Source organism: Anas platyrhynchos, chromosome 30, assembly GCF_047663525.1.
Source record: "Anas platyrhynchos isolate ZD024472 breed Pekin duck chromosome 30, IASCAAS_PekinDuck_T2T, whole genome shotgun sequence".
Lineage (NCBI taxonomy): Eukaryota > Metazoa > Chordata > Aves > Anseriformes > Anatidae > Anas > Anas platyrhynchos.
The window spans coordinates 4,522,523-5,650,875 of NC_092616.1; the positions used below are offsets into that span (position 1 = coordinate 4,522,523).

Consider the following 1,128,353-nt stretch of genomic DNA (forward strand, 5'->3'; position numbering starts at 1 on the left):
TCAGGAGACTCTGCTCTGCTGGAGGTTCTGCTGCTGAAGTTATGAGTCACGTCCTCAATCCTGTGAGCTAGGGGACAGACAGACAGGTAGCAGAGTACTCTGCTAACACTGTCCTACCATTCCCTGCCCATGGCTGTGCTGCCTGCAGCTGTCCCTGCCTGCAGCTGGGTCTCTGTCCCCACGCCTCCTGCCTGCAGCTCACAGCCCCCATCCCACCCGCTGGGTGCTCAGCTCTGCCCTGCAGACACCTCCTGGCAGCAGGGCTCTGCCCAGGGGCAGCTCGCTGGGGACACGTCCTAGAGCCCAGGGCACACAGACCCTGCTGACACTGCATGTGAGGTGGTGGAGCTTTCTAGGGGCTGAGGGGAAAGAAAAGATCCTTGTAACCTCTCAGCCATCATGGAGTCTCAGGCACTTCTTGGAACTAACAGCATATATTTCTATTACATCTGAGGCAAGTAGAGAAGATTGAAAGTTCAGGAGGCTCACAAAAGCTGTGACTGAAGCTTAAATCCTCTACCTTATCCCGGCTGTTGCAAAGCCCCCTTGGATACACCCTGGTTGTGCTGTGTTTTTGTGAGCAGGCTGCCCCAGGTAGCAGCCTCCCACCAGAAGCAGGACCCTGCCCTACTGGAAGGGCTCCTTCCACCCGCAGCTTCTCCCCGCAGCGCCCTGGGCAGCTCCCCGGGCAGGCTGAGTGCTGAGCCTGGCAGGCGGCAGAGGCCCTGCCCCGCCACACAGCCCCTGGGCCACAGCAGGGACCCTGCTCTGCACCACAGCCCTGGACACCCCTACCTGCACCCCCGGCTTCACAGCTTGCAGCTGGCCCACGAGAAGGGAGCCGTCGGGGCCTGGACAATGACCCTATGGCAGGGAACCCCTGTGCTGGAGCATGTCTTCTCTCGAAGAAATAAACACTCTCTGTCTACAGCCTCATCTGCTCTGGAATAATCCCGGTCTAGGGCACATCCAGGATACTCCAGTGCATTGCAATGCACTCAGACTTACCGTGTTAAGGGTTGCAAGCATTGCTTTTCCAGTGTACTCTCAGCTTTCTAACAATCCATGCAGTCTTTAACAACTCTCCCTTCTCTGTCCTCACAGTGCCAGCTGCAGGCAGTGCCCCCAGCCCTGCTGCGCTGTGCACAGGAGCTGCTCCTGGGCAGAGCTGTCTCTCTGCAGCGCTGCCCGCTTGCCACGAGCTCCCCTTGGGCCCAGCTCAGCAGCAGAGGCCCAGCCCAAGGCCTCCCTTGCTCTGCTCCCCACCAGGCTCCCTGCACATGGCTCTGGGGCTGCAGGGAAACCTTCCAGGGAAACAGCCTGAAGGAATCCCTGGGGCTCCCTCCTGGGCACACACACTTCTTCACACCAGGCTCATTTTTCCTAACAGAAAACCAATTAAGTGTAACAATCACATCTTGTCCCAGTGTCAGTTTGGACATCGAGTCATGGTCAGGGTCTGACCTTCATCCGCACTTGAGGAAATAATTCAGCAGAGTCAGTTGAGGTTTATCATGATGGCTGTAATTCTTGGGGTTGGAAGGCGTCTCAGCTCCCTCCCTTGTCTGGCACAGACCCATAGGAGCTGGGATTCCTCTTACCCCCAGTTCAGGTGTCCCCAACATAGGCACCTTAATGTGAATTACTAAGCTACAATAGCTCCTTAGTGGAGATGGAGGACAGGCAGGAGCTGTTCAGATGGAAATACCTGCTGACATTTGTGCTTGATTCTCTGTGAGTCAGGTGGAGGCATTCCTTTGGGTAACTAAAGGCAGCAGATGCCAATATGTAGGACAACTGAACCTGTCCCTACTCCTTATGTTCAGGGCAGCCTGCAGAGGCTGTCAGCAGAGCAAAAGGAGTCACGTGTCACAGGGAGAGCTAAACCTATTCTGTTCTCTTTTAAATGTTCTCTTTTTTCCTTTCTTTTCTACATGACCCTTGGCTGTAATGGCTGTTGTGTCTCGGTCATCTCCACAGGGCCTCAGCTCTCACCAGCCAGGTCTCCCTGCCCTTTGTACTTTGAGGCAGGACTTTGCAGGGGTACAACAGGTGGTGGGTGGGGATAAAATCCATGGTTACTTTGCAAACTACACCCTTAACAGTCCATGGGACCTAAGGGCCTGCATCCAAGGGTACAGGGAGAGTGTTCTGGCCTGAAGGTACTGGCTCCTTATGATCCCAGGAAGGGATCAGACAGCAGCATTCAGGTGCTGTAAGAGATCATTTAAATGCTCTTAGAGCTAAGACTATAAGGAGAGAAGACTATAGAGGATCTGTTGAATTTGGTGTGACTTCATTCTAGACACAGTACTCCACCGTTAGTCTCAGATCTCCATGACATGTTTGCACTGACCCTATGGGATTATTAAAGGTGAACAAATTTTGCTGATCAGTCCTTGGCTCTCCAGTTGATGAATCAGCATATATATGGGAATCAGGGAATCTTGGGTGGTACCATATTGCCACTGGTGCATCTTTTGGGTAGCTACTGGCACGTCAACCCTCAGCAACCCCACAACTGAAGGATCCTGTGAGGCACCGGGCAAGGTAGAAAACTGTTGAATGTGCATAAATCACCATAAATCACCTCCAGCATGGCCAATTCCATCAGATATGGGCTGCCTCTCTCCCTAGTTGTCCATTTGCCTGGGTGACATACAACATCTTCCTTGAAGGGATACCTTTCCTTTACACCTGACAGGAGTTACCTCAAGAGAGGGAGGATTTGTGCCCCCTTTGCAATTGCTTTGTCAATGCCCCCTTCCCTGGGGAGGGATCCAAGCTGCTTGGCTTTCCTGCCCTCTAATTCCAGGCGACCAGCCCTGTTATCCCAGTATCGGAGCAGCCAGGTGACAATGTGCTGGCCTAGATGATGGCTGAAATCTAATCACACATCCCACGGCTCCCCAAGAAATAGTGATCAGGAGCTTACTGCTCCTTTTATGTTATCTTTGTTTTCATCTACTTTTTCCTGTGATGGCTCTACTTGAGAGTAGCCTGCCTCATCTTCCTATTCCTCCTTCCCTGTATGAGTAGGAGCTTCTTTCCTAGCTAAACAAGCTGATTTTGTCTCTCCTGTTTCTTCTCATGTATATGTATGACTGATGTATGACACAGGTTGGTTCCCTGGCCCAGTCACAGGGATTGGAGTTGTGTAGATTGCAACTCAGTAAGCATAGGCCAAGCCCCAGCACATTGCAGTGATCTCTGTCACTTTGGAATTGCCAGGGTGATGACACTCCCTATTCAAGCACTTTAGCTCTTTTTATATTTTTTTTTATTTATTTTTTTTAGGATTCTGCACTTCTTCAGGGGTGAAGTTAGAAAACATTGGAGGTGCCCACAGTTCTAGGTGCCTACCCATATCCTCCCACACACCCTGCCCCTCATAATTATCCTGCCTCAGGGCAGATCATTGTGTGGCATTCTGAAATAGTTTACTCTAACCTTAAACAAAACCTGAAACACGTTCAGGACACATAACAATATGTACAGCGTGATTTGAACATCCCATGGATTCAAAGTTTTGAAGAGCTAATATAACTAGCTGTGGGGAGAAGAAGTGTCCCCCCCTTCCCCCCCCCCCCCATCATTTCCATAGATTGGCTCCCCGAGGTGAAAAGTAAAGACTGTTAATTATAAATAGTTTCTGAGAGAACGTTCCTCGAGCATGGAGGTGACAGCAATGCTGAGTACAACTACCAGATTTGTCTCATGACCAGTAATTTTATCACAACATAAGGCAGTGTTAGGCCATAAACTAATAACCATAAATGAGCCCCCACAAAGGATAAACAGCACAACAGGGAACACACACAATATGTAATGTGCTACCCAACACAGTTCTGTGACCAAACACAACTACTACACCAACAAAAAATGAACATTGTGGTCAGCAACTATGAAACTGATATATTGCTTCTAACAACTTTATTTTAACATGATCCAGTCGTATCTGTCATTATCTGAACTGTTTATGGCCCCACGCAGGATGCATTTGTGAAGGAGGGCATCCCACAGGAGGGACTCAGAGAGGGCAGAGATTGACCATCAAGGAGCAGTGGAAACAATGTCAGGGACTAACTGCAATTCCCAATTCTCCTGTTCCACCCAGGAGAAGGAGTTACAGGAGGCTGGATGGGGGGAATGGTGTTTTTTATTTGCTTGTATTTTCTCAAGGTTGTAGTCCGCCACTGATAGTCAATACGCTATATTAATCTGCCTATGCTAAGTCTGTCTTGCCTGTGATGATAATTGGTACCCATGAGGATATTTGGTGGGTGACCTCCTGTTCTACCTCAAGCCTTGAGCTACTTTCATCATAATTTTCCCCCCTTTTCCTTGTAGGTGGGGAAGTAAAGGAGCAGTGGCCATGGAGTTCACCTGTGTACCTGTGTAAAACCACCACAGTAGGGAGATTGGAAGGGTCCAGCACCAGGGCTGTGTCCATCCAGGGATGGCATCTCAGCACCCAGAACACGCTCTGCCAGCCTGGTGCACAGGAGGGGCTGGTTCCCCTGAAGGAGATCAGTACAAGGGGAAGGCTTGATTTGCAACACAGGCATTTGTGGCACATTCCTGAGAGGCCTGTGGAGCTGCAGGACACACCAGTCTCTGGGACAGCAGACGTCCTTCCTCCCAGAGCCAGATCCCGAAGAGGCACCAGCTCCCAGAGAAACCTGGCCCTGGACTGTCCCCATCACAAGGAGGCTGAGCCATGCCCAGAGGAGCCCTGGGGCTTAGGGCACCCCTAACATCAGGACCCAGGAATCCTGGCTACCGCATATTCCCCTGAGCCCAGAGGGACACTCAGGCAAGGCTCTTGCAGCAGCCACCAGCCATTTCCAGCCCCTTGCAAAGCTTTGGACAGCTGACAGCCCTCGTCACACATCTTGGAAAAAGGCTCCTGAGTCGCTTACCTTTGGAGGAGAGCTGCAGGAGCACTGGGAACAAGGAAGTCATGTCAGAGGCGATGGTCACCCTCCAGCAGCCCTCCATCTCGCTTGCTGCTGGCCCTCAGCTCAGGACAAGGGATGCCTGCCCTGGCTCCTCAACCACAGCTCCTCTGCAAGGTGCCCCTGCTCCTCCGCCCATCAGCGAGGGTCGCCCAGTGGTCGCCTTGCTGCCTGCTGACCCCACTCCTGGCCACAGAAGGACAGTGTTGGGGAGCACCCAAGCAGTGGCCAGCAGGGACCAGGCCTTGCAGGGAAGTGCCGGCACTGCCGCTGCTCCAGTGACGATATCCTGGTGATGCAGCGCACCCCCTGTGACATCAGCACGTGACATTTGAAGGCCTGTGAGGTCAGTAGCATGGAGACAGCACAGATTGGGATAGAGACGAGAGATTTCCCTTCTTGTCATGAGGAACAGTCACCTCCCTTCTGCCCAGTTCATTCCTAGCGGTTCCTGACCCATCCAACAAAGGCCACAGAATAAAGGAAGTGGAGCGCTGGAGAAGTCCCTGCTGTGTTCCTGCCCCAACACGCCTCTGCACTTGGAAGCCCTTCCAGGAAGGTGGGGTTTGAGGCTTGTCCTGGGGCTGGGCTTTTTTCAAACGATGGGAGCGAAGACACCTGGGATGCAGCAGCCCCTCAGTGTGCCTGAACTCCTCTGCACCGCATGTCACTCACCTGGAGAAGTAGGATGCGTTATATGGAGGGAATTGCAGCACATTCCCGGGCCTTCCTCCAGGCAGAGGGCCTTTGTGGTGTTGGGGCAGCCCTGAGGGCCAGTGGTGAAGCTGGGGCCAATCTCCAGGCAGGAGAAGGGGCTGCTGAAAATGTCCTTGGCTCTGGGCATCCTGTGATCAAGGGACACAGAAAAAAATCACTGGGCTGTGTCTTGACTAAGTAAGGGATGGGGGTAAGACGCAGCAGCAGTGTTTGCAAACCAAAGGACACAATTGGAAACCCCAGTGTGATATGCCTCATATCCATGCACTACCTGCCTCTAACACATAGAGGTGGTACAGACATGTGGCTCACTGTAGCCATGGGAAGTGACCACTTGCTCATAAGCACCAGGTCTACCAGAGATGCCCTCAGGGGTGCTTGTTAAATACCAGCTGTGAATGGCCAGAGCTGTCCTGTGGGTCCCATGTCAGCTGCATGCTCCAGTGGTGCTGGGCAGCGTTGGCATCTCAGGTAGCACTGCAGGCCTGGAATTGCCTTTAAATGGAGCAGCTGCCCCGAATTTCATTAGGCAATGTAGGGATGTCCATGAGACAAGTGCCGTTACAGTCCCTGGAGATGGAGGGAAAACCGGATGGAGAAGAGGGAGAGAGAGACTCAGCTCTCCCTGTGGCACAGTTCTCCATTGGGTCAGGTGGATGCCTCTACAGGCTGCCCTGAGCCTACTGAGGAGGGACAGGTTTAGTTGTCCTAAATGGGTGCATTTGCTGTCATTTCAGCTGGCCAAAGGCATTCCTCACCAGCCTCCAATGGGATGCCCCCAGGTGCTGCCCTGTCCCTCAGGGTACCTCCATGAGAGCTTGCAGATGCCTCACGTTCCTCTGCCCCCTGACATGTCACCAGGTGTTTGCAGCCCCCTGATTTCCTCCATCTCCATTAATGATCCTGGAGCTGAGACAAGGAGCTCACCTGCAGCTGCCCACATGGTGCACATCAAAGTGAGTGCAGAGGAATCCCTGGTCCTGTGGGTTTGTGGCAGGCATGGGAGGGATCTGAGTCCCATTCCAGCCCCAGGACAAAAACCCAGAATGAGATGTTGGGTTAACTGGCTGTGCTGAATCCCTTCCTTAAGCAGGGGGTTAAAGGAGGTCTATGACCATGTGTGGGTGTCCCACCATCAACTGGCATGAGAAGAGAAGACTGCTACAGATAATTATTTTTTTGCTAAGAGAAATGAGCCTAATGTCAAGAAGTGTGTGTGCCAGGTGAGGGAGGGAAGCCCAGGGATCCCTTCAGGCTGTTTGCCAGCAGGTTCCCCTGCAGCCCCAGGGCCATGTGCAGGGAGCCTGGTGGGGGGCAGAGCAAGGGAGGCCTTGGGCTGGGCCTCTGCTGCTGAGCTGGGCCGGGCTCCTGGGCCCAAGGGGAGCTCGTGGCAAGCGGGCAGCACTGCAGAGAGACAGCTCTGCCCAGGAGCAGCTCCTCTGCACAGCGCAGCAGGGCTGGGGGCACTGCCTGCAGAGACACAGTGCTTAAAGGCAGGCAGAAGTGGCAGCATGCCCAGAGCTCACTGGGGGAGAAGACTTCCCAGCCCTGCACCCAGTAAGTATCTGGCTGGAGGGCAATGCAGCCGCAGTTCGTGGAGGCAGGAGAAGCCGGGGGTGCAGGCAGGGGTGTCCAGGGCTGTGGTGCAGAGCAGGGTCCCTGCTGTGGCCCAGGGGCTGTGTGGCGGGGCAGGGCCTCTGCCGCCTGCCAGGCTCAGCACTCAGCCTGCCCGGGGAGCTGCCCAGGGCGCTGCGGGGAGAAGCTGCTGCGGATGGAAGGAGCCCCCCCGGCAGGGCAGGGTCCTGCTGCTGGCGGGAGGCTGCTGCCTGGGGCAGCCTGCTCACAGATCCACAGCACACCAAGGATATTTCCAAAGGGAGTTTTGAAGAGGAGAGTTAAGACAGCTGTTAAGTAATTCAGGATCAGCAGTCCTGAGTTTCCTTTCTTTTTTCTATTTTATCTTTTTTTTTTTTTTTTTTTTTTTTTGGTCAGTGGGAAGAGAATTAGATGCTATTTCCAAGAAAAGTCTGAGAGTCCGAAGCCTTCATAAGGAGGATTATAAGGAACCCCAGCAAGTCGGGACCTTTCCTGTCCCTGAACCCATAGAAAGCTCCACCACCTCACATGCAGTGTCAGCAGGGTCTGTGTGACCTGGGCTCTAGGTTGTGCCCCCAGCAAGCTGCCCCTGGGCAGTGACCTGCTGCCAGGAGGTGTCTGCAGGGCAGAGCTGAGCACCCAGTGGGTGTGATGGGGGCTGTGAGCTGCAGGCAGGAGGTGTGGGGACAGAGACCCATCTGCAGGCAGGGACAGCTGCAGGCAGCACAGCCATGGGAGGGAGTGAGAGTGAGCTGCTCCCAGAAACATAGAAGGGGGACTTTTGACATTTCTCTGCTATCCCTGTACTGCTGCTGCCTTCCACAGTAAAGCCCCATGGTGTCTTCCACTCCCCCAGTGTGGACCATCCCCTGCTCCTATAGGGGCTCTCCACGGGCTGCAGCCTCCTCCAGGCCACAGCCACCTGCTCCACTGGGGGCTCCTCCACAGGCTGTGGTGTGGAGATCTACATAGAGTCAGAATGCACACAAAGGTCTTTTAATTCAATAAGTAATTATAGAACGCTGCAGAATCATGTTTCTTGGTGAACTTTTTTAAAACAAGCATACATCTAGCTTGAATCACCATTTTTTATACACAGCAAACTTATGAAACTCTCTCTCTGGCTACTTTTAATTGGCTGTTACAGCTTTTCCTAACTTACCTCTACTGAGTCTGTGCATTACAGAGGACCAGGGGCAGGAGGAGGAGGGGTATTGAGAGGCAGGTGGGGAAAACACCATATTCCACATTAGCATACATTACCATTTTGATTGGTGTGATTTTTAATATGTTAATGACCCTTAATGAGCAAAAGGTTAGTCTGGAATCTTCCTGCAGTTGTTTTTCTCCTTTTTGTTTTTTATCTTCCATCCCTTATCTCCTTTGCTTCTGATATCTCAAGGCTACCTGTCTCCCTGTTTTCTTTAGGTTTCACAGAATCTTGGAATGGCCAAGGTTAGAAGGGACCTCTGAAGATCATCTAGTCCAACCCGCCTGCCAAGCAGGATCACCGAGAACGCATTGCACAGGATGGCATCCAGGTGAGTTTTGAATATCTCCAAAGAGGAAGACTCCACCACCTCTCTGTGAAACTGTCACTCTCACAGTAAAGAAGTGCTCCCTCATATACAGTTGGAACCTCCTGTGCTTCAGTTTGTGCCTGTTGCCTCTTGTCCTGTCACTGGGTACAACTGAGAAGAGTTTGGTCCCATCCTCCTGACGCCCTCCGCTCAAATATTTATACACATGGATGAGGTCTCCCCTCAGTCTTCTCCTCTCCTAAACAGGCCCATTAATCTAATGCTCCAGTCCTCTAATCAGCTTAGTAGCCCTCCTCTGGACTCTCTCCAGTAGTTCCATGTCCCTCTTGTCCTGGGGAGCCCAGACCTGGACACAGGACTGCAGGTGTGGCCTCACCGCGACTGAGTAGAGGGGGAGGATCACCTCCCTAGGTCTGCTGGCAACACTCTTCCGAATGCACCCCAGGATCCTGTTGGCCTTCTTGGCCACAAGGGCACACTGCTGACTCGTGCTCAGCCTGCCGTCCCCCAGGACTCTCAGGTGCCTCTCTGCAGAGCTGCTCTCCAGCAGCTCACCCCCCCAGCCTGTTCTGCTACTTGGGGTTATTCCTCCCCAGGAACTTTCCATATGGAGTTTGCTTGTTCATTTGTTTGATTTTCCTTTCTGGCTTTGTGATAATATTGTCTACACAGAAATGCCCTTCTCCATTCCCTTGTATGTAATTATTCCCGTCTGTGTGATGCATGGTTTCTAAACTATGAAACTGTGTATTTAAACCAAACAAATCTTGGTCTGAGACCCATTCTCAGCAGATCAGGAGTGAATGGAAACTGGGGCTGTGGTGGCAGTGCCCAGAGCCCTGCAGCAGCCTGCAGTGCGCACTACAGTGGTGTCAGCCCAGCTGGGGAGGTGGGCAGAGAGTAGGGAGGTGGGAGAGCTGGGGGCCAGCTGGGCCAGGCTGGAAGCTGCCCAGCAGAGAGAAACATCTGTATTGAGCTGGGATGTGCGTCCATGCGGGGGGAGGACATGGTGTTATCTTGAGAGCATGGCTGTGGGACCATGTCTGGGGCAGTGGGGCTGGGCCGCTGCAGGGATAGGGCACTGAGAGGGGCCATGAAAGATCTGCCAGGGGGTGACAGCAAGGACAGGCTCCAAAAAAGAAACTTACTTATCTTACCTTTGTGGTGGACATATGCTTTTAGGAAAGGCAAAGCTCACCTAGAGTTGGTGTCTACAAGGATATCAGGCCATGTGTTCACAAAGACACAATCTTGTAAACACACATGGATGTGCACACGCAGGCGGGTATGGCTGAGCACACCCAGACCAACTGCAACTGGAAGAAGGCAGGACAGAGAGATGCGATCAGGTACAGGGTATCTGGAGACCTGCAAGGACTAGACCTCTGGTCCCCATTGCTCCCCTCCATCTCTCTGTGCCGTTTGCCCATTGCTCAAATCTCTGCCCACCAAGGGCTTGTGAGATGCTGCTGTCCCTCATAGCTTTGCCTGTAGTCTGCTCCTTTCTCACACTGTGCTCTGTCACATCCAGCACTTTCTTGTGCCTTGTCCCACAGGCTCCCATCCCATGTCTATGTTGGGTCCCTGCCTGCTCCTGGCCCATCACAGTGCTGTGAGGAGGTGTCCTCAGCAGCAGCCCAGCCATGGTGGCTCGACAGAGCTGTCCCCTGTCAGAGCTGCACCCTGTGTCCCGTGGGATTTGTTATGCACTCGATGACATCGCCGAGTCTGCCTGCCTGCCACCCAGCAGTCAGGTCACTGCAGTAGGAATGGTATCACAATACACGTCCCAGTTGTGCCACTGGGACCTTCACACAGAATCACAGAATTTCTAGGTTGGAAGAGACCTCAAGATCATCGAGTCCAACCTCTGACCTAACACTAACAGTCCCCACTAAACCATATTCCTCCACCTCTCCCCTCTTCCCAGCTCCCAGCACTGCTGGGTTTGTTTCCTGGTAGTTCAGGTGATGTAAAATCCTCAAATCCCAACCACTTGCCTGTCTCTCTCCCAGTTATCTTTGTGTACATGTGTAACTCTGTATATACATTTACCTTTACTTGCACACACAGCTGTAGTTACCTTTACTTGCACACACAGCTGTAGTTACAGCTGTAGCTATACAAATATATTTCGCTATACAGACAGAAAGATGTGAATATTCCCACCAAGAAAGGCAGATAATACCGATATGATTGGCACTAAGTTACCCATTCAAAGATCGAGCATTTCAGGGAACATTTTTAACTCTGTTTTTTTCTACTTTACCATTCAGGAGAGGTTGACACATCACAGATCTGCCCTGTGCCAGGAGTGAGGGGTGGCATGAATAGTCCAAGGAGGGACAGTTTAAGGGCAACTGGGCTCCATGCAGGACAGAAAATTGTCATTTTAATGCTGTAGGCCTTAATATTACCTACATGTGTTTAAGGCATTTAAGGCATTTCACCTCAATCAGTACATTACAGTCAGCTGAAATGAATGAACAATTCTAATATAATGTGGGAGGTGTTCTGTGACATCAAAATTATCATATTTCAAGATGCCTATTACAGCAGGAGACAAATACTGATCATCCCCTGTACTTGCATTGCCAGAATTTCTCCTACGCACTGCACTTCATCTCTTCAGTCTTTAAGGCATTTCCACCTGGTCTTACAAAACAGACCATGCTGGAAGTCACCTTTCCAACAGAGTGTGTGGACATGTGCTTTCTCCATTGTTCTGCAGAGTTCCCCTCCACTTGCTCTTGCTCTTTGGTTATTCAGATACTTCTCATATACCCAGTGTGCAACCACCCTCTCGGTGAAGAACCTCTTCCTGATATCCAGCCTGAACCTCACCTGTCGCAGCTGGACACCATTCCCACGGGTCATATCATTGGTCACTAAAGAGAATAGATGGGTGCCTGCCCCTCCACTCCCCCTCGTGAGGGAGCTGTAGACCATGACGAGGTCTCCCCTCAGCCTCCTCTTTTCAGGCTGAACAGGCCAAGTGACCTCAGCTGCTCCTCATACATCATCCCCTCTCGGCCCTTCACCATCTTTGTAGTCCTTCTCTGGACACTCTCCAGTAGTTTCACATCCTTCTTGTACTGTGGTGCCCAGAACTGCACACAGTAATCGAGGTAAGGCTGCACCAGTGAGCAGGACAATCACCTCCCTTGACTGACTAGCAATGCCGTGCTTGATGCACCCCAGGATGTGTTTGGCCTTCCTGGCTGCCAGGGCACACTGCTGGCTCATATTCAGCTTGCTATCAACAAAAAACCCCAGATCCCTCTCTGCAGGGCTGCTTTCCAGTGTCTCATCACCCAAGGAACAGAGTTCCCCTGAAGGAGAGCAGTACAAGGGGAAGGGTTTCTGGCACACTCCTGAGAGGCCTGTGGGAGCTGCAGGCCACAGCAGTCTCTGGGACACTAGACAACTTTCCACCAAGATCCAGATCCCAAAGAGGCACCAGCTCCCAGGGAAACCTGGCCCTGATTTGTCCCCCATCATGAGGACACATTGAACCATGCCCAGATGAGCCCTAGGGCTCAGGGCAGCCCTAGCATGACGACCCAGGAGTCCTGACTGCCACATTGTTCCCTAAGTCCAGCGGGACTCTCAGGCTGGGCTCCCACAGCAGCCACCAGCCCTGTCCAGCCTCCCCCACAGTGCAGGACTTGCACCTTTGGACAGCTGACAGCCCCTTTGTCACCCATTGAGAAGCAGCTCCCAACATCCTTACCTTTCGAGGAGAGCTGCAGGAGCCCTGAGAACATGGCAGTAAGGTTGGAAGTAATGGTCACTCTCCAGGAACCCTTCATGCTGCTGGCCCTCAGCTCAGAACAAGGGATGCCCGCCCTGGCTCCTCAACCACAACTCCTCTGCAAGGTGCCCCTGCTCCTCTGCCCATCAGCAAGGGTTGGGCAGGGAGGGTTTTGTGACATCAGGGCTCCATGCACAACAGAAAATTGTCATTTTATTGGTGTAAGCCTGAAGATTGCCTACATTTTTTTCAAAAATTTCAAAAATTTCACTTCAATTAGCTGAAATGATTGAACACTTCTAATACAATATTTGAGGTGCCCCATGAAATCAAAATGATCATATGATGATTATTACAGCATGAGAAAAAATACTGATCTTCCCCTGTAGTCGCATTGCGACTGTCTACTGTCTACTGTCTACTGTCTCTTGAGCACCGCCTTTCATCTTCCCCATCAGAGAATCATAGAATCATAAGTCAAGGTTGGAAAATGCCTCCAAGATCAGCTGGTCCAACTGTTGCCCTACTGCCAATGTCACCCACTAAACCGTGTTCCTAAGCACCATGTCCAGCTTTTCCTTAAACACCTCCAGGGACAGTGACTCCACCACTTCCCTGGGCAACCCGTCCCAATGCCTGACTACTCTTTCTGAGAAGAAATATCTCCTAATTTCTAATCTAATCCCCAGCCCCACTGCAATTTGAGGCCATTCCCTCTAGTTCTATCACTAGTTTCCTGTGAGAAGAGGCTGACCCTCAGCTCCCCACCACTTCCTTTCAGGTAGCTGTAGAGAGCAACAAGGTCTCCCCTGAGCCTCCTCTTCACCAGACTAAACAACCCCAGTTCCCTCAGCGGCTCCTCATAGCACTTGCTTTCCAGGCCCTTCACCAGGTTTGTAGCCCTTCTCTGGAAACGCTCCAACACCTGGATGTCCTTCTGGAAGTGAGGGGCCCAAAACTGAACACAGTACATGAGGTACGGCCTCACCAGAGCAGAGTACAGGGGGATGATCACCTCCCTGGTCCTGCTGGTTACACTACTGATACAAGCCAGGATGCTGTTGGCCTTCTTGTCCACCTTGGCACGTTGTTGCCTCATGTTCAGGCAAGCTTTGACCACACCCCCAGATCCCTTTCCTCTGCACAGCTTTTGAGCCGCTCTGCCCCAAGCCTGTAGCCTTGCATTGGGGTTATTGTGAACAAAGGGCAGGACCTAGCACTTAGCCATGGTGAACCTCATCCCACTGGCCTCTGCCCATTGAACCAACCTGTCCAGGTCCCTCTACTGGGCCTTCCTACCCTCTGGCAGTTTGACACTTCCCCCCAACTTGGTGTCACCTGCAAACTTACTGAGGGTGCACTCAATTCCCATATCCAAATCATCCATAAATATATTAAAGAAGATGGGTCCCAACACCAACCCTTGGGGAACACCACTGGTGACTGCTCATCAGCTGGATTTCACTTCATTCACCACTACTCTTTGGGCCTGGCTGTCCAGCCAGCTTTTAACCCAGCATAGAGTGTGCCTGTCCAAGCAATGGACAGCTTCTCCAGGAGAATACTGTGGGAGACTGTGTCAAAGGCCTTGCTGAAGCTAGGCAGACTACATCAGTGGGCTTTCCCTCATCCCCCAGGCAGGTCACTGGTCATAGAAGGAGATGACGCTGGTCTGGCAGGACTTTCAGGTATTTCCAGCTGGTCTGATTAAAGAGACCATATCAGAAGTCACCTTTCCAGCAGACTATCTGGACATGTGCAGTTTCTGTTGTTCTGCAGAGTTTTCTTCCACTTGCTCTTTGGTCATTCAGATCCTTCTGATAAATCGAGTTGCTTTTTGGGACTTGAGGGGAATTCAACTTGCCTGTCCTTTGGTAGCCTCTCTCATCATCCATGTAGACAACTCTGTAGCTGTATTTCTCATTTACCATTTCCCATCTATTTGGGTCAGATGTTTTTCTGTACGCTTATCCCCTGTGCATGGTTCAACTTGGAAATGGCTCATTGCTGTGGACTTCTTTTACATTTTTTTTTTTTTAACATGTGTTTCTTTGCTGTATTTTTTTGTTAAGTATTAATAGCAAAGACACACACATACATAACAAGAAAAAACTGTTTGCATCTACTTTTCTCAGAGAAGGAGGCAGCAGCTGGTGGAAAGGGGCTCTAACATCCACCTGCAGATGTCAGTGGAGAAGTCTGATGTAATTAAAAGTGATGCAAGTCACGCTGGCTGATGTGAGAAGTGGTGGGGATGGAGAGCTGAGCAGCAAGGTTGTCCATACAGTCTAGGACTTCAAGGGACTGCTTTTCCACCCATACAGACCTCCTTAGGAGACACTTTGGATCAATGTCAACTGGTGAATACTACTAAGTTAAATAAGCTTACATATGAAAATGTTGTTTTGTAAAGTGGTCATTGAAAACTTCCTCTTTAACAACACTCTTGAAAACTCATTAATTAACTGTACAAGTGTGAAAGACTGAATGAAAATGGCTGAATTGTAATTAGCCCCATGGTGCATTTGGTGCTGAGTCCATGAACCTCAGGTAGTGAGAAGAGAATGATGTAACTGCAGGAGAAGTTAAAGTCAGAAGGAAACTTTGAAGTGTCTAGGAGTATTAATGAGCCCAGTGAGGGTCATTACTGACAAAGCCTCCCCATGGACTTGTTAGAGCACACAATTGGAGGCCATGATTGCAGGTAGGCAAAGGCACTGGGCAGGAGATTCTGATGCTGAGTAAAGGCCTTGGTTTGTTTGGTGAAGCAGAAAGGCCAAGCCCTGGCCCCCAGCCCCTGGGCAGGGAGGTCCTGTTCCTCACCCATGGCTCAGGGCTCTTCCTGGGGCAGTGGGATGTGGGGTGTGTAATGTTGTGAGAAGGACAATGCTATGACACCTGCTGGCCTCCCCACTGGGTTGCAAGGAGGCAACAAGGCCTCAGTGTCATGAGCACAGCATTTGTCCTCGTCAGCCTCAGTAGCAGAGACAACTGCCATAGCCAGGGGGACAAAAACCTTGGTGCTACTGGGGCCTTCCTGCCTTGCCAGTGCTCTCGGTCTTCTCCACCAAAGGCTGTCCTGCACTGTCCTATCCCTTCCCACTTTTCCCTGCAGGCTGTAGGCACCCACCTTGCTTTTCCACCTTGCTCTCATTCAGATTTTTCCTTACTTTCACTGATGTTTCCCCACCCTCCATGGCAGTTGCTTGAAACACACTAGTATGAGCTGACCACAGACTCCTTCTGGGTGATGTCAGGCACCACAGCACTACCCTTTCAGTGACATTTCCTCCTCCAGGAGAACTTTGCAGTACGAATGACAAGTGGGCCAGATTGTCCAGCAGAATTCCCACCCACAGCCTCATCCATTTGATAAGTCCACATAGCACCAATCAGGCTATGAGGAGTCTCTGGGAGACAAAGACACAGGCCAAGGTGCAGGTAGACAGTGTCCCTTTCGTTCCCCTCCCCTATGGGTTCAGCAATCCTGTTTTTGTCCTTCAAGTGCCTGGAGGTGGCTGTGGAAAAGCTTGCCCCATCACCTTCCCAGGGACTGAGGTGAGGCTCACCAGCCTTAATTCTTCCCACCCTATTTTCTCTTCTTCTGGAAGACAGATTTGAAGTCCTTCTAAGTCTCCAGAAAGTTCTCCGATCCCTCTGGCACATTTGCTGACATAGTCCAGGAAGGCAGGGGAAGGTGATGCAGGAGACAGGCCAGAACACACAAGTCTTTCTCTTGCACACCCAAAGGCAATGGTTTTGCAATGGTTTTGGTGTCTCGCTGGCTCCTGCTGCCTCTCCCAGATGCTGGGAGGCACCCCAGCCCTGCAGTGCATTGCCCTGCTCTGCACTCATCTGAGATACTGTATGGCATGAGGAATGGACACAGGCTGAAGGCATTTGTGCTCACTCAGGTTTGCCTCAGTACATGAACAAAATGTACACACTGAAGCCTCATCTATACAGGGCACACATACGGACTTCTGACTTAGCCATTCAGTGTCCTCCTGGGGGGGAACAAACCACCTCTCTGAGCTGGGTTCAGAGCCTAAAAAGTCACCCAAGTTGTAACCAGGACAATATCCACCTCTTATTCTCTACCGTATATACAATGACAGGTTCAAGACTTTCCAATAAGTCTTCATTAATCAACACCCTGCAATTAAGACACAGATATCATTCCCTTAGTCTATGGGCCTACTTAATGAAATGTCCATAAAATGTTCAATGATTCCATTTAGTCCATGAATTGGGTTCTATCCGTTGTTGTGACCCCAAAGGACAGGAGAAGACATACGTTACATGGAGTGAGAGGGCACCAATGCCAGCTCAGGTTAGGTCACTGCTGCACTTGCACTGCTCCTTGTGAGGCTCCTCTGCTATTGGTTCGAGTGGTACCTCCTACAGAACATGGCTGTGTGGTGCTTATCTGCCTGCTGGGTTAAACCACAGCACAGACCAGGCCGCAGAATCTGACATTGCAATGAGCTCCTCCCCTCACCCCTGCTCCAGCCTGGGCTCATCCACCGGCCACAGTCCTTTAGAGGTGTACCTGTTCCAACACAGCCTTATTCATGAGTCTTATTCCCTTCAGAGCTTTACCTACTGTGCCATGTAATTGCCAGCGCCCATGGATGCTTGCAGGTGTGCCTTCTGAGGTGTGCACTTATCCATGGGCCAAATTCACTTCCCAGGCGTACCTGATCTAGTGTGGCCTTCTCCATTCCAGAAGCATGATGTGGAGTTCTGGCTTGCAATGTAGAGATTCAATACAAAACCAATTCAAGCAAATGTGGGTCTGGGACATACATGTATTGGCTGATAGAGGACCATTAGGATCAGGCATTGGAAGAAGCCTGATGTGTTGTGAGGAAACCACAGGTATTGGTAAATCCTCAGAAAAATAAAGGGTTCTATTTCAAGATAAAGCCAGAAAGGATGGAGAGAAATTAGGACAGCTTTGGCAATCATGGGGTCAGAGTGAGCTGGGAAAGTGAATGTGTGGTAATAGGATGCAGGGATGCAAGCACAGGTAGAGGAAAATTTGGGACAGGCTGTGGAGGGGGATGGCAGAGGGCCATTGTGGGGCTGGGGCCCCCAGTGGAACTGATGTCCTTAGGGCTACAGCTGCAGCCTCTTCCACTGAGGCTTACCAGCAGACACTGGTCCCTTACAGCCCCAGGGCCTTGTTACCTCCTCAACCCCACAGAGCCTGGCAAGTGTCCTACCAGTGTCCTACACTCGGAATTGCACACCCCACATCACACTGCCCCTGCCAGAGCCCCGAGCAGCCCAGGACATGCAGGATCCCCCTTCCCAGGGGATGTGCTCAGGCCTTGGCCATCCCCCTTGGTGAAACACATCAAGGGCTTTCAGAGTAACTTCTCCATTTGATTTTCCACCTGTAACCAGTGCTTCTGGTTTCCTCCTCCACCATCTCCCATGGACAGGCACCTTGTCTGGTTATTTCCCTCGTGGTCTCTTCTGGGATGGCCATCATCGGGGTTGGCCAACACCCTCAAACATTTGGGGGCTTGCTTCTGTCCTTCACTTCTTCAGAGACTTGCTTCAGGATCTGCAGTTCAGGAACTTGGCAGCAGAGGGCGAATCAACATGCAAAACTCCCTCACAAGCCAAGGCTTTGGGCATAATTCTCCCGAAGTCCTCAATTCCTATGGGGTTCATTAGGGAGATGCCAGGAATCTCCTTAAAGGGACTGACTTTAATAATAATAATAATAATAATAATAATAATAATAATAATAATAATAATAATAATAATAATAATAATAATTAACAACCCTTCTAGGAAATAATCTAAGAATCTCTTCTTTCTGCTGTGTGGTTTTTTTTTTTAGTTGTCTACCTACAGATAAAATGATACCAGCAACCTCAAACTGATATTAATTCTGAATGTCTTCTAAGGGACTTTGAACCTGTTTTTTTAAAGACAGAATGTCCTGTGTCATATATCATAGTCCCAAATGGGTGCTTCAGCTGTTCCACGACATCCTTGAGGCAGCAGCAACATCTCTGTGGGCAACTGAATCAAGTCCTGAAGGACATTGTAGGCCAAATTGAATGTATGTGGAAAATTCCTTAATTTAATGTAATAAATTTGTAAGAAGACTTCAGTTTCAGATTTTTGTTTATGCTTGTCCACAAGTTCTCACCGTTATTTGTTTATTTTTTTAAATAGGTCTTGTACATGGACCAGCAAGATGATGACATACCCATTTATGTAAAGAAAAAAAAAAAAAAAAAAAGCAACTATTTCCAAAAATATATTTCTTCCCAACACTTGGAAGGGAGATTATGTTCCCAGGACATGCACATATTGGCACATTTCACCTTTACATCTCAGGTCTAAGCAGAGCAGAGAGCAAGGTTAGAGAAGTTGGATACATCCTGCTTTTATCTCTTTGCTGTCAAGCAATGGCCAGTCCTGTGCTAGGACTTCCCTCACACATCCTTCCTGTTTATGAGCCAGCCAAATCTTTATGGCACAAGTGGCAGACTCCAACCAATACCCAAAAGGCCAGAGCACAGACTTATCAGTGAATCATAGAATCATTTAGGTTTTAAGTTTATCCAGTCCTACCTTTAACCTAGCACTGCCCAGTCCACCCTTAAAACATGTCATGAAGCCCTACATCTTCATGTTTTTTAAAGACCTCCAAGGATGATGACTCAACTACTTCCCTTGGCAGCCTGTTCCAATACTTCACAACTCTTTCAGAGAAGAAATTGTTCCTAATATCCAATCTAAACCTCCTCTGGCAGAACTTAAGTCTTATCACTTTTGTCTTATCACTTGATGCTTGGGAAAACAGACCAACCCCAACTTCACTATAGCCCCATTTACAGTGATTGTAAAGTATGATAAGGTCTCCCCTGAACCTCTTTTTTAAGCCCAGAGCAGAGCCGAGGAAGGCAAATATGACCCCTGTCTTCAAGGAAGGCAAGAAGGAGGACATCGGAAACTAGAGGCCAGACAGCCCCTCCTCAGTTCCTGGGAAGGTGATGGAGCAGCTAATCCTGGAAAACATTTCCAAGCACATGGAGGACAATAAAGTGATCAGGAGTGGTCAACATGGATTCACCAAGGGTTTCTTATGACTTACCAACTTGATAGCCTTCTCCAATGAAAAAACTGCCTTGGTAAGTGAGGGGAGAAAAGGGGATATTGTCTGCCTTGTCTTCAGAAAGGCTCTTGAGATGTCTCTCATAAGATCCTGATAGAGAAGCTGATGACGTCTGAGTAGAATGAGGAGGCAGTGAGGTGAACTGAAAAGTGCCTGGACAGCTGGGCTCACAGCCCTGGGGCACACAGTCTAGGTGGAGGTCAGTCACGAGCAGAGCAATGTGGAGTCAATATTGCATCCTTCCAGACCTCAACCATTTTGTAATTTTGTGATTCTGTGATATCCTTTCTGGCAAATCAAAACTGCTGGGCATCTCCCTGAAGTGCCAGGGCACTGATGTGTACAGTGTGTAGAAGAGAAGGAGTAACCAGAGTTCTGTGTGTGGTTACAGAGGTCTCATTTTGGATAGCAGAGATGGTGTGACAGCCCACAACAGGAGTGCAGCCAGGAGTGGACAGGCTTGTAAGGCACGGAGGGGGAGCAGACATTTCTATAGGAGAGCAGCAGCAATGCAAGGAGCTCTGCCCTGGTGTTGTTGATGCGAGTTCATGGCTTTGAATGAGCAGGCACACCAACATGGGTGACCTTGTAGTTGCTGTCACCTGGAGACCTCCTGTAAGGAAGAAGCAGCAGCTATGGCCTTCCTCGGAAAACTGGAAAATGTTTGCAGGTGCCATTCCTCACAGGGGAAGTTGAAACAACCAGATTTCTGCTAGAATACCAGCACAGCAGGGAACAAGCCATGTAACGGGTTTCTCTAGGTCATCAATGTTAAATATATGAGCAGTGTTATTCTTAGGCCAGCCAAAGGCCTCCTGGAGTTGAATCTGGCAAGGGACATGAAGAACAACAAGAAAGACTTCTACAGGAAGTGAATCAGTACATCAGGAGTGAAAGCAAGGCTAGAGAAAAGGCAGACCCACTGCTAAATGAAGGGAGGGCCCTGATGGCAAAGGCCATAGGGAGAGCTGAGGCACTGCTCACTGCCCTCTTTGCTGCACTCTTTCCAACCTTGCCTTCTGGAATGGCAAGCCCATGAGATCCGTGAGAGGGGTCTTATCCATATTAGATAAAGACAAGGCAGCCCAAGTCTTTTCTCTGGCACCCAGTGAGACAGTGGGCACCAAATGAAACATTGGTAATACCATCTGAACACAGGAAAGCACTTCTTTACTGTGACTTTGGTTGATGAGTGGCACGGGTTGCTCAGAGAAGCTGTGGAAGCTTCATCTCTGGGGGCAGTCAGAACCCATTTGGACATGGAGTTGGACAACCTGCTCAGGCTATCCTGCTTGGGGTTGGCCTAGGAAACCTCCAGAGCTCCCTTCCAACCTCAAACGTTCTGTAGTTATGTGATACCTGGCAGTATTTCTGAGAACTTTTCTGTGGTACCTTAAATCAGAGTCCTCATGTCCATGGAACAGAGCTTGCTTTTAGGATGACTTCACTCACTAGGTAACCCTGATGAGCAGAGGTTACAAAAGCAGGCAATGTCTCAACCCACAGCAGTGTCCCCAGCCACTGGGTCCACTGTGCAGCACCTTCTTCCTTGAGGATTATGAGTTGGAAGGAACCTTTTGAGGTCTTGGCCTGCCCTCAGATGGAGTAACTTGATGGTTAGATCACATTGAACTGTGCTTAGTTCAGCTCTCATGTTCAGAGGTGATTTTTTTTTCTTAACCTCATTTGAAATTTAAAATTTCCAGTGCTGAGCAGAGAAGTGCTCCAGAAGCTCCTTTCCACACCCAGGAAGGGAATAATGCACCCAGCAGTGCTCCTGAGAGAGGTCGGGACACAGGACAGGAGGCAGTGTGAGCTGCAGTTCCAGGCACTGATGCTGAGCCCTGGCTTTGGGGTCTCCTAGCAGGTGCTGCCAGTGCCTGCAGCCGCCAGAGTCCCCCAGCCCTGTGGGCGGCACTGGGTCTGGTCCTGACCTGTGGGAGCTGCTCTGGCTCCAGAGGGGCTGCCAGGAGCACTGGGGCTGGTGCTGCCCACCCTCACATTCTGCCCCAGGTGTCTCTTGGTCCCTGGGATCATTGCTGTGACTGAGGGGAGAGGCCGGCCTGGCTGGGGCCTGGCAGTAGTTTTGGGGTGGTGGCCTTGTGGGAACTTGCTGCAGTGCTGTGGCTCCTGTCCAGAGGCCTGACTCTGGGCTGGCCCAGCACCACTGCCCCACACACAGCCACAGATCCCAACAGGAGGAAGGAGCCAGACATCTCCAAGACCAGCTCCCACCTGGGATTTTGTACTTTCCCTTTGGTTGATGCCACCAATACTGAGCTTTAAACAGAAAGCTCAGCCATCAAGAAGTGAAAAAGTCCCATTTAATTCATATACAGCTATTACTTTGCTACAAGAAAGTCCACATTGATACACACTTTTAAACAGGCTTGGACGGGCTTCATCTGACACAATGCATGTTCATTCCTCGATATCAGTGGTAGGAGTGAAAGGATTTGGGGGGGGGGGGGGGGGGAGGGGGGCTGAAAAGCAGAAGCACCAACAGTTAAAAATAATGAAATATGAAAACAAGACAAAATATAATAATGGAAAAGAAGGCAACACAAGGTTTGAATGGATACAGAGGGTCACCTGTGGAGAGATATGGGACATTTATGATTCCTGAAAAATGTCCATAAAAGCACTTTCACAATAGCATCCTTTAGTGCTTGCATCCTCAGGCTGTAGATGAGGGGGTTCAGTGCTGGGGGAACCACAGAGTAAAGAACTGCCACAACCAGATCCAGGGCTGGAGAAAAGATAGAAGGGGGCTTCAGGTAGGCAAACACACCAGTGGTGATTAACAAAGAGACCACGACCAAATGAGGGACACATGTGGAAAAGGCTTTGTGCCGTCCCTGCTCAGAGGGCATCTTCTGCACAGTCCTGAAGATCTGAACATAGGAGAGAACAATGAAAACAAAACAACCCAAGAACAGAAAACTACTAAATGTGAGAAGTCCAAGATCCCTATGGTAGGAATGTGAGCAGGAGAGCTTGAGGATCTGGGGGATTTCACAGAAGAACTGGTCCACAGCATTTTCTCCGCAGAGGGGCAGGGAAAATGTATTGGCAGTGTACAGTACAGCATTGAGAAAGCCACTGCCCCAGGCAGCTGCTGCCATCTGGGCACAAGCTCTCCTGTCCAGGAGGGTCCCGTAGTGCAGGGGCTTGCAGATGGCAACGTAGCGGTCATAGGCCATGATGGTAAGAAGGGAACAGTCCGATGACATCAAAAAGACAAACAGAAATTCCTGTGCAACGCATCCTGCATAGGAAATGGCCCTGGTGTCCCAGAGGGAATTGGCCATGGCTTTGGGGACAGTGGTGGAGATGCAGCCCAGGTCGAGAAGGGCAAGGTTGAGGAGAAAGAAGTACATGGGGGTGTGGAGGCGGTGGTCACAGGCTATGGCTGTAAGGACGAGGCCGTTGCCCAGGAGGGCAGCCAGGTAGATGCCCAGGAAGAGCGCGAAGTGCAGGAGCTGCAGCTCTCGTGTGTCTGCAAATGGCAGGAGGAGGAACTCGGTGATGGAGCTGCTGTTGGACATGTGCTGCCTGTTGGGTATGGAGATCTGTACAGGTAGTAAAAGACAACGACATGTTAGGACAGGTTTCTCTGAGTGAAGCCTATGCCATTCCTTTTAGACCTCCCCTGCCATACTCAAATGCTTTTTGCTGCTCTGCTGGAATCTTTGGTTTAGCTCCATGACATGAGCTTCCTTTTTAAGGTTCAGTCTCTAGTGAGGAACAGGGGGCTCTGGTTCTGGTCTCACAAGGGAATCAGTCCTGACCAGTGCAGGGAGTACAAAGGAACATGGCAGGAGGGCAAGATTTTACTGTCAGATTTTGTCATATGAAATCGCTTCTTACACAAAAAGGAATAGAATCACAGAACGGCTCGGGTTGGAAGAGACCTTACAGATAATCTAGTTCCAGACACCTTGCCGTGGGCAGGGATGCTACCCACTAGATCACGATGCCCAGGACCTCATCCAGCCTGGTCCTGAACACCTCTAGGAACAGGACATTCACAGCCTATCTGGGCAATATGTTTCAGTACCTTGCCTCCCTCTGAGTGAAAAATTTCCTCCGAATCTCTAATATAAATCTCCCCTCTTTTAGTTTAAAGCCATTCCCCTGAACCTGTCATTATCTGATTGATCAAAAAGTAGATCTCCATCTTTTTTATAAGACCCCTTTAAGTACGGAAAAGCTGCAGCAAGGTCACCCTGCTCAGCCCCAGCTCTCTCAGCCGTTCTTCGAAGGAGAGGTATGCTGATCATCTTCATGTCAGCATGTTAACATCTGCATTCCAGTGCTACATAATGTAGTTGGCAGAAAGGAGTTTTAGGGACAATTTTTAATACACATTCTCTTCCCACTCTTCATGCCCAAACAGTGTTCTCTGAAGTCAGAAATCCTGAGCATTTCTGCTGCACTCACAGTGAATGGCTGTGAGACCTGAGAGGCAAAGGGATTCCCTGTGGCTCAGAGCAGAGCAAGGGAGCTGGCTGGACTTGTCCCCAGCTGCCTGAGCTTTTGTAGATGGAGGGCAATCACATTTATGTTACCCTGAAAAGAAGCCAAATGATGCTGAGACCAGATGAATCCACGGCCAATCTGTCAATGCCCAGCCTTTCTCAAGGTACCTGAACCACCAGCACCACACCTCTAGTCAAGGACACCAATCATTCATTTCACCAACCCAACAGTTGCCTGTAGCATCTCTCTGCTTCTTCCCCGGGTTTCACATAACACAGAGATGCTATGGAAAAGATTTGCAGCCTGCAGGACAGCTCACAGATTGAAAGGACACCCAAGGAGATATCCAAATGACCTGGTGATGGTCTTTCATGAAGGGAAAGTCAACTCTCTCCCCAGCCTCACAGATTGCATTGCCCACAACCCCCAGGCAGCTGACCCCCTCTGCAGTTGCAGCACAGGTGGAAATGGGCAAGTGGCTGGAGAAATGCACCTCTGCTCTGCTGGAGCTCTGGCTGCAGAAGACATGCTCCATGTCTGGGACTCATGGCTGTGAGGGCAGAGGCTTTTCTGGGTGGCAGAGGAGGCAAGGGGGCATGCTCAGAGGAAGGGGTCTGCACTGAGTGGAAAAAAAATATGGAGTATTCTGATGAATTCTCAAGACTTCTTATTAACCGTCCCCTCATTCCCTGATCATATCCCTGATACCTAAAGGTTTTCTTTCTGGGAGCTGATTCCCTGTCTTATTCCTGTTTCTGCTCACAGCCTCATCCAAATTTGTGCACAGTAATCTTTGCCCTTCAGAAACTTACCAATATGCAAGAGACTGATTAGCTGCTTGTGCATCTTTGCAGGTGGAAAAGGACCTGTCAGAAAGCCCAGATGGGGTCAGCAAAGTTGATGCTGTTTCTTTCAATATGAAGAGGAGAGACTGGAGGTACATTTGGGGCAGCTCACAAACATACCAATCATCAAAGTTCCAGTTCAGGAGTCTCAGCAATGCGCTCATATTTACAGCTCCTCTTCGATTTCTTCCTGCTTCCCATCCCTTCCAGTAGATTAGGTAACTGAAAAGAGGGCAGAAAATCCCTATTTTGACCTTGCTTGCTTAGAAAAATTGTTTGGGAAATGCCCTTGATGTACAATGGAGCTGTGAGCAAGCTGCCCCAGGCAGCAGCCTCCCACCAGCAGCAGGACCCTGCCCTGCCGGGGGGGCTCCTTCCACCCGCAGCTTCTCCCCGCAGCGCCCTGGGCAGCTCCCCGGGCAGGCTGAGTGCTGAGCCTGGCAGGCGGCAGAGGCCCTGCCCCGCCACACAGCCCCTGGGCCACAGCAGGGACCCTTCTCTGCACCACAGCCCTGGACACCCCTGCCTGCACCCCCGGCTTCTCCTGCCTCCACGAACTGCGGCTGCATTGCCCTCCAGCCAGAGACTTACCGGGTGCAGGGCTGGGAAGTCTTCTCCCGCAGGGAGCTCTGGGCATGCTGCCACTTCTGCCTGCCTTTAAGCACTGTGTCTCTGCAGGCAGTGCCCCCAGCCCTGCTGCGCTGTGCACAGGAGCTGCTCCTGGGCAGAGCTGTCTCTCTGCAGTGCTGCCCACTTGCCAGGAGCTCCCCTTGGGCCCAGGAGCCCGGCCCAGCTCAGCAGCAGAGGCCCAGCCCAAGGCCTCCCTTGCTCTGCCTCCCACCAGGCTCCCTGCACATGGCCCTGGTGCTCCAGGGCTCACGGCTACTGGAAGGCAGCAGGGTCTCTCCTGGGGAACACACTTGGAAGCAGACAAAGCAAACACTGACTGGCCCTCTCTAAACACTGTGCTGACTGATTTCTGCAGCAGGAATTGCCCTACCTGGGTGCAGGGCTAAGGGACGTGCCAAAGTTCCTCTCTGTTGTTCAACTTATTTATCAGTGAAGTGGATGATGTAACAGAGTGTACCTTCAGCAGCTTTGCTGATGACACAAAGCTGGGAAGAGAGGCTGATACCCCAGAGGGCTGTGCTGCCATTCAGAGGGACCCTGACAGGCTGGAGAGATAGGTTGAGAGAAACCCCATGAAGTTCAATAAGGGCAAGTGCAGAGTCCTGTCTCCTTACTAGGGAGGAAAACCCCCAGCACAAATACAGGCTGGGAATGACCTGCTGGAGAGCAGTTTTGCAGAGAAGGGCCTGGGATTCCTGGGGGACATCAGGCTGCGCACAAGTCAGCAGTGTGCCCTTGTGGCCAAGAAGGCCAACGGGATCCTTGGGTGCATTCGGAAGAGTGTTGCCAGGAGGCCAAGGGAGGTGATCCTCCCCCTCTACTCAGCCTGTACTAGTGCTTGGGGTTATTCCTCGCTAGGAAGGAGACATCATCTTTTCTTTGTGATGTCAAATGCATGAGAATCCTGACAGGGTCAGAAAAGTGGCCATTTAGTTGGAGAATAAGTAATAGGGCTGAATTCTCCTGAAATGCTGCTTGTTGCTTGACAGAGTGGCACACTGCCATAGTCATGGTGACAGCCTGGCAGCTTTGTGCCTGCGTATTACTGTGAGATCAGCCATGGGATGAAGGCTTTCTTCCCTGTCTCTTCCGTTGAGAGATGGGTTTTGCCTCTCAGCAGAAGCTATTGCTGCCACATGTCACCTGGGCAACCTCTGTGAGTGGCATGCAGCCTTGGGGCCCAAACCTGTGCAAAGACTTGGTTCTCTTGCTTTCCAATATTCACTGGCATTCATTCCAAGCCAACCAACCCAAGGCCTTCACCAGAGCTGGTCATCAGGGAAAAGCACTTCCAGGACTCCTTGCAACAGGCTGCAATAATTCTACTATAGCTTATGTCAATCGTGAGTGCCTGGAGTGCTTTGGACTCTTCTAGAGGTGACTTTGGAGTATGGGAATGCTCTATACAAACACAAAAGAGCTTTGATATTTTAGCTTGTGCTCAGTGACTTCTGTCCTAGAGCGTGGCAGGTTATTGAATGAAAGCCTGGAATATCTGGAGTGCATCCTTGTCCTAGAGCCACTCACACACTGGCTGACACTGACTGGGTTACTGAAAATACAGTCTGGTGGGGGACTTCAGCTTCCCGGATGTCTTCTGGAAAGACAATACAGCAGAGAGGAAACCGTCTAGGAGGTCTCTGGAGTGGGTGGAAATAACTTCCTGACGCAGCTTGTCAGTGAGGCAACCAGGGAAGGTGCCCTGCTAGAACTTTTTGCTTGTGAACAGAGAAGGACTTGGGAGGGATGTGGAGGTTGGAAGACAACTCTTGGTCATAGCAATCACAAATTAACAGAGTTTTTGATTCTTGGAGAGGTAAGGAACAGGGTTAGCAGTATTGCCTCCCTGTATTTCTGGAGGGTTGAATTTGGCTTGTTAAGGAGACTGTTTGGCAGAGTCCCTCGGGAGGCAGTCCAGAAGGGCAAAGGAGTCCAGGAAGGCTGGACACACTTCAAGAACGAAATCCTAAAGGCACAGGAAAAGGTCATCCCCATGTGCTGAAAGATGAGCCAGCAGAGGAGATCGTCCTGGCTGAACAGAGAGCTTTGGCTGAATATCAGTAAGAAAAAGAGAGTTTATAACCTTTGGAAGGAGGAGCAGGACACTCAGGAGGATTAACTACAAAGATGTTGTGAGGTTGTGCAGGGAGAAAATTCAATGGGCCAAAGCCCAACTGGAACTCAGTCTGGCCATAAAGGAGAATGAAAAATGATTTTCTAAATGACTTAGCAACAAAAGGAGGACTAAGGAGAATCTCCATCCTTAATAATATGTGGGGGGAAACACAGTTGAGAAGAGATGAGGAAAAGGCAGAGGTGCTTAATGCCGCCTTTGTCTTCTTTAGTAGGAAGTCCAGTTGTTCTCTGGCTGTCCAGCCCCCGGAGCTAGTAGACAGGGGTGAGGAGCAGAATGAAGCCCTCCTAATCCAAGAGGAGATGTTTAACGACTTGCTACTCCACTTACACATACACAATGGGGCCAGATGGGATCCACCCAAGGGTAATGAAAGAGACGGCAGAAGTACTTACAAGTAACTTTCCAACATTTATCAGCAGTTCTGGCTGCCAGGGGAGGTCCCAGTCAACTCTCCCCTAGCAAATGTGATGCCCATCTACAGGAAAGGCCAGAAGGAGGACCCAGGGAACTACAGGCCTGTCAGTCTGACTTTGGTGCCGGGGAAGGACATGATGCAGATTATCCTGACTGCCATCATGCAGCACATACAGGATAACCAGGTGATCAGTCAGCCTGGATTTATGAAAGGCAGGTCCTGCTTGATGAACCTGTTCTTCTATGAAAAGATGATGTACTTAGCGGATGAGGGAAAGGCTGTGGATGTTGTCCTCCTAAGGTTTAGTAAAGGCTCTGACTGTTTCCCAGACTTCCAATTGGCAGCAGGTCACAAGTGGAGTCCCCCATGGCTCAGAACAGGGGCCAGCAAAAGTACAAGAGGAAATGGCCTCAAGTTGCACCAGGGGAGGTTTAGGTTGGATATTGGGGAAAATGTCTTCCCTGAAAGGCTTGTGATGCATTGGAACAGGCTGCACAGGGATGTGGTGGAGTGGTCATCCCTGGAGGTATTCCCAAGACATGTAGATGTGGTGCCTAGGGACATGGTTTAGTGGTAGATGTGGCAGTGTTAGGTTAACGGACTTGATGATTTGCGATGTTTTCCAATCTACATGTCTCTATGATTCTATGCTTTTATGAGTCTAACAAAAGTCACAATCATTGGAAGGCAGCCACTGCAGTCTGGAAACTCGAGACTGTGGCCTGGACAAGACCATAGGTTCTGCAAGGGATTCCTGTGGGCTGGCACCATGCATTCTGGAAGACTTGCCAGTGGATTGCTGGAGTTCACTACACTTGAAATTGCCATGAAGATATTCGTGTTGGGTCACGTGTGATAAACTCAGGTGGAAAGACTCAAGAGCAGGTGACTTTGAGTGGCTGTTGCAGAGCTCAGCAGCTTGCCCCAGTCTGGGAATATGTCCCCTTCTACCTAGGGGAATTAAAAAGGATTAGTATGACCAGAATCATCAGGTCAATCTGCACAGTAAGGGAAAGTAATAGTTATTGTGCCGTAGGTACAGCAGGCAATAGGCCTTGGATTGGGCCTCAGAAGACCCAGCAGATGTAATCCAGCTGAGCTAAGACAAACACTGTGAGCAGAGTGAAGTACACTTCGAGCAGAGGAGCTGGGTGACCAGCATGGCTGAGCGAGGACCTGCTGCTTAAACTGAGGGAAAAATAGGAAAATGTACAGAAGCAGAAGCAGGGTTGTATAGCCTGGGAGGAATACAGGGGTGTCATCTAGATGTGTAGAGATGGGATCAGGAAAGCCAAGGCAGAGACGGAACAGAACTTGGCAAGGGACATGAAGAATAACAAGAAGGGGTTCTATGGATACATAGGCAGGAGACAGCCCAAGGAGAGTGTTCCCCCTCTGATAAACAAGATGGGAGAACTGGCTTCCTCAGACATGGAAAAAGCTGAGGTACTCAATAAGTGCTTTGCCTCAGTCTTCACTCGTGGTCAAGTTTCCTGTGTCTGTCAGGACCCTGAACCTCGAGGAGAGGGTGAGAGGAGTGGATTCTGTCCCACTGTGACAGTGGAACAAGTCTGGGACTGCCTAATGAAACTGGATGTGTACAAGTCCATGGGGCCAGAGGGCATACATCCCAGGGTGCTGAGAGAGATGTCTGATGTGGTTGCTGAGCCGCTCTCCATCATATTTGAAAAATCATGGCTGCTGGGTGAAGCCCCCAGTCACTGGATAAAGGGAAACATTACCCAGTTTTAAGAAAGGGAGAAAGGAAGAGCTGGGGAACTACAGGCTGGTGATCCTCACCTCTGTGCCTGAGATGATCATGGAACAGTCCCTCCTGGAACACATCTGAAAGCATGCATGAGATAAAGAGGTGATTCGAGACAGCCAGTATGGCTTCACCAAAGGCAGATCTTGCCTAACCAATCTGGTGGCCTTCTATGATGGAGTGATGAAATCAGTGGAGAAAGGAAGGGCTACGAATATCATCTACCTGGACTTGAGCAAAGCCTTTGATATGGTCCCTCACCACATTCGCCTCTCTATATTGGAGAGGTATAGATTTGAAGGATGAACTGTTAGTTGAAACAAGAATTGGTTGGCTGGTCGCAGCCAAAGGGTTGTGGTCAATGGTTCTATGTCTGGGTGGAGGCCAGTCACAAGTGGTGTACCTCAGGGGTCGGTCTTTGGACGGGTACTCTTCAACATCTTTATCAATGACATTGATGATGGAATCGAGCACAAGTTTGGAGATGACACCAAGCTGAGTGGTGCAGTCGATACAATAGAGGGAAGGGATGCCATCCAGAGGGACCTGGACAGGCTGGAGTACTGGGCCCATGAGAACCTAATGAGGCTCAACAAGGCCAAGTGCAAGGTGTTGCACTTGGACTTGGGCAATCCCAGGTCTTTATATAGACTGGGCAAAGAAGAACTTGAGAGCAGCCCTGTGGAGAAGAACTCGAGGGCCCTGCTGGACAAGAAGCTGCACATGAGCCAGCAGTGTGCACTTTCAACCTGGCAGGCCAACTGTATCCTGGGCTGCATTAAAAAGGAGTGGCCAGGAGGGAGAGGGAGGTGATTGTCGCCCTCTGCTCTGTTCTTGTGAGACCCCACCTGGAATACTGCGTACAGGCCTGAGGCCCCCAGCACAAGAAGGATGTGGAGCTCTTGGAACGGATCCAGAGGAGGGCCACTCAGATGATCAGAGGGCTAAAGCATCTCCTCTATGCAGAAAGGTTGAAGGAACTAGGCTTGTTTAGCTTGGAGAAGAGAAGGCTCCACTAAGACATCATAGTAGCATTCCAGTACTTGAAGGGAGTGTATAAACAGGAGGGGGAAATGCCTGTTCATATGTGTCGGTAGTGATAGGACAAGGGGGAATGGTTTTAAAGTAAGACAAGGGAGGTTTAGACTAGAAATTAGGAGAGCTTTTTGCACTCAGAGGGTGGTGAGGCACTGGAACATGTTGCCCAGAGAGGTTGTGGATGCCCCATCCCTGGAGGCATTCAAGGCCACCTGGATGTGGCTCTGGGCAGCCTACTCTAGTGCTTGGCAACCCTGCCCAGAGCAGGGGGATTGAAAGTAGATTATTTTTCAGGTCCTTTTCAACACAGGACATTCCATGATTCTATAATGTTTTTCCTCCCAGAGTCACATCCCAAAGAGGCAGCACCGCCCAGGTGCACCTGGCCCTGGATTGCCCCCAATAGCACGGAGGCATGCCTAGAGAAGTCCTAGGGATAAAGGCATCCCTACCATCTGGACCCAGGAGTCCTGGCTGCCACATTGTCCCCTGAGCTCAGAGGGACACTCAGGCAGGAGTCTCAAAACAGCAGCCAACAGCCTCATCCAGCCTCCCTCCAAAGCCCAGGACTTGCAGCTTTGGACAGCTGACAGCCCCTGTGACAAATCTTGGAAAGGGGCTCCTGACACCCTCACCTTTGGAGGACAGCTGCAGGAACACTGGGAACAGGGAAGTCAGGCCAGAGGCGATGGTCGCCCTCCAGCAGCCCTCCATCTCGCTTGCTGCTGGCCCTCAGCTCAGGACAAGGGATGCCCGCCCTGGCTCCTCAACCACAGCTCCTCTGCAAGGTGCCCCTGCTCCTCCGCCTGTCAGCGAGGGTCGCCCAGTGCAAGCTTGCTGCCTGCTGACCCCACTCCTGGCCACACAAGGACAGCGCTGGGGAGCACCCAAGCAGTGCCCAGCAGGGACCAGGCCTTGCAGGGAAGTGCCGGCACTGCCGCTGCTCCAGTGACGATATCCTGGTGATGCAGTGCCCCCTCTGTGACATCAGCCTGTGACATTTGAAGGCCTGTGAGGTCAGCAGCATGGAGATGGCACAGCTCAGGAGAGAGATAAGAGATGCACTTCCCTTCTGCCCAGTTCTTTTCGGGATCAGGAACAGATCAGGGACATCTCCAAATGGTGGCAAAGGCCATGGAATAAAGGCAGTGGAGCCCTGGAGATACCACTACTGCCCCCTTTTACCAACATGCTTCTGCTGTTGGGAGCCCTCCCACACTGGTTGGGTTTGAGGCTTGTCCTGGGGCCTGGATTTTTCAAAAGATGGGAGCAAAGGCACCTGGGATGGAACAGCCCCTTGGTGTGCCTGAACTCTTCACTGCATGTAACTCACTTCTGAAAGAAGGATGTGTTTTACAGAGTGAATTGGAGTACATGCCAGGGCCTCAGCACCATCCCCCAGTCTGCCATGCAGGAGGCAGAGGTGGTACACGAGGGAAGGGCAGAAGTACCCTCAAAATGTCATGATGAGAGAGAGGAGTAGGGCACTACTGCAGACAAAAAGGGGAGTGGGGAGAATGGTCTAGGATGGATGCCATGCTCCCCTGTAGGCTGCCACAGCCTCCCCATGGCCCACGGCTTTGGACCTTCAGAGGAGGTGGAGACCACAGAAGGGGCTGAGGTGGGGGGGCAGCCTGCCCCTTGCAGCTGGGCTGCCAGATCTGCCTGCAGAAGACCACTTGTGTCTCTGTGTCCACAGTGGAGGAGGAACCCATCCTGATTTAGGATCTAAACTCTCTCATTTCAGGAGACCTGTGGCATGCTGAAGGCAGGACTGCAGCCCCTGACCCTACTGTACACAGATATACTGGTTCCGTGTCAGCTGGACCATGTCAAGTGGGCTGCAGGGAAACATAAGGCTGAGCCTGTGCAGCTCATCTCTTTCCATGTGCTGAAAACTGGACTACAACATGCCTTGTGCAAGAGGAGTGTCAAGACACAGGTTTTCCTGTTTGCAAGTGTCAGATCCTGGTGAACATCACCTAGGTTGGCCCATCTGACACCTGTGCACAGAAGCTTTCTCCAAGAACCCACAGAAACCACGGGGAATGTTTGAACCCAACAGTGTCCCTTTCCTGTGGTTGTCAGAGTGAATAAAGTCCCCCACAGTGACATAGAGTCATTGAACTCAACTTACTCCAATGGCTTCCCCAAGACTTTGCCCACTTCGTCAGCCTGGCTGCAGACATTTACCTCCTGCCATGCTGTCACCCTGACTGGCTTTTGTCCCTAAACCATAAGGGCTCCCCCAGTCTGCTGCCCAATACATAGAAGAGATACATGCATCCAAGACAGATTCTTCACGTGGAGCAACCTCTCGTTGATCATGCCCAATTGTCTTTTCTGAAGAATCTGCACCCATTCAACATGATCACGCTGTCACCCTGACTGGCTCTCCTCTGACCTCACAAGGGCTCCCCCAGTGTACTGCCAGTTCCATGGACAGGACAAAGGAAGGTGAATCTTATACAGATTTTATTAACTTTATTTTTATTTTAGGAGAGGTGATTCTGCTGCCAAGAATTGTGTGTGCCAAGTGAGGGAAGGAACCCCAGAGATCCCTTCAGGCTGTTTGCTAGCAGGTTCCCCTGCAGCCCCAGGGCCATGTGCAGGGAGCCCGGTGGGGGGCAGAGCAAGGGAGGCCTTGGGCTGGGCCTCTGCTGCTGAGCTGGGCCAGGCTCCTGGGCCCAAGGGGAGCTCCTGGCAAGCGGGCAGCGCTGCACAGAGACAGCTCTGCCCAGGAGCAGCTCCTCTGCACAGCGCAGCAGGGCTGGGGGCTCTGATTGCAGGTGGCAGTGGGAGAGGAGAGAAAGGAGAAAGAAATTATGGGCTGAGTGGAATATGTGTATGCTGAGAGCTCAAAGGAGGAGAGATCTTCCTAGCACATAACACGGTAAGTCTCTTTCTGCAGTGCAATTCACAGGAGTATCGTGGAGGGTTTTCCAATAGCCAGAACTTCCCACAGATCACGCCGGATACACTTGTTTTTCCTTTAGTGTGGAGAAGCACATTCAGCAGAGGAGGGGTTCCCTGCAGGGTCAATGTCCAAGTCCCAAGAGCTCCCTTTTTGCAGGCCATCTGCGGGCTGTGAAGCCGGGGGTGCAGGCAGGGGTGTCCAGGGCTGTGGTGCAGAGCAGGGTCCCTGCTGTGGCCCAGGGGCTGTGTGCCGGGGCAGGGCCTCTGCCGCCTGCCAGGCTCAGCACTCAGCCTGCCCGGGGAGCTGCCCAGGGCGCTGTGGGGAGAAGCTGCGGGTGGAAGGAGCCCCCCCGGCAGGGCAGGGTCCTGCTGCTGGCAGGAGGCTGCTCCCTTCCGCAGCCTGCTCACAGCTCCACAGAATACCAAGAGAATTTCACTCTCATATTTCCTTAGCCTCTCCTTTCAGTTTCTGTTTTAGGCTCAGTGGAAACAGAAATATTTGATGTTATTTTCTAGAAAAGCCTGACAGTCCTAAGGCATCCTAAGGAGGTTACAAGGACCCCCAGTAAATCCCTATCCAGAAATCTCCACCACCCCTTGCACAGTGTCAGCAGGGTCTGTGTGCCCTGGGCTCTAGGACGTGCCCCCAGCGAGCTGCCCCTGGGCAGAGCCCTGCTGCCAGGAGGTGTCTGCAGGGCAGAGCTGAGCACCCAGCGGGTGGGATGGGGGCTGTGAGCTGCAGGCAGGAGGCGTGGGGACAGAGACCCAGCTGCAGGCAGGGACAGAGGCAGGCAGCAGAGCAATGGGCAGGGAATTGTAGGACAGTGCTAACGGAGTAGTCTGGCACCTCTCTGTCTGCCCTCTAGCTCACAGGATTCAGGACGTGACTCATAACCTCAGTACCAGGACCTCACTCACATCAGGCCCTTCTGAGTTCCTGTTGGTCCCTCACCTTGCCTTCCCTGGCAGAAGCCCTGTGCTATTCCTCTCTCTTCTTAGACCTGCAGCTGCTGTTCTTGCTTTATGGCTCCCTGCAGATGAGGAGATGGGGCTTTCAGTTGCAGCTCAAGAACTGACCCTTTGGGTCCCACCACGCAGATGTGTCTGTAGGAGGAAGGTGCCCAGAGTTCCCCTTCTAACCTGTGGGGCTCTGGGCAATGAGGCAGGGAGAGAGCTGCATCTCCTTCCAGGGAATTTTGTTCCAATTTCACAATCATTGAGCAGCTCAATGTGGGCAACTCGACTGAGCCCTAGAAGAGTCTGTCTGAGACCAGGGTAGATGGCAGACTGGCTATCCTCACTGCACTAAGGACAGTCACTTTGCTTGTCAAGAGCTCACCTGGTACACCTTTACAAATGCCAGTGTTTTCTACCCTCTAAAAATGCTTCTGAGGGAGAAACAACCAGAACAAAGTAAATCACAAGTACTGTTCATCAGTAAAGAGTGTTGACAGTGGTAATGCTGTGAAGTCCAATATATCAGAGGTAGATTTAATCAGAGATCACTCCTGGTTTCTTTTCATGTAGAGCTGTAGGACAGGTCTGAATCCTCCAGCACCCACAGCAGAGACCGCTGCTCCCAGGGGCACATTCCTCTAGAACCAACCAGACCTCAAACAAGGGAGCAGCACAAAAGTCTCAGAAAGGGGAAAGTCACTGTAGGGGAGTTTGGATGGGAAGATATTTTTTTTTTCTTTTGATTTGTTTTATTTTGTTTCAGAGTTGTCTCTCCTAATTATCACTGTCTTTTCTTCCTTAGGTAGTCCCATTTGTCCAGGAGGATCAGATGACCAACAGCAGCTCCATCACCGAGTTCCTCCTCCTGCCATTTGCAGATACGCGGGAGCTGAAGCTCCTGCATTTTGTGCTCTTCCTGGGCATCTACCTGGCTGCCCTCCTGGGCAACGGCCTCATCCTCACCACCGTAGCCTGTGACCACCACCTCCACACCCCCATGTACTTCTTCCTCTTCAACCTTGCCCTCCTCGACCTGGGCTGCATCTCTATCACTGTCCCCAAAGCCATGGCCAATTCTCTGTGGGACACCAGGGCTATTTGCTATGCAGGATGTGCTGCACAGGTCTTTTTCTTTTTCTTTTTCTTTTTAGCAGAGTTTTCTATTCTCACCATCATGTCGTATGACCGCTACGTTGCCATCTGCAAGCCCCTGCACTATGGGACCCTCCTGGGCAGGAGAGCTTGTGCCCAGATGGCAGCAGCTGCCTGGGGCAGTGGGGTTCTCTATGCTCTGCTGCATACAGCCAGTACATTTTCACTGTCTTTCTGCAGAGGCAATGCTGTGGAGCAATTCTTTTGTGAAATCCCCCAGATCCTCAAGCTCTCCTGTTCGTCCTTATACCACAGCGAAACTGGGCTTCTCACATTTAGTGTTTTTGTGTTTTTGGGGTGTTTTGTGTTCATTGTGCTCTCCTATGTGCAGATTTTCAGGTCTGTGCTGAGGATCCCCTCTGTGCAGGGACGGCACAAAGCCTTTTCCACATGCGTCCCTCACCTGGCTGTGGTCTGCTTGTTTCTCAGTACTGGCATATTTGCCTACCTGAAGCCCCCCTCAATCTCCTCACCATCCCTGAATCTGTCAGTGGCAGTTCTCTACTCGGTGCTGCCTCAAGTATTGAACCCTTTCATCTACAGCATGAGGAATCAGGAGCTCAAGAATTCTATTAGAAAAGTGATGTCATGGATATTTTTCAGGATGTTCTGAGGAAATTGATGGGATCTTTCAGCAGCTATAGACTCCTTCGTTTCTTGTGCAAGTAAAGTGTTGTTTTTCTCATGACAGGGCAAGGCTTGATTTACTTCTACAGTAATATTGCTGTTTTTTGTTTGTTTGTTTGTTTTGTTTTGTTTTCCTTGTGATGTTTTCCACAGAGAAATACTGTTCTTCATCCCCTTGTGCTCAAGTAGCAACATTTCTTGTGTGACACGGAGGCTCTGCATAAACGAGGAGCCAGCCTCTCTGTATTTAAAAAATAGAAATCAAGCTACAATAACTTCTTTGTCTGGACTCCACTCTCAGCAGATCAGGAAGTAATGGGAACACTTGTCACACTTGTCTGGCTGCAGCAGGTCTGGGCAGGCTGCCCTGGCCCTGGGTTTGTCAGGAGCTGCCTGAGGACCCCCAGGGATGGCATGGAGGGGCTGCAGCCCTCTGAGGATGTGCTGCAGAGGAGAGCTGGGGACACAGCAGGGGACACTGACCTCTATTTGCTGGTGCCATGGCTGTCCCATCTCTGGGGCTGAGCCCTTTGTATCCCAAGGAGCTGCTGTGCCCTTCAGCTGAACCTGCAATAATCATGGCACAACAGAAACCTCTTACAGCTTCACTTTGCATCCTCCTTCATGGTAGGGCACTGCTCCGTGTCCTTCGCTCTGCTCACGGTGTTTGTCTTAGATCATGGATGAACCAGATTTCATCTGCTTGAGTCTTCTGAGGCCCAAACCAATGCCTATTGCCTGCTGCACCTACAGCACAATAACTATTACTTCCCCTTACTATGCTGACTGACCTGATGGGTCTGTTCATATTAATCCTTTTTAATTTCCCTAGACGGAAGGGGACATATTCCCAGACTGCTGGGCTCTGCCACAGCCACTCAAAGTCACCCTCTCTGGAGTCTTCCAGCCTGAATTTTTCACAATGACCCCACATGAGTTTCTCAGGGTCCCAATGGTCATTTCAAGTGTGGGTCATCTTCAAGGATCCATGGGCAAGTGTGCAAGGATGCATGGTGCCAGCCTACAGGAATCCCGGCCTCCCTCGCAGAACCTATGGACTTGTCCAAGCTGTAGTCTTGAGTTCCCAGACTGCAGTGGCTCCTTGAGATTAGAGTTGTGTTAGTGACTTTTTATTACTCTGCTAGAAACTGAGCTGCTGTTCTGGTTTCCTTTAGCTCCTTTTTTAGAACTTTTACTAATGTTTCTAGGACTTATGTTTTTGTGACTTCCAACTACATCTGTTTGATTTGTAACCAGTTACAAACCAGAGTTAATCTCTGGGCTCTAAGATCATCATGGAATCATATCATAGCATCATAGAATGGCTTGGGTTGGAAGGGACCTTAAAGATCATTTAACTCCAAATACCCTACCATAGGCAGGGATGCAACCCACTGGATCAGGTTGGCCAAGGCCCCATCCAACCTGGCCTTGAACACCTCCAGGGATGGGGAATTCACATCTTCTCTTGGCAACCTGTTGCAGTGCCTCACTACCCTCTGAGTGAAGAATTTCTTTCTAATGTCTAGTCTAAATTTATCCTCTTTTAGTTTAAGACCATTCCATCTTGTCCTATCATTATCTGCCCGAGTAAAGAGTCCTTCTCCATCTTTTTTGTAAGACCCCTTTAAGTACTGAAATGCCATGATAAGGTCTACCTGGAGCCTTCTCTTCTACAGGCTAAATAGCCCCAGCTCTCTGTCCTAGTTCAGATCAGAGCCAGTTCCTCCATCTCGAAAAGGGACCTGATGGCTGCTGGTCAAAGCTGAGCCAATGAGGGACACTAGTTGTGCATATTCGATAGCATTTTTTAGAAAGTATAAAAAATGTTTGTGCATCTGCAGCTGGCAGAGGAGTGAAAAAATGTGAGAGAAGCAGCCCTGCAGACACTACAGTCAGTGAAGAAGTTCCAGGTGCCAGAGTAGAAGTTCCCCACAGCCTGCTGAGAGGCCCATGCTGGAGCAAGCTGTCCCTCTGCAGCCCATGGGCACCACGGCACAGCAGATCTCCATGCTGAAGCCTGTGGAGGGGCACCACGGTGGAGAAGGTGGATGTGCAGCCACTGGAGAGGAGCAACCACAGGAGCAAGATTTGTGTGGGAGCTGCAGCCCATGGAGAGAAGCCCACTCTGCAGCAGTCTGATCCTGAAGGACTTTCCACAACTTGCTACAGATACATGCTGAAGAACTTCTTGAAGAGCTGCTGTCTGTGGGGAGGTCATGTAGGATCAGTTTGGGAAGGATGGCATCCCATGGAAGTGACCCCACACTTGAAGGGGGGGAGAGTAACCCTGCACTTGAAAGTGGGAGAAGGGGAAGAGAGAAACATGGAAGGAGCAGCAGAGACAAAGCATCATGGACTGATGCCCCCATTCCTTATCACTCTGCACCTCTTGGTGGGAGGAGGTAGAAGAAGTGGGGTGGTGGTAAAGTTGCTTCTAGTTGTCTTTTAGTTGTCACTGCTCTGCACTGCTATGGGCTGTCAATAAATGATGTTAATCTTCCCCAAGTCTGTCCTGTCTGCGACAGTAGTTGTGAGCCATTTCTTGGTCCTTACCTCAGCCCATGAGTTGTTTCTTTTTTCTGTATTTTCTCCCTGTATCCTGCTGAGGAGGGGTGTTGAGAGAGCAGCATGGTGGGCACCTGGGAGACAGCCATGGTTAACACACCAAAACTGGGCATTGAGTTTGGGAGTAATTTGGGGGTCCTGGCACAGTGGAAGCTTCCTGTGCTATTATTGCTTTATGTGCATTCCCCTCTGCAGGACAACCAAACCCCACTGCCGTTCCTGTGGCTCTCTGGGACCTCTCTGCAATCACCGCATCAGGCAGCATGCATGCAGGGGTAAGGAAATGTTCCCCCAGCACAGCCCCCTGCCAGCCCTCACTGCTCCGGCCCCCACTGCCCTTCTGCTTTAGCAGCGTCCCCCCTCCATCCAGCCCTGCCCCAGCCCCAGCATGTCCCTCACAGGAGTTCACAGACAGCCCTGTCTTGGGGCCTGCTGGGATCTGGGCCCAGAGAGGGACCAGGCTGGGCTGGCCGTTCCCCCAGTACAGGCTCTGAGCCCAGCAGGAGGATGGAGGTGCTCACCTTTCAGTGATCAGCCATCCCCAAACCATGGTGGAAGGCTGGTGCTGGGAACAGCTGCCATGAGGGGCTGGGCCTGGTGGTAATTTTCTTGGGCAGTTTCTCCTTTTTTCATGCTACAGGAAGCAGAGCAAATCATGTCTGACCAAGCATAAGCAAAGGATAATGGCAGGACAAGGGGGATTGTTTTTAAAGAAGAAGAGGGGAGATTTAGATTAGAGCTTAGGATGTAATGTTTCACTTAGAGGGTGGTGATCTACTAGATCCACCTGATCTAGTTGGCAGCATCCCTACCCATGGCAGTGTGGTGGGTTTACGTGGCAAGGTTTTGGTAGCAGGGGGCCATGGAAATGTTTTTTGTGAGAAGGATCTAGAAGCTGCCCCATGTTTGGTAAGGGCTCCACTGGTGACCAGAGTCGAGCCAATAAGTGATGTTGTTTTGTGCCTCTGTGAGAGCATATTTAAGACAAGGAAAAAAACCTGTGTCACACACAACAGCTGGGAGAGAGAGAGGAGTGAGGAACAGCCTTGCCGGGGCCAAGGTCAGTGCAGAAGGACGGGGAGAGGTGCTCCAGGCACCAGAGCAGAAATCCCCTGAGGTCTGTGGTGAGCACCCTGGTGAAGCAGTCTGTTCCCCTGCAGCCCATGGAGTACCACAGTAGAGCAGGGTTCCACGCTGCAGCCCGTGAAGGAGACCACGGTGGAGCAGATGGACCTGCACTGATGGAGGCTGCGGCCTGTGGAAGACTCCTGCCGGAGCAGATTCCAGACCAGACCTGTAGCCCGTGGAGAGGAGCCCATGCAGGAGCAGGGGGTCTGGCAGGAGCTGCTGTCCATGGGGGAGCCAGGTTGGAGCAGTTTTCTCCTGAGGGATGGACCCCGTGGTACGGACCCATATCTGGAGCAGCTCTGGAAGAGCTGCTGCCTGTGGGAAGCCCACGCCGGATCAGTTCATCAAGGACTGTATCCCGTGGGTGGGACCCCACAACACAGGGGACGAGAGTGACCAAGAAGGAGCGGCAGAGAAGAAGTGCTGTAGACTGACCATAACCCCCATTCCCCCGTTTCCCTGCGTCACTCGGGGGGAGGAGGTGGAAGATGGGGGGGAAGGTGCTTTTGGTTTCTTTCCTTCATATCTCACTTCACTAGCTTGTTAGTAATAAGCAATAAATCTTACTGTCTCCCTATGCTGAGTCTGTTTTGCCCATTACAATAATTACTGCGTGATCTCCTTGTCCTTATCTCAACCTTTGAGCCCTTTTCATGGTATTTTCTCCCCATTCCTCTTTGAGGAGGGGGAGTGAGAGAGCAGCTGTGGTGGAGCTCAGCTGCCCACTCGAGTGGAAGCACCACAGGCAGGTGGGTTGGAACTAGATGATCTTTAAGGTCTCTTCCAACCCAAGCTGTTCTATGATTCTGTGATTCTATGATCTCTGCCTTGAGGTACGCTGCTTGAGAGCCCCTTGGGCATGGGGATGGTTGGCAGGGCCCCAGGACCACCTCTGCCTGCTCCCTTCTCCCGTGGGGCTCACAGAGGCTTCCAGCCCTGTAGAGGACCCAGAAGAGGGCTTGTCTTACCCATGGTCACAACTGGACCATGGCCCTCCAGATTCACCCCAGAACCTCCAGCCTTGCCCAAGGGTTATGTTTGGGGTACTGGCAAGCACTCAGGGTGAGGAGATTGTCTCAGGGACATCTGCTAGGGACAGGGACTGAGGAACAGCAGCAGACTGATATGGCTCCTGGGTCATGCTTGCCTCTCCAAGGCACTTTCCAGCCCAGATCACCCCTTCAGTCCCAATCCCTCCTCAGATCTTTTTGGATACTCCTGGTTGACCCTGTTCTTGGCTTGCTGGTCAGGGTGGGAAGAAGACCCAGATGGATGGGAATGAGTGCTGCCAAAACTCCTTTCCCATGGGTCTTTAGATATGCAAGGTGCTTGGAAGGATTATGGAGCATTTCCAAAGGCACTAGGTATGTTCAGATACACCTGAGGACGACCTGAATCCCCCCGCAGTGTCCCTTGCCTGTGCCTGCTGCATCCCCATTGCCTCCACAGAGACTGCAGACACCTCCTTTACCTCAGATGCAGAGATATCACACAGAGACTATGAGAGAGTCAGCTCACACCCAGATACATACTTTATGTGGGCTCCAGGAGAACGAGAGCAGGTTGATGCCTCAGCAGAAGTGGAAGGAAACCAAACAGTTATGAAGGAACATGTAACCACTTACAACAAAAGCAACAGAAAAAACTCTAGTCACGTATATTAATAAATCATACATATTATATGCATTAAAACAAACAAAAAAACAAACAAACAAACAAAAAAAAAAAACAGTAACAGCAACTAAAAACAAACAGATCTGTAATGGTACAGACTGTGAGTCATTTGTGGAGAGAGAGGAAAAATTTATCTTCTGAAAAATGTCCATGAAATCACTTTCCCCAGAGCATCCTTCAGCTCCTGGTTCCTCATGCTGTAGATGAGGGGGTTCACTGCTGGAGGCATCACTGAGTACAGAACTGCCACCACTACATTCAAGGATGGAGAGGACAGGGAGGAAAAAGTTCCTGTGCTAAGGAAAAGGGAGACCACAAAGAGGTGTGGAAGGCACGTGGAAAAGGCTTTGTGCCTTCCCAGCTGAGAGGGGATCCTCAGCACAGCCCTGAGGATCTGCACATAGGAGAGCACAATGAATACAAAACACCCCGAAAACAGAAAACCACTCAATATGAGGAGTGCAACTTCCCTGAGGTAGGAATTTGAGCAGGAGAGCTTGAGGATCTCTGGGATTTCACAGAAGAACTGGTCCAGGGTATTTCCTCCGCAGAGGGGCAGGGAAAATGTATTGGCAGTGTGCAGCAGAGCATAGAGAACCCCACTGCCCCAGGCAGCTGCTGCCATCTGGGCACAAGCTCTGCTGCCCAGGAGGGTCCCGTAGTGCAGGGGCTTGCAGATGGCAACATAGCGGTCATACGACATGATGGTAAGGACATTAATTTCTGCTGATACCAAGAAGAGAAACAGAAAGACCTGTGCAGCACATCCTGAGTAGGAAATGGTCCTGGTGTCCCAGAGGGAATTGGCCATGGCTTTGGGGACAGTGGTGGAGATGGATCCCAGGTCAATTAGGGCGAGGTTGAGGAGGAAGAAGTACATGGGGGTGTGGAGGCGGTGGTCGCAGGCTACAGCAGTGAGGACGAGGCCGTTGCCCAGGAGGGCAGCCAGGTAGATGCCCAGGAAGAGCGCGAAGTACAGCAGCTGCAGCTCCCGCGTGTCTGCAAATGGCAGAAGGAGGAGGAATTCATTGATAGAGCTTCTGTTGGACATCTGATCCTCCTGGACAAACGGGACTACCCAAGGAAGAAAAGACAAGGAGATTTTAAGACAGACTTCAGAGGACACATTCCTGCTCACACTGGACTCATGGAGCTTTTTGATAGTCTCCTCTATGTGAAAGGAGATGTTTTCAGTGGTTGGGTCCCTGCATTGCATGAGTGGCATTTGGTCCAGTGAGGGTTTTCCCTATTTACCACCAAGAGAGATGATGGCATATTGGCCATCAGCCTGTGTAAGGTAAGAAAGATAGATTTATCGCATCCTTCTTTACCCACCTTCACAGGTGATATCAGAATCAGAAACAAGCTCATGAAGGCACAACTGGCCCACTCATCTGCATACCTCTTTCTTTTGATAAGGTAGACTCTGTCTTCACATCAGTTTCTCTTTATTACACCCTTTATCCAGGTACTGTATGGGTAATGGAATTTTAAATACTTGGAAGTACCCTTTCTGCCTTAGATAAAAGTAAATCTTCACACTCTGCTTTCCAGAAGACAAGGTGCGACAGAAGTGTCTTCTTCTGTACCTTTTTAGGATTTAGATTCCCCTTTAGCTTCTGGGAAATGGTAAAAATCTTTTTCCGTTGTTCTCAGTGTCAACACAAGCCAGTGCTTGGAGGCAAAATGCTCAGCTGGAGGGTGACTGCCCCCACAGGTTGCTCTGAAAAAGAGCCTGGACTGTGCTGAGTGTGAATGCACAACTCCTCTCTTTCCCTGCCCAGCTATGGGGAGAAGGTGGAGAGGGACAGGACAGGGTTCTTGATTCATGTGGCTGAAATAAGAGCTCTGAGAAATGCAAAAGGGCACAAAGAAGCAGTGACCTTCTTGGGGCCTGTTGTAGCTTTCCAAGGGATAACCTCAAGCTGACATCTGCTCAGGAGAATGACCTCATTGCCCAAACTGAAAGGATTGCATTGCACGGAACTTGAAAATTTCAAAGGGGACTTGGGCACCTGTGTCCAAGGAAAACACTTCCAGGGCAGGGGCAGTGCCAGAACAGGAGCTTAACATCCCCCATCAGCACTGTTATTGCCAGAAAGTGCCACAACGAGAACAGGAGCAGTGCACACAAATGGAGAAAGCTGGGGGGAGAGGAGAATGAGGGGGCTTGCTCAGAGGACAGCATCCACATGGGAGGGACAGACAGGGAGCAGCCACAGCCCACCCACCGAAGCATTTCTGTCGCAAGATCCCTCACCTTCTCTGCCAGTGTCTCTGCTGCCCGCCGCTGTCCCTTCCAGTAGCTGCTTCCCACGTCTCCTTCTTGTCATCACTCACAGACCCCAGTCCATCCCCTGTTCACACAGCTTTGCCCTGCATACACCCCTTGGCAGCAAGGCAGTGAACAAAAGCATCTTCCAGCTTGCAGGTGCACAAGAGCAGGTCAGACAAACCCAGATGTGTCCAGCAAAGGTGATGCTGGTGTGGTCTTTAGGCAGCGCAGTGCATAGTAGACCATTATGTGGTACCTGGCAGATGTACTGATTTCTCCTCATGAGGATCTTAGTGCTGTATTAACACCTGACAGAGCCATTTCATTTTGCCTTTGGAATCAACAAAAACCACTGACTTTAGAGGGTCCTCATCTGAAAGCTGTCATCACCTGTGCGGTGTCAAGAGTTGGACTTGATGATCCTTAAGGGTCCCTTCCAACTCAGGATATTCTATGATCCCTTGCCTGTATTCTTAGTAACACCCTCTTGGAAGTCTCCTTGGTGTGCTGTGGATCTGTAAGCAGCATGCCGAAGGGAGCAGCCTCCTGCCAGCAGCAGGACCCTGCCCTGCCAGGGGGAGCTTCTTCCACCCACAGCTTCTCCCCGCAGCACCCTGGGCAGCTCCCCGGGCAGGCTGAGTGCTGAGCCTGGCAGGCGGCAGAGGCCCTGCCCCGGCACACAGCCCCTGGGCCACAGCAGGGACCCTGCTCTGCACCACAGCCCTGGACACCCCTGCCTGCACCCCCGGCTTCTCCTGCCTCCACGAACTGCGGCTGCATTGCCCTCCAGCCAGAGATTTACCGGGTGCAGGGCTGGGAAGTCTTCTCCTGCAGGGAGCTCTGGGCATGCTGCCACTTCTGCCTGCCTTTAAGCACTGTGTCTCTGCAGGCAGTGCCCCCAGCCCTGCTGCGCTGTGCAGAGGAGCTGCTCCTGGGCAGAGCTGTCTCTCTGCAGCGCTGCCCGCTTGCCAGGAGCTCCCCTTGGGCCCAAGAGCCCAGCCCAGCTCAGCAGCAGAGGCCCAGCCCAAGGCCTCCCTTGCTCTGCCCCCCACCAGGCTCCCTGCACATGGCCCTGGGGCTTCAGGGGAACCTGCTGGCAAACAGCCTGAAGGGATCCCTGGGCTTCCCTCCCTCCCCTTGGCAGACACACTTCTTGACAGCAGAATCACCTCCCCTAAAATAAAAATAAAGTTAATAAAATCTGTATAAGATTCACCTTCCTTTGTCCTGTCCACGGAATTGGCAGCAGGCTGTGGAAGCCCTTTTGGGTGAAGGTCAGAGGAGAGACAGTCAGGGTGAAAGTGTGGTCGTGCTGAATGGGTGCAGATTCTTCAGAAGAGACAAGCGAGGATGATCAACAAGAGGTTGCTCTACGTGAAGAATCTGTCTGGATGCATGGATCTCTTCTATGGACTGGGCAATAAACTGGGGGAGCCCTTATGGTTTAGGGACAAAAGCCAGTCAGGGTGACAACATGGCAGGAGGTAAATGTCTGCAGCCAGGATGAAGAAGTGGGCAAAGTCTTGTGGAAGCCATTGGAGTAAGTTGAGTTCAATGACTCCATGTCACTGTGAGGGACTTTATTCACTGACAACCACAGGAAAGGGACACTGCAGGGTTCAAACATTCCCCATGGTTTCTATGGGTTCTTGGAGAGAGCTTCTGTGCACAGCTGCCAGATGGGCCAACATAGGTGATGTTCACCAGGATCTTGCACTTGCAAGCAGGAAAACCTGTGTCTTGACACTCCTCTTGCACAAGGCATGATGTAGTCCAGCTGCTTTTCATCACATGGAAAGAGATGAGCTTTCATGGACAGACCTATATCCAGCGCTGCACAGGCTCAGACTTCTGTTTCCCTGCAGCCCACTTGACATGGTCCAGCTGACACGGGACCACGTATATCTGTGTGCAGTACAGTCAGGGGCTGTAGTCCTGCCTTCAGCGTGCCACAGGTCTCCTGAAATGAGAGACCTTAGATCCTAAATCAGAATGGGTTCCTCCTCCACTGTGGACACAGAGACACAAGTGGTCTCCTGCAGGCAGATCTGGCAGCCCAGCTGCAAGGGGCAGGCTGCCCCCCCACCTCAGCCTCTTCTGGGGTCTCCACCTCCTCTGAAGGCCCAAAGCTGTGGGCCATGGGGAGGCTGTGGCAGCCTACAGGAGAGCACGGCATCCATCCTAGACCATTCTCCCCTTTTTGTCTGCAGTGCTACCCTACTCCTCTCTCATCATGACATGTTGAGGGTACGTCTGCCCCTCACTCATGTATCACCTCTGCCTCCTGCATGGCAGACTGGGGGATGGTGCTGAGGCCCTGGCATGTACTCCAATTCACTCTGTAAAACACATCCTTCTTTCAGAAGTGAGTTACATGCAGTGAAGAGTTCAGGCACACCAAGGGGCTGTTCCATCCCAGGTGCCTTTGCTCCCATCTTTTGAAAAAGCCAAGACCCAGGACAAGCCTCAAACCCAACCAGTGTGGGAGGGCTCCCAACAGCAGAAGCATGTTGGTAAAAGGGGGCAGTAGTGATTTCTCCAGGGCTCCACTTCCTTTATTCCATGGCCTTTGCCACCATTTGGAGATGTCCCTGATCTGTTCCTGATCCCAAAAAGAACTAGGCAGAAGGGAAGTGACTGTTTCTCAGGACAAGAAGGAAAATCTCTCATCTCTCTCCTGAGCTGTGTCATCTCCATGCTGCTGACCTCACAGGCCTTCTAACATGTCCTGATGTCACAGGGGGTGCACTGCATCACCAGGATATCGTCACTGGAGCAGCAGCAGTGCCGGCACTTCCCTGCAAGGCCTGGTCCCTGCTGGGCACTGCTTGGGTGCTCCCCAGCGCTGTCCTTCTGTGGCCAGGAGTGGGGTCAGCAGGCAGCAAGCTTGCACTGAGCGACCCTCGCTGAAGGGCGGAGGAGCAGGGGCACCTTGCAGAGGAGCTGTGGTTGAGGAGCCAGGGCGGGCATCCCTTGTCCTGAGGGATGCTGAGGGCCAGCAGCAAGTGAGATGGAGGGCTGCTGGAGGGTGACCATCACCTCTGTTCTGACTTCCGTGTTCCCAGTGCTCCTGCAGCTCTCCTCCAAAGGTAAGCATGTCAGGAGCCCCTTTCCAAGATGTGTCACAGGGGCTGTCAGCTGTCCAAAGCTGCAAGTCCTGGGCTTTGGAGGGAGGCTGGACAAGGCTGGTGGCTGCTATGAGAGCCCTGCCTGAGTGTCCCTCTGAGCTCAGGGGACAATGTGGCAGCCAGGACTCCTGGGTCCTGATGCTAGGGATGCCCTTATCCCTAGGGCTTCTCTAGGCATGCCTCCTTGCTATGGGGGACAATCCAGGGCCAGGTGTCCCTGGGAGCTGGTGCCTCTTTGGGATGTGACTCTGGCAGGAAAAACATTATAGAATCATAGAATGTCCTGTGTTGAAAAGGACCTTAAAGATCATCTACTTTCAATCCCCCTGCTCTGGGCACGGTTGCCAACCACTAGAGCAGGATGCCCAGAGCCACATCCAGGTGGCCTTGAATGCCTCCAGGGATGGGGCATCCACAACCTCTCTGGGCAACATGTTCCAGTGCCTCACCACCCTCTGAGGGAAAAAAGGTCTCCTAATTTCTAGTCTAAACCTCCCCTGTCTTACTTTAAAACTATTACCTCTTGTCCTATTGCTACCAACACATGTGGACAGGCATTTCCCCCTCCTGTTTATACACTCCTTTCATGTACTGGAAGGCCACGATGAGGTCTCCCTGAGCCTTCTCTTCTCCAAGATAAACAAGCCCACTTCCTTCAACCTTTCTGCATAGGGGAGATGCTCCAGCCCTCTGATCATCTGAGTGCCCTCCTCTGGATCCGTTCCAAGAGCTCCACGTCCTTCTTGTGCTGGGGGCCTCAGGCCTGTACGCAGTATTCCAGGTGGGGTCTCACAAGAGCAGAGTAGAGTGGGACAGTCACCTCCCTCTCCCTCCTGGCCACTCCTTTTTAATGCAGCCCAGGACAGAGTTGGCCTTCCAGGCAACAAGCGCATGCTGCTGGCTCATGTGCAGCTTCTCATCCAGCAGGATCCCCAAGTCGTTCTCAAGTTCTTCTTTGCCCAGTCTATATAAATACCTGGGATTGCCCAAGTCCAAGTGCAACACCTTGCACTTGGCCTTGTTGAACCTCATTGGGTTCTCATGGGCCCCATAGCATCTCTGTAACAAAATGCAAGCTCCCCAGAGTCCTGCCTGAAGGCTGGGCTCTTCCTTCAAAGATGGTGCCAGAAATAGGCCTAAATACTTGCTGTTTCTCCTTGGGTGCAAGACCAAATAGCTCCTGGTTGTGTCTAGTGACAGTGGACTGTGACAAAGGACTGTTATGGTTTAACCTGCCTGTCAGCTAAGCACCACACAGCCATTCGCTCACCCTCCCCACTTCCTCTCTGGGATGGGAGAGAGAATTGGAAAAAAAATAAACCTGTGGGTTGAGAAAAAGACATGTTATTAGGATCGAAAAGAAAGAAAAATAATAGTACTGATACTAGTACTACTAATAATGATGTCTACAAAACAAGTGATGCACAATGCAGTTGCTCACCACCTGCAGAGTGATGCCCAGCCTATACCTGAGCAGCCGGTCCCTCCACCCCGGCCAGCCCCTCCCGTATTAATTGCTCAGCATAACATCAGATGCTATGGAATATCCCTTTGGCCAGTTTGGGTCAGCCTGGTTCTGTCCCCTCCCAGGACAGAGCGAGAAGCTGAAAAGTCCTTGGCTTAGTGTAAGCAGTGCCCTGCAACAGTTAAAACATCAGTGTGTTATCAACATTGTTCTCATCCTAAATCCCAAACACAGCACCTTACCAGCTACTAGGAGAAAAATTAACTCTATCCTAGCCGAAATTAGGACACAGTGGAGATGGTGAATGGTTACTGCATAACATACCCAGCATGTGCATACCCAGCAGGTCCCACAAAGTGACAGATCACACAAGGTGGGGTCCCCAAAGACAAAAACAATAAATCAATGCATCTGTATGTTTAAACTGAATTCTAAACTGAATTATTTCCAGGTAAGCAAGGACTGTGCAGCCCCAGAGGGGAGAGTGGAACCCAGCAGGCACAGGGAGGGGGAGCTGGCAATGACCAATGTCATCCTTAGTGAAGTACCACCATCTGGTCCAGAGATAAACCACAGCCCACTTGCTCTGCAGAGCAGCACCACTATTCAGCACTGCCCAGGAGGGAGCTGGTCTTGGAAATGTCTGGGTCCTTCCTCCTGCTGGGATCTGTCTGCACTGGGAAATGACCAGCCCTGTTGCCCATGCCCTGGTTCAGGCCCTGGCCCCATATCAGCCTACAATTACTACCACTGTCCCTCTGCACTAGGTGTTGGGTTTTTCTCTGCAATCTTCCCTGATCTCAAGCAATGTGTCTTCTTTTGGAGCAGGCCGTCACAGCCTGCCTGCACAGTCCCAGAGAATCCTGGTGAGGCAGCACTTCAAGAGCAGACTGTGACTGCCCTTGGTCTCAGTACATACGGTGATCAGGCTGGGCACAAGGAGGGGCAGAAAAGACAAAAGACAATGAGGAGGAAAGGTAGAAAAAGAAATTTCAAAAGAGGTTAAGGAAAAATATCACATCTGAACACGAGAGGTGAACCAAGAACTGACCGATGTGATCTAACTCTCAAGTTATCCCAGCTGAGGCCAGGCCAAGGTACAGACCTCCACAGGTTCCTTCCGGCTCATAATCCTCAAGGAAGAAGGAGCTGTTCAGTGGACTCAGGACCTGGGAACACTGCTGTGGGCTGAGACAGTGCGTGCTTTTGTAATCTCTGTTCATCAGGGTTACCTAGTGAGTTAAGTCATCCTAAAAGCAAGCTCTGTTCTATGGGCACCCGGACTCAGACTGGTTTGAGGTAGCACAGAAAAGTTTTCAGAAATGCTGCCAGCTATCACAGAACTACAGAATGTTTGAGGTTGGAAGGGAGCTCTGGAGATTGCCTAGGCCAACCCCATTGCTCAAGCAGGGCCAGCTTGAGCAGGTTGTCCAGGACCATGTCCATGTCCAGACATGTTCTGAATATCTCCAGGTATGTTGGCTCCACAGCTTCTCTGAGGAACCTGTGCCACTCATCAACCCACTTCACAGTACAGAAGAGCTTTCCTGTTTCCAGGAGGTTTTACCAATGTTTCCTTTGGTGCCCATTGCTTCTTATCCTGTCAATGGGCACTTCAGAAAAGAGTCAGGCTTCTTTGTCTTAATTCCTCCCATCATGTCTTCACCAAATGTGGCCACACCTGGAGTATTGTGTCCAATTCTGGGCTCCCAAGTACAAGAGGGACATGGAACTGCTGGAGGTAGTCCAGAGGAGGTCTACAAAGAGGATGAGGAGCACCTGTCATACAAAGACAGGCTGAGAGAGCTGGGCCTGTTTGGCCTGGAAGAGAGAAGACTGAAGGGAGACCTCATCAATGTGTATAAATATCTGAGGGAAGGGTGTCGAGAGGATGGAACCAGATTTTTTCAGTTGTGCCCAGCTACAGGACTTCAGGCAGTGGGGCACTAACTGGAGTACAGGAAGTTCTGTCTGAATATGAGAGAACACTTCTTTACTGGGAGGGTGACAAAACACTGGAACAGGTTGCCCAGAGAGGTTGTGGAGTCTCCTTTGCTGGAGATATTCAGAATCCACCTGAATGTCATCCTGCACAATGTGCTCTAGGTGATCCTGCTTGGCAGGGAGATTAGACTAAACAATCTTCAGTGGTCCCTTCCAACCTCGGCTGTTCTGTGCTTCTTTAGTAAAAATCTCCCCCTTGCCTTCTCTTCTCCAGGCTCAACACTCCAGCTCTCTCAGCCTCTGCTCATCTGAAGACTCTCCAGTCCCTCAATGATCTTTGTGTCATTTACTGGACTTACTGCACTACGTCCAGGTCTTTCATGCACAGGGAAGCCCAGAAATGGACACTGCACACTGGGTTTGGTCTCAGCAGAGGTCAGTAGAGAGGAAGGACCAACTCCCTGAATGTACTGGCAAGGTTTGTAATAATGAAGCCCAAGGTGCTGGTGGCCTTCTTTGATGTAATTCCACATGGCTGGCACCCGTCCATCTCACTGACCACCAGAAAACCCAGGTCCTTCTCTCCCAAGCTGATTTCTAGCTGGTTGGCCCCAAGCAATGTCTTGGTGAATAATGTTATTCCTGCAGGAGCATTTCACTTTGTTGAATTTCATGCAATTCATCTTTGCCCAGTTTTGGCTGTGAGGTCCCTCAGAATGACAGCAAAACCATCTTGTGTGTCAGCCACTGCCCTCAGATTCATATCATCTGCCAACTTGTCCCATTGTACAAGTCATGAATAAACTTGTTAAATAATATTGGTCTAGTATTGACTCCCTATTTGCACAGTACTGAAAGACCTCCAGCTAGAGTGTGTATATCTGGTAACCACCCTCTGAACCCAGATGTTTATCAAAATTCCAGTCCATATCATCCACACAGGATCACAAAATTAAAGAATGGCTGAGGTTTTAATGGACAGGATAGGTCCCAATATTGCCCCTACAGTGTCCTCCTTGTGACTGACTTCCAACTAGACTACATGCCACAGGACTATGAGCCCAGCTATGCAGGAACTTTCCAGTCCACCTCACTGCCTCCTCATTCTGCCTGGACTTCATCAGCTTCTCTATCAGGATCTTATGGGAAACATGTGAAAAACCTTTCTGAAGACAAGGCAGAAAGCATCCCCTGCTCTCCCCTCATTTACCAAGGCAGTTTTTTCATTGGAGAAGTTTATCAAGTGGTTAAGTCTCAACAAACCCTTGGTGAATCCATGCTGACCACTCCTGATCACTTTGTTATCCTCCATGTGCTTGGAAATGCTTTCCAGGATTAGCTGCTCCATCACCTTCCCACAATCTGAGGAAAGGCTTTCTGGCCTCTAGTTCCCTGGGACCTCTGTCTTGCCTTTATGCAAGATAGGAGTCACATTTGCCTTCCTCAGTTTTGCTCTGGGCCTCTTTCTAAGGCTGTGCTCTGGGTTTCTGGGTATTGCTTGGAGTCTGGCACATGGAGAGCCATGGTGCTATGCAACTGTACACCCCATAAAGATTTGGCCAGCTCATAAAGAGGAAGGACGAAAGGAAAGTCCTAGCAGGTGTGGCCATGGGTCGACAGCAAAGAGCTAAAGGCAGGATCTATCCAGCCCCTCTAACCTTCATTGTTCTCTGCTCCATTTAGATCTGAGGTGGAGATGTGCAATGTGCCAATACACGCATGTCCTGGGAACACAGTTGCTCTATTTAATGTTTTGCAAGGAACATGTTTGGGAAAATGTGTGCAAATTTGGGTGAGAATTCATAGACAAGCCTAAAAATTCTGAAAAATAGTGCATTTCATTTGTTTTGTCTCTTGGCTTCCTTCCGTAAATCAATAGAGCTGAATAGAGGGCTTAATATAGAGCTGAAGAGTGTCTTTTATTTTTTACTGGACTGTGTCTTTTATTTTTCAATGCTGTCAATTAAGACGTTACATTTAGTGCCTGCATGTAGCTTATTCTCTGAGGAAAGCAGATGGAAATTGGTGCCAAGGGGCTGTAAAACATTCCGATGAAATGCTAGTGGAAAAATTTCAGAGCTTATCACAGCTGCTGTCAGTCCCAGGAGGCTGATGAGAGAAAGGGTGAGGCTGAGGAGTAGGGATGAAGACTGTGCATAGAGTGCCTGGCAGAAAAGGTCTTGATTTCCCTGCATGCTCAGAATCCCTTAGCAAACATTCAGGATCAATACCACTTGGAGATTGTTGATATCACTTTAACTGTAGGCAGACAACTAAAGAAATAGCAGAAAGAAGAAATCCTTTCCTATAGTTTGTATTATTCTTGAAGTCTGTCCCTTTAAGGAGACTCCTGGCATCTCCCTGATGAACCCCATAAGAATTGAAGACTTGGAAGAATTATGCCCAGAGCCTTGGCTTGTGAGGGAGTTTTGCATGTACATTCGCCCTCTGCTGCCAGGTTCCTGAACTGCAGATCCTGAAAGCTTGAGCAAGGCTCTCAAGAAGTCAAAGACAGAAGCAAGCCTGCAAATGTCTAAGGGTCTTGGCCAGCCTCACTGAGGGCCATCCCAGAAGAGGCCACGAGGGCAACAAGGAGACAAGGTGCCCGTCCCTGGGAGATGGTGGAGGAGGAAATCAGAGGCACTGGTTACAGGTGGAAAATCAAGTAGGGAGGTGGCTCTGAAAGCCCTTGATGTGTTCAACCAAGGGGGATGGCCAAGGCCTGAGCACATCCCCTGGGAAGGGGGATCCTGCATGTCCTGGGCTGCTTGGGGCTCTGGCAGGGGCAGTGTGATGTGGGGTGTGCAATTCCGAGGGTAGGACACTGGTAGGACACTTGCCAGGCTCTGTGGGGTTGAGGAGGTAACAAGGCCCTGGGGCTGTAAGGGACCAGTGTCCTCTGGTGGGCCTTAGTGGAAGAGGCTGCAGCTGTAGCCCTGAGGTCATCTATTCCACTGGGGGGGCTCCAGCCCCAAATGGCCTGTTGTCATCCCCCTCCACAGCCTGTCCTACATTTTCCTCTACCTGTGCTTGCATTCCTGCAGACTTTTACCATACACTCACATTCTCAGTTCAGTCTGGCCTGATGACTGCCAAAGCTGTCCTAACTTCTCTCCATCCTTACTGGCTGTGGCTTGAAATACATCCCTGTGTTTTTCTGAGGATTTACCAATACCAGTGGTTTCCCCACAACTAATCAGGCTTCTTCCAAAGCCTGACCCTGTTGGTCCTCTATCAGCCAATATATCCCAGACCTATATTCGCCTGAATCATCTCTGCACTGAATCTCTACATTGCAGCCCAGAACTCCTCATCATCCTTCTGCAATGGAAAAGGCCACACTAGAGCAGGTACACCTCTGAAGAGAGTGTGGCACATGGATAAGTGTACAACACAGAAGGTATACCTGCAAGCATCCGTGACCGCTGGTAATTCCATGACACAGTAGGTAAAGCTCTGAAGGGAATAAGACTCCTGAATAAGGCTGTGTTGGAACAGGTACACCTCTAAAGGACTGTGGCTGGTGGATGAGCCCAGTCTGGGGCAGGGGTGAAGGGTGGAGCTCATTGCAATGTCAGATTCAGCAGCCTGGTCTGTGATGTGGTTTAACCCAGCAGGCAGATAAGCACCACACAGCCATGTTCTGTAGGAGGTACCACTCGAACCAATAGCAGAGGAGCCTCACAAGGAGCAGTGCAAGTGCAGCAGTGACCTAACCTGAGCTGGCATTGGTGCCCTCTCACTCCATGTAACGTATGTCTTCTCCTGTCCTTTGGGGTCACAACAACGGATAGAACCCAATTCATGGACTAAATGGAATCATTGAACATTTTATGGACATTTCATTAAGTAGGCCCATAGACTAAGGGAATGATATCTGTGTCTTAATTGCAGGGTGTTGATTAATGAAGACTTATTGGAAAGTCTTGAACCTGTCATTGTATATACGGTAGAGAATAAGAGGTGGATATTGTCCTGGTTACAACTTGGGTGACTTTTTAGGCTCTGAACCCAGCTCAGAGAGGTGGTTTGTTCCCCCCCAGAAGGACACTGAATGGCTAAGTCAGAAGTCCGTATGTGTGCCCTGTATAGATGAGGCTTCAGTGTGTACATTTTGTTCATGTACTGAGGCAAACCTGAGTGAGCACAAATGCCTTCAGCCTGTGTCCATTCCTCCCTCATGCCATACAGTATCTCAGATGAGTGCAGAGCAGGGCAATGCACTGCAGGGCTGGGGTGCCTCCCAGCATCTGGGAGAGGAAGCAGGAGCCAGCGGGACACCACAACCACTGCAATGCCCTGCCTTTGGGTGTGCAAGAGAAAGACTTGTGTGTTCTTGCCTGTCTCCTGCATCACCTTCCCCTGCCTTCCTGGACTATGTCAGCAAATGTGCCAGAGGGATCGGAGAACTTTCTGGAGACTTAGAAGGACTTCAAATCTGTCTTCCAGAAGAAGAGAAAATAGGGTGGGAAGAATTAAGGCTGGTGAGCCTCACCTCAGTCCCTGGGAAGGTGATGGGGCAAGCTTTTCCACAGCCACCTCCAGGCACTTGAAGGACAAAAACAGGATTGCTGAACCCATAGGGGAGGGGAACGAAAGGGACACTGTCTACCTGCACCTTGGCCTGTGTCTTTGTCTCCCAGAGACTCCTCATAGCCTGATTGGTGCTATGTGGACTTATCAAATGGATGAGGCTGTGGGTGGGAATTCTGCTGGACAACCTGGCCCACTTGTCATTTGTACTGCAAAGTTCTCCTGGAGGAGGAAATGTCACTGAAAGGGTAGTGCTGTGGTGCCTGACATCACCCAGAAGGAGTCTGTGGTCAGCTCATACTAGTGTGTTTCAAGCAACTGCCATGGAGGGTGGGGAGACATCAGTGAAAGTAAGGAAATATCTGGATGAGAGCAAGGTGGAGAAGCAAGGTGGGTGCCTACAGCCTGCAGGGAAAAGTGGGAAGGGATAGGACAGTGCAGGACAGCCTTTGGTGGAAAAGACCGAGAGCACTGGCAAGGCTGGAAGGCCCCAGCAGCACCAAGGTCTTTGTCCCCCTGGCTATGGCAGTTGTCTCTGCTACTGAGGCTCACGAGGACACATGCTGTGCTCATGACACTGAGGCCTTGTTGCCTCCTTGCAACCCAGTGGGGAGGCCAGCAGGTGTCATAGCATTGTCCTTCACACAACATCACACACCCCACATCCCACTGCCCCAGGAAGAGCCCTGAGCCATGGGTGAGGGACAGGACCTCCCTGCCCAGGGGCTGGGGGACAGGGCTTGGCCTTTCTGCTTCACCAAACAAACCAAGGCCTTTACTCAGCATCAGAATCTCCTGCCCAGTGCTTTTGCCTACCTGCAATCATGGCCTCCAATTGTCTGCTCTAACAAGTCCATGGGGAGGCTTTGTCAGTAATGACCCTCACTGGGGCCCATTAATACTCCTAGACACTTCAAAGTTTCCTTCTGACTTTGACTTCTCCTGCAGTTACATCATTCTCTTCTCACTACCTGAGGTCCATGGGCTCAGCACCAAATGCACCATGGGGCTCATTACAATTCAGCCATTTTCATCCAGTCTTCCAGACTTCTACAGTTAATTAATAAGTTTTCAAGAGTGTTGCTAAAGAGGAAGTTTTCAATGACCACTTTACAAAATAACATTTTCATATGTAAGCTCATTTAACTTAGTAGCATTCAGTAGTTGACGTGGATCCAAAGTGTCTCCTAAGGAGGTCTGGATGGATAGGAAAAGCAGTCCCTTGAAGTCCTAGACTGTATGGACAACCTTGCTGCTCAGCTCTCCATCCCCACCACTTCTCACATCAGCCAGCGTGACTTGCATCACTTTTAATTACATCAGACTTCTCCACTGACATCTGCAGGTGGATGTTACAGTCTCTTTCCACCAGCTGCTGCCTCCTTCTCTGAGAAAAGCAGATGCAAACATTTTTTTCTTGTTATGTATGTGTGTGTCTTTGCTATTAATACTTAACAAAAAAAAAAAAATCAGCAAAGAAACACACGTTAAAAAAAAAAAAAAAAGTAAAAAAAGTCCACAGCAATGAGCCATTTCCAAGTTGAACCATGCACAGGGGATAAGTGTACAGAAAAACATCTGACTCAAATAGATGGGAAATGGTAATTGAGAAATACAGCTACAGAGTTGTGTACATGGATGACAAGAGAGGCTACCAAAGGACGGGCAAGTTGAATTCCCCTCAAGTCCCAAGAAGCAACTCGATGTATCAGAAGGATCTGAATGACCAAAGAGCAAGTGGAAGAAAACTCTGCAGAACAACAGAAACTGCACATGTCCAGATAGTCTGCTGGAAAGGTGACTTCTGATATGGTCTCTTTAATCAGAGTCCTGCCTGACCAGCATCATCTCCTTCTATGACCAGTGACCTGCCTGGGGGATGAGGGAAAGCCTGTTGATGTAGTCTACCTAGCCTTCAGCAAGGCCTTTGACACAGTCTCCCACAGTATTCTCCTGGAGAAGCTGGCAGCCCATGGCTTGGACAGGTACATTCTATGCTGGGTTAAAAGCTGGCTGGATGGCCAGGCCCAGAGAGTAGTGGTGAATGAAGTGAAATCCAGCTGACGAGCAGTCACCAGTGGTGTTCCCCAAGGGTTGGTGTTGGAGCCCATCTTCTTTAATATCTTTATGGATGATTTGGATGTGGGAATTGAGTGCACCCTCAGTAAGTTTGCAGGTGACACCAAGTTGGGGGGAAGTGTCAAACTGCCAGAGGGTAGGAAGGCCCAGTAGAGGGACCTGGACAGGTTGGATCAATGGGCAGAAGCCAGTGGGATGAGGTTCACCATGGCTAAGTGCCAGGTCCTGCCCTTTGCTCACAATAACTCCAATGCAAGGCTACAGGCTTGGGGCAGAGTGGCTCAAAAGCTGTGCAGAGGAAAAGGATCTGGGGGTGTGGTCAAAGCTTGCCTGAACATGAGGCAACAAAGTGCCAAGGTGGACAAGAAGGCCAACAGCATCCTGGCTTGTATCAGTAGTGTAACCAGCAGGACCAGGGAGGTGATCATCCCCCTGTACTCTGCTCTGGTGAGGCCGTACCTCATGTACTCTGTTTAGTTTTGGGCCCCTCACTTCCAGAAGGACATCCAGGTGCTGGAGCGTGTCCAGAGAAAGGCTACAAACCTGGTGAAGGGCCTGGAAAGCAAGTGCTATGAGGAGCAGCTGAGGGAACTTAGGTTGTTTAGTCTGGTGAAGAGGAGGCTCAGAAGAGACCTTGTTGCTCTCTACAGCTAACTGAAAGGAAGTGATGGGGAGCTGAGTGTTGGCCTCTTCTTACAGGAAACTAGTGATAGGACTAGAGGGAAGGGCCTTACATTTCACTGGGGCTGGGGATTAGATTAGAAATTAGGAGACATTTCTTCTCAGAAAGAGTAGTCAGGCATTGGGATGGGTTGCCCAGGGAAGTGGTGGAGTCACTGTCCCTGGGGCTGTTTAAGGAAAAGCTGGACATGGTGCTTAGGAACACGGTTTAGTGGGTGACATTGGCAGTAGGGCATCAGTTAGACCAGCTGATCTTGGAGGCATTTTCCAATGTTGACTTACGATTCTATGATTCTCTGATGGGGAAGATGAAATGCGGTGCTCAAGAGACAGAGTTCTGGCAATGCGACTACAGAGGAAGATCAGTATTTTTTCTCATGCTGTAATAATCATCATATGATCATTTTGATTTCATGGGGCACGTCAAATATTGTATTAGAAGTGTTCGATCATTTCAGCTAATTGAAGTGAAATTTTTGAAATTCTTAAAAAATGCGTAGGCAATCTTCAGGCTTACACCAATAAAATGACAATTTTCTGTTGTGCATGGAGCCCTGATGTCACAAAACCCTCACTGCCCAACCCTTGCTGATGGGCAGAGGAGCAGGGGCACCTTACAGAGGAGTTGTGGTTGAGGAGCCAGGGCGGGCATCCCTTGTCCTGAGCTGAGGGCCAGCAGCATGAAGGGTTCCTGGAGAGTGACCATTACTTCCACCCTTACTGCCGTGTTCTCAGGGCTCCTGCAGCTCTCCTCGAAAGGTAAGGATGTTGGGAGCTGCTTCTCAAGGGGTGACAAAGGGGCTGTCAGCTGTCCAAAGGTGCAAGTCCTGGGCTGTGGGGCAGGCTGGTCAGGGCTGGTGGCTGCTGTGGGAGCCCAGCCTGAGAGTCCCGCTGGGCTTAGGGAACAATGCGGCAGTCAGGACTCCTGGGTCGTCATGCTAGGGCTGTCCTGAGCCCTAGGGCTTGTCTGGGCATGGCTCAATGTGTCCTCATGATGGGGGACAAATCAGGGCCATGTTTCCCTGGGAGCTGGTGCATCTTTGGGATCTGGATCTTGGTGGAAAGTTGTCTAGTCTCAGAGACTGGTGTGGCCTGCAGCTCCCACAGGCCTCTCAGGAGTGTGCCAGAAACCCTTCCCCTTGTACTGCTCTCCTTCAGGGGAACTCTGTTCCTTGGGTGACGAGACACTGGAAAGCAGCACTGCAGAGAGGGATCTGGGGGTTTTGGTTGATAGCAAGCTGAATATGAGCCAGAAGTGTGCCCTGGCAGCCAGGAGGGCCAACCATATCCTGGGGTGCATCAAGCATGGCATTGCTAGTCAGTTGAGGGAGATGATTGTCCCACTCTACCTTGCACGGCTGGGGCCTCACCTTGAGTAGTGGAGGGGAAGTGGTGGAGTCACCATCCCTGGAAGTCTATAAAAGACGTTTAGATGTAGAGCTTAGGGATATGGTTTAGTGGGGACTGTTAGTGTTAGGTTAGAGGTTGGACTCGATGATCTTGAGGTCTCTTCCAACCTAGAAATTCTGTGATTCTGTGATTCTGTGATCCTTATGAGTCCTGCCCAGCTTGGGATATACTATGATTCTATGATTTTTGCACCAACTCCCACCTCTCTTCCTCAGACATCTGGCTGCACATAGTTTTTTGTTGTTATTTATGTGTGTGGGTGTCTTTTTCTTTTAATATTTACAAAAAATGTATATTAAAAATAAACAAACACCAACAAAAATAAAAGGAGCAACCAAACAAAAACCACAGTCCACAACTGTGAGTCAACTCTAACTTGCCTTCAATGAGGTGCACCATCCACAAGGGATGACTGTACAATAAATTTTTGACACAGATATAAGAAATGGTAGAAGAGAAATATAGAATTGGCTACAGGGATGATGAAAGGGACTACTGAAATACAGGCAAGCTCAACCTCCCCAAACTCCCTAGAAGCAACTGTGTATATGAGAAGTATCTGAATGACCAAAGAGCAAGAGCAAGTGGAGGGCAACTCTGCAGAAGAGCGGAAAATGCACGTGCACACACTCTGCTGGAAAGGGGATTTCCAGCATGGTCTGTTTCGTAAGGCCAGGTGGAAATACCTCAAATACTGAGGAGATGAAGTGCAGTGCATAGGAGAAATTCTGGCAATGCAAATACAGGGGAAAATATATATACATACATACATACATACATACATATATATATATATACATATTTGTATTATCTGCCTTTCTTGATGGGAATATTCACATCTTTCTGTCTGTATAGTGAAATATCACAGAATCACAGAATCACAGAATTTCTAGGTTGGAAGACACCTCAAGATCATCGTGTCCAACCTCTGACCTAACACTAACAAGTCCTCCACTAAACCATATCACTAAGTTCAACATCTAAATGTCTTTTAAAGACTTCCAGGGATGGTGACTTTACCACCTCCCTGGGCAGCCTGTTCCAGTGTCTAACAACCCTTTCGCTAAAGTAGTTCTTCCTAACATCTAACCTAAAACTCCCCTGGCGCAACTTTAGCCCATTCCCCCTCGTCCTGTCACCAGGCACGTGGGAGAACAGGCCAACCCCCACCTCACTACAGCCTCCTTTAAGGTATCTGTAGAGAGCGATAAGGTCGCCCCTGAGCCTCCTCTTCTCCAGGCTGAACAAGCCCAGCTCCTTCAGCCGCTCCTCGTAGGACTTGTTCTCCAGGCCCCTCACCAGCTTCGTCGCCCTTCTCTGGACCAGCTCAAGCACTTCGATGTCCTTCTTGCAGCGAGGGGCCCAAAACTGAACACAGTACTCGAGGTGTGGCCTCACCAGAGCCGAGTACAGGGGGACAATCACCTCCCTAGCCCTGCTGGTCACAGTGTTTCTGGTACAAGCCAGGATGCCGTTGGCCTTCTTGGCCACCTGAGCACACTGCTGGCTCATATTCAGCCGACTGTCCACCATCACTCCCAGGTCCTTCTCTGCCTGGCAGCTCTCCAATGCGCATAGCTTGGTGTCATCTGCAAACTTACTGAGGGTGCACTCAATGCCCTCGTCCAGATCATCGATGAACATATTAAAGAGGACCGGCCCCAGCACCGAGCCCTGGGGGCCACCACTAGTGACTGGCCTCCAACTGGACTTGACTCCATTTACCATGACTCTTTGGGCCCGGCTATCCAGCCAGTTCCTAACCCAATGAAGTGTGCGCCAGTCCAAGCCAAGAGCAGCCAGTTTCTTGAGGAGAATGCTGTGGGAGACGGTGTCAAATGCCTTGCTGAAGTCAAGGTAGACCACATCCACAGCCTTTCCCTCATCCACCAGGTGCGTCACTTTGTCATAGAAGGAGATCAGGTTCATCAAGCAGGATCTGCCTTCCATAAACCCATGCTGACTGGGCCTGATCGCCTGCTTGCCCTGCAAGTGCTGCATGATGACTCTCAAGAGGATCTGCTCCATGAGCTTCTCTGGTACTGAGGTCAAACTGACAGGCCTGTAGTTTCCTGGGTCAGCCCTCCGGCCCTTCTCATGTGATGGGCGTCACATTTGTTAGCCGCCAGTCAGCTGGGACCTCCCCCTATAGCCAGGACTGCTGATAAATGATGGATAGGGGCTTGGCAAGCTCTTCTGCCAGTTCTCTCAGTACCCTTGGGTGGATCCCATCCGGCCCCATCGATTTGTGCACATCCAAGTGCCGTAGCAGGTCACCAACCAGTTCTTTGTGGATATATTTGTATAGCTACAGCTGTAACTACAGCTATATGTGCAAGTAAAGGTAAATTTATATACAGAGTTACATGTGTACACACAGATAACTGGGAGAGAGATGGGCGAGTGGCTGGGATTCTAGGATTTTACATCACCTGAACTATCAGGAAACCAACCCAGCAGTGCTGGGAGCTGGGGAGAGGGGACATGTGGAGGAAGGTCCCAGTGACACGGCTGGGAGGTGGGTTGTGATGCCATTCCTACTGCAGTGACCTGACTGCCTGGTGGCAGGCAGGCAGACATGGCGATGTCATTGAGTGCATCACAAACCCCATGGGACACAGGGGGCAGCTCTGACAGGGGACAGCTCTGTCCACCATGGCTGGGCTGCTGCTGCTGAGGTCACCTCCTCACAACACTGTGATGGGCCAGGAGCAGGCAGGCCTCAGGAGGCCATCAAGAGCAGCAGCTGTGGAAGCTGCAGGCAGATGCCTGGGCCCCTGGGGAGGGCTGCCCTGCAGTGATGCCAGCTGGACATGGGGTGGGAGCCTGTGTGACTAGGCATTGGAAAATGCTGGATATGACAGAGCACAGTGTGAGAAGGGAGAGATTACAGGCAGGGCTGTGAGGGACAACAGCCTCTCATATGCCCTTGGTGGGCAGAGATGTGAGCAATGGCCAAACGGCTATTCCAGACTTTCCCAGCTTCCCCCCAATTCTCCCACTTCCCTATCCCCTGGCCACCTCCCTGCCCTCATCCCAGCCCAGCACAGCAGCCCAGGCTGGGGTGACCCCAAGACAGTGCCCACAGCAGGTTGCTGCAGGGCTCTGGGCACTGCCACCACAGCCACAGCCCCTCTGAAGGCCACAGCAACTCCTGGGGGCACAGAGGGCTCAGTGCCACAGAGGGGAGCATCCAAGGCAGAAGCATACAGAGGTCAGTGTCCCCTGCTGTGTCCCCTGCTCTCTTCAGCAGCTGATCCTCAGAGGCCTGCAGCCCCTCCGTGCCATCCCTGGGGTTTCTCAGGCAGCTCCTGCTGCGCCAGGGCCAGGGCAGCCAGGCCCGAGCTGCTGCAGCCAGGAAGGGTTTTCTGGTTCCATTACTTCCTGATCAATTGAGAGTGGGTCTCAGACAAAGTAGTTGTGGCTCCATTTATTTTGTTTAAATACACAGAGAGTCTGGCTCCTTGTTTATGCAAAGCCTCAGGGTCACAAAAGATATGTTGGTACAAGGGGATGAAGAACAGCATTTCTTTGTGGAAAACAATATCAAAAGGGGAAATGAAAAACAAAAGAAATTAAACCCATCCAGAAGTTAAGACAGCTTGCTCTATCATTACATAGACTCTAATTCATCTGAGGAAGAAGAAAATAAGCAGTTTCTAGCTGTGGAGAGGTCCAGTCAGTTTCCACAGCACATCCTGAAAACCCTCCATGACATCACTGTCCTAATGGCATTCTTCAGCTCCTGGTTCCTCATGCTGTAGATGAGGGGGTTCACAGCTGGAGGAACCACTGAGTACAGGACAGTCATCACCAGGTTCAGGGATGTCAAGGAGATGGAGGGGGGCTTCAGATAGGCAAACATGCCTGTGCTGAGAAACAGGAAGACTATGACCAGGTGAGGGAGGCACGTGGAAAAGGTTTTGTGCTGTCCCTGCTCAGAGGGTATCCTCAGCACAGCCCTGAAAATCTGCACATAGGAGAAAAGAATGAAAACAAAACACCCCAGAAAGAGAAAAACACTAAATGTGAGAAGCCCAATTTCCCTGAGGTAAGAGTCTGAGCAGGAGAGCTTGAGGATGGAGGGGATTTCACAGAAGAACTGGTCCACAGCATTGCCTTGGCAGAGAGGCAGTGAAAATGTATTGGCAGTATGCAGCAGAGCATAGAGAACCCCACTGCCCCAGGCAGCTGCTGCCATCTGGGCACAAGCGCTGCTGCCCAAGAGGCTCCCGTAGTGCAGGGGCTTGCAGATGGCAACGTAGCGATCATAGGACATGATGGTGAGAAGGGAATACTCTGCTGAAAACAAGAAGACAATGAGAAAGACCTGTGCAGCACATCCTGCATAGGAGATGGCCCTGGTGTCCCACAGAGAATTGGCCATGGCTTTGGGGACAGTGGTGGAGATGCAGCCCAGGTCGAGGAGGGCGAGGTTGAGGAGGAAGAAGTACATGGGGGTGTGGAGGCGGTGGTCGCATGCTACGGCAGTGAGGATGAGGCTGTTGCCCAGGAGGGCAGCCAGGTAGATGCCCAGGAAGAGCGCAAAGTGCAGGAGCTGCAGCTCCCGTGTGTCGGCGAATGCCAGCAGGAGGAACTCAGTGATGGAGCTGTTGTTGGACATTTGCTAATTTTAGGCAGGAGGTCCTCACCACAGAGGAAAAAGGCAGTAAGGAAGTACAACAGAATTATCTGATAAGAACTAATTCAATTTTGGAGCATTAATCATATATTTTGCAGATCCCTTTCTTGAGTTGTGACTCATGCTGCCTGAGGGTGTCCCTGGGAGTAGGATATTCTACTGCATTCAATGTTGTATTCAGTCCACACCTATAATAATACGGAAAGGGAAACGTGATAATCACAAATAAAATTCACTCCTCATATCAGGTTATCCACATTGCCTTTCCAAATTCACCCAACTGCAGAGCAGGGCTCTCTGGATTTCTTTTCTGTATACTGTCACAGAATCACAGAATCACAGAATCACAGAATTTCTAGGTTGGAAGAGACCTCAAGATCATCGAGTCCAACCTCTGACCTAACACTAACAGTCCCCACTAAACCATATCCCTAACTCTACATCTAAACGTCTTTTGAAGACTTCCAGGGATGGTGACTCCACCACCTCCCTGGGCAGCCCGTTCCAGTGCCTAACAACCCTTTCAGTAAAGAAATTCTTCCTAACATCTAACCTAAAACTCCCCTGGCGTAACTTTAGCCCATTCCCCCTCGTCCTGTCACCAGGCACATGGGAGAACAGGCCAACCCCCACCTCGCTACAGCCTCCTTTAATGTACTTATACAGAGCAATAAGGTTACCCCTGAGCCTCCTCTTCTCTAGGCTGAACAAGCCCAGCTCCTTCAGCCGCTCCTCATAGGACTTGCTCTCCAGGCCCCTCAATAGCTTCGTCGCCCTTCGTTGGACCCGCTCAAGCACCTCGATGTCCTTCTTGTAGCGAGGGGCCCAAAACTGAACACAGTACTCGAGGTGCGGCCTCACCAGAGCCGAGTACAGGGGGACGATCACCTCCCTAGCCCTGCTGGTCACACTGTTTCTGATACAAGCCAGGATGCCGTTGGCCTTCTTGGCCACCTGAGCACACTGCTGGCTCATATTCAGCCGACTGTCCACCATCACTCCCAGGTCCTTCTCTGCCTGGCAGCTCTCCAACCATTCCTCTCCCAGCCTGTAGTTCTGCTTGGGGTTATTGCGTCCCAGGTGCAGGACCCGGCACTTGGCCTTGTTGAACTTCATACAGTTGACCTCAGCCCATCGGTGCAGCCTATCCAGATCCTCCTGCAGAGCCTTCCTACCCTCGAGCAGATCGACACACGCACCTAACTTGGTGTCATCTGCAAACTTACTGAGGGTGCACTCAATGCCGTCATCCAGATCATTGATGAATATGTTAAAGAGGACCAGCCCCAGCACCGAGCCCTGGGGGAAATCCAGGGCTGTCATTCCTGCTGCACTCCAAGTGAAACGTTGTGGCTCCACAGAAACAAATGAACTGTGCCTTTAGTGCAGAGTGTTCCTTCAGAGGGGACAGCCAGTCTGTCCATAAAGGCTGCTCTCTTCTGCTGGCATTTCTATGAGCTGTGGGATAATTACACTCATATGTTCATCTGAAAAGCAGCAGGGCACTGCTGAATCCATGCTCAAAACGCACATCTCCAGCCCCTTCAGCCTGTCCCCGTATTCCCCTTCCCCCAAGCACGCCAAGGGCTCACTCCATGTGCATGTGAAACCCCCATCCTCAGCCAGCCTGGAAAGCAGAACAGCAGCAGCACAGCCACGTGGAGAAGCCAGAAGGAACGGCACCATGGTGCTGTCAGAGGAGGCAAGGCTAGGGAGGGACAGGCATTACCATGACATTACCTGACAACCCATTACCATGAAGCCTGCCTGTCTTCCACTGCAAAAATCTGCAAGCACAGACTGCAGAAAAATTCTTACCCTTTGGCTAGACCCTGCCTTGGTCTTCCCCTTGAAAAATCCAATCATCAATGCCCTTCTCTACAGCATCTTCTGCTCTGTGCTGGAGAAACAGAAAGAGCCATCCTGAGAGAAGCTATCAGCCATCAGATGTGCCAGCTGGAGAAGACCCATCTGGAAACCCCATCTGCATTTCCCTGTTGCCAGAGACTCACGGTGTCAAGAGTCTGCAGATCTGTCCTGCCACACGCTGCCCTCTCTTGTTGCACTCCTCGCTGCCTCCAATCACTCTCTCCTTCTCTCCCCGTGCCACCTGCGGTCAGAACCTGCTCTGTGCAGATGAGCTGCTCCTGGGCTGAGCTATTTGCCACACTGCCCGCTTGCCAGGAGCTCCCCTTGGGCCCAGGAGCCCGGCTCAGCTCAGCAGCACAGCACCCGACCATGGCATCACTTGCTCTGTGCCATTGGGCTCCCTTGAGGTGTCCCCAAGGCCTCAGGGCTGACAGCTCCTGAAGTCATCGGGGTCTCTCCTGGGGTGTGGTGTTTGAAGCAGACTGAAGTCATCAGCGACTGCTCCTTGCTCAACATGGGAGAGACTGATGTTAGAAGAGTGATTTGTGCTATTGATGTACAGTTGTCAATATGTTGTGGTTTAACCCAGCTGGCAGCTCAGCACCACACAGCTATTAGCTCACAGCCCCTACAGCTCCACAACTGTAAAGCTCATGGGTTGAGATGAAGACAGTTTAAAAGGACAGAAAAGGAAGAGATTAATAATAATAATAACAGCAACAATAACAACAATAATAATTAGGTATACAAAGCAAGTGATGCACAATACAATTGCTCACCACCCAATGATCGATGCCCAGCCTGTCCTCGATCAGTGGTCCCCTCAACCCTGGCCAGCCTGCATGGGAATCAAGTGTTGCAGTCCCTTGACATTTGTTTTAGGGTAAAACCAGCTTTCAGAAGGATTTGGATTCTTTCCTTCCCTTTCTCAAATACTTCTGCTCTGTTGCCCCACATGATGATGTCATCAAGGTATTGCAGGTGTTCAGGAGCTTCCCCCATTGCGGGGCAGTCTGGGTCAGTTCATGGAAAATGGTAGGGCCAATTGCTTTGTCAATCACCCCTTCCCTAGAGGGGGATCCCAGCTGCTTGGCTTCTCTGCCCTCTAATTCCAAGCTATTGGCCCTGTTCTCCCAGCACTGGAGCAGCCAAGTGACAATGTGCTCACCTAAATGATGACTGAATTTTTTTCACAAATCCCATAGCTCGCCCTGGGATAGGGGTCTTGTGGTTACTGATGCTGCTCTGATTTCTTCCTCTTTGCCCTCCTTCTTCTTTGATGGCCCAACTTTGTTGAAGCATTCCTTGTCTTCTTCCTCCTTTCTTGTCTGCATAGGAGTTTCTTTCCTTTCTAAGGAAAAAAAAATAATGATTTTTTTAATCCATACTTTTCTCTTGCATAAAGGTGTAACCAATAGTTACACAGGTTGGTTCTCTGGCCCAGCCATGGGGCCCATCAGAGGGGTTGAAGTGCCTTCAGGGCCCATTGCAAGAGTTGTGGTGTCTGCAGGGCCTGTCACAGGGGTTGGAGTGGCTGCAGGAACCGTCACACAGGGTGGAGTTGCAGGAGTGCCTGTCACTGGACTTGGAGTAGCATTGACTGTGTCTTCTATACATAGGAAAAGCCCCAGCTCTTTGCAGCGATTTGTGTCTTTTCACAACCCTTTTTCATGCATTTTACCATTTTTTTTAGGATTCTGCACTTGCTCAGGGGTGAAGTTCCAAAGCATTGGATGTGCCCACTGCTCTAGGTGCCTGATAGTATCCTCCCATACTCCTAGCCTCTACTAAATCTCCTGCCTTGGGGCAGACTTCTGGGTGGCACTCTCAAGTACTTGTTTAGCCTTAAACAAAAGCTGAAACACATTCAGTAGACATCTCAATAGGAACAGGCTGGTTTGACCATCCCAAGGATATTGAAAGCTTTGAAGCTATTGTAACTAGCCTGGAAGAGAAAGGGGAGGAGAAGGAGAAAGGGAGAGTGAAGAAGTTGTGAAAAGTGTCACCCCTTTGTCAGCTCCCTGTCCCTAACTACCAGCTCAGGGGCTGAGTACCAGGGCAACAACTGGTCTTGCTGCTAAAGACTGAGGCAAAGAAGGCATTAAATACCTCAGTCTTTTTCTCATCTATTGTCAAAATGTTTCCCTCCACATCCAATAAAGTACGAAGATTCTCCTTAATCTTCCCCTTCTCATGTATTTATAAAAACATTTTTATTGTCTTTAATGGTAACAGCCAGACTGATCTCCAGTTAGGCTTTGGTGCTTCTGTTTTTGTCCCTGCAAAACCTTGCAACATTTAGGACAAAGCTCCAAACAAAATGACAGAAGGCATGAGAAGGAAGCACAGAAAAGGTGGACTCTGGCAGCCTCCCATGCTCGAGCCTTCTGCGAGTCTGTGCTGCAACTCCGTTCAATTAGTTACTCCTGTGTTGTCCAAACTCTCCTGCAACTGCCAATGCTGCTGTCTTGTGAGAGACAGCACAATCAGGGTGAGCCATTGTCGTGGCAGCTAAACACCACACAGCCATTCGCTCACCCTCCCCCCTCCCTCTCTGGGATGGGGGAGAGAAACAGAAAGTGAAGCCCGTGAGTTGAGATAAAGACAGTTTAATAAGACAGGAAAACAATAATAATAATAACAATAACAATAATAACAATAATTATGATAATAGCACTACTAATAATAATGTGTACAAACAAGTGATGCACAATGCAATTGCTCACCACCCACTGACCGATGCCCAGCCTAACCCCGAGCAGTCCGGCCCCCTCCCCCAGCTAGCCACCCCTATATATTGTTTAGCATGACGTCAGATGGTATGGAATACCCCTTTGGCTAGTTTGGGTCACCTGTCCTGGGTCTGTCCCCTCCCAGCTCTTGCTGCACCCCCAGCCTGCCCGTTGGCAGGACAGAGCAAGAAGCTGAGATGTCCTTGGCTTGGTATAAGCACTGCTCTGCAACAATTAAAACATCGGGGTGTTATCAGCACTCTTCTCATCCTAAGCCAAAACATAGCATTCTACCAGCTACTAGGAAAAAAATTAATTCTGTTCTAACTGAAACCAGGACAGTAGTGGTCAACAAGATGAACAGGTGCCAGCCATGTGAAATTACATCAAAGAAGGCCACCAGCACAAAGATCATTAAGGGACTGGAGAGTCTTCAGATGAGGAGAAGCTGTGAGAGCTGGAGTGTTCAACCTGGAGAAGAGAAGGCAAGGGGGAGATTTTTACCAAAGAATCACAGAACAACCGAGGTTGGAAGGGACCACTGAAGATCGTTTAGACTAATCTGCCTGCAAGCAGGATCACCTAGAGCACATTGTGCAGGATGGCATCCAGGCAGTTTTGAATATCTCAAGCGAAGGAGACTCCACAACCTCTCTGGGCAACCTGTTCCAGTGCTTTGTCACCCTCTCAGTAAAGAAGTGTTGTCTTATATTCAGACCGAACTTCCTGTGCTCCAGTTAGTGCCCCACTGTCTAAAGTCCTGTAGCTGGGCACAACTGAAAAAATCTGGTTCCGTCCTCTCGACACCCTTCCCTCAGATATTTATACCCATTGATGAGGTCTCCCCTCAGTCTTCTCTTTTCCAGGCCAAACAGGCCCCGCTCTCTCAGCCTGTCTTTGTATGACAGGTGCTCCTCATCCTTTTTGTAGACCTCCTCTGGACGAGCTCCAGCAGATCCATGTCCCTCTTGTACTGGGGAGCCCAGAATTGCACACAATACTCCAGGTGTGTCCACATTTGGTGAAGTCATGATGGGAGGAATTAAGACAAAGCAGCCTGACTCTTTTCTGAAGTGCCCATTGACAGGACAAGAGGCAATGGGCACCAAAGGAAACATTGGTAAAACCTCCTGGAAACAGGAAAGCTCTTCTGTACTGTGAAGTGGGTTGATGAGTGGCACAGGTTCCTCAGAGAAGCTGTGGAGCCAACATACCTGGAGATATTCAGAACGTGTCTGGACATGGACATGAGCATGGACAACCTGCTCAAGCTGGCCCTGCTTGAGCAATGGGGTTGGCCTAGGCAATCTCCAGAGCTCCCTTCCAACCTCAAACATTCTGTAGTTCTGTGATAACTGGCAGTGTTTCTGAAAACTTTTCTGTGCTACCTCAAACCAGTCTGAGTCCTGGTGCCCATAGAACAGAGCTTGTTTTTAGGATGACTTAACTCACTAGGTAACCCTGAGGAACAGAGATTACAAAAGCACACACTGTCTCAGCCCACAGCAGTGTTCCCAGGTCCTGACTCCACTGAACAGCTCCTTCTTCCTTGAGGATTATGAGCTGGAAGGAACCTGTGGAGGTCTGTACCTTGGCCTGGCCTCAGCTGGGATAACTTGAGAGTTCGATCACATTGGTCAGTTCTTGGTTCACTGTAGTGGGTTTACATGGTAAGGTTTTGGTAACAGGGGCCATAGGGGTGGTTTCTGTGAGAAAGATCTAGAAGCTGCCCCGTGTTTGGGAAGAGCCCCATTGTTTCCCAGAGCTGAGCCAATAAACGATGTTGTTTTGCGCCTCTGTGAGAGCATATTTAAGACAGGGAAAAAAACACTGCGCCACATAGCAGCTGGGAGAGTGAGAAACGGCCTTGCAGACACCAAGGTCAGTGTAGAAGGAGGGGGAGAGGTGCTCCAGGCGCCGGAGCAGAAGTCCCCTGCGGCCTGTGGTGAGGACCATGGTGAAGCAGGATGTCCCCCTGCAGCCCATGGAGTACCACGGTGGAGCAGGGTTCCATGCTGCAGCCTGTGGAGGAGACCACGGTGGAGCAGGTGGCCCTGCACCGATGGAGGCTGCCGCCTGTGGAAGACCCCTGCCGGAGCAGATTCCGGGCCAGACCTGTAGCCCGTGGAGAGGAGCCCACGCAGGAGCAGGTGACCTGGCAGGAGCTGCTGCCCGTAGGGGAGCCAGGTTGGAGCAGTTTTCTCCTGAGGGATGGACCCCGTGGTACGGACCCATATCTGGAGCAGTTCTGGAAGAGCTGCTGCCTGTGGGAAGCCCACGCCGGATCAGTTCATCAAGGACTGCATCCTGTGGGTGGGACCCCACAGCACAGGGGACGAGAGTGACCAAGTAGGAGTGGCAGAGAAGAAGTGCTGTAGACTGATCATAAGCCCCATTCCCCCGTTCCCCTGCACCGCTTGGGGGGGAGGAGGTGGAAAAGGGTGGATGGGGGGGGAGGTGCTTTTGGTTTCTTTCCTTCTCTAGCTTGTTAGAAATGAGCAATAAATCTTACTATCTTCTTATGCTGAGTCTGTTTTGCCTGTTACAATAATTATTGCATGATTTTCTCGTCCTTATCTCAGCCCTTGAGCCGTTTTCACATATTTTCTCCCAATTCCTCTTTGAGGAGGGGGAGTGAGAGAGCGGCTGTGGTGGAGCTCAGCTTCCCACTCGAGCGGAACCAAGACATTCACCTCTCATGTTCAGATGTGATTTTTTTTTTCCTTAACCTCTTTTGAAATTTCTTTTTCTACCTTTCCTCCTCATTGTCTTTTGTCCTTTTTGCCCCTCCTTGTGCCCCATCCAGACCACTGTATGTACTGAGACCAAGGGTAATCACAGACTGATCTTGAAGCTCTGCCTCACCAGGATTCTCTGGGACTGTGCAGGCAGGCTGTGACGGCCTGCTCCAAAAGAAGACACATTGCTTGAGGTCAGGGGAGATCACAGGGAAAAACCCAACACCTAGTGCAGAGGGGCAGTGGCAGTAATTGTAGGCTGATATGGGGCCGGGGCCTGAACCAGGGCATGGGTGACAGGGCTGGTCATTTCCCAGTGCAGACACAGATCCCAGCAGGAGGAAGGACCCAGACATTTCCAAGACCAGCTCCCTCCTGGGCAGTGCTGAATAGTGGTGCTGCTCTGCAAAGCAAGTGGGCTGTGGTTTATCTCTGGACCAGATGGTCCACTTCACTAAGGATGACATTGGTCATTGCCAGCTCCCCCTCCCTGTGCCTGCTGGGTTCCACTCTCTCCTCTGGGGCTGCACAGTCCTTGCTTACCTGGAAATAATTCAGTTTAGAATTCAGTTTAAACATATGGATGCATTGATTTATTGTTTCTGTCTTTAGGGAACCCCACCTTGTGTGATCTGTCACTTTGTGGGGCCTGCTGGGTATGTGCATGCTGGGTATGTTATGCAGTAACCATTCACCATCTCCACTGTGTCCTAATTTAGGTTAGGATAGAGTTAATTTTTCTCCTAGTAGCTGGTAAGATGCTGTGTTTGGGATTTAGGATGAGAACAATGTTGATAACACACCGATGTTTTAACTGTTGCAGAACACTGCTTACACTAAGCCAAGGACTTTTCAGCTTCTCGCTCTGTCCTGGGAGGGGACAGAACCAGGCTGACCCAAACTGGCCAAAGGGGTATTCCATACCACCTGATGTTATGCTGAGCAATTAATATGGGAGGGGCTGGCCGGGGTGGAGGGACCGGCTGCTCAGGGATAGGCTGGGCATCACTCTGCAGGTGGTGAGCAATTGCATTGTGTATCACTTGTTTTGAAGACGTCATTATTAGTAGTACTAGTATCATTATTATTATGTTTCTTTCTTTTCGGTCCTAATAACATGTCTTTTTCTCAACCCACAGGCTTTATTATTTTTTGCAATTCTCTCTCCCATCCCAGAGAGGGAGTGGGGAGGGCGAGCGAATGGCTGTGTGGTGCTTAGCTGACAGCCTGGTTAAACCATAACAGTCCTTTGTCACAGTCCACTGTCACTAGACACAATCATGAGCTATTTGGTCTTGCACCCAGGGAGAAACAACAAGTATTATTCCTGGCACCATCTTCACAGGAAGAGCCTAACCTTCAGGCAGGACTCTGGGGAGCTTGCATTTTGTTATAGAGATGCTATGGGGGAGTCCACACAGAGAAAGGCTTTAAGAAAACCTTTTATATAGCCTTCAGGTGAGACAATGCAAAGTCATTCCTCACTAGCAGTGGGAGGAATCCAAGTATTTTTCTAGGAACAGCAGAAGCCCAAGCATCAATAAATAATAATAAATACATACATAATTATAATGAAAAAATAACACAACGCAAACCTGGAAGATGATATATTGTGGGTCATTTCAGAAGAGAGAATGAAACCCTATGAATACTGAAAAACAATCAATAAACACTTTTCAAATGATATCCTTGAGCTCCTGCTTCCTCATGCTGTAGATGAAGGGGTTCAACGCTGGAGACACCACCGAGTGCAGAACTGCCACCACCAGATCCAGAGATGGGTAGGAGATGGAAGGGACTTCAGGTAGGCAAACATGGCCATGCTGAGAAACTGGAAGACCACGGCAAGGTGAGGGAGGTACGTGGAGAAGGCTTTGTGCTGTCCCTGCTCAGAGGGCATCCTCAGCACAGCTTTGAAGATCTGCACAGAGGACAGCACAATAAAGCAGTCACAAACCCACAAACACAAATCCACTAAATGAGGATCACTGCCCACTCTGGGTACAGTCTGCTCATGGAGAACACCTGGGCCCTTCAACCAACTCCACATTCCTCTCCTGGAAGATGTCCTCTGCCCTGCCCCGTGTGGGACAGCCGTGAGTAGGCATCTCAGTAAACATTTGCCATCTCCACGGTCATCAGACACCAACAGGTTACTCCTAATTCCTACCCATGGTCTCTCACTGCTCACAGCATGGCAATAAGTTTCTTCTCTCCCAAATCCATGCAGCAATAGGCCTTTCAGGGTACAGCTGCACAGCCCCGAACTTGCCACCAACTTTGAAGGAAAAGACAAGTCTTCAGGCAGTGCACTGGGGAGACCCCATTTTATTACGAAGGTGCTAAGAGAGTCAGTGCTGACAAATCATTAGACGTGTATTTACAGAGCCTCAAGACTACAGAGCACTGTCATTACTCAATAAAAGGATGATGAAGAAAATACTTTATCTTTTTTTAGAAAATTATAAATGCAAGTGACACTGAGGATAGCAATAACTAAAACGGTAAGGACACAAGGACCAAGCCTGCAAGAAGATACTCAGAGAGTCATTTGCGGAGAAAGAAGGGAAAATAAGCACCCTTAAGAAACATCCCTGAAAACACTTTCCTAATAGCACCCTTCAGCTCCTGGTTCCTCATGCTGTAGATGAGGGGGTTCAAAGTTGGAGGCACCACTGAGTACAGAACTGCTACCACAAGGTCGAGGGCTGTGTAGGAGAAGGTGGTGGGCTTCAGGTAGGCAAACATGGCTGTACTGAGAAATAGGGAGACCACAGCCAGGTGAGGGAGGCATGTGGAAAAGGCTTTGTGCTGTCCCTGCTCAGAGGGCATCCTCAGCACAGCCCTGAAGATCTGCACATAGGACACCACAATGAAAACAAAACAGCCAAATGCTAAACTGAAACCAACCAGAAGAAGCCAAAATTTCCTGAGGTAGGAGTGTGAGCAGGAGAGCTTGAGGATCCGGGGAATTTCACAGAAGAATTGGTCCAGGGTATTTCCTCCACACAGTGGCAATGAAAATGTATTGGCAGTGTGCAGCACAGCATAGAGAAAAGTAATGCCGCAAGCAGCTGCTGCCATCTGGGCACAAGCTCTGCTGCCCAGGAGGCTCCCGTAGTGCAGGGGCTTGCAGATGGCAACGTAGCGATCATAGGCCATGACGGTGAGAAGAGAATGCTCTGCTGAAAATAAGAAGACAATCAGAAAGACCTGTGCAGCACATCCTGCATAGGAAATGGCCCTGGTGTCCCAGAGGGAATTGGCCATGGCTTTAGGGACAGTGGTGGAGATGCAGCCCAGGTCAAGGAGGGCGAGGTTGAGGAGGAAGAAGTACATGGGAGTGTGGAGGTGGTGGTCGCAGGCTACGGCGGTGAGGATGAGGCCGTTGCCCAGGAGGGCAGCCAGGTAGATGCCCAGGAAGAGCGCGAAGTGCAGGAGCTGCAGCTCCCGTGTGTCTGCAAATGGCAGGAGGAGGAACTCAGTGATGGAGCTGCTGTTGGGCATTTGATGCATCTTGGCCTCAGCTCCTATCCAAAGAGAAAGGGACATGCACTGGGTACCTATGAAAGGAGGTGACAGATTATGAAACCCATAGTTTAGTTCAGATTCAGAGCACCTGTATTACAGAGGGGCTGTTTATCATCCTCCAGCAGAAGGGGCAATTGTCCAGGGCCAATGCTGGATGTCCTTAAACCAGAGTGACTTGAACAGAGCCAGCTCATTTCCGAGCCCAACGCACCACAGTGCCCAGAGCCATATTGACTAGAACTGCATGGGCACTTTGCTCCCAGGATGCAGCACCTGAGCAGGACTCAGTATTCTGGTGTCTGAGATCTGGCTTTAATCCCACTGCCAGAGAGTCTGAGTGAAATACTAAAGGCAGGAAGGTTGGAAGGAGAAACACAGAGAAATGCCCCAGTGTTCCTGCTGAGGGAGGAAGGAAATGGAGTAAGAGATGGGCAGCTGGGGGGTTCTCTTCTGAGGATCCTCCTGCCAAGGGGAAAATGCAGCCTGAGATCCCATGGATGTGGGGGCAGAGGCTTTGCTGAATGGGAGAAGACACCAAGTGGTTGGTCAGGGCTAAGGACCTGCAGTACAGGGATGGGAGAGAGGTGCTCAAATTCCCCCTGCCAATGAGTTCCTGGGAGCCGCTCTCTCTCACTTCATGCCCATGGCTGTGCTGCCTGCAGCTGTCCCTGCCTGCAGCTGGGTCTCTGTCCCCACGCCTCCTGCCTGCAGCTCACAGCCCCCATCCCACCCCATCAGAGCTGGGTGCTCAGCTCTGCCCTGCAGACACCTCCTGGCAGCAGGGCTGTGCCCATGGGCAGGTCGCTGGGGGCACGTCCTAGAGCCCAGCTCACACAGACCCTGCTAACAGTGCATGTGTGGTGCTGCAGCTTTCTAGGGGCTGAGGGGCAGGAAAGGGTCCTTTTATCCCTCCTTATGATGGCATCTCAGCTCATCATGGAGTCTCAGGCACTTCTTGGATTAACTGTTTCTGTTTGTATTTCCACCAAGCCAAAGAAGAGAAGATTGGAAGTTCAGAAGGCTCAGTAGAGCTGAGACTGAAGTCTAAATCCCCTACCATATCCCAGCTCTTGAAAAGTCCCCTTGGATACACCCTGGTTGTGCTGTGGATCTGAGAGCAGACTGCCCCAGGCAGCAGCCTCCCGCCAGCAGCAGGACCCTGCCCTGCCGGGGGGGCTCCTTCTACCCGCAGCTTCTCCCCGCAGCGCCCTGGGCAGCTCCCCGGGCAGGCTGAGTGCTGAGCCTGGCAGGCGGCAGAGGCCCTGCCCCGGCACACAGCCCCTGGGCCACAGCAGGGACCCTGCTCTGCACCACAGCCCTGGACACCCCTGCCTGCACCCCCGGCTTCTCCTGCCTCCACGAACTGCGGCTGCATTGCCCTCCAGCCAGAGACTTACCGGGTGCAGGGCTGGGAAGTCTTCTCCCGCAGGGAGCTCTGGGCATGCTGCCACTTCTGCCTGCCTTTAAGCAATGTGTCTCTGCAGGCAGTGCCCCCAGCCCTGCTGCACTGTGCAGAGGAGCTGCTCCTGGGCAGAGCTGTCTCTGTGCAGCGCTGCCCGCTTGCCAGGAGCTCCCCTTGGGCCCAGGAGCCCGGCCCAGCTCAGCAGCAGAGGCCCAGCCCAAGGCCTCCCTTGCTCTGCCCCCCACCAGGCTCCCTGCACATGGCCCTGGGGCTCCAGGGCTCACGGCTCCCGGATGGCAGCAGGGTCTCTCCTGGGGAAAACACTTGGAAGCAGACAAAGCAAACACTGACTGGCCCTCTCTAAACACTGTGCTGACTGATTCCTGTAGCAGGCATTGCCCTATGGGTGTACAGGGCTACAGGACATGCCAAAGTTCCTCTCTGTTGTTCAACTTATTCATCAGTGAGGTGGATGATGTAACAGAATGCACCCTCAGTTACTTTGCTGATGACACAAAGCTGGGAGGAGTGGCTGATACCCAAAGGGCTGTGCTGGCATTCAGAGGGACCCTGACAGGCTGGAGAGAGAAGCTGAGAGAAACCCCATGAAGTTCAACAAGGGCAAGTGCAGGGTCCTGTCTCCTTCCTAGGGAGGAAAACTCCCAGCACCAGTACAGGCTGGGAATGACCTGCTGGAGAGCAGTTTTGCACAGAAGGACCTGAGATTCCTGGGAGACAGCAGGCTGCACACGAGTCAACAGTGTGCCCTTGTGGCCAAGAAGGCCGATGGGATCCTGGGTGCATTCGGATGGGTGTTGCCAACAGGCCAAGGGAGCTGATCCTTCCTGCCATAGTCACGGTGACAGCCTGGCAGCCTTGTGCCTTGGTATTACTGTGAGATCAGCCAAATGGGATGAAGGCTTTGCACCTCGTCCCTTCCATTGAGAGAGGGGTTTTGCCTCTCGGCAGAAGCTGTCGCGGCTGCATGTCACCTGGGCAGCCTCTGTGAGTGGCGTGCAGCCTTGGGGCTTGAACTTGTGCAAAGACTTCGTTCTCTTGCTTTCTAATATCCACTGGCATCAAGTCCAAGCCAAGCAACCCAAGACCTTCACCAGAGCTGGTCAGCAGGGAAAAGCACTTCCAGGACTCCTTGCAACAGGCTACAATAATTCTACTATAGCTTATGTCAATCGTGAGTGCCTGGAGTGTTTTGGACTCTTCTAGAGGTGAATTTGGAGAATGGGAATGCTCTATGCAAACACAAATGTGCTTTGATATTTTAGCTTGTGCTCAGTGACTTCTGTCCTAGAGCATGGCAGGTTATTGAATGAAAGCTTGGAATATCTGGAGTGCATCCTAGTCCTAGAGCCACTCACACACTGGCCTGAATTGGTTACTGAAAATACAGTCTGGTGGGGGACTTCAACTTCCCAGATGTCTGCTGGAAAGACAACACAGCAGAGGAAACAGTCTAGGAGGTCTCTGGAGTGGGTGGAAGATAACTTCCTGACACAGCTGGTCAGTGAGGCAACCAGGGAAGGTGCCCTGCTGGAACTTTTGCTTGTGAACAGAGAAGGACTTGGGAGGGATGTGAAGGTTGGAAGGCAAATCTTGGGCATAGCAATCACAGATTAACAGAGTTTTTGAGTCATGGAGAAGTAAGGAGCAGGGTTAGCAGTGTTGCCTCCCTGTATTTCTGGAGGGTTGAATTTGGCTTGTTAAGGAGACTGATTGGCAGAGTCCCTCAGGAGGCAGTCCAGAAGGGTAAAGGAGTCCAGGAAGGCTGGACACACTTCAAGAACGAAATTGTAAAGGCACAGGAAAAGGTCATCCCCATGTGCTGAAAGATGAGTCAGCAGAGAAAATCAGTGTGGCTGAACAGAGCTTTGGCTAGAGCTGAGGAAGAAAAAGGGTTTATGACCTTTGGAAGAAGGAGCAGGACACTCAGGAGGATTAACTACAAAGATGTTGTGAGGTTGTGCAGGGAGAAAATTAGAAGGGTTAAAGACCAACTGGAACTCAGTCTGGCTACTGCCGTAAAGGAGAAATAAAAAGTTTTTTTAAATGCCTTAGCAACAAAAGGAGGACTAAGGTGAATCTCCATCCTTAATTGTATGTGGGGGGAAACACCGTTGAGAAGAGATGAGGAAAAGGCAGAGGTGCTTAATGCCTTCTTTGCCTCAGCCTTTAGTAGGAAGTCCAGTTGTTCTTAGGGTACCCAGCCCCACGAGCTGGTAGACAGGGGTGAGGAGCAGAATGAAGCCCTCCTAATCCAAGAGGAACTGTTTAGTGACCTGCTACTCCATTTTGACATATACAATGGGGCCAGATGGGATCCACCCAAGGGTATTGAAGGAGCTAGCAGAAATACCAAGCCACTTTCCAACATTTATCAGCAGGTCTGGCTACCAGGGGAGGTCCCAGTCAACTCTCCCCTAGCAAATGTGATGCCCATCTACAGCAAAGGCCAGAAGGAGGACCCAGGGAACTACAGGTCTGTCAATCTGACTTTGGTGCCGGGGAAGGATATGGTGAAGATTATCTTGAGTGCCATCATGCAGTTAATGGACTTGATGATTTGAGAGGTCTTTTCCAATCTACATGGCTCTATGCTTCGATGCTTCTATGAGTCTAACGTAAGTCACAATCATTGGAAGGCAGCCACTGCATTCTTGGAAATCGAGACTGTGGCCTGGACAAGACCATAGGTTATCAAGAGATTCCTGTGGGCTGGCACCACTCATCCTGGAAGACTTGGCAGTGCATTGCTGGAGTTCACTGCACTTGAAATGGCCATTGAAACCTGAAGATACTCGTGTTGGGTCATGTGTGATAAACTCAGGTGGAAAGACTCAAGAGCAGGTGACTTTGAGTGGCTGTTGCAGAGCTCAGCAGCTTGCACCATTGAAATGGGAATATGTCCCCTTCTACCTAGGGGAATTAAAAGGGATTAATATGACCAGACTCATCAGGTCAATCTGCACAGTAAGGGAAAGTAATAGTTACTGTGTTGTAGCTGCAGCAGGCAATAGGCCTTGGACTGAGCCTCAGAAGTCTCAAGCAAATCTAATGCAGTTCATCCATGAGCTAAGACAAACGCTGTGGGCAGAGTGAAGGACACTTCAAGCAAAGGAGGTGGGCAACTGGCATGGCTGAGCAAGAACCTGCTGCTTAAACTGAGGGAGAAGAGGGAAATGTACAGAAGCAGAAGCAGGGTTGTATAGCCTAGGAGGAATACAGGGGTGTCATCCGGAGGTGTGGAGATGGGATCAGGAAAGCCAAGGTACAGATGGAGCTGAACTTGGCAAGGGACATGAAGAATAACAAGAAGGGGTTCTACAGATACATAGGCAGGAGGAGACAGGCCAAGGAGAGTGTTCCCCCTCTGATAAACGAGATGGGAGAACTGGCTTCCTCAGACATGGAAAAAGCTGAGGTACTCAATAAGTGCTTTGCCTCAGTCTTCACTCGTGGTCAAGTTTCCTGTATCTGTCAGGACCCTGAACCTGAAGGAGAGGGTGAGAGGAGAGGATTCTGTCCCACTGTGACCGTGGAACAAGTCCGGGACTGCCTAATGAAACTGGATGTGTACAAGTCCATGGGGCCAGAGGGTATACATCCCAGGGTGCTGAGAGAGATGGCTGATGTGGTTGCTGAGCCGATCTCCATCATATTTGAAAAATCATGGCTGTTGGGTGAAGCACCAAGTGACTGGAAAAAGGGAAACATGACTCCCATTTTTAAGAAAGGGAGAAAGGAAGAGCTGGGGAACTACAGGCTGGTGAGCCTCAACTCTGTGCCTGGGAAGATCATGGAGCAGGTCCTCCTGGAAGACAGATTAAGGCATGTATGAGATACAGAGGTGATTCGAGACAGCCAGTATGGCTTCACCAAAGGCAGATCTTGCCTAACCAATCTGGTAGCCTTCTGCGATGGAGTGATGGCATCAGTGGACAAAGGAAGGGCTATGAATATCATCTACCTGGACTTGAGCAAAGCCTTTGATATGGTCCCTCACCACGTTCGACTCTCTAAATTGGAGAGGAATGGATTTGAAGGATGGCCTGTTAGGTGGATCAAGAATTGGTTGGCTGGTCGCAGCCAAAGTGTTGTGGTCAATAGTTCTATGTCTGGGTGGAGGCTGGTCACAATTGGTGTCCCTCAGGGATTGGTCTTTGGATGGGTACTCTTCAAAATCTTTATCAATGACATAGGTGATAGAATCCAGTGAATCCTCAGCAAGTTTGCAGATGACACCAAGCTGAGTGGTGCAGTCGATACAACAGAGGGAACGGATGCCATCCAGAAGGACATGGACAGGCTGGAGTACTGGGCCCATGAGAACCTAATGAGGTTCAACAAGGCCAATTGTAAGACGTTGCATTTGGCTTGGGCAATCCCACGTATTTATATAGACTGGGCAAAGAAGAACTTGAGAGCAGCCCTGTGGAGAAGGGTTTGGGGGTCCTGCTGGACAAGAAGCTGCATATGAGCCAGCAGTGTGCGCTTGCAGCCCGGAAGGCCAACTCTGTCCTGGGCTGCATTGTAAATGGCCAGCAGGGAGAGGGAGGTGATTGTCACCCTCTGCTCTGCTCTTGTGAGATCCCACCTGGAATACTGCATACAAGCCATAGGCCCCCAGCACAAGAAGGATGTGGAGCTCTTGGAACGGGTCCAGAGGAGGGCCACACAGATGATCAGAGGGCTGGAGCACCTCTCCTATGCAGAAAGGTTGAGGGAACTGGTCTTGTTTATCTTGGAGAAGAGAAGGCTCTGCGGAGACCTCATTGTAGCCTTCCAGTACTTGAAAGGAGTGTATAAACACGAGGGGGAAATGCGTGTTCATATGTGTTGGTAGTGATAGGACAAGGGGGAATGGTTTTAAAGTAAGAGAGGGGAGGTTTAGACTAGAAATTAGGAGATCTTTTTTTACTCAGAGGGTGGTGAGGCACTGGAACATGTTGCCCAGAGAGGTTGTGGATGCCCTATCCCTGGAGGCATTCAAGGCCTTGCTGGATGCAGCTCTGGGCATCCTGCTCTAGTGGTTGGCAACCTTGCCCAGAGCAGGGGGGTTGAAACTAGATGGTTTTTAAGGTCCTTTTCAACCCAGGACATTCCATGATTCTATAATGTTTTTCCTCCCAGCGTCACATCCCAGAGAGGCGTCAGCTTCCAGGGAAACCTGGCCCTGGATTGTCCCCCATAGCAAGGAGGCATGCCTAGAGAAGGGCATCCCTAGCATCAGGACCCAGGAGTCCTGGCTGCCACATTGTCCCCTGAGCTCAGAGGAACACTCAGGCAGGGCTCTCATAGCAGCCAACAGCCTTCTCCAGCCTCCCCCCAAAGCCCAGGACTTGCAGCTTTGGACAGCTGACAGCCCCTGTGACACATCTTGGAACGGGGCTCCTGACACCTTCACCTTTGGGGGAGAGCTGCAGGAACACTGGGAACATGGAAGTCATGTCAGAGGCGATGGTCACCCTCCAGCAGCCCTCCATCTCACTTGCTGTTAACCCTCAGCTCAGGACAAGGGACGCCCGCCCTGGCTCCTCAACCACAGCTCCTCTGCAAGGTGCCCCTGCTCCTCCGCCTGTCAGCGAGGGTCGCCCAGTGCAAGCTTGCTGCCTGCTGACCCCACTCCTGGCCACAGAAGGACAGCTGTGGGGAGCACCCAAGCAGTGCCCAGCAGGGACCAGGCCTTGCAGGGAAGTGCCGGCACTGCCGCTGCTCCAGTGACGATATCCTGGTGATGCAGTGCACCCCCTGTGACATCAGGCCATGTCATTAGAAGGCCTGTGAGGTCAGTAGCATGGAGACAGCACAGATCGGGAGAGAGACGAGAGATTTCCCTTCTTGTCATGAGAAACCTTCTGCCCAGTTCATTCCTAGCGGTTCCTGACCCATCCACCAGGAACATCTCCAAATGGTGACAAAGGCCATGGAATAAAGGAAGTGGAGCGCTGGAGAAGTCCCTGCTGTGTTCCTGCCCCAACACGCCTCTGCTCTTGGAAGCCCTTCCAGGAAGGTGGGGTTTGAGGCTTGTCCTGGGGCTGGGCTTTTTTCAAACGATGGGAGCAAAGGCACCCGGGATGCAGCAGCCCCTCAGTGTGCCTGAACTCCTCTGCACCGCATGTCGCTCACCTGGAGAAGTAGGATGTGTTATATGGAGGGAATTGCAGCACATTCCCGGGCCTTCCTCCAGGCAGAGGGCCTTTGTGGTGTTGGTGCAGCCCTGAGGGCCAGTGGTGGAGCTGGGGCTGATCTCCAGGCAGGAGAAGGGGCTGCTGAAAATGTCCTTGGCTATGGGCATCCTGTGATCAAGGGACACAGAAAAAAATCACTGGGCTGTGTCTTGACTGAGTAAGGGATGGGGGTACGATGCAGCAGCAGTGTTTGCAAGCCAAAGGACACAAGTGGAAACCCCAGTGTGATGTGCCTCATATCCATGCACTACCTGCCTCTAACACATCGAGGTAGGACAGACATGTGGCTCACTGTAGCCCTGAGAAGCAGTCACTTGCTCATAAGCACCAGGTCACCAGAGATGCCCTCAGGGGTGCCCATTAAATACCAGCTGTGAATGGCCAGAGCTGCCCTGTGGGTCCTGTGCTGCCCATGCCGGCTGCATGCTCCAGTGGTGCTGGGCAGCGTTGGCATCTCAGGTAGCACTGCAGGCCTGCAATTGGCTATTAAATAGAGCAGCTGCCCCGAATTTCATTAGGAAATGTAGGGATGTCCATGAGACAAGTGCCGTTACAGTCCCTGGAGATGGAGGTAAAACCGGATGGAGAAGAGGGAGAGAGAGACTCAGCTCTCCCTGTGGCACAGTTCTCCATTGGGTCAGGTGGATGCCTCTACAGGCTGCCCTGAGCCTACTGAGGAGGGACAGGTTTAGTTGTCCTAAATGGGTGCATTTGCTGTCATTTCAGCTGGCCAAAGGCATTCCTCACCAGCCTCCAATGGGATGCCCCCAGGTGCTGCCTTGTCCCTCAGGGTACCTCCATGAGAGCTTGCAGATGCCTCACGTTCCTCTGCCCCCTGACATGTCACCAGGTGTTTGCAGCCCCCTGATTTCCTCCATCTCCATTAATGATCCTGGAGCTGAGACAAGGAGCTCACCTGCAGCTGCCCACATGGTGCACATCAAAGTGAGTGCAGAGGAATCCCTGGTCCTGTGGGTTTGTGGCAGGCATGGGAGGGATCTGAGTCCCATTCCAGCCCCAGGACAAAAACCCAGAATGAGATGTTGGGTTAACTGGCTGTGCTGAATCCCTTCCTTAAGCAGGGGGTTAAAGGAGGTCTATGACCATGTGTGGGTGTCCCACCATCAACTGGCATGAGAAGAGAAGACTGCTACAGATAATTATTTTTTTGCTAAGAGAAATGAGCCTAATGTCAAGAGGTGTGTGTGCCAGGTGAGGGAGGGAAGCCCAGGGATCCCTTCAGGCTGTTTGCCAGCAGGTTCCCCTGCAGCCCCAGGGCCGTGTGCAGGGAGCCTGGTGGGGGGCAGAGCAAGGGAGGCCTTGGGCTGGGCCTCTGCTGCTGAGCTGGGCCGGGCTCCTGGGCCCAAGGGGAGCTCCTGGCAAGCGGGCAGCGCTGCACAGAGACAGCTCTGCCCAGGAGCAGCTCCTCTGCACAGCGCAGCAGGGCTGGGGGCACTGCCTGCAGAGACACAGTGCTTAAAGGCAGGCAGAAGTGGCAGCATGCCCAGAGCTCACTGGGGGAGAAGACTTCCCAGCCCTGCACCCGGTAAGTGTCTGGCTGGAGGGCAATGCAGCCGCAGTTCGTGGAGGCAGGAGAAGCCGGGGGTGCAGGCAGGGGTGTCCAGGGCTGTGGTGCAGAGCAGGGTCCCTGCTGTGGCCCAGGGGCTGTGTGGCGGGGCAGGGCCTCTGCCGCCTGCCAGGCTCAGCACTCAGCCTGCCCGGGGAGCTGCCCAGGGCGCTGCGGGGAGAAGCTGCGGATGGAAGGAGCCCCCCCGGCAGGGCAGGGTCCTGCTGCTGGCGGGAGGCTGCTGCCTGGGGCAGCCTGCTCACAGATCCACAGCACACCAAGGATATTTCCAAAGGGAGTTTTGAAGAGGAGAGTTAAGACAGCTGTTAAGTAATTCAGGATCAGCAGTCCTGAGTTTCCTTTCTTTTTTCTATTTTATCTTTGTTTTTTGTTTTTTTTTTTGGTCAGTGGGAAGAGAATTAGATGCTATTTCCAAGAAAAGTCTGAGAGTCCGAAGCCTTCATAAGGAGGATTATAAGGAACCCCAGCAAGTCGGGACCTTTCCTGTCCCTGAACCCATAGAAAGCTCCACCACCTCACATGCAGTGTCAGCAGGGTCTGTGTGACCTGGGCTCTAGGTTGTGCCCCCAGCAAGCTGCCCCTGGGCAGTGACCTGCTGCCAGGACGTGTCTGCAGGGCAGAGCTGAGCACCCAGTGGGTGGGATGGGGGCTGTGAGCTGCAGGCAGGAGGTCTGGGGACAGAGACCCATCTGCAGGCAGGGACAGCTGCAGGCAGCACAGCCATGGGAGGGAGTGAGAGTGAGCTGCTCCCAGAAACATAGAAGGGGGACTTTTGACATTTCTCTGCTATCCCTGTACTGCTGCTGCCTTCCACAGTAAAGCCCCATGGTGTCTTCCGCTCCCCCAGTGTGGACCATCCCCTGCTCCTATAGGGGCTCTCCACGGGCTGCAGCCTCCTCCAGGCCACAGCCACTTGCTCCACTGGGGGCTCCTCCACAGGCTGTGGTGTGGAGATCTACATAGAGTCAGAATGCACACAAAGGTCTTTTAATTCAATAAGTAATTATAGAACGCTGCAGAATCATGTTTCTTGGTGAACTTTTTTAAAACAAGCATACATCTAGCTTGAATCACCATTTTTTATACACAGCAAACTTATGAAACTCTCTCTCTGGCTACTTTTAATTGGCTGTTACAGCTTTTCCTAACTTACCTCTACTGAGTCTGTGCATTACAGAGGACCAGGGGCAGGAGGAGGAGGGGTATTGAGAGGCAGGTGGGGAAAACACCATATTCCACATTAGCATACATTACCATTTTGATTGGTGTGATTTTTAATATGTTAATGACCCTTAATGAGCAAAAGGTTAGTCTGGAATCTTCCTGCAGTTGTTTTTCTCCTTTTTGTTTTTTATCTTCCATCCCTTATCTCCTTTGCTTCTGATATCTCAAGGCTACCTGTCTCCCTGTTTTCTTTAGGTTTCACAGAATCTTGGAATGGCCAAGGTTAGAAGGGACCTCTGAAGATCATCTAGTCCAACCCGCCTGCCAAGCAGGATCACCGAGAACGCATTGCACAGGATGGCATCCAGGTGAGTTTTGAATATCTCCAAAGAGGAAGACTCCACCACCTCTCTGTGAAACTGTCACTCTCACAGTAAAGAAGTGCTCCCTCATATACAGTTGGAACCTCCTGTGCTTCAGTTTGTGCCTGTTGCCTCTTGTCCTGTCACTGGGTACAACTGAGAAGAGTTTGGTCCCATCCTCCTGACGCCCTCCGCTCAAATATTTATACACATGGATGAGGTCTCCCCTCAGTCTTCTCCTCTCCTAAACAGGCCCATTAATCTAATGCTCCAGTCCTCTAATCAGCTTAGTAGCCCTCCTCTGGACTCTCTCCAGTAGTTCCATGTCCCTCTTGTCCTGGGGAGCCCAGACCTGGACACAGGACTGCAGGTGTGGCCTCACCGCGACTGAGTAGAGGGGGAGGATCACCTCCCTAGGTCTGCTGGCAACACTCTTCCGAATGCACCCCAGGATCCCGTTGGCCTTCTTGGCCACAAGGGCACACTGCTGACTCATGCTCAGCCTGCCGTCCCCCAGGACTCTCAGGTGCCTCTCTGCAGAGCTGCTCTCCAGCAGGTCACCCCCCCAGCCTGTTCTGCTACTTGGGGTTATTCCTCCCCAGGAACTTTCCATATGGAGTTTGCTTGTTCATTTGTTTGATTTTCCTTTCTGGCTTTGTGATAATATTGTCTACACAGAAATGCCCTTCTCCATTCCCTTGTATGTAATTATTCCCGTCTGTGTGATGCATGGTTTCTAAACTATGAAACTGTGTATTTAAACCAAACAAATCTTGGTCTGAGACCCATTCTCAGCAGATCAGGAGTGAATGGAAACTGGGGCTGTGGTGGCAGTGCCCAGAGCCCTGCAGCAGCCTGCAGTGGGCACTACAGTGGTGTCAGCCCAGCTGGGGAGGTGGGCAGAGAGTAGGGAGGTGGGAGAGCTGGGGGCCAGCTGGGCCAGGCTGGAAGCTGCCCAGCAGAGAGAAACATCTGTATTGAGCTGGGATGTGCGTCCATGCGGGGGGAGGACATGGTGTTATCTTGAGAGCATGGCTGTGGGACCATGTCTGGGGCAGTGGGGCTGGGCCGCTGCAGGGATAGGGCACTGAGAGGGGCCATGAAAGATCTGCCAGGGGGTGACAGCAAGGACAGGCTCCAAAAAAGAAACTTACTTATCTTACCTTTGTGGTGGACATATGCTTTTAGGAAAGGCAAAGCTCACCTAGAGTTGGTGTCTACAAGGATATCAGGCCATGTGTTCACAAAGACAATCTTGTAAACACACATGGATGTGCACACGCAGGCGGGTATGGCTGAGCACACCCAGACCAACTGCAACTGGAAGAAGGCAGGACAGAGAGATGCGATCAGGTACAGGGTATCTGGAGACCTGCAAGGACTAGACCTCTGGTCCCCATTGCTCCCCTCCATCTCTCTGTGCCGTTTGCCCATTGCTCAAGCCTCTGCCCACCAAGGGCTTGTGAGATGCTGCTGTCCCTCATAGCTTTGCCTGTAGTCTGCTCCTTTCTCACACTGTGCTCTGTCACATCCAGCACTTTCTTGTGCCTTGTCCCACAGGCTCCCATCCCATGTCTATGTTGGGTCCCTGCCTGCTCCTGGCCCATCACAGTGCTGTGAGGAGGTGTCCTCAGCAGCAGCCCAGCCATGGTGGCTCGACAGAGCTGTCCCCTGTCAGAGCTGCACCCTGTGTCCCGTGGGATTTGTTATGCACTCGATGACATCGCCGAGTCTGCCTGCCTGCCACCCAGCAGTCAGGTCACTGCAGTAGGAATGGTATCACAATCCACGTCCCAGTTGTGCCACTGGGACCTTCACACAGAATCACAGAATTTCTAGGTTGGAAGAGACCTCAAGATCATCGAGTCCAACCTCTGACCTAACACTAACAGTCCCCACTAAACCATATTCCTCCACCTCTCCCCTCTTCCCAGCTCCCAGCACTGCTGGGTTTGTTTCCTGGTAGTTCAGGTGATGTAAAATCCTCAAATCCCAACCACTTGCCTGTCTCTCTCCCAGTTATCTTTGTGTACATGTGTAACTCTGTATATACATTTACCTTTACTTGCACACACAGCTGTAGTTACCTTTACTTGCACACACAGCTGTAGTTACAGCTGTAGCTATACAAATATATTTCGCTATACAGACAGAAAGATGTGAATATTCCCACCAAGAAAGGCAGATAATACCGATATGATTGGCACTAAGTTACCCATTCAAAGATCGAGCATTTCAGGGAACATTTTTAACTCTGTTTTTTTCTACTTTACCATTCAGGAGAGGTTGACACATCACAGATCTGCCCTGTGCCAGGAGTGAGGGGTGGCATGAACAGTCCAAGGAGGGACAGTTTAAGGGCAACTGGGCTCCATGCAGGACAGAAAATTGTCATTTTAATGCTGTAGGCCTTAATATTACCTACATGTTTTTAAGGCATTTAAGGCATTTCACCTCAATCAGCACATTACAGTCAGCTGAAATGAATGAACAATTCTAATATAATGTGGGAGGTGTTCTGTGACATCAAAATTATCATATTTCAAGATGCCTATTACAGCAGGAGACAAATACTGATCATCCCCTGTACTTGCATTGCCAGAATTTCTCCTATGCACTGCACTTCATCTCTTCAGTCTTTAAGGCATTTCCACCTGGTCTTACAAAACAGACCATGCTGGAAGTCACCTTTCCAACAGAGTGTGTGGACATGTGCTTTCTCCATTGTTCTGCAGAGTTCCCCTCCACTTGCTCTTGCTCTTTGGTTATTCAGATACTTCTCATATACCCAGTGTGCAACCACCCTCTCGGTGAAGAACCTCTTCCTGATATCCAGCCTGAACCTCACCTGTCGCAGCTGGACACCATTCCCACGGGTCATATCATTGGTCACTAAAGAGAATAGATGGGTGCCTGCCCCTCCACTCCCCCTCGTGAGGGAGCTGTAGACCATGACGAGGTCTCCCCTCAGCCTCCTCTTTTCAGGCTGAACAGGCCAAGTGACCTCAGCTGCTCCTCATACATCATCCCCTCTCGGCCCTTCACCATCTTTGTAGTCCTTCTCTGGACACTCTCCAGTAGTTTCACATCCTTCTTGTACTGTGGTGCCCAGAACTGCACACAGTAATCGAGGTAAGGCTGCACCAGTGAGCAGGACAATCACCTCCCTTGACTGACTAGCAATGCCGTGCTTGATGCACCCCAGGATGTGTTTGGCCTTCCTGGCTGCCAGGGCACACTTCTGGCTCATATTCAGCTTGCTATCAACCAAAACCCCCAGATCCCTCTCTGCAGGGCTGCTTTCCAGTGTCTCATCACCCAAGGAACAGAGTTCCCCTGAAGGAGAGCAGTACAAGGGGAAGGGTTTGTGGCACACTCCTGAGAGGCCTGTGGGAGCTGCAGGCCACAGCAGTCTCTGGGACACTAGACAACTTTCCACCAAGATCCAGATCCCAAAGAGGCACCAGCTCCCAGGGAAACCTGACCCTGATTTGTCCCCCATCATGAGGACACATTGAACCATGCCCAGATGAGCCCTAGGGCTCAGGGCAGCCCTAGCATGACGACCCAGGAGTCCTGACTGCCACATTGTTCCCTAAGTCCAGCGGGACTCTCAGGCTGGGCTCCCACAGCAGCCACCAGCCCTGTCCAGCCTCCCCCACAGTGCAGGACTTGCACCTTTGGACAGCTGACAGCCCCTTTGTCACCCATTGAGAAGCAGCTCCCAACATCCTTACCTTTCGAGGAGAGCTGCAGGAGCCCTGAGAACATGGCAGTAAGGGTGGAAGTAATGGTCACTCTCCAGGAACCCTTCATGCTGCTGGCCCTCAGCTCAGAACAAGGGATGCCCGCCCTGGCTCCTCAACCACAACTCCTCTGCAAGGTGCCCCTGCTCCTCTGCCCATCAGCAAGGGTTGGGCAGGGAGGGTTTTGTGACATCAGGGCTCCATGCACAACAGAAAATTGTCATTTTATTGGTGTAAGCCTGAAGATTGCCTACATTTTTTTCAAAAATTTCAAAAATTTCACTTCAATTAGCTGAAATGATTGAACACTTCTAATACAATATTTGAGGTGCCCCATGAAATCAAAATGATCATATGATGATTATTACAGCATGAGAAAAAATACTGATCTTCCCCTGTAGTCGCATTGCGACTGTCTACTGTCTACTGTCTACTGTCTCTTGAGCACCGCCTTTCATCTTCCCCATCAGAGAATCATAGAATCATAAGTCAAGGTTGGAAAATGCCTCCAAGATCAGCTGGTCCAACTGTTGCCCTACTGCCAATGTCACCCACTAAACCGTGTTCCTAAGCACCATGTCCAGCTTTTCCTTAAACACCTCCAGGGACAGTGACTCCACCACTTCCCTGGGCAACCCGTCCCAATGCCTGACTACTCTTTCTGAGAAGAAATATCTCCTAATTTCTAATCTAATCCCCAGCCCCACTGCAATTTGAGGCCATTCCCTCTAGTTCTATCACTAGTTTCCTGTGAGAAGAGGCTGACCCTCAGCTCCCCACCACTTCCTTTCAGGTAGCTGTAGAGAGCAACAAAGTCTCCCCTGAGCCTCCTCTTCACCAGACTAAACAACCCCAGTTCCCTCAGCGGCTCCTCATAGCACTTGTTTTCCAGGCCCTTCACCAGGTTTGTAGCCCTTCTCTGGAAACGCTCCAACACCTGGATGTCCTTCTGGAAGTGAGGGGCCCAAAACTGAACACAGTACATGAGGTACGGCCTCACCAGAGCAGAGTACAGGGGGATGATCACCTCCCTGGTCCTGCTGGTTACACTACTGATACAAGCCAGGATGCTGTTGGCCTTCTTGTCCACCTTGGCACGTTGTTGCCTCATGTTCAGGCAAGCTTTGACTACACCCACAGATCCCTTTCCTCTGCACAGCTTTTGAGCCGCTCTGCCCCAAGCCTGTAGCCTTGCATTGGGGTTATTGTGAACAAAGGGCAGGACCTAGCACTTAGCCATGGTGAACCTCATCCCACTGGCCTCTGCCCATTGAACCAACCTGTCCAGGTCCCTCTACTGGGCCTTCCTACCCTCTGGCAGTTTGACACTTCCCCCCAACTTGGTGTCACCTGCAAACTTACTGAGGGTGCACTCAATTCCCATATCCAAATCATCCATAAATATATTAAAGAAGATGGGTCCCAACACCACCCCTTGGGGAACACCACTGGTGATTGCTCATCAGCTGGATTTCACTTCATTCACCACTACTCTTTGGGCCTGGCTGTCCAGCCAGCTTTTAACCCAGCATAGAGTGTGCCTGTCCAAGCAATGGACAGCTTCTCCAGGAGAATACTGTGGGAGACTGTGTCAAAGGCCTTGCTGAAGCTAGGCAGACTACATCAGTGGGCTTTCCCTCATCCCCCAGGCAGGTCACTGCTCATAGAAGGAGATGACGCTGGTCAGGCAGGACTTTCAGGTATTTCCAGATGGTCTGATTAAAGAGACCATATCAGAAGTCACCTTTCCAGCAGACTATCTGGACGTGTGCAGTTTCCCTTGTTCTGCAGAGTTTCCCTCCACTTGCTCATTGGTCATTCAGATACTTCTCATGCATCGAGTTGCTTCTTGGGACTTAAGAGGAATTCAACTTGCCTGTCTTTTGGTAGCCTCTTTCGTCATCCATGTAGACAACTCTGTAGCTGTATTTCTCATTTACCATTTCCCATCTATTTGAGTCAGATGTTTTTTGTACACTTACCCTCGGTGCATGGTTCAACTTGGATATGGCACATTGCTGTGGACTTATTTTTTACTTTTTTTTTTTTTTTTTAATGTGTGTTTCTTTGCTGTATTTTTTGTTAAGTATTGATAATAGAGGCACACATGTAAATAACAAGAAAAAACTGTTTGCATCTACTTTTCTCTGGTAAGGAGGCAGCAGCTGGTGCAAAGAAGCTGTAATATCCACCTGCAGACTTCAGTGGAGAAGTCTGGTGTAATTAAAAGTGATGCAAGTCACGGTGGCTGATGAGAGAAGTGGTGGGGATGGAGAGCTGAGCAGCAAGGTTGTCCATACAGTCTAGGACTTCAAGGGACTGCTTTTCCACCTATACAGACCTCCTTAGGGGACACTTTGGATCAATGTCAACTGGTGAATACTACTAAGTTAAATAAGCTTACATATGAAAATGTTGTTTTGTAAAGTGGTCATTGAAAACTTCCTCTTTAAACTGCATTCTTGAAACCTCACTAATTAACTGTACAAGTCTGGAAGACTGGATGAAAATGGATGAACTGTAATGAGCCCCATGCTGCATTTGGTGCTGAGTCCATAAACCTCAGGTAGTGAGAGGAGAATGATGTAACTGCAGGAGAAGTAAAAGTCAGAAGGAAACTTTGAAATGTCTGGGAGTATTAATAGGCCCCAGTGAGGGTCATTACTGACAAGGCCTCCCCATGGACTTGTTAGAACAGACAATTGGAGGCCATGATTGCAGGTAGGAAAAGGCACTGGGCAGGAGACTCTGATGCTGAGTAAAGGCCTTGGTTTGTTTGGTGAAGCAGAAAGGCCAAACCCTGGCCCCAAGCACCTGGGAAAGGAAGTCCTGTCCCTCACCCATGGCTCAGGGCTCTTCCTGGGACAGTGGGATGAGGGGTGTGTGATGCTGTGTGAAGGACAATGCTATGACACCTGCTGGCCTCCCCACTGGGTTGCTGCCCTGCACTGTCCTATCCCTTCCCACTTTTCCCTGCAGGCTGTAGGCACCCGCCTTGCTTCTCCACTTTGCTCTCACCCTGGCATTTCTATATTTTCTGTTGTCTGCCCACCCTCACTGGCACATCTTTGAAACACAATGGCATGAGCTGACCACAGACTTCTGCGTGACCTCTAGCACCACGGCACTACCCTTTCAGTGACATTTCCTCCTCCTCATGCCCACTCTTCACCATCCAAACAGCACTTTGTAGCAGTTTTGACATTCTTCTGCTGTTTCTCATCACCAGAGAAAGCTCCATAATTCACAACCCCCTTTTTTAGTAGGTGTCCGAAGCCATCAGCCTTCTGGAGCCCTATGGCCTGACCAGACAGAAGAAACCTCACCAGGATCTTCCAAGCCATATAACTGCTGCTGGCCTTTTAGCTTCTCAGGTAGATATAAAACCCACACCCAAGGCCTCTTCCTGCATGGGGCCTGTCAGGCTCTCAGACAGAGGGCATCTCACAATCAGTGTGCCAAGCAGGTGCCTTCTGCTGCCTTATCAGGGATGCTGGCAGGTGTGAGCTGAAAAGCACAGATGTTAGCCAGGAGGCAAGGGCTGACAAATCAGCTACTTCAGGAAGAAGCCACTTCAAAGGCCCTGTCCCCAGACATGTTACTGCCACTGGCTTGTGTGCTCCAGAGTCAGAGGTGACCAGATGGTTTTAATGGATTTGAAGTTTCTGAGGCACAACAGACCTCCAAATAATATACCCACATCGCAACCTGGTTGTGGGCCAGGACTTGACCCAATTAAAAGGAAAAAATTTAATGGATTTTATCAATAAATTTTCTACCATACCATTGCTTCAAATATGGAAACCATCTTCACAGGATCTACTGTGTTCATATTAATACACGATGTTTCTCTCCCTTTGCCTCTCTTTTCTTCTTACTCTACCTTTCAGGATTTCAGAGATCTCTGCAGTAGAGAGAGTCATTGAATCACAAAATAACTCATGTTGGAAGAGACCCCTGAATGGCATCCTCTTCAGATTTACTGCTCAAGGGAGCCTAAACTAGATGTGGTTGGTCAAGGGCTCCTCTGTGCTTGGCACCATCCAGAAAGGATCTGAAAGTGTGCTCCATCCTGTAATTCCGAGAGTTAATGACGACATTCAACAGTGTTGGCCCAAGTGCTGATCATTGAGGGATGCTGCTAGGAACTGCCTGACAGGAGAACTTTGCAGCACGGATTACACCTGGGCCTGATTGTCCAGCCAAATTCCCACCCACAGCCTCATCCATTTGTTAAGTCCACATAGCACCAATCAGGCTATGAGAAGCCTCTGGGAGACAAAGTGACAGGCCAAGGTGCAGATAGACAGCGTCCCTTTCTTTCCCCTCCCCTATGGGTTCAGCAATCCTGTTTTTGTCCTTCAAGTGCCAGGAGGTGGCTGTGGAAAAACTTGCCCCATCACCTTCCCAGGGACTGAGGTGAGGCTGACCAACCACAATTCTTTCCACCCTCTTTTCTCCTCTTCTGGAAGACAGGTTTGATGTCATTCCAAGTCTCCAGAAAGCTCTCTGGTCCCTCTGGCACATTTGCTGACATAGTCCAGGAAGGAAAGGGAAGGTGATGCAGCAGACAGGCCAGAACACACAAGTTTTTCCCTTGCACACCCAAAGGCAAGGCATTGCAGTGGTTGTGGTGTCCCTCTGGCACCTGCTGCCTCTGCCAGATTCTGGGAGGCACCCCAGCCCTGCAGTGCATTGCCCTGCTCTGCATTCATCTGAGATGCCCAACAGCATGAGGAATGGACACAGGCTGAGGGCATTTGTGCTCACTCAGGTTTACCTAAGTACACGCACAAAATGTACACACTGAAGCCTCATCTGTGCAAGGCTTGCAGGTGGAGTTCTGACTGATCCATTCTGTGTCCTTCTGTGGAGGAACAAAACAACCTCTCTGAGCTGGATTGAGAGCCTAAAAAGTCACCCAAGAAGTAACCAGGACAATATCCAGCCCTTGTTCTGTACCGTTTATATCATGACAGGTCCCAGACTTTCCAATAAGTCTTCATTAATCAGCACCCCGCAATTAAAACACAGATATCATTCCCTTAGTCTATGGGCCACTCCTCTGAAATCTTTATAAAATGTTCAAGGAGTCCATTTAGTCCATGAATTGGGTTCTATCTATTGTTGTGACCCCAAAGGACAGGAGAAGACTTATGTTACATGGAGTGACAGGGCACCAATGCCAGCTCAGGTTAGGTCACTGCTGCACTTGCACTGCTCCTTGTGAGGCTCCTCTGCTATTGGTTCGAGTGTTTCCTGCTGTGGATCATTGCTGTGTGGTGCTTATCTGCCTGCTGGGTTAAACCACATCACAGACCAGGCCGCAGAATCTGACATTGCAATGAGCTCCTCCCCTCACCCCTGCTCCAGCCTGGGCTCATCCACTGGCCACAGTCCTTTAGAGGTGTACCTGTTCAATCACAGGCTTATTCATGAGTCTTATTCCCTTCAGAGCTTTACCTACGGTGTCATGGAATTACCAGCAGCCATGGATGCTTGCAGGTGTGCCTTCTGTGTTGTGCACTTATCCATGTGCCACACTCTCTTCAGAGGTGTACCTGCTCTAGTGTGGCCTTTTCCATCGCAGAAGGATGATGAGGAGTTCTGGGCTGCAATGTAGAGATTCAGTGCAGAGATGATTCAGGCAAATGTGGGTCTGGGACATATTGGCTGATAGAGGACTAACAGGGTCAGGCTTTGGAAGAAGCCTGATTAGTTGTGGGGAAACCACGGGTAGTGGTAAATACTCAGAAAAACACAGGGATGTATTTCAAGCCACAGCCAGTAAGGATGGAGAGAAGTTAGGACAGCTTTGGCAATTATCAGGCCAGACTGAACTGAGAATGTGAGTGTATGGTAAAAGTCTGTAGGGATGCAAGCACAGGTAGAGGAAAATGTAGGACAGGCTGTGGAGGGGGATGACAACAGGCCATTTGGGGCTGGAGCCCCCTCAGTGGAACTGATGGCCTCAGGGCTACAGCTGCAGCCTCTTCCACTGAGGCCCACCAGAGGACACTGGTCCCTTACTGCCCCAGGGCCTTGTTACCTCCTCAACCCCACAGAGCCTGGCAAGTGTCCTACAAGTGTCCTACACTCGGAATTGCACACCCCACATCACACTGCCCCTGCCAGAGCCCCGAGCAGCCCAGGACATGCAGGATCCCCCTTCCCAGGGGATGTGCTCAGGCCTTGTCCATCCCCCTTGGTTGAACACATCAAGGGCTTTCAGATCCACCTCCCCACTTGATTTTCCACCTGTAACCAGTGCCTCTGATTTCCTTCTCCACCGTCTCCCAGGGACGGGCACCTTGTCTCCTTGTTGCCCTTGCAGCCTCTTCTGGGATGGCCCTCAGTGGGGCTGGCCAAGACCCTTAGACGTTTGCAGGCTTGCTTCTGTCTTTTACTTCTTGAGAGTCTTGCTCAAGCTTTCAGGTTCTGCAGTTCAGGAACCTGGCAGCAGAGGGCGAATGTACATGCAAAACTCCCTCACAAGCCAAGGCTCTGGGCATAATTATTCCAAGTCTTCAATACTTATGGGGTTCATTAGGGAGGTGCCAGGAGTCTCCTTAAAGGGACAGACTTCAAGAATAATACAAACTATAGGAAAGGATTTATTCTTTCTGCTGTTGCTTTAGTTGTCTGCCTACAGTTAAAGTGATATCAACAATCTCCAACTGGTATTGATCCTGAATGTCTGCTAAGGGACTCTGAGCATGCAGGGAAATCAAGACCTTTTCTGCCAGGCACTCTATGCACAGTCTTCATCCCTACTCCTCAGCCTCACCCTTTCTCTCATCAGCCTCCTGGGACTGACACAGCTGCGATAAGCTCAGATTTTTCCACTAGCATTGCATCGGAATGTTTTCCAGCCCCTTGGCACCAATTCCCATCTGCTTTCCTCGAAGAATGAGCTACATGCAGGCCCTAAAGGTAATGTCTTAATTGACAGCATTGAAAAATAAAAGACACAGTCCAGTAAAAAATAAAAGACACTCTTCAGCTCTATATTAAGCCCTCTATTCAGCTCTGTTGATTTACAGAAGGAAGCCAAGAGACAAAACAAACGAAATGCATTAGTTTTCAGAATTTTTAGGCTTGTCTATGAATTCTCACCCAAATTTGCACACATTTTCCCAAACACGTTCCTTCCCAAAACCTTAAATAGTGAAACTGTGTTCCCAGGATATGCGTGTATTGGCACATTGCACATCTCCACCTCAGATCTAAATGGAGCAGAGAGCAATGAAGCTTAGAGGGGTTGGATAGGTCCTGCCTTTAGCTCTTTGCTGTCAACCCATGGCCACACCTGCTAGGACTTTCCTTTCGTCCTTCCTCTTTATGAGCTGGCCAAATCTTTATGGGGTGTACAGTTGCATAGCACCATGGCTCTCCATGTGCCAGACTCCATGCAATACCCAGAAACCCAGAGCACAGCCTTAGAAAGAGGCCCAGAGCAGAACTGAGGAAGGCAAATGTGACTCCTATCTTGCACAAAGGCAAGACAGAGGTCCCAGGGAACTAGAGGCCAGAAAGCCTTTCCTCAGATTGTGGGAATGTGATGGAGCAGATAATCCTGCAAAGCATTTCCAAGCACATGGAGGATAACAAAGTGATCAGGAGTGGTCAGCATGGATTCACCAAGGGTTTGTTGAGACTTAACCACTTGATAACCTTCTCCAATGAAAAGACTGCCTTGGTAAATGAGGGGAGAGCAGGGGATGCTGTCTGCCTTGTCTTCAGAAAGGTTTTTCACGTTTCCCATAAGATCCTGATAGAGAAGTTGATGAAGTCCAGGCAGAATGAGGAGGCAGTGAGGTGGACTGGAAAGTTCCTGCACAGCTGGGCTCATAGTCCTGTGGCAGGTAGTCTAGTTGGAGGTCAGTCACAAGGAGGACACTGTAGGGGCAATATTGGGACCTATCCTGTCCATTCAAACCTCAGCCATTCTTTAATTTTGTGATCCTGTGTGGATGATATGGACTGGAATTTTGCTAAACATCTGGGTTCAGAGGGTAGTTACCAGATACACACACTCTAGCTGGAGGTCTTTCAGTACTGTGCAAACAGGGAGTCAATACTAGACCAATATTATTTAACAAGTTTATTAATGACTTGTACAATGGGGCAAGTTGGCAGATGATATGAATCTGAGAGCAGTGGCCAACACACAAGGTGGTTTTGCTGTCATTCTGAGGGACCTCACAGCCAAAACTGGGCATGAAATTCAACAAAGTGAAATGCTTCTGCAGGGATAACAGTACGCACCAAGACATTGCTTGGGGCCAACCAGCTAGAAATCAGCTTGGGAGAGAAGGACCTGGGTTTTCTGGTGGTCAATGAGATGGACGGGTGCCAGCCATGTGGAATTACATCAAAGAAGGCCACCAGCACCTTGGGCTTCATTATTACAAACCTTGCCAGTACATTCAGGGAGTTGGTCCTTCCTCTCTACTGACCTCTGCTGAGACCAAACCCAGTGTGCAGTGTCCACTTCTGGGCTTGCCTGTGCATGAAAGACCTGGATGTAGTGCAGTAAGTCCAGTAAATGACACAAAGATCATTAAGAGACTGGAGAGTCTTCAGATGAGGCTGAGAGAGCTGGAGTGTTGAGCCTGGAGAAGAGAAGGCAAGGGGGAGGTTTTTATCAAAGAATCACAGAACAGCCAAGGTTGGAAGGGACCTCTGAAGATTGTTTAGTCTAATCTCCCTGCCAAGCAGGATCACCTAGAGCACATTGTGCAGGATGACATTCAGGTAGATTCTGAATATCTCCAGCAAAGGAGACTCCACATCTTCTCTGGACAACCTGTTCCAGTGTTTTGTCACCCTCTCAGTAAAGAAGTGTTGTCTCATATTCAGACAGATCTTCCTGTGTTTCAGTTAGTGCTGCGTTGCCTGAAGTCCTGTAGCTGGGCACAACTGAAAACATCTGGTTCCATCCTCTCAACACCCTTCCCTCAGATATTTATACACATTGATGAGGTCTCCCCTCAGTCTTCTCTTTTCCAGGCCAAACAGGCCCAGCACTGTCGGCCTGTCCTCGTATGACAGGTGCTCCTCATCCTCTTTGTAGACCTCCTCTGGACTAGCTCCAGCAGTTCCATGTCCATCTTCTACTGGAGAGCCCAGAATTGGGACCACTGTGAGCCACTGTGAGCCACTGTGAGCTGTGGTGCCAAGCACTGACGCTCAACCCTGGCTTTGGGGTCTCCCTGCAGGTGCTGCCAGTGCCTGCAGCCACCAGAGTCCCCCAGCCCTGTGGGCGGCACTGGGTCCTGTCCTGACCTTTGGGAGCTGCTCTGGCTGCAGAGGGGCTGCCAGGAACGCTGGGGCTGGTGCTGCCCACCCTCACATCCTGCTCCAGGTTTCTCTTGGTCCCTGCAGCCAAAACTGTGACTGAGGGGAAGAGGCCGGCCTGGCTGGGGCCTGGCAGTAGTTTTGGGGTGGTGGCCATGTGAGAGCTTGCTGCAGTGCTGTGGCTCCTGTCCAGAGGCCTGACTCTGGGCTGGCCCAGCACCACTGCCCCACACACAGTCCCACGGCCCCTCTGTGTAGGTACTGCTTGGGGCAGAGGGCATCAGGGCTGGGAAATGTCCCCCGGCATGGTCCCCACACCAGAGCTTGGTGCCTTGTCCCCCTCACAGCCCGCCTGATCTGGCTGCTTTCCCCCAGTGCCAGGCCCCTGACCAGCCCCAGCCACGTCTCACACAGGGGCTCATGGACAGCCCCACTTTAGGGTCTTCTGGGGTCTGGGCATGGGTGACAGGGCTGGTCATTCCCCAGTGCAGGCACAGATCCCAGCAGGAAGAAGGAGCCAGGCACATTTCCAGGACCAGCTCCCACCTGGGCAGTGGTGAATGGCCCTCCCTGTGCTCCCTGCAGGCCCAGAGCTGGCAGTGCTGCTCTGCTGCGGTGCCCATGGGGTGACTGTGCATGGCTGTGCTGGTCCGGATGGGAAGCTGACCCTGCCAGCAGGGGGTCCCTGCTGTTAATCCCCTTCCCCAAGACCCGTGGATGTGGCAGGAGACTGAAGGGATGATGGTGCACCTCTCCTATGCAGAAAGGTTGAGGGAACTGGGCTCGTTTAGCCTGGAGAAGACAAGGCTCCACAGAGCCCTCATTGCAGCCTTCCTGTACTTGAAGGGAGCATATAAACAGGAGGGGAATGCCTGTTTACAGGTGTTGGTAGTGATAGGACAAGGGGGAATGGTTTTAAAGTAAAATGGGAGATTTAGGTTGGAAATTAGGAGAAAGTTTTACACTCAGAGGGTGGTGGGGCACTGGAACAGGTTGCCCAGAGAGGTTGTGGATGCCCCATCCCTGGAGGCATTCAAGGCCTTGCTGGATGTGGCTCTGGGCAGCCTGCTCTAGTGCTTGGCAACCCTGCTCAGAGCAGGGGGGTTGAAACTAGATGATCTTTAAGGTCCTTTTCAACCCAGGCCATTCTGTGATTCTGTGATTCTGTGATTCTATGATTCTATGATTCAGTGTCTCTAGGTGTGGCCAGTTGGTACTTCACTAACAATGACATGAGTTACTGCCAGTCCTCCTTCCCTGTACCTGCTGGGTTCCCACTTTCTCCTCTGAGGCTGCATAGTCCTTGTTTACTTCTAAATACCTCAGATTAGAACTCACTTTATTCACACAGATACCTGGATTTAGTACTCCAGTAGAATTGTTTGGATTCTGGAAACTAATTATAATAACCCTGTTTTTTTAAAAGTAGTATTGAATATGTATCAACCTAGGAGCATAAAAATCAGCTGCTTGATGTAACTGGTGTGCATCTTGGTGGAGCAGAGACTCCCGGCGCACCCAGCGCTGTTTGCTTTCCTCTATTCCTTTAATAAATTGTAAACTTTGATTATAGTCCTATTTTGAAGACTGAGCCATTTATTACAACCATCTCCGCTGTCACTGCACATGATGGTCTTGTACCCAGGGTGAAACAGCAAGTATTTAGGCCTATTGCTGGCACAATCGTTGGAGGAAGAGCCCAGCCTTCAGGCAATATACTGAGGACATCCCATTTTATTACACAGCTGTCCTAAGAGAGTCCAGTCAGAGAAAGGCTTTAAGATAGACTTTGATACAGGCTTCAGGTGAGACAATGCAAAGTCATTCCTCAGTATCAGCTGGAGGAAACCACGTATTTTTCTAGGAACAGCAAAAGAATAAATACTAAAATAAAGAATAAAACAATAAATAATATCAAATACACAATTATTATTAAGGAAGGAATACCACACAAACATGGAACAGGATATATTGGGAGTCATTTGGGAAGAGAGACAAGAACTTCATGAATACTAAAAAACATTCATGAAAACACTTTCCAAATGACATCCTTGAGCTCTGCTGCCCAGGAGGCTCATGTAGTGCAGGGGCTTGCAGATGGAAATGTAGCGGTCATAGGACATGACAGTGAGAAGAGAATGCTCTGCTGATATCAAGAAAAGAAACAGAAAGACCTGTGCAGCACATCCTGAGTAGGAAATGGCCCTGGTGTCCCAGAGGGAATTGGCCATGGCTTTGGGGACAGTGGTAGAAATGGAGCCCAGGTCAATCACAGAGAGGTTGAGGAGGAAGAAGTACATGGGGGTGTGGAGGTGGTGGTCACAGGCTATGGCGGTGAGGATGAGGCCATTGCCCAGGAGGGCAGCCAGGTAGATGCCCAGGAAGAGCGCGAAGTGCAGGAGCTGCAACTCCCGTGTGTCTGCAAATGGCAGGAGGAGGAACTCGGTGATGGAGCTGCTGTTGGACATTTGGTCCTCCTTGGTATGGGGACCTGTTCAGGAAGGAAAATACAGTGACGACGTAAGACATGCTTCTCTGAGTGAAACCTATACCATTACTCAGACTCTCCCTCTGCCATACTTCCTAGTATTTTCTTCCTATGAAGGAAACATTCATTCACCTCCATGATTTGAGCTTTATTTCATGAAGTTCAATATTCCATGAGGAACAGGAGCATTTGCCAATGGGCTGTCAAGGAAGCATTTCCCAAGGAAGCTGTGGGTACATGGGAATGTACCGGGGGGGCTGGATTTTATTGTCAGATATATTATATATATACTGCTTTTTCAGTATTTTCAGTTCCAATGCAAAAGAATATGGGTGGCAAAAAGGACTTTTAGGATTTTTTTTTCTACATACCCTCCTCCTCCTCATCATGCCTAAAAACTCTTCTCTGCAGTCAGAAATCCTGAGCATTTCTGCTGCACTCATAGTGACTTGCCGTGAGACCTGGGAGGCAAAGCATTTCATTGTGCAGGGTGAGGGGAGCTGGCTGTGTTTGTCCCCAGCTGCCTGGCACTTGCAGCTTTTGGACACCGAGGGCGATCACATTCATGTTACCCGGAAAGAAGCCAGATGCTACTGAGAGCAGAGGAACCCCCTGCCAGTCATTTCCACCCGCTGCCAAGTAACCTGAACATGGCCACTGCAGCAGCCTGATTGGCCCTCAGAAGGGCTGGCCGGCAGGCACTGTGACATCATCCCGCGCATCAGAGAGCCCCCTGGGCAGCAATGACGTCACTGCAGAGGGGAGGGCGAGGGGCTGGCAGAGCCCCATCGAGGGGCTGGCTGGGGGTCCCCTCTGCTACAGCCACCTGACAGCACGAGGCAGGCAGGAGGGCAGGCAGGGCTTGTGGCTGCCTTGCTCAGGACGAGCCCTGGGCGAGCTGGGTGAGAAATCTGAGCCTTAGCTCCAGCAGAAGCTCTTCTCTTTGCTCTTGACTTTTCTCGATAACACCACTTCCAGGTGAGCTCTGCTCTTGCTAAAACCATACCTCCATCTCCACCATAAATTTCTGTTTTTGGAGCCTGTCCTTGCTGTCACCCCCTGGCAGATCCTTCATGGCTCCTCTCAGTGCCCTGTCCCTGCGTCGTCCCAGCCCCACTGCCCCACACATGGTCCCACAGCTGTGCTGCCAAGGCACTGCACATGGCAGTGCACAGTCAGGGCTTGGTCAATCTCCCCTCATTACAATCCCAATGGAACCATCAGGGTCCCTTTCCACCATGGCCCTCCTTCCTTTGCAGCCTTCTCCATCCCATGGCCCCTGCCCTGACCTAGCCACGTCCCATGAGGGCTCTGTAGACAGCCCTGCCCCAGGCCTGCAGGGCTCTGGGCCAAGACAGAGACTGGCAGGGCTGGCCATTGCCCTGACACAGGCCTTGAGCCCGGCTCCCCACCTTCCTGACCTCTGCCCGCCTCCCTGCCCTCTGCCCAGCCCAGTGGCAGTGGCTCCAGGGCAGTGCCCACTGCAGGCTTCTGCAGGGCTCTGGGCACTGCCACCACAGTCCCGGCCCCTCTGAAGGCAACAGCATCTCCTGGGGCATAGAGGGCTCAGCCCCACAGATGGAAACATCCATGGCAAAAGCATATAGAGATCAGCGTACCCTGCTGTGGTGTCCCCTGCTCTTCTCTGCAGCAGATCCTCAGAGGTCTGCAGCCCCTCCATGCCATCCCTGTGGGTCTGCAGGCAGCTCCTGCAGCCCGTGGGGCAGGGCAGCCTGCCCCAAGCTGCTGCAGCCAGAAAGGGGTTCGCTGGTCCCGTTATGTCTCTGCTCTGCTGAGAGTGGGATCCAGAAAAAGAATTTGCTGTAGGTTCATTTATTTTGTTTAAATACACAGAGAGGCTGGCTCCTTGTTTATGCAGAGCCTCAGGGTCACACAAGATATGTTGGTATTTAAGTGCAAGGGGATGAAGAATGGCATTTCTTTGTGGAAAACAGTATCACAAGGGCAAAATGGAAAAAAAAAAAAAAAGTCTTCCAGAAGTAAAACCAGGCTTAGCCTGTCATGGCATAAACCACAATTCATGTGTAGAAGAAGCAAAAGAAGCAGTCTATAGCTGCTGAAGGGTCCAAATAATTTCCTGAGCAAATCCTGATAAACATCCATGACATCACTTTCCTAATGGCATTCTTGAGCTCCTGGTTTCTCATGCTGTAGATGAGGGGGTTCACTGCTGGGGGCATCACTGCATATAGAACAGCCATTATCATGTCCAGGGATGAAGAGGAGATAGTGGGAGGCTTCAGGTAGGCAGATACACCAGTGCTAACTAGCAGGGAGACCACAACCAGGTGAGGGAGGCACGTGGAAAAGGCTTTGTGGCGTCCCTGCTCAGAGGGGATCCTCAGCACAGCCCTGAAGATCTGCACATAGGACAGCACAATGAATACAAAACACCCCAAAACCAGAATGCCACTGAATGCGAGAAGTCCAACTTCCCTCAGGTAGGAGTCTGAGCAGGAGATTTTTAGGATCTGTGTGATTTCACAGAAGAACTGGTCCACAGCATTGCCTTGGCAGAGGGGCAGGGAAAATGTATTGGTAGCGTGCAGTAGAGCATAGAGAAATCCACTGCCCCAGGCAGCTGCTGCCATCTGGGCACAAGCTCTGCTGCCCAGGAGGGTCCCATAGTGCAGAGGCTTGCAGATGGCAACGTAGCGGTCATAGGCCATGACAGTGAGAAGAAACAAATCTGCCGACATGAGAAAAGGAAAAAGAAAGACCTGTGCAGCACATCCTTCATAGGAAATGGTCCTGGTATCATGAAGAGAATTGGCCATGGCTTTGGGGACAGTGGTAGAGATGCAGCCCATGTCGAGGAGGGCGAGGTTGAGGAGGAAGAAGTACATGGGGGTGTGCAGGCGGTGGTCGCAGGCTACGGCGGTGAGGATGAGGCCGTTGCCCAGAAGGGCAGCCAGGTAGATGCCCAGGAAGAGCGCGAAGTGCAGGAGCTGCAGCTCCCATGTGTCTGCAAATGGCAGGAGGAGGAACTCAGTGATGAAGCTGCTGTTGGACATCTGATCCTCCTGGACAACGGGGACTACCCAAGGAAGAAAAGACCACGATAATTAAGAGAGACATCTCTGAGAAAAACCTACTCCACTTCTCACTGAAAAACCCACACAGTGACTTTCCCATTTCTGAGACTTTCCTGCTGCTCTGTTGCTTGAGCTTTGGATGTTGCTGGAGGAAGGTGTCACTGGGAGCAGGGGACACTGCTGTGGACTGTGGAGGAGTCACGCCTGCTTACAAGTCTAAACATAAAGAAATCAGGAGTGACCTCTAATTAAATCTACCTCTGATGTATGTAGAATTCCCAGCATTACCATTCTCAACACTCTTGACTGCCAAACAGCATTTATGTTTTAATTTGTTTCAGCTGCATCTGTGACACTCTTCTGAGTTTTTTGAGGGTAGAAAACCCTGGCATTTTTCCTACATTCCAGGTGAGATTTTGTGAATGTTCTATGAGGATTTTGTGAAGTGCAGTGAGGATAACCAGTCTGTCCATCTACCCTGGTCTCAGCCAGATTCCTCTAGGGCTCAGTCGAGTTACCCACATTGAGCTGCTCAATGATTGTGGCCTCCAGAATGTCTGGGAAAATGATTCAGCTTTTTCCTTCCCTCCAGACTGCATTGCCCCAAGCCCCAGAGTTTAGAAGGGGGTTTGGGCACTTCTCCTCTAAGGGCAGATCTGCGTGGTGGGACCAAGAGGGTCAGAGCTTGAGCTGCAGCTGAATGCCAGATCTGCAGGGAGCCATAAAACGACACTAGGTGTAGGAGCAGAGAGAAACAGCACAAGGCTTCTGCCAGGGGAGGCAAGGCCAGGGAGGGACTGACAAGAACTCAGGAGACTCTGCTCTGCTGGAGGTTCTGCTGCTGAGGTTATGAGTCACGTCCTCAATCCTGTGAGCTAGGGGACAGACAGACAGGTAGCAGAGTACTCTGCTAACACTGTCCTACCATTCCCTGCCCATGGCTCTGCTGCCTGCAGCTGTCCCTGCCTGCAGCTGGGTCTCTGTCCCCACGCCTCCTGCCTGCAGCTCACAGCCCCCATCCCACCCTCTGGGTGCTCAGCTCTGCCCTGCAGACACCTCCTGGCAGCAGGGCTCTGCCCAGGGGCAGCTCGCTGGGGACACGTCCTAGAGCCCAGGGCACACAGACCCTGCTGACACTGCATGTGAGGTGGTGGAGGTTTCTAGGGGCTGAGGGGAAAGAAAATATCCTTGTAACCTCTCAGCCATCATGGAGTCTCAGGCACTTCTTGGAACTAACAGCATATATTTCTATTACATCTGAGGCAAGTAGAGAAGATTGAAAGTTCAGGAGGCTCAGGAAAGCTGTGACTGAAGCTGAAATCCTCTACCTTTTCCCAGCTCTTGCAAAGCCCCCTTGGATACACCCTGGTTGTGCTGTGGAGTTGTGAGCAGGCTGCCCCAGGCAGCAGCCTCCCGCCAGCAGCAGGACCCTGCCCTGCCGGGGGGGCTCCTTCCACCCGCAGCTTCTCCCCGCAGCATCCTGGGCAGCTCCCCGGGCAGGCTGAGTGCTGAGCCTGGCAGGCGGCAGAGGCCCTGCCCGGGCACACAGCCCCTGGGGCACAGCAGGGACCCTGCTCTGCACCAGCCCTTGACACCCCTGCCTGCACCCCTGGCTTCACAGCTTGCAGCTGGCCCACAAGAAGGGAGCCCTTGGGGCCTGGACAATGACCCTATGGCAGGGAACCTCTGTGCTGGAGCATGTCCTTCTCTCCAAGAAATAAACACTCTCTGTCTACAGCCTCATCTGCTCTGGAATAATCCAGGTCTAGGGCACATCCAGGATACTCCAGTGCATTGCAATACACTCAGACTTACCGTGTTAAGGGTTGCAAGCATTGCTTTTCCAGTATACTCTCAGCTTTCTAACACTCCATGCAGTCTTTAACAACTCTCCCTTCTCTGTCCTCCCAGTGCCAGCTGCAGGCAGCGCCCCCAGCCCTGCTGCGCTGTGCAGAGGAGCTGCTCCTGGGCAGAGCTGTCTCTCTGCAGTGCTGCTCGCTTGCCACGAGCTCCCCTTAGGCCCAGGAGCCCGGCCCAGCTCAGCAGCAGAGGCCCAGCCCAAGGCCTCCCTTGCTCTGCCCCCCACCAGGCTCCCTGCACATGGCCCTGGGGCTGCAGGGGAACCTGCTGGGAAACAGCCTGAAGGCATCCCTGGGGCTCCCTCCCTCCCCTGGGCACACACACTTCTTCACACCAGGCTCATTTTTCCTAACAGAAATCCAATTATTCACATCTTCTTGTCCCAGTGTAAGTTTGGACATCGAGTCATGGTCAGGGTCTGACCTTCATCCGCACTTGAGGAAGGAATTCAGCAGAGTCAGTTGAGGTATCTCATGCTGGCTGTAATTCTTGGGGTTGGAAGGCGTCTCAGCTCCCTCCCCTGTCTGGCACAGACCCATAGGAGCTGGGATTCCTCTAACCCCCTGTTCAGGTGTCCCCAACATAGGCACCTTAATGTGAATTACTAAGCTACAATAGCTCCTCAGTGGAGATGGAGGACAGGCAGGAGGTGTTCAGATGGAAATACCTGCTGAAATTTGTGCTTGATCCTCTGTGAGTCAGGTGGAGGCATTCCCTTGGGTAACTAAAGGCAGCAGATGCCAACATGTAGGACAACTGAACCTGTCCCTACTCCTTATCTGCAGGGCAGCCTGCAGAGGCTGCCAGCAGAGCAAAAGGTGTCTTGTCACAGGGAGAGCTAAACCTATTCTGTTCTCTTTTAAATGTTCCGTTATCTTTTATCATAAAATCATAGAATATCCGAAGTTGGAAGGGACCCATAAGGATCATCAAGTCCTCCTGGCACAACACAGGTCTTCCCAAAAGTTTAGACCATGTGACTAAATGCACAGTGTAATTGCTTTTTAAATTCAAACAGGCTTGTTTCAGTGACTACTTCACTGGGGAGCCTGTTCCAGTGTGCAATCACCCTCTCTGTGAAGAACCTCTTCCTGATGTCCAGCCTAAACTTCCCCTGCCTCAGCTTAACATCATTCCCACAGGTCCTATCACTGTTGCTTACAGAGAATAGGTCACCTGCCTCTCCACTCCCCCTTGCGAGGAAGTTGTAGACCGCAATGAGGTCTCCCCTCAGCCTCCTCTTTTCCAGGCTGAACAGGCCCAGTGCCCTCAGATGCTCCTCATATGTCTTCCTCTCTAGGCCCTTCACCATCTTCTTCACCCTCCTCTGGACACTCTCCAACAGTTTAATGTCCTTGTTGTACTGTGGTGCCCAGAACTGCACACAGTACTCAAGGGGGGGATGGACCGGTGCAGAGTAGAGCAGGACAATCACCTCCCTCGACTGACTAGCAATGCCATGCTTGATGCATCCCAGGGTATGGTTGGCCTTCCTGGCTGCCAGGGCACACTGCTGGCTCATAATCAATTTGATGTGAACCACAAACCCCAGATCCCTCTCTGTGGGTTGCTCTCCAGTGTCTCATCGCCCAGTCTGTACATACAGTCAGGGTTGCCCTGTCCCAGGTGCAGGACCCGGCACTTTCCTTTATTAAAATTCATGTGGTTGGTGATCGCCCAGCTCTCCAATCTGTCCAGATCTCTCTGCAAGGCCTTTCGACCCTCATCTGAGTCCACAACTCCTCCAAGTTTGGTGTCATTGGCAAATTTGCTCAACACACGTTCTAGTCCTACATCCAACTCATTTATAAAGACATTGAAGAGGACTGGCCCTAAAATGGACCATTGGGAGACGCCACTAGTGACCATCCACCAGCCATATGTGGCCCCATTAACCACAACCCTTTGAGCCTTGCCCGTCAGCCAATTGCTCACCCATCGTATGATGTTTTTGTTAAGTTGTATGCTGGACATTTTGTCCAGTAGGATCCTATGGGATACCATGTCAAAAGCCTTGCTGAAGTCCAAAAAGATCAGATCAGCTGGTTTCCCTTGGTCAACTAGATGGGTGATCTTATCATAAAAGGAAATCAAATTTGTTAGGCAGGATCTACCCCTCATGAACCTATGTTGGCTGGGACCAATGACTGCATTGTCCCCCAGGTGCACCTCAATAACTTCAAGAATCTTCTTCTCCATAAGAAGATTACAGTCTGCCCCATTTGCCGAGGTGATCGGCTCGGGGCAGATGCGTTCTGCAGCGGAGCGGGGGATCGGGCCAGGCAGGGCTAATTTTCTGGCATCGAGCCTACTTCAGGGAGCCGCCAGGACCCGGCAGCCCTCGTGAGGGAGGCTGATGAGGCAAAGGCGGAGCAAGCAGCGCCCCCTCCCCAGCCGTTCAAAAGCAGCCCCTAGGGAGCGCGAGCAACCAGGAGAGTGGCGACCAGGGTGGGCAAACAGGGCGTGGCGCGTCAGAAGGGAGTGGCGCGGCAGTTAGCGCGGCAGTTCGCGCAGGCAGGGCGCGCAGGAAGGACAGAGCGCTTCCCAACCTGGTACGCCCCTCTGATTATTATCCTCTTTTGATAGTCCAGGCGGGCAGTGGCAACATTGAAGAGAGAAGCCTGAAGGCAATCAAAAGAGACTTTAGGGGGCTGGGATGGTTAGTGGATGGAGCGGGAGTGCAGGTGGTGTTTTCATCCATCCCTACGGTGGCAGGGAGGGGTACAGAGAGGACGCGGAAAGCCCACCTGTTAAACACGTGGCTCCGGGGCTGGTGCCAACACAGAAATCTTGGGTTTTTTGACCATGGGGCACTTTACTCGGCACCCGGCCTGATGGCCGCAGACGGGTCCCTATCTTTTAGGGGAAAAAGGATCCTGGCCCAGGAGCTGGCAGGGCTCATTGAGAGGGCTTTAAACTAGGTAAGAAGGGGGATGGAGCTGAAGCAAGGATTGTTGGGGCTGTGCCAGGGGGAACAATGGCAAGGCTGGGAGAGAAGACAACAGCCCAGCTGAAGTGCATCTACACCAATGCATGCAGCATGTGTAACAAACAGGAGGAGCTGGAAGCCATCGTGCAGCGGGCAGGCTATGACTTGGTTGCCATCACGGAGACGTGGTGGGACCACTCTCATGATTGGAGTGCTGCAATGCCTGGCTATAAGCTCTTCAGAAGGGACAGGCAGCACAGAAGGGATGGCAGTGTGGCTCTCTATATTAGAGAGTCTTTCGATGTTGTAGAACTCGAGGCTGGGAATGACAAGGACAAGTCCCTTTGGGTTAGGATCGGCAGGGACAACAAGGCTAGTGTCCTGGTCGGGGTCTGCTATAGACCGCTGAACCAGGATGAGGAGACGGATGAGGAGTTCTACAGGAAGCTGACAGAAGTTGCGAAATCTTCAGCGCTTGTACTCGTGGGGGACTTCAACTTCCCTGACATATCCTGGAAGCACAACACAGCCCAGAGAAAGCAGTCTAGGAGGTTTCTGGAGAGAGTGGAAGATAGCTTTCTGACGCAGCTGATTAGTGAACCTACCAGGGGTGGCGCCCCACTAGACCTTCTCTTCACAAACAGAGAAGGACTGGTGGAGGATGTGATTGTCAGGAGCTATCTTGGGCAGAGTGACCACGAAATGGTGGAGTTCACTATTCTTGGCGAGGCCAGGAAGGGGACCAGTAATAACACTGTATTGGACTTTCGGAGGGCTGACTTTGGGATGCTCAGGACACTAGTTGGTGGAGTCCCTTGGGAGGCGGTTCTGAAGGGCAGAGGGGTCCAGGAAGGCTGGGCGCTCTTCAAGAGGCAAATCCTAATGGCGCAGGAGCGGTCTGTCCCCACGTGCCCTAAGATGAGCTGGCTGGGAAGAAGACCAGCCTGGCTCAACAGAGAACTGTGGCTTGAGCTTAGGAGAAAAAAGAGCGTTTATAATCTTTGGAAAAGTGGGCAGGCCACTAGGGAGGACTATAAGGATGTAGCGAGGCTGTGCAGGGTCAAAATTAGGAAGGCCAAAGTTCATCTGGAGCTCAATCTGGCTACTGCCGTTAAAGATAACAAAAAACGTTTTTATAAATATATCAACACAAAAAGGAGGACTAAGGAGAATCTCCATCCTTTACTGGATGTGGGGGTAAACTTAGTTACAAGAGATGAGGAAAAGGCGGAGTTGCTCAATGCCTTCTTCGCCTCAGTCTTTAGCGGCAATACTGGTTGTTCTCTGGATACCCACTACCCTGAGCTGCTGGAAGAGGATAGGGAGCAGGATGTGGCCCTCACCATCCACGAAGAACTGGTTGGTGACCTGCTACGGCACTTGGATGTGCACAAATCGATGGGGCCGGATGGAATCCACCCAAGGGTACTGAGAGAACTGGCAGAGGAGCTGGCCAAGCCCCTATCCATCATTTATCAGCAGTCCTGGCTATCGGGGGAGGTCCCAGCTGACTGGCGGCTAACAAATGTGACGCCCATCTACAAGGGCCGGAGGACTGACCCGGGGAACTACAGGCCTGTCAGTTTGACCTCAGTACCAGGGAAGCTCATGGAGCAGATCCTCTTGAGAGTCATCATGCAGCACTTGAAGGGCAAGCAGGCGATCAGGCCCAGTCAGCACAGGTTTATGGAAAGCAGATCCTACTTGACGAACCTGATCTCCTTCTATGACAAAGTGACGCACCTGGTGGATGAGGGAAAAGCTGTGGATGTGGTCTACCTTGACTTCAGCAAGGATTTTGACGCCGTCTCCCACAGCATTCTCCTCAAGAAACTGGCTGCTCTTGACTTGGACTGGCGCATGTTTCGTTGGGTTAGGAACTGGCTGGATAGCTGGGCCCAAAGAGTCGTGGTAAATGGAGTCAAGTCCAGTTGGAGGCCAGTCACTAGTGGCGTCCCCCAGGGCTTGGTGCTGGGACCGGTCCTCTTTAATATCTACATCAATGATCTGGACGAGGGCATTGAGTACACCCTCAGTAAGTTTGCAGATGATACCAAGTTAGGTGCGTGTGTCGATCTGCTTGAGGGTAGGAAAGCTCTGCAGGAGGATCTGGATAGGCTGCACCGATGGGCTGAGGTCAACTGCATGAAGTTCAACAAGGCCAAGTGATGGGTCCTGCACCTGGGACGCAATAACCCCAAGCAGAGCTAGAGGCTGGGAGATGAGTGGTTGGAGAGCTGCCAGGCAGAGAAGGACCTGGGAGTGATGGTGGACAGTCGGCTGAATATGAGGCAGCAGTGTGCTCAGGTGGCCAAGAAGGCCAATGGCATCCTGGCTTGTATCAGAAACAGTGTGACCAGCAGGGCTAGGGAGGTGATCGTCCCCCTGTACTCAGCTCTGGTGAGGCCGCACCTCGAGTACTGTGTTCAGTTTTGGGCCCCTCGCTACAAGAAGGACACGGAGGTGCTTGAGCGGGTCCAGAGAAGGTCGACGAAGCTGGTGAGGGCCCTGGAGAACAAGTCCTACGAGGAGCGGCTGAGGGAGCTGGGCTTGTTCAGCCTGGAGAAAAGGAGGCTCAGGGGCGACCTTATTGCTCTCTACAGATACCTTAAAGGAGGCTGTAGTGAGGTGGGGGTTGGCCTGTTCTCCCACGTGCCTGGTGACAGGACGAGGGGGAATGGGCTTAAGTTGCGCCAGGGGAGTTTTAGGTTAGATGTTAGGAAGAACTTTCTTTACTGAAAGGGTTGTTAGGCACTGGAACAGGCTGCCCAGGGAGGTGGTGGAGTCTCCATCCCTGGAAGTCTTTAAAGGACGTTTAGATGTAGAGCTTAGGGATATGGTTTAGTGGGGACTGTTAGCGTTAGGTCAGAGGTTGGACTCGATGATCTTGAGGTCTCTTCCAACCTCGAAATTCTGTGATTCTGTGATTCTGTGATTCTGTGAAATTTTACCAGGCACTGTCATGCTGGATAGGCAGATCACTCACCAATTGCAGTCATGGGCAAAGCATACTTAATGCAGGGAGATTAAGATAATTTATTGAGTGTTACTAGCAGACTGGAACAGTGAGAAACTAAAAGCAAAAGACCATCCACCCTCTTCTTCCTCCTCCCCCTGAGCAACTCAGGGGAACAGGCAATGGGAGCTGTGGTCAGTCCATGACACTTCACCTCCGCTGCTCCTTCATGGTCACTCTCTGCCCATGCTCCAGTGTGGGGTCCCTCCCACGGGATGCCGTACTTCCCAAACTGATCCTGCATGGGCTTTTCACAGGCAGAAGCTCTTCAAGAACTGCTCCAATATGGTCCGTACCACAGCATCTATCTGTCAGGAGCAAACTGCTCCAGCACGGGTCCCCCATGGGTGGCAGCTGCCCCCTGACCCCCTGCTCCTGTGTGGGCTCCTCTCCAAAGGCTGCAGCTCTGGCCCAGGGCCTGCTCCTGCAGGGCCTCTCCATGGGCCGCAGACTCCTCCAGGCCACATCCACCTAGTCCACTGAGGGCTCCTCCACGGGCTGCAGCATGGAGATCTGCTCCATGTAGGACCCATGGGCTGCAGGGGGACAGCCTGCTCCACCAGGGGCCTCTCCATAGTCTTCAGGGGAACTTCACTTCTGGTGCCTGGATCCCCTCCTGACCTCCTTCTGCGCTGACTTGAGTGTGTGCAGGGCTGTTTCTTTCTACATTTTCTCACTCCGCTTGCCCAGCTGCTGTTTCAGAGCAGTATTTCTCCTTTCTTAAATACCCTCTTACAGAGTTGCAACTAGTATTGCCCATTCGCTCAGCTTTGGTCAGTGATGGGTCACTTTTGGAGCCATGTGGAACGGGCTCTTACCTGGCAGGGGGCAGCTTCTGCACCCTTCTAACAGAGGCCACCCCTGCAGCACCACTGCTACCAAACCATTGCCACGTAAACCCAATCCAAGCAGCTGTACCCTAGAAGGCCTGCTGCTCCGGAGAAAAAAGGCTTGTCATCATACTGCGAGATGTGAAAGACCAAAGGTAGGACTTAAAAGTTACCCATCAGTGTCTGTTGGCAGCGGAGATGGAGAATGGTCACTGAAGTACTTCTCCAAGGCTGTCCCACATGTGGCAGAACAGAGGACGTCCTCCAGCAGAGGAAAGTGGAGATGTGTAGAAAGGCCAGGCTATCTTCATGAGCAGCAGCTGCCCAGGGTGGGCAGTGACTGGAGCCCCACAAAGTGAGAGATAACCCAAAGGGTGTAATATCACATCAGGCAATTATTACCCTCCTAAAATCACAGAATCACAGAATTTCTAGGTTGGAAGAGACCTCAAGATCATCGAGTCCAACCTCTGACCTAACGCTAACAGTCCCCACTAAACCATATCCCTAAGCTCTACATCTAAATGTCTTTTAAAGACTTCCAGGGATGGTGACTCCACCACTTCCCTGGGCAGCCTGTTCCAATGTCTAACAACCCTTTCAGTAAAGAAGTTCTTCCTAACATCCAGCCTAAAACTCCCCTTGCACAACTTTAGCCCGTTCCCCCTCATCCTTTCACCAGGTACATGGGAGAACAGACCAACCCCCACCTCTCTACAGCCTCTTTTAAGGTATCTGTGGAGAGCAATAAGGTCGCCCCTGAGCCTCCTCTTCTCCAGGCTGAACAAGCCCAGCTCCCTCAGCTGCTCCTCGTAGGACTTTTTCTCCAGTCCCCTCACCAGCTTCATCGCCCTTCTCTGGACCCGCTCAAGCACCTCGATGTCCTTCTTGCAGCGAGGGGCCCATCTGAAAGTATCAGAAAAAACTCTCAGTTTGGATATAGAGGTAGCATGACTGGGACAGAGTGATGAGCATTGTGCTATCCCCTTGTCAGTGCTGGTTCAAAGCCTGGCAGCACCGTAGGCACCTCTGTGTGTCACCCAGCTCAGAATTTGGGTCAGATGAACTGATTTTCAGTTCTCATAAACTCTACTGACTCTTTCCCTGTTGACCCGAATGGGACTGTAGTTACTGAGTCATGCAGGCTCTGGATGGGATATTCCTCCTGCAATGAGCTCTTGGAGGAACTCTGCTCACCACAGGCTCTCCCCATACTTATGGTCCTACACCTCTCACAGAAGGAAATCACCCTGCAGTGCCTGGATTTGTCCACGGTTGCTCCAACCCACAGCATTGGCTCTTTGTGGCCTTTCTGACTTGTGTATCTTTTCATCCTGATGAGAAACAGTCCTGTCCAGATCTTGACTTTATTGGATACCCCAGAAAGACAGACTGGAGCTGCATTACCTGCAGGATTTCAGAGTAAGAAATCAAAAACTGCATGAACCTCACACAAGGGCAGGAGAAACTCCCCTCTGGAAATGTGACTTGTGCTACTGACCATAAAGCCACACAAGGCTAGCTTGGTAAGACCCAGTCATCCCTTTTTTATAGGCACTGAAGCCACATTAATTTGTATGAATGTAGAGGCCTGCTCTGGAGTGGCATGATACCACCCTTTTTTCCTTGCTATCTGTTTCCAGCTGAGCTTTCTCTCCAGGTCCTTGCTGGGTGTGTACTGGGGGCAGAAAGCATGCACAATTGGAGCTGGATCTCTCAGGGCTGCCTCCACCTTTTAGCTAACACTGGATGCAGAAAAGGTGTTGGGACCCACAGAGGTGGAGATGCAGAGAAGCCTTCTCTGTTGCTCCAAAGTAAAATTAAACACAGACTGATTTTTCTCATTTTCTGTGTTATTCCGTTTTTGTTGTTTGTTTGTTTGTTTGTTTTTAGCTGTTTTCATTTGAACAGCTAAATCTTATTCCTCAATTTCTGTACTTTTTAAAGACATGTAATTATTCTGAAAGTTGCTCAGATCCTCTTAATGTTGTTACTGATGTTGTGAGTGTCTGGGGAGAAGCACTGGTAGCACTAGGGTTGACGACTTTTCTCCTAGGATTGCTCACTGACTGACTTATAATGAGGTAGGAGCAAGAGTGATGGAGTAGTGTCCAGAGAGCCCCGTCCAGGTGCTTTCCAGGGAAATGACAAACAGAAAATGAAGTCACCTCTGTCTACTCTATCACCGACTGAGAAGAGTGCACCTGTGTGCTAGCTCCTGACAATGGTAAATCTCTTTTGCTGTGCTCTGAAGTGCTGAGATACTGTGCTAGAACAGCCACTGCTAAAAGCAGCTGCAGGCATCTGTGGCTTGTCTGGCCTCAGAGGAATGGGTTTCTCTCAACTTGGAGCAATGCTGCTGGTGAGACTTTCACTATGTAAGGAGTACTCCACCAGTTTTCCTTGAGCAATGCTAGCCCAAGCCGTGCTCTATGTGTGATCATGTGAAGCACTGAGATATCTGGGTATTAAAAAGCATATGCTACAGGTTTAGGGAAGAAACTAGGAAACAATGCTGATATATGGAAAATCTGCCTCTAAACGGTTGTTTTCAGTTACAAAACTTGTTTACAATTAATGCAGGGATCTCAAAGTATGTGTAAATAGGTAGGTTAGGAAGCAGATTATGGCCACTTCTTCCTCAGATGTACACTAATTTTATCTTGGAGATTTTGAATAGTACTTCTAGGAGAACTCCAAAGACAAAACATAGAAATAGGCAGGCATGATAGAAAAAAAAAAGAATGAAATCAAGCTCTCAGATCACAGATTCCTTTCCTTTCCTTTCCTTTCCTTTCCTTTCCTTTCCTTTCCTTTCCTTTCCTTTCCTTTCCTTTCCTTTCCTTTCCTTTCCTTTCCTTTCCTTTCCTTTCCTTTCCTTTCCTTTCCTTTCCTTTCCTTTCCTTTCCTTTCCTTTCCTTTCCTTTCCTTTCCTTTCCTTTCCTTTCCTTTCCTTTCCTTTCCTTTCCTTTCCTTTCTTCTTTTCTTTCTATTTTTTTTTTTTTTAACAGAGCTTAAGAAGACTTTTTGAGGCAAGTTAGCAATGGTTAGAGACATGCAGCAAGCATCCTCAGTTCTCTCTGCTTGAAATAGAACATTTCTTCCCCATGTCAAACTGATACCTTCCAAAAGCTTTCACCTGAGTCTGTTATTTCCAGGAAGCAACCTGCAATTGCAAGGGCTGCTTGCTTACAGCTCACGCCCTTCAAGTGTGATCAGCAACATCATTACGCTCTGGGAAATGGGAAATTCAAAAGGGAAGGCTTGGTTTTCCAGCCAGCAAGAGCATCGCTCTGCTCTGTGAGGGCTTGCAGTGGACTGGGAAGCCTTGCTTTGTTGAGATCAGAGTGAGTCAGCCTTCAGTTGCATTTGTAAGCTTCCAGAAATCCAAGAGACAGAACAGCAAGGTCAAGCAAGGGAACTAGATGGAGCATATTTAGAAGTTACATTAGCCTGCCCTGTTTGCCCCACCTTTAATTACCTTCATCTTTGAATCCCTTGAAAGCTATTTGAGATTGTGTTGTGATTGCTTGCATAATGCCCCTTTTAGCCCTCTGAAAGCTTGTGATTTCTGCACAAGTAGCTATCTTTCTGCCTCATTAAAATGTCCCAGGGATGCATCAGTGTCCTTTACTCATTGACAGGTAGAAGTCTGTTTTACTTCTGATGGAGTTCACCAATCAGCCATGCAAAAAATTTGGATCTAAGGTAGTGCCTCTGCTCTCTGTGTGGTGGACAGAGCTTCAGGGGATGAGTTCTTATCCCTGAGGAAAACTGGGACAAATCTCTCTCACTGAAGTCTTGCAGCAAATCTTCACCTTGCCTTGCCTTGCCTTGCCTTCACGTCCCTTTGCTTACCTCCCCTTCCCTTATTTAAATCCTCTCTTACAAAGAAAATTGCATTTCTCTTATTCATATGACAACTAGCTGTCATTCAGGCTTAACGATTTTGTTCTGACCCTTCCTGACAAGCAAGAAACTCAGGTACTAGGGCTGCCTAGGATGGAGATAATTTTATTCATAGCAGTCCCTGTGGTGCTATGTTTTAGGTTGGAGTTTAAAACAGTGTTGATGACATACCAATGTTTTGGGTATGGCTGAGTAGAGACTGCACAACATCAAAGCCTTCTCTTTTTCCCACTCTGCCCCTACAGTGTACCGGCCATGGCCGGACAAGAGTCAAGGGGCACACAACCAGGACAGATGACCCAGACTGGCCAAAGAGATATTCTGTGCCATGTAATGCCATGTTCAGCAATAAAAAGCTGAGGGACTAGGTGGTGGGGAAGGTAGGCATTGCTTGAAGGCTGGCTTGTTTTGGTTTGTTGGTTTGTTTTCTTTTTCCTTCCTCTAACCCTAGCTTATTAAACTGTCTTTGCCCTGACCCATGAGTTTTCTTGCTTTTGGGCCTTAGTTTTTCTCCACTATCCCACCGAGGGGGAGTAAGTGAGTAACTGGGTGGGGGCTTAGCTACCAGCTGGGGTCTGCCCACCAGACCATGTTAGATTTCCATACACACATGCAAATTTTGGTCAAACTGTCCTAATACTGCAGTCATGTTTATGCTGATGTTTGTAGCTTGTCACTGTACCTGAGATCTACATGGTGGTGGATGGGTCATAAGCATCCTCTAAGAGCATGTTGTTGGCATTGATCTATGTAGAGAAAATGCCCCAGAGAAAAGGCTTGGATAATCACACCACTGAACTGGGATTTCTTCTTTTGGGATTTTCTGACCACCCTTGCCTACCCAGCGTGTGCTTCACAGTCTTCCTGATCATCTACCTCATGGTTCTCACTGGGAACAGCCTGATTATGCTCATCACAGTGATGGACTCAAGCCTCCACAACCCCATGTATTTCTTCCTGAGAAACCTGTCCTTCCTGGAGATCTGCTACACATCGACTACTCTACCAAAAATGTTGGTAGCTTTCCTGACGGGAGATGGCAGGATCTCCTTTCTTGGCTGTGCTGCCCAGCTGTATTTCTTGATCGTGCTGGGAAGCACTGAAGGCCTTCTCTTGGCTGCCATGGCCTATGACCGCTACGTAGCCATATGTGACCCCCTGCGCTACAGCCTCATCATGAATGGGGGGTTCTGCATGAGACTGGTAGTGGGGGCGTGGATGGCCATCGTGCCACTACAAGTAGGACAGACCTATCAGGTGTTCACCTTGCCCTTCTGTGCATCCCGTGACCTTCATCACTTCTTCTGCGACGTCCCCCCTCTGTTGGAACTGGCCTGTGCAGACACTTTCTGCAACCAAGTGACCCTGCACACTATCATCTTCGTAGTCGCTGTCCTTCCCTTTTCCATGATAGTTATTTCTTACACTAAAATTATCAGGGCAATTCTGAAAATGCCTTCAGTTCTGAGCAGACACAAAGCTTTTTCCACCTGCTCGTCACACCTCGGGATTGTGACTCTCTTTTATGGCTCAGCCATGCTTGTGTACTTTAAACGCCGGTCACAGGACTCTGCAGACACTGACAAATACCTTGCCCTGTTTTACACAGTCGTGACCCCCGTGTTTAACCCAGTCATCTATACTCTGAGGAACAAGGAAGTTAGAATTGCCCTGAGAAGACTCCTGTGGAGAAAGTGATATGGCAGAGTATGTGAAAGAAACCCAAATTGTACCAAAAGTCCCAATGAGGCATTTGCCTGTGTGAGTGTAGGCATCAAGAATCAGCTCAGACAAAACTGATATGTCAGTCTCAGGTGGCTGATGAGAGAAAGGGTGGGGCTGAGCAGTAGGGATGAAGACTGTGCATAGAGTGCCTGGCAGAAAAGGTCTTGACTTCCCTACAGGCTCAGAGTCCCTTAGGAGACATTCAGGACCAATATCAGTTGTAGATTGTTGATATCACTTTCTCTGTAGGCAGACAACTAAAGAAACAGCAGAAAGAAGAAATCTTTTCCTATACTTATTATTATTATTATTCTTGAAGCCTATCCCTTTAAGGAGACTCCTGGCGTCTCCGTAATGAACCCCATAAGAATTAAAGACTTCAGGAGAATTATGCCCAGAGCCTTGGCTTGTGAGGGAGTTTTGCATGTTGATTTGCCCTCTGCTGCCAAGTTCCTGAACTGCAGATCCTGAAGCAAGTCTATGAGGAAGTAAAGGACAGAAGCAGGCCCCCAAATGTTTGAGGGTGTTGGCAAACCCCAATGATGGCCATCCCAGAAGAGACCACAAGAGTGTTATAAATGAAGTCTCATCTCAATCTGAATTTAGTAATACTTATACAAGAATATTTATAAAAGATATAAAAGGCAAGTAAACAGAGCTGGGTGTGCGGGGAGTCTACGCTCCACCAACACACGCACAAGAATATAAAACATTCTAAATGTACAGAACATTGCTTTTCATAGATGTTCTGGATTCAGTTAGGACAGTTAATTTTCCTCCTAGTAGCTGGTAGAATGCTATGTTTTGGCTTAGGATGAGAAGAGTGCTGATAACACACCAATGTTTTAATTGTTGCAGAGCAGTGCTTACAGCAAGCCAAGGACGTCTCAGCTTCTTGCTCTGTCCTGCCAACGGGCAGGCTGGGGGTGCAGTAAGAGCTGGGAGGCGACAAGCCCAGGATAGCTGACCCAAACTATTCAAAGGGGTATTCCATACCATCTGACGTCATGCTAAACAATATATAGGGGTGGCTAGCTGGGGGAGGGGGCCGGACTGCTTGGGGTTAGGCTGGGCATCGGTCAGTGGGTGGTGAGCAATTGCATTGTGCATCACTTGTTTGTACACATTATTAGTAGTAGTAGTACTACTACCATCATTATTATTATTATTATTATTATTAGGAGGAGGAGAAGGAGGAATATTAAATCTAGCGTAGCTGAAACCAGGACATATAATTATTAAGGAAAGTTTATTATTAATTAAACAATTTAACTAAAAAAAAGGGAAAGGGGAAAAGGGAGGGAAAAAAAAAAAAGTAAAGGCTGAGTGGAAGTGCAGAGGAAAGAAATTACTCTCTACTTCCCACAAATGAGCAATTCTTGGCCACATCCTTGAAGCAGGGCCTCAATGAACATAGCTGTTCGGGAAGACAGATGTTTTCGCAACGAGAGCCCACCCCTCCCCTCAGTTTCCTTTTTCCACCTTTTATTGATGAGTGTGACATCATATGGCATGGAATATCCCTTTGATTGGTTTAGGTCCGCTGCCCTTGTGATGTTCCTGTCTCACTTTTTGCCCACCCCTAGACTGCTGGCTCTGGGAGGAGGGTTAGAGAGAGTCCTGATGCTGTGCCAGTCAAAGCCGGTACACACTGCTCCAGACTGTTAGTAATGCTCAATAAATTATCTTAACCTCCCTACACTGGGTCTGCTTTGCTCATGATTGCAATTGGTGACTGATCTGCTTGTCCCTTAAAACAACCCTGGAGTTCTTTTCAACTCTGTTTTCTCCATCTATTTCTTTCAGGAGTGGGGGTGAAAGGAATGGTGGAGGTGAGCCTCCACCACTCCTTTCATCAGTGTGAAACCACCATAATGTTCAACCCTATTGCTGGCAACAGCTTTGAAAGAAGAAGCATGATTTTAGGTAGTGCATTGGGGAAGATCCTGTTTTATTAAGCAGATGCCAAGGAAGAGTGCTTACAAACAGGTAGTCCAATAATGTCCAGAGTAAACAGAGCAGTTTCATAGCTCAGGAGATGTGGAATGAACAAATATGTTTTTTCTAAGAAAGTAGTAATTGGAAATGACACAGAAGGTAATTGTAAAGTAATGAGAAAGAAAGTAAGTACCACTCAGGCCTGCAATGGAAAACAAACAATGTCATTTGTGGAGAAAAGTGAAAAAGGTATCCATCTTAAGAAAAATCCATGTAATCACTTTCCTGATAGCACGCTTGAGCTCCTCGTTTCTCATGCTGTAGATGAGAGGATTGAATACTGGGGGCAAGACTGAATAGAGAACTGCCACCACCAGATCCAGTGATGGGGAGGAGATGGACGGGGGCTTCAGGTAGGCAAAAAAGCCAGTGCTGAGAAACAGGGAGACCACAAAGAGGTGGGGGAGGCAAGTGGAAAAGGCTTTGTGCCGTCCCTGCTCAGAAGGCATCCTCAACACAGCCCTGAAGATCTGCACATAGGACAGTATGATGAAAACAAAACAGACAAATGCTAAAGAGAAACCAGCCAGTAGAAGCCAAACTTCCCTGAGGTAGGAGTCTGTGCAGGAGAGCTTGAGGATGGAGGGGATTTCACAGAAGAACTGGTCCAGAGCATTGCCTTGGCAGAGGGGCAGGGAAAATGAATTGGCAGTGTGTAACAAAGCATAGAGAACCCCACTGCCCCAGGCAGCTGCTGCCATCTGGGCACAAGCTCTGCTGCCCAGGAGGTTCCCGTAGTGCAGGGGCTTACAGATGGCAACATAGCGGTCATAGGACATGATGGTGAGAATAGAATACTCTGCTAAAAACAAACAAAAGAAGAAAAAGACCTGTGCAACACATCCTGCATAGCAAATGGACCTGGTATCCCAGAGGGAATTGGCCATGGCTTTGGGGAGAGTGGTGGAGATGAAGCCCAGGTCGAGGAGGGCGAGGTTGAGGAGGAAGAAGTACATGGGGGTGTGGAGGCGATGGTCGCAGGCTATGGTGGTGAGGATGAGGCCGTTGCCCAGGAGGGCAGCCAGGTAGATGCCCAGGAAGAGCGCGAAGTGCAGGAGCTGCAGCTCGCGTGTGTCTGCAAATGGCAGGAGGAGGAACTCAGTGATGGAGCTGCTGTTGGACATTTTATTCCTCTGGGCATGGAGACCTGTCTGAGGAGGAAAATACAGCATAATACTAGGCTAGACTGTGTGAGAAAAATGTACCCCACTTCTTAAAACTCAAAATTGATGCTCCCGTTTCAGGAAGACCTCTGCAGGTGCCTTGCTAGGGTTTTGCTTGGTGATGCCAGAGAGTGCTACTGGGTGCAGCCAACTATGGAAACCCTTTGTATTTCGGTTGCACTCCAGTTGAAATCTTGTGGGTCCTGCGAGGCAACAACTCTGGTATTTAGATCAGAGCTAGGGAAGTAATCTGGGTATGGAGAGCTGTCTGAGGAGGAAAAAATAAAAAGGAAAATATTAAGAGAGAACTCTGTGATCTACCCTACTCCATTTCTTGCAGAAACCTCACAGACTGCCTCTCCCCTTTCAGGAAGGCCTTTGCAGGTCCCTTTCATGAGCTGTGATTGGTACTGGCTGACGGTGCCACCAGGATCAGAGGGGCTCTGGAGGAGGGAGTCCTGCCCTACAGAGTTAGGTAGATGACAACACGGGCTTTTCTCAGATAGAATACAGTTGAGCTATCAAAGATTTTTTCAGCATGACTGTACCTCAGGGCAGAGTGGAGGCAGCTGGTATATCCATCAGTCCTTGTCTCAACTGCTCTGTACAGGCACCTCTGGAGGATGGTCCACTCAGGTGTTCCCCTGAAAAGAACCTGGATGCTGCTGACAGCAGAGGAATCCAGGTTCAAAGGGCAGATCTCCAAACCCCTCACCCATCTCGTACCTCAGGAGGATCTCAGCTCTCTGCTCTTCACCACGGACATTGAGGGACCACAGCAGCTGCCTGCATTCGGCCATCCAGCAGCATTTGTATGGCCTTAGGACTGACGTGTCTTCTCCATGGGGCTGCTAGATAACACAGATCTGTGCCCTTGAGCATGGCAGCCTGCAGCCCAGCAGAAGCCCCATATAAAGAGTCAAATGTCCTTAGCTGTGGTGTCCTGAAGGAAGAGTGAGCTCCTTCCTAGCCCAACACACCTCAGAGGCCCAAAAGTTAGGAGGGAACATGGATGCTTTTTGTTCGTGCATATACCTGAGCAATAGGAACAACATCGTCACTGTTTGAGCTGCATATGAATTATGATCCCTAATGCAGCTCAAACAGTGATGATGTTGTTCCTATCACTCACAAACACATGCTTTCTCAGAAGCAGCTTCATTCTCCTCTCTGGCTGGAGCTCTGGTTTGTGCTGGCTGAGCACTGTTTGGAGCAGCAGCCTATGCCCATGAGCTCTCAAGGACTCTCCCTTACCCATCCTTTACCCCCCCCCCCCCCCCCATTCCCGCCTGCTCTGTACAGCAGTGTGTTCCTGGGAAAAGAATTGAATGTTCTGGGAAGGGAACATTCTGAAACACATATTTTTGTTGAGATGTAGTACACCTATAATAAAGAAAGGTTGTTCAACATCCTCCAGCAGGATAACCTCAGGGACACTGCTGGATTACCTTTAACCAGAGTGACCTGAACAGAGTCAGCTCACTTCCCAGCACTACGCACTGCAGTGCCCTGAGACATTTTGGCTAGAACAGCTTGGGCACTTTGCTCCCAATGACACATCTCCAGAGCAGGACTCACTGTTCTGGTGTTTGAGCTCTGGCTTTAATCCCACTGTCCAGAGTCTGAGGAGAATAGTAAGGGCAGGATGAATGGGAGGGGAAACACAAAGAAATGCCCCAGTGCTTCTGCTGAGGAAGGCAAGAATGAGAGTGAGAGATGAGCACTGGGAGTGTCCTCTTGTTCTGAAGGTTGGTCAGCCAAAGGGTAACAGTTAGAGACCCCATGATTTTGGGGGCAGAAGCTTTTCTGGATGGGAGAGCAGACCATGCAGCTGCTCAGGGGAAGGTGTCTGCAGTGCAGGGATGGCACGAAATGCAGTACAGAACTGCCGCCGCCAGGTTCAGCTTTGGGGAGGATGCCATGTGTGGTCATGGAGCTTTATATGGGCTGAGTGGCAGAAAAGGGACATGCTGTGATCCTTATAGAGTTCCTAGTGATGCTTAAGGAGTCTCAGGCTCTTCTTGGAAATAAGAACATCTATTTCTATTCTGGATGAGACAAAGAAGAAGAAAATGAAAGCAGAGACTCAGGAAAGCAGAGACTGATGGAGCTAACACCTGCCTTTTCTCTTCTCTTGCAATGTCCCCTTGGATACATCTTGCTTGCTTGCACTGTGTAGCTGTGAGCAGGCTGCCCCAGGCAGCAGCCTCCCACCAGCAGCAGGACCCTGCCCTGCCGGGGGGGCTCCTTCCACCCACAGCTTCTCCCCGCAGCGCCCTGGGCAGCTCCCCGGGCAGGCTGAGTGCTGAGCCTGGCAGGCGGCAGAGGCCCTGCCCCGGCACACAGCCCCTGGGGCACAGCAGGGACCCTGCTCTGCACCACAGCCCTGGACACCCCTGCCTTCACCCTCAGCTTCAAAGCTTGCAGCTGGCCCACGACAAGGGAGCCCTTGGGGCCTGGCTGATGACCCTGCAGCAGGGAAGCCCTTCTCTGCAGCACATCCTTCTCTAAAATAAAGAAATATGAAGAGCCACCAGCCTGATCTGCTATGGGATATTCCAAGTATAGGATTCCTCCAGGAAAATACCTGTGCACTGCACTGCTACAAGACTTACCCTGTTAAGGGCTATAAGCACTCCTCATTCTGCGAGCTCTTAGCATCCTGCCTCTCCACACAGCCCATTACCACTCTCCCACTCGCTTCTCTCCCCTTTCCATGCCAGCTGCAGGCAGTGCCGCCAGCCCTGCTGCGCTGTGCAGAGGAGCTGCTCCTGGGCAGAGCTGTCTCTCTGCAGTGCTGCCCGCTTGCCAGGAGCTCCCCTTGGGCCCAGGAGCCCGGCCCAGCTCAGCAGCAGAGGCCCAGCCCAAGGCCTCCCTTGCTCTGCCCCCCACCAGGCTCCCTGCACATGGCCCTGGGGCTGCAGGGGAACCTGCTGGGAAACAGCATGAAGGAATCCCTGGGCACACACACTTCTTAACAGCAGGCTCATTTCTCTGAGCAGAAAACCAATTGAGTGTAACAATCACATCTTCTCTGAGAATTAGTTTGTCGTGGACATGTCCAAATGGCCTCATCCAACACCAGCAAGGTCTGTCTGCCTTTTATGCCCTGACACAAGACTCTGCCTGGGTAGAAGAGGTGCTGGGTGGGAATAAAATCACTGGTGCTTTGCAAACTACATCCCTATAGTGCATGGGACAGTAGGGCTTTCATTGAAGAAATCTTGGTTGTGGCCAGGATGTTCTGGTTCATTATGATCCCAGGAGAAAAGCACAAGTCACTCTACATCTTGTGTGAGGATAGTTGGCACATTGCACACCCCCTCGCACTGCATTGACTGTGGCTCCACAAGTCAGATGGGTGATGGAACACCTCATTGCTGTGCTGACACATCTGTGGCAGGATGTTCAGGGTCATTTTTGGAACTGTGCCTGAATCCCCCATCCCTAGGGAGCCTGAGCACTATAGCAGGAACAGGATGAACAGGTGGAGAAATGTGGGGAAATACAACAGTGCTCACTCTGAGGAAGACAAACAGTCAGACAAAACCCTCAGAGCGCCTCATCCAGCTGTGCAGAGCCCCCAGGGATGGGCACAGCTGGCCAGTCACTGGCAACCCCTCTGTCATGCAAGAGGCAAGGGGAGCATGCCCACAGAGATGCACCTCTCCTCTTCTGGGGCTTTGGTTGCAGACATGGCAGCTCATGCCCCGGACACCATGACCAGGTTGACATGACCCAGCAGTGTGCACTGGCAGCATAGACACAGGACCACGTGTATCTCTGTGCAGCACAGTCAGGGGCGGTAGTCCGGCCTTCGGAATACCACAATCCTCGAGAAATGAGAGACTTGGTCAAGCTACAAGAGAGAGCCCAGACTGGTGCAGAAGAGGAGTTCAGGCACCGTGAGGGGCTGCTGCATCCCAGGTGCCTTAATGCCCATCTTTTGAAAAAAGCCCAGCCCCAGGACAAGCCTCAAAACCAACCCTCCTGGAAGGGTTCCCAACAGAAGAAACATGTTGGAGCAGGGGGACAGCGGTTCCTTCTGCATTGCTCCATTTCCTATATTCCATGGCCTTTGTCACCATTTGGAGATGTTCCTCGTAAATTTGTCAGGATCCTGTGGAAAAGAATTGGGTAGAAGGGAAGTGACTGTTTCTCAGGACAAGAAGGGAAATCTGTCGTCTCTCTCCTAGGCTGTGCCATCTCCATGCTGCTGACCTCATAGGCCTTCAAATGACTTGAGCTGATGTCACAGGGGGTGCACTGCATCACCAGGATATCGTCACTGGAGCAGCGGCAGTGCCAGCACTTCCCTTCAAGGCCTGGTCCCTGCTGGGCACTGTTTGGGTGCTCCCCAGCGCTGTCCTTCTGTGGCCAGGAGTGGGGTCAGCAGGCAGCAAGCTTGCACTGGGCGACCCTCGCTGACGGGCGGAGGAGCAGGGGCACCTTGCAGAGGAGCTGTGGTTGAGGAGCCAGGGCGGGCATCCCTTGTCCTGAGCTGAAGGCCAGCAGCAAACGAGATGGAGGGCTGCTGGATGGTGACCATCACTTCTGGCCTGACTTCCATGTTCCAGGTGCTCCTGCAGCTCTCCTCCAAAGGTGAGGGTGTCAGCAGCCCCTTTCCAAGATGTGTCAAAGGGGTTGACAGCTGTCCAAAGCTGCAATTTCTGGGCTTTGGGGGGAGGCTGGACAAAGCTGGTGTCTGCTGCAAGAGCCCTGCCTGAGTGTCCCACTGGGCTCAGGGGACAATGTGGCAGCCAGGACTCCTGGGTCCTGATGCTAGGGCTGTCCTCAGCCCCAGGGCTCCTCTGGGCATGGCTCAGCCTCCTCGTGATGGGGACAATCCAGGGCCACGTTTCCCTGGGAGCTGCTGCCTCTTTGGGTTCTGCAGTCTCTGGGAGGAAGGACGTCTGGTGTCCCAGACACTGTTGTGGCCTGCAGCTCCCACAGGCCTCTCAGGAATGTGCCAGAAAAGCCTCTGTTGGAAATCAAACCTTCCCCTTGTCCTCCTGTCCTTCAGGGGAACCTCTGCTCCTTCTCTTCTGTGCAGCCAGGCTGGCAGAGCATGTCCTGGATGCTGAGATGCCATCCCTGCACGGCCACAGCTCTGGTGCTGAACACTTCCCGTGCCCATACTGTGGCAGATTTACCCTGCTATGCAGGTGGGCTCCTCCACCACTATTCCCTCCCTCCCCCTTCAAATAGAAAAAAGGGAAGTAGTTTTTTTTTGAGAGGTTATTTGGGGTCCCAGGATTTGGAGTTTTCTTCAGTGATAGCTCTCCGTGTGCTGTAGCCTCCTCCAGGCCATATCCACCTACTCCACTGGGAGCTCCTACACAGGCTGCAGCATCAAGATCTGCTCCACCATGGGACCCATGGGCTGCAGGGGAACAGCCCACTCCACCAGGGGCATCTCCATGGGCTTCAGGGGAACTTCTGGTGTCTGTAGTTTTGTTTGGTGTCAGAATTATGTTGGATAGCACATTACAAACTGTGAGTGTTCCTTGTGGTACTGTTTACCATCTCTGGGGGCTGGTTTTAGGTTATTGTTTACTGTCCTGTGTAACACTGTCTTATGGTATGATAAAATTATTGGATGTGAGACTGATCTGGTAGTTGTACTCAGCATTGCTGTCACCACTGTACTTCAGGAACCATCTATGAGAAACTATTTTGCTCTTGTGAGGCCCCACTTGGAGAACTACATCCATGGCTGGGGACCCCAGTACAAAAAGAATGTTGAACTGTTAGAATGGGTCCACAGAAGAGCCACGAAGTTGTTCAGTAGGCTGGAAAACCTCTCCTATGAAGTAAGGCTGAGAGAGCTGGGAATGCTGAGCCTGAAGAAGGGAAGGCTCAGGGGTGACCTCACTGCAGCTTTTCAATTTTTAAAGGGAGCAATAAAAAAGATGGAGAGTGACCTTCTCCTCATGCAGCCAATGAGAGGGCAAAGAGGGTTGATACTAGACTAAAAGTGGGAGATTTAAAGTAGAGATTAGGAGGAAATTCTTCATGGCGAGGCACTGGAACAGGTTGCCCAGAGAAGTTGTGGATGCCCCATCCCTGGAGGTGTTCATGACCAGCTTGCATGAGGCCCTGAGCAACCTGTTCTAGTGGATGGCATCCCTGCCCATGGCAGGAGGGTTGGAACTAGGTATTCTTTAAAGTCCCTTCCAACCCAAGCCATTCTATGATTCTGTGATTCTCTTCTGGAGCCTCCTGTGGTTGCAGCTTCCCTTCAGTCTTTCAGGTGGACCTGAGCTGAAGAACCTTGTCTGGGGGTGATCTCTAGGATAAGGGCCAGCACATGGGTTAGCAGAGGCTGTCTGACTGTCTCAAGGACATGTGCTGCATACAAGTACAGCAGGAGAGCAGGAAGCTCACATGGCTGCTGGCTCATGCTTCCATCAATGTAAACCCTGGCACGGGATCCCAGCCTTGCTTTCCAAGACTCTCTTCACACAGGGCAAGGGCATTAAGAGATTGGCAGGTTAGGGCACCAGTCCTTCTTCAGTCACTGCTCAGGCCGGGTGGTGCACCAAGAACATGGACATGTGGTTCTGCGTGAGGAATACAAGTTAGGGTACCCGCAGTCCAGTTCTTATCTTGGATGAGATGAACACCAGTATTTAAGGCAACTTCTAGACAAGGTCAGCTTCCATCTGAACTCTCCTCATCCCTCCTCTTGCCTCTCAAGCTCTTCATGGCTGTCTCCCCATGCTTCCCATAGGGCTGGTAGTGCTATGAGCAGACCAAGCAGGCTGTGGTGCCCAAGAGGTGACTGCACACTGGCTGTGCTGCACACAGTGGGAAGTAGGCCCAGCTGGATTGGGATCACAGCTGCTAAGCTCTCACTCTGGGTTCAACATCTGTGTCAGATGCTCAGAAAGACTAGGGAACCTTTCCAAGGACTCTAGAGGTTTCCAGGTATCTTTACAAATCCAGGCAGTTGTACTTCCTCAAGGATGAGAGGAACCACTGTAATGGGTTTATATGGCAAGGTTTTGGCAGCAGGGGGCCATAGGCATGGCTTCTGTGAGAAGACTCTGGAAGCTGCCCCACGTTAGGTTAGGGCCGTGCTGCTGACCAGAGCCGAGCCAATAAGTGATGTTGTTTGTGCCTCTGTGAGAGCATATTTAAGAAAGGGAAAACAAACAAACAACAACAGAAACAAAACCATGATGCCACACAGCAGCTGGGAGAATGAGAGGAGTGAGAAACAGCCTTGCAGGCGCCAACGTCAGTGAAGAAGGAGGGGGAGAGGTGCTCCAGGTGCCGGAGCAGAAGTCCCCTGCAGCCTGTGGTGAGGCCCATGGTGAAGCACTGTCCCTCTGCAGCCCACGGAGTACCACGGTGGAGCAGGGTTCCACACTGCAGCCCGTGGAGGAGACCACAGTGGAGCAGGTGATGGAAGCTGAGGTATGTGGAGGACCTCTGCTGGAGCAGATTCTGGGCCTGACCTGCAGCCCGTGGAGAGGAACCCACACAGGAGCAGGTGACTTGGCAGGAGCTGCTGCCCGTGAGGGACCCAGGTTGGAGCAGTTTGCTCCTGAGGGAAGGACCCCATGGTATGGACCCTTATCAGGAGCAGTTCTTGAAGAACTGCTGCCTGTGGGAACCCCACAGCACAGGGGACAGGAGTGATCGAGAAGGAGCGGCAGAGGCAAAGTGCTGTAGACTGACCACAACCCCCGTTCCCTCATTCCCCTGCACCACTCGGGGAGGAGGTGGAAGAGGGTGGATGGTGGGGAGGCATTTTTGGTTTCTTTCCTGTGTTTCTCATTCTCTAGCTTGTTAGTAATAGCCAATAAATCTTACTATCTCCCTACTCTGAGTCTGTTTTGCCCATCACAATAATTGTTGAGTGATCCCCCTGTCCTTATCTCAACCCTTGAGCCATTTTCATTGCATTTTCTCCCCCTTTCCGCTTGAGGAGGGGGAGTGAAAGAGTGGCTGTGGTAGAGCTTGGCTGCCCACCCGAGTAAAACCACAACACGTCTCACCACCCTCATGGTGAGGAAATGTTTCCTAATGTCCAGATTGAACCGCCCCTGGTGCAGCTTTGTGCCATTCCATTGGGCCTGAGGATGACTTGAATCCTTTTCCAGACCCACCTTCCCTGTGCCCGCTGGATCCACATTTCCTCCGTGGAGACTGCAGACATCTCATTTGCCTGTAGAAGCCGAGATACCAAAAAGACACTATGAGAGAGCCAGCTCAGTCCCAGTGGCACACATATTTTATAGGGGCTACAGGAAAAGAGAGCAGGTTGATGTTTCAGACTAAATGAGACAAAGCCAAAAGTGTGTCGGAACATCACAATGGTACTTAACAACAACAAAAGCAACAACAATAATAATATAATAATAATAATAACAAAATGCACAGGACTGTCATGAATATACTGTGAGTCATTTGTGGAGACAGATGAGAAGTTTACCATCAGTGAAAACTCTCAATGAAATCACTTTGTTCAGTGCAACTTTCAGCTCCTGGTTTCTCATGCTGTAGATGAAGGGGTTCACTGCTGGGGGAACCACTGAGTACAGAACTGCCACAACCAGGTCCAGGAATGGGAAGGAGATGGAGGGGGGCTTCAGGTAGGTAAACATGACAGTGCTGAGAAACAGGGAGACCACGGCCAGGTGAGGGAGGCACATGGAGAAGGCTTTGTGCCGGCCCTTCTCAGAGGGCATCCTCAGCACGGCCCTGATGATCTGAACATAGGAGAGCACAATGAATACAAAACACCCAAAATCGATGAAAATATTACCCATAAGAACCGAAACTTCACTAAGGAAGGTCTGTGGACAGGAGAGCTTGAGGATCTGGGGAATTTCACAGAAAAATTGGTTCATAGCATTGCCTTGGCAGAAGGGCAGGGAAAATGTACTGGCCGTGTGCAGGACAGCACTGAGAACCCCGCTGCCCCAGGCAGCTGCTGCCATCTGGGCACAGGCTCTGCTGCCCAGGAGGGTCCCGTAGTGCAGGGGCTTGCAGATGGCAACGTAGCGGTCATAGGACATGACAGTGAGAAGAGAATACTCTGCTGAAAACAAGAAGACGGTCAGAAAGACCTGTGCAGCACATCCTGCATAGGAAATGGCCCTGGTGTCCCAGAGGGAATTGGCCATGGCTTTGGGGACAGTGGTGGAGATGCAGCCCAGGTCAATCAGGGCAAGGTTGAGGAGGAAGAAGTACATGGGGGTGTGGAGGCGGTGGTCGCAGGCTACGGCAGTGAGGATGAGGCTGTTGCCCAGGAGGGCGGCCAGGTAGATGCCCAGGAAGAGCACGAAGTGCAGGAGCTGCATCTCCCGTGTGTCTGCGAATGCCAGCAGGAGGAACTCAGTGATGGAGCTGCTGTTGGACATTTGAGTCCTTTGGGCATGGGGACCTGTCTGAGAAAGAAAATACAGCAAGATATTATGCCAGACTCTGTAAGGAAAACTCTATTTCTTGTACAAACCTTGGAAGTGTGTGCTGAGGTCAAAATAATCCAATTTCAATGTGCAGATCTCCAAACGCCTGTTTGGAGTTGGGGATCTTCACAAGTTGGGGATTGTCTCAGTTCTCCCCACGTAGCAAGAGACAGACAGATCATTGCAGCTGACCTAGTCGAGATGTCCAGTAGCATTTCCATGCCCTTAAGTCTCACGTGTCTTCTCCACAGAGCTGCTATGGCAGAGCTTTGCCCTAGTGGAGGACAGCCTGCAGCCCAGCAGAACACTTGCAAAAGAATGCCCTAAACATGGGGCGACCTGAACACAGAGACAGCTCATTCACAGCCCCACACACAGCATTTCCACAACCCTACACATCAGGAAGGGACATGGATGCTTTTCCTCCATTAACATATCTGCATGGCAGAACATGCAGGAACTGCGCCTGAGCTGCACCTGAAATATCCTCTACATCGCTGACTCCAAAAGCAACTGATGAACAAGTTCCCATGCAATTATGTCTATACGTCTATGCTGGGGGAAGGGAAGAGTCCAAGGGGCTGTACTGTGGAAGGCATCAGCAATGCCCGGATGGCAGGGAGGTGCCCAAATCGCCTCTACCATGGAGATACTGGGAGCAGCTCCCTCTCACTCCCTGCCCATGGCTCTGCTGCCTGCAGCTGTCCCTGCCTGCAGCTGGGTCTCTGTCCCCACGCCTCCTGCCTGCAGCTCACAGCCCCCATCCCACCCACTGGGTGCTCAGCTCTGCCCTGCAGACACCTCCTGGCAGCAGGGCTCTGCACAGGGGCAGCTCGCTGGGGGCACGTCCTAGAGCCCAGGTCACACAGACCCTGCTGACACTGCACGTGTAGTGATGGAGCTTTCTATGGGAAGTAAAGGGACTTGTTACGGTCCTGGGAATGCTCCTTATGCAGGCTTAGGAATCTTAGAATCTTCTTTGAAAAAACAGCCTCTATTTCCAATCCCACAGGGATGTAGAAGAGAAAACTAAAAGCAGAGGATCAGGAAAGCTGCGATGGAAGCATCTAACCCCTGATTGGCTTCTTGCCTTCTTGCACAGTTAGGATACACCCTAACTGTGCTGTAGATCTGTGAGCAGGCTGCCCCAGGTAACAGCCTCCCACCAGCAGCAGGACCCTGCCCTGCCGGGGGGGCTCCTTCCACCCGCAGCTTCTCCCCGCAGCGCCCTGGGCAGCTCCCCAGGCAGGCTGAGTGCTGAGCCTGGCAGGCGGCAGAGGCCCTGCCCCGGCACACAGCCCCTGGGGCACAGCAGGGACCCTGCTCTGCACCACAGCCCTGGACACCCCTTTCAGCAACCTGGCTGCAGAGCCTGCTGCCAGACTGTGAAAAGAGAGCAGTCAGGGCCCGGCCTTTCTGCATTTTCCTTCTGCCACAGACTTACCCTGTAATGTGCTGCAAGCATTGATTCCCCATCGAGCTTTCAGTATCCCCTCAATTCACGCAGCCCGTAACCTCTATCTCCCTTCTCTCCCCTCCCAGTGCCAGCCTCAGGCAGTGCCCCCAGGCCTGCTGCGCTGTGCAGAGGAGCTGCTCCTGGGCAGAGCTGTCTCTGTGCAGCGCTGCCTGCTTGCCAGGAGCTCCCCTTGGGCCCAGGAGCCCGGCCCAGCTCAGCAGCAGAGGCCCAGCCCAAGGCCTCCCTTGCTCTGCCCCCCACCAGGCTCCCTGCACATGGCCCTGGGGCTGCAGGGGAACCTGCTGGGAAACAGCCTGAAGGAATCCCTTGGGTTCCCTTCCTCACATGGCACATACACTTCTTCACACCAGTGTCATTTCTCCTTACAGAACACCAATTAAGTGTAACAATCACATCTTCTTGTCCCAGTATCAGTTTGGACATGAAGTCATGGTCAGGGACTGATCTCCTTCATCCCCACTTCAGGAAATAATTCAGCAGTCAGTCAAGGCATCTCATGCTGGTTGTTATTCCTGGGGCTGGAAAGGGATCTCAGCTCCCTCCCATATCTGCCACAGACCCACAGGAGCTGGGATTCCTCAGGCCTCAGTTCAGGTGTCCACAACATAGGCACCTTAATGTGAATTACTGAGCCACAATAGCTCCTTAGTGGAGATAGAAGACAGGCAGGAGCTGATCAGATGGAAATACCTGCTGAAATTTGAGGTTAATCCTCTGGGAATCTGATGGGGCATTCCTCAGGCCAACTGAAATGGCAGCAGATGCCACATGTAGGACAACTGAACCTGTCCCTACTCCTTATGTGTAGGTCAGCCTGCAGAGGTTGTCAGCAGAGCAAAAGGAGTCGTGTCACAGGGAGACCTAAACCTATTCTGTTCTCTTTTAAATGTTCTCTTTTTTCCTTTCTCTTCTATGTCACCCTTGGCTGTAATGGCTGTTGTGTCTCGGTCATCTCCACAGGGCCTCAGCTCTGACCAGCCAGGTCTCCCTGCTCTTTGTGCCTTGAGGCAGGACTCTGCAGGGGTACAACAGGTCATCAGTGAGGATAAAATCAGTGGTTACTTTGCAAACTACACCCTTAACAGTCCATGGAACCTGCATCCAAGGCCCCTGTGTGAGCGATGTGACATCAGCGATGTGACCACAGCGATGTGACCTCAGCGCGGGAACCTCAACGCGGGAACCTCAGCGATGTGACCTCAGCGTGGGAACCTCAGAGATGTGACCTCAGCGCAGGAACCTCAGAGATGTGACCTCAGCGCGGGAACCTCAGCGCTGTGACCTCAGCGCGGGAACCTCAGCGATGTGACCTCAGCACTGTGACCTCAGCGCGAGAACCTCAGCGATGTCACTTAAGCGAGGGAACCTCAGTGCAGGAACCTCAGCGATATGACCGCAGAAGGGAACCTCAGTGCGGGAACCTCAGCGATGTGACCTCAGCGCCGGAACCTCAGCGCGGGAACCTCAGCGATGTCACCTAAGCGTGGGAACCTCAGCGCGGGAACCTCAGCGCGAGAACCTCAGCAATGTGACCTCAGCGTGGGAACCTCAGCGATGTGACCTCAGCGCGGGAACCTCAGCGCAGGAACCTCAGCGATGTGACTTCACCGTGGGAAGCTCAGCGATGTGACCTCAGCGCTGGAACATCAGCGATGTGACCTCAGTGACGGAACCTCAGAGCGGGAACCACAGTGCTGAGACCTCAGCGTGGGCACCTCAGCGATGTGACCTCAGCTTGGGAACCTCAGCGCGGGAATCTCAGCGATGTGACCTCAGCGCGGGAACCTCAGCAGTGTGACCTCAGCACGGGAACCTCAGTGCGGGAACCTCAGCGATGTAACCTCAGCGCAGGAACCTCAGCGATGTGACCTCAGCACGGGAACCTCAACGCGGGAACCTCAGAGATGTGACCTCAGCTATGTGACCTCAGCGCGGGAAACTCAGTGATGTGACCTCAGCGCGGGAACCTCAGAGCGGGAACCTCAGCGATGTGACTTCACCGTGGGAACCTCAGCGATGTGACCGCATGTCGTGGTTCCGCTCGAGTGGGCAGCCGAGCTCCACCACAGCCGCTCTCTCACTCCCCCTCCTCAAAGAGGAATGGGGAGAAAATATGTGAAAGGGGCTCAAGGATTGAGACAAGGACGAGAAAATCACGCAATAATTAGTGTAACGGGCAAACCAGACTCAGCATAAGAAGACAGATACTAAGATTTATTGCTCATTACTAACAAGCTAAAGAAGTGAGAAACAAAGGAAAGAAACCAAAAGCACCTCCCCCCCCATCCACCCTCTTCCACCTCCTCCCCCCGAGCGGCGCAGGGGAAAGGGGGAATGGGGGTTATGGTCAGTCTACAACACTTCTTCTCTGCCGCTCCTTCTCGGTCACTCTCGTCCCCTGTGCTGTGGGGTCCCACCCACGGGATGCAGTCCTTGACGAACTGATCTGGCGTGGGCTTCCCACAGGCAGCAGCTCTTCCAGAACTGCTCCAGATATGGGTCCATACCACGGGGTCCATCCCTCAGGAGAAAACTGCTCCAACCTGGCTCCCCTACGGGCAGCAGCTCCTGCCAGATCACCTGCTCCTGCGTGGTCTCCTCTCCACGGGCTACAGGTCTGGCCCGGAATCTGCTCCGGCAGGGGTCTTCCACAGGCGGCAGCCTCCGTCCGTGCAGGGCCACCTGCTCCACCGTGGTCTCCTCCACGGGCTGCAGCGTGAAACCCTGCTCCACCGTGGTACTCCATGGGCTGCAGGGGGACATCCTGCTTCACCATGGTCCTCACCACATGCCACACGGGACTTCTGCTCCGGCGCCTGGAGCACCTCTCCCCCTCCTTCTACACTGACCTTGGCACCTGCAAGGCTGTTTCTCACTCCCTTGACTCTCCCGGCTGCTGTGTGGCGCAGCGCTTTTTTCCCTGTCTTAAATATGCTCTCACAGAGGCGCAAAACAACATCGCTTATTGGCTCAGATCTGGAAAACAACGGGGCCCTTCCCAAACATGGGGCAGCTTCTAGATCTTTCTCACAGAAACCACTCCTATGGCCCCCTGCTACCAAAACCTTGCCACGTAAACCCACTACACCGCAACGCGGGAACCTCAGCGATGTGACCTCAGCGCGGGAACCTCAGCTCCGTGACCTCAGCGCGGGAACCTAAACAATGTGACCTGAGCGCGGGAACATCAGAAGTGTGACCTCACAGCGGGAACCTCAGCAATGTGACCTCAGCACGGGAACCTCAGCGCTTTGACCTCAGCGCAGGAACCTCAGCGCTGTGACGTCAGCGCGGGAACCTCAGTGATGTGACCAAAGCGTGGGAACCTCAGCGCGGGAACCTCAGCTCTGTGACCTCAGCGCGGGAACCTAAACAATGTGACATCAGCGTGGGAAATTCAGCGTGGGAACCTCCGCCGTGTGACCTCAGCGCAGGAACCTCAGCAATGTGACCTCAGCGCGGGAACCTCAGAGTGGGAACCTCAGCAGTGTCATGTCAGCGCGGGAACCTCAGCGTAGGAACCTCAACAGTGTGTTCTCACAGCGGGCACCTCAGCAGTGTGACCTCAGCGCGGGCACCTCAGCAGTGTTACCTCAGCGCGGGAACCTCAGCAATGTCACGTAATCGCGGGAACCTCAGCACGGGAACCTCAGTGATGTGAGCTCTGCGCGGAAACCTCAGCGATGTGACCTCAGCGCGGGAACCTAAACAATGTGACCTCAGCGCGGGAACCTCAGCGTTGTGACCTCAGCACGGGAACCTCAGCAGTGTGACCTCAGCGCGGGAACCTCAGCGATGTGACCTCAGCGCGGGAACCTCAGCGTTGTGACCTCAGCGCAGGAACCTCAGCGTAGGAACCTCAACAGTGTGACCTCAGCCCGGGAATCTCAGCGATGTGACCTCAGCGCTGTGAGCTCAGCCCGGGAACATCAGCGTTGTGATATCAGCGCGGGAACCTCAGCGCGGGAACATCAGCGATGTGATATCAGCGCGGGAACCTCAGTGCAGGAATCTCAGCGATGTGACCTCAGCACGGGAACCTTAGCACGGGAACCTCAGCGATGTGACCAAAGCGTGGGAACCTCAGCGCGGGAACCTCAGCTCTGTGACCTCAGCGCTGGAACCTAAAAAATGTGACCTCCCCGCAGGAACCTCAGTGTCGGAACCTCAGCAGTGTCACATCAGCGCGGGAACCTCAGCGTAGGAACCTCAACAGTGTGACCTCACAGCGGGAACCTCAGCGATGTGACCTCAGCAATGTGACCTCATCGCGGGAACCTCAGTGCTGTGACCAAAGCGTGGGAACCTCAGTGATGTGACCTCAGCATGGGAACCTCAGGGCAGGAACCTCAGCGATGTGACCTCAGCTATGTGACCTCAGCGAGGGAAACTCAGTTATGTGACCTTAGCCGGGAACCTCAGTGATGTGACCTCAGCTATGAGACCTCAGCTATGTGACCTCAGCGCGGGAAACTCAGTGATGTGACCTCAGCGCAGGAACCTCAGCGCGGGAACATCATCAATGTGACCAAAGCGTGGGAACCTCTGCGCGGGAACCTCAGCTCTGTGACCTCAGCGCGGGAACCTAAACAATGTGACCTCAGCGCGGGAACCTCAGCGTGGGAACCTCAGTAATGTGAGCTCAGCGTGGGAACCTAACCAATGTGACCTCAGCGCGGGAACCTTAGCACGGGAACCTCAGCGTTGTGACCTCAGCGCGGGAAACTCAGCGCTGTGACCTCAGCGTGGGAACCTCAGCGATGTGATATCAGCGCGGGAACATCAGTGCGGGAACATCAGCGATGTGACCTCAGCGCGGGATCCTCAGCTCTGTGACCTCAGCGCGGGAAAATCAGCGATGTGACCTCAGCGTGGGAACCTCAGTGCATGAACCTCAGCGTGGGAACCTCAGCGCGGGAATCTCAGCGATGTCACCTAAGCGATGTGACCTCAGCACGGGAACCTCAGTGATGTGACCTCAGCGCGGGAACCTAAACAATGTGACCTCAGCGCGGGAACATCAGAAGTGTGACCTCACATCGGGAACCTCAGCGATGTGACCTCAGCGCGGGAACCTCAGTGATGTGACCTCAGCGTGGGAACCGAAACAATGTGACCTCAGCGCGGGAACCTCGGAGTGGGAACCTCAGCAGTGTCACGTCAGCGCGGGAACCTCAGCGTAGGAACCTCAACAGTGTGTTCTCACAGCGGGAACCTCAGCGATGTGACCTCAGTGCGGGAACCTCAGCGTTGTGACCTCAGCGTGGGAACCTCAGCGATGTGACCTCAGTGCAGGAACCTCAGAGCGGGAAACACAACGCTGTGACCTCAGCGCGGGAACCTCTGCGATGTCACCTAAGCGATGGGACACCAGCGCGGGCACCTCAGCGCGGGAACCTCAGCGATGTGACCTCAGCGTGGGAACCTCAGCGCGGGAACCTCAGCGATGTGACCTCAGCGTGGGAACCTCAGCGACGTTACCAAAGCGTGGTAACCTCAGCGCGGGCAGCTCAGCTCTGTGACCTCAGCGTGGGAACCTCAGCGTGGGAACCTCAGCAGTGTCACATCAGCGCGGGTACCTCAGCGTGGGAACCTCAACAGTGTGACCTCACAGCGGGAACCTCAGCGATGTGACCTCAGTGCGGGAACCTCAGAGCGGGAAACACAGCGCTGTGACCTCAGCGCGGGAACCTCAGCGATGTCACCTAAGCGATGGGACCCCAGCGCGGGCACCTCAGCGCGGGAACCTCAGCGATGTGACCTCAGCGTGGGAACCTCAGCGACGTTACCAAAGCGTGGTAACCTCAGCGCGGGCAGCTCAGCTCTGTGACCTCAGCGTGGGAACCTCAGCGTGGGAACCTCAGCAGTGTCACATCAGCGCGGGAACCTCAGCGTGGGAACCTCAACAGTGTGACCTCACAGCGGGAACCTCAGCGATGTGACCTCAGCGATGTGACCGCAGCGCGGGAACCTCAGCACGGGAACCTCAGTGATGTGAGCTCAGCGGGGGAACCTCAGCGCTGTGAGCTCAGCGCGGGAACCTTAGCGTTGTGATATCAGCGCAGGAACCTCAGCGCGGGAACATCAGCGATGTGATATCAGCGCGGGAACCTCAGCGCACGAATCTCAGCGATGTGACCTGAGCGCGGGAACCTCAGCGTAGGAACCTCAACAGTGTGACCTCACAGTGGGAACCTCAGCAATGTGACCTCTACGATGTGACCTCAGCGAGGGAACCTCAGCGACGTGACCAAAGCGCGGGAACCTCAGCGATGTGACCTCAGCGTGGGAACCTCAACGCGGGAACCTCAGAGATGTGACCTCAGCTATGTGACCTCAGCGCGGGAAACTCAGTGATGTGACCTCAGCGCGGGAACCTCAGAGATGTGACCTCAGCTATGTGACCTCAGCGCGGGAAACTCAGTGATGTGACCTCAGCGCGGGAACCTCAGAGCGGGAAGCTCAGCGATGTGACTTCACCGTGGGAACCTCAGCGATCTGACCGCAGCGCAGGAACATCAGCGATGTGACCTCAGCTATGTGACCTCAGCTATGTGACCTCAGCGCGGGAAACTCAGTGATGTGACCTCAGCACGGGAACCTCAGCGCGGGAACCTCAGCGATGTGACCAAAGCGTGGGAACCTCAGCAGTGTCACGTCAGCACGGGAAGCTCAGCGTAGGAACCTCAACAGTGTGACTTCACAGCGGGAACCTCAGCGATATGACCTCAGCGCGGGAACCTCAGCGATGTAACCTAAGCGATGTGACCTCAGCGCGGGAACATCAGCAATGTGACCAAAGCGTGGGAACCTCTGCGCGGGAACCTCAGCTCTGTGACCTCAGCGCGGGAACCTAAACAATGTGACCTCAGCGCGGGAACCTCAGCGTGGGAACCTCAGTAATGTGAGCTCAGCGTGGGAACCTAAACAATGTGACCTCAGCACGGGAACCTTAGCACGGGAACCTCAGCGTTGTGACCTCAGCGCGGGTAACTCAGCGTTTTGACCTCAGCGCGGGAAACTCAGCGCTGTGACCTCAGCGTGGGAACCTCAGCGATGTGATATCAGCGCGGGAACATCAGTGCGGGAACCTCAGCGTGGGAACCTCAGCGATGTGACCTCAGCGCGGGAAAATCAGCGATGTGACCTCAGTGTGGGAACCTCAGTGCGTGAACCTCAGCGTGGGAACCTCAGCGTGGGAACCAGAGCGCTGTGACCACAGCGCGGGAACCTCAGCGCGGGAATCTCAGCGATGTCACCTAAGCGATGTGACCTCAGCACGGGAACCTCAGTGATGTGACCTCAGCGCGGGAACCTAAACAATGTGACCTCAGCGCGGGAACATCAGAAGTGTGACCTCACATCGGGAACCTCAGCGATGTGACCTCAGCGCGGGAACCTCAGCACTGTGACCTCAGCGCGGGAACCTCAGCGATGTGACCAAAGCGTGGGAACCTCAGCAGTGTCACGTCAGCATGGGAAGCTCAGCGTAGGAACCTCAACAGTGTGACTTCACAGCGGGAACCTCAGCGATGTGACCTCAACGCGGGAACCTCTGCATGGGAACCTCAGCGATGTGAACTAAGCGTGGGAACCTCAGCTCCGTGACCTCAGAGTGGGAACCTAAACAATGTGACCTCAGCGCGGGAACCTCAGCGATGTAACCTCAGCGATGTGACCGCAGCGCGAGAACCTCAGCGATGTGACCTCAGCGCGGGAACCTCAGCGCTGTGACCTCAGCGCGGGAACCTCAGCGTTGTGACCTCAGCGCGGGAATCTCAGCGCGGGAACCTCAGCCATGACACCTAAGCGATGGGACCTCAACGCGGGAACCTCAGCGATGTGACCTCAGCGTGGGAACCTCAGCGTTCTGACCTCAGCGCGGGAACTTCAGCGTGGGAATCTCAGCAGTGTCACGTCATCACGGGAACCTCAGCGTAGGAACCTCAACAGTGTGACCTCACAGCGGGAACCTCAGTGATATGACCGCATCGTGGGAACCTCAGCGCGGGAATCTCAGCGATGTCACCTAAGCGATTTGACCTCAGCGCAGGAACCTCAGCGATGTCACCTAAGCCATGTGACCTCAACGCGGGAACCTCAGCTCTGTGACCTCAGCGCGGGAACCTCAGCGTGAGAACCTCAGCAGTGTCACGTCAGCGCGGGAACCTCAGCACGGGAACCTCAGTGATGTGAGCTCAGCGCGGGAACCTCAGCGTTGTGACCTCAGCGCGGGAACCACAGCGCTGTGACCTCAGTGCGGGAACCTCAGTGCAGGAATCTCAGCGATGTGACCTCAGCACTGGAACCTCAGAGATGTGACCTCAGCGATGGAAATTTAGCGCGGGAACCTCAGCTCTGTGACCTCAGCTATGTGACCTCAGCGCGGGAAACTCAGTGATTTGACCTCAGCGCGGGAACCTCAGAGCGGGAACCTCAGTGATGTGACTTCACCGTGGGAACCTCAGCGATGTGACCTCAGCGCGGGAACCTCATCGATGTGACCTCAGTGCGGGAACCTCAGAGCGGGAAACACAGCGCTGTGACCTCAGCGCGGGAACCTCAGCGATGTCACCTAAGCGATGGGACCCCAGCGCGGGCACCTCAGCGCGGGAACCTCAGCGATGTGACCTCAGCGTGGGAACCTCAGCGACGTTACCAAAGCGTGGTAACCTCAGCGCGGGCAGCTCAGCTCTGTGACCTCAGTGTGGGAACCTCAGCGTGGGAACCTCAGCAGTGTCACATCAGCGCGGGAACCTCAGCGTGGGAACCTCAACAGTGTGACCTCACAGCGGGAACCTCAGCGATGTGACCTCAGTGCGGGAACCTCAGAGCGGGAAACACAGCGCTGTGACCTCAGCGCGGGAACCTCAGCGATGTCACCTAAGCGATGGGACCCCAGCGCGGGCACCTCAGCGCGGGAACCTCAGCGATGTGACCTCAGCGTGGGAACCTCAGCGACGTTACCAAAGCGTGGTAACCTCAGCGCGGGCAGCTCAGCTCTGTGACCTCAGCGTGGGAACCTCAGCGTGGGAACCTCAGCAGTGTCACATCAGCGCGGGTACCTCAGCGTGGGAACCTCAACAGTGTGACCTCACAGCGGGAACCTCAGCGATGTGACCTCAGCGATGTGACCACAGCGCGGAAACCTCAGCGATGTGACCGCAGCGCGGGAACCTCAGCACAGGAACCTCAGTGATGTGAGCTCAGCGGGGGAACCTCAGCGCTGTGAGCTCAGCGCGGGAACCTTAGCGTTGTGATATCAGCGCAGGAACCTCAGCGCGGGAACATCAGCGATGTGATATCAGCGCGGGAACCTCAGCGCACGAATCTCAGCGATGTGACCTGAGCGCGGGAACCTCAGCGTAGGAACCTCAACAGTGTGACCTCACAGTGGGAACCTCAGCAATGTGACCTCTACGATGTGACCTCAGCGAGGGAACCTCAGCGACGTGACCAAAGCGCGGGAACCTCAGCGATGTGACCTCAGCGTGGGAACCTCAACGCGGGAACCTCAGAGATGTGACCTCAGCTATGTGACCTCAGCGCGGGAAACTCAGTGATGTGACCTCAGCGCGGGAACCTCAGAGATGTGACCTCAGCTATGTGTCCTCAGCGCGGGAAACTCAGTGATGTGACCTCAGCGCGGGAACCTCAGAGCGGGAAGCTCAGCGATGTGACTTCACCGTGGGAACCTCAGCGATCTGACCGCAGCGCAGGAACATCAGCGATGTGACCTCAGCTATGTGACCTCAGCTATGTGACCTCAGCGCGGGAAACTCAGTGATGTGACCTCAGCGCGGGAACCTCAGAGCGGGAACCTCAGCGATGTGACCAAAGCGTGGGAACCTCAGCAGTGTCACGTCAGCACGGGAAGCTCAGCGTAGGAACCTCAACAGTGTGACTTCACAGCGGGAACCTCAGCGATATGACCTCAGCGCGGGAACCTCAGCGATGTCACCTAAGCGATGTGACCTCAGCGCGGGAACATCAGCAATGTGACCAAAGCGTGGGAACCTCTGCGCGGGAACCTCAGCTCTGTGACCTCAGCGCGGGAACCTAAACAATGTGACCTCAGCGCGGGAACCTCAGCGTGGGAACCTCAGTAATGTGAGCTCAGCGTGGGAACCTAAACAATGTGACCTCAGCACGGGAACCTTAGCACGGGAACCTCAGCGTTGTGACCTCAGCGCGGGTAACTCAGCGTTTTGACCTCAGCGCGGGAAACTCAGCGCTGTGACCTCAGCGTGGGAACCTCAGCGATGTGATATCAGCGCGGGAACATCAGTGCGGGAACCTCAGCGTGGGAACCTCAGCGATGTGACCTCAGCGCGGGAAAATCAGCGATGTGACCTCAGTGTGGGAACCTCAGTGCGTGAACCTCAGCGTGGGAACCTCAGCGTGGGAACCAGAGCGCTGTGACCACAGCGCGGGAACCTCAGCGCGGGAATCTCAGCGATGTCACCTAAGCGATGTGACCTCAGCACGGGAACCTCAGTGATGTGACCTCAGCGCGGGAACCTAAACAATGTGACCTCAGCGCGGGAACATCAGAAGTGTGACCTCACATCGGGAACCTCAGCGATGTGACCTCAGCGCGGGAACCTCAGCACTGTGACCTCAGCGCGGGAACCTCAGCGATGTGACCAAAGCGTGGGAACCTCAGCAGTGTCACGTCAGCATGGGAAGCTCAGCGTAGGAACCTCAACAGTGTGACTTCACAGCGGGAACCTCAGCGATGTGACCTCAACGCGGGAACCTCTGCATGGGAACCTCAGCGATGTGAACTAAGCGTGGGAACCTCAGCTCCGTGACCTCAGAGTGGGAACCTAAACAATGTGACCTCAGCGCGGGAACCTCAGCGATGTAACCTCAGCGATGTGACCGCAGCGCGAGAACCTCAGCGATGTGACCTCAGCGCGGGAACCTCAGCGCTGTGACCTCAGCGCGGGAATCTCAGCGCGGGAACCTCAGCCATGACACCTAAGCGATGGGACCTCAACGCGGGAACCTCAGCGATGTGACCTCAGCGTGGGAACCTCAGCGTTCTGACCTCAGCGCGGGAACTTCAGCGTGGGAATCTCAGCAGTGTCACGTCATCACGGGAACCTCAGCGTAGGAACCTCAACAGTGTGACCTCACAGCGGGAACCTCAGTGATATGACCGCATCGTGGGAACCTCAGCGCGGGAATCTCAGCGATGTCACCTAAGCAATTTGACCTCAGCGCGGTAACATCAGCGATGTGAGCCTCAACGCGGGAACCTCAGCTCTGTGACCTCAGCGCGGGAACCTCAGCGTGAGAACCTCAGCAGTGTCACGTCAGCGCGGGAACCTCAGCACGGGAACCTCAGTGATGTGAGCTCAGCGCGGGAACCTCAGCGTTGTGACCTCAGCGCGGGAACCACAGCGCTGTGACCTCAGTGCGGGAACCTCAGTGCAGGAATCTCAGCGATGTGACCTCAGCACTGGAACCTCAGAGATGTGACCTCAGCGATGGAAATTTAGCGCGGGAACCTCAGCTCTGTGACCTCAGCTATGTGACCTCAGCGCGGGAAACTCAGTGATTTGACCTCAGCGCGGGAACCTCAGAGCGGGAACCTCAGTGATGTGACTTCACCGTGGGAACCTCAGCGATGTGACTTCACCGTGGGAACCTCAGCGATGTGACCTCAGCGCGGGAACCTAAACAATGTGACCTCAGCGCGGGAACCTCAGCGATGTTTCCTCAGCGATGTGACCGCAGCGCGAGAACCTCAGCGATGTGACCTCAGCGTGGGAACCTCAGCGCTGTGACCTCAGCACGGGAACCTCAGCGTTGTGACCTCAGCGCGGGAATCTCAGCGCGGGAACCTCAGCCATGACACCTAAGCGATGGGACCTCAACGCGGGAACCTCAGCGATGTGACCTCAGCGTGGGAACCTCAGCGTTCTGACCTCAGCGCGGGAACTTCAGCGTGGGAATCTCAGCAGTGTCACGTCAGCACGGGAACCTCAGCGTAGGAACCTCAACAGTGTGACCTCACAGCGGGAACCTCAGTGATGTGACCGCATCGTGGGAACCTCAGCGCGGGAATCTCAGCGATGTCACTTAGGCGATTTGACCTCAGCGGGGGAACCTCAGCGTTGTGCCCTCAGCGCAGGAATCTCAGCGATGCGACCTCAGCGCGGGAAACTCAGCACAGGAATCTCAGCAATGTGACATCAGGGTAGGAACCTCAACGCTGTGACCTCAGTGAGGGAACCTATACAATGTGACCTCAACGCGGGAACCTCTGCATGGGAACCTCAGCAGTGTGACCTCAGCGCGGGAACAAAGCGCTGTGACTTCACCGTTTGAACCTCAGCGATGTGACCTAAGCGCGGGAACCTCAGCTCCATGACCTTAGCGCGGGAACCTAAACAATGTGACCTCAGCGCGGGAACCTCAGCTCCATGACCTTAGCGCGGGAACCTCAGCGCTGTGACCTCAGCGCGGGAACCTCAGCGTTGTGACCTCAGCGCAGGAACTTCAGCGTGGGAATCTCAGCAGTGTCACGTCAGCACGGGAACCTCAGAGTAGGAACCTCAACAGTGTGACCTCACAGCGGGAACCTCAATGATGTGACCGCATCGTGGGAACCTCAGCGCGGGAATCTCAGCGATGTCACCTAAGCGATTTGACCTCAGCGCAGGAACATCAGCGATGTGAGCCTCAGCGCGGGAACCTCAGCGATGTCACCTAAGCCATGTGACCTCAACGCGGGAACCTCAGCTCTGTGACCTCAGCGCGGGAACCTCAGCGTGAGAACCTCAGCAGTGTCACGTCAGCGCGGGAACCTCAGCACGGGAACCTCAGTGATGTGAGCTCAGCGTGGGAACCTCAGCGTTGTGACCTCAGCGCGGGAACCACAGCGCTCTGACCTCAGTGCGGGAACTTCAGTGCAGGAATCTCAGCGATGTGACCTCAGCGCTGGAACCTCAGAGATATGACCTCAGCGATGGAAATTTAGCGCGGGAACCTCAGCAATGTCACCTAAGCGATGGGACCTCAGCGCGGGAACCTCAGCGCGGGAACCTCAGCAACATGACCTCAGCGTGGGAACCACAGCGCTGTGACCTCAGCGCGGGAACATCAGCGTGGGAACCTCAGCGATGTCACCTAAGCGATGTGACCTCAGCACGGGAACCTCAGCTCTGTGACCTCAGCGCGGGAATCTCAGCGTTGTGACTTCAGCGCGGGAACCTCAGCGATGTGACCTCAGCGCGGGAACCTCAGCTCTGTGACCTCAGCGCGGGAACCTGAGCGATGTGACCAAAGCGTGGGAACCTCAGCGCGGGAACCTCAGCGCGGGAACCTAAACAATGTGACCTCAGCGCGGGAACCTCAGCGTGGGAACCTCAGCAGTGTCACATGAGCACGGGAAGCTCAGCGTAGGAACCTCAACAGTGTGACCTCACAGCGGGAACCTCAGCGATGTGACCTCAGCGCGGGAACCTCAGCGATGTCACCTAAGCGATGTGACCTCAGCGCAGGAACATCAGCGACGTGACCAAAGCGTGGGAACCTCTGCGCGGGAACCTCAGCTCTGTGACCTCAGCGCGGGAACCTAAGCACTGTGACTTCACCGTGGGAACCTCAGCGATGTGACCTAAGCGCGGGAACCTCAGCTCCGTGACCTCAGCGATGTCACCTAAGCGATTTGACCTCAGCGCGGGAACCTCAGCTCTGTGACCTCAGCGCGGGAATCTAAACAATGTGACCTCAGCGCGGGAACCTCAGCGTAGGAACCTCAACAGTGTGACCTCACAGCGGGAACCTCAGCGAATTGACCTCAGCGATGTGACCGCAGTGCGGAAACCTCAGCGATGTGACCACAGCGTGGGAACCTCAGCACGGGATCCTCAGTGATGTGAGCTCAGCGCGGGAACCTCAGCGCTGTGATATCAGCGCAGGAACCTCAGCGCATGAATCTCAGCGATGCGACCTCAGCGCTGGAACCTCAGCGTAGGAACCTCAACAGTGTGACCTCAGCGCAGGAACCTCAGCAATGTGACCTCATCACGGGAACCTCAACGCGGGAACCTCAGCGATGTGACCTCAGCTATGTGACCTCTGCGCGGGAAACTCAGTGATGTGACCTCAGCGCAGGAACCTCAGCTCTGTGGCCTCAGCTATGTGACCTCAGCGCGGGAAACTCAGTGATGTGACCTCAGCGCGGGAACCTCAGAGCGGGAACCTCAGCGATGTGACCGCATGTCGTGGTTCCGCTCGAGTGGGCAGCCGAGCTCCACCACAGCCGCTCTCTCACTCCCCCTCCTCAAAGAGGAATGGGGAGAAAATATGTGAAAGGGGCTCAAGGATTGAGACAAGGACGAGAAAAACACGCAATAATTAGTGTAACGGGCAAACCAGACTCAGCATAAGAAGACAGATACTAAGATTTATTGCTCATTACTAACAAGCTAAAGAAGTGAGAAACAAAGGAAAGAAACCAAAAGCACCTCCCCCCCCATCCACCCTCTTCCACCTCCTCCCCCCGAGCGGCGCAGGGGAACGGGGGAATAGGGGTTATGGTCAGTCTACAGCACTTCTTCTCTGCCGCTCCTTCTCGGTCACTCTCGTCCCCTGTGCTGTGGGGTCCCACCCACGGGATGCAGTCCTTGACGAACTGATCCGGCGTGGGCTTCCCACAGGCAGCAGCTCTTCCAGAACTGCTCCAGATATGGGTCCGTACCACGGCATCCATCCCTCAGGAGAAAAATGCTCCAACCTGGCTCCCCCACGGGCAGCAGCTCCTGCCAGATCACCTGCTCCTGCGTGGTCTCCTCTCCACGGGCTACAGGTCCGGCCCGGAATCTGCTCCGGTAGGGGTCTTCCACAGGCAGCAGCCTCCGTCCGTGCAGGGCCACATGCTCCACCGTGGTCTCCTCCACGGGCTGCAGCGTGAAACCCTGCTCCACCGTGGTACTCCATGGGCTGCAGGGGGACATCCTGCTTCACCATGGTCCTCACCACAGGCCGCAGGGGACTTCTGCTCCGGCGCCTGGAGCACCTCTCCCCCTCCTTCTACACTGACCTTGGCACCTGCAAGGCTGTTTCTCACTCCCTTGACTCTCCCGGCTGCTGTGTGGCGCAGCGCTTTTTTCCCTGTCTTAAATATGCTCTCACAGAGGCGCAAAACAACATCGCTTATTGGCTCAGATCTGGAAAACAACGGGGCCCTTCCCAAACATGGGGCGGCTTCTAGATCTTTCTTACAGAAACCACCCCTATGGCCCCCTGCTACCAAAACCTTGCCACGTAAACCCACTACACCGCAGCGCGGGAACCTCAGCAGTGTGACCTCAGCGCGGGAACCTCACCAGTGTGACCTCAGCGCGGGAACCTCAGCGTAGGAACCTCAACAGTGTGACCTCAGCACGGGAATCTCAGCGATGTGATCTCAGCACTGTGAGCTCAGCCCGGGAACCTCAGCGTTGTGATATCAGCGCGGGAACCTAAACGCGGGAACATCAGCGATGTGATATCAGCGCGGGAACCTCAGTGCAGGAATCTCAGCGATGTGACCTCAGCGCGGGAACCTCAGCACGGGAAACTCAGCGATGTCAAGTAAGTTATGGGACACCAGCGCGGGAACCTCAGCGATGTGACCAAAGCGTGGGAACCTCAGCGCCGGAACCTCAGCTCTGTGACCTCAGCGCAGGAACCTAAACAATGTCACCTCAGCGCGGGAACCTCATTGTGGGAACCTCAGCAGTGTCACATCAGCGCGGGAACCTCAGCGTAGGAACCTCAACAGTGTGACCTCACAGCGGGAAACTCAGCGATGTGACCTCAGCGATGTGACCTCATCGCGGGAACGTCAGCGACGTGACCAAAGCGTGGGAACCTCAGCTCTGTGACCTCAGCTATGTGACCTCAGCGAGGGAAACTCAGATATGTGACCTCAGCCGGGAACCTCAGCGATGTGACCTCAGCTATGTGACCTCAGCTATGTGACCAAAGCGTGGGAACCTCAGCGTGGGAACCTCAGCAGTGTCACGTCAGCACGGGAAGCTCAGCGTAGGAACCTCAACAGTGTGACCTCACAGTGGGAACCTCAGCGATGTGACCTCAGCGCGGGAACCTCAGCGACGTGACCAAAGCGTGGGAACCTCTGCGCGGGAACCTCAGCTCTGTCACCTCAGCGCGGGAACCTAAACAATGTGACCTCAGCGCGGGAACCTCAGCGTGGGAACCTCAGTAACGTGAGCTCAGCGCGGGAACGTAAACAATGTGACCTCAGCGCGGAAACCTCAGCACGGGAACCTCAGCGTTACGACCTCAGCGCGGGAACCACAGCGTTGTGACCTCAGCGCAGGAAACTCAGCGTTGTGACCTCAGCGTGGGAAACTCAGCGCTGTGACCTCAGCGCGGGAACCTCAGCGATGTGACCTCAGCGCAGGATCCTCAGCTCTGTGACCTCAGCTCTGTGACCTCAGCGCGGGAAACTCAGCGATGTGACCTCAGCGTGGGAACCTCAGTGCGGGAACCTCAGCGCGGGAACCTCAGCGCGGGAACCACAGCGCTGTGACCTTAGCGCGGGAACCTCAGAGTGGAAACCTCAGCAGTGTGACCTCAGCTATGTGATCTCAGCGCTGGAAACTCAGCGATGTGACCTCAGAGCGGGAACCACAACGCTGTGACCTCAGCGCGGGATCCTCAGCGATGTGACCTCAGCGTGGGCACCTCAGCACGGGAACCTCAGCGATGTGACCTCAGCGTGGGAACCTCAGCGTGGGAACCTCATTAATGTGAGTTCAGCGCGGGAACCAAAACAATGTGACCTCAGTGCGGGAACCTCAGAGTGGGAACCTCAGCAGTGTCACGTCAGCGCGGGAACCTCAGGTAAGGAACCTCAACAGTGTGACCTCACAGAGGGAACCTCAGCGATGTGACCTCAGCGATGTGACCACAGCGCGGAAACCTCAGCGATGTGATATCAGCGCAGTAACCTCAGCACGGGAACCTCAGTGATGTGAGCTCAGCACGGGAACCTCAGCGCTGTGAGCTCAGCGCGGGAACCTCAGCGTTGTGATATCAGCGCAGGAACCTCAGCGCGGGAACATCAGCGATGTGATATCAGCGCGGGAACCTCAGCGCATGAATCTCAGCGATGCGACCTCAGCGCGGGAACCTCAGCGTAGGAACCTCAACAGTGTGACCTCACAGTGGGAACCTCAGCAATGTGACCTCTATGATGTGACCTCAGCGAGGGAACCTCAGCGACGTGACCAAAACGTGGGAACCTCAGCGATGTGACCTCAGCGCGGGAACCTCAACGCGGGAACCTCAGAGATGTGACCTCAGCTATGTGACCTCAGCGCGGGAACCTCAGTGATGTGACCTCATCGTGGGAACCTCAGAGCGGGAAGCTCAGCGATGTGACTTCACCATGGGAACCTCAGCGATCTGACCGCAGCGCGGGAACATCAGCGATGTGACCTCAGCGCGGGAACCTCAGCGCGGGAACCACAGTGATGTGATCTCAGCGCGAGAACCTCAGCTCCGTGACCTCAGCGCGGGAACCTAAACAATGTGACCTCAGCGCGGGAACCTCAGCAGTGTGACCTCACAGCGGGAACCTCAGAGTGGGAACCTCAGCGATGTGACCGCAGCGCGGGAACCTCAGCGCTGTGACCTCAGCGCGGGAACCTCAGCGATGTGACCAAAGCGTGGGAACCACAGCGCGGGAACCTCAGCTCTGTGACCTCAGCGCGGGAACCTAAACAATGTGACCTCAGCGCGGGAACCTCAGTGTGGGAACCTCAGCCGTGTCACGTCAGCGCGGGAACCTCAGCGACATTACCAAAGCGTGGTAACCACAGCGCGGGCACCTCAGCTCTGTGACCTCAGCGCGGGAACCTGAGCGATGTGACCTCAGCGAGGGAACCTCAGCGTGGGAACCTCAGCAATGTCACGTGAGCGCGGGAACCTCAGTGCGGGAACCTCAGTGATGTGAGCTCAGCGCGGGAACCTCAGCGATGTGACCTCAGCGAGGGAACCTCAGCGTTGTGACCTCAGTGCGGGAACCTCAGCGATGTGATATCAGCGCGGGAACCTCAGCAGTGTGACCTCAGTGCGGGAACCTCAGCGATGTGACCTCAGTGCGGGAACCTCAGCGATGTGACCTCAGCGCGGGAACCTAAGCAGTGTGACCTCAGCGCGGGAACCTCAGCGTTGTGACCTCAGTGCGGGAACCTCAGCGATGTGACCTCAGCGCGGGAACCTCAGCAGTGTGACCTCAGCGCGGGAACCTCAGCGTGGGAACCTCAGCGATGTGACCTCAGCGCGGGAACCTCAGCGTAGGAACCTCAACAGTGTGTCCTCACAGCGGGAACCTCAGTGATGTGACCTCAGCGATGTGACCTCATCGCGGGAACGTCAGCGACGTGACCAAAGCGTGGGAACCTCAGCGATGTGACCTCAGCACGGGAAACTCAGCGCAGGAACCTCAGCGATGTGACCTCAGCTATGTGACCTCAGCTATGTGACCTCAGCGCGGGAACCTCAGTGATGTGACCTCAGCGCGGGAACCTCGGCGCGGGAACCTCAGCTCTGTGAATTCAGCGCGGGAACTTAAACAAAGAGACCTCAGCGCGGGAACCTCAGCGTGGGAACCTCAGCAGTGTCACGTCAGCACGGGAAGCTCAGCGTAGGAACCTGAACAGTGTGACCTCACAACGGGAACCTCAGCGATGTGACCACAGCGCTGTGACCTTAGTGCGGGAACCTCAGCGCGGGAACATTAGCGCTGTGACCTCAGTGCGGGAACCTCAGCGCAGGGATCTCAGCACTGTGACCTCAGTGCGGGAACCTCAGCGCAGGGATCTCAGCGATGTGACCAAAGCGCGGGAACCTCAGCGCTGTGACCTCAGCGCGGGAACCACAGTGATGTGATCTCAGCGCGAGAACCTCAGCTCCGTGACCTCAGCGCGGGAACCTAAACAATGTGACCTCAGCGCGGGAACCTCAGCAGTGTGACCTCACAGCGGGAACCTCAGAGTGGGAACCTCAGCGATGTGACCGCAGCGCGGGAACCTCAGCGCTGTGACCTCAGCGCGGGAACCTCAGCGATGTGACCAAAGCGTGGGAACCACAGCGCGGGAACCTCAGCTCTGTGACCTCAGCGCGGGAACCTAAACAATGTGACCTCAGCGCGGGAACCTCAGTGTGGGAACCTCAGCCGTGTCACGTCAGCGCGGGAACCTCAGCGACATTACCAAAGCGTGGTAACCACAGCGCGGGCACCTCAGCTCTGTGACCTCAGCGCGGGAACCTGAGCGATGTGACCTCAGCGAGGGAACCTCAGCGTGGGAACCTCAGCAATGTCACGTGAGCGCGGGAACCTCAGTGCGGGAACCTCAGTGATGTGAGCTCAGCGCGGGAACCTCAGCGATGTGACCTCAGCGCGGGAACCTCAGCGTTGTGACCTCAGTGCGGGAACCTCAGCGATGTGATATCAGCGCGGGAACCTCAGCAGTGTGACCTCAGTGCGGGAACCTCAGCGATGTGACCTCAGCGCGGGAACCTCAGCAGTGTGACCTCAGCGCGGGAACCTCAGCGTGGGAACCTCAGCGATGTGACCTCAGCGCGGGAACCTCAGCGCAGGAACCTCAGCGATGTGAACTCAGCTATGTGACCTCAGCGCGGGAACCTCAGCGTAGGAACCTCAACAGTGTGTCCTCACAGCGGGAACCTCAGTGATGTGACCTCAGCGATGTGACCTCATCGCGGGAACGTCAGCGACGTGACCAAAGCGTGGGAACCTCAGCGATGTGACCTCAGCACGGGAAACTCAGCGCAGGAACCTCAGCGATGTGACCTCAGCTATGTGACCTCAGCTATGTGACCTCAGCGCGGGAACCTCAGTGATGTGACCTCAGCGCGGGAACCTCGGCGCGGGAACCTCAGCTCTGTGAATTCAGCGCGGGAACTTAAACAAAGAGACCTCAGCGCGGGAACCTCAGCGTGGGAACCTCAGCAGTGTCACGTCAGCACGGGAAGCTCAGCGTAGGAACCTCAACAGTGTGACCTCACAACGGGAACCTCAGCGATGTGACCACAGCGCTGTGACCTTAGTGCGGGAACCTCAGCGCGGGAACATTAGCGCTGTGACCTCAGTGCGGGAACCTCAGCGCAGGGATCTCAGCACTGTGACCTCAGTGCGGGAACCTCAGCGCAGGGATCTCAGCGATGTGACCAAAGCGCGGGAACCTCAGCGCTGTGACCTCAGCGCGGGAACCTCAGCGATCTGACCTCAGTGCGGGCACCTCAGCTCGGGAAACTCAGCGCTGTGACCTCAGCGCGGGAACCTCAGCGCGGGAACCTCAGCGATGTGACCTCAGCGCAGGAACCTCAGCGTTGTGACCTCAGCGTGGGAACCTCAGCGATGTGACCTCAGCGCAGGAACCTCAGCGTTGTGACCTCAGCGTGGGAACCTCAGCGCTGTGACCTCAGTGCGGGAACCTCAGCGTGGGAACCTCAGCACTGTGACCTCAGTGAAGGAACCTCAGCTCAGGAATCTCATCGATGTGACCTCAGCGCGGGAACCACAGCGATGTGACCTCAGCGCGGGAACCTTAGCGCAGGAATCTCAGCGATGTGACCTCAGCGTGGGAACCTCAGCGATGTCACCTAAGCGATGTGACCTCAGCGCGGGAACCTCAGCTCTGTGACCTCAGCGCGGGAACCTAAACAATGTGACCTCAGCGCGGGAACCTCAGCGTGGGAACCTCAGCAGTGTCACGTCAGCACGGGAACCTCAGCGTAGGAACCTCAACAGTGTGACCTCACAGCGGGAACCTCAGCAATGTGACCTCAACGATATTACCTCAGCGCGGGAACCTCAGCGCTGTGACCAAAGCGTGGGAACCTCAGCGATGTGACCTCAGCACGGGAACCTCAACGCGGGAACCTCAGAGATGTGACCTCAGCTATGTGACCTCAGCGCGGGAAACTCAGTGATGTGACCTCAGCGCGGGAACCTCGGCGATATGACCTCAGCAATGTGACCGCACCACGGGAACCTCAGCGATGTGACCTCAGTGCCGGAACCTCAGGGATGTCACCTAAGCGCGGAAACCTCGGCCGGGGAACCTCAGCGCTGTGAGCTCAGCGCGGGAACCTCAGCGTTGTGATATCAGCGCGGGAACCTCAGCGCGGGAACATCAGCGATGTGATATCAGCGCGGGAACCTCAGCGCAGGAATCTCAGCGATGCGACCTCAGCGCGGGAAACTCAGCGCAGGAATCTCAGCAATGTGACCTCAGCGTAGGAACCTCAGCGCTGTGACCTCAGTGAGGGAACCTATACAATGTGACCTCAACGCGGGAACCTCTGCCTGGGAACCTCAGCAGTGTGACCTCAGCGCAGGAACCTAAGCGCTGTGAGCTCAGTGCGGGAACCTCAGCGCGGGAACCTCAGCGCTGTGACCTCAGCGCGGGAACCTCAGCGATGTCACCTAAGCGATGGGACCCCAGCGCGGGAACCACAGCGATGTGACCTCAGCGCGGGAACCTCAGCAGTGTGACCTCAGCGCGGGAACCTCAGTGTGGGAACCTCAGCGATGTTACCTAAGCAATGGGACCTTAGTGCAGGCACGTCAGTGCGGGAACCTCAGCGATATGACCTCAGCGTGGGAACCTCAGCGCGGGAACCTCAGCGATGTCACCGAAGCTATGTGACCTCAGCGTGGGAACCTCAGCGCGGGAACCTCAGCGATGTCACCGAGGCTATGTGACCTCAGTGCGGGAACCTCAGAGCGGGAAAAACAGCGCTGTGATCTCAGCGCGGGAACCTCAGCGATGTGACCTCAGCTATTGCAACACAGCGAGGGAAACTCAGTTATGTGACCTCAGCCGGGAACCTCAGCTCTGTGACCTCAGCTATGTGACCTCAGCTATGTGACCTCAGCGCGGGAACCTCAGTGATGTGACCTCAGCGCGGGAACCTCAGCGCGGGAACCTCAGCGATGTGACTTCACCGTGGGAACCTCAGCGATGTGACCTCTGCGAGGGAACCTCAGCGATGTGACCAAAGCATGGGAACCTCAGCGCGGGAACCTCAGCTCTGTGACCTCAGCGCGGGAACCTAAACAATGTGACCTCAGCGCGGGAATCTCAGCGATGTCACCTAAGCGATGTGACATCAGCGCGGGAACATCAGCGACGTGACCAAAGCGTGGGAACCTCTGCGCGGGAACCTCAGCTCTGTGACCTCAGCACGGGAACCTAAACAATGTGACCTCAGCGCGGGAACATTAGCGTGGGAACCTCAGTAATGTGAGCTCAGCGCGGGAACCTAAACAATGTGACCTCAGCGTGGGAACCTCAGAGTGGGAACCTCAGCAGTGTGGCCTCAGCGCGGGAACCTCAGCAGTGTCACGTCAGCGTGGGAACCTCAGCGTAGGAACCTCAACAGTGTGACCTCACAGTGGGAACCTCAGTGATGTGACCTCAGTGCCGGAACCTCAGCGATGTCACATAAGCGTGGGAACCTCAGCACGGGAAACTCAGTGATGTGAGCTCAGTGTGGGAAACTCAGCGTTGTGACCTCAGCGATGTGACCGCACCACGGGAACCTCAGCGTTGTGACCTCAGTGCCGGAACCTCCGGGATGTCACCTAAGCGCGGAAACCTCGGCCGGGGAACCTCAGCGCTGTGAGCTCAGCGCGGGAACCTTAGCGTTGTGATATCAGCGCGGGAACCTCAGCGCGGGAACATCAGCGATGTGATATCAGCGCGGGAACCTCAGCGCAGGAATCTCAGAAATGCGACCTCAGCGCGGGAAACTCAGTGCAGGAATCTCAGCAATGTGACCTCAGCGTAGGAACCTCAGCGCTGTGACCTCACTGAGGGAACCTATACAATGTGACCTGAACGCGGGAACCTCTGCCTGGGAACCTCAGCAGTGTGACCTCAGTGCGGGAACCTTAGCGCGGGCACGTCAGTGCGGGAACCTCAGCGATATGACCTCAGCGTGGGAACCAGAGCGCTGTGACCTCAGCGCGGGAACATCAGCGCGGGAATCTCAGCGATGTCACCTAAGCGATGTGACCTCAGCACAGGAACCTCAGCTCTGTGACCTCAGCGCGGGAAGCTCAGCGTTGTGACCTCAGCGCGGGAACCTCAGCGATGTGACCAAAGCGTGGGAACCACAGCGCAGGAACCTCAGCTCTGTGACCTCAGCGCGGGAACCTAAACAATGTGACCTCAGCGCGGGAACCTCAGCGTGGGAACCTCAGCGTGGGAACCTCAGCAATGTCACGTCAGCACGGGAAGCTCAGCGTAGGAACCTCAACAGTGTGACCTCACAGCGGGAACCTCAGCGATGTGACCTCAGCGCGGGAACCTCAGCGATGTCACCTCAGTGAGGGAACCTATACAATGTGACCTCAACGCGGGAACCTCTGCCTGGGAACCTCAGCAGTGTGACCTCAGCGCAGGAACCTAAGCGCTGTGAGCTCAGTGCGGGAACCTCAGCGCGGGAACCTCAGCGCTGTGACCTCAGCGCGGGAACCTCAGCGATGTCACCTAAGCGATGGGACCCCAGCGCGGGAACCACAGCGATGTGACCTCAGCGCGGGAACCTCAGCAGTGTGACCTCAGCGCGGGAACCTCAGTGTGGGAACCTCAGCGATGTTACCTAAGCAATGGGACCTTAGTGCGGGCACGTCAGTGCGGGAACCTCAGCGATATGACCTCAGCGTGGGAACCTCAGCGCGGGAACCTCAGCGATGTCACCGAAGCTATGTGACCTCAGCGTGGGAACCTCAGCGCGGGAACCTCAGCGATGTCACCGAGGCTATGTGACCTCAGTGCGGGAACCTCAGAGCGGGAAAAACAGCGCTGTGATCTCAGCGCGGGAACCTCAGCGATGTGACCTCAGCTATTGCAACACAGCGAGGGAAACTCAGTTATGTGACCTCAGCCGGGAACCTCAGCTCTGTGACCTCAGCTATGTGACCTCAGCTATGTGACCTCAGCGCGGGAACCTCAGTGATGTGACCTCAGCGCGGGAACCTCAGCGCGGGAACCTCAGCGATGTGACTTCACCGTGGGAACCTCAGCGATGTGACCTCTGCGAGGGAACCTCAGCGATGTGACCAAAGCATGGGAACCTCAGCGCGGGAACCTCAGCTCTGTGACCTCAGCGCGGGAACCTAAACAATGTGACCTCAGCGCGGGAATCTCAGCGATGTCACCTAAGCGATGTGACATCAGCGCGGGAACATCAGCGACGTGACCAAAGCGTGGGAACCTCTGCGCGGGAACCTCAGCTCTGTGACCTCAGCACGGGAACCTAAACAATGTGACCTCAGCGCGGGAACATTAGCGTGGGAACCTCAGTAATGTGAGCTCAGCGCGGGAACCTAAACAATGTGACCTCAGCGTGGGAACCTCAGAGTGGGAACCTCAGCAGTGTGGCCTCAGCGCGGGAACCTCAGCAGTGTCACGTCAGCGTGGGAACCTCAGCGTAGGAACCTCAACAGTGTGACCTCACAGTGGGAACCTCAGTGATGTGACCTCAGTGCCGGAACCTCAGCGATGTCACATAAGCGTGGGAACCTCAGCACGGGAAACTCAGTGATGTGAGCTCAGTGTGGGAAACTCAGCGTTGTGACCTCAGCGATGTGACCGCACCACGGGAACCTCAGCGTTGTGACCTCAGTGCCGGAACCTCCGGGATGTCACCTAAGCGCGGAAACCTCGGCCGGGGAACCTCAGCGCTGTGAGCTCAGCGCGGGAACCTTAGCGTTGTGATATCAGCGCGGGAACCTCAGCGCGGGAACATCAGCGATGTGATATCAGCGCGGGAACCTCAGCGCAGGAATCTCAGAAATGCGACCTCAGCGCGGGAAACTCAGTGCAGGAATCTCAGCAATGTGACCTCAGCGTAGGAACCTCAGCGCTGTGACCTCACTGAGGGAACCTATACAATGTGACCTGAACGCGGGAACCTCTGCCTGGGAACCTCAGCAGTGTGACCTCAGTGCGGGAACCTTAGCGCGGGCACGTCAGTGCGGGAACCTCAGCGATATGACCTCAGCGTGGGAACCAGAGCGCTGTGACCTCAGCGCGGGAACATCAGCGCGGGAATCTCAGCGATGTCACCTAAGCGATGTGACCTCAGCACAGGAACCTCAGCTCTGTGACCTCAGCGCGGGAAGCTCAGCGTTGTGACCTCAGCGCGGGAACCTCAGCGATGTGACCAAAGCGTGGGAACCACAGCGCAGGAACCTCAGCTCTGTGACCTCAGCGCGGGAACCTAAACAATGTGACCTCAGCGCGGGAACCTCAGCGTGGGAACCTCAGCGTGGGAACCTCAGCAATGTCACGTCAGCACGGGAAGCTCAGCGTAGGAACCTCAACAGTGTGACCTCACAGCGGGAACCTCAGCGATGTGACCTCAGCGCGGGAACCTCAGCGATGTCACCTAAGCGATGTGTCCTCAGCGCGGGAACATCAGCGACGTGACCAAAGCGTGGGAACCTCAGCACGGGAACCTCAGTAATGTGAGCTCAGCGCAGGAACCTAAACAATGTGACCTCAGCGCGGGAACCTCAGCGTTGTGACCTCAGCGCGGGAACAAAGCGCTGTGACTTCACCGTTTGAACCTCAGCGATGTGACCTAAGCGCGGGAACCTCAGCTCCATGACCTTAGCGCGGGAACCTAAACAATGTGACCTCAGCGCGGGAACCTCAGCTCCATGACCTCAGCGCGGGAACCTCAGCGCTGTGACCTCAGCGCGGGAACCTCAGCGTTGTGACCTCAGCGCAGGAACTTCAGCGTGGGAATCTCAGCAGTGTCACGTCAGCACGGGAACCTCAGAGTAGGAACCTCAACAGTGTGACCTCACAGCGGGAACCTCAGTGATGTGACCGCATCGTGGGAACCTCAGCGCGGGAATCTCAGCGATGTCACCTAAGCGATTTGACCTCAGCGTGGGAACATCAGCGATGTGAGCCTCAGCGCGGGAACCTCAGCGATGTCACCTAAGCCATGTGACCTCAACGCGGGAACCTCAGCTCTGTGACCTCAGCGCGGGAACCTCAGCGTGAGAACCTCAGCAGTGTCACGTCAGCGCGGGAACCTCAGCACGGGAACCTCAGTGATGTGAGCTCAGCGTGGGATCCTCAGCGTTGTGACCTCAGCGCGGGAACCACAGCGCTGTGACCTCAGTGCGGGAACTTCAGTGCAGGAATCTCAGCGATGTGACCTCAGCGCTGGAACCTCAGAGATATGACCTCAGCGATGGAAATTTAGCGCGGGAACCTCAGCAATGTCACCTAAGCGATGGGACCTCAGCGCGGGAACCTCAGCGCGGGAACCTCAGCAACATGACCTCAGCGTGGGAACCACAGCGCTGTGACCTCAGCGCGGGAACATCAGCGTGGGAACCTCAGCGATGTCACCTAAGCGATGTGACCTCAGCACGGGAACCTCAGCTCTGTGACCTCAGCGCGGGAATCTCAGCGTTGTGACTTCAGCGCGGGAACCTCAGCGATGTGACCTCAGCGCGGGAACCTCAGCTCTGTGACCTCAGCGCGGGAACCTGAGCGATGTGACCAAAGCGTGGGAACCTCAGCGCGGGAACCTCAGCGCGGGAACCTAAACAATGTGACCTCAGCGCGGGAACCTCAGCGTGGGAACCTCAGCAGTGTCACATGAGCACGGGAAGCTCAGCGTAGGAACCTCAACAGTGTGACCTCACAGCGGGAACCTCAGCGATGTGACCTCAGCGCGGGAACCTCAGCGATGTCACCTAAGCGATGTGACCTCAGCGCAGAAACATCAGCGACGTGACCAAAGCGTGGGAACCTCTGCGCGGGAACCTCAGCTCTGTGACCTCAGCGCGGGAACCTAAGCACTGTGACTTCACCGTGGGAACCTCAGCGATGTGACCTAAGCGCGGGAACCTCAGCTCCGTGACCTCAGCGATGTCACCTAAGCGATTTGACCTCAGCGCGGGAACCTCAGCTCTGTGACCTCAGCGCGGGAATCTAAACAATGTGACCTCAGCGCGGGAACCTCAGCGTAGGAACCTCAACAGTGTGACCTCACAGCGGGAACCTCAGCGAATTGACCTCAGCGATGTGACCGCAGTGCGGAAACCTCAGCGATGTGACCACAGCGTGGGAACCTCAGCACGGGATCCTCAGTGATGTGAGCTCAGCGCGGGAACCTCAGCGCTGTGATATCAGCGCAGGAACCTCAGCGCATGAATCTCAGCGATGCGACCTCAGCGCTGGAACCTCAGCGTAGGAACCTCAACAGTGTGACCTCAGCGCAGGAACCTCAGCAATGTGACCTCAGCACGGGAACCTCAACGCGGGAACCTCAGCGATGTGACCTCAGCTATGTGACCTCTGCGCGGGAAACTCAGTGATGTGACCTCAGCGCAGGAACCTCAGCTCTGTGGCCTCAGCTATGTGACCTCAGCGCGGGAAACTCAGTGATGTGACCTCAGCGCGGGAACCTCAGAGCGGGAACCTCAGCGATGTGACCGCATGTCGTGGTTCCGCTCGAGTGGGCAGCCGAGCTCCACCACAGCCGCTCTCTCACTCCCCCTCCTCAAAGAGGAATGGGGAGAAAATATGTGAAAGGGGCTCAAGGATTGAGACAAGGACGAGAAAAACACGCAATAATTAGTGTAACGGGCAAACCAGACTCAGCATAAGAAGACAGATACTAAGATTTATTGCTCATTACTAACAAGCTAAAGAAGTGAGAAACAAAGGAAAGAAACCAAAAGCACCTCCCCCCCCATCCACCCTCTTCCACCTCCTCCCCCCGAGCGGCGCAGGGGAACGGGGGAATAGGGGTTATGGTCAGTCTACAGCACTTCTTCTCTGCCGCTCCTTCTCGGTCACTCTCGTCCCCTGTGCTGTGGGGTCCCACCCACGGGATGCAGTCCTTGACGAACTGATCCGGCGTGGGCTTCCCACAGGCAGCAGCTCTTCCAGAACTGCTCCAGATATGGGTCCGTACCACGGCATCCATCCCTCAGGAGAAAAATGCTCCAACCTGGCTCCCCTACGGGCAGCAGCTCCTGCCAGATCACCTGCTCCTGCGTGGTCTCCTCTCCACGTGCTACAGGTCCGGCCCGGAATCTGCTCCGGTAGGGGTCTTCCACAGGCAGCAGCCTCCGTCCGTGCAGGGCCACCTGCTCCACCGTGGTCTCCTCCACGGGCTGCAGCGTGAAACCCTGCTCCACCGTGGTACTCCATGGGCTGCAGGGGGACATCCTGCTTCACCATGGTCCTCACCACAGGCCGCAGGGGACTTCTGCTCTGGCGCCTGGAGCACCTCTCCCCCTCCTTCTACACTGACCTTGGCACCTGCAAGGCTGTTTCTCACTCCCTTGACTCTCCCGGCTGCTGTGTGGCGCAGCGTTTTTTTCCCTGTCTTAAATATGCTCTCACAGAGGCGCAAAACAACATCGCTTATTGGCTCAGATCTGGAAAACAACGGGGCCCTTCCCAAACATGGGGCGGCTTCTAGATCTTTCTTACAGAAACCACCCCTATGGCCCCCTGCTACCAAAACCTTGCCACGTAAACCCACTACACCGCAGCGCGGGAACCTCAGCGATGTGACCTCAGCGCGGGAAGCTCAGCGCGGGAAGCTCAGCGATGTCACCTAATCGATGGGACCCCAGCGCGGGCACCTCAGCGCGGGAACCTCAGCGATGTGATCTCAGCGCGGGAACCTCAGCTCCGTGACCTCAGCGCGGGAACCTAAACAATGTGACCTCATCGCGGGAACGTCAGAAGTGTGACCTCACAGCGGGAACCTCAGCGCTGTGACCTCAGCGCGGGAACCTCAGCAGTGTGACCTCAGCGCGGGAACCTCACCAGTGTGACCTCAGCGCGGGAACCTCAGCGTAGGAACCTCAACAGTGTGACCTCAGCACGGGAATCTCAGCGATGTGATCTCAGCACTGTGAGCTCAGCCCGGGAACCTCAGCGTTGTGATATCAGCGCGGGAACCTAAACGCGGGAACATCAGCGATGTGATATCAGCGCGGGAACCTCAGTGCAGGAATCTCAGCGATGTGACCTCAGCGCGGGAACCTCAGCACGGGAAACTCAGCGATGTCAAGTAAGTTATGGGACACCAGCGCGGGAACCTCAGCGATGTGACCAAAGCGTGGGAACCTCAGCGCCGGAACCTCAGCTCTGTGACCTCAGCGCAGGAACCTAAACAATGTCACCTCAGCGCGGGAACCTCATTGTGGGAACCTCAGCAGTGTCACATCAGCGCGGGAACCTCAGCGTAGGAACCTCAACAGTGTGACCTCACAGCGGGAAACTCAGCGATGTGACCTCAGCGATGTGACCTCATCGCGGGAACGTCAGCGACGTGACCAAAGCGTGGGAACCTCAGCTCTGTGACCTCAGCTATGTGACCTCAGCGAGGGAAACTCAGATATGTGACCTCAGCCGGGAACCTCAGTGATGTGACCTCAGCTATGTGACCTCAGCTATGTGACCAAAGCGTGGGAACCTCAGCGTGGGAACCTCAGCAGTGTCACGTCAGCACGGGAAGCTCAGCGTAGGAACCTCAACAGTGTGACCTCACAGTGGGAACCTCAGCGATGTGACCTCAGCGCGGGAACCTCAGCGACGTGACCAAAGCGTGGGAACCTCTGTGCGGGAACCTCAGCTCTGTCACCTCAGCGCGGGAACCTAAACAATGTGACCTCAGCGCGGGAACCTCAGCGTGGGAACCTCAGTAACGTGAGCTCAGCGCGGGAACGTAAACAATGTGACCTCAGCGCGGAAACCTCAGCACGGGAACCTCAGCGTTACGACCTCAGCGCGGGAACCACAGCGTTGTGACCTCAGCGCAGGAAACTCAGCGTTGTGACCTCAGCGTGGGAAACTCAGCGCTGTGACCTCAGCGCGGGAACCTCAGCGATGTGACCTCAGCGCAGGATCCTCAGCTCTGTGACCTCAGCTCTGTGACCTCAGCGCGGGAAACTCAGCGATGTGACCTCAGCGTGGGAACCTCAGTGCGGGAACCTCAGCGCGGGAACCTCAGCGCGGGAACCACAGCGCTGTGACCTTAGCGCGGGAACCTCAGAGTGGAAACCTCAGCAGTGTGACCTCAGCTATGTGATCTCAGCGCTGGAAACTCAGCGATGTGACCTCAGAGCGGGAACCACAACGCTGTGACCTCAGCGCGGGATCCTCAGCGATGTGACCTCAGCGTGGGCACCTCAGCACGGGAACCTCAGCGATGTGACCTCAGCGTGGGAACCTCAGCGTGGGAACCTCATTAATGTGAGTTCAGCGCGGGAACCAAAACAATGTGACCTCAGCGCGGGAACCTCAGAGTGGGAACCTCAGCAGTGTCACGTCAGCGCGGGAACCTCAGGTAAGGAACCTCAACAGTGTGACCTCACAGCGGGAACCTCAGCGATGTGACCTCAGCGATGTGACCACAGCGCGGAAACCTCAGCGATGTGATATCAGCGCAGTAACCTCAGCACGGGAACCTCAGTGATGTGAGCTCAGCACGGGAACCTCAGCGCTGTGAGCTCAGCGCGGGAACCTCAGCGTTGTGATATCAGCGCAGGAACCTCAGCGCGGGAACATCAGCGATGTGATATCAGCGCGGGAACCTCAGCGCATGAATCTCAGCGATGCGACCTCAGCGCGGGAACCTCAGCGTAGGAACCTCAACAGTGTGACCTCACAGTGGGAACCTCAGCAATGTGACCTCTATGATGTGACCTCAGCGAGGGAACCTCAGCGACGTGACCAAAACGTGGGAACCTCAGCGATGTGACCTCAGCGCGGGAACCTCAACGCGGGAACCTCAGAGATGTGACCTCAGCTATGTGACCTCAGCGCGGGAACCTCAGTGATGTGACCTCATCGTGGGAACCTCAGAGCGGGAAGCTCAGCGATGTGACTTCACCATGGGAACCTCAGCGATCTGACCGCAGCGCGGGAACATCAGCGATGTGACCTCAGCGCGAGAACCTCAGCTCCGTGACCTCAGCGCGGGAACCTAAACAATGTGACCTCAGCGCGGGAACCTCAGCAGTGTGACCTCACAGCGGGAACCTCAGCGATGTGACCTCAGCGATGTGACCGCAGCGCGGGAACCTCAGCGCTGTGACCTCAGCGCGGGAACCTCAGCGATGTGACCAAAGCGTGGGAACCACAGCGCGGGAACCTCAGCTCTGTGACCTCAGCGCGGGAACCTAAACAATGTGACCTCAGCGCGGGAACCTCAGTGTGGGAACCTCAGCCGTGTCACGTCAGCGCGGGAACCTCAGCGACATTACCAAAGCGTGGTAACCACAGCGCGGGCACCTCAGCTCTGTGACCTCAGCGCGGGAACCTGAGCGATGTGACCTCAGCGAGGGAACCTCAGCGTGGGAACCTCAGCAATGTCACGTGAGCGCGGGAACCTCAGTGCGGGAACCTCAGCGATGTGATATCAGCGCGGGAACCTCAGCAGTGTGACCTCAGTGCGGGAACCTCAGCGATGTGACCTCAGTGCGGGAACCTCAGCGATGTGACCTCAGCGCGGGAACCTCAGCAGTGTGACCTCAGTGCGGGAACCTCAGCGTTGTGACCTCAGTGCGGGAACCTCAGCGATGTGACCTCAGCGCGGGAACCTCAGCAGTGTGACCTCAGCGCGGGAACCTCAGCGTGGGAACCTCAGCGATGTGACCTCAGCGCGGGAACCTCAGCGTAGGAACCTCAACAGTGTGTCCTCACAGCGGGAACCTCAGTGATGTGACCTCAGCGATGTGACCTCATCGCGGGAACGTCAGCGACGTGACCAAAGCGTGGGAACCTCAGCGATGTGACCTCAGCACGGGAAACTCAGCGCAGGAACCTCAGCGATGTGACCTCAGCTATGTGACCTCAGCTATGTGACCTCAGCGCGGGAACCTCAGTGATGTGACCTCAGCGCGGGAACCTCGGCGCGGGAACCTCAGCTCTGTGAATTCAGCGCGGGAACTTAAACAAAGAGACCTCAGCGCGGGAACCTCAGCGTGGGAACCTCAGCAGTGTCACGTCAGCACGGGAAGCTCAGCGTAGGAACCTCAACAGTGTGACCTCACAACGGGAACCTCAGCGATGTGACCACAGCGCTGTGACCTTAGTGCGGGAACCTCAGCGCGGGAACATTAGCGCTGTGACCTCAGTGCGGGAACCTCAGCGCAGGGATCTCAGCACTGTGACCTCAGTGCGGGAACCTCAGCGCAGGGATCTCAGCGATGTGACCAAAGCGCGGGAACCTCAGCGCTGTGACCTCAGCGCGGGAACCTCAGCGATCTGACCTCAGTGCGGGCACCTCAGCTCGGGAAACTCAGCGCTGTGACCTCAGCGCGGGAACCTCAGCGCGGGAACCTCAGCACTGTGACCTCAGTGAAGGAACCTCAGCTCAGGAATCTCATCGATGTGACCTCAGCGCGGGAACCACAGCGATGTGACCTCAGCGCGGGAACCTTAGCGCAGGAATCTCAGCGATGTGACCTCAGCGTGGGATCCTCAGTGCGAGAACCTCATTGATTTGACCTCAGGGCAGGAACCTCAGCGATGCGACCTCAGTGCGGGAACCTCAGCGATATCACCTAAGCGATGTGACCTCAGAGCATGTACCTCAGCGATGTGACCAAAGCGCGGGAACCTCAGCGCGGGAATCTCAGCGATGTGAACTCAGCGCGGGAAACACAGCGATGTCACATAAGAGCTGTGACCTCAACGCTGGAACCTGAGCGATGTGACCTCAGCGCGGGAACCTCAGAGCAGGAACCTCAGCTCTGTGACCTCAGCGCGGGAACCTAAACAATGTGACCAAAGCCTGGGAACCTCAGCGCGGGAACCTCAGCTCTGTCACCTCAGCGCGGGAACCTAAACAATGTGACCTCAGCGCGGGAACCTCAGACTGGGAACCTCAGCAGTGTGACCTGAGCGCGGGAACCTCAGAGTGGGAACCTCAGCATTGTGACCTCAGTGCGGGAACCTCAGTGCGGGCACCTCAGCGATGTGACCTCAGCGCATGAAACTCAGCCATGTGACCTCGGCACGGGAACCTCAGCGATGTCACCTAAGCGATGTGACCTCAGCACGGGAACCTAAGTGATGTGAGATCAGCGCGGGAACCTCAGCATTGTGACCTCAGTGCGGGAACCTCAGCGATGTCACCTAAGTGATGTGACCTCAACGCGGGAACCTCAGCGATGTGACCTCAGCTATGTGATCTCAGCGCGGGAAACTCAGTGATGTGACTTCAGCGCGGGAACCTCAGAGTGGGAACCTCAGCGATGTGAACTCAGCGCGGGATCCTCAGCGATGTGACCTCAGCGCGGGAACCTCAGCGCGGGAACCTCAGCGATGTCACCTTAGCGATGTGACCCCAGCGTGGGCACCTCAGCACGGGAACCTCAGCGATGTGACCTCAGCGTGGGAACCTCAGCGATGTCACCTAAGCGATGTGACCTCAGCGCGGGAACCTCAGCTCTGTGACCTCAGCGCGGGAACCTAAACAATGTGACCTCAGCGCGGGAACCTCAGCGTGGGAACCTCAGCAGTGTCACGTCAGCGCGGGAACCTCAGCGTAGGAACCTCAACAGTGTGACCTCACAGCGGGAACCTCAGCAATGTGACCTCAAAGATATTACCTCAGCGCGGGAACCTCAGCGCTGTGACCAAAGCGTGGGAACCTCAGCTCCGTGACCTCAGCGCGGGAACCTAAACAATGTGACCTCATCGCGGGAACGTCAGAAGTTTGACCTCACAGCGGGAACCTCAGCGCTGTGACCTCAGCGCGGGAACCTCAGCAGTGTGACCTCAGCGCGGGAACCTCACCAGTGTGACCTCAGCGCGGGAACCTCAGCGTAGGAACCTCAACAGTGTGACCTCAGCACGGGAATCTCAGCGATGTGATCTCAGCACTGTGAGCTCAGCCCGGGAACATCAGCGATGTGATATCAGCGCGGGAACCTCAGCGCATGAATCTCAGCGATGCGACCTCAGCGCGGGAACCTCAGCGTAGGAACCTCAACAGTGTGACCTCACAGTGGGAACCTCAGCAATGTGACCTCTATGATGTGACCTCAGCGAGGGAACCTCAGCGACGTGACCAAAACGTGGGAACCTCAGCGATGTGACCTCAGCGCGGGAACCTCAACGCGGGAACCTCAGAGATGTGACCTCAGCTATGTGACCTCAGCGCGGGAACCTCAGTGATGTGACCTCATCGTGGGAACCTCAGAGCGGGAAGCTCAGCGATGTGACTTCACCATGGGAACCTCAGCGATCTGACCGCAGCGCGGGAACATCAGCGATGTGACCTCAGCGCGAGAACCTCAGCTCCGTGACCTCAGCGCGGGAACCTAAACAATGTGACCTCAGCGCGGGAACCTCAGCAGTGTGACCTCACAGCGGGAACCTCAGCGATGTGACCTCAGCGATGTGACCGCAGCGCGGGAACCTCAGCGCTGTGACCTCAGCGCGGGAACCTCAGCGATGTGACCAAAGCGTGGGAACCACAGCGCGGGAACCTCAGCTCTGTGACCTCAGCGCGGGAACCTAAACAATGTGACCTCAGCGCGGGAACCTCAGTGTGGGAACCTCAGCCGTGTCACGTCAGCGCGGGAACCTCAGCGACATTACCAAAGCGTGGTAACCACAGCGCGGGCACCTCAGCTCTGTGACCTCAGCGCGGGAACCTGAGCGATGTGACCTCAGCGAGGGAACCTCAGCGTGGGAACCTCAGCAATGTCACGTGAGCGCGGGAACCTCAGTGCGGGAACCTCAGCGATGTGACCTCAGCTATGTGACCTCAGCGCGGGAACCTCAGCGTAGGAACCTCAACAGTGTGTCCTCACAGCGGGAACCTCAGTGATGTGACCTCAGCGATGTGACCTCATCGCGGGAACGTCAGCGACGTGACCAAAGCGTGGGAACCTCAGCGATGTGACCTCAGCACGGGAAACTCAGCGCAGGAACCTCAGCGATGTGACCTCAGCTATGTGACCTCAGCTATGTGACCTCAGCGCGGGAACCTCAGTGATGTGACCTCAGCGCGGGAACCTCGGCGCGGGAACCTCAGCTCTGTGAATTCAGCGCGGGAACTTAAACAAAGAGACCTCAGCGCGGGAACCTCAGCGTGGGAACCTCAGCAGTGTCACGTCAGCACGGGAAGCTCAGCGTAGGAACCTCAACAGTGTGACCTCACAACGGGAACCTCAGCGATGTGACCACAGCGCTGTGACCTTAGTGCGGGAACCTCAGCGCGGGAACATTAGCGCTGTGACCTCAGTGCGGGAACCTCAGCGCAGGGATCTCAGCACTGTGACCTCAGTGCGGGAACCTCAGCGCAGGGATCTCAGCGATGTGACCAAAGCGCGGGAACCTCAGCGCTGTGACCTCAGTGCGGGAACCTCAGCGATCTGACCTCAGTGCGGGCACCTCAGCTCGGGAAACTCAGCGCTGTGACCTCAGCGCGGGAACCTCAGCGCGGGAACCTCAGCACTGTGACCTCAGTGAAGGAACCTCAGCTCAGGAATCTCATCGATGTGACCTCAGCGCGGGAACCACAGCGATGTGACCTCAGCGCGGGAACCTTAGCGCAGGAACCTCAGCGATGCGACCTCAGTGCGGGAACCTCAGCGATATCACCTAAGCGATGTGACCTCAGAGCATGTACCTCAGCGATGTGACCAAAGCGCGGGAACCTCAGCGCGGGAATCTCAGCGATGTGAACTCAGCGCGGGAAACACAGCGATGTCACATAAGAGCTGTGACCTCAACGCTGGAACCTGAGCGATGTGACCTCAGCGCGGGAACCTCAGAGCAGGAACCTCAGCTCTGTGACCTCAGCGCGGGAACCTAAACAATGTGACCAAAGCCTGGGAACCTCAGCGCGGGAACCTCAGCTCTGTCACCTCAGCGCGGGAACCTAAACAATGTGACCTCAGCGCGGGAACCTCAGACTGGGAACCTCAGCAGTGTGACCTGAGCGCGGGAACCTCAGAGTGGGAACCTCAGCATTGTGACCTCAGTGCGGGAACCTCAGTGCGGGCACCTCAGCGATGTGACCTCAGCGCATGAAACTCAGCCATGTGACCTCGGCACGGGAACCTCAGCGATGTCACCTAAGCGATGTGACCTCAGCACGGGAACCTAAGTGATGTGAGATCAGCGCGGGAACCTCAGCATTGTGACCTCAGTGCGGGAACCTCAGCGATGTCACCTAAGTGATGTGACCTCAACGCGGGAACCTCAGCGATGTGACCTCAGCTATGTGATCTCAGCGCGGGAAACTCAGTGATGTGACTTCAGCGCGGGAACCTCAGAGTGGGAACCTCAGCGATGTGAACTCAGCGCGGGATCCTCAGCGATGTGACCTCAGCGCGGGAACCTCAGCGCGGGAACCTCAGCGATGTCACCTTAGCGATGTGACCCCAGCGTGGGCACCTCAGCACGGGAACCTCAGCGATGTGACCTCAGCGTGGGAACCTCAGCGATGTCACCTAAGCGATGTGACCTCAGCGCGGGAACCTCAGCTCTGTGACCTCAGCGCGGGAACCTAAACAATGTGACCTCAGCGCGGGAACCTCAGCGTGGGAACCTCAGCAGTGTCACGTCAGCGCGGGAACCTCAGCGTAGGAACCTCAACAGTGTGACCTCACAGCGGGAACCTCAGCAATGTGACCTCAACGATATTACCTCAGCGCGGGAACCTCAGCGCTGTGACCAAAGTGTGGGAACCTCAGCGATGTGACCTCAGCACGGGAACCTCAACGCGGGAACCTCAGAGATGTGACCTCAGCTATGTGACCTCAGCGCGGGAAACTCAGTGATGTGACCTCAGCGCGGGAACCTCGGTGATATGACCTCAGCAATGTGACCGCACCACGGGAACCTCAGCAATGTGACCTCAGTGCCGGAACCTCAGGGATGTCACCTAAGCGCGGAAACCTCGGCCGGGGAACCTCAGCGCTGTGAGCTCAGCGCGGGAACCTCAGCGTTGTGATATCAGCGCGGGAACCTCAGCGCGGGAACATCAGCGATGTGATATCAGCGCGGGAACCTCAGCGCAGGAATCTCAGCGATGCGACCTCAGCGCGGGAAACTCAGCGCAGGAATCTCAGCAATGTGACCTCAGCGTAGGAACCTCAGCGCTGTGACCTCAGTGAGGGAACCTATACAATGTGACCTCAACGCGGGAACCTCTGCCTGGGAACCTCAGCAGTGTGACCTCAGCGCAGGAACCTAAGCGCTGTGAGCTCAGTGCGGGAACCTCAGCGCGGGAACCTCAGCGCTGTGACCTCAGCGCGGGAACCTCAGCGATGTCACCTAAGCGATGGGACCCCAGCGCGGGAACCACAGCGATGTGACCTCAGCGCGGGAACCTCAGCAGTGTGACCTCAGCGCGGGAACCTCAGTGTGGGAACCTCAGCGATGTTACCTAAGCAATGGGACCTTAGTGCGGGCACGTCAGTGCGGGAACCTCAGCGATATGACCTCAGCGTGGGAACCTCAGCGCGGGAACCTCAGCGATGTCACCGAGGCTATGTGACCTCAGCGTGGGAACCTCAGCGCGGGAACCTCAGCGATGTCACCGAGGCTATGTGACCTCAGTGCGGGAACCTCAGAGCGGGAAAAACAGCGCTGTGATCTCAGCGCGGGAACCTCAGCGATGTGACCTCAGCTATTGCAACACAGCGAGGGAAACTCAGTTATGTGACCTCAGCCGGGAACCTCAGCTCTGTGACCTCAGCTATGTGACCTCAGCTATGTGACCTCAGCGCGGGAACCTCAGTGATGTGACCTCAGCGCGGGAACCTCAGCGCGGGAACCTCAGCGATGTGACTTCACCGTGGGAACCTCAGCGATGTGACCTCAGCGCGGGAACCTAAACAATGTGACCTCAGCGCGGGAATCTCAGCGATGTCACCTAAGCGATGTGACATCAGCGCGGGAACATCAGCGACGTGACCAAAGCGTGGGAACCTCTGCGCGGGAACCTCAGCTCCGTGACCTCAGCACGGGAACCTAAACAATGTGACCTCAGCGCGGGAACGTCAGAAGTGTGACCTCACAGCGGGAACCTCAGCAGTGTGACCTCAGCGCGGGAACCTCAGCTCTGTGACCTCAGCGCGGGAACCTAAACAATGTGACCTCAGCGCGGGAACCTCAGTGTGGGAACCTCAGCCGTGTCACGTCAGCGCGGGAACCTCAGCGACATTACCAAAGCGTGGTAACCACAGCGCGGGCACCTCAGCTCTGTGACCTCAGCGCGGGAACCTGAGCGATGTGACCTCAGCGAGGGAACCTCAGCGTGGGAACCTCAGCAATGTCACGTGAGCGCGGGAACCTCAGTGCGGGAACCTCAGCGATGTGACCTCAGCTATGTGACCTCAGCGCGGGAACCTCAGCGTAGGAACCTCAACAGTGTGTCCTCACAGCGGGAACCTCAGTGATGTGACCTCAGCGATGTGACCTCATCGCGGGAACGTCAGCGACGTGACCAAAGCGTGGGAACCTCAGCGATGTGACCTCAGCACGGGAAACTCAGCGCAGGAACCTCAGCGATGTGACCTCAGCTATGTGACCTCAGCTATGTGACCTCAGCGCGGGAACCTCAGTGATGTGACCTCAGCGCGGGAACCTCGGCGCGGGAACCTCAGCTCTGTGAATTCAGCGCGGGAACTTAAACAAAGAGACCTCAGCGCGGGAACCTCAGCGTGGGAACCTCAGCAGTGTCACGTCAGCACGGGAAGCTCAGCGTAGGAACCTCAACAGTGTGACCTCACAACGGGAACCTCAGCGATGTGACCACAGCGCTGTGACCTTAGTGCGGGAACCTCAGCGCGGGAACATTAGCGCTGTGACCTCAGTGCGGGAACCTCAGCGCAGGGATCTCAGCACTGTGACCTCAGTGCGGGAACCTCAGCGCAGGGATCTCAGCGATGTGACCAAAGCGCGGGAACCTCAGCGCTGTGACCTCAGCGCGGGAACCTCAGCGATCTGACCTCAGTGCGGGCACCTCAGCTCGGGAAACTCAGCGCTGTGACCTCAGCGCGGGAACCTCAGCGCGGGAACCTCAGCACTGTGACCTCAGTGAAGGAACCTCAGCTCAGGAATCTCATCGATGTGACCTCAGCGCGGGAACCACAGCGATGTGACCTCAGCGCGGGAACCTTAGCGCAGGAACCTCAGCGATGCGACCTCAGTGCGGGAACCTCAGCGATATCACCTAAGCGATGTGACCTCAGAGCATGTACCTCAGCGATGTGACCAAAGCGCGGGAACCTCAGCGCGGGAATCTCAGCGATGTGAACTCAGCGCGGGAAACACAGCGATGTCACATAAGAGCTGTGACCTCAACGCTGGAACCTGAGCGATGTGACCTCAGCGCGGGAACCTCAGAGCAGGAACCTCAGCTCTGTGACCTCAGCGCGGGAACCTAAACAATGTGACCAAAGCCTGGGAACCTCAGCGCGGGAACCTCAGCTCTGTCACCTCAGCGCGGGAACCTAAACAATGTGACCTCAGCGCGGGAACCTCAGACTGGGAACCTCAGCAGTGTGACCTGAGCGCGGGAACCTCAGAGTGGGAACCTCAGCATTGTGACCTCAGTGCGGGAACCTCAGTGCGGGCACCTCAGCGATGTGACCTCAGCGCATGAAACTCAGCCATGTGACCTCGGCACGGGAACCTCAGCGATGTCACCTAAGCGATGTGACCTCAGCACGGGAACCTAAGTGATGTGAGATCAGCGCGGGAACCTCAGCATTGTGACCTCAGTGCGGGAACCTCAGCGATGTCACCTAAGTGATGTGACCTCAACGCGGGAACCTCAGCGATGTGACCTCAGCTATGTGATCTCAGCGCGGGAAACTCAGTGATGTGACTTCAGCGCGGGAACCTCAGAGTGGGAACCTCAGCGATGTGAACTCAGCGCGGGATCCTCAGCGATGTGACCTCAGCGCGGGAACCTCAGCGCGGGAACCTCAGCGATGTCACCTTAGCGATGTGACCCCAGCGTGGGCACCTCAGCACGGGAACCTCAGCGATGTGACCTCAGCGTGGGAACCTCAGCGATGTCACCTAAGCGATGTGACCTCAGCGCGGGAACCTCAGCTCTGTGACCTCAGCGCGGGAACCTAAACAATGTGACCTCAGCGCGGGAACCTCAGCGTGGGAACCTCAGCAGTGTCACGTCAGCGCGGGAACCTCAGCGTAGGAACCTCAACAGTGTGACCTCACAGCGGGAACCTCAGCAATGTGACCTCAACGATATTACCTCAGCGCGGGAACCTCAGCGCTGTGACCAAAGTGTGGGAACCTCAGCGATGTGACCTCAGCACGGGAACCTCAACGCGGGAACCTCAGAGATGTGACCTCAGCTATGTGACCTCAGCGCGGGAAACTCAGTGATGTGACCTCAGCGCGGGAACCTCGGTGATATGACCTCAGCAATGTGACCGCACCACGGGAACCTCAGCAATGTGACCTCAGTGCCGGAACCTCAGGGATGTCACCTAAGCGCGGAAACCTCGGCCGGGGAACCTCAGCGCTGTGAGCTCAGCGCGGGAACCTCAGCGTTGTGATATCAGCGCGGGAACCTCAGCGCGGGAACATCAGCGATGTGATATCAGCGCGGGAACCTCAGCGCGGGAATCTCAGCGATGCGACCTCAGCGCGGGAAACTCAGCGCAGGAATCTCAGCAATGTGACCTCAGCGTAGGAACCTCAGCGCTGTGACCTCAGTGAGGGAACCTATACAATGTGACCTCAACGCGGGAACCTCTGCCTGGGAACCTCAGCAGTGTGACCTCAGCGCAGGAACCTAAGCGCTGTGAGCTCAGTGCGGGAACCTCAGCGCGGGAACCTCAGCGCTGTGACCTCAGCGCGGGAACCTCAGCGATGTCACCTAAGCGATGGGACCCCAGCGCGGGAACCACAGCGATGTGACCTCAGCGCGGGAACCTCAGCAGTGTGACCTCAGCGCGGGAACCTCAGTGTGGGAACCTCAGCGATGTTACCTAAGCAATGGGACCTTAGTGCGGGCACGTCAGTGCGGGAACCTCAGCGATATGACCTCAGCGTGGGAACCTCAGCGCGGGAACCTCAGCGATGTCACCGAGGCTATGTGACCTCAGCGTGGGAACCTCAGCGCGGGAACCTCAGCGATGTCACCGAGGCTATGTGACCTCAGTGCGGGAACCTCAGAGCGGGAAAAACAGCGCTGTGATCTCAGCGCGGGAACCTCAGCGATGTGACCTCAGCTATTGCAACACAGCGAGGGAAACTCAGTTATGTGACCTCAGCCGGGAACCTCAGCTCTGTGACCTCAGCTATGTGACCTCAGCTATGTGACCTCAGCGCGGGAACCTCAGTGATGTGACCTCAGCGCGGGAACCTCAGCGCGGGAACCTCAGCGATGTGACTTCACCGTGGGAACCTCAGCGATGTGACCTCAGCGCGGGAACCTAAACAATGTGACCTCAGCGCGGGAATCTCAGCGATGTCACCTAAGCGATGTGACATCAGCGCGGGAACATCAGCGACGTGACCAAAGCGTGGGAACCTCTGCGCGGGAACCTCAGCTCCGTGACCTCAGCACGGGAACCTAAACAATGTGACCTCAGCGCGGGAACGTCAGAAGTGTGACCTCACAGCGGGAACCTCAGCGCTGTGACCTCAGCGCGGGAACCTCAGCAGTGTGACCTCAGCGCGGGAACCTCAGCGTAGGAACCTCAACAGTGTGACCTCAGCACGGGAATCTCAGCGATGTGATCTCAGCACTGTGAGCTCAGCCCGGGAACCTCAGCGTTGTGATATCAGCGCGGGAACCTAAACGCGGGAACATCAGCGATGTGATATCAGCGCGGGAACCTCAGTGCAGGAATCTCAGCGATGTGACCTCAGCACGGGAACCTCAGCACGGGAAACTCAGCGATGTCAAGTAAGTTATGGGACACCAGCGCGGGAACCTCAGCGATGTGACCAAAGCGTGGGAACCTCAGCGCCGGAACCTCAGCTCTGTGACCTCAGCGCAGGAACCTAAACAATGTCACCTCAGCGCGGGAACCTCATTGTGGGAACCTCAGCAGTGTCACATCAGCGCGGGAACCTCAGCGTAGGAACCTCAACAGTGTGACCTCACAGCGGGAAACTCAGCGATGTGACCTCAGCGATGTGACCTCATCGCGGGAACGTCAGCGACGTGACCAAAGCGTGGGAACCTCAGCTCTGTGACCTCAGCTATGTGACCTCAGCGAGGGAAACTCAGATATGTGACCTCAGCCGGGAACCTCAGTGATGTGACCTCAGCTATGTGACCTCAGCTATGTGACCAAAGCGTGGGAACCTCAGCGTGGGAACCTCAGCAGTGTCACGTCAGCACGGGAAGCTCAGCGTAGGAACCTCAACAGTGTGACCTCACAGTGGGAACCTCAGCGATGTGACCTCAGCGCGGGAACCTCAGCGACGTGACCAAAGCGTGGGAACCTCTGCGCGGGAACCTCAGCTCTGTCACCTCAGCGCGGGAACCTAAACAATGTGACCTCAGCGCGGGAACCTCAGCGTGGGAACCTCAGTAACGTGAGCTCAGCGCGGGAACGTAAACAATGTGACCTCAGCGCGGAAACCTCAGCACGGGAACCTCAGCGTTACGACCTCAGCGCGGGAACCACAGCGTTGTGACCTCAGCGCAGGAAACTCAGCGTTGTGACCTCAGCGTGGGAAACTCAGCGCTGTGACCTCAGCGCGGGAACCTCAGCGATGTGACCTCAGCGCAGGATCCTCAGCTCTGTGACCTCAGCTCTGTGACCTCAGCGCGGGAAACTCAGCGATGTGACCTCAGCGTGGGAACCTCAGTGCGGGAACCTCAGCGCGGGAACCTCAGCGCGGGAACCACAGCGCTGTGACCTTAGCGCGGGAACCTCAGAGTGGAAACCTCAGCAGTGTGACCTCAGCTATGTGATCTCAGCGCTGGAAACTCAGCGATGTGACCTCAGAGCGGGAACCACAACGCTGTGACCTCAGCGCGGGATCCTCAGCGATGTGACCTCAGCGTGGGCACCTCAGCACGGGAACCTCAGCGATGTGACCTCAGCGTGGGAACCTCAGCGTGGGAACCTCATTAATGTGAGTTCAGCGCGGGAACCAAAACAATGTGACCTCAGTGCGGGAACCTCAGAGTGGGAACCTCAGCAGTGTCACGTCAGCGCGGGAACCTCAGGTAAGGAACCTCAACAGTGTGACCTCACAGCGGGAACCTCAGCGATGTGACCTCAGCGATGTGACCACAGCGCGGAAACCTCAGCGATGTGATATCAGCGCAGTAACCTCAGCACGGGAACCTCAGTGATGTGAGCTCAGCACGGGAACCTCAGCGCTGTGAGCTCAGCGCGGGAACCTCAGCGTTGTGATATCAGCGCAGGAACCTCAGCGCGGGAACATCAGCGATGTGATATCAGCGCGGGAACCTCAGCGCATGAATCTCAGCGATGCGACCTCAGCGCGGGAACCTCAGCGTAGGAACCTCAACAGTGTGACCTCACAGTGGGAACCTCAGCAATGTGACCTCTATGATGTGACCTCAGCGAGGGAACCTCAGCGACGTGACCAAAACGTGGGAACCTCAGCGATGTGACCTCAGCGCGGGAACCTCAACGCGGGAACCTCAGAGATGTGACCTCAGCTATGTGACCTCAGCGCGGGAACCTCAGTGATGTGACCTCATCGTGGGAACCTCAGAGCGGGAAGCTCAGCGATGTGACTTCACCATGGGAACCTCAGCGATCTGACCGCAGCGCGGGAACATCAGCGATGTGACCTCAGCGCGGGAACCTCAGCGCGGGAACCACAGTGATGTGATCTCAGCGCGAGAACCTCAGCTCCGTGACCTCAGCGCGGGAACCTAAACAATGTGACCTCAGCGCGGGAACCTCAGCAGTGTGACCTCACAGCGGGAACCTCAGAGTGGGAACCTCAGCGATGTGACCGCAGCGCGGGAACCTCAGCGCTGTGACCTCAGCGCGGGAACCTCAGCGATGTGACCAAAGCGTGGGAACCACAGCGCGGGAACCTCAGCTCTGTGACCTCAGCGCGGGAACCTAAACAATGTGACCTCAGCGCGGGATCCTCAGTGTGGGAACCTCAGCCGTGTCACGTCAGCGCGGGAACCTCAGCGACATTACCAAAGCGTGGTAACCACAGCGCGGGCACCTCAGCTCTGTGACCTCAGCGCGGGAACCTGAGCGATGTGACCTCAGCGAGGGAACCTCAGCGTGGGAACCTCAGCAATGTCACGTGAGCGCGGGAACCTCAGTGCGGGAACCTCAGTGATGTGAGCTCAGCGCGGGAACCTCAGCGATGTGACCTCAGCGCGGGAACCTCAGCGTTGTGACCTCAGTGCGGGAACCTCAGCGATGTGATATCAGCGCGGGAACCTCAGCAGTGTGACCTCAGTGCGGGAACCTCAGCGATGTGACCTCAGTGCGGGAACCTCAGCGATGTGACCTCAGCGCGGGAACCTCAGCAGTGTGACCTCAGCGCGGGAACCTCAGCGTTGTGACCTCAGTGCGGGAACCTCAGCGATGTGACCTCAGCGCGGGAACCTCAGCAGTGTGACCTCAGCGCGGGAACCTCAGCGTGGGAACCTCAGCGATGTGACCTCAGCGCGGGAACCTCAGCGCAGGAACCTCAGCGATGTGAACTCAGCTATGTGACCTCAGCGCGGGAACCTCAGCGTAGGAACCTCAACAGTGTGTCCTCACAGCGGGAACCTCAGTGATGTGACCTCAGCGATGTGACCTCATCGCGGGAACGTCAGCGACGTGACCAAAGCGTGGGAACCTCAGCGATGTGACCTCAGCACGGGAAACTCAGCGCAGGAACCTCAGCGATGTGACCTCAGCTATGTGACCTCAGCTATGTGACCTCAGCGCGGGAACCTCAGTGATGTGACCTCAGCGCGGGAACCTCAGAGCGGGAACCTCAGCTCTGTGAATTCAGCGCGGGAACTTAAACAAAGAGACCTCAGCGCGGGAACCTCAGCGTGGGAACCTCAGCAGTGTCACGTCAGCACGGGAAGCTCAGCGTAGGAACCTCAACAGTGTGACCTCACAACGGGAACCTCAGCGATGTGACCACAGCGCTGTGACCTCAGTGCGGGAACCTCAGCGCAGGGATCTCAGCACTGTGACCTCAGTGCGGGAACCTCAGCGCAGGGATCTCAGCGATGTGACCAAAGCGCGGGAACCTCAGCGCTGTGACCTCAGCGCGGGAACCTCAGCGATCTGACCTCAGTGCGGGCACCTCAGCTCGGGAAACTCAGCGCTGTGACCTCAGCGCGGGAACCTCAGCGCGGGAACCTCAGCGATGTGACCTCAGCGCAGGAACCTCAGCGTTGTGACCTCAGCGTGGGAACCTCAGCGATGTGACCTCAGCGCAGGAACCTCAGCGTTGTGACCTCAGCGTGGGAACCTCAGCGCTGTGACCTCAGTGCGGGAACCTCAGCGTGGGAACCTCAGCACTGTGACCTCAGTGAAGGAACCTCAGCTCAGGAATCTCATCGATGTGACCTCAGCGCGGGAACCACAGCGATGTGACCTCAGCGCGGGAACCTTAGCGCAGGAATCTCAGCGATGTGACCTCAGCGTGGGAACCTCAGCGATGTCACCTAAGCGATGTGACCTCAGCGCGGGAACCTCAGCTCTGTGACCTCAGCGCGGGAACCTAAACAATGTGACCTCAGCGCGGGAACCTCAGCGTGGGAACATCAGCAGTGTCACGTCAGCGCGGGAACCTCAGCGTAGGAACCTCAACAGTGTGACCTCACAGCGGGAACCTCAGCAATGTGACCTCAACGATATTACCTCAGCGCGGGAACCTCAGCGCTGTGACCAAAGCGTGGGAACCTCAGCGATGTGACCTCAGCACGGGAACCTCAACGCGGGAACCTCAGAGATGTGACCTCAGCTATATGACCTCAGCGCGGGAAACTCAGTGATGTGACCTCAGCGCGGGAACCTCGGCGATATGACCTCAGCAATGTGACCGCACCACAGGAACCTCAGCGATGTGACCTCAGTGCCGGAACCTCAGGGATGTCACCTAAGCGCGGAAACCTCGGCCGGGGAACCTCAGCGCTGTGAGCTCAGCGCGGGAACCTCAGCGTTGTGATATCAGCGCGGGAACCTCAGCGCGGGAACATCAGCGATGTGATATCAGCGCGGGAACCTCAGCGCAGGAATCTCAGCGATGCGACCTCAGCGCGGGAAACTCAGCGCAGGAATCTCAGCAATGTGACCTCAGCGTAGGAACCTCAGCGCTGTGACCTCAGTGAGGGAACCTATACAATGTGACCTCAACGCGGGAACCTCTGCCTGGGAACCTCAGCAGTGTGACCTCAGCGCAGGAACCTAAGCGCTGTGAGCTCAGTGCGGGAACCTCAGCGCGGGAACCTCAGCGCTGTGACCTCAGCGCGGGAACCTCAGCGATGTCACCTAAGCGATGGGACCCCAGCGCGGGAACCACAGCGATGTGACCTCAGCGCGGGAACCTCAGCAGTGTGACCTCAGCGCGGGAACCTCAGTGTGGGAACCTCAGCGATGTTACCTAAGCAATGGGACCTTAGTGCGGGCACGTCAGTGCGGGAACCTCAGCGATATGACCTCAGCGTGGGAACCTCAGCGCGGGAACCTCAGCGATGTCACCGAAGCTATGTGACCTCAGCGTGGGAACCTCAGCGCGGGAACCTCAGCGATGTCACCGAGGCTATGTGACCTCAGTGCGGGAACCTCAGAGCGGGAAAAACAGCGCTGTGATCTCAGCGCGGGAACCTCAGCGATGTGACCTCAGCTATTGCAACACAGCGAGGGAAACTCAGTTATGTGACCTCAGCCGGGAACCTCAGCTCTGTGACCTCAGCTATGTGACCTCAGCTATGTGACCTCAGCGCGGGAACCTCAGTGATGTGACCTCAGCGCGGGAACCTCAGCGCGGGAACCTCAGCGATGTGACTTCACCGTGGGAACCTCAGCGATGTGACCTCTGCGAGGGAACCTCAGCGATGTGACCAAAGCATGGGAACCTCAGCGCGGGAACCTCAGCTCTGTGACCTCAGCGCGGGAACCTAAACAATGTGACCTCAGCGCGGGAATCTCAGCGATGTCACCTAAGCGATGTGACATCAGCGCGGGAACATCAGCGACGTGACCAAAGCGTGGGAACCTCTGCGCGGGAACCTCAGCTCTGTGACCTCAGCACGGGAACCTAAACAATGTGACCTCAGCGCGGGAACATTAGCGTGGGAACCTCAGTAATGTGAGCTCAGCGCGGGAACCTAAACAATGTGACCTCAGCGTGGGAACCTCAGAGTGGGAACCTCAGCAGTGTGGCCTCAGCGCGGGAACCTCAGCAGTGTCACGTCAGCGTGGGAACCTCAGCGTAGGAACCTCAACAGTGTGACCTCACAGTGGGAACCTCAGTGATGTGACCTCAGTGCCGGAACCTCAGCGATGTCACATAAGCGTGGGAACCTCAGCACGGGAAACTCAGTGATGTGAGCTCAGTGTGGGAAACTCAGCGTTGTGACCTCAGCGATGTGACCGCACCACGGGAACCTCAGCGTTGTGACCTCAGTGCCGGAACCTCCGGGATGTCACCTAAGCGCGGAAACCTCGGCCGGGGAACCTCAGCGCTGTGAGCTCAGCGCGGGAACCTTAGCGTTGTGATATCAGCGCGGGAACCTCAGCGCGGGAACATCAGCGATGTGATATCAGCGCGGGAACCTCAGCGCAGGAATCTCAGAAATGCGACCTCAGCGCGGGAAACTCAGTGCAGGAATCTCAGCAATGTGACCTCAGCGTAGGAACCTCAGCGCTGTGACCTCACTGAGGGAACCTATACAATGTGACCTCAACGCGGGAACCTCTGCCTGGGAACCTCAGCAGTGTGACCTCAGTGCGGGAACCTTAGCGCGGGCACGTCAGTGCGGGAACCTCAGCGATATGACCTCAGCGTGGGAACCAGAGCGCTGTGACCTCAGCGCGGGAACATCAGCGCGGGAATCTCAGCGATGTCACCTAAGCGATGTGACCTCAGCACAGGAACCTCAGCTCTGTGACCTCAGCGCGGGAAGCTCAGCGTTGTGACCTCAGCGCGGGAACCTCAGCGATGTGACCAAAGCGTGGGAACCACAGCGCAGGAACCTCAGCTCTGTGACCTCAGCGCGGGAACCTAAACAATGTGACCTCAGCGCGGGAACCTCAGAGTGGGAACCTCAGCGTGGGAACCTCAGCAATGTCACGTCAGCACGGGAAGCTCAGCGTAGGAACCTCAACAGTGTGACCTCACAGCGGGAACCTCAGCGATGTGACCTCAGCGCGGGAACCTCAGCGATGTCACCTAAGCGATGTGTCCTCAGCGCGGGAACATCAGCGACGTGACCAAAGCGTGGGAACCTCAGCACGGGAACCTCAGTAATGTGAGCTCAGCGCAGGAACCTAAACAATGTGACCTCAGCGCGGGAACCTCAGCGTTGTGACCTCAGCGCGGGAAACTCAGCGCTGTGACCTCAGCGCGGGAACATCAGCGATGTGATATCAGCGCGGGAACCTCAGTGCGGGAACCTCAGCGATGTGACCTCAGCGCGGGATCCTCAGCTCTGTGACCTCAGCTCTGTGACCTCTGCTCGGGAAACTCAGCGATGTGACCTCAGCGCAGGAACCTCAGCGATGTCACCTAAGAGATGGGACCCCAGCGCGGGCACCTCAGCGCGGGAATCTCAGCGATGTGACCTCAGCGTGGGAACCTCTGCACGGGAACCTCAGCTCTGTTAAGTCAGCGCGGGAACCTAAACAATGTGACCTCAGCATGGGAACCTCTGCGCGGGAACCTAAACAATATGACCTCACAGCGGGAACCTCAGCGTGGGAACCTCAGCAGTGTCACGTCAGTGTGGGAACCTCAGCGTAGGAACCTCAACAGTGTGACCTCACAGTGGGAAACTCAGTGATGTGACCTCAGTGCCTGAACCTCAGCGATGTCACATAAGCATGGGAACCTCAGCACGGGAAACTCAGTGATGTGAGCTCAGCGCGGGAACCTCAGCGCTGTGACCTCAGCAATGTGACTGCACCACGGGAACCTCAGCGATGTGACCTCAGTGCCGGAACCTCAGGGATGTCACCTAAGCGCGGAAACCTCGGCCGGGGAACCTCAGCGCTGTGAGCTCAGCGCGGGAACCTCAGCGTTGTGATATCAGCGCGGGAACCTCAGCGCGGGAACCTCAGCGCAGGAATCTCAGAGATGCGACCTCAACGCGGGAAACTCAGCGCAGGAATCTCAGCAATGTGACCTCAGCGTAGGAACCTCAGCGCTGTGACCTCAGTGAGGGAACCTATAAAATGTGACCTCAACGCAGGAACCTCTGCATGGGAACCTCAGCAGTGTGACCTCAGCGCGGGAACCTAAGCGCTGTGAGCTCAGTGCGGGAACCTCAGCGCGGGAACCTCAGCGCTGTGACCTCAGCGCGGGAACCTCAGCGATGTCACCTAAGCGATGGGACCCCAGCGCGGGAACCACAGCGATGTGACCGCAGCGTGGGAACCTCAGCACGGGATCCTCAGTGATGTGAGCTCAGCGCGGGAACCTCAGCGCTGTGATATCAGCGCAGGAACCTCAGCGCATGAATCTCAGCGATGCGACCTCAGCGCTGGAACCTCAGCGTAGGAACCTCAACAGTGTGACCTCAGCGCGGGAACCTCAGCAATGTGACCTAAACAATGTGACCTCAGCACGGGAACCTCAACGAGGGAACCTCAGCGATGTGACCTCAGCTATGTGACCTCTGCGCGGGAAACTCAGTGATTTGACCTCAGCGCAGGAACCTCAGCTCTGTGGCCTCAGCTCTGTGACCTCAGCACGGGAAACTCAGTGATGTGACCTCAGCGCGGGAACCTCAGAGCGGGAACCTCAGCGATGTGACCGCATGTCGTGGTTCCGCTCGAGTGGGCAGCCGAGCTCCACCACAGCCGCTCTCTCACTCCCCCTCCTCAAAGAGGAATGGGGAGAAAATATGTGAAAGGGGCTCAAGGATTGAGACAAGGACGAGAAAAACACGCAATAATTAGTGTAACGGGCAAACCAGACTCAGCATAAGAAGACAGATACTAAGATTTATTGCTCATTACTAACAAGCTAAAGAAGTGAGAAACAAAGGAAAGAAACCAAAAGCACCTCCCCCCCCATCCACCCTCTTCCACCTCCTCCCCCCGAGCGGCGCAGGGGAACGGGGGAATAGGGGTTATGGTCAGTCTACAGCACTTCTTCTCTGCCGCTCCTTCTCGGTCACTCTCGTCCCCTGTGCTGTGGGGTCCCACCCACGGGATGCAGTCCTTGACGAACTGATCCGGCGTGGGCTTCCCACAGGCAGCAGCTCTTCCAGAACTGCTCCAGATATGGGTCCGTACCACGGCATCCATCCCTCAGGAGAAAAATGCTCCAACCTGGCTCCCCTACGGGCAGCAGCTCCTGCCAGATCACCTGCTCCTGCGTGGTCTCCTCTCCACGTGCTACAGGTCCGGCCCGGAATCTGCTCCGGTAGGGGTCTTCCACAGGCAGCAGCCTCCGTCCGTGCAGGGCCACCTGCTCCACCGTGGTCTCCTCCACGGGCTGCAGCGTGAAACCCTGCTCCACCGTGGTACTCCATGGGCTGCAGGGGGACATCCTGCTTCACCATGGTCCTCACCACAGGCCGCAGGGGACTTCTGCTCCGGCGCCTGGAGCACCTCTCCCCCTCCTTCTACACTGACCTTGGCACCTGCAAGGCTGTTTCTCACTCCCTTGACTCTCCCGGCTGCTGTGTGGCGCAGCGTTTTTTTCCCTGTCTTAAATATGCTCTCACAGAGGCGCAAAACAACATCGCTTATTGGCTCAGATCTGGAAAACAACGGGGCCCTTCCCAAACATGGGGCGGCTTCTAGATCTTTCTTACAGAAACCACCCCTATGGCCCCCTGCTACCAAAACCTTGCCACGTAAACCCACTACACCGCAGCGCGGGAACCTCAGCGATGTGACCTCAGCGCGGGAAGCTCAGCGCGGGAAGCTCAGCGATGTCACCTAATCGATGGGACCCCAGCGCGGGCACCTCAGCGCGGGAACCTCAGCGATGTGATCTCAGCGCGGGAACCTAAACAATGTGACCTCATCGCGGGAACGTCAGAAGTGTGACCTCACAGCGGGAACCTCAGCGCTGTGACCTCAGCGCGGGAACCTCAGCAGTGTGACCTCAGCGCGGGAACCTCACCAGTGTGACCTCAGCGCGGGAACCTCAGCGTAGGAACCTCAACAGTGTGACCTCAGCACGGGAATCTCAGCGATGTGATCTCAGCACTGTGAGCTCAGCCCGGGAACCTCAGCGTTGTGATATCAGCGCGGGAACCTAAACGCGGGAACATCAGCGATGTGATATCAGCGCGGGAACCTCAGTGCAGGAATCTCAGCGATGTGACCTCAGCGCGGGAACCTCAGCACGGGAAACTCAGCGATGTCAAGTAAGTTATGGGACACCAGCGCGGGAACCTCAGCGATGTGACCAAAGCGTGGGAACCTCAGCGCCGGAACCTCAGCTCTGTGACCTCAGCGCAGGAACCTAAACAATGTCACCTCAGCGCGGGAACCTCATTGTGGGAACCTCAGCAGTGTCACATCAGCGCGGGAACCTCAGCGTAGGAACCTCAACAGTGTGACCTCACAGCGGGAAACTCAGCGATGTGACCTCAGCGATGTGACCTCATCGCGGGAACGTCAGCGACGTGACCAAAGCGTGGGAACCTCAGCTCTGTGACCTCAGCTATGTGACCTCAGCGAGGGAAACTCAGATATGTGACCTCAGCCGGGAACCTCAGCGATGTGACCTCAGCTATGTGACCTCAGCTATGTGACCAAAGCGTGGGAACCTCAGCGTGGGAACCTCAGCAGTGTCACGTCAGCACGGGAAGCTCAGCGTAGGAACCTCAACAGTGTGACCTCACAGTGGGAACCTCAGCGATGTGACCTCAGCGCGGGAACCTCAGCGACGTGACCAAAGCGTGGGAACCTCTGCGCGGGAACCTCAGCTCTGTCACCTCAGCGCGGGAACCTAAACAATGTGACCTCAGCGCGGAAACCTCAGCACGGGAACCTCAGCGTTACGACCTCAGCGCGGGAACCACAGCGTTGTGACCTCAGCGCAGGAAACTCAGCGTTGTGACCTCAGCGTGGGAAACTCAGCGCTGTGACCTCAGCGCGGGAACCTCAGCGATGTGACCTCAGCGCAGGATCCTCAGCTCTGTGACCTCAGCTCTGTGACCTCAGCGCGGGAAACTCAGCGATGTGACCTCAGCGTGGGAACCTCAGTGCGGGAACCTCAGCGCGGGAACCTCAGAGTGGAAACCTCAGCAGTGTGACCTCAGCTATGTGATCTCAGCGCTGGAAACTCAGCGATGTGACCTCAGAGCGGGAACCACAACGCTGTGACCTCAGCGCGGGATCCTCAGCGATGTGACCTCAGCGTGGGCACCTCAGCACGGGAACCTCAGCGATGTGACCTCAGCGTGGGAACCTCAGCGTGGGAACCTCATTAATGTGAGTTCAGCGCGGGAACCAAAACAATGTGACCTCAGCGCGGGAACCTCAGAGTGGGAACCTCAGCAGTGTCACGTCAGCGCGGGAACCTCAGGTAAGGAACCTCAACAGTGTGACCTCACAGCGGGAACCTCAGCGATGTGACCTCAGCGATGTGACCACAGCGCGGAAACCTCAGCGATGTGATATCAGCGCAGTAACCTCAGCACGGGAACCTCAGTGATGTGAGCTCAGCACGGGAACCTCAGCGCTGTGAGCTCAGCGCGGGAACCTCAGCGTTGTGATATCAGCGCAGGAACCTCAGCGCGGGAACATCAGCGATGTGATATCAGCGCGGGAACCTCAGCGCATGAATCTCAGCGATGCGACCTCAGCGCGGGAACCTCAGCGTAGGAACCTCAACAGTGTGACCTCACAGTGGGAACCTCAGCAATGTGACCTCTATGATGTGACCTCAGCGAGGGAACCTCAGCGACGTGACCAAAACGTGGGAACCTCAGCGATGTGACCTCAGCGCGGGAACCTCAACGCGGGAACCTCAGTGATGTGACCTCATCGTGGGAACCTCAGAGCGGGAAGCTCAGCGATGTGACTTCACCATGGGAACCTCAGCGATCTGACCGCAGCGCGGGAACATCAGCGATGTGACCTCAGCGCGGGAACCTCAGCGCGGGAACCACAGTGATGTGATCTCAGCGCGAGAACCTCAGCTCCGTGACCTCAGCGCGGGAACCTAAACAATGTGACCTCAGCGCGGGAACCTCAGCAGTGTGACCTCACAGCGGGAACCTCAGCGATGTGACCTCAGCGATGTGACCGCAGCGCGGGAACCTCAGCGCTGTGACCTCAGCGCGGGAACCTCAGCGATGTGACCAAAGCGTGGGAACCACAGCGCGGGAACCTCAGCTCTGTGACCTCAGCACGGGAACCTAAACAATGTGACCTCAGCGCGGGAACCTCAGTGTGGGAACCTCAGCCGTGTCACGTCAGCGCGGGAACCTCAGCGACATTACCAAAGCGTGGTAACCACAGCGCGGGCACCTCAGCTCTGTGACCTCAGCGCGGGAACCTGAGCGATGTGACCTCAGCGAGGGAACCTCAGCGTGGGAACCTCAGCAATGTCACGTGAGCGCGGGAACCTCAGTGCGGGAACCTCAGTGATGTGAGCTCAGCGCGGGAACCTCAGCGATGTGACCTCAGCGCGGGTACCTCAGCGTTGTGACCTCAGCGCGGGAACCTCAGCGATGTGATATCAGCGCGGGAACCTCAGCAGTGTGACCTCAGTGCGGGAACCTCAGCGATGTGACCTCAGTGCGGGAACCTCAGCGTGGGAACCTCAGAGATGTGACCTCAGCGCGGGAACCTCAGCGTGGGAACCTCAGCAATGTCACGTGAGCGCGGGAACCTCAGTGCGGGAACCTCAGTGATGTGAGCTCAGCGCGGGAACCTCAGCGATGTGACCTCAGCGCGGGTACCTCAGCGTTGTGACCTCAGTGCGGGAACCTCAGCGATGTGATATCAGCGCGGGAACCTCAGCAGTGTGACCTCAGCGCGGGAACCTCAGCAGTGTGACCTCAGCGCGGGAACCTCAGCGTGGGAACCTCAGCGATGTGACCTCAGCGCGGGAACCTCAGCGCAGGAACCTCAACAGTGTGTCCTCACAGCGGGAACCTCAGTGATGTGACCTCAGCGATGTGACCTCATCGCGGGAACGTCAGCGACGTGACCAAAGCGTGGGAACCTCAGCGATGTGACCTCAGCTATGTGACCACAGCTATGTGACCTCAGCGCGGGAACCTCGGTGATGTGACCTCAGCGCGGGAACCTCGGCGCGGGAACCTCAGCTCTGTGAATTCAGCGCGGGAACTTAAACAAAGAGACCTCAGCGAGGGAACCTCAGCGTGGGAACCTCAGCAGTGTCACGTCAGCACGGGACGCTCAGCGTAGGAACCTCAACAGTGTGACCTCACAACGGGAACCTCAGCGATGTGACCACAGCGCTGTGACCTTAGTGCGGGAACCTCAGCGCGGGAACATTAGCGCTGTGACCTCAGTGCGGGAACCTCAGCGCAGGGATCTCAGCACTGTGACCTCAGTGCGGGAACCTCAGCGCAGGGATCTCAGCGATGTGACCAAAGCGCGGGAACCTCAGCGCTGTGACCTCAGCGCGGGAACCTCAGCGATCTGACCTCAGTGCGGGCACCTCAGCTCGGGAAACTCAGCGCTGTGACCTCAGCGCGGGAACCTCAGCGCGGGAACCTCAGCGATGTGACCTCAGCGCAGGAACCTCAGCGTTGTGACCTCAGCGTGGGAACCTCAGCGATGTGACCTCAGCGCAGGAACCTCAGCGTTGTGACCTCAGCGTGGGAACCTCAGCGCTGTGACCTCAGTGCGGGAACCTCAGCGTGGGAACCTCAGCACTGTGACCTCAGTGAAGGAACCTCAGCTCAGGAATCTCATCGATGTGACCTCAGCGCGGGAACCACAGCGATGTGACCTCAGCGCGGGAACCTTAGCGCAGGAATCTCAGCGATGTGACCTCAGCGTGGGATCCTCAGTGCGAGAACCTCATTGATTTGACCTCAGGGCAGGAACCTCAGCGATGCGACCTCAGTGCGGGAACCTCAGCGATATCACCTAAGCGATGTGACCTCAGAGCATGTACCTCAGCGATGTGACCAAAGCGCGGGAACCTCAGCGCGGGAATCTCAGCGATGTGAACTCAGCGCGGGAAACACAGCGATGTCACATAAGAGCTGTGACCTCAACGCTGGAACCTGAGCGATGTGACCTCAGCGCGGGAACCTCAGAGCAGGAACCTCAGCTCTGTGACCTCAGCGCGGGAACCTAAACAATGTGACCAAAGCCTGGGAACCTCAGCGCGGGAACCTCAGCTCTGTCACCTCAGCGCGGGAACCTAAACAATGTGACCTCAGCGCGGGAACCTCAGACTGGGAACCTCAGCAGTGTGACCTGAGCGCGGGAACCTCAGAGTGGGAACCTCAGCATTGTGACCTCAGTGCGGGAACCTCAGTGCGGGCACCTCAGCGATGTGACCTCAGCGCATGAAACTCAGCCATGTGACCTCGGCACGGGAACCTCAGCGATGTCACCTAAGCGATGTGACCTCAGCACGGGAACCTAAGTGATGTGAGATCAGCGCGGGAACCTCAGCATTGTGACCTCAGTGCGGGAACCTCAGCGATGTCACCTAAGTGATGTGACCTCAACGCGGGAACCTCAGCGATGTGACCTCAGCTATGTGATCTCAGCGCGGGAAACTCAGTGATGTGACTTCAGCGCGGGAACCTCAGAGTGGGAACCTCAGCGATGTGAACTCAGCGCGGGATCCTCAGCGATGTGACCTCAGCGCGGGAACCTCAGCGCGGGAACCTCAGCGATGTCACCTTAGCGATGTGACCCCAGCGTGGGCACCTCAGCACGGGAACCTCAGCGATGTGACCTCAGCGTGGGAACCTCAGCGATGTCACCTAAGCGATGTGACCTCAGCGCGGGAACCTCAGCTCTGTGACCTCAGCGCGGGAACCTAAACAATGTGACCTCAGCGCGGGAACCTCAGCGTGGGAACCTCAGCAGTGTCACGTCAGCGCGGGAACCTCAGCGTAGGAACCTCAACAGTGTGACCTCACAGCGGGAACCTCAGCAATGTGACCTCAACGATATTACCTCAGCGCGGGAACCTCAGCGCTGTGACCAAAGTGTGGGAACCTCAGCGATGTGACCTCAGCACGGGAACCTCAACGCGGGAACCTCAGAGATGTGACCTCAGCTATGTGACCTCAGCGCGGGAAACTCAGTGATGTGACCTCAGCGCGGGAACCTCGGTGATATGACCTCAGCAATGTGACCGCACCACGGGAACCTCAGCAATGTGACCTCAGTGCCGGAACCTCAGGGATGTCACCTAAGCGCGGAAACCTCGGCCGGGGAACCTCAGCGCTGTGAGCTCAGCGCGGGAACCTCAGCGTTGTGATATCAGCGCGGGAACCTCAGCGCGGGAACATCAGCGATGTGATATCAGCGCGGGAACCTCAGCGCAGGAATCTCAGCGATGCGACCTCAGCGCGGGAAACTCAGCGCAGGAATCTCAGCAATGTGACCTCAGCGTAGGAACCTCAGCGCTGTGACCTCAGTGAGGGAACCTATACAATGTGACCTCAACGCGGGAACCTCTGCCTGGGAACCTCAGCAGTGTGACCTCAGCGCAGGAACCTAAGCGCTGTGAGCTCAGTGCGGGAACCTCAGCGCGGGAACCTCAGCGCTGTGACCTCAGCGCGGGAACCTCAGCGATGTCACCTAAGCGATGGGACCCCAGCGCGGGAACCACAGCGATGTGACCTCAGCGCGGGAACCTCAGCAGTGTGACCTCAGCGCGGGAACCTCAGTGTGGGAACCTCAGCGATGTTACCTAAGCAATGGGACCTTAGTGCGGGCACGTCAGTGCGGGAACCTCAGCGATATGACCTCAGCGTGGGAACCTCAGCGCGGGAACCTCAGCGATGTCACCGAGGCTATGTGACCTCAGCGTGGGAACCTCAGCGCGGGAACCTCAGCGATGTCACCGAGGCTATGTGACCTCAGTGCGGGAACCTCAGAGCGGGAAAAACAGCGCTGTGATCTCAGCGCGGGAACCTCAGCGATGTGACCTCAGCTATTGCAACACAGCGAGGGAAACTCAGTTATGTGACCTCAGCCGGGAACCTCAGCTCTGTGACCTCAGCTATGTGACCTCAGCTATGTGACCTCAGCGCGGGAACCTCAGTGATGTGACCTCAGCGCGGGAACCTCAGCGCGGGAACCTCAGCGATGTGACTTCACCGTGGGAACCTCAGCGATGTGACCTCAGCGCGGGAACCTAAACAATGTGACCTCAGCGCGGGAATCTCAGCGATGTCACCTAAGCGATGTGACATCAGCGCGGGAACATCAGCGACGTGACCAAAGCGTGGGAACCTCTGCGCGGGAACCTCAGCTCCGTGACCTCAGCACGGGAACCTAAACAATGTGACCTCAGCGCGGGAACGTCAGAAGTGTGACCTCACAGCGGGAACCTCAGCAGTGTGACCTCAGCGCGGGAACCTCACCAGTGTGACCTCAGCGCGGGAACCTCAGCGTAGGAACCTCACCAGTGTGACCTCAGCACGGGAATCTCAGCGATGTGATCTCAGCACTGTGAGCTCAGCCCGGGAACCTCAGCGTTGTGATATCAGCGCGGGAACCTAAACGCGGGAACATCAGCGATGTGATATCAGCGCGGGAACCTCAGTGCAGGAATCTCAGCGATGTGACCTCAGCGCGGGAACCTCAGCACGGGAAACTCAGCGATGTCAAGTAAGTTATGGGACACCAGCGCGGGAACCTCAGCGATGTGACCAAAGCGTGGGAACCTCAGCGCCGGAACCTCAGCTCTGTGACCTCAGCGCAGGAACCTAAACAATGTCACCTCAGCGCGGGAACCTCATTGTGGGAACCTCAGCAGTGTCACATCAGCGCGGGAACCTCAGCGTAGGAACCTCAACAGTGTGACCTCACAGCGGGAAACTCAGCGATGTGACCTCAGCGATGTGACCTCATCGCGGGAACGTCAGCGACGTGACCAAAGCGTGGGAACCTCAGCTCTGTGACCTCAGCTATGTGACCTCAGCGAGGGAAACTCAGATATGTGACCTCAGCCGGGAACCTCAGTGATGTGACCTCAGCTATGTGACCTCAGCTATGTGACCAAAGCGTGGGAACCTCAGCGTGGGAACCTCAGCAGTGTCACGTCAGCACGGGAAGCTCAGCGTAGGAACCTCAACAGTGTGACCTCACAGTGGGAACCTCAGCGATGTGACCTCAGCGCGGGAACCTCAGCGACGTGACCAAAGCGTGGGAACCTCTGCGTGGGAACCTCAGCTCTGTCACCTCAGCGCGGGAACCTAAACAATGTGACCTCAGCGCGGGAACCTCAGCGTGGGAACCTCAGTAACGTGAGCTCAGCGCGGGAACGTAAACAATGTGACCTCAGCGCGGAAACCTCAGCACGGGAACCTCAGCGTTACGACCTCAGCACGGGAACCACAGCGTTGTGACCTCAGCGCAGGAAACTCAGCGTTGTGACCTCAGCGTGGGAAACTCAGCGCTGTGACCTCAGCGCGGGAACCTCAGCGATGTGACCTCAGCGCAGGATCCTCAGATCTGTGACCTCAGCTCTGTGACCTCAGCGCGGGAAACTCAGCGATGTGACCTCAGCGTGGGAACCTCAGTGCGGGAACCTCAGCGCGGGAACCTCAGCGCGGGAACCACAGCGCTGTGACCTTAGCGCGGGAACCTCAGAGTGGAAACCTCAGCAGTGTGACCTCAGCTATGTGATCTCAGCGCTGGAAACTCAGCGATGTGACCTCAGAGCGGGAACCACAACGCTGTGACCTCAGCGCGGGATCCTCAGCGATGTGACCTCAGCGTGGGCACCTCAGCACGGGAACCTCAGCGATGTGACCTCAGCGTGGGAACCTCAGCGTGGGAACCTCATTAATGTGAGTTCAGCGCGGGAACCAAAACAATGTGACCTCAGTGCGGGAACCTCAGAGTGGGAACCTCAGCAGTGTCACGTCAGCGCGGGAACCTCAGGTAAGGAACCTCAACAGTGTGACCTCACAGCGGGAACCTCAGCGATGTGACCTCAGCGATGTGACCACAGCGCGGAAACCTCAGCGATGTGATATCAGCGCAGTAACCTCAGCACGGGAACCTCAGTGATGTGAGCTCAGCACGGGAACCTCAGCGCTGTGAGCTCAGCGCGGGAACCTCAGCGTTGTGATATCAGCGCAGGAACCTCAGCGCGGGAACATCAGCGATGTGATATCAGCGCGGGAACCTCAGCGCATGAATCTCAGCGATGCGACCTCAGCGCGGGAACCTCAGCGTAGGAACCTCAACAGTGTGACCTCACAGTGGGAACCTCAGCAATGTGACCTCTATGATGTGACCTCAGCGAGGGAACCTCAGCGACGTGACCAAAACGTGGGAACCTCAGCGATGTGACCTCAGCGCGGGAACCTCAACGCGGGAACCTCAGAGATGTGACCTCAGCTATGTGACCTCAGCGCGGGAACCTCAGTGATGTGACCTCATCGTGGGAACCTCAGAGCGGGAAGCTCAGCGATGTGACTTCACCATGGGAACCTCAGCGATCTGACCGCAGCGCGGGAACATCAGCGATGTGACCTCAGCGCGGGAACCTAAACAATGTGACCTCAGCGCGGGAACCTCAGCAGTGTGACCTCACAGCGGGAACCTCAGAGTGGGAACCTCAGCGATGTGACCGCAGCGCGGGAACCTCAGCGCTGTGACCTCAGCGCGGGAACCTCAGCGATGTGACCAAAGCGTGGGAACCACAGCGCGGGAACCTCAGCTCTGTGACCTCAGCGCGGGAACCTAAACAATGTGACCTCAGCGCGGGAACCTCAGTGTGGGAACCTCAGCCGTGTCACGTCAGCGCGGGAACCTCAGCGACATTACCAAAGCGTGGTAACCACAGCGCGGGCACCTCAGCTCTGTGACCTCAGCGCGGGAACCTGAGCGATGTGACCTCAGCGAGGGAACCTCAGCGTGGGAACCTCAGCAATGTCACGTGAGCGCGGGAACCTCAGTGCGGGAACCTCAGTGATGTGAGCTCAGCGCGGGAACCTCAGCGATGTGACCTCAGCGCGGGAACCTCAGCGTTGTGACCTCAGTGCGGGAACCTCAGCGATGTGATATCAGCGCGGGAACCTCAGCAGTGTGACCTCAGTGCGGGAACCTCAGCGATGTGACCTCAGTGCGGGAACCTCAGCGATGTGACCTCAGCGCGGGAACCTCAGCAGTGTGACCTCAGCGCGGGAACCTCAGCGTTGTGACCTCAGTGCGGGAACCTCAGCGATGTGACCTCAGCGCGGGAACCTCAGCAGTGTGACCTCAGCGCGGGAACCTCAGCGTGGGAACCTCAGCGATGTGACCTCAGCGCGGGAACCTCAGCGCAGGAACCTCAGCGATGTGAACTCAGCTATGTGACCTCAGCGCGGGAACCTCAGCGTAGGAACCTCAACAGTGTGTCCTCACAGCGGGAACCTCAGTGATGTGACCTCAGCGATGTGACCTCATCGCGGGAACGTCAGCGACGTGACCAAAGCGTGGGAACCTCAGCGATGTGACCTCAGCACGGGAAACTCAGCGCAGGAACCTCAGCGATGTGACCTCAGCTATGTGACCTCAGCTATGTGACCTCAGCGCGGGAACCTCAGTGATGTGACCTCAGCGCGGGAACCTCGGCGCGGGAACCTCAGCTCTGTGAATTCAGCGCGGGAACTTAAACAAAGAGACCTCAGCGCGGGAACCTCAGCGTGGGAACCTCAGCAGTGTCACGTCAGCACGGGAAGCTCAGCGTAGGAACCTCAACAGTGTGACCTCACAACGGGAACCTCAGCGATGTGACCACAGCGCTGTGACCTTAGTGCGGGAACCTCAGCGCGGGAACATTAGCGCTGTGACCTCAGTGCGGGAACCTCAGCGCAGGGATCTCAGCACTGTGACCTCAGTGCGGGAACCTCAGCGCAGGGATCTCAGCGATGTGACCAAAGCGCGGGAACCTCAGCGCTGTGACCTCAGCGCGGGAACCTCAGCGATCTGACCTCAGTGCGGGCACCTCAGCTCGGGAAACTCAGCGCTGTGACCTCAGCGCGGGAACCTCAGCGCGGGAACCTCAGCGATGTGACCTCAGCGCAGGAACCTCAGCGTTGTGACCTCAGCGTGGGAACCTCAGCGATGTGACCTCAGCGCAGGAACCTCAGCGTTGTGACCTCAGCGTGGGAACCTCAGCGCTGTGACCTCAGTGCGGGAACCTCAGCGTGGGAACCTCAGCACTGTGACCTCAGTGAAGGAACCTCAGCTCAGGAATCTCATCGATGTGACCTCAGCGCGGGAACCACAGCGATGTGACCTCAGCGCGGGAACCTTAGCGCAGGAATCTCAGCGATGTGACCTCAGCGTGGGAACCTCAGCGATGTCACCTAAGCGATGTGACCTCAGCGCGGGAACCTCAGCTCTGTGACCTCAGCGCGGGAACCTAAACAATGTGACCTCAGCGCGGGAACCTCAGCGTGGGAACCTCAGCAGTGTCACGTCAGCGCGGGAACCTCAGCGTAGGAACCTCAACAGTGTGACCTCACAGCGGGAACCTCAGCAATGTGACCTCAACGATATTACCTCAGCGCGGGAACCTCAGCGCTGTGACCAAAGCGTGGGAACCTCAGCGATGTGACCTCAGCACGGGAACCTCAACGCGGGAACCTCAGAGATGTGACCTCAGCTATGTGACCTCAGCGCGGGAAACTCAGTGATGTGACCTCAGCGCGGGAACCTCGGCGATATGACCTCAGCAATGTGACCGCACCACAGGAACCTCAGCGATGTGACCTCAGTGCCGGAACCTCAGGGATGTCACCTAAGCGCGGAAACCTCGGCCGGGGAACCTCAGCGCTGTGAGCTCAGCGCGGGAACCTCAGCGTTGTGATATCAGCGCGGGAACCTCAGCGCGGGAACATCAGCGATGTGATATCAGCGCGGGAACCTCAGCGCAGGAATCTCAGCGATGCGACCTCAGCGCGGGAAACTCAGCGCAGGAATCTCAGCAATGTGACCTCAGCGTAGGAACCTCAGCGCTGTGACCTCAGTGAGGGAACCTATACAATGTGACCTCAACGCGGGAACCTCTGCCTGGGAACCTCAGCAGTGTGACCTCAGCGCAGGAACCTAAGCGCTGTGAGCTCAGTGCGGGAACCTCAGCGCGGGAACCTCAGCGCTGTGACCTCAGCGCGGGAACCTCAGCGATGTCACCTAAGCGATGGGACCCCAGCGCGGGAACCACAGCGATGTGACCTCAGCGCGGGAACCTCAGCAGTGTGACCTCAGCGCGGGAACCTCAGTGTGGGAACCTCAGCGATGTTACCTAAGCAATGGGACCTTAGTGCGGGCACGTCAGTGCGGGAACCTCAGCGATATGACCTCAGCGTGGGAACCTCAGCGCGGGAACCTCAGCGATGTCACCGAGGCTATGTGACCTCAGCGTGGGAACCTCAGCGCGGGAACCTCAGCGATGTCACCGAGGCTATGTGACCTCAGTGCGGGAACCTCAGAGCGGGAAAAACAGCGCTGTGATCTCAGCGCGGGAACCTCAGCGATGTGACCTCAGCTATTGCAACACAGCGAGGGAAACTCAGTTATGTGACCTCAGCCGGGAACCTCAGCTCTGTGACCTCAGCTATGTGACCTCAGCTATGTGACCTCAGCGCGGGAAGCTCAGTGATGTGACCTCAGTGCGGGAACCTCAGCGCAGGGATCTCAGCACTGTGACCTCAGTGCGGGAACCTCAGCGCAGGGATCTCAGCGATGTGACCAAAGCGCGGGAACCTCAGCGCTGTGACCTCAGCGCGGGAACCTCAGCGATCTGACCTCAGTGCGGGCACCTCAGCTCGGGAAACTCAGCGCTGTGACCTCAGCGCGGGAACCTCAGCGCGGGAACCTCAGCGATGTGACCTCAGCGCAGGAACCTCAGCGTTGTGACCTCAGCGTGGGAACCTCAGCGATGTGACCTCAGCGCAGGAACCTCAGCGTTGTGACCTCAGCGTGGGAACCTCAGCGCTGTGACCTCAGTGCGGGAACCTCAGCGTGGGAACCTCAGCACTGTGACCTCAGTGAAGGAACCTCAGCTCAGGAATCTCATCGATGTGACCTCAGCGCGGGAACCACAGCGATGTGACCTCAGCGCGGGAACCTTAGCGCAGGAATCTCAGCGATGTGACCTCAGCGTGGGAACCTCAGCGATGTCACCTAAGCGATGTGACCTCAGCGCGGGAACCTCAGCTCTGTGACCTCAGCGCGGGAACCTAAACAATGTGACCTCAGCGCGGGAACCTCAGCGTGGGAACCTCAGCAGTGTCACGTCAGCGCGGGAACCTCAGCGTAGGAACCTCAACAGTGTGACCTCACAGCGGGAACCTCAGCAATGTGACCTCAACGATATTACCTCAGCGCGGGAACCTCAGCGCTGTGACCAAAGCGTGGGAACCTCAGCGATGTGACCTCAGCACGGGAACCTCAACGCGGGAACCTCAGAGATGTGACCTCAGCTATGTGACCTCAGCGCGGGAAACTCAGTGATGTGACCTCAGCGCGGGAACCTCGGCGATATGACCTCAGCAATGTGACCGCACCACAGGAACCTCAGCGATGTGACCTCAGTGCCGGAACCTCAGGGATGTCACCTAAGCGCGGAAACCTCGGCCGGGGAACCTCAGCGCTGTGAGCTCAGCGCGGGAACCTCAGCGTTGTGATATCAGCGCGGGAACCTCAGCGCGGGAACATCAGCGATGTGATATCAGCGCGGGAACCTCAGCGCAGGAATCTCAGCGATGCGACCTCAGCGCGGGAAACTCAGCGCAGGAATCTCAGCAATGTGACCTCAGCGTAGGAACCTCAGCGCTGTGACCTCAGTGAGGGAACCTATACAATGTGACCTCAACGCGGGAACCTCTGCCTGGGAACCTCAGCAGTGTGACCTCAGCGCAGGAACCTAAGCGCTGTGAGCTCAGTGCGGGAACCTCAGCGCGGGAACCTCAGCGCTGTGACCTCAGCGCGGGAACCTCAGCGATGTCACCTAAGCGATGGGACCCCAGCGCGGGAACCACAGCGATGTGACCTCAGCGCGGGAACCTCAGCAGTGTGACCTCAGCGCGGGAACCTCAGTGTGGGAACCTCAGCGATGTTACCTAAGCAATGGGACCTTAGTGCGGGCACGTCAGTGCGGGAACCTCAGCGATATGACCTCAGCGTGGGAACCTCAGCGCGGGAACCTCAGCGATGTCACCGAGGCTATGTGACCTCAGCGTGGGAACCTCAGCGCGGGAACCTCAGCGATGTCACCGAGGCTATGTGACCTCAGTGCGGGAACCTCAGAGCGGGAAAAACAGCGCTGTGATCTCAGCGCGGGAACCTCAGCGATGTGACCTCAGCTATTGCAACACAGCGAGGGAAACTCAGTTATGTGACCTCAGCCGGGAACCTCAGCTCTGTGACCTCAGCTATGTGACCTCAGCTATGTGACCTCAGCGCGGGAAGCTCAGTGATGTGACCTCAGCGCGGGAACCTCAGCGCGGGAACCTCAGCGATGTGACTTCACCGTGGGAACCTCAGCGATGTGACCTCTGCGAGGGAACCTCAGCGATGTGACCAAAGCATGGGAACCTCAGCGCGGGAACCTCAGCTCTGTGACCTCAGCGCGGGAACCTAAACAATGTGACCTCAGCGCGGGAATCTCAGCGATGTCACCTAAGCGATGTGACATCAGCGCGGGAACATCAGCGACGTGACCAAAGCGTGGGAACCTCTGCGCGGGAACCTCAGCTCTGTGACCTCAGCACGGGAACCTAAACAATGTGACCTCAGCGCGGGAACATTAGCGTGGGAACCTCAGTAATGTGAGCTCAGCGCGGGAACCTAAACAATGTGACCTCAGCGTGGGAACCTCAGAGTGGGAACCTCAGCAGTGTCACGTCAGCGTGGGAACCTCAGCGTAGGAACCTCAACAGTGTGACCTCACAGTGGGAACCTCAGTGATGTGACCTCAGTGCCGGAACCTCAGCGATGTCACATAAGCGTGGGAACCTCAGCACGGGAAACTCAGTGATGTGAGCTCAGTGTGGGAAACTCAGCGTTGTGACCTCAGCGATGTGACCGCACCACGGGAACCTCAGCGTTGTGACCTCAGTGCCGGAACCTCCGGGATGTCACCTAAGCGCGGAAACCTCGGCCGGGGAACCTCAGCGCTGTGAGCTCAGCGCGGGAACCTTAGCGTTGTGATATCAGCGCGGGAACCTCAGCGCGGGAACATCAGCGATGTGATATCAGCGCGGGAACCTCAGCGCAGGAATCTCAGAAATGCGACCTCAGCGCGGGAAACTCAGTGCAGGAATCTCAGCAATGTGACCTCAGCGTAGGAACCTCAGCTCTGTGACCTCACTGAGGGAACCTATACAATGTGACCTCAACGCGGGAACCTCTGCCTGGGAACCTCAGCAGTGTGACCTCAGTGCGGGAACCTTAGCGCGGGCACGTCAGTGCGGGAACCTCAGCGATATGACCTCAGCGTGGGAACCAGAGCGCTGTGACCTCAGCGCGGGAACATCAGCGCGGGAATCTCAGCGATGTCACCTAAGCGATGTGACCTCAGCACAGGAACCTCAGCTCTGTGACCTCAGCGCGGGAAGCTCAGCGTTGTGACCTCAGCGCGGGAACCTCAGCGATGTGACCAAAGCGTGGGAACCACAGCGCAGGAACCTCAGCTCTGTGACCTCAGCGCGGGAACCTAAACAATGTGACCTCAGCGCGGGAACCTCAGCGTGGGAACCTCAGCGTGGGAACCTCAGCAATGTCACGTCAGCACGGGAAGCTCAGCGTAGGAACCTCAACAGTGTGACCTCACAGCGGGAACCTCAGCGATGTGACCTCAGCGCGGGAACCTCAGCGATGTCACCTAAGCGATGTGTCCTCAGCGCGGGAACATCAGCGACGTGACCAAAGCGTGGGAACCTCAGCACGGAAACCTCAGTAATGTGAGCTCAGCGCAGGAACCTAAACAATGTGACCTCAGCGCGGGAACCTCAGCGTTGTGACCTCAGCGCGGGAAACTCAGCGCTGTGACCTCAGCGCGGGAACATCAGCGATGTGATATCAGCGCGGGAACCTCAGTGCGGGAACCTCAGCGATGTGACCTCAGCGCGGGATCCTCAGCTCTGTGACCTCAGCTCTGTGACCTCTGCTCGGGAAACTCAGCGATGTGACCTCAGCGCAGGAACCTCAGCGATGTCACCTAAGAGATGGGACCCCAGCGCGGGCACCTCAGCGCGGGAATCTCAGCGATGTGACCTCAGCGTGGGAACCTCTGCACGGGAACCTCAGCTCTGTTAAGTCAGCGCGGGAACCTAAACAATGTGACCTCAGCATGGGAACCTCTGCGCGGGAACCTAAACAATATGACCTCACAGCGGGAACCTCAGCGTGGGAACCTCAGCAGTGTCACGTCAGTGTGGGAACCTCAGCGTAGGAACCTCAACAGTGTGACCTCACAGTGGGAAACTCAGTGATGTGACCTCAGTGCCTGAACCTCAGCGATGTCACATAAGCATGGGAACCTCAGCACGGGAAACTCAGTGATGTGAGCTCAGCGCGGGAACCTCAGCGCTGTGACCTCAGCAATGTGACTGCACCACGGGAACCTCAGCGATGTGACCTCAGTGCCGGAACCTCAGGGATGTCACCTAAGCGCGGAAACCTCGGCCGGGGAACCTCAGCGCTGTGAGCTCAGCGCGGGAACCTCAGCGTTGTGATATCAGCGCGGGAACCTCAGCGCGGGAACATCAGCGATGTGATATCAGCGCGGGAACCTCAGCGCAGGAATCTCAGAGATGCGACCTCAACGCGGGAAACTCAGCGCAGGAATCTCAGCAATGTGACCTCAGCGTAGGAACCTCAGCGCTGTGACCTCAGTGAGGGAACCTATACAATGTGACCTCAACGCAGGAACCTCTGCATGGGAACCTCAGCAGTGTGACCTCAGCGCGGGAACCTAAGCGCTGTGAGCTCAGTGCGGGAACCTCAGAGCGGGAACCTCAGCGCTGTGACCTCAGCGCGGGAACCTCAGCGATGTCACCTAAGCGATGGGACCCCAGCGCGGGAACCACAGCGATGTGACCGCAGCGTGGGAACCTCAGCACGGGATCCTCAGTGATGTGAGCTCAGCGCGGGAACCTCAGCGCTGTGATATCAGCGCAGGAACCTCAGCGCATGAATCTCAGCGATGCGACCTCAGCGCTGGAACCTCAGCGTAGGAACCTCAACAGTGTGACCTCAGCGCGGGAACCTCAGCAATGTGACCTAAACAATGTGACCTCAGCACGGGAACCTCAACGCGGGAACCTCAGCGATGTGACCTCAGCTATGTGACCTCTGCGCGGGAAACTCAGTGATTTGACCTCAGCGCAGGAACCTCAGCTCTGTGGCCTCAGCTATGTGACCTCAGCACGGGAAACTCAGTGATGTGACCTCAGCGCGGGAACCTCAGAGCGGGAACCTCAGCGATGTGACCGCATGTCGTGGTTCCGCTCGAGTGGGCAGCCGAGCTCCACCACAGCCGCTCTCTCACTCCCCCTCCTCAAAGAGGAATGGGGAGAAAATATGTGAAAGGGGCTCAAGGATTGAGACAAGGACGAGAAAAACACGCAATAATTAGTGTAACGGGCAAACCAGACTCAGCATAAGAAGACAGATACTAAGATTTATTGCTCATTACTAACAAGCTAAAGAAGTGAGAAACAAAGGAAAGAAACCAAAAGCACCTCCCCCCCCCATCCACCCTCTTCCACCTCCTCCCCCCGAGCGGCGCAGGGGAACGGGGGAATAGGGGTTATGGTCAGTCTACAGCACTTCTTCTCTGCCGCTCCTTCTCGGTCACTCTCGTCCCCTGTGCTGTGGGGTCCCACCCACGGGATGCAGTCCTTGACGAACTGATCCGGCGTGGGCTTCCCACAGGCAGCAGCTCTTCCAGAACTGCTCCAGATATGGGTCCGTACCACGGCATCCATCCCTCAGGAGAAAAATGCTCCAACCTGGCTCCCCTACGGGCAGCAGCTCCTGCCAGATCACCTGCTCCTGCGTGGTCTCCTCTCCACGTGCTACAGGTCCGGCCCGGAATCTGCTCCGGTAGGGGTCTTCCACAGGCAGCAGCCTCCGTCCGTGCAGGGCCACCTGCTCCACCGTGGTCTCCTCCACGGGCTGCAGCGTGAAACCCTGCTCCACCGTGGTACTCCATGGGCTGCAGGGGGACATCCTGCTTCACCATGGTCCTCACCACAGGCCGCAGGGGACTTCTGCTCCGGCGCCTGGAGCACCTCTCCCCCTCCTTCTACACTGACCTTGGCACCTGCAAGGCTGTTTCTCACTCCCTTGACTCTCCCGGCTGCTGTGTGGCGCAGCGTTTTTTTCCCTGTCTTAAATATGCTCTCACAGAGGCGCAAAACAACATCGCTTATTGGCTCAGATCTGGAAAACAACGGGGCCCTTCCCAAACATGGGGCGGCTTCTAGATCTTTCTTACAGAAACCACCCCTATGGCCCCCTGCTACCAAAACCTTGCCACGTAAACCCACTACACCGCAGCGCGGGAACCTCAGCGATGTGACCTCAGCGCGGGAAGCTCAGCGCGGGAAGCTCAGCGATGTCACCTAATCGATGGGACCCCAGCGCGGGCACCTCAGCGCGGGAACCTCAGCGATGTGATCTCAGCGCGGGAACCTAAACAATGTGACCTCATCGCGGGAACGTCAGAAGTGTGACCTCACAGCGGGAACCTCAGCGCTGTGACCTCAGCGCGGGAACCTCAGCAGTGTGACCTCAGCGCGGGAACCTCACCAGTGTGACCTCAGCGCGGGAACCTCAGCGTAGGAACCTCACCAGTGTGACCTCAGCACGGGAATCTCAGCGATGTGATCTCAGCACTGTGAGCTCAGCCCGGGAACCTCAGCGTTGTGATATCAGCGCGGGAACCTAAACGCGGGAACATCAGCGATGTGATATCAGCGCGGGAACCTCAGTGCAGGAATCTCAGCGATGTGACCTCAGCGCGGGAACCTCAGCACGGGAAACTCAGCGATGTCAAGTAAGTTATGGGACACCAGCGCGGGAACCTCAGCGATGTGACCAAAGCGTGGGAACCTCAGCGCCGGAACCTCAGCTCTGTGACCTCAGCGCAGGAACCTAAACAATGTCACCTCAGCGCGGGAACCTCATTGTGGGAACCTCAGCAGTGTCACATCAGCGCGGGAACCTCAGCGTAGGAACCTCAACAGTGTGACCTCACAGCGGGAAACTCAGCGATGTGACCTCAGCGATGTGACCTCATCGCGGGAACGTCAGCGACGTGACCAAAGCGTGGGAACCTCAGCTCTGTGACCTCAGCTATGTGACCTCAGCGAGGGAAACTCAGATATGTGACCTCAGCCGGGAACCTCAGCGATGTGACCTCAGCTATGTGACCTCAGCTATGTGACCAAAGCGTGGGAACCTCAGCGTGGGAACCTCAGCAGTGTCACGTCAGCACGGGAAGCTCAGCGTAGGAACCTCAACAGTGTGACCTCACAGTGGGAACCTCAGCGATGTGACCTCAGCGCGGGAACCTCAGCGACGTGACCAAAGCGTGGGAACCTCTGCGCGGGAACCTCAGCTCTGTCACCTCAGCGCGGGAACCTAAACAATGTGACCTCAGCGCGGAAACCTCAGCACGGGAACCTCAGCGTTACGACCTCAGCGCGGGAACCACAGCGTTGTGACCTCAGCGCAGGAAACTCAGCGTTGTGACCTCAGCGTGGGAAACTCAGCGCTGTGACCTCAGCGCGGGAACCTCAGCGATGTGACCTCAGCGCAGGATCCTCAGCTCTGTGACCTCAGCTCTGTGACCTCAGCGCGGGAAACTCAGCGATGTGACCTCAGCGTGGGAACCTCAGTGCGGGAACCTCAGCGCGGGAACCTCAGAGTGGAAACCTCAGCAGTGTGACCTCAGCTATGTGATCTCAGCGCTGGAAACTCAGCGATGTGACCTCAGAGCGGGAACCACAACGCTGTGACCTCAGCGCGGGATCCTCAGCGATGTGACCTCAGCGTGGGCACCTCAGCACGGGAACCTCAGCGATGTGACCTCAGCGTGGGAACCTCAGCGTGGGAACCTCATTAATGTGAGTTCAGCGCGGGAACCAAAACAATGTGACCTCAGCGCGGGAACCTCAGAGTGGGAACCTCAGCAGTGTCACGTCAGCGCGGGAACCTCAGGTAAGGAACCTCAACAGTGTGACCTCACAGCGGGAACCTCAGCGATGTGACCTCAGCGATGTGACCACAGCGCGGAAACCTCAGCGATGTGATATCAGCGCAGTAACCTCAGCACGGGAACCTCAGTGATGTGAGCTCAGCACGGGAACCTCAGCGCTGTGAGCTCAGCGCGGGAACCTCAGCGTTGTGATATCAGCGCAGGAACCTCAGCGCGGGAACATCAGCGATGTGATATCAGCGCGGGAACCTCAGCGCATGAATCTCAGCGATGCGACCTCAGCGCGGGAACCTCAGCGTAGGAACCTCAACAGTGTGACCTCACAGTGGGAACCTCAGCAATGTGACCTCTATGATGTGACCTCAGCGAGGGAACCTCAGCGACGTGACCAAAACGTGGGAACCTCAGCGATGTGACCTCAGCGCGGGAACCTCAACGCGGGAACCTCAGTGATGTGACCTCATCGTGGGAACCTCAGAGCGGGAAGCTCAGCGATGTGACTTCACCATGGGAACCTCAGCGATCTGACCGCAGCGCGGGAACATCAGCGATGTGACCTCAGCGCGGGAACCTCAGCGCGGGAACCACAGTGATGTGATCTCAGCGCGAGAACCTCAGCTCCGTGACCTCAGCGCGGGAACCTAAACAATGTGACCTCAGCGCGGGAACCTCAGCAGTGTGACCTCACAGCGGGAACCTCAGCGATGTGACCTCAGCGATGTGACCTCAGCGATGTGACCAAAGCGTGGGAACCACAGCGCGGGAACCTCAGCTCTGTGACCTCAGCACGGGAACCTAAACAATGTGACCTCAGCGCGGGAACCTCAGTGTGGGAACCTCAGCCGTGTCACGTCAGCGCGGGAACCTCAGCGACATTACCAAAGCGTGGTAACCACAGCGCGGGCACCTCAGCTCTGTGACCTCAGCGCGGGAACCTGAGCGATGTGACCTCAGCGAGGGAACCTCAGCGTGGGAACCTCAGCAATGTCACGTGAGCGCGGGAACCTCAGTGCGGGAACCTCAGTGATGTGAGCTCAGCGCGGGAACCTCAGCGATGTGACCTCAGCGCGGGAACCTCAGCGTTGTGACCTCAGTGCGGGAACCTCAGCGATGTGATATCAGCGCGGGAACCTCAGCAGTGTGACCTCAGTGCGGGAACCTCAGCGATGTGACCTCAGTGCGGGAACCTCAGCGATGTGACCTCAGCGCGGGAACCTCAGCAGTGTGACCTCAGCGCGGGAACCTCAGCGTTGTGACCTCAGTGCGGGAACCTCAGCGATGTGACCTCAGCGCGGGAACCTCAACAGTGTGACCTCAGCGCGGGAACCTCAGCGTGGGAACCTCAGCGATGTGACCTCAGCGCGGGAACCTCAGCGCAGGAACCTCAACAGTGTGTCCTCACAGCGGGAACCTCAGTGATGTGACCTCAGCGATGTGACCTCATCGCGGGAACGTCAGCGACGTGACCAAAGCGTGGGAACCTCAGCGATGTGACCTCAGCACGGGAAACTCAGCGCAGGAACCTCAGCGATGTGACCTCAGCTATGTGACCTCAGCTATGTGACCTCAGCGCGGGAACCTCGGTGATGTGACCTCAGCGCGGGAACCTCGGCGCGGGAACCTCAGCTCTGTGAATTCAGCGCGGGAACTTAAACAAAGAGACCTCAGCGCGGGAACCTCAGCGTGGGAACCTCAGCAGTGTCACATCAGCACGGGAAGCTCAGCGTAGGAACCTCAACAGTGTGACCTCACAACGGGAACCTCAGCGATGTGACCACAGCGCTGTGACCTTAGCGCGGGAACCTCAGCGCGGGAACATTAGCGCTGTGACCTCAGTGCGGGAACCTCAGCGCAGGGATCTCAGCGATGTGACCAAAGCGCGGGAACCTCAGCGCTGTGACCTCAGCGCGGGAACCTCAGCGATCTGACCTCAGTGCGGGCACCTCAGCTCGGGAAACTCAGCGCTGTGACCTCAGCGCGGGAACCTCAGCGCGGGAACCTCAGCGATGTGACCTCAGCGCAGGAACCTCAGCGTTGTGACCTCAGCGTGGGAACCTCAGCGATGTGACCTCAGCGCAGGAACCTCAGCGTTGTGACCTCAGCGTGGGAACCTCAGCGCTGTGACCTCAGTGCGGGAACCTCAGCGTGGGAACCTCAGCACTGTGACCTCAGTGAAGGAACCTCAGCTCAGGAATCTCATCGATGTGACCTCAGCGCGGGAACCACAGCGATGTGACCTCAGCGCGGGAACCTTAGCGCAGGAATCTCAGCGATGTGACCTCAGCGTGGGATCCTCAGTGCGAGAACCTCATTGATTTGACCTCAGGGCAGGAACCTCAGCGATGCGACCTCAGTGCGGGAACCTCAGCGATATCACCTAAGCGATGTGACCTCAGAGCATGTACCTCAGCGATGTGACCAAAGCGCGGGAACCTCAGCGCGGGAATCTCAGCGATGTGAACTCAGCGCGGGAAACACAGCGATGTCACATAAGAGCTGTGACCTCAACGCTGGAACCTGAGCGATGTGACCTCAGCGCGGGAACCTCAGAGCAGGAACCTCAGCTCTGTGACCTCAGCGCGGGAACCTAAACAATGTGACCAAAGCCTGGGAACCTCAGCGCGGGAACCTAAACAATGTGACCTCAGCGCGGGAACCTCAGACTGGGAACCTCAGCAGTGTGACCTGAGCGCGGGAACCTCAGAGTGGGAACCTCAGCATTGTGACCTCAGTGCGGGAACCTCAGTGCGGGCACCTCAGCGATGTGACCTCAGCGCATGAAACTCAGCCATGTGACCTCGGCACGGGAACCTCAGCGATGTCACCTAAGCGATGTGACCTCAGCACGGGAACCTAAGTGATGTGAGATCAGCGCGGGAACCTCAGCATTGTGACCTCAGTGCGGGAACCTCAGCGATGTCACCTAAGTGATGTGACCTCAACGCGGGAACCTCAGCGATGTGACCTCAGCTATGTGATCTCAGCGCGGGAAACTCAGTGATGTGACTTCAGCGCGGGAACCTCAGAGTGGGAACCTCAGCGATGTGAACTCAGCGCGGGATCCTCAGCGATGTGACCTCAGCGCGGGAACCTCAGCGCGGGAACCTCAGCGATGTCACCTTAGCGATGTGACCCCAGCGTGGGCACCTCAGCACGGGAACCTCAGCGATGTGACCTCAGCGTGGGAACCTCAGCGATGTCACCTAAGCGATGTGACCTCAGCGCGGGAACCTCAGCTCTGTGACCTCAGCGCGGGAACCTAAACAATGTGACCTCAGCGCGGGAACCTCAGCGTGGGAACCTCAGCAGTGTCACGTCAGCGCGGGAACCTCAGCGTAGGAACCTCAACAGTGTGACCTCACAGCGGGAACCTCAGCAATGTGACCTCAACGATATTACCTCAGCGCGGGAACCTCAGCGCTGTGACCAAAGTGTGGGAACCTCAGCGATGTGACCTCAGCACGGGAACCTCAACGCGGGAACCTCAGAGATGTGACCTCAGCTATGTGACCTCAGCGCGGGAAACTCAGTGATGTGACCTCAGCGCGGGAACCTCGGTGATATGACCTCAGCAATGTGACCGCACCACGGGAACCTCAGCAATGTGACCTCAGTGCCGGAACCTCAGGGATGTCACCTAAGCGCGGAAACCTCGGCCGGGGAACCTCAGCGCTGTGAGCTCAGCGCGGGAACCTCAGCGTTGTGATATCAGCGCGGGAACCTCAGCGCGGGAACATCAGCGATGTGATATCAGCGCGGGAACCTCAGCGCAGGAATCTCAGCGATGCGACCTCAGCGCGGGAAACTCAGCGCAGGAATCTCAGCAATGTGACCTCAGCGTAGGAACCTCAGCGCTGTGACCTCAGTGAGGGAACCTATACAATGTGACCTCAACGCGGGAACCTCTGCCTGGGAACCTCAGCAGTGTGACCTCAGCGCAGGAACCTAAGCGCTGTGAGCTCAGTGCGGGAACCTCAGCGCGGGAACCTCAGCGCTGTGACCTCAGCGCGGGAACCTCAGCGATGTCACCTAAGCGATGGGACCCCAGCGCGGGAACCACAGCGATGTGACCTCAGCGCGGGAACCTCAGCAGTGTGACCTCAGCGCGGGAACCTCAGTGTGGGAACCTCAGCGATGTTACCTAAGCAATGGGACCTTAGTGCGGGCACGTCAGTGCGGGAACCTCAGCGATATGACCTCAGCGTGGGAACCTCAGCGCGGGAACCTCAGCGATGTCACCGAGGCTATGTGACCTCAGCGTGGGAACCTCAGCGCGGGAACCTCAGCGATGTCACCGAGGCTATGTGACCTCAGTGCGGGAACCTCAGAGCGGGAAAAACAGCGCTGTGATCTCAGCGCGGGAACCTCAGCGATGTGACCTCAGCTATTGCAACACAGCGAGGGAAACTCAGTTATGTGACCTCAGCCGGGAACCTCAGCTCTGTGACCTCAGCTATGTGACCTCAGCTATGTGACCTCAGCGCGGGAACCTCAGTGATGTGACCTCAGCGCGGGAACCTCAGCGCGGGAACCTCAGCGATGTGACTTCACCGTGGGAACCTCAGCGATGTGACCTCAGCGCGGGAACCTAAACAATGTGACCTCAGCGCGGGAATCTCAGCGATGTCACCTAAGCGATGTGACATCAGCGCGGGAATATCAGCGACGTGACCAAAGCGTGGGAACCTCTGCGCGGGAACCTCAGCTCCGTGACCTCAGCACGGGAACCTAAACAATGTGACCTCAGCGCGGGAACGTCAGAAGTGTGACCTCACAGCGGGAACCTCAGCAGTGTGACCTCAGCGCGGGAACCTCACCAGTGTGACCTCAGCGCGGGAACCTCAGCGTAGGAACCTCACCAGTGTGACCTCAGCACGGGAATCTCAGCGATGTGATCTCAGCACTGTGAGCTCAGCCCGGGAACCTCAGCGTTGTGATATCAGCGCGGGAACCTAAACGCGGGAACATCAGCGATGTGATATCAGCGCGGGAACCTCAGTGCAGGAATCTCAGCGATGTGACCTCAGCGCGGGAACCTCAGCACGGGAAACTCAGCGATGTCAAGTAAGTTATGGGACACCAGCGCGGGAACCTCAGCGATGTGACCAAAGCGTGGGAACCTCAGCGCCGGAACCTCAGCTCTGTGACCTCAGCGCAGGAACCTAAACAATGTCACCTCAGCGCGGGAACCTCATTGTGGGAACCTCAGCAGTGTCACATCAGCGCGGGAACCTCAGCGTAGGAACCTCAACAGTGTGACCTCACAGCGGGAAACTCAGCGATGTGACCTCAGCGATGTGACCTCATCGCGGGAACGTCAGCGACGTGACCAAAGCGTGGGAACCTCAGCTCTGTGACCTCAGCTATGTGACCTCAGCGAGGGAAACTCAGATATGTGACCTCAGCCGGGAACCTCAGTGATGTGACCTCAGCTATGTGACCTCAGCTATGTGACCAAAGCGTGGGAACCTCAGCGTGGGAACCTCAGCAGTGTCACGTCAGCACGGGAAGCTCAGCATAGGAACCTCAACAGTGTGACCTCACAGTGGGAACCTCAGCGATGTGACCTCAGCGCGGGAACCTCAGCGACGTGACCAAAGCGTGGGAACCTCTGCGCGGGAACCTCAGCTCTGTCACCTCAGCGCGGGAACCTAAACAATGTGACCTCAGCGCGGGAACCTCAGCGTGGGAACCTCAGTAACGTGAGCTCAGCGCGGGAACGTAAACAATGTGACCTCAGCGCGGAAACCTCAGCACGGGAACCTCAGCGTTACGACCTCAGCGCGGGAACCACAGCGTTGTGACCTCAGCGCAGGAAACTCAGCGTTGTGACCTCAGCGTGGGAAACTCAGCGCTGTGACCTCAGCGCGGGAACCTCAGCGATGTGACCTCAGCGCAGGATCCTCAGCTCTGTGACCTCAGCTCTGTGACCTCAGCGCGGGAAACTCAGCGATGTGACCTCAGCGTGGGAACCTCAGTGCGGGAACCTCAGCGCGGGAACCTCAGCGCGGGAACCACAGCGCTGTGACCTTAGCGCGGGAACCTCAGAGTGGAAACCTCAGCAGTGTGACCTCAGCTATGTGATCTCAGCGCTGGAAACTCAGCGATGTGACCTCAGAGCGGGAACCACAACGCTGTGACCTCAGCGCGGGATCCTCAGCGATGTGACCTCAGCGTGGGCACCTCAGCACGGGAACCTCAGCGATGTGACCTCAGCGTGGGAACCTCAGCGTGGGAACCTCATTAATGTGAGTTCAGCGCGGGAACCAAAACAATGTGACCTCAGTGCGGGAACCTCAGAGTGGGAACCTCAGCAGTGTCACGTCAGCGCGGGAACCTCAGGTAAGGAACCTCAACAGTGTGACCTCACAGCGGGAACCTCAGCGATGTGACCTCAGCGATGTGACCACAGCGCGGAAACCTCAGCGATGTGATATCAGCGCAGTAACCTCAGCACGGGAACCTCAGTGATGTGAGCTCAGCACGGGAACCTCAGCGCTGTGAGCTCAGCGCGGGAACCTCAGCGTTGTGATATCAGCGCAGGAACCTCAGCGCGGGAACATCAGCGATGTGATATCAGCGCGGGAACCTCAGCGCATGAATCTCAGCGATGCGACCTCAGCGCGGGAACCTCAGCGTAGGAACCTCAACAGTGTGACCTCACAGTGGGAACCTCAGCAATGTGACCTCTATGATGTGACCTCAGCGAGGGAACCTCAGCGACGTGACCAAAACGTGGGAACCTCAGCGATGTGACCTCAGCGCGGGAACCTCAACGCGGGAACCTCAGAGATGTGACCTCAGCTATGTGACCTCAGCGCGGGAACCTCAGTGATGTGACCTCATCGTGGGAACCTCAGAGCGGGAAGCTCAGCGATGTGACTTCACCATGGGAACCTCAGCGATCTGACCGCAGCGCGGGAACATCAGCGATGTGACCTCAGCGCGGGAACCTCAGCGCGGGAACCACAGTGATGTGATCTCAGCGCGAGAACCTCAGCTCCGTGACCTCAGCGCGGGAACCTAAACAATGTGACCTCAGCGCGGGAACCTCAGCAGTGTGACCTCACAGCGGGAACCTCAGAGTGGGAACCTCAGCGATGTGACCGCAGCGCGGGAACCTCAGCGCTGTGACCTCAGCGCGGGAACCTCAGCGATGTGACCAAAGCGTGGGAACCACAGCGCGGGAACCTCAGCTCTGTGACCTCAGCGCGGGAACCTAAACAATGTGACCTCAGCGCGGGAACCTCAGTGTGGGAACCTCAGCCGTGTCACGTCAGCGCGGGAACCTCAGCGACATTACCAAAGCGTGGTAACCACAGCGCGGGCACCTCAGCTCTGTGACCTCAGCGCGGGAACCTGAGCGATGTGACCTCAGCGAGGGAACCTCAGCGTGGGAACCTCAGCAATGTCACGTGAGCGCGGGAACCTCAGTGCGGGAACCTCAGTGATGTGAGCTCAGCGCGGGAACCTCAGCGATGTGACCTCAGCGCGGGAACCTCAGCGTTGTGACCTCAGTGCGGGAACCTCAGCGATGTGATATCAGCGCGGGAACCTCAGCAGTGTGACCTCAGTGCGGGAACCTCAGCGATGTGACCTCAGTGCGGGAACCTCAGCGATGTGACCTCAGCGCGGGAACCTCAGCAGTGTGACCTCAGCGCGGGAACCTCAGCGTTGTGACCTCAGTGCGGGAACCTCAGCGATGTGACCTCAGCGCGGGAACCTCAGCAGTGTGACCTCAGCGCGGGAACCTCAGCGTGGGAACCTCAGCGATGTGACCTCAGCGCGGGAACCTCAGCGCAGGAACCTCAGCGATGTGAACTCAGCTATGTGACCTCAGCGCGGGAACCTCAGCGTAGGAACCTCAACAGTGTGTCCTCACAGCGGGAACCTCAGTGATGTGACCTCAGCGATGTGACCTCATCGCGGGAACGTCAGCGACGTGACCAAAGCGTGGGAACCTCAGCGATGTGACCTCAGCACGGGAAACTCAGCGCAGGAACCTCAGCGATGTGACCTCAGCTATGTGACCTCAGCTATGTGACCTCAGCGCGGGAACCTCAGTGATGTGACCTCAGCGCGGGAACCTCGGCGCGGGAACCTCAGCTCTGTGAATTCAGCGCGGGAACTTAAACAAAGAGACCTCAGCGCGGGAACCTCAGCGTGGGAACCTCAGCAGTGTCACGTCAGCACGGGAAGCTCAGCGTAGGAACCTCAACAGTGTGACCTCACAACGGGAACCTCAGCGATGTGACCACAGCGCTGTGACCTTAGTGCGGGAACCTCAGCGCGGGAACATTAGCGCTGTGACCTCAGTGCGGGAACCTCAGCGCAGGGATCTCAGCACTGTGACCTCAGTGCGGGAACCTCAGCGCAGGGATCTCAGCGATGTGACCAAAGCGCGGGAACCTCAGCGCTGTGACCTCAGCGCGGGAACCTCAGCGATCTGACCTCAGTGCGGGCACCTCAGCTCGGGAAACTCAGCGCTGTGACCTCAGCGCGGGAACCTCAGCGCGGGAACCTCAGCGATGTGACCTCAGCGCAGGAACCTCAGCGTTGTGACCTCAGCGTGGGAACCTCAGCGATGTGACCTCAGCGCAGGAACCTCAGCGTTGTGACCTCAGCGTGGGAACCTCAGCGCTGTGACCTCAGTGCGGGAACCTCAGCGTGGGAACCTCAGCACTGTGACCTCAGTGAAGGAACCTCAGCTCAGGAATCTCATCGATGTGACCTCAGCGCGGGAACCACAGCGATGTGACCTCAGCGCGGGAACCTTAGCGCAGGAATCTCAGCGATGTGACCTCAGCGTGGGAACCTCAGCGATGTCACCTAAGCGATGTGACCTCAGCGCGGGAACCTCAGCTCTGTGACCTCAGCGCGGGAACCTCAGTGTGGGAACCTCAGCGATGTTACCTAAGCAATGGGACCTTAGTGCGGGCACGTCAGTGCGGGAACCTCAGCGATATGACCTCAGCGTGGGAACCTCAGCGCGGGAACCTCAGCGATGTCACCGAGGCTATGTGACCTCAGCGTGGGAACCTCAGCGCGGGAACCTCAGCGATGTCACCGAGGCTATGTGACCTCAGTGCGGGAACCTCAGAGCGGGAAAAACAGCGCTGTGATCTCAGCGCGGGAACCTCAGCGATGTGACCTCAGCTATTGCAACACAGCGAGGGAAACTCAGTTATGTGACCTCAGCCGGGAACCTCAGCTCTGTGACCTCAGCTATGTGACCTCAGCTATGTGACCTCAGCGCGGGAACCTCAGTGATGTGACCTCAGCGCGGGAACCTCAGCGCGGGAACCTCAGCGATGTGACTTCACCGTGGGAACCTCAGCGATGTGACCTCTGCGAGGGAACCTCAGCGATGTGACCAAAGCATGGGAACCTCAGCGCGGGAACCTCAGCTCTGTGACCTCAGCGCGGGAACCTAAACAATGTGACCTCAGCGCGGGAATCTCAGCGATGTCACCTAAGCGATGTGACATCAGCGCGGGAACATCAGCGACGTGACCAAAGCGTGGGAACCTCTGCGCGGGAACCTCAGCTCTGTGACCTCAGCTATGTGACATCAGCGCTGGAACCTCAGAGCAGGAACCACAGCGCTGTGACCTCAGCGCGGGAACCTCAGCGATGTCACCTAAGAGATGGGACCCCAGCGCGGGAACCTCAGCGATGTGACCTCAGCGCGGGAACCTCAGCGATGTCACCTAAGAGATGGGACCCCAGCGCGGGAACCTCAGCGATGTGATCTCAGCGCAGGAACCTCAGCGATGTCACCTCAGCACGGGAACCTCAGCGATGAGACCTCAGCGCGGGAAACTCAGCGCGGGAACCTCAGCGATGTAATCTACGTGATGGGAGACCAGCGCGGGAAACTCAGCGATGTGACCAAAGCATGAGAACCTCAGTGCGGGAGCCTCAGCGATGTGACCTCAGCTATGTGACCTCAGCGAGGGAAACTCAGTGATGTGACCTCAGCCGGGAACCTCAGCTCTGTGACCTCAGCTATGTGACCTCAGATCTGTGACCTCAGCGCGGGAACCTCAGTGATGTGACCTCAGCGCGGGAACCTCAGCGCGGGAACCTCAGCGATGTGACCTCAGCGCGGGAACCTCAGCGACGTGACCAAAGCATGGGAACCTCAGCGCGGGAACCTCAGCTCTGTGACCTCAGCGCGGGAACCTAAACAATGTGACCTCAGCGCGGGAATCTCAGCGATGTCACCTAAGCGATGTGACATCAGCGCGGGAACATCAGCGACGTGACCAAAGCGTGGGAACCTCTGCGCGGGAACCTCAGGTCTGTGACCTCAGCACGGGAACCTAAACAATGTGACCTCAGCGCGGGAACATTAGCGTGGGAACCTCAGTAATGTGAGCTCAGCGCGGGAACCTAAACAATGTGACCTCAGCGTGGGAACCTCAGAGTGGGAACCTCAGCAGTGTGGCCTCAGCGCGGGAACCTCAGCAGTGTCACGTCAGCGTGGGAACCTCAGCGTAGGAACCTCAACAGTGTGACCTCACAGTGGGAACCTCAGTGATGTGACCTCAGTGCCGGAACCTCAGCGCTGTCACATAAGCGTGGGAACCTCAGCACGGGAAACTCAGTGATGTGAGCTCAGTGTGGGAAACTCAGCGTTGTGACCTCAGCGATGTGACCGCACCACGGGAACCTCAGCGTTGTGACCTCAGTGCCGGAACCTCCGGGATGTCACCTAAGCGCGGAAACCTCGGCCGGGGAACCTCAGCGCTGTGAGCTCAGCGCGGGAACCTTAGCGTTGTGATATCAGCGCGGGAACCTCAGCGCGGGAACATCAGCGATGTGATATCAGCGCGGGAACCTCAGCGCAGGAATCTCAGAAATGCGACCTCAGCGCGGGAAACTCAGTGCAGGAATCTCAGCAATGTGACCTCAGCGTAGGAACCTCAGCGCTGTGACCTCACTGAGGGAACCTATACAATGTGACCTCAACGCGGGAACCTCTGCCTGGGAACCTCAGCAGTGTGACCTCAGTGCGGGAACCTTAGCGCGGGCACGTCAGTGCAGGAACCTCAGCGATATGACCTCAGCGTGGGAACCAGAGCGCTGTGACCTCAGCGCGGGAACATCAGCGCGGGAATCTCAGCGATGTCACCTAAGCGATGTGACCTCAGCACAGGAACCTCAGCTCTGTGACCTCAGCGCGGGAAGCTCAGCGTTGTGACCTCAGCGCGGGAACCTCAGCGATGTGACCAAAGCGTGGGAACCACAGCGCAGGAACCTCAGCTCTGTGACCTCAGCGCGGGAACCTAAACAATGTGACCTCAGCGCGGGAACCTCAGCGTGGGAACCTCAGCGTGGGAACCTCAGCAATGTCACGTCAGCACGGGAAGCTCAGCGTAGGAACCTCAACAGTGTGACCTCACAGCGGGAACCTCAGCGATGTGACCTCAGCGCGGGAACCTCAGCGATGTCACCTAAGCGATGTGTCCTCAGCGCGGGAACATCAGCGACGTGACCAAAGCGTGGGAACCTCAGCACGGGAACCTCAGTAATGTGAGCTCAGCGCAGGAACCTAAACAATGTGACCTCAGCGCGGGAACATCAGCGTTGTGACCTCAGCGCGGGAAACTCAGCGCTGTGACCTCAGCGCGGGAACATCAGCGATGTGATATCAGCGCGGGAACCTCAGTGCGGGAACCTCAGCGATGTGACCTCAGCGCGGGATCCTCAGCAGTGTGACCTCAGCAATGTGACTGCACCACGGGAACCTCAGCGATGTGACCTCAGTGCCGGAACCTCAGGGATGTCACCTAAGCGCGGAAACCTCGGCCGGGGAACCTCAGCGATGTGATATCAGCGCGGGAACCTCAGCGCAGGAATCTCAGAGATGCGACCTCAACGCGGGAAACTCAGCGCAGGAATCTCAGCAATGTGACCTCAGCGTAGGAACCTCAGCGCTGTGACCTCACTGAGGGAACCTATACAATGTGACCTCAACGCGGGAACCTCTGCATGGGATCCTCAGCAGTGTGACCTCAGCGCGGGAACCTAAGCGCTGTGAGCTCAGTGCGGGAACCTCAGCGCGGGAACCTCAGCGATGTGACGTCAGCGTGGGAACCGAAACAGTGTGACCTCAGCGCGGGAACCTCAGAGTGGGAACCTCAGCAGTGTCACGTCAGCGCGGGAACCTCAGCGTAGGAACCTCAACAGTGTGACCTCACAGCGGGAACCTCAGTGATGTGACCTCAACGATGTGACCTCAGCGCGGGAACCTCAGCGCTGTGACCGAAGCGTGGGAACCTCAGCGATGTGACCTCAGCGTGGGAAGCTCAGCGCGGGAACCTCAGCTCTTTGTCCTCAGGGTGGGAACCACAGCGCTGTGACATCAGCGCGGGAACCTCAGCGTGGGAACCTCAGCACTGTGACCTCAGCGTAGGAACCTCAACAGTGTGACCTCACAGTGGGAACCTCAGCGTTGCGACCTCAGGGCTGTGACCTCAGCGCGGGAACCTCAGAGTTGTGACCTCAGTGCCGGAACCTCAGGGATGTCACCTAAGCGCGGAAACCTCGGCCGGGAAACCTCAGCGCTGTTAGCTCAGCGCAGGAATCTCAGCGATGCGACCTCAGCGCGGGAAACTCAGCACAGGAATCTCAGCAATGTGACCTCAGCGTAGGAACCTCAGCGCTGTGACCTCACTGAGGGAACCTATACAATGTGACCTCAACGCGGGAACCTCTGCGTGGGTACCTCAGCAGTGTGACCTCAGCGCGGGAACCTCAGCGCTGTGACCTCAGTGCGGGAACCTCAGCGATGTCACCTAAGCGATGGGACCCCAGCGTGGGAACCTCAGCAGTGTGACCTCAGCGCGGGAACCTCAGCGTGGGAACCTCAGCAGTGTGACCTCACAGCGGGAACCTCAGCAATGTGACCTCAACGATGTGACCTCAGCGCGGGAACCTCAGCGCTGTGACCAAAGCGTGGGAACCTCAGCGATGTGACCTCAGCACGGGAACCTCAATGCGGGAACCTCAGAGATGTGACCTCAGCGATGTGACCTCAGCGTGGGAACCTCAGCGATGTCACCTAAGCGATGGGACCCCAGCGCGGGCACCTCAGCGCGGAATCTCAGCGATGTGACCTCAGCGCTGGAACCTCAGCGCGGGAATCTCAGCTCTGTGACCTCAGGGCGGGAACCTAAACAATGTGACCTCAGCGCGGGAACATCAGCGTGGGAACCTCAGCAGTGTCACGTCAGCGTGGGAACCTCAGCGTAGGAACCTCAACAGTGTGACCTCACAGTGGGAACCTCAGTGATGTGACCTCAGTGCCGGAACCTCAGCGATGTCACATAAACGTGGGAACCTCAGCACGGGAAACTCAGTGATGCGAGCTCAGCGCGGGAACCTCAGTGTTGTGACCTCAGCGATGTGACCGCACCACGGGAACCTCAGCGATGTGACCTCAGTGCCGGAACCTCAGGGATGTCACCTAAGCGCGGAAACCTCGGCCGGGGAACCTCAGCGCTGTGAGCTCAGTGCGGGAACCTCAGCGTTGTGATATCAGCGCGGGAACCTCAGCGCAGGAATCTAAGTGATGCGACCTCAGCGCGGGAAATTCAGCGCAGGAATCTCAGCAATGTGACCTCAGCGCGGGAACCTCAGCGCTGTGACCTCACTGAGGGAACCTATACAATGTGACCTCAACGCGGGAACCTCTGCATGGGAACCTCAGCAGTGTGACCTCAGCGCGGGAACCTAAGCAATGGGACCCTAGCGCGGGCACGTCAGCGTGGGAACCTCAGCGATGTGACCTCAGCGCGGGAACCTCAGCGCGGGAACCTCAGCGATGTCACCGAAGCTATGTGACCTCAGCGCGGGAACCTCAGCGCTGTGACCTCAGCGCGGGAACCTCAGCGATGTGACCTCAGCGCGGGAACCTCAGCGATGTGACCTCAGCGCGGGAACCTCAGAGCGGGAAACACAGCGCTGTGACCTCAGCGCGGGAACCTCAGCGATGTCACCTAAGCGATGGGACCCCAGCGCGGGCACCTCTGCGCCGGAACCTCAGCGCTGTGACCGAAGCGTGGGAACCTCAGCGACGTTACCAAAGCGTGGTAACCTCAGCGCGGGCACCTCAGCAGTGTGACCTCAGCGCGGGAACCTCAGCAGTGTGACCTCAGCGCAGGAACCTCAGCGTGGGAACCTCAGCAATGTCACGTGAGCACGGGAACCTCAGCACGGGAACCTCAGCTCTGTGACCTCAGCACGGGAACCTAAACAATGAGACCTCAGCGCGGGAACATCAGCCTGGGAACCTCAGTAATGTGAGCTTAGCGCGGGAACCTAAACAATGAGACCTCAGCGCAGGAACCTCAGCGTGGGAACCTCAGCAGTGTCACGTCAGCACGGGAAGCTCAGCGTAGGAACCTCAACATTGTGACCTCACAGCGGGAACCTCAGCGATGTGACCTCAGTGTCGGAACCTCAGCGCGGGAACCTCAGCTATGTGACATCAGCGCGGGAACCTGAGCGATGTGACCTCAGCGCGGGAACCTCAGCGATGTGACCTCAGCGCGGGAACCTCAGGGATGTGACCTCAGCCATGTGACGATGGGAACCTCAGCACAGGAACGTCAGCGCGGGAACCTCAGCGCGGGAACCAGAACACGGGAACCTCAGCTCTGTGTCCCCAGCGTGGGAACCTCAGAGATGTGACCTCAGGGCGGGAACCTCAGCGCGGGAACCTCAGCGATGTGACCAAAGCGTGGGAACCTCAGCGTGGGAACCTCAGCAGTGTCACGTCAGCACGGGAAGCTCAGCGTAGGAACCTCAACAGTGTGACTTCACAGCGGGAACCTCAGCGATGTGACCTGAGCGCGGGAACCTCAGCGTTGTGACCTCAGCGCGGGAACCTCAGCAGTGTGACCTCAGCGCGGGAACCTCAGCAGTGTGACCTCAGCGCGGGAACATCAGCGCTGTGAGCTCAGCGCGGGAATCTCAGCGATGTGACCTCAGCACTGTGAGCTCAGCCCGGGAACCTCAGCGTTGTGATATCAGCGCGGGAACCTCAGCGCGGGAACCTCAGCGATGTGATATCAGCGCGGGAACCTCAGTGCAGGAATCTCAGCGATGTGACCAAAGCGCGGGAACCTCAGCTCGGGAACCTAAGCTCTGTGACCTCAGCGCTGGAACCTAAACAATGTTACCTCACCGCGGGAACCTCAGCGTCGGAACCTCAGCAGTGTCACATCAGCGCGGGAACCTCAGCGTAGGAACCTCAACAGTGTGACCTCACAGCGGGAACCTCAGCAATGTGACCTCAGCGCAGGAACCTCAGCGCGGGAACCTCAGCACGGGAACCTCTGCGATGTCACCTAAGAGATGGGACCCCAGCGCGGGCAACTCAGCGCGGGAACCTCAGCGATGTGACCTCAGCGTGGGAACCTCAGCGCGGGAACCTCAGCGATGTCACCGAAGCTATGTGACCTCAGTGCGGGAACCTCAGCGTTGTGACCTCAGCGCCGGAACCTCAGCGATGTGACCTCAGTGCGGGAACCTCAGAGCGGGAAACACAGCGCTGTGACCTCAGCGCGGGAACCTCAGCTCTGTGACCTCAGCGCGGGAACCTAAACAATATGACATCAGCGTGGGAAACTCAGCGTGGGAACCGCAGCCGTGTGACCTCTGCGCAGGAACCTCAGCAATGTGACGTCAGTGTGGGAACCTAAACAATGTGACCTCAGCACGGGAACCTCAGAGTGGGAACCTCAGCAGTGTCACGTCAGCGCGGGAACCTCAGCGTAGGAACCTCAACAGTGTGTTCTCACAGCGGGAACCTCAGCGATGTGACCTCAGCGCAGGAACCTCAGCGATGTCACCTCAGCGCAGGAACCTCAGTGATGTGAGCTCAGCAAGGGAACCTCAGGGCTGTGAACTCAGCGCGGGAACCTCAGCGATGTGTCCTCAGCGTGGAAACCTCAGCGCGGGAACCTCAGCGATGTCACCTAAGCGATGTGACCTCAGGGCTGGAACCTCAGCGATGTGACCAAAGCTTGGGAACCTAAGCGCGGGAACCTCAGCAGTGTGACCTCAGCGCGGGAACCTCAGCATGGGAACCTCAGCAGTGTCACGTCAGCGTGGGGACCTCAGCACGGGAACCTCAGTGATGTGAGCTCAGCGCGGGAACCTCAGCGATGTGACCTCAGCGCAGGAACCTCAGTGCGGGAACATCAGCGATGTCAACTAAGTGATGGGACACCAGCGCGGGAACCTCAGCGATGTGACCAAAGCGTGGGAACCTCAGCGCGGGAACCTCAGCTCTGTGAACTCAGCGCGGGAACCTTAAAATGTGACCTCAGCGCGGGAACCTCAGCGTAGGAACCTCAGCAGTGTCACATCAGCGTGGGAACCTCAGCATAGGAACCTCAACAGTGTGACCTCACAGCGGGAACCTCAGTGATGTGAACTCAGCGATGTGACCTCAGCACGGGAACCTCAGCGCAGGAACCTCAGCGATGTGACCTCAGCTATGTGACCTCAGCGAGGGATACTCAGTTATGTGACCTCATCCGGGAACATCAGCTCTGTGACCTCAGCTATGTGACCTCAGCTATGTGACCTCAGCGAGGGATACTCAGTTATGTGACCTCATCCGGGAACATCAGCTCTGTGACCTCAGCTATGTGACCTCAGCTATGTGAGCTCAGCGCAGGAATCTCAGCAATGTGACCTCAGCGTAGGAACATCAGTGCTGTGACCTCAGTGAGGGAACCTATACAATGTGACCTCAACGCGGGAACCTCTGCGTGGGAACCTCAGCAGTGTGACCTCAGTGCGGGAACGTCAGCTAGTAATGGTTACGAACTAGAAACAAGCTAGTAATGGTTACGAACCCATGAGGGGGACCGGGGGACTCTACCCTAGCAGATCCACTGGTTAAACTTAAGCTAGGGAAATTGGAACAGGAGATGGAATTTTTAATAGACACGGGAGCTTCTTATTCAGTGCTGAACCAGAAACTAATACCAGAAGATAAAGACTTTGTGACTGTGATAGGAGCCACTGGCCAACAAGAAAAAGCCTTTTTCTTAACACCATTGAAATATAAATTGGGAAAACAAATGGGGATACATAGATTTTTATACCTGCCTGGATCTCCAAAATCTCTATTAGGTCGAGATTTGTTAGAACAATTAGAAGCAGAAATTATCTTTGAAAAAGGGAAAATGGAATTAAGGATAGGAGAAGAACAACTAATAAATGTGTTAAGCCTGGCACTAATACAAACAGACCCTAAAAGTGAAATACCCTTAGAAATCATAAATCAAGTATATCCAGGAGTTTGGGCCACTGAAGTTCCTGGAAGAGCCAAAAATGTGACCCCAATAATTATTAAATTAAAGCCAGGAGAAAAACCCGTTAAGGTTAAGCAATATCCTTTGAGGATAGAAGATAGGAAAGGAATTAAAGAGATAATTGATAGATTTATACAGTATGGATTACTGATTGAATGCGAATCAGAATACAATACACCCATATTGCCAATTAAAAAGGCAGATGGGAAAAGATATAGGCTAGTTCAGGATCTGAGGGCCATAAATAAGATCACTGAGGATATACATCCAGTAGTGGCAAACCCTTATACTTTGCTGACTAAATTAAGGAATAGTCAAGTCTGGTTTACCGTACTGGATTTAAAAGATGCCTTCTTCTGCCTACCTTTAGCCACTGAAAGCCAAAACCTATTTGCCTTTGAATGGGAAAACCCTGACTCAGGCAGAAAGACACAGTTAACGTGGACAGTGCTACCACAAGGATTCAAGAATAGCCCCACTATTTTTGGAAACCAATTAGCAAAAGAACTTGAAACTTGGATACCTCCGGACACTGAAGGGGCTTTGTTACAATACGTAGATGATCTCTTAATAGCTACCAAGACTAAAGAGAGTTGTATTCAATGGACTGTAAGTCTCCTTAATTTTCTGGGTTTAAATGGATATCGAGTCTCTCAACAGAAAGTCCAGCTGGTTCAACAACACGTGACCTGCTTGGGATTTGGAATTTCGGGAGGTCAGCGAGAACCAGGAACTGAACGTAAGGAAGTCATTTGCCGGACTCCAGAACCTCAAACGGTAAAGGAGCTACGAACCTTTCTGGGAATGACAGGTTGGTGTCGCCTTTGGATTTATAATTATGGACGATTGGTAAAGCCTCTATATGAATTGATAAAGAGTAATCAGTCAAAGTTAGTCTGGACTGGAGAGGCACGAAACGCCTTTAAACAACTTAAACGAGAATTGATGCAAGCTCCAGCTTTGGGATTACCGGATCTCTCGAAACCCTTTTGGTTGTTTTCTCATGAGAGACAAGGGATAGCTTTGGGAGTACTAGCACAAAGACTGGGTCCCTATAAACGAGCAGTAGCTTACTTCTCTAAACAATTAGATGAAGTAAGTAAAGGATGGCCCGGATGCCTTCGAGCTGTTGCAGCCGTTGTTATCAATATACAAGAAGCTCGGAAATTTACAATGGGACAGAAAATGACAGTGTTAGTCTCCCATACGGTCTCAACAGTTTTGGAACAAAAAGGAAATCATTGGCTTTCACCACAAAGATTTTTAAAATATCGAGCAATATTAGTAGAACAAGATGATGTGGAAATTGTGGTCACTAACGTCGTAAATCCAGCTTCTTTCCTTAGCGGAACTCTGGATGAACCTATAACTCATGATTGTATAGAAACAATGGAGACTGTGTATTCTAGTCGACCCGATCTTAAGGAAGAACCTTTAGAAGATGCTGATGAATCTTGGTATACTGATGGGAGCAGCTTTGTAAAACAAGGACAACGTAAGGCAGGATATGCTGTTACAACTGCTCAACAGGTGATCGAGTCTAAACCATTACCCCCTGGGACATCCGCCCAGAAAGCAGAGATAATTGCTCTTACACGAGCACTGGAACTAGCAGCAGGAAGGAAAATAAATATTTGGACAGACTCTAAATATGCATTCGGCGTGGTACATGCTCATGGAGCAATTTGGAAAGAACGTGGATTGTTGACTGCCCAGGGAAAACAGATAAAACATGCTGAAGAAATTTTAAGGTTGTTAGAGGCAGTAAAACAACCAGAGAAGGTAGCTATCATGCATTGTCGGGGACACCAAAAGGGGAATGCTGATTTTGAAATTGGAAATCGATTGGCAGATCAGGAGGCTAAACGGGCAGCTGAAATAATTGAGGTGAAGGCAATGTCTTTGATACCAGACGGTAAAATCCAAACTATGTACAGGGACCAAAAACCAAATTATACAAAAGAAGACTTAAAATTAATTGAAGATTTGAAAGGTACAAGGAAACCAGATGGATGGGTATATTTAAAAGATAACCGCGTGATAATACCCTCTAATTTGATACGGCCCATAGTTCTCACAGAACATAATAAAACACATTGGGGAGCTGACACATTGCATAAGAGCATGAGTCAGACATTAGTAGGACGAAATTTATACACAACAATAAAACAAGTAACTCAACAATGTAGCATCTGTTTACGTAACAACCCCAATACTAAGAATAGAATAAAATTTGGAATAATTAGTAAAGGAAATTATCCAGGACAACAGTGGCAAATTGATTTTTCAGAACTCCCTAGAAAAGGGGGGTTTCGTTATTTACTGGTTTTGACTGACACGTTTTCTGGTTGGCCCGAAGCTTTTCCCTGTCGAACAAACAAAGCAAGAGAAGTGGTTAAAGTCTTGTTAAATGAAATAATACCACGCTATGGGATTCCAGTAGCAATGTCTTCTGATAGAGGTTCACATTTTTGTGCACAAGTGGTACAACAGATAAGTAAGATCTTAAAGATAGATTGGCAACTACATACCCCTTATAGACCACAGGCAAGTGGACAGGTAGAAAAAATGAACCATTTAATTAAACAACAAATAGCTAAAATCGGACAAGAGGCTAATTTGTCATGGCCTCAATCCCTCCCTTTAGCATTACTCAGAATTAGAATTAAACCTAGAGCAAAAGAGAATTTGAGCCCCTTTGAAATTTTATATGGAAGGCCATATCAATTTCTATTTAGTGGGGAGGATCTAACGCAGCTGGGATCAGAATATTTATATACTTCTATAACTGAACTTCAAAAACAATTAAATAAAGTACATAAATTTGTGTTAGGGACCAGAGCTAGAGGGTTGGATCAACCAATCCACCCCTTTAAGCCTGGGGACTATGTATATATAAAGATTTTTTCAGGACAACCCCTAGAGGAAAAATGGAATGGACCGTATCAAGTGTTGCTGACAACTCACACTGCTATCAAGATTAGAGAACAAGCTGCTTGGATCCACTATTCCCGAGTGAAGAAGGCTCCAGGAGCTCCTTGGAAAGTAACACCAGGTGACGACGAACTGAAACTAAAGCTTAGTCGATCAAAATGAGGACATTAAGGTTGAGAGTATTTGGTAATATGGTTGGCAGAAGATTTGTTCAGAGAATTGTTTTGTTTTTATGGCTTATAGTTGTAATTGTGATTCAAGAAGGTGCCTCTGTGATAATAGAGAATGGTGGGTGGCCTTGGACTGAAGCCGTAACAACAGAGAATAAGAATCTTAATGGAAGGTTATCAGTCATTGTCATCTGGCGAACAAATGTTAACTATCTATATAAACCATCAGAATGGCGAAAATTAGGGGAAGGGTGGACACACCAAAGAACCATAGGAGATGAAATTAAAATAGGGTGTCGAATGTTTAATGGAACGACTGACGAGAAAGCAACGGGGATTCTGGTTAAACCGATTTCCAAAAATGGACAACAAGAGGGTTGTATTCGCCCAGGTAAATTGGATTGCTGGTATAATTTTATACTAACAGGGAATGTAGAAATCAGCTGTTTTTGGAATAATAATAATGGCCAACAGTCCAAAGTCAATAATGGTGAGGGCCTCATGTTAAATTTTACAATATATGCGGCACTTCCTACAACAGTGAGACCCTCTACAACCCACGCCCCACCTCTAATCAAACTGGAACCCAAAATTTATGAAACTGGCCCGTATGTAGTAAGGAACACGGGCCAACAGCAATTGTTATTTAATCCAGAATGGTCACTCAAGCGTGTTGAGTTGCTAATACAAATCAACATCTCGGCAGTTCAACCAGCCTGTTCTCCTTTCTTAAGAACATCATTTGAAGACTGGACAATATGGTCACAGAAGCAAGTGCACTTCAGGGGCAGGACACGAAGAGACTTAACTGGAATGCTAGGAACAGGATTAGGAATTTTAAATGGAATTGATTCAGAAATATTAATGAATAAGCTAGCCACAGCAACAAGTGATTTGACAAAATTAAAACAACCCTTACAATCATCCTTATTGGCATTGGGAACTAGCCAATGGCAAGTTTCAAAGGTGTTACAGAAATGGGAAAATGCAGAAGACCAAGACCACAAACTAATAATAGATGCACTTAGTATGATTCAAGATAATGTATCCTTAGCTCTTAGTTGTATGCAAGCACAGTTATGGTTGCAGGCAACAGCTGCCCTGATTATTAGGGAAGGAAGTGAAGGCATTTTTCCAGCTGAAATCCGAAAGGCAGTTTGGGACAATGCCAATGATTTTGAGAAGAAGTTCCAGTCTTGGTGGACCCTGGTGAATTTTACTTATGATCCCGTTGTTAACATGGCTACTGCCTTCGTGCTTACTATACGTAATGCTACAGTTTATGTTATTCACCCGATCCTTGCACTAGGATTAAACCATGAGAAGACAGTGCTTTATCCTTCAGAGCATAGAACATGGGCACGAATGGAGAATGGAAAATGGCAGTCCGTAAATCTAGAATCATGTGTTACCCGGGAACAACAAGGATTTATTTGTGAAAGTAATACAATTGATGCTCAGGACGTATGTTTTGACACGGAGCAAGGTATCTGCCACTTTGAAATTCATCCAAATACCAGTCAAAAGACTGTGCTTGTATATGTTGGTAAAGGGTGCGTGTGTTTAAGAACTGCTTGTGATTTTGTAGAAATAGACAAGGAGAATATAACTCTCCATAGCAAAAATCATTCTAATTTTTGTATTTGTAACTTTGTTAGAATCGTCGGGTGTGATTTTCTATATTTAGCACCAGTGGTATCCCACCAGCTGATCAAGTCTAACAACACAATGTATCATAAGTTACTACCTACACCTATTGGGATGAACCTCACACTAGTGAAGCAACTAGTTAAACACCAAGACCTGATTAGAATTTTAAAAGGTATTCAGGAAAATGGAGAGAAGACTCTAATTACTGTCCATCATGATACAAAGGAAATAAGCAGAGTTTTGCAGAGAGTGAAACGAGACACAAGTCACAACTGGTGGGATACACTTTTTGGATGGTCGCCAACTGCAACTGGGATTTTGAACACACTGAGTCACCCAATTATTGTTTTATTGATATTGGTTGGTATAAGTTTAATATTGTCTTTTGTATTACTTGTTTGGAATTGGAAATTGTTACAACGAATGTCCATGTTAGCCTCCTTGACAAATGTGCATGGCAAGGTATTGAGGGGTACATATCATAAAGACTGGGAAGAAAATTTCCGTATTAAGTAAAAGAATTTACTAGATTTTCCAGAAAAGGGGGGAATGATATAGTATAAACTCACTTTAGGATAGAATAAAACTTGTGGTTAAAAGTTAGCAGGGACAAAGTAAACGACATCTTGTTATCTGTAGACCTTTTGTTATGTTTAAGCATCTTGTTATTTGAAAACATCCCAGTATCTGTTAACCGTTAGTCAGGCTGAGACTTGAGATAACTTGAGTCAATTGTCTTGTCTTGTTAACTGAGACTTCCTGTTATCGGCCGACCCCCAGTTAAATTGAAAGCCAACTCAGCATTTTTACAGCTTGGAAAACAACTGATTAAGCAAAGGTGAAAAGTGCATTACGAGGAAGACCTACAGCCTTCCTCCCAACGACCACTGCCCACATCCTGAAGACCCCGGCCAACAATTCTTGGAAGACTTTTGCGCAAGCGCAAGGACTGATAAGCTAATTAGCATACGAAGCGAGGGTGGGCGGGGTTAGGTAATGAATATGTATAGGTGCTAATTGAATATTCATTGTTTTGCTGTATAAATATGAGATAGTTTGTCACTTCGAACATGCACGATAGGCGGAAGGATCCCCCGTGCATCCAGCGCTGCAATAAAGAATATACCACTTAAGGAAATTTCGGCTTTGATCTTTAAATCAGTTACATTAGGCAAAAGAATTTTCATAGTGTCTAGCCAAGCATTATCCAGCTCCTTACTTCAGCAGGGAGCTTTTGCAACTCCCGCTCCTCAAGCGGAGCTCCTTGTTTTTATAATACAAAAGACAATGAACAAGCATTTATTGTGTATTACACTTCCCAGCTCAAACTGGGACCCCCAGCCCCTTCCCATTATGAACTGGGACCCTTAACCCCTTCCCAGTATGAATTGGGCCCACCCCAGTACAAAGTGGGACCCCCATACCCTTCCCAGTATGAACTGGGCCCATTCCACTGCAAACTGGGAACTTTCCCCGTACAAAGCAGGGCTCCCAGCTCCAAGCCAGCTCAAACTGGGATTGTCCCCAGCTCAGACTGGGACCCCCAGCCCTTTCCCAGTATGAACTGGGCTCCCCAGCCTCATCCCAGTACAAACTGAGACCCTCAGCCCTTTCCCAGTATGAATTGGGCCCGTCCCAGTTGGAACTGGGCCCCCCAGCCCCATCCCAGTACAAACTGGGCCCATTCCCAGTACAGACTGGCCGCCTTTCCCTTTGCCCCGCCCCCCGTTGCCAGGCAACCGACGCCATTTCGTCCTGCCCCGCCGGGCTGCCCGCACTGCGCATGCGCGCGCGCCGGCCTCCCATTGGCTCCCGCCCCGCGGCTTCAAACTGTCCGGCGGGAGCGATGGCGGCGGAGGCTGCGGCTGGTGCGGGGGGGGGCTTGTGGGGGGGGATCTGAGGGGATCTGTGGGGATTTGGGGGAAAATGGGGGGCTGGGGGGGCTCAGGGGGGTTTGGAGAAGGGGTGCGAGGCTCTGGAGGGCGTCTGGCGGTGAGGGGAGAGGGGCTGTGAGGGGCAAAAGGGGCTGTGAGGGGCATTTTGTGAGGGAACAGGCAGTGAGGGGCGTTTTGTGAGGCGATGAGGGGTTAAAGGACGCTTCGTGAGGGGACAGGGACTGTGAGGGGATATTTTGTGAGGGGATGAGGGGCTGTGAGGGGGCATTTTGTGAGGGGATGAGGGGTTAAGGGACACTTCATGAGGGGACAGGGACTGTGAGGGGGTATTTTGTGAGGGAACACAGAGCTGTGAGTGGAAAAGGGGCTGTGAGGGGACAAATCCTGAGGCACTGGTGTGTGAGGGAACATTTTGTGAGGGGCTGCGAGGGGGACAAGGGGCTGAGGGGACGGGGCTGCGAGGGGGCATTTTGGGGGTGTCAAGGGGCTGCGAGGGGACAAATCCTTAGGGAAGCAGTCAGGGAAGGGACATTTTTTGAGGGGACGGGGGGGCTTTGAGGGGACACTTTTCTAGGTGACAGGGGGCTGCGAGGACCCGGCGTCCACCCAGCCCCCCCTCAACGGCTGCCAATGCCCCCCCAGCACCCCCCCGGCGGGTTCAGGTCTGCGTCCGCCTGCGCCCCGGCCCCCCCGGTGAGGAGCCCTGCCTGCTGCCCCTCGACTGCCACACCCTGCAGCTGCGTGAGGACCCCCCCCACGCCCCCTCCTGCTACCGGTGAGCCTCGGGAGGGGGATGGCGGGCAGCACCCATGGGTGCTCCCCCCCTCCCTCACATTTTAACCCCTTTTTCCCCTCAGCTTCGATGCTGTTTACGCCGCCGCCAGCTCCACCGCCGCTGTCTACGAGGGCTCCGTCCGCCCGCTGCTGGCCCAGTTCCTGGCCGGCCGCGACGTCACCATTCTCGCCTACGGGCCCAGCGGCTCCGGTGAGCCTCGACGCCCCCTCCCCATGCCGCGGCGACCCCCCAAAAGGCTGACACGGTGCCTCCGTGCCCCCCCCAGGGAAGACTCACACCATGCTGGGCGGTGAAGGGGAGCCCGGCTTGGTGCAGCGCGCCCTCGAGGAGCTTCTGCAGGCCGTGGGGGCCGGCCGCCGCCTCAGCGTGGCCTGCATGGAGGTGTACTGCGAGGAGGTGGGCTTGTGCCCCGTTCCCCCCCCTCAAATCGCCCCCCTTTTGGTCCACCTCCCCTCCCCAGGTGCCGGTGTCCCCCCATTTCTCGACCTGTGCCATCCCCAGTCTCCAGATCTGCATTCCCCTATAGGCAGATGCCCCCCAGACCCCACTATAGCCCCCAAAAAAGCATAACCCCCCCCCCAAAAACATATTCCCCCCCCAAATCCCCATATTCCCCCATATGACCACCCCAAAATCCCCATTTTGCCCCCATATGCCCCCCAAAATCCCCATTTTGCCCCCATATGCCCCCAAAATCCCCATATTCCCCCATATCCCCCCCGAAATCTCCATTTTGTCCCCAGGTGCAGCCTGGTCCCTGCTGGGCACTGCTTGGGTGCTCCCCAGCGCTGTCCTTCTGTGGCCAGGAGTGGGGGCAGCAGGCAGCAAGCTTGCACTGGGCGACCCTCGCTGACGGGCGGAGGGAGGAGCAGGGGCACCTTGCAGAGGAGCTGTGGTTGAGGAGCCAGGGCGCGCATCCCTTGTCCTGAGCTGAGGGCCAGCAGCAAGCGAGATGGAGGGCTGCTGGAGGGTGACCATCGCCTCTGATATGGTTTCCCAGTTCCCAGTGCTCCTGAATCTCTCCCCCAAAGGTAAGGGTGTCAGGAGCCCCTTTGCAAGGGGTGGCCCAGGGGCTGCCAGCTGTCCTAAGCTGCAAGTCCTGGGCTGGGGGGTGGTGGCGGTGCTGGACAGAGCTGGTGGCTGCTGCAAGAGCCCTGCCTGAGGGTCCTGCTGGGCTCGGGACAATGTGGCAGCCAGGACTCCTGGCTCCTGATGCTAGGGCTGTCCTCAGCCCCAGGGCTCCTCTGGGCATGGCTCAGCCTCCTCGTGATGGGGACAATCCAGGGCCAGGTTTCCCTGGGAGCTGCTGCCTCTTTGGGATCTGGCTCTGGGAGGAAAGACCTCTGGTGTCCCAGAGACTGGTGTGGCCTGCAGCTCCACAGGCCTCTCAGGAATGTCCCAGGAATGCCCGCATGGTGTTTTTCAGGGGGGCTCGCGTATGCCTGCATGTGTCCTCGCCTGGGTGAGGTGCTTGCCAAGAGGTGGTGAGCTGGCTGGCCTGGAGCCTGACCTGGCTTTTCCTTGCTTTCCAGAGACTGAGGCTATCTGGGATGCTGTATCCGAGCAAATTCTGGAAGCGCTGAAGCGGGATAAGGTGGGCTGGTGTCCTGGGCCCTGCAGAGCAATCCCTACCCGAGCACTGAGACCGCCCAGGGTGCCCGGAGCAGCTTGCTGGCCAGCTGGGAGAGAAACCAAGGCCAGATCTGCTCTGCTTCTCAGGGGTTTGGCACACCCTAGGGCTTCACTCTTCCCTGCGGCCTGAGTGGAGAGGGCGAGCAGAGAGATGGGGGAATATCCTGGGTCCGTGCCTAGGATAATCAGTCCCAGGCCTAAGCTGTGTGCTGGAAACCTCTGGGCTCTTCCCTAGCCAAGGGATGGTGGCAAATCCTGGGAGGGGGGTGATGAAAGAAACGGAGGATGCGGCTCTTCTCCAAAGCTTTCCAAAGTGCCCCACCTTGCCCCATTGTCCCTCAGGAGTGGGCAGGGCACACAGCAGTGTCCCCCTGCTCTGAGAGTCATCCCTTTTCCCGTCTCTCAAGAACTCCCTCCTCAGCCTTTCTGTCTTCTCTGTGTGCAGGCTGTTCAGGTTGCGGGACTCGGGACCTTTGCTGTTCTCCAAGAGCAATTCCACGTCAAGCAAAAGCGGCTCTTGATTCGCAAACCCTTCTTCCAGCTGGACGTTGATGAGGGGTGGCTGGAGTACATGTACTGTCCCCCTGAGATCCTCCCTGGTGAGAAGGCAGCAGCCCCCTCTTCCTGCCCCATGTCCGGAAGGATTTGTTCTCCCTGCTCTTTGGAAAGGCCTGGGAGAGGCAGAGGATTGTCTCCAACGGTCAGGGTGGAGCTTGAGTTCCCCCAGAAGACCCCGTGGCCCCGGAGCTGTTTCTCTTAGCGACCCTTCCTCTAGGCCCTTGTTTGGAATGCTGCAAGCAACTTGGGCTTGCTGTGGCACTGAGGATGTTGCTTCTCCTTGGAGATGACGTCGAGGTCGAGCAGCTGAACTACCTGCAGCTAGCGCGAGCCACCTCCTTCCCACTGTACGTGGAGCAGGAGTGTGTGCAAGAGACCATCATCTTGTACTGTTGCCTCCTGAAGAACAAGGAGCACGTCCCCTTTGCATTCAGGGACGTCGGTGTTTTGACGTGCGAGGATGATTTCCTGTGCATGAAGTTTTATCCGGACTGTGTTAAACGTCTGGAGAGCGCTGAGGACCTCATTGCAATGCTCCACAGTGTAAGCTGGTGATGTTTTGAGGGCTACTTCAATTTCTTTGGGAATCCTGTGGAAGGGTGATCAATGCGACCGCTGTTGGCCAGCCTGGACACGGCAGGCCAGTCAGATGCCTTTCCCCACGCCTGCCCCATTAGCTGCTTTCTCCATTAGCTCTTCTGAGCGTCTGGATGCTGGCCGCTGCAAAAGGCCTGGCAGCGTTACTGTACAGCCTCAATATTCTGCCATGCTCCTCCAGAGCAGAGCAAAGGTGGATGGAAGAGGCTTTGGAGGAGGGTTTTGGAGAGAAGGCTTTCTTTTGGCTTGGGAGACAGGTTTGCTTCCTGTCAATGAGAGCCCTGAGAAAAGTGCCTCAGAAACCCTCCAGCAGGTCTGTGTCTCTTTGCAGAGAATGTGGCCGGCACACCCGACTGCCTTGAGTGGAGAGACCACCGCTCGTGCGATCCAGATGTTCCCAAGGTGAGTGCATTTCCTCCGCAGCCCTTGGCTTCCCACCTCCTCCTTTGGAACGTGCGCGGTCGGGTCTCCACGCTCAGCATCCAGTCGGGGCTAAATCCTGAAGAGACTGGGTCCTGGTTAACTCATGCTGACTTTCGGCTACGAGTGTCTTCACCTGGCGAGGAGGGGCATTGCGGTTGTGCTTCTTGTGCCCGTGCTGCCGCGATTCCCCTCAGAGAGAACTGCCTGCATGTGGAGGGGAATTTAGGCTACCTTTTCTGGTGTTGCGGGAAGCTTGACAACAAACCCCATGCGTGAACGTGACGCAAAAGGGATGCCATGTCCCGTGCAACACCAGGAGGATTACTGCCAGCAAGCTGCAACGGGTAGGAGGCCAGCCTTCTTCAAGCCCGTGTCATTTCTTTGCCGGGTTTCATCTGACTGTGAGGACAAGGCCAGAGGCCAAAGTGTGGTTCGCCTCGCAGCAGCAAGCTGCAGGAGAGTGCAGGATGAGAGGAGGTAAGGGTCCGTGCTGTCTGGGGGTGGTCCCTGCCCCATGCTGGCTGACTGCAACCAGCTTAAAAGGCAGTGCCCATGCGGCTGCTCTGAAGAGCTTCCTCCTTTCCTAGTTTCATTGTGCCATCCTGGCAAGCTGCTGCAGAGGCGGAAGCTTTCCCTCCCCACGGTGAGAAGCTGGGAGCCAGGCACGAGGCAGCAAGATCTGGAGAAGAAGCCTTCCACCAGGTGAGACCCTTGGGGGAAAGGAGGAAGGAGCCACTTGCAGCCACACAGGAGAGATGTCCCCTTTGGACCCACCAGGCGCAGGGACTCAGAAAGGCTCCTGACACCCGTCCCGGAGGAGGCCGCTCTCTCCATGGATGGCAAGCGTGCAGCACGTTTGCCTGAGACTGGCACGCCAGCTTCATTTTCCACCAGGGCCCTGATCCTTGGGGGAGCTGGATGCAGAGCCTTGTTGCAGAAGCTCTTGTCCCTTCAGGAGCCCCCCCACATTGCAAGAGTCCATCTCTTTGTCTGTGGGAGCAAACGTCCCCTGCGGTTTCTTCCAGCTGCCCCGCAGCTTCTTCCAGCCTAAGGAGCTGTGATACCAGATGGAAACGTTTCTTTCCAAACGATATCCCAGACTTTGTGGCAGGCACAAGAGAGTGCCGAGGGAGGGAGGTGGCATGCCTGCCCTCCTTGCCTGATGGCGTTCTCCGATGTTGCTGGCTCCCCAGCGATAATCTGCTTTCCACCCATAAGCCCGGCTGGGCCGTATTGGTGTCTCTAGGATCCTGTCCTTGCACAAGACACTGCTCCTCTCCTTCTGCCACCACAGAGGGCCTGGATACGGGCATCGCGAGCCTTCCTGAAGGCAGCTGGTGCCACTGCTTCGCGGTTGGCTCTCTCCGTGTCTGCTGAAGCGAACACGGCCAGTCCAACACCCATTCGCTGCGGAACTGCCGTCTGCTGCAGAGGCTGACGCAGCTTGCGAGCGCGGACTGGAGACCGAATTCCCCTGGGCTCATGCAGCCTCCCGGTGTCTGTTTGCAGTGTGCTCCCCCCGTGTCCAGGCAGCTCCCCCAGGACAAAGAAGACAGACAGGCAGGAAGCAGCTCCTCAAGCCAAGTCCACCAGCACTGCGCTCCCTACTCCCGAAGCCTCTCGGAGATTGGTGCAGGTACCTGCTCTGCCTTGCTGCAATGACCACGCGGTTTGGGACTGTACTAAAGCCTCTTTGTGTGGAGCGATCCCAAGCCGGACCCTTGGGATGCGTTCATTTTCACACTTGTTACCTCCTTCTTCTCTTCCTCGGGAGATGGAAGGTGGTGTCCCGCACACCTTCCCTGCCTCTTGCTGCCTCCCGTGTTGCCATGAGCCGCTTCATTTGGACCAGGGGCAATGGAAAAGGAATGAGGGCTTTCTGGGTCTTTGATGGCAGAGGTCTTTGGTCCAACAGCTGAGACCAATCCTGTCTGCCGTTGTGTTTTTTGTTTGTTTTCCTCCAGGAGGTCTGGAACCTGTCCTCGCAGTGGGACCAAACAAAGAGCTCATGGCCCTTGTACCAAAAGCGAATAAAGCAAGCCCGGGCAGAAATGGCTGCTTGGGAAGCCTGGTCTCAGGGGGAGGACCGAGAGACACCTCAGGTACTGGCCGTGACCAACACCGCTGAGAAGAGCAGCGATCCTCCCCGCCAGGGCTCCGAGGGGGGCAGGTCCCAGGGTGGTGGGAGCAGGACGGGCACCAGGGCGCAGGGCAGGGCTTTGCCTGCTCCTCCCTGTGAGGGAGAGGCTGTCAGCAGAAAGCGAGGGATCAAAGCAGCAGCCAGACGTGGGCCGGCAGTGCCGAGTCGCCTGCTTCCCAGGTCCTGCTGCAGGGTCCTTTCAAGGGGTCCTCTGGGAAACAGCAGCCGTGTGTCCAGTCCTGTCTGATGAGAGCGTCTTCTCCTTGCATCAGGTCACCAGGCAACATGATTGGATTCCCCATCCCCCAGCCCAGCCCAGGAGCAAGGAGGTCGTGAGGAGGTGGAGGAAGGTTCAGATCCCTGCCCCAGAAGAGGAGTGGAGAGCGGCAGCCAAGCTGGAGAGCCTCCAGCCTGAGTAAGTGTGTGCCGGCTGCGTTCACGTGCTGGGGCACTCGAGTAGCTGCTGAGCGACGTCAGGAGATGTCCAGCAGCCCGGTCCCTGAGTCCTGGGCTTGCCTATGACACCCTTGGCTTTCTCCTAAAGCGGGCATGACCTTGGTTACCGCCAAGGCCTAAAACTCATCACAGGGCGGAAGGGTGGGTGCACGTGGCACCGCGTGGGTGCAGGGTCTGGATGAGGGGAGAGGCAGAAGGGGTGTCTGGCAGAGGCTGAGGGATCCCTTTGTCCTGGTGTTGCAGCCACCTTTCCCCACGAGCACTGCAAGTTTTGAAAAGGTCGGAGCCGCATCGCAGTCAACAAAGGGTGTTCAGAAGTGCTGCGGAGGAAAAGCGGCTGCAGCAAGAGCAGCAGCGGCTCCCCTGGTAAGTATCTCCAGAAAGGGATGGTGCTTCCCGCTGCTGCAAGGCCCGTCCTTCCCGTGGGGGCAGCACTGGGACAGAGAGGGCATTCCGGGGCCCTCCGCTCCCCCTGCCTCAGCCCCAGGCTGATGAGCTTGGGCACTAGGCATCTGTCGCAGCTGACGGCAACCTTGAAGCTTCATGGGAAGCAGACCCCTACGTGCACGGCCCGAGCTAAGCCTGCAGTACTTCTCTGCGTTCAGCCTGTACACAACCTGATCATCCTCTTTTCTTTCTGACTCCCTAGCGCTAGATGCTGGTACCGCAACGGAGGGGAAGGTGCTGGGAATGCTGAAGGCAGCAGCGGAGCTCTGAGCAAAGGGGCTGGGAAGCTCTCCCGCTTTCCACCCCTGAATGGAAAATAAAGAGCACAGCCAGACTGCTTGTGTCGCTTCATCCGCCGTAGCAAAGCACTGCCCTGATTCACACCACCATCTCCATTAGGCACACGGGCACATCCCAAGGATGCCCCGGCTTCTCCGTGCAGCACACAGGCATCTCCCTGGAGCAGCCAACAATCTCCCCAGACCACCAGTCTTGCTAGCAGGACCTCGGCACAAGTCCTCTGATCAAGCCGTCTTTTCCAAGGAGCGTTCTGGCAACTCCCTGGAGAAGCCAAACATGTCCCTGGGGAAAGTAAAAGTCTCCCCTGGGAATACAAGCATCTTCCTGAAGCACCCTCCATGGCACCCAAGTATCTCTCCAGGGAATATAGGCACCTCTTGAAATCAGAAATACTTCCCGCAGGACACGTGAGCATTGAGCTGGAGTAGACAAGCATCTCCCCAGGACACCTAAGCACTACCTTTTCCCTCTCAGGCATCTTCCAAGAGCATTCCAGCACCTCACGGGAGATCCCAACTCTAGGTGGGTTCACCTGAACAATTTCCGCTGTGAACCCATCTCCTGCTGATGCTCGAAGACATCGCCCAAAGGCATACAAGCATTTCTTGGAGGAACCCAGGAACCTCTATAGAGAACCCAAGCACCTCCTTGGAAGAATGAAACACCTCCCTGGGGAACAGTAGAATAACCCCATGGGTGCCCAAGCACCTGCATAGGTCACCCCAGAAGATCTTTCAAGAACCAAGGAATTCCCTCCATTGATGAAGCACCTCTATGAAGAAATCCTATCCTGCCCCGGGTCAGAGAAACCTCCCTGGGTAAATCACGCAACGTCCTGGAGGAGCAAAGGATCTTCTTGGGTGTACAAGCATTTTCCCATGGTAGGCAAGCACCTCCCTGGGGACAACCAGCACCTGCCTCTGGGTCACTCATCCCCTTCCCTGTGGAACACGAGCATCTTATCGGGACAACCAAGAACCTCCCAAAGCACTGAACAACACACTTAGTGCAGTCCAGCAACTCCCTGGAGCACACAACCTGCTCTCTGCTGGACCCAGGCAACTCCGGAGGTTCCAAGTGACCCCAGAGGAATCAAGCACCTTCCTAGAGAGCCCAAGGATATTCCCAGGGCACACAAGCACCTCCCTGGGGCACATAAGCATATCCCAGGGGCAGAAGAAAAGCCTCCCTGGAGCACACAAACCTCTGCCCTCCTAACAAAAGTTTCTGCCCCTGCCATACAACTCCTGCAGCACAGAAGCACCTCCCTGGAACACACAAGCACCTCACTGGAGCACCCAAGAATCTCCCCACTGCACTCCTACATCTGAGTGGAGAACCCGAGCATCTCCTCGGGTCATCAAAACACCACCTGGGGCACACAAACTTGCTGTCACCCCTTGGATTTTTCAGAAGTGATAAACTTTTCCTCTCTCTCCAGAAATGACTCTCAGTCTTTCCCATGACAGTCATTTCTGGAGCTTGAAGAGCTCGAGTTCCCCCAGAAGACCCCGTGGCCCCGGAGCTGTTTCTCTTAGCGACCCTTCCTCTAGGACCTTGTTCGGAATGCTGCAAGCAACTTGGGCTTGCTGTGGCACTGAGGATGTTGCTTCTCCTTGCAGATGACGTCAAGGTCAAGCCGCTGAACTAGCTGCAGCTAGCGCGAGCCACCTCCTTCCTGTTATATGTTGCCCCCTGTCCTGGTTTCAGTTAGCACAGAATTAATTTTCTTCCTAGTAGCTGGTGGAATGCTGTGTTTTGGCTTAGGATGAGAAGAGTGCTGATAACACCCCGATGCTTTAATTGTTGCAGAGCAGTGCTTATACTAAGCCAAGGACATCTCAGCCTTTTGCTCTGTCCTGCCAGCGGGCAGGCTGGGGGTGCAGTAAGAGCTGGGAGGGGACAGACCCAGGACAGGTGACCCAAACTAGCCAAAGGGGTATTCCATACCATCTGACGTCATGCTAAACAATATATAGGGGTGGCTAGCCGGGGGGAGGGGGCCGGACTGCTCGGGGTGAGGCTGGGCATCGGTCAGCGAGTGGTGAGCAATTGCATTGTGCATCACTTGTTTGTACATACTATTATTACTTTCCTATTATCACCATTGTATTATTATTGTTATTATTTTATTATTATTTTGTTATTATTATTTTCCTGTCTTATTAAACTGTCTTTATCTCAACTCACGGGCTTCACTTTCCATTTCTCTCCCCCGTCCCAGAGAGGGAGGGGGGAGGGTGAGCGAACGGCTGCGTGGTGTTTAGCTGCCGGCCGGGTTAAACCACGACAATCTTTTTGGCGCCCAACGTGGGGCCCGAAAGGTTGAGATAACGGCAGATCTGACCAGAGTGTGTTAAACTAAAATTGGTGTAAGGATTAGACCTGCTTAATAGTCACTTGTCATAATGCTGATTGCTTTAATCTCAACTCTGCTGCGCCTGTTTTCCAAATTGAGTATTATAGTACATTATTTTCCGTATTTGCTCTCTGTCGTGTTGTTTATCCTCTCCGGGCCCTGGTTTCAGATCATTATGGTGCTGTGTGTTGTAGCAATGGCTTATGAGACGATGAAATATGTGGTCATGACTCTAACTTGTTATTTGTATTCAGTAACATCGTCGACTCTGTACTTTGGAAACTGTATCTTGGAAACTATTAGCAATTATACCTATTGTTTTTTTCCATTAGGGAGTCAATCTGTGGAGGGAAAAGGGGAAGATAATTTTTCTTACTTGATTACTCTCCCTTTCTCCTTCACCACTCCTGTATCCTCCTGGATCACTCTGCCTTCTCCCTCAAAAATATCTGCCTTCCTCCTTCACCACCCCTTATGCGCCCAGTGCGGTAACGCAAGCGATCCCGGAGAAGCCGGCGGGAGCCCCGGGGAGAGTTCTCTTTTCTTTGTGAAGGGCCGGGCGCCCTGGAACGGGTTCGCCCCGAGAGAGGGGCCCGCGCTAGGCAGAGTGATCCAGGATCAAACTGGGCGCCTTTCCCTTCGCTCCGCCCCCCGTTGCTAGGTAACCGCCACTGCCGTTCCCGCCTCTTTTCCCCCCGTTGCCAGGCAACCGCCGCCATTTTGGCATTTCCCCCGTTGCCAGGCAACCGCCGCCATTTTGTCCCCTCCCCCCGTTGCCAGGCAACCGACGCCATTTCGTCCTGCCCCGCCGGGCTGCCCGCACTGCGCATGCGCGCGCGCCGGCCTCCCATTGGCTCCCGCCCCGCGGCTTCAAACGGTCCGGCGGGAGCGATGGCGGCGGAGGCTGCGGCCGGTGCGGGGGGGCGGGGAATTTGAGTGGGGTCTGAGGGGATTTTTTTGGATTTTGGGGAAAATGGGGGTTTGGGGGGGCTCAGGGGGGTTTGGAGAAGGCGTGCGAGGCTCTGGGGGGCGTCTGGCGGTGAGGGGATGCGGGATTGTGAGGGGAAAAAGGGCTGAGGGGGTGTTCGGTGAGGGGAGAGGGGCTGTGAGGGGACGTTTTGTGAGGGGAAAAGGGGCCGTGAGGGGAAAAAGGGGCCGTGAGGGGAAAAAAGGGGCTGTGACGGGATAAAAGGGCTGTGAGGGGCATTTTGTGAGGAGATGAGGGGTTAAAGGACACTTCGTGAGGGGACAGGGACTGTGAGGGGATATTTTGTGAGGGGATGAGGGGCTAAGGGACACTTCATGAGGGGACAGGGACTGTGAGGGGGTATTTTGTGAGGGAACAAGGAGCTGAGAGCGGAACAGGGGCTGTGACATGGCTGACAAGAGAGGCTTCAGGTACAAAGGCCCTGGACCACCCTCCTGGTCTGTCCGTGCCAGCAGGGCACAGCCCAGCTGCCTCCCTCCTGCACCAGCCTGTCTTTGATCTCTGCCACGCGATCCAAAGCCAGCAGTGCCTGTCCTCCCTCTGCACGGTCGCATATCCCAGCTCGACACGGATGTTTCTCTCTACTGGGAAGCTTCCAGCCCAGCTCAGCTGCCCCCCAGCTCTCCCACCTCCCTGCCCTCTCCCCAGCCCAGCCCAGCCCAGTAGCCTAGGCTGGGCTGGTCCCACGGCAGTGCCCATCGCAGGCTGCTGCAGGGCTCTGGGCACTGCCACCACAGCTCCAGTTCCCATTCACTCCTGATCAACTCAGAATGGGTCTCAGACCAACATTTATTTGGTTAAAATACACAGAGATCCTGGCTCCTTGACTACAGAAATCCTGGGTCACACAGAAAGGGTGATACTCAGGCAGGAAGGAATGAAAAAGGGCATTTTTGTGTAGGCAACAATATCACAAGGGCAGAAAGGAAAATTGAAGAGACAAATGCCATATGGAAAGGCAAGATGGCCTGTCATGAATAATACTTGGAGCCATCTGCAGAAGAAGGCAGACAGTCTGTGGCCACTGATAAACAACTAGTCAGCAGTTTCTATATTGAATCTTTGAGCTCCTGGTTCTTCATGATGTAGATGAGAGGGTTCAGTGCTGGAGGCATCACTGAGTACAGAACTGCCACCACCAGGCCCAGGGATGGGGAGTAGGTAGAGGGAGGCTTCAGGTAGGAAAAAAATCCAGTGCTGACAAAGTAACATGGAATGCCTGCCTCACAGTCATGTGGGGAAGGCACATGTCAAAAGGCTTTTTTTTTTTTTCTCTAGGAATTTTTTTTTCTCTAGGAAATATGTCCTTTCACTTCCATGACTTGAGATTCTTTTGGTGAGGTTCAGTTTACCATTACCATCATGGCATTGCCCATTGGCTCAAGAGTTAGAAGTCCTTTCCCAGTGCACTGCGTATATTGGAACATGGTAGGGCAAGTATTTTTTGTTCAGAATTTGACATATGAAATCACTCCTAGCACAGAAGGGACGTTTACATCTGCACTCCGAATGTGAAAAAAAAAAGAAAAAAAAAAAAAGGTGGGTGACAAAAAGGACTTTTAGTTTAGTTTTGCTTTTGCTAGACAGCATCCTCTCCCTCGTGATGCCCAAGCAGTGCTCTCTGAAGTCAGAAATCCTGAGCATTTCTGCTGCACTCACAGTGAATGGCTGTGAGAGCTGGCTGTGGGAGGGACCCCACGCTGGAGCAGGGGCAGAGAGAGACCATGAACTTTCTTAGTTCTCATTTAGTTTCTCACTGCTCCAGTCTACCAGTAGCACTCAATAAATTATGCTCGTCTTCCTAGAGTGAGTCTGCTTTGCCCATGTCTGAAATTGGTAAGGGCTCTGCCTGTTCCTTAAATGTACCCTGAAGCCCTTTTCCACGCTATTTAGTCCATCTGTTCCTTTGATGGGGAGCAGGTCAAAGAACAGTGTGCTGCCCATCAGTGTGCTGGATCTAGGGAGCTTTCAAGATGAAAAAAAAAAAAAACAAACAAAAAAAACAATGACAAGTTAATACTGGCTTCCCAGAGTGAAATCTACTCCATTTCTCCTTGAACCCCTCCCTGCCACACTCCCTCACTTGTCATTCAGCCTCATAAGCTATATTTAATGAGTTTGAATATGATACTGAAGTATTCGGGACCTGTGCATATTGGGTCAGGAGGAAGCAGTCTTGTCCCTGTGCATTGGGTACATCAGAACATGGCAGAGGCTCCAAGTTATATTTTCAGAATTTGTCAGATGAAATCAATGCAGAAGGGCATATGGGGTGGTGTCCTAACAGGCCTAAAGAATGTGGAGGGCTGAGAGGACTTCTAGGAATTTTTGTTTTTTTCCTACACAACCTCATCATGCCCAAGGAATGTCCTCTGAAGTCAGAAGTCCTGAGGATTTCTGCTGCACCCACAGTGAATGGCTGTGAGACCTGAGAGGCAAAGGGATTCCCTTTAGCTCAGAGCAGGGTGAGGGGAGCTGGTTGGGCTTATTCCCAATGGCCATGATCTTGCTGCTTTTGGAGATGGATGGCAATCACATTTATGGTACACTTCAAAGAAATCAGACACTGCTAAGAGCAGAGGAACCCACTGCCAATCTCTCAGTGCGCAGCCTTTCTCAAGGTACCTAAGCAAGGTCTCAGCACCACATGTCTTGCCAAGGACACTTATCATTTATTTCACCAACCCAACAGCATGTCCTCACATGCAGCATATCTCTGCTTCTTCCTGGGGCATTCACATAACACAGAGATACTACGGAAAAGATTTCTATCCTGCAGGGCAGCTCACACCTTGGAAGGACATCCCAGGGAGACAGACAAGTGTCCTAATGATGGTGTCTCATTAAGGGAAAGTCAGCTCATTCCCCAGCCTCACAGAATGCATTGCCCACAGCCCCAGGCTGCTGCTCTCAGTCCCCCTGCACCACAGAGGGAACTGGGCACGTGGCTGGAGAGATGCACCTCTGCTCTGCTGGAACTGTGGCTGCAGAGGACGTGCTTCATGCCCTGGACCCACAGCAGTGACTGCAGGGGCTTTCCTGTGTGGGACAGGAGGCAAGAGGGCTTGCTCAGAGGAAGGGGGCTGCAATGTAGGGAATAATACAGACTTTTCTGAGAAGTTCTCCCTCTGACTACAAATCCGGTTTTTCTTTCTTCTCATTCTCTAACCATATTTCTTCTGCCTGAAGATTTTATAACTGGGGGATGTTTCCATGTCCCATGGTCTTTTCCCCATCTGTGTTCAGAGCCCTCCTGCCAACCTCTTTGCCCTTCAGAAACCAGCAGTTCCCAGAGCACTGCCTAGGTGCATATCCATCTTTGCAGATAGAAAACAGCCTGTCAGAAAGCCCTGACAGGTACAGCAAAGTTGCCAATGAAGCTGGCCATAAACAAAGGAGAGGCTGTAGGCAATTTATAAGCCTTCTTACAAGCCCACTGATCATCAAAGGAACAGTTCAGGAATCTTAGAGATGTGTTGGAACTTGACAGTTCCTTTTCCATTTCTTTCTGCAACCTCACCCAATCCTGCAAGTGCTGGAAAGGGAAAAGGAAGCAGAAAATTCTTTTCTGGATTTTTGTGTGTTTAGTGGATTATTTCTCCAACATATGTCACACCTTTCTGTGACTGACCTAGGAGCCTCCACCATGTTCCTGCATATAAATGAGAGGGGTTTTGCCTCTCGGGGACCAGGGCTTGGGACCAGGGCAGGAAACAGGACGAGGGCTGGGGTCCAGGACCAGGGCTGGGGACCAAGACTGGGGACCAGGGCTAGGAACCATGTCTGGGGACAGGATCAGGGCTGGGGACCAGGGCTGGGGATCAGAACAGGGCTGGCTGTGCAGTGCTGGATGTAGGGCTGGGCCCCAAAACCTCATCTCTTTCCCTGTGCTGCAAAGCAGCTGGACTATGACATGCATTTTGCAGGAGGAGTGTCAAGACACGGGTTTTCCTGTTTGCAAGTCCCAGATCCTGGTGAACATCACCTAGGTTGGATAACCTAGCAGCTGTGCACAGAAGCTGTCTCCAGGAACCCACAGAAACCTCGGGAATGTTTGCACCCTGCAGTGTCCCTTTTCTGTGACAGTCTGAGTGATTTAAGGCCCCCAGGGTGACATGGGGTCATTGAATTCATCTTAGTCCAGTGGCTTCCACAAGACTGTCTGCTTCGTCAGCCTGACTGCAGGCATCTACCTCTGACCACACTGCCACCCTGACTGGATCTGCTCTGACCCTCACCCACAAGGGCTCCCCCACTCTGCTGCCCATCCCATAGAGGAGCTCCATGCATCCAGACAGATCCTTCACATGGAGGGCAACCCCCTGTTGATCATCCCCGCCTGTCTCTTCTGAAGAATCTGCCCCCATCCAGCACAGCACCCCAAGCTGGGGGACCTGTCCCCCCACACCTCAGCAGCTCTTCCATCAATGTCCCAGCCCTGTGACAGCAGGCGGGGATCCAGCTCCTCCTGCCTGTGCCCCAGCCTGAGGGCATTGGGGCACATCTGGGCTGCAGCAGCTCAGCTGTGGCACAAGGGCCAAACTCAGACTTGTCCCAGACCTTGTGCCAAGAGCCTGGGCATGAAGAGGCTTTCCTTCAGAGCAGAGATTTGCTGCCGTGGATGGTAGATGGGCACAAAAGGATGACAAGGGATCCCAAGAAGGGCAAGGCCTGGTGTTCCTGAGGCCAGAAGGAAACAGGCCTGGGCTGTGCCGCTCTGACAGCAGAGGGCCTTTGTGGTGTTGGTGCAGCCCTGAGGGCCAGTGCTGGAGCTGGGGCTGATCTTCAGGCAGGAGAAGGGGCTGCTGATTTCCCTTGATTTCCCCCATCTCCATTAATGATCCTGGAGCTGAGAAAAGGAGCTCACCTGCAGCTGCCCATGTTATTCACACCTAAACTGAGTGCAGAGGAATCCCAGCTCCCATGGGTTTGTGGCAGGCATGGGAGGCATCTTTGTCCCATTCCAGCCCCAGGACAAAAAAACAGCATGAGATGTCTTAACTGACTCTGCTGAATCCCTTCCTTAAGCAGGGGGCTAAAGGAGTTACTTTTATGACCATGCCTGGGTGTCCCTTCATCAACTGGGATGAGAAGAGAAGACTGCTACAGATAATTGTTTTTGTGCTAAGAGAAATGAGCCTGCTGTCAAGAAGTGTGTGTGCCCAGGGGAGGGAGGGAAGCCCAGGGATCCCTTCAGGCTGTTTCCCAGCAGGTTTCCCTGCAGCCCCAGGGCCATGTGCAGGGAGCCTGGTGGGGGGCAGAGCAAGGGAGGCCTTGGGCTGGGCCTCTGCTGCTGAGCTGGGCCGGGCTCCTGGGCCCAAGGGGAGCTCCTGGCAAGCGGGCAGCGCTGCAGAGAGACAGCTCTGCCCAGGAGCAGCTCCTCTGCACAGCGCAGCAGGCCTGGGGGCACTGCCTGCAGAGACACAGTGCTTAAAGGCAGGCAGAAGTGGCAGCATGCCCAGAGCTCACCGGGGGAGAAGACTTCGCAGCCCTGCACCCGGTAAGTCTCTGGCTGGAGGGCAATGCAGCCGCAGTTCGTGGAGGCAGGAGAAGCCGGGGGTGCAGGCAGGGGTGTCCAGGGCTGTGGTGCAGAGCAGGGTCCCTGCTGTGCCCCAGGGGCTGTGTGCCGGGGCAGGGCCTCTGCCGCCTGCCAGGCTCAGCACTCAGCCTGCCCGGGGAGCTGCCCAGGGCGCTGCAGGTAGAAGCTGTGGGTGAGCAATTGGCTAACGGGCAGGGCCCAAAGGGTTATGGTGAATGGGGCTGCGTCAGGCTGGCGGGCGGTCACCAGTGGGGTCCCTCAAGGCTCCATTTTAGGGCCGGTACTTTTCAATATTTTTATAAACGGTCTGGATGTAGGAATAGAAGGTATTTTGAGCAAGTTTGCTGATGACACCAAACTTGGAGGAGTTGTGGACCCGAATGAGGGTGGAAAGGCCTTGCAGAGGGATCTGGTTGCTTAAAGCAAGCTCAGATCGAACAATTGTTCCACAGGCACATGTCCACATCCTGTATGCCAATTCCCAGCAATTCTCTTTCTGCAGAAATGTACACTGTTTTACTATTTTATTCATGTTAGAATTATCAGGTGATGAATTATAAAGCTTCACATCAAGCTTATTGAAATTGGGTCATAGTCTTCAGAATAAAAAGTATAATCTTATAAATCACACACCTGAACTTCTGAGCCATTTAAAATTTTATAAGCCAGACTTTCCCAATCTGTAACCTGTTTGACTGTTTTCTGATCTGATTCTCCTCCTGTGTTCTCGGTAGAAAAACAGAACATCATTAGTTCTTTTTAGCTAATAGGCTAATTTATTTGAAAGGAAATCACTTCCAGCTTGGTCAGATCTGTCCTAGGGCCATGGCCAGTGTAAAAACAGATGCACAATCAGAAAAACATTGTGAATCTGTTCTCCTCTTCTGTACACAGCAGAAAATAGCTAGAACTGGTCATATATGCCCCTGTTCGAAATGCAGGTCAAAGATGCACTTGTGCACTAACCAAATCATCTATTAGATCACAAGTAGCTCTCACTCACTCAGGCATGTCTAAAAACACAGACAAATCCCTCCAGAGTGTGTTCAATGTAGAGGTTAGAAAAAGCGGCAGGTGACGTGATTAGAAGGGTGGTCTGTTTGACAGTAATTGAGCAACAAGAAGTCACAGTGATACCTGAGATAATTAAACTAATTGGAACAAAGTATCACTCATATACTCATACTTCATTGCTGGAATCTGAATCCAGACGAACTGTGATTTCAACTGTGAACACTAACCTATTTATTGTACTTCAGGGGGAATAACTATATTTGGGTTATCCTGAAGTAAAATAGAGCCACTTACTGGTAAAATAAATTAAGTGGGTGCATTTTCATATAAGCTTTTAGGAGTCAGAAACAGACAAAGTCCAAATAATGATGAATAATGAGATATATTCCTTTGCATTTAATCTTGCAAATTGTTCTGCCTAATGGAAAATGAGAATGTTCAAAATGACAGATTTGGGCTCTAATTCTCTCTAAAGGTCTCTTCACTAAACAGAAAATTCTTTGAGAAGCAGAACTAATGAAGTTTTTATTGGGTTTTTCTGCTCAATGATACCATCAGTCTTTGCAAAATGTGTAAGAACTGCTGATCTCTGAGACCTCTGTCCTTCTCAGATTAGATCAAAAGGAACACAACCAAAATTATAGAAAAAAGGAAGCAACAGAAGGACTGTCAGTTAGACAAGGCAATCATAAATGTCTGCACTATTTTTTTTTATTTTTATTTTTTAAGAGGGTTTGTAGAAATTACCAAATGAAAAGCCAGTGTCATAAATATGTATAGTCTGCATGATTTGGCGATATGGTTTAAGGCTCAGAGAGCCACAATGAGCTATTAAAAATATCTGTAGAGCAGAAAGAGTGTATCAGTGTAATCCTTCAATTCAGGTAAATAGCTTCATTAAGAGAGAAGTCGTAGCACTACGGTAACATGACAGTACTGATTTGGGGATCAAGGTTAGTACCTGTACAGTGCTGAGATCAACTTATCGATCTCATGATATGGCAGCAGTTCTTTTAAAAATATCATCACTGTACTCTATAACAAAGAATAAATGTGCCCTCTGTTTCCTGCATTCTGATCCAATGGAAATGCTTTCTGCATCTGCTTTTAGTCACAATGTGTGAAAACATCCTTGATCATGAAAAATTTAGTAACTCTAAAAGCATCTACATCCATTCATGGATTTCATGTGTTAGACAAATATAAAAATCGCTAAACTAAAATCACTGAACAAGACTGAGCAGCGAGATCAAAAAGGATGTTTCTGAGCTGGGCCAGTCATCTCAAATCAAAACAGAACATAGCTATGGGGAAACCATTGGATAATAGGACAGTGAAGATAAGGGAAAGTTTTGAAAGTCTCTTGTATAAATCAGAGATTCCTTAGCAGCTGCCTGTGGCTTTAAAAAACTCCTATAAAAAAAAAAAAAAGAGATTTACCATGTCAAACTAGACAAGAAGCCTTTTCAGGGCGATATCAAGATGTCAACAGCTATTGGAATCAATGCGAAATTTCCACATGAATAAGACGCAATTTCCCAAATTTACTAATCATCAAATTCATTTTGCCATGCTTCACTGACGTAAAATTGATGTCTATTCTAAGCTTTTGCTATGGTTAGGGAAGAGAGATAAGTACCTCCTGAGGATGATCACCACCACTACTACCACTACCCTTACATAGGGGTTTAAAGTAGAATTCCATATATCACATTGATCTTATGCAGGGCTTCTGCTCTCTAGTTACTTCAACACTTTTGAGAATCTCTTTATGGGTAGTTAGGGTCTGGCGGCCGGAAGATGTGGCGCTGTACGGAAAGGTGGAGCCCCTCCCTTGATGGCCAGTAGCGTGTGGGCTGTGCTGTAAGCAAGCGAAGTGACGCTATGGGCCTCGGGTAGATAACCCCATGGGACTTGACAACAAACGCCATTTGCCATCCACCACATTGGTGTCTGTGAGCCTGAAACAAACTAGACTTAGTCCTCATGAATGTCATCACAGTTTGTTGCTGCATTACACAAGGAGAGCTTATTTGTCTTCATATGTTATGGGTGAAAGGATACTACCCAATTTAGCTGGGTCCTCATCCAATGATGCCTTAAAGATCAATAGCAAGGCTTCAGAATTGTATTAAATTGGAATTAGGATAGAACATATCTTGCCAAGTATAGAAGATACATACTTTGGGGAATTCGTGTTACTTAGTTAATGATGCATTGTGTAAATATATGCTTTCTTCTATGAATTTTACACATTTATTTTTTATTTATATAAATCCTACTGAACTTCATAAATAGCTTAGAGTAGATGAGTACAATCTGATGTACAGAAGAGAGATGTTTCCAATTCGAGAAAAAAATCCCATTTAAGGAATTTAATGTAATTTAGGAAACTATGATATGCTTTGATCATTGTCGTGTTAAAGGGGTGTAGCTGATTAACCGTCACGGGCCCGTTTAGATTCAGAGTACTGAACCAGTCGGACATTCACCAAAACTGGGGGTCCATTCAGACATTCACCAAAAACGTATTAACCACCTGGGGGTCCGTTCAGACATTCACCAACAATGCATTAACCGTCTGGGGGTCTGGTTAGATTCAGAACACTGAACTATCACGGATAACCACCCTCACCCTAGTCGCATTAATGAGAGCTATCACAATGCAATCAAGTATGGTTTATTACAGCAACAGGTAATCAGGTTCTTTTGGATTGCCGGCGATAGTGACTGTCTGCAAAAGCAAGCTAGTATGCATGAAATACACAGGTGTTATAGGTGTTACAGATGTTATACAGGTGTTGTAGGTGTTACAGATGTTATAGATGTTACAGATGTTACAGATGTTATAAGTGTTACAGATGTTACAGGTGTTATAGGTGTTACAGGTGTTACAGGTGTTGTAGGTGTTTTAGGTGCGCAGCCTAGAAATAAATGCGTTAAAAGGATCAAAGACTCTATAGAGATTTATAAGCAAATATTCAGATCTCACCCAAAGGCGTCCCAATGGGGGGGGAAGAGAGGCTCAGCCCGTCGACTGATCCCAGGAGTCAGGAGGTCCTAAGGATGTTGTATGTCCTCGGGATGGTATCTCCCCTGACGATGGTATCTTCCCTAACATCCCCTCTCTCTTGGGCCAATTTATATTATTTTCTATCTTTTAGGTGGAGCTTGAGTGGCTCTAGTCAAGCATATCTTAGTTATGATTGGTGTAAAGTTTTCCCGTCTCCGTTTAAAGTAATAGGCTCCGAGGAATTCAGAGCGCATGCTCAGTGAGGGGTGGTCGCACCTTGGAGGCGGGTAGCTTTTGGGATGGAGGTGTGTTTTGGTATTGTAATGATATTATAATGAGCAAAAAGTACACTAGGGTACAGCATTTGTCAAAACATGACAGATCTTTGGCTTAGGGTGGCAAAAAGTGCAGCTTTGTGCACAAGAACAATTGAGGCCCCACCTGATTACAGAGCCTAGCCGTGGTATCTCCACTCCACTCCACGCTCCGTGGTGTTCCTTAGAGCTAGCACACCAAGTTTCCCCAGCGCGATAGCATCTAAGGTTGGGAGCCTAGGGAACGCTCAGGTAATGCAGTTATGCCCTACCCTGAAAGCCTCTTCACTGCTGTACCTTTCCCTTAAAAACGTGAATGTTAGTTTTATTTTCCTAGTTACTTCAGGCATTTACACCACATGAGGTCACATCGCTGAGGTTCCCACGATGAGGTCACATTGCTGAGGTCAGAGTGCTGAGGTCACAGTGCTGAGGTCACAGTGCTGAGGTTCCCACGCTGAGGTCACAGTGCTGAGGTCACAGTGCTGAGGTTCCCACGCTGAGGTTCCCACGCTGAGGTCACAGTGCTGAGGGCACAGTGCTGAGGTTCCCACGGTGAAGTCACATCGCTGAGGTTCCCACGCTGAGGTCACATCGCTGAGGTTCCCGCGCTGAGGTCACAACGCTGAGATTCCTGTGCTGAGGTTCCCGCGCTGATATCACATTTTTGATGTTCCCGCTCTGAGGTTCCCGCGTTGAGGTTCCCGCGCTTTGCTCACATCGCTGAGGTCACATCGCTGAGGTTCCCGCTGTGAGGTCACACTGTTGAGGTTCCCACGCTGAGGTTCCCGCGCTGAGGTCACAGCGCTGTGGTTCCCGCCCTGAGCTCACATCACGGAGGTTCCCGTGCTGATGTTCCTGCGCTTAGGTGACATCGCTGAGGTTCCGGCACTGAGGTTCCCACGCTGAGTTCACATCGCTGAGGTTCCCGCGCTGAGGAGCCCGCGCTGGGGTCCCATCGCTTAGGTCACATCGCTGAGGTTCCCGCGCTGAGGTCACAGCGCTGTGGTTCCCGCTCTGAAGTTCCCACGCTGAGGTCACATCGCTGAGGTTCCCGCGCTGAGGTTCCCGTGATGAGGTCACATCGCTGAGGTTCGTGCGCTGAGGTCACATTGCTGAGATTCCTGCGCTGAGGTTCCCGCGCTGAGGTCACATCGCTGAGATTCCTGCGCTGAGGTTCCCGCGCTGATGTCACATCGCTGATGTTCCCGCGCTGAGGTTCCCGTGCTGAGGTCACATCACTGAGGTTCCCGCGCTGAGGTCACACTGTTGAGGTTCCTACGCTGAGGTTCCCGCGCTGACGTGACACTGCTGAGGTACCCACGCTGAGGTTCAGGCGCTGAGGTCACATTGTTTAGGTTCCCGCGCAGAGGTCACAGAGCTGAGGTTCCCGCGCTGAGTTTCCCACTCTTTAGTCACATTGTTTAGGTTCCCGCGCTGAGGTCACAGAGCAGAGGTTCCTGCGCTGAGGTCACATCGCTGAGGTTCCGGCACTGAGGTCACATCGCTTAGGTTCCCGCGCTGAGGTCACATCGCTGAGGTTCCCGCACTGAGGTCACAGTGCAGAGGTTCCCACGCTGAGCTCACATCACTGAGGTTCCCGCGCTGAGTTTCCCGCGCTGAGGTCACATTGCTGAGCGCACATCACTGAGGTTCCGGCACTGAGGTCACATCGCTGAGGTCACATCGCTGAGGTTCCCGCTGTGAGGTCACACTGTTGAGGTTCCCACGCTGAGGTTCCCGCGCTGACGTGACACTGCTGAGGTTCCAAACTGAGTTTCCCATGCTGAGGTCACTTTGTTTAGGTTCCCGCGCTGAGGTCACATCGCTGAGGTTCCCGCGCTGAGGTTCCCGCGCTGAGGTCACATCGCTGAGATTCCCGCTGTGAGGTCACACTGTTGAGGTTCCTACACTGAGGTTCCCGCGCTGAGGTCACAGTGCTGAGGTTCCCACGCTGAGATCACATCGCTGAGGTTCCCGCGCTGAGGTGCCCGCGCTGGGGTCACATCGATTAGGTGACATCGCTGAGCTTCCCGCGCTGAGTTTCCCGCGCTGAGGTAACATCGCTGAGGTTCCCGCGCTGAGGTTCCCGCGCTGAGGTCACATCACTGAGTTTCCCGCGCTGAGGTGCCCGCGCTGGGGTCACATCGATTAGGTGACATCGCTGAGCTTCCCGCGCTGAGGTTCCCGCGCTGAGGTCACATCGCTGAGGTTCCCGCGCTGAGGTTCCCACGCTGAGGTCACATCGCTGAAATTCCTGCGCTGAGGTTCCCGCGCTGATATCACATCGCTGACGTTCCCGCGCCTAGGTTCCCTTGCTGAGGTCACAACGCTGAGTTTCCCGCGCTGAGGTCACATCACTGAGGTTCCCGCACAGAGGTTCCCGCGCTGATATCACATCGCTGAGGTTCCCGCGCTGAGGTCACAGCACTGAGTTTCCCGCGCTGAGGTCACAACGCTGAGGTTCCCACGCTGAGGTCACAACGCTGAGGTTCTCGCGCTGAGGTCACAACGCTGAGGTTCCCGTGCTGAGGTTCCCGCGCTGAGGTCACATTGTTTAGGTTCCCGCGCTGAGGTAACAGAGCTGAGGTTCCCGCGCAGAGGTTCCCACGCTTTGGTCACGTCGCTGATGTTCCCGCGCTGAGGTCACATCGCTTAGATGACATCGCTGAGGTTCCCGCGCTGAGGTCACATCGCTGAGGTTCCCGCTGTGAGGTCACACTGTTGAGGTTCCTACGCTGAGCTTCCCGTGCTGACGTGACACTGCTGAGGTTCCCACGCTGAGGTTCCCACGCTTTGGTCACATCGCTGAGGTTCCCGCGCTGAGGTTCCCGCGCTGAGGTCACATCACTGAGGTTCCCGCGCTGAGGTCACAGATCTGAGGTCACATAGCTGAGGTCACAGAGCTGAGGTTCCCGGCTGAGGTCACATCACTGAGTTTCCCTCGCTGAGGTCACATAGCTGAGGTCACATCGCTGAGGTTCCCACGCTGAGGTTCCCGCGCTGAGGTCACATTGTTTAGGTTCCCAAGCTGAGGTCACAGAGCTGAGGCTCCCGCACTGAGGTTCTCACGCTTTGGTCACATCGCTGAGTTTCCTGCGCTGGTCTCCCATCACGTAGTTTACATCGCTGAGGTTCCCGCGCTGAGGTTCCCGCGCTGAGGTCACATCACTTAGTTTCCCTCGCTGAGTTCACATAGCTGAGGTCACATCGCTGAGGTTCCCACGCTGAGGTTCCCGTGCTGAGGTCACATTGTTTAGGTCCCCGCGCTGTGGTCACAGAGCTGTGGTTCCCGCTCTGAGGTTCCCACGCTTTGGTCACATCGCTGAGGTTCCCGCGCTGAGGTCACATTGTTTAGGTTCCCGCGCTGAGGTAACAGAGCTGAGGTTCCCGCGCAGAGGTTCCCACGCTTTGGTCACGTCGCTGATGTTCCCGCGCTGAGGTCACATCGCTTAGGTGACATCGCTGAGGTTCTCGCGCTGAGGTCACATCGCTGAGGTTCCCGCTGTGAGGTCACACTGTTGAGGTTCCTACGCTGAGCTTCCCGTCCTGACGTGACACTGCTGAGGTTCCCACGCTGAGGTTCCCACGCTGAGGTCACATCGCTGAGGTTCCCGCGCTGAGGTCACATCGCTGAGGTTCCCGCGCTGAGGTTCCCGCGCTGAGGTCACATCACTGAGGTTCCCGCGCTGAGGTCACAGATCTGAGGTCACATAGCTGAGGTCACAGAGCTGAGGTTCCCGGCTGAGGTCACATCACTGAGTTTCCCTCGCTGAGGTCACATAGCTGAGGTCACATCGCTGAGGCTCCCGCACTGAGGTTCTCATGCTTTGGTCACATCGCTGAGTTTCCCGCGCTGGTCTCCCATCACGTAGATTACATCGCTGAGGTTCCCGCGCTGAGTTTCCCGCGCTGAGGTCTCATCGCTGAGGTTCCCGTGCTGAGGTGACATCGCTGAGGTTCCTGCGCTGAGATCACATCGCTGAGGACACACCTCCGCTGTGAGGACACACTGTTGAGGTTCCTGCGCTGAGGATCCCGCGCTGATGTGACACTGATGAGGTTCCTACTCTGAGGTTCCCGCGCTGAGGTCACATTGTTTCGGTTCCCACGCTGACGTCACATTGCTGAGGTTCCCACGCTGAGGTTCCCACGCTGATGTCACATTGTTTAGGTTCCCGTGCTGAGGTCACAGAGCTGAAGTTCCCGCGCTGAGGTCACAGCGCTGAGGTTCCCGCTCTGAGGTCACAGCGCTGAGGTTTCCGCGCTGAGGTCACAGCGCTGTGGTTCCTGCGCTGCGGTCACATCGCTGAGGTCACATCGCTGAGGTTCCCTCTGTGAGGTCACACTGCTTAGGTTCCCGCGCGGAGGTCACATTGTTTAGGTTCCCGCGCTGAGGTCACGGAGCTGAGGTTCCCGCGCTGAGATCACATAGCTGAGGTTCCCGCGCTGAGGTGCCCGCGCTGGGGTCCCATTGATTAGGTGACATCGCTGAGCTTCCCGCGCTGAGGTTCCCGCGCTGCGGTCACATTGCTGAGGTTCCCACGGTGAAGTCACATCGCTGTGGTTCCCGCGCTGAGGTCACATAGCTGAGGTCACATCTCTGAGGTTCCCGCGCTGAGGTTCCCACGCTTAGGTCACATCGCTGAGGTTCCATCGTTGAGGTCACAGCGCTTATGTGACATCGCTCTGTTTCCCGTGCTGAGGTTCCCGCGCTGAGTTCACATCGCTGAGGTTCCCGCACTGAGGTTCCCGCGCTTAGGTCACATCGCTAAGGTGACATTGCTGAGGTGCCCGCGCTGATGTCACGTTGCTGACGTTCCCGCGCTGAGGTGCCCGCGCTGAGGTCACATCGCTTAGGTGGCATCGCTGAGGTTCCCGCGCTGAATGTCAATCGCTGAGGTCACATCGCTGAGGTTCCTGCACTGAGGTTCCCTTGCTGAGGTCACAACGCTGAGGTTCCCACGCTGAGGTCATATCGCTCAGGTTCCAACGCTGGGGTCCCAACGCTTAGGTGACATCGCTGAGGTTCCCGCGCTGAATTTCAATCGCTGAGGTCACATCGCTGAGATTCCTGCACTGAGGTACCTGCGCTGATATCACATCGCACAGGTTCCCGCGCTGAGGTTCCCGCACTGAGGTCAGAGCGCTGTGGTTCCCGCTCTGAGGTCACATCACTGACGTTCCCGCTGTGAGGTCACACTGTTGAGCTTCCTACGCTGAGGTTCCCGCGCTGACGTGACACTGCTGAGGTTCTCACGCTGAGGTTCCCGCGCTGAGGTCACAGAGCTGAGGTTCCCGCGTTGAGGTTCCCACGCTGAGGTCACATCGCTGAGGTCAAAGTGCTGAGGTTCCCGTGCTGAGGTCACATCGCTGAGGTTCCCGCTGTGAGGTCACACTGTTGAGGTTCCTACACTGAGGTTCCCGCGCTGACGTGACACTGCTGAGATTCCCACGCTGAGGTTCCCGCGCTGAGGTCACATCGCTGAGGTTCCCGCGTTGAGCTCACATCGCTGAGGTTCCCGCGCTGAGGTTCCCGCGCTGAGGTCACATCGCTGAGGTTCCCGCGCTGAGGTCACATTGCTGAGGTTCCCGTGCTGAGGTCACAGCGGTGAGGTTCCCGCGCTGAGGTCACAGCGCTGATGTCACATCGCTGAGATTCCCGCTGTGAGGTAACACTCTTGAGGTTCCTACGCCGAGGTTCCCGCGCTGACAAGACACTGCTGAGGATCCCACTCTGAGGTTCCCGCGCTGAAGTCACAACGCTGAGGTTCCCGCGCTCAGATCACATCGCTGAGGTCACAGCGCTCAGGTTGCCGCGCTCAGATCACATCGCTGAGGTTCCCGCGTTGAGGTTCCCGCGCTGAGGTCACATCGCTGAGGTTCCCGTGCTGATATCACATCGCTGATGTTCCCGTGCTGAGGTCACAGCGCTGATGTTCCTGCGCTGAGGTCACAGCGCTGAGGTTCCCGCACTGAGGTCACATCGCTGAGGTCACATCGCTGAGGTTCCCGCATATGGTCACATCGCTTAGGTGATTTCGCTGAGGTTCCCGCGCTGAGGTTCCCGTGCTGAGGTCACATCACTGAGGTTCCCGCGCCTAGGTTACCGCGCCGAGGTCACATCGCTGAGATTCCTGCGCTGAGGTTCCCGCCCAGAGGTCACAGCGCTGAGGTTCCCGCGCTGAGGTCACATCGCTGAGGTTCCCGCGCTGAGGTTCCCGTGCTGAGCTCACATCACTGAGGTTCCCACGCTGAGGTCACATCGCTGAGGTCACATCGCTGAGGTCACATCGCTGAGGTTCCCGCTGTGAGGTCACACTGTTGAGGTTCCCACGCTGAGGTTCCCGCGCTGACGTGACACTGCTGAGGTTCCAAACTGAGTTTCCCACGCTGAGGTCACTTTGTTTAGGTTCCCGCGCTGAGGTCACATCGCTGAGGTTCCCGCGCTGAGGTTCCCGCGCTGAGGTCACATCGCTGAGATTCCCGCTGTGAGGTCACACTGTTGAGGTTCCTACACTGAGGTTCCCGCGCTGAGGTTCCAGCGCTGAGGTCACATAGCTGAGGTCACAGAGCTGAGGTTCTCGCGCTGAGGTGCCCGCGCTGGGATCACATCGATTAGGTGACATCGCTGAGCTTCCCGCGCTGAGGTTCCCGCGCTGAGGTAACATCGCTGAGGTTCCCACGGTGAAGTCACATCGCTGAGGTTCCCGCACTGAGTTTCCCGCGCTGAGGTCACAGCGCTGAGGTTCCCGTGCTGAGGGCACATCGCTGAGGTTCCCACGCTGAGGTTCCCGCGCTGAGGTCACATCGCTGAGGTTCCCGCGCTGAGGTCACATCGCTGAGGTTCCCGCGTTGAGGTCACATTGCTTAGGTGACATCACTGAGGTTCCCGCGCTGACGTTCCCGCGTTGAGGTTCCCGCGCTGAGCTCACATCGCTGAGGTTCCCGCGTTGAGGTCACATTGCTTAGGTGACATAACTGAGGTTCCCGCGCTGACGTTCCCGCGTTGAGGTTCCCGCGCTGAGGTCACATCGCTGAGGTTCCCGCGTTGAGGTTCCCGCGCTGAGGTCACATCGCTGAGGTTCCCGCGCTGGGGTCCCATCTCTTAGGTGACATCGCTGAGGTTCCCGCGCTGAGGTCACAGCGCTGTGGTTCCTGCTCTGAGGTTCCAGCGCTGATGTCACATAGCTGAGGTCACAGAGCTGAGGTTCTCGCGATGAGGTTCCCGCACTGAGGTCACAGCGCTGAGGTTCCCGCGCTGAGGTCACATAGCTGAGGTCACATCACTGAGGTTCCCGCTTTGAGGTCACATCGCTTAAGTGACATCGCTGAGGTCACATCGCTTAGGTGACATCGCTGCGCTTCCCGCGCTGAGGTCACATAACTGAGGTTTCCGCGCTGAGTTCACAGGGCTGTGGTTCCCGCGCTGAGTTTCCCGCGCTGAGGTCACATTGCTGAGGTTCCAGCGCTGAGGTCACATCACTGAGTTTCCCGCGCTGAGGTCACAGAGTGAGGTCACAGAGCTTAGGTACCCGCGCTGAGGTGCCCGCGCTGAGGTCACATCGCTGAGGTTCCCGCGCTGAGGTCACATTGCTGAGGTTCCCACGCTGAGGTCACATTTCTGAGTTTCCCGCGCTGAGATCATATCGCTGAGGTTCCCGCACTGAGGTCACACCACTGAGTTTCCCGTGCTGAGGTCATATCGCTGAGGTTCCCGCGCTGAGGTCACATCGCTGAGGTTCCCGCGCTGAGGTTCCCGCGCAGAGGTCACATCGCTGAGGTTCCCACGCTGAGGTTCCCGCGCTGAGGTCACATCGCTGGGGATCCCGCGTTGAGGTCACATTGCTGAGGTTCCCGCGCTGAGGTCACACTGCTGAGGTTCTTACGCTGATGTTCCCGCGCTGACTTGACACTTCTGAGGTTCCCACGCTGAGGTTCCCGCGCTGAGGTCACATCACTGAGGTTCCCGTGCTGAGGTCACAGCGCTGAGGTCACAGCGCTGAGGTCACAGTGCTGAGGCTCCCGCGCTGAGGTCACATCGCTGACATTCCCGTGCTGATGTCACATCGCTGAGGTTCCCGCGCTGAGGTTCCCGCACTGAGGTCACATCACTGAGGTCCCCGCGCTGAGGTCACATCGCTTAGGTGACATCGCTGATGTTCCCGCGCTGAGGTTCCCGTGCTGAGGTCACATCGCTGAGGTCACAGAGCTGAGGTTCCTGCGCTGAGGTTCCCATGCTGAGGTCACATCGCTGAGGTTCCCGCGCTGAGGTCACATCGCTGAGGTTCCCGCGCTGAAGTTCCCGCGCTGCGGTCACATCGCTGAGTTGACATCGCTGAGGTTCCCGCGCTGAGGTCACATCGCTGATGTTCCAGCTCTGAGGTTCCCGCGCTGAGGTCACAGCGCTGAGGTGACATCGCTGAGGTTCCCGCGCTGAGGTCACAGCGCTGTGGTTCCCGCTCTGAGGTTCCCGCGCTGACGTCACAGCGCTGAGGTTCCCGCGCTGAGTTTCCCGCGCTGAGGTCACAGCGCTGAGGTTCCCGTGCTGAGGGCACATCGCTGAGGTTCCCGAGCTGAGGATCCCGCGTTGAGGTCACAGCGCTGAGGTTCCCGCGCTGAGGTCACATCGCTGAGTTTCCCGTGCTCAGATCACATAGCTGAGGTCACATCGCTGAGGTTCCCGCGTTGAGGTCACATTGCTTAGGTGACATCACTGAGGTTCCCGCCCTGACGATCTCGCATTATGTTTCCCGCGCTGAGGTCACATCGCTGAGGTTCCCGCGTTGAGGTTCCCGCGCTGAGGTCACAACGCTGAGGTTCCCGCGCTGGGATCCCATCTCTTAGGTGACATCGGTGAGGTTCCCGCGCTGAGGTCACAGCGCTGTGGTTCCTGCTCTGAGGTTCCAGTTCTGAGGTCACATAGCTGAGGTCACATCGCTGAGGTTCCGGCTCTGATGTCACAGCGCTGAGGATCCCGCGCTGAGGTCACATCGCTGAGGTTCCCGCGTTGAGGTCACATTGCTTAGGTGACATCACTGAGGTTCCCGCGCTGACGTTCCCGCGTTGAGGTTCCCACGCTGAGGTCACATCGCTGAGCTTCCCGCGCTGAGGTCACATCGCTGAGGTTCCCGCGCTGAGGTTCCCGCGCTGAGGTCACATCGCTAAGGTTCCCGCGCTCAGATCACATCGCTGAGGTCACAGCGCTGAGGTTGCCGCGCTCAGATCACATCGCTGAGGTTCCCGTGCTGAGGTCACAGCACTGATGTTCCTGCGCTGAGGTCACAGCGCTGTGGTTCCCGCGCTGAGGTCACATCGCTGAGGTTCCCGCGCTGAGGTCACATCGCTGAGGTCACATCGCTGAGGTTTCCGCGCTGATATCACATCGCTGATGTTCCCGCGCTGAGGTTCGCGCACTGAGGTCACAGCGCTGAGGTTCCCGCGCTCAGATCACATCGCTGAGGTCACAGCGCTGAGGTTGCCGCGCTCAGATCACATCGCTGAGGTTCCCGCGTTGAGGTTCCCGCGCTGAGGTCACAGCGCTGAGGTTCCCGTGCTGAGGTCACATCGCTGAGGTTCCTGCGCTGAGGTTCCAGTGCTGAGGTCACATCGCTGAGGTTCCCACGGTGAAGTCACATCGCTGAGGTTCCCACGCTGAGGTTCCTGCGCTGATATCACATCGCTGATGTTCCCGCGCTGAGGTTCGCGCACTGAGGTCACAGCGCTGAGGTTGCCGAGCTCAGATCACATCGCTGAGATTCCTGCGCTCAGGTTCCCGCCCAGAGGTCACAGCGCTGAGGTTCCTGCGCTGAGGTCACATCGCTGAGGTTCCCGCGCTGAGGTTCCAGTGCTGAGGTCACATCGCTGAGGTTCCCACGGTGAAGTCACATCGCTGAGGTTCCCGCGCTGAGTTTCCCGCGCTGAGGTCACAGCGCTGAGGTTCCCGTGCTGAGGGCACATCGCTGAGGTTCCCACGCTGAGGTTCCCGCGCTGAGGTCACATCGCTGAGGTTCCCGCGCTGAGGTCACATCGCTGAGCTCACATCGCTGAGGTTCCGGCTCTGATGTCACATCGCTGAGGTTCCCGCGCTGAGGTCACATCGCTGAGGTTCCCGCGCTGAGGTCACATCGCTGAGGTTCCCGCGCTGGGGTCCCATCTCTTAGGTGACATCGCTGAGGTTCCCGCGCTGAGGTCACAGCACTGTGGTTCCTGCTCTGAGGTTCCAGCGCTGAGGTCACATAGCTGAGGTCACAGAGCTGAGGTTCTCGCGCTGAGGTTCCCGCACTGAGGTCACAGCGCTGAGGTTCCCGCCCAGAGGTCACATCGCTTAAGTGACATCGCTGAGGTCACATCGCTTAGGTGACATCGCTGCGCTTCCCGCGCTGAGGTCACATAGCTGAGGTTCCCGCGCTGAGTTCACAGGGCTGTGGTTCCCGCGCTGTGGTTCCCGCACTGAGGTCACATCGCTGAGGTTCCCGCGCTGATATCACATTGCTGATGTTCCTGCGGCTGAGGTCACAGCGCTGAGGTTTTCGCGCTGACGTCACAATGCTGAGGTTCATACGCTGAGGTTCCGGCGTTGACCTGACACTGCTGTGGTTCCCACGCTGAGGTCACATTGCTCAGGTTCCCACGCTGAGATCACAGAGCTGAGGTTCCCGCGCTGAGGTGCCCGCGCTGGGGTCACATCACTGAGATTCCTGCGCTGAGGTTCCCGCGCTGATATCACATCGCTGATGTGCTCGTGCTGAAGTTCCCGCGCTGCGGTCACATCGCTGAGTTGACATCGCTGAGGTTCCCGCGCTGAGGTCACATCGCTGATGTTCCAGCTCTGAGGTTCCCGCGCTGAGGTCACAGCGCTGAGGTGACATCGCTGAGGTTCCCGCGCTGAGGTCACAGCGCTGTGGTTCCCGCTCTGAGGTTCCCGCGCTGACGTCACAGCGCTGAGGTTCCCGCGCTGAGTTCACATCGCTGAGCTCACATCGCTGAGGTTCCGGCTCTGATGTCACATCGCTGAGGATCCCGCGTTGAGGTCACAGCGCTGAGGTTCCCGCGCTGAGGTCACATCGCTGAGTTTCCCGTGCTCAGATCACATAGCTGAGGTCACATCGCTGAGGTTCCCGCGTTGAGGTCACATTGCTTAGGTGACATCACTGAGGTTCCCGCCCTGACGTTCCCGCGTTGTGTTTCCCGCGCTGAGGTCACATCGCTGAGGTTCCCACGTTGAGGTTCCCGCGCTGAGGTCACAACGCTGAGGTTCCCGCGCTGGGGTCCCATCTCTTAGGTGACATCGGTGAGGTTCCCGCGCTGAGGTCACAGCGCTGTGGTTCCTGCTCTGAGGTTCCAGTTCTGAGGTCACATAGCTGAGGTCACATCGCTGAGGTTCCGGCTCTGATGTCACAGCGCTGAGGATCCCGCGCTGAGGTCACATCGCTGAGGTTCCCGCGTTGAGGTCACATTGCTTAGGTGACATCACTGAGGTTCCCGCGCTGACGTTCCCGCGTTGAGGTTCCCGCGCTGAGGTCACATCGCTGAGCTTCCCGCGCTGAGGTCACATCGCTGAGGTCACATCGCTGAGGTTCCCGCGCTGAGGTTCCCGCGCTGAGGTCACATCGCTAAGGTTCCCGTGCTCAGATCACATCGCTGAGGTCACAGCGCTGAGGTTGCCGCGCTCAGATCACATCGCTGAGGTTCCCGTGCTCAGGTCACAGCACTGATGTTCCTGCGCTGAGGTCACAGCGCTGTGGTTCCCGCGCTGAGGTCACATCGCTGAGGTTCCCGCGCTGAGGTCACATCGCTGAGGTCACATCGCTGAGGTTTCCGCGCTGATATCACATCGCTGATGTTCCCGCGCTGAGGTTCGCGCACTGAGGTCACAGCGCTGAGGTTCCCGCGCTCAGATCACATCGCTGAGGTCACAGCGCTGAGGTTGCCACGCTCAGATCACATCGCTGAGGTTCCCGCGTTGAGGTTCCCGCGCTGAGGTCACAGCGCTGAGGTTCCAGTGCTGAGGTCACATCGCTGAGGTTCCCGTGCTGATATCACATCGCTGATGTTCCCGCGCTGAGGTTCCCGCCTTGAGGTCACATCGCTGAGGTTCCCGCGCTGATATCACATCGCTGATGTTCCCACGTTGAGGTTCCCGCGCTGAGGTCACAGCGCTGAGGTTCCCGCACTGAGGTCACATCGCTGAGGTTCCCGTGCTGAGGTCACAGCTCTGAGGTTCCCACGCCTAGGTTCCCGCGCTGAGGTCACATCGCTGAGATTCCTGCGCTGAGGTTCCCGCCCAGAGGTCACAGCGCTGAGGTTCCCGCACTGAGGTCACATCGCTGAGGTTCCCGTGCTGAGGTCACAGCTCTGAGGTTCCCACGCCTAGGTTCCCGCGCTGAGGTCACATCGCTGAGGTTCCCGCGCTGAGTTTCCCGCGCTGAGGTCACAGCGCTGAGGTTCCCGCGCTGAGGTGACATCGCTGAGCTCACATCGCTGAGGTTCCGGCTCTGATGTCACATCGCTGAGGATCCCGCACTGAGGTCACATCGCTGAGGTTCCAGCGTTGAGGTCACATTGCTTAGGTGACATCACTGATGTTCCCGCGCTGACGTTCCCGCGTTGAGGTTCCCTCGCTGAGGTCACATCGCTGAGGTTCCCGTGCTGAGGTCACAGCTCTGAGGTTCCCACGCCTAGGTTCCCGCGCTGAGGTCACATCGCTGAGATTCCTGCGCTGAGGTTCCCGCCCAGAGGTCACAGCGCTGAGGTTCCCGCGCTGAGGTCACATCGCTGAGGTTCCCGCGCTGAGTTTCCCGCGCTGAGGTCACAGCGCTGAGGTTCCCGTGCTGATATCACATCGCTGATGTTCCCGTGTTGAGGTTCCCGCGCTGAGGTCACATCACTGTGGTTCCCGAGCTGAGGTCACATCGCTGAGGTTCCCGTGTTGAGGTTCCCGCGCTGAGGTCACATCGCTGAGGTTCCCGTGCTGATATCACATCGCTGATGTTCCCGTGTTGAGGTTCCCGCGCTGAGGTCACAGCGCTGAGGTTCCCGTGCTGATATCACATCGCTGATGTTCCCGCGCTGAGGTTCCCGCCTTGAGGTCACATCGCTGAGGTTCCCGCGCTGATATCACATCGCTGATGTTCCCACGTTGAGGTTCCCGCGCTGAGGTCACAGCACTGAGGTTCCCGCACTGAGGTCACATCGCTGAGGTTCCCGTGCTGAGGTCACAGCTCTGAGGTTCCCACGCCTAGGTTCCCGCGCTGAGGTCACATCGCTGAGATTCCTGCGCTGAGGTTCCCGCCCAGAGGTCACAGCGCTGAGTTTCCCGCGCTGAGGTCACATCGCTGAGGTTCCCTCGCTGAGTTTCCCGCGCTGAGGTCACAGCGCTGAGGTTCCCATGTTGAGGGCACATCGCTGAGGTTCCCACGCTGAGGTTCCCGCGCTGAGGTCACATCGCTGAGGTTCCCGCGTTGAGGTCACATTGCTTAGGTGACATCACTGATGTTCCCGCGCTGACGTTCCCGCGTTGAGGTTCCCGCGCTGAGGTCACAGCGCTGAGATTCCTGCGCTGAGGTTCCCGCCCAGAGGTCACAGCGCTGAGGTTCCCGCGCTGAGGTCACATCGCTGAGGTTCCCGCGCTGAGTTTCCCGCGCTGAGGTCACAGCGCTGAGGTTCCCATGTTGAGGGCACATCGCTGAGGTTCCCACGCTGAGGTTCCCGCGCTGAGGTCACATCGCTGAGGTTCCCGCACTGAGGTGACATCGCTGAGGATCCCGCACTGAGGTCACATCGCTGAGGTTCCCGCGTTGAGGTCACATTGCTTAGGTGACATCACTGATGTTCCCGCGCTGACGTTCCCGCGTTGAGGTTCCCGCGCTGAGGTCACATCGCTGTGGTTCCCGCGCTGAGGTCACATCGCTGAGGTCACATCGCTGAGGTTCCCGCGCTGAGGTTCCCGCGCTGAGGTCACATCGCTGAGGTCACAGCGCTGAGGTTGCCGCGCTCAGATCACATCGCTGAGGTTCCCGCGTTGAGGTTCCCGCGCTGAGGTCACATCGCTGAGGTTCCCGTGCTGAGGTCACATCGCTGATGTTCCCGTGCTGAGGTCACAGCGCTGATGTTCCTGCGCTGAGGTCACAGCGCTGTGGTTCCCGCGCTGAGGTCACATCGCTCAGGTTCCCGCGCTGAGGTCACATCGCTGAGGTCACATCGCTGAGGTTTCCGCGCTGATATCACATCGCTGATGTTCCCGCGCTGAGGTTCGCGCACTGAGGTCACAGCGCTGAGGTTCCCGCGCTGAGGTCACAGCGCTGAGGTTTTCGTGCTGACGTCACATAGCTGAGGTCACATCGCTGAGGTTCCCGCGCTGAGGTTCCCGCCCAGAGGTCACATCACTGAGCTCACATCGCTGAGGTTCCGGCTCTGAGGTCACATCGCTGAGATTCCCGCATTGAGGTCACATCGCTGAGGTTCCCACGCCTAGGTTCCCGCGTTGAGGTCACATCGCTGAGGTTCCAGCGCTGAAGTCACAGCGCTGAGTTTCCCGCTGTGAGGTCACACTGCTGAGGTTCCTACGCTGAGGTTCCATCGGTGACGTGACACTGCTGAGGTTCCCACACTGAGGTTCCCGCGCTGAGGTCACACTGCTGAGGTTCCCGCGTTGAGCTCACATCGCTGATGTTTCCGCGCTGATGTCACAGTGTTGAGGTCACATTGCTGACGTTCCTGCGCTGAGGTTCCCGCACTGAGGTCACAGCGCTGAGGTTCCCGCGCTGAGGTCACATCGCTGAGGTCACATCGCTGAGGTTCCCACGCTGAGGTTCCCGTGCTGAGGTCACAACACTGAGGTTTCCGCGCTGAGGGCTCATTGCTGAGGTTCCCGCGCTGAGGTCACATCACTGAGCTCACATCGCTGAGGTTCCGGCTCTGAGGTCACATCGCTGAGGTTCCAGCGCTGAGGTCACATTGCTGAGGTTCCCGCGTGGAGGTCGCAGCGTTGAGGTTCCCGCCCTGAGGTCACATCGCTGAGGTTCCCGCGCTGAGGTCACATCGCTGAGGTTCCCGCGCTGAGGTCACATCGCTGAGGTTCCCTCGCTGAGGTTCCATCGCTGAGGTTCCTGCGCTGAGGTCACATCGCTGAGGTGACATCGCTGAGGTTCCCGCGCTGAGGACACATCGCTGAGGTTCCCGCGCTGAGGTACCCGCGCTGAGGTCACATAGCTGAGGTTCCCGCGCTGAGATCACATAACTGAGGTCACATCGCTTAGGTTCCCGCGCTGAGGTCACATCGCTGAGGTCACATTGCTGAGGTTCCCGCGTTGAGGTCACATCGCTTAGGTCACATCGCTGAGGTTCCCACGGTGAAGTCACATCGGTGAGGTTCCCGCGCTGAGGTTCCCGCGTTGAGGTCACATCGCTTAGGTTCCCGCGCTGATGTCACATCGCTGAGGTCACATTGCTGAGGTTCCCTCGTTGAGGTCACATCGCTTAGGTCACATCGCTGAGGTTCCCACGCCTAGGTTCCCGCGCTGAGGTCACATCGCTGAGGTTCCCGCGCTGAGGTCACAACGCTGAGGTTCCCGCGCTGAAGTCACAGCGCTGAGGTTCCTGCGCTGAGGTCACAGCGCTGAGGTTCCCGCGCTGAGGTTCCAGTGCTGAGGTCACATCGCTGAGGTTCCCGTGCTGAGGTGACATCGCTGAGCTCACATCGCTGAGGTTCCGGCTCTGATGTCACATCGCTGAGGATCCCGCGTTGTGGTCACAGCGCTGAGGTTCCCGCGCTGAGGTCACAACGCTGAGGTTCCCGCGCTTAAGTCACAGCGCTGAGGTTCCCGCGCAGAGGTCACACTTCTGAGGTTCCCGTGCTGAGGTTCCCACGCTGAGGTCACATCGCTGAGGTTCCCGCGCTGAAGTGCCCGCGCTGGGTTCCCATTGATTAGGTGACATCGCTGAGGTTCCCGTGCTAAGGTTTCCGCGCTGAGGTCACATCGGTGAGGTCACAGAGCTGAGGTTCCTGCGCTGAGGTTCCCATGCTGAGGTCACATCGCTGAGGTTCCCGCGCTGAGGTCACATCGCTGAGGTTCCCGCGCTGATATCACATTGCTGATGTTCCTGCGCTGAGGTCACAGCGCTGAGGTTTTCGCGCTGACGTCACAATGCTGAGGTTCATACGCTGAGGTTCCGGCGTTGACCTGACACTGCTGTGGTTCCCACGCTGAGGTCACATTGCTCAGGTTCCCGCGTTGAGGTCACATTGCTTAGGTGACATCACTGAGGTTCCCGCGCTGAGGTTCCCGCGTTGAGGTTCCCGCGCTGAGGTCACAGCGCTGAGTTTCCCGCACTGAGGTCACATCGCTGAGGTTCCCGCGCTGAGGTCACATAGCTGAGGTTCCCACGGTGAAGTCACATCGCTGAGGTTCACACGCTGAGGTTCCCGCGCTGAGGTCACATCGCTGAGGTCACATCGCTGAGGTTCCCACATATGGTCACATCGCTTAGGTGATTTCGCTGAGGTTCCCGCGCTGAGGTTCCCGTGCTGAGGTCACATCACTGAGGTTCCCACGCCTAGGTTCCCGCGCTGAGGTCACATCGCTGAGATTCCTACGCTGAGGTTCCCGCCCAGAGGTCACAGCGCTGAGGTTCCCGCGCTGAGGTCACATCGCTGAGGTTCCTGCGCTGAGGTCACATCGCTGAGGTTCCCGCGCTGAGGTTCCAGTGCTGAGGTCACATCGCTGAGGTTCCCACGGTGAAGTCACATCGCTGAGGTTCCCGCGCTGAGTTTCCCACGCTGAGGTCACAGCGCTGAGGTTCCCATGTTGAGGGCACATCGCTGAGGTTCCCACGCTGAGGTTCCCGCGCTGAGGTCACATCGCTGAGGTTCCCGCGTTGAGGTCACATTGCTTAGGTGACATCACTGAGATTCCCGAGCTGACGTTCCCGCGTTGAGGTTCCCGCGCTGAGGTCACATCGCTGAGTTTCCCGCGCTGAGGTCACAGCGCTGAGGTTCCCGTGCTGAGGGCACATCGCTGAGGTTCCCACGCTGAGGTTCCCGCGCTGAGGTCACATCGCTGAGGTTCCCGCGCTGAGGTCACATCACTGAGGTTCCCGCGCTGACGTTCCCGTGTTGAGGTTCCCGCGCTGAGGTCACATCGCTGAGGTTCCCGCGTTGAGGTTCCCGCGCTGAGGTCACATCGCTGAGGTTCCCGCGCTGGGGTCCCATCTCTTAGGTGACATCGCTGAGGTTCCCGCGCTGAGGTCACAGCACTGTGGTTCCTGCTCTGAGGTTCCAGCGCTGAGGTCACATAGCTGAGGTCACAGAGCTGAGGTTCTCGCGCTGAGGTTCCCGCACTGAGGTCACAGCGCTGAGGTTCCCGCCCAGAGGTCACATCGCTTAAGTGACATCGCTGAGGTCACATCGCTTAGGTGACATCGCTGCGCTTCCCGCGCTGAGGTCACATAGCTGAGGTTCCCGCGCTGAGTTCACAGGGCTGTGGTTCCCGCGCTGTGGTTCCCGCGCTGAGGTCACATTGCTGAGGTTCCAGCGCTGTGGTCACATCGCTGAGGTTCCCGCACTGAGGTCACACCACTGAGTTTCCCGTGCTGAGGTCATATCACTGAGGTTCCCGCGCTGAGGTCACATCGCTGAGGTTCCCGCGCTGAGGTTCCCGCGCAGAGGTCACATCGCTGAGGTTCCCACGCTGAGGTTCCCGCGCTGAGGTCACATCGCTGGGGATCCCGCGTTGAGGTCACATTGCTGAGGTTCCCGCGCTGAGGTCACACTGCTGAGGTTCTTACGCTGATGTTCCCGCGCTGACGTGACACTGCTGAGGTTCCCACGCCGAGGTTCCCATGCTGAGGTCACACTGTTAAGGTTCCTACGCTGAGGTTCCCGCGCTGACTTGACACTGCTGAGGTTCCCACGCTGAGGTTCCCGCGCTGAGGTCACATCACTGAGGTTCCCGCGCTGAGGTCACAGCGCTGAGGTCACAGCACTGAGGTCACATTGCTGAGGTTCCCGCGCTGAGGTCACATCGCTGACATTCCCGCGCTGATGTCACATCGCGGAGGTTCCCGCGCTGAGGTTCCCGCACTGAGGTCACATCACTGAGGTTCCCGCGCTGAGGTCACATCGCTTAGGTGACATCGCTGAGGTTCCCGCGCTGAGGTTCCTGTGCTGAGGTCACATCGCTGAGGTTCCCACGCCTAGGTTCCCGCGTTGAGGTCACATCGCTGAGGTTCCAGCGCTGAAGTCACAGCGCTGAGTTTCCCGCTGTGAGGTCACACTGCTGAGGTTCCTACGCTGAGGTTCCATCGGTGACGTGACACTGCTGAGGTTCCCACACTAAGGTTCCCGCGCTGAGGTCACACTGCTGAGGTTCCCGCGTTGAGCTCACATCGCTGATGTTTCCGCGCTGATGTCACAGTGTTGAGGTCACATTGCTGACGTTCCTGCGCTGAGGTTCCCGCACTGAGGTCACAGCGCTGAGGTTCCCGCGCTGAGGTCACATCGCTGAGGTCACATCGCTGAGGTTCCCACGCTGAGGTTCCCGTGCTGAGGTCACAACACTGAGGTTTCCGCGCTGAGGGCTCATTGCTGAGGTTCCCGCGCTGAGGTCACATCACTGAGCTCACATCGCTGAGGTTCCGGCTCTGAGGTCACATCGCTGAGGTTCCAGCGCTGAGGTCACATTGCTGAGGTTCCCGCGTGGAGGTCGCAGCGTTGAGGTTCCCGCCCTGAGGTCACATCGCTGAGGTTCCCGCGCTGAGGTCACATCGCTGAGGTTCCCGCGCTGAGTTTCCCGCGCTGAGGTCACAGCGCTGAAGTTCCCATGTTGAGGGCACATCGCTGAGGTTCCCACGCTGAGGTTCCCGCGCTGAGGTCACATCGCTGAGGTTCCCGCGCTGAGGTGACATCGCTGAGCTCACATCGCTGAGGTTCCGGCTCTGATGTCACATCGCTGAGGATCCCGCACTGAGGTCACATCGCTGAGGTTCCCGCGTTGAGGTCACATTGCTTAGGTGACATCACTGATGTTCCCGCGCTGACGTTCCCGCGTTGAGGTTCCCGCGCTGAGGTCACATCGCTGTGGTTCCCGCGCTGAGGTCACATCGCTGAGGTCACATCGCTGAGGTTCCCGCGCTGAGGTTCCCGCGCTGAGGTCACATCGCTGAGGTCACAGCGCTGAGGTTGCCGCGCTCAGATCACATCGCTGAGGTTCCCGCGTTGAGGTTCCCGCGCTGAGGTCACATCGCTGAGGTTCCCGTGCTGAGGTCACATCGCTGATGTTCCCGTGCTGAGGTCACAGCGCTGATGTTCCTGCGCTGAGGTCACAGCGCTGTGGTTCCCGCGCTGAGGTCACATCGCTCAGGTTCCCGCGCTGAGGTCACATCGCTGAGGTCACATCGCTGAGGTCACATCGCTGAGGTTTCCGCGCTGATATCACATCGCTGATGTTCCCGCGCTGAGGTTCGCGCACTGAGGTCACAGCGCTGAGGTTCCCGCGCTGAGGTCACAGCGCTGAGGTTTTCGTGCTGACGTCACATAGCTGAGGTCACATCGCTGAGGTTCCCGCGCTGAGGTTCCCGCCCAGAGGTCACATCACTGAGCTCACATCGCTGAGGTTCCGGCTCTGAGGTCACATCGCTGAGATTCCCGCATTGAGGTCACAGCGCTGAGGTTCCAGCGCTAAGGTCACATCGCTGAGTTTCCCGCGCTGAGGTCACATCGCTGAGGTTCCCGCGCTCAGATCACATCGCTGAGGTCACAGCGCTGAGGTTCCCGTGCTGAGGTCACAATGCTGAGGTTCCCGCGCTGAGGGCACATCGCTGAGTTTCCCACTCTGAGGTTCCTGCGCTGAGGTCACATCACTGTGGTTCCCGCGCTGAGGTCACATCGCTGAGGTTCCCGCGTTGAGGTTCCCGCGCTGAGGTCACATCGCTGAGGTTCCCGTGCTGATATCACATCGCTGATGTTCCCGCGTTGAGGTTCCCGCGCTGAGGTCACGTCGCTGAGGTTGCCGCGCTGAGGTTCCCGCCTTAAGGTCACGTCGCTGAGGTTCCCGCGTTGAGGTTCCCGCGCTGAGGTCACAGCGCTGAGGTTCCCGCGCTGAGGTCACATAGCTGAGGTTCCCACGGTGAAGTCACATCGCTGAGGTTCCCACGCTGAGGTTCCCGCGCTGAGGTCACATCGCTGAGGTTCCCACGGTGAAGTCACATCGCTGAGGTTCCCGCGCTGAGGGCACATCGCTGAGGTTCCCACGCTGAGGTTCCCGCGCTGAGGTCACATCGATGAGCTCACATCGCTGAGGTTCCGGCTCTGAGGTCACATCGCTGAGGATCCCGCGCTGAGGTCACATCGCTGAGGTTCCCGCGTTGAGGTCACATTGCTTAGGTGACATCACTGATGTTCCCGCGCTGACGTTCCCGCGTTGAGGTTCCCGCGCTGAGATCACATCGCTGAGGTTTCCGCGCTGAGGTCACATCGCTGAGGTTCCCGTGCTGAGGTTCCCGCGCTGAGGTTCCCGCGCTGAGGTCACATCGCTGAGGTTGCCGCGCTCAGATCACATCGCTGAGGTCACAGCGCTGAGGTTGCCGCGCTCAGATCACATCGCTGAGGTTCCCGCGTTGAGGTTCCCGCGCTGAGGTCACATCGCTGAGGTTCCCGTGCTGAGGTCATTCGCTGAGGTTCCCGTGCTGAGGTCACAGCTCTGAGGTTCCCGCGCTGAGGTCACATAGCTGAGGTTCCCGCGCTGAGGTCACATCGCTGAGGTTCCCACGCTAAGGTTCCCGCGCTGAGGTCACATCGCTGAGGTCACATCGCTGAGGTTCCCACATATGGTCACATCGCTTAGGTGATTTCGCTGATGTTCCCGCGCTGAGGTTCCCGTGCTGAGGTCACATCACTGAGGTTCCCACGCTGAGGTTCCCGCGCTGAGGTCACATCGCTGAGATTCCTGCGCTGAGGTTCCCACCCAGAGGTCACAGCGCTGAGGTTCCCGCGCTGAGGTCACATCGCTGAGGTTCCTGCGCTGAGGTCACATCGCTGAGGTTCCCGCGCTGAGGTTCCAGTGCTGAGGTCACATCGCTGAGGTTCCCGCGCTGAGGTCACATCGCTGAGGTTCCCGCGCTGAGGTCACATCGCTGAGCTCACATCGCTGAGGTTCCGGCTCTGATGTCACATCGCTGAGGATCCCGCGCTGAGGTCACATCGCTGAGGTTCCCGCGTTGAGGTCACATTGCTTAGGTGACATCACCGAGGTTCCCGCGCTGACGTTCCCGCGTTGAGGTTCCCGCGCTGAGGTCACATCGCTGAGCTTCCCGCGCTGAGGTCACATCGCTGAGGTCACATCGCTGAGCTTCCCGCGCTGAGGTTCCCGCGCTGAGGTCACATCGCTGAGGTTCCAGCACTAAGGTCACATCGCTCAGGTCACAGCGCTGAGGTTCCCGTGCTGAGGTCACATCGCTGATGTTCCCGTGCTGAGGTCACAGCGCTGAGCTCACATCGCTGAGGTTCCGGCTCTGATGTCACATCGCTGAGGATCCCGCGCTGAGGTCACATCGCTGAGCTTCCCGCGCTGAGGTTCCCGCGCTGCGGTCACATTGCTGAGCTTCCCACGGTGAAGTCACATCGCTGTGGTTCCCGCGCTGAGGTCACATAGCTGAGGTCACATCGCTGAGGTTCCCACGCTTTGGTCACATTGTTTAGGTTCCTGCGCTGATGTCACATCGCTGAGGTTCCCGCGCTGAGGTTCCCACGCTTAGGTCACATCGCTGAGGTTCCAGCGTTGAGGTCACAGCGCTTATGTGACATCGCTCTGTTTCCCGCGCTGAGGTTCCCGCGCTGAGTTCACATCGCTGAGGTTCCCGCACTGAGGTTCCCGCGCTTAGGTCACATCACTGAGGTTCCTGCACTGAGGTTACCGCGCTTAGGTCACATCGCTAAGGTGACATTCCTGAGGTGCCCGCGCTGATGTCACCTCGCTGACGTTCCCGCGCTGAGGTCACAGTGATGAGGTCACAGTGCTGAGGATCCCGCGCTGAGGTCACATCACTGAGGTTCCCGTGCTGAGGTCACATCTCTTAGGTGACATCGCTGAGATTCCCACGCTGAGGTTCCCGCGCTGTAATCACAGTGCTGTGGTTCCCGCGCTGAGGTTCCCACGCTGAGGTTCCCGCACTGAGGTTCCCACACTGAGGTCACATCGCTGAGGTTCCCGCGCTGAGGTGCCCGCGCTGAGGTCACATCGCTTAGGTGGCATCGCTGAGGTTCCCGCGCTGAATGTCAATCGCTGAGGTCACATCGCTGAGGATCCCGCGCTGAGGTGACATCGCTGAGGTTCCCGTGCTGAGGTTCCCGCTCTGAGGTCACATCACTGACGTTCCCGCTGTGAGGTCACACTGTTGAGCTTCCTACGCTGAGGTTCCCGCGCTGACGTGACACTGCTGAGGTTCTCACGCTGAGGTTCCCGCGCTGAGGTCACAGAGCTGAGGTTCCCGCGCTGAGGTCACATTGCTGAGGTTCCCGTGCTGAGGTCACAGCGGTGAGGTTCCCGCGCTGAGGTCACATCGCTGATGTCACATCGCTGAGATTCCCGCTGTGAGGTAACACTCTTGAGATTCCTACGCCGAGGTTCCCGCGCTGACAAGACACTGCTGAGGATCCCACTCTGAGGTTCCTGCGCTGAAGTCACAACGCTGAGGTTCCCGCGCTCAGATCACATCGCTGAGGTTCCCGCGTTGAGGTTCCCGCGCTGAGGTCACATCGCTGAGGTTCCCGTGCTGATATCACATCGCTGATGTTCCCGTGCTGAGGTCACAGCGCTGATGTTCCTGCGCTGAGGTCACAGCGCTGTGGTTCCCGCACTGAGGTCACATCGCTGAGGTTCCTGCGCTGAGGTCACATCGCTGAGGTTTCGGCGCTGATATCACATCGCTGATGTTCCCGCGCTGAGGTTCGCGCACTGAGGTCACAGCGCTGAGGTTCCCGCGCTGAGGTCACATATCTGGGGTCACATCGCTGAGGTTCCCGCGCTGAGTTCCCCGCGCTGAGGTCACATCGCTGAGGTTCCCGCGCTCAGATCACATCGCTGAGGTCACAGCGCTGAGGTTCCCGTGCTGAGGTCACAATGCTGATGTTCCCGCGCTGAGGGCACATCGCTGAGTTTCCCACGCTGAGGTTCCCGCGCTGAGGTCACTTCACTGTGGTTCCGGCTCTGATGTCACATCGCTGAGGTTCCCGCGTTGAGGTTCCCGCGCTGAGGGCACATCGCTGAGTTTCCCACGCTGAGGTTCCCGCGCTGAGGTCACTTCACTGTGGTTCCGGCTCTGATGTCACATCGCTGATGTTCCCGCATTGAGGTTCCCGCGCTGAGGTCACGTCGCTGAGGTTGCCGCGCTGAGATTCCCGCCTTGAGGTCACGTCGCTGAGGTTCCCGCGCTGATATCACATCGCTGATGTTCCCGCGTTGAGGTTCCCGCGCTGAGGTCACAGCGCTGAGGTTCCCGTGCTGAGGTCACAGCGCTCTGGTTCCCGCTCTGAGGTTCCCGCGCTGAGGTCACATAGCTGAGGTTCCCACGGTGAAGTCACATCGCTGAGGTTCCCACGCTGAGGTTCCCGCGCTGAGGTCACATCGCTGAGGTCACATCGCTGAGGATCCCGCATATGGTCACATCGCTTAGGTGATTTCGCTGAGGTTCCCGCGCTGAGGTTCCCGTGCTGAGGTCACATCACTGAGGTTCCCGCGTTGAGGTTCCCGCGCTGAGGTCACATCGCTGAGATTCCTGCGCTGAGGTTCCCGCCCAGAGGTCACAGCGCTGAGGTTCCCGCGCTGAGGTCACATCGCTGAGGTTCCTGCGCTGAGGTCACATCGCTGAGGTTCCCGCGCTGAGGTTCCAGTGCTGAGGTCACATCGCTGAGGTTCCCACGGTGAAGTCACATCGCTGAGGTTCCCGCGCTGAGTTTCCCGCGCTGAGGTCACAGCGCTGAGGTTCCCGTGCTGAGGGCACATCGCTGAGGTTCCCACGCTGAGGTTCCCGCGCTGAGGTCACATCGCTGAGGTTCCCGCGCTGAGGTGACATCGCTGAGCTCACATCGCTGAGGTTCCGGCTCTGATGTCACATCGCTGAGGTTCCCGCGCTGAGGTCACATCGCTGAGGTTCCCGCGTTGAGGTCACATTGCTTAGGTGACATCACTGAGGTTCCCGCGCTGACGTTCCCGCGTTGAGGTTCCCGCGCTGAGGTCACATCGCTGAGGTTCCCGCGTTGAGGTTCCCGCGCTGAGGTCTCAGAGCTGAGGTTCCCGCGCTGGGGTCCCATCTCTTAGGTGACATCGCTGAGGTTCCCGCGCTGAGGTCACAGCGCTGTGGTTCCTGCTCTGAGGTTCCAGTGCTGAGGTCACATAGCTGAGGTCACAGAGCTGAGGTTCTCGCGCTGAGGTTCCCGCACTGAGGTCACAGCGCTGAGGTTCCCGCGCTGAGGTCACATAGCTGAGGTCACATCACTGAGGTTCCCGCTTTGAGGTCACATCGCTTAAGTGACATCGCTGAGGTCACATCGCTTAGGTGACATCGCTGCGCTTCCCGCGCTGAGGTCACATAACTGAGGTTCCCGCGCTGAGTTCACAGGGCTGTGGTTCCCGCGCTGTGGTTCCCGCGCTGAGGTCACATTGCTGAGGTTCCAGCGCTGAGGTCACATCGCTGAGGTTCCCGCGCTGAGGTTCCCGCGCTGAGGTCACATCACTGAGTTTCCCGCGCTGAGGTCACAGAGTGAGGTCACAGAGCTTAGGTACCCGCGCTGAGGTGCCCGCGCTGAGGTCACATCGCTGAGGTTCCCGCGCTGAGGTCACATTGCTGAGGTTCCCGCGCTGAGGTCACATTTCTGAGTTTCCCGCGCTGAGATCATATCGCTGAGGTTCCCGCACTGAGGTCACACCACTGAGTTTCCCGTGCTGAGGTCATATCGCTGAGGTTCCCGCGCTGAGGTCACATCGCTGAGGTTCCCGCGCTGAGGTTCCCGCGCAGAGGTCACATCGCTGAGGTTCCCACGCTGAGGTTCCCGCGCTGAGGTCACATCGCTGGGGATCCCGCGTTGAGGTCACATTGCTGAGGTTCCCGCGCTGATGTCACACTGCTGAGGTTCTTACGCTGATGTTCCCATGCTGAGGTCACACTGTTGAGGTTCCTACGCTGAGGTTCCCGCGCTGACTTGACACTGCTGAGGTTCCCACGCTGAGGTTCCCGCGCTGAGGTCACATCACTGAGGTTCCCGTGCTGAGGTCACAGCGCTGAGGTCACATTGCTGAGGTTCCCGCGCTGAGGTCACAGTGCTGAGGTCACATTGCTGAGGTTCCCGCGCTGAGGTCACATCGCTGACATTCCCGCGCTGATGTCACATCGCTGAGGTTCCCGCGCTGAGGTTCCCGCACTGAGGTCACATCACTGAGGTTCCCGCGCTGAGGTCACATCGCTTAGGTGACATCGCTGAGGTTCCCGCGCTGAGGTTCCTGTGCTGAGGTCACATCGCTGAGGTTCCCACGCCTAGGTTCCCGCGTTGAGGTCACATCGCTGAGATTCCTGTGCTGAGGTTCCCGCACTGAGGTCACATCGCTGAGGTTCCAGCGCTGAAGTCACAGCGCTGAGTTTCCCGCTGTGAGGTAACACTGCTGAGGTTCCTACGCTGAGGTTCCATCGGTGACGTGACACTGCTGAGGTTCCCACACTGATGTTTCCGCGCTGAGGTCACAGTGTTGAGGTCACATTGCTGACGTTCCTGCGCTGAGGTTCCCGCACTGAGGTCACAGCGCTGAGGTTCCCGCGCTGAGGTCACATCGCTGAGGTCACATCGCTGAGGTTCCCACGCTGAGGTTCCCGTGCTGAGGTCACAACACTGAGGTTTCCGCGCTGAGGGCTCATTGCTGAGGTTCCCGCGCTGAGGTCACATCGCTGAGGTCACATCGCTGAGGTTCCCACATATGGTCACATCGCTTAGGTGATTTCGCTGAGGTTCCCGCGCTGAGGTTCCCGTGCTGAGGTTACATCACTGAGGTTCCCGCGTTGAGGTTCCCGCGCTGAGGTCACATCGCTGAGATTCCTGCGCTGAGGTTCCCGCCCAGAGGTCACAGCGCTGAGGTTCCCGCGCTGAGGTCACATCGCTGAGGTTCCTGCGCTGAGGTCACATCGCTGAGGTTCCCGCGCTGAGGTTCCAGTTCTGAGGTCACATCGCTGAGGTTCCCGCGCTGAGGTCACATCGCTGAGGTTCCCGCGCTGAGGTCACATCGCTGAGCTCACATCGCTGAGGTTCCGGCTCTGATGTCACATCGCTGAGGATCCCGCGCTGAGGTCACATCGCTGAGGTTCCCGCGTTGAGGTCACATCGCTTAGGTCACATCGCTGAGGTTCCCGCGTTGAGGTCACATCGCTTAGGTCATATCGCTGAGGTTCCCACGCCTAGGTTCCCGCGCTGAGGTCACATCGCTGAGGTTCCCGCGCTGAGGTCACATCGCTGAGGTTCCTGTGCTGAGGTCACAGCGCTGAGGTTCCCGCGCTAAGTTTCCCACGCTGAGGTTCTTACGCTGATGTTCCCGCGCTGAGGTGACATCGCTGAGCTCACATCGCTGAGGTTCCGGATCTGATGTCACATCGCTGAGGATCCCGCGTTGAGGTCACAGCGCTGAGGTTCCCGCGCTGAGGTCACAACGCAGAGGTTCCCGCGCTTAAGTCACAGCGCTGAGGTTCCCGCGCAGAGGTCACATCGCTGAGGTTCCCGCGCTGATATCACATTGCTGATGTTCCTGCGCTGAGGTCACAGCGCTGAGGTTTTCGCGCTGACGTCACAATGCTGAGGTTCATACGCTGAGGTTCCGGCGTTGACCTGACACTGCTGTGGTTCCCACGCTGAGGTCACATTGCTCAGGTTCCCGCGTTGAGGTCACATTGCTTAGGTGACATCACTGAGGTTCCCGCGCTGACGTTCCCGCGTTGAGGTTCCCGCGCTGAGGTCACATCGCTGAGCTTCCCGCGCTGAGGTCACAGCGCTGAGTTTCCCGCACTGAGGTCACATCGCTGAGGTTCCCGCGCTGAGGTCACATAGCTGAGGTTCCCACGGTGAAGTCACATCGCTGAGGTTCCCGCGCTGAGTTCACAGGGCTGTGGTTCCCGCGCTGTGGTTCCCGCGCTGAGGTCACATTGCTGAGGTTCCAGCGCTGAGGTCACATCGCAGAGGTTCCCGCGCTGAGGTTCCCGCGCTGAGGTCACATCGCTGAGGTTCCCGCGCTGAGGTCACATTGCTGAGGTTCCCGCGCTGAGGTCACATTTCTGAGTTTCCCGCGCTGAGATCATATCGCTGAGGTTCCCGCACTGAGGTCACACCACTGAGTTTCCCGTGCTGAGGTCATATCGCTGAGGTTCCCGCGTTGAGGTCACATTGCTGAGGTTCCCGCGCTGAGGTCACACTGCTGAGGTTCTTACGCTGATGTTCCCGCGCTGACGTGACACTGCTGAGGTTCCCACGCCGAGGTTCCCATGCTGAGGTCACACTGTTGAGGTTCCTACGCTGAGGTTCCCGTGCTGACTTGACACTGCTGAGGTTCCCACGCTGAGGTTCCCGCGCAGAGGTCACATCGCTGAGGTTCCCACGCTGAGGTTCCCGCGCTGAGGTCACATCACTGAGGTTCCCGCGCTGAGGTCACAGTGCTGAGGTCACATTGCTGAGGTTCCCGCGCTGAGGTCACATCGCTGACATTCCCGCGCTGATGTCACATCTCTGAGGTTCCCGCGCTGAGGTTCCCGCACTGAGGTCACATCACTGAGGTTCCCGCGCTGAGGTCACATCGCTTAGGTGACATCGCTGAGGTTCCCGCGCTGAGGTTCCTGTGCTGAGGTCACATCGCTGAGGTTCCCACGCCTAGGTTCCCGCGTTGAGGTCACATCGCTGAGATTCCTGTGCTGAGGTTCCCGCACTGAGGTCACATCGCTGAGGTTCCAGCGCTGAAGTCACAGCGCTGAGTTTCCCGCTGTGAGGTCACACTGCTGAGGTTCCCACACTGAGGTTCCCTCGCTGAGGTCACACTGCTGAGGTTCCCGCGTTGAGCTCACATCGCTGATGTTTCCGCGCTGAGGTCACAGTGTTGAGGTCACATTGCTGACGTTCCTGCGCTGAGGTTCCCGCACTGAGGTCACATCGCTGAGGTCACATCGCTGAGATTCCTGCGCTGAGGTCACATCGCTGAGGTTCCCGCGCTGAGGTTCCAGTGCTGAGGTCACATCGCTGAGGTTCCCACGGTGAAGTCACATCGCTGAGGTTCCCGCGCTGAGGGCACATCGCTGAGGTTCCCACGTTGAGGTTCCCGCGCTGAGGTCACATCGATGAGCTCACATCGCTGAGGTTCCGGCTCTGATGTCACATCGCTGAGGATCCCGCGCTGAGGTCACATCGCTGAGGTTCCCGCGTTGAGGTCACATTGCTTAGGTGACATCACTGAGGTTCCCGCGCTGACGTTCCCGCGTTGAGGTTCCCGCGCTGAGGTCACATCGCTGAGGTCACATCGCTGAGGTTCCCGCGTTGAGGTTCCCGCGCTGAGGTCACATCGCTGAGGTTCCCGTGCTGAGGTCACAGCTCTGAGGTTCCCGCGCTGAGGTCACATAGCTGAGGTTCCCGCGCTGAGGTCACATCGCTGAGGTTCCCACGCTGAGGTTCCCGCGCTGAGGTCACATCGCTGAGGTCACATCGCTGAGGTTCCCACATATGGTCACATCGCTTAGGTGATTTCGCTGAGGTTCCCGCGCTGTGGTTCCCGTGCTGAGGCCACATCACTGAGGTTCCCACGCCTAGGTTCCCGCGCTGAGGTCACATCGCTGAGATTCCTGCGCTGAGGTTCCCGCCCAGAGGTCACAGCGCTGAGGTTCCTGCGCTGAGGTCACATTGCTGAGGTTCCTGCGCTGAGGTCACATCGCTGAGGTTCCCGCGCTGAGGTTCCAGTGCTGAGGTCACATCGCTGAGGTTCCCGCGCTGAGGTCACATCGCTGAGCTCACATCGCTGAGGTTCCGGCTCTGATGTCACATCGCTGAGGATCCTGCGCTGAGGTCACATCGCTGAGGTTCCCGCGCTGAGGTTCCCGCGCTGAGGTCACATCGCTGAGGTTCCAGCGCTAAGGTCACATCGCTGAGGTCACATCGCTGAGGTTCCCGCGTTGAGGTTCCCGCGCTGAGGTCACATCGCTGTGGTTCCCGTGCTGAGGTCACATCGCTGATGTTCCCGTGCTGAGGTCACAGCGCTGAGCTCACATCGCTGAGGTTCCGGCTCTGATGTCACATCGCTGAGGATCCCGCGCTGAGGTCACATCGCTGAGGTTCCCGCGTTGAGGTCACATTGCTTAGGTGACATCACCAAGGTTCCCGCGCTGACGTTCCCTCGTTGAGGTTCCCGCGCTGAGGTCACATCGCTCAGCTTCCCGCGCTGAGTTCACATCGCTGAGGTCACATCGCTGAGGTTCCCGCGCTGAGGTTCCCGCGCTGAGGTCACATCGCTGAGGTCACATCGCTAAGGTTCCCGCGCTGAGGTTCCCACGCTGAGGTCACATCGCTGAGGTTCCCGCGCTCAGATCACATCGCTGAGGTCACAGCGCTGAGGTTGCCGCGCTCAGATCACATCGCTGAGGTTCCCGCGTTGAGGTTCCCGCGCTGAGGTCACATCGCTGAGGTTCCCGTGCTGAGGTCACATCGCTGAGGTTCCCGTGCTGAGGTCACAGCTCTGAGGTTCCCGCGCTGAGGTCACATAGCTGAGGTTCCCGCGCTGAGGTCACATCGCTGAGGTTCCCACGCTGAGGTTCCCGCGCTGAGGTCACATCGCTGAGGTCACATCGCTGAGGTTCCCACATATGGTCACATCGCTTAGGTGATTTCGCTGAGGGTCCCGCGCTGAGGTTCCCGTGCTGAGGTCACATCACTGAGGTTCCCACGCCTAGGTTCCCGCGCTGAGGTCACATCGCTGAGATTCCTGCGCTGAGGTTCCCGCCCAGAGGTCACAGCGCTGAGGTTCCCGCGCTGAGGTCACATCGCTGAGGTTCCTGCGCTGAGGTCACATCGCTGAGGTTCCCGCGCTGAGGTTCCAGTGCTGAGGTCACATCGCTGAGGTTCCCGCGCTGAGGTCACATCGCTGAGGTTCCCGCGCTGAGGTCACATCGCTGAGCTCACATCGCTGAGGTTCCGGCTCTGATGTCACATCGCTGAGGATCCCGCGCTGAGGTCACATCGCTGAGGTTCCCGCGTTGAGGTCACACTGCTTAGGTGACATCACTGAGGTTCCCGCGCTGACGTTCCCGCGTTGAGGTTCCCGCGCTGAGGTCACATCACTGAGCTTCCCGCGCTGAGGTTCCCGCGCTGAGGTCACATCGCTGAGGTTCCAGCGCTAAGGTCACATCGCTGAGGTCACAGCGCTGAGGTTGCCGCGCTCAGATCACATCGCTGAGGTTCCCGCGCTGAGGTCACAGCACTGAGGTTTTCGCGCTGACGTCACATAGCTGAGGTCACATCGCCGAGGTTCCCTCGCTCAGATCACATCGCTGAGGTCACAGCGCTGAGGTTCCCGTGCTGAGGTCACAATGCTGAGGTTCCCGCGCTGAGGTCACATCGCTGAGGTTCCCGCGCTGAGGTGACATCGCTGAGGTTCCCGCGTTGAGGTCACATTGCTTAGGTGACTTCACTGATGTTCCCCCTCTGACGTTCCCGCGTTGAGGTTCCCGCGCTGAGGTCACATCGCTGAGGTTCCTGCGCTGAGGTTCCCGCGCTGAGGTCACATCGCTGAGGTTCCCGTGCTGAGGTCACATCGCTGATGTTCCCGTGCTGAGGTCACAGCGCTGATGTTCCTGCGCTGAGGTCACAGCGCTGTGGTTCCCGCGCTTAGGTCACATCGCTGAGGTTCCCGCGCTGAGGTCACATCGCTGAGGTCACATCGCTGAGGTTTCCGCGCTGATATCACATCGCTGATGTTCCCGCGCTGAGGTTCGCGCACTGAGGTCACAGCGCTGAGGTTCCCGCGCTGAGGTCACAGCGCTGAGGTTTTCGCGCTGACGTCACATAGCTGAGGTCACATCACTGAGGTTCCCGCGCTGAGGTTCCCGCGCTGAGCTCACAGCGCTGAGGTTCCTGCACTGAGGTCACATCGCTGAGGTTCCCGTGCTGAGGTCACATCGCTGAGGTCACATCGCTGAGGTTCCCGCATATGGTCACATCGCTTAGGTGATTTCGCTGAGGTTCCCGTGCCTAGGTTCCCGCGCTGAGGTCACATCGCTGAGGTTCCCGCATTGAGGTTCCCGCGCTGAGGTCACATCGCTGTGTTTCCTGTGCTGATATCACATCGCTGATGTTCCCGCGTTGAGGTTCCCGCGCTGAGGTCACATCGCTGAGGTTGCCGCGATAAGGTTCCCGCCTTGAGGTCACATCGCTGAGGTTCCCGCGCTGATATCACATCGCTGATGTTCCCGCGTTGAGGTTCCCACGCTGAGGTCACAGCGCTGATGTTCCCGCACTGAGGTCACATCGCTGAGGTTCCCACGGTGAAGTCACATCGCTGAGGTTCCCACGCTGAGGTTCCCGCGCTGAGGTCACATCGCTGAGGTCACATCGCTGAGATTCCTGCGCTGAGGTCACATCGCTGAGGTTCCCGCGCTGAGGTTCCAGTGCTGAGGTCACATCGCTGAGGTTCCCACGGTGAAGTCACATCGCTGAGGTTCCCGCGCTGAGGGCACATCGCTGAGGTTCCCACGCTGAGGTTCCCGCGCTGAGGTCACATTGCTTAGGTGACATCACTGAGGTTCCCGCGCTGAGGTTCCCGCGTTGAGGTTCCCGCGCTGAGGTCACATCGCTGAGCTCACATCGCTGAGGTTCCGGCTCTGATGTCACATCGCTGAGGATCCCGCGCTGAGGTCACATCGCTGAGGTTCCCGCGTTGAGGTCACATTGCTTAGGTGACATCACTGAGGTTCCCGCGCTGAGGTTCCCGCGTTGAGGTTCCCGCGCTGAGGTCACATCGCTGAGGTCACATCGCTGAGGTTCCCGCGTTGAGGTTCCCGCGCTGAGGTCACATCGCTGAGGTTCCCGTGCTGAGGTCACAGCTCTGAGGTTCCCGCGCTGAGGTCACATAGCTGAGGTTCCCGCGCTGAGGTTCCCGCGCTGAGGTCACATCGCTGAGGTCACATCGCTGAGGTTCCCACATATGGTCACATCGCTTAGGTGATTTCGCTGAGGTTCCCGCGCTGAGGTTCCCGTGCTGAGGTCACATCACTGAGGTTCCCACGCCTAGGTTCCCGCGCTGAGGTCACATCGCTGAGATTCCTGCGCTGAGGTTCCCGCCCAGAGGTCACAGCGCTGAGGTTCCCGCGCTGAGGTCACATTGCTGAGGTTCCTGCGCTGAGGTCACATCGCTGAGGTTCCCGCGCTGAGGTTCCAGTGCTGAGGTCACATCGCTGAGGTTCCCGCGCTGAGGTCACATCGCTGAGCTCACATCGCTGAGGTTCCGGCTCTGATGTCACATCGCTGAGGATCCTGCGCTGAGGTCACATCGCTGAGGTTCCCGCGCTGAGGTTCCCGCGCTGAGGTCACATCGCTGAGGTTCCAGCGCTAAGGTCACATCGCTGAGGTCACATCGCTGAGGTTCCCGCGTTGAGGTTCCCGCGCTGAGGTCACATCGCTGTGGTTCCCGTGCTGAGGTCACATCGCTGATGTTCCCGTGCTGAGGTCACAGCGCTGAGCTCACATCGCTGAGGTTCCGGCTCTGATGTCACATCGCTGAGGATCCCGCGCTGAGGTCACATCGCTGAGGTTCCCGCGTTGAGGTCACATTGCTTAGGTGACATCACCAAGGTTCCCGCGCTGACGTTCCCGCGTTGAGGTTCCCGCGCTGAGGTCACATCGCTGAGCTTCCCGCGCTGAGTTCACATCGCTGAGGTCACATCGCTGAGGTTCCCGCGCTGAGGTTCCCGTGCTGAGGTCACATCGCTGAGGTCACATCGCTAAGGTTCCCGCGCTGAGGTTCCCACGCTGAGGTCACATCGCTGAGGTTCCCGCGCTCAGATCACATCGCTGAGGTCACAGCGCTGAGGTTGCCGCGCTCAGATCACATCGCTGAGGTTCCCGCGTTGAGGTTCCCGCGCTGAGGTCACATCGCTGAGGATCCCGTGCTGAGGTCACATCGCTGAGGTTCCCGTGCTGAGGTCACAGCTCTGAGGTTCCCGCGCTGAGGTCACATAGCTGAGGTTCCCGCGCTGAGGTCACATCGCTGAGGTTCCCACTCTGAGGTTCCCGCGCTGAGGTCACATCGCTGAGGTCACATCGCTGAGGTTCCCGCGCTGAGGTCACATCGCTTAGGTGATTTCGCTGAGGGTCCCGCGCTGAGGTTCCCGTGCTGAGGTCACATCGCTGAGATTCCTGCGCTGAGGTTCCCGCCCAGAGGTCACAGCGCTGAGGTTCCCGCGCTGAGGTCACATCGCTGAGGTTCCTGCGCTGAGGTCACATCGCTGAGGTTCCCGCGCTGAGGTTCCAGTGCTGAGGTCACATCGCTGAGGTTCCCGCGCTGAGGTCACATCGCTGAGGTTCCCGCGCTGATATCACATCGCTGATGTTCCCGCGTTGAGGTTCCCGCGCTGAGCTCACAGCGCTGAGGTTCCCGCACTGATATCACATCGCTGAGGTTCCCGTGCTGAGGTCACATCGCTGAGGTCACATCGCTGAGGTTCCCGCATATGGTCACATCGCTTAGGTGATTTCGCTGAGGTTCCCGTGCCTAGGTTCCCGCGCTGAGGTCACATCGCTGAGATTCCTGCGCTGAGGTTCCCGCCCAGAGGTCACAGCACTGAGGTTCCCGCGCTGAGGTCACAGCGCTGAGGTTCCTGCGCTGAGGTCACATCGCTGAGGTTCCCGCGCTGAGGTTCCAGTTCTGAGGTCACATCGCTGAGGTTCCCACGGTGAAGTCACATCGCTGAGGTTCCCGCGCTGAGTTTCCCGCGCTGAGCTCACATCGCTGAGGTTCCGGCTCTGATGTCACATCGCTGAGGATCCCGCGCTGAGGTCACATCGCTGAGGTTCCCGCGTTGAGGTCACACTGCTTAGGTGACATCACTGAGGTTCCCGCGCTGACGTTCCCGCGTTGAGGTTCCCGCGCTGAGGTCACATCACTGAGCTTCCCGCGCTGAGGTTCCCGCGCTGAGGTCACATCGCTGAGGTTCCAGCGCTAAGGTCACATCGCTGAGGTCACAGCGCTGAGGTTGCCGCGCTCAGATCACATCGCTGAGGTTCCCGCGCTGAGGTCACAGCACTGAGGTTTTCGCGCTGACGTCACATAGCTGAGGTCACATCGCCGAGGTTCCCTCGCTCAGATCACATCGCTGAGGTCACAGCGCTGAGGTTCCCGTGCTGAGGTCACAATGCTGAGGTTCCCGCGCTGAGGTCACATCGCTGAGGTTCCCGCGCTGAGGTGACATCGCTGAGGTTCCCGCGTTGAGGTCACATTGCTTAGGTGACTTCACTGATGTTCCCCCTCTGACGTTCCCGCGTTGAGGTTCCCGCGCTGAGGTCACATCGCTGAGGTTCCTGCGCTGAGGTTCCCGCGCTGAGGTCACATCGCTGAGGTTCCCGTGCTGAGGTCACATCGCTGATGTTCCCGTGCTGAGGTCACAGCGCTGATGTTCCTGCGCTGAGGTCACAGCGCTGTGGTTCCCGCGCTTAGGTCACATCGCTGAGGTTCCCGCGCTGAGGTCACATCGCTGAGGTCACATCGCTGAGGTTTCCGCGCTGATATCACATCGCTGATGTTCCCGCGCTGAGGTTCGCGCACTGAGGTCACAGCGCTGAGGTTCCCGCGCTGAGGTCACAGCGCTGAGGTTTTCGCGCTGACGTCACATAGCTGAGGTCACATCACTGAGGTTCCCGCGCTGAGGTTCCCGCGCTGAGCTCACAGCGCTGAGGTTCCTGCACTGAGGTCACATCGCTGAGGTTCCCGTGCTGAGGTCACATCGCTGAGGTCACATCGCTGAGGTTCCCGCATATGGTCACATCGCTTAGGTGATTTCGCTGAGGTTCCCGTGCCTAGGTTCCCGCGCTGAGGTCACATCGCTGAGGTTCCCGCATTGAGGTTCCCGCGCTGAGGTCACATCGCTGTGTTTCCTGTGCTGATATCACATCGCTGATGTTCCCGCGTTGAGGTTCCCGCGCTGAGGTCACATCGCTGAGGTTGCCGCGATAAGGTTCCCGCCTTGAGGTCACATCGCTGAGGTTCCCGCGCTGATATCACATCGCTGATGTTCCCGCGTTGAGGTTCCCACGCTGAGGTCACAGCGCTGATGTTCCCGCACTGAGGTCACATCGCTGAGGTTCCCACGGTGAAGTCACATCGCTGAGGTTCCCACGCTGAGGTTCCCGCGCTGAGGTCACATCGCTGAGGTCACATCGCTGAGATTCCTGCGCTGAGGTCACATCGCTGAGGTTCCCGCGCTGAGGTTCCAGTGCTGAGGTCACATCGCTGAGGTTCCCACGGTGAAGTCACATCGCTGAGGTTCCCGCGCTGAGGGCACATCGCTGAGGTTCCCACGCTGAGGTTCCCGCGCTGAGGTCACATTGCTTAGGTGACATCACTGAGGTTCCCGCGCTGAGGTTCCCGCGTTGAGGTTCCCGCGCTGAGGTCACATCGCTGAGCTCACATCGCTGAGGTTCCGGCTCTGATGTCACATCGCTGAGGATCCCGCGCTGAGGTCACATCGCTGAGGTTCCCGCGTTGAGGTCACATTGCTTAGGTGACATCACTGAGGTTCCCGCGCTGAGGTTCCCGCGTTGAGGTTCCCGCGCTGAGGTCACATCGCTGAGGTCACATCGCTGAGGTTCCCGCGTTGAGGTTCCCGCGCTGAGGTCACATCGCTGAGGTTCCCGTGCTGAGGTCACAGCTCTGAGGTTCCCGCGCTGAGGTCACATAGCTGAGGTTCCCGCGCTGAGGTTCCCGCGCTGAGGTCACATCGCTGAGGTCACATCGCTGAGGTTCCCACATATGGTCACATCGCTTAGGTGATTTCGCTGAGGTTCCCGCGCTGAGGTTCCCGTGCTGAGGTCACATCACTGAGGTTCCCACGCCTAGGTTCCCGCGCTGAGGTCACATCGCTGAGATTCCTGCGCTGAGGTTCCCGCCCAGAGGTCACAGCGCTGAGGTTCCCGCGCTGAGGTCACATTGCTGAGGTTCCTGCGCTGAGGTCACATCGCTGAGGTTCCCGCGCTGAGGTTCCAGTGCTGAGGTCACATCGCTGAGGTTCCCGCGCTGAGGTCACATCGCTGAGCTCACATCGCTGAGGTTCCGGCTCTGATGTCACATCGCTGAGGATCCTGCGCTGAGGTCACATCGCTGAGGTTCCCGCGCTGAGGTTCCCGCGCTGAGGTCACATCGCTGAGGTTCCAGCGCTAAGGTCACATCGCTGAGGTCACATCGCTGAGGTTCCCGCGTTGAGGTTCCCGCGCTGAGGTCACATCGCTGTGGTTCCCGTGCTGAGGTCACATCGCTGATGTTCCCGTGCTGAGGTCACAGCGCTGAGCTCACATCGCTGAGGTTCCGGCTCTGATGTCACATCGCTGAGGATCCCGCGCTGAGGTCACATCGCTGAGGTTCCCGCGTTGAGGTCACATTGCTTAGGTGACATCACCAAGGTTCCCGCGCTGACGTTCCCGCGTTGAGGTTCCCGCGCTGAGGTCACATCGCTGAGCTTCCCGCGCTGAGTTCACATCGCTGAGGTCACATCGCTGAGGTTCCCGCGCTGAGGTTCCCGTGCTGAGGTCACATCGCTGAGGTCACATCGCTAAGGTTCCCGCGCTGAGGTTCCCACGCTGAGGTCACATCGCTGAGGTTCCCGCGCTCAGATCACATCGCTGAGGTCACAGCGCTGAGGTTGCCGCGCTCAGATCACATCGCTGAGGTTCCCGCGTTGAGGTTCCCGCGCTGAGGTCACATCGCTGAGGATCCCGTGCTGAGGTCACATCGCTGAGGTTCCCGTGCTGAGGTCACAGCTCTGAGGTTCCCGCGCTGAGGTCACATAGCTGAGGTTCCCGCGCTGAGGTCACATCGCTGAGGTTCCCACTCTGAGGTTCCCGCGCTGAGGTCACATCGCTGAGGTCACATCGCTGAGGTTCCCGCGCTGAGGTCACATCGCTTAGGTGATTTCGCTGAGGGTCCCGCGCTGAGGTTCCCGTGCTGAGGTCACATCGCTGAGATTCCTGCGCTGAGGTTCCCGCCCAGAGGTCACAGCGCTGAGGTTCCCGCGCTGAGGTCACATCGCTGAGGTTCCTGCGCTGAGGTCACATCGCTGAGGTTCCCGCGCTGAGGTTCCAGTGCTGAGGTCACATCGCTGAGGTTCCCGCGCTGAGGTCACATCGCTGAGGTTCCCGCGCTGATATCACATCGCTGATGTTCCCGCGTTGAGGTTCCCGCGCTGAGCTCACAGCGCTGAGGTTCCCGCACTGATATCACATCGCTGAGGTTCCCGTGCTGAGGTCACATCGCTGAGGTCACATCGCTGAGGTTCCCGCATATGGTCACATCGCTTAGGTGATTTCGCTGAGGTTCCCGTGCCTAGGTTCCCGCGCTGAGGTCACATCGCTGAGATTCCTGCGCTGAGGTTCCCGCCCAGAGGTCACAGCACTGAGGTTCCCGCGCTGAGGTCACAGCGCTGAGGTTCCTGCGCTGAGGTCACATCGCTGAGGTTCCCGCGCTGAGGTTCCAGTTCTGAGGTCACATCGCTGAGGTTCCCACGGTGAAGTCACATCGCTGAGGTTCCCGCGCTGAGTTTCCCGCGCTGAGGTCACAGCGCTGAGGTTCCCATGCTGAGGTTCCCGCGCTGAGGTCACATCGATGAGCTCACATCGCTGAGGTTCCGGCTCTGATGTCACATCGCTGAGGATCCCGCGCTGAGGTCACATCGCTGAGGTTCCCGCGTTGAGGTCACATTGCTTAGGTGACATCACTGAGGTTCCCGCGTTGAGGTTCCCGCGCTGAGGTCACAGCGCTGAGGTTCCCATGTTGAGGGCACATCGCTGAGGTTCCGGCTCTGATGTCACATTGCTGAGGATCCCGCGCTGAGGTCACATCGCTGAGGGTCCTGCGTTGAGGTCACATTGCTTAGGTGACATCACTGAGGTTCCCGCGCTGACGTTCCCGCGTTGAGGTTCCCGCGCTGAGGTCACATCGCTGAGGTTCCCGCGCTGAGGTTCCCGAGCTGAGGTCACATCACTGAGCTCACATCACTGAGGTTCCGGCTCTGAGGTCACATCGCTGAGATTCCCGCATTGAGGTCACAGCGCTGAGGTCACATCGCTGAGGTTCCCTCGCTGAGGTTCCCGCGCTGAGGTCACATCGCTGAGGTTCCCGCGCTCAGATCACATCGCTGAGGTCACAGCGCTGAGGTTGCCGCGCTCAGATCACATCGCTGAGGTTCCCGCGTTGAGGTTCCCGCGCTGAGGTCACATTGCTGAGGTTCCCGTGCTGAGGTCACATCGCTGAGGTTCCCGCGTTGAGGTTCCTGCGCTGAGGTCACATCGCTGAGGTTCCCGCGCTGGGATCCCATCTCTTAGGTGACATCGCTGAGGTTCCCGCGCTGAGGTCACATCGCTGAGGTTCCCGCACTGAGGTCACATCGCTGAGCTCACATCGCTGAGGTTCCGGCTCTGATGTCACATCGCTGAGGATCCCGCGCTGAGGTCACATCGCTGAGGTTCCCGCGTTGAGGTCACATTGCTTAGGTGACATCACTGAGATTCCCGAGCTGACGTTCCCGCGTTGAGGTTCCCGCGCTGAGGTCACATCGCTGAGGTGACATCGCTGAGGTTCCCGCGCTGAGGTTCCCACGCTGAGGTCACATCGCTGAGGTTCCCGCGCTCAGATCATATCGCTGAGGTCACAGCGCTGAGGTTGCCGCGCTCAGATCACATCACTGAGGTTCCCGCGTTGAGGTTCCCGCGCTGAGGTCACATCGCTGAGGTTCCCGTGCTGAGGTCACATCGCTGATGTTCCTGCGCTGAGGTCACAGCGCTGTGGTTCCCGCGCTGTGGTCACATCGCTGAGGTTCCCGCGCTGAGGTCACATCGCTGAGGTCACATCGCTGAGGTTTCCGCGCTGATATCACATCGCTGATGTTCCCGCGCTGAGGTTCGCGCACTGAGGTCACAGCGCTGAGGTTCCCGCGCTGAGGTCACAGCGCTGAGGTTTTCGCGCTGACGTCACATAGCTGAGGTCACATCGCTGAGGTTCCCGCGCTGAGGTTCCCGCGCTGAGGTCACATCACTGAGCTCACATCGCTGAGGTTCCGGCTCTGAGGTCACATCGCTGAGATTCCCGCATTGAGGTCACAGCGCTGAGGTTCCAGCGCTAAGGTCACATCGCTGAGTTTCCCGCGCTGAAGTCACATCGCTGAGGTTCCCGCGCTGAGTTTCCCGCGCTGAGGTCACATCGCTGAGGTTCCCGCGCTCAGATCACATCGCTGAGGTCACAGCGCTGAGGTTCCCGTGCTGAGGTCACAATGCTGAGGTTCCCGCGCTGAGGGCACATCACTGTGGTTCCCGCGCTGAGGTCACGTCGCTGAGGTTGCCGCGCTGAGGTTCCCGCCGTGACGTCACATCGCTGAGTTTCCCACGCTGATATCACGTCGCTGATGTTCCCGCGTTGAGGTTCCCGCGCTGAGGTCACAGCGCTGAGGTTCCCGCGCTGAGGTCACATTGCTGAGGTTCCAGCGCTGAGGTCACAGCGCTGAGGTTCCCGCGCTGAGGTCACAGAGTGAGGTCACAGAGCTGAGGTTCAGGCACTGAGGTCAAAGAGCTTTGGTACCCGCGCTGAGGTGCCCGCGCTGAGGTCACATCGCTGAGCTCACATCGCTGAGGTTCCGGCTCTGATGTCACATCGCTGAGGATCCCGCGTTGAGGTCACAGCGCTGAGGTTCCCACGCTGAGGTCACATCGCTGAGGTTCCCGTGCTAAGGTTTCCGCGCTGAGGTCACATAGCTGAGGTCACATCGCTGAGGTTCCCGCGCTGAGGTCACATCGCTGAGGTTCCCGCGCTGATATCACATTGCTGATGTTCCTGCGCTGAGGTCACAGCGCTGAGGTTTTCGCGCTGACGTCACAATGCTGAGGTTCATACGCTGAGGTTCCGGCGTTGACCTGACACTGCTGTTTTTCCCACGCTGAGGTCACATTGCTCAGGTTCCCGTGCTGCGGTCACATCGCTGAGGTCACATCGCTGAGGTTCCCGCGCTGAGGTCACATCGCTGAGGTCACATCGCTGAGGTTCCCGCTCTGAGGTCACAGCGCTGTGGTTCCCGCACTGAGGTTCCCGCGCTGAGGTCACAGCGCTGAGGTTCCCGCGCTGAGTTTCCCGCGCTGAGGTCACAGCGCTGAGGTTCCCGCACTGAGGTCACATCGCTGAGGTTCCCGTGTTGAGGTCACAGCGCTCTGGTTCCCGCTCTGAGGTTCCCGCGCTGAGGTCACATAGCTGAGGTTCCCACGGTGAAGTCACATCGCTGAGGTTCCCACGCTGAGGTTCCCGCGCTGAGGTCACATCGCTGAGGTCACATCGCTGACGTTCCCACGCCTAGGTTCCCGCGCTGATGTCACATCGCTGAGATTCCTGCGCTGAGGTTCCCGCCCCGAGGTCACAGCGCTGAGGTTCCCATGTTGAGGGCACATCGCTGAGGTTCCCACGCTTAGGTTCCCGCGCTGAGGTCACATCACTGAGGTTCCTGCGCTGAGGTCACATCGCTGAGGTTCCCGCGCTGAGGTCACATAGCTGAGGTCACATCTCTGAGGTTCCCGCATTGAGGTTCCCGTGTTGAGGTCACATTGCTGAGGTTCCCACGCTTTGGTCACGTCGCTGAGGTTCCCACGCTGAGGTCACATTGTTGAGGTCACATTGCTGAGGTTCCCGCGCTGAGGTCACACTGTTGAGGTTCCTACGCTGAGGTTCCAGCGCTGAGGTCGCATCGCTGAGATTCATGCGCTGAGGTTCCTGCGCTGATATCACAACGCTGAGGTTCCCGTGCTGAGCTCACATCGCTGATGTTCCCGTGCTGAGGTTCCCGCGCTGCGGTCACAACGCTGAGGTTTCCGCGCTGCGGTCACATCGCTTAGGTCACATCGCTGAGGTTCCCGCTGTGAGGTCACACTGTTGAGGTTCCTACGCTGAGGTTCCCGCGCTGATGTCACTTTGTTTAGATTCCCGCGCTGAGGTCACAGAGCTGAGGTTCCCACGCTGAGGTCAAATCGCTGAGGTTCCCACGGTGAAGTCACAGCGCTTAGGTACCCGCGCTGAGGTCACACTGCTGAGGTTCCCATGCAGAGGTTCCCGCGTTGAGGTCACATTGTATAGGTTCCCTCACTGAGGTCACAGCGCTGAGGTTCCCGCGCTGAGGTCACATTGCTGAGATTCCTGCGCTGAGTTTCCCGCGCTGAGGTCGCATCGCTGACATTCCTGCGCTGTGGTCACAACGCTGAGGTTCCCGCGCTGAGGTAACAACGCTGAGGTTCCCGCGCTGAGCTCACATTACTGAGGTTCCCACGCTGAGGTTCCCGCGCTGAGGTCACATCGCTGAGGTTCCCGCGCTGAGCTCACAGAGCTGAGGTTCCCGCGCAGAGGTTCCCACGCTTTGGTCACGTCGCTGATGTTCCCGCGCTGAGGTCACATCGCTTAGGTGACATCGCTGAGGTTCCCGCTGTGAGGTCACACTGTTGAGGTTCCTACGCTGAGCTTCCCATGCTCATGTGACATTGCTGAGGTTCCCACGCTGAGGTTCCCGCGCTGAGGTCACATTGTTTAGGTTCCCGCGTTGAGGTTCCCACGCTGATGTTCCCATGCTTTGGTCACATCGCTGAGGTTCCCGCGCTGAAGTCACAACGCTGAGATTCCCGCGCTGAGGTCACAGAGCTGAGGTTCCCGTGCTGAGGTCACATCGCTGTGGTTCCCACGCTGAGGTCATGTTGCTGAGGTTCCCGCGCTGAGGTTCCCGCGCTGAGGTCACAACGCTGAGGTTCCCGTGCTGAGGTTCCCGCGCTGACGTGACACTGCTGAGGTTGTCACGCTGAGGTTCCCGCGCTGAGGTCACATTGTTTAGGTTCCCACGCTGAGCTCACATTACTGAGGTTCCCACGCTGAGGTTCCCGCGCTGAGGTCACATTGTTTAGGTTCCCGCGCTGAGGTCACAGAGCTGAGGTTCCCGCGCAGAGGTTCCCACGCTTTGGTCACATTGCTGAGGTTCCCGCGCTGAGGTCACATCGCTGAGGTTCCCGCTGTGAAGTCACACTGTTGAGGTTCCTACGCTGAGCTTCCCATGCTGACGTGACACTGCTGAGGTTCCCACGCTTTGGTCACATCGCTGAGGTTCCCGCGCTGAGGTCACATCACTGAGTTTCCTGCGCTGAGGTCACATAGCTGAGGTCACATCTCTGAGGTTCCCGCGTTGAGGTTCCCGCGCTGAGGTCACATCGCTGAGGTTTCCGCGCTGTGGTCACATCGCTGAGGTCACATCGCTGAGGTTCCCGCTGTGAGGTCACACTGTTGAGGTTCCCACGCTGAGGTTCCCGCGCTGACGTGACACTGCTGAGGTTCCCACGCTGAGGTTCCCGCGCTGAGGTCACAGAGCTGAGCTGCCCGCGCTGAGTTCACATCGCTGAGGTCACATCGCTGAGGTTCCCGCGCTGAGGTTCCCGCGCTGAGGTCACATCGCTGAGGTCACATCGCTAAGGTTCCCGCGCTGAGGTTCCCACGCTGAGGTCACATCGCTGAGGTTCCCGCGCTCAGATCACATCGCTGAGGTCACAGCGCTGAGGTGCCCGCGCTGGGGTCCCATCGCTTAGGTGACATCGCAGAGGTTCCCGCAATGAGGTCACAGCGCTGTGTTTCCCGCTCTGAGGTTCCCGCACTGAGGTCACATCGCTGAGGTTCCCGTGCTGAGGTCACATCGCTGATGTTCCCGCGCTGAGGTCACATAGCTTCGGTGACATCGCTGAGGTTCCCGCGCTGAGGTTCCCACGCTGAGGTCACATCGCTGAGGTTCCCACGCTGAGGTGCCCGCGCTGGGGTCCCATCGCTTAGGTGACATCGCAGAGGTTCCCGCGCTGAGATCACAGCGCTGTGTTTCCCGCTCTGAGGTTCCCGCACTGAGGTCACATCGCTGAGGTTCCCGCGCTGAGGTTCCCGCGCTGAGGTCACATCGCTGAGGTTCCCGCGCTGAGGTTCCCACGCTGAGGTCATATCGCTGAGGTTCCCGCACTGACGTGCCCGCGCTAAGGTCCCATTGCTTAGGTAACATCGCTGAGGTTTCCGTGCTGAGGTGACATCGCTGAGGTTCCTGCGCTGAGGTCACATCGCTGAGGTTCCCGCTGTGAGAACACACTGCTGAGGTTCCCACTCTGAGGTTCCCGCGCTGAGGTCACATTGTTTCGGTTCCCACGCTGACGTCATATTGCTGAGGTTCCTGCGCTGAGGTCACACGGCTGAGGTTCCCACGCTGAGTTTCCCACGCTGAGGTCACATTGTTTAGGTTCCCGCGCTGAGGTCACAGAGCTGAGGTTCCCGCGCTGAGGTTCCCACGCTTTGGTCACATCGCTGAGGTTCCCGCGCTGAGGTCACAGCGCTGAGGTTCCCGTGCTGAGGTCACATTGCTGAGGTTCCCGCTGTGAGGTCACACTTCTGATGTTCCCGCGCTGAGGTCACATTGTTTAGGTTCTCGCGCTGAGGTCACATCGCTGAGGTTCCCGCGTTGCGGTCTAGTGGGTTTACGTGGCAAGGTTTTGGTAGCAGGGGGCCATAGGAGTGGTTTCTGTGAGAAAGATCTAGAAGCCGCCCCATGTTTGGGAAGGGCCCCGTTGTTTTCCAGATCTGAGCCAATAAGCGATGTTGTTTTGCGCCTCTGTGAGAGCATATTTAAGACAGGGAAAAAAACGCTGCGCCACACAGCAGCCGGGAGAGTCAAGGGAGTGAGAAACAGCCTTGCAGGTGCCAAGGTCAGTGTAGAAGGAGGGGGAGAGGTGCTCCAGGCGCCGGAGCAGAAGTCCCCTGCGGCCTGTGGTGAGGACCATGGTGAAGCAGGATGTCCCCCTGCAGCCCATGGAGTACCACGGTGGAGCAGGGTTTCACGCTGCAGCCCGTGGAGGAGACCACGGTGGAGCAGGTGGCCCTGCACGGACGGAGGCTGCCGCCTGTGGAAGACCCCTGCCGGAGCAGATTCCAGGCCGGACCTGTAGCCCGTGGAGAGGAGACCACGCAGGAGCAGGTGATCTGGCAGGAGCTGCTGCCCGTAGGGGAGCCAGGTTGGAGCATTTTTCTCCTGAGGGATGGACCCCGTGGTACGGACCCATATCTGGAGCAGTTCTGAAAGAGCTGCTGCCTGTGGGAAGCCCACGCCGGATCAGTTCGTCAAGGACTGCATCCCGTGGGTGGGACCCCACAGCACAGGGGACGAGAGTGACCGAGAAGGAGCGGCAGAGAAGAAGTGTTGTAGACTGACCATAACCCCCATTCCCCCGTTCCCCTGCGCCGCTCGGGGGGAGGAGGTGGAAGAGGGTGGATGGGGGGGGAGGTGCTTTTGGTTTCTTTCCTTTGTTTCTCACTTCTTTAGCTTGTTAGTAATGAGCAATAAATCTTAGTATCTGTCTTCTTATGCTGAGTCTGGTTTGCCCGTTACACTAATTATTGCGTGATTTTCTCGTCCTTGTCTCAATCCTTGAGCCCCTTTCACATATTTTCTCCCCATTCCTCTTTGAGGAGGGGGAGTGAGAGAGCGGCTGTGGTGGAGCTCGGCTGCCCACTCGAGCGGAACCACGACATGCGGTCAGATCGCTGAGGTTCCCACGGTGAAGTCACATCGCTGAGGTTCCCGCTCTGAGGTTCCCGCGCTGAGGTCACATCACTGAGTTTCCCGCGCTCAGGTCACATAGCTGAGGTCACATCTCTGAGGTTCCCGCGTTGAGGTTCCCGTGCTGAGGTCACATCGCTGAGGTTCCTGCGCTGAGGTCACATCGCTGAGTTTCCCGCACTGAGGTTCCCGTGCTGAGGTCACACTGCTGAGGTTCCCGCGCTGAGGTCACAGAGCTGTGTTTCCCGCGCTGAGGTTCCCGCGCTGAGGTCACGTCGCTGAGGTTCCCGCGCTGAGGTCACATCGCTGAGATTCCCGCGCTGAGGTTCCCAAGCTGAGGTCACATCGCTGAGGTGCCCACGCTGAGGTCTCAGCACTGTGGTTCCCGCTCTGAGGTTCCGTCACTGAGGTCACATCGCTGATGTTCCAGCGCTGAGGTCACATCGCTGAGGTTCCCACGGTGAAGTCACATCGCTGAGGTTCCTGCGCTGAGGTTCCCGCGCTGAGGTCACATCGCTGAGGTTCCCACGCTGAGGTCACATCGCTGAGGTTCTCGCGCTGAGGTTCCCGCGCTGAGGTTCCCACGCTTAGGTGACATCGCTGAGGTTCCCGCGCTGAGGTTCCGGCGCTGAGGTCACATCGCTGAGGTTCCCGCACTGAGGTTCCCTTCTGCGGTCATATCGCTGAGGTTCCTGCGCTGAGGTTCCCTCGCTTAAGTGACATCGCTGAGGTTCTCGCGCTGAGGTCACATCGCTGAGGTTCCCGCGCTGAGGTCACAGCGCTGAGGTTCCCGCGCTGAGGTCACATCTCTGAGGTTCCTGCGCTGAGGTCACATCTCTGAGGTTCCCACGCTGAGGTCACATCGCTGAGGTTCCCGCGTTGAGGTTCCCGCGCTGAGGTCACATCGCTGTGGTCACATCGCTGATGTCACATCGCTCACACAGGGGCCTTGGATGCAGGTTCCATGGACTGTTAAGGGTGTAGTTTGCAAAGTAACCACTGATTTTATCCTCACTGATGACCTGTTGTACCCCTGCAGAGTCCTGCCTCAAGGCACAAATGGCAGGGAGACCTGGCTGGTCAGAGCTGAGGCCCTGTGGAGATGACCGAGACACAACAGCCATTACAGCCAAGGGTGACATAGAAGAGAAAGGAAAAAAGAGAACATTTAAAAGAGAACAGAATAGGTTTAGGTCTCCCTGTGACACGACTCCTTTTGCTCTGCTGACAGCCTCTGCAGGCTGACCTACACATAAGGAGTAGGGACAGGTTCAGTTGTCCTACATGTGGCATCTGCTGCCATTTCAGTTGGCCTGAGGAATGCCCCATCAGATTCCCAGAGGATTAACCTCAAATTTCAGCAGGTATTTCCATCTGATCAGCTCCTGCCTGTCTTCTATCTCCACTAAGGAGCTATTGTGGCTCAATAATTCGCATTAAGGTGCCTATGTTGTGGACACCTGAACTGAGGCCTGAGGAATCCCAGCTCCTGTGGGTCTGTGGCAGATATGGGAGGGAGCTGAGATCCCTTTCCAGCCCCAGGAATAACAACCAGCATGAGATGCCTTGACTGACTGCTGAATTATTTCCTGAAGTGGGGATGAAGGAGATCAGTCCCTGACCATGACTTCATGTCCAAACTGATACTGGGACAAGAAGATGTGATTGTTACACTTAATTGGTGTTCTGTAAGGAGAAATGACACTGGTGTGAAGAAGTGTATGTGCCATGTGAGGAAGGGAACCCAAGGGATTCCTTCAGGCTGTTTCCCAGCAGGTTCCCCTGCAGCCCCAGGGCCATGTGCAGGGAGCCTGGTGGGGGGCAGAGCAAGGGAGGCCTTGGGCTGGGCCTCTGCTGCTGAGCTGGGCCGGGCTCCTGGGCCCAAGGGGAGCTCCTGGCAAGCGGGCAGCGCTGCAGAGAGACAGCTCTGCCCAGGAGCAGCTCCTCTGCACAGCGCAGCAGGCCTGGGGGCACTGCCTGAGGCTGGCACTGGGAGGGGAGAGAAGGGAGATAGAGGTTACGGGCTATGTGAATTGAGGGGATACTGAAAGCTCGATGGGGAATCAATGCTTGCAGCACATTACAGGGTAAGTCTGTGGCAGAAGGAAAATGCAGAAAGGCCGGGCCCTGACTGCTCTCTTTTCACAGTCTGGCAGCAGGCTCTGCAGCCAGGTTGCTGAAAGGGGTGTCCAGGGCTGTGGTGCAGAGCAGGGTCCCTGTTGTGGCCCAGGGGCTGTGTGCCGGGCCAGGGCCTCTGCCGCCTGCCAGGCTCAGCACTCAGCCTGCCTGGGGAGCTGCCCAGGGCGCTGCGGGGAGAAGCTGCGGGTGGAAGGAGCCCCCCCGGCAGGGCAGGGTCCTGCTGCTGGTGGGAGGCTGTTACCTGGGGCAGCCTGCTCACAGATCTACAGCACAGTTAGGGTGTATCCTAACTGTGCAAGAAGGCAAGAAGCCAATCAGGGGTTAGATGCTTCCATCGCAGCTTTCCTGATCCTCTGCTTTTAGTTTTCTCTTCTACATCCCTGTGGGATTGGAAATAGAGGCTGTTTTTTCAAAGAAGATTCTAAGATTCCTAAGCCTGCATAAGGAGCATTCCCAGGACCGTAACAAGTCCCTTTACTTCCCATAGAAAGCTCCATCACTACACGTGCAGTGTCAGCAGGGTCTGTGTGACCTGGGCTCTAGGACGTGCCCCCAGCGAGCTGCCCCTGTGCAGAGCCCTGCTGCCAGGAGGTGTCTGCAGGGCAGAGCTGAGCACCCAGTGGGTGGGATGGGGGCTGTGAGCTGCAGGCAGGAGGCGTGGGGACAGAGACCCAGCTGCAGGCAGGGACAGCTGCAGGCAGCAGAGCCATGGGCAGGGAGTGAGAGGGAGCTGCTCCCAGTATCTCCATGGTAGAGGCGATTTGGGCACCTCCCTGCCATCCGGGCATTGCTGATGCCTTCCACAGTACAGCCCCTTGGACTCTTCCCTTCCCCCAGCATAGACGTATAGACATAATTGCATGGGAACTTGTTCATCAGTTGCTTTTGGAGTCAGCGATGTAGAGGATATTTCAGGTGCAGCTCAGGCGCAGTTCCTGCATGTTCTGCCATGCAGATATGTTAATGGAGGAAAAGCATCCATGTCCCTTCCTGATGTGTCGGGTTGTGGAAATGCTGTGTGTGGGGCTGTGAATGAGCTGTCTCTGTGTTCAGGTCGCCCCATGTTTAGGGCATTCTTTTGCAAGTGTTCTGCTGGGCTGCAGGCTGTCCTCCACTAGGGCAAAGCTCTGCCATAGCAGCTCTGTGGAGAAGACACGTGAGACTTAAGGGCATGGAAATGCTACTGGACATCTCGACTAGGTCAGCTGCAATGATCTGTCTGTCTCTTGCTACGTGGGGAGAACTGAGACAATCCCCAACTTGTGAAGATCCCCAACTCCAAACAGGAGTTTGGAGATCTGCACATTGAAATTGGATTATTTTGACCTCAGCACACACTTCCAAGGTTTGTACAAGAAATAGAGTTTTCCTTACAGAGTCTGGCATAATATCTTGCTGTATTTTCTTCCTCAGACAGGTCCCCATGCCCAAAGGACTCAAATGTCCAACAGCAGCTCCATCACCGAGTTCCTCCTGCTGGCATTCGCAGACACACGGGAGATGCAGCTCCTGCACTTCGTGCTCTTCCTGGGCATCTACCTGGCCGCCCTCCTGGGCAACAGCCTCATCCTCACTGCCGTAGCCTGCGACCACCGCCTCCACACCCCCATGTACTTCTTCCTCCTCAACCTTGCCCTGATTGACCTGGGCTGCATCTCCACCACTGTCCCCAAAGCCATGGCCAATTCCCTCTGGGACACCAGGGCCATTTCCTATGCAGGATGTGCTGCACAGGTCTTTCTGACCGTCTTCTTGTTTTCAGCAGAGTATTCTCTTCTCACTGTCATGTCCTATGACCGCTACGTTGCCATCTGCAAGCCCCTGCACTACGGGACCCTCCTGGGCAGCAGAGCCTGTGCCCAGATGGCAGCAGCTGCCTGGGGCAGCGGGGTTCTCAGTGCTGTCCTGCACACGGCCAGTACATTTTCCCTGCCCTTCTGCCAAGGCAACGCTGTGAACCAATTTTTCTGTGAAATTCCCCAGATCCTCAAGCTCTCCTGTCCACAGACCTTCCTTAGTGAAGTTTCGGTTCTTATGGGTAATATTTTCATCGATTTTGGGTGTTTTGTATTCATTGTGCTCTCCTATGTTCAGATCATCAGGGCCGTGCTGAAGATGCCCTCTGAGAAGGGCCGGCACAAAGCCTTCTCCATGTGCCTCCCTCACCTGGCTGTGGTCTCCCTGTTTCTCAGCACTGTCATGTTTACCTACCTGAAGCCCCCCTCCATCTCCTTCCCATTCCTGGACCTGGTTGTGGCAGTTCTGTACTCAGTGGTTCCCCCAGCAGTGAACCCCTTCATCTACAGCATGAGAAACCAGGAGCTGAAAGTTGCACTGAACAAAGTGATTTCATTGAGAGTTTTCACTGCTGGTAAACTTCTCATCTGTCTCCACAAATGACTCACAGTATATTCATGACAGTCCTGTGCATTTTGTTATTATTATTATTATATTATTATTGTTGTTGCTTTTGTTGTTGTTAAGTACCATTGTGATGTTCCGACACACTTTTGGCTTTGTCTCATTTAATCTGAAACATCAACCTGCTCTCTTTTCCTGTAGCCCCTATAAAATATGTGTGCCACTGGGACTGAGCTGGCTCTCTCATAGTGTCTTTTTGGTATCTCGGTTTCTAAAGGCAAATGAGATGTCTGCAGTCTCCACGGAGGAAATGTGGATCCAGCGGGCACAGGGAAGGTGGGTCTGGAAAAGGATTCAAGTCATCCTCAGGCCCAATGGAATGGCACAAAGCTGCACCAGGGGCGGTTCAATCTGGACATTAGGAAACATTTCCTCACCATGAGAGTGGTAAGAAGTGTTGTGGTTTTACTCGGGTGGGCAGCCAAGCTCTACCACAGCCACTCTTTCATTCCCCCTCCTCAAGCGGAAAGGGGGAGAAAATGCAATGAAAATGGCTCAAGGGTTGAGATAAGGACAGGGGGATCACTCAACAATTATTGTGATGGGCAAAACAGACTCAGAGTAGGGAGATAGTAAGATTTATTGGCTATTACTAACAAGCTAGAGAATGAGAAACACAGGAAAGAAACCAAAAATGCCTCCCCACCATCCACCCTCTTCCACCTCCTCCCCGAGTGGTGCAGGGGAATGAGGGAATGGGGGTTGTGGTCAGTCTACAGCACTTTGCCTCTGCCGCTCCTTCTCGATCACTCCTGTCCCCTGTGCTGTGGGGTTCCCACAGGCAGCAGTTCTTCAAGAACTGCTCCTGATAAGGGTCCATACCATGGGGTCCTTCCCTCAGGAGCAAACTGCTCCAACCTGGGTCCCTCACGGGCAGCAGCTCCTGCCAAGTCACCTGCTCCTGTGTGGGTTCCTCTCCACGGGCTGCAGGTCAGGCCCAGAATCTGCTCCAGCAGAGGTCCTCCACATACCTCAGCTTCCATCACCTGCTCCACTGTGGTCTCCTCCACGGGCTGCAGTGTGGAACCCTGCTCCACCGTGGTACTCCGTGGGCTGCAGAGGGACAGTGCTTCACCATGGGCCTCACCACAGGGTGCAGGAGACTTCTGCTCCGGCACCTGGAGCACCTCTCCCCCTCCTTCTTCACTGACGTTGGCGCCTGCAAGGCTGTTTCTCACTCCTCTCATTCTCCCAGCTGCTGTGTGGCATCATGGTTTTGTTTCTGTTGTTGTTTGTTTGTTTTCCCTTTCTTAAATATGCTCTCACAGAGGCACAAACAACATCACTTATTGGCTCGGCTCTGGTCAGCAGCACGGCCCTAACCTAACGTGGGGCAGCTTCCAGAGTCTTCTCACAGAAGCCATGCCTATGGCCCCCTGCTGCCAAAACCTTGCCATATAAACCCATTACAGTGGTTCCTCTCATCCTTGAGGAAGTACAACTGCCTGGATTTGTAAAGATACCTGGAAACCTCTAGAGTCCTTGGAAAGGTTCCCTAGTCTTTCTGAGCATCTGACACAGATGTTGAACCCAGAGTGAGAGCTTAGCAGCTGTGATCCCAATCCAGCTGGGCCTACTTCCCACTGTGTGCAGCACAGCCAGTGTGCAGTCACCTCTTGGGCACCACAGCCTGCTTGGTCTGCTCATAGCACTACCAGCCCTATGGGCAGCATGGGGAGACAGCCAGGAAGAGCTGGAGAGGCAAGAGGAGGGATGAGGAGAGGTCAGATGGAAGCTGACTTTGTCTAGAAGTTGCCTCAAATACTCGTGTTCATCTCATCCAAGACAAGAACTGGACTGTGGGTACCCTAACTTGTACTCCTCATGCAGAACCACATGTCCATGGCTTCCTGGTGCACCACCCGGTTTGAGCAGTGACTGAAGAAGGACTGGCGCCCTAACCTGACAATCTCTTAATGCCCTTGCCCTGTGTGAAGAGAGTCTTGGAAAGCAAGGCTGGGATCCCGTGCCAGGGTTTACATTGATGGAAGCATGAGCCAGCAGCCATGTGAGCTTCCTGCTCTCCTGCTGTACTTGTATGCAGCACATGTCCTTGAGACAGTCAGACAGCCTCTGCTAACCCATGTGCTGGCCCTTATCCTAGAGATCATCCCCAGACAAGGTTCTTCAGCTCAGGTCCTCCTGGAAGACTGAAGGGAAGCTGAGGCCACAGGAAGTCCCAGAAGAGAATCTCAGAATCATAGAATGTCTTAGGTTTTAAGGGACTTTATATAACACCTAGTTCCAACCCTCCTGCCATGGGCAGGGATGCCACCCACTAGAACAGGTTGCTCAGGGCCTCATGCAAGCTGGTCATGAACACCTCCAGGGATGGGGCATCCACAGCTTCTCTGGGCAACCTGTTCCAGTGCCTCATTGTGAAGAATTTCCTCCTAATCTCTACTTTAAATCTCCCACTTTTAGTCTAATATCATCCCCCTTTGTCCTCTCATTGGTTGCATGAGGAGAAGGTCACTCTCCATCTTTTTTATAAGCCCCCTTTAAAAATTGAAAAGATGCAATGAGGTCACCCCTGAGCCTTCCCTTCTTCAGGCTCAACATTCCCAGCTCTCTCAGCGTTACTTCATAGGAGAGGTTCTCCAGCCTTTTGACCAACTTTGTGGCTCTCCTCTGGACCCATTCTAACAGATCAATATTCTTCTTGTACTGGGGACCCCAGACATGGATGCAGTACTCTAAATGGGGCCTCATAAGAGCAGAATAGTTTCTCATAGGTGGTTCCTGTAGTGTGGTGGTGACAGCAATGCTGAGTACAACTAGCAGATAAGTCTCACATCCAATAATTTTATCATGCCATAAGCCAGTGTTACACATTACAGCAAAATAATAACCTTAAACCAGCCCCTGAAAGTGATAAACAACACTGCAAGGAACACACAGTTGGTAATGTGCTATTGAACATAATTCAGAGACCAAACACAACTACAATCCTGAGATCCACAAAAAATCAACATCGTTTCAACAAATAATAAGCTCATAACAATTTAATTTTGCATGTAACATGCTCTGGGCAGATCTGTCATTATCTCTACCCTTTGGGCCCTACCTTATGTGCCAAAGGGAGTGTTGTGGTTTAACCTGGCAGGCAGCTCAGCACCGCATAGCCGTTTGCTGCACACCCTACCAGTGGGATGGGGGAGAGAATTGAAGGGAAAAAAAAGATAAAATCTCATGGGTTGAGATAAAGACTGTTTAATAGGAGAGCAAATAAAGGGAAATAATAATAATAAAGATGTTGTTGTTGTTGATGATGATGATAATAGAATGCACAAAGCATGTGATGCACAGTGTAATTGCTCACCACCTGCTGACCAATGTCCAGCCCACTCCAGGCCACGGCAGCTGCTGGTCGGAGCCGAGCCAATGGGCAATGCTGGTTGTGCCTCTGTGAGAGCAGATTTAAATAGTGAAAAACCTGCTGGGAAACAGCAGCTTGGAGAGAGAGGAGTGAGAACCAGTCCTGCAGACACCAAGGTCAGGAGGTGCTCCAGACACCAGAAGTTCCCCTGCAGCCCATGGGTCCCACAATGGAGCAGATCTCCACACTGCAGCCCATGGAGAAGCCTCCAGTGGAGCAGGTAGATTTGGCCTGCAGAAAGCTGCGGCCCATGGAGCGCTACTGCTGAAGAAAACTCCAAATCCTAGGACGTCAAACAAACACACAAAAAAATGTTTACTTCCTCTTTTCCTCTGGGGAGGGGTTGTGATGGAGTAGGGTGGAAGAGATCACCTGTGTAGCACGGTAAATCCACCACAGTAGGGGTATGGGAAAGGTTCAGAACTAGGGCTGTGGCATTCAAGAGATGGCATCTCAGCACCCAGGACATGCTCTGCCAGCTTGGCCACACAAATGGGAATGAAGAGAGATTCCCCTGAATGAGAGCAGTAGAAGAGGAAGGCTTGATTTCCAACACAGGCATTTCTGGTGCACTCCTGAGAAGCCAGTGGGAGCTGCAGGCCACACCAGGCCCTGGGACACTGGCCATCTTTCCACACAGAGTCAGATCCCAAAGAGGCACAATTTCCCAGGGAAACCTGGCCCTGCATTGTCCCCCATAGCAAGGAGACATGCCTAGAGATGCCCTAGGGATAAGGGCATCCCTACCATCTGGACCCAGGAGTCCTGCCTGCCACATTGTCCCCTGAGCTCAGAGGGACACTCAGGCAGGGCTCTCACAGCAGCCAACAGCCTTGTCCAGCCTCCCCCCAAAGCCCAGGACTTGCAGCTTTGGACATCTGACAGCTCCTGGGCCACCCCTTCGGAAGGGGCTCCTGACACCCTCACCTTTGGAGGAGAGCTGCAGGAGCACTGGAAACAGGGAAGTCAGGTCAGAGGAGATGGTCACCCATTCATCCAGCACCCTCCATCTCACTTGCTGCTGGTCCTCAGCTCAGGACAAGGGATGCCCGCCCTGGCTCCTCAACCACAGCTCCTCTGCAAGGTGCCCCTGCTCCTCCGCCCGTCAGCGAGGGTCGCCCAGTGCAAGCTTGCTGCCTGCTGACCCCACTCCTGGCCACACAAGGACAGCGCTGGGGAGCACCCAAGCAGTGCCCAGCAGGGACCAGGCCTTGCAGGGAAGTGCCGGCACTGCCACTGCTCGTGTGACGATATCCTGGTGATGCAGTGCACCCCCTGTGACATCAGCCCGTGTCATTTAATGTCCTATTAGTTCAGCAGCAAGGAGACAGGACAGCTCGCGAGAATTATGAGAGATTTCCCTTCTTGTCCTGAGAAATTCTCACCTCCCTTCTGCCCAGTTCTTTTCCACAGGATCCTGACAAATCCACCAGGAACATGCCCAAATGGTGACAAAGGCCATGGAATATAGGATGTGGAGCGAAGGCACCTGGGATGTAGCAGACCCTCAGTGTGCCTGAATTCCTCTTCACTGCATGTCGCTCACTTGGAGAAGTAGGATGTGTTATATGGAGGGAATTCCAGTGCATGCCAGGACCTTCCATCCCAGATATCACATGGGGCTCTGAGATTTGAGAAGGCCTCAGCACCATCCCCTGGTCTGCCATGCAGGAGGCAGAGGTGGTACACGACGGAAAGGCAAACGTGTTTGCTCTTTATCATCCCTGCTTGTCTCTTCTGAACAATCTGCCCCCATCCAGCACAGCACCCCAGGCTGAGAGACCTGTCTCCACACACCTCAGCAGCTCTTCCATCAATGTCCCAGCCCTGTGACAGCAGGCGGGGATCCAGCTCCTCCTGCCTGTGCCCCAGGCTGAGGGCATTGGGGCACATCTGGGCTGCAGCACCTCAGCTGTGGCACAAGGGCCAAACTCAGACTTGTCCCAGACCTTGTGCCAAGAGCCTGGGCATGAAAATGCTCATCTGAATGGCTTCCTTCTGAAGGGATAGAGGACCTCAGCTCTCCCCCTCCCATCCATCTCTTGGTGTCCTGCCTGATGATGGGACATGGAGAGGTAATTCTCTACTTCTGCACACTTATTTCCAATAGGAGAAACGACACTGCTGGTGAGAAGTGTGTGTGCCCAGGGGAGGAAGGGAAGCCCAGGGATGCCTTCAGGCTGTTTCCCAGCAGGTTCCCCTGCAGCCCCAGGGCCATGTGCAGGGAGCCTGGTGGGGGGCAGAGCAAGGGAGGCCTTGGGCTGGGCCTCCTCTGCTGAGCTGGGCCGGGCTCCTGGGCCCAAGGGGAGCTCCTGGCAAGCGGGCAGCGCTGCAGAGAGACAGCTCTGCCCAGGAGCAGCTCCTCTGCACAGCGCAGCAGGCCTGGGGGCACTGCCTGCAGAGACACAGTGCTTAAAGGCAGGCACAAGTGGCAGCATGCCCAGAGCTCCCTGCGGGAGAAGACTTCCCAGCCCTGCACCTGGTAAGTCTCTGGCTGGAGGGCAATGCAGGCGCAGTTCGTGGAGGCAGGAGAAGCCGGGGGTGCAGGCAGGGGTGTCCAGGGCTGTGGTGCAGAGCAGGGTCCCTGCTGTGGCCCAGGGGCTGTGTGCCGGGGCAGGGCCTCTGCCGCCTGCCAGGCTCAGCACTCAGCCTGCCCGGGGAGCTGCCCAGGGCACTGCGGGGAGAAGCTGCGGGTGGAAGGAGCCCCCCTGGCAGGGCAGGGTCCTGCTGCTGGCGGGAGGCTGGTGCCTGGGGCAGCCTGCTCCACAGCACAAGCAGGATGTATCCAAGAGGATATTGCAAGAAGAAGGATCAGAGAGGGGTTTTTGGCTTCCCTCTCAGATTTCCTGAGCCTTTTGAGCTTTCAGTTTTCTTTTCTTTGGCTCAGTGATAAGAGCAATAGATCTGATATTTCCAAGGAGATTCTGAGAGTCCTAAGCCAAGGAGAGACTTGCAGTCCTAAGACAACACGAGGAGGGTTACATGGACCCCCACCAAGTCCGGTTCCTGTGGTAGACTGCTGCCTGTGGCAGGCTGCTCACAGCTCCACAGCACCACCAGTGGTTTCCGAGGGGACTTTTCAAGAGGAGAGTCAGGGCAGGTGTTAGCTGCTTTAGGCTCAGCTTTCCTGCGTTACTGCTTTCCTCTTTTTTTCTTCTTTGGCTTAGTGGGAGTAGAAATGGACTCTGCTATTTCCAAGAGAAATCTGAGTCTCCTCAGCCTTCAAAAATAGCATTACATGGACTGCACAAGTCCCCTTCCTATCCAACTGCTCATAATAAGCTTCGCCACCACATGGGCAGTGCCAAAATTGTCTGTGTGACCCGGAGCTAGCGAGCTGCCCCTGGGCAGAGCCCTGCTGCCAGAAGGTGTCTGCAGGGCAGAGCTGAGCACCCAGCGGATGGGATGGGGGCTGTGAGCTGCAGGCAGGAGGTGGGGGGCACTTCCCTACCATCCGTGCCCTGCTGATGCCTTCCCCATAAAAACTCTTTGGCTTTTTTTCTCATCTAACAATAATGTCATGAGTTTCTTTGGACTCACTAGAGTTTTGGGGATGAGAATTCAGATACAGATCAAAAACTGATGATGATGTTCTCTCAGATACGTCCATGAATAAAAGGCATCCATGTTCCCTCCTAAGTCTTGGGTCTTGGGGGAAATGCTGTGTGTGGAGAAGAAGCTGACTCTGCTTTCAGGACATCAGTCTAAGGAAATTTAACTCTTTACATGGGGTTTCTTCCGGGCTGCAGGCTGCCCTCCACAAGAGCACAGCTCTGCCCTAGCAGCTCTGTGTTATCTAGCAGCCCCATGGAGAAGACATATCAGTCCTAAGGCCATACAAATGCCGCTGAATCATTGTATATGGGCAGCTGCTATGATCTCTCTGTGACAGTCATGAAGAGCAGAGACCTGAGATCCTCCTCAGATACGATGAGATGGGTGAGGGGTTAAGAGATCTGCACTTTGAACCTGGATTCCTCTGCTCTCAGCAGCATCCAGGTTCTTTTCAGGGAAACACCTGATTGTGACCATCCTCCAGAGGTGCCCTCACAGGGCAGCTGGGAATAGGACTGATGGATACCCCAGCTGTCCTCACTCTGCCCTGAGGGACAGTCCCTTTGCCTTGCAGGACCCCAAGATTTTACTTGGTGAGCAGTACAAGCGCCAAGCATTTGTGCCTTAAATACACTCCTCAGGTGTAGGGCGGGGGCAAGTGTACAACTGCAAGTTACAACTGCAGAGCAGGGCTTTGTGCATAGTGCTTTGGTTTGTTACTTTACACTTGCCTCTGGGGGTCTTTCATGCTGAAGGCTCATAGTCTTCCTCTCAGTTTTTTTTTCTTGTCCTTCCCCTTTGTACTCCTTGGCTGCATGTCAAAAGCTTACACAGCGTCTCCTGCAAGTTTTGTCTCCTAGCCGTCCTTCAGCTTCTCTCTTCTCCTTAATCTCCTGGCCAGATATCAGGGGCTTGCACAGTGTCCCATTCAGAAGTCATAACAGTTACTAGTTGTTAACAGTTGTTCTGAAACCCCCAGACATCAGAGACTTCAAAGAAAGAACATACAAATACGAATAGCTCTCTATTGACACAAATTGTTAAAACATTCCTTACAAAACCAAAGCATTATGCACAAAGCCCTGCTCTGCAGTTGCATGAATTTTGAGAAAAATGCTCCAAAACTCCTTTTTACATCAAACACAGTTCATTTGAGACCACCTCATGTTCCATTTACTTACTGTTCTAGTACAGACTTGTCTGCTGCAGAGTCTCTTGTCCCCCATAGAACCATCAGGCAGCATCACTTTGAGATCAAGTAGAGGACCAGTCTTCCCAAAAGCAGAGGCAGTTTTTTATGGTTTCTACAAAACAATAGGCTAGGTTTACCTCACAGAGGTCCACCCTAACATTTCAATTCTCTTTCCTCCTTGAACAGGCCTCCCTATCTAGAGGAGCAGATTCCTATTTCCAGGAGGATCAGATGTCCAACAGCAGCTCTATTACCGGGTTCCTCCTCCTGGCATTTGCAGACACACGGGAGCTGCAGCTCCTGCACTTTGTGCTCTTCCTGGGCATCTACCTGGCTGCCCTCCTGGGCAACGGCCTCATCCTCACCGCCATAGCCTATGACCACCACCTCCACACCCCCATGTACTTCTTCCTCCTCAACCTCGCCCTCCTTGACCTGGGCTGCATCTCCACCACTCTGCCCAAAGCCATGGCCCTCTGGGACATGAGCACCATTTCATACTCAGGATGTGTTGCACAGGTCTTTTTCTTCTTCTTTTTACTGTCAACAGAGTATTATGTTCTCACTGTCATGTCCTATGACCGCTACGTTGCCATCTGCAAACCCCTGCACTACGGAAGCCTCCTGGGCAGCAGAGCTTGTGCCCAGATGGCAGCAGCTGCCTGGGGCAGTGGGGTTCTCTATGCTGTGCTGCACACTGCCAATACATTTTCCCTGCCCCTCTGCCAAGGCAATGCTGTGGACCAGTTCTTCTGTGAAATCCCCTCCATCCTCAAGCTCTCCTGCTCAGACTCCTACCTCAGGGAAATTGGGCTTCTCACATTTAGTGGTTTTCTCTTTCTGGGGTGTTTTGTTTTCATTCTTTTTTCCTATGTGCAGATTTTCAGGGCTGTGCTGAGGATCCCCTCTGAGCAGGGACAGCACAAAACCTTTTCCACATGCCTCCCTCACCTGGCTGTGGTCTTCCTGTTTCTTAGCACAGGCATGTTTGCCTACCTGAAGCCCCCCTCCATCTCCTTGACATCCCTGAACCTGGTGTTGACTGTCCTGTACTCGGTGATGCCCCCAGCAGTGAACACCCTCATCTACAGCATGCGGAACCAGGAGCTCAGGAATGCCATTAGGAAAGTGATTTCATGGAGATATTTAAGGATGTGCCGAGGAAACTGACTGGACCTTTCCTCAGCTAGAAACTGCTTCTTTTCTTCTTCCTCAGATGAATTAGAGTTTATGTAATGATAGGGCAAGCTGTCTTAACTTCTGGATGGATTTGATTTGTTTTTTCATTTTCCCTTGTGATATTGTTTTCCACAAAGAAATGCTGTTCTTCATCCCCTTGTACCAATATATCTTTTGTGACCCTGAGGCTTTGCATAAACAAGGAGCCAGACTCTCTGTGTATTTAAACAAAATAAATGAAGCCACAACTTCTTTGTCTGAGACCCACTCTCAGCTGATCAGGAAGTAATGGAACCAGAAAACCTTTTCTGGCTGCAGCAGCTCAGGCCTGGCTGCCCTGGCCCTGGCGCAGCAGGAGCTGCCTGAGAAACGCCAGGGATGGCACGGAGGGGCTGCAGGCCTCTGAGGATCTGCTGCTGAAGAGAGCAGGGGACACAGCAGGGGACACTGACCTCTGTGTGCTTCTGCCTCGGATGCTCCCCTCTGTGGCACTGAGCCCTCTGTGCCCCCAGGAGCTGCTGTGGCCTTCAGAGGGGCTGGGGTGTGGTGGCAGTGCCCAGAGCCCTGCAGCAACCTGCTGTGGGCACTGCCTTGGGGTCACCCCAGCCTGGGCTGCTGGGCTGGGCTGGGCAGAGGTCAGGGAGGTGGGCAGAGAGCAGGGAGTTGGGAGAATTGGGGGGAAGCTAGGAAAGGCTGGAATGGTTGTTTGGCCATTGCTCATATCTATGCCCACCAAGGGCACGTGAGATGTTGCTGTCCCTCACAGCCCTGCCTGTACTCTCTCCCTTCTCACACTGTGCTCTGTCATATCCAGCATTTTCCCATGCCTTGTCCCACAGGCTCCCACCCCATGTCCAGCTGGCATCACTGCAGGGCAGCCCTCCCCAGGGCCCAGACATCTGCCTGCAGCTTCCACAGCTGCTGCTCTTGATGGCCTCCTGAGGCCTGCCTGCTCCTGGCCCATTGCACTGTTGTGAGGAAGTGACCTCAGCAGCAGCAGCCCAGCCATGGTGGACAGAGCTGTCCCCTGCCTGAGCTGCCCCCTGTGTCCCATGGGGTTTGTGATGCACTCAATGACATCGCCGTGTCTGCCTGCCTGCCACCAGGCAGTCAGGTCACTGCAGTAGGAATGGCATCACAACCCACCTCCCAGCCGTGTCACTGGGACCTTCCTCCACCTCTCCCCTCTCCCCAGCTCCCAGCACTGCTGGGTTGGTTTCTTGATAGTTCAGGTGATGTAAAATCCTAGAATCCCAGCCACTCGCCCATCTCTCTCCCAGTTATCTGTGTGTACACATGTAACTCTGTATATAAATTTACCTTTACTTGCACATATAGCTGTAGTTACAGCTGTAGCTATACAAATATATCCACAAAGAACTGGTTGGTGACCTGCTACGGCACTTGGATGTGCACAAATCGATGGGGCCGGATGGGATCCACCCAAGGGTACTGAGAGAACTGGCAGAGGAGCTGGCCAAGCCCCTATCCATCATTTATCAGCCGTCCTGGCTATCGGGGGAGGTCCCAGCTGACTGGCGGCTAACAAATGTGACGCCCATCACATGAGAAGGGCCGGAGGGCTGACCCAGGAAACTACAGGCCTGTCAGTTTGACCTCAGTACCAGAGAAGCTCATGGAGCAGATCCTCTTGAGAGTCATCATGCAGCACTTGCGGGGCAAGCAGGCGATCGGGCCCAGTCAGCATGGGTTTATGGAAGGCAGATCCTGCTTGACGAACCTGATCTCCTTCTATGACAAAGTGACGTGCTGGGTGGACGAGGGAAAGGCTGTGGATGTGGTCTACCTTGACTTCAGCAAGGCATTTGACACCGTCTCCCACAGCATTCTCCTCAAGAAACTAGCTGCTCTTGGCTTGGACTGGCGCACGCTTCATTGGGTTAGAAACTGGCTGGATAGCCGGGCCCAAAGAGTTGTGGTGAATGGAGTCAAGTCCAGTTGGAGGCCAGTCACTAGTGGTGGCCCCCAGGGCTCGGTGCTGGGGCCGGTCCTCTTTAATATGTTCATCGATGATCTGGACGAGGGCATTGAGTGCACCCTCAGTAAGTTTGCAGATGACACCAAGCTATGCGCATTGGAGAGCTGCCAGGCAGAGAAGGACCTGGGAGTGATGGTGGACAGTCGGCTGAATATGAGCCAGCAGTGTGCTCAGGTGGCCAAGAAGGCCAACGGCATCCTGGCTTGTATCAGAAACACTGTGACCAGCAGGGCTAGGGAAGTGATCGTCCCCCTGTACTCGGCTCTGGTGAGGCCGCACCTCGAGTACTGTGTTCAGTTTTGGGCCCCTTGCTACAAGAAGGACATCGAGGTGCTTGAGAGGGTCCAGAGAAGGGCGACAAAGCTGGTGAGGGGCCTGGAGAACAAGTCCTACGAGGAGCGGCTAAAGGAGCTGGGCTTGTTCAGCCTGGAGAAGAGGAGGCTCAGGGGCGACCTTATTGCTCTCTACAGGTACCTTAAAGGAGGCTGTAGTGAGGTGGGGGTTGGCCTGTTCTCCCATGTGCCTGGTGACAGGATGAGGGGGAACTGGCTAAAGTTGCACCAGGGGTGTTTTAGGTTAGATGTTAGGAAGAACTTTACTGAGAGGGTTGTTAGGCATTGGAACAGGCTGCCCAGGGAGGTGGTGGAGTCACCATCCCTGGAAGTCTTCAAAAGACGTTTAGATGTAGAGCTTAGGGATATGGTTTAGTGGGGACTGTTAGTGTTAGGTTAGATGTTGGACTCGATGATCTTGAGGTCTCTTCCAACCTCGAAATCCTGTGATTCTGTGATTCTGTGAGTTGCCATGGGCTGGTCCAGACTGCCCTGGAACAGGGGGAAGCTTCTGAACACCTGCAATATATTGATGTTGTCATCTCATGGGGTAACACAGCTCAAGAGAATTTGAGAAAGGGAAGAAAATAGTCCTAATCATTCTGAAAACTTGCATTGCCCTAAAACTAAGTAAGCTCAAGGGACCTGCACAGGAGATTCTAATGCAGTGTGGCCAGGTTCAAGGGGACTGCTGGACCGTGGTTGATGAGCAGTTGCATTGTGCATCACATGCTTTACACATAATAATAATAATAATAATTATTATTATTATTTATTATTGTTGTTACTGTTATTCTTATATCGCCATTTTCTGTCCTTTTAAACTGTCTATATTTCAAATAATAAGATTTTGAGTGGTGGGAGTGAGCCAACAGCTCTGTGGAGCTTCAGTGCCCGACAGGTTAAAAGCACAACATGTTTCACAACCACACTCTAACAGCACAAATCACACTTCTAAAATCAGTCTCTCCCATGTTCAGAGAGGAGCAGTCGGTGATGACTTCAGTCTGCTTCAAACACCACACCCCAGGAGAGACCCTGAATGTGCTTCATCTTTTGTTTAAGGTTAAACAAGTACTTGAGAGTGCCATCCAGAAGTCTGCCTCAAGGCAGGAGATTTAGTAGAGGCTAGGAGTATGGGAGGATACTAGCAGGCACCTAGAGCAGTGAGCACATCCAGTGCTTTGGAACTTCACCCCTGAGCAAGTGCAGAATCCTAAAAAAAATGGTGAAATGCATGAAAAAGGGTTGTGAAAAGATACAAATTGCTGCAAAGAGCTGGGGTTTTTCCTATGTTTAGAAGACACAGTCAATGCTACTCCAAGTCCAGTAACAGGCCGTCCTGCAACTCCACCCTGTGTGACGGTCCCTGCTGCCACTCCAATTCCTCCGAAAGGCCCTGCAGCCACAGCAAATCCTGCGATGGGCCCTGCAGACACTCCAACCCCTGTGACAGGCCCTGCAGCCACTCCAGCCCCTCTGATCCTCTGATGGGCCCCATAGCTGGGCCAGAGAACCAACCTGTGCCACTATTGGTTGCACCTATATGCAAGAGAAAAAAATGGATGAAAAAAAACTTTTTTTTTTTTTTAGAAAGGAAACTCCTATGCAGACAAGAAAGGAGGAAGAAGACAAGGAATGCTTCGACAAAGTTGGGCCATCAAGGAAGAAGGAGGGCAAAGAGGAAGAGATCAGAACAGCATCAGTAACCTATCCCAGATTTGTGAAAAAATGTCAGTCATCATCTAGATGAGCACATTGTCACTTGGCTGCTCCAGTGCTGGGAGAACAGGGCCAATAGCCTGGAATTAGAGGGCAGATAAGCCAAGCAGCTGGGATCCCCCTCTAGGGAAGGGGTGATGGACAAAGCAATTGGCCCTACCATTTACCATGGACTGACCCAGACTGCCCTGCAATGGGGGAAGCTCCTGAACACCTGCAATACCTTGGTGACATCATCATGTGGGGCAACAGAGCAGAAGTATTTGAGAAAGGGAAGGAAAGAATCCAAATCCTTCTGAAAGCTGGTTTTACCCTAAAACAAATGTCAAGGGACCGCAACACTTGATTCCCATGCAGGCTGGCCAGGGCTGGGCGGACCGCTGATCAAGGACAGGCTGGGCATCGATCATTGGGTGGTGAGCAATTGTATTGTGCATCACTTGCTTTGTACACCTAATTATTATTGTTGTTATTGTTGCTGTTATTATTATTATTAATCTCTTCCTTTTCTGTCCTTTTAAACTGTCTTCATCTCAACCCATGAGCTTTACAGTTGTGGAGCTGTAGGGGCAGTGAGCTAACAGCTGTGTGGTGCTCAGCTGCCAGATGTGTTAAACCACAACATATTGACAACTGTACATCAATAGCACAAATCACTCTTCTAACATCAGTCTCTCCCATGTTGAGCAAGGAGCAGTCGCTGCTGACTTCAGTCTGCTTCAAACACCACACCCCAGGAGAGACCCCGATGACTTCAGGAGCTGTCAGCCCTGAGGCCTTGAGGACACCTCGAGGGAGCCCAATGGCACAGAGCAAGTGATGCCATGGTCGGGTGCTGTGCTGCTGAGGTGGGCTGGGCTCCTGGGCCCAAGGGGAGCTGCTGGCAAGCGGCCAGTGTGGCAAAGAGACAGCTCTGCCCAGGAGCAGCTCCTCTGCACAGCGCAGGCTCTGACCGCAGGTGGCACCGGGAGAGAAGGAGAGAGTGATTGGCGGCAACGAGGAGTGCAACAACAGAGGGCAGCGTGTGGCAGGACAGATCTGCAGGCTCTTGACACCGTGAGTCTCTGGCAGCAGGGAAATGCAGATGGGGTTTCCAGATGGGTCTTCTACAGCTGGCACATCTGATGGCTGATAGCTTCTCTCAGGATGGCTCTTTCTGTTTCTCCAGCACAGAGTAGATGTTTTAGAGAATGGCATTGATTTTTCAAGAGGAAGACCAAAGCAGGGGCTACCCGAAGGGTAAGAATTTTTCTGCAATCTGTGCTTGTAAATTCTTGCAGTGGAAGGCAGGCAGGCTTCATGGTAATGGGTTGTTGGGATTGTACAGGAGACCGAGACTCCTAGAGCATTGCACTGAGAGATCAATGTGTCAATGATGAACTTCATAAAGTCCCTTTCCACACCTCAGCCCACAGACTGCACCAACACCATCTTTGTGGCCCTTTCAGGTTTTATCCTAGCTGATCTTTGGGAGCTGCAAACCCTCTGATGCCCAGTGCCCTGTCTTTGTGTCTTCATGCCAGAACAGAACATACAGTATTTGCAACGAGCATGAGCAGTCTCCTCTGCAGGCAGAGCTGCAGCACAGGACAATCTGCTGAGTGTCTGTCTGTCCCTCTCTGGCCTTGCCTCCCCTGGCAGCAGCACGGTGCCATTCCTCCTTGCTTCTCCACCTAACCATGCTGCTGCTGTTCTTGTTTCCAGTCTGGCTGGGGATGGGGATTTCACATGCACATGGAGTGAGCCCTCGGTGTTCCTGGGGGAAGGGGAGTATGGGAACAGGGTGAGGTGTCTGGAAATGTGCACTTTGAGCCTAGATTACTCTGCTCTCAGCAGTGTTCAGGTCCTTCTCAGGTAAAACCCTGATTGTAATTGTCCTGCAGCTCAAAGAGATGCCAGCACAGGGCAGCTCAGACAAGCACTGATGGACAGACTGGCCATCCTCCCTGAAGGACACTCTTCACTAAAGGGACGGTCCCTTTGCCTCTGAAGATCCACAGGATTTCACTTGGAGTGCAGCAGAAAAGCCCAAGATTTCTGCCTTAGAAAAAGACATTAAGTGCTGGGGGGTATTGAGAACAAGAAGGAAAAAAAAAAAAAAAATTAAAAAAAAAAATCCCCAAAGACCTGCTCAGCAATTGGTTGAACTATGAGCAACAAAGGGGTAAGGTTCTTTGATATCATCACTACATTTTATCTGAGATATTTTCCTCTTTACCTCATACTATAGGGCAGGACTAATTCCTCTGTTGCCTACAGCAGAGTCCCCTTCTCCCAGAGATACCCTCAGGCAGCATGAATCAGAACTCCTGAAAGTGACCTGCCAAATGTCTTCCTGGAAAGGAACAAGTATATTGGGGGGTTTAAGCTGAGAAATAGAATAAGCTTTTCTCACTAACTCTGCAATAGCTTCTCAGATAAGTCTGCTGTAACTTGGCAGTGCTTTCTCTTCCTTGGGCATGACCAAATGACCCAAACCAGCAAATGGCCAACAGCAGCTCTGTGAGTGAGTTCCTCCTCCTGGCATTCGCAGACACAAGGGAGCTGCAGCTCCTGCACTTCGCACTCTTCCTGGGCATCTACCTGGCTGCCCTCCTGGGCAACGGCCTCATCCTCAACGCCGTAGCCTGTGACCACCGTCTCCACACCCCCATGTACTTCTTCCTCCTCAACCTCGCCCTCCTCGACCTGGGCTGCATCTCCACCACTGTCCCCAAAGCCATGGCCAATGCCCTCTGGGACGACAGGGCCATCACTTATGATGGGTGTGTTGCACAGGTGTTTCTGTTTGTATTTTTTATGTCCGTGGAATATTCACTTCTCACCATCATGTCCTATGACCGCTACGTTGCCATCTGCAAGCCCCTGCACTATGGAAGCCTCCTGGGCAGCAGAGCTTGTGCCCAGATGGCAGCAGCTGCCTGGGGCAGTGGGCTTCTCAATGCTGTCCTGCACACGGCCAGTACATTTTCCGTGCTCCTCTGCCAAGGTAATGCTGTGGACCAGTTCTTCTGTGAAATCTCCCAGATCCTCAAGCTCTCATGTGCAGACTCCTACCTCAGAGAAGTCAGAGCACTTGTGTTTAGCTTTTCTTTAGGCTTTGGTTGTTTTGTTTTCATTGTGGTGTCATATGTTCAGATCTTCAGGGCTGTGCTGAGGATGCCCTCTGAGCGGGGCCAGCTCAAAGTCTTTTCCACATGCCTCCCTCACCTGGTTGTGGTCTCCCTGTTTGTCAGCACCATCATATTTGCCTACCTGAAGCCCCCGTCTGTCTCTTCCCCATCCTTGGACTATGTGTTGGCAGTTCTGTACTCGGTGGTGCCTCCAGCATTGAATCCCTTCATCTATAGCATGAGGAATAAGGGACTGAAATATGCACTGTGGAAACTGATATCTTGATGTGTTTCAGAAGAAATTATTTTTCAATCATCTTCTGGAAATGATTCATAATGTCACTTATTATAGGGAGAACCAATATTCTCTTCTATATTCTCTTTGTTGTTGTTGTTGTTGTTTGTTTGTGTCTTTGAGTATTGTTAGCACTAGTATTTTTTAGTTTTAATTTAGCTGTTGCCCAATAAAATATCATTATTTGTCCCATTTCCAATTCAGTGTGTACATGTTGAGTATTTCTGAAGCAGCTGACAGGTCATCCCTTGACTCCTGGCTGTGATCCATGCCTTTAGGCTCACATCTGCCAGTGTCTGTGATAGGCCAACAGATGCACCTGCTTTGCACATAGTTTGTGAGATCCTCTCTTCCTAAGTGCCTGGAAGGCCCCATAGAGGAAGAGGTCTTGGATAGCTGTTGTCATGTCAGATGTTTCAGCTTTGCCTGATTCATTCTTGAGGGCTGCTTTCAGTTTTCTACACAGAAGGGGCCACTGCCTCCCAGATGCCTGGGGGAACATAAAGCCTGCATGACAGCCTGGAAGAAGTTACCCTGGGTCCATAGAAACCATTCTGGAAACAAAACTTGTAGGCCAGAAGTGCACTTTTGTGGTGTTGCACAGCTGCTGGGCACATTGTGCAGGGTGCTCTTACAGGCCTTGGTGTCTTTCTCCATGTTGGCTTAGGAGCTGGTTCTTTCTCAGGCATGGAGTAGCCAGCAGAGGTGAGACAGATACTCTAAATTCATGAAAGCCAATTCATGAAAGTCATCGAAAAGCTGTCCCTAAGAAGATGGCTGATATGGGCAAGTCAGGAAAGCCTGACCAGGAGAGATGAGAGATTTGATGGAGGGAAGAGGAGCTTGGATAGCAGAAGATAATGATTTTGAAGAGGTAAGAATGTTCAGGTAATGTTGATCCCACCATAACACTGACTTAAAGCAGTCGTGTGAGGCCCTTAACCTATTCTAATCTGTAACATTAATCCCTAAACCTAAATGCTACTAAACACCCTGAGAAGAATACACTACTGTAATGTTTGACCACAGTATCCCTTAAAGCCAAACTTAGTCCATAGCCACTTTCCATTATGCTTCCACTCTTGCTCGCCCTGATCCCTGCCTTTAACACTAGCATTAAAATGTTCTATTTAACCCTAGTCTTCTTGCAGACCTAAACTGTTGAAGAATGGCTCAAAGAGCAAGGGCACTGGTCTGTTATATATGGAGTGGTAATTCATGTCGAGAAAATGGTTGATATTAATAAAGAAGGGGGAGATCTGGGAATGTGGCCATGGATGTTGGAAAACCCCATGATTGAGATAACACCAGACTCTTAATGATGAGGCCATCAGGAATATAAAAGAGTTTAGAGGGAACAAAGAAGGGTGATTCAGGAGACTCCATGCAGTCTCCAGTTTCTTGTTCTGCAAATGGTTTCTTCTTCTCCAGCCATTAAGGCATGGATGTTTCTGGGTGTTTGCTGTTGTTGTTACATTCAAAGTTGTTTGACCAATAAAAAGTTGTTTTGAAAAAAACTGCTGTGCAGAGAAGGGTATAAGAGGGGAGCCTGCCCTCAAGATAAAAAAGGCAACGCGATGAAGTTACGTCATCAATAAAGAAGCAGGAAAAATAAGTGAAGAGGAACAGGCTGGCAGAATGGAGACCAGGACAGGAACAGGCACATTGATTGCCTCATGAAGATAGGTTCGGCCAAACTCAGCAAACTGCTCAGAGAAGCTCGTACAGAAAGTCGCTGGAAACAGGCGCACTGGAGCTGGAGAGAAGTGGACCCGTGCACACAACTGCCTCTCACTGGTAAGCAGTTGTGCATTATGGGGAATCATACGCCCTTAGGAACAAAGACTGTCCTGGTAACCTTACAGCTAATTCTCCTTCTTAACAATTGGACAGTTTATGAGCCTGAAATATGGGACCAAACTGATGTCAAGGTGTGGGACTCTGCAACTAAAAATGACAAGGTTGCAGTGGGATTGCTCGGCACCTGGACAGCAATCTCTGAGGCCTTAAAGAACCATGTGGAGCCACAATCACAAACGTGTGGCTTGCCAGATAGTGAGGGAGCTGCGGGCTCCTTTACTGATCCAACTGCTACGTTTCCATCGGCCCCTCTGCTGCTACAGCCATCGAAGGCTTTTGCTCTTACGCCCCCCGGGTGACCTGGGGGCCTTTTGACCCAGGCCTATTGGCCTTGAAAAGTAGGTGGATATGCTTTTCTTCGATCTGGGAAGAATGGGATACATAAGGCCTGAAGACCCAGTTCCTTGACAACCTAAAGCGAGACATATTGTTCAAAAGGAATGGAAAATGGAGACTTGTTAGTAATCAAGAAAAGGAATGGAAAATGGAGACTGTTAAGTCATGGAACTTAAAGGATTGTTTGTTACCTTTTGCGATCGTGAATATGTATAGGCGTACTCGATTTTAGTAAGTTATGGAACTTAGAGGATTGTTTGTTACCTTTTGCGATCGTGAATATGTATAGGCGTACTCGATTTTAGTAAGTTATGGAACTTAGAGGATTGTTTGTTACCTTTCCTGATTGTACGTATGTATAGGCATACTTATGTTTAGTATGTAAAGCAATGTTCTGTATATTTAGAATGTTTGATATTTGTGTGTGCGTGTTGGTGGAGTGTAGACACCCCACACAGCCAGCGCTGTTTACTTGCCTTTTATACCTTTTAGAAATATTTGTTTTATAAATATTACAAAATTCAGATTGAGTTGAGACCTCATTTATAACACTTGCCCAGGACTGCTCATGCCACCCCTCATTCCTGGAACAGAGAAAATCTGTGATGTGTCAACCTCTCCTGCCTGTTAGAGCTGAAAAAAAAAAAAAAAAAAAAAAAAAAGAAAAAAAAAAAAAAGCTAAATTTCCTCCAATTGTACCTGTACTATCTGCCTTTCCTGGTGAAAATATTCACATTTTCTGTCTGTATAGTGAAATATATATGTATAGCCCCAGCTGTAACTACAGCTATATGTGCAAGTAAAGGTAAATGTATATACAGAGTTAGATGTGTACACATGGATAACTGGGAGAGAGACAGGCAAGTGTCTGGGATTCGAGAATTTTACATCACCTGAACTATCAGGAAACCAACCCAGAAGTGCTGGGAGCTGAGGAGAGGGGACATGTGGAGGAAGGTCCCAGTGACACGGCTGGGAGGTGGGTTGTGATGCCATTCCTACTGCAGTGACCTGACTGCCCGGTGGCAGGCAGGCAGACATGGCGATGTCATTGAGTGCATCACAAACCCCACGGGACACAAGGGGCAGCTCAGGCAGCTCTTCACCCTGGTGTAGTGGGTTTATGTGGCAAGGTTTTGGTAGCAGGGGGCCATAGGGGTGGTTTCTGTGAGAAGGATCTGGAAGCTGCCCCATGTTTGGTAAGGGCCCCACTGCTGACCAGAGCCGAGCCAATAAGTGATGTTGTTTTGCACATCTGTGAGAACATATATAAGACAGGGAAAAAAAAAACGCTGCGCCACACAGCAGCTGGGAGAGTGAGAGAAGTGAAGAACGGCCTTGCAGGGGCCAAGGTCAGTGCAGAAGGACGGGGAGAGGTGCTCCAGGCACCAGAGCAGAAGTCCCCTGTGGCCTGTGGTGAGGACCATGGTGAAGCAGGATGTCCCCCTGCAGCCCATGGAGTACCACGGTGGAGCAGGGTTTCACGCTGCAGCCCGTGGAGGAGACCACAGTGGAGTAGGGGGCCCTGCACCGACAGAGGCTGCTGCCTTTGGAAGACCCCTGCCAGAGCAGATTCTGGGCCGGACCTGTAGCCCGTGGAGAGGAGACCACGCAGGAGCAGGTGACCCGGCAGGAGCTGCTGCCCGTGGGGGAGCCAGGTTGGAGCAGTTTTCTCCTGAGGGATGGACCCTGTGGTACGGACCCATATCTGGAGCAGTTGTGGAAGAGCTGCTGCCTGTGGGAAGCCCACACTGGATCAGTTCATCAAGGACTGTATCCCGTGGGTGGGACCCCACAGCACAGGGGACGAGAGTGACCAAGAAGGAGCGGCAGAGAAGAAGTGCTGTAGACTGACCATAACCCCCATTCCCCCGTTCCCCTGTGCCACTCGGGGAGAGGAGGTGGAAGAGGGTGGATGGGGGGAAAGGTGCTTTTGGTTTCTTTTCTTTATTTCTCACTTCTCTAGCTTGTTAGTAATAAGCAATAAGTCTTAAATAAATTTTACTATCTCCCTATGCCGAGTCTGTTTTTCCTGTTACAATAATTACTGCATGATCTTCTTGTCCTTATCTCAACCTTAGAGCCCTTTTCATCGTATTTTCTCCCCATTCCTCTTTGAGGAGGGGGAGTGAGAGAGCGGCTGTGGTGGAGCTCATCTGCGCACTCGAGCGGAACCATGACAAAGGGTTGCTCTTTCTGTGATCATAGCTTCACTCCAGTCCTTCAAGTATACATGAGCTGAGAAGCCTTGTCCAGTGGTGACTTTTGAGGTAAGGACCAACATACAGCTTGGGGGAAACTGTCTCAAGGATGTATGCTGGCCATAGGAACTGAAGGACAGAAGCAAACAGACGTCACTGCACAGGGTGGGAAGTAGACCCAGCTGGACTGCTGCCAAACACTCTCACTGGGTTCCATGGTTGTAGCAGGTGCTCGGAAAGACTAGGGAACATTTCAAGGACACTAGAGGTTTCAAGCTGTCTTTCTAGATCCACCCAATGGTAATACCTCAGAGATGACAGCAATTCCTCTCCATACTCCCCATCTTGTGTGTGATGGTGTCCTGGTTTCAGTTAGGACAGAATTAATTTTCTTCCTAGTAGCTGGTAGAATGCTATATTTTGGCTTAGGATGAGAAGAGTGCTGATAACACCCCGATGCTTTAATTGTTGCAGAGCAGTGCTTATACTAAGCCAAGGACATCTCAGCCTTTTGCTCTGTCCTGCCAACGGGCAGGCTGGGGGTGCAGTAAGAGCTGGGAGGGGACAGACCCAGGACAGGTGACCCAAACTAGCCAAAGGGGTATTCCATCCCATCTGACGTCATGCTAAACAATATATAGGGGTAGCTAGCTGGGGGAGGGGAGCCGGACTGCTCAGGGTTAGGCTGGGCATCAGTCAGCAGGTGGTGCGCAATTGCATTGTGCATCACTTGTTTGTACACATTAGTAGTAGTAGTACTACTATCATCGTTATTATTATTGATATTATTATTATTTTCCTGTCTTATTAAACTGTCTTTATCTCAACTCATGGGCTTTACTTTCCCGTTTCTCTCCCCCATCCCAGAGAGAGAGGGGGGAGGGTGAGCAAACGGCTGTGTGGTGTTTAGCTGCCGGCCGGGTTAAACCACGACAGATGGTCCCCCACTGAATACCCCAGGCATTGCAGTGTCCTTGTGTGCACGTGGACATCTATATTTGGCATTCTCCCTATGGTGACTTCGTCTTGGGTGAAGTGATCTCTCACTTTGTGGGGCTCCAGTCACTGACCACCCCAGACACATGATACTCAGGGAGAACACCTAGGCTCTTCAGGCAGCTCCCCATTAATTTCCTGGAGGATGTCCTCTGCCCTGACACTTGTGGGACAGTCATGGCTATATACCTCAGTGACTGTTAACCATTTCTGCTGTCATCAGACACCAACAGGTTACTCCTAAATCCTACCCTTGGTCTCTCACAACTCACAAAATGAGCTTTTTCTTTCCCTTATCCATAGAGCAACAGGCTTTTCAGGGAGCAGGTGCTCAGCCCTGGTCTTGGCACCAGCTTTGAAAGAAGAACCACGTCTTCAAGAAGTGGGAGATACAATTTTATTAGGCAGATCCTATCACAGAGTTTGTTCTGGCCTGCTGTTATACACATATTATAAAGCCTCAGTAGTAAACAGAACGGTTTCATTCCTCAGTAGATAGCCGATGAATAAAGAAACATATTGCTAATAAATTAGTAAATGCAAATGATACTGAGGATAACAATTTCAATAATGAGCAGGCCTGCAAGGGAAGTCATTTGTGTAGATACAGGGGAAATTTATCACCAATCAGAAATATCCATGAAAACACTTTCCGAACAGCACTCTTAAGCTCCTTGTTTCTCATGCTGTAGATGAGGGGGTTCAATGCTGGTGGCACAACAGAGTACAGAACTGCCACCACCAGGTCCAGAGACAGTGAGATAGAGGGGGACTTCAGGTAGGCAAATATGGTCATGCTGAGAAACAGGGAGACCACTGCCAGGTGAGGGAGACACGTGGAAAAGGCTTTGTACTGTCCCTGCTCAGAGGGCATCCTCAGTACAGCCCTGAAAATCTGCACATAGGACAGCACAATGAAAACAAAACACCCAGACGCTAAACAGAATCCAACCATAATAATCCAAACTTTCCTGAGGTAGGAGTTTGAGCAGGAGAGCTTGATGATCTCGGGGATTTCACAGAAGAACTGGTCCACAGCATTGCCTTGGCAAAGTGTCAGAGAAAACACATTAGCAGTGTGCAGCGCAGCATGGAGAAATCCACTGCCCCAGGCAGCTGCTGCCATCTGGGCACAAGCTCTGCTGCCCAGGAGGGTCTCGTAGTGCAGGGGCTTGCAGATGGCAACATAGCGGTCATAGGACATGACAGTGAGAAGATAATATTCTGCTGAAAAGAAAAAGAAGAAGAAAAAGACCTGTGCAGCACATCCTGAGTAGGAAATGGCCCTGGTATCCCAGAGCGAATTTGCCATGGCTTTGGGGACAGTGGTGGAGATGCAGCCCAGGTCGAGGAGGGCAAGGTTGAGGAGGAAGAAGTACATGGGGGTGTGAAGACGGTGGTCACAGGCTACGGCGGTGAGGATGAGGCCGTTGCCCAGGAGGGCAGCCAGGTAGATGCCCAGGAAGAGCGCGAAGTGCAGGAGCTGCAGCTCCCGTGTGTCTGCAAATGGCAGGAGGAGGAACTCAGTGCTGGAGCTGCTGTTGGACATTTGACTCTTCTGGGCCTGGGGACCAGTCTGAGGAGGAAAATAAAGCAAAATGTTAGGCTAGACCATGTGAGCAAAATGTACTTTAATTCTTGTTACACCTCAAAACTGCTGCTACCCTTTCAGGAAAATCTATATCGCAGATGCCTTGCTGGTTCTAGTTGGTGCTGCCAGAGGGTGCTGCTGGGAGCAGGGGACTCTGGAAGTCCTTGGCATTACTGCTGCACTCCAGGTGAAATCTTGTGGGTCCTGTGAGGCAATGACTCTGTCCTTGAGATCAGAGTGAGCGAAGTAATCTGGGTATGGAGAGCTGTATGAGGAGGAAAAAACAGGAAAACATTAGGACAGAACACTGTGATCAAACCCACTCCATTTCTTGTACAAACCTCCCAGACTGCCTCTCCCCTTTCAGGAACACCTTTGCAGGTCCCTTTCATGAGCTGTGGTCGGTGCTGGTTGATGGCGCCACTGGGATGAGAAGGGCTCTCGAGGAGGCAGTCCTGCCCTCCACAGTTAGGTAAATGAGAACATGGGCTGTTCTTGGATTAAATACAGATGAGATATCAAACTATTTTCTCTGTTCTTGTGAAAACCCACCATCCAGACTCCAGTGTGTTTTTTAAAGTTTCTGCACCTCATCTAAGAGGTTCCTTTTAGGTATATATCATTGGTGTTTGTCCTGCCCACCCATGGAAATCTTGGAGGTCCCAAAAGGCAAAGGTCACACTCAGGTGTTCCCCTGAATAGAGCCTTAATGCTGCTGAGAGCACAGGAATCCATTTTCAAAGAGCAGACCTCTTAACCCCTCACCCATATCATCATATCTGAGGAGGATCTTAGCTCTCTGCCTTTCACCACGGACACAGAAGGGTCATAGCAGCTGCCCATATACAACCATTCAGCAACATTTCTACAGCCTTAGGACTGACATGTCTTCTCCATGGGGCTGCTAGATAACACAGGGTTGCTAGGGCAGAGCTGAGCCTTCTGCAAGGATATATGCAGCCCAGCAGAAGCCCCATGTAAAGAGTCAAATTTCCTTAGATGTGGTGTCCTGAAGGGCGAGTCAGCTCCTTCTCCACACACAGCATTTTCCCGAGACTCAACAGTTAGGAGGGAACATGGATGCCTTTTATTCATAGCATATCTGAGTGATAGGAACATCATCACCAGTTTTTGAGCCGCACACAAATTCTCATACCCAAAAGACTAGTTAGTCAAAAGAATCTCATGATATTATTATTAGATGAGAAAAGAAACTAAGCAGTTTGTATGAAGAAGGTGTTGGCAGGGCAAGTGCCCAAATCCACCCTCCCATCTTGCTGCTGGGAGCAGCTCCTTCTCACTCCCTGCCCATGGCTCTACTGCCTGCAGCTTTCCCTGCCTGAAGCTGGGTCTCTGTCCCCACGCCTCCAGCCTGCAGCTCAGAGCCCCCATCCCACCCGCTGGGTGCTCAGCTCTGCCCTGCAGACACCTCCTGGCAGCAGGGCTCTGCCCAGGGGCAGCTCGGTGGGGTCACGTCCTAGAGCCCAGGTCACGCAGACCCTGCTGACACTGCGTGAGTGGTGGTGGAGCATTCTAGGGGTTGAGAGGCAGGAAAGGGACTTGCTGTGGTCCTTGTAATGCTGCTTGTGAAGTCTTAGATGTAAAAGCCCCTATCCTGAAACAGCAGACTTTATTTCTCTTCTCACTGAGGCAAAGAAGAGAAAAACGTAAGCAGAGAGTCTGGAAAGCTAAGAGTGAACAGGAATTCTCACCTTTATCCCTGCTCTTTCAAAGTCCCCGTGGATACATCCTGCTTGCACTGTGGAGCTGTGAGCAGGCTGCCCCAGGTAGCAGCCTCCCACCAGCAGCAGGACCCTGCCCTGCCAGGGGGGGCTCCTTCCACCCACAGCTTCTCCCCGCAGCGCCCTGGGCAGCTCCCCGGGCAGGCTGAGTGCTGAGCCTGGCAGGCGGCAGAGGCCCTGCCCCGGCACACAGCCCCTGGGCCACAGCAGGGACCCTGCTCTGCACCACAGCCCTGGACACCCCTGCCTGCACCCCCAGCTTCTCCTGCCTCCACGAACTGCGGCTGCATTGCCCTCCAGCCAGAGACTTACCGGGTGCAGGGCTGGGAAGTCTTCTTCCCCAGTGAGCTCTGGGCATGCTGCCACTTCTGCCTGCCTTTAAGCACTGTGTCTCTGCAGGCAGTGCCCCCAGGCCTGCTGCGCTGTGCAGAGGAGCTGCTCCTGGGCAGAGCTGTCTCTCTGCAGCGCTGCCCGCTTGCCAGGAGCTCCCCTTGGGCCCAGGAGCCCGGCCCAGCTCAGCAGCAGAGGCCCAGCCCAAGGCCTCCCTTGCTCTGCCCCCCACTAGGCTCCCAGCACATGGCCCTGGGGCTGCAGGGGAACCTGCTGGGAAACAGCCTGAAGGCATCCCTGGGCTTCCCTCCCTCCCCTGGGCACACACACTTCTTGACAGCAGGATCATTTCTCCAAAAAGTCAGGCAGCAGAGTCCGTTAAGACATCTCATGCTGGATTTTAATCCTGTGGCTAGGAGGGCACTCAGCTCACACCCATGCCTGCCCAAGGCACATAGGAACTGGGATTCGCCTGCCCTCACTTCAGGTGTGCACCACATGGGCAGCTGCAGGTGTGCTCCTTTTTTCATCTCCATGATCATTAATGGAGATGGAGGAAATCAGGGGGCTGCAAACACCTGGTGACATGTCAGGGGGCAGAGGTACGTGCAGGCATCTGCAAACTCTCATGGAGGTACTATGAGGGACAGGGCAGCACATGGGGATATCCCCTTGGAGGCTGGTGGGGGATGCCTTTGGCCAGCTGAAATGACAGCAAATGCACCCATTTAGGACAACTAAACCTGTCCCTCCTCAGTAGGCTCAGGGCAGCCTGTAGAGGCATCCACCTGACCCAATGGAGAACTGTGCCACAGGGAGAGCTGAGTCTCTCTCTCCCTCTTCTCCATCTGGTTTTCCCTCCATCTCCAGGGACTGTAACAGCATTTGGCTCATGGACATTCCTATATTACCTAATGAAATTCGGGGCAGCTGCTCCATTTAAAGCCAATTCCAGGCCTGCAGTTCTACCTGAGATGCCAATGCTGCCCAACACCACTACAGCATGCAGCTGACACGGGCAGCACAGGACCCACAGGACAGCTCTGGCCATTCACAACTGGTACTTAAAGGACACTCCTGAGGGCATCTCTGGTAGACGTGGTGCTTATGAGCAAGTGACTGCTTCTCAGAGAGCCAAGGTCTGTCCCACCTCTATTCGGTAGAGGCAGGCAACGCATGGATATGAGGCACATCACACAAGAGTTTCCACTTGTGTTGTTCAGCTCGCAAACATTTCTGCTGCTTATCACCTCCATCCTTCATTCACCTCTTTGATTGTACCATCCAGACACAACCCAATGATTTTTTGTCTGTGTCCCTGAATCACAGGTTGCCCATACCAAGGACATTTTCAGCAGCCCCTTCCCCTGCCTGGAGATCGGCCTCATCTCCAGCACTGGCCCTCAGGGCTGCACCAACACCACAAAGGCCCTCTGCTCTCAGGGCGGCACAGCCCAGGCCTGTTTCCTTCTGGCCTTGGGAACACCAGGGCTTGCCCTCCTTCGGGTCCCTCATTTCATCCTCCTATGGCCATCGGCCATCCACAGCAGCAGGTCTCTGCCCTGCTGGAAAGCCTTTGCATGTCTTGGGTCTTGGGCAGAAGGTCTGGGACTAGTTTGAGTTTGGCCCTTGTGCCACAGCTGAGGTGCTGCAGCCCAGATGTGCCCCAATACCCTCAGCCTGGGGCACAGACGGGAGGAGCTGAATCTTGACTGCAAGGAAGCTGTGTCAGCATTAAGGAGTGCACTGCAGCTGTCCCAACCTGTTCTCCCTACTCTCCCCTTCATCTGCAGTGCTGCACTACCCCTCTCCCTTACCATGAGGTGCTGAAGGTAAGTTTGCCATTCCCTCATGTGCCACCTCTGCCTGTGGCATGGCAGCGGGGATGTCCTGGGAGAGGGTGCTGAGGCCTTCTCAGAGCACAGAGCCTTGTGGGACATGAGGGGAGGGAGGCTCGGGAATGTGCTGCAATTCCCTCCATATAACACATCCTAATGCATCCTAACACATATAATTCATCCCAGGTGCCTTCGCTCCCATTGTTTGAAAAAAGCCCAGCCCCAGGACAAGACTCAAACCCTACCTTCCTGGGAGAGCTCCCAAAAGCAGAGGTATCTTAGTACAAGAACACAGCAGGGACTACTCCAGTGCTCCACTTCCTTTATTCCGTGGGCTTTGCCACCATCTGCAGATGTTCCTGGTGGATTTGTCAAGAAATGCCGGAAAATATGTCTCCTTGCTATTGACCTCACAGGCCTTCTAATGACACAGGGTGATGTCACAGGGGGATGCACTGCATCACCAGGATATCGTCACTCAAGCAGCGGCAGTGCCGGCACTTCCCTGCAAGGCCTGGTCCCTGCTGGGCACTGCTTGGGTGCTCCCCAGCGCTGTCCTTCTGTGGCCAGGAGTGGGGTCAGCAGGCAGCAAGCTTGCACTGGGCGACCCTCGCTGGCTGGCGGAGGAGCAGGGGCACCTTGCAGAGGAGCTGTGGTTGAGGAGCCAGGGCGGGCATCCCTTGTCCTGAGCTGAAGGCCAACAGCAAGCGAGATGGAGGGCTGCTGGAGGGTGACCATCACCTCTGACATGACTTCCATGTTCCCAGTGCTCCTGCACCTCTCCCCCAAAGGTAAGGGTGTCAGGAGCCCCTTCCCAAGATGTGTCACAGGGGCTGTCAGCTGTCCAAAGCTTTGCGGGGGGCTGGAAATGGCTGGTAGCTGCTGCAAGAGCCTTGCCTGAGTGTCCCTCTGGGCTCAGGGGAGTATGTGGTAGCCAGGATTCCTGGGTCCTGATGCTAGGGGTGCCCTAAGCCCCAGGGCTCCTCTGGGCATGGCTCAGCCTCCTTGTGATGGGGACAGTCCAGGGCCAGGTTTTCCTGGGAGCTGGTGTCTCTTCGGGATCTGGCTCTGGGAGGAAAGACCTCTGGTGTCCCAGAGACTGGTGTGTCCTGCAGCTCCACAGGCCTCTCAGGAATGTGCCACAAATGCCTGTGTTGGAAATCAAGCCTTCCCCTTGTACTGATCTCCTTCAGGAGAACCAGCCCCTCCTTTGCCACCAGGCTGGCAGAGCGTGTTCTGGGTGCTGAGATGCCATCCCTGGATGGCCACAGCCCTGGTGCTGGACCCTTCCAATCTCCCTACTGAATCACAGAATCACAGAATCACAGAATTTCTAGGTTTGAAGAGACCTCAAGATCATCGAGTCCAACCTCTGACCTGACACTAACAGTCCCCACTAAACCATATCCCTAAGCTCTACATCTAAACGTCTTTTGAAGACTTCCAGGGATGGTGACTCCACCACCTCCCTGGGCAGCCTGTTCCAGTGTCTAACAACCCTTTCGGTAAAGAAGTTCTTCCTAAGGTCCAACCTAAAACTCCCCTGGCACAACTGAAGCCCGTGCCCCCTCGTCCTGTTACCAGGCACGTGGGAGAACAGACCAACCCCCACCTCGCTACAGCCTCCTTTAAGGTACCTGTAGAGAGCGATAAGGTCGCCCCTGAGCCTCCTCTTCTCCAGGCTGAACAAGCCCAGCTCCCTCAGCCGCTCCTCGTAGGACTTGTTCTCCAGGCCCCTCACCAGCTTCGTCGCCCTTCTTTGGACCCGCTCAAGCACTTCCATGTCCTTCTTGTAGCGAGGGGCCCAAAACTGAACACAGTACTCGAGGTGTGGCCTCACCAGAGCCGAGTACAGGGGGACAATCACTTCCCTAGCCCTGCTGGTCACACTGCTTCTTATGCAAGCCAGGATGCCGTTGGTCTTCTTGGCCACCTGAGCACACTGCTGGCTCATATTCAGCCGACTGTCCACCATCACTCCCAGGTCTTTCTCTGCCTGGCAGCTCTCCAACTACTCATCTCCCAGCCTGTAGCTCTGCTTGGGGTTGTTGCGCCCCAGGTGCAGGACCCGGCACTTGGCCTTGTTGAACTTCATGCAGTTGACCTCAGCCCATCGGTGCAGCCTATCCAGATCCTCCTGCAGAGCCTTCCTACCCTCGAGCAGATCGACACATGCGGATAGCTTGGTGTCATCTGCAAACTTACTGAGGGTGCACTCAATGCCCTCGTCCAGATCATTGATGAAGATATTAAAGAGGACTGTCCCCAGTACTGAGCCCTGGGGAACGCCACTAGTGACTGGCCTCCAACTGGACTACACTTCATTTACCACGACTCTTTGGGCCCAGCTATCCAGCCAGTTTCTGTGTACTGTGGTGGTTTTACACAGGTACACAGGTGGACTCCATGGCCACCGCTCCTTTACTTCCCCACCTACAAGGAAAAGGGGGGAAAATTATGATGAAAGTAGCTCAAGGCTTGAGGTAGAACAGGAGGTCACCCACCAAATATCCTCATGGGTACCAATTATCATCACAGGCAAGACAGACTTAGCATAGGCAGATTAATATATTTTATTGCCTATCACTGGTGCACTACAACCTTGAGGAACTACAAGCAAACTAAAAACACCATTCCCCCCATCCAGCCTCCTGTAACTCCTTCTCCTGGGTGGAACAGGAGAATTGGGAATTGCAGTGAGTCCCTGACATTGTTTCCACTGCTCCTTGATGGTCAATCTCTGCCCTCTCTGGGTCCCTCCTGTGAGATGCCCTCCTTCACAAATAAATCCTGCGTGGGGCCATAAAGGGCTCAGATAATGACAGACATGACCAGATCATATTAAAATAAAGTTCTTAGAAGCAATATATCAGCTTCATAGTTGCTGACCACAATGTTCATTTTTTGTTGGTGTAGTAGTCCTGTTTGGTCACAGAACTGTGTTGGGTAACACAATACATCTTGTGTGTGTTCCCAGTTGTGCTGTTTATCCTTTGTGGGGGCTTATTAGTTAATTAATGGTTATTAGTTTACTCTATGGCCTAACACTGCCTTATGTTGTGATAAAATTACTGGTCATGAGACAAATCTGGTAGTTGTACTCAGCATTGCTGTCACCTCAATGCTCGAGAAACTTTCTCTCAGAAACTATTTATAATTAACAGTCTTTACGTTTCTCCTCGGGGAGCCAATCTATGGAAGGGATGAGGGGGGACACTTCTTCTCCCCCCAGCAAGTTACAATAGCTCTTCAAAACTTTGAATCCTTGGGATATTCAAACCAGTCTGTAAGTATTGTTATGTGTCCTGAATGTGTTTCAGGTTTTGTTTAAGGTCAGAGTAAACTATTTCAGAATGCCACACAATGATCTGCCCTGAGGCAGGATAATTATGAGGGGCAGGGTGTGTTGGAGGATATGGGCAGGCACCCCCAATGCTTTCTAACTTCACCCTTGAAGAAGTGCAGAATCCTAAAAAAATAATAAAAAAATCTACACAACTCCAGTCCCTGTGACTGGGCCAGAGAAACAACCTGTGCCTGTATCAGTCAAATATATACATGAGAATAAAATCAAATCAGGAAAGAAGCTCCTACTCATAGAGGGAAGGAGGAAGAAGAAGATGAGGCAGGCTCCTACCAAGTAAAGCCATCAGAGAAATGTGTGGACGAAGACAGAGATAACATAAAAGCAGCAGTAAGCACCTGATCACTATTCCTTGGGGAGCTGCGAGATGTGTGATTAGATTTCAGCCATCATCTAGGCCAGCACATTGTCAGCTGGCTGCTCCGATACTGGGATAACAGGGCCAGTAGCCTCGAATTAGAGGGCAGGGAAGCCAAGCAGCTGGGATCCCTCCCCAGGGAAGGGGGCATTGACAAAGCAATTGCAAAGGGGGCACAAATCCTCCCTCTCCTGAGGTAACTCCTGTCACGTGTAAAGGAAAGGTATCCCTTCAAGGAAGATGTTGTATGTCACCCAGGCAAATGGACCACCAGGGAGAGAGGCAGCCCATATCTGATGCAATTGGCCAAGCTGGAGGTGATTTATGGTGATTTATGCACATTCAACAGTTTTCTACCTTGCCCGGTGCCTCAAAGGATCCTTCAGTTGTGGGGTTGCTGAGGGTTGACGTGCCAGTAGCTACCCAAATGGTGCACCAGTGGCATTATGGCACCATCCAAGATTCCCTGATTCCCATATATATGCTGATTCATCAACTGGAGAGCCAAGGACTGATCAGCAAAATTTGTTCACCCTTTAATAATCCCATAGGGTCAGTGCAAACATGTAATGGAGATCTGAGGCTAACGGTGGAGTATTGTGTCTAGAATGAAGTCACACCAAGTTCAACACATCGTCTATAGTCTTCTCTCCTTATAGTCTTAGCTCTAAGAGCATTTAAATGATCTCTTACAACACCTGAATGCTGCTGTCTGATCCCTTCCTGGGATCATAAGGAGCCAGTACCTTCAGGCCAGAACACTCTCCTTGTACCCTTGGATGCAGGCCCCTAGGTCCCATGGACTGTTAAGGGTATAGTTTGCAAAGTAACCACGGATTTTATCCCCACCCAACACCTGTTGTACCCCTGCAGAGTCCTGCCTCAAGGCACAAAGGGCAGGGAGACCTGGCTGGTGAGAGCTGAGGCCCTGTGGAGATGACCAAGACACAACAGCCATTACAGCCAAGGGTCACAGAGAAGAGAAATGGAAAAAGAGAACATTTAAAAGAGAACAGAATAGGTTTAGCTCTGCCTGTGACACATGACTCCTTTTGCTCTGCTGACAGCCTCTGCAGGCTGCCCTGCACATAAGGAGTAGGGACAGGTTCAGTTGTCCTACATGTGGCATCTGCTGCCATTTCAGCTGGCCCAAGGAATGCCCCATCAGACCAGAGGATCAACCTCAAATTTCAGCAGGTATTTCCATTTGAACAGCTCCTGCCTGTCCTCCATCTCCACTAAGGAGCTATTGTGGCTCAATAATTCGCGTTAAGGTGCCTGTGTTGTGGACACCTGAACTGAGGCCTGAGGAATCCCAGCTCCTGTGGGTCTGTGGCAGATATGGGAGGGAGCTGAGATCCCTTTCCAGCCCCAGGAATAACAACCTGCATGAGATGCCTTGACTGACTGCTGAATTCTTTCCTTCAGTGGGGATGAAGGAGATCAGTCCCTGACCATGACTTCATGCCAAAGTAATACTGGGACAAGAAGATGTGATTGTTACACTTAATTGGTTTTCTGTAAGGAGAAATGACACTGGTGTGAAGAAGTGTGTGTGCCCAGGTGAGGGAGGGAGCCCAAGGGATTCCTTCAGGCTGATTCCCTGGAAGGTTTCCCTGCAGCCCCAGGGCCATGTGCAGGGATCCTGGTGGGGGGCAGAGCAAGGGAGGCCTTGGGCTGGGCCTCTGCTGCTGAGCTGGGCCCAAGGGGAGCTCGTGGCAAGCGGACAGCACTGCAGAGAGACAGCTCTGCCCAGGAGCAGCTCCTCTGCACAGCGCAGCAGGGCTGGGGGCACTGCCTGCAGCTGGCACTGGGAGGACAGAAAAGGGAGAGTTGTTAAAGACTGCATGGAATGTTAGAAAGCTGAGAGTATACTGGAAAAGCAATGCTTGCAACCCTTAACACGGTAAGTCTGAGTGCTTTGCAATGCACTGGAGTATCCTGGATGTGCCCTAGACCTGGATTATTCCAGAGCAGATGAGGCTGTAGACAGAGAGTGTTTATTTCTTGTAGAGAAGGACATGCTCCAGCACAGGGGTTCCCTGCCATAGGGTCATTGTCCAGGCCCCGAGGGCTCCCTTCTCGTGGGCCAGCTGCAAGCTGTGAAGCCGGGGGTGCAGGCAGGGGTGTCCAGGGCTGTGGTGCAGAGCAGGGTCCCTGCTGTGCCCTAGGGGCTGTGTGCCGGGGCAGGGCCTCTGCCGCCTGCCAGGCTCAGCACTCAGCCTGCCCGGGGAGCTGCCCAGGGCGCTGCGGGGAGAAGCTGCAGGTGGAAGGAGCCCCCCCTGGCAGGGCAGGGTCCTGCTGCTGGTGGGAGGCTGCTGCCTGGGGCAGCCTGCTCACAGCTCCACAGCACAACCAGCGTGTATCTGAAGGGTCTTTGCGAGAGCTGGGATAAAGTAGGGGATTTCAGCTTCAGTCACAGCTTTTCTGAGCCTCCTGAACTTCCAATCTTCTCTACTTGCCTCAGTTGTAATAGAAATATTTGCTGTTAATTCCAGGAAGTGCCTGAGACTCCATGATGGCTGAGAGGTTACAAGGATCTTTTCCTTCCCCTCAGCCCATAGAAAGCTCCACCACCACACACGCAGTGTCAGCAGGGTCTGTGTGCCCTGGGCTCTAGGACATGTCCCCAGCAAGCTGCCCCTGGGCAGAGCCCTGCTGCCAGGAGGTGTCTGCAGGGCAGAGCTGAGCACCCAGCGGGTGGGATGGGGGCTGTGAGCTGCAGGCAGGAGGCGTGGGGACAGAGACCCAGCTGCAGGCAGGGACAGCTGCAGGCTTCACAACCATGGGCAGGGAGTGAGAGATAGCTGCTCCCAGAAACATAGAAGGGGGACTTTTGAAATTTCTCTGCCACCCCTGCACAGTTGCTGTCTTCCACAATACAGCCTGTGGTCTCTTCCGCTCCTCCAGCATGGACCACCAGAGATATTGGCATGGGAACTTATTCATGATCCTCCTTTGGAGTCAGTGATGTAGAGAATAAGTCAGGTGCAGCTCAGAATGATTCACATTCTTGTCATTCAGATACATAAATTGAGGAAAAGCCTCCATGTCCCGTCATGACATGTAGGGCTGTGTGTGGGGCTGAGAATGAGCTCACTCTGTCTTCAGATCACATTGTTTTTAGTGCATTCAAAACTTTTCCTGCAAGAGTTCTGCTGGGCTGCAGGCTGCCCCCCTCCAGGGCACAGCTCTGCCATAGCAGCTCAGTGCTTTCCATGGAGAAGACACCTGATGGCTAAGGGCATGGAAATGCTGCTGGAAATCTCTATGTGTTAGCTGCAGTGATCCCTCTGTATCCCTTGCTACACGTGGAGAACTGAGACCACACTCAAGGCCACAGGAGATTGGAGATTTGCACTTGGAAACTGGATTCCTTTACTCTGAGCAGTGTGCAGGCTCTTCTCTAAGGGAACACCTGGGTATGATGGTATCTTTGAGTTCAAAGCGGTGCCAGTCCAGGGCAGCTGTGACCAGGACTTTGGGACAGGATAGTTGCCCTTACTCTGCTCTAAGGGACAGAGCCCTTGCCTCTCAGGCAAGATTTCACTTGAGTGCAGCAGTAATGCCAAGGACTTCCAGAGTCCCTTGCTCCCAGTGGCACCCTCTGGTAGCAAAAACCAGAGCTCTACCAAGGAACGTGCAGCAGAGGTTTTCCTGAAAGGGAAGCAGCAGTTCTGAGGTTTAACAAGAAACAGAGTAGGTTTTGCTCACAGGGCTGAGCCTAATATTTTGCTGTATTTCCCTCCTCAGACAGGTCCCCATGCCCAGAGGAATCAAATGTCCAACAGCAGCTCTATCAGCGAGTTCCTCCTCCTGGCATTTGCAGACACACGGGAGCTGCAGATCCTGCACTTCGCGCTCTTCCTGGGCATCTACCTGGCTGCCCTCCTGGGCAACGGCCTCATCCTCACCGCCATAGCTTGTGACCACCGCCTCCACACCCCCATGTACTTCTTCCTCCTCAACCTCGCCCTCCTCGACCTGGGCTGCATCTCCACCACTGTCCCCAAAGCCATGGCCAATTCCCTCTGGGACACCAGGGCCATTTCCTATGCAGGATGTGCAGCCCAGGTCTTTCTGTTTGTCTTTTTGATGTCAGCAGAGTATTCTCTTCTCACCATCATGTCCTACGACCGCTACGTTGCCATCTGCAAACCCCTGCACTATGGGACCCTCCTGGACAACAGAGCTTGTGCCCAGATAGCAGCAGCTGCCTGGGGTTCTGCTTTTCTCAATGCTGTGCTGCACATTACCAATACATTTTCACTGTCCCTCTGCCAAGGCAATGCTGTAGACCAGTTCTTCTGTGAAATCCCTCAAATCCTCAAGCTCTCCTGTTCACAGTCCTTCCTCAGTGAAGTTTGGGTTCTTATGGGTAATCTTTTCATCGACTTTGGGTGTTTTGTATTCATTGTGCTCTCCTATGTTCAGATCATCAGGGTCGTGCTGAGGATGCCCTCTGAGCAGGGACGGCACAAAGCCTTCTCCATGTGCCTCCCTCACCTGGCTGTGGTCTCCCTGTTTCTCAGCACTGCCATGTTTACCTACCTGAAGCCCCTCTCCATCTCCTCTCCATCTCTGGACCTGGTGGTGGCAGTTCTGTACTCAGTGGTGCCCCCAACAGTGAACCCCTTTATCTACAGCATGAGAAACCAGGAGCTGAAAGTTGCACTGAACAAAGTGATTTCATTGAGAGTTTTCATTGCTGGTAAACTTCTCATCTCTCTCCACAAATGACTCACAGTATATTCATGAGAGTCCTGTTCATTTATTTATTTATTATTATTATTATTATTATTATTATTATTATTATTATTATTATTATTATTATTATTATTATTATTATTGTTATTATTATATTGTTGTTGTTGTTGTTAAGTACCTTTGTGATGTTCTGACACACATTTGATTTTGTCTCATTTCATCTGAAACATCAACCTGCTCTCCTTCTCTGTAGCCTTGATAAAATACGTGTGCCACTGGGTCTGAGCTGACTCCCTCATAGTATCTTTTTGGTATGTTGGCTTCTACAGGCAAATGAGATGTCTGCAGTCTCCATGGAGGAAATGTTGAACCAGCAGGCACAGGGAAGGTGGGTCTGGAAAAGGATTCAAGTCATCCTCAGGCACAAGTGATTGGCACAAAGCTGCACCAGAGGCGGTTCAGACTGGACATTAGGAAACATTTCCTCACCATGAGAGTGTCAGACATGTGGTGGTTTTACTCGGGTGGGCAGTCAAGCTCCACCACGGCCACACTCTCATTCCCCCTCCTCAAGTGGAAAAGGGGAGCAAATACAATGAAAAAGGCTCAAGGGTTGAGATAAGGACAGGGGGATCACTCAACAATTACCGTGATGGGCAAAACAGACTCAGAGTAGGGAGATAGTAAGTTTTATTGCCTATTACTAACAAGCTAGAGAAGTGAGAAACACAGGAAAGAAACCAAAAATGCCTCCCCACCATCCACTCTCTTCCATCTCCTCCCCGAGTGGTGCAGGGGAATGAGGGAATGGGGGTTGTGGTCAGACAATAGCACTTTGCCTCTGCCACTGCTTCTTGATCACTCCCATCCCCTGTGCTGTGGGGTCTCTCCCATGGGACGCAGTCGTTGGTGAACCAATCTGGCGTGGGCTTCCCACAGGCAGCAGTTCTTCAAGAACTGCTCCAGATATGGGTCCATACCACAGGGTCCATCCCTCAGCACACTGCTCCAACCTGGGTCCCCCACGGGCAGCAGCTCCTGCCAGGTCACCTGCTCCTGCATGGGCTCCTCTCCATGGGCTACAGGTCCGGCCCGGAATCTGCTCCAGCAGGGGTCCTCCACATGCCACAGCCTCCGTCAGTTCGAGTCCACCTGCTCCACCGTGGTCTCCTCCACACGCTGCAGTGTGGAACCCTGCTCTCCCATGGTACTCCATGGGCTGCAGGGGGACAGTGCCTCACCATGGTCCTCACCACAGGCCGCAGAGGACTTCTGGTCCAGCGCCTGGAGCACCTCTCCCCCTTCTTCTTCACTGACCTTGGTGCCTGCAAGGCTGTTTCTCGCTCCTCTCTCTCTCCCAGCTGCTGTGTGGCAGCATGGTTTTGTTCCTGTTGTTGTTTGTTTTTGTTTGTTTGTTTTCAACTTCTTAAATATGCTCTCACAGAGACACAAACATCGCTTATTGGCTCGGCTCTGGTCAGCAGCACGGCCCTAACCTAACATGGGGCAGCTTCTAGAGTCTTCTCACAGAAGCCATGCCTATGGCTCCCTGCTACCAAAACCTTGCCACATAAACCCATTAGAGGGGTTCCTCTCATCCTCGAGGAAATACAACTGCCTGGATTTGTAAAGATACCTGGAAACCTCTAGAGTCCTTGGAAAGGTTCCCTAGTCTTTCTGAGCATCAGACACAGATGTTGAACCCAGAGTGAGAGCTTAGCAGCTGTGATCCCAATCCAGCTGGGTCTACTTCCCACCGTGTGCAGCACAGCCAGTGTGCAGTCACCTCTTGGGCACCACAGCCTGCTTGGTCTGCTCATGGCACCACCAGCTCAGGGCCACATGGGCAGCATGGGGAGACAGCCAGGAAGAGCTGGAGAGGCGAGAGGAGGGATGAGGAGAGGTCAGATGGAAGCTGACCTTGTCTAGAAGTTGCCTCAAATACTGATGTTCATCTCATCCAAGACAAGAACTGGACTGTGGGTACCCTAACTTGTACTCCTCATGCAGAACCACATGTCCATGGCTTCCTGGTGCACCACCCGGTTTGAGCAGTGACTGAAGAAGGACTGGTGCCCTAACCTGCCAATCTCTTAATGCCCTTGCCCTGTGTGAAGAGAGTCTTGGAAAGCAAGGCTGGGATCCCGTGCCAGGGTTTACATTGACGGAAGCATGAGCCAGCAGCCATGTGAGCTTCCTGCTCTCCTGCTGTACTTGTATGCAGCACATGTCCTTGAGACAGTCAGACAGTCTCTCCCAACCCATGTGCTGGCCCTTACCCTAGAGATCACCCCCAGACAAGGTTCTTCAGCTCAGGTCCACCTGGAAGACTGAAGGGAAGCTGCAACCACAGGAGGCCCCAGAAGAGAATCACAGAATCATAGAATGGCTTGGGTTGGAAGGGACTTTAAAGAACACCTAGTTCCAACCCTCCTGCCATGGGCAGGGATGCCATCCACTAGAACAGGTTGCTCAGGGCCTCATGCAAGCTGGTCATGAACACCTCCAGGGATGGGGCATCCACAACATCTCTGGGCAACCTGTTCCAGTGCCTCGCCATGAAGAATTTCCTCCTAATCTCTACTTTAAATCTCCCACTTTTAGTCTAATATCATCCCTCTTTGTCCTCTCATTGGCTGCATGAGGAGAAGGTCACTCTCTATCTTTTTTATTGGCCCCTTTAAAAATTGAAAATGAGGTCACCCCTGAGCCTTCCCTTCTTCAGGCTCAACATTCCCAGCTCTCTCTCAGCCTTACTTCATAGGAGAGGTTCTCCAGCCTACTGACCAGCTTCGTGGCTCTCCTCTGGACCCAATCTAACAGCTCAACATTCTTTTTGTACTGGGGACCCCAGACGTGGATGCAGTACTCCAAGTGGGGCCTCACAAGAGCAGAATAGTTTTTCATAGCTGGTTCCTGAAGTACAGTGGCGACAGCAATGCTGAGTACAACTACTAGAGCAGTCTCACATCCAATAATTTTATCATACCATAGGCCAGTGTTACACATTACAGCAAAATAATAACCTTAAACCAGCCCCCAGAGATGATAAACAGTACCACAAGGAACACTCACAGTTTGCAATGTGCTATCCAACATAATTCTGACATCAAACACATCTACAACCCTGATCCCCCAAAAATCAACATTGATTTCAGCAAATAATAAGCTGATCTAATGCTTATAACTATTTTATTTTAATCATTATCTCTACCCTTTGGGCCCTACATTATGTGCCAAAGGGAGTGTTGTGGTTTAACTTGGCTGGCAGCTCAGCACCATGTAGCCGTTTGCTCCACACTTTGCCAGTGGGATGGGGGAGAGAATAATTGGGGAGAGAAAGGAAGGCATGAAGGAATGTATGAAGGAAGCATGAAGGAAGGAAGGCATGAAGGAAAGCATGAAGGAAGGCAGGAAGGAAGGCAGGAAGGAAGGAAGGAAGGAAATCTTGTGGATGGAGATAAAGACAGTTTAATAGTACAAAAAAATGAAAGGGAAATAATAATAATAAAAATGTTATTATTGTTGTTGATGATGATGCTGATGATAGTAGAATGCACAAAGCAAGTGATGCACAATGTAATTGCTCGCCACCTGCTGAAAAATGCCCAGACTTATTGAGGCCAGGGCAGCCACTGGCAAGCTGAACCAATGGGTGATGCTGGTTGCACTTTTGTGAGGGCAGATTTAAAAAAAGGGAAAAACCTGCTGGGCAACAGCAGCTGGGAGAGGGAGGTGTAAGAAATAGCCCTGCAGACAACAAGGTCACTGCAGAAAGAGGGCAAGAGGTGCTCCAGACACCAGAAGTTCCCCTTCAGCCCATGAAGAGGCCCCTGGTGGAGCAGGCTGTCCCCCTGCAACCCACGTGTCCCATGGAGGAGCAGATCCTGATGCTGCAGCCTGTGGAGGAGCCCACAGTGGAGTAGGTGAATATGGCCTAGAGGAGGCTGCAGCCCATAGAGTGCTATCGCTGAAGAAAACTCCAAATCTTGGGACCCCAAACAACCACTCAAAAAATATTTACTTCCCCTTTTTCTCTTTGAAGAGGGAGAGAGTGAATGGTGGTGGAGAAGGTCACCTGTGTATCAGGGTAAATCCACCATAGTACGGGCACGGGAAGGGTTCAGCACCAGAGCTGTGACCATCCAGAGATGGCATCTCAGCATCTAGGACATGCTCTGCCAGCCTGGCTGCACAGAAGAGAAGGAGCAGAGGTTCCCCTGAAAGAGATCAGTACAAGGGGAAGGTTTGATTTCCAACAGAGGCATTTCTGGCAAATTCCTGAGAGGCCTGTGGGAGCTGCAGGCCACAAAAGTGTCTGGGACACTGGACGTCCTTCCTCCCAGAGATCCCAGATCCCAAAGAGGCACAAGTTCCAAGGGAAAACTTGCCCTGGATTGTCCCCATCACAAGGAAGCTGAGCCATGCCCAGAGGAGCCCTGGGGCTCAGGACAGCCCTAGCATCAGCACCCAGGAATCTTGACTGCCACATTGTCCCCTGAGCCCAGAGGGGAACTTAGGAAATGCTCTTGTAGTAGCCAAAAGCCCTGTTCAGCCTCCCCCCAAAGCCCAGGACTTGCAGCTTTGGACAGCTGACAGCCACTGGGCCAGCCCTTGGGAAGGGTCTCCTGACACCCTCACCTTTGGAGAAGAGCTGCAGGAGCACCTGGAACATGGAAATCATGTCAGAAGTGATGGTCACCGTCCAGCAGCCCTCCATCTCACTTGCTGCTGGCCCTCAGCTCAGGACAAGGGATGCGCGCCCTGGCTCCTCAACCACAGCTCCTCTGCAAGGTGCCCCTGCTCCTCCCTCCGCCCGTCAGCGAGGGTTACCCAGTGCAAGCTTTCTGCCTGCTGACCCCACTCCTGGCCACACAAGGACAGCGCTGGGGAGCACCCAAGCAGTGCCCAGCAGGGACCAGGCCTTGCAGGGAAGTGCTGGCACTGCCACTGCTCCAGTGATGATATCTCAGTGATGCAGGGCTTCCCCCTATGACATCAGACCGTGTCATTAGAAGGCCTGTGAGGTCAGTAGCAAGGAGACATATTTTCCGGCATTTCTTGACAAATCCACCAGGAACATCTGCAGATGGTGGCAAAGCCCACGGAATAAAGGAAGTGGAGCACTGGAGTAGTCCCTGCTGTGTTCTTGTACTAAGATACCTCTGCTTTTGGGAGCTCTCCCAGGAAGGTAGGGTTTGAGTCTTTTCCTGGGGATGGGCTTTTTTCAAACGATGGGAGCGAAGGCGCCTGGGATGCATTATATGTGTTAGGATGCATTAGGATGTGTTATATGGAGGGAATTGCAGCACATTCCCGAGCCTCCCTCCCCTCATGTCCCACAAGGCTCTGTGCTCTGAGAAGGCCTCAGCACCCTCGCCCAGGACATCCTCGCTGCCATGCCACAGGTAGAGGTGGCACACGAGGGAATGGCAAACTTACCTTCAGCACCTCATGGTAAGGGAGAGGGGTAGTGCAGCACTGCAGATGAAGGGGAGAGTAGGGAGAACAGGTTGGGACAGATGCAGTGCACTCCTTAATGCTGACACAGCTTCCTTTCAGTGGGGATCCAGCTCCTCCTGCCTGTGCCCCAGGCTGAGGGCATTGGGGCACATCTGGGCTGCAGCACCTCAGCTGTGGCACAAGGGCCAAACTCAGACTTGTCCCAGATCTTTTGCTCAAGAGCCTGGGCATGCAAAGGCTTTCCATCACAGCAGATATGCTGCCGTGGATGGCAGATGGGCACAAAAGGATGAATTCAGGGGTCCCAAGGAGGGCAAGGCCTGGTGTTCCTGAGGCCAGAAGGAATCAGGCCTGGGCTGTGCTGCCCTGACAGCAGAGGGCATTTGTGGTGTTGGTGCAGCCCTGAGGGCCAGTGCTGGAGCTGTGACCGATCTCCAGGCACGAGAATGGGCTGCTGACAATGTCTTTGGATATGGGTATCCTGTGATCCAGGGACACAGAAAAAATCACTGTGTCTGGATAGTACCATCAGAGTGATTAACGGGTGGGGATGAGAAGCAGCAGCAGTGTTTGCAAGCTGAATGACAAAAAAAGGAAACTCTGGTGTGATGTGCCTCATATCTGTGCACTGCCTGCCTCTACCCGATAGAAGTGGGACAGACCTTGGCTCTCTGGGAAGCAGTCACTTGCTCATAAGCACCAGGTCTACCAGAGATGCCCTCAGGGGTGCCCTCTAAGTACCAGCTGTGAATGGCCAGAGCTGTCCTGTGGGTCTTGTGCTGCCCATGTCAGCTGCATGCTCCAGTGGTGCTGGGCAGCGTTGGCATCTCAGGTAGCACTGCAGGCCTGGAAGTGGCTTTAAATGGAGCGGCTGCCCCGAATTTGATTAAGCAATATAGGGATGTCCATGAGACAAGTGCCGTTACAGTCCCTGGAGATGGAGGGAAAACCAGATGGAGAAGAGGGAGAGAGAGACTCAGCTCTCCCTGTGGCACAGTTCTCCATTGGGTCAGGTGGATGCCTCTACATGCTGCCCTGAGCCTACTGAGGAGGGACAGGTTTAGTTGTCCTAAATGGGTGCATTTGCTGTCATTTCAGCTGGCCAAAGGCATCCCCCACCAGCCTCCAAGGGGATATCCCCATGTGCTGCCCTGTCCCTCATAGTACCTCCATGAGAGCTTGCAGATGCCTGCATGTACCTCTGCCCCCTGACATGTCACCAGGTGTTTGCAGCCCCCTGATTTCCTCCATCTCCATTAATGATCCTGGAGATGAAAAAAGGAGCACACCTGCAGCTGCCCATGTGGTGCACACCTGAAGTGAGGGCAGGCGAATCCCAGTTCCTATGTGCCTTGGGCAGGCATGGGTGTGAGCTGAGTGCCCTCCTAGCCACAGGATTAAAATCCAGCATGAGATGTCTTAACGGACTCTGCTGCCTGACTTTTTGGAGAAATGATCCTGTTGTCAAGAAGTGTGTGTGCCAGGTGAGGGAGGGGAGCCCAGGGATCCCTTCAGGCTGTTTGCCAGCAGGTTCCCCTGCAGCCCCAGGGCCATGTGCAGGGAGCCTGGTGGGGGGCAGAGCAAGGGAGGCCTTGGGCTGGGCCTCTGCTGCTGAGCTGGGCCGGGCTCCTGGGCCCAAGGGGAGCTCCTGGCAAGCGGGCAGCGCTGCAGAGAGACAGCTCTGCCCAGGATAAGTTCCTCTGCACAGCGCAGCAGGCCTGGGGGCACTGCCTGCAGAGACACAGTGCTTAAAGGCAGGCAGAAGTGGCAGCATGCCCAGAGCTCACTGGGGAAGAAGACTTCCCAGCCCTGCAACCGGTAAGTCTCTGGCTGGAGGGCAATGCAGCCGCAGTTCCTGGAGGCAGGAGAAGCTGGGGGTGCAGGCAGGGGTGTCCAGGGCTGTGGTGCAGAGCAGGGTCCCTGCTGTGGCCCAGGGGCTGTGTGCCGGGGCAGGGCCTCTGCCACCTGCCAGGCTCAGCACTCAGCCTGCCCGGGGAGCTGCCCAGGGCGCTGCGGGGAGAAGCTGCGGGTGGAAGGAGCCCCCCCTGGCAGGGCAGGGTCCTGCTGCTGGTGGGAGGCTGCTACCTGGGGCAGCCTGCTCACAGCTCCACAGTGCAGGCAGGATGTATCCACGGGGACTTTGAAAGAGCAGGGATAAAGGTGAGAATTCCTGTTCACTCTTAGCTTTCCAGACTCTCTGCTTACGTTTTTCTCTTCTTTGCCTCAGTGAGAAGAGAAATAAAGTCTGCTGTTTCAGGATAGGGGCTTTTACATCTAAGACTTCACAAGCAGCATTACAAGGACCACAGCAAGTCCCTTTCCTGCCTCTCAACCCCTAGAATGCTCCACCACCACTCACGCAGTGTCAGCAGGGTCTGCGTGACCTGGGCTCTAGGACATGTCCCCAGCGAGCTGCCCCTGGGCAGAGCCCTGCTGCCAGAAGGTGCCTGCAGGGCAGAGCTGAGCACCCAGCGGGTGGGATGGGGGCTGTGAGCTGCAGGCAGGAGGTGTGGGGACAGAGACCCAGCTGCAGGCAGGGACAGCTGCAGGCAGCAGAGCCATGGGCAGGGAATGGTAGGACAGTGCTAACAGAGTAGTCTGGCACCTCTCTGCCCTCTAGGTCACAGGATTGAGAACGCGACTCATAACATCAGCAGCAGAACCTCCAGCAGAGCAGAGTCTCCTGAGTTCTTGTCAGTCCCTCCCTGGCCTTGCCTCCCCTGGCAGAAGCCCTGTGCTATTTCTCTCTGTTCCTACACCTAGTGTTGCTGTTGTTGCTTTATGGCTCCCTGCAGATCTGGCTTTCAGCAGCAGCTCAAGCTCTGACCCTCTTGGTCCCACCACGCAGATCTGTCCTTAGAGGAAAGGTGCCCAAACCCCCTTCTAAACTCTGGGGCTTGGGGCAATGCAGTCTGGAGGGAAGGAAAAAGGTGAATCATCTTCCCAGACATTCTGGAGGCCACAATCATTGAGCAGTTCACTGTGGGCAACTCGACTGAGCCCTAAAGGAGTCTGGCTGAGACCAGGGTAGATGGACAGACTGGTTATCCTCACTGCACTTCACAAAATCCTCACAGGACATTCACAAAATCTCACCTGGAATGTAGGAAAAATGCCAGGGTTTTCTACCCTCAAAAGACTCCTCTGAGTGTCACAGATGCAGTTGGAACAAATTAAACCACAAATGCTGTTTGGCAGTCAAGAGTGTTGAGAATGGTAATGCTGGGAAGTCCACATATATCAGAGGTAGATTTAATCAGAGGTCTCTCCTGATTTCTTTATGTTTAGACCTGTAGGACAGGCGTGACTCCTCCAAAGTCCATAGCAGTGTCCCTACTCCCAGTAGCACTTGACTGTAGCACCATCCAAAGCTCAAACAACAGAGCAGGAGAAAAGTCCCAGAAATGGGAAAGTCACTGTAGGGGGTTTCAGTGAGACATGGATTAAGTTTTTCTCAGAGATCCCTCTCCTCATTATCACTGTCTTTCCTTCCTTGGATCATCCCTGTGTCTAGGATGTCTCAGATGTCCAACAGCAGCTCCATCACTGAGTTCCTCCTCCTGCCGTTCGCAGACACACGGGAGCTGCAGCTCCTGCACTTCGTGCTCTTCCTGGGCATCTACCTGGCTGCCCTCCTGGGCAACGGCCTCATCCTCACAGCCACAGCCTGCGACCACCGCCTCCACACCCCCATGTACTTCTTCCTCCTCAACCTCGCCCTCCTCGACCTGGGCTGCATCTCCACCACTGTCCCCAAAGCCATGGCCAATTCCCTCTGGGATACGAGGGCCATTTCCTATGCAGGATGTGTTGCACAGGTCTTTTCATTTATCTTCTTGATATCAGCAGAGTATTTTCTTCTCACTGTCATGTCCTATGACCGCTACATTGCCATCTGCAAGCCCCTGCACTACAGGACCCTCCTGGGTAGCAGCGCTTGTGCCCAGATGGCAGCAGCTGCCTGGGGCAGTGGCTTTCTCTATGCTCTGCTGCACACTGCCAATACATTTTCCCTGCCCCTCTGCCAAGGCAATGCTGTGGACCAGTTCTTCTGTGAAATCCCCCAGGTCCTCAAGCTCTCTTGCACAGACTCCTACCTCAGGGAAGCTGGGCTTCTCACGTTCACTTCCTTTTTGGGTTTTGGATGTTTTGTTTTCATTGTTCTGTCCTATGTGCAGATCTTCAGGGCTGTGCTGAGGATCCCCTCTGAGCAGGGCCGGCACAAATCCTTTTCCACATGCATCCCTCACCTCTCTGTTGTCTCACTCTTTTTCAGCACTGTCATATTTGCCTACCTGAAGCCCCCTTCCATCTCCTCCCCAAACCTGAACCTCATTGTGGCAGTTCTGTACTCAGTGCTGCCTCCAGTATTGAACCCCTTCATCTACAGCATGAGGAACCAGGATCTCAGGGATTCAATATGGAAACTGTTGATTGGGTTTTTATCTGTGGCCACAGACTGTCTACCTTTTTCTGCAAATGACTCCCAGCGTATGTCATGACAGGCACTCTTGCCTTTCTCTTTGGTGTTTGTTGATTTATTTGGTTGTTTTTCCTTTGTGTCCTTGTTGTAATGTTGTCTACACAGAAAAGCCCTTCACTTCCTTCTACCTGAGTATTCCCTTGTCTGTGTGACCTATGGTTTCAGTGAAAAAAGGCTCTCTGTGTATTTTATCAAAATAAATGAAGCTGGAGCAATTTCTTTCTCTGAGATCTATTTTCAGTGGATTAATAAACAGGAATAGTAAACCTTTTTCTCTCTGCAGCAGGTCAGGGCAGGCTGCCCTGGTCCTGGGTGGAAGGAGATGCCTGAAGACCCCCAGGAATGCTACGGAGGGGCTGAAGGCCTCTGAGGGTTTGCTGCAAGGAGAATGGGACACAGCAGGGGACACTGACCTCTGTATGCTTGTGCCATGGTACCAACATGAACTATTCCTGCTGAAGTTACAGTTAAAGAGGAAACAAAGGTAACACAGGGCCACTGCCGAATTTATCAGGAAGAGCTGTATAAAGATCAGAGTTTGTTAGCTTGTCGTCTTTGGCCTGACCCAAATGATGGGGGAGGTCTTTCCCAATCTACATGGCACTATGGTTCAATGATTCTGTGCGCCTAACATAAGTCACAATCATTGGAAGGCAGCCACTGCAGTCTGGGAACTCGAGACTACGGCCTGGACAAGACCATACGTTCTGCAAGGGATTCCTGTGGGAATGCACCATGCATCCTGGCACACTTGCCAGTGGATTGCTGGAGTTAACTACACTTGAAATGGCCATTGAGACCCTGAGAAACTCGTGTTGAGTTACATTTGACAAACTGAGGCTGAAAGACTCTAGAGCAGATGACTGTGAGTGGCTGTGGCAGAGCCCAGCAGCTTGTCCCAGTCTGGAAATATGCCCTCTTCCATTTAGGGAAATTAAAAGCGATTAATATGAACAGACCTTTCAGGTCAATCAGCATAGTAAGGGGAAATGATAGTTATTGTGCTGTAGGTGCAGCAGGCAATATGCCTCGGATTGGGCCTCAGAAGACTCAAGCAGATTAAATCCGGTTCATCCGTGAGCTAAGACAAATACTGCGAGCACAGTGAAGGACACGGAGTGGTGCCCTCCCATGAAGGAGGATGCAGAGCGCAGCTGTAAGAGGCATCTTGCTTGTGCCACAATCAACACCGGTTCAGCTGAAGTGAAAGCCCCAGTCCAGGACCAATGGAGTGAAGGTCCCTAGGCACAACTGCAGAAAGACTTTGCAAGGCCAGTGACAGCTTGAAACACCAAATGCATCTTGGTGGTAGTAGGTCCTTTTGGCACATGGGCAGATGTCCTCCCTGGCAAAACCACCACGGAGGCCACCACTGCAAAGCTGCTGCGTAACACCAACTTTTGTCCCTGGGGTCCAGACAGGGGAGAGGGAAGGGGAGAGGCAGGCCGTGGGGAGGGGGCTGGAGTGAGGTCACTGCCACTGCAGCAGCCTGATTGGCCCTCAGAAGGGCTGGCCGGCAGGCACTGTGACATCATCCCGCGCATCAGAGAGCCCCCTGGGCAGCAATGACGTCACTGCAGAGGGGAGGGCGAGGGGCTGGCAGAGCCCCATCGAGGGGCTGGCTGGGGGTCCCCTCTGCTGCAGCCACCTGGCGGCGTGGGGCAGGCAGGAGGGCAGGCAGGGCTCGTGGCCGCCTTGCTCAGGACGAGCCCTGGGTGAGCTGGGTGAGAAATCTGAGCCTTAGCTCCAGCAGAAGCTCTTCTCTTTGCTCTTGACTTTTCTTGGTAACACCACTTCCAGGTGAGCTCTGCCCTTGCTAAAACCATACCTCCATCTCCACCATAAATTTCTGTTTTGGAGCCTGTCCTTGCTGTCACCCCCTGGCAGATCCTTCGTGGCTCCTCTCAGCGCCCTGTCCCTGCATCGTCCCAGCCCCACTGCCCCACACATGGTCCCGCAGCCGTGCTGCCAAGGCGCTGCACATGGCAGTGCACATTCAGGGCTGGATGGATCTCCCCCCATTACAATCCTAATGGCATTAAGATTGTAATGTCATTAGGATTGTAATGTCCTAATGGTCCCCTCCTGCCATGGCCCTCCTTCCTTTGCAGCCTCCTCCAGCCCATGGCTCTGCCCTGACCCAGCCATGTCCCATGGGGGCATCTGCAGACAGCCCAGCTCCAGGTCTGCAGGGATGTGGGCCAGGACCAAGACCAGCACGGTTGGCCATTCCCCTGACACGGGTCCTGAGTGCCAGCTCTTGACCTCCCTGCGCCCTGCCCACCTCCCTGCCCTCTGCTCACCTGCCTGCCTTTTGCCCAGCCCAGTGGCACTAGCCCCATGTCAGTGCCTACTGTAAGTTGCTGCAGGGCTCTGGGCACTGCCATCACAGCCACAGCCCCTCTGAAGGCCACAGCAGCTCCTGGGGGCACAGAGGGCTCAGCCCCACAGATGCGGACATCCATGGCACAAGCGTACAGAGGTCAGTGTCCCCTGCTGTGCCCCCTGCTCTCTTCTGCAGAAGATCCTCAGAGGCTTGCCGCCCCTCCGTGCCATCCCTGGAGGTCCTCAAGCATCTCCCACTGCCCCAGGGCCAGGGCAGCCTGACCCGAGCTGCTGCAGCCAGAAGGGTGTTTGTTATTCCCATTACTTCCTGATCAGCTGAGAGTGGGTCTCAGACAAAGAAGTTGTTTTGGTTTCATTTATTTTGTTTAAATACACAAAGGCTCTGGCTCCTTATTTATGCAAAGCCTCAGGGTCACACAAGATATGCATCAGGCTGGCTGTGGCTCCGCGCAGCCTACTTTAGTGCTTGGCAATCCTGCCCAGAACAGAGGGGCTGAAATTACATGACCTTTAGGGTCCTTTTCATGAGTCTCTTATATGTTGGTAATTGAGTACAGCAGGATGAAAAACAGCATTTCTTTATGGAAAACATTATCACACAGGGAAAAAGAAAAACAAAACCAAACAAATACTTCCAGAAGTTAAGACAGGCTTTCCATGTCTTTACATAAACTGTAATTCATCTGAAGAAGGAAAGAAGCAGTTTATAGCTGCAGAAAGGCACAATGAGTTTCCTCAGCATATCCTGAAATACATCCATGACATCACTTTCCTAATGGCATTCTTGAGCTCCTGGTTCCTCATGCTGTAGATGAGGGGGTTCATTGCTGGGGGCATCACCGAGTACAGGAAAGCCATCACTAGGCTCAGGGATGGGGAGGCGTTGGAAGGGGGCTTCAGGTAGGCAAACATGGCAGTGGTGAGAAACAGAAAGACCACAGCCAGGTGAGGGAGGCATGTGGAGAAGAGTTTGTGCTGGCCCTGCTCAGAGGGCATCCTCAGCACAGCCCTGAAGATCTGTACATAGGAGAAAAGAATGAAAACAAAACACCCCCAAAACAGAAAACCATTAAATGTGAGAAGCTCAATTTCCCTGAGGTAGGAGTGTGAGCAAGAGAGCTTGAGGATCTGGGGGATTTCACAGAAGAATTGGTCCAGAGCATTACCTTGGCAGAGGGGCAGGGAAAATGCATTGGCAGTGTGCATAACAGCATTGAGAACCCCACTACCCCAGGCAGCTGCTGCCATCTGGACACAAGACCTGCTGCACAGGAGGCTCCTGTAATGCAGAGGCTTGCAGATGGCAACATAGCGGTCATAGGACATGACAGTGAGAAGAAAATACTCTGCTGATATCAAGAAGACAAACAGAAAGACCTGTGCAGCACATCCCGAGTAGGAAATGGCCCTGGTGTCCCAGAGGGAATTGGCCATGGCTTTGGGGACAGTTGTAGAGATGCAGCCCAGGTCAAGGAGGGCGAGGTTGAGGAGGAAGAAGTACATGGGGGTGTGGAGGCGGTGGTCGCAGGCTACAGTGGTGACGATGAGGCCGTTGCCCAGGAGGGCAGCCAGGTAGATGCCCAGGAAGAGCGCGAAGTGCAGGAGCTGCAGCTCCCACGTCTCTGCAAATGGTAGGAGGAGGAACTCAGCGATGGAGCTGCTGTTGGACATTTGATTCCTCTGGGCGTGGGGACCTGTCTGAGGAGGAAAATACAGCAAGATATTATGCCAGACTCTGTGAGGAAAACTTGATTTTTTGTACAAACCTGGGAATAGTGTGCTGAGGTCAAAATAATCCAATTTCAATGTGCAGATCTCCAAACTCCTCAGATATTGGGGGTTGTCTCAGTTCTCCCCACGTAGCAAGAGACAGACAGATCCTTGCATCTGACCTAGTCAAAATGTCCAGTAGCATTTCCATGCCCTTATCTCTCACGTGTCTTCTCCATGGATAGCACAGAGCTGCTATGGCAGAGCTGTGCCCTAGTGGAGGACAGCCTGCAGCCCAGCAGAACCCTTGCAGGAAAAGAGTGGAATGCCCTAAACATGGGGTGACCCAAACACAGAGACAGCTCATTCACAGCCCTACACATAGCATTTCCACAACCCTACGCGTCAGGAAGGGACATGGATGCTTTCCCTCCATTAACATATCTGCATGGCAGAATGTGCAGGATCTGTGTCTGAGCTGCATCTGAATTATCCTCTACATCGCTGACTCCACAGGCAACTCATGAAAAAGTTCCCATGCAATTATGTCTAGACATCTGTGCTGGGGGAGGGGAAGAGTCCAGGAGGCTGTACTATGGAAGGCATCAGCAATGCAGGGATGGCAGGGAGGTGCCCAAATCGCCTCTGCCATGCGGATTCTGGGAGCAGCTCCCTCTCATTCTCTGCGAACAGTTCTGCAGCCTACAGCTGTCCCTGCCTGCAGCTGGGTCTCTGTCCCCACGCCTCCTGCCTGCAGCTCACAGCCCCCATCCCACCCGCTGGGTGTTCAGCTCTGCCCTGCAGACACCTCCTGGCAGCAGGGCTCTGCCCAGGGACAGCTTGCTGGGGGCACATCCCAGGTCACAAAGACCCTGCTGACACTGCATAGGTGGTAATGGAGCTTTCTGTGGGCAGTAAAGGGACGTGTTACACTTCTTGGAATGCTCGTCGTGAAGGCTTAGGAATCTTAGTATCTCTTTAGAAAAAAAAAAAAAAAAAAAAAAAAAAAAAGCCTCTATTTTCAATTCCACAAGGATGAAGAAGAGAAAACTGAAAGCAGAGGCTAAAGAAATATGAGAGTGAAGTTCCCTTCGAAATTCCCTTGGTGTGCTGTGGAGCTGTGAGCAGGCTGCTGAAGGGAGCAGCCTCCCACCAGCAGCAGGACCCTGCCCTGCCAGGGGGGGCTCCTTCCACCCGCAGCTTCTCCCCTCAGCGCCCTGGGCAGCTCCCCGGGCAGGCTGAGTGCTGAGCCTGGCAGGCGGCAGAGGCCCTGCCCCGGCACACAGCCCCTGGGGCACAGCAGGGAACCTGCTCTGCATCACAGCCCTGGACACCCCTGCCTGCACCCCCGGCTTCTCCTGCCTCCACGAACTGCGGCTGCATTGCCCTCCAGCCAGAGACTTACCGGGTGCAGGGCTGGGAAGTCTTCTCCCGCAGGGAGCTCTGGGCATGCTGCCACTTCTGCCTGCCTTTAAGCACTGTGTCTCTGCAGGCAGTGCCCCCAGCCCAGCTGCGCTGTGCAGAGGAGCTGCTCCTGGGCAGAGCTGTCTCTCTGCAGCGCTGCCCGCTTGCCAGGAGCTCCCCTTGGGCCCAGGAGCCCGGCCCAGCTCAGCAGCAGAGGCCCAGCCCAAGGCCTCCCTTGCTCTGCCCCCCACCAGGCTCCCTGCACATGGCCCTGGGGCTCCAGGGCTCACGGCTCCAGGATGGCAGCAGGGTCTCCCCTGGGGAAAACACTTGCAAGCAGACAAAGCAAACACTGACTGGCCCTCTCTAAACACTTTGCTGACTGATTCCTGCAGCAGGAATTGCCCTAACTGGGTGTGTAGGGGTACAAGACATGCCAAAGTTCCTCTCTGTATTTCAAATTATTCATCAATGAAGTGGATGATGTGCACCCCCAGCACCTTTGTTGATGACACAAAGCTGGGAGGAGTATCTGAGATCCCAAAGGGCTCTGCTGCCATTCAGAGGGACCTCAGCACGGTAGAGAGATGAGGCTGGGCACTGACCAGCAGGAGAGCAGCTCTGCAGAGAGAGACCTCGGAGTCCTGGGGGACAGTATGCTGAGCATGAGACAGCAATCTGCCCTTGTGGCCTAGAAGGTCAATGGGATACTGGGTGCATTCGGAAGGGTGTTCTGCAGCAGGCCAAGAGAGGTGATCCTCCCCCTCTACTCAGCCTGTACTGGTGATTGGCGTTATTCCTCCCTAGGAAGGAGACACCACCTTTTCTTTGTGATGTCAAATGCATGAGAAGCCCAACAGGGTCAGAAAAGTGGCCATTTAGTTGCAGAAGAAGCAATAGGGATGGATTCTCCTGAAATGCTACTTATTCCTTGACAGAGCGGCACACTGCAACAGCCATGGTGACAGCCTGGCAGCCTTGTGTCTGGGTATTCCTGTGAGATCAGCCAAATGGGATGAAGGATTTGTTCCTGTCCCTTCTGTTGTGAGAGGGGTTTTGCCTCTCAGCAGAGCATATCGCTGTTGCCTAGGCTCCTTCTGTGAGTGGCATCTGCCATTGGGGCCCAGAGATGTGCAAAGTCTTGGTTCTCTTGCTTTCCAACATCCTCTGGCATTCAGTCAACACAAAGCAACCCAAGGTCTTCACCACAGCTGGTCATCATGGAAAGGCACTGTGACTCCTTGCAACTGGCTTCAGTAATTCTGCCTTTGCTTATGTCAATTGTGATTGCCTACATTATTTCAGACTCTTCTAGAGGTGACTTTGGAGTATGGGAATTCTCTATACAAATACAAAAGAGCTTTGATATTTTAGCTTGTGCTCAATGACTTTGGTCCTAGAACATTGCAGGTTATTGAATCAAAGCCTGGAATATCTTAGAGCCAATCACACACTGGCCTATAGTGTGTTGGTTATGGAAAATACTCTGGTGGGGGACTTCAACTTCCCAAATGTCTGGTGGAAAGACAACACAGACAACACCCGAAAACTTGTGTTGAGCCACGTGTGATAAACTCAGATGGAAAGACTCAAGAACAGGTAACTCTGAATGGCTGTGGCACAGCCCAGAAGCTTGCCCCAGTCTGGGAATATGCCCCTGTCCAACTATGGAAATTATAAGGCATTAATATGAACAGACCCATCAGGTCAGTCAGCATAGTAAGGGGAAGTAATAGTTATTGTGCTGTAGGTGCAGAAGGCAATAAGCCTTGGATTGAGCCTCAGAAGACTCAAGGACATCTAATGCAGTTCATCCATGAGCTAAGACAAACACTGTGAGCAGAGTGAAGGACACTTCGAGCAGAGGAGATGGGCAACTGGCATGGCTGAGCAAGGAGCTGCTGCTTAAACTGAGGGAAAAATAGGAAAATGTACAAGAAGTGGAAGGAGGGTTGTATTGCTTGGGAGGAATACGGGGTGTCAACTAGATGTGTAGAGACGGGACCAGGAAAGCCAAGCCACAGACGGAGCTGAACTTGGCAAGGGACGTGAAGAAGAACAAGAAGGGGTTCTACGGATACATAGGCAGGAGGAGACAGCCCAAGGAGAGTGTTCCCCCTCTGATAAACAAGGTGGGAGAACTGGCTTCCTCAGACATGGAAAAAGCTGAGGTACTCAATAAGTGCTTTGCCTCAGTCTTCACTCGTGGTCAAGTTTCCTGTGTCTCTCAGGACCCTGAACCTTGAGGAGAGGGTGAGAGGAGCAGATTCTGTCCCACTGTGACAGTGGAACAAGTCCAGGACTGCCTAATGAAACTGGATGTATACAAGTCCATGGGACCAGAGGGTATACATCCCAGGGTGCTGAGAGAGATGGCTGATGTGGTTGCTGAGCCGCTCTCCATCACATTCGAAAAATCATGGCTGTTGGGTGAAGCCCCCAGGGACTGGAAAAAGGGAAACATGACTCCCATTTTTAAGAAAGGGAAAACAGAAGAACTGGGGAACTACAGGCTGGTGATCCTCACCTCTGTGCCTGATATGATCACGGAGCAGTCCCTCCTGGAACACATCTTAAGGCATGCATGAGATAAAGAGGTGATTTGAGACAGCCAGTATGGCTTCACCAAAGGCAGATCTTGCCTAACCAATCTGGTGGCCTTCTATGATGGAGTGATGGCATCAGTGGACAAAGGAAGGGCTACGAATATCATCTACCTGGACTTGAGCAAAGCTTTTGATATGGTCCCTCACCACATTCGTCTCTCTAAATTGGAGAGGTATAGATTTGAAGGACGGCCTGTTAGGTGGATCAAGAATTGGTTGGCTGGTCGCAGCCAAAGTGTTGTGGTCAATAGTTCTATGTCTGGGTGGAGGCTGGTCACAAGTGGTGTCCCTCAGGGGTCGGTCTTGGAGCTGGTGCTCTTCAACATCTTTATCAATGACATGGGTGATGGAATCGAGTGCATCCTCAGCAAGTTTGCAGATGACACCAAGCTGAGCGGTGCAGTTGATACAATAGAGGGAAGGGATGCCATCCAGAGGGACCTGGACAGGCTGGAGTACTGGGTCCATGAGAACCTAATGAGGTTCAACAAGGCCAAGTGCAAGACGTTGCACTTGGACTTGGGCCATCCCAGGTCTTTATATAGACTGGGCAAAGAAGAAATTGAGAGTAGCCTTGTGGAGAAGGACTTTAGGGTCCTGCTGGGCGAGAAGCTGCACATGAGCCAGCAGCATGCGCTTGTTGCCTGGAAGGCCAGCTGTGTCCTGGGCTGCATTAAAAAGGAGTGGCCAGGAGGGAGAGGGCTGTGACTGTCCCCCTCTACTCTATTATTGTGAGACCCCACCTGAATACTGCGTACAGGCCTGAGGCCCCCAGCACAAGAAGGATGTGGAGCTCTTGGAATGGATCCAGAGGAGGGCCACTCAGATGATCAGAGGGCTAAAGCATCTCCCCTATGCAGAAAGGTTGAAGGAAGTGGTCTTGTTTAGCTTGAAGAAGAGAAGGCTCCACTAAGACCTCATTGTAACCTTCCAGTACTTGAAGGGAGTGTATAAACAGGAGTGGGAAATGCCTGTTCATATGTGTTGGTAGTGATAGGACAAGGGGGAATGGTTTTAAAGTAAGACAAGGGAGGTTTAGACTAGAAATTAGGAGAGCTTTTTTCCCTCAGAGGGTGGTGAGACACTAGAACATGTTGCCCAGAGAGGTTGTGGATGCCCCATCCCTGGAGGCATTCAAGGCCTTGCTGTATGTGTCTCTGGGCATCCTGCTCTGATGGTTGGCAACCCTGCCCAGAGCAGGGGGGTTGAAAGTAGGTGATTTTTAAGGTCCTTTTCAACCCAGGACATTCCATGATTCTATGACTCTATGCCTTTCCTCCTAGAGACAGATCCCAAAGAGGCATCACCTCCCAGGGAAACCTGTTCCTGGATTGTCCCCCATAGCAAGGAGGCATGCCTAGAGAAGCCCTAGGGATAAGGGCATCCCTAGCATCAGGACCCAGCAGTCCTGGCTGCCACATTGTCCCCTCAGGTCAGAGGGACACTCAGGCAGGGCTCTCACAGCAGCCAACAGCCTTCTCCAGCCTCCCACCAAAGCCCAGAAATTGCAGCTTTGGATAGCTGACAGCTCTTGAGACGCATCTTGGAAAGGGGCTCCTGACACCCTCACCTTTGGAGTAGAGCTGCAGGAGCACTGGGAACAGGGAAGTCAGGTCAGAGGTGATGGTCACCCTCCAGCAGCCCTCCATCTCGCTTGCTGCTGGCCCTCAGCTCAGGACAAGGGATGCGCGCCCTGGCTCCTCAACCACAGCTCCTCTGCAAGGTGCCCCTGCTCCTCCCTCCGCCCGTCAGCGAGGGTCGCCCAGTGCAAGCTTGCTGCCTGCTGACCCCACTCCTGGCCACAGAAGGACAGCGCTGGGGAGCACCCAAGCAGTGCCCAGCACGGACCAGGCCTTGCAGGGAAGGGGAGCACTGCCGCTGCTCCAGTGCTTATATCCTGGTGATGCAGGGCATCCCCTGTGACATCAGCCCATGTCATTATAAGGCCTGTGAGGTCAGCAGCAAGGAGATGGCACAGCTCAGGAGAGAGATGACAGATTTCCCTTCTTGTCCTGAGAAACAGCCACTTCCCTTCTGCCCAGTTCTTTTCGGGATCAGGAACAGATCAGGGACATCTCCAAATGCTGGCAAAGGCCATGGAGCAAAGGAAGTGGAGCCTTGGAGAAATCACTACTGCCCCCTTATACCACCATGCTTCTGCTGTTGGGAGCCCTCCCATGATGGTTGGGTTTGAGGCTTGTCCTGGGGCTTGGCTTTTTCAAAAGATGGGAGCAAAGGCACCTGGGATGGAACAGCCCCTCGGTGTGCCTGAACTCCTAACTGCATGTAACTCACTTCTGAAAGAAGGATGTGTTTTACAGAGTGATTTGGGGTACATGCCAGGGCCTCAGCACCATCCCCCAGTCTGCCATGCAGGAGGCAGAGGTGGTACACGAGGGAAGGGCAGACGTACCCTCAACATGTCATGATGAGAGAGAGGAGTAGGGCAGCGCTGCAGACAAAAAGGGGAGTGGGGAGAATGGTCTAGGATGGATGCCATGCTCCCCTGTAGGCTGCCACAGCCTCCCCATGGCCCACAGCTTTGGGCCTTCAGAGGAGGTGGAGACCACAGAAGGGGCTGAGGTGGGGGGGCAGCCTGTCCCTTGCAGCTGGGCTGCCAGATCTGCCTGCAGGAGACCACTTGTGTCTCTGTGTCCACAGTGGAGGAGGAACCCATCCTGATTTAGGATCTAAACTCTCTCATTTCAGGAGACCTGTGGCATGCTGAAGGCAGAACTACAGCCCCTGACCGTACTGCACGCAGATGTACCTGGTCCCGTGTCAGCTGGACCATGTCAAGTGGGCTGCAGGGAAACATAAGGCTGAGCCTGTGCAGCTCATCTCTTTCCATGTGCTGAAAAGCAACTGGACTACCACATGTCTTGTGCAAGAGGAGTGTCAAGACACAGGTTTTCCTGTTTGCAAGTGCCAGATCCTGGTGAACATCACCTAGGTTGGCCCATCTGACACCTGTGCACAGAAGCTTTCTCCAAGAACCCATAGAAACCATGGGGAATGTTTGAACCAAGCAGTGTCCCTTTCCTGTGGTTGGCAGAGTGAATAAAGTCCCCCACAGTGACATGGAGTCATTGAACTCAACTTACTCCAATGGCTTCCACAAGACTTTGCCCACTTCTTCAGCCTGGCTGCAGACATTTACCTCCTGCCATGCTGTCACCCTGACCGGCTTTTGTACTCAAACCATAAGGGCTCCCCCAGTCTGCTGCCCAGTCCATAGAAGAGATCCATGCATCCAGACAGATTCTTCACATGGAGCAACCTCTCCATGTGAAGAATTGGATCATGCCCAATTGTGTCTTCTGAAGAAGCTGCACCCATTCAGCATGATCATGCTGTACCCCTGACTGGCTCTCCTCTGACCTTCACCCACAAGGGCTCTCCCAGCCTGCTGCCAATTCCATGGACAGGAAAAAGGAAGGTGAATCTTATACAGATTTTATTAACTTTATGTTTATTTTAGGAGAGGTGATTCTGCTGTCAAGAAGTGTGTATGCCAAGTGAGAGAAGGAACCCCAGGGATTCCTTCAGGCTGTTTCCCAGCAGGTTCCCCTGCAGCCCCAGGGCCATGTGCAGGGAGCCTGGTGGGGGGCAGAGCAAGGGAGGCCTTGGGCTGGGCCTCTGCTGCTGAGCTGGGCCGGGCTCCTGGGCCCAAGGGGAGCTCCTGGCAAGCGGGCAGTGCTGCAGAGAGACAGCTCTGCCCAGGAGCAGCTCCTCTGCACAGCGCAGCAGGGCTGGGGGCACTGCCTGCAGCTGGCACTTGGAGGGGAGAAAAGGGAGAGTTGTTAAAGACTGTGTGGAGTGTTAGAAATCTGAGAGTATATGGAAAAGCAATGCTTGCAACCCTTAACACGGTAAGTCGAAGTGCATTGCAATGCACTGGAGTATCCTGGATGTGCCCTAGACCTGGATTGTTCCAGAGCAGATGAGGCTGTAGGCAGATCGTGTCTATTTCTTGTAGAGAAGGACATGCTCCAGCTCAGGGGTTCCCTGCCGTACAGTCGTTGTCCAGGCCCCAAGGGCTCCCCTGTCGTGGGCCAGCTGCACACTGTGAAGCAGGGGGTGCAGGCAGGGGTGTCCAGGGCTGTGGTGCAGAGCAGGGTCCCTGCTGTGGCCCAGGGGCTGTGTGCCGGGGCAGGGCCTCTGCCACCTGCCAGGCTCAGCACTCAGCCTGCCCGGGGAGCTGCCCAGGGTGCTGCGGGGAGAAGCTGCGGGTGGAAGGAGCCCCCCAGCAATGCAGGGTCCTGCTGCTGGAGGGGGGCTGCTGCCTGGGGCAGCTTGCTCACAGCTCCACATCAAACCAAGGGAATTTCAAAGGGAACTTCACTCTCATATTTTCTTAGCCTCTGCTTTCAGTTTTCTCTTCTTCTGGCTCACTGTGAATAGAAATAGAAGCTGTTATTTCCAAGAAGTGACTGAGACTTATATGTCATAAGAACGAAATTTACAAGGACCCCCAGCAAGTCCCTTTCCTGCCCCTCAGCCCCTAGAAAGCTCCACCACCCCTTGCACAGTGTCAGCAGGGTCTGTGTGCCCTGGGCTCTAGGACATGTCCCCAGCGAGCTGCCCCTGGACAGAGCCCTGTTGCCAGGAGGTGTCTGCAGGGCAGAGCTGAGCACCCAGTGGGTGGGATGGGGGCTGTGAGCTGCAGGCAGGACGCGTGGGGACAGAGACCCAGCTGCAGGCACGGACAGCTGCAGGCAGCAGAGCAATGGGCAGGGAATGGTAGGACGGTGCTAACGGAGTAGTCTCGCACCTCTCTGTCTGCCCTCTAGCCCACAGGATTCAGCACATGACTCATAACCTCCGTACCAGGATCTCACTCACAGCAGGTGCTTCTGAGTTCCTGTTGGTCCCTGGCCTTGCCTCCCCTGGCAGAAGCCCTGTGCTATTCCTCTCTCTTCTTAGACCTGCAGCTGCTGTTCTTGCTTTATGGCTCCCTGCAGATCTGGCTTTCAGCTGCACTGACCCTCTTTGTCCCGCCACGCAGATGTGTCCATAGGAGGACGGTGCCCAGAGTTCCCCTTCTAACCTGTGGGGCTCTCGGCATTGCAGTCTGTGGGGCAGGGACAAAGCCGTATTTCCTTCCAGGGACTTTCTGAGGCCACAATCATTGAGCAGTTCAATGTGGGTAACGTGACTGAGCCCTAGAGGAGTCCAGTTGAGACCAGGGTAGATGGCAGACTGGCTATCCTCACTACACTAAGGACAGTCACTTTGCCTGTCAAGAGCTCACCTGGTACACCTTACAAATGCCAGTGTTTTCTACCCTCTAAAAATGCTTCTGAGGGAGACACAACCAGAACAAAGTAAATCACAAGTACTGTTCATCAGTAAAGAGTGTTGAGAGTGGTAATGCTGTCAAGTCCAATATATCAGAGGTAGATTTAATCAGAGATCACTCCTGGTTTCTTTTCATGTAGAGCTGTAGGACAGGTCTGAATCCTCCAGCACCCACAGCACAGACTGCTGCTCCCAGGGGCACATTCCTCCAGAACCAACCAGACCTCAAACAAGGGAGCAGCACAAAGGTCTCTCTCAAAGGGGAAAGTCACTGCAGGGGAGTTTGGATGGGAAGATAATTTTTTTTTCTTTTGATTTGTTTTATTTTGGTTCAGAGTTGTCTCTCCTATTTATCCCTGTCTTTTCTTCCTTAGGTAGTCCCATTTGTCCAGGAGGATCAGATGTCCAACAGCAGCTCCATCACCGAGTTCCTCCTCCTGCCATTCGCAGACATGTGGGAGCTGCAGCTCCTGCACTTCACGCTCTTCCTGGGCATCTACCTGGCTGCCCTCCTGGGCAACGGCCTCATCCTCACCGCCGTAGCCTGCGACCACCGCCTCCACACCCCCATGTACTTCTTCCTCCTCAACCTCGCCCTCCTCGACCTGGGCTGCATCTCCACCACAGTCCCCAAAGCCATGGCCAATTCTCTGTGGGACACCAGGGCCATTTCCTACTCGGGATGTGCTGCACAGGTCTTTTCTTTTTCTTTTTCTTTTTCTTTTTCTTTTTCTTTTTCTTTTTCTTTTTCTTTTTCTTTTTCTTTTTCTTTTTCTTTTTCTTTTTCTTTTTCTTTTTCTTTTTCTTTTTCTTTTTCTTTTTCTTTTTCTTTTTCTTTTTCTTTTTCTTTTTCTTTTTCGCAGAGTTTTCTATTATCACTATCATGTCCTACAACCGCTACGTTGCCATCTGCAAGCCCCTGCACTATGGAACCCTCCTGAGTAGCAGAGCTTGTGCCCAGATGGCAGCAGCTGCCTGGGGCAGTGGGGTTCTCTATGCTCTGCTGCATACAGCCAGTACATTTTCACTGCCCCTCTGCAGAGGCAATGCTGTGGACCAATTCTTTTGTGAAATCCCCCAGATCCTCAAGCTCTCCTGTTCGTCCTTATACCACAGCGAAACTGGGCTTCTCACATTTAGTGTTTTTGTGTTTTTGGGGTGTTTTGTGTTCATTGTGCTCTCCTATGTGCAGATTTTCAGGTCTGTGCTGAGGATCCCCTCTGTGCAGGGACGGCACAAAGCCTTTTCCACATGCGTCCCTCACCTGGCTGTGGTCTGCTTGTTTCTCAGTACTGGCATATTTGCCTGCCTGAAGCCCCCCTCAATCTCCTCACCATCCCTGAACCTGTCAGTGGCAGTTCTCTACTCGGTGCTGCCTCAAGTATTGAACCCCTTCATCTACAGCATGAGGAATCAGGAGCTCAAGAATTGTATTAGACAAGTGATGTCATGGATATTTTTCAGGATGTTCTGAGGAAATTGATGGGATCTTTCAGCAGCTATAGACTCCTTCGTTTCTTGTGCAGGTAAAGTGTAGTTTTTCTCATGACAGGGCAAGGCTCGATTTACTTCTACAGTAATATTGCTGGTTTTTGTTTGTTTGTTTGGTTGGTTGGTTTGTTTTGTTTTCCTTGTGATGTTTTCCACAGAGAAATACTGTTCTTCATCCCCTTGTGCTCAAGTAGCAACATTTCTTGTGTGACACTGAGGCTCTGCATAAACGAGGAGCCAGCCTCTCTGTATTTAAAAAATAGAAATCAAGCTACAATAACTTCTTTGTCTGGACTCCACTCTCAGCAGATCAGGAAGTAATGGGAACACTTGTCACACTTGTCTGGCTGCAGCAGGTCTGGGCAGGCTGCCCTGGCCCTGGGTTTGTCAGGAGCTGCCTGAGGACCCCCAGGGATGGCATGGAGGGGCTGCAGCCCTCTGAGGATGTGCTGCAGAGAAGAGCTGGGGACACAGCAGGGGACACTGACCTCTATTTGCTGGTGCCATGGCTGTCCCATCTCTGGAGCTGAGCTCTTTGTGTCCCAAGGAGCTACTGTGCCCTTCAGCTGAACCTGCAATAATCATGGCACAACAGAAACCTCTTACAGCTTCACTTTGCATCCTCCTTCATGGTAGGGCACCACTCCGTGTCCTTCGCTCTGCTCACGGTGTTTGTCTTAGCTCATGGATGAACCAGATTTGATCTGCTTGAGTCTTCTGAGGCCCAAACCAATGCCTATTGCCTGCTGCACCTACAGCACAATAACTATTCCTTCCCCTTACTATGCTGACTGACCTGATGGGTCTGTTCATATTAATCCTTTTTAATTTCCCTAGACGGAAGGGGACATATTCCCAGACTGCTGGGCTCTGCCACAGCCACTCAAAGTCACCCTCTCTGGAGTCTTCCAGCCTGAATTTTTCACAATGACCCCACATGAGTTTCTCAGGGTCCCAATGGTCATTTCAAGTGTGGGTCATCTTCAAGGATCCATGGGCAAGTGTGCAAGGATGCATGGTGCCAGCCTACAGGAATCCCGGCCTCCCTCGCAGAACCTATGGACTTGTCCAAGCTGTAGTCTTGAGTTCCCAGACTGCAGTGGCTCTTTGAGATTAGAGTTGTGTTAGTGACTTTTTATTACTCTGCTAGAAACTGAGCTGCTGTTCTGGTTTCCTTTAGTTCCTTTTTTAGAACTTTTACTAATGTTTCTAGGACTTATGTTTTTGTGACTTCCAACTACATCTGTTTGATTTGTAACCAGAGTTACAAACCAGAGTTAATCTCTGGGCTCTAAGATCATCATGGAATCATATCATAGCATCATAGAATGGCTTGGGTTGGAAGGGACCTTAAAGATCATTTAACTCCAAATACCCTACCATAGGCAGGGATGTCACCCACTGGATCAGGTTGGCCAAGGCCCCATCCAACCTGGCCTTGAACACCTCCAGGGATGGGGAATTCACATCTTCTCTTGGCAACCTGTTGCAGTGCCTCACTACACTCTGAGTGAAGAATTTCTTTCTAATGTCTAGTCTAAATTTATCCTCTTTTAGTTTAAGACCATTCCATCTCGTCCTATCATTATCTGCCCGAGTAGAGAGTCCTTCTCCATCTTTTTTGTAAGACCCCTTTAAGTACTGAAATGTCGTGATAAGGTCTACCTGGAGCCTTCTCTTCTACAGGCTAAACAGCCCCAGCTCTCTGTCCTAGTTCAGATCAGAGCCAGTTCCTCCATCTCGAAAAGGGACCTGATGGCTGCTGGTCAAAGCTGAGCCAATGAGGGACACTAGTTGTGCATATTCGATAGCATTTTTTAGAAAGTATAAAAAATGTTTGTGCATCTGCAGCTGGCAGAGGAGTGAAAAACTGTGAGAGAAGCAGCCCTGCAGACACTACAGTCAGCGAAGAAGTTCCAGGTGCCAGAGAAGAAGTTCCCCACAGCCTGCTGAGAGGCCCATGATGGAGCAGGCTGTCCCCCTGCAGCCCATGGGCACCACGGCAGAGCAAATCTCCACGCTGCAGCCTGTGGAGGGGCATCACGGTGGAGAAGATGGATGTGCAGCCACTGGAGAGGAGCAACCACGGGAGCAAGATTTGTGTGGGAGCTGCAGCCCATGGAGAGGAGCCCACTCTGCAGCAGTCTGATCCTGAAGGACTTTCCACAACTTGCTACAGATACATGCTGAAGAACTTCTTGAAGAGCTGCTGTCTGCGGGAAGGTCATGTAGAATCAGTTTGGGAAGGACGGCATCCCATGGGAGTGACCCCACACTTGAAGGGGGTGTCGTGGTTTAACCCGGCCGGCAGCTAAACACCACGCAGCCGTTCGCTCACCCTCCCCCCTCCCTCTCTGGGACAGGGGAGAGAAATGGAAAGTGAAGCCCGTGAGTTGAGATAAAGACAGTTTAATAAGACAGGAAAATAATAATAACAAAATAATAATAACAATAATAACAATAATAATAATATGGTGATAATAGGGAAATAATAATAATATGTACAAACAAGTGATGCACAATGCAATTGCTCACCACTCGCTGACCGATGCCCAGCCTAACCCCGAGCAGTCCGGCCCCCTTCCCCCGGCTAGCCACCCCTATATATTGTTTAGCATGACGTCAGATGGTATGGAATACCCCTTTGGCTAGTTTGGGTCACCTGTCCGGGGTCTGTCCCCTCCCAGCTCTTACTGCACCCCCAGCCTGCCCGTTGGCAGGACAGAGCAAAAGGCTGAGATGTCCTTGGCTTAGTATAAGCACTGCTCTGCAACAATTAAAGCATCGGGGTGTTATCAGCACTCTTCTCATCCTAAGCCAAAACACAGCATTCCACCAGCTACTAGGAAGAAAATTAATTCTGTGCTAACTGAAACCAGGACATCTATCCACCCCTTATTCCATACCATTTATGTCATGCTCAGGTTACACTCTTTTCCATACATTCTAATTAGTCACCTATAGTAATCATGGTAGTGATAACATACAGTGTAATATACTAATTAACATGGTACAATTCAGTTCATGGGCTATTCTCACCCAGTATTAAATCTCCTTGAGGTACACACCGGACCTCTCCGTTCTTTTGCATCACCCACCAAGTGTATCCAGGTCCCTGAGCGAAAACAATTCCACGAATAGGTTTGCCTTTTCCTGAGGCAGGAGTAGCCCAGACTGTTTTACCCAGCATATTTTTTACATGCACTACAGGAACCTTATCCCCATCTACAGTACGTAACAGGTTTGATTGGGCAGGTCCAGCTCGGTTGGTAGATCCCCTAGTATTGACTAACCAGGTGGCCTTTGCCAAATGCGTATCCCAGTTTTTGAACGTCCCAGCGCCCATTGCTTTCAAGGTAGTCTTTAACAGGCCATTGTATCGTTCAACTTTCCCGGAGGCTGGTGCATGATAGGGGATGTGATACACCCATTCAATACCATGTTCTTTGGCCCAAGTGTCTATAAGGTTGTTTCGGAAGTGAGTCCCATTGTCTGATTCTATTCTTTCTGGGGTGCCATGTCGCCATAGGACTTGCTTTTCAAGGCCCAGGATGGTGTTCCGGGCGGTGGCATGAGGCACAGGATATGTTTCCAGCCATCCGGTGGTTGCTTCCACCATTGTAAGTACGTGGCGCTTGCCATTGCGAGTTTGAGGGAGTGTGATGTAATCAATCTGCCAGGCCTCTCCATATTTATATTTCAGCCATCGTCCTCCATACCAAAGAGGCTTTGACCGTTTGGCTTGCTTGATTGCAGCACATGTTTCACAGTCATGAATAACCTGTGCTATAGCGTCCATGGTCAAGTCCACCCCTCGATCACGAGCCCATCTGTATGTTGCGTCTCTACCTTGATGGCCTGAGGTGTCATGGGCCCATCGGGCTATAAATAATTCACCTTTATGCTGCCAATCCAGGTCCACTTGAGCTACTTCAATCTTAGCAGCCTGATCCACCTGCTGGTTGTTTTGATGTTCTTCAGTAGCCCGATTCTTGGGCACATGAGCATCTACGTGGCGTACTTTCACAGCCAGGTTCTCTACCCGAGCAGCAATATCTTGCCACAATGCAGCAGCCCAGATGGGTTTGCCCCTACGCTGCCAGTTGTTTTGCTTCCATTGCTGTAACCATCCCCACAGGGCATTTGCTACCATCCATGAACCGGTGTAGAGATAGAGAACTGGCCATTTTTCTCGTTCAGCAATGTCTAAAGCCAGCTGAATGGCTTTCACTTCTGCAAACTGACTCGATTCACCTTCTCCCTCAGCAGCTTCTGCAACTCGTCGCGTAGGACTCCATACAGCAGCCTTCCATCTCCGATGCTTCCCCACAATACGACAGGACCCATCAGTGAACAGGGCATATTTCTTTTCATTCTCTGGCAACTGGTTGTACAGTGGGGCTTCTTCAGCACGACCCACCTCCTCCTCTGATGATATCCCAAAGTATTTGCCTTCTGGCCAGTCCATGATCACTTCCAATATTCCTGGGCGACTGGGGTTTCCTATTCGAGCCCGCTGAGTAATCAGTGCAACCCACTTGCTCCATGTAGCATCAGTTGCATGATGCGTAGAGGGGACCCTTCCCTTGAACATCCAGCCTAGTACTGGCAATCGGGGTGCTAGGAGGAGTTGCGCTTCAGTACCGACCACCTCCGAAGCAGATCGAACTCCTTCATATGCTGCCAATATCTCCTTTTCAGTTGGAGTATAGCGGGCCTCAGATCCTCTGTATCCCCGACTCCAAAACCCCAGGGGCCGACCTCGAGTTTCCCCAGGTTCTTTCTGCCAGAGGCTCCAGGTGGGGCCGTTCTCCCCGGCTGCAGTGTAGAGCACATTCTTTACATCTGGTCCTGTTCGAACTGGCCCAAGGGCTACTGCATGGACTATTTCCTGCTTGATTTGTTCAAAGGCTTGTCGTTGTTCAGGGCCCCACTCAAACTCATTCTTCTTACGGGTTACTTGGTAGAGTGGGTTTACAATCAGACTGTAATTTGGGATGTGCATTCTCCAAAACCCCACAACACCTAGGAAAGTCTGTGTTTCTTTTTTGTTAGTTGGTGGAGACATAGCTGTTATTTTGTTGATCACATCCATTGGGATTTGACGACGTCCATCTTGCCATTTTATTCCTAAAAACTGGATCTCTCGTGCAGGTCCTTTGACTTTATTTTGTTTTATGGCAAAACCGGCTTTCAGAAGGATTTGGACTATCTTCTTCCCTTTCTCGAAAACTTCCTCTGCTGTGTCACCCCACACAATAATGTCATCGATGTACTGCAGGTGTTCAGGAGCTTCCCCCTGCTCTAGCGCAGACTGGATCAGTCCATGGCAAATGGTAGGGCTGTGTTTCCACCCCTGGGGCAGCCTATTCCAAGTATATTGGACTCCCCTCCAAGTGAAGGCAAATTGTGGCCTGCACTCTGCTGCTAGAGGGATGGAGAAAAATGCATTAGCGATATCAATTGTGGCGTACCACTTGGCTGCCTTCGATTCAAGTTCATACTGAAGTTCCAGCATGTCTGGCACTGCAGCACTCAGTGGTGGCGTGACTTCGTTCAGGCCGCGATAGTCCACTGTTAGTCTCCACTCGCCATTAGACTTTCTCACTGGCCATATGGGACTATTGAAAGGTGAATGGGTCTTGCTGATCACTCCTTGGCTCTCCAATTGACGAATTAGCTTATGGATGGGGATCAGGGAGTCTCGGTTAGTGCGATATTGCCGCCGGTGCACAGTTGTGGTAGCGATTGGCACTTGCTGTTCTTCGACCCTCAGCAACCCCACAACAGAGGGGTCCTCTGAGAGACCAGGCAAGGTAGATAATTGTTTAATGCCCTCTGTCTCTAAGGCAGCTATACCAAAAGCCCACCGGAACCCTTTTGGGTCCTTGCAATATCCTCTTCTAAGACAGTCTATGCCAAGGATACATGGAGCATCCGGGCCAGTCACAATGCGGTGCTTTTCCCACTCATTCCCAGTCAGACTCACTTCAGCCTCCAATACAGTCAACTGCTGAGATCCTCCTGTCACTCCACAAATATAGATGGGCTCTGGTCCTTTATAGCTCGATGGCATTATAGTACATTGTGCACCGGTGTCTACTAAAGCCTTATACTTCTGTGCGCGTGATGTGCCAGGCCATCGAATCCACACAGTCCAATAAACTCGATTGTCCCTTTCCTCCCCCTGGCTGGAGGCAGGGCCCCCCTAATCCTGGTCAGAATCTTCTTCGTTTCTGTGTTTGAAGGACTGTCTGCTGGAAGTTGGAGCAGCAAACTTTTCGGAGAATCCCTTTTTCCTGATTGTTTTCTTTTGCAACTCACGTACCCGTGCCTCTAGGGTCGCGGTAGATTTTCCATCCCATTTTCTCATGTCCTCTCCATGGTCTCGTAAGTAAAACCACAGGGTGGCACGGGGTGAGTACCCACCATATCGTCTTCCTTGTGTGGGTGAACGCCTACCCCTGACAGCTGAGACACTGCTTTGTACAGGTGCGGAGGAGAATAATCTCTCTTCAAGTTGGTGAAACTTTTCAGAAAGTGTTTTCTCCCAGGTGTTCTCTTTTGGTCGGTGGACACTGGTTGGTTCAGGTGGGGAGGACAATAGATTCTCTTCAAGTTGGTGAACCTTTTCAGAAAGTTTCTCCACAGCTGAGACGCAGGCCTGTAAGGAAGAGGAGAGACTTTCTTCGTACTGCCGGAGTTGTTTAGCCGCTTCATCCACTGTGGGTTCCTCATCCTCTTTCCAGGCCATTATTGCCAATGAGCTGGCATATGATGATGGTGCACTCCGTACAAACTTCCGCCACATGGGTCGTGTACACTTGACTTCATCTGGATCTTTGGATGTTTGTCTCTGGTCTGGATCCTCATAAATCACTTCCCGTACGGCTAATTCCCTCAGGTACTGGATTCCCTTCTCCATAGTGGTCCACTTGCCTGGTAGACATAAAAGTTCTTCCTTGAAGGGATACCTTTCCCTCACAGCTGAGAGGAGATGCCTCCAGAGGCTGGTGGATTGTGCTCCATCTGCAATTGCTTTGTCAATGCCGGCGTCTCGAGCAAGGGATCCCAGCCGCTTGGCTTCCCTGCCGTCTAATTCCACACAATTGGCTCCAGAGTCCCAGCATCGGAGCAGCCAGGTGACAAGCTGCTCACCTATACAGCGACCAAAATCTTTTCGCACATCTCGTAGCTCGCGCTCGTTTAGGCTTCGGGTAGTTACTGTTGCTTTTTCGGCATCCTCATCTTCCTCCTCCTGAATCCTTGATGGCCCAGCGTCGTCGTCATCTTCGTCATCTCTATACCTAGTTTTGGCAGAAGCCTTACCTGGGTTGGCAGAAGACTCTCTGCGTTCTAAACGACCTGAATCTCTATACCATTTTTTCACCTTCTCTACAGGGGCAGCTTGCACTGCTACTGCTCGTTTCTCTGACTTTGTTACAGAGTCTGCTACAGGGGTTGGAATACCCTCTGCAGGGGCAGCTTGCACTGCTACTGCTCGTTTCTCTGACCCCGTTACAGGGATTGGAATACCCTCTGCAGGGTCAACTTGCACTGCTACAGCTCGTTTCTCTGACACGGCCACAGGAGCTGGAGCGGCTGCAGGAGCTGGAGCAGTTGCAGGAACCGGAGCTGTAGCGGCTACAGGAGCTGGAGCTGGAGCTGGAGCAGTTGCAGGAGCTGGGACTGGAGCAGCAGTAGGAGCTGGAGCTGGAGCGGCTTCAGGAGCTGGAGCTGGAGCGGCTTCAGGAGCTGGGGCTGGAGCGGCTGCAGGAACTGGAGCTGGAGCGGCTGCAGGAGCTGGAGCTGGAGCGGCTTCAGGAGCTGGAGCTGGAGCGGCTGCAGGAGCTGGGACTGGAGCGGCTGCAGGAGCTGGAGCGGCTGCAGGAGCTGGGACTGGAGTGGCTGCAGGAGCTGGAACTGGAGCGGCTGCAGGAGCTGGGACTGGAGCGGCTGCAGGAGCTGGAGCGGCTGCAGAATCCACCGTAGGGGTCACAGTGGCCGTTGGATCTGTCACAGGGCTTGGAGTGGCCGCAGGGTCTGTCACTAAGTTGATAGCAGTATCAATGGCAGCTCGATAGGCATGAGCCAGGCCCCAGCACGTTACAATGATTTGTGTTACTTTGGAACTGCCAGAATCATGACACCTTTTTTTCAAGCATTCTGCCAGTTTTTGAGGATTTTGCCATTGTTCAGGGGTGAATTTCCAACACACTGGGGGTGCCAACTGCTCTAGATGCCTGCCCATATCCGCCCATACTCCCTGCCACCCACAACTATCCTGCCTCCGGGCAGATCTCCAGATGAGCTCCCCAAGTAGTTGTTTAACTTTAAGCAGAATCTGAAGTGCATTCATGAGGCAGAACAACAAGACTATGGTATTCTGAGTATTCCAGAAATATTCAATATCTTGGAGAGCTATTTTGACAAGCTCAGGGGATAAGAGGGTGGTGAAGGAGGAAGGCAGAGTGATCCAGGAGGATACAGGGGGGGTGAAGGAGAAAGGGAGAGTAAGCAAGTAAGGAAAAATATCCTCCCCTTTCCCCTCCACAGATTGACTCCCTAATGAAAAAAAACAATAGGTATAATTGCTAATAGTTTCCAAGATACAGTTTCCAAAGTACAGAGTCGACGATGTTACTGAATACAAATAACAAGTTAGAGTCATGACCACATATTTCATCGTCTCATAAGCCATTGCTACAACACACAGTACCATAATGATCTGAAACCAGGGCCCGGAGAGGATAAACAACACGACAGAGAGCAAATACGGAAAATAATGTACTATAATACTCAATTTGGAAAACAGGCGCAGCAGAGTTGAGATTAAAGCAATCAGCATTATGACAAGTGACTATTAAGCAGGTCTAATCCTTACACCAATTTTAGTTTAACACACTCTGGTCAGATCTGCCGTTATCTCAACCTTTCGTGCCCCACGTTGGGCGCCAAAAAGACTGTCGTGGTTTAACCCGGCCGGCAGCTAAACACCACGCAGCCGTTCGCTCACCCTCCCCCCTACCTCTCTGGGACAGGGGAGAGAAATGGAAAGTGAAGCCTGTGAGTTGAGATAAAGACAGTTTAATAAGACAGGAAAATAATAATAACAAAATAATAATAACAATAATAACAATAATAATAATATGGTGATAATAGGGAAATAATAATAATATGTACAAACAAGTGATGCACAATGCAATTGCTCACCACTCGCTGACCGATGCCCAGCCTAACCCCGAGCAGTCCGGCCCCCTTCCCCCGGCTAGCCACCCCTATATATTGTTTAGCATGACGTCAGATGGTATGGAATACCCCTTTGGCTAGTTTGGGTCACCTGTCCTGGGTCTGTCCCCTCCCAGCTCTTACTGCACCCCCAGCCTGCCCGTTGGCAGGACAGAGCAAAAGGCTGAGATGTCCTTGGCTTAGTATAAGCACTGCTCTGCAACAATTAAAGCATCGGGGTGTTATCAGCACTCTTCTCATCCTAAGCCAAAACACAGCATTCCACCAGCTACTAGGAAGAAAATTAATTCTGTGCTAACTGAAACCAGGACAGGGGGGGAGAGTAACCCCGCACTTGAAAGGGGGAGAAGGGGAAGAGAGAAACATGGAAAGAGCAGCAGAGACGAAGCATCATGGACTGATGCCCCCATTCCTTATCACTCTGCACCTCTTGGTGGGAGGAGGTAGAAGAAGTGGGGTGGTGGTAAAGTTGCTTCTAGTTGTCTTTTAGTTGTCACTGCTCTGCACTGCTATGTGCTGGCAATAAATGATGTTAATCTTCCCCAAGTCTGTCCTGTCTGCGACAGTAGTTGTGAGCCATTTCTTGGTCCTTACCTCAGCCCATGAGTTGTTTCTTTGTGTTTTCTCCCTGTATCCTGCTGAGGAGGGGTGTTGAGAGAGCAGCATGGTGGGCACCTGGGAGACAGCCATGGTTAACACACCAAAGCTGGGCATTGAGTTTGGGAGTAATTTGGGGGTCCTGGCACAGAGGAAGCTTCCTGTGCTATTATTGCTTTATGTGCATTCCCCTCTGCAGGACAACCAAACCCCACTGCCCCTCCTGTGGCTCTCTGGGACCTCTCTGCAGTCACCACATCAGGCAGCATGCATGCAGGGGTAAGGAAATGTTCCCCCAGCATAGCCCCCTGCCAGCCTTCACTGCCCCGGCCCCCACTGCCCTTCTGCTTTAGCAGCGTCCCCCCTCCATCCAGCCCTGCCCCAGCCCCAGCATGTCCCTCACAGGGGTTCACAGACAGCCCTGTCTTGGGGCCTGCTGGGCTCTGGGCCCAGAGAGGGACCAGACTGGGCTGGCCGTTCTCCTAGTACAGGCCCTGAGCCCAGCAGGAGGATGGAGGTGCTCACCTTTCAGTGATCGGCCATCCCCAAACCATGGTGGAAGGCTAGTGCTGGGAACTGCTGCCATGAGGGGCTGGGCCTGGTGGTAATTTTCTTGGGCAGTTTCTCCTTTTTTCGTGCTACAGGAAGGAGAGCAAATCATGTCTGACCAAGCATAAGCAAAGGATAATGGCAGGACAAGGAGGATTGTTTTTAAAGAAGAAGAGGGGAGATTTAGATTAGAGCTTAGGATGTAATGCTTCACTTAGAGGGTGGTGATCTACTAGATCCACCTGATCTAGTTGGTGGCATCCCTACCCATGGCAGTGTAGTGGGTTTACGTGGCAAGGTTTTGGTATCAGGGGGCCATGGAGGTGGTTTTTGTGAGAAGGATCTAGAAGCTGTCCCATGTTTGGTAAGGGCTCCACTGGTGACCAGAGATGAGCCAATAAGTGATGTTGTTTTGCGTCTCTGTGAGAGCATATTTAAGACAAGGAAAAAAAACCTGTGTCACACACAACAGCTGGGAGAGAGAGAGGAGTGAGGAACAGCCTTGCAGGGGCCAAGGTCAGTGAAGAAGGACAGGGAGAGGTGCTCCAGGCACCAGAGCAGAAGTCCCCTGAGGTCTGTGGTGAGCACCCTGGTGAAGCAGGCTGTTCCCCTGCAGCCCATGGAGTACCATGGGGGAGCAGGGTTCCACACTGCAGCCCGTGAACGAGACCACAGTGGAGCAGGTGGACCTGCACTGATGGAGGCTGCGGCCTGTGGAAGACCCCTGCCGGAGCAGATTCCAGACCAGACCTGTAGCCCGTGGAGAGGAGCCTGTGGGAAGCCCACGCCGGATCAGTTCATCAAGGACTGTGTCCCGTGGGTAGGACCCCACAGCACAGGGGACGAGAGTGACCGAGAAGGAGCGGCAGAGAAGAAGTGCTGTAGACTGACCATAACCCCCATTCCCCCGTTTCCCTGCGTCGCTCGGGGGGAGGAGGTGGAAGAGGGTGGATGGGGAGGGGGGGAAGGTGCTTTTGGTTTCTTTCCTTTGTTTCTCACTTCTCTAGCTTGTTAGTAATAAGCAATAAATCTTACTGTCTCCCTATGCTGAGTCTGTTTTGCCCATTACAATAATTACTGTGTGATCTCCTTGTCCTTATCTCAACCTTTGAGCCCTTTTCATGGTATTTTCTCCCCGTTCCTCTTTGAGGAGGGGGAGTGAGAGAGCGGCTGTGGTGGAGCTCGGCTGCCCACTTGAGCGGAAGCACCACAGGTAGGAGGGTTGGAACTAGATGATCTTTAAGGTCTCTTCCAACCCAAGCTGTTCTATGATTCTGTGATTCTATGATCTCTGCCTTGAGGTACGCTGCTTGAGAGCCCCTTGGGCATGGGGATGGTCGGCAGGGCCCCAGGACCTCCTCTGCCTGCTCCCTTCTCCCGTGGGGCTCATAGAGGCTTCCAGCCCTGTAGAGGACCCAGAAGAGGGCTTGTCTTACCCATGGTCACAACTGGACCATGGCCCTCCAGATTCACCCCAGTACCTCCAGCATTGCGCAAGGGTTATGTTTGGGGTACTGGCAAGCACTCAGGGTGAGGAGATTGTCTCAGGGACATCTGCTAGGGACAGGGACCGAGGAACAGCAGCAGACTGATACGGCTCCTGGGTCATGCTTGCCTCTCCAAGGCACTTTCCAGCCCAGATCACCCCTTCAGTCCCCATCCCTCCTCAGATCTTTTTGGGTACTCCTGGTTGACCCTGTTCTTTGCTTGCTGGTCAGGGTAGGAAGAAGACCCAGATGGATGGGAATGAGTGCTGCCAAAACTCCTTTCCCAGGGGTCTTTAGATATGCAAGGTGCTTGGAAGGATTATGGAGCATTTCCAAAGGCACTAGGTATGTTCATATACACCTGAGGATGACCTGAATCCCCCTGCAGTCTCCCTTGCCTGTGCCTGCTGCATCCCCATTGCCTCCACAGAGACTGCAGACACCTCCTTTACCTCAGATGCAGAGATATCACACAGAGGCTATGAGAGAGTCAGCTCACACCCAGATACATACTTTATGTGGGCTCCAGGAGAACGAGAGCAGGTTGATGCCTCAGCAGAAGTGGAAGGAAACCAAACAGTTATGAAGGAACATGTAACCACTTACAAAAAAAGCAACAGAAAAAACTCTATTCATGTATATTAATAAATCATACATATTATATGCATAAAAAAAAAAAAAACAGTAACAGCAACTAAAAACAAACAGATATTAATGGTACAGACTGTGAGTCATTTATGGAGAGAGAGGAAAAATTTATCTTCTGAAAAGTGTCCATGAAATCACTTTCCCCAGAGCATCCTTCAGCTCCTGGTTCCTCATGCTGTAGATGAGGGGGTTCACTGCTGGAGGCATCACTGAGTACAGAACTGCCACCACTACATTCAAGGATGGAGAGGACAGGGAGGGCGGCTTCAGATAGGAAAAAGTTCCTGTGCTAAGGAAAAGGGAGACCACAAAGAGGTGTGGAAGGCACGTGGAAAAGGCTTTGTGCCTTCCCAGCTGAGAGGGGATCCTCAGCACAGCCCTGAGGATCTGCACATAGGAGAGCACAATGAATACAAAACACCCCGAAAACAGAAAACCACTCAATATGAGGAGTGCAACTTCCCTGAGGTAGGAATTTGAGCAGGAGAGCTTGAGGATCTCTGGGATTTCACAGAAGAACTGGTCCAGGGTATTTCCTCCACAGAGGGGCAGGGAAAATGTATTGGCAGTGTGCATCAGAGCATAGAGAACCCCACTGCCCCAGGCAGCTGCTGCCATCTGGGCACAAGCTCTGCTGCCCAGGAGGGTCCCGTAGTGCAGGGGCTTGCAGATGGCAACATAGCGGTCATACGACATGATGGTAAGGACATTAATTTCTGCTGATACCAAGAAGAGAAACAGAAAGACCTGTGCAGCACATCCGGAGTAGGAAATGGCCCTGGTGTCCCAGAGGGAACTGGTCATGGCTTTGGGGATAGTGGTGGAGATGAATCCCAGGTCAATTAAGGCGAGGTTGAGGAGGAAGAAGTACATGGGGGTGTGGATGCGGTGCTCGCAGGCTACAGCGGTGAGGATGAGGCCGTTGCCCAGGAGGGCAGCCAGGTAGATGCCCAGGAAGAGCGCGAAGTACAGCAGCTGCAGCTCCCGCGTGTCTGCAAATGGCAGGAGGAGGAGGAACTCAGTGATAGAGCTTCTGTTGGACATGGACAAACGGGACTACCCAAGGAAGAAAAGACAAGGAGATATTAAGACAGACTTCAGAGGACACATTCCTGCTCACACTGGACTCATGGAACTTTTTGATAGTCTCCTCTATGTGAAAGGAGATGTTTTCAGTGGTTGGGTCCCTGCATTGCATGAGTGGCATTTGGTCCACTGAGGGTTTTCCCTATTTACCACCAAGAGAGATGATGGCATATTGGCCATCAGCCTGTGTAAGGGAAGAAAGACAGATTCATCGCATCCTTCTTTACCTGCCTTCACAGGTGATATCAGAATCAGAAACAAGCTCACGAAGGCACAAGTGGCCCACTCATCTGCATATCTCTTTGTTTTGATAAGACAGACTCTGTCTTCACATCAGTTTCTCTTTATTACACCCTTTATCCAGGTACTGTATGGGTAATGGAATTTTAAATACTTGGAAGTACCCTTAGATGAAAGTAAAACTTCACACTCTGCTCTCCACAAGACAAGGTGCAACAGAAGTGTCTGCTTCTGTACCTTTTTAGGATTTAGATTCCCCTGTAGCTTCTGGGAAACAGTAAAAACCTTTTTCTGTTGTTCTCAGTGTCAACACAAGCCAGTGCTTGGAGGCAAAATGCTCAGCTGGAGGGTGACTGCCCCCACAGGTTGCTCTGAAAAAGAGCCCGGACTGTGCTGAGTGTGAATGCACAACTCCTCTCTTTCCCTGCCCAGCTATGCGGAGAAGGAGGAGAGGGACAGGATGAGGCTCCTGATTCATGTGGCTGAAATAAAGGCTCTGAGAAATGCAAAAGGGCACAAAGAATTTGTGCCCTTCTTCGGGTTTGTAGCAGCTTTCCAGGGATATCTTCATAGCACTAACCTCAAGCTGACATCTCCTCAGGAGAGTGACCTCATTGCCCAAAATGAAAGGACTGCATTGCACAGAACTTGAAATGTTCAAAGGGGACTTGAGCACCTGTGTCCAAGTAAAACACCTCCGGGACAGGGGCAGTGCCAGAACAGGAGCTTACCATCCCCCATCAGCACTGTTACTGCCAGAGCGTGCCACAGCGAGAACAGGAGCAGTGCACACAAATGCAGAAAGAAGGAAATGTACCGTCTTCCTCCTGCTGAGAGGAGACAGCCAGACACTCAAGAAAGCCTTCTCCCTCTGCAGCTGTTCACGCCACCCCCAGACAGCAAAGTCACAGGGCTGTAACTCCGAGCCTCTTTGATCCACAGAGTGAAACCAGCCCATGTCAGGGGAGATGGAGCTTAGCTCTGCGGGAGCTGTGGCTGTAGAGGAGGCGGCTCATGGCCTGGGCCCCACGGCCTTGAAGGCAGAGGCTCTGCTTGGGGGGAGAGGAGAATGAGGGGGCTTGCTCAGAGGACAGCATCTGCATGGGAGGGACAGACAGGGAGCAGCCAAAGTTCACCCACCACAGCATTTCTGTTACAAGATCCCTCTCCTTCTCTGCCAGTGTCTCTGCTACCCGCAGCTGTCCCTTCCAGTAGCTGCTTCCCACATCTCCTTCTTGTCATCACTCACAGACCCCGCCCAGCCCCTGCTCACACAGCTTTGCCCTGCAGATACCCCCTGGCAGCAGGGGAGTGAACAAAAGCATCTCCCTGCTTGCAGGTGCACAAGAGCAGCTCAGACAAACCCAGATGTGTCCAGCAAAGGTGATGCTTGTGAGGTCTTTAGGCAGCGCAGTGCATAGTAGACCATTATGAGGTACCTGGCAGATGTGCTGATTTCTCCTGATGAGGATCTTAGTGCTGTATTTACACCTGACAGTGCCAGTTCATTTTCCCTTCGGAGGAAACAAAAACGACTGACTTTCCAAGGTCCTCATCTAAAAGCTGTCATCCCTTGCCTGTATTCTTAGTAACACCCTCTTGGAAGTCTCCTTGGTGTGCTGTGGATCTGTAAGCAGCATGCCAAAGGGAGCAGCCTCCCACCAGCAGCAGGACCCTGCCCTGCCGGGGGGGCTCCTTTCACCCACAGCTTCTCCCCGCAGCGCCCTGGGCAGCTCCCCGGGCAGGCTGAGTGCTGAGCCTGGCAGGCGGCAGAGGCCCTGCCCCGGCACACAGCCCCTGGGCCACAGCAGGGACCCTGCTCTGCACCACAGCCCTGGACACCCCTGCCTGCACCCCCGGCTTCTCCTGCCTCCACGAACTGCGGCTGCATTGCCCTCCAGCCAGAGACTTACCGGCTGCAGGGCTGGGAAGTCTTCTCCCGCAGGGAGCTCTGGGCATGCTGCCACTTCTGCCTGCCTTTAAGCACTGTGTCTCTGCAGGCAGTGCCCCCAGCCCTGCTGCGCTGTGCAGAGGAGCTGCTCCTGGGCAGAGCTGTCTCTCTGCAGCGCTGCCCGCTTGCCAGGAGCTCCCCTTGGGCCCAGGAGCCCGGCCCAGCCCAAGGCCTCCCTTGCTCTGCCCCCCACCAGGCTCCCTGCACGTGGCCCTGGGCTCCAGGGCTCACAGCTCCTGGATGGCAACAGGATGTCTCCTGGGAAACATACTTGGAAGTAGACCACACAAAACACTGACTGGCCCTCTCTAAATACTGTGCTGACTTACTACTGAGGCAGTAATTGCCCTACTTGAGTGTGCAGAGCTACAGGACGTGCCAAATTACCTCTTTCTGTTCAACTTATTCATCAGTGAAATGGATGATGTGCTCCCTCAGCAACTTTGCTGATGACACAAAGCTGGGAGGAGTGGCTGATACCCCAGAGGCCTGTGCTGCCATTCAGAGGGTCCTCAGCAGGGTGGAGAGATGAGGCTGGGCACGGACCAGCAGGAGAGCAGCTCTGCAGAGAGAGACCTGGGAGTCCTGGGGGACAGTATGCTGAGTGTGAGCCAGCAATGTGCCCTTATGACCAAGAAGGTCAATGGGATCCTGGGTGCATTCGGAAAAGTGTTGCCGGGAGGCCAAGAGAGGTGATCCTCCCCCTCTACTCAGCCTACACAGGTGCTTGGGGTTATTCCTCAATATCCCTAGGAAGGTGACACCACCTTTTCTTTGTGATGTCAAATGCATGAGAAGCCCGACAGGGGCAGAAAAGTGGCCATTTATTTGCAGGAGAAGCAATAAGGATGGATTCTCCAGAAATGCTACTTGGTGCTTGACAGAGCAGCACACTGCCACAGTCATGGTGACAGCCTGGCAGCCTTGCGCCTTGATATTCCTGTGAGATCATCCAAATAGGATGAAGGCTTTGTTCCTTGTCCCTTCTCTTGACAGAAGGATTTTGCCTCTCAGCAAAGCATATCACTGTTGCCTGGGCTCCTTCTGTGAGTGGCATCTGCCATTGGGGCCCAGAGATGTGCAAAGTCTTGGTTCTCTTGCTTTCCAAAATCCTCTGGCATTCAGTCAATGCAAAGCAACCCAAGATCTTCACCACAGCTGGTCATCATGGAAAGGCGCTTCTGGGACTCCTTGCAACTGGCTTCAGTAATTCTACCATTGCTTATTTGAATCATGATTGCCTACATTATTTCGGACTCTTCTAGAGGTGACTTTGGTGTATGGGAATGCTCTATACAAACACAAAAAGGCTTTGACATATTAGCTTGTGCTCAGTGACTTCTGTCCTAGAGCATGGCAGGTTATTGAATCAAAGCCTGGAATATCCTAGAGCCACTCACACACTGGCCTATACTGAGTTGGTTAGTTAAAATAGTCTGGTGGGGGACTTCAACTTTTGAGATATCTGCTGGAAAGACAACACAACAGAGAGGAAACAGTCTAGGAGGTCTCTGGAGTGGGTGGAAGATAACTTCCTGACGCAGCTGGTGAGCGAGGCAAGCAGGGATGGTGCCCTGATGGAACTTTTGCTTGTGAACAGAGAAGGACTTGGGAGGGATGTGAAGGTTGGAAGGCAAATCTTGGGCATAGCAGTCACAAATTAATAAAGTTTTTGAGTCATGGAGAGGTAAGGAGCAGGGTTAGCAGTATTGCCTCCCTGTATTTCAGGAGGGTTGAATTTGGCTTGTTAAGGAGACTGATTGGCAGAGTCCCTCAGGAGGCAGTCCAGAAGGGTAAAGGAGTCCAGGAAGGCTGGACACACTTCAAGAACAAAATCCTAAAGGCACAGGAAAAGGTCATCCCCATGTGCTGAAAGATGAGCCAGCGGAAAAGATTGGCCTGGCTGAACAAAGAGATTTGGCTAGAGCTGAGGAAGAAAAAGAGAGTTTATAACCTTTGGAAGAAGGAGCAGGACATTCAGGAGAAGTACAAAGATGTTTTGAGGTTGCGTGGGCAGAAAATTAGAAGGTTCAAAGCTCAGCTGGAACTCAGTCTGGCTACAGCCATAATGGAGAATAAAAAAATGTTTTTATAAATGCCTTATCAAGAAAAGGAGGACTAAGGAGAATCTCCATCCTTAATTGTATGCGGGGGGAAACATCGTGACAAGAGATGATGAAAAGACAGAGGTACATAATGCCTTCTTTGCCTCAGTCTTTAGTAGAAAGTCCAGTTAAATCCAACTGGCAGCAGGTCACAAGTGGAGTCCCCCATGGCTCAGTACAGGGGCCAGCAAAAGTACATGAGGAAATGGCCTCAAGTTGCACCAGGGGAGGTTTAGGCTGGATATTGGGGAAAATGTTTTCCCTGAAAGGGTTGTGATGCATTGGAACAGGCTGCACAGGGATGTGGTGGAGTGGTCATCCCTGGAGGTATTCCCAAGACATGTAGATGTGGTGCCTAGGGACATGGTTTAGTGGTAGATGTGGCAGTGTTAGGTTAACGGACTTGATGATTTGTGATGTTTTTCCAATCTACATGGCTCTATGGTTCTATGCTTTTATGAGTCTAACAAAAGTCACAATCATTGGAAGGCAGCCACTGCAGTCTGGAAACTCGAGACTGTGGCCTGGACAAGACCATAGGTTCTGCAAGGGATTCCTGTGTGCTGGTACCACACATCCTGGAAGAGTTGCCAGTGGATTGCTGGAGTTCACTACACTTGAAATGTCCACTGAAACCTGAAGATATTTGTGTTGGGTCACGTGTGATAAACTCAGGTGGAAAGACTCAAGAGCAGGTGAGTTTGAGTGGCTGTTGCAGAGCTCAGCAGCTGGCCCCAGTCTGGGAATATGTCCCCTTCTAACTAGGGGAATTAAAAGGGATTAATATGACCAGACTCATCAGGTCAATCTGCACAGTAAGGGAAAGTAATAGTTATTGTGCTGTAGGTGCAGCAGGCAATAGGCCTTGGACTGAGCACCAGAAGACTCAAGCAGATCTAATCCAGTTCATCCATGAACTAAGACAAACACTGTGAGCAGAGTGAAGTACACTTTGAGCAGAGGAGGTGGGCGACCGGCATGGCTGAGCAAGGACCTACTGCTTAAACTGACAGAAAAGAGGGAAATGTACAGAAGCAGAAGCAGGGTTGTATAGCCTGGGAGGAATACAGGGGTGTCATCTGGAGGTGTAGAGATGGTATCAGGAAAGCCAAGGTACAGATGGAGCTGAACTTGGCAAGGGACATGAAGAATAACAAGAAGGGGTTCTATGGATACATAGGCAGGAGAAGACAGCCCAAGGAGAGTGTTCCCCCTCTGATAAACGAGATGGGAGAACTGGCTTCCTCAGACATGGAAAAAGCTGAGGTACTCAATAAGTGCTTTGCCTCAGTCTTCACTCGTGGTCAAGTTTCCTGTGTCTGTCAGGACCCTGAACCTCAAGGAGAGGGTGAGAGGAGTGGATTCTGTCCCACTGTGACAGTGGAACAAGTCTGGGACTGCCTAATGAAACTGGATGTGTACAAGTCCTTGGGGCCAGAGGGTATACATCCCAGGGTGCTGAGAGAGATGGCTGATGTGGTTGCTGAGCCGCTCTCCATCATATTTGAAAAATCATGGCTGCTGGGTGAAGCCCCCAGGGACTGGATAAAGGGAAACATTACTCAGTTTTAAGAAAGGGAGAAAGGAAGAGCTGGGGAACTGCAGGCTGGTGATCCTCACCTCTGTGCCTGAGATGATCATGGAGCAGTCCCTCCTGGAACACATCTTAAGGCATGCATGAGATAAAGAGGTGATTCGAGACAGCCAGTATGGCTTCACCAAAGGCAGATCTTGCCTAACCAATCTGGTGGCCTTCTATGATGGAGTGACAGCATCAGTGGACAAAGGAAGGGCTACGAATATCATCTACCTGGACTTGAACAAAGCCTTTGATATGGTCCCTCACCACATTCGCCTCTCTAAATTGGAGAGGTATAGTTTTGAAGGATGAGCTGTTAGTTGAAACAAGAATTGGTTGGCTGGTCACAGCCAAAGTGTTGTGGTCAATGGTTATATGTCTGGGTGGAGGCCAGTCACAAGTGGTGTACCTCAGGGGTCAGTATTTGGACGGGTACTCTTCAACATCCTTATCAATGACATTGATGATGGAATTGAGCGCAAGTTTGCAGATGACACCAAGCTGAGCGGTGCAGTCGATACAATAGATATAAGGGATGCCATCCAGAGGGACCTGGACAGACTGGAGTACTGGGCCCATGAGAACCTAATGAGGTTCAACAAGGCCAAGTGCAAGACGTTGCACTTGGACTTGGGCAATCCCAGGTCTTTATATAGACTGGGCAAAGAAGAACTTGAGAGCAGCCCTGTGGAGGAGAACTTGAGGGCCCTGCTGGACAAGAAGCTGCACATGAGCCAGCAGTGTGCGCTTGAAGCCCGGAAGGCCAACTCTGTCCTGGGCTGCATTAAAAAGGAGTGGCCAGGAGGGAGAGGGAGGTGATTGTCGCCCTCTGCTCTGTTCTTTTGAGACCCCACCTGGAATACTGCGTACAGGCCTGAGGCCCCCAGCACAAGAAGGATGTGGAGCTCTTGGAATGGATTCCAGAGGAGGGCCACTCAGATGATCAGAGGGCTAAAGCATCTCCCCTATGCAGAAAGGTCGAAGGAACTGGTCTTGTTTAGCTTGGAGAAGAGAAGGCTCTGCCGAGACCTCATTGTGGCCTTCCAGTACGTGAAGGGAGTGTATAAACAGGAGGGGCAAATGCCTGTTCATATGTGTTGGTCGTGATAGGACAAGGGGGAATGGTTTTAAAGTAAGACGGGAGGTTTAGACTAGAAATTAGGAGAGCTTTTTTCACTCAGAGGGTGGTGAGGCACTGGAACATGTTGCCCAGAGAGGTTGTGGATGCCCCATCCCTGGAGGCATTCAAGGCCACCTGGATGTGGCTCTGGGCATCCTGCTCTGGTGCTTGGCAACCCTGCTCAGAGCAGGGGGATTGAAAGTAGATGATTTTTAAGGTCCTGTTAAACCCAGGACATTCCATGATTCTATAATATTTTTCCTCCCAGAGTCAGATCCCAAAGAGGCAGCAGCTCCCAGGTGCACCTGGTCCTGGATTGCCCCCAATAGCAAGGAGGCATGCCTAGAGAAGCCCCAGGGGTAAGGGCATCCCTAGCATCAGGACCCAGGAGTCCTGGCTGCCACATTGTCCCCTGAGCTCAGAGGGAAACTCAGGCAGGAGTCTCAAAACAGCAGCCACCAGCATTGTCCAGCCTCCCCCCAAAGCCCAGGACTTGCAGCTTTGAACAGCTGACAGCCCCTGTGACATATCTTGGAAAGGGGCTCCTGACACCCTCACCTTTGGAGGACAGCTGCAGGAACACTGGAAACAGGGAAGTCAGGACAGAGGCAATGGTCACCCTCCAGCAGCCCTCCATCTCACTTGCTGCTGGCCCTCAGCTCAGGACAATGGATGCCCGCCCTGGCTCCTCAACCACAGCTCCTCTGCAAGGTGCCCCTGCTCCTCCGCCCGTCAGTGAGGGTCGCCCAGTGCAAGCTTGCTGCCTGCTGACCCCACTCCTGGCCACAGAAGGACAGCGCTGGGGAGCACCCAAGCAGTGCCCAGCAGGGACAAAGCCTTGCAGGGAAGTGCTGGCACTGCCGCTGCTCCAGTTACAATATCCTGGTGATGCAGTGCACCCCCTGTGACATCAGTCCGTGTCATTAGAAGGCCTGTGAGGTCAGCAGCAAGGACATGGCACAGCTCAGGAGAGAGACGAGAGATTTCCCTTCTTGTGTAGAGAAACAGTCACTTCCTATCTGCCCAGTTCTTTTCAGGATCACAAACAGATCAGGGACATCTCCAAATGGTAGCAAAGGCCATGGAGTAAAGGAAGTGGAGCGCTGGAGGTATCACCATTGCCCCCTTATACCAACATGCTTCTGCTGTTGGGAGCCCTCCCACGATGGTTGGGTTTGAGGCTTGTCCTGGGGCTTGGATTTTTCAAAAGATGGGAGCAAAGGCACCTGGGTTGGAACAGCCCCTTGGTGTGCCTGAACTCCTCACTGCATGTAACTCACTTCTGAAAGAAGGATGCGTTTTACAGAGTGAATTGGAGTACATGCCAGGGCCTCAGCACCATCCCCCAGTCTGCCATGCAGGAGGCAGAGGTGGTACACGAGGGAAGGGCAGACGTACTCTCAACATGTCATGATGAGAGAGAGTAGTAGGGCAGCGCTGCAGACAAAAAGAGGAGTGGGGAGAATGGTCTAGGATGGATGTCGTGCTCCCCTGTAGGCTGCCACAGCCTCCCCATGGCCCACAGCTTTGGGCCTTCAGAGGAGGTGGAGACCACAGAAGAGGCTGAGGTGGGGGGGCAGCCTGCCCCTTGCAGCTGGGCTGCCAGATCTGCCTGCAGGAGACCACTTGTGTCTGTGTGTCCACAGTGGAGGAGGAACCCATCCTGATTTAGGATCTAAGGTCTCTCATTTCAGGAGACCTGTGGCACGCTGAAGGCAGGACTACAGCCCCTGACCGTACTGCACACAGATGTACCTGGTCCCGTGTCAGCTGGACCATGTCAAGTGGGCTGCAGGGAAACATAAGGCTGAGCCTGTGCAGCTCATCTCTTTCCATGTGCTGAAAAGCAACTGGACTACCACATGCCTTGTGCAAGAGGAGTGTCAAGACACAGGTTTTCCTGTTTGCAAGTGCCAGATCCTGGTGAACATCACCTAGGTTGGCCCATCTGACACCTGTGCACAGAAGCTTTCTCCAAGAACCCATAGAAACCATGGGGAATGTTTGAACCCTGCAGTGTCCCTTTCCTGTGGTTGGCAGAGTGAATAAAGTCCCCCACAGTGACATGGAGTCATTGAACTCAACTTACTCCAATGGCTTCCACAAGACTTTGCCCACTTCTTCAGCCTGGCTGCAGACATTTACCTCCTGCCATGCTGTCACCCTGACCGGCTTTTGTACTCAAACCATAAGGGCTCCCCCAGTCTGCTGCCCAGTCCATAGAAGAGATCCATGCATCCAGACAGATTCTTCACATGGAGCAACCTCTCCATGTGAAGAATTGGATCATGCCCAATTGTGTCTTCTGAAGAAGCTGCACCCATTCAGCATGATCATGCTGTACCCCTGACTGGCTCTCCTCTGACCTTCACCCACAAGGGCTCTCCCAGCCTGCTGCCAATTCCATGGACAGGAAAAAGGAAGGTGAATCTTATACAGATTTTATTAACTTTATGTTTATTTTAGGAGAGGTGATTCTGCTGTCAAGAAGTGTGTATGCCAAGTGAGAGAAGGAACCCCAGGGATTCCTTCAGGCTGTTTGCCAGCAGGTTCCCCTGCAGCCCCAGGGCCATGTGCAGGGAGCCCGGTGGGGGGCAGAGCAAGGGAGGCCTTGGGCTGGGCCTCTGCTGCTGAGCTGGGCCGGGCTCCTGGGCCCAAGGGGAGCTCCTGGCAAGCGGGCAGCGCTGCAGAGAGACAGCTCTGCCCTGGAGCAGCTCCTCTGCACAGCGCAGCAGGGCTGGGGGCACTGCCTGCAGAGACACAGTGCTTAAAGGCAGGCAGCAGTGGCAGCATGCCCAGAGCTCCCTGCGGGAGAAGACTTCCCAGCCCTGCACCCGGTAAGTGTCTGGCTGGAGGGCAATGCAGCCGCAGTTCGTGGAGGCAGGAGAAGCCGGGGGTGCAGGCAGGGGTGTCCAGGGCTGTGGTGCAGAGCAGGGTCCCTGCTGTGCCCCAGGGGCTGTGTGCCGGGGCAGGGCCTCTGCCGCCTGCCAGGCTCAGCACTCAGCCTGCCCGGGGAGCTGCCCAGGGCCCTGCAGGGAGAAGCTGCGGGTGGAAGGAGCCCCCCCGGCAGGGCAGGGTCCTGCTGCTGGTGGGAGGCTGCTGCCTGGGGCAGAGTATTCACAGCTCCACAGCACACCAAGGCAATTTCAAAGGGAACTTCACTCTCATCTTTCCTTAGCCTCTGCTTTCAGTTTTCTCTTCTTTTAGCTCACTGGGAATAGAAATAGAAGCTGTTATTTCCAAGAAGAGACTGAGGCTTATATGTTTAGAAGAAGGAAGTTTACATGTACCCCCAGAAAGTCCCTTTCCTGCCCCTTAGCCCATAGAAAGCACCACCCCTTGCATAGTGTCAGCAGGGTCTGTGTGCCCTGGGCTCTAGGACATGTCCCCAGCAAGCTGCCCCTGGGCAGAGCCCTGCTGCCAGGAGGTGTCTGCAGGGCAGAGCTGAGCACCCAGTGGGTGGGATGGGGGCTGTGAGCTGCAGGCAGGAGGCGTGGGGACAGAGACCCAGCTGCAGGCAGGGACAGCTGCAGGCAGCACAGCCATGGGCAGGGAATGGCAGGACACTGCTAACAGACTAGTCTGGCACCTCTCTGCCCTCTAGCCCACAAGATTAAGGACATGATTTATAACTTCAGTACCAGGACCTCACTCAGAGCAGGCCCTTCTGAGTTCCTGTTGGTCCCTCGCCTTGCCTCCCCTGGCAGGAGCCCTGTGCTCTTCCTCTCTCTTGGAGCTGCAGCTGCTGTTCTTGCTTTATGGCTCCCTGCAATTGGGGAGATGGGGCTTTCAGCTGCAGCTCAAGCACTGACCCTCTGGGTCCCACCACACAGATGTGTCCATAGGAGGAAGATACCCAGAATTCCCCTTCTAACCTGTGGGGCTCTCGGCATTGCAGTCTGTGGGGCAGGGACAAAGCTGTATCTCCTTCTAGGGACTTTCTGAGGCCACAATCATTGAGTAGCTCAATGTGGGTAACTTGACTGAGCCCTATAGACCAGGGTTGATGGACAGACAGGCTATCCTCACTGCACTAAGGACAGTCACTTTGCCTTCTGGGACTCACAAAAGCTCACCTGGTATACCTTACAGCTGCCACGGTTTTCTACCCTCTAAAAATGCTCCTGAGTGTGATGCAGATAGAACAAAGTAAATCACAAGTACATCAGTAAAGAGTGTTGAGAGTGGTAATGCTGTGAAGTCCAATACATCAGAGGTAGATTTAATCAGAGATCACTCCTGGTTTCTTTTTCTGTAGAGCTGTAGGACAGGTCTGAATCCTCCAGCACACACAGCAGAGACCGCTGCTCCCAGGGCCACATTCCTCCAGCACCAACCAGATATCAGGCAAGGGACCAAAAGAAACGCCTCAGAAAGGGGAAAGTCACTGTAGGGGTATTTGGACGGGAAGATAAATAGGTTTTCTCTCCTAATGATCACTGTCTTTTCTTCCTTGCGTAGTCCCCCTGGTCCAGGAAGATCAGATGTCCAACAGCAGCTCCATCACCGAGTTCCTCCTCCTGGCATTCGCAGACATATGGGAGCAGCAGCTCCTGCACTTCGCGCTCTTCCTGGGCATCTACCTGGCTGCCCTCCTGGGCAACGGCCTTATCCTCACTGCCGTAGCCTGCGACCACCACCTCCACACCCCCATGTACTTCTTCCTCCTCAACCTTGCCCTCCTCGACCTGGGCTGCATCTCCACCACTCTGCCCAAAGCCATGGCCAATTCCGTCTGGGATACCAGGGTCATTTCCTATGCAGGGTGTGCTGCTCAGGTCTTCTTTTTTGTTTTCTTGATTGGAGCAGAGTATTTTATTCTCACCATCATGGCCTATGACCGCTACGTTGCCATCTGCAAACCCCTGCACTACGGAAGCCTCCTGGGCAGCAGAGCTTGTGCCCAGATGGCAGCAGCTGCCTGGGGCAGTGGGGTTCTCTATGCTGTGCTGCACACTGCCAGTACATTTTCCCTGCCCCTCTGCCAAGGCAATGTTGTGAAACAGTTCTTCTGTGAAATCCCCCAGATCCTCAAGCTCTCCTGCTCACACTCTTACCGCAGGGGAATTGGGCTTCTCACAGTTAGTTGTTTTCTGTTCTGGGGGTGTTTTGTTTTCATTCTTTTCTCCTATGTACAGATTTTCATGGCTGTGCAGAGGATGCCCTCTGAGCAGGGACAGCACAAACTCTTCTCCACATGCCTCCCTCACCTGGCTGTGGTCTTTCTGTTTCTCACCACTGCCATGTTTGCCTATCTGAAGCCCCCTTCCATCTCCTCCCCATCCCTGAACCTGGTGATGTCTTTCCTGTACTCGGTGATGCCCCCAGCAATTAACCCCCTCATCTACAGCATTAGAAGCCAGGAGCTCAAGAATGCCATTAGGAAAGTGATGTCATGGATCTTTTTCAGGATATGCTGAGGAAACTCATTGTGCCTTTCCACAGCTATAAACTGCTTCTTTTCTTCTTCAGATGAATTACAGTTTATGAAAAGACATGGAAAGCCTGTCTTAACTTCTGGAGGGATTTGTTTGGTTTTGTTTTTCTATTTCCCTGTGTGATAATGTTTTCCACAAAGAAATGCTGTTTTTCATCCTGTTGTACTCAATTACCAACATGTAAGAGAACCATGAAAAGGACCCTAAAAGTCATGTAATTTCAGCCCCTCTGTTCTGGGCAGGGTTGCCAAGTACTAAAGCAGGCAGCGTGGAGTCACATCCAGCCTCATGGATATCTTGTGTGACCCTGAGGCTTTGCATAAATAAGGAGCCAGAGTCTTTGTGTATTTAAACAAAATAAATGAAACCAAAACAACTTCTTTGTCTGAGACCCGCTCTCAGCTGATCAGGAAGTAATGGGAATAGCAAACACCCTTCTTGCTACAGCAGCTCGGGGCAGGCTGCCCTGGCCCTGGGGCAGTAGGAGATGCTTGAGGACCTCCAGGGATGGCACGGAGGGGCTGCAAGCCTCTGAGGATCTTCTGCAGAAGACAGCAGGGGGCACAGCAGGGGACACTGACCTCTGTACGCTTGTGCCATGGATGTCCGCATCTGTGGGGCTGAGCCCTCTGTGCCTCAGGAGCTGCTGTGGCCTTCAGAGGGGCTGTGGCTGTGCTGGCAGTGCCCAGAGCCCTGCAGCAACCTACAGTGGGCACTGCCATGGGGCTAGTGCCACTGGGCTGGGCAAAAGGCAGGGAGGTGAGCAGAGGGCAGGGAGGTGGGCAGGGGGCAGGGAGGTCAAGAGCTGGCACTCACGACCTGTGTCAGGGGAATGGCCAACCATGCCAGTCTTGGTCCTGTTCCAGAGCCCTGCAGACCTGGAGCCGGGCTGTCTGCAGATGCCCCCATGGGATGTGGCCGGGTCAGGGCAGAGCCGTGGGCTGGAGGAGGCTGTAAAGGAAGGAGGGCCATGGCAGGAGGGGACCATTAGGACATTACAATCCTAATGATTGTTATTGACTTTCCATAGCTCTGCTAGAAACTGAGCTGTTCTGGCTTCTTTTACCTTATTTTGTAAAACTTCTGTTTCTAGGACTTGTGTTTCTATGACTTCGAACTACAGCTGTTTGATTTGTAACCAGACACTATGTCTGTGGGCTCTAAGATCTTCATGGAATCATATCATAGAATCATAGAATGGCTTGGGTTGTAAGGAACCTTTAAGATCATCTAACTCCAACCCCCCTGCCACAGGCATGGATGCCACCCACTGGATCAGGTTGGCCAAGGCCCCTTCCAACTTGTCTTAAACACCTCCAGGAATGGGGCATCCACAACTTCTCTTGGCAACCTGTTCCAGTGCCTCACTACCCTTAGAAGGAAGAATTTCTTCCTAATGTCTAATCTAAATCTATCTTGTTTTAGTTTATGACCTTTCCCCCTTGTCCTATCATTATCTACTCGAGTAAAGAGTCTTTCTCCTACCTTTTTATTAGATCTCTTTAAGTATTGAAAGGCTGCAGTAGGGTCTGCCTGGGGCCTTCTCTAGACTCAATAGCCCCACCTCTCTCAGCCTCTCTTCACAGGAGAGGTGCTCCAGCCCCCGATCACCTTTATGGTCCTCCTCTGGACTCACTCTAACAGGTCCACATCTTTCCTGTGCTGGGGCTCCCAGCAAAAGTAGGGCCCCATCTTCCTCTCCTCTGGTTACAACAGTTCTCTTAACTTGGGAATTTCCTCCTCCTCTACTTTCTGAATGTCCTTTTGTGCATTCAATACCTTCTCATCTGTTTCTCTAGGTGATCCTGTGAATCACATCAGGCAGACCACATGGTTCAAATGGCACAAGCTTCCTTCTTACTGCCTTTTCAGTTTTCCAGTTGTAATGAGTAATGCTTCCCAGGCTGCAGTGATGGGACATGCTACTTCAAATCAGCCGTTCCTGCAAGGGCATTTCCCTTGTTGAAGGACCCTCCTTAGGAGTTCCGTAACATACTTTTCCTCCCTAACAAATGTATTGGGTTTAGGTCAGAATGTTTTGGTAGAGGGGCAGGCTGCATGGGTGGCTTCTGTGAGAAGGGACCAGGAGCTGCACCAGGTGTGGAATAATTGCTGGAGGTAGCTTATTGAGACTAAAGAAGCTGCCCTAGTTCTGATCAGAACCAGTTCTTCGCTCTCAAAAAGGGATCCTCTGGCTTCTGGTCAAAGCTGACCCAATAAGCAACGATGGTTGCACAGCTTTGATAACATTTTTAAGAAAGGATAAAGCATAACAATGTTTGTGCAGCAACAGCTAGCAGAGGAGTGAGAAAATGTAAGGAACAGCCCTGCAGACAGCAAGGTAAGTGCAGAAGGAGGTCAGGAGGTGCCCCAGATGTCAGACTAGAAGATTCCCTGCAGCCCATGGAGAGGCCCCTGGTGGAGCAGGAGGATGTGACCTGGAGGAGGCTGAGGCCCCTGGAGAGGAGCCCACTCTGGAGCATTCAATTCCTGAAGCACTTCTCCCAGCTTGGTACTGATCCATGCTGAAGCAGTTCCTGAAGGACTGTGGGAAGCCCATGCAGGATCAGTTTGGGAAGGATGGCATCCCATGGGAGGAATCCGTGGGAGGGCCCCCACCCTGGAGCAGGGACAGAGAGTGACCGTGAAGGAGTGGTGGGGAAGAAATATCACAGACTGATCACAGCCCCCATTCCCTCTTCCCCTGTGTCACTTGGTGGGAGGAGGTAGAAGTGGATGGATGGGAGGGAAGGTATTTTTTAGTTTATTCTCACTCCTCCAGATAATGCATTTTTGTAATCTCCTTACATGCAATCTGTCTTGTCCATCACTGCAATTGTTGAGCAACCTCCCTGTCCTTAAATCAGCCCTGGAGCCCTTTTCCATTCTATATTTTTCCCCTCTTCCTCTGAGGATGAAGACTTAAAAGATCGGTGTGGTGGACTTCAGCTGCCCGTCAGTGTGAAACCACCACAATTTTCAGCCAAGTTATTGGCTCCACCTTTGAAAGAAGACTTGGGTTTAAAGGCAGTTCATTGAGGAGATCCTGTTATTACAAAGATGCTATGGGAGTGTCAGCACTTTCGTTAATGTAGACAAAACTTAACAGAGTAAACAAAGCAGTTTAATTTCTCACTAGAAGTAGGATGAATAAAACATTGTTTATGAGAAAGCTACTGATGTAAATGACACTAAAGATAAACATAGCAATAATAGTAATGTAAGAAGCACCAGGCCTGCAAGGGAATATGATGCAAATTCTTTGTGAAGAAGGAGAGAAAACTTACTATTAAGAAATTTCTCTGAAATGACTTTCCTAGCACAATCCCTGAGTTCCTGGTTCCTCAAGCTGTAGATAAAAGGGTTCAGTGTTGGAGGCATCACTGAGTAAACAACTGCCACCACCAGGTGCAGAGACTGGGAGAAGGTGGAGGGGGGCTTCAGGTAGGCAAACATGCCAGTGCCAGTAAAGAGGGAGACCAAGGCCAGGTGAGGAAAGCACGTAGAAAAGGCTTTGTGTCGGCCCTGCTCAGAGGGCATACTCAGCACAGCCCTGAAGATCTGCACATAGGAAACCACAACGAAAACAAAACAACCAAATGCTAAAGAGACGCCACCTACAAGGAGACCAACTTCCCTGACGTATGATTTTGAGCAGGAAAGCTTGAGAATCTGGGGAAGTTCACAGAAGAACTGGTTCAAAGCATTGCCTTGGCAGAGGGGCAGGCAAAATGTATTGGCAGTGTGCAGCAGAGCAGTGAGAATCCCACTGCCCCAGGCAGCTGCTGCCATCTGGGCACAAGCTCTCCTGCCAGGAGGGTCCTGTAGTGCAGGGGCTTGCAGATGGTAACGTAGGGGTCATAGGACATAACTGTGAGGAGATAAAACTCTGCTGATATCAAGAAGAGCAAGAAAAAGAACTGTGCAGCATATCCTGAATAGGAGATGGCCTTGGTGTCCCAGAGGGAATTGGCCATGTCTTTGGGGAGAATGGTGGAGATGCAGCCCAGGTCGAGGAGGCCAAGGTTGAGGAGGAAGAAGTACATGGGAGTGTGGAGGCAGTGGTCACAGGCTACAGCGGTGAGGATGAGGCCGTTGCCCAGGAGGGCAGCCAGGTAGATGCCCAGGAAGAGCACAAAGTGCAGGAGCTGCAGCTCCTGCGTATATGAGAATGACAGCAGAAGGAACTCACTCACAAAGCTGCTGTTGGACATTTGACATCTCTGTGCATAGAGACCTGCCAAATAGGAAAATGTAGTGACAAATAGGGACAGTGTTCTCTGAGAAAAACCTGCTACACTTCTCATTAAGTGACTTTCTGCTGAGACCTTTCTGCTGCTCCCTCGTTTGAGCTCTAATTGGTGTAGAATACATTTTCACTGGGAGTCCAGGATTCCGCTGTGGGTTCTGCCTGACCTACAGTTCTAGTGAAATACGAACCGTGAGTGATCTCTGATTAAATCTAACTCTCACGTATGTTGACTTCACAGCATAACTACTGTCAACATTCTTGACAGCCAAATGGCATTTGTGGTTTGCTTTGTTCCAACTTCCTGTGTTACTCTTAGGAGATTTTTTTGAGGGAAGTAAACCCTGGCATTTGTAATGTATTCCAGTTGAGATTTTGTAAGTGCCAGGAGGCAAAGTGACTGTCCTTAGTGCAGTGCAGACAGCCAGTCTGTCTATCTTCCCTGGTCTCAGCCAGAGTCCTCTTAGGCTCAGTCCAATGGCCCCCATAGAGCCACTCAATTATTGTAGCCTCAGAAACTCCCTGGAAGGAGATCCATCTTAATTCTGCTGCATACACTGCATTGCACCAAGCCCCACAGGTCAGAAGAGGTTTTGGGCACCTTCCTTCTACAGGCATATCTACCTAGTGGGTCCTAGAGGGTCAGTGCTTGAGCTGCAGCTGAACACCCCATCTACAGGGAGCCATAAAGCTCCATGGAGATGGGAGAGCATAAAGAACAGCAGCAGAAGGTGCAGGAACAGAGAGAAATACGACAAGGCTTCTGCCAGGGACGGACAGACAGGAACTCAGGAGAGTGTGCTCTGCTGGACTTCCTGCTGCTGAGTTTATGAGGCACATCCTGAATCTGTTGGGCTTGAGGGTGGACTGTGAGGTGCCAGACTATTCTGTTAATGCTCTCTTGCTAATTCCTGCCTGCAGCTGTCCCTGCCTGCAGCTGGGTCTCTGTCCCCATGCCTCCTGCCTGCAGCTCACAGCCCCCATCCCACCCACTGGGTGCTCAGCTCTGCCCTGCAGACACCTCCTGGCAGCAGGGCTCTGCCCAGGGGCAGCTTGCTGGGGACATGTCCTAGAGCCCAGGGCACACAGACCCTGCTGACACTGTGCAAGGGTTGTTGGAGCTTTCTATGGGCTGAGGGGCAGGAAAGGGACTTGCTGGGGGTCCTTGTAAACTTCCTTCTTATGTCGAGTAAGTCTCAGTCTCTTCTTGGAAATAACAGCTTCTATTTCTATTCCCAGTGAGCTAAAAGAAGAAAAAACTGAAAGCAGAGAATAAGGAAAGATGAGAGTGAAGTTCCCTTTGAAATTGCCTTGGTGTGCTGTGGAGCTGTGAATACTCTGCCCCAGGCAGCAGCCTCCCACCAGCAGCAGGACCCTGCCCTGCCAGGGGGGCTCCTTCCACCCACAGCTTCTCCCCGCAGCGCCCTGGGCAGCTCCCCGGGCAGGCTGAGTGCTGAGCCTGGCAGGCGGCAGAGGCCCTGCCCCGGCACACAGCCCCTGGGGCACAGCAGGGACCCTGCTCTGCACCACAGCCCTGGACACCCCTGCCTGCACCCCCGGCTTCTCCTGCCTCCACGAACTGCGGCTGCATTGCCCTCCAGCCAGACACTTACCGGGTGCAGGGCTGGGAAGTCTTCTCCCCCGGTGAGCTCTGGGCATCCTGCCACTTCTGCCTGCCTTTAAGCACTGTGTCTCTGCAGGCAGTGCCCCCAGGCCTGCTGCGCTGTGCAGAGGAGCTGCTCCTGGGCAGAGCTGTCTCTCTGCAGCGCTGCCCGCTTGCCAGGAGCTCTCCTTGGGCCCAGGAGCCCGGCCCAGCTCAGCAGCAGAGGCCCAGCCCAAGGCCTCCCTTGCTCTGCCCTCCACCGGGCTCCCAGCACATGGCCCTGGGGCTGCAGGGGAACCTGCTGGGAAACAGCCTGAAGGCATCCCTGGGCTTCCCTCCCTCCCCTGGGCACACACACTTCTCACCAGCAGTGTCGTTTCTCCTATTGGAAATAAGCATGCAGAAGGAGAGAATCACCTCTCCATATACCATCATTAGGAAGGACAGCAAGAGATGGATGGGAGGGGGAGAGCTGAGGTCCTCTATCCCTTCAGGAGAAAGCCATTCAGATGAGCGTTTTCAAGCCCAGGCTCTTGGGCACAAGATCTGGGACAAGTCTGAGTTTGGCCCTTGTGCTACAGCTGAGGTGCTGCAGCCCAGATGTGCCCCAATGCCCTCAGCCTGGGGCACAGGCAGGAGGAGCTGGATCCCCGCCTGCTGTCACAGGGCTGGGACATTGATGGAAGAGCTGCTGAGGTGTGGGGGGACAGGTCCCTCAGCTTGGGGTGCTGTGCTGGGAGGGGGCAGATTCTTCAGAAGAGACAGGCGGGGATGATCAACAGGGGGTTGCCCTCCATGTGAAGGATCTGTCTGGATGCATGGAGCTCCTCTATGGGATGGGCAGCAGAGTGGGGGAGCCCTTGTGGGTGAGGGTCACAGAATCACAGAATCACAGAATCACAGAATCACAGATTTTCTAGGTTGGAAGAGACCTCAAGATCATCGAGTCCAACTTCTGACCTAACACTAACAGTCCCCTCTAAACCATATCCCTAAGCTCTACATCTAAACGTCTTTTTAAGACTTCCAGGGATGGTGACTCCACCACCTCCCTGGGCAGCCTGTTCCAGTGCCTAACAACCCTTTCAGTAAAGAAGTTCTTCCTAACATCTAACCTAAAACTCCCCTGGCACGGTGGCCATGGAAGTCGGAAGCCGCTAAGGAGTGCATAACAACCCACCTGCCGAATCAACCAGCCCTGAAAATGGATGGCGCTGGAGCGTTGGGCCCATACCCGGCCGTCGCGGGCCCGGGGCTCCTCGGAGTCGGGTTGCTTGGGAATGCAGCCCAAAGCGGGTGGTAAACTCCATCTAAGGCTAAATACGGGCACGAGACTGATAGCCAACAAGTACCGTAAGGGTCAGAGAAGAGCCAGTCAGGGTGACCTTGTGGTCAGAGGTAAATGCCTGTCAGGCGGAAGAAGCAGTCAAAGTCTCATGGAAGCCACTGGACTAAGATGAATTCAATGACTCCATGTCACCCTGGGGGCCTTTAATCACTTGGACGGTCACAGGAAAGGGACACTGCTGAGTGCAAACATTCCCGAGGTTTCTGTGGGTTCTTGGAGACAGCTTCTGTGCACAGCTGCCAGATGGGCTGACCTAGGTGATGTTCACCAGGATCTGGGACTTGCAAACAGGAAAACCCGTGTCTTGACACTCCTCCTGCAAAATGCATGTCATAGATGTCCTGTTTTCAGTTAGAACAGAATTTTCTTCCTAGTAGCTGGTGGAATGCTGTGTTTTGGCTTGGGATGAGAAGAGTGCTGATAACACCCCGATGCTTTAATTGTTGCAGAGCAGTGCTTATACTAAGCCAAGGACATCTCAGCCTTTTGCTCTGCCCTGCCAACGGGCAGGCTGGGGGTGCAGTAAGAGCTGGGAAGGGACAGACCCAGGACAGGTGACCCAAACTAGCCAAAGGGGTATTCCATACCATCTGACGTCATGCTAAACAATATATAGGGGTGGCTAGCCGGGGGGAGGGGGCCGGACTGCTCGGGGTTAGGCTGGGCATCGGTCAGCGAGTGGTGAGCAATTGCATTGTGCATCACTTGTTTGTACATATTATTAGTAGTAGTACTATTATCACCATTGTATTATTATTATTATTATTGTTATTATTATTTTTGTTATTATTATTTTCCTGTCTTATTAAACTGTCTTTATCTCAACTCACGGGCTTCACTTTCCATTTCTCTCCCCCGTCCCAGAGAGGGAGGGGGGAGGGTGAGCGAACGGCTGCGTGGTGTTTAGCTGCCGGCCGGGTTAAACCACGACACCAAGCTAAACAAGACCAGTTCCCTGAACCTTTCTGCATAGGAGAGGTGCTCCAGCCCTCTGATCATCTGTGTGGCCCTCCTCTGGACCCGTTCCAAGCGCTCCACATCCTTCTTGTGCTGGGGTCCTATGACTTGTATGCAGTATTCCAGGTGGGATCTCACAAGAGGAGAGCAGAGGGTGACAATCACCTCCCTCTCCCTCCTGGCCATTTACAATGCAGCCCAGGACACAGTTGGCCTTCCGGGCTGCAAGTGCACACTGCTGGCGCTGGCTCATGTGCAGCTTCTTGTCCGGCAGGGTCCCCTTGTCCTTCTCCACAGGGCTGCTCTCAAGTTCTTCTTTGCCCAGTCTATATAAAGACCTGGGATTGCCCAAGCCAAATGTGACGTCTTACACTTGGCCTTGTTGAACCTCATTAGGTTCTCATGTGCCCAGTACTCCAGCCTGTCCATGTCCTTCTGGATGGCATCCCTTCCCTCTATTGTATAAACTGCACCACTCAGCTTGGTGTCATCTGCAAACTTGCTGAGGATTCACTGGATTCCATCACCTATGTCATTGATAAAGATGTTGAATAGTACCCGTCCAAATACTGACCCCTGAGGGACACCACTTGTGACCGGCCTCCACCCAGACATAGAACTATTGACCACAACCCTTTGGCTGTGACCAGTCAACCAATTCTTGATCCACCTAACAGGTCATCCTTCAAATCCATTCCTCTCCAATTTAGAGAGTCGAACGTGGTGAGGGACCATATCAAAGGCTTTGCTCAAGTCCAGGTAGGTGATATTCATAGCCCTTCCTTTGTCCACTGATGCCATCACTCCATCATAGAAGGCTACCAGATTGGTTAGGCAAGATCTGCCTTTGGTGAAGCCATACTGCCTGTCTCAGATCACCTCTGTATCTCATACATGCCTTAATCTGTCTTCCAGGAGGACCTGCTCCATGATCTTCCCAGGCACAGAGTTGAGGCTCACCAGCCTGTAGTTCCCCAGCTCTTCCTTTCTCCCTTTCTTAAAAATGGGAGTCATGTTTCCCTTTTTCCAGTCACTTCGTGCTTCACCCAACAGCCATGATTTTTCAAATATGATGGCGAGCGGCTCAACAACCACATCAGACATCTCTCTCAGCACCCTGGGATGTATACCCTCTGGCCCCATGGACTTGTACACATCCAGTTTCATTAGGCAGTCCCAGACTTGTTCCACTGTCACAGTGGGACAGAATCCACTCCTCTCACCCTCTCCTCGAGGTTCAGGGTCCTGACAGACACAGGAAACTTGACCATGAGTGATGACTGAGGCAAAGCACTTATTGAGTACCTCAGCTTTTTCCATGTCTGAGGAAGCCAGTTCTCCCATCTTGTTTATCAGAGGGGGAACACTCTCCTTGGGCTGTCTCCTGCCTATGTATCCGTAGAACCCCTTCTTGTTATTCTTCATGTCCCTTGCCAAGTTCTGTTCCGTCTCTGCCTTGGCTTTCCTGATCCCATCTCTACACATCTAGATGACACCCCTGTATTCCTCCCAGGCTATACAACCCTGCTTCTGCTTCTGTACATTTTCCTATTTTTCCCTCAGTTTAAGCAGCAGGTCCTCGCTCAGCCATGCCGGTCACCCAGCTCCTCTGCTCGAAGTGTCCTTCACTCTGCTCACAGTGTTCGTCTTAGCTCAGCTGGATTACATCTGCTGGGTCTTCTGAGGCCCAATCCAAGGCCTATTGCCTGCTGTACCTACGGCACAATAACTATTACTTTCCCTTACTGTGCAGATTGACCTGATGATTCTGGTCATACTAATCCTTTTTAATTCCCCTAGGTAGAAGGGGACATATTCCCAGACTGGGGCAAGCTGCTGAGCTCTGCAACAGCCACTCAAAGTCACCTGCTCTTGAGTCTTTCCACCTGAGTTTATCACACGTGACCCAACACGAATATCTTCATGGCAATTTCAAGTGTAGTGAACTCCAGCAATCCACTGGCAAGTCTTCCAGAATGCGTGGTGCCAGCCCACAGGAATCCCTTGCAGAAACAATTGTCTTGTCCAGGCCATAGTCTCGAGTTCCGAGAGTGCAGTGGCTGCCTTCCAATGATTGTGACTTTTGTGAGACTCATAGAAGCATAGAACCATAGGGACATGTAGATTGGAAAAAACATCGCAAATCATCAAGTCCGTTAACCTAACTCTGCCACATCTACCACTAAACCATGTCCCTAAGCATCGCATCTACATGTCTTGGGAATACCTCCAGGGATGACCACTCCACCACATCCCTGTGCAGCCTGTTCCAATGCATCACAACCCTTTCAGGGAAGACATTTTCCCCAATATCCAGCCTAAACCTCCCCTGGTGCAACTTGAGGCCATTTCCTCTTGTACTTTTGCTGGCCCCTGTTCTGAGCCATGGGGGACTCCACTTGTGACCTGCTGCCAACTGGAAGTCTGGGAAACAGTCAGAACCTTTACTAAACCTTAGGAGGACAACATCCACAGCCTTTCCCTCATCCGCTAAGTACATCATCTTTTCATAGAAGAACAGGTTCATCAAGCAGGACCTGCCTTTCATAAATCCAGGCTGACTGATCACCTGGTTATCCTGTATGTGCTGCATGATGGCAGTCAGGATAATCTGCATCGTGTCCTTCCCCGGCACCAAAATCAGACTGACAGGCCTGTAGTTCCCTGGGTCCTCCTTCTGGCCTTTGCTGTAGATGGGCATCACATTTGCTAGGGGAGAGTTGACTGGGACCTCCCCTGGCAGCCAGAACTGCTGATAAATGTTGGAAAGTTACTTGTAAGTACTTCTGCCATCTCTTTCATTACCCTTGGGTGGATCCCATCTGGCCCCATTGTGCATGTGTAAGTGGAGTAGCAAGTCGCTAAACATCTCCTCTTGGATTAGGAGGGCTTCATTCTGCTCCTCACCCCTGTCTACTAGCTCCGGGGGCTGGACAGCCAGAGAACAACTGGACTTCCTACTAAAGAAGACAAAGGTGGCATTAAGCACCTCTGCCTTTTCCTCATCTCTTCTCAACTGTGTTTCCCCCCACATATTATTAAGGATGGAGGTTCTCCTTAGTCCTCCTTTTGTTGCTAAGTCATTTAGAAAATCATTTTTCATTCTCCTTTATGGCCAGACTGAGTTCCAGATGGGCTTTGGCCCATTGAATTTTCTCCCTGCACAACCTCACAACATCTTTGTAGTTAATCCTCCTGAGTGTCCTGCTCCTCCTTCCAAAGGTTATAAACTCTCTTTTTCTTACTGAGCTTCAGCCAAAGCTCTCTGTTCAGCCAGGACGATCTCCTCTGCTGGCTCATCTTTCAGCACATGGGGATGACCTTTTCCTGTGCCTTTAGGATTTCGTTCTTGAAGTGTGTCCAGCCTTCCTGGACTCCTTTGCCCTTCTGGACTGCCTCCCGAGGGACTCTGCCAAACAGTCTCCTTAACAAGCCAAATTCAACCCTCCAGAAATACAGGGAGGCAATACTGCTAACCCTGCTCCTTACCTCTCCAAGAATCAAAAACTCTGTTAATTTGTGATTGCTATGACCAAGAGTTGTCTTCCAACCTCCACATCCCTCCCAAGTCCTTCTCTGTTCACAAGCAAAAAGTTCTAGCAGGGCACCTTCCCTGGTTGCCTCACTGACAAGCTGCGTCAGGAAGTTATTTCCACCCACTCCAGAGACCTCCTAGACGGTTTCCTCTCTGCTGTATTGTCTTTCCAGAAGACATCCGGGAAGCTGAAGTCCCCCACCAGACTGTATTTTCAGTAACCCAGTCAGTGTCAGCCAGTGTGTGAGTGGCTCTAGGACAAGGATGCACTCCAGATATTCCAGGCTTTCATTCAATAACCTGCCACGCTCTAGGACAGAAGTCACTGAGCACAAGCTAAAATATCAAAGCTCTTTTGTGTTTGTATAGAGCATTCCCATACTCCAAAGTCACCTCTAGAAGAGTCCAAAGCACTCCAGGGACTCACGATTGACATAAGCTATAGCAGAATTATTGCAGCCTGTTGCAAGGAGTCCTGGAAGTGCTTTTCCCTGATGACCAGCTCTGGTGAAGGCCTTGGGTTGCTTGGCTTGGAATGAATGCCAGTGAATATTGGAAAGCAAGAGAACCAAGTCTTTGCACAGGTTTGGGCCCCAAGGCTGCATGCCACTCACAGAGGTTGCCCAGGTGACATGTGGCAGCAATAGCTTCTGCTGAGAGGCAAAACCCATCTCTCAACGGAAGAGACAAGGAAGAAAGCCTTCATCGCATGGCTGATCTCACAGTAATACGCAGGCACAAAGCTGCCAGGCTGTCACCATGACTATGGCAGTGTGCCACTCTGTCAAGCAACAAGCAGCGTTTCAGGAGAATTCAGCCCTATTAGTTATTCTCCAACTAAATGGCCACTTTTCTGACCCTGTCAGGATTCTCATGCATTTGACATCACAAAGAAAAGGTGGTGTCTCCTTCCTAGCGAGGAATAACCCCAAGCACTAGTACAGGCTGAGTAGAGGGGGAGGATCACCTCCCTTGGCCTCCTGGCAACACTCTTCCGAATGCACCCAAGGATCCCGTTGGCCTTCTTGGCCACAAGGGCACACTGTTGACTTGTGATCAGCCTGATGTCCCACAGGAATCCCAGGTCCTTCTCTGCAAAACTGCTCTCCAGCAGGTCATTCCCAGCCTGTATTTGTGCTGGGGGTTTTCCTCCCTAGTAAGGAGACAGGACCCTGCACTTCCCCTTATTGAACTTCATGGGGTTTCTCTCAACCTGTCTCTCCAGCCTGTCAGGGTCCCTCTGAATGCCAGCACAGCCCTCTGGGGTATCAGCCTCTCCTCCCAGCTTTGTTTCATCAGCAAAGCTGCTGAAGGTGCACTCTGTTACATCATCCACTTCACTGATAAATAAGTTGAACAACAGAGAGGAACTTTGGCACGTCCCTTAGCCCTGCACCCAGGTAGGGCAATTCCTGCTGCAGAAATCAGTCAGCACAGTGTTTAGAGAGGGCCAGTCAGTGTTTGCTTTGTCTGCTTCCAAGTGTTTTCCCCAGGAGAGACCCTGCTGCCTTCCAGTAGCCGTGAGCCCTGGAGCCCCAGGGCCATGTGCTGGGAGCCTGGTGGGGGGCAGAGCAAGGGAGGCCTTGGGCTGGGCCTCTGCTGCTGAGCTGGGCCGGGCTCCTGGGCCCAAGGAGAGCTCCTGGCAAGCGGGCAGCGCTGCACAGAGACAGCTCTGCCCAGGAGCAGCTCCTCTGCACAGCGCAGCAGGGCTGGGGGCACTGCCTGCAGAGACACAGTGCTTAAAGGCAGGCAGAAGTGGCAGCATGCCCAGAGCTCACCGGGGGAGAAGACTTCCCAGCCCTGCACCCGGTAAGTGTCTGGCTGGAGGGCAATGCAGCCGCAGTTCGTGGAGGCAGGAGAAGCCGGGGGTGCAGGCAGGGGTGTCCAGGGCTGTGGTGCAGAGCAGGGTCCCTGCTGTGGCCCAGGGGCTGTGTGCCGGGGCAGGGCCTCTGCCGCCTGCCAGGCTCAGCACTCAGCCTGCCCGGGGAGCTGCCCAGGGCGCTGCGGGGAGAAGCTGCGGGTGGAAGGAGCCCCCCCGGCAGGGCAGGGTCCTGCTGCTGGTGGGAGGCTGCTGCCTGGGGCAGCTTGCTCACAGCTCCGTTGTACATGAAGGGCATTTCCCAAACAATTTTTCTAAGCAAGCAAGGTCAAAATAGGGATTTTCTGCCCTCTTTTCAGTTACCTAATCTACTGGAAGGGATGGGAAGGAGGAAGAAATCGAAGAGGAGCTGTAAATATGAGCGCATTGCTGAGACTCCTGAACTGGAACTTTGATGATTGGTATGTTTGTGAGCTGCCCCAAATGTACCTCCAGTCTCTCCTCTTCATATTGAAAGAAACAGCATCAACTTTGCTGACCCCATCTGGGCTTTCTGACAGGTCCTTTTCCACCTGCAAAGATTCACAAGCAGCTAAGCAGTCTCTTGCATATTGGTAAGTTTCTGAAGGGCAAAGATTACCGTGCACAAATTTGGATGAGGCTGTGAGCAGAAACAGGAATAAGACAGGGAATCAGCTCCCAGAAAGAAAACCTTTAGGTATCAGGGATATGATCAGGGAATGAGGGGACGGTTAATAAGAAGTCTTGAGAATTCATCAGAATACTCCATATTTTTTTTCCACTCAGTGCAGACTCCTTCCTCTGAGCATGCCCCCTTGCCTCCTCTGCCACCCAGAAAAGCCTCTGCCCTCACAGCCATGAGTCCCAGACATGGAGCATGTCTTCTGCAGCCAGAGCTCCAGCAGAGCAGAGGTGCATTTCTCCAGCCACTTGCCCATTTCCACCTGTGCTGCAACTGCAGAGGGGGTCAGCTGCCTGGGGGTTGTGGGCAATGCAATCTGTGAGGCTGGGGAGAGAGTTGACTTTCCCTTCATGAAAGACCATCACCAGGTCATTTGGATATCTCCTTGGGTGTCCTTTCAATCTGTGAGCTGTCCTGCAGGCTGCAAATCTTTTCCATAGCATCTCTGTGTTATGTGAAACCCGGGGAAGAAGCAGAGAGATGCTACAGGCAACTGTTGGGTTGGTGAAATGAATGATTGGTGTCCTTGACTAGAGGTGTGGTGCTGGTGGTTCAGGTACCTTGAGAAAGGCTGGGCATTGACAGATTGGCCGTGGATTCATCTGGTCTCAGCATCATTTGGCTTCTTTTCAGGGTAACATAAATGTGATTGCCCTCCATCTACAAAAGCTCAGGCAGCTGGGGACAAGTCCAGCCAGCTCCCTCGCTCTGCTCTGAGCCACAGGGAATCCCTATGCCTCTCAGGTCTCACAGGCATTCACTGTGAGTGCAGCAGAAATGCTCAGGATTTCTGACTTCAGAGAACACTGTTTGGGCATGAAGAGTGGGAAGAGAATGTGTATTAAAAATTGTCCCTAAAACTCCTTTCTGCCAACTACATTATGTAGCACTGGAATGCAGATGTTAACATGCTGACATGAAGATGATCAGCATACCTCTCCTTCGAAGAACGGCTGAGAGAGCTGGGGCTGAGCAGGGTGACCTCGCTGCAGCTTTTCCGTACTTAAAGGGGTCTTATAAAAAAAGATGGAGATCTACTTTTTGATCAATCAGATAATGACAGGTTCAGGGGAATGGCTTTAAACTAAAAGAGGGGAGATTTATATTAGAGATTCGGAGGAAATTTTTCACTCAGAGGGAGGCAAGGTACTGAAACATATTGCCCAGATAGGCTGTGAATGTCCTGTTCCTAGAGGTGTTCAGGACCAGGTTGGATGAGGTCCTGGGCATCGTGATCTAGTGGGTAGCATCCCTGCCCACGGCAAGGTGTCTGGAACTAGATTATCTGTAAGGTCTCTTCCAACCCGAGCCATTCTGTGATTCTATTCCTTTTTGTGTAAGAAGGGATTTCATATGACAAAATCTGAAAATAAAACCTTGCCCTCCTGCCATGTTCCTTTGTACTCCCTGCACTGGTCAGGACTGATTCCCTTGCGAGAGCAGAACTAGAGCCCCCTGTTCCTCATTGGAGACTGAACCTTAAAAAGGAAGCTCATGTCATGGAGCTAAACCAAAGATTCCAGCAGAGCAGCAAAAAGCATTTGAGTATGGCAGGGGAGGTCTAAAAGGAATGGCATAGGCTTCACTCAGAGAAACCTGTCCTAACATGTCGTTGTCTTTTACTACCTGTACAGATCTCCATACCCAACAGGCAGCACATGTCCAACAGCAGCTCCATCACCGAGTTCCTCCTCCTGCCATTTGCAGACACACGAGAGCTGCAACTCCTGCACTTCGTGCTCTTCCTGGGCATCTACTTGCCTGCCATCCTGGGCAACGGCCTCATCCTTACAGCCATAGCCTGCGACCACCGCCTCCACACCCCCATGTACTTCTTTCTCCTCAACCTTGCCCTTCTCGACCTGGGCTGCATCTCCACCACTGTCCCCAAAGCCATGGCCAATTCCCTCTGGGACACCAGGGCCATTTCCTATGCAGGATGCGTTGCACAGGAATTTCTGTTTGTCTTTTTGATGTCATCGGACTGTTCCCTTCTTACCATCATGGCCTATGACCGCTACGTTGCCATCTGCAAGCCCCTGCACTACGGGACCCTCCTGGACAGGAGAGCTTGTGCCCAGATGGCAGCAGCTGCCTGGGGCAGTGGCTTTCTCAATGCTGTCCTGTACACTGCCAATACATTTTCCCTGCCCCTCTGCGGAGAAAATGCTGTGGACCAGTTCTTCTGTGAAATCCCCCAGATCCTCAAGCTCTCCTGCTCACATTCCTACCATAGGGATCTTGGACTTCTCACATTTAGTAGTTTTCTGTTCTTGGGTTGTTTTGTTTTCATTGTTCTCTCCTATGTTCAGATCTTCAGGACTGTGCAGAAGATGCCCTCTGAGCAGGGACGGCACAAAGCCTTTTCCACATGTGTCCCTCATTTGGTCGTGGTCTCTTTGTTAATCACCACTGGTGTGTTTGCCTACCTGAAGCCCCCTTCTATCTTTTCTCCAGCCCTGGATCTGGTTGTGGCAGTTCTTTACTCTGTGGTTCCCCCAGCACTGAACCCCCTCATCTACAGCCTGAGGATGCAAGCACTAAAGGATGCTATTGTGAAAGTGCTTTTATGGACATTTTTCAGGAATCATAAATGTCCCATATCTCTCCACAGGTGACCCTCTGTATCCATTCAAACCTTGTGTTGCCTTCTTTTCCATTATTATATTTTGTCTTGTTTTCATATTTCATTATTTTTAACTGTTGGTGCTTCTGCTTTTCAGCCCCCCTCCCCCCCCCCCCCCCCCCAAATCCTTTCACTCCTACCACTGATATTAAGGAATGAACATGCATTGTGTCAGATGAAGCCCGTCCAAGCCTGTTTAAAAGTGTGTATCAATGTGGATTTTCTTGTAGCAAAGTAATAACTGTATATGAATTAAATGGGACTTTTTCACTTCTTGATGGCTGAGCTTTCTGTTTAAAGCTCAGTATTGGTGGCATCAGCCAAAGGGAAAGTACAAAATCCCAAGTGGGAGCTGGCCTTGGAGATGTCTGGCTCCTTCCTCCTGTTGGAATCTGTGGCTGTGTGTGGGGCAGTGGTGCTGGGCCAGCCCAGAGTCAGGCCTCTGGACAGGAGCCACAGCACTGCAGCAAGTTCCCACAAGGCCACCACCCCAAAACTACTGCCAGGCCCCAGCCAGGCCGGCCTCTCCCCTCAGTCACAGCAATGATCCCAGGGACCAAGAGACACCTGGGGCAGGATGTGAGGGTGGGCAGCACCAGCCCCAGCGCTCCTGGCAGCCCCTCTGGAGCCAGAGCAGCTCCCACAGGTCAGGACCAGACCCAGTGCCGCCCACAGCGCTGGGGGACTCTGGAGGCTGCAGGCACTGGCAGCACCTGCTGGGAGACCCCAAAGCCAGGGCTCAGCATCAGTGCCTGGAACTGCAGCTCACACTGCCTCCTGTCCTGTGTCCCGACCTCTCTCAGGAGCACTGCTGGGTGCATTATTCCCTTCCTGGGTGTGGAAAGGAGCTTATGGAGCACTTCTCTGCTCACCACTGGAAATTTTAAATTTTAAATGATGTTAAGGAAAAAATATCACCTCTGAACATGAGAGCTGAACCAAGCACAGTCCAATGTGATCTAACCGTCAAGTTACTCCATCTGAGGGCAGGCCAAGACCTCAAAAGGTTCCTTCCAACTCATAATCCTCAAGGAAGAAGGTGCTGCACAGTGGACCCAGTGGCTGGGGACACTGCTGTGGGTTGAGACATTGCCTGCTTTTGTAAACTCTGCTCATCAGGGTTACCTAGTGAGTGAAGTCATCCTAAAAGCAAGCTCTGTTCCATGGACACGAGGACTCAGACTGATTTAAGGTACCACAGAAAAGTTCTCAGAAATACTGCCAGGTATCACATAACTACAGAACATTTGAGGTTGGAAGGGAGCTCTGGAGGTTTCCTAGGCCAACCCCAAGCAGGATCAGCCTGAGCAGGTTGTCCAACTCCATGTCCAAATGGGTTCTGACTGCCCCCAGGGATGTAGCTTCCACAGTTTCTCTGAGCAACCCGTGCCACTCATCAACCAAAGTCACAGTACAGAAGTGCTTTCCTGTGTTCACATGGTATTACCAATGTTTCATTTGGTGCCCACTGTCTCACTGGGTGCCAGAGAAAAGACTTGGGCTGCCTTGTCTTTATCTAATATGGATAAGACCCCTCTCACGGATCTCATGGGCTTGCCATTCCAGAAGGCAAGGTTGGAAAGAGTGCAGCAAAGAGGGCAGTGAGCAGTGCCTCAGCTCTCCCTATGGCCTTTGCCACCAGGGCCCTCCCTTCATTTAGCAGTGGGTCTGCCTTTTCTCTAGCCTTGCTTTCACTCCTGATGTACTGATTCACTTCCTGTAGAAGTCTTTCTTGTTGTTCTTCATGTCCCTTGCCAGATTCAACTCCAGGAGGCCTTTGGCTGGCCTAAGAATAACACTGCTCATAAATTTAACATTGATGACCTAGAGAAACCCGTTACATGGCTTGTTCCCTGCTGTGCTGGTATTCTAGCAGAAATCTGGTTGTTTCAACTTCCCCTGTGAGGAATGGCACCTGCAAACATTTTCCAGTTTTCTGAGGAAGGCCATAGCTGCTGCTTCTTCCTTACAGGAGGTCTCTAGGTGACAGCAACTACAAGGTCACCCATGTTGGTGTGCCTGCTCATTCAAAGCCATGAACTCTCATCAACAACACCAGGGCAGAGCTCCTTGCATTGCTGCTGCTCTCCTATAGAAATGTCTGCTCCCCCTCCGTGCCTTACAATCCTGTCCACTCCTGTCTGCACTCCTCTTGTGGGCTGTCACACCATCTCTGCTATCCAAAATGAGACCTCTGTAACCACACACAGAACTCTGGTTACTCCTTCTCTTCTACACACTGTACACATCAGCGCCCTGGCACTTCAAGGAGATGCCCAGCAATTCTGATTTGCCAGAAAAGATATCACAGGATCACAAAATTACAAAATGGTTGAGGTCTGGAAGGATGCAATATTGACTCCACATTGCTCTGCTCGTGACTGACCTCCACCTACACTGTGTGCCCCAGGGCTGTGAGCCCAGCTGTCCAGGCACTTTTCAGTTCACCTCACTGCCTCCTCATTCTACTCAGACGTCATCAGCTTCTCTATCAGGATCTTATGAGAGACATCTCAAGAGCCTTTCTGAAGACAAGGCAGACAATATCCCCTTCTCTCCCCTCACTTACCAAGGCAGTCTTTTCATTGGAGAAGTCTATCAAGTTGGTAAGTCATAAGAAACCCTTGGTGAATCCATGTTGACCACTCCTGATCACTTTATTGTCCTCCATGTGCTTGGAAATGTTTTCCAGGATTATCTGCTCCATCACCTTCCCAGGAACTGAGGAGGGGCTGTCTGGCCTCTAGTTTCCCATGTCCTCCTTCTTGCCTTCCTTGAAGACAGGGGTCGTATTTGCCTTCCTCGGCTCTGCTCTGGGCTTAAAAGGGAGGTTCAGGGGAGACCTTATCATACTCTACAATCACTGTAGATGGGGCTATAATGAAGTTGGGGTGGGTCTGTTTTCCCAAGCATCAAGTGATAAGACAAAAGTGATAAGACCTAAGTTCTGCCAGAGGAGGTTTAGATTGGATATTAGGAACAATTTGTTCTCTGAAAGAGTTGTGAAGTATTGGAACAGGCTGCCAAGGGAAGTAGTTGAGTCATCATCCTTGGAGGTCTTTAAAAAACATGAAGATGTAGGGCTTCATGACATGTTTTAATGGTGGACTGGGCAGTGCTAGGTTAAAGGTAGGACTGGATAAACTTAAAACCTAAATGATTCTATGATTCACTGATAAGTCTGTGCTCTGGCCTTTTGGGTATTGGTTGGAGTCTGCCACGTGTGCCATAAAGATTTGGCTGGCTCATAAACAGGAAGGATGTGTGAGGGAAGTCCTAGCACAGGTGTGGCCATTGCTTGACAGCAAAGAGATAAAAGCAGGATGTATCCAACTTCTCTAACCTTGCTCTCTGCTCTGCTTAGACCTGAGATGTAAAGGTGAAATGTGCCAATATGTGCATGTCCTGGGAACATAATCTCCCTTCCAAGTGATGGGAAGAAATATATTTTTGGAAAGAGTTGCTTTTGTTTTTCTTTACATAAAGGGGGATGTCATCATCTTGCTGGTCCATGTACATGACCTATTAAAAAAAAAAGGTGAGAATTTGTGGACAATCATAAAAAGTTCTGAAACTGAAGTCTTCTTACAAATTTAATACATTAAATTAAGGAATTTTCCACATACATTCAATTTGGCCTACAATGTCCTTCAGGACTTGATTCAGTTGCCCACAAAGATGTTGCTGCTGCCTCAAGGATGTCGTGGAACAGCTGAAGCACCCATTTGGGACTAGGAGATACACAGGACCTTCTGTCTTTAAAAAAACATGTTCAAAGTCCCTTAGAAGACATTCAGAATTAATATCAGTTTGAGGTTGCTGGTATCATTTTATCTGTAGGTAGACTACTAAAAAAAAAACACACAGCAGAAAGAAGGGATTCTTAGATTCTTTCCTATAAGTGTTATTATTATTATTATTATTATTATTATTATTATTATTATTATTATTATTATTATTATTATTATTATTATTATTATTATTATTATTATTATTGAAGTCAGTCCCTTTAAGGAGATTCCTGGCATGTCCCTAATGAACCCCATAGGAATTGAGGACTTCGGGAGAATTATTCCCAAAGCCTTGGCTTGTGAGGGAGTTTTGCATGTTGATTCGCCCTCTGCTGCCAAGTTCCTGAACTGCAGATCCTGAAGCAAGTCTCTGAAGAAGTAAAGGACAGAAGCAAGCCCCCAAATGTTTGAGGGTGTTGGCCAACCCTGATGAGGGCCATCCCAGAAGAGACCACGAGGGAAATAACCAGACAAGGTGCCTGTCCATGGGAGATGGGGGGAGGAGGAAATCAGAAGCACTGGTTACAGGTGGAAAATCAAATGGAGAAGTTACTCTGAAAGCCCTTGATGTGTTTCACCAAGGGGGATGGCCAAGGCCTGAGCGCATCCCCTGGGAAGGGGGATCGTGCACTTCCTGGGCTGCTCGGGGCTCTGGCAAGGGCAGTGTGATGTGGGGGTGTGTAATTCCGAGTGTAGGACACTGGTAGGACACTTGCCAGGCTCTGTGGGGTTGAGGAGGTAACAAGGCCCTGGGGCAGTAAGGGACCAGTGTCCGCTGGTAAGCCTCAGTGGAAGAGGCTGCAGCTGTAGCCCTAAGGACATCAGTTCCACTGGGGGCCCCAGCCCCACAATGGCCCTCTGCCATCCCCCTCCACAGCCTGTCCCAACTTTTCCTCTACCTGTGCTTGCATCCCTGCATCCTATTACCACACATTTACTTTCCCAGCTCACTCTGACCCCATGATTGTCAAAGCTGTCCTAATTTCTCTCCATCCTTTCTGGCTTTATCTTGAAATAGAACCCTTTATTTTTCTGAGGATTTACCAATATCTGTGGTTTCCTCACAACACATCAGGCTTCTTCCAAAGCCTGACCCTGTTGGTCCTCTATCAGCCAATATGTCCCAGACCTATATTCGCCTGAATCATCTCTGCACTGAATCTCTACATTGCAGCCCAGAACTCCTCATCATCCTTCTGCAATGGAAAAGGCCACACTAGAGCAGGTACACCTCTGAAGAGAGTGTGGCACATGGATAAGTGCACAACACAGAAGGTATACCTGCAAGCATCCGTGACCGCTGGTAATTCCATGACACAGTAGGTAAAGCTCTGAAGGGAGTAAGACTCATGAATAAGGCTGTGTTGGAACAGATACACCTCTACAGGGCTGTGGCCGGTGGATGAGCCCAGGCTGGAGCAGGGGTGAAGGGTGGAGCTCATTGCAATGTCAGATTTTGCGGCCTGGTCTGTGCTGTGGTTTAACCCAGCAGGCAGATAAGCACCACATAGCCATGTTCCACAGCAGGAAACACTCGAACCAATAACAGAGGAGCCTCACAAGGAGCAGTGCAAGTGCAGCAGTGACCTAACCTGAGCTGGCATTGGTGCCCTCTCACTCCATGTAACATACGTCTTCTCCTGTCCTTTGGGGTCACAACAACAGATAGAACCCAATTCATGGACTAAATGGAATCACTGAATATTTTATGGACATTTCATTACGTAGGCCCATAGACTAAGGGAATTATATTTGTGTTTTAATTGCAGGGTGTTGATTAATGAAGACTTATTGGAAAGTCTTGAACCTGTCATTGTATATACGGTAGAGAATAAGAGGTGGATATTGTCCTGGTTACATCTTGGGTGACTTTTTAGGCTCTGAACCCAGCTCAGAGAGGTGGTTTGTTCCCCCCCAGAAGGACACTGAATGGTTAAGTCAGAAGTCCGTATGTGTGCCCTGTATAGATGAGGCTTCAGTGTGTACATTTTGTTCATGTACTGAGGCAAATCTGAGTGAGCACAAATACCTTCAGCCTGTGTCCATTCCTCCCTCATGCCATACAGTATCTCAGATGAGTGCAGAGCAGGGCAATGCACTGCAGGGCTGGGGTGCCTCCCAGCATCTGGGAGAGGCAGCAGGAGCCAGCGGGACACCAAAACCACTGCAATGGCCTGCCTTTGGGTGTGCAAGGCAAAGACTTGTGTGTTCTTGCCTGTCTCCTGCATCACCTTCCCCTGCCTTCCTGGACTATGTCAGCAAATGTGCCAGAGGGATCAGAGAACTTTCTGGAGACTTAGAAGGACGTCAAACCTGTCTTCCAGAAGAAGAGAAAAGAGGGTGGGAAGAATTAAGGCTGGTGAGCCTCACCTCAGTCCCTGGGAAGGTGATGGGGCAAGCTTTTCCACAGCCACCTCCAGGCACTTGAAGGACAAAAACAGGATTGCTGGACCCATAGGGGAGGAGAAAGCAAGTGACACTGTCTACCTGTACTTTAGCAAGGTTGACATTGCCTCCCAGATACTTGTAGTGAGAATGGTGCTATGTGGATGTAACTAATGGATGAGACTGTGGGTGGGAATTTGGCTGGACAATCAGGCCTAAGTGCCATCCGTTGTGCAAAGTTTCCCTGTCAAGCAATTCCTAGCAGCATCCCTCAGTGATGAGCAGTTGTGCCAACACTGTTGAATGTTGTTATTAAATCTCGGAATTACGGGATGGAGCATGCTTTCAGATCCTTTCTGATTTGTGCCAAGCCCAGAGGAGCCCTTGAGAGACCTTGTCTATTTAGTTTGCTTTGACCAGGACAGTCCAAGAAGATGTCATTCAGGGGTCTCCTCTAATATCAGATATTTTGCAATTCAAAGATTTGTTCCTTTGGAGAACTCTCTGAAGACATAACTCAAAGAGAAAGAAAAAGAGAAAGGCAGGGTAGAGGTACATCATGTGCCACTCTGAACGCAGTAGATCCTAGGAAGAATGTTTCTAGCAGTGGCAGAAAAGTTACTTGACACATTTCATGTAAGAGGCTTACTTTTTTATCTCATCAGGGGCTGGCCCACAAGGAGAGTGTTGGGTGGGTATGTTATAAAGAGGTCTGTTGTGCCTCAGAAACTTCAAATCCATTGGAACCGTCTGGTCACCTCTGACTCTGGAGCTGACAGGCCAGCAGCAGTAACATGGCTGGGGACAGGGCCTATGAGGTGACCTCTTCCTGAAGCAGCTGCTGTGTCAGCCCTTGCCTCCTGGCTAACATCTGTGCTTTTCAGCTCACACCTGCCAGCATCCCTGATAAGGCAGCAGAAGGCACCTGCTTGGCACACTGATTGTGAGATGCGCTCTGTCTGAGAGCCTGACAGGCCCCATGCAGGAAGAGGCCTTGGGTGTGAGTTTTCATGGGGGTTTTCCTTCTGCCTGAGTACGTGGTAGGACAGCAGCTGGCACACAACTTGGTCACATCTACCTGAGAAGCTAGAAGGCCACCAGCAGGCATGTGGAGAAGACCAAGATCACTGGCAAGGCTGGAAGGCACCAACTGAACTAAGGTCTTTGTCCCCTTTGCTCTTTGCTAAACTGAACCAATCAGCTTCAGCCCCTGGAATCTAACTACAACAGAGCCTGATAGACCCCATGCAGGAAGAGGCCTTGGGTGTGGGTTTTCAAGTCCCTTCTGCCCGATTATACGGTGGGACAGCAACAGGCACACAGCTTTGTCACATCTCCCTGAGAAGCTGGAAGGCCAGCAGCAGGTATGTGGATTGGAAGATGCTGGTAAGGTTTCATCTGTCTGATCAGCTCACAGTGTACCAGAAGGCTGATGGGTTAGGACACCTGCTTGAAGGGTGATTTGGGGGCAGGGATAGGACAGTGCAGGACAGCCTGCGTTGGAGAATACCAAGAGCACTGACAAGGCTGGAAGGCCTCAACAGCACTAAGGTCTTTGTCCCCCTGGCTATGGCAGTTGTCTCGGCTACTGAGGCTCACGAGGACACATGCTGTGCTCATGACAACGGGGCCTTGTTGCCTCCTTGCAACCCAGTGGGGAGGCCAGCAGGTGTCATAGCGTTGTCCTTCACACAGCATCACACACCCCACATCCCACTGCCCCACAAAGAGCCCTGAGCCATGGGTGAGGGACAGGACCTCATCTTTCCTCAGTATCAGAGTCTCCTGCACAGTGCCTTGGACTATCTGTAATCGTGGCCTCTAATTGTCTGCTGTAACAAGTCCATGGGGAGTCTTTGGCAGTAATGACCCTCACTGGAGACCATTAAACTCCAGGACACTTCAAAGTCTCCTTCTGACTAACTTCTCTTGCAGTTACATCATTCTCTCACTACCTGAGGTTCATGGACTCAGCACCAAATGCACCATGGGGATCATTACAATTCAGCCATTTTCATCCAGTCTTCTAGGCTTGTCCTGTTCATTAGTGAGGTATCAAAGCTGCTGGTAAAGAGGAAGTTTCAGTGACAACTTTACAGAAAGCAGTTTCTTTATTTAAGAGTATTTTTCATTAGTTCAGAGTTTTGAGAAGAAGTGATAGCATCATTCTCTAGTTGACATTGGTCCAAAGTTTCTCCTAAGGAGCTCTGTATGTGTAGGAAAAGCAGTCCCTTGAAGTCCTAGACTGTATGGATAACCTTGCTCCTCCCCTCCTCGTGCCCAGCACTTCTCTCAGCAGCCATATGGGACTTCCCATGTGGGAATGTTTGAGATAGGAAATGATGTATAGAAACACAATTACCGAGTTGGCTGTGAGTATGATGAGATAGAAAACGAATTCAGGCAAGCTTGAAGCTCCCTCAGGATCCAAAAACCAACTGGGTAGGTGAGATGTATTTGTATGATCAAAGAGTAAGGGCAGGGGAATCTGGAGAAGAATGGAGAGTGTGCGTGTCCAGATAGTCTGCTGGAAAGGTGGCATCCAATATGGTCTGTTATAGAATCATAGAATATCCTGAGTTGGAAGGGACCCTTAAGGTTCATCAAGTCCAACTCTTGACACCGCACAGGTCTACCCAAAAGTTCAGGCCAGGTGGAAATACCTGAAGGACTGTGGAGATTAAGTGAAGTCCATAAGAGACAGACTCCTGGCAATGAAAGTATGGGAGAAGATGAGTACTTTTTCTACTCCTGCAATACACATCCTTAAAAAAATAATATTCTAATGTCATGGGGAAAAAAAAAAAAAAGAAAAAAAAAAAGAGAGAGAGAAAGTAAGCATTACATTAGAAGTGTTCCATCATTTCAGATGATTGTAGTGTGCTGATCAAGATAAAGAAAAGAAGCCTATATCTGCTGAAAGGTCCAATCAAATTCCTCAGCACATCCTGGAAAACATCTGTGACATCACTTTCCTAATGGCTTCCTTGAGCTCCTGGTTCCTCATGCTGTAGATGAGGGGGTTCAATACTTGAGGCAGCACCGAGTATAGAACTGCCACTGCCAGGTTCAGGGATGGGGAGGAGATAGAGGTGGGCTTCAGGTAGGAAAAAATGCCAGTGCTGATAAACAGGGAGACCACGAACAGGTGAGGGAGGCACGTGGAAAAAGCTTTGTGCCGGCCCCGCTCAGAGGGCATCCTCAGCACGGCCCTGAAGATCTGCACGTAGGACAGCACAATGTAAACAAAACACCCCAAAAACACAAAAACACTAAATGTGAGAAGCCTAATTTCCCTGAGATGGGAATCAGAGCAAGAGAGCTTTAGGATCTGGGGAACTTCACAGAAAAATTGGTCAATAACACGGCCTCTGCAGAATGGCAGTGAAAATGTATTGGCAGTGTGGAGCAGAGCATAAAGAACCCCACTGCCCCAGGCAGCTGCTGACATCTGTGCACAAGCTCTGCTGCCCAGGAGGGTCCCGTAGTGCAGTGGCTTACAGATGGCAACGTAGCGGTCATAGGACATGATGGTGAGAAGACAATATTCTACTGAAAACAAAAAGAAGAAGAAAAAGACCTGTGCAGCACATCCTGTGTAGGAAATGGCCCTAGCATCCCAGAGAGAATTGGCCATAGCTTTGGGGACAGTGGTGGAGATGCAGCCCAGGTCGAGGACAGCAAGGTTGAGGAGGAAGAAGTACATGGGGGTGTGGAGGCGGTGGTCGCAGGCTACGGAAGTGAGGATGAGGCCGTTGCCCAGGAGGGCAGCCAGGTAGATGAGAGCAGGGGACTCTGCTGTGGGCTCTGCAGAAATCAGGCCTGTCCTGCAGCTCAATGTGAAAACAAACCAGGAGTGATGTCTGAATAAATCTCTCTTTGATGTATGTGGACTTCCCAGCAATACCACTCTCAAAACCCTTGACTGCAGAATAGAGTGCATGGTGTAGTTTGTTCCAGTTGCCTGTGTCACACTCAGGAACAGTAGAAAACCCTGGCGTTTGTATTCCAGGTAAGATCTTGTGAGTCCCAGCTAGCAAAATGACTACCCTTAGTGCAGTAAGGACAGTCTGTCCATATGTCCTGGTCTCAGCCAGATTCCTCACAGGCTCAGTCCAGTTGCCCACATTTAGCAGCCCAATGAATGGAATCCAGTCCTCTGGACTAGAGGAATTCCCTGGAAGGAGGTTCAGCTTTTTCCTTTCCCATAGTCTCCATTGCCATACGTAAGAAGGGGGACTGGGCATTTTCCTTCTACAGACAGGTCTGGGGGGTGGGACCCATAGGGTCAGTGCTTCATCTGCATCTGAAAGCCAGATCTGCAGGGACCCATAAAACAAGAACAGCAGCAGCAGGTGCAGGAACAGAGTGAAATAACACAGGGCTATATAATAGCCAGGGGAGGCAAGGCCAGGGCCCAACAGGAACTGACAAGAGTCTGCTCTACTGCATTTCCTCCTGATGAGATTAAGAGTCATGTCCTGAATCCTGTGAGCTTGACTGTAAACAGGGAGGTGCCATAAGACTCTGTTGGCACGGTCCTGCCATTCCCTGCCCATGCCTCTGCTGCCTGCACCTGTCCCTGCCTGCAGCTGGGTCTCTGTCCCCACGCCTCCTGCCTGCAGCTCACAGCCCCCACCCCATCAGAGCTGGGTGCTCAGCTCTGCCCTGCAGACACCTCCTGGCAACAGGGCTCTGCCCAGGGGCAGCTCGCTGGGGGCACGTCCTAGAGCCCCGCTCACACCAACCCTGCTGACACTGCACACGGCATGTGAGGTGGTGGAGCATTCTATGGGCTGAGGGGCAGGAAAAGGACTTGCTGTGGCCTTTGTAAGGCTTAGATGTAAAAGCCTCTATCCTGAAATAGCAGACTTTATTTCTATTCTCACTGAGGCAAAGAGAAAAATGTAAGGAGAGAGTATGAGTGAACGAGGAATTCTCAACTTTATCCCTGCTCTTTTAAAATCCCCTTGAATACATCCTGCTTGCACTGTGGAGCTGTGAGCAGGCTGCCCCAGGCAGCAGCCTCCCACCAGCAGCAGGACCCTGCCCTGCCGGGGGGACTCCTTCAACCCGCAGCTTCTCCCATGCAAATTCCCATGCAAATATCTCTAGTGGTCTATGCTGGGGAAGGGGAAGACACCAAGGGTTGTACTGTGGAAGGCATCAGCATTGCGGGAGGTGCACGGAGGTGCCCAAATCGCTCTGTCACTGACTTTCTGGGAGCAGCTCCCTCTCACTCCCTGCCCATAGCTCTGCTGCCTGCAGCTATCCCTGCCTGCAGCTGGGTCTCTGTCCCCACACCTCTTGCCTGCAGCTCACAGCCCCCATCCCACCCACTGGGTGCTCAGCTCTGCCCTGCAGACACCTCCTGGCAACAGGGCTCTGCCCAGGGGCAGCTCGCTGGGGGCACGTCCTAGAGCCCAGGTCACACAGACACTGATGACACTGTGCAAGGGGTGTTAGAGCTTTCTATGGGTTGAGGGGCAGGAAAGGGACTTGATGGGGGTCCTTGTAAACTTCCTTCTCATGCCGAGTAAGTCTCAGTCTCTTCTTGGAAATAACAGCTTCTATTTCTATTCCCAGTGAGCTAAAAGAAGAAAAAACTGAAAGCAGAGAATAAGGAAAGATGAGAGTGAAGTTCCCTTTGAAATTGCCTTGGTGTGCTGTGGATCTGTGAACAGCATGCCGAAGGGAGCAGCCTTCCACCAGCAGCAGGACCCTGCCCTGCCGGGGGGGTCCTTCCACCCACAGCTTCTCCCTGCAGCGCCCTGGGCAGCTCCCCGGGCAGGCTGAGTGCTGAGCCTGGCAGGCGGCAGAGGCCCTGCCCCGCCACACAGCCCCTGGGCCACAGCAGGGACCCTGCCCTGCACCACAGCCCTGGACACCCCTGCCTGCACCCCCGGCTTCTCCTGCCTCCACGAACTGCGGCTGCATTGCCCTCCAGCCAGACACTTACCGGGTGCAGGGCTGGGAAGTCTTCTCCCGCAGGGAGCTCTGGGCATCCTGCCACTTCTGCCTGCCTTTAAGCACTGTGTCTCTGCAGGCAGTGCCCCCAGGCCTGCTGCGCTGTGCAGAGGAGCTGCTCCTGGGCAGAGCTGTCTCTGTGCAGCGCTGCCCGCTTGCCAGGAGCTCCCCTTGGGCCCAGGAGCCCGGCCCAGCTCAGCAGCAGAGGCCCAGCCCAAGGCCTCCCTTGCTCTGCCCCCCACCAGGCTCCCAGCACATGGCCCTGGGGCTTCAGGGGAACCTGCTGGGAAACAGCCTGAAGGGATCCCTGGGCTTCCCTCCCTCACCTGGCACACACACTTTTTGACAGCAGGCTTATTTCTCCTTTTCCAGAAGGAATCAATTTCTTTGTCCTGTCCCTTTGTCCTGTTTACAAGCACGACACACAGCCCACTTGTGTCCCAATGCCCATAGCCTAGGGCACAGGCAGGAGCAGCTGGATCGTAATCTGCTGTCACAGGTCTGGGACTTTGACATCTGACGAGGTGTCGGGAGACACGTCCCTCAGCTTGGGGCATTGTGCTGGATAGGGACATATGGATGGGGTGATGAATAACATAGTATTGTCCTCCATTTGCAGGAGCAGCTCCTCTATGGGATGGGCAGCAGCTTGGGGGAGCCGTTGTGGATGAAGGTCAGATGAGAGTCAGTCAGGGTGACAGTGTGGTCGTGCTGAATGGGTGCAGATTCTTCAGAAGAGACAATTGGGGATGATCAACAGGGATTTGCCCTCAGCATGAAAGAAGCTGCCTGGATGCGTCAATCTCTTCTATGGATTGGGTAGCAGATTGGGGGAACCCTTGTGGGTTCAAAATGTGCGTTAGTCAGGTGACAGCATGGCAGGAGGTAAATCTCTGAAGGCAGGCGGAAGAATTGGGCCAAGTCTTATGGAAGCCATTGGAGTAAGTTGAGTTCAATGACCCCATGTCACCTTGGGGGCCTTTAATCACTGAGAGTCACAGGACAGTGACAGTGCTCGGTGCAAACATTCCCCATGTTTTCTGTGGGTTCTTGGAGACAGCTTCTGTGCACAGCAGCCAGATGGGCCAACCCAGGTGATGTTCACCAGGATCTGGGACTTGCAAACAGGAAAACCTGTTTCTTGACACTATGTCATAATCCAGTTGCTTTTCAGCACATGAAAGGAGATGAGCTTTCACAGACAGACCTATACCCAGCACTGCACACGCTCACTCTTGTCTTTCCCTGCAGCCCACTTGACATGGTCCAGCTGACACGGGACCAGGTACATCTGTGTGCAGTACGGTCAGGGGCTGTAGTCCTGCCTTCAGCATGCCACAGGTCTCCTGAAATGAGAGTTTAGATCCTAAATCAGGATGGCTTCCTCCTCCATTGTGGACACCAAGACACAAGTGGTCTCCTGCAGGCAGATCTGGCAGCCCAGCTGCAAGGGGCAGGCTGCCCCCCCACCTCAGTCTCTTCTGTGGTCTCCACCTCTTCTGAAAGCCCAAAGCTGTGCACCGTGGGGAGGCTGTGGCAGCCTACCGGAGAGCATAGCATCCATCCTAGACCATTCTCCCCACTCCCCTTTTTGTCTGCAGCACTTCCCTACTCATGACATGTTGAGGGTACGTCTGCCCTTCCCTCGTGTACCACCTCTGCCTCCTGCATGGCAGACTGGGGGATGGTGCTGAGGCCCTGGCATGTACTCCAATTCACTCTGTAAAACACATCCTTCTTTCAGAAGTGAGTTACATGCAGTTAGGAGTTCAGGCACACCGAGGGGCTGTTCCATCCCAGGTGCCTTTGCTCCCATCTTTTGAAAAATCCAGGCCCCAGGACAAGCCTCAAACCCAACCAGTGTGGGAGGGCTCCCAACAGCAGAAGCATGTTGGTAAAAGGGGGCAGTGCTGGTATCTCCAGGGCTCCACTGCCTTTATTCCATGGCCTTTGCCACCATTTGGAGATGTCCCTGTACTCTTCCACATCCCAAAAAGAACTGGGTAGAAGGGAAATGGCTGTTTCTCAGGACAAGAAGGGAAATCTCTCATCTCTCTCCTGAGCTGTGCCATCTCCTTGCTGCTGACTTCACAGGCCTTATAATGACACGTGCTGATGTCACAGGGGGATGCCCTGCATCACCAGGATATCGTCACTGGAGCAGTGGCAGTTCTACCACTTCCTTGCAAGGACTGGTCTGTGCTGGGCACTGCTTGGGTGCTCCCCAGCGCTGTCCTTGTGTGGCCACGAGTGGGGTCAGCAGGCAGCAAGCTTGCACTGGGCGACCCTCGCTAATGGGCGGAGGAACTGGGGCACCTTGCAGAGGAGCTGTGGTTGAGGAGCCAGGGCGGGCATCCCTTGTCCTGAGGGATGCTGAGGGCCAGCAGCAAGTGAGATGGAGGGCTGCTGGAGGGTGACCATAACCACTGTCCTGAATTCCCTGTTCCCAGTGCTTCTGCAGCTCTCCCCCAAAGGTAAGGGTGTCAGGAGCCCCTTCCCAAGATGTGTCACAGGGGCTGTCAGCTGTCCAAAGCTGCAATTTCTGGGCTTTGGGGGGAGGCTGGAGAAGGCTGGTGGCTGCTGTGAGAGCCCTGCCTGAGGGTCCCTCTGAACTCAGGGGACAATGTAGCAGCCAGGACTCCTGGGTCCTGATGCTAGGGATGACCTTATCCCTAGGGCTTCTCCAGGCATGCCTCCTTGCTCTGGGGGACAATGCAGGGCCAGGTTTCCCTGGGAAATTGTGCCTCTTTGAGATCTCGCTCTGGGAGGAAAAACATTATAGAATCATGGAATGTCCTGGGTTGAAAAGGACCTTAAAGATCATCTACTTTCAATCCCCCTGCTCTGGGCCAACCACTAGAGCAGGATGCCCAGAGCTGCATCCAGGTGGCCTTGAATGCCTCCAGGGATGGGGCATCCACAACCTCTCTGGGCAACATGTTCCAGTGCCTCACCACCCTCTGAGGGAAAAAAGCTCTCCTAATTTCTAGTCGAAATCTTCCCTGTCTTACTTTAAAACCATCCCCCCTTTTCCTATCACTACCAACACATATGAACAGGCATTTCCCCGTCCTGTTTATACACTCCCTTCACGTACTGGAAGGCCACAATGAGGTCTCGGCAGAGCCTTCTCTTCTCCAAGCTAAACAAGACCACTTCCTTCAACCTTTCTGCATAGGGGAGATGCTTTAGCCCTCTGATCATCTGAGTGGCCCTCCTCTGGATCCATTCCAAGAGCTCCACATCCTTCTTGTGCTGGGGGCCTCAGGCCTGTACGCAGTATTCCAGGTGGGGTCTCACAATAACAGAGTAGAGGGGTACAGTCACTTCCCTCTCCCTCCTGGCCACTCCTTTTTAATGCAGCCCAGGACACAGTTGGCCTTCCAGGCAACAAGCGCATGCTGCTGGCTCATGTGCAGCTTCTCGCCCAGCAGGACCCCAAAGTCCTTCTCCACAGGGCTGCTCTCAAATTCTTCTTTGCCCAGTCTATTTAAAGACCTGGGATTGCCCAAGTCCAAGTGCAACACCTTGCACTTGGCCTTGTTGAGCCTCATTAGGTTCTCATGGGCCCAGTAGTCCAGTCTGTCCATGTCCTTCTGGATGGCATCCCTTCCCTCTATTGTATCAACTGCACCGCTCAGCTTGGTGTCATCTCCAAACTTGCTGAGGATGCACTCGATTCCATAACCCATGTCATTGATAAAGATGTTGAAGAGCACCAGCTCCAAGACCAACCCCTGAGGGACACCACTTGTGACCAGCCTCCACCCAGACATACAACTACTGACTACAACACTTTGGCTGCGACCAGCCAACCAATTCTTGATCCACCTAACAATCCGTCCTTCAAATCTATACCTCTCCAATTTAGAGACACAAATGTGGTGAGGGACCACATTCCCTCAAGCTTTGCTCAAGTCCAGGTAGATGATATTCGTAGCCCTTCCTTTGTCCACTGATGCCATCACTCCATCATAGAAGGCCACCAGATTGGTTAGGCAAGATCTGCCTTTGGTGAAGCCATACTGGCTGTCTCAAATCACCTCTTTATCTCATGCATGCCTTCAGATGTGTTCCAGGAGGGACTGCTCCGTGATCATATCAGGCACAGAGGTGAGGCTCACCAGCCTGTAGTTCCCCAACTCTTCTGTTTTCCCTTTCTTAAAAATGGGAGTCATGTTTCCCTTTTTCCAGTCACTGGGGGCTTCACCCAACAGCCATGATTTTTCTCATGTGATGGAGAGCGGCTCAGCAACCACATCAGCCATCTCTCTCAGCACCCTGAGATGTATACCCTCTGGCCCCATGGACTTGTACACATCCAGTTTCATTAGGCAGTCCCGGGCTTGTTCCACTGTCACAGTGGGACAGAATCCGCTCCTCCCACCCTCTCCTCGAGTTTCAGGGTCCTGACAGACACAGGAAACTTGACCACGAGTGAAGACTGAGGCAAAGCACTTATTGAGTACCTCAGCTTTTTTCCTGTCTGAGGAAGCCAGTTCTCCCATCTCGTTTATCAGAGGGGGAACACTCTCCTTGGGCTGTCTCCTGCCTATGTATCCATAGAACCCCTTCTTGTTATTCTTCATGTCCCTTGCCAAGTTCAGCTCCATCTGTGCCTTGGCTTTCCTGATCCCATCTCTACACCTCCAGATGACACCCCTGTATTCCTCCCAGGCTATACAACCCTGCTTCCACTTCTGTACATTTCCCTCTTTTCCCTCAGTTTAAGCAGCAGGTTCTTGCTCAGCCATGCCGGTTGCCCACCTCCTGTGCTCGAAGTGTCCTTCACTCTGCTCACAGTGTTTGTCTTAGCTCATGGATGAACTGGATTAGATCTGCTTGAGTCTTCTGAGGATCAATCCAAGGCCTATTGCCTGCTGCAGCTACAGCACAGTAACTGTTACTTTCTCTTACTGTGCGGATTGACCTGATGAGTCTGGTCATCTTAATCCCTTTTAATTCCCCTAGTTAGAAGGGGACATATTCCCACACTGGGGCAAGCTGCTGAGTTCTGCCACAGCCTCTCAAAGTCACCTGCTCTTGAGTCTTTCCACCTGAGTTTATTACATGTGACCGAACACAAATATCTTCAGGTTTCAATGGCCATTTCAAGAGTAGTGAACTCCAGCAATCCACTGGCAACTCTTCCAGGATGTGTGGTGCCAGCCCACAGGAATCCCTTGCAGAACCTGTGGTCTTGTACAGGCCACAGTCTCGAGTTCCCAGACTGCAGTGGCTGCCTTCCAGTGATTGTGACTTTTGTTAGACTCATAGAAGCATAGAACCATAGAGCCATGTAGATTGGAAAAGACCTCACAAATCAAGTCCGTTAACCTAACACTGCCACATCTATCACTAAATTATGTCCCTAAGAACCACATCTACATGTTTTGGGAATACCTCCAGGGATGACCACTCCACCACATCCCTGGGCAGCCTGTTCCAATGCATCACAACTCTTTCAGGGAAGACATTTTCCCCAACATCCAGCTTAAATCTCCTCTGGTACAACTTGAGGCCATTTCCTCTTGTGCTTTTGTTGGCCTCTGTACAGAGCCATGGGGGATGACCAGTTGGATTTAACGAAGCTGGTGAGGGGCATGGAGAACAAGTCCTACGAGGAGCGGCTGAAGGAGCTGGGCTTGTTCAGCCTGGAGAAAAGGAGGCTCAGGAGCGACCTTATCGCTCTCTACAGATACCTTAAAGGAGGCTGTAACGAGGTGGGGGATAGCCTGTTCTCCCACGTGCCTGGTGACAGGACGAGGGGGAATGGGCTTAAGTTGCAGCAGGGGAGTTTTAGGCTGGATGTTAGGAAGAACTTCTTTACCAAAAGGGTTGTTAGACATTGCCATAGGCTGCCCAGGGAAGTGGTGGAGTCACCATCCCTGGAAGTCTTTAAAAGACGTTTAGATGTAGAACTTAGGGATATGGTTTAGTGGGGACTGTTTGTGTTAGGTCAGAGATTGGACTCGATGATCTTGAGGTCTCTTCCAACCTAGAAATTCTGTGATTCTGTGATTCTGTGGATAGGATAGGACCCAATATTGCCCTCACAGTGTCCTGCTTGTGACTGACCTCCAATTAGACTACATGTCACAGGACTATGAGCCCAGCTGTGGAGGAACTTCCCAGTCCACCTCACTGCCTCCTCATTCTGACCAGACTTGATCAGCTTCTCTATCAGGACCTTATGGGAGACATGAAAAGCCTTTCTGAAGACAAGGCAGACAGCATCCCCTGCTCTCCCCTCATTTACCAAGGCAGTCTTTTCATTGGAGAAGGTATCCAGTAGTTAAATCTCAACAAATACTTGATGAATCCATGCCGATCACTCCTGATCACTTTGTTATTCCCCCATGTGCTAGGAAATGTTTTTCAGGATTAGCTGCTCCATCACCTTCCCACAATCTGAGGAAAGGCTGTCTGGCCTCTAGTTCCCTGCCTCCGTGCTGCCTTTGTGCAAGATAGGAGTCACATTTGCCTTCCTCAGTTGTGCTCTGGGCCTCTTTCTAAGGCTGTGCTCTGGGTATTCTGGGTATTGCATGGAGTCTGGCACATGGAGAGCCATGGTGCTATGCAACTGTACACCCCATAAAGATTTGGCCAGCTCATAAAGAGGACGGACGAAAGGGAAGTCCTAGCAGGTATGGCCATGGATCGACAGCAAAGAGCTAAAGGCAGGATCTATCCAGCCTCTCTAACCTTCATTGCTCTCTGCTCCATTTAGATCTGAGGTGGAGATGTGCAATGTGCCAATACACGCATGTCCTGGGAATACGGTTTCACTATTCAAAGTTTTGGGAAGGAATGTGTGCAAATTTGCACACATTTTCCCATGTTTGGATGCATGTGCATGTTCAAATTTGGATGAGAATTCATAGACAAGCCTAAAAATGCTGAAAATTAGTGCATTTCTTTAGAAGATGGTTTCCATATTTGAAGCAATGGTAGAAAAAATATTGATAAATTTTAATCAGGTCCAGGCCCGTAACCAGCTTGCTATGTGGGTATATTATTTGGAGGTCTGTTGTGCCGCAGAAACTTCAAATCCATTGGAACCATCTGGTCACCTCTGACTCTGGAGCAGCAGTAACAGGGCTGGGGACAGGGTCTGTGAGGTGACCTCTTCCTGAAGCAGTTGCTGTGTCAGCCCTTGCCTCCTGGCTAACATCTGTGCTTTTCAGCTCACACCTGCCAGCATCCCTGATAAGGCACCTGCTTGGCACACTGATTATGAGATGCCCTCTGTCTGAGAGCCTGACAGGCCCCATGCAGGAAGAGGCCTTGGGTGTGGGTTTTTACATCCCTTCTGCCTGAGCACATGGTGGGACGGCAATGGGCACACAACTTGGTTACGTCTACCTGAGAAACTGGAAGGGCAGCAGCAGGTATATGGTTTGGAAGATCATGGTGAGGTTCTTCTGTCTGGTCAGGCCATAGGTCTCCAGAAGGCTGACATCTCTGGACATCTGCTAAAAAAGTGGTTTGTTGACGATAAAGCTTTCTCTGGTGCTGAGAAACAGCAGAATAGTGTCAAAACTGCTACGAAGTGCTGCTTGGAAGGTGAAAAGTGGGCATGAGGAGGAGGAAATGTAACTGAAAGGGTAGTGCTGTGGTTCTATAGGTCACCCCTACAGAGTCAGTGGTCAACCCATGCCATTGTGTTTCAAAGATCTGCCATGGTGGGTGGGCAGACAGCAGTGAAAGTACAGAAATGCCAGGGTGAGAGCAATGTGGAGAAGCAAGGCGGGTGCCTGCAGGGAAAAGAAGGGATAGGACAGTGCAGGGCAGCAACCCAGTGGGGAGGCCAGCAGGTGTCATAGCGTTGCCCTTAAAACAGCATGACATACCCCACATCCCACTGCCCCAGGAAGAGCCCTGAGCCATGGGTGAGGGACAGGACCTCCCTGCCCAGGGGCTGGGGGCCAGGACTTGGCCTTTCTGCTTCACCAAACAAACCAAGGCCTTTACTCAGCATCAGAGTCTCCTGCCCAGTGCCTTTGCCTACCTGCAATCATGGCCTCCAATTGTGTGCTCTAACAAGTCCATGGGGAGGCTTTGTCAGTAATGACCCTCACTGGGGCCCATTAATACTCCTAGACACTTCAAAGTTTCCTTCTGACTTTGACTTCTCCTGCAATTACATCATTCTCCTCCCACTACCTGAGGTTTATGGACTCAGCACCAAATGCACCATGGGGCTCATTACCATTCAGCCATTTTCATCCAGTCTTCCAGACTTGTACAGTTAATTAGTGAGGTTTCAAGAATGCAGTTTAAAGAGAAATTATTCATTGACCAGATTTCTAAGAGCATTTTCCTTATTTAAGATTATTTTCCATTAGTTTAGAGTTTTCAGAAGAACGGATAGCATCATTCTCTAGTTGTCATAGATCCAAAGTGTCTCCTAAGGAGGTCTGTATGGGTGGAAAAGCAGTCCCTTGAAGTCCTAGACTGTATGGACAACCTTGCTGCTCAGCTCTCCATCCCCACAACTTCTCTCATCAACCACCTGAGACTTGCATCACTTTTCCTTACACCAGACTTCTCCACTGTATTCTGCAGGTTGTTGTTACAGCTCCTTTGCACCCATTCCCACCTCTGTTCCTCATTCAACTGTCTGCACACTGGCACAGTTTTTGTTGTTGTTTTTGTTGTTAACATCTAACACCTACCAAGCTAACAAACAAACCTCACGGTCCTCAACAGTGAGCCAAATCCAAATCCAAGTTGCCTCCAATGAGGTGCACCTTCGAAGGGTTAGCTATACAAGAAAAGATTGACATAGGTAAGAAATGACAAATAGAAGTGCAATTACACAGTTGGGCCTCACAAGGACAGAGTAGAGGGGGACAATCACCTCCCTCCACCTGCTGGCTGCTCATCTCTTGATACAGCCCAGGACACAGTTGGACTTCTGGCCCACAAGCACACACTGCCGACTCACATCAAGCTTTTCATCTAACAGAACCCCCAAGTCCTTCTCTGCAGGGCTACTCTCAATGAGTTCTTCTCCCAGCCTGTACTCATGCCCAGGATTGCCTCGGCCCAGGTGCAGCACCTTGCACTTAGATGTGTTGAACCTCATTAGGTTCACATGGGCCCACTTCTCAAGTGTGTCCAAGTCCCTTTGGATGTCATCCCTTCCTTCTGTCATATCAACAGCACCACTCAGTTTGGTGTCATCTGCAAATTTGCTGAGGGTGCACTCGGTCCTACTGTCTATGTCATAGATAAAGATACTGAACAGTACTGGTCCCAGGACAGACCCCTGAGGACACCACTCATCACCAGCCTGCACTCGGACACAGAGCCATTGACTACCACTCTCTGGGTGTGAGTTTAAGCCAATTCCTTATCCACTGAATGGTGCACCCATCAAATCCATACCTCTCCGATTTGGAGAGCAGGATGTCATGTGCGATCACGTCAAAGGCCTTGCAGAAGTCCAGGAAGATGACATCGATCGATCTTCCTTTTTCAACTGATGCAATCACTCCATAGTAGAAAGCCACCAGATTGGTCAGGCACGATTTACCCTTGATGAAAACGTGCTGGCTCTCTCGGATCACCTCTTTGTCTTGCATGTACCTTGACATTGCTTCAAGGAGGATCTTTTCCATGGCATGTCACTCTCTCCTGCATGTTAGAGGAAACCAGAGTGAAAATGTTTCATGAAATGCTTCAGATGGCTAAAGTTGTTCCAATCATAACTGTATTATTTGCCTTTCCTGGTGGTGGGTATGTTCACATCTTTCTGTGTGCATAGAAATATATATTTGTATAGCTACAGCTGTAACTACAGATATATGTGCAAGTAAATGGAAAAGTATATACACAGTTACTGCATACATATAGATAAGTGGGAGACTCACAGGCACGTGGATGGGATTCTAGAATTTTATATCACCCAAACTATCAGGAAACCAACCCAGCAGTGCTGGGAGCTGGGGAGAGGGGACACATGGAGGAAAGTCCCAGTGACACGGCTGGGAGGTGGGTTGTGCTGCCATTCCTACTGCAGTGACCTGACTGCCCGGTGGCAGGCAGGCAGACACAGCGATGTCATCGAGTGCATCACAAACCCCACGGGACACAGGGGGCAGCTCTGACAGGGGACAGCTCTGTCGAGCCACCATGGCTGGGCTGCTGCTGCTGAGGTCACCTCCTCACAACACTGTGATGGGCCAGGAGCAGGCAGGCCTCAGGAGGCCATCAAGAGCAGCAGCTGTGGAAGCTGAAGGCAGATGCCTGGGCCCTGGGGAGGGCTGCCCTGCAGTGATGCCAGCTGGACATGGGGTGGGAGCCTGTGTGACTAGGCATGGGAAAATGCTGGATATGACAGAGCACAGTGTGAGAAGGGAGAGAGTACAGGCAGGGCTGTGAGGGACAGCAACATCTCACGTGCCCTTGGTGGGCATAGATATGAGCAATGGCCAAACACCCATTCCAGCCTTTCCTAGCTTCCCCCCAATTCTCCGAACTCCCTGCTCTCTGCCCACATCCCTGCCCTCATCCCAGCCCAGCACAGCAGCCCAGGCTGGGGTGACCCCAAGACAGTGCTCACCACAGGTTGCTGCAGTGCTCTGGGCACTGCCACCACAGCCACAGCCCCTCTGAAGGCCACAGCAGCTCCTGGGGGCACAGAGGGCTCAGTGCCACAGAGGGGAGCATCCAAGGCAGAAGCATACAGAGGTCAGTGTCCCCTGCTGTGTCCCCTGCTCTCTTCAGCAGCAGATCCTCAGAGGCCTGCAGCCCCTCCGTGCCATCCCTGGGGTTTCTCAGGCATCTTCTGCTGCGCCAGGGCCAGGGCAGCCAGGCCTGAGCTGCTGCAGCCAGAAAGGGTTTTCTGGTTCCATTACTTCCTGATCAACTGAGAGTGGGTCTCAGACAAAGAAGTTGTGGCTTCATTTATTTTGTTTAAATACACAGAGAGTCTGGCTCCTTGTTTATACAAAGCCTCAGGGTCACAAAAGATATATTGGTACAAGGGGATGAAGAACAGCATTTCTTTGTGGAAAACAGTATCACAAGGGGAAATGAAAAACAAAAGAAATTAAATCCATCCAGAAGTTAAGACAGCTTGCTCTATCATTACATAGACTCTAATTCATGTGAGGAAGAAGAAAATAAGCAGTTTCTAGCTGTGGAGAGGTCCAGTCAGTTTCCACAGCACATCCTGAAAACCCTCCATGACATCACTGTCCTAATGGCATTCATGAGCTCCTGGTTCCTCATGCTGTAGATGAGGGGGTTCACAGCTGGAGGAACCACTGAGTACAGGACAGTCATCACCAGGTTCAGGGATGGTGAGGAGATGGAGGGGGGCTTCAGGTAGGCAAACATGCCTGTGCTGAGAAACAGGAAGACTATGACCAGGTGAGGGAGGCACGTGGAAAAGGTTTTGTGCTGTCCCTGCTCAGAGGGGATCCTCAGCACAGCCCTGAAAATCTGCACATAGGAAAAAAGAATGAAAACAAAACACCCCAGAAAGAGAAAACCACTAAATGTGAGAAGCCCAATTTCCCTGAGGTAGGAGTCTGAGCAGGAGAGCTTGAGGATGGAGGGGATTTCACAGAAGAACTGGTCCACAGCATTGCCTTGGCAGAGAGGCAGAGAAAATGTATTGGTAGTGTGCAGCAGAGCATAGAGAAAGCCACTGCCCCAGGCAGCTGCTGCCGTCTGGGCACAAGCGCTGCTACCCAGGAGGGTCCTGTAGTGCAGGGGCTTGCAGATGGCAACGTAGCGGTCATAGGCCATGATGGTGAGAAGGGAATACTCTGCTGAAAACAAGAAGACAATGAGGAAGACCTGGGCAGCACATCCTTGATAGGAGATGGCCCTTGTGTCCCACAGAGAATTGGCCATGGCTTTGGGGACAGTGGTAGAGATGCAGCCCAGGTCGAGGAGGGCAAGGTTGAGGAGGAAGAAGTACATGGGGGTATGGAGGCGGTGGTCGCAGGCTACGGCGGTGAGGATGAGGCCGTTGCCCAGGAGGGCAGCCAGGTAGATGCTCAGGAAGAGTGCAAAATGCAGGAGCTGCAGCTCCCGTGTTTCTGTGAATGGCAGGAGGAGGAACTCGGTGATGGAGCTGTTGTTGGGCATTTGCTAGTTTTAGGCAGGAGGTCCTCACCACAGAGGAAAAAGGCAGTAAGGAAGTACAACAGAATTATCTGATGAGAACTAATTCAATTTTGGAGCATTAATCATATATTTTGCAGGTCCCTTTCTTGAGTTGTGACTCATGCTGCCTGAGGGTGTCGCTGGGAGTAGGATATTCTACTGCAGGCAATGTTGTAGTCAGTCCACACCTATAATAATAAGGAAAGGGAAACGTGATAATCACAAATAAAATTCACTCCTCATATCAGATTATTATCCACATTGCCTTTCCAAATTCACCCAACTGCAGAGCAGGGCTCTCTGGATTTCTTTTCTGTATACTGTCATTCCTGCTGCACTCCAAGTGAAACCTTGTGGCTCCACAGAGACAAATGAACTGTGCCTTTAGTGCAGAGTGTTCCTTCAGAGGGGACAGCCAGTCTGTCCATAAAGGCTGCTCTCTTCCGCTGGCATTTCTATGAGCTGTGGAATAATTACACTCACATGTTCATCTGAAAAGGAGCAGGGCACTGCTGAATCCATGCTCAAATGCACATCTCCAGCCCCTTCAGCCTGTCCCCATATTCCCCTTCCCCCAAGCACGCCAAGGGCTCACTCCATGTGCATGTGAAACCCCTATCCTCAGCCAGCCAGGAAACAAGAACAGCAGCAGCACGGCCAGGTGGAGAAGCCAGAAGGAATGGCACCATGCTGCTGCCAGGGGAGGCAAGGCCAGGGAGGGACAGATGGACACTCAGCAGATCGTCCTGTGCTGCAGCTCTGCCTGCAGAGGAGACTGCTCATGCTCGTTGCAAATACCGTGTGTTGTGTTCTGGCATGAAGACACAAAGACAGGGCACTGGGCATCAGAGGGTTTGCAGCTCCCAAAGATCAGCTGGGATAAAACCTGAGAGGACCACAAAGATGGTGTTGGTGCCATCTGTGGGCTGACGTGTGGAAAGGGACTTTATGAAGTTCATTGCTGACACATTGATCTCTCAGTGCAATGCCCTAGGAGTCTCCGTCTCCTGTACAATCCTGACAACCCATTACCATAAAACATGCCTCCCCTCCACTGCAGGAATCTGAAAGCACAGATTGCAGAAAAATTCTTACCCTTTGGCCAGCCCCTGCCTTTGTCTCCCTCTTGAAAAATCCAAACATAAATGCCCTTCTCTACAGCATCTACAGCATCAGGAGAAAGAGAAAGAGCCATCCTGAGAGAAGCTATCAGCCATCAGATGTGCCAGCTGTAGAAGATCCCTCTGGAAACCCCATCTGCATTTCCCTGTTGCCAGAGACTCACGGTGTCAAGAGCCTGCAGATCTGTCCTGCCACACGCTGCCCTCTGTTGTTGCACTCCTCGCTGCCTCCAATCACTCTCTCCTTCTCTCCCCGTGCCACCTGTGGTCAGAGCCTGCGCTGTGCAGAGGAGCTGCTCCTGGGCAGAGCTATTTGCCACGCTGCCCGCTTGCCAGGAGCTCCCCTTGGGCCCAGGAGCCCAGCCCCGCTCAGCAGCACAGCACCCGCCCATGGCATCACTTGCTCTGTGCCATTGGGCTCCCTCGAGGTGTCCCCAAGGCGTCAGGGCTGACAGCTCCTGAAGTCATCGGGGTCTCTCCTGGGGTGTGGTGTTTGAAGCAGACTGAAGTCAGCAGCGACTGCTCCTCTCTGAACATGGGAGAGACTGATGTTAGAAGAGTGATTTGTGCTATTGATGTACAGTTGTCAATATGTTGTGCTTTAACCCAGCCGGCAGCTCAGCACCACACAGGTGTTAGCTCACAGTCCCTACAGCTCCACAACTGTAAAGCTCATGGGTTGAGATGAAGACAGTTTAAAAGGACAGAAAAGGAAGAGATTAATAATAATAATAACAGCAACAATAACAACAATAATAATTAGGTGTACAAAGCAAGTGATGCACAATACAATTGCTCACCACCGAATGATCGATGCCCAGCCTGTCCTCGATCAGTGGTCCCCTCAACCCTGGCCAGCCTGCATGGGAATCAAGTGTTGCGGTCCCTTGACATTTGTTTTAGGGTAAAACCAGCTTTCAGAAGGATTTGGATTCTTTCCTTCCCTTTCTCAAATACTTCTGCTCTGTTGCCCCACATGATGATGTCACCAAGGTACTGCAGGTGTTCAGGAGCTTCCCCCATTGCAGGGCAGTCTGGGTCAGTTCATGGAAAATGGTAGGGCCAATTGCTTTGTCAATCACCCCTTCCCTAGAGGGGGATCCCAGCTGCTTGGCTTCTCTGCCCTCTAATTCCAAGCTATTGGCCCTGTTCTCCCAGCACTGGAGCAGCCAAGTGACAATGTGCTCACCTAAATGATGACTGAATTTTTTTCACAAATCCCATAGCTCGCCCTGGGATAGGGGTCTTGTGGTTACTGATGCTGCTCTGATTTCTTCCTCTTTGCCCTCCTTCTTCCTTGATGGCCCAACTTTGTTGAAGCATTCCTTGTCTTCTTCCTGCTTTCTTGCCTGCATAGGAGTTTCTGTCCTTTCTAAGAAAAAGAAAATAAACACTTTTTACATTCATTGTTTTCTCTTGCATATAGGAGCAACTCATAGTGGCACGAGTTGGTTCTCTGGCCCAGCTATGGGGCCCATCAGAGGGGCTGGAGTGGCTGCAGGGCCTGTCACAGGGGTTGGAGTGTCTGCAGGGCCCATTGCAGGAGTTGCTGTGGCTGCGGGGCCTTTCGGAGGAATTGCAGTGGCTGCAGGGATCACCACACAGGGTGGAGTTGTGGGAGGGCCTGTCACTGGACTTGGAGTAGCATTGGCTGTGTCTTCTATACATAGGAAAAGCCCCAGCTCTTGGCAGCGATTTGTGTCTTTTCACAACCCTTTTTCATGCATTTCACCATTTTTTTTAGGATTCTGCACTTGCTCAGGGGTGAAGTTCCAAAGCACTGGATGTGCCCACTGCTCTAGGTGCCTGCCAGTATCCTCCCATACTCCTAGCCTCTACTAAATCTCCTGCCTTGGGGCAGACTTCTGGATGGCACTCTCAAGTCCTTGTTTAACCTTAAACAAAAGATGAAGCACATTCAGGAGACATCACAATAGGAACAGGCTAGTTTGACCATCCCCAGGATACTGAAAGCTTTGAAGCTATTGTAACTAGCTTGGAAGAGAAAGGGGAGGAGAAGGAGAAAGGGAGAGTGAAAAAGTTGTGAAAAGTGTCACCCCTTTGTCAGCTCCCTGTCCCTATCTACCAGCTCAGGGGCTGAGTACCAGGGGAACAACTGGTCTTGCTGCTAAAGACTGAGGCAAAGAAGGCATTAAATACCTCAGTCTTTTTCTCATCTATTGTCAAAATGTTTCCCTCCACATCCAATAAAGTATGAAGATTCTCCTTAATCCTCCCCTTCTTGTGTATTTCTAAAAACATTTTTATTGTCTTTGATGGTAACAGCCAGACTGATCTCCAGTTAGGCTTTGGCCCTTCTATTTTTGTCCTTGCAAAGACTTCCAAGATTTAAGACAAAGTTCCAAACAAAATGACAGAAGGCATGAGAAGGAAGCACAGAAAAGGTGGACTCTGGCAGCCTTCCATGCTCGAGCCCTCTGTGAGTCTGTGCTGCAACTCCATTCAACTAGTTACTCCTGTATTGTCCAAACTCTCCTGCAACTGCCAATGCTGCTATCTTGTGAGAGACAGCACAATCAGGGTGAGCCATCTGCCTATAGACATTAACAGCTGACGCAGTGGAGCATCTGTCCAGGGGAACCTGGAGAAACATCAGGATTTTGCCTACAGAAACCTCTTGACATTTTGAAGGAGAAAAGGAAGAGGGCCTGGGCACCATGAGGGATGCCATACGAGCAGTGGTACCTGCTCACCAGGAACCAGGCCAGCTTCCTACAGAGCTGCCTTACACGGCCACCAAGAAAATATGAGTTGTCTTTCTCAGCTCAGATCTGGTGTGACATGACACGGACAAGGTTCCACAGCCAGCAGGGAAAGAGGTGTACGTCTGGGAGTCCCTAGGGTATCCTGGTCTGGAGAGGAACAAGGACTTTGCAAGGCTGAAAGTCCCAACAAGACCAAGATATTTCTACCTATGGCTATGGCTGTTGTCTCTGCCACTGAGGCCTATGAGGAGACAGCTCATCACTAGAGCACCACGGTCTCATTGCTGATATTTTGGAATTGCCTGATCCTGTGCTTTTAGGAGGCAGCGCTTAAGACTGACCAGCACTGATGGACGCCAATGACTTCAAAAGCAGTTTCCCAGGGGACCTTGCTAACTAGTTCCCCAGGCAGCCTGAAGTCTGCTCTCCCCATATTCAAGACTGAAGTTTTGGTGACAGTTTTCCTCCTGTCACCAAAAATTTCAAATTCAACAACTTCATGGTCATTATGACCAAGATGGCCACCAATTGCCACGTCCCCTACAAGACCCTCTCTGTTCTCCAGCAACAGATCTAGGAGAGAACCTTTCCTAGTTGGCTCCCTTAGCACCTGAACCAAAAAGTTATCTTCAAGGTGCTTTAGGAACCTCCTGGACCTGCTTGTGTTGGCCATTTGGTAATCACAGTTGATGGCTGGCAAGTTGAATTCCCCATCAGGACAAGGGCAATTGATCTTGAGGTATTTCTTAGCTCTTCAAAGAATAATTCATTGGTGTCATCATCCTGGCTGGGTGGTCTGAGTTATCACACTCAGCTCAGATCCGGAGTGACAGTCCATACACAAGGGTCTGCAGCCAGCAAGGAAAGAGTTGCAGGTCTGGGAGTCCTTAGGACAGCCAGGTGTGGAGAGGAGCAAGGGCTGTGGCAAGCTCCTGTACTATGGGACCCTCCTGGGCAGCACAGCTTGTGCCCAGATGGCAGCAGCTGCCTGGGGCAGTGGCATTCTCAATGCTGTCCTGCACACTGCCAATACATTTTCCCTGCCCCTCTGTCATGACAATGCTTTGGACCAGTTCTTCTGTGAAATCCCCCAGATCCTCAAGCTCTCCTGCCCAGATGACTACCTCAGGGAAGTTGGGGCACTTGTTTTTAGTGTCTGTTTAGCCTTTGGTTGTTTTGTTTTCATTGTTATTTCCTATGTGCAGATCTTCAGGGCTGTACTGAGGATGCACTCTGAGCAGGGATGGCACAAAGCCTTTTTTCCACGTGCCTCCCTCACCTGACCATGGTCTCTCTGTCTATCAGCACTGCCTTATTTGCCTACTTAAAGCACCCCTCTATCTCCTCCCCATCCCTGGACCTGGTGGTAACAGTTCTGTACTCGGTGGTGCCTCCAGCACTGAACCCCCTCATCTACAGCATGAGGAACAAGGACCTCGAGACTGCCTTGTGGAAATTGCTGACTGGATATGTTTAAGACACGGTATATTTCCAATCTGCTTCTGCATCTGACTCATGATGTGAATTACTGCTCCTGTAGGCAATATCCTTTTGTTTGTTTGTGTGCTTGGACGCATTTTTATTAGAGGTTTTTCATAGTTTTAATTTGGCTTATTTTGCCCATTAAAATAATATAGTTCGTGACATTTCCATTTCAGTGTCTACTTGTCAAGTGTAGCTCAAAGACTCTATACATGAGGAGCCGGGCTCTCTGTGAATTGAAACAAAATAAAGGAGCCTGCACTGCCTTCTTTGTCTGGCGTCCTTCCTCTGAGACCTGGTCTGGCTCTGCAGGGACAGTGCCTGTGTGCAGAGGAAAAGAGTCCCATCCCAGCAGCACGGCCAGGGAGCACCAGTGCTTGCTGCATGCAGAGCTGCTCTCTTGCCACTTCCACCCTCTCCTGCTGGGCACTGCCTGGGGGGTCAGGCGTGGCTGCTCCTGTAGCTTGGTGCCAGTGCTGCTGTGGGGCTGAGCTGGGACTGCAGGTAGGGACAGGCGGTGGGCACAGCAGTGGCAGAGCTGGCCTCCACTGCAGCACTTCCTGCCTAAGAGGGGATCTCCTCGGGGCACTGCCTGAAGGCTGAGGCCTTCTTGCAAAGCTGCTGTCAAGAACAAGCCCAAGGAAGAAACTCCAAAGAGGTTCCATGCTTTAATGCTTTCCACATGGGCTTGGTGTAGTGAAAGCGGAGTCCCAGAATGGACTTTTAGGGATCTGGGGCTGGTTCACAAGTTCCCTATTAGTTGCTAGTAGCCAGGCAGCTGATGAGTATTTCCAATTCCTAGGCACTCGGGCTCCACAGAACATGATGGGGCTGATGGCAGACAAGATTTTATTTATTTATTTATTTAACCTGGAGGGAACCAGGAGCTTCCAGGAGAGCCCAGGTGATCTGCAGGGGCAATATGAGCCTGGGAGACAATCACAGAGTGTGAGCCTGTTCCAGGTGGACTGACCAGAGCTCAAGTGGTTAATCTGGTGTGACCTGGCAGAGGACAGCTCTGCAGCTCCAGGGCATACAGCAGCCCGGCAAATGAGTCTGGCGAGTAATTTCTTGCAGCCCTGGGGCAATGGCAGAGACCCAATGAGCTGGGTCTGCCTCCCAGCCTGCCCAGCTTGGTCCTGCAGAATGCCCCTGTTCCCCAGGCACCACAACCCCCTCGCAACATCGATGTTGCTGAAAAGCAACATCGTCAGCTGGGGATGGATCTGGGGCTGGGGCTGGGGGTGGGGATGGGCACGAGATGGGGCTGGGTGGGTACTTCCCCTGAGTGTCTTCTAGGCCAGCTGCAGGCACATGGCTTCTGGACGCCAGTGTGATCTTCACTTTGTGCAAGGAGTTGAGAGACCACCAACAGGCACAGGGCTTGGACACTGCCTGCAAGGTCCCTCCTGCCCTGGCACCTCCCAGGACTGGCATGGAACTGGCTCCTGTGCGTCAGAGAGGCTGGGAGTCCAGCAGCAGTGCCATGGACTGGAAGGATCACAACCAGCTCACTTATACCTGGACAGGTCCTGGGACAAAAAGAAGGTGTTATGTAGGTGTGGTATTATGAGGTCAGTGGTGCCTCGGAAACTCAAAGTCCAGCAGGAAGTGAATGGCTGTTAAACTGCTGTGAGCTAACTCCTTTCTGAAGTAGCCAACGGGTCATCCCTTGACTCCTGGCTGGGATCTGTGCCTTTAGGCTCACATCTGCGAATGCACCTGAAAGACAAGGAGAAGGCACCTGCTTTGCATGTAGTTTGTGAGAACCTATCTTCCCAAGGGCCTGGTAAACCCCATAGAGGAAGAGGTCTCGAATAGGGGTGTTCACGTCCGAGGTTTCAGCTTTTACCTAAAGTCATCCTTCAGGGTTGCTTCCAGTTTTCTATAAAGAAACTGCCGCTGCCTCCAAGACGCCCGTAACAAACCAAAGCATGTATGAGGGCCTGGGAAAAGTTACCCTGGATCCATAGCAGCCATTCTAGATCCAAAAGTTGTAGGCAGGAAGCACCATTTCAGTGTGGTGCAGAGATGCTGGGCACATTGTGCAGGGTGCTCCTACAGACCTTTGTGTCCTTTTCCATCCTGGCTTAGGTGCCGTGTCTGTCTCAAGAATGGAGTAGCCAACAGAGGTGAGACAGAGACTCTGAGATCATGAAAGCCATCAGAAAACTTCCCCTAAGGAGATGACTGATATGGGGAAGTCAGGGGAAGCCTGGCCAGGAGAGATGTGAGATATGGGAGAGGGAAGAGGAGCTTGGCCAGTGAAAGTTAATGGTTTCAGAGATCTTGGAATGTTCAGGTAATGTTTCTCCTGTTACACTAACTAAAAACAGTCACATAAACCCTTTCCCTATTTCTAGCAGTGACATTACTCCCTAAACCTAAATGCTACTCCACACTATGACAGGAATCCACTGCTCTAATGCCTGACCTCAAAGTATCCCCTGAAGCCCAAACTCAGACAATAGACCCTTGTCCTTACCTTTACTCTCTTGATCACCCTGATCCCTGCCCTTAATATTAGCAGTAAAATGCTCTGCTTATCTCTACACAACTTCCTGACAGCCTTAAACAAAACCCTAAACCAAAATACTTGCCCATACCCAAGAAAACACAGACCTGACACCACAAGCAGAACAACAAACCCTCCCACTAAACCTTTGCTTAACCTTTAACCCAGAAAGGTGAGCTCTAGTCCCTAATCCCATACATGAACACCTAGCACCCAAAGCCCTCATTCCTGTGCATTAACTTCCTCACCTTCAACCCCTCTCCCAGCCCTTAACTTGAGGTGCCAGGCCCCTTGGGTCAGGGCAGGAACCGTGAGGTTGCTGTGCAGTCACATGGCATTCAAAGATGAATGCGAGGGGCCATGGATCTGATCAGCTTGTGGGCCACAAAGAGGAGATGGGTGGGAATGCTCTGATCAGCTCAGCTCTGCCTCAGGATCTCCTGCCCCAGCAGGAGAAATGTGACTGTGGCAGTGACTGTGAGGTCACTTCTGTCCCTGCAGTTGATAGGGCAGCAGCAGGAACATGTCACAGAAAGGGACTGTGAGGTCACTTCTGCCTGAAGTAGCTGACAGGTCACCCTTGACTTTTCCCTGGGATCTGTGCCTTTGGGCTGACATCTGCCAGTGGCCCTGCTAGGCCAGCAGAAGGCACCTGGTGGGCATGCTGACTGTGGGATCCCCTCTGCCTACATACCCAGGAGGACCCAGACATTAAGAAGGCCCGGATATGTGTTCTCTTGTCCCTTGTGGTGCATCCAGGAAGGTTGGAAGTGGCCACAAGGAGGAAGAAATGTCCCCCACCATGACTTCATGTCCAAACTGATACTGGGGCATAAAGAAGTTATTGTTACAGTTAATTCATCCTCTGCTAAGTTTTTTTCCCAAAACTTTTGGGAAAACTCCTTCCCTGCCTGGGAAGGGGCACATTTATATTTTTGCAGTAGTTTATCCATAGCAATCCTGCCGACTACGCCAATTTTACTGTCGCGTTAAAGGGGTGTAGCTGATTAACCGTCACGGGCCCGTTTGGATTCAGAGTACTGAACCAGTCGGACATTCACCAAAACTGGGGGTCCGTTCGGACAATCACCAAAAACGTAATAACCGCCTGGGGGTCCACTCAGACATTCACCAAAAACGTATTAACCACCTGGGGGTCCGTTCAGACATTCACCAACAATGCATTAACCGTCTGGGGGTCTGGTTAGATTCAGAACACTGAATTATCACGGATAATCACCCTCACCCAAGTCGCATTAATGAAAGCTATCACAATGCAATCAAGTATGGTTTATTACAGCAACAGATAATCAGGTTCTTTTGGATTGCCGGTGATAGTGACTGTCTGCAAAAGCAAGCTAGTATGCATGAAATACACAGGCGTTATAGATGTTATAGATGTGACAGGTGTTATAGGTGTTGCAGATGTTATAGGTGTTATAGGTGTTACAGATGTTATAGATGTTATAGATGGTATAGATGTTACGGGTGCTACAGGTGTTATAGGTGTTATGGGTGCACAGCCTAGAAATAAACGCGTTGAAAGGATCAAAGACTCTATATAGAGATTTATAAGCAAATATTCAGATCTCACCCAAAGGCGTCCCAATGGGGGGGGAAGAGAGGCTCAGCCCGTCGACTGATCCCAGGAGTCAGGAGGTCCTAAGGATGTTGTATGTCCTCGGGATGGTATCTCCCCTGACGATGGTATCTTCCCTAACATCCCCTCTCTCTTGGGCCAATTTATATTATTTTCTATCTTTTAGGTGGAGCTTGAGTGGCTCTAGTCAAGCATATCTTAGTTATGATTGGTGTAAAGTTTTCCCGTCTCCGTTTAAAGTAATAGGCTCCGAGAAATTCAGAGCGCATGCTCAGTGAGGGGTGGTCGCACCTTGGAGGCGGGTAGCTTTTGGGATGGAGGTGTGTTTTGGTATTATAATGATATTATAATGAGCAAAAAGTACACTAGGGTACAGCATTTGTCAAAACATGACAGGTCTTTGGCTTAGGGTGGCAAAAAGTGCAGCTTTGTGCACAAGAACAATTGAGGCCCCACCTGATTACAGAGCCTAGCCGTGGTGTCTCCACTCCACTCCACGCTCCGTGGTGTTCCTTAGAGCTAGCACACCAAGTTTCCCCAGCGCGATAGCATCTAAGGTTGGGAGCCTAGGGAATGCTCAGATAATGCAGTTATGCCCTACCCTGAAAGCCTCTTCAATGCTGTACCTTTTCCTTAAAAGTGTGAATGTTAGTTTTATTTTCCTAGTTACTTCAGGCATTTACACCACATAATCCACCCCGTGACTATAGTCACTCAAGCTTCACGACAGTTGGAATATGTCAGGGACATCACATACATTCTCGGATTGAGGTTTACCGAGTGTATGTACATTGTGTAGTGATGCTAAACGTTTCATCATAAACCAGAGTTTAGCATACAAACTAATTGTCAGTATAAAACATAATACAGTATTAGCAGAACAATAACAGGGTGAAGCATTTTGTTGAAGATTCCCTTGGCAGCTGGCGATCATCCAAACAAAGTGTCCCACCAACGGTGTCTCTCATCTCTCTTCACTCTTTCCATTACTCGATGTATTTCTTGTGCATCATGGTGGACAGTAATCAGAGTCTTTTGTCCATTTTCTCGGACTTGTGTCATCAGCTGCTTCAGGTCCTCATGTACCAGCAATTTCTTCACCAAGGTGAGGTTCATTCCAATAGGAGTAGGCAGCAGTTCATGAAGCAGAATATAATTAGATGCAATAAGTTGATAAGAAGTGACAGGAACTGAGTATTTAAAATCACATCCTAGAATTTTGGTAAAATTGCAAACACAAACATTAGAGTGATTACTGGTATCTACAACTATAGAATCACAATGAGTTCTCATACAAACACAACCTTTCCCAATATATATAAGTACAATTTCAAGGGTTTCATTAGGATGTATCTCAAAGTGGCAAATATTTTGCTCAGTGTCAAGACAAATGTCTTGAGATTCCAGCGTATTACTTTATGCATTTACATCAATTGTTTGCCACTTTCCTCCCTTTTGATGGGCCCATACTTTATGCTCTTTAGGATAAAGTGTAGTTCCACTATGATTGAGTCCTAATGCAATGATTGGATATACATTGTATACGGTGGCATTACTTATAGTAAGTATAAAGGCAACAATTTGATCATTTTAATGGGTAAAGTTGACTAATTGCCACCAAGCTTGAAATTCTTTTTCAAATTCTGAAGCATTATCCCAAATCAATTTTCAAATTTCAGTGGGCAAAGTTCCTCCTTCTCCCTCTCTAATAATAGCTGCTGCTACAGATTGTATCCATAACTGTGCTTGGATACAGCTCAAGGCAAGGGAGGTATTGCCTTGGGCTTTTCCAAGGGTATTTACAATTAATTGATGATCATTTTCCTCAAGCCAATAAGGATGATTTTATTGGTTGTTCCAATTTCCTTAGGTCATCTGTAGTAGCAGTTATTCTACTCATTAAGACCTCAGCATCAATGTTTTTTAATATACCTAATCCTGTTCCCAATAACCTAGTTGCATCCTGTGGCCCTTTTTTAGGGACCAACTAGGGTTAAAGACAATTTGTTGTTGTCCCACATTTTTAATTATGTAAGGACCTGTGTTGAAGATGGAAGGAGTTAGACCAATGGGAGGCTGAGTCGGTTCATTTTCAAATATCTGCAGGGGCAGAGGCTTCTTATCCTTTGACCATGAATTCAAATAGTAATTCTGTGCCTCTGTAACCCCAAAGACAGCACACAATTATAAGTTTGGTGAAAGTAAAATTGTACCAGCAATCAAAATTTGGTTCAGTTATTTTAGTTATTTGGCAACCAATTTGTATTGTTTGTCCAGACATGGCTTAAAGTTCAGCCATTCTTAGAGAATCATTACAACTCCATTCATCTTTTGAAAATATTTTGTTTCCATGTAGAACTAAAGTAGAGAGATTTAGGTCCTTTCTGTTTTGAGATGTTCCAGTGACTGTGCTATACTGTGACAATACATGGTTAAATGCCACGGTGAAACACCTCAGCTCCATGCACAGCCACAGTAGCTAAGTTTCCTTTAAGGTCTGTAATTGCATCAAGGTCAGGGTAAAGCATAGCATCATTAATCCAAACTGTTGATTCGTCATCTTCCAGCTGTCCATATACAGTTCGCTCAGGGTTCCTGTGAACACAAAAGAAAATAAAATATGCTCGGTTGTATTCAACCGGCAGGGTTAGAAAGAGGGTGAAATAGCAATCTTTGATTTCCCATGCGTAGAAATATTTGGGAGTAGTTAGCACTATTGCTACTGTTAGAAACACAGAGGGCTTTCACTATCTCTGCCATGTTTGGAACTGTGGCAGTCAAAGGTGTAGTGTTAGCGTTCAGCTGTCTGTAATCCACTGTAAAATGCCATTGCCTGGTTGGTTTCTTTACCGGCCACACTGGTGAATTGTAAGGTGAATTGGTCCTTTTAATAATGTCTCTTTTTTCCAATTCTGTTACCACCCCGTCAATCCCCATAAGTGCTGCTGCTGACAACAGATATTGCCGATCATTAATGATTTTAGCAGGGGATGAGGGTATGGATGTTTGTAACAGACTCAGTCTCATGGTGCCTGAAACCCTTTGATGTGTCGCGAAACTCCACACAGTTCCATCAGGGAGTTTTCACATACAACCATGCAGTATGTCAAATCCTAAAATATTAGTATATGCAGCACCAACTAATACTTCTACCCTGGTTAATTTTTGTTCCTCTGGCAACCAGAGTGAAATTTTTGCAGTGGGGCATTGTTTTTCCACACCATTGATTCCCGTGAATTTAACCCTGCGTTGACCAGGTGTTATGCTCAGGGTTTGTGCTGTTGCATGTGTAATTACTGACATTTGGGTCCTGGTTTCAATAAGAAAATTTACCAATATTTTTGGGGGTTCAACAGGAATGGCAATGATAGGGTCAATATGTTCATTAGAGAGCCATTGAATTGTTAATACCTGCCGAGCAGGGTGGCTCATTGCCCTCCCCGGGGATAAGAGTTTTTTTGCTGACACAACTCGCCTCGTTCCCTATTAGGTTTCAATCTCTCTTTGAATTTGGGATATCTGGGATTTTTAGTGTGGATTTGGCGGACTCGCCGAGAGTGGTCTTGGGATTTAATACTGGATGAATTAATCCAGCCCATTCGGTGTCCGTACTTATCTATGTCTTGTACCAATTCACTCCAGGTGGGAATAGGGGAGTTAGGATTTTGCCTACAACCACTATCATCATCCCTACAAGCAGCTAGTATATGATCTTGGGTGTTTGCTACAAACATCTTAAGACAATCAGGGAGTCCACGGATGAGAGGGGTTAACCGAATTGGATCAATAGGAGCTAACATCGGGGATTTCCTAAATTCATCTCTTTCATATATCGCCTGAATGCAGGCTGCTTTCTGTACTGCTACAGCCAGGTCAGCTCCTGGTGTGGTGGTTAAAGATACTCCAGGTCTCCAAAAGCCTCCTACCTCTTCCTCACTCAACATCATTCGATCTCCTCCTTTAAGAGAAACTCGACACACATACTCAACTTCTGATTCCCCTGATCGCCTTGAGAACTTCTCCTGTATTTTAACCAACTCTGCTGGTGGCAATGGAATCGTTCGCACAGTAGTGCGAATTTCATCATTATCATCAACAGTAGTCTCAGTCTTAACCAAAGGTCTCAAGGAAATGGATTGGGGTTCAGAATCAGAAATCTCTTCAACGCCATCATCACTGTCAGACCAGAAATCACTGTCCCAGCTTTCAGGTTCTGCACTATGCAGCACTCCACGAATCTGCTTGACCGGAGCACAAGGCTGTACTTTATTTAACAGATGACTAACCCTCTCCAGCATTTGTTTAAGATGATTATTCTCACTCACAAGTTTATCATTTTCAGTCACAAGTTTGTCATTCTCAATGGAAAGTTTATTATTTTCATCCAAAAGTTTATCCACTCTGATTCCTAATGTTTTTCCCGTCTCCCTTTCAAAGGCCAATGATGACTTCAATATTTCATTCTCTGATTTCAAAGCTGTATGTTCCGCATCAGAGATCAATTTGGGAGCAGGAGTTTCCTTAGCTTTTTGCCGAGCACAAGACAAACAATCTCCTAACACAGCATAAATCGCACCTTTACCCTTTCTTTGACCAATCTTTCGTGAAGCCTGACACGGCTCAATGTGCTCTACCACTTTCTCCTCATCTTTCCAAAACTTTTGGGAAAACTCCTTCCCTGCCTGGGAAGGGGCACATTTATATTTTTGCAGTAGTTTATCCATAGCAATCCTGCCGACTACGCCAATTTTACTGTCGCGTTAAAGGGGTGTAGCTGATTAACCGTCACGGGCCCGTTTGGATTCAGAGTACTGAACCAGTCGGACATTCACCAAAACTGGGGGTCCGTTCGGACAATCACCAAAAACGTAATAACCGCCTGGGGGTCCACTCAGACATTCACCAAAAACGTATTAACCACCTGGGGGTCCGTTCAGACATTCACCAACAATGCATTAACCGTCTGGGGGTCTGGTTAGATTCAGAACACTGAATTATCACGGATAATCACCCTCACCCAAGTCGCATTAATGAAAGCTATCACAATGCAATCAAGTATGGTTTATTACAGCAACAGATAATCAGGTTCTTTTGGATTGCCGGTGATAGTGACTGTCTGCAAAAGCAAGCTAGTATGCATGAAATACACAGGCGTTATAGATGTTATAGATGTGACAGGTGTTATAGGTGTTGCAGATGTTATAGGTGTTATAGGTGTTACAGATGTTATAGATGTTATAGATGGTATAGATGTTACGGGTGCTACAGGTGTTATAGGTGTTATGGGTGCACAGCCTAGAAATAAACGCGTTGAAAGGATCAAAGACTCTATATAGAGATTTATAAGCAAATATTCAGATCTCACCCAAAGGCGTCCCAATGGGGGGGGAAGAGAGGCTCAGCCCGTCGACTGATCCCAGGAGTCAGGAGGTCCTAAGGATGTTGTATGTCCTCGGGATGGTATCTCCCCTGACGATGGTATCTTCCCTAACATCCCCTCTCTCTTGGGCCAATTTATATTATTTTCTATCTTTTAGGTGGAGCTTGAGTGGCTCTAGTCAAGCATATCTTAGTTATGATTGGTGTAAAGTTTTCCCGTCTCCGTTTAAAGTAATAGGCTCCGAGAAATTCAGAGCGCATGCTCAGTGAGGGGTGGTCGCACCTTGGAGGCGGGTAGCTTTTGGGATGGAGGTGTGTTTTGGTATTATAATGATATTATAATGAGCAAAAAGTACACTAGGGTACAGCATTTGTCAAAACATGACAGGTCTTTGGCTTAGGGTGGCAAAAAGTGCAGCTTTGTGCACAAGAACAATTGAGGCCCCACCTGATTACAGAGCCTAGCCGTGGTGTCTCCACTCCACTCCACGCTCCGTGGTGTTCCTTAGAGCTAGCACACCAAGTTTCCCCAGCGCGATAGCATCTAAGGTTGGGAGCCTAGGGAATGCTCAGATAATGCAGTTATGCCCTACCCTGAAAGCCTCTTCAATGCTGTACCTTTTCCTTAAAAGTGTGAATGTTAGTTTTATTTTCCTAGTTACTTCAGGCATTTACACCACAGGTGTATCCAAGGGGACTTTGCAAGAGGAAAGTTAAGGTAGGAGTTAGCTGCTTCAGGCTCAGCATTTCTGCTGAGTTTCTGCATTCTTTTGTTTGTTTGTTTGTTTGTCTTAGTGGGAATAGAAATCAATGCTGTTATTTCAAAGAGAAGTCTAACAGTACTAAGACTCCACAAGGCGCACTACAAGGACTACAAGAAATCCCTTTCCTGTGCCTCAGCCCATAGAAAACTCCACCACTACCCGTGCAGTGTCAGCAGGGTCTGTGTGACCTGGGCTCTAGGACGTGCTCTCAGCGAGCTGCCCCTGGGCAGAGCCCTGCTGCCAGGAGGTGTCTGCAGGGCAGAGCTGAGCACCCAGCGGGTGGGATGGGGGCTGTGAGCTGCAGGCAGGAGGCGTGGGGACAGAGACCCAGCTGCAGGCAGGGACAGCTGCAGGCAGCAGAGCCATGGGCAGGGAGTGAGAGGTAGCTGCTCCCAGGAACTTCATGGTAGGGGAGATTTCGGCACCTTCCTTACATCCACGTAGTGCAGATGACTTACCCAGAGCAACTGCGTGGTCTCTGCTCAAATCCAGCAGAGCCTCTGCCCCCAAATCATTGGGTCTCTGACTGTGTTGTCCCTTAGCAGCAGGACCCTCAGAGGAAGAGAACCCCCAGGTGCCCATCTCTCACTCCCATTCTTGCCTCCAAAAGCTGGAACACTGGGGCATTTCTCTGTGTTTCCCCTCCCATCCATCCTGCCCTTAGTATTCCCCCCATACTCTCTTGGCAGTGGGAGTAAAGCCAAAATCTCAAACACCAGAATACTGAGTCCTGCTGTGGAGGTGCATCCCTGGGAGCAAAGTTACCATCTGTTCTAGCCAAAATGGCTTTGGACACTGTGGTGCGTAGGGCTGGGAAATGAGCTAGCTTTGTTCAGGTCACTCTGTTTTAAGGACAGCCAGTGCTGTCCCTGGGTTATTCTCTGAGAAACATCTCAAATAACTTTCTTCAGACGACAGGATCTTTTGTGAAGCTGTTTTATTCTGGATTGCAATGGCGGGCATCTTGTCAATTAGGAGCATATTTTACTAAACAAATCCTAACCTTTTATTCCCTATTCCTTGATCCCTGATCATCTCCCCTGTTTCTTCATTGGCTGAGTACTACAGGTCCACAAGCTACTTGACGATCCTCTATACCATATATGTACAATTTTTCTTTTTTTCAACCCTTTAATTTCTCCTTTCTTATGTTTTGAGAACTTGTGATCTTTGTTTTAATGTTCTATCACTGCTCATCCTGTTTTTTCTCAAGCTTCTACCGTATTTTGGAACAGTGAGGCCTTCTACTGTCCACTTCTCTACTTAGCATTCCTCCTTATTATGACTACACAACTACCTTGGAATACAGAAAAGTAATTCACTACTGCAAAAACACAACTTTGTTTCTTACAATTTTGCTGGAGGATGATAAACAGACCCCACTGTCTTACAGGTGTATTGCATGTGCACTAAACTATGGATTTCAGAACATGTTAAGACCTTTCATAGGTACCAAGTTCATGTCCCTTGGTCTTTCGATAGACCCTGAGTCCAAGAGGCATCAGATGACCAACAGCAGCTCCATCAGCGAGTTCCTCCTGCTGGCATTCCCAGACACAAGGGAGCTGCAGCTCCTGCACTTCGCGCTCTTCCTGGGCATCTACCTGGCTGCCCTCCTGGGCAACGGCCTCATCCTCACTGCTATAGCCTGCGACCACCACCTCCACACCCCCATGTACTTCTTCCTCCTCAACCTCGCCCTCCTCGACCTGGGCTGCATCTCCACCACTCTCCCCAAAGCCATGGCCAATTCCATTTGGGACACCAGGGCGATTTTCTATGCAGGATGCATTGCACAGGTCTTTTTCTTCTTCTTTTTCTTTTCAGCAGAGTATTCTCTTCTTACTCTCATGTCCTATGACCGCTACGTTGCCATCTGCAAGCCCCTGCACTACGGGCGCCTCCTGGGCAGCAGAGCTTGTGCCCAGATGGCAGCAGCTGCCTGGGGCAGTGGGGTTCTTTATGCTCTGTTGCACACTGCCAATACATTTTCCCTGCCCCTCTGCCAAGGCAATGCTGTGGACCAGTTCTTCTGTGAAATCCCCTCCATCCTCAAGCTCTCCTGCACAGACTCCTACCTCAGGGAAATTGGGCTTCTCACATTTAGTGGTTTTCTGTTTTTAGGGTGTTTTGTTTTCATTCTTTTCTCCTACGTGCAGATCCTCAGGGCTGTGCTGAGAATGCCCTCTAAGCAAGGCCGGCACAAAGCCTTTTCCACATGCCTCCCTCACCTGGCTGTGGTCTCCCTTTTTCTCAGCACAGGCATGTTTGCCTACCTGAAGCCCCCCTCCATCTCCTCACCATCCCTGAACCTGGTGATGACTGTCCTGTACTCGGTGATGCCCCCAGCAGTGAACCCCCTCATCTACAGCATGAGGAACCAGGAGCTCATGAATGCCATTAGGAAAGTGATATCATGGAGATATTTAAGGATGTGCTGAGGAAACTGACTGGACCTTTTTGCAGCTATAAACTGCTTCTTTTCTTTTTCAGGTAAATTGCAGTTTATGTAATGATAGGGCAAGCTGTCTTAACTTCTGGATGGATTTAATTTGTTTTGTTTTTAATTTCCCCTTGTGATATTGTTTTCCACAAAGAAATGCTGTTCTTCATCCCCTTGTACCAACATATCTTTTGTGACCCTGAGGCTTTGCATAAATGAGGAGCCAGACTCTCTGTGTATTTAAACAAAATAGATGAAGCCACAACTTCTTTGTCTGAGACCCACTCTCAGCTGATCAGGAAGTAATGGGACTGGCAAACCCTTTCTGGCTGCAGCAGCTCGGGCCTGGCTGCCCTGGCCCTGGCAAAGCAGGAGCTGCCTGAGAAACCCCAGGGATGGCACGGAGGGGCTGCAGGCCTCTGAGGATCTGCTGCTGAAGAGAGCAGGGGACACAGCAGGGGACACTGACCTCTGTATGCTTCTGCCTCGGATGTTCCCCTCTGTGGTGCTGAGCCCTCTGTGCTCCCAGGAGCTGCTATGCCCTTTAGAGGGGCTGTGGCTGTGGTGGCAGTGCCCAGAGCCCTGCAGCAACCTGCTGTGGGCACTGTCTTGGGGTCACCCCAGCCTGGGCTGCTGTGCTGGGCTGGGATGAGGGCAGGGAGGTGGCCAGGGGATAGGGAAGTGGGAGAATTGGGGGGAAGCTTGGAAAGTCTGGAATAGCCGTTTGGCCATTGCTCACATCTCTGCCCACCAAGGGCATATGAGAGGCTGCTGTCCCTCACAGCCCTGCCTGTAATCTCTCCCTCCTCACACTGTGCTCTGTCATATCCGGCATTTTCCCATGCCTTGTCCCACAGGCTCCCACCCCATGTCCAGCTGGCATCACTGCAGGGCAGCCCTCCCCAGGGGCCCAGGCATCTGCCTTCAGCTTCCACAGCTGCTGCTCTTGATGGCCTCCTGAGGCCTGCCTGCTCCTGGCCCATCACAGTGTTGTGAGGAGGTGACCTCAGCAGCAGCAGCCCAGCCATGGTGGACAGAGCTGTCCCCTGCCTGAGCTGCCGCCTGTGTCCCGTGGGGTTTGTGATGCACTCGATGACATCGCTGTGTCTGCCTGCCTGCCACCAGGCAGTCAGGTCACTGCAGTAGGAATGGCATCACAACCAACCTCCCAGCCGTGTCACTGGGACCTTCCTCCACCTCTCCCCTCTCCCCAGCTCCCAGCACTGCTGGGTTGGTTTCCTGACAGTTCAGGTGATGTAAAATCCTAGAATCCCAGCCACTCGCCCGTCTCTCTCCCAGTTATCTGTGTGTACACATGTAACTCTGTATATAAATTTACCTTTACTTGCACATATAGCTGTAGTTACAGCTGTAGCTATACAAATATATCCACAAAGAACTGGTTGGTGACCTGCTACGGCACTTGGATGTGCACAAATCGATGGGGCCGGATGGGATCCACCCAAGGGTACTGAGAGAACTGGCAGAGGAGCTGGCCAAGCCCCTATCCATCATTTATCAGCAGTCCTGGCTATCGGGGGAGGTCCCAGCTGACTGGCGGCTAACAAATGTGACACCCATCACATGAGAAGGGCCGGAGGGCAGACCCGGGAAACTACAGGCCTGTCAGTTTGACCTCAGTACCAGAGAAGCTCATGGAGCAGATCCTCTTGAGAGTCATCATGCAGCACTTGCGGGGCAAGCAGGCGATCAGGCCCAGTCAGCATGGGTTTATGGAAGGCAGATCCTGCTTGACAAACCTGATCTCCTTCTATGACAAAGTGACGCGCTGGGTGGACGAGGGAAAGGCTGTGGATGTGGTCTACCTTGACTTCAGCAAGGCTTTTGACACCGTCTCCCACAGCATTCTCCTCAAGAAACTGGCTGCTCTTGGCTTGGACTGGCGCACGCTTCGTTGGGTTAGAAACTGGCTGGATAGCCGGGCCCAAAGAGTTGTGGTAAATGGAGTCAAGTCCAGTTGGAGGCCAGTCACTAGTGGTGTCCCCCAGGGCTCGGTGCTGGGGCCGGTCCTCTTTAATATGTTCATCGATGATCTGGACGAGGGCATTGAGTGCACCCTCAGTAAGTTTGCAGATGACACCAAGCTATGCGCATGTGTCGATCTGCTCGAGGGTAGGAAGGCTCTGCAGGAGGATCTGGATAGGCTGCACCGATGGGCTGAGGTCAAATGCATGAAGTTGAACAAGGCCAAGTGCCGGGTCCTGCACCTGGGGCGCAATAACCCCAAGCTGAGCTACAGGCTGGGAGAGGAGTGGTTGGAGAGCTGCCAGGCAGAGAAGGACCTGGGAGTGATGGTGGACAGTCGGCTGAATATGAGCCAGCAGTGTGCTCAGGTGGCCAAGAAGGCCAACGGCATCCTGGCTTGCATAAGAAACAGTGTGACCAGCAGGGCTAGGGAGGTGATCGTCCCCCTGGACTCGGCTCTGGTGAGGCCGCACCTCGAGTACTGTGTTCAGTTTTGGGCCCCTCGCTGCAAGAAGGACATCGAAGTGCTTGAGCTGGTCCAGAGAAGGGCGACGAAGCTGGTGAGGGGCCTGGAGAACAAGTCCTACGAGGAGCGGCTGAAGGAGCTGGGCTTGTTCAGCCTGGAGAAGAGGAGGCTCAGGGGCGACCTTATCGCTCTCTACAGATACCTTAAAGGAGGCTGTAGTGAGGTGGGGGTTGGTCTGTTCTCCCACGTGCCTGGTGACAGGATGAGGGGGAATGGGCTTAAGTTGCACCAGGGGAGTTTTAGGTTAGATGTTAAGAAGAACTACTTTAGCGAAAGGGTTGTTAGACACTGGAACAGGCTACCCAGGGAGGTGGTGGAGTCACCATCCCTGGAAGTCTTTAAAAGACATTTAGATGTTGAACTTAGTGATATGGTTTAGTGGAGGACTTGTTAGTGTTAGGTCAGAGGTTGGACACGATGATCTTGAGGTCTCTTCCAACCTAGAAATTCTGTGATTCTGTGATTCTGTGATATTTCACTATACAGACAGAAAGATGTGAATATTCCCATCAAGAAAGGCAGATAATACAAATATGTATATATATATATTTATATATATATTTATATATATATGTATGTATGTATGTATGTATGTATGTATGTATGTATATATATTTTCCCCTGTATTTGCATTGCCAGAATTTCTCCTATGCACTGCACTTCATCTCCTCAGTCTTTGAGGTATTTCCACCTGGCCTTACGAAACAGACCATGCTGGAAATCCCCTTTCCAGCAGAGTGTGTGCATGTGCATTTTCTGCTCTTCTGCAGAGTTCCCCTCCACTTGCTCTTGCTCTTTGGTCATTCAGATACTTCTCATATACACAGTTGCTTCTAGGGAGTTTGGGGAGGTTGAGCTTGCCTGTATTTCAGTAGTCCCTTTCATCATCCCTGTAGCCAATTCTATATTTCTCTTTTACCGTTTCTTATATCTGTGTCAAAAATTTCTTGTACAGTCATCCCTTGTGGATGGTACACCTCATTGGAGGCAAGTTAGAGTTGACTCACAGTAGTGGACTGTGGTTTTTGTTTGGTTACTTCTTTTATTTTTGTTGGTGTTTGTTTCTTTTTAATATACATTTTTTGTAAATATTAAAAGAAAAAGACACCCACACACATAAATAACAACAAAAAACTATGTGCAGCCAGATGTCTGAGGAAGAGAGGTGGGAGTTGGTGCAAAAATCATAGAATCATAGTATATCCCAAGTTGGGCAGGACTCATAAGGATCACAGAATCATAGAATCACAGAATTTCTAGTTTGGAAGAGACCTCAAGATCATCGATTCCAACCTCTGACCTAACGCTAACAGTCCCCACTAAACCATATCCCTAAGCTCTACATCTAAACGTCTTTTATAGACTTCCAGGGATGGTGACTCCACCACTTCCCCTCCACTACTCAAGGTGAGGCCCCAGCCGTGCAAGGTAGAGCGGGACAATCATCTCCCTCAACTGACTAGCAATGCCATGCTTGATGCACCCCAGGATATGGTTGGCCCTCCTGGCTGCCAGGGCACACTACTGGCTCATATTCAGCTTGCTATCAACCAAAACCCCCAGATCCCTCTCTGCAGGGCTGTTCTCCAGTGTCTCGTCACCCAAGGAACAGAGTTCCCCTGAAGGAGAGCAGTACAAGGGGAAGGGTTTCTGGCACACTCCTGAGAGGCCTGTGGGAGCTGCAAGCCACACCAGTCTCTGAGACTAGACAACTTTCCACCATGATCCAGATCCCAAAGATGCACCAGCTCCCAGGGAAACATGGCCCTGATTTGTCCCCCATCATGAGGACACATTGAGCCATGCCCAGACAAGCCCTAGGGCTCAGGAAAGCCCTAGCATGAGGACCCAGGAGTCCTGACTGCCGCATTGTTCCCTAAGTCCAGCAGGACTCTCAGGCTGGGCTCCCACAGCAGCCACCAGCCCTGTCCAGCCTGCCCCACAGCCCAGGACTTGCACCTTTGGACAGCTGACAGCCCCTTTGTCACCCCTTGAGAAGCAGCTCCCAACATCCTTACCTTTCGAGGAGAGCTGCAGGAGCCCTGAGAACATGGCAGTAAGGGTGGAAGTAATGGTCACTCTCCAGGAACCCTTCATGCTGCTGGCCCTCAGCTCAGGACAAGGGATGCCCACCCTGGCTCCTCAACCACAACTCCTCTGTAAGGTGCCCCTGCTCCTCTGCCCATCAGCAAGGGTTGGGCAGGGAGGGTTTTGTGACATCAGGGCTCCATGCACAACAGAAAATTGTCATTTTATTGGTGTAAAACTGAAGATTGCCTACATTTTTTTTAAGAATTTCAAAAATTTCACTTCAATTAGCTGAAATGATCGAACACTTCTAATACAATATTTGACGTGCCCCATGAAATCAAAATGATCATATGATGATTATTACAGCATGAGAAAAAATACTGATCTTCCCCTGTAGTCGCATTGCCAGAACTCTGTCTCTTGAGCACCGCATTTCATCTTCCCTGTCAGAGAATCATAGAATCATAAGTCAACATTGGAAAATGCCTCCAAGATCAGCTGGTCCAACTGTTGCCCTACTGCCAATGTCACCCACTAAACCGTGTTCCTAAGCACCATGTCCAGCTTTTCCTTAAACACCTCCAGGGACAGTGATTCCACCACTTCCCTGGGCAACCTGTCCCAATGCCTGACTACTCTTTCTGAGAAGAAATGTCTCCTAATTTCTAATCTAATCCTCAGCCCCATTGCAAGTTGAGGCCCTTCCCTCTAGTCCTATCACTAGTTTCCTGTAAGAAGAGGCCAACACTCAGCTCCCCATCACTTCCTTTCAGGTAACTGTAGAGAGCAACAAGGTCTCCTCTGAGCCTACTCTTCACCAGACTAAACAACCTCAGTTCCCTCAGCTGCTCCTCATAGCACTTGCTTTCCAGGCCCCTCACCAGGTTTGTAGCCCTTCTCTGGACACAGTCCAGCACCTGGACGTCCTTCTGGAAGTGAGGGGCCCAAAACTAAACAGAGTACACGAGGTACGGCCTCACCAGAGTAGAGTATGGGGGATGAACATCTCCCTGGTCCTGCTGGCTACACTACTGATACAAGCCAGGATGCTGCTGGCCTTTTTGGCTACCTTGGCACACTGCCAGCTCATGTTCAGGCAAGCTTTGACCACACCCCCAGATCCCTTTCCTCTGCACAGCTTTTGAGCCACTCTGCCCCAAGCCAGTAGCCTTGCATTGGAGTTATTGTGAGCAAAGGGCAGGACCTGGCACTTAGCCATGGTGAACCTCATCCCATTGGCCTCTTCCCATTGAACCAACCTGTCCAGGTCCCCCTGCAGGGCCTTCCTACCCTCTGGCAGTTTGACACTTCCCCCCAACTTGGTGTCATCTGCAAACTTACTGAGGGTGCACTCAATTCCCACATCCAAATCATCCATAAAGATAGTAAAGAAGATGGGCTCCAACACCAACCCTTGGGGAACACCACTGGTGACTGGTCACCAGCTGGATTTCACTTCATTCACCACTACTCTCTGGGCCTGGCCATCCAGCCAGCTTTTAACCCAGCATAGAGTGTACCTGTCCAAGCCATGGGCTGCCAGCTTCTCCAGGAGAATACTGTGGGAGACTGTGTCAAAGGCCTTGCTGAAGGCTAGGCAGACTACATCAATGGGCTTTCCCTCATCCCCCAGGCAGGTCACTGGTCATAGAAGGAGATGACGCTGGTCAGGCAGGACTTTCAGGTATTTCCAGATGGTCTGATTAAAGAGACCGTATCAGAAGTCACCTTTCCAGCAGACTATCTGGACATGTGCAGTTTCTGTTGTTCTGCAGAGTTTTCTTCCACTTGCTCTTTGGTCATTCAGATCTTTCTGATACATCGAGTTGCTTCTTGGGACTTGAGGGGAATTCAACTTGCCCGTCCTTTGGTAGCCTCTCTTGTCATCCATGTACACAACTCTGTAGCTGTATTTCTCATTTACCATTTCCCATCTATTTGAGTCAGATGTTTTTCTGTACGCTTATCCCCTGTGCATGGTTCAACTTGGAAATGGCTCATTGCTGTGGACTTTTTTTTACTTTTTTTTTTTTTTTAACCTGTGTTTCTTTGCTGAATTTTTTTGTTAAGTATTAATAGCAAAGACACACACATACATAACAAGAAAAAACTGTTTGCATCTACTTTTCTCAGAGAAGGAGGCAGCAGCTGGTGGAAAGGGGCTGTAACATCCGCCTGCAGATGTCAGTGGAGAAGTCTGATGTAATTAAAAGTGATGCAAGTCACGCTGGCTGATGTGAGAAGTGGTGGGGATGGAGAGCTGAGCAGCAAGGTTGTCCATACAGTCTAGGACTTCAAGGGACTGCTTTTCCTATCCATCCAGACCTCCTTAGGAGACACTTTGGATCCACGTCAACTACTGAATGCTACTAAGTTAAATAAGCTTACATATGAAAATGTTGTTTTGTAAAGTGGTCATTGAAAACTTCCTCTTTAGCAACACTCTTGAAAACTTATTAATTAACTGTACAAGTCTGGAAGACTGGATGAAAATGGCTGAATTGTAATGAGCCCCATGGTGCATTTGATGCTGAGTCCATGAACCTCAGGCAGTGAGAAGAGAACGATGTAACTGCAGGAGAAGTTCAAGTCAGAAGGAGACTTTGAAGTGTCTAGGAGTATTAATGGGCCCCAGTGAGGGTCATTACTGACAAGGCCTCCCCATGGACTTGTTACAGCAGACAATTGGAGGCCATGATTGCAGGTAGGCAAAGGCACTGGGCAGGAGACTCTGATGCTGAGTAAAGGCCTTGGTTTGTTTGGTGAAGCAGAAAGGCCAAGCCCTGGCCCCCAGCCCCTGGGCAGGGAGGTCCTGTTCCTCACCCATGGCTCAGGGCTCTTTCAGGGGCAGTGGGATGTGGGGTGTGTGATGTTGTGTGAAGGACAATGTTATGGCACCTGTTGGCCTCCCCACTGGGTTGCAAGGAGGCAACAAGGCCCCATTGTCATGAGCACAGCATGTGTCCTCGTGAGCCTCAGTAGCAGAGACAACTGCCATAGCCAGGGGGACAAAGACCTCGGTGCTACTGGGGCCTTCCAGCCTTGCCAGTGTTCTTGGTCTTTTCCACCACAGTCTGTCCTGCACTGTCCTATCCCTTCCCACTTATCCCTGCAGGCTGTAGGCACCCACCTTGCTTCTCCACCTTGCTCTAATCCAGATATTTCCTTACTTTCACTGATGTCTCCCCACCCTCCATGGCAGTTGCTTGAAACACACTAGTATGAGCTGACGACAGACTCCTTCTGGGTGATGTCAGGCACCACAGCACTACCCTTTCAGTGACATTTCAGCCTCCAGGAGAACTTTGCAGTATGAATGACAAGTGGGCCAGATTGTCCAGCAGAATTCCCACCCACAGCCTCATCCATTTGTTAAGTCCACATAGCACCAATCAGGCTATGAGGAGTCTCTGAGAGACAAAGTCACAGGCCAAGGTGCAGGTAGACAGCGTCCCTTTCTTTCCCCTCCCCTATGGGTTCAGAAATCCTGTTTTTGTCCTTCAAGTGGCTGGAGGTAGCTGTGGAGAACATCTCCCATCACCTTCTGAGGGACCGAGATGAGGCTGACCAGCCTTAATTCTTTCCACACATTCTTTTTTTCCTCTTCTGGAAGACAGGTTGGATGTCATTCCAAGTCTCCAGAAAGCTTTCTGGTCCCTCTGGCACATTTGCTGACACAGTCCACGAAGGCAGGGGAGGGTGATGCAGGAGACAGGCAAGCACACACAAGACTTTCCCTTGCACACCCAAAGGCAAGGCATTGCAGTGGTTGTGGTATCCCTCTGGCTCCTGCTGCCTCTCCCAGATGCTGGAGGCACCTCAGCCCCGCAGTGCATTTCTCTGCTCTGCACTCATCTGAGATGCCCCACAGCATGAGGAATGGACACAGGCTGAGGGCATTTGTGCTCACTCAGGTTTGGCTAAGTACATGCACAAAATGTACACACTGAAGCCTCATCTGTGCAAGGCACGTAGGTGGACTTCTGACTGATCCATTCTGTGTCCTTCTGTGGAGGAACAAAACAACCTCTCTGAGCTGGGTTGAGAGCCAAAAAAGTCACCCAAGAAGTAACCAGGACAATATCCAGCCCTTGTTCTGTACCGTTTATATCAGGACAGGTCCCAGACTTTCCAATAAGTCTTCATTAATCAGCACCCTGCAATTAAAACACAGATATCATTCCCTTAGTCTATGGGCCACCTCTCTGAAATCTTCATAAAATGTTCAAGGAGTCCATTTAGTCCATGAATTGGGTTCTATCTGTTGTTGTGGCCCCACAGGACAGGAGAAGACTTATGTTACATGGAGTGACAGGGCACCAATGCCAGCTCAGGTTAGGTCACTGCTGCACTTGCACTACTTCTTGTGAGGCTCCTCTGCCATTGGTTCGAGTGGTACCTCCTACAGAACATGGCTGTGTGGTTCTTATCTGCCTGCTGGGTTAAACCACAGCACAGACCAGGCTGCAGAATCTAACATTGCAATGAGCTCCTCCCCTCACCCCTGCTCCAGCCTGGGCTTGTCCACAGGCCACAGTCCTTTAGAGATGTACCTGTTCCAACACATTGTTATTTACGAGCCACAGTCCCTTCAGAGCTTTACCTACTGTGTCATGGAATTACCAGCGGCCACGGATGCTTGCAGGTGTGCCTTCAGAGGTGTGCACTTACCCATGGGCCAAATTCACTTCACAGGCGTACCTGATCTAGTGTGGCCTTTTCCATTCCAGAAGCATGACTTGGAGTTCTGGCCTGCAATGTAGAGATTCAATACAAAAACAATTCAAGCAAATGTGTGTCTGGGACATACATGTATTGGCTGATAGAGGACCATTAGGATCAGGCATTGGAAGAAGCCTGATTAGTTGTGGGGAAACCACAGGTATTGGTAAATCCTCAGAATACACAGGGTTGCATTTCAAGCCACAGCCAGTAAGGATGGAGAGAACTGAACTGAGAATGTGAGCGTATGGTAAAAGTCTGCAGGGATGCAAGCACAGGTAGAGGAAAATGTAGGACAGGCTGTGGAGGGGGATGACAAAGGGCCATTTTGGGGCTGGAGCCCCCCCAGTGGAACTGATGGCCTCAGGGCTACAGCTGCAGCCTCTTCCACTAAGGCCCACCAGAGGACACTGGTCCCTTACAGCCCCAGGGCCTTGTTACCTCCTCAACAACACAGAGCCTGGCAACTGTCCTACCAGTGCCCTACACTTGGAATTGCACACCCCACATCACACTGCCCCTGCCAGAGCCCTGAGCAGCCCAGGAAGTGCAGGATCCCTCTTCCCAGGGGATGTGCTCAGGCCTTGGCCATCCTCCTTGGTTGAACACATCAAGGGCTTTCTGAGCCACCTCCCCACTTGATTTGTCACCTGTAAACAGTGCCTCTGATTTCCTCCTCCACCATCTCCCAGGGACAGGCACCTTGTCTGGTTATTTTTCTCGTGGTTTCTTCTGGGATGGCCCTCATCGGGGTTGGCCAACACCCTCAAATATTTGGGGGCTTGCTTCTGTCCTTTACTTCTTCAGACTTGCTTCAGGATCTGCAGTTCAGGAACTTGGCAGCAGAGGGCGAATCAACATGCAAAACTCCCTCACAAGCCAAGGCTCTGGGCATAATTCTCCTGAAGTCTTCAATTCTTATGGGGTTCATTAGGGAGATGTCAGGAGTCTTCTTAAAGGGACAGACTTCAAGAATAAGAATAATACAAAGTATAGGAAAGGATTTCTTCCTTGTGTTGTTTCTTTAGTTGTCTGCTGACAGAGAAAGTAATATCAACAATCTCCAACTGGTATTGATCCTGAATGTCTTCTAACGGACTCTGAGCCTGTAGGGAAACCAAGACCCTTTCTGTCAGGCACTCTATGCACAGTCTTCATCCCTACTCCTCAGCCCCACCCTTTCTCTCATCAGCCTCCTGGGACTGACAGCAGCTGTGATAAGCTCTGATATTTTTCCACTAGCATTGCATTGGAATGTTTTCCAGCCCTTTGGCATCAATTCCCAGCTGCTTTCCTCGGAGAATGAGCTACATGCAGGCACTGAAGGTAATGTCTTAACTGACAGCAATGAAAAATAAAAGGCACAGTCCAGTAAGAAATAAAAGACACTCTTCAGCTCCATATTAAACCCATATTACCTCCACTTAGCTCAATTTCCACAATGGAAAACCTTAGAGAAATTGAAATTATATATATTTTTGTGTCAGGCACAGATTTCAAGGCCACTAAAACCACTCTTTTCCCAGGACTTCATTTCCTGATATTCTTTTTTTGTACTCAGAGAGTCACATGTTGAAATCTGGAGCTCTCTTGATTTACAGAAGGAAGACAAGAGACAAAACAAATGAAATGCACTAATTTTCAGAATTTTTAGGCTTGTCTATGAATTCTCATCCAAATTTGCACACATTTTCCCAAACATGTTCCTTCCCAAAACCTTAAATAGTGAAACTGTGTTCCCAGGACATGCATGTATTGGCACATTGCAAATCTCCACCTCAGATCTAAATGGAGCAGAGAGCGATGAAGGTTAGAGGGGCAGGATAGGTCCTGCCTTTAGCTCTTTGCTGTCCACCAATGGTCACACCTGCTAGGACTTCCCTTTCGTCCTTCCTCTTTATGAGCTGGCCAAACCTTTATGGGGTGTACAGTTGCATAGCACCATGGCTCTCCATGTGCCAGACTCCAAGCAATACCCAGAAACCCAGAGCACAGCCTTAGAAAGAGGCCCAGAGCACAACTGAAGAAAGCAAATGTGACTCCTATCTTACACGAAGGCAAGACAGAGGTCAGACAGCCTTTCCTCAGATCCTGCGAAGGTGATGTGTTGAGGGATTTTTGAAACAGCAAGGAGGCCATGACTTGCTGCAGCTGAGCAAACTGAGTTGCCAGGACGACTATGAGAAGTTCCCATGACAGTGTTCCCACATCGCCTGATTGAAGAATTTAAAAAATATTGTTGCCAGCAGCTGGCTTCAAGGACGGGATCTACATGACCGCTAATCACAAGGGGGTTGTTTTCTTGCAGGTGGGGTTGTTTTCTTGCAGTTTTTTGACTGCTTTTGACCAATAATATTGTGTGAGACACTATCCACCCCTGTTAAGTTTGCTATAAAAGTCAGGCTATTCAGGTAATAAAGAGAGAGTGTGATCTGACCACACGGGTGTCTGTTGTGTTTTTGGCCATTCTTCCTGCAACAAGGAGAGTATTAGAAATTCTGAGAGAATTTCTCCAGCTTCCTTATGCAAGATGCTGGGCTAGATCTTCGGTCTGAGGGACAGTTTTTGAGGCTCCCAAAGGCACAGGAAAGTGAAAGGGGCATTAGCATGCTATGGATATTCTCCCTTTGCCTGTGGAGCATACAAAGGCATCCAGCCATGGACAGGCCCAAGGAGAGGGCTCGTCCTTCCTGCGGTCACTGCTGCATTCCAGTCCTTGGGGTGGACCCAAGATGAGGACTTGTTGATGAATTTTGGGCTGAGGTTCAGCACGCAGGTGGGGAAGACTGTCTCATGGACATGTGCTGGACACAGCCAGAGGAACAGCAGCAAACTGTTGCGGCTGCTGGACCATGTTTCCATCAGTCAAAGCCCTGACACAGGGCACAGGCATAGCTTTGATGCCACCCAACTGGAAAGATGGTTGCATTAAGGGCTGGAGAATATAGGGCACCAACCAGTTCTTCCTCAGACACTTCCTAGGCTTGGCAAAGCACCAGGAAACCATGGACCTGTGCATAATAAGAAGCACAGAATCTTAGAATTATTAAGGTTGCAAAAGACCTCCAAAATCTTCTGGTCCAACCATCCCCCTACCACCAATATCACCCACTAAGCCATGTCCCTAAGTACTACATCCAACCTTTTCCTCTGCACAGCTTTCAGGCCAGTCTTCCCCAAGCCTGTAGCATTGCATGGGGTTGTTGTGGCCAAAGGGAAAGATGCAGCACTTAGCCATGGTGAACTTCATCCCACTGGCCTCTGCCCATCAATCCAACCTGTCCAGGTCCCTCTACTGGGCCTTCCTACCCTCTGGCAGATCGATGCTTCGCTCCACCTTGGTGTCATCTGCAAACATACTGGGGGTGCACTCAATTGCCTCATCCAAATCATCAATAAAACGTTAAAGAGGATGGGCCCCAACACCAACCCTTGGGGAACACCACTTGTGACTGGTCACCAGCTGGATTTCACTCCGTTCACCACTACTCTCTGGGCCCGGCCACCCAGCCAGTTTTTAACCCAGCAAAGCGTGTGCCTGTCCAAGCCATGGGCTGCTGGCTTCTCCAGGACAATACTGTCAGAGACCATGTCAAAGACCTTGCTGACGTCTAGGTAGACTATGTCAACAGGCTTTCCCTCATCCCCCAGACATGTCACTGGTCATAGAAGGAGATGAGGTTGGTCAGGCAGGACTTGCCTTTCTTGAACCCATACTGACTGGGCCTGATCCCCTGGTGGTCCCGCATATGCTGCATGATTGCATTCAAGATGACCTGTCCCATCACCTTTCCTGGCACCCAGGTCAGGCTGACAGACCTGTAGTTCTCCGGGTCCATCTTATGACCTTTCTTAAAGATGGGCATCACATTTGCAAGTCTCTACTCACCTAGAAACTCTCTGGATGACCATGACCACTGATAGATGATGGAAAGTGGCTGATAGGTGATGGAAAGTGGCACAAGCTTCTGGAAAGCTTGGCAACAACCTTGAAAAAACAGCCAAGACTTTAGACAGTGCACTGCAGAGATCCCATTTTATTTTGCAAATGCTATGTAAGAGACTACTCAGATCTTCTCTTAGAAACATATTTATAGACCCTCAAGAGCAACAGGGAGTCTCAATCCTCCGCAGAAGTAGGGTGAAAAAGAGATATTACTCTAAGAGCATAATAAATCAAATGATACCAAAGAGAACAATAACAATATTGATAATGAAAGAAAGACCAGGCCTGAGGGGAGGTACCAAGTTAAGTCACTTCTGGAAAGAGGGGAAATTTGTCACTATTGAGAAACATCCATGAAACTACTTTCCTAATAGCCCAGTTGAGCTCCTTATTCCTGATGCTGTAGATGAGGGGGTTCAATGTTGGAGGCATCACCGAGTACAGAACTGCCACTACCAGGTTCAGGGATGGAGAGGAGATGGAGGGAGGCTTCATGTAAGCAAAAAAGCAGGTGCTGATAAACAGCGAGACAACAAACAGGTGAGGGAGGCATGTGGAAAAGACTTTCTGCTGGCCCTGTTCTGAGGGCATCCTCAGCACAGCCCTGAAGATCTGCACATAGGAAAAAAGAATGAAAACAAAACAGCCAAACGCTAAACAGACCCCAACCACAACTACCCAAAAAATCTTCAGGTAGGAATGTGTGCAGGATATCTTCATAATCTGGGGGATTTCACAGAAGAACTGGTCCACGGCATTGCCTTGGCAGAGGGGCAGGGAAAATGTATTGGCAGTGTGCAGGACAGCATTGAGAAGCCCACTGCCCCAGGCAGCTGCTGCCATCTGGGCACAAGCTCTGCTGCCCAGGAGGCTCCCGTAGTGCAGGGGCTTGCAGATGGCAACGTAGCGGTCATAGGACATGACAGTGAGAACAGAATACTCTGCAGCAAGGAAGAGCAGAAGAAGAAACACCTGTGCAACACATCCTTCATAGGAAATGACCCTGGTGTCCCAGAGGGAATTGGCCATGGCTTTGGGGACAGTGGTGGAGATGGATCCGAGGTCGAGGAGGGCGAGGTTGAGGAGGAAGAAGTACATGGGGGTGTGGAGGCGGTGATCGCAGGCTACAGCGGTGAGGATGAGGCCGTTACCGAGGAGGGCAGCCAGGTAGATGCCCAGGAAGAGCGCAAAGTGCAGGAGCTGCAGCTCCCATGTGTCTGCGAATGCCAGGAGGAGGAACTCGGAGATGGAGCTGCTGTTGGACATCTGATGCCTCTTGGCCTTGGGGCCTGTCCAAAGACAAAAGGACACAGAGATCTTTGGCAGAGTTCTCTGAGCAAATCTCAGAGAACCACTTTCAGCACCACTCTTCCTTTCTCACCCACCTCCACAATTATTCACTTTCTCAACAGCATCTTCATTCTCCTTTCTGGCTGAAGCTCTGGTTTGTGCTGGCTGAGCACTGTTTGGAGCCACAACCTCTGCACATGAGCTCCATTGGATTCAGCACTGCTGGGAAAGGCGGTGACCCATTCTGAAACTCGTAGTTTCATTCAGATGCAGTGTACCTGTAATACAGGGAGGGTGTTCAACATTCTACAGCAGGATAACCCCAGGAAAACCCCTGCTGGATGAAAATAAACCACAGTGACCTGAACAGAGACAGATTATTTCCCAGCACTAGGCACTGCAGTGACCAGAGCCATTTTGGCTAGAACAGCTTGGGCACCCCCAAGTGATTCACCTCCAGAGCAGGACTCAGTATTCCGGTGTTTGAGCTCTATCTTTAAACCCACTCCCCAGGAAGTCTGAGGGGAATAGCAAGGGCAAGATGGATGGGAGGGGAAACAGAAAAAAGGCCCAGGGTTCCTAGTGAGGGATGCAGGAAATGGAGTGAAAGATGGATTCTGGGGGGGGAGGAGGGGTTCTTTGTTCTGAGGGTCCTGCTGCCAAGGGGACAACGCAGCCTGAGATCCCATAGTTGTGGGGGCAGAGGCTTTGCTGGATGGCAGTCAAGGCAATGGAAAACATCAGCAATGCTGGGATGGCATTGAGGTGCCCAAATTACCCTGCCATGGAGTTTCTGGGAGCAGCTCCCTCTCATTCCCTACCTGTGGTTCTGCTGCCTGCAGCTGTCCCTGCCCGCAGCTGGGTCTCTGTCCCCACGCCTCCTGCCTGCAGCTCACAGCCCCCATCCCACCCGCTGGGTGCTCAGCTCTGCCCTGCAGACACCTCCTGGCAGCAGGGCTTTGCCCAGTGGCAGCTCGCTGGGGGCACGTCCTAGAGCCCAGAGCACAAAGACCCTGCTGACACTGTGCAAGGGGTGATGGTGGAGCTTTCTATGGGCTGAGGGGCAGGAAAGGGACTTAATGGGGTATCCTTATAAACCTCCTTATGAGGGCTCAGGAGTTTCTGAATCTTCTGGGAAATAACAGCCTCTACTTAGATTTCCAGTGAGCCAGAGAAGAGAAAACTGAAAGCAGAGTCTGAGGAAATCTGTGACTAAAGCACCTAACCCATGACCTGACTCACCGCTTACAAAGACCCCTTGCATACACCCTGGTTGTGCTGTGGAGCTGTGAGCAGGCTGCACCAGGCAGCAGCCTCCCACCAGCAGCAGGACCCTGCCCTGCCAGGGGGGGCTCCTTCCACCCGCAGCTTCTCCCCGCAGCGCCCTGGGCAGCTCCCCGGGCAGGCTGAGTGCTGAGCCTGGCAGGCGGCAGAGGCCCTGCCCCGGCACACAGCCCCTGGGCCACAGCAGGGACCCTGCTCTGCACCACAGCCCTGGACACCCCTGCCTGCACCCCCGGCTTCTCCTGCCTCCACGAACTGCGGCTGCATTGCCCTCCAGCCAGAGACTTACCGGGTGCAGGGCTGGGAAGTCTTCTCCCCCGGTGAGCTCTGGGCATGCTGCCACTTCTGCCTGCCTTTAAGCACTGTGTCTCTGCAGGCAGTGCCCCCAGCCCTGCTGCGCTGTGCAGAGGAGCTGCTCCTGGGCAGAGCTGTCTCTCTGCAGCACTGCCCGCTTGCCAGGAGCTCCCCTTGGGCCCAGGAGCCCGGCCCAGCTCAGCAGCAGAGGCCCAGCCCAAGGCCTCCCTTGCTTTGCCCTCCACCAGGCTCCCTGCACATGTCCCTGGGTGTCAAGGGCTCACAGCTCCTGGAAGGCAGCAGGATCTCTCCTGGGAAACACACTTGCAAGCAGACAAAGCAAACACTGACTGGCCCTCTCTAAACACTTTGCTGACTGATTCTTGAGGCAGGAATAACCCTTCCTGGGTGTGCAGGGCTACAGGACATGCCGAAGTTCCTCTCTGTATTTCAAATTATTCATCAATGAAGTGGATGATGTGCTCCCTCAGCAACTTTGCTGATGACACAAAGCTGGGAGGAGTGGTCGATACCCCAGAGGGCTGTGCTGCCATTCAGAGGGACCTTGGCAGGGTGGAGAGATGAGGCTGGGCACAGACCAGCAGGAGAACAGCTCTGCAGAGAGGGGCCTGGGACTCCTGGTGGACAGTACGCTGAGCATGAGCCAGCAATGTGCCCTTGTGGCCTAGAAGGTCAATGGGATACTGGATGCATTTGGAAAAGTGTTGCCAACAGGCCAATAGAGGTGATCCTCCCCCTCTACTCAGCCTGTACTGGTGTTTGGAGTTATTCCTCCCTAGGAAGGAGACACCACCTTTTCTTTGTGATGTCAAATGCATGAGAAGCCCGACAGGGGCAGAAAAGTGGCCAGAAGAAGCAATAAGGATGGATTCTTCTGAAATGCTACTTGGTGCTTGACAGAGCGGCACACTGCCACAGTCATGGTGACAGCCTGGCAGCCTTGTGCCTGGGTATTCCTGTGAGATCAGCCAAATGGGATGAAGGCTTTGTTCCCTGTCCCTTCTGTTGTGAGAGGGGTTTTGCCTCTCAGCAAAGCATATTGCTGTTGCCTAGGCTCCTTCTGTGAGTGGCATCTGCCATTGGGGCCCAGAGATGTGCAAAGTCTTGGTTCTCTTGCTTTCCAATATCGTCTGGCATTCAGTCAACGTTAAGCAACCCAAGGTCGTCACCACAGCTGGTCATCATGGAAAGGCGCTTCTGAGGCTCCTTGAAACTGGCTTCAGTAATTCTACCATTGCTTCTTTGAATCATGATTGCCTACGTTATTTCGGACTCTTCTAGAGGTGACTTTGGAGTATGGGAATGCTTTATACAAACACAAAACAGCTTTGACCTGTTAGCTTGTGCTCAGTGACTTTGGTCCTAGAGCATGGCAGGTTATTGAATCAAAGCCTGGAATATCTTAGAGCCACTCACACACTGGCCTATACTGAGTTGGTTACTGAAAATAGTCTGGTGAGGGACTTCAACTTCCGAGATATCTGCTGGAAAGACAACACAGCAGAGAGGAAACAGTCTAGGAGGTCTCTGGAGTGGGTGGAAGATAACTTCCTGACAGAGCTGGTGAGTGAGGCAAGCAGGGACGGTGCCCTGATGGACCTTTTGCTTGTGAACAGAGAAGGACTTGTGGAGGATGTGGAGGATGGAAGGCAAATCTTGGACATAGTGATCACAAATTAGTAGAGGTTTTGATAGGTAAGGAGCAGGGTTAGCAGTATTGCCTCCCTGTATTTCAGGAGGGTTGAATTTGGCTTGTTAAGGAGACTGATTGGCAGAGGCCCTCGGGAGGCAGTCCAGAAGGGCAAAGGAGTCCAGGAAAGCTGCACACACTTCAAGAACGAAATCCTGATGGCACAGGAAAAGGTCATCCCAATGTGCCAAAAGATGATTCTGCGGAGAAGATCGGCTTGGTTGAAGAAAGAACTTTGGCTGGAGCTCACTAAGAAAAAGGTTTATGACCTTTGGAAGAAGGAGCAGGACATTCAGGAGGATTAACTACAAAGATGTTGTGAGGTTGTGCAGGGAGAAAATTCAATGGGCCAAAGCCCAACTGGAACTCAGTCTGGCCATAAAGGAGAATGAAAAATGATTTTCTAAATGACTTAGCAACAAAAGGAGGACTAAGGAGAATCTCCATCCTTAATTGTATGCGGGGGGAAACACAGTTGAGAAGAGATGAGGAAAAGGGAGAGGTGCTTAATGCCTTCTTTGCCTCAGTATTTAGTAGAAGTCCAGTTGTACTCTGGGTACGCAGCCCCCTGAGCTGGTAGATAGGGGTGAGGAGCAGAATGAAGCCCTCCTAATCCAAGAGGAACTGTTTAGTGACCTGCTACTCCTCTTTGACATACACAGTGGGGCCATATGGGATCCACCCAAGGGTATTGAAGGAGCTAGCAGAAGTACTTACCAACATTTTTCAGCTGTTCTGGCTGCCAGGGGAGGTCCCAGTCAACTCTCCCCTAGCAAATGTGATGCCCATCTACAGCAAAGGCCAGAAGGAGGACCCAGGGAACTACAGGCCTGTCAATCTGACTTTGGTGCCGGGGATGGATATGGTGCAGATTATCTTGAGTGCCATCATGCAGCACATACAGGATAACCAGGTGATCAGTCAGCCTGCATTTAGGAAAGGCAGGTCCTGCTTGACGAACCTGTTCTCCTATGAAAAGGTGATGCACTTAGTGGATGAGGGAAAGGCTGTGGATGTTGTCTGCCTAAGGTTTAGTAAAGGTTCTGACTGTTTCCCAGACTTCCAATTGGCAGCAGGTCACAAGTGGTGTCCCCCATGGCTCAGAACAGGGGCCAGTAAAAATACAAGAGGAAATGGCCTCAAGTTGCACCAGGGGAGGTTTAGGCTGGATATTGGGGAAAATGTCTTCCCTGAAAGGGTTGTGATGCATTGGAACAGGCTGCCCAGGGATGTGGTGGAGTGGTCATCCCTGGAGGTATTCCCATGACATGTAGATGCGGTGCTTAGGGACATGGTTTAGTGATAGATGTGGCAGTGTTAGGTTAACGGACTTGATGATTTGCGATGTTTTTCCAATCTACATGGCTCTATGGTTCTATGCTTCTATGAGTCTAACAAAAGTCACAATCATTGGAAGGCAGCCACTGCACTCTTGGAACTCGAGACTGTGGCCTGGGCAAGACCATTGTTTCTGCAAGGGATTCCTGTGGGCTGGCACCACACATCCTGGAAGACTTGCCAGTGGATTGCTGGAGTTCACTACACTTGAAATTGCCATGAAGATATTCGTGTTGGGTCACATGTGATAAACTCAGGTGGAAAGACTCAAGAACAGGTGACTTTGAGAGGCTGTGGCAGAGCTCAGCAGCTGGCCCCAGTCTGGGAATATGTTCCCTTCTACCTATGGGAATTAAAAGGGATTAATATGACCAGACTCATCAGGTCAATCTGCACAGTAAGGGAAAGTAATAGTTACTGTGCTGTAGCTGCAGCAGGCAATAGGCCTTGGATTGGGCCTCAGAAGACCCAGCAGATGTAATCCAGTTCACCCATGAGCTAAAACAAACACTGTGAGCAGAGTGAAGGACACTTCGAGCAGAGGAGCTGGTCGACCGGCATGGCTGAGCGAGAACCTGCTGCTTAAACTGAGGGAAAAATAGGAAAATATACAGAAGCAGAAGCAGGGTTGTATAGCCTGGGAGGAATACAGAGGTGTCATCTAGAGGTGTAGAGATGGGATCAGGAAAGCCAAGGTACAGACGGAGCTGAACTTGGCAAGGGACATGAAGAATAACAAGAAGGGGTTCTACAGATACATAGGCAGAAGGAGACGGGCCAAGGAGAGTGTTCCCTCTCTGATAAACGAGATGGGAGAACTGGCTTCCTCAGACAGGGAAAAAGCTCAGGTACTCAGTAAGTGCTTTGCCTCAGTCTTCACTCGTGGTCAGGTTTCCTGTGTCTGTCAGGACCCTTAACCTCGAGGAGAGGGTGAGAGGAGTGGATTCTGTCCCACTGTGACAATGGAACAAGTCTGGGACTGCCTAATGAAACTGGATGTATACAAGTCCATGGGACCAGAGGGTATACATCCCAGGGTGCTGAGATGTCTGATGTAGTTGCTGAGCCGCTCTCCATCATATCTGAGAAATCATGGCTGTTGGGTGAAGCCCCCAGGGACTGGAAAAATGGAAACAAGACTCCCATTTTTAAGAAAGGGAAAACAGAAGAGCTGGGGAACTACAGGCTGGTGATCCTCACCTCTGTGCCTGAGATGATCACGGACCAGTCCCTCCTGGAACACATCTTAAGGCATGCATGAGATAAAGAAGTGATTCGAGACAGCCAGTATGGCTTCACCAAAGGCAGATCTTGCCTAACCAATCTGGTGGCCTTCTATGATGGAGTGATGGCATCGGTGGACAAAGGAAGGTCTATGAATATCATCTACCTGGACTTGAGCAAAGCCTTTGATATGGTCCCTCACCACATTCGTCTCTCTATATTAGAGAGGAATGGATTTGAAGGATGGACTGTTAGGTGGATCAAGAATTGGTTGGCTGGTCACAGCCAAAGGGTTGTGGTCAATAGTTGTATGTCTGGGTGGAGGCTGGTCACAAGTGGTGTCCCTCAGGGGTCGGTCTTGGAGCTGGTGCTCTTCAACATCTTTATCAATGTGACATGGCTGATGGAATCGAGTGCATCCTCAGCAAGTTTGCAAATGACACCAAGCTGAGCGGTTCAGTCGATACAATAGAGGGAAGGGATGCCATCCAGAGGGACCTGGACAGACTGGAGTACTGGGCCCATGAGAACCTAATGAGGCTCAACAAGGCCAAGTGCAAGGTGTTGCACTTGGACGTGGGCAATCCCAGGTCTTTATATAGACTGGGCAAAGAAGAACTTGAGAGCAGCCCTGTGGAGAAGAACTCGAGGGCCCTGCTGGACAAGAAGCTGCACATGAGCCAGCAGTGTGCGCTTGCAGCCCGGAAGGCCAACTCTGTCCTGGGCTGCATTAAAATGAGTGGCCAGGAGGGAGAGGGAGGTGACTGTCCCTCTCTACTCTGTTATTGTGAGACCCCACCTGGAATACTGCGTACAGGCCTGAGGCCCCCAGCACAAGAAGGATGTGGAGCTCTTGGAACGGGTCCAGAGGAGGGCCACACAGATGATCAGAGGGCTAGAGCACCTCTCCTATGCAGAAAGGTTGAGGGACCTGGGCTTGTTTAGCTTGGAGAAGAGAAGGCTCCGCTAAGACCTCATTGCAGCCTTCCAGTACTTGAAGGGAGTGTATAAACAGGAGGGGGAAATGCCTGTTCATATGTGTTGGTAGTGATAGGACAAGGGGGAATGGTTTTAAAGTAAGAGAGGGGACGTTTAGACTAGAAATTAGGAGAGCTTTTTTCAGTCAGAGGGTGGTGAGGCACTGGAAAATGTTGCCCAGAGAGGTTGTGGATGCCCCATCCCTGGAGGCATTCAACGCCTTGCTGGATGCAGCTCTGGGCATCCTGCTCTGATGGTTGGCAACCCTGCCCAGAGAAGGGGGGTTGAAAGTAGATGATTTTTAAGGTCCTTTTCAACGCAGGACATTCCATGATTCTATGACTCTATGCCTTTCCTCCTAGAGACAGATCCCAAAGAGGCACCAGCTTCCAGGGAAATGTGGCCCTGGATTGTCCCCCATAGCAAGGAGGCATGCCTAGAGAAGCCCTAGGGATAAGGGCATCCCTAGCATCAGGACCCAGCAGTCCTGGCTGCCACATTGTCCCCTCAGGTCAGAGGGACACTCAGGCAGGGTTCTCACAGCAGCCAACAGCCTTCTCCAGCCTCCCACCAAAGCCCAGAAATTGAAGCTTTGGATAGCTGACAGCTCTTGAGACACATCTTGGAAAGAGGTTCCTGACACCCTTACCTTTGGAGTAGAGCTGCAGGAGCACTGGGAACAGGGAAGTCAGGTCAGAGGCAATGGTCACCCTCCAGCTCAGGACAAGGGATGCCCGCCCTGGCTCCTCAACCACAGCTCCTCTGCAAGGTGCCCCAGCTCCTCCGCCCGTCAGCAAGGGTCGCCCAGTGCAAGCTTGCTGCCTGCTGACCCCACTCCTGGCCACAGAAGGACAGCGGTGGGGAGGACCCAAGCAGTGCCCAGCAGGGACCAGGCCCTGCAGGGAAGTGCCGGCACTGCCGCTGCTCCAGTGACGATATCCTGGTGATGCAGTGCACCCCCTGTGACATTATCACGTGTCGTTAGAAGGCCTGTGAGGTCAGCAGCATGGAGATTGCACAGCTCAGGAGAGACATGAGAGATTTCCCTTCTTGTCCTGAGAAACAGTCACTTCCATTCTACCAAGTTTTTTTCGGGATCAGGAACAGATCAGGGACATCTCCAAATGGTGGCAAAGGCCATGGAGTAAAGGCAGTGGAGCGCTGGAGATATCACCACTTCCCCCTTAGACCAACATGCTTCTGCTGTTGGGAGCCCTCCCACGATGGTTGGGTTTGAGGCTTGTCCTGGGGCTTGGATTTTTCAAAAGATGGGAGCAAAGGCACCTGGGTTGGAACAGCCCCTCCGTGTGCCTGAACTCTTCACTGCATGTAACTCACTTCTGAAAGAAGGATGGGTTTTACAGAGTGAATTGGAGTACATGCCAGGGCCTCAGTACCATCCCCCAGTCTGCCATGCAGGAGGCAGAGGTGGTACACGAGGGAAGGGCAGACATTCATGTACGCTCAACATGTCATGATGAGAGAGAGGAGTAGGGCAGTGCTGCAGACAAAAAGGGGAGTGGGGAGAATGGTCTAGGATGGATGCTGTGCTCTCCTGTAGGCTGCCACAGCTTCTCCATGGCCCACAGCTTTGGGCCTTCAGAGGAGGTGGAGACCACAGAAGAGGCTGAGGTGGGGGGGCAGCCTGCCCCTTGCAGCTGGGCTGCCAGATCTGCCTGCAGGAGACTACTTGTGTCTCTGTGTCCACAATGGAGGAGGAACCCATCCTGATTTAGGATCTAAGCTCTCTCATTTCAGGAGACCTGTGGCATGCTGAAGGCAGGACTACAGCCCCTGACCGTACTGCACACAGATGTACCTGGTCCCGTGTCAGCTGGACCATGTCAAGTGGGCTGCAGGGAAAGACAAGAGCGAGCATGTGCAGCGCTGGGTGTAGGTCTGTCCATGAAAGCTCATCTCTTTCCATGTGATGAAAAGCAGCTGGACTATATCATGCCTTGTGCAAGAGGAGTGTCAAGACACAGGTTTTCCTGTTTGCAAGTCCAGATCCTGGTGAACATCACCTAGGCTGGCCCATCTGGCAGCTGTGCACAGAAGCCGTCTCCAAGAACCCACAGAAAACATGGGGAATGTTTGCACCGAGCACTGTCACTGTCCTGTGACTCTCTGTGATTAAACTCCCCAACGGTGACATGGAGTCATTGAACTCAACTTACTCCAATGGCTTCCACAAGACTTTGCCCACTTCTTCATCCTGGCTGCAGACATTTACCTCCTGCCATGCTGTCACCCTGACTGGCTTTTGTCCCTAAACCATAAGGGCTCCCCCAGTCTGCTGCCCAGTGCATAGAAGAGATCCATGCATCCAGACAGATTCTTCACATGGAGCAACCTCTTGTTGATCATCCTCGCTTGTCTCTTCTGAAGAATCCACAACCATTCAGCGCACGATCATGCTGTCCCCCTGACTGTCTCTCCTCTGACCTTCACCCAAAAGAGCTCCCCCAGCCTGCTGTCAATTCCATGGACAGAACAAAGGAAGGTGAATCTTATACAGGTTTTATTAACTTTATTTTTATTTTAGGAGAAGTGATTCTGCTGTCAAGAAATGTGTGTGCCAAGTGAGAGAAGGAACCCCAGGGATTCCTTCAGGCTGTTTGCCAGCAGGTTCCCCTGCAGCCCCAGGGCCATGTGCAGGGAGCCTGGTGGGGGGCAGAGCAAGGGAGGCCTTGGGCTGGGCCTCTGCTGCTGAGCTGGGCCGGGCTCCTGGGCCCAAGGGGAGCTCCTGGCAAGCGGGCAGCGCTGCAGAGAGACAGCTCTGCCCAGGAGCAGCTCCTCTGCACAGCGCAGCAGGGCTGGGGGCACTGCCTGCAGCTGGCACTTGGAGGGGAGAAAAGGGAGAGTTGTTAAAGACTGTGTGGAGTGTTAGAAATCTGAGAGTATATGGAAAAGCAATGCTTGCAACCCTTAACACGGTAAGTCGAAGTGCATTGCAATGCACTGGAGTATCCTGGATGTGCCCTAGACCTGGATTGTTCCAGAGCAGATGAGGCTGTAGGCAGAGCGTGTCTATTTCTTGTAGAGAAGGACATGCTCCAGCTCAGGGGTTCCCTGCCGTACAGTCATTGTCCAGGCCCCAAGGGCTCCCCTGTCGTGGGCCAGCTGCACACTGTGAAGCAGGGGGTGCAGGCAGGGGTGTCCAGGGCTGTGGTGCAGAGCAGGGTCCCTGCTGTGGCCCAGGGGCTGTGTGCCGGGGCAGGGCCTCTGCCGCCTGCCAGGCTCAGCACTCAGCCTGCCCGGGGAGCTGCCCAGGGTGCTGCGGGGAGAAGCTGCGGGTGGAAGGAGCCCCCCCGGCAATGCAGGGTCCTGCTGCTGGAGGGGGGCTGCTGCCTGGGGCAGCTTGCTCACAGCTCCACATCAAACCAAGGGAATTTCAAAGGGAACTTCACTCTCATATTTTCTTAGCCTCTGCTTTCAGTTTTCTCTTCTTCTGGCTCACTGTGAATAGAAATAGAAGCTGTTATTTCCAAGAAGTGACTGAGACTTATATGTCATAAGAAGGAAATTTACAAGGACCCCCAGCAAGTCCCTTTCCTGCCCCTCAGCCCCTAGAAAGCTCCACCACCCCTTGCACAGTGTCAGCAGGGTCTGTGTGCCCTGGGCTCTAGGACGTGCCCCCAGCAAGCTGCCCCTGGACAGAGCCCTGTTGCCAGGAGGTGTCTGCAGGGCAGAGCTGAGCACCCAGTGGGTGGGATGGGGGCTGTGAGCTGCAGGCAGGACGCGTGGGGACAGAGACCCAGCTGCAGGCACGGACAGCTGCAGGCAGCAGAGCCATGGGCAGGGAATGGTAGGACAGTGCTAACGGAGTAGTCTCGCACCTCTCTGTCTGCCCTCTAGCCCACAGGATTCAGGACATGACTCATAACCTCCGTACCAGGACCTCACTCACAGCAGGTGCTTCTGAGTTCCTGTTGGTCCCTGGCCTTGCCTCCCCTGGCAGAAGCCCTGTGCTATTCCTCTCTCTTCTTAGACCTTCAGCTGCTGTTCTTGCTTTATGGCTCCCTGCAGATCTGGCTTTCAGCTGCACCTCATGCACTGACCCTCTTTGTCCCGCCACGCAGATGTGTCCATAGGAGGACGGTGCCCAGAGTTCCCCTTCTAACCTGTGGGGCTCTCGGCATTGCAGTCTGTGGGGCAGGGAAGCTGCCCAGGGCGCTGCGGGGAGAAGCTGTGGGGTGGAAGAAGCCCCCTGGCAGGGCAGGGTCCTGCTGCTGGTGGGAGGCTGCTCCCTTCGGCATGCTGCTTACAGATCCACAGCACACCAAGGAGACTTCCAAGAGGGTGTTACTAAGAATACAGGCAAGGGATGACAGCTTTCAGATGCTGTCAGATGACCCTCTAAAGTCAGTGGTTTTTGTTGCCTCCGAAGGGAAAATGGACTGGCACTGTCAGGTGTAAATACAGCACTAAGATCCTCATCAGGAGAAATCAGCACATCTGCCAGGTACCTCATAATGGTCTATTACGCACTGCGCTGCTTAAAGACCTCACAAGCATCACCTTTGCTGGACACATCTGGGTTTCTCTGAGCTGCTCTTGTGCACCTGCAAGCAGGGAGATGCTTTTGTTCACTGCCTTGCTTCCAGGGGGTGTATGCAGGGCAAAGCTGTGTGAACAGGGGCTGGACTGGGGTCTGTGAGTGATGACAAGAAGGAGACGTGGGAAGCAGCTACTGGAAGGGACAGCTGTGGGTAGCAGAGACACTGGCAGAGAAGGTGAGGGATCTTGTGACAGAAATGCTTTGGTGGGTGGGCTGTGGCTGCTCCCTGTCTGTCCCTCCCATGTGGATGCTGTCCTCTGAGTAAGCCCCCTCATTCTCCTCTCCCCCCAGCTTTCTCCCTTTGTGTTCACTGCTCCTGTTCTCGCTGTGGCACTTTCTGGCAATAACAGTGCTGATGGGGGATGTTAAGCTCCTGTTGTGGCACTGCCCCTGTCCTGGAAATGTTTTCCTTGGACACAGGTGCCCAAATCCCCTTTGAACATTTCAAGTTCTGTGCAATGCAGTCCTTTCATTTTGGGCAATGAGGTCACTCTCCTGAGGAGTTGTCACAGCTTGAGGTTAGTGCTATGAAGATATCCCTGGAAAGCTGCTAAAAGCCCGAAGAAGGGCACAGCTTCTTTGTGCCCTTTTGCATTTCTCAGAGCCTTTATTTCAGCCACATGAATCAGGAGCCTCGTCCTGTCCCTCTCCTCCTTCTCCGCATAGCTGGGCAGGGAAAGAGAGGAGTTGTGCATTCACACTCAGCACAGTCCGGGCTCTTTTTCAGAGCAACCTGTGGGGGCAGTCACCCTCCAGCTGAGCATTTTGCCTCCAAGCACTGGCTTGTGTTGACACTGAGAACAACAGAAAAAGGTTTTTACTGTTTCCCAGAAGCTACAGGGGAATCTAAATCCTAAAAAGGTACAGAAGCAGACACTTCTGTTGCACCTTGTCTTGCGGAGAGCAGAGTGTGAAGTTTTACTTTCATCTAAGGGTACTTCCAAGTATTTAAAATTCCATTACCCATACAGTACCTGGATAAAGGGTGTAATAAAGAGAAACTGATGTGAAGACAGAGTCTGTCTTATCAAAACAAAGAGGTATGCAGATGAGTGGGCCACTTGTGCCTTCGTGAGCTTGTTTCTGATTCTGATATCACCTGTGAAGGCAGGTAAAGAAGGATGCGATGAATCTATCTTTCTTCCCTTACACAGGCTGATGGCCAATATGCCATCATCTCTCTTGGTGGTAAATAGGGAAAACCCTCAGTGGACCAAATGCCACTCATGCAATGCAGGGACCCAACCACTGAAAACATCTCCTTTCACATAGAGGAGACTATCAAAAAGTTCCATGAGTCCAGTGTGAGCAGGAATGTGTCCTCTGAAGTCTGTCTTAATATCTCCTTGTCTTTTCTTCCTTGGGTAGTCCCGTTTGTCCATGTCCAACAGAAGCTCTATCACTGAGTTCCTCCTCCTCCTGCCATTTGCAGACACGCGGGAGCTGCAGCTGCTGTACTTCGCGCTCTTCCTGGGCATCTACCTGGCTGCCCTCCTGGGCAACGGCCTCATCCTCACCGCTGTAGCCTGCGAGCACCGCCTCCACACCCCCATGTACTTCTTCCTCCTCAACCTCGCCTTAATTGACCTGGGATTCATCTCCACCACTATCCCCAAAGCCATGACCAGTTCCCTCTGGGACACCAGGGCCATTTCCTACTCCGGATGTGCTGCACAGGTCTTTCTGTTTCTCTTCTTGGTATCAGCAGAAATTAATGTCCTTACCATCATGTCGTATGACCGCTATGTTGCCATCTGCAAGCCCCTGCACTACGGGAGCCTCCTGGGCAGCAGAGCTTGTGCCCAGATGGCAGCAGCTGCCTGGGGCAGTGGGGTTCTCTATGCTCTGATGCACACTGCCAATACATTTTCCCTGCCCCTCTGTGGAGGAAATACCCTGGACCAGTTCTTCTGTGAAATCCCAGAGATCCTCAAGCTCTCCTGCTCAAATTCCTACCTCAGGGAAGTTGCACTCCTCATATTGAGTGGTTTTCTGTTTTCGGGGTGTTTTGTATTCATTGTGCTCTCCTATGTGCAGATCCTCAGGGCTGTGCTGAGGATCCCCTCTCAGCTGGGAAGGCACAAAGCCTTTTCCACGTGCCTTCCACACCTCTTTGTGGTCTCCCTTTTCCTTAGCACAGGAACTTTTTCCTACCTGAAGCCGCCCTCCCTGTCCTCTCCATCCTTGAATGTAGTGGTGGCAGTTCTGTACTCAGTGATGCCTCCAGCAGTGAACCCCCTCATCTACAGCATGAGGAACCAGGAGCTGAAGGATGCTCTGGGGAAAGTGATTTCATGGACATTTTTCAGAAGATAAATTTTTCCTCTCTCTCCATAAATGACTCACAGTCTGTACCATTAATATCTGTTTGTTTTTAGTTGCTGTTACTGTTTTTTTTTTTTTTTTTTTTTTAATGCATATAATATGTATGATTTATTAATATACATGAATAGAGTTTTTTCTGTTGCTTTTTTTGTAAGTGGTTACATGTTCCTTCATAACTGTTTGGTTTCCTTCCACTTCTGCTGAGGCATCAACCTGCTCTCGTTCTCCTGGAGCCCACATAAAGTATGTATCTGGGTGTGAGCTGACTCTCTCATAGCCTCTGTGTGATATCTCTGCATCTGAGGTAAAGGAGGTGTCTGCAGTCTCTGTGGAGGCAATGGGGATGCAGCAGGCACAGGCAAGGGAGACTGCAGGGGGATTCAGGTCATCCTCAGGTGTATATGAACATACCTAGTGCCTTTGGAAATGCTCCATAATCCTTCCAAGCACCTTGCATATCTAAAGACCCCTGGGAAAGGAGTTTTGGCAGCACTCATTCCCATCCATCTGGGTCTTCTTCCCACCCTGACCAGCAAGCAAAGAACAGGGTCAACCAGGAGTACCCAAAAAGATCTGAGGAGGGATGGGGACTGAAGGGGTGATCTGGGCTGGAAAGTGCCTTGGAGAGGCAAGCATGACCCAGGAGCCGTATCAGTCTGCTGCTGTTCCTCGGTCCCTGTCCCTAGCAGATGTCCCTGAGACAATCTCCTCACCCTGAGTGCTTGCCAGTACCCCAAACATAACCCTTGCGCAATGCTGGAGGTACTGGGGTGAATCTGGAGGGCCATGGTCCAGTTGTGACCATGGGTAAGACAAGCCCTCTTCTGGGTCCTCTACAGGGCTGGAAGCCTCTATGAGCCCCACGGGAGAAGGGAGCAGGCAGAGGAGGTCCTGGGGCCCTGCCGACCATCCCCATGCCCAAGGGGCTCTCAAGCAGCGTACCTCAAGGCAGAGATCATAGAATCACAGAATCATAGAACAGCTTGGGTTGGAAGAGACCTTAAAGATCATCTAGTTCCAACCCTCCTACCTGTGGTGCTTCCGCTCAAGTGGGCAGCCGAGCTCCACCACAGCCGCTCTCTCACTTCCCCTCCTCAAAGAGGAACGGGGAGAAAATACCATGAAAAGGGCTCAAAGGTTGAGATAAGGACAAGGAGATCACACAGTAATTATTGTAATGGGCAAAATAGACTCAGCATAGGGAGACAGTAAGATTTATTGCTTATTACTAACAAGCTAGAGAAGTGAGAAACAAAGGAAAGAAACCAAAAGCACCTTCCCCCCCTCCCCATCCACCCTCTTCCACCTCCTCCCCCCGAGCGACGCAGGGAAACGGGGGAATGGGGGTTATGGTCAGTCTACAGCACTTCTTCTCTGCCGCTCCTTCTCAGTCACTCTCGTCCCCTGTGCTGTGGGGTCCTACCCACGGGACACAGTCCTTGATGAACTGATCCGGCGTGGGCTTCCCACAGGCTCCTCTCCACGGGCTACAGGTCTGGTCTGGAATCTGCTCCGGCAGGGGTCTTCCACAGGCTGCAGCCTCCATCAGTGCAGGTCCACCTGCTCCACTGTGGTCTCGTTCACGGGCTGCAGTGTGGAACCCTGCTCCCCCATGGTACTCCATGGGCTGCAGGGGAACAGCCTGCTTCACCAGGGTGCTCACCACAGACCTCAGGGGACTTCTGCTCTGGTGCCTGGAGCACCTCTCCCCGTCCTTCTTCACTGACCTTGGCCCCTGCAAGGCTGTTCCTCACTCCTCTCTCTCTCCCAGCTGTTGTGTGTGACACAGGTTTTTTTTCCTTGTCTTAAATATGCTCTCACAGAGACGCAAAACAACATCACTTATTGGCTCATCTCTGGTCACCAGTGGAGCCCTTACCAAACATGGGACAGCTTCTAGATCCTTCTCACAAAAACCACCTCCATGGCCCCCTGATACCAAAACCTTGCCACGTAAACCCACTACACTGCCATGGGTAGGGATGCCACCAACTAGATCAGGTGGATCTAGTAGATCACCACCCTCTAAGTGAAGCATTACATCCTAAGCTCTAATCTAAATCTCCCCTCTTCTTCTTTAAAAACAATCCCCCTTGTCCTGCCATTATCCTTTGCTTATGCTTGGTCAGACATGATTTGCTCTCCTTCCTGTAGCACGGAAAAAGGAGAAACTGCCCAAGAAAATTACCACCAGGCCCAGCCCCTCATGGCAGCAGTTCCCAGCACTAGCCTTCCACCATGGTTTGGGGATGGCCGATCACTGAAAGGTGAGCACCTCCATCCTCCTGCTGGGCTCAGGGCCTGTACTAGGAGAACGGCCAGCCCAGTCTGGTCCCTCTCTGGGCCCAGAGCCCAGCAGGCCCCAAGACAGGGCTGTCTGTGAACCCCTGTGAGGGACATGCTGGGGCTGGGGCAGGGCTGGATGGAGGGGGGACGCTGCTAAAGCAGAAGGGCAGTGGGGGCCGGGGCAGTGAAGGCTGGCAGGGGGCTATGCTGGGGGAACATTTCCTTACCCCTGCATGCATGCTGCCTGATGTGGTGACTGCAGAGAGGTCCCAGAGAGCCACAGGAGGGGCAGTGGGGTTTGGTTGTCCTGCAGAGGGGAATGCACATAAAGCAATAATAGCACAGGAAGCTTCCTCTGTGCCAGGACCCCCAAATTACTCCCAAACTCAATGCCCAGCTTTGGTGTGTTAACCATGGCTGTCTCCCAGGTGCCCACCATGCTGCTCTCTCAACACCCCTCCTCAGCAGGATACAGGGAGAAAACACAAAGAAACAACTCATGGGCTGAGGTAAGGACCAAGAAATGGCTCACAACTACTGTCGCAGACAGGACAGACTTGGGGAAGATTAACATCATTTATTGCCAGCACATAGCAGTGCAGAGCAGTGACAACTAAAAGACAACTAGAAGCAACTTTACCACCACCCCACTTCTTCTACCTCCTCCCACCAAGAGGTGCAGAGTGATAAGGAATGGGGGCATCAGTCCATGATGCTTCGTCTCTGCTGCTCTTTCCATGTTTCTCTCTTCCCCTTCTCCCCCTTTCAAGTGCGGGGTTACTCTCCCCCCCTTCAAGTGTGGGGTCACTCCCATGGGATGCCGTCCTTCCCAAACTGATTCTACATGACCTTCCCGCAGACAGCAGCTCTTCAAGAAGTTCTTCAGCATGTATCTGTAGCAAGTTGTGGAAAGTCCTTCAGGATCAGACTGCTGCAGAGTGGGCTCCTCTCCATGGGCTGCAGCTCCCACACAAATCTTGCTCCCGTGGTTGCTCCTCTCCAGTGGCTGCACATCCACCTTCTCCACCGTGATGCCCCTCCACAGGCTGCAGCGTGGAGATTTGCTCTGCCGTGGTGCCCATGGGCTGCAGGGGGACAGCCTGCTCCATCATGGGCCTCTCAGCAGGCTGTGGGGAACTTCTTCTCTGGCACCTGGAACTTCTTCGCTGACTGTAGTGTCTGCAGGGCTGCTTCTCTCACAGTTTTTCACTCCTCTGCCAGCTGCAGATGCACAAACATTTTTTATGCTTTCTAAAAAACGTTATCGAAGATGCACAACTAGTGTCCCTCATTGGCTCAGCTTTGACCAGCAGCCATCAGGTCCCTTTTCGAGATGGAGGAACTGGCTCTGATCTGAACTAGGACAGAGAGCTGGGGCTGTTTAGCCTGTAGAAGAGAAGGCTCCAGGTAGACCTTATCACGACATTTCAGTACTTAAAGGGGTCTTACAAAAAAGATGGAGAAGGACTCTCTACTCGGGCAGATAATGATAGGACGAGATGGAATGGTCTTAAACTAAAAGAGGATAAATTTAGACTAGACATTAGAAAGAAATTCTTCACTCAGAGGGTAGTGAGGCACTGCAACAGGTTGCCAAGAGAAGATGTGAATTCCCCATCCCTGGAGGTGTTCAAGGCCAGGTTGGATGGGGCCTTGGCCAACCTGATCCAGTGGGTGACATCCCTGCCTATGGTAGGGTATTTGGAGTTAAATGATCTTTAAGGTCCCTTCCAACCCAAGCCATTCTATGATGCTATGATATGATTCCATGATGATCTTAGAGCCCAGAGATTAACTCTGGTTTGTAACTCTGGTTACAAATCAAACAGATGTAGTTGGAAGTCACAAAAACATAAGTCCTAGAAACATTAGTAAAAGTTCTAAAAAAGGAACTAAAGGAAACCAGAACAGCAGCTCAGTTTCTAGCAGAGTAATAAAAAGTCACTAACACAACTCTAATCTCAAAGAGCCACTGCAGTCTGGGAACTCAAGACTACAGCTTGGACAAGTCCATAGGTTCTGCGAGGGAGGCCGGGATTCCTGTAGGCTGGCACCATGCATCCTTGCACACTTGCCCATGGATCCTTGAAGATGACCCACACTTGAAATGACCATTGGGACCCTGAGAAACTCATGTGGGGTCATTGTGAAAAATTCAGGCTGGAAGACTCCAGAGAGGGTGACTTTGAGTGGCTGTGGCAGAGCCCAGCAGTCTGGGAATATGTCCCCTTCCGTCTAGGGAAATTAAAAAGGATTAATATGAACAGACCCATCAGGTCAGTCAGCATAGTAAGGGGAAGTAATAGTTATTGTGCTGTAGGTGCAGCAGGCAATAGGCATTGGTTTGGGCCTCAGAAGACTCAAGCAGATGAAATCTGGTTCATCCATGATCTAAGACAAACACCGTGAGCAGAGCGAAGGACACGGAGTAGTGCCCTACCATGAAGGAGGATGCAAAGTGAAGCTGTAAGAGGTTTCTGTTGTGCCATGATTATTGCAGGTTCAGCTGAAGGGCACAGCAGCTCCTTGGGATACAAAGGGCTCAGCCCCAGAGATGGGACAGCCATGGCACCAGCAAATAGAGGTCAGTGTCCCCTGCTGTGTCCCCAGCTCTCCTCTGCAGCACATCCTCAGAGGGCTGCAGCCCCTCCATGCCATCCCTGGGGGTCCTCAGGCAGCTCCTGACAAACCCAGGGCCAGGGCAGCCTGCCCAGACCTGCTGCAGCCAGACAAGTGTGACAAGTGTTCCCATTACTTCCTGATCTGCTGAGAGTGGAGTCCAGACAAAGAAGTTATTGTAGCTTGATTTCTATTTTTTAAATACAGAGAGGCTGGCTCCTCGTTTATGCAGAGCCTCCGTGTCACACAAGAAATGTTGCTACTTGAGCACAAGGGGATGAAGAACAGTATTTCTCTGTGGAAAACATCACAAGGAAAACAAAACAAAACAAACAAACAAACAAAAAACAGCAATATTACTGTAGAAGTAAATCAAGCCTTGCCCTGTCATGAGAAAAACAACACTTTACTTGCACAAGAAACGAAGGAGTCTATAGCTGCTGAAAGATCCCATCAATTTCCTCAGAACATCCTGAAAAATATCCATGACATCACTTTTCTAATAGAATTCTTGAGCTCCTGATTCCTCATGCTGTAGATGAAAGGGTTCAATACTTGAGGCAGCACCGAGTAGAGAACTGCCACTGACAGGTTCAGGGATGGTGAGGAGATTGAGGGGGGCTTCAGGTAGGCAAATATGCCAGTACTGAGAAACAAGCAGACCACAGCCAGGTGAGGGACGCATGTGGAAAAGGCTTTGTGCCGTCCCTGCACAGAGGGGATCCTCAGCACAGACCTGAAAATCTGCACATAGGAGAGCACAATGAACACAAAACACCCCAAAAACACAAAAACACTAAATGTGAGAAGCCCAGTTTCGCTGTGGTATAAGGACGAACAGGAGAGCTTGAGGATCTGGGGGATTTCACAAAAGAATTGCTCCACAGCATTGCCTCTGCAGAAAGACAGTGAAAATGTACTGGCTGTATGCAGCAGAGCATAGAGAACCCCACTGCCCCAGGCAGCTGCTGCCATCTGGGCACAAGCTCTCCTGCCCAGGAGGGTCCCATAGTGCAGGGGCTTGCAGATGGCAACGTAGCGGTCATAGGACATGATGGTGAGAATAGAAAACTCTGCTAAAAAGAAAAAGAAAAAGAAAAAGACCTGTGCAGCACATCCTGCATAGCAAATGGCCCTGGTGTCCCACAGAGAATTGGCCATGGCTTTGGGGACAGTGATAGAGATGCAGCCCAGGTCGAGGAGGGCAAGGTTGAAGAGGAAGAAGTACATGGGGGTGTGGAGGTGGTGGTCGCAGGCTACGGCAGTGAGGATGAGGCCGTTGCCCAGGAGGGCAGCCAGGTAGATGCCCAGGAAGAGCACAAAATGCAGGAGCTTCAGCTCCCGCGTATCTGCAAATGGCAGGAGGAGGAACTCGGTGATGGAGCTGCTGTTGGTCATCTGATCCTCCTGGACAAATGGGACTACCTAAGGAAGAAAAGACAGTGATAATTAGGAGAGACAACTCTGAAACAAAATAAAACAAATCAAAAGAAAAAAAAATATCTTCCCATCCAAACTCCGCTACAGTGACTTTCCCCTTTCTGAGACTTTTGTACTGCTCCCTTGTTTGAGGTCTGGTTGGTTCTGGAGGAATGTGGCCCTGGGAGCAGCGGTCTCTGCTGTGGGTGCTGGAGGATTCAGACCTGTCCTACAGCTCTGCATGAAAAGAAACCAGGAGTGATCTCTGATTAAATCTACCTCTGATATATTGGACTTCACAGCATTACCACTGTCAACACTCTTTACTGATGAACAGTACTTGTGATTTACTTTGTTCTGGTTGTTTCTCCCTCAGAAGCATTTTTAGAGGGTAGAAAACACTGGCATTTGTAAAGGTGTACAAGGTGAGCTCTTGACAAGCAAAGTGACTGTCCTTAGTGCAGTGAGGATAGCCAGTCTGCCATCTACCCTCGTCTCAGACAGACTCACCTAGTGCTCAGCCAAATTTCCGACACTGAGCTGCTCAATGATTGTGAAATTGGAAAAAAACTCCCTGGAAGGAGATGCAGCTCTCTCCCTGCATCATTGCCCAGAGCCCCACAGGTTAGAAGGGGAACTCTGGGCACCTTCCTCCTACAGACACATCTGCGTGGTGGGACCCAAAGGGTCAGTTCTTGAGCTGCAACTGAAAGCCCCATCTCCTCATCTGCAGGGAGCCATAAAGCAAGAACAGCAGCTGCAGGTCTAAGAAGAGAGAGGAATAGCACAGGGCTTCTGCCAGGGGAGGCAAGGTGAGGGACCAACAGGAACTCAGAAGGGCCTGCTGTGAGTGAGGTCCTGGTACTGAGGTTATGAGTCACGTCCTGAATCCCGTGAGCTAGAGGGCAGACAGAGAGGTGCCAGACTACTCCGTTAGCACTGTCCTACAATTCCCTGCCCATTGCTCTGCTGCCTGCCTCTGTCCCAACCTGCAGCTGAGTCTCTGTCCCCACGCCTCCTGCCTGCAGCTCACAGCCCCCATCCCACCCGCTGGGTGCTCAGCTCTGCCCTGCAGACACCTCCTGGCAGCAGGGCTCTGCCCAGGGGCAGCTCACTGGGGGCACGTCCTAGAGCCCAGGGCACACAGACCCTACTGACACTGTGCAAGGGGTGGTGGAGATTTCTGGATAGGGATTTACTGGGGGTCCTTGTAACCTCCTTAGGATGCCTTAGGACTGTCAGGCTTTTCTAGAAAATAACATCATATATTTCTGTTTCCACTGAGCCTAAAACAGAAACTGAAAGGAGAGGCTAAGGAAAGATGAGAGTGAAATTCTCTTGGTATTCTGTGGAGCTGTGAGCAGGCTGCAGAAGGGAGCAGCCTCCTGCCAGCAGCAGGACCCTGCCCTGCCCTGTCGGGGGGGCTCCTTCCACCCACAGCTTCTCCCTGCAGTGCCCTGGGCAGCTCCCCGGGCAGGCTGAGTGCTGAGCCTGGCAGGCGGCAGAGGCCCTGCCCCGGCACACAGCCCCTGGGGCACAGCAGGGACCCTGCTCTGCACCACAGCCCTGGACACCCCTGCCTGCACCCCCGGCTTCACAGCCCGCAGATGGCCTGCAAAAAGGGAGCTGTTGGGACTTGGACATTGACCCTGCAGGGAACCCCTCCTCTGCTGATTGTGCTTCTCCACACTAAAGGAAAAACAAGTGTATCCGGCGTGATCTGTGGGAAATTCTGGCTATTGGAAAACCCTCCACGATACTCCTGTGAATTGCACTGCAGAAAGAGACTTACCGTGTTATGTGCTAAGAAGATCTCTCCTCTTCTGAGCTCTCAGCATACACATATTCCACTCAGCCCATAATTTCTTTCTCCTTTCTCTCCTCTCCCACTGCCACCTGCAATCAGAGCCCCCAGCCCTGCTGCGCTGTGCAGAGGAGCTGCTCCTGGGCAGAGCTGTCTCTCTGCAGCGCTGCCCGCTTGCCAGGAGCTCCCCTTGGGCCCAGGAGCCCGGCCCAGCTCAGCAGCAGAGGCCCAGCCCAAGGCCTCCCTTGCTCTGCCCCCCACCGGGCTCCCTGCACATGGCCCTGGGGCTGCAGGGGAACCTGCTGGCAAACAGCCTGAAGGGATCCCTGGGCTTCCCTCCCTCACTTGGCACACACAATTCTTGGCAGCAGAATCAACTCTCCTAAAATAAAAATAAAGTTAATAAAAATCTGTATAAGATTCACCTTCCTTTGTCCTGTCCATGGAACTGGCAGTACGCTGGGGGAGCCCTTGTGAGGTCAGAGGAGAGACAGTCAGGGTGACAGCGTGATCATGTTGAATGGGTGCAGATTCTTCAGAAGAGACAATTGGGCATGATCAACGACAGGTTGCTCCACGTGAAGAATCTGTCTTGGATGCATGTATCTCTTCTATGTATTGGGCAGCAGACTGGGGGAGCCCTTATGGTTTAGGGACAAAAGCCAGTCAGGGTGACAGCATGGCAGGAGGTAAATGTCTGCAGCCAGGCTGACGAAGTGGGCAAAGTCTTGTGGAAGCCATTGGAGTAAGTTGAGTTCAATGACTCCATGTCACTGTGAGGGACTTTATTCACTCTGCCAACCACAGGAAAGGGACACTGCTGGGTTCAAACATTCCCCGTGGTTTCTGTGGGTTCTTGGAGAAAGCTTCTGTGCACAGGTGTCAGATGGGCCAACCTAGGTGATGTTCACCAGGATCTGGCACTTGCAAACAGGAAAACCTGTGTCTTGACACTCCTCTTGCACAAGGCATGATGTAGTCCAGTTGCTTTTCAGCACATGGAAAGAGATGAGCTGCACAGGCTCAGCCTTATGTTTCCCTGCAGCCCACTTGACATGGTCCAGCTGACACGGGACCAGGTACATCTGTATGCAGTACGGTCAGGGGCTGTAGTCCTGCCTTCAGCATGCCACAGGTCTCCTGAAATGAGAGAGTTTAGATCCTAAATCAGGATGGCTTCCTCCTCCATTCTGGACACAGAGACGCAAGTGGTCTCCTGCAGGCAGATCTGGCAGCCCAGCTGCAAGGGGCAGGCTGCCCCCCCACCTCAGCCTCTTCTGGGGTCTCCACCTCCTCTCAAGGCCCAAAGCTGTGCACCGTGGGGAGGCTGTGGCAGCCTACAGGGGAGCATGGCATCCATCCTTGACCATTCTCCCCACTCCCCTTTTTGTCTGCCCTACTCCTCTCTCTCATCATGACATGTTGAGGGTACATCTGCCCCTCACTCATGTATCACCTCTGCCTCCTGCATGGCAGACTGGGGGATGGTGCTGAGGCCCTGGCATGTACCCCAATTCACTCTGTAAAACCCATCTTTCTTTCAGAAGTGAGTTACATGCAGTGAAGAGTTCAGTGACTCCGAGGGGCTGTTCCATCCCAGGTGCCTTTGCTCCCATCTTTTGAAAAATCCAGGTCCCAGGACAAGCCTCAAACCCAACCATCATGGGAGGGCTCCCAACAGCAGAAGCATGTTGGTATAAGGGGGCAGTGGTGATATCTCCAAGGCTCCACTTCCTTTGCTCCATGGCCTTTGCCACCATTTGGAGATGTCCCTGATCTGTTCCTGATCCCAAAAAGAACTGGGCAGAAGGGAGGTGACTGTTTCTCAGGACAAGAAGGGAAATCTCTCATGTCTGTCCTGAGCTGTGCCATCTCCTTGCTGCTGACCTCACAGGCCTTATAATGACATGGGCTGAGGTCACAGGGGGTGCACTGCATCACCAGGATATCGTCACTGGAGCAGCGGCAGTGCTCCCCTTCCCTGCAAGGCCTGGTCCCTGCTGGGCACTGCTTGGGTGCTCCCCAGCGCTGTCCTTGTGTGGCCAGGAGTGGGGTCAGCAGGCAGCAAGCTTGCACTGGGCGACCCTCGCTGACGGGCGGAGGAGCAGGGGCACCTTGCAGAGGAGCTGTGGTTGAGGAGCCAGGGTGGGCATCCCTTGTCCTGAGCTGAGGGCCAGCAGCAAACGAGATGGAGGGCTGCTGGAGGGTGACCATCACCTCTGACCTGACTTCCCTGTTCCCAGTGCTCCTGCAGCTCTCCCCCAAAGGTAAGGGTGTCAGTAGCCCCTTCCCAAGACGTATCACAGGGGCTGTCAGCTGTCCAAAGCTGCAAGTCCTGGGCTTTGGAGGGAGGTTGGAGAAGGCTGTTGGCTGCTATGAGAGCCCTGCCTGAGTGTCCCTCTGAGCTCAGGGGACAATGTGGCAGTCAGGACTCCTGGGTCCTGACACTAGGGATGCCCTTATCCCTAGGGCTTCTCTAGGCATGCCTCCTTGCTATGGGGGACAATCCAGGAACAGGTGTCCCTGGAAGCTGACGCCTCTCTGGGATATGACGCTGGGAGGAAAAACATTATAGAATCATGGGATGTCCTGGGTTGAACAGGACCTTAAAAACCATCTACTTTCAATCCCCCAGCTCTGGGCAGGGTTGGCAACCACTAAAGCAGGATGCCCAGAGCTGCATCCAGGTGGCCTTGAATGCCTCCAGGGATGGGGCATCCACAACCTCTCTGGGCAACATGTTCCAGTGCCTCAACACCCTCTGAGGGAAAAAAGCTCTCCTAATTTCTAGTCTAAACCTTCCCTGTCTTACTTTAAAACCATTCCTCCTTGTTCAATCACTACCAACACATATGAACAGGCATTTCCCCCTCCTGTTTATACACTCCTTTCAAGTACTGGAAGGCTGCAATGAGGTCTTGGCGGAGCCTTCTCTTCTTCAAGCTAAACAAGACCAGTTCCCTCAATCTTTCTGCATAGGAGAGGTGCTCCAGCCCTCTGATAATCTGTGTGGCCCTCCTCTGGACCCATTCCAAGCGCTCCACATTTTTCTTGTGCTGGGGGCCTATGGCTTGTATGCAGTATTCCAGGTGGGGTCTCATAAGAGCAGAGGAGAGGGGGACAGTCACCTCCCTCTTCCTGCTGGCCATTTTAAATGTGGCCCAGGACACAGTTGACCTTCTGGGCTGCAAGCGCACACTGCTGGCGCTGGCTCATGTGCAGCTTCTTGTCCAGCAGGGCCCTCGAGTTCTTCTCCACAGGGCTACTCTCAAGTCCTTCTTTGCCCAGTCTATATAAAGACCTGGGATTGCCCAAGCCAAATGCAATGTCTTACACTTGGCCTTTTTGAACCTCATTAGGTTCTCATGGACCCAGTACTCCAGTCTGTCCAGGTCCTTCTGGATGGCATCCGTTCCCTCTATTGTATAAACTGCACCACTCAGCTTGGTGTCATCTGCAAACTTGCTGAGGATTCACTGGATTCCATCAGCCATGTCACATTGATAAAGATGTTGAATAGTACCCGTCCAAATACTGAACCCTGAGGGACACCAATTGTGACCGGCCTCCACCCAGACATAGAACCATTGACCACAACACTTTGGCTGCAACCAGCCAACCAATTCTTGATCCACCTAACAGGCCATCCTTCAAATCCATTCCTCTCCAATTTAGAGAGACAAATGTGGTGAGGGACCATATCAAAGGCTTTGCTCAAGTCCAGGTAGATGATATTCGTAACCCTTCCTTTGTCCACTGATGTCATCACTCCATCATAGAAGGCTACCAGATTGGTTAGGCAAGATCTGCCTTTGGTGAAGCCATGCTGCCTGCCTCAGAACACCCCTTTATCTCATGCATGCCTTAAGATGTGTTCCAGGAGGGACTGCTCCATGATCTTCCCAGGCACAGAGTTGAGGCTCACCAGCCTGTAGTTCCCCAGCTCTTCCTTTCTCCCTGTCTTAAAAATGGGAGTCATGTTTCCCTTTTTCCAGTCACCCAACAGCCATGATTTTTCGAATATGATGGAGAGCGGCTCAGCAACCACATCAGCCATCTCTCTCAGCACCCTGGGATGTATACCCTCTGGCCCCATGGACTTGTATACATCCAGTTTCATTAGGCAGTCCTGGACTTGTTCCACTGTCACAGTGGGACAAAATCCGCTCCTCTCACCCTCTCCTCAAGGTTCAGGGTCCTGAGAGACACAGGAAACTTGACCACGAGTGAAGACTGAGGCAAAGCACTTATTGAGTACCTCAGCTTATTCCATGTCTGAGGAAGCCAGTTCTCCCATCTTGTTTATCAGAGGGGGAACACTCTCCTTGGGCTGTCTCCTCCTGCCTATGTATCCGTAGAACCCCTTCTTGTTATTCTTCATGTCCCTTATCAAGTTCAGCTCCGTCTGTGCCTTGGCTTTCCTGGTCCCGTCTCTACACATCTAGTTGACACCCCCATATTCCTCCCAAGCAATACAACCCTCCTTCCACTTCTTGTACATTTTCCTATTTTTCCCTCAGTTTAAGCAGCAGGTCCTTGCTCAGCCATGCCAGTTGCCCATCTCCTCTGCTCGAAGTGTCCTTCACTCTTCTCACAGTGTTTGTCTTAGCTCATGGATGAACTGCATTAGATGTCCTTGAGTCTTCTGAGGCTCAATCCAAGGCTTATTGCCTTCTGCACCTACAGCACAATAACTATTACTTCCCCTTACTATGCTGACTGTCCTGATGGGTCTGTTCATATTAATGCCTTATAATTTCCATAGTTGGACAGGGGCATATTCCCAGACTGGGGCAAGCTTCTGGGCTGTGCCACAGCCATTCAGAGTTACCTGTTCTTGAGTCTTTCCACCTGAGTTTATCACACGTGGCCCAACACAAATTTTCGGGTGTTGTCTGTGTTGTCTTTCCACCAGACATTTGGGAAGTTGAAGTCCCCCACCAGAGTATTTTCCATAACAAACTCACTATAGGCCAGTGTGTGATTGGCTCTAAGATATTCAAGGCTTTGATTCAATAACCTGCAATGTTCTAGGACCAAAGTCATTGAGCACAAGCTAAAATATCAAAGCTCTTTTGTATTTGTATAGAGAATTCCCATACTCCAAAGTCACCTCTAGAAGAATCCGAAATAATGTAGGCAATCACGATTGACATAAGCAAAGGCAGAATTACTGAAGCCAGTTGCAAGGAGTCCCAGAGGTGCCTTTCCATGATGACCAGCTGTGGTGAAGACCTTGGGTTGCTTTGTGTTGACTGAATGCCAGAGGATGTTGGAAAGCAAGAGAACCAAGACTTTGCACATCTTTGGGCCCCAATGGCAGATGCCACTCACAGAAGGAGTCCAGGCAACAGCAATATGCTTTGCTGAGAGGCAAAACCCCTCTCACAACAGAAGGGACAGGAACAAAGCCGTCATCCCATTTGGCTGATCTCACAGGAATACCCAGGCACAAGGCTGCCAGGCTGTCACCATGGCTGTCGCAGTGTGCCGCTCTGTCAAGGAATAAGTAGCATTTCAGGAGAATCCATCCCTATTGTTTCTTCTGCAACTAAATGGCCACTTTTCTGACCCTGTCGGGCTTCTCATGCATTTGACATCACAAAGAAAAGGTGGTGTCTCCTTCCTAGGGAGGAATAACGCCAATCACCAGTACAGGCTGAGTAGAAGGGGAGGATCATCTCTCTTGGCCTGCTGCAGAACACCCTTCCGAATGCACCCAGTATCCCATTGACCTTCCAGGCCACAAGGGCACATTGCTGTCTCATGCTCAGCATACTGTCCCCCAGGACTCCGAGGTCTCTCTCTGCAGATCTGCTCTCCTGCTGGTTGTAATACACAATAATGTAATACACAATTTCTGTTTTTTGTTTTTGTTTTTTTTTTTCACGGGGGCTGCCACTGCAGTTTCCCACCCCCACACCCGTCACACCCCCCAAACCTTGCCATCAAACCCAATATACTGGGGCAACTAAGTCATTACTGACTTGTAAAGTATCAGGAATTAAATTAACTAATGAAACCCTAAATGTGATGGGGGTAGAAGGGACTGGGATAACAGTGCCACTTTTGGGGGATACAAAGCTGAGACTAGGGGATGAAATGATCACTGGGCAATTATTGTATGTATCCAAGGCAGAGACTAACTTGTTGGGAAGGGATTTGATGATTAAATTGGGCATTCAAATAGTAAATTGTTAGACTGGAATAACAGTGTTATTAATGGAGTGCTCTCTGGCCCTGAGAGCAAACATACATGTATATTCACCTCTGACTGGAAAGACCCTGAAATGGGGGTGAAAGCAACAATATAGGTGGACAATTTTACCTCAGGGGTTTACAAGGCCACCTATCTATTTGGGTAAATTCTAAAAAAGATTTTGGAGCAATTACAACCTCCCAAGGAGGTATTAATGTTACAAATATGTGGATCATTTTAAGGAAAATCGATACTCCCTGATGGGAGAGAAATGCTGAATAAAGTGATAATGAGGCAAATATTAACTGTTTTACATCAGAAGAGTCATTGGGAAGTGCAAGCAATGTGTGATGTTGTTCTAAGAAAGCATGTCTGTGTAGGAATATATACTTTAGGGAAGCACACATGTAGAGGATGTACTACTATATGTCAAAGGGTAAATAAAAAGGTCTTCTGTAACCTATCTAGAGGGGGACGGGAGCCAGGGTTTTGACCTTTCCAAAGTATACAGGTAGACTTCACTGAGTTACTTGTTTGTCCTAATTGACCACGTGACTGAATGGGTGTAAAGCTTTAGTGCAAGGATTAAAGCAGGCCTTAGAGATTGAGTGGGATTTTCACAGCCCCTGGCACCCCTCCTCTTCTGGAAAGGTGGAGCGAATGAATGGTGAAATTAAGAAACAACTAACAAAACTTGTGCTGGAAACTAAGGCTTCTTGGGTAAAATACTTACCCCTTGCACTGTTAAACATATGGACACAGCCCAGAACTGATGTAGGAATTTCTCCTTTTGAAATGCTATACGGTATGCCCTATGACTTGGAATTGCCACTTGATCACCCTCAATTCTAATTAAGACTTGGAAAGAGACTGCTTTAACACCACGATGGGGAAGGCCCCTATGTTGTTTTGCTTACCACAGAAATGGCTATTCGAACTGCAGAGAAAGGATGGACGCATGCCAGCCGTGTGAAAGGACCAATCCGGGAAGGTAAATGGGAGGCAGCTCCAGGCCCTGACGACTTGAAGCTGACACTAAGATGGACTCGATAAGTATTGTATATTATCTGTGTATCGTGGGAAGGGGAGGAGGCCCTGTTTCAAAGGCTCCCTAGTAGGTTCCCCTGAAGAACACTGCTGCTGCCAAGAAGAACCGATACCTTGTAGTTCGCTGCAACCGAACTGACAAGCGAGGCAGAGAAGTGAAACGGTGGGGGACTGAGGGGCCGACAATTTAGATGGGCTCCGACCACCTCCTACGATACATGGGAGTCAGTATCATCATTTTGGTCAGCTATGGGTCTGCGCATCCCCACCAGCCTTTTAAATGGAGCTTGATCAGATGGAAGGATCAATTCGTCATCCAGCAAACAACGACAGCAGGTGCCCCCAGTTTCTGCATCACATTATGTGACCTGGTGTCAGTGCAGCCATGCTTCAACCGATCAGGATTTTATTTCTGCCCAAGTTCTAACACAGGAAAGGGGTACTGTAATTACCCGAACATGTATTATTGTGCATACTGGGGGTGTGAAACCATTGCTATGGACTGGACACTCAGGGCTGGTCGGAATAAATTCTTACAAGTGGCATATGGGCCGCAAGGTTGTAATCAACAAGCAGGTCCCCATTACAGGTGGTGAGGGCATGGTATAGGGTATACAGGAACCTTCCGTGGAAATAAAGAAATTTGCAAGGTTCTATATATAAATATAACAAACTTGGAGGATACTAGCTGGGTACTAGGAAAAATGTGAGGTGTCAGATTTTACAAACACAGAACAGATAGGGGAGGACTTGTACTAATAAAATGGAGGATGCTGATAGGCCCCAGGCAGTAGGACCAAATGAGGTATTGTCAGAAAATGTCCAGGGAATCCAGCCTGCAGAAAATACTACAGTGCCAACCCTCGGCAGCCCTACGAGCTCAGGTAAAGCCAAGAATGATAACATAGCTGAGAATAACATATGGGGGGGTCATGAATGCCAGCTACCAATTATTAAACAAAACAAACCCAAATGTAACAAAACACTGTTGATTATGCTTTAGTATAAGGCCTTCATATTATGATGCTATTGGGAATCCTGGGGAGCCCTCACGCACAAACGAGAACAAGCTTCTACAATGCAGTTGGGGAAAAGACATAAGGGTAGCACTAACACAACTCACTGGAGGTGGTAGGTGTGTGTGCACGGTTCCTAGTGGGAAGTGTCACCTATGTAATATCATGGAGAATGGAAAACAATCAGCCGAGTGGTTAATCCCAGCCAACAACGCTAGGTGGGTTTGTTTGTGAGTGGGCATAACTCCTTGTCTATCACTAAAACTCTTTAATGTGTCTCGTGATTTCTGTATACAGGTGATAATTATACCAAGGATTCTATACCACCCTGAGGATTATATGTACACCCAGACACAGTGGAAAGTCATCATCTAGAAAGACGGGAACCATTCACGGCTCTAACTTTGGCCACCCTAATAATCCTGGGAGGAGCTGGAGTGGGGACCAGGGTAGCCTCATTGGTTAAACAAAATCAAGAATTTACTTCCTTATGCATTGCTGTGGACGAGGATCTGACCCAAATTGAACAATCCATCTCAGCCCTGGAAAATCTATCAGGTTGCTTTCAGAGGTAGTGTTACAAAATCATAGGGGATTAGATTGGGTATTTTTTTACAACAGGACGGGCTGTGTGCAGCCTCGAAAGAGGAATGCTGTGTGTATGCTGATCACACTGGAGAGGTAAGAGATACAATGGCAAGACCCAGGGAAGGGTTGAAAAAAAAAAAAGGAAACGGGAGAATGAAGCCCGACAGAGCTGGTACGAATCTTGGTTTAATTATTCACCTTGGCTTACTACTTTATTATCAACAATAACAGGACCTTTGTTGTTCTTAATAATAGCACTAACTTTTGGACCATGTATTTTTAATAAATTGATTGCGATTGTAAAGGGACATTTAGAAGCGGCACATTTAATGCTCATACATGCCAGATACGAGCCAATAAGTACCAAAGAAGGAATTGAGGAAACATTAGTTCTTAGTAGCCAGGCATTGCCGAGATTCAATGAACAAAATGAGTAACTAAAAGAAAAAGGAGGGATTGTAATACACAATAAATGTTTGTTCATTGTCTTTTGTATTATAAAAACAAGGAGTTCTGTTTGAGGAACGGGAGTTGTGAAAACTCCCTGCTGAAGTAAGGAGCTGGATAATGCTTGGCTAGACACTATGAAAATTCTTTTGCCTAATGTAACAAAAAAGAGAACCCCCTCCCCTTCTCTCCTTCTGCATCTCAGTTGTCTCTTTTGTTTAAAGACACTGTTGCAAAGTTCATGTAACCATCTCCTGATAAGTTGTTAAACTAGTGTATCAACATCCTGCCTTCCTGTCTCAGGCTGGGCCAACATGACCAAATAAAGAAAGAAGTTGAACCACAACGCTGAGGAAGACTACGGCCTTCATCTTCACGACCACCAGAGGGACAGAGACGACCCCCTAGCAACAGTGCGCGCAGTCGCAGAATATACCAGGATGTGCTGCGTAATCCTGAAATCACCAAGATATAAAAAGGGACCCTGGCGGGGGTGAGGTGCACGCCGTTGGCGGAGCCGAGACTCCCCGGCTGCCCAGCGCTGTTTTGCTTGCTGTTGCTTACTCAATAAATTCCTTTAAATTATTAATGCAATGCTCTCTGAAAATTTATTAAGGGGGCAACTTATAACACTGGTCAGTGCCCAGCCTCATCTCTCCACCCTGCTGAGGTCCCTCTGAATGGCAGCAGAGCCCTTTGGGATCTCAGATACTCCTCCCAGCTTTGTGTCATCAACAAAGGTGCTGGGGGTGCACATCATCCACTTCATTGATGAATAACTTGAAATACAGAGAGGAACTTTGGCATGTCCTGTACCCCTGCACACCCAGTTAGGGCAATTCCTGCTGCAGGAATCAGTCAGCAAAGTGTTTAGAGAGGGCCAGTCAGTGTTTCCTTTGTCTGCTTCCAAGTGTGTTCCCCAGGAGAGACCCTGCTGCCTTCCAGGAGCCGTGAGCCCTGGAGCCCCAGGGCCATGTGCAGGGAGCCTGGTGGGGGGCAGAGCAAGGGAGGCCTTGGGCTGGGCCTCTGCTGCTGAGCTGGGCCGGGCTCCTGGGCCCAAGGGGAGCTCCTGGCAAGCGGGCAGTGCTGCACAGAGACAGCTCTGCCCAGGAGCAGCTCCTCTGCACAGTGCAGCAGGGCTGGGGGCACTGCCTGCAGAGACACAGTGCTTAAAGGCAGGCATAAGTGGCAGCATGCCCAGAGCTCACCGGGGGAGAAGACTTCGCAGCCCTGCACCCGGTAAGTCTCTGGCTGGAGGGCAATGCAGCCGCAGTTCGTGGAGGCAGGAGAAGCCGGGGGTGCAGGCAGGGGTGTCCAGGGCTGTGGTGCAGAGCAGGGTCCTTGCTGTGCCCCAGGGGCTGTGTGCCGGGGCAGGGCCTCTGCCGCCTGCCAGGCTCAGCACTCAGCCTGCCTGGGGAGCTGCCCAGGGCGCTGCGGGGAGAAGCTGCGGGTGGAAGGAGCCCCCCCAGCAGGGCAGGGTCCTGCTGCTGGCGGGAGGCTGCTGCCTGGGGCAGCTTGCTCACAGATCCACAGCACAGCAAGAGAATTTCACTCTCATCTTTCCTTAGCCTCTCCTTTCAGTTTCTGTTTTAGGTTCAGTAGAAACAGAAATATATGATGTTATTTTCTAGAAAAGCCTGACAGTCCTAAGGCATCCTAAGGAGGTTACAAGGACCCCCAGTAAATCCCTATCCTGCCCCTTAGCCCCTAGAAAGCTCCACCACCACTCGTGCAGTGTCAGCAGGGTTTGTGTGCCCTGGGCTCTAGGACGTGCTCCCAGCAAGCTGCCCCTGGGCAGACCCCTGCTGCCAGGAGGTGTCTGCAGGGCAGAGCTGAGCACCCAGCGGGTGGGATGGGGGCTGTGAGCTGCAGGCAGAGGCGTGGGGACAGAGACCCAGCTGCAGGCACAGACAACGGTAGGCAGCAGAGCCATCGGCAGCGAGTGAGAGGGAGCTGCTCCCAGAGACAACATGGCAGGGGGATTTTGCCATTTATCTGCATTCCCTGCACTGTTGTTGCCTTTCACACTGCAGTCCTCCAGCCTCTTCCCCTCCCGCAGTATAGACCCTCAGACATGATTGCATGGGAATTTGTTCATGAGTCGCCTTTGGAGTCAACCATGTAAGGCATAATTCAGGTGCAGCTCAAGCACCAATGCTGCACGTTCTGTCATGCAGATATGTTAATGGGGAATAAGTCTCCATGTCCCCTCATCACATCTAGGGCTCTGGAAATGCTTTATGCAGGGCTGTGAATGACCTGACCCTACCTACAGATCACCCACTTCTAGGGCATTCCACTACTTTCCTGCAAGGTTTCTTCTGGGGTACAGGCTGCCCTTCACTATGGCTGCCATAGCAGCTCTGTGCTATCCATGGAGAAGACAGCTGAGGGCTAAGGGCATGGAAATGCTGCTGGACATCTCTGTGTGATTAAGTTTAATGATTTCCCTATCACTTTCTAGGTGAGGAGAACTGAGATCATCCTCAAGAGGTGAAGAGATTGGATATTTGCACTTGGAATTTGCACTGGATTCCTTTGCTTAAGAGGTTTTCCTGAAAGCAGAGCATCAGTTTTGAGGTTTAACAAGAAATATAATACATATTGCTCACAGAATACAGCCTAACATTTTTCTGTATTTTCCTCCGCAGATAGATCCCCATGCCAAAAGGAGTCAAATGTCCAACAGCAGCTCCATCACCGAGTTCCTCCTCCTGCCATTTGCAGACACACGGGAGCTGCAGCTCCTGCACTTCGCACTCTTCCTGGGCATCTACCTGGCTGCCCTCCTGGGCAACGGCCTCAGTCTCACCGCCATAGCCTGTGACCACCGCCTCCACACCCCCATGTACTTCTTCCTCCTCAACCTTGCCCTCCTCGACCTGGGCTGCATCTCCACCACTGTCCCCAAAGCCATGGCCAATTCCATCTGGGACACTAAAGCCATCTCCTACTCAGGATGTGCTGCACAGTTCTTTTTTTTCCTCTTTTTGATATCAGCGGAATATTGCCTTCTCACCATCATGTCCTATGACCGCTATGTTGCCATCTGCAAGCCCCTGCACTACGGGAACCTCCTGGGCAGCAGAGCTTGTGCCCAGATGGCAGCAGCTGCCTGGGGTAGTGGCTTTCTCTATGCTTTGCTGCACACTGCCAATACATTTTCCCTGCCCCTCTGCAAAGGCAATGTTGTGGATCAGTTTTTCTGTGAAATCCCTCAGATCCTCCAGCTCTCCTGCTCAGATTCCCACCTCAGGGAACTTTGGGTACTTATGGTTGGTATTTGTTTTGCATCTGGCTGTTTTGTTTTCATTCTTTTTTCCTATGTACAGATTTTCAGTGCTGTGTTGAGGATGCCCTCTGAGCAGGGCCAGCACAAAGCCTTTTCCACATGCCTCCCTCACCTGGCTGTGGTCTCCCTCTTTGTCAGCACTGGCTTTTTTGCCTACCTCAAGACCCTCTCCTTCTCCTCCCCAACCCTAGATCTTGTGATGGCAGTTCTGTACTCGGTGATGCCCCCAACATTGAACCCTCTTATCTACAGCATGAGAAACAAGGAGCTCAAGAGTGCTATTAGGAAAGGAATTTCATGGACATTTCTGAATGGTAATAAACTTTTCCTCTTTCTCCACAAATGACTTCCTGGGTATGCTTTGAAGGCCTGGTACTTGTTTCATTAAGAGTATTGTTATTTTTATCTTTATCCTTAGTTTTCTTTCCATTTTTTACTTTCTTATAAAAGCTTATTGTTCATCCAGCATCTCCTGAAGTATTAAACTGCTCTGTTTACTCTGCACAGTTTTTCCCTCCCTGCATGTCAGAGTCAACTCTCCTTTAGCATCTGCTTAATAAAACAGCATCTCTCCAATGCACTGCCTGAAATCCTGCCTCTTCTTTCAAAGCTGGTGTCAGCAATAGGTCTGAGCATTGCAGTGGTTTCACACTGATGGACAGCTGAACTCCACCACACCACCCTTTCACCCCTGCTCCTGAAAGGTACAGACAAAGAAAATGGAGTTGGAAAGGGCTGCTGTGTTTATACAAGGGACAGGGAGATGACTCATCAATTGCAGTCATGGAAGCAGACCCTGTAGGGAGATTAAGGTAATATTTATTAACAGACTGAAGCAGTGAGAAAAAAAATAAAAAAGAAAAATAAAAAGTGAACTAAAATGATTCAAAAGATATCCACCCTTCTCTCCTCCTCTATCTGCTGTCAGCTGTCAAAACCTGCAAGTCCTGGGCTTAGGGGGGGAGGAAGTGGGGGGCTGGACGGGGCTGGTGGCTGCTCTGAGAGCCCTTCCTGAGGGTCCCACTTTGCTAAGGGACAATGGGGCGGCCAGGACTCTTGGGTCCTGATGCTAGGGCTGCTCTGAGCCCAAAGGCTGCTTTAATCACTGCTCTGCATATCCTCATAAAGATGGAAAATCCAGGGCCAGATTTCCCTGGGAGATATCAGATCATGTCCTGGGTGCTGAGATGCCATCCTTGGATGGCCACAGCTCTGGTGCTGAACCCCTTCCATTTGCCTTCTATTGTGGTTTTACTCTGCTAAGCAGCTCAACTCCACCATAACCTCTCTCTAACTCCTTCTTCTCAAAGGAAAAGGGGGAGAAAATATGATGAAAGGTGCTCAGGGTTTGTTCTCCTAGTAAGATCAGATCAGCCACCAAGTTTCATGAAATCATAGAGTCATAGAAGGTTGGAAAAGACCTCCAAGATCATTTGGTCCAACTGCAACCCCCTGTATCGTCACAGTCACCAGTTATTGTCATGGGCAAAAATGAATGAGCGTAGGGAAATTAATATAATTTGTTGCCTATCACCAGCAAACTAGAATAATGAGGAGCTACAAGCAAACTAAAACCCACCTTGCCCTCCATACATCCTCTTCTCCTTACACCCCCCAAATAGCTCAGGGGAATAGGGAATGGGGGCTGCAGTCAGTCCATGATGCTTCATCTCCACCGCTCCTTCAGGGTCACTATCTGCCCCTGCTCCAGCATGGGATCCCTCCCATGGGATGCTGTCCTATCCAAACTGATCCTGTGTGTGCTTCCCACAGGCAGCAGCTCTTCAATAATTGCTCTTACATGGGTGCGTAATGTTAGGGTCTGCTCTGTCAGGAGCAGACTGTTGTCCCCCACAGGCAGCAGTTCCCCCCAGATCCCCTGCTCCTGTAGGGGCTCTCCATGGGCCGCAGCCTCCTCTAGGCCACAGCCACCTGCTCCACTGGGGGCTCCTCCACAGGCTGTGGTGTGGAGATCTACATAGAGTCAGAATGCACACAAAGGTCTTTTAATTAAATAAGTAATTATAGAACTCTGCAGAGTCAGGTTTCTTGGTGAACTTTTGTAAAACAAGCATACATCTAGCTTGAATCACCATTTTTTACACCAGCAAACTTGAGAAACTCTCTCTCTGGCTATTTTTAATTGGCTGTTTCAGCTTTTCCTAACTTACCTCTACTGAGTTTGTGCATTACAGAGGACCAAGCGCAGGGGGAGGAGGGGTATTGGGAGGCAGGTGGGGAAAACACCATATTCCACATTAGCATACATTACCATTTTTATTGGTGTGATTTTTAATATGTTAGTGACCCTTAATGAGCAAAAGGTCAGTCTGGAATCTTCCTGCAGTTGTTTTTCTCCTTTTTGTTTTTTATCTTCCATCCCTTATCTCCTTTGCTTCTGATATCTCAAGGCTACCTGTCTCCCTGTTTTCTTTAGGTTTCACAGAATCTTGGAATGGCCAAGGTTAGAAGGGACCTCTGAAGATCATCTAGTCCAACCCCCCTGCCAAGCAGGATCACCGAGAACGCATTGCACAGGATGGCATCCAGGTGAGTTTTGAATATCTCCGGAGAGGAAGACTCCACCACCTCTCTGTGAAACTGTCACTCTCACAGTAAAGAAGTGCTCCCTCATATACAGTTGGAACCTCCTGTGCTTCAGTTTGTGCCCATTGCCTCTTGTCCTGTCACTGAGTACAACTGAGAAGAGTCTGGTTCCATCCTCCAGATGCCCTCCCCTCAGATATTTATACACATGGATGAGGTCTCCCCTCAGTCTTCTCCTCTCCTATACAGACCCATTAATCTAATACTCCAGTCCTCTAATCAGCTTAGTAGCCCTCCTCTGGACTCTCTCCAGTAGTTCCATGTCCCTCTTGTCCTGGGGAGCCCAGACCTGGACACAGGACTGCAGGTGGGGCCTCACCGCGACTGAGTAGAGGGGGAGGATCACCTCCCTTGGCCTGCTGGCAACACTCTTCCGAATGCACCCCAGGATCCTGTTGGCCTTCTTGGCTACAAGGGCACACTGCTGACTCGTGCTCAGCCTGCCGTCCCCCAGGACTCTCAGGTGCCTCTCTGCAGAGATGCTCTCCAGCAGGTCACCCCCCCAGCCTGTTCTGCTACTTGGGGTTATTCCTCCCCAGGAACTTTACATGTAGAGTTTGCTTGTTCATTTGTTTGATTTTCCTTTCTGGCTTTGTGGTAATGTTGCCTACACAGAAATGCCCTTCTCCATTCCCTTGTATCTAAGTATTCCCATCTGTGTGACCCATGGTTTCTCTAAACAATGAAACAGGCTCTCTGTGTATTTAAACCAAACAAATCTTGGTCTGAGACCCATTCTCAGCAGATCAGGAGTGAATGGAAACTGGGGCTGTGGTGGCAATGCCCAAAGCCCTGCAGCAGCCTGCAGTGAGCACTGCCGTGGGGCCAGGCCAGCCTGGGAGGTGGACAGAGGACAGGGAGCTGGGAGAGCTGGGGGCCAGCTGGGCCAGGCTGGAAGCTGCCCAGCAGAGAGAAACATCTGTGTTGAGCTGGGATGTGCAGCTATGCAAGGGGAGGACACCCACTGCTGGCTTTGGGTCGTGTGGCAGGGATGGAAGACAGGCTGGTGCAGGAGGGAGGAGGCCGGGCTGTGCCCATCAGGCACAGACAGAGCAGGGAGGTGGCCCAGGGCTTTCGTCACCTGCAGCCTCTCTTGTCATCCATGTCCAGCACTGGCCGCTCCCCCCAGGTTTAGGGGTGCATTTGGCTGCCAGGCCATCTCCATCCTTGTGCCAGGCTCAGGGCCTGTGTCAGGGGAACAGCCAGCCCTGCTGGCCTCTGTCCTGGCCCAGAGCCCTGAAGACTTGGAGCAGGGCTGTCTGCAGAGGCTCCCGTGGGATGTGGATGGGTCAGGGCAGGGGCCGGGTGTGGCATAATGACCACACGGACACCAGGGTTCTTTTAGGATCTGTAACTGCTACATCTTTATTGATGACATAACTTCAGCTCTTTCTTACTGAGGGCCTAACTTCATCTCTCATATTGAGGACATAACTTCATTATCCCTTATCGAGGACAGGCTCCCTTCTTATACCATTCGCCCCCCAGCAGTACTTTTCCACTGACTATTCATTGGTCAACAACTTTGCCCTGCAACAGCAAACACCCAGCATCTTCCATGCCTTAATGGCTGGAGAACAAGCAACCCCAGACAACAAGGGGTCTCCTGAATCACCCTTCTTTGTTCCCTCTAAACTCTTTACGTTCCTGATGGTCTCATTATTAAGAGTCCGATGTTATCACCAACCATGGGGCTTGTCGACCCCCATGGACATACTCCCACAGCTGGGGGCTGGAGGAGGATGCAAACGCAGGAGGGCCATGGCAGGAGGGGACCCCAATTGTGTCATTGGGATTGTAATAGCAGGAGCTTGACCCAACCCTGAATGTGCACTGCCATGTGCGTTGCCTTGGCAGCACGGCTGTGGGACCGTGTGTGGGGCAGTGGGGCTGGGACGCTGCAGGGATAGGGCACTGAGAGGGGCCATGAAGGATCTGCCAGGGGGTGACAGCAAGGACAGGCTCCAAAAAAGAAACTTAGATATCTGACCTTTGTGGTGGACATATGCTTTTAGAAAAGGCAAAGCTCACCTAGAGCTGGTGACTGCAAGGATATCAGGCCATGTGTACACAAAGACACAATCTTTTAAACACACATGGATGTGCACACGCAGGCGGGTATGGCTGAGCACACCCAGACCAACTGCAACTGGAAGAAGGCAGGACAGAGAGATGCGATCAGGTACAGGGTATCTGGAGTCTCTAGAGCAAGGACCAGACCTCTGGTCTCCACTGCTCCCCTCCATCTCTCTGTGCCATTTGCCCATCGCTCAAATCTCTGCCCACCAAGGGCACGTGAGATACTGCTGTCCCTCACAGCCCTGCCTGTACTCTGCTCCTTTCTCGTGCTGTGCTTTGTCACACCCAGCACTTTCCCATGCCTTTTCCCACAGGCTCCCACCCCATGTCCAGCTGGCATCACTGCAGGGCAGCCCTCCCCAGGGGCCCAGGCATCTGCCTGCAGCTTCCACAGCTGCTGCTCTTGATGGCCTCCTGAGGCCTGCCTGCTCCTGGCCCATCACAGTGTTGTGAGGAGGTGACCTCAGCAGCAGCAGCCCAGCCATGGTGGACAGAGCTGTCCCCTGCCAGATCTGCCGCCTGTGTCCCATGGGGTTTGTGATGCACTCAATGACATCGCTGTGTCTGCCTGCCTGCCACCCGGCAGTCAGGTCACTGCAGTAGGAATGGCATCACAACCTACCTCCCAGCCGTGTCACTGCGACCTTCCTCCACGTCTCCCCTCTCCCCAGCTCCCAGCACTGCTGGGTTGGTTTCCTGATAGTTCAGGTGATGTAAACTCCTAGAATCCCAGACACTTGCCCGTCTCTCTCCCAGTTATCTATGTGTATACGTGTAACTCTGTATATACATTTACCTTTACTTGCACATACAGCTGTAGTTACAGCTGTAGCTACACAAATATTTTTCACTATACAGACAGAAAGATGTGAATATTCCCACCAAGAAAGGCAGGTAATGCAGATATGTATATATATCTTCCCCTGTACTTGCATTGCCAGAATTTCTCTTATGCACTGCACTTCATCTCAGTCTTTGAGGTATTTCAACCTGGCCTTACGAAACAGACCATGCTGGAAATCATCTTTCCAGCAGAGTGTGTGGACTTGTGCATTTTCCTCTCTTCTGCAGAGTTCCCCTCCACTTGCTCTTGCTCTTCGGTCATTCAGATACTTCTCATAGACCCAGTTGCTTCTAGGGGTTTCAGGGAGGTTAAGCTTGCCTGCGTTTCAGTAGTCCCTTTCATCATCCCTGTAGCCAACTCTGTATTTCTCTTTTACCATTTCCTATCTCTCTGTGTCAAAAATTTCTTGTACAGTCATCAACGGTGGATGGTGCACCTCACTGGAGGCAAGTTAGAGTTGACTCACAGTTGTGGACTGTGGTTTTTGTTTGGTTGCTTCTTTTATTTTTGTTGGTGTTTGTTTCTTTTTAATATACTTTTTTTGTAAATATTAAAAAAAAAAAAAGACACATCCACACAAAAATAACAACAAAAAACTGTGTGTAGCCAGATGTCTGAGGAAAGGAGGCGGGAGTTGGTGCAAAAATCATAGAATCATAGTATATCCCAAGTTGGACAGGACTCATAAGGATCATAGAGTCAAGCTCCTGGCACCACACAGGTCTGCCCAAAATTTTAGACCATGTGACTAAGTGCACAGTCCAATTGCTTCTTAAACTCTGATAAGCTTGGTGCCGTGACTCTGTATCTGGGGAGCCTGTTCCAGTGTGTAACTACCTCTCAGTGAAGAGTTATCTTCCTGATATCCAGCCTGAACCTCACCTGTCGCAGCTTGACACCATTCCCTCTGGTCCTATCACTGGTCACTAAAGAGAATAGAGGGGTGCCTGCCGCTCCACTCTCCCTCGTGAGGGAGACTAGACCATGATGAGGTCTCCCCTCAGCCTCTCCTTTTCCAGGTTGAACAGGCCAAGTGACCTCAGCTGTGCCTCCCCTCTAGGCCCTTCACCATTTTTGTAGTCCTTCACTGGACTCTCTCCAATAGTTTCATATCCTTTCAGTACTGTGGTGCCCAGATGTCCTGGTTTCAGTTAGCACAGAATTAATTTTCTTCCTAGTAGCTGGTGGAATGCTGTGTTTTGGCTTAGGATGAGAAGAGTGCTGATAACACCCCGATGCTTTAATTGTTGCAGAGCAGTGCTTATACTAAGCCAAGGACATCTCAGCCTTTTGCTCTGTCCTGCCAACGGGCAGGCTGGGGGTGCAGTAAGAGCTGGGAGGGGACAGACCCAGGACAGGTGACCCAAACTAGCCAAAGGGGTATTCCATACCATCTGACGTCATGCTAAACAATATATAGGGGTGGCTAGCCGGGGGGAGGGGGCGGGACTGCTCGGGGTTAGGCTGGGCATCGGTCAGCGAGTGGTGAGCAATTGCATTGTGCATCACTTGTTTGTACATATTATTATTATTTCCCTATTATCACCATATTATTATTATTGTTATTATTGTTATTATTGTTATTATTATTTTGTTATTATTATTTTCCTGTCTTATTAAACTGTCTTTATCTCAACTCACGGGCTTCACTTTCCATTTCTCTCCCCCGTCCCAGAGAGGGAGGGGGGAGGGTGAGCGAACGGCTGCGTGGTGTTTAGCTGCCGGCTGGGTTAAACCACGACACCAGAACTGCACACAGTACTCAAGGTGAGGCCCCAACAGTGCAAGGTAGAGCAGGATATTCACTTCCATCAACTGACTAGCAATGCCGTGCTTGATGCACCCCAGGATACGGTTGGCCCTCCTGGCTGCCAGGGCACACTACTGACTCATATTCAGATTGCTATCAACCTGCCAGCTCATGTTCAGGAAAGCTTTGAGCACACACCCAGATCCCTTTCCTGTGCACAGCTTTCCAGCCAGTCTTCCCCAAGCCTGTAGAATTGCATGGGGTTGTTGTGGCCAAAGAGGAGGATGTAGCACTTACCCATGGTGAACCTCATCCCACAGCCCTCTGCCCATCAATCCAGCCTGTCCAGGTCCCTCTACTGGGCCTTCCTACCCACTGGCAGATTGACACTTCCCTCCACCTTGGTGTCATCTGCAAACGTACTGGGGGTGCACTCAATTGCCTCATCCAAATCATCAATAAAAATGTTAAACAGGATGGGCCTCAACACCAACCCCTGGGGAACACCACTCGTGACTGGTCACCAGCTGGATTTCAGTCTGGCCACCACTACTGTCTGGGCCCGGCCACCCAGCCAGTTTTTAAGCCAGCAAAGTGTGTGCCTGTCCAAGCCATGGGCTGCCAGCTTCTCCAGGAGAATACTGTGGGAGATCATGGCAAAGGCCTTGCTGAAGTCTAGGTAGACTATGTCATCAGGCTTTCCTTCATTCTCCAGGCAGGTCACTGGTCATAGAAGGAGATGAGGTTGGTCAGGCAGAACTTGCCTTTCTTGAACCCATACTGACTGGGCCTGATCCTCTGGTAGTCCTGCATATGCTGCATAATTGCATTCAAGATGACCTGTCCCATCACCTTTCCTGGCACCGAGGTCAGGCTGACAGACCTGCAGTTCCCTAGTCCTTCTTTATGACCTTTCTTAAAGATGGGCATCACATTAGCAAGTCTCTACTCACCCAGGACATCTTTGGAGGATCATGACCACTGACAGATGCTGGAAAGCGTCTGATAGGTGGTGGAAAGTGACACAAGCTTCTGGAAAGCTTGGTAACAACCTTGAAAAAACATCCAAGCCTTCAGACAGTGCACTGTGGAGATCCCATTTTATTTTGAAGGTAAGAGTCAGCTCTGACCTTCTGTTGGACACATATTTGTATAGCCTCAAGAGCAAACAGAGAAGTGTCAATCCTCAGCAGAAGTAGGGTGAAAAAGAGATATTACTCTAAGAGCACAATAAATCAAATGATACCAAAGAGAACAATAACAATATTGACAATGAAAGAAGGACCAGGCCTGAGGGGAGGTACCAAGTTAAGTCATTTCTGGAAAAAGAGGGGAAATTTGTCTCTATTTAGAAACATTCGTGAAATCACTTTCCTAATAGCCCACTTGAGCTCCCTGTTTCTCATGCTGTAGATGAGGGGGTTCAATGTTGGAGGCATCACTGAGTACAGAGCTGTCACCACCAGGTTCAGGGATGGAGAGGAGATGGAGGGGGGCTTCAGGTAAGCAAAAAGGGCAGTGCTGATAAACAGGGAAACCACAAACAGGTGAGGGAGGCATGTGGAAAAGGCTTTGTGTCGCCCCTGGTCTGAAGGCATCCTCAGCACAGCCCTGAAGATCTGCACATAAGAAAAAAGAATGAAAACAAAGCACACGGACGTTAACCAGACACCAATCACAAGCACCCAAAAACTCCTCAGGTAGGAGCGTGAGCAGGAGATCTTCAGGATCTGGGGGATCTCACAGAAGAACCGGTCCACAGCATTGCCTCTGCACAATGGCAGTGAAAATGTATTGGCAGTGAGCAGCAGAGCATAGAGAACCCCACTGCCCCAGGCAGCTGCTGCCATCTGGGCACAAGCTCTGCTGCCCAGGAGGGTCCCGTAGTGCAGGGGCTTGCAGATGGCAACATAGCGATCGTAGGACATGATGGTGAGAATAAAATACTCTGCTGATATCAGAAAGGGAAAAAGAAAGACCTGTGCAGCACATCCTGCATAGGAAATGGCCCTAGTATCATGAAGGGAATTGGCCATGGCTTTGGGGACAGTGGTGGAGATGCAGCCCAGGTCGAGGAGGGCGAGGTTGAGGAGGAAGAAATACATTGGAGTGTGAAGGCGGTGGTCGCAAGCTACGGCGGTAAGGATGAGGCCGTTGCCCAGGAGGGCAGCCAGGTAGATGCCCAGGAAGAGCGCGAAGTGCAGGAGCTGCAGCTCCCGTGTGTCTGTGAAGGCCAGAAGGAGGAACTCGGTGATGGAGCTGCTGTTGGACATCTGATCCTCCTGGACAAAGGGGAATACCCAAGGAAGAAAAGATAGTGATCATTAGGAGAGAAAACCTATTTCTCTTCGCATCCAAACACCCCTACAGTGACTTTCCCCTTTCTGAGGCGTTTCTTTTGCTCCCTTGCCTGAGGTCTGGTTGGTGTTGGAGGAATGTGCCCCTGGGAGCAGCGGTCTCTGCTGTGTGTGCTGGAGGATTCAGACCTGTCCTACAGCTCTACATGAAAAGAAACCAGGAGTGATCTCTGATTAAATCTACCTCTGATGTATTGGACTTCACAGCATTACCACTCTCAACACTCTTTACTGATGTACTTGTGATTTACTTTGTTCTATCTGCATCACACTCAGGAGCATTTTTAGAGGGTAGAAAACCCTGGCAGTTGTAAGAAATACCAGGTGAGCTTTTGTGAGTCCCGGAAGGTAAAGTTAATGTCCTTAGTGCAATGAGGATAGCCAGTCTGTCCATCTACCCTAGTCTCAGCCAAACTCCAGGGCTCAGTCGAGTTACCTACATTGGGCTGCCCAATGATTGTGGCCTCAGAAAGTCCCTGGAAGGTGATACAGCTTTGTCCATGCCCCACAGACTGCAATGCCGAGAGCCCCATAGGTTAGAAGGGGAACTCTGGGCACCTTCCTCCTATGGACACATCTGCATGGTGGGACCCAGAGGGTCAGTGCTTGAGCTGCAGCTGAAAGCCCCATCTCCACAATTGCAGGGAGCCATAAAGCAAGAACAGCAGCTGCAGGTCTAAGAAGAGAGCGGAATAGCACAGGGCTTCTGCCAGGGGAGGCAAGGCAGAAGGCACCAACAGGAACTCAGAAGGGCCCGCTGTGAGTGAGGTCCTGGTACTGAGGTTATGAGTCACGTCCTGAATCCTATGAGCTAGAGGGCAGACAGAGAGGTACCAGACTACTCTGCTAGCACTGTCCTGCCATTCCCTGCCCATGGCTCTGTTGTCTGCAGCTGTCCCAACCTGCAGCTGGGTCTCTGTCCCCACGCCTTCTGCCTGCAGCTCACAGCCCCCATCCCACCCGCTGGGTGCTCAGCTCTGCCCTGCAGACACCTCCTGGCAGCAGGGCTCTGCCCAGGGGCAGCTCACTGGGGGCACGTCCTAGAGCCAGGTCACACAGACCCTGCTGACACTGTGCAAGGGGTGGTGGAGATTTCTGGATAAGATTTACTGGGGGTCCTTGTAACCTCCTTAGGATGCCTTAGGACTGTCAGGCTTTTCTAGAAAATAACATCATATATTTCTGTTTCCACTGAGCCTAAAACAGAAACTGAAAGGAGAGGCTAAGGAAAGATGAGAGTGAAATTCTCTTAGTATTCTGTGGAGCTGTGAGCAGGCTGCACCAGGCAGCAGCCTCCCACCAGCAGCAGGACCCTGCCCTACTGGAAGGGCTCCTTCCACCCGCAGCTTCTCCCTGCAGTGCCCTGGGCAGCTCCCCGGGCAGGCTGAGTGCTGAGCCTGGCAGGCGGCAGAGGCCCTGCCCCGGCACACAGCCTCTGGGGCACAGCAGGGACCCTGCTCTGCACCACAGCCCTGGACACCCCTGCCTGCACCCCCGGCTTCTCCTGCCTCCACGAACTGCGGCTGCATTGCCCTCCAGCCAGAGACTTACCGGGTGCAGGGCTGCGAAGTCTTCTCCCCCGGTGAGCTCTGGGCATGCTGCCACTTCTGCCTGCCTTTAAGCACTGTGTCTCTGCAGGCAGTGCCCCCAGCCCTGCTGCGCTGTGCAGAGGAGCTGCTCCTGGGCAGAGCTGTCTCTGTGCAGCGCTGCCCGCTTGCCAGGAGCTCCCCTTGGGCCCAGGAGCCCGGCCCAGCTCAGCAGCAGAGGCCCAGCCCAAGGCCTCCCTTGCTCTGCCCCCCACCAGGCTCCCTGCACATGGCCCTGGGGCTGCAGGGGAACCTGCTGGGAAACAGCCTGAAGGGATCCCTGGGGTTCCTTCCCTCACTTGGCACACACAATTCTTGGCAGCAAAATCACCTCTCATAAAAAAAAAATAAAGTTAATAAAATCTGTATAAGATTCACCTTCCTTTGTGCTGTCCATGGAACTGGCAGTACGCTGGGGGAGCCCGTGTGAGGTCAGAGGAGAGACAGTCAGGGGCACAGTGTGATCATGCTGAATGGGTGCAGATTCTTCAGAAGAGACAATTGGGCATGATCAACGAGAGTTTGCTCCATGTGAAGAATCTGTCTGGATGCATGGATCTCTTCTATGTATTGGGCAGCAGACTGGGGGAGCCCTTATGGTTTAGGGACAAAAGCCAGTCAGGGTGACAGCATGGCAGGAGGTAAATGTCTGCAGCCAGGCTGAAGAAGTGGGCAAAGTCTTGTGGAAAGCATTGGAGTAAGTTGAGTTCAATGACTCCATGTCACTGTGAGGGAATTTATTCACTCTGCCAACCACAGGAAAGGGACACTGCTGGGTTCAAACATTCCCCATGTTTTCTGTGGGTTCTTGCAGAGAGCTTCTGTGCACAGGTGTCAGATGGGCCAACCTAGGTGATGTTCACCAGGATCTGGCACTTGCAAACAGGAAAACCTGTGTCTTGACACTCCTCTTGCACAAGGCATGATGTAGTCCAGCTGCTTTTCAGCACATGGAAAGAGATGAGGTTTAGGGGACAGACCTATACCCAGCATTGCACAGGCTCAGCCTTATGTTTCCCTGCAGCCCACTTGACATGGTCCAGCTGACACGGGACCAGGTACATCTGTGTGCAGTACGGTCAGGGGCTGTAGTCCTGCCTTCAGCATGCCACAGGTCTCCTGAAATGAGAGAGTTTAGATCCTAAATCAGGATGGCTTCCTCCTCCATTGTGGACACCAAGACACAAGTGGTCTCCTGCAGGCAGATCTGGCAGCCCAGCTGCAAGGGGCAGGCTGCCCCCCCACCTCAGCCTCTTCTGTGGTCTCCACCTCCTCTCAAGGCCCAAAGCTGTGCACCGTGGGGAGGCTGTGGCAGCCTACAGGAGAGCCTGGCATCCATCCTAGACCATTCTCCCCACTCCCCTTTTTGTCTGCCCTACTCCTCTCTCTCATCATGACATGTTGAGGGTACATCTGCCCCTCACTCATGTATCACCTCTGCCTCCTGCATGGCAGACTGGGGGATGGTGCTGAGGCCCTGGCATGTACCCCAATTCACTCTGTAAAACCCATCTTTCTTTCAGAAGTGAGTTACATGCAGTGAAGAGTTCAGGCACACCGAGGGGCTGTTCCATCCCAGGTGCCTTTGCTCCCATCTTTTGAAAAATCCAGGTCCCAGGACAAGCCTCAAACCCAACCAGTGTGGGAGGGCTCCCAACAGCAGAAGCATGTTGGTAAAAGGGGGCAGTAGTGGTATCTCCAGGGCTCCACTGCCTTTGCTCCATGGCCTTTGCCACCATTTGGAGATGTCCCTGTACTCTTCCACATCCCAAAAAGAACTGGGCAGAAGGGAAATGGCTGTTTCTCAGGACAAAAAGGGAAATCTCTCGTCTCTCTCCTGAGCTGTGCCATGTCCTTGCTTCTGACTTCACAGGCCTTCAAATGTCACACGCTGATGTCACAGAGGGGGCACTGCATCACCAGGATATCGTCACTGGAGCAACGGAAGTGCCGGCACTTCCCTGCAAGGCCTGGTCCCTGCTGGGCACTGCTTGGGTGCTCTCCAGCGCTGTCCTTCTGTGGCCAGGAGTGGGGTCAGCAGGCAGCAAGCTTGCACTGGGCGACCCTCGCTGATAGACGGAGGAGCAGGGGCACCTTGCAGAGGAGCTGTGGTTGAGAACCCAGGGCGGGCATCCCTTGTCCTGAGCTGAAGGCCAGCAGCAAGCGAGATGGAGGGCTGCTGGAGGGTGACCATCACCACTGTCCTGACTTCCCTGTTCCCAGTGCTCCTGCAGCTCTCCCCCAAAGGTAAGGGTGTCAGGATCCCCTTCGCAAGACGTATCACAGGGGCTGTCAGGTGTCCAAAGCTGCAAGTCATGGGCTTTGGGGGGAGGCTGGAGAAGGCTGGTGGCTGCTGTGAGAGCCCTGCCTGAGTGTCCCTCTGAGTTCACGGGACAATGTAGCAGCCAGGACTCCTGGGTCCTGATGCTAGGGATGCCCTTATCCCTGGGGCTTCTCTAGGCATGCCTTCTTTGCTCTGGGGGACAATGCAGGGCCAGGTTTCCCTGGGAAATGGTGCCTCTTTGGGATCTCGCTCTGGGAGGAAAAACATTATGGAATCATGGAATTTCCTGGGTTGAAAAGGACCTTCAAGATCATCTACTTTCAATCCCCCTGCTCTGGGCCAACCACTAGAGCAGGATGCCCAGAGCTGCATTCAGGTGGTCTTGAATGCCTCCAGGGATGGGGCATCCACAACCTCTCTGGGCAACATGTTCCAGTGCCTCACCACCCTCTGAGTGAAAAAAGCTCTCCTAATTTCTAGTCTAAACCTTCCCTGTCTTACTCTAAAACCATCCCCCCTTTTCCTATCACTACCAACACATATGAACAGGCATTTCCCCCTCCTGTTTATACACTCCCTTCACATACTGGAAGGCCACAATGAGGTCTCGGACGAGCCTTCTCTTCTCCAAGCTAAACAAGACCAGTTCCTTCAACCTTTCTGCAAAGGGGAGATGCTTTAGCCCTCTGATCATCTGAGTGGCCCTCCTCTGGATCCGTTCCAAGAGCTCCACATCCTTCTTGTGCTGGGGGCTTCAGGCCTGTACACAGTATTCCAGGTGGGGTCTCACAAGAACAGAATAGAGGGGGACAGTCACAGCCATATCCCTCCTGGCCACTCCTTTTTAATGCAGCCCAGGACAGAGTTGGCCTTCCAGGCAACAAGCGCATGCTGCTGGCTCATGTGCAGCTTCTCGCCCAGCAGGACCCCAAAGTCCTGCTCCACAAGGCTACTCTCAATTTCTTCTTTGCCCAGTCTATATAAATACGTGGGATTGCCCAAGTCCAAGTGCAACGTCTTGCACTTGGCCTTGTTGAACCTCATTAGGTTCTCATGGACCCAGTACTCCAGCCTGTCCAGGTCCCTCTGGATGGCATCCCTTCCCTCTATTGTATCGACTGCACCACTCAGCCTGGTGTCATCTCCAAACTTGCTGAGGATTCACTGGATTCCATCACCTATGTCATTGATAAAGATGTTGAAGAGTACCCGTCCAAAGACCGACCCCTGAGGGACACCAATTGTGACCAGACTCCACCCAGACATAGAACCATTGACCACAACACTTTGGCTGCGACCAGCCAACCAATTCTTGATCCACCTAACAGGCCATCCTTCAAATCCATACTTCTCCAATTTAGAGAGACAAATGTGGTGAGGGACCATATCAAAGGCTTTGCCCAAGTCCAGGTAGATGATATTCATAGCCCTTCCTTTGTCCACTGATGTCATCACTCCATCATAGAAGGCCATCAGATTGGTTAGGCAAGATCTGCCTTTGGTGAAGCCATACTGGCTGTCTCAAATCACCTCTTTATCTCATGCATGCCTTCAGATGTGTTCCAGGAGGGACTGCTCCGTGATCATCTCAGGCACAGAGGTGAGACTCACCAGCCTGTAGTTCCCCAACTCTTCTGTTTTCCCTTTCTTAAAAATGAGAGTCATGTTTCCCTTTTTCCAGTCACTGGGGGCTTCGCCCAACAGCCATGATTTTTCGAATATGATGGAGAGCGGCTCAGCAACCGCATCAGCCATCTCTCTCAGCATCCTGGGATGTATACCCTCTGGTCCCATGGACTTGTATACATCCAGTTTCATTAGGCAGTCCTGGACTTGTTCCACTGTCACAGTGGGACAAAATCCGCTCCTCTCACCCTCTCCTCGAGTTTCAGGGTCCTGACAGACACAGGAAACTTGACCACGAGTGAAGACTGAGGCAAAGCACTTATTGAGTACCTCAGCTTTTTCCATGTCTGAGGAAGCCAGTTCTCCCACCTTGTTTATCAGAGGGGGAACACTCTCCTTGGGCTGTCTCCTCCTGCCTATGTATCCGTAGAACCCCTTCTTGTTCTTCTTCACATCCCTTGCCAAGTTCAGCTCCGTCTGTGGCTTGGCTTTCCTGGTCCCGTCTCTACACATCTAGTTGACACCCCCATATTCCTCCCAAGCAATACAACCCTCCTTCCACTTCTTGTACATTTTCCTATTTTTCCCTCAGTTTAAGCAGCAGGTCCTTGCTCAGCCATGCCAGTTGCCCATCTCCTCTGCTCGAAGTGTCCTTCACTCTGCTCACAGTGTTTGTCTTAGCTCATGGATGAACTGCATTAGATGTCCTTGAGTCTTCTGAGGCTCAATCCAAGGCTTATTGCCTTCTGCACCTACAGCACAATAACTATTACTTCCCTTTACTATGCTGACTGACCTGATGGGTCTGTTCATATTAATGCCTTATAATTTCCATAGTTGGACAGGGGCATATTCCCAGACTGGGGCAAGCTTCTGGGCTGTGCCACAGCCATTCAGAGTTACCTGTTCTTGAGTCTTTCCACCTGAGTTTATCACACGTGGCCCAACACAAGTTTTCGGGTGTTGTCTGTGTTGTCTTTCCTCCAGACATTTGGGAAGTTGAAGTCCCCCACCAGAGTATTTTCCATAACCAACACACTATAGGCCAGTGTGTGATTGGCTCTAAGATATTCCAGGCTTTGATTCAATAACCTGCAATGTTCTAGGACCAAAGTCATTGAGCACAAGCTAAAATATCAAAGCTCTTTTGTATTTGTATAGAGAATTCCCATACTCCAAAGTCACCTCTAGAAGAGTCCGTAATAATGTAGGCAATCACGATTGACATAAGCAAAGGCAGAATTACTGAAGCCAGTTGCAAGGAGTCCCAGAGGTGCCTTTCCATGATGACCAGCTGTGGTGAAGACCTTGGGTTGCTTTGCGTTGACTGAATGCCAGACGATATTGGAAAGCAAGAGAACCAAGACTTTGCACATCTCTGGGCCCCAATGGCAGATGCCACTCACAGAAGGAGTCCAGGCAACAGCGATATGCTTTGCTGAGAGGCAAAACCCCTCTCACAACAGAAGGGTCAGGGAACAAATCCTTCATCCCATTTGGCTGATCTCACAGGAATACCCAGACACAAGGCTGCCAGGCTGTCACCATGACTGTGGCAGTGTGCTGCTCTGTCAAGCACCAAGTTGCATTTCTGGAGAATCCATCCCTATTGCTTCTTCTGCAAATAAATGGCCACTTTTCTGACCCTGTCAGGCTTCTCATGCATTTGACATCACAAAGAAAAGGTGGTGTCTCCTTCCTAGGGAGGAATAACTCCGAGCACCAATACAGGCTGAGGAGAGGGGGAGGATCACCTCTCTTTAGCCTGCTGGCAACACTTTTCCAAATGCAGTCCAGGATCCCGTTGGCCTTCTTGGCCACAAGGGCACATTGCTGGCTCATGCTCAGCGTACTGTCCACCAGGACTCCCAGGTCTCTCTCTGCAGAGTTGCTCTCCTGCTGGTTAGTCCCCAGCCTCAACTTCGAAAATTGTGCCAGGGCAGTTTTTGGTTGGATGTTAGGAAGAACTTCTTTACCAAAAGGGTTGTTAGGCATTGGAATGGGCTGCCCAGGGAAGTGGTTGAGTCACCATCCCTCGAGGTCTTTAAAAGACGTCTAGATGTAGAGCTTAGTGATATGGTTTAGTGGAGGACTTGTTAGTGTTAGGTCAGAGGTTGGACTCGATGATCTTGACGTCTCTTCCAACCTAGAAATTCTGTGATTCTGTGATCTCTCCACCCTGCCAAGGTCCCTCTGAATGGCAGCACAGTCCTCTGGGGTATCAGCCACTCCTCCCAGCTTTGTGTCATCAGCAAAGTTTGTGAGGGTGCATATCATCCACTTCATTGATGAATAATTTGAACAAGAAAGAGGAAATTTGGCACATCCTGTAGATCTGCACACCGAAGTAGGGCAATTGCTGCCTAAGGAATCAGTCAATACAGTGTTCAGAGAGGGCCAATTAGATTTTGTGTGATCTGCATCCAAGTGTGTTCCCCAGGAGAGATCCTACTGCCTTCCAGGAGTTGTGAGCCCTGCCTGCAGAGACACAGTGCTTAAAGGCAGGCAGAAGTGGCAGCATGCCCAGAGCTTGCTGGGGGAGAAGACTTCCCAGCCCTGCACCCAGTAAGTCTCTGGCTGGAGGGCAATGCAGCCGCAGTTCGTGGAGGCAGGAGAAGCCGGGGGTGCAGGCAGGGGTGTCCAGGGCTGTGGTGCAGAGCAGGGTCCCTGCTGTGCCCCAGGGGCTGTGTGCCGGGGCAGGGCCTCTGCCGCCTGCCAGGCTCAGCACTCAGCCTGCCCGGGGAGCTGCCCAGGGCGCTGTGGGGAGAAGCTGCGGGTGGAAGGAGCCCCCCCGGCAGGGCAGGGTCCTGCTGCTGGCGGGAGGCTGCTGCCTGGGGCAGCCTGCTCACAGCTCCACAGCACAACCAGCGTGTATCTAAAGGGTCTTTGCAAGAGCCGGGATAAAGTAGGGGATTTTCTGAGCTTCAGTCACAGCTTTTCTGAGCCTCCTGAACTTCCAATCTTCTCTACTTGCCTCAGTTGTAATAGAAATATTTGCTGTTAATTCCAGGAAGTGCCTGAGACTCCATGATGGCTGAGAGGTTACAAGGATCTTTTCCTGCCCCTCAGCCCATAGAAAGCTCCACCACCACATGTGCAGTGTCAGCAGGGTCTGTGTGCCCTGGGCTCTAGGACATGTCCCCAGCGAGCTGCCCCTGGGCAGAGCCCTGCTGCCAGGAGGTGTCTGCAGGGCAGAGCTGAGCACCCAGCAGGTGGGATGGGGGCTGTGAGCTGCAGGCAGGAGGCATGGGGACAGAGACCCAGCTGCAGGCAGGGACAGCTGCAGGCAGCAGAGCCATGGGCAGGGAATGACAGGGAGCTGTTCCCAGAAACTACATGGCAGAAGGGAATTTGGCCACATCCGTTCCATCCCAGTACTGCTGATGCTTTCCATTGCCTTGACTGCCATCCAGCAAAGCCTCTGCCCCCACAGCTATGGGATCTCATGCTTTGTTGTCCCCGTGGCAGCAGGACCCTCAGAACAAAGAACACCCTCCCAAGTACCGATGTCTCACTCCATTTCCTGCCTCCCTCACTAGGAACCCTGGGCCATTTTTCTGTTTCCCCTCCCATCCATCCTGCCCTTGCTGTTCCCCTCAGATTCCCTGGGGAGTGGGTTTAAAGATAGAGCTCAAACACCAGAATACTGAGTCGTGCTCTGGATGTGCATCCCTGGGAGCAGAGTGCCCAAGATGTTCTAGCCAAAATGGCTCTGGTCCCAGCCTAGTGCTGGGAAATAATCTGTCTCTGTTCAGGTCACTGTGGTTTATGAACGTCCAGCAGAGGTTTTCCTGGAGTTATCCTGCTGTAGGATGTTGAACAGCCCCTCTGAATTATAGGTACACTGCATCTGAATGAAACTATGAATTTAAGAATGGGTCACCACCTTTCCCAGCAGTGCTGAATCCGATGGAGCTCACGTGCAGAGGTCGTGGCTCCAAACAGTGCTCAGCCAGCACAAACCGGAGCTTCATCCAGAAAGGAGAATGAAGATGCTGTTGAGAAAGCGCATATTTGCGGAGGTGGGTGAGAAGGGAAGGGTGTTGCTGAAAGGACAGAGATTTGCTCAAAGAAGTCTGCCCAAAGTTTTCCATGTGCTTTTCTCTTTGGACAGGCCCCAAGGCCAAGAGGCATCAGATGTCCAACAGCAGCTCCATCACCAAGTTCCTTCTCCTGCCATTTGCAGTCACACGGGAGCTGCAGCTCCTGCACTTCGCGCTCTTCCTGGGCATCTACCTGGCTGCCCTCCTCGGTAACGGCCTCATCCTCACTGCCGTAGCCTGCGACCACCGCCTCCACACCCCCATGTACTTCTTCCTCCTCAACCTCGCCCTCCTCGACCTGGGCTGCATCTCCACCACTGTCCCCAAAGCCATGGCCAATTCCCTCTGGGACTCCAGGGCCATCTCCTATGCAGGATGTGTTATACAGGTCTTTCTCATTGTCGTCTTGTTTTCAACAGAGCTTTCTGTTCTCACCATCATGTCCTATGACCGCTACGTTGCCATCTGCAAGCCCCTGCACTATGGGACCCTCCTGGGCAGCAGAGCTTGTGCCCAGATGGCAGCAGCTGCCTGGGGCAGTGGGGTTCTTTATGCTCTGCTGTACACGGCCAATACATTTTCCCTGCCCCTCTGCCAAGGCAATGCCTTGGACCAATTCTTCTGTGAAATCCCCCAGATCCTCAAACTCTCCTGCTCACACTCCTACCTCAGGGAAATCTGGGTACTTATGGTTGCTATCTGTTTAGCATTTGGCTGTTTTGTTTTCATTCTTTTTTCCTATGTGTGGATCTTCAGGGCTGTGCTGAGGATGCCCTCTAGGCAGGGTCAGCTCAAAGCCTTCTCCACGTGCCTCCCTCACCTGTTTGTGGTCTCCCTCTTTGTCATCTCTGGCTTTTTTGCCTATCTGAAGCCCCCTTCTATCTCCTCCCCAACCCTGGATCTTTTGGTGGCAGTTCTGTACTCGGTGGTGCCCCCAACATTCAATCCCCTCATTTACAGCATGAGAAACAAGGAGCTCAAGGGTGCTATTAGGAAAGGAATATCATGGATATTTCTGAATGGTGATAAACTTCCCCTCTTTCTCCACAAATGACTTCCTGGATATAATTTGAATGCCTGGTACTTGTTTCATTAAGAATATTGGTATTTTTATCTTTATCCTTAGTTTCATTTCCATTTATTATTTAGAAAAAAAAGGCTTATTATTCATCCAGCATCTCCTGAAGTATTAAACTGCGCTGTTTACTCTGCACAGTTTTTCCCTCCCTGCATGTCAGCATCAACTCTCCTTTAGCATCTGCTTAATAAAACAGCATCTCTCCAATGCACTGCCTGAAATCCTGCCTCTTCTTTCAAAGCTGGTGTCAGCAATAGGTCTGAGCATTGCGGTGGTTTCACACTGATGGACAGCTGAACTCCACCACACCACTCTATCACCCCTGCTCCTGAAAGGTACAGATGAAGAAAATAGAGTTGGAAAGGGCTGCAGGGTTTATACAAGGTATGGGGAGATGACTCATCAATTGCAGTCATGGAAGCAGACCCTATAAGGAGATTAAGATAATATATTTACTAACAGACTGGAGCAATGAGAAAAAAAAAAAAAAGTGAACTAAAAAGATATCCACCCTTCTCTCTCCTCCTCTACCTGCTTTCAGCTGTCAAAACCTGCAAGTCCTGGGCTTAGGGAGGGAGGAAGTGGGGCTGGAGAGGGCTGGTGGCTGCTGTGAGAGCCCTTCCTGAGGGTCCCACTTTGCTAAGGGACAATGGGGCGGCCAGGACTCTTGGGTCCTGATGCTAGGGCTGCTCTGAGCCCAAAGGCTGCTTTAATCACTGCTCTGCATATCCTCATAAAGATGGAAAATCCAGGGCCAGATTTCCCTGGGAGATATCAGATCATGTCCTGGGTGCTGAGATGCCATCCTTGGATGGCCACAGCTCTGGTGCTGAACCCCTTCCATTTGCCTTCTATTGTGGTTTTACTCTGCTAAGCAGCTCAACTCCACCATAACCTCTCTCTAACTCCTTCTTCTCAAAGGAAAAGGGGGAGAAAATATGATGAAAGGTGCTCAGGGTTTGTTCTCCTAGTAAGATCAGATCAGCCACCAAGTTTCATGAAATCATAGAGTCATAGAAGGTTGGAAAAGACCTCCAAGATCATTTGGTCCAACTGCAACCCCCTGTATCATCACAGTCACCAGTTATTGTCATGGGCAAAAATGAATGAGCGTAGGGAAATTAATATAATTTGTTGCCTATCACCAGCAAACTAGAATAGTGAGGAGCTACAAGCAAACTAAAACCCACCTTGCCCTCCATACATCCTCTTCTCCTTACACCCCCCAAATAGCTCAGGGGAATAGGGAATGGGGGCTGCGGTCAGTCCATGATGCTTCATCTCCACCGCTTCTTCAGGGTCACTATCTGCCCCTGCTCCAGCATGGGATCCCTCCCATGGGATGCCGTCCCATCCAAACTGATCCTGTGTGTGCTTCCCACAGGCAGCAGCTCTTCAATAATTGCTCTTACATGGGTCCGAACCGTGGGGTCCATCTGTCAGGAGCAAACTGCTGTCCCACAGGCAGCAGCTCCCCCCAGATCCCCAGATCCCCTGCTCCTGTAGGGGCTCTCCATGGGCCGCAGCCTCCTCCAGGCCACATCCACCTGCTCCACTGGGGGCTCCTCCACGGGCTGTGGTGTGGAGATCTACTCTGCCATGGTACCCATGGGCTGCAAGTGTTGTCCGTATGTTCATGCCCCGTCGGCCCCACCAATATGCACGTAGAGTCAGAATGCACACAAAGGTCTTTTAATTAAATAAGCAATTATAGAACTCTGCAGAGTCAGGTTTCTTGGTGAACTTTTGTAAAGCAAGCATACATCTAGTTTGAATCACCATTTTTTACACACAGCAAACTTGAGAAACTCTCTCTCTGGCTACTTTTAATTGGCTGTTTCAGCTTTCCTAACTTTCCTCTACTGAGTTTGTGCATTACAGAGGACCAGGCGCAGGGGGAGGAGGGGTATTGGGAGGCAGGTGGGGAAAACACCATATTCCACATTAGCATACATTACCATTTTTACTGGTGTGATTTTTAATATGTTAGTGACCCTTAATGAGCAAAAGGTCAGTCTGGAATCTTCCTGCAGTTGTTTTTTTCCTTTTTGTTTTTTATCTTCCATCCCTTATCTCCTTTGCTTCTGATATCTCAAGGCTACCTGTCTCCCTGTTTTCTTTAGGTTTCACAGAATCTTGGAATGGCCAAGGTAAGAAGGGACCTCTGAAGATCATCTAGTCCAACCCCCCTGCCAAACAGGATCACCGAGAACGCATTGCACAGGATGGCATCCAGGTGAGTTTTGAATATCTCCAGAGAGGAAGACTCCACCACCTCTCTGTGAAAGTGTCACTCTCACAGTAAAGAAGTGCTCCCTCATATACAGTTGGAACCTCCTGTGCTTCAGTTTGTGCCTGTTGCCTCTTGTCCTGTCACTGAGTACAACTGAGAAGAGTCTGGTTCCATCCTCCTGACACCCTCCCCTCAGATATTTATACACATGGATGAGGTCTCCCCTCAGTCTTCTCCTCTCCTATACAGGCCCATTAATCTAATGTTCCAGTCCTCTAATAAGCTTAGTAGCCCTCCTCTGGAATCTCTCCAGTAGTTCCATGTCCCTCTTGTCCTGGGGAGCCCAGACCTGGACACAGGACTGCAGGTGTGGCCTCACCGCGACTGAGTAGAGGGGGAGGATCACCTCCCTTGGCCTGCTGGCAACACTCTTCCGAATGCACCCCAGGATCCTGTTGGCCTTCTTGGCCACAAGGGCACACTGCTGGCTCGTGCTCAGCCTGCCGTCCCCCAGGACTCTCAGGTGCCTCTCTGCAGAGATGCTCTCCAGCAGGTCACCCCCCCAGCCTGTTCTGCTACTTGGGGTTATTCCTCCCCAGGAACTTTCCATATGGAGTTTGCTTGTTCATTTGTTTGATTTTCCTTTCTGGCTTTGTGATAATGTTGCCTACACAGAAATGCCCTTCTTCATTCCCTTGTATCTAAGTATTCCCATCTGTGTGATCCATGGTTTCTCTAAACAATGAAACAGGCTCTCTGTGTATTTAAACCAAACAAATCCTGGTCTGAGACCCATTCTCAGCAGATCAGGAGTGAATGGAAACTGGGGCTGTGGTGGCAATGCCCAAAGCCCTGCAGCAGCCTGCAGTGAGCACTGCTGTGGGGCCAGGCCAGCCTGGGAGGTGGACAGAGGACAGGGAGCTGGGAGAGCTGGGGGCCAGCTGGGCCAGGCTGGAAGCTGCCCAGCAGAGAGAAACATCTGTGTTGAGCTGGGATGTGCAGCCACGCAAGGGGAGGACACCCACTGCTGGCTTTGGGTCGTGTGGCAGGGATGGAAGACAGGCTGGTGCAGGAGGGAGGAGGCTGGGCTGTGCCCATCAGGCACAGACAGAGCAGGGAGGTGGCCCAGGGCTTTTGTCACCTGCAGCCTCTCTTGTCATCCATGTCCAGCACTGGCCGCTCCCCCCAGGTTTAGGGGTGCATTTGGCTGCCAGGCCATCTCCATCCTTGTGCCAGGCTCAGGTCCTGTGTCAGGGGAACAGCCAGCCCTGCTGGCCTCTGTCCTGGCCCAGAGCCCTGAAGACATGGAGCAGGGCTGTCTGCAGAGGCTCCCGTGGGATGTGGATGGGTCAGGGCAGGGGCCGGGTGTGGCATAATGACCACACGGACACCAGGGTTCTTTTAGGATCTGTAACTGCTACATCTTTATTGATGACATAACTTCAGCTCTTTCTTACTGAGGGCCTAACTTCATCTCTCATATTGAGGACATAACTTCATTATCCCTTATCGAGGACAGGCTCCCTTCTTATACCATTCGCCCCCCAGCAGTACTTTTCCACTGACTATTCATTGGTCAACAACTTTGCCCTGCAACAGCAAACACCCAGCATCTTCCATGCCTTAATGGCTGGAGAACAAGCAACCCCAGACAACAAGGGGTCTCCTGAATCACCCTTCTTTGTTCCCTCTAAACTCTTTACATTCCTGATGGTCTCATCATTAAGAGTCCGATGTTATCACCAACCATGGGGCTTGTCGACCCCCATGGACATACTCCCACAGTTGGGGGCTGGAGGAGGATGCAAACGCAGGAGGGCCATGGCAGGAGGGGACCCCAATTGTGTCATTGGGATTGTAATAGCAGGACTTGACCCAACCCTGAATGTGCACTGCCATGTGCGTTGCCTTGGCAGCACGGCTGTGGGACCGTGTGTGGGGCAGTGGGGCTGGGACGCTGCAGGGATAGGGCACTGAGAGGGGCCATGAAGGATCTGCCAGGGGGTGACAGCAAGGACAGGCTCCAAAAAAGAAACTTAGATATCTGACCTTTGTGGTGGACATATGCTTTTAGAAAAGGCAAAGCTCACCTAGAGCTGGTGACTGCAAGGATATCAGGCCATGTGTACACAAAGACACAATCTTTTAAACACACATGGATGTGCACACGCAGGCGGGTATGGCTGAGCACACCCAGACCAACTGCAACTGGAAGAAGGCAGGACAGAGAGATGCGATCAGGTACAGGGTATCTGGAGTCTCTAGAGCAAGGACCAGACCTCTGGTCTCCACTGGTCCCCTCCATCTCTCTGTGCCGTTTGCCCATCGCTCACATCTCTGCCCACCAAGGGCACGTGAGATACTGCTGTCCCTCACAGCCCTGCCTGTAATCTGCTCCTTTCTCCCGCTGTGCTTTGTCACACCCAGCACTTCCTTGTGCCTTTTCCCACAGGCTCCCACCCCATGTCCAGCTGGCATCACTGCAGGGCAGCCCTCCCCAGGGCCCAGGCATCTGCCTGCAGCTTCCACAGCTGCTGCTCTTGATGGCCTCCTGAGGCCTGCCTGCTCCTGGCCCATCACAGTGTTGTGAGGAGGTGACCTCAGCAGCAGCAGCCCAGCCATGGTGGACAGAACTGTCCCCTGCCAGATCTGCCGCCTGTGTCCCATGGGGTTTGTGATGCACTCAATGACATCGCTGTGTCTGCCTGCCTGCCACCAGGCAGTCAGATCACTGCAGTAGGAATGGCATCATAACCCACCTCCCAGCCGTGTCACTGGGACTTTCCTCCACATGTCCCCTTTCCCCAGCTCCCAGCACTTCTGGGTTGGTTTCCTGATAGTTTGGGCGATATAAAATTCTAGAATCCCATCCACTTGCCTGTGAGTCTCCCAGTTATCTATATGTATGCAGTAACTGTGTATATACTTTTCCATTTACTTGCACATATATCTGTAGTTACAGATGGAGCTATACAAATATATATTTCTATGCATACAGAAAGATGTGAATATTCCCACCAAGAAAGGCAAATAATACAGTTATGATTGGAACAACTTTAGCCATCTGAAGCATGTCGTGGAGCATTTTCACTCTGGTTTCCTCTAACATGCAGGAGAGAGTGACATGCCATGGAAAAGATCCTCCTTGAAGCAATGTCAAAATACATGCAAGACAAAGAGGTGATCTGAGAGAGCCAGCATGTTTTCATCAAGGGTAAATCATGCCTGACCTATCTCGTGACTTTCTACTATGGAGTGATTGCATCAGTTGGCAAAGATCGATCGATGTCATCTTCCTGGACTTCTGCAAGGCCTTTGACATGATCGCACATGACATCCTGCTCTCCAAATCGGAGAGGTATGGATTTGATGGGTGCACCGTTCAGTGGATAAGGAATTGGCTTAAACTCGCACCCAGAGAGTGGTGGTCAATGGCTCTATGTCCGAGTGCAGGCTGGTGATGAGTGGTGTCCCTCAGGGGTCTGTCCTGGGACCAGTACTGTTCAGTATCTTTATCTATGACATAGACAGTAGGACCGAGTGCACCCTCAGCAAATTTGCAGATGACACCAAACTGAGTGGTGCTGTTGATATGACAGAAGGAAGGGATGACATCCAAAGGGACTTGGACACACTTGAGAAGTGGGCCCATGTGAACCTAATGAGATTCAACACATCTAAGTGCAAGGTGCTGCACCTGGGCCGAGGCAATCCTGGGCATGAGTACAGGCTGGGAGAAGAACTCATTGAGAGTAGCCCTGCAGAGAAGGACTTGGGGGTTCTGTTAGATGAAAAGCTTGATGTGAGTCGGCAGTGTGTGCTTGTGGGCCAGAAGTCCAACTGTGTCCTGGGCTGTATCAAGAGATGAGCAGCCAGCAGGTGGAGGGAGGTGATTGTCCCCCTCTACTCTGTCCTTGTGAGGCCCAACTGTGTAATTGCACTTCTATTCATCATTTCTAACCTATGTCAATCTTTTCTTGTATAGCTAACCCTTGGAAGGTGCACCTCATTGGAGGCAACTTGGATTTGGCTTACTGTTGAGGACTGTGGGGTTTGTTTGTTAGCTTGGTTGGTGTTAGATGTTAACAACAAAACCAACAACAAAAACTGTGTCAGTGTACAGCCAGTTGAATGAGGAACAGAGGTGGGAATGGGTGCAAAGGAGCTGTAACAACAACCTGCAGAATACAGTGTAGAAGTCTGGTGTAAGGAAAAGTGATGCAAGTCCCAGGTGGCTGATGCGAGAAGTGGTGGGGATGGAGAGCTGAGCAGCAAAGCTGACCACACAGTCTAGAACATCAAGGAACTGTTTTCTACCTCTCCAGACCTCCTTAGGAGGTAGATTGGATCCATTACAAATAAAGAATGATGCTATCCGTTCTTCTGAAAACTCTAAACTAATGGAAAATAATCTTAAATTAGGAAAATGCACCTAGAAATCTGGTAATTGAATACTTTCTCTATAAACTGCATTCTTGAAACCTCACTAATTAACTGTGTAAGTCTGAAAGACTGGATGAAAATGGCTGAATGGTAATGAGCCCCATGGTGCATTTGGTGCTGTGTCCATGAACTTCAAGTAGTGAGAGGAGAATGATGTAACTGCGGGAGAAGTTAAAGTCAGAAGGAAACTTTGAAGTGTCTGGGAGTATTAATGGGCCCCAGTGAGGGTCATTACTGACAAAGCCTCCCCATGGACTTGTTAGAGCACACAATTAGAGGCCATGATTGCAGGTAGGCAAAGGCACTGGGCAGGAGACTCTGATGCTGAGTAAAGGCCTTGGTTTGTTTGGTGAAGCAGAAAGGCCAAGCCCTGTCCCCCAGCCCCTGGGCAGGGAGGTCCTGTCCCTCACCCATGGCTCAGGGCTCTTCCTGGGGCAGTGGGATGTGGGGTGTGTGATGCTGTGTGAAGGACAACGCTATGACACCTGCTGGCCTCCCCACTGGGTTGCAAGGAGGCAACAAGGCCCCGTTGTCATGAGCACAGCATGTGTCCTCGTGAGCCTCAGTAGCAGAGACAACTGCCATAGCCAGGGGAACAAAGACCTTAGTGCTGCTGGGGCCTTGCAGCCTTGTCAGTGCTCTTGGTATTCTCCACCGCAGGCTGTCCTGCACTATCCTATCCCTGCCCCCAAATCGCCCTTCAAGCAGGTGTCCTAACCCATCAGCCTTCTGGTACACTGTGAGCTGATCAGACAGATGAAACCTTACCAGCATCTTCCAATCCACATACCTGCTGCTGGCCTTCCAGCTTCTCAGGGAGATGTGACCAAGCTGTGTGCCTGTTGCTGTCCCACCGTATAATTAGGCAGAAGGGACTTGAAAACCCATACCCAAAGCCTCTTCCTGCATGGGGTCTATCAGGCTCTGTTGTAGTTAGATTCCAGGGGCTGAAGCTGATTGGTTCAGTTTAGCAAAGAGCAGACTATATGTATATATATAATTACATTTATATATATATATATATGTATAAATTAAGCAAGCTTTATTATGAGCTATTTGCATACATACAGACCCCAGGGTGATGACACTGGTACCGATGAGCATGGTGGTTTCCCCAGTCAATGATGTACTAGAGGAAGGAGTCAGTAGGCGTACTGCTTGAATGGTTGTCCCCATTGAGGCAACGTTGTCCTTGATAGTGCATCACATCTCTCTCCTCTGGTGGAGTACTCATTTTATCCCCTCCTATCCGGTAGCTGTTCTGACATGTGGGGCCAACACATGTTACAACGGCCATCATGCTCCTCCTTGGTGTTGTATAAGCACGACTACAAATGCACATGTGCACCATTTGGGTTGGGGTTGAACTGGCTCCGTGAAAGTTGTTACTTCATCCATCATTATCTTCCCCTGCTGCCCTCTGGCCAGCTTTTCCAGCTGCAAGTGTCATGAGTACAAGCTAAGCCATAAACTTTTTCTAGCCTTGCCACAGTCTCACCAGCATTGTCTCAAATCTTAGTTAGTTCTGCATTTTTCTTTCTCTTTACCCCTGCGTACATACTCAGCAACTTACACGCCTCCCCGCAAGGACAAGCTTTTCCCCTACAGACCAAACAACACAATCATAGTCATAAGATCACTATGCTTTTACACTGTCTCTCAGACAGAGGGCATCTCACAATCAGTCTGCCAAGCAGGTGCCTTCTGCTGCCTTATCAGGGATGCTGGCAGGTGTGAGCTGAAAAGCGCAGATGTTAGCCAGGAGGCAAGGGCTAACACATCAGTTGCTTCAGGAAGAATTCACCTCATAGGCCCTGTCCCCAGCCATGTTACTACCGCTGGCCTCTCAGCTCCAGAGGCTGAGGTGACCAGAGGCTTCCAACTGCATTTGAAGTTTCTGAGGCACAACAGTCCTTATACTAACATGCCCACCCAGCACCCTCTTTGTGGGACACAACCTGACCTAATAAATAGGAAACTTTTAAAGTTAAACTTATCGAGTAAATTTTCTACAACTTGTTATAAATGAGGTTACAACTCAATCTGAATTTAGTAGTATTTATAAAAGGCAAGTAAACAGCGCTGGGTGTGTGGAAAGTCTGCGCTCCACCAACATGCACACACAACTGTGGGATTTTCTATATAAAGAATGTTGCATTTACGTATTCATAAGAAACCCAAGTACGTCTATACATATGTATGACCTATCCCTGCTTTGTATTATAATTAGCATTTCCATAAACTCCTCCTTTTTGTGCCTGCACAGCATCTCTTGGTGGTGGTCGTTGAGGGTTGTGGGGATGAAGGCTAATGATTTTTTTTCATCACCACTAGTAACCTTTTGTTCCAGTGCAGGCTCCATGGTTTCCCTGATCTCGTTCAAACCACAGGAGTGGCTTCAGCCAGCTCCTTTTCTTCTGTGTAGGTTCTGTCCTCCTTATCTTCAAACCAGAAGGCTCCCGAAAATACCAAAATATGATTGATATTAACTTATGCGAGACCATCTTTTCCTGCGTCTCGTTAACTCTTAAAACTACACTAAAACTTAACTCTTAAAACTACACTACAGTTTACTCTGTGTTTTCCATTGTTCTATACCAATCATCTAATTGACACGAATTACTATGCCATGTATCACAAACTGCTTCAAATATACACTCTTCAGAGGATCTACTGTGTTCATAGTAACACATGATGTACATGTATCTCTACCTCTGCTCTCTCCTAATTCCAAGATTTAATAAAGACATTCAACAGTGTTGGCCCAAGTGCTGATCACTGAGGGATACTGCTAGGAACTGTCTGACAGGAGAACTTTGCACCACAGATGACACCTGGACCTGATTGTCCAGCATGCTTCCCACCCACAGCCTCATCCATTTGTTAAGTCCACATAGCACCAACCAGGCTAGAAGAAGTCTCTGGAAGACAATGTCAAAAGCCTTTCTAAAGTGCACGTAGACAGCATCCCTTTCTTTCCCCTCACCTATGGGTTCAGCAATCCCGTTTTTGTCCAAGTGCCTGGAGGTGGCTGTAGCTTGGTCCATCACCTTCTGAGGGACTGAGGTGAGGCTGACCAGCCTGAATTCTCCCCACCCTCCTCTGTCCTCTTCCAGAAGAAAGGTTTGATGTCATTCCAAGTCTCCAGAAAGCTCTCTGGTCCATCTGGCACATTTCCTGACAGTCCAAAAAGGCAGGGGAGGGTGATGCAAGAGACAGGGGCATTTGCAATGAACCTGTGTAGGGCAGGTGAGATGGATCTCATGGGGATGGTAGGGATTGTTCATGGCATCATACATGGAAGCATCAGGGCTTTTTGAGGCGTCCACATCTGAGCTGGCCTTCTGCACTTCTCATACTCAGAACTGTATTCAGAGACACAAGTCCTTCCCTTGCACACCCAAAGGCAGGGCATTGCAATGGTTGTGGTGTCTCTCTGGCTCCTTCTGCCTCTCCTAGAGCCTGGGAGGCATTTCAGCCCTGTGGTGCATTGCCCTTCTGGGTACTTGTTTGAGATACCCTATGGCATGAGGAATGGACACAGACTGAAGACATTAGTGCTCACTCAGGTTCCCCTCAGCACATTACAGAATCAGAGAATCATTAAAGTTGCAAAAGACCTCCAAGACCATCTGGTCCAACCACAGCAAAATCAAATGATCGGGAGTAGAGCAAAAGCAAAAGCAAAAAGCAGCCAATGAGAAGTGATCTTGCAGAAGTTGCGCCCTTATGTGCCCAAGTGGCATGGGCAGTGCTGGTTTCCCTCTCTAATGTGGAAAAGGCTGGGTCCCCTTCTCAAGAGAGAATTTTTGCCAGGAAGAAGTGCTTTTCTGTGACTCCTCTTTCTGCACAGCAGAATGACAAAAAGACAAACATTTCATCAAAGCTTTTCATGAAGGCCCTGCTGCAGACAGGAAGCCTCACCGTGAGCTCTGGAGGGAACCCAGAAGACTGTAACTAGCACCAGGAAGATCCAGCAAGCTCAAAATATCTTCTCTAGAGTAGAAAATGTTTGAAATCATGAATTGGAAAGAATTCATGTCTGTGAGTGAAGGAGAAAGACATATGTTATGTCAACATGGCAGTGCTGAAGGCCCTTACAAAATCAGAGATGATGAAGTTTCATTTTGGCATTTGTGCCTTGGCATAGGAGGTGGGGAATGCCCAGTGCTGGGGCATGTGTGCTCAGCTGTACCCTGTGAGTTGACCTTGCTCTCTTCCCCTCTGTCACTCTCCACACTTGGATGGACACATGAAACATCCACAATCCTGGAGGATGCATGAACCTCCTGGAGTGATGTCCCTTTATTGCAGGGGACAGTGAAATACATGAGATGCAGGGAGAGAGCAGAGTGTGTGTAGCAGTGAGTGTGTATGAACGTAAATGATTCCATAATTCTATAGAGAGCATGGTCAATGGGGCATAGGGCACCCTCAGCAGGTTGCTGAGGACACAAAACTGGGAGAAGTGGTTGATAGAGAAGAAGGGTGTTCTTCCATCCAGATAGACCTCAGCATGCTGGGGAACCGGAACCTCAGGAATTTTAACAAAGGGAAAAGGAAGTCCTTCCCATAGTGAGAAATAAGTCCTGCACCAGTACAGGCTGGGGAGGGACTGATGAAGAGACAAGGACCTTGGGGTACTGGTAGACAGCAAGCTGACCATGAGCCAGCAGGCTGCCCTTGTGTCAAGGGTGGCCAACAGCCTCCTGGACTGCATTAGACAGAGCATTGCCAGCAGGTCAAAGGAGGCGGTCCTTCCACTCTGCTCAGCACTGGTAATGCCATTTTTGCAGTCCTATGTCTGTTGCTGGGCTTCAAAGTACAAGAAGGACATGGGTTGAGAGAGCTGGTACTATTCAGCTTGGAGAAGAGACCGTTCCGAGGGTGTTCTTGTCAATGTCTGACAAAAGGACAGGATAAGGGAACCAGGATGTTCTCAGGGCAGCTGAGCAGCAGGACAAGAGGCAATGGCCACTAACTGACCCTAAGAAAACTTCTCTTTACTGTAGGTGACTGACGAACGTTGCCCAGAGGGATACTGCAGCTTCCATCCTTGGGGATGTTCTAAACACTGCTGGACCCTGTCCTGGCCAACCTGCTCCAGCTGGCCATGCTTGAGTAGGAAGCGCTTGAACTAGACAGTCTCCATAGGCCTTTTCCAACCCTCATTATTTTGTGATTCTGTAATGCCCAACAGTGTTTCTGAGAAATTTTCTGTGGTACCCTCATCCTCGATGAGTCCTGCAGCCCATGGATCAGAGCTGCATTTTGAGGATGAACATGGTCACTAGGTAGTGCTGAGGACAGGGCCGGACAGGGATTACAAAAGCCAGCAACGTCACAACACACAGAAGTGCCCATTACCCCTGGCTCCACTGTCCAGCCCCTTCCCCTGACAAGACTTAGTGTCACAAAGGACCTCTGGAGCTCTCTCGCACCATGGTCTGCTCTGAGCAGGGATAACTTAACTAAGAGATCGGATTGGTCAGTACTTTCTCCTGACCAAGTGTTAATTCACATTCATGGTGATTTATTTTCTCCTTAAAACCATTATAAATTTCTTTCTGCCTTCTTCAAGCCTAATTTTTTTAAGTGTTGCTGGGATTGAGTTAACATTCTTAGAGCAGCTTAAATAGTGCTGTTCTTTCCATTTCTTCAAGGGCAAGAAGGACCAATGAGACTTACAGGCTGGTCAGCCTCACCTTCTTCCCTATGAAGATAACAGAGCAGCTCATCCTGTCAACCATTTACAGGCAAAGAAAGGACATGAAAGTCATCAGCAGTAGTAAGCTGGATTCACCAAAGGGAAGTCATGCTTGAACAACTTGCAAAGGGAAGTCATGCTTGAACAACTTGAAAACGTTCTATGATAAAATGACTGATACCTCAAGCATTCTGTGAAATTGTGTGATCTTGGACTAAGGCTCCTGTGAAAGCTTCTCCTATCTGTTCATGCAACAACAAGCCAATTGGGATCTTGGGCTGAGGGTCCCATGTGCACAGTGATGGTCAACAGTTTCCCAAGCTAATAGAGTATCCACATTTTTGTCTATCAGAAAATTTCCAACCCAGGTCAGCTCCTGTCTGATCTCTCCCCATTCCTCTTCTGATCAGGCCTGGTGCTCCTGGCCTCCTCCAAGTGCTCCTCACAGGACCCTGAGTGCTGCTCCATAGAGAGAGGGGACCGTGATGCCCAAGGTGCTGCAGTTACTTTGTACTGGCTAAGATGGTCAAAGTAGGAAACACCCACAAGTGCACAAGAGTCCAGTCCTCATTCTGCAACACACCTCCCTGTGATCCCCACCCCTGAACCTATGGAAAACGAAGCACAGCCAAGGCAATGGAGACTGCAATTCCTGAAGCTAATTCCTGCTTTCATAAGGAAAAAGAGACCAGCCTTCGGTTCCTGCAGTGAGGAGGCACCCTTTTATTAGAGATGCTCCTCAGGAAGACAGAAATAACACCTTGATGACAACTGTACAGAAGGTCTTTGGGTTAGCAGGCACAGCAGGTTCATGCCTTTGGAGATGAGGGGTGGATAAATACATTTGTGTATTAACATGATCGTCAGACTTTAAAAGAAAAAATGCACAGACCTTCCCTGGGGTAAAAGAAGGAAAAACCTGTCAGGAAACATGGGCATCTTCCTGCTCCTGACTGTGAACCCATTGAATCAGTTTCCTGAGGGCATATTTGAGTTCCTGGTTCCTCATGCTATAGATGAGGGGGTTCACTGCTGGAGGAATCACTGAGTACAGAACTGCCACCAGCAGATCTAGAGGTGGAGAGGAGGTGGAGGAGGGCTTCAGGTAGGAAAACATACTGGTGCTGATAACCATAAAGACCACGGCCAAGTGAGGGAGGCACGTGGAAAAGGCTCTGTGCTGTCCCTGCTCAGAGGGCATCTGCAACACAATAGTGAAGATTTTAATGTAAGACAGGATAATGAAAACAAAACACCCCAGAGCAAGGACAAAACTGCTGGCAAACACCCCAACTTCCCGGAGATAGAAATCTGAGCAGGACAGTTTGAAGATCTGTGGGATTTCACAGAAGAATTGGTCCAGAGCATTGCCTTGGCAGAGGGGCAGGGAAAATGTATTGGCAGTGTGCAGGACAGCGTTGAGAAAGCCACTGCCCCAGGCAGCTGCTGCCATCTGGGCACAAGCTCTGCTGCCCAGGAGGGTCCCGTAGTGAAGGGGCTTGCAGATGGCAACATAGCGGTCGTAGGACATGACAGTGAGAAGAAAATATTCTGCTGAGATGAAAAATAGAAAGAGAAAGACCTGTGCAACACACCCATCATAGGAAATGGCCTTGGTGTCCCAGAGGGAATTGGCCATGGCTTTGGGGACAGTGGTGGAGATGCAGCCCAGGTCAAGGAGGGCGAGGTTGAGGAGGAAGAAGTACATGGGGGTGTGGAGGCGGTGGTTGAAGGCTATGGTGGTGAGGATGAGGCCGTTGCCCAGGAGGGCAGCCAGGTAGATGCCCAGGAAAAGCGCGAAGTGCAGGAGCTGCAGCTCCCGTGTGTCTGCGAATGCCAGCAGGAGGAACTCGGTGATGGAGCTGCTGTTGGACATCTGATGCCTCTGGACATGGGTCCTGTTCATGGAAGGAATTACAAGTGAAAAGTCAAACATGTACAACACCTATTGCATATCTTGTAGGAAGTGCCCTCCACACCACATCTGTTGCCTTCAGGGGGCAGTGGCGACCTGGTTCAGGAACGGCACGGCGACCAGCCCCAGGCCGCTTGGTCCATCGGCTCACAGACACCAATGTGGTGGATGGCAAATCACGTTTATTGTCGAGTCACATGGGCTTATATACCCGAGGCCCATAGCGTCACTTCCGCTTGCTTACATCACAGGCCACACGCTACTGTCCATCAAGGGAGGGGCTCCACTTTTCCGTACAGCACAACATCTTCCGGCCGCCAGACCCTAACTACCCACAACATCAAAGACATACTACCTCCTGCTCAGTTCTGGAAGAAATTTGTAGTGCTCCTTGGCCAGAACTCTGACTGAGCTCTGTTGGCTAAGGCTCGGTCTGTCAGCAGGAGTCTGTGAGCAGAGCCCTTGGGCACTGGGGGTATCAGTTCTGCTCTGCTTCCAGAAGGCATATATGAACTGGGTGCAACCTCAGATGCCCACTGTCCAGGGACATCCTCCTCATTGCAGATCTGGAGGAGTAGGTCAAATAATCCCTCAAGAAACAACATAATTGATGTTGTTGCTGGCTGTAAGCTGAGGTATCTAAAAGGTCTTTGTAAAGTGCGTCACTGAGCTGTACATCTTTTACAGAGGAATGTTCTTGGAGCCTCAGTCTCTTACAAACACTATAATTTCATTACTAACCCCATGGCTCCCCAGCAGGGCATGAAAAAGTTAACTGATACTCAGGACAGCTCTTATCCTGGAAGTAACCCCTACCTTGAATGTTACCTTGACTAATCTAGTACAAAGATATCTGAATTCTCCCTCAGCACAAGGGAATCCAGAGCTCATGACCAAGTTCCCCTAAAATTATGGAGGGAGATCAGTTTTGTAGGGGGAAAAGAGAGCAAGGGGTTACTGCGGAGAAGGCATCTAAAGTGCAGGGATGGGAGGGAAGTACACAAATCCCCCCTGCCATAGAGTTTCTTAGAGCTTCTTGGGTTTCCTTCTTCGTGCTCATGGCTCTGCTGCCTGCAGCTGGGTCTCTGTCCCCACACCTCCTGCCTGCAGCTCACAGTCCCATCCCAACCGCTGGGTGCTCAGCTCTGCCCTGCAGACACCTCCTGGCAGCAGGGCTCTGCCCAGGGGCAGGTCACTCTGTGCAGGTCCTACAGCCCAGGGCACACAGACCCTGCTGACACTGTGCAAGGGGTGGTAGAGCTTTCCATGGGCTGAGGGGAAGGAAAGGGACTGGTTATGGTCCTTTTAAGCCTCTTGTGAAGGCTTAGGTGTTACAACCTCTATTCTGAAATAATAACCTCTATTTCTATTCCCAGTGAGCCAAAGAAGAGAAAATTGAAAGCAGAGAGTCTGGAAACCTAAGCCTGAAGCTGGAATTCCCCACCTTCTCTGTGTTCTTGCAAAGCCCCCTTCGATACAACCTGGTTGTGCTGTGGAGCTGTGAACAGGCTGCCCCAGGAAGCAGCCTCCCAGCAGCAGCAGCAACCTGCCCTGCCGGGGGGGCTCCTTCCACCCGCAGCTTCTCCCCGCAGCGCCCTGGGCAGCTCCCCGGGCAGGCTGAGTGCTGAGCCTGGCAGGCGGCAGAGGCCCTGCCCCGGCACACAGCCATTGGGGCACAGCAGGGACCTTGCTCTGCACCACAGCCCTGGACACCCCTGCCTGCACCCCCAGCTTCACAGCCTGCAGCCAGCCTGTGACAAGGGAGTTCTCGGGTCCTCGACGCTGACCCTGCAGCTTGGAAGCCCTGCTCTGGAGCATGTCCTTCTCTGTATTAAAGAAACACACAGTGTCTCCAGCCATTTCTGCTCTGGGACAATTGAGGTCTAGGACACCTCCAGGATATTCCAGTGCATTGCAATGCACTTAGACTTACCGTGTTAAGGGTTACAAACATTGCTTTTCCATTATACTTTCAGCTTTCTAACAATCCATACAGCCTGTAACAACTCTCCCTTTCCTCCTCTCCCCGTGACAGCTGCAGGCAGTGCCCCCAGCCGTGCTGCACTGTGCAGAGGAGCTGCTCCTGGGCAGAGCTGTCTCTCTGCAGCGCTGCCCGCTTGCCAGGAGCTCCCCTTGGGCCCAGGAGCCCGACCCAGCTCAGCAGCAGAGGCCCAGCCCAAGGCCTCCCTTGCTCTGTCCCCCACCAGACTCCCTACACATGGCCCTGGGGCTGCAGGGGAACCTGCTGGGAAACAGCCTGAAGGGATCCCTGGGCTTCCCTCCCTCCCCTGAGCACACACATTTCTCACCAGCAGTGTTGTTTCTCCTAGCAGAGGATGAATTAGCTGTAACAATAACTTCTTTATGCCCCAGTATCAGTTTGGACATGAAGTCATGGTGGGGGACATTTCTTCCTCCTTGTGGCCACTTCCAACCTTCCTGGATGCACCAGAAGGGACAAGAGAACACATATCCGGGCCTTCTTTCTGTCTGGGTCCTCCTGGGTATGTAGGCAGAGGGGATCCCACAGTCAGCATGCCCACCAGGTGCCTTCTGCTGGCCTAGCAGGGCCACTGGCAGATGTCAGCCCAAAAGTACAGATCCCAAGGAAAAGTCAAGGGTGACCTGTCAGCTACTTCAGGCAGAAGTGACCTCACAGTCCCTTTCTGTGACATATTCCTACTGCTGCCCTATCAACTGCAGGGACAGAAGTGACCTCACAGTCACTGCCACAGTCACATTGCTCCTGCTGGGGCAGGAGATCCTGAGGCAGAGCTGAGCTGATCAGAGCATTCCCACCCATCTCCTCTTTGTGGCCCACAAGCTGATCAGATCCATGGCCCCTCGCATTCATCTTTGAATGCCATGTGACTGCACAGCAACCTCACGGTTCCTGCCCTGACCCAAGGGGCCAGGCACCTCAAGTTAAGGGTTGGGAGAGGGGTTGAAGGAATGGAGAGGGGCACAGGAATAGGGGCTTTGGGTGTTAGGTGTTCGTGTATGGGATTAGGGACTAGAGCTCACCTTTCTGGGTTAAAGATTAAGCAAAGGTTTAGTGGGAGGGTTTGGTCTTTTGCTTGTGGTGGCAGGTCTGTGTTTTTTTAGGTATGGGCAAGTATTTTGGTTTAGGGTTTTGTTTAAGGCTGTCAGGAAATTGTGTAGAGTTAAGCAGAGCATTTTACTGCTAATATTAAGGGCAGGGATCAGGGTGATCAAGAGAGTAAAGGTAAGGACAATGGTCTATTGTCTGAGTTTGGGCTTCAGGGGATACTTTGAGGTCAGGCATTAGAGCAGTGGATTCCTGTCATGGTGTGGAGTAGCATTTAGGTTTAGGGAGTAATGTCACTGCTAGAAATAGGGAAAGGGTTTATGTGACTGTTTTTAGTTAATGTTACAGCAGAAACACTACCTGAACCTTCTTACATCTCTGAAACCATTACTTTTTGCTGGCCAAGCTCCTCTTCCCTCTCCCATATCTCACATCTCTCCTGGCCAGGCTTCCTCTGATTTCCCCATATCAGTCATCTCCTTAGGGGAAGTTTTCTGATGGCTTTCATGACCTCAGAGTCTCTGTCTCACCTCTGTTGGCTACTCCATTCCTGAGACAGACACAGCACCTAAGCCAGGATGGAAAAGGACACAAAGGTCTGTAGGAGCACCCTGCACAATGTGCCCAGCATCTCTGCACCACACTGAAATGGTGCTTCCTGCCTACAACTTTTGGATCTAGAATGGCTGCTATGGATCCAGGGTAACTTTTCCCAGGCCCTCATACATGCTTCGGTTTGTAACGGGCGTCTTGGAGGCAGCGGCAGTTTCTTTATAGAAAACTGAAAACAACCCTGAAGGATGACTTTAGGTAAAAGCTGAAACCTCGGACGTGAACACCCCTATTCGAGACCTCTTCCTCTATGGGGTTTACCAGGCCCTTGGGAAGATAGGCTCTCACAAACTACGTGCAAAGCAGGTGCCTTCTGCTTGCCTTTCAGGTGCATTCGCAGATGTGAGCCTAAAGGCACAGATCCCAGCCAGGAGTCAAGGGATGACCCGTTGGCTACTTCAGAAAGTAGTTAGCTCACAGCAGTTTAACAGCCATTCACTTCCTGCTGGACTTTGAGTTTCCGAGGCACCACTGTCCTCATAATACCTCACCTACATAACACCTCCTTTTTGTCCCAGGACCTGTCCAGGTAGACGTGAGCTGGTTGTGATCCTTCCGGCCCATGGCACTGCTGCTGGACTCCCAGCCTCTCTGACGCACAGGAGCCAGTTCCATGCCAGTCCTGGGAAGTGCCAGGGCAGGAGGGACCTTGCAGGCAGTGTCCAAGCCCTGTGCCTGTTGGTGGTCTCTCAACTCCTTGCACAAAGTGAAGATCACACTGGCGTCCAGAAGCCATGTGCCTGCAGCTGGCCTAGAATACACTCAGGGGAAGTACCCACCCAGCCCCATCTCGTGCCCATCCCGTGCCCATCCCCACCCCCAGCCCCAGCCCCAGATCCATCCCCAGCTGACGATGTTGCTTTTCAAAGCGAGGGGGTTGTGGTGCCTGGGGAACAGAGGCACTCTGCAGAACCAAGCTGGGCAGGCTGGGAGGCAGACCCAGCTCATTGGGTCTCTGCCATTGCCCCAGGGCTGCAAGAAATTACTCGCCAGACTCCTTTGCCGGGCTGCTGTATGCCCTGGAGCTGCAGAGCTGTCTCTGCCAGCTCACACCAGATTTACCACTTGAGCTCTGGTCAGTCCACCTGGAACAGCCTCACACTCTGTGATTGTCTCCCAGGCTCATATTGCCCCTGCAGATCACGTGGGCCCTCCTGGAGTCCATTCTGGGACTCCGCTTTCGCTACACCAAGCCCACGTGGAAAGCAGTAAAGCATGGAGCCTCTTTGGAGTTTCTTCCTTGGGCTTGTTCTAGACAGCAGCTTTGCAAGAAGGCCTCAGCCTTCAGGCAGTGCCCCGAGGAGATCCCCTCTTAGGCAGGAAGTGCTGCAGTGGAGGCCAGCTCTGCCACCGCTGTGCCCACCGCCTGTCCCTACCTGCAGTCCCAGCTCAGCCCCACAGCAGCACTGGCACCAAGCTACAGGAGCAGCCACGCCTGACCCCACCAGCAGGGCCCGGCAGGAGAGGGTGGCAGTGGCAAGAGAGCAGCTCTGCATGCACCAAGCACTGGTGCTCCCTGGCCATGCTGCTGGGATGGGACTCTTTTCCTCTGCACACAGGCACTGTCCCTGCAGAGCCAGACCGGGTCTCAGAGGAAGGACGCCAGACAAAGAAGGCAGTGCAGGCTCCTTTATTTTGTTTCAATTCACAGAGAGCCCGGCTCCTCATGTATAGAGTCTTTGAGCTACACTTGACAAGTAGACACTGAAATGGAAATGTCATGAACTATATTATTTTAATGGGCAAAATAAGCCAAATTAAAACTATGAAAAACCTCTAATAAAAATGCGTCCAAGCACACAAACAAACAAAAGGATATTGCCTACAGGAGTAGTAATTCACATTATGAGTCAGATGCAGAATCAGATTGGAAATATACCGTGTCTTAAACACATCCAGTCAGCAATTTCCACAGGGCAGTCTTGAGGTCCTTGTTCCTCATGCTGTAGATGAGGGGGTTCAGTGCTGGAGGCACCACCGAGTACAGAACTGTTACCACCAGGTCCAGGGATGGGGAGGAGATAGAGGGGTGCTTTAAGTAGGCAAATAAGGCAGTGCTGGTAGACAGAGAGACCACAGTCAGGTGAGGGAGGCACGTGGAAATGGCTCTGTGCCATCCCTGCTCAGAGTGCATCCTCAGTACAGCCCTGAAGATCTGCACGTAGGAAATAACAATGAAAACAAAACAACCATAAGCTAAACAGACACTAAAAACAAGTGCCCCAACTTCCCTGAGGTAGTCATCCGAGCAGGAGAGCTTGAGGATCTGGGGGATTTCACAGAAGAACTGGTCCAAAGCATTGTCATGGCAGAGGGGCATGGAAAATGTATTGGCAGTGTGCAGGACAGCATTGAGAATGCCACTGCCCCAGGCAGCTTCTGCCATCTGGGCACAAGCTCTGCTGCCCAGGAGGGTCCCATAGTGCAGTGGCTTGCCACAGCCCTTGCTCCTCTCCACACCTGGCTGTCCTAAGGACTCCCAGACCTGCAACTCTTTCCTTGCTGGCTGCAGACCCTTGTGCATGGACTGTCACTCCGGATCTGAGCTGAGTGTGATAACTCAGACCACCCAGCCAGGATGATGACACCAATGAATTATTCTTTGAAGAGCTAAGAAATACCTCAAGATCAGTTGCCCTTGTCCTGATGGGGAATTCAACTTGCCAGTCGTCAACTGTGATTACCACACGGCCAACACAAGCAGGTCCAGGAGGTTCCTAAAGCACCTTGAAGATCACTTTTTGGTTCAGGTGCTAAGGGAGCCAACTAGGAAAGGTGCCCTACTAGATCTGCTGCTGGAGAACAAAGTGGGTCTTGTGAGAGATGTGGCAATTGGTGGCCATCTTGGTCATAATGACCATGAAATTGTTGAGTTTGAAATTTTTGGTGACAGGAGGAAAACTGCCACCAAAACTTCAGTCCTGGATATGGGGAGAGCAGACTTCAGGCTGCCTGGGGAACTAGTTAGCAAGGTTCCCTGGGAAACTGCTTTTGAAGTCATTGGCGTCCATCAGTGCTGGTCAGTCTTAAGCGCTGCCTCCTAAAAGCACAGGATCAGGCAATTCCAATATATCAGCAATGAGACCGTGGTGCTCTAATGATGAGCTGTCTCCTCATAGGCCTCAGTGGCAGAGACAACAGCCATAGCCATAGGTAGAAATATCTTGGTCTTGTTGGGATTTCAGCCTTGCTAAGTCCTTGTTCCTCTCCAGACCAGGATACCCTAGGGACTCCCAGACATACACCTCTTTCCCTGCTGGCTGTAGACCCTTGTCCATGTCATGTCACACCAGATCTGAGCTGAGAAAGACAAATCATATTTTCTTGGTGGCCGTGTTCCTTGTAAGGCAGCTCTGTAGGAAGCTGGCCTGGTTCCTGGTGAGCAGGCACCACTGCTTGTATGGCATCCCTCATGGTGCCCAGGCCCTCTTCCTTTTCTCCTTCAAAATGTCAAGAGGTTTCTGTAGGCAAAATCCTGCTGTTTCTCCAGGTTCCCCTGGACAGATGCTCCACTGCGTCAGCTGTTAATGTCTATAGGCAGATGGCTCACCCTGATTGTGCTGTCTCTCACAAGATAGCAGCATTGGCAGTTGCAGGAGAGTTTGGACAATACAGGAGTAAGTAGTTGAATGGAGTTGCAGCACAGACTCACAGAGGGCTCGAGCATGGAAGGCTGCCAGAGTCCACCTTTTCTGTGCTTCCTTCTCATGCCTTCTGTCATTTTGTTTGGAACTTTGTCTTAAATCTTGGAAGTCTTTGCAAGGACAAAAATAGAAGGGCCAAAGCCTAACTGGAGATCAGTCTGGCTGTTACCATCAAAGACAATAAAAATGGTTTTAGAAATACACAAGAAGGGGAGGATTAAGGAGAATCTTCATACTTTATTGGATGTGGAGGGAAACATTTTGACAATAGATGAGAAAAAGACTGAGGTATTTAATGCCTTCTTTGCCTCAGTCTTTAGCAGCAAGACCAGTTGTTCCCCTGGTACTCAGCCCCTGAGCTGGTAGATAGGGACAGGGAGCTGACAAAGGGGTGACACTTTTCACAACTTCTTCACTCTCCCTTTCTCCTTCTCCTCCCCTTTTTCTTCCAGGCTAGTTACAATAGCTTCAAAGCTTTCAGTATCCTGGGGATGGTCAAACCAGCCTGTTCCTATTGTGATGTCTCCTGAATGTGTTTCATCTTTTGTTTAAGGTTAAACAAGTATTTGAGAGTGCCATCCAGAAGTCTGCCCCCAGGCAGTAGATTTAGTAGAGGCTAGGAGTATGGGAGGATACTAGCAGGCACCTAGAGCAGTGGGCACACCAATGCTTTGGAACTTCACCCCTGAGCAAGTGAAGAATCCTAAAAAAAATGGTGAAATACATGAAAAAAGGTTGTGAGAAGATACAAATTGCTGCAAAGAGCTGGGGCTTTTCCTATGTATAGAAGACACAGCCAATGCTACTCCAAGTCCAATGACAGGCCCTCCCGCAACTCCAGTCTGTGTGACGATCCCTGCTGCCTCTCCAATTCCTCCGAAAGGCCCTGCAGCCACAGCAACTCCTGCAATGGGCCCTGCAGACACTCCAACCCCTGTGACAGGCCCTGCAGCCACTCCAGCCCCTCTGATGGGCCCCATAGCTGGGCCAGAGAACCAACCTGTGCTACTATTGGTTACACCTATATGCAAGAGAAAAAAATGGATGAAAAAAACCTTTTTTTTTTTTTTTTTTTTTTTTTTTTTTTAGAAAGGAAACTCCTATGCAGACAAGAAAGGAGGAAGAAGACAAGGAATGCTTCGACAAAGTTGGGCCATTAAGGAAGAAGGAGGGCAAAGAGGAAGAGATCAGAACAGCATCAGTAACCTATCCCAGATTTGTGAAAAAATGTCAGTCATCATCTAGATGAGCACATTGTCACTTGGCTGCTCCAGTGCTGGGAGAACAGGGCTAATAGCCTGCAATTAGAGGGCAGAGAAGCCAAGCAGCTGGGATCCCACTCTAGGGAAGGGGTGATTGACAAAGCAATTGGCCCTACCATTTTCCATGGACTGACCCAGACTGCCCTGCCATGGGGGAAGCTCCTGAACACCTGCAGTACCTTGGTGACATCATCATGTGGGGCAACAGAGCAGAAGTATTTGAGAAAGGGAAGGAAAGAATCCAAATCCTTCTGAAAGCTGGTTTTACCCTAAAACAAATGTCAAGGGACCGCAACACTTGATTCCCATGCAGGCTGGCCAGGGCTGGGGGGACCGCTGATTGAGGACAGGCTGGGCATCGATCATTGGGTGGTGAGCAATTGTATTGTGCATCACTTGCTTTGTACACCTAATTATTATTGTTGTTATTGTTGTTGTTATTATTATTATTAATCTCTTCCTTTTCTGTCCTTTTAAACTGTCTTCATCTCAACCCATGAGCTTTACAGGTGTGGAGCTGCAGGGGCAGTGAGCTAACAGCTGTGTGGTGCTGAGCTGCCGGCTGGGTTGAACCACAACGTCATGTTTGAAAACTGCACATCAATAGCACAAATCACTCTTCTAACATCAGTCTCTCCCATGTTCAGAGAGGAGCAGTCGCTGCTGACTTCAGTCTGCTTCAAACACCACACCCCAGGAGAGACCCCGATGACTTCAGGAGCTGTCAGCCCTGAGGCCTTGAGGACACCTCGAGGGAGCCCAATGGCACAGAGCAAGTGATGCCATGGTCGGGTGCTGTGCTGCTGAGCTGGGCCGGGCTCCTGGGCCCAAGGGGAGCTCCTGGCAAGCGGGCAGCGCTGCACAGAGACAGCTCTGCCCAGGAGCAGCTCCTCTGCACAGCGCAGCAGGGCTGGGGGCACTGCCTGCAGAGACACAGTGCTTAAAGGCAGGCAGAAGTGGCAGCATGCCCAGAGCTCCCTGCGGGAGAAGACTTCCCAGCCCTGCACCCGGTAAGTCTCTGGCTGGAGGGCAATGCAGCCGCAGTTCCTGGAGGCAGGAGAAGCCGGGGGTGCAGGCAGGGGTGTCCAGGGCTGTGGTGCAGAGCAGGGTCCCTGCTGTGGCCCAGGGGCTGTGTGCCGGGGCAGGGCCTCTGCCGCCTGCCAGGCTCAGCACTCAGCCTGCCCGGGGAGCTGCCCAGGGCGCTGCGGGGAGAAGCTGCGGGTGGAAGGAGCCCCCCCGGCAGGGCAGGGTCCTGCTGCTGGTGGGAGGCTGCTTCCTGGGGCAGCCTGCTCACAGCTCCACAGCACACCAAGGCAATTTCAAAGGGAACTTCACTCTCATCTTTCCTTAGCCTCTGCTTTCAGTTTTCTCTTCTTTTAGCTCACTGGGAATAGAAATAGAAGCTGTTATTTCCAAGAAGAGACTGAGACTTACTCGACATAAGAAGGAAGTTTACAAGGACCCCCAGCAAGTCCCTTTCCTGCCCCTCAGCCCATAGAAAGCTCCAACACCCCTTGCACAGTGTCATCAGTGTCTGTGTGCCCTGGGCTCTAGGACGTGACCCCAGCAAGCTGCCCCTGGGCAGAGCCCTGCTGCCAGGAGGTGTCTGCAGGGCAGAGCTGAGCACCCAGCGGGTGGGATGGGGGCTGTGAGCTGCAGGCAGGAGATGTGGGGACAGAGACCCCGCTGCAGGCAGGGACAGCTGCAGGCAGGAATTAGCAAGAGAGCATTAACAGAATAGTCTGGCACCTCACAGTCCACCCTCAAGCCCAACAGATTCAGGATGTGCCTCATAAACTCAGCAGCAGGAAGTCCAGCAGAGCACACTCTCCTGAATTCCTGTCTGTCCGTCCCTGGCAGAAGCCTCATCTTATTTCTCTCTGTTCCTGCACCTTCTGCTGCTGTTCTTTATGCTCTCCCATCTCCATGGAGCTTTATGGCTCCCTGTAGATGGGGTGTTCAGCTGCAGCTCAAGCACTGACCCTCTAGGACCCACTAGGTAGATGTGCCTGTAGAAGGAAGGTGCCCAAAACCTCTTCTAACCTGTGGGGCTTGGTGCAATGCAGTGTATGCAGCAGAATTAAGATGGATCTCCTTCCAGGGAGTTTCTGAGGCTACAATAATTGAGTGGCTCTATGGGGGCCATTGGACTGAGCCTAAGAGGACTCTGCCTGAGACCAGGGAAGATAGACAGACTGGCTGTCTGCACTGCACTAAGGACAGTCACTTTGCCTCCTGGCACTTACAAAATCTCAACTGGAATACATTACAAATGCCAGGGTTTACTTCCCTCAAAAAAATCTCCTAAGAGTAACACAGGAAGTTGGAACAAAGCAAACCACAAATGCCGTTTGGCTGTCAAGAATGTTGACAGTAGTTATGCTGTGAAGTCAACATACGTGAGAGTTAGATTTAATCAGAGATCACTCACAGTTCGTATTTCACTAGAACTGTAGGGCAGGCAGAACCCACAGCGGAATCCTGGACTCCCAGTGAAAATGTATTCTACACCAATCAGAGCTCAAACGAGGGAGCAGCAGAAAGGTCTCAGCAGAAAGTCACTTAATGAGAAGTGTAGCAGGTTTTTCTCAGAGAACACTGTCCCTATTTGTCACTACATTTTCCTATTTGGCAGGTCTCTATGCACAGAGATGTCAAATGTCCAACAGCAGCTCCATCACCGAGTTCCTCCTCCTGCCATTCGCAGACACACGGGAGCTGCAGCTCCTGCACTTCGCGCTCTTCCTGGGCATTTACCTGGTTGCCCTCCTGGGCAACGGCCTCATCCTCACTGCCGTAGCCTGTGACCACCGCCTCCACACCCCCATGTACTTCTTCCTCCTCAACCTCGCCCTCCTTGACCTGGGCTGCATCTCCACCACTGTCCCCAAAGCCATGGCCAATTCCCTCTGGGACACCAAGGCCATCTCCTACTCAGGATGTGCTGCACAGTTCTTTTTCTTGCTCTTCTTGATATCAGCAGAGTTTTATCTCCTCACAGTTATGTCCTATGACCGCTACGTTGCCATCTGCAAGCCCCTGCACTACGGGAGCCTCCTGGGCAGCAGAGCTTGTGCCCAGATGGCAGCAGCTGCCTGGGGCAGCGGGGTTCTCACTGCTCTGCTGCACACTGCCAATACGTTTTCCTTGCCCCTCTGCCATGGCAATGCTGTGAACCAGTTCTTCTGTGAACTTCCCCAGATTCTCAAGCTTTCCTGCTCAAAATCATACGTCAGGGAAGCTGGTCTCCTTGTGGGTGGCGTCTCTTTAGCCTTCGGTTGTTTTGTTTTCATTGTGGTTTCCTATGTGCAGATCTTCAGGGCTGTGCTGAGGATGCCCTCTGAGCAGGGCCGGCACAAAGCCTTTTCTACGTGCCTTCCTCACCTGGCTGTGGTCTCCCTCTTTACTGGCACTGGCATGTTTGCCTACCTGAAGCCCCCCTCCACCTTCTCCCAATCTCTGCACCTGGTGGTGGCAGTTGTTTACTCAGTGATGCCTCCAACACTGAACCCCTTTATCTACAGCTTGAGGAACCAGGAGCTCAGGGATTGTGCTAGGAAAGTGATTTCAGAGACACTTCTTAATAGTAAGTTTCTCTCCTTCTCCACAAAGAATTTGCATCATATTCCCTTGCAGGCCTGGTGCTTCTTACATTACTATTATTGCTATGTTTATCTTTAGTGTCATTTACATCAGTAGCTTTCTCATAAACAATGTTTTATTCATCCTACTTCTGTTGAAAAATTAAACTGCTTTGTTTACTCTGTTAAGTTTTGTCTACATTAACAAAAGTGCTGACACTCCCGTAGCATCTTTGTAATAACAGCATGTCCCCAATTCTCTGCCTTTAAACCCAAGTCTTCTTTCAAATGTGGAGCCAATAATTTGGCTGAAAATTGTGGTGGTTTCACACTGACGGGCAGCTGAAGTCCACCACACCGATCTTTTAAGTCTTCATCCTCAGAGGAAGAGGGGAAAAATATAGAATGGAAAAGGGCACCAGGGCTGATTTAAGGACAGGGAGGTTGCTTAACAATTGCAGTGATGGACAAGACAGATTGCATGTAAGGAGATTACAAAAATGCATTATCTGGAGGAGTGAGAAAATAAGATAAACTAAAAATACCTTCCCTCCCATCCATCCACTTCTACCTCCTCCCACCAAGTGACACGGGGAAGAGGGAATGGGGGCTGTGATCAGTCTGTGATATTTCTTCCCCACCACTCCTTCACGGTCACTTTCTGTCCCTGCTCCAGGGTGGGGGCCCTCCCACGGATTCCTCCCATGGGATGCCATCCTTCCCAAACTGATCCTGCATGGGCTTCCCACAGTCCTTCGGGAACTGCTTCAGCATGGATCAGTACCAAGCTGGGAGAAGTGCTTCAGGAAAGGAATGCTCCAGAGTGGGCTCCTCTCCATGGGCCTCAGCCTCCTCCAAGCCACATCCGCCTGCTCCACCGGGGGCTCCTCCATGGGCTGAAGTGTGGAGATCTGCTCCATGTGGGACCCATGGGCTGCAGGGGGACTGCCTGCTCCACCAGGGGCCTCTCCATGGGCTGCAGGGAATCTTCTAGTCTGGCATCTGGGGCACCTCCTGCCCTCCTTCTGCACTGACCTTGCTGTCTGCAGGGCTGTTTCTCACATTTTCTCACTCCTCTGCTAGCTGTTGCTGCACAAACATTTTTATGCTTTATCCTTTCTTTAAAATGTTATCAAAGCTGTGCAACCATCGTTGTTTATTGGGTCAGCTTTGACTAGAAGCCAGAGGATCCCTTTTTGAGAGCGAGGAACTGGTTCTGATCAGAACTGGGGCAGCTTCTTTAGTCTCAATAAGCCACCTCCAGCAATTATTCCACACTTGATGCAGCTTCTGGTCCCTTCTCGCAGAGGCCACCCATGCAGCCTGCCCCACTACCAAAACATTCTGACCTAAACCCAAAACATTTGTTAGGGAGGAAAAGTATGTTACAGAACTCCTAAGGAAGGTCCTTCAACAAGGGAAATGCCCTTGCAGGAACGGCTGATTTGAAGTAGCATGTCCCATCACTGCAGCCTGGGAAGCATTACTCATTACAACTGGAAAACTGAAAAGGCAGTAAGAAGGAAGCTTGTGCCATTTGAACCATGTGGTCTGCCTGATGTGATTCACAGGCTCACATAGAGAAACAGATGAGAAGGTATTGAATGCACAAAAGGACATTCAGAAAGTAGAGGAGGAGGAAATTCCCAAGTTAAGAGAACTGTTGTAACCAGAGGAGAGGAAGATGGGGCCCTACTTTTGCTGGGAGCCCCAGCACAGGAAAGATGTGGACCTGTTAGAGTGAGTCCAGAGGAGGACCATAAAGGTGATCGGGGGCTGGAACACCTCTCCTGTGAAGAGAGGCTGAGAGAGGTGGGGCTATTGAGTCTAGAGAAGGCCCCAGGCAGACCCTACTGCAGCCTTTCAATACTTAAAGAGATCTAATAAAAAGGTAGGAGAAAGACTCTTTACTCGAGTAGATAATGGTAGGACAAGGGGGAAAGGTCATAAACTAAAACAAGATAGATTTAGATTAGACATTAGGAAGAAATTCTTCCTTCTAAGGGTAGTGAGGCACTGGAACAGGTTGCCAAGAGAAGTTGTGGATGCCCCATTCCTGGAGGTGTTTAAGACAAGTTGGAAGGGGCCTTGGCCAACCTGATCCAGTGGGTGGCATCCGTGCCTGTGGCAGGGGGGTTGGAGTTAGATGATCTTTAAGGTTCCTTACAACCCAAGCCATTCTATGATTCTATGATATGATTCCATGAAGATCTTAGAGCCCACAGACATAGTGTCTGGTTACAAATCAAACAGCTGTAGTTTGAAGTCATAGAAATACAAGTTCTAGAAACAGAAGTTTTACAAAATAAGGTAAAAGAAGCCAGAACAGCAGCTCAGTTTCTAGCAGAGCTTTGGAAAGTCAATAACAAGACTCACAACCATCTCAAGGGGGTCACTGCAGCCTGGGAACTCCAGACTACAGCCTGGACAAGTCCGTAGGTTCTGTGGGGGAGGCCGGGATTCCTGTGGGCTGGCAACATGCCTCCTGGCACACTTGCCAGTGGATTCTTGAAGATGATCTACATTTGAAATTACATTGAGCCTATGAGAAACTCGTGCAGGGTCATTGTGAAAAAATTCAGGCTGGAAGACTGGAAAAAGTGGGTGACTTTGAGTGGCTGTGGCAGATCCCAGCAGCTTGCTCCAGTCTTTTTCTATTTCCCCTTCCAACTAGGGAAATTAAAAGGCATTAATATGAACACACCCATCAGTTCAATCTGCATATTAAGGGAAAGTAATAGTTATTGTGCTGTAGGTGCAGCAGGCAGTAGGCGCTGGATTGGGCCTCAGAAGACTCAAGCAGATCAAATCTGGTTCATCCATGAGCTAAGACAAACACCGTGAGCACAGTGAAGGACACGGAGTGGTGCCCTCCCATGAAGGAGGATGCAGAGCACAGCTGTAAGAGGTGTCTTGCTTGTGCCACAACCAACACAGGTTCAGCTGAAGTGAAAGCCCCAGCCCAGGACCAATGGAGTGAAGGTCCCTGGGCACAACTGCAGAAAGACTTTGCAAGACCTCTGCCAGTGACAGCTCAAAGCACCAAATGCATCTTGGTGGTAGTAGGTCCTTTTGGCACATGGGCAGATGTCCTCCCTGGTAAAACCACCACGGAGGCCACCACTGCAAAGCTGCTGCATAACACCGACTTTTGTCCCCAGGGTCCAGACAGGGGAGAGGGAAGGGGAGAGGCAGGCCGTGGGGAGGGGGCTGGAGTGAGGTCACTGCCAGTGCAGCAGCCTGATTGGCCCTCAGAAGGGCTGGCCGGCAGGCACTGTGACATCACCCCGCGCATCAGAGAGCCCCCTGGGCAGCAATGACGTCACTGCAGAGGGGAGGGCGAGGGGCTGGCAGAGCCCCATCGAGGGGCTGGCTGGGGGTCCCCTCTGCTACAGCCACCTGGCGGTGCGGGGCAGGCAGGAGTGCAGGAAGGGTTCGTGTCCGCCTTGCTCAGGACGAGCCCTGGGTGAGCTGGGTGAGAAATCTGAGCCTTAGCTCCAGCAGAAGCTCTTCTCTTTGCTCTTGACTTTTCTTGATAACATCACTTCCAGGTGAGCTCTGCCCATGCTAAAACCATACCTCCATCTAAACCATAAATTTCTGTTTTGGAGCCTGTCCTTGCTGTCACCCCCTGGCAGATCCTTCCTGGCCCCTCTCAGAGCCCTGTCCCTGCAGTGTCCCAGCCCCACTGCCCCACACATGGTTCCACAGCCATGCTGCCAAGGCGCTGCACATGGCAGTGCACATTCAGGGCTGGATGGATCTCTCCCCATTACAATCCCAATGGCTCCCTCAGGGTTCCTTCCCACCATGGCCCTCCTTCCTTTGCAGCCTCCTCCATCCCATGGCCCCTGCCCTAACCCAGCCACCTCCCATGGGGGCCTCTACAGACAGCCCTGCTCCAGGTCAGCAGGGCTCTGGGCCAGGACAGAGGCCGACAGAGCTGGCTGTTCCCCCAACACAGACCTTGAGCACAGCTCTTCCACCTCCCTGATCTCTGCCCACCTCCCTGCCCTCATCCCAGGCCAGTGCCAGTGGTCCTCAGGGTAGTGTCCACCGCAGGCTGCTGCAGGGCTCTGGGCACTGCCACCACAGCCCCAGCCCCTCTGAAGACCACAGCAGCTCCTGGGGCACAGAGGGCTCAGCCCCACAGATGGGGACTTCCATGGCACAAGCGTACAGTGGTCAGTGTCCCCTGCTGTGTCCCCTTCTCTCTTCTGCAGCAGATCCCCTTGAAGCCTGCAGCCCCTCAGTGCCATCCCTGACAGCACTTGACATCCACGACATCACTTTCCTAATGGCAGAAATGGTCTCTCCTTGTGCTCCTGGTTCCTTGTGCGGTAGATGAGGGGGTTCACTGCTGGGAGCATCACTGAGTACAGGACAGCCATCACCAGGTCCAAGGATGGGGACGAGATGGAAGGGCACTTCAGGTAGGCAAAAAAGGCACTCCTGAGAAACAGGAAGACCACGGCCAGGTGAGGGAGGCACGTGGAGAAGGCTTTGCGCCATCCCTGCTCAGAGGGCATCCTCAGAACAGCAATGAAAATCTGCATATAGCTAATGGACTCTCCTGGCAGCTTCACATTTATGTCCTGGAGATGTCCTCTGCTGTGTGCCATGTGGGACAACCATGCCTATGTACCTCAGTGACCATCTCTGCTGCCATTAGACACCAACAGGTTTCTCCTAAATCCTATGCTTGGTCTCTCCCAACTCCATGCAGCAACATGGGGAGCAACTGCACGTCCCATGGGGGCCTCTGCAAACAGCCCTGCTCCAGGTCGGAACCTGATGGGAAACAGCCTGAAGGAATCCCTGGGCTTTCCTCCCTCACCTGACACACACATTTCTTCACACCAGGCTCATTTCTCTTAGTGAAAAAATAATTTTCTGTAACAATCACCTCTTTTCATCCCAATTGATGGTGGGACACCCAGGCATGGTCATAGAAGTAACTCCTTTAACCCCCTGCTTAAGGAAGGGATTCAGCAGAGTCACTCGAGGCATCTCATGCTGGATTTTTGTCCTGGGGCTGGAATGGGACTCAGATCCCTCCCATGCCTGCCACAAACCCACGGGAGCTGGGATTCCTCTGCACTCAGTTTAGGTGTGCATAACATGGGCAGCTGCAGGTGAGCTCCTTGTCTCATCTCCAGGATTATTAATGGAGATGGAAGAAATCTGGGGGTTGAAAACACCTGGTGACATGTCAGGGGGCAGAGGTACATGCAGGCATCTGCAAGCTCTAATGGAGGTACCGTGAGGGACAGGGCAGCACCTGGGAGCATCCTCTTGGAGGCTGGTGAGGAATGCCTTTGGCCAGCTGAAATGACAGCAAATGCACCCATTTAGGACAACTAAACCTGTCCCTCCTCAGTAGGCTCAGGGCAGCCTGTAGAGGCATCCACCTGACCCAATGGAGAACTGTGCCACAGGGAGAGCTGAGTCTCTCTCTCCCTCTTCTCCATCTGGTTTTCCCTCCATCTCCAGGGACTGTAACGGCACTTGTCTCATGGACATCCCTACATTGCCTAATGAAATTCGGGGCAGCTGCTCTATTTAATAGCCAATTGCAGGCCTGCAGTGCTACCTGAGATGCCAACGCTGCCCAGCACCACTGGAGCACGCAGCTGACATGGGCAGCACAGGACTCACAGGACAGCTCTGGCCATTCACAGCTGGTATTTAACGGGCACCCCTGAGGGCATCTCTGGTAGACCTGGTGCTTATGAGCAAGTGACTGCTTCCCAGGGCTGCAGTGAGCCAAGGTCTGTCCCACCTCTATGTGTTAGAGGCAGGTAGTGCATGGATATGAGGCACATCACACTGGGGTTTCCACTTGTGTCCTTTGGTTTGCAAACACTGCTGCGGCGTCTTACCCCCATCCCTTACTCAGTCAAGACACAGCCCAGTGATTTTTTAATGTGTCCCTTGATCACAGGATGCCCATTGCCAAGGACATTTTCAGCAGCCCCTTCTCCTGCCTGGAGATCGGCCCCAGCTCCACCACTGGCCCTCAGGGATGCCCCAACACCACAAAGGCCCTCTGCCTGGAGGAAGGCCCGGGAATGTGCTGCAATTCCCTCCATATAACGCATCCTACTTCTCCAGGTGAGTGACATGCGGTGCAGAGGAGTTCAGGCACACTGAGGGGCTGCTGCATCCCAGGTGCCTTCGCTCTCATCATTTGAAAAAAGCCCAGCCCCAGGACAAGCCTCAAACCCCACCTTCCTGGAAGGGCTTCCAAGAGCAGAGGCGTGTTGGGGCAGGAACACAGCAGTGACTTCTCCAGTGCTCCACTTCCTTTATTCCGTGGCCTTTGCCAGCATTTGGAGATGTTCCTGGTGGATGGGCCAGGAACCGCTAGGAATGAACTGGGCAGAAGGGAGGTGACTGTTTCTCAGGACAAGAAGGGAAATCTCTCGTCTCTCTCCCGATCTGTGCTGTCTCCATGCTGCTGACCTCACAGGCCTTCTAATGACATGTGCTGATGTCACAGGGGATGCACTGCATCAGCAGGATATCGTCACTGGAGCAGCGGCAGTGCTGGCACTTCCCTGCAAGGCCTGGTCCCTGCTGGCCACTGCTTGGGTGCTCCCCAGCGCTGTCCTTCTGTGGCCAGGAGTGGGATCAGCAGGCAGCAAGCTTGCACTGGGCGACCCTCGCTGACGGGTGGAGGAGCAGGGGCACCTTGCAGAGGAGCTGAGGTTGAGGAGCCAGGGCGGGCATCCCTTGTCCTGAGCTGAGGGCCAACAGCAAGCGAGATGGAGGGCTGCTGGAGCATGACCATCACCTCTGACATGACTTCCCAGTTACCAGTGCTCCTGCAGCTCTCCCCCAAAGGTAAGGGTGTCAGGAGCCCCTTTCCAAGATGTGTCACAGGGGCTGTCAGCTGTCCAAAGCTTTGCGGGGGGCTGGAAATTGCTGGTGGCTGCTGCAAGAGCCTTGAATGAGTCTCCCTCTGAGCTCACGGGAGTATGTAGTAGCCAGGATTTCTGGGTCCTGATGCTAGGGGTGCCCTAAGCCCCAGGGCTTCTCTGGGCATGGCTCAACCTCGTTGTGATGGGGACAGTCCAGGGCCAGGTTTCCCTGGGAGCTGGTGTCTCTTCAGGATCTGGCTCTGGGAGTAAAGACATCCAGTGTCCCAGAGACTGGTGTGTCCTGCAGCTCCACAGGCCTCTCAGGAATGTGCCAGAAATGCCTGTGTTGGAAATCAAGCCTTCCCCGTGTACTGATCTCCTTCAAGGGAACCAGCACCTCCTGTGCCACCAGGCTGGCAGAGCGGGTTCTGGGTGCTGAGATGCCATCCCTGGATGGCCACAGCCCTGGTGCTGGACCCTTCCAATCTCCCTACTTAATCACAGAATCACAGAATTTCTAGGTTAGATGAGACCTCCAGATCATCGAGTCCAACCTCTGACCTAACACTAACAGTCCCCACTAAACCATATCCCTAAGCTCTACATCTAAACGTCTTTTGAAGACTTCCAGGGATGGTGACTCCACCACCTCCCTGGGCAGCCCGTTCCAGTGCCTAACAACCCTTTCAGTAAAGAAATTCTTCCTAACATCTAACCTAAAACTCCCCTGGCACAACTTTAGCCCATTCCCCCTCGTCCTGTCACCAGGCACATGGGAGAACAGACAAACCCCCACCTCACTACAGCCTCCTTTAAGGTATCTGTAGAGAGCGATAAGGTCGCCCCTGAGCCTCCTTTTCTCCAGGCTGAACAAGCCCAGCTCCCTCAGCCGCTCCTCGTAGGACTTGTTCTCCAGGCCCCTCACCAGCTTCGTCGCCCTTCTCTGGACCCGCTCAAGCACCTCGATGTCCTTCTTGTAGCGAGGGGCCCAAAACTGAACACAGAACTCGAGGTGCGGCCTCACCAGAGCCGAGTACAGGGGGACGATCACCTCCCTAGCCCTGCTGGTCACGCTGTTTCTGATACAAGCCAGGATGCCATTGGCCTTCTTGGCCACCTGAGCGCACTGCTGGCTCATATTCAGCCGACAGTCCACCATCACTCCCAGGTCCTTCTCTGCCTGGCAGCTCTCCAAGCATTCCTCTTCCAGCCTGTAGCTCTGCTTGGGGTTATTGCGCCCCAGGTGCAGGACCCGGCACTTGGCCTTGTTGAACTTCATGCAGTTGACCTCAGCCCATCGGTGTAGCCTATCCAGATCCTCCTGCAGAGCCTTCCTACCCTCAAGCAGATCGACACACGCACCTAACTTGGTGTCATCTGCAAACTTACTGAGGGTGCACTCAATGCCCTCGTCCAGATCATTGATGAAGATATTAAAGAGGATCAGCCCCAGTACTGAGCCCTGGGGGACGCCACTAGTGACTGGCCTCCAACTGGACTTGACTCCATTTACCACGACTCTTTGGGCCCAGCTATCCAGCCATTTTCTGTGTACTGTGTTTTACACAGGTACACAGGTGAACTCCATGGCCACCGCTCCTTTACTTCCCCACCTAAAAGGAAAAGGGGGGAACATTATGATGAAAAGAGCTCAAGGCTTGAGGTAGAACAGGAGGTCACCCACCAAATATCCTTATGGGTACCAATTATCATCACAGGCAAGACAGACTTAGCATAGGCAGATTAATATATTTTATTGCCTATCACTGGTACACTACAACCTTGAGGAACTACAAGCAAACAAAAAACACCATTCCCCCCATCCAGCCTCCTGTAACTCCTTCTCCTGGGTGGAACAGGAGAATTGGGAATTGAAGTGAGTCCATGACATTGTTTCCACTGCTCCTTGATGGTCAATCTCTGCCCTCTCTGGGTCCCTCCTGTGAGATGCCCTCCTTCACAAATGAATCCGTCGTGGGGCCATAAAGGGCTCAGATAATGACTGATATGACTGGATCATGTTAAAATAAAGTTTTTAGAAGCAATATATCAGCTTCATAGTTGCTGACCACAATGTTCATTTTTTGTTGGTGTAGTAGTCCTGTTTGGTCACAGAACTGTGTTGGGTAACACAATACATATTGTGTGTGTTCCCAGTTGTGCTGTTTATCCTTTGTGGGGGCTTATTAGTTAATTAATGGTTATTAGTTTACTCTATGGCCTAACACTGCCCTATGTTGTGACAAAATTACTGGTCATGAGACAAATCTGGTAGTTGTACTCAGCATTACTGTCACCTCCATGCTTGAGGAACTTTCTCTCAGAAACTATTTATAATTAACAGTCTTTACTTTTCTCCTCGGGGAGCCAATCTATGGAAGGGATGAGGGGGGACGTTTCTTCTCCCCACAGCAAGTTACAATAGCTCTTCAAAACTTGGAATCCTTGGAATGTTCAAACCAGTCTGTACGTATTGTTATGTGTCCTGAATGTGTTTCAGGTTTTGTTTAAGGTCAGAGTAAACTATTTCAGAATGCCACACAATGATCTGCCCTGAGGCAGGATAATTATGAGGGGCAGGGTGTGTGGAAGGATATGGGCAGGCACCTAGAACTGTGGGCACCTCCAATGCTTCCTAACTTCACACCTGAAGAAGTGCAGAATCATAAAAATAAAAAATAAAATAAATAAATAAATAAATAAATAAATAAATAAAAAGACAGAATTTTTGAAAAAGGAGTGTCATCACCCTGGCGATTCCAAATCACTGCAATGTGCTGGGGCTTGGCCTATGCTTACTGAGTTGCAATCTACACAACTCCAATCCCTGCGACTGGGCCAGAGAAGCAACCTGTGCCTCAATCACTCATACATACATATGAGAAGAAACAGGAGAGACAAAATCAGCTTGTTTAGCTAGGAAAGAAGCTCCTACTCATACAGGGGAGGAGGAAGAAAAAGACAAGGCATGCTCCTCCCAAGTAGAGCCATCACAGGAAAAGGTGGATGAAGACAGAGATAACATAAAAGGAGCAGTAAGCTCCTGATCACCATTCCTTGGGGAGCTGTCAGATGTGTGATTAGATTTCAGCCATTATCTAGGCCAGCACATTGTCACCTGGCTGCTCCATACTGGGGTAACAGGGCTGGTAGCCTGGAATTAGAGGGCAGGGAAAGCAAGCAGCTGGGATCCCTCTCCAGGGAAGGGGGCATTGACAAAGCAATTGCAAAGGGGGCACAAATCCTCCCTCTCCTGAGGTAACTCCTGTCACGTGTAAAGGAAAGGTATCCCTTCAAGGAAGATGTTGTATCTCACCCAGGCAAATGGACCACCAGGGAGAGACGCAGCCCATATCTGATGCAATTGGCCAAGCTGGAGGTGATTTATGGTGATTTATGCACATTCAACAGTTTTCTACCTTGCCCGGTGCCTCACAGGATCCTTCAGTTGTGGGGTTGCTGAGGGTCAAAGTGCCAGTAGCTACCCAAATGGTGCACCAGTGGCAATATGGCACCATCCAAGATTCCCTGATTCCCATATATATGCAGATTCATCAACTGGAGAGCCAAGGACTGATCAGCAAAATTTGTTCACCTTTAAAAATCCCATAGGGTCAGTACATACATGTCATGGAGATCTGAGACTAACGGTGGAGTATTGTGTCTAGAATGAAGTCACACCAAATTCAATAGATCATCTATAGTCTTCTCTCATAGTCCTAGCTCTAAGAGCATTTAAACGATCTCTTACAGCACCTGAATGCTGCTGTCTGATCCCTTCCTGTGATCATAAGGAGCCTGTACCTCCAGGCCAGAACACTCTCCTTGTACCCTTGGATGCAGGCCCCTAGGTCCCATGGACTGTTAAGGGTGTAGTTTGCAAAGTAACCACTGATTTTATCCCCACCCACCACCTGTTGTAGCCCTGCAGAGTCCTGCCTCAAGGCACAAAGAGCAGGGAGACCTTGCTGGTGAAAGCTGAGGCCCTGTGGAGACGACCGAGAAACAACAGCCATGACAGCCAAGGGTCATGTAGAAAAGAAAGGAAAAAGAGAAGATTTAAAAGAGAACAGTATAGGTTTAGCTCTCCCTGTGACACATGACTCCTTTTGCTCTGCTGACAGCCTCTGAACAGCTCCTGCCTGTCCTCCATCTCCACTAAGGAGCTATTGTGGCTCAGTAATTCACATGAAAGTGCCTATGTTGTGGACACCTGAACTGAGGCCTGAGGAATCCCAGCTCCTGTGGGTCTGTGGCAGATATGGGAAGGAGCTGAGATCCCTTTCCAGCCCCAGGAAGAACAACCAGAATGAGATGCCTTGACTGACTGCTGAATTCTTTCCTTAAGTGGGGATGAAGGAGATCAGTCCCTGACCATGACTTCATGCCAAAGTAATACTGGGACAAGAAGATGTGATTGTTACACTTTATTGGTTTTCTGTAAGGAGAAATGACACTGGTGTGAAGAAGTGTGTGTGCCAGGTGAGGGCTGGAGCCCCAGGGATTCTTTCAGGCTGTTTGCCAGCAGGTTCCCCTGCAGCCCCTGGGCCATGTGCAGGGAGCCTGGTGGGGGGCAGAGCAAGGGAGGCCTTGGGCTGGGCCTCTGCTGCTGAGCTGGGCCGGGCTCCTGGGCCCAAGGGGAGCTCCTGGCAAGCGGGCAGCGCTGCAGAGAGACAGCTCTGCCCAGGAGCAGCTCCTGTGCACAGCGCAGCAGGGCTGGGGGCACTGCCTGCAGCTGGCACTGGGAGGGGACAGAAGGGAGAGTTGTTAAAGACTGTGTGGAGTGTTAGAAATCTGAGAGTATATGGAAAAGCAATGCTTACAACCCTTAACACGGTAAGTCTAAGTGCATTGCAATGCACTGGAGTATCCTGGATGTGCCCTAGACCTGGATTGTTCCAGAACAGATGAGGCTGTAGGCAGAGTGTGTTTATTTCTTGTAGAGAAGGACATGCTCCAGAGCAGAGGTTCCCTGACATACGGTCATTGTCCAGGCCCCAAGGCCTCCCTTGTCGCAGGCCAGCTGTAGGCTGTGAAGCTGGGGGTGCAGGCAGGGGTGTCCAGGGCTGTGGTGCAGAGCAGGGTCCCTGCTGTGCCCCAGGGGCTGTGTGCCGGGGCAGGGCCTCTGCCGCCTGCCAGACTCAGCACTCAGCCTGCCCGGGGAGCTGCCCAGGGCGCTGCGGGGAGAAGCTGCGGGTGGAAGGAGCCCCCCCGGCAGGGCAGGGTCCTGCTGCTGGCAGGAGGCTGCTCCTTTCGGCATGCTGCTTACACATCCACAGCACACCAAGGAGACTTCCAAGAGGGTGTTACTAAGAATACAGGCAAGGGATGACAGCTTTCAGATGAGGACCCTCTAAAGTCAGTGGTTTTTGTTGCCTCCGAAGGGAAAATGAACTGGCACTGTCAGGTGTAAATACAGCACTAAGATCCTCATCAGGAGAAATCAGCACATCTGCCAGGTACCACATAATGGTCTACTACGCACTGTGCTGCCTAAAGACCTCACAAGCATCACCTTTACTGGACACATCTGGGTTTGTCTGAGCTGCTCTTGTGCACCTGCAAGCAGGGAGATGCTTTTGTTCACTCCCCTGCTGCCAGGGGGTATCTGCAGGGCAAAACTGTGCGAACAGGGGCTGGGCTGGGGTCTGTGAGTGATGACAAGAAGGAGATGTGGGAAGCAGCTACTGGAAGGGACAGCTGCGGGCAGCAGAGACACTGGCAGAGAAGGAGAGGGATCTTGTAACAGAAATGCTGTGGTGGGTGAATTTTGGCTGCTCCCTGTCTGTCCCTCCCATGCAGATGCTGTCCTCTGAGCAAGCCCCCTCATTCTCCTCTCCCCCCAAGCAGAGCCTCTGCCTTCAAGGCCGTGGGGCCCAGGCCATGAGCCGCCTCCTCTACAGCCACGGCTCCCGCAGAGCTAAGCTCCATCTCCCCTGACATGGGCTGGTTTCACTCTGTGGATCAAAGAGGCTCGGAGTTACAGCCCTGTGACTTTGCTGTCTGGGGGTGACGTGAACAGCTGCAGAGGGAGAAGGCTTTCTTGAGTGTCTGGCTGTCTCCTCTCAGCAGGAGGAAGACGGTACATTTCCTTCTTTCCGCATTTGTGTGCACCGCTCCTGTTCTCGCTGTGGCACTTTCTGGCAGTAACAATGCTGATGGGGGATGTTAAGCTCCTGTTCTGGCACTGCCCCTGTCCCGGAGGTGTTTTCCTTGGACACAGGTGCCCAAGTCCCCTTTGAACATTTCAAGTTCTGTGCAATGCAGTCGTTTCATTTTGGGCAATGAAGTCACTCTCCTGAGGAGATGTCAGCTTGAGGTTAGTGCTATGAAAATATCCCTGGAAAGTTGCTACAAACCCGAAGAAGGGCACAGCTTCTTTGTGCCCTTTTGCATTTCTCAGAGCCTTTATTTCAGCCACATGAATCAGGAGCCTCGTCCTGTCCCTCTCCTCCTTCTCCCCATAGCTGGGCAGGGAAGGAGAGGAGTTGTGCATTCACACTCAGCACAGTCCGGGCTCTTTTTCAGAGCAACCTGTGGGGGCAGTCACCCTCCAGCTGAGCATTTTGCCTCCAAGCACTGGCTTGTGTTGACACTGAGAACAACAGAAAAAGGTTTTTACTGTTTCCCAGAAACTACAGGGGAATCTAAATCCTAAAAAGGTACAGAAGCAGACACTTCTGTTGCACCATGTCTTGCGGAGAACAGAGTGTGAAGTTTTACTTTCATCTAAGCGTACTTCCAAGTATTTAAAATTCCATTACCCATACAGTACCTGGATAAAGGGTGTAATAAAGAGAAACTGATGTGAAGACAGAGTGTACCTTATCAAAACAAAGAGGTATGCAGATGAGTGGGCCAATTGTGCCTTTGTGAGTTTGTTTCTGATTCTGATATCACCTGTGAAGAAGGGTAAAGAGGATGTGATGAATCTGTCTTTCTTCCCTTACACAGGCTGATGGCCAATATGCCATCATCTCTCATGGTGGTAAATAGGGAAAACCCTCAGTGGACCAAATGCCACTCATGCAATGCAGGGACCCAACCACTGAAAATATCTCCTTTCACATAGAGGAGATTATCAGAAAGCTCCATGAGTCCAGTGTGAGCAGGAATGTGTCCTCTGAAGTCTGTCTTAATATCTCCTTGTCTTTTCTTCCTTGGGTAATCCCGTTTATTCAGGAGGATGAGATGTCCAACAGCAGCTCCATCACTGTGTTCCTCCTCCTGCCATTTGCAGACACACGAGAGCTGCAGCTCCTGCACTTTGCGTTCTTCCTGGGCATCTACCTGGCTGCCCTCCTGGGCAACGGCCTCGTCCTTACAGCCATAGCCTGTGACCACCGCCTCCACACCCCCATGTACTTCTTCCTCCTCAACCTCGCCCTCCTTGACCTGGGCTGCATCTCCACCACTGTCCCCAAAGCCATGGCCAATTCCATCTGGGACACCAGGGCCATCTCCCACGCAGGATGTGCTGCACAGGTCTTTTTATTCTTCTTTTTCTTTTCAGCAGAGTATTTTCTTCTCACCATCATGGCCTATGACCGCTACGTTGCCATCTGCAAGCCCCTGCACTACGGGAGCCTCCTGGGCAGCAGAGCTTGTGCCCAGATGGCAGCAGCTGCCTGGGGCAGTGGGGTTCTCAATGCTCTGCTACACACTGCCAGTACATTTTCACTAACCCTCTGCAGAGGAAATACTCTGGACCAGTTCTTCTGTGAAATCCCCCAGATCCTCAAGCTCTGTTGCTCAGACTCCTACCTAAGGGAAATTGGGCTTCTCACATTTAGTGTTTTTGTGTTTTGGGGGTGTTTTGTATTCATCGTACTGTCCTATGTGCAGATCTTCAGGGCTGTGCTGAGGATGCCCTCTAAGCAGGGGCAGCACAAAGCCTTTTCCACGTGCCTCCCTCACCTGGCTGTGGTCTCCCTCTTTCTCAGCACTGCCTTTTTTGCCTACCTGAAGCCCCCCTCGCTCTCCTCTCCATCCATGGATCTGGTGGTGGCAGTTCTTTACTCAGTGGTTCCTCCAGCAGTGAACCCCCTCATCTACAGCATGAGAAACCAGGAGCTCAAGGATGCACTGCGCAAAGTCATGAGTGGGTGTACATCAGAAGTAATGCACTGCCTGTCTTCTGCAAAGCACTCATAATATAACTCATGATATGCCAAGCTTGTCGTTTGTTCTTTGGTGGGTTTTGTTTGTTATTAATGAGGGCAACAATGTTTTCCATATAAATTGTCATTATTGATCCTACTCACATATTTAAACAAAATAAAGGAACCTGCAGTGAAGAGTGTATCTGAGATTCTTTTTCTGAGAACTTTGCTGGGGGTTCCATGGTAATGCCCATGGGTGGAAATGAAGAGGAATATAGAGACCCACCATAGCAGCACTACCAGGAAGCAGCAGGGTTTTTTCTTTCCAGAGCTACTTTCATCCCATTTCCACACTCTCCTTCTGAGCCTTTTCTGTTGGCATAAGCCTGATTGTTCCTGCAGCTTGGTCACAGTACTGCTGTGTGGCAACCCTGTGACCAATCCCATGGACAGGCAACGGGCATTTCTGTGACACAGCTGGCCTCCAGAACAACATTTCCATCCCATAAAGTGATTCAGCTCAGGGTAGTGCCTAGGGGCTCAGGTGTTCCTTCACAGTTGTTGTCAAGAACATTGCAGTCCAGAAATGGATTCTAAAGGGGGACCTGGCTTTGCCTGTTTCTCCATGGGCTCTGGGTGAAGTGATCAGAGCCCCAGCTGGGTGTTTGAGGGCATGGGGACTCACTCAGGTGTTGCTTGTTGGTGTCCAGCACTCAGGCAGATGGTGAGGAGTCTCCAATTAATTTGCCTGGGGCACTGCAGCATGTGCTGGGACTGGTGGCAGGTGAGCATTTTTTGGAAGGAATCAGGAGCTGCCAGGAGAGCCTAGGGGAGCTGCAGGGAAAGCATGCCCCAGGGGATCATCAGAGAATGGAGCCCACAGAGCATGAGCCTGTGCCAAGTGGAGTCCCTGCAACATAAAATGCTAAATTGGGGTGTGAGCAGGCAAAGGAGAGTCCTGCAACCCAGGGGACACAGAGGGGACAGGGAAAGAAGTCTGGTGAGTGGTTTTACCCCTACTGAAATGCTATAGCGTGGATATAGTGCAGCACCCAAACACTTCTCATGGCACCGGAAAGAAGGCAGGCTACCTCTGAGCACCCTCAACAGCCACAGAAGAGCTGGTGTGGGAGGCAGTCAGTGGAAGAGCCCTATGAGCTGTCTCTGCCTCCCAGCCTGCCCAGCACAGCCCTGCAGAGTGCCCCTGTGTCCTGGACACCACAGCCCCCTTGCTCTGCAGAGCAGTACCACCAGCTGGGGCGGGAGGGAGCAGGGGGAGAAGGTGCAGGAATGGTTGGCCAGGCCAGCACAGGCGTGCTCCTTCCTGGGAAAGGCTCTCTGTTGATGTGGAAAGTCCTGGGAGGAGAGTGGAGCCCCGTGTGTGTGCAGGGGATCCCTGGAAAGAGAAACCCCTGGGTACTTCTGCAGCTTGGAGCAGGCTGCCAGGGCTCAGCAGCAGCAGGAGCTGCCTGAGGAGCTCCAGGACCAGGGCTCTCAGCCCAGCTCAGAGAGGTGGTTTGTTCCTCCGCAGTGGGACACAGAACGGCTCACTCAGAAGTCCAGATGTGCCTGGTGCAGTTGAGGCTTCAGCATGCACATAGTGTACATGTGCTGAGGTGAACCTGAGAGAGCACAAATGCCCTCAGCCAGTGTCCATTCCTCATGCTGTGGAGGGTTGGGAGAATGAAGTCTGGTCAGCCTCACTTCAGTCCCTGTGAAGGTGATGGGGCAAGCTTTTCCACAGCCACCTCCAGGCACTTGAAGGAAAAAAAATAGGATTTCTGAACCTATAGGGGAGGGGAAGGGAAGGGAAGCAAAGGCAAGAGAAGGTGCCTACCTGTCTTTAGCAAGGCCTTTGGCTTTGTCTCAAAGAATTCTTATAGCCAGAATGGTGCTATGTGTATTTAACAAATTGGTGAGGCTGTGGGTGGGCCAGTTTGCTGGACAATCAGGCCCAGATATCATCCATGACACATAGTGCTGTCAGTCAGTTCTTAGCATCATCCCTCAGCGATCAGCACTTGGGGCAGCACTGCTGAATGTCATTATTGACTCTCTGAATTACCGGATGGAGCACACTTTCATATCTTTTCTGGATGGTGTCAAGCTCAGAGGAGCCCTTGATCAATCTTATCTATTTAGTCTACCTTGATCAGAAGAGTTGAAGAAGATAAAAATCAGAGGTCTCTTGGAACATTTATTTGTTTATTGTGACAGATACGACACTGTGTCACCACTTGTTTCTGGTGGGGATTGGTAGATATCTGTGGTGCTGGAGTAGGCTGCCCAGGGAGGTTGTGGAGTCTCCTTCTCTGGAGATACTCAAGGCCTGTCTGGACACCTACCTGGGCAACCTGCTCTGGGGAACCTGCTTTGTCAGGGGGGTTGAACACGATGATCTCTTGAGGTCCCTTCCAGCCCCTATAGTTCTGTGATTCTGTGAATGACCTGTCTTTCAGAGAGCTCTCTGAAGACATAGCAGGCAGAGGAAGAGGAAAAGAGAGAGAGGTAGAGGCAGAGATACATCTTGCATTCCTATGACCACAGTAGATCCTGCAAAGAATGATCCCATATTTGAAGCAGTAGTAGAAAATTTACTTTATAAACTAAGGGTAGAAAATTTACTTGATAATTTACTTTTTTTTTTTTATCTCCCCAGGCTCTGGCACACAATGACGGTGCCGGGTGAATAAGTTGAGGTTTCTGGTGCCTCAGAAACTTAACAACGAGTAGGAAGCCTCTGGTCAGGTCAATCTCTGGAGCTGACAGGCCAGCAGCAGTAACAGGGCTGGGGAAAGGGCCTATGAGGTGACTGCTTCCTGAAGCAGCTGCTGTGTCAGCCCTTGCCTCCTGGCTAACATCTCAGCTCACACCCGCCAGCATTCTTGATAAGGCAGCAGAAGGTACCTGCTTGGCAGACTGATTGTGAGATGCCCTCTGTCTGAGAGCCTGACAGGCCCCATGCAGGAAGAGGCCTTGGCTGTGGGTTTTCAAGTCCCTTCTGCCTGAGCACATGGTGGGACAGCAATGGGCACACAACTTGGTTATGTCTACCTGAGAAACTGGAAGGCCAGCAGGAGGCATGTGTCTTGGAAGATCCTGGTGCGGATTCTCTGGTGGTGGGAAATAGCAGGAGAGAGTCAGAAGTGGGATAAAGTGCTGCTTGGAAGGTGAAGAGTGGGAATGAGGATGAGGAAATGTCACTGAAAGGGTAGTGCTGTGGGACCTGACATCACCCAGAAGGAGTCTATGGTCAGCCCATGCCATTTTGTTTCAAAGGACAGCCAGGGAGGGTGGGGAGACCTCAGTGAAAGTAAGGAAATGCCAGGGTGAGAGCAAAGTGGAAAAGTGAAGTGCATGTCTGTAGCCTGCAGGGAGAAAAGGGCAAGAATTGGACAGTACAGGACAGCCTGTGGTGATGAAGACCGAGTGCACTGACAAGGCTGCAAGGCCCCAGCAGCACCAAGGTCTTTGTCCCCCTGGCTATGGCAGTTGTCTCTGCTACTGAGGCTCACGAGGACACATGCTGTGCTCATGACAATGGGGCCTTGTTGCCTCCTTGCAACCCAGTGGAGAGTCCAGCAGGTGTCATAGCGTTGTCCTTCACACAGCATCACACACCCCACATCCCACTACCCCAGGAAGAGCCCTGAGCCATAGGTGAGGAACAGGACCTCCCTGCCCAGGGGCTGGGGCCAGGACTTGGCCTTTCTGCTTCACCAAACAGACCAAGGCCTTTACTCAGCATCAGAGTCTCCTGCCCAGTGCCTTTGCCTACCTGCAATCATGGCCTCCAATTGTCTGTTCTAACAAGTCCATAGGGAGGCTTTGTCAGTAATGACCCTCACTGGGGCCCATTAATACTCCTAGACACTTCAAAGTCTCCTGACTTTAACTTCTCCTGCAGTTACATCATTCTCTTCTCACTACCTGAAGTTTATGGACTCAGCACCAAATGCACCATGGGGCTCATTACCATTCATCCATTTTCATCCAGTCTTCCAGACTTGTACAGTTAATTAGTGAGGTTTCAAGAATGCAGTTTGAAGAGAAAGTATTCAATGACCAGATTTCTAAGAGCATTTTCCTTAGTTGAGATTATTTTCCATTAGTTTAGAGTTTTCAGAAGAACTGATAGCATCATTCTCTAGTTGTCATAGATCCAAAGTGTCTCCTAAGGAGGTCTGTATGGGTGGAAAAGCAGTCCCTTGCAGTCCTAGACTGTATGGACAACCTTGCTGCTCAGCTCTCCATCCCCACCACTTCTCTCATCAGCCACCTGGGACTTGCATCACTTTTCCTCACACCAGACTTCTCCACTGAAGTCCACAGAAGGGTATTACAGCATCTTTTCACCAAGTCCCACCTCCTTTCCTCAGACAACTGACTGCACACAGGCAGTTTTGGATGTTGTTATTAACATTTAACCACAAACAAGCAAACTCCAATGTCCTGAACAGTGAGCCAAATCCAAGTTGCCTCCAATGAGGTGCACCTTCCACAAGGGATGACTATACAAGAAATGTTTGACATAGATAGGAAATGATGAGTAGAAATGCAATTGCAGAGTTGGTTGTAGGGTTGATGAGATAGGAAAGTGAAATATGGGCAATCTTGAAGATTCCTCAAGTTCTGAGAACCAACAGTGCAGGTGAGAGGTATCTGAATGATCAAAGAGTGAGGGGAGGGGAATCTGGAGAAGAATGGAGAGTGCACATGTCCAGACAGTCTGATGGAAAAGTGACTTCCAACATGGTCTGTTTCATAAAGCCAGGCGAAAATACCAGAAAGACTGGGGAGATGAAGTGCAGAGCATAAGAGACAGAGTCATGCTAGTACAGGGGAAGATTGGTATTTTTTCTCTTGCTGTAATAAACATCCAAGGGAAAAAAATGTCATGGGACAGCTCAAAAATTGTATTAGAAGTGTTCGATCATTTCAGCTGATTGAAGTGTGCTGATTGAAGTGAAATGATTGAAATTGTTAAAAAAATTGGCCCATCTCAGGTCTTCAGCCCAACTCAGACCTAAAGCCTTAAAATGACGATTTTCTGTCTTGCATGGAGCCCAGTTACCATAAAACCCTCCCTGCCCAGGACTGTTCATGCCACTCCTCAGTCTGGCACAGAGCAAATCTGTGACATGTCAAGCTCTCTTTCCTGTTAGAGGCCCAGATGATGTAGGCAATGGTATCTGAATTACCAAATGTGGGTATAGGTATAGCAAACTACGGATCAATGGGGGACAATGTGATTGGTGAGAACTGATAATTGAGCAGGGGACTGTATGTAAGAAAGGAAGGGATTACAGTGTCTTGAGGAGGAAGAATCCTGTGGAAGAGGAGGGGAGAGGGATGCAAGGGGCCAGCTGCATGTGGATATGGGGCTGGTCAGGGCTGGTCATGTCAGGCCCTGTGCCTGATCACTGTCCTGCCTTCTTATTCAACTCTGTTGCTGGCTATTTGCTGTGTGAGTGTGCTCACTCCTGGGTGTGTTGGGGGTGAATCATACAATCATGGAACCACATAGCCCTGTGTGCATCTGCACCCATGGGTAATTGCTCTATGCATGTATTACTCTAAGAGCACAATAAATCAAATGATACCAAAGAGAATAATAACAATATTGACAATGAAAGAAGGACCAGGCCTGAGGGGAGGTACCAAGTTAATTCATTTCTGGAAAAAGAGGGGAAATTTGTCACTATTCAGAAGCATTCATGAAATCATTTTCCTAATAGCCCACTTGAGCTCTTTGTTCCTCATGCTGTAGATGAGGGGGTTCAATGTTGGAGGCATCACAGAGTATCTGCCATCACCAGGTTTAGGGATGGGGAGGAGATGGAGGGGGGCTTCAGATAAGCAAAAAATGCAGTGCTGATAAACAGGGAGACCACAAACAGGTGAGGGAGGCATGTGGAAAAGGCTTTGTGTCGCCCCTGTTCTGAGGGCATCCTCAGCACAGCCCTGAAGATCTGCACATAAGAAAAAAGAATGAAAACAAAACACATGGACGCTAAACAGGCACCAATCACAAGCACCCAAAAACTCCTCAGGTAGGAGCGTGAGCAGGAGATCTTCAGGATCTGGGGGATCTCACAGAAGAACTGGTCCACAGCATTGCCTTGGCAGAGAGGCAGGGAAAATGTATTGGGAGTGTGCAGCACAGCATAAAGAATCCCACTGCCCCAGGCAGCTGCTGCCATCTGGGCACAAGCTCTGCTGCCCAGGAGGGTCCCATAGTGCAGGGGCTTGCAGATGGCAGCATAGCGGTCGTAGGACATGATGGTGAGAATAAAATACTCTGCTGACATCAGAAAGGAAAAAAGAAAGACCTGTGAAACACATCCTGCATAGGAGATGGCCCTAGTATCATGAAGGGAATTGGCCATGGCTTTGGGGACAGTGGTGGAGATGCAGCCCAGGTCGAGGAAGGCAAGGTTGAGGAGGAAGAAGTACATGGGGGTGTGGAGGTGGGGATTGCAGGCTACGGCGGTGAGGATGAGGCCGTTGCCCAGGAGGGCAGCCAGGTAGATGCCCAGGAAGAGCGTGAAGTGCAGGAGCTGCAGCTCCCGTGTGTCTGCGAATGGCAGGAGGAGGAACTCGGTGATGGAGCTGCTGTTGGACATCTGATCCTCCTGGACAAAGGGGACTACCTAAGGAAGAAAAGACAGTGATCATTAGGAGAGAAAGCCTATTTATCTTCCCGTCCAAATACCCCTACGGTGACTTTCCCCTTTCTGAGGCATTTCTGTTGATCCCTTGCTTGATGTCTGGTTGGTGCTGGAGGAATGTGGCCCTGGGAGCAGCGGTCTCTGCTGTGGGTGCTGGAGGATTCAGATCTGTCCTACAGCTCTACATGAAAAGAAACCAGGAGTGATCTCTGATTAAGTCTCTCTCTGATATATGTGGACTTCACAGCATTACCACTGTCAACACTCTTTACTGATGAACAGTACTTGTGATTTACTTTGGTCCAGTTGTGTCTCCCTCAGAAGCATTTTTAGAGGGTAGAAAACACTGGCATTTGTAAGGTATTCCAGGTGAGCTCTTGACAGGCAAAGTGACTGTCCTTAGTGCAGTGAGGATAGCCAGTCTGCCATCTACCCTGGTCTCAGCCAGACTCCTCTAGGGCTCAGCCAAGTTTCCGACACTGAGCTGCTCAATGATTGTGAAATTGGAAAAAAACTCCCTGGAAGGAGATGCAGCTCTCTCCCTGCCTCATTGCCCAGAGCCCCACAGGTTAGAAGGGGAACTCTGGGCACCTTCCTCCTACAGACACATCTGCGTGGTGGGACCCAAAGGGTCAGTTCTTGAGCTGCAACTGAAAGCCCCATCTCCTCATCTGCAGGGAGCCATAAAGCAAGAACAGCAGCTGCAGGTCTAAGAAGAGAGAGGAATGGCACAGGGCTTCTGCCAGGGAAGGCAAGGCGAGGGACCAACACGAACTCAGAAGGGTCTGCTGTGAGTGAGGTTCTGCTACTGAGGTTATGAGTCACGTCCTGAATCCTGTGGGCTAGAGGGCAGACAGAGAGGTGCCAGACTATTCTGTTAGCACTGTCCTGCCATTCCCTGCCCATGGCTGTAAAGCCTGCAGATGTCCTTGCCTGCAGCTGGGTCTCTGTCCCCACGCCTCCTGCCTGCAGCTCACAGCCTCCATCCCACCCGCTGGGTGCTCAGCTCTGCCCTGCAGACACCTCCTGGCAGCAGGGCTCTGCCCAGGGCCAGCTCACTGGTGGCATATCCCAGGTCACACAGACCCTGCTGACACTGAATGTGAGGTGGTGGAGCTTTCTATAGTTTCAGGGACAGGAAAGGTCCTGACTTGCTGGGATTTCTTCTAATCCTCCTTGTGAAGGCTTAGTACTCTCAGACTCTTCTTGAGTATAAATAGCATCTAATTCCCTTCCACTGACTGAGAGAAAAGAAAAAAACAAACAAACAAACAAACAAAAAGAAAAAGAAAAAAGAAAAAAGAAAGTAAACTCAGGACTGCTGATCGTGAAGTACCTAACACTTGCCTTAACTCTCGTCTTCAAAAGTCCCTTTAGAAATATCCTTGGTGTGCTGTGGATCTGTGAGCAGCCTGCTGAAGGGAGCAGACTCCCGCCAGCAGCAGGACCCTGCCCTGCCAGGGGGGCTCCTTCCACCCGCAGCCTCTCCCCGCAGCGCCCTGGGCAGCTCCCCGGGCAGGCTGAGTGCTGAGTCTGGCAGGCGGCAGAGGCCCTGCCCTGGCACACAGCCCCTAGGGCACAGCAGGGACCCTGCTCTGCACTGATATAGTATAAACTCACTTTAGGATAGAATAAAACTTGTGGTTAAAAGTTAGCAGGGACAAAGTAAACGACATCTTGTTATCTGTAGACCTTCTGTTATGTTTAAGCATCTTGTTATTTGAAAACATCCCAGTATCTGTTAACCGTTAGGCTGAGACTTGAGATAACTTGAGTCAATTGTCTTGTCCTGTTAACTGAGACTTCCTGTTATCTGCCGACCCTCAGTTAAACTGAAAGCCAACTCAGCATTTTTTTACAGCTTGGAAAACAACTGATTAAGCAAAGGTGAAAAGTGCATTACGAGGAAGACCTACAGCCTTCTTCCCAAAGACCACTGCCCACATCCTGGAGACCCCGGCCCACAATTCTTGGAAGACTTTTGCGCAAGCGTGAGGACTGACAAGCTAATTAGCGTACGAAGAGAGGGTAGGTGGGGTTAGGTAATGACTATGTATGGATGCTAATTGAATATTCATTGTTTCACTGTATAAATATGAGATATTTTGTCACTTCGAACATGCACGATAGGCGGAAGGATCCCCCGTGCATCCAGCACTGCAATAAAGAATATACCACTTAAAGAAATTTTGGCTTTGATCTTTAAATTAGCACCACAGCCCTGGGCACCCCTGCCTGCACCCCCGGCTTCACAGCCTGCCTCCAGGAACTGCGGCTGCATTGCCCTCCAGCCAGACACTTACCGGGTGCAGGGCTGGGAAGTCTTCTCCCGCAGGGAGCTCTGGGCATGCTGCCACTTCTGCCTGCCTTTAAGCACTGTGTCTCTGCAGGCAGTGCCCCCAGGCCTGCTGCGCTGTGCAGAGGAGCTGCTCCTGGGCAGAGCTGTCTCTCTGCAGCGCTGCCCACTTGCCAGGAGCTCCCCTTGGGCCCAGGAGCCCGGCCCAGCTCAGCAGCAGAGGCCCAGCCCAAGGCCTCCCTTGCTCTGCCCCCCACCAGGCTCCCTGCACATGGCCCTGGGGCTCCAGGGCTCACAGCTCCTAGAAGGCAGCAGGGTCTCTCCTGGGGAACACACTTGGAAGCAGACAAAGCAAACACTGACTGGCCCTCTCTAAACAGTGTGCTGACTGATTCCTGCAGCAGGAATTGCCCTACCTCTGTGCAGGGCTATGGGACGTGCCAAAGTTCCTCTCTGTTGTACAACTTATTCATCAGTGAAGTGGATGATGTAACAGAGTGTACCTTCAGCAGCTTTGCTGATGACACAAAGCTGGGAGGAGTGGCTGATACCCCAGAGGCCTGTGCTGTCATTCAGGGGGATCTTGACAGGCTGGAGAGACAGGCTGAGAGGAACCCCATGAAGTTCAGCAAGGGCAAGTTCAGGGTCCTATCTCCTTCCTAGGGAGGAAAACCCCCAGCACCAGTACAGGCTGGGAATGACCTGATGGAGATCAGCTCTGCAAAGAAGAACCTTTAAGTCTGGGAGGACAGCAGGCTGAGCACGAGTCAGCAGTGTGTCTTGTGGCCAAGAAGGCCAACGGGATCCAGGGTGCATTTGGAATAGTGTTGCCAGCAGGTCAATGGAGGTGGTCCTCCCCCTCTACTCAGCCTGTACTGGTACTTGGCGTTATTCCTCGCTAGGAAGAAGACACCACCTTTTCTTTGTGGTATCAAATGCATGAGATACCTGACAGGGTCAGAAAAGTGGCCATTTAGTTGCAGAATAAGTAATAGGGCTGAGTTCTCCTAAAATGCTGCTTGTTGCTTGACAGAGCGTCACACTGCGACAGTCATGGTGACAGCCTGGCAGCCTTGTACCTGGGTATGACTGTGAGATCAGTCCAACAGGATGAAGGCTTTTTTCCTCATCCTTTGTGCCAAGAGAGGGGGTTTTGCCTCTTGGCAGAAGCTATCGCTGCCACATGTCACCTGGGCAACCTCTGTGATTGGCATCCGCACTTGGGGACAGAGATACGCAAAGCCCCGGTTCCACTGGCATTCATTCTAAGCTGAGAACCCAAGGCCTTCACCAGAGATGGTCACCGGGGAAGGCACTTTCTGGACTCCTTGCAACAGGTTGCATTAATTCTGCTATAGCTTATGTCAATTGTGAGTGCCTGGAGTGTTTTGGACTCTTCTAGAGGTGAATTTGGAGTACGGGAATGCTCTATACAAACACAAAAGAGCTTTGATCTATTAGCTTGCGCTCAGTGACTTCTGTCCTAGAGGTTATTTAATGAAAGCCTGGAATATCTGGGGTGCATCCTTGTCCTACAGACACTCACACACTGGCTGGTAATGACTTGGTTACTGAAAATACAGTCTGGCAGGGGACTTCTACTTCCCAGATGTCTGCTTGAAATACAACGCAGCAGAGAGGAAACAGTCTAGGAGGTCTTTGGAGTGGGTGGAAGATAACTTCCTGACACAGCTGGTCAGTGAGGCAACCAGGGAAGGTGCCCTGCTGGACCTTTTGCTTCTGAACAGAGAAGGACTTGAGGGGAATATGAAAGTTGAAGGGCAAATCTTGGGCATAGCGATCATGAATTAATAGAGTTTTTAATTCTTGGAGAGGTAAGAAGAGGGGTTAGAAGAATTGCCACCCTGGAATTCCAAAGGGCTGACTTTGGCCTGTTAAGGAGCCGGCTTGGCAGAGTCCCTCGGGAGGCAGTCCAGAAGGGCAAAGGAGTCCAGGAAGGCTGGGCACTCTTCAAGAACGAAATCCTAATGACACAGGAAAAGGTCATCCCCATGTGCTGAAAGATGAGCCAGCAGAGAAGGTCAACGTGGCTGAACAGAGCTTTGGCTAGAGCTGAGGAAGAAAAAGAGAGTTTATGACCTTTGGAAGAAGGAGCAGGACACTCAGGAGGATTAACTACAAAGATGTTGTGAGCTTGTGCAGGGAGAAAAGTAGAAGGGTTAAAGACCAACTGGAACTCAGTCTGGCTACTGCCAAAAAGGAGAATTAAAAATGTTTTTATAAATGCCTTAGGAACAAAAACAGGACTAAGGAGAATCTCCATCCATAATCAATGCAAGGGTATTGAAGGAACTGGCAGAAGTACTTACCAAGACATTTTCTGTAATTTATCAGCAGGCCTGGCTGTCAGGGGAGGTCCCAGTCAACTGTCAGCTAGCAAATGTGATGCCCATCTACAGGAAAGGCCAGAAGGAAGACCCAGGGAACTACAGGCCTGTCAGTCTTATATTGGTGCCAGGGAAGGTTATGGTGCAGATTATCTTCAGTGCCATCATACGACACATACAGGATAACCAGGTGATCAGGCCCAGTCAGCATGGCATGAAAGGCAGGTCTTGCTTAACAAACCTGTTCTATGGAAAGGTGATGCACTTAGTGGATGAGGGAGAGGCCGTGGATGTTTTCTACCTAAGGTTTAGTAAAGGTTTTGACTCTGTTTCCCAGAGTTAAATCCAATTGGCAGCAGGTCACAAGTGGAGTCCCCCAGGACTCAGTACCGGGGCCAGCAACAGGACAAGAGGAAATGGCCTCAAGTTGCACCAGGGCAGATTTAGGTTGGATATTGGGAAAAATGTTTTCCCTGAAAGGGTTGTGATGCACTGGAACAGGCTGTCCAGGGATGTGGTGGAGTGGTCATCCCTGGAGCTGTTCACAAGACGTGTAGATGTGGTGCTTAGGGACATGGTTTAGTGGTAGATGTGGCACTGTTAGGTAAATGGTTGAACTTGATGATTTGAGAGATCTTTTCCAATCTACATTATTCTATGGCTCTATGGTTCTATGAGTCTAACATAAGTCACAATCATTGGAAGGCAGCCACTGCAGTCTGGGAACTCAAGACTATGGCCTGGACAAGTCTGTAGGTTCTGCAAGGGATTCCTGTGGGCTGGCACCACACGTCCTGGAAGACTTGCCAGTGGATTCCTGGAGTTCACTACACTTGAAATTGCCACTGAAACCCAAAAATATTCATGTTTGTCCATGTGTGATAAACTCAGGCAGAAAGACTCAAGAATAGGCGACTTTAAGTGGCTGTGGCAGAGCCCAGCAGCTTGTCCCAGTCTGGGAATATGTTACATTCCAACTAGGGAAATTAAAAGGGATTAGTGCAAACAGACCCATCAGGTCAATCCGCACAGTAAGGGAAAGTAATAGTTATTGTGTGGTGCATTCGGGCATCAGGAGACTCAAGCAGATGTAATCCAGTTCATCCGTGAGCTAAGACAAACACCGTGAGCAGAGCAAAGGACATGGAGTGGTGCCCTCCCATGAAGGAGGATGCAGAATGCAGCTGTAAGAGGCGTCTTGCTTGTGCCACAACCAACTCAGGTTCAGCTGAAGTGAAAGCCCCAGCCCAGGACAATGGAGTGAAGGTCCCTGGGCACAACTGCAGAAAGACTTTGCAAGACCTCTGCCAGTGACAGCTCAAAGCACCAAATGCATCTTGGTGGTAGTAGGTCCTTTTGGCACATGGGCAGATGTCCTCCCTGAAATTGTCCTGCACATCAGAAAGCCCCCTGGGCAGCAATGACATCACTGCAGAGGGGACGGCGAGGGGCTGGCAGAGCCCCATCGAGGGGCTGGCTGGGGGTCCCCTCTGCTACAGCCACCTGACGGCGCGGGGCAGGCAGGAGGGCAGGCAGGGTTGTGGCCGCCTTGCTCAGGACGAGCCCTGGGTGAGCTGGGTGAGAAATCTGAGCCTTAGCTCCAGCAGAAGCTCTTCTCTTTGCTCTTGAATTTTCTTGGTAACACCACTTCCAGGTGAGCTCTGCCCTTGCTAAAACCATACCTCCATCTCCACCATAAATTTCTGTTTTGGAGCCTGTCCTTGCTGTCACCCCCTGGCAGATCCTTTGTGGCTCCTTTCAGTGCCCTGTCCCTGCATCGTCCCAGCCCCACTGCCCCACACATGGTCCCACAGCCGTGTTGCCAAGGCACTGCACGTGGCAGTGCACATTCAGGCCTTGGTCGAGCTCCCCCCATTACAATCCTAATGGCATTAAGATTGTAATGTCATTAGGATTGTAATGTCCTAATGGTCCCCTCCTGCCATGGCCCTCCTTCCTTTGCAGCCTCCTCCAGCCCATGGCTCTGCCCTGACCCAGCCATGTCCCATGGGGGCATCTGCAGACAGCCCAGCTCCAGGTCTGCAGGGATGTGGGCCAGGACCAAGACCAACACGGTTGGCCATTCCCCTGACACGGGTCCTGAGTGCCAGCTCTTGACCTCCCTGCCCCCTGCCCACCTCCCTGCCCTCTGCTCACCTGCCTGCCTTTTGCCCAGCCCAGTGGCACTGGCCCCATGTCAGTGCCTACTGTAAGTTGCTGCAGGGCTCTGGGCACTGCCACCACAGCCACAGCCCCTCTGAAGGCCACAGCAGCTCCTGGGGGCACAGAGGGCTCAGCCCCACAGATGCGGACATCCATGGCACAAGCGTACAGAGGTCAGTGTCCCCTGCTGTGCCCCCTGCTCTCTTCTGCAGAAGATCCTCAGAGGCTTGCCGCCCCTCCGTGCCATCCCTGGAGGTCCTCAAGCATCTCCCACTGCCCCAGGGCCAGGGCAGCCTGACCCGAGCTGCTGCAGCCAGAAGGGTGTTTGCTATTCCCATTACTTCCTGATCAGCTGAGAGTGGGTCTCAGACAAAGAAGTTGTTTTGGTTTCATTTATTTTGTTTAAATACACAAAGGCTCTGGCTCCTTATTTATGCAAAGCCTCAGGGTCACACAAGATATCCATCAGGCTGGCTGTGGCTCCGCGCAGCCTACTTTAGTGCTTGGCAATCCTGCCCAGAACAGAGGGGCTGAAATTACATGACCTTTAGGGTCCTTTTCATGAGTCTCTTATATGTTGGTAATTGAGTACAGCAGGATGAAAAACAGCATTTTTTTATGGAAAACATTATCACACAGGGAAAAAGAAAAACAAAACCAAACAAATCCCTCCAGAAGTTAAGACAGGCTTTCCATGTCTTTACATAAACTGTAATTCATCTGAAGAAGGAAAGAAGCAGTTTATAGCTGCGGAAAGGCACGATGAGTTTCCTCAGCATATCCTGAAATATATCCATGACATCACTTTCCTAATGGCATTCTTGAGCTCCTGGTTCCTCATGCTGTAGATGAGGGGGTTCATTGCTGGGGGCATCACCGAGTACAGGAAAGCCATCACTAGGCTCAGGGATGGGGAGGCGTTGGAAGGGGGCTTCAGGTAGGCAAACATGCCTGTGCTGAGAAACAGAAAGACCACAGCCAGGTGAGGGAGGCATGTGGAGAAGAGTTTGTGCTGTCCCTGCTCAGAGGGCATCCTCAGCACAGCCCTGAAGATCTGTACATAGGAGAAAAGAATGAAAACAAAACACCCCCAAAACAGAAAACCATTAAATGTGAGAAGCTCAATTTCCCTGAGGTAGGAGTGTGAGCAAGAGAGCTTGAGGATCTGGGGGATTTCACAGAAGAATTGGTCCAGAGCATTACCTTGGCAGAGGGGCAGGGAAAATGTATTGGCAGTGTGCATAACAGCATTGAGAACCCCACTACCCCAGGCAGCTGCTGCCATCTGGACACAAGATCTGCTGCACAGGAGGCTCCTGTAATGCAGAGGCTTGCAGATGGCAACATAGCGGTCATAGGACATGACAGTGAGAAGAAAATACTCTGCTGATATCAAGAAGACAAACAGAAAGACCTGTGCAGCACATCCCGAGTAGGAAATGGCCCTGGTGTCCCAGAGGGAATTGGCCATGGCTTTGGGGACAGTTGTAGAGATGCAGCCCAGGTCAAGGAGGGCGAGGTTGAGGAGGAAGAAGTACATGGGGGTGTGGAGGCGGTGGTTGCAGGCTACAGTGGTGACGATGAGGCCGTTGCCCAGGAGGGCAGCCAGGTAGATGCCCAGGAAGAGCGCGAAGTGCAGGAGCTGCAGCTCCCACGTCTCTGCAAATGGTAGGAGGAGGAACTCAGCGATGGAGCTGCTGTTGGACATTTGATTCCTCTGGGCATGGGGACCTGTCTGAGGAGGAAAATACAGCAAGATATTATGCCAGACTCTGTGAGGAAAACTTGATTTTTTGTACAAACCTGGGAATAGTGTGCTGAGGTCAAAATAATCCAATTTCAATGTGCAGATCTCCAAAATCCTCAGATATTGGGGATTGTCTCACTTCTCCCCACGTAGCAAGAGACAGACAGATCCTTGCATCTGACCTAGTCAAAATGTCCAGTAGCATTTCCATGCCCTTATCTCTCACGTGTCTTCTCCATGGATAGCACAGAGCTGCTATGGCAGAGCTGTGCCCTAGTGGAGGACAGCCTGCAGCCCAGCAGAACCCTTGCAGGAAAAGAGTGGAATGCCCTAAACATGGGGTGACCCAAACACAGAGACAGCTCATTCACAGCCCCACACACAGCATTTCCACAACCCTACGCGTCAGGAAGGGACATGGATGCTTTCCCTCCATTAACATATCTGCATGGCAGAATGTGCAGGATCTGTGTCTGAGCTGCATCTGAAATATCCTCTACATCGCTGACTCCACAGGCAACTCATGAACAAGTTCCCATGCAATTATGTCTAGACATCTGTGCTGGGGGAGGGGAAGAGTCCAGGAGGCTGTACTATGGAAGGCATCAGCAGTGCAGGGATGGCAGGGAGGTGCCCAAATCGCCTCTGCCATGCGGATTCTGGGAGCAGCTCCCTCTCATTCTCTGCGGACAGTTCTGCAGCCTGCAGCTGTCCCTGCCTGCAGCTGGGTCTCTGTCCCCACGCCTCCTGCCTGCAGCTCACAGCCCCCATCCCACCCGCTGGGTGTTCAGCTCTGCCCTGCAGACACCTCCTGGCAGCAGGGCTCTGCCCAGGGGCAGCTCGCTGGGGGCACGTCCTAGAGCCCAGGGCACACAGACCCTGCTGACACTGCATAGGTGGTAATGGAGCTTTCTATGGGCAGTAAAGGGACGTGTTACAGTTCTTGGAATGCTCATCGTGAAGGCTTAGGAATCTTAGTATCTCTTCAGAAGATTTTTTTTTAAAAAAAAAAAAAAAAAAAAAAAAAAAAAAAAAAAAAGCCTCTATTTTCAATTCCACAAGGATGAAGAAGAGAAAACTGAAAGCAGAGGCTAAAGAAATATGAGAGTGAAGTTCCCTTTGAAATTCCCTTGGTGTGCTGTGGAGCTGTGAATACTCTGCCCCAGGCAGCAGCCTCCCAGCAGCAGCAGGACCCTGCCCTGCCGGGGGGGCTCCTTCCACCCGCAGCTTCTCCCCGCAGCGCCCTGGGCAGCTCCCCGGGCAGGCTGAGTGCTGAGCCTGGCAGGCGGCAGAGGCCCTGCCCCGGCACACAGCCCCTGGGCCACAGCAGGGACCCTGCTCTGCACCACAGCCCTGGACACCCCTGCCTGCACCCCCGGCTTCTCCTGCCTCCACGAACTGCAGCTGCATTGCCCTCCAGCCAGAGACTTACCGGGTGCAGGGCTGGGAAGTCTTCTCCCCCGGTGAGCTCTGGGCATGCTGCCACTTCTGCCTGCCTTTAAGCACTGTGTCTCTGCAGGCAGTGCCCCCAGCCCTGCTGCGCTGTGCAGAGGAGCTGCTCCTGGGCAGAGCTGTCTCTCTGCAGCGCTGCCCGCTTGTCAGGAGCTCCACTTGGGCCCAGGAGCCCGGCCCAGCTCAGCAGCAGAGGCCCAGCCCAAGGCCTCCCTTGCTCTGCCCCCCACCAGGCTCCCTGCACATGGCCCTGGGGCTGCAGGGGGAACCTGCTGGGAAACAGCCTGAAGGGATCTCTGGGGTTCCTTCCCTCACATGGGTACCCACTCTTCTTGACAGCAGTGTTCTCGAGTAGTTGGGTGTTCCCCAAGGAGGCATGCCTAGAGATGCCCTAGGGATAAGGGCATCCCCAGCGTCAGGACCCAGGAGTCCTGGCTGACACATTGTCCCCTGAACTCAGAGGGACACTTGGGCAGGGCTCTCAGAGCAGCCAACAGCTTTGTCCAGCCTCCCCCCAAAGCTTTGGACAGCTGACAGCCCCTGTGACACATCTTGGGAAGGGGCTCCTGACACCCTCACCTTTGGGGGAGAGATTCAGGAGCACTGGGAACAGGGAAGTCATGTCAGAGGCGATGGTCACCCTCCAGCAGCCCTCCATCTCACTTGCTGCTGGCCCTCAGCTCAGGACAAGGGATGCCTACCCTGGCTCCTCAACCACAGCTCCTCTGCAAGGTGCCCCTGCTCCTCTGCCCGTCAGCGAGGGTCGCCCAGTGCAAGCTTGCTGCCTGCTGACCCCACTCCTGGCCACAGAAGGACAGCGCTGGGGAGCACCCAAGCAGTGCCCAGCAGGGACCAGGCCTTGCAGGGAAGTGCCGGCACTGCCACTGCTCCAGTGATGATATCCTGGTGATGCAGTGCACCCCCTGTGACATCAACACATGACATTTGAAGTCCTATAAGGTCAGCAGCAAAGAGACAGAGCAACCTGGGAGAGAAATGAGGGGTTTGCCTTCTTCTCCTGAGAAAAAGATACCTCCCTTCTACCCTGTTATATTCCAGCATTTCCTGACAAATCTGACAAAGTCCAGTGGCTGTCAGGTGTTGCTGACCACTAGAGCAGGTTACCCAGAGATGCATCCAGCCTAGCGTTGAATGCTTCCAGGGATGGGGCATCCTCAGCCTCTCTGTACAACGTGTTCCAATGCCTCACCTTCCTCTGAGTGAAAAACTTCCTCCTAATACTTAACCTAAATCTCCCCCATCTTAGTTTAAAACCATTCCCCCTTGTCCTATTGCTATCAACACATGTAAACAGGCATTCCCTCTCCTGTTGAGGTCTCCCTGAGCCTTCTCTTCTCCAAGCTAAACAAGCTCAGTTAGAATCATAGAATCATAGAATATCCTGAGTTGGAAGGGACCCTTAAGGATCATCAAGTCCAACTCTTGACACCGCAAAGGTCTACCCAGAAGTTCAGACCATGTGACTAAGTGCACAGTCCAATCTCTTCTTAAATTCAGACAGGCTCGGTGCAGTGACCACTTCCCTGGGGAGCCTGTTCCAGTGTGCAACCACCCTCTCTGTAAAGAACCCCCTCCTGATGTCAAGCCTAAATTTCCCCTGCCTCAGCTTAACCCCGTTCCCACGGGTCCTGTCGCTGGTGTTAATGGAGAAAAGGTCTCCTGCCTCTCGACACCCCCTTACGAGGAAGTTGTAGACTGCGATGAGGTCTCCCCTCAGCCTCCTCTTCTCCAGGCTGAACAGGCCCAGTGCCCTCAGCCGTTCCTCGTACGTCTTCCCCTCCAGGCCTTTCACCATCTTCGTAGCCCTCCTCTGGACACTCTCCAACAGTTTCATGTCCTTTTTATACTGTGGTGCCCAGAACTGCACACAGTACTCGAGGTGAGGCCTCACCAGCGCAGAGTAGAGCGGGGAAGTTCCCTCAACCTTCCTGTATAGGAGAGGTGCTCCAGCCCTCTCATCATCTGAGTGGCCCTCCTCTGGACCCGTTCCAAGAGCTCCACATCGTTCTTGTGCTGGGGGCCCTAGGCCTGCATGCAGTATTCCTGGTGGGGTCTCACAATAACAGAGTAGAAGGGGACAATCACCTTCCTCTCCCTCCTAGCCACTTTTCTGACCCTGTCAGGATTCTCATGCATTTGACATCACAAAGAAAAGGTGGTGTCTCCTTCCCTGTGAGGAATAACCCTAAGCACCAGTACAGGCTGAATAGAGGGGGAGGATCACCTCCCTTGGCCTGCTGGCGACACTCTTCTGAATGCACCCTGTGGGTAGTTAGGGTCTGGTGGCCGGAAGATGTCGTGCTGTACGGAAAGGTGGAGCCCCTCCCTTGATGGACAGTAGCGTGTGGCCTGTGATGTAAGCAAGCGGAAGTGACGCTATGGGCCTCGGGTATATAAGCCCATGTGACTCGACAATAAACGCCATTTGCCATCCACCACATTGGTGTCTGTGAGCTGATGGACCGAGCGGCCTGGGGCTGGTCGCCGTGCCGTTCCTGAACCAGGTCGCCACTGCCCCCTGAAGGCAACAAGTGGTGCCGAAACCCGGGAAAACTCCTGGATTCGGGTGAACGGCGGCCGGAGCGGCGGGACCAGCCCGGCGGGGAGGAAGCTCCCGGACCAACAAGGAAGATGGAAACCCTTGTGAAGGTCGTATCAAAGTTGTGGAAGCTGTGGGGTGGCTCGGCTGAGGAAGCCAGGGGTGCCGGTGGGGAACCAGAGCCTGGGGAAATCTGGGAGAGACCACGGCCATGTGCGCCCCAGTACGGTGCTGAACTAGAAGACGAAGAATCGGGTGAAGAAGCCTCCGGCGGGAACGGGGATGAAGCGTTAGGTTTTACTAACACGTGGAAATGTGAGAAAGAGAACGGTTGCGGGGACGACCGGGGAGGAGGTAGAAGCGTGAGAGAGGGGCAGAGAGTCGATCGGGACGGCCATCCGAGAAAACGCTCCTGTGGCGCAAACGCCTCGCTGAGCAGGCGGCGGGGCGAGCCACGAGGCAGGGAGCGGCCCCCCCGCAGGGGTGGGGGGCGGGGCCGGAACTCGATGGGATGGTACCGGAACTCGGAGGTGAGCAGTCAGTCAAGCTCCGACTCCGGATCAGATACCGATTCACATTCGGAGGAGGAAATGGGGACAGATAGCAAAAATATCCCCATCCGAAATAAAGCTGCACCGCGAGGCAGAGAAATTCCTCTCACAGATTGGAGGAAAATTAAGATTGCGTGCACCATCTTGGCTCTATCGGCCATGCTAGCGTTCCTGGTCTGGGTGACAGACGGGGGGCAGAGGGTTCACTCAAAAACAAACCCTAAGGATGTACAAGTGATTGTTAAAGCCATTGTGGATAAAGGGCTTCATTCTGCAATGGTCTCCACCCTCATAGATGGTGTTTTCAGGGGAGATGACATGCTCCCGTTTGATATAAAACAAACTTGTAGACTGATCTTTGATGGGGGTGGGATGATCATTTTTAAACGAGAATGGGGGGACAACTGTATGAGACAGCTGGCCCAAGTAACTGGGACGGATCACACACTGTATGGCTCTAGCCTGCAGCGGCTAATGGGTACGTACCCAACAGCGATCACCCCCCAGGCGCAAGTCCAGGGCCTGAGGGCCCATGAAGGTATGGCAACTCGTGCGGCCAGAGAAGCTCCAAACAGCCGACGCCCCAACTTCAGAACAAAACTAATGAAAACTGAGTTTCTGTTCACAGGAACGGATCATCGGGCACCCCTGTAATCTGTATACCCTGGCGATATGAGGAAGACAATAAGTCAGCAAGCGTCCTGTTTAAGCCTGAGAGTTCCACACTGGCAGAATCCAGACACCAGCGAAGTGGCCTCTGTGGGTGGGGGGCTGCAATGCGTTTGTGTGATCTTATCTTTGGACCTTGTATACTAAATATGCTTGTGTTGTTTGTTAAAAGTTGGTTAGAGAAAGTTAACATTATGTTGGTAGAACACCAACAACTACTTTAAGAGTGTATTTACTCAGGGTTACTGGTTACCTCTTAGTTTTCTCCTGGTTATGGTGCCTTATGTTTTTTAGTTAAGTTATGATGTTTACATCTTAAGATTGTTATATTTTAGCTAATTTGGTTGTGCATAGGGAGGGGGGAAATGTGGGTAGTTAGGGTCTGGCGGCCGGAAGATGTCGTGCTGTATGGAAAGGTGGAGCCCCTCCCTTGATGGACAGTAGCGTGTGGCCTGTGATGTAAGCAAGCGGAAGTGACGCTATGGGCCTCGGGTATATAAGCCCATGTGACTCGACAATAAACGCCATTTGCCATCCACCACATTGGTGTCTGTGAGCTGATGGACCGAGCGGCCTGGGGCTGGTCGCCGTGCCGTTCCTGAACCAGGTCGCCGCTGCCCCCTGAAGGCAACAGAATGGCTGTGGCACAGCCCAGAAGCTTGCCCCAGTCTGGGAATATACCCCTGTCCAACTACGGAAATTATAAGGCATTAATATGAACAGACCCATCAGGTCAGTCAGCATAGTAAGGGGAAGTAATAGTTATTGTGCTGTAGGTGCAGAAGGCAATAAGCCTTGGATTGAGCCTCAGAAGACTCAAGGACATCTAATGCAGTTCATCCATGAGCTAAGACAAACACTGTGAGCAGAGTGAAGGACACTTCGAGCAGAGGAGATGGGCAACTGGCATGGCTGAGCAAGGAGCTGCTGCTTAAACTAAGGGAAAAATAGGAAAATGTACAAGAAGTGGAAGGAGGGTTATATTGCCTGGGAGGAATACGGGGGTGTCAACTAGATGTGTAGAGACGGGACCAGGAAATCCAAGGCACAGACGGAGCTGAACTTGGCAAGGGACGTGAAGAATAACAAGAAGGGGTTCTACGGATACATAGGAAGGAGGAGACAACCAAAGGAGAGTGTTCCCCCTCTGGTAAATGAGATGGAAGAACTGGCTTCCTCAGACATGGAAAAAGCTGAGGTACTCAGTAAGTGCTTTGCCTCAGTCTTCACTCGTGGTCAAGTTTCCTGTGTCTCTCAGGACCCTGAACCTTGAGGAGAGGGTGAGAGGAGTGGATTCTGTCCCACTGTGAGAGTGGAACAAGTCCAGGATTGCCTAATGAAAGTGGATGTGTACAAGTCCTTGGGGCCAGAGGGTATACATCCCAGGGTGCTGAGAGAGATGGCTGATGTGGTTGCTGAGCCGCTCTCCATCACATTCGAAAAATCATGGCTGTTGGGTGAAGCCCCCAGGGACTGGAAAAAGGGAAACATGACTCCCATTTTTAAGAAAGGGAAAACAGAAGAACTGGGGAACTACAGGCTGGTGATCCTCACCTCTGTGCCTGAGGTGATCATGGAGCAGTCCCTCCTGGAACACATCTTAAGGCATGCATGAGATAAAGAGGTGATTTGAGACAGCCAGTATGGCTTCACCAAAGGCAGATCTTGCCTAACCAATCTGGTGGCCTTCTATGATGGAGTGATGGCATCAGTGGACAAAGGAAGGGCTACGAATATCATCTACCTGGACTTGAGCAAAGCTTTTGATATGGTCCCTCACCACATTCGTCTCTCTAAATTGGAGAGGTATAGATTTGAAGGACAGCCTGTTAGGTGGATCAAGAATTGGTTGGCTGGTCGCAGCCAAAGTGTTGTGGTCAATAGTTCTATGTCTGGGTGGAGGCTGGTCACAAGTGGTGTCCCTCAGGGGTCGGTCTTGGAGCTGGTGCTCTTCAACATCTTTATCAATGACATGGGTGATGGAATCGAGTGCATCCTCAGCAAGTTTGCAGATGACACCAAGCTGAGCGGTGCAGTTGATACAATAGAGGGAAGGGATGCCATCCAGAGGGACCTGGACAGGCTGGAGTACTGGGTCCATGAGAACCTAATGAGGTTCAACAAGGCCAAGTGCAAGACGTTGCACTTGGACTTGGGCCATCCCAGGTCTTTATATAGACTGGGCAAAGAAGAAATTGAGAGTAGCCTTGTGGAGAAGGACTTTGGGGTCCTGCTGGGCGAGAAGCTGCACATGAGCCAGCAGCATGCGCTTGTTGCCTGGAAGGCCAGCTGTGTCCTGGGCTGCATTAAAAAGGAGTGGCCAGGAGGGAGAGGGCTGTGACTGTCCCCCTCTACTCTGTTATTGTGAGACCCCACCTGAATACTGCATACAGGCCTGAGGCCCCCAGCACAAGAAGGATGTGGAGCTCTTGGAATGGATCCAGAGGAGGGCCACTCAGATGATCAGAGGGCTAAAGCATCTCCCCTATGCAGAAAGGTTGAAGGAAGTGGTCTTGTTTAGCTTAGAGAAGAGAAGGCTCCACTAAGACCTCATTGTAACCTTCCAGTACTTGAAGGGAGTGTATAAACAGGAGGGGGAAATGCCTGTTCATATGTGTTGGTAGTGATAGGATAAGGGGGAATGGTTTTAAAGTAAGACAAGGGAGGTTTAGACTAGAAATTAGGAGAGCTTTTTTCCCTCAGAGGGTGGTGAGGCACTGGAACATGTTGCCCGGAGAGGTTGTGGATGCCCCATCCCTGGAGGCATTCAAGGCCTTGCTGTATGTGGCTCTGGGCATCCTGCTCTGATGGTTGGCAACCCTGCCCAGAGCAGGGGGGTTGAAAGTAGGTGATTTTTAAGGTCCTTTTCAACCCAGGACATTCCATGATTCTATGATTCTATGCCTTTCCTCCTAGAGACAGATCCCAAAGAGGCATCACCTCCCAGGGAAACCTGTTCCTGGATTGTCCCCCATAGCAAGGAGGCATGCCTAGAGAAGCCCTAGGGATAAGGGCATCCCTAGCATCAGGACCCAGCAGTCCTGGCTGCCACATTGTCCCCTCAGGTCAGAGGGACACTCAGGCAGGGCTCTCACAGTAGCCAACAGCCTTCTCCAGCCTCCCACCAAAGCCCAGAAATTGCAGCTTTGGATAGCTGACAGCTCTTGAGACGCATCTTGGAAAGGGGCTCCTGACACCCTCACCTTTGGAGTAGAGCTGCAGGAGCACTGGGAACAGGGAAGTCAGGTCAGAGGTGATGGTCACCCTCCAGCAGCCCTCCATCTCGTTTGCTGCTGGCCCTCAGCTCAGGACAAGGGATGCCCGCCCTGGCTCCTTAACCACAGCTCCTCTGCAAGGTGCTCTGCTCCTCCGCCCGTCAGCGAGGGTCGCCCAGTGCAAGCTTGCTGCCTGCTGACCCCACTCCTGGCCACAGAAGGACAGCGCTGGGGAGCACCCAAGCAGTGCCCAGCACGGACCAGGCCTTGCAGGGAAGGGGAGCACTGCCGCTGCTCCAGTGCTTATATCCTGGTGATGCAGGGCATCCCCTGTGACATCAGCCCATGTCATTATAAGGCCTGTGAGGTCAGCAGCAAGGAGATGGCACAGCTCAGGAGAGAGATGAGAGATTTCCCTTCTTGTCCTGAGAAACAGCCACTTCCCTTCTGCCCAGTTCTTTTCGGGATCAGGAACAGATCAGGGACATCTCCAAATGCTGGCAAAGGCCATGGAGCAAAGGAAGTGGAGCCTTGGAGAAATCACTACTGCCCCCTTATACCAACATGCTTCTGCTGTTGGGAGCCCTCCCATGATGGTTGGGTTTGAGGCTTGTCCTGGGGCTTGGCTTTTTCAAAAGATGGGAGCAAAGGCACCTGGGATGGAACAGCCCCTCGGTGTGCCTGAACTCCTAACTGCATGTAACTCACTTCTGAAAGAAGGATGGGTTTTACAGAGTGAATTGGAGTACATGCCAGGGCCTCAGCACCATCCCCCAGTCTGCCATGCAGGAGGCAGAGGTGGTACACGAGGGAAGGGCAGACGTACCCTCAACATGTCATGATGAGAGAGAGGAGTAGGGCAGCGCTGCAGACAAAAAGGGGAGTGGGGAGAATGGTCTAGGATGGATGCCATGCTCCCCTGTAGGCTGCCACAGCCTCCCCATGGCCCACGGCTTTGGGCCTTCAGAGGAGGTGGAGACCACAGAAGGGGCTGAGGTGGGGGGGCAGACTGTCCCTTGCAGCTGGGCTGCCAGATCTGCCTGCAGGAGACCACTTGTGTCTGTGTCCACAGTGGAGGAGGAACCCATCCTGATTTAGGATCTAAACTCTCTCATTTCAGGAGACCTGTGGCATGCTGAAGGCAGGACTACAGCCCCTGACTGTACTGCGCACAGATTTACCTGGTCCCATGTCAGCTGGACCATGTCAAGTGGGCTGCAGGGAAACATAAGGCTGAGCCTGTGCAGCTCATCTCTTTCCATGTGCTGAAAAGCAGCTGGACTACCACATGTCTTGTGCAAGAGGAGTGTCAAGACACAGGTTTTCCTGTTTGCAAGTGCCAGATCCTGGTGAACATCACCTAGGCTGGCCCATCTGGCAGCTGTGCAAAGCTCTCTCCAAGAACCCACAGAAACCATGGGGAATGTTTGAACCCTGCAGTGTCCCTTTCCTGTGGTTGTCAGAGTGATTAAAGTCCCCCACAGTGACATGGAGTCATTGAACTCAACTTACTCCAATGGCTTCCACAAGACTTTGCCCACTTCTTCAGCCTGGCTGCAGACATTTACCTCCTGCCATGCTGTCACCCTGACTGGCTTTTGTCCCTAAACCGTAAGGGCTCCCCCAGTCTGCTGCCCAGTCCATAGAAGAGATCCATGCATCCAGACAGATTCTTCATGTGGAGAGCAACCTCTCATTGATCATCCTCGCTTGTCTCTTCTGAAGAATCTGCACCCATTCAGCATGATCACACTGTGCCCCTGACTGTCTCTCCTCTGACTTTCACCCATAAGGGCTTCCCCAGCATTCTGCCAATTCCATGGACAGGACAAAGGAAGGTGAATCTTATACAGATTTTATTAACTTTATTTTTATTTTAGGAGAGGTGATTCTGCTGTCAAGAAGTGCGTGTGCCCAGGGGAGGGAGGGAAGCCCAGGGATCCTTTCAGGATGTTTCCCAGCAGGTTTCCCTGCAGCCCCAGGGCCATGTGCTGGGAGCCTGGTGGGGGGCAGAGCAAGGGAGGCCTTGGGCTGGGCCTGTGCTGCTGAGCTGGGCCGGGCTCCTGGGCCCAAGGGGAGCTCCTGGCAAGCGGGCAGCGCTGCAGAGAGACAGCTCTGCCCAGGAGCAGCTCCTCTGCACAGCGCAGCAGGGCTGGGGGCACTGCCTGCAGAGACACAGTGCTTAAAGGCAGGCAGAAGTGGCAGCATGCCCAGAGCTCACCGGGGGAGAAGACTTCCCAGCCCTGCACCCGGTAAGTCTCTGGCTGGAGGGCAATGCAGCCGCAGTTCCTGGAGGCAGGAGAAGCCGGGGGTGCAGGCAGGGGTGTCCAGGGCTGTGGTGCAGAGCAGGGTCCCTGCTGTGCCCCAGGGGCTGTGTGCCGGGTCAGGGCCTCTGCCGCCTGCCAGGCTCAGCACTCAGCCTGCCCGGGGAGCTGCCCAGGGCGCTGCGGGGAGAAGCTGCGGGTGGAAGGAGCCCCCCCGGCAGGGCAGGGTCCTGCTGCTGCTGGGAGGCTGCTGCCTGGGGCAGGCAGCTCACAGCTTCGTTGTACATCAAGGGCATTTCCCAAACAAATTTTCTAAGCAAGCAAGGTCAAAATAGGGATTTTCTGCCCTCTTTTCAGTTACCTACTCTACTGGAAGGGAAGGGAAGCAGGAAGAAATCGAAGAGGAGCTGTAAATATGAGCAGATTGCTGAGACTCCTGAACTGGAACTTTGATGATCAGTATGTTTGTGAGCTGCCCCAAATGTATCTTCACTCTCTCCTCTTCATATTGAAAGAAACAGCATCAACTTTGCTGACCCCATCTGGGCTTTCTGACAGGTCCTTTTCCACCTGCAAAGATGCACAAGCAGCTAAGCAGTCTCTTGCATATTGGTAAGTTTCTGAAGGGCAAAGATTACTGTGCACAGATTTGGATGAGGCTGTGAGCAGAAACAGGAACAAGACAGGGAAACAGCTCCCAGAAAGAAAACCTTCAGGTATCAGGGATATGATCAGGGAATGAGGGGAAGTTAAATAAGAAGTCTTGTCAGAGGGAGAATTAATCAGAATACTCCGTATTTTTTTTCCACTCAGTGCAGACCCCTTCCTCTGAGCATGCCCCCTTGCCTCCTCTCCCACCCAGAAAAGGCTCTGCCCTCACGGCCATGAGTCCAAGACATGGAGCATATCTTCTGCAGCCAGAGCTCCAGCAGAGCAGAGGTTCATCTCTCCAGCCACTTGCCCATTTCCACCTGTGCTGCAACTGCAGAGGGGGTCAGCTGCCTGGGGGTTGTGGGCAATGCAATCTGTGAGGCTGAGGAGAGACTTGACTTTCCCTTCATGAAAGACCATCACCAGGTCATTTGGATATCTCCTTGGGTTTCCTTTCAATCTGTGAGCTGTCCTGCAGGCTGCAAATCTTTTCCATAGCATCTCTGTGTTATGTGAAACCCGGGGAAGAAGCAGAGAGATGCTACATGCACCTGTTGGGTTGGTGAAATGAATGATTGGTGTCCTTGACCAGAGGTGTGGTGCTGGTGGTTCAGGTACCTTGAGAAAGGCTGGGCATTGACAGATTGGCCGTGGATTCATCTGGTCTCAGCAGCATTTGGCTTCTTTTCAGGGTAACATAAATGTGATTGCCCTCCATCTACAAAAGCTCAGGCAGCTGGGGACAAGTCCAGCCAGCTCCCTTGCTCTGCTCTGAGCCACAGGGAATCCCTTTGCCTCTCAGGTCTCACAGCCATTCACTGTGAGTGCAGCAGAAATGCTCAGGATTTCTGACTTCAGAGAACACTGTTTGGGCATGAAGAGTGGGAAGAGAATGTGTATTAAAAATTGTCCCTAAAACTCCTTTCTGCCAACTACATTATGTAGTACCGGAATGCAAATGTTAACATGCTGACATGAAGATGATCAGCATACCTCTCCTTCGAAGAACGGCTGAGAGAGCTGGGGCTGAGCAGGGTGACCTCGCTGCAGCTTTTCCGTACTTAAAGGGGTCTTATAAAAAAAGATGGAGATCTACTTTTTGATCAATCAGATAATGACAGGTTCAGGGGAATGGCTTTAAACTAAAAGAGGGGAGATTTATATTAGAGATTCGGAGGAAATTTTTCACTCAGAGGGAGGCGAGGTACTGAAACATATTGCCCAGATAGGCTGTGAATGTCCTGTTCCTAGAGGTGTTCAGGACCAGGCTGGATGAGGTCCTGGGCATCGTGATCTAGTGGGTAGCATCCCTGCCCACGGCAAGGCATCTGGAACTAGATTATCTGTAAGGTCTTCCAACCCGAGCCATTCTGTGATTCTATTCCTTTTTGTGTAAGAAGGGATTTCATATGACAAAATCTGACAGTAAAATCTTGCCCTCCTGCCATGTTCCTTTGTACTCCCTGCACTGGTCAGGACTGATTCCCTTGCGAGAGCAGAACTAGAGCGCCCTGTTCCTCATTGGAGACTGAACCTTAAAAAGGAAGCTCATGTCATGGAGCTAAACCAAAGATTCCAGCAGAGCAGCAAAAAGCATTTGAGTATGGCAGGGGAGGTCTAAAAGGAATGGCATAGGCTTCACTCAGAGAAACCTGTCCTAACATGTCGTTGTCTTTTACTACCTGTACAGATCTCCATACCCAACAGGCAGCACATGTCCAACAGCAGCTCCATCACCGAGTTCCTCCTCCTGCCATTTGCAGACACACGAGAGCTGCAGCTCCTGCACTTCGTGCTCTTCCTGGGCATCTACTTGGCTGCCATCCTGGGCAACAGCCTCGTCCTTACAGCCATAGCCTGCGACCACCGCCTCCACACTCCCATGTACTTCTTTCTCCTCAACCTTGCCCTTCTCGACCTGGGCTGCATCTCCACCACTGTCCCCAAAGCCATGGCCAATTCCCTCTGGGACACCAGGACCATTTCCTATGCAGGATGTGTTGCACAGGAATTTCTGTTTTTCTTTTTGATGTCATCGGACTGTTCCCTTCTTACCATCATGGCCTATGACCGCTACGTTGCCATCTGCAAGCCCCTGCACTACGGGACCCTCCTGGACAGGAGAGCTTGTGCCCAGATGGCAGCAGCTGCCTGGGGCAGTGGCTTTCTCAATGCTGTACTGTACACTGCCAATACATTTTCACTGCCCCTCTGCGGAGAAAATGCTGTGGACCAGTTCTTCTGTGAAATCCCCCAGATCCTCAAGCTCTCCTGCTCACATTCCTACCATAGGGATCTTGGACTTCTCACATTTAGTAGTTTTCTGTTCTTGGGTTGTTTTGTTTTCATTGTTCTCTCCTATGTTCAGATCTTCAGGACTGTGCAGAAGATGCCCTCTGAGCAGGGACGGCACAAAGCCTTTTCCACATGTGTCCCTCATTTGGTCGTGGTCTCTTTGTTAATCACCACTGGTGTGTTTGCGTACCTGAAGCCCCCTTCTATCTTTTCTCCAGCCCTGGATCTGGTTGTGGCAGTTCTTTACTCTGTGGTTCCCCCAGCACTGAACCCCCTCATCTACAGCCTGAGGATGCAAGCACTAAAGGATTCTATTTTGAAAGTGCTTTTATGGACATTTTTCAGGAATCATAAATGTCCCATATCTCTCCACAGGTGACCCTCTGTATCCATTCAAACCTTGTGTTGCCTTCTTTTCCATTATTATATTTTGTCTTGTTTTCATATTTCATTATTTTTAACTGTTGGTGCTTCTGCTTTTCAGCCCCCCTCCCCCCCCCCCCCTCCCCAAATCCTTTCACTCCTACCACTGATATTAAGGAATGAACATGCATTGTGTCAGATGAAGCCCGTCCAAGCCTGTTTAAAAGTGTGTATCAATGTGGACTTTCTTGTAGCAAAGTAATAACTGTATATGAATTAAATGGGACTTTTTCACTTCTTGATGGCTGAGCTTTCTGTTTAAAGCTCAGTATTGGTGGCATCAGCCAAAGGGAAAGTACAAAATCCCAAGTGGGAGCTGGCCTTGGAGATGTCTGGCTCCTTCCTCCTGTTGGAATCTGTGGCTGTGTGTGGGGCAGTGCTGCTGGGCCAGCCCAGAGTCAGGCCTCTGGACAGGAGCCACAGCACTGCGGCAAGTTCCCACAAGGCCACCACCCCAAAACTACTGCCAGGCCCCAGCCAGGCCGGCCTCTCCCCTCAGTCACAGTTTTGGCTGCAGGGACCAAGGGACACCTGGGGCAGGATGTGAGGGTGGGCAGCACCAGCCCCAGTGCTCCTGGCAGCCCCTCTGCAGCCAGAGCAGCTCCCAAAGGTCAGGACCAGACCCAGTGCCGCCCACAGGGCTGGGGGACTCTGGAGGCTGCAGGCACTGGCAGCACCTGCTAGGAGACCCCAAAGCCAGGGCTCAGCATCAGTGCCTGGAACTGCAGCTCACAGTGCCTCCTGTCCTGTGTCCCGACCTCTCTCAGGAGCACTGCTGGGTGCATTATTCCCTTCCTGGGTGTGGAAAGGAGCTTCTGGAGCGCTTCTCTGCTCACGACTGGAAATTTTAAATTTCAAATGATGTTAAGGAAAAAAATCACCTCTGAACATGAGAGCTGAACCAAGCACAGTCCAATGTGATCTAACCGTCAAGTTACTCCATCTGAGGGCAGGCCAAGACCTCAAAAGGTTCCTTCCAACTCATAATCCTCAAGGAAGAAGGTGCTACACAGTGGACCCAGTGGCTGGGGACACTGCTGTGGGTTGAGACATTGCCTGCTTTTGTAACCTCTGCTCATCAGGGTTACCTAGTGAGTGAAGTCATCCTAAAAGCAAGCTCTGTTCCATGGACACGAGGACTCAGACTGATTTAAGGTACCACAGAAAAGTTCTCAGAAATACTGCCAGGTATCACATAACTACAGAACATTTGAGGTTGGAAGGGAGCTCTGGAGGTTTCCTAGGCCAACCCCAAGCAGGATCAGCCTGAGCAGGTTGTCCAACTCCATGTCCAAATGGGTTCTGACTGCCCCCAGGGATGTAGCTTCCACAGTTTCTCTGAGCAACCCGTGCCACTCATCAACCAAAGTCACAGTACAGAAGTGCTTTCCTGTGTTCACATGGTATTACCAATGTTTCATTTGGTGCCCACTGTCTCACTGGGTGCCAGAGAAAAGACTTGGGCTGCCTTGTCTTTATCTAATATGGATAAGACCCCTCTCACGGATCTCACGGACTTGCCATTCCAGAAGGCAAGGTTGGAAAGAGTGCAGCAAAGAGGGCAGTGAGCAGTGCCTCAGCTCTCCCTATGGACTTTGCCACCAGGGCCCTCCCTTCATTTAGCAGTGGGTCTGCCTTTTCCCTAGCCTTCCTTTCACTGCTGATGTACTGATTCATTTCCTGTAGAAGTCTTTCTTGTTGTTCTTCATGTCCCTTGCCAGATTCAACTCCAGGAGGCCTTTGGCTGGCCTAAGAATAACACTGCTCATAAATTTAACATTGATGACCTAGAGAAACCCGTTACATGGCTTGTTCCCTGCTGTGCTGGTATTCTAGCAGAAATCTGGTTGTTTCAACTTCCCTTGTGAGGAATGGCACCTGCAAACATGAGGCATTTTCCAGTTTTCCGAGGAAGGCCATAGCTGCTGCTTCTTCCTTACAGGAGGTCTCCAGGTGACAGCAACTACAAGGTCACCCATGTTGGTGTGCCTGCTCATTCAAAGCCATGAACTCTCATCAACAACACCAGGGCAGAGCTCCTTGCATTGCTGCTGCTCTCCTATAGAAATGTCTGCTCCCCCTCCGTGCCTTACAAGCCTGTCCACTCCTGTCTGCACTCCTGTTGTGGGCTGTCACACCATCTCTGCTATCCAAAATGAGACCTCTGTAACCACACACAGAACTCTGGTTACTCCTTCTCTTCTACACACTGTACACATCAGTGCCCTGGCACTTCAGGGAGATGCCCAGCAATTCTGATTTGCCAGAAAGGATATCACAGAATCACAAAATTACAAAATGGTTGAGGTCTGGAAGGATGCAATATCGACTCCACATTGCTCTGCTTGTGACTGACCTCCACCTAGACTGTGTGCCCCAGGGCTGTGAGCCCAGCTGTCCAGGCACTTTTCAGTTCACCTCACTGCCTCCTCATTCTACTCAGACGTCATCAGCTTCTCTATCAGGATCTTATGAGAGACATCTCAAGAGCCTTTCTGAAGACAAGGCAGACAATATCCTCTTCTCTCCCCTCACTTACCAAGGCAGTCTTTTCATTGGAGAAGGCTATCAAGTTGGTAAGTCATAAGAAACCCTTGGTGAATCCATGTTGACCACTCCTGATCACTTTGTTGTCCTCCATGTGCTTGGAAATGTTTTCCAGGATTAGCTGCGCCATCACCTTCCCAGGAACTGAGGAGGGGCTGTCTGGCCTCTAGTTTCCCATGTCCTCCTTCTTGCCTTCCTTGAAGACAGGGGTCATATTTGCCTTCCTCGGCTCTGCTCTGGGCTTAAAAAGGAGGTTCAGGGGAGACCTTATCATACTTTACAATCACTGTAAATGGGGCTATAGTGAAGTTGGGGTGGGTCTGTTTTCCCAAGCATCAAGTGATAAGACAAAAGTGATAAGACCTAAGTTCTACCAGAGGAGGTTTAGATTGGATATTAGGGACAATTTCTTCTCTGAAAGAGTTGTGAAGTATTGGAACAGTCTGCCAAGGGAAGTAGTTGAGTCATCGTCCTTGGAGGTCTTTAAAAAACATGAAGATGTAGGGCTTCATGACATGTTTTAATGGTGGACTGGGCAGTGCTAGGTTAAAGGTAGGACTGGATAAATGATTCTATGATTCACTGATAAGTCTGTGCTCTGGCCTTTTGGGTATTGGTTGGAGTCTGCCACTTGTGCCATAAAGATTTGGCTGGCTCATAAACAGGAAGCATGTGTGAGGGAATTCCTAGCACAGGACTGGCCATTGCTTGACAGCAAAGAGATAAAAGCAGGGTGTATCCAACTTCTCTAACCTTGCTCTCTGCTCTGCTTAGACCTGAGATGTAAAGGTGAAATGTGCCAATATGTGCATGTCCTGGGAACATAATCTCCCTTCCAAGTGCTGGGAAGAAATATATTTTTGGAAAGAGTTGCCTTTTTTTTTCTTTACATATAGGGGGATGTTATCATCTTGCTGGTACATGTACATGACCTATTTTTTTAAAAAAAAAAAAGGTGAGAATTTGTGGACAATCATAAAAAGTTCTGAAGCTGAAGTCTTCTTACAAATTTATTACATTAAATTAAGGAATTTTCCACATACATTCAATTTGGCCTACAATGTCCTTCAGAACATGATTCAGTTGCCCACAAAGATGTTGCTGCTGCCTCAAGGATGTCGTGGAACAGCTGAAGCACCCATTTGGGACTAGGAGATACACAGGACCTTCTGTCTTTAAAAAAACATGTTCAAAGTCCCTTAGAAGACATTCAGAATTAATATCAGTTTGAGGTTGCTGGTATCATTTTATCTGTAGGTAGACAACTAAAAAAATAACACACAGCAGAAAGAAGGGATTCTTAGATTCTTTCCTATAAGTGTTGTTGTTATTATTATTATTATTATTATTATTATTATTATTATTATTATTATTATTATTATTATTATTATTATTATTATTATTGAAGTCAGTCCCTTTAAGGAGATTCCTGGCATCTCCCTAATGAACCCCATAGGAATTGAGGACTTCGGGAGAATTATGCCCAAAGCCTTGGCTTGTGAGGGAGTTTTGCATGTTGATTCGCCCTCTGCTGCCAAGTTCCTGAACTGCAGATCCTGAAGCAAGTCTCTGAAGAAGTAAAGGACAGAAGCAAGCCCCCAAATGTTTGAGGGTGTTGGCCAACCCCGATGAGGGCCATCTCAGAAGAGACCACGAGGGAAATAACCAGACAAGGTGCCTGTCCATGGGAGATGGGGGAGGAGGAAATCAGAAGCACTGGTTACAGGTGGAAAATCAAATGGAGAAGTTACTCTGAAAGCCCTTGATGTGTTTCACCAAGGGGGATGGCCAAGGCCTGAGCGCATCCCCTGGGAAGGGGGATCGTGAACTTCCTGGGCTGCTCGGGGCTCTGGCAAGGGCAGTGTGATGTGGGGGTGTGTAATTCCGAGTGTAGGACACTGGTAGGACACTTGCCAGGCTCTGTGGGGTTGAGGAGGTAACAAGGCCCTGGGGCAGTAAGGGACCAGTGTCCGCTGGTAAGCCTCAGTGGAAGAGGCTGCAGCTGTAGCCCTAAGGACATCAGTTCCACTGGGGGCACCAGCCCCACAATGGTCCTCTGCCATCCCCCTCCACAGCCTGTCCCAACTTTTCCTCTACCTGTGCTTTCATCCCTGCATACTATTACCACACACTCACTTTCCCAGCTCACTCTGACCCCATGATTGCCAAAGCTGTCCTAATTTCTCTCCATCCTTTCTGGCTTTATCTTGAAATAGAACCCTTTATTTTTCTGAGGATTTACCAATACCCATGGTTTCCTCACAACACATCAGGCTTCTTCCAATGCCTGATCCTAATGGTCCTCTATCAGCCAATACATGTATGTCCCAGACCCACATTTGCTTGAATTGGTTTTGTATTGAATCTCTACATTGCAGGCCAGAACTCCAAGTCATGCTTCTGGAATGGAAAAGGCCACACTAGATCAGGTAGGCCTGTGAAGTGATTTTGGCCCATGGATAAGTGCACACCTCTGAAGGCACACCTGCAAGCATCCGTGGCCACTGGCAATTCCATGGCACGGTAGGTAAAGCTCTGAAGGGACTGTGGCTCCTGAATAAGGCTGTGTTGGAACAGGTACACCTCTAAAGGGCTGTGGCCGGTGGATGAGCCCAGGCTGGAGCAGGGGTGAGGGGAGGAGCTCGTTGCAATGTCAGATTCTGCAGCCTGGTCTGTGATGTAGTTTAACCCAGCAGGCAGATAAGCACCACACAGCCATGTTCTGTAGGAGGTACCACTCGAACCAATAGCAGAGGAGCCTCACAAGGAGCAGTGCAAGTGCAGCAGTGACTTAACCTGAGCTGGCATTGGTGCCCTCTCACTCCATGTAACATACGTCTTCTCCTGTCCTTTGGGGTCACAACAACAGATAGAACCCAACTCGTGGACTAAATGGAATCACTGAATATTTTATGGACATTTCATTAAGTAGGCCCATAGACTAAGGGAATTATATTTGTGTTTTAATTGCAGGGTGTTGATTAATGAAGACTTATTGGAAAGTCTGGGACCTGTCACTGTATATACAGTAGAGAATAAGAGGTGGATATTGTCCTGGTTACATCTTGGGTGACTTTTTAGGCTCGGAACCCAGCTCAGAGAGGTAGTTTGTTCCCCCCCAGAAGGACACTGAATGGCTAAGTCAGAAGTCCGTATGTGTGCCCTGTATAGATGAGGCTTCAGTGTGTACATTTTGTTCATGTACTGAGGCAAACCTGAGTGAGCACAAATGCCTTCAGCCTGTGTCCATTCCTCCCTCATGCCATACAGTATCTCAGATGAGTGCAGAGCAGGGCAATGCACTGCAGGGCTGGGGTGCCTCCCAGCATCTGGGGGAGGCAGCAGGAGCCAGCGGGACACCACAACCACTGCAATGGCCTGCCTTTGGGTGTGCAAGGCAAAGACTTGTGTGTTCTTGCCTGTCTCCTGCATCACCTTCCCCTGCCTTCCTGGACTATGTCAGCAAATGTGCCAGAGGGATCAGAGAACTTTCTGGAGACTTAGAAGGACGTCAAACCTGTCTTCCAGAAGAAGAGAAAAGAGGGTGGGAAGAATTAAGGCTGGTGAGCCTCACCTCAGTCCCTGGGAAGGTGATGGGGCAAGCTTTTCCACAGCCACCTCCAGGCACTTGAAGGACAAAAACAGGATTGCTGGACCCATAGGGGAGGAGAAAGCAAGTGACACTGTCTACCTGTACTTTAGCAAGGTTGACATTGCCTCCCAGATACTTGTTGTAGTGAGAATGGTGCTATGTGGATGTAACTAATGGATGAGACTGTGGGTGGGAATTTGGCTGGACAATCAGGCCTAAGTGCCATCCGTTGTGCAAAGTTTCCCTGTCAAGCAATTCCTAGCAGCATCCCTCAGTGATGAGCAGTTGTGCCAACACTGTTGAATGTTGTTATTAAATCTCGGAATTACAGGATGGAGCATGCTTTCAGATCCTTTCTGATTTGTGCCAAGCCCAGAGGAGCCCTTGAGAAACCTTGTCTATTTAGTTTGCTTTGACCAGGACAGTCCAAGAAGATGTCATTCAGGGGTCTCCTCTAATATCAGATATTTTGCAATTCAAAGATTTGTTCCTTTGGAGAACTCTCTGAAGACATAACACAAAGAGAAAGAAAAAGAGAAAGGCAGGGTAGAGGTACATCATGTGCCACTCTGAACGCAGTAGATCCTAGGAAGAATGTTTCTAGCAGTGGCAGAAAAGTTACTTGACACATTTCATGTAAGAGGCTTACTTTTTTATCTCATCAGGTGCTGGCCCACAAGGAGAGTGTTGGGTGGGTATGTTATAAGGAGGTCTGTTGTGCCTCAGAAACTTCAAATCCATTGGAACCGTCTGGTCACCTCTGACTCTGGAGCTGACAGGCCAGCAGCAGTAACATGGCTGGGGACAGGGCCTATGAGGTAACCTCTTCCTAAAGCAGCTGCTGTGTCAGCCCTTGCCTCCTGGCTAACATCTGTGCTTTTCAGCTCACACCTGCCAGCATCCCTGATAAGGCACCTGCTTGGCACACTGATTGTGAGATGCGCTCTGTCTGAGAGCCTGACAGGCCCCATGCAGGAAGAGGCCTTGGCTGTGGGTTTTCATGGGGGTTTTCCTTCTGCCTGAGTACGTGGTAGGACAGCAGCTGGCACACAACTTGGTCACATCTACCTGAGAAGCTAGAAGGCCACCAGCAGGCATGTGGAGAAGACCAAGATCACTGGCAAGGCTGGAAGGCCCCAACTGAACTAAGGTCTTTGTCCCCTTTGCTCTTTGCTAAACTGAACCAATCAGCTTCAGCCCCTGGAATCTAACTACAACAGAGCCTGATAGACCCCATGCAGGAAGAGGCCTTGGGTGTGGGTTTTCAAGTCCCTTCTGCCCGATTATACGGTGGGACAGCAACAGGCACACAGCTTGGTCACATCTCCCTGAGAAGCTGGAAGGCCAGCAGCAGGTATGTGGATTGGAAGATGCTGGTAAGGTTTCATCTGTCTGATCAGCTCACAGTGTACCAGAAGGCTGATGGGTTAGGACACCTGCTTGAAGGGTGATTTGGGGGCAGGGATAGGACAGTGCAGGACAGCCTGCGTTGGAGAATACCAAGAGCACTGACAAGGCTGCAAGGCCCCAACAGCACTAAGGTCTTTGTCCCCCTGGCTATGGCAGTTGTCTCGGCTACTGAGGCTCACGAGGACAGATGCTGTGCTCATGACAACGGGGCCTTGTTGCCTCCTTGCAACCCAGTGGGGAGGCCAGCAGGTGTCATAGCGTTGTCCTTCACACAGCATCACACACCCCACATCCCACTGCCCCACAAAGAGCCCTGAGCCATGGGTGAGGGACAGGACCTCATCTTTCCTCAGTATCAGAGTCTCCTGCACAGTGCCTTGGACTATCTGTAATCGTGGCCTCTAATTGTCTGCTGTAACAAGTCCATGGGGAGTCTTTGGCAGTAATGACCCTCACTGGAGACCATTAAACTCCAGGACACTTCAAAGTCTCCTTCTGACTAACTTCTCTTGCAGTTACATCATTCTCTCACTACCTGAGGTTCATGGACTCAGCACCAAATGCACCATGGGGATCATTACAATTCAGCCATTTTCATCCAGTCTTCTAGGCTTGTCCTGTTCATTAGTGAGGTATCAAAGCTGCTGGTAAAGAGGAAGTTTCAGTGACAACTTTACAGAAAGCAGTTTCTTTATTTAAGAGTATTTTTCATTAGTTCAGAGTTTTGAGAAGAAGTGATAGCATCATTCTCTAGTTGACATTGGTCCAAAGTTTCTCCTAAGGAGCTCTGTATGTGTAGGAAAAGCAGTCCCTTGAAGTCCTAGACTGTATGGATAACCTTGCTCCTCCCCTCCTCGTGCCCAGCACTTCTCTCAGCAGCCATATGGGACTTCTCATGTGGGAATGTTTGAGATAGGAAATGATGTATAGAAACACAATTACCGAGTTGGCTGTGAGTATGATGAGATAGAAAACGAATTCAGGCAAGCTTGAAGCTCCCTCAGGATCCAAAAACCAACTGGGTAGGTGAGATGTATTTGTATGATCAAAGAGTAAGGGCAGGGGAATCTGGAGAAGAATGGAGAGTGCGCGTGTCCAGATAGTCTGCTGGAAAGGTGGCATCCAATATGGTCTGTTATAGAATCATAGAATATCCTGAGTTGGAAGGGACCCTTAAGGTTCATCAAGTCCAACTCTTGACACCGCACAGGTTTACCCAAAAGTTCAGGCCAGGTGGAAATACCTGAAGGACTGTGGAGATTAAGTGAAGTCCATAAGAGACAGACTCCTGGCAATGAAAGTATGGGAGAAGATGAGTACTTTTTCTACTCCTGCAATACACATCCTTAAAAAAATAATATTCTAATGTCATGGGGAAAAAAAAGAAAAAAAAAAGAAAAAAAAAAAAGAGAGAGAGAGAAAGTAAGCATTACATTAGAAGTGTTCCATCATTTCAGATGATTGTAGTGTGCTGATCAAGATAAAGAAAAGAAGCCTATATCTGCTGAAAGGTCCAATCAAATTCCTCAGCACATCCTGGAAAACATCTGTGACATCACTTTCCTAATGGCTTCCTTGAGCTCCTGGTTCCTCATGCTGTAGATGAGGGGGTTCAATACTTGAGGCAGCACCGAGTATAGAACTGCCACTGCCAGGTTCAGGGATGGGGAGGAGATAGAGGTGGGCTTCAGGTAGGAAAAAATGCCAGTGCTGATAAACAGGGAGACCACGAACAGGTGAGGGAGGCACGTGGAAAAAGCTTTGTGCCGGCCCCGCTCAGAGGGCATCCTCAGCACGGCCCTGAAGATCTGCACGTAGGACAGCACAATGTAAACAAAACACCCCAAAAACACAAAAACACTAAATGTGAGAAGCCTAATTTCGCTGAGATGGGAATCAGAGCAAGAGAGCTTTAGGATCTGGGGAACTTCACAGAAAAATTGGTCAATAACACGGCCTCTGCAGAATGGCAGTGAAAATGTATTGGCAGTGTGGAGCAGAGCATAAAGAACCCCACTGCCCCAGGCAGCTGCTGCCATCTGGGCACAAGCTCTGCTGCCCAGGAGGGTCCCGTAGTGCAGTGGCTTACAGATGGCAACGTAGCGGTCATAGGACATGATGGTGAGAAGACAATATTCTACTGAAAACAAAAAGAAGAAGAAAAAGACCTGTGCAGCACATCCTGTGTAGGAAATGGCCCTAGCATCCCAGAGAGAATTGGCCATGGCTTTGGGGACAGTGGTGGAGATGCAGCCCAGGTCGAGGAGAGCGAGGTTGAGGAGGAAGAAGTACATGGGGGTGTGGAGGCGGTGGTCGCAGGCTACGGCAGTGAGGATGAGGCCGTTGCCCAGGAGGGCAGCCAGGTAGATGAGAGCAGGGGACTCTGCTGTGGGCTCTGCAGAAATCAGGCCTGTCCTGCAGCTCAATGTGAAAACAAACCAGGAGTGATGTCTGAATAAATCTCTCTTTGATGTATGTGGACTTCCCAGCAATACCACTCTCAAAACCCTTGACTGCAGAATAGAGTGCATGGTGTAGTTTGTTCCAGTTGCCTGTGTCACACTCAGGAACAGTAGAAAACCCTGGCGTTTGTATTCCAGGTAAGATCTTGTGAGTCCCAGCTAGCAAAATGACTACCCTTAGTGCAGTAAGGACAGTCTGTCCATATGTCCTGGTCTCAGCCAGATTCCTCACAGGCTCAGTCCAGTTGCCCACATTTAGCAGCCCAATGAATGGAATCCAGTCCTCTGGACTAGAGGAATTCCCTGGAAGGAGGTTCAGCTTTTTCTTTTCCCATAGTCTCCATTGCCATACGTAAGAAGGGGGACTGGGCATTTTCCTTCTACAGACAGGTCTGGGGGGTGGGACCCATAGGGTCAGTGCTTCATCTGCATCTGAAAGCCAGATCTGCAGGGACCCATAAAACAAGAACAGCAGCAGCAGGTGCAGGAACAGAGTGAAATAACACAGGGCTATATAATAGCCAGGGGAGGCAAGGCCAGGGCCCAACAGGAACTGACAAGAGTCTGCTCTACTGCATTTCCTCTTGATGAGATTAAGAGTCATGTCCTGAATCCTGTGAGCTTGACTGTAAACAGGGAGGTGCCATAAGACTCTGTTGGCACGGTCCTGCCATTCCCTGCCCATGCCTCTGCTGCCTGCAGCTGTCCCTGCCTGCAGCTGGGTCTCTGTCCCCACGCCTCCTGCCTGCAGCTCACAGCCACCACCCCATCAGAGCTGGGTGCTCAGCTCTGCCCTGCAGACACCTCCTGGCAACAGGGCTCTGCCCAGGGGCAGCTCGCTGGGGGCACGTCCTAGAGCCCCGCTCACACCAACCCTGCTGACACTGCACACGGCATGTGAGGTGGTGGAGCATTCTATGGGCTGAGGGGCAGGAAAAGGACTTCCTGTGGCCTTTGTAAGGCTTAGATGTAAAAGCCTCTATCCTGAAATAGCAGACTTTATTTTTATTCTCACTGAGGCAAAGAGAAAAATGTAAGGAGAGAGTATGAGTGAACGAGGAATTCTCAACTTTATCCCTGCTCTTTTAAAATCCCCTTGAATACATCCTGCTTGCACTGTGGAGCTGTGAGCAGGCTGCCCCAGGCAGCAGCCTCCCACCAGCAGCAGGACCCTTCCCTGCTGGGGGAGCTCCTTCCACCCGCAGCTTCTCCCATGCAAATTCCCATGCAAATATCTCTAGTGGTCTATGCTGGGGAAGGGGAAGACACCAAGGGTTGTACTGTGGAAGGCATCAGCATTGCGGGAGGTGCACGGAGGTGCCCAAATCGCTCTGTCACTGACTTTCTGGGAGCAGCTCCCTCTCACTCCCTGCCCATAGCTCTGCTGCCTGCAGCTATCCCTGCCTGCAGCTGGGTCTCTGTCCCCACACCTCCTGCCTGCAGCTCACAGCCCCCATCCCACCCACTGGGTGCTCAGCTCTGCCCTGCAGACACCTCCTGGCAGCAGGGCTCTGCCCAGGGGCAGCTCGCTGGGGGCACGTCCTAGAGCCCAGGTCACACAGACACTGATGACACTGTGCAAGGGGTGTTAGAGCTTTCTATGGGTTGAGGGGCAGGAAAGGGACTTGCTGGGGGTCCTTGTAAACTTCCTTCTCATGCCGAGTAAGTCTCAGTCTCTTCTTGGAAATAACAGCTTCTATTTCTATTCCCAGTGAGCTAAAAGAAGAAAAAACTGAAAGCAGAGAATAAGGAAAGATGAGAGTGAAGTTCCCTTTGAAATTCCCTTGGTGTGCTGTGGATCTGTGAACAGCATGCTGAAGGGAGCAGCCTTCCACCAGCAGTAGGACCCTGCCCTGCCGGGGGGGCTCCTTCCACCCGCAGCTTCTCCCCGCAGCGCCCTGGGCAGCTCCCCGGGCAGGCTGAGCGCTGAGCCTGGCAGGCGGCAGAGGCCCTGCCCCGGCACACAGCCCCTGGGGCACAGCAGGGACCCTGCCCTGCACCACAGCCCTGGACACCCCTGCCTGCACCCCCGGCTTCTCCTGCCTCCACGAACTGCGGCTGCATTGCCCTCCAGCCAGACACTTACCGGGTGCAGGGCTGGGAAGTCTTCTCCCGCAGGGAGCTCTGGGTATGCTGCCACTTCTGCCTGCCTTTAAGCACTGTGTCTCTGCAGGCAGTGCCCCCAGGCCTGCTGCGCTGTGCAGAGGAGCTGCTCCTGGGCAGAGCTGTCTCTCTGCAGCGCTGCCCGCTTGCCAGGAGCTCCCCTTGGGCCCAGGAGCCCGGCCCAGCTCAGCAGCAGAGGCCCAGCCCAAGGCCTCCCTTGCTCTGCCCCCCACCAGGCTCCCAGCACATGGCCCTGGGGCTTCAGGGGAACCTGCTGGGAAACAGCCTGAAGGCATCCCTGGGCTTCCCTCCCTCACCTGGCACACACACTTCTTGACAGCAGGCTTATTTCTCCTTTTCCAGAAGGAATCAATTTCTTTGTCCTGTCCCTTTGTCCTGTTTACAAGCACGACACACAGCCCACTTGTGTCCCAATGCCCATAGCCTAGGGCACAGGCAGGAGCAGCTGGATCGCAATCTGCTGTCACAGGTCTGGGACTTTGACATCTGACGAGGTGTCGGGAGACACGTCCCTCAGCTTGGGGCATTGTGCTGGATAGGGACATATGGATGGGGTGATGAATAACATAGTATTGTCCTCCATTTGCAGGAGCAGCTGCTCTATGGGATGGGCAGCAGCGTGGGGGAGCCGTTGTGGATGAAGGTCAGATGAGAGTCAGTCAGGGTGACAGTGTGGTCGTGCTGAATGGGTGCAGATTCTTCAGAAGAGACAATTGGGGATGATCAACAGGGATTTGCCCTCAGCATGAAAGAAGCTGCCTGGATGCGTCAATCTCTTCTATGGATTGGGCAGCAGATTGGGGGAACCCTTGTGGGTTCAAAATGTGCGTTAGTCAGGTGACAGCATGGCAGGAGGTAAATCTCTGAAGGCAGGCTGAAGAATTGGGCAAAGTCTTGTGGAAGCCATTGGAGTAAGTTGAGTTCAATGACCCCATGTCACCTTGGGGGCCTTTAATCACTGAGAGTCACAGGACAGTGACAGTGCTCGGTGCAAACATTCCCCATGTTTTCTGTGGGTTCTTGGAGACAGCTTCTGTGCACAGCAGCCAGATGGGCCAACCTAGGTGATGTTCACCAGGATCTGGCACTTGCAAACAGGAAAACCTGTTTCTTGACACTATGTCATAATCCAGTTGCTTTTCAGCACATGAAAGGAGATGAGCTTTCACAGACAGACCTATACCCAGCACTGCACTCGCTCACTCTTGTCTTTCCCTGCAGCCCACTTGACATGGTCCAGCTGACACGGGACCAGGTACATCTGTGTGCAGTACGGTCAGGGGCTGTAGTCCTGCCTTCAGCATGCCACAGGTCTCCTGAAATGAGAGAGTTTAGATCCTAAATCAGGATGGGTTCCTCCTCCACTGTGGACACAGAGACACAAGTGGTCTCCTGCAGGCAGATCTGGCAGCCCAGATGCAAGGAGCAGGCTGCCCCCCCCACCTCAGCCCCTTCTGTGGTCTCCACCTCCTCTGAAGGCCCAAAGCTGTGCACCGTGGGGAGGCTGTGGCAGCCTACAGGGGAGCATGGCATCCATCCTAGACCATTCTCCCCACTCCCCTTTTTGTCTGCAGCGCTGCCCTACTCCTCTCTCTCATCATGACATGTTGAGGGTACTTCTGCCCTTCCCTCGTGTACCACCTCTGCCTCCTGCATGGCAGACTGGGGGATGGTGCTGAGGCCCTGGCATGTACTCCAATTCACTCTGTAAAACCCATCCTTCTTTCAGAAGTGAGTTACATGCAGTGAGGAGTTCAGGCACACCGAGGGGCTGTTCCATCCCAGGTGCCTTTGCTCCCATCTTTTGAAAAAGCCAAGCCCCAGGACAAGCCTCAAACCCAACCAGTGTGGGAGGGCTCCCAACAGCAGAAGCATGTTGGTATAAGGGCGCAGTAGTGATTTCTCCAAGGCTCAACTTCCTTTACTCCATGGCCTTTACCACCATTTGGAGATGCCCTGATCTGTTCCTGATACCAAAAAGAACTGGGCAGAAGGGAAGTGGCTGTTTCTCAGGACAAGAAGGGAAATCTCTCATGTCTTTCCTGAGCTGTGCCATCTCCATGCTGCTGACCTCACAGGCCTTCAAATGACACATGCTGATGTCACAGGGGGTGCACTGCATCACCAGGATATCGTCTCTGGAGCAGCGGCAGTGCCGGCACTTCCCTGCAAGGCCTGGTCCCTGCTGGGCACTGCTTGGGTGCTCCCCAGCGCTGTCCTTCTGTGGCCAGGAGTGGGGTCAGCAGGCAGCAAGCTTGCACTGGGCGACCCTCGCTGACGGGCGGAGGAGCAGGGGCACCTTGCAGAGGAGCTGTAGTTGAGGAGCCAGGGCGGGCATCCCTTGTCCTGAGCTGAGGGCCAGCAGCAACTGAGATGGAGGGCTGCTGGAGGGTGACCATTGCCTCTGACCTGACTTCCCTGTTCCAAGTGCTCCTGCAGCTCTCCTCCAAAGGTGAGGGTGTCAGGAGCCCCTTTCCAAGATGTGTCACAAGAGCTGTCAGCTATCCAAAGCTGCAATTTCTGGGCTTTAGGGGAAGGCTAGACTAGACTTGTGGCTGCTGTGAGAGCCCTGCCTGAGTGTTTCTCTGAGCTCAGTGGACAATGTGGCAGCCAGGACTCCTGTGTCCTGATGCTAGGGATGCCCTTATCCCTAGGGCTTCTCTAGGCATGCCTCCTTGCTATGGGGGATAATCCAGGCCCAGGTGTCCCTGGGAAAGGGTGCCTCTTTGGGATCTGGCTCTGGGAGGAAAGACATGGAATCGTAGAATCATAGAATGTCCTGTGTTGAAAAGGACCTTCAAGATCATCTAGTTTCAACTCTGCTCTCTGCAGTGTTCTGAGACACTAGAGCAGGATGCCCAGAGCTGCATCCATTTGGCCTTGAATGCTTCCAGGGATGGGGCATCCACAACCTCTCTGGGCAACATGTTCCAGTGCCTCACCACCCTCTGAGGGAAAAAAGCTCTCCTAATTTCTAGTCTAAACCTCCCTTGTCTTACTTTAAAACCATTCCACCTTGTCCTATCACTACGAAGACATGTGAACAGGCATTTCCCCCTCCTGTTTATACTCTCCTTTCATGTACTGGAAGGCCACGATGAGGTCTCAGTGGAGCCTTCTCTTCTCCAAGCTAAACAAGCCCAGTTCCTTCAGCCTTTCTGCATAGGATAGGTGCTCCAGCCCTCTGATCATCTGAGTGGCCCTCCTCTGGACCCGTTCCAAGAGCTCCACATCCTTCTTGTGCTGGGGGCCTCAGGCCTGTACGCAGTATTCCAGGTGGGGTCTAACAAGAGCAGAGTAGAGTGGGACAGTCACAGCCCTCTCCCTCCTGGCCACTCGTTTTTAATGCAGCCCAGGACATAGTTGACCTTCTGGGCTGCAAGCGCGCACTGCTGGCTCATGTGCAGCTTCTCATCCAGCAGGACCCCCATGTCCTTCACAAGTTCTTCTTTGGCCAGTCTATATAAATACGTGGGATTGCCCAAGCCAAGTGCAATGTCTTGCACTTGACCTTGTTGAACCTCATTAGGTTCTCATGGACCCACTTCTCCAGCCTGTCCAGGTCCCTCTGGATGGCATCCCTTCCCTCTATTGTATCAACTGCACCACTCAGCTTGGTGTCATTTGCAAACTTGCTGAGGATGCACTTGATTCCATCTTCTATGTAATTGATAAAGATGTTGAAGAGCACTGGCCCCCAGACTGACCCCTGAGGGATACCAGGTTTTTCTCAAGTCCAGGTAGATGATATCCATCGTCCTTCCTTTGTCCACCGATGCCATCACTCCATCATAGAAGGCCACCAGATTGGTTAGGAAAGATCTGCCTTTGGTGAAGTCATGCTGGCTGTCTCGAATCACTTCTTTATCTCATGTGTGCCTTAAGATGTGTTCCAGGAGGGACTGGTCCATGATCATCCCAGGCATAGAGGTGAGGATCACCAGCCTGTAGTTCCTTGCTCTTCTCTTCTCCCTTCCTTAAAAATGGGAATCATGTTTCCCTTTTTCCAGTCACCTGACAGCCATGATTTTTTGAATATGATGGAGAGCAGCTCAGCAACAACATCAGCCATCTCTCTCAGCACCCTGGGATGTATACCCTCTGGCCCCATGGACTTGTACGCATCCAGTTTCATTAGGCAGTCCCGGACTTGTTCCACTGTCACAGTGGGACAGAATCCGCTCCTCTCACTCTCTCCTCGAGGTTCAGGGTCCTGAGAGACACAGGAAACTTGACCACGAGTGAAGACTGAGGCAAAGCACTTATTGAGTACCTCAGCTTTTTCCATGCCTGAAGAAGCTAGTTCTCCCATCTCATTTATCAGAGGGGGAACACTCTCCTTGGGCTGTCTCCTCCTGCCTATGTATCTGTAGAACCCCTTCTTGTTATTCTTCATGTCCCTTGCCAAGTTCAGCTCCATCTGTGCCTTGGCTTTCCTGATCCCCTCTCTACACCTCCAGATGACACCCCTGTATTCTTCCCAGGCTTCCGCTTCCTGTATGTTTTCCTATTTTTCCCTCAGTTTAAGCAGCAGGTCCTTGCTCAGCCATGCCCAAGATTTGCCTTCCAACCTCCACATCCTCTGTTCACAAGTAAAAGGTCCAGCAGGGCACCTTCCCTGGTTGCCTCACTCACCAGCTGAGTCAGAAGTTATCTTCCACCCACTGCAGAGACCTCCTAGACTGTTTCCTCTCTGCTGTGTTGTCTTTCCAGCAGACATCTCAAAAGTTGAAGACCCTCAGCAGACTATTTCCAGTAACCAAGTCTGTATAGGCCAGTGTGTGAGTGGCTCTAAGATTTTCCAGGCTTTGATTCAATAACCTGCAATGCTCTAGGACCAAAGTCACTGAGCACAAGTTAACATGTCAAAGCTCTTTTGTATTTGCATAAAGTATTCCCATACTCCAAAGTCACCTCTAGAAGAGTCCGTAATAATGTAGGCAATCACGATTGACATAAGCAATGGCAGAATTACTGAAGCCAGTCTCAGGGAGTCCCAGAGGTGCTTTTCCATGATGACCAGATGTGGTGAAGGCCTTGGGTTGCTTTGTGTTGACTGAATGTCAGACAGTATTGGAAAGCAAGAGAACCAAGACTTTGCACATCTCTGGGCCCCAGTGGCAGATGCCACTCACAGAAGGAGCCCAGGTAACAGCGATATGCTTTGCTGAGAGGAAAAACCCCTCTCATAACAGAAGGGACAGGGAACAAATCCTTCATCCCATTTGGCTGATCTCACAGGAATACCCAGGCACAAGGCTGCCAGGCTGTCACCATGGCTGTCACAGTGTGCCGCTCTGTCAAGGAATAAGTAGCATTTCAGGAGAATCCATCCCTATTGCTTCTTCTGCAACTAAATGGCCACTTTTCTGACCCTGTCAGGCTTCTCATGCATTTGACATCACAAAGAAAAGGTGGTGTCTCCTTCCTAGGGAGGAATAACCCCAAGCACCAGTACAGGCTGAGTAGAGGGGGAGGATCACCTCCCTTGACCTGCTGGCAACACACTTCCAAATGCACCCAGTATCCCATTGGCCTTGTTGGCCACAAGGGCACACTACTGTCTCATGTTCAGCATACTGTCAGTCCTCTGCCTCATCTCTCCAGCCTGCCGAGGTCCCTCTGAATAGCAGCACAGGCCTCTGGGGTATCAGCCACTCCTCCCAGGAATAAGTCAGCACAGTATTTAGAGAGGGCCAGTCAGTGTTTTGTGTGGTCTACTTCCAAGTGTTTTCCCTAGGAGAGACCGTGCTGCCTTCCAGGAGCTGTGAGCCCTGGAGCTCAGGGCCACGTGCAGGGAGCCTGGTGGGGGGCAGAGCAAGGGAGGCCTTGGGCTGGGCCTCTGCTGCTGAGCTGGGTCGGGCTCCTGGGCCCAAGGGGAGCTCCTGGCAAGCGGGCAGCGCTGCAGAGAGACAGCTCTGCCCAGGAGCAGCTCCTCTGCACAGCGCAGCAGGGCTGAGGGCATGGATGCTTCTGAATAGTGACAAATTTCCCCTCTTTTTCCAGAAATGACTTAACTTGTTACCTCCCATCAGGCCTGGTCCTTCTTTCATTGTCAATATTGTTATTTTTCTCTTTGGTATCATTTGATTTATTGTGCTCTTAGAGTAATATCTCTTTTTTACCCTACTTCTGCTGAGGATTGACACTTGTCTGTTTTTTCTTGAGGCTCTACAAATATGTGTCCAACAAAAGCTCAGAGCTGACTCTTACATAGTATCTGCAAAATAAAATGGGATCTCTGCAGTGCACTGTCTGAAGGCTTGGCTGTTTTTTCATGGTTGTTGCCAAGGTTTCCAGAAGCTTGTGTCACTTTCCGTCACCTATCAGACACTTTCCATCATCTATCAGTGGTCATGGTCCTCCAAAGAGGTCCCAGATGACTGGAGACTTGCTAACGTGATGCCCATCTTTAAGAAAGGTCATAAAGAGGACCCAGGGAACTACAGGCCTGTCAGCCTGACCTCGGTGCCAGGAAAGGTGATGGGACAGGTCATCTTGAATGCAATCATGCAGCATATGCGGGACCACCGGGGGATCAGACCCAGTCGGTATGGGTTCAAGAAAGGCAAGTCCTGCCTGACCAACCTCATCTCCTATGACCACTGACCTGCCTGGGGGATGAGGGAAAGCCTGTTGACATAGTCTACCTAGGCTTCAGCAAGGCCTTTGCCATGATATCCCACAGTATTCTCCTGGAGAAGCTGGCAGCCCATGGCTTGGACAGGTACACGCTTTGCTGGGTTAAAAAATGGCTGGGTGGCCGGGCCCAGAGAATAGTGGTGAACGGAGTGAAATCCAACCGGTGACCAGTCACGAGTGGTGTTCCCCAGGGCTTGGTGTTGAGGCCCATCCTCTTTAACATCTTTATTGATGATTTGGATGAGGGAATTGAGTGCACCCTCAGTAAGTTTGCAGATGACACCAAGGTGGAGGGAAGTGTCAAACTGCTGGAGTATAGGAAGGCCCTGCAGGGGGACCTGGACAGGTTGGATCAATGGGCAGAGGTCAGTGGGATGAGGTTCACCACGGCTAAGTGCCGGGTCCTGCCCTTTGCTCACAATAACCCCAATGCAATGCTACAGGCTTGGGACAGCCTGGCCTGAAAGCTGTGCAGAGGAAAAGGTTGGATGTAGTACTTAGGGACATGGTTTAGTGGGTGATATTGGTGGTAGGGGGATGGTTGGACCAGAAGATCTTGGATGTCTTTTCCAACCTTAATAATTCTAAGGTTCTATGCTTCTTATGATGCAGAGCCACAAGTCCATGGTTCCCTGGTGCTTTGCCAAGCCTAGGAAGTGGCGGAGGAAAAAACTGGTGACCTATATTCTCCAGGCCTTAATGCAACCATCTTTCTCATTGGATGGCATCAAAAGCAATGCCTGTGCCCTGTGTCAGGTCTTTGACTGATGGAAACATGGCCCAGCAGCCATATCAATTTGCTGCTGTTTCTCAGGTTGTGTCCAACACATGTCCATGAGACAGTCTCCCCCAACCTGCGTGCTAAACCTCAGCCCAAGAGTCATCAACAAGTCCTCGGCTTGGGTCCACCCCAAGGACTGTAGTGCAGTGGTGACTGCAGGAAGGATGAGCCCTCTCCTTGGGCCTGTCCATGGCTGGATGCCTTTGTATGCTCCACAGGAAAAGGGAGCATATCCATAGCATGCTTATGCCCCGTTCACTTCCCTGTGCCTTTTGGGACCTCAAAAATGTCCCTCAGCCCTAAGATGCAGCCCAGTGTCAAGCATCAGGACCCTGGAGAAATTCTCTCACAATTTCCAACACTCTTGTGCACACAGGCACACACAACTGCATGCACAAACACACACTCTCATAAATACACAGATGTGCACACAGGGCATGGACACAGCCGATCACACTCAGACCAACTCCAACAGGGAGCAGCACCTTCACAGCCACCACACTACCACCAGCACACACAGAGCCATGAGCAACACACCTGGCCCCATCCCATTCCCCACCTCAGCCTGATCTGCTCTGAAGGTCCCCAGTGCTCCACGCATCCCCAGCAGCAATTACCCATGGGTGCAGATGCACACATGGCTATGTGGTTCCATGATTGTATGATTCATCCCGACACACCCAGGAGTGAGCACACTCACACAGCAAATAGCCAGCAACAGAGTTGAATGAGAGGGGAGGACAGTGATCAGGCACAGGGCCTGACATGACCAGCCCTGACCAGCCCCATATCCACATGCAGCTGGCCCCTTGCATCCCTCTCCCCTCCTCTTCCACAGGATTCTTCCTCCTCAAGACACTGTAATCCCTTCCTTTTTTTACATGCAGTCCCCTGCTCAATTATCAGTTCTCACCAATCACATTGTCCCCCATTGATCCTTAGTTTGCTATACCTATACCCACATTTGGTAATTCAGATAACATTGCCTACATGATCTGGGCCTCCAACAGGAAAGAGAGTTTGACATGTCACAGATTTGCTCTGTGCCAGACTGAGGAGTGGCATGAACAGTCCTGGGCAGGGAGTGTTTTATGGTAACTGGGCTCCATGCAAGACAGAAAATTGTAATTTTAAGGCTTTAGGTCTGAGTTGGGCTGAAGACCTGAGATGGGCCAATTTTTTTAACCATTTCAATCATTTCACTTCAATCAGCACACTTTAATCAGCTGAAATGATTGAACACTTCTAATACAATGTTTGAGCTGTCCCATGACATTTTTTTCCCTTGGATGTTTATTGCAGCAAGAGAAAAAATACCAGTCTTCCCCTGTACTTGCATGACTCTGTCTCTTATGCTCTGCACTTCATCTCCCTAGTCTTTCTGGTATTTCCACCTGGCTTTATGAAACAGACCATGTTGGAAGTCACTTTTCCAGCAGACTGTCTGGACATGTGCAGTTTCCATTCTTCTCCAGAATCCCCTCCCCTCACTCTTTGATCATTCAGATACCTCTCACCTGCACTGTTGGTTCTCTGAACTTGAGGACTCTTCAAGCTTGCCCATATTTCACTCTCCTATCTCATCAACCCTACACCCAACTCTGTAATGGCATTTCTATTCATCATTTCCTACCCCTGTCAAACATTTCTTGTATAGTCATCCCTTGTGGAAGGTGCACCTCATTGGAGGCAACTTGGATTTGGTTCTCTGTTGAGGACGTTGGGGTTTGCTTGTTTGTTGTTAAATGTTAATAACAACATCCAAAACTGCCTGTGTGCAACCAGTTGTCTGAGGAAGGGAGGTGGGACTTGGTGAAAAGATGTTGTAACACCCTTCTGTGGACTTCAGTGGAGAAGTCTGGTGTAAGGAAAAATGATGCAAGTCCCAGGTGGCTAAAGAGAGAAGTGGTAGGGATGGAGAGCTGAGCAGCAAGGTTGTCCATACAGTCTAGGACTTCAAGGGACTGCTTTTCCACCCATACAGACCTCCTTAGGAGGCACATTGAATCCATGACAACTAGAGAATGATGCTAGCAGTTCTTCTGAAAACTCTAAACTAATGGAAAATAATCTTAAATAAGGAAAATGCTCTTAGAAATCTGGTCATTGAATACTTTCTCTTTAAACTGCATTCTTGAAACCTCACTAATTAACTGTACAAGTCTGGGAGACTGGATGAAAATGGCTGAATTGTAATGAGCCCCATGCTGCATTTGGTGCTGTGTCCATGAACTTCAGATAGTGAGAGGAGAATGATGTAACTGCAGGAGAAGTAAAAGTCAGAAGGAAACTTTGAAGAGTCTGGGAGTATTAATGGGCCCCAGTGAGGGTCATTACTGACAAAGCCTCCCCATGGACTTGTTACAGCAGACAATTGGAGGCCATGATTGCAGGTAGGCAAAGGCACTGGGCAGGAGACTCTGATGCTGAGTAAAGGCCTTGGTTTGTTTGGTGAAGCAGAAAGGCCAAGCCCTGGCCCCCAGCCCCTGGGCAGGGAGGTCCTGTCCCTCACCCATGGCTCAGGGCTCTTCCTGGGGCAGTGGGATGTGGGGTGTGTGATGCTGTGTGAAGGACAATGCTATGACATCTGCTGGCCTACCCACTGGGTTTCAAGGCCCCAGTGTCACGAGTACAGCATGTGTCCTCGTGAGCATCAGTAGCAGAGACAACTGCCATAGCCAGGGGAACAAAGACCTTAGTGCTGTTGGGGCCTTGCAGCCTTGTCAGTGCACTCAGTCTTCATCACCACAGGCTGTCCTGCACTGTCCAATTCTTGCCCTTTTCTCCCTGCAGGCTACAGGCATGCACTTCACGTTTCCACTTTGCTCTCACCCTGTCATTTCCTTACTTTCACTGAGGTCTCCCCACCCTCCCTGGCTGTCCTTTGAAACAAAATGGCATGGGCTGACCATAGACTCCTTCTGGGTGATGTCAGGTCCCACAGCACTACCCTTTCAGTGACATTTCCTCCTCCTCATTCCCACTCTTCACCTTCCAAGCAGCACTTTGTCCCACTTTTGTCCGTCTCCTGCTATTTCCCACCACCAGGATCTTCGACGCCACATGCCTGCTGCTGGCCTTCCAGCTTCTCATGTAGATGTGACCAAGTTGTGTGCCCATTGCTGTCCCACCATGTGCTCAGGCAGAAGGGATGTGAAAACCCACAGCCAAGGCCTCTTCCTGCATGGGGCCTATCAGGCTCTCAGACAGAGGGCATCTCACAAGCAGCGTGCCAAGCAGGTGCCTTCTGCTGCCTTATCAGGGATGCTGGCAGGTGTAAGTGGGAAAGCACAGATGTTAGCCAGGAGGCAAGGGCTGACACAGCAGCTGCTTCAGGAAGCAGTCACCTCACAGGCCCTTTCCCCAGCCATGTTACTGCTGCTGGCCTGTCAGCTCCAGAGATTGAGCTGACCAGAGGCTTCCTACTGGTTGTTAAGTTTCTGAGGCACCACAGACCTCAGGTTATTAACCCGGCACCGTCATTGTCAGCCAGGACCTGAGGCATAAAAAAGTAAGCTTATCAAGTAAATCTTCTATCCTTACTTTATGAATTGAATTTTCTACCACTGCTTCAAATATAGAATAATTCTGTGCAGGATCTACTGTGGTCATAGTAACACAAGACATATCTCTGCCTCTGAATCTCTCTCATTTCTTCTTCCTCTGCCTGTTATGTCTTCAGAGAGCTCTCTGAAGGAAAGGTCATTGAATCACAATAAACAAATAAATAAATAAATATTCCAAGAGACCTCTGATTTTTATCTTCTTCAACTCTTCTGCTCAAGGTAGACTGAATAGATAAGATTGATCAAGGGCTCCTCTGAGCTTGACACCATCCAGAAAAGATCTGAAAGTGTGCTCCATCCATTCATAGTGTTAATAACGACATTCAGCAATGCTGGTACAAGTGCTGATCACTGAGGGATGATACTAAGAACTGGCTGACAGCACTATGTGTCATGGATGATAACTGGGCCTGATTGTCCAGCAACCTGGCCCACTCACAGCCTCATCTATTTGTGAAGTCCACATAGCACCATTCTGGCTATAAGAAGTCTCTGAGACAAAGCTAAAGACAGGTAGGCACCTTCTCTTCCCTTTGCTTCCCTTTGCTTCCCTTTGCTTCCCTTTCCTTCCCCTCCCCTATGGGTTCAGCAATCCTGTTTTTTTCCTTCAAGTGCCTGGAGGTGGCTGTGGAAAAGCTTGCCCTATTACCTTCCCAGGGACTGAAGTGAGGCTGACCAGCCTTAGTTTTTCCAACCCTCCACGGCATGAGGAATGGACACGTGCTGAGGGCATTTGTGCTCACTCAGGTTCACCTCAGCACATGTACACAATGTGCACACTGAAGCCTCATATGTACACAACACATGTGGACTTCTGACTGATCCATTCTGTGTCCAACTGTGCAGGATGAAACCACCTCTCTGAGCTGGGCTGAAAGCCATGAAGATCTCAAAAAAAATAACCAGGACAGTATCAACCTCTTATTCCATACCATTTATTTCATCACAGATTCCAGACGTTCCTAAACATCTTCATTAATCATCACCCAGCAATTAATGCACAGATGTCATTCCCATAGTCCATGGGCCACGTCCCTGGAATGTCCATAAAATGGTCAACGAATCCATTTAGTCCATGAATTGCTTTCTAGCTGTTGCTGTGGCTCCACAGGACAGGAAAAGACATATGTTACATTCAGTAGACATATGTCTTTCTTCCCCCTCCTCTGTGGGTTCAGCAATCCCACTTTTGTCCTTGAAGTTCCTGGAGGTGGTTGTGGAAAAGCTTGCCCCATCACCTTGCCAGGGACTGAGGTGAGACCAGCCTTAGTTCTCCCACCCTGCTCTTTCCTCTTCTGGAAGACAGGTTTGATGTCATTCCAAGTCCCCAGAAAGCTCTATGGTCTCTCTGGCACAATTGCTGATACAGTCCAGGAAGGCAGGGAAGGGTGATGGAGCAGACAGGGGCATTTGCAATGAATCTGTGCAGGGCAGGTGAGATGGATCTCACGGGGATGGGGTGGGGGTTTTTCCTGGTGTCACACGTGGAAGTGTCAGGGCTCTGTGAGGTGTCCACATCTGAGCTGTCCTCGTGCACTCCTTGTACACACAGAGGTGTTCAAGTACACAAGTCCTTCCTTTGCACACCCAAAGGCAGGGCACTGCAGTGGTTGTGGTGTCCTTCTAGCTCCTGCTGCCTCTGCCAGAGGTTGGGAGACACCTCAGCCCTCTGGTGCATCATCCTGCTCTGCACTCATCAGAGATACCCCACGGCATGAAGAATGGACACAGGCTGAGCACATTTGTGCTCACCCAGGTTTGCCTTAGCACATGCACACAATTGCACACTGAAGCCTCAACTGTACCAGGCACATCTGGACTTCTGAGTGAGCCATTCTGTGTCCCAGTGTGGAGGAACAAACCACCTCTCTGAGCTGGGCTGAGAGCCCTGGTCCTGGAGCTCCTCAGGCAGCTCCTGCTGCCGCCGAGCCCTAGCAGCCTGCTCCAAGCTGCAGAAGTACCCAGGGGTTTCTCTTTCCAGGGATCCCCTGCACACACACGGGGCCCCACTCTCCTCCCAGGACTTTCCACATCAACAGAGAGCCTTTCCCAGGAAGGAGCACGCCTGTGCTGGCCTGGCCAACCATTCCTGCACCCTCTCCCCATGCTCCCTACCGCCCCAGCTGGTGGTACTGCTTTACAGAGCAAGGGGGCTGTGGTGTCTGGGACACAGGGGCACTCTGCAGGGCTGTGCTGGGCAGGCTGGGAGGCAGAGACAGCTCATAGGGCTCTTCCACTGACTGCTTCCCACACCAGCTCTTCTGTGGCTGTCGAGGGTGCTCAGAGGTAGCCTGCCTTCTTTCCAGTGCCACAAGAAGTGTTTGGGTGCTGCACCCTATGGCATTCCACTATTCACATTCCGCATTCGCTCACCAGACTTCTTTCCCCATTCCTGCTATGTCCCCTGGGTCACGGGGCTCTTCTTTTCCTGCTCACATCCAGATTTAACACTTTATCACAGGGGGACTCCACCTGGAAGAGGCTCATGCTCTGTGGGCTCCATTCACTGCTGACCCCCTGGGACACACTGTCCCTGCAGCTCCCCTGGGCTCTCCTGATTCCTTCCAAAAACTGCTCACCTGCCACCAGCCCCAGCACATGTTGTAGTGCCCCAGGCAGGTTAATTGGAGACTCCTCACCATCTGCCTGAGTGCTGGACACCAACAAGCAACACCTGAGTGAGTCCCCATGCCCTCAAACACCCAGCTGGGGCTCTGATCACTTCACCCTGAGCCCATGGAGAAACAGGCAAAGCCAGGTCCCCCTTTAGAATCCATTTCTGGACTGCAATGTTCTTGACAGAAACTGTGAAGGAAGACTTGAACCCTAGGCGCTACCCTGAGCTGAATCACATTATGGGATGGAAATGCTGTTCTGGAGGCCATCTGTATCACAAAAATGCCCGTTGCCAGTCCCTGCCTGTGGTCACAGGATTGCCACACAGCAGTACTGTGACCAAGCTGCAGGAACAATCAGGCTTATGCCAACAGAAAAGGCTCAGAAGGAGAGTGTGGAGATGGAGCAAGAGCTGCCCCAGACAGACCAAACACCGGTGCTTCCTGGCAGTGCTGTTCTGATGGGACTCTATTGCTTTCCGCTTCTACCCATGGGCATTACCATGGAACCCCCAGCAAAATTCTCAGAAAAAGCATCTCAGAAACAGTCTTCAGTGCAGGTTCCTTTATTTTGTTTAAACACAGGAGTGGGATAAACAATGACAATTTATATGGATTACGTTGATGGCCCTCTCCCCAATAACGAACAAAAAAACCCACTCAAGAACAAAAGACAAGTTTGGCATGGCATGAGTTATATTACCAGTGCTATTCAGGAGAAGACAGGCAGTACATTACTTCTGATGTACACCCACTCATGAGTTTCTGCAGTGCATCCTTGAGCTCCTTGTTCCTCATGCTGTAGATGAGGGGGTTTATGGCTGGAGGAACCACCGAGTACAAAACTGTCACCACCAGATCCAGGGATGGGGAGGAGATGTAGGGGGGCTTCAGGTAGGTAAAAATGGCAGTGCTGAAAAACAGGGAGACCACGAACAGGTGAGGGAGGCACATGGAAAAGGCTTTCTGCTGTCCATGCACATAGGAGAAAAGAATGAAAATAAAACATGTGGATGCTAAAGAGAAACCAATCATAAGTACCCAAACATTCCTGAGGTAGGAATATGAGCAACAGATCCTGAGGATTTGCACATAGGGCAACAAAATGAATGCAAAACACCCCCCAAACAAAACAAAAACACTAAATGTGAGAAGCCCCATTTCCCTGAGGTAGGAGTCAGAGCAAGAGAGCTTGAGGATCTGCGGGACTTCACAGAAGAACTGGTCCACAGCATTGCCTTGGCAGAGGGGCAGGGAAAATGTATTTGCAGTGTGCAGCAGAGCACAGAGAACCCCACTGCCCCAGGCAGCTGCTGCCATCTGGGCACAAGCTCTGCTCCCCAGGAGGCTCCCGTAGTGCAGGGGCTTGCAGATGGCAACGTAGCGGTCATAGGACATGACAGTGAGAAGAAAAAACTCTGCTGACATTAAAAAGAAAAAGAAAAAGACCTGTGCAGCACATCCTGCATAGGAAATGGCCCTGGTATCATGGGGGTGTGGAGGCGGTGGTTGCAGGCTACAGCTGTGAGGATGAGGCCGTTGCCCAGGAGGGCAGCCAGGTTAATTTCCTACAAAGTATAATAACAATCTATATTCTTTTATTTTAAGACTATTCCCCCTTTTCCTATCATCATATAGCCAAATAAGGAGTCCCTCTTCACCCTTTTAAGTACTGAAAAGTATTTTTAAAAAAGTACTTTTAAAAAGACCTCTTTAAGGTCCCTTTAAGGGTCTTTTTTTTATAAAAAAAAAGGAAAAAAAAAAAAAGAAAAAAAAAAAGAAAAGCTGCAATGAGGTCACCCCAGAGACTTCTATTCTCCAGTCTGACCATCCCCACCTCTCTCAAACTCTCTTCATACAAGAGGTGCTCCAACCTTCTGATTAAATTTGTATCCCTCCTGTAGTGAGTTAACTTGGCAAGGTTTTGGTAGCAGGGTGCCATAGGGGTGGCTTCTGTGAGAAGAACCCAGAAGCAGCCCCATGTTAGACTAGGGGCCTGCCGCAAGCCAGATTCAAGCCAATAAGCAATGGTGTTTGCATTTCTGTGAAAACATATTTAAGAAAGGGTAAAAAATAAGCTGCTACACAACAGCAGCTGGGAGAGATAAGAGTGAGAAACTTTTTGGTTTTAGTTCCTCACTGCTCCAGTCAGTTAGTTAAATCTCAGTAAGTGATCTTAATCTCCCTACACTGAATCTGTTTTGCCCAAGACTGCAAATGGTAAGTCTTCTAACTGTATCTTCAAAAAAAAAAAAAAAAAGGAGCCCTTTCCACTCTGTTTTCTCCGGCTGCTCCTTTGAGGAGGGGGTGAAAGTGTGATGAGTGTGATGTGCTGGAGCTCAGCTGCCCATTGGTGTGAAACCACCACACTGCTCAGCCGTGTTACTGGCATCTGGCATCAGCTTTGAAAGAAGAAGCAGGATTTCAGGCAGTCTGTTGGGGAGATCCTGTTTTATTAAGCAGATGCTAAGAGAGAGTACTAAAAAAGCAGTTTCATTCCTCAGTGTACAGTAGATATACATATTAAAAATAAATAAATCTAATAAACTAATGAATGGGAATGACAACAAAGATAAATGTAACAATAATGATCATGAAACAAGTACCCAGGAAGTCATTTGTGGAGAAAAAGTGGTAATTTATCACTTTTCAGAAACATCCCTGAAATCATTTTCCTAATGGCACACTTGAGCTCCTGGTTCCTCATGCTGTAGATGAGGGGGTTCACTGCTGGAGGCATCACTGAGTACAGAAATGACAACATCAGGTCCTGGGCTGGGAAGGAGATTGAGGAGGGCTTCATGTAGGCAAAAAGTCCAGTGATGACAAACAGGGAGACCACAAACAGGTGAGGGAGGCACGTGGAGAAGGCTTTGTGCTGGCCCTGCTCAGAGGGCATCCTCAGCACGGCCCTGAAGATATGCACATAAGAAAAAAGAATGAAAACAAAACACATGGACGCTAAACAGGCACCAATCATAAGTACCCAAGCATTCCTGAGGTAGGAGTGTGAGCAGGAGAGCTTGAGGATCTGGGGGACTTCACAGAAGAACTGGTCCACTGCATTTCCTCTGCAGAGGGGCAGGGAAAATGTATTGGCAGTGTGCAGCAGAGCACAGAGAACCCCACTGCCCCAGGCAGCTGCTGCCATCTGGGCACAAGCTCTGCTGCCCAGGAGGGTCCCGTAGTGCAGGGGCTTGCAGATGGCAACATAGCGGTCATAGGACATGACAGTGAGAAGAGAATACTCTGCTGAAAACAAGAAGAGGAACAAAAAGACCTGTGCAGCACATCCTTGATAGGAGATAGCCCTGGTGTCCCAGAGGGAATTGGCCATGGCTTTGGGGACAGTGGTGGAGATGCAGCCCAGGTCGAGGAGGGCGAGGTTGAGGAGGAAGAAGTACATGGGGGTGTGGAGGTGGTGGTCGCAGGCTACAGCGGTGAGGATGAGGCTGTTGCCCAGGAGGGCAGCCAGGTAGATGCCCAGGAAGAGCACGAAGTACAGAATCTGCAGCTCCTGTGTGTCTGCAAATGCCAGGAGGAGGAACTCAGTGATGGAGCTGCTGTTGGACATCTGATCCTCCTGGACAAAGGGGAACAATCCCAGGAAAATAAAAGACAATGATAATTAGGAAAGACATCTTTGATAAAAACCTGCTCCACTTCTTTCTGAAATCCCCCACAGTGATTTTCCTCTTTCTGAGACATTTTTTCTGCTCCCTTGCTTGAGCTCCAGTTGGTGATCGTGGTAAAGGGTGCCACTGGGAGCAGGGGGCTCTGCTGTGGGCTCTGAAGGAGTCAGGCTTTCCCTTCATGTCTAGGTAAATAAGAAATACGAGTGATCTCTGCTTAATCTATCTCTGATGTATGTGGACTTCACAGCATTACCACTGTGAATGCTCTTGACTGCCAAAATTTGTGGTTTACTTTCTTGCAGCTAGCTGTGTCATACTCAGGAGCATTTCTTAAGGGAAGAAAACCCCGGCACTTTTCAGGTATTCCAACTGAGATCTTCTGAGTCCCTTGAGACATAGGCACTCTCCTTCATGCAGTGAGGTTGGCCAGTCTGTCCATCTACCCTCGTCTCAGCCAGAGTCCTTGAGGGCTCAGTCCACTGGCCCAATTACTGTGGCCTCAGGAACTGCCTGTAAGACGATTCAGATTTTTCCTGCCCCGTAAACTGCATTGCCCTGAGCCCCACAGGTTTTAAGGGGAACTTTGGGCACCTTCCTCCTATGGACACATCTGTGTGGTAGAAGTCAGTGCTAGAGCTGCAGCTGAAAGCCAGACCTGCAGCAAGCCATAAAACAAGAACAGCAACAGCAGATGAAGGAACAAAGAGAAACAGCCCAGGGCTTCTGCCAGGGGAGGCAAGGCCAGGGAGGGACTGAAAGGATCTCAGGAGAGCCAGCTCTGCCGGAGGTTCCACTCATGAGGTTATGAGACATCCTGATTCCTGTGGGCTTGAGGTCGGAAAAGGAGGTACCAGACTATGTTCGCACTGTCCTGCCATTTCCAGCCCAGGGATGTGCTGCCTGCAGCTGGCCCTGCCTGCAGCTGGGTCTCTGTCCCAATGCCTCCTGCCTGCAGCTCACAGCACACATCCCACCCGCTGGGTGCTCAGCTCTGCCCTGCAGACACCTCCTGGCAGCAGGGCTCTGCCCAGGGGCAGCTCGCTGAGGGCATGTCCTAGAGACTACTTCCCACAGAACCTGCTGACACTGCACGGGTGGTGGTGGAGCTTTGTATGGGCTGAAGGGCAGGAAAGCAACTTGCTAGGGTTGCTTGTAACCTTCCATGGGATGGATTAAGTGTGTCAGACTCATCTTGGAAATAACAGTATTTATTTCTATTTCCACTGAGCCAGATAAGACAAAACTGAAAGGTCAGGAGTCTCAGGAAAGCTGAGACTGATGCTGAAATCCCTTTCCTTAAACCAGCTCTTGCTAAGTCCCCTTTTATACACCCAGTTGTGCTGTGTAGCTGTGAGCAGGCTGCGCCAGGCAGCAGCCTCCCAGCAGTAGCAGGACCCTGCCCTGCTGGGGGGCTCCTTCCACCCGCAGCTTCTCCCCGCAGTGCCCTGGGCAGCTCCCCGGGCAGGCTGAGTGCTGAGCCTGGCAGGCGGCAGAGGCCCTGCCCCGCCACACAGCCCCTGGGGCACAGCAGGGACCCTGCTCTGCACCACAGCCCTGGACACCCCTGCCTGCACCCCCGGCTTCTCCTGCCTCCACGAACTGCGGCTGCATTGCCCTCCAGCCAGAGACTTACCGGTTGCAGGGCTGGGAAGTCTTCTCCTGCAGGGAGCTCTGGGCATGCTGCCACTGCTGCCTGCCTTTAAGCACTGTGTCTCTGCAGGCAGTGCCCCCAGGCCTGCTGCGCTGTGCAGAGGAGCTGCTCCTGGGCAGAGCTGTCTCTCTGCAGCGCTGCCCGCTTGCCAGGAGCTCCCCTTGGGCCCAGGAGCCCGGCCCAGCTCAGCAGCAGAGGCCCAGCCCAAGGCCTCCCTTGCTCTGCCCCCCACCAGGCTCCCTGCACATGGCCCTGGGGCTGCAGGGGAACCTGCTGGGAAACAGCCTGAAAGGATCCCTGGGCTTCCCTCCCTCACCTGGCACACACACCTCTTGACATTAGGCTCATTTCTCTTAGCAAAAAAATTATTATCTGTAGCAGTCTTCTCTTCTCATGCCAGTTGATGGTAGGACACCCTCACATGGTCATAGATGTAACTCCTCTAACCCCCTGCTTAAGGAAGGGATTCAGCACAGCCAGTTAACCCACCATCTCATGCTGTGTTTTTGTCCTGGGGCTGGAATGGGACTCAGATCCCTCCCATGCCTGGCACAAATCCATAGGACCTGGGATTCCTCTGCACTCACTTTGATGTGCACCATGTGGGCAGCTGCAGGTGAGCTCCTTATCTCAGCTCCAGGATCATAAATGGAGATGGAGGAAATCAGGGGGCTGCAAACACCTGGTGACAGGTCAGGGGGTAGAGGTACGTGCAGGCATCTGCAAGCTCTCATGGAGGTACCCTGAGGGACAGGGCAGCACCTGGGGGCATCCCATTGGAGGCTGGTGAGGAATGCCTTTGGCCAGCTGAAATGACAGCAAATGCACCCATTTAGGACAACTAAACCTGTCCCTCCTCAGTAGGCTCAGGGCAGCCTGTAGAGGCATCCACCTGACCCAATGGAGAACTGTGCCACAGGGAGAGCTGAGTCTCTCTCTCCCTCTTCTCCATCTGGTTTTCCCTCCATCTCCAGGGACTGTAACGGCACTTGTCTCATGGACATCCCTACATTGCCTAACTAAATTCGGGGCAGCTGCTCTATTTAATAGCCAATTGCAGGCCTGCAGTGCTACCTGAGATACCAACGCTGCCCAGCACCACTGGAGCACGCAGCTGACATGGGCAGCACAGGACCCACAGGACAGCTCTGGCCATTCACAGCTGGTACTTAACGGGCAACCCTGAGGGCATCTCTGGTAGACGTGGTGCTTATGAGCAGGTGATCACTTCCCATGGCTGCAGTGAGCCACATGTCTGTCCCACCTCTATGTGTTAGAGGCAGGTAGTGCATGGATATGAGGCATATCACACTGGGGTTTCCACTTGTGTCCTTTGGTTTGCAAACACTGCTGCTGCGTCTTACCCGCATCCCTTACTCAGTCAAGACACAGCCCAGTGATTTTTTTCTGTGTCCCTTGATCACAGGATGCCCATAGCCAAGGACATTTACAACAGCCCCTTCTCCTGCCTGGAGATCGGCCCCAGCTCCACCACTGGCCCTCAGGGCTGCCCCAACACCACAAAGGCCCTCTGCCTGGAGGAAGGCCCGGGAATGTGCTGCAATTCCCTCCATATAACACATCCTACTTCTCCAGGTGAGCGACATGCGGTGCAGAGGAGTTCAGGCACACTGAGGGGCTGCTGCATCCCAGGTCTCTTCGCTCCCATCATTTGAAAAAAGCCCAGTGCCAGGACAAGCCTCAAACCCCACCTTCCTGGAAGGGCTTCCAAGAGCAGAGGCGTGTTGGGGCAGGAACACAGCAGGGACTTCTCCAGCGCTCCACTTCCTTTATTCCGTGGCCTTTGTTCGATGGGTCAGGAACCGCTAGGAATGAACTGGGCAGAAGGGAGGTGACTGTTCCTCAGGACAAGAAGGGAAATCTCTCGTCTCTCTCCCGATATGTGCTGTCTCCATGCTACTGACCTCACAGGCCTTCTAATGACATGAGCTGATGTCACAGGGGATGCACTGCATCACCAGGATATCGTCACTGGAGCAGCGGCAGTGCCGGCACTTCACTGCAAGGCCTGGTCCCTGCTGGGCACTGCTTGGGTGCTCCCCAGCGCTGTCCTTGTGTGGCCAGGAGTGGGGTCAGCAGGCAGCAAGCTTGCACTGGGCGACCCTCGCTGACGGGTGGAGGAGCAGGGGCACCTTGCAGAGGAGCTGTGGTTTAGGAGCCAGGGCGGGCATCCCTTGTCCTGAGCTGAGGGCTAGCAGCAAACGAGATGGAGGGCTGCTGGAGCATGACAATCACCTCTGACATGACTTCCCAGTTACCAGTGCTCCTGCAGCTCTCCCCCAAAGGTAAGGGTGTCAGGAGCCCCTTTCCAAGATGTGTCACAGGGGCTGTCAGCTGTCCAAAGCTTTGCAGGGGGCTGGAAATGGCTGGTAGCTGCTGCAAGAGCCTTGCCTGAGTGTCCCTCTGGGCTCAGGGGATTATGTGGTAGCCAGGATTCCTGGGTCCTGATGCTAGGGGTGCCCTAAGCCCCAGGGCTCCTCTGGGCATGGCTCAGCCTCCTTGTGATGGGGACAGTCCAGGGCCAGGTTTCCCTGGGAGCTGCTGCCTCTTCGGGATCTGGCTCTGGGAGGAAGGACGTCCGATGTCCCAGAGACTGGTGTGTCCTGCAGCTCCACAGGCCTCTCAGGAATGTGCCAGAAATGCCTGTGTTGGAAATCAAGCCTTCCCCTTGTACTGATCTCCTTCAGGGGAACCAGCCCCTCCTGTGCCACCAGGCTGGCAGAGCGTGTTCTGGGTGCTGAGATGCCATCCCTGGATGCCAACAGCCCTGGTGCTGGACCCTTCCAATCTCCCTACTGAATCACAGAATCACAGAATCACAGAATTTCTAGGTTAGAAGAGAACTCAAGATCATCGAGTCCAACCTCTGACCTCACACTAACAGTCCCCACTAAACCATATCCCTAAGCTCTACATCTAAACGTCTTTTAAAGACTTCCAGGGATGGTGACTCCACCACCTCCCTGGGCAGCCTGTTCCAGTGTCTAACAACCCTTTCGGTAAAGAAGTTCTTCCTAAGGTCCAACCTAAAACTCCCCTGGCACAACTGAAGCCCGTGCCCCCTCGTCCTGTTACCAGGCACGTGGGAGAACAGACCAACCCCCACCTCACTACAGCCTCCTTTAAGGTACCTGTAGAGAGCGATAAGGTCGCCCCTGAGCCTCCTTTTCTCCAGGCTGAACAAGCCCAGCTCCTTCAGCCGCTCCTCATAGGACTTGTTCTCCAGGCCCCTCACCAGCTTTGTCGCCCTTCTCTGGACTCGCTCAAGCACCTCGATGTCCTTCTTGTAGCGAGGGGCCCAAAACTGAACACAGTACTCGAGGTGCGGCCTCACCAGAGCCGAGTCCAGGGGGACGATCACCTCCCTAGCCCTGCTGGTCACACTGCTTCTTATGCAAGCCAGGATGCCGTTGGCCTTCTTGGCCACCTGAGCACACTGCTGGCTCATATTCAGCGGACTATTAACCAATATTCCCAGGTCCTTCTCTGCCTGGCAGCTCTCCAACCACTCATCTCCCAGCCTGTAGCTCTGCTTGGGGTTATTGTGCTCCACGTGCAGGACCCGGCACTTGGCCTTGTTGAACTTCATGCAGTTGACCTCAGCCCATCGGTGCAGCCTATCCAGATCCTCCTGCAGACCCTTCCTACCCTCGAGCAGATTGACACACGCACCTAACTTGGTGTCATCTGCAAACTTACTGAGGGTGCACTCAATGCCCTCGTCCAGATCATCGATGAAGATATTAAAGAGGACTGTCCCCAGTACTGAGCCCTGGGGAACGCCACTATTGACTGGCCTCCAACTGGACTAGACTTCATTTACCACGACTCTTTGGGCCCGGCTATCCAGCCAGTTTCTGTGTACTGTGGTGGTTTTACACAGGTACACAGGTGGACTCCATGGCCACCGCTCTTTTACTTCCCCACCTACAAGGAAAAGGGGGGAAAATTATGATGAAAGTAGCTCAAGGCTTGAGGTAGAACAGGAGGTCACCCACCAAATATCCTCATGGGTACCAATTATCATCACAGGCAAGACAGACTTAGCATAGGCAGATTAATATATTTTATTGCCTATCAGTGGCGGACTACAACCTTGAGAAAATACAAGCAAACTAAAAACACCATTCCCCCCATCCAGCCTCCTGTAACTCTTTCTCCTGGGTGGAACAGGAGAATTGGGAATTGCAGTGAGTCCATGACATTGTTTCCACTGCTCCTTGATGGTCAATCTCTGCCCTCTCTGGGTCCCTCCTGTGGGATGCCCTCCTTCCCAAATGCATCCTGTGTGGGGCCATAAAGGGCTCAGATAATGACAGATATGACTGGATCATGATAAAATAAAGTTGTTAGAAGCAATATATCAGCTTCATAGTTGCTGACCACAATGTTCATTTTTTGTTGGTGTAGTAGTCCTGTTTGGTCTCAGAACTGTGTTGGATAGCACATTACATATTGTGTGTGTTCCCTGTTGTGCTGTTTATCCTTTGTGGGGGCTGGTTTATGGTTATTAGTTTACTCCACGGCCTAACACTGCCTTATGTTGTGATAAAATTACTGGTCATGAGACAAATCTGGTAGTTGTACTCAGCATTGCTGTCACCTCAATGCTCGAGGAACTTTCTCTCAGAAACTATTTATAATTAACAGTCTTTACGTTTCTCCGCAGGGAGCCAATCTATGGAAGGGATGAGGGGGAACACTTCTTCCCACATCTAGTTACAATAGCTCTTCAAAACTTTGAATCCATGGGATGTTCAAACCAGCCTGTACGTATTGTTTTGTGTCCTGAATGTGTTTCAGGTTTTGTTTAAGGTTAGAGTAAACTATTTCAGAATGCCACACAATGATCTGCCCTGAGGCAGGATAATTATGAGGGGCAGGGTGTGTGGGAGGATATGGGCAGGCACCTAGAACTGTGGGCACTTCCAATGCTTTCTAAGTTCACCCCTGAAGAAGTGCAGAATCATAAAAAATAAAAAAAAAAAAAAAAAAAAGAATCCTGACAATTCCAAAGTGACAGAAATCACTGCGATGTGCCGGTGCTTAGACTGCTGAGTTGCAATCTACAGAACTCCAATCCCTGTGACTGGGCTAGAGAACCAACCTGTGCCTGTATCAGTCAAATATATACATGTGAATAAAATAAAATCAGGAAAGAAGCTCCTACTCCTAGAGGGAAGGAGGAAGAAGAAGATGAGGCAGGCTCCTCCCAAGTAAAGCCATCAGAGAAATGTGTGGACGAAGACAGAGATAACATAAAAGCAGCAGTAAGCATCTGATCACTATTCCTTGGGGAGCTGTGAGATGTGTGATTAGATTTCAGCCATCATCTAGGCCAGCACATTGTCACCTGGCTGCTCTGATACGTGGATAACAGGGCCGGTAGCCTGGAATTAGAGGGCAGGGAAGCCAAGCAGCTGGGATCCCTCTCCAGGGAAGGGGGCATTGACAAAGCAATTGCAAAGGGGGCACAAATCCTCCCTCTCCTGAGGTAACTCCTGTCAGGTGTAAAGGAAAAGTATCCCTTCAAGGAAGATGTTGTATGTCACCCAGGCAAATGGGCAACCAGGGAGAGAGGCAGCCCATATCTGATGCAATTGGCCATGCTGGAGGTGATTTATGGTGATTTATGCACATTCAACAGTTTTCTACCTTGCCCGGTGCCTCACAGGATCCTTCAGCTGTGGGGTTGCTGAGGGTCGAAGTGCCAGTAGCTACCCAAATGGTGCACCAGTGGCAATATGGCACCATCCAAGATTCCCTGATTCCCATATATATGGTGATTCATCAACTGCAGAGCCAAGGACTGATCAGCAAAATTTGTTCACCTTTAATAATCCCATAGGGTCAGTGCAAACATGTAATGGAGATCTGAGACTAACAGTGGAGTATTGTGTCTAGAATGAAGTCACACCAAATTCAATAGATGATCTATAGTCTTCTCTCCTTATAGTCTTAGCTCTAAGAGCATTTAAATGATCTCTTACAGCACCTGAATGCTGCTGTCTGATCCCTTCCTGGGATCATAAGGAGCCAGTACCTCCAGGCCAGAACACTCTCCCTGTACCCTTGGATGCAGGCCCCTAGGTCCCATGGACTGTTAAGGGTGTAGTTTGCAAAGTAACCATGGATTTTATCCCCACCCACCACCTGTTGTACCCCTGCAGAGTCCTGCCTCAAGGCACAAAGGGCAGGGAGACCTGGCTGGTGAGAGCTGAGGCCCTGTGGAGATGTCCGAGACACAACAGCCATTACAGCCAAGGGTCACAGAGAAGAGAAAGGAAAAAAGAGAACATTTAAAAGAGAACAGAATAGGTTTAGCTCTGCCTGTGACACATGACTCCTTTTGCTCTGCTGACAGCCTCTGCAGGCTGCCCTGCACGTAAGGAGTAGGGACAGGTTCAGTTGTCCTACATGTGGCATCTGCTGGCATTTCAGTTGGCCTGAGGAATGCCCCATCAGACTAAAGGATCAACCTCAAATTTCAGCAGGTATTTCCATCTGAACAGCTCCTGCCTGTCCTCCATCTCCACTAAGGAGCTATTGTGGCCAGGCCTTCCAAGCCTTCCCTAAGCCCAGAGGGACACTCAGGCAAGGATCTTGCAGCAGCCACCAGCCATTTCCAGCCCCCCGCAAAGCTTTGGACAGCTGACAGCGCCTGTGACACATCTTGGGAAGGGGCTCCTGACACCCTTACCTTTGGGGGAGAGCTGCAGGAGCACTGGTAACTGGGAAGTCATGTCAGAGGTGATTGTCATGCTCCAGCAGCCCTCCATCTCGTTTGCTGCTAGCCCTCAGCTCAGGACAAGGGATGCCCGCCCTGGCTCCTCAACCACAGATCCTCTGCAAGGTGCCCCTGCTCCTCCGCCCGTCAGCGAGGGTCGCCCAGTGCAAGCTTGCTGCCTGCTGACCCCACTCCTGGCCACAGAAGGACAGCGCTGGGGAGCACCCAAGCAGTGCCCAGCAGGGACCAGGCCTTGCAGGGAAGTGCCGGCACTGCCGCTGCTCCAGTGATGATATCCTGGTGATGCAGGGCATCTCCCTGTGACATCAGCACATGTCATTTAAAGTCCTATTATCTCAGCAGCAAGGAGACAGGACAGCTCGCGAGAATGATGAGAGATTTCCCTTCTTGTCCTGAGAAAAAGATACCTTTCTTCTACACTGTTATTTTCCAGCAGTTCCTTACAAATCCATGAGGAACATATCCAAATGCTGACAAGGGCCACGGAATAAAGGAAGTGGAGTGAAGGCACCTGGGATGCAGCAGCCCTTCAGTGTGCCTGAATTCCTCTTCACTGCATGTCGCTCACTTGCAGAAGTAGGATGTGTTATATGGAGGGAATTCCAGTGCATGCCAGGGCCTTCCTTCCATCACATGGGGCTCTGAGATTTCAGAAGGCCTCAGCACCATTCCCTGTTCTGCCATGAAGGAGGAAGAGGTGATACACGATGGAAAGGCAAACGTGTTTGCTCTTTATCATCCCTGCTTGTCTCTTCTGAACAATCTGCCCCCATCCAGCACAGCACCCCAAGCTGAGGGACCTGTCCCCCCACACCTCAGCAGCTCTTCCATCAATGTCCCAGCCCTGTGACAGCAGGCGGGGATCCAGCTCCTCCTGCCTGTGCCCCAGGCTGAGGGCATTGGGGCACATCTGGGCTGCAGCACCTCAGCTGTGGCACAAGGGCCAAACTCAGACTTGTCCCAGACCTTGTGCCCAAGAGCCTGGGCTTGAAAACGCTCATCTGAATGGCTTCCTTCTGAAGGGATAGAGGACCTCAGCTCTCCCCCTCCCATCCATCTCTTGGTGTCCTGCCTATTGATGGGACATGGAGAGGTAATTCTCTACTTCTGCACACTTATTTCCAGTAGGAGAAACGACACTGCTGGTGAGAAGTGTGTGTGCCCAGGTGAGGGAGGGAAGCCCAGGGATCCCTTCAGGCTGTTTCCCAGCAGGTTCCCCTGCAGCCCCAGGGCCATGTGCAGGGAGCCTGGTGGGGGGCAGAGCAAGGGAGGCCTTGGGCTGGGCCTCTGCTGCTGAGCTGGGCCGGGCTCCTGGGCCCAAGGGGAGCTCCTGGCAAGCGGGCAGCGCTGCAGAGAGACAGCTCTGCCCAGGAGCAGCTCCTCTGCACAGCGCAGCAGGGCTGGGGGCACTGCCTGCAGAGACACAGTGCTTAAAGGCAGGCAGAAGTGGCAGCATGCCCAGAGCTCACCGGGGGAGAAGACTTCCCAGCCCTGCACCCGGTAAGTCTCTGGCTGGAGGGCAATGCAGCCGCAGTTCCTGGAGGCAGGAGAAGCCGGGGGTGCAGGCAGGGGTGTCCAGGGCTGTGGTGCAGAGCAGGGTCCCTGCTGTGGCCCAGGGGCTGTGTGCCGGGGCAGGGCCTCTGCCGCCTGCCAGGCTCAGCACTCAGCCTGCCCGGGGAGCTGCCCAGGGCGCTGCGGGGAGAAGCTGCAGGTGGAAGGAGCCCCCCCGGCAGGGCAGGGTCCTGCTGCTGGTGGGAGGCTGCTGCCTGGGGCAGCCTGCTCACAGATCCACAGAACACTGAGAGAATCTCACTCTCGTCTTTCCTTAGCCTCTCCTTTCAGTTTCTGTTTTTGGCTCAGTGGAAATAGAAATATATGATGTTATTTTCTAGAAAAGTCTGACAGTCCTAAGGCATCCTAAGGAGGTTACAAGGACCCCCAGTAAATCCCTATCCTGCCCCTTAGCCCCTAGAAAGCTCCACCACCACTCGTGCAGTGTCAGCAGGGTCTGTGTGACCTGGGCTCTAGGACGTGCCCCCAGCGAGCTGCCCCTGGGCAGAGCCCTGCTGCCAGGAGGTGTCTGCAGGGCAGAGCTGAGCACCCAGCGGGTGGGATGGGGGCTGTGAGCTGCAGGCAGGAGGCGTGGGGACAGAGACCCAGCTGCAGGCACAGACAGCGGCAGGCAGCACAGCCATCAGCAGCGAGTGAGAGGGAGCTGCTCCCAGAGACAACATGGGAGGGGGATTTTGCCATTTATCTGCATTCCCTGCACTGTTGTTGCCTTTCACACTGCAGTCCTCCAGCATCTTCCCCTCCCGCAGTATAGACCCTCAGACATGATTGCATGGGAATTTGTTCATGAGTCGCCTTTGGAGTCAACCTTGTAAGGCATAATTCAGGTGCAGCTCAAGCACCAATGCTGCACGTTCTGTCATGCAGATATGTTAATGGGGAATAAGTCTCCATGTCCCCTCATCACATCTAGGGCTCTGGAAATGCTTTATGCAGGGCTGTGAATGAACTGACCCTACCTACAGATCACCCACTTCTAGGGCATTCCACTACTTTCCTGCAAGGTTTCTTCTGGGGTACAGGCTGCCCTCCACTATGGCTGCCATAGCAGCTCTGTGCTATCCATGGAGAAGACAGCTGAGGGCTAAGGGCATGGAAATGCTGCTGGACATCTCTGTGTGATTAAGTTTAACGATTTCCCTATCACTTTCTAGGTGAGGAGAACTGAGATCATCCTCAAGAGGTGAAGAGATTGGATATTTGCACTTGGAATTTGCACTGGATTCCTTTGCTTAAGAGGTTTTCCTGAAAGCAGAGCATCAGTTTTGAGGTTTAACAAGAAATATAATACATATTGCTCACAGAATAGAGCCTAACATTTTTCTGTATTTTCCTCCTCAGATAGGTCCCCATGCCAAAAGGAGTCAAATGTCCAACAGCAGCTCCATCACCGAGTTCCTCCTCCTGCCATTTGCAGACACAAGGGAGCTGCAGCTCCTGCACTTCGCGCTCTTCCTGGGCATCTACCTGGCTGCCCTCCTGGGCAACGGCCTCAGTCTCACCGCCATAGCCTGTGACCACCGCCTCCACACCCCCATGTACTTCTTCCTCCTCAACCTCGCCCTCCTCGACCTGGGCTGCATCTCCACCACTGTCCCCAAAGCCATGGCCAATTCCATCTGGGACACTAAAGCCATCTCCTACTCAGGATGTGCTGCACAGTTCTTTTTTTTCCTCTTTTTGATATCAGCGGAATATTGCCTTCTCACCATCATGTCCTATGACCGCTATGTTGCCATCTGCAAGCCCCTGCACTACGGGAACCTCCTGGGCAGCAGAGCTTGTGCCCAGATGGCAGCAGCTGCCTGGGGTAGTGGCTTTCTCTATGCTTTGCTGCACACTGCCAATACATTTTCCCTGCCCCTCTGCCAAGGCAATGTTGTGGATCAGTTTTTCTGTGAAATCCCTCAGATCCTCCAGCTCTCCTGCTCAGATTCCTACCTCAGGGAACTTTGGGTACTTATGGTTGGTATTTGTTTTGCATCTGGCTGTTTTGTTTTCATTCTTTTTTCCTATGTACAGATTTTCAGGGCTGTGTTGAGGATGCCCTCTGAGCAGGGCCAGCACAAAGCCTTTTCCACATGCCTCCCTCACCTGGCTGTGGTCTCCCTCTTTGTCAGCACTGGCTTTTTTGCCTACCTCAAGACCCTCTCCTTCTCCTCCCCAACCCTAGATCTTGTGATGGCAGTTCTGTACTCGGTGGTGCCCCCAACATTGAACCCTCTTATCTACAGCATGAGAAACAAGGAGCTCAAGAGTGCTATTAGGAAAGGAATTTCATGGACATTTCTGAATGGTAATAAACTTCTCCTCTTTCTCCACAAATGACTTCCTGGGTATGCTTTGAAGGCCTGGTACTTGTTTCATTAAGAGTATTGTTATTTTTATCTTTATCCTTAGTTTTCTTTCCATTTTTTACTTTCTTATAAAAGCTTATTGTTCATCCAGCATCTCCTGAAGTATTAAACTGCTCTGTTTACTCTGCACAGTTTTTCCCTCCCTGCATGTCAGAGTCAACTCTCCTTTAGCATCTGCTTAATAAAACAGCATCTCTCCAATGCACTGCCTGAAATCCTGCCTCTTCTTTCAAAGCTGGTGTCAGCAATAGGTCTGAGCATTGCAGTGGTTTCACACTGATGGACAGCTGAACTCCACCACACCACTCTTTCACCCCTGCTCCTGAAAGGTACAGACAAAGAAAATGGAGTTGGAAAGGGCTGCTGTGTTTATACAAGGGACAGGGAGATGACTCATCAATTGCAGTCATGGAAGCAGACCCTGTAGGGAGATTAAGGTAACATTTATTAACAGACTGAAGCAGTGAGAAAAAAAAATAAAAAAGAAAAATAAAAAGTGAACTAAAATGATTCAAAAGATATCCACCCTTCTCTCCTCCTCTATCTGCTGTCAGCTGTCAAAACCTGCAAGTCCTGGGCTTAGGGGGGGAGGAAGCAGGGGGCTGGACGGGGCTGGTGGCTGCTCTGAGAGCCCTTCCTGAGGGTTCCACTTTGCTAAGGGACAATGGGGCGGCCAGGACTCTTGGGTCCTGATGCTAGGGCTGCTCTGAGCCCAAAGGCTGCTTTAATCACTGCTCTGCATATCCTCATAAAGATGGAAAATCCAGGGCCAGATTTCCCTGGGAGATATCAGATCATGTCCTGGGTGCTGAGATGCCATCCTTGGATGGCCCCAGCTCTGGTGCTGAACCCTTCCCATTTGCCTTCTATTGTGGTTTTACTCTGCTAAGCAGCTCAACTCCACCACAACCTCTCTCTAACTCCTTCTTCTCAAAGGAAAAGGGGGAGAAAATATGATGAAAGGTGCTCAGGGTTTGTTCTCCTAGTAAGATCAGATCAGCCACCAAGTTTCATGAAATCATAGAGTCATAGAAGGTTGGAAAAGACCTCCAAGATCATTTGGTCCAACTGCAACCCCCTGTATCGTCACAGTCACCAGTTATTGTCATGGGCAAAAATGAATGAGCGTAGGGAAATTAATATAATTTGTTGCCTATCACCAGCAAACTAGAATAATGAGGAGCTACAAGCAAACTAAAACCCACCTTGCCCTCCATACATCCTCTTCTCCTTACACCCCCCAAATAGCTCAGGGGAATAGGGAATGGGGGCTGCGGTCAGTCCATGATGCTTCATCTCCACCGCTCCTTCAGGGTCACTATCTGCCCCTGCTCCAGCATGGGATCCCTCCCATGGGATGCTGTCCTATCCAAACTGATCCTGTGTGTGCTTCCCACAGGCAGCAGCTCTTCAATAATTGCTCTTACATGGGTGCGTAATGTTAGGGTCTGCTCTGTCAGGAGCAGACTGTTGTCCCCCACAGGCAGCAGTTCCCCCCAGATCCCCTGCTCCTGTAGGGGCTCTCCATGGGCCACAGCCTCCTCTAGGCCACAGCCACCTGCTCCACTGGGGGCTCCTCCACAGGCTGTGGTGTGGAGATCTACATAGAGTCAGAATGCACACAAAGGTCTTTTAATTAAATAAGTAATTATAGAACTCTGCAGAGTCAGGTTTCTTGGTGAACTTTTGTAAAACAAGCATACATCTAGCTTGAATCACCATTTTTTACACCAGCAAACTTGAGAAACTCTCTCTCTGGCTATTTTTAATTGGCTGTTTCAGCTTTTCCTAACTTACCTCTACTGAGTTTGTGCATTACAGAGGACCAAGCGCAGGGGGAGGAGGGGTATTGGGAGGCAGGTGGGGAAAACACCATATTCCACATTAGCATACATTACCATTTTTATTGGTGTGATTTTTAATATGTTAGTGACCCTTAATGAGCAAAAGGTCAGTCTGGAATCTTCCTGCAGTTGTTTTTCTCCTTTTTGTTTTTTATCTTCCATCCCTTATCTCCTTTGCTTCTGATATCTCAAGGCTACCTGTCTCCCTGTTTTCTTTAGGTTTCACAGAATCTTGGAATGGCCAAGGTTAGAAGGGACCTCTGAAGATCATCTAGTCCAACCCCCCTGCCAAACAGGATCACTGAGAACGCATTGCACAGGATGGCATCCAGGTGAGTTTTGAATATCTCCGGAGAGGAAGACTCCACCACCTCTCTGTGAAACTGTCACTCTCACAGTAAAGAAGTGCTCCCTCATATACAGTTGGAACCTCCTGTGCTTCAGTTTGTGCCCATTGCCTCTTGTCCTGTCACTGAGTACAACTGAGAAGAGTCTGGTTCCATCCTCCTGACGCCCTCCCCTCAGATATTTATACACATGGATGAGGTCTCCCCTCAGTCTTCTCCTCTCCTATACAGGCCCATTAATCTAATGTTCCAGTCCTCTAATCAGCCTAGTAGCCCTCCTCTGGACTCTCTCCAGTAGTTCCATGTCCCTCTTGTCCTGGGGAGCCCAGACCTGGACACAGGACTGCAGGTGGGGCCTCACCGCGACTGAGTAGAGGGGGAGGATCACCTCCCTTGGCCTGCTGGCAACACTCTTCCGAATGCACCCCAGGATCCTGTTGGCCTTCTTGGCCACAAGGGCACACTGCTGGCTCGTGCTCAGCCTGCTGTCCCCCAGGACTCTCAGGTGCCTCTCTGCAGAGATGCTCTCCAGCAGGTCACCCCCCCAGCCTGTTCTGCTACTTGGGGTTATTCCTCCCCAGGAACTTTCCATATGGAGTTTGCTTGTTCATTTGTTTGATTTTCCTTTCTGGCTTTGTGGTAATGTTGCCTACACAGAAATGCCCTTCTCCATTCCCTTGTATCTAAGTATTCCCATCTGTGTGACCCATGGTTTCTCTAAACAATGAAACAGGCTCTCTGTGTATTTAAACCAAACAAATCTTGGTCTGAGACCCATTCTCAGCAGATCAGGAGTGAATGGAAACTGGGGCTGTGGTGGCAATGCCCAAAGCCCTGCAGCAGCCTGCAGTGAGCACTGCTGTGGGGCCATCCCAGCCTGGGAGGTGGACAGAGGACAGGGAGCTGGGAGAGCTGGGGGCCAGCTGGGCCAGGCTGGAAGCTGCCCAGCAGAGAGAAACATCTGTGTTGAGCTGGGATGTGCAGCCACGCAAGGGGAGGACACCCACTGCTGGCTTTGGGTCGTGTGGCAGGGATGGAGGACAGGCTGGTGCAGGAGGGAGGAGGCCGGGCTGTGCCCATCAGGCACAGACAGAGCAGGGAGGTGGCCCAGGGCTTTCGTCACCTCTTGTCATCCATGTCCAGCACTGGCTGCTCCCCCCAGGTTTAGGGGTGCATTTGGCTGCCAGGCCATCTCCATCCTTGTGCCAGGCTCAGGGCCTGTGTCAGGGGAACAGCCAGCCCTGCTGGCCTCTGTCCTGGCCCAGAGCCCTGAAGACATGGAGCAGGGCTGTCTGCAGAGGCTCCCGTGGGATGTGGATGGGTCAGGGCAGGGGCCGGGTGTGGCATAATGACCACACGGACACCAGGGTTCTTTTAGGATCTGTAACTGCTACATCTTTATTGATGACATAACTTCAGCTCTTTCTTACTGAGGGCCTAACTTCATCTCTCATATTGAGGACATAACTTCATTATCCCTTATCGAGGACAGGCTCCCTTCTTATACCATTCGCCCCCCAGCAGTACTTTTCCACTGACTATTCATTGGTCAACAACTTTGCCCTGCAACAGCAAACACCCAGCATCTTCCATGCCTTAATGGCTGGAGAACAAGCAACCCCAGACAACAAGGGGTCTCCTGAATCACCCTTCTTTGTTCCCTCTAAACTCTTTACATTCCTGATGGTCTCATCATTAAGAGTCCGATGTTATCACCAACCATGGGGCTTGTCGACCCCCATGGCCACACTCCCACAGCTGGGGGCTGGAGGGGGATGCAAACGCAGGAGGGCCATGGCAGGAGGGGACCCCAAGTGTGTCATTGGGATTGTAATAGCAGGAGCTTGACCCAACCCTGAATGTGCACTGCCATGTGCGTTGCCTTGGCAGCACGGCTGTGGGACCGTGTGTGGGGCAGTGGGGCTGGGACGCTGCAGGGATAGGGCACTGAGAGGGGCCATGAAGGATCTGCCAGGGGGTGACAGCAAGGACAGGCTCCAAAAAAGAAACTTAGATATCTGACCTTTGTGGTGGACATATGCTTTTAGGAAAGGCAAAGCTCACCTAGAGCTGGTGACTGCAAGGATATCAGGCCATGTGTACACAAAGACACAATCTTGTAAGCACACATGGATGTGCACACACAGGTGTGTACAGCTGAGCACACCCAGACCAACTGCAACTGGAAGAAGGCAGGACAGAGAGATGCGATCAGGTACAGGGTATCTGGAGTCTCTAGAGCAAGGACCAGACCTCTGGTCTCCACTGCTCCCCTCCATCTCTCTGTGCCATTTGCCCATCGCTCAAATCTCTGCCCACCAAGGGCACGTGAGATACTGCTGTCCCTCACAGCCCTGCCTGTACTCTGCTCCTTTCTCCCGCTGTGCTTTGTCACACCCAGCACTTCCTTGTGCCTTTTCCCACAGGCTCCCACCCCATGTCCAGCTGGCATCACTGCAGGGCAGCCCTCCCCAGGGCACAGGCATCTGCCTGCAGCTTCCACAGCTGCTGCTCTTGATGGCCTCCTGAGGCCTGCCTGCTCCTGGCCCATCACAGTGTTGTGAGGAAGTGACCTCAGCAGCAGCAGCCCAGCCATGGTGGCTCAACAGAGCTGTCCCCTGCCAGATCTGCCGCCTGTGTCCCATGGGGTTTGTGATGCACTCAATGACATCGCTGTGTCTGCCTGCCTGCCACCAGGCAGTCAGGTCACTGCAGTAGGAATGGCATCACAACCCACCTCCCAGCCGTGTCACTGGGACTTTCCTCCACATGTCCCCTTTCCCCAGCTCCCAGCACTTCTGGGTTGTTTTCCTGATAGTTTGGGCGATATAAAATTCTAGAATCCCATCCACTTGCCTGTGAGTCTCCCAGTTATCTATATGTATGCAGTAACTCTGTATATACTTTTCCATTTACTTGCACATATATCTGTAGTTACAGATGGAGCTATACAAATATATATTTCTATGCATAGAGAAAGATATGAATATTCCCACCAAGAAAGGCAAATAATACAGTTATGATTGGAACAACTTTAGCCATCTGAAGCATTTCATGAAACATTTTCACTCTGGTTTCCTCTAACATGCAGGAGAGAGTGACATGCCATGGAAAAGATCCTCCTTGAAGCAATGTCAAGATACATGCAAGACAAAGAGGTGATCCGAGAGAGCCAGCACGTTTTCATCAAGGGTAAATCGTGCCTGACCAATCTGGTGGCTTTCTACTAAGGAGTGATTGCATCAATTGAAAAAGGAAGATCAATCGATGTCATCTTCCTGGGCTTCTGCAAGGCCTTTGACGTGATCGCACATGACATCCTGCTCTCCAAATCGGAGAGGTATGGATTTGATGGGTGCACCGTTCAGTGGATAAGGAATTGGCTTAAACTCGCACCCAGAGAATGGTGGTCAATGGCTCTGTGTCCAAGTGGAGGCTGGTGATGTGTGGTGTCCCTCAGGGGTCTGTCCTGGGACCAGTACTGTTCAGTATCTTTATCTATGACATAGACAGTAGGACCGAGTGCACCCTCAGCAAATTTGCAGATGACACCAAACTGAGTGGTGCTGTTGATATGACAGAAGGAAGGGATGACATCCAAAGGGACTTGGACACACTTGAGAAGTGGGCCCATGTGAACCTAATGAGATTCAACACATCTAAGTGCAAGGTGCTGCACCTGGGCCGAGGCAATCCTGGGCACGAGTACAGGCTGGGAGAAGAACTCATTGAGAGTAGCCCTGCAGAGAAGGACTTGGGGGTTCTGTTAGATGAAAAGCTTGATGTGAGTTGGCAGTGTGTGCTTGTGGGCCAGAAGTCCAACTGTGTCCTGGGCTGTATCAAGAGATAAGCAGCCAGCAGGTGGAGGGAGGTGATTGTCCCCCTCTACTCTGTCCTTGTGAGGCCCAACTGTGTAATTGCACTTCTATTTGTCATTTCTAATCTATGTCAATATTTTCTTGTATAGCCAACCCTTGGAAGGTGCACCTCATTGGAGGCAACTTGGATTTGGCTCACTGTTGAGGACTGTGGGGTTTGTTTGTTAGCTTGGTTGGTGTTAGATGTTAACAACAAAACCAACAACAAAAACTGTGTCAGTGTGCAGCCAGTTGAATGAGGAACAGAGGTGGGAATGGGCGCAAAGGAGCTGTAACAACAACCTGCAGAATACAGTGTAGAAGTCTGGTGTAAGGAAAAGTGATGCAAGTCCCAGGTGGCTGATGCGAGAAGTGGTGGGGATGGAGAGCTGAGCAGCAAAGCTGACCACACAGTCTAGAACATCAAGGAACTGTTTTCTACCTCTCCAGACCTCCTTAGGAGGTAGATTGGATCCATTACAAATAAAGAATGATGCTATCCGTTCTTCTGAAAACTCTAAACTAATGGAAAATAATCTTAAATTAGGAAAATGCACCTAGAAATCTGGTAATTGAATACTTTCTCTATAAACTGCATTCTTGAAACCTCACTAATTAACTGTGTAAGTCTGAAAGACTGGATGAAAATGGCTGAATGGTAATGAGCCCCATGGTGCATTTGGTGCTGTGTCCATGAACTTCAGGTAGTGAGAGGAGAATGATGTAACTGCAGGAGAAGTAAAAGTCAGAAGGAAACTTTGAAGTGTCTAGGAGCATTAATGGGCCCCAGTGAGGGTCATTACTGACAAAGCCTCCCCATGGACTTGTTAGAGCACACAATTGGAGGCCATGATTGCAGGTAGAGAAAGGCACTGGGCAGGAGACTCTGCTGCTGAGTAAAGGCCTTGGTTTGTTTGGTGAAGCAGAAAGGCCAAGCCCTGGTCCCCAGCCCCTGGGCAGGGAGGTCCTGTCCCTCGCCCATGGCTCAGGGCTCTTCCTGGGGCAGTGGGATGTGGGGTGTGTGATGCTGTGTTAAGGACAACGCTATGACACCTGCTGGCCTCCCCACTGGGTTGCAAGGAGGCAACAAGGCCCCGTTGTCATGAGCACAGCATGTGTCCTTGTGAGCCTCAGTAGCAGAGACAACTGCCATAGCCAGGGGAACAAAGACCTTGGTGCTGCTGGGGCCTTGCAGCCTTGTCAGTGCTCTTGGTATTCTCCAACGCAGGCTGTCCTGCACTATCCTATCCCTGCCCCCAAATCGCCCTTCAAGCAGGTGTCCTAACCCATCAGCCTTCTGGTACACTGTGAGCTGATCAGACAGATGAAACCTTACCAGCATCTTCCAATCCACATACCTGCTGCTGGCCTTCCAGCTTCTCAGGGAGATGTGCCCAAGCTGTGTGCCTGTTGCTGTCACACTGTATAATCGGGCAGAAGGGACTTGAAAACCCACACCCAAGGCCTCTTCTTGCATGGGGCCTATCAATCTCTGTTGTACTTAGATTCCAGGGGCTGAAGCTGATTGGTTCAGTTTAGCAAAGAGCAGACTACATGTATATATATTATTACATTTATATATATATATGTATAAACTAAGCAAGCTTTATTATGAGCTATTTGCATACATACAGACCCCAGGGCGATGACACTGGTACCGATGAGCATGGTGGTTTCCCCAGTCAATGATGTACTAGAGGAAGGAGTCAGTAGGCACACTGCTTGAACGGTTGTCCCCATTGAGGCAACGTTGTCCTTGATAGTGCATCACGTATCTCTCCTCTGGTGGAGTACTCATTTTATCCCCTCCTATCCAGTAGCTGTTCTGACATGTGGGGCAAACACATGTCACAATGGCCACCATGCTCCTCCTTGGTGTTGTATAATCACGACTACAAATGCACATGTGCACCACTTGAGTTGGTGTTGAACTGGCTCCGTGAAAGTTGTTACTTCATCCATCATTATCTTCCCCTGCTGTCCTCTGGTCAGCTTTTCCAGCTGCAAGTGTCATGAGTACAAGCTAAGCCATAAACTTTCTCCAGCCTTGCCACAGTCTTGCCAGCATTGTCTCAATCATCTAATTGACACAAATTACTACGCCATGTATCACAAACTGCTTCAACTATACACTCTTCAGAGGATCTACTGTGTTCCTAGTAACACATGATGTACATGTATCTCTACCTCTGCTCTCTCCTAATTCCAAGATTTAATAAAGACATTCAACAGTGTTGGCCCAAGTGCTGATCACTGAGGGATACTGCTAGGAACTGTCTGACAGGAGAACTTTGCACCACAGATGACACCTGGACCTGATTGTCCAGCATGCTTCCCACCCACAGCCTCATCCATTTGTTAAGTCCACATAGCACCAACCAGGCTAGAAGAAGTCTCTGTCAGACAATGTCAAAAGACTTCCTAAAATGCACGTAGACAGCATCCCTTTCTTTCCCCTCACCTATGGGTTCAGCAATCCCGTTTTTGTCCAAGTGCCTGGAGGTGGCTGTAGCTTGGTCCATCACCTTCTGAGGGACTGAGGTGAGGCTGACCAGCCTGAATTCTCCCCACCCTCCACTGTCCTCTTCCAGAAGAAAGGTTTGATGTCATTCCAAGTCTCCAGAAATCTCTCTGGTCCCTCTGGCACATTTCCTGACACAGTCCAAAAAGGCAGGGGAGGGTGATGCAACAGACAGGGGCATTTGCAATGAACCTGTGTAGGGCAGGTGAGATGGATCTCATGGGGATGGTGGGGATTGTTCATGGCATCATACATGGAAGCATCAGGGCTTTGTGAGGCGTCCACATTTGAGCTGGCCTTCTGCACTTCTCGTACACAGAATAGTATTCAGAGACACAAGTCCTTCCTTTGAACACCCAAAGGCAAGGCATTGCAATGGTTGTGATTGCAATGTCTCTCTGGCTCCTTCTGCCTCTCCTAGAGCCTGGGGGGCATCTCAGCCCTGTGGTGCATTGCCCTTCTGGGTTCTCATTTACGATACCCTATGGCATGCGGAGTGGACACAGACTGAAGACATTAGTGCTCACTCAGGTTCCCCTCAGCACATTACAGAATCATAGAATCATTAAAGTTGCAAAAGACCTCCAAGACCATCTGGTCCAACCACAGCAAAATCAAATGATCGGGAGTAGAGCAAAAGCAAAAGCAAAAAGCAGCCAATGAGAAGTGATCTTGCAGAAGTTGCGCCCTTATGTGCCCAAAGTGGCATGGACAGTGCTGGTTTCCCTCTCTGATGTGGAAAAGGCTGGGTCCCCTTCTCAAGAGAGAATTTTTGCCAGGAAGAAGTGCTTTTCTGTGATTCCTCTTTCTGCACAGCAGAATGACAAAAAGACAAACATTTCATCAAAGCTTTTCATACAGGCCCTGCTGCAGACAGGAAGCCTCACTGTGAGCTCTGGAGGGAACCCAGAAGACTGTAACAAGCACCAGGAAGATCCAGCAAGCTCAAGATATCTTCTATAGAGTAGAAAATTTTTGAAATCATGAATTGGAAAGAATTCATGTCTGTGAGTGAAGGAGAAAGACATATGTTATGTCAACATGGCAGTGCTGAAGGCCCTTACAAAATCAGAGATGATGAAGTTTCGTTTTGGCATTTGTGCCTTGGCATAGGAGGTGGGGAATGCCCAGTGCTGGGGCGTCTGTGCTCAGCTGTACCCTGTGAGTTGACCTTGCTCTCTTCCCCTCTGTCACTCTCCACACTTGGATGGACACATGAAACATCCACAATCCTGGAGGATGCATGAACCTCCTGGAGTGATGTCCCTTTATTGCAGGGGAACAGTGAGACACATGAGATGCAGGGAGAGAGCACAGTGTGTGTAGCAGTGAGTGTGTATGAACGTAAATGGTTCCATAATTCTATAGAGAGCATGGTCAATGGGGCATAGGGCACCCTCAGCAGGTTGCTGAGGACACAAAACTGGGAGAAGTGGTTGATAGAGAAGAAGGGTGTTCTTCCATCCAGATAGACCTCAGCATGCTGGGGAACCAGAACCTCAGGAATTTTAACAAAGGGAAAAGGAAGTCCTTCCCATAGTGAGAAATAAGTCCTGCACCAGTACAGGCTGGGGAGGGACTGATGAAGAGACAAGGACCTTGGGGTACTGGTAGACAGCAAGCTGACCATGAGCCAGCAGGCTGCCCTTGTGTCAAGGGTGGCCAACAGCCTCCTGGACTGCATTAGACAGAGCATTGCCAGCAGGTCAAAGGAGGCGGTCCTTCCACTCTGCTCAGCACTGGTAATGCCATTTTTGCAGTCCTATGTTTGTTGCTGGGCTTCAAAGTACAAGAAGGACATGGGTTGAGAGAGCTGGTACTATTCAGCTTGGAGAAGAGACCGTTCCAAGGGTGTTCTTGTCAATGTCTGACAAAAGGACAGGATAAGGGAACCAGGATGTTCTCAGGGCGGCTGAGCAGCAGGACAAGAGGCAATGGCCACTAACTGACCCTAAGAAAACTTCTCTTTACTGTAGGTGACTGACGAACATTGCCCAGAGAGATACTGCAGCTTCCATCCTTGGGGATGTTCTAAACACTGCTGGACCCTGTCCTGGCCAACCTGCTCCAGCTGGCCATGCTTGAGTGGGAAGCGCTTGAACTAGACAGTCTCCATAGGCCTCTTCCAACCCTCATTATTTTGTGATTCTGTAATGCCCAACAGTGTTTCTGAGAAATTTTCTGTGGTACCCTCATCCTCAATGAGTCCTGCAGCCCATGGATCAGAGCTGCATTTTGAGGATGAACATGGTCACTGGGTAGTGCTGAGGACAGGGCCAGACAGGGATTACAAAAGCCAGCAACGTCACAACACACAGAAGTGCCCATTACCCCTGGCTCCACTGTCCAGCCCCTTCCCCTGACAAGACTTAGTGTCACAAAGGACCTCTGGAGCTCTCTCGCACCATGGTCTGCTCTGAGCAGGGATAACTTAACTAAGAGATCGGATTGGTCAGTACTTTCTCCTGACCAAGTGTTAATTCACATTCATGGTGATTTATTTTCTCCTTAAAACCATTATAAATTTCTTTCTGCCTTCTTCAAGCCTAATTTTTTTAAGTGTTGCTGGGATTGAGTTAACATTCTTAGAGCAGCTTAAATAGTGCTGTTCTTTCCATTTCTTCAAGGGCAAGAAGAAGGACCAATGAGACTTACAGGCTGGTCAGCCTCACCTTCTTCCCTATGAAGATAACAGAGCAGCTCATCCTGTCAACCATTTACAGGCAAAGAAAGGACATGAAAGTCATCAGCAGTAGTAAGCTGGATTCACCAAAGGGAAGTCATGCTTGAACAACTTGCAAAGGGAAGTCATGCTTGAACAACTTGAAAACGTTCTATGATAAAATGACTGATACCTCAAGCATTCTGTGAAATTGTGTGATCTTGGACTAAGGCTCCTGTGAAAGCTTCTCCTATCTGTTCATGCAACAACAAGCCAATTGGGATCTTGGGCTGAGGGTCCCATGTGCACAGTGATGGTCAACAGTTTCCCAAGCTAATAGAGTATCCACATTTTTGTCTATCAGAAAATTTCCAACCCAGATCAGCTCCTGTCTGATCTCTCCCCATTCCTCTTCTGATCAGGCCTGGTGCTCCTGGCCTCCTCCAAGTGCTCCTCACAGGACCCTGAGTGCTGCTCCGCAGAGAGAGGGGACCGTGATGCCCAAGGTGCTGCAGTTACTTTGTACTGGCTAAGATGGTCAAAGTAGGAAACACCCACAAGTGCACAAGAGTCCAGTCCTCATTCTGCAACACACCTCCCTGTGATCCCCACCCCTGAACCTATGGAAAACGAAGCACAGCCAAGGCAATGGAGACTGCAATTCCTGAAGCTAATTCCTGCTTTCATAAGGAAAAAGAGACCAGCCTTCGGTTCCTGCAGTGAGGAGGCACCCTTTTATTAGAGATGCTCCTCAGGAAGACAGAAATAACACCTTGATGACAACTGTACAGAAGGTCTTTGGGTTAGCAGGCACAGCAGGTTCATGCCTTTGGAGATGAGGGGTGGATAAATACATTTGTGTATTAACATGATCGTCAGACTTTAAAAGAAAAAATGCACAGACCTTCCCTGGGGTAAAAGAAGGAAAAACCTGTCAGGAAACATGGGCATCTTCCTGCTCCTGACTGTGAACCCATTGAATCAGTTTCCTGAGGGCATATTTGAGTTCCTGGTTCCTCATGCTATAGATGAGGGGGTTCACTGCTGGAGGAATCACTGAGTACAGAACTGCCACCAGCAGATCTAGAGGTGGAGAGGAGGTGGAGGAGGGCTTCAGGTAGGAAAACATACTGGTGTTGATAACCATAAAGACCACGGCCAAGTGAGGGAGGCACGTGGAAAAGGCTCTGTGCTGTCCCTGCTCAGAGGGCATCTGCAACACAATAGTGAAGATTTTAATGTAAGACAGGATAATGAAAACAAAACACCCCAGAGCAAGGACAAAACTGCTGGCAAACACCCCAACTTCCCGGAGATAGAAATCTGAGCAGGACAGTTTGAAGATCTGTGGGATTTCACAGAAGAATTGGTCCAGAGCATTGCCTTGGCAGAGGGGCAGGGAAAATGTATTGGCAGTGTGCAGGACAGCGTTGAGAAAGCCACTGCCCCAGGCAGCTGCTGCCATCTGGGCACAAGCTCTGCTGCCCAGGAGGGTCCCGTAGTGAAGGGGCTTGCAGATGGCAACATAGCGGTCGTAGGACATGACAGTGAGAAGAAAATATTCTGCTGAGATGAAAAATAGAAAGAGAAAGACCTGTGCAACACACCCATCATAGGAAATGGCCTTGGTGTCCCAGAGGGAATTGGCCATGGCTTTGGGGACAGTGGTGGAGATGCAGCCCAGGTCAAGGAGGGCGAGGTTGAGGAGGAAGAAGTACATGGGGGTGTGGAGGCGGTGGTTGAAGGCTATGGTGGTGAGGATGAGGCCGTTGCCCAGGAGGGCAGCCAGGTAGATGCCCAGGAAAAGCGCGAAGTGCAGGAGCTGCAGCTCCCGTGTGTCTGCGAATGCCAGCAGGAGGAACTCGGTGATGGAGCTGCTGTTGGACATCTGATGCCTCTGGACATGGGTCCTGTTCATGGAAGGAATTACAAGTGAAAAGTCAAACATGTACAACACCTATTGCATATCTTGTAGGAAGTGCCCTCCACACCACATCTGTTGCCTTCAGGGGGCAGTGGCGACCTGGTTCAGGAACGGCACGGCGGCCAACCCCAGGCCGCTTGGTCCATCGGCTCACAGACACCAATGTGGTGGATGGCAAATGACGTTTATTGTCGAGTCCCATGGGGTTATATACCTGAGGCCCATAGCGTCACTTCCGCTTGCTTACATCACAGGCCACACGCTACTGTCCATCAAGGGAGGGGCTCCACTTTTCCGTACAGCACAACATCTTCCGGCCGCCAGACCCTAACTACCCACAACATCAAAGACATACTACCTCCTGCTCAGTTCTGGAAGAAATTTGTAGTGCTCCTTGGCCAGAACTCTGACTGAGTTCTGTTGGCTAAGGCTCGGTCTGTCAGCAGGAGTCTGTGAGCAGAGCCCTTGGGCACTGGGGGTATCAGTCCTGCTCTGCTTCCAGAAGGCATATATGAACTGGGTGCAACCTCAGATGCCCACTGTCCAGGGACATCCTCCTCATTGCAGATCTGGAGGAGTAGGTCAAATAATCCCTCAAGAAACAACATAATTGATGTTGTTGCTGGCTGTAAGCTGAGGTATCTAAAAGGTCTTTGTAAAGTGCGTCACTGAGCTGTACATCTTTTACAGAGGAATGTTCTTGGAGCCTCAGTCTCTTACAAACACTATAATTTCATTACTAACCCCATGGCTCCCCAGCAGGGCATGAAAAAGTTAACTGATACTCAGGACAGCTCTTATCCTGGAAGTAACCCCTACCTTGAATGTTACCTTGACTAATCTAGTACAAAGATATCTGAATTCTCCCTCAGCACAAGGGAATCCAGAGCTCATGACCAAGTTCCCCTAAAATTATGGAGGGAGATCAGTTTTGTAGGGGGAAAAGAGAGCAAGGGGTTACTGCGGAGAAGGCATCTAAAGTGCAGGGATGGGAGGGAAGTACACAAATCCCCCCTGCCATAGAGTTTCTTAGAGCTTCTTGGGTTTCCTTCTTCGTGCTCATGGCTCTGCTGCCTGCAGCTGGGTCTCTGTCCCCACACCTCCTGCCTGCAGCTCACAGTCCCATCCCAACCGCTGGGTGCTCAGCTCTGCCCTGCAGACACCTCCTGGCAGCAGGGCTCTGCCCAGGGGCAGGTCACTCTGTGCAGGTCCTACAGCCCAGGGCACACAGACCCTGCTGACACTGTGCAAGGGGTGGTAGAGCTTTCCATGGGCTGAGGGGAAGGAAAGGGACTGGTTATGGTCCTTTTAAGCCTCTTGTGAAGGCTTAGGTGTTACAACCTCTATTCTGAAATAATAACCTCTATTTCTATTCCCAGTGAGCCAAAGAAGAGAAAATTGAAAGCAGAGAGTCTGGAAACCTAAGCCTGAAGCTGGAATTCCCCACCTTCTCTGTGTTCTTGCAAAGCCCCCTTCGATACAACCTGGTTGTGCTGTGGAGCTGTGAACAGGCTGCCCCAGGAAGCAGCCTCCCAGCAGCAGCAGCAACCTGCCCTGCCGGGGGGGCTCCTTCCACCCGCAGCTTCTCCCCGCAGCGCCCTGGGCAGCTCCCCGGGCAGGCTGAGTGCTGAGCCTGGCAGGCGGCAGAGGCCCTGCCCCGGCACACAGCCATTGGGGCACAGCAGGGACCTTGCTCTGCACCACAGCCCTGGACACCCCTGCCTGCACCCCCAGCTTCACAGCCTGCAGCCAGCCTGTGACAAGGGAGTTCTCGGGTCCTCGACGCTGACCCTGCAGCTTGGAAGCCCTGCTCTGGAGCATGTCCTTCTCTGTATTAAAGAAACACACAGTGTCTCCAGCCATTTCTGCTCTGGGACAATTGAGGTCTAGGACACCTCCAGGATATTCCAGTGCATTGCAATGCACTTAGACTTACCGTGTTAAGGGTTACAAACATTGCTTTTCCATTATACTTTCAGCTTTCTAACAATCCATACAGCCTGTAACAACTCTCCCTTTCCTCCTCTCCCCGTGACAGCTGCAGGCAGTGCCCCCAGCCGTGCTGCACTGTGCAGAGGAGCTGCTCCTGGGCAGAGCTGTCTCTCTGCAGCGCTGCCCGCTTGCCAGGAGCTCCCCTTGGGCCCAGGAGCCCGACCCAGCTCAGCAGCAGAGGCCCAGCCCAAGGCCTCCCTTGCTCTGTCCCCCACCAGACTCCCTACACATGGCCCTGGGGCTGCAGGGGAACCTGCTGGGAAACAGCCTGAAGGGATCCCTGGGCTTCCCTCCCTCCCCTGAGCACACACATTTCTCACCAGCAGTGTTGTTTCTCCTAGCAGAGGATGAATTAGCTGTAACAATAACTTCTTTATGCCCCAGTATCAGTTTGGACATGAAGTCATGGTGGGGGACATTTCTTCCTCCTTGTGGCCACTTCCAACCTTCCTGGATGCACCAGAAGGGACAAGAGAACACATATCCGGGCCTTCTTTCTGTCTGGGTCCTCCTGGGTATGTAGGCAGAGGGGATCCCACAGTCAGCATGCCCACCAGGTGCCTTCTGCTGGCCTAGCAGGGCCACTGGCAGATGTCAGCCCAAAAGTACAGATCCCAAGGAAAAGTCAAGGGTGACCTGTCAGCTACTTCAGGCAGAAGTGACCTCACAGTCCCTTTCTGTGACATATTCCTACTGCTGCCCTATCAACTGCAGGGACAGAAGTGACCTCACAGTCACTGCCACAGTCACATTGCTCCTGCTGGGGCAGGAGATCCTGAGGCAGAGCTGAGCTGATCAGAGCATTCCCACCCATCTCCTCTTTGTGGCCCACAAGCTGATCAGATCCATGGCCCCTCGCATTCATCTTTGAATGCCATGTGACTGCACAGCAACCTCACGGTTCCTGCCCTGACCCAAGGGGCCAGGCACCTCAAGTTAAGGGTTGGGAGAGGGGTTGAAGGAATGGAGAGGGGCACAGGAATAGGGGCTTTGGGTGTTAGGTGTTCGTGTATGGGATTAGGGACTAGAGCTCACCTTTCTGGGTTAAAGATTAAGCAAAGGTTTAGTGGGAGGGTTTGGTCTTTTGCTTGTGGTGGCAGGTCTGTGTTTTTTTAGGTATGGGCAAGTATTTTGGTTTAGGGTTTTGTTTAAGGCTGTCAGGAAATTGTGTAGAGTTAAGCAGAGCATTTTACTGCTAATATTAAGGGCAGGGATCAGGGTGATCAAGAGAGTAAAGGTAAGGACAATGGTCTATTGTCTGAGTTTGGGCTTCAGGGGATACTTTGAGGTCAGGCATTAGAGCAGTGGATTCCTGTCATGGTGTGGAGTAGCATTTAGGTTTAGGGAGTAATGTCACTGCTAGAAATAGGGAAAGGGTTTATGTGACTGTTTTTAGTTAGTGTAACAGCAGAAACACTACCTGAACCTTCTTACATCTCTGAAACCATTACTTTTTGCTGGCCAAGCTCCTCTTCCCTCTCCCATATCTCACATCTCTCCTGGCCAGGCTTCCCCTGACTTCCCCATATCAGTCATCTCCTTAGGGGAAGTTTTCTGATGGCTTTCATGACCTCAGAGTCTCTGTCTCACCTCTGTTGGCTACTCCATTCCTGAGACAGACACAGCACCTAAGCCAGGATGGAAAAGGACACAAAGGTCTGTAGGAGCACCCTGCACAATGTGCCCAGCATCTCTGCACCACACTGAAATGGTGCTTCCTGCCTACAACTTTTGGATCTAGAATGGCTGCTATGGATCCAGGGTAACTTTTCCCAGACCCTCATACATGCTTCGGTTTGTAACGGGCGTCTTGGAGGCAGCGGCAGTTTCTTTATAGAAAACTGAAAACAACCCTGAAGGATGACTTTAGGTAAAAGCTGAAACCTCGGACGTGAACACCCCTATTCGAGACCTCTTCCTCTATGGGGTTTACCAGGCCCTTGGGAAGATAGGCTCTCACAAACTACGTGCAAAGCAGGTGCCTTCTGCTTGCCTTTCAGGTGCATTCGCAGATGTGAGCCTAAAGGCACAGATCCCAGCCAGGAGTCAAGGGATGACCCGTTGGCTACTTCAGAAAGTAGTTAGCTCACAGCAGTTTAACAGCCATTCACTTCCTGCTGGACTTAGAGTTTCCGAGGCACCACTGTCCTCATAATACCTCACCTACATAACACCTCCTTTTTGTCCCAGGACCTGTCCAGGTAGAAGTGAGCTGGTTGTGATCCTTCCGGCCCATGGCACTGCTGCTGGACTCCCAGCCTCTCTGACGCACAGGAGCCAGTTCCATGCCAGTCCTGGGAAGTGCCAGGGCAGGAGGGACCTTGCAGGCAGTGTCCAAGCCCTGTGCCTGTTGGTGGTCTCTCAACTCCTTGCACAAAGTGAAGATCACACTGGCGTCCAGAAGCCATGTGCCTGCAGCTGGCCTAGAAGACACTCAGGGGAAGTGCCCACCCAGCCCCATCTCGTGCCCATCCCCACCCCCAGCCCCAGCCCCAGATCCATCCCCAGCTGACGATGTTGCTTTTCAGCAACATCAATGTTGCGAGGGGGTTGTGGTGCCTGGGGAACAGGGGCATTCTGCAGGACCAAGCTGGGCAGGCTGGGAGGCAGACCCATCTCATTGGGTCTCTGCCATTGCCCCAGGGCTGCAAGAAATTACTCGCCAGACTCCTTTGCCGGGCTGCTGTATGCCGTGGGGCTGCAGAGCTGTCTCTGCCAGCTCACAGATTTACCACTTGAGGTCTGGTCAGTCCACCTGGAACAGGCTCACACTCTGTGATTGTCTACCAGGCTCATATTGCCCCTGCAGATCACCTGGGCTCTCCTGGAAGCTCCTGGTTCCCTCCAGGTTAAATAAATAAATAAATAAATAAATAAATAAATAAATAAATAAATAAAATCTCATCTGCCATCAGCCCCATCATGTTCTGTGGAGCCCGAGTGCCTAGGAATTGGAAATACTCATCAGCTGCCTGGCTACTAGCAACTAGTAGGGAACTTGTGAACCAACCCCAGATCCCTAAAAGTCCATTCTGGGACTCCGCTTTCACTACACCAAGCCCATGTGGAAAGCAGTAAAGCATGGAGCCTCTTTGGAGTTTCTTCCTTGGGCTTGTTCTTGACAGCAGCTTTGCAAGAAGGGCTCAGCCTTCAGGCAGTGCCCCGAGGAGATCCCCTCTTAGGCAGGAAGTGCTGCAGTGCAGGCCAGCTCTGCCACTGCTGTGCCCACCACCTGTCCCTGCCTGCAGTCCCAGCTCAGCCCCACAGCACCACTGGCACCAAGCTACAGGAGCAGCCACGCCTGACCCCCCAGGCAGTGCCCGGCAGGAGAGGGTGGCAGTGGCAAGAGAGCAGCTCTGCATGCACCAAGCACTGGTGCTCCCTGGCCGTGCTGCTGGGATGGGACTCTTTTCCTCTGCACACAGGCACTGTCCCTGCAGAGCCAGACCAGGTCTCAGAGGAAGGACACCAGACAAAGAAGGCAGTGCAGGCTCCTTTATTTTGTTTCAATTCACAGAGAGCCCGGCTCCTCATGTATAGAGTCTTTGAGCTACACTTGACAAGTAGACACTGAAATGGAAATGTCATGAACTATATTATTTTAATGGGCAAAATAAGCCAAATTAAAACTATGAAAAACCTCTAATAAAAATGCGTCCAAGCACACAAACAAACAAAAGGATATTGCCTACAGAAGTAGTAATTCACATTATGAGTCAGATGCAGAAGCAGATTGGAAATATACCGTGTCTTAAACATATCCAGTCAGCAATTTCCACAGGGCAGTCTTGAGGTCCTTGTTCCTCATGCTGTAGATGAGGGGGTTCAGTGCTGGAGGCACCACCGAGTACAGAACTGTTACCACCAGGTCCAGGGATGGGGAGGAGATAGAGGTGTGCTTTAAGTAGGCAAATAAGGCAGTGCTGGTAGACAGAGAGACCACGGTCAGGTGAGGGAGGCACATGGAAATGGCTCTGTGCCATCCCTGCTCAGATCGCATCCTCAGTACAGCCCTGAAGATCTGCACATAGGAAATAACAATGAAAACAAAACAACCAAACAGACACTAAAAACAAGTGCCCCAACTTCCCTGATGTAGTCATCTGAGCAGGAGAGCTTGAGGATCTGGGGGATTTCACAGAAGAACTGGTCCAAAGCATTGTCATGACAGAGGGGCAGGGAAAATGTATTGGCAGTGTGCAGGACAGCATTGAGAATGCCACTGCCCCAGGCAGCTGCTGCCTTCTGGTGCTCCCTTTACCTTTACTTGCACATATAGCTGTAGTTACAGCTGGGGCTATACATATATATTTCACTATACAGACAGAAAATGTGAATATTTTCACCAGGAAAGGCAGATAGTACAGGTATGATTGGAGGAAATTTAGCTATTCAAAGATGGAACATTTCAGGGAACAATTTTAACTCTGTTTTTGTTTTGTTTTGTTTTGTTTTTCTGCTCTAACAGGCAGGAAAGGTCGACACATCACAGATTTTCTCTGTTCCAGGAGTGAGGGGTGGCATGAAGAGTCCTGGGCAAGTGTTATAAATGAGGTCTCAACTCAATCTGAATTTTGTAATATTTATAAAACAAATATTTCTAAAAGGTATAAAAGGCAAGTAAACAGCGCTGGCTGTGTGGGGTGTCTACACTCCACCAACACGCACACACAAACATCAAACATTCTAAATATACAGAACATTGCTTTACATACTAAACATAAGTATGCCTATACATACGTACAATCAGGAAAGGTAACAAACAATCCTCTAAGTTCCATAACTTACTAAAATCGAGTACGCCTATACATATTCACGATCGGAAAAGGTAACAAACAATCCTTTAAGTTCCATGACTTAACAGTCTCCATTTTCCATTCCTTTTCTTGATTACTAACAAGTCTCCATTTTCCATTCCTTTTGAACAATATGTCTCGCTTTAGGTTGTCAAGGAACTGGGTCTTCAGGCCTTATGTATCCCATTCTTCCCAGATCGAAGAAAAGCATATCCACCTACTTTTCAAGGCCAATAGGCCTGGGTCAAAAGGCCCCCAGGTCACCCGGGGGGCATAACAGCAAAAGCCTTCGATGGCTGTAGCAGCAGAGGGGCCGATGGAAACGTAGCAGTTGGATCAGTAAAGGAGCCCGCAGCTCCCTCACTATCTGGCAAGCCACACATTTGTGATTGTGGCTCCACATGGTTCTTTAAGGCCTCAGAGATTGCTGTCCAGGTGCCGAGCAATCCCACTGCAACCTTGTCATTTTTAGTTGCAGAGTCCCACACCTTGACATCAGTTTGGTCCCATATTTCAGGCTCATAAACTGTCCAATTGTTAAGAAGGAGAATTAGCTGTAAGGTTACCAGGACAGTCTTTGTTCCTAAGGGCGTATGATTCCCCATAATGCGCAACTGCTTATCAGTGAGAGGCAGTTGTGTGCACGGGTCCACTTCTCTCCAGCTCCAGTGCGCCTGTTTCCAGCGACTTTCTGTACGAGCTTCTCTGAGCAGTTTGCTGAGTTTGGCCGAACCTATCTTCATGAGGCAATCAAAGTGCCTGTTCCTGTCCTGGTCTCCATTCTGCCAGCCTGTTCCTCTTCACTTATTTTTCCTGCTTCTTTATTGATGACGTAACTTCATCGCGTTGCCTTTTTTATCTTGAGGGCAGGCTCCCCTCTTATACCCTTCTCTGCACAGCAGTTTTTTTCAAAACAACTTTTTATTGGTCAAACAACTTTGAATGTAACAACAACAGCAAACACCCAGAAACATCCATGCCTTAATGGCTGGAGAAGAAGAAACCATTTGCAGAACAAGAAACTGGAGACTGCATGGAGTCTCCTGAATCACCCTTCTTTGTTCCCTCTAAACTCTTTTATATTCCTGATGGCCTCATCATTAAGAGTCTGGTGTTATCTCAATCATGGGGTTTTCCAACATCCATGGCCACATTCCCAGATCTCCCCCTTCTTTATTAATATCAACCATTTTCTCGACATGAATTACCACTCCATATATAACAGACCAGTGCCCTTGCTCTTTGAGCCATTCTTCAACAGTTTAGGTCTGCAAGAAGACTAGGGTTAAATAGAACATTTTAATGCTAGTGTTAAAGGCAGGGATCAGGGCGAGCAAGAGTGGAAGCATAATGGAAAGTGGCTATGGACTAAATTTGGCTTTAAGGGATACTGTGGTCAAACATTACAGTAGTGTATTCTTCTCAGGGTGTTTAGTAGCATTTAGGTTTAGGGATTAATGTTACAGATTAGAATAGGTTAAGGGCCTCACACGACTGCTTTAAGTCAGTGTTATGGTGGGATCAACATTACCTGAACATTCTTACCTCTTCAAAATCATTATCTTCTGCTATCCAAGCTCCTCTTCCCTCCATCAAATCTCTCATCTCTCCTGGTCAGGCTTTCCTGACTTGCCCATATCAGCCATCTTCTTAGGGACAGCTTTTCGATGACTTTCATGAATTGGCTTTCATGAATTTAGAGTATCTGTCTCACCTCTGCTGGCTACTCCATGCCTGAGAAAGAACCAGCTCCTAAGCCAACATGGAGAAAGACACCAAGGCCTGTAAGAGCACCCTGCACAATGTGCCCAGCAGCTGTGCAACACCACAAAAGTGCACTTCTGGCCTACAAGTTTTGTTTCCAGAATGGTTTCTATGGACCCAGGGTAACTTCTTCCAGGTTGTCATGCAGGCTTTATGTTCCCCCGGGCATCTGGGAGGCAGTGGCCCCTTCTGTGTAGAAAACTGAAAGCAGCCCTCAAGAATGAATCGGGCAAAGCTGAAACATCTGACATGACAACAGCTATCCAAGACCTCTTCCTCTATGGGGCCTTCCAGGCACTTAGGAAGAGAGGATCTCACAAACTATGTGCAAAGCAGGTGCATCTGTTGGCCTATCACAGACACTGGCAGATGTGAGCCTAAAGGCATGGATCACAGCCAGAAGTCAAGGGATGACCTGTCAGCTGCTTCAGAAATACTCAACATGTACACACTGAATTGGAAATGGGACAAATAATGATATTTTATTGGGCAACAGCTAAATTAAAACTAAAAAATACTAGTGCTAACAATACTCAAAGACACAAACAAACAACAACAACAACAACAAAGAGAATATAGAAGAGAATATTGGTTCTCCCTATAATAAGTGACATTATGAATCATTTCCAGAAGATGATCGAAAAATAATTTCTTCTGAAACACATCAAGATATCAGTTTCCACAGTGCATATTTCAGTCCCTTATTCCTCATGCTATAGATGAAGGGATTCAATGCTGGAGGCACCACCGAGTACAGAACTGCCAACACATAGTCCAAGGATGGGGAAGAGACAGACGGGGGCTTCAGGTAGGCAAATATGATGGTGCTGACAAACAGGAAGACCACAACCAGGTGAGGGAGGCATGTGGAAAAGACTTTGAGCTGGCCCCGCTCAGAGGGCATCCTCAGCACAGCCCTGAAGATCTGAACATATGACACCACAATGAAAACAAAGCAACCAAAGCCTAAAGAAAAGCTAAACACAAGTGCTCTAACTTCTCTGAGGTAGGAGTCAGCACATGAGAGCTTAAGGATCTGGGAGATTTCACAGAAGAACTGGTCCACAGCATTACCTTGGCAGAGGGGCACGGAAAATGTACTGGCCGTGTGCAGGACAGCATTGAGAAGCCCACTGCCCCAGGCAGCTGCTGCCATCTGGGCACAAGCTCTGCTGCCCAGGAGGCTTCCATAGTGCAGGGGCTTGCAGATGGCAACGTAGCGGTCATAGGACATGATGGTGAGAAGTGAATATTCCACGGACATAAAAAATACAAACAGAAACACCTGTGCAACACACCCATCATAAGTGATGGCCCTGTCGTCCCAGAGGGCATTGGCCATGGCTTTGGGGACAGTGGTGGAGATGCAGCCCAGGTCGAGGAGGGCGAGGTTGAGGAGGAAGAAGTACATGGGGGTGTGGAGACGGTGGTCACAGGCTACGGTGTTGAGGATGAGGCCGTTGCCCAGGAGGGCAGCCAGGTAGATGCCCAGGAAGAGTGCGAAGTGCAGGAGCTGCAGCTCCCTTGTGTCTGCGAATGCCAGGAGGAGGAACTCACTCACAGAGCTGCTGTTGGCCATTTGCTGGTTTGGGTCATTTGGTCATGCCCAAGGAAGAGAAAGCACTGCCAAGTTACAGCAGACTTATCTGAGAAGCTATTGCAGAGTTAGTGAGAAAAGCTTATTCTATTTCTCAGCTTAAACCCCCCAATATACTTGTTCCCTTCCAGGAAGACATTTGGCAGGTCACTTTCAGGAGTTCTGATTCATGCTGCCTGAGGGTATCTCTGGGAGAAGGGGACTCTGCTGTAGGCAACAGAGGAATTAGTCCTGCCCTATAGTATGAGGTAAAGAGGAAAATATCTCAGATAAAATGTAGTGATGATATCAAAGAACCTTACCCCTTTGTTGCTCATAGTTCAACCAATTGCTGAGCAGGTCTTTGGGGATTTTTTTTTTTAATTATTTATTTTTTTTCCTTCTTGTTCTCAATACCCCCCCAGCACTTAATGTCTTTTTCTAAGGCAGAAATCTTGGGCATTTCTGCTGCACTCCAAGTGAAATCCTGTGGATCTTCAGAGGCAAAGGGACCGTCCCTTTAGTGAAGAGTGTCCTTCAGGGAGGATGGCCAGTCTGTCCATCAGTGCTTGTCTGAGCTGCCCTGTGCTGGCATCTCTTTGAGCTGCAGGACAATTGCAATCAGGGTTTTACCTGAGAAGGACCTGAACACTGCTGAGAGCAGAGTAATCCAGGCTCAAAGTGCACATTTCCAGACACCTCACCCTGTTCCCATACTCCCCTTCCCCCAGGAACACCGAGGGCTCACTCCATGTGCATGTGAAATCCCCATCCCCAGCCAGACTGGAAACAAGAACAGCAGCAGCATGGTTAGGTGGAGAAGCAAGGAGGAATGGCACCGTGCTGCTGCCAGGGGAGGCAAGGCCAGAGAGGGACAGACAGACACTCAGCAGATCCTCCTCTGCTGCAGCTCTGCCTGCAGAGGAGACTGCTCATGCTCGTTGCAAATACTGTATGTTCTGTTCTGGCATGAAGACACAAAGACAGGGCACTGGGCATCAGAGGGTTTGCAGCTCCCAAAGATCAGCTAGGATAAAACCTGAAAGGGCCACAAAGATGGTGTTGGTGCAGTCTGTGGGCTGAGGTGTGGAAAGGGACTTTATGAAGTTCATCATTGACACATTGATCTCTCAGTGCAATGCTTTAGGAGTCTCGGTCTCCTGTACAATCCCAACAACCCATTACCATGAAGCCTGCCTGCCTTCCACTGCAAGAATTTACAAGCACAGATTGCAGAAAAATTCTTACCCTTCGGGTAGCCCCTGCTTTGGACTTCCTCTTGAAAAATCAATGCCATTCTCTAAAACATCTACTCTGTGCTGGAGAAACAGAAAGAGCTATCCTGAGAGAAGCTATCAGCCATCAGATGTGCCAGCTGTAGAAGACCCATCTGGAAACCCCATCTGCATTTCCCTGCTGCCAGAGACTCACGGTGTCAAGAGCCTGCAGATCTGTCCTGCCACACGCTGCCCTCTGTTGTTGCACTCCTCGTTGCCGCCAATCACTCTCTCCTTCTCTCCCCGTGCCACCTGCGGTCAGATCCTGCGCTGTGCAGAGGAGCTGCTCCTGGGCAGAGCTGTCTCTGTGCAGCGCTGTCCGCTTGCCAGGAGCTCCCCTTGGGCCCAGGAGCCCGGCCCAGCTCAGCAGCACAGCACCCGACCATGGCATCACTTGCTCTGTGCCATTGGGCTCCCTCGAGGTGTCCCAAAGGCCTCAGGGCTGACAGCTCCTGAAGTCATCGGGGTCTCTCCTGGGGTGTGGTGTTTGAAGCAGACTGAAGTCAGCAGCGACTGCTCCTTGCTCAACATGGGAGAGACTGATGTTAGAAGAGTGATTTGTGCTATTGATGTACAGTTGTCAATATGTTGTGGTTTAACACAGCTGGCAGCTCAGCACCACACAGCTGTTAGCTCACTGCCCCTACAGCTCCACAACTGTAAAGCTCATGGGTTGAGATGAAGACAGTTTAAAAGGACAGAAAAGGAAGAGATTAATAATAATAATAACAGCAACAATAACAACAATAATAATTAGGTGTACAAAGCAAGTGATGCACAATACAATTGCTCACCACCCAATGATCGATGCCCAGCCTGTCCTCGATCAGTGGTCCGCCCAGCCCTGGCCAGCCTGCATGGGAATCAAGTGTTGCGCGGTCCCTTGACATTTGTTTTAGGGTAAAACCAGCTTTCAGAAGGATTTGGATTATTTGCTTCCCTTTCTCAAATACTTCTGCTCTGTTGCCCCACATGATGATGTCACCAAGGTACTGCAGGTGTTCAGGAGCTTCCCCCATTGCAGGGCAGTCTGGGTCAGTCCATGGTAAATGGTAGGGCCAATTGCTTTGTCAATCACCCCTTCCCTAGAGGGGGATCCCAGCTGCTTGGCTTCTCTGCCCTCTAATTCCAGGCTATTGGCCCTGTTCTCCCAGCACTGGAGCAGCCAAGTGACAATGTGCTCATCGAGATGATGACTGACATTTTTTCACAAATCTGGGATAGGTTACTGATGCTGTTCTGATCTCTTCCTCTTTGCCCTCCTTCTTCCTTGATGGCCCAACTTTGTTGAAGCATTCCTTGTCTTCTTCCTCCTTTCTTGTCTGCATAGGAGTTTCCTTTCTAAAAAAAAAAAAAAAAGTTTTTTTTCATCCATTTTTTTCTCTTGCATATAGGTGTAACCAATAGTGGCACAGGTTGGTTCTCTGGCCCAGCTATGGGGCCCATCAGAGTATCAGAGGGGCTGGAGTGGCTGCAGGGCCTGTCACAGGGGTTGGAGTGTCTGCAGGGCCCATTGCAGGAGTTGCTGTGGCTGCAGGGCCTTTCAGAGGAATTGGAGTGGCAGCAGGAGCCATCACACAGGCTAGACTTGTGGGAGGGCCTGTCACTGGACTTGGAGTAGCATTGACTGTGTCTTCTAAACATAGGAAAAACCCCAGCTCTTTCCAGCGATTTGTATCTTTTCACAACCCTTTTTCATGCATTTCACCATGTTTTTTAGGATTCTGCACTTGCTCAGAGGTGAAGTTCCAAAGCATTGGATGTGCCCACTGCTCTAGGTGCCTGCTAGTATCCTCCCATACTCCTAGCCTCTACTAAATCTCCTGCCTTGGGGCAGACTTCTGGATGGCACTCTCAAATACTTGTTTAACCTTAAACAAAAGCTGAAGCACATTCAGGAGACATCACAATAGGAACAGGCTAGTTTGACCATCCCCAGGATACTGAAAGCTTTGAAGCTATTGTAACTAGCCTGGAAGAGAAAGGGGAGGAGAAGGAGAAAGAGGAGTGAAGAAGTTTCTATTTTTGTCCTTGCAAAGCCCTCCAAGATTTAGGACAAAGCTCCAAACAAAATGACAGAAGGCATGAGAAGGAAGCACAGAAAAGGTGGACTCTGGCAGCCTTCCATGCTCGAGCCCTCTGTGAGTCTGTGCTGCAACTCCATTCAACTACTTACTCCTGTATTGTCCAAACTCTCCTGCAACTGCCAATGCTGCTATCTTGTGAGAGACAGCACAATCAGGGTGAGCCATCTGCCTATAGACATTAACAGCTGACACAGTGGAACATCTATCCAGGGGAACCTTGAGAAACAGCAGGATTTTGCCTACAGAAACCTCTTGACATTTTGAAGGAGAAAAGCCTAGTCCTGCAATAGAAGAACCCCACACATCAGGGCAGAATGGGACCCTGATGAGTGAGCTGTGCCTAGGAGGAAGAGGGCCTGGGCACCATGAGGGATGCCATACGAGCAGTAGTGTCTGCTCACCAGGAACCAGGCCAGCTTCCTACAGAGCTGCCTTACAAGGAACACGGCCACCAAGAAAATCTGAGTTGTCTTCCTCAGCTCAGATCCGGTGTGACATGACACGGACAAGGTTCTACAGCCAGCAGGGAAAGAGGTGTATGTCTGGGAGTCCCTAGGGTATCCTGGTCTGGAGAGGAACAAGGACTTAGCAAGGCTGTAAGTCCCAACAAGACCAAGATAATTATACCTATGGCTATGGCTGTTGTCTCTGCCACTGAGGCCTAGGAGGAGACAGCTCATCACTAGAGCACCACGGTCTCATTGCTGATATTTTGGAATTGCCTGATCCTGTGCTTTTAGGAAGCAGTGCTTGAAGACTGACCAGCACTGATGGACGCCAATGACTTCAAAAGCAGTTTCCCAGGGGACCTTGCTAACTAGTTCCCCAGGCAGCCTGAAGTCTGCTCTCCCCATATTCAAGACTGAAGTTTTGGTGGCAGTTTTCCTCCTGTCACCAAAAATTTCAAATTCAACAACTTCATGGTCATTATGACCAAGATGGCCACCAATTGCCACGTCCCCTACAAGACCCTCTCTGTTCTCCAGCAACAGATCTAGGAGAGAACCTTTCCTAGTTGGCTCCCTTAGCACCTGAACCAAAAAGTTATCTTCAAGGTGCTTTAGGAACCTCCTGGACCTGCTTGTGTTGGCCATTTGGTAATCACAGTTGATGGCTGGCAAGTTGAATTCCCCATCAGGACAAGGGCAATTGATCTTGAGGTATTTCTTAGCTCTTCAAAGAATAATTCATTGGTGTCATCATCCTGGCTGGGTGGTCTGAGTTATCAGACTCAGCTCAGATGCGGAGTGGCACCACATGCACACGGGTCTGCAGCCAGCAGGGAAAGAGGTGCAGGTCTGGGAGTCCTTAGGACAGCCAGGTGTGGAGAGGAGCAAGGGCTGTGGCAAGCTCCTGTACTATGGGACCCTCCTGGGCAGCACAGCTTGTGCCCAGATGGCAGCAGCTGCCTGGGGCAGTGGCATTCTCAATGCTGTCCTGCACACTGCCAATACATTTTCCCTGCCCCTCTGTCATGACAATGCTTTGGACCAGTTCTTCTGTGAAATCCCCCAGATCCTCAAGCTCTCCTGCTCAGATGACTACCTCAGGGAAGTTGGGGCACTTGTTTTTAGTGTCTGTTTAGCTTATGGTTGTTTTGTTTTCATTGTTATTTCCTACGTGCAGATCTTCAGGGCTGTACTGAGGATGCCATCTGAGCAGGGATGGCACAAAGCCTTTTTTCCACGTGCCTCCCTCACCTGACCGTGGTCTCTCTGTCTATCAGCACTGCCTTATTTGCCTACTTAAAGCACCCCTCTATCTCCTCCCCATCCCTGGACCTGGTGGTAACAGTTCTGTACTCGGTGGTGCCTCCAGCACTGAACCCCCTCATCTACAGCATGAGGAACAAGGACCTCGAGACTGCCTTGTGGAAATTGCTGACTGGATATGTTTAAGACACGGTATATTTCCAATCTGCTTCTGCATCTGACTCATGATGTGAATTACTACTCCTGTAGGCAATATCCTTTTGTTTGTTTGTGTGCTTGGAAGCATTTTTATTAGAGGTTTTTCATAGTTTTAATTTGGCTTATTTTGCCCATTAAAATAATATAGTTCATGACATTTCCATTTCAGTGTCTACTTGTCAAGTGTAGCTCAAAGACTCTATACATGAGGAGCCGGGCTCTCTGTGAATTGAAACAAAATAAAGGAGCCTGCACTGCCTTCTTTGTCTGGCATCCTTCCTCTGAGACCTGGTCTGGCTCTGCAGGGACAGTGCCTGTGTGCAGAGGAAAAGAGTCCCATCCCAGCAGCACGACCAGGGAGCACCAGTGCTTGGTGCATGCAGATCTGCTCTCTTGCCACTTCCACCCTCTCCTGCCGGGCACTGCCTGGGGGGTCAGGCGTGGCTGCTCCTGTAGCTTGGTGCCAGTGGTGCTGTGGGGCTGAGCTGGGACTGCAGGTAGGGACAGGCGGTGGGCACAGCAGTGGCAGAGCTGGCCTGCACTGCAGCACTTCCTGCCTAAGAGGGGATCTCCTCGGGGCACTGCCTGAAGGCTGAGGCCTTCTTGCAAAGCTGCTGTCAAGAACAAGTCCAAGGAAAAAACTCCAAAGAGGTTCCATGCTTTAATGCTTTCCACATGGGCTTGGTGTAGTGAAAGCGGAGTCCCAGAATGGACTTTTAGGGATCTGGGGCTGGTTCACAAGTTCCCTATTAGTTGCTAGTAACCAGGCAGCTGATGAGTATTTCCAATTCCTAGGCACTCGGGCTCCACAGAACATGATGGGGCTGATGGCAGACAAGATTTTATTTATTTATTTATTTAACCTGGAGGGAACCAGGAGCTTCCAGGAGAGCCCAGGTGATCTGCAGGGGCAATATGAGCCTGGGAGACAATCACAGAGTGTGAGCCTGTTCCAGGTGGACTGACCAGAGCTCAAGTGGTTAATCTGGTGTGAGCTGGCAGAGGACAGCTCTGCAGCTCCAGGGCATACAGCAGCCCGGCAAATGAGTCTGGCGAGTAATTTCTTGCAGCCCTGGGGCAATGGCAGAGACCCAATGAGCTGGGTCTGCCTCCCAGCCTGCCCAGCTTGGTCCTGCAGAATGCCCCTGTTCCCCAGGCACCACAACCCCCTCGCAACATCAATGTTGCTGAAAAGCAACATCGTCAGCTGGGGATGGATCTGGGGCTGGGGCTGGGGGTGGGGATGGGCACGAGATGGGGCTGGGTGGGCACTTCCCCTGAGTGTCTTCTAGGCCAGCTGCAGGCACATGGCTTCTGGACGCCAGTGTGATCTTCACTTTGTGCAAGGAGTTGAGAGACCACCAACAGGCACAGGGCTTGGACACTGCCTGCAAGGTCCCTCCTGCCCTGGCACCTCCCAGGACTGGCATGGAACTGGCTCCTGTGCGTCAGAGAGGCTGGGAGTCCAGCAGCAGTGCCATGGGCCGGAAGGATCACAACCAGCTCACTTCTACCTGGACAGGTCCTGGGACAAAAAGGAGGTGTTATGTAGGTGAGGTATTATGAGGACAGTGGTGCCTCGGAAACTCAAAGTCCAGCAGGAAGTGAATGGCTGTTAAACTGCTGTGAGCTAACTCCTTTCTGAAGTAGCCAACGGGTCATCCCTTGACTCCTGGCTGGGATCTGTGCCTTTAGGCTCACATCTGCGAATGCACCTGAAAGGCAAGCAGAAGGCACCTGCTTTGCACGTAGTTTGTGAGATCCTCTCTTCCCAAGGGCCTGGTAAACCCCATAGAGGAAGAGGGGTGTTCACATCTGAGGTTTCAGCTTTTACCTAAAGCCATCCTTCAGGGTTGCTTTCAGTTTTCTATAAAGAAACTGCCGCTGCCTCCAAGACGCCCGTAACAAACCGAAACATGTATGAGGGCCTGGGAAAAGTTACCCTGGATCCATAGCAGCCATTCTAGATCCAAAAGTTGTAGGCAGGAAGCACCATTTCAGTGTGGTGCAGAGACGCTGGTCACATTGTGCAGGGTGCTCCTACAGACCTTTGTGTCCTTTTCCATCCTGGCTTAGGTGCCGTGTCTGTCTCAGGAATGGAGTAGCCAACAGAGGTGAGACTGAGACTCTGAGATCATGAAAGCCATCAGAAAACTTCCCCTAAGAAGATGACCGATATGGGGAAATCAGGGGAAGCCTGGCCAGGAGAGATGTGAGATATGAGAGAGGGAAGAGGAGCTTGGCCAGCAAAAAGTAATGGTTTCAGAGATGTAAGAAGGTTCAGGTAGTGTTTCTGCTGTTACACTAACTAAAAACAGTCACATAAACCCTTTCCCTATTTCTAGCAGTGACATTACTCCCTAAACCTAAATGCTACTCCACACCATGACAGGAATCCACTGCTCTAATGCCTGACCTCAAAGTATCCCCTGAAGCCCAAGCTCGGCCAATAGACCCTTGTCCTTACCTTTACTCTCTTGATCACCCTGATCCCTGCCCTTAATATTAGCAGTAAAATGCTCTGCTTATCTCTACACAACTTCTTGACAGCCTTAAACAAAACCCTAAACCAAAATACTTGCCCATACCTAAAAAAACACAGACCTGCCACCACAAGCAAAAGACCAAACCCTCCCACTAAACCTTTGCTTAATCTTTAACCCAGAAAGGTGAGCTCTAGTCCCTAATCCCATACATGAATACCTAACACCCAAAGCCCCTATTCCTGTGCCCCTCTCCATTCCTTCAACCCCTCTCCCAACCCTTAACTTGAGATGCCTGGCCCCTTGGGTCAGGGCAGGAACCGTGAGGTTGCTGTGCAGTCACATGGCATTCAAAGATGAATGCGTGGGGCCATGGATCTGATCAGCTTGTGGGCCACAAAGAGGAGACGGGTGGGAATGCTCTGATCAGCTCAGCTCTGCCTCAGGATCTCCTGCCCCAGCAGGAGCAATGTGACTGTGGCAGTGACTGTGAGGTCACTTCTGTCTCTGCACTTGATAGGGCAGCAGCAGGAACATGTCACAGAAAGGGACTGTGAGGTCACTTCTGCCTGAAGTAGCTGACAGGTCACCCTTGACTTTTCCCTGGGATCTGTGCCTTTGGGCTGACATCTGCCAGTGGCCCTGCTAGGCAAGCAGAAGGCACCTGGTGGGCATGCTGACTGTGGGATCCCCTCTGCCTACATACCCAGGAGGACCCAGACAGAAAGAAGGCCCGGATATGTGTTCTCTTGTCCCTTCTGGTGCATCCAGGAAGGTTGGAAGTGGCCACAAGGAGGAAGAAATGTCCCCCACCATGACTTCATGTCCAAACTGATACTGGGGCATAAAGAAGTTATTGTTACAGCTAATTCATCCTCTGCTAGGAGAAACAACACTGCTGGTGAGAAATGTGTGTGCCCAGGGGAGGGAGGGAGCCCCAGGGATCCCTTCAGGCTGTTTGCCAGCAGGTTCCCCTGCAGCTCCAGGGCCATGTGCAGGGAGCCTGGTGGGGGGCAGAGCAAGGGAGGCCTTGGGCTGGGCCTCTGCTGCTGAGCTGGGCCGGGCTCCTGGGCCCAAGGGGAGCTCCTGGCAAGCGGGCAGCGCTGCAGAGAGACAGCTCTGCCCAGGAGCAGCTCCTCTGCACAGCGCAGCAGGGCTGGGGGCACTGCCTGCAGAGACACAGTGCTTAAAGGCAAGCAGAAGTGGCAGCATGCCCAGAGCTCCCTGCGGGAGAAGACTTCCCAGCCCTGCACCCGGTAAGTGTCTGGCTGGAGGGCAATGCAGCCGCAGTTCGTGGAGGCAGGAGAAGCCGGGGGTGCAGGCAGGGGTGTCCAGGGCTGTGGTGCAGAGCAGGGTCCCTGCTGTGGCCCAGGGGCTGTGTGCCGGGGCAGGGCCTCTGCCGCCTGCCAGGCTCAGCACTCAGCCTGCCCGGGGAGCTGCCCAGGGCGCTGCGGGGAGAAGCTGCGGGTGGAAGGAGCCCCCCTGGCAGGGCAGGGTCCTGCTGCTGGTGGGAGGCTGCTGCCTGGGGCAGCCTGCTCACAGATCCACAGAACACCAAGATAATTTCACTCTCATCTTTCCTTAGCTTCTCTTTTCAATTTCTCTTTTAGGCTCAGTGGAAATAGATATATATGATGTTATTTTCTAGAAAGCCTAACATTCCTAAGGCATCCTGAGAACATTACAAGGACCCTCAGTAAGTCCCTTTCCTGCCCTTCAGCCCCTAGAAAGCTCCATCACCACCCCTTGCATAGTGTCAGCAGGGTCGTTGTGACCTGGTCTCTAGGACCTGCCCCCAGCGAGCTGCCCCTGGGCAGAGCCCTGCTGCCTGTGTCTGCACGGCACAGCTGAGCACCCAGTGGGTGGGATGGGGGCTGTGAGCTGCAGGCAAGAGGTGTGGAGACAGAGACCCAGCTGCAGGCAGGGACAGCTGCAGGCAGCAGATCCATGGGCAGGGGGTGGGAGGGAGCTGCTCCCAGTATCTCCATGGCAGAAGCGATTTGGGCACCTCCCTGCCATCCCTGCACTGATGATGCCTTCATAATATAGCCCCCTGGACTCTTCCCCTCCCCAAGTATAGAGGTCTAGACATAATTGCATGGGGACTTGTTCATGAGTCGCCTTTGGAGTCAGCGATGTAATTCAGGTGCAGCTCAGACACGGAGCCTGCACGTTCTGCCATGCAGATATGTTAACGGAGGGAAAGGATCCATGTCCCCTCCTGATGTGTAGGGTTGTGGAAATGCTGTGTGTGGGGCTGTGAATGAGCTGTCTCTGTGTTCAGGTCACGCCACGTTTAGGGCATTCCACTCTTTTCCTGCAAGGGTTCTGCTGGGCTGCAGGCTGTCCTCCACTAGGGCACAGCTCTGCCATAGCAGCTCTGTGCTATCCATGGAGAAGACATGTGAGAGATAAGGGCATGGAAATGCTATTGGACATCTCGAATAGGTCAGCTGCAATGATCTGTCTGTCTGTTGATACATGGGGAGAACTGAGACAACCCCCAATATCTGAGGAGTTTGGAGATATGCACATTGAAATTGGATTATTTTGACCTCAGCACATTCTTCCAAGGTTTGTACAAGAAATCGAGTTTTCCTCACAGAATCTGGCATAATATTTTGCTATATTTTCCTCCCCAGACAGGTCCCCATGCCCAAAGGACTCAAATGTCCAACAGCAGCTCCATCACCGAGTTCCTCCTCCTGGCATTCGCAGACATGCGGGAGCTGCAGCTCCTGCACTTCGTGCTCTTCCTGGGCATCTACCTGGCTGCCCTCCTGGGCAACGGCCTCATCGTCACCACTGTAGCCTGCGACCACCGCCTCCACACCCCCATGTACTTCTTCCTCCTCAACCTCGCCCTCCTTGACCTGGGCTGCATCTCCACCACTGTCCCCAAAGCCATGGCCAATTCCCTCTGGGACACCAGGGCCATTTCCTATGCAGGATGTGTTGCACAGGTCTTTCTCATTGTGTTTTTGTTTTCAGCAGAGTATTCTCTTCTCACCATCATGGCCTATGACCGCTACATTGCCATCTGCAAGCCCCTGCACTACGGGACCCTCCTGGACAACAGAGCTTGTGCCCAGATGGCAGCAGCTGCCTGGGGCAGCGGGGTTCTCAGTGCTATCCTGCACACTGCCAATACATTTTCCCTGCCCCTCTGCCAAGGCAATGCTGTGGACCAGTTCTTCTGTGAAATCCCACAGATTCTCAAGCTTTCCTGTTCACAGTCCTTCCTCAGTGAAATTTGGGTTCTTGTGGGTAATGTTTTCGTCGACTTTGGATGTTTTGTATTCATTGTGCTCTCCTATGTTCAGATCATCAAGGCCGTGCTGAGGATGCCCTCTGAGCAGGGACGGCACAAAGCCTTTTCCACATGCCTACCTCACCTGGCAGTGGTCTCCCTGTTTCTCAGCACTTCCATGTTTGCCTACCTGAAGCCTTTTTCCATCTCTTCCCCATCTCTGGACCTGGTTGTGGCAGTTCTGTACTCAGTGGTGCCCTCAACAGTCAACCCCTTCATCTACAGCATGAGAAACCAGGAGCTGAAAGTTGCACTGAACAACGTGATTTCATTGACATTTTTCACTGATGGTAAACTTCTCATCTGTCTCCACAACTGACTGACAGTATACTCATGACACTCCTGTGCATTTCTTCTTCTTCTTCTTCTTCTTCTTCTTCTTCTTCTTCTTCTTCTTCTTCTTCTTCTTCTTCTTCTTCTTCTTCTTCTTCTTCTTCTTCTTCTTCTTCTTCTTCTTCTCCTTCTCCTTCTCCCTCTCCTTCTCCTTCTCCTTCTCCTTCTCCTTCTCCTTCTCCTTCTCCTTCTCCTTCTCCTTCTCCTTCTCCTTCTCCTTCTCCTTCTCCTTCTCCTTCTCCTTCTCCTTCTCCTTCTCCTTCTCCTTCTCCTTCTCCTTCTCCTTCTCCTTCTCCTTCTCCTTCTCCTTCTCCTTCTCCTTCTCCTTCTCCTTCTCCTTCTCCTTCTTCTTCTTTTATTTTTTTATCATTATATTGTTGTTGTTTTTTTTTTTTTTTTTTAAGTACCATTGTAATGTTCCTACAGACGTTTGGCTTTGTCTCATTTCATCTGAAACATCGACCTGCTCTCTTTCTCTGTCGCCCCGATAAAATATGTATGCCACTGGGACTGAGCTGACTCTCTCATAGTGTCTTTTTGGTATGTTGGCTTCTACAGGCAAATGAGATGTCTGCAGTCTCCATGGAGGTAATGCGGACCCAGCAGGCACAGGGAAGGTGGGTCTGGAAAAGGATTCAAGTCATCCTCAGGCACAAAGGAATGGCACAAAGCTGCACCAGGGGTGGTTCAATCTGGACATTAGGAAAAATTTCTTTAACATGAGGGTGGTCAGACAATAAAGACTATCTCTACACCCACAGTGTCTTGAGCAGGGTGTCCCAGGGCACAGATTCAGCCCAGCTTGTAGCACGAACAAAAAGGAGAAACTGCCCGAGAAAGCTACCACCAGCCCCCATCCCTCATGGTTCCCAGCACCAGCCTTCCACCTCAGTCTGGGGAGGGCCAATCACTGAAATGTGAGCACTCCCATCCTCCTGCTGGGCTCAGGGCCTGTACCAGGGGAATGGCCAGCCCAGCCTGGTCCCTCTCCAGGCCCAGGGTCCAGCCAGCCCCAGGGCAGGGCTGTCTGTGAACCCCTGTGAGGGACATGATGGGGCTGAGGCAAGGCTGGGTGAAGGGGGGAGGCTGTTAAAGCAGGAGGGCAGTGAGGGCCAGGGCAGTGAGGGCTGGCAGGGGGCTGTGCTGGGGGAACATTTCCTTATGGACAGGGTGAGAGAATACAATTAAACATCTCATGGCTTGAGGTAAGGGGCAGGAAATCATTCACAATTACTGTCACAGCAAGACAGACTTAGCTTGGGGAGAATTAATGTCATTTAATGCGAATTAATAAGAATCTAGAGCGTTAACAAAAGCCAACAAAAACCATCCTCCACCCCACTTCCTCAACCTCCTCCCCACCGAGCGATGTGTGGGGCTGGGCAATGAGGGGTGTTTTCCATCCATAACACTTCATCTCCATGTTCACCCTCCTGCACCCTCCCTCCCATGGGATGCATGAATTCTCTTCCCAAAATGATCCACCATGAGTTTTCCACAGACTGCAGTTCTTAAGATGTTATCCAACATGGATCTGTACAGAGCTGGGGAAAGGCCTTCGGAAGTGGTCTGCTCCAGTGTCAACTCCTCCCTATGGGCTGCAGATCCCACTAGAAAACTTGGTCCCGTGTGAGCTCCTCTCCAGTGGCTGCAGCCTACTTCAGGCCACATCCACCTGCTCCACATGGGCTCCTCCACAGGCTTCAGGGGAACTTCTGCTCTGGCACCTGGAGCACATCCTGCCCTCCTTCTGCACTGAACTTGGTGTCTACAGGGCTGCTTCTCTCACATTTTCTCACTCCTCTGCCAGGAAATTATGACAAAGAGACACAACCAGCATTGCTCATTGGCTCAGGTTTGGCCAGCAGCCGACAGGTTCCTTTTCCAGCTGGAGGAACTGGCTCTGATCTGAACTGGGGCAGCTCATCCTTAAATACGGGAAATGCCCTTGCAGGATAGGCTGCTTTGAAGTAGCAGGTCTACCATTGCAGCCTGGGAACAGTACATTGCTAGTTATAATTAGAAAAGAGAAAAGGCAGTAAGATGGAAGCTTGTGCCATTTGAACCACGTGGTCTGCCTGATGTGATTCACAGGATCACCTAGAGAAACAGATGAGAAGGTAAAGAATGCACAGAAGTGTGTGCCTTGTGCACACATCTCTGTGTGTGTGAGATTGTGTGTTTGTGTGCTTGTGCATACACTTGTGTGTATTTGCCTGAGTCCACAAGAGGGCTGAGACTTCTGGGGCAATTTCTCCAGGCTCCTGATGCTTGCAGGAGCTGGGCTGGACCTTAGGACTGAGGCACATTCTTTGAGGACCCCACAGACATGGGGAAAGTGAAAGGGGCGTTAGCATGTCATCAATATGCTCCCTTTTCCAGTGCAGCATGCAGAGGCATCTAGTCATGGACAAGATCAAGGGGAGGACTTATCCTTCCTGCAGTCACAGCTGCACTCCCAGAGTCCACAAAAACATTACCCACAAGCACCCACCTATGGGAGCTCAGTTTGGAAGCCTGTGGTACCTGCTAGTCACAAAAATAAAGTAGCTAATAGAAAAATGCAAGCTAAGGTACAAGATAATGCAAGATAAGGCACAAGGTCGAAGAAGAAGTAACAATTGAGGAGTTGAGAAAACAACCAGCACAAGAGGTCCACGTGACAACAAATCAACGAGCGGAATAAGAGCGTGATAGTTGTGTGAACACTAGTATAGCCACCAATGAGCGAGCTTGCCTGGTAGCATAACTGGCATGTGCAGAGATGCTAAGGGTATAAATGCAAGAATGTATACTCAATAAATGCTTCAGTTGCACACCAGCCTGGAGTCGTGTGATAAATTCCCTTCACCCACCAAGGAAGGACTGTGAGCAGGAGAGTTTAAGGATTGTCCTGGTTTCAGCTAGGATGGAGTTAGTTTTCCTCCTTGTAGCTGGTATGGTGCTGTGTTTTGTATTTAGGATGAGAATAATGTTTTAATTGTTGCAGGGCACTGCTTACACCAGGCCAAGGACTTTTCAGCTTCTTGCTCTGTCCTGCCAGCAGGCAAGCTGGGGGTGCAGCAGGAGCTGGGAGGGGACAGAACCAGGACAGCTGACCCAAAGTGGCCACAGGGGTATTCCATTCCATATGATGTCATTTTCAACAATTATACCGGGGGGGGGGGGGGGGGGGGAATGGCCAGGGGAGGGGGCGGGCTGCTCAGGGATAGGTTTAGCATTGGTCAGCAGGTGGTGAGCAATTGTATTGTGCATCACTTTGTTTGTACATATCAGTATTTTCCTTTATTTTCTGTCCTAATAAACTGTCTTTATCTCAACCCATAGGCTTCATTTTTTTTTTTCTGATTCTCTCCCCCATCTCATAAAGGGAGGGTGGAAGGTGAGTGAATTGCTGTGTGGTGCTTAGCTGCTGGCTGGGTTAAACCACAACAAGGATCTGTGGGATTTCACAGAAAAACTGGTTCACAGCATTGCCTTGGGGTGGACCCAAGCTGAGGGCTTGCTGATGACTTCTGGGCTATTGTTCAGCACATAGGCTGGGGGAGACTCTCACATGGACATGTGACGGACTTAGACTGAGGAACAGAAGCAAACTGATATGGCTGCTGTGTCATGCTTCCATCAGTGTAAGTCCTGGCACAGGCACCAGACTTGGCTTTCGATGCCACCCTTCAGGAAAGATTATGGAGTTATGAAATGAAGAATAGAGGGCACCAGTCCTTCTTCAGCCACTTCCCAACCTAGTGCAGCACCAGGAAACTGCGGACTTCTGGCTCATCTTCTACTCTAACTCATGAGCACTCATTAGGGTACTCACAGTCCAGACCTAGTCTTGGGATTAGGTTAACAGTAACTTCCAGCCAAGGCCAACTCCCATTTGATCTCTCCCCATGTGTCCTCTGATCCGTCCAGCTCTTCCTGGCCACCTCCCATGCTCGCCACATGTCCCTGGGCTGGTGGCACTATTAGCAGACCAAGCAAGCTGTGGTGCCCCAGAGGTGACTGCACATGGGCTGAGCTGCACAGCGTGGGAAGTAAATCCAGCTGGGTTGGGATCAGTGCTGCTAATCCCACTTACTATGGTCTGTCGTTCTGGCAGGTGCTCAGAAAGAGCAGGGAACATTGCCAAGGACACTAGGGGTTTCCCGGTGTCTTTCTAGATCCAGCTGGTGATAACTTTGTAAGGGTGACATTAATCTCTCTCCAACCTCCCTTCCCTGTGCATGCTGGTACTCCACAGAATCCCACAGGAATTATGACATTCTTCTTTGGTGACAAGATCTTGGGCATTTTCTCTCTTTTTTGGCCTCCAGTCACTGCCTGCCCTGGGCACATGCTGCCCATGGAGAACACCTGGGCTCTCCACACAGCTCAACGTTCGTGTCCTGGAGGCTGTCCTCTGCCCTGCCACATTTGGGACGGTCATGGCTCTGTATCTCAGTGACCTTTCACCATCTCCACTGTCATCAGACACCAGCAGGCTGCTCCTAAATCCTACCTGTGGTCTCTCACAGCTCACACAATGACCTATTTCTCTCCCAGATCCATGCAGCAACAGGCCTTCCAGGGAGCAGCTACACAGCCCTGATCTTGGCACCAGCTTTGAAAGACTAGCCAAATCTTCAGGCAGTGCACTGGGGACACCCCATTTTATTACACAGATGAGTCAGTGATGATGTGCTCTTAGACAGACTTTTACAGAACCTCAACAGTAAACAGAGCAGTGTTTACTGTACATCCTCAGTAAAAGGATGTACAAAAAGGAAGTACCTCCTCAGTAAAAGGATGATGAATAAATGACTTCTTTTTTTTTTTTTTTTTAGAACATTATAAATGCAAGTGGCACTGAAGATAACAATAGCTATAATGATAACAATACAAGGATCAAGACTGCAAGAGGATATGCAGAAAGTCATTTCTGGAGAAAGAAGGGAAAATAATCATTCTTAAGAAACATCTGTGAAATTGCTCTCCTAACAGCAACCTTGAGCTCCTGGTTCCTCATGCTGTAGATTAGAGGGTTCACTGCTGGAGGAATCACTGAGTACAGAACTGCCACCAACACATTCAAGGATGGGGAGGAGATGGAGGGAGGCTTCAGGTAGGCAAACATGGCAGTATTGAGAAAAAGGGAGACCACAAACAGGTGGGGGAGGCACATGGAAAAGGCTTTGTGCCGGCTATGCTCAGAGGGCATCCTCAGCACGGCCCTGAAGATCTGCACATAGGAAAGCATGATGAAAAAAAAACACCCGGATGCTAAAGAGAAACCAACCAGAAGAACCCAAACTTTCCTGAAGTAGGAGTGTGAGCAAGAGATTTTGAGGATCTGGGGGATTTCACAGAAGAACTGGTCCACAGCATTGCCTTGGCAGAGGGGCAGGGAAAATGTATTGGCAGTGTGCAGCAGAGCATAAAGAACCCCACTGCCCCAGGCAGCTGCTGCCATCTGGGCACAAGCTCTGCTGCTCAGGAGGGTCCCGTAGTGCAGGGGCTTGCAGATGGCAATGTAGCGGTCGTAGGCCATGATGGTGAGAATTGAAAACTCTGCTGATATCAGGAAGGGATAAAGAAAGACCTGTGCAGCACATCCTGCATAGGAAATGGTCCTGGTGTCCCAGAGGGAATTGGCCATGGCTTTGGGTAGAGTGGTGGAAATGCAGCCCAGGTCGAGGAGGGCGAGGTTGAGGAGGAAGAAGTACATGGGGGTGTGGAGGCGGTGGTCGCAGGCTACAGCGGTGAGGATGAGGCCGTTGCCCAGGAGGGCAGCCAGGTAGATGCCCAGGAAGAGCGCGAAGTGCAGGAGCTGCAGCTCGCGTGTGTCTGCAAATGGCAGGAGGAGGAACTCGGTGATGGAGCTGCTGTTGGACATTTGATGCCTCTGGGTATAGAGGGCAGTCTGAAGAGAGAAAATCAGGACAACATTAGGACAGAACTCTGTGATCAAACCTACTCAATTTCTTATACAATCCTCCCTCCTGCCTCTCCCTTTTCAGGAAGATCTTTGCAGGTCCATTTCACAAGAGTTTGTTTGTTCTAGTTGATGCTGATTCCAGTGCCACTGGGATAAGTAGGGCGCTGGAGGAGGCAGTCCTGACCCACGCAGTTATGTAAATGAGGACATGGGCTGTTGTTGTATTAAATACAGATGAGGTATCAAACTAATTTCAGAATGCTTGCTGAAAATTCAAAAAAACTCAACATTTTTGTGAAAACCCATTGTCCAGGCTTTGGGGGTATTTTCTAGTTTCTCCACCTCATCTGAGGGGTGCATTTATGCATACAACCTTGGTGTTTGTACTCCCCAATAAGGTAGTTTTGGGGGTCCTGCGAGGCAAAGGGACTGTTCCTCAGGACAGAGTGAGGACAGCTGTTTTATCAGCCAGTCCTGGTCTCAGCTGCCCTTTGCAGGCATTTCTGGAGGATGGTTGCACTTAGGTGATCCCCTAAAAAGAACCGTAATGCTGCTGGGAAGAGATGAAGACAGATTCAAAGGGCAGATCTCCAAACCCCTCACCCATCTCACCAAACCTGAGGAGGATCTCAGCTCCCTGCTTTTCACCGCGGACACAGAGGGATCGTAGCAGCTGCCCACATGCAGCCAACCAGCTGCATTTGTATGGCCTATGTACTGAAGGGAGAGTCAGCTCCTTCCCCATATAGCATTTCTCTGAGACCCAACACTTCGGAGAAAAGATGGATGATTTTTATTTAAGGACAGAACTAACACTTAGGAACATCATCATCAGATTTTGAGCTCCAGATGAATTTTCATCTCCCAAAATCTAGGGATTCCAAAGAAACTCGTGTTAAAATTTCCATGACATGGCTGGATGAGAAAAGTAGCCAAGAAGTTTGTGAGAAGGCGTTGGCGCTTCAGGGATGGGAGGGAAGTACACAAATCCCCCCTGCCATAAATTTTCTTGGAGCAGCTCCCTCTCACTCCCTGACCAGGGCTCTGCTGCCTGCAGCTGTCCCTGCCTGCAGCTGGGTCTCTGTCCCCACGCCTCCTGCCTGCAGCTCACAGCCCCCATCCCACCCACTGGGTGCTCAGCTCTGCCCTGCAGACACCTCCTGGCAGCAGGGCTCTGCCCAGGGGCAGCTCGGTGGGGGCAGGTCCAAGAGCCCAGGTCACACAGACCCTGCTGACACTGCACGAGTGGTGGTGGAGCTTTCTATGGGCTGAGAGGCAGGAAAGAGTTTCTGGAGATTCTTCTAAACCTCCTTCTGGTGGTGTATGAGTCTTAGGCTCTTCCAGGAAATAACAGCTTCTATTTCTATTCCTAGTGAGCCAAAAGAAGAGAAAACTGAAAGCAGAGGCTAAGGAAAGATGAGAGTGAAGTTCCCTTTGAAATTGCCTTGGTTTGTTGTGCAGCTGTGAGCAGGCTACCCCAGGCAGCAGCCTCCCACCAGCAGCAGGACCCTGCCCTGCCAGGGGGGCTCCTTCCACCCACAGCTTCTCCCCGCAGCGCCCTGGGCAGCTCCCTGGGCAGGCTGAGTGCTGAGCCTGGCAGGCGGCAGAGGCCCTGCCCCGCCACACAGCCCCTGGGCCACAGCAGGGACCCTGCTCTGCACCACAGCCCTGGACACCCCTGTCTGCACCCCCGGCTTCACAGCCTGCAGCCAGCCTGCGACAAGGGAGCCCTTGGGACTGGACAATGACCCTATGGCAGGGAACCCCTGGGCTGGAGCTTGTGCTTTTCCACACTAAAGAAATACCAAGTGCATCTGACCTTATCTTCTATGGGAAGTACTCAGTCTGGAAATCATCCCTGATACTCATGTGCAATGCACTGCATAAAGAGACTTACCGTGTTATGTGCTAGCAAGATTTCTCCTCCTCTGAGCTCTTAGTTCTCTCATATTCCATGCAGCCCATAACCTCTCTTTCCCTTCTCTCCCCTCCCAGTGCCAGCTGCAGGCAGTGCCGCCAGCCCTGCTGCGCTGTGCAGAGGAGCTGCTCCTGGGCAGAGCTGTCTCTCTGCAGCGCTGCCCGCTTGCCAGGAGCTCCCCTTGGGCCCAGGAGCCCGGCCCAGCTCAGCAGCAGAGGCCCAGCCCAAGGCCTCCCTTGCTCTGCCCCCCACCAGGCTCCCTGCACATCGAACCTGCTGGCAAACAGCCTGAAGGAATCCCTGGGGCTCCCTCCTCAGCTGGGCACGCACACTTCTTGAACACAAGTACATTTCTCCAAAAAGTTAGGCAGCAGAATCCATTAAAACATCTCATCCTGGATTTTAATCCTGTTGCTAGGAGGGCACTCAGCTCACACCCATTCCTGCCCAAGGCACACAGGAACTGGGATTCGCCTGCCCTCACTTCAGGTGTGCACCACATGGGCACCTGCAGGTGAGTTCCTTGTCTCATCTCCAGGATCATAAATGGAGATGGAGGAAATCAGGGGGCTGCAAACACCTGGTGACATGTCAGGGGGCAGAGGTACATGCAGGCATCTGCAAACTCTCATGGAGGTACTATGAGGGACAGGGCAGCACCTGGGGATATCCCCTTGGAGGCTGGTGGGCGATGCCTTTGGCCAGCTGAAATGACAGCAAATGCACCCATTTAGGACAACTAAACCTGTCCCTCCTCAGTAGGCTCAGGGCAGCCTGTAGAGGCATCCACCTGACCCAATGGAGAACTGTGCCACAGGGAGAGCTGAGTCTCTCTCTCCCTCTTCTCCATCTGGTTTTCCCTCCATCGCCAGGGACTGTAACGGCACTTGTCTCATGGACATCCCTACATTGCCTAATGAAATTCGGGGCAGCTGCTCCATTTAAAGCCAATTCCAGGCCTGCAGTGCTACCTGAGATGCCAACGCTGCCCAGCACCACTGGAGCATGCAGCTGACATGGACAGCACAGGACCCACAGGACAGCTCTGGCCATTCACAGCTGGTACTTAGAGGGCACCCCTGAGGGCATCTCTGGTAGACCTGGTGCTTATGAGCACGTGACTGCTTCCCAGAGAGCCAAGGTCTGTCCCACTTCTATCGGGTAGAGGCAGGCAGTGCATGGATATGAGGCACATCACACCAGAGTTTCCATTTATGTCATTCAGCTTGCAAAACACTGCTGCTGCTTCTCATCCCCACCCGTTAATCACTCTGATGGTACTATCCAGACACAGTGATTTTTTCTGTGTCCCTGGATCACAGGAGTCCCATAGCCAAGGACATTGTCAGCAGCCCATTCTTGTGCCTGGAGATCGGTCACAGCTCCAGCACTGGCCCTCAGGACTGCACCAACACCACAAAGGCCCTCTGCTGTCACGGTGGCACAACCCAGGCCTGTTTCCTTCTGGCCTCAGGAACACCAAGGCTTGCCCTCCTTGGGGTCCCTCATTTCATCCTCCTATGGCCATCTGCCATCCACGGCAGCAGGTCTCTGCCCTGCTGGAAAGCCTTTGCATGTCTTGGGTCTTGGGCAGAAGGTCTGGGACAAGTCTGAGTTTGGCCCTTGTGCCACAGCTGAGGTGCTGCAGCCCAGATGTGCCCCAATGCCCTCAGCCTGGGGCACAGACGGGAGGAGCTGGATCCCCACTGCAAGGAAGCTGTGTCAGCATTAAAGAGTGCACTGCATCTGTCCCAAGCTGTTCTCCCTACTCTACCCTTCATCTGCAGTTCTGCACTACCCCTCTCCCTTACCATGAGGTGCTGAAGGTAAGTTTGCCATTCCCTCGTGTGCCACCTCTGCCTGTGGCATGGCAGCGGGGATGTCCTGGGCGAGGGTGCTGAGGCCTTCTCAGAGCACAGAGCCTTGTGGGACATGAGGGGAGAAAGGCCCAGGAATGTGCTGCAATTCCCTCCATATAACACATCCTAATGCATCCTAACACATATAATGCATCCCAGGCGCCTTCGCTCCCATCGTTTGAAAAAAGCCCAGCCCTAGGAAAAGACTCAAACCCTACCTTCCTGGGAGAGCTCCCAAAAGCAGAGGTATCTTAGTACAAGAACACAGCAGGGACTACTCCAGTGCTCCACTTCCTTTATTCCGTGGCCTTTGCCACTATTTGGAGATGTTCCTGGTGGATTTGTCAAGAAATGACGGAAAATATGTCTCCTTGCTACTGACCTCACAGGCCTTCTAATGACACGGTCTGATGTCATAGGGGGAAGCCCTGCATCACTGGGATATCATCACTGGAGCAGCGGCAGTGCCGACACTTCCCTGCAAGGCCTGGTCCCTGCTGGGCACTGCTTGGGTCCTCCCCAGCGCTGTCCTTCTGTGGCCAGGAGTGGGGTCAGCAGGCAGCAAGCTTGCACTGGGCGACCCTCGCTGACGGGCGGAGGAGCAGGGGCACCTTGCAGAGGAGCTGTGGTTGAGGAGCCAGGGCGGGCATCCCTTGTCCTGAGCTGAGGGCCAGCAGCAAGTGAGATGGAGGGCTGCTGGAGGGTGACCATCACCTGTGATATGACTCCCACGTTCCCAGTACTCCTGCAGCTCTCCCCAAAGGTAAGGGTGTCAGGAACCCCTTCCCAAGATGTGTCACAGGGGCTGTCAGCTGTCCAAAGCTTTGCAGGGGGCTGGAAATGGCTGGTGGCTGCTGCAAGAGCCTTGCCTGAGTGTCCCTCTAGGCTCAGGGGAGTATGTGGTAGCCAGGATTTCTGGGTCCTGATGCTAGGGGTGCCCTAAGCCCCAGGGCTCCTCTGGGCATGGCTCAGCCTCCTTGTGATGGGGACAGTCCAGGGCCAGGTTTCCCTGGGAGCTGGTGTCTCTTCGGGATCTGGCTCTGGGAGGAAGGACGTCCGGTGTCCCAGAGACTGGTGTGGCCTGCAGCTCCACAGGCCTCTCAGGAATGTGCCAGAAATGCCTGTGTTGGAAATCAAGCCTTCCCCTTGTACTGATCTCCTTCAGGGGAACCAGCCCCTCCTGTGCCACCACGCTGGCAGAGCATGTTCTGGGTGCCGAGATGCCATCCCTGGATGGCCACAGCCCTGGTGCTGGACCCTTCCAATCTCCCTACTGTGGTGGGTTTACACAGGTACACAGGTGAACTCCATGGCCACCGCTCTTTTACTTCCCCACCTACAAGAAAAAGGGGGAAAAATATGATGAAAGTAGCTCAAGGCTTGAGGTAGAACAGGAGGTCACCCACCAAATATCCTCATGGGTACCAATTATCATCACAGGCAAGACAGACTTAGCATAGGCAGATTAATATATTTTATTGCCTATCATCGGTGCACTACAACCTTGAGGAACTACAAGCAAACTAAAAACACCATTCCCCCCATCCAGCCTCCTGTAACTCCTTCTCCTGGGTGGAACAGGAGAATTGGGAATTGCAGTGAGTCCCTGACATTGTTTCCGCTGCTCCTTGATGGTCAATCTCTGCCCTCTCTGGGTCCCTCCTGTGGGATGCCCTCCTTCACAAATGCATCCTGCGTGGGGCCATAAACAGTTCAGATAATGACAGATATGACTGGATCATGATAAAATAAAGTTGTTATAAGCAATATATCAGCTTCATGGTTGCTGACCACAATGTTCATTTTTTGTTGGTGTAGTAGTTGTGTTTGGTCTCAGAACTGTGTTGGGTAACACAATACATATTGTGTGTGTTCCCTGTTGTGCTGTTTATCCTTTGTGAGGGCTCGTTTATGGTTATTAGTTTACTGCCTAACACTGCCTTATGTTGTGATAAAATTACTGGTCATGAGACAAATCTGGTAGTTGTACTCAGCATTGTTGTCACCTCCATGCTCGAGGAACTTTCTCTCGGAAGCTATTTATAATTAACAGTCTTTACTTTTCACCTCGGGGAGCCAATCTATGGAAGGGATAAGGGGGAACACTTCTCCCCACAGCAAGTTACAATAGCTCTTCAAAACTTTGAATCCTTGGGATGTTCAAACCAGCCTGTACATATTGTTATGTGTCCTGAATGTGTTTCAGGTTTTGTTTAAGGTTAGAGTAAACTATTTCAGAATGCCAAACAATGATCTGCCTTGAGGCAGGATAATTATGAGGGGCAGGGTGTGTGGGAGGATATGGGCAGGCACCTAGAACTCTGGGCACCTCCAATGCTTTCTAACTTCACCCCCAAAGAAGTGCAGAATCATAAAAAAAAAAAAAAAAAAAAAAAGAATCCTGACAATTCCAAAGTGACAGAAATCACTGCGATGTGCTGGGGCTTAGATTGCTGAGTTGCAATCTACACAATGCCAATCCCTATGACTGGGCTAGAGAACCAACCTGTGCCTGTATCAGTCAAATATATACATGTGAATAAAATAAAATCAGGAAAGAAGCTCCTACTCCTAGAGGGAAGGAGGAAGAAGAAGATGAGGCAGGCTCCTCCCAAGTAAAGCCATCAGAGAAATGTGTGGACGAAGACAGAGATAACATAAAAGCAGCAGTAAGCATCTGATCACTAGTCCTTGGGGAGCTGCGATATGTGTGATTAGATTTCAGCCATTACCTAGGCCAGCACATTGTCACCTGGCTGCTCCGATACTGGGATAACAGGGCCAGTAGCCTCGAATTAGAGGGCAGGGAAGCCAAGCAGCTGGGATCCCTCCCCAGGGAAGGGGGCATTGACAAAGCAATTGGAAAAGGGGCACAAATCCTCCCTCTCCTGAGGTAACTCCTGTCAGGTGTAAAGGAAAGGTATCCCTTCAAGGAAGATGTTGTATGTCACCCAGGCAAATGGACCACCAGGGAGAGAGGCAGCCCATATCTGATGCAATTGGCCATGCTGGAGGTGATTTATGGTGATTTATGCACATTCAACAGTTTTCTACCTTGCCCGGTGCCTCACAGGATCCTTCAGTTGTGGGGTTGCTGAGGGTTGACGTGCCAGTAGCTACCCAAATGGTGCACCAGTGGCAATATGGCACCACCCAAGATTCCCTGATTCCCATATATATGCTGATTCGTCAACTGCAGAGCCAAGGACTGATCAGCAAAATTTGTTCACCCTTTAATAATCCCATAGGGTCAGTGCAAACATGTAATGGAGATCTGAGGCTAACGGTGGAGTATTGTGTCTAGAATGAAGTCACACCAAGTTCAACAGATCGTCTATAGTCTTCTCTCCTTATAGTCTTAGCTCTAAGAGCATTTAAATGATCTCTTACAGCACCTGAATGCTGCTGTCTGATCCCTTCCTGGGATCATAAGGAGCCAGTACCTCCAGGCCAGAACACTCTCCTTGTACCCTTGGATGCAGGCCCCTAGGTTCCATGGACTGTTAAGGGTGTAGTTTGCAAAGTAACCATGGATTTTATCCCCACCCAACACCTGTTGTACCCCTGCAGAGTCCTGCCTCAAGGCACAAAGGGCAGGGAGACCTGGCTGGTGAGAGCTGAGGCCCTGTGGAGATGACCGAGACACAACAGCCATTACAGCCAAGGGTCACAGAGAAGAGAAATGGAAAAAGAGAACATTTAAAAGAGAACAGAATAGGTTTAGCTCTGCCTGTGACACATGACTCCTTTTGCTCTGCTGACAGCCTCTGCAGGCTGACCTACACGTAAGGAGTAGGGACAGGTTCAGTTGTCCTACATGTGGCATCTGCTGCAGTTGACCTACAAGTGGCATTAGCTGCCATTTCAGTTGGCCTGAGGAATGCCCCATCAGACTCCCAGAGGATTAACCTCAAATTTCAGCAGGTATTTCCATCTGAACAGCTCCTGCCTGTCCTCCATCTCCACTAAGGAGCTATTGTGGCTCAGTAATTCACATGAAAGTGCCTATGTTGTGGACACCTGAACTGAGGCCTGAGGAATCCCAGCTCCTGTGGGTCTGTGGCAGATATGGGAGGGAGCTCAGATCCCTTTCCAGCCCCAGGAATAACAACCAGCATGAGATGCCTTGACTGACTGCTGAATTCTTTCCTTCAGTGGGGATGAAGGAGATCAGTCCCTGACCATGACTTGATGTCCAAACTGATAGTGGGACAAGAAGATGTGATTGTTACACTTAATTGGTTTTCTGTAAGGAGAAATGACCCTGGTGTGAAGAAGTGTGTGTGCCCAGGTGAGGGAGGGAGCCCAAGGGATTCCTTCAGGCTGTTTCCCTGGAAGGTTTCCCTGCAGCCCCAGGGCCATGTGCAGGGATCCTGGTGGGGGGCAGAGCAAGGGAGGCCTTGGGCTGGGCCTCTGCTGCTGAGCTGGGCCCAAGGAGAGCTCGTGGCAAGCGAGCAGCACTGCAGAGAGACAGCTCTGCCCAGGAGCAGCTCCTCTGCACAGCGCAGCAGGGATGGGGGCACTGCCTGCAGCTGGCACTGGGAGGACAGAAAAGGGAGAGTTGTTAAAGACCGCATGGATTGTTAGAAAGCTGAGAGTACACTGGAAAAGCAATGCTTGCAACCCTTAACACGGTAAGTCTGAGTGCTTTGCAATGCACTGGAGTATCCTGGATGTGCCCTAGACCTGGATTATTCCAGAGCAGATGAGGCTGTAGACAGAGAGTGTTTATTTCTTCGAGAGAAGGACATGCTCCAGCACAGGGGTTCCCTGCCATAGGGTCATTGTCCAGGCCCCGAGGGCTCCCTTCTCGTGGGCCAGCTGCAAGCTGTGAAGGCAGGGTGCAGGCAGGGGTGTCCAGGGCTGTGGTGCAGAGCAGGGTCCCTGCTGTGGCCCAGGGGCTGTGTGCCGGGGCAGGGCCTCTGCCGCCTGCCAGGCTCAGCACTCAGCCTGCCCGGGGAGCTGCCCAGGGCACTGCGGGGAGAAGCTGCGGGTGGAAGGAGCCCCCCCGGCAGGGCAGGGTCCTGCTGCTGGTGGGAGGCTGCTGCCTGGGGCAGCCTGCTCACAGCTCCACAGCACAACCAGGGTGTATCTGAAGGGTCTTTGTGAGAGCTGGGATAAAGTAGGGGATTTCAGCTTCAGTCACAGCTTTTCTGAGCCTCCTGAACTTCCAATCTTCTCTACTTGCCTCAGTTGTAATAGAAATATATGCTGTTAATTCCAGGAAGTGCCTGAGACTCCATGATGGCTGAGAGGTTACAAGGATCTTTTCCTTCCCCTCAGCCCATAGAAAGCTCCACCACCACATGTGCAGTGTCAGCAGGATCTGTGTGCCCTGGGCTCTAGGACATGTCCCCAGCGAGCTGCCCCTGGGCAGAGCCCTGCTGCCAGGAGGTGTCTGCAGGGCAGAGGTGAGCACCCAGCGGGTGGGATGGGGGCTGTGAGCTGCAGGCAGGAGGTGTGGGGACAGAGACCCAGCTGCAGGCAGGGACAGCTGCAGGCTTCACAACCATGGGCAGGGAGTGAGAGATAGCTGCTCCCAGAAACATAGAAGGGGGACTTTTGAAATTTCTCTGCCACCCCTGCACAGTTGCTGTCTTCCACAATACAGCCTGTGGTCTCTTCCACTCCTCCAGCATGGACCACCAGAGATATTGACATGGGAACTTATTCATGATCCTCCTTTGGAGTCAGTGATGTAGAGAATAAGTCAGGTGCAGCTCAGAATGATTCACATTCTTGTCATTCAGATACATAAATTGAGGAAAAGCCTCCATGTCCCGTCATGACATGTAGGGCTGTGTGTGGGGCTGAGAATGAGCTCACTCTGTCTTCAGATCACATTGTTTTTAGTGCATTCAAAACTTTTCCTGCAAGAGTTCTGCTGGGCTGCAGGCTGCCCCCCTCCAGGGCACAGCTCTGCCATCGCAGCTCTGTGCTTTCCATGGAGAAGACACCTGATGGCTAAGGGCATGGAAATGCTGCTGGAAATCTCTATGTGTTAGCTGCAGTGATCCCTCTGTATCCCTTGCTACACGTGGAGAACTGAGACCACACTCAAGGCCACAGGAGATTGGAGATTTGCACTTGGAAACTGGATTCCTTTACTCTGCGCAGTGTGCAGGCTCTTCTCTAAGGGAACACCTGAGTATGATGGTATCTTTGAGTTCAAAGCGGTGCCAGTCCAGGGCAGCTGTGACCAGGACTTTGGGACAGGATAGTTGCCCTTACTCTGCTCTAAGGGACAGAGCCCTTGCCTCTCAGGCAAGGTTTCACTTGAGTACAGCGGTAATGCCAAGGACTTCCAGAGTCCCTTGCTCCCAGTGGCACCCTCTGGTAGCATAAACCAGAGCTCTACCAAGGAACGTGCAGCAGAGGTTTTCCTAAAAGGGAAGCAGCAGTTCTGAGGTTTAACAAGAAACAGAGTAGGTTTTGCTCACAGGGCTGAGCCTAACATTTTGCTGTATTTCCCTCCTCAGACAGGTCCCCATGCCCAGAGAAATCAAATGTCCAACAGCAGCTCCATCACCGAGTTCCTCCTCCTGCCATTCGCAGACACACGGGAGCTGCAGCTCCTGCACTTCGTGCTCTTCCTGGGCATCTACCTGGCTGCCCTCCTGGGCAATGGCCTCATCCTCACTGCCGTAGCCTGCGACCACCGCCTCCACACCCCCATGTACTTCTTCCTCCTCAACCTCGCCCTCCTCGACCTCGGATCTGTCTCCACCACTGTCCCCAAAGCCATGGCCAATTCTCTGTGGGACACCAGGGCCATTTCCTATGCAGGATGTGTTGCACAGGTCTTTCTGTTTGTCTTTTTGATGTCAGCAGAGTATTCTCTTCTCACCATCATGGCCTACGACCGCTACGTTGCCATCTGCAAGCCCCTGCACTACGGGACCCTCCTGGGCAGTAGAGCTTGTGCCCAGATGGCAGCAGCTGCCTGGGGTTCTGCTTTTCTCAATGCTGTCCTGCACACTGCCAGTACATTTTCCCTGCCTCTCTGCCAAGGCAATGCTGTGAACCAGTTCTTCTGTGAAATCCCCCAAATCCTCAAGCTCTCCTGTTCACAGTCCTTCCTCAGTGAAGTTTGGGTTCTTGTAGGTAATGTTTTCATCGACTTTGGGTGTTTTGTATTCATTGTGCTCTCCTATGTTCAGATCATCAGGGCCGTGCTGAGGATGCCCTCTGAGCAGGGACGGCACAAAGCCTTTTCAACATGCTTACCTCACCTGGCAGTGGTCTCCCTGTTTCTCAGTACTGGCTTTTTCAGCTGCCTAAAGCCCCCCTCCCTGTCCTTCTCATCCCTGGACCTGGTGGTGGCAGTTCTGTACTCAGTGGTGCCCCCAGCAGTGAACCCCTTCATCTACAGCATGAGAAACCAGGAGCTGAAAGTTGCACTGAACAAAGTGATTTCATTGACATTTTTCACAGCTGGTAAACTTTTCATCTGTCTCCACAACTGACTCACAGTATATTCATTGTATATTCAGTACATTCCTATGCATTGTATTATTATTATTATTGTTACTATATTATATTATATATTATATTATTTTATGTTTACATTGACATTGATTTTGATGTTGTTGTTGTTAAGTACCAGTGCGATGTTCCGACACACATTTGGCTTTGTCTCATTTCATCTGAAACATCAACCTGCCATCTTTCCCTGTAGCCCCTATAAAATATGTGTGCCACTGGGACTGAGCTGACTCTCTCATAGTGTCTTTTTGGTATCTCGGATTCTATAGGCAAATGAGATGTCTGCAGTCTCCATGGAGGTAATGCGGACCCAGAAGGCACAGGGAAGGTGGGTCTGGAAAAGGATTCAAGTCATCCTCAGGCACAAGTGATTGGCACAAAGCTGCACCAGAGGCGGTTCAGTCTGGACATTAGGAAAAATTTCTTTAACATGAGGGTGGTCAGACAATAAAGACTATCTCTACACCCACAGTGTCTTCGAGCAGAGTGTCCCAGGGCACAGATTCAGCCCAGCTTGTAGCATGAACAAAAAGGAGAAACTGCCCCAGAAAGCTACCACCAGCCCCAGCCCCTCACGGTTCCCAGGAACAGCCTTCCACCTCAGTCTGGGGAGGGCCGATCACTGAAATGTGAGCACTCCCATCCTCCTGCTGGGCTAAGGGCCTGTACCGGGGGAACAGCCAGCCCAGCCTGGTCCTTCTCCAGGCCCAGGGTCCAGCCAGCCCCAGGGCAGGGCTGTCTGTGAACCCCTGTGAGGGACATGATGGGGCTGGGGCAAGGCTGGGTGAAGGCGGGCGGCTGTTAAAGCAGGAGGGCAGTGAGGGCCAGGGCAGTGAGGGCTGGCAGGGGGCTGTGCTGGTGGAACATTTCCTTATGGACAGGGTGAGAGAATACAAGTAAACATCTCATGGCTTGAGGTAAGGGGCAGGAAATCATTCACAATTACTGTCACAGCAAGACAGACTTGGCTTGGGGAGAATTAATGTCATTTAATGTGAATTAATAAGAGTCTAGAGCGTTAACAAAAGCCAACAAAAACCATCCTCCACCCCACTTCCTCAAACTCCTCCCCACCAAGCGATGCGTGGGGCTGGGCAATGAGTGTTGTCGTCTGTCCATAACACTTCATCTCCATCCTCACCCTCTTCTGCTGCTCCAGGGTGGGGTCCCTCCCTCCCATGGGATGCATGAATTCTCTTCCCAAAATAATCCAACATGAGTTTTCCACAGACTGCAGTTCTTAAGATGTTATCCAACATGGATCTGTACAGAGCTGGGGAAAGGCCTTTGGAAGTGGTCTGCTCCAGTGTCAGCTCCTCCCTATGGGCTGCAGCTCCTACCAGAAAACTTGGTCCCATGTGGGCTCCTCTCCAATGGCTGCAGCCTCCTTCAGGTCACATCCACCTGCTTCACATGGGCTCCTCCACAGGCTTCAGGGGAACTTCTGCTCTGGCACCTGGGGCACCTTCTGCCCTACTTCTGCACTGACCTTAGTGTCTACAGGGCTGCTTCTCTCACATTTGCTCACTCCTCTGCCAGCTGCTGCTGCACAGAGCATTTTTACCCTTTCAAAAAATTATGACAAAGAGGCACAACCAGCATTGCTCATTGGCTCAGCTTTTGGCCAGCAGCTGGCAGGTTCCTTTTCCAGCTGGAGGAACTGGCTCTGATCTGAACTGGGGCAGCTCATCCTTAAATACAGGAAATGCCCTTGCAGGATAGGCTGCTTTGAAGTAGCAGGTCTACCATTGCAGCCTGGGAATGGTACATTACTTGCTATAATTAGAAAAGAGAAAAGGCAGTAAGAAGGAAGCTTGTGCCATTTGAACCATGTGGTCTGCCTGATGTGATTCACAGGATCACCTAGAGAAACAGATGAGAAGGTAAAGAATGCACAGAAATGTGTGCCTTGTGCGCACATCTCTGTGTGTGTGAGATTGTGTGTTTGTGTGCTTGTGCATACACTTGTGTGTATTTGCCTGAGTCTACAAGAGGGCTGAGACTTCTGGGGCAATTTCTCCAGGCTCCTGATGCTTGCAGGAGCTGGGCTGGACCTTAGGACTGAGGCACATTCTTTGAGGTCCCCACAGACATGGGGAAAGTGAAAGGGGCGTTAGCATGTCATCAATATGCTCCCTTTTCCAGTGCAGCATGCAGAGGCATCTAGTCATGGACAAGATCAAGGGGAGGACTTGTCCTTCCTGCAGTCACAGCTGCACTCCCAGAGTCCACAAAAACATTACCCACAAGCACCCACCTATGGGAGCTCAGTTTGGAAGCCTGTGGTACCTGCTAGTCACAAAAATAAAGTAGCTAATAGAAAAATGCAAGCTAAGGTACAAGATAATGCAAGATAAGGCACAAGGTCGAAGAAGAAGTAACAATTGAGGAGTTGAGAAAACAACCAGCACAAGAGGTCCACGTGACAACAAATCAACGAGCGGAATAAGAGCGTGATAGTTGTGTGAACACTAGTATAGCCACCAATGAGCGAGCTTGCCTGGTAGCATAACTGGCATGTGCAGTGATGCTAAGGGTATAAATGCAAGAATGTATACTCAATCAATGCTTCAGTTGCACACCAGCCTGGAGTCGTGTGATAAATTCCCTTCACCCACCAAGGAAGGACTGTGAGCAGGAGAGTTTAAGGATTGTCCTGGTTTCAGCTAGGATGGAGTTAGTTTTCCTCCTTGTAGCTGGTATGGTGCTGTGTTTTGTATTTAGGATGAGAATAATGTTTTAATTGTTGCAGGGCACTGCTTACACCAGGCCAAGGACTTTTCAGCTTCTTGCTCTGTCCTGCCAGCGGGCAAGCTGGGGGTGCAGCAGGAGCTGGGAGGGGACAGAACCAGGACAGCTGACCCAAAGTGGCCACAGGGGTATTCCATTCCATATGATGTCATTTTCGACAATTATACGGGGGGGGGGAAGGGGGGGGGGGAATGGCCAGGGGAGGGGGCGGGCTGCTCAGGGATAGGTTTAGCATTGGTCAGCAGGTGGTGAGCAATTGTATTGTGCATCACTTTGTTTGTACATATCAGTATTTTCCTTTATTTTCTGTCCTAATAAACTGTCTTTATCTCAACCCATAGGCTTCATTTTTTTTTTTCTGATTCTCTCCCCCATCTCATAAAGGGAGGGTGGAAGGTGAGTGAATTGCTGTGTGGTGCTTAGCTGCTGGCTGGGTTAAACCACAACAAGGATCTGTGGGATTTCACAGAAAAACTGGTTCACAGCATTGCCTTGGGGTGGACCCAAGCTGAGGGCTTGCTGATGACTTCTGGGCTATTGTTCAGCACATAGGCTGGGGGAGACTCTCACATGGACATGTGACGGACTTAGACTGAGGAACAGAAGCAAACTGATATGGCTGCTGTGTCATGCTTCCATCAGTGTAAGTCCTGGCACAGGCACCAGACTTGGCTTTCGATGCCACCCTTCAGGAAAGATTATGGAGTTATGAAATGAAGAATAGAGGGCACCAGTCCTTCTTCAGCCACTTCCCAACCTAGTGCAGCACCAGGAAACTGCGGACTTCTGGCTCATCTTCTACTCTAACTCATGAGCACTCATTAGGGTACTCACAGTCCAGACCTAGTCTTGGGATTAGGTTAACAGTAACTTCCAGCCAAGGCCAACTCCCATTTGATCTCTCCCCATGTGTCCTCTGATCCGTCCAGCTCTTCCTGGCCACCTCCCATGCTCGCCACATGTCCCTGGGCTGGTGGCACTATTAGCAGACCAAGCAGGCTGTGGTGCCCCAGAGGTGACTGCACATGGGCTGAGCTGCACAGCGTGGGAAGTAAATCCAGCTGGGTTGGGATCAGTGCTGCTAATCCCACTTACTATGGTCTGTCGTTCTGGCAGGTGCTCAGAAAGAGCAGGGAACATTGCCAAGGACACTAGGGGTTTCCCGGTGTCTTTCTAGATCCAGCTGGTGATAACTTTGTAAGGGTGACATTAATCTCTCTCCAACCTCCCTTCCCTGTGCATGCTGGTACTCCACAGAATCCCACAGGAATTATGACATTCTTCTTTGGTGACAAGATCTTGGGCATTTTCTCTCTTTTTTGGCCTCCAGTCACTGCCTGCCCTGGGCACATGCTGCCCATGGAGAACACCTGGGCTCTCCACACAGCTCAACGTTCGTGTCCTGGAGGCTGTCCTCTGCCCTGCCACATTTGGGACGGTCATGGCTCTGTATCTCAGTGACCTTTCACCATCTCCACTGTCATCAGACACCAGCAGGCTGCTCCTAAATCCTACCTGTGGTCTCTCACAGCTCACACAATGACCTATTTCTCTCCCAGATCCATGCAGCAACAGGCCTTCCAGGGAGCAGCTACACAGCCCTGATCTTGGCACCAGCTTTGAAAGACGAGAAAAATCTTCAGGCAGTGCACTGGGGACACCCCATTTTATTACACAGATGAGTCAGTGATGATGTGCTCTTAGACAGACTTTTACAGAACCTCAACAGTAAACAGAGCAGTGTTTACTGTACATCCTCAGTAAAAGGATGTACAAAAAGGAAGTACAAAAAAAGGATGTACAAAAAGGAAGTTCCTCCTCAGTAAAAGGATGATGAATAAATGACTTCTTTTTTTTTTTTTTTTTTTTAGAACATTATAAATGCAAGTGGCACTGAAGATAACAATAGCTATAATGATAATAATACAAGGATCAAGACTGCAAGAGGATATGCAGAAAGTCATTTCTGGAGAAAGAAGGGAAAATAATCATTCTTAGGAAACATCTGTGAAATTGCTCTCCTAACAGCAACCTTGAGCTCCTGGTTCCTCATGCTGTAGATTAGAGGGTTCACTGCTGGAGGAATCACTGAGTACAGAACTGCCACCAACACATTCAAGGATGGGGAGGAGATGGATGGGGGCTTCAGGTAGGCAAACATGGCAGTATTGAGAAAAAGGGAGACCACAAACAGGTGGGGGAGGCACATGGAAAAGGCTTTGTGCCGGCTATGCTCAGAGGGCATCCTTAGCACGGCCCTGAAGATCTGCACATAGGAAAGCATGATGAAAAAAAAACACCCGGATGCTAAAGAGAAACCAACCAGAAGAACCCAAACTTTCCTGAAGTAGGAGTGTGAGCAAGAGATTTTGAGGATCTGGGGGATTTCACAGAAGAACTGGTCCACAGCATTGCCTTGGCAGAGGGACAGGGAAAATGTATTGGCAGTGTGCAGCATAGCATAGAGGTATAGAGAAGCCCACTGCCCCAGGCAGCTGCTGCCATCTGGGCACAAGCTCTCCTGTCCAAGAGGGTCCTGTAGTACAGGGGCTTGCAGATGGCAATGTAGCGGTCGTAGGCCATGATGGTGAGAAGAGAATATTCTGCTGATATCAGGAAGGGATAAAGAAAGACCTGTGCAGCACATCCTGCATAGGAAATGGCCCTGGTGTCCCACAGAAAATTGGCCATGGCTTTGGGGACAGTGGTGGAGATGCAGCCCAGGTCGAGGAGGGCGAGGTTGAGGAGGAAGAAGTACATGGGGGTGTGGAGGCGGTGGTCGCAGGCTACAGCGGTGAGGATGAGGCCGTTGCCCAGGAGGGCAGCCAGGTAGATGCCCAGGAAGAGCACGAAGTGCAGGAGCTGCAGCTCCCGTGTGTCTGCAAATGGCAGGAGGAGGAACTCGCTGATGGAGCTGCTGTTGGACTTTTGATGCCTCTGGGTATAGAGGGCAGTCTGAAGAGAGAAAATCAGGACAACATTAGGACAGAACTCTGTGATCAAACCTACTCAATTTCTTATACAATCCTCCCTCCTGCCTCTCCCTTTTCAGGAAGATCTTTGCAGGTCCATTTCACAAGAGCTTGTTTGTGCTAGTTGATGCTGATTCCAGTGTCACTGGGATAAGTAGGGCGCTGGAGGAGGCAGTCCTGACCCACGCAGTTAAGTAAATGAGGACATGGGCTGTTGTTGTATTAAATAAAGATGAGGTATCAAACTAATTTCAGAATGCTTGCTGAAAATTCAAAAAAAAAATCAACATTTTTTGTGAAAACCAATTGTCCAGGCTTTGGGGGTATTTTCTAGTTTCTCCACCTCATCTGAGGGGTGCATTTATGCATACAACCTTGGTGTTTGTACTCCCCAATAAGGTAGTTTTGGGGGTCCTGCGAGGCAAAGGGACTGTTCCTCAGGACAGAGTGAGGACAGCTGTTTTATCAGCCAGTCCTGGTCTCAGCTGCCCTTTGCAGGCATTTCTGGAGGATGGTTGCACTAAGGTAATCCCCTAAAAAGAACCATAATGCTGCTGTGAAGAGATGAAGACAGATTCAAAGGGCAGATCTCCAAACCCCTCACCCATCTCTGAGGTGGATCACCCAAACCTGAGGAGGATCTCAGCTCTCTGCTTTTCACCGTGGACACAGAGGGATCGTAGCAGCTGCCCACATGCAGCCATCCAGCAGCATTTGTATGGCCTATGTACTGAAGGGAGAGTCAGCTCCTTCCCCACATAGCATTTCTCTGAGACCCAACACTTTGGAGAAAATATGGATGATTTTTATTTATGGACAGAACTAACACTTAGGAACATCATCATCAGATTTTGAGCTCCAGATGAATTTTCATCTCCCAAAATCTAGGGATTCCAAAGAAACTCGTGTTAAAATTTCCATGACATGGCTGGATGAGAAAAGTAGCCAAGAAGTTTATGAGAAGGCGTTGGCGCTTCAGGGATGGGAGGGAAGTACACAAATCCCCCCTGCCATAAATTTTCTTGGAGCATCTCACTCTCACTCCCTGACCAGGGCTCTGCTGCCTGCAGCTGTCTCTGCCTGCAGCTGGGTCTCTGTCCCCACGCCTCCTGCCTGCAGCTCACAGCCCCCATCCCACCCGCTGGGTGCTCAGCTCTGCCCTGCAGACACCTCCTGGCAGCAGGGCTCTGCCCAGGGGCAGCTCGCTGGGGGCACGTCCTAGAGCCCAGGTCACACCGACCCTGCTGACAGTGCAGGAGTGGTGGTGGAGCTTTCTGTAGGCTGAGGGGCAGCAAAGAGTCTTAATGGGGTATCCTTATTAACCTCCTTATGAAGGCTCAGGAGTTTCTGAACCTTCTGGGAAATAACAGCCTCTACTTAGTTTTCCAGTGAGCCAGAGAAGAGAAAACTGAACGCAGAGTCTGAGGAAATCTGTGACTGAAGCAGCCAACCCCAGCCCTGACTCTCCTCTTACAAAGACCCCTTGGATACACTCCGGTTGAGATGTGGAGCTGTGAGCAGGCTGCCCCAGGCAGCAGCCTCCCACCAGCAGCAGGACCCTGCCCTGCCGGGGGGGCTCCTTCCACCCGCAGCTTCTCCCCGCAGCGCCCTGGGCAGCTCCCCGGGCAGGCTGAGTGCTGAGCCTGGCAGGCGGCAGAGGCCCTGCCCCGGCACACAGCCCCTGGAACACAGCAGGGACCCTGCTCTGCACCACAGCCCTGGACACCCCTGCCTGCACCCCCGGCTTCTCCTGCCTCCACGAACTGCGGCTGCATTGCCCTCCAGACAGAGACTTACCGGGTGCAGGGCTGGGAAGTCTTCTCCCGTAGGGAGCTCTGGGCATGCTGCCACTGCTGCCTGCCTTTAAGCACTGTGTCTCTGCAGGCAGTGCCCCCAGCCCTGCTGCGCTGTGCAGAGGAGCTGCTCCTGGGCAGAGCTGTCTCTGTGCAGCGCTGCCCGCTTGCCAGGAGCTCCCCTTGGGCCCAGGAGCCCGGCCCAGCTCAGCAGCAGAGGCCCAGCCCAAGGCCTCCCTTGCTCTGCCCCCCACCAGGCTCCCTGCACATGGCCCTGGGGCTGCAGGGGAACCTGCTGGCAAACAGCCTGAAGGGATCCCTGGACTTCCCTCCCTCCCCTGGGCACACACACTTCTTGACAGCAAGCTTATTTCTTCTTTTCCAGAAGGAATCAATTTCTTTGTCCTGTCCCTTTGTCCTGTTTACAAGCAGGACACACAGCCCACTTGTACCCCAATGCCCATAGCCTAGGGCACAGGCAGGAGCAGCTGGATCGCAATCTGCTGTCACAGGGCTGGGACATTGACATCTGACGAGGTGTCAGGAGACATGTCCCTCAGCTTGGGGCATTGTGCTGGATAGGGACATTGGATGGGGTGGTGAATAACAGAGTATTGTCCTCCATTTTCAGGAGCAGCTCCTCTGTGGGATGGGCAGCAGCCTGGGGGAGCCGGTGTGGGTGAAGGTCAGATGAGAGTCAGTCAGGGTGACAGTGTGGTCGTGCTGAATGGGTGCAGATCCTTCAGAAGAGACAACTGGGGATGATCAACAGGGATTTGCCCTCAGCATGAAAGAAGCTGCCTGGATGCGTCAATCTCTTCTATGGATTGGGCAGCAGATTGGGGGAACCCTTGTGGGTTCAAAATGTGCGTTAGTCAGGTGACAGCATGGCAGGAGGTAAATCTCTGAAGGCAGGCTAAAGAATTGGGCAAAGTCTTATGGAAGCCATTGGAGTAAGTTGAGTTCAATGACCCCATGTCACCTTGGGGGCCTTTAATCACCGAGACAGTGACTTTAATCACAGGACAGTGACAGTGCTCGGTGCAAACTTTCCCCATGTTTTCTGTGGGTTCTTGGAGACAGCTTCTGTGCACAGCAGCCAGATGGGCCAACCTAGGTGATGTTCACCAGGATTTGGGACTTGCAAACAGGAAAACCTGTGTCTTGACACTCCTCCTGCAAAATGGATGTCATAATCCAGTTGCTTTTCAGCACATGCAAAGAGATGAGCTTTCACAGACAGACCTATACCCAGCACTGCATATGCTCACTCTTGTCTTTCCCTGCAGCCCACTTGACATGGTCCAGCTGACACAGGACCAGGTACATCTGTGTGCAGTACGGTCAGGGGTTGTTGTCCCGCCTTCAACATGCCACAGGTCTCCTGAAATGAGAGAGTTTATATCCTAAATCAAGATGGGTTCCTCCTCCATTGTGGACACCAAGACACAAGTAGTCTCCTGCAGGCAGATCTGTCAGCCCAGCTGCAAGGGGCAGGCTGCCCCCCCACCTCAGCCTCTTCTGTGGTCTCCAACTCCTCTGAAGGCCCAAAGCCGTGAGCCATGGGGAGGCTGTGGCAGCCTACAGGTGAGCACGGCATCCGTCCTAGACCATTCCCTTTTTTGTCTGCAGCACTTCCCTACTCCTGTCTCTCATCATGACATGTTGAGGGTACGTCTGCCCTTGCCTCGTGTACCACCTCTGCCTCCTGCATGGCAGACTGGGGGATGGTGCTGAGGCCCTGGCATGTACTCCAATTCACTCTGTAAAGCCCATCTTTCTTTCAGAAGTGAATTCTATGCTGTGAAGAGTTCAGGCACACCGAGGGGCTGTTCCATCCCAGGTGCCTTTGCTCCCATCTTTTGAAAAATCCAAGCCCCAGGACAAGCCTCAAACCCAACCAGTGTGGGAGGGCTCCCAACAGCAGAAGCATGTTGGTATAAGGGGGCAGTAGTGATTTCTCCAAGGCTCCACTTCCTTTACTCGATGGCCTTTACCACCATTTGGAGATGTCCCTGATCTGTTCCTGATCCCAAAAAGAACTGGGTAGAAGGGAAGTGGTTGTTTCTCAGGACAAGAAGGGAAATCTCTCATGTCTCTCCTGAGCTGTGCCATCTCCATGCTGCTGACCTCACAGGCCTTCAAATGACACATGCTGATGTCACAGAGGGTGCACTGCATCACCAGGATATCATCACTGGAGCAGTGGCAGTGCCGGCACTTCCCTGCAAGGCCTGGTCCCTGCTGGGGACTGCTTGGGTGCTCCCCACCACTGTGGCCAGGAGTGGGGTCAGCAGGCAGCAAGCTTGCACTGGGCGACCCTCGCTGACGGGCGGAGGAGCAGGGGAACCTTGCAGAGGAGCTGTGGTTGAGGAGCCAGGGCGGGCATCCCTTGTCCTGAGCTGAGGGCCAACAGTAAGCGAGATGGAGGGCTGCTGGAGGGTGACCATCGCCTCTGACATGACTTCCCTGTTCCCAGTGCTCCTGCTGCTCTCCCTCAAAGGTAAGGGTGTCAGGAGCCCCTTCCCAAGATGTGTCACAGGGGCTGGCAGCTGTCCAAAGCTTTGCGGGGGGCTGGAAATGGCTGGTGGCTGCTGCAATAGCCTTGCCTGAGTGTCCCTCTGGGCTCAGGGGAGTATGTGGTAGCCAGGATTCCTGGGTCCTGATGCTAGGGGTGCCCTAAGCCCCAGGGCTCCTCTGGGCATGGCTCAGCCTCCTTGCGATGGGGACAGTCCAGGGCCAGGTTTCCCTGGGAGCTGGTGACTCTTCAGGATCTGGCTCTGGGAGGAAGGGCGTCCGGTGTCCCAGAGACTGGTGTGTCCTGCAGCTCCACAGGCCTCTCAGGAATGTGCTAGAAATGTCTGTGTTGGAAATCAAGCCTTCCCCTTGTACTGATCTCCTTCAGGGGAACCTCTGCTCCTTCTCTCCTGTGCCACCAGGCTGGCAGAGCGTGTTCTGGGTGCTGAGATGCCATCCCTGGATGGACACAGCCCTGGTGCTGGACCCTTCCAATCTCCATATTGTGGTGGGTTTACACAGGTACACAGGTGGACTCCATGGCCACCGCTCTTTTACTTCCCCACCTACAAGAAAAAGGGGGAAAAATATGATGAAAAGAGCTCAAGGCTTGAGGTAGAACAGGAGGTCACCCACCAAATATCCTCATGGGTACCAATTATCATCACAGGCAAGACAGACTTAGCATAGGCAGATTAAGATATTTTATTGCCTATCATCGGTGCACTACAACCTTGAGGAAGTACAAGCAAACTAAAAACACCATTCCCCCCATCCAGCCTCCTGTAACTCCTTGTCCTGGGTGGAACAGGATAATTGGGAATTGCAGTGAGTCCATGACATTATTTCCACTGCTCCTTGATGGTCAATCTCTGCCCTCTCTGAGTCCCTCCTGTGGGATGCCCTCCTTCCCAAATGAATCCTGCGTGGGCCATAAAGGGCTCAGATAATGACAGATATGACTGGATCATGATAAAATAAAGTTGTTATAAGCAATAGATCAGCTTATAGATCAGCTCATTGCTGACCACAATGTTCATTTTTTGTTGGTGTAGTAGTTGTGTTTGGTCTCAGAACTGTGTTGGGTAGCACATTACATATTGTGTGTGTTCCCTGTTGTGCTGTTTATCCTTTGTGGGGGCTGGTTTATGGTTATTAGTTTACTCCACGGCCTAACACTGCCTTATGTTGTGATAAAATTACTGGTCATGAGACAAATCTGGTAGTTGTACTCAGCATTGCTGTCACCTCCATGCTTGAGGAACTTTCTCGCAGAAACTATTTATAATTAACAGTCTTTACTTTTCACCTCGGGGAGCCAATCTATGGAAATGATGGGGGGGAGAGGGGGGACACTTCTTCTCCCCACAGCTAGTTACAATAGCTCTTCAAAACTTGGAATCCTTGGGATGTTCAAATCAGCCTGTACATATTGTTATGTGTCTTGAATGTGTTTCAGGTTTTGTTTAAGGTTAGAGTAAACTATTTCAGAATGCCACACAATGATCTGCCCTGAGGCGGGATAATTATGAGGGGCAGGGTGTGTGGGAGGATATGGGCAGGCACCTAGAACTGTGGGCACCTCCAATGCTTTCTAACTTCACCCCTGAAGAAGTGCAGATTCCAAATAAATAAATAAATAAATAAATAAATAAATAAATAAATAAATAAATAAAAAGGCAGAGTGCTTGAAAAAGGAGTGTCATCACCCTTGCAATTCCAAAGAGAGAGAAATCACTGCAATGTGCTAGGGTTTGGCCTATGCTTACTGAGTTGCAATCTACACAACTCCAATCCCTGCGACTGGGCCAGAGAAGCAACCTGTGCCTCTATCACTCATACATGCATATGAGAAGAAACAGGAGAGACAAAATCAGCTTGCTTAGCTAGAAAATAAGCTCCTGCTCATACGGGGAAGGACGAAGAAGAAAACGAGACAGGCTACTCCCAAGTAGAGCCATCACAGGAAAAGGTGGATGAAGACAGAGATAACATAAAAGGAGCAGTAAGCTCCTGAGCACCATTCCTTGGGGAGCTGTGAGATGTGTGATTAGATTTCAGCCATCATCTAGGCCAGCACATTGTCACCTGGCTGCTCCGATACTGGGATAACAGGGCTGGTAGCCTGGAATTAGAGGGCAGGGAAAGCAAGCAGCTGGGATCCCTCTCCAGGGAAGGGGGCATTGACAAAGCAATTGCAAAGGGGGCACAAATCCTCCCTCTCTTGAGGTAACTCCTGTCAGGTGTAAAGGAAAGGTATCCCTTCAAGGAAGATGTTGTATGTCACCCAGGCAAATGGACAACCAGGGAGAGAGGCAGCCCATATCTGATGGAATTGGCCATGCTGGAGGTGATTTATGGTGATTTATGCACATTCAACAGTTTTCTACCTTGCCCAGTCACTCACAGGATCCTTCAGTTGTGGGGTTGCTGAGGGTCAACGTGCCAGTAGCTACCCAAATGGTGCACCAGTGGCAATATGGCACCATCCAAGATTCCCTGATTCCCATATATATGGTGATTCATTAACTGCAGAGCCAAGGACTGATCAGCAAAATTTGTTCACCTTTAATAATCCCATAGGGTCAGTGCTAACATGTAATGGAGATCTGAGACTAACGGTGGAGTATTGTGTCTAGAATAAAGTCACACCAAGTTCAACAGATCATCTATAGTCTTCTCTCCTTATAGTCTTAGCTCTAAGAGCATTTAAATGATCTCTTACAGCACCTGAATGCTGCTGTCTGATCCCTTCCTGGGATCATAAGGAGCCAGTACCTCCAGGCCAGAACACTCTCCCTGTACCCTTGGATGCAGGCCCCTAGGTCCCATGGACTGTTAAGGGTATAGTTTGCAAAGTAACCATGGATTTTATCCTCACTGATGACCTGTTGTGCTCCTGCAAAGTCCTTCCTCAAGGCACAAAGGGCAGGGAGACCTGGCTGGTGAGAGCTGAGGCCCTGTGGAGATGTCCGAGACACAACAGCCATTACAGCCAAGGGCCGTGTAGAACAGAAAGGAAAAAAGAGAACATTTAAAAGAGAACAGAATAGGTTTAGCTCTGCCTGTGACACATGACTCCTTTTGCTCTGCTGACAGGCTCTGCAGGCTGCCCTGCACATAAGGAGTAGGGACAGGTTCAGTTGTCCTACATGTGGCATCTGCTGGCATTTCAGTTGGCCTGAGGAACGCCCCATCAGACGAAAGGATCAACCTCAAATTTCAGCAGGTATTTCCATCTGAACAGCTCCTGCCTGTCCTCCATCTCCACTAAGGAGCTACTGTGGCTCAGTAATTCGCATTAAGGTGCCTATGCTGTGGACACCTGAACTGAGGCCTGAGGAATCCCAGCTCCTATGGGAGGGAGCTGAGATCCTTTTCCAGCCCCAGAAATAACAACCAGCATGAGATGCCTTGACTGACTCTGCTGAATTAATTCCTTAACTGGGGATGAAAGAGATCAGTCCCTGACCATGATTTCATGTAAAAAATGAAACTGGGACAAGAAGATGTGATTGTTACACTTAATTGGTGTTCTGTAAGGAGAAATGACACTGGTGTGAAGAAGTGTGTGTGCCATGGGAGGGCTGGAGCCCCAGGGATCCCTTCAGGCTGTTTCCCAGCAGGTTCCCCTGCAGCACCAGGGCCATGTGCAGGGAGCCTGGTGGGGGGCAGAGCAAGAGAGGCCTTGGGCTGGGCCTCTGCTGCTGAGCTGGGCCGGGCTCCTGGGCCCAAGGGGAGCTCCTGGCAAGCGGGCAGCACTGCAGAGAGACAGCTCTGCCCAGGAGCAGCTCCTCTGCACAGCGCAGCAGGGCTGGGGGCACTGCCTGCAGAGACACAGTGCTTAAAGGCAGGCAGAAGTGGCAGCATGCCCACAGCTCCCTGCAGGAGAAGACTTCGCAGCCCTGCACCCGGTAAGTCTCTGGCTGGAGGGCAATGCAGCCGCAGTTCGTGGAGGCAGGAGAAGCCGGGGGTGCAGGCAGGGGTGTCCAGGGCTGTGGTGCAGAGCAGGGTCCCTGCTGTGGCCCAGGGGCTGTGTGCCGGGGCAGGGCCTCTGCCGCCTGCCAGGCTCAGCACTCAGCCTGCCCGGGGAGCTGCCCAGGGCGCTGCAGGGAGAAGCTGCGGGTGGAAGGAGCCCCCCCCAGCAGGGCAGGGTCCTGCTGCTGGTGGGAGGCTACTGCCTGGGGCAGCCTGCTCACAGCTCCACAGCACACCAAGGGAATTTCAAAGGGAACTTCACTCTCACCTTCCCTTAGCCTCTCCTTTCAGTTTCTCTTTTTGGTTCAGTGGAAATAGAAAGATATGATGCTATCCTATAAAAGCCTGAGAGTCCTAAGGCATCCTAAGGAGGTTACAATGACCCCCAGTAAGTCCCTTCCTGCCCTTCAACCCCTAGAAACCTCCACCACTCCTTGCACAGTGTCAGCAGGGTTGGAGTGACCTGGTCTCTAGGACGTGTCCCCAGCGAGCTGCCCCTGGGCAGAGCCCTGCTGCCAGGAGGTGTCTGCAGGGCAGAGCTGAGCACCCAGAGGATGGGATGGGGGCTGTGAGCTGCAGGCAGGAGGTGTGGGGACAGAGACCCAGCTGCAGGCAGGGACAGCCGCAGGCTTCACAACCATGGGCAGGGAGTGAGAGATAGCTGCTCCCAGAAACATAGAAGGGGGACTTTTGAAATTTCTCTGCCACCCCTGCACAGTTGCTGTCTTCCACAATACAGCCTGTGGTCTCTTCCGCTCCTCCAGCATGGACCACCAGAGATATTGGCATGGGAACTTATTCATGATCCTCCTTTGGAGTCAGTGATGTAGAGAATAAGTCAGGTGCAGCTCAGAATGATTCACATTCTTGTCATTCAGATACATAAATTAAGGAAAAGCCTCCATGTCCTGTCATGACATGTAGGGCTGTGTGTGGGGCTGAGAATGAGCTCACTCTGTCTTCAGGTCACATTGTTTTTAGTGCATTCAAAACTTTTCCTGCAAGAGTTCTGCTGGGCTGCAGGCTGCCCCCCTCCAGGGCACAGCTCTGCCATAGCAGCTCAGTGCTTTCCATGGAGAAGACACCTGATGGCTAAGGGCATGGAAATGCTGCTGGAAATCTCTATGTGTTAGCTGCAGTGATCCCTCTGTATCCCTTGCTACACGTGGAGAACTGAGACCACACTCAAGGCCACAGGAGATTGGAGATTTGCACTTGGAAACTGGATTCCTTTACTCTGCGCAGTGTGCAGGCTCTTCTCTAAGGGAACACCTGGGTATGATGGTATCTTTGAGTTCAAAGCGGTGCCAGTCCAGGGCAGCTGTGACCAGGACTTTGGGACAGGATAGCTGCCCTTACTCTGCTCTAAGGGACAGAGCCCTTGCCTCTCAGGCAAGATTTCACTTGAGTACAGCAGTAATGCCAAGGACTTCCAGAGTCCCTTGCTCCCAGTGGCACCCTCTGGTAGCATAAACCAGAGCTCTACCAAGGAATGTGCAGCAGAGGTTTTCCTAAAAGGGAAGCAGCAGTTCTGAGGTTTAACAAGAAACAGAGTAGGTTTTGCTCACAGGGCTGAGCCTAACATTTTGCTGTATTTCCCTCCTCAGACAGGTCCTCATGCCCAGAGGAATCAAATGTCCAACAGCAGCTCCATAACTGAATTCCTCCTCCTGCCATTCGCAGACACAAGGGAGCTGCAGCTCCTGCACTTCGCGCTCTTCCTGGGCATCTACCTGGCTGCCCTCCTGGGCAACGGCCTCATCCTCACTGCCGTAGCCTGTGACCACCGCCTCCACACCCCCATGTACTTCTTCCTCCTCAACCTCGCCCTCCTCGACCTCGGATCTGTCTCCACCACTGTCCCCAAAGCCATGGCCAATTCCCTCTGGGACACCAGGGCCATTTCCTATGCAGGATGTGTTGCACAGGTCTTTCTGTTTGTCTTTTTGATGTCAGCAGAGTATTCTCTTCTCACCATCATGGCCTACGACCGCTACGTTGCCATCTGCAAGCCCCTGCACTACGGGACCCTCCTGGGCAGTAGAGCTTGTGCCCAGATGGCAGCAGCTGCCTGGGGTTCTGCTTTTCTCAATGCTGTGCTGCACACTGCCAGTACATTTTCCCTGCCTCTCTGCCAAGGCAATGCTGTGAACCAGTTCTTCTGTGAAATCCCCCAAATCCTCAAGCTCTCCTGTTCACAGTCCTTCCTCAGTGAAGTTTGGGTTCTTGTAGGTAATGTTTTCATCGACTTTGGGTGTTTTGTATTCATTGTGCTCTCCTATGTTCAGATCATCAGGGCCGTGCTGAGGATGCCCTCTGAGCAGGGGCAGCACAAAGCCTTTTCAACATGCCTACCTCACCTGGCAGTGGTCTCCCTGTTTCTCAGTACTGGCTTTTTCAGCTGCCTAAAGCCCCCCTCCCTGTCCTTCTCATCCCTGGACCTGGTGGTGGCAGTTCTGTACTCAGTGGTGCCCCCAGCAGTGAACCCCTTCATCTACAGCATGAGAAACCAGGAGCTGAAAGTTGCACTGAACAAAGTGATTTCATTGACATTTTTCACAGCTGGTAAACTTTTCATCTGTCTCCACAACTGACTCACAGTATATTCATTGTATATTCAGTACATTCCTATGCATTGTATTATTATTATTATTGTTACTATATTATATTATATATTATATTATTTTATGTTTATGTTGACATTGATTTTGATGTTGTTGTTGTTAAGTACCAGTGCGATGTTCCGACACACATTTGGCTTTGTCTCATTTCATCTGAAACATCAACCTGCTCTCTTTCCCTGTAGCCCCTATAAAATATGTGTACCACTGGGACTGAGCTTACTCTCTCATAGCGTCTTTTTGGTATCTTGGCTTCTACAGGCAAATGAGACGTCTGCGGTCTCCATGGAGGAAATGTGGACCCAGCAGGCACAGGGAAGGTGGGTCTGAAAAAGGATTCAAGTCATCCTCAGGCACAAAGGAATGGCACAAAGCTGTACCGGGGCGGTTCAATATGGACATTATGAAAAATTTCCTTACCATGAGTGTGGTCAGACAATAAAGACTATCTCTACACCCACAGTGTCTTCGAGCAGAGTGTCCCAGGGCACAGATTCAGCCCAGCTTGTAGCATGAACAAAAAGGAGAAACTGCCCGAGAAAGCTACCACCAGCCCCAGCCCCTCACGGTTCCCAGCACCAGCCTTCCACCTCAGTCTGGGGAGGGCCAATCACTGAAATGTGAGCACTCCCATCCTCCTGCTGGGCTCAGGGCCTGTACCGGGGGAACAGCCAGCCCAGCCTGGTCCTTCTCCAGGCCCAGAGCCCAGCCAGCCCCAGGGCAGGGCTGTCTGTGAACCCCTGTGAGGGACATGATGGGGCTGGGGCAGCGCTGGGTGAAGGGGGGAGGCTGCTAAAGCAGGAGGGCAGTGAGGGCCAGGGCAGTGAGGGCTGGCAGGGGGCTGTGCTGGGGGAACATTTCCTTATGGGCAGGGTGAGAGAATACAATTAAACATCTCATGGCTTGAGGTAAGTGGCAGGAAATCATTCACAATTACTGTCACAGCAAGACAGACTTAGCTTGGGGAGAATTAATGTCATTTAATGCGGATTAATAACAATCTAGAGCAGTAACAAAAGCCAACAAAAACCATCCTCCACCCCACATCCTCAACCTCCTCCCCACCAAGCGATGCGTGGGACTGGGCAATGAGAGGTGTGGTCCATCCATAACACTTCATCTCCATCTTCACCCTCCTGCTGCACCAGGGTGGGGTCCTTCCCTCCCATGGGATGCATGAATTCTCTTCCCAAAATGATCCAACATGAGTTTTCCACAGACTGCAGTTCTTAAGATGTTATCCAACATGGATCTGTACAGAGCTGGGGAAAGGCCTTTGGAAGTGGTCTGCTCCAGTGTCAGCTCCTCCCTATGGGCTGCAGATCCCACCAGAAAACTTGGTCCCATGTGGGCTCCTCTCCAGTGGCTGAAGCCTCCTTCAAGCCACATCCACCTGCTCCACATGGGCTCCTCCATGGGCTTCAGGGGAACTTCTGCTCTGGCACCTGGAGCATATCCTGCCCTCCTTCTGCACTGAACTTGGTGTCTACAGGGCTGCTTCTCTCACATTTTCTCACTCCTCTGCCAGGAAATTATGACAAAGAGGCACAACCAGCATTGCTCATTGGCTCAGGTTTGGCCAGCAGCTGACAGGTTCCTTTTCCAGCTGGAGGAACTGACTTTGATCTGAACTTGGGCAGATCATCCTTAAATGCAGGAAATGCCCTTGCAGGATAGGCTGCTTTGAAGTAGCAGGTCTACCATTGCAGCCTGGGAACAGTACATTACTAGTTATAATTAGAAAAGAGAAAAGGCAGTAAGATGGAAGCTTGTGCCATTTGAACCACGTGGTCTGCCTGATGTGATTCACAGGATCACCTGGAGAAACAGATGAGAAGGTAAAGAATGCACAGAAGTGCGTGCCTTGTGCGCACATCTCTGTGTGTGTGAGATTGTGTGTTTGTGTGCTTGTGCATACACTTGTGTGTATTTGCCTGAGTCCACAAGAGGGCTGAGACTTCTGGGGCAATTTCTCCAGGCTCCTGATGCTTGCAGGAGCTGGGCTGGACCTTAGGACTGAGGCACATTCTTTGAGGACCCCACAGACACGGGGAAAGTGAAAGGGGCGTTAGCATGTCATCAATATGCTCCCTTTTCCAGTGCAGCATGCAGAGGCATCTAGTCATGGACAAGATCAAGGGGAGGACTTGTCCTTCCTGCAGTCACAGCTGCACTCCCAGAGTCCACAAAAACATTACCCACAAGCACCCACCTATGGGAGCTCAGTTTGGAAGCCTGTGGTACCTGCTAGTCACAAAAATAAAGTAGCTAATAGAAAAATGCAAGCTAAGGTACAAGATAATGCAAGATAAGGCACAAGGTCGAAGAAGAAGTAACAATTGAGGAGTTGAGAAAACAACCAGCACAAGAGGTCCACGTGACAACAAATCAACGAGCGGAATAAGAGCGTGATAGTTGTGTGAACACTAGTATAGCCACCAATGAGCGAGCTTGCCTGGTAGCATAACTGGCACGTGCAGAGATGCTAAGGGTATAAATGCAAGAATGTATACTCAATAAATGCTTCAGTTGCACACCAGCCTGGAGTCGTGTGATAAATTCCCTTCACCCACCAAGGAAGGACTATGAGCAGGAGAGTTTAAGGATTGTCCTGGTTTCAGCTAGGATGGAGTTAGTTTTCCTCCTTGTAGCTGGTATGGTGCTGTGTTTTGTATTTAGGATGAGAAAAATGTTTTAATTGTTGCAGGGCACTGCTTACACCAGGCCAAGGACTTTTCAGCTTCTTTCTCTGTCCTGCCAGTGGGCAAGCTGGGGGTGCAGCAGGAGCTGGGAGTGAACAGAACCAGGACAGCTGACCCAAAGTGGCCACGGGTATTCCATTCCATATGATGTCATTTTCAACAATTATACGGGGGGGGGGAGAGGGGGGGGGGAATGGCCAGGGGAGGGGGCAGGCTGCTCAGGGATAGGTTTAGCATTGGTCAGCAGGTGGTGAGCAATTGCATTGTGCATCACTTTGTTTGTACATATCAGTATTTTCCTTTATTTTCTGCCCTAATAAATTGTCTTTATCTCAACCCATAGGCTTAATATTTTTTTTTTTTCTGATTCTCTCCCCCATCTCAGAAAGGGAGGGTGGAAGGTGAGTGAATTGCTGTGTGGTGCTTAGCTGCTGGCTGGGTTAAACCACAACAAGGATCTGTGGGATTTCACAGAAAAACTGGTTCACAGCATTGCCTTGGGGTGGACCCAAGCTGAGGGCTTGCTGATGACTTCTGGGCTATTGTTCAGCACATAGGCTGGGGGAGACTCTCACATGGACATGTGATGGACTTAGACTGAGGAACAGAAGCAAACTGATATGGCTGCTGTGTCATGCTTCCGTCAGTGGAAGCCCTGGCACAGGCACCAGACTTGGCTTTCGATGCCACCCTTCAGGAAAGATTATGGAGTTATGAGATGCAGAATAGAGGGCACCAGTCCTTTTTCAGCCACTTCCCAACCTAGTGCAGCACCAGGAAACTGTGGACTTCTGGCTCATCTTCTACTCTAACCCATGAGCACGCATTAGGGTACCCACAGTCCAGACCTAGTCTTGGGATTAGGTTAACACCAGTATTTCAGACAACTTCCAGCCAAGGCCAACTCCCATTTGATCTCTCCCCATGTGTCCTCTGATCTGTCCAGCTCTTCCTGGCCACCTCCCATGATCCCCACATGTCCCTGGGCTGGTGGCACTATTAGCAGACCAAGCAGGCTGTGGTGCCCCAGAGGTGACTGCACACGGGCTGAGCTGCACAGCGTGGGAAGTAAATCCAGCTGGGTTGGGATCAGTGCTGCTAATCCCACTTACTATGGTCTGTCGTTCTGGCAGGTGCTCAGAAAGAGCAGGGAACATTGCCAAGGACACTAGGGGTTTCCCGGTGTCTTTCTAGATCCAGCTGGTGATAACTTTGTAAGGGTGACATTAATCTCTCTCCAACCTCCCTTCCCTGTGCATGCTGGTACTCCACAGAATCCCACAGGAATTATGACATTCTTCTTTGGTGACAAGATCTTGGGCATTTTCTCTCTTTTTTGGCCTCCAGTCACTGCCTGCCCTGGGCACATGCTGCCCATGGAGAACACCTGGGCTCTCCACACAGCTCAACGTTCGTGTCCTGGAGGCTGTCCTCTGCCCTGCCACATTTGGGACGGTCATGGCTCTGTATCTCAGTGACCTTTCACCATCTCCACTGTCATCAGACACCAGCAGGCTGCTCCTAAATCCTACCTGTGGTCTCTCACAGCTCACACAATGACCTATTTCTCTCCCAGATCCATGCAGCAACAGGCCTTCCAGGGAGCAGCTACACAGCCCTGATCTTGGCACCAGCTTTGAAAGACTAGCCAAATCTTCAGGCAGTGAACTGGGGACACCCCATTTTATTACACAGATGAGTCAGTGATGATGTGCTTTTAGACAGACTTTTACAGAACCTCAACAGTAAACAGAGCAGTGTTTACTGTACATCCTCAGTAAAGGGATGTACAAAAAGGAAGTACAAAAAAGGGATGTACAAAAAGGAAGTACCTCCTCAGTAAAAGGATGATGAATAAATGACTTCTTTTTTTTTTTTTTTTAGAACATTATAAATGCAAGTGGCACTGAAGATAACAATAGCTATAATGATAATAATACAAGGATCAAGACTGCAAGAGGATATGCAGAAAGTCATTTCTGGAGAAAGAAGGGAAAATAATCATTCTTAGGAAACATCTGTGAAATTGCTCTCCTAACAGCAACCTTGAGCTCCTGGTTCCTCATGCTGTAGATTAGAGGGTTCACTGCTGGAGGAATCACTGAGTACAGAACTGCCACCAACACATTCAAGGATGGGGAGGAGATGGATGGGGGCTTCAGGTAGGCAAACATGGCAGTACTGAGAAAAAGGGAGACCACAAAGAGGTGGGGGAGGCACATGGAGAAGGCTTTGTGCCGGCTATGCTCAGAAGGCATCCTCAGCACGGCCCTGAAGATCTGCACATAGGAAAGCATGATGAAAAAAACAACACCTGGATGCTAAAGAGAAACCAACCAGAAGAACCCAAACTTTCCTGAAGTAGGAGTGTGAGCAAGAGATTTTGAGGATCTGGGGGATTTCACAGAAGAACTGGTCCACAGCATTGCCTTGGCAGAGGGACAGGGAAAATGTATTGGCAGTGTGCAGCATAGCATAGAGGTATAGAGAAGCCCACTGCCCCAGGCAGCTGCTGCCATCTGGGCACAAGCTCTCCTGTCCAAGAGGGTCCTGTAGTACAGGGGCTTGCAGATGGCAATGTAGCGGTCGTAGGCCATGATGGTGAGAAGAGAATATTCTGCTGATATCAGGAAGGGATAAAGAAAGACCTGTGCAGCACATCCTGCATAGGAAATGGCCCTGGTGTCCCACAGAAAATTGGCCATGGCTTTGGGGACAGTGGTGGAGATGCAGCCCAGGTCGAGGAGGGCGAGGTTGAGGAGGAAGAAGTACATGGGGGTGTGGAGGCGGTGGTCGCAGGCTACAGCGGTGAGGATGAGGCCGTTGCCCAGGAGGGCAGCCAGGTAGATGCCCAGGAAGAGCACGAAGTGCAGGAGCTGCAGCTCCCGTGTGTCTGCAAATGGCAGGAGGAGGAACTCGCTGATGGAGCTGCTGTTGGACTTTTGATGCCTCTGGGTATAGAGGGCAGTCTGAAGAGAGAAAATCAGGACAACATTAGGACAGAACTCTGTGATCAAACCTACTCAATTTCTTATACAATCCTCCCTCCTGCCTCTCCCTTTTCAGGAAGATCTTTGCAGGTCCATTTCACAAGAGCTTGTTTGTGCTAGTTGATGCTGATTCCAGTGTCACTGGGATAAGTAGGGCGCTGGAGGAGGCAGTCCTGACCCACGCAGTTAAGTAAATGAGGACATGGGCTGTTGTTGTATTAAATAAAGATGAGGTATCAAACTAATTTCAGAATGCTTGCTGAAAATTCAAAAAAAAAATCAACATTTTTTGTGAAAACCAATTGTCCAGGCTTTGGGGGTATTTTCTAGTTTCTCCACCTCATCTGAGGGGTGCATTTATGCATACAACCTTGGTGTTTGTACTCCCCAATAAGGTAGTTTTGGGGGTCCTGCGAGGCAAAGGGACTGTTCCTCAGGACAGAGTGAGGACAGCTGTTTTATCAGCCAGTCCTGGTCTCAGCTGCCCTTTGCAGGCATTTCTGGAGGATGGTTGCACTAAGGTAATCCCCTAAAAAGAACCATAATGCTGCTGTGAAGAGATGAAGACAGATTCAAAGGGCAGATCTCCAAACCCCTCACCCATCTCTGAGGTGGATCACCCAAACCTGAGGAGGATCTCAGCTCTCTGCTTTTCACCGTGGACACAGAGGGATCGTAGCAGCTGCCCACATGCAGCCATCCAGCAGCATTTGTATGGCCTATGTACTGAAGGGAGAGTCAGCTCCTTCCCCACATAGCATTTCTCTGAGACCCAACACTTTGGAGAAAATATGGATGATTTTTATTTATGGACAGAACTAACACTTAGGAACATCATCATCAGATTTTGAGCTCCAGATGAATTTTCATCTCCCAAAATCTAGGGATTCCAAAGAAACTCGTGTTAAAATTTCCATGACATGGCTGGATGAGAAAAGTAGCCAAGAAGTTTATGAGAAGGCGTTGGCGCTTCAGGGATGGGAGGGAAGTACACAAATCCCCCCTGCCATAAATTTTCTTGGAGCATCTCACTCTCACTCCCTGACCAGGGCTCTGCTGCCTGCAGCTGTCTCTGCCTGCAGCTGGGTCTCTGTCCCCACGCCTCCTGCCTGCAGCTCACAGCCCCCATCCCACCCGCTGGGTGCTCAGCTCTGCCCTGCAGACACCTCCTGGCAGCAGGGCTCTGCCCAGGGGCAGCTCGCTGGGGGCACGTCCTAGAGCCCAGGTCACACCGACCCTGCTGACAGTGCAGGAGTGGTGGTGGAGCTTTCTGTAGGCTGAGGGGCAGCAAAGAGTCTTAATGGGGTATCCTTATTAACCTCCTTATGAAGGCTCAGGAGTTTCTGAACCTTCTGGGAAATAACAGCCTCTACTTAGTTTTCCAGTGAGCCAGAGAAGAGAAAACTGAACGCAGAGTCTGAGGAAATCTGTGACTGAAGCAGCCAACCCCAGCCCTGACTCTCCTCTTACAAAGACCCCTTGGATACACTCCGGTTGAGATGTGGAGCTGTGAGCAGGCTGCCCCAGGCAGCAGCCTCCCACCAGCAGCAGGACCCTGCCCTGCCGGGGGGGCTCCTTCCACCCGCAGCTTCTCCCCGCAGCGCCCTGGGCAGCTCCCCGGGCAGGCTGAGTGCTGAGCCTGGCAGGCGGCAGAGGCCCTGCCCCGGCACACAGCCCCTGGAACACAGCAGGGACCCTGCTCTGCACCACAGCCCTGGACACCCCTGCCTGCACCCCCGGCTTCTCCTGCCTCCACGAACTGCGGCTGCATTGCCCTCCAGACAGAGACTTACCGGGTGCAGGGCTGGGAAGTCTTCTCCCGTAGGGAGCTCTGGGCATGCTGCCACTGCTGCCTGCCTTTAAGCACTGTGTCTCTGCAGGCAGTGCCCCCAGCCCTGCTGCGCTGTGCAGAGGAGCTGCTCCTGGGCAGAGCTGTCTCTGTGCAGCGCTGCCCGCTTGCCAGGAGCTCCCCTTGGGCCCAGGAGCCCGGCCCAGCTCAGCAGCAGAGGCCCAGCCCAAGGCCTCCCTTGCTCTGCCCCCCACCAGGCTCCCTGCACATGGCCCTGGGGCTGCAGGGGAACCTGCTGGCAAACAGCCTGAAGGGATCCCTGGACTTCCCTCCCTCCCCTGGGCACACACACTTCTTGACAGCAAGCTTATTTCTTCTTTTCCAGAAGGAATCAATTTCTTTGTCCTGTCCCTTTGTCCTGTTTACAAGCAGGACACACAGCCCACTTGTACCCCAATGCCCATAGCCTAGGGCACAGGCAGGAGCAGCTGGATCGCAATCTGCTGTCACAGGGCTGGGACATTGACATCTGACGAGGTGTCAGGAGACATGTCCCTCAGCTTGGGGCATTGTGCTGGATAGGGACATTGGATGGGGTGGTGAATAACAGAGTATTGTCCTCCATTTTCAGGAGCAGCTCCTCTGTGGGATGGGCAGCAGCCTGGGGGAGCCGGTGTGGGTGAAGGTCAGATGAGAGTCAGTCAGGGTGACAGTGTGGTCGTGCTGAATGGGTGCAGATCCTTCAGAAGAGACAACTGGGGATGATCAACAGGGATTTGCCCTCAGCATGAAAGAAGCTGCCTGGATGCGTCAATCTCTTCTATGGATTGGGCAGCAGATTGGGGGAACCCTTGTGGGTTCAAAATGTGCGTTAGTCAGGTGACAGCATGGCAGGAGGTAAATCTCTGAAGGCAGGCTAAAGAATTGGGCAAAGTCTTATGGAAGCCATTGGAGTAAGTTGAGTTCAATGACCCCATGTCACCTTGGGGGCCTTTAATCACCGAGACAGTGACTTTAATCACAGGACAGTGACAGTGCTCGGTGCAAACTTTCCCCATGTTTTCTGTGGGTTCTTGGAGACAGCTTCTGTGCACAGCAGCCAGATGGGCCAACCTAGGTGATGTTCACCAGGATTTGGGACTTGCAAACAGGAAAACCTGTGTCTTGACACTCCTCCTGCAAAATGGATGTCATAATCCAGTTGCTTTTCAGCACATGCAAAGAGATGAGCTTTCACAGACAGACCTATACCCAGCACTGCATATGCTCACTCTTGTCTTTCCCTGCAGCCCACTTGACATGGTCCAGCTGACACAGGACCAGGTACATCTGTGTGCAGTACGGTCAGGGGTTGTTGTCCCGCCTTCAACATGCCACAGGTCTCCTGAAATGAGAGAGTTTATATCCTAAATCAAGATGGGTTCCTCCTCCATTGTGGACACCAAGACACAAGTAGTCTCCTGCAGGCAGATCTGTCAGCCCAGCTGCAAGGGGCAGGCTGCCCCCCCACCTCAGCCTCTTCTGTGGTCTCCAACTCCTCTGAAGGCCCAAAGCCGTGAGCCATGGGGAGGCTGTGGCAGCCTACAGGTGAGCACGGCATCCGTCCTAGACCATTCCCTTTTTTGTCTGCAGCACTTCCCTACTCCTGTCTCTCATCATGACATGTTGAGGGTACGTCTGCCCTTGCCTCGTGTACCACCTCTGCCTCCTGCATGGCAGACTGGGGGATGGTGCTGAGGCCCTGGCATGTACTCCAATTCACTCTGTAAAGCCCATCTTTCTTTCAGAAGTGAATTCTATGCTGTGAAGAGTTCAGGCACACCGAGGGGCTGTTCCATCCCAGGTGCCTTTGCTCCCATCTTTTGAAAAATCCAAGCCCCAGGACAAGCCTCAAACCCAACCAGTGTGGGAGGGCTCCCAACAGCAGAAGCATGTTGGTATAAGGGGGCAGTAGTGATTTCTCCAAGGCTCCACTTCCTTTACTCGATGGCCTTTACCACCATTTGGAGATGTCCCTGATCTGTTCCTGATCCCAAAAAGAACTGGGTAGAAGGGAAGTGGTTGTTTCTCAGGACAAGAAGGGAAATCTCTCATGTCTCTCCTGAGCTGTGCCATCTCCATGCTGCTGACCTCACAGGCCTTCAAATGACACATGCTGATGTCACAGAGGGTGCACTGCATCACCAGGATATCATCACTGGAGCAGTGGCAGTGCCGGCACTTCCCTGCAAGGCCTGGTCCCTGCTGGGGACTGCTTGGGTGCTCCCCACCACTGTGGCCAGGAGTGGGGTCAGCAGGCAGCAAGCTTGCACTGGGCGACCCTCGCTGACGGGCGGAGGAGCAGGGGAACCTTGCAGAGGAGCTGTGGTTGAGGAGCCAGGGCGGGCATCCCTTGTCCTGAGCTGAGGGCCAACAGTAAGCGAGATGGAGGGCTGCTGGAGGGTGACCATCGCCTCTGACATGACTTCCCTGTTCCCAGTGCTCCTGCTGCTCTCCCTCAAAGGTAAGGGTGTCAGGAGCCCCTTCCCAAGATGTGTCACAGGGGCTGGCAGCTGTCCAAAGCTTTGCGGGGGGCTGGAAATGGCTGGTGGCTGCTGCAATAGCCTTGCCTGAGTGTCCCTCTGGGCTCAGGGGAGTATGTGGTAGCCAGGATTCCTGGGTCCTGATGCTAGGGGTGCCCTAAGCCCCAGGGCTCCTCTGGGCATGGCTCAGCCTCCTTGCGATGGGGACAGTCCAGGGCCAGGTTTCCCTGGGAGCTGGTGACTCTTCAGGATCTGGCTCTGGGAGGAAGGGCGTCCGGTGTCCCAGAGACTGGTGTGTCCTGCAGCTCCACAGGCCTCTCAGGAATGTGCTAGAAATGTCTGTGTTGGAAATCAAGCCTTCCCCTTGTACTGATCTCCTTCAGGGGAACCTCTGCTCCTTCTCTCCTGTGCCACCAGGCTGGCAGAGCGTGTTCTGGGTGCTGAGATGCCATCCCTGGATGGACACAGCCCTGGTGCTGGACCCTTCCAATCTCCATATTGTGGTGGGTTTACACAGGTACACAGGTGGACTCCATGGCCACCGCTCTTTTACTTCCCCACCTACAAGAAAAAGGGGGAAAAATATGATGAAAAGAGCTCAAGGCTTGAGGTAGAACAGGAGGTCACCCACCAAATATCCTCATGGGTACCAATTATCATCACAGGCAAGACAGACTTAGCATAGGCAGATTAAGATATTTTATTGCCTATCATCGGTGCACTACAACCTTGAGGAAGTACAAGCAAACTAAAAACACCATTCCCCCCATCCAGCCTCCTGTAACTCCTTGTCCTGGGTGGAACAGGATAATTGGGAATTGCAGTGAGTCCATGACATTATTTCCACTGCTCCTTGATGGTCAATCTCTGCCCTCTCTGAGTCCCTCCTGTGGGATGCCCTCCTTCCCAAATGAATCCTGCGTGGGCCATAAAGGGCTCAGATAATGACAGATATGACTGGATCATGATAAAATAAAGTTGTTATAAGCAATAGATCAGCTTATAGATCAGCTCATTGCTGACCACAATGTTCATTTTTTGTTGGTGTAGTAGTTGTGTTTGGTCTCAGAACTGTGTTGGGTAGCACATTACATATTGTGTGTGTTCCCTGTTGTGCTGTTTATCCTTTGTGGGGGCTGGTTTATGGTTATTAGTTTACTCCACGGCCTAACACTGCCTTATGTTGTGATAAAATTACTGGTCATGAGACAAATCTGGTAGTTGTACTCAGCATTGCTGTCACCTCCATGCTTGAGGAACTTTCTCGCAGAAACTATTTATAATTAACAGTCTTTACTTTTCACCTCGGGGAGCCAATCTATGGAAATGATGGGGGGGAGAGGGGGGACACTTCTTCTCCCCACAGCTAGTTACAATAGCTCTTCAAAACTTGGAATCCTTGGGATGTTCAAATCAGCCTGTACATATTGTTATGTGTCTTGAATGTGTTTCAGGTTTTGTTTAAGGTTAGAGTAAACTATTTCAGAATGCCACACAATGATCTGCCCTGAGGCGGGATAATTATGAGGGGCAGGGTGTGTGGGAGGATATGGGCAGGCACCTAGAACTGTGGGCACCTCCAATGCTTTCTAACTTCACCCCTGAAGAAGTGCAGATTCCAAATAAATAAATAAATAAATAAATAAATAAATAAATAAATAAATAAATAAAAAGGCAGAGTGCTTGAAAAAGGAGTGTCATCACCCTTGCAATTCCAAAGAGAGAGAAATCACTGCAATGTGCTAGGGTTTGGCCTATGCTTACTGAGTTGCAATCTACACAACTCCAATCCCTGCGACTGGGCCAGAGAAGCAACCTGTGCCTCTATCACTCATACATGCATATGAGAAGAAACAGGAGAGACAAAATCAGCTTGCTTAGCTAGAAAATAAGCTCCTGCTCATACGGGGAAGGACGAAGAAGAAAACGAGACAGGCTACTCCCAAGTAGAGCCATCACAGGAAAAGGTGGATGAAGACAGAGATAACATAAAAGGAGCAGTAAGCTCCTGAGCACCATTCCTTGGGGAGCTGTGAGATGTGTGATTAGATTTCAGCCATCATCTAGGCCAGCACATTGTCACCTGGCTGCTCCGATACTGGGATAACAGGGCTGGTAGCCTGGAATTAGAGGGCAGGGAAAGCAAGCAGCTGGGATCCCTCTCCAGGGAAGGGGGCATTGACAAAGCAATTGCAAAGGGGGCACAAATCCTCCCTCTCTTGAGGTAACTCCTGTCAGGTGTAAAGGAAAGGTATCCCTTCAAGGAAGATGTTGTATGTCACCCAGGCAAATGGACAACCAGGGAGAGAGGCAGCCCATATCTGATGGAATTGGCCATGCTGGAGGTGATTTATGGTGATTTATGCACATTCAACAGTTTTCTACCTTGCCCAGTCACTCACAGGATCCTTCAGTTGTGGGGTTGCTGAGGGTCAACGTGCCAGTAGCTACCCAAATGGTGCACCAGTGGCAATATGGCACCATCCAAGATTCCCTGATTCCCATATATATGGTGATTCATTAACTGCAGAGCCAAGGACTGATCAGCAAAATTTGTTCACCTTTAATAATCCCATAGGGTCAGTGCTAACATGTAATGGAGATCTGAGACTAACGGTGGAGTATTGTGTCTAGAATAAAGTCACACCAAGTTCAACAGATCATCTATAGTCTTCTCTCCTTATAGTCTTAGCTCTAAGAGCATTTAAATGATCTCTTACAGCACCTGAATGCTGCTGTCTGATCCCTTCCTGGGATCATAAGGAGCCAGTACCTCCAGGCCAGAACACTCTCCCTGTACCCTTGGATGCAGGCCCCTAGGTCCCATGGACTGTTAAGGGTATAGTTTGCAAAGTAACCATGGATTTTATCCTCACTGATGACCTGTTGTGCTCCTGCAAAGTCCTTCCTCAAGGCACAAAGGGCAGGGAGACCTGGCTGGTGAGAGCTGAGGCCCTGTGGAGATGTCCGAGACACAACAGCCATTACAGCCAAGGGCCGTGTAGAACAGAAAGGAAAAAAGAGAACATTTAAAAGAGAACAGAATAGGTTTAGCTCTGCCTGTGACACATGACTCCTTTTGCTCTGCTGACAGGCTCTGCAGGCTGCCCTGCACATAAGGAGTAGGGACAGGTTCAGTTGTCCTACATGTGGCATCTGCTGGCATTTCAGTTGGCCTGAGGAACGCCCCATCAGACGAAAGGATCAACCTCAAATTTCAGCAGGTATTTCCATCTGAACAGCTCCTGCCTGTCCTCCATCTCCACTAAGGAGCTACTGTGGCTCAGTAATTCGCATTAAGGTGCCTATGCTGTGGACACCTGAACTGAGGCCTGAGGAATCCCAGCTCCTATGGGAGGGAGCTGAGATCCTTTTCCAGCCCCAGAAATAACAACCAGCATGAGATGCCTTGACTGACTCTGCTGAATTAATTCCTTAACTGGGGATGAAAGAGATCAGTCCCTGACCATGATTTCATGTAAAAAATGAAACTGGGACAAGAAGATGTGATTGTTACACTTAATTGGTGTTCTGTAAGGAGAAATGACACTGGTGTGAAGAAGTGTGTGTGCCATGGGAGGGCTGGAGCCCCAGGGATCCCTTCAGGCTGTTTCCCAGCAGGTTCCCCTGCAGCACCAGGGCCATGTGCAGGGAGCCTGGTGGGGGGCAGAGCAAGAGAGGCCTTGGGCTGGGCCTCTGCTGCTGAGCTGGGCCGGGCTCCTGGGCCCAAGGGGAGCTCCTGGCAAGCGGGCAGCACTGCAGAGAGACAGCTCTGCCCAGGAGCAGCTCCTCTGCACAGCGCAGCAGGGCTGGGGGCACTGCCTGCAGAGACACAGTGCTTAAAGGCAGGCAGAAGTGGCAGCATGCCCACAGCTCCCTGCAGGAGAAGACTTCGCAGCCCTGCACCCGGTAAGTCTCTGGCTGGAGGGCAATGCAGCCGCAGTTCGTGGAGGCAGGAGAAGCCGGGGGTGCAGGCAGGGGTGTCCAGGGCTGTGGTGCAGAGCAGGGTCCCTGCTGTGGCCCAGGGGCTGTGTGCCGGGGCAGGGCCTCTGCCGCCTGCCAGGCTCAGCACTCAGCCTGCCCGGGGAGCTGCCCAGGGCGCTGCAGGGAGAAGCTGCGGGTGGAAGGAGCCCCCCCCAGCAGGGCAGGGTCCTGCTGCTGGTGGGAGGCTACTGCCTGGGGCAGCCTGCTCACAGCTCCACAGCACACCAAGGGAATTTCAAAGGGAACTTCACTCTCACCTTCCCTTAGCCTCTCCTTTCAGTTTCTCTTTTTGGTTCAGTGGAAATAGAAAGATATGATGCTATCCTATAAAAGCCTGAGAGTCCTAAGGCATCCTAAGGAGGTTACAATGACCCCCAGTAAGTCCCTTCCTGCCCTTCAACCCCTAGAAACCTCCACCACTCCTTGCACAGTGTCAGCAGGGTTGGAGTGACCTGGTCTCTAGGACGTGTCCCCAGCGAGCTGCCCCTGGGCAGAGCCCTGCTGCCAGGAGGTGTCTGCAGGGCAGAGCTGAGCACCCAGAGGATGGGATGGGGGCTGTGAGCTGCAGGCAGGAGGTGTGGGGACAGAGACCCAGCTGCAGGCAGGGACAGCCGCAGGCTTCACAACCATGGGCAGGGAGTGAGAGATAGCTGCTCCCAGAAACATAGAAGGGGGACTTTTGAAATTTCTCTGCCACCCCTGCACAGTTGCTGTCTTCCACAATACAGCCTGTGGTCTCTTCCGCTCCTCCAGCATGGACCACCAGAGATATTGGCATGGGAACTTATTCATGATCCTCCTTTGGAGTCAGTGATGTAGAGAATAAGTCAGGTGCAGCTCAGAATGATTCACATTCTTGTCATTCAGATACATAAATTAAGGAAAAGCCTCCATGTCCTGTCATGACATGTAGGGCTGTGTGTGGGGCTGAGAATGAGCTCACTCTGTCTTCAGGTCACATTGTTTTTAGTGCATTCAAAACTTTTCCTGCAAGAGTTCTGCTGGGCTGCAGGCTGCCCCCCTCCAGGGCACAGCTCTGCCATAGCAGCTCAGTGCTTTCCATGGAGAAGACACCTGATGGCTAAGGGCATGGAAATGCTGCTGGAAATCTCTATGTGTTAGCTGCAGTGATCCCTCTGTATCCCTTGCTACACGTGGAGAACTGAGACCACACTCAAGGCCACAGGAGATTGGAGATTTGCACTTGGAAACTGGATTCCTTTACTCTGCGCAGTGTGCAGGCTCTTCTCTAAGGGAACACCTGGGTATGATGGTATCTTTGAGTTCAAAGCGGTGCCAGTCCAGGGCAGCTGTGACCAGGACTTTGGGACAGGATAGCTGCCCTTACTCTGCTCTAAGGGACAGAGCCCTTGCCTCTCAGGCAAGATTTCACTTGAGTACAGCAGTAATGCCAAGGACTTCCAGAGTCCCTTGCTCCCAGTGGCACCCTCTGGTAGCATAAACCAGAGCTCTACCAAGGAATGTGCAGCAGAGGTTTTCCTAAAAGGGAAGCAGCAGTTCTGAGGTTTAACAAGAAACAGAGTAGGTTTTGCTCACAGGGCTGAGCCTAACATTTTGCTGTATTTCCCTCCTCAGACAGGTCCTCATGCCCAGAGGAATCAAATGTCCAACAGCAGCTCCATAACTGAATTCCTCCTCCTGCCATTCGCAGACACAAGGGAGCTGCAGCTCCTGCACTTCGCGCTCTTCCTGGGCATCTACCTGGCTGCCCTCCTGGGCAACGGCCTCATCCTCACTGCCGTAGCCTGTGACCACCGCCTCCACACCCCCATGTACTTCTTCCTCCTCAACCTCGCCCTCCTCGACCTCGGATCTGTCTCCACCACTGTCCCCAAAGCCATGGCCAATTCCCTCTGGGACACCAGGGCCATTTCCTATGCAGGATGTGTTGCACAGGTCTTTCTGTTTGTCTTTTTGATGTCAGCAGAGTATTCTCTTCTCACCATCATGGCCTACGACCGCTACGTTGCCATCTGCAAGCCCCTGCACTACGGGACCCTCCTGGGCAGTAGAGCTTGTGCCCAGATGGCAGCAGCTGCCTGGGGTTCTGCTTTTCTCAATGCTGTGCTGCACACTGCCAGTACATTTTCCCTGCCTCTCTGCCAAGGCAATGCTGTGAACCAGTTCTTCTGTGAAATCCCCCAAATCCTCAAGCTCTCCTGTTCACAGTCCTTCCTCAGTGAAGTTTGGGTTCTTGTAGGTAATGTTTTCATCGACTTTGGGTGTTTTGTATTCATTGTGCTCTCCTATGTTCAGATCATCAGGGCCGTGCTGAGGATGCCCTCTGAGCAGGGGCAGCACAAAGCCTTTTCAACATGCCTACCTCACCTGGCAGTGGTCTCCCTGTTTCTCAGTACTGGCTTTTTCAGCTGCCTAAAGCCCCCCTCCCTGTCCTTCTCATCCCTGGACCTGGTGGTGGCAGTTCTGTACTCAGTGGTGCCCCCAGCAGTGAACCCCTTCATCTACAGCATGAGAAACCAGGAGCTGAAAGTTGCACTGAACAAAGTGATTTCATTGACATTTTTCACAGCTGGTAAACTTTTCATCTGTCTCCACAACTGACTCACAGTATATTCATTGTATATTCAGTACATTCCTATGCATTGTATTATTATTATTATTGTTACTATATTATATTATATATTATATTATTTTATGTTTATGTTGACATTGATTTTGATGTTGTTGTTGTTAAGTACCAGTGCGATGTTCCGACACACATTTGGCTTTGTCTCATTTCATCTGAAACATCAACCTGCTCTCTTTCCCTGTAGCCCCTATAAAATATGTGTACCACTGGGACTGAGCTTACTCTCTCATAGCGTCTTTTTGGTATCTTGGCTTCTACAGGCAAATGAGACGTCTGCGGTCTCCATGGAGGAAATGTGGACCCAGCAGGCACAGGGAAGGTGGGTCTGAAAAAGGATTCAAGTCATCCTCAGGCACAAAGGAATGGCACAAAGCTGTACCGGGGCGGTTCAATATGGACATTATGAAAAATTTCCTTACCATGAGTGTGGTCAGACAATAAAGACTATCTCTACACCCACAGTGTCTTCGAGCAGAGTGTCCCAGGGCACAGATTCAGCCCAGCTTGTAGCATGAACAAAAAGGAGAAACTGCCCGAGAAAGCTACCACCAGCCCCAGCCCCTCACGGTTCCCAGCACCAGCCTTCCACCTCAGTCTGGGGAGGGCCAATCACTGAAATGTGAGCACTCCCATCCTCCTGCTGGGCTCAGGGCCTGTACCGGGGGAACAGCCAGCCCAGCCTGGTCCTTCTCCAGGCCCAGAGCCCAGCCAGCCCCAGGGCAGGGCTGTCTGTGAACCCCTGTGAGGGACATGATGGGGCTGGGGCAGCGCTGGGTGAAGGGGGGAGGCTGCTAAAGCAGGAGGGCAGTGAGGGCCAGGGCAGTGAGGGCTGGCAGGGGGCTGTGCTGGGGGAACATTTCCTTATGGGCAGGGTGAGAGAATACAATTAAACATCTCATGGCTTGAGGTAAGTGGCAGGAAATCATTCACAATTACTGTCACAGCAAGACAGACTTAGCTTGGGGAGAATTAATGTCATTTAATGCGGATTAATAACAATCTAGAGCAGTAACAAAAGCCAACAAAAACCATCCTCCACCCCACATCCTCAACCTCCTCCCCACCAAGCGATGCGTGGGACTGGGCAATGAGAGGTGTGGTCCATCCATAACACTTCATCTCCATCTTCACCCTCCTGCTGCACCAGGGTGGGGTCCTTCCCTCCCATGGGATGCATGAATTCTCTTCCCAAAATGATCCAACATGAGTTTTCCACAGACTGCAGTTCTTAAGATGTTATCCAACATGGATCTGTACAGAGCTGGGGAAAGGCCTTTGGAAGTGGTCTGCTCCAGTGTCAGCTCCTCCCTATGGGCTGCAGATCCCACCAGAAAACTTGGTCCCATGTGGGCTCCTCTCCAGTGGCTGAAGCCTCCTTCAAGCCACATCCACCTGCTCCACATGGGCTCCTCCATGGGCTTCAGGGGAACTTCTGCTCTGGCACCTGGAGCATATCCTGCCCTCCTTCTGCACTGAACTTGGTGTCTACAGGGCTGCTTCTCTCACATTTTCTCACTCCTCTGCCAGGAAATTATGACAAAGAGGCACAACCAGCATTGCTCATTGGCTCAGGTTTGGCCAGCAGCTGACAGGTTCCTTTTCCAGCTGGAGGAACTGACTTTGATCTGAACTTGGGCAGATCATCCTTAAATGCAGGAAATGCCCTTGCAGGATAGGCTGCTTTGAAGTAGCAGGTCTACCATTGCAGCCTGGGAACAGTACATTACTAGTTATAATTAGAAAAGAGAAAAGGCAGTAAGATGGAAGCTTGTGCCATTTGAACCACGTGGTCTGCCTGATGTGATTCACAGGATCACCTGGAGAAACAGATGAGAAGGTAAAGAATGCACAGAAGTGCGTGCCTTGTGCGCACATCTCTGTGTGTGTGAGATTGTGTGTTTGTGTGCTTGTGCATACACTTGTGTGTATTTGCCTGAGTCCACAAGAGGGCTGAGACTTCTGGGGCAATTTCTCCAGGCTCCTGATGCTTGCAGGAGCTGGGCTGGACCTTAGGACTGAGGCACATTCTTTGAGGACCCCACAGACACGGGGAAAGTGAAAGGGGCGTTAGCATGTCATCAATATGCTCCCTTTTCCAGTGCAGCATGCAGAGGCATCTAGTCATGGACAAGATCAAGGGGAGGACTTGTCCTTCCTGCAGTCACAGCTGCACTCCCAGAGTCCACAAAAACATTACCCACAAGCACCCACCTATGGGAGCTCAGTTTGGAAGCCTGTGGTACCTGCTAGTCACAAAAATAAAGTAGCTAATAGAAAAATGCAAGCTAAGGTACAAGATAATGCAAGATAAGGCACAAGGTCGAAGAAGAAGTAACAATTGAGGAGTTGAGAAAACAACCAGCACAAGAGGTCCACGTGACAACAAATCAACGAGCGGAATAAGAGCGTGATAGTTGTGTGAACACTAGTATAGCCACCAATGAGCGAGCTTGCCTGGTAGCATAACTGGCACGTGCAGAGATGCTAAGGGTATAAATGCAAGAATGTATACTCAATAAATGCTTCAGTTGCACACCAGCCTGGAGTCGTGTGATAAATTCCCTTCACCCACCAAGGAAGGACTATGAGCAGGAGAGTTTAAGGATTGTCCTGGTTTCAGCTAGGATGGAGTTAGTTTTCCTCCTTGTAGCTGGTATGGTGCTGTGTTTTGTATTTAGGATGAGAAAAATGTTTTAATTGTTGCAGGGCACTGCTTACACCAGGCCAAGGACTTTTCAGCTTCTTTCTCTGTCCTGCCAGTGGGCAAGCTGGGGGTGCAGCAGGAGCTGGGAGTGAACAGAACCAGGACAGCTGACCCAAAGTGGCCACGGGTATTCCATTCCATATGATGTCATTTTCAACAATTATACGGGGGGGGGGAGAGGGGGGGGGGAATGGCCAGGGGAGGGGGCAGGCTGCTCAGGGATAGGTTTAGCATTGGTCAGCAGGTGGTGAGCAATTGCATTGTGCATCACTTTGTTTGTACATATCAGTATTTTCCTTTATTTTCTGCCCTAATAAATTGTCTTTATCTCAACCCATAGGCTTAATATTTTTTTTTTTTCTGATTCTCTCCCCCATCTCAGAAAGGGAGGGTGGAAGGTGAGTGAATTGCTGTGTGGTGCTTAGCTGCTGGCTGGGTTAAACCACAACAAGGATCTGTGGGATTTCACAGAAAAACTGGTTCACAGCATTGCCTTGGGGTGGACCCAAGCTGAGGGCTTGCTGATGACTTCTGGGCTATTGTTCAGCACATAGGCTGGGGGAGACTCTCACATGGACATGTGATGGACTTAGACTGAGGAACAGAAGCAAACTGATATGGCTGCTGTGTCATGCTTCCGTCAGTGGAAGCCCTGGCACAGGCACCAGACTTGGCTTTCGATGCCACCCTTCAGGAAAGATTATGGAGTTATGAGATGCAGAATAGAGGGCACCAGTCCTTTTTCAGCCACTTCCCAACCTAGTGCAGCACCAGGAAACTGTGGACTTCTGGCTCATCTTCTACTCTAACCCATGAGCACGCATTAGGGTACCCACAGTCCAGACCTAGTCTTGGGATTAGGTTAACACCAGTATTTCAGACAACTTCCAGCCAAGGCCAACTCCCATTTGATCTCTCCCCATGTGTCCTCTGATCTGTCCAGCTCTTCCTGGCCACCTCCCATGATCCCCACATGTCCCTGGGCTGGTGGCACTATTAGCAGACCAAGCAGGCTGTGGTGCCCCAGAGGTGACTGCACACGGGCTGAGCTGCACAGCGTGGGAAGTAAATCCAGCTGGGTTGGGATCAGTGCTGCTAATCCCACTTACTATGGTCTGTCGTTCTGGCAGGTGCTCAGAAAGAGCAGGGAACATTGCCAAGGACACTAGGGGTTTCCCGGTGTCTTTCTAGATCCAGCTGGTGATAACTTTGTAAGGGTGACATTAATCTCTCTCCAACCTCCCTTCCCTGTGCATGCTGGTACTCCACAGAATCCCACAGGAATTATGACATTCTTCTTTGGTGACAAGATCTTGGGCATTTTCTCTCTTTTTTGGCCTCCAGTCACTGCCTGCCCTGGGCACATGCTGCCCATGGAGAACACCTGGGCTCTCCACACAGCTCAACGTTCGTGTCCTGGAGGCTGTCCTCTGCCCTGCCACATTTGGGACGGTCATGGCTCTGTATCTCAGTGACCTTTCACCATCTCCACTGTCATCAGACACCAGCAGGCTGCTCCTAAATCCTACCTGTGGTCTCTCACAGCTCACACAATGACCTATTTCTCTCCCAGATCCATGCAGCAACAGGCCTTCCAGGGAGCAGCTACACAGCCCTGATCTTGGCACCAGCTTTGAAAGACTAGCCAAATCTTCAGGCAGTGAACTGGGGACACCCCATTTTATTACACAGATGAGTCAGTGATGATGTGCTTTTAGACAGACTTTTACAGAACCTCAACAGTAAACAGAGCAGTGTTTACTGTACATCCTCAGTAAAGGGATGTACAAAAAGGAAGTACAAAAAAGGGATGTACAAAAAGGAAGTACCTCCTCAGTAAAAGGATGATGAATAAATGACTTCTTTTTTTTTTTTTTTTAGAACATTATAAATGCAAGTGGCACTGAAGATAACAATAGCTATAATGATAATAATACAAGGATCAAGACTGCAAGAGGATATGCAGAAAGTCATTTCTGGAGAAAGAAGGGAAAATAATCATTCTTAGGAAACATCTGTGAAATTGCTCTCCTAACAGCAACCTTGAGCTCCTGGTTCCTCATGCTGTAGATTAGAGGGTTCACTGCTGGAGGAATCACTGAGTACAGAACTGCCACCAACACATTCAAGGATGGGGAGGAGATGGATGGGGGCTTCAGGTAGGCAAACATGGCAGTACTGAGAAAAAGGGAGACCACAAAGAGGTGGGGGAGGCACATGGAGAAGGCTTTGTGCCGGCTATGCTCAGAAGGCATCCTCAGCACGGCCCTGAAGATCTGCACATAGGAAAGCATGATGAAAAAAACAACACCTGGATGCTAAAGAGAAACCAACCAGAAGAACCCAAACTTTCCTGAAGTAGGAGTGTGAGCAAGAGATTTTGAGGATCTGGGGGATTTCACAGAAGAACTGGTCCACAGCATTGCCTTGGCAGAGGGACAGGGAAAATGTATTGGCAGTGTGCAGCATAGCATAGAGGTATAGAGAAGCCCACTGCCCCAGGCAGCTGCTGCCATCTGGGCACAAGCTCTCCTGTCCAAGAGGGTCCTGTAGTACAGGGGCTTGCAGATGGCAATGTAGCGGTCGTAGGCCATGATGGTGAGAAGAGAATATTCTGCTGATATCAGGAAGGGATAAAGAAAGACCTGTGCAGCACATCCTGCATAGGAAATGGCCCTGGTGTCCCACAGAAAATTGGCCATGGCTTTGGGGACAGTGGTGGAGATGCAGCCCAGGTCGAGGAGGGCGAGGTTGAGGAGGAAGAAGTACATGGGGGTGTGGAGGCGGTGGTCGCAGGCTACAGCGGTGAGGATGAGGCCGTTGCCCAGGAGGGCAGCCAGGTAGATGCCCAGGAAGAGCACGAAGTGCAGGAGCTGCAGCTCCCGTGTGTCTGCAAATGGCAGGAGGAGGAACTCGCTGATGGAGCTGCTGTTGGACTTTTGATGCCTCTGGGTATAGAGGGCAGTCTGAAGAGAGAAAATCAGGACAACATTAGGACAGAACTCTGTGATCAAACCTACTCAATTTCTTATACAATCCTCCCTCCTGCCTCTCCCTTTTCAGGAAGATCTTTGCAGGTCCATTTCACAAGAGCTTGTTTGTGCTAGTTGATGCTGATTCCAGTGTCACTGGGATAAGTAGGGCGCTGGAGGAGGCAGTCCTGACCCACGCAGTTAAGTAAATGAGGACATGGGCTGTTGTTGTATTAAATAAAGATGAGGTATCAAACTAATTTCAGAATGCTTGCTGAAAATTCAAAAAAAAAATCAACATTTTTTGTGAAAACCAATTGTCCAGGCTTTGGGGGTATTTTCTAGTTTCTCCACCTCATCTGAGGGGTGCATTTATGCATACAACCTTGGTGTTTGTACTCCCCAATAAGGTAGTTTTGGGGGTCCTGCGAGGCAAAGGGACTGTTCCTCAGGACAGAGTGAGGACAGCTGTTTTATCAGCCAGTCCTGGTCTCAGCTGCCCTTTGCAGGCATTTCTGGAGGATGGTTGCACTAAGGTAATCCCCTAAAAAGAACCATAATGCTGCTGTGAAGAGATGAAGACAGATTCAAAGGGCAGATCTCCAAACCCCTCACCCATCTCTGAGGTGGATCACCCAAACCTGAGGAGGATCTCAGCTCTCTGCTTTTCACCGTGGACACAGAGGGATCGTAGCAGCTGCCCACATGCAGCCATCCAGCAGCATTTGTATGGCCTATGTACTGAAGGGAGAGTCAGCTCCTTCCCCACATAGCATTTCTCTGAGACCCAACACTTTGGAGAAAATATGGATGATTTTTATTTATGGACAGAACTAACACTTAGGAACATCATCATCAGATTTTGAGCTCCAGATGAATTTTCATCTCCCAAAATCTAGGGATTCCAAAGAAACTCGTGTTAAAATTTCCATGACATGGCTGGATGAGAAAAGTAGCCAAGAAGTTTGTGAGAAGGCGTTGGCGCTTCAGGGATGGGAGGGAAGTACACAAATCCCCCCTGCCATAAATTTTCTTGGAGCATCTCACTCTCACTCCCTGACCAGGGCTCTGCTGCCTGCAGCTGTCTCTGCCTGCAGCTGGGTCTCTGTCCCCACGCCTCCTGCCTGCAGCTCACAGCCCCCATCCCACCTGCTGGGTGCTCAGCTCTGCCCTGCAGACACCTCCTGGCAGCAGGGCTCTGCCCAGGGGCAGCTCGCTGGGGGCACGTCCTAGAGCCCAGGTCACACCGACCCTGCTGACAGTGCAGGAGTGGTGGTGGAGCTTTCTGTAGGCTGAGGGGCAGCAAAGAGTCTTAATGGGGTATCCTTATTAACCTCCTTATGAAGGCTCAGGAGTTTCTGAACCTTCTGGGAAATAACAGCCTCTACTTAGTTTTCCAGTGAGCCAGAGAAGAGAAAACTGAACGCAGAGTCTGAGGAAATCTGTGACTGAAGCAGCCAACCCCAGCCCTGACTCTCCTCTTACAAAGACCCCTTGGATACACTCCGGTTGAGATGTGGAGCTGTGAGCAGGCTGCCCCAGGCAGCAGCCTCCCACCAGCAGCAGGACCCTGCCCTGCTGGGGGGGGCTCCTTCCACCCGCAGCTTCTCCCCGCAGTGCCCTGGGCAGCTCCCCGGGCAGGCTGAGTGCTGAGCCTGGCAGGCGGCAGAGGCCCTGCCCCGGCACACAGCCCCTGGGGCACAGCAGGGACCCTGCTCTGCACCACAGCCCTGGACACCCCTGCCTGCACCCCCGGCTTCTCCTGCCTCCAGGAACTGCGGCTGCATTGCCCTCCAGCCAGACACTTACCGGCTGCAGGGCTGGGAAGTCTTCTCCCGCAGGGAGCTCTGGGCATGCTGCCACTTCTGCCTGCCTTTAAGCACTGTGTCTCTGCAGGCAGTGCCCCCAGCCCTGCTGCGCTGTGCAGAGGAGCTGCTCCTGGGCAGAGCTGTCTCTCTGCAGCGCTGCCCGCTTGCCAGGAGCTCCCCTTGGGCCCAGGAGCCCGGCCCAGCTCAGCAGCAGAGGCCCAGCCCAAGGCCTCCCTTGCTCTGCCCCCCACCAGGCTCCCTGCACATGGCCCTGGGGCTGCAGGGGAACCTGCTGGCAAACAGCCTGAAGGGATCCCTGGGCTTCCCTCCCTCCCCTGGGCACACACACTTCTTGACAGCAAGCTTATTTCTTCTTTTCCAGAAGGAATCAATTTCTTTGTCCTGTCCCTTTGTCCTGTTTACAAGCAGGACACACAGCCCACTTGTGCCCCAATGCCCATAGCCTAGGGCACAGGCAGGAGCAGCTGGATCGCAATCTGCTGTCACAGGGCTGGGACATTGACATCTGACGAGGTGTCAGGAGACATGTCCCTCAGCTTGGGGCATTGTGCTGGATAGGGACATTGGATGGGGTGATGAATAACAGAGTATTTTCCTCCATTTTCAGGAGCAGCTCCTCTGTGGGATGGGCAGCAGCCTGGGGGAGCCAGTGTGGGTGAAGTTCAGATGAGAGTCAATCAGGGTGACAGTGTGGTCATGCTGAATGGGTGCAGATTCTTCAGAAGAGACAATTGGGGATGATCAACAGGGATTTGCCCTCAGCATGAAAGAAGCTGCCTGGATGCGTCAATCTCTTCTATGGATTGGGCAGCAGATTGGGGGAACCCTTGTGGGTTCAAAATGTGCGTTAGTCAGGTGACAGCATGGCAGGAGGTAAATCTCTGAAGGCAGGCTAAAGAATTGGGCAAAGTCTTATGGAAGCCATTGGAGTAAGTTGAGTTCAATGACCCCATGTCACCTTGGGGGCCTTTAATCACCGAGACAGTGACTTTAATCACAGGACAGTGACAGTGCTCGGTGCAAACATTCCCCATGTTTTCTGTGGGTTCTTGGAGACAGCTTCTGTGCACAGCAGCCAGATGGGCCAACCTAGGTGATGTTCACCAGGATCTGGCACTTGCAAGCAGGAAAACCTGTGTCTTGACACTCCTCCTGCAAAATGGATGTCATAATCCAGTTGCTTTTCAGCACATGCAAAGAGATGAGCTTTCACAGACAGACCTATACCCAGCACTGCATATGCTCACTCTTGTCTTTCCCTGCAGCCCACTTGACATGGTCCAGCTGACACAGGACCAGGTACATCTGTGTGCAGTACGGTCAGGGGTTGTTGTCCCGCCTTCAACATGCCACAGGTCTCCTGAAATGAGAGAGCTTAGATCCTAAATCAAGATGGGTTCCTCCTCCATTGTGGACACCAAGACACAAGTAGTCTCCTGCAGGCAGATCTGTCAGCCCAGCTGCAAGGGGCAGGCTGCCCCCCCACCTCAGCCTCTTCTGTGGTCTCCACCTCCTCTGAAGGCCCAAAGCCGTGAGCCATGGGGAGGCTGTGGCAGCCTACAGGAGAGCACGGCATCCGTCCTAGACCATTCCCTTTTTTGTCTGCAGCACTTCCCTACTCCTGTCTCTCATCATGACATGTTGAGGGTACGTCTGCCCTTGCCTCGTGTACCACCTCTGCCTCCTGCATGGCAGACTGGGGGATGGTGCTGAGGCCCTGGTATGTACCCCAATTCACTCTGTAAAGCCCATCTTTCTTTCAGAAGTGAATTCTATGCTGTGAAGAGTTCAGGCACACCGAGGGGCTGTTCCATCCCAGGTGCCTTTGCTCCCATCTTTTGAAAAATCCAAGCCCCAGGACAAGCCTCAAACCCAACCAGTGTGGGAGGGCTCCCAACAGCAGAAGCATGTTGGTATAAGGGGGCAGTAGTGATTTCTCCAAGGCTCCACCTCCTTTACTCGATGGCCTTTACCACCATTTGGAGATGTCCCTGATCTGTTCCTGATCCCAAAAAGAACTGGGTAGAAGGGAAGTGGTTGTTTCTCAGGACAAGAAGGGAAATCTCTCATGTCTCTCCTGAGCTGTGCCATCTCCATGCTGCTGACCTCACAGGCCTTCAAATGACACATGCTGATGTCACGGAGGGTGCACTGCATCACCAGGATATCATCACTGGAGCAGTGGCAGTGCTGGCACTTCCCTGCAAGGCCTGGTCCCTGCTGGGCACTGCTTGGGTGCTCCCCAGCGCTGTCCTTGTGTGGCCAGGAGTGGGGGCAGCAGGCAGCAAGCTTGCACTGGGCGACCCTCGCTGACGGGCGGAGGAGCAGGGGAACCTTGCAGAGGAGCTGTGGTTGAGGAGCCAGGGCGGGCATCCCTTGTCCTGAGCTGAGGGCCAACAGTAAGCGAGATGGAGGGCTGCTGGAGGGTGACCATCGCCTCTGACATGACTTCCCTGTTCCCAGTGCTCCTGCAGCTCTCCCTCAAAGGTAAGGGTGTCAGCAGCCCCTTCCCAAGATGTGTCACAGGGGCTGGCAGCTGTCCAAAGCTTTGCGGGGGGCTGGAAATGGCTGGTGGCTGCTGCAATAGCCTTGCCTGAGTGTCCCTCTGGGCTCAGGGGAGTATGTGGTAGCCAGGATTCCTGGGTCCTGATGCTAGGGGTGCCCTAAGCCCCAGGGCTCCTCTGGGCATGGCTCAGCCTCCTTGCAATGGGGACAGTCCAGGGCCAGGTTTCCCTGGGAGCTGGTGCCTCTTCAGGATCTGGCTCTGGGAGGAAGGGCGTCCGGTGTCCCAGAGACTGGTGTGTCCTGCAGCTCCACAGGCCTCTCAGGAATGTGCTAGAAATGTCTGTGTTGGAAATCAAGCCTTCCCCTTGTACTGATCTCCTTCAGGGGAACCTCTGCTCCTTCTCTCCTGTGCCACCAGGCTGGCAGAGCGTGTTCTGGGTGCTGAGATGCCATCCCTGGATGGACACAGCCCTGGTGCTGGACCCTTCCAATCTCCATATTGTGGTGGGTTTACACAGGTACACAGGTGGACTCCATGGCCACCGCTCTTTTACTTCCCCACCTACAAGAAAAAGGGGGAAAAATATGATGAAAAGAGCTCAAGGCTTGAGGTAGAACAGGAGGTCACCCACCAAATATCCTCATGGGTACCAATTATCATCACAGGCAAGACAGACTTAGCATAGGCAGATATTTTATTATTATTATATTTTATTGCCTATCATCGGTGCACTACAACCTTGAGGAACTACAAGCAAACTAAAAACACCATTCCCCCCATCCAGCCTCCTGTAACTCCTTCTCCTAGGTGGAACAGGAGAATTGGGAATTGCAGTCAGTCCCTGACATTGTTTCCACTGCTCCTTGATGGTCAATCTCTGCCCTCTCTGGGTCCCTCCTGTGGGATGCCCTCCTTTTCAAATGAATCCTGCGTGGGGCCATAAAGGGCTCAGATAATGACAGATATGACTGGATCATGATAAAATAAAGTTGTTATAAGCAATAGATCAGCTTCATAGTTGCTGACCACAATGTTCATTTTTTGTTGGTGTAGTAGTTGTGTTTGGTCTCAGAACTGTGTTGGGTAGCACATTACATATTGTGTGTGTTCCCTGTTGTGCTGTTTATCCTTTGTGGGGGCTGGTTTATGGTTATTAGTTTACTCCACGGCCTAACACTGCCTTATGTTGTGATAAAATTACTGGTCATGAGACAAATCTGGTAGTTGTACTCAGCATTGCTGTCACCTCCATGCTCGAGGAACTTTCTCTCAGAAACTATTTATAATTAACAGTCTTTACTTTTCACCTCGGGGAGCCAATCTATGGAAATGATGGGGGGGAGAGGGGGGACACTTCTTCTCCCCACAGCTAGTTATAATAGCTCTTCAAAACTTGGAATCCTTGGGATGTTCAAATCAGCCTGTACATATTGTTATGTGTCTTGAATGTGTTTCAGGTTTTGTTTAAGGTTAGAGTAAACTATTTCAGATTGCCACACAATGATCTGCCCTGAGGCGGGATAATTATGAGGGGCAGGGTGTGTGGGAGGATATGGGCAAGCACCTAGAACTGTGGGCACCTCCAATGCTTTCTAACTTCACCCCTGAAAAGTGCAGATTCCAAATAAATAAATAAATAAATACATACATACATACATAAATAAAAAGGCAGAGTGCTTGAAAAAGGAGTGTCATCACCCTTGCGATTCCAAAGAGAGAGAAATCACTGCAATGTGCTGGGGTTTGGCCTATGCTTACTGAGTTGCAATCTACACAACTCCAATCCCTGCGACTGGGCCAAAGAAACAACCTGTGCCTCTATCACTCATACATGCATATGAGAAGAAACAGGAGAGACAAAATCAGCTTGCTTAGCTAGGAAATAAGCTCCTGCTCATACGGGGAAGGACGAAGAAGAAAATGAGACAGGCTACTCCCAAGTAGAGCCATCACAGGAAAAGGTGGATGAAGACAGAGATAACATAAAAGGAGCAGTAAGCTCCTGAGCACCATTCCTTGGGGAGCTGTGAGATGTGTGATTAGATTTCAGCCATCATCTAGGCCAGCACATTGTCACCTGGCTGCTCCGATACTGGGATAACAGGGCTGGTAGCCTGGAATTAGAGGGCAGGGAAAGCAAGCAGCTGGGATCCCTCTCCAGGGAAGGGGGCATTGACAAAGCAATTGCAAAGGGGGCACAAATCCTCCCTCTCTTGAGGTAACTCCTGTCAGGTGTAAAGGAAAGGTATCCCTTCAAGGAAGATGTTGTATGTCACCCAGGCAAATGGACAACTAGGGAGAGAGGCAGCCCATATCTGATGGAATTGGCCATGCTGGAGGTGATTTATGGTGATTTATGCACATTCAACAGTTTTCTACCTTGCCCGGTGCCTCACAGGATCCTTCAGTTGTGGGGTTGCTGAGGGTTGAAGTGCCAGTAGCTACCCAAATGGTGCACCAGTGGCAATATGGTACCACCCAAGATTCCCTGATTCCCATATATATGCTGATTCGTCAACTGCAGAGCCAAGGACTGATCAGCAAAATTTGTTCACCTTTAATAATCCCATAGGGTCAGTGCAAACATGTGATGGAGATCTGAGGCTAACGGTGGAGTATTGTGTCTAGAATAAAGTCACACCAAATTCAATAGATCATCTATTGTCTTCTCTCCTTATATTCTTAGCTCTAAGAGCATTTAAATGATCTCTTACAGCACCTGGATGCTGCTGTCTGATCCCTTCCTGGGATCAAAAGGAGCCAGTACCTTCAGGCCAAAACACTCTCCCTGTACCCTTGGATGCAGACCCCTAGGTCCCATGGACTGTTAAGGGTGTAGTTTGCAAAGTAACCACTGATTTTATCCCCACCCACCACCTGTTGTACCCCTGCAGAGTCCTGCCTCAAGGCACAAAGGGCAGGGAGACCTGGCTGGTGAGAGCTGAGGCCCTGTGGAGATGTCTGAGACACAACAGCCATTACAGCCAAGGGTCACGTAGAAGAGAAATGGAAAAAGAGAACATTTAAAAGAGAACAGAATAGGTTTAGCTCTGCCTGTGACACATGACTCCTTTTGCTCTGCTGACAGCCTCTGCATGCTGCTCTGAACATAAGGAGTAGGGACAGGCTCAGTTGTCCTACATGTGGCATCTGCTGCCATTTCAGCTGGCCCAAGGAATGCCCCATCAGACCAAAGGATCAACCTCAAATTTCAGCAGGTATTTCCATCTGAACAGCTCCTGCCTGTCCTCCATCTCCGCTAAGGAGCTATTGTGGCCCAGTAATTCACATTAAGTTGCCTATGTTGTGGACACCTGAACTGAGGCCTGAGGAATCCCAGCTCCTGTGGGTCTGTGGCAGATATGGGAGGGAGCTGAGATCCCTTTCCAGCCCCAGGAATAACAACCAGCATGAGATGCCTTGACTGACTGCTGAATTCTTTCCTGAAGTGGGGATGAAGGAGATCAGTCCCTGACCATGACTTCATGTCCAAACTGATACTGGGACAAGAAGATGTGATTGTTACACTTAATTGTTGTTCTCTAAGGAGAAATGACACTGGTGTGAAGAAGTGTATGTGCCCAGAGGAGGGAGGGAGCCCCAGGGATTCCTTCAGGCTGTTTCCCGGCAGGTTCCCCTGCAGCCCCAGGGCCATGTGCAGGGAGCCTGGTGGGGGGCAGAGCAAGGGAGGCCTTGGGCTGGGCCTCTGCTGCTGAGCTGGGCCGGGCTCCTGGGCCCAAGGGGAGCTCCTGGCAAGCGGGCAGCGCTGCAGAGAGACAGCTCTGCCCAGGAGCAGCTCCTCTGCACAGCGCAGCAGGCCTGGGGGCACTGCCTGTGGCTGGCACTGGGAGGGGAGAGAAGGGAGATAGAGGTTACGGGCTGCGTGAATTGGGGGATACTGAAAGCTCGATGGGGAATGAATGCTTGCAGCACATTACAGGGTAAGTCTGTGGCAGAAGGAAAAGGCAGATAGGCCGGGCCCTGAGTGCTCTCTTTTCACAGTCTGGCAGCAGGCTCTGCAGCCAGGTTGATGAAAGGGGTGTCCAGGGCTGTGGTGCAGGGCAGGGTCCCTGCTGTGCCCCAGGGGCTGTGTGCCGGGGCAGGGCCTCTGCCGCCTGCCAGGCTCAGCACTCAGCCTGCCTGGGGAGCTGCCCAGGGCGCTGCGGGGAGAAGCTGCGGGTGGAAGGAGCCCCCCCGGCAGGGCAGGGTCCTGCTGCTGGAGGGAGGCTGCTGCCTGGGGCAGCCTGCTCACAGCTCCACAGCACACCAAGGGAATTTCAAAGGGAACTTTACTCTCATCTTTCCTTAGCCTCTGCTTTCAGTTTTCTTTTTGGCTCAGTAGAAATAGCAAAATATAATATTATTTCCTAGAAAAGCCTGAGAGTCCTAAGGCATCCTAAGGAGGTTGCCATGACCCCCATCAGGTCCCTTTCCTGCCCCTCAGCCCCGAACAGCTCCACCGCCACAGGTGCATTGTCAGCAGGATCTGTGTTAGCTGGCCTCTTGGACGTGCCCCCAGCAAGCTGTCCCTGGGCAGAGCTCTGCTGCCAGGAGGTGTCTGCAGGGCAGAGCTGAGCACCCAGCGGGTGGGATGGGGGCTGTGAGCTGCAGGCAGGAGGCGTGGGGACAGAGACCCAGCTGCAGGCAGGGACAGCGACAGGCAGCAGAGCCATGGGCAGGTATTGAGAGGGAGCTGCTCCCAGTATCTCCATGGCAGAAGGGATTTGGGCATCTCCCTGCCATCCTTGCACTGGAGACACTTCCCTGGAGCAACCCCCTGCTTTCAGTTCTCTCACACCTTCGACCTCCAGCCATGGTGTCATCAGGACTTCTGCTGGGCTGCAGGCTGCCGTGCACAATGGCACAGCTCTGCTCTAGCAGCTCTGTGTTATCTAGCAGCCCCATGGAAAAGACACATCATTCCTAAGGCCATACTATTGCTACTGGATGCCTGAATGTGGGCAGCTGTTATGATCCCTCTCTGTCCCTGGAGAAGAGCAGAGAGCTGAGATCCTCCTCAGGTACGATGAGATGGGTGAGGGGTTTGGAGATCTGCACTTTGAACCTGGATTCCTCTGCTCTCAGCAGAATCCAGGTTGTTTTCAGGGGAACACCTGAATGTGACCATCCTCCAGAGGTGCCCACAATGGGCAGCTGAGACCAGGACTGGTGGATACAGCAGCTGTCCTCATTCTGCCTTGAGGGACGGTCCCTTTGCCTCCCAGGACCCCAAGATTTCCATGGGTGGGCAGTACAATTGCCAAGGTTTTATGCCTTGAATACGCTCCTCAGGCGTGGGGAGACAAGTATAAAGAAACAAACCAAAACATGCAAAAACCTTTGCTCTGCATTTGGATTAATTTTGAGAAAGAATGCTGACAAACTCTTAGTTTTGCAAAGCATACTTCATCTAGGACAATGCCATGTTCCATTTGTATACTGCTCTAGGGCAGGACCATCTCCTGCAGAGTCCCTTGACTCCTGAAGCATCGGTTTGAGATCAAACAGAGGACCAGTTTTCCTGAAAGTGAAGAGGCAATTTTTTTTCAGGTTACTATAAGAAACAGAGTAGGTTTTCCTTACAGAGGTCTACCCTAGAATTTTAACCCTTTTTCCTTCTTGGACAGGCCTCCTTATTCAGAGGCATCAGATCCCCATTCCCAGGAGGATCAGATGTCCAACAGCAGCTCAATCGCCGAGTTCCTCCTCCTGCCATTCGCAGACACACGGGAGCTGCAGCTCCTGCACTTCGCGCTCTTCCTGGGCATCTACCTGGTTGCCCTCCTCGGTAACGGCCTCATCCTCACTGCCGTAGCCTGTGACCACCGCCTCCACACCCCCATGTACTTCTTCCTCCTCAACCTCGCCCTCCTTGACCTGGGCTGCATCTCCACCACTGTTCCTAAAGCCATGGCCAATTCCCTCTGGGACACCAGGGCCATTTCCTATGCAGGATGTGCTGCCCAGGTCTTTCTGTTTGTCTTTTTGATCTCAGCGGAGTATTTTATTCTCACTTTCATGGCCTACGACCGCTATGTTGCCATTTGCAAGCCCCTGCACTACAGGACAGTAATGGCCAGCAGAGCTTGTGCCCAGATGGCAGCAGCTGCCTGGGGCAGTGGGGTTCTCCATGCTCTGCTACTCACTGCCAATACATTTTCCCTGCCCCTCTGCCAAGGCAATGCTGTGGACCAGTTCTTCTGTGAAATCCCCCAGATCCTCAAGCTCTCCTGCTCAGACTCCTACCTCAGGGAAGTTGGTCTTCTCACATGTAGTGGTTTTGTATTTTGGGGTTGTTTTGCTTGCATTCTTTTTTCCTACGTGCAGATCTTCAGGGCTGTGCTGAAGATGCCCTCTGAGAAGGGACAGCACAAAGCCTTCTCTACGTGCCTCCCTCACCTGGTTGTGGTCTCTGTTTTTATAAGCACTGCTGCATTTGCAGGCTTCAAGTCCCCTTCCATCTCCTCACCATCTCTGGATCTAGTGACTACAGTTTTGTACTCAGTGATGCCCCCAGCAATGAATCCCCTCATTTACAGCATGAGGAACCAGGAGCTAAAGAATGCCATTTGGAATGTGTTATTACAGATATTTTTCAGTAATCGTAAAGTTCTCATCTCTCTCCCAAAGTGACTCTCAATATATCCCATTCTAGCCTTGTGTCTTGCTGTTTTATGTTAACATACTTTTTTCTTTTTTTTTTTGTAATTATTAATTTTTGTATTGTTTGTGCTTCTGCTGTTCTTAGACCTGGGGTACATCTTCACCACTGTCCCCAAAGGCATGACCTATTCCCTGTGGGACACCAGGGCCATCTCCTATGCAGGATGTGCTGCAAAGGTTTTTCTGTTTGTTTTCTTGATACCAGCAGAATATTCTATTCCTACCGTAATGTCCTATGACCACTACATTGCTATCTGCAAGCCCCTGCACTGTGGGAGCCTCCTGGGCAGCAGAGCTCGTGCCCAGATGGCAGCAGCTGCCCGGGGCAGTGGGGTTCTCCATGCTCTGCTGCTCACTGCCAGTACATTTTCCCTGCCCCTCTGCCAAGGCAATGCTGTGGACCAGTTCTTCTGTGAAATCGCCCAAATCCTCAAGCTCTCCTGCTCACACTCCTACCTCAGGGAAGCTGAGCTTCTCATAGTTTTGTTCCTTTTTGGCCTTTGGATGTTTTGTTTTCATTATTCCTTGGTTGTTTTCTGGTTCTCTGATTTCATTATTTTCTGGTTTGGGGGTGTTTTGTATTCATCATGTTGTCTTATGTGCAGATCTTAGGGTTGTGCTGAAGATTCCCTCTGAGTGGGGATGCAACAAATCTTTTCCATGCGCCTCTCTCACCTGGCTGTAGTCTCCCTGTTTATGAGCACTGGAACTTTTGCCTACCTGAAGCCCCTCTTCATCTTCTCCCCATCCCTGGATCTGGTGGTGGCCGTTCTATACTCGCTCAGTGGTGCCCCCAGCAGTGAACCCCCTCATCTACAGTATGAGGAACCAGGAGCTCAAGGGTGCTGTTAGGAAAAAGATTTCATGGATGTTTCTGAAAATTGATAAACTTCCCCTTTTTCTCTACAAATGATTTCCTGAGTATTGGTTTCATTATCATTATATATTCTTACTTTTACCTTCAGTGTCATTTCCTTTCATTAGTTTCTTAGTAAAAATTTTATTTCTCTAGTGTACAGGGAGGAATAAAACTGCTCTGTCTATTATGTTATTTTGTCCATCTGTATGTCAGGATTGGCTCTCTCTAACCATCTGTTTAATAAAACATGATCTCCCCTATGAATTGTCTGAAACTGTTTCTCCTTTTTCAAAGCTGATGCCAATAACGTGACCAAGTGGTATGGTGGTTTCACAACAATGGGCAGCTGAACTCCACAACGCCACACTTTCACCCCCCATCCTCAAAGGCACAGATGGAGAAAACAGAATGGAAAAGGGCTCCAGGGCTGATTTAAGGGATAGAATGATAGAATTATAGAATATTCCGAGTTGGAAGGGACCCATAAGGATCATCAAGTCCAACTCCTGGCACCACACAGGTCTGTCCAAAAGTTTAGACCATGTGACTAAGTGCACAGTCTAATCGCTTTTTAAATTCAGACAGGCTTGGTGCAGTGATTACGTCTCTGGGGAGCCTGTTGCAGTGTGCAACCACCCTCTCAGTGAAGAACCTCTTCCTGATGTCCAGCCTAAACTTCCCCTGCCTCAGTTTAACGCCATTCCTGTGGGTCCTATCACTGGTGTTTACGGAGAATAGGTCACCTGCCTCTCCACTCCCCTTAGCGAGAAAGTTGTAGACCGTGATGAGGTCTCCCCTAAGCCTCCTCTTCTCCAGGCTGAACAGGCCCAGTGCCCTCAGATGCTCCTCATATGTCTTCCCCTCTAGGCCCTTCACCATCTTCGTCACCCTCCTCTGGACACTCTCCAACAGTTTAATGTCCTTATTGTACTGTGGTGACCAGAACTGTACACAGTACTCAAGGGGAAGACGGACCAGTGCAGAGTAGAGCAGGACAGTCACCTCCCTCGACTGACTAGCAATGCTGTGCTTGATGCACCCCAGGATACAGTTGGCCTTCCTAGCTGCCAGGGCACACTGCTGGCTCATAGTCAACTTGCTCTCCACCCCAACCCCCAGATCCCTCTCTGTGGGGCTGCTCTCCAGTGTCTCATTGCCCAGTCTGTACATATAGCCAGGGTTGCCCTGTCCCAGGTGCAGGACCTGGCACTTCCCTTCGTTAAACTCCATGTGGTTGGTGATCACCCAGATCTCCAATCTGTCCAGATCTCTCTGCAAGGCCTTTCCACCCTCATCTGAGTCCACAACTCCCCCAAGTTTGGTGTCATCAGAAAATTTGCTCAAAACACCTTCTAGTCCTACATCTAAGTAATTTTTAAAGACATTGAAGAGGACTGGCCCTAAAATGGAGCCTTGAGGGACCCCACTAGAGACCATCCACCAGCTGGATGTGGCCCCATTTATCACAACCCTTTGAGCCTTGCCCATCAGCCAATTGTACACCCATTGTATGATGTTTTTGTTGAGTTGTATGCTGGACATTTTTTCCAGTAGGATCCACTGGAAAACTGTGTCAAAAGCCTTGCTGAAGTCCAAAAAGATCACATCAGCTGGTTTCCCTTGGTCAACGAGATGGGTGATCTTATCATAAAAGGAAATCAGGTTTGTTAGGCAGGATCTACCCCTCACGAACCTATGTTGGCTGGGACCAGTGACTGCATTGTCCCCCAGGTACACCTCAATGACTTCAAAAATCATCTTCTCCATAATTTTCCAGGCGCTGATATACCGGATAGGCAGATCACTCACCAATTGCAGTCATGGGTAAAGCATACTTAATGCAGGGAGATTAAGATAATTTATTGAGTGTTACTAGCAGACTGGAACAGTGAGAAACTAAAAGCAAAAGACCATCCACCCTCTTCTTTCTCCTTCCCCTGAGCAGGTCAGGGGAACAGGCAATGGGAGCTGCGGTCAGTCCATGACACTTCACCTCCGCTGCTCCTTCATGGTCACTCTCTGCCCATGCTCCAGTGTGGGGTCCCTCCCACGGGATGCTGAGCTTCCCAAACTGATCCTTCATGGGTTTTTCACAGGCAGAAGCTCTTCAAGAACTGCTCCAATATGGTCCGTACCACAGCATCTATCTGTCAGGAGCAAACTGCTCCAGCACGGGTCCCCCATGGGTGGCAGCTGCCCCCTGACCCTGCTCCTGTGTGGGCTCCTCTCCAAAGGCTGCAGCTCTGGCCCAGGGCCTGCTCCTGCAGGGCCTCTCCATGGGCTGCAGACTCCTCCAGGCCACATCCACCTACTCCACTGAGGGCTCCTCCACGGGCTGCAGCATGGAGATCTGCTCCATGTGGGACCCATGGGCTGCAGGGGGACAGCCTGCTCCACCAGGGGCCTCTCCATAGTCTTCAGGGCAACTTCTCTTCTGGTGCCTAGATCCCCTCCTGCCCTCCTTCTGCGCTGACCGGAGTGTGTGCAGGGCTGTTTCTTTCTACATTTTCTCACTCCTCTCTCCCAGCTGCTGTTTCAGAGCAGTATTTCTCCTTTCTTAAATACCCTCTTACAGAGTTGCAACTAGCATTGCCCATTCGCTCAGCTTTGGTCAGTGATGGGTCACTTTTGAAGCCATGTGGAACGGGCTCTTACCTGGCAGGGGGCAGCTTCTGCACCCTTCTAACAGAGGCCACCCCTGCAGCACCACTGCTACCAAACCATTGCCACATAAACCCAATACAAGCAGCTGTACCCCAGAAGGCCTGCTGCTCCAGAGAAAAAAGGCTCTTCATCATACTGCGAGATGTGAAAGACCAAAGGTAGGACTTAAAAGTTACCCATCAGTGTCTGTTGGCAGTGGAGATGGAGAATGGTCATTGAAGTACTTCTCCAAGGCTGTCCCACATGTGGCAGGACAGAGGACATCCTCCAGCAGAGGAATGTGGAGATATGTAGAAAGGCCAGGCTATCTTCATGAGCAGCAGCTGCCCAGGGTGGGCAGTGACTGGAGCCCCACAAAGTGAGAGATAACCCAAAGGGTGTAATATCACATCAGGCAATTATTACCCTCCTAGAAGTATCAGAAAAAAACTCTCAGTTTGGATATAGAGGTAGCAGGACTGGGACAGAGTGATGAGCATTGTGCTATCGCCTTGTCAGTGCTGGTTCAAAGCCTGGCAGCACTGTAGGCACCTCTGTGTGTCACCCAGCTCAGAATTTGGGTCAGATGAACTATTTTTCAGCTCTCATAAACTCTACTGACTCTTTCCCTGTTGACCCGAATGGGACTGTAGTTACTGAGTCATGCAGGCTCTGGATGGGATATTCCTCCTGCAATGAGCTCTTGGAGGAACTCTGCTCGCCACAGGCTCTCCCCATACTTATGGTCCTACACCTCTCACAGAAGGAAATCACCCTGAAGTGCCTGGATTTGTCCACAGTTGCTCCAACCCACAGCATTGGCTCTTTGTGGCCTTTCTGACTTGTGTATCTTTTCATCCTGGTGAGAAACGGTCTTGTCTAGATCCTGACTTTATTGGATACCCCAGAAAGACAGACTGGAGCTGCATTACCTGCAGGATTTCAGAGTAAGAAATCAAAAACTGCATGAACCTCACACAAGGGCAGGAGAAACTCCCCTCTGGAAATGTGACTTGTGCTACTGACCATAAAGCCACACAAGGCTAGCTTGGTAAGACCCAGTCATCCCTTTTTTATAGGCCCTGAAGCCACATTAATTTGTATGAATGTAGAGGCTTGTTCTGCAGTGGCATGATACCGTCCTTTTTTCCTTGCTATCTGTTTCCAGCTGAGCTTTCTCTCCAGGTCCTTTCTGGGTGTGTACTGGGGGCAGAAAGCATGCACAATTGGAGCTGGATCTCTCAGGGCTGCCTCCACCTTTTAGCTAACACTGGATGCAGAAAAGGTGTTGGGACCCACAGAGGTGGAGATGCAGAGAAGCCTTCTCTGTTGCTCCAAAGTAAAATTAAACACAGACTGATTTTTCTCATTTTCTGTGTTATTCCGTTTTTGTTGTTTGTTTGTTTGTTTGTTTTTAGCTGTTTTCATTTGAACAGCTAAATCTTATTCCTCAATTTCTGTACTTTTTAAAGACATGTAATTATTCTGAAAGTTGCTCAGATCCTCTTAATGTTGTTACTGATGTTGTGAGTGTCTGGGGAGAAGCACTGGTAGCACTAGGGTTGACGACTTTTCTCCTAGGATTGCTCACTGACTGACTTATAATGAGGCAGGAGCAAGAGTGATGGAGTAGTGTCCAGAGAGCCCCGTCCAGGTGCTTTCCAGGGAAATGACAAACAGAAAATGAAGTCACCTCTGTCTACTGTATCACCAACTGAGAAGAGTGCACCTGTGTGCTAGCTCCTGACAATGGTAAATCTCTTTTGCTGTGCTCTGAAGTGCTGAGATACTGTGCTATAACAGCCACTGCTAAAAGCAGCTGCAGGCATCTGTGGCTTGTCTGGGCTCAGAGGAATGGGTTTCTCTCAACTTGGAGCAATGCTGCTGGTGAGACTTTCACTATGTAAGGAGTACTCCACCAGTTTTCCTTGAGCAATGCTAGCCCAAGCCGTGCTCTATGTGTGATCATGTGAAGCACTGAGATATCTGGGCATTAAAAAGCATATGCTACAGGTTTAGGGAAGAAACAAGGAAACAATGCTGATATATGGAAAATCTGCCTCTAAACGGTTGTTTTCAGTTACAAAACTTGTTTACAATTAATGCAGGGATCTCAAAGTATGTGTAAATAGGTAGGTTAGGAAGCAGATTATGGCCACTTCTTCCTCAGATGTACACTAATTTTATCTTGGAGATTTTGAATAGTACTTCTAGGAGAACTCCAAAGACAAAACATAGAAATAGGCAGGCATGATAGAAAAAAAAAAAAGAATGAAATCAAGCTCTCAGATCACAGATTTCTTTCCTTTCCTTTCCTTTCCTTTCCTTTCCTTTCCTTTCCTTTCCTTTCCTTTCCTTTCCTTTCCTTTCCTTTCCTTTCCTTTCCTTTCCTTTCCTTTCCTTTCCTTTCCTTTCCTTTCCTTTCCTTTCCTTTCCTTTCCTTTCCTTTCCTTTCCTTTCCTTTCCTTTCCTTTCCTTTCCTTTCCTTTCCTTTCCTTTCCTTTCCTTTCCTCTTTTCTTTCTATTTTTTTTTTTTTTTTTAACAGAGCTTAAGAAGACTTTTTGAGGCAAGTTAGCAATGGCTAGAGACATGCAGCAAGCATCCTCAGTTCTCTCTGCTTGGAATAGAACATTTCTTCCCCATGTCAAACTGATACCTTCCAAAAGCTTTCACTTGAGTCTGTTATTTCCAGGAAGCAACCTGCAATTGCAAGGGCTGCTTGCTTACAGCTCACGCCCTTCAAGTGTGATCAGCAACATCATTACGCTCTGGGAAATGGGAAATTCAAAAGGGAAGGCTTGGTTTTCCAGCCAGCAAGAGCATCGCTCTGCTCTGTGAGGGCTTGCAGTGGACTGGGAAGCCTTGCTTTGTTGAGATCAGAGTGAGTCAGCCTTCAGTTGCATTTGTAAGCTTCCAGAAATCCAAGAGACAGAACAGCAAGGTCAAGCAAGGGAACTAGATGGAGCATATTCAGAAGTTATATTAGCCTGCCCTGTTTGCCCCACCTTTAATTACCTTCCTCTTTGGATCCCTTGAAAACTATTTGAGATTGTGTTGTGATTGCTTGCATAATGCCCCTTTTAGCCCTCTGAAAGCTTGTGGAGTTCACCCATCAGCCATGCCAAAAAAATGAATAATTTGGAACTAAGGTAGTGTCTCTGCTCTCTGTGTGGTGGACAGAGCTTCAGGAGATGTGTACTTATCCCTGAGGAAAACTGGGATGAATCTCTCTCACTGAAGTCTTGCAGCAAATATTCGCCTTGCCTTGCCTTGCCTTGCCTTGCCTTGCCTTGCCTTGCCTTCCCTCCACTTCCCTCCACTTCCCTTATTTAAATCCTCTCTTACAAAGAAAACTAAATTTCTCTTATTCATATGACAATTAGCTGTCATTCAGGCTTAACGATTTTGTTCTGACCCTTCCTGACAAGCAAGAAACTCAGGTACTAGGGCTGTCTAGGATGGAGATAATTTTCTTCTTAGCAGTCCCTGTGGTGCTGTGTTTTAGGTTGGAGTTTAAAACACTGTTGATGACATACCAATGTCTTGGCTATTGCTGAGTAGTGATTGTATAGCATCAAAGCCTTCTCTTTTTCCTACTCTGCCCCTACAGTGTACTGGCCATGGCCGGACAAGAGTCAAGGGGCACACAACCAGAACAGATGACCCAGACTGGCCAAAGAGATATTCCGTGCCATGTAATGCCATGTTCAGCAATAAAAAGCTGAGGGACTAGGTGGTGGGGAAGGTAGGCATTGCTTGAAGGCTGGCTTGTTTTGGTTTCTTGGTTTGTTTTCTTTTTCCTTCCTCTAACCCTAGCTTATTAAACTGTCTTTGTCTTGACCCATGAGTTTTCTTGCTTTTGGCCCTTAGTTTTTCTCCACTATCCCACCGAGGGGGAGTAAGTGAGTAACTGGGTGGGGGCTTAGCTACCAGCTGGGGTCTGCCCACCAGACCATGTTAGATTTCCATACACACATGCAGATTTTGGTCAAACTGTCCTAATACTGCAGTCATGTGTATGCTGATGTTTGTAGCTTGTCGCTGTACTTGAGATCTACATGGTGGTGGATGGGCCATAAGCATCCTCTAACAGCATGTTGTTGGCATTGATCTATGTAGAGAAAATGCCCCAGAGAAAAGGCTTGGATAATCACACCACTGAACCTGGATTTCTTCTTTTGGGATTTTCTGACCACCCTTGCCTACCCAGCATGTGCTTCACAGTCTTCCTGATCATCTACCTCATGGTTCTCATTGGGAACAGCCTGATTATGCTCATCACAGTGATGGACTCAAGCCTCCACAACCCTATGTATTTCTTCCTGAGAAACCTGTCCTTCCTGGAGATCTGCTACACATCGACTACTCTACCAAAAATGTTGGTAGCTTTCCTGACGGGAGATGGCAGGATCTCCTTTCTTGGCTGTGCTGCCCAGCTGTATTTCTTGATCATGCTGGGAAGCACTGAATGCCTTCTCTTGGCTGCCATGGCCTATGACCGCTACGTAGCCATATGTGACCCCCTGCGCTACAGCCTCATCATGAATGGGGGGTTCTGCATGAGACTGGTAGTGGGGGCGTGGATGGCCGTCGTGCCACTACAAGTAGGACAGACCTATCAGGTGTTCACCTTGCCCTTCTGTGCATCCCGTGACCTTCATCACTTCTTCTGCGACGTCCCCCCTCTGTTGGAACTGGCCTGTGCAGACACTTTCTGCAACCAAGTGACCCTGCACACTATCATCTTCATATTTGCTGTCCTTCCCTTTTCCATGATAGTTATTTCTTACTCTAAAATTATCAAGGCAATTCTGAAAATGCCTTCAGTTCTGAGCAGACACAAAGCTTTTTCCACCTGCTCCTCACACCTCGGGATTGTGACTCTCTTTTATGGCTCAGCCATGCTTGTGTACTTTAAACGCCGGTCACAGGACTCTGCAGACACTGACAAATACCTTGCCCTGTTTTACACAGTCGTGACCCCCATGTTTAACCCAGTCATCTATACTCTGAGGAACAAGGAAGTTAGAATTGCCCTGAGAAGACTCCTGTGGAGAAAGTGATATGGCAGAGTATGTGAAAGAAGCCCAAATTGTACCGAAAGTCCCAATGAGGCATTTGGTTGTGTGAGTGTAGGCATCAAGAATCAGCTCAGACAAAACTGATATGTCAGTCTCAGGTGGCTGATGAGAGAAAGGGTGGGGCTGAGCAGTAGGGATGAAGACTGTGCATAGAGTGCCTGGCAGAAAAGGTCTTGACTTCCCTACAGGCTCAGAGTCCCTTAGGAGACATTCAGGACCAATATCAGTTGTAGATTGTTGATATCACTTTCTCTGTAGGCAGACAACTAAAGAAACAGCAGAAAGAAGAAATCTTTTCCTATACTTATTATTATTCTTATTCTTGAAGTCTATCCCTTTAAGGAGACTCCTGGCGTCTCCGTAATGAACCCCGTAAGAATTAAAGACTTCAGGAGAATTATGCCCAGAGCCTTGGCTTGTGAGGGAGTTTTGCATGTTGATTTGCCCTCTGCTGCCAAGTTCCTGAACTGCAGATCCTGAAGCAAGTCTCTAAAGAAGTAAGGGACAGAAGCAAGCCCCCAAATGTTTGAGGGTGGGCCAACATGAGAGTGTTATAAATGAAGTCTCATCTCAATCTGAATTTAGTAATACTTATAAAAGAATATTTATAGAAGATATAAAAGGCAAGTAAACAGCGCTGGGTGTGCGGGGAGTCTACGCTCCACCAACACGAATATCAAACATTCTAAATGTACAGAACATTGCTTTACATAGATGTCCTGGTTTCAGTTAGGACAGTTAATTTTCCTTCTAGTAGCTGGTAGAATGCTATATTTTGGCTTAGGATGAGAAGAGTGCTGATAACACCCCGATGTTTTAATTGTTGCAGAGCAATGCTTATACTAAGCCAAGGACATCTCAGCCTTTTGCTCTGTCCTGTCAACGGGCAGGCTGGGGGTGCAGTAAGAGCTGGGAGGGGACAGACCCAGGACAGGTGACCCAAACTAGCCAAAGGGGTATTCCATACCATCTGACTTCATGCTAAACAATATATAGGGGTGGCTAGCTGGGGGAGGGGGCCGGACAGCTCGGGGTTAGGCTGGGCATCGGTCAGTGGGTGGTGAGCAATTGCATTGTGCATCACTTGTTTGTACACATTATTAGTAGTAGTATTATTACCATTATTATTATTATTATTAGGAGGAGGAGGAGGAATATTACATCTAGCCTAGCTGAAACCAGGACAAATAATTATTAAGGAAAGATTATTATTAATTAAACATTTTAACTAAAGGGAAAAAAGGGAAAGGGGAAAAGGGCGTGGGGAAAAAAAAAAAAAAAAAAAAAAGTAAATGCTGAGTGGAAGTGCAGAGGAAAGAAATTACTCTCTGCTTCCCACAAAGGAGTGATGCTTGGCCACGTTCTTGAAGCAGGGCCTCAATGAACATAGCTGTTCGGGAAGACAGGCGTTTTTGCAATGAGAGCCCACCCCTCCCCTCAGCTTCCTTTTTACACCTTTTATTGATGAGTGTGACATCATACGGCATGGAATATCCCTTTGATTGGTTTAGGTCAGCTGCCCTGGTGATGTTCCTTTCTCACTTTTTGCTCACCCCCAGCCTGCTGGCTCTGGGAGGAGGGTTAGAGAGAGTCCTGATGCTGTGCCAATCAGACCCAGTACACACTGCTCCAGACTGTTAGTAATGCTCAATAAATTATCTTAATCTCCCTACACTGTGTCCGCTTTGCTCATGATTGCAATTGGTGACTGATCTGCTTGTCCCTTAAAACAACCCTGGAGTCCTTTTCAACTCTCTTTTCTCCATCTATTCCTTTCAGGAGTGGGGGTGAAAGGAGTGGTGGAGGTGAGCTTCCCATCAGTGTGAAACCACCATAATGTTCAACCCTACTGCTGGCAACAGCTTTGAAAGAAGAAGCATGATTTCAGGTAGTGCATTGGGGAAGATCCTGTTTTATTAAGCAGATGCCAAGGAAGAGTGCTTACAAACAGGTAGTCCAATAATGTCCAGAGTAAACAGAGCAGTTTCATAGCTCAGGAGATGTGGAATGAACAAATATGTTTTTTCTAAGAAAGTAGTAATTGGAAATGACACAGAAGGTAATTGTAAAGTAATGAGAAAGAAAGTACCACTCAGGCCTGCAATGGAAAACAAACAATGTCATTTGTGAAGAAAAGTGAAAAAGGTAACCATCTTAAGAAAAATCCATGTAATCACTTTCCTGATAGCACGCTTGAGCTCCTCGTTTCTCATGCTGTAGATGAGAGGATTGAATACTGGGGGCAAGACTGAATAGAGAACTGCCACCACCAGATCCAGTGATGGGGAGGAGATGGACGGGGGCTTCAGGTAGGCAAAAAAGCCAGTGCTGAGAAACAGGGAGACCACAAAGAGGTGGGGGAGGCAAGTGGAAAAGGCTTTGTGCCGTCCCTGCTCAGAAGGCATCCTCAACACAGCCCTGAAGATCTGCACATAGGACAGTATGATGAAAACAAAACAGACAAATGCTAAACAGAAACCAGCCAGTAGAAGCCAAACTTCCCTGAGGTAGGAGTCTGTGCAGGAGAGCTTGAGGACCTGGGGGATTTCACAGAAGAACTGGTCCAGGGTATTTCCTCTGCAGAGGGGCAGGGAAAATGAATAGGCAGTGTGTAACAAAGCATAGAGAACCCCACTGCCCCAGGCAGCTGCTGTCATCTGGGCACAAGCTCTGCTGCCCAGGAGGCTCCCGTAGTGCAGGGGCTTGCAGATGGCAACGTAGCGGTCATAGGACATGATGGTGAGAATAGAATACTCTGCTAAAAACAAACAAAAGAAGAAAAAGACCTGTGCAACACATCCTGCATAGGAGATGGCCCTGGTGTCCCAGAGGGAATTGGCCATGGCTTTGGGGAGAGTGGTGGAGATGAAGCCCAGGTCGAGGAGGGCAAGGTTGAGGAGGAAGAAGTACATGGGGGTGTGGAGGCGATCGTTGCAGGCTATGGCGGTGAGGATGAGGCCGTTGCCCAGGAGGGCAGCCAGGTAGATGCCCAGGAAGAGCGTGAAGTGCAGGAGCTGCAGCTCGCGTGTGTCTGCAAATGGCAGGAGGAGGAACTCAGTGATGGAGCTGCTGTTGGACATTTGATTCCTCTGGCCATGGAGACCTGTCTGAGGAGGAAAATACAGCAAAATGCTAGGCTAGACTGTGTGAGAAAAATGTACCCCACTTCTTAAAACTCAAAATTGATGCTTCCCTTTCAGGAAGACCTCTGCAGGTGCCTTGCTAGGGTGTTGCTTGGTGGTGCCAGAGAGTGCTACTGGATGCAGCCAACTATGGAAACCCTTTGTATTTCAGTTGCACTCCAGGTGAAATCTTGTGGGTCCTGTGAGGCAACAACTCTGTCCTTTAGATCAGAGCTGGGGAAGCAATCTGGGTATGGAGAGCTGACTGAGGAGGGAAAAAACAGGAAAATATTAAGACAGAACTCTGTGATGCATCCCACTCCATTTCTTGCAGAAACCTCACAGACTGCCTCTCCCCTTTCAGGAAGGCCTTTGCAGGTCCCTTTGATGAGCTGTGATTGGTACTGGTTGACGGTGCCACCAGGATCAGAGGGGCTCTGGAGGAGGGAGTCCTGCCCTACAGAGTTAGGTAGATGACAACACGGGCTTTTCTCAGAATACAGTTGAGCTATCAAAGATTTTTTCAGCATGACTGCACCTCAGGGCAGAGTGGAGGCAGCTGGTATATCCATCAGTCCTTGTCTCAACTGCTCTGTACAGGCACCTCTGAAGGATGGTCACACTCAGGTGTTCCCCTGAAAACAACCTGGATGCTGCTTACAGCAGAGGAATCCAGGTTCAAAGGGCAGATCTCCAAACCCCTCACTCATCTTGTACCTCAGGAGGATCTCAGCTCTCTGCTCTTCACCACGGACATGGAGGGACCACAGGAGCTGCCCACATTCAGCCGTCCAGCAGCATTTTCATGGCCTTAGGACTGACGTGTCTTCTCCACAGGGCTGCTAGATAACACAGAGCTGCTAGGGCAGAGCTGTGCCCTTGTGCATGGCAGCCTGCAGCCCGGCAGAAGCCCCTTATAAAGAGTTAAATGTCCTTAGCTGTGGTGTCCTGAAGGAAGAGTGAGCTCCTTCCTAGCCCAACACACCTTAGAGGCCCAAAAGTTAGGAGGGAACATGGATGCTTTTTGTTCGTGCATACACCTGAGCAATAGGAACAACATCGTCACTGTTTGAGCCACATATGAATTATGATCCCTAATGCAGCTCAAACAGTGGCGATGTTGTTCCTATCACTCACAAACACATGCTTTCTCAGAAGCAGCTTCATTCTCGTCTCTGGCTGGAGCTCTGGTTTGTGCTGGCTGAGCACTGTTTGGAGCAGCAGCCTATGCCCATGAGCTCTCAAGGACTCTCCCTTACCCATCCTTTACCCCTCCCCATCCCACCCCCCCCTATTCCCACCTGCTCTGTACAGCAGTGTGTTCCTGGGAAAGGAATTGAACGTTCTGGGAAGGGAACGTTCTGAAACACATACTTCTTTTGTTCAGATGTAGTGCACCTATAATAAAGAAAGGCCGTTCAACATCTTCCAGCAGGATAACCTCAGGGACACAGCTGGATTACCTTTAACCAGAGTGACCTGAACAGAGTCAGCTCACTTCCCAGCACTACGCACTGCAGTGCCCTGAGACATTTTGGCTAGAACAGCTTGGGCACTTTGCTCCCAGTGACACATCTCCAGAGCAGGACTCACTATTCTGGTGTTTGAGCTCTGGCTTTAATCCCACTGTCCAGAGTCTGAGGAGAATAGTAAGGGCAGGATGAATGGGAGGGGAAACACAAAGAAATGCCCCAGTGCTTCTGCTGAGGAAGGCAAGAATGAGAGTGAGAGATGAGCACTGGGAGTGTCCTCTTGTTCTGAAGGTTGGTCAGCCAAAGGGTAACAGTTAGAGACCCCATGATTTTGGGGGCAGAAGCTTTTCTGGACGGGAGAACAGACCATGCAGTTGCTCAGGGGAAGGTGTCTGCAGTGCAGGGATGGCACGAAATGGAGTACAGAACTGCCGCTGCCAGGTTCAGCCACGTGTGGTCATGGAGCTTTATATGGGCTGAGGGGCAGAAAAGGGACTTGCTGTGATCCTTATAGAGTTCCTAGTGATGCTTAAGGAGTCTCAGGCTCTTCTTGGAAATAAGAATATCTATTTCTATTCTGGCTGAGAAAAAGAATTAAAAAATGAAAGCAGAGGCTGAGAAAATCTGTGATTGAAGCTGCTAACCCCTGTCCTGACTCTCCTCTTGCGAAGTCCCCTTGGATACATCCTGGATGTGCTGTGGAGCTGTGAGCAGGATGCCCCAGGCAGCAACCTCCCGCCAGCAGCAGGACCCTGCCCTGCCAGGGGGGCTCCTTCCACCCGCAGCTTCTCCCTGCAGCGCCCTGGGCAGCTCCCTGGGCAGGCTGAGTGCTGAGCCTGGCAGGCGGCAGAGGCCCTGCCCCGGCACACAGCCCCTGGGCCACAGCAGGGACCCTGCTCTGCACCACAGCCCTGGACACCCCTGCCTGCACCCCCAGCTTCACAGTCTGCAGTCAGCCCAAGACAAGGGAACCCTCCGGGCCTGGACACTTACCCTGCAGCAGGGAACCTCTGCACTGGAGTTTGTGCTTTTCCACACTAAAGAAATACCAAATGCATCTGGCCTAATCTTCTAAGGGAAGTTCTCAGTCCTGAGAACTTCCCTGATATTCCTGTGCAATACACTGCAGAAAGAGACTTACCGTGTTATATGCTAGGAAGGTTTCTCCTCCACTGAGCTCTCAGCATTCACATATTCCTCTCAGTTTGTAACCTCTCTCTCCCTTCTCTCCCCTCTCTGTGCCAGCTACAGGCAGTGCCCCCAGCCCTGCTGCGCTGTGCACAGGAGCTGCTCCTGGGCAGAGCTGTCTCTCTGCAGCGCTGCCCGCTTGCCAGGAGATCCCCTTGGGCCCAGGAGCCTGGCCCAGATCAGCAGCAGAGGCCCAGCCCAAGGCCTCCCTTGCTCTGCCCCCCACCAGGATCCCTGCACATGGCTCTGGGGCTGCAGGGGAACCTGCTGGGAAACAGCCTGAAGAGATCACTGGGGCTCCAGCCCTCACCTGGCACACATACTTCTTGACAGCAGGATCATTTCTCCTAAGGGAACACTAATTAAGCGTAACAATCACATCTTCTTGTCCCACTATCAGTTTGGACATCAAGTCATGGTCAGGGACTGATCTCCTTCATCCCCACTTAAGGAAAGAATTCAGCAGAGTCAGTCAAGGCATCTCATTCTGGTTGTTATTCCTGGGGCTGGAAAGGGATCTCAGCTCCCTCCCATATCTGCCACAGACCCACAGGAGCTGGGATTCCTCAGGCCTCAGTTCAGGTGTCCACAACATAGGCACCTTAATGTGAATTACTGAGCCACAATAGTTCCTTAGCGGAGATGGAGGACAGGCAGGAGCTGTTCAGATGGAAATACCTGCTGAAATTTGAGGTTAATCCTCTGGGAGTCTGATGGGGCATTCCTCAGGCCAACTGAAATGGCAGAAGATGCCACGTGTAGGACAACTGAACCTGTCCCTACTCCTTATGTTCAGAGCAGCATGCAGAGGCTGTCAGCAGAGCAAAAGGAGTCATGTGTCACAGGCAGAGCTAAACCTATTCTGTTCTCTTTTAAATGTTCTCTTTTTTCCTTTCTCTTCTATGTGACCCTTGGCTGTAATGGCTGTTGTGTCTCGGACATCTCCACAGGGCCTCAGCTCTCACCAGCCAGGACTCCCTGCTCTTTGTGCCTTGAGGCAGGACTCTGCAGGGGTACAACAGGTCATCAGTGAGGATAAAATCCGTGGTTACTTTGCAAACTACACCCTTAACAGTCCATGGGACCTAGGGGCCTGCATCCAAGGGTACAGGGAGAGTGTTCTGGCCTGGAGGTACTGGCTCCTTATGATCCCAGGAAGGGATCAGACAGCAGCATTCAGGTGCTGTAAGAGATCATTTAACTGCTCTTAAAGCTAAGACTATAAGGAGAGAAGACTATAGATCATCTATTGAATTTGGTGTGACTTTATTCTAGACACAATACTCCACCGTTAGTCTCAGATCTCCATTACATGTTTGCACTGACCCTATGGGATTATTAAAGGTGAGCAAATGTTGCTGATCAGTCCTTGGCTCTCCAGTTGATGAATCAGCATATATATGGGAATCAGGGATTCTTGGGTGGTGCCATATTGCCACTGGTGCACCATTTGGGTAGCTACTGGCACTTTGACCCTCAGCAACCCCACAACTGAAGGATCCTGTGAGGCACCGGGCAAGGTAGAAAACTGTTGAATGTGCATAAATCACCATAAATCACCTCCAGCATGGCCAATTGCATCAGATACGGGCTGCCTCTCTCCCTGGTGGTCCATTTGCCTGGGTGACATACAACATCTTCCTTGAAGGGATACCTTTCCTTTACACCTGACAGGAGTTACCTCAGGAGAAGGAGGATTTGTGCCCCCTTTGCAAATGCTTTGTCAATGCCCCCTTCCCTGGAGAGGGATCCCAGCTGCTTGGCTTCCCTGCCCTCTAATTCAAGGCTACCGGCCCTGTTATCCCAGTATCTGGATTCCTTTGCTCTCAGCAGTGTTTAGACCCTTCTCAGGGGAACACCTGAGTCTGGTATCTTCCAGCTCAAAGTGATGCCAGCGCAGGGCAGCTGTGACCAGGACTGAGGGACAGGATGGCTGCCCTCACTCGGCTCTAAGGGACAGAGCCTTTGCCTCTCAGCACCCACAAGATTGCACTTGGAGTGCAGCAGTAATGCCAAGGACTTCCAGAGTCCCCTGTTCCCAGTGGCACCCTCTCATAGCATTCATCAGAGGTCGACCAAGGCAACTGCAGCAGAGGTTTTCCTGAAAGGGCAGCAACAGAGGGTTTATAATCTTTGGAAAATTGGGCAGGCCACTAAGGAGGACTATAAGGATGTAGCGAGGCTGTGCAGGGACAAGATTAGGAAGGCCAAAGCTCATCTGGAGCTCAATCTGGCTACTGCTGTTAAAGATAACAAAAAATGCTTTTATAAATACATCAACACCAAAAGGAGGAGTAGGGAGAATCTCCATCCTTTACTGGATGCGGGGGGAAACTTAGTTACAAGAGATGAGGAAAAGGCGGAGGTGCTTAATGCCTTCTTTGCCTCAGTCTTTAGCGGCAAAACCGGTTGCTCTCTGGATACCCAGTACCCAGAACTGGTGGAAGGGGACGGGGAGCAGGATGTGGCCCTCACCATCCACGAAGAACTGGTTGGTGACCTGCTACGGCACTTGGATGTGCACAAATCGATGGGGCCGGATGGGATCCACCCGAGGGTACTGAGAGAACTGGCAGAGGAGCTGGCCAAGCCCCTATCCATCATTTATCAGCAGTCCTGGCTATCGGGGGAGGTCCCAGCTGACTGGCGACTAGCAAATGTGACGCCCATCTACAAGAAGGGCCGGAGGGCAGACCCGGGGAACTACAGGCCGGTCAGTTTGACCTCAGTACCAGGGAAGCTCATGGAGCAGATCCTCTTGGGAGTCATCATGCGGCACTTGAAGGGCAAGCAGGCGATCAGGCCCAGCCAGCATGGGTTTATGGAAGGCAGGTCCTGCTTGACGAACCTGATCTCCTTCTACGACAAAGTGACGCGCTGGGTGGACGAGGGAAAGGCTGTGGATGTGGTCTACCTTGACTTCAGCAAGGCTTTTGACACCGTCTCCCACAGCATTCTCCTCAAGAAACTGGCTGCTCTTGGCTTGGACTGGCGCACACTTCGTTGGGTTAGAAACTGGCTGGATAGCCGGGCCCAAAGAGTTGTGGTAAATGGAGCCAAGTCCAGTTGGAGGCCAGTCACTAGTGGCGTCCCCCAGGGCTCGGTGCTGGGGCCGGTCCTCTTTAACATCTTCATCAATGATCTGGATGACGGCATTGAGTGCACCCTCAGTAAGTTCGCAGATGACACCAAGCTAGGTGCGTGTGTCGATCTGCTCGAGGGTAGGAAGGCTCTGCAGGAGGATCTGGATAGGCTGCACCGATGGGCTGAGGTCAATTGTATGAAGTTCAACAAGGCCAAGTGCCGGGTCCTGCACCTGGGGCGCAATAACCCCAAGCAGAACTACAGGCTGGGAGAGGAATGGTTGGAGAGCTGCCAGGCAGAGAAGGACCTGGGAGTGATGGTGGACAGTCGGCTGAATATGAGCCAGCAGTGTGCTCAGGTGGCCAAGAAGGCCAACGGCATCCTGGCTTGTATCAGAAACACTGTGACCAGCAGGGCTAGGGAGGTGATCGTCCCCCTGTACTCGGCTCTGGTGAGGCCGCACCTCGAGTACTGTGTTCAGTTTTGGGCCCCTCACTACAAGAAGGACATCGAGGTGCTTGAGCGGGTCCAAAGAAGGGCGACGAAGCTGGTGAGGGGCCTGGAGAGCAAGTCCTATGAGGAGCGGCTGAAGGAGCTGGGCTTGTTCAGCCTAGAGAAGAGGAGGCTCAGGGGTGACCTTATTGCTCTGTATAAGTACATTAAAGGAGGCTGTAGAGAGGTGGGGGTTGGCCTGTTCTCCCATGTGCCTGGTGACAGGACGAGGGGGAATGGGCTAAAGTTACGCCAGGGGAGTTTTAGGTTAGATGTTAGGAAGACTTTCTTTACTGAAAGGGTTGTGAGGCACTGGAACGGGCTGCCCAGGGAGGTGGTGGAGTCACCATCCCTGGAAGTCTTCAAAAGACGTTTAGATGTAGAGCTTAGGGATATGGTTTAGTGGGGACTGTTAGTGTTAGGTTAGAGGTTGGACTCGATGATCTTGAGGTCTCTTCCAACCTAGAAATTCTGTGATTCTGTGATTCTGTGAACAGCTTTGAGGTTTAACAAGACTAGAGTACATTTTGCTCACAGTGTCTAGCCTAACATTTTGCTGTACTTTCCTCATCCAGGTCCTCAGAGCCGGGTCCTCAGGCCCACAGGAATTAAATGTCCAACAGCAGCTCCATCACCGAGTTCCTCTTCCTGCCATTCGCAGACACATGGGAGCTGCAGCTCCTGCACTTCGCGCTCTTCCTGGGCATCTACCTGGCTGCCCTCCTGGGCAACAGCCTCATCCTCACTGCCATAGCCTGCAACCACCGTCTCCACACCCCCATGTACTTCTTCCTCCTCAACCTCGCCCTCCTCGACCTGGGCTGCATCTCCACCACTGTCCCCAAAGCCATGGCCAATTCCCTTCATGATACCAGGGCCATCTCCTACTCAGGATGTGCTGCACAGTTCTTTTTTTTCCTCTTTTTGATATCAGCGGAATATTGCCTTCTCACCATCATGTCCTATGACCGCTACGTTGCCATCTGCAAACCCCTGCACTAGGGGACCCTCCTGGGCAGCAGAGCTTGTGCCCAGATGGCAGCAGCTGCCTGGGGCAGTGGCATTCTCAATGCTATCCTGCACGCGGCCAGTACATTTTCCCTGCCCCTCTGCCAAGGCAATGCTTTGGACCAGTTCTTCTGTGAAATCCCTCAGATCCTCAAGCTCTCCTGCTCAAATTCCTACCACAGGGAACTTTGGGTTCTTGTCGTTGCTATCTGTTTTGCATCTGGCTGTTTTGTTTTCCTTCTTTTTTCCTATGTACGGATCTTCAGGGCTGTGCTGAGGATGCCCTCTGAGCACGGGCGACACAAGCACTTTTCCACATGCCTCCCTCACCTGTTTGTTGTCTCCCTCTTTGTCAGCACTGGCTTTTTTGCCTACCTGAAGCCCCCCTCTATTTCCTCCCCATCCCTGGATCTCGTGGTGGCAGTTCTGTACTCAGTAGTGCCCCCAGCATTCAATCCCCTCATCTACAACATGAGAAACAAGGAGCTCAAGGGTGTTATTAGGAAAGGAATTTCTTGGATATTTCTGAATGGTGATAAACTTCCCCGCTTTCTCCACAAATGACTTCCTGGGTATGCTTTGAAGGCCTGCTCCTTGTTTCATTAAGTGTATTGTTATTTTTATCTTTATCCTCAGTTTCCTTTCAATTTATTACTTTCTTATAAAAAAAAAAAAAAAAAAAAAAAAAAAAAAAAAAGAAAACTTATTCATCCAGCATCTCCTGAGGTATTAAACTGCTCTGTTTACTCTGCACAGTTTTTCCCTCCTTGCATGTCACTACTGACTTTCTTTTAGCATCTGCTTAATAAAACAGCATCTCTCCAATGCACTGCCTGAAATCTTGCCTCTTCTTTCAAAGCTGGTGTCAGCAATAGGTCTGAGCATTGCAGCGGTTTCACACTGATGGACAGCTGAACTCCACCACACCACTCTTTCACCCCTGCTCCTGAAAGGTACAAACAAAGAAAATAGAGCTGGAAAGGGCTGCAAGGTTGAGTTTAGGGACGAGGAGATGACTCATCAATTGCAGTTATGGTATAAGCAGACTCTGTAGGGAGATTAAGATAATATATTTATTAACAGACTGGAGCAGTGGAGAAAAAAAAAAAAAGTGAACTAAAAAGATATCCACCCTTCTCTCCTCCTCTGCCTGTTGTCAGCTGTCAAAAACTGCATGTTCTGGGCTTAGAGGGGGAGGAAGTGGGGGGCTGGAGAGGGCTGGTGGCAGCTGTGAGAGCCCTTCCCGAGGGTCCCACTGGGCTTAGGGGACAATGGGGCAGCCAGGACTCTTGGGTCCTGATGCTAGGGCTGCTCTGAGCCCAAAGGATGCTTTAATCACTGCTCTGCATATCCTCATAAAGATAGAAAATCCAGGGCCAGATTTCCCTGCGAGATATCAGATCATGTCCTGGGTGCTGAGATGCCATCCTTGGATGGCCACAGCTCTGGTACTGAACCCTTCCCATTTTCCTTGTATGGTGGTTTTACTCTGCTAAGCAGCTCAACTCCACCATAACCTCTCTCTAACTCCTTCTTCTCAAAGGAAAAGGGGGAGAAAATCTGATGAAAGGTGCTCAGGGTTTGTTCTCCTAGTAAGATCAGATTAGCCACCAAGTTTCATGAAATCATAGAGTCATAGAAGGTTGGAAAAGACCTCCAAGATCATTTGGTCCAACTGCAACCCCCCTGTATTGTCACAGTCACCAGTTATTGTCATGGGCAAAAATGAATGAGCGTAGGGAAACTAATATAATTTGTTGCCTATCACCAGCAAACTAGACTAGTGAGGAGCTACAAGCAAACTAAAACCCACCTTGCCCTCCATACATCCTCTTCTACTTAGACCCTCCAAGTAGCTGAGGGGAATAGGGAATGGGGAATGGGGGCTGTACATGATGCTTCATCTCCACCACTCCTTCAGGGTTACTCTCTGCCCCTGCTCCAGCATGGGATCCCTCCCATGGGATGCTGTCCTACCCAAACAGCTTCTGTGTGTGCTTCCCATGGGCAGCAGCTCTTCAATAATTGCTCTTATATGGGTCTGTACCATAGGGTCCATCTGTCAGGAGCAAACTGCTGTCCCACAGGCAGCAGCTCCCCCCAGATCCCCAGATCCCCTGCTTCTGTAGGGGCTCTCCACGGGCTGCAGCCTCCTCCAGGCCACATCCACCTGCTCCACCGGGGGCTCATCCACAGGCTGTGGTGTGGAGATCTACTCTGCCATAGTACCCATGGGCTGCAAGTGTTGTCCGTATGTTCATGCCCCGTCGGCCCCACCAATAAGCACGTACACTCAGAATGCAAACAAAGGTCTTTTAATTCAATAAGTAATTATAGAACTCTGCAGAGTCAGGTTTCTTGGTGAACTTTTGTAAAGCAAGCATACATCTAGCTTGAATCACCATTTTTTACACACAGCAAACTTGAGAAACTCTCTCTCTGGCTACTTTTAATTGGCTGTTTCAGCTTTCCTGACTTTCCTCTACTGAGTTTGTGCATTACAGAGGACCAGGCACAGGGGGAGGAGGGGTATTGGGAGGCAGGTGGGGAAAACACCATATTCCACATTAGCATACATTACCATTTTTACTGGTGTGATTTTTAGTATGTTAATGACCCTTAATGAGCGAAAGGTCAGTCTGGAATCTTTCTGCAGTTGTTTTTCTCCTTTTTGTTTTTTATCTTCCATCTCTTATCTCCTTTGCTTCTGATATCTCAAGGCTACCTATCTCCCTGTTTTCTTTAGGTTTCACAGAATCTTGGAGTAGCCAAGGTTAGAAGGGACCTCTGAAGATCATCTAGTCCAACCCCCCTGCCAAGCAGGATCACCGAGAACGCATTGCACAGGATGGCATCCAGGTGAGTTTTGAATATCTCCAGAGAGGAAGACTCCACCACCTCTTTGTGAAACTGTCACTCTCACAGTAAAGAAGTGCTCCCTCATATACAGACGGAACCTCCTGTGCTTCAGTTTGTGCCCGTTGCCTCCTGTCCTGTCACTGGGTACAACTGAGAAGAGTCTGGTTCCATCTTCCTGACACCCTCCCCTCAGATATTTATACACATGGATGAGGTCTCCCCTCAGTCTTCTCCTCTCCTATACAGGCCCATTAATCTAATATTCCAGTCCTCTAATCAGCTTAGTAGCCCTCCTCTGGACTCGCTCCAGTAGTTCCATGTCCCTCTTGTCCTGGGGAGCCCAGACCTGGACACAGGACTGCAGGTGCGGCCTCACTGAGACTGAGTAGAGGGGGAGGATCACCTCCCTTGGCCTGCTGGCAACACTCTTCCAAATGCACCCCAGGGTCCTGTTGGCCTTCTTGGCCACAAGGGCACACTGCTGACTCGTGCTCAGCCTGCTGTCCCCCAGGACTCCCAGGTGCCTGTCTGCAGAGCTGCTCTCCAGCAGGTCACCCCCCCAGCCTGTTCTGCTACTTGGGGTTATTCCTCCCCAGGAACTTTCCATATGGAGTTTGCTTGTTCATTTGTTTGATTTTCCTTTCTGGCTTTGTGATAATGTTGCCTACACAGAAATGCCCTTCTCCATTCCCTTGTATCTAAGTATTCCCATCTGTGTGACCCATGGTTTCTCTAAACTATGAAACAGGCTCTCTGTGTATTTAAACCAAACAAATCTTGGTCTGAGACCCATTCTCAGCAGATCAGGAGTGAATGGAAACTGGGGCTGTGGTGGCAGTGCCCAGAGCCCTGCAGCAGCCTGCAGTGGGCACTACCGTGGTGCCAGCCCAGCTGGGGAGGTGGGCAGAGGGTAGGGAGGGGGGAGAGCCAAGGGCCAGCTGGGTCGGTCTGGAAGCTGCCCAGCAGAGAGAAATATCTGTATTGAGCTGGGATGTACGTCCATGCAGGGGGAGGACATGGTGTTATCGTGAGAGCACGGCTGTGGGAACATGTTTGGGGCAGTGGGGCTGGGCCACTGTAGCGACTGGACACTGATAGGGGCGATGAAGGGTCTTTAATATCTTCATCAATGATCTGGACGAGGGCATTGAGTGCACCCTCAGTAAGTTTGCACATGACACCAAGATATGCGCATGTGTTGATCTGCTCGAGGGTAGGAAAGCTCTGCAGGAGGATCTGGATAGGCTGCACCGATGGGCTGAGGTCAACTGCATGAAGTTCAACAAGGCCAAGTGCCGGGTCCTGCACCTGGGGCGCAATAACCCCAAGCAGAGCTACAGGCTGGGAGAGGAATGGTTGGAGAGCTGCCAGGCAGAGAAGGACCTGGGAGTGGTGGTGGACAGTCGGCTGAATATGAGCCAGCAGTGTGCTCAGGTGGCCAAGAAGGCCAACGGCATCCTGGCTTGTATCAGAACCAGTGTGACCAGCAGGGCTAGGGAGGTGATCGTCCCCCTGTACTCGGCTCTGGTGAGGCCGCACCTCGAGTACTGTGTTCAGTTTTGGGCTCCTCACTACAAGAAGGACATTGAGGTGCTTGAGCGGGTCCAGAGAAGGGTGACGAAGCTGGTGAGGGGTCTGGAGAACAAGTCCTATGAGGAGCGGCTGAGGGAGCTGGGCTTGTTCAGCCTGGAGAAGAGGAGGCTCAGGGGCGACCTTATCGCTCTCTACAGATACCTTAAAGGAGGCTGTAGTGAGGTGGGGGTTGGCCTGTTCTCCCACGTGCCTAGTGACAGGATGAGGGGGAATGGGCTAAAGTTGCGCCAGGGGAGTTTTAGGTTGGATGTTAGGAAGAAGTTCTTTACTGAAAGGGTTGTTAAGCACTGGAACAGGCTGCCCAGGGAGGTGGTGGAGTCACCATCCCTGGAAGTCTTTAAAAGACGTTTAGATGTAGAACTTAGGGATATGGTTTAGTGGGGACTGTTAGCGTTAGGTCAGAGGTTGGACTCAATGATCTTGAGGTCTCTTCCAACCTAGAAATTCTGTGATTCTGTGACCACTGCCACTGGGCTGGGATGAGGGCAAGGAGGTGGGCAGAGATCAGGGAAGTGGGAGAGCCATGCTCAAGGTCTGTGTTGTGGGAACAGCCAGCTCTGTCGGCCTCTGTCCTGGCCCATAGCCCTGCAGACCTGGAGCAGGGCTGTTTGCAGAGGCCCCCATGGTGGCTGGGTCAGGGCAGGGGCCATGGGCTGGAGAAGGCTGCAAAGGCAGCTGGGATGTGGCAGGAAGGGACCCTGAGGGTGCCTTCAGGATTGTAATGGGGGGACATTGACCAAGCCCTGACTGTGCACTGCCATTTGCGGTGCCTTGGCAGCACGGCTGTGGGACCATGTGTCGGGCAGTGGGGCTGGGACAATGCAGGGACAGGGCACTGAAAGGAGCCACAAAGGAGCTGGCAGGGGGTGACAGAAAGGACAGGCTCCAAGACAGAAATTTATGGTGGAGACGGAGATATGGTTTTAGCAAGGGCAGAACTCACCTGGAAGCGGTGTTACCAAGAAAAGTCAAGAGGAAAGAGAAGAGCTTCTGCTGGAGCTAAGGCTCAGATTTCGCACCCAGCTCACCCAGGGCTCGTCCTGAGCAAGGCAGCCACAACCCTGCCTGCCCTCCTGCCTGCCCTGTGCCGGCAGGTGGCTGTAGCAGAGGGGACCCCCAGCCAGCCCCTCGATGGGGCTCTGCCAGCCCCTCGCCCTCCCCTCTGCAGTGACGTCATTGCTGCCCAGGGGGCTCTCTGATGTGTAGGACAATTTCAGGGAGGACATCTGCCCATGTGCCAAAAGGACCTACTACCACCAAGATGCATTTGGTGTTTCAAACTGTCACTGGCAGAGGTCTTGCAAAGTCTTTTTGCAGTTGTGCCCAGGGACCTTCACTCCATTGGTCCTGGGCTGGGACTTTCACTTCAGCTGAACCTGAGTTGGTTGAGGCACAAGCAAGACGCCTCTTACAGCTGCGCTCTGCATCCTCCTTCATGGGAAGGCACCACTCCATGTCCTTTACTCTGCTCACGGTGTTTGTCTTAGCTCACGGATGAACTGGATTACATCTGTTTGAGTCTCCTGATGCCCAAATGCACCACACAATAACTATTACTTTCCCTTACTGTGTGGATTGACCTGATGGGTCTGTTTACACTAATCCTTTTTAATTTCCCTAGTTGGAATGTAACATATTCCCAGACTGGGACAAGCTGCTGGGCTCTGCCACAGCCACTTAAAGTCGCCTATTCTTGAGTCTTTCAGCCTGAGTTTATCACACATGGACAAACATGAATATCTTTGGGTTTCAGTGGCAATTTCAAGTGTAGTGAACTCCAGGAATCCACTGGCAAGTCTTCCAGGAAGTGTGGTGCCAGCCCACAGGAATCCCTTGCAGAACCTACAGACTTGTCCAGGCCATAGTCTTGAGTTCCCAGACTGCAGTGGCTGCCTTCCAATGATTGTGACTTATGTTAGACTCATAGAACCATAGAGCCATAGAATAATGTAGATTGGAAAAGATCTCTCAAATCATCAAGTTCAACCATTTACCTAACAGTGCCACATCTACCACTAAACCATGTCCCTAAGCACCACATCTACACGTCTTGTGAACACCGCCAGGGATGACCACTCCACCACATCCCTGGACAGCCTGTTCCAGTGCATCACAACCCTTTCAGGGAAAACATTTTTCCCAATATTCAACCTAAATCTCCCCTGGTGCAACTTGAGGCCATTTCCTCTTGTACTTTTGCAGGCCCCTGTTCTGAGCCATGGGGGACTCCACTTGTGACCTGCTGCCAATTGGATTTAACTCTGGGAAACAGAGTCAAAACCTTTACTAAACCTTAGGTAGAAAACATCCACAGCCTCTCCCTCATCCACTAAATACATCACCTTTCCATAGGAGAACAGGTTTGTTAAGCAGGACCTGCCTTTCATGCCATGCTGACTGGGCCTGATCACCTGGTTATCCTGTATGTGTCGTATGATGGCACTCAGGATAATCTGCACCATAACCTTCCCTGGCACCAAAGTCAGAGTGACAGGCCTGTAGTTCCCTGGGTCCTCCTTCTGGCCTTTGCTGTAGATGGGCATCACATTCACTAGCTGACAATTGACTGGGACCTCCCTTGACAGCTAGGCCTGCTGATAAATTACTGAAAATGTCTTGGTAAGTACTTCTGCTAGCTCCTCCAATACCCTTGAGTTGATTATGGATGGAGATTCTCTTTAGTCCTCCTTTTATTGCTAAGTCATTTAGAAAATCATTTTTCATTCTCCTTTATGGCCAGACTGAGTTCCAGTTGGGCTTTGGCCCATCGAATTTTCTCCCTGCACAACCTCACAACATCTTTGTAGTTAATCCTCCTGAGTGTCCTGCTCCTCCTTCCAAAGGTCATAAACTCTCTTTTTCTTACTGAGATTCAGCCAAAGCTCTCTGTTCAGCCAGGACCATCTCCTCTGCTGGCTCATCTTTCAGCACACGGGGATGACCTTTTCCTGTGCCTTTAGGATTTCGTTCTTGAAGTGTGTCCAGCCTTCCTGGACTCCTTTGCCCTTCTGGACTGCCTCCCGAGGGAATCTGCCAATCAGTCTCCTTAACAAGCCAAAGGCAACCCTTCAGAAATACAGGGAGGCAATACTGCTAACCCTGCTCCTTACCTATCAAAACCTCTACTAATTTGTGATCGCTATGTCCAAGATTTGCCAATTTGCCAATTTGGTAGATTGGGCATCTACCTGGCTGCCCTCCTGGGCAATGGCCTCATCCTCACTGCCGTAGCCTGCGACCACCGCCTCCACACCCCCATGTACTTCTTCCTCCTCAACCTTGCCCTCCTCGACCTGGGCTGCATCTCCACCACTGTCCCCAAAGCCATGGCCAATTCCCTCTGGGACACCAGGACCATCTCCTGTGCAGGATGTGCTGGACAGTTCTTTTTGTTCATCTTCTTGATATCAGCAGAGCATTCTCTTCTCACTGTCATGTCCTACGACCGCTACATTGCCATCTGCAAACCCCTGCAATACGGGACCCCCCTGAGCAGCAGAGCTTGTGCCCAGATGGCAGCAGCTGCCTGGGGCAGTGGCTTTCTCAATGCTGTACTGTACACGGCCAGTACATTTTCACTTCCCCTCTGCCAAGGCAATGCCGTGGACCAGTTCTTCTGTGAAATCCCCCAGATCCTCAAGCTCTCCCGCTCAGATTCCTACCTCAGGGAAATTTGGGTACTTATGGTTGGTATTTGTTTTGCATCTGGCTGTTTTGTTTTCATTCTTTTTTCCTATGTGCAGATTTTCAGTGTTGTGTTGAGAATGCCCTCAGAGCAGGGACGGCACAAAGCCTTCTCCACGTGCCTCCCTCACCTGTTTGTGGTCTCCCTCTTTGTCAGCACTGGCTTTTTTGCCTACCTGAAGTCCCTTTCCCTATCCTCCCCAACCTTAAATCTCGTGGTAGCAGTTCTGTACTCAGTAGTGCCCCCAGCACTCAATCCCCTCATCTACAGCATGAGAAACAAGGAGCTCAAGGGTGCTATTAGGAAAAGAATTTCATGGATATTTCTGAATGGTGATAAACTTCCCCTCTTTCTCAACAAATGACTTTCTGGGTCATTTGAAGGCCTGCTCCTTGTGTCATTAAGAGTATTGTTATTTTTATCTTTATCCTCAGTTTCCTTTCCATTTATTACTTTCTTATGAAAAAAAAACAAACAAACAAACAAACAAACAAAAAAAAAACAAGAAAACTTATTTATCCAGCATCTCCTGAAGTATTAATCTGCTCTGTTTACTCTGCACAGTTTTTCCCTCCCTGCATGTCAACTTCGACTCTCCTTTAGCATCTGCTTAGTAAAACAGCATCTCTCCAATGCACTGCCTGAAATCCTGCCTCTTCTTTCAAAGCTGGTGTCAGCAATAGGTCTGAGCATTGCGGTGGTTTCACACTGATGGGCAGATGAACTCCACCACACCACCCTTTCACCCCTGCTCCTGAAAGGTACAGATGAAGAAAATAGAGTTGGAAAGGGCTGCTGGGTTGAGTTAAGGGAAGGGGAGATGACTCATCAGTTGCAGTCATGGTATAAGCAGACTGTGTAGGGAGATTAAGATAATATATTTACTAACCTTACTAACAGACTGGAGCAGTGAGAAACAAAAAGTGAACTAAAAAGATATCCACCCTCCTCTACCTCCTGTCAGCTGTCCAAAGCTGCAAGTCCTAGGCTGGGCTGGGGGCTGTGTCTCTGGACAGAGTTGGTGGCTGCTGTGAGAGCCCTTCCTGAGGGTCCCGCTGGGCTCAGGGGACAATGGGGGAGCCAGGACTCCTAGGTTCTGATGCTAGGGCTGCCCTGAGCCCTAAGGCTTCTTCAGTCACTGTTCTGCATGTCCTCATAAAGGGGGACAATCCAGGGCCAGATTTCCCTGGGAGATATCAGATCATGTCCTGGGTGCTGAGATGCCATCCTTGGATGGCCACAGCTCTGGTGCTGAACCCTTCCCATATCCCTGCTCTGGTGGTTCTACTCTGGTGCTGAACCCCTCCCATGTTCCTGCAGTGGTGGTTTTACTCTGCTAAGCAGCTGAACCCCTTTACAACTTGTCTCTTAATTCCTCCTTCTCAAAGGAAAAGGGGGAGAAAATGTGATGAAAAGAGCTCAGGGTTTGTTCTCCTAGTAAGATCAGGAGATCAGCCACCAAGTGTAACAAAATCATAGAGTCATAGCATCACTAAGGTTGGAAAAGACCTCCAAGATCATCTTGTCCAACTGTAACCCCCTGTATTGTCACAGTCAACAATTATTTTCATGGGCAAAAATAAATGAGCACAGGGTGATTAATATAATTTGTTGCTATCACCAGAAGACTAGAATAGTGAGGAGCTACAAGCAAAGTAAAACCACCTTCCCCCAACATCTACCATCTCCTACTTCTACCCCACAAGTAGTTCAGGGGAATTGGGGCTGTGGTTAGTCCATGATGCTTCATCTCCACCGCTCCTTCAGGGTCACTCTCTGCCCCTGCTCCAGCGTGGGTTCCATCCCATGGAATGCCATCCTTCTTGAACTGATCCTGAGTGGGCTTCCCACAGCCAGAAGCTCTTCAAGAGCTGCTCCAGTATTGGTCCGTAAAACAGGGTCCATCCATCAGGAGCAAACTGCTCCAACATGGGTCCCCCACGGATGGCAGCTTCCCCCTGATCCCATGCACCTCCATGGGCTCTTCTCCATGGGCTGCAGCTCTGGCCCAGGGCCTGCTCCTGCGGGGGCTCCTCCACAGGCTGCCACATGGAGATCTGCTCTGCCACGGGACCCATGGGCTGCAGGTGTTATCTGTATGTTTGTGTGCCGAGACAATAGCACATGGAGACAGAAAGTACACAAAAGTCTTTTAAGGAAATCATTAATTATATAACTCTGCAGAGTCAGGTGCTTGGCAACCTTTCACAAAGCCAGCACACCTCTGGCTTGAATCACCATTGTTTTACACACAGTAAATTTGTGAAACTATCTACCTGGCTTCTCTTAATTGGCCGTTTCAACTTGCTATACTTATCTCTACTGAGTTTTCACATTACAGAGGACAAGCAGAGGGGATTGGGGGAGGAAGGGGGGGCAGAGGGGAGAAGTGTGCCCCCTCATTCAGCCGGAATTTCCTGTGCTTCAGTTTCTGCCCATTACCTCTCATGCTGTCGCTGGACAGAACTGAGTCTGGTTCCATCCTTTTGAAACTCTCCTCTCAGATATTTCACAGAATCACAGACTTGTAGGGGTTGGAAGGGACCTTGAGAGATTGTTGGGTCCAACCCCCCTCCCAAAGCTGGTTCCTTCGAGCAGGCTGCCCAGATAGGTCTCCAGACAGGCCTTGAATATCTCCATAGAAGGAGACTCCACAACCTCCCTGGGCAGCCTGTTCCAGTGATCCATCACTCTCACCGTGAAGTTCTTTCGCATGTTGGTGTGGAACTTCCTGTGTTCCATTTTTTGACCATTGCCCCTTGTCCTATCCCCACAGAGCTCAGCCAGTCAGCCAGTTCTCAACCCACCTTCCTGTCCACTCCTCTATTCTACACTTTCTCAGCTTTGCTAGCAGGATGTCATGGAAGACGGTATCGAAAGCCTTGCTAAAGTCAAGGTAGATGACATCCACTGCTCTCCCCCCATTTACGCAGCTGGTGATGCCATCATAGAAGGCAACAAGGTTGGTTGAGCACGACTTCCCCTTGGTGAATTCGTGCTGACTACCCCTCATAATCTTCTTCTCTTCCAATTGCTTGGAGATGGCATCCAGAACAAGGTGCTCCAATACCTTTCCAGGGACAGAGGTGAGACTGACTGGCCTGTAGTTTCCTGAATCCTCCTTCCTGCCCTTCTTGAAGACCGGAGTGACATTGGCTATCCTCCAGTCTTCAGGCACCTCTCCTGTTCTCCAGGACCTTTCAAAGATGATAGAGAGCGGTTCGGCGATCACCTCTGCCAACTCCCTTAGCACACATGGATGCATCCCACTGGGATCCATAGATTTGTGTGTGTTGAGCCCACTCTGATGCTCCTGAACCACTCTCTCATCAAACAGGGGGCAGCCCTCCATTTCCCAAACCCTTTCTCCTTCCTTCAGGGTTGAGGAGTCCCATGGGGGAGTCCTTGAAGCAAAGACTGAAGCAAAGAAAGCATTCAGTATCTCCACCTTCTCGGTATCTCCCATTACCAGGACACCCGCCTCATTCAGCAAGGAATACACATTAACCCTTGTCTTCCTTTTACAGTTTACGTACTTTAAAAAACCCTTCTTATTATCCTTTATCTCTTCTGCAAGCAATTTGCATTCTTTCTGTCTGGGTCCCCCTGGGTACGTAGGCAGTGCAGATGCTACAGTCAGCATGCCAACCAGGTGCCTTCTGCTGGCCTAGGAAGGCCACTGCCAGATGTCAGCCAAAAAGTACAGACCCCAGATCTAAGTCAAAGGTGACCTGTCAGCTAGTTCAGGCAGAAGTGACCTCACAGCCCCTTTCTTTGACACGTTTCTGCTGCTGCCCTATCAACTGCAGGGACAGAAGTGACCTCACAGTCACATTGCTCCTGCTAGGGCAGGAGATCCTGAGGCAGAGCTGAGCTCATCAGTGCATTCCCACCCATCTCCTCCTTGTGAGTTGATCAGATCCATGGCCCCTCACATTCATCTTTGAATGCCATGTGACTGCACAGCAGCCTCACGGTTCCTGCCCTGCCCCAAGGGCCTAAAGTTAAGGCTTAGGAGAAGGATTGAATGTGAGGAAGTTAATGCACAGAAATGGGGGCTTTGGGTGTTAGTTGTTCATTTATGGCATTAAGGACTAGAGCTCACCTTTCTGGATTAGAGATGAAGCAAAGGTTTAGTGTTCTGCTGGTGGTGTCAGGTCTGTGGTTAGGGTATGGTCAAGCTCTGCAGTATAGGGTTTTGTTTAGGTCTGCAAGAAGACGAGGGTTAAATAGAGCGCTTTAATGCTAGTGTTAAGGGCAGGCATCAAGGCGAGCAAGAATGTAAGCATAATGGAAAGTGGCTATGAACTAAGTTTGGCTTCAAGGGATATTGTGATCAAACATTAGAGTAGGGTATTCCTCTCAGGGTGTAGAGCAGCATTTATGTTTAGGGATTAATGTTACAGATTAAAATAGGCTAAGGGCCTCACATGACTGCTTTAAGTCAGCATTAAGTCAGGATCAACATTACCTCAACCTCTTTGTGGGTAGTTAGGGTCTGGCGGCCGGAAGATGTCGTGCTGTACGGAAAGGTGGAGCCCCTCCCTTGATGGACAGTAGCGTGTGGCCTGTGATGTAAGCAAGCGGAAGTGACGCTATGGGCCTCGGGTATATAAGCCCATGTGACTCGACAATAAACGCCATTTGCCATCCACCACATTGGTGTCTGTGAGCTGATGGACCGAGCGGCCTGGGGTTGGCCGCCGTGCCGTTCCTGAACCAGGTCGCCACTGCCCCCTGAAGGCAACACTCTTTAAAATCATAATTCTTACCTCTTCCAAGTTGTTATCTTCTGCTATCCAAGCTCCTCCTCCCTCCCCCAAATCTCTCATCTCTCCTGGCCAGGTTTTCCTGACTTCCTGATATCAGCCATCTTCTTAGGGGCAGTTTTCTGATGGCTTTCATGAATTTAGAGTATCTGTCTCACCTCTGCTGGCTAGTCCATGTCTGAGAAAGAAACAGCTCCTAAGCCAGCCTGGAGAAAGACACCAAGGTCTGTAGGAGCACCCTGCACAATGTGCCCAGCAGCTCTGCAACACCTCAAAAGTGCACTTTCTGCCTATAACTTTTGGATCTAGAATGGCTGCTATGGACCCAGGGTAACTTCTTCCAAGCTCCCATGCAGGCTTTATGTTCCCCCGGGCATCAGGGAGGCAGTGGCCCCCTCTGTGTAGAAAACTGAAAGCAGTCCTGAAGGATTAATTGGGCAAAGATGAAACCTCTGACATGACAACACATGACAAAAGAGTGTAAAAGAGTGTAATTATTAATAGTTTCTAAGAGATGAAGATATGGAGGTGGCAATAAATTTATCCTATGTCGGTGTTATCCAATAAAGCAAAAGTATTACCTTAAACCAGCCCCCAGAACCGATAAACAGCCTGACATGGAAGACAGTTAGTAATGTGCTATACAACACAATTCTGAAAACAAGCACAACAGACCTGAGATCAAAAAATCAACATTGTAATCAGCAACTTTTAAAGTGATCTAATGCTTATAACAATTTACTTTTAAAACACTGTGGTCAGATCTGTTGTCTCAACCTTTGTGCTCCACAAAAGGCACCAAAAAGATTTGCTGTGGTTTGACCTTGCAGGAAGCTCAACACTCCAGTGATATTCATCCAGTGGGATGGAGGAGAGAACTGAGAGGAAACAAAAATGCAAAAGATCGTGGGTTGAGATAAGGCAGTTTATTAGGACACAAAAGGAATTACAATAATTATTATTAGTAGTATCGTTGTTGTTGTTGTTAAATGTTAATGTTATAGACACTAATAGACTAAGGGCATGATATTTTTGTGTGCATATCAAGAGATAGGAAAATCGATGGTGATTAATTGGGAAGTGTCTGACCTGAGCATAACAGACATGGTACGGAATGAGGGGTAGCTATTGTCCTAGTTTTGACTAAGATAGTTTTTTGTTTGTTTGTTTTTGTTTGTTTTTCCTAGTAGCTGGTATGGTGCTGTGTTTCATATTTACAGAATCACACAATAGTTTGGGTATGAAAGCACCTTAAAGATGACATAATTCCAACTCTCCTGACATGGTCAGAGACACCTTCCACTAGACCAGGTTGCTAAAAGCTCCATCTAACCTGGCCCTGAGCACCTCCAGGGATAGAGCATCCCTACAGCTTCTCTGGGCAGCCTGTTCCTCACCACCCTCTGAATAAAGAACTTCTAATTTGCATTTACCCTCTTTCAGTTTAAAACCATTACCCCTAGTCCCATCACTACTCTCTGATGAAGAGTCCCTCCCCAGCTTTCCTGGGAAGTACCCAGGAAAGGAGACTAGAAGGCCACTGTAAGGTCTCCCCAGAGCCTTCTCTTCTCCAGGCTGAACAACCCCCAACCTGTCTTCAGATGAGAGGTGTTCCAGCCCACTGCTCATCCTCATGGCCCTCCTCTGGACTCATTCTAATAGATCTGTGCCCTTCTTGTGCTGGGGGCCCCAGAGCTGAACACAGTACTCAAGGTGTGGCCTCACCAGGGCCGAGTACAGAGCAACAATCATTTCCCTATTTCTGCTGACCACAGTAAGAAAACTCTTGACATTTACAAAAAGAAGAACTTAGTCCTGCAACAGAAGAATAACCCTATACATCAGGGCAGACTGGGACCCTGCTGAGTGAGCAGTGCCCAGGAGGAGGAGGGCCTGGCCACCACGATGGATGCCACAGGGCAATGGTGCCTGATCACCGGGAACCAGGCTGGCTTCATAAAGAGCTGTCTTATGAGATATTTGTGTCCATGGCTAGGGCTGTTGTCTCTGCCACTGAGGCCTATGAGGAGACAGCTAATCACTAAAGCACCAGAGCCTGATTGAATCCTCGCCCACCTATGAACGAGGCAGGGGTCATACAATTATCCTGCACTTGTCCATGCACATCCCCATCTCCCACTGCCCCAGGAAGAGCCCTGAGCAATGTGTGAAGGGAAAGGATCTCCCTTCCAGGGGCCGGGGGTCAAGGCTCAGCCCTTGTGCTTGGTGAAATACATCCAGGTTTCCTACAGATCAGTATCACCTTCATATTGCCTTTGTCTACTTGTCCTCACTGCCTCCAATGTTCTCTTCTAATGAGCTCCAAGGGAGGCTGTGTCAGTGCTGGCTCTCAGGAGGACACTCCAAGAAACCTTCGCCTGACTTGGACTTGGAGAGATTTCTTCAATTTTCTCTCAGTGCCTTCATTTTGAGGTCTCATCACAAAAGCCACCAGAGGGGTGATTACAGTGCTTGGGCTGGGCCTCTGCTGTTTAGCTGGGCTGGGCTCCTGGGACAGAGGAAACACATTTCAAAAAGACCCATGATGGAGAGAGACAGCTCTGCCCAGGAGCAGCTCCTCTGCACAGCGCAGCAGGGCTGGGGGCTCTAATCACAGGTGGCACTCACAGAGGAGAGAAGGAGAGAGGGGTTGGAGGCAGTTGAGAGTGGGAGAATGCTGAGAGCTGACTGGAGGAGAAATCTGCACAGCTCTTGACAAGGTAAGTCTCTGGCTGCAGAGCCATGCAGCTGCAGCTCCTGAAAGGGTCTCCTTCTGGGTCATGTTTCTGGGAGGGCAGTGGGCAATGCAGTAGGCTTTGAGAGTCCTGCTGGATTACACTGCAGGGTGAGGAAGTCTGGCAGAAGCCCCTTGGAGTGCCCTAACCCAGGTGCCCCCTTTCAGGCCAGAACACCCTGCCCTGGCTGGCCATGCCGGGCTCTCTGTCAGCTGCCCCGTAGCTCCTGCAGCCATGGAGGTGCCCCTTGGCCATGCCCTGCTGGTGGCAGGGTGCTGCAGGGCAGTGCTGAGCACAGCCCTGTGGGATGGGGTCTGTGAGCACGGGCAGGGGCAAAGAAGAGGCAGGCACAGAGCAGCAGCTCCCAGCAGGGACAGCTGCAGGCAGCAGAGAGAGGCGCAGGTGGCCAGAAGCAGCTGTTGGCAGAAACACCATGGCAGTGAGGGATTCGGGCACCTTGCAGCCATGCCCTGCAGTGCAGATGCCTTCCCCTGGAGCAGCCCCTCCATGGCCTCCTCAGCCCATGCAGGGGCTATGTGGCAGGCATGGCCAGCATAGCAGGCAGAGCCTAGATGAGGAGAAGCTCCCAAGCTCCGTCTGCCTTGCTGTCTCTTTCCTTCCTTGGCAGCCATATCCAGTTTCTTCTCACGGAAACACCTGAGCAGGATGGTCTTGCAGCTCAGAGGTGTGGCAAAGGACAACTGAGGACAACTGAGAACTGGTCTGATGGGCAGAGCTGCACTGCTCGGTCTTCACCAAGGGACAGTCTGTTTGCCTCCTGGCACCCATAGGATTTCACCAGGAGTGTAGAGGAAATGTCAGGGAGTTCAAGTTCTCTCCTAAGCGTGAAAAGGGTAATTGAAAAAAGAAAACAAAAGAAAAAAAAAATCCCTGCAGCTCTGCTCTGCATTGAGATGAGTTGTTTGCAACAACACTGCAAAGCTCATGGATGTGACAAGTGGACGGCACCTCAGTTTCCCCCATGTTCCTGCTTCCCTCCTGCGGCACAGCGGGAAGGACTCCTCTGGAGCCCACAGCAGCCCCTGCTCCCAATGCCACTCTCAGACAGCACCTGCTGCAGCTTAATCAAGAGACCAGCAGAAAGGCTGTCCTGCAAAGAAAGAGGCTCTTTTTGGGGGTGCTCTTAAGACTTGCAGTAGGTTATCCTGAGAGAAGTCTCGTCTAACTTTGTTCTACTTTCCCCTCTTCAGAGATGACACTGAAATTCAGAAAATGCCGAACATCAGCTCTGTGAGTGAGTTCCTCCTGCTGCCATTTGCAGACACACGGGAGCTGCGGCTCCTGCACTTCGTGCTCTTCCTGGGCATCTACCTGGCTGCCCTCCTGGGCAACGGCCTCATCCTCACCACCGTAGCCTGCGACCACCGCCTCCACACCCCCATGTACTTTTTCCTCCTCAACCTTGCCCTCCTCAACCTGTGATCCATTTCCACCACTGTGCCCAAAGCTACGGCCAATGCCCTCTGGGACACCAGGGCCATCTCTTATGCAGGATGTGCTGCACAGGTCTTTTTCTTTCTCTTCTTTATAGCAGCTGAATATTCTGTTCTTACAGTCATGGCCTATGACCGCTACATTGCCATCTGCAAGCCCCTGCACTACGGGACCCTCCTGGGCAGCAGAGCTTGTGCCAAGATGGCAGCAGCTGCCTGGGGCAGTGGCTTTCTTGATGCTGTCCTGCACACAGTTAATACATTTTCCCTGCCCCTCTGCCGAGGTAATGAGCTTGATCAGTTCTTCTGTGAGCTTCCTCAAATCCTCAAGCTGTCCTGCTCAGAGTCGTTCCTCAGGGAGGTTGGGCTCATTGTAGTTAGTATCTGTTTAGCATTTGGCTGTTTTGTTTTCATTGTGCTGTCCTATCTGCAGATTTTCAGGGCCGTGCTGAAGATCCCCTCTGAGCAGAGCCAGCACAAAGTCTTTTCCACGTGCCTCCCTCACCTTGCAGTTGTCTCCCTATTTATCAGTACTGGCATGTTTGCCTACCTGAAGCCCCCCTCCATCTCCTCCCCATCCCTGAACCTGGTTGTGGCAGTTCTGTACTCGGTGGTTCCTGCAGCTATGAATCCCCTCATCTACAGCATGAGAAACAAGGAGCTCAAGGATGCATTGAGGAAACTCTTTGGATATATGTTTCTTCACCATTAATAACGGACCCAAAGTCTGAACAGTCCTAACTCAATTTTTTTTTCGGAATATGTGTTAGAGCAGTCTTACTTTTGTACTATTTTCTGAACCTTGTGATTTTCATTCAGAAATGCTATTCTTAGTATCCTGTGTTCTATTTATTTTTGAACCAAGTATGTCATGTACTTATGGAACTGGGCTTCCCGTTCAGATAAAGACAGTAAAGAATCCAGCAGAAATGCATTGGTCTCAGCTTCCGTCCCTTCCCATCTCCTCTGGAGCTGGGGGAGCAGCCCCAGTACGCAGGAGGGGCTCAGGATCAAGACCCCACCTTCCACATGGAGGAGCAGCCCTGGTGGCCCTTGGGGCTGCCCCTCACTGCCTGCTGGGCTCTGCCTCTCTGCTACCTTCAGGTCAGGGCTGCTGCTTCCCTGGAGCCATGGCCATGGCCAGCAGCAGGACCTGGTCTTTTCACATCTACTCTCCTTAGGCTTCTACGTTGTTCTCTTGTACTCCTGTATTTGTGTTAGCCCTCAGATTTCATGTACCTTGGTGACAGTCCTGTTATGTCTGCAGTGGCCTCTCTGCAATATCTCTGAACACCTCTTGCAAACCTGGTTTCAGGAACACACCCAAGGAGCTGCTTCCTGAACAGACCTCTTGCTTTTCTGGTCCTCACAATGGATCAGAGCTCCAGAGTCATCAGTGAACGACCAAGGCCTGGACTGGGAGCTGCCTTCTTGCTTGCCTATGGCCCAGCAAACAATAACTGGCCTTTGACTTATCTGCTTGGGACTGTCCCACTTGTGCTGGGGCTGATTGCAAATGGCATCTTGGAGAGGAATGTGGATGTGCCAGGAGATGTCAGTTGATCTCCAGGGACAGTGTGCGAGTATGGGTTGGTAGAGAGTTGTTCCTCATCTAGTGAGTGATGATACAAGGTACAGCATAGAATCATAGAATCATAGAATCATAGAATCTCCCAAGTTGGAAGTTACCCACAAGGATCATCAAGTCCAACTCCTGGCACCGCACAGGTCTGCCCAAAGGTTTAGACCGTGTGACTAAGTGCACAATCCAAATACTTTTTAAATTCAGACAGGCTTGGTGCAGTGACTACGTCCCTGGGGAGCCTGTTCCAATGTGCAACCACTCTCTCAGTGAAGAACCTCTTCTTGATGTCCAGCCTAAACTTTCCCTGCCTCAGCTTAACACCATTCCCACAGTGTTTACAGAGAATAGACCAGCACCTGCCTCTCCACTCCCCCTCGCGAGGAAGTTGTAGACCGCGATGAGGTCCCCCCTCAGCCTCCTCTTCTCCAGGCTGAACAGGCCCAGTGTCCTCAGCCGCTCTTCATACGTTTTCCCCTCTAGGGTCTTCACCATCTTTGTCGCCCTCCTCAGGACACCCTCCAACAGTTTAATGTCCTTGTTGTACCCAGAACTTCACACAGTACTTGAGGAGAGGACGGACCAGTGCAGAGTAGAGCGGGACAATCACCTCCCTTGACCAACTAGCAATGCCATGCTTGATGCACCCCAAGATATGGTTGGCCCTCCTGGCTGCAAGGGCACAATGCTGGCTTATATTCAGCTTGCTGTCAACCACAACCCCTAGATCCCTCTCTGCAGGGCTGCTCTCCAGCGTCTCATCACCCAGTCTGTATGTATAGCAGGGTTGCCCTCTTCCAGGTGCAGGACCTGGCACTTGCCTTTGTTAAACTTAATGTGGTTGGTGATCGCCCAGCTCTCCAATCTGTCCAGATCTGTGTGCAAGGCCTTCCCACCCTAATCAGAGTCCTCAGCTCCTCCAAGTTTGGTGTTGTCGGCAAATGTGCTCAAAAGACCTTCTAGTCCTACATCCAAATCATTTATAAAGACATTTATAAAGCATCCCAAAGGAAAAGATGACCCTGAAGAGCCGATGGGTTAAGGAGGGCTCTGCCATGCCTGCAGGGGTTGTGAGGAGCCAGCAGGCAAAGGCACCAAAGAGTCAACTGTGGTTCAGGACAACTTCTTTGAAAGCTCCTGAGCTGGATCTAGTACACCACTTGCCTGCCCTTTTATCACTTAGAGATACCCCACGGCCCTGCCAAGCACTGCCCTGTGCTGCTGAGACACCAGGGCAGATGGAAAGGGGCTCAGTAGCAGAGAGCCCCACTGACTTGGGTCTGCTGCCCACCCTGAACAGCATGGGCACCAGAGAATCCCCTGGGGGTCCCAGGGCATCACAGCCCCATGGCTTTACAGAGCAACACCACCAGCTCGGAGCTCAGTGGGGTGCACGGGGAGGGAAGCAGCAACAGCAGGACAGGCCAGCACGGACACACTGCCCTGGGAAAGGCTCTCTGGGAGCAGGAATGGCCCTGGGGAAGAGCAGCGCAGCATTTCTGGGCATAACCAGAGGCATAAAGGAGAAAGCTTTTTCTGCAGGCCCCTGTTCGGGGCAGGGTGCTCTATGCCTGGGCCAGGCCTCTTGTGCTGGCCTGGGGAGCAGGGCTGGCCCTGCGGGGCACAGGCACTCTGTGCTGGGGATCTCCCAGGCAAGAGAGCAGGGCTCCTGCAGCTTCACGGACCTTCATCTCCTGAGCCTTGGCTGGCCCCAGCCCAGGGGCTGCTGGGGAGGCCCAGAGCCACCTTTGTCCCAACAGCTGTGGTGCCTTGCGAGGGGCTGGGGCTGTGGTGGCTGTGCCCAGAGCCCTGCAGCAGCCTGTGGAGGGCACTGCCCTGGGCTGCTGGGCCGGGCTGGGCTGGGGAGAGGGCAGGGAGCTGGGGAGAGGTGGGCAGGGTCTGGGCTGGACTTGGCAGTGCTTGGCAGAGGGCAACAGCAGCATCAGGGAGCGGTGGCAGCATGCATGGGAGGGCTCCCAGCAGGGCTTGGTGCTGCAGAGCCAGGGCTGCACGAATGGAGCCCAGAGCTGCAGGGGCAGGGGAGAGGAGGCTGCTCTGGGCCCTTGCTGCCCTGGGAAAAGCAGGAAGGGGGCCCAGGGCATTCGTCCCTCACCGCAGACTACCAGGACCTGCAAGGCGGTCATGGAGCACCCAGGGCCAGGCTCTTCCCCGTGGCCACAAGCCCTGCCTGCCCTCTTCCTGCCATGCTCTGTGCGCTGACTGCAGCAGAGGGGACCCCCAGCCAGCCCCTGCATGGGGCTCTGCCACCCACCTCGCCCCAGCCTTCTCCAGTGCCCTCCTTGCTGCTCTTTGATGCAGTCCAGGACCTCCCAGTGCATGCCAGCCAGCACATCTGCTGAGGGCCAGTGCGGCTTGCTGTAGGGGCAGGGAACTCAGCATGGCCCTTGCAGCCCCCTGCCCTGGGCCTGCTTCTGCCCTTGGCCTCGGCCACGGCCGTGGCTCTGCTGGCAGGAGAGCTCTTGGCATGCGCTTTCTGGCCTCCCCTCCTCCCCTGCGCACAGCTGCTGCACACTCAGCCTACTGGCACAACCGTGTCCTCACAAGCAGCACCACCCTTTGGGCTGCTTCACCTGGCTTCCCCCACCCCACTGCCTTGCCTCCTTGTCTCTGCTGGGCCCCACCGTCCACACCCAAATGTGTCCCCCTCCCCCTGTCCTGTGTGATGACTGAGCCATAGGACATACTGCCTTTAGGTGTTGTAGTTGTTATAAATGGCTCAGGATTCAAATTAGGATTAAATGAAAAATAGGATTTATTAAAAGAATATAAAGGAATAGAGGTAAGCAAACAGCGCTGGGTGCACCGGGAGTCTCCGCTCCACCAGGACGCACACCAGTTACATCAAGCAGCTGATTTTTATGCACCTAGACTAATACATATTCATTACTACTTCTAAAAAAAATAGATTATTATAGTTAGCTTCCGGGGTCCAGTTCCTCCTACTGGAGCATGCGCATCAGTCTCCTCTGGGGGTCTCTAGGGGTCTTTCATGCTGAAGGCTCGTAGTCTTCCTCTCACCCTTTGTACTCACTCGGCACTATTCCAAGTTTATGGAACACTCTCTACAGGTCTTGTCTCCCAACCGTCCTTCAGCTTCTTTTTTCTTCCTCTTAATCTCTTGGCCCCCCTGGCCAGATACCAAGGATCCACATAGTATCTCATAACAGTCACCAGCAGTCACCAGTTATTATCAGTTGTTCTGAAACTCCCAAACAGGTTGACGACTCACAAGCAATTAAAACATTCTTTCCCACCTATTCACAGTCATCTATATAACAGCTATAGCAGTGTTAAATCAATCTCAAAGAAGACAGAAAAAAAAAACCTGTAACTGTTAGAACTAGAAGTCAGGAATAACAAAAGCAAACAGGTTCATAAATTTAAGGAGTGTTTTCTGAAGACGTGATAAATTGACTGGAATGAGGGGGAGACTGGGACACACTGCATCTGTGGTTCAAGAACTAAATTGCCAGTGCAGGGCCCAGAGGCAGACAGGATTCAAACAGAATTATTCTTTATGGACACGAATTTATGGACACAAATTTATGGACACAAATTGGAATTGTTAAAACATTCCTCACATAGTGTTTGTAAATCCACATTGGTGATGGCACAAAAAGACAGTTCCTTCACCAGTGGTCTACATCCTTCTTCATGTTAGGCCACAACTGAATGTCCTTCGCTATTTTTAGAGTGTTTTCTTTATCTCACAGTTTAAATGGATTAGGTGTCCTTGATTAATCTGAGGCAAAATGCAATGCTTTTTGCCTTCTGCCACTACAGCACAATGCGTATGCACAATACTCTGTGCATTGACCTGATGGGTCATTTCACATTTTTTTCTTTCATACCCATAATTTGAAGGGGACAATTACCCAAAGTGGGGCAAGCTGATGGGTTCTGTCTCAGCCATTTGAAGTGTCCTGTTCTTGAGTCTTGCAGCCTGAATTTGCCACAGGTGATCCAGGATGGTAAATGGATGTTCAGCTGTCTACTAGGAACAAAAGAGAGTATCTTGAGTTCCCAATGGCCATTTCCACTTTGGGTTAATCCCAAGAACCCAGTGGACTGGGGTGTTCTTTCTGAAGGAGTTTCCTGTGCTGGCCTGGGCTGCAGTTACAGGGACAAAGACCACTGCTGGCAGTGGAGGTCCTCTGGTATCTGCACCTGGCTCCATCTGAATCCTCCAAAAGGCTCTGGTGTCTTGCACGTCCTGGTTGCTTATGTTCAGAATGCAAAGCCCTGCCTGAATACCCAGTATTTTTTTAATACTTAAGTAATAGAGTAACTACTTATGACTTCAAATGGTTCAATCCTTTCCATAAAACATCACACGCAAAGTGCAATTACTATTATGAAGAAATGTAATTTTCAGGATGTATATTCATCGCAGGAGAAGAAATTCTGAAGTTCACCTGTACTTGCTTTGCCATCGCTTTGTCTGTTATAGTACGCTCTCTCATCTTTCAGGAACATCCATGTCTTGATTAAACAGACGCTGTTTAATGTCCCCATTCAAGCTGCCTGTCTGGACCTATGCACTTCCCATGGTTCTGCTGGTTTGCCCTCCCTTTACTCTCTGATCTTTCAGACTGCTCTCACAGACATAGTTGCTGCTTTGAGTTTCAGTGAGTTCAAGCTCACCCATGTATCAACAGTTTGTCTAATTGTTTCCTTAGGAAGAATCTCATCATTTCTCATTGAATTCATATGATATGGGCTAATACTAACACTATTATTTATAATTTACTATCTATCAGTGTAAAATACTTCTTGTACTCTTTTGGGAAGGTAAACCTCACAGGAGGCATACAAGATGAGGAGCTTGCTCTGCTTATTTTTTTTTTTTTTTTTTTTTTGGAAAATTGATGCATGATTTCATGTTCTTTGGCTGGCTATAGGAAAACCCTTCTGCACCTGTGTGCAGCCAAGTCTCTTAGTAAAGCAGGTAGGAGCTGTTGCAAAGGAGCCGTAACATCCAGCTGCAGACTTTGGTACAAAAGACTAATGTAAGGAAAAGAGAAGTGGCCAATGGGAGAAATGGCAAGACTGTGGTGGTGAGGAGCAAGGTTGTCTATGCTGTGTCAGACCTCAAGTGTCTGCTTTTCCTCCCCATGCAAGTCTCCGAAGGAGACACCCTGGATCAATATCAATTAGAGAATAAAGCTCCACAGTAAAATTCAACTAAACACATCCTTTAAGATGAGAAATTTTTTATTAGGTGCTTTTTGAAATCTTCCTCCTTAACTACAACAGGAAAGCTCTCCAATTAGCTGTACAAGTCTTGAAGTCTTCAACAAAACTGTAGAGAACATGGTAGGAGTTTCTTCATTTTAATGAGTTCCTTGGTGTATTTTGGTGCTGAGTCTATGAAGCTCAGGTACTCAGAAGAGAATGATGCAATTGCTTGAGAAAGTATAGTCAGAAGAAAAAGTTGATGTGGTTTGGAGTATTAATGGGCCCCATTGAGGGCTGTTACTAAGACAGCCTCCCCAGGGACTTGTTAGAGCAGATAACTGGAGGCCATGATTACCGATAGGCAAAGGCACTGTGCTGAGAAAAGTCTTGGTTTGCTTTGATGAAGCAAAAGGGCCAAGGCCTGCCACCAGCTACTGAAGGGGAGATCCCGTACCCCATGTCTGGCTCAGAGCTTTTCCTGGGGATCTGTGGGATGTGGTGGGTACTGTGATGCCATGAGAAGAACAATGGTAAGACACCTCCCAGCCTTTGCACAGGGTTGAAAGGAAGCAATGAGGCCCCATCACAACAAGTATAACATAACACCTCATAAGCTCTAGCCAAAGGGACAAAAATGTCAGGGATGTTGGGGCCTTCAATTCTTGCCACCACCATCCACCTTCTCCTCTGCAGGCCTTTCTGTGCTGTTCCACACTTTGTCATATTTCCTTGAAGTCTGCAGATACCCATCTCTGTTCACCACCTTGATTTCATCGCGGCATTTACATCATTTCACCAATGTCTTGTCAACCCTCACCAGCTGTTCCTTGAAACACAAAGCTATGGTCTGATCATGGATACTCTTTGGGTGACATCTGGCACCACAGCATGACATTTTACGGGACATTTCTTCCTCCTCGTAGCCAGTGCCAACCTTCCAAGGTGCACTTTGTGGCAGTTTTTTCTCTCCTGCTCTTTCCTACAACCAAAGGAAGCCTCATCAGGGTGGAATCCCCTCCTAAAGTAGGTATCCCAACCCACCAACCTTCTTTCAGCATGTCAGCCAACCAGACAGAAGTCACCTCATCAAGCATTTTCCAAGAAATGAAGCTGCTGCTGGCCTTGCAGCTTCTTGTGTAGACACAACCAAGCCTTATGCCTCCTGCTGTCCAGTCATGGACTCAAGCAGAAGAGACAGGACAACCCATATTGGGGCCTTCTTTCTGTCTGGGTCCTCCTGGGTATGTAGGCAGAGGGGATCCCACAGTAAGCATGCCCACCAGGTACCTTCTGCTGGCCTAGAAGGGGCACTGGCAGATGTCAGCCCAAAAGTACAGATCCAAGATCTAAGTCAAGCGTGAAATGTCAGCTACTTCAGGCAGAAGTGACCTCAGAGTCCCTTTCCATGACACATTCCTGCTGCTGCCCTATCATCTGCAGGGACAGAAGTGACCTCACAGTCACTGCCACAGTCACATTTCTCCTGCTGGGGCAGGAGATCCTGAGGCAGAGCTGAGCTGATCAGAGCATTCCCACCCGTCTCCTCCTTGTGGCCCACAAGCTGATCAGATCCATGGCCCCTCACATTCACCTTTGAATACCATGTGACTGCACAGCAACCTCAGGGTTCCTGCCCTGACCCAAGGGGCCCACAAGCTGATCAGATCCATGGCCCCTTACATTCACCTTTGAATGCCATTCACCTTTGAATGCCATGTAACTGCACAGCAACCTCACGGTTCCTGCCCTGACCCAAGGGGCCAGGCACCTCAAGTTAAGGGTCGGGAGAGGGGTTGAAGGTGAGGAAGTTAATGCACAGGAATGAGGGCTTTGGGTGCTAGGTGTTCATGTATGGGATTAGGGACTAGAGCTCACCTTTCTGGGTTAAAGATTAAGCAAAGGTTTAGTGGGAGGGTTTGTTGTTCTGCTTGTGGTGTCAGGTCTGTGTTTTATTGGGTATGCTGATCAGATCCATGGCCCCTTGCATTCACCTTTGAATGCCATGTAACTGCACAGCAACCTCACGGTTCCTGCCCTGACCCAAGGGGCCAGGCACCTCAAGTTAAGGGTCAGGAGAGGGGTTGAAGGTGAGGAAGTTAATGCACAGGAATGAGGGCTTTGGGTGCTAGGTGTTCATGTATGGGATTAGGGACTAGAGCTCACCTTTCTGGGTTAAAGATTAAGCAAAAGTTTAATGGGAGGGTTTGTTGTTCTGCTTGTGGTGTCAGGTCTGTGTTTTATTGGGTATGGGCAAGTATTTTGGTTTAGGGTTTTTTTTAAGGCTGTCAGGAAATTGTGTAGAGTTAAGCAGAGCATTTTATTGCTAATATTAAGGGCAGGGATCAGGGTGATCAAGAGAGTAAAGGTAAGGACAAGGGTCCTATAGGTGGTCTCTCAGCTCCTTACTCACAGAGAAGATCACGCTCACATCCAGAAGCCATGTGCCTGAATCTGGCCTAGAAGAAACTGAGGGGAAGTGCTCTCCCAGCCCCAGCCTGAGCCCCAGCTGGCGGTGCTGCTGTGCAGAGCAAGGGGTTGTGGTGCCCAGGGCACAGAGGCACTCTGCAGGTCCGTGCTGGGCAGGCTGGGAGGCAGACCCAGCTCATGGGGTCATTGCCATTGCCCCAGGGCTGCAAGGAATCACTCACCAGACTCTTCTGCTGGGGCTGCTGTGTGCCCTGGAGCTGCAGAGCTCTCTTCAGCCCACTCACACCAGATTGAGCACTTGAGCTCTGGACAGTCCACCTTGGACAGGGTCACGTTCTGTGGGCTCCATTCAGTGTTGTCCCCTGGGCTCACACAGCCCTGACAGAGGAATCCATTGAGTGATTTCTTGCAGCCCTGGGGCAATGGCAGAGACATTTCCTTGTTTCTCACAGCCTTCTCACAAGTCTGTCTCCTGGCCCTCCCCACTGGCCAGCACAGCCCTGCAGAGTGCCTCTGTGCCCTGGGCACCACAACCCCTTGCTCTCAATTGTCCTGCTGCTTATTAGCACCTTCCTGGCTCCTTCCTAAGCTCAGAGGGAGCTTTCTTGTCCATCAGGGGCCCTGCACTGGCTCTGGCTGGGACGGAGTTACTCTCTGCAGAGCAGCCCCTATGGTGCTGTGTATTTTAAAAGTGATCAGAGACGTGTTGGTCACCCACAGCTGTGGTTGCTCTTTCTGAGCAGTGCTTGCACAGCATCAAGGCTTTCTGTGGTTTGCAGTTTGTGAGTTTTACTTACTTTTGCTATTCTGCCTCCAATTCTTCTAGAAGAAGAGAAAGCAGGTGGCCAATACGTGTTTATCTGTTGGATATGTTGAGCAAGGAGGTGTCCATGGTGCCAGGAAATGGAGGTCCATGATGCTGCAGGAGCCCTGCTCTCTTGCCTGGGAGATCCCCAGCACAGAGTGCCTGTGTCCCGCAGGGCCAGCCCCGCTCCCCAGGCCAGCACAAAAGACCTGGCCCAGGCACAGAGCAGCCTGCCCCGAGCAGATGCCTGCACAAAGAGCTTGTCCTTTCTCCTTTACTCGTCAGTGCAGGCCCAGAAATGCTGCCCTGCTCTTCCCCGGGGCCATCCCTGCTCCCAGAGAGCCTTTCCCAGGGTACTGTGTCTGTGCTGGCCGTTGTTTCTTCCTTCCCCTTATTCCCCTCAGGGCCCCATGCTGGCAGTGCTGCTGTGCAGAGCCAGAGGGATATGGTGCCCTGGGACCCCCAGAGGACTCCCCTCTGCCTGTGCTGCTCAGGGTGGGGAGCAGACTCAACTCTGTGGGGATCTCTGCTGCTGAGCCCCTTTCCATCTGCCCTGATGGCTCAGCAGCACAGGGCAGTGCTGGGCAGGGCCATGGGGTGTCTCTAAGGGCACAAAGGGCAGGTGAGTGCTGCACCAGACTTCACCCATGGAGCTTCAAAATGGTTATCCTTAATTACTCTGCAGTCTTATGGGCCTTTGCCTGCTGGCTCTTCACCACCTCTTCTGGCATTGCAGAGCCCTCCGTTAGCCCATGGACTCCTCAGATTTGCCTTTTCCTTTACCAGACCTTTGCTTGGATGATCACTCATTTTATGATGTTCTAATCACTTCCCACTGAGCACATTGTCCCTGCAGATCCCCTGACATTTCCTGGCAGCTCCATATTCCTCTCCAGCCTAGCACTGGCCATCTGCCCCACTTCAAGGGACAGTGTTGTCTATTTGGGCATGTGCTGCCACAAAAGGAGTTCTTGGCCCAGTGCTTGGTTCCTTAGGGACCACCCTGGGACTTTCAGCCTGTGTCCTTCACTCCGTGATGAACCCCAGAATACAAAAGAGCAGGGAACAACCCCTTGGCTCTATTCCTGATACAACATTTGGAAGAGGTGTCCAGGGTTCTGGGTTTGCCCTGAGCAGCCCCTTTTGTTACTGTTGTGCTAGCGGGTAGGCCAGCTATGACACAGGGCTGCACATTGCCTGCTGCTGCCTGCAGCCACAGGGATGTCATTGTAGAGACAACAGGACTGTCACCAAGGCATATGAGACCTCAAGACTAACACAGATACAAGAGCACAGGAGAGCCAAAAGAGAGCAACAGTGAAAAGGCCACGTCCTGCTGCTGGCCATGGCCATGGCTCCAGGGAAGCAGCAGGGGCCCTGAGCCCTTCCTGCTTGCTGGGGCTGCACCTCCAGCTGCAGAGGAGATGGGAGAGCAGCTGAGACCGATGTAGTCCTGATGGCGTCTTTATTGTCTTTATGTACATGGTAAGCCCGCTTCTTTAGGTAGATTTGATGACTGGTCATTGTAAATCAAAAAAATATCACGTTACAGGTTAAGGATAACATTATTTAAATCAAAACAACTTGGAGAAAATATTTATAGAGAAATATAATAACAAAAAATTTACGGTGTCTGAAATTATCAGGGAACTTAAAGTCATTATTGATTCCGAAGAAGCATGTATCCATAGAGTTTCCTCACTGCATCCTTGAGCTCTTGATTCCTCATGCTGTAGATAAGGGGGTTCAGTGATGAAGGAACAACTGAGTAGAGAACTGCCACAATAAGATCCATTGATGGGGAGGAGATGGAAGGGGGCTTCAGGTAGGCAAATATGCCAGTGCTGATAAACAGGAAGACCACAGCCAGGTGAGGGAGGCATGTGGAAAAGGCTTTGTGCTGGCCCAACTCAGAGGGGATCCTGAACACGGTCCTGAAGATCTGAATATAGGAGAAAACAATGAAAACAAAACAACCGAAGGCTAAAGAAACACTACACACAAGTGCCACAACTTCCCTGAGGTAGGCATCTGAGCAGGAGAGCTTGAGGATCTGGGGGATTTCACAGAAGAACTGGTCCATGGCATTGCCTTGGCAGAGGGGCAGGGAAAATGTACTGGCTGTGTGCAGGATAGCATTGAGAAAGCCACTGCCCCAGGCAGCTGCTGCCATCTGGGCACAAGCTCTGCTGCCCAGGAGGGTCCCATAGTGCAGGGGTTTGCAGATAGCAACATAGCGGTCATAGGCCATGACGGTGAGAAGGGAATACTCTGCTCCAACCAAGAAAGCAACGAAAAAGAGTTGGGCAGCACATCCTTGATAGGAGATAGCCCTGGTGTCCCAGAGGGAATTGGCCATGGCTTTGGGGACAGTGGTGGAGATGCAACCCAGGTCGAGGAGGGCGAGGTTGAGGAGGAAGAAGTACAAGGGGGTGTGGAGGCGGTGGTCGCAGGCTATGGTGGTGAGAATGAGGCCGTTGCCCAGGAGGGCAGCCAGGTAGATGCCCAGGAAGAGCGCAAAGTGCAGGAGCTGCAGCTCGCGTGTGTCTGAGAATGCCAGGAGGAGGAACTCAGTGATGGAGCTGCTGTTGGGCATTTGCTGCCTTTGGTCAAGTAGACTGTGAAATGAGAAACAAAAATATATATAAAGAAAGAGAGTGTTAAGAGTAAGGTCTCTGAGCAAAATTCAGTTAATTCCCAATTAAAGCCTTACATTCTCTTTTCCGACGAGGATCTTTGTCTATCTCCCTGTCTGGAGCCCTGCTTTGTGCTGGCTGAGTGTCCTGTACACAGCAGCCACCTCTGCCCATCAGCCCCCAGTGGGCCACTTCTGCTCCACTGCAGTGGTAAATGTCATTGCTGTGGGGGAAAACCTCAGCCAGAGGTCACATCCAGGAGGGCTGCTCTGTCCATCCCCTCGTGCCCAAAGGCTGGGTGCTTGCAGTACTTTCAGCTGAGGGATGGCTGCACTCAGAGGTTGTGCTGAAAAATCACCTGGGCTGTGCTGGGAGGAGAGGGTACCAGCTCCAAGCGGAGATGGAAATGCCTCCCTTTTAGCACAGCTGTGCAGAATTCAATGACAAGTACGTGGCAAGGGTGCTGATTCACAAGGGCAGACCAAGGGTCTCAGGTATAACAAAGACTCTACAGTATGCTCTGCAGCAGCTCCCTCTCACTGCCTGCCCATGTCCCTGCTGCCTGCAGCTGTCCCTGCCAGCCCCTCTTTCTCTGTCCCCACGTCTCCTCCCATTCATGCTCACAGACCCCATCCCACCCGCTGGGTGCCCAGCTCTGCCCTGCAGACACCTGCCGGGGATGGAGACAGCTCTGGGGACATCTCCCTGTCTGCAGGTCCTAAAAGAACAGCTCAGAAAAGCTCTGGTGCAGTCTATCAGCAGAGAGAAGGGAAGGGATATTCTCAGGTTCGTCACTAACCTGTTTATGTCTCAATGTTCAAGGCAATAGGATGCTCAGTCACCTGTGCAAATCCAACCACATTGTTAACATGGAGCCTGCTCAAAAATCAGAGCGGAGACTGCAGAAAGTGCCTTCTCTTTGCAGGCATCCCCTGCCCTGCCCTTCCCCTGCCCAAGCCCTGGCAGGCAGCAGAGGCCCTGCCCCAGCACACAGCCTTTGGGACACAGCAGGGACCCCGTTCTGCAGCACAGCCCTGGGCATCCCTGCAGCTGCCCTGCAGCACCTTCTTCTCCACACCGCACAAGCCACAAGAGACATCCTGGCAGCTCCTGGCCAGGCAGAGATGTCCTGGATCCAGGAGCCCCTTCCAGGAACCTCCCCTGCACTGTCCTGCAGCCAGAGACTTACCTTGGACAGAGCTGTGAAGGTTTCTCCTGCACCGAGCTCTCCTCTGCTCACACCCTCCAGTCTGCCTGGAATCCCTTTCTGCCTGGGTGCCTTCAGGCAGTGCCCCCAGCCCTGCTGCGCTGTGCAGAGGAGCTTCTTCTGGGCAGAGCTGTCTCTGCACCAGGGCCCTCTTGCCAGGAGCTCTCTCTGTCCCAGGAGCCTGGCCCAGCTCAGCAGCAGAGGCCCAGCCCAAGGCAGTGTTATCAGCCCTCTGGGGACTTTGGTGATGATCCCACAGATCTCAGGCACTGAGAGCAAATGGAAGAAATCTCTCAAGAAGTCCAAATCAGATACAAGTTTCCTGCAGTGTCCCCATGAGGGCCAACACTGACACAGTCTCCCTTGGAGCTCATTAGAGCAGAACCCTGGAGGCAGTGAGGACAAGGAAACAAAGGCAATGTGATGGTGACACTGATGTGTAGGAAAACTGGATGTGTTTCACTAAGCACTAGGGCCAGGCCTTGATCCCAAGCCCCTGGGAAGGGAGATCCTTTCCTTTCACACATTGCTCAGGGCTCTTCCTTCGGTAGCCAGAGATGGGGATTTCTTTCTCTTCTTGTCCAGTCTCAACATCTTGAAGTCAACTTTGTGGCATTATTTCTGTCTCACACTGTTTTCCCCTACAGAGGAAAGCTACATCATCTCCAAAACCACCCTTCAGGCAGTCTCAGGCTACTTTTGGTCTGCTTAGATGCTCCATGCCACTGGGCCAGAGAAACCCAGGTGTCTCAACCTCTCTACACAGGGCAGGTGGTTTAGGCCCTGAATCCCTCCTTGGCACAACCTCTCTGGGCACTATCCCATGCCCTTGAAAATGAGGAGCTGCACACTGGGACACCCATGTGCAGGTGGTGTCACACCATATTGGAGGTGAGTCTGATAACTCAGATTTTCTCAGTGGTCATGCTCCTCATAAGGCAGCTCTGTAGGAAGCTGGCCTTGTTCCTGGTGAGCAAGTACCACTGCTCGTATGGCATCCCTCGTGGTGCCCAGGCCCTCCTCCTCCTGGACACTGCTCACTCAGCAGGGTCCCAGTCTGCCCTGATGTGTGGGGTTACTCTTCCTCCGTTGCAGGACTGGGCTCTTCTCCTTGTAAACGTCAAGAAGTTTCTCTAGGGAAAATTCTGCAGTTTGTCAAGGTTCCCCTGGACAGATGACCCGTTCTGTCAGCTTTTAATGTCTGCAGGGAGATGTCTCATTCTAACTGTGTTCTCACAAGATAGCAGGATGAGGAGTTGCAGGAGAGTTTGGACAATACAGGAGGAACTATTTGAATGGAGCTGCAGAACAGGCTCACAGAAGGGTGGAGATGGAAGGCTGCCCAATTCCACTTTTTCTGCGCTTCTCATGTATGCTGTCATTTTCTCTGAAGCTGAGTCCTAAATGTTGTTAGGCTGTGCAAAGAAAAAAATTAGAAGGGCCAAAGCCCAACTGGAGCTCAATATGTCTTTTACTGTTAAAGAACAATAAAAGATGTTTGTTTGTTTGTTTTGTTTTTTTCTGTCTTTCTTTCCTTCTTTGTTTATTTTTATTTTTATAAATGCGTAAGAAAAAAAAAAAGAGAGAGAGAGAGAATTAAGGAGAATCATCATCCTTTATTGGATGTGGGAAAACAGAATTAAAAGAGATGATGAAAAGGCTGAGGTATTTAGTGCATTCTTTACCTCATTGTTTTACAGCAAGACCAGTTGTTCCCCTAGTACTCAGCCCCTGAGCTGGTAGAATGAAGCCCTCATAATCTATGAGGAAATGGTTAGAGAACTGCTATTCTTTTTCGATGTACTCAAGTCTAGGCAACAATTTGAGCTCCACCCATTAGTACTGAGGGAGCTGGCTGAAGTGCTTGCCAATTTGCTTTCCATCATTTATCAGCAGTCCTGGCTGTCAGGGGAGGTCTCAGTCGACTGGAACCTAGCAAATATGACGACCATTTACAAGAAGGGCCGCAAGGAGGATCCGGGGAACTACAGGCCTGTCAGTCTGACCTCTGAGCTGGGGAAACTCATGGAGCAGATTATCTTGAGTACCATCACATAACACTTACAGGACCACCAGGTGATCAGGCCCTGTCAACATGGGTTTGTCAAAGCCAGGTCCTGCTTGGCAAATCTGATCTCCTTCTGAAACAAGGCGATGTGCTCAGTGAACAAGGGAAAGGCTGTGGATGTGGTCTACCTAGACCTCAGTAAGGCTTTTGAAACTGTTTCCCACAGCATTGTCCTGGAGAAACTGGCTGCTCAAGGCTTGGAGAGTGTTAGGAATGTTTTAACATTAACGTGTCCATAAAGAACAGTCCTGTGTGACTCTGGGTCCTGCACTGGCTATTTAATTCTTGAACCACAGATGCAGTGTGTCCCAGTCTCCCCCTCATTCTAGTCAATTTATCAAGTCTTTAGAAAATACTCCTTAAATTTATGAACCTGTTTGCTTTAGTTGTTCCGGACTTCTATTTCTAACAGTTACAGCCTTTTTTCTGTCTTCTTATGAGACATTAACTTATGTGAGATTAACTTAACACTGCTATAGGTGTGACTGTCCCTGTGATTGGCTGGGAAGAATGTTTTAATTACTGGTGAAGTGTCAATAAGAATGCTATTTGTGTTTGTATGAAGTCTTTGATGTCTGGGGGTTTCAGAACAACTAATAACAACTAGTGACTGTTATGGGATTCTATGCAGGCCTCTGATATCTGGCCAGGTGGCCAAGAGATTAAGAAGAAGAAAAAAAGAAGCTGAAGGATGGCTGGGAGACAAGACCTGCAGAGGATGTTCTATAAACTTGATACGGTGCCAAGGGAGTACAAAGGGGAAGGATGAGAAAAAAAACTTGGAGAGGAAGACTACGAGCCTTCAGTATGAAAGACCCCTAGAGACCCCCAGAGAGACCACCGGAGACTGATGCGCATGCTCCAGTAGGAGGGACTGGACCCCGGCAGCTAATTATAATAAACTGTTTTTTTTAGAAGTAGTAATGAATATGTATTAGTCTAGGAGCATAAAAATCAGCTACTTGATGTAACTGGTGTGCGTCCTGGTGGAGCGGAGACTCCCGGTGCACCCAGCGCTGTTTGCTTACCTCTATTCTTTTAATAAATCCTATTTTTCTGTTTAATCCTATTTTGAATACTGAGCCATTTCTAACACACTGAACAAAATATTTGCCACTTTGAGAGAAATCCTAATGAAAACCTTGAAAGCTGCTGATGGAATAAGTTCAAGAAAATGGACAAAAGACTCTGATTACTGTCCATCATGATGTACAAGAAATACATTGAGTGATGGAAAGAGTAGAGATGAAAAACACCATTGGTGGAACACTTTGGATGGTCACCAGCTGCCACGGGAATCTTCAACAAGATGCTTCACCCTGTTGTTGTTCTGTTAATACTCACTGTATTATGCTTTATGCTGACAATTAGTTAGTATGTTAAACGCTGGATTATGATGCAACATTTAGCATCCCTACACAATGTGCATACACTCAATAAACCTCATCCTGAGAATATATGTGATATCTCCAACACATTACAAATGTCATGAAGTTTGAGTGACTACAGTCACGGGATGGGTTATGTGGTATAACTGCCTAAAGTAACTAGTAAAATAAAACTAATATTCACGTTGTAAAGAAAATGTACAGCACTGAAGAGGCTTTCAGGAACTGAAAATCACCTACTGAAATCTGCAGGTGGATGCTACAGCTTCTTTGCACCAACTCCCAACCTCTTTTTCACAGACAACTGGTTGCACACAGACTCGGTTGTTATTGTTTTGTCAACATTTAACACCAAATAAGCTAACAAGCAAACTCCACAGTCCTCAACAGTGAGCCAAATCCAAGTTGCTTCCAACAAGATGCACCTTCTGCAAGGGATGACTATACAAGAAATGTTTGACATAGGTAGGAAATGATGAAATAGAAACACAAGTAGAGTGTTGTCTGTAGCAAAGATGTGATAGAAAACTGAAATACAGGCAAGCTTGAAGGTCCCCCTAGTTCTGAGAACCAACTGTGTAAGTGCCTGTATAATCAAAGAGTAAGGGGAAGGCTAAAGCCCACCTAGATATGAGGCTTGCAAAAGAGATAAAGGATATTAAGAAGGGTGTTTTCAAGTATGTAAACAGCAAGAGGAAGACTAGGGATAATGTGGATCCCTTGCTGAATGAGGGGGGTGTCCTGGTCACGGGAGACGCTGAGAAGGCAGAGATACTGAATGCTTTCTTTGCTTCAGTCTTTGCTTCAAGGACACTCCCCCGGGACTCCTCGCCCCTGGCAATAGGACAATGTGTCTGGGAAATGGAGGGTTCCCGCCTAGTGGACGTGAGAGTGGTTCAGGAGCATCTGAGTGGGCTCAATGCACACAAATCCATGGGTCCCGATGGGATGCATCCACATGTGCTAAGGGAGCTGGCAGAGTTGATCGCCAAACTGCTCTCTATCATCTTTGAAAGGTCCTGGAGAACAGGAGAGGTGCCTGAAGACTGGAGGATAGCCAATGTCACTCCGGTCTTCAAGAAGGGCAGGAAGGAGGATTCAGGAAACTACAGGCCAATCAGTCTCACCTCTGTCCCTGGAAAGGTATTGGAGCACCTTGTTCTGGATGCCATCTCCAAGCAATTGGAAGAGAAGAAGGTTATGAAGGGTAGTCAGCATGAATTCACCAAGGGGAAGTCGTGCTCAACCAACCTTGTTGCCTTCTATGATGGCATCACCAGCTGCGTAGATGGGGGGAGAGCAGTGGATGTCATCTACCTTGACTTTAGCAAGGCTTTTGATGCTGTCTCCCATGGCATCCTACTAGCAAAGCTGAAAAAGTGTGGGATAGAGGAGTGGACAGTAAGGTGGGTTGAGAACTGGCTGACTGGCCGAGCTCAGAGGGTGGTGATCAGAGGAGCAGAGTCTGGCTGGAGGCCTGTGACTAGCTGTGTTCCCCAGGGGTGGCTGCTGGGTCTGGTCTTGTTCAACATCTTCATCAACGACCTTGATGAGGGAATAGTGTCTGCCCTCAGCAAGTACGCCGATGACACAAAGCTGGGAGGAGTGGCTGACATGTCAGAAGGCTGTGCTGCCGTTCAGCGAGACCTGGACCGGCTGGAGAGATGGGCAGGAAGAAACCAAATGAGATTTAATAAGAGTAAGTGTAGAGTCCTGCACCTGGGAAGGAACAACCGCGCATATCAGTACAGGCTGGGGGATGACCTGATGGAGAGGAGCTCTGAGGAGAAGGACCTGGGGGTTCTGGTGTACGACAGGTTGACCGTGAGCCAGCACTGTACCCTTGTGGCCAAGAGGGCTAATGGGATCCTGGCGTGCATTAAAAGGAGTGTGGCCAGCAGGTCAAGGGAGGTGATCCTCCCCCTCTACTCTGCCCTGGTCAGGCCTCACCTGGAGTACTGTGTCCAGTTCTGGGCTCCCCGGTACAAGAAAGACAGGGATCTCCTCAAAAGAGTCCAATGGAGGGCCAAAAAAAAGATGATATGGGGCCTGGAGCATCTTCCTTATGAGGAAAGGCTGAGAGACCTGGGTCTGGAGAAAAGAAGACTGAGAGGGGATCTCATCAATGTGTATAAATACCTGAGGTGTGGGAGACAGAGGGATTTAGCCAACCTCTTTTCAGTGGTTTGCAGGGACAGGTCAAGGGGGTAATGGCCACAAGATAGAGCACAGGAATTTCTGCTCCAACATGCAAAGAATTTCTTCACTGTGAGGGTGACGGAGCACTGGGACCAGCTGCCCAGGGAGGCTGTGGAGTCTCCTTCTCTGGAGATATTCAAAGCCCACGTGGATGCCTACCTGGGCAGCCTGCTCTAAGCAACGTGCTTTGGCAGGAGGGTTGGACCTGACTGTCTTTCAAGGTCCCTTCCAACCCCTTCAATTCTGTGATTCTGTAAATCTGTGATTCTGGGAATGGCTAAATTTCCTCCTGGTTGCAGGCAGGCAGACACGGCAATGTCATCGAGTGAATCACAAACCCCATGGGACATAGGGGGCAGCTCAGGCAGGGGACAGCTCTGTCCACCATGGCTGGGCTGCTGCTAAGGTCACCTCCTCACAACAGTGCGATGGGCCAGGATCAGGCAGGCCTCAGGAGGCCATCAAGAGCAGCAGCTGTGGAAGTTGCAGGCAGATGCCTGGGCCCTGGGGAGGGCTGCCCTGCAGTGATGCCAGCTGGACATGGGGTGGGAGCCTGTGGGATGCGGCATGACAAAGTGCTGGGTGTGACAGCACAGCGGGAGAAAGGAGCAGAATACAGGCAGGGCTGTGAGGGATAGTAGCATCTCATGAGCCCTTGATGGGCAGAGATGTGAGCAATGGCCAAACGGCACAGAGAGATGGAGGGGAGCAGTGGGGACCCTCTGGGCATCAAGTCTAGCAAAGGCATCCATGTCCAGGGAACCCATGTGTGATGCCAGTGAAGGTCCAAATGATGTAGGCAATGGTATCTGAACTATCAAATGAGTGGACAGGTACAGCAAACTAGGGATCAGCAGGGGAAATATAGAAAGAGTTGATAAGTGGAGAAGTGACTATGGCCGAGAAAGGAAGGGATCAAAATGGATTGAGGAGGAAGAATCCTGTGGAAGAGGAGAGGAGGGGATGCACATGGGCATCTCCATGTGGACAGGGGGCTGGTCAGGGCTGGTCTGTCCAGACCCCGTGCCCAGTCACTAGGCTCTGTCCTGCCTTCTTTTTCAGCTGTGGTGATGTTGTTTGCTGAATACTCCTGGTGTGTTGGAGGTGAATGTATGTGCCTGCTTTGCTGGCCAAGCTCAGGTGGGGCTGGTCAGAGGAGGAGGAGGAGAGCAGGAACTGAAGAGAGCCAGGGTTGGAGCTGCCAAATGGGGAACAGCTCAGAGCCTGGGTAGGACATCGGGTTGGTCCCAAACACCAGGTCCACACTCAGGGAGCCATGGGTGCATCTGTGCCCATGGGTAAGTGCTGCAGGGGATGCATGGAGTGCTGGAGACCTTCACAGCAGAACAGGCTGAGGTGAGGAAGGGGATGGGGCCAGGTGTGTTGCTCACGGCTCTGTGTGCTAGTGGTGGCGTGGTGGCTGTGAAGGCGCTGTTCCCTGTTGGAGCTGGTCTGTGTCTGGTTGTCTGTGCCCATGCCTTGTGTACACATCTCTGTGTGTGGGTGAGATGTGTGTTTGTGTGTTTGGACATGCGTATTTGTGTGTATTTTTGTGTATTTACTTGTGTGCACCAGAGTGTTGAGACTTCTGGGGCAATTTCTCCAGGTTCCTGAAGAAGGCTGTATCTTAGGACTGAAGGACATTTTTGAGGGTCCCATGGACATGGAGATGGTGAACAGGGCATCAGGGTGTCCTCTCTAATCTCCCAGCTCCTGTGGAGCATACAGAGGCTTCCAGCAGTCCCAGGAGAGGGCGCATCCTTCCAGTGTTTATGGCTTCATTCCAGTGCTCCAGGTGGACCCAAGCTGAGGACTTACTGAGGACTTTTGGTCTCAGGTTCAGCACACGTGTTGGGGGAAATATTAAATAAAGGGAAAGATATCATTATTCAAAAGCATCCATGAAACTCCAGTATGGTGGGTTGACCTTGGCTGGCCACCAGGTGCACAGTGGCCACTCTCTGAGTCCTGTCCATAGCAGAAGAAGGGGAGAAGAGGAGAAAGCTCATGTGTCCAGATCAGGACAGGGAAATTGCTTACCAGTTACTACCATGGACACAACAGACACGGATGGTCCTCCAAGGGTAAATGATCTAGAAACAGGAGATATCTATCTCCACCTCCCTACAAGAAGGTGAAGATAAGATCAGAGGTGCAGCTGGTATCAGAGGAGCATTGAACAGTTCATTAAGAAGGGAAAAGCAAACCCACAACATTTTTCACAATCTGTCTATATAAAGCAGTATTTCTCACCAAGAAGCTCTCTCATTCATTCCCATCACTCTGCAAGCAGGCTCAAAGGCACAAACTTCTAAAGATACATACAGTACATGGCACTTGCCTTTGTGAAAGACCCACAGGTAGCCTGTGCCAAGGGTCACTCACCTACTATGATCTCTGTATGCAGACCACAGCTTTCCTAAGCCCTTTGCTCAGGGCCTCCCTGACCTCCCTGTTCCTCAGGCTGTAAATGAGGGGATTGACCAGGGGCGTGAGGATAGTGTAGAAGAAGGAGAGCACTTTGTTGAGTTGCCTTAGCGAGACCGATCGGGACATCATATAGACAATGATGAGGGTGCCTTAGAAAACAGTGATGACAGTGAGGTGAGAGGAGCAAATGGAAAAGGCCTTCTGCCTGCTCACTCTGGATGGGATTCTCAGGATGGCAGCTATGATGCACACATAGGAGGCCAGCATAAACAAGAAAGGGAAAACCAGATCTAGGAGAGACAGCATAAAAGTTACAAGCGTGACCACTCTGGTTTCACTGCAGGAGAGCTCTAGCAGTGGGATAAGGTCACAGAAGAAGTGGTCAATTGCCTTGGGGCCACAGAACTTCAGCTGGGATAAGAGGTGTATGACTACAGCAGACAGCAGAAAACCCATTAACCAAGATCCAGCTGCCATCTGGATACAGACCTTCCAGGTCATGAAGCTTGCATAGAACAGGGGCTGGCAGATGGCCAAGTATCGATCATAGGACATGGCTGCCAGCAGGTAACACTCAGATGTTACAAAGGAGCCAAAGAAGTAGAACTGAGCGATACAGCCATGAGCAGAGATGGTCCCGTCCCCTGTCAGGAAGCTGGCCAGCAGCCGGGGCAGGATGGTGGAGCTGTAGCAGGTCTCCAAGGAGGACAGGTTGACCAGGAAGAAGTACATGGGGGTGTGCAGATGCTGCACTGCCACCACCAGCACGATGATGAGGATGTTCCCAGCCATGGTGACTGAGTAGATCATGAATGTCAGGAAGAAAAGGGGTGACTGGAGTTCAGGGACATTTCCCAGTCCCAGCAGCAGAAAATCCATTGGTGATGTCCAATTGTCAAGCTGTCCTTCCCCCATGCAGTGTTTTTTATCTTTCTTTTCTCACTTGCCAGGAAGGAGACCTGTGAGAAAGAATACTTCTGTGTTAAATTTAAGAAAGTCTTGTGGTTTAACCTGGCAGGCAGCTAAGCACCACACAGCCATTTGCTCACTTCTCCCTGCCAGTGGAATGGGGTTAAAAAAAAAGTGAAAATCATTAAAGCTCATGGGCTGAGATAAAGACAGTTTAGTAGGAACAAAAAAGGGGAGGGGAAAAAAAATCACAAGAAAAGTGATGCAAAACGCAATTGGTCAATACCAGCAGACTGCTGCCCAGCCAGTCTCAGAGCAACAGTAGCTCCCCGGCTAACTCCCCCCCTAGTTTTATTTTTGAGTGTGATATTATACAGTACAGAATATCCCTTTGGGCAGTTTGGATCATCTGTCCCTCCCAGATTCTCGTGCACTCCCAGCCTCCCCACTAGCAGGGCAGTGTGAGGAGCCAAACAAATCCTTGACTCTGAGCAAGCACTATTCAGCAGAAATTAAAATATCAGTGAGGCATCAATATTTTTCCTCCTAAATCTGAAGCATGGCACCAAAATTCTCTCTCTCCCAGCTGAAAACAGGACAGAGAGAGTTATGGTGGACTTCACAGCTAAAAAAATAAAGCAAAAAGTACCAAATATAGATTTTTTTGTATAGAGAGAGAGAGGAGAGGAGAAAGTTTCAAGAGGGGACTTAGGTAATCTGCCTCCATGCACATCCTCCCCAAATGCTTCCCCATCCAAGCCAAGGTAGGTGAGTACCGCAGGGCTGGCTCCAACACCCCCAGCCCACCTCTAACTCAGCACTGCCATCTCAGCATCTCTTCTGCTTGGTACTAGGGCTCAGGATGTCTAGGGGAAGGTGGGAAGACACACAGCAAAGGACAGGACTGAGACTGAGGCCTCCAAAACTTACCCTGTGCAGACACCCAGCAGCAAAACAACCACCAGCCTGACTCAGGACATCCAGCACTCACCTGAAGTCCTCAGCATGAAGCGGTGAATTCTCCACTCTTAGTGCCTGGGAATGAAGACCAAGGCCAGGATCTCACCAGGGTCTCTCTGCCTCTTCCTCACCATGTCTTTCTTTTCCCTTCCCTTCCCTGATTTTTCTGCCAAGCTGGCCCCAGGATTCACACCTTGCTTTGTCCTTGTTTTCTCCTCCCAGCACCTCCTGTGGTGGGTCTCCAACAGCATCCCATGCCCCCTGCTCTGTGCAGTGTTCTGGGGTTTATAGCACCAACTCTCTGAAGGTTCCTTCTATAACTCTGCTCTCCCCAGGGACTGCAGAGAGGGAGCATTGCTTGATGTGCTCTCAAAGGAGGCTGAAACTTCTGAACTGCTGGAAAGTCTGTAAACTTCTCAAGCAGTGTCTCCCTTTGTCCGGTCCCTGAGCCCTTTGAAGTCTGAGTCAGGCTCCTCCAGAAGCTAAATGGAGGCAGGGCAATCATCAAGACTCATCCACACTCACCACACAATGTCAGAAGAGTTCCCAAGAGTAAGATGTTGCAATTGCCAACACAAGGTGTGCACATTGCATATTGACGCGGGCACTCTTCATACTTTTGGCAGTGCTGGTGCATAGCAGACCTTCCCGTATGCACCCCAACTCTCACAGCATTATCTCTGCTTCCAGTTGCCCCTTTGTGAAGCTGAGAATAACCTCAGCTTTGCTAAGAATAAAAAATACCTGAGATGGCCCTGTGTTCTATCCTTCAAACATCTTGGTCCTTTCAAAGGCCCATGACCATCAGAAATGGTCCCAGTGATACACGTCATGGGATGAAAGGATAATTCAGGTTGGAAAGAACTTCCAGAGGTCAACTTCTGCCATCTGGATCTTATCCTCCTGCTTGGAAGCACTACTGGTGGCTTTATCTCCTTGAGAGTCCCCTGGCCATTCTCTGCTATTGTTTTCCTCCTCTCCAACACTCTCTTTTCTCCAGGCTGAGTAAGCCGAGCAACCTCATTAGGCCAGGAAGAGCTGGAGAGGTGAGAGGAGGGATGGGGAGAGATCAGATGGGAGCTGACCTTGTCTAGAAGTTGCCTCAAATACTGGTGTTCATCTCATCCAAGACAAGAACTGGACTATGGGTACCCTAATTCATGCTCCTCATGCAGAACCAAATGTCCATGGTTTTCTGGTGCACCACCTGGCCTGAGCAGTGACTGAAGAAGGATTGCTGCTGTACACTCCCCATCTCTTAATATCATCGCACTTCCCGAAGGGTGGGTTGGAAAGCAAGGCTGGGATCCCGGGTCAGAGTTTGCATTGATGGAAGCATGACCCAGCAGATATGTGAGCTTCCTGCTCTCCTGCTGTACTTGTATGCAGCACATGTCCTTGAGACAGTCAGACAGTCTCTCCCAACCCATATGCTGGCCCTTATCCTAGAGATCACCCCCAGACAAGGTTCTTCAGCTCAGGTCCTCCTGGAAGACTGAAGGGAAGCTGAGGCCACAGGAAGTCCCAGAAGAGAATCGCAGAATCATAGAATGTCTTGGGTTGGAAGGGACTTTAAAGAACATCTAGTTCCAACCCTCCTGCCATGGGCAGGGATGCCACCCACTAGAACAGGTTGCTCAGGGCCTCATCCAACCTGGTCTTGAACACCTCCAGGGATGAGACATCCACAACTTCTTTGGACAACCTGTTCCAGTGCCTCACCGTGAAGAATTTCCTCCTAATCTCTCCTTTAAACCTTAAAACTACCTTTTGGGCCCCACGTTATGTGCCAAAAGGAGTGTCTCCCACTTTTAGTCTAATATCATCCCCCTTTGTCCTCTCATTGGCTGCAGGAGAAGAAGGTCACTCTCCATCTTTTTTATAAGCCCCCTTTAAAATTTGAAAAGCTGCAATGAGGTCACCCCTGAGCCTTCCCTTCTTCAGGCTCAACATTCCCAGCTCTCTCAGCCTTACTTCATAGGAGAAGTTTTCCAGCCTTTTGACCAACTTTGTGGCTCTCCTCTGGACCCATTCTAACAGATCAATATTTTTCTTGTACTGGAGACCCCAGACATGAATGCAGTACTCCAAATGGGGCCTCACAAGAGCAGAATAGTTTCTCATAGATGGTTCCTGTAGTGTGGTGGTGACAGCAATGCTGAGTACAACTACCAGATAAGTCTCACATCCAATAATTTTATCATGCCATAAGCCAGTGTTACACATTACAGCAAAATAATAACCTTAAACCAGCCCCAAAAGTGATAAACAACACTGCAAGGAACACACAGTTGGTAATGTGCTATTGAACATAATTCAGAGACCAAACACAACTACAACCCTGAGATCCACAAAAAATCAACATCGTTTCAACAAATAATAAGCTCATAACAATTTAATTTTACATGTAACATGCACTGGGTAGATCTGTCATTATCTCTACCCTTTGGGCCCTACCTTATGTGCCAAAGGGAGTGTTGTGGTTTAACCTGGCAGGCAGCTCAGCACCGCATAGCCGTTTGCTGCACACCCTACCAGTGGGATGGGGGAGAGAATTGAAGGGGAAAAAAAGATAAAATCTCATGGGTTGAGATAGACTGTTTAATAGGAGAGCGAATAAAGGGAAATAATAATAATCAAGATGTTAGTGTTGTTATTGTTGTTGATGATGATGATAGTAGAATGCAAAAAGCAAGTGATGCACAGTGGTGATGCTCACCATCTGCTGACCAGTGCACAGCCCACTCCAGGCCATGGCAGCTGCTGGGCAGAGCCGAGCCAATGGGTGATGCTGGTTGTGCCTCTGTGAGAGCAGATTTAAATAGGGAAATCCTGCTGGGAAACAGCAGCTGAGAGAGAGAGGAGTGAGAACCAGTCCTGCAGACACCAAGGTCAGGAGGTGCTCCAGACACCAGAAGTTCCCTTGCAGCCCATGAATAGGCCCATGGTGGAGCAGGCTGTCCCATACAGCCCATGGGTCCCACGGTAGAGCAGATCTCCACACTGCAGCCCATGGAGGAGTCCCCGGTGGAGCAGGTAGATTTGGCCTGGAGGAAGCTGCGGCCCATGGAGAGCTACTGCTGAAGAAAACTCCAAATCCTGGGACCCCAAACAACCACACAAAAAAAATATTTACTTCCTCTTTTCCTCTGGGGAGGGGTTGTGATGGGGTAGTGTGGAAGAGATCACCTGTGTAGCACGGTAAATCCACCACAGCAGGGGTATGGGAAAGGTTCAGAACTAGGGCCATGGCATTCAAGAGATGGCATCTCAGCACCCAGGACATGCTCTGCCAGCTTGGCCACACAAATGGGAATGAAGAGAGATTCCCCTGAATGAGAGCAGTAGAAGAGTCCAACACAGGCATTTCTGGTGCACTCCTGAGAAGCCAGTGGGAGCTGCAGGCCACACCAGGCCCTGGGACACTGGCCATCTTTCCACACAGAGCCAGATTCCAAAGAGGCACCAGCTCCCAGGGACACCTGGCCCTGGATTGTCCCCCATAGCAAGGAGGCATTCCTAGAGAAGCCCTAGGGATAAGGGCATCCCTAGCATCCGGAACCAGGAGTCCTGGCTGCCACATTGTCCCCTGAGCTCAGAGGGACACTCAGGCAGGGCTCTCAGAGCAGCCAACAGCCTTGTCCAGCCTCCCCCCAAAGCCCAGGACTTGCAGCTTTGGACAGCTGACAGCTCCTGGGCCACCCCTTACGACGGGGCTGCTGACACCCTTACCTTTGGAGGAGAGCTGTAGGAGCACTGGAAACAGGGAAGTCAGGACAGAGGAGATGGTCACCCATTCATCCAGCACCCTCCATCTCACTTGCTGCTGGCCCTCAGCTCAGGACAAGGGATGCCCGCCCTGGGTTCTCAACCACAGCTCCTCTGCAAGGTGCCCCTGCTCCTCCGCCCGTCAGCGAGGGTCGCCCAGTGCAAGCTTGCTGCCTGCTGACCCTGCTCCTGGCCACAGAAGGACAGCGCTGGGGAGCACCCAAGCAGTGCCCAGCAGGGACCAGGCCTTGCAGGGAAGTGCCGGCACTGCCGCTGCTCCAGTCACGATATCCTGGTGATGCAGTGTATCCCCCTGTGACATCAGCCCGTGTCATTTAAAGTCCTATTAGTTCAGCAGCAAGGAGACAGGACAGCTCGCGAGAATGATGAGAGATTTCCCTTCTTGTCCTGAGAAATTCTCACCTCCCTTCTGCCCAGTTCTTTTCCACAGGATCCTGACAAATCCATCAGGAACATGTCCAAATGGTGACAAAGGCCATGGAATATAGGAAGTGGCTGCTCCTGGGATGCAGCAGCCCCTCAGTGTGCCTGAATTCCTCTTCACTGCATGTCACTCACTTGGAGAAGTAGGATGTGTTATATGGAGGGAATTCCAGTGCATGCCAGGGCCTTCCTTCCCAGATATCACACGGGGCTCTGAGATTTGAAAAGGCCTCAGCACCGTCCCCCGGTCTGCCATGCAGGAGGCAGAGGTGGTACACGAGGGAATGGCAAACGTATTCGCTGTTTATCATCCGTGCTTCTCTCTTCTGAAGAATCTACCCCCATCCAGCACAGCACCCCAAGCTGGGGGACCTGTCCCCCCACACCTCAGCAGCTCTTCCATCAATGTCCCAGCCCTGTGACAGCAGGCGGGGATCCAGCTCCTCCTGCCTGTGCCCCAGGCTGAGGGCATTGGGGCACATCTGGGCTGCAGCACCTCAGCTGTGGCACAAGGGCCAAACTCAGACTTGTCCCAGACCTTGTGCCAAGAGCCTGGGCATGATGAGGCTTTCCTTCAGAACAGACACCAGCTGCTGTGGATGGCAGATGGCCCCAGGAGGATCTGAGCAGCTCTTTCCTGTCCTCTATTTCCATTAATTAGCTGTAGTGGCTCAGTTAGCAGCAATAGTGAGATATCTCACATTCAGGTACCTATGTTGAGGACACCTCAATGGAGGCCAGAGGAATCAAGCCCCTGTGGGTATGAGGAATGCCAGGGGGAATATGAACAGCCAACTACTCCAGCACACTGCTGTCAAGAAGAGTGTGTACCCATGTGAGGGAAGGAACTCCAGGGATTCCTTCAGGCTGCTTTCCCAGCAGGTTCCCCTGCAGCCCCAAGGCCATGTGCAGGGAGCCTGGTGGGGGGCAGAGCAAGGGAGGCCTTGGGCTGGGCCTCTGCTGCTGAGCTGGGCCGGGCTCCTGGGCCCAAGGGGAGCTCCTGGCAAACGGGCAGCGCTGCAGAGAGACAGCTCTGCCCAGGAGCAGCTCCTGTGCACAGTGCAGCAGGGCTGGGGGCACTGCCTGCAGCTGTACTGGGAAGGGGAGAGAAGGGAGAGATGTTTAAGACTGTGTGGAGTGTTAGAAAGCTGAGAATACACTGGAGGAGCAATTCTAGCAACCTTTACATGGTAAGTTTAAGTGCAGTGCACTGCACTGGAATGTTCTGGAGGTGTCCTAGACCTGGATTGTCCCAGAGCAGATCAGTCTGGAGACGCTGCATGTTTATTTCTTGCAGAGAAGCACAATCTCCATAGCAGGGCTGTGAGCTGCAGGGTCAGTGTCCAGGCCCTGACGGCTCCCTTATCATGGGCTGGCTACAGGCTGTGAAGCCGGGGGTGCAGGCAGGGGTGTCCAGGGCTGTGGTGCAGAGCAGGGTCCCTGCTGTGCCCCAGGGGCTGTGTGGCGGGGCAGGGCCTCTGCCGCCTGCCAGGCTCAGCACTCAGCCTGCCCGGGGAGCTGCCCAGGGCGCTGCGGGGAGAAGCTGCGGGTGGAAGGAGCCCCCCGGCAGGGCAGGGTCCTGCTGTTGGTGGGAGGCTGCTGCCTGGGGCTGCCTGCTCACAGCTCCACAGCACACCAAGGCATTTTCAAAGAGAACTTCACTCTCATATTTCTTTAGCCTCTGCTTTCAGTTTTCTCTTCTTCATCCTTGTGGAATTGAAAATAGAGGCTTTTTTTTTTTTTTTTTTTTTTTTTTTCTAAGATACTAAGATTCCTAAGCCTTCACGAGGAGCATTCCAAGGACTGTAACAAGTCCCTTTACTGCCCATAGTAAGCTCCATTACCACCTGTGCAGTGTCAGCAGGGTCTGTGTGCCCTGGGCTCTAGGATGTGCCCCCAGCGAGCTGCCCCTGGGCAGAGCCCTGCTGCCAGGAGGTGTCTGCAGGGCAGAGCTGAGCACCCAGCTCTGATCGGGTGGGATGGGGGCTGTGAGCTGCAGGAAGGAGGCGTGGGGACAGAGACCCAGCTGCAGGCAGAGACAGCTGCAGGCAGCAGAGCCATGGGCAGGGAATGGCAGGAGAGTGTTAACAGAGTAGTCTGGCACCTCTCTGTCTGCCCTGAAGCTCACAGGATTCAGGACGTGACTCATAACCTCAGCAGCAGGACCTCCCTCACAACAGACCCTTCTGCGTTCCTGTTGGTCCCTCGCCTTTCCTCCCCTGGCAGAAGCCCTGTGCCATTCCTCTCCTTGGACCTGCTGCTTCTTGCTTTATGGCTCCCTGCAGATCTGGCTTTCAGCTGCAACTCAAGCACTGACCCTCTGGGTCTCACCACGCAGATATTTGCGTAGGAGGAAGGTGCCCAGAGTTCCCCTTCTAACCTGCAGGGCTCTGGGCAATGCATCAGGGACAGAGCTGCATCTTTCTTCCAATTTCACAATCCTTGAGCAGCTCAGTGTCGGAAACTTGGCTGAGCACTAGATGAGTCTGTCTGAGACCAGGGTAGATGGACAGACTGGCTATCCTCACTGCAGTAAGGACAGTCACTTTGCTTGTCAAGAGCTCACCTGGTATACCTTACAAAAGCCAGTATTTTCTACCCTCTAAAAATGCTTCTGAGTGAGACACAACTGGAACAAAGTAAATCACAAGTATATCAGTAATGAGTGTTAAGAGTTGTAATGCTGTGAAGTCCATATATATCAGAGAGAGATTTAATCAGAGATCACTCCTGGTTTCTTTTCATGTAGAGCTGTAGGACAGGTCTGAATCCTCCAGCACCCACAGCAGAGACCACTGCTTCCAGGGCTACATTCCTCCAACACCAACCAAACATCAAGCAAGGGATCAACAGAAATGCCTCAGAAAAGGGAAAGTCACTGTAGGGGTATTTGGACGGGAAGATAAATAGGTTGTCTCTCCTAATGATCACTGTCTTTTCTTCCTTGGGTAGTCCCCTTTGTCCAGGAGGATCAGATGTCCAACAGCAGCTCCATCACCGAGTTCCTCCTCTTGCAATTTGCAGACACACGGGAGCTGCAGCTCCTGCACTTCGCGCTCTTCCTGGGCATCTACCTGGCTGCCCTCCTGGGCAACGGCCTCGTCCTTACAACCATAGCCTGTGACCACCGCCTCCACACCCCCATGTACTTCTTCTTCCTCAACCTCGCCCTCCTCGACCTGGGCTGCATCTCCACCACTGTCCCCAAAGCCATGGCCAATTCCCTTCATGATACTAGGGCCATTTCCTATGAAGGATGTGCTGCACAGGTCTTTCTTTTTCCCTTTCTGATGTCAGCAGAGTATTTTATTCTCACTATCATGGCCTACGACCGCTATGCTGCCATCTGCAATCCTCTGCACTATGGGACCCTCCTGGGCAGCAGAGCTTGTGCCCAGATGGCAGCAGCTGCCTGGGGCAGTGGGGTTCTCTATGCTCTGCTGCACACTGCCAATACATTTTCACTGCCCCTCTGCCAAGGCAATGCTGTGGAACAATTCTTCTGTGAGATCCCCCAGATCCTGAAGATCTCCTGCTCACACTCCTACCTGAGGAGTTTTTGGGTGCTTGTGGTTGGTGTCTGGTTAGCGTCCGTGTGCTTTGTTTTCATTCTTTTTTCTTATGTTCAGATCTTCAGGGCTGTGCTGAGGATGCCTTCAGAGCAGGGGCGACACAAAGCCTTTTCCACATGCCTCCCTCACCTGTTTGTGGTCTCCTTGTTTATCAGCACTGGCTTTTTTGCTTACCTGAAGCCCCCCTCCATCTCCTCTCCATCCCTGAACCTGGTGATGGCAGTTCTGTACTCGGTGATGCCTCCAACATTGAACCCCCTCATCTACAGCATGAGGAACAAGGAGCTCAAGTGGGCTATTAGGAAAGTGATTTCATGGATGCTTCTGAATAGAGACAAATTTCCCCTCTTTTTTCCAGAAATGACTTAACTTGGTACCTCCCCTCAATCCTGGTCCATATTTCATTGTCAATATTGTTATTGTTCTCTTTGGTATCATTTGATTTATTATGCTCTTAGAGTAATATCTCTTTTTCACCCTACTTCTGCTGAGGATTGACACTTCTCTGTTTGCTCTTGAGTCTCTACAGATATGTGTCCAACAGAAAGTCGGAGCTGACTCTTACATAGTATCTGCAAAATATAATGGGATCTCCACAGTGCACTGTCTGAAGGCTTAGCTGTTTTTTCAAGGTTGTTACCAAGCTTTCCAGAAACTTGTGCCACTTTCCGTCACCTATCAGACACTTTCCACCATGTGTCAGTGGTCATAGTCCTCCAAAGAGGTTCTCAGTGAGTAGAGACTTGCAAATGTGATGCCCATCTCTAAGAAACGTCATAAGGGGGACCCAGGAAACTACAGGCCTGTCAGCCTGACCTCGGTGCCAGGAAAGGTGATGGGACAGGTCATCTTGAATGCAATCATGCAGCATATGCGGGACCACCAGGGGATCAGGCCCAGTCAGTATGGGTTCAGGAAAGGCAAGTCCTGCCTGACCAACCTCATCCCCTTTTATGACCAGTGACGTGTCTGGGGGATGAGGGAAAGCCTGTTGACATAGTCTACCTAGATTTCAGCAAGGCCCTTGCCATTCGGTAATTCAGATACCATTGCCTACATCATCTGGTCCTTTAACAGGCAGGAGAGGTCGACATGTCACAGATTTGCTCTGTGCAAGGAGTGAAGTGTGGCATGAAATCTCCAGGGGAGGGAGTGTTTTGTGGTAACTGGGCTCCATGCAGGACAGAAAATCATCATTTTATGGCTGTAGGCCCAAGTTAGGCTAAAGACCTGAGCTGGGCTGTAGGCCCACTGCCTCCAATTTTTTTAACCATTTCAAACATTTCTCTTCAATCAGCACACTTCAATCAGCTGAAATGATTGAACACTTCTAATACAATATTTGAGTTGTCCCATGACATTTTTTTTCCCCTTGGAAGTTTATTACAGCAAGAGAAAAAATACCAATATTCCCCTGTACTTGCATTGCCAGAACTCTGTCTCTTATGCACTGCATTTCATCTCCCCAATCTTTCTGGTATTTCCACCTGGCTTTATGAAACAAACCATGTTGGAAGTCTCTTTTCCAGCATACTATCTGGACATGTGCACTCCCCATTCTTCTCCAGATTCCCCTCCCCTCACTCTTAGATCATTCAGATAACTCTCACCTGCACAGTTGGTTCTCAGAACCTGGGGGATCTTCAACCATGCCCATATTTCACTTTTCTATCTCATCATCCCAATACCAACTCTGTAATTGCATTTCTAGTCATCATTTCCTACCCATGTCAAACATTTCTTGTATAGTCATTCCTTGTGGAAGGTGCACCTCATCAGAGGCAACTTGGATTTGGCTCACTGTTGAGGACTATGGGGTTTGCTTGTTTGTGGTTAAATGTTAATAACAACGACATCAAAAATTGCCTGTGTGCAGCCAGTTGTCTGAGGAAAGGAGACTTGGGACTTGGAGAAAAGATGCTGTAACATCCCTCTGTGGACTTCAGTGGAGAAGTCTGGAGTAAGGAAAAGTGATGCAAGTCCCAGGTGGCTGATGAGAGAAGTGGTGGGGATGGAGAGCTGAGCAGCACGGTTGTCCATACAGTCTAGGACTGCAAGGGACTGCTTTTCCACCCATACAGACCTCCTTAGGAGGCACATTGAATTCATGACAACTAGAGAATGATGCTATCAGTTCTTCTGAAAACTCTAAACTAATGTAAAATGATATGAAATAAAGAAAATTCTCTTAGAAATTTGGTCATTGAATACTTTCTCTTTAAACTGCATTCTTGAAAACTCACTAATTAACTGTGTAAGTCTGAAAGACCGGATGAAAATGGCTGAATGGTAATGAGCCCCATGGTGAATTTGGTGCTGAGCCCATGGACCTCAGGTAGTGAGAAGAGAATGATGTAACTGCAGGAGAAGTAAAAGTCAGAAGGAAACTTTGAATTGTCTGGGAGTATTAATGGGCCCCAGTGAGGGTCAATACTGACAAAGCCTCCCCATGGACTTGTTAGAGAACACAATTGGAGGCCATGATTGCAGGTAGGCAAAGGCACTGGGCAGGAGACTCTGCTGCTGAGTAAAGGCCTTGGTTTGTTTGGTGAAGCAGAAAGGCCAAGCCCTGGCCCCCAGCCCCTGGGCAGGGATGTCCTGTTCCTCACCCATGGCTCAGGGCTCTTCCTGGGGTAGTGGGATGTGGGGTGTGTGATGTTGTGTGAAGGACAATGCTACGACACCTGCTGGCCTCCCCACTGGGTTGCAAGGAGGCAACAAGGCCCCAGTGTCATGAGCACAGCATGTGTCCTCATGAGCTTCAGTAGCAGAGACAACTGCCATAGCCAAGGGGACAAAGACCATGGTGCTGTTGGGGCCTTGCAGCCTTGCCAGTGCACTCGGTCTTCTCCACCACAGGCTGTACTGCACTGTCCAATTCTTGCCCTGTTCTCCCTACTGGCTGTAGGCACGCACTTCACTTCTCCCCCTTGCTCTCACCCTGGCATTTCCTTACTTTCACTGAGGTCTCCCCACCCTCCCTGTCTGTCCTTTGAAACACAGTGGCACGGGCTGACCACAGACTCCTTCTGGGTGATGTCAGGTCCCACAGCACTACCTTTTCAGTGACATTTCCTCCTCTTCATTCCCACTCTTCTCCTTCCAAGCAGCACTTTGTGCCACTTGTGACTCTCTCCTGCTATTTCCCACCACCAGAGAATCCTCACCAGGATCTTCCAAGACACATGCCTGCTGCTGGCCTTCCAGTTTCTCAGATGGACGTAACCAAGTTGTGTGCCCATTCCTGTCCCACCATGTGCTCAGGCAGAAGGGATGTAAAAACCCACACCCAAGGTCTCTTCCTGCATGGGGCCTGTCAGGCTCTCAGACAGAGGGCATCTCACAGTCAGTGTGCCAAGCAGGTGCCTTCTGCTGCCTTATCAGGGATGCTGGCCGGTGTAAGTAGAAAAGCACAGATGTCAGCCAGGAGGCAAGGGCTGAGACATCAGCTGCTTCAGGAAGCAGTCACCTCATAGGCCCTGTCCCCAGCCATGTTACTGCTGCTGGCCTGTGTGCTCCAGAGTCAGAGGTGAGCTGATGGCTCCAATGGATTTGAAGTTTCTGATGCGGTTGCTCAATGGCTCCTCTGTGCTTGTCACCATCCAGAAAGGTTCTGAAAGTGTGCTCCATCCTGTAGTTTGAGTTAATAATGACATTCAGCAGTGTTGGCCCAAGTGCTGATCATTGAGGGATGCTGCCAGGAACTGCCTGACAGGAGAACTTTGCAGCACGGATGACACCTGGGCCTGATTGTCCAGCCAAATTCCCACCCACAGCCTCATCCATTTGTTAAGTCCACATAGCACCAATCAGGCTATGAGGAGTCTCTGAGAGACAAAGTCACAGGCCAAGGTGCAGGTAGACAGCGTCCCTTTCTTTCCCCTCCCCTATGGGTTCAGCAATCCTGTTTTTGTCCTTCAAGTGCCTGGAGGTAGCTGTGGAGAACATCTCCCATCACCTTCTGAGGGACTGAGATGAGGCTGACCAGCCTTAATTCTTTCCACACATTCTTTTTTTCCTCTTCTGGAAGACAGGTTGGATGTCATTCCAAGTCTCCAGAAAGCTTTCTGGTCCCTCTGGCACATTTGCTGACACAGTCCAGGAAGGCAGGGGAGGGTGATGCAGGAGACAGGCAAGCACACACAAGACTTTCCCTTGCACACCCAAAGGCAAGGCATTGCAGTGGTTGTGGTATCCCTCTGGCTCCTGCTGCCTCTCCCAGATGCTGGAGGCACCTCAGCCCCGCAGTGCATTTCTCTGCTCTGCACTCATCTGAGATGCCCCACAGCATGAGGAATGGACACAGGCTGAGGGCATTTGTGCTCACTCAGGTTTGGCTAAGTACATGCACAGAATGTACACACTGAAGCCTCATCTGTGCAAGGCACGTAGGTGGACTTCTGACTGATCCATTCTGTGTCCTTCTGTGGAGGAACAAAACAACCTCTCTGAGCTGGGTTGAGAGCCAAAAAAGTCACCCAAGAAGTAACCAGGACAATATCCAGCCCTTGTTCTGTACCGTTTATATCATGACAGGTCCCAGACTTTCCAATAAGTCTTCATTAATCAGCACCCTGCAATTAAAACGCAGATATCATTCCCTTAGTCTATGGGCCACCTCTCTGAAATCTTCATAAAATGTTCAAGGAGTCCATTTAGTCCATGAATTGGGCTCTATCTGTTGTTGTGGCCCCACAGGACAGGAGAAGACTTATGTTACATGGAGTGACAGGGCACCAATGCCAGCTCAGGTTAGGTCACTGCTGCACTTGCACTACTTCTTGTGAGGCTCCTCTGCCATTGGTTTGAGTGGTACCTCCTACAGAACATGGCTGTGTGGTTCTTATCTGCCTGCTGGGTTAAACCACAGCACAGACCAGGCTGCAGAATCTAACATTGCAATGAGCTCCTCCCCTCACCCCTGCTCCAGCCTGGGCTTGTCCACAGGCCACAGTCCTTTAGAGATGTACCTGTTCCAACACATTGTTATTTACGAGCCACAGTCCCTTCAGAGCTTTACCTACTGTGTCATGGAATTACCAGCGGCCACGGATGCTTGCAGGTGTGCCTTCAGAGGTGTGCACTTACCCATGGGCCAAATTCACTTCACAGGCCTGCCTGATCTAGTGTGGCCTTTTCCATTCCAGAAGCATGACTTGGAGTTCTGGCCTGCAATGTAGAGATTCAATACAAAAACAATTCAAGCAAATGTGGGTCTGGGACATACATGTATTGGCTGATAGAGGACCATTAGGATCAGGCATTGGAAGAAGCCTGATTAGTTGTGGGGAAACCACAGGTATTGGTAAATCCTCAGAATACACAGGGTTGCATTTCAAGCCACAGCCAGTAAGGATGGAGAGAACTGAACTGAGAATGTGAGCGTATGGTAAAAGTCTGCAGGGATGCAAGCACAGGTAGAGGAAAATGTAGGACAGGCTGTGGAGGGGGATGACAAAGGGCCATTTTGGGGCTGGAGCCCCCCCAGTGGAACTGATGGCCTCAGGGCTACAGCTGCAGCCTCTTCCACTAAGGCCCACCAGAGGACACTGGTCCCTTACAGCCCCAGGGCCTTGTTACCTCCTCAACAACACAGAGCCTGGCAACTGTCCTACCAGTGCCCTACACTTGGAATTGCACACCCCACATCACACTGCCCCTGCCAGAGCCCTGAGCAGCCCAGGAAATACAGGATCCCCCTTCCCAGGGGATGTGCTCAGGCCTTGGCCATCCTCCTTGGTTGAACACATCAAGGGCTTTCAGAGCCACCTCCCCACTTGATTTGTCACCTGTAAACAGTGCCTCTGATTTCCTCCTCCACCATCTCCCAGGGACAGGCACCTTGTCTGGTTATTTTTCTCGTGGTTTCTTCTGGGATGGCCCTCATCGGGGTTGGCCAAGACCCTCAGACATTTGCAGGCTTGCTTCTGTCTTTACTTCTTGAGAGCCTTGCTCAAGCTTTCAGGATCTGCAGTTCAGGAACTTGGCAGCAGAGGGCGAATCAACATGCAAAACTCCCTCACAAACCAAGGAATAATTCTTCTAAGTCTTCAATTCTTATGGGGTTCATTAGGGAGATGTCAGGAGTCTCCTTAAAGGGACAGACTTCAAGAATAAGAATAATACAAAATATAGAAAAGGATTTATTATTTCTGCTATTTCTTTAGTTGTCTGCCTACAGTTAAAGTGATATCAACAATCTCCAACTGGTATTGATCCTGAATGTCTTCTAACGGACTCTGAGCCTGTAGGGAAACCAAGACCCTTTCTGTCAGGCACTCTATGCACAGTCTTCATCCCTACTCCTCAGCCCCACCCTTTCTCTCATCAGCCTCCTGGGACTGACAGCAGCTGTGATAAGCTCTGATATTTTTCCACTAGCATTGCATTGGAATGTTTTCCAGCCCTTTGGCATCAATTCCCAGCTGCTTTCCTCAGAGAATGAGCTACACGCAGGCACTGAAGGTAATGTCTTAACTGACAGCAATGAAAAATAAAAGGCACAGTCCAGTAAGAAATAAAAGACACTCTTCAGCTCCATATTAAACCCATATTACCTCCACTTAGCTCAATTTCCACAATGGAAAACCTTAGAGAAATTGAAATTATATATATTTTTGTGTCAGGCACAGATTTCAAGGCCACTAAAACCACTCTTTTCCCAGGACTTCATTTCCTGATATTCTTTTTTTGTACTCAGAGAGTCACATGTTGAAATCTGGAGCTCTCTTGATTTACAGAAGGAAGACAAGAGACAAAACAAATGAAATGCACTAATTTTCAGAATTTTTAGGCTTGTCTATGAATTCTCACCCAAATTTGCACACATTTTCCCAAACATGTTCCTTCCCAAAACCTTAAATAGTGAAACTGTGTTCCCAGGACATGCATGTATTGGCACATTGCAAATCTCCACCTCAGATCTAAATGGAGCAGAGAGCGATGAGGGTTAGAGGGGCAGGATAGGTCCTGCCTTTAGCTCTTTGCTGTCCACCAATGGTCACACCTGCTAGGACTTCCCTTTCGTCCTTCCTCTTTATGAGCTGGCCAAATCTTTGTGGGTGTACAGTTGCATAGCACCATGGCTCTCCATGTGCCAGACTCCAAGCAATACCCAGAAACCCAGAGAACAGCCTTAGAAAGAGGCCCAGAGCACAACTGAAGAAAGCAAATGTGACTCCTATCTTGCACGAAGGCAAGACAGAAGTCAGACAGCCTTTCCTCAGATCCTCCGAAGGTGATGTGTTGAGGGATTTTTGAAACAGCAAGGAGGCCATGACTTGCTGCAGCTGAGCAAACTGAGTTGCCAGGACGACTATGAGAAGTTCCCATGACAGTGTTCCCACATCGCCTGATTGAAGAATTTAAAAAATATTGTTGCCAGCAGCTGGCTTCAAGGACGGGATCTACGTGACCGCTAATCACAAGGGGGTTGTTTTCTTGCAGGTGGGGTTGTTTTCTTGCAGTTTTTTGACTGCTTTTGACCAATAATATTGTGTGAGACACTATCCACCCCTGTTAAGTTTGCTATAAAAGTCAGGCTATTCAGGTAATAAAGAGAGAGTGTGATCTGACTACATGGGTGTCTGTTGTGTTTTTGGCCATTCTTCCTGCAACAAGGAGAGTATTAGAAATTCTGAGAGAATTTCTCCAGCTTCCTTATGCAAGATGCTGGGCTAGATCTTCGGTCTGAGGGACAGTTTTTGAGGCTCCCAAAGGCACAGGAAAGTGAAAGGGGCATTAGCATGCTATGGATATTCTCCCTTTGCCTGTGGAGCATACAAAGGCATCCAGCCATGGACAGGCCCAAGGAGAGGGCTCGTCCTTCCTGCGGTCACTGCTGCATTCCAGTCCTTGGGGTGGACCCAAGATGAGGACTTGTTGATGAATTTTGGGCTGAGGTTCAGCACGCAGGTGGGGAAAACTGTCTCATGGACATGTGCTGGACACAGCCAGAGGAACAGCAGCAAACTGTTGCGGCTGCTGGACCATGTTTCCATCAGTCAAAGCCCTGACACAGGGCACAGGCATAGTTTTGATGCCACCCAACTGGAAAGATGGTTGCATTAAGGGCTGGAGAATATAGGGCACCAACCAGTTCTTCCTCAGACACTTCCTAGGCTTGGCAAAGCACCAGGAAACCATGGACTTGTGCATAATAAGAAGCATAGAATCTTAGAATTATTAAGGTTGCAAAAGACCTCCAAAATCTTCTGGTCCAACCATCCCCCTACCACCAATATCACCCACTAAGCCATGTCCCTAAGTACTACATCCAACCTTTTCCTCTGCACAGCTTTCAGGCCAGTCTTCCCCAAGCCTGTAGCATTGCATGGGGTTGTTGTGGCCAAAGGGAAAGACGCAGCACTTAGCCATGGTGAACCTCATCCCACTGACCTCTGCCCATTGATCCAACCTGTCCAGGTCCCCCTGCAGGGCCTTCCTATACTCCAGCAGTTTGACACTTCCCTCCACCTTGGTTTCATCTGCAAACTTACTGAGGGTGCACTCAATTGCCTCATCCAAATCATCAATAAAGATGTTAAAGAGGGTGGGCCTCAACACCAACCCCTGGGGAACACCACTAATGACCGGTCACCAGTTGGATTTCACTCCGTTCACCACTATTCTCTGGGCCCGGCCACCCAGCCAGTTTTTAACCCAGCAAAGCGTGTACCTGTCCAAGCCATGGGCTGCCAGCTTCTCCAGGAGAATACTGTGGGAGACCATGGCAAAGGCCTTGCTGAAGCCTAGGTAGACTATGTCAACAGGCTTTCCCTCATCCCCCAGGCAGGTCACTGGTCATAGAAGGAGATGAGGTTGGTCAGGCTGGACTTGCCTTTCTTGAACCCATACCGACTGGGTCTGATCCCCCGGTGGTCCCGCATATGCTGCATGATTGCATTCAAGATGACCTGTCCCATCACCTTTCCTGGCACCGAGGTCAGGCTGACAGGCCTGTAGTTCCCTGGGTCCTCTTTATGACCTTTCTTAAAGATTGGCATCACGTTAGCAAGTCTCCAGTCATCTGGGACCTCTTTGGAGGACCATGACCACTGACAGATGATGGAAAGTGTCTGATAGGTGATGGAAAGTGGCATAAGCTTCTGGAAACCTTAGCAACAACCTTGAAAAAACAGACAAGCCTTCAGACAGTGCACTGCAGAGATCCCATTTTATTTTGCAGATACTATGTAAGAGTCAGCTCTGACCTTTTGTTGGACACATACTTGTAGAGCCTCAAGAAAAAACAGAGAAGTAGGGTAAAAAAGAGATATTACTCTAAGAGCACAATAAATCAAATGATACCAAAGAGAAAAATAACAATATTGACAATGAAAGAAGGACCAGGCCTGAGGGGAGGTACCATGTTAAGTCATTTCTGGAAAAAGAGGGGAAATTTGTTACTGTTCAGAAGCATCCATGAAATCACTTTCCTAATAGCCCACTTGAGCTCCTTGTTCCTCATGCTGTAGATGAAGGGGTTCAATGTTGGAGGCATCACCGAGTACAGAGCTGTCACCACCAGGTTTAGGTATGGAGAGGAGATGGAGGGGGATATCAGGTAAGCAAAAAAGCCAGTGCTGATAAACAGGGAGACCACAAACAGGTGAGGGAGGCACGTGGAGAAGGCTTTGTGCCGCCCCTGCTCTGAAGGCATCCTCAGCACAGCCCTGAAGATCTGCACATAAGAAAAAAGAATGAAAACAAAACACATTGACGCTAAACAGGCACCAATCACAAGCACCCAAAAATTCCTCAGATAGGAGCGTGAGCAGGAGATCTTCAGGATCTGGGGGATCTCACAGAAGAACTGGTCCACAGAATTTCCTCCACAGAGGGGCAGGGAAAATGTATTGGCAGTGTGCAGCAGACCATAGAGAAAAGTACTGCCCCAGGCAGCTGCTGCCATCTGGGCACAAGCTCTGCTGCCCAGGAGGCTCCCATAGTGCAGGGGCTTGCAGATGGCAACGTAGCGGTCATAGGCCATGACAGTGAGAATAAAATACTCTGCTGACATCAGAAAGGGAAAAAGAAAGACCTGTGCAGCACATCCTTCATAGGAAATGGCCCTGGTATCATGAAGGGAATTGGCCATGGCTTTGGGGACAGTGGTGGAGATGGATCCGAGGTCGAGGAGGGCGAGGTTGAGGAGGAAGAAGTACATGGGGGTGTGGAGGTGGTGGTCGCATGCTATGGCGGTGAGGGTGAGGCCGTTGCCCAGGAGGGCAGCCAGGTAGATGCCCAGGAAGAGCGCAAAGTGCAGGAGCTGCAGCTCCCATGTGTCTGTGAATGCCAGGAGGAACTCGGTGATGAAGCTGCTGTTGGACATCAGATCCTCCTGGACAAAGGGGACTACCCAAGGAAGAAAAGACAGTGATCATTAGGAGAGACAACCTATTTCTCTTCCCATCCAAACACCCCTACAGTGACTTTCCCTTTTCTGAGGCATTTCTGTTGATCCCTTGCTTGATGTTTGGTTGGTGTTGGAGGAATGTAGCCCTGGAAGCAGTGGTCTCTGCTGTGGGTGCTGGAGGATTCAGACCTGTCCTACAGCTCTACATGAAAAGAAACCAGGAGTGATCTCTGATTAAATCTCTCTCTGATATATATGGACTTCACAGCATTACAACTCTTAACACTCATTACTGATATACTTGTGATTTACTTTGTTCCAGTTGTGTCTCACTCAGAAGCATTTTTAGAGGGTAGAAAACCCTGGCCGTTGTAAGGTATACCAGGTGAGCTCTTGTGAGTCCCGGAAGGCAAAGTGACTGTCCTTAGTGCAGTGAGGATAGCCAATTTTCATCTACCCTGGTCTCAGCCAAACTCCTCTAGGTCTCAGTTGAGTTACCCACATTGAGCTGCTCAATGATTGCAAAATTGGAAAAAAAAACTCTCTGGAAGGAGATGCAGCTCTCTCCCTGCCTTGGTGCCCAGAGCACCACAGGTTAGAAGGGGAACTGTGGGCACCTTCCTCCTATGGACACATCTACGTGGTGGGACCCAGAGGGTCAGTGCTTGACTTGTAGCCCCATCTCCCCATCTGCAGGGAGCCATAAAGCAAGAACAGCAGCTGCAGCTCCAAGAACAGAGAGAAATATCACAGGGCTTCTGCCAGAGGAAGCAAGGCAGGGGACCAACAGGAACTGAGAAATGTCTGCTGTGAGTGAGGTCCTGCTACTGAGATTGTGAGTCATCTCCTGAATCCTGTAGGCTATAGCACAGGCAGAGAGGTGCCAGACTACTCTGTTAGCACTGTCCTACCATTCCCTGCCCATGGCTCTGCTGCCTGCAGCTGTCCCTGCCTGCAGCTGGGTCTCTGTCCCCACGCCTCCTGCTTGCAGCTCACAGCCCCCATCCCACCCGCTGGGTGCTCAGCTCTGCCCTGCAGACACCTCCTGGCAACAGGGCTCTGCCCAGGGGCAGCTCGCTGGGGACATGTCCTAGAGCCCAGGGCACACAGACTATACTGACATTGCAAGGGTGGTGGTGGTTACAAGGAAAGTGTCCTTGTAACCCTCACTCTGACAGATTGTGAGTCTCAGACTCTTCTTAGAAACACCAGGGATTGCCCTCCATGGGACCCCTAATTTCATCCTCCTCTGGCCATCTGGCATCCACGGCAGCTGTGATGGAAAGTCTGTGCATGCCCAGGCTCTTGGCACGAGGTCTGGGACAAGTCTGAGTTTGGCCCTTGTGCCACAGCTGAGGTGCTGCAGCCCAGATGTGCCCCAATGCCCTCAGCCTGGGGCACAGGCAGGAGGAGCTGGATCCCCGCCTGCTGTCACAGGGCTGGGACATTGATGGAAGAGCTGCTGAGGTGTGGGGGGACAGGTCCCTCAGCTTGGGGTGCTGTGCTGGATGGGTGCAGATTCTTCAGAAGAGACAAGCAGGAATGATAAACAGCGAATACATTTGCCATTCCCTCATGTACCACCTCTGCCTCCTGCATGGCAGACCGGGGGATGGTGCTGAGGCCTTCTGAATTCTCAGAATCCTGAGTGATATCTGGGAAGGAAGGCCCTGGCATGTGCTGCAATTCCTCCATATAAGACCTACTACTTCTCCAAGTGAGCGACATGCAGTGAAGAGGAATTCAGGTATACTGAGGGCCTGCTGCATCCCAGGTGCCTTCACTCCCATCTTTTGAAAAAAGCCCAGTGCCAGGACAAGCTTCAAACCCCAACTTCCTCGGAGGGCTCCCAGAAACAGAGGCATGTTGGTGCAGGTACACAGCAGGGACTTCTCCAGTGCTCCACTTCCTTTATTCCGTGGGTTTTGTCAACATTTGAAGATGCTCCTGGCAGATTTGTCAGGAAATGCTGGAATATAACAGGGTAGAAAGGAGGTATTTTTTTCTCAGGAGAAGAAGGCAAACCCCTCATTTCTCTCCCAGGTTGTTCTGTCTCCTTGCTACTGACCTTATAGGACTTCAAATGTCACGTGCTGATGTCACAGGGGGTGCACTGCATCACCAGGATATCGTCTCTGGAGCAGCAGCAGTGCCGGCACTTCCCTGCAAGGCCTGGTCCCTGCTGGGCACTGCTTGGGTGCTCCCCAGCGCTGTCCTTCTGTGGCCAGGAGTGGGGTCAGCAGGCAGCAAGCTTGCACTGGGCGACCCTCGCTGACAGGCAGAGGAGCAGGGGCACCTTGCAGAGGAGCTGTGGTTGAGGAGCCAGGGCAGGCATCCCTTGTCTTGAGCTGAGGGCCAACAGTAAGCGAGATGGAGGGCTGCTGGAGGGTGACCATCGCCTCTGACATGACTTCCCTGTTCCCAGTGCTCCTGCATCTCTCCCCCAAAGGTGAGGGTGTCAGGAGCCCCTTCCCAAAGGGGTGGTCCTGTGGCTGTCAGGTTTTGCTGACCACTAGAGCATGCTTCCCAGAGATGCATCCAGCCTAGCCTTGAATGCCTCCAGGGATGGGGCATCCTCAGCCTCTCTGTGCAAAGTGTCTCACCTTCCTCTGAGTGAAAAACTTCCTCCTAATACTTAACCTAAATCTCCTCCATCTTAGTTTAAAACCATTTCCCCTTGTCTTATTGCTATCAACACATGTAAACAGGCATTCCCTCCCTGTTGAGGTCTCCCTGAGCCTTCTCTTCTCCAAGCTAAACAAGCTCAGTTCCCTCAACCTTTCTGCAAAGGGGAGATGCTCCAGCCCTCTGATCATCCGAGTGGCCCTCCTCTGGACCCGTTCCAAGAGCTCCACATGGTTCTTGTGCTGGGGGCCCTAGGCCTGCATGCAGTATTCCAGGTGGGGTCTCACAAGAGCAGAGTAGAAGGGGACAATCACCTTCCTCTCCCTCCTAGCCACTTTTCTGACCCTGTCAGGATTCTTATGCATTTGACATCACAAAGAAAAGGTGGTGTCTCCTTCCCTGTGAGGAATAACCCTAAGCACCAGTACAGGCTGAGTAGAAGGGGAGGATCACCTCCCTTGGCCTGCTGGCAACACTTTTCCGAATGCACTCCAGGATCCCGTTGGCCTTCTTGGCCACAAGGGCACACTGCTGGCTCATGGTCAGCCTGCTGTCCCCTGAGACTCCCAGGTCCTTCTCTGCAGAGCTGCTCTCCAGCAGGTCATTCCCAGCCTGTACTGGTGCTGGGGGTTATTCCTCCCTAGGAAAGAGACAGGACCCAGCACTTGCCCTTCTTAAACTTTTTGGGGTTCCTCTCAGCTTATCTCTCCAGCCTCTCAAGGTCCCTCTGAATGGCAGCACAGCCCTCTGGGGTATCAGCCACTCCTCCCAGCTTTGTGTCATCAACAAAGCTGCTGAGGGTGCACTCTGTTACATCATCCACTTCACTGATGAATAAGTTGAACAAAAGAGAGGAACTTTGGCACATCCCATAGCCCTGCACACCCAAGTAGGGCACTTCCTGCTACAGGAATCAGTCAGCACAGTGTTTAGAGAGGGCCAGTCAGTGTTTGCTTTGTCTGCTTCCAAGTGTTTTGCCCAGGAGAGACCCTGCTGCCATCCGGGAGCCGTGAGCCCTGGAGCCCCAGGACCATGTGCAGGGAGCCTGGTGGGGGGCAGAGCAAGGGAGGCCTTGGGCTGGGCCTCTGCTGCTGAGCTGGGCTGGGCTCCTGGGCCCAAGGGGAGCTCCTGGCAAGCGGACAGCGCTGCAGAGAGACAGCTCTGCCCAGGAGCAGCTCCTCTGCACAGCGCAGCAGGGCTGGGGGCACTACCTGTGGCTGGCACTGGGAGGGGAGAGAAGGGAGAGTTGTTTAAGACTGTGTGGAGTGTTAGAAAGCTGAGAATACACTGGAGGAGCAATTCTAGCAACCTTTACATGGTAAGTTTAAGTGCATTGCAATGCACTGGAATATCCTGGAGGTGTCCTAGACATGGATTGTCCCAGAGCAGGACAGGCTGGAGACACTGCGTGTTTCTTTAATACAGAGAAGGACATGCTCCAGAGCAGGGCTTCCGAGCTGCAGCGTCAGTGTGGAGGCCCTGAGAACTCCCTTGTCACAGGCCAGCTGCAGGTTGTGAAGCCGGGGGTGCAGGCAGGGGTGTCCAGGGCTGTGGTGCAGAGCAGGGTCCCTGCTGTGGCCCAGGGGCTGTGTGCCGGGGCAGGGCCTCTGCCGCCTGCCAGGCTCAGCACTCAGCCTGCCCGGGGAGCTGCCCAGGGCGCTGCGGGGAGAAGCTGCGGGTGGAAGGAGCCCCCCCTGGCAGGGCAGGGTCCTGCTGCTGGTGGGAGGCTGCTGCCTGGGGCGGACTGCTCACAGATACACAGCACACCCACAGGGCATTCCACATTTATTTATTTATTTATTTATTTATTTATTTATTTATTTATTTATTCACGAGGATGGTCAAGGCAGGTATTTTCTGCTTCCTTTTCCCTTTCCAGCACTTGCAGGATTGGGTGAGGTTGCAGAAAGAAATGGAAAAGGAACTGTGAAGTTCCAACACATCTCTAAGGTTCCTGAACTGTTCCTTTGATGATCAGTGGGTTTGTAAGAAGGCTTATAAATTGCCTACAGCCTCTCCTTTGTTTATGGCCAGCTTCACTGGCAACTTTACTGTACCTCTCAGGGCTTTCTGACAGGCTGTTTTCTATCTGCAAAGATGGATATGCACCTAGGCAGTGCTCTGGGAACTGCTGGTTTCTGAAGGGCAAAGAGGTTGGCATGGGGGCTCTGAACACAGATGGGGAAAAGACCATGGGACATGGAAACATCCCCCAGTTATAAAATCTTCAGGCAGAAGATAAAACGGATATGTTGTCAGAGGGAGAACTTCTCAGAAAAGTCTGTATTATTCCCTACATTGCAGCCCCCTTCCTCTGAGCAAGCCCTCTTGCCTCCTGTCCCACACTGGAAAGCCCCTGCAGTCACTGTTGTGTGTCCAGGGCATGAAGCACGTCCTCTGCAGCCACAGTTCCAGCAGAGCAGAGGTGCATCTCTCCAGCCACGTGCCCATTTCCCTCTGTGGTGCAGGGGGACTGAGAGCAGCAGCCTGGGGCTGTGGGCAATGCATTCTGTGAGGCTGGGGAATGAGCTGACTTTCCCTTAATGAGACACCATCATTAGGACACTTGTCTGTCTCCCTGGGATGTCCTTCCAAGGTGTGTGCTGCCCTGCAGGATAGAAATCTTTTCTGTAGTATCTCTGTTATGTGAATGCACCAGGAAGAAGCAAAGAGATACTGCATGCAAGGATGTGCTGCTGGACTGGTGAAATGAATGATAGGTGTCCTTGGCAAGAGGTGTGGTGCTGAGACCTTGCTTAGGTACCTTGAGAAAGGCTGCACATTGAGGGATTGGCAATGACCGCCTCTGCTCTCAGCAGTGTCTGCCCTCTTTTCAGGGTACCATAAATGTGATTGCCCTCCATTAACAAAAGCTGGAAGATCAGGGCCGTTGGGCACAAGCCCAGCCATCTCCCCTCACCCTGCTTTCAGCCAGAGTGAATCCCTTTGGCTCTCAGCTCTCGTAAACATTCACTGTGAGTGCAGCAGAAATCCTCAGGACTTCTGATTTCAGAGGACATTCCTTGGGCATGATGAGGTTGTGTAGGAAAAAACAAAAAGTCCTAGAAGTCCTTTCAGCCCTCCACATTCTTTAGGCCTGTTAGGACACCAGCCCATATGCCCTTCTGCATTGATTTCATCTGACAAATTCTAAAAATATAACTTGGAGCCCCTGCCAGGTTCTGATGTACCCACTGCAGAAGGACAAGGCTGCTTCCTCCTGAGCCTATAGGCGGAGGTCCCTGATCCTTAAGTATCATATTTAACCTCATAAAATATTACTCAAGAAGCTGAAGAAAAAGTGAGGGAGTGTGGTAGGGAGAGGGTCAAGGAGAAATGAAGTAGATTTCAGACTGGGGAGCCAGTATTAACATGTCATTGTTTTTTCCATCTTGAAAGCTCCCCAGGCTCAGAGGCATGAGATGTCCAACAGCAGCTCTATCACAGAGTTCCTCCTGCTGGCATTCGCAGACACACGGGAGCTGCAGCTCCTGCACTTCGCGCTCTTCCTGGGCATCTACCTGGCTGCCCTCCTGGGCAACAGCCTCATCCTCACCGCTGTAGCCTGCGACCACCGTCTCCACACCCCCATGTACTTCTTCCTCCTCAACCTCGCCCTCCTCGACCTGGGCTGCATCTCCACCACTGTCCCCAAAGCCATGGCCAATTCCCTTCATGATACCAGAGCAATTTCCTATGCAGGATGCGCTGCCCAAGTCTTCCTTTTCCCCTTTCTTATGTCAGCAGAGTATTTTCTTCTCACTGTCATGGCCTATGACCGCTACATTGCCATCTGCAAGCCCCTGCACTACGGAAGCCTCCTGGGCAGCAGAGCTTGTGCCCAGATGGCAGCAGCTGCCTGGGGCAGTGGCTTTCTCAATGCTGTCCTGCAAACTTCCAATACATTTTCATTGCCACTCTGCCAAGGCAATGCTGTGGACCAGTTCTTCTGTGAAATCCCCTCGATTCTCAAGCTCTCCTGCACAGAATCCTACATCAGGGAAATTGTGCTTGTCATTGTTAGTGCCTTTTTTGGGTTTGGGTGTTTTGTTTTTATTGTACTGTCCTATGTGCAGATCTTCAGGGTCGTGCTGAGGATCCCCTCTGTGCAGGGACGGCACAAATCCTTTTCCACGTGCCTCCCTCACTTGGCCGTGGTCTCTCTTTTTCTCAGCACAGCCATGTTTTCCTACCTGAAGCCCCCCTCCATCTCCTCCCCATTCTTGAATGTGGTAGTGGCAGTTCTGTACTCAGTGATGCCCCCTGCACTGAACCCCCTCATCTACAGCATGAGGAACAAGGAGCTCAAGGGAGCTGTTATAAAAGTGATTTCATATATTGTTCATATCTGTACATGTTCCCAATTATGCTATCAGGAAAGTGTTATTCTGGATTGTTTTCAATAGTCGTAACGTTCTTCCTTCTCTCCCCAGTATTTGCCATTTGGTCCTTGAGTTTTTGTTGTTGTGTTTTTTTTTTTTTTTCTCCCCTCATTATTAGTATATTTCTATTAATTGATTATTAATTAATAATTATCAATTATTAGTAGTATTTTTTTCTTTATGCTTCTTCTGCTCCTACACCAGTATCTGTATTCCTTCCACTGCTACCAAGGAATTAACCTGTATTTTCTCACTTGAAGCCTATCAGTGTGTACTCTCCCATTGCATTTCTGTAAAAAAACAGATTTCCCCAGTTCAGTGCCTGAAGGTTTGCCTCTTATTCGAAAGTGAGAGCAAGGAATTGCTCCCCAGAAGGGACTGTTTCTCTTTGCATTCATAAGCAAATAGTTCATGGTCATGTTTAATGGTCACAGTATTACATACCGAGGACTGTCATACACATGACATGCAGATGAGGAGAAGAACCTGTATCTGCCAGGAGAGCCCAGGAAAACCTCCACGGACAGTGTGAGCCTGTGGTGACCAGATTCCAGCAAAGTGAGAGATCAGACAAGGCAGTGGCAAAAAAGAAAGCACTGAATCCATGCATCTGTGTGGATAAAGTGAGTTCTAACCTGAAGTATTCCCAGGTAAGCAAGGACTATGCAGCCCTAGAGGAGAGGGTTGGAGCACAGCAGGCACAGGGAAGGGAAACTGGCAGTGACTCATGTCATTGTTAGTGAAGTACCACCAGCGGTCACATCTAGAGTCACTGGCAATGCACCATCATCTCTTCAGTCTCCTGCCATATCCATAGGCCTTGGGGAGAGGGATTAACAGGAGGGACCCCCACCTGGCTGGCTTTGCTTCCCACCCAGACCAGCACTGCCATGCGGGATCACCCCATGGGCACCACAGCCCACTTTCAGGCTTTCCTGTTCAGGTGAAATTACTGATGTTTCATTTGGTACCCATTGCCTCATGTCCTGTCACTGAGCACCACAAAAAAGACTCGGGCTGCCTTATCTGATATCCTTTCATCAGGTCTTCACATAACATGGACAAGAACCCCCCAGACATTCTCCAGGCTGAACATTCCCAGCTCTCCCAGCCTCTCCTCATCTGACGATGCTTCAATCTCTCAAGCATCTTTTTGGCATTTACTGGAAACATTGCACTACATCCAGGTCTTTCTTGCACAGGGCAGACCAGATCTGCACACTGCACCCTGGGTGTGGCCTCAGCAGGGCTGAGTAAAGAGGTAGGACCAATTTCCTCAATGTGCTGGCAAGGCTCATAATAATGAAGCCCAGGGTGCTGGAGGCCTTCTTTGATGTAATGACACACGACTGGCTCCTGTTTATGTTGTTGACCACCAGAAAACCCAGATCCTTCACTACCAAGCTGATTTCTAGCTGGTTGGCCCCAAGCAATGTCTTGGTGCTGGGTGTCCTTCCTGCTGGAACATTTCACTGAATTTCACGTGGTTCCTCTCTGCCAGGTTCTCCAGCCTGCTACGGTTCCTCTAAAGAACAGCACAACCATCTTGTGTGCCAGCCACTGCTCTCAGATCCATATCATTTGCAAATTTCCTGAGGGTGCACACTGTCCCATTGTACAGATGGTTAATGAAGGCACTAAACAGAGTTGGCCAAGTATTGCATCCTTGTAGGCTGCAGTCATGAGTGACCTCCAGCTGATTTGTTTCTATCTGGTCACAACCCTCTGAAACCAGACATTGAGCAAAGGTCCAGTCCACCTCATTTTCCATTTGTCTAGTCCATACCTCATCATCTTCTCTAGGAGGGTGTTAGGGGAGAGTGTCAGAAGCCTTACACAAGTTTAGACAACTTCTACTGCTTCCACAACTTCTACTGTGCCCTTAAACCACAAAATTCCATGATCTGAGGACATCTTTTAGTGGAAGTCTGCAGGTGGGTTAAACATGGTTTCCACTTCATAAATTCTCACTGACTCCACCCAGTCACATTCTTTGGAATTTGCCCAAGGGTTCCCTAACGAGATCCTCCACAACTCAAAGTCAGGCTTCCTTGCTGCAGTCTTTTTTTGTTCTGATCTCAAGGACTTGACATTCTAGAAGGAAGGGTTGGAAAAAGTGTGGCAAAGGGGGCACTGTGTGCCTCATCCGTCTCGATGTCCTCTGCTTCCAGGGCCCTACCTTCATTTAGCAGTGTGCCTGCATTTTCTCCAGCCTTCCTTTCACTGCTGATCTCCTTGTAGATGTCTTTCTTGTTGTTCTTCATGTCCTTAGCCAGATTCAATTCCTGGAGGGCTTTGGCTGTCCTAACGTTATCTCTACATGCTCATAAATTCAGCATTGATGCCCTCCAGAAACACATTTGTTGTGGTTTAACGTGGCCAGCAGCTAAACACCACACAGCCGTTCGCTCACCCTCCCCCCTCCCGCTCTGGGATGGGAGAGAGAAACGGGAAAGTGAAGCCTGTGAGTTGAGATAAAGACAGTTTATTAAGACAGAAAAATAATAATTACAATAGTAATAATAACAATAATAATAAAAACAATAATGATGATTATACTACTACTAATAATAATGTGTACCAAACAAGTGATGCACAATGCAATTGCTCACCACCCGCTGACCAATGTCCAGCCTAACCCCGAGCAGTCCTGACCTCCCCACCCCGGCTAGACACCCCTACACATTGTTTAGCATGATGTCAGATGGTATGGAATACTGGAATACCCCTTTGGCCAGTTTGGGTCACCTGTCCTGGGTCTGTCCCCTCCCAGCTGCACCCACAGCCTGCCCGCTGGCAGGACAGAGTGAGAAGCTGAAAAGTCCTTGGCTTGGTGTAAGCACTGCTCTTCAACAATTAAAACATCGTGTTATCAGCACTCTTCTCATCCTTAGCCAAAACATAGCACCCTACCAGCTACTAGGAGGAAAATTAACTCTTTCCTAACTGAAACCAGGACACCATTAAATGGCTTGTGCTCTGTTGCATGGGTATTCTAGCAGAATTGGTGTCTTTCAGTTTCCCTCATGAGGACCTTTGCCTGTAAACATGAGGCATTTTCCAGTTGTCTGAGGAAAGCCATGCCTTCTGCTGCTTTTTTTATTAGAGGACGTCTCTAGGTGACACCAACTACAAGGTCATGTGTATTGGTCTGCCTGCTAAATCCACACCCCTGAGCTCTCATCACCAACACCAGGGCAGAGCTCCTTGCGTTGCTGCTTCTCTCACACAGTAATGTCTGCTCCCCTCCGTGCCTTACAAGCTTGTCCAACCCTGGCTGCACTCCTGTTGCTGGCTGCCACTGCTATCCAAAATGAGATTTCTGTAACCACACACAGACCTCTGGTTCCTTCTTCTCTTCTACATCCTGTACACATCAGTGCACTGGCACTTCAGGGAGATGCCCAGGAATTCTGATTTCCCAAAAAGGATCACAAAATTATAGAATAATTGAGGTCTGAAAGGACAGGTTTGGAGACAGTATTGATCCATACAGTGACAGACCTCCAAATAGACTGTGAACCACAAGGCTGTGAGCCCAGCTGTCTGGGCATGTTCCATTCCGCCTCACTGGCTCCTCATTCTGCCCAGGCTTCATCAGCATCTCTGTCAGAATCTTATGGGAGACAAGTGAAAAGCCTTTCTGAAGACAAGACAGACAATATTGCCTGCTCTCCCCTCATTTACCAACACGGTCTTTTCATTGGAGAAGGCTATCAAGTTGTTAAGTCACTACAAAGCCTTGGTGAATCCATGCTGACTCCTGATCTTCCATGTACTTGGAAATGTTTTCCAGGATTAGCTGCTCCATCACCTTCCCAGGAACCAAGGAAAGGTTGTCTAGCCTCTATTTTCCTGGGTCTTCTTTGAAGGCAGGGGTCACATTTGCCTTCCTCAGCTCTGCTCTTGTCCTCGGAAAGGAGGTTCAGGGGAGACCTTACCACACTCTGCAATCACTGTAAAGGGGCTACAGTGAAGTGGGGATCAGTCTCTTCTCCAAGCACCAAGTTATAAGAGGAAATGTTTTAAGTTGTGCCAGATGAGGTTTAGGTTGGATATTAGGAACAATTTCTTCTCTGAAAGAGTTGTGAAGTATTGGAACAGGCTGCCAAAGGAAATAGTTGACTCATCATCCTTGGAGGTCTATAAAAAAACATGAAGATGTAGGGCTTCATGACAAGTTTTAATGGGGGACTGAGCAGTGCTAGGTTAAAGGTTAGACTGGATAATCTTAGAGGTCATTTCCAACCTAAATGATTCTATGATTCACTGATAAGTCTGTGCTCTGGGCTTTTGGGTATTGTTTGGAGTCTGCCACTTGTGCCATAAAGGTTTGGCTGGCTCATAAACAGGAAGGATGAGAGGGAAGTCCTAGCACAGGTGTGGCCATTGCTTGACAGCAAAGAGATAAAAGCAGGACGTATCCAACCTCTCTAACCTTCACTGCTCTCTGCTCTGCTTAGACCTGAGATGTGCAATGTGCCAACACAGAATCACAGAATCACAGAATTTCTAGGTTGGAAGAGACGTCAAGATCATCGAGTCCAACCTCTGACCTAACACTAACAAGTCCTCCACTAAACCATATCACTAAGCTCTACATCTAGACGTCTTTTAAAGACCTCGAGGGATGGTGACTCAACCACTTCCCTGGGCAGCCCAATTCAATGCCTAACAACCCTTTTGGTAAAGAAGTTCTTCCTAACATCCAACCAAAAACTGCCCTGGCACAATTTTTGAAGTTGAGGCTGGGGACTAACCAGCAGGAGAGCAACTCTGCAGAGAGAGACCTGGGAGTCCTGGTGGACAGTACGCTGAGCATGAGCCAGCAATGTGCCCTTGTGGCCAAGAAGGCCAACGGGATCCTGGACTGCATTTGGAAAAGTGTTGCCAGCAGGCTGAAGAGAGGTGATCCTCCCCCTCTCCTCAGCCTGTATTGGTGCTCGGAGTTATTCCTCCCTAGGAAGGAGACACCACCTTTTCTTTGTGATGTCAAATGCATGAGAAGCCTGACAGGGTCAGAAAAGTGGCCATTTATTTGCAGAAGAAGCAATAGGGATGGATTCTCCAGAAATGCAACTTGGTGCTTGACAGAGCGGCACACTGCCACAGTCATGGTGACAGCCTGGCAGCCTTGTGTCTGGGTATTCCTGTGAGATCAGCCAAATGGGATGAAGGATTTGTTCCCTGACCCTTCTGTTGTGAGAGGGGTTTTGCCTCTCAGCAAAGCATATCGCTGTTGCCTGGACTCCTTCTGTGAGTGGCATCTGCCATTGGGGCCCAGAGATGTGCAAAGTCTTGGTTCTCTTGCTTTCCAACATCCTCTGGCATTCAGTCAACACAAAGCAACCCAAGGTCTTCACCACAGCTGGTCATCATGGAAAGGCACCTCTGGGACTCCTTGCAACTGGCTTCAGTAATTCTGCCTTTGCTTATGTCAATCGTGATTGCCTACATTATTACGGACTCTTCTAGAGGTGACTTTGGAGTATGGGAATTCTCTATACAAATACAAAAGAGCTTTGATATTTTAGCTTGTGCTCAATGACTTTGGTCCTAGAACATTGCAGGTTATTGAATCAAAGCCTGGAATATCTTAGAGCCAATCACACACTGGCCTATAGTGTGTTGGTTATGGAAAATACTCTGGTGGGGGACTTCAACTTCCCAAATGTCTGGAGGAAAGACAACACAGACAACACCAGAAAACTTGTGTTGGGCCACGTGTGATAAACTCAGGTGGAAAGACTCAAGAACAGGTAACTCTGAATGGCTGTGGCACAGCCCAGAAGCTTGCCCCAGTCTGGGAATATGCCCCTGTCCAACTATGGAAATTATAAGGCATTAATATGAACAGACCCATCAGGTCAGTCAGCATAGTAAGGGGAAGTAATAGTTATTGTGCTGTAGGTGCAGAAGGCAATAAGCCTTGGATTGAGCCTCAGAAGACTCAAGGACATCTAATGCAGTTCATCCATGAGCTAAGACAAACACTGTGAGCAGAGTGAAGTACACTTCGAGCAGAGGAGATGGGCAACTGGCATGGCTGAGCAAGGACCTGCTGCTTAAACTGAGGGAAAAATAGGAAAATGTACAAGAAGTGGAAGGAGGGTTGTATTGCTTGGGAGGAATACGGGGTGTCAACTAGATGTGTAGAGACGGGACCAGGAAAGCCAAGCCACAGACGGAGCTGAACTTGGCAAGGGACATGAAGAAGAACAAGAAGGGGTTCTACGGATACATAGGCAGGAGGAGACAGCCCAAGGAGAGTGTTCCCCCTCTGATAAACAAGGTGGGAGAACTGGCTTCCTCAGACATGGAAAAAGCTGAGGTACTCAATAAGTGCTTTGCCTCAGTCTTCACTCGTGGTCAAGTTTCCTGTGTCTGTCAGGACCCTGAAACTCGAGGAGAGGGTGAGAGGAGCAGATTTTGTCCCACTGTGACAGTGGAACAAGTCCAGGACTGCCTAATGAAACTGGATGTATACAAGTCCATGGGACCAGAGGGTATACATCCCAGGATGCTGAGAGAGATGGCTCATGCGGTTGCTGAGCCGCTCTCCATCATATTCGAAAAATCATGGCTGTTGGGCGAAGCCCCCAGTGACTGGAAAAAGGGAAACATGACTCTCATTTTTAAGAAAGGGAAAACAGAAGAGTTGGGGAACTACAGGCTGGTGATCCTCACCTCTGTGCCTGAGATGATCATGGAGCAGTCCCTCCTGGAACACATCTGAAGGCATGCATGAGATAAAGAGGTGATTTGAGACAGCCAGTATGGCTTCACCAAAGGCAGATCTTGCCTAACCAATCTGGTGGCCTTCTATGATGGAGTGACAGCATCAGTGGACAAAGGAAGGGCTACGAATATCATCTACCTGGACTTGGGCAAAGCCTTTGATATGGTCCCTCACCACATTTGTCTCTCTAAATTGGAGAAGTATGGATTTGAAGGATGGCCTGTTAGGTGGATCAAGAATTGTTTGGCTGGTCGCAGCCAAAGTGTTGTGGTCAATGGTTCTATGTCTGGGTGGAGTCTGGTCACAATTGGTGTCCCTCAGGGGTCGGTCTTTGGACGGGTACTCTTCAACATCTTTATTAATGACATAGGTGATGGAATCCAGTGAATCCTCAGCAAGTTTGGAGATGACACCAGGCTGAGTGGTGCAGTCGATACAATAGAGGGAAGGGATGCCATCCAGAGGGACCTGGACAGGCTGGAGTACTGGGTCCATGAGAACCTAATGAGGTTCAACAAGGCCAAGTGCAAGACGTTGCACTTGGACTTGGGCCATCCCAGGTCTTTATATAGACTGGGCAAAGAAGAAATTGAGAGTAGCCTTGTGGAGCAGGACTTTGGGGTCCTGCTGGGCGAGAAGCTGCACATGAGCCAGCAGCATGAGCTTGTTGCCTGGAAGGCCAACTGTGTCCTGGGCTGCATTAAAAGGAGTGGCCAGGAGGGATATGGCTGTGACTGTCCCCCTCTATTCTGTTCTTGTGAGACCCCACCTGGAATACTGTGTACAGGCCTGAAGCCCCCAGCACAAGAAGGACGTGGAGCTCTTGGAACGGATCCAGAGGAGGGCACTCAGATGATCAGAGGGCTGGAGCACCTCTCCTATGCAGAAAGGTTCAGGGAACTGGTCTTGTTTAGCTTGGAGAAGAGAAGGCTCTGCCGAGACCTCATTGTGGCCTTCCAGTATGTGAAGGGAGTGTATAAACAGGACGGGGAAATGCCTGTTCATATGTGTTGGTAGTGATAGGAAAAGGGGGGATGGTTTTAGAGTAAGACAGGGGAGGTTTAGACTAGAAATTAGGAGAGCTTTTTTCACTCAGAGGGTGGTGAGGCACTGGAACATGTTGCCCAGAGAGGTTGTGGATGCCCCATCCCTGGAGGCATTCAAGACCACCTGAATGCAGCTCTGGGCATCCTGCTCTAGTGGTTGGCAACCCTGCTCAGAGCAGGGGGATTGAAAGTAGATGATCTTGAAGGTCCTTTTCAACCCAGGAAATTCCATGATTCCATAATGTTTTTCCTCCCAGAGCGAGATCCCAAAGAAGCACCATTTCCCAGGGAAACCTGGCCCTGCATTGTCCCCCAGAGCAAAGAAGTCATGCCTAGAGAAGCCCCAGGGATAAGGGCATCCCTAGCATCAGGACCCAGGAGTCCTGGCTGCTACATTGTCCCGTGAACTCAGAAGGACACTCAGGCAGGGCTCTCACAGCAGCCACCAGCCTTCTCCAGCCTCCCCCCAAAGCCCATGACTTGCAGCTTTGGACAGCTGACAGCCCCTGTGACACATCTTGCGAAGGGGATCCTGACACCCTTACCTTTGGGGGTGTCGTGGTTTAACCCGGCCGGCAGCTAAACACCACGCAGCCGTTCGCTCACCCTCCCCCCTCCCTCTCTGGGACGGGGGAGAGAAATGGAAAGTGAAGCCCGTGAGTTGAGATAAAGACAGTTTAATAAGACAGGAAAATAATAATAACAAAATAATAATAAAATAATAACAATAATAATACAATGGTGATAATAGGAAAGTAATAATAGTATGTACAAACAAGTGATGCACAATGCAATTGCTCACCACTCGCTGACCGATGCCCAGCCTAACCCCGAGCAGTCCGGCCCCCTCCCCCCAGCTAGCCACCCCTATATATTGTTTAGCATGACGTCAGATGGTATGGAATACCCCTTTGGCTAGTTTGGGTCACCTGTCCTGGGTCTGTCCCCTCCCAGCTCTTACTGCACCCCCAGCCTGCCCGTTGGCAGGACAGAGCAAAAGGCTGAGATGTCCTTGGCTTAGTATAAGCACTGCTCTGCAACAATTAAAGCATCGGGGTGTTATCAGCACTCTTCTCATCCTAAGCCAAAACACAGCATTCCACCAGCTACTAGGAAGAAAATTAATTCTGTGCTAACTGAAACCAGGACATCTATCCACCCCTTATTCCATACCATTTATGTCATGCTCAGGTTACACTCTTTTCCATACATTCTAATTAGTCACCTATAGTAATCATGGTAGTGATAACATACAGTATAATATACTATTTAACATGGTACAATTCAGTTCATGGGCTATTCTCACCCAGTATTAAATCTCCTTGAGGTACACACCGGACCTCTCCGTTCTTTTGCATCACCCACCAAGTGTATCCAGGTCCCTGAGCGAAAACAATTCCACGAATAGGTTTGCCTTTTCCTTGAGGCGCTCGCATAACCCTGACCTCGCGACGTGGAGAGAGATCTGAGGTCAGGGGTTCGAGACGCAGCATGGGGGTGCAACGTTCCTCCTTTTAAGGCAGGAGTAGCCCAGACTGTTTTACCCAGCATATTTTTTACATGCACTACAGGAACTTTATCCCCATCTACAGTACGTAACAGGTTTGATTGGGCAGGTCCAGCTCGGTTGGTAGATCCCCTAGTATTGACTAACCAAGTGGCCTTTGCTAAATGCGTATCCCAGTTTTTGAACGTCCCAGCGCCCATTGCTTTCAAGGTAGTCTTTAACAGGCCATTGTATCGTTCGACTTTTCCGGAGGCTGGTGCATGATAGGGGATGTGATACACCCATTCAATACCATGTTCTTTGGCCCAAGTGTCTATAAGGTTGTTTCGGAAGTGAGTCCCATTGTCTGATTCTATTCTTTCTGGGGTGCCATGTCGCCATAGGACTTGCTTTTCAAGGCCCAGGATGGTGTTCCGGGCAGTGGCATGAGGCACAGGATATGTTTCCAGCCATCCGGTGGTTGCTTCCACCATTGTAAGTACGTGGCGCTTGCCATTGCGAGTTTGAGGGAGTGTGATGTAATCAATCTGCCAGGCCTCTCCATATTTATATTTCAGCCATCGTCCTGCATACCAAAGAGGCTTTGACCGTTTGGCTTGCTTGATTGCAGCACATGTTTCACAGTCATGAATAACCTGTGCTATAGCGTCCATGGTCAAGTCCACCCCTCGATCACGAGCCCATCTGTATGTTGCGTCTCTACCTTGATGGCCTGAGGTGTCATGGGCCCATCGGGCTATAAATAATTCACCTTTATGCTGCCAATCCAAGTCCACCTGAGCTACTTCAATCTTAGCAGCCTGATCCACCTGCTGGTTGTTTTGATGTTCTTCAGTAGCCCGATTCTTGGGCACATGAGCATCTACGTGGCGTACTTTCACAGCCAGGTTCTCTACCCGAGCAGCAATATCTTGCCACAATGCAGCAGCCCAGATGGGTTTGCCCCTGCTCTGCCAATTGTTTGGCTTCCATTGCTGTAACCATCCCCACAGGGCATTTGCTACCATCCATGAATCGGTGTAGAGATAGAGAACTTGCCATTTTTCTCGTTCAGCAATGTCTAAAGCCAGCTGAATGGCCTTCACTTCTGCAAACTGACTCGATTCACCTTCTCCCTCAGCAGCTTCTGCAACTCGTCGCGTAGGACTCCATACAGCAGCCTTCCATCTCCGATGCTTCCCCACAATACGACAGGACCCACCAGTGAACAGGGCATATTTCTTTTCATTCTCTGGCAACTGGTTGTACAGCGGGGCTTCTTCAGCACGACCCACCTCCTCCTCTGATGATATCCCAAAGTATTTGCCTTCTGGCCAGTCCATGATCACTTCCAGTATTCCTGGGCGACTGGGGTTTCCTATTCGAGCCCGCTGAGTAATCAGTGCAACCCACTTGCTCCATGTAGCATCAGTTGCATGATGCGTAGAGGGGACCCTTCCCTTGAACATCCAGCCTAGTACTGGCAATCGGGGTGCTAGGAGGAGCTGCGCTTCAGTACCGACCACCTCCGAAGCAGATCGAACTCCTTCATATGCTGCCAATATCTCCTTTTCAGTTGGAGTATAGCGGGCCTCAGATCCTCTGTATCCCCGACTCCAAAACCCCAGGGGCCGACCTCGAGTTTCCCCAGGTTCTTTCTGCCAGAGGCTCCAGGTGGGGCCGTTCTCCCCGGCTGCAGTGTAGAGCACATTCTTTACATCTGGTCCTGTTCGAACTGGCCCAAGGGCTACTGCATGGACTATTTCCTGCTTGATTTGTTCAAAGGCTTGTCGTTGTTCAGGGCCCCATTCAAACTCATTCTTCTTACGGGTTACTTGGTAGAGCGGGTTTACAATCAGACTGTAATTTGGGATGTGCATTCTCCAAAACCCCACAACACCTAGGAAAGTCTGTGTTTCTTTTTTGTTAGTTGGTGGAGACATAGCTGTTATTTTGTTGATCACATCCATTGGGATTTGACGACGTCCATCTTGCCATTTTATTCCTAAAAACTGGATCTCTCGTGCAGGTCCTTTGACTTTATTTTGTTTTATGGCAAAACCGGCTTTCAGCCGGCTTTGCCAACGGGCAGGCTGGGGGATAAGAGGGTGGTGAAGGAGGAAGGGAGAGTGATCCAGGAGGATACAGGGGTGGTGAAGGAGAAAGGGAGAGTAGTCAAGTAAGAAAAAATATCTTCCCCTTTCCCCTCCACAGATTGACTCCCTAATGGAGAAAAACAATAGGTATAATTGCTAATAGTTCCCAAGATACAGTTTCCAAAGTACAGAGTCGACGATGTTACTGAGTATAAATACCAAGTTAGAGTCATGACCAGATATCTTATCGTCTCATAAGCCATTGCTATAACACTCAGTACCATAATGATCTGAAACCAGGGCCCAGAGAGGATAAACAACACGACAGAGAGCAAATACGGAAAATAATGTACTATAATACTCAATTTGGAAAACAGGCGCAGCAGAGTTGAGATTAAAGCAATCAGCATCATGACAGGTGACTATTAAGCAGGTCTAATCCTTACACCAAATTTAGTTTAACACACTCTGATCAGATCTGCCGTTATCTCAACATTTCGGGCCCCACATTGTGCGCCAAAAAAGACTGTTGTGGTTTAACCCGGCCGGCTGCTAAACACCACGCAGCCGTTTGCTCACCCTCCCCCCTCCCTCTCTGGGACGGGGGAGAGAAATGGAAAGTGAAGCCCGTGAGTTGAGATAAAGACAGTTTAATAAGACAGGAAAATAATAATAACAAAAATAATAATAATGATACAATAGTGATAATACAAAAGTAATAATAGTATGTACAAACAAGTGATGCACAATGCAATTGCTCACCACTCGCTGACCGATGCCCAGCCTCACCCCGAGCAGTCCGGCCCCCTCCCCCCGGCTAGCCACCCCTATATATTGTTTAGCATGACGTCAGATGGTATGGAATACCCCTTTGGCTAGTTTGGGTCACCTGTCCTGGGTCTGTCCCCTCCCAGCTCTTACTGCACCCCCAGCCTGCCCGTTGGCAGGACAGAGCAAAAGGCTGAGATGTCCTCGGCTTGGTATAGACACTGCTCTGCAACAATTAAAGCATCGGGGTGTTATCAGCACTCTTCTCATCCTAAGCCAAAACACAGCATTCCACCAGCTACTAGGAAGAAAATTAATTCTATTCTAACTGAAACCAGGACACGAGGTCACATCGCTGAGGTTCCCGCGCTGAGGTCACATCGCTGAGGTACCCGTGCTGAGGTCACAGTCCTGAGGTCATAGTGCTGAGGTCCCCACGCTGAGGTTCCCACGCTGAGGTCACACTGCTGAGGTTCCCACGCTGAGGTCACAGTGATGAGGTCACAGTGCTGAGGTTCCCACGCTGAGCTGACATTACTGAGGTTCCCATGCTGAGGTTCCCGCGCTGAGGTTCCCGCGCTTCGGTGATATCGCTGAGGTTCCCGCGCTGAGGTCACTTCGCTGAGGTTCCCGCGCTGAGGTCACATCGCTGAGATTCCTGCACTTATGTTCCCGCGCTGATATCACATCGCTGATGTTCCCGCGCTGAGGTCAGATCGCTGAGGTTCCCGCGCTGAGGTTCCCGCGCTGAGGTCACAGTGCTGAGGTCACAGTGCTGAGGTTCCCGCGCTGAGGTCACATGGCTGAGGTTCCCGCACTGAGGTCACAGTGCTGAGGTTCCCACGCTGAGGTCACAGTGCTGAGGTTCCCACGCTGACGTCACAGTGCTGAGGTCACAGTGCTGAGGTTCCCACGCTGAGGTCACAGTGCTGAGGTCACAGTGCTGAGGTCACAGTACTGAGGTTCCCACGCTGAGGTCACATCGCTGAGGTTCCCGCTCTGAGGTTCCCGTGCTGACGTTCCCACGCTGACGTCACAGTGCTGAGGTCACAGTGCTGAGGTTCCCACGCTGAAGTCACAGTGCTGAGGTCACAGTGCTGAGGTTCCCGATCTGAGGTTCCCGATCTGAGGTTCCCGTGCTGAGGTTCCCACGCTGAGGTCACAGTGCTGAGGTTCCCGATCTGAGGTTCCCGTGCTGAGGTTCCCGCGCTGAGGTCACATCGCTGAGGTTCCAGCGCTGAGGTTCCCACGCTGAGGTCACAGTGCTGAGGTCACAGTGCTGAGGTTCCCGCGCTGAGGTCACAGTGCTGAGGTCCCCACGCTGAGGTCACAGTGCTGAGGTTCCCACGCTGATGTCACATCGCTGAGGTTCCCACGCTGAGGTCACAGTGCTGAGGTCACAGTGCTGAGGTCACAGTGCTGAGGTCCCCACGCTGAGGTCACAGTGCTGAGGTCACAGTGCTGAGGTTCCCACGCTGAGGTCACAGTGCTGAGGTTCCCGCGCTGAGGTCACAGTGCTGAGGTCACCGTGCTGAGGTTCCCACGCTGAGGTCACAGTGCTGAGGTCACAGTTCTGAGGTTCCCATGCTGAGGTTCCCACGCTGAGGTCACAGTGCTGAGGTCACAGTGCTGAGGTTCCCGCGCTGAGGTCACATCGCTGAGGTTCCCGTGCTGAGGTTCCCACGCTGGGGTCACAGTGCTGAGGTTCCCACGCTGAGGTCACAGTGCTGAGGTCACAGTGCTGAGGTCCCCACGCTGAGGTCACAGTGCTGAGGTTCCCACGCTGAGGTCACAGTGCTGAGGTTCCCACGCTGAGGTTCCAGCGCTGAGGTCACAGTGCTGAGGTCACAGTGGTGAGGTTCCCTCTCTGAGGTCACAGTGCTGAGGTTCCACGCTGAGGTCACAGTTCTGAGGTCACAGTGCTGAGGTTCCCTCTCTGAGGTCACATCGCTGAGGTTCTCGAGATGAGGTTCCCACGCTGGGGTCACAGTGCTGAGGTTCCCACGCTGAGGTCACAGTGATGAGGTCCCCGCGCTGAGGTCACAGTGCTGAGGTTCCCACGCTGAGGTCACAGTGCTGAGGTTCCCACGCTGAGGTCACAGTGCTGAGGTCACAGTGCTGAGGTCACAGTGCTGAGGTTCCCACGCTGAGGTTCCCACGCGGAGGTCACAGTGCTGAGGTCACAGTGCTGAGGTCACAGTGATGAGGTCACAGTGCAGAGGTTCCCACGCTGAGGTAACAGTGCTGAGATCACAGTGCTGAGGTCACAGTGCTGAGGTCACAGTGATGAGGTCACAGTGCTGAGGTTCCCACGCTGAGGTTCCCACGCGGAGGTCACAGTGCTGAGGTCACAGTGCTGAGGTCACAGTGATGAGGTCACAGTGCTGAGATCACAGTGCTGAGGTTCCCACGCTGAGATCACAGGGCTGAGGTTCCCACGCTGGGGTCACAGTGCTGAGGTTCCCACGCTGGGGTCACAGTGCTGAGGTTCCCACGCTGAGGTCACAGTGCTGAGGTCACAGTGCTGAGGTTCCCGTGCTGAGGTCACAGTGATGAGGTCCCCGCGCTGAGGTCACAGTACTGAGGTCACAGTGCTGAGGTTCCCACGCTGAGGTCACAGTGCTGAGGTCACAGTGCTGAGGTCACAGTGCTGAGGTTCCCACGCTGAGGTTCCCACGCGGAGGTCACAGTGCTGAGGTCACAGTGCTGAGGTCACAGTGATGAGGTCACAGTGCTGAGATCACAGTGCTGAGGTTCCCACGCTGAGATCACAGGGCTGAGGTTCCCATGCTGATGTTCCCGCGCTGAGGTCACATCGCTGAGGTGACAGTGCTGAGGTTCCCACGCTGAGGTCACAGTGCTGAGGTCACAGTGCTGAGGTTCTCGCGCTGATGTCACATCGCTGAGGTTCCCGCGCTGAGGTCACATAGCTGAGGTCACAGTGCTGAGGTTCCCACGCTGAGGTCACAGTGCTGATGTCACATCGCTGAGGTTCCCGCGCTGAGGTCACATAGCTGAGGTCACAGTGCTGAGGTTCCCACGCGGAGGTCACAGTGCTGAGGTCACAGCGCTGAGGTCACAGTGGTGAGGTCACAGCGCTGAGGTCACAGTGGTGAGGTCACATTGCTGAGGTCACAGTGCTGAGGTTCCCACGCTGAGGTCACAGTGCTGAGGTTCCCACGGTGAGGTCACAGTGCTGAGGTTCCCACGGTGAGGTCACAGTGCTGAGGTCACAGTGCTGAAGTTCCCACGCTGAGGTCAGAGTGCTGAGGTCACAGTGCTGAGGTCCCCACGCTGAGGTCACAGTGCTGAGGTCACATTGCTGAGGTCACATCTCTGAGGTTCCCGCGTTGAGGTTCCCGCGCTGAGGTCACATCGCTGAGGTTCCCCCGCTGAGGTCACAGTGCTGAGGTCACACTGCTGAGGTTCCCTCACTGAGGTCACAGTGCTGAGGTTCCCACGCTGAGGTCACAGTGCTGAGGTTACATTGCTGAGGTTCCCACGCTGAGGTCACATCGCAGAGGTTCCCGCGCTGAGGTCACAGTGCTGAGGTTCCCGCGCTGAGGTCACATCGCTGAGGTTCCCACGCTGAGGTCACATTACTGAGGTTCCCAGGCTGAGGTCACAATGCAAAGGTTCCCACGCTGAGGTCACAGTGCTGAGGTTCCCGCGCTGAGGTTCCCGCGCTGAGGTCGCATCGCTGAGGTCATATCGCAGAGGTTCCCACGCTGAGGTCACAGTGCTGAGGTTCCCGCGCTGAGGTTCCTGCGCTGAGGTCACATCGCTGAGGTTCCCGCGCTGAGGTTCCCGCGCCGAGGTCACATTACTGAGGTTCCCGGGCTGAGGTCACAATGCAAAGGTTCCCACGCTGAGGTCACAGTGCTGAGGTTCCCACGGTGAGGTCACAGTGCTGAGGTTTCCACGCTGAGGTCCCCACGCTGAGGTTACAGTGCTGAGGTCCCCACGCTGAGGTCACAGTGCTGAGGTTCCCGCGTTGAGGTCACATTGCTTAGGTGACATTGCTGAGGTTCCCGCGCAGAGGTTCCCGTGCTGAGTTCACATCGCTGAGGTTCCTGTGCTGAGGTCACATCGCTGAGGTTCCTGCGCTGAGATTCCCGCGCTGAGGTTACATCGCTGATGTTCCCGCGCTGAGGTCACAGTGTTTAGGTTCCTGCGCTGAGGTCACAGAGCTGAGGTTCCCGCGCTGAGGTCACAGCGCTGTGGTTCCCGCTCTGAGGTTCCCGCGCTGTGGTCACATCGCTGAAGTTCCCACAGTGAAGTCACATCGCTGAGGTTCCTACGCTGAGGTTCCCGCACTGAGGTCACATCGCTGAGATTCATGCGCTGAGGTTCCCACGCTGAAGTCACATCGCTGAGATTCCCGCTGTGAGGTCACACTGTTGAGGTTCCTACGCTGAGGTCCCCGCGCAGACGTGACATTGCTGAGGTTCCCACTCTGAGGTTCCCACGCTGAGGTCACATAGTTGAGGTCACAGAACTGAGGTTCCTGCGCTGAGGTTCCCGCGCTTATGTCACATCACTGAGTTTCCCGTGCTGAGGTCACATAGCTGAAGTCACAGAGCTGAGGTTCCCGCGCTGAGGTCACATCGCTGAGGTTCCCGCGCTGAGGTCACATCGCTGAGGTTCCCGCTGTGAGGTCACACTGTTGACGTTCCCACGCTGAGGTTCCCGCGCTGGGGTCCCATCGCATATGTGACATCGCTGAGGTTCCCGCGCTGAGGTTCCCGCGTTTAGGTCACTTCACTGAGATTCCTGCGCTGATATCACAACGCTGAGGTTCCCGCGCTGAGCTCACATCAATGAGGTTCCGGTGCTGAGGTTCCCACGCTTAGGTGACATCGCTGTGGTTCCCGCGCTGAGGTCACATCGCTGAGGTTCCCGCGCTGAGGTGCCCGCGCTTGGGTCCCATCGCTTAGGTGACATTGCTGAGGTTCCCGCGCTGAGGTCACAGAGCTGAGGTCACAGAGCTGAGGATCCCGTGCTGAGGTCACATCGCTGAGATTCCTGCGCTGAGGTTCCTGTGCTGAGCTCACATCGCTGAGGTTCCCGCGCTGAGCTCACATTACTGAGGTTCCCGTGCTGAGGTTCCCGCGCTTCGATGACATCGCTGTGGTTCCCGCGCTGAGGTCACATCGCTGAAGTCACATCGCTGAGATTCCCGCTGTGAGGTCACACTGTTGAGGTTCCTACGCTGACGTTCCCGCGCTGAAAAGACACTGCTGAGGTTCCCACGCTTTGGTCACGTCGCTGAGGTCACATCGCTGAGGTCACATCGCTGAGGTTCCCGCTGTGAGGTCACACTGTTGAGGTTCCTACGCTGAGGTTCCCGCGCTGAGGTCACACTGCAGAGGTTCCCACGCTGATATCACAACGCTGAGGTTCCCGCGCTGAGGTCACATCGCTGACGTTCCCGCGGTGAGGTCAGAGCGCTGTACTTCCCGCGCTGAGGTTCCCGCGCTGAGGTCACATCGCTGAGGTCACATCGCTGAGGTTCCCGCGTTGAGGTCACATCGCTTAGGTGACGTCACTGAGGTTCCCGCGCTGAGGTTCCCGCTCTGAGGTCACATCGCTGATGTTCCCGCGCTGAGGTCACATCGCTGAGGTTCCCTCACTGAGGTCACATCGCTGATGTTCCAGCGCTGAGGTCACATCGCTGAGGTTCCCGCGCTGAGGTTCCCGCGCTGAGGTCACATAGCTGAGGTCACATCGCTGAGGTTCCCTCGCTGAGGTCACACTGATGAGGTTCCCACGCTGAGGTTCCCGCGCTGAGGTCACAACGCTGAGGTTCCCGCGCTGAGGTCACAGCGCTGAGGTTCCTGCGCTGAGGTCACATCGCTGAGGTTCCTGCGCTGAGGTTCCCGCGATGAGGTCACATCGTTTAGTTTCCAGCGCTGCGGTCACATCGCTGAGGTCACATCGCTGAGGTTTCCACTGTGAGGTCACATCTCTGATGTTCCCGCGCTGAAGTTCCCATGCTGAGGTTATATCGCTGAGGTTCCCGCGCTGAGGTGCCCGCGCTTGGGTCCCATCGCTTAGGTGACATTGCTGAGGTTCCCACGCTGAGGTCACAGAGCTAAGGTTCCCGCGCTGAGGTTAGCACGCTGAGGTCACATCACTGAGTTTCCCGCGCTGAGGTTACAGAGCTGAGGTCACATAGCTGAGGATCCCGTGCTGAGGTCACATCGCTGAGATTCCTGCGCTGAGGTTCCCGCGCTGAGCTCACATTACTGAGGTTCCCGCGCTTCGATGACATTGCTGTGGTTCCCACGCTGAGGTCACATCGCTGAGGTCACATGGCTGAGGTTCCCACGCTGAGGTCACATCGCTCAGGTCACATCGCTGAGGTTCCCGCTGTGAGGTCACAGTGCTGAGGTTCCCACGCTGAGGTTCCCGCGCTGAAGGTTCCCGTGCTGAGGTCACATCGCTGAGGTCACATCGCTGAGGTTCCCGATGTGAGGTAACACTGTTGAGGTTCCTGCGCTGAGGTTCCCGCGCTGACGTGACACTGCTGAGGTTCCCACGCTGAGGTTCCCACGCTGAGGTTACAACGCTGAGGTTCCTGCGCTGAGGTGCCCGCGCTGGGGTCCCATCGCTTAGGTGACATCGCTGAGGTTCCCGCGCTGAGGTTCCCACGCTGAGGTCACATCTCTGAGGTTCCCGCGCTGAGGTCACAGAGCTGAGGTCACAGAGCTGAGGATCCCGCGCTGAGGTCACATCGCTGAGGTTCCCGCGCTGAGGTTCCCGCGCTGTTACGACATCGCTGAGGTTCCCGCGCTGAGGTTCCCGCGGTGAGGTTCCCACGCTTTGGTCACGTCGCTGAGGTTCCCGCGATGAGGTTCCCGCGCTGAGGTCACACTGCTGAGGTTCCCGCGCTGAGGTCACAGCGCTGAGGTTCCTGCGCTGAGCTCACATCACTGAGGTTCCCGTGCTGAGGTTCCCGTGCTCACGTGACATTGCTGAGGTTCCCACGCTGAGGTCACATCGCTGAGGTTCCCATGGTGAAGTCACATCGATGAGGTTCCCGCGCTGAGGTTCCCGTCCTGAGGTTCCCACGCTTTGGTCACATCACTGAGGTTCCCGCGCTGAGGTCACAACGCTGAGGTTCCCGCGCTGAGGTCACAGAGCTGAGGTTCCCACGCTGAGATTCCCGCGCTGAGGTCACATTAATGAGGTTCCCACGCTGAGGTGCCCACTCTGGGGTCCCATCGCTAAGTTGACATCGCTGAGTTTCCCACGCTGAGGTCACATCGCTGAGGTTCCAGCGCTGAGGTTCCCGCGCTGAGGTCACATCGCTGAGGTTCCCGTGCTGAGGTCACATCGCTGAGGTTCCCGCACTGAGTTTCCCGCACTGAGGTCACATTGTTTAGGTTCCCGCGCTGAGATAACAGATCTGAGGTTCCTGCGGTGAGGTTCTCAAGCTTTGGTCACATCGCTGAGGTTCCCGCGCTGAGCTCACATCACTGAGTTTCCCGTGCTGAGGTTCCCACTCTTATGTGACATCGCTGAGGTTCCAGCACTGAGGTCACATCACTGAGGTTCCCACTGTGAGGTCACACTGTTGAGGTTCCTACGCTGAGGTTCCCGCGCTGACGTGACACTGCTGAGGTTCCCGCCCTGAGGTTCCCGCGCTGAGGTCACAGCGCTGAGTTTCCTGCGCTGAGGTCACAACGCTGAGGTTCCCGCGCTGAGGTCACAACGCTGAGGTTCCCACGCTGAGGTTCCCGCGCTGAGGTCACATTGTTTTAGGTTCCCGCGCTGAGGTCACAGAGCTGAGGTTCCCGCGCAGATGTTACCACGCTTTGGTCACGTCGCTGATGTTCCCGCGCTGAGGTCACATCGCTTAGGTGACATCGCTGAGGTTCCCGCGCTGAGGTCACATCGCTGAGGTTCCCGCGCTGACGTAACACTGCTGAGGTTCCCACGCTGAGGTTCCCGCGCTGAGGTCACATTGTTTAGGTTCCCGCGCTGAGGTCACAACGCTGAGGTTCCTGCGCTGAGGTTCCCGTGCTGAGGTCACAACGCTGAGGTTCCCGGGCTGAGCTCACAGCGCTGAGGTCACATCGCTGAGGTTCCCGCGCTAAGGTCACATCGCTGAGATTCCTGCACTGAGGTTCCCGCGCTGATATCACATCGCTGATGTTCCCGCGCTGAGGTTCCCGCGCTGATATCACAACGCTGAGGTTCCCGGGCTGAGCTCACAGCGCTGAAGTCAGATCGCTGAGGTTCCCGCGCTGAGGTCACACTGTTGAGGTTCCCGCGCTGACGTTCCCGTCCTGACAAGACACTGCTGAGGTTCCCGCACTGAGGTCACATCGCTGAGTTTCCCGCGCTGAGGTCACACTGCTGAGGTCCCTGCGCTGAGGTCACAACGCTGAGGTTCCCGCGCTGAGGTCACATCACTGAGGTTCCCGCGCTGAGCTCACATCACTGAGGTTCCCGTGCTGAGGTTCCCGCGCTGAGGTCACATTACTGAGGTCACTTCGCTGAGGTTCCCGCTGTGAGGTCACACTGTTGACGTTCCCACGCTGAGGTTCCCGCACTGAGGTCACATTGTTTAGGTTCCCGCGCTGACGTCACATTGTTTAGGTCACATCGCTGAGGTTCCCAAGCTGAGGTTCCCGCGCTGAGGTCACATCGCTGAGGATCCCGCGCTGAGGTCACAGCGCTGTGGTTCCCGCTCTGAGGTTCCCGCTCTGAGGTCACATCACTGAGGTTCCAGTGCTGAGGTCACATCGCTGAGGTTCCCGCGCTGAGGTTCCCGGCTGAGGTCACATTGCTGAGGTCACATCGCTGAGGTTCCCGCGCTGAGGTCACATCGCTGAGGTCAGATCGCTGAGGTTCCCACGGTGAAGTCACATCACTGAGGTTCCCTCTCTGAGGTTCCCGCGCTGAGGTCACATCGCTTAGGTGACATCGCTGAGGTTCCCAAGCTGAGGTTCCCGCGCTGAGGTCACAGTGCTGTGTTTTCCGCTCTGAGGTTCCAGTGCTGAGGTCACATCGCTGAAGTTCCCGCGCTGAGGTCACATCGCTTAGGTGACATCGCTGAGGTTCCCGTGCTGAGGTTACATGGCTGAGGTTCCCACTGTGAGGTTCCCACGCTTTGGTCACATTGTTTAGGTTCCCGCGCTGAGGTCACATCGCTGAGGTTGACGCGCTGATGTCACATCTCTGAGATTCCCGCGTTGAGGTTCCCACGATGCGGTTACATCACTGAGGTTCCCGCTGTGAGGGCACACTGTGTAGGTTCCTACACTGAGGTTCCCGTGCTGACGTGTCACTGCTGAGATTCCCACGCTGAGGTTCCCGCGCTGAGGTCACATTGTTTAGGGTCCCGCGCTGAGGTCACAGCGCTGTGGTTCCCGCGCTGAGGTTCCCATGCTTTGGTCACATCGCTGAGGTTCCCGCGCTGAGGTCACATCGCTGAGGTTCCCACGGTGAAGTCACATCGCTGAGGTTCCCGCGCTGAGGTTCCCGCGCTGAGGTCACATCGCTGAGGTCACATAGCTGAGGTCACAGAGCTGAGGTTCCCGGCTGAGGTCACATAACTGAGTTTCCCTCGCTGAGGTCACATAGCACAGGTCACATCGCTGAGGTTCCTGCGCTGAGGTTCCCGTGCTGAGGTCACATCGCTGAGGTTCCCGCGCTGAGGTCACAGACCTGAGGTCAAAGAGCTGAGGATCCCGCGCTGAGGTCACATCGCTAAGGTTCCTGCACTGAGGTTCCCGCGCTGATATCACATCGCTGAGGTTCCCGCGCTGAGGTCACAGCGCTGAGTTTCCCGCGCTGAGGTCACAACGCTGAGGTTCCCGCGCTGAGGTCACAACGCTGAGGTTCCTGTGCTGATGTTCCCGCTCTGAGGTCACAGCGCTGAGGTTCCCGCGCTGAGCTCACATCACTGAGGTTCCCGTGCTGAGGTTCCTGCGCTACGGTCACATCGCTGAGGTTTCCGCGCTGTGGTCACATCGCTGAGGTCACATCACTGAGGTTCCCGATGTGAGGTCACACTGTTGAGGTTCCTACGCTGAGGTTCCCGCGCTGACGTGACACTGCTGAGGTTCCCACGCTGAGGTCACACTGCTGAGGTTCCCACGCTGAGGTTCCCGCGCTGAGGTCACATCGCTAAGTTGACATCGCTGAGGTTCCCGTGCTGAGGTCACATCGCTGAGGTTCCCGTGCTGAGGTGCCCACGCTGGGGTCACATCGCTAAGGTGACATCGCTGAGGTTCCAGCGCTGAGGTTCCCGCGCTGAGGTCACATCGCTAAGGATCCCGCGCTGAGGTCACAGCGCTGTGGTTCCCGCTCTGAGGTTCTCGCGCTGAGGTCACATAGCTGAGGTCACATCGCTGAGGTTCCCGCGTTGAGGTCACATCGCTTAGGTGACATCGCTGAGGTTCCCGTGCTGAGGTCACAGTGCTGAGGTCCCCACGCTGAGGTCCCCACGCTGAGGTCACAGTGCGGAGGTAACAGAGCTGAGGTTACAGTGCTGAGGTTCCCGCACTGAGGTTCCCGCACTGAGGTCACACTGCTGAGGTTCCCGCACTGAGGTTCCCGCACTGAGGTCACACTGCTGAGGTTCCCGCGCTGAGGTTCCCACGCTTTGGTCACGTCACTGAGGTTCCCGCGCTGGGGTCCCATCGCTTCGGTGACATCGCTGAGGTTCCCGCGCTGAGTTTCCCGCGCTGATATCACATCGTTGATGTTCCCGCGCTGAGGTTCCCACACTGAGGTCACATCGCTGAGGTTCCCGCACTGAGGTTCCCGCACTGAGGTCACAATGCTGAGGTTCCCACGCTGAGGTTCCCGCGCTGAGGTCACATTGTTTAGGTTCCCGCGATGAGGTCACAGAGCTGAGGTTCCCGCTCTGAGGTTCCCGCGCTGAGGTCACATCACTGAGGTTCCCGCGCTGAGGTTCCCGCGCTGAGGTCACAGCCCTGAGGTTCCCTTGCTGAGCTCACATCTCTGAGGTTCCCGTGCTGAGGTTCCCGCGCTTAGGAGACATCGCTGTGTTTCCCGCGCTGAGGTCACATCACTGAGGTCACATCGCTGAGGTTCCCGCTGTGAGGTCACACTGTTGACGTTCCTACGCTGAGGTCCCCGTGATGACGTGACACTGCTGAGGTTCCCGCGCTGAGGTCACATTGTTTAGGTTCCCGCGCTGAGGTCACAGAGCTGAGGTTCCCGCGCTGAGGTTCCCACGCTTTGGTCACATCACTGAGGTTCCCGCGCTGGGGTCCCATCGCTTCGGTGACATCGTTGATGTTCCCGCGCTGAGGTTCCCGCGTTTAGGTCACATCGCTGAGGTTCCCACGCTGAGGTTCCCGCGCTGAGGTAACATCGCTGAGATTCCTGCGCTGAGGTTCCCGCGCTGATATCACAACGCTGTGGTTCCCGCGCTGAGCTCATAGCGCTGAGGTTCCCGCGTTTAGGTCACATCGCTGAGGTTCCCACGCTGAGGTTCCCACGCTGAGGTCACATCACTGAGATTCCTGCGCTGAGGTTCCCGTGCTGATATCACAACGCTGAGGTTCCCGCGCTAAGCTCACAGCGCTGAGGTTCCCGTGCTGAGCTCACATCACGGAGGTTCCCTTGCTGATGTTCCCGCACTTGGTGACATCGCTGTGGTTCCCGCGCTGAGCTCACAGCGCTGAGGTTCCTGCGCTGAGCTCACATCACTGAGGTTCCCGTGCTGAGGTTCCCATGCTTAGGTGACATCGCTGTGGTTCCGCGCTGAGGTCACATCGCTGAGGTTCCCGCGTTGCGGTTGCATCGCTGAGATTCCCGCTGTGAGGTCACACTGTTGAGGTTCCTATGCTGAGGTTCCCGCACTGAAGTGACATTGCTGAGGTTTCCACGCTGAGGTTCCCGCTGTGAGGTCATATTGTTTTGGTTCCCGCGCTGAGGTTCCCGTGCTGAGGTTCCCAAGCTTTGGTCACGTCGCTGAGATTCCTGCGCTGAGGTCACATCGCTGAGGTCACATCGCTGAGGTCACATCGCTGAGGTCACATCGCTGATGTTCCCGCTGTGAGGTCACACTTTTGAGGTTCCCGCGCTGAGGTTCCCACGCTGAGGTTACATCGCTGAGGTTCCCGCGCTGAGGGGCCCGTGCTGGGGTCCCATCGCTTAGGTGACATCGCTGAGGTTCTCGTGCTGAGGTCACATCGGTGAGGTTCCCGCGCTGACGTGACACTGCTGAGGTTCCCACTCTGAGTTTCCCGCGCTGATGTCACATTGTTTAGGTTCCCCCGCTGAGGTCACATAGCTGAGGTCACATTGGTTAGGTTCCCGCGCTGAGGTCACATCGCTGACGTTCTCGCGCTGAGGTTCCCGTGCTGAGGTTCCCGTGCTGAGGTCACATCGCTGAGGTTCCCGTGCTGAGGTTCCCACACTGAGGTTCTCGCACTGAGGCTCCCGTGCTGAGGTCACATCGCTGAGATACCTGCGCTGAGGTTCCCGCGCTTAGGTGACATCGCTGAGGTTCCCGGGCTGAGGTCACATTGCTGAGCGCACATCGCTGAGGTTCCCGCGCTGAGGTCACATCGCTGAGGTTCCCACGCTGAGGTTCCCACACTGAGGTTCTCGCGCTGATGTTCCCGTGCTGAGGTCACATCGCTGAGATACCTGCGCTGAGGTTCCCGCGCTTAAGTGACATTGCTGACGTTCCCGTGCTGAGGTCACATCGCTGAGAGCACATCGCTGAGGTTCCGGCAGTGAGGTCGCATCGCTGAGGTTCCGGCACTGAGGTCACATCACTGAGATTCCTGGGCTGAGGTTCCCGCGCTGAGCTCACAGCGCTGAGGTTCCCGCGCTGAGCTCACATCACTGAGGTTCCCGTGCTGAGGTTCCCACGCTTAGGTGACATCGCTGTGGTTCCCGTGCTGAGGTCACATCGCTGAGCGCACATCGCTGAGGTTCCGGCACTGAGGTCACATGGTTGAGGTTCCCACACTGCGATTGCATCGCTGAGGTTCCCGCGCTGAGGTCACATCTCTGAGGTTCCCACGCTGAGTTGCCCGCGCTTAGGTCACACTGCTGAGGTTACCGCGCTGAGGTCACAACGCTGAGGTTCCCACGCTGAGGTCACATCGCTGAGGTTCCCGCGTTGAGCTCACAGCGCTGAGGTTACTGCGCTTAGGTGACATCGCTGAGGTTCCCGCGCTGAGGCCACATCGCTGAGGTTCCTGCGCTGAGGTCACACTGCTGAGGTTCCCACTCTGAGGTTCCCGCGCTGGTGTCACATTGTTTAGGTTCCTGCGCTGAAGTCACAGAGCTGAGGTTCCCGCGCTGAGGTTCCCACGCTTTGGTCACATCGCTGAGGTTCCCTCGCTGAGGTCACACTGATGAGCTTCCCACGCTGAGGTTCCCGCGTTGACGTGACACTGCTGTGGTTCCCACGCTGAGGTTCCCACGCTGAGGTCACATCGCTGAGGTTCCCGCGCTGAGGTCACATCGCTGAGGTTCCCACGCTGAGGTTCCCGCGCTGAGGTCACATCGCTGACATTCCTGCGCTGAGGTTCCGGCGCTGAGGTCACATCGCTGAGATTCCTGCGCTGAGGTTCCCGCGCTGAGGTCACATCGCTGAGGTTCCGGCATTGAGGTCACATCGCTGAGGTTCCTACGCTGAGGTTCCCGTGCTGACGTGACACTGCTGAGGTTCCCACGCTGAGGTCACATTGTTTAGGTTCCCGCGCTGAGGTCACATAGCTGAGGTTATAGAGCTGAGGTTCCCGCGCTGAGGTCACATCGCTGAGGTTCCCGTGCTGAGGTTCCCACGCTGACGTGACACTGCTGAGGTTCCCACACTGAGGTTTCAGCGCTGAGGTCACACTGGTGAGGTTCCCGCACTGAGGTCACAGCGCTGTAGTTCCCGCTCAAAAGTTCCAGCACTGACGTCACATCGCTGAGGTTCCCGCGCTGAGGTTCCCGCGCTTATATCACATCGCTGAGGTTCCTACACTGAGGTTCCCGTGCTGAGGTCACATCGCTGAGGTTCCAACTGTGAGGTCACATCTCTGATGTTCCCGCGCTGAGGTTCCCACGCAGAGGTCACATCGCTGAGGTTCCTGCTCTGAGCTCACATCACTGAGGTTCCCGTGCTGAGATTCCCACGCTGACGTGACACTGCTGAGGTTCCCACGCTGAGGTTCCTGCGCTGAGGTCACACTGCTGAGGTTCCCGCGCTTAGGTTCCCAAGCTTTGGTCACATCGCTGAGGTTCCCACGCTGAGGTCACATCGCTGAGGTTCCTACGCTGAGGTTCCCGCGCTGAGGTCACAACGCTGAGGATTCCGCGCTGAGGTCACATCGCTGAGGTTCCCACTGTGAGGTCACATCTCTGATGTTCCCGCGCTGAGGTTCCCACGCTGAGGTTACATCGCTGAGGTTCCCGCGCTGAGGTGCCCGCGCTGGGGTCCCATCGCTTAGGTGACATCGCTGAGGTTCCCGTGCTGAGGTCACATCTCTGAGGTTCCCGTGCTGACCTGAAAATGCTGAGGTTCCCACTCTGAGGTTCCCGCGCTGAGGTCACATTTTTTAGGTTGCCACGCTGAGGTCACATCGCTGAGGTTCCCGCGCTGAGGTCACATCGCTGAGGTTCCCGCGCTAAGGTCACATCGCTGAGGTTCCCACGCTTTGGTCACACTGCTGAAGTTCCCGCACTGAGGTCACATTGTTTAGGTTCCCGCGCTGAGGTCACAGAGCTGAGGTTCCCACGCTGAGATTCCCACGCTTTGGTCACATCGCTGAGGTTCCCGCCCTGAGGTTCCCGCGCTGAGGTCACATCGCTGAGGTTCCCACGGTGAAGTCACATCGCTGAGTTTCCCTCACTGAGGTCACATAGCTGAGGTCACATCGCTGAGGTTCCCACGCTTTGGTCACGTCGCTGAGGTTCCCGCGATGAGGTCAGATCGCTGAGGTCACATCGCTGAGGTTCCTACGCTGAGGTTCCCGCCCTGACGTGACACTGCTGAGGTTCCCACGCTGAGGTTCCCGCGCTGAGGTCACATTGTTTAGGTTCCCGCGCTGAGGTCACAGAGCTGAGGTTCCCGTGCTGAGGTTCCCACGGTTTGGTCACATCGCTGAGGTTCCCGCACTGATTTCACATCGCTTAGGTCACATGGCTGAGGTTCCCGCGATGAGGTCACACTGTTGAGGTTCCTACGCTGAGGATCCCGCGCTGACAAGACAATGCTGAGGTTCCCACGCTGAGGTTCCCGCGCTGAGGTCACATAGCTGAGGTGACATCGCTGAGGTTCCTGCGCTGAGGTTCCCGCGCTGAGGTCACATCGCTGAGGTCACATCACTGAATTTCCCGCGCTGAGGTCACATTGCTTAGGATCCCGCGCTGAGCTCACATTACTGAGGTTCCCACTCTGAGGTTCCCGCGCTGAGGCCACATTGTTTAGGTTCCCGCGCTGAGGTCACAGAGCTGAGGTTCCCGCGCAGAGGTTTTCACGCTTTGGTCATGTCGCTGAAGTTCCCGCGCTAAGGTCACATCGCTTAGGGGACATCGCTGAGGTTCCCGCGCCGAGGTCACATCGCTGAGGTTCCCGCTGTGAGGTCACATAACTGAGTTTCCCTCGCTGAGGTCACATAGCTGAGGTCACATCGCTGAGGTTCCTGCGCTGAGGTTCCCGTGCTGAGGTCACATCGCTGAGGTTCCCACGCTTTGGTCACGTCGCTGAGGTTCCCGCGATGAGGTCACATCGCTGAGGTTCCCGCTGTGAGGTCACACTGTTGACGTTCCTACGCTGAGGTTCCCGCGCTGACGTGACACTGCTGAGGTTCCCACGCTGAGGTTCCCGCACTGAGGTCACATTGTTTAAGTTCTCGCGCTGAGGTCACATCGCTGAGGTTCCCGCGCTGAGGTTCCCGCGCTGAGGTCACATCGCTGAGGTTCCCGCGCGGAGGTCACATCGCTGAGGTTCCCGTGCTGAGGTTCACACGCTTTGGTCACATCGCTGAGGTTCCCGCACTGATTTCACATTGCTTAGGTCACATGGCTGAGGTTCCCGCGCTGAGGTCACACTGTTGAGGTTCCTACGCTGAGGATCCCGCGCTGAGGTCACAACGCTGAGGTACCCGCGCTGAGGTCACATCGCTGAGGTTCCCGCGCTGAGGTCACACTGCTGAGGTTCCCGCGCTGAGGTCACAAGGCTGAGGTTCCCGCGCTGAGGTCACATCGCTGAGGTTCCCGCGCTGAGGTTCCCGCACTCACGTGACATTGCTGAGGTTCCCACGCTGAGGTTCCCGCGCTGAGGTCACATCGCTGAGGTTCCCGTGCTGAGGTTCCCGCCCTCACGTGACATTGCTGAGGTTCCTACGCTGAGGTTCCCGTGCTGACGTGACACTACTGAGGTTCCCACACTGAGGTCACATCGCTGAGGTTTCCACTGTGAGGTCACATCTCTGATGTTCCCGCGCTGAAGTTCCCATGCTGAGGTTATATCGCTGAGGTTCCCGCGCTGAGGTGCCCGCGCTGGGGTCCCATCGCTTAGGTGACATTGCTGAGGTTCCCACGCTGAGGTCACAGAGCTAAGGTTCCCGTGCTGAGGTCACATCGCTGAGATTCCTGCGCTGAGGTTCCTGTGCTGAGCTCACATTACTGAGGTTCCCGTGCTGAGGTTCCCGCGCTTCGATGACATTGCTGTGGTTCCCACGCTGAGGTCACATCGCTGAGGTCACATGGCTGAGGTTCCCACGCTGAGGTCACATCGCTGAGGTCACATCGCTGAGGTTCCCGCTGTGAGGTCACAGTGCTGAGGTTCCCACGCTTAGGTTCCCGCGCTGAGGTTCCCGTGCTGAAATCACATCGCTGAGGTCACATCGCTGAGGTTCCCGATGTGAGGTAACACTGTTGAGGTTCCTACGCTGAGGTTCCCGCGCTGACGTGACACTGCTGAGGTTCCCGCGCTGAGGTCACATTGCTGAGGTTCCCACGCTGAGGTCACAAAGCTGAGGTTCCTGTGCTGAGGTGCCCGCGCAAGGGTCCCATCGCTTAGGTGACATCGCTGAGGTTCCCGCTCTGAGGTTCCCGCACTGAGGTTACATCGCTGAGGTTCCCACGCTGAGGTTCCCCCGCTGAGGTCACAACGCTGAGGTTCCCGCGCTGATGTGACACTGCTGAGGTTCCCACGCTGAGGTTCCCGCGCTGAGGTCACATTGTTTAGGTTCCCGCGCTGAGGTCACACTGTTGAGGTTCCTACGTTGACGTTCCCGCGTTGACATGACACTGCTGAGGTTCCCGCGCTGAGGTTCCCGCGCTGAGGTCACAACGCTGAGGTTCCCGCGCTGAGCTCACATCACTGAGTTTCCCGTGCTGAGGTTCCCACGTTTATGTGACATCGCCGAGGTTCCGGCACTGAGGTCACATCACTGAGGTTCCCACTGTGAGGTCACACTGTTGAGGTTCCTACGCTGAGGTTCCCGCGCTGACGTGACATTGCTGAGGTTCCCGCGCTGAGGTGCCCGCGCTGGGGTCCCATCGCTTAGGTGACATCGCTGAGGTTCCCGCGCTGAGCTCACAGAGCTGAGGTCACAGAGCTGAGGATCCCGCGCTGAGGTCACATCGCTGAGGTTCCCGCACTGAGGTTCCCGCGCTGTTATGACATCGCTGAGGTTCCCGCGATGAGGTCACTCTGCTGAGGTTCCCGCGCTGAGGTCACAACCCTGAGTTTCCCGCGCTGAGGTCACAACGCTGAGGTTCCCGCGCTGAGGTCACATCGCTGAGGTTCCCGCGCTGAGCTCACATCACTGAGGTTCCCGTGCTGAGGTTCCCACGCTGAGGTCACACTGCTGAGGTTCCCACAATGAGGTTCCCGCGCTGAGGTCACAGCGCTGTGGTTCCCGCTGAAAGGTTCCAGCACTGAGGTCACATCGCTGAGGGTCCCGCGGTGAGGTTCCCGCGCTTATATCACATCGCTGAGGTTCCCGCGCTGAGGTCACAGCGCTGTGGTTCCCGCTAAAAGGTTCCCGCGCTGGGGTCACATCGCTGAGGATCCCGCGCAGAGGTTCCCACGCTTTGGTCACGTCGCTGATGTTCCCGCGCTGAGGTCACATCTCTTAGGTGACATCGCTGAGGTTCCCGCGCTGAGGTCACATCGCTGAGGTTCCCGCTGTGAGGTCACACTGTTGAGGTTCCTACACTGAGGTTCCCGTGCTTACGTGACACTGCTGAGATTCCCACGCTGAGGTTCCCACGCTGAGGTCACATCGCTTAGGTGACATCGCTGAGGTTCCCGCGCTGAGATTCCCGTGCTGAGGTCACATCTCTGAGGTTCCCGCGCTGAGGTTCCCGTGCTGAGGTCACATCGCTGAGGTTCCCACGCTTTGGTCACGTCGCTGAGGTTACCGCGCTGACGTGACACTGCTGAGGTTCCCACGCTGAGGTCACACTGCTGAGGTTCCCACGCTGAGGTTCCCGCGCTGAGGTCACATCGCTGAGGTTCCCGTGCTGAGGTCACATCGCTGAGGTTCCCGCGCTGAGGTCACATCGCTGAGGTTCCCGTGCTGAGGTGCCCACGCTGGGGTCCCATCGCTAAGTTGACATCGCTGAGGTGCCCGTGCTGAGGTCACATCGCTGAGGTTCCCGTGCTGAGGTGCCCACGCTGGGGTCACATCGCTAAGGTGACATCGCTGAGGTTCCCGCTCTGAGGTTCCCGCGCTGAGGTCACATAGCTGAGGTCACATCGCTGATGTTCCCGCGTTGAGGTCACATCGCTTAGGTGACATCGCTGAGGTTCCCGTGCTGAGGTCACATGGCTGAGGTTCCGGCACTGAGGTTCCCGCACTGTGGTCACACTGCTGAGGTTCCCGCGCTGAGGTTCCCGCGCTGATATCACAACGCTGAGGTTCCCGCGCTGAGCTCACAGCGCTGAGGTTCCCCGGCCGAGGTTTTTGCGCTTAGGTGACATCCCTGAGGTTCCGGCACTGAGGTCACATCGCTGAGGTCAGAACGCTGAGGTTCCCACGCTGAGCTCACATCACTGAGTTTCCTGTGCTGAGGTTCCCACGCTTATGTTACATCGCTGAGGTTCCCGCACTGAGGTTCCCGCACTGAGGTCACACTGCTGAGGTTCCCACGCTGAGGTTTCCGCGCTGAGGTCACACTGCTGAGGTTCCCACTCTGAGGTTCCCGCGCTGAGGTCACATTGTTTAGGTTCCCGCGATGAGGTCACAGAGCTGAGGTCACATCGCTGAGGATCCCGCGCTGAGGTCACATCTCTGATGTTCCCGCGCTGAGGTTCCCGCGCTGAGCTCACAGCGCTGAGGTTCCCCGGCCGAGGTTTCCGCGCTTAGGTGACATCCCTGAGGTTCCGGCACTGAGGTCACATCACTGAGGTTCCCACTGTGAGGTCACACTGTTGAGGTTCTACGCTGAGGATCCCGCGCTGACGTGACACTGCTGAAGTTCCCGCGCTGAGGTTCCCACGCTTTGGTCACATTGTTTAGGTTCCCGCGCTGAGGTCACAGAGCTGAGGTTCCCGCGTTGAGCTCACAGCGCTGAGGTTCCCCGGCCGAGGTTTCCGCGCTTAGGTTACATCCCTGAGGTTCCGGCACTGAGGTCACATCGCTGAGGTTCCCGCGCTGAGGTCAAATCGCTTAGGTGACATCGCTGAGGTTCCCGCGCTGAGGTTCCTGTGCTGAGATCACATCGCTGATGTTCCCGCGCTGAGGTTCCCGCGCTGATATCACAACGCTGACGTTCCCGCGCTGAGCTCACAGCGCTGAGATTCCCGTGCTGAGGTCACACTGCTGAGGTTCCCACGCTGAGGTCACAACGCTGAGGTTTCCGCGCTGTGGTCACATCGCTGAGGTTCCCGCGCTGAGCTCACATCACTGAGGTTCCCGTGCTGAGGTTCCCGCGCTCACGTGACATTGCTGAGGTTCCCACGCTGAGGTTCCCACGCTGAGGTTCCTGCGCTGAGGTCACATTGTTTAGGTTTCCGCGCTGAGGTCACAGAGCTGAGGTTCCCGCGCAGAGGTTCCCACGCTTTGGTCACGTCGCTGATGTTCCCGCGCTGAGTTCACATCTCTTAGGTGACATCGCTGAGGTTCCCACGCTGAGGTCACATCGCTGAGGTTCCCGCTGTGAGGTCACACTGTTGAGGTTCCTACGCTGAGCTTCCCGTGGTGACGTGACACTGCTGAGGTTCCTACGATGAGGTTCCCGCGCTGAGGTCACATTGTTTCGGTTCCCACGCTGAGGTAACAGAGCTGAGGTTCCCGCGCTGAGGTTCCCGCGCTGAGGTCACATCGCTGAGGTTCCCACGCTGAGGTTCCCGCGCTGAGGTAACATCGCTGAGATTCCTGCGCTGAGGTTCCCGCGCTGATATCACAACGCTGTGGTTCCCGCGCTGAGCTCATAGCGCTGAGGTTCCCGCGTTTAGGTCACATCGCTGAGGTTCCCACGCTGAGGTTCCCACGCTGAGGTCACATCACTGAGATTCCTGCGCTGAGGTTCCCGTGCTGATATCACAACGCTGAGGTTCCCGCGCTAAGCTCACAGCGCTGAGGTTCCCGTGCTGAGCTCACATCACGGAGGTTCCCTTGCTGATGTTCCCGCGCTTGGTGACATCGCTGTGGTTCCCGCGCTGAGCTCACAGCGCTGAGGTTCCTGCGCTGAGCTCACATCACGGAGGTTCCCGTGCTGAGGTTCCCATGCTTAGGTGACATCGCTGTGGTTCCGCGCTGAGGTCACATCGCTGAGGTTCCCGCGTTGCGGTTGCATCGCTGAGATTCCCGCTGTGAGGTCACACTGTTGAGGTTCCTATGCTGAGGTTCCCGCACTGAAGTGACACTGCTGAGGTTTCCACGCTGAGGTTCCCGCTGTGAGGTCATATTGTTTTGGTTCCCGCGCTGAGGTTCCCGTGCTGAGGTTCCCAAGCTTTGGACACGTCGCTGAGATTCCTGCGCTGAGGTCACATCGCTTAGGTGACATCGCTGAGATTCCCGCGCTGAGGTCACAGCGCTCAGGTTCCCGCTGTGAGGTCACATCTCTGAGGTTCCCGCGCTGAGGTCACATCGCTGAGGTTCTCGCGCTGAGGTTCCTGTGCTGAGGTTCCCGTGCTGAGGTCACATCGCTGAGGTTCCCGTGCTGAGGTTCCCACACTGAGGTTCTCGCGCTGAGGCTCCCGTGCTGAGGTCACATCGCTGAGATACCTGCGCTGAGGTTCCCGCGCTTAGGTGACATCGCTGAGGTTCCCGGGCTGAGGTCACATTGCTGAGCGCACATCGCTGAGGTTCCCGGGCTGAGGTCACATCGCTGAGAGCACATCGCTGAGGTTCCGGCAGTGAGGTCGCATCGCTGAGGTTCCGGCACTGAGGTCACATCACTGAGATTCCTGGGCTGAGTTTCCCGCGCTGATATCACAACGCTGAGGTTCCCGCGCTGAGCTCACAGCGCTGAGGTTCCCGCGCTGAGCTCACATCACTGAGGTTCCCGTGCTGAGGTTCCCACGCTTAGGTGACATCGCTGTGGTTCCCGTGCTGAGGTCACATCGCTGAGCGCACATCGCTGAGGTTCCGGCACTGAGGTCACATGGCTGAGGTTCCCGCGCTGAGGTCACAGAGCTGAGGTTCCCGCGCTGAGGTTCCCACGCTTTGGTCACATTGCTGAGGTTCCCGCGCTGAGGTCACACTGCTGAGGTTCCGGCAGTGAGGTCACAACGCTGAGGTTCCCGTGCTGAGGTCACATCGCTCAGGTTCCCGCGTTGAGCTCACAGCGCTGAGGTTCCTGCGCTTAGGTGACATCGCTGAGGTTCCCGCGCTGAGGTTCCTGTGCTGATATCACATCGCTGAGGTTCCCGTGCTGAGGTGACATCGCTGAGGTTCCCACGCTGATTTGCCCGCGCTGGGGTCCCATCGCTTAGGTGACATCGCTGAGGTTTCCGCGCTGATGTTCCCGCGCTGAGGTTCCCACGCTGAGGTTCCCGCGCTGAGGTCACACTGCTGAGGTTACCGCGCTGAGGTCACAACGCTGAGGTTCCCACGCTGAGGTCACATCGCTGAGGTTCCCGCGTTGAGCTCACAGCGCTGAGGTTACTGCGCTTAGGTGACATCGCTGAGGTTCCCGCGCTGAGGCCACATCGCTGAGATTCCTGCGCTGAGGTTCCTGTGCTGATATCACATCGCTGAGGTTCCCGTGCTGAGCTCACAGCGCTGAGGTTCCCGCGGTGACGTGCCCGCGCCAGGGTCCCATTGCTTAGGTAACATCGCTGAGGTTCCCGTGCTGAGGTGACATCGCTGAGGCTCCCGCTGTGAGAACACACTGTTGAGGTTCCCACTCTGAGGTTCCCGCGCTGAGGTCACATTGTTTCGGTTCCCATGCTGACGTCACATTGCTGAGGTTCCTGCGCTGAGGTCACACTGCTGAGGTTCCCGCGCTGAGGTTCCCACGCTTTGGTCACATCGCTGAGGTTCCCGCGCTGGGGTCACATCACTTAGGTGACATCGCTAAGGTTCCCACACTGAGGTTCCCGCGCTGAGGTCACATCGCTGAGGTTCCCGCGCTGAGGTCACACTGCTGAGGTTCCCGCACTGAGGTCACATCGCTGAGGTTCCCGCGCTGAGGTTCCCGCGCTGAGGTTCCCGCGCTGAGGTCACAACGCTGAGGTTCCCGCACTCAGGTCACATCGCTGAGATTCCTGCGGTGAGGTTCCCGTGCTGATATCACATCGCTGATGTTCCCGCGCTGAGCTCACAGCGCTGAGGTTCCCGTGCTTAGTTGACATTGCTTAGGTTCCCGCGCTGAGGTCACAACGCTGAGGTCACAACGCTGAGGTTCCCACGCTGAGGTCACAACGCTGAGGTTCCCGCGCTGAGGTTCCCGTACTGAGGTCACAGCGCTGAGGTTCCTGCGCTTAGGTGACATCGCTGTGGTTCCCGCTCTGAGGTTCCCGCTCTGAGGTCACAATGCTAAGGTTCCCACGCTGAGGTCACAGAGCTGAGGTTCCCGCACTGAGGTTCCCACGCTTTGGTCACGTCGTTGAGGTTCCCGCGCTGAGGTCAACTCGCTTAGGTGACATCACTGAGATTCCTGCGCTGAGGTTCCCGCGCTGAGGTCACATCTCTGAGGTTCCCGCGCTGAGTTGCCCGCGCTGGGGTCCCATCGCTTAGGTGACATCGCTGAGGTTTCCGCACTGAGGTTCCCGCGCTGAGGTTCCCACGCTGAGGTTCCCGCGCTGAGGTCACATTGTTTAGGTTCCCGCGCTGATTCACAGAGCTGAGGTTCCCGCGCTGAGGTTCCCGCGCTGAGGTCACATCGCTGAGGTTCCCGATGTGAGGTCACACTGTTGAGGTTCCTACGCTGACATTCCCGCGCTGACAAGACACTTCTGAGGTTCCCACGCTGAGGTTCTCGCGCTGACGACACACTGCTGAGGTTCCCGCGCTGAGGTAACATCGCTGAGGTTCCCGCGCTGAGCTCACATCACTGAGGTTCCCGTGCAGAGGTTCCCACGCTGACGTGACACTGCTGAGGTTCCCACGCTGAGGTTTCCGCGCTGAGGTCACACTGCTGAGGTTCCCGCACTGAGGTCACAGCGCTGAAGTTCCTACGCTGAGGTACCCGCGCTGAGGTCACAACGCTGAGGTTCCCGCGCTGAGGTCACATCGCTGAGGTTCCCACTGTGAGGTCACATCGCTGAGTTTCCCGCGCTGAGTTTCCCACGCTGAGGTCACATCGCTGAGATTCCTGCGCTGAGGTTCCCGCGCTGACGTGACACTGCTGAGGTTCCCACGCTGAGGTTCCCGCGCTGAGGTCACACTACTGAGGTTCCCACGCTGAGGTTCCCGCGCTGAGGTCACATTGTTAAGGTTCCCGCGCTGAGGTCACATCGCTGAGGTTCCCGCGGTGAGGTCAGAGCGCTGTACTTCCTGCGCTGAGGTTCCCGCGTTGAGGACACATCGCTTACTTGACATCGCTGAGGTTCCTGCGCTGAGGTTCCTGTGCTGAGGTCACATCGCTGAGGTTCCTGCGCTGAGGTCACATGGCTGAGGTTCCTGCGCTGAGGTTCCCACGCTTTGGTCACGTCGCTGAGGTTCCCTCACTGAGGTCACATCGCTGATGTTCCAGCGCTGAGGTCACATCGCTGAGGTTCCCACGGTGAATTCACATCGCTGAGGTTCCCGTGCTGAGTTTCCCGCACTGAGGTCACATCAATGAGTTTCCCGCGCTGAGGTCACACTGATGAGCTTCCCACGCTGAGGTTCCCACGTTGACGTGACACTGCTGAGGTTCCCACGCTGAGGTTCCCACGCTGAGGTCACATCGCTGAGGTTCCCACGCTGAGGTTCCCGCGCTGAGGTCACAACGCTGAGGATTCCGCGCTGAGGTCACATCGCTGAGGTTCCCACTGTGAGGTCACATCTCTGATGTTCCCGCGCTGAGGTTCCCACGCTGAGGTTACATCGCTGAGGTTCCCGCGCTGAGGTGCCCGCGCTGGGGTCCCATCGCTTAGGTGACATCGCTGAGGTTCCCGCGCTGAGGTCACATCGCTGAGGTCACATCGCTGAGGTTCCCGCTGTGAGGTCACACTGTTGACGTTCCTACGCTGAGGTTCCCGCGCTGACGTGACACTGCTGAGGTTCCCACGCTGAGGTTCCCGCGCTGAGGTCACAACGCTGAGGTTCCCGTGCTGAGGTCACATCGCTGAGGTTCCTGCGCTGAGGTCACAATGCTGAGGTTCCCGCGCTGAGGTCACACTGCTGAGGTTCCCGCGCTGAGGTCACAAGGCTGAGGTTCCCGCGCTGAGGTCACATCGCTGAGTTTCCCGCGCTGTCGTGCCCGAGCTAGGGTCCCATTGCTTAGGTTCCTACACTGAGGTTCCCGCGCTGACGTGACTCTGCTGAGGTTCCCAAGCTTTGGTCACGTCGCTGACGTTCCCACGCTGAGGTCACAGCGCTGAGGTCACAACGCTGAGGTTCCCGCGCTGAGGTTCCCGCTCTGAGGTCACATCACTGAGGTCACAACGCTGAGGTTCCCGCGCTGAGCTCACAACGCTGAGGTTCCCGCGCTGAGGTCACATCGCTGAGATTCCTGCGCTGAGGTTCCCGCGCTGATATCACAACGCTGAGGTTCCCGCGCTGAGCTCACAGCGCTGAGGTTCCCCGGCTGAGGTTTCCGCGCTTACGTGACATCCCTGAGGTTCCGGCACTGAGGTCACATCGCTGAGGTTCCCGTGCTGCGGTCACATCGCTGAGGTCACAACGCAGAGGTTCCCGCGCTGAGCTCACATCACTGAGTTTCCCGTGCTGAGGTTCCCACGCTTATGTGACATCGCTGAGGTTCCCACGCTGAGGTCACATCACTTAGGTGACATCACTGAGGTTCCCGCGCTGAGGTTCCCGTGCCGAGGTCACATCGCTGAGGTTCCCACGCTTTGGTCACGTCGCTGAGGTTCCCACGCTGAGGTCACACATCGCTGAGGTCACATCGCTGAGGTTCCAGCTGTGAGGTCACACTGTTGAGGTTCCTACGCTGAGGTTCCCGCGCTGACGTGACACTGCTGAGTTTCCCACGCTGAGGTTCCCGCGCTGAGGTCACAGAGCTGAGGTTCCCGCGCTGAGGTTCCCGCGCTGAGGTCACATCGCTGAGGTTCCCGAGCTGAGGTAACACTGCTGAGGTTCCCACGCTGAGGTTCCCGCGCTGAGGTCACAGCGCTGAGGTTCCTGCGCTGAGGTCACATCTCTGAGATTCCTGTGCTGATGTTCCCGCGCTTAGCTCACAGCGCTGAGGTTCCCCTGCTGAGCTCAGAGCGCTGAGGTTCCCGCGCTTAGTTGACATTGCTGAGGTTCCCGCGCTGAGGTCACATCGCTGAGTGCACATCGCTGAGGTTCCGGCACTGAGGTCACATCGCTGAGGTTCCTACGCTGAGGTCACAACGCTGAGGTCACAACGCTGAGGTCACAACGCTGAGGTTCCCACGCTGAGGTCACAACGCTGAGGTTCCCGCGCTGAGGTCACAGCGCTGAGGTTACTGCGCTCACGTGACATTGCTGAGGTTCCCGCGCTGAGGTCACATCGCTGAGATTCCTGCGCTGATGTTCCCATGCTGTTATAACATCGCTGAGGTTCCCGCCCTGAACTCACAGCGCTGAGGTTCCCGCGGTGACGTGCCTGCGCTAGGGTCCCATTGCTTAGGTAACATCGCTGAGGTTCCCGTGCTGAGGTGTCATCGCTGAGGTTCCTGCGCTGACGTGACACTGCTGAGGTTCCCACTCTGAGGTTCCCGCGCTGAGGTCACATTGTTTCGGTTCCCACGCTGAGGTCACACTGCTGAGGTTCCCACGCTGAGCTTCCGACGCTGAGGTCACAACGCTGAGGTTCCCACGCTTTGGTCACATCGCTGAGGTTCCCGCGCTGAGGTCACATCTCTGAGGTCACATCGCTGAGGTTCCCGCTGTGAGGTCACACTGTTAAGGTTCCCACGCTGAGGTTCCCGCGCTGAGGTTCCCACGCTTTGGTCACGTCGCTGAGGTTCCCGCGTTGGGGTACCATCGCTTAGGTGACATCGCTGAGGTGCTTGCGCCTAGGTTCCCGCGGTGATATCACATCGCTGATGTTCCCGCGCTGAGCTTCCCGCACTGAGGTCACATCGCTGAGGTTCCCGCGCTGAGGTTCCCGCACTGAGGTTCCCGCTGTGAGGTCACACTGCTGAGGTTCCCGTGCTGAGGTCACATCGCTGAGGTCACATCGCTGAGATTCCCGATGTGAGGTCACACTGTTGAGGTTCCTACGCTGACGTTCCCGCGCTGACAAGACACTGCTGAGGTTCCCATGCTGAGGTTCCCACGCTGAGGTCACATTGCTGAGGTTCCCACGCTGAGGTTCCCGCGCTGAGGTCACATCGCTGACATTCCTGCGCTGAGGTTCCGGCGCTGAGGTCACATCGCTGAGATTCCTGCGCTGAGGTTCCCGCGCTGAGGTCACATCGCTGAGGTTCTGGCATTGAGGTCACATCGCTGAGGTTCCTACGCTGAGGTTCCCGTGCTGACGTGACACTGCTGAGGTTCCCACGCTGAGGTCACATTGTTTAGGTTCCCGCACTGAGGTCACAGAGCTGAGGTTACAGAGCTGAGGTTCCCGCGCTGAGCTCAAATCACTGAGGTTCCCGTGCTGAGGTTCCCACGCTGACGTGACACTGCTGAGGTTCCCACGCTGATGTTTCCGCGTTGAGGTCACATCGCTGAGGTTCCCGCGCTGAGGTTCCCGCGCTTATATCACATCGCTGAGGTTCCTACGCTGAGGTTCCCGCGCTGAGGTCACAACGCTGAGGTTCCCGCGGTGAGGTCAGAGCGCTGTGCTTCCTGCGCTGAGGTTCCCGCGCTGAGGTCACATCGCTTAGGTGACATCCCTGAGGTTCCCGCGCTGAGGTTCCCGTGCTGAGCTCACGTCGCTGAGGGTCCCGTGCTGAGGTTCCCACGCTTATGTGTCATCGCTGAGGTTCCGGCACTGAGGTCACATCACTGAGGTTCCCACTGTGAGGTCACACTGTTGAGGTTCCTACGCTGATGTTCCCACGCTGACGTGACAATGCTGAGTTTCCCGCGCTGAGGCCACACTGCTGAGGTTCCCACTCTGAGGTTCCCGCGCTGAGGTCACATTGTTTAGGTTCCCGCGCTGAGCTCACAGAGCTGAGGTCACATCGCTGAGGTTCCTGCGCTGAGGTTCCCGTGCTGAGGTCACATAACTGAGTTTCCCTCGCTGAGGTCACATAGCTGAGGTCACATAGCTGAGGTCACATCGCTGAGGTCACAGAGCTGATGTTCCTGGCTGAGGTCACATCACTGAGGTTCCCTCGCTGAGGTCACATAGCTGAGGTCACATCGCTGAGGTTCCTGCGCTGAGGTTCCCGTGCTGAGGTCACATCGCTGAGTTCACATCACTGAGGTTCCCGCTGTGAGGTCACACTTTTGAGGTTCCTACGCTGAGGTTCCCACGCTAATGTGATATTGCTGAGGTTCCGATGCTGAGGTTCCCGCGCTGAGGTCACATTTTTTAGGTTCCCGCGCTGAGTTCACAGAGCAGAGGTTCCCGCGCTGAGGTTCCCACGCTTTGGTCACATCGCTTAGGTTCCCGCGCTGGTGTCCCATCACTTAGTTGACATCGCTGAGGTTCCCGTGCTGAGGTTCCCGCGCTGAGGTCACATCGCTGAGATTTCTGCACTGAGGTTCCCGCGCTAATATCACATCGCTGATGTTCCCGCGCTGAGGTTCCCGCGCTGAGGTCACATCGCTGAGGTTCCCGCGCTGAGGTCACATCACTGAGGATCCCGCGCTGAGCTCACATCACTGAGGTTCCCGTGCTGAGGTCCCCACGCTGACGTGACACTGCTGAGGTTCCCATGCTGAGGTTCCCGCGCTGAGGTCACACTGCTGAGGTTCCCGCGCTTAGGTTCCCAAGCTTTGGTCACATCGCTGAGGTTCCTGCGCTGAGGTCCCATCGCTTAGGTGACATCGCTGAGGTTCCCGTGCTGAGGTTCCCACGCTGAGGTCACATCGCTGAGGTTCCCGCGCTGAGTTAACAGCCCTGAGGTTCCCTTGCTGAGCTCACATCACTGAGGTTCCCGCGCTGAGGTGACATCGCTGAGGTTCCTGCGCTGAGGTCACATCGCTGAGCTTCCCGCTGTGAGAACACACTGTTGAGGTTCCCACGCTGAGGTTCCCGCGCTGAGGTCACATTGTTTAGGTTCCCGCGCTGAGGTCAGAGAGCTGAGGTTCCCGCGCTGAGGTCACAGAGCTGAGGTTCCCGCGCAGACGTTCCCACGCTTTGGCCATGTCGCTGATGTTCCCGCGCTAAGGTCACATCGCTTAGGGGACATCGCTGAGGTTCCCGCGCCGAGGTCACATCGCTGAGGTTCCCGCTGTGAGGTCACATAACTGAGTTTCCCTCGCTGAGGTCACATAGCTGAGGTCACATCGCTGAGGTTCCTGCGCTGAGGTTCCCGTGCTGAGGTCACATCGCTGAGGTTCCCACGCTTTGGTCACGTCGCTGAGGTTCCCGCGATGAGGTCACATCGCTGAGGTCACATCGCTGAGGTTCCCGCTGTGAGGTCACACTGTTGACGTTCCTACGCTGAGGTTCCCGCGCTGACGTGACACTGCTGAGGTTCCCACACTGAGGTTCCCGCACTGAGGTCACATTGTTTAGGTTCTCGCGCTGAGGTCACATCGCTGAGGTTCCCGCGCTGACGTGACACTGCTGAGGTTCCCACTCTGAGTTTCCCGCGCTGATGTCACATTGTTTAGGTTCCCCCGCTGAGGTCACATAGCTGAGGTCACATCTCTGAGGTTCCCGCGTTGAGGTCACATCGCTGAGGTTTTCGCGCCGAGGTTCCCGTGCTGAGGTTCCCGTGCTGAGGTCACATCGCTGAGGTTCCCGTGCTGAGGTTCCCACACTGAGGTTCTCGCGCTGAGGCTCCCGTGCTGAGGTCACATCGCTGAGATACCTGCGCTGAGGTTCCCGCGCTTAGGTGACATCGCTGAGGTTCCCGGGCTGAGGTCACATTGCTGAGCGCACATCGCTGAGGTTCCCGCGCTGAGGTCACATCGCTGAGGTTCCCACGCTGAGGTTCCCACACTGAGGTTCTCGCGCTGATGTTCCCGTGCTGAGGTCACATCGCTGAGATACCTGCGCTGAGGTTCCCGCGCTTAGGTGACATCGCTGAGGTTCCCGGGCTGAGGTCACATCGCTGAGAGCACATCGCTGAGGTTCCGGCAGTGAGGTCGCATCGCTGAGGTTCCGGCACTGAGGTCACATCACTGAGATTCCTGGGCTGAGTTTCCCGCGCTGATATCACAACGCTGAGGTTCCCGCGCTGATATCACAACGCTGAGGTTCCCGCGCTGAGGTCACATCACTGAGGTTCCCGCGCTGAGCTCACATCACTGAGGTTCCCGTAATGAGGTTCCCGCGCTCACGTGACATTGCTGAGGTTCCCACGCTGAGGTCACAGAGCTGAGGTTCCCGCACTGAGGTTCCCACGCTTTGGTCACATCGCTGAGGTTCCCGCGCTGAGGTCACAGAGCTGAGGTTCCCGCGCTGAGGTTCCCACGCTTTGGTCACATCGCTGAGGTTCCCGCGCTGAGGTCACACTGCTGAGGTTCCCGCGCTGAGGTCACAACGCTGAGGTTCCCGCGTTGAGGTCACAGCGCTGAGGTTCCCGCGTTTAGGTCACATCGCTGAGGTTCTCGCGCTGAGGTTCCTGTGCTGAGGTTCCCGTGCTGAGGTCACATCGCTGAGGTTCCCGTGCTGAGGTTCCCACACTGAGGTTCCCGCGCTGAGGTTCCCGAGCTGATATCACATCGCTGAGGTTCCCGTGCTGAGCTCACAGCGCTGAGGTTTCCGCGGTGACGTGCCCGCGCTAGGGTCCTATTGCTTAGGTAACATCGCTGAGGTTCCCGTGCTGAGGTGACATCGCTGAGGTTCCTGCGCTGAGGTCACATCGCTGAGGTTCCCACGCTGAGTTGCCCGCGCTGGGGTCCCATCGCTTAGGTGACATCGCTGAGGTTTCCGCGCTGATGTTCCCGCGCTGAGGTTCCCACGCTGAGGTTCCCGCGCTGAGGTCACACTGCTGAGGTTACCGCGCTGAGGTCACAACGCTGAGGTTCCCACGCTGAGGTCACATCGCTGAGGTTCCCGCGTTGAGCTCACAGTGCTGAGGTTACTGCGCTTAGGTGACATCGCTGAGGTTCCCGCGCTGAGGCCACATCGCTGAGATTCCTGCGCTGAGGTTCCCGTGCTGATATCACATCGCTCAGGTTCCCGCGCTGAGCTCACAGCGCTGAGGTTCCCGCGGTGACGTGCCCGCGCTAGGGTCCCATTGCTTAGGTAACATCGCTGAGGTTCCCGTGCTGAGGTGACATCGCTGAGGTTCCCGCTGTGAGGTCACACTGTTGAGGTTCCTACGCTGAGCTTCCCGTGCTGACGTGACACTGCTGAGGTTCGTACGATGAGGTTCCCGCGCTGAGGTCACATTGTTTAAGTTCCCACGCTGAGGTAACAGAGCTGAGGTTCCCGCGCTGAGGTCACATCGCTTAGGTGACATCGCCGAGGTTCCCGCGCTGAGATTCCCGTGCTGAGGTCACATCGCTGAGGTTCCCGCGCTGAGCTCACAACGCTGAGGTTCCCGCGCTGAGGTCACAGCGCTGAGGTTCCCGCGCTGCGGTCACATCGCTGAGGTCACATCGCTGAGGTTCCCGCTGTGAGGTCACACTGCTGAGGTTCCCGCGCTGAGGTCACATTGTTTAGGTTCCCGCGCTGAGGTCACGGAGCTGAGGTTCCTGCACTGAGATAACATCGCTGAGGTTCCCGCGCTGAGATCACATCGCTGAGGTTCCCGCGCTGAGGTGCCCGCGCTCGGGTCCCATCGATTAGGTGACATCGTTGAGCTTCCCGCGATGAGGTTCCCGCGCTGAGGTCACATCGCTGAGGTTCCCGCGCTGCGGTCAGATCGCTGAGGTTCCCACGGTGAAGTCACATCGCTGAGGTTCCCGCGCTGAGGTTCCCGCGCTGAGGTCACATCACTGAGTTTCCCGCGTTGAGGTTCCCGCGCTGAGGTCACATAACTGAGTTTCCCTCGCTGAGGTCACATAGCTGAGGTCACATCTCTGAGGTTCCCGCGTTGAGGTTCCCGTGCTGAGGTCACATCGCTGAGGTTCCCACGCTTTGGTCGCGTCACTGAGGTTCCTGCGCTGAGGTCACATCGTTGAGGTCACATCGCTGAGGTTCCAGCTGTGAGGTCACACTGTTGAGGTTCCCGCGCTGAGGTCACAGAGCTGAGGTTCCCGCGCAGAGGTTCCCACGCTTTGGTCACGTCGCTGATGTTCCCGCGCTGAGGTCACATCTCTTAGGTGACATCGCTGAGGTTCCCGCGCTGAGGTCACATCGCTGAGGTTCCCGCTGTGAGGTCACACTGTTGAGGTTCCTACGCTGAGCTTCCCGTGCTGACGTGACACTGCTGAGGTTCCTACGATGAGGTTCCCGCGCTGAGGTCACATTGTTTCGGTTCCCACGCTGAGGTAACAGAGCTGAGGTTCCCGCGCTGAGGTTCCCATGCTTTGGTCACATCGCTGAGGTTCCCGCGCTGAGGTCACATCGCTGAGGTTCCCGCGCTGAGGTTCCCGCGCTGAGGTCACATCGCTGAGGTCACATAGCTGAGGTCACAGAGCTGAGGTTCCCCGCTGAGGTCACATAACTGAGTTTCCCTCGCTGAGGTCACATAGCAGAGGTCACATCGCTGAGGTTCCTGCACTGAGGTTCCCGCGCTGATATCACATCGCTGAGGTTCCCGCGCTGAGGTCACAGCGCTGTGTTTCCCGCGCTGAGGTCACAACGCTGAGGTTCCCGCGCTGAGGTCACAACGCTGAGGTTCCTGTGCTGATGTTCCCGCTCTGAGGTCACATTACTGAGGTTCCCATGCTGAGGTTCCCGCGCTGAGGTCACATCTCTGAGATTCCTGCGCTGATGTTCCCGCGCTGAGCTCACAGCGCTGAGGTTCCCACGCTGAGCTCACAGCGCTGAGGTTCCTGTGCTGATGTTCCCGCGCTGAGCTCACATCACTGAGGTTCCCGTGCTGAGGTTCCCGCGCTGCCGTCACATCGCTGAGGTTTCCGCGCTGTGGTCACATCGCTGAGGTCACATCGCTGAGGTTCCCGATGTGAGGTCACAATGTTAAGGTTCCTACGCTGAGGTTCCCGCGCTGACGTGACACTGCTGAGGTTCCCACGCTGAGGTGACACTGCTGAGGTTCCCACGCTGAGGTTCCCGCGCTGAGGTCACATCGCTAAGTTGACATCGCTGAGGTTCCCGTGCTGAGGTGCCCACGCTGGGGTCACATCGCTAAGGTGACATCGCTGAGGTTCCAGCGCTGAGGTTCCCGCGTTGAGGTCACATCGCTAAGGATCCCGCGCTGAGGTCACAGCGCTGTGGTTCCCGCTCTGAGGTTCCCACGCTGAGGTCACACTGCTGAGGTTCCCGCGCTGATATCACATCGTTGATGTTCCCGCACTGAGGTTCCCGCACTGAGGTCACACTGCTGAGGTTCCCACGCTGAGGTTCCCGCACTGAGGTCACACTGCTGAGGTTCCCACGCTGAGGTTCCCGCACTGAGGTCACATTGTTTAGGTTCCCGCGCTGAGGTCACAGAGCTGAGGTTCCCGCGCTGAGGTTCCCACGCTTTGGTCACGTCACTGAGGTTCCCGCGCTGGGGTCCCATCGCTTCGGTGACATCGCTGAGGTTCCCGCGCTGAGGTTCCCGCGCTGATATCACATCGTTGATGTTCCCGCGCTGAGGTTCCCGCACTGAGGTCACATCGCTGAGGTTCCCGCACTGAGGTTCCCGCACTGAGGTCACACTGCTGAGGTTCCCACGCTGAGGTTCCCGCGCTGAGGTCACATTGTTTAGGTTCCCGCGATGAGGTCACAGAGCTGAGGTTCCCGCTCTGAGGTTCCCGCGCTGATGTCACATCACTGAGGTTCCCGCGCTGAGGTTCCCGCTCTGAGGTCACATCACTGAGTTTCCCGCGCTGAGGTCACAGAGCTGATGTTCCCGCGCTGAGGTTCCCGCGCTGATATCACAGCGCTGAGGTTCCCGCGCTGAGCTCACAGCGCTGAGGTTCCGCGGCCGAGGTTTTTGCGCTCAGGTGACATCCCTGAGGTTCCGGCACTGAGGTCACATCGCTGAGGTCAGAACGCTGAGGTTCCCACGCTGAGCTCACATCACTGACTTTCCTGTGCTGAGGTTCCCACGCTTATGTTACATCGCTGAGGTTCCGGCACTGAGGTCACATCACTGAGGTTCCCACTGTGAGGTCACACTGTTGAGGTTCCTACGCTGAGGTTCCCACGCTGACGTGACACTGCTGAGGTTCCCACGCTGAGGTTGCCGCGCTGAGGTCACAACTCTGAGGTTCCCGCGCTGAGGTCAAACAGCTGAGGTTCCCGCGCTGAGGTTCCCACACTGAGGTCACATCTCTGAGGTTCCCGCGCTGAGGTGCCCGCGCTGGGGTCCCATCGCTTAGGTGACATCTCTGAGGTTCCCGCGGTGAGGTTCCCACGCTGAGGTCACATCGCTGAGGTTCCCGCGCTGAGGTGCCCGCGCTGGGGTCCCATCGCTTAGGTGACATCGCTGAGGTTGCCGCGCTGAGGTCACATCGCTGAGCGCACATCGCTGAGGTTCCCGCTGTGAGGTCACACTGTTGAGGTTCCCACGCTGAGGTTCCCGTGCTGAGGTCACATTGTTTATGTTCCCGCGCTGAGGATCCCACACTTTGGTCACGTCGCTGAGGTTCCTGCGCTGGGGTCGTATCGCTTAGGTGACATCGCTGAGGTTCCCGCACTGAGGTTCCCCCGCTGATATCACATGGCTTATGTTCCCGCACTGAGGTCACATCGCTGAGGTTCCCGCGCTGAGCTCACCTCACTGAGGTTCCCGTGCTGAGGTTCCCGCGCTGAGCTCACATTGTTTAGGTTCCCGCGCTGATATCACATCGCTGAGGTTCCCGCGCTGAGCTCACCTCACTGAGGTTCCCACGCTGAGGTTCCCGTGCTGATGTCACATTGTTTAGGTTCCCGCGCTGATATCACATCGCTGAGGTTCCCGCGCTGAGGTTCCCACGCTGAGGTCACATCGCTGAGGTTCCCGTGCTGAGTTCACAGCCCTGAGGTTCCCTTGCTGAGCTCACATCACTGAGGTTCCCGCGCTGAGATTCCTGCGCTGAGGTCACATCGCTGAGGTTCCCGCGCTGAGGTTCCCGCGCTGAGGTCATAGCCCTGACGTTCCCGCGCTGAGGTCACATCGCTGAGGTTCCCGCGCTGAGGTCACAGCCCTGAGGTTCCCTTGCTGAGCTCACATCTCTGAGGTTCCCGTGCTGAGGTTCCCACGCTTAGGAGACATCGCTGTGTTTTCCGCGCTGAGGTCACATCACTGAGGTCACATCGCTGAGGTTCCCGCTGTGAGGTCACACTGTTGACGTTCCTACGCTGAGGTTCCCGCGATGACGTGACACTGCTGAGGTTCCCGCGCTGAGGTCACATTATTTAGGTTCCCGCGCTGAGGTCACAGAGCTGAGGTTCCCGCGCTGAGGTTCCCACGCTTTGGTCACGTCACTGAGGTTCCCGCGCTGGGGTCCCATCGCTTCGGTGACATCGCTGAGGTTCCCGCGCTGAGGTTCCCGCGCTGAGGTAACATCGCTGAGATTCCTGCGCTGAGGTTCCCGCGCTGATATCACAACGCTGTGGTTCCCGCGCTGAGCTCATAGCGCTGAGGTTCCCGCGTTTAGGTCACATCGCTGAGGTTCCCACGCTGAGGTTCCCACGCTGAGGTCACATCACTGAGATTCCTGCGCTGAGGTTCCCGTGCTGATATCACAACGCTGAGGTTCCCGCGCTAAGCTCACAGCGCTGAGGTTCCCGTGCTGAGCTCACATCACGGAGGTTCCCTTGCTGATGTTCCCGCGCTTGGTGACATCGCTGTGGTTCCCGCGCTGAGCTCACAGCGCTGAGGTTCCTGCGCTGAGCTCACATCACTGAGGTTCCCGTGATGAGGTTCCCATGCTTAGGTGACATCGCTGTGGTTCCGCGCTGAGGTCACATCGCTGAGGTTCCCGCGTTGCGGTTGCATCGCTGAGAATCCCGCTGTGAGGTCATATTGTTTTGGTTCCCGCGCTGAGGTTCCCGTGCTGAGGTTCCCAAGCTTTGGTCACGTCGCTGAGATTCCTGCGCTGAGGTCACATCGCTTAGGTGACATCGCTGAGATTCCCGCGCTGAGGTTCCCGCACTGAGGTCACATGGCTGAGGTCACATCGCTGAGGTCACATCGCTGATGTTCCCGCTGTGAGGTCACACTTTTGAGGTTCCTACGCTGAGGTTCCCGCGCAGACGTGACATTGCTGAGGTTCCCACTCTGAGCTTCCCACGCTGAGGTCACATCGCTGAGGTTCCTGCGCTGAGGTCACAAGGCTGAGGTTCCCGCGCTGCGGTCACATTGTTTAGGTTCCCGCGCTGAGGTCACAGAGCTGAGGTTCCCGCACTGAGGTCACATCGCTTCGGTGACATCGCTGAGGTTCCCGCGCTGAGGTTCCCACGCTGAGGTTCCCATCGCTGAGGTTCCCGCGCTGAGGGGCCCGTGCTGGGGTCCCATCGCTTAGGTGACATCGCTGAGGTTCTCGCGCTGAGGTTCCTGTGCTGAGGTTCCCGTGCTGAGGTCACATCGCTGAGGTTCCCGTGCTGAGGTTCCCACACTGAGGTTCTCGCGCTGAGGCTCCCGTGCTGAGGTCACATCGCTGAGATACCTGCGCTGAGGTTCCCGCGCTTAGGTGACATCGCTGAGGTTCCCGGGCTGAGGTCACATTGCTGAGCGCACATCGCTGAGGTTCCCGCGCTGAGGTCACATCGCTGAGATACCTGCGCTGAGGTTCCCGCGCTTAAGTGACATTGCTGACGTTCCCGTGCTGAGGTCACATCGCTGAGAGCACATCGCTGAGGTTCCGGCAGTGAGGTCACATCACTGAGATTCCTGGGCTGAGTTTCCCGCGCTGATATCACAACGCTGAGGTTCCCGCGCTGAGCTCACATCACTGAGGTTCCCGTGCTGAGGTTCCCACGCTTAGGTGACATCGCTGTGGTTCCCGTGCTGAGGTCACATCGCTGAGCGCACATCGCTGAGGTTCCGGCACTGAGGTCACATGGCTGAGGTTCCCGCACTCGATTGCATCGCTGAGGTTCCCGCGCTGAGGTCACAGAGCTGAGGTTCCCGCGCTGAGGTCACACTGCTGAGGTTCCGGCAGTGAGGTCACAACGCTGAGGTTCCCGCGCTGAGGTCACATCGGTCAGGTTCCCGCGTTGAGCTCACAGCGCTGAGGTTCCTGCGCTTAGGTGACATCGCTGAGGTTCCCGCGCTGAGGTTCCTGTGCTGATATCACATCGCTGAGGTTCTCGTGCTGAGCTCACAGCGCTGAGGTTTCCGCGGTGACGTGCCCGCGCTAGGGTCCTATTGCTTAGGTAACATCGCTGAGGTTCCCGTGCTGAGGTGACATCGCTGAGGTTCCTGCGCTGAGGTCACATCGCTGAGGTTCCCACGCTGATTTGCCCGCGCTGGGGTCCCATCGCTTAGGTGACATCGCTGAGGTTTCCGCGCTGATGTTCCCGCGCTGAGGTTCCCGCGCTGAGGTCACACTGCTAAGGTTTCCGCGCTGAGGTCACAACGCTGAGGTTCCCACGCTGAGGTCACATCGCTGAGGTTCCCGCGTTGAGCTCACAGCGCTGAGGTTACTGCGCTTAGGTGACATCGCTGAGGTTCCCGCGCTGAGGCCACATCGCTGAGATTCCTGCGCTGAGGTTCCTGTGCTGATATCACATCGCTCAGGTTCCCGCGCTGAGCTCACAGCGCTGAGGTTCCCGCGGTGACGTGCCCGCGCTAGGGTCCCATTGCTTAGGTAACATCGCTGAGGTTCCCGTGCTGAGGTGACATCGCTGAGGTTCCTGCGCTGAGGTCACATCGCTGAGGCTCCCGCTGTGAGAACACACTGTTGAGGTTCCCACTCTGAGGTTCCCGCGCTGAGGTTCCCACGCTTTGGTCACATCGCTGAGATTCCCGCGCTGAGGTCACATCACTTAGGTGACATCGCTGAGGTTCCCGCACTGAGGTTCCCGTGCTGAGGTCACATCGCTGAGGTTCCCACGCTTTGGTCACGTCGCTGAGGTTCCCGCGATGAGGTCACATCGCTGAGGTGACATCTCTGAGGTTCCCGCTGTGAGGTCACACTGTTGAGGTTCCTACGCTGAGGTTCCCGCGCTGACGTGACACTGCTGAGTTTCCCACGCCGAGGTTCCCGCGCTGAGGTCACATTGTTTAGGTTCCCGCGCTGAGGTCACAGAGCTGAGGTTCCCGCGCTGAGGTCACATTGCTGAGGTTCCCGCGCTGAGGTCACATTGTTTAGGTTCCCGCGCTGAGGTCACAGAGCTGAGGTTCCCGCTCTGAGGTCACATCGCTGAGGTTCCCGCTCTGAGGTCACACTGCTGAGGTTCCCACGCTGAAGTTCCCTCGCTGAGGTCACATTGTTTAGGTTCCCGCGCTGAGGTCACAGAGCTGAGGTTCCCGCGCTGAGGTCACATTGCTGAGGTTCCCGCGCTGAGGTCACATTGTTTAGGTTCCCGCACTTAGGTCACAGCGCTGAGGTTCCCACGCTGAGGTCACATCTCTGAGATTCCTGCGCTGATGTTCCCGCGCTGACCTCACAGCGCTGAGGTTCCCGCGCTTAGGTGACATCGCTGAGGTTCCTGCTCTGAGGTCACATCGCTGAGTGCACATCGCTGAGGTTCCGGCATTGAGGTCACATCGCTGAGGTTCCTACGCTGAGGTTCCCGCGCTGAGGTCACAACGCTGAGGTCACAACGCTGAGGTTCCCACGCTGAGGTCACAACGCTGAGGTTCCCGCGCTGAGGTCACAACGCTGAGGTTCCCACACTCAGGTCACATCGCTGAGATTCCTGCGCTGAGGTTCCCGTGCTGATATCACATCGCTGATGTTCCCGCGCTGAGCTCACAGCGCTGAGGTTCCCGCGCTGAGCTCACAGCGCTGAGGTTCCCGTGCTTAGTTGACATTGCTTAGGTTCCCGCGCTGAGGTCACAACGCTGAGGTCACAACGCTGAGGTTCCCACGCTGAGGTCACAACGCTGAGGTTCCCGCGCTGAGGTCACATCACTGAGGTTCCCGCGCTGAGGTCACATCTCTGATGTTCCCGCGCTGAGGTTCCCGTACTGAGGTCACAGCGCTGAGGTTCCTGCGCTTAGGTGACATCGCTGTGGTTCCCGCACTGAGGTTCCCACGCTTTGGGCACGTCGTTGAGGTTCCCGCGCTGAGGTCAACTCGCTTAGGTGACATCACTGAGATTCCTGCGCTGAGGTTCCCATGCTGAGGTCACATCTCTGAGGTTCCCGCGCTGAGTTGCCCGCGCTGGGGTCCCATCGCTTAGGTGACATCGCTGAGGTTTCCGCACTGAGGTTCCCGCGCTGAGGTTCCCACGCTGAGGTTCCCGCGCTGAGGTCACACTGCTGAGGTTCCCACGCTGAGGTTCCCGTGCTGAGGTCACATTGTTTAGGTTCCCGCGCTGATTCACAGAGCTGAGGTTCCCGCGCTGAGGTTCCCGCGCTGAGGTCACACTGCTGAGGTTCCCGCACCGAGGTCACAGAGCTGAGGTTCCCGCGCTGAGGTTCCCACACTTTGGTCACATCGCTGAGGTTCCCGCGCAGAGGTCACACTGCTGAGGTTCCCGCGCTGAGGTCACAACGCTGAGGTTTCCACGCTGAGGTCACATCGCTGAGGTTCCCGCGCTGAGGCCACATCGCTGAGATTCCTGCGCTGAGGTTCCCGTGCTGATATCACATTGCTCAGGTTCCCGCGCTGAGCTCACAGCGCTGAGGTTCCCGCGGTGACGTGCCCGCGCTAGGGTCCCATTGCTTAGGTAACATCGCTGAGGTTCCCGTGCTGAGGTGACATCGCTGAGGTTCCTGCGCTGAGGTCACATCGCTGAGGTTCCCGCTGTGAGAACACACTGTTGAGGTTCCTACACTGAGGTTCCTGCGCTGACGTGACACTGCTGAGGTTCCCACTCTGAGGTTCCCACGCTGGTGTCACATTGTTTAGGTTCCCGCGCTGAAGTCACATCGCTGAGGTTCCCGCGCTGAGGTTCCCACGCTTTGGTCACATCGCTGAGGTTCCCGCGCTGAGGTCACAATGCTGAGGTTTCCACGCTTTGGTCACGTCGCTGAGGATCCCGCGATGAGGTCACATCGCTGAGGTCACATCGCTGAGGTTCCCGCTGTGAGGTCACACTGTTGAGGTTCCCACGCTGAGCTTCCGACGCTGAGGTCACAACGCTGAGGTTCCCACGCTTTGGTCACGTCGCTGAGGTTCCCGCGCTGAGGTCACATCGCTGAGGTCACATCGCTGAGGTTCCCGCGTTGGGGTTCCATCGCTTAGGTGACATCGCTGAGGTGCTCGCGCCTAGGTTCCCGCGGTGATATCACATCGCTGATGTTCCCGCGCTGAGCTTCCCGCACTGAGGTCACATCGCTGAGGTTCCCGTGCTGAGGTTCCCGCGCTGAGGTTCCCGCTGTGAGGTCACACTGCTGAGGTTCCCGTGCTGAGGTCACATCGCTGAGGTCACATCGCTGAGATTCCCGATGTGAGGTCACACTGTTGAGGTTCCTACGCTGACGTTCCCGCGCTGACAAGACACTTCTGAGGTTCCCACGCTGAGGTTCCCGCGCTGAGGTAACATCACTGAGGTTCCCGCGCTGAGCTCACATCACTGAGGTTCCCGTGCTGAGGTTCCCACGCTGACGTGACACTGCTGAGGTTCCCACGCTGAGGTTTCCGCGCTGAGGTCACACTGCTGAGGTTCCCGCGCTGAGGTCACATCGCTGAGGTTCCCACTGTGAGGTCACATCTCTGATGTTCCCGCGCTGAGGTTCCCACGCTGAGGTCACATCGCTGAGATTCCTGCGCTGAGGTTCCCGCGCTGAGGTCACACTGATGAGGTTCCCACGCTGAGGTTCCCGCGCTGACGTGACACTGCTGAGGTTCCCACGCTGAGGTTCCCGCGCTGAGGTCACACTACTGAGGTTCCCACGCTGAGGTTCCCGCGCTGAGGTCACATCGCTGAGGTTCCCGCGCTGAGGTCACATCGCTGAGGTTCCCGCGTTGAGGACACATCGCTTAGGTGACATCGCTGAGGTTCCCGCGCTGAGGTTCCTGTGCTGAGGTCACATCGCTGAGGTTCCTGCGCTGAGGTCACATGGCTGAGGTTCCTGCGCTGAGGTTCCCACGCTTTGGTCACGTCGCTGAGGTTCCCGCGCTGAGGTCACATTGTTAAGGTTCCCGCGCTGAGGTCACATCGCTGAGGATCCCGCGCTGAGGTCACAACGCTGAGGTTCCCGCGCTGAGGTCACATCACTGAGGTTCCCGCGCTGAGGTCACATCTCTGATGTTCCCGCGCTGAGGTTCCCGTACTGAGGTCACAGCGCTGAGGTTCCTGCGCTTAGGTGACATCGCTGTGGTTCCCGCACTGAGGTTCCCACGCTTTGGGCACGTCGTTGAGGTTCCCGCGCTGAGGTCAACTCGCTTAGGTGACATCACTGAGATTCCTGCGCTGAGGTTCCCATGCTGAGGTCACATCTCTGAGGTTCCCGCGCTGAGTTGCCCGCGCTGGGGTCCCATCGCTTAGGTGACATCGCTGAGGTTTCCGCACTGAGGTTCCCGCGCTGAGGTTCCCACGCTGAGGTTCCCGCGCTGAGGTCACACTGCTGAGGTTCCCACGCTGAGGTTCCCGTGCTGAGGTCACATTGTTTAGGTTCCCGCGCTGATTCACAGAGCTGAGGTTCCCGCGCTGAGGTTCCCGCGCTGAGGTCACACTGCTGAGGTTCCCGCACCGAGGTCACAGAGCTGAGGTTCCCGCGCTGAGGTTCCCACACTTTGGTCACATCGCTGAGGTTCCCGCGCAGAGGTCACACTGCTGAGGTTCCCGCGCTGAGGTCACAACGCTGAGGTTTCCACGCTGAGGTCACATCGCTGAGGTTCCCGCGCTGAGGCCACATCGCTGAGATTCCTGCGCTGAGGTTCCCGTGCTGATATCACATCGCTCAGGTTCCCGCGCTGAGCTCACAGCGCTGAGGTTCCCGCGGTGACGTGCCCGCGCTAGGGTCCCATTGCTTAGGTAACATCGCTGAGGTTCCCGTGCTGAGGTGACATCGCTGAGGTTCCTGCGCTGAGGTCACATCGCTGAGGTTCCCGCTGTGAGAACACACTGTTGAGGTTCCTACACTGAGGTTCCTGCGCTGACGTGACACTGCTGAGGTTCCCACTCTGAGGTTCCCACGCTGGTGTCACATTGTTTAGGTTCCCGCGCTGAAGTCACATCGCTGAGGTTCCCGCGCTGAGGTTCCCACGCTTTGGTCACATCGCTGAGGTTCCCGCGCTGAGGTCACAATGCTGAGGTTTCCACGCTTTGGTCACGTCGCTGAGGATCCCGCGATGAGGTCACATCGCTGAGGTCACATCGCTGAGGTTCCCGCTGTGAGGTCACACTGTTGAGGTTCCCACGCTGAGCTTCCGACGCTGAGGTCACAACGCTGAGGTTCCCACGCTTTGGTCACGTCGCTGAGGTTCCCGCGCTGAGGTCACATCGCTGAGGTCACATCGCTGAGGTTCCCGCGTTGGGGTTCCATCGCTTAGGTGACATCGCTGAGGTGCTCGCGCCTAGGTTCCCGCGGTGATATCACATCGCTGATGTTCCCGCGCTGAGCTTCCCGCACTGAGGTCACATCGCTGAGGTTCCCGTGCTGAGGTTCCCGCGCTGAGGTTCCCGCTGTGAGGTCACACTGCTGAGGTTCCCGTGCTGAGGTCACATCGCTGAGGTCACATCGCTGAGATTCCCGATGTGAGGTCACACTGTTGAGGTTCCTACGCTGACGTTCCCGCGCTGACAAGACACTTCTGAGGTTCCCACGCTGAGGTTCCCGCGCTGAGGTAACATCACTGAGGTTCCCGCGCTGAGCTCACATCACTGAGGTTCCCGTGCTGAGGTTCCCACGCTGACGTGACACTGCTGAGGTTCCCACGCTGAGGTTTCCGCGCTGAGGTCACACTGCTGAGGTTCCCGCGCTGAGGTCACATCGCTGAGGTTCCCACTGTGAGGTCACATCTCTGATGTTCCCGCGCTGAGGTTCCCACGCTGAGGTCACATCGCTGAGATTCCTGCGCTGAGGTTCCCGCGCTGAGGTCACACTGATGAGGTTCCCACGCTGAGGTTCCCGCGCTGACGTGACACTGCTGAGGTTCCCACGCTGAGGTTCCCGCGCTGAGGTCACACTACTGAGGTTCCCACGCTGAGGTTCCCGCGCTGAGGTCACATCGCTGAGGTTCCCGCGCTGAGGTCACATCGCTGAGGTTCCCGCGTTGAGGACACATCGCTTAGGTGACATCGCTGAGGTTCCCGCGCTGAGGTTCCTGTGCTGAGGTCACATCGCTGAGGTTCCTGCGCTGAGGTCACATGGCTGAGGTTCCTGCGCTGAGGTTCCCACGCTTTGGTCACGTCGCTGAGGTTCCCGCGCTGAGGTCACATTGTTAAGGTTCCCGCGCTGAGGTCACATCGCTGAGGATCCCGCGCTGAGGCTCCCAAGCTGAGGTCATATCGCTGAGGTGCCCGCGCTGAGGTGCCCGCGCTGGGGTCCCATCGGTGAGGTTCCCTCACTGAGGTCACATCGCTGATGTTCCAGTGCTGAGGTCACATCGCTGAGGTTCCCACGGTGAATTCACATCGCTGAGGTTCCCGTGCTGAGTTTCCCGCGCTGAGGTCACATCAATGAGTTTCCCGCGCTGAGGTCACATAGCTGAGGTCACATCGCTGAGGTTCCCTCGCTGAGGTCACACTGAAGAGCTTCCCACGCTGAGGTTCCCGCGTTGACGTGACACTTCTGAGGTTCCCACGCTGAGGTTCCCACGCTGAGGTCACATCGCTGAGGTTCCCGCGCTGAGGTCACATCGCTGAGATTCCTGCGCTGAGGTTCCCGCGCTGAGGTCACATCGCTGACATTCCTGCGCTGAGGTTCCGGCATTGAGGTCACATCGCTGAGGTTCCTACGCTGAGGTTCCCGTGCTGACGTGACACTGCTGAGGTTCCCACGCTGAGGTCACATTGTTTAGGTTCCCGCGCTGAGGTCACATAGCTGAGGTTACAGAGCTGAGGTTCCCGCGCTGAGCTCAAATCACTGAGGTTCCCGTGCTGAGGTTCCCACGCTGACGTGACACTGCTGAGGTTCCCACGCTGAGGTTTCCGCGCTGAGGTCACACTGCTGAGGTTCCCGCACTGAGGTCACAGCGCTGTAGTTCCCGCTCAAAGTTTCCAGCACTGACGTCACATCGCTGAGGTTCCCGCGCTGAGGTTCCCGCGCTTATATCACATCGCTGAGGTTCCTACGCTGAGGTTCCCGCGCTGAGGTCACAACGCTGAGGATTCCGCGCTGAGGTTCCCACGCTGAGGTTACATTGCTGAGGTTCCCACTGTGAGGTCACATCTCTGATGTTCCCGCGCTGAGGTTCCCACGCTGAGGTTACATTGCTGAGGTTCCCGCGCTGAGGTGCCCGCGCTGGGGTCCCATCGCTTAGGTGACATCGCTGAGGTTCCCGTGCTGAGGTCACATCTCTGAGGTTCCCGCGCTGACCTGAAACTGCTGAGGTTCCCACTCTGAGGTTCCCGCGCTGAGGTCACATTTTTTAGGTTCCCACGCTGAGGTCACATCGCTGAGGTTCCCGCGCTGAGGTCACATCACTGAGGTTCCCGCGCTAAGGTCACATCGCTGAGGTTCCCACGCTTTGGTCACACTGCTGAGGTTCCCGCACTGAGGTCACATTGTTTAGGTTCCCGCGCTGAGGTCACAGAGCTGAGGTTCCCGCGCTGAGATTCCCACGCTTTGGTCACATCGCTGAGGTTCCCGCGCTGAGGTTCCCGTGCTGAGGTCACATCGCTGAGGTTCCCGCGCTGAGGTCACATCTCTGAGGTTCCCACGGTGAAGTCACATCGCTGAGTTTCCCGCGCTGAGGTAACAGATCTGAGGTCACATCACTGAGTTTCCCGCGCTGAGGTCACATAGCTGAGGTCACATAGCTGAGGTCACAGAGCTGAGGTTCCTGCGCTGAGGTTCCCGTGCTGAGGTCACATCGCTGAGGTTCCCACGCTTTGGTCACGTCGCTGAGGTTCCCGCGATGAGGTCACATCGCTGAGGTTCCCTCACTGAGGTCACAGTGCTGAGGTTCCCACGCTGAGGTCACATCGCAGAGGTTCCCGCGCTGAGGTCACAGTGCTGAGGTTCCCAGGCTGAGGTCACAATGCAAAGGTTCCCACGCTGAGGTCACAGTGCTGAGGTTCCCGCGCTGAGGTTCCCGCGCTGAGGTCGCATCGCTGAGGTCATATCGCAGAGGTTCCCTCTCTGAGGTCACAGTGCTGAGGTTCCCGCGCTGAGGTTCCCGCGCCGAGGTCACATTACTGAGGTTCCCGGGCTGAGGTCACAATGCAAAGGTTCCCACGCTGAGGTCACAGTGCTGAGGTCACAGTGCTGAGGTTCCCACGGTGAGGTCACAGTGCTGAGGTCACAGTGCTGATGTCCCCACGCTGAGGTCACAGTGCTGAGGTTTCCACGCTGAGGTCCCCACGCTGAGGTTACAGTGCTGAGGTCCCCACGCTGAGGTCACAGTGCTGAGGTTCCCGCGTTGAGGTCACATTGCTTAGGTGACATTGCTGAGGTTCCCGCGCAGAGGTTCCCGTGCTGAGTTCACATCGCTGAGGTTCCTGTGCTGAGGTCACATCGCTGAGGTTCCTGCACTGAGGATCCCGCGCTGAGGTCACATCGCTGAGATTCCTGCGCTGAGATTCCCGCGCTGAGGTTACATCGCTGATGTTCCCGCGCTGAGGTCACAGTGTTTAGGTTCCTGCGCTGAGGTCACAGAGCTGAGGTTCCCGCGCTGAGGTCACAGCGCTGTGGTTCCCACAGTGAAGTCACATCGCTGAGGTTCCTACGCTGAGGTTCCCGCGCTGAGGTCACATCGCTGAGATTCCCGCTGTGAGGTCACACTGTTGAGGTTCCTACGCTGAGGTCCCCGCGCAGACGTGACATTGCTGAGGTTCCCACTCTGAGGTTCCCACGCTGAGGTCACATAGTTGAGGTCACAGAACTGAGGTTCCTGCGCTGAGGTTCCCGCGCTTATGTCACATCACTGAGTTTCCCGTGCTGAGGTCACATAGCTGAAGTCACAGAGCTGAGGTTCCCGCGCTGAGGTCACATCGCTGAGGTTCCCGCGCTGAGGTCACATCGCTGAGGTTCCCGCTGTGAGGTCACACTGTTGACGTTCCCACGCTGAGGTTCCCGCGCTGGGGTCCCATCGCATATGTGACATCGCTGACGTTCCCGCGCTGAGGTTCCCGCGTTTAGGTCACTTCACTGAGATTCCTGCGCTGATATCACAACGCTGAGGTTCCCGCGCTGAGCTCACATCAATGAGGTTCCGGTGCTGAGGTTCCCACGCTTAGGTGACATCGCTGTGGTTCCCGCGCTGAGGTCACATCGCTGAGGTTCCCGCGCTGAGGTGCCCGCGCTTGGGTCCCATCGCTTAGGTGACATTGCTGAGGTTCCCACGCTGAGGTCACAGAGCTAAGGTTCCCGCGCTGAGGTCACAGCGCTGTGGTTCCCGCTCTGAGGTTCCCACGGTGAAGTCACATCGCTGAGGTTCCCGCGCTGAGGTTAGCACGCTGAGGTCACATCACTGAGTTTCCCGCGCTGAGGTCACAGAGCTGAGGTCACAGAGCTGAGGATCCCGTGCTGAGGTCACATCGCTGAGATTCCTGCGCTGAGGTTCCCGCGCTGAGCTCACATTACTGAGGTTCCCGCGCTTCGATGACATTGCTGTGGTTCCCACGCTGAGGTCACATCGCTGAGGTCACATGGCTGAGGTTCCCACGCTGAGGTCACATCGCTCAGGTCACATCGCTGAGGTTCCCGCTGTGAGGTCACAGTGCTGAGGTTCCCACGCTGAGGTTCCCGCGCTGAAGGTTCCCGTGCTGAGGTCACATCGCTGAGGTCACATCGCTGAGGTTCCCGATGTGAGGTAACACTGTTGAGGTTCCTACGCTGAGGTTCCCGCGCTGACGTGACACTGCTGAGGTTCCCACGCTGAGGTCACATTGCTGAGGTTCCCACGCTGAGGTCACAAAGCTGAGGTTCCTGCGCTGAGGTGCCCGCGCAAGGGTCCCATCGCTTAGGTGACATCGCTGAGGTTCCCGCTCTGAGGTTCCCGCACTGAGGTTACATCGCTGAGGTTCCCACGCTGAGGTTCCCCCGCTGAGGTCACAACGCTGAGGTTCCCGCGCTGATGTGACACTGCTGAGGTTCCCACGCTGAGGTTCCCGCACTGAGGTCACATCGCTGAGGTTCCTGCGCTGAGGTCACAACCCTGAGTTTCCCGCACTGTGTTTCCCGCGCTGATATTACATCACTGAGGTTCCCGCGCTGAGGTCACATTGTTTAGGTTCCCGCGCTGAGGTCACACTGTTGAGGTTCCTACGTTGACGTTCCCGCGTTGACATGACACTGCTGAGGTTCCCGCGCTGAGGTTCCCGCGCTGAGGTCACAACGCTGAGGTTCCCGCGCTGAGCTCACATCACTGAGTTTCCCGTGCTGAGGTTCCCACGTTTATGTGACATCGCCGAGGTTCCGGCACTGAGGTCACATCACTGAGGTTCCCACTGTGAGGTCACACTGTTGAGGTTCCTACGCTGAGGTTCCCGCGCTGACGTGACATTGCTGAGGTTCCCGCGCTGAGGTGCCCGCGCTGGGGTCCCATCGCTTAGGTGACATCGCTGAGGTTCCCGCGCTGAGCTCACAGAGCTGAGGTCACAGAGCTGAGGATCCCGCGCTGAGGTCACATCGCTGAGGTTCCCGCACTGAGGTTCCCGCGCTGTTATGACATCGCTGAGGTTCCCGCGCTGAGGTCACTCTGCTGAGGTTCCCGCGCTGAGGTCACAACCCTGAGTTTCCCGCGCTGAGGTCACAACGCTGAGGTTCCCGCGCTGAGGTCACATCGCTGAGGTTCCCGCGCTGAGCTCACATCACTGAGGTTCCCGTGCTGAGGTTCCCACGCTGAGGTCACACTGCTGAGGTTCCCACAATGAGGTTCCCGCGCTGAGGTCACACTGCTGAGGTTCCCGCGCTGAGGTCACAGCGCTGTGGTTCCCGCTGAAAGGTTCCAGCACTGAGGTCACATCGCTGAGGGTCCCGCGGTGAGGTTCCCGCGCTTATATCACATCGCTGAGGTTCCCACGCTGAGGTCACAGCGCTGTGGTTCCCGCTAAAAGGTTCCCGCGCTGGGGTCACATCGCTGAGGATCCCGCGCAGAGGTTCCCACGCTTTGGTCACGTCGCTGATGTTCCCGCGCTGAGGTCACATCTCTTAGGTGACATCGCTGAGGTTCCCGCGCTGAGGTCACATCGCTGAGGTTCCCGCTGTGAGGTCACACTGTTCAGGTTCCTACACTGAGGTTCCCGTGCTTACGTGACACTGCTGAGATTCCCACGCTGAGGTTCCCACGCTGAGGTCACATCGCTTAGGTGACATCGCTGAGGTTCCCGCGCTGAGATTCCCGTGCTGAGGTCACATCTCTGAGGTTCCCGCGCTGAGGTTCCCGTGCTGAGGTCACATCGCTGAGGTTCCCACGCTTTGGTCACGTCGCTGAGGTTACCGCGCTGACGTGACACTGCTGAGGTTCCCACGCTGAGGTCACACTGCTGAGGTTCCCACGCTGAGGTTCCCGCGCTGAGGTCACATCGCTGAGGTTCCCGTGCTGAGGTCACATCGCTGAGGTTCCCGCGCTGAGGTCACATCGCTGAGGTTCCCGTGCTGAGGTGCCCACGCTGGGGTCCCATCGCTAAGTTGACATCGCTGAGGTGCCCGTGCTGAGGTCACATCGCTGAGGTTCCCGTGCTGAGGTGCCCACGCTGGGGTCACATCGCTAAGGTGACATCGCTGAGGTTCCAGCGCTGAGGTTCCCGTGCTGAGGTCACATCGCTAAGGATCCCGCGCTGAGGTCACAGCGCTGTGGTTCCCGCTCTGAGGTTCCCGCGCTGAGGTCACATAGCTGAGGTCACATCGCTGATGTTCCCGCGTTGAGGTCACATCGCTTAGGTGACATCGCTGAGGTTCCCGTGCTGAGGTCACATGGCTGAGGTTCCCGCGCTGAGGTTCCCGCGCTGATATCACAACGCTGAGGTTCCCGCGCTGAGCTCACAGCGCTGAGGTTCCCCGGCCGAGGTTTTTGCGCTTAGGTGACATCCCTGAGGTTCCGGCACTGAGGTCACATCGCTGAGGTCAGAACGCTGAGGTTCCCACGCTGAGCTCACATCACTGAGTTTCCTGTGCTGAGGTTCCCACGCTTATGTTACATCGCTGAGGTTCCCGCACTGAGGTTCCCGCACTGAGGTCACACTGCTGAGGTTCCCACGCTGAGGTTTCCGCGCTGAGGTCACACTGCTGAGGTTCCCACTCTGAGGTTCCCGCGCTGAGGTCACATTGTTTAGGTTCCCGCGATGAGGTCACAGAGCTGAGGTCACATCGCTGAGGATCCCGCGCTGAGGTCACATCTCTGATGTTCCCGCGCTGAGGTTCCCGCGCTGAGCTCACAGCGCTGAGGTTCCCCGGCCGAGGTTTCCGCGCTTAGGTGACATCCCTGAGGTTCCGGCACTGAGGTCACATCGCTGAGGTCAGAACGCTGAGGTTCCCACGCTGAGCTCACATCACTGAGTTTCCTGTGCTGAGGTTCCCACGCTTATGTTACATCGCTGAGGTTCCGGCACTGAGGTCACATCACTGAGGTTCCCACTGTGAGGTCACACTGTTGAGGTTCTACGCTGAGGTTCCCGCGCTGACGTGACACTGCTGAAGTTCCCGCGCTGAGGTTCCCACGCTTTGGTCACATTGTTTAGGTTCCCGCGCTGAGGTCACAGAGCTGAGGTTCCCGCGTTGAGCTCACAGCGCTGAGGTTCCCCGGCCGAGGTTTCCGCGCTTAGGTTACATCCCTGAGGTTCCGGCACTGAGGTCACATCGCTGAGGTTCCCGCGCTGATGTCACTTCGTTGATGTTCCCGCGCTGAGGTCACACTGCTAAGGTTCCCGCGCTGAGGTCACAACGCTGAGGTTCCCGCGCTGAGGTCACATCGCAGAGTTTCCCGCGCTGAGGTCACACTGCTAAGGTTCCCGCGCTGAGGTCACATCGCTGAGGTACCCGCGCTGAGGTCACATCGCAGAGTTTCCCGCGCTGAGGTCACACTGCTGAGGTTCCCGCGCTGAGGTCACACTGCTGAGGTTCCCGTGCTGAGGTTCCCGCGCTCACGTGACATTGCTGAGGTTCCCACGCTGAGGTTCCCGCGCTGAGGTCACAGAGCTGAGGTTCCCGCGCTGAGGTCACATCGCTGAGGTTCCTGCGCTGATGTGCCCGAGCTGGGGTCCCATCGCTTAGGTGACATCGCAGAGGTTCCCGCACTGAGGTCACAGCGCTGTGTTTCCCGCTCTGAGGTTCCCGCACTGAGGTCACTTCGCTGAGGTTCCCGCGCTGAGGTTCCCGCGCTGAGGTCACAACGCTGAGGTTCGCGCACTGAGGTCATATACCTTCGGTGACATCGCTGAGGTTCCCGCGCTGAGGTTCCCACGCTGAGGTCACATAGCTTCGGTGACATCGCTGAGGTTCCCGCGCTGAGGTTCTCACGCTGAGGTCATATCGCTGAGGTTCCCGCACTGACGTGCCCGCGCTAAGGTCCCATTGCTTAGGTAACATCGCTGAGGTTCCCGTGCTGAGGTGACATCGCTAAGGTTCCTGCGCTGAGGTCACAGCGCTGAGGTTCCCACTGTGACAACACACTGTTGAGGTTCCTATGCTGAGGTTCCCGCGCTGACGTGACACTGCTGAGGTTCCCACTCTGAGGTTCCCGCGCTGAGGTCACATTTTTTCGGTTCCCACGCTGACGTCACATTGCTGAGGTTCCTGCGCTGAGGTCACATTGTTTAGGTTCCCGCGCTGAGGTCACGGAGCTGAGGTTCTCGCTCTGAGATCACATCGCTGAGGTTCCCGCGCTGAGGTTCCCGCCCTGAGGTCACATCGCTGATGTTCCCGCGCTGCGGTCAGATCGCTGAGGTTCCCACGGTGAAGTCACATCGCTGAGGTTCCCGCTCTGAGTTTCCCGCGCTGAGGACACATAACTGAGGTCACATCTCTGAGGTTCCCGCGTTGAGGTTCCCGCGCTGAGGTCACATCTTTGAGGTCACATTGCTGAGGTTCCCGCTGTGAGGTCACACTGTTGAGGTTCCTACGCTGAGGTTCCCGCGCTGAGGTCGCATCGCTGAGATTCAGGCGCTAAGGTTCCCGCGCTGAGCTCACATCGCTGATGTTCCCGCGCTGAGGTCAAAACGGTTAGGTGACATCGCTGAGATTCCCGCGCTGAGGTTCCCACGATGCGGTCACATCACTGAGGTTCCCGCTGTGAGGTCACACTGTTGAGGTTCCTACGCTGAAGTTCCCGTGCTGACGTGACACTGCTGAGATTCCCACGTTCAGGTTCCCGCGCTGAGGTCAGAACGCTGAGGTTCCCACTCTGAGCTCACAGCGCTGAGGTTCCCGCGCTGAGGTCACATCGCTGAGGTTCTCGCGCTGAGGTCACAGCGCTGAGGTTCCCGCGCTGAGGTCACATTGTTTAGGTTCCCGCGCGGAGGTCACCGAGCTGAGGTTCCCGCGCTGAGGTCACATCGCTGAGGTTCCCGCGCTGAGGTGCACGCGCTGAGGTTCCCGCGCTGAGGTCAAATCATTGAGTTTCCCGTGCTGAGGTCACTTATCTGATGTCACAGAGCTGAGGTTCCCGCGCTGAGGTCACATCACTGAGTTTCCCGCGCTGAGGTCACATAGCTGAGGTCACATCTCTGAGGTTCCCGCGTTGAGGTTCCCGTGCTGAGGTCACATCGCTGAGGTTCCCTTGCTTTGGTCACGTGGCTGAGGTTCCCGCGCTGAGGTCACATCGTTGAGGTCACATTGCTGAGGTTCCCGCGCTTAGGTCACATCGTTGAGGTCACATCGCTGAGGTTCCCGCGCTGAGGTCACACTGTTGAGGTTCCTACTCTGAGGTTCCCGCGCTGACGTGACAGTACTGAGGTTCCCACGCTGAGGTTCCCGTGCTGAGGTCACACTGCTGAGGTTCCTGCGCTGAGGTCACATCGCTGAGGTTCCCGCGCTGAGGTTACAGCGCTGAGGTTCCCACGCTGAGGTCACACTGCTGAGGTTCCCATGCAGAGGTTCCCGCGTTGAGGTCACATTGTATAGGTTCCCTCACTGAGGTCACAGCGCTGAGGTTCCTACGCTGAGGTCACATTGCTGAGATTCCTGCGCTGAGTTTCCCGCGCTGAGGTCGCATCACTGAGATTCCTGCGCTGAGGTCACAACGCTGAGGTTCCCGCGCTGAGGTCACAACGCTGAGGTTCCCGTGCTGAGGTTCCCGCGCTGAGGTCACATCGCTGAGGTTCCCGCGCTGAGCTCACATTACTGAGGTTCCCACGCTGAGGTTCCCGCGCTGAGGTCACATTGTTTAGGTTCCCGCGCTGAGGTCACAGAGCTGAGGTTCCCGCTCTGAGGTCACAGAGCTGAGGTTCCCATGCTGAGGTCACATCGCTTAGGTGACATCGCTGAGGTTCCCGCGCTGAGGTCACATCGCTTAGGTGACATCTCTGAGGTTCCCGCGCTGAGCTCACATTACTGAGGTTCCTGCGCTGAGGTTCCCGCGCTGAGGTCACAAAGCTGAGGTTCCCGCTCTGAGGTCACAGAGCTGAGGTTCCCATGCTGAGGTCACATCGCTTAGGTGACATCGCTGAGGTTCCCGCGCTGAGGTTCCCACGCTTTGGTCACATCGCTGAGGTTCCCGCGCTGAGGTCACAACGCTGAGGTTCCCGTGCTGAGGTCACATCGCTTAGGTGACATCGCTGAGATTCCCGCGCTGATGTTCCCGCGCTGAGGTCACAGCGCTGTGGTTCCCACGCTGAGGTCAGGTCGCTGAGGTTCCCGCGCTGAGGTTCCCGCGCTGAGGTCCCATCGCTTAGGTGACATTGCTGAGGTTCCCGCGTTAAATTTCCAGCGCTGAGGTCACATCGCTGAGATTCCTGCACTGAGGTTCCCGCACTGAGGTCACAGCGCTGAGGTTCCCGCGCTGAGGTCACAACGCTGAGGTTCCCGCGCTGAGCTCACATCACTGAGGTTCCCGCGCTGACGTGACACTGCTGAGGTTCTCACGCTGAGGTTCCCGCGCTGAGGTCACAGAGCTGAGGTTCCCGCGCTGAGGTCACATGGCTTAGGTGACATCGCTGACATTCCCACTCTGAGGCTCACATCGCTGATGTTCCCGCGCTGAGGTCAAATCGCTTAGGTGACATCGCTGATATTCCCGCGCTGAGGTTCCCACGATGCGGTCACATCACTGACTTTCCCGCTGTTAGGTCACACTGTTGAGGTTCCTACGCTGAGGTTCCCGTGCTGACGTGACACTGCTGAGATTCCCACGCTGAAGTTCCCGCGCTGAGGTCAGAACGCTGAGGTTCCCACGCTGAGGTCACATCGCTGAGGTTCCCGCGTTGAGGTCACATCGCTTAGGTGTCATGGCTGAGGTTCCCGCGCTGAGGATCCCGCGCTGAGGTCACATCGCTGAGGTTCTCGCGCTGAGGTCACAGCGCTGAGGTTCCCGCGCTGAGGTCACATGGCTGAGGTCACATCGCTGAGGTTCCCGCGCTGAGGTCACATTGTTTAGGTTCCCGCTCTGAGGTTCCCGCGCTGAGGTCAAATCACTGAGTTTCCCGCGCTGAGGTCACATAGCTGAGGTCACAGAGCTGAGGTTCCCGCGCTGAGGTCACATCACTGAGTTTCCCGCGCTGAGGTCACATAGCTGAGGTCACATCGCTGAGGTTCCCACGCTTTGGTCACAGCGCTGAGGTTCCCGCGCTGAGGTCACACTGCTGAGGTTCCCATGCAGAGGTTCCCGCATTGAGGTCACATTGTATAGGTTCCCTCACTGAGGTCACACTGCTGAGGTTCCCACGCTGAGGTTCCCGCGCTGAGGTCACAGAGCTGAGGTTCCCGCTCTGAGGTTCCCGCGCTGAGGTCGCATCGCTGAGGTTCCAGCGTTGAGGTCATAGCGCTTATGTGACATCGCTGTGTTTCCCGTGCTGAGGTTCCCGCGCTGAGTTCACATCGCTGAGGTTCCCGCACTGAGGTTCCCGCGCTGAGGTCACATCGCTGAGATTCCTGCACTGAGGTTCCCACGCTGAGGTTCCCGCACTGAGGTTCCCACGCTGAGGTCATATCGCTAAGGTTCCCGCGCAGAGGTCACATCGCTGAGGTTCCCGCGCTGAGGTTCCGGCGCTGAGGTCACATCACTGAGGTTCCCGCGCTGAGGTCACATCGCTGAGGTTCCCGCGCTGAGGTCACATCGCTGAGGTTCCCGTGCTGAGGTCACATCGCTGAGGTTCCCGCGCTGAGGTCACATCGCTGAGGTTCCCGTGCTGAGGTGCCCACGCTGGGGTCCCATCGCTAAGTTGACATCGCTGAGGTGCCCGTGCTGAGGTCACATCGCTGAGGTTCCCGTGCTGAGGTGCCCACGCTGGGGTCACATCGCTAAGGTGACATCGCTGAGGTTCCAGCGCTGAGGTTCCCGTGCTGAGGTCACATCGCTAAGGATCCCGCGCTGAGGTCACAGCGCTGTGGTTCCCGCTCTGAGGTTCCCGCGCTGAGGTCACATAGCTGAGGTCACATCGCTGATGTTCCCGCGTTGAGGTCACATCGCTTAGGTGACATCGCTGAGGTTCCCGTGCTGAGGTCACATGGCTGAGGTTCCCGCGCTGAGGTTCCCGCGCTGATATCACAACGCTGAGGTTCCCGCGCTGAGCTCACAGCGCTGAGGTTCCCCGGCCGAGGTTTTTGCGCTTAGGTGACATCCCTGAGGTTCCGGCACTGAGGTCACATCGCTGAGGTCAGAACGCTGAGGTTCCCACGCTGAGCTCACATCACTGAGTTTCCTGTGCTGAGGTTCCCACGCTTATGTTACATCGCTGAGGTTCCCGCACTGAGGTTCCCGCACTGAGGTCACACTGCTGAGGTTCCCACGCTGAGGTTTCCGCGCTGAGGTCACACTGCTGAGGTTCCCACTCTGAGGTTCCCGCGCTGAGGTCACATTGTTTAGGTTCCCGCGATGAGGTCACAGAGCTGAGGTCACATCGCTGAGGATCCCGCGCTGAGGTCACATCTCTGATGTTCCCGCGCTGAGGTTCCCGCGCTGAGCTCACAGCGCTGAGGTTCCCCGGCCGAGGTTTCCGCGCTTAGGTGACATCCCTGAGGTTCCGGCACTGAGGTCACATCGCTGAGGTCAGAACGCTGAGGTTCCCACGCTGAGCTCACATCACTGAGTTTCCTGTGCTGAGGTTCCCACGCTTATGTTACATCGCTGAGGTTCCGGCACTGAGGTCACATCACTGAGGTTCCCACTGTGAGGTCACACTGTTGAGGTTCTACGCTGAGGTTCCCGCGCTGACGTGACACTGCTGAAGTTCCCGCGCTGAGGTTCCCACGCTTTGGTCACATTGTTTAGGTTCCCGCGCTGAGGTCACAGAGCTGAGGTTCCCGCGTTGAGCTCACAGCGCTGAGGTTCCCCGGCCGAGGTTTCCGCGCTTAGGTTACATCCCTGAGGTTCCGGCACTGAGGTCACATCGCTGAGGTTCCCGCGCTGATGTCACTTCGTTGATGTTCCCGCGCTGAGGTCACACTGCTAAGGTTCCCGCGCTGAGGTCACAACGCTGAGGTTCCCGCGCTGAGGTCACATCGCAGAGTTTCCCGCGCTGAGGTCACACTGCTAAGGTTCCCGCGCTGAGGTCACATCGCTGAGGTACCCGCGCTGAGGTCACATCGCAGAGTTTCCCGCGCTGAGGTCACACTGCTGAGGTTCCCGCGCTGAGGTCACACTGCTGAGGTTCCCGTGCTGAGGTTCCCGCGCTCACGTGACATTGCTGAGGTTCCCACGCTGAGGTTCCCGCGCTGAGGTCACAGAGCTGAGGTTCCCGCGCTGAGGTCACATCGCTGAGGTTCCTGCGCTGATGTGCCCGAGCTGGGGTCCCATCGCTTAGGTGACATCGCAGAGGTTCCCGCACTGAGGTCACAGCGCTGTGTTTCCCGCTCTGAGGTTCCCGCACTGAGGTCACTTCGCTGAGGTTCCCGCGCTGAGGTTCCCGCGCTGAGGTCACAACGCTGAGGTTCGCGCACTGAGGTCATATACCTTCGGTGACATCGCTGAGGTTCCCGCGCTGAGGTTCCCACGCTGAGGTCACATAGCTTCGGTGACATCGCTGAGGTTCCCGCGCTGAGGTTCTCACGCTGAGGTCATATCGCTGAGGTTCCCGCACTGACGTGCCCGCGCTAAGGTCCCATTGCTTAGGTAACATCGCTGAGGTTCCCGTGCTGAGGTGACATCGCTAAGGTTCCTGCGCTGAGGTCACAGCGCTGAGGTTCCCACTGTGACAACACACTGTTGAGGTTCCTATGCTGAGGTTCCCGCGCTGACGTGACACTGCTGAGGTTCCCACTCTGAGGTTCCCGCGCTGAGGTCACATTTTTTCGGTTCCCACGCTGACGTCACATTGCTGAGGTTCCTGCGCTGAGGTCACATTGTTTAGGTTCCCGCGCTGAGGTCACGGAGCTGAGGTTCTCGCTCTGAGATCACATCGCTGAGGTTCCCGCGCTGAGGTTCCCGCCCTGAGGTCACATCGCTGATGTTCCCGCGCTGCGGTCAGATCGCTGAGGTTCCCACGGTGAAGTCACATCGCTGAGGTTCCCGCTCTGAGTTTCCCGCGCTGAGGACACATAACTGAGGTCACATCTCTGAGGTTCCCGCGTTGAGGTTCCCGCGCTGAGGTCACATCTTTGAGGTCACATTGCTGAGGTTCCCGCTGTGAGGTCACACTGTTGAGGTTCCTACGCTGAGGTTCCCGCGCTGAGGTCGCATCGCTGAGATTCAGGCGCTAAGGTTCCCGCGCTGAGCTCACATCGCTGATGTTCCCGCGCTGAGGTCAAAACGGTTAGGTGACATCGCTGAGATTCCCGCGCTGAGGTTCCCACGATGCGGTCACATCACTGAGGTTCCCGCTGTGAGGTCACACTGTTGAGGTTCCTACGCTGAAGTTCCCGTGCTGACGTGACACTGCTGAGATTCCCACGTTCAGGTTCCCGCGCTGAGGTCAGAACGCTGAGGTTCCCACTCTGAGCTCACAGCGCTGAGGTTCCCGCGCTGAGGTCACATCGCTGAGGTTCTCGCGCTGAGGTCACAGCGCTGAGGTTCCCGCGCTGAGGTCACATTGTTTAGGTTCCCGCGCGGAGGTCACCGAGCTGAGGTTCCCGCGCTGAGGTCACATCGCTGAGGTTCCCGCGCTGAGGTGCACGCGCTGAGGTTCCCGCGCTGAGGTCAAATCATTGAGTTTCCCGTGCTGAGGTCACTTATCTGATGTCACAGAGCTGAGGTTCCCGCGCTGAGGTCACATCACTGAGTTTCCCGCGCTGAGGTCACATAGCTGAGGTCACATCTCTGAGGTTCCCGCGTTGAGGTTCCCGTGCTGAGGTCACATCGCTGAGGTTCCCTTGCTTTGGTCACGTGGCTGAGGTTCCCGCGCTGAGGTCACATCGTTGAGGTCACATTGCTGAGGTTCCCGCGCTTAGGTCACATCGTTGAGGTCACATCGCTGAGGTTCCCGCGCTGAGGTCACACTGTTGAGGTTCCTACTCTGAGGTTCCCGCGCTGACGTGACAGTACTGAGGTTCCCACGCTGAGGTTCCCGTGCTGAGGTCACACTGCTGAGGTTCCTGCGCTGAGGTCACATCGCTGAGGTTCCCGCGCTGAGGTTACAGCGCTGAGGTTCCCACGCTGAGGTCACACTGCTGAGGTTCCCATGCAGAGGTTCCCGCGTTGAGGTCACATTGTATAGGTTCCCTCACTGAGGTCACAGCGCTGAGGTTCCTACGCTGAGGTCACATTGCTGAGATTCCTGCGCTGAGTTTCCCGCGCTGAGGTCGCATCACTGAGATTCCTGCGCTGAGGTCACAACGCTGAGGTTCCCGCGCTGAGGTCACAACGCTGAGGTTCCCGTGCTGAGGTTCCCGCGCTGAGGTCACATCGCTGAGGTTCCCGCGCTGAGCTCACATTACTGAGGTTCCCACGCTGAGGTTCCCGCGCTGAGGTCACATTGTTTAGGTTCCCGCGCTGAGGTCACAGAGCTGAGGTTCCCGCTCTGAGGTCACAGAGCTGAGGTTCCCATGCTGAGGTCACATCGCTTAGGTGACATCGCTGAGGTTCCCGCGCTGAGGTCACATCGCTTAGGTGACATCTCTGAGGTTCCCGCGCTGAGCTCACATTACTGAGGTTCCTGCGCTGAGGTTCCCGCGCTGAGGTCACAAAGCTGAGGTTCCCGCTCTGAGGTCACAGAGCTGAGGTTCCCATGCTGAGGTCACATCGCTTAGGTGACATCGCTGAGGTTCCCGCGCTGAGGTTCCCACGCTTTGGTCACATCGCTGAGGTTCCCGCGCTGAGGTCACAACGCTGAGGTTCCCGTGCTGAGGTCACATCGCTTAGGTGACATCGCTGAGATTCCCGCGCTGATGTTCCCGCGCTGAGGTCACAGCGCTGTGGTTCCCACGCTGAGGTCAGGTCGCTGAGGTTCCCGCGCTGAGGTTCCCGCGCTGAGGTCCCATCGCTTAGGTGACATTGCTGAGGTTCCCGCGTTAAATTTCCAGCGCTGAGGTCACATCGCTGAGATTCCTGCACTGAGGTTCCCGCACTGAGGTCACAGCGCTGTGGTTCCCGCGCTGAGGTCACAACGCTGAGGTTCCCGCGCTGAGCTCACATCACTGAGGTTCCCGCGCTGACGTGACACTGCTGAGGTTCTCACGCTGAGGTTCCCGCGCTGAGGTCACAGAGCTGAGGTTCCCGCGCTGAGGTCACATGGCTTAGGTGACATCGCTGACATTCCCACTCTGAGGCTCACATCGCTGATGTTCCCGCGCTGAGGTCAAATCGCTTAGGTGACATCGCTGATATTCCCGCGCTGAGGTTCCCACGATGCGGTCACATCACTGACTTTCCCGCTGTTAGGTCACACTGTTGAGGTTCCTACGCTGAGGTTCCCGTGCTGACGTGACACTGCTGAGATTCCCACGCTGAAGTTCCCGCGCTGAGGTCAGAACGCTGAGGTTCCCACGCTGAGGTCACATCGCTGAGGTTCCCGCGTTGAGGTCACATCGCTTAGGTGTCATGGCTGAGGTTCCCGCGCTGAGGATCCCGCGCTGAGGTCACATCGCTGAGGTTCTCGCGCTGAGGTCACAGCGCTGAGGTTCCCGCGCTGAGGTCACATGGCTGAGGTCACATCGCTGAGGTTCCCGCGCTGAGGTCACATTGTTTAGGTTCCCGCTCTGAGGTTCCCGCGCTGAGGTCAAATCACTGAGTTTCCCGCGCTGAGGTCACATAGCTGAGGTCACAGAGCTGAGGTTCCCGCGCTGAGGTCACATCACTGAGTTTCCCGCGCTGAGGTCACATAGCTGAGGTCACATCGCTGAGGTTCCCACGCTTTGGTCACAGCGCTGAGGTTCCCGCGCTGAGGTCACACTGCTGAGGTTCCCATGCAGAGGTTCCCGCATTGAGGTCACATTGTATAGGTTCCCTCACTGAGGTCACACTGCTGAGGTTCCCACGCTGAGGTTCCCGCGCTGAGGTCACAGAGCTGAGGTTCCCGCTCTGAGGTTCCCGCGCTGAGGTCGCATCGCTGAGGTTCCAGCGTTGAGGTCATAGCGCTTATGTGACATCGCTGTGTTTCCCGTGCTGAGGTTCCCGCGCTGAGTTCACATCGCTGAGGTTCCCGCACTGAGGTTCCCGCGCTGAGGTCACATCGCTGAGATTCCTGCACTGAGGTTCCCACGCTGAGGTTCCCGCACTGAGGTTCCCACGCTGAGGTCATATCGCTAAGGTTCCCGCGCAGAGGTCACATCGCTGAGGTTCCCGCGCTGAGGTTCCGGCGCTGAGGTCACATCACTGAGGTTCCCGCGCTGACGTGCCCGAGCTAGGGTCCCATTGCTTAGGTTCCTACGCTGAGGTTCCCGCGCTGACGTGACACTGCTGAGTTTCCCACTCTGAGGTTCCCGCACTGAGTTCACATTGTTTCGGTTCCCACGTTGACGTCACATCGCTGAGGTTCCTGCGCTGAGGTCACACGGCTGAGTTTCCCACGCTGATGTCACATTGTTTAGGTTCCCGCGCTGAGGTCACATCGCTGAGGTTCCCGCGTTGAGGTCATATCGCTTAGGTGTCATGGCTGAGGTTCCCGCGCTGAGATTCCCGCGCTGAGGTCACAACGCTGAGGTTCCCGCGCTGAGGTCACAGAGCTGAGGTTCCCGCGCTGAGGTCACATTACTTAGGTGACATCGCTGAGGTTCCCGTGCTGAGGTTCCCGCGCTGAGGTCACAGCGCTGTGATTCCGGCTCTGAGGTTCCCGCGTCTTGGTCATATCGCTGAGGTTCCCGCACTGAGGTTCCCGCGCTGAGGTCACATCGCTGAGATTCCTGCGCTGAGGTTCCCGTGCTGATATAATATCGCTGATGTTCCCACGCTGAGGTTCCCACGCTTTGGTCACATCGCTGAGGTTCCCGCGCTGAGGTCACATCGCTGAGGTTCCCACGGTGAAGTCACATCGCTGAGGTTCCCGCGCTGAGGTTCCTGCGCTGAGGTCACATCACTGAGGTTCCCGCGCTGAGGTCACATAGCTGAAGTCACATAGCTGAGGTCACAGAACTGATGTTCCCGGCTGAGGTCACATAACTGAGTTTCCCTCGCTGAGGTCACATAGCTGAGGTCACATCGCTGAGGTTCCTGCGCTGAGGTTCCCGTGCTGAGGTCACATCGCTGAGTTCACATCACTGAGGTTCCCGCTGTGAGGTCACACTGTTGAGGTTCCTACGCTGACGTTCCCACGCTGACAAGACACTGCTGAGGTTCCCACGCTGAGGTTCCCGCGCTGAGGTCACATTGCTGAGGTTCCCGCGCTGAAGTTCCCGCGCTGAGGTCACATCGCTGAGATTCCTGCACTGAGGTTCCCGCGCTAATATCACATCGCTTATGTTCCCGCGCTGAGGTTCCCGCGCTGAGGTCACATCGCTGAGGTTCCCGCGCTGAGCTCACATCACTGAGGTTCCCGTGCTGAAGTCCCCACGCTGACGTGACACTGCTGAGGTTCCCATGCTGAGATTCCCTAGCTTTGGTCACATCGCTGAGGTTCCTGCGCTGAGGTCACATCATTTAGGTGACATCGCTGATGTTCCCGCGCTGAGGTTCCCACGCTGAGGTCACATCGCTGTGGTTCCCGCGCTGAGGTGACATCGCTGAGGTTCCTGCGCTGAGGTCACATCGCTGAGGTTCCCACTGTGTGAACACACTGTTGAGGTTCCTACGCTGAGGTTCCCGCGCTGACGTGACACTGCTGAAGGTTCCCACTCTGAGGTTCCCGCGCTGAGGTCACATTGTTTCGGTTCCCACGCTGACGTCACATTGCTGAGGTTCCTGCGCTGAGGTCACACAGCTGAGGTTCCCACGCTGAGTTTCCCACGCTGATGTCACATTGTTTAGGTTCCCGCGCTGAGGTCACAGAGCTGAGGTTCCCGCGCTGCGGTCAGATCGCTGAAGTTCCCGCGCTGAGGTAACATTGCTGAGGTTCCCGCGCTGCGGTCACATCGCTGAGGTCACATCGCTGAGGTTCCCGCTGTGAGGTCACACTGCTGAGGTTCCCGTACTGAGGTCACATTGTTTCGGTCCCCGCGCTGAGGTCACGGAGCTGAGGTTCTCGCGCTGAGATCACATCGCTGAGGTTCCCGCGCTGAGGTTCCCACGCTGAGGTCACATCGCTGATGTTCTCGCGCTGCGGTCAGATCGCTGAGGTTCCCACGGTGAAGTCACATCGCTGAGCTTTCCGCTCTGAGGTTCCCGCGCTGAGGTCACATCACTGAGTTTCACGCGCTGAGGTCACATAGCTGAGGTCACATCTCTGAGGTTCCCGCGTTGAGGTTCCCGCGCTGAGGTCTCATCGTAGAGGTCACATTGCTGAGGTTCCCGCTGTGAGGTCACACTGTTGAGGTTCCTACGCTGAGGTTCCCGCGCTGAGGTCACAGAGCTGAGGTTTCCGCACTGAGGTTACCACGCTTTGGTAACGTCGCTGAGGTTCCCGCGCTGAGGTCACATCGCTGAGGTTCCCGCGCTGAGGTGCCCGCGCTGGGGTCCCATCGCTTAGGTGACATCGCAGAGGTTCCCGCGCTGAGGTCACAGCGCTGTGTTTCCCGCTCTGAGGTTCCCGCACTGAGGTCACATAGCTTCGGTGACATCGCTGAGGTTCCTGCGCTGAGGTTCCCACGCTGAGGTAACATCGCTGAGGTTCCCGCGCTGAGGTGCCCGCGCTGAGGTCACATTGCTGAGGTTCCCCCGCTGACGTGCCCGCGCTAGGGTCCCATTGCTTAGGTAACATCGCTGAGGTTCCCGTGCTGAGGTGACATCGCTGAGGTTCCTGCGCTGAGGTCACATCGCTGAGGTTCCCGCTGTGAGGTCACAGCGCTGAGGTTCCTACGCTGAGGTTCCCGCGCTGATGTGACACTGCTGAGGTTCCCGTGATGAGGTTCCCGCGCTGAGGTCACATTGTTTCGGTTCCCACGCTGACGTCACATTGCTGAGGTTCCTGCGCTGAGGTCACACGGCTGAGGTTCCCACGCTGAGGTTCCCACGCTGATGTCACATTGTTTAGGTTCCCGCGCTGAGGTCACAGAGCTGAGGTTCCCGCGCTGAGGTTCCCACGCTTTGGTCACGTCGGTGAGGTTCCCGCCCTGAGGTCACAGCGCTGAGGTTCCCGCGCTGAGGTCACAGCGCTGAGGTTCCCGCGCTGAGGTCACATCGCTGAGGTTCCCACTGTGAGGTCACACTTCTGATGTTCCCGCGCTGAGGTCACATTGTTTAGGTTCCCGCACTGAGGTCACATCACTGAGGTTCCCGTGCTGAGGTCACATCGCTTAGGTGACATCGCTGAGATTCCCGCGCTGAGGTTCCCGCGCTGTGGTCACAGCGCTGTGGTTCCCACGCTGAGGTTCCGGCACTGAGGTTCCCACTCTGAGGTCACATCGCTGATTTTCCCGCGCTGAGGTCACAGAGCTGAGGATCCCGTGCTGAGGTCACATCGCTGAGGTTCCCGCACTGAGGTTCCCGCGCTGATATCACATCGCTGAGGTTCCCGCGCTGAGGTCACAGCGCTGAGTTTCCCGCGCTGAGGTCACAACGCTGAGGTTCCCGTGCTGAGGTTCCCGCGCTGAGGTCACATTGTTTAGGTTCCCGCGCTGAGCTCACAGAGCTGAGGTTCCCGCGCAGAGGTTCCCACGCTTTGGTCACATTGTTTAGGTTCCCGTGCTGAGGTCACATCGCTTAGGTGACATCGCTGAGGTTCCCGCGCTGAGGTCACATCGCTGAGGTTCCTGCGCTGACGTGATACTGCTGAGGTTCCCACGCTGAGGTTCCCGTACTGAGGTCACAGCGCTGAGGTTCCCGCGCTGAGGTCACATCGCTGAGATTCATGCGCTGAGGTTCCCTCGCTGAGGTCACATCCCTGTGGTTCCCGCGCTGAGGTTCCCGCGCTGATATCACAACGCTGAGGTTCCCGCGCTGAGGTCACATCGCTGAGCGCACATCGCTGAGGTTCCAGCACTGAGGTTACATCGCTGAGGTTCCCGCGCTGCGGTTGCATCGCTGAGGTTCCTGCGCTGAGGTCACATCGCTGAGGTCACATCGCTGAGATTCCTGCTGTGAGGTCACACTGTTGAGGTTCCCACGCTGAGGTTCCCGCTGTGAGGTCATATTGTTTAGGTTCCCGCGCTGAGGTTCCTGTGCTGAGGTTCCCACGCTGAGGTTCCCACGCTTTGGTCACATCGCTGAGGTTCCCGCGCTGAGGTCACATCGCTTAGGTGACATCGCTGAGATTCCCGTGCTGTGGTTCCCGCACTGAATTCACATCGCTGAGGTCACATCGCTGAGGTCACATCGCTGAGGCTCCCACTGTGAGGTCACACTTTTGAGGTTCCTACGCTGAGGTTCCCGCGCAGACGTGACATTGCTTAGATTCCCACTCTGAGGTTCCCACGCTGAGGTCACATCGCTGAGGTTCCTGCGCTGAGGTCACAACGCTGAGGTTCCCGCGCTGCGGTCACATCACTGAGGTCACATCACTGAGTTTACCGCGCTGAGGTCACAGAGCTGAGGTCACAGAGCTGAGGTTCCCGCGCTGAGGTTCCCGCGCTGAGGTCACATCACTGAGTTTCCCGCGCTGAGGTCACATAGCTGAAGTCACAGAGCTGAGGTTCCCGCGCAGAGGTCACATAACTGAGGACACATCGCTGATGTTCCCGTGCTGAGGTCACGTCGCTGAGGTTCCCACGCTTTGGTCACGTCGCTAAGGTTCCCGCGCTGAGGTCACAGAGCTGAGGTTCCCACTGTGAGGTCACACTGTTGAGGTTCCTACGCTGAGGTTCCCGCGCTGACGTGACACTGCTGAGGTTCCCACGCTGAGGTTCCCGCGCTGAGCTCACATCACTGAGGTTCCCGTGCTGAGGTTCCCGCGCTGAGGTCACATAGCTTAGGTCACATCGCTGAGGTTCCCGCGTTGAGGTCACACCGCTTAGGTGACATCGCTGAGGTTCCCGTGCTGATGTTCCCGTGCTGATGTCACATCGCTGAGGTTCCTGTGCTGAGGTCACATCGCTGAGGTTCCCGCGCTGAGGTTCCCAAGCTGAGGTCACATCGCTGAGGTGCCCGCGCTGAGGTCTCAGCACTGTGGTTCCCGCTCTGAGGTTCCGTCACTGAGGTCACATCGCTGAGGTTCCCACGGTGAAGTCACATCGCTGAGGTTCCTGCGCTGAGCTTCCCGCGCTGAGGTCACATCGCTGAGGTTCTCGCGCTGAGGTCACATCGCTGAGGTTCCCGCGCTGAGGTCACATCGCTGAGGTTCTCGCGCTGAGGTTCCCGCGCTGAGGTTCCCACGCTTAGGTCACATCGCTGAGGTTCCCACGGTGAAGTCACATCGCTGAGGTTCCTGCGCTGAGCTTCCCGCGCTGAGGTCACATCGCTGAGGTTCCCGCGCTGAGGTCATATCGCTGAGGTTCCTGCGCTGAGGTTCCCTCGCTTAAGTGACATCGCTGAGGTTCCCGCGCTGCGGTCACAGTGCTGAGGTCACATCTCTGAGGTTCCCACGCTGAGGTCACATCGCTGAGGTTCCCGCGTTGAGGTTCCCGCGCTGAGGTCGCATCGCTGAGATTCATGCGCTGAGGTTCCCGCGCTGATATCACATCGCTGATGTTCCCGCGCTGAGGTTCCTGCGCTGATATCACAACGCTGAGGTTCCCGCGCTGAGCTCACAGCGCTGAGGTTCCCGCGCTGAGCTCACATCACTGAGGTTACCCTGCTGAGGTTCCCGCGCTGCGGTCACATCGCTGAGGTTTCCGCGCTGTGGTCACATCGCTGAGGTCACATCGCTGAGGTTCCCGCTGTGAGGTCACACTGTTGAGGTTCCTTACCTGAGGTTCCCGCGCTGACGTGACACTGCTGAGGTTGCCACTCTGAGGTTCCCGCGCTGAGGTCACATAGTTTTGGTTCCCGCGCTGAACTCACATTAATGAGGTTCCCACGCTGAGGTTCCCACGCTGAGGTCACATCGCTGAGGTTCCCGTGCTGAGGTGCCCACGCTGAGGTCACATCGCTGAGGATCCCGCGCTGAGGTCACAGCGCTGTGGTTCCCGCTCTGAGGTAACATCGCTGAGTTTCCAGCGCGGAGATCACATAGCTGAGGTCACACTGCTGAGGTTCCCACTCTGAGGTTCCTGCGCTGAGGTCACATTGTTTAGGTTCCCGCGCTGAGGTGACAGAGCTGAGGTTCCCGCGCTGAGGTTCCCATGCTTTGGTCACATTGTTTAGGTTCCCGCGATGAGGTCACAGAGCTGAGGTGCCCGCTCTGAGGTTCCCGCGCTGAGGTCACATCGCTGAGGTTCCCGCGCTGAGCTCACATCACTGAAGTTCCCGCACTGAGGTTCCCGCGATCACGTGACATTGCTGAGGTTCCCACGCTGAGGTTCCCGTGCTGAGGTCACATCACTGAGGTTCCCGTGCTGAGGTCACATAGCTGAGGTCACATCGCTGAGGTTCCTGCGCTGAGGTTCCCGTGCTGAGGTCACATCGCTGAGGTTCCCACGCTTTGGTCACGTCGCTGACGTTCCCGCGATGAGGTCACATCGCTGAGGTCACATCACTGAGGTTCCCACGCTTTGGTCACATTGCTGAGGTTCCCGCTGTGAGGTCACACTGTTGAGGTTCCTACGCTGAGGTTCCCGCGCTGATGTGACACTGCTGAGGTTCCGACGCTGAGGTTCCCGCGCTGAGGTCACATTGTTTAGGTTCCCACGCTGAGGTCACAGAGCTGAGGTTCCCGCGCTGAGGTTCCCACGCTTTTGTCACATCGCTGAGGTTCCCGCGCTGGTGTCCCATCACTTATTTGACATCGCTGAGATTCCTGCGCTGAGGTTCCCGCGCTGATATCACATCGCTGATGTTCCCGCGCTGAGGTTCCCGCGCTGATATCACAACGCTGAGGTTCCCTCGCTGAGCTCACAGCGCTGAGGTTCCCCGGCCGAGGTTTCCGCGCTTAGGTGACATCCCTGTGGTTCCGGCACTGAGGTCACATCGCTGAGGTTCCCGTGGTGCGGTCACATTGCTGAGGTCACAACGCTGAGGTTCCCGCGCTGAGCTCACATCACTGAGTTTCCCGTGCTGAGGTTCCCAAGTTTATGTGACATCGCTGAGGTTCCGGCACTGAGGTCACATCACTGAGGTTCCCACTGTGAGGTCACACTGTTGAGGTTCCCACGCTGAGGTTCCCACGCTGACGTGACACTGCTGAGGTTCCCACGCTGAGGTTCCCGCGCTGAGGTCACAGTGCTGAGGTTCCCACGCTGAGGTTCCCGCGCTGAGTTCACATTGTTTAGGTTCCCGCGCTGAGCTCACAGAGCTGAGGTTCCCGCGCAGAGGTTCCCACGCTTTGGTCACATTGTTTAGGTTCCCGTGCTGAGGTCACATCGCTTAGGTGACATCGCTGAGGTTCCCGCGCTGAGGTCACATCGCTGAGGTTCCTGCGCTGACGTGATACTGCTGAGGTTCCCACGCTGAGGTTCCCGTACTGAGGTCACAGCGCTGAGGTTCCCGCGCTGAGGTCACATCGCTGAGATTCATGCGCTGAGGTTCCCTCGCTGAGGTCACATCCCTGTGGTTCCCGCGCTGAGGTTCCCGCGCTGATATCACAACGCTGAGGTTCCCGCGCTGAGGTCACATCGCTGAGCGCACATCGCTGAGGTTCCAGCACTGAGGTTACATCGCTGAGGTTCCCGCGCTGCGGTTGCATCGCTGAGGTTCCTGCGCTGAGGTCACATCGCTGAGGTCACATCGCTGAGATTCCTGCTGTGAGGTCACACTGTTGAGGTTCCCACGCTGAGGTTCCCGCTGTGAGGTCATATTGTTTAGGTTCCCGCGCTGAGGTTCCTGTGCTGAGGTTCCCACGCTGAGGTTCCCACGCTTTGGTCACATCGCTGAGGTTCCCGCGCTGAGGTCACATCGCTTAGGTGACATCGCTGAGATTCCCGTGCTGTGGTTCCCGCACTGAATTCACATCGCTGAGGTCACATCGCTGAGGTCACATCGCTGAGGCTCCCACTGTGAGGTCACACTTTTGAGGTTCCTACGCTGAGGTTCCCGCGCAGACGTGACATTGCTTAGATTCCCACTCTGAGGTTCCCACGCTGAGGTCACATCGCTGAGGTTCCTGCGCTGAGGTCACAACGCTGAGGTTCCCGCGCTGCGGTCACATCACTGAGGTCACATCACTGAGTTTACCGCGCTGAGGTCACAGAGCTGAGGTCACAGAGCTGAGGTTCCCGCGCTGAGGTTCCCGCGCTGAGGTCACATCACTGAGTTTCCCGCGCTGAGGTCACATAGCTGAAGTCACAGAGCTGAGGTTCCCGCGCAGAGGTCACATAACTGAGGACACATCGCTGATGTTCCCGTGCTGAGGTCACGTCGCTGAGGTTCCCACGCTTTGGTCACGTCGCTAAGGTTCCCGCGCTGAGGTCACAGAGCTGAGGTTCCCACTGTGAGGTCACACTGTTGAGGTTCCTACGCTGAGGTTCCCGCGCTGACGTGACACTGCTGAGGTTCCCACGCTGAGGTTCCCGCGCTGAGCTCACATCACTGAGGTTCCCGTGCTGAGGTTCCCGCGCTGAGGTCACATAGCTTAGGTCACATCGCTGAGGTTCCCGCGTTGAGGTCACACCGCTTAGGTGACATCGCTGAGGTTCCCGTGCTGATGTTCCCGTGCTGATGTCACATCGCTGAGGTTCCTGTGCTGAGGTCACATCGCTGAGGTTCCCGCGCTGAGGTTCCCAAGCTGAGGTCACATCGCTGAGGTGCCCGCGCTGAGGTCTCAGCACTGTGGTTCCCGCTCTGAGGTTCCGTCACTGAGGTCACATCGCTGAGGTTCCCACGGTGAAGTCACATCGCTGAGGTTCCTGCGCTGAGCTTCCCGCGCTGAGGTCACATCGCTGAGGTTCTCGCGCTGAGGTCACATCGCTGAGGTTCCCGCGCTGAGGTCACATCGCTGAGGTTCTCGCGCTGAGGTTCCCGCGCTGAGGTTCCCACGCTTAGGTCACATCGCTGAGGTTCCCACGGTGAAGTCACATCGCTGAGGTTCCTGCGCTGAGCTTCCCGCGCTGAGGTCACATCGCTGAGGTTCCCGCGCTGAGGTCATATCGCTGAGGTTCCTGCGCTGAGGTTCCCTCGCTTAAGTGACATCGCTGAGGTTCCCGCGCTGCGGTCACAGTGCTGAGGTCACATCTCTGAGGTTCCCACGCTGAGGTCACATCGCTGAGGTTCCCGCGTTGAGGTTCCCGCGCTGAGGTCGCATCGCTGAGATTCATGCGCTGAGGTTCCCGCGCTGATATCACATCGCTGATGTTCCCGCGCTGAGGTTCCTGCGCTGATATCACAACGCTGAGGTTCCCGCGCTGAGCTCACAGCGCTGAGGTTCCCGCGCTGAGCTCACATCACTGAGGTTACCCTGCTGAGGTTCCCGCGCTGCGGTCACATCGCTGAGGTTTCCGCGCTGTGGTCACATCGCTGAGGTCACATCGCTGAGGTTCCCGCTGTGAGGTCACACTGTTGAGGTTCCTTACCTGAGGTTCCCGCGCTGACGTGACACTGCTGAGGTTGCCACTCTGAGGTTCCCGCGCTGAGGTCACATAGTTTTGGTTCCCGCGCTGAACTCACATTAATGAGGTTCCCACGCTGAGGTTCCCACGCTGAGGTCACATCGCTGAGGTTCCCGTGCTGAGGTGCCCACGCTGAGGTCACATCGCTGAGGATCCCGCGCTGAGGTCACAGCGCTGTGGTTCCCGCTCTGAGGTAACATCGCTGAGTTTCCAGCGCGGAGATCACATAGCTGAGGTCACACTGCTGAGGTTCCCACTCTGAGGTTCCTGCGCTGAGGTCACATTGTTTAGGTTCCCGCGCTGAGGTGACAGAGCTGAGGTTCCCGCGCTGAGGTTCCCATGCTTTGGTCACATTGTTTAGGTTCCCGCGATGAGGTCACAGAGCTGAGGTGCCCGCTCTGAGGTTCCCGCGCTGAGGTCACATCGCTGAGGTTCCCGCGCTGAGCTCACATCACTGAAGTTCCCGCACTGAGGTTCCCGCGATCACGTGACATTGCTGAGGTTCCCACGCTGAGGTTCCCGTGCTGAGGTCACATCACTGAGGTTCCCGTGCTGAGGTCACATAGCTGAGGTCACATCGCTGAGGTTCCTGCGCTGAGGTTCCCGTGCTGAGGTCACATCGCTGAGGTTCCCACGCTTTGGTCACGTCGCTGACGTTCCCGCGATGAGGTCACATCGCTGAGGTCACATCACTGAGGTTCCCACGCTTTGGTCACATTGCTGAGGTTCCCGCTGTGAGGTCACACTGTTGAGGTTCCTACGCTGAGGTTCCCGCGCTGATGTGACACTGCTGAGGTTCCGACGCTGAGGTTCCCGCGCTGAGATCACATTGTTTAGGTTCCCACGCTGAGGTCACAGAGCTGAGGTTCCCGCGCTGAGGTTCCCACGCTTTTGTCACATCGCTGAGGTTCCCGCGCTGGTGTCCCATCACTTATTTGACATCGCTGAGATTCCTGCGCTGAGGTTCCCGCGCTGATATCACATCGCTGATGTTCCCGCGCTGAGGTTCCCGCGCTGATATCACAACGCTGAGGTTCCCTCGCTGAGCTCACAGCGCTGAGGTTCCCCGGCCGAGGTTTCCGCGCTTAGGTGACATCCCTGTGGTTCCGGCACTGAGGTCACATCGCTGAGGTTCCCGTGGTGCGGTCACATTGCTGAGGTCACAACGCTGAGGTTCCCGCGCTGAGCTCACATCACTGAGTTTCCCGTGCTGAGGTTCCCAAGTTTATGTGACATCGCTGAGGTTCCGGCACTGAGGTCACATCACTGAGGTTCCCACTGTGAGGTCACACTGTTGAGGTTCCCACGCTGAGGTTCCCACGCTGACGTGACACTGCTGAGGTTCCCACGCTGAGGTTCCCGCGCTGAGGTCACAGTGCTGAGGTTCCCACGCTGAGGTTCCCGCGCTGAGTTCACATTGTTTAGGTTCCCGCCCTGAGGTCACAGAGCTGAGATTCCCGCGCTGAGGTTCCCACGCTGAGGTCACATCGCTGAGATTCCCGCGCTGAGGTGCCCGCGCTGGGGTCCCATCGCTTAGGTGACATCGCTGAGGTTCCCACGCTGAGGTCACATCGCTGAGTTTCCCGCGCTGAGGTCACAGAGCTGAGGTCACAGAGCTGAGGTCACAGAGCTGAGGTTCCCGCGCTGAGGTCACATCACTGAGTTTCCCGCGTTGAGGTCACATAGCTGAGGTCACATCTCTGAGGTTCCCGCGTTGAGGTTCCCGTGCTGAGGTCACATCGCTGAGGTTCCCACGCTTTGGTCACAGCGCTGAGGTTCCCGCGCTGAGGTCACATCGTTGAGGTCACATTGCTGAGGTTCCCGCTGTGAGGTCACACTGTTGAGGTTCCTACGCTGAGGTTCCCGCGCTGAGGTCACATCGCTGTGGTTCCCGCGCTGGGGTCCCATCGCTTAGGTGACATCGCTGAGGTTCCCACGCTGAGGTCACAGCGCTGAGGTTCCCGCGCTGAGGTTCCCGCACTGAGCTCACAGTTCTTAGGTTCCCGCGCTGAGGTCACACTGCTGAGGTACCCACGCAGAGGTTCCCGCGTTGAGGTCACATTGTATAGGTTCCCTCACTGAGGTCACAGCGCTGAGGTTCCTACGCTGAGGTCACATTGCTGAGATTCCTGCGCTGAGTTTCCCGCGCTGAGGTCGCATCGCTGAGATTCCTGCGCTGAGCTAACAGCGCTGAGGTTCCCCGGCCGAGGTTTCCGCGCTTAGGTGACATCCCGGAGGTTCCGGCACTGAGGTCACATCGCTGAGGTTCCCGTGGTGCGGTCACATCGCTGAGGTCACAACGCTGAGGTTCCCGCGCTGAGCTCACATCACTGAGTTTCCCGTGCTGAGGTTCGCACGCTTATGTGACATCGCTGAGGTTCCGGCACTGAGGTCACATCACTGAGGTTCCCACTGTGAGGTCACACTGTTGAGGTTCCTACGCTGAGGTTCCCACGCTGACGTGACACTGCTGAGGTTCCCACGCTGAGCTTCCCGCGCTGAGGTCACAGTGCTGAGGTCCCCACGCTGAGGTTCCCGCGCTGAGGTCACAGCGCCGTGGTTCCCACCCTGAGGTCAAAGAGCTGAGGTTCCCGCGCTGAGGTTCCCACGCTGAGGTCACATCGCTGAGGTTCCCGCGCTGAGGTGCCCGCGCTGGGGTCCCATCGCTTAGGTGACATCGCTGAGGTTCCCGCGCTGAGGTCACATCACTGAGGTTCCCGCGCTGAGGTCACAGAGCTGAGGTCACAGAGCTGAGGTTCCCGCGCTGATATCACATCGCTGAAGTTCCCGCGCTGAGGTCACATAGCTGAGGTCACATCTCTGAGGTTTCCGCATTGAGGTTCCCGTGCTGAAGTCACATCGCTGAGGTTCCCACGCTTTGGTCACAGCGCTGAGGTTCCCGCGCTGAGGTCACATCGTTGAGGTCACATTGCTGAGGTTCCCGCTGTGAGGTCACACTGTTGAGGTTCCCACGCTGAGGTTCCCGCGCTGAGGTCACAACGCTGTGGTTCCCGCGCTGAGGTCACATTGCTGAGGTTCCCGCGCTGAGCTCACATCACTGAGGTTCCCGCGCTGATGTTCCCGCGCTCACGTGACATCGCTGAGGTTCCCGCGCTGAGGTCACATCGCTGTGGTCACATCGCTGATGTCACATCGCTCACACAGGGGCCTTGGATGCAGGTCCCATGGACTGATAAGGGTGTAGTTTGCAAAGTAACCACTGATTTTATCCTCACTGATGACCTGTTGTACCCCTCCAGAGTCCTGCCTCAAGGCACAAATGGTAGGGAGACCTGGCTGGTGAGAGCTGAGGCCTGTGGAGATGACCGAGACACAACAGCCATTTCAGCCAAGGGCCGTGTAGAAGAGAAAAGAAAAAAGAGAACATTTAAAAGAGAACAGAATAGGTTTAGCTTTGCCTGTGACACATGACTCCTTTTGCTCTGCTGACAGCCTCTGCAGGCTGACCTACACATAAGGAGTAGGGACAGGTTCAGTTGTCCTACATGTGGCATCTGCTGCCATTTCAGTTGGCCTGAGGAATGCCCCATCAGATTCCCAGAGGATTAACCTCAAATTTCAGCAGGTATTTCCATCTGATCAGTTCCTGCCTGTCTTCTATCTCCACTAAGGAGCTATTGTGGCTCAATAATTCGCATTAAGGTGCCTATGTTGTGGACACCTGAACTGAGGCCTGAGGAATCCCAGCTCCTGTGGGTCTGTGGCAGATATGGGAGGGAGCTGAGATCCCTTTCCAGCCCCAGGAATAACAACCAGCATGAGATGCCTTGACTGACTGCTGAATTATTTCCTGAAGTGGGGATGAAGGAGATCAGTCCCTGACCATGACTTCATGTCCAAACTGATACTGGGACAAGAAAATGTGATTGTTACACTTAATTGGTGTTCTGTAAGGAGAAATGAGCCTGCTGTCAAGAAGTGTATGTGCCATGTGAGGAAGGGAACCCAAGGGATTCCTTCAGGCTGTTTCCCAGCAGGTTCCCCTGCAGCCCCAGGACCATGTGCAGGGAGCCTGGTGGGGGGCAGAGCAAGGGAGGCCTTGGGCTGGGCCTCTGCTGCTGAGCTGTGCCGGGCTCCTGGGCCCAAGGGGAGCTCCTGGCAAGCGGGCAGCGCTGCAGAAAGACAGCTCTGCCCAGGAGCAGCTCCTCTGCACAGCGCAGCAGGCCTGGGGGCACAGCCTGCAGAGACACAGTGCTTAAAGGCAGGCAGAAGTGGCAGCATGCCCAGAGCTCACCGGGGGAGAAGACTTCCCAGCCCTGCACCCGGTAAGTGTCTGGCTGGAGGGCAATGCAGCCGCAGTTCGTGGAGGCAGGAGAAGCCGGGCGTGCAGGCAGGGGTGTCCAGGGCTGTGGTGCAGAGCAGGGTCCCTGCTGTGCCCCAGGGGCTGTGTGCCGGGGCAGGGCCTCTGCCGCCTGCCAGGCTCAGCACTCAGCCTGCCTGGGGAGCTGCCCAGGGCGCTGCGGGGAGAAGCTGCGGGTGGAAGGAGCCCCCCGGCATGGCAGGGTCCTGCTGCTGGTGGGAGGCTGCTGCCTGGGGCAGCCTGCTCACAGATCCACAGCACACCAAGAGAATTTCAAAGGGAACTTCACTCTCATCTTTCCTTAGGCTCTGCTTTCAGTTTTCTCTTCTTTTAGCTCACTGGGAATAGAAATAGAAGCTGTTATTTCCAGGAGGAGCCTAAGACTCATACGCCATCAGAAGGAGGTTTAGAAGAATCCCCAGAAACACCCTTTCCTGCCTCTCAGCCCCTAGAAAGCTCCACCATCACCCCTTACATAGTGTCAGCAGGGTCTGTGTGACCTGGGCTCTAGGACATGTCCCCAGCGAGCTGCCCCTGGGCAGAGCCCTGCTGCCAGGAGGTGTCTGCAGGGCAGAGCTGAGCACCCAGCGGGTGGGATGGGGGCTGAGAGCTTCAGGCAGGAGGCGTGGGGACAGAGACCCAGCTGCAGGCAGGGAAAGCTGCAGGCAGTAGAGCCATGGGCAGGGAGTGAGAAGGAGCTGCTCCCAGCAGCAAGATGGGAGGCTGGATTTGGGCACTTGCCCTGCCAACACCTTCTTCATACAAACTCCTTAGTTTCTTTTCTCATCTAATAATAATATCATGAGATTCTTTTGACTAACTAGTCTTTTGGGTATGAGAATTTGTGTGCGGCTCAAAAACTGGTGATGATGTTCCTATCACTCAGATATGCTATGAATAAAAGGCATCCATGTTCCCTCCTAACTGTTGAGTCTCGGCAAAATGCTGTGTGTGGAGAAGGAGCTGACTCGCCCTTCAGGACACCACATCTAAGGAAATTTGACTCTTTACATGGGGCTTCTGCTGGGCTGCATATATCCTTGCAGAAGGCTCAGCTCTGCCCTAGCAACCCTGTGTTATCTAGCAGCCCCATGGAGAAGACATGTCAGTCCTAAGGCTGTAGAAATGTTGCTGAATGGTTGTATATGGGCAGCTGCTATGACCCTTCTGTGTCCGTGGTGAAAGGCAGAGAGCTAAGATCCTCCTCAGATATGATGATATGGGTGAGGGGTTAAGAGGTCTGCTCTTTGAAAATGGATTCCTGTGCTCTCAGCAGCATTAAGGCTCTATTCAGGGGAACACCTGAGTGTGACCTTTGCCTTTTGGGACCTCCAAGATTTCCATGGGTGGGCAGGACAAACACCAATGATATATACCTAAAAGGAACCTCTTAGATGAGGTGCAGAAACTTTAAAAAACACACTGGAGTCTGGATGGTGGGTTTTCACAAGAACAGAGAAAATAGTTTGATATCTCATCTGTATTTAATCCAAGAACAGCCCATGTTCTCATTTACCTAACTGTGGAGGGCAGGACTGCCTCCTCGAGAGCCCTTCTCATCCCAGTGGCGCCATCAACCAGCACCGACCACAGCTCATGAAAGGGACCTGCAAAGGTGTTCCTGAAAGGGGAGAGGCAGTCTGGGAGGTTTGTACAAGAAATGGAGTGGGTTTGATCACAGTGTTCTGTCCTAATGTTTTCCTGTTTTTTCCTCCTCATACAGCTCTCCATACCCAGATTACTTCGCTCACTCTGATCTCAAGGACAGAGTCATTGCCTCACAGGACCCACAAGATTTCACCTGGAGTGCAGCAGTAATGCCAAGGACTTCCAGAGTCCCCTGCTCCCAGCAGCACCCTCTGGCAGCACCAACTAGAACCAGCAAGGCATCTGCGATATAGATTTTCCTGAAAGGGTAGCAGCAGTCTTGAGGTGTAACAAGAATTAGAGTACATTTTGCTCACATGGTCTAGCCTAACATTTTGCTTTATTTTCCTCCTCAGACTGGTCCCCAGGCCCAGAAGAGTCAAATGTCCAACAGCAGCTCCAGCACTGAGTTCCTCCTCCTGCCATTCGCAGACACATGGGAGCTGCAGCTCCTGCACTTCGCACTCTTCCTGGGCATCTACCTGGCTGCCCTCCTGGGCAACGGCCTCATCCTCACCGCCGTAGCCTGTGACCACCGTCTTCACACCCCCATGTACTTCTTCCTCCTCAACCTTGCCCTCCTCGACCTGGGCTGCATCTCCACCACTGTCCCCAAAGCCATGGCCAATTCCCTCTGGGATACCAGGGCCATTTCCTACTCAGGATGTGCTGCACAGGTCTTTTTCTTCTTCTTTTTCTTTTCAGCAGAATATTATCTTCTCACTGTCATGTCCTATGACCGCTATGTTGCCATCTGCAAGCCCCTGCACTACGAGACCCTCCTGGGCAGCAGAGCTTGTGCCCAGATGGCAGCAGCTGCCTGGGGCAGTGGATTTCTCCATGCTGCGCTGCACACTGCTAATGTGTTTTCTCTGACACTTTGCCAAGGCAATGCTGTGGACCAGTTCTTCTGTGAAATCCCCGAGATCATCAAGCTCTCCTGCTCAAACTCCTACCTCAGGAAAGTTTGGATTATTATGGTTGGATTCTGTTTAGCATCTGGGTGTTTTGTTTTCATTGTGCTGTCCTATGTGCAGATTTTCAGGGCTGTACTGAGGATGCCCTCTGAGCAGGGACAGTACAAAGCCTTTTCCACGTGTCTCCCTCACCTGGCAGTGGTCTCCCTGTTTCTCAGCATGACCATATTTGCCTACCTGAAGTCCCCCTCTATCTCACTGTCTCTGGACCTGGTGGTGGCAGTTCTGTACTCTGTTGTGCCACCAGCATTGAACCCCCTCATCTACAGCATGAGAAACAAGGAGCTTAAGAGTGCTGTTCGGAAAGTGTTTTCATGGATATTTCTGATTGGTGATAAATTTCCCCTGTATCTACACAAATGACTTCCCTTGCAGGCCTGCTCATTATTGAAATTGTTATCCTCAGTATCATTTGCATTTACTAATTTATTAGCAATATGTTTCTTTATTCATCGGCTATCTACTGAGGAATGAAACCGTTCTGTTTACTACTGAGGCTTTATAATATGTGTATAACAGCAGGCCAGAACAAACTCTGTGATAGGATCTGCCTAATAAAATTGTATCTCCCACTTCTTGAAGACGTGGTTCTTCTTTCAAAGCTGGTGCCAAGACCAGGGCTGAGCACCTGCTCCCTGAAAAGCCTGTTGCTCTATGGATAAGGGAAAGAAAAAGCTCATTTTGTGAGTTGTGAGAGACCAAGGGTAGGATTTAGGAGTAACCTGTTGGTGTCTGATGACAGCAGAAATGGTTAACAGTCACTGAGGTATATAACCATGACTGTCCCACAAGTGTCAGGGCAGAGGACATCCTCCAGGAAATTAATGGGGAGCTGCCTGAAGAGCCTAGGTGTTCTCCCTGAGTATCATGTGTCTGGGGTGGTCAGTGACTGGAGCCCCACAAAGTGAGAGATCACTTCACCCAAGATGAAGTCACCATAGGGAGAATGCCAAATATAGATGTCCACGTGCACACAAGGACACTGCAATGCCTGGGGTATTCAGTGGGGGACCATCTGTCGTGGTTTAACCCGGCCGGCAGCTGAACACCACACAGCCGTTTGCTCACCCTCCCCCCTCTCTCTCTGGGATGGGGGAGAGAAACGGGAAAGTAAAGCCCATGAGATGAGATAAAGACAGTTTAATAAGACAGGAAAATAATAATAATATCAATAATAATAACGATGATAGTAGTACTACTACTACTAATGTGTACAAAGAAGTGATGCACAATGCAATTGCGCACCACCTGCTGACTGATGCCCAGCCTAACCCTGAGCAGTCCGGCTCCCCTCCCCCAGCTAGCTACCCCTATATATTGTTTAGCATGACGTCAGATGGTATGGAATACCCCTTTGGCTAGTTTGGGTCACCTGTCCTGGGTCTGTCCCCTCCCAGCTCTTACTGCACCCCCAGCCTGCCTGTTGGCAGGACAGAGCAAGAAGCTGAGATGTCCTTGGCTTAGTATAAGCACTGCTCTGCAACAATTAAAACATCGGGGTGTTATCAGCATTCTTCTCATCCTAAGCCAAAACATAGCATTCTACCAGCTACTAGGAAGAAAATTAATTCTGTCCTAACTGAAACCAGGACACCATCACACACAAGATGGGGAGTATGGAGAGGAATTGCTGTCATCTCTGAGGTATTACCATTGGGTGGATCTAGAAAGACAGCTTGAAACCTCTAGTGTCCTTGAAATGTTCCCTAGTCTTTCCGAGCACCTGCTACAACCATGGAACCCAGTGAGAGTGTTTGGCAGCAGTCCAGCTGGGTCTACTTCCCACCCTGTGCAGTGACGTCTGTTTGCTTCTGTCCTTCAGTTCCTATGGCCAGCATACATCCTTGAGACAGTTTCCCCCAAGCTGTAGGTTGGTCCTTACCTCAAAAGTCACCACTGGACAAGGCTTCTCAGCTCATGTATACTTGAAGGACTGGAGTGAAGCTATGATCACAGAAAGAGCAACCCTTTGTCATGGTTCCGCTCGAGTGCGCAGATGAGCTCCACCACAGCCGCTCTCTCACTCCCCCTCCTCAAAGAGGAATGGGGAGAAAATACGATGAAAAGGGCTCTAAGGTTGAGATAAGGACAAGAAGATCATGCAGTAATTATTGTAACAGGAAAAACAGACTCGGCATAGGGAGATAGTAAAATTTATTTAAGACTTATTGCTTATTACTAACAAGCTAGAGAAGTGAGAAATAAAGAAAAGAAACCAAAAGCACCTTCCCCCCCCATCCACCCTCTTCCACCTCCTCTCCCCGAGTGGCACAGGGGAACGGGGGAATGGGGGTTATGGTCAGTCTACAGCACTTCTTCTCTGCCGCTCCTTCTTGGTCACTCTCGTCCCCTGTGCTGTGGGGTCCCACCCACGGGATGCAGTCCTTGATGAACTGATCCAGTGTGGGCTTCCCACAGGCAGCAGCTCTTCCACAACTGCTCCAGATATGGGTCCGTACCACAGGGTCCATCCCTCAGGAGAAAACTGCTCCAACCTGGCTCCCCCACGGGCAGCAGCTCCTGCCGGGTCACCTGCTCCTGCGTGGTCTCCTCTCCACGGGCTACAGGTCTGGCCCGGAATCTGCTCCAGCAGGGGTCTTCCAAAGGCAGCAGCCTCTGTCGGTGCAGGGCCCCCTACTCCACTGTGGTCTCCTCCACGGGCTGCAGCGTGGAACCCTGCTCCACCGTGGTACTCCATGGGCTGCAGGGGGACATTCTGCTTCACCATGGTCCTCACCACAGGCCACAGGGGACTTCTGCTCTGGTGCCTGGAGCACCTCTCCCCGTCCTTCTGCACTGACCTTGGCCCCTGCAAGGCCGTTCTTCACTCCTCTCACTCTCCCAGCTGCTGTGTGGCGCAGCGTTTTTTTTTTCCCTGTCTTATATATGTTCTCACAGATGTGCAAAACAACATCACTTATTGGCTCGGCTCTGGTCAGCAGTGGGGCCCTTACCAAACATGGGGCAGCTTCCAGATCCTTCTCACAGAAACCACCCCTATGGCCCCCTGCTACCAAAACCTTGCCACATAAACCCACTACACCAGGGTGAAGAGCTGCCTGAGCTGCCCCTTGTGTCCCGTGGGGTTTGTGATGCACTCGATGACATCGCCATGTCTGCCTGCCTGCCACCAGGCAGTCAGGTCACTGCAGTAGGAATGGCATCACAACCCACCTCCCAGCCGTGTCACTGGGACCTTCCTCCACATGTCCCCTCTCCTCAGCTCCCAGCACTTCTGGGTTGGTTTCCTGATAGTTCAGGTGATGTAAAATTCTCGAATCCCAGACACTTGCCTGTCTCTCTCCCAGTTATCCATGTGTACACATCTAACTCTGTATATACATTTACCTTTACTTGCACATATAGCTGTAGTTACAGCTGGGGCTATACATATATATTTCACTATACAGACAGAAAATGTGAATATTTTCACCAGGAAAGGCAGATAGTACAGGTACAATTGGAGGAAATTTAGCTTTTTTTTTTTTTTCTTTTTCTTTCTTTTTTTTTTTTTTTCAGCTCTAACAGGCAGGAGAGGTTGACACATCACAGATTTTCTCTGTTCCAGGAATGAGGGGTGGCATGAGCAGTCCTGGGCAAGTGTTATAAATGAGGTCTCAACTCAATCTGAATTTTGTAATATTTATAAAACAAATATTTCTAAAAGGTATAAAAGGCAAGTAAACAACGCTGGGTGTGCGGGGAGTCTACACTCCACCAACATGCACACACAAACATCAAACATTCTAAATATACAGAACATTGCTTTACATACTAAACCCGAGTATGCCTATATATACGTACAATCAGAAAAAGTAACAAACAATCCTTTAAGTTCCATGACTTAACAGTCTCCATTTTCCATTCCTTTTCTTGATTACTAACAAGTCTCCATTTTCCATTCCTTTTGAACAATATGTCTCGCTTTAAGTTGTCAAGCAACTCAGTCTTCAGGCCTTATGTATCCCGTTCTTCCCAGATCGAAGAAAAGCATATCTATCTCCTTTTCAAGGCCAATGATGCCTGAGTTAAAAGGCACGTCCAGGTCAGCAGGGGGTGTAACAGCAAAAGCCTTCGATGGCTGTAGCAGCAGAGGGGCCCATGGCGTAGCAGTCGGATCAGTAAAGGAGCCCGCAGCTCCTTCACTCTCTGGCAAACCACATGCTTCTGACTGTGGTCCCACAGTGCTCTTTAAGGCCTCAGAGATTGCTTGCTAGGTGCCGAGCAACCCCACTGTAACCTTGTTGGTTTTAGTTGCAGAGTCCCACACCTTGACCTCAATTTGGTTCCATATTTCAGGCTCATAAACTGTCCAATTGTTAATAAGGAGAATAAGCTGTACGGTTACCAGGACAGTCTTTGTTCCTAAGAACGTATGATTCACCATAATGCGCAACTGCTTACCAGCAAGAGGCAGTTGTGTGCATGGGTCCGCTTCTCTCAGCTCAAGCTTCTCTCCAGCTCCAGTGCACCTATTTCCAGCGACTTTCTGTACGAGCTTCTCTGAGCAGTTTGCAGCCTCATCCTCACCGCTGTAGCCTGCAACCACCGCCTCCACACCCCCATGTACTTCTTCCTTCTCAACCTCGCCCTTTTTTTCTTCTTTTTGTTTTCAGTAGAATATTGTCTTCTCACCATCACTATGACCTCTATGTTGCCATCTGTAACCCTCTGCACTACGGGACCCTCCTGAACAGCGGAGCATGTGCCCAGATGGCAGCAGCTGCCTGGAGCAGTGGGGTTCTCTATGCTGTGCTGCACACTGCCAACACATTTTCACTGCCATTCTACAGAGGCAGTGCTATTGACCAATTTTTCTGTGAAGTTCCTCAGATCCTTAAAGCTCTCCTGCTCAAATTCCTACCTCAGAGAAATTTGTCTTCTCACATTTAGTGTTTTTGTGTTTTTGGGGTGTTTTGTTTACGTTGTGCTGTCCTATGTGCAGATCTTCAGGGCCGTGCTGAGGATGCCCTCTGAGCGGGGCCGACACAAAGCCTTTTCCACATGCCTCCCTCACCTGTTCGTGGTCTCCCTGTTTATCAGCACTGGCATCTTTTTCTACCTGAAGCCCACCTCCATCTCCTCCCTATCCCTGAACCTGGCAGTGGCAGTTCTATACTCAGTGCTGCCTCAAGTATTGAACCCCCTCATCTACAGCATGAGGAACCAGGAGCTCAAGGAAGCCATTAGGAAAGTGATGTCATGGATGTTTTCCAGGATGTGCTGAGGAATTTGATTAGACCCTTCAGCAGATATAGGCTTCTTTCTTTATCTTGATCAGCACACTACAATCATCTGAAATGATGGAACACTTCTAATGCAATGCTTTTTTTTTTTTTTTTTTTTTTTTTTTTTCCTTTTTTTCCACCCATGACATTAGAATATTATTTTTTAGGATGTGTATTGCAGGAGTAGAAAAAGTACTCATCTTCTCCCATACTTTCATTGCTAGGAGTCTGTCTCTTATGGACTTCACTTAATCTCCCCAGTCTTTCAAGTACTTCCACCTGGCTTGATTAAACAGACCATATTGGATGCCACCTTTCCAGCAGACTATCTGGACACGCGCACTCTCCATTCTTCTCCAGATTCCCCTGCCCTTACTCTTTGATCATACAAATACATCTCACCTACCCGGTTGGTTTTTGGATCCTGAGGGAGCTTCAAGCTTGCCTGAATTCGTTTTCTATCTCATCATACTCACAGCCAACTTGGTAATTGTGTTTCTATACATCATTTCCTATCTCAAACATTCCCACATGGGAACTCCCATATGGCTGCTGAGAGAAGTGCTGGGCACGAGGAGGGGAGGAGCAAGGTTATCCATACAGTCTAGGACTTCAAGGGACTGCTTTTCCTACACATACAGAGCTCCTTAGACACTTTGGACCAATGTCAACTAGAGAATGATGCTATCACTTCTTCTCAAAACTCTGAACTAATGAAAAATACTCTTAAATAAAGAAACTGCTTTCTGTAAAGTTGTCACTGAAACTTCCTCTTTACCAGCAGCTTTGATACCTCACTAATGAACAGGACAAGTCTAGAAGACTGGATGAAAATGGCTGAATTGTAATGATCCCCATGGTGCATTTGGTGCTGAGTCCATGAACCTCAGGTAGTGAGAGAATGATGTAACTGCAAGAGAAGTTAGTCAGAATGAGACTTCGAAGTGTCCTGGAGTTTAATGGTCTCCAGTGAGGGTCATTACTGCCAAAGACTCCCCATGGACTTGTTACAGCAGACAATTAGAGGCCACGATTACAGATAGTCCAAGGCACTGTGCAGGAGACTCTGATACTGAGGAAAGATGAGGTCCTGTCCCTCACCCATGGCTCAGGGCTCTTTGTGGGGCAGTGGGATGTGGGGTGTGTGATGCTGTGTGAAGGACAACGCTATGACACCTGCTGGCCTCCCCACTGGGTTGCAAGGAGGCAACAACGCCCCGTTGTCATGAGCACAGCATCTGTCCTCGTGAGCCTCAGTAGCAGAGACAACTGCCATAGCCAGGGGGACAAAGACCTTAGTGCTGTTGGGGCCTTGAAGCCTTGTCAGTGCTCTTGGTATTCTCCAACGCAGGCTGTCCTGCACTGTCCTATCCCTGCCCCCAAATCACCCTTCAAGCAGGTGTCCTAACCCATCAGCCTTCTGGTACACTGTGAGCTGATCAGACAGATGAAACCTTACCAGCATCTTCCAATCCACATACCTGCTGCTGGCCTTCCAGCTTCTCAGGGAGGTGTGACCAAGCTGTGTGCCTGTTGCTGTCCCACCGTATAATCGGGCAGAAGGGACTTGAAAACCCACACCCAAGGCCTCTTCCTGCATGGGGTCTATCAGGCTCTGTTGTAGTTAGATTCCAGGGGCTGAAGCTGATTGGTTCAGTTTAGCAAAGAGCAAAGGGGACAAAGACCTTAGTTCAGTTGGGGCCTTCCAGCCTTGCCAGTGATCTTGGTCTTCTCCACATGCCTGCTGGTGGCCTTCTAGCTTCTCAGGTAGATGTGACCAAGTTGTGTGCCAGCTGCTGTCCTACCACTTACTCAGGCAGAAGGAAAACCCCCATGAAAACCCACAGCCAAGGCCTCTTCCTGCATGGGGCCTGTCAGGCTCTCAGACAGAGCGCATCTCACAATCAGTGTGCCAAGCAGGTGCCTTCTGCTGCCTTATCAGGGATGCTGGCAGGTGTGAGTTGAAAAGCACAGATGTTAGCCAGGAGGCAAGGGCTGACACAGCAGCTGCTTCAGGAAAAGGTCACCTCATAGGCCCTGTCCCCAGCCATGTTACTGCTGCTGGCCTGTCAGCTCCAGAGTCAGAGGTGACCAGACGGTTCCAATGGATTTGAAGTTTCTGAGGCACAACAGACCTCTTTATAACATACCCACCCAACACTCTCCTTGTGGGCCAGCCCCTGATGAGATAAAAAAGTAAGCCTCTTACATGAAATGTGTCAAGTAACTTTTCTGCCACTGCTAGAAACATTCTTCCTAGGATCTACTGTGTTCAGAGTGGCACATCATGTACCTCTACCCTGCCTTTCTCTTTTTCTTTCTCTTTGTGTTATGTCTTCAGAGAGTTCTCCAAAGGAACAAATCTTTGAATTGCAAAATATCTGATATTAGAGGAGACCCCTGAATGACATCTTCTTGGACTGTCCTGGTCAAAGCAAACTAAATAGACAAGGTTTCTCAAGGGCTCCTCTGGGCTTGGCACAAATCAGAAAGGATCTGAAAGCATGCTCCATCCTGTAATTCCGAGATTTAATAACAACATTCAACAGTGTTGGCACAACTGCTCATCACTGAGGGATGCTGCTAGGAATTGCTTGACAGGGAAACTTTGCACAACGGATGGCACTTAGGCCTGATTGTCCAGCCAAATTCCCACCCACAGTCTCATCCATTAGTTACATCCACATAGCACCATTCTCACTACAAGTATCTGGGAGGCAATGTCAACCTTGCTAAAGTACAGGTAGACAGTGTCACTTGCTTTCTCCTCCCCTATGGGTCCAGCAATCCTGTTTTTGTCCTTCAAGTGCCTGGAGGTGGCTGTGGAAAAGCTTGCCCCATCACCTTCCCAGGGACTGAGGTGAGGCTCACCAGCCTTAATTCTTCCCACCCTCTTTTCTCTTCTTCTGGAAGACAGGTTTGACGTCCTTCTAAGTCTCCAGAAAGTTCTCTGATCCCTCTGGCACATTTGCTGACATAGTCCAGGAAGGCAGGGGAAGGTGATGCAGGAGACAGGCAAGAACACACAAGTCTTTGCCTTGCACACCCAAAGGCAGGCCATTGCAGTGGTTGTGGTGTCCCGCTGGCTCCTGCTGCCTCTCCCAGATGCTGGGAGGCACCCCAGCCCTGCAGTGCATTGCCCTGCTCTGCACTCATCTGAGATACTGTATGGCATGAGGGAGGAATGGACACAGGCTGAAGGTATTTGTGCTCACTCAGGTTTGCCTCAGTACATGAACAAAATGTACACACTGAAGCCTCATCTATACAGGGCACACATACGGACTTCTGACTTAGCCATTCAGTGTCCTCCTGGGGGGGAACAAACCACCTCTCTGAGCTGGGTTCCGAGCCTAAAAAGTCACCCAAGATGTAACCAGGACAATATCCACCTCTTATTCTCTACCGCATATACAATGACAGGTTCAAGACTTTCCAATAAGTCTTCATTAATCAACACCCTGCAATTAAGACACAGATATCATTCCCTTAGTCTATGGGCCTACTTAATGAAATGTCCATAAAATATTCAGTGATTCCATTTAGTCCATGAATTGGGTTCTATCTGTTGTTGTGACCCCAAAGGACAGGAGAAGACGTATGTTACATGGAGTGAGAGGGCACCAATGCCAGCTCAGGTTAGGTCACTACTGCACTTGCACTGCTCCTTGTGAGGCTCCTCTGTTATTGGTTCGAGTGTTTCCTGCTGTGGAACATGGCTATGTGGTGCTTATCTGCCTGCTGGGTTAAACCACAGCACAGACCAGGCCGCAAAATCTGACATTGCAATGAGCTCCTCCCCTCACCCCTGCTCCAGCCTGGGCTCATCCACCAGCCACAGCCCTTTAGAGGTGTATCTGTTCCAACACAGCCTTATTCATGAGTCTTATTCCCTTCAGAGCTTTACCTACGGTGTCATGGAATTACCAGCGGTCACGGATGCTTGCAGGTATACCTTCTGTGTTGTGCACTTATCCATGTGCCACACTCTCTTCAGAGGTGTACCTGTTCTAGTGTGGCCTTTTCCATTGCAGAAGGATGATGAGGAGTTCTGGGCTGCAATGTAGAGATTCAGTGCAGAGATGATTCAGGTGAATATAGGTCTGGGATATATTGGCTGATAGAGGACCAACAGGGTCAGGCTTTGGAAGAAGCCTGATGTGTTGTGAGGAAACCACAGATATTGGTAAATCCTCAGAAAAATAAAGGGTTCTATTTCAAGATAAAGCCAGAAAGGATGGAGAGAAATTAGGACAGCTTTGACAATCATGGGGTCAGAGTGAGCTGGGAAAGTAAATGTGTGGTAATAGGATGCAGGGATGCAAGCACAGGTAGAGGAAAAGTTGGGACAGGCTGTGGAGGGGGATGGCAGAGGGCCATTGTGGGGCTGGGGCCCCCAGTGTAACTGATGTCCTTAGGGCTACAGCTGCAGCCTCTTCCACTGAGGCTTACCAGCGGACACTGGTCCCTTACTGCCCCAGGGCCTTGTTACCTCCTCAACCCCACAGAGCATGGCAAGTGTCCTACCAGTGTCCTACACTCGGAATTACACACCCCCACATCACACTGCCCTTGCCAGAGCCCCGAGCAGCCCAGGAAGTGCACGATCCCCCTTCCCAGGGGATGCGCTCAGGCCTTGGCCATCCCCCTTGGTGAAACACATCAAGGGCTTTCAGAGTAACTTCTCCATTTGATTTTCCACCTGTAACCAGTGCTTCTGATTTCCTCCTCCCCCTATCTCCCATGGACAGGCACCTTGTCTGGTTATTTCCCTCGTGGTCTCTTCTGGGATGGCCCTCATCAGGGTTGGCCAACACCCTCAAACATTTGGGGGCTTGCTTCTGTCCTTTACTTCTTCAGAGACTTGCTTCAGGATCTGCAGTTCAGGAACTTGGCAGCAGAGGGCGAATCAACATGCAAAACTCCCTCACAAGCCAAGGCTTTGGGCATAATTCTCCCGAAGTCCTCAATTCCTATGGGGTTCATTAGGGACATGCCAGGAATCTCCTTAAAGGGACTGACTTCAATAATAATAATAATAATAATAATAATAATAATAATAATAATAATAATAATAATAATAATAACACTTATAGGAAAGAATCTAAGAATCCCTTCTTTCTGCTGTGTGTTTTTTTTTTAGTTGTCTACCTACAGATAAAATGATACCAGCAACCTCAAACTGATATTAATTCTGAATGTCTTCTAAGGGACTTTGAACATGTTTTTTAAAGACAGAAGGTCCTGTGTATCTCCTAGTCCCAAATGGGTGCTTCAGCTGTTCCACGACATCCTTGAGGCAGCAGCAACATCTTTGTGGGCAACTGAATCAAGTCCTGAAGGACATTGTAGGCCAAATTGAATGTATGTGGAAAATTCCTTAATTTAATGTATTAAATTTGTAAGAAGACTTCAGTTTCAGAACTTTTTATGATTGTCCACAAATTCTCACCTTTTTTTTCTTTAATAGGTCATGTACATGGACCAGCAAGATGATGACATCCCCCTTTATGTAAAGAAAAAAAAAAGCAACTCTTTCCAAAAATATATTTCTTCCCAGCACTTGGAAGGGAGATTATGTTCCCAGGACATGCACATATTGGCACATTTCACCTTTACATCTCAGGTCTAAGCAGAGCAGAGAGCAAGGTTAGAGAGGCTGGATACATCCTGCTTTTATCTCTTTGCTGTCAAGCAATGGCCACACCTGTGCTAGGACTTCCCTCACACATCCTTCCTGTTTATGAGCCAGCCAAATCTTTATGGTACACGTGGCAGACTCCAACCAATACCCAAAAGGCCAGAGCACAGACTTATCAGTGAATCATAGAATCATTTAGGTTTTAAGTTTATCCAGTCCTACCTTTAACCTAGCACTGCCCAGTCCACCATTAAAACATGTCATGAAGCCCTACATCTTCATGTTTTTTAAAGACCTCCAAGGATGATGACTCAACTACTTCCCTTGGCAGCCTGTTCAAATACTTCACAACTCTTTCAGAGAACAAATTGTTCCTAATATCCAATCTAAACCTCCTCTGGTAGAACTTAGGTCTTATCATTTTGTCTTATCACTTGATGCTTGGGAAAACAGACCCACCCCAACTTCACTATAGCCCCATTTACAGTGATTGTAGAGTATGATAAGGTCTCCCCTGAACCTCCCTTTTAAGCCCAGAGCAGAGCCGAGGAAGGCAAATATGATCCCTGTCTTCAAGGAAGGCAAGAAGGAGGACATGGGAAACTAGAGGCCAGACAGCCCCTCCTCAGTTCCTGGGAAGGTGATGGAGCAGATAATCCTGGAAAACATTTCCAAGCACATGGAGGACAACAAAGTGATCAGGAGTGGTCAACATGGATTCACCAAGGGTTTCTTATGACTTACCAACTTGATAGCCTTCTCCAATGAAAAGACTGCCTTGGTAAGTGAGGGGAGAGAAGGGGATATTGTCTGCCTTGTCTTCAGAAAGGCTCTTGAGATGTCTCTCATAAGATCCTGATAGAGAAGCTGATGACGTCTGAGTAGAATGAGGAAGCAGTGAGGTGAACTGAAAAGTGCCTGGACAGTTGGGCTCACAGCCCTGGGGCACACAGTCTAGGTGGAGGTCAGTCACGAGCAGAGCAATGTGGAGTCAATATTGCATCCTTCCAGACCTCAACCATTTTGTAATTTTGTGATCCTGTGATATCTTTTCTGGCAAATCAGAATTGCTGGGCATCTCCCTGAAGTGCCAGGGCACTGATGTGTACAGTGTGTAGAAGAGAAGGAGTAACCAGAGTTCTGTGTGTGGTTACAGAGGTCTCATTTTGGATAGCAGAGATGGTGTGACAGCCCACAAGAGGAGTGCAGACAGGAGTGGACAGGATTGTAAGGCACGGAGGGGGAGCAGACATTTCTATAGGAGAGCAGCAGCAATGCAAAGAGCTCTGCCATGGTGTTGTTGATGAATTCATGGCTTTGAATGAGCAGGCACACCAACATGGGTGACCTTGTAGTTGCTGTCACCTAGAGACCTCCTGTAAGGAAGAAGCAGCAGCTATGGCCTTCCTCAGAAAACTGGAAAATGTTTGCAGGTGCCATTCCTCACAGGGGAAGTTGAAACAAACAGATTTCTGCTAGAATACCAGCACAGCAGGGAACAAGCCATGTAACGGGTTTCTCTAGGTCATCAATGTTAAATTTATGAGCAGTGTTATTCTTAGGCCAGCCAAAGGCCTCCTGGAGTTGAATCTGGCAAGGGACATGAAGAACAACAAGAAAGACTTCTACAGGAAATGAATCAGTACATCAGGAGTGAAAGCAAGGCTAGAGAAAAGGCAGACCCACTGCTAAATGAAGGGAGGGCCCTGGTGGCAAAGGCCATAGGGAGAGCTGAGGCACTGCTCACTGCCCTCTTTGCTGCACTCTTTCCAACCTTGCCTTCTGGAATGGCAAGTCCGTGAGATCCGTGAGAGGGGTCTTATCCATATTAGATAAAGACAAGGCAGCCCAAGTCTTTTCTCTGGCACCCAGTGAGACAGTGGGCACCAAATGAAACATTGGTAATACCATCTGAACACAGGAAAGCACTTCTGTACTGTGACTTTGGTTGATGAGTGGCACGGGTTGCTCAGAGAAGCTGTGGAAGCTACATCCCTGGGGGCAGTCAAAACCCATTTGGACATGGAGTTGGACAACCTGCTCAGGCTGATCCTGCTTGGGGTTGGCCTAGGAAACCTCCAGAGCTCCCTTCCAGCCTCAAACGTTCTGTAGTTATGTGATACCTGGCAGTATTTCTGAGAACTTTTCTGTGGTACCTTAAATCAGAGTCCTCATGTCCATGGAACAGAGCTTGCTTTTAGGATGACTTCACTCACTAGGTAACCCTGATGAGCAGAGGTTACAAAAGCAGGCAATGTCTCAACCCACAGCAGTGTCCCCAGCCACTGGGTCCACTGTGTAGCACCTTCTTCCTTGAGGATTATGAGTTGGAAGGAACCTTTTGAGGTCTTGGCCTGCCCTCAGATGGAGTAACTTGATGGTTAGATCACATTGGACTGTGCTTGGTTCAGCTCTCATGTTCAGAGGTGATTTTTTTCCTTAACATCATTTGAAATTTAAAATTTCCAGTGCTGAGCAGAGAAGCGCTCCAGAAGCTCCTTTCCACACCCAGGAAGGGAATAATGCACCCAGCAGTGCTCCTGAGAGAGGTCGGGACATAGGACAGGAGGCAGTGTGAGCTGCAGTTCCAGGCACTGATGCTGAGCCCTGGCTTTGGGGTCTCCCAGCAGGTGCTGCCAGTGCCTGCAGCCACCAGAGTCCCCCAGCCCTGTGGGTGGCACTGGGTCCGGTCCTGACCTATGGGAGCTGCTCTGGCTCCAGAGGGGCTGCCAGGAGCGCTGGGGCTGGTGCTGCCCACCCTCACATCCTGCCCCAGGTGTCTCTTGGTCCCTGGGATCATTGCTGTGACTGAGGGGAGAGGCCGGCCTGGCTGGGGCCTGGCAGTAGTTTTGGGGTGGTGGCCTTGTGGGAACTTGCTGCAGTGCTGTGGCTCCTGTCCAGAGGCCTGACTCTGGGCTGGCCCAGCACCACTGCCCCACACACAGCCGCACATCCCAACAGGAGGAAGGAGCCAGACATCTCCAAGACCAGCTCCCACCTGGGATTTTGTACTTTCCCTTTGGTTGATGCCACCAATACTGAGCTTTAAACAGAAAGCTCAGCCATCAAGAAGTGAAAAAGTCCCATTTAATTCATATACAGCTATTACTTTGCTACAAGAAAGTCCACATTGATACACACTTTTAAACAGGCTTGGACGGGCTTCATCTGACACAATGCATGTTCATTCCTTGATATCAGTGGTAGGAGTGAAAGGATTTGGGGGAGGGGTGGCTGAAAAGCAGAAGCACCAACAGTTAAAAATAATGAAATATGAAAACAAGACAAAATATAATAATGGAAAAGAAGGCAACACAAGGTTTGAATGGATACAGAGGGTCACCTGTGGAGAGATATGGGACATTTATGATTCCTGAAAAATGTCCATAAAAGCACTTTCAAAATAGCATCCTTTAGTGCTTGCGTCCTCATGCTGTAGATGAGGGGGTTCAGTGCTGGGGGAACCACAGAGTAAAGAACTGCCACCACCAGGTCCAGGGCTGGAGAAAAGATAGAAGGGGGCTTCAGGTAGGCAAACGCACCAGTGGTGACTAACAAAGTGACCACGACCAAATGAGGGACACATGTGGAAAAGGCTTTGTGCCGTCCCTGCTCAGAGGGCATCTTCTGCACAGTCCTGAAGATCTGAACATAGGAGAGAACAATGAAAACAAAACAACCCAAGAACAGAAAACTACTAAATGTGAGAAGTCCAAGATCCCTATGGTAGGAATGCGAGCAGGAGAGCTTGAGGATCTTGGGGATTTCACAGAAGAACTGGTCCACAGCATTTTCTCCGCAGAGGGGCAGTGAAAATGTATTGGCAGTGTGCAGCAGAGCATAGAGAACCCCACTGCCCCAGGCAGCTGCTGCCATCTGGGCACAAGCTCTGCTGCTCAGGAGGATCCTATAGTGCAGGGACTTGCAGATGGCAATGTAGCGGTCATAGGCCATGACAGTGAGAAGAGAATAGTCCGATGACATCAAAAAGACAAACAGAAATTCCTGTGCAACACATCCTGCATAGGAGATGTCCCTTCAGAGGTCCCTTCTAACCTTAGCCATTCCAAGATTCTGTGAAACCTAAAGAAAACAGGGAGACAGGTAGCCTTGAGATATCAGAAGCAAAGGAGATAAGGGATGGAAGATAAAAAACAAAAAGGAGAAAAACAACTGCAGGTAGATTCCAGACTGACCTTTTGCTCATTAAGGGTCATTAACATATTAAAAATCACACCAATCAAAATGGTAATGTATGCTAATGTGGAATATGGTGTTTTCCCCACCTGCCTCCCAATACCCCTGCTCCCCCTGCGCCTGGTCCTTTGTAATGCACAAACTCAGTAGAGGAAAGTTAGGAAAGCTGAAACAGCCAATTAAAAGTAGCCAGAGAGAGAGTTTCTCAAGTTTGCTGTGTGTAAAAAATGGTGATTCAAGCTAGATGTATGCTTGCTTTACAAAAGTTCACTAAGAAACCTGACTCTGCAGAGTTCTATAATTACTTATTTAATTAAAAGACCTTTGTGTGCATTCTGACTGTACGTGCTTATTGGTGGGGCCAACGGGGCATGAACATACGGACAACACTTGCAGCCCATGGGTACCATGGCAGAGTAGATCTCCACACCACAGCCCGTGGAGGAGCCCCCGGTGGAGCAGGTGGATGTGGCCTGGAGGAGGCTGCAGCCCGTGGAGAGCCCCTACAGTAGCAGGGAATCTGGGGATCTGGGAGGAGCTGCTGCCTGTGGGACAGCAGTTTGCTCCTGACAGATGGACCCCATGGTTCGGACTCATGTAAGAGCAATTATTGAAGAGCTGCTGCCTGTGGGAAGTGCACACAGGATCTGTTTGGGTAGGACAGCATCCCATGGGAGGGATCCCATGCTGGAGCAGGGGCATAGAGTAACCCTGAAGGAGTGGTGGAGATGAAGCATCATGGACTAACTGCAGCCCCCATTCCCCATTCCCTATTCCCCTCAGCTACTTGGAGGGTCTCAGTAGAAGAGGATGTATGGAGGGCAAGGTGGGTTTTAGTTTGCTTGTAGCTCCTCATTATTCTAGTTTGCTGGTGATAGGCAACAAATTATATTAGTTTCCCTACGCTCATTCATTTTTGCCCATGACAATAACTGGTGACTGTGACGATACAGGGGGTTGCAGTTGGACCAAATGATCTTGGAGGTCTTTTCCAACCTTCTATGACTCTATGATTTCATGAAACTTGGTGGCTGATCTGATCTTACTAGGAGAACAAACCCTGAGCACTTTTCATCATATTTTCTCCCCCTTTTTCCTTTGAGAAGAAGGCGTCAGAGAGAGGTTATGGTGGAGTTGAGCTGCTTAGCAGAGTAAAACAACCATAGAAGGCAAATGGGAGGGGTTCAGCACCAGAGCTGTGGCCATCCAAGGATGGCATCTCAGCACCCAGGACATGATCTGATATCTCGCAGGGAAATCTGGCCCTGGATTTTCCATCTTTATGAGGATATGCAGAGCAGTGATTAAAACAGCCTTTGGGCTCAGAGCAGCCCTAGCATCAGGACTGTGAGGAATGTGTTAAAAATTCGTGTCCATAAAGAACAATTCTGTTTGAATCCTGTCTGCCTCTGGGTCCTGCACTGGCAATTTAATTCTTGAACCACAGATGCAGTGTGTCCCAGTCTCCCCCTCATTCTAGTCAATTTATCACGTCTTCAGAAAACACTCCTTAAATTTATGAACCTGTTTGCTTTTGTTATTCCGGACTTCTATTTCTAACAGTTACAGCCTTTTTTCCTGTCTTCTTTGAGATTAACTTAACACTGCTATAGATGTGTCTGTGAATGGCTGGGGAAGAATGTTTTAATTACTCGTGAAGCATCAGATAAGAAAGCTGTTTGTGTTTGATGTCTGGGAGTTTCAGAACAACTGATAACAACTAGTGACTGTTATGGGATACTATGAGGATCCTTGGTATCTGGCCAGGGGGGCCAAGAGATTAAGAGGAAGAAAAAAGAAGCTGAAGGACGGTTGGGAGACAAGACCTGCAGAGAGTGTACAGAGAGTGTTCCATAAACTTGGAATAGTGCCGAGTGAGTACAAAGGGTGAGAGGAAGACTACAAGCCTTCAGCATGAAAGACCCCTAGAGACCCCCAGAGGAGACTGATGCGCATGCTCCAGTAGGAGGAACTGGACCCCGGAAGCTAATTATAATAATCTATTTTTTGAGAAGTAGTAATGAATATGTATTAGTCTAGGAGCATAAAAATCAGCTGCTTGATGTAACTGGTGTGCATCCTGGTGGAGCAGAGACTCCCGGTGCACCCAGCGCTGTTTGCTTACCTCTATTCCTTTATATTCTTTTAATAAATCCTATTTTTTTATTTAATCCTAATTTGAATCCTGAGCCATTTATAACAGGACCCAAGAGTCCTGGCCACCCCATTGTCCCCTGAGCCCAGTGGGACCCTCAGGAAGGTCTCTCAGAGCAGCCACCAGCCCTCTCCAGCCCCCCACTTCCTCCCTCCCTAAGCCCAGGACTTGCAGTTTTTGACAGCTGACAGCAGATAAAGGAGGAGAGAAGGGTGGATATCTTTTGAATCATTTTAGTTCACTTTTTATTTTTCTTTTTTATTTTTTTTCTCACTGCTTCAGTCTGTTAATAAATATTACCTTAATCTCCCTACAGGGTCTGCTTCCATGACTGCAATTGATGAGTCATCTCCCTGTCCCTTGTATAAACACAGCAGCCCTTTCCAACTCCATTTTCTTTGTCTGTACCTTTCAGGAGCAGGGGTGAAAGGGTGGTGTGGTGGAGTTCAGCTGACCATCAGTGTGAAACCACTGCAATGCTCAGACCTATTGCTGACACCAGCTTTGAAAGAAGAGGCAGGATTTCAGGCAGTGCATTGGAGAGATGCTGTTTTATTAAGCAGATGCTAAAGGAGAGTTGATGCTGACATGCAGGGAGGGAAAAACTGTGCAGAGTAAACAGAGCAGTTTAATACTTCAGGAGATGCTAGATGAATAATAACCCTTTTTTTTCTAAGAAAGTAATAAATAGAAATGAAACTAAGGATAAAGATAAAAATACCAATATTCTTAATGAAACAAGTACCAGGCATTCAAATTATATCCAGGAAGTCATTTGTGGAGAAAGAGGGGAAGTTTATCACCATTCAGAAATATCCATGATATTCCTTTCCTAATAGCACCCTTGAGCTCCTTGTTTCTCATGCTGTAAATGAGGGGATTGAATGTTGGGGGCACCACTGAGTACAGAACTGCCACCAAAAGATCCAAGGTTGGGGAGGAGATAGAAGGGGGCTTCAGATGCTCAGAGGGCATCCTCAGCACTGCCCTGAAGATCCGCACATAGGAAAAAAGAATGAAAACAAAACAGATAGCAACCATAAGTACCCAAATTTCCCTGAGGTAGGAGTGTGAGCAAGAGATTTTGAGGATCTGGGTGATTTCACAGAAGAACTGGTCCACAGCATTGCCTTGGCAGAGGGGCAGTGAAAATGTATTGGCCGTGTACAGCAGAGCATAGAGAACCCCACTGCCCCAGGCAGCTGCTGCCATCTGGGCACAAGCTCTGCTGCCCAGGAGGATCCCGTAGTGCAGGGGCTTGCAGATGGCAACGTAGCGGTCATAGGACATGACAGTGAGAACAGAAAGCTCTGTTGAAAACAAGACGACAATGAGAAAGACCTGTATAACACATCCTGAGTAGGAGATGGCCCTGGTGTCCCAGTGGGAATTGGCCACGGCTTTGGGCAGAGTGGTGGAGATGCAGCCCAGGTCGAGGAGGGCGAGGTTGAGGAGGAAGAAGTACATGGGGGTGTGGAGGCGGTGGTCACAGGCTGTGGCGGTGAGGATGAGGCCGTTGCCCAGGAGGGCAGCCAGGTAGATGCCCAGGAAGAGCACGAAGTGCAGAAGCTGCAGCTCCTGTGTGTCTGCAAATGGCAGGAGAAGGAACTTGGTGATGGAGCTGCTGTTGGACATCTGATGCCTCTTGGCCTTGGGGCCTGTCCAAAGACAAAAGCACGTGGAAAACTTTGGGCAGACTTCTTTGAGCAAATCTCTGTCCTTTCAGCAACACCCTTCCCTTCTCACCCACCTCCACAAATATTCACTTTCTCAGCAGCATCTTCATTCTCCGTTCTGGATGAAGCTCTGGTTTGTGCTGGCTGAGCACTGTTTGGAGCCACAACCTCTGCACATGAGCTCCATCGGATTCAGCACTGCTGGGAAAGGTGGTGACCCATTCTGAAATTCATAGTTTCATTCAGATGCAGTGTACCTATAATTCAGAGGGGCTGTTCAACATCCTACAGCAGGATAACTCCAGGAAAACCTCTGCTGGACGTTCATAAACCACAGTGACCTGAACAGAGACAGATTATTTCCCAGCACTAGGCTGGGACCAGAGCCATTTTGGCTAGAACAGCTTGGGCACTCTGCTCCCAGGGATGCACATCCAGAGCAGGACTCAGTATTCTGGTGTTCGAGCTCTATCTTTAAACCCACTCCCCAGGGAATCTGAGGGGAATAGCAAGGGCAGGATGGATGGGAGGGGAAACAGAAAAATGGCCCAGGGTTCCTAGTGAGGGAGGCAGGAAATGGAGTGAGAGATCGGTACTTGGGAATGGGTTCTTTGTTCTGAGGGTCCTGCTGCCAAGGGGACAACAAAGCATGAGATCCCATAGTTGTGGGGGCAGAGGCTTTGCTGGATGGCAGTCAAGGCAATGGACAGCATCAGCAGTGCTGGGATGGAACGGAGGTGGCCAAATTCCCTTCTGCCATGGAGTTTCTGGGAGCAGCTCCCTGTCATTCCCTGCCTGTGGTTCTGCTGCCTGCAGCTATTCGTGCTTGCAGCTGCGTCTCTGTCCCCATGCCTCCTGCCTGCAGCTCACAGCCCCCATCCCACCCACTGGGTGCTCAGCTCTGCCCTGCAGACACCTCCTGGCAGCAGGGCTCTGCCCAGTGGCAGCTCGCTGGGGGCACGTCCTAGAGCCCAGGTCACACAGACCCTGCTGACACTGCACGGGTGGTGGTGGAGCTTTCTATGGGCTGAGGGGCAGGAAAGGGACTTGCTGTGGTCTTTGTAAGGCTTAGATGTAAAAGCCTCTATCCTGAAATAGCAGACTTTATTTCTATTCTCACTGAGGCAAAGAGAAAAATATAAGCAGAGAGTAAGAGTGAACGAGGAATTCTCAACTTTATCCCTGCTCTTTTAAAGTCCCCTTGGATACATCCTGCTTGCACTGTGGAGCTGTGAGCAGGCTGCTCCAGGCAGCAGCCCCCCTCTAACAGCAGGACCCTACCCTGCTGGGGGGACTCCTTCCACCCGCAGCTTCTCCCCGCAGCGCCCTGGGCAGCTCCCCGGGCAGGCTGAGTGCTGAGCCTGGCAGGCGGCAGAGGCCCTGCCCCGGCACACAGCCCCTGGGGCACAGCAGGGACCCTGCTCTGCACCACAGCCCTGGACACCCCTGCCTGCACCCCCGGCTTCTCCTGCCTCCACGAACTGCGGCTGCATTGCCCTCCAGCCAGACACTTACCGGGTGCAGGGCTGGGAAGTCTTCTCCCCCGGTGAGCTCTGGGCATGCTGCCACTTCTGCCTGCCTTTAAGCACTGTGTCTCTGCAGGCAGTGCCCCCAGCCCTGCTGCGCTGTGCATAGGAGCTGCTCCTGGGCAGAGCTGTCTCTCTGCAGCGCTGCCCGCTTGCCAGGAGCTCCCCTTGGGCCCAGGAGCCCGGCCCAGCTCAGCAGCAGAGGCCCAGCCCAAGGCCTCCCTTGCTCTGCCCCCCACCAGGCTCCCTGCACATGGCCCTGGGGCTGCAGGGGAACCTGCTGGGAAACAGCCTGAAGGAATCCCTTGGGTTCCCTTCCTCACATGGCACATACACTTCTTCACACCAGTGTCATTTCTCCTTACAGAACACCAATTAAGTGTAACAATCACATCTTCTTGTCCCAGTATCAGTTTGGACATGAAGTCATGGTCAGGGACTGATCTCCTTCATCCCCACGTAAGGAAAGAATTCAGCAGTCAGTCAAGGCATCTCATGCTGGTTGTTATTCCTGGGGCTGGAAAGGGATCTCAGCTCCCTCCCATATCTGCCACAGACCCACAGGAGCTGGGATTCCTCAGGCCTCAGTTCAGGTGTCCACAACATAGGCACCTTAATGCGAATTATTGAGCCACAATAGCTCCTTAGTGGAGATAGAAGACAGGCAGGAACTGATCAGATGGAAATACCTGCTGAAATTTGAGGTTAATCCTCTGGGAATCTGATGGGGCATTCCTCAGGCCAACTGAAATGGCAGCAGATGCCACATGTAGGACAACTGAACCTGTCCCTACTCCTTATGTGTAGGTCAGCCTGCAGAGGCTGTCAGCAGAGCAAAAGGAGTCATGTGTCACAGGCAAAGCTAAACCTATTCTGTTCTCTTTTAAATGTTCTCTTTTTTCTTTTCTCTTCTACACGGCCCTTGGCTGAAATGGCTGTTGTGTCTCGGTCATCTCCACAGGCATCAGCTCTCACCAGCCAGGTCTCCCTACCATTTGTGCCTTGAGGCAGGACTCTGCAGGGGTACAAAAGGTCATCAGTGAGGATAAAATCAGTGGTTACTTTGCAAACTACACCCTTCACAGTCCATGGGACCTGCATCCAAGGCCCCTGTGTGAGCGATGTGACATCAGAGATGTGACCACAGCGATGTGACCTCAGCGCGGGAACCTCAACGCGGGAACCTCAGCGATGTGACCTCAGCTATGTGACCTCAGCGAGGGAACCTCAGTGATGTGACCTCAGCCAGGAACATCAGCTCTGTGACCTCAGCTATGTGACCTCAGCTATGTGACCTCAGCGCGGGAACCTCAGTGATGTGACCTCAGCGCGGGAACCTAAACAATGTGACATCAGCGTGGGAAACTCAGCCGTGTGACATCAGCGCAGGAACCTCAGCAATGTGACGTCAACGTGGGAACCGAAACAATGTGAACTCAGTGCGGGAACCTCAGAGTGGGAACCTCAGCAGTGTCACGTCAGCGCGGGAACCTCAGCGTAGGAACCTAAGCAATGGGACCCTAGCTCGGGCACGTCAGCGCGGGAACCTCAGCGATGTGACCTCAGCGTGGGAACCTCAGCGCGGGAACCTCAGCGATGTCACCGAAGCTATGTGACCTCAGTGCGGGAACCTCAGCGTTGTGACCTCAGCGCCGGAACCTCAGCGCGGGAACCTCAGCGATGTGACCTCAGTGCGGGAACCTCAGCGATGTGACCTCTGCGCGGGAACCTTAGCGATATGACCTCAGCGTGGGAACCTCAGTGCGGGAACCTCAGCGTGGGAACCTCAGCGCAGGAATCTCAGCGATGTGACCTCAGTGCGGGAACCTTAGCGATATGACCTCAGCGTGGGAACCTCAGTGCGGGAACCTCAGCGTGGGAACCTCAGCGCAGGAATCTCAGCGATGTGACCTCAGTGCGGGAACCTCAGCGATGTGAACTCAGCGCGGGAACCTCAGCACGGGAAACACAGCGATGTCACATAAGAGCTGTGACCTCAACGCTGGAACCTCAGCGATGCGACCTCAGCGCGGGAACCTCAGAGCGGGAACCTCAGCTCTGTGACCTCAGCGCGGGAACCTAAACAATGTGACCTCAGCGCGGGAACCTCAGCGTGGGAACCTCAGCAGTGTGACCTAAGCGCGGGAACCTCAGCGTGGGAACCTCAGCAGTGTGACCTCAGCACGGGAACCTCAGCGATGTCACCTTAGCGATGTGACCGCAGCGCGGGAACCTCAGCGATGTGACCGCAGCGCGGGAACCTCAGCACGGGAACCTCAGTGATGTGAGCTCAGCGCGGGGATCTCAGCGCTGTGAGCTCAGCCCGGGAACCTCAGCGTTGTGATATCAGCGCAGGAACCTCAGCGCGGGAACATCAGCGATGTGATATCAGCGCGGGAACCTCAGCGCATGAATCTCAGCGATGTGACCTCAGCGTGGGAACCTCAGCGACGTGACCAATGCATGGGAACGTCAGCGACGTGACCTCAGCACGGGAACCTCAATGCGGGAACCTCAGAGATGTGACCTCAGCTATGTGACCTCAGCGCGGGAAACTCAGTGATGTGACCTCAGCGCAGGAACCTCAGCTCTGTGACCTCAGCTCTGTGACCTCAGCGCGGGAAACTCAGTGATGTGACCTCAGCGCGGGAACCTCAGAGCGGGAACCTCAGCAATGTGACTTCACCGTGGGAACCTCAGCGATCTGACCGCATGTCGTGGTTCCGCTCGAGTGGGCAGCCGAGCTCCACCACAGCCGCTCTCTCACTCCCCCTCCTCAAAGAGGAATGGGGAGAAAATATGTGAAAGGGGCTCAAGGATTGAGACAAGGACGAGAAAATAACGCAATAATTAGTGTAATGGGCAAACCAGACTCAGCATAAGAAGACAGATACTAAGATTTATTGCTCATTACTAACAAGCTAAAGAAGTGAGAAACAAAGGAAAGAAACCAAAAGCACCTCCCCCCCCATCCACCCTCTTCAACCTCCTCCCCCCGAGCGGCGCAGGGGAACGGGGGAATGGGGTTTATGGTCAGTCTACAGCACTTCTTCTCTGCCGCTCCTTCTCGGTCACTCTCGTCCCCTGTGCTGTGGGGTCCCACCCACGGGATGCAGTCCTTGACGAACTGATCTGGCGTGGGCTTCCCACAGGCAGCAGCTCTTCCAGAACTGCTCCAGATATGGGTCCGTACCACGGGGTCCATCCCTCAGGAGAAAAATGCTCCAACCTGGCTCCCCTACGGGCAGCAGCTCCTGCCAGGTCACCTGCTCCTGCGTGGTCTCCTCTCCACGGGCTACAGGTCTGGCCCGGAATCTGCTCCGGCAGGGGTCTTCCACAGGCGGCAGCCTCCGTCGGTGCAGGGCCACCTGCTCCACCGTGGTCTCCTCCACGGGCTGCAGCGTGAAACCCTGCTCCACCGTGGTACTCCATGGGCTGCAGGGGGACATCCTGCTTCACCATGGTCCTCACCACAGGCCACAGGGGACTTCTGATCCGGCGCCTGGAGCACCTCTCCCCCTCCTTCTACACTGACCTTGGCACCTGCAAGGCTGTTTCTCACTCCCTTGACTCTCCCGGCTGCTGTGTGGCGCAGCGTTTTTTTCCCTGTCTTAAATATGCTCTCACAGAGGCGCAAAACAACATCGCTTATTGGCTCAGATCTGGAAAACAACGGGGCCCTTCCCAAACATGGGGCGGCTTCTAGATCTTTCTCACAGAAACCACCCCTATGGCCCCCTGCTACCAAAACCTTGCCACGTAAACCCACTAGACCGCAGCGCGGGAACCTCAGCTCCGTGACCTCAGCGCGGGAACCTAAACAATGTGACATCAGCGATGTGACCTCAGCGCGGGAACCTCAGCGCGGGAACCTCAGAGATGTGACCTCAGCGCGGGAACCTCAGCGCGGGAAGCTCAGCGATGTCACCTAATCGATGTGACCTCAGCGCGGGAACCTCAGCGCGGGAAGCTCAGCGATGTCACCTAATCGATGTGACCTCAGCGCGGGAACCTCAGCTCCGTGACCTCAGCGCGGGAACCTAAACAAAGTGACCTCAGTGCGGGAACCTCAGCGATGTGACCTCAGCGATGTGACCGCAGCGCGAGAACCTCAGCGATGTGACCTCAGCACTGTGACCTCAGCGCGGGAACCTCAGCGCTGTGACCTCAGCGCGGGAACCTCAGCGATGTGACCTCAGCACGGGAATGTCAGTGCCGGAAACTCAGCCATGACACCTAAGCAATGTGACCTCAACGCGGAAACCACAGCGATGTGACCTCAGCGTGGGAACCTCAGCGTTCTGACATCAGCGCGGGAACCTCAGCGTGGGAATCTCAGCAGTGTCACGTCAGCACGGGAACCTCAGTGTAGGAACCTCAACAGTGTGACCTCACAGCGGGAACCTCAGTGATGTGACCGCATCGTGGGAACCTCAGCGCGGGAATCTCAGCGATGTCACCTAAGAGATTTGACCTCAGCGCGGGAACATCAGCGATGTGAGCTCAGCGCGGGAACCTCAGCGTGAGAACCTCAGCTGTGTCACGTCAGCGCGGGAACCTCAGCACGGGAACCTCAGTGATGTGACCTCAGCGCGGGAACCACAGCGCTGTGACCTCAGTGCGGGAACCTCAGTGCAGGAATCTCAGCGATGTGACCTCAGCGCTAGAACCTCAGCGATGTGACCTCAGCGATGGAAATTTAGCGCGGGAACCTCAGCAATGTCACCTAAGCGATGGGACCCCAGCACGGGCATCTCAGCGCGGGAACCTCAGCGATATGACCTCAGTGTGGGAACCACAGCGCTGTGACCTCAGCGCGGGAACATCAGCGTGGGAACCTCAGCGATGTCACCGAAGCTATGTTACCTCAGTGCGGGAACCTCAGCGTTGTGACCTCAGCGCGGGAACCTCAGCGATGTCACCTAAGCGATGGGACCCCAGCGCGGGCACCTCAGCGCGGGAACCTCAGCGATGTGACCTCAGCGCGGGAACCTCAACGACGTTACCAAAGCGTGGTAACCTCAGCGCGGGCAGCTCAGCTCTGTGACCTCAGCGCGGGAACCTCAGCGTGGGAACCTCAGCGATGTGATATCAGCGCGGGATCCTCAGCGCATGAATCTCAGCGATGCGACCTCAGCACGGGAACCTCAGCGTAGGAACCTCAACAGTGTGACCTCACAGCGGGAACCTCAGCAATGTGACCTCTACGATGTGACCTCAGCGAGGGAACCTCAGCGACGTGACCAAAGCGTGGGAACCTCAGCGATGTGACCTCAGCACGGGAACCTCAACGCGGGAACCTCAGAGATGTGACCTCAGCTATGTGACCTCAGCGCAGGAAACTCAGTGATGTGACCTCAGCGCGGGAACCTCAGAGCGGGAAGCTCAGCGATGTGACTTCACCGTGGGAACCTGAGCGATCTGACCGCAGCGCGGGAACCTCAGCTCTGTGACCTCAGCGCAGGAACCTAAACAATGTGACATCAGCGCGGGAACCTCAGAGTGGGAACCTCAGCAGTGTCACGTCAGCGCGGGAACCTCAGCGTAGGAACCTCAACAGTGTGACCTCACAGTGGGAACCTCAGCGATGTGACCTCAGTGCAGGAACCTCAGCGATGTCACCTCAGCGCGGGAACCTCAGTGATGTGAGCTCAGCAAGGGAACCTCAGGGCTGTGAACTCAGCGCGGGAACCTCAGCGATGTGACCTCAGCGTGGGAACCTCAGCGCGGGAACCTCAGCGATGTCACCTAAGCGATGTGACCTCAGCGCAGGAACCTCAGCGATGTGACCAAAGCGTGGGAACCTCAGCGATGTGACCTCAGCGCGGGAACCTCAGTGATGTGACCTCAGCGCGGGAACCTCAGTGATGTGTCCTCAGCGCGGGAAACTCAGCGATGTGAACTCAGCGCGGGAACCTCAGCGTTGTGACCTCAGCGCGGGAACCTCAGCAGTGTCTTGTCAGCGCGGGAACGTCAGCGTAGGAACCTCAGCATGGGAACCTCAGTGATGTGAGCTCAGCGCGGGAACCTCAGTGATGTGACCTCAGCGCGGGAACCTCAGCGTTGTGACCTCAGCGCAGGAACCTCAGCAGTGTGACCTCAGCGCGGGAAACTCAGCGACATGGTCTGAACTTGGGTAGACCTGTGCGGTGTCAAGAGTTGGACTTGATGATCCTTAAGGGTCCCTTCCAACTCAGGATATTCTATGATTCTATGTGACCTCAGCGCGGGAACCTCAGCGTTGTGACCTCAGCGCGGGAACCTCAGCAGTGTCTTGTCAGCGCGGGAACGTCAGCGTAGGAACCTCAACAGTGTGACCTCAGCGCGGGAACCTCAGCGTTGTGACCTCAGCGCGGGAACCTCAGCGCGGGAACCTCAGCCATGTGACCTCAGCACGGGAACCTCAGCGCGGGAACCTCAGCGATGGGACCTCAGCACGGGAACCTCAGCGCAGGAACCTCAGCGATGTGACCTTAGCGCGGGAACCTCAGCGTTGTGACCTCAGCACGCGAACCTCAGCGCGGGAACCTCAGCGATGTCAACTAAGTGATGGGACACCAGCGCGGGAACCTCAGCGATGTGACCAAAGCATGGGAACCTCTGCGCGGGAACCTCAGCTCTGTGACCTCAGCGCGGGAACCTCAGCGATGTCACCTAAGCGATGTGACCTCAGCGCGGGAACATCAGCGACGTGACCAAAGCGTGGGAACCTCTGCGCGGGAACCTCAGCTCTGTGACCTCAGCGCGGGAACCTAAACAATGTGACCTCAGCGCGGGAACCTCAGCGTGGGAACCTCAGTAATGTGAGCTCAGCGTGGGAACCTAAGCAATGTGACCTCACCGCGGGAACCTCAGCACGGGAACCTCAGCATTGTGACCTCAGCGCGGGAAACTCAGCGTTGTGACCTCAGCGCGGGAAAATCAGCGCTGTGACCTCAGCGCGGGAACCTCAGCGATGTGACCTCAGCTCTGTGACCTCAGCACAGGAAACTCAGTGATGTGACCTCAGCGCGGGAACCTCAGTGATGTGACCTCAGCGTGGGAACCTCAGCGCGGGAACCTCAGAGATGTCACCTAAGCGATGGGACCCCAGCGCGGGCACCTCAGCGCGGGAAGCTCAGAGATGTGACCTCAGCGTGGGAACCTCAGCGCGGGAACCTCAGCTCTTTGACCTCAGCGCGGGAACCTAAGCAATGTGACCTCAGCGCGGCAACCTCAGCGTGGGAACCTCAGCAGTGTGAACTCAGTGCGGGAACCTCAGTGCGGGAACCTCAGCGCAGGAACCTCAGCGATGTCACCTAAGCGATGTGACCTCAACGCGGGAACCTCAGCGATGTGACCTCAGCTATGTGATCTCAGCGCGGGAAACTCAGTGATGTGACCTCAACGCGGGAACCTCAGAGCGGGAACCACAGCGCTGTGACCTCAGCGATGTCACCTTAGCGATGTGACCCCAGCGTGGGCACTTCAGCACGGGAACCTCAGCGATGTGACCTCAGCACGGGAACCTCAGCGTTTTCAACTTAGCGATGGGACCCCAGCGTGGGCACCTCAGCGCGGGAAACTCACCGCTGTGACCTCAGCGCGGGAACCTCAGCGATGTGATATCAGCGCGGGACCCTCAGGGCGGGAACCTCAGCGATGTGACCTTAGCGCGGGATCCTCAGCTCTGTGACCTCAGCTCTGTGACCTCAGCGCGGGAAACTCAGCGATGTGACCTCAGCGCGGGAACCTCAGCGATGTCAACTTAGCGATGGGACCCCAGCGTGGGCACCTCAGCGTGGGAACCTCATTATTGTGAGTTCAGCGCGGGAACCAAAACAATGTGACCTCAGCGCGGGAACCTCAGCGTGGGAACCTCAGCAGTGTGACCTCAGCGCGGGAACCTCAGCAGTGTCATATGAGCGCAGGAACCTCAGCGTAGGAACCTCAACCGTGTGACCTCACATCGGGAACCTCAGCGATGTGACCTCAGCGATGTGACCACAGCGCGGAAACCTCAGCGATGTGACCGCAGCGCGGGAACCTCAGCACGGGAACCTCAGTGATGTGAGCTCAGCGCGGGAACCTCAGCGCTGTGAGCTCAGCGCGGGAACCTCAGCGTTGTGATATCAGCCCAGGAACCTCAGCGCGGGAACATCAGCGATGTGACCTCAGTGCCGGAACCTCAGCGCATGAATCTCAGCGACCTCAGCATAGGAACCTCAGCACTGTGACCTCAGTGCGGGAACCTCAGCGTGGGAACCTCAGCAGTGTCACGTCAGCGCGGGAACCTCAGCGATGTCACCTAAGCGATGGGACCCCAGCGCGGGATCCTCAGCGCGGGAACCTCAGCGATGTGACCTCAGCGTGTGAACCTCAGCGCGGGAACCTCAGTGATGTCACCAAAGAGATGTGACCTCAGTGCGGGAACCACAGAGACGTGACCAAAGCGTGGGAACTTCAGCGCGGGAACCTCAGCTCTGTGACCTCAGCGCAGGAACCTCAGCGTGGGAACCTCAGCAGTGTCACGTCAGCGCGGGAACCTCAACAGTGTGACCTCACAGCGGGAACCTCAGCGTTAAGACATCAGCGCGGGAACCTCAGAGCGGGAACATCAGCAATGTGATATCAGCGCGGGAACCTCAGCGCAGGAATCTCAGAGATGTGACCTCAGCGTGGGAACCTCAGAGCGGGAACCTCAGCGCTGTGACTTCAGTGCGGGAACCTCAGCACGGGAACTTCAGTGATGTGAGCTCAGCGCGGGAACCTCAGCACTGTGAGCTCAGCGCGGGAACCTCAGCGTTATGATATCAGCTCAGGAACTTCAGCGCGGGAACATCAGCGATGTGACCTCAGCGCGGGAACCTCAACGCGGGAACCTCAGAGATGTGACCTCAGCGCGGGAACATCAGCAATGTGACCAAAGCGTGGGAACCTCTGCGCGGGAACCTCAGCTCTGTGACCTCAGCGCGGGAACCTAAACAATGTGACCTCAGCGCGGGAACCTCAGCGTGGGAACCTCAGTAATGTGAGCTCAGCGTGGGAACCTAAACAATGTGACCTCAGTGCGGGAAACTCAGCGTGGGAACCTCAGCCGTGTGACCTCAGCGCAGGAACCTCAGCAATGTGACGTCAGCGTGGGAACCGAAACAATGTGACCTCAGCGCGGGAACCTCAGAGTGGGAACCTCAGCAGTGTGTTCTCACAGCGGGAACCTCAGCGATGTGACCTCAGCGCGGGAACCTCAGCGATGTCACCTAAGCGATGTGACCTCAGCGCGGGAACATCAGCAATGTGACCAAAGCGTGGGAACCTCTGCGCGGGAACCTCAGCTCTGTGACCTCAGCGCGGGAACCTAAACAATGTGACCTCAGCGCGGGAACCTCAGCACGGGAACCTCAGTGATGTGACCTCAGCGCGGGAACCTCAGCGCGGGAACCTCAGTGATGTGACCTCAGCGTGGGAACCTCAGCGTGGGAACCTCAACAGTGTGACCTCAGCGCAGGAACTTCAGAGTGGGAACCTCAGCAGTGTCACGTCAGCGCGGGAAACTCAGCGTGGGAACCTCAACAGTGTGACCTCACAGCGGGAACCTAAGCGATGTGCGCTCAGCGATGTGACCTCAGCGCGGGAACCTCAGCGATGTCACCTAAGCACGGGAACCTCAGAGAAGTGAGCTCAGCGCGGGAACCTCAGCGCTGTGACCTCAGCGCGGGAACCTCAGAGCGGGAACCTCAGCGCTGTGACCTCAGCGCGGGAACCTCAGCTCAGGAATCTCATCGATATGACCTCAGCGCGGGAACCACAGCGATGTGACCTCAGCGTGGGATCCTCTGTGCGGGAACCTCAGCGCTGTGACCTCAGCGCCAGAACCTCAGCGATGTGACCTCAGTGCGGGAACCTCAGCGTGGGAACCTCAGCGCTGTGACTTCAGTGCGGGAACCTCAGCGATGTGACCTCAGCGCGGGAACCTCAGCGATGTGACCTCAGCGCGGGAACCTCAGCGCGGGAACCTCAACAATGTGACCTCAGCGCAGGAACTTCAGCGAACTGACCTCAGCGCGGGTACCTCAGCATGGGAACCTCATTAATGTGAGTTCAGCGCGGGAACCAAAACAATGTGACCTCAGCGCGGGAACCTCAGAGTGGGAACCTCAGCAGTGTCACGTCAGTGCGGGAAACTCAGCGTAGGAACCTAAACAGTGTGACCTCACAGCGGGAACCTAAGCGATGTGCGCTCAGCGATGTGACCTCAGCGCGGGAACCTCAGCGATGTCACCTAAGCACGGGAACCTCAGACAAGTGAGCTCAGCGCGGGAACCTCAGCTATGTGACATCAGCGCGAGAACCTGAGCGATGTGACCTCAGCGCGGGAACCTCAGCTATGTGACCTCAGCGCGGGAACCTCAGGGATGTGACCTCATCGTGGGAACCTCAGCAATGTGACATCAGCGCGGGAACCTCAGCGCTGTGACCTCAGCGCGGGAACCTCAGCGATGTGACCTCAGCGCGGGAACCTCAGGGATGTGACCTCATCGTGGGAACCTCAGCAATGTGACATCAGCGCGGGAACCTCAGCGATGTGACCTCAGCCATGTGACGATGGGAACCTCAGCGCAGGAACTTCAGCGCGGGAACCTCAGCGCGGGAACCAGAACACGGGAACCTCAGCTCTGTGTCCCCAGCGTGGGAACCTCAGAGATGTGACCTCAGTGTGGGAACCTCAGCGCGGGAACCTCAGCGATGTGACCTCAGCGCGGGAACCTCAGCGCGGGAACCTCAGCGATGTGACCTCAGCACTGTGACCTCAGCACTGTGACCTCAGCGTGGGAACCTCAGCACTGTGACCTTAGTACTGTGAACTCAGTGTGGGAACCTCAGCACTCTGACCTCAGCACTGTGACCTCAACACTGTGACCTTAGCGTGGGAACCTCAGCACTCTGACCTCAGCACGGTGACCTCAGCGTGGGAACCTCAGCACTGTGACCTCAGCGTGGGAACCTCAGCACAGTGACCTCAGCATGGGAACCTCAGCGTGGGGACCTCAGCGCATGAATCTCAGCGATGTGACCTCAGCACGGGAACCTCAGCGATGTGACCTCAGCGCGGGAACCTCAGCGATGTGACCTCAGTGCGGGAACCTCAGCGTGGGAACCTCAGCAGTGTCACGTCAGCGCGGGAACCTCAGCGATGTCACCTAAGCGATGGGACCCCAGCGCGGGAACCTCAGCGCGGGAACCTCAGCGATGTGACCTCAGCGTGTGAACCTCAGCGCGGGAACCTCAGCGATGTCACCAAAGAGATGTGACCTCAGTGCGGGAACCACAGAGACGTGACCAAAGCTTGGGAACCTCAGCGTGGGAACCTCAGCAGTGTCACGTCAGCGTGGGAACCTCAACAGTGTGACCTCAGCGCGGGAACCTCAGCGTTAAGACATCAGCGCGGGAACCTCAGCGCGGGAACATCAGCGATGTGATATCAGCGCGGGAACCTCAGCGCATGAATCTCAGCGATGCGACCTCAGCAAGGGAACCTCAGCGTAGGAACCTCAACAGTGTGACCTCACAGCGGGAACCTCAGCAATGTGACCTCTACGATGTGACCTCAGCGAGGGAACCTCAGCGACGTGACCAAAGCGTGGGAACCTCAGCGATGTGACCTCAGTGAGGGAACCTATACAATGTGACCTCAACGCGGGAACCTCTGCGTGGGTACCTCAGCAGTGTGACCTCAGCGCGGGAAACTCAGCGCTGTGACCTCAGCGCGGGAACCTCAGCGATGTCACCTAAGCGATGGGACCCCAGCGCGGGAACCACAGCGATGTGACCTCAGCGCGGGAACCTCAGCGTGGGAACCTCAGCAGTGTGACCTCACAGCGGGAACCTCAGCAATGTGACCTCAACGATGTGACCTCAGCGCGGGAACCTCAGCGATGTCACCTAAGCGATGGGACCCCAGCGCGGGCACCTCAGCGCGGGAATCTCAGCTCTGTGACCTCAGGGCGGGAACCTAAACAATGTGACCTCAGCGCGGGAACCTCAGCGTGGGAACCTCAACAGTGTGACCTCACAGCGGGAATCTCAGCGATGTGACCTCAGCGCTTTGAGCTCAGCCTGGGAACCTCAGCGTTGTGATATCAGCGCGGGAACCTCAGCGCGGGAACATCAGCGATGTCAAATAAGTGATGGGACACCAGCGCGGGAACTTCAGCAATGTGACCAAAGCGCGGGAACCTCAGCGCGGGAACCTCAGCGATGTCAAATAAGTGATGGGACACCAGCGCGGGAACTTCAGCAATGTGACCAAAGCGTGGGAACATCAGCGATGTTACCTCAGCACGGGAACCTCAGCGCAGGAACCTCAGCGATGTGAACTCAGCTATGTGACCTCAGCGCGGGAACCTCAGCGTCGGAACCTCAGCAGTGTCACATAAGCGCGGGAACCTCAGCGTAGGAACCTAAACAGTGTGACCTCACAGCGGGAACCTCAGTGATGTGACCTCAGCGATGTGACCTCATCGCGGGAACGTCAGCGACGTGACCAAAGCGTGGGAACCTCAGCGATGTGACCTCAGCACGGGAACCTCAGCGCAGGAACCTCAGCGATGTGACCTCAGCTATGTGACCTCAGCGAGGGAAACTCAGTTATGTGACCTCAGCCGGGAACCTCAGCTCTGTGACCTCAGCTATGTGACCTCAGCGCGGGAACCTCAGTGATGTGACCTCAGCGCGGGAACTTAAACAAAGAGACCTCAGCGCGGGAACCTCAGCGTCGGAACCTCAGCAGTGTCACATAAGCGCGGGAACCTCAGCGTAGGAACCTCAACAGTGTGACCTCACAGCGGGAACCTCAGCGATGTGACCTCAGCGCGGGAACCTCAGCGATGTCATCTAAGCGATGGGACTTCAGCGCGGGAACCTAAACAATGTGACCTCAGCGCGGGAACCTCAGAGTGGGAACCTCAGCAGTGTGACCTCAGCGCAGGAACTTCAGCGATGTGACCTCAGCGCGGGAACCTCAGAGTGGGAACCTCAACAGTGTGACCTCACAACGGGAACCTCAGCGATGTGACCACAGCGCTGTGACCTTAGTGCGGGAACCTCAGCGTGGGAACCTTAGCGCTGTGACCTCAGTGCGGGAACCTCAGCGCAGGGATCTCAGCACTGTGACCTCAGTGCGGGAACCTCAGAGCAGGGATCTCAGCGATGTGACCAAAGCGCGGGAACCTCAGCGCTGTGACCTCAGCGCGGGAACCTCAGCGATCTGACCTCAGTGCGGGCACCTCAGCTCGGGAAACTCAGCGCTGTGACCTCAGCGCGGGAACCTCAGCGATCTGACCTCAGTGCGGGCACCTCAGCTCGGGAACCTCAGCGTTGTGACCTCAGCGCGGGAACCTCAGCGTGGGAACTTCAGCACTGTGACCTCAGTGAAGGAACCTCAGCTCAGGAATCTCATCGATGTGACCTCAGCGCGGGAACCTTAGCGCAGGAATCTCAGCGATGTGACCTCAGCGTGTGATCCTCAGTGCGAGAACCTCAGTGATTTGACCTCAGCGCAGGAACCACAGCGCTGTGACCTCAGGGCAGGAACCTCAGCGATGTGACCTCAGTGCGGGAACCTCAGCGATATCACCTAAGCGATGTGACCTCAGAGCATGTACCTCAGCGATGTGACCTCAGCGCAGGAACCTCAGCGTGGGAACTTCAGCACTGTGACCACAGAGAAGGAACCTCAGCTCAGGAATCTCATCGATGTGACCTCAGTGCGGGAACCACAGCGATGTCACCTCAGCGCGGGAACCTTAGCGCAGGAATCTCAGCGATGTGACCTCAGCGTGTGATCCTCAGTGCGAGAACCTCAGTGATTTGACCTCAGCGCAGGAACCACAGCGCTGTGACCTCAGGGCAGGAACCTCAGCGATGTGACCAAAGCGCGGGAACCTCAGCGCGGGAAACACAGCGATGTCACATAAGAGCTGTGACCTCAACGCTGGAACCAGAGCGATGTGACCTCAGCGCGGGAACCTCAGAGCAGGAACCTCAGCTCTGTGACCTCAGCGCGGGAACCTCAGACTGGGAACCTCAGCAGTGTGACCTGAGCGCGGGAACCTCAGACTGGGAACCTCAGCAGTGTGACCTCAGTGCGGGAACCTCAGTGCGGGCACCTCAGCGATGTGACCTCAGCGCATGAAACTCAGCCATGTGACCTCGGCACGGGAACCTCAGCGATGTCACCTAAGCGATGTGACCTCAGCACGGGAACCTCAGTGATGTGACCTCAGTGCGGGAACCTCAGCGATGTCACCTAAGTGATGTGACCTCAACGCGGGAACCTCAGCTCTGTGACCTCAGCGCGGGAACCTGAGCGTGGGAACCTCAGCAGTGTCACGTCAGCGCGGGAACCTCAGCGTAGGAACCTCAACAGTGTGACCTCACAGCGGGAACCTCAGCAATGTGACCTCAACGATGTGACCTCAGCGAGGGAACCTCAGCGCTGTGACCAAAGCGTGGGAACCTCAGCGCTGTGACCTCAGCACGGGAACCTCAACGCGGGAACCTCAGAGATGTGACCTCAGCTATGTGACCTCAGCGCGGGAAACTCAGTGATGTGACCTCAGCGCAGGAACCTCAGCTCTGTGACCTCAGCTCTGTGACCTCAGCGCGGGAACCTCAGCGATGTCACCTAAGCGATGGGACCCCAGCGCGGGCACCTCAGCGCGGGAATCTCAGCTCTGTGACCTCAGGGCGGGAACCTAAACAATGTGACCTCAGCGTGGGAACCTCAGCGCGGGAACCTCAGCTCTGTGACCTCAGGGCGGGAACCTAAACAATGTGACCTGAGCGCGGGAACCTCAGCGTGGGAACCTCAGCGTAGGAACCTCAACAGTGTGACCTCACAGTGGGAACCTCAGTGATGTGACCTCAGTGCCGGAACCTCAGCGATGTCACATAAGCATGGGAACCTCAGCACGGGAAACTCAGTGATGTGAGCTCAGCGCGGGAACCTCAGCGTTGTGACCTCAGCGATGTGACCTCAGCGCAGGAACCTCAGCGTGGGAACTTCAGCACTGTGACCACAGAGAAGGAACCTCAGCTCAGGAATCTCATCGATGTGACCTCAGCGCGGGAACCACAGCGATGTCACCTCAGCGCGGGAACCTTAGCGCAGGAATCTCAGCGATGTGACCTCAGCGTGTGATCCTCAGTGCGAGAACCTCAGTGATTTGACCTCAGCGCAGGAACCACAGCGCTGTGACCTCAGGGCAGGAACCTCAGCGATGTGACCAAAGCGCGGGAACCTCAGCGCGGGAAACACAGCGATGTCACATAAGAGCTGTGACCTCAACGCTGGAACCAGAGCGATGTGACCTCAGCGCGGGAACCTCAGAGCAGGAACCTCAGCTCTGTGACCTCAGCGCGGGAACCTAAACAATGTGACCTCAGCGCGGGAACCTCAGACTGGGAACCTCAGCAGTGTGACCTCAGTGCGGGCACCTCAGTGCGGGCACCTCAGCGATGTGACCTCAGCGCATGAAACTCAGCCATGTGACCTCGGCACGGGAACCTCAGCGATGTCACCTAAGCGATGTGACCTCAACGCGGGAACCTCAGCGATGTGATCTCAGCGCGGGAAACTCAGTGATGTGACCTCAGCGCGGGAACCTCAGAGTGGGAACCACAGCGCTGTGAGCTCAGCGCGGGAACCTCAGCGATGTGACCCCAGCGTGGGCACCTCAGCACGGGAACCTCAGCGATGTGACCTCAGCGCGGGAACCTCAGCTCTGTGACCTCAGCGCGGGAACCTGAGCGTGGGAACCTCAGCAGTGTCACGTCAGCGCAGGAACCTCAGCGTAGGAACCTCAACAGTGTGACCTCACAGCGGGAACCTCAGCAATGTGACCTCAACGATGTGACCTCAGCGAGGGAACCTCAGCGCTGTGACCAAAGCGTGGGAACCTCAGCGCTGTGACCTCAGCACGGGAACCTCAACGCGGGAACCTCAGAGATGTGACCTCAGCGATGTGACCTCAGCGCGGGAACCTCAGCTCTGTGACCTCAGCTCTGCGACCTCAGCGCGGGAACCTCAGCGCGGGAATCTCAGCGATGTGACCTCAGCGTGGGAACCTCAGCGCGGGAACCTCAGCTCTGTGACCTCAGGGCGGGAACCTAAACAATGTGACCTCAGCGCGGGAACCTCAGCGTGGGAACCTCAGCAGTGTCACGTCAGCGTGGGAACCTCAGCGTAGGAACCTCAACAGTGTGACCTCACAGTGGGAACCTCAGTGATGTGACCTCAGTGCCGGAACCTCAGCGATGTCACATAAGCGTGGGAACCTCAGCACGGGAAACTCAGTGATGTGAGCTCAGCGCGGGAACCTCAGCGTTGTGACCTCAGCAATGTGACCGCACCACGGGAACCTCAGCGTTGTGACCTCAGTGCCGGAACCTCCGGGATGTCACCTAAGCGCGGAAACCTCGGCCGGGGAACCTCAGCGCTGTGAGCTCAGCGCGGGAACCTCAGCGTTGTGATATCAGCGCGGGAACCTCAGCGCGGGAACATCAGCGATGTGATATCAGCGCGGGAACCTCAGCGCAGGAATCTCAGCAATGTGACCTCAGCGTAGGAACCTCAGTGCTGTGACCTCAGTGAGGGAACCTATACAATGTGACCTCAACGCGGGAACCTCTGCGTGGGAACCTCAGCAGTGTGACCTCAGTGCGGGAACGTCAACTAGTAATGGTTACGAACTAGAAACAAGCTAGTAATGGTTACGAACCCATGAGGGGGACCGGGGGACTCTACCCTAGCAGATCCACTGGTTAAACTTAAGCTAGGGAAATTGGAACAGGAGATGGAATTTTTAATAGACACGGGAGCTTCTTATTCAGTGCTGAACCAGAAACTAATACCAGAAGATAAAGACTTTGTGACTGTGATAGGAGCCACTGGCCAACAAGAAAAAGCCTTTTTCTTAAAACCATTGAAATATAAATTGGGAAAACAAATGGGGATACATAGATTTTTATACCTGCCTGGATCTCCAAAATCTCTATTAGGTCGAGATTTGTTAGAACAATTAGAAGCAGAAATTATCTTTGAAAAAGGGAAAATGGAATTAAGGATAGGAGAAGAACAACTAATAAATGTGTTAAGCCTGGCACTAATACAAACAGACCCTAAAAGTGAAATACCCTTAGAAATCATAAATCAAGTATATCCAGGAGTTTGGGCCACTGAAGTTCCTGGAAGAGCCAAAAATGTGACCCCAATAATTATTAAATTAAAGCCAGGAGAAAAACCCGTTAAGGTTAAGCAATATCCTTTGATGATAGAAGATAGGAAAGGAATTAAAGAGATAATTGATAGATTTATACAGTATGGATTACTGATTGAATGCGAATCAGAATACAATACACCCATATTGCCAATTAAAAAGGCAGATGGGAAAAGATATAGGCTAGTTCAGGATCTGAGGGCCATAAATAAGATCACTGAGGATATACATCCAGTAGTGGCAAACCCTTATACTTTGCTGACTAAATTAAGGAATAGTCAAGTCTGGTTTACCGTACTGGATTTAAAAGATGCCTTCTTCTGCCTACCTTTAGCCACTGAAAGCCAAAACCTATTTGCCTTTGAATGGGAAAACCCTGACTCAGGCAGAAAGACACAGTTAACGTGGACAGTGCTACCACAAGGATTCAAGAATAGCCCCACTATTTTTGGAAACCAATTAGCAAAGGAACTTGAAACTTGGATACCTCCGGACACTGAAGGGGCTTTGTTACAATACGTAGATGATCTCTTAATAGCTACCAAGACTAAAGAGAGTTGTATTCAATGGACTGTAAGTCTCCTTAATTTTCTGGGTTTAAATGGATATCGAGTCTCTCAACAGAAAGTCCAGCTGGTTCAACAACACGTGACCTACTTGGGATTTGGAATTTCGGGAGGTCAGCGAGAACTAGGAACTGAACGTAAGGAAGTCATTTGCCGGACTCCAGAACCTCAAACGGTAAAGGAGCTACGAACCTTTCTGGGAATGACAGGTTGGTGTCGCCTTTGGATTTATAATTATGGACTAATGGTAAAGCCTCTATATGAATTGATAAAGAGTAATCAGTCAAAGTTAGTCTGGACTGGAGAGGCACGAAACGCCTTTAAACAACTTAAACGAGAATTGATGCAAGCTCCAGCTTTGGGATTACCGGATCTCTCGAAACCCTTTTGGTTGTTTTCTCATGAGAGACAAGGGATAGCTTTGGGAGTACTAGCACAAAGACTGGGTCCCTATAAACGAGCAGTAGCTTACTTCTCTAAACAATTAGATGAAGTAAGTAAAGGATGGCCCGGATGCCTTCGAGCTGTTGCAGCCGTTGTTATCAATATACAAGAAGCTCGGAAATTTACAATGGGACAGAAAATGACAGTGTTAGTCTCCCATACAGTCTCAACAGTTTTGGAACAAAAAGGAAATCATTGGCTTTCACCACAAAGATTTTTAAAATATCAAGCAATATTAGTAGAACAAGATGATGTGGAAATTGTGGTCACTAACGTCGTAAATCCAGCTTCTTTCCTTAGCGGAACTCTGGATGAACCTATAACTCATGATTGTATAGAAACAATGGAGACTGTGTATTCTAGTCGACCCGATCTTAAGGAAGAACCTTTAGAAGATGCTGATGAATCTTGGTATACTGATGGGAGCAGCTTTGTAAAACAAGGACAACGTAAGGCAGGATATGCTGTTACAACTGCTCAACAGGTGATCGAGTCTAAACCATTACCCCCTGGGACATCCGCCCAGAAAGCAGAGATAATTGCTCTTACACGAGCACTGGAACTAGCAGCAGGAAGGAAAATAAATATTTGGACAGACTCTAAATATGCATTCGGCGTGGTACATGCTCATGGAGCAATTTGGAAAGAACGTGGATTGTTGACTGCCCAGGGAAAACAGATAAAACATGCTGAAGAAATTTTAAGGTTGTTAGAGGCAGTAAAACAACCAGAGAAGGTAGCTATCATGCATTGTCGGGGACACCAAGAGGGGAATGCTGATTTTGAAATTGGAAATCGATTGGCAGATCAGGAGGCTAAACGGGCAGCTGAAATAATTGAGGTGAAGGCAATGTCTTTGATACCAGACGGTAAAATCCAAACTATGTACAGGGACCAAAAACCAAATTATACAAAAGAAGACTTAAAATTAATTGAAGATTTGAAAGGTACAAGGAAACCAGATGGATGGGTATATTTAAAAGATAACCGCGTGATAATACCCTCTAATTTGATACGGCCCATAGTTCTCACAGAACATAATAAAACACATTGGGGAGCTGACACATTGCATAAGAGCATGAGTCAGACATTAGTAGGACGAAATTTATACACAACAATAAAACAAGTAACTCAACAATGTAGCATCTGTTTACGTAACAACCCCAATACTAAGAATAGAATAAAATTTGGAATAATTAGTAAAGGAAATTATCCAGGACAACAGTGGCAAATTGATTTTTCAGAACTCCCTAGAAAAGGGGGGTTTCGTTATTTACTGGTTTTGACTGACACGTTTTCTGGTTGGCCCGAAGCTTTTCCCTGTCGAACAAACAAAGCAAGAGAAGTGGTTAAAGTCTTGTTAAATGAAATAATACCACGCTACGGGATTCCAGTAGCAATGTCTTCTGATAGAGGTTCACATTTTTGTGCACAAGTGGTACAACAGATAAGTAAGATCTTAAAGATAGATTGGCAACTACATACCCCTTATAGACCACAGGCAAGTGGACAGGTAGAAAAAATGAACCATTTAATTAAACAACAAATAGCTAAAATCGGACAAGAGGCTAATTTGTCATGGCCTCAATCCCTCCCTTTAGCATTACTCAGAATTAGAGTTAAACCTAGAGTAAAAGAGAATTTGAGCCCCTTTGAAATTTTATATGGAAGGCCATATCAATTTCTATTTAGTGGGGAGGATCTAACGCAGCTGGGATCAGAATATTTATATACTTCTATAACTGAACTTCAAAAACAATTAAATAAAGTACATAAATTTGTGTTAGGGACCAGAGCTAGAGGGTTGGATCAACCAATCCACCCCTTTAAGCCTGGGGACTATGTATATATAAAGATTTTTTCAGGACAACCCCTAGAGGAAAAATGGAATGGACCGTATCAAGTGTTGCTGACAACTCACACTGCTATCAAGATTAGAGAACAAGCTGCTTGGATCCACTATTCCCGAGTGAAGAAGGCTCCAGGAGCTCCTTGGAAAGTAACACCAGGTGACGACGAACTGAAACTAAAGCTTAGTCGATCAAAATGAGGACATTAAGGTTGAGAGTATTTGGTAATATGGTTGGCAGAAGATTTGTTCAGAGAATTGTTTTGTTTTTATGGCTTATAGTTGTAATTGTGATTCAAGAAGGTGCCTCTGTGATAATAGAGAATGGTGGGTGGCCTTGGACTGAAGCCGTAACAACAGAGAATAAGAATCTTAATGGAAGGTTATCAGTCATTGTCATCTGGCGAACAAATGTTAACTATCTATATAAACCATCAGAATGGCGAAAATTAGGGGAAGGGTGGACACACCAAAGAACCATAGGAGATGAAATTAAAATAGGGTGTCGAATGTTTAATGGAACGACTGACGAGAAAGCAACGGGGATTCTGGTTAAACCGATTTCCAAAAATGGACAACAAGAGGGTTGTATTCGCCCAGGTAAATTGGATTGCTGGTATAATTTTATACTAACAGAGAATGTAGAAATCAGCTGTTTTTGGAATAATAATAATGGCCAACAGTCCAAAGTCAATAATGGTGAGGGCCTCATGTTAAATTTTACAATATATGCGGCACTTCCTACAACAGTGAGACCCTCTACAACCCACGCCCCACCTCTAATCAAACTGGAACCCAAAATTTATGAAACTGGCCCGTATGTAGTAAGGAACACGGGCCAACAGCAATTGTTATTTAATCCAGAATGGTCACTCAAGCGTGTTGAGTTGCTAATACAAATCAACATCTCGGCAGTTCAACCAGCCTGTTCTCCTTTCTTAAGAACATCATTTGAAGACTGGACAATATGGTCACAGAAGCAAGTGCACTTCAGGGGCAGGACACGAAGAGACTTAACTGGAATGCTAGGAACAGGATTAGGAATTTTAAATGGAATTGATTCAGAAATATTAATGAATAAGCTAGCCACAGCAACAAGTGATTTGACAAAATTAAAACAACCCTTACAATCATCCTTATTGGCATTGGGAACTAGCCAATGGCAAGTTTCAAAGGTGTTACAGAAATGGGAAAATGCAGAAGACCAAGACCACAAACTAATAATAGATGCACTTAGTATGATTCAAGATAATGTATCCTTAGCTCTTAGTTGTATGCAAGCACAGTTATGGTTGCAGGCAACAGCTGCCCTGATTATTAGGGAAGGAAGTGAAGGCATTTTTCCAGCTGAAATCCGAAAGGCAGTTTGGGACAATGCCAATGATTTTGAGAAGAAGTTCCAGTCTTGGTGGACCCTGGTGAATTTTACTTATGATCCCGTTGTTAACATGGCTACTGCCTTCGTGCTTACTATACGTAATGCTACAGTTTATGTTATTCACCCGATCCTTGCACTAGGATTAAACCATGAGAAGACAGTGCTTTATCCTTCAGAGCATAGAACATGGGCACGAATGGAGAATGGAAAATGGCAGTCCGTAAATCTAGAATCATGTGTTACCCGGGAACAACAAGGATTTATTTGTGAAAGTAATACAATTGATGCTCAGGACGTATGTTTTGACACGGAGCAAGGTATCTGCCACTTTGAAATTCATCCAAATACCAGTCAAAAGACTGTGCTTGTATATGTTGGTAAAGGGTGCGTGTGTTTAAGAACTGCTTGTGATTTTGTAGAAATAGACAAGGAGAATATAACTCTCCATAGCAAAAATCATTCTAATTTTTGTATTTGTAACTTTGTTAGAATCGTCGGGTGTGATTTTCTATATTTAGCACCAGTGGTATCCCACCAGCTGATCAAGTCTAACAACACAATGTATCATAAGTTACTACCTACACCTATTGGGATGAACCTCACACTAGTGAAGCAACTAGTTAAACACCAAGACCTGATTAGAATTTTAAAAGGTATTCAGGAAAATGGAGAGAAGACTCTAATTACTGTCCATCATGATACAAAGGAAATAAGCAGAGTTTTGCAGAGAGTGAAACGAGACACAAGTCACAACTGGTGGGATACACTTTTTGGATGGTCGCCAACTGCAACTGGGATTTTGAACACACTGAGTCACCCAATTATTGTTTTATTGATATTGGTTGGTATAAGTTTAATATTGTCTTTTGTATTACTTGTTTGGAATTGGAAATTGTTACAACGAATGTCCATGTTAGCCTCCTTGACAAATGTGCATGGCAAGGTATTGAGGGGTACATATCATAAAGACTGGGAAGAAAATTTCCGTATTAAGTAAAAGAATTTACTAGATTTTCCAGAAAAGGGGGGAATGATATAGTATAAACTCACTTTAGGATAGAATAAAACTTGTGGTTAAAAGTTAGCAGGGACAAAGTAAATGACATCTTGTTATCTGTAGACCTTTTGTTATGTTTAAGCATCTTGTTATTTGAAAACATCCCAGTATCTGTTAACCGTTAGTCAGGCTGAGACTTGAGATAACTTGAGTCAATTGTCTTGTCTTGTTAACTGAGACTTCCTGTTATCGGCCGACCCCCAGTTAAATTGAAAGCCAACTCAGCATTTTTACAGCTTGGAAAACAACTGATTAAGCAAAGGTGAAAAGTGCATTACGAGGAAGACCTACAGCCTTCCTCCCAACGACCACTGCCCACATCCTGAAGACCCCGGCCAACAATTCTTGGAAGACTTTTGCGCAAGCGCAAGGACTGATAAGCTAATTAGCATACGAAGCGAGGGTGGGCGGGGTTAGGTAATGAATATGTATAGGTGCTAATTGAATATTCATTGTTTTGCTGTATAAATATGAGATAGTTTGTCACTTCGAACATGCACGATAGGCGGAAGGATCCCCCGTGCATCCAGCGCTGCAATAAAGAATATACCACTTAAGGAAATTGCGGCTTTGATCTTTAAATCAGTTACATTAGGCAAAAGAATTTTCATAGTGTCTAGCCAAGCATTATCCAGCTCCTTACTTCAGCAGGGAGCTTTTGCAACTCCCGCTCCTCAAGCGGAGCTCCTTGTTTTTATAATACAAAAGACAATGAACAAGCATTTATTGTGTATTACACTTCCCAGCTCAAACTGGGACCCCCAGCCCCTTCCCATTATGAACTGGGACCCTTAACCCCTTCCCAGTATGAATTGGGCCCACCCCAGTACAAAGTGGGACCCCCATACCCTTCCCAGTATGAACTGGGCCCATTCCACTGCAAACTGGGAACTTTCCCAGTACAAAGCAGGGCTCCCAGCTCCAAGCCAGCTCAAACTGGGATTGTCCCCAGCTCAGACTGGGACCCCCAGCCCTTTCCCAGTATGAACTGGGCTCCCCAGCCTCATCCCAGTACAAACTGAGACCCTCAGCCCTTTCCCAGTATGAATTGGGCCCGTCCCAGTTGGAACTGGGCCCCCCAGCCCCATCCCAGTACAAACTGGGCCCATTCCCAGTACAGACTGGCCGCCTTTCCCTTTGCCCCGCCCCCCGTTGCCAGGCAACCGACGCCATTTCGTCCTGCCCCGCCGGGCTGCCCGCACTGCCTCCCATTGGCTCCCGCCCCGCGGCTTCAAACTGTCCGGCGGGAGCGATGGCGGCGGAGGCTGCGGCTGGTGCGGGGGGGGGCTTGTGGGGGGGGATCTGAGGGGATCTGTGGGGATTTGGGGGAAAATGGGGGGCTGGGGGGGCTCAGGGGGGTTTGGAGAAGGGGTGCGAGGCTCTGGGGGGCGTCTGGCGGTGAGGGGATGCGGGGTTGTTAGGGGAAAAGGGGCTGTGAGGGGCATTTTGTGAGGGAACAGGCTGTGAGGGGACGTTTTGTGAGGAGATGAGGGGTTAAAGGACGCTTCGTGAGGGGAGAGGGGGCTGTGAGGGGATATTTTGTGAGGGGATGAGGGGCTGTGAGGGGGCATTTTGTGAGGGGATGAGGGGTTAAGGGACACTTCATGAGGGGACAGGGACTGTGAGGGGGTATTTTGTGAGGGAACACAGAGCTGTGAGCGGAAAAGGGGCTGTGAGGGGACAAATCCTGAGGCACTGGTGTGTGAGGGAACATTTTGTGAGGGGCTGCGAGGGGGACAAGGGGCTGAGGGGACGGGGCTGCGAGGGGGCATTTTGGGGGTGTCAAGGGGCTGCGAGGGGACAAATCCTTAGGGAAGCAGTCAGGGAAGGGACATTTTTTGAGGGGACGGGGGGGCTTTGAGGGGACACTTTTCTAGGTGACAGGGGGCTGCGAGGACCCGGCGTCCACCCAGCCCCCCCTCAACGGCTGCCAATGCCCCCCCAGCACCCCCCCGGCGGGTTCAGGTCTGCGTCCGCCTGCGCCCCGGCCCCCCCGGTGAGGAGCCCTGCCTGCTGCCCCTCGACTCCCACACCCTGCAGCTGCGTGAGGACCCCCCCCACGCCCCCTCCTGCTACCGGTGAGCCTCGGGAGGGGGATGGCGGGCAGCACCCATGGGTGCTTCCCCCCTCCCTCACATTTTAACCCCTTTTTCCCCTCAGCTTCGATGCTGTTTACGACGCCGCCAGCTCCACGGCCGCCGTCTACGAGGGCTCCATCCGCCCGCTGCTGGCCCAGTTCCTGGCCGGCCGCGACGTCACCATTCTCGCCTACGGGCCCAGCGGCTCCGGTGAGCCTCGACGCCCCCTCCCCGTGCCGCGGCGACCCCCCAAAAGGCTGACACGGTGCCTCCGTGCCCCCCCCAGGGAAGACTCACACCATGCTGGGCGGTGAAGGGGAGCCCGGCTTGGTGCAGCGCGCCCTCGAGGAGCTTCTGCAGGCCGTGGGGGCCGGCCGCCGCCTCAGCGTGGCCTGCATGGAGGTGTACTGCGAGGAGGTGGGCTTGTGCCCCGTTCCCCCCCCTCAAATCGCCCCCCTTTTGGTCCACCTCCCCTCCCCAGGTGCCGGTGTCCCCCCATTTCTCGACCTGTGCCATCCCCAGTCTCCAGATCTGCATTCCCCTATAGGCAGATGCCCCCCAGACCCCACTATAGCCCCCAAAAAAGCATAATCCCCCCCCCAAAAACATATTCCCCCCCCAAATCCCCATATTCCCCCATATGACCACCCCAAAATCCCCATTTTGCCCCCATATGCCCCCCAAAATCCCCATTTTGCCCCCATATGCCCCCAAAATCCCCATATTCCCCCATATCCCCCCCGAAATCTCCATTTTGTCCCCAGGTGCAGCCTGGTCCCTGCTGGGCACTGCTTGGGTGCTCCCCAGCGCTGTCCTTCTGTGGCCAGGAGTGGGGGCAGCAGGCAGCAAGCTTGCACTGGGCGACCCTCGCTGACGGGCGGAGGGAGGAGCAGGGGCACCTTGCAGAGGAGCTGTGGTTGAGGAGCCAGGGCGGGCATCCCTTGTCCTGAGCTGAGGGCCAGCAGCAAGCGAGATGGAGGGCTGCTGGAGGGTGACCATCGCCTCTGATATGGTTTCCCAGTTCCCAGTGCTCCTGAATCTCTCCCCCAAAGGTAAGGGTGTCAGGAGCCCCTTCGCAAGGGGTGGCCCAGGGGCTGCCAGCTGTCCTAAGCTGCAAGTCCTGGGCTGGGGGGTGGTGGCGGTGCTGGACAGAGCTGGTGGCTGCTGCAAGAGCCCTGCCTGAGGGTCCCGCTGGGCTCAGGGGACAATGTGGCAGCCAGGACTCCTGGCTCCTGATGCTAGGGCTGTCCTCAGCCCCAGGGCTCCTCTGGGCATGGCTCAGCCTCCTCGTGATGGGGACAATCCAGGGCCAGGTTTCCCTGGGAGCTGCTGCCTCTTTGGGATCTGGCTCTGGGAGGAAAGACCTCTGGTGTCCCAGAGACTGGTGTGGCCTGCAGCTCCACAGGCCTCTCAGGAATGTCCCAGGAATGCCCGCATGGTGTTTTTCAGGGGGGCTCGCGTATGCCTGCATGTGTCCTCGCCTGGGTGAGGTGCTTGCCAAGAGGTGGTGAGCTGGCTGGCCTGGAGCCTGACCTGGCTTTTCCTTGCTTCCCAGAGACTGAGGCTATCTGGGATGCTGTATCCGAGCAAATTCTGGAAGCGCTGAAGCGGGATAAGGTGGGCTGGTGTCCTGGGCCCTGCAGAGCAATCCCTACCCGAGCACTGAGACCGCCCAGGGTGCTCGGAGCAGCTTACTGGCCAGCTGGGAGAGAAACCAAGGCCAGATCTGCTCTGCTTCTCAGGGGTTTGGCACACCCTAGGGCTTCACTCTTCCCTGCGGCCTGAGTGGAGAGGGCGAGCAGAGAGATGGGGGAATATCCTGGGTCCGTGCCTAGGATAATCAGTCCCAGGCCTAAGCTGTGTGCTGGAAACCTCTGGGCTCTTCCCTAGCCAAGGGATGGTGGCAAATCCTGGGAGGGGGGTGATGAAAGAAACGGAGGATGCGGCTCTTCTCCAAAGCTTTCCAAAGTGCCCCACCTTGCCCCATTGTCCCTCAGGAGCGGGCAGGGCACACAGCAGTGTCCCCCTGCCCTGACAGTCATCCCTTTTCCCGTCTCTCAAGAACTCCCTCCTCAGCCTTTCTGTCTTCTCTGTGTGCAGGCTGTTCAGGTTGCGGGACTCGGGACCTTTGCTGTTCTCCAAGAGCAATTCCACGTCAAGCAAAAGCGGCTCTTGATTCGCAAACCCTTCTTCCAGCTGGACGTTGATGAGGGGTGGCTGGAGGACATGTACTGTCCCCCTGAGATCCTCCCTGGTGAGAAGGCAGCAGCCCCCCTCTTCCTGCCCCATGTCCGGAAGGATTTGTTCTCCCTGCTCTTTGGAAAGGCCTGGGAGAGGCAGAGGATTGTCTCCAACGGTCAGGGTGGAGCTTGAGTTCCCCCAGAAGACCCCGTGGCCCCGGAGCTGTTTCTCTTAGCGACCCTTCCTCTAGGCCCTTGTTTGGAATGCTGCAAGCAACTTGGGCTTGCTGTGGCGCTGAGGATGTTGCTTCTCCTTGGAGATGACGTCGAGGTCGAGCAGCTGAACTACCTGCAGCTAGCGCGAGCCACCTCCTTCCCACTGTACGTGGAGCAGGAGTGTGTGCAAGAGACCATCATCTTGTACTGTTGCCTCCTGAAGAACAAGGAGCACGTCCCCTTTGCCTTCAGGGACGTCGGTGTTTTGACGTGCGAGGATGATTTCCTGTGCATGAAGTTTTATCCGGACTGTGTTAAACGTCTGGAGAGCGCTGAGGACCTCATTGCAATGCTCCACAGTGTAAGCTGGTGATGTTTTGAGGGCTACTTCAATTTCTTTGGGAATCCTGTGGAAGGGTGATCAATGCGACCGCTGTTGGCCAGCCTGGACACGGCAGGCCAGTCAGATGCCTTTCCCCACGCCTGCCCCATTAGCTGCTTTCTCCATTAGCTCTTCTGAGCGTCTGGATGCTGGCCGCTGCAAAAGGCCTGGCAGCGTTACTGTACAGCCTCAATATTCTGCCATGCTCCTCCAGAGCAGAGCAAAGGTGGATGGAAGAGGCTTTGGAGGAGGGTTTTGGAGAGAAGGCTTTCTTTTGGCTTGGGAGACAGGTTTGCTTCCTGTCAATGAGAGCCCTGAGAAAAGTGCCTCAGAAACCCTCCAGCAGGTCTGTGTCTCTTTGCAGAGAATGTGGCCGGCACACCCGACTGCCTTGAGTGGAGAGACCACCGCTCGTGCGATCCAGATGTTCCCAAGGTGAGTGCATTTCCTCCGCAGCCCTTGGCTTCCCACCTCCTCCTTTGGAACGTGCGCGGTCGGGTCTCCACGCTCAGCATCCAGTCGGGGCTAAATCCTGAAGAGACTGGGTCCTGGTTAACTCATGCTGACTTTCGGCTACGAGTGTCTTCACCTGGCGAGGAGGGGCATTGCGGTTGTGCTTCTTGTGCCCGTGCTGCCGCGATTCCCCTCAGAGAGAACTGCCTGCATGTGGAGGGGAATTTAGGCTACCTTTTCTGGTGTTGCGGGAAGCTTGACAACAAACCCCATGCGTGAACGTGACGGAAGAGGGATGCCATGTCCCGTGCAACACCAGGAGGATTACTGCCAGCAAGCTGCAACGGGTAGGAGGCCAGCCTTCTTCAAGCCCGTGTCATTTCTTTGCCGGGTTTCATCTGACTGTGAGGACAAGGCCAGAGGCCAAAGTGTGGTTCGCCTCGCAGCAGCAAGCTGCAGGAGAGTGCAGGATGAGAGGAGGTAAGGGTCCGTGCTGTCTGGGGGTGGTCCCTGCCCCATGCTGGCTGACTGCAACCAGCTTAAAAGGCAGTGCCCATGCGGCTGCTCTGAAGAGCTTCCTCCTTTCCTAGTTTCATTGTGCCATCCTGGCAAGCTGCTGCAGAGGCGGAAGCTTTCCCTCCCCACGGTGAGAAGCTGGGAGCCAGGCACGAGGCAGCAAGATCTGGAGAAGAAGCCTTCCACCAGGTGAGACCCTTGGGGGAAAGGAGGAAGGAGCCACTTGCAGCCACACAGGAGAGATGTCCCCTTTGGACCCACCAGGCGCAGGGACTCAGAAAGGCTCCTGACACCCGTCCCGGAGGAGGCCGCTCTCTCCACGCATGGCAAGCGTGCAGCACGTTTGCCTGAGACTGGCACGCCAGCTTCATTTTCCACCAGGGCCCTGATCCTTGGGGGAGCTGGATGCAGAGCCGTGTTGCAGAAGCTCTTGTCCCTTCAGGAGCCCCCCCACATTGCAAGAGTCCATCTCTTTGTCTGTGGGAGCAAACGTCCCCTGCGGTTTCTTCCAGCTGCCCCGCAGCTTCTTCCAGCCTAAGGAGCTGTGATACCAGATGGAAACGTTTCTTTCCAAACGATATCCCAGACTTTGTGGCAGGCACAAGAGAGTGCCGAGGGAGGGAGGTGGCATGCCTGCCCTCCTTGCCTGATGGCGTTCTCCGATGTTGCTGGCTCCCCAGCGATAATCTGCTTTCCACCCATAAGCCCGGCTGGGCCGTATTGGTGTCTCTAGGATCCTGTCCTTGCACAAGACACTGCTCCTCTCCTTCTGCCACCACAGAGGGCCTGGATACGGGCATCGCGAGCCTTCCTGAAGGCAGCTGGTGCCACTGCTTCGCGGTTGGCTCTCTCCGTGTCTGCTGAAGCGAACACGGCCAGTCCAACACCCATTCGCTGCGGAACTGCCGTCTGCTGCAGAGGCTGACGCAGCTTGCGAGCGCGGACTGGAGACCGAATTCCCCTGGGCTCATGCAGCCTCCCGGTGTCTGTTTGCAGTGTGCTCCCCCCGTGTCCAGGCAGCTCCCCCAGGACAAAGAAGACAGACAGGCAGGAAGCAGCTCCTCAAGCCAAGTCCACCAGCACTGCGCTCCCTACTCCCGAAGCCTCTCGGAGATTGGTGCAGGTACCTGCTCTGCCTTGCTGCAATGACCACGCGGTTTGGGACTGTACTAAAGCCTCTTTGTGTGGAGCGATCCCAAGCCGGACCCTTGGGATGCGTTCATTTTCACACTTGTTACCTCCTTCTTCTCTTCCTCGGGAGATGGAAGGTGGTGTCCCGCACACCTTCCCTGCCTCTTGCTGCCTCCCGTGTTGCCATGAGCCGCTTCATTTGGACCAGGGGCAATGGAAAAGGAATGAGGGCTTTCTGGGTCTTTGATGGCAGAGGTCTTTGGTCCAACAGCTGAGACCAATCCTGTCTGCCGTTGTGTTTTTTGTTTGTTTTCCTCCAGGAGGTCTGGAACCTGTCCTCGCAGTGGGACCAAACAAAGAGCTCATGGCCCTTGTACCAAAAGCGAATAAAGCAAGCCCGGGCAGAAATGGCTGCTTGGGGAGCCTGGTCTCAGGGGGAGGACCGAGAGACACCTCAGGTACTGGCCATGACCAACACCGCTGAGAAGAGCAGCGATCCTCCCCGCCAGGGCTCCGAGGGGGGCAGGTCCCAGGGTGGTGGGAGCAGGACGGGCACCAGGGCGCAGGGCAGGGCTTTGCCTGCTCCTCCCTGTGAGGGAGAGGCTGTCAGCAGAAAGCGAGGGATCAAAGCAGCAGCCAGACGTGGGCCGGCAGTGCCGAGTCGCCTGCTTCCCAGGTCCTGCTGCAGGGTCCTTTCAAGGGGTCCTCTGGGAAACAGCAGCCGTGTGTCCAGTCCTGTCTGATGAGAGCGTCTTCTCCTTGCATCAGGTCACCAGGCAACATGATTGGATTCCCCATCCCCCAGCCCAGCCCAGGAGCAAGGAGGTCGTGAGGAGGTGGAGGAAGGTTCAGATCCCTGCCCCAGAAGAGGAGTGGAGAGCGGCAGCCAAGCTGGAGAGCCTCCAGCCTGAGTAAGTGTGTGCCGGCTGCGTTCACGTGCTGGGGCACTCGAGTAGCTGCTGAGCGACGTCAGGAGATGTCCAGCAGCCCGGTCCCTGAGTCCTGGGCTTGCCTATGACACCCTTGGCTTTCTCCTAAAGCGGGCATGACCTTGGTTACCGCCAAGGCCTAAAAGTCATCACAGGGCGGAAGGGTGGGTGCACGTGGCACCGCGTGGGTGCAGGGTCTGGATGAGGGGAGAGGCAGAAGGGGTGTCTGGCAGAGGCTGAGGGATCCCTTTGTCCTGGTGTTGCAGCCACCTTTCCCCACGAGCACTGCAAGTTTTGAAAAGGTCGGAGCCGCATCGCAGTCAACAAAGGGTGTTCAGAAGTGCTGCGGAGGAAAAGCGGCTGCGGCAAGAGCAGCAGCAGCAGCGGCTCCCCTGGTAAGTATCTCCAGAAAGGGATGGTGCTTCCCGCTGCTGCAAGGCCCGTCCTTCCCGTGGGAGCAGCACTGGGACAGAGAGGGCATTCCGGGGCCCTCCGCTCCCCCTGCCTCAGCCCCAGGCTGATGAGCTTGGGCACTAGGCATCTGTCGCGGCTGACGGCAACCTTGAAGCTTCATGGGAAGCAGACCCCTACGTGCACGGCCCGAGCTAAGCCTGCAGTACTTCTCTGCGTTCAGCCTGTACACAACCTGATCATCCTCTTTTCTTTCTGACTCCCTAGCGCTAGATGCTGGTACCGCAACGGAGGGGAAGGTGCTGGGAATGCTGAAGGCAGCAGCGGAGCTCTGAGCAAAGGGGCTGGGAAGCTCTCCCGCTTTCCACCCCTGAATGGAAAATAAAGAGCACAGCCAGACTGCTTGTGTCGCTTCATCCGCCGTAGCAAAGCACTGCCCTGATTCACACCACCATCTCCATTAGGCACACGGGCACATCCCAAGGATGCCCCGGCTTCTCCGTGCAGCACACAGGCATCTCCCTGGAGCAGCCAACAATCTCCCCAGACCACCAGTCTTGCTAGCAGGACCTCGGCACAAGTCCTCTGATCAAGCCGTCTTTTCCAAGGAGCGTTCTGGCAACTCCCTGGAGAAGCCAAACATGTCCCTGGGGAAAGTAAAAGTCTCCCCTGGGAATACAAGCATCTTCCTGAAGCACCCTCCATGGCACCCAAGTATCTCCCCAGGGAATATAGGCACCTCTTGAAATCAGAAATACTTCCCGCAGGACACGTGAGCATTGAGCTGGAGTAGACAAGCATCTCCCCAGGACACCTAAGCACTACCTTTTCCCTCTCAGGCATCTTCCGAGGGCATTCCAGCACCTCACAGAAGATCCCAACTCTAGGTGGGTTCACCTGAACAATTTCCGCTGTGAACCCATCTCCTGCTGATGCTCTAAGACATCGCCCAAAGGCATACAAGCATTTCTTGGAGGAACCCAGGAACCTCTATAGAGAACCCAAGCACCTCCTTGGAAGAATGAAACACCTCCCTGGGGAACAGTAGAATAACCCCATGGGTGCCCAAGCACCGGCATAGGTCACCCCAGAAGATCTTTCAAGAACCAAGGAATTCCCTCCATTGATGAAGCACCTCTATGAAGAAATCCTATCCTGCCCCGGGTCAGAGAAACACCTCCCTGGGTAAATCACGCAACGTCCTGGAGGAGCAAAGGATCTTCTTGGGTGTACAAGCATTTTCCCGTGGTAGGCAAGCACCTCCCTGGGGACAACCAGCACCTGCCTCTGGGTCACTCATCCCCTTCCCTGTGGAACACGAGCATCTTGTCGGGACAACCAAGAACCTCCCTAAAGCACTGAACAACACACTTAGTGCAGTCCAGCAACTCCCTGGAGCACACAACCTGCTCTCTGCTGGACCCAGGCAACTCCGGAGGTTCCAAGTGACCCCAGAGGAATCAAGCACCTTCCTAGAGAGCCCAAGGATATTCCCAGGGCACACAAGCACCTCCCTGGGGCACATAAGCATATCCCAGGGGCAGAAGAAAAGCCTCCCTGGAGCACACAAACCTCTGCCCTCCTAACAAAAGTTTCTGCCCCTGCCATACAACTCCTGCAGCACAGAAACACCTCCCTGGAACACACAAGCACCTCACTGGAGCACCCAAGAATCTCCCCACCGCACTCCTACATCTGAGTGGAGAACCCGAGCATCTCCTCGGGTCATCAAAACACCACCTGGGGCACACAAACTTGCTGTCACCCCTTGGATTTTTCAGAAGTGATAAACTTTTCCTCTCTCTCCAGAAATGACTCTCAGTCTTTCCCATGACAGACCTGTCATGGGACAGACGGAGAGTCATTTCTGGAGCTTGAAGAGCTCAAGTTCCCCCAGAAGACCCCGTGGCCCCGGAGCTGTTTCTCTTAGCGACCCTTCCTCTAGGACCTTGTTCGGAATGCTGCAAGCAACTTGGGCTTGCTGTGGCACTGAGGATGTTGCTTCTCCTTGCAGATGACGTCAAGGTCGAGCCGCTGAACTACCTGCAGCTAGCGCGAGCCACCTCCTTCCTGTTATATGTTGCCCCCTTAATTAATTTTCAGAGAGCATTGCATTAATAATAGAAAGGAATTTACTGAGTAAGCAACAGCAAGCAAAACAGCGCTGGGCGGCTGGGGAGTCTCGGTTCCGCCAACGGCGCACACCTCACCCCCGCCAGGGTCCCTTTTTATATCTTGGTAATTCCGGGATTACGCAGCACATGCTGGTATATTCTGCGACTGCGCGCGCTGTTGCTAGGGGGTCATCTCTGTCCCTCTGGTGGTCGTGAAGATGAAGGCCGTAGTCTTCCTCGGCGTTGTGGTTCAACTTCTTTTTTTATTTGGTCTTGTTGGCCCAGCATGAGACAGGAAGGCAGGATGCTGATACGCTAGGTTAGCAACTGATCAGGAGATGGTTACATGAGCTTTGCAGCAGGGTCTTTGAACAAAAGAGGCAACTGAGATGCAGAAGGAGAGAAGGGGAGGGGGTTCTCTTTTTTGTTACATTAGGCAAAAGAATTTTCATAGTGTCTAGCCAAGCATTATCCAGCTCCTTACTTCAGCAGGGAGCTTTCGCAACTCCCGCTCCTCAAACGGAGCTCCTTGTTTTTATAATACAAAAGACAATGAACAAACATTTATTGTGTATTACACTTCCCAGCTCATACTGGGACCCCCAGCCCCTTCCCATTATGAACTGGGACCCTTAAACCTTTCCCAGTATGAACTGGGCCCATTCCACTGCAAACTGGGAACTTTCCCAGTAAAAACCAGGGCTCCCAGCTCCAACCCAGCTCAAACTGGGATTGTCCCCAGCTCAGACTGGGACCCCCAGCCCTTTCCCAGTATGAACTGGGCTCCCCAGCCTCATCCCGGTACAAACTGGGCCCATTCCCAGTACAAACTGAGACCCTCAGCCCTTTCCCAGTATGAATTGAGCCAATCCCAGTTCGAACTGGGCCCCCCAACCCCATCCCGGTACAAACTGGGCCCATTCCCAGTACAAACTGGGAGCCTTTCCCTTCGCCCCGCCCCCCGTTGCCAGGTAACCGCCACCGCCGTTCCCGCCTCTTTTCTCCCCGTTGCCAGGCAACCGCCGCCATTTTGTCCCCTCTCCCCGTTGCCAGGCAACCGCCGCCATTTTTGTCCCCTCCCCCCGTTGCCAGGCAACCGCCGCCATTTTGTCCCCTCCCCCCGTTGCCAGGCAACCGACGCCATTTTGTCCCCTCCCCCCATTGCCAGGCAACCGACGCCATTTCGTCCTGCCCCGCCGGGCTGCCCGCACTGCGCATGCGCGCTCGCCGGCCTCCCATTGGCTCCCGCCCCGCGGTTTCAAACGGTCCGGCGGGAGCGATGGCGGCGGAGGCTGCGGCTGGTGCGGGGGGGGGCTTGTGGGGGGGGATCTGAGGGGATCTGTGGGGATATGGGGGAAAATGGGGGGCTGGGGGGGCTCAGGGGGGTTTGGAGAAGGCGTGCGAGGCTCTGGGGGGCGTCTGGCGGTGAGGGGATGCGGGGTTGTGAGGGGAAAAAGGGCTGAGGGGGTGTTCGGTGAGGGGAGAGGGGCTGTGAGGGGACGTTTTGTGAGGGGAAAAGGGGCCGTGAGGGGAAAAAGGGGCCGTGAGGGGAAAAAAGGGGCTGTGACGGGATAAAAGGGCTGTGAGGGGCATTTTGTGAGGAGATGAGGGGTTAAAGGACACTTCGTGAGGGGACAGGGACTGTGAGGGGGTATTTTGTGAGGGAACAAGGAGCTGAGAGCGGAAAAGGGGCTGTGACATGGCTGACAAGAGAGGCTTCAGGTACAAAGGCCCTGGACCACCCTCCTGGTCTGTCCGTGCCAGCAGGGCACAGCCCAGCTGCCTCCCTCCTGCACCAGCCTGTCTTTGATCTCTGCCACGCGATCCAAAGCCAGCAGTGCCTGTCCTCCCTCTGCACGGTCGCATATCCCAGCTCGACACGGATGTTTCTCTCTACTGGGAAGCTTCCAGCCCAGCTCAGCTGCCCCCCAGCTCTCCCACCTCCCTGCCCTCTCCCCAGCCCAGCCCAGCCCAGTAGCCTAGGCTGGGCTGGTCCCACGGCAGTGCCCATCGCAGGCTGCTGCAGGGCTCTGGGCACTGCCACCACAGCTCCAGTTCCCATTCACTCCTGATCAACTCAGAATGGGTCTCAGACCAACATTTATTTGGTTAAAATACACAGAGATCCTGGCTCCTTGACTACAGAAATCCTGGGTCACACAGAAAGGGTGATACTCAGGCAGGAAGGAATGAAAAAGGGCATTTTTGTGTAGGCAACAATATCACAAGGGCAGAAAGGAAAATTGAAGAAACAAACGCCATATGGAAAGGCAAGATGGCCTGTCATGAATAATACTTGGAGCCATCTGCAGAAGAAGGCAGACAGTCTGTGGCCACTGATAAACGCCCAGTCAGCAGTTTCCATATTGAATCTTTGAGCTCCTGGTTTCTCATGCTGTAGATGAAGGGGTTCACTACTGGAGGCAGCACGGAGTACAGAACTGCCACTGCCAGGTTCAGAGATGGTGAGGAGATGGAGGGGAGCTTCAGGTAGGCAAAAATTCCAGTACATAGAAACAAGGAGACATGGGCCTGTCCACAGGCTGCAGGGGAACTTGTGCTCTGTACCTGGAGCACCTCCTGCCTTCTTTCTGCACTGACCTTGGTGTCTGCAGGGCTGATTCTTACTTCTTTCTCTCCCAGCTGCTGTTGCCCAGCATGTTTGTTCCTTTTTAAATCTGTTCTCACAGAGGTGTGACCAGCATTGATTATTGGCTTGGCTCTGGCCAGCAGCTGCTCTGGCCTGGAACAGGCTGGGCATGGTCAGCAGGTGGTGAGCAATTAGCATTGTGCATCACTTACTTCGTGCATTCTTCTATCATCATCATCATAATCATCGTCATCTTGCTTATTATTACTTTATTATTATTTCCCTTCCTTTTCTGTCCTACCGAATTCTCTCTGCTTAACTAATCTGCTGTCCTTCTATGATGAGATGACTAGCTGAACAGATGAGGGGAGAGCAGTGGATGTGGTCCACATGGACTTCAGCAAGGCTTTTGACACTGTCACCCATAACACCCTCATAGGAAAGCTCAGGAAATGCAGGCTAGATGAGTGGACAGTGGGGAGGATGGACAGTTGCCTGGATGGCAGAGCTTGGAGGGCTGTGCTCAGTGCTGTAGGGTCTAGCTGGAGGCCTGTAGCTAGTGGTGTCCCCTGGGGATTCATACTGGGTCCAGTCTTGTTCAACTTACTCATCAATTATGGACCTGGATGATGGAACAGAGTACACCCTCAGCAAGTTTGCTGACGACACAAAGCTGGGAGTGGCTGATACCCCAGAGGGCTGTGCTGCCATTCAGAGGGACCTCAACATGCTGGAGGGCTGGGCCAAGAGGAACCTCATGAAGTTCAACATGGGCAAGTGCAGGGTCCTGCTCCTAGGGTGGAATAACCCCAAGCACCAGTGCAGGCTGTGGGGTGACCTTCTGGAGAGCAGCTCTGCAGAAAGGGACCTGGGAGTCCTGGGGGAAAGCAGGCTGAGCACGAGCCAGCAGTGTGCCCTTGTGGCCAAGAAGGCCAACAGGATTCTGGGGTGCATTCCTAAGAGTGCTGCCAGGAGGCCAAGGGAAGTGATCCTCCCCCTCTACTCAGCCCTGGTGAGGCCGCACCTGCAGTCCTGTGTCCAGTTCTGGACTCTCCAGTACAAGAGGGACATGGAACTACTGGAGCAAGTCCAGAGGAAGGCTGCAAAGATCATTATGGGATTGGAGCACCTGTCATACAAGGACAGGCTGAGAGAACTATTTTGCCTGGAAAAGAGAAGACTGCGAGGGGATCTTACCAATGGGCACAATTATTTGAGGGAAGGGAGTCAAAAGGATGGGACCAGACTCTTTTCAGTGGTGCCCAGCAACAGGACAATAGGTACACACTGACACACAGGAAGTTTCGGCTGAATATGAGAGGACACTTCTTTACTGTAAGGGTGACAGAGCGCTGGAACAGGTTGCCCAAAGAGGTTGTGGAGTCTTCTTCTCTGGAAATATTCAAAGCCCACCTGGATGTGATCCTGTGCAACATCTGCTAGGCGACCCTGCTTGACAGGGGTGGTTGCACTAGATGATCTCCAAAGATCCTTTCCAACCTCAACCATTGTGTGACTCTGTAATATAACGCTTACAACAATTTTTTAACATGGTCAGATCTATCATTATCTCTACCATTCAGTCCCCATGCTGGGCTCCAAAAGGAGTGTTGGATTTAACCCGTCAGACAGCTCAGCACCACTCCACAACTATTCCACCCCCGCCAGGGGGATGGGAAAGACAATCATGAGAAAAAAAAAAAAGAATATCTTATAGATTGTGATAAAGTTTAATGGGACAGAAAATTAAGCAAAATAATAGTATGAGGCCCACTGTTGAGCAAGCTGTCTCCCTGCAGCCCATGGGTCCCACAGCAGAGCAGATCTCCATGCTGCAGCCTGTAGAGCAGCCCATGGTAGATGCCTGAAGGAGGCTGCGGCCCATGGAGAGCCCACCCAGGAGCAGAGGATCAAGGGGAAGCTGCTGCCTGTGGGGGACCTGTGTTGGAGCAGTTTGCTCCCGATGGATGTACACAGTGGTATGGACCTATATTGGAGCAGATCTTGAAGAACTGCTGCCTCTGAGAAGTCCAGGCAGGACCAATTTGGGAAGAACGGCATCCTTTGGGAGAGACCCCACACTGGAGTATGGGCAGAGAGTGACGATGAAGGAGTGGCAGAGACAAAGCATCACGGGCTGACTGCAGTCCCCATTCCTAGTTCCCCTGTGCTGCTCAGGTGGATGAGGAATAAGATGGTGGGTGGGGAGGAAAGTGTTTTTAGTTTGCTTGTTGTTTCTTACTATTCTAGTCTGTTTAATCAATCATAGAATATCCCAAGTTGGAAGGGATGCACAAGGATCATCAAGTCCAACTCCTGGCTCCACACAGGTCTACACAAAATTCAGACCATATGACAGGGAACATAGTCCAAACACTTCTTAAACTCTGACAGGATTGGTGCTGTGACTACATCCCTGTGGAGCCTGTTCCAGTGCACGACCACCCTCTCGGTGAAGAACCTCTTCCTGATACACAACCTGAATCTCCCCTGTCGCAGCTTGACTCCATTCCATCAGGTCCAATCACTGGTCACCAGAGAGAAGAGATCGGCGCCTGCCCCTCCACTCCCTCTCGTAAGGAAACACAGAAAGTGTTAATTACATTCAATAAATTATCTTAATCTCCCTACACTGAGTCTGCTTTACCCGTGACTGCAATTGAGTGCTCCACCTGTCCCTTAAATCAACCCTAGAGCATTTTCCCATTTTGTTTTATTCATTTGTTCCTTTGAAGAGGGGGAGTGAAAGAGCAGTGTTGCAGAGTTCAGCTGCCCACCAGTGTGAAACTACCATACTGTACAGCTCTGTTATTGGCACAAGCTATGCATGGAAATGAAAAATTTCAGTCAGTGCATTGGGGAGATTCTGTTTTAATACAAAAAAAAAAAAGAAAAGAGGGAGGCAGTGCTCACATATAGGCAGACAAAAAAAATCACGTAGAGCAGTTTCATTCCTGAATGGACACTGTATAAATCAAAAACAGTTTTCTAAGAAAGTAATGAATGTAAATGATACTGAAGATAAAAGTAACAATAATGATAATGAAACAGGTATCCAGGAAATCACTTTAGGGGAAAGAGGGGAAATTTCTCAATATATTCAAACATCCATGAAGATACTTTTCTAATAGCACCTCTGAGCTCCTGGTTCTTCATGCTGTAGATGAGGGGGTTCACTACTGGAGGCACCACTGAGTATAGAACTGCCACCACCAGGTTTCAGGGATGGGGAAGAGATGGAGGGGGGCTTCAGGTAGGCAAATATGAGAGTGCTGAGGAACAGGGAGACCACGAACAGGTGAGGGACACATGTGGAAAGGGCTTTGTACTGTCCCCGCTCAGAGGGCATCCTCAGCACAGCCCTGAAGATCTGCACATAGGAGAGAACAATGAAAACAAAACATCCAAACCCCAAAAAAGCACTGAACATAAGAAATCCAACTTCCCTGAGGTAGGAGTCTGTGCAGGAGAGCTTGAGGATTGAGGGGATTTCACAGAAGAACTGGTCCACAGCATTGCCTTGGCAGAGGGGCAGGGAAAATGTATTGGCAGTGTGCAGCAGAGCATAGAGAACCCCACTGCCCCAGGCAGCTGCTGCCATCTGGGCACAAGCTCTCCTGCCCAGGAGGGTCCCATAGTGCAGGGGCTTGCAGATGGCAATGTAGCGGTCATAGGACATAACGGTGAGAATAGAGAGCTCTGCTGATATCAAGAAGACAAAGAAAAAGGGAGCTTTCAAGATGGAAAAAAAAAAAAAAAAAAAAAAAAAAAAAAAACAATGACAAGTTAATACTGGCTTCCCAGAGTGAAATCTACTCCATTTCTCCTTGAACCCCTCCCTGCCACACTCCCTCACTTGTCATTCAGCCTCATACGCTATATTTAATGAGTTTGAATATGATACTTAAGTATTCGGGACCTGTGCATATTGGGTCAGGAGGAAGCAGTCTTGTCCCTGTGCATTGGGTACATCAGAACATGGCAGAGGCTCCAAGTTATATTTTCAGAATTTGTCAGATGAAATCAATGCAGAAGGGCATACGGGGTGGTGTCCTAACAGGCCTAAAGAATGTGGAGGGCTGAGAGGACTTCTAGGAATTTTTGTTTTTTTCCTACACAACCTCATCATGCCCAAGGAATGTCCTCTGAAGTCAGAAGTCCTGAGGATTTCTGCTGCACCCACAGTGAATGGCTGTGAGACCTGAGAGGCAAAGGGATTCCCTTTAGCTCAGAGCAGGGTGAGGGGAGCTGGTTGGGCTGGTTCCCAATGGCCGTGATCTTGCTGCTTTTGGAGATGGATGGCAATCACATTTATGGTACACTTCAAAGAAATCAGACACTGCTAAGAGCAGAGGAACCCACTGCCAATCTCTCAGTGCGCAGCCTTTCTCAAGGTACCTAAGCAAGGTCTCAGCACCACATGTCTTGCCAAGGACACTTATCATTTATTTCACCAACCCAACAGCATGTCCTCACATGCAGCATATCTCTGCTTCTTCCTGGGGCATTCACATAACACAGAGATACTACGGAAAAGATTTCTATCCTGCAGGACAGCTCACAACTTGGAAGGCCATCCCAGGGAGACAGACAAGTGTCCTAATGATGGTCTCTCATTAAGGGAAAGTCAGCTCATTCCCCAGCCTCACAGAATGCACTGCCCACAGCCCCAGGCTGCTGCTCTCAGCCCCCCTGCACCACAGAGGGAACTGGGCACGTGGCTGGAGAGATGCACCTCTGCTCTGCTGGAACTGTGGCTGCAGAGGACGTGCTTCATGCCCTGGACCCACAGCAGTGACTGCAGGGGCTTTCCTGTGTGGGACAGGAGGCAAGAGGGCTTGCTCAGAGGAAGGGGGCTGCAATGTAGGGAATAATACAGACTTTTCTGAGAAGTTCTCCCTCTGACTACAAATCCGGTTTTTCTTTCTTCTCATTCCCTAACCATATTTCTTCTGCCTGAAGATTTTATAACTGGGGGATGTTTCCATGTCCCATGGTCTTTTCCCCACCTGTGTTCAGAGCCCTCCTGCCAACCTCTTTGCCCTTCAGAAACCAGCAGTTCCCAGAGCACTGCCTAGGTGCATATCCATCTTTGCAGATAGAAAACAGCCTGTCAGAAAGCCCCGACAGGTACAGCAAAGTTGCCAATGAAGCTGGCCATAAACAAAGGAGAGGCTGTAGGCAATTTATAAGCCTTCTTACAAGCCCACTGATCATCAAAGGAACAGTTCAGGAATCTTAGAGATGTGTTGGAACTTGACAGTTCCTTTTCCATTTCTTTCTGCAACCTCACCCAATCCTGCAAGTGCTGGAAAGGGAAAAGGAAGCAGAAAATACCTTACTTGACTGTCCTCATGGAATAAATAAATAAATAAAAGGGGAAATACCCTTTGGGTGTGCTGTGTATCTGTGAGCAGGCTGCCCCAGGTAACAGCCTCCCACCAGCAGCAGGACCCTGCCCTGCCGGGGGGCTCCTTCCACCCGCAGCTTCTCCCCGCAGCGCCCTGGGCAGCTCCCCGGGCAGGCTGAGTGCTGAGCCTGGCAGGCGGCAGAGGCCCTGCCCCGCCACACAGCCCCTGGGCCACAGCAGGGACCCTGCTCTGCACCACAGCCCTGGACACCCCTGCCTGCACCCCCGGCTTCTCCTGCCTCCACGAACTGCGGCTGCATTGCCCTCCAGCCAGAGACTTACCGGGTGCAGGGCTGGGAAGTCTTCTCCCCCAGTGAGCTCTGGGCATGCTGCCACTTCTGCCTGCCTTTAAGCACTGTGTCTCTGCAGGCAGTGCCCCCAGCCCTGCTGCGCTGTGCAGAGGAGCTGCTCCTGGGCAGAGCTGTCTCTCTGCAGTGCTGCCCGCTTGCCAGGAGCTCCCCTTGGGCCCAGGAGCCCGGCCCAGCTCAGCAGCAGAGGCCCAGCCCAAGGCCTCCCTTGCTCTGCCCCCCACCAGGCTCCCTGCACATAGGGCTGCAGGGGAACCTGCTGGGAAACAGCCTGAAGGAATCCCTGGGCACACACACTTCTTAACAGCAGGCTCATGTCTCTGAGCAGAAAACCAATTGAGTGTAACAATCACATCTTCTCTGAGAATTAGTTTGTCATGGACATGTCCAAATGGCCTCATCCAACACCAGCAAGGTCTGTCTGCCTTTTATGCCCTGACACAAGACTCTGCCTGGGTAGAAGAGGTGCTGGGTGGGAATAAAATCACTGGTGCTTTGCAAACTACATCCCTATAGTGCATGGGACAGTAGGGCTTTCATTGAAGAAATCTTGGTTGTGACCAGGATGTTCTGGTTCATTATGATCCCAGGAGAAAGGCACAAGGCACTCTACATCTTGTGTGAGGATAGTTGGCACATTGCACACCCCCTCGCACTGCATTGACTGTGGCTCCACAAGTCAGATGGGTGATGGAACACCTCATTGCTGTGCTGACACATCTGTGGCAGGATGTTCAGGGTCATTTTTGGAACTGTGCCTGAATCCCCCATCCCTAGGGAGCCTGAACACTATAGCAGGAACAGGATGAACAGGTGGAGAAATGTGGGGAAATACCACAGTGCTCACTCTGAGGAAGACAAAGAGTCAGAGAAAACCCTCAGAGCACCTCACCCAGCTGTGCAGAGCCCCCAGGGATGGGCACAGCTGGCCAGTCACTGGCAACCCCTCTGTCATGCAAGAGGCAAGGGGAGCATGCCCACAGAGATGCACCTCTCCTCTTCTGGGGCTTTGGTTGCAGACATGGCAGCTCATGCCCCAGACACCATGACCAGGTTGACATGACCCAGCAGTGTGCACTGGCAGCATAGACACAGGACCACGTGTATCTCTGTGCAGAACAGTCAAGGGCGGTAGTCTGGCCTTCAGAATACCACAATCCTCCAGAAATGAGAGACTTGGTCAAGCTACAAGAGAGAGCCCAGACTGGTGCAGAAGAGGAGTTCAGGCACCGTGAGGGGCTGCTGCATCCCAGGTGCCTTAATGCCCATCTTTTGAAAAAAGCCCAGCCCCAGGACAAGCCTCAAAACCAACCCTCCTGGAAGGGTTCCCAACAGAAGAAACATGTTGGAGCAGGGGGACAACGGTTCCTTCTGCATTGCTCCATTTCCTATATTCTATGGCCTTTGTCACCATTTGGAGATGTTCCTCGTAAATTTGTCAGGATCCTGTGGAAAAGAATTGGGCAGAAGGGAAGTGACTGTTTCTCAGGACAAGAAGGGAAATCTGTCGTCTCTCTCCTAGGCTGTGCCATCTCCATGCTGCTGACCTCATAGGCCTTCAAATGACTTGGGCTGATGTCACAGGGGGTGCACTGCATCACCAGGATATCGTCACTGGAGCAGCGGCAGTGCCGGCACTTCCCTTCAAGGCCTGGTCCCTGCTGGGCACTGCTTGGGTGCTCCCCAGCGCTGTCCTTCTGTGGCCAGGAGTGGGGTCAGCAGGCAGCAAGCTTGCACTGGGCGACCCTCACTGAAAGACGGAGGAGCAGGGGCACCTTGCAGAGGAGCTGTGGTTGAGGAGCCAGGGTGGGCATCCCTTGTCCTGAGCTGAGGGCCAGCAGCAAGCTAGATGGAGGGCTGCTGGAGGATGACCATTGCCTCTGACATGACTTCCATGTTCCAGGTGCTCCTGCAGCTCTCCTCCAAAGGTGAGGGTGTCAGGAGCCCCTTTCCAAGATGTGTCAAAGGGGTTGACAGCTGTCCAAAGCTGCAATTTCTGGGCTTTGGGGGGAGGCTGGACAAAGCTGGTGTCTGCTGCAAGAGCCCTGCCTGAGTGTCCCACTGGGCTCAGGGGACAATGTGGCAGCCAGGACTCCTGGGTCCTGATGCTAGGGCTGTCCTCAGCCCCAGGGCTCCTCTGGGCATGGCTCAGCCTCCTCGTGATGGGGACAATCCAGGGCCACGTTTCCCTGGGAGCTGCTGCCTCTTTGGGTTCTGCAGTCTCTGGGAGGAAGGACGTCTGGTGTCCCAGACACTGTTGTGGCCTGCAGCTCCCACAGGCCTCTCAGGAATGTGCCAGAAAAGCCTCTGTTGGAAATCAAACCTTCCCCTTGTCCTCCTGTCCTTCAGGGGAACCTCTGCTCCTTCTCTTCTGTGCAGCCAGGCTGGCAGAGCATGTCCTGGATGCTGAGATGCCATCCCTGCACGGCCACAGCTCTGGTGCTGAACACTTCCCGTGCCCATACTGTGGCAGATTTACCCTGCTATGCAGGTGGGCTCCTCCACCACTATTCCCTCCCTCCCCCTTCAAATAGAAAAAAGGGAAGTAGTTTTTTTTTGAGAGGTTATTTGGGGTCCCAGGATTTGGAGTTTTCTTCAGTGATAGCTCTCCGTGTGCTGTAGCCTCCTCCAGGCCATATCCACCTACTCCACTGGGAGCTCCTACACAGGCTGCAGCATCAAGATCTGCTCCACCATGGGACCCATGGGCTGCAGGGGAACAGCCCACTCCACCAGGGGCATCTCCATGGGCTTCAGGGGAACTTCTGGTGTCTGTAGTTTTGTTTGGTGTCAGAATTATGTTGGATAGCACATTACAAACTGTGAGTGTTCCTTGTGGTACTGTTTACCATCTCTGGGGGCTGGTTTTAGGTTATTGTTTACTGTCCTGTGTAACACTGTCTTATGGTATGATAAAATTATTGGATGTGAGACTGATCTGGTAGTTGTACTCAGCATTGCTGTCACCACTGTACTTCAGGAACCATCTATGAGAAACTATTTTGCTCTTGTGAGGCCCCACTTGGAGAACTACATCCATGGCTGGGGACCCCAGTACAAAAAGAATGTTGAACTGTTAGAATGGGTCCACAGAAGAGCCACGAAGTTGTTCAGTAGGCTGGAAAACCTCTCCTATGAAGTAAGGCTGAGAGAGCTGGGAATGCTGAGCCTGAAGAAGGGAAGGCTCAGGGGTGACCTCACGGCAGCTTTTCAATTTTTAAAGGGAGCAATAAAAAAGATGGAGAGTGACCTTCTCCTCATGCAGCCAATGAGAGGGCAAAGAGGGTTGATACTAGACTAAAAGTGGGAGATTTAAAGTAGAGATTAGGAGGAAATTCTTCATGGCGAGGCACTGGAACAGGTTGCCCAGAGAAGTTGTGGATGCCCCATCCCTGGAGGTGTTCATGACCAGCTTGCATGAGGCCCTGAGCAACCTGTTCTAGTGGATGGCATCCCTGCCCATGGCAGGAGGGTTGGAACTAGGTGTTCTTTAAAGTCCCTTCCAACCCAAGCCATTCTATGATTCTGTGATTCTCTTCTGGAGCCTCCTGTGGTTGCAGCTTCCCTTCAGTCTTTCAGGTGGACCTGAGCTGAAGAACCTTGTCTGGGGGTGATCTCTAGGATAAGGGCCAGCACATGGGTTAGCAGAGGCTGTCTGACTGTCTCAAGGACATGTGCTGCATACAAGTACAGCAGGAGAGCAGGAAGCTCACATGGCTGCTGGCTCATGCTTCCATCAATGTAAACCCTGGCACGGGATCCCAGCCTTGCTTTCCAAGACTCTCTTCACACAGGGCAAGGGCATTAAGAGATTGGCAGGTTAGGGCACCAGTCCTTCTTCAGTCACTGCTCAGGCCGGGTGGTGCACCAAGAACATGGACATGTGGTTCTGCATGAGGAATACAAGTTAGGGTACCCACAGTCCAGTTCTTGTCTTGGATGAGATGAACACGAGTATTTGAGGCAACTTCTAGACAAGGTCAGCTTCCATCTGACCTCTCCTCATCCCTCCTCTTGCCTCTCCAGCTCTTCCTGGCTGTCTCCCCATGCTGCCCATAGGGCTGGTAGTGCTATGAGCAGACCAAGCAGGCTGTGGTGCCCAAGAGGTGACTGCACACTGGCTGTGCTGCACACAGTGGGAAGTAGGCCCAGCTGGATTGGGATCACAGCTGCTAAGCTCTCACTCTGGGTTCAACATCTGTGTCAGATGCTCAGAAAGACTAGGGAACCTTTCCAAGGACTCTAGAGGTTTCCAGGTATCTTTACAAATCCAGGCAGTTGTACTTCCTCAAGGATGAGAGGAACCACTGTAATGGGTTTATATGGCAAGGTTTTGGCAGCAGGGGGCCATAGGCATGGCTTCTGTGAGAAGACTCTGGAAGCTGCCCCACGTTAGGTTAGGGCCGTGCTGCTGACCAGAGCCGAGCCAATAAGTGATGTTGTTTGTGCCTCTGTGAGAGCATATTTAAGAAAGGGAAAACAAACAAACAACAACAGAAACAAAACCATGATGCCACACAGCAGCTGGGAGAATGAGAGGAGTGAGAAACAGCCTTGCAGGCGCCAACGTCAGTGAAGAAGGAGGGGGAGAGGTGCTCCAGGTGCCGGAGCAGAAGTCCCCTGCACCCTGTGGTGAGGCCCATGGTGAAGCACTGTCCCTCTGCAGCCCACGGAGTACCACGGTGGAGCAGGGTTCCACACTGCAGCCCGTGGAGGAGACCACAGTGGAGCAGGTGATGGAAGCTGAGGTATGTGGAGGACCTCTGCTGGAGCAGATTCTGGGCCTGACCTGCAGCCCGTGGAGAGGAACCCACACAGGAGCAGGTGACTTGGCAGGAGCTGCTGCCCGTGAGGGACCCAGGTTGGAGCAGTTTGCTCCTGAGGGAAGGACCCCATGGTATGGACCCTTATCAGGAGCAGTTCTTGAAGAACTGCTGCCTGTGGGAACCCCACAGCACAGGGGACAGGAGTGATCGAGAAGGAGCGGCAGAGGCAAAGTGCTGTAGACTGACCACAACCCCCATTCCCTCATTCCCCTGCACCACTCGGGGAGGAGGTGGAAGAGGGTGGATGGTGGGGAGGCATTTTTGGTTTCTTTCCTGTGTTTCTCATTCTCTAGCTTGTTAGTAATAGCCAATAAATCTTACTATCTCCCTACTCTGAGTCTGTTTTGCCCATCACAATAATTGTTGAGTGATCCCCCTGTCCTTATCTCAACCCTTGAGCCATTTTCATTGCATTTTCTCCCCCTTTCCGCTTGAGGAGGGGGAGTGAAAGAGTGGCTGTGGTAGAGCTTGGCTGCCCACCCGAGTAAAACCACAACACGTCTCACCACCCTCATGGTGAGGAAATGTTTCCTAATGTCCAGATTGAACCGCCCCTGGTGCAGCTTTGTGCCATTCCATTGGGCCTGAGGATGACTTGAATCCTTTTCCAGACCCACCTTCCCTGTGCCCGCTGGATCCACATTTCCTCCGTGGAGACTGCAGACATCTCATTTGCCTGTAGAAGCCGAGATACCAAAAAGACACTATGAGAGAGCCAGCTCAGTCCCAGTGGCACACATATTTTATAGGGGCTACAGGAAAAGAGAGCAGGTTGATGTTTCAGATTAAATGAGACAAAGCCAAAAGTGTGTCGGAACATCACAATGGTACTTAACAACAACAAAAGCAACAACAATAATAATATAATAATAATAATAACAAAATGCACAGGACTGTCATGAATATACTGTGAGTCATTTGTGGAGACAGATGAGAAGTTTACCATCAGTGAAAACTCTCAATGAAATCACTTTGTTCAGTGCAACTTTCAGCTCCTGGTTTCTCATGCTGTAGATGAAGGGGTTCACTGCTGGGGGAACCACTGAGTACAGAACTGCCACAACCAGGTCCAGGAATGGGAAGGAGATGGAGGGGGGCTTCAGGTAGGTAAACATGACAGTGCTGAGAAACAGGGAGACCACGGCCAGGTGAGGGAGGCACATGGAGAAGGCTTTGTGCCGGCCCTTCTCAGAGGGCATCCTCAGCACGGCCCTGATGATCTGAACATAGGAGAGCACAAGGAATACAAAACACCCAAAATCGATGAAAATATTACCCATAAGAACCGAAACTTCACTAAGGAAGGTCTGTGGACAGGAGAGCTTGAGGATCTGGGGAATTTCACAGAAAAATTGGTTCACAGCATTGCCTTGGCAGAAGGGCAGGGAAAATGTACTGGCCGTGTGCAGGACAGCACTGAGAACCCCGCTGCCCCAGGCAGCTGCTGCCATCTGGGCACAGGCTCTGCTGCCCAGGAGGGTCCCGTAGTGCAGGGGCTTGCAGATGGCAACGTAGCGGTCATAGGACATGACAGTGAGAAGAGAATACTCTGCTGAAAACAAGAAGACGGTCAGAAAGACCTGTGCAGCACATCCTGCATAGGAAATGGCCCTGGTGTCCCAGAGGGAATTGGCCATGGCTTTGGGGACAGTGGTGGAGATGCAGCCCAGGTCAATCAGGGCAAGGTTGAGGAGGAAGAAGTACATGGGGGTGTGGAGGCGGTGGTCGCAGGCTACGGCAGTGAGGATGAGGCTGTTGCCCAGGAGGGCGGCCAGGTAGATGCCCAGGAAGAGCACGAAGTGCAGGAGCTGCATCTCCCATGTGTCTGCGAATGCCAGCAGGAGGAACTCGGTGATGGAGCTGCTGTTGGACATTTGAGTCCTTTGGGCATGGGGACCTGTCTGAGAAAGAAAATACAGCAAGATATTATGCCAGACTCTGTAAGGAAAACTCTATTTCTTGTACAAACCTTGGAAGTGTGTGCTGAGGTCAAAATAATCCAATTTCAATGTGCAGATCTCCAAACGCCTGTTTGGAGTTGGGGATCTTCACAAGTTGGGGATTGTCTCAGTTCTCCCCACGTAGCAAGAGACAGACAGATCATTGCAGCTGACCTAGTCGAGATGTCCAGTAGCATTTCCATGCCCTTAAGTCTCACGTGTCTTCTCCACAGAGCTGCTATGGCAGAGCTTTGCCCTAGTGGAGGACAGCCTGCAGCCCAGCAGAACACTTGCAAAAGAATGCCCTAAACATGGGGCGACCTGAACACAGAGACAGCTCATTCACAGCCCCACACACAGCATTTCCACAACCCTACACATCAGGAAGGGACATGGATGCTTTTCCTCCATTAACATATCTGCATGGCAGAACATGCAGGAACTGCGCCTGAGCTGCACCTGAAATATCCTCTACATCGCTGACTCCAAAAGCAACTGATGAACAAGTTCCCATGCAATTATGTCTATACGTCTATGCTGGGGGAAGGGAAGAGTCCAAGGGGCTGTACTGTGGAAGGCATCAGCAATGCCCGGATGGCAGGGAGGTGCCCAAATCGCCTCTACCATGGAGATACTGGGAGCAGCTCCCTCTCACTCCCTGCCCATGGCTCTGCTGCCTGCAGCTGTCCCTGCCTGCAGCTGGGTCTCTGTCCCCACGCCTCCTGCCTGCAGCTCACAGCCCCCATCCCACCCACTGGGTGCTCAGCTCTGCCCTGCAGACACCTCCTGGCAGCAGGGCTCTGCACAGGGGCAGCTCGCTGGGGGCACGTCCTAGAGCCCAGGTCACACAGACCCTGCTGACACTGCACGGGTAGTGATGGAGCTTTCTATGGGAAGTAAAGGGACTTGTTACGGTCCTGGGAATGCTCCTTATGCAGGCTTAGGAATCTTAGAATCTTCTTTGAAAAAACAGCCTCTATTTCCAATCCCACAGGGATGTAGAAGAGAAAACTAAAAGCAGAGGATCAGGAAAGCTGCGATGGAAGCATCTAACCCCTGATTGGCTTCTTGCCTTCTTGCACAGTTAGGATACACCCTAACTGTGCTGTGTATCTGTGAGCAGGCTGCCCCAGGTAACAGCCTCCCACCAGCAGCAGGACCCTGCCCTGCCGGGGGGGCTCCTTCCACCCGCAGCTTCTCCCCGCAGCACCCTGGGCAGCTCCCCAGGCAGGCTGAGCGCTGAGCCTGGCAGGCGGCAGAGGCCCTGCCCGGGCACACAGCCCCTGGGCCACAGCAGGGACCCTGCTCTGCACCACAGCCCTGGACACCCCTTTCAGCAACCTGGCTGCAGAGCCTGCTGCCAGACTGTGAAAAGAGAGCAGTCAGGGCCCGGCCTTTCTGCATTTTCCTTCTGCCACAGACTTACCCTGTAATGTGCTGCAAGCATTGATTCCCCATCGAGCTTTCAGTATCCCCTCAATTCACATAGCCCGTAACCTCTATCTCCCTTCTCTCCCCTCCCAGTGCCAGCCTCAGGCAGTGCCCCCAGGCCTGCTGCGCTGTGCAGAGGAGCTGCTCCTGGGCAGAGCTGTCTCTCTGCAGCGCTGCCCGCTTGCCAGGAGCTCCCCTTGGGCCCAGGAGCCCGGCCCAGCTCAGCAGCAGAGGCCCAGCCCAAGGCCTCCCTTGCTCTGCCCCCCACCAGGCTCCCTGCACATGGCCCTGGGGCTGCAGGGGAACCTGCTGGGAAACAGCCTGAAGGAATCCCTTGGGTTCCCTTCCTCACATGGCACATACACTTCTTCACACCAGTGTCATTTCTCCTTACAGAACACCAATTAAGTGTAACAATCACATCTTCTTGTCCCAGTATCAGTTTGGACATGAAGTCATGGTCAGGGACTGATCTCCTTCATCCCCACTTCAGGAAATAATTCAGCAGTCAGTCAAGGCATCTCATGCTGGTTGTTATTCCTGGGGCTGGAAAGGGATCTCAGCTCCCTCCCATATCTGCCACAGACCCACAGGAGCTGGGATTCCTCAGGCCTCAGTTCAGGTGTCCACAACATAGGCACCGTAACGCGAATTATTGAGCCACAATAGCTCCTTAGTGGAGATAGAAGACAGGCAGGAGCTGATCAGATGGAAATACCTGCTGAAATTTGAGGTTAATCCTCTGGGAATCTGATGGGGCATTCCTCAGGCCAACTGAAATGGCAGCAGATGCCACATGTAGGACAACTGAACCTGTCCCTACTCCTTATGTGTAGGTCAGCCTGCAGAGGCTGTCAGCAGAGCAAAAGGAGTCGTGTCACAGGGAGACCTAAACCTATTCTGTTCTCTTTTAAATGTTCTCTTTTTTCCTTTCTCTTCTATGTCACCCTTGGCTGTAATGGCTCTTGTGTCTCGGTCATCTCCACAGGGCCTCAGCTCTGACCAGCCAGGTCTCCCTGCCATTTGTGCCTTGAGGCAGGACTCTGCAGGGGTACAACAGGTCATCAGTGAGGATAAAATCAGTGGTTACTTTGCAAACTACACCCTTAACAGTCCATGGAACCTGCATCCAAGGCCCCTGTGTGAGCGATGTGACATCAGCGATGTGACCACAGCGATGTGACCTCAGCGCGGGAACCTCAACGCGGGAACCTCAGCGATGTGACCTCAGCGTGGGAACCTCAGCGATGTGACCTCAGCGTGGGAACCTCAGCGCTGTGACCTCAGCGCGGGAACCTCAGCGATGTGACCTCAGCGCAGGAACCTCAGAGATGTGACCTCAGCGCGGGAACCTCAGCGATGTGACCTCAGCGTGGGAACCTCAGCGCTGTGACCTCAGCACGGGAACCTCAGCGATGTGACCTCAGCACTGTGACCTCAGCGCGAGAACCTCAGCGATGTCACTTAAGCGAGGGAACCTCAGCGCAGGAACCTCAGCGATGTGACCGCAGAAGGGAACCTCAGTGCGGGAACCTCAGCGATGTCACCTAAGCGTGGGAACCTCAGCGCGGGAACCTCAGCGCGAGAACCTCAGCGATGTGACCTCAGCGTGGGAACCTCAGCGATGTGACCTCAGCGCGGGAACCTCAGCGCAGGAACCTCAGCGATGTGACTTCACCGTGGGAACCTCAGCGATGTGACCTCAGCGCTGGAACATCAGCGATGTGACCTCAGTGACGGAACCTCAGAGCGGGAACCACAGTGCTGAGACCTCAGCGTGGGCACCTCAGCGATGTGACCTCAGCTTGGGAACCTCAGCGCGGGAATCTCAGCGATGTGACCTCAGCGCGGGAACCTCAGCGACGTGACCTCAGCACGGGAACCTCAGCGCGGGAACCACAGCTCTGTGACCTCAGCGCGGGAACCTCAGCAGTGTGACCTCAGCACGGGAACCTCAACGCGGGAACCTCAGCGATGTGACCTCAGCGCGGGAATCTCAGTGATGTCACCTAAGCGATGTGACCTCAGCACGGGAACCTCAGTGATGTGACCTCAGCGCGGGAACCTCAGCACTGTGACCTCAGCGCGGGAACCTCAGCGATGTGACCAAAGCGTGGGAACCTCAGCAGTGTCACGTCAGCATGGGAAGCTCAGCGTAGGAACCTCAACAGTGTGACCTCACAGCGGGAACCTCAGCGATGTGACCTCAGCACGGGAAGCTCAGCGATGTCACCTAAGCGATGTGACCTCAGCGCGGGAACATCAGCAATGTGACCAAAGCGTGGGAACATCTGCGCGGGAACCTCAGCTCTGTGACCTCAGCGCGGGAACCTAAACAATGTGACCTCAACGCGGGAACCTCTGCATGGGAACCTCAGCGATGTGAACTAAGCGCGGGAACCTCAGCTCCGTGACCTCAGCGCGGGAACCTAAACAATGTGACCTCAGCGCGGGAACCTCAGCGATGTGACCTCAGCGATGTGACCGCAGCGCGAGAACCTCAGCGATGTGACCTCAGCGCGGGAACCTCAGCGCTGTGACCTCAGCGTGGGAACCTCAGCGTTCTGACCTCAGCGCGGGAACTTCAGCGTGGGAATCTCAGCAGTGTCACGTCAGCACGGGAACCTCAGCGTAGGAACCTCAACAGTGTGACCTCACAGCGGGAACCTCAGTGATGTGACCGCATCGTGGGAACCTCAGCGCGGGAATCTCAGCGATGTCACCTAAGCTATGTGACCTCAACGCGGGAACCTCAGCTCTGTGACCTCAGCGCGGGAACCTCAGCGTGAGAACCTCAGCAGTGTCACGTCAGCGCGGGAACCTCAGCACGGGAACCTCAGTGATGTGAGCTCAGCGCGGGAACCTCAGCGTTGTGACCTCAGTGCGGGAACCTCAGTGCAGGAATCTCAGCGATGTGACCTCAGCGCTGGAACCTCAGAGATGTGACCTCAGCGATGGAAATTTAGCGTGGGAACCTCAGCTCTGTGACCTCAGCTATGTGACCTCAGAGCGGGAACCTCAGTGATGTGACTTCACCGTGGGAACCTCAGCGATGTGACCTAAGCGCGGTGTGAGGAATGTTTTAACAATTCCAATTCGTGTCCATAAATTCGTGTCCATAAATTCATGTGCATAAAGAATAATTCTGTTTGAATCCTGTCTGCCTCTGGGCCCTGCACTGGCAGTTTAATTCTTGAACCACAGATGCAGTGTGCCCCAGTCTCCCCCTCATTCCAGTCAATTTATCACGTCTTCAGAAAACACTCCTTAAATTTATGAACCTGTTTGCTTTTGTTATTCCTGACTTCTAGTTCTAACAGTTACAGCCTTTTTTCCTGTCTTCTTCGAGATTAACTTAACACTGCTATAGATGTGTCTGTGAACGGCTGGGGAAGAATGTTTTAATTACTCGTGAAGCGTCAAATAAGAAAGCTGTTTGTGTTTGATGTCTGGGAGTTTCAGAACAACTGATAACAACTAGTGACTGTTATGGGATACTATGTGGATCTTTGGTATCTGGCCAGGGGGCCAAGAGATTAAGAGGAAGAAAAAAGAAGCTGAAGGACGGTTGGGAGACAAGACCTGTGGAGAGTGTACAGAGAGTGTTCCATAAACTTGGAATAGTGCCAAGTAAGTACAAAGGGTGAGAGGAAGACTATGAGCCTTCAGCATGAAAGACCCCTAGAGACCCCCAGAGGAGACTGATGCGCATGCTCCAGTAGGAGGAACTGGACCCCGGAAGCTAATTATAATAATCTACTTTTTTAGAAGTAGTAATGAATATGTATTAGTCTAGGTGCATAAAAATCAGCTGCTTGATGTAACTGGTGTGCGTCCTGGTGGAGCAGAGACTCCCGGTGCACCCAGCGCTGTTTGCTTACCTCTATTCCTTTATATTCTTTTAATAAATCCTATTTTTTTATTTAATCCTAATTTGAATCCTGAGCCATTTATAACAGCGGGAACCTCAGCTCCGTGACCTCAGCACGGGAACCTAAACAATGTGACCTCAGCGCGGGAACCTCAGCGATGTGACCTCAGCGATGTGACCGCAGCGCGAGAACCTCAGCGATGTGACCTCAGCGCGGGAACCTCAGCGCTGTGACCTCAGCGCGGGAACCTCAGCGTTGTGACCTCAGCGCGGGAATCTCAGCGCGGGAACCTCAGCCATGACACCTAAGTGATGGGACCTCAACGCGGGAACCTCAGCGATGTGACCTCAGCGTGGGAACCTCAGCGTTCTGACCTCAGCGCGGGAACTTCAGCGTGGGAATCTCAGCAGTGTCACGTCAGCACGGGAACCTCAGCGTAGGAACCTCAACAGTGTGACCTCACAGCGGGAACCTCAGTGATGTGACCGCATCGTGGGAACCTCAGCGCGGGAATCTCAGCGATGTCACTTAGGCGATTTGACCTCAGCGCGGGAACATCAGCGATGTGAGCCTCAGCGCGGGAACCTCAGCGATGTCACCTAAGCCATGTGACCTCAGCGCGGGAACCTCAGCGTGAGAACCTCAGCAGTGTCACGTCAGCGCGGGAACCTCAGCACGGGAACCTCAGCGATGTGAGCTCAGCGCGGGAACCTCAGCGTTGTGACCTCAGCGCGGGAACCACAGCGCTGTGACCTCAGTGAGGGAACTTCAGTGCAGGAATCTCAGCGATGTGACCTCAGCGCTGGAACCTCAGAGATATGACCTCAGCGATGGAAATTTAGCGCAGGAACCTCAGCAATGTCACCTAAGCGATGGGACCTACGCGCGGGAACCTCAGCGCGGGAACCTCAGCAACATGACCTCAGCATGGGAACCACAGCGCTGTGACCTCAGCGCGGGAACATCAGCGTGGGAATCTCAGCGATGTCACCTAAGCGATGTGACCTCAGTGCGGGAACCTCAGCGTTGTGACCTCAGCGCGGGAACCTCAGCGCGGGAACCTAAACAATGTGACCTCAGCGCGGGAACCTCAGCGTGGGAACCTCAGCAATGTCACATGAGCACGGGAAGCTCAGCGTAGGAACCACAACAGTGTGACCTCACAGCGGGAACCTCAGCGATGTGACCTCAGCGCGGGAACATCAGCGACGTGACCAAAGCGTGGGAACCTCTGCGCAAGAACCTCAGCTCTGTGACCTCAGCGCGGGAACCTAAACAATGTGACCTCAGCGCGGGAACCTCAGCGTGGGAACCTAAGCAGTGTGACCTCAGCGCGGGAACCTCAGCGTTGTGACCTCAGCGCGGGAACCTCAGCGTTGTGACCTCAGCGCGGGAACCTCAGCGTTGTGACCTCAGCGCGGGAACCTCAGCGTTGTGACCTCAGCGCAGGAATCTCAGCGATGCGACCTCAGCGCGGGAAACTCAGCGCACGAATATTAGCAATGTGACCTCAGCGCGAGAACCTCAGCTCCGTGACCTCAGCGCGGGAATCTAAACAATGTGACCTCAGCGCGGGAACCTCAGCGTGGGAACCTCATTAATGTGAGTTCAGCGCGGGAACCGAAACAATGTGACCTCAGCGCGGGAACCTCAGCGTGGGAACCTCAGCAGTGTCACGTCAGCGCGGGAACCTCAGCGTAGGAACCTCAACAGTGTGACCTCACAGCGGGAACCTCAGCGATGTGACCGCAGCGATGTGACCACAGCGCGGAAACCTCAGCGATGTGACCGCAGCGCGGGAACCTCAGTGATGTGAGCTCAGCGCAGGAACCTCAGCGCGGGAACATCAGCGATGTGATATCAGCGCGGGAACCTCAGCGCATGAATCTCAGCGATGCGACCTCAGCGCGGGAACCTCAGCGTAGGAACCTCAAGAGTGTGACCTCACAGTGGGAACCTCAGCAATGTGACCTCTACGATGTGACCTCAGCGAGGGAACCTCAGCGATGTGACCAAAGCGTGGGAACCTCAGCGATGTGACCTCAGCGCGGGAACCTCAACGCCGGAACCTCAGAGATGTGACCTCAGCTATGTGACCTCAGCGCGGGAACCTCAGTGATGTGACCTCAGCGCGGGAACCTCAGAGCGGGAAGCTCAGCGATGTGACTTCACTGTGGGAACCTCAGCGAACTGACCGCAGCACGGGAACATCAGCGATGTGACCTCAGCGCGGGAACCTCAGCGCGGGAACCTCAGCGATGTGATCTCAGCGCGAGAACCTCAGCTCCGTGACCTCAGCGCGGGAATCTAAACAATGTGACCTCAGCGCGGGAACCTCAGCAGTGTGACCTCAGCGCGGGAACCTCAGCGATGTGACCTCAGCGATGTGACCGCAGCGCGGGAACCTCAGCGCTGTGACCTCAGCACGGGAACCTCAGCGATGTGACCAAAGCATGGGAACCTCAGCGCGGGAACCTCAGCTCTGTGACCTCAGCGCGGGAACATAAACAATGTGACATCAGCGTGGGCAGCAGCTCCTGCCAGATCACCTGCTCCTGCGTGGTCTCCTCTCCACGGGCTACAGGTCCGGCCCGGAATCTGCTCCGGCAGGGGTCTTCCACAGGCGGCAGCCTCCGTCCGTGCAGGGCCACCTGCTCCACCGTGGTCTCCTCCACGGGCTGCAGCGTGAAACCCTGCTCCACCGTGGTACTCCATGGGCTGCAGGGGGACAGCCTGCTTCACCATGGTCCTCACCACAGGCCGCAGGGGACTTCTGCTCCGGCGCCTGGAGCACCTCTCCCCCTCCTTCTACACTGACCTTGGCACCTGCAAGGCTGTTTCTCACTCCCTTGACTCTCCCGGCTGCTGTGTGGCGCAGCGGTTTTTTCCCTGTCTTAAATATGCTCTCACAGAGGCGCAAAACAACATCGCTTATTGGCTCAGATCTGGAAAACAACGGGGCCCTTCCCAAACATGGGGCGGCTTCTAGACCTTTCTCACAGAAACCACCCCTATGGCCCCCTGCTACCAAAACCTTGCCACGTAAACCCACTAGACCGCAGCGCGGAAACCTCAGCGATGTGACCGCAGCGCGGGAACCTCAGCAGGGTAACCTCAGTGATGTGAGCTCAGCGCGGGAACCTCAGCGCTGTGAGCTCAGCGCGGGAACCTCAGCGTTGTGATATCAGCGCAGGAACCTCAGCGCGGGAACATCAGCGATGTGATATCAGCGCGGGAACCTCAGCGCATGAATCTAAGCGATGTGACCTGAGCGCGGGAACCTAGGCGTAGGAACCTCAACAGTGTGACCTCACAGCGGGAACCTCAGCAATGTGACCTCAATGATGTGACCTCAGCGCGGGAACCTCAGAGCGGGAACCTCAGCGATGTGACTTCACCGTGGGAAGTTAGCGATCGGACCGCAGCGCGGGAACATCAGCGATGTGACGTCAGCGCAGGAACCTCAGCGCGGGAACCTCAGAGATGTGATCTCAGCGTGAGAACCTCAGCTCCGTGACCTCAGCGCGGGAACCTAAACAATGTGACCTCAGCGTGGGAACCTCAGCAGTGTGACCTCACAGCGGGAACCTCAGCGATGTGACCTCAGCGATGTGACCTCAGCGCGGGAACCTCAGCGATGTGACCAAAGCGTGGGAACCTCAGCGCGGGAACCTCAACTCTGTGACCTCAGCGCGGGAACCTAAACAATGTGACATCAGCGTGGGAAACTCAGCGTGGCAACCTCAGACGTGTGACCTCAGCGCAGGAACCTCAGCAATGTGACGTCAGCGTGGGAACCGAAACAAGGTGACCTCAGCGCGGGAACCTCAGAGTGGGAACCTCAGCAGTGTCACGTCAGCGCGGGAACCTCAGCGATATGACCTCAGCGTGGGAACCTCAGCGCGGGAACATCAGCGATGTGACCTCAGCGCGGGAACATCAGCGACGTGACCAAAGCGTGGGAACCTCTGCGCGGGAACCTCACTAATGTGACCTCAGCGTGGGAACCTCAGCGTGGGAACCTCAGCAGTGTGACCTCAGCGCGGGAACCTCAGCGTAGGAACCTCAACAGTGTGACCTCAGCACGGGAATATCAGCGATGTGATCTCAGCGCTGTGAGCTCAGCCCGGGAACCTCAGCGTTGTGATATCAGCGCGGGAACCTCAACGCGGGAACATCAGCGATGTGATATCAGCGCGGGAACCTCAGTGCAGGAATCTCAGCGATGTGACCTCAGCGCGGGAACCTCAGCACGGGAAACTCAGCGATGTCAACTAAGTTATGGGACACCAGCGCGGGAACCTCAGCGATGTGACCAAAGCGTGGGAACCTCAGCGCCGGAACCTCAGCTCTGTGACCTCAGCGCGGGAACCTAAACAATGTCACCTCAGTGCGGGAACCTCATTGTGGGAACCTCAGCAGTGTCACATCAGCGCGGGAACTTCAGCGTAGGAACCTCAACAGTGTGACCTCACAGCGGGAACCTCAGCGATGTGACCTCAGCGATGTGACCTCATCGCGGGAACGTCAGCGACGTGACCAAAAGTGGGAACCTCAGCGATGTGACCTCAGCACGGGAACCTCAACGCGGGAACCTCAGAGATGTGACCTCAGCTATGTGACCTCAGAGCGGGAAACTCAGTGATGTGACCTCAGCGCAGGAACCTCAGGGCCGGAACCTCAGCGATGTAACCTCAGCTATGTGACCTCAGCGAGGGAAACTCAGATATGTGACCTCAGCCGGGAACCTCAGCGATGTGACCTCAGCTATGTGACCTCAGCTATGTGACCTCAGCTATGTGACCAAAGCGTTGGAACCTCAGCGTGGGAACCTCAGCAGTGTCACGTCAGCACGGGAAGCTCAGCGTAGGAACCTCAACAGTGTGACCTCACAGTGGGAACCTCAGCGATGTGACCTCAGCGCGGGAACATCAGCGATGTCACCTAAGCGATGTGACCTCAGCGCGGGAACCTCAGCTCTGTGACCACAGCGCGGGAACCTAAACAATGTGACCTCAGCGCGGGAACCTCAGCGTGGGAACCTCAGCAACGTGAGCTCAGCGCGGGAACCTCAGCACGGGAACCTCAGTGTTACGACCTCAGCGCGGGAACCACAGCGTTGTGACCTCAGCGCGGGAAACTCAGCGTTGTGACCTCAGCGCGGGAAACTCAGCGCTGTGACCTCAGCGCGGGAACCTCAGCGATGTGACCTCAGCGCAGGATCCTCAGCTCTGTGACCTCAGCTCTGTGACCTCAGCGCGGGAAACTCAGCGCTGTGACCTCAGCGCGGGAACCTCAGCGATGTGACCTCAGCGCAGGATCCTCAGCTCTGTGACCTCAGCTCTGTGACCTCAGCGCGGGAAACTCAGCGATGTGACCTCAGTGCGGGAACCTCAGCGCGGGAACCTCAGCGCGGGAACCACAGCGCTGTGACCGCAGCGCGGGAACCTCAGCGCGGGAATCTCAGCGATGTCACCTAAGCGATGTGACCTCAGCACGGGAACCTCAGTGATGTGACCTCAGCGCGGGAACCTAAACAATGTGACCTCAGCGCGGGAACCTCAGCGCGGGAACCTCAGCGATGTCACCGAAGCTATGTGACCTCTGCACGGGAACCTCAGTGTTGTGACCTTAGCAAGGGAACCTCAGCGCGGGAACCTCAGCGCAGGAATCCCAGCGATGTGACCTCAGCGCGGGAACCTCAGTGCGGGAACCTCAGCGATGTGAACTCAGCGCGGGAACCTCAGCGCGGGAAAAACAGCGATGTCACATAAGCGCTGTGACCTCAACGCTGGAACCTCAGCGATGTGACCTCAGCGCGGGAACCTCAGAGCGGGAACCTCAGCTCTGTGACATCAGCGCAGGAACCTAAACAATGTGACCAAAGCGTGGGAACCTCAGCGCGGGAACCTAAACAATGTGACCTCAGGGCGGGAACCTCAGCGTGGGAACCTCAGCAGTGTGACCTCAGTGCGGGAACCTCAGTGCGGGAATCTCAGCGATGTGACCTCAGCGTAGCAAACTCAGCCATGTGACCTCGGCACGGGAACCTAAGCGATGTCACCTAAGCGATGTGACCTCAACGCGGGAACCTCAGAGCGGGAACCACAGCGCTGTGACCTCAGCGCGGGATCCTCAGAGCGGGAACCTCAGCGATGTGACCTCAGCGCGGGAACATCAGCGACGTGACCAAAGCGTGGGAACCTTTGCGCGGGAACCTCAGCTCTGTGACCTCAGCGCGGGAACGTAAACAATGTGACCTCAGCGCGGGAACCTCAGCGCGGGAACCTCAGCAGTGTCACGTCAGCGTGGGAACCTCAGCGTAGGAACCTCAACTGTGTGACCTCACAGTGGGAACCTCAGTGATGTGACCTCAGTGCCGGAACCTCAGCGATGTCACATAAGCGTGGGAACCTCAGCACGGGAAACTCAGTGATGTGAGCTCAGCGCGGGAACCTCAGCGTTGTGACCTCAGCGATGTGACCGCACCACGGGAACCTCAGCGTTGTGTCCTCAGTGCCGGAACCTCCGGGATGTCACCTAAGCGCGGAAACCTCGGCCGGGGAACCTCAGCGCTGTGAGCTCAGCGCGGGAACCTCAGCGTTGTGATATCAGCGCGGGAACCTCAGCGCGGGAACATCAGCGATGTGATATCAGCGCGGGAACCTCAGCGCAGGAATCTCAGCAATGTGACCTCAGCGTAGGAACCTCAGTGCTGTGACCTCAGTGAGGGAACCTATACAATGTGACCTCAGCGCGGGAACCTCAGCAGTGTGACCTCAGCGCGGGAAACTCAGCGTGGGAACCTCAACAGTGTGACCTCACAACGGGAACCTCAGCGATGTGACCTCAGCGATGTGACCTCAGTGCGGGAACCTCAGTGCGGGAACCTTAGCGCTGTGACCTCAGTGCGGGAACCTCAGCGCAGGGATCTCAGCGATGTGACCTCAGCGCCAGAACCTCAGCGCTGTGACCTCAGTGCGGGAACCTCAGCGATGTGACTTCACCGTGGGAACCTCAGCGATGTGACCAAAGCGTGGGAACCTCAGCGCGGAAACCTCAGCTCTGTGACCTCAGCACGGGAACCTAAACAATGAGACCTCAGCGCAGGAACCTCAGCGTGGGAACCTCAGCAGTGTCACGTCAGCACGGGAAGCTCAGCGTAGGAACGTCAACAGTGTGACCTCACAGCGGGAACCTCAGCGATGTGACCTCAGCGCGGGAACCTCAGCGATGTCACCTAAGCGATGTGACATCAGCGCGGGAACATCAGCGACGTGACCAAAGCGTGGGAACCTCAGCGCGGGAACCTCAGCTCTGTGACCTCAGCGCGGGAACCTAAACAATGTGACCTCAGCGCGGGAACATCAGCCTGGGAACCTCAGTAATGTGAGCTTAGCGCGGGAACCTAAACAATGTGACCTCAGCGCGGGAACCTCAGAGTGGGAACCTCAGCAGTGTGGCCTCAGCGCTGGAACCTCAGCAGTGTCACGTCAGCGTGGGAACCTCAGCGTAGGAACCTCAACAGTGTGACCTCACAGTGGGAACCTCAGTGATGTGACCTCAGTGCCGGAACCTCAGCGATGTCACATAAGCGTGGGAACCTCAGCACGGGAAACTCAGTGATGTGAGCTCAGCGCGGGAACCTCAGCGTTGTGACCTCAGCGATGTGACCGCACCACGGGAACCTCAGCGTTGTGACCTCAGTGCCGGAACCTCAGGGATGTCACCTAAGCGCGGAAACCTCGGCCGGGGAACCTCAGCGCTCTGAGCTCAGCGCGGGAACCTCAGCGTTGTGACCTCAGCGCAGGAACCTCAGCGCGGGAACATCAGCGATGTGATATCAGCGCGGGAACCTCAGCGCAGGAATCTCAGCAATGTGACCTCAGCGTAGGAACCTCAGCGTAGGAACCTCAAGAGTGTGACCTCACAGTGGGAACCTCAGCAATGTGACCTCTACGATGTGACCTCAGCACGGGAACCTCAGCGCAGGAACCTCAGCGATGTGACCTCAGCTATGTGAGCTCAGCGCAGGAATCTCAGCAATGTGACCTCAGCGTAGGAACCTCAGTGCTGTGACCTCAGTGAGGGAACCTATACAATGTGACCTCAACGCGGGAACCTCTGCGTGGGAACCTCAGCAGTGTGACCTCAGTGCGGGAACGTCAGCTAGTAATGGTTACGAACTAGAAACAAGCTAGTAATGGTTACGAACCCATGAGGGGGACCGGGGGACTCTACCCTAGCAGATCCACTGGTTAAACTTAAGCTAGGGAAATTGGAACAGGAGATGGAATTTTTAATAGACACGGGAGCTTCTTATTCAGTGCTGAACCAGAAACTAATACCAGAAGATAAAGACTTTGTGACTGTGATAGGAGCCACTGGCCAACAAGAAAAAGCCTTTTTCTTAAAACCATTGAAATATAAATTGGGAAAACAAATGGGGATACATAGATTTTTATACCTGCCTGGATCTCCAAAATCTCTATTAGGTCGAGATTTGTTAGAACAATTAGAAGCAGAAATTATCTTTGAAAAAGGGAAAATGGAATTAAGGATAGGAGAAGAACAACTAATAAATGTGTTAAGCCTGGCACTAATACAAACAGACCCTAAAAGTGAAATACCCTTAGAAATCATAAATCAAGTATATCCAGGAGTTTGGGCCACTGAAGTTCCTGGAAGAGCCAAAAATGTGACCCCAATAATTATTAAATTAAAGCCAGGAGAAAAACCCGTTAAGGTTAAGCAATATCCTTTGAGGATAGAAGATAGGAAAGGAATTAAAGAGATAATTGATAGATTTATACAGTATGGATTACTGATTGAATGCGAATCAGAATACAATACACCCATATTGCCAATTAAAAAGGCAGATGGGAAAAGATATAGGCTAGTTCAGGATCTGAGGGCCATAAATAAGATCACTGAGGATATACATCCAGTAGTGGCAAACCCTTATACTTTGCTGACTAAATTAAGGAATAGTCAAGTCTGGTTTACCGTACTGGATTTAAAAGATGCCTTCTTCTGCCTACCTTTAGCCACTGAAAGCCAAAACCTATTTGCCTTTGAATGGGAAAACCCTGACTCAGGCAGAAAGACACAGTTAACGTGGACAGTGCTACCACAAGGATTCAAGAATAGCCCCACTATTTTTGGAAACCAATTAGCAAAAGAACTTGAAACTTGGATACCTCCGGACACTGAAGGGGCTTTGTTACAATACGTAGATGATCTCTTAATAGCTACCAAGACTAAAGAGAGTTGTATTCAATGGACTGTAAGTCTCCTTAATTTTCTGGGTTTAAATGGATATCGAGTCTCTCAACAGAAAGTCCAGCTGGTTCAACAACACGTGACCTACTTGGGATTTGGAATTTCGGGAGGTCAGCGAGAACTAGGAACTGAACGTAAGGAAGTCATTTGCCGGACTCCAGAACCTCAAACGGTAAAGGAGCTACGAACCTTTCTGGGAATGACAGGTTGGTGTCGCCTTTGGATTTATAATTATGGACTAATGGTAAAGCCTCTATATGAATTGATAAAGAGTAATCAGTCAAAGTTAGTCTGGACTGGAGAGGCACGAAACGCCTTTAAACAACTTAAACGAGAATTGATGCAAGCTCCAGCTTTGGGATTACCGGATCTCTCGAAACCCTTTTGGTTGTTTTCTCATGAGAGACAAGGGATAGCTTTGGGAGTACTAGCACAAAGACTGGGTCCCTATAAACGAGCAGTAGCTTACTTCTCTAAACAATTAGATGAAGTAAGTAAAGGATGGCCCGGATGCCTTCGAGCTGTTGCAGCCGTTGTTATCAATATACAAGAAGCTCGGAAATTTACAATGGGACAGAAAATGACAGTGTTAGTCTCCCATACGGTCTCAACAGTTTTGGAACAAAAAGGAAATCATTGGCTTTCACCACAAAGATTTTTAAAATATCAAGCAATATTAGTAGAACAAGATGATGTGGAAATTGTGGTCACTAACGTCGTAAATCCAGCTTCTTTCCTTAGCGGAACTCTGGATGAACCTATAACTCATGATTGTATAGAAACAATGGAGACTGTGTATTCTAGTCGACCCGATCTTAAGGAAGAACCTTTAGAAGATGCTGATGAATCTTGGTATACTGATGGGAGCAGCTTTGTAAAACAAGGACAACGTAAGGCAGGATATGCTGTTACAACTGCTCAACAGGTGATCGAGTCTAAACCATTACCCCCTGGGACATCCGCCCAGAAAGCAGAGATAATTGCTCTTACACGAGCACTGGAACTAGCAGCAGGAAGGAAAATAAATATTTGGACAGACTCTAAATATGCATTCGGCGTGGTACATGCTCATGGAGCAATTTGGAAAGAACGTGGATTGTTGACTGCCCAGGGAAAACAGATAAAACATGCTGAAGAAATTTTAAGGTTGTTAGAGGCAGTAAAACAACCAGAGAAGGTAGCTATCATGCATTGTCGGGGACACCAAGAGGGGAATGCTGATTTTGAAATTGGAAATCGATTGGCAGATCAGGAGGCTAAACGGGCAGCTGAAATAATTGAGGTGAAGGCAATGTCTTTGATACCAGACGGTAAAATCCAAACTATGTACAGGGACCAAAAACCAAATTATACAAAAGAAGACTTAAAATTAATTGAAGATTTGAAAGGTACAAGGAAACCAGATGGATGGGTATATTTAAAAGATAACCGCGTGATAATACCCTCTAATTTGATACGGCCCATAGTTCTCACAGAACATAATAAAACACATTGGGGAGCTGACACATTGCATAAGAGCATGAGTCAGACATTAGTAGGACGAAATTTATACACAACAATAAAACAAGTAACTCAACAATGTAGCATCTGTTTACGTAACAACCCCAATACTAAGAATAGAATAAAATTTGGAATAATTAGTAAAGGAAATTATCCAGGACAACAGTGGCAAATTGATTTTTCAGAACTCCCTAGAAAAGGGGGGTTTCGTTATTTACTGGTTTTGACTGACACGTTTTCTGGTTGGCCCGAAGCTTTTCCCTGTCGAACAAACAAAGCAAGAGAAGTGGTTAAAGTCTTGTTAAATGAAATAATACCACGCTACGGGATTCCAGTAGCAATGTCTTCTGATAGAGGTTCACATTTTTGTGCACAAGTGGTACAACAGATAAGTAAGATCTTAAAGATAGATTGGCAACTACATACCCCTTATAGACCACAGGCAAGTGGACAGGTAGAAAAAATGAACCATTTAATTAAACAACAAATAGCTAAAATCGGACAAGAGGCTAATTTGTCATGGCCTCAATCCCTCCCTTTAGCATTACTCAGAATTAGAGTTAAACCTAGAGTAAAAGAGAATTTGAGCCCCTTTGAAATTTTATATGGAAGGCCATATCAATTTCTATTTAGTGGGGAGGATCTAACGCAGCTGGGATCAGAATATTTATATACTTCTATAACTGAACTTCAAAAACAATTAAATAAAGTACATAAATTTGTGTTAGGGACCAGAGCTAGAGGGTTGGATCAACCAATCCACCCCTTTAAGCCTGGGGACTATGTATATATAAAGATTTTTTCAGGACAACCCCTAGAGGAAAAATGGAATGGACCGTATCAAGTGTTGCTGACAACTCACACTGCTATCAAGATTAGAGAACAAGCTGCTTGGATCCACTATTCCCGAGTGAAGAAGGCTCCAGGAGCTCCTTGGAAAGTAACACCAGGTGACGACGAACTGAAACTAAAGCTTAGTCGATCAAAATGAGGACATTAAGGTTGAGAGTATTTGGTAATATGGTTGGCAGAAGATTTGTTCAGAGAATTGTTTTGTTTTTATGGCTTATAGTTGTAATTGTGATTCAAGAAGGTGCCTCTGTGATAATAGAGAATGGTGGGTGGCCTTGGACTGAAGCCGTAACAACAGAGAATAAGAATCTTAATGGAAGGTTATCAGTCATTGTCATCTGGCGAACAAATGTTAACTATCTATATAAACCATCAGAATGGCGAAAATTAGGGGAAGGGTGGACACACCAAAGAACCATAGGAGATGAAATTAAAATAGGGTGTCGAATGTTTAATGGAACGACTGACGAGAAAGCAACGGGGATTCTGGTTAAACCGATTTCCAAAAATGGACAACAAGAGGGTTGTATTCGCCCAGGTAAATTGGATTGCTGGTATAATTTTATACTAACAGAGAATGTAGAAATCAGCTGTTTTTGGAATAATAATAATGGCCAACAGTCCAAAGTCAATAATGGTGAGGGCCTCATGTTAAATTTTACAATATATGCGGCACTTCCTACAACAGTGAGACCCTCTACAACCCACGCCCCACCTCTAATCAAACTGGAACCCAAAATTTATGAAACTGGCCCGTATGTAGTAAGGAACACGGGCCAACAGCAATTGTTATTTAATCCAGAATGGTCACTCAAGCGTGTTGAGTTGCTAATACAAATCAACATCTCGGCAGTTCAACCAGCCTGTTCTCCTTTCTTAAGAACATCATTTGAAGACTGGACAATATGGTCACAGAAGCAAGTGCACTTCAGGGGCAGGACACGAAGAGACTTAACTGGAATGCTAGGAACAGGATTAGGAATTTTAAATGGAATTGATTCAGAAATATTAATGAATAAGCTAGCCACAGCAACAAGTGATTTGACAAAATTAAAACAACCCTTACAATCATCCTTATTGGCATTGGGAACTAGCCAATGGCAAGTTTCAAAGGTGTTACAGAAATGGGAAAATGCAGAAGACCAAGACCACAAACTAATAATAGATGCACTTAGTATGATTCAAGATAATGTATCCTTAGCTCTTAGTTGTATGCAAGCACAGTTATGGTTGCAGGCAACAGCTGCCCTGATTATTAGGGAAGGAAGTGAAGGCATTTTTCCAGCTGAAATCCGAAAGGCAGTTTGGGACAATGCCAATGATTTTGAGAAGAAGTTCCAGTCTTGGTGGACCCTGGTGAATTTTACTTATGATCCCGTTGTTAACATGGCTACTGCCTTCGTGCTTACTATACGTAATGCTACAGTTTACGTTATTCACCCGATCCTTGCACTAGGATTAAACCATGAGAAGACAGTGCTTTATCCTTCAGAGCATAGAACATGGGCACGAATGGAGAATGGAAAATGGCAGTCCGTAAATCTAGAATCATGTGTTACCCGGGAACAACAAGGATTTATTTGTGAAAGTAATACAATTGATGCTCAGGACGTATGTTTTGACACGGAGCAAGGTATCTGCCACTTTGAAATTCATCCAAATACCAGTCAAAAGACTGTGCTTGTATATGTTGGTAAAGGGTGCGTGTGTTTAAGAACTGCTTGTGATTTTGTAGAAATAGACAAGGAGAATATAACTCTCCATAGCAAAAATCATTCTAATTTTTGTATTTGTAACTTTGTTAGAATCGTCGGGTGTGATTTTCTATATTTAGCACCAGTGGTATCCCACCAGCTGATCAAGTCTAACAACACAATGTATCATAAGTTACTACCTACACCTATTGGGATGAACCTCACACTAGTGAAGCAACTAGTTAAACACCAAGACCTGATTAGAATTTTAAAAGGTATTCAGGAAAATGGAGAGAAGACTCTAATTACTGTCCATCATGATACAAAGGAAATAAGCAGAGTTTTGCAGAGAGTGAAACGAGACACAAGTCACAACTGGTGGGATACACTTTTTGGATGGTCGCCAACTGCAACTGGGATTTTGAACACACTGAGTCACCCAATTATTGTTTTATTGATATTGGTTGGTATAAGTTTAATATTGTCTTTTGTATTACTTGTTTGGAATTGGAAATTGTTACAACGAATGTCCATGTTAGCCTCCTTGACAAATGTGCATGGCAAGGTATTGAGGGGTACATATCATAAAGACTGGGAAGAAAATTTCCGTATTAAGTAAAAGAATTTACTAGATTTTCCAGAAAAGGGGGGAATGATATAGTATAAACTCACTTTAGGATAGAACAAAACTTGTGGTTAAAAGTTAGCAGGGACAAAGTAAACGACATCTTGTTATCTGTAGACCTTTTGTTATGTTTAAGCATCTTGTTATTTGAAAACATCCCAGTATCTGTTAACCGTTAGTCAGGCTGAGACTTGAGATAACTTGAGTCAATTGTCTTGTCTTGTTAACTGAGACTTCCTGTTATCGGCCGACCCCCAGTTAAATTGAAAGCCAACTCAGCATTTTTATAGCTTGGAAAACAACTGATTAAGCAAAGGTGAAAAGTGCATTACGAGGAAGACCTACAGCCTTCCTCCCAACGACCACTGCCCACATCCTGAAGACCCCGGCCAACAATTCTTGGAAGACTTTTGCGCAAGCGCAAGGACTGATAAGCTAATTAGCATACGAAGCGAGGGTGGGCGGGGTTAGGTAATGAATATGTATAGGTGCTAATTGAATATTCATTGTTTTGCTGTATAAATATGAGATAGTTTGTCACTTCGAACATGCACGATAGGCGGAAGGATCCCCCGTGCATCCAGCGCTGCAATAAAGAATATACCACTTAAGGAAATTTCGGCTTTGAACTTTAAATCAGTTACATTAGGCAAAAGAATTTTCATAGTGTCTAGCCAAGCATTATCCAGCTCCTTACTTCAGCAGGGAGCTTTTGCAACTCCCGCTCCTCAAGCGGAGCTCCTTGTTTTTATAATACAAAAGACAATGAACAAGCATTTATTGTGTATTACACTTCCCAGCTCAAACTGGGACCCCCAGCCCCTTCCCATTATGAACTGGGACCCTTAACCCCTTCCCAGTATGAATTGGGCCCACCCCAGTACAAAGTGGGACCCCCATACCCTTCCCAGTATGAACTGGGCCCATTCCACTGCAAACTGGGAACTTTCCCAGTACAAAGCAGGGCTCCCAGCTCCAAGCCAGCTCAAACTGGGATTGTCCCCAGCTCAGACTGGGACCCCCAGCCCTTTCCCAGTATGAACTGGGCTCCCCAGCCTCATCCCAGTACAAACTGAGACCCTCAGCCCTTTCCCAGTATGAATTGGGCCCGTCCCAGTTGGAACTGGGCCCCCCAGCCCCATCCCAGTACAAACTGGGCCCATTCCCAGTACAGACTGGCCGCCTTTCCCTTTGCCCCGCCCCCCGTTGCCAGGCAACCGACGCCATTTCGTCCTGCCCCGCCGGGCTGCCCGCACTGCGCATGCGCGCGCGCCGGCCTCCCATTGGCTCCCGCCCCGCGGCTTCAAACTGTCCGGCGGGAGCGATGGCGGCGGAGGCTGCGGCTGGTGCGGGGGGGGGCTTGTGGGGGGGGATCTGAGGGGATCTGTGGGGATTTGGGGGAAAATGGGGGGCTGGGGGGGCTCAGGGGGGTTTGGAGAAGGGGTGCGAGGCTCTGGGGGGCGTCTGGCGGTGAGGGGAGAGGGGCTGTGAGGGGCAAAAGGGGCTGTGAGGGGCATTTTGTGAGGGAACAGGCTGTGAGGGGACGTTTTGTGAGGAGATGAGGGGTTAAAGGACGCTTCGTGAGGGGAGAGGGGGCTGTGAGGGGATATTTTGTGAGGGGATGAGGGGCTGTGAGGGGGCATTTTGTGAGGGGATGAGGGGTTAAGGGACACTTCATGAGGGGACAGGGACTGTGAGGGGGTATTTTGTGAGGGAACACAGAGCTGTGAGCGGAAAAGGGGCTGTGAGGGGACAAATCCTGAGGCACTGGTGTGTGAGGGAACATTTTGTGAGGGGCTGCGAGGGGGACAAGGGGCTGAGGGGACGGGGCTGCGAGGGGGCATTTTGGGGGTGTCAAGGGGCTGCGAGGGGACAAATCCTTAGGGAAGCAGTCAGGGAAGGGACATTTTTTGAGGGGACGGGGGGGCTTTGAGGGGACACTTTTCTAGGTGACAGGGGGCTGCGAGGACCCGGCGTCCACCCAGCCCCCCCTCAACGGCTGCCAATGCCCCCCCAGCACCCCCCCGGCGGGTTCAGGTCTGCGTCCGCCTGCGCCCCGGCCCCCCCGGTGAGGAGCCCTGCCTGCTGCCCCTCGACTGCCACACCCTGCAGCTGCGTGAGGACCCCCCCCACGCCCCCTCCTGCTACCGGTGAGCCTCGGGAGGGGGATGGCGGGCAGCACCCATGGGTGCTCCCCCCCTCCCTCACATTTTAACCCCTTTTTCCCCTCAGCTTCGATGCTGTTTACGCCGCCGCCAGCTCCACCGCCGCCGTCTACGAGGGCTCCGTCCGCCCGCTGCTGGCCCAGTTCCTGGCCGGCCGCGACGTCACCATTCTCGCCTACGGGCCCAGCGGCTCCGGTGAGCCTCGACGCCCCCTCCCCATGCCGCGGCGACCCCCCAAAAGGCTGACACGGTGCCTCCGTGCCCCCCCCAGGGAAGACTCACACCATGCTGGGCGGTGAAGGGGAGCCCGGCTTGGTGCAGCGCGCCCTCGAGGAGCTTCTGCAGGCCGTGGGGGCCGGCCGCCGCCTCAGCGTGGCCTGCATGGAGGTGTACTGCGAGGAGGTGGGCTTGTGCCCCGTTCCCCCCCCTCAAATCGCCCCCCTTTTGGTCCACCTCCCCTCCCCAGGTGCCGGTGTCCCCCCATTTCTCGACCTGTGCCATCCCCAGTCTCCAGATCTGCATTCCCCTATAGGCAGATGCCCCCCAGACCCCACTATAGCCCCCAAAAAAGCATAATCCCCCCCCCAAAAACATATTCCCCCCCCAAATCCCCATATTCCCCCATATGACCACCCCAAAATCCCCATTTTGCCCCCATATGCCCCCCAAAATCCCCATTTTGCCCCCATATGCCCCCAAAATCCCCATATTCCCCCATATCCCCCCCGAAATCTCCATTTTGTCCCCAGGTGCAGCCTGGTCCCTGCTGGGCACTGCTTGGGTGCTCCCCAGCGCTGTCCTTCTGTGGCCAGGAGTGGGGGCAGCAGGCAGCAAGCTTGCACTGGGCGACCCTCGCTGACGGGCGGAGGGAGGAGCAGGGGCACCTTGCAGAGGAGCTGTGGTTGAGGAGCCAGGGCGCGCATCCCTTGTCCTGAGCTGAGGGCCAGCAGCAAGCGAGATGGAGGGCTGCTGGAGGGTGACCATCGCCTCTGATATGGTTTCCCAGTTCCCAGTGCTCCTGAATCTCTCCCCCAAAGGTAAGGGTGTCAGGAGCCCCTTCGCAAGGGGTGGCCCAGGGGCTGCCAGCTGTCCTAAGCTGCAAGTCCTGGGCTGGGGGGTGGTGGCGGTGCTGGACAGAGCTGGTGGCTGCTGCAAGAGCCCTGCCTGAGGGTCCCGCTGGGCTCAGGGGACAATGTGGCAGCCAGGACTCCTGGCTCCTGATGCTAGGGCTGTCCTCAGCCCCAGGGCTCCTCTGGGCATGGCTCAGCCTCCTCGTGATGGGGACAATCCAGGGCCAGGTTTCCCTGGGAGCTGCTGCCTCTTTGGGATCTGGCTCTGGGAGGAAAGACCTCTGGTGTCCCAGAGACTGGTGTGGCCTGCAGCTCCACAGGCCTCTCAGGAATGTCCCAGGAATGCCCGCATGGTGTTTTTCAGGGGGGCTCGCGTATGCCTGCATGTGTCCTCGCCTGGGTGAGGTGCTTGCCAAGAGGTGGTGAGCTGGCTGGCCTGGAGCCTGACCTGGCTTTTCCTTGCTTCCCAGAGACTGAGGCTATCTGGGATGCTGTATCCGAGCAAATTCTGGAAGCGCTGAAGCGGGATAAGGTGGGCTGGTGTCCTGGGCCCTGCAGAGCAATCCCTACCCGAGCACTGAGACCGCCCAGGGTGCCCGGAGCAGCTTGCTGGCCAGCTGGGAGAGAAACCAAGGCCAGATCTGCTCTGCTTCTCAGGGGTTTGGCACACCCTAGGGCTTCACTCTTCCCTGCGGCCTGAGTGGAGAGGGCGAGCAGAGAGATGGGGGAATATCCTGGGTCCGTGCCTAGGATAATCAGTCCCAGGCCTAAGCTGTGTGCTGGAAACCTCTGGGCTCTTCCCTAGCCAAGGGATGGTGGCAAATCCTGGGAGGGGGGTGATGAAAGAAACGGAGGATGCGGCTCTTCTCCAAAGCTTTCCAAAGTGCCCCACCTTGCCCCATTGTCCCTCAGGAGCGGGCAGGGCACACAGCAGTGTCCCCCTGCTCTGAGAGTCATCCCTTTTCCCGTCTCTCAAGAACTCCCTCCTCAGCCTTTCTGTCTTCTCTGTGTGCAGGCTGTTCAGGTTGCGGGACTCGGGACCTTTGCTGTTCTCCAAGAGCAATTCCACGTCAAGCAAAAGCGGCTCTTGATTCGCAAACCCTTCTTCCAGCTGGACGTTGATGAGGGGTGGCTGGAGGACATGTACTGTCCCCCTGAGATCCTCCCTGGCGAGAAGGCAGCAGCCCCCCTCTTCCTGCCCCATGTCCGGAAGGATTTGTTCTCCCTGCTCTTTGGAAAGGCCTGGGAGAGGCAGAGGATTGTCTCCAACGGTCAGGGTGGAGCTTGAGTTCCCCCAGAAGACCCCGTGGCCCCGGAGCTGTTTCTCTTAGCGACCCTTCCTCTAGGCCCTTGTTTGGAATGCTGCAAGCAACTTGGGCTTGCTGTGGCGCTGAGGATGTTGCTTCTCCTTGGAGATGACGTCGAGGTCGAGCAGCTGAACTACCTGCAGCTAGCGCGAGCCACCTCCTTCCCACTGTACGTGGAGCAGGAGTGTGTGCAAGAGACCATCATCTTGTACTGTTGCCTCCTGAAGAACAAGGAGCACGTCCCCTTTGCCTTCAGGGACGTCGGTGTTTTGACGTGCGAGGATGATTTCCTGTGCATGAAGTTTTATCCGGACTGTGTTAAACGTCTGGAGAGCGCTGAGGACCTCATTGCAATGCTCCACAGTGTAAGCTGGTGATGTTTTGAGGGCTACTTCAATTTCTTTGGGAATCCTGTGGAAGGGTGATCAATGCGACCGCTGTTGGCCAGCCTGGACACGGCAGGCCAGTCAGATGCCTTTCCCCACGCCTGCCCCATTAGCTGCTTTCTCCATTAGCTCTTCTGAGCGTCTGGATGCTGGCCGCTGCAAAAGGCCTGGCAGCGTTACTGTACAGCCTCAATATTCTGCCATGCTCCTCCAGAGCAGAGCAAAGGTGGATGGAAGAGGCTTTGGAGGAGGGTTTTGGAGAGAAGGCTTTCTTTTGGCTTGGGAGACAGGTTTGCTTCCTGTCAATGAGAGCCCTGAGAAAAGTGCCTCAGCAACCCTCCAGCAGGTCTGTGTCTCTTTGCAGAGAATGTGGCCGGCACACCCGACTGCCTTGAGTGGAGAGACCACCGCTCGTGCGATCCAGATGTTCCCAAGGTGAGTGCATTTCCTCCGCAGCCCTTGGCTTCCCACCTCCTCCTTTGGAACGTGCGCGGTCGGGTCTCCACGCTCAGCATCCAGTCGGGGCTAAATCCTGAAGAGACTGGGTCCTGGTTAGCTCATGCTGACTTTCGGCTACGAGTGTCTTCACCTGGCGAGGAGGGGCATTGCGGTTGTGCTTCTTGTGCCCGTGCTGCCGCGATTCCCCTCAGAGAGAACTGCCTGCATGTGGAGGGGAATTTAGGCTACCTTTTCTGGTGTTGCGGGAAGCTTGACAACAAACCCCATGCGTGAACGTGACGCAAAAGGGATGCCATGTCCCGTGCAACACCAGGAGGATTACTGCCAGCAAGCTGCAACGGGTAGGAGGCCAGCCTTCTTCAAGCCCGTGTCATTTCTTTGCCGGGTTTCATCTGACTGTGAGGACAAGGCCAGAGGCCAAAGTGTGGTTCGCCTCGCAGCAGCAAGCTGCAGGAGAGTGCAGGATGAGAGGAGGTAAGGGTCCGTGCTGTCTGGGGGTGGTCCCTGCCCCATGCTGGCTGACTGCAACCAGCTTAAAAGGCAGTGCCCATGCGGCTGCTCTGAAGAGCTTCCTCCTTTCCTAGTTTCATTGTGCCATCCTGGCAAGCTGCTGCAGAGGCGGAAGCTTTCCCTCCCCACGGTGAGAAGCTGGGAGCCAGGCACGAGGCAGCAAGATCTGGAGAAGAAGCCTTCCACCAGGTGAGACCCTTGGGGGAAAGGAGGAAGGAGCCACTTGCAGCCACACAGGAGAGATGTCCCCTTTGGACCCACCAGGCGCAGGGACTCAGAAAGGCTCCTGACACCCGTCCCGGAGGAGGCCGCTCTCTCCACGCATGGCAAGCGTGCAGCACGTTTGCCTGAGACTGGCACGCCAGCTTCATTTTCCACCAGGGCCCTGATCCTTGGGGGAGCTGGATGCAGAGCCTTGTTGCAGAAGCTCTTGTCCCTTCAGGAGCCCCCCCGCATTGCAAGAGTCCATCTCTTTGTCTGTGGGAGCAAACGTCCCCTGCGGTTTCTTCCAGCTGCCCCGCAGCTTCTTCCAGCCTAAGGAGCTGTGATACCAGATGGAAACGTTTCTTTCCAAACGATATCCCAGACTTCATGGGAGGCACAAGAGAGTGCCGAGGGAGGGAGGTGGCATGCCTGCCCTCCTTGCCTGATGGCGTTCTCCGATGTTGCTGGCTCCCCAGCGATAATCTGCTTTCCACCCATAAGCCCGGCTGGGCCGTATTGGTGTCTCTAGGATCCTGTCCTTGCACAAGACACTGCTCCTCTCCTTCTGCCACCACAGAGGGCCTGGATACGGGCATCGCGAGCCTTCCTGAAGGCAGCTGGTGCCACTGCTTCGCGGTTGGCTCTCTCCGTGTCTGCTGAAGCGAACACGGCCAGTCCAACACCCATTCGCTGCGGAACTGCCGTCTGCTGCAGAGGCTGACGCAGCTTGCGAGCGCGGACTGGAGACCGAATTCCCCTGGGCTCATGCAGCCTCCCGGTGTCTGTTTGCAGTGTGCTCCCCCCGTGTCCAGGCAGCTCCCCCAGGACAAAGAAGACAGACAGGCAGGAAGCAGCTCCTCAAGCCAAGTCCACCAGCACTGCGCTCCCTACTCCCGAAGCCTCTCGGAGATTGGTGCAGGTACCTGCTCTGCCTTGCTGCAATGACCACGCGGTTTGGGACTGTACTAAACCCTCTTTGTGTGGAGCGATCCCAAGCCGGACCCTTGGGATGCGTTCATTTTCACACTTGTTACCTCCTTCTTCTCTTCCTCGGGAGATGGAAGGTGGTGTCCCGCACACCTTCCCTGCCTCTTGCTGCCTCCCGTGTTGCCATGAGCCGCTTCATTTGGACCAGGGGCAATGGAAAAGGAATGAGGGCTTTCTGGGTCTTTGATGGCAGAGGTCTTTGGTCCAACAGCTGAGACCAATCCTGTCTGCCGTTGTGTTTTTTGTTTGTTTTCCTCCAGGAGGTCTGGAACCTGTCCTCGCAGTGGGACCAAACAAAGAGCTCATGGCCCTTGTACCAAAAGCGAATAAAGCAAGCCCGGGCAGAAATGGCTGCTTGGGGAGCCTGGTCTCAGGGGGAGGACCGAGAGACACCTCAGGTACTGGCAGTGACCAACACCGCTGAGAAGAGCAGCGATCCTCCCCGCCAGGGCTCCGAGGGGGGCAGGTCCCAGGGTGGTGGGAGCAGGACGGGCACCAGGGCGCAGGGCAGGGCTTTGCCTGCTCCTCCCTGTGAGGGAGAGGCTGTCAGCAGAAAGCGAGGGATCAAAGCAGCAGCCAGACGTGGGCCGGCAGTGCCGAGTCGCCTGCTTCCCAGGTCCTGCTGCAGGGTCCTTTCAAGGGGTCCTCTGGGAAACAGCAGCCGTGTGTCCAGTCCTGTCTGACGAGAGCGTCTTCTCCTTGCATCAGGTCACCAGGCAACATGATTGGATTCCCCATCCCCCAGCCCAGCCCAGGAGCAAGGAGGTCGTGAGGAGGTGGAGGAAGGTTCAGATCCCTGCCCCAGAAGAGGAGTGGAGAGCGGCAGCCAAGCTGGAGAGCCTCCAGCCTGAGTAAGTGTGTGCCGGCTGCGTTCACGTGCTGGGGCACTCGAGTAGCTGCTGAGCGATGTCAGGAGATGTCCAGCAGCCCGGTCCCTGAGTCCTGGGCTTGCCTATGACACCCTTGGCTTTCTCCTAAAGCGGGCATGACCTTGGTTACCGCCAAGGCCTAAAAGTCATCACAGGGCGGAAGGGTGGGTGCACGTGGCACCGCGTGGGTGCAGGGTCTGGATGAGGGGAGAGGCAGAAGGGGTGTCTGGCAGAGGCTGAGGGATCCCTTTGTCCTGGTGTTGCAGCCACCTTTCCCCACGAGCACTGCAAGTTTTGAAAAGGTCGGAGCCGCATCGCAGTCAACAAAGGGTGTTCAGAAGTGCTGCGGAGGAAAAGCGGCTGCGGCAAGAGCAGCAGCAGCAGCGGCTCCCCTGGTAAGTATCTCCAGAAAGGGATGGTGCTTCCCGCTGCTGCAAGGCCCGTCCTTCCCGTGGGGGCAGCACTGGGACAGAGAGGGCATTCCGGGGCCCTCCGCTCCCCCTGCCTCAGCCCCAGGCTGATGAGCTTGGGCACTAGGCATCTGTCGCAGCTGACGGCAACCTTGAAGCTTCATGGGAAGCAGACCCCTACGTGCACGGCCCGAGCTAAGCCTGCAGTACTTCTCTGCGTTCAGCCTGTACACAACCTGATCATCCTCTTTTCTTTCTGACTCCCTAGCGCTAGATGCTGGTACCGCAACGGAGGGGAAGGTGCTGGGAATGCTGAAGGCAGCAGCGGAGCTCTGAGCAAAGGGGCTGGGAAGCTCTCCCGCTTTCCACCCCTGAATGGAAAATAAAGAGCACAGCCAGACTGCTTGTGTCGCTTCATCCGCCGTAGCAAAGCACTGCCCTGATTCACACCACCATCTCCATTAGGCACACGGGCACATCCCAAGGATGCCCCGGCTTCTCCGTGCAGCACACAGGCATCTCCCTGGAGCAGCCAACAATCTCCCCAGACCACCAGTCTTGCTAGCAGGACCTCGGCACAAGTCCTCTGATCAAGCCGTCTTTTCCAAGGAGCGTTCTGGCAACTCCCTGGAGAAGCCAAACATGTCCCTGGGGAAAGTAAAAGTCTCCCCTGGGAATACAAGCATCTTCCTGAAGCACCCTCCATGGCACCCAAGTATCTCCCCAGGGAATATAGGCACCTCTTGAAATCAGAAATACTTCCCGCAGGACACGTGAGCATTGAGCTGGAGTAGACAAGCATCTCCCCAGGACACCTAAGCACTACCTTTTCCCTCTCAGGCATCTTCCGAGGGCATTCCAGCACCTCACAGGAGATCCCAACTCTAGGTGGGTTCACCTGAACAATTTCCGCTGTGAACCCATCTCCTGCTGATGCTCTAAGACATCGCCCAAAGGCATACAAGCATTTCTTGGAGGAACCCAGGAACCTCTATAGAGAACCCAAGCACCTCCTTGGAAGAATGAAACACCTCCCTGGGGAACAGTAGAATAACCCCATGGGTGCCCAAGCACCTGCATAGGTCACCCCAGAAGATCTTTCAAGAACCAAGGAATTCCCTCCATTGATGAAGCACCTCTATGAAGAAATCCTATCCTGCCCCGGGTCAGAGAAACCTCCCTGGGTAAATCACGCAACGTCCTGGAGGAGCAAAGGATCTTCTTGGGTGTACAAGCATTTTCCCGTGGTAGGCAAGCACCTCCCTGGGGACAACCAGCACCTGCCTCTGGGTCACTCATCCCCTTCCCTGTGGAACACGAGCATCTTGTCGGGACAACCAAGAACCTCCCTAAAGCACTGAACAACACACTTAGTGCAGTCCAGCAACTCCCTGGAGCACACAACCTGCTCTCTGCTGGACCCAGGCAACTCCGGAGGTTCCTTGTGACCCCAAAGGAATCAAGCACCTTCCTAGAGAGCCCAAGGATATTCCCAGGGCACACAAGCACCTCCCTGGGGCACATAAGCATATCCCAGGGGCAGAAGAAAAGCCTCCCTGGAGCACACAAACTTCTGCCCTCCTAACAAAAATTTCTGCCCTGGCCATACAACTCCTGCAGCACAGAAGCACCTCCCTGGAACACCCAAGCACCTCACTGGAGCACCCAAGAATCTCCCCACCGCACTCCTACATCTGAGTGGAGAACCCGAGCATCTCCTCGGGTCATCAAAACACCACCTGGGGCACACAAACTTGCTGTCACCCCTTGGATCCTGCGACACAGGCCCTGAGCCCGGCACAAGGATGGAGATAGTCCAGCAGCCAAATGCCCCCCTACACCTGGGGGGAGTGGGCAGTGCTGGACGTGGCTGACAAGAGAGGCTTCAGGTACAAAGGCCCTGGACCACCCTCCTGGTCTGTCCGTGCCAGCAGGGCACAGCCCAGCTGCCTCCCTCCTGCACCAGCCTGTCTTTGATCTCTGCCACGCGATCCAAAGCCAGCAGTGCCTGTCCTCCCTCTGCACGGTCGCATGTCCCAGCTCGACACGGATGTTTCTCTCTACTGGGAAGCTTCCAGCCCAGCTCAGCTGCCCCCCAGCTCTCCCACCTCCCTGCCCTCTCCCCAGCCCAGCCCAGCCCAGTAGCCTAGGCTGGGCTGGTCCCACGGCAGTGCCCGTCGCAGGCTGCTGCAGGGCTCTGGGCACTGCCACCACAGCTCCAGTTCCCATTCACTCCTGATCAACTCAGAATGGGTCTCAGACCAACATTTATTTGGTTAAAATACACAGAGATCCTGGCTCCTTGACTACAGAAATCCTGGGTCACACAGAAAGGGTGATACTCGTGCAGGAAAGAATGAAAAAGGGCATTTTTGTGTAGGCAACAATATCACAAGGGCAGAAAGGAAAATTGAAGAGACAAATGCCATATGGAAAGGCAAGATGGCCTGTCATGAATAATACTTGGAGCCATCTGCAGAAGAAGGCAGACAGTCTGTGGCCACTGATAAACAACTAGTCAGCAGTTTCTATATTGAATCTTTGAGCTCCTGGTTCTTCATGCTGTAGATGAGAGGGTTCAGTGCTGGAGGCATCACTGAGTACAGAACTGCCACCACCAGGCCCAGGGATGGGGAGTAGGTAGAGGGAGGCTTCAGGTAGGAAAAAAATCCAGTGCTGACAAAGTAACATGGAATGCCTGCCTCACAGTCATGTGAGGAAGGCACATGTAAAAAGGCTTTTTTTTTTTTTTCTCTAGGAATTTTTTTTTCTCTAGGAAATATGTCCTTTCACTTCCATGACTTGAGATTCTTTTTGTGAGGTTCAGTTTACCATTACCATCATGGCATTGCCCATTGGCTCAAGAGTTAGAAGTCCTTTCCCAGTGCACTGCGTATATTGGAACATGGTAGGGCAAGTATTTTTTGTTCAGAATTTGACATATGAAATCACTCCTAGCACAGAAGGGACGTTTACATCTGCACTCCGAATGTGAAAAAAAAAAAAGAAAAAAAAAAAAAGGTGGGTGACAAAAAGGACTTTTAGTTTAGTTTTGCTTTTGCTAGACAGCATCCTCTCCCTCGTGATGCCCAAGCAGGGCTCTCTGAAGTCAGAAATCCTGAGCATTTCTGCTGCACTCACAGTGAATGGCTGTGAGAGCTGGCTGTGGGAGGGACCCCACGCTGGAGCAGGGGCAGAGAGAGACCATGAACTTTCTTAGTTCTCATTTAGTTTCTCACTGCTCCAGTCTACCAGTAGCACTCAATAAATTATGCTCGTCTTCCTAGAGTGAGTCTGCTTTGCCCATGTCTGAAATTGGTAAGGGCTCTGCCTGTTCCTTAAATGTACCCTGAAGCCCTTTTCCACGCTATTTAGTCCATCTGTTCCTTTGATGGGGAGCAGGTCAAAGAACAGTGTGCTGCCCATCAGTGTGCTGGATCTAGGGAGCTTTCAAGATGGAAAAAAAAACAAACAAACAAAAAAAACAATGACAAGTTAATACTGGCTTCCCAGAGTGAAATCTACTCCATTTCTCCTTGAACCCCTCCCTGCCACACTCCCTCACTTGTCATTCAGCCTCATAAGCTATATTTAATGAGTTTGAATATGATACTGAAGTATTCGGGACCTGTGCATATTGGGTCAGGAGGAAGCAGTCTTGTCCTTGTGCATTGGGTACATCAGAACATGGCAGAGGCTCCAAGTTATATTTTCAGAATTTGTCAGATGAAATCAATGCAGAAGGGCATACGGGGTGGTGTCCTAACAGGCCTAAAGAATGTGGAGGGCTGAGAGGACTTCTAGGAATTTTTGTTTTTTTCCTACACAACCTCATCATGCCCAAGGAATGTCCTCTGAAGTCAGAAGTCCTGAGGATTTCTGCTGCACCCACAGTGAATGGCTGTGAGACCTGAGAGGCAAAGGGATTCCCTTTAGCTCAGAGCAGGGTGAGGGGAGCTGGTTGGGCTTGTGCCCAATGGCCGTGATCTTGCTGCTTTTGGAGATGGATGGCAATCACCTTTATGGTACACTTCAAAGAAATCAGACACTGCTAAGAGCAGAGGAACCCACTGCCAATCTCTCAGTGCGCAGCCTTTCTCAAGGTACCTAAGCAAGGTCTCAGCACCACATGTCTTGCCAAGGACACTTATCATTTATTTCACCAACCCAACAGCATGTCCTCACATGCAGCATATCTCTGCTTCTTCCTGGGGCATTCACATAACACAGAGATACTACGGAAAAGATTTCTATCCTGCAGGGCAGCTCACAACTTGGAAGGCCATCCCAGGGAGACAGACAAGTGTCCTAATGATGGTCTCTCATTAAGGGAAAGTCAGCTCATTCCCCAGCCTCACAGAATGCACTGCCCACAGCCCCAGGCTGCTGCTCTCAGCCCCCCTGCACCACAGAGGGAACTGGGCACGTGGCTGGAGAGATGCACCTCTGCTCTGCTGGAACTGTGGCTGCAGAGGACGTGCTTCATGCCCTGGACCCACAGCAGTGACTGCAGGGGCTTTCCTGTGTGGGACAGGAGGCAAGAGGGCTTGCTCAGAGGAAGGGGGCTGCAATGTAGGGAATAATACAGACTTTTCTGAGAAGTTCTCCCTCTGACTACAAATCCGGTTTTTCTTTCTTCTCATTCCCTAACCATATTTCTTCTGCCTGAAGATTTTATAACTGGGGGATGTTTCCATGTCCCATGGTCTTTTCCCCACCTGTGTTCAGAGCCCTCCTGCCAACCTCTTTGCCCTTCAGAAACCAGCAGTTCCCAGAGCACTGCCTAGGTGCATATCCATCTTTGCAGATAGAAAACAGCCTGTCAGAAAGCCCTGACAGGTACAGCAAAGTTGCCAATGAAGCTGGCCATAAACAAAGGAGAGGCTGTAGGCAATTTATAAGCCTTCTTACAAGCCCACTGATCATCAAAGGAACAGTTCAGGAATCTTAGAGATGTGTTGGAACTTGACAGTTCCTTTTCCATTTCTTTCTGCAACCTCACCCAATCCTGCAAGTGCTGGAAAGGGAAAAGGAAGCAGAAAATTATTTTCTGGATTTTTGTGTGTTTAGTGGATTATTTCTCCAACATATGTCACACCTTTCTGTGACTGACCTAGGAGCCTCCACCATGTTCCTGCATATAAATGAGAGGGGTTTTGCCTCTCGGGGACCAGGGCTTGGGACCAGGGCAGGAAACAGGACGAGGGCTGGGGTCCAGGACCAGGGCTGGGGACCAAGACTGGGGACCAGGGCTAGGAACCATGTCTGGGGACAGGATCAGGGCTGGGGACCAGGGCTGGGGATCAGAACAGGGCTGGCTGTGCAGTGCTGGATGTAGGGCTGGGCCCCAAAACCTCATCTCTTTCCCTGTGCTGCAAAGCAGCTGGACTATGACATGCATTTTGCAGGAGGAGTGTCAAGACACGGGTTTTCCTGTTTGCAAGTCCCAGATCCTGGTGAACATCACCTAGGTTGGTTAACCTAGCAGCTGTGCACAGAAGCTGTCTCCAAGAACCCACAGAAACCTCGGGAATGTTTGCACCCAGCAGTGTCCCTTTTCTGTGACAGTCTGAGTGATTTAAGGCCCCCAGGGTGACATGGGGTCATTGAATTCATCTTAGTCCAGTGGCTTCCACAAGACTGTCTGCTTCTTCAGCCTGACTGCAGGCATTTACCTCTGACCACACTGCCACCCTGACTGGATCTGCTCTGACCCTCACCCACAAGGGCTCCCCCACTCTGCTGCCCATCCCATAGAGGAGCTCCATGCATCCAGACAGATCCTTCACATGGAGGGCAACCCCCTGTTGATCACCGCTGCCTGTCTCTTCTGAAGAATCTGCACCCATCCAGCACAGCACCCCAAGCTGAGGGACCTGTCCCCCCACACCTCAGCAGCTCTTCCATCAATGTCCCAGCCCTGTGACAGCAGGCGGGGATCCAGCTCCTCCTGCCTGTGCCCCAGCCTGAGGGCATTGGGGCACATCTGGGCTGCAGCACCTCAGCTGTGGCACAAGGGCCAAACTCAGACTTGTCCCAGACCTTGTGCCAAGAGCCTGGGCATGAAAATGCTCATCTGAATGGCTTCCTTCTGAAGGGATAGAGGACCTCATCTCTCCCCCTCCCATCCATCTCTGTCCTGCCTAACGATGGGACATGGAGAGGTGATTCTCTCCTTCTGCACACTTATTTCCAATAGGAGAAACAACACTGCTGGTGAGAAGTGTGTGTGCCCAGGGGAGGGAGGGAAGCCCAGGGATGCCTTCAGGCTGTTTCCCAGCAGGTTCCCCTGCAGCCCCAGGGCCATGTGCAGGGAGCCTGGTGGGGGGCAGAGCAAGGGAGGCCTTGGGCTGGGCCTCTGCTGCTGAGCTGGGCCGGGCTCCTGGGCCCAAGGGGAGCTCCTGGCAAGCGGGCAGCGCTGCAGAGAGACAGCTCTGCCCAGGAGCAGCTCCTCTGCACAGCGCAGCAGGGCTGGGGGCACTGCCTGCAGAGACACAGTGCTTAAAGGCAGGCACAAGTGGCAGCATGCCCAGAGCTCCCTGCGGGAGAAGACTTCCCAGCCCTGCAGCCGGTAAGTGTCTGGCTGGAGGGCAATGCAGCCGGAGTTCCTGGAGGCAGGAGAAGCCGGGGGTGCAGGCAGGGGTGTCCAGGGCTGTGGTGCAGAGCAGGGTCCCTGCTGTGGCCCAGGGGCTGTGTGCCGGGGCAGGGCCTCTGCCGCCTGCCAGGCTCAGCACTCAGCCTGCCCGGGGAGCTGCCCAGGGCGCTGCGGGGAGAAGCTGCGGGTGGAAGGAGCCCCCCCGGCAGGGCAGGGTCCTGCTGCTGGTGGGAGGCTGCTGCCCAGGGCAGCCTGCTCACAGCTCCACAGCTCAACCAGGGTGTATCCAAGGGGACTTTAAAAGAACTGGGAGAAGGAAGGGGATTTTGGCTTCAGTCTTTTCTTTCCTGAGCTTCATGAGATTTCAGTCTTCTCTGCTTTGGCTCAATGAGTGTAGAAATGGATCCTGTTATTTCTAAGAAGAGTCTGAGACTCACAATCTGTTAGAGTGATTGTTACAAGGACAGTTTCCTTGTAACCACCACCACCCTTACAATGTATGCAGGGTCTGTGTGAGCTGTGCTCTAAGACATGCCCCCAGCGAGCTGCCCCTGGGCAGAGCCCTGCTGCCAGGAGGTGTCTGCAGGGCAGAGCTGAGCACCCAGCGGGTGGGATGGGGGCTGTGAGCTGCAGGCAGGAGGCGTGGGGACAGAGACCCAGCTGCAGGCAGGGACAGCTGCAATCAGCACAGCCATGGTCAGAGGGTGGGAGGGAGCTGCTCCCAGCAGCAAGATGGGAGGGGGGATTTGGGCACCTCCCTGCCATCCCTGCAGTGCAGACACCGTCCCCTTAGCAATCCCCTGGTCTCCTTTCTCATCGAGCATAGATCTCCAGCCATAATGTCATTGAAATTTTATTATCTGCTTTGTACTCACTGCAGTTTTGGGGATGAGAATTCAGGTGCAGCTCAAATACTGATGATGTTCCTGTCGCTCAGGTATGTCCATGAAAAAAGCATCAATGTTTCTTCCAAACTTTTGGGCCTCTGGGAAGTGATTGTGTGGCTGGAAATGAGCTGGCTCTCTGTTCAGGACATCACATCTAACGACGTTTGACTCTACGTGGGGCTTCTGCTGGGCTGCAGGCTGCCATGCAGAAGGGCACAACTCTGCCCTAGCAGCTCTGTGTTATCTAACAGCCCCATGGAGAAGACACGTCAGTCCTGAGGCCATACAAATGCTGCTGAATGGTTGTATATGGGCAGCTGCTGTGATCCCTGTGTGTCCCTGGGGAAAAGCAGAGTGCTGAGATCCTCAGATATGATGAGATGGGTGAGGGGTTTGGAGATGCGCACTTTGAACCTGGATTCCTCTGCTCTCAGTAGCATTAAGGGTCTATTCAGAGGAACACCTAAGCGTGACCAACCTCCCGAGGTGTCTGCACAAGGCAGCTGAGACCAGGACTGATTGATACAACTTCTGTCTGCACACTGCCCTGAGGGACAGTCCCTTTGCCTTGCAGGACCCCCAGGATTTTACTTGGTGGGCAGTACACCAAGGATTTCTACCTTTAAGGACTTCTCAGGTGTGTAGGACAAGTACAAAAAAAATACACGAAACATACACAATACACCAAGCCCTATTCTGCAGTTGAGTGAATTTCTGCAACAATGATGAAAAGTTCCTTTATATATCATGTCTACAGAAATGTTGTTTTTTCTTCCTTTTAGATGAGCCTCAAGGTCAAGAGACATCAAATGTCCAACAGCAGCTCCATCACCGAGTTCCTCCTCCTGCCATTTGCAGACACACGGGAGCTGCAGCTCCTGCACTTTGTGCTCTTCCTGGGCATCTACCTGGCTGCCCTCCTGGGCAACGGCCTCATCCTCACCGCTGTAGCCTGCGACCACCGCCTCCACACTCCCATGTACTTCTTCCTCCTCAACCTCGCCCTCCTCGACCTGGGCTGCATCTCCACCACTGTCCCCAAAGCCATGGCCAATTCCCTTCATGATACCAGGGCCATTTCCTATGCAGGGTGTGCTGCCCAGGTCTTTCTCTTTCTATTCTTCCTCTCTGCAGACTATTCCCTTCTCACCATCATGTCCTACGACCGCTATGTTGCCATCTGCAAGCCCCTGCACTACGGGACCCTCCTGGGCAGCAGAGCTTGTGCCCAGATGGCAGCAGCTGCCTGGGGCAGTGGGGTTCTCTATGCTCTGCTGGTCACTGCCAATACATTTTCACTGCCACTGGGCCGAAGCAATGCTGTGGACCAGTTCTTCTGTGAAATCCCCCAGATCCTCAAGCTCTCCTGCTCAAATTCCTACCTCAGGAATGTTTGGGTACTTATGATTGGTGCTTCTTTAGCATCCATGTGCTTTTTTTTCATTTTTTTTTCCTACGTGCAGGTCTTCAGGGCTGTACTGAGGATGCCCTCTGAGCAGGGCCAGCACAAAGCCTTCTCCACGTGCCTCCCTCACCTGTTTGTGGTCTCTCTGTTTGTCATCACTGGACTTTTTGCCTACATGAAGCCCTTCTCAGCCTCCTTTCCAGCCCGGGACCTGATGGTGTCATTTCTGTACTCAGTGATGCCTCCAGCAGTGAACCCCCTCATCTACAGCATGAGGAACCAGGAGCTCAAGGGTGCCATTAGGAAAATGATTTCAGGAATGTTTCTGAAAAGTGATAAATTACTCCTCTTTCTCCACAAATGACTTCCTGGGTATTTGTTTCATGATCATTAATGTTACTTTTATCTTCGTTGACATTCCCATTCATTAGTTTCTTAGGAAAATGGTTTTTATATATCTACTGTCCACTGAGGAATGAAACTGCTCTGTCAGTTCTCTCTCTTTGCATCTGCTTAATAAAACAGGGTCTCCCCAACTGACTGCCTGAAGTCATGCTTCTTCTCTCAAAGCTCGTGCCAATAACATGGCTGAGGAGTGTGGTGGTTTCACACTGATGGGCAGCTGAACTCCACCACACCGCGCTTTCGCCCCCTCCTCAAAGGAACAGCCAGAGAAAACACAGTGGAAAAGGACTCCAGTTTTTTTTTTAAGGACAGGCAGAACACTTACCAATTGCAGTCATGGGCAAAACAGACTCATTGTAGGGAGATTAGGATAATTTATTGAGCTTTAACTAACAGAGCGGAGCAGTGAGGATCTAAAAACAAAATAAAAACAGCTTCCCTCCTCCCCACCCTTTTGTACTTTCTTTCCTGCCTGGAGCAGTGCAGGGGAACGGGGCCTGTGGTCACTCCATGATGCTTTGTATCTGCTGCTCCTTCACGGTCACTCAGTGCCCCTGCTCTACATGGGCTCCTCTCCACAAGCTGCAGCTCCAGCCCCGGGCCTGCTCCTGCAGGGGCTCGCCATGGTCCACAGCCTCCTTCAGGCCACATCCACCTGCTCCACGGGCTCCAGCATGGAGATCTGCTTTGCTGTGGGACCCATGGGCTGCAGGGGCACAGCCTGCTCCACCAGGGGCCTCTTCATGGGCTGCATGGGAAATTCTGCTCCGGCACCTGGAGCACCTCCTGTCCTCCTTCTGCACTGACCTTGGTGTCTGTAGGGCTGTTCCTATCTACAGGTTCTCACTCCTCTCTCCCAGCTGCTGTTGTGCAGTAGAATTTCTCCTTTCTTTAATATCCTGTCACAGAGACACAACCAGCATTGCTCGTTGGCTCAGCTTTGGCCAATGGCTGCTCCTTTTTCAGCCAGCTGGAACTGAAGACAAGTAGCTTATTGCCATTCTGTGAGCCAGGGTGGGCAGTGACTGAAGCCCCACAAAGTGAGAGATCACCCAAGGTGGAACCTTCCACAGGGATACTGCCAACTTTAGATGTCCACAGCAAAAGAAGTACTCTACAGTGTGGGATTCTGGGGGAGACCAATCTGCTCAAGGAAGGGATGATGGAGAAGGATTCCTGTGGCCCTCAGCAAAGTACCACCAGCTGGACCTAGAAGGAGACACCTGGAAACATCTAGTGTCCTTGGAAATGTTCCCTAGCCTTTCTGAGCACCTGCCACAGCCACTGACCCCTCAGAAGGGCATTAGCAGCAGTGATCCTGATCCAGCTGGGTCTATCCTGTGCAGCACAGCCAGTGTGCAGTCATCTCTTGGGTACCACAGCATGCTTGGTCTACTCATACCACCACCAGCTCAAGGCCCTATGGGAAACATGGGGAGGTGGAGACATGGAAGAGCTGGAGATGTGAGAGGAGGGATAGGGAGAGATCAGATGGGAGCTGACCTTGGCTGGAAGTTGCTTCAAATACTGGTGTTCACCTAATGCAAGACAAGGTCTGGATTGTGGGTACCCGAACTCATGCTCATCATGTAGAGCCATAAGGTCATTCCCCAATGCACCACTGTGCCTGGGAAGTGGCTGAAGAAGGACTGGTGACCTAAACTCCCCATCTCTTAATGCCATTGCCTCCTGAAGGGGAGGCTTGAATCCTCTGTCAGATCTTGCATTGATGGAAGCACGACCCAGCAGCCATGTGAGCTTGCTGCTGTCCTTCAGTACTTGAGTGCAGCACATGTCCTCGAGACAGTCTCCCCCAACCTGCGTGCTGTCCCTTACCCAAATGTCACCCCACACAGGGTTCCTCAGCTTCGGTCCATCTGGAAGATTGGAAGGAAGCTGAGACCAGTGGAAAAAGCCCCACAGGAAAAAGAAGCATGCTGAGGATGTCCTGATGCTCTGGTCACCAGTTTATTGTCAATAGGGCTCTCAAGAATGGTCCAAAGCTCTAGCCCACATTCTTAATGTATCAGCCTTGAATTCCCAACACATGTGCACACACAAACACAGTCTCATACAGATGCACAGATGCACAGAAGGCACGGACACAGCCAAGCATGTACAAACCAACTCCAACAGGGAACAGCACCTTCACAGCCACCACACCACTGCCAGCACACACAGAGCCTTGGGCAACACACCTGGCCCCATCCTATTCCCACCTCAGCCTGTTCTGCTGTGAAGGTCACCAGTGTTCTGTGCTTCCCTTGCAGCACTTACCCATGGGCACAGACACACCCACGGGCCCCTGAGTGTGGGCCTGGGCTTTGGGAACACCCTGATGCCCTGCCCAGGCTATAGGCTGTTCCCCATTTGGCAGCTCCAACCCTGGCTGTCTCAAGAGCCTTCCCTCTTCATCCATCGAGCCCCACCCGAACTTAGCCAGCAAACCCATCATTGCTGGGTTGGTTTCCTGATAATTCAGGTGATGAAAAATTGTAGAATCACAGCCACTTGCCTGCCTCTCTCCCAGTTATCCATGTGTACACGTGTAACTCTGTATATTCATTTACCTTTACTTGCACATATAGCTGTAGTTACAGCTGTAGCTATACAAATATATATCTCACTACACAGACAGAAAATGTGAATATTCCCACCAAGAAAGGCAGATAGTACGGGTATGATTGTCACAAATTTACCCATTCAAAGATGGAGCATTTCAGGGAACAATCTTAACTCTGTTTTTCTCTGCTCTAACAGGCAGGAGAGGTCAACAAACCACAGATTTTCTCTGTGCCAGGAGTGAAGGGTGGCATGAACAGTCCTGGGCAGGGAGGGTTTTGTGGCATCACAGCTCCATGCAGGACAGAAAATTGTCAGTTTATTGCTGTAGGCCTGAGTACTACCTACTTGTTTTTAAAGCATTTCAAACATTTCACCACCAGCAGCACATTACAGTCAGCTGAAATAACTGAATAGCTTTAATACAATGTGAAAGGTTTCCCATGACATCAAAATTATCATATTTCAGAATGCATATTACAGCAGGAGACAAATACTGATCTTCCCCTGTACTTGCATTGCCAGAATTTCTCTTATGCACTGCACTTCATCTCCTCAGTCTTTGAGGTATTTCTATGTGGTCTTACGAAACAGACCATGATGGAAGTCACCTTTCCAGCAGAGTGTGTGAACATGTGCATTTTCCACTCTTCTGCAGAGTTCCCCTCCACTTGCTCTTGCTCTTTGCTCATTTAAATGCTTCTCATATACCCAGTTGCTCCTAGGGATTTTGGGGAGGTTGAGCTTGCCTGTATTTCAGTAGTCCTTCTCATCATCCCTGCAGTCAACTCTGTATTACTTTTTTACCATTTCCTATCTCGCTATGTCAAAAATTTCTTGTACAGTCATCCCTTGTGGATGGTGCACCTCGTTGGAGGCAACTTGGAGTTGGCTCACCATTGTGGGCTCTGGTTTCTGTTTATTTCTTTTCATTTTGTTGGTGTTTGTTTCTTTTTTATATATTTTTTATAAATACTGAAACCAAATTTTTCACCTATATAGAACTCCTTTGGACGCACATTGGATCCATGACCACTAGAGAATGATGCTAGCACTTCTTTGCAAAACTCAAAACTAATGGAAACTAATCTTAAATAAAGAAAATGCTTTCTGTAAAGTGGTCATTGAAAACTTCCTCTTTAAATGCAGGATTGAAACTTCACTAATTAACTGTATAAGTCTGGAAGACCGGATGAAAATGGCTGAATGGTAATGAGCCCCATGGTGCACTTGATGCTGAGTCCATAAACTTCAGGTAGTGAGAAGAGAATGATGTAACTGCAGGAGAAGTAAAAGTCAGAAGGAAACTTTGAAGAGTCTAGGAGCATTAATGGCCCCAGTGAGGGTCATTACTGACAAAGCCTCCCCATAGACTTGTTAGAGCAGACAATTGGAGGCTATGATTGCAGGTAGACAAAGGCACTGGGCAGGAGACTCTGATGCTGAGTAAAGGCCTTGGTTTGTTTGGTGAAGCAGAAAGGCCAAGCCCTGGTCCCTAGCCCCTGGGCAGGGAGGTCCTGTCCCTCACCCATGGCTCAGGGCTCTTCCTGGGGCAGTGGGATGTGGGGTGTGTGATGTTGTGAGAAGGACAATGCTATGACACCTGCTGGCCTCCCCACTGGGTTGCAAGGAGGCATCAAGGCCCCCGTGTCATGAGCACAGCATGTGTTCTCATGAGCCTCAGTAGCAGAGACAACTGCCATAGACAAAGCCCTTGGTTGTGCTGGGGCCTTGCAGCCTTGCCAGTGCAGTCAGTGTTCTCCACCACAGGCTGTCCTGCACTGTCCAATTCTCACCCTATTCTCCCTGCAGACTCTAGGCACACACTACAATTCTCCCCCTTGCTCTCACCCTGGCATTTTCTTACTTTCACTGATATCTGCCCACCCTCCTTGGCTGTCCTTTGAAACACACTGGCATGGGCTGACCACAGACTCCTTCTGGGTGATGTCAGGTCCCACAGCACTACCCCTTCAGTGACATTTCCTCCTCCCCATGCCCACTCTTCACCTTCCAAGCAGCACTTTGTCCCACTTCTGACTCTCTCCTGCTATTTCCCACCACCAGAGAATCCTCACCAGGATCTTCCAAGACACATGCCTCCTGCTGGCCTTCCAGTTTCTCAGGTAGACATAACTAAGTTTTGTGCCCGTTCCTGTCCCACCATGTGCTCAGGCAGAAGGGATGTGAAAACCCACACCCAAGGCCTCTTCCTGCATGGGGCCTATCAGGCTCTCAGACAGAGGGCATCTCACAACCAGTGTGCCAAGAAGGTGCCTTCTGCTGCCTGATCAGGGATGCTGGCGGGTGTGAGCTGAAAAACAGATGTCAGCCAGGAGGCAAGGGCTGACACAGCAGCTGCTTCAGGAAGCAGTCACCTCATAGGCCTTGTCCCCAGCCATGTTACTGCTGCTGGCCTGTCAGCTCCAGAGATTGAGCTGACCAGAGGCTTCCTACTCGTTGTTAAGTTTCTGAGGCACCACAGACCTCAACTTATTCACCCGGCACCGTCATTGTGTGCCAGGGCCTGGGGAGATAAAAAAAAAGTAAATTATCAAGTAAATTTTCTACCCTTAGTTTATAAAGTAAATTTTCTACTACTACTTCAAATACGAAATCATTCTTTGCAGGATCTACTGTGGTCATAGGAACACAAGATGTATCTCTGCCTATACCTCTCTCCCTTTTCCTCTTCCTCTGCCTGCTATGGCTTCAGAGAGCTCTCTGAAGGACAGGTCATTGAATCACAATAAACAAATAAATGTTCCAAGAGACTTCTGATTTTTATCTTCTTCAAGATCAAGGATCTTTAAAGGATCTTTATCTTCTTCTGATCAAGGTAGACTGAATAGATAAGATTGATCAAGGGCTCCTCTGAGCTTGACACCATCCAGAAAAGATCTGAAAGTGTGCTCCATCCGGTAATTCAGAGAGTCAATAACGACATTCAGCAGTGCTGCTCCAAGTGCTGATCGCTGAGGGATGATGCTAAGAACTGACTGACAGCACTATGTGTCATGGATGATATCTGGGCCTGATTGTCCAGCAAATTGGCCCACCCACAGCCTCACCAATTTGTTAAATACACATAGCACCATTCTGGCTATAAGAATTCTTTGAGACAAAGCCAAAGGCCTTGCTAAAGACAGGTAGGCACCTTCTCTTGCCTTTGCTTCCCTTTCCTTCCCCTCCCCTATAGGTTCAGCAATCCTATTTTTTTTCCTTCAAGTGCCTGGAGGTGGCTGTGGAAAAGCTTGCCCCATCACCTTTGCAGGGACTGAGGTGAGGCTGACCAGCCTTCATTCTCCCAACCCTCCACAGCATGAGGAATGGACACTGGCTGAGGGCATTTGTGCAGCCTCAGGTTCACCTCAACACATGCACACTGTGCATGCTGAAGCCTCAACTGTATCAGGCACATCTGGACTTCTGACTGAGCCATTCTGTGTCCCACTGTGTTCGCGGAGGAACAAACCACCTCTCTGAGCTGGGCTGAGAGCCCTGGTCCTGGAGCTCCTCAGGCAGCTCCTGCTGCTGCCGAGCCCTGGCAGCCTGCCCCAAGCTGCAGAAGTACCCAGGGGTTTCTCTTTCCAGGGATCCCCTGCACACACACGGGGCCCCACTCTCCTTCCAGGACTTCCCACCTCAACAGAGAGCCTTTCCCAGGAAGGAGCATGCCTGTGCTGGCCTGGCCAGCCATTCCTTCACCCTCTCCCCATGTTCCCTACAGCCCCAGTAGGTAGTACTGCTTTGCAGAGCAAGGGGCCTGTGGTGTCCAGGACACAGGGGCACTCTGCAGGGCTGTGCTGGGCAGGCTGGGAGGCAGAGACAGCTCATAGGGCTCTTCCACTGACTGCCTCCCACACCAGCTCTTCTGTGGCTGTTGAGGGTGCTCAGAGGTAGCCTGCCTTCTTTCCGGTGCCATGAGAAGTGTTTGGGTGCTGCACTATATCCACGCTATAGCATTTCAGTAAGGGTAAAACCACTCACCAGACTTCTTTCCCTGTCCCCTCTGTGTCCCCTGGATTGCAGGACTCTCCTTTGCCTGCTCACACCCCAATTTAACATTTTTTGCAGGGACTCCACTTGGCACAGGCTCATGCTCTGTGGGCTCCATTCTCTGATGATCCCCTGGGACATGCTTTCCCTGCAGCTCCCCTAGGCTCTCCTGGCAGCTCCTGATTCCTTCCAAAAAATGCTCACCTGCCACCAGCCCCAGCACATGCTGCAGTGCCCAAGGCAGGTTAATTGGAGACTCCTCACCATCTGCCTGAGTGCTGGACACCAACAAGCAACACCTGAGTGAGTCCCCATGCCCTCAAACACCCAGCTGGGGCTCTGATCACTTCACCCTGAGCCCATGGAGAAACAGGCAAAGCCAGGTCCCCCTTTAGAATTCATTTCTGGACTGCAATGTTCTTGACAACAACTGTGAAGGAACACCTGAGCCCCCAGGCACTACCCTGAGCTGAATCACTTTATGGGATGGAAATGTTGTTCTGGAGGCCAGCTGTGTCACAGAAATGCCCGTTGCCTGTCCATGGGATTGGTCACAGGATTGCCACACAGCAGTACTGTGACCAAGCTGCAGGAACAATCAGGCTTATGCCAACAGAAAAGGCTCAGAAGGAGAGTGTGGAAATGGGATGAAAGTAGCTCTGGAAAGAAAAAAACCCTGCTGCTTCCTGGTAGTGCTGCTATGGTGGGTCTCTATATTCCTCTTCATTTCCACCCATGGGCATTACCATGGAACCCCCAGCAAAGTTCTCAGAAAAAGAATCTCAGACACACTCTTCACTGCAGGTTCCTTTATTTTGTTTAAATATGTGAGTAGGATCAATAATGACAATTTATATGGAAAACATTGTTGCCCTCATTAATAACAAACAAAACCCACCAAAGAACAAAAGACAAGCTTGGCATATCATGAGTTATATTATGAGTGCTTTGCAGAAGACAGGCAGTGCATTACTTCTGATGCACACCCACTCATGACTTTGCGCAGTGCATCCTTGAGCTCCTGGTTTCTCATGCTGTAGATGAGGGGGTTCACTGCTGGAGGAACCACTGAGTAAAGAACTGCCACCACCAGATCCATGGATGGAGAGGAGAGCGAGGGGGGCTTCAGGTAGGCAAAAAAGGCAGTGCTGAGAAAGAGGGAGACCACAGCCAGGTGAGGGAGGCACGTGGAAAAGGCTTTGTGCTGCCCCTGCCTAGAGGGCATCCTCAGCACAGCCCTGAAGATCTGCACATAGGACGGTACGATGAATACAAAACACCCCCAAAACACAAAAACACTAAATGTGAGAAGCCCAATTTCCCTTAGGTAGGAGTCAGAGCAAGAGAGCTTGAGGATCTGTGGGATTTCACAGAACTGGTCCAGGGTATTTCCTCCACAGAGTGGCAGTGAAAATGTACTGGCAGTGTGCAGCAGAGCATTGAGAACCCCACTGCCCCAGGCAGCTGCTGCCATCTGGGCACAAGCTCTGCTGCCCAGGAGGCTCCCGTAGTGCAGGGGCTTGCAGATGGCAACGTAGCGGTCATAGGCCATGATGGTGAGAAAATAATACTCTGCTGACATCAGAAAGAAGAAGAAAAATACCTGGGAAGCACATCCTGAGTAGGAGATGGCCTGGTGTCCCAGAGGGAATTGGCCATGGCTTTGGGGAGAGTGGTGGAGATGCAGCCCAGGTCGAGGAGGGCGAGGTTGAGGAGGAAGAAGTACATGGGGGTGTGGAGGCGGTGGTCACAGGCTACGGCAGTGAGGATGAGGCCGTTGCCCAGGAGGGCAGCCAGGTAGATGCCCAGGAAGAGCGCGAAGTGCAGGAGCTGCAGCTCCCGTGTGTCTGCGAATGCCAGGAGGAGGAACTCAGTGATGGAGCTGCTGTTGGACATCTGATGCCTGTGGACATGGGGTTCTGTCCAAGGAAGGAAAAACATGTGAAAAGTCAAACATCTACAAAATCTATTGCATAGGTCGTTTAAGCTACTTCTCTCTCACCAACACACAACAGAGTTTCACTGCCTTACTCCTTTCTGGAAGGCCTCAGTGCAACTCCCTGGCCAGAGTTCTGGCTGGGTTCTGTTGGTGATGTTCCTTCTGTGAGCAGGAGAAACTGCCATTTGGTACGGGGAGAGTCAGTTCTGATCTGCAGCCAAAGGCATAGGAACTGGGTGCAACCTCAGATGCCTGCTGGCGAGGGGCATCTCCCTCTTTGCAGATCCTGAGCAGCAGGTCAGATAATCCCTCAAGAAACAATAACATTGATGGTGGCACTGGCTGTAGGCTGAGGGCTATGAAAGAACTTGTTGAGGTTCTTTAAAGACATGCAGACCTTTTCCAGAGCAATGCTCTAGGAGCCTCAATCTGTAATAAAAACACTATTCCTCCATTACCAACAGCCTGGCTTGCCTTTTAAGCAACAAATAGAGGATTGAGTGCCTCTTCCCTGGAGGTAGACCATACCTGAACTTTCACTTGAGAAACCTATTTCAGGTTTGAATTTGTGTGAATTCTCACACCACCACCCCAGCAAATCCAAAGGAAACTCATGACCAAGTTCCCAAAACATTATGTCTGAAGTACTATACTGGATGAGAAGGGGGTTGCTCCAGGGAAGGTGGCTGCAGTGCACAGATATCAGAGAGATGTCCAAATCTCCCCTGCCATGGTGTTTCTAGGAGCAGCTCCCTCTCACTCCCACAGATAGCTTCTGTGCTGCCTGCAGCTGTCCCTGCCTGCAGCTTGTTCCCTGTCCCCACACCTGCCTGCAGCTCACAGCCCCCATTCCACCCGCTGGGTGCTCAGCTCTGCCCTGCAAACACCTCCTGGCAGCAGGGCTCTGCCCAGGGTCAGCTCGCTGGGGGCACGTCCTAGAGCCCCGTTTACTCAGACCCTGCTGCCCCTGCACATGTGGTGTTGGAGCTTTCTATGGGTTGAGGGGCAAGAAAGGGACTTGATGGGGATCCTTGTAAGCTCCTTGTGATGGCGTAGAAATGATAGCCTTTTCTAAGAAGTAACAGTGTCTAATTCTATTCCCACTCATCCAAAGAACAGAAGACTGAAAGAAAAGGCACAGGAAAGCAGAGATCCAAGGAGCTAACTCCTGCCTTCTCTCCTCTCTTGCAAGGCGGATTGAATACACCCTGGCTGTGCTATGGAACTGTGAGCAGGCTGCCCCAGGCAGCAGCCTCCCGCCGGCAGCGGGACCCTGCCCTGCCGGGCGGGCTCCTTCCACCCGCAGCTTCTCCCCGCAGCGCCCTGGGCAGCTCCCCGGGCAGGTTGAGTGCTGAGCCTGGCAGGCGGCAGAGGCCCTGCCCCAGCACACAGCCCCTGGGGCACAGCAGGGACCCTGCTCTGCACCACAGCCCTGCCCACTCCTGCCTGCACCCTGCCTTCACAGCCTGCAGCCAACCCACAACAAGGAAGCCCTTGGGGCCTGGCCTCTCTGCATTTTCCTTCTGCTAGAAACTTACCATATTATGTGCTTTAGTCATTAAATCTCCAGTAATCTCTTTCTATACGCTCAGTCCACTCAGCCCATAACCTCTCTCTCCCTTCTCTCCTCTCTCAGTGCCACCTGCGGTCAGAGCCCCCAGCCCTGCTCCGCTGTGCATGGGATCTGCTCCTGGGCAGAGCTGTCTCTTTGCCACACTGCCTGCTTGCCAGGAGCTCCCATTGGGCCCAGGAGCCCAGCCCAGCTCAGCAACACAGCATCTGACCATGGCATCACTTGCTCTGTGCCCTTGCGCTCCCTCCAGGTGTCCCCAAGGCCTCAGTGCTGGCAGCTCCTGAAAGCAGCAGGGTTTCTGCTGGGGCGTGGTGTTTGAAGCAGACTGAAGTCATCACTGACTGCTCCTCTCTGAACACAGAAGAGATGCATTTTAGAAGTGAGATTAGTGCTATTAAAGTGTGTTTGTCAAACACGAGCACAAATGATTTCCTCATTTAACCCCTGTTGTGTTCTCACTGTGTGGCAGGTCACCTCAGGCATGACAGCCAGGGATCATTTCACCCTTCTGAACACCCTTTACCATGTCTTTTAGAAACCGAGAAAGAAACATCTTGCTCATTGGTGTCCTAACAAGACAGGGGGGACCAGAATGCTCTCAAATGGTTTCTATGAACGGAATGGGACACAAAGACATCATTGGTTGAGTTTCCCCTGCTGTCCATATGGAAGGACCTCTACACATAGACAAACCTCTTCTTCCTCTCACTTGCACGAGCAGCATGGTGACTGGGATGTGGAACACCCTCATCGTTGTGCTGGTGCCTACAAGCAAACACCTGTAGATGCCTTTGGCTTTCTTCCTGGGGAAGATTTGTCCTCCTTGCAGACCTTGTACAGCTCCACCACCCTGTGCCAGATGCTGGCCAGCTTCCTGGCTGGAGACTGCACCTCTTTTGATCACAGAGGTGGTAGCGCTATCAGCTGCACCTTCTGCATGAAGTGAGTGCTTCCTGCTGGGGGCCATGTCCTATGGTCAGTCCTGGGCTGTATGCCATCTCTGTTCCCTGAAGAGTCATGAAGTAGAAGGTCTGACTCCAGAAGGCAGCTGTTAGTAAATCAGGGGAATTTCTCTCATGTACAGGAATCATTTCTCCTCCTCCCAGCTACAGTTCTGTGGCCCCACTGTTGTGGACCCCTTCTATGCTTTTGCCCCATTGCTGGAGGTCTCCTGCAGTGACATGGTGATACTCATGGTCTTTGCTTTCAGAATCTCTGTTTTGGATTGAGTCTTCCTCTTTCCTCTCATGTAGTGTTCATGTGTGTTCATCCTGTGTTGGCAACCCCAAGGCCTTATCCACGTGCTCTTCTGTCCTCAGGAGTGTCACTGTTTTTTATGACATTATCATCACTGTCCATGTGAAGTGCAGAACAGTCCTCCTCACAGATCTCGATCAAGCCCTTTCCCAAGCCCTCATCATCCGCCTGGTCAGACCCCAGGTTGCTTAGCAGTAGTGTGGGAATGCTGAGAGGGGTGCTGGTGGAGCTGCAGACGTCATCATAAGACTTATCTCAAAGACCTTGGAAAGGACTGATTGATCAGAGACGTTCCTTGGGACTTGGAAAAAGCAGACACCAAAACCATCTTCTACTAGAAGGGCAAACAGAAAGATGATTAAGCCTTACCAAGGAGTAAAATGCCAGCCTTAGCCCTCAACACAGACCTAAACTAAAAGCATCAGATCTTACCCTTATCCCAAACCTTGAACAGACACCTTCAGCAGAACATCAATCCCTCCCTTGCTGCCCTTGCTGTTCTCTTAACCCTGGAATGTGATCTGTTATTCCTAAATATTAACCTGAACACCTAACTCCCAAAGCCCTCCAGAATGCACACAGCACATCTCAGCTTTAACCCCACTCCTATCCCTAACTTAAGCCATTTGTCCCCTTGGGGCAGAGCAGGGACTGTGAGGTCCTGGAGCAGTGCATGGCATTGGAAGAGGCATGGGTGACAAGTATCTGATCAGATCAAAGGTCACAAGGAGGAGCTGGCTTGGGATGCTCTGATGGGATCAGGTGTGCCTCAGGACCTGCTGGGCCTTCAGGAGGCACATGGCTGTGAAGGAGGCTGGGAGGTCACTTCTGTCTCTGGAGCTCACTGACCAGCAGGAGGAACATGGCACAGATAGGGACTGCAAAGGCCAGAAGCATGCACATGGCATTGAAGAGGATGGCGAGGCAACTTCTGTTCTGGTCAGGTGACAGACCACCAGAAGGCTGATGGGTTGGGAGTTGCGCTTGAGGTATAGTTTGTGAGACCATAGAACCACAGAATGGTTCATGTTGGAAGGGATCTTAAAGATCATCTAGTTCCAACCCACTGGCCATAAGCAGGGATGCCACCCGTGAGATCAGGTTGCCCAGGGCCTTGCTCAACCTGCTTTTGAACATCTCCAGGAATGGGGCATCTATAAGGTCTCTTGGCAACTTGTTCCAGTGCCTCACCTGCCTCTGAGTGAAGAATTCCCTCCTAACCTTTACGCTAAATCTGCCCTCATTTAGTTTAAACCATCCCCCCTTGTTCTATCATTATCTGATTGAACAAAGAGTCATGGTCTACCTTTTTCATAAGCCCCCTTTAAGTACTGAAAGGCTATGATGAGGTCACCCAGGAGCCTTCTCTTCTTCAGGCTAAACAGCCCCAGCTCTCTCAGCCTTTCTTCATAGGAGAGGTGCTCCAGCCCCTTGGTCATCTTTGTGGCCCTCCTCTGGACCTGTTCTAACAGATCCACATCCTTCTTGTGCTGGGGGCCCCAGACTTGGACGCAGGACTCCAAGCAGGGCCTCAGGAGGGCAGGGGAGAGGGGGACAATCATCTACCTCCACCTGCTGGCATTCTTCTTTTGATGCAGCCCAGGATACAGTTGGCTTCCTGGGCTACAAGTGCACATTTCTGGCTCATGTTGAGCTTTTCGTCCAGCAGAAGACCCAAGTCCTTCTCTGCAGGGCTGCTCTCAATGAGTTCTTCTCCCAGCCTATCCTCCTGCCTGGGATTTCCATGGCCTATGTGCAGCACCTTGCACTTGAACCTCATGCAGCATCCCTTCATCTGTTGCATCAACCACACCACTCAGCTTGGTGTCATCTGCACACTTGCTGAGGGTACACTCGATCCCACTGTCTATGACACTGATAAAGATATTAAACAATGCTGGTCCGAGGACAGACAGAATTTTTCTAGGTTGGAAGAGACCTCAAGATCATCGAGTCCAACCTCTGACCTAACGCTAACAGTCCCCACTAAACTATATCCCTAAGCTCTACATCTAAACGTCTTTTAAAGACTTCCAGGGATGGTGACTCCACCACTTCCCTGGGCAGCTTGTTCCAATGTCTAACAACCTTTTTGGTAAACAAGTTCTTCCTAACATCCTACCTAGGAAGACCCATGAGGTATACCACTTGTCACCAGCTCCACTTGGACATAGAACCGTTGACCACCACTAACTGGATGTGACCTTCAAACCAACTCCTCATCCACCAAATGGTCCATCAAATGCATATCTCTCCATTCTGGAGACCAGGATGCCATGTGGGACTGTGTCAAAGGTCTTACAGAATTCCAAGTAGATGACATCAGTTGGTCTTCCCTGGTCATCTGATGTGGTCACTCCATTGTAGAAAGCCACCATATTCATCAGGCATGATCTACCCTTTGGTGGAGCCATGCTGGCTGTCTTCGATCACCTCTTTGTCTTGCATATGCCTTGACACGGATTCCAGGATGATCTTTTCCATGATCTTGCTAGGCACAGAGGTGAGGCTCACCATTCTGTAGTTCCCTGGGTCCTCCTTTCTACCCTTTTTAAAAATGGGAGTGATGTTTTCCTTTTTCCAGTCACTAGGGACTTCACCCAACTGCCAGGACTTTCCAAAGATGATGGAGAGTGGCTTGGCAACTATGTCAGCCAGTTCCCTCTGGACCCTGGGATGCAAGTCATCAGGCCCCATAGACTTGTACATGTTTAGTGCTGCAGGGGTGCATGGAGCACTGGTGACCTTCACAGCAGAGCAGGCTGAGGTGGGGAATGGGATGGGGCCAAGTGTGTTGCTCATGGCTGTGTGTGTGCTGCTGATGGTGTGGTGGCTGTGAAGGTGCTGTTCCCTGTTGGAGTTGGTCTGTGTCTGGTTGGTTGTGTCCATGCCTTGTGTGCATATGTGTGTGTGTGGATGAGCTTGTGGCTTTGTGTGTTTGGACATGCATATTTGTGTGTATTTGCCTGGGTGCACCAGTGTTGAGACTTCTAGGGCAATTTCTCCAGGTTCCTGATGTAAGAAGAAGCTAAGCTGTATATTAGGACTGAGGTTCATTTCTGAGGGCCCCATGGACATGGAGATGGTGAACAGGGCATCAGGATCTCTTATATAATCTCCCACCTCACATGGAGCATGCAGAGGCTTCCACCCATGCAGCAGTCCAAAGAGAGGGCTCATCCTTCCCGCGGTTATGGCTTCACTCCAGTCCTCCAGGTGGACCCAAACTGAGGACTTGCTGAGGACTTTTGGCCTCATGTTCAGTACACGGGTTGGAGGAGACTGTGTCACAGACATGTGCTGGACATGGATTCAGGAACATTAGCAATCTGACATGGGTCAAGCATTCATTACTGTGTACTGGACTTACACGGCAAGGGTTTAGTAGCAGGGGGACAACATGCTCTGTGAGAAGAGTCAGGAAGCTGCCCCATGTCAGACCAGAGCCAGTTCCAGATGGCTCCAAAGGGGACCTGCCGCTGACCAGAGCCAAGCCAATGAGTGATGTTGTTTCTGCCTCTGTGAGAGCAGATTTAAGGTGAAAAAAATCTTTCCCTTTCTTTCCCCATCAGCAGCTGGGAGAGAGGGGGGAGAGCCAGAGCAGGGGCAGAGAGTGCCCATGAAGGAGCAGTGAAGATGAAGCGTTATGGACTGACCGCAGCCCACATTCCCCATTCCCCTGCACCTCTTGGGGAGGAGGAGGTAAAAGAGGGTGGATGGGGGAAGGCAGTTTTATTTTGCTTTTAGTTTCTCACTGTTCTACTCTACTGGTGATAGGCAATAAATTCTATTGGTCTCCCTATGCTGGGTCTGTTTTGCCTGTGACAGTAACTGGTGGGTGATCTCCATGTCCTTGTCTCAACATTGAGCCTTTTTCATCATATTTTCTCCTCCTTTTCCTTTCAGGAGGGGGAGTGGGAGAGGGGTGGTGGTAGAGTTCAGCTGTGTAGCAGGTGAGAACCACCACACTGCAATCCTGACACAGGGTCACAGCCTTGCTTTTGATGCCAGGCTTCAGGAACAATAGGGGGCACTTTTCTTTCTTCAGCCACTTCCCAGGCCAGGTGATGCACCAGGAAACCATGGATATGTGGCTCTGCATGAGGAGTACAAGTTAGGGTACCCACAGTCTGACCTTGTCTTGCATTAGGTGAGCACCAGTATTTGAGGCACCTTCCAGCCAAGCTCAGCTCCCATCTGATCTCTCCCCATCCCTCCTCTCAACTCTCCAGCTCTTCCTGGCCACCTTCTCACGTTCCCCACAGGGCCCTGGGCTGGTTGTGCCATGAGTAGACCAAGCAGGCTGTGGTGCCCAAGAAGTGACTGCACACTGGTTGTGCTGCACAGGCAGGGAAGCAGACCCAGCTGGGTTGGGATCCCTGCTGCTAATGTCCCTCGTTGGGTTCAGTGGCTGTGGCATGTACCTAGAATTCCTAGGGAACATTTCATAGAATCATAGAATCATAGAGTCATAGAATATCCTGAGTTGGAAGGGACCCTTAAGGATCATCAAGTCCAAATCTTGACACCGCACAGGTCTACCCAAGTTCAGACCATGTGACTAAGTGCACAGTCCAATCTCTTCTTAAATTCAGTCAGGCTCGGTGCAGTGACCACTTCCCTGGGGAGCCTGTTCCAGTGTGCAAAACCCCTCGCCGTAAAGAACCCCCTCCTGATGTCAAGCCTAAACTTCCCCTGCCTCAGCTTAACTCCATTCCCGCGGGTCCTGTCACTGGTGTTAATGGAGAAAAGGTCTCCTGCCTCTCGACACCCCCTTACGAGGAAGTTGTAGACTGCGATGAGGTCTCCCCTTAGCCTCCTCTTCTTCAGGCTGAACAGGCCCAGTGCCCTCAGCCGTTCCTTGTACGTCTTCCCCTCCAGGCCTTTCACCATCTTCGTAGCCCTCCTCTGGACACTCTCCAACAGTTTCATGTCCTTTTTATACTGTGGTGCCCAGAACTGCACACAGTACTCGAGGTGAGGCCGCACCAGCGCAGAGTAGAGCGGGACAATCACCTCCCTTGACCTACTAGCGATGCCGTGCTTGATGCACCCCAGGACACGGTTGGCCCTCCTGGCTGCCAGGGCACACTGCTGGCTCATATTCAACTTGTTGTCTACCACCACCCCCAGATCCCTCTCTTCTAGGCTGCTCTCCAGCGTCTCATCGCCCAGTCTGTACGTGCAGCCAGGGTTTCCCCGTCCCAGGTGCAGGACCCGGCACTTGCTCTTATTGAACTTCATGCGGTTGGCGATCGCCCAGCTCTCCAACCTATCCAGATCCCTCTGCAAGGCCTTTCCACCCTCAACAGAGTCCACAACTCCTCCAAGTTTGGTGTCATCAGCAAACTTGCTCAAAATGCCTTCTATTCCTACATCCAGATCGTTTATAAAAATATTGAAAAGTACCGGCCCTAAAATGGAGCCTTGAGGGACCCCACTGGTGACCGCCCGCCAGCCTGACGCAGCCCCATTTACCATAACCCTTTGGGCCCTGCCCGTTAGCCAATTGCTCACCCATCGTATGATGTTTTTATTTAGCTGTATGGTGGACATTTTGTCCAGTAGGATCCTATGGGAAACCGTGTCAAAAGCCTTGCTGAAGTCCAAAAAAATCACATCAGCTGGTTTCCCTTGGTCCACCATACGGGTGATCTTATCATAAAAGGAAATCAGGTTAGTTAGGCAGGACCTACCCTTCACAAACCCATGCTGGCTGGGACCAATGACTGCTTTGTCCCCCAGGTGCGCCTCAATAAGTTCGAGAACCATCTTCTCCATGATTTTACCAGGCACTGACGTGAGACTTACAGGCCTGTAATTGCTAGGGTCTTCTTTCTGACCCTTCTTGAAAATCGGCACAACATTTGCCAGCTTCCAGTCTACCGGGACCTCTCCAGACTCCCAGGATCGTTGAAAAATAATTGAGAGAGGTTCCGCGATGACGTCCGCCAGCTCCTTCAGCACCCGGGGATGAATCCCATCCGGACCCATGGACTTGTAGGGATCCAGGTGGAGTAGCAGATCCCGCACACGTTCAGGGTCGGTTGGGAGTTTGTCATCCCCACCGTCCCGGTCCTCCAGCTCGGGGCACCCTGGGTCCCGAAGCCCATCATCGGCATTGAAGACAGAGGCAAAGAAGGCGTTAAGCGTCTCTGCTTTGCCTATGTCATTGTCTGTGAGGAGACCTTCCCTATCAAGGAGCAGCCCTATGTATTCTTTAGTTCTCCTTTTTCCATTCACATATCTAAAAAAAACCTTTTTATTTTCTCTCACAGACACAGCCAGCTTCAACTCTAGGTGTGCTTTAGCCACACGAATTTTCTTCCTACAGACACGAGCAGCATCCCTGTATTCTTTCCATGTCACCTGGCCCTCCTTCCAGTAGCGAAACACTCTCTGTTTCCGCCTAATCTCCATCAGAATGTTCCTGGTCAGCCACGCCGGCCTCCTGCCACGCCTGCCTGACTTGCGATATTTAGGAATTGCCTGATCTTGTGCTTCTAGGAGGCATCGCTTAAAGAGTGACCAGCACTGGTGGACATCAAGGCCTTCAAGAGCAGCTTCCCAGGGGACCTTGCTGACTAGTTCCCCGAGCAGCCTGAAGTCCGCCTTCCCCATATCTAGGGATGAGGTTTTGGTGGCACTTCTCCTTCTGTCACCGTAAATTTTGAACTCAACCACTTCATGGTCACTATGACCGAGGCGGCCACCAATCACCACATCTCCCACCAGACCCTCTCTGTTTTCTAGCAACAGGTCTAGGAGGGCACCTTTCCTAGTTGGCTCCGTTAGCACCTGCACCAAGAAGTTATCGTCTAGGTGCTTCATGAACCTCCTGGACTTGCTCGTGTCAGCCGTGTGGCACTCCCAGTTAACGTCTGGCAAGTTGAAGTCCCCCATAAGGACAAGGGGAGTTAATCTCGAGGCCTCTCTTAGTTCTGTAAAGAATAATTTATCGGTGCTATCGTCCTGGCCAGGCGGTCTGTAATAGATTCCCACAACGACATCCCCTTTATTCGTTCGTCCCTTGATCCTTACCCAGATTTTTATCTTATTTCAGCCCAGAAAGCCAGCTGTATCCTGGGCTGCAGGAAGTGTGCCTAGCAGGGCAAGGGAGGTGACTCTCTTCCTCCAATCTGCTTTTTGGAGACCATCTGGGGTACTGCATTCAGCTCTGGGCCCCAGAACACAACAAGGGCATGGACCTATTAGACGGAGTCCAGAGGAGGGCCACAAAGATGAACAAAGGTCTGGAGGAACTTTACTATAAAGACAGCATGAAGGGAGAACAGCAATGAATATAAGGCATATCTTTAATAACATGATATATGCAATTAATACTGAAAATAACCACAACAATATGGAAAATGAATCAAAGAACAGGCATGCAAGGGAAGTCATTTGTGGAGAATGAAGGGAAATTTATCACTATTCAGAAATATCCTTGAAAACACTTTCCTAAGAGCACCCTTGAGCTCCTGGTTCCTCATGCTGTAGATGAGGGGGTTCACTGCTGGGGGCACTATTGAATACAGAACTGCCACCATCAGATCCAGGGATGAGAAAGTGGTGGAGGGGGGCTTCAGGTAGGCAAACATGCCAGTGCTAATAACCAGAGAGACCACGGCCAGGTGAGAGAGGCATGTGGAAAAGGCTTTGTGCTGCCCCTGCTTAGAGGGCATCCTCTGCATGGCCCTGAAGATCTGTACACAGGACAACATGATGAATACAAAACACACAAAAAAAAACAAAAACACTAAACATGAGGAGCCCGATTTCCCTTAGGTAGGACTCAGAGCAACAGATCTTCAGGATCTGGGGAATTTCACAGAAGAACTGGTCCACAGCATTGCCTTGGCAGAGGGGCAGGGAAAATGTACTGGCAGTGTGCAGCAGAGCATTGAGAACCCCACTGCCCCAGGCAGCTGCTGCCATCTGGGCACAAGCTCTGCTGCCCAGGAGGCTTCCGTAGTGCAAGGGCTTGCAGATGGCAACGTAGCGGTCATAGGCCATGACAGTGAGAAGAGAATACTCTGCTGAAAAGAAAAAGAAGAAGAAAAAGAGCTGTGCAGCACATCCTGAGTAGGAGATGGCCCTACTGTCCCAGAGGGAATTGGCCATGGCTTTGGGGACAGTGGTGGAGATGCAGCCCAGATCGAGGAGGGCGAGGTTGAGGAGGAAGAAGTACATGGGGGTGTGGAGGCGGTGGTCGCAGGCTACGGCGGTGAGGATGAGGCCGTTGCCCAGGAGGGCAGCCAGGTAGATGCCCAGGAAGAGTGCGAAGTGCAGGAGCTGCAGCTCCCGCATGTCTGCGAATGGCAGGAGGAGGAACTCCTTGATGGAGCTGCTGTTGGGCATCTCATCCTCCTGAATAAATGGGATTACCCAAGGAAGAAAAGACAAGGAGATATTAAGACAGACTTTAGAGGACACATTCCTGCTCACACTGGACTCATGGAGCTTTCTGATAATCTCCTCTATGTGAAAGGAGATGTTTTCAGTGGTTGGATCCCTGCATTGCATGAGTGGCATTACGTCCACTGAGGGTTTTCCCTATTTACCACCATGAGAGATGATGGCATATTGTCCATCAGCCTGTGTAAGGGAAGAAAGATAGATTCATCGCATCCTCTTTACCCTTCTTCACAGGTGATATCAGAATCAGAAACAAACTCACGAAGGCACAATTGGCCCACTCATCTGCATACCTCTTTGTTTTGACAAGGTAGACTCTGTCTTCAAATCAGTTTCTCTTTATTACACCCTTTATCCAGGTACTGTATGGGTAATGGAATTTTAAATACTTGGAAGTACCCTTAGATGAAAGTAAAACTTCACACGCTGCTCTCCGCAAGACAAGGTGCAACAGAAGTGTCTGCTTCTGTACCTTTTTAGGATTTAGATTTCCCTTTAGCTTCTGGGAAACAGTAAAAACCTTTTTCTGTTGTTCTCAGTGTCAACACAAGCCAGTGCTTGGAGGCAAAATGCTCAGGACGAGGCTCCTGATTCATGTGGCTGAAATAAAGGCTCTGAGAAATGCAAAAGGGCACAAAGAATTTGTGCCCTTCTTCGGGTTTGTAGCAGCTTTCCAGGGATATCTTCATAGCACTAACCTCAAGCTGACATCTCCTCAGGAGAGTGACCTCATTGCCCAAAATGAAAGGACTGCATTGCACAGAACTTGAAATGTTCAAAGGGGACTTGAGCACCTGTGTCCAAGTAAAACACCTCCGGGACAGGGGCAGTGCCAGAACAGGAGCTTAACATCCCCCATCAGCACTGTTACTGCCAGAGCGTGCCACAGCGAGAACAGGAGCAGTGCACACAAATGCAGAAAGAAGGAAATGTACCGTCTTCCTCCTGCTGAGAGGAGACAGCCAGACACTCAAGAAAGCCTTCTCCCTCTGCAGCTGTTCACGCCACCCCCAGACAGCAAAGTCACAGGGCTGTAACTCCGAGCCTCTTTGATCCACAGAGTGAAACCAGCCCATGTCAGGGGAGATGGAGCTTAGCTCTGCGGGAGCTGTGGCTGTAGAGGAGGCGGCTCATGGCCTGGGCCCCACGGCCTTGAAGGCAGAGGCTCTGCTTGGGGGGAGAGGAGAATGAGGGGGCTTGCTCAGAGGACAGCATCTGCATGGGAGGGACAGACAGGGAGCAGCCAAAGTTCACCCACCACAGCATTTCTGTTACAACATCCCTCTCCTTCTCTGCCAGTGTCTCTGCTACCCGCAGCTGTCCCTTCCAGTAGCTGCTTCACACATCTCCTTCTTGTCATCACTCACAGACCCCGCCCAGCCCCTGCTCACACAGCTTTGCCCTGCAGACACCCCCTGGCAGCAGGGGAGTGATCAAAAGCATCTCCCTGCTTGCAGGTGCACAAGAGCAGGTCAGACAAACCCAGATGTGTCCAGCAAAGGTGATGCTTGTGAGGTCTTTAGGCAGCGCAGTGCGTAGTAGACCATTATGAGGTACCTGGCAGATGTGCTGATTTCTCCTGATGAGGATCTTAGTGCTGTATTTACACCTGACAGTGCCAGTTCATTTTCCCTTCGGAGGAAACAAAAACGACCGACTTTCCAAGGTCCTCATCTAAAAGCTGTCATCCCTTGCCTGTATTCTTAGTAACACCCTCTTGGAAGTCTCCTTCATGTGCTTTGGATCTGTAAGCAGCATGCCGAAGGGAGCAGCCTCCTGCCAGCAGCAGGACCCTGCCCTGCCAAGGGGGCTCCTTCCACCCCACAGCTTCTCCCCGCAGCGCCCTGGGCAGCTCCCCGGGCAGGCAGAGTGCTGAGCCTGGCAGGCAGCAGAGGCCCTGCCCCGGCACACAGCCCCTGGGGCACAGCAGGGACCCTGCTCTGCACCACAGCCCTGGACACCCCTGCCTGCACCCCCGGCTTCTCCTGCCTCCAGGAACTGCGGCTGCATTGCCCTCCAGCCAGAGACTTACCGGGTGCAGGGCTGGGAAGTCTTCTCCCGCAGGGAGCTGTGGGCATGCTGCCACTTCTGCCTGCCTTTAAGCACTGTGTCTCTGCAGGCAGTGCCCCCAGCCCTGCTGCGCTGTGCAGAGGAGCTGCTCCTGGGCAGAGCTGTCTCTCTGCAGCGCTGCCCGCTTGCCAGGAGCTCCCCTTGGGCCCAGGAGCCCGGCCCAGCTCAGCAGCAGAGGCCCAGCCCAAGGCCTCCCTTGCTCTGCCCCCCACCAGGCTCCCTGCACATGGCCCTGGGGCTGCAGGGGAACCTGCTGGGAAACAGCCTGAAGGGATCCCTGGGCTTCCCTCCCTCCCCTGGGCAGACACACTTCTTGACAGCAGAATCACCTCTCCTAAAATAAAAACAAAATTAATAAAACCTGTATAAGATTCACCTTCCTTTGTCCTGTCCATGGAAATGGCAGCAGGCTGTGGAAGCCCTTGTGGATGAAGGTCAGAGGAGAGACAGTCAGGTTAAAAGTGTGGTCGTGCTGAATGGGTGCAGATTCTTCAGAAGAGACAAGCGAGGATGATCAACAAGAGGTTGCCCTCCACATGAAGAATCTGTCTGGATGCATGGATCTCTTCTATGGACTGGGCAGCAGACTGGGGGAGCCCTTACGGTTTAGGGACAAAAGCCAGTCAGGGTGACAGCATGGCAGGAGGTACATGTCTGCAGCCAGGCTGAAGAAGTGGGCAAAGTCTTATGGAAGCCATTGGAGTAAGTTGAGTTCAATGACTCCATGTCACTGTGGGGGACTTTATTCACTCTGACAATCACAGGAGAGGGACACTGCTGGGTTCAAACATTCCCCATGGTTTCTGTGGGTTCTTGGAGAGAGCTTCTGTGCACAGCTGCCAGATGGGCCAACCTAGGTGGTATCTGGAGATACCGTAGTGGTATCTCCAGGGCTCCACTTCCTTTATTCCATGGCCTTTGCCACCATTTGGAGATGTCCCTGATCTGTTCCTGATCCCAAAAAGAACTGGACAGAAGGGAAATGGCTGTTTCTCAGGACAAGAAGGGAAATCTCTCATCTCTCTCGAGCTGTGCCATGTCCTTGCTGCTTACTTCACAGGCCTTGAAATGACATGGGCTGATGTCACAGGAGGTGCACTGCATCACCAGGATATCGTCACTGGAGCAGCGGCAGTGCCAGCACTTCCCTGCAAGGCCTGGTCCGTGCTGGGCACTGCTTGGGTGCTCCCCAGCGCTGTCCTTGTGTGGCCAGGAGTGGGGTCAGCAGGCAGCAAGCTTGCACTGGGCGACCCTCGCTGACGGGTGGAGGAGCAGGGGCACCTTGCAGAGGAGCAGTGGTTGAGGAGCCAGGGCGGGCATCCCTTGTCCTGAACTGAGGGAGATGAAGGGCTGCTGCAGGGTGACCATCACTTTTTGCCTGACTTCCATGTTCCCAGTGTTAGAAATGGCTCAGGATTCAATTATAAATGGCTAAGGATTCAATTAGTATTGAAAATATATCCCATTCCATATCCCTCCAGGTTTGTGTTTGCTCGCTCACCTCCCCCCCCTCCTTCTCTGGGATGGGAGAGAGAAATGGGAAAGTGAAGACTGTGAGTTGAGATAAAAACAAGAAGATAATAACAATAATAATAATAACAATAATGATGATAATATTACTACTAGTAATAATGTGTACGAAACAAGTGATGCACAATGCAATTGCTCACCACCTGCTGTCCGATGCCCAACCTAACCCTGAGCAGTCCGGCCCTCCTCCCAGCCTGCCTGCTAGCAGGACAGTGAGAAGCTGAATTTGGCTTGGTCCTTGGCTTCATGAAAGCACTGCTCTGTAACAATTCAAAACAATTAAAACATGAGCATATTATTAACATTCTTCTCATCCTAAACCAGAACATAACATTCTATCAGCTACTAGGAAGAAACACCCTTTTTATCAATCTTTAAACAGCAATTACTAAAGCTAACTTTTCCACAGACTTCTCCTTCTTGTGCTAGTAAATAATCCAAAGCTAGGCAATTTTGATACAAAGCAGTTCTCATCATTTATAACTATTTCTATTACAGCTAATAACCTAATTATTCTATTAAGTATGTATACTGGGGCCCTATAGGCCCAGGATCTGTCTTCTGCCCACGTATCTGGATCATAATAAGCAAACGCCTTCGGGGTCGATTCAGGCTTGTGTTACCGTTCGGCCTGTCAGGGTGATCCAGCTCCTGGAAAACGAATCACAATTTTATATAGGTTAAAAAAAGGTTCTTATGTTATTTTCTCAGGACAACCTGACCTTAGTGGGGGAGAAGTCCAGTTGAGGCCCTCTCACTCGGCAGTCAATACCCATAGGGGTTGCCTCCCTTGGTAGACCATACACACCGCAGTGGAAGGTCCTGCCCTGGTCTTGCCTTCTCCCTTTCCTCCCTTCAAGCTTGTCCCCTTTATTTGGCATCCTTAATTCATGCAGAGCCTCGTTGCCAGAATATTTGTTCTTCCTTAGCTTGAGTTTCAGTTTCCCAGGAGCAGACTCAACCCTCCAAGTTTCAGTAGTTACTGGTCCTTTTATTCTGGATGCATGGGTCCCTTTCTGTCTTTCTGCGGTTCTCACAGCTGTTTCAGTAGTCAGTAAAACAAGGTACAGTCCCTCACATCGAGGGTTCAGTGATTCTTCCGTCCCGTGGCTGCTTGTAGAAACACTTTCTTTTTTATCTTCTGACAAGTTAAATAACAGTTTGTCGTGGTTTAACCCGGCCGGCAGCTAAACACCACGCAGCCGTTCGCTCACCCTCCCCTCTCCCTCTCTGGGACGGGGGAGAGAAATGGAAAGTGAAGCCCGTGAGTTGAGATAAAGACAGTTTAATAAGACAGGAAAATAATAATAACAAAAATAATAATAACAATAATAATAATAATGATACAATAGTGATAATACGAAAGTAATAATAGTATGTACAAACAAGTGATGCACAATGCAATTGCTCACCACTCGCTGACCGATGCCCAGCCTAACCCCGAGCAGTCCGGCCCCCTCTCCCCGGCTAGCCACCCCTATATATTGTTTAGCATGACGTCAGATGGTATGGAATACCCCTTTGGCTAGTTTGGGTCACCTGTCCTGGGTCTGTCCCCTCCCAGTTCTTACTGCACCCCCAGCCTGCCCGTTGGCAGGACAGAGCAAAAGGCTGAGATGTCCTTGGCTTGGTACAAGCACTGCTCTGCAACAATTAAAGCATCGGGGTGTTATCAGCACTCTTCTCATCCTAAGCCAAAACACAGCATTCCACCAGCTACTAGGAAGAAAATTAATTCTGTTCTAACTGAAACCAGGACACAATTATCTAATTTGCTTTGCCGTATGGCCCTTTCCAGGTTCCTGTAGCAGGATTCATCTGATAGCCTTTCAGGTTGATACAGATTTGACTACAGATACCAGGGTTTTGGCATTCATCACTATCTCCACAGTTTCCCAGATGGACAGTCATATTCATTTATGTTGCATTCCTTTAGGGTCTCATCACACCAGTCCTTGCAGTCTCTCTGCTGGTTACACACTTTATTGATATCTATGCATTCTCCACTTCTGCACTTGAATTTGCCAGGTCCAGAGCACTGAATAACATCGTTACAGTTTGCTTCATCAGTGCCATCCAGACAGTCTCTCACACCACTGCACTGCCTACTCCCATGGACACAGTTCCCATCTTCACATCTGAACTGGTCTGGCCTGCAGGTCCAAGAAGGGCAGTTAATTTCATCACTTCCATCCTTGCAATCAGGATCTCTGTCACATCGCCACTTCTTGTAGATACATTCACCTGAGCCGCACTGCACCTCACTCACAGAACACTTCACCGGAGGTGCAGGCTGGCAGCCACACTGCTCCAAAGATTCATCCGAGTGGTCAGAGCAGTCACCTTGACCACTGCAGACAAAGCTTTTGGAAATACATTGTCCACTACTGCATGTGAACTCTGCTGCACTACAAGTCACATTGCCACAATTCTCTTCATCTTCTCCACTGTCACAGTCTCTTTCACCATCACATTTCCATGACGCTGTTCTCATATGACACAGCTCAGCACTTTCGTCAGACCCATCTTCACAATCCGGATCCCCATCACACTGCCATCTGTTTGGCACACACTGACCACTGTTGCACACAAAGTCAGATTCAGCACACATCTTCTTCACACAAGCACTCTCATCACTGCCATCTGAGCAGTCTTCACATTTTACTCTAGCACCGTTGGCAGCAGTGCACAGTCAGGCAAAGGCGATCAGCAGGCAGAGCGCCCCGCACCGTCACCTGTGTCACTTATACTACTCCTATTACCCATGCTGTTAGTGTCAGTGGCATCCTTCTTGTACCGTTTCTGTCTTTGTCTCCCCCCTTTTCTTTTTGTCACTGGCCATTCACCACAAATGGATAAGACACATGATTACTAGTTAGGAAAGAGAGTGTAACGTCTGCTATACGGCTGCAGGTAGTGCCAGCTGCAACCTTAGGTTTGTGAAAGAACCTGCCAGTGGTCATTTGGCAGTGTAATCTGCGTCTCTGCACTCCTGCCCTGCAATAGAGCTAAGTCGTCATTAGTAATAGTTATAACACTGATCTGGGGACTAATAGTCTTTTTTGCACTGCAAGATAAAACTTTTATAAAAAGAATGCTAGAGTGAAGCAGCACAGCCGCTGCTGCCGCTGCCTCCATGGTTATGTCAGACAGGCTGCAGGGTCCTGATGTCCGCCCCTCTGCTCTGTGCCAACTCACCACACGGTGAGGGTCAGCTACCGGTGTCCACTGACGCCTCTGGTCTCCCGTAGCAACTCAATCTCGGATGTCCCGCAATTACTTCAATTTCCCCGCGTTTTGCAGCTTCTGTCAGGTCTATTCTGTGTCTCTCAGAGCCGTCCGTGGCTCTGCAACGTCTCTCAGGGCTCTCTTCGTCCAGCGGTAGTCCCTCCGTAGTGTCTCGAGTCTCTCGGTGCCGTTCCGGTCTCTCAGCCTGTTCACGTCTCAGCGAGTCCAGGTCTCGGCCTGTGCGGGCCTCAGATGTTGCAGGAAGCATGTCATGTCATGCCCCTGCCTTTTTCTTGTCACAGTCAAAACATTTAAGAGCAAAAATAGGATACACGAGATACACAAGATACACCGGGCCCATATATTAGGCCACACCACTCAAAACTTGGATAAAACAGCACTTCTTTTCAGTCTGTCAAGCACTTCGTTCGTCTCTGCCCACTCCCCTTGCGGAGAGTACGGAACAACGGATCGGAACTCTGCACTCGTTTTGCAGCAACGCTGCATCTCACTCACACAGCACCATCGCACACGGAGGCCTCCAGCACATCTCATTCATACCACAGGAATATAATTTAGAATGATAACCAACCAAACAAGTATTGTCTCTGACTGTGTTCTTCGTGAAGTGACTTGTAACACTTTGTTTCAAACCCTTACATTTACACAAATACTTTCAACACAAAATACATACATAAAAACACATACAATTATTAACACTCCAGTTAGTATCCCTCCAGCAGCCGAAAACATACCGTTTGTCTGCAGTTTCAGGAGATCTCTGCCCCTGCGGTGAGCAGCTGAGAGTGGAGTCCCCTCCGAGCAAAACGCTCAGTGTGCACCTAGGGGCGTCCACGCTGCAGCCGATCCCGCAGCCGAGCAGAGTGTCTCCTGCCTGGCTCACCAAAATGACTCACAGAAAGCTGACTCCACAGTCAGTAAGATTGTAAAGTAGGTATGTTTACTCAGTTCCGTGCAGCACGGGGCGGGTAGTCCCACCAAAGTCGTGCACGCCTAACGTGGTAAATTGCTTTAGTAAAAAGTTACATATACATGAACATTCCTATACATATGCATAACCTTTGTGAACAGTCCTCCTTATCTTAGACCCCTTGATTAAAGTCTGAACCATGAGGTTTTTGATCTGGTTCTCGGGGTCCGAGAGGCTCCTGTTATCTGGTGGTATAAGTGCAGCACAGGCACAAATGTAGCACATATTCATTCTTAATCAATTGTTCTCTAATTTCTAATTCCAATGTTTCAGCTTGCTCTTTTCTGGATCCACGGGTATTCTACTATTAATGTTCAAAGCCTGACAGACCCCGTCCTCCGTGGATCAAAATACATGGGGTCTTAAGGGTTCTTTTGTCATTCTATCATATAATACTGGATCATTTTTAATTTACTCTTTGATTTTCTGGGGCCCCTATTGTTCCAATTTCTAATCATTATTCATAATGGACTTTTTGGTCATATATCTGGTAATTTGCTCCCTTTCTGGTCCTTGGTCTTCGATTTCATCTGACCCATCCGGGAATTTTACTAGTGGCAATTCCCACAGCCCTTGGTTGCCCCTAGTGAGAGTGTCTTGCAGGGGGTTTAGGACCTATCACCCACCCATGTATCCCTCTCTTCACCAGTCCAGCCCCCCCGACAGGAGATTAGAACCAGTGAGAAAACAAAAAGACCTCCACGCTGACTTTAGAAGTCTCAGTTACACTCTCACACACAAAAACTGGCAACCGTACCCTTACCCAACCGGACGGTATCTTACGAATCAGTCGTCTTCGTCCAGACTCCAATCGGACGGTATCCACCAGCGTCTCTGCTGTCTTTGTCTGGGATCGAACCAGACGGTATCCAAACGACTGTCGTCTTCATCCGGTTCGATTCCGGGCACCGGAATCCAACCGAACGGTATCCAAACGACTCTGTCGTCTTCATCCGGATCTTCGTGCGCAGAATTACGGGCAAAAAACAGCCGGCAAGGGAGCTCAAAAAAAATCAAATTCTTTGCTTACCTTTATTCAGGTTCAGGATGGCATTAGTCCCGATCTGACTCAAACAGGAGCCACCAAATGGTGGGGCGCCTCTCCTAGATTAAATCAGAATTCAGGAACTATAGCCCTCCCGGACAAGCCCCCAAATTGTTATAAATGGCTCTGGACTCAAATTAGGATTAAATAAAAAAATAGGATTTATTAAAAGAATATAAAGGAATAGAGGTAAGCAAACAGCGCTGGGTGCACCGGGAGTCTCCGCTCCCCCAGGACGCACACCAGTTACATCAAGCAGCTGATTTTTATGCACCTAGACTAATACATATTCATTACTACTTCTAAAAAAAATAGATTATTATAATTAGCTTCCGGGGTCCAGTCCCTCCTACTGGAGCATGCGCATCAGTCTCCTCTGGGGGTCTCTAGGGGTCTTTCATGCTGAAGGCTCGTAGTCTTCTTCTCACCTCTGTACTCACTCGGCACAATTCCAAGTTTATGGAACACTCTCTACAGGTCTTGTCTCCCAACCGTCCTTCAGCTTCTTTTTTCTTCCTCTTAATCTCTTGGCCCCCCTGGCCAGATACCAAGGATCCACATAGTATCTCATAACAGTCACCAGCAGTCACCAGTTATTATCAGTTGTTCTGAAACTCCCAAACAGCTTGACGACTCACGGGCAATTAAAACATTCTTCCCCAGCCATTCACAGACACATCTATAGCAGTGTTAAGTTAATCTCGAAGAAGACAGAAAAAAACTGTAACTGTTAGAACTAGAAGTCAGGAATAACAAAAGCAAACAGGTTCATAAATTTAAGGAGTGTTTTCTGAAGACTTGATAAATTGACTAGAATGAGGGGGAGACTGGGACACACTGCATCTGTGGTTCAAGAATTAAATTGCCAGTGCAGGGCCCAGGCAGACAGGATTCAAACAGAATTGTTCTTTATGGACACGAATTTATGGACACGAATTGGAATTGTTAAAACATTCCTCACATGTCCAACTTGGGATATACTATGATTCTATGATTTTTGCACCAACTCCCACCTCCCTTCCTCAGACATCTGGCTGCACATAGTTTTTTGTTGTTATTTTTGTGTGGGGGTGCCTTTTTCTTTTAATATTTACAAAAAAATGTATATTAAAAATAAACAAACACCAACAAAAATAAAAGGAGCAACCAAACAAAAACCACAGTCCACAACTGTGAGTCAACTCTAACTTGCCTCCAATGAGGTGCACCATCCACAAGGGATGACTGTACAATAAATTTTTGACACAGATATAAGAAATGGTAAAAGAGAAGTATAGAATTGGCTACAGGGATGATGAAAGGGACTACTGAAATACAGGCAAGCTCAACCTCCCCGAAATCCCTAGAAGCAACTGGGTGTATGAGAAGTATCTGAATGACCAAAGAGCAAGAGCAAGTGGAGGGGAACTCTGCAGAAGAGCGGAAAATGCACGTGCACACACTGCTGGAAAGGGGATTTCCAGCATGGTCTGTTTCGTAAGGCCAGGTGGAAATACCTCAAAGACTGAGGAGATGAAGTGCAGTGCATAAGAGAAATTCTGGCAATGCAAGTACGGGGGAAGATATATATATACATATATATCTATATACATATCCGTATTATCTGCCTTTCTTGGTGGGAATATTCACATCTTTCTGTCTGCATAGTGAAAAATATTTGTGTAGCTACAGCTATAACTAAAGTTATATGTGCTAGTAAAGGTAAATGTATATACAGAGTTACACGTGTACACATAGATAACTGGGAGAGAGACGGGCAAGTGGCTGGGAATCATGGATTTTACATCACCTGAACTATCAGGAAACCAACCCAGCAGTGCTGGGACCTGGGGAAAGGGGACATGTGGAGGAAGGTCCCAGTGACACAGCTGGGAGGTGGGTTGTGATGCCATTCCTACTGCAGTGACCTGACTGCCTGGTGGCAGGCAGGCAGACACAGCGATGTCATCGAGTGCATCACAAACCCCACGGGACACGGGGCAGCTCAGGCAGGGGACAGCTCTGTCGAGCCACCATGGCTGGGCTGCTGCTGCTGAGGTCACCTCCTCACAACAGTGCGATGGGCCAGGAGCAGGCAGGCCTCAGGAGGCCATCAAGAGCAGCAGCTGTGGAAGCTGTAGGCAGATGCCTGGGCCCCTGGGGAGAGCTGCCCTGCAGTGATGCCAGCTGGACATGGGGTGGGAGCCTGTGGGACAAGGCATGGGAAAGTGCTGGATATGACAGAGCACAGTGTGAGAAGGGAGAGAGTACAGGCAGGGCTGTGAGGGACAGCAGCATCTCACGTGCCCTTGGTGGGCAGAGATGTGAGCAATGGCCAAACGGCCATTCCAGCTTTTCCCAGCTTCCCCCCAATTCTCTGAACTTCCTGCTCTCTGCCCACCTCCCTGACCTCTGCCCAGCCCAGCCCAGCAGCCCAGGCTGGGGTGACCCCAAGACAGTGCCCACAGCAGGTTGCTGCAGGGCTCTGGGCACTGCCACCACAGCCACAGCCCCTCTGAAGGCCACAGCAGCTCCTGGGGCACAGAGGGCTCAGTGCCACAGAGGGGAGCATCCAAGGCAGAAGCATACAGAGGTCAGTGTCCCCTGCTGTGTCCCCTGCTCTCTTCAGCAGCAGATCCTCAGAGGCCTGCAGCCCCTCCGTGCCATCCCTGGGGTTTCTCAGGCAGCTCCTGCTGCGCCACGGCCAGGGCAGCCAGGCCTGAGCTGCTGCAGCCAGAAAAGGTTTTCTGGTCCCATTACTTCCTGATCAGCTGAGAGTGGGTCTCAGACAAAGAAGTTGTGGCTTCATTTATTTTGTTTAAATACACGGAGAGTCTGGCTCCTCGTTTATGCAAAGCCTCAGGGTTACAAAAGATATGTTGGTACAAGGGGATGAAGAACAGCATTTCTTTGTGGAAAACAATATCACAAGGGAAAATGAAAAAACAAATCAAATCCATCCAGAAGTTAAGACAGCTTGCCCTATCATTACATAAACTCTAATTCATCTGAGGAAGAAGAAAAGAAGCAGTTTATAGCTGAGGAAATGTCCGGTCAGTTTCCTCAGCACATCCTTAAATATCTCCATGACATCACTTTCCTAATGGCATTCATGAGCTCCTGGTTCCTCATGCTGTAGATGAGGGGGTTCACAGCTGGAGGAACCACTGAGTACAGGACAGTCATCACCAGGTTCAGGGATGTCAAGGAGATGGAGGGGGGCTTCAGGTAGGCAAACATGCCTGTGCTAAGAAACAGGAAGACCACAACCAGGTGAGGGAGGCATGTGGAAAAGGTTTTGTGCTGTCCCTGCTCAGAGGGGATCCTCAGCACAGCCCTGAAAATCTGCACATAGGAAAAAAGAATGAAAACAAAACACCCCAGAAAGAGAAAACCACTAAATGTGAGAAGCCCGATTTCCCTGAGGTAGGAGTCTGAGCAGGAGAGCTTGAGGATGGAGGGGATTTCACAGAAGAACTGGTCCACAGCATTGCCTTGGCAGAGGGGCAGGGAAAATGTATTGGCAGTGTGCAACAGAGAATAAAGAACCCCACTGCCCCAGGCAGCTGCTGCCATCTGGGCACAAGCTCTGCTGGCCATTATTGTCCCGTAGTGCAGGGTTTTGCAGATGGCAACGTAGCGGTCATAGGACATGACAGTGAGAACATAATACTCTGTTGACAGTAAAAAGAAGAAGAAAAAGACCTGTGCAGCACATCCTGAGTATGAAATGGTGCTCGTGTCCCAGAGGGCATTGGCCGTGGCTTTGGGCAGAGTGGTGGAGATGCAGCCCAGGTCAAGGAGGGCGAGGTTGAGGAGGAAGAAGTACATGGGGGTGTGGAGGTGGTGGTCGCAGGCTACAGCAGTGAGGATGAGGCCGTTGCCCAGGAGGGCAGCCAGGTAGATGCCCAGGAAGAGCACAAAGTGCAGGAGCTGCTGCTCCCGCGTGTCTGCAAATGCCAGGAGGCAAGTGTAAAGTAACAAACCAAAGCACTATGCACAAAGCCCTGCTCTGCAGTTGTAACTTGCAGTTGTACACTTGCCCCCGCCCTACACCTGAGGAGTGTATTTAAGGCACAAATGCTTGACGCTTGTACTGCTCACCAAGTAAAATCTTGGGGTCCTGCAAGGCAAAGGGACTGTCCCTCAGGGCAGAGTGAGAACAGCTGGGGTATCCGTCAGTCCTATTCCCAGCTGCCCTGTGCGGGCACCTCTGGAGGATGGTCACAATCAGATGTTTCCCTGAAAAGAACCTGGATGCTGCTGAGAGCAGAGGAATCCCGGTTCAAAGTGCAGATCTCTTAACCCCTCACCCATCTCATCGTATCTGAGGAGGATCTCAGGTCTCTGTTCTTCATGCCCGTCACAGAGAGATCATAGCAGCTGCCCATATACAATGATTCAGCGACATTTGTATGGCCTTAGGACTGCCGTGTCTTCTCCATGGGGCTGCTAGATAACACAGAACTGCTAGGGCAGAGCTGTGCTCTTGTGGAGGGCAGCCTGCAGCCCAGCAGAAGCCCCATGTAAAGAGTTAAATTTCCTTAGATGTGATGTCCCGAAAGGAGAGTCAGCTTCTTCTCCACACACAGCATTTCCCCCAAGACCCAACAGTTAGGAGGGAACATGGATGCCTTTTATTCATGGACGTATCTGAGAGAACATCATCATCAGTTTTTGATCTGTATCTGAATTCTCATCCCCAAAACTCTAGTGAGTCCAAAGAAACTCATGACATTATTGTTAGATGAGAAAAAAAGCCAAGGAGTTTTTATAGGGAAGGCATCAGCAGGGCACGGATGGTAGGGAAGTGCCCCCCACCTCCTGCCTGCAGCTCACAGCCCCCATCCCATCCGCTGGGTGCTCAGCTCTGCCCTGCAGACACCTCCTGGCAGCAGGGCTCTGCCCAGGGGCAGCTCGCTAGCTCCGGGTCACACAGACCCTTTTGGCACTGCCCATGTGGTGGCAAAGCTTATTATGAGCAGTTGGATAGGAAGGGGACTTGTGCAGTCCATGTAATGCTATTTTTGAAGGCTGAGGAGACTCAGATTTCTCTTGGAAATAGCAGAGTCTATTTCTACTCCCACTAAGCCAAAGAAGAAAAAAAGAGGAAAGCAGTAACGCAGGAAAGCTGAGCCTGAAGCAGCTAACACCTGTCCTGACTCTCCTCTTGCAAAGTCCCCTCGGAAACCACTGGTGGTGCTGTGGAGCTGTGAGCAGCCTGCCACAGGCAGCAGTCTACCACAGGAACCGGACTTGCTGGGGGTCCATGTAACCCTCCTCGTGTTGGCTTAGGACTGCAAGTCTCTCCTTGGCTTAGGACTCTCAGAATCTCCTTGGAAATATCAGATCTATTGCTCTTATCACTGAGCCAAAGAAAAGAAAACTGAAAGCTCAAAAGGCTCAGGAAATCTGAGAGGGAAGCCAAAAACCCCTCTCTGATCCTTCTTCTTGCAATATCCTCTTGGATACATCCTGCTTGTACTGTGGAGCAGGCTGCCCCAGGCACCAGCCTCCCACCAGCAGCAGGACCCTGCCCTGCCAGGGGGGCTCCTTCCACCCGCAGCTTCTCCCCGCAGCGCCCTGGGCAGCTCCCCGGGCAGGCTGAGTGCTGAGCCTGGCAGGCGGCAGAGGCCCTGCCCCGGCACACAGCCCCTGGGGCACAGCAGGGACCCTGCTCTGCACCACAGCCCTGGACACCCCTGCCTGCACCCCCGGCTTCTCCTGCCTCCACGAACTGCGGCTGCATTGCCCTCCAGCCAGAGACTTACCGGGTGCAGGGCTGGGAAGTCTTCTCCTGCAGTGAGCTCTGGGCATGCTGCCACTTCTGCCTGCCTTTAAGCACTGTGTCTCTGCAGGCAGTGCCCCCAGCCCTGCTGTGCTGTGCAGAGGAGCTGCTCCTGGGCAGAGCTGTCTCTGTGCAGCGCTGCCCGCTTGCCAGGAGCTGCTCTTGGGCCCAGGAGCCCGGCCCAGCTCAGCAGCAGAGGCCCAGCCCAAGGCCTCCCTTGCTCTGCCCCCCACCAGGCTCCCTGCACATGGCCCTGGGGCTGCAGGGAAACCTGCTGGTAAACAGCCTGAAGGCATCCCTGGGCTTCCCTTCCTCCCCTGGGCACACACACTTCTCACCAGCAGTGTCGTTTCTCCTATTGGAAATAAGTGTGCAGAAGGATAGAATCACCTCTCCATGTCCTATTATTAGGCAGGACACCAAGAAATGGATGGGAGGGAGAGAGCTGAGGTCCTCTATCCCTTCAGAAGGAAGCCATTCAGATGAGCATTTTCATGCCCAGGCTCTTGGCACAAGGTCTGGGACAAGCCTGAGTTTGGCCCTTGTGCCACAGCTGAGGTGCTGCAGCCCAGATGTGCCCCAATGCCCTCAGCCTGGGGCACAGGCAGGAGGAGCTGGATCCCCGCCTGCTGTCACAGGGCTGGGACATTGATGGAAGAGCTGCTGAGGTGTGTGGAGACAGGTCTCTCAGCCTGGGGTGCTGTGCTGGATGGGGGCAGATTCTTCAGAAGAGAGAAGCAGGGATGATAAACAGCAAACACGTTTGCCTTTCCGTCGTGTACCACCTCTGCCTCCTGCATGGCAGACCAGGGGATGGTGCTGAGGCCTTCTCAAATCTCAGAGCCCCATGTGATATCTGGGATGGAAGGTCCTGGCATGCACTGGAATTCCCTCCATATAACACATCCTACTTCTCCAAGTGAGCGACATGCAGTGAAGAGGAATTCAGGCACACTGAGGGTCTGCTACATCCCAGGTGCCTTCGCTCCACATCCTATATTCCATGGCCTTTGTCACCATTTGGGCATGTTCCTGGTGGATTTGTCAGGATCCTGTGGAAAAGAACTGGGCAGAAGGGAGGTGAGAATTTCTCAGGACAAGAAGGGAAATCTCTCATAATTCTCGCGAGCTGTCCTGTCTCCTTGCTGCTGAACTAATAGGACTTTAAATGACACGGGCTGATGTCACAGGGGGTGCACTGCATCACCAGGATATCGTCACACGAGCAGTGGCAGTGCCGGCACTTCCCTGCAAGGCCTGGTCCCTGCTGGGCACTGCTTGGGTGCTCCCCAGTGCTGTCCTTCTGTGGCCAGGAGTGGGGGCAGCAGGCAGCAAGCTTGCACTGGGCGACCCTCGCTGACGGGTGGAGGAGCAGGGGCACCTTGCAGAGGAGCTGTGGTTGAGGAGCCAGGGCAGGCATCCCTTGTCCTGAGCTGAGGACCAGCAGCAAGTGAGATGAAGGGTGCTGGATGAATGGGTGACCATCTCCTCTGACCTGACTTCCCTGTTTCCAGTGCTCCTGCTGCTCTCCTCCAAAGGTGAGGGTGTCAGGAGCCCCTTCCGAAGGGGTGGCCCAGGAGCTGTCAGATGTCCAAAGCTGCAAGTCCTGGGCTTTGGGGGGAGGCTGGACAAGGCTGTTGGCTGCTGTGAGAGCCCTGCCTGAGTGTCCCTCTGAGCTCAGGGGACAATGTGGCAGGCAGGACTCCTGGGTCCAGATGGTAGGGATGCCCTTATCCCTAGGGCATCTCTAGGCATGTCTCCTTGCTATGGGGGACAATGCAGGGCCAGGTTTCCCTGGGAAATTGTGCCTCTTTGGGATCTGACTCTGTGTGGAAAGATGGCCAGTGTCCCAGGGCCTGGTGTGGCCTGCAGCTCCCACTGGCTTCTCAGGAGTGCACCAGAAATGCCTGTGTTGGAAATCAAGCCTTCCTCTTCTACTGCTCTCATTCAGGGGAATCTCTCTTCATTCCCATTTGTGTGGCCAAGCTGGCAGAGCATGTCCTGGGTGCTGAGATGCCATCTCTTGAATGCCACAGCCCTAGTTCTGAACCTTTCCCATACCCCTACTGTGGTGGATTTGCCGTGCTACACAGGTGATCTCTTCCACACTACCCCATCACAACCCCTCCCCAGAGGAAAAGAGGAAGTAAACATTTTTTTGTGTGTTTGTTTGACGTCCTAGGATTTGGAGTTTTCTTCAGCAGTAGCGCTCCATGGGCCGCAGCTTTCTGCAGGCCAAATCTACCTGCTCCACTGGAGGCTCCTCCATGGGCTGCAGTGCGGAGATCTGCTCCACCGTGGGACCCATGGGCTGCAGGGGAACTTCTGGTGTCTGGAGCACCTCCTGACCTTGGTGTCTGCAGGACTGGTTCTCACTCCTCTCTCTCCCAGCTGCTGTTTCCCAGCAGGTTTTTCCCTATTTAAATCTGCTCTCACAGAGGCCCAACCAACATCACCCATTGGCTCGGCTCTGACCAGCAGCTGCCATGGCCTGGAGTGGGCTGTGCATTGGTCAGCAGGTGGTGAGCAATTACACTGTGCATCACATGCTTTTTGCATTCTACTATCATCATCATCATCAACAACAACAACAATAACATCTTTATTATTATTATTTCCCTATATTTGCTCTCCTATTAAACAGTCTTTATCTCAACCCATGAGATTTTATCTTTTTTTTCCCCTTTAATTCTCTCCCCCATCCCACTGGTAGGGTGTGCAGCAAACGGCTATGGGGTACTGAGCTGCCTGCCAGGTTAAACCACAACACTCCCTTTGGCACATAAGGTAGGGCCCAAAGGGTAGAGATAATGACAGATCTGCCCAGAGCATGTTACATGTAAAATTAAATTGTTATGAGCTTATTATTTGTTGAAACGATGTTGATTTTTTGTGGATCTCAGGGTTGTAGTTGTGTTTGGTCTCTGAATTATGTTCGATAGCACATTACCAACTGTGTGTTCCTTGCAGCGTTGTTTATCACTTTCAGGGGCTGGTTTAAGGTTATTATTTTGCTGTAATGTGTAACACTGGCTTATTGTATGATAAAATTATTGGATATGAGACTGATCTGGTAGTTGTACTCAGCATTGCTGTCACCACCACACTACAGGAACCATCTATGAGAAACTATTCTGCTCTTGTGAGGCCCCATTTAGAGTACTGCATCCATGTCTGGGGTCTCCAGTACAAGAAGAATATTGATCTGTTAGAATGGGTCCAGAGGAGAGCCACGAAGTTGGTCAGTAGGCTGGAAAACTTCTCGTATGAAGTACGGCTGAGAGAGCTGGCAATGCTGAGCCTGAAGAAGGGAAGGCTCAGGGGTGACCTCATTGCAGCTTTTCAAATTTTAAAAGGGGCTTATAAAAAAGATGGGGAGTGACCTTCTTCTCCTGCAGCCAATGAGAGGACAAAGGGGGATGATATTAGACTAAAAGTGAGAGACACTCCTTTTGGCACATAACGTGGGGCCCAAAGTGTAGTTTTAAGGTTTAAAGGAGAGATTAGGAGGAAATTCTTCACGGTGAGGCACTGGAACAGGTTGTCCAAAGAAGTTGTGGATGCCTCATCCCTGGAGGTGTTCAAGACCAGGTTGGATGAGGCCCTGAGCAACCTGTTCTAGTGGGTGGCATCCCTGCCCATGGCAGGAGGGTTGGAACTAGATGTTCTTTAAAGTCCCTTCCAACCCAAGACATTCTATGATTCTGCGATTCTCTTCTGGGACTTCCTGTGGCCTCAGCTTCCCTTCAGTCTTCCAGGAGGACCTGAGCTGAAGAACCTTGTCTGGGGGTGATCTCTAGGATAAGGGCCAGCATATGGGTTGGGAGAGACTGTCTGACTGTCTCAAGGACATGTGCTGCATACACGTACAGCAGGAGAGCAGGAAGCTCACATATCTGCTGGGTCATGCTTCCATCAATGCAAACACTGACCCGGGATCCCAGCCTTGCTTTCCAACCCACCCTTCGGGAAGTGCGATGATATTAAGAGATGGGGAGTGTACAGCAGCAATCCTTCTTCAGTCACTGCTCAGGCCAGGTGGTGCACCAGAAAACCATGGACATTTGGTTCTGCATGAGGAGCATGAATTAGGGTACCCATAGTCCCGACCTTGTCTTGGATGAGATGAACACCAGTATTTGAGGCAACTTCTAGACAAGGTCAGCTCCCATCTGATCTCTCCCCATCCCTCCTCTCACCTCTCCAGCTCTTCCTGGCCTAATGAGGTTGCTCGGCTTACTCAGCCTGGAGAAAAGAGAGTGTTGGAGAGGAGGAAAACAACAGCAGAGAATGGCCAGGGGACTCTCAAGGAGATAAAGCCACCAGTAGTGCTTCCAAGCAGGAGGATGAGATCCAGATGGCAGAAGTTGACCTCTGGAAGTTCTTTCCAACCTGAATTATCCTTTCATCCCATGACGTGTATCACTGGGACCATTTCTGATGGTCATGGGCCTTTGAAAGGACCAAGATGTTTGAAGGATAGAACACAGGGCCATCTCAGGTATTTTTTATTCTTAGCAAAGCTGAGGTGATTCTCAGCTTCACAAAGGGGCAACTGGAAGCAGAGATAATGCTGTGAGAGTTGGGGTGCATATGGGAAGGTCTGCTATGCACCAGCACTGCCAAAAGTATGAAGAGTGCCCGTGTCAATATGCAATGTGCACACCTTGTGTTGGCAATTGCAACATCTTACTCTTGGGAACTCTTCTGACATTGTGTGGTGAGTGTGGATGAGTCTTGATGCTTGCCCTGCCTCCATTTAGCTTCTGGAGGAGCCTGACTCAGACTGCAAAGGGCTCAGGGACCGGACAAAGGGAGACACTGCTGAGAAGTTTACAGACTTTCCAGCAGTTCAGAAGTTTCAGCCTCCTTTGAGAGCACATCAAGCAATGCTCCCTCTCTGCAGTCCCTGGGGAGAGCAGAGTTATAGAAGGAACCTTCAGAGAGATGCCTTGACTAACTCTGTGGAATTCCTTCCTGAAGTGGAGATGAAGGAGATCAGTCCCTGACCATGGTATCATGTCCACACTGATACTGGGACAAGAAGATGTGATTGTTACACTTAATTGGTTTTCTGCTAGGAGAAATGATCCTGCTGTCAAGAAGTGTGTCTGCCCTGGGGAGGAAGGGAAGCGCAGGGATGCCTTCAGGCTGTTTCCCAGCAGGTTCCCCTGCAGCCCAAGGGCCACGTGCAGGGAGCCTTGTGGGGGGCAGAGCAAGGGAGGCCTTGGGCTGGGCCTCTGTTGCTGAGCTGGGCCGGGCTCCTACGCCCAAGGGGAGCTCCTGGCAAGCGGGCAGCGCTGCAGAGAGACAGCTCTGCCCAGGAGCAGCTCCTCTGCACAGCGCAGCAGGGCTGGGGCACTGCCTGCAGCTGGCACTGGGAGGGGGGAGAAGGGAAAGAGAGGTTACGGGCTGTTTGGAATATGAGAATACTATGAGCTCAGAGGAGGAGAAATCTTCCTAGCATGTAACACGGTAAGTGTCTTTCTGTAGTGTATTGCACAGGAATATCAGGGAAGGTTTCAAGACTGAGAACTTCCCTTAGAAGATCAGACCATATGCACTTGGTATTTCTTTAGTGTGGAAAAGCACAAGCTCCAGCCCAGGGGTTCCCTACTGCAGGGTCAGTGTCCAGGTCCGGAGGGTTCCCTTGTCTCAGGATGGCTGCAGGCTGTGAAGCCAGGGCTGCAGGCAGGGGTGTCCAGGGCTGTGGTGCAGAGCAGGGTCCCTGCTGTGCCCCAGGGGCTGTGTGGCGGGGCAGGGCCTCTGCCGCCTGCCAGGCTCAGCACTCAGCCTGCCCGGGGAGCTGCCCAGGGCACTGCGGGGAGAAGCTGTGGGTGGAAGGAGCCCCCTTGGCAGGGCAGGGTCCTGCTGCTGGTGGGAGGCTGCTGCCTGGGGCAGCCAGCTCACAGCAACACAGCACATCTACAGGGTATTTCCCACAGGTTTTTCATTAGCATTGTCAAGGCAACAAATATTTTAAAGACATAGAGCTTTCTTGACTCTCTCTTTTCTGTTTCCATTTGCTGAGGAAGCTGGGAGGATACATTAAGGGAAGAGAAAACGTTCAGTTTGGGCAAGAGGCTGACAGCTCTTTCCCAGTTCAGACAGAAACCTGATAATGGCTTGTCACCATCTCTGTAGGCTAAGTCTGCACCACCATCATGTTTCTGGCCACTGAATCTTTTCTTCTGATCTGCTTTTCTGGACTATCAACTGTTTATTGTCCCATCACGTGCCATGCTGCTCAGAGGTTTCTGCAGGGCAGATCTGAGTGCTCAGAGATACACAGATGGGAGAAGTCTGAGAAACAGCTGCAGGATTAAACAGCTCCAGGCACTGAAGATATGTCAGGGAAGGAGGGAGGTGCTGTACAGGGTATATTTGGGCATCCTTCTCTCAGTTGCTGCAATGCAGATACCTTCTTCTATGTAAGTTCCCTCGTCCCCTCTCCCAGCCAAAACTACTTCTGCCATGAAGATCATAGAATGAATCCTATCATAGAACGGTTTGTGTAGGAAGTTACTTTAAAGATCATTGAGTTCCCAATCCCCTGCCATAGGCAAGGGCACTTTCCACTAGACCAGGCTGCTCAAAACCTGGCCTTGTAAACTTCCAGGGTTGGGGCACCCACAACTTCTCCTGGCAACCTGTTCCAGTGCCTCACCACACTCTGAGTGAAGAATTGCCTCCTAATCTCTAATCTGAATCTGCCCTCTTTTAGTTTAAAACCACTCCCCCTTGTCCTATCATTATCTACCCAAGTAAAGAGTCCTTCTCCATCTTTTTTATACGTCCCCTTCAAATACTGAAAGGTGGCAATGAGGTCACTCCGAAGCCTTCTCTTCTTCAGGCCGAACATCCCCAGCACTCTCAGCCTTTCTTCATAGGGGAGGTGCTCCAGCCCCTTGATCATCTTTGTGGCCCTCCTCTGGACCCACTCTAACAGCTCCACATCCTTCTTGTGCTGGGAACTGCAGACCTGGAGACAGTACTCCAAGTTGGGCCTCACCTGGGCAGAGCAGAGGGGGACCATCACCTCCCTCGACCTTTTGGCCACTCCTCTGTTGATGCAGCCCAGAATGGAGTTAGCCTTCTGGGCTGCAGGCAATCACTGCTGGATCGTGTGGGGCTGATCATGGTGTCCAGGGCATGAGCTGCCATGTCTGCAACCAGAGCCCCAGAAGAGGAGAGGTGCCTCTTGGTGGGCATGCTCCCCTTTCCTATTGCATGACAGAGGGGTTGCCAGTGACTGCTCAGCATCCCTGGGGTCTGTTCACAACTGGGTGAGGCTTTCTGGGGGGGTTCTCTGCCTCTTTGTCTTCCACTGAGTGAGCACTGTGATATTTCCCCACATTTTCTCCACCCATTCATGCTGCTCCTGCTATTGTGTTCAGGCTCTCTAGGGATGGGGTTTCAGGTGCAGTTCCAAAAATGACCCTGAACATCCTGCCACAGATGTGTCTGCATAACAATGAGGTGTTCCATCACCCATCTGACTTCTGGGACCACAGACAATGCAGTGCAAGACGGTGGGTAATATGCCAACGATCTCTTCAGAAGACCTCATCTTCTGCCATTTCCCTGTTTTCTAATCTGTGTCACCTGGGCAGTGCAGTTGACAGGGCATGGGAAGTAAGCAGGCTTTCCACCTTAGGAAACACATCAGCCTCCTTGTGGTGTCAAGTCAAGCTATTCTCCACAAGGACGTAACTTGGTCTGGCTGTCTGAGTGAGGAGCCATCTCCCATTAGTCTCTGCACATCTGGGCTGAGAAGGAGAGAGAGAGGAGATTGGAGAGCTGCACTTTGGATCTGGACCCCCCCTGCTATGTTCTGTTCCTTTTCAGAGAAACTTCTGAGTGTGGTCATCCTAGCACTTAGAGAGGAAGGATGGGGCAAAGGTAGGAAGAAGACCAATGGAGAGACCAGACCTTCTGATGCTGCACTAAGGCCCAGGGTACACTTCTGACTCTCAGGACTCGCTAGTGTTCAGGTTGAAAGAAATCCAAGTGCTTTGGATTTCCCCTCTGTCGTGGTTTCAGCTAGGATAGTGTTAATTTTCCTCCTAGTAGCTGGTAGGGTGCTGTGTTTGGGATTTAGGATGAGAATAATGTTGATATCACACTGAATTTTTAATTGTTGCAGAGCAGTTCTTCCACTAAGCCAAGGACTTTTCAGCTTCTCATGCTGTCCTGCAAGCAGGCAGTCTGGGAGTGCAGCGGGAGCAGGGAGGGGACAAAATCAGGACAGCTGACCCAAACTGGCCACAGGGGTATTCCATACCATCTGACATCATGCTGAACAATTAATATAGGGGGGCTGGCTGGGTGGGGGGACTGGCTGCTGGGGGATAGGCTGGGCATCAGTCAGCAGGTGGTGAGTAATTGCATTGTGCATCACTTGTTTTCTAAACATGAACAGTAGTAGTACTAGAATCACTATAATTATTATTTTCTTTTCTTTTCTGTCCTAATAAACTGCCTGTATCTCAACTCACAGGCTTTCATTTCTTTCTAATTCTCTACCCCATCCCAGAGAGGGAAGGGGGAGGGTGAGCAAATGGCTGTGTGGCCAGCAGGGTTAAACCACAACACCCTCTTTTAATGAATGTGCGTCTGATGTGACAAGGAATGCAGACAGTGTATCACTAAGTTTCAGAGGTTTCTGCAACAAACTGAGTAGGTTTCACTCAAAGACGTCTGTCCAAAACTGTCACTGCATTTTCCTTCTTCAACAGGTCCCCATTCCCAGGGGAATCAAATGTCCAACAGTAGCTCCATCACCGAGTTCCTCCTGGCATTCACAGACACACGGGAGCTGCAGCTCCTGCACTTCGTGCTCTTCCTGGGCATCTACCTGGCTGCCCTCCTGGGCAACGGCCTCGTCCTTACAGCCATAGCCTGCGACCACCGCCTCCACACTCCCATGTACTTCTTCCTCCTCAACTTTGCCCTCCTCGACCTGGGCTGCATCTCCACCACTGTCCCCAAAGCCATGGCCAATTCCCTCTGGGACACCAGGGCCATCTCCTATGCAGGATGTGCTGCACAGGTCTTCCTGTTTGTCTTCTTGTTTTCAGCAGAATATTCTCTTCTTACTGTCATGGCCTATGACCGCTATGTTGCCATCTGCAAGCCCCTGCACTACGGGAGCCTCCTGGGCAGCAGAGCTTGTGCCCAGATGGCAGCAGCTGCCTGGGGCAGTGGGATTCTCAATGCTCTGCTGCAAACTGGTAACACATTTTCCCTGCCCCTCTGCCAAGGCAATGCCGTGGACCAGTTCTTCTGTGAAATTCCCCAGATCCTCAAGCTCTCCTGCTCACACTCCTACCTCAGGGAAGTTGGGCTTGTCATGGTTAGTGCATGCTTTGCTTCTGGATGTTTTGTGTTCATTGTGCTCTCCTATGTACAGATCATCAGGGCCGTGCTGAGGATGCCCTCTGAGCAGGGACAGCACAAAGCCTTTTCCACATGCCTTCCTCACCTGGCCGTGGTCTGCCTGTTTGTCAGCACTGGAGCTTTTTCTTACCTGAAGCCCCCCTCCATCTCCTTCCCATCCCTGGACCTGGTGGTGGCTGTTCTGTACTCGGTGGTACCTCCAGTGCTGAACCCCCTCATCTACAGCTTGAGGAACGAGGAGCTCTTGAATTCTGTGAAGAAAGTGATTTCCTGGAGTTTTTTCAATAGTTATAAAATTATTGCCTCTTTCCATAAATGACTCCCAGCATATCTGATGTCAGACCTGTGTTTTGCTTGTTTTCATTTTTATAGGTAAGTATGGTTTTTCTGTTCCTGCACACTTGGGGATTTCTCTCACTTCACAGAATCACAGAATCACAGAATTTCTAGGTTCGAAGAGACCTCAAGATCATCGAGTCCAACCTCTGACCTAACACTAACAAATCTTCCACTAAACCATATCACTAAGCTCTACATCTAAACATCTTTTAAATACATCCAGGGATGGTGACTCAACCATTTCCCTGGACAGCCTATTCCAGTGCCTGGGAAGAGTACAGGGATGCAGTCCAGATGTGCAGGGATGGCATAAGGAAAGCCAAAGCACGGATGGAACCGAGCTTGGTGAGGGATGCAAAGAATAACAAGAAGGGCTTCTATAGGTACTTTGCTCTGGAAAGAAAGGACAAGGAGAGAGTATCTCCTCTGATGGATGAGAATGGTGAACTGCTAATAACAAACATGGAGAAGGCTAAGGTACTCAACAATTTCTTTGCCTCAGTCTTCACTGCCAGTCAGGCTTTCAAAGTCTTTTGTTCTCTTAACCTCTAGATGGAGGCTGGGGGAGCAAAGTTGCACACACTGTAAGTGAAGAGGAGGTTTGAGACCACCTGATGTAACTAAACAAGTACAAATCTACAGGGCCTGCTGACATGCATCTGAGGGTCCTGAGGGAATTGGCTGATGTAGTTGCCAAGTCACTCTCCATCATATTTGAAAAGTCGTGGCAGTAAGGCAAAGTCCCTGGTGACTGGGAAAAGGAAAGAGGGAAACATCACTCTTAATTAGGCTAGAAAGGAAGACTGGGGGAACTACAGAAGGGTAAGCCTCACCTCTGTGCCTGGCAAGATCATGCAATGGGTCCTCTTGGAGGCAATGTTAAGGCACATGCAGGACAAGGAGGTGATCTGGGACAGCCAGCATGGCTTCACCAAGGGCAAATGGTGCCTGAGCAATCTGGTGGCCTACAATGGAGTGACAGTATCAGTTGACAAGGGAAGACTGACCAATGTCATCTACCTGGACCTCTTTAAGGCTCTTAAAACAGTTCTACATGACATCCTGATCTCCAAGTCGGAGAGGTATGGATTTGATGGCTGGACCATTCAGTGGATAAGGTGTTGGCTTGAAGGTCGCACTGGGAGAGTAGTGCTCGAAGGCTGTATGTCCAAGTAGAGGCTGGTGATGAGTGTTATCCCTTAGGGGTCTGTCCTGGGACTGATATTGTTTAATACCTTTATCAATAACATAGACAGTGGGATTGAGTGCACCCTCAGCAAGTTTGCTGACGACACTAAGCTGAGTGGTGTGGTTGATACAATAGCAGGAAGAGACGCCATCCAAAGGGACCTGGACAGGCTTGAGAAGTAGGCCCACATGAACTTAATGAGGTTCAACGAGTCCAAGAACAAGGTGCTGCAACTGGGCCCGGGAAATCCTGGATGTGAGTACAGACTAGGAGAAGAACTCACTGAGAGCAGGCCTGCAGAGAGGGACTTGGGGGTTCGGGTGTATGCAAGGCCCAACATGAGCTAGCAGTGAGCTCTTGCAGCCCAGAAGGCCAACTGCATCCCGGGCTGCATCAACAGATGAGTGGCCAGCAGGTCAAGGGAAGTGATGGTCCCCGCTCTGCTCTGCCCAGGTGAGGCCCAACTTGGTGTGCTGTTTCCAGGATTCCAGCTCCCAGCACAAGAAGGGTTTGGATCTGTTAGAATAAGTCCATTTTCTGTCCTAATAAACTGTCTTTATCTCAACCCACATGCTTTCATTTCTTTCTGCTTCTCTCCCCCATCCCAGAGACAGCGGGGGGTGAGTGAGCGAATGGTTCTGTGGAGCTTAGCTGCTAGACGGGTCAAACCACAACACCCGCAATTAAAATGACTGTTGGGACCCTGAGAAACTCATGCTGGGTCATGTGTGACAAACTCAGACTGAAAGATTCTAGAGCAGGTGACTGAGTGGCTGTGGCAGATCCCAGCATCTTGCTCCAGTCTGGGAATATGTCCCCTTCCAACTAGGGAAATTAGAAGGCATTAATATGAACACAACCAACACAGGTTCAGCTGAAGTGAAAGCCCCAACCCAGGACAATGGAGTGAAGGTCCCTGGGCACAACTGCAGAAAGACTTTGCAAGACCTCTGCCAGTGACAGCTCAAAGCACCAAATGCATCTTGGTGGTAGTAGGTCCTTTTGGCACATGGGCAGATGTCCTCCCTGGCAAAACCACCACGGAGGCCACCACTGCAAAGCTGCTGCATAACACCGACTTTTGTCCCCGGGGTCCAGACAGGGGAGAGGGAAGGGGAGAGGCAGGCCGTGGGGAGGGGGCTGGAGTGAGGTCACTGCCACTGCAGCAGCCTGATTGGCCCTCAGAAGGGCTGGCCGGCAGGCACTGTGACATCATCCCGCGCATCAGAGGGCCCCCTGGGCAGCAATGACGTCACTGCAGAGGGGAGGGCGAGGGGCTGGCAGAGCCCCATCGAGGGGCTGGCTGGGGGTCCCCTCTGCTACAGCCACATTCAGTGGCAGTGCACATTCAGGGCTTGGTCGAGCTCCCCGCATTACAATCCCAAAGGCATCCTCAGGGTCCCCTCCTGCCATGGCCCTCCTTCCTTTGCAGCCTCCTCCAGCCCACGGCTCTGCCCTGACCCAGCCACGTCCCATGGGGGCATCTGCAGACAGCCCAGCTCCAGGTCTGCAGGGCTATGGGCCAGGACCAAGACCGGCATGGCTGGCCATTCCCCTGAGGCAGGTTTTGAGTTCCAGCTCTTGACCTCCCTGCCCTCTGCTCACCTCCCTGCCTTTTGCCCAGCCCAGCGGCACTAGCCCCATGGCAGTGCCCACTGTAGGTTGCTGCACGGCTCTGGGCACTGCCACCACAGCCACAGCCCCTCTGAAGGCCACAGCAGCTCCTGGGGGCACAGAGGGCTCAGCCCCACAGATGCGGACATCCATGGCACAAGCGTACAGAGGTCAGTGTCCCCTGCTGTGCCCCCTGCTCTCTTCTGCAGAAGATCCTCAGAGGCTTGCCGCCCCTCCGTGCCATCCCTGGAGGTCCTCAAGCATCTCCTACTGCCCCAGGGCCAGGTTAGCCTGACCCGAGCTGCTGCAGCCAGAAGGGTGTTTGCTATTGCCATTACTTCCTGATCAGCTGAGAGTGGGTCTCAGACAAAGAAGTTGTTTTGGTTTCATTTATTTTGTTTAAATACACAAAGACTCTGGCTCCTTATTTATGCAAAGCCTCAGGGTCACACAAGATATCCATCAGGCTGGATGCGGCTCCGCGCAGCCTACTTTAGTGCTTGGCAACCCTGCCCAGAAGAGAGGGGCTGAAATTACATGACCTTTAGGGTCCTTTTCATGAGTCTCTTATATGTTGGTGATTGAGTACAGCAGGATGAAAAACAGCATTTCTTTGAGGAAAACATTATCACACAGGGAAATAGAAAAACAAAACCAAACAAATCCCTCCAGAAGTTAAGACAGGCTTTCCATGTCTTTACATAAACTGTAATTCATCTGAAGAAGGAAAGAAGCAGTTCATAGCTGCGGAAAGGCACGATGAGTTTCCTCAGCATATCCTGAAATACATCCATGACATCACTTTCCTAATGCCATTCTTGAGCTCCTGGTTCCTCATGCTGTAGATGAGGGGGTTCATTGCTGGGGGCATCACCGAGTACAGGAAAGCCATCACCAGGTTCAGGGATGGGGAGGAGATGGAAGGGGGCTTCAGATAGGCAAACATGGCAGTGCTGAGAAACAGAAAGACCACAGCCAGGTGAGGGAGGCATGTGGAGAAGAGTTTGTGCCGTCCCTGCTCAGAGGGCATCCTCAGCACAGCCATGAAAATCTGTACATAGGAGAAAAGAATGAAAGCAAAACACCCCCAGAACAGAAAACAACTAACTGTGAGAAGCCCAATTTCCCTGAGGTAGGAGTGTGAGCAGGAGAGCTTGAGGATCTGGGGGATTTCACAGAAGAATTGGTCCAGAGCATTACCTTGGCAGAGGGGCAGGGAAAATGCATTGGCAGTGTGCATAACAGCATTGAGAACCCCACTACCCCAGGCAGCTGCTGCCATCTGGACACAAGACCTGCTGCACAGGAGGGTCCCATAGTGCAGGGGCTTGCAGATGGCAACGTAGCGGTCATAGGCCATGATGGTGAGAAGGAAATACTCTGCTCCAATCAAGAAAACAAAAAAGAAGACCTGAGTAGCACACCCTGCATAGGAAATGGCCCTGGTATCCCAGAGGGAATTGGCCATGGCTTTGGGGACAGTGGTGGAGATGCAGCCCAGGTCAATCACGGAGAGGTTGAGGAGGAAGAAGTACATGGGGGCGTGGAGGCGGTGGTCGCAGGCTACGGCGGTGAGGATGAGGCCGTTGCCCAGGAGGGCGGCCAGGTAGATGCCCAGGAAGAGCGCGAAGTGCAGGAGCTGCAGCTCCCGTGTGTCTGCAAATGGCAGGAGGAGGAACTCGGTGATGGAGCTGCTGTTGGACATCTGATCTTCCTGGACCAGGGGGACTACCCAAGGAAGAAAAGACAGTGATTATTAAGACATAAAACCTAATGCTGTTCCCGTCCAAACACCCCTACAGTGACTTTCCCCTTTCTGAGGCGTTTCTTTTGCTCCCTTGCCTGAGATCTGGTTGGTGCTGGAGGAATGTGGCCCTGGGAGCAGCGGTCTCTGCTGTGTGTGCTGGAGGATTCAGATCTGTCCTACAGCTCTACATGAAAAGAAACCAGGAGTGATCGCTGATTAAATCTACCTCTGATGTATTGGACTTCACAGCATTATCACTCTCAACACTCTTTACTGATGTTCTTGTAATTTACTTTGTTCTATCTGCATCACACTCAGGAGCATTTTTAGAGGGTAGAAAACCCTCTAAAAAAAAAAAAGCTGTAAGGTATACCAGATGAGCTTTTGTGAGTCCCGGAAGGCAAAGTGACTGTCCTTAGTGCAGTGAGGATAGCCTGTCTGTCCATCGACCCTGGTCTCTAGGGCTCAGTCGAGTTACCCACATTGAGCTACTCAATGATTGTGGCCTCAGAAAAGTCCCTAGAAGGAGATACAGCTTTGTCCATGCCCCACAGACTGCAATGCCGAGAGCCCCACAGGTTAGAAGGGGAACTCTGGGCACCTTCCTCCTATGGACACATCTGCGTGGTGGGACCCAGAGGGTAAGTTCATGAGCTGCAGCTGAAAGCCCCATCTCCAAATCTGCAGGGAGCCATAAAGCAAGAACAGCAGCTGCAGCTCCAAGAAGAGAGAGGAATGGCACAGGGCTCCTGCCAGGGGAGGCAAGGCGAGGCACCAACAGGAACTCAGAAGGGCCTGCTCTGAGTGAGGTCCTGCTACTGAGATTATGAGTCACGTCCTGAATCCTGTGGCCTAGAGGGCAGAGAGGTGCCAGACTAGTCTGTTAGCACTGTCCTGCCAATCTCTTGCCATGGCTCTGCTGCCTGCAGCTGTCCCTGCCTGCAGCTGGGTCTCTGTCCCCACGCCTCCTGCCTGCAGCTCACAGCCCCCATCCCACCCGATTAGAGCTGGGTGCTCAGCTCTGCCCTGCAGACACCTCCTGGCAGCAGGGCTCTGCCCAGGGGCAGCTCACTGGGGGCACGTCCTAGAGCCCAGGGCACACAGACCCTGCTGACACTGTGCAAGGGGTGGTGGAGCTTTCTAGGGGCTGAGGGGCAGGAAAGGGACTGAATGGATGTCCTTGTAAACTTCCTTCTTATGACATATAAGCCTCGGTCTCTTCTTGGAAATAACAGCTTCTATTTCTATTCCCAGTGAGCTAAAAGAAGAGAAAACTGAAAGCAGAGGCTAAGGAAAGATGAGAGTGAAGTTCCCTTTGAAATTGCCTTGGTGTGCTGTGGAGCCGTGAGCAGGCTGCCCCAGGCAGCAGCCTCCCACCAGCAGCAGGACCCTGCCCTGCTGGGGGGGCTCCTTCCACCCGCAGCTTCTCCCTGCAGCGCCCTGGGCAGCTCCCCGGGCAGGCTGAGTGCTGAGCCTGGCAGGCGGCAGAGGCCCTGCCCTGGCACACAGCCCCTGGGCCACAGCAGGGACCCTGCTCTGCACCACAGCCCTGGACACCCCTGCCTGCACCCCCGGCTTCACAACCTGCAGCTGGCCTGTGACAAGGGAGCCCTCGGGGCCTGGACAATGACCGTATTTCAGGGAACCCCTGTGCTGGAGCATTTCCTTCTCTCCAAGAAATAAACACGCTCTGCCTACAGCCTCATCTGCTCTGGAACAATCCAGGTCTAGGGCACATCCAGGATACTCCAGTGCATTTCAATGCACTTAGACTTACCGTGTTAAGGGTTGTAAGCATTGCTTTTCCATATACTCTCAGATTTCTAACACTCCACACAGTCTTTAACAACTCTCCCTTCTGTCCCCTCCCAGTGCCAGCTGCAGGCAGTGCCCCCAGCCCTGCTGCGCTGTGCAGAGGAGCTGCTCCTGGGCAGAGCTGTCTCTCTGCAGCGCTGCCCGCTTGCCAGGAGCTCCCCTTGGGCCCAGGAGCCCGGCCCAGCTCAGCAGCAGAGGCCCAGCCCAAGGCCTCCCTTGCTCTGCCCCCCACCAGGCTCCCTGCACATGGCCCTGGGGCTGCAGGGGAACCTGCTGGGAAACAGCCTGAAGGAATCCCTGGGGGTTCCCTCTCTCCCCTGGGCAGACACACTTCTTGACAGCAGAATCACCTCTCCTAAAACAAAAATAAAGTTAATAAAATCTGTATAAGATTCACCTTCCTTTGTCCTGTCCATGGGATTGGCAGCAGGCTGGGAGAGCCCTTGTGGGTGAAGGTCAGAGGAGAGCCAGTCAGGGGTACAGCATGATCATGCTGAATGGGTGCAGCTTCTTCAGAAGAGACAATTGGGCATGATCCAATTCTTCACATGTAGAGGTTGCTCCATGTGAAGAATCTGTCTCGATGCACGGATCTCTTCTATGGACTGGGCAGCAGACTGGGGGAGCCCTTATGGTTTGAGGACAAAAGCCAGTCAGGGTGACAGCATGGCAGGAGGTAAATGTCTGCAGCCGGGCTGAAGAAGTGGGCAAAGTCTTGTGGAAGCCATTGGAGTAAGTTGAGTTCAATGACTCCATGTCACTGTGGGGGACTTTATTCACTCTGACAACCACAGGAAAGGGACACTGCAGGGTTCAAACATTCCCCATGGTTTCTATGGGTTCTTGGAGAGAGCTTTGCACAACTGCCAGATGGGCCAACCTAGGTGATGTTCACCAGGATCTGGCACTTGCAAACAGGAAAACCTGTGTCTTGACACTCCTCTTGCACAAGGCATGTGGTAGTCCAGTTGCTTTTCAGCACATGGAAAGAGATGAGCTGCACAGGCTCAGCCTTATGTTTCCCTGCAGCCCACTTGACATGGTCCAGCTGACACGGGACCACGTACATCTGTGTGCAGTACGGTCAGGGGCTGTAGTCCTGCCTTCAGCGTGCCACAGGTCTCCTGAAATGAGAGACCTTAGATCCTAAATCAGAATGGGTTCCTCCTCCACTGTGGACACACAGACACAAGTGGTCTCCTGCAGGCAGATCTGGCAGCCCAGCTGCAAGGGGCAGGCTGCCCCCCCACCTCAGCCTCTTCTGGGGTCTCCACCTCCTCTGAAGGCCCAAAGCTGTGGGCCATGGGGAGGCTGTGGCAGCCTACAGGAGAGCACGGCATCCATCCTAGACCATTCTCCCCACTCCCCTTTTTGTCTGCAGCGCTGCCCTACTCCTCTCTCTCATCATGAAATGGTGAGGGTACGTCTGCCCTTCCCTCGTGTACCACCTCTGCCTCCTGCATGGCAGACTGGAGGATGGTGCTGAGGCCCTGGCATGTACTCCAATTCACTCTGTAAAACACATCCTTCTTTCAGAAGTGAGTTACATGCAGTGAGGAGTTCAGGCACACCAAGGGGCTGTTCCAACCCAGGTGCCTTTGCTCCCATCTTTTGAAAAATCCAAGCCCCAGGACAAGCCTCAAACCCAAACATCGTGGGAGGGCTCCCAACAGCAGAAGCATGTTGGTATAAGGGGGCAATGGTGATACCTCCAGCGCTCCACTTCCTTTACTCCATGGCCTTTGCTACCATTTGGAGATGTCCCTGATCTGTTTCTGATCCTGAAAAGAACTGGGCAGATAGGAAGTGACTGTTTCTCTACACAAGAAGGGAAATCTCTCGTCTCTCTCCTGAGCTGTGCCATGTCCTTGCTGCTGACCTCACAGGCCTTCTAATGACACAGGCTGATGTCACAGGGGGTGCACTGCATCACCAGGATATCGTCACTGGAGCAGCGGCAGTGCCAGCACTTCCCTGCAAGGCTTTGTCCGTGCTGGGCACTGCTTGGGTGCTCCCCAGCGCTGTCCTTCTGTGGCCAGGAGTGGGGGCAGCAGGCAGCAAGCTTGCACTGGGCGACCCTCGCTGACGGGCGGAGGAGCAGGGGCACCTTGCAGAGGATCTGTGGTTGAGGAGCCAGGGCGGGCATCCCTTGTCCTGAGCTGAGGGCCAGCAGCAAGTGAGATGGAGGGCTGCTGGTGGGTGACCGTTGCCTCTGTCCTGACTTCCCTGTTTCCAGTGTTCCTGCAGCTGTCCTCCAAAGGTGAGGGTGTCAGGAGCCCCTTTCGAAGATATGTCACAGGGGCTGTCAGCTGTTCAAAGCTGCAAGTCCTGGGCTTTGGGGGGAGGCTGGACAATGCTGGTGGCTGCTGTTTTGAGACTCCTGCCTGAGTTTCCCTCTGAGCTCAGGGGACAATGTGGCAGCCAGGACTCCTGTGTCCTGATGGTAGGGATGCCCTTACCCCTGGGGCTTCTCTAGGCATGCCTCCTTGCTATTAGGGGCAATCCAGGGCCAGGTGCACCTGGGAGCTGCTGCCTCTTTGGGATCTGACTCTGGGAGGAAAAATATTATAGAATCATGGAATGTCCTGGGTTTAACAGGACCTTAAAAATCATTTACTTTCAATCCCCCTGCTCTGAGCAGGGTTGCCAAGCACTAGAGCAGGATGCCCAGAGCCACATCCAGGTGGCCTTGAATGCCTCCAGGGATGGGGCATCCACAACCTCTCTGGGCAACATGTTCCAGTGCCTCACCACCCTCTGAGGGAAAAAAGCTCTCCTAATTTCTAGTCTAAACCTCCCGTCTTACTTTAAAACCATTCCCCCTTGTCCTATCACGACCAACACATATGAACAGGCATTTGCCCCTCCTGTTTATACACTCCCTTCACGTACTGGAAGGCCACAATGAGGTCTCGGCAGAGCCTTCTCTTCTCCAAGCTAAACAAGACCAGTTCCTTCGACCTTTCTGCATAGGGGAGATGCTTTAGCCCTGTGATCATCTGAGTGGCCCTCCTCTGGAATCCATTCCAAGAGCTCCACATCCTTCTTGTGCTGGGGGCCTCAGGCCTGTACGCAGTATTCCAGGTGGGGTCTCAAAAGAACAGAGCAGAGGGCGACAATCACCTCCCTCTCCCTCCTGGCCACTCCTTTTCAATGCAGCCCAGGACAGAGTTGGCCTTCCGGGCTTCAAGCGCACACTGCTGGCTCATGTGCAGCTTCTTGTCCAGCAGGGCCCTCAAGTTCTCCTCCACAGGGCTGCACACAAGTTCTTCTTTGCCCAGTCTATATAAAGACCTGGGATTGCCCTAGTCCAAGTGCAACGTCTTGCACTTGGCCTTGTTGAACCTCATTAGGTTCTCATGGGCCCAGTACTCCAGTCTGTCCAGGTCCCTCTGGATGGCATCCCTTATATCTATTGTATCGACTGCACCGCTCAGCTTGGTGTCATCTGCAAACTTGCGCTCAATTCCATCATCAATGTCATTGATAAGGATGTTGAAGAGTACCCGTCCAAATACTGACCCCTGAGGTACACCACTTGTGACTGGCCTCCACCCAGACATATAACCATTGACCACAACCCTTTGGCTGCGACCAGCCAACCAATTCTTGTTTCAACTAACAGCTCATCCTTCAAAACTATACCTCTCCAATTTAGAGAGTCGAATGTGGTGAGGGACCATATCAAAGGCTTTGTTCAAGTCCAGGTAGATGATATTCGTAGCCCTTCCTTTGTCCACTGATGCTGTCACTCCATCATAGAAGGCCACCAGATTGGTTAGGCAAGATCTGCCTTTGGTGAAGCCATACTGGCTGTCTCAAATCACCTCTTTATCTCATGCATGCCTTAAGATGTGTTCCAGGAGAGACTGCTCCATGATCATCTCAGGCACAGAGGTGAGGATCACCAGCCTGCAGTTCCCCAGCTCTTCCTTTCTCCCTTTCTTAAAACTGAGTAATGTTTCCCTTTATCCAGTCCCTGGGGGCTTCACCCAGCAGCCATGATTTTTCGAATGTGATGGAGAGCGGCTCAGCAACCACATCAGCCATCTCTCTCAGCACCCTGGGATGTATACCCTCTGGCCCCATGGACTGGTACACATCCACTTTCATTAGGCAGTCCCAGACTTGTTCCACTGTCACAGTGGGACAGAATCCACTCCTCTCACCCTCTCCTTGAGGTTCAGGGTCCTGACAGACACAGGAAACTTGACCACGAGTGAAGACTGAGGCAAAGCACTTACTGAGTACCTCAGCTTTTTCCATGTCTGAGGAAGCCAGTTCTCCCATCTCGTTTATCAGAGGGGGAACACTCTCCTTGGGCTGTCTCCTGCCTATGTATCCATAGAACCCCTTCGTGTTATTCTTCATGTCCCTTGCCAAGTTCAGCTCCATCTGTACCTTGGCTTTCCTGATCCCATCTCTACACCTCCAGATGACACCCCTGTATTCCTCCCAGGCTATACAACCCTGCTTCTGCTTCTGTACATTTCCCTCTTTTCTGTCAGTTTAAGCAGTAGGTCCTTGCTCAGCCATGCCGGTCGCCCACCTCCTCTGCTCAAAGTGTCCTTCACTCTGCTCACAGTGTTTGTCTTAGTTCATGGATGAACTGGATTAGATCTGCTTGAGTCTTCTGGTGCTCAGTCCAAGGCCTATTGCCTGCTGCACCTACAGCACAATAACTATTACTTTCCCTTACTGTGCAGATTGACCTGATGAGTCTGGTCATATTAATCCCTTTTAATTCCCCTAGTTAGAAGGGGACATATTCCCAGACTGGGGCAAGCTGCTGAGCTCTGCAGCAGCCACTCAAACTCACCTGCTCTTGAGTCTTTCCACCTGAGTTTATCACACGTGACCCAACACAAATATCTTCAGGTTTCAGTGGACATTTCAAGTGTAGTGAACTCCAGCAATCCACTGGCAAGTCTTCCAGGATGTGTGGTACCAGCACACAGGAATCCCTTGCAGAACCTATGGTCTTGTCCAGGCCACAGTCTCGAGTTTCCAGACTGCAGTGGCTGCCTTCCAATGATTGTGACTTTTGTTAGACTCATAAAAGCATAGAACCATAGAGCCATGTAGATTGGAAAAACATCACAAATCATCAAGTCCGTTAACCTAACACTGCCACATCTACCACTAAACCATGTCCCTAGGCACCACATCTACATGTCTTGGGAATACCTCCAGGGATGACCACTCCACCACATCCCTGTGCAGCCTGTTCCAATGCATCACAACCCTTTCAGGGAAAACATTTTCACCAATATCCAGCCTAAACCTCCCCTGGTGCAACTTGAGGCCATTTCCTCATGTACTTTTCCTGGCCCCTGTACTGAGCCATGGGGGACTCCACTTGTGACCTGCTGCCAGTTGGATTTAACTGGACTTTCTACTAAAGACTGAGGCAAAGAAGGCATTATGTACCTCTGTCTTTTCATCATCTCTTGTCACGATGTTTCCCCCCGCATACAATTAAGGATGGAGATTCTCCTTAGTCCTCCTTTTCTTGATAAGGCATTTATAAAAACATTTTTTTATTCTCCATTATGGCTGTAGCCAGACTGAGTTCCAGCTGAGCTTTGAACCTTCTAATTTTCTGCCCACGCAACCTCAAAACATCTTTGTAGTTCTCCTGAATGTCCTGCTCCTTCTTCCAAAGGTTATAAACTCTCTTTTTCTTCCTCAGCTCTAGCCAAATCTCTTTGTTCAGCCAGGCCAATCTTTTCCGCTGGCTCATCTTTCAGCACATGGGGATGACCTTTTCCTGTGCCTTTAGGATTTTGTTCTTGAAGTGTGTCCAGCCTTCCTGGACTCCTTTACCCTTCTGGACTGCCTCCCGAGGGTCTCTGCCAATCAGTCTCCTTAACAAGCCAAATTCAACCCTCCTGAAATACAGGGAGGCAATACTGCTAACCCTGCTCCTTACCTCTCCATGACTCAAAAACTTTATTAATTTGTGACTGCTATGCCCAAGATTTGCCTTCCAACCTTCACATCCCTCCCAAGTCCTTCTCTGTTCACAAGCAAAAGTTCCATCAGGGCACCATCCCTGCTTGCCTCGCTCACCAGCTGTGTCAGGAAGTTATCTTCCACCCACTCCAGAGACCTCCTAGACTGTTTCCTCTCTGTTGTGTTGTCTTTCCAGCAGATATCTCAAAAGTTGAAGTCCCCCACCAGACTATTTTAACTAACCAACTCAGTATAGGCCAGTGTGTGAGTGGCTCTAGGATATTCCAGGCTTTGATTCAATAACCTGCAATGCTCTAGGACAGAAGTCACTGAGCACAAGCTAATATGTCAAAGCCCTTTTGTGTTTGTATAGAGCATTCCCATACACCAAAGTCACCTCTAGAAGAGTCCGAAATAATGTAGGCAATCATGATTCAAATAAGCAATGGTAGAATTACTGAAGCCAGTTTCAAGGAGTCCCAGAAGCGCCTTTCCATGATGACCAGCTGTGGTGAAGATCTTGGGTTGCTTTGCATTGACTGAATGCCAGAGGATTTTGGAAAGCAAGAGAACCAAGACTTTGCACATCTCTGGGCCCCAATGGCAGATGCCACTCACAGAAGGAGTCCAGGCAACAGTGATATGCTTTGCTGAGAGGCAAAATCCCTCTGTCAAGAGAAGGGACAAGGAACAAAGCCTTCATCCTATTTGGATGATCTCACAGGAATATCAAGGCACAAGGCTGCCAGGCTGTCACCATGACTGTGGCAGTGTGCTGCTCTGTCAAGCACCAAGTAGCATTTCTGGAGAATCCATCCTTATTGCTTCTCCTGCAAATAAATGGCCACTTTTCTGCCCCTGTCGGGCTTCTCATGCATTTGACATCACAAAGAAAAGGTGGTGTCACCTTCCTAGGGATATTGAGGAATAACCCCAAGCACCTGTGTAGGCTGAGTAGAGGGGGAGGATCACCTCTCTTGGCCTCCCGGCAACACTTTTCCGAATGCACCCAGGATCCCATTGACCTTCTTGGTCACAAGGGCACATTGCTGGCTCACACTCAGCATACTGTCCCCCAGGACTCCCAGGTCTCTCTCTGCAGAGCTGCTCTCCTGCTGGTCCGTGCCCAGCCTCATCTCTCCACCCTGCTGAGGACCCTCTGAATGGCAGCACAGGCCTCTGGGGTATCAGCCACTCCTCCCAGCTTTGTGTCATCAGCAAAGTTGCTGAGGGAGCACATCATCCATTTCACTGATGAATAAGTTGAACAGAAAGAGGTAATTTGGCACGTCCTGTAGCTCTGCACACTCAAGTAGGGCAATTACTGCCTCAGTAGTAAGTCAGCACAGTATTTAGAGAGGGCCAGTCAGTGTTTTGTGTGGTCTACTTCCAAGTATGTTTCCCAGGAGACATCCTGCTGCCATCCAGGAGCTGTGAGCCCTGGAGCCCAGGGCCATGTGCAGGGAGCCTGGTGGGGGGCAGAGCAAGGGAGGCCTTGGGCTGGGCCGGGCTCCTGGGCCCAAGGGAAGCTCCTGGTAAGCAGGCAGCGCTGCAGAGAGACAGCTCTGCCCAGGAGCAGCTCCTCTGCACAGCGCAGCAGGGCTGGGGGCACTGCCTGCAGAGACACAGTGCTTAAAGGCAGGCAGAAGTGGCAGCATGCCCAGAGCTCACTGGGGGAGAAGACTTCCCAGCCCTGCACCCAGTAAGTGTCTGGCTGGAGGGCAATGCAGCCGCAGTTTGTGGAGGCAGGAGAAGCCGGGAGTGCAGGCAGGGGTGTCCAGGGCTGTGGTGCAGAGCAGGGTCCCTGCTGTGGCCCAGGGGCTGTGTGCCGGGGCAGGGCCTCTGCCGCCTGCCAGGCTCAGCACTCAGCCTGCCCGGGGAGCTGCCCAGGGCGCTGCGGGGAGAAGCTGTGGGTGAAAGGAGCCCCCCCGGCAGGGCAGGATCCTGCTGCTGGTGGGAGGCTGCTGCCTTCAGCATGCTGCTTACAGATCCACAGCACACCAAGGAGACTTCCAAGAGGGTGTTACTAAGAATACAGGCAAGGGATGACAGCTTTTAGATGAGGACCTTGGAAAGTCAGTCGTTTTTGTTTCCTCCGAAGGGAAAATGAACTGGCACTGTCAGGTGTAAATACAGCACTAAGATCCTCATCAGGAGAAATCAGCACATCTGCCAGGTACCTCATAATGTTCTACTATGCACTGCTCTGCCTAAAGACCTCACAAGCATCACCTTTGCTGGACACATCTGGGTTTGTCTGAGCTGCTCTTGTGCACCTGCAAGCAGGGAGATGCTTTTGTTCACTCCCCTGCTGCCAGGGGGTGTCTGCAGGGCAAAGCTGTGTGAGCAGGGGCTGGGCGGGGTCTGTGAGTGATGACAAGAAGGAGATGTGGGAAGCAGCTACTGGAAGGGACAGCTGCGGGTAGCAGAGACACTGGCAGAGAAGGAGAGGGATGTTGTAACAGAAATGCTGTGGTGGGTGAACTTTGGCTGCTCCCTGTCTGTCCCTCCCATGCAGATGCTGTCCTCTGAGCAAGCCCCCTCATTCTCCTCTCCCCCCAAGCAGAGCCTCTGCCTTCAAGGCCGTGGGGCCCAGGCCATGAGCCGCCTCCTCTACAGCCACAGCTCCCGCAGAGCTAAGCTCCATCTCCCCTGACATGGGCTGGTTTCACTCTGTGGATCAAAGAGGCTCGGAGTTACAGCCCTGTGACTTTGCTGTCTGGGGGTGGCGTGAACAGCTGCAGAGGGAGAAGGCTTTCTTGAGTGTCTGGCTGTCTCCTCTCAGCAGGAGGAAGACGGTACATTTCCTTCTTTCTGCATTTGTGTGCACTGCTCCTGTTCTCGCTGTGGCACGCTCTGGCAGTAACAGTGCTGATGGGGGATGTTAAGCTCCTGTTCTGGCACTGCCCCTGTCCCGGAGGTGTTTTACTTGGACACAGGTGCTCAAGTCCCCTTTGAACATTTCAAGTTCTGTGCAATGCAGTCCTTTCATTTTGGGCAATGAGGTCACTCTCCTGAGGAGATGTCAGCTTGAGGTTAGTGCTATGAAGATATCCCTGGAAAGCTGCTACAAACCCGAAGAAGGGCACAAATTCTTTGTGCCCTTTTGCATTTCTCAGAGCCTTTATTTCAGCCACATGAATCAGGAGCCTCGTCCTGAGCATTTTGCCTCCAAGCACTGGCTTGTGTTGACACTGAGAACAACAGAAAAAGGTTTTTACTGTTTCCCAGAAGCTAAAGGGAAATCTAAATCCTAAAAAGGTACAGAAGCAGACACTTCTGTTGCACCTTGTCTTGCGGAGAACAGAGTGTGAAGTTTTACTTTCATCTAAGGGTACTTCCAAGTATTTAAAATTCCATTACCCATACAGTACCTGGATAAAGGGTGTAATAAAGAGAAACTGATGTGAAGACAGAGTCTACCTTATCAAAACAAAGAGGTATGCAGATGAGTGGGACAATTGTGCCTTCGTGAGTTTGTTTCTGATTCTGATATCACCTGTGAAGAAGGGTAAAGAGGATGCGATGAATCTATCTTTCTTCCCTTACACAGGCTGATGGCCAATATGCCATCATCTCTCATGGTGGTAAATAGGGAAAACCCTCACTGGACCAAATGCCACTCATGCAATGCAGGGACCCAACCACTGAAAACATCTCCTTTCACATAGAGGAGATTATCAGAAAGCTCCATGAGTCCAGTGTGAGCAGGAATGTGTCCTCTAAAGTCTGTCTTAATATCTCCTTGTCTTTTCTTCCTTGGGTAATCCCATTTATTCAGGAGGATGAGATGCCCAACAGCAGCTCCATCAAGGAGTTCCTCCTCCTGCCATTCGCAGACACGTGGGAGCTGCAGCTCCTGCACTTCGCACTCTTCCTGGGCATCTACCTGGCTGCCCTCCTGGGCAACGGCCTCATCCTCACCGCCATAGCCTGTGACCACCGCCTCCACACCCCCATGTACTTCTTCCTCCTCAACCTCGCCCTCCTCGATCTGGGCTGCATCTCCACCACTCTCCCCAAAGCCATGGCCAATTCCCTCTGGGACAGTAGGGCCATCTCCTACTCAGGATGTGCTGCACAGCTCTTTTTCTTCTTCTTTTTCTTTTCAGCAGAGTATTCTCTTCTCACCATCATGGCCTATGACCGCTACGTTGCCATCTGCAAGCCCTTGCACTACGGAAGCCTCCTGGGCAGCAGAGCTTGTACCCAGATGGCAGCAGCTGCCTGGGGCAGTGGGGTTCACAATGCTCTGCTGCACACTGCCAGTACATTTTCCCTGCCCCTCTGCCAAGGCAATGCTGTGGACCAGTTCTTCTGTGAAATTCCCCAGATCCTGAAGATCTGTTGCTCTGAGTCCTACCTAAGGGAAATCGGGCTCCTCATGTTTAGTGTTTTTGGTTTTTTTTGTGTGTTTTGTATTCATCATGTTGTCCTATGTACAGATCTTCAGGGCCATGCAGAGGATGCCCTCTAAGCAGGGGCAGCACAAAGCCTTTTCCACATGCCTCTCTCACCTGGCCGTGGTCTCTCTGGTTATTAGCACTGGCATGTTTGCCTACCTGAAGCCCCCCTCCACCACTTTCTCATCCCTGGATCTGATGGTGGCAGTTCTGTATTCAATAGTGCCCCCAGCAGTGAACCCCCTCATCTACAGCATGAGGAACCAGGAGCTCAAGGGTGCTCTTAGGAAAGTGTTTTCAAGGATATTTCTGAATAGTGATAAATTTCCCTTCATTCTCCACAAATGACTTCCCTTGCATGCCTGTTCTTTGATTCATTTTCCATATTGTTGTGGTTATTTTCAGTATTAATTGCATATATCATGTTATTAAAGATATGCCTTATATTCATTGCTGTTCTCCCTTCATGCTGTCTTTATAGTAAAGTTCCTCCAGACCTTTGTTCATCTTTGTGGCCCTCCTCTGGACTCCTTCTAATAGGTCCATGCCCTTGTTGTGTTCTGGGGCCCAGAGCTGAATGCAGTACCCCAGATGGTCTCCAAAAAGCAGATTGGAGGAAGAGAGTCACCTCCCTTGCCCTGATAGGCACACTTCCTGCAGCCCAGGATACAGCTGGCTTTCTGGGCTGAAATAAGATAAAAATCTGGGTAAGGATCAAGGGACAAACGAATAAAGGGGATGTCGTTGTGGGAATCTATTACAGACCGCCTGGCCAGGACGATAGCACCGATAACTTATTCTTTACAGAACTAAGAGAGGCCTCGAGATTAACTCCCCTTGTCCTTATGGGGGACTTCAACTTGCCAGACGTTAACTGGGAGTGCCACACGGCTGACACGAGCAAGTCCAGGAGGTTCATGAAGCACCTAGACGATAACTTCTTGGTGCAGGTGCTAACGGAGCCAACTAGGAAAGGTGCCCTCCTAGACCTGTTGCTAGAAAACAGAGAGGGTCTGGTGGGAGATGTGGTGATTGGTGGCCGCCTCGGTCATAGTGACCATGAAGTGGTTGAGTTCAAAATTTACAGTGACAGAAGGAGAAGTGCCACCAAAACCTCATCCCTAGATATGGGGAAGGCGGACTTCAGGCTGCTCGGGGAACTAGTCAGCAAGGTCCCCTGGGAAGCTGCTCTTGAAGGCCTTGATGTCCACCAGTGCTGGTCACTCTTTAAGCGATGCCTCCTAGAAGCACAAGATCAGGCAATTCCTAAATATCGCAAGTCAGGCAGGCGTGGCAGGAGGCCGGCGTGGCTGACCAGGAACATTCTTATGGAGATTAGGCGGAAACAGAGAGTGTTTCGCTGCTGGAAGGAGGGCCAGGTGACATGGAAAGAATACAGGGATGCTGTTCGTGTCTGTAGGAAGAAAATTCGTGTGGCTAAAGCACACCTAGAGTTGAAGCTGGCTGTGTCTGTGAGAGAAAATAAAAAGGGTTTTTTTAGATATGTGAATGGAAAAAGGAGAACTAAAGAATACATAGGGCCGCTCCTTGATAGGGAAGGTCTCCTCACAGACAATGACATAGGCAAAGCAGAGACGCTTAACGCCTTCTTTGCCTCTGTCTTCAATGCCGATGATGGGCTTCGGGACCCAGGGTGCCCCGAGCTGGAGGACCGGGACGGTGGGGATGACAAACTCCCAACCGACCCTGAACGTGTGCGGGATCTGCTACTCCACCTGGATCCCTACAAGTCCATGGGTCCGGATGGGATTCATCCCCGGGTGCTGAAGGAGCTGGCGGACGTCATCGCGGAACCTCTCTCAATTATTTTTCAACGATCCTGGGAGTCTGGAGAGGTCCCGGTAGACTGGAAGCTGGCAAATGTTGTGCCGATTTTCAAGAAGGGTCAGAAAGAAGACCCTAGCAATTACAGGCCTGTCAGTCTCACGTCAGTGCCTGGTAAAATCATGGAGAAGATGGTTCTCGAACGTATTGAGGCGCACCTGGGGGACAAAGCAGTCATTGGTCCCAGCCAGCATGGGTTTGTGAAGGGTAGGTCCTGCCTAACTAACCTGATTTCCTTTTATGATAAGATCACCCGTATGGTGGACCAAGGGAAACCAGCTGATGTGATTTTTTTGGACTTCAGCAAGGCTTTTGACACGGTTTCCCATAGGATCCTACTGGACAAAATGTCCAGCATACAGCTAAATAAAAACATCATACGATGGGTGAGCAATTGGCTAACGGGCAGGGCCCAAAGGGTTATGGTGAATGGGGCTGCGTCAGGCTGGCGGGCGGTCACCAGTGGGGTCCCTCAAGGCTCCATTTTAGGGCCGGTACTTTTCAATATTTTTATAAACGATCTGGATGTAGGAATAGAAGGCATTTTGAGCAAGTTTGCTGATGACACCAAACTTGGAGGAGTTGTGGACTCAAATGAGGGTGGAAAGGCCTTGCAGAGGGATCTGGATAGGTTGGAGAGCTGGGCGATCGCCAACCGCATGAAGTTCAATAAGAGCAAGTGCCGGGTCCTGCACCTGGGACGGGGAAACCCTGGCTGCACGTACAGACTGGGCGATGAGACGCTGGAGAGCAGCCTAGAAGAGAGGGATCTGGGGGTCGTGGTAGACAGCAAGTTGAATATGAGCCAGCAGTGTGCCCTGGCAGCCAGGAGGGCCAACCGTGTCCTGGGGTGCATCAAGCACGGCATCGCTAGTAGGTCGAGGGAGGTGATTGTCCCGCTCTACTCTGCGCTGGTGCGGCCTCACCTCGAGTACTGTGTGCAGTTCTGGGCACCACAGTATAAAAAGGACATGAAACTGTTGGAGAGTGTCCAGAGGAGGGCTACGAAGATGGTGAAAGGCCTGGAGGGGAAGACGTACGAGGAACGGCTGAGGGCACTGGGCCTGTTCAGCCTGGAGAAGAGGAGGCTGAGGGGAGACCTCATCGCAGTCTACAACTTCCTCGTAAGGGGGTGTCGAGAGGCAGGAGACCTTTTCTCCATTAACACCAGCGACAGGACCCGCGGGAATGGAGTTAAGCTGAGGCAGGGGAAGTTTAGGCTGGACATCAGGAAGGGGTTCTTCACAGAGAGAGTGGTTGCACACTGGAACAGGCTCCCCAGGGAAGTGGTCACTGCACCGAGCCTGACTGAATTTAAGAAGAGATTGGACTGTGCACTTAGTCACATGGTCTGAACTTGGGTAGACCTGTGCGGTGTCAAGAGTTGGACTTGATGATCCTTAAGGGTCCCTTCCAACTCAGGATATTCTATGATTCTATGATTCTATGAAAAGAATTTTCATAGTGTCTAGCCAAGCATTATCCAGCTCCTTACTTCAGCAGGGAGCTTTTGCAACTCCCGCTCCTCAAGCGGAGCTCCTTGTTTTTATAATACAAAAGACAATGAACAAGCATTTATTGTGTATTACACTTCCCAGCTCAAACTGGGACCCCCAGCCCCTTCCCATTATGAACTGGGACCCTTAACCCCTTCCCAGTATGAATTGGGCCCACCCCAGTACAAAGTGGGACCCCCATACCCTTCCCAGTATGAACTGGGCCCATTCCACTGCAAACTGGGAACTTTCCCAGTACAAAGCAGGGCTCCCAGCTCCAAGCCAGCTCAAACTGGGATTGTCCCCAGCTCAGACTGGGACCCCCAGCCCTTTCCCAGTATGAACTGGGCTCCCCAGCCTCATCCCAGTACAAACTGAGACCCTCAGCCCTTTCCCAGTATGAATTGGGCCCGTCCCAGTTGGAACTGGGCCCCCCAGCCCCATCCCAGTACAAACTGGGCCCATTCCCAGTACAGACTGGCCGCCTTTCCCTTTGCCCCGCCCCCCGTTGCCAGGCAACCGACGCCATTTCGTCCTGCCCCGCCGGGCTGCCCGCACTGCGCATGCGCGCGCGCCGGCCTCCCATTGGCTCCCGCCCCGCGGCTTCAAACTGTCCGGCGGGAGCGATGGCGGCGGAGGCTGCGGCCGGTGCGGGGGGGGCTTGTGGGGGGGGATCTGAGGGGATCTGTGGGGATTTGGGGGAAAATGGGGGGCTGGGGGGGCTCAGGGGGGTTTGGAGAAGGGGTGCGAGGCTCTGGGGGGCGTCTGGCGGTGAGGGGAGAGGGGCTGTGAGGGGCAAAAGGGGCTGTGAGGGGCATTTTGTGAGGGAACAGGCTGTGAGGGGACGTTTTGTGAGGAGATGAGGGGTTAAAGGACGCTTCGTGAGGGGAGAGGGGGCTGTGAGGGGATATTTTGTGAGGGGATGAGGGGCTGTGAGGGGGCATTTTGTGAGGGGATGAGGGGTTAAGGGACACTTCATGAGGGGACAGGGACTGTGAGGGGGTATTTTGTGAGGGAACACAGAGCTGTGAGCGGAAAAGGGGCTGTGAGGGGACAAATCCTGAGGCACTGGTGTGTGAGGGAACATTTTGTGAGGGGCTGCGAGGGGGACAAGGGGCTGAGGGGACGGGGCTGCGAGGGGGCATTTTGGGGGTGTCAAGGGGCTGCGAGGGGACAAATCCTTAGGGAAGCAGTCAGGGAAGGGACATTTTTTGAGGGGACGGGGGGGCTTTGAGGGGACACTTTTCTAGGTGACAGGGGGCTGCGAGGACCCGGCGTCCACCCAGCCCCCCCTCAACGGCTGCCAATGCCCCCCCAGCACCCCCCCGGCGGGTTCAGGTCTGCGTCCGCCTGCGCCCCGGCCCCCCCGGTGAGGATCCCTGCCTGCTGCCCCTCGACTGCCACACCCTGCAGCTGCGTGAGGACCCCCCCCACGCCCCCTCCTGCTACCGGTGAGCCTCGGGAGGGGGATGGCGGGCAGCACCCATGGGTGCTCCCCCCCTCCCTCACATTTTAACCCCTTTTTCCCCTCAGCTTCGATGCTGTTTACGCCGCCGCCAGCTCCACCGCCGCCGTCTACGAGGGCTCCGTCCGCCCGCTGCTGGCCCAGTTCCTGGCCGGCCGCGACGTCACCATTCTCGCCTACGGGCCCAGCGGCTCCGGTGAGCCTCGACGCCCCCTCCCCATGCCGCGGCGACCCCCCAAAAGGCTGACACGGTACCTCCGTGCCCCCCCCAGGGAAGACTCACACCATGCTGGGCGGTGAAGGGGAGCCCGGCTTGGTGCAGCGCGCCCTCGAGGAGCTTCTGCAGGCCGTGGGGGCCGGCCGCCGCCTCAGCGTGGCCTGCATGGAGGTGTACTGCGAGGAGGTGGGCTTGTGCCCCGTTCCCCCCCCTCAAATCGCCCCCCTTTTGGTCCACCTCCCCTCCCCACGTGCCGGTGTCCCCCCATTTCTCGACCTGTGCCATCCCCAGTCTCCAGATCTGCATTCCCCTATAGGCAGATGCCCCCCAGACCCCACTATAGCCCCCAAAAAAGCATAATCCCCCCCCCAAAAACATATTCCCCCCCCAAATCCCCATATTCCCCCATATGACCACCCCAAAATCCCCATTTTGCCCCCATATGCCCCCAAAATCCCCATATTCCCCCATATCCCCCCCGAAATCTCCATTTTGTCCCCAGGTGCAGCCTGGTCCCTGCTGGGCACTGCTTGGGTGCTCCCCAGCGCTGTCCTTCTGTGGCCAGGAGTGGGGTCAGCAGGCAGCAAGCTTGCACTGGGCGACCCTCGCTGACGGGCGGAGGGAGGAGCAGGGGCACCTTGCAGAGGAGCTGTGGTTGAGGAGCCAGGGCGCGCATCCCTTGTCCTGAGCTGAGGGCCAGCAGCAAGCGAGATGGAGGGCTGCTGGAGGGTGACCATCGCCTCTGATATGGTTTCCCAGTTCCCAGTGCTCCTGAATCTCTCCCCCAAAGGTAAGGGTGTCAGGAGCCCCTTCGCAAGGGGTGGCCCAGGGGCTGCCAGCTGTCCTAAGCTGCAAGTCCTGGGCTGGGGGGTGGTGGCGGTGCTGGACAGAGCTGGTGGCTGCTGCAAGAGCCCTGCCTGAGGGTCCCGCTGGGCTCAGGGGACAATGTGGCAGCCAGGACTCCTGGCTCCTGATGCTAGGGCTGTCCTCAGCCCCAGGGCTCCTCTGGGCATGGCTCAGCCTCCTCGTGATGGGGACAATCCAGGGCCAGGTTTCCCTGGGAGCTGCTGCCTCTTTGGGATCTGGCTCTGGGAGGAAAGACCTCTGGTGTCCCAGAGACTGGTGTGGCCTGCAGCTCCACAGGCCTCTCAGGAATGTCCCAGGAATGCCCGCATGGTGTTTTTCAGGGGGGCTCGCGTATGCCTGCATGTGTCCTCGCCTGGGTGAGGTGCTTGCCAAGAGGTGGTGAGCTGGCTGGCCTGGAGCCTGACCTGGCTTTTCCTTGCTTCCCAGAGACTGAGGCTATCTGGGATGCTGTATCCGAGCAAATTCTGGAAGCGCTGAAGCGGGATAAGGTGGGCTGGTGTCCTGGGCCCTGCAGAGCAATCCCTACCCGAGCACTGAGACCGCCCAGGGTGCCCGGAGCAGCTTGCTGGCCAGCTGGGAGAGAAACCAAGGCCAGATCTGCTCTGCTTCTCAGGGGTTTGGCACACCCTAGGGCTTCACTCTTCCCTGCGGCCTGAGTGGAGAGGGCGAGCAGAGAGATGGGGGAATATCCTGGGTCCGTGCCTAGGATAATCAGTCCCAGGCCTCAGCCGTGTGCTGGAAACCTCTGGGCTCTTCCCTAGCCAAGGGATGGTGGCAAATCCTGGGAGGGGGGTGATGAAAGAAACGGAGGATGCGGCTCTTCTCCAAAGCTTTCCAAAGTGCCCCACCTTGCCCCATTGTCCCTCAGGAGCGGGCAGGGCACACAGCAGTGTCCCCCTGCTCTGAGAGTCATCCCTTTTCCCGTCTCTCAAGAACTCCCTCCTCAGCCTTTCTGTCTTCTCTGTGTGCAGGCTGTTCAGGTTGCGGGACTCGGGACCTTTGCTGTTCTCCAAGAGCAATTCCACGTCAAGCAAAAGCGGCTCTTGATTCGCAAACCCTTCTTCCAGCTGGACGTTGATGAGGGGTGGCTGGAGGACATGTACTGTCCCCCTGAGATCCTCCCTGGTGAGAAGGCAGCAGCCCCCCTCTTCCTGCCCCATGTCCGGAAGGATTTGTTCTCCCTGCTCTTTGGAAAGGCCTGGGAGAGGCAGAGGATTGTCTCCAACGGTCAGGGTGGAGCTTGAGTTCCCCCAGAAGACCCCGTGGCCCCGGAGCTGTTTCTCTTAGCGACCCTTCCTCTAGGCCCTTGTTTGGAATGCTGCAAGCAACTTGGGCTTGCTGTGGCGCTGAGGATGTTGCTTCTCCTTGGAGATGACGTCGAGGTCGAGCCGCTGAACTACCTGCAGCTAGCGCGAGCCACCTCCTTCCCACTGTACGTGGAGCAGGAGTGTGTGCAAGAGACCATCATCTTGTACTGTTGCCTCCTGAAGAACAAGGAGCACGTCCCCTTTGCCTTCAGGGACGTCGGTGTTTTGACGTGCGAGGATGATTTCCTGTGCATGAAGTTTTATCCGGACTGTGTTAAACGTCTGGAGAGCGCTGAGGACCTCATTGCAATGCTCCACAGTGTAAGCTGGTGATGTTTTGAGGGCTACTTCAATTTCTTTGGGAATCCTGTGGAAGGGTGATCAATGCGACCGCTGTTGGCCAGCCTGGACACGGCAGGCCAGTCAGATGCCTTTCCCCACGCCTGCCCCATTAGCTGCTTTCTCCATTAGCTCTTCTGAGCGTCTGGATGCTGGCCGCTGCAAAAGGCCTGGCAGCGTTACTGTACAGCCTCAATATTCTGCCATGCTCCTCCAGAGCAGAGCAAAGGTGGATGGAAGAGGCTTTGGAGGAGGGTTTTGGAGAGAAGGCTTTCTTTTGGCTTGGGAGACAGGTTTGCTTCCTGTCAATGAGAGCCCTGAGAAAAGTGCCTCAGAAACCCTCCAGCAGGTCTGTGTCTCTTTGCAGAGAATGTGGCCGGCACACCCGACTGCCTTGAGTGGAGAGACCACCGCTCGTGCGATCCAGATGTTCCCAAGGTGAGTGCATTTCCTCCGCAGCCCTTGGCTTCCCACCTCCTCCTTTGGAACGTGCGCGGTCGGGTCTCCACGCTCAGCATCCAGTCGGGGCTAAATCCTGAAGAGACTGGGTCCTGGTTAACTCATGCTGACTTTCGGCTACGAGTGTCTTCACCTGGCGAGGAGGGGCACTGCGGTTGTGCTTCTTGTGCCCGTGCTGCCGCGATTCCCCTCAGAGAGAACTGCCTGCATGTGGAGGGGAATTTAGGCTACCTTTTCTGGTGTTGCGGGAAGCTTGACAACAAACCCCATGCGTGAACGTGACGGAAGAGGGATGCCATGTCCCGTGCAACACCAGGAGGATTACTGCCAGCAAGCTGCAACGGGTAGGAGGCCAGCCTTCTTCAAGCCCGTGTCATTTCTTTGCCGGGTTTCATCTGACTGTGAGGACAAGGCCAGAGGCCAAAGTGTGGTTCGCCTCGCAGCAGCAAGCTGCAGGAGAGTGCAGGATGAGAGGAGGTAAGGGTCCGTGCTGTCTGGGGGTGGTCCCTGCCCCATGCTGGCTGACTGCAACCAGCTTAAAAGGCAGTGCCCATGCGGCTGCTCTGAAGAGCTTCCTCCTTTCCTAGTTTCATTGTGCCATCCTGGCAAGCTGCTGCAGAGGCGGAAGCTTTCCCTCCCCACGGTGAGAAGCTGGGAGCCAGGCACGAGGCAGCAAGATCTGGAGAAGAAGCCTTCCACCAGGTGAGACCCTTGGGGGAAAGGAGGAAGGAGCCACTTGCAGCCACACAGGAGAGATGTCCCCTTTGGACCCACCAGGCGCAGGGACTCAGAAAGGCTCCTGACACCCGTCCCGGAGGAGGCCGCTCTCTCCACGCATGGCAAGCGTGCAGCACGTTTGCCTGAGACTGGCACGCCAGCTTCATTTTCCACCAGGGCCCTGATCCTTGGGGGAGCTGGATGCAGAGCCTTGTTGCAGAAGCTCTTGTCCCTTCAGGAGCCCCCCCACATTGCAAGAGTCCATCTCTTTGTCTGTGGGAGCAAACGTCCCCTGCGGTTTCTTCCAGCTGCCCCGCAGCTTCTTCCAGCCTAAGGAGCTGTGATACCAGATGGAAACGTTTCTTTCCAAACGATATCCCAGACTTTGTGGCAGGCACAAGAGAGTGCCGAGGGAGGGAGGTGGCATGCCTGCCCTCCTTGCCTGATGGCGTTCTCCGATGTTGCTGGCTCCCCAGCGATAATCTGCTTTCCACCCATAAGCCCGGCTGGGCCGTATTGGTGTCTCTAGGATCCTGTCCTTGCACAAGACACTGCTCCTCTCCTTCTGCCACCACAGAGGGCCTGGATACGGGCATCGCGAGCCTTCCTGAAGGCAGCTGGTGCCACTGCTTCGCGGTTGGCTCTCTCCGTGTCTGCTGAAGCGAACACGGCCAGTCCAACACCCATTCGCTGCGGAACTGCCGTCTGCTGCAGAGGCTGACGCAGCTTGCGAGCGCGGACTGGAGACCGAATTCCCCTGGGCTCATGCAGCCTCCCGGTGTCTGTTTGCAGTGTGCTCCCCCCGTGTCCAGGCAGCTCCCCCAGGACAAAGAAGACAGACAGGCAGGAAGCAGCTCCTCAAGCCAAGTCCACCAGCACTGCGCTCCCTACTCCCGAAGCCTCTCGGAGATTGGTGCAGGTACCTGCTCTGCCTTGCTGCAATGACCACGCGGTTTGGGACTGTACTAAAGCCTCTTTGTGTGGAGCGATCCCAAGCCGGACCCTTGGGATGCGTTCATTTTCACACTTGTTACCTCCTTCTTCTCTTCCTCGGGAGATGGAAGGTGGTGTCCCGCACACCTTCCCTGCCTCTTGCTGCCTCCCGTGTTGCCATGAGCCGCTTCATTTGGACCAGGGGCAATGGAAAAGGAATGAGGGCTTTCTGGGTCTTTGATGGCAGAGGTCTTTGGTCCAACAGCTGAGACCAATCCTGTCTGCCGTTGTGTTTTTTGTTTGTTTTCCTCCAGGAGGTCTGGAACCTGTCCTCGCAGTGGGACCAAACAAAGAGCTCATGGCCCTTGTACCAAAAGCGAATACAGCAAGCCCGGGCAGAAATGGCTGCTTGGGGAGCCTGGTCTCAGGGGGAGGACCGAGAGACACCTCAGGTACTGGCCGTGACCAACACCGCTGAGAAGAGCAGCGATCCTCCCCGCCAGGGCTCCGAGGGGGGCAGGTCCCAGGGTGGTGGGAGCAGGACGGGCACCAGGGCGCAGGGCAGGGCTTTGCCTGCTCCTCCCTGTGAGGGAGAGGCTGTCAGCAGAAAGCGAGGGATCAAAGCAGCAGCCAGACGTGGGCCGGCAGTGCCGAGTCGCCTGCTTCCCAGGTCCTGCTGCAGGGTCCTTTCAAGGGGTCCTCTGGGAAACAGCAGCCGTGTGTCCAGTCCTGTCTGATGAGAGCGTCTTCTCCTTGCATCAGGTCACCAGGCAACATGATTGGATTCCCCATCCCCCAGCCCAGCCCAGGAGCAAGGAGGTCGTGAGGAGGTGGAGGAAGGTTCAGATCCCTGCCGCAGAAGAGGAGTGGAGAGCGGCAGCCAAGCTGGAGAGCCTCCAGCCTGAGTAAGTGTGTGCCGGCTGCGTTCACGTGCTGGGGCACTCGAGTAGCTGCTGAGCGATGTCAGGAGATGTCCAGCAGCCCGGTCCCTGAGTCCTGGGCTTGCCTATGACACCCTTGGCTTTCTCCTAAAGCGGGCATGACCTTGGTTACCGCCAAGGCCTAAAACTCATCACAGGGCGGAAGGGTGGGTGCACGTGGCACCGCGTGGGTGCAGGGTCTGGATGAGGGGAGAGGCAGAAGGGGTGTCTGGCAGAGGCTGAGGGATCCCTTTGTCCTGGTGTTGCAGCCACCTTTCCCCACGAGCACTGCAAGTTTTGAAAAGGTCGGAGCCGCATCGCAGTCAACAAAGGGTGTTCAGAAGTGCTGCGGAGGAAAAGCGGCTGCGGCAAGAGCAGCAGCGGCTCCCCTGGTAAGTATCTCCAGAAAGGGATGGTGCTTCCCGCTGCTGCAAGGCCCGTCCTTCCCGTGGGGGCAGCACTGGGACAGAGAGGGCATTCCGGGGCCCTCCGCTCCCCCTGCCTCAGCCCCAGGCTGATGAGCTTGGGCACTAGGCATCTGTCGCAGCTGACGGCAACCTTGAAGCTTCATGGGAAGCAGACCCCTACGTGCACGGCCCGAGCTAAGCCTGCAGTACTTCTCTGCGTTCAGCCTGTACACAACCTGATCATCCTCTTTTCTTTCTGACTCCCTAGCGCTAGATGCTGGTACCGCAACGGAGGGGAAGGTGCTGGGAATGCTGAAGGCAGCAGCGGAGCTCTGAGCAAAGGGGCTGGGAAGCTCTCCCGCTTTCCACCCCTGAATGGAAAATAAAGAGCACAGCCAGACTGCTTGTGTCGCTTCATCCGCCGTAGCAAAGCACTGCCCTGATTCACACCACCATCTCCATTAGGCACACGGGCACATCCCAAGGATGCCCAGGCTTCTCCGTGCAGCACACAGGCATCTCCCTGGAGCACCCAGCAATCTCCCCAGACCACCAATCTTGCTAGCAGGACCTCGGCACAAGTCCTCTGATCAAGCCGTCTTTTCCAAGGAGCGTTCTGGCAACTCCCTGGAGAAGCCAAACATGTTCCTGGGGAAAGTAAAAGTCTCCCCTGGGAATACAAGCATCTTCCTGAAGCACCCTCCATGGCACCCAAGTATCTCCCCAGGGAATATAGGCACCTCTTGAAATCAGAAATACTTCCTGCAGGACACGTGAGCATTGAGCTGGAGTAGACAAGCATCTCCCCAGGACACCTAAGCACTACCTTTTCCCTCTCAGGCATCTTCCAAGGGCATTCCAGCACCTCACGGGAGATCCCAACTCTAGGTGGGTTCACCTGAACAATTTCCGCTGTGAACCCATCTCCTGCTGATGCTCTAAGACATCGCCCAAAGGCATACAAGCATTTCTTGGAGGAACCCAGGAACCTCTATAGAGAACCCAAGCACCTCCTTGGAAGAATGAAACACCTCCCTGGGGAACAGTAGAATAACCCCATGGGTGCCCAAGCACCTGCATAGGTCACCCCAGAAGATCTTTCAAGAACCAAGGAATTCCCTCCATTGATGAAGCACCTCTATGAAGAAATCCTATCCTGCCCCGGGTCAGAGAAACCTCCCTGGGTAAATCACGCAACGTCCTGGAGGAGCAAAGGATCTTCTTGGGTGTACAAGCATTTTCCCGTGGTAGGCAAGCACCTCCCTGGGGACAACCAGCACCTGCCTCTGGGTCACTCATCCCCTTCCCTGTGGAACACGAGCATCTTGTCGGGACAACCAAGAACCTCCCTAAAGCACTGAACAACACACTTAGTGCAGTCCAGCAACTCCCTGGAGCACACAACCTGCTCTCTGCTGGACCCAGGCAACTCCGGAGGTTCCAAGTGACCCCAGAGGAATCAAGCACCTTCCTAGAGAGCCCAAGGATATTCCCAGGGCACACAAGCACCTCCCTGGGGCACATAGCATATCCCAGGGGCAGAAGAAAAGCCTCCCTGGAGCACACAAGCCTCTGCCCTCCTAACAAAAGTTTCTGCCCCTGCCATACAACTCCTGCAGCACAGAAGCACCTCCCTGGAACACCCAAGCACCTCACTGGAGCACCCAAGAATCTCCCCACCGCACTCCTACATCTGAGTGGAGAACCCGAGCGTCTCCTCGGGTCATCAAAACACCACCTGGGGCACACAAACTTGCTGTCACCCCTTGGATTTTTCAGAAGTGATAAACTTTTCCTCTCTCTCCAGAAATGACTCTCAGTCTTTCCCATGACAGACCTGTCATGGGACAGACCGAGAGTCATTTCTGGAGCTTGAAGAGCTCAAGTTCCCCCAGAAGACCCCGTGGCCCTGGAGCTGTTTCTCTTAGCGACCCTTCCTCTAGGACCTTGTTCGGAATGCTGCAAGCAACTTGGGCTTGCTGTGGCACTGAGGATGTTGCTTCTCCTTGCAGATGACGTCAAGGTCGAGCCGCTGAACTACCTGCAGCTAGCGCGAGCCACCTCCTTCCTGTTATATGTTGCCCCTTAATTAATTTTCAGAGAGCATTGCATTAATAATAGAAAGGAATTTATTGAGTAAGCAACATCAAGCAAAACAGCGCTGGGCAGCCGGGGAGTCTCGGCTCCGCCAACGGCGCGCACCTCACCCCCGCCAGGGTCCCTTTTTATATCTTGGTAATTCCAGGATTATGCAGCACATCCTGGTATATTCTGCGACTGCGCGCACTGTTGCTAGGGGGTCGTCTTTGTCCCTCTGGTGGTCGTGAAGATGAAGGCCGTAGTCTTCCTCAGCGTTGTGGTTCAACTTCTTTTTTTATTTGGTCATGTTGGCCCAGCGTGAGACAGGAAGGCAGGATGTTGATACGCTAGGTTAGCAACTTATCAGGAGATGGTTACATGAACTTTGCAACAGTGTCTTTGAACAAAAGAGGCAACTGAGATGCAGAAGGAGAGAAGGGGAGGGGGTTCTCTTTTTTGTTACATTAGGCAAAAGAATTTTCATAGTGTCTAGCCAAGCATTATCCAGCTCCTTACTTCAGCAGGGAGCTTTTGCAACTCCCGCTCCTCAAGCGGAGCTCCTTGTTTTTATAATACAAAAGACAATGAACAAGCATTTATTGTGTATTACACTTCCCAGCTCAAACTGGGACCCCCAGCCCCTTCCCATTATGAACTGGGACCCTTAACCCCTTCCCAGTATGAATTGGGCCCACCCCAGTACAAAGTGGGACCCCCATACCCTTCCCAGTATGAACTGGGCCCATTCCACTGCAAACTGGGAACTTTCCCAGTACAAAGCAGGGCTCCCAGCTCCAAGCCAGCTCAAACTGGGATTGTCCCCAGCTCAGACTGGGACCCCCAGCCCTTTCCCAGTATGAACTGGGCTCCCCAGCCTCATCCCAGTACAAACTGAGACCCTCAGCCCTTTCCCAGTATGAATTGGGCCCGTCCCAGTTGGAACTGGGCCCCCCAGCCCCATCCCAGTACAAACTGGGCCCATTCCCAGTACAGACTGGCCGCCTTTCCCTTTGCCCCGCCCCCCGTTGCCAGGCAACCGACGCCATTTCGTCCTGCCCCGCCGGGCTGCCCGCACTGCGCATGCGCGCGCGCCGGCCTCCCATTGGCTCCCGCCCCGCGGCTTCAAACTGTCCGGCGGGAGCGATGGCGGCGGAGGCTGCGGCTGGTGCGGGGGGGGGCTTGTGGGGGGGGATCTGAGGGGATCTGTGGGGATTTGGGGGAAAATGGGGGGCTGGGGGGGCTCAGGGGGGTTTGGAGAAGGGGTGCGAGGCTCTGGGGGGCGTCTGGCGGTGAGGGGAGAGGGGCTGTGAGGGGCAAAAGGGGCTGTGAGGGGCATTTTGTGAGGGAACAGGCTGTGAGGGGACGTTTTGTGAGGAGATGAGGGGTTAAAGGACGCTTCGTGAGGGGAGAGGGGGCTGTGAGGGGATATTTTGTGAGGGGATGAGGGGCTGTGAGGGGGCATTTTGTGAGGGGATGAGGGGTTAAGGGACACTTCATGAGGGGACAGGGACTGTGAGGGGGTATTTTGTGAGGGAACACAGAGCTGTGAGCGGAAAAGGGGCTGTGAGGGGACAAATCCTGAGGCACTGGTGTGTGAGGGAACATTTTGTGAGGGGCTGCGAGGGGGACAAGGGGCTGAGGGGACGGGGCTGCGAGGGGGCATTTTGGGGGTGTCAAGGGGCTGCGAGGGGACAAATCCTTAGGGAAGCAGTCAGGGAAGGGACATTTTTTGAGGGGACGGGGGGGCTTTGAGGGGACACTTTTCTAGGTGACAGGGGGCTGCGAGGACCCGGCGTCCACCCAGCCCCCCCTCAACGGCTGCCAATGCCCCCCCAGCACCCCCCCGGCGGGTTCAGGTCTGCGTCCGCCTGCGCCCCGGCCCCCCCGGTGAGGAGCCCTGCCTGCTGCCCCTCGACTGCCACACCCTGCAGCTGCGTGAGGACCCCCCCCACGCCCCCTCCTGCTACCGGTGAGCCTCGGGAGGGGGATGGCGGGCAGCACCCATGGGTGCTCCCCCCCTCCCTCACATTTTAACCCCTTTTTCCCCTCAGCTTCGATGCTGTTTACGCCGCCGCCAGCTCCACCGCCGCCGTCTACGAGGGCTCCGTCCGCCCGCTGCTGGCCCAGTTCCTGGCCGGCCGCGACGTCACCATTCTCGCCTACGGGCCCAGCGGCTCCGGTGAGCCTCGACGCCCCCTCCCCATGCCGCGGCGACCCCCCAAAAGGCTGACACGGTGCCTCCGTGCCCCCCCCAGGGAAGACTCACACCATGCTGGGCGGTGAAGGGGAGCCCGGCTTGGTGCAGCGCGCCCTCGAGGAGCTTCTGCAGGCCGTGGGGGCCGGCCGCCGCCTCAGCGTGGCCTGCATGGAGGTGTACTGCGAGGAGGTGGGCTTGTGCCCCGTTCCCCCCCCTCAAATCGCCCCCCTTTTGGTCCACCTCCCCTCCCCAGGTGCCGGTGTCCCCCCATTTCTCGACCTGTGCCATCCCCAGTCTCCAGATCTGCATTCCCCTATAGGCAGATGCCCCCCAGACCCCACTATAGCCCCCAAAAAAGCATAACCCCCCCCCCAAAAACATATTCCCCCCCCAAATCCCCATATTCCCCCATATGACCACCCCAAAATCCCCATTTTGCCCCCATATGCCCCCCAAAATCCCCATTTTGCCCCCATATGCCCCCAAAATCCCCATATTCCCCCATATCCCCCCCGAAATCTCCATTTTGTCCCCAGGTGCAGCCTGGTCCCTGCTGGGCACTGCTTGGGTGCTCCCCAGCGCTGTCCTTCTGTGGCCAGGAGTGGGGTCAGCAGGCAGCAAGCTTGCACTGGGCGACCCTCGCTGACGGGCGGAGGGAGGAGCAGGGGCACCTTGCAGAGGAGCTGTGGTTGAGGAGCCAGGGCGCGCATCCCTTGTCCTGAGCTGAGGGCCAGCAGCAAGCGAGATGGAGGGCTGCTGGAGGGTGACCATCGCCTCTGATATGGTTTCCCAGTTCCCAGTGCTCCTGAATCTCTCCCCCAAAGGTAAGGGTGTCAGGAGCCCCTTCGCAAGGGGTGGCCCAGGGGCTGCCAGCTGTCCTAAGCTGCAAGTCCTGGGCTGGGGGGTGGTGGCGGTGCTGGACAGAGCTGGTGGCTGCTGCAAGAGCCCTGCCTGAGGGTCCCGCTGGGCTCAGGGGACAATGTGGCAGCCAGGACTCCTGGCTCCTGATGCTAGGGCTGTCCTCAGCCCCAGGGCTCCTCTGGGCATGGCTCAGCCTCCTCGTGATGGGGACAATCCAGGGCCAGGTTTCCCTGGGAGCTGCTGCCTCTTTGGGATCTGGCTCTGGGAGGAAAGACCTCTGGTGTCCCAGAGACTGGTGTGGCCTGCAGCTCCACAGGCCTCTCAGGAATGTCCCAGGAATGCCCGCATGGTGTTTTTCAGGGGGGCTCGCGTATGCCTGCATGTGTCCTCGCCTGGGTGAGGTGCTTGCCAAGAGGTGGTGAGCTGGCTGGCCTGGAGCCTGACCTGGCTTTTCCTTGCTTCCCAGAGACTGAGGCTATCTGGGATGCTGTATCCGAGCAAATTCTGGAAGCGCTGAAGCGGGATAAGGTGGGCTGGTGTCCTGGGCCCTGCAGAGCAATCCCTACCCGAGCACTGAGACCGCCCAGGGTGCCCGGAGCAGCTTGCTGGCCAGCTGGGAGAGAAACCAAGGCCAGATCTGCTCTGCTTCTCAGGGGTTTGGCACACCCTAGGGCTTCACTCTTCCCTGCGGCCTGAGTGGAGAGGGCGAGCAGAGAGATGGGGGAATATCCTGGGTCCGTGCCTAGGATAATCAGTCCCAGGCCTAAGCTGTGTGCTGGAAACCTCTGGGCTCTTCCCTAGCCAAGGGATGGTGGCAAATCCTGGGAGGGGGGTGATGAAAGAAACGGAGGATGCGGCTCTTCTCCAAAGCTTTCCAAAGTGCCCCACCTTGCCCCATTGTCCCTCAGGAGCGGGCAGGGCACAGAGCAGTGTCCCCCTGCTCTGAGAGTCATCCCTTTTCCCGTCTCTCAAGAACTCCCTCCTCAGCCTTTCTGTCTTCTCTGTGTGCAGGCTGTTCAGGTTGCGGGACTCGGGACCTTTGCTGTTCTCCAAGAGCAATTCCACGTCAAGCAAAAGCGGCTCTTGATTCGCAAACCCTTCTTCCAGCTGGACGTTGATGAGGGGTGGCTGGAGGACATGTACTGTCCCCCTGAGATCCTCCCTGGTGAGAAGGCAGCAGCCCCCCTCTTCCTGCCCCATGTCCGGAAGGATTTGTTCTCCCTGCTCTTTGGAAAGGCCTGGGAGAGGCAGAGGATTGTCTCCAACGGTCAGGGTGGAGCTTGAGTTCCCCCAGAAGACCCCGTGGCCCCGGAGCTGTTTCTCTTAGCGACCCTTCCTCTAGGCCCTTGTTTGGAATGCTGCAAGCAACTTGGGCTTGCTGTGGCGCTGAGGATGTTGCTTCTCCTTGGAGATGACGTCGAGGTCGAGCAGCTGAACTACCTGCAGCTAGCGCGAGCCACCTCCTTCCCACTGTACGTGGAGCAGGAGTGTGTGCAAGAGACCATCATCTTGTACTGTTGCCTCCTGAAGAACAAGGAGCACGTCCCCTTTGCCTTCAGGGACGTCGGTGTTTTGACGTGCGAGGATGATTTCCTGTGCATGAAGTTTTATCCGGACTGTGTTAAACGTCTGGAGAGCGCTGAGGACCTCATTGCAATGCTCCACAGTGTAAGCTGGTGATGTTTTGAGGGCTACTTCAATTTCTTTGGGAATCCTGTGGAAGGGTGATCAATGCGACCGCTGTTGGCCAGCCTGGACACGGCAGGCCAGTCAGATGCCTTTCCCCACGCCTGCCCCATTAGCTGCTTTCTCCATTAGCTCTTCTGAGCGTCTGGATGCTGGCCGCTGCAAAAGGCCTGGCAGCGTTACTGTACAGCCTCAATATTCTGCCATGCTCCTCCAGAGCAGAGCAAAGGTGGATGGAAGAGGCTTTGGAGGAGGGTTTTGGAGAGAAGGCTTTCTTTTGGCTTGGGAGACAGGTCTGCTTCCTGTCAATGAGAGCCCTGAGAAAAGTGCCTCAGAAACCCTCCAGCAGGTCTGTGTCTCTTTGCAGAGAATGTGGCCGGCACACCCGACTGCCTTGAGTGGAGAGACCACCGCTCGTGCGATCCAGATGTTCCCAAGGTGAGTGCATTTCCTCCGCAGCCCTTGGCTTCCCACCTCCTCCTTTGGAACGTGCGCGGTCGGGTCTCCACGCTCAGCATCCAGTCGGGGCTAAATCCTGAAGAGACTGGGTCCTGGTTAACTCATGCTGACTTTCGGCTACGAGTGTCTTCACCTGGCGAGGAGGGGCATTGCGGTTGTGCTTCTTGTGCCCGTGCTGCCGCGATTCCCCTCAGAGAGAACTGCCTGCATGTGGAGGGGAATTTAGGCTACCTTTTCTGGTGTTGCGGGAAGCTTGACAACAAACCCCATGCGTGAACGTGACGGAAGAGGGATGCCATGTCCCGTGCAACACCAGGAGGATTACTGCCAGCAAGCTGCAACGGGTAGGAGGCCAGCCTTCTTCAAGCCCGTGTCATTTCTTTGCCGGGTTTCATCTGACTGTGAGGACAAGGCCAGAGGCCAAAGTGTGGTTCGCCTCGCAGCAGCAAGCTGCAGGAGAGTGCAGGATGAGAGGAGGTAAGGGTCCGTGCTGTCTGGGGGTGGTCCCTGCCCCATGCTGGCTGACTGCAACCAGCTTAAAAGGCAGTGCCCATGCGGCTGCTCTGAAGAGCTTCCTCCTTTCCTAGTTTCATTGTGCCATCCTGGCAAGCTGCTGCAGAGGCGGAAGCTTTCCCTCCCCACGGTGAGAAGCTGGGAGCCAGGCACGAGGCAGCAAGATCTGGAGAAGAAGCCTTCCACCAGGTGAGACCCTTGGGGGAAAGGAGGAAGGAGCCACTTGCAGCCACACAGGAGAGATGTCCCCTTTGGACCCACCAGGCGCAGGGACTCAGAAAGGCTCCTGACACCCGTCCCGGAGGAGGCCGCTCTCTCCACGCATGGCAAGCGTGCAGCACGTTTGCCTGAGACTGGCACGCCAGCTTCATTTTCCACCAGGGCCCTGATCCTTGGGGGAGCTGGATGCAGAGCCGTGTTGCAGAAGCTCTTGTCCCTTCAGGAGCCCCCCCACATTGCAAGAGTCCATCTCTTTGTCTGTGGGAGCAAACGTCCCCTGCGGTTTCTTCCAGCTGCCCCGCAGCTTCTTCCAGCCTAAGGAGCTGTGATACCAGATGGAAACGTTTCTTTCCAAACGATATCCCAGACTTTGTGGCAGGCACAAGAGAGTGCCGAGGGAGGGAGGTGGCATGCCTGCCCTCCTTGCCTGATGGCGTTCTCCGATGTTGCTGGCTCCCCAGCGATAATCTGCTTTCCACCCATAAGCCCGGCTGGGCCGTATTGGTGTCTCTAGGATCCTGTCCTTGCACAAGACACTGCTCCTCTCCTTCTGCCACCACAGAGGGCCTGGATACGGGCATCGCGAGCCTTCCTGAAGGCAGCTGGTGCCACTGCTTCGCGGTTGGCTCTCTCCGTGTCTGCTGAAGCGAACACGGCCAGTCCAACACCCATTCGCTGCGGAACTGCCGTCTGCTGCAGAGGCTGACGCAGCTTGCGAGCGCGGACTGGAGACCGAATTCCCCTGGGCTCATGCAGCCTCCCGGTGTCTGTTTGCAGTGTGCTCCCCCCGTGTCCAGGCAGCTCCCCCAGGACAAAGAAGACAGACAGGCAGGAAGCAGCTCCTCAAGCCAAGTCCACCAGCACTGCGCTCCCTACTCCCGAAGCCTCTCGGAGATTGGTGCAGGTACCTGCTCTGCCTTGCTGCAATGACCACGCGGTTTGGGACTGTACTAAAGCCTCTTTGTGTGGAGCGATCCCAAGCCGGACCCTTGGGATGCGTTCATTTTCACACTTGTTACCTCCTTCTTCTCTTCCTCGGGAGATGGAAGGTGGTGTCCCGCACACCTTCCCTGCCTCTTGCTGCCTCCCGTGTTGCCATGAGCCGCTTCATTTGGACCAGGGGCAATGGAAAAGGAATGAGGGCTTTCTGGGTCTTTGATGGCAGAGGTCTTTGGTCCAACAGCTGAGACCAATCCTGTCTGCCGTTGTGTTTTTTGTTTGTTTTCCTCCAGGAGGTCTGGAACCTGTCCTCGCAGTGGGACCAAACAAAGAGCTCATGGCCCTTGTACCAAAAGCGAATAAAGCAAGCCCGGGCAGAAATGGCTGCTTGGGGAGCCTGGTCTCAGGGGGAGGACCGAGAGACACCTCAGGTACTGGCCATGACCAACACCGCTGAGAAGAGCAGCGATCCTCCCCGCCAGGGCTCCGAGGGGGGCAGGTCCCAGGGTGGTGGGAGCAGGACGGGCACCAGGGCGCAGGGCAGGGCTTTGCCTGCTCCTCCCTGTGAGGGAGAGGCTGTCAGCAGAAAGCGAGGGATCAAAGCAGCAGCCAGACGTGGGCCGGCAGTGCCGAGTCGCCTGCTTCCCAGGTCCTGCTGCAGGGTCCTTTCAAGGGGTCCTCTGGGAAACAGCAGCCGTGTGTCCAGTCCTGTCTGATGAGAGCGTCTTCTCCTTGCATCAGGTCACCAGGCAACATGATTGGATTCCCCATCCCCCAGCCCAGCCCAGGAGCAAGGAGGTCGTGAGGAGGTGGAGGAAGGTTCAGATCCCTGCCCCAGAAGAGGAGTGGAGAGCGGCAGCCAAGCTGGAGAGCCTCCAGCCTGAGTAAGTGTGTGCCGGCTGCGTTCACGTGCTGGGGCACTCGAGTAGCTGCTGAGCGACGTCAGGAGATGTCCAGCAGCCCGGTCCCTGAGTCCTGGGCTTGCCTATGACACCCTTGGCTTTCTCCTAAAGCGGGCATGACCTTGGTTACCGCCAAGGCCTAAAAGTCATCACAGGGCGGAAGGGTGGGTGCACGTGGCACCGCGTGGGTGCAGGGTCTGGATGAGGGGAGAGGCAGAAGGGGTGTCTGGCAGAGGCTGAGGGATCCCTTTGTCCTGGTGTTGCAGCCACCTTTCCCCACGAGCACTGCAAGTTTTGAAAAGGTCGGAGCCGCATCGCAGTCAACAAAGGGTGTTCAGAAGTGCTGCGGAGGAAAAGCGGCTGCGGCAAGAGCAGCAGCAGCAGCGGCTCCCCTGGTAAGTATCTCCAGAAAGGGATGGTGCTTCCCGCTGCTGCAAGGCCCGTCCTTCCCGTGGGAGCAGCACTGGGACAGAGAGGGCATTCCGGGGCCCTCCGCTCCCCCTGCCTCAGCCCCAGGCTGATGAGCTTGGGCACTAGGCATCTGTCGCAGCTGACGGCAACCTTGAAGCTTCATGGGAAGCAGACCCCTACGTGCACGGCCCGAGCTAAGCCTGCAGTACTTCTCTGCGTTCAGCCTGTACACAACCTGATCATCCTCTTTTCTTTCTGACTCCCTAGCGCTAGATGCTGGTACCGCAACGGAGGGGAAGGTGCTGGGAATGCTGAAGGCAGCAGCGGAGCTCTGAGCAAAGGGGCTGGGAAGCTCTCCCGCTTTCCACCCCTGAATGGAAAATAAAGAGCACAGCCAGACTGCTTGTGTCGCTTCATCCGCCATAGCAAAGCACTGCCCTGATTCACACCACCATCTCCATTAGGCACACGGGCACATCCCAAGGATGCCCCGGCTTCTCCGTGCAGCACACAGGCATCTCCCTGGAGCAGCCAACAATCTCCCCAGACCACCAGTCTTGCTAGCAGGACCTCGGCACAAGTCCTCTGATCAAGCCGTCTTTTCCAAGGAGCGTTCTGGCAACTCCCTGGAGAAGCCAAACATGTCCCTGGGGAAAGTAAAAGTCTCCCCTGGGAATACAAGCATCTTCCTGAAGCACCCTCCATGGCACCCAAGTATCTCCCCAGGGAATATAGGCACCTCTTGAAATCAGAAATACTTCCTGCAGGACACGTGAGCATTGAGCTGGAGTAGACAAGCATCTCCCCAGGACACCTAAGCACTACCTTTTCCCTCTCAGGCATCTTCCAAGGGCATTCCAGCACCTCACGGGAGATCCCAACTCTAGGTGGGTTCACCTGAACAATTTCCGCTGTGAACCCATCTCCTGCTGATGCTCTAAGACATCGCCCAAAGGCATACAAGCATTTCTTGGAGGAACCCAGGAACCTCTATAGAGAACCCAAGCACCTCCTTGGAAGAATGAAACACCTCCCTGGGGAACAGTAGAATAACCCCATGGGTGCCCAAGCACCTGCATAGGTCACCCCAGAAGATCTTTCAAGAACCAAGGAATTCCCTCCATTGATGAAGCACCTCTATGAAGAAATCCTATCCTGCCCCGGGTCAGAGAAACACCTCCCTGGGTAAATCACGCAACGTCCTGGAGGAGCAAAGGATCTTCTTGGGTGTACAAGCATTTTCCCGTGGTAGGCAAGCACCTCCCTGGGGACAACCAGCACCTGCCTCTGGGTCACTCATCCCCTTCCCTGTGGAACACGAGCATCTTGTCGGGACAACCAAGAACCTCCCTAAAGCACTGAACAACACACTTAGTGCAGTCCAGCAACTCCCTGGAGCACACAACCTGTTCTCTGCTGGACCCAGGCAACTCCGGAGGTTCCAAGTGACCCCAGAGGAATCAAGCACCTTCCTAGAGAGCCCAAGGATATTCCCAGGGCACACAAGCACCTCCCTGGGGCACATAGCATATCCCAGGGGCAGAAGAAAAGCCTCCCTGGAGCACACAAGCCTCTGCCCTCCTAACAAAAGTTTCTGCCCCTGCCATACAACTCCTGCAGCACAGAAGCACCTCCCTGGAACACACAAGCACCTCACTGGAGCACCCTAGAATCTCCCCACCGCACTCCTACATCTGAGTGGAGAACCCGAGCATCTCCTCGGGTCATCAAAACACCACCTGGGGCACACAAACTTGCTGTCACCCCTTGGACTTTTCAGAAATGATAAACTTTTCCTCTCTCTCCAGAAATGACTCTCAGTCTTTCCCATGACAGACCTGTCATGGGACAGACCGAGAGTCATTTCTGGAGCTTGAAGAGCTCAAGTTCCCCCAGAAGACCCCGTGGCCCTGGAGCTGTTTCTCTTAGCGACCCTTCCTCTAGGCCCTTGTTCGGAATGCTGCAAGCAACTTGGGCTTGCTGTGGCACTGAGGATGTTGCTTCTCCTTGCAGATGACGTCAAGGTCGAGCCGCTGAACTACCTGCAGCTAGCGCGAGCCACCTCCTTCCTGTTATATGTTGCCCCTTAATTAATTTTCAGAGAGCATTGCATTAATAATAGAAAGGAATTTATTGAGTAAGCAACATCAAGCAAAACAGCGCTGGGCAGCCGGGGAGTCTCGGCTCCGCCAACGGCGCGCACCTCACCCCCGCTAGGGTCCCTTTTTATATCTTGGTAATTCCAGGATTATGCAGCACATCCTGGTATATTCTGCGACTGCGCGCACTGTTGCTAGGGGGTCGTCTTTGTCCCTCTGGTGGTCGTGAAGATGAAGGCCGTAGTCTTCCTCGGCGTTGTGGTTCAACTTCTTTTTTTATTTGGTCATGTTGGCCCAGCGTGAGACAGGAAGGCAGGATGTTGATACGCTAGGTTAGCAACTTCTCAGGAGATGGTTACATGAGCTTTGCAGCAGGGTCTTTGAACAAAAGAGGCAACTGAGATGCAGAAGGAGAGAAAGGGAGGGGGTTCTCTTTTTTGTTACATTAAGCAAAAGAATTTTCATAGTGTCTAGCCAAGCATTATCCAGCTCCTTACTTCAGCAGGGAGCTTTCTCAACTCCAGCTCCTCAAACGGAACTCCTTGTTTTTATAATAAAAAAGACAATGAACAAACATTTATTGTGTATTACACTTCCCAGCTCAAACTGGGACCCCCAGCCCCTTCCCATTATGAACTGGGACCCTTAACCCCTTCCCAGTATGAATTGGGCCCACCCCAGTACAAAGTGGGACCCCCATACCCTTCCCAGTATGAACTGGGCCCATTCCACTGCAAACTGGGAACTTTCCCAGTACAAAGCAGGGCTCCCAGCTCCAAGCCAGCTCAAACTGGGATTGTCCCCAGCTCAGACTGGGACCCGCAGCCCTTTCCCAGTATGAACTGGGCTCCCCAGCCTCATCCCAGTACAAACTGGGCCCATTCCCAGTACAAACTGAGACCCTCAGCCCTTTCCCAGTATGAATTGAGCCCATCCCAGTTCGAACTGGGCCCCCCAACCCCATCCCGGTACAAACTGGGCCCATTCCCAGTACAAACTGGGCGCCTTTCCCTTCGCCCCGCCCCCCGTTGCCAGGTAACCGCCACCGCCGTTCCCGCCTCTTTTCCCCCCGTTGCCAGGCAACCGCCGCCATTTTGTCCCCTCTCCCCGTTGCCAGGCAACCGACGCCATTTTGTCCCCTCCCCCCGTTGCCAGGCAACCGACGCCATTTTGTCCCCTCCCCCCGTTGCCAGGCAACCGACGCCATTTCGTCCTGCCCCGCCGGGCTGCCCGCACTGCGCATGCGCGCTCGCCGGCCTCCCATTGGCTCCCGCCCCGCGGCTTCAAACGGTCCGGCGGGAGCGATGGCGGCGGAGGCTGCGGCCGGTGCGGGGGGGGTGGGGGGAATTTGAGTGGGGTCTGAGGGGATTTTTTTGGATTTTGGGGAAAATGGGGGGCTGGGGGGGCTCAGGGGGGTTTGGAGAAGGCGTGCGAGGCTCTGGGGGGCGTCTGGCGGTGAGGGGATGCGGGATTGTGAGGGGAAAAAGGGCTGAGGGGGTGTTCGGTGAGGGGAGAGGGGCTGTGAGGGGACGTTTTGTGAGGGGAAAAGGGGCCGTGAGGGGAAAAAGGGGCTGTGAGGGGAAAAAAGGGGCTGTGAGGGGCATTTTGTGAGGAGATGAGGGGTTAAAGGACACTTCATGAGGGGAGAGGGGGCTGTGAGGGGGTATTTTGTGAGGGGATGAGGGGCTGTGAGGGGATGAGGGGTTAAAGGACACTTCATGAGGGGACAGGGACTGTGAGGGGGTATTTTGTGAGGGAACAAGGAGCTGAGAGCGGAAAAGGGGCTGTGACATGGCTGACAAGAGAGGCTTCAGGTACAAAGGCCCTGGACCACCCTCCTGGTCTGTCCGTGCCAGCAGGGCACAGCCCAGCTGCCTCCCTCCTGCACCAGCCTGTCTTTGATCTCTGCCACGCGATCCAAAGCCAGCAGTGCCTGTCCTCCCTCTGCACGGTCGCATATCCCAGCTCGACACGGATGTTTCTCTCTACTGGGAAGCTTCCAGCCCAGCTCAGCTGCCCCCCAGCTCTCCCACCTCCCTGCCCTCTCCCCAGCCCAGCCCAGCGCAGTAGCCTAGGCTGGGCTGGTCCCACGGCAGTGCCCATCGCAGGCTGCTGCAGGGCTCTGGGCACTGCCACCACAGCTCCAGTTCCCATTCACTCCTGATCAACTCAGAATGGGTCTCAGACCAACATTTATTTGGTTAAAATACACAGAGATCCTGGCTCCTTGACTACGGAAATCCTGGGTCACACAGAAAGGGTGATACTCAGGCAGGAAGGAATGAAAAAGGGCATTTTTGTGTAGGCAACAATATCACAAGGGCAGAAAGGAAAATTGAAGAGACAAATGCCATATGGAAAGGCAAGATGGCCTGTCCTGACATACACTGGGAATAACCTGCAGAAAAAGGAAGACGGTCTGGGGCCACTAATAAACACCCAATCAGCAGTTTCCATACTGTATCTTTGAGCTCCTGGTTCCTCATGCTGTAGATGAGAGGGTTCAGTGCTGGAGGCATCACTGAGTACAGAACTGCCACCACCAGGCCCAGGGATGGGGAGTAGGTGGAGGGAGGCTTCACGTCGGAAAAAAATCCAGTGCTGACAAAGTACCATGGAATGCCTGCCTCACAGTCATGTGAGGAAGGCACATGTAAAAAGGCTTTTTTTTTTTTTTTTTCTCTAGGAATTTTTTTTTCTCTAGGAAATATGTCCTTTCACTTCCATGACTTGAGATTCTTTTTGTGAGGTTCAGTTTACCATTACCATCATGGCATTGCCCATTGGCTCAAGAGTTAGAAGTCCTTTCCCAGTGCACTGCGTATATTGGAACATGGTAGGGCAAGTATTTTTTGTTCAGAATTTGACATATGAAATCACTCCTAGCACAGAAGGGACGTTTACATCTGCACTCCGAATGTGAAAAAAAAAAAAAGAAAAAAAAAAGGTGGGTGACAAAAAGGACTTTTAGTTTAGTTTTGCTTTTGCTAGACAGCATCCTCTCCCTCGTGATGCCCAAGCAGTGCTCTCTGAAGTCAGAAATCCTGAGCATTTCTGCTGCACTCACAGTGAATGGCTGTGAGAGCTGGCTGTGGGAGGGACCCCACGCTGGAGCAGGGGCAGAGAGAGACCATGAACTTTCTTAGTTCTCATTTAGTTTCTCACTGCTCCAGTCTACCAGTAGCACTCAATAAATTATGCTCGTCTTCCTAGAGTGAGTCTGCTTTGCCCATGTCTGAAATTGGTAAGGGCTCTGCCTGTTCCTTAAATGTACCCTGAAGCCCTTTTCCACGCTATTTAGTCCATCTGTTCCTTTGATGGGGAGCAGGTCAAAGAACAGTGTGCTGCCCATCAGTGTGCTGGATCTAGGGAGCTTTCAAGATGGAAAAAAAAAACAAACAAAAAAAACAATGACAAGTTAATACTGGCTTCCCAGAGTGAAATCTACTCCATTTCTCCTTGAACCCCTCCCTGCCACACTCCCTCACTTGTCATTCAGCCTCATAAGCTATATTTAATGAGTTTGAATATGATACTGAAGTATTCGGGACCTGTGCATATTGGGTCAGGAGGAAGCAGTCTTGTCCCTGTGCATTGGGTACATCAGAACATGGCAGAGGCTCCAAGTTATATTTTCAGAATTTGTCAGATGAAATCAATGCAGAAGGGCATACGGGGTGGTGTCCTAACAGGCCTAAAGAATGTGGAGGGCTGAGAGGACTTCTAGGAATTTTTGTTTTTTTCCTACACAACCTCATCATGCCCAAGGAATGTCCTCTGAAGTCAGAAGTCCTGAGGATTTCTGCTGCACCCACAGTGAATGGCTGTGAGACCTGAGAGGCAAAGGGATTCCCTTTAGCTCAGAGCAGGGTGAGGGGAGCTGGTTGGGCTTGTGCCCAATGGCCGTGATCTTGCAGCTTTTGTTAATGGAGGGCAATCACATTTATGGCACCCTGAAAAGAAGGCAGACACTGCTGAGAGCAGAGGAACCCACTGCCAATCTCTCAGTGCGCAGCCTTTCTCAAGGTACCTAAGCAAGGTCTCAGCACCACATGTCTTGCCAAGGACACTTATCATTTATTTCACCAACCCAACAGCATGTCCTCACATGCAGCATATCTCTGCTTCTTCCTGGGGCATTCACATAACACAGAGATACTACGGAAAAGATTTCTATCCTGCAGGACAGCTCACAACTTGGAAGGCCATCCCAGGGAGACAGACAAGTGTCCTAATGATGGTGTCTCATTAAGGGAAAGTCAGCTCATTCCCCAGCCTCACAGAATGCACTGCCCACAGCCCAAGGCTGCTGCTCTCAGCCCCCCTGCACCACAGAGGGAACTGGGCACGTGGCTGGAGAGATGCACCTCTGCTCTGCTGGAACTGTGGCTGCAGAGGACGTGCTTCATGCCCTGGACCCACAGCAGTGACTGCAGGGGCTTTCCTGTGTGGGACAGGAGGCAAGAGGGCTTGCTCAGAGGAAGGGGGCTGCAATGTAGGGAATAATACAGACTTTTCTGAGAAGTTCTCCCTCTGACTACAAATCCGGTTTTTCTTTCTTCTCATTCCCTAACCATATTTCTTCTGCCTGAAGATTTTATAACTGGGGGATGTTTCCATGTCCCATGGTCTTTTCCCCACCTGTGTTCAGAGCCCTCCTGCCAACCTCTTTGCCCTTCAGAAACCAGCAGTTCCCAGAGCACTGCCTAGGTGCATATCCATCTTTGCAGATAGAAAACAGCCTGTCAGAAAGCCCTGACAGGTACAGCAAAGTTGCCAATGAAGCTGGCCATAAACAAAGGAGAGGCTGTAGGCAATTTATAAGCCTTCTTACAAGCCCACTGATCATCAAAGGAACAGTTCAGGAATCTTAGAGATGTGTTGGAACTTGACAGTTCCTTTTCCATTTCTTTCTGCAACCTCACCCAATCCTGCAAGTGCTGGAAAGGGAAAAGGAAGCAGAAAATTCTTTTCTGGATTTGTGTGTGTTTAGTGGATTATTTCTCCAACATATGTCACACCTTTCTGTGACTGACCTAGGAGCCTCCACCATGTTCCTGCATGTCGGTTGCCTGGCAACGGGGGGAGGGGACAAAATGGCGGCGGTTGCCTGGCAACGGGGGGAGGGGACAAAATGGCGGCGGTTGCCTGGCAACGGGGGGAGGGGACAAAATGGCGGCGGTTGCCTGGCAACGGGGGGAAAGAGGCGGGAACGGCGGTGGCGGTTACCTGGCAACGGGGGCGGGGCGAAGGGAAAGGCGCCCAGTTTGTACTGGGAATGGGCTCAGTTTGTACTGGTAAGGGACTGGGGGTCCCACTTTGTACTGGGAATGGGCCCAGTTTCTACTGGGAATGGGCAGGGGGTCCCAGTTTGTACTGGGAATGGGCCCAGTTTGTACTGGGAAGGGGCTGAGGGGCCCAGTTCATATTGGGAATGGGCCCAGTTCATACTGGGAAGGGTCTCGGGATCCCAGTTCATACTGGGGAGGGGCTGGGGGTCCCAGTTTGTACTGGGGCAGTGCCCAGTTTGAGCTGGGATGGGGCTGGGGGTTCAAGTTTGTATTGGGACAGTGCCCATTTTATGCTGGGGTGGGGCTGGGGGTCCCAGTTTGTACTGGGAATGGGCCCAGTTTGTACTGGGAAGGGGCTGGGGGGCCCAGTTTGTACTGGGAAGGGTCCCATTTTGTACTGGGAAAGGGCCCAGTTTGTACTGGGAATTAGCTGGGGGTCCCAGTTTGTACTGGGAATGGGCCCAGTTTGTACTGGGATGGGTCTGGGGAGCCCAGTTCATACTGGGAAAGGGCTGGGGGTCCCAGTTTGAGCTGGGGACAATCCCAGTTTGAGCTGGGTTGGAGCTGGGAGCCCTGGTTTGTACTGGGAAAGTTCCCAGTTTGCAGTGGAATAGGCCCAGTTCATACTGGGAAGGGGCTGTGGGTCCCAGTTTATACTGGGAATGGGCCCAGTTTGTACTGGGATGGGGCCCAGTTTGTAGTGCGAAGGGGCTGGGGGTCCCAGTTTGTCCTGGGAATGGGCCCAGTTTGTAATGGGAAGGGGCTGGGGATCCCAGTTTGTACTGGGAATGGTCACAGTTTGTACTGGGAAGGGGCTGGGGATCCCAGTTTGTACAGGGAAGGGTCCCAGTTTGTACTGGGAAGGGGCTGGGGGTCCCAGTTTGTACTGGGAAGTGTCCCAATTTGCAGTGGGATGGGCCCAGTTGATACTGGGAATGGACAGGGGATCCTGGTTTGTACTGGGAAAGGGCATAATTCATACTGGAAAGGGGCTGGGGATCCCAGTTTGTACTGGGAAGATGCTGGGGGGCCCAGTTTGTACTGGGAAGGGTCCCAGTTTGTAGTGGGAAGGGGCTGGGTGTCCCAGTTTGTACTGGGAAGGGTCCCAGTTTGTAGTGGGATGGTGCTGGGGGACCCAGTCTGAACTGGGATGGGCCCAATTCATACTGGGAAAGGCTGAGGATCTCATTTTGTACTGGGAATGGGCCCAGTTTGTACTGGGATGGAGCTGGGGAGCCCAGTTCATACTGGGAAGGGTCTGGGGGTCCCAGTCTGTACTGGAAATGGGCCCAGTTTGTACTGGGGTGGGCCTAATTCATACTGGGAAGGGGCTGGGGTTCCCAGTTCATAATGGGAAGGGGCTGTGGGTCCCAGTTTGTACTGGGATGGGGCTGGGGGGGGCAGTTTGTACTGGGAATGGGCCCAGTTCATACTGGGATGGGGCTTGTGATTCCAGTTTGTACTGGGAAGGCACCCAGTTTGTAGTGGGATGGGTCCAATTCATACTGGGAATGGTCTGAGGATCCCAGTTCATACTGGGGAGGGGCTGGGGGTCCCAGTTTGTACTAGGACAGTGCCCAGTTTATGCTGGGATGGGGCTGGGTTCCCAGTTTGTACTGGGAGGGGTTCCAGTTTGTACTGGGACGGGGCTGTGGGTGCCCAGTTTGTACTGGGAATGGGACCTGTTCATACAGGAAAGGGGCTGGGGAGCCCAGTTCATAATGGGAAGGGGCTGGGGAGCCCAGTTCACATTGGGACTTGTCCCAGTTTATACTGGAATGAGGCTGGGGATCCTGTTTCATACTGGGATTGGGCCCAGTTCATACTGGGATGGGGCTGGGGGTCCCAGTTTATACTGGGAATGGGCCCAGTTTGAGTCGGGATGAGGCTGGGGGTCCCAGTTTGTACTGGGAAGGGTCCCAGTTTGTAGTGATAAGGGGCTGGGGGTCCCAGTTTGTACTGGGAATGGGCCCACTTTGTAATGGGATGGGTCTGGGGGGCCCAGTCTGAACTGGGATGGGCCCAATTCATACTGGGAAAGGGCTGAGGGTCTCAGTTTGTACTGGGAATGGTCCCAGTTCGTACTGGGAATGGGCTGGGGGTCCCAGTTTGTACTGGGAATGGTCCCAGTTTGTACTGGGATGAGGCTGGGGGGCCCAGTCCGAACTGGGATGGGCCCAATTCATAATGGGAAGGGGCTGGGGGTCCCAGTTTGTACTGGGAATGGGCCCAGTTTGTACTGGGAATGGGCTGGGGGTCCCAGTTTGTACTGGGAATGGGCCCAGTTCATACTGGGATGGGGCTTGTGATTCCGGTTTGTACTGGGAAGGCTCCCAGTTTGTAGTGGGATGGGCCCAATTCATACTGGTAAGGGTCTGGGGATCCCAGTTGATACTGGGAAGGGGCTGGGGGTCCCAGTTCGTACTGGGGCAGCGCCCAGTTTGAGCTGGGATGAGGTGGAGGGTTCCAGTTTGTACTGGGACAGTGCCCAGTTTGTATTGGGATTGGGCTGAGGGTCCCAGTTTGTACTGGGAATGGGTCCAGTTTGTACTGGTAAGGGGCTGGGGGTCCCAGTTCATAATGGGAAGGGGCTGGGGGTCCCGGTTTGTACTGGGAAGGGGCTGGGGAGCCCAGTTTGTTCTGGGAATGGGATCAGTTCATACTGGGAAGGGGCTGGGGAGCCCAGTTCACATTGGGACTTGTCCCAGTTTATACTGGAATGAGGCTGAGGATCCTGTTTCATACTGGGATTGGGCCCAGTTCATACTGGGATGGGGCTGGGGGTGCCCAGTTTGTACTGGGAGGGGTTCCAGTTTGTACTGGGAGAGGGCTGCGGGTGCCCAGTTTATACTGGGAATGTGTCCAGTTTGTACTGGTAAGGGGCTGTGGGTGCCCAGTCTGAACTGGGAATGGGCCCAGTTTGTAGTGGAAATGGGGTCAGTTCTTACTGGGCTGGGGCTGAGGGTTCCAGTTTGTACTGGGAAGGGGCTGGGGGTCCCAGTTTGTACTGGGATGGGGCTGGGGAGCCCAGTTTGTACTGGGAATGGGCCCAGTTTGTACTGGGAATGGGCAGGGGATCCCAGTTTGTACTGGGATGGGGCTCAGTTTGTACTGGGAAGGGGCTGGGGGGCCCAGTTCATATTGGGAATGGGCCCAGTTCATACTGGGATGGGGCTTCTGATTCCGGTTTGTACTGGGAAGGCTCCCAGTTTGTAGTGGAATGGGGCCAATTCATACTGGGAAGGGGCTGAGTGTCCCAGTTTGTACTGGGAAAGAGCTAGGGGTCCCAGTTTGTACTGGAAAGGCTCCCAGTTTGTACTGGGATGGGCCCAATTCATACTGGTAAGGGTCTAGGGATCCCAGTTCATACTGGGAAGGGGCTGGGGGTCCCAGTTCGTACTGGGGCAGCGCCCAGTTTGAGCTGGGATGAGGTGGAGGGTTCCAGTTTGTACTGGGATGGGGCTGTGGGTGCCCAGTTTGTACTGGGAATGGGCCCAGTTCATACTGGGATAGGGTTGGGGGCCCCAGTTCATATTGGGAATGGGCCCAGTTTGTACTGGGATGGGTCTGGGGAGCCCAGTTCATACTGGGAAAGGGCTGGGGGTCCCAGTTTGAGCTGGGGACAATCCCAGTTTGAGCTGGGTTGGAGCTGGGAGCCCTGGTTTGTACTGGGAAAGTTCCCAGTTTGCAGTGGAATGGGCCCAGTTCATACTGGGAAGGGGCTGGGGTTCCCAGTTCATAATGGGAATGGGCCCAGTTTGTACTGGGATGGGGCCATGGATCCCAGGTCATACTGGGAAAGGGCTGGGGGTCCCAGTTTGTACTGGGGTGGGGCTGGGGGTCCCAGTTTGTACTGGAATGGGGATGGGGATCTTGTTTCATACTGGGACTGGGCCGAATTCATACTGGGATGGGGCTGGGGGTGCCCAGTTTGTACTGGGAAGGGTCCCAGTTTGTAGTGGGAAGGGGCCCGGTGTCCCAGTTTGTACTGGGGAAGGGCATAATTCATACTGGGAAGAGGCTGGGGATCCCAGTTTGTACTGGGAAGGGGCTGGGTGTCCCAGTTTGTACTGGGAAAGGGCATAATTCATACTGGGAAGTGGCTGGGGATCCCAGTTTGTACTGGGATGGGGCTTGGGGTCCCAGTTTGTACTGGGATGGGGCTCAGTTTGTACTGGGAAGGGGCTGGGGGGCCCAGTTCATATTGGGAATGGGCCCAGTTCATACTGGGAAGGGTCTGGGGATCCCAGTTCATACTGGGGAGGGGCTGGGGGTCCCTGTTTGTACTGGGGCAGTGCCCAGTTTGAGCTGGGATGGGGCTGGGGGTTCCAGTTTGTACTGGGACAGAGCCCAGTTTATGCTGGGATGGGGCTGGGGGTCCCAGTTTGTACTGGGAATGGGCCCAATTTGTACTGGGAATGGGCAGGGGGTCCCAGTTTGTACTGGGAATGGGCCCAGTCCCTACTGGGCTGGGGCTGGTCTTCCCAGTTCATACTGGAATGGTCCCAGTTCATACTGGAATGGTCCCAGTTCATACTGGGATGCCCCCCCCCCCCCCCGTGTCCCAAGGAGCAGCCGGGTCGGTTCCCAAAGTCCTTTAATGCAGCGGCCGGGACAGCGCGGGGGCACCCATGGGTGGGGGGCACCAAAGGGACCCCCCGGGACCCCCAGAGGGACCTCAGGGGGCCCCTAGAGACCCCCGGACCCCCTTGGGACCCCCTTGGGACCCCCATTATGGACCTTAGGGTGCCCTATAAAGACCCTGGAACCCCCATAAGGACCCCCGGACCCTCTTAGGACCCCCTTAAGTACCTTGGGGTGCCCCCTGAAGACCCCAGGACCTCCATAAGGACCCCAGAACCCCCTTGGGACCCCCATATGAACCTTGGGGTGCCCCCTGAAGACCCCAAGACCCTCTTGGGACCCCCTTGGGACCCCCATTATGGAACTTAGGGTGCCCCCTGAAGACCCCAGGACCCCCATAAGGACCCCGGGACCCCCTTAGGACCCCCTTGGGACCCCCATATGGACCTTAGGGTGCCCCCTGAAGACCCCAGGACCCCCCATATGGACCTTAGGGTGCTCTATAAAGACACTGGAACCCCCATAAGGACCCCAGGACCCCCTTGGGACCCCCATATGGACCTTGGGGAGCCCCCTGAAGACCCCAGGACCCCCTTGGGACCCCCTTGGGACCCCCATATGGACCCTGGGGTGCCCACTGAAGACCCCTGGACCCCCCATATGAACCTTAGGGTGCCCCCTGAAGACCCCAAGACCCCCATAAGGACCCCAGGAGCCCCTTGGGACCCCCTTGGGACCCCCATTATGGACCTTAGGGTGCCCTATAAGGACCCTGGAACCCCCATAAGGACCCCAGGACCCCCCCATATGGACCTTAGGGTGCCCCCTGAAGACTGCAGGACCCCCTTGGGACCCCCTTGGGACCCCCATATGGACCTTGGGGTGCCCCTTGAAGACCCCAGGACCCTTTTGGGACCCCCTTGGGACCCCCATATGGACCTTGGGGTGCCCCTTGAAGACCCCAAGACCCCCATAAGGACCCCAGGACCCCCTTGGGACCCCCATTATGGACCTTGGGGTACCCCCTGAAGACCCCAGGACCCCCATAAGGACCCCAGGACCCCCTTGGGACCCCTTTGGGACCCCCATAAGGACCTTGGGGTGCCCCCTGAAGACCCCTGGCCCCCCTTGGGACCCCCTTGGGACCCCCTTGGCCCCCCCACATCCCTCCTGCACCCCCCTTTTCCACCCCTACCCCTTTCCCCCCCCCATTTCCCCCCCATTTCCCCCCCCATTTCCCCCCCTACCCCCCCCCCTCAACTCCCACCCCCCCACCCCATCCCCCGGGCTCAGGGCGGGTGCCGGGGGGGGGGTCGGAAGAGGCGCCAGGCCCCCCGGCAGATGAGGCCGAACCAGTAGAGCTGCGGGGCCAGCAGGGCGGCGGCGGCGGCGTTGTAGGCGGGGGGCAGCGCCCCCGGCACCCGCAGCAGGGGGAGCCCCCGGTGGCGCCCGTAGGCCCAGTAGAGGTAGGGGAAGAGCAGGACGCGGCAGCCCAGGAACGTCACCAGCATGGCCACCCCGTTCAGCTTGTGCAGGGCCGTGTGCTGCCGCTTGTACTGGGGGGGGGACAGGGGGGGTGGGGTGGGGTCCCACCATCATCCCAAATCATCCCGGGGACCCAAGGGGTTGGGGGTATAAAGGGTTGGGGGTGAAGGTTGAGGGATATGTAGGTTTGGAGGTCTACCAAGACCTCAAGTCAACCCGGGGACCAAAGGGGTTGGGGGTATAAAGGGTTGGGGGTGAAGGCTGAGGGATATGTAGGTTTGGGGGTCTACCAAGACCCCAAGTCAACCTGGGGGCTCAGGGGTTGGGGGTGTGAAGGGTTGGGGACATGAGGGGTTGGGAACCCAAAGGTTGAGGGACACGTGGGGATGGGGGTCTACCAAGACCCCAAGTCAACCCGGGGACCCAAGGGTTGAGGGACACAAGGGTTGGGGGTCTACCAAGACCCCAAGTCAACCTGGGGGCTCAGGGGTTGGGGGTATGAAGGGTTGGGGGTGAAGGTTGAAGGATATGTAGGGTTGGGGGTCTACCAAGACCCCAAGTCAACCCGGGGACCCAAGGGTTGGGGGTATAAAGGGTTGGGGTCCAAAAGTTGGGGGGCGTGTGGGGTGGGGTCCCACCATCATCCCAAATCATCCCGGGGACCCAAGGGGTTGGGGGTGGAAAGGGTTGGGGGGTAAAGGTTGAGGGACACGTGGGTTGGGGGTCTACCAAGACCCCAAGTCATCTTGGGGACCCAATGGTTGAAGGACATGAAGGGTTGGGGGTCTACCACCACCCCAAATCATCCTGGGGACCCAAATGTTGAGGGACACGAGGGGTTGGGGGTATGAAGGGGTAGGGGTGAAGGTTGAGGGACACGTGGGGTTGGGGTTCTACCAAGACCCCAAGTCAGCCTGGGGGCTCAGGGGTTGGGGGTGGAAAGGGGTGGGGGCCAAAAGTTGAGGGACACGTGGGTTGGGGTCCCACCATCATCCCAAATCATCCCGGGGACCCAAGGGGTTGGGGGTGGGAAGGGTTGGGGGTGAAGGTTGAGGGACATGTAGGGTTGGGGGTCTACCAAGACCCCAACTCAACCCAGGGACTCAAGGGTTGGGGGTATAAAGTGTTGGGGGCCAAAAGTTGAGGGACACGTGGGTTGGGGTCCCACCATCATCCCAAATCATCTTGGGGACCCATATGTTGAGGGATATGTGGGGTTGGCAGTCTACCAAGACCCCAAATCATCTTGGGGACCCAAGGGTTGAGGGACATGTAGGGTTGGGGGTCTACCAAGACCCTAAGTCAACCTGGGGGCTCAAGGGGTTGGGGGTGGAAAGGGGTGGGGGTGAAGTTGAGGGACACGTGGGTTGGGGTCCCACCATCATCCCAAATCATCCTGGAGACCCAAGGGAATGGGCCCAGTTCATACTGGGAAGGGTCTGGGGATCCCAGTTCATCCTGGGGAGGGGCTGGGGGTCCCAGTTTGTACTGGGAAGGGTCCCAGTTTGTACTGGGAATGGGCCCAGTTTGTACTGGGAATGGGCCCAGTTTATACTGGGAAGGGGCAGGGGATCCCATGCATGGCCACCCCGTTCAGCTTGTGCAGGGCCGTGTGCTGCCGCTTGTACTGGGGGGGGGACAGGGGGGGTGGGGTGGGGTCCCACCGTCATCCCAAATCATCCCGGGGACCCAAGGGGTTGGGGGTGGGAAGGGTTGGGGGGTAAAGGTTGAGGGACACGTGGGTTGGGGGTCTACCAAGACCCCAAGTCATCTTGGGGACCCAATGGTTGAAGGACATGAAGGGTTGGGGGTCTACCACCACCCCAAATGATCCTGGGGACCCAAATGTTGAGGGACACGAGGGGTTGGGGGTATGAAGGGGTGGGGGTGAAGGTTGAGGGACACATGGGGTGGGGTCCCACCATCATCCCAAATCATCCCGGGGACCCCAGGGAATGGGCCCAGTTCATACTGGGAAGGGGCTGGGGATCCCAGTTCATACTGGGGAGGGGCTGGGGGTCCCAGTTTGTACTGGGAAGGGTCCCAGTTTGTACTGGGAATGGGCAGGGGATCCCATGCATGGCCACCCCGTTCAGCTTGTGCAGGGCCGTGTGCTGCCGCTTGTACTGGGGGGGGAACAGGGGGGGTGTGTGGGGTGGGGGGCTACCAAGACCCTAAGTCAACCAGGGGACCCAAGGGTTGAGGGATATGTGGGGTGGGGGTCTACCACCACCCCAAATGATCCTGGGGACCCAAGGGGTTGGGGACATGAGGGGTTGGGAACCCAAAGGTTGAGGGACACGTGGGGATGGGGGTCTACCAAGACCCTAAGTCAACCCAGGGACACAAGGGGTTGGGGGTGGAAAGGGGTGGGGGTGAAGGGTGAGGGATATGTAGGGTTGGGGTCCCACCACCACCCCAAATGATCCTGGGGACCGAAATGTTGAGGGACACAAGGGTTGGGGGTCTACCAAGACCCTAAGTCAACCTGGGGGCTCAGGGGTTGGGGATGGGAAGGGGTGGGGACATGAGGGGTTGGGAACCCAAAGGTTGAGGGACACGTGGGGATGGGGGTCTACCAAGACCCCAAGTCAACCCGGGGACCCAAGGGTTGGAGGACATGAAGGGTTGGGGGCCCACCACCACCCCAAATGATCCTGGGGACCCAAGGGGTTGGGGACATGAAGGGTTGGGGGTGAAGGTTGAGGGACATGTAGGATTGGGGGTCTACCACCACCCCAAATCATCTTGGGGACCCAAGGGTTGGGGTATAAAGCCTTGGGGACATGAGGGGTTGGGAACCCAAAGGTTGAGGGACACGTGGGGTTGGGGGTCTACCAAGACCCTAAATGATCCTGGGGACCCAAGGGTTGAGGGACATGAGGGTTGGGGGTCTACCAAGACCCCAAGTCAACCTGGGGGCTCAGGGGTTGGGGGTGGAATGGGTTGGGGGTGAAGGTTGAGGGACACGTAGGGTTGGGGGTCTACCACCACCCCAAATCATCTTGGGGACCCAAATGTTGAGGGACACGAGGGTGGGGGTCTACCAAGACCCTAAGTCAACCTGGGGACCCAAGGGGTTGGGGGTATGAAGGGTTGGGGGTAAAGGTTGAGGGACATGTAGGGTTGGGGGTCTACCAAGACCCCAAGTCATCTTGGGGACCCAATGGTTGAAGGACATGAAGGGTTGGGGGTCTACCACCACCCCAAATCATCCTGGGGACCCAAATGTTGAGGGACATGAGGGGTTGGGGGTATGAAGGGGTGGGGGTGAAGGTTGAGGGACACGTGGGGTTGGGGGTCTACCAAGACCCCAAGTCAGCCTGGGGGCTCAGGGGTTGGGGGTGGAAAGGGGTGGGGGCCAAAAGTTGAGGGACACGTGGGGTGGGGTCCCACCATCATCCCAAATCATCCCAGGGACTCATGGGGTTGGGGGTATGAAGGGTTGGGGGTCTACCAAGACCCCAAGTCAACCTGGGGACCCAAGGGTTGGGGGACACGTGGGGTTGGGGGTCTACCATGGTCTTCTGGGGACCCAAAAGTTGAGGGACACAAGGGTTGAGGGACATGTAGGGTTGGGGGCCCACCATCACCCCAAATCATCGCAGGGACTCAAGGGGTTGGGGGTATGAAGGGTTGGGGGTGAAGGTTGAGGGACACGTGGGTTGGGGTCCCACCACCCCCCCAAATCATCCCGGGGACCCCAGGGTTGGGGACGTGAGGGTTTGGGGTCCCCCCGACGTCATTTTGGGGCTCACCAGGATGAGGACCTTGCCCAGGCAGACGAAGGGGGTGCTGAGCTCCGCCATCAGCAGGCAGCCCAGGAAGAAGTCACCCTTCCCCTGGCGCCACAGCTGGGGGGGGACACGTGATCTAATGTCCCCAAATGTCCCCAAATGTCCCCAAAAGTCCCCAAATGTCCCCAGGTGTCCCCAAGAGTCCCCATGACCACGGAGAACCATGGTGGACCTCCATGAGCACGTCCACACCAAGCCACCATCCCTCCACCTCCACATCCCCTCAACACCCCCATGTCCCCTCAACACCCCCATGTCCCCAAGGTGTCCCCAAAGTGTCCCCAAATGTCCCCAAAAGTCCCCAAATGTCCCCAAGTGTCCCAATGACCACGGAGAACCATGGTGGACCTCCATGAGCACGTCCACACCAAGCCACCACCCCTCCACCTCCACATCCCCTCAACACCCCCATGTCCCAGAGGTGTCCCCAAATGTCCCCAAATGTCCCCAAGTGTCCCCATGACCACGGAGAAGCCCCCAAGAGTCCCCATGGCCATGGAGAAGCCAACAAGCCCCATGACAACGTGGTGGACCTCCATGAGTAGCTCCACGCCCAGGTGACATTCTTCCACCCCGTGTCCCCAAATGTCCCCAAAGTGTCCCCACATGTCCCCAAATGTCCCCAAAGTGTCCCCAAGTGTCCCCAAGTGTCCCCATGACCACGGAGAGGCATGGTGGACCTCCATGAGCACGTCCATACTGAACCACCACCCCTCCACCTCCACATCCCCTCAACACCCCCATGTCCCAGAGGTGTCCCCAAGTGTCCCCAAATGTCCCCAAAGTGTCCCCAAATGTCCCCAAATGTCCCCAGGTGTCCCAATAACCACGGAGAAGCCCCCAGGAGTCCCCGTGGCCATGGAGAAGCCAACAAGCCCCATGACAACGTGGTGGACCTCCATGAGTAGCTCCACGCCCAGGTGACATTCTTCCACCCCGTGTCCCCAAATGTCCCCAAATGTCCCCAAAGTGTCCCCACATGTCCCCAAGTGTCCCAATGACCACAGAGAACCATGGTGGACCTCCATGAGCAAGTCCACACCAAGCCACCACCCCTCCACCTCCACATCCCCTCAATACCCCCATGTCCCTGAGGTGTCTGAAGTGTCCCCAAAAGTCCCCAAATGTCCCCAAAGTGTCCCCAAATGTCCCCAAGAGTCCCAATGACCACGGAGAACCATGGTGGACCTCCATGAGCACGTCCACACCGAACCACCACCCCTCCACCTCCCCAACCCCTCAACACCCCCGTGTCCCCTCAACACCCCCATGTCCCCGAGGTGTCCCCAAATGTCCCCAAAGTGTCCCCAGGTGTCCCCAAATGTCCCCAAGTGTCCCAGTGACCATGTAGAAGCCCACAAAGGTGTGGTGGACCTCCATGAGCATGTCCATACCAAGCCACCACCCCTCCACCTCCCCATCCCCTCAACACTCCCATGTCCCCAAGTGTCCCCAAAGTGTCCCCAAATGTCCCCAAAAGTCCCCAAATGCCCCCAAATGTCCCCAAGAGTCCCCATGACCACGTAGAAGTCCACAACAGCATGGTGGACCTCCATGAGCACGTCCACACCAAGCCCCCACCCCTCCACCTCCCCATCCCCTCAACACCCCCGTGTCCCCTCAACACCCCCACGTCCCCAAATGTCCCCAAACGTCCCCAAAAGTCCCCAAAGTGTCCCAATGACCACGGAGAACTGTGGTGGACCTCCATGAGCACGTCCACACCAAGCCACCACCCCTCCACCTCCCCATCCCCTCAACACCCCCACGTCTCCAAATGTCCCCAAATCTCCCCAAATGTCCCCAAGAGTCCCCAAATGTCCCCAAGAGTCCCAATGACCACGGAGAACCATGGTGGACCTCCATGAGCACGTCCACACCAAGCCACCACCCCTCCACCTCCACATCCCCGTGTCCTCACGCCACCACCATGTCCCCAAGATGTCCCCAAATGTCCCCAGACGTCCCCAAACGTCCCCAAAGCGTCCCCAAGCCCCCCCGTCCCCACTCACGGTGGCCACGGGGAAGCAGACGAGCACCATGGCGGCGTGGTGGAGCACCATCAGCAGGTCCTTGCGCAGGTAGGAGGCGGCGGCGGCCCGCAGGGAGGGGGGGGGTCCGGCCTCGTGACCTTTGACCCGCGCCCGGTGGCGGTGGCACAGGAACATGGCGTAGACGTCGTAGACGAAATAGGGGACGGCGAATTGGGGGTACGCCCCCGCCAGCCAGTGCCTGGGGGGGGGACACGGGGGGGACACGGGGGGGACACGGGGAGAAGGGTTGGGGGACGGGGAGGGGGGTGGGAGGGGGGGAGAGGGGGTTTTGGGGGGTGGGTGAGTCGGGATTGGGGGGTGTTTGGGGATTTGGGGGGGCTGGTGGCTTGGGGACACCCCAGTTTGGGGACCCAGAGACACAGGGATTTGGGGACACCCCAATTTGGGGGACTCAAACACCCAGGGATTTGGGGACACCCCGATTTTGAGGGATCCAGGGAGAAGGTGGCTTTGGGACACCCCAATTTTGGGCACCCAGACACCCAAAGATTTGGGAACACCCCGATTTTGGGGGACTCAGAGACCCAGGGATTTGGGGACACCCTGATTTTGGGGGATCCAGGTGCCCAGGTGGCTTGGGGACACCCCAATTTGGGCACCCAGAGATTTGGGGACACCCCAATTTTGGGGACTCAGAAACCCAGGGATTAGGGGACACCCCAATTTTGGGGGACACAGGTGTCCAGGTGGCTTGGGGACACCCCAATTTGGGGACCCAGAGATACAGGGATTTGGGGACACCCTGATTTTGGGGACCCAAGAGTCCCATTTGACTTTGGGACACCCCAATTTGGGGCACGCAGGTGTCCAGGTGGCTTTGGGACACCCCAATTTTGGAGACCCAAGTGTCTGGAGATATGGGGACACCCCAATTTGGGGGACCCAGACTCTCAGGGATTTGGGGACACCCCGATTTGGGGCACCTGAAGACCCAGGGATTTGGGGACACCCCAATTTGGGGGACAGAGACACCCAAGGATTTGGGGTCGCCCCGATTTTGGGGGATCCAGGGGGAAGGTGGCTTTGGGACACCCCAATTTTGGGCACCCAGAGACCCAGGGATTTGGGGACACCCCAATTTGGGAACCTAGACTCTCAGAGATTTGGGGACACCCCAATTTAGGGGACCCTGACACCCAGAGATTTGGGGACACCCCGATTTTGGGGACCCAGGTGTCCAGGTGGCTTGGGAACACCCCAGTTTGGGGACCCAGACCTCTAGGGACTTGGGGATACCCCAATTTAGGGGACCCAGACCCTCAGAGATTTGGGGACACCCTGATTTTGGGCACCCAGGTGTCCAGGTGGCTTTGGGACACCCCAATTTGGGTACCCAGAGACCCAGGGAATTGGGGACACCCCAATTTTGGGGACACAGACACCCAAGGATTTGGGGACACCCCGATTTTGGGGGACTCAGACTCTCAGGGATTTGGGGACACCCCAATTTGGGGAATCCAAGGGTCCCAGGTGACTTTAGGACACCCCAATTTGGGCACCCAGACACCCAGGGATTTGGGGACACCCCAATTTTGAGGATCCAGGTGTCCAGGGTGACATGGGGACACCCCAATTTGGGACACCCAAGTGCCTGGAGATATGGGGACCCCACAAATTAGGGGACTCAGAGACCCAGGGATTTGGGGACACCCCAATTTGGGGGACTCAGAGACCCAGGGATTTGGGGACACCCCGATTTTGGGGGATCCAAGGGGACAGGTGGCTTGGGGACACCCAAATTTGGGCAGCCAGAGACCCAGAGATTTGGGGACACCCCGATTTGGGGGACTCAGACACCCAGGGATTTGGGGACACCCCGATTTTGGGGGGCACGGGTGTCCAGGTGGCTTGGGGACATCCCAAATTGGGGCACCCTAATGCCCAGTTGACTTTGGGACACCTCAATTTGGGCACCCGGAGACCCAGAGATTTGGGGACACCCTGATTTGGGGGATCCAAGTGTCCCAGGTGACTTTAGGACACCCCAATTTAGGGGATGCAGGTGCCTGGAGATATGGGGACACCCCAATTTGGGGCACCCAGAGACCCAGAGATTTGGGGACACCCCAATTCTGGGGACCCAGACCCTCAGAGATTTGGGGACACCCTGATTTTGGGGACCCAAGGGTCCCAGTTGACTTTGGGACACCCCGGTTTGGGCACCCAAGTGTCTGGAGATATGGGGACACCCCAATTTGGGGGACTCAGACACCCAGGGATTTAGGGACACCCCAATTCTGGGGGACCCAGGTGCCCAGGTGACTTTGGGACACCCCAATTTGGGGCACGCAGGTGTCCAGGTGGCTTTGGGACACCCCAATTTTGGAGACCCAAGTGTCTGGAGATATGGGGACACCCCAATTTGGGGGACCCAGACTCTCAGGGATTTGGGGTCACCCTGATTTGGGGGATCCAGGTGTCCAGGGTGACTTTGGGACACCCCAATTTGGGCACCCAAGTGTCTGGAGATATGGGGACACCCCAATTTGGGGAACCCAGACCCTCAGAGATTTGGGGACACCCCAATTTTGAGGATCCAGGTGCCCAGGTGGCTTTGGGACACCCCAATTTGGGGGACCCAGACATCCAGGGTCTTGGGGACATCCCAAATTGGGGTACCCTAATGCCCAGTTGACTTTGGGACACCCCAATTTGGGCACCCAGAGACCCAGGGATTTGGGGACACCCCAATTTTGAGGATCCAGGTGTCCAGGGTGGCTTTGGGACACCTCAATTTGGGCACCCAAGTGCCTGGAGATATGGGGACACCCCAAATTAGGGGACTCAGAAACACAGGGATTTGGGGACACCCCGATTTTGGGGGGCACGGGTGTCCAGGTGGCTTGGGGACATCCCAAATTGGGGCACCCTAATGCCCAGTTGACTTTGGGACACCTCAATTTGGGCACCTGGAGACCCAGAGATTTGGGGACACCCCGATTTGGGGGACAGAGACACCCAGGGATTAGGGGACATCCTGATTTTGGGGGATCCAGGGAGAAGGTGGCTTTGGGACACCCCAATTTTGGGCACCCAGAGACCCAGGGATTTGGGGACACCCCGATTTTGGGGGATCCAAGGGGACAGGGTGGACTTGGGGACACCCCAATTTGGGCACCCAGAGACTCAGAGATTTGGGGACACCCCAATTTGGGGGACTCAAACACCCAGGGATTTGGGGACACCCCGATTTTGAGGGATCCAGGGGGAAGGTGGCTTTGGGACACCCCAATTTTGGGCACCCAGACACCCAAAGATTTGGGAACACCCCGATTTTGGGGGACTCAGAGACCCAGGGATTTGGGGACACCCCGATTTTGGGGGATCCAGGTGCCCAGGTGGCTTGGGGACACCCCAATTTGGGGACCCAGAGATACAGGGATTTGGGGACACCCCAATTTTGGGGACCCAAGGATCCCAGCTGGCGTGGGGACACCCCAATTTGGGCACCCAGAGACCCAGGGATTTGGGGACACCCCGATTTTGGGGGATCCAAGTGACCCAGTTGACTTTGGGACACCCCAATTTGAGCACCCAGACCCTCAGGGATTTGGGGACACCCCAGTTTGGGACACCCAAGTGTCTGGAGATATGGGGACACCCCAAATTAGGGGACTCAGACACCCAGGGATTTGGGGATACCCTGATTTTGGGGGATCCAGGGGGACAGGTGGCTTGGGGACACCCCAATTTTGGGCACCCAGAGACACAGGGATTTGGGGACACCCCAATATTGGGGACACAGACACCCAAAGATTTGGGGTCACCCTGATTTGGGGGATCTAGGGGGACAGGGTGGACTTGGGACACCCCAATTTGGGCACCCAGACACCCAAAGATTTGGGGACACCCCGATTTTGGGGGACTCAGACTCTCAGGGATTTGGGGACACTCCAATTTGGGAACCCTGACACCCAGAGATTTGGGGACACCCCAGTTTGGGGTACCCAGAGACCCAGGGATTTGGGGACACCCCGATTTTGGGGGGCACGGGTGTCCAGGTGGCTTGGGGACATCCCAAATTGGGGCACCCTAATGCCCAGTTGACTTTGGGACACCTCAATTTGGGCACCTGGAAACCCAGAGATTTGGGGACACCCCGATTTGGGGGACAGAGACACCCAGAGATTTGGGGACACCCTGATTTTGGGGACCCAAGTGTCCCAGTTGCCTTCGGGACCCCCCAATTTGGGCACCAAGACACCCAAAGATTTGGGGACACCCCGATTTTGGGGGATCCAGGTGCCCAGGTGACTTTGGGACACCCCAATTTGGGCACCCAGAGATTTGGGGACACCCTAATTTGGGGAACCCAGAGACACAGAGATTTCGGGACACCCCAATTTTGGGGATTCAGAAACCCAGGGATTAGGGGACACCCCGATTTTGGGGGACACGGGTGTCCAGGTGGCTTGGGGACACTCCAGTTTGGGGACCCAGAGATACAGGGATTTGGGGATATCCCAATTTTGGGGACCCAAGGATCTCAGCTGGCGTGGGGACACCCCAATTTGGGCACCCAGAGACCCAGGGATTTGGGGACACCCCGATTTTAGGGACCCAAGTGTCCCAATTGACTTTGGGACACCCCAATTTGGGCACCCAGGTGTCCAGGTGGCTTTGGGACACCCCAATTTAGGGGATGCAGGTGCCTGGAGATATGGGGACACCCCAATTTGGGGCACCCAGACACCCAAAGATTTGGGGACATCCCAATTTTGGGGACTCAGACACCCAGAGATTTGGGGACACCCTGATATTGGAGGATCCAGGGGGACAGGTGGCTTGGGGACACCCAAATTTGGGCACCCAGAGACCCAGAGATTTGGGGTCACCCTGATTTGGGGGATCCAACTGTCCCAGTTGACTTTGGGACACCCCAATTTGGGACACCCAAGTGTCTGGAGATATGGGGACACCCCAATTTGGGGCACCCAGACCCTCAGGGATTTGGGGACACCCCAATTTTGGGGGACACGGGTTTCCAGGTGGCTTGGGGACACCCCAATTTGGGCACCCAGAGACCCAGGGATTTGGGGACACCCCAATTTTGAGGATCCAGGTGTCCAGGGTGACTTGGGGACACCCCAATTTGGGACACCCAAGTGTCTGGAGATATGGGGACACCCCAATTTTGGGGACCCAAGTGTCCCATTTGACTTTGGGACACCCCAATTTGGGGCACGCAGGTGTCCAGGTGGCTTTGGGACACCCCAATTTTGGAGACCCAAGTGTCTGGAGATATGGGGACACCCCAATTTGGGGGACCCAGACCCTCAGGGATTTGGGGACACCCCAATTTTGGGGACTCAGACACCCAGGGATTTGGGGATACCCTGATTTTGGGGGATCCAGGGGGACAGGTGGCTTTGGGACACCCCAATTTGGGCACCCAGAGACCCAAAGATTTGGGGACACCCCGATTTTGGGGGACTCAGACTCTCAGGGATTTGGGGACACCCCAATTTGGGCACCCAAGTGTCTGGAGATATGGGGACAACCCGATTTGGGGGACCCTGACACCCAGGGATTTGGGGACACCCCGATTTTGGGGGGCACGGGTGTCCAGGTGGCTTGGGGACATCCCAAATTGGGGCACCCTAATGCCCAGTTGACTTTGGGACACCTCAATTTGGGCACCCAGACACCCAGGGATTTGGGGACACCCCAATTTGGGGTACCCTGACACCCAGAGATTTGGGGACACCCCGATTCTGGGGACCCAGGTGTCCCAGTTGCCTTTGGGACCCCCCAATTTGGGGCACCCAGACACCCAAAGATTTGGGGACCCCCCAATTTCCTTCCCCCAAGTATCCCATTTACCTTCAGCACCCCCCAAATTTGAGGCACAAAAGCAGTCGGGGACTTTGGGACCCCCCAATTTGGGGTCCCCCCCGCGTGTGTCCCCCCCCGTCTCCCCCAGGAATTAACCCCGGGGCCGGGTTAATCCGGGATGAGCCCCGGCAGCTGTCACCGTAATCCCCCGCGAGGACACCGCGTCCCCTGTCCCCCCCTCCCTGTCCCCCTCCCCGGGTCCGGGGGAATTTGGGGGGCGTCTGGGGGGGGTGGGGGCACCCATGGGTGCTGGGGGGGGGGGTGACACTCACTGGTCGTCGATGACGTGGTGACAGGAGGAGGAGATGATGTAGCCGGCTGTGGAGGCCATCACCGCCTGCACCGAGGACACCAGCCTGGGGGGGGGACGTTGGGGACACTTTGGGGACACTTTGGGGACACTTTGGGGACACTTTTTGGGGACATGGGGACATGGGGGGCAGCCGCCCTGCCACCCCGTCCCCGTGTCCTGGTGCATCTGTGCCCGCTGTCCTCGGTGTCCCCAAATGTCCCCATTGTCCCCCAGTGTCCCCCAGTATTCCCCATTGTCCCCCGGTGTCCCCAAATGTCCCCAGTGTCCCCCAGTGTCCCCAGTATTCCCCGGTGTCCCCCGGTGTCCCCCAGTGTCCCCAGTGCTGCATCATCCCCGACCCCGCTGCAGCCCCAGCCCCGTCCCTGTCCCCTCGCTGTCCTTGTCCCCTTCCCTGTCCCTGTCCCCGTCCCCTCCCTGTCCCCATCCCTGTCCCTGTCCTTGTGCCACATCCACCCCCCTCCTGTCCCCCTCCTGTCCCTGTCCCATCCCTGTCCTTGTGCCCCATTTGTCCCTGTCCTGTCCCTGTCCCCATCCCCTCCCTGTCCCCCTCCTGTCCCTGTCCTTGTCCCCATCCCCTCCCCGTCCCCATCCCATCCCCATCCTCTCCCTGTCCCTGTCCCCATCCCCTCCCTATCCCTGTCCCTGTCCTGTCCCTGTCCCCATCCCATCCCCGTCCTTGTCCCCATCCCCTCCCTGCCCCATCCCCTCCCTGTCCCCCTCCCCATCCCCATCCCATGCCCTCCCTGTCCCCCTCCTGTCCTTGTCCCCATCCCCGTCCTGTCCCTGTCCCTGTCCCCGTCCCCATCCCCATCCCCTCCCTGTCCCTGTCCCCCTCCTGTCCTTGTCCCCATCCACATCCTGCCCCCATCCCCTCCCAGTCCCCGTCCTTGTCCCCATCCCGTCCCCATCCCCTCCCTGTCCCCCTCCTGTCCCTGTCCCTGTCCTTGTCCCCATCCTATCCCTGTCCCCTCCGTGTCCCTGTCCCCCTCCTGTCCCTGTCCCCATCCCCTCCCTGCCCCCATCCCATCCCCATCCTGTCCCTGTCCTTGTCCCCATCCCGTCCCCATCCCCTCCGTGTCCCCATCCCCTCCCTGTCCCCCTCCTGTCCCCTTCCCCGTCCTTGTCCCCATCCCATCCCCACCACCTCCCTGTCCCCTCCTGTTCCTGTCCTTGTCCCCATCCCATCCCTGTCCCCATCCTTATCCCCATCCCGTCCCCGTCCTTGTCCCCATCCCCTCCCCTCCCTGTCCCCCTCCTGTCCTTGTCCCCATCCCCATCCCATCCCCATCCCCTCCCAGTCCCCATCCTTGTCCCCAGACCCTCCCTGTCCTGTCCCTGTCCCTCTCCCCATCCCCTCTGTGTCCCCATCCCCTCCCTGTCCCCCTCCTGTCCCTGTCCTTGTCCCCATCCCCTCCCTGTCCCCATCCTTGTCCCCATCCCATCCCCGTCCTGTCCCTGTCCCCAATCCCCTCCCTGTCCCCAATCCCCTCCCTGTCCTTGTCCCCCTCCCCATCCCCTCCCTGTCCCCCTCCTGTCCCTGTCCCCATCCCATCCCTGTCCCCCTCCTGTCCTTGTCCCCCTCCCCCCCCCAATGTCCCCCCTCTCACCTGGCCGCCACGATGACCGCGTCGGGCTCCGGCCAGCGGAGGCCGGGCAGGCGCCGGAGGCCGCTCTTGGCCAGCAGGAAGAGGCCGGGGAAGAAGAGGAGGCCGCCGGCCAGGGGGGCTCCAGGGGGGGCCATGGCTTTGAAATTTTTTTTTGGGGGGGGGGGTCAGGGAGGGGAGGGGGGGGGGGGGTCCCGGCCTCCCGCCCCGCCGCCCGCACGGCTGGGCACGGGGAGGGGCGGGGCTTAGGGGGGCGGGGCCTCAGGGGGCGGGGCCTCAGGGGGTGGGGTCAGAGGGGGCGGGGCCTAAAGGGGGAGGGGCCTAAAGGGGGAGGGGCCTCACCCCCCCCCCCTTGGGGCCTAGCCCCCTGCCCGAAGCCTGCCCCCCCCCCCCTCTCAGGTGTCCCCCCCCCCTCACTCAGGTGCCCTCCCCGCCTCATTTGCATAAATTTGCATCTCATCACAACCCATTCAGATAAATAGATCCATAAAGCCCCGCCCCCTGGCCTCATTTGCATAAATTTGCATAATTTTTCATGCAGGCCGCGGCCCGGCCCCCCCCCCTCAGGGCGCCGCGCGTCGCTATGGCAACGGGCGGCCGGAATGGAGCTGCGCATGCGCGGCGCCGCCCCGCCTGATTGGCCGCCCGCGCAGCCAATAGGAGGAGGAGGATGAGGCGCGTTGCCAGGCAGAGCGCTCGGCCGCTCCCATTGGTTAAAGGGAGCGAGCGGCCGGCCAATGGGAAGGCGGGACGCGCGTTGCTATGGAGACGGAGGGGGGGTCGCCACGGCAACCGAGCGGCGCGAATATCAACGAGGGGGGCGTGGCTCACGACCACTTAATTAACATATTCCTCATTAATATTCATGAAGCAACGCGAGCATGAATATTAATGAGCCCCCAGCGCCACCGCCCCGCCCCCTGTCAATCACCAGGCCCCGCCCCCGGCTAAGCCACGCCCCTCCCCTTGGCCCCGCCCCCTCGTTGCTATAGAAACCGCCCCCGGGTCGCCATGGCAACGAGGCCCCGCCCCTCCCTGAGGAGGGCCCAAAGGGGGGGGGGGCAAAAAAAAGGGGGGGCAAAAGGGGGGGAAAGGGGCAAAATTGGGGGAAAAGGGGTCAAAAATTGGGGAGGGGGGGCCCAAAATATGAGGGGACCCCCCCAAAAATAAATGGGGGGGGGGAATTTGGGGACTGGGGGGGGTTAAAAGTGAGGTGGGGGCCTAAAAAATATAAGGGGGGGGTAAAAATATTTGGGGGGGGGTAAAAATATTTGGTGGGGGCCCAAAATATAATGGGGGGGGGGGCCAAAATGGTGGGAGGGGGTCTGAAAACTATGGGGGGGGGGGGCAAAAATCTGGGGGGGGGGGCAAAAAAAATCGGGGGGGGGCCAAAAAAAAATCGGGGGGGCAATAAAAAATCGGGGGGGGGGCTGAAATTCATGGAGGGGTCCCCCAAAAAAGCAGAGGGGGGGGGTAAAAGTCATGGGGGGGGCTAAAAGGGATGGGGGGGCCCCAAAAATAAGGGGGAGCCCCCCCCAAAAAAAATATTGGGGAGGGTCGAAAAAGGGTGGGGGGGGGGTAAAAGTTCATGGGGGGGGGGAGAAAGCATGGGGGGGGTCCCAAAAATAAGGGGGGGGTCCCAAAAAAAAAGGGGGGGCAAAAATAAAGGGGGGTCCCAAAAAAAGGGGGGGTCCCAAAAAAAAGGGGTGGGGGCAAAAATAAGGGGGGGGTCCCAAAAATGGAGGGAACCCCCCCCCAAAAAGTGATAAGGGGGGGGCCAGGGGGGGCTCCCCTCCCCCCCCCCCGGGTGCCTGGGGGTGGGGGAGGGGCTGCGGGGGGGGGGGGGGGGGAGGGGCGGGGGGGGGCCCCTATTTTTGGCCGCCGAAAGGGCAGAGGGCACCGGAGAAGGTCAGGGCGGGGGGGCCGCCCCCGGCGCCCCTATATAGGGGGGAGCCCCCGGCCCCCGGCTGCTGCCCCCCCCGGACGCCCCCACCCTGGTGAGTTTTTTTGGGGGGGGGGTCTTTTTTTTTTTTTAGGGGGGGGGACCCCAAATTTCCTCCCCCCCCCCCCACCCAAGACCCCCCCAAACCCTCCTCTGATCCCCCCCCAACCCCATAACCCCCCCCCATGGGACCCCACCCCCCCGGACCCCCCCCAAATTCCCCCTGGACCCCCCCAAAACCCCTTGGGACCCCCCAACCCCCCCCCCAAATCCCCCTTGGACCCCCCCCCAAAAAAATTTGGACCCCCCTTTCCCCCCCAACCCCCCCCTAAAACCCCTCTGCCCCCCAAAAAAAATTTGGCCCCCCCCCAAACCCCTCTGGACCCCCCCAAAAAAATTTGGGCCCCCCCAAAACACCTCTGGACCCCCAACCCCCCCAAATCTCCCTTGGACCCCCCCCCAAAAAAAAATTTAGATCCCCCAACCCCCCAAAACCTCTCTGCCCCCCCCCAAAAAAAAATTTGGGCCCCCCCCAAAACCCCTCTGGACCCCCCAAAACCCCCCCCCAACCCCAAAAGGACCCGGTGGGCCCCCCCCCGTGACTCAGCGCGCCGTTGCCCCTTTAAGAGCGCGCCTTCCCGGTCCCCCCCACCCGTGACGTCACCTCGCCCAGGCCCCGCCCCCTCGTTCCCGCGCGTCCGGCCGCTCCCCGAGCCCAGGTGGGGGAGGGGGGGGGGGGGGGGGGGAGGTTTTGGGGGCAAAAAGGGCGGATTTGGGGGCGAAGGGGGGGGTGAGGGGGTGGTGAGGGGGTTGGGGAGAGGTTTGGGGAGAAAAGTGGGGATTTTGGGGGCGGGAGGGGGGAATTTGAGGCTTTGGGGCGAAGGGAGAGGTTTTGGGGTGAAAAACGGCCGTTTTGGGGGCGAGGAGGGGTTTGGGGTGAAAAAGGGGGGTTTTGGAGGTGGAGGAGTCGGGTTTGGGGGGAAAAGGAGGGGAATTGGGAGGGGAAGGGGTTGGGAAGCGGGGTGTGAGGTTTTGGGGTGAAAAGAGCAGATTTTAGGGGGGTTGGGGTGGAGGTGGAGATTTGGGTGGAAAAATGAGGAATTTGGGGCCGAAAGGGGAAGGTTTGGGGTGCAGGGAGGGATTTGGGGTGAAGCGGGGACATTCGGGGTGCGGGAAAGGGTTGGGGTGGAAAGCCAAGATTTTGGGGCAAAAAGCCCAAATTTTGGGTGTGGGGGGAGATTACAGAGGGAGGGACACAGATTTGGGGTGAAATACGGGTTTTTGGGTTAAAGGGGGTGATTTGAGGGGAAAACGCAGGTTTAGGGCAAAAGGAGGTGGTTTCGGGGAGAAAAGCGCAGATTTTGGGTGTGGGCACAGATCTGAGACAAAAACGCGCAGATTTGGGGTTAAAGGGGCAGATTTGGGGTGAGAAACGCAGATTTTGGGCAAAAAGAAGGTGGTTTCAATGTGAAAAACCCAAATTTTGGGCAAAAAAGTAGGCGGTGAGGGTGAAAAGTGCGATTTTGGGGCAAAAGGGAGCAGATTGGAGGCAAAAGCGCAGATTTTGGGTGCGGGGACGCCTTTTTGGGGCGAAAAACGCAGGTTTTGGGTGCGGGGGGTTGTTTTTGGGGGGCAAAAAGTGACAATTAGGGGCGAAAAGGAGACAGATTTGGGGTAAAAACAGGAGGTTTTGGTATCGAGGAGACAATCTTGGGGGCAAAGAGCGCAGATTTGGGGCGCACCCTGCGGATTTTGGGGGAAAAAAGGGAGGTTTCGGGGCCCGGCGGGGGGCGGGGTGCCCTTGAAGCACCCTTGGGTGCGGGGGTGGCCCCCGGGTGTCCCCTCCCCTGTCCCCTCCCCCCCCGGGCGTGTCCCCCTGTCCCCTCCCCGTCCCCTCCCCGCTGCCATTTCGGCGCCGGCTCCCGCAGCGCTCGGACACCCGGTGGGTGGCCCCGCACCCTTGGGTGTCCCCAGGTCCCTTGGGTGGCCCCTGTCCCCTTTGGGTGGTCCCTTGGTGTCCCTTGGGTGCTCCCCGTCCCCTTTGGGTGTCCCCTTGGGTGTCCCCCGTCCCCCTTGGGTGTCCCCTTGGGTGTCCCTTGGGTGTCCCTGGGTGTCCCCAAGTCCCTTTGGGTGGCCCTTGGGTGCCCCCTGTCCCCCTTGGGTGTCCCCAAGTCCCTTTGGGTGTCCCTTGGGTGCTCCCCGTCGTCCTTGGGTGCCCCCTGCCTCCTTTGGGTGGCCCCTTGGGTGGCCCCACATCCCCTTGGGTGGTTCCTTGGTGGCCCTTGGGTGCCCCCAAGTCCCCTTGGGTGTCCCTTGGGTGCCCCCCGTCACCCTTGGGTGTCCCCTTGGGTGTCCCTTGGTGGCCCTTGGGTGTCCCAAATCCCTTTGGGTGTCCCCCTTGGGTGCCCCCCGTCCACCTTGGGTGTCCCCTTGGGTGTCCCTTGGGTGCCCCCCATCACACTTGGGTGTCCCTTGGTGGCCCTTGGGTGTCCCCAAGTCCCTTTGGGTGGCCCTTGGGTGCTCCCCGTCGCCCTTGGGTGCCCCCTGTCTCCTTTGGGTGGCCCCTTGGGTGGCCCCACATCCCCTTGGGTGGTTCCTTGGTGGCCCTTGGGTGTCCCCAAGTCCCCTTGGGTGTCCCTTGGGTGCCCCCTGTCCCCTTTGCGTGTCCCTTGGGTGTCCCCTGGGTCCCTCCTTGGTGTCCCTTGGGTGCTTCCTTGGTGTCCTTTGGGTGGCCCGGTGTCCCCTTGGGTGTCCCCAGCTCCCTTGGGTGCTCCTGTGTCCCCCTTGGGTGGCCCCAGGTCCTTTGGGTGTCCCCTCGGTGTCCCCTGGGTCCCTCCTTGATGTCCTTGGTGTCCCCTTGGGCGGTTCCTCTGTGTCCCTAAGCACCCTTGGGTGTCCCCAGGCACCCTTGGGTCCCTCCTTGGTGTCCCCTTGGGTGGTTCCTTGGTGTCCCTAAGCACCCTTGGGTGTCCCCAGGCACCCTTAGGTCCTCCTCGATGTCCCTTGGGTGTCCCCAGGTCCCCTTGGTGTCCCTTGGGCAGTTCCCCAGGCACCCTTGGGTGTCCCCAGGCACCCTTGGGTGTCCCCTTGGTGTCCCTTGGGTGTCCCCAGGTCCCCTTGGTGTCCCCTTGGGTGTCCCCAAGCACCCTTGGGTGTCCCCAGGCACCCTTGGGTCCCTCCTCGCTGTCCCTTGGGTGTCCCCAGGTCCCCTCGGTGTCCCCTCAGCACCCATGGGTGCCCCCTCCCACCCTCCCCTGTCCCTGGGGTCCCCATGGGGTTCTTTTTGGGGTCCCCAAGTTCTCCAAGGGTTCTCTGTAGGGTCCCCAATGTCCCCCATGGGGTCCCCGATGTCCCCTATGGGTTCTCCCTGGGGTCCCCGATGTCCCCATGGGTTCTCCAAGGGGACCCCAATGTTCTCTGTAGGGTTCTTGATGTTCCTCTTGGGGTTCCTGATGTCCCCATGGGTTCTCCCAAGGGGACCCCAACCTTTTTTAGGGTCCCTGATGTCCTCCATGGGGTCCCCAACATTCTCCTTGGGGTTCTTGATGTTCCCCATGGGGTCCCCAATGTTCTCCTTGGGGTCCCCAATGTCCCCATGGGCTCTCCAAGGGGACCCCAATGTTCTCCTTGGGGTTCCTGATGTTCCCCATGGGGTCCCCAATGTCCCTTATGGGTTCTCCAAGGGGACCCCAATGTTCTCCTTGGGGTTCCTGATGTTCCTCTTGGGGTCCCCGATGTCCCCTATGGGTTCCCCATGGGGTCCCCAATGTTCTTGATGTTCCTCTTGGGGTTCCTGATGTCCCCATGGGTTCTCCAAGGGGACCCCAACCTTCTTTAGGGTCCCTGATGTTCCCCATGGGGTCCCCAACGTTCTCCTTGGGGTCCCTGATGTCCCCTATGGGTTCTCTAAGGGGACCCCAATGTCCCCATGGGCTCTCCAAGGGGACCCCAATGTTCTCCTTGGGGTTCCTGATGTTCCCCATGGGGTCCCCAATGTCCCTTATGGGTTCTCCAAGGGGACCCCAATGTTCTCCGTGGGGTTCTTGATGTTCCTCTTGGGGTCCCCGATGTCCCCTATGGGTTCCCCATGGGGTCCCCAATGTTCTTGATGTTCCTCTTGGGGTTCCTGATGTCCCCATGGGTTCTCCAAGGGGACCCCAATGTTCTCCTTGGGGTCCCCAATGTCCCCTATGGGTTCTCCAGGGGGACCCCAACCTTCTTTAGGGTCCCTGATGTTCCCCATGGGGTCCCCAATGTCCCCTATGGGTTCTCTAAGGGGACCCCAACCCTCGTTAGGGTCCCTGATGTCCCCTATGGGTTCCCCATGGGGTCCCCAATGTTCTTGATGTCCTTCTTGGGGTTCCTGATGTCCCCCATGGGGTCCACGATGTCCCCATGGGTTCTCCAAGGAGACCCCAATGTTCTCCATGAGGTTCTTGAGGTTCTCCATGGGGTCCCCAACGTTCTCTGTAGGGTTCCTGATGTTCCTCTTGGGGTTCCCCGATGTCCCCATGGGGTCCCCAATGTTCTTGGGGTCCCCAACGTTCTCCCCGGGTTCCCCGGTGTCCCCCTGACGCTGTCCCCATCTTGTCCCCAGTGCCACCACCATGCCGCACCAGTACCCGGCGCTCACCCCCGAGCAAAAGCAGGAGCTCGCCGACATCGCCCGGCGCATCGTGGCCCCCGGCAAGGGCATCCTAGCTGCCGATGAGTCCACTGGTGGGCACTGGGATGAACTGGGAGGGCACTGGGAGGGACTGGGGGGGGCTGGGAGGGGGCTGGGAGGGACTGGTTTGGGGCTGGGAGGGACTGGTGGGCGCTGGGAGGGGGTTGAGGGGCACTGGGAGGGCACTGGGAGCTGCTGGGGTGGGGTTGAGGGCCACTGGGAGGCAACTGGGGCAGACTGGAAGCAACTGGGACAGACAGGAAACAACTGGGAGGTGCCGCCCTGCCCAGTATTGAGGAAGTACTGGGGAGTGAGTCAGCTCTGACGGGACTGGGAGGAACTGGGAGGGGCCGAGGGGCCACTGGGAGATACGGAGGGGCACTGGGAGGGCACTGGACCTTACTGGGAGACGCTGGAGCGGCACCAGGAGGGCACTGGAAGCTACTGGGAGGAACTGGGATGGCAGCAGGGAGGATGGGGAAACAGCTGAGCACCTCGAGGTGGCACCAGTGGGGCTTTGAGAGCTTCTGGGATGGTACTGGGAGCTACTGGGAGGCACTGGGGCACCACCAAGAGCCCAGGAGGACGTACTGGGACATACTGGATCATACTGGGACATACTGGGATGGCTTCAAGGAGGATGGGGAGGTGGCCAAGAACCTCGAGGTGGTACCAGGAGGTCCATGAGAGCTCCTGGGAAGGCACTGGGAGCTACTGGGAGGCACTGGGGCACCAACAGGAGCCCAGGGGGACATACTAGGACATACTGGGATGTACTAGGTCATACTGGAACATACTGGTATGACTTCAAAGAGGATGGGGAAGTGTCTGAGAACCTTGAGGTGGCACCAGGAGGTCCATAAGACCTCCTGGGAAGGCACTGGGAGCTACTGGGAGGCACTAGGGCACCACCAATAGACCAGAGGGACATACTGGGACACACTGGGTCATACTGGGACATACTGGTATGGCTTCAAGGAGGGTGAGGAAGTGGCTGGGAACCTCGAGGTGTCACCAGTGGGGCTTTGAGAGCTTCTGGGATGGTACTGGGAGCTACTGGGAGGCACTGGGGCACCAACAGGAGCCCAGGGGGACATACTAGGACATACTGGGATGTACTGGGTCACACTGGGACATACTGGTACGGCTTCAGAGAGGATGGGGAAGTGTCTGAGAACCTCGAGGTGGCACCAGGAGGTCCATGAGAGCTCCTGGGAAGGCACTGGGAGCTACTGGGAGGCGCTGGGGCACCACCAATAGTCCAGGGGGACATACTAGGACATACTGGGATGTACTGGGTCATACTGGGACATACTGGTACAGCTTCAAGGAGGATGGGGAAGTGTCTGAGAACCTTGAGGTGGCACCAGGAGGTCCATGAGAGTTCCTGGGAAGGCACTGGGAGCTACTGGGAGGCGCTGGGGCACCAACAAGAGCCCAGGGGGACATACTAGGACATACTGGGATGTACTGGGTCATACTGGGACATACTGGGACGGCTTCAAGGAGGATGGGGAAGTGTCTGAGAACCTTGAGGTGGCACCAGGAGGTCCATGAGGGCTCCTGGAAAGGCACTGGGAGTTACTGGGAGGCACTGGGGCACCACCAATAGTCCAGAGCGACGTACTGGGACACACTGGGTCATACTGGGACATACTGGTACGGCTTCAGAGAGGATGGGGAAGTGTCTGAGAACCTCAAGGTGGCACCAGGAAGTCCACGAGAGCTCCTGGGGTGGCACCGGGAGCTACTGGGAGGCACTGGGGCACCACCAATAGTCCAGGGGATGTATTGGGTCATACTGGGATGTACTGGGTCATACTGGGACGTACTGGTACGGCTTCAAGGAGGATGGGGTAGTGTCTGAAAACCTCGAGGTGGCACCAGGAGGTCCATGAGAGCTCCTGGAAAGGCACTGGGAGCTACTGGGAGGCACTGGGGCACCACCAATAGTCCAGAGGGACATACTGGGACACACTGGGTCATACTGGGACATACTGGTACAGCTTCAAGGAGGTTGAGGAAGTGGCTGGGAACCTCGAGGTGTCACCAGTGGGGCTTTGAGAGCTTCTGGGATGGTACTGGGAGCTACTGGGAGGCACTGGGGCACCAACAGGAGCCCAGGGGGACATACTAGGACATACTGGGATGTACTGGGTCACACTGGGAGATACTGGTACAGCTTCAGAGAGGATGGGGAAGTGTCTGAGAACCTCGAGGTGGCACCAGGAGGTCCATGAGAGCTCCTGGGAAGGCACTGGGAGCTACTGGGAGGCACTGGGGCACCAACAGGAGCCCAGGGGGACATACTAGGACATACTGGGATGTACTGGGTCATACTGGGACATACTGGGACGGCTTCAAGGAGGGTGGGGAAGTGTCTGAGAACCTTGAGGTGGCACCAGGAGGTCCATAAGAGCTCCTGGGAAGGCACTGGGAGCTACTGGGAGACACTGGGGCACCACCAATAGTCCAGGGGGACATACTAGGACATACTGGGATGTACTGGGTCATACTGGGACATACTGGGACGGCTTCAAGGAGGATGGGGAAGTGTCTGAGAACCTTGAGGTGGCACCAGGAGGTCCATGAGAGCTCCTGGGAAGGCACTGGGAGCTACTGGGAGGCACTAGGGCACCAACAAGAGCCCAGGGGGACATACTAGGACATACTGGGATGTACTGGGTCATACTGGGACATACTGGGACGGCTTCAAGGAGGATGGGGAAGTGTCTGAGAACCTTGAGGTGGCACCAGGAGGTCCATGAGGGCTCCTGGAAAGGCACTGGGAGTTACTGGGAAGCACTGGGGCACCACCAATAGTCCAGAGGGACATACTGGGACATACTGGGTCGTACTGGGACATACTGGTACGGCTTCAAGGAGGATGGGGAAGTGGCCAAGAACCTCGAGGTGGCACCAGGAGGTCCATGAGGGCTCCTGGGAAGTCACTGGGAGCTACTGGGAGGCACTGGGGCACCACCAATAGTCCAGGGGACGTACTGGGTCATACTGGGATGTACTGGGTCATACTGGGACATACTGGTACGGCTTCAAGGAGGATGGGGAAGTGTTTGAGAACCTTGAGGTGGCACCAGGAGATCCACGAGAGCTCCTGGGGTGGCACTGGGAGCTACTGGGAGCTACCGCTACAGCTCCGGGAGACCACTACGGCTTACTGGGAGTAAACTGGTCTATACTGGGCCACCCCCAGGCAGCATCGCCAAGCGGCTGAGCTCGGTGGGGGCGGAGAACACCGAGGAGAACCGCCGCTGGTACCGGCAGCTGCTCTTCACGGCCGACAAGCGCGTGGACCCCTGCATCGGCGGCGTCATCCTCTTCCACGAGACCCTCTACCAGTCGGCCGACGATGGGCGCCCCTTCCCCCAGGTCATCCGCGGCAAGGGCGCCGTCGTTGGCATCAAGGTGGGGACCTCGGGGACATGGTGGGGACATTGGGGACATTGTGGGGACATTGGGGTCTTGGGGACATTGAGGGTGTTGGGGACATCGAGGGCGTTGGGGGGATTTGGGTGCTCCCTGGTGCTGGTCAACCAGGTCAACGGTGGCTTCATTGGGTTGGGGTCGTCTTGGGGACATTGGGTTCTTGGGGACATCGAGGTTGTTGGGGGGATTTGGGTGCTCCCTGGTGCTGGTCAACCAGGTCAACGGGGGTCTTGGGGACATTGGGGTCTTGGGGACATCGAGGGTGTTGGGGGGATTTGGGGGCTCCTTGGTGTTGGTCAACTGGGTCAACGGTGGCTTCGTTGGGTTGGGGTTGGCTTGGGGACGTTGGGGTCTTGGGGACATCGAGGGTGTTGGGGGGACTTGGGGGCTCCTTGGTGCTGGTCAACCAGGTCAACGGTGGTCTTGGGGACATGGGGGTCTTGGGGACATTGAGGGTCTTGGGGACCTCAAGGGCGCTGGGGGGATTTGGGGGCTCCTTGGTGCTGGTCAACCAGGTCAACGGTGGCTTCGTTAGGTGGGCGCGTTGGGTTGGGGACGTCTTGGGGACATTGAGGTCTTGGGGACATCAGGGGCGTTTGGGGGATTTGGGGGCTCCTTGCTGCTGGTCAACCGGGTCAACGGTGGTCTTGGGGACATTGGGGTCTTGGGGACATCGAGGGCATTGGGGGGATTTGGGGGCTCCTTGGTGCTGGTCAACCAGGTCAACGGTGGCTTCGTTAGGTGGGCACGTTGGGTTGGGGACATCTTGGGGTCTTGGGGACATCAAGAGTGTTGGGGGATCTTGGGGACATGGGATGCTCTTGGATCCAGGTCAACCACATCAACAGTGACTTCACTAGGTGGCCACATTGGGTTGGGGACATCTTGGGAACCTTGGGGTGTTGGGGACACGGAGGGTGACACGCGGGGACAGGGATGGGACCGGGCCAGCACCCCGATGACCCTGTCCCCATCCCCTAGGTGGACAAGGGAGTCGTGCCCCTGGCTGGCACCAACGGCGAGACCACGACCCAAGGTGAGCGACGTCCCCGATGCCACCGGGGTGTCCCCACCCCCGATGCCACCGGGGTGTCCCCACCCCTGATGCCACCGCGGTGTCCCCCCCAGGGCTGGACGGGCTGATGGAGCGCTGTGCCCAGTACAAGAAGGACGGGGCCGACTTCGCCAAGTGGCGCTGTGTCCTCAAGATTTCGGAGCACACCCCCTCGCGCCTCGCCATCCTGGAGAACGCCAACGTCCTCGCGCGCTACGCCAGCATCTGCCAGCAGGTCCCCGGCCCCGTGTCCCCCCTTCCCGTCCCCGTGTCCCCCCTTCCCCTCCCCGTGTCCCCTCTTGGTGCCCTGTGGTGGTTGGAGGTCTCCAGTTGGCTTGGTGGCCCTTCCATTTGACATATTGCCACCTCCAGTTTGCTTGGTGGCCCTTCCAGTTTGCTTGGTGGCCCTTCCAGTTGGCTTGGTGGCCCTTCCAGTTGGCTTGGTGGCCCTTCCATTTGACATATTGCCACTTCCAGTTGGCTTGGTGGCCCCTCCAGTTGACATATTGCCACTTCCAGTTGCCTTGGAGGCCCTTCCAGTTGGCTTGGTGGCCCCTTCCAGTTGACGTATTGCAACTTCCAGTTGGCTTGGAGGCCCTTCCAGTTGGCTTGGTGGCCCTTCCAGTTGACTTGGTGGCCTCTCCAGTTGACATATTGCCACTTCCAGTTGGCTTGGTGGCCCCTCCAGTTGGCTTGGTGGCACCTCCCGTTGACATATTGCCACCTCCACGCCATGGTGGCACCTCCAGTTGGCTTGGTGACACCTCCAGTTGACATATTGCCACCCCCAGTTGACGTGGTGGCACCTCCCTTTGACATACTGCCACCCCCAGTTGACGTGGTGACACCTCCAGTTGACGTGGTGCCACCCCCAGTTGGCTTGGTGCCACCTCCCCGCCCTGGTGGCACCTCCCCGTGTCCTCCGTTCGTGTCACTTCCCCGTCCCCACCCCCGTGTCACCTCTGGGCACCCCGTGGTGGCCTCCCAGCCGCGACGCGTCACCTCCTGTCCCCACTGGGTAGCCCAGGCCACCTTCTGGTGCCCCCGCCGTGTCCCTGACGTCCCCGTGTCCCCACAGAACGGCATCGTCCCCATCGTGGAGCCCGAGATCCTTCCAGATGGTGACCACGACCTGAAGCGCTGCCAATATGTCACCGAGAAGGTGGGTGAAGCCCCCAAAATGTCCCCAAGATGTCCTCAACGTGTCCTCGAGGTGTCCCCAACATGTCCCCAACCTGTCCCCAGGTGCTGGCGGCCGTCTACAAGGCGCTGAGCGACCACCACGTCTACCTGGAGGGGACCCTGCTGAAGCCCAACATGGTGACCGCCGGCCACTCCTGCACCAAGAAGTACAGCCCCGAGGAGATCGCCATGGCCACCGTCACCGCCCTGCGCCGCACCGTGCCACCCGCCGTGCCCGGTCAGTGTCACCCGGCCCCGTGTCCCCCCATGGGGTCCCCGTCACGGTGGTCACGTCCCCGTGGGGTCCCCGTGGTTATGTCCTCAAGGTGTTTCCGTGCTCGTGGCCACATCCCCATTATGGTGGCCATGTCCCTATGGGGTCTCCATGCTCATGGCCGTGTCCCCATGGGGTCCCCGTCACCATGGCCGCGTCCCCATGGGGTCCCCATCATGGTGGCCACGTCCCCATGGGGTCTCCATGCTCATGGCCACCTCCCCGTGGTGTCCCCATCACGGTGGCCACGTCCCTATGGGGTCTCCATGGTCATGGCCACGTCCCCATGGGGTCCCCATCATGGTGGCCGTGTCCCCATGGGGTCTCCATGCTCATGGCCTTGTCCCCACGGGGTCCCCATCATGGTGGCCACGTCCCCATGGGGTCTTCATGCTCATGGCCATGTCCCCACGGGGTCCCCGTCACCGTGGCCGTGTCCCCATGGGGTCCCCATCAGCATGGTTTTGTCCGCATGGGGTCTCCATGCTCATGGCCACCTCCCCGTGGTGTCCCCATCATGGTGGCCATGTCCCTATGGGGTCCAAAACATGGTGGCCACGTCCCCATGGGGTCTACATACTCATGGCCATGTCCCCACAGGGTCCCCATCATGGTGGCCACGTCCCCATGGGGTCTTCATGCTCATGGCCATGTCCCCACGGGGTCCCCGTCACCGTGGCCGTGTCCCCATGGGGTCCCCATCAGCATGGTTTTGTCCCCATGGGGTCTCCATGCTCATGGCCACCTCCCCGTGGTGTCCCCATCATGGTGGCCATGTCCCTATGGGGTCCAAAACATGGTGGCCACGTCCCCATGGGGTCTACATACTCATGGCCATGTCCCCACAGGGTCCCCATCATGGTGGCCACGTCCCCATGGGGTCTTCATGCTCATGGCCATGTCCCCACGGGGTCCCCGTCACCGTGGCCGTGTCCCCATGGGGTCCCCATCAGCATGGTTTTGTCCCCATGGGGTCTCCATGCTCATGGCCACCTCCCCGTGGTGTCCCCATCACGGTGGCCACGTCCCTATGGGGTCTCCATGGTCATGGCCACGTCCCCATGGGGTCCCCATCATGGTGGCCACGTCCCCATGGGGTCTTCATGCTCATGGCCATGTCCCCACGGGGTCCCCATCACGGTGGCCATGTCCCCATGGTGTCCCCATACTCACAGCCACGTCCCCATGGGGTCCCCATCACGGTGGCCACCTCCCCGTGGTGTCCCCATCACGGTGGCCGTGTCCCTATGGGGTCCAAAACATGGTGGCCACGTCCCCATGGGGTCTACATACTCATGGCCATGTCCCCACAGGGTCCCCATCATGGTGGCCACGTCCCCATGGGGTCTTCATGCTCATGGCCATGTCCCCACGGGGTCCCCATCATGGTGGCCGTGTCCCCATGGGGTCTCCATGCTCATGGCCTTGTCCCCACGGGGTCCCCATCATGGTGGCCACGTCCCCATGGGGTCTTC

At 53.1% G+C, this 1,128,353-nt stretch overlaps 51 protein-coding genes, 3 long non-coding RNA genes and 3 pseudogenes across 68 annotated transcripts in view; 32 read left to right on the plus strand and 25 right to left on the minus strand.

Moving 5' to 3' along the window:
• Positions 1 to 22,298: 22,298 nt before the first annotated feature.
• On the minus strand, positions 22,299 to 23,090 carry LOC139999911 (olfactory receptor 14A16-like). Its single transcript, XM_072029558.1, has one exon. The coding sequence runs from the start codon at positions 23,088 to 23,090 to the stop codon at positions 22,299 to 22,301; it is 792 nt and encodes a 263-aa protein (XP_071885659.1).
• A 40,066-nt stretch (positions 23,091 to 63,156) lies between these two features.
• LOC139999783 (olfactory receptor 14A16-like) lies at positions 63,157 to 64,183 on the minus strand. The gene has a single exon (XM_072029406.1). The coding sequence runs from the start codon at positions 64,181 to 64,183 to the stop codon at positions 63,239 to 63,241; it is 945 nt and encodes a 314-aa protein (XP_071885507.1). The 3' UTR covers positions 63,157 to 63,238.
• A 39,180-nt stretch (positions 64,184 to 103,363) lies between these two features.
• On the minus strand, positions 103,364 to 104,359 carry LOC119715250 (olfactory receptor 14C36-like). The gene has a single exon (XM_038172488.1). The coding sequence runs from the start codon at positions 104,357 to 104,359 to the stop codon at positions 103,364 to 103,366; it is 996 nt and encodes a 331-aa protein (XP_038028416.1).
• A 13,294-nt stretch (positions 104,360 to 117,653) lies between these two features.
• LOC113842043 (olfactory receptor 10AG1) lies at positions 117,654 to 118,622 on the plus strand. The gene has a single exon (XM_027448714.3). The coding sequence runs from the start codon at positions 117,654 to 117,656 to the stop codon at positions 118,620 to 118,622; it is 969 nt and encodes a 322-aa protein (XP_027304515.3).
• Positions 118,623 to 120,811: 2,189 nt separating this feature from the next.
• On the minus strand, positions 120,812 to 132,688 carry LOC113842042 (uncharacterized). The gene is made up of 3 exons (XM_072029482.1): positions 130,254 to 132,688; positions 121,972 to 122,078; positions 120,812 to 121,828 (listed from the first exon to the last, which is right to left on the minus strand). Exons 1-3 carry the CDS (start codon positions 131,182 to 131,184, stop codon positions 120,812 to 120,814), a joined length of 2,055 nt encoding a protein of 684 aa, XP_071885583.1. The 5' UTR covers positions 131,185 to 132,688.
• A 93,991-nt stretch (positions 132,689 to 226,679) lies between these two features.
• Positions 226,680 to 228,155, plus strand: LOC119716071 (uncharacterized). Its single transcript, XR_005263746.2, has 3 exons — positions 226,680 to 227,232; positions 227,902 to 228,034; positions 228,117 to 228,155. It is a non-coding gene; the product is annotated as an uncharacterized lncRNA (long non-coding RNA).
• Positions 228,156 to 228,158: 3 nt separating this feature from the next.
• Positions 228,159 to 900,371, plus strand: LOC119712973 (uncharacterized). 2 transcript variants are annotated; one of them, XM_072029585.1, is made up of 13 exons: positions 228,159 to 228,244; positions 228,321 to 228,451; positions 228,799 to 229,086; positions 229,482 to 229,649; positions 230,133 to 230,788; positions 231,174 to 231,244; positions 231,582 to 231,742; positions 231,853 to 231,967; positions 232,775 to 232,901; positions 233,230 to 233,367; positions 233,678 to 233,820; positions 898,899 to 899,090; positions 899,179 to 900,371. In XM_072029585.1, exons 5-12 carry the CDS (start codon positions 230,513 to 230,515, stop codon positions 899,074 to 899,076), a joined length of 1,209 nt encoding a protein of 402 aa, XP_071885686.1. In that variant the 5' UTR covers positions 228,159 to 228,244; positions 228,321 to 228,451; positions 228,799 to 229,086; positions 229,482 to 229,649; positions 230,133 to 230,512; the 3' UTR covers positions 899,077 to 899,090; positions 899,179 to 900,371. The 2 variants fall into 2 exon arrangements, with proteins under 2 accessions (XP_071885686.1, XP_038031334.1); XM_038175406.2 differs by lacking the exons at positions 898,899 to 899,090; positions 899,179 to 900,371 and adding exons at positions 234,105 to 234,227; positions 234,511 to 236,590.
• On the plus strand, positions 295,854 to 297,227 carry LOC113840729 (olfactory receptor 14A16-like). Its single transcript, XM_027447475.3, has one exon. The coding sequence runs from the start codon at positions 296,268 to 296,270 to the stop codon at positions 297,225 to 297,227; it is 960 nt and encodes a 319-aa protein (XP_027303276.2). The 5' UTR covers positions 295,854 to 296,267.
• Positions 305,302 to 306,544, plus strand: LOC139999789 (olfactory receptor 14A16-like). Its single transcript, XM_072029413.1, has one exon. The coding sequence runs from the start codon at positions 305,606 to 305,608 to the stop codon at positions 306,542 to 306,544; it is 939 nt and encodes a 312-aa protein (XP_071885514.1). The 5' UTR covers positions 305,302 to 305,605.
• On the minus strand, positions 319,585 to 323,564 carry LOC139999920 (olfactory receptor 14C36-like). Of its 2 annotated transcripts, XM_072029570.1 has the most exons (3): positions 323,053 to 323,564; positions 321,072 to 321,263; positions 319,585 to 320,983 (listed from the first exon to the last, which is right to left on the minus strand). In XM_072029570.1, the coding sequence occupies exon 3, from the start codon at positions 320,954 to 320,956 to the stop codon at positions 320,000 to 320,002; it is 957 nt and encodes a 318-aa protein (XP_071885671.1). In that variant the 5' UTR covers positions 320,957 to 320,983; positions 321,072 to 321,263; positions 323,053 to 323,564; the 3' UTR covers positions 319,585 to 319,999. The 2 variants fall into 2 exon arrangements, with proteins under 2 accessions (XP_071885671.1, XP_071885672.1); XM_072029571.1 differs by having other exon boundaries at positions 319,585 to 321,263.
• On the plus strand, positions 332,390 to 333,370 carry LOC113842047 (olfactory receptor 14A16-like). The gene has a single exon (XM_038173715.2). It carries the CDS (start codon positions 332,411 to 332,413, stop codon positions 333,368 to 333,370), a length of 960 nt encoding a protein of 319 aa, XP_038029643.1. The 5' UTR covers positions 332,390 to 332,410.
• Positions 342,301 to 343,302, plus strand: LOC119715718 (olfactory receptor 14A16-like). The gene has a single exon (XM_038173627.2). The coding sequence runs from the start codon at positions 342,316 to 342,318 to the stop codon at positions 343,300 to 343,302; it is 987 nt and encodes a 328-aa protein (XP_038029555.2). The 5' UTR covers positions 342,301 to 342,315.
• Positions 345,985 to 347,342, minus strand: LOC139999948 (olfactory receptor 14C36-like). The gene has a single exon (XM_072029620.1). The coding sequence runs from the start codon at positions 347,298 to 347,300 to the stop codon at positions 346,365 to 346,367; it is 936 nt and encodes a 311-aa protein (XP_071885721.1). The 5' UTR covers positions 347,301 to 347,342; the 3' UTR covers positions 345,985 to 346,364.
• LOC113842055 (olfactory receptor 14C36-like) lies at positions 350,732 to 358,124 on the plus strand. Its single transcript, XM_072029414.1, has 3 exons — positions 350,732 to 350,914; positions 356,423 to 356,498; positions 357,514 to 358,124. The coding sequence occupies exons 1-3, from the start codon at positions 350,732 to 350,734 to the stop codon at positions 358,122 to 358,124; spliced, it is 870 nt and encodes a 289-aa protein (XP_071885515.1).
• On the minus strand, positions 370,780 to 371,367 carry LOC119715794 (olfactory receptor 14J1-like). Its single transcript, XM_038174086.2, has one exon. The coding sequence runs from the start codon at positions 371,365 to 371,367 to the stop codon at positions 370,780 to 370,782; it is 588 nt and encodes a 195-aa protein (XP_038030014.2).
• LOC139999919 (olfactory receptor 14A16-like) lies at positions 400,231 to 401,022 on the plus strand. Its single transcript, XM_072029569.1, has one exon. The coding sequence runs from the start codon at positions 400,231 to 400,233 to the stop codon at positions 401,020 to 401,022; it is 792 nt and encodes a 263-aa protein (XP_071885670.1).
• LOC139999791 (olfactory receptor 14C36-like) lies at positions 410,145 to 410,912 on the minus strand. The gene has a single exon (XM_072029415.1). It carries the CDS (start codon positions 410,910 to 410,912, stop codon positions 410,145 to 410,147), a length of 768 nt encoding a protein of 255 aa, XP_071885516.1.
• LOC119714814 (olfactory receptor 14C36-like) lies at positions 424,337 to 424,936 on the minus strand. Its single transcript, XM_038171834.2, has one exon. It carries the CDS (start codon positions 424,934 to 424,936, stop codon positions 424,337 to 424,339), a length of 600 nt encoding a protein of 199 aa, XP_038027762.2.
• Positions 442,377 to 443,327, plus strand: LOC113840837 (olfactory receptor 14C36-like). Its single transcript, XM_038175401.2, has one exon. It carries the CDS (start codon positions 442,392 to 442,394, stop codon positions 443,325 to 443,327), a length of 936 nt encoding a protein of 311 aa, XP_038031329.1. The 5' UTR covers positions 442,377 to 442,391.
• Positions 456,730 to 457,806, minus strand: LOC139999905 (olfactory receptor 14C36-like). The gene has a single exon (XM_072029550.1). It carries the CDS (start codon positions 457,804 to 457,806, stop codon positions 456,844 to 456,846), a length of 963 nt encoding a protein of 320 aa, XP_071885651.1. The 3' UTR covers positions 456,730 to 456,843.
• LOC139999792 (olfactory receptor 14J1-like) lies at positions 464,078 to 471,536 on the plus strand. The gene is made up of 2 exons (XM_072029416.1): positions 464,078 to 464,369; positions 470,926 to 471,536. The coding sequence occupies exons 1-2, from the start codon at positions 464,078 to 464,080 to the stop codon at positions 471,534 to 471,536; spliced, it is 903 nt and encodes a 300-aa protein (XP_071885517.1).
• LOC139999779 (olfactory receptor 14A16-like) lies at positions 491,649 to 492,608 on the plus strand. Its single transcript, XM_072029402.1, has one exon. The coding sequence runs from the start codon at positions 491,649 to 491,651 to the stop codon at positions 492,606 to 492,608; it is 960 nt and encodes a 319-aa protein (XP_071885503.1).
• Positions 500,856 to 501,815, minus strand: LOC139999793 (olfactory receptor 14C36-like). Its single transcript, XM_072029417.1, has one exon. It carries the CDS (start codon positions 501,813 to 501,815, stop codon positions 500,856 to 500,858), a length of 960 nt encoding a protein of 319 aa, XP_071885518.1.
• LOC139999935 (olfactory receptor 14C36-like) lies at positions 511,288 to 512,492 on the plus strand. 2 transcript variants are annotated; one of them, XM_072029603.1, is made up of 2 exons: positions 511,288 to 511,417; positions 511,510 to 512,492. In XM_072029603.1, the coding sequence occupies exon 2, from the start codon at positions 511,533 to 511,535 to the stop codon at positions 512,490 to 512,492; it is 960 nt and encodes a 319-aa protein (XP_071885704.1). In that variant the 5' UTR covers positions 511,288 to 511,417; positions 511,510 to 511,532. The 2 variants fall into 2 exon arrangements, with proteins under 2 accessions (XP_071885704.1, XP_071885703.1); XM_072029602.1 differs by having other exon boundaries at positions 511,293 to 511,417; positions 511,482 to 512,492.
• Positions 525,822 to 526,775, minus strand: LOC139999794 (olfactory receptor 14A16-like). Its single transcript, XM_072029418.1, has one exon. The coding sequence runs from the start codon at positions 526,773 to 526,775 to the stop codon at positions 525,822 to 525,824; it is 954 nt and encodes a 317-aa protein (XP_071885519.1).
• Positions 532,361 to 560,553, minus strand: LOC139999915 (olfactory receptor 14A16-like). Its single transcript, XM_072029562.1, has 2 exons — positions 559,775 to 560,553; positions 532,361 to 532,505 (listed from the first exon to the last, which is right to left on the minus strand). Exons 1-2 carry the CDS (start codon positions 560,551 to 560,553, stop codon positions 532,361 to 532,363), a joined length of 924 nt encoding a protein of 307 aa, XP_071885663.1.
• Positions 538,040 to 540,631, plus strand: LOC113841681 (olfactory receptor 14A16-like). The gene is made up of 2 exons (XM_038172075.1): positions 538,040 to 538,967; positions 540,534 to 540,631. The coding sequence occupies exons 1-2, from the start codon at positions 538,040 to 538,042 to the stop codon at positions 540,629 to 540,631; spliced, it is 1,026 nt and encodes a 341-aa protein (XP_038028003.1).
• LOC139999914 (olfactory receptor 14C36-like) lies at positions 553,017 to 553,979 on the plus strand. Its single transcript, XM_072029561.1, has one exon. The coding sequence runs from the start codon at positions 553,017 to 553,019 to the stop codon at positions 553,977 to 553,979; it is 963 nt and encodes a 320-aa protein (XP_071885662.1).
• Positions 568,178 to 569,113, minus strand: LOC139999795 (olfactory receptor 14C36-like). Its single transcript, XM_072029419.1, has one exon. It carries the CDS (start codon positions 569,111 to 569,113, stop codon positions 568,178 to 568,180), a length of 936 nt encoding a protein of 311 aa, XP_071885520.1.
• Positions 582,395 to 583,188, plus strand: LOC139999908 (olfactory receptor 14A16-like). Its single transcript, XM_072029552.1, has one exon. The coding sequence runs from the start codon at positions 582,397 to 582,399 to the stop codon at positions 583,186 to 583,188; it is 792 nt and encodes a 263-aa protein (XP_071885653.1). The 5' UTR covers positions 582,395 to 582,396.
• On the minus strand, positions 592,308 to 593,075 carry LOC139999796 (olfactory receptor 14C36-like). The gene has a single exon (XM_072029420.1). The coding sequence runs from the start codon at positions 593,073 to 593,075 to the stop codon at positions 592,308 to 592,310; it is 768 nt and encodes a 255-aa protein (XP_071885521.1).
• Positions 611,495 to 612,545, minus strand: LOC113841152 (olfactory receptor 14A16-like). The gene has a single exon (XM_027447865.3). The coding sequence runs from the start codon at positions 612,543 to 612,545 to the stop codon at positions 611,586 to 611,588; it is 960 nt and encodes a 319-aa protein (XP_027303666.3). The 3' UTR covers positions 611,495 to 611,585.
• LOC113842057 (olfactory receptor 14A16-like) lies at positions 623,961 to 624,926 on the plus strand. The gene has a single exon (XM_038171644.2). It carries the CDS (start codon positions 623,967 to 623,969, stop codon positions 624,924 to 624,926), a length of 960 nt encoding a protein of 319 aa, XP_038027572.2. The 5' UTR covers positions 623,961 to 623,966.
• On the minus strand, positions 637,121 to 638,074 carry LOC139999797 (olfactory receptor 14A16-like). The gene has a single exon (XM_072029421.1). The coding sequence runs from the start codon at positions 638,072 to 638,074 to the stop codon at positions 637,121 to 637,123; it is 954 nt and encodes a 317-aa protein (XP_071885522.1).
• LOC139999798 (olfactory receptor 14A16-like) lies at positions 658,650 to 659,624 on the plus strand. The gene has a single exon (XM_072029422.1). The coding sequence runs from the start codon at positions 658,665 to 658,667 to the stop codon at positions 659,622 to 659,624; it is 960 nt and encodes a 319-aa protein (XP_071885523.1). The 5' UTR covers positions 658,650 to 658,664.
• Positions 664,554 to 665,513, minus strand: LOC139999799 (olfactory receptor 14C36-like). Its single transcript, XM_072029423.1, has one exon. It carries the CDS (start codon positions 665,511 to 665,513, stop codon positions 664,554 to 664,556), a length of 960 nt encoding a protein of 319 aa, XP_071885524.1.
• LOC139999800 (olfactory receptor 14A16-like) lies at positions 675,839 to 676,798 on the plus strand. The gene has a single exon (XM_072029424.1). It carries the CDS (start codon positions 675,839 to 675,841, stop codon positions 676,796 to 676,798), a length of 960 nt encoding a protein of 319 aa, XP_071885525.1.
• LOC139999801 (olfactory receptor 14A16-like) lies at positions 692,463 to 693,422 on the plus strand. The gene has a single exon (XM_072029425.1). The coding sequence runs from the start codon at positions 692,463 to 692,465 to the stop codon at positions 693,420 to 693,422; it is 960 nt and encodes a 319-aa protein (XP_071885526.1).
• Positions 709,060 to 710,019, plus strand: LOC119715217 (olfactory receptor 14A16-like). The gene has a single exon (XM_038172460.2). The coding sequence runs from the start codon at positions 709,060 to 709,062 to the stop codon at positions 710,017 to 710,019; it is 960 nt and encodes a 319-aa protein (XP_038028388.1).
• On the plus strand, positions 734,319 to 735,287 carry LOC119715792 (olfactory receptor 10AG1-like). Its single transcript, XM_072029426.1, has one exon. It carries the CDS (start codon positions 734,319 to 734,321, stop codon positions 735,285 to 735,287), a length of 969 nt encoding a protein of 322 aa, XP_071885527.1.
• Positions 737,426 to 738,385, minus strand: LOC139999802 (olfactory receptor 14C36-like). Its single transcript, XM_072029427.1, has one exon. The coding sequence runs from the start codon at positions 738,383 to 738,385 to the stop codon at positions 737,426 to 737,428; it is 960 nt and encodes a 319-aa protein (XP_071885528.1).
• LOC139999954 (olfactory receptor 14C36-like) lies at positions 745,276 to 746,235 on the plus strand (annotated as a pseudogene).
• LOC113842011 (olfactory receptor 14C36-like) lies at positions 762,546 to 763,478 on the plus strand (annotated as a pseudogene).
• LOC113841936 (olfactory receptor 14C36-like) lies at positions 774,440 to 775,375 on the minus strand. Its single transcript, XM_027448630.3, has one exon. The coding sequence runs from the start codon at positions 775,373 to 775,375 to the stop codon at positions 774,440 to 774,442; it is 936 nt and encodes a 311-aa protein (XP_027304431.2).
• On the minus strand, positions 784,666 to 785,622 carry LOC119715793 (olfactory receptor 11A1-like; annotated as a pseudogene).
• Positions 900,372 to 937,503: 37,132 nt separating the features above from the next.
• LOC139999926 (uncharacterized) lies at positions 937,504 to 943,336 on the plus strand. Its single transcript, XR_011805335.1, has 2 exons — positions 937,504 to 939,226; positions 940,356 to 943,336. It is a non-coding gene; the product is annotated as an uncharacterized lncRNA (long non-coding RNA).
• Positions 943,337 to 944,007: 671 nt separating this feature from the next.
• LOC119714769 (uncharacterized) lies at positions 944,008 to 953,723 on the plus strand. Of its 4 annotated transcripts, XM_072029596.1 has the most exons (16): positions 944,008 to 944,048; positions 944,720 to 944,852; positions 944,935 to 945,062; positions 945,139 to 945,269; positions 945,617 to 945,904; positions 946,302 to 946,469; positions 946,953 to 947,106; positions 947,284 to 947,609; positions 947,995 to 948,065; positions 948,403 to 948,563; positions 948,674 to 948,788; positions 949,596 to 949,722; positions 950,051 to 950,188; positions 950,499 to 950,641; positions 950,926 to 951,054; positions 951,338 to 953,723. In XM_072029596.1, exons 6-16 carry the CDS (start codon positions 946,314 to 946,316, stop codon positions 951,453 to 951,455), a joined length of 1,638 nt encoding a protein of 545 aa, XP_071885697.1. In that variant the 5' UTR covers positions 944,008 to 944,048; positions 944,720 to 944,852; positions 944,935 to 945,062; positions 945,139 to 945,269; positions 945,617 to 945,904; positions 946,302 to 946,313; the 3' UTR covers positions 951,456 to 953,723. The 4 variants fall into 4 exon arrangements, with proteins under 4 accessions (XP_071885697.1, XP_071885694.1, XP_071885695.1 ...); XM_072029593.1 differs by having other exon boundaries at positions 945,617 to 946,469; XM_072029594.1 differs by having other exon boundaries at positions 944,935 to 945,269; positions 945,617 to 946,469.
• Positions 953,724 to 967,232: 13,509 nt separating this feature from the next.
• LOC139999855 (olfactory receptor 14C36-like) lies at positions 967,233 to 969,025 on the minus strand. The gene has a single exon (XM_072029483.1). It carries the CDS (start codon positions 968,190 to 968,192, stop codon positions 967,233 to 967,235), a length of 960 nt encoding a protein of 319 aa, XP_071885584.1. The 5' UTR covers positions 968,193 to 969,025.
• Positions 969,026 to 981,783: 12,758 nt separating this feature from the next.
• LOC139999917 (uncharacterized) lies at positions 981,784 to 988,130 on the plus strand. The gene is made up of 2 exons (XR_011805333.1): positions 981,784 to 984,020; positions 985,150 to 988,130. It is a non-coding gene; the product is annotated as an uncharacterized lncRNA (long non-coding RNA).
• A 345-nt stretch (positions 988,131 to 988,475) lies between these two features.
• LOC119714666 (uncharacterized) lies at positions 988,476 to 1,000,911 on the plus strand. 4 transcript variants are annotated; one of them, XM_072029566.1, is made up of 15 exons: positions 988,476 to 988,860; positions 989,532 to 989,664; positions 989,747 to 989,874; positions 989,951 to 990,081; positions 990,429 to 990,716; positions 991,114 to 991,281; positions 991,765 to 992,421; positions 992,807 to 992,877; positions 993,215 to 993,375; positions 993,486 to 993,600; positions 994,408 to 994,534; positions 994,863 to 995,000; positions 995,311 to 995,453; positions 995,738 to 995,866; positions 996,150 to 1,000,911. In XM_072029566.1, exons 7-15 carry the CDS (start codon positions 992,146 to 992,148, stop codon positions 996,265 to 996,267), a joined length of 1,278 nt encoding a protein of 425 aa, XP_071885667.1. In that variant the 5' UTR covers positions 988,476 to 988,860; positions 989,532 to 989,664; positions 989,747 to 989,874; positions 989,951 to 990,081; positions 990,429 to 990,716; positions 991,114 to 991,281; positions 991,765 to 992,145; the 3' UTR covers positions 996,268 to 1,000,911. The 4 variants fall into 4 exon arrangements, with proteins under 4 accessions (XP_071885667.1, XP_038027566.1, XP_038027569.1 ...); XM_038171638.2 differs by having other exon boundaries at positions 989,747 to 990,081; XM_038171641.2 differs by having other exon boundaries at positions 989,747 to 990,081; positions 991,220 to 991,281.
• Positions 1,000,912 to 1,012,671: 11,760 nt separating this feature from the next.
• Positions 1,012,672 to 1,024,864, minus strand: LOC139999856 (olfactory receptor 14C36-like). Its single transcript, XM_072029484.1, has 3 exons — positions 1,024,264 to 1,024,864; positions 1,023,741 to 1,023,756; positions 1,012,672 to 1,013,032 (listed from the first exon to the last, which is right to left on the minus strand). The coding sequence occupies exons 1-3, from the start codon at positions 1,024,862 to 1,024,864 to the stop codon at positions 1,012,672 to 1,012,674; spliced, it is 978 nt and encodes a 325-aa protein (XP_071885585.1).
• A 23,359-nt stretch (positions 1,024,865 to 1,048,223) lies between these two features.
• LOC113841214 (olfactory receptor 14C36-like) lies at positions 1,048,224 to 1,049,270 on the plus strand. The gene has a single exon (XM_038171636.2). It carries the CDS (start codon positions 1,048,314 to 1,048,316, stop codon positions 1,049,268 to 1,049,270), a length of 957 nt encoding a protein of 318 aa, XP_038027564.2. The 5' UTR covers positions 1,048,224 to 1,048,313.
• A 3,592-nt stretch (positions 1,049,271 to 1,052,862) lies between these two features.
• Positions 1,052,863 to 1,053,798, minus strand: LOC139999857 (olfactory receptor 14C36-like). The gene has a single exon (XM_072029485.1). It carries the CDS (start codon positions 1,053,796 to 1,053,798, stop codon positions 1,052,863 to 1,052,865), a length of 936 nt encoding a protein of 311 aa, XP_071885586.1.
• Positions 1,053,799 to 1,070,314: 16,516 nt separating this feature from the next.
• On the plus strand, positions 1,070,315 to 1,079,588 carry LOC139999924 (uncharacterized). The gene is made up of 14 exons (XM_072029580.1): positions 1,070,315 to 1,070,805; positions 1,070,888 to 1,071,015; positions 1,071,092 to 1,071,222; positions 1,071,539 to 1,071,826; positions 1,072,224 to 1,072,391; positions 1,072,875 to 1,073,531; positions 1,073,917 to 1,073,987; positions 1,074,325 to 1,074,485; positions 1,074,596 to 1,074,710; positions 1,075,518 to 1,075,644; positions 1,075,973 to 1,076,110; positions 1,076,421 to 1,076,563; positions 1,076,848 to 1,076,970; positions 1,077,254 to 1,079,588. Exons 6-14 carry the CDS (start codon positions 1,073,256 to 1,073,258, stop codon positions 1,077,369 to 1,077,371), a joined length of 1,272 nt encoding a protein of 423 aa, XP_071885681.1. The 5' UTR covers positions 1,070,315 to 1,070,805; positions 1,070,888 to 1,071,015; positions 1,071,092 to 1,071,222; positions 1,071,539 to 1,071,826; positions 1,072,224 to 1,072,391; positions 1,072,875 to 1,073,255; the 3' UTR covers positions 1,077,372 to 1,079,588.
• A 250-nt stretch (positions 1,079,589 to 1,079,838) lies between these two features.
• Positions 1,079,839 to 1,090,126, plus strand: LOC119714824 (coiled-coil domain-containing protein 81-like). 3 transcript variants are annotated; one of them, XM_072029579.1, is made up of 15 exons: positions 1,079,839 to 1,080,229; positions 1,080,901 to 1,081,033; positions 1,081,116 to 1,081,450; positions 1,081,798 to 1,082,085; positions 1,082,589 to 1,082,650; positions 1,083,134 to 1,083,287; positions 1,083,465 to 1,083,790; positions 1,084,176 to 1,084,246; positions 1,084,584 to 1,084,744; positions 1,084,855 to 1,084,969; positions 1,085,777 to 1,085,903; positions 1,086,232 to 1,086,369; positions 1,086,680 to 1,086,822; positions 1,087,107 to 1,087,235; positions 1,087,519 to 1,090,126. In XM_072029579.1, the coding sequence occupies exons 4-15, from the start codon at positions 1,082,007 to 1,082,009 to the stop codon at positions 1,087,634 to 1,087,636; spliced, it is 1,623 nt and encodes a 540-aa protein (XP_071885680.1). In that variant the 5' UTR covers positions 1,079,839 to 1,080,229; positions 1,080,901 to 1,081,033; positions 1,081,116 to 1,081,450; positions 1,081,798 to 1,082,006; the 3' UTR covers positions 1,087,637 to 1,090,126. The 3 variants fall into 3 exon arrangements, with proteins under 3 accessions (XP_071885680.1, XP_071885679.1, XP_071885678.1); XM_072029578.1 differs by lacking the exons at positions 1,079,839 to 1,080,229; positions 1,080,901 to 1,081,033; positions 1,081,116 to 1,081,450 and having other exon boundaries at positions 1,081,928 to 1,082,085; positions 1,082,483 to 1,082,650; positions 1,087,519 to 1,090,125; XM_072029577.1 differs by lacking the exons at positions 1,079,839 to 1,080,229; positions 1,080,901 to 1,081,033; positions 1,081,116 to 1,081,450; positions 1,081,798 to 1,082,085 and having other exon boundaries at positions 1,082,190 to 1,082,650; positions 1,087,519 to 1,090,125.
• A 9,095-nt stretch (positions 1,090,127 to 1,099,221) lies between these two features.
• Positions 1,099,222 to 1,114,489, minus strand: TLCD3B (TLC domain containing 3B). Of its 2 annotated transcripts, none has more exons than XM_072029589.1 (5): positions 1,114,317 to 1,114,485; positions 1,112,669 to 1,112,752; positions 1,106,520 to 1,106,739; positions 1,104,469 to 1,104,564; positions 1,099,222 to 1,100,781 (listed from the first exon to the last, which is right to left on the minus strand). In XM_072029589.1, the coding sequence occupies exons 1-5, from the start codon at positions 1,114,448 to 1,114,450 to the stop codon at positions 1,100,515 to 1,100,517; spliced, it is 801 nt and encodes a 266-aa protein (XP_071885690.1). In that variant the 5' UTR covers positions 1,114,451 to 1,114,485; the 3' UTR covers positions 1,099,222 to 1,100,514. The 2 variants fall into 2 exon arrangements, with proteins under 2 accessions (XP_071885690.1, XP_071885691.1); XM_072029590.1 differs by lacking the exon at positions 1,099,222 to 1,100,781 and adding an exon at positions 1,102,630 to 1,102,836 and having other exon boundaries at positions 1,114,317 to 1,114,489.
• Positions 1,114,490 to 1,116,158: 1,669 nt separating this feature from the next.
• The window catches only part of ALDOA (aldolase, fructose-bisphosphate A), a 15,777-nt gene continuing 3,582 nt past the window's right edge, over positions 1,116,159 to 1,128,353 (plus strand). The window contains exons 1-7 of one of the 3 annotated variants that reach the window (XM_072029556.1): positions 1,116,159 to 1,116,310; positions 1,120,853 to 1,120,974; positions 1,124,136 to 1,124,347; positions 1,125,350 to 1,125,404; positions 1,125,497 to 1,125,657; positions 1,126,501 to 1,126,584; positions 1,126,668 to 1,126,842. In XM_072029556.1, the coding sequence (XP_071885657.1) occupies positions 1,120,863 to 1,120,974; positions 1,124,136 to 1,124,347; positions 1,125,350 to 1,125,404; positions 1,125,497 to 1,125,657; positions 1,126,501 to 1,126,584; positions 1,126,668 to 1,126,842 (799 nt within the window). In that variant the 5' untranslated portion in view covers positions 1,116,159 to 1,116,310; positions 1,120,853 to 1,120,862. Of the gene's footprint in view, positions 1,116,311 to 1,116,858; positions 1,116,975 to 1,117,624; positions 1,118,198 to 1,120,852; positions 1,120,975 to 1,124,135; positions 1,124,348 to 1,125,349; positions 1,125,405 to 1,125,496; positions 1,125,658 to 1,126,500; positions 1,126,585 to 1,126,667; positions 1,126,843 to 1,128,353 lie in introns of those variants that run through there. The other 2 variants (XM_072029554.1, XM_072029555.1) reach the window with 2 other exon arrangements.

What these genes read in the sequence shown, in the direction of transcription:
- LOC139999779 (XM_072029402.1), top strand. Translation starts at nt 491,649, where the DNA reads ATGTCCAACAGCAGCTCCATCACCGAGTTCCTCCTCCTGCCATTTGCA.
- LOC139999799 (XM_072029423.1), bottom strand. Translation starts at nt 665,513, where the DNA reads ATGTCCAACAGCAGCTCCATCACCGAGTTCCTCCTCCTGCCATTTGCA.
- LOC139999794 (XM_072029418.1), bottom strand. Translation starts at nt 526,775, where the DNA reads ATGTCCAACAGCAGCTCCATCACCGAGTTCCTCCTGCTGGCATTCGCA.
- LOC119714814 (XM_038171834.2), bottom strand. Translation starts at nt 424,936, where the DNA reads ATGGCCTATGACCGCTACGTTGCCATCTGCAAGCCCCTGCACTACAGG.
- LOC119714666 (XM_038171638.2), top strand. Translation starts at nt 992,146, where the DNA reads ATGTTGCTTCTCCTTGGAGATGACGTCGAGGTCGAGCAGCTGAACTAC. An exon ending in TCATTGCAATGCTCCACAGT is followed by an intron (nt 992,422 to 992,806) that starts GTAAGCTGGTGA and finishes GTCTCTTTGCAG; the next exon opens with AGAATGTGGCCGGCACACCC. An exon ending in GAGAAGAAGCCTTCCACCAG is followed by an intron (nt 993,601 to 994,407) that starts GTGAGACCCTTG and finishes GTCTGTTTGCAG; the next exon opens with TGTGCTCCCCCCGTGTCCAG.
- LOC119714769 (XM_072029594.1), top strand. Translation starts at nt 946,269, where the DNA reads ATGTCCCAGGAATGCCCGCATGGTGTTTTTCAGGGGGGCTCGCGTATG. An exon ending in AAGCGCTGAAGCGGGATAAG is followed by an intron (nt 946,470 to 946,952) that starts GTGGGCTGGTGT and finishes CTCTGTGTGCAG; the next exon opens with GCTGTTCAGGTTGCGGGACT. An exon ending in GAGAAGAAGCCTTCCACCAG is followed by an intron (nt 948,789 to 949,595) that starts GTGAGACCCTTG and finishes GTCTGTTTGCAG; the next exon opens with TGTGCTCCCCCCGTGTCCAG.
- LOC113840729 (XM_027447475.3), top strand. Translation starts at nt 296,268, where the DNA reads ATGTCCAACAGCAGCTCCATCACCGAGTTCCTCCTGCTGGCATTCGCA.
- LOC139999783 (XM_072029406.1), bottom strand. Translation starts at nt 64,183, where the DNA reads ATGTCCAACAACAGCTCCATCACTGAGTTCCTCCTGCTGGCATTCGCC.
- LOC113840837 (XM_038175401.2), top strand. Translation starts at nt 442,392, where the DNA reads ATGACCAACAGCAGCTCCATCAGCGAGTTCCTCCTGCTGGCATTCCCA.
- LOC113842047 (XM_038173715.2), top strand. Translation starts at nt 332,411, where the DNA reads ATGTCCAACAGCAGCTCTATCAGCGAGTTCCTCCTCCTGGCATTTGCA.
- LOC113842055 (XM_072029414.1), top strand. Translation starts at nt 350,732, where the DNA reads ATGTGTAGAGACGGGACCAGGAAAGCCAAGCCACAGACGGAGCTGAAC. An exon ending in CAGACATGGAAAAAGCTGAG is followed by an intron (nt 350,915 to 356,422) that starts GTACTCAATAAG and finishes TCGGCATTGCAG; the next exon opens with TCTGTGGGGCAGGGACAAAG. An exon ending in CATTGAGCAGTTCAATGTGG is followed by an intron (nt 356,499 to 357,513) that starts GTAACGTGACTG and finishes TCTTTTTCGCAG; the next exon opens with AGTTTTCTATTATCACTATC.
- LOC119715794 (XM_038174086.2), bottom strand. Translation starts at nt 371,367, where the DNA reads ATGTCGTATGACCGCTATGTTGCCATCTGCAAGCCCCTGCACTACGGG.
- LOC113841214 (XM_038171636.2), top strand. Translation starts at nt 1,048,314, where the DNA reads ATGTCCAACAGTAGCTCCATCACCGAGTTCCTCCTGGCATTCACAGAC.
- LOC139999796 (XM_072029420.1), bottom strand. Translation starts at nt 593,075, where the DNA reads ATGTACTTCTTCCTCCTCAACCTCGCTCTCCTCGACCTGGGCTGCATC.
- LOC139999908 (XM_072029552.1), top strand. Translation starts at nt 582,397, where the DNA reads ATGTACTTCTTTCTCCTCAACCTTGCCCTTCTCGACCTGGGCTGCATC.
- LOC139999920 (XM_072029570.1), bottom strand. Translation starts at nt 320,956, where the DNA reads ATGTCCAACAGCAGCTCCAGCACTGAGTTCCTCCTCCTGCCATTTGCA.
- LOC139999856 (XM_072029484.1), bottom strand. Translation starts at nt 1,024,864, where the DNA reads ATGCCCAACAGCAGCTCCATCAAGGAGTTCCTCCTCCTGCCATTCGCA.
- LOC119715718 (XM_038173627.2), top strand. Translation starts at nt 342,316, where the DNA reads ATGTCTCAGATGTCCAACAGCAGCTCCATCACTGAGTTCCTCCTCCTG.
- LOC113842042 (XM_072029482.1), bottom strand. Translation starts at nt 131,184, where the DNA reads ATGTCCAACAGCAGCTCCATCACTGAGTTCCTCCTGCTGGCATTCGCA. An exon ending in ATTGAGAGTTTTCACTGATG is followed by an intron (nt 122,079 to 130,253) that starts GTAAACTTCTCA and finishes TTTCCTCCTCAG; the next exon opens with ACAGCTCTCCATACCCAGAT. An exon ending in GTGCAACCGAAATACAAAGG is followed by an intron (nt 121,829 to 121,971) that starts GTTTCCATAGTT and finishes CACACAGTCTAG; the next exon opens with CCTAGTATTATGCTGTATTT.
- LOC113841152 (XM_027447865.3), bottom strand. Translation starts at nt 612,545, where the DNA reads ATGTCCAACAGCAGCTCCATCACTGAGTTCCTCCTCCTGGCATTTGCA.
- LOC139999919 (XM_072029569.1), top strand. Translation starts at nt 400,231, where the DNA reads ATGTACTTCTTTCTCCTCAACCTTGCCCTTCTCGACCTGGGCTGCATC.
- LOC139999791 (XM_072029415.1), bottom strand. Translation starts at nt 410,912, where the DNA reads ATGTACTTCTTCCTCCTCAACCTTGCTGTCCTCGACCTGGGCTGCATC.
- LOC139999905 (XM_072029550.1), bottom strand. Translation starts at nt 457,806, where the DNA reads ATGTCCAACAGCAGCTCCATCTCCGAGTTCCTCCTCCTGGCATTCGCA.
- LOC139999793 (XM_072029417.1), bottom strand. Translation starts at nt 501,815, where the DNA reads ATGTCCAACAGCAGCTCCATCACCGAGTTCCTCCTTCTGGCCTTCACA.
- LOC113841681 (XM_038172075.1), top strand. Translation starts at nt 538,040, where the DNA reads ATGTCCAACAGCAGCTCCATCACCGAGTTCCTCCTCCTGCCATTCGCA. An exon ending in TTCAGAGACACTTCTTAATA is followed by an intron (nt 538,968 to 540,533) that starts GTAAGTTTCTCT and finishes TGTGATTCACAG; the next exon opens with GCTCACATAGAGAAACAGAT.
- LOC119712973 (XM_038175406.2), top strand. Translation starts at nt 230,513, where the DNA reads ATGTTGCTTCTCCTTGGAGATGACGTCGAGGTCGAGCAGCTGAACTAC. An exon ending in CCTCTCGGAGATTGGTGCAG is followed by an intron (nt 232,902 to 233,229) that starts GTACCTGCTCTG and finishes GTTTTCCTCCAG; the next exon opens with GAGGTCTGGAACCTGTCCTC. An exon ending in GAGCAGCAGCGGCTCCCCTG is followed by an intron (nt 234,228 to 234,510) that starts GTAAGTATCTCC and finishes CTGACTCCCTAG; the next exon opens with CGCTAGATGCTGGTACCGCA.
- LOC113842057 (XM_038171644.2), top strand. Translation starts at nt 623,967, where the DNA reads ATGTCCAACAGCAGCTCCATCACCGAGTTCCTCCTCCTGCCATTTGCA.
- LOC113842043 (XM_027448714.3), top strand. Translation starts at nt 117,654, where the DNA reads ATGTTGTTGGCATTGATCTATGTAGAGAAAATGCCCCAGAGAAAAGGC.
- TLCD3B (XM_072029589.1), bottom strand. Translation starts at nt 1,114,450, where the DNA reads ATGGCCCCCCCTGGAGCCCCCCTGGCCGGCGGCCTCCTCTTCTTCCCC. An exon ending in GCGGTCATCGTGGCGGCCAG is followed by an intron (nt 1,112,753 to 1,114,316) that starts GTGAGAGGGGGG and finishes TCCCCCCCCCAG; the next exon opens with GCTGGTGTCCTCGGTGCAGG. An exon ending in TGGGCAAGGTCCTCATCCTG is followed by an intron (nt 1,100,782 to 1,104,468) that starts GTGAGCCCCAAA and finishes TCCCCCCCCCAG; the next exon opens with TACAAGCGGCAGCACACGGC.
- LOC113841936 (XM_027448630.3), bottom strand. Translation starts at nt 775,375, where the DNA reads ATGCCCAACAGCAGCTCCATCACTGAGTTCCTCCTCCTGGCATTCTCA.
- LOC139999797 (XM_072029421.1), bottom strand. Translation starts at nt 638,074, where the DNA reads ATGTCCAACAGCAGCTCCATCACCGAGTTCCTCCTGCTGGCATTCGCA.
- LOC119715792 (XM_072029426.1), top strand. Translation starts at nt 734,319, where the DNA reads ATGTTGTTGGCATTGATCTATGTAGAGAAAATGCCCCAGAGAAAAGGC.
- LOC139999792 (XM_072029416.1), top strand. Translation starts at nt 464,078, where the DNA reads ATGGCTGATGGAATCGAGTGCATCCTCAGCAAGTTTGCAAATGACACC. An exon ending in GCTGCACATGAGCCAGCAGT is followed by an intron (nt 464,370 to 470,925) that starts GTGCGCTTGCAG and finishes TCTTGGTATCAG; the next exon opens with CAGAAATTAATGTCCTTACC.
- LOC139999915 (XM_072029562.1), bottom strand. Translation starts at nt 560,553, where the DNA reads ATGTCCAACAGCAGCTCCATCACCGAGTTCCTCCTCCTGCCATTCGCA. An exon ending in TTTTTTGCTTATCTGAAGCC is followed by an intron (nt 532,506 to 559,774) that starts CCCCTCCATCTC and finishes CTACTTAAAGCA; the next exon opens with CCCCTCTATCTCCTCCCCAT.
- LOC139999800 (XM_072029424.1), top strand. Translation starts at nt 675,839, where the DNA reads ATGTCCAACAGCAGCTCCATCACCGAGTTCCTCCTCCTGCCATTCGCA.
- LOC139999795 (XM_072029419.1), bottom strand. Translation starts at nt 569,113, where the DNA reads ATGTCCAACAGCAGCTCCATCGCTGAGTTCCTCCTCCTACCATTTGCA.
- LOC139999798 (XM_072029422.1), top strand. Translation starts at nt 658,665, where the DNA reads ATGTCCAACAGCAGCTCCATCACCGAGTTCCTCCTCCTGGCATTCGCA.
- LOC139999802 (XM_072029427.1), bottom strand. Translation starts at nt 738,385, where the DNA reads ATGTCCAACAGCAGCTCCATCACTGAGTTCCTCCTCCTGCCATTTGCA.
- LOC139999789 (XM_072029413.1), top strand. Translation starts at nt 305,606, where the DNA reads ATGTCCAACAGCAGCTCTATTACCGGGTTCCTCCTCCTGGCATTTGCA.
- LOC119714824 (XM_072029577.1), top strand. Translation starts at nt 1,082,450, where the DNA reads ATGTCCCAGGAATGCCCGCATGGTGTTTTTCAGGGGGGCTCGCGTATG. An exon ending in AGAGTGCAGGATGAGAGGAG is followed by an intron (nt 1,084,745 to 1,084,854) that starts GTAAGGGTCCGT and finishes CTCCTTTCCTAG; the next exon opens with TTTCATTGTGCCATCCTGGC. An exon ending in CTGGAGAGCCTCCAGCCTGA is followed by an intron (nt 1,086,823 to 1,087,106) that starts GTAAGTGTGTGC and finishes CTGGTGTTGCAG; the next exon opens with CCACCTTTCCCCACGAGCAC.
- LOC139999914 (XM_072029561.1), top strand. Translation starts at nt 553,017, where the DNA reads ATGTCCAACAGCAGCTCCATCACTGTGTTCCTCCTCCTGCCATTTGCA.
- LOC139999924 (XM_072029580.1), top strand. Translation starts at nt 1,073,256, where the DNA reads ATGTTGCTTCTCCTTGGAGATGACGTCGAGGTCGAGCCGCTGAACTAC. An exon ending in AGAGTGCAGGATGAGAGGAG is followed by an intron (nt 1,074,486 to 1,074,595) that starts GTAAGGGTCCGT and finishes CTCCTTTCCTAG; the next exon opens with TTTCATTGTGCCATCCTGGC. An exon ending in CTGGAGAGCCTCCAGCCTGA is followed by an intron (nt 1,076,564 to 1,076,847) that starts GTAAGTGTGTGC and finishes CTGGTGTTGCAG; the next exon opens with CCACCTTTCCCCACGAGCAC.
- LOC139999948 (XM_072029620.1), bottom strand. Translation starts at nt 347,300, where the DNA reads ATGTCCAACAGCAGCTCCATCGCTGAGTTCCTCCTCCTACCATTTGCA.
- LOC139999857 (XM_072029485.1), bottom strand. Translation starts at nt 1,053,798, where the DNA reads ATGTCCAACAGCAGCTCCATCACCGAGTTCCTCCTCCTGCCATTTGCA.
- LOC119715250 (XM_038172488.1), bottom strand. Translation starts at nt 104,359, where the DNA reads ATGTCCAACAGCAGCTTCATCACTGAGTTCCTCCTCCTGCCATTTGCA.
- LOC139999855 (XM_072029483.1), bottom strand. Translation starts at nt 968,192, where the DNA reads ATGTCCAACAGCAGCTCCATCACCGAGTTCCTCCTGCTGGCATTCGCA.
- LOC139999935 (XM_072029602.1), top strand. Translation starts at nt 511,382, where the DNA reads ATGAAGATGCTGTTGAGAAAGCGCATATTTGCGGAG. An exon ending in GAAAGCGCATATTTGCGGAG is followed by an intron (nt 511,418 to 511,481) that starts GTGGGTGAGAAG and finishes GTCTGCCCAAAG; the next exon opens with TTTTCCATGTGCTTTTCTCT.
- LOC139999911 (XM_072029558.1), bottom strand. Translation starts at nt 23,090, where the DNA reads ATGTACTTCTTTCTCCTCAACCTTGCCCTTCTCGACCTGGGCTGCATC.
- LOC139999801 (XM_072029425.1), top strand. Translation starts at nt 692,463, where the DNA reads ATGTCCAACAGCAGCTCCATAACTGAATTCCTCCTCCTGCCATTCGCA.
- LOC119715217 (XM_038172460.2), top strand. Translation starts at nt 709,060, where the DNA reads ATGTCCAACAGCAGCTCCATAACTGAATTCCTCCTCCTGCCATTCGCA.